Source organism: Mastigoproctus giganteus, chromosome 4 (genome assembly GCF_048544385.1).
Source record: "Mastigoproctus giganteus isolate SK-2022 chromosome 4, ASM4854438v1, whole genome shotgun sequence".
NCBI classification, from domain to species: domain Eukaryota; kingdom Metazoa; phylum Arthropoda; class Arachnida; order Uropygi; family Thelyphonidae; genus Mastigoproctus; species Mastigoproctus giganteus.
This window is the reverse complement of record NC_143578.1, coordinates 144,286,306-145,178,786: the sequence shown is the minus strand read 5'-3', so window position 1 is coordinate 145,178,786 and position 892,481 is coordinate 144,286,306. Positions and strand designations below refer to the sequence as shown.

Sequence of the window (892,481 nt, the reverse complement as noted above, 5' to 3'; positions counted from 1 at the left end):
CACTAGACTCTGGGGAGATTCCCTTGGATTGGAAAAGTGCAAATGTATCTCCCATACATAAGGGTGGCTCTAAAAGTGAAGTTGGAAATTATCGACCTGTCAGTCTGACTTCAGTAGTAGGGAAAATCATGGAGGCAATGAACAAGGTGGAATTCAGGATCATTTGGATCGAATTGAAATTCTCAAGGATACTCAGCATGGTTTTGTAAAGGGAAAATCATGTTTAACAAATCTGGTTCGCTATTTCGAAAGGGTCACTCACGAGCTAGATTTAGGGAATAATTTCGACATTGTTTATTTAGATTTCAGCAAAGCTTTTGATTCAGTCCCACATGAGCGGTTGCTTTATAAGCTGGAACAGGTTGGAATCACTGGGAAAATCCTTATATGGATAGAAGGATGGCTTCAGGGCAGGAGGCAGAGGGTTGTGATAAATGGCTATTCCTCAGATTGGGTTGATGTAAGAAGTGGGGTTCCCCAAGGATCAGTATTAGGACCACTGTTGTTTTTAATTTTCATAAACGACATTGATGAAGGGATAGAGGGCGTGATGTCTAAATTTGCAGATGATGTTAAAATTGGTAGAGTAGTTAATGATCACTGTCAAGCTGAGCTTCTTCAGAGAGACCTAGATAGACTTCAGGAATGGTCAGAAAAATGGCAGATGTGCTTTAATCCAACAAAGTGTAAGGTATTACACCTGGGAAACAGTAATCCCAAAAAAATTAATCACTTGGTGGAGTTCAACTAAACCCAGTACTGGAGGAAAGGGACTTGGGTGTTACGATACGGTCAGACATGAAATTCTCTGAGCATTGTAAACAGGTTGCAAGGAAGGCCCATGGTGTCCTATCGATGATCTATTGAACTTTTGCAAGTAGAGATAGGGACGTGATAATCCCATTATATAAGGCTTATGTTAGGACACTTGGAATACTGTGTTCAAGTATGGAGACCGCACCTAAAGAAAGACATCGAGCTTCTTGAAAGGGTGCAAAGAAGGGTAACTTGCCTGGTGAGATCGGCAAAAGGGCGTCCTTATGAAGAAAGACTTCGAATATGTGGGTTGTAGAGTTTGGAAACTAGACACCTTAGAGGAGATTTGATTGAGGTGTTTAAGGCTCTGAGAGGCATCAGTAAAATGAATGAGGACAAAATTTTCAAGATTAGAAATGATGCTAGAACTAGGGGACATAAATTCAAGTTACGGCGGGGAAATGTTTAGATTAGACTGCAGGAAGTTTTATTTTAGCCAGAGAGTTATAAATTACTGGAATAAGTTGCCTTCATGGGTGGTAGAGGCCGACCGTTTGGGGAAATTCAAAGGTCATCTGGATAGTACTTTTGGGTAAGGGAAGCGCATATGATGATAGGTTTAATTTCCTTTTTTTTTTTTTTTTATTAATTATTATTATTTAGTTATTTATTTATTATTTTTTTTTTGTTTTTATCATTGTTTTGTTCGGATTTTTTTTTTTTTTTTTTTTTTTTGGCTGGTGCAGCATAACCCATAGGCTTTCTTGCACCATGCGGCCGTTACTAATACTAATAAGGCAAATAATGCTAATCATGCCTAGCCAATCATATGCATCGGCCACCAAAAAGAGCTGCTCAGCTGCAACCCAAAGAGATGTCTCCATAGAACAGAATATTTCCTTTGCCACCTGGGCGAAAACTGTGCTAACTTACGATAAGAAAACTACAGTCAAAGAGACCATCAACACTGCGATCAGTATCCCAACTGATGCTATCTCAACCTTGCCTGAAACAACAAAATCAACTACTATTGAAAACCAGAAGAAAGTGAAACCACGCATTAGCAACATGGAAATGGAGGTTCAGTCAGAGAATGAAGACACAGTACTAGAGTTACATGCTAATGATACCATGGATACAGGATGCCCAACCTTTCCCAGAAATGAACAATCAAAACTAAGCAGACAGAAACCTTCTCAGAAAAAACAGTCAGTTCAAGCTTCCTCAAATCCAACCAATGAATAAATTCCTTCAATGGAACTGTAGAGGATTACACAGTAATATAGATGATTTGAATGATTTACTCATACAAATTAAAGCAATATGTGTATGTTTGCAGGAAACCTTTTTATCACCACAAGTTTCTCTGAAAATTAAAAATTATACTATATTTAGGAGAGACAGGAATTCTGCCACTCTGCGAGTGGTGGGGTGGCTATTCTTATCAAAACTACCATACCGTCAAGACATCTCCAACTATAAACCTCCTTAGAAGTTGTAGCGATTCAGATCGCAATGAGAATATCGTTAACCGTTGCATCCATTTATATCCCACCGAATTATCCTTGCTCCCAGACCGAACTTGACAATCTTATCACACAAGTGCCACCTCCAGTCTGTTTACTCAGTTATTTCAATGTTCACCATCCATTGTGGGGATCTTCCAACATAGATAGGAGAGGCCAATTAATAGAAATATTCATGGATAACCATTATGATTAGCATTAGTAGAGGCATACGATGCAAGAAAGAAAGATTATGCAGCATCAGTCAAAAAAAAAAAAAATGCTCTGATTTCACCCCTCTGTTCATTCCAAATACCTGTCATGCTCAGCCTTCAATTTATTTAGGCTATCAACTTCCATAACAAAAGATGGCAATCTGTTCCACCAATTAACTACCCGCTGGCTAAAGGCAAACTTCCGTACATCTATCCTACAACTGTCTTTTCTCAATTTGAATTTTTGCCCTCTCAGGTGATTATTATGAGCAAGAGGAAAAATTCCATCAGTATTGGGCATGCTCAAACCATTCAAGGCTTTATACACCTCAGTCAGATCACCTGCAGGTGCCTAGTCTCCAAGCACTGTAATCTGCAAAACTTAAGCCTTTCTTCGTAAGAGCAACCCTTTGTTCCCTTCACTAATCTTGTTGCTCTTCTCTGTACACGTTGCAACAGCTCTACATCCTCCTTCAAATGAGGCCTCCAGACCTATATACATTACTGAATGTGTGACCTAACCATTGCCTTTTACAAGATGATAATCACCTCCTTATCCTTGCTAGAAAAATTCCTGTATAACATTGACAAGACACCATGAGCTACTCTTGCAGACTGCCTGCACTGCTCAGAAAACTTCATATCTCCCTGCACAATTACCCCCAGGTCCTTTTCATTCTCTATCACTGTCAGTGTAGTACCACAGAGTTCATACATTACTCTGGGGTTACTGCTTCCCATAAGTAGTACTTTACATTTGTCAATGTTAAACTTCATTTCCCGCCTCTCAGCACATCTTCTCGAACTTTTCTGAATCATGTTGCAGCAGCGTACTGTCAGTGTCATTAGCAACCCTGCCAAATCATTCGTATAATCTGCAAACTTGGACATTAAGCCTGATATACCATCATCAATATCATTTATAATACAGAAAACAACAATGGACCCAACACTAAACCCTGAGGGACTCCACTAATAACATTAGTTGCGAAGAGCAGTGTCCATTGATTACCACTCTGTCTTCTCCTACTCAACCATCCCTTTATCCATAGCAGTAATTTGCCTTCAGTGCCCCACTTCCAATTTGTGCAGCAGTCTTCCAACAATATCAAAAGCCTTTCTAAGATCCAAATATATGATATCAAAGTTATTCCCTGCATCCAGTTTCTTTGTGACCACATCATAGTATCCAATGAAATTTGTCAGACAAGACTTCCCCTTAACAAAACTGTGTCTGAGCTCTAACTGAAGTCTTGTCTAGATGATCCTGCAGTGCTTCTTTAACTAGTGCCTCCATTAATTTCTCTGGATCTGAAGTTAAACTAACAGGTCTATAATTACTTGTGTCACCCTTTGATCCTCTTTTGTGAATTGGGGTCACATTTGCACATATCCAGTCCCTGGGTACCTCCCCTGAGTGCAAGGAAGCTCTCATAAATATGGCTAAAGGTTTGCTTACTTACTTTGCTACCTCCTTTAATATAACTAGATAGATCCCATCCACCCCAGGTGCCTTTCTTATGTTTATCTTCAACAATTCCTCCTCCACTTTACTCTTAGTTATTACAAAATCATCTAGCTCACTGCCAGAGTTTAGTTCACCTCTGGCATTCCCTTCCCTGAATAATTCCTCATGTGGTTGCACTGTAGATGCAATATACTCATTTAGTTTGTTTGCCACCTGAGCAGGATCATCAACAATTGAATCATCGATATCCAGTGGACCAATCTGATTCATCCCATTCCTTCTACAGTTTACATATGTAAAGATGTCTTTGCATCCTTTGCCAAAGATTTCTCATAATCTGCCTTTGCCTGCCTAACCTTTGTGACTTGGTTACAGACCAGCTTATATCTATCATAGGCTTCCATGTCACCCATTAATTTATATGTATCCCATGTATTTTTTCTCTGCCACATTAGTTCATCTGATATCCATTTAGGCCTAAACCTTGAACAATGTCTTAGTTTTTTTTTTTTTTTTTATGAAAACTCCAAACACGAAAAGGTATCAAAACCTATAGTACTTAGTACCGTGCATGGGTTGAAGGAGGAGTATGGGGGGAGGGGGATGCCGGAAACTTTGCTCTAGAGACTAAACATGGGTTTCACCACTTCAAGCCTCCAATAAGCAAAGTGGTAGTATTTCACCAAGATTAATTCTTTTAATGCTTCCCATTTTGAATTTGCTGTTGGTCCCACTGTATAGAAGTTAAATACTGTCTCAGACCTCTGTAGTCGCCTTTACGAAAGCAAAAACCCTTCCCTTTACCCTAATGGTAGTTACCTCTCTGAGTAATTCCCACTTGAGCACACTGTGATCATTCCCACCTATTGGTTCCTTAAACCATAACTTGACTCTATTGAATTCTGGCTCTTCAACTCATATCTAAGTACCTACAGGTACTACATCAGCCATAGACTTATCCGTATGTTCAGCATCTCTTTTTCAAAGGAATGGTTAGTGCTAAATTATTCATATCACAGTGACCATTTTCGTATCATCAGTTCAATTCAAACATAGACAGTGTCATGTCCTAAAGGCCATACTTCTTGGAATTTTCATAAAGCAGACTGGAAAAACTATACAACTTGTGTCCTACTTGATGACCTATATTTATAACAAAAACACATTGATGACGTAACTGATCACATTACAAGCCATATATTATCTGGAGCAGAAATTTCCATTCCAAAATCTGATCAGCGCAAGCGTGTACACCAAAATCAGTGGTGGAATGAAGTATGCTCCACAGCAAAATGAGAAAAAAACCGTGCCTGGAACCAGTTTCGCAAATTTCCAACTACCGCCAACCTAATTATATACAAAAAACTCAGAGCCAAAGCAAGACAACTTAGGAAGACAGCAAAGCGTGACACCTGAATTAAATTCGCCTTGACTATTAACAAAAATCGAATCATTTGGAAAAAAATTCAAGCCCTCAATGGGAAATTTCTACCGCTGCAATCTCCAATAATACAATGCAATGGGCAGGAATTATCCTCTCCTACTGACATTGCAAATGATTTAGCAGAATATTTTTATAACATTTCTGCCTCTTACTCTTATGTGACCTTCTTTCAATACACTAAAACTGATGCAGAACGTCATAAATTGAATTTCTGAACTAGACTTTCACTTCCATATAGCCAGCTGTTTATCTGAGCTGAAAGAATCTGAGCAAATCTCCGAACAGCACAGCAGTAGTATCAGACTGCATTCACTAGAGTATGCTGAAGCATCTGTGTGAAACTGATCTCTACGTACTATTACTCTTATAACCATATCTCAGAAAATACATATCCTCTGTCATGGCATAATTTCTATTTGTGCTATTCCAAAACCAGGCAAAGATCCTTCTCTAGTTCAGAATTACAGACCAATTTCATTGACAAACGTTTTGGGCAAAACCTGTGAAAGGATGGTGCATAAGAGGCTCACCTGGATTCTAGACTCCAATCATCTCCTTTCTGATCACCAATATGGGTTCCGTAAAAATAGGTCCACCCTAGATTTACTTGTAAAAATTGAATCCAACATTCATAATTCCTTCATCAGGAGACATCTAGTGATGGTCAAACTGGATATGGGTTCCGTAAAAATAGGTCCACCCTAGATTTACTTGTAAAAATTGAATACAACATTCATAATTCCTTCATCAGGAGACATCTAGTGATGGTCAAACTGGATATTCATTAAACATTTGACACCACATGGCATCATGGTGTTATTAAAGATATGCATCAGTTGGGGCTGAGAGGCCATCTCCCTTTAATAATTCAGAATTTTTTAAAATTGCATACCTTTCAAGTCCAATAAAAAAACATACTGTCAACATCTCACATTCAAGAATGGGGTGTCCCGCAAGGTTCCATATTGAGTCCAACCCTATTTGCAATTAGGGTCAACAATATTTTGGAAGAATTTCCAAAAACGATTGAAGTATAACATGTATGCTGACGATGTCACCATATTCTGCCAATTGCAAATCATGAATACTATTGAAAGACAGCTACAAATTGCTTTAATGAGAATTCAATCCTGGACCTTGCGCAATGGATATCTCGCTGAACAGAAATCCACTAGCACTCATTTCTGCGGACTTTGGTCACTTCATCCAGAGCTAAAGATAAATAACGTGCCAGTTCCTCATGCTCACACTGTCCGTTTCCTTGGCCTGATACTAGGCAGGAAAACTGAACTTTCAAGCACATGTGGCCTATCTTCGAACCATCTGCTTGAAGAAATGAAACATCCTCTGATGTGTGTCATCCATGTCATTGGGCACTGATCGTCATACCCTCATCCATCTTTATAGAGCTCTCATTAGGTCTCACTTGGACTATGGCTCTCCAGTATATGATTCTGCGAGGAAAATAGAACGATTAAACACCACTTGCACAGTACTTTGAGAGTCGCTCTAGGGGCGTTCAGAACCTCTCCGGTTCAAAGCCTTTACTTCGAAGCCCCTAAACCTCCCTTACATCTTTGCAGAAAAATATTACTTCTGATGTATGCCACAAAAATCTGCAGTCTTCCCTCTCACCCTTGTCGGAGATGTCTGTATTTCTATATAGTGGAAAAACAAATTTTAAAAAATAAAATTTTATATTCTAGAAAAAAAAATTTCATTTTCAGCTTGCTGAAAAGACCGATAGATACAGCCACCACCCTAAAAATTTTTTATTGGGAAAAATAAGTTTTAGTCACCAAAGAATATGGAATACAAAAATAAAATTTAAAAAAAATCTTTACTTTCAGGTTTTCGTCAGCAAAGTGGACCTTACTAAAAATAACAGTATATTCGGTGGATTCCGGTTATTTGGGCCACCGATTAATCGGGGCAACAGTTTATTTGGGCCAAATCTTAAAAAACAAACCAATCGAGAAAATAGCCAGGGTTTACTTTGCTTAATTGGGACAGCATGCCGTTTAATCGGGGCAGGAGACCGCAGCACTTGAGAGTACCCTATGATTGTCTCCGATGGTACCATGTGGTTCAGTCGAAATTCTGGAGGTCACATGAAACAATAAAAACAATTTGCAGTCACCTGTTTATTGGGCTTTTCTGTTAGTGAAATCTATCATAAACGGACAGTAAACTTGATCTTACTGAATTTGCGATAATACCAACAGCTGGAATTCTGTGGGTTATTATGGTGAAATGAGTTTACACTTCCATGAAATCTTCAATCATATAAAAAAATTAATTTTCAGATCTCTTCATTCCTATTTATAAAGCTTTGTAACTTATTACTCCCGTCTCACTTGCACGTATGTGTTACTTGTAATTTGTGTGTGCCGCGTTCTTTGTTATTGATTGCTTATCTTTTTACTGTTTTAATGTACATACTAGGTAGTATGTACATATTACAGTACGTATTAATTATTCCGATTATCACGTATCATTTAATATTTTAATTGGTAAGGTAAGAAAGGGTAAATTTGTGCTTAATATATCTTTGCTTTTATAGCTTGCGGATAATATTTCTGTTTTCGCTAATTAGAATCGCTGTTAAAATTAAAGTTAAAATTCAATTCACAAACGTGATCACAATGACCGGCGCTTACTGCACATCGTATAGTGAATGGTACTTTACTGTGTCGAGTTCGTCGTAACGTGATTTAGTTGTACAGTGAACCAATTGTAAAGGGGAGGTACATTGTATTTTTAACTTTTTATGTGAAACTTCGGATAATTGAGGCAGTCGCTTAATCGGGCCAAAATGCACTAGTACCGATGTGTCCCAAATAACCGGAATGGACTGTATTTCCAATAGTATTAACACAAAAAAAAACGTTTTTTATAGGTACCTCCCATCAGAACAAATAGCAACGCAATTGATCTCGGTGCCGGGCACTTCAAAGCAGATCCCACATGATTCAGCTCACACAATTAATTGCAGAACACAATTCAAACTCTCGATGTCACACAAACTGCTATTGATAATAACCACATTTACTCACTTTTATTCACCTAGACATGTAGCCCAGTGGATAAGTGCTAGCCAGCCAGCACAACAGAGGAGTTCAAGACCCAGCAGAAAAAATATAAATGGAAAATATAAGGAAATACATACAGCACCATCTAAGGAACAAAATAATAACTAAACTACATTTTTTCCTACTCAACACCTCCAATGACGTCCACTACCTTGGGGTCAACTCACTCCCACCCGTAAGCGTAATGGTGGCTGCTGTGATGTCACAACAGCTGCCATTATGCTTGTTCATACCTTATCTTGTATTACAGTGATTTTAACATACCTTATAATTGAAGGGTTCTACAAGATATGGAACTAAACTGAGGTGCAAAACTTAAGGACCAACACTATTTCTAAAGGTTACAACCACAAAATCTTTACTTAAGGTACTCTTTGTTGATGCGAGTACATTTAGTCTCAGCAGCGATTCTGCAGGTCCGCTAATCTGATGAGAGGGCACACGGTATCACCCCGCAAACATCACTAAAAGGGATCGATATGGCGGTCAAGGTGTTCTCGTCTGGTGAGGCGTTTATCTTGGATGGATGTACACAACTCCAGATACTGGAAGGTAGCACTATAACCGGTGCACACTACTGTACTGAGGTAATCCTCCATGTGTCTGTTTTGAGATGCCATTGGCCCCAAGTTCGTGTTTATGGATGATAAAGTCACACCCCATCTCACTCAGCTGTTGATATGCTTTTGGAAAGTGAGGACTTTGTTCGTATGGATTGGCCTACCCGTTCCACTGATCTAAATCCCATTGAACACATATGGGACACTCTGGGGGAGATGTCTAGTGGCACGTCCACACCCACCAGTGATGATGGCACTGACAGAGGAATAGACAATGTTACTGCAAGAACTTATCAACAACATTGTTCTAAGTATGGACAGGCATCGACATTAGGGGTGGCCATATATCTTCTACTGAGGACCACTTCTTCCCTTTGTTCCATCTTTGGCAGTGATGCATCTGTATCATGGCAGCCAGTGCTATGTTGCCATTTTTGAATAAAGTCGCTCTATACCATTTTGTTTCTGTTGTATCGGTGCTGTTTTCTTCATTAAATCATACCTCCCGAGGTTCCTTTGGTATGCTTTTCCCATATCCAGACCACTCCTACGAGAAGCTACAGGTGAAAACCTGACCAATCCTTAAATTTTGCACACCAGTGTATGCTGTATTATTTAGAATAGCAATAACAGTATATATTTCCAATATTCCCTTCCCTCATATAAGAACATTTTTGCCTATGCAAATTTAAAAATTATTTTTCATCAATTAATAGTGTTGATGCACATAAAGTTGTCCTGCTGGCCACACAGAAGATAACTGACCTTGCCAACTTCCAGTATTCAATTGATTTAGAATTCAACCCTCTAAAAAACAGTCCAGCTCTTCTTCAAAAAACACGAAAACATACGCCTGCTACTAAATAGGTAGCCCATCCAGAAAGTCACATTACATTGGTCTTGGGATAACATGAGATGATCAGTTGTTCTTTTCTGAATACCATTACAGGAAAAAAACTTTCACCACTGTCTCACTCTCCAGATGAGAAGTGATGTGCATTCATGCCGAACTAGTGAAGAAATAAGCCCTTTGGTATATTACTTCTGTTGCCTTATATGCTTTTGTGATTTGGTAATCGTCCTCGGAAACAAAAACCTTAAGTTTAGAATATTGATTACTTACTTAAATAAGGTCTTCGGTATACTTTTGAAAATCAAGAGGGATTCTTCAAATGAACATGGAGTGGATTCTGTGGAAGTTTATCGTCAAGACATATCTTGGCCAAGTTATTGACATCCAAGATACAATGTGCCACTTTTTTTTTTTTTTTAAATCTAACTCAGGAAGCTAGAAACACATCCTGGCACACTTGTGACAAAACCAGTATACTCTGACTTAGCATCCCTGAAAAATCGAAATAGAATCTTTGCTAAAAACACAGTTGTCAACTAAATCAATCAAATTGATTGATGAATGCTCTAGTGAGATCTACAGAATTATCATATTACAAGAATCAACTCACTTGCAAGAGTTCATTTCCTCACATTGGAGACTGCTTGCATTAGAAAATATGTCGATTCACTGAAAGAAAACAGAAAAAAACAAGTTACTGTGTGCGGTGTCATACGTTGATGAGCCAAAACATGACGATTTACCTAATATGACATTGGTCCTCAATGTGCAGCCAAAACAGCTCGTACCCGGCGAGGCATTGACACTACAATATTTCTAAATGCCTTGTGGTATCTGGTACCAACACGTAACCATCAGATCCTTTAACTCCTGTAAGGTTCGTCGTTGAGACGCCACAGATCAGAGTTGCTGTTCCAAAACAAACTAAAGATGCGATTGATGTCTGGGGAATTTGGAGGCCAGGGCAATACCTGGAAGTCTTCCTCATGTTCCGCGAACCAGTCTTGAACAATCCATCATTTTTTGGACCCTCTGGTTTTTGAACAAAACTGTTGAGTTTTGTTCAGATCCTGCTGAAAGACCGCACCACCAGAGGGGAAGACTGTTGCCATGAAAGGGTGCACCTGGTTACCAATGATGTTTAGGTAAAGTGTGTTTAGGGTCAGACAGCACCAGGGGTTTCCCCCATCTTCGTGTAGTTTACATTGTGGTATGATACAGTTCGCTGTAAAGGCCAGTGATTTAAAAGTGGATTTTGGAATGTGTGGTGTCATGTACCATTGTTCTTCTGGCCATTTAGGCACCAGACAGGCCTGATGTTGCCCACACTTCACCCCATGGAGGCAGACCAGGTACCTAGTAGTTTGTATTTACTCCTCATTGGCTAGGACCTTTAAAAAAATAAATAAATAAATAAAATAAAATAATTAAAAAAATAAATCTATATATACATATGATTATTTAATGATTTCTCAATTGCTTGGGGAGAATGCTTGAAGTCTGAGAGGCCAAAATGTAAGCGAAAAGCAATTTGGACAAAGATTTTGACGTGTGGGGTGTACGCTAGCATGAAGATAGAGAGGGGAGGGAGACAGAAAGATGGGGTCAATAGTGAAGACCCTAATCAGATGTCAGTGTGGCATGCCCATGCCCCACCAGTGGGAAAAAGGGGTGGCAAGAATGGGACAGGAGGACCGTCAATTCCCCCCCCCCCTACCAGGGAGGCTAAAGTGGGCCAGGCAAGGGAGCTGGCACAGATCGCCAATAAGGCTCTGTGGAAATATGCTTGTTGTTTGGTCAAATCCTTGGGTTGAGTCCGTGGTTGTCACATCGAGGTATTTGGTCCGGTCCGTGATTGTCACATAGCAATATGTCTGCTTTTAGTCAGTTCCTTGGGTCGAGTCTGTGGTTGTTACATCCAAGGTCTGTTCCAGCCCAATCAGTTTATCTTTCATGGGAAGTGGTCCCATCCTAAGTAGTTTGGTTCAGTTGGCTGAGTGTCCATCCATGGACATTTTATAATGGCTTACATGGCCAGGTTATTCATGATCAGGTTTGGTAGATTCCGGTGATCTTTGGTGGTTTCATTGAGGGAGTAAGCAAGGTTTTACGTTGGTTGTGGTTGCTGGGACTGTGGCACAGGGAAGGTTCATCTTCTGCTGAAGAGGTCCTGTGCATATTTTGTTATGCCCTGTAACTACCCTCCTCCAACTGTATAAGGTTCTGTAATACATATTGGATTTCAGTGATAAGGCAGCATCAAAGGTCGTATAAATGACAGTGGTGCATAAGATACTCCATGTTTCTATCATTCCCCAATAGCATAGGGGGTGTCACTAAGTCCAAAGTTTGATAGTTTGTCTAATTTTGTCTAATGGCACCGTGACCGGTAAGCAAGTACGTAACCAGCATTGGTGGAAAACCAGCGCGGATATTCTGGGTAGATGGCTTGTATTATTGGCACAAATTTCCATGTAATTTGTCATTTTGATGAGTTCTCCCAGCATGTTTGCCAGATTTTTTGAAGATGTAAGGCAACCCTCCTCTTGTCTATTTTGGGGTCATTGGTTAAGTTTAGTGTGAAATCTTGATGAGTAGCAGCTTTGCCTTTGGAAAGGTAGAGGAGGCTACAGCAAACTATCTCAAGGTCCAGGGGGGAGGGCTCCCACAAGGACCCGGAGCACGGGAGTGCTGACTGTTGCAGGCTCATCAGATTATGAGTAGGATGTATCTCTGTACAGATTCAAGCTTCTGTTTCTTGCAGTTGTCACTTTTTTTATACCAGACTCCCGATACGTACAGGATGACTGGCAGAAAGACAGTTTTGTGGAAGAGGATGAAGGTCTTTTTCCTCAGACCCCAGCCTTTACGGGTGATTCTGGCAAAGAGAGCAGAAATTTCTGATTTTGTTCCGGAGGTAGATTATATGGGGGGTGAAAGATAAATTTCTGTCTAGAATGACACCGAGGGCTTCATTTCTGTTGTTTGATAGTGGTCCCATTTAACTTTGATTTGGGGGAGGTCTCCTGACGTCCAGGGTAACCCACAGTAGGATCAAGCTTGTTTTTGCTGAACATATTTCTAGGTGTTTTTTCTGTCGGCCCATTGTTGTAGGGTGGCAAGCGCCTGGTTTACTGTAATTTCCAAATTTGCTCTGCTATCCTCAGCCAGCATCAAAATGAGATTGTGTGCATAGGCTTGGGATGTGACATTTCCGAGATTGAGATCTATAAATCCGTCCAGGACCACGTTCCAAAGAAGTGGGCCTAGAACGGAGCCTTGCGGGCATCCTCTGTAAATTGATCTTGGTACCGCGCAGTATGGAGCAGTGACTTTGACAGATCTGTTGGATAGATATGTACTTATGCACTTAAATAGGTTGATTGGAAGGTTTGCCTGCTAAGGACGCTTGGCCACCAGAGGGTGTCAAATGCCATGGCGAAGTCGATTGCAATGATGAAGTATTTCCGATATGTTTTTGTGGCAGCATTGACAATGCTTTGCAGGGCATCGGTGGTGGAGTGTCCTTTCCGGAAGCCGAATTGATTCGAGGACTCTAGGCCTATATTTGAATAGTGCTTTTCTATCCTATTTCTTAGCAGGTGTTCAAGCAGTTTGCTGAGTACTTTCAGGAGTGCTGTGGTTTGGTGGGATTAGCCAGATTTTTTAGGATTAGCCGGAGCATTGCCACCCTCCAAACGCAGGGGAAGTATCCTTCTTTTAGGCATTTGTTGTATAGTTTTAATATTTCCTCCGGAATGGTCTCAACTGTCTTCTTAATAATCTCTGGTTCTAAGATATCTTCCCCTGGGGACTTCTTGTTCCTCACCTTGGCAGCCACGATCTCCGGCTCAATCCTGGTTTGGGGTTCCTCTTCCTGTGGTTTCCTGGTTGCAGAGATGACTTCTCTTGGGAGTTTGTTAGTGGTCGCCCGATAGACCACTCCCCAGGGGCATTTATTTTCTGCCGTGGAGAGTAGATGCTTCCACGTGCATTTTTTTCTTTCTCGAAATTTCTCTGGTATCGATTCCTGGCTGTACAATATTGTTCTCGTAGCGCTTCGACTTCTGCAGCTGGCCAGCTACGTCTGGCACGGAAATTTTTCCAGCAGGCGTTTGCTGTCTGCCTTAGTTGTTACAGCTCGGGGTACCAGGCTACAGCTCCTGGAGACAATTTCTTTTTATGGATTTGTCTGTAGCCTCTGTGATGAGCTTCACCAGTTCAGCTCGGTGTTGGTCTGGGCTTGATTCTTCCATTTTGAGTGTATCTCCAGTCATCCATAAGGTTTCCTGGAATAGGGGCCAGTCGGCCTTTTCGATAGCATACCTGCCACTGATCAATCAAAGCAGTCATTATCAATTTCTTAGCCTTATCTAAATTATTAGTAATACCCACAAAAGTAAGTTCATCCCCCTTTCTCAGATAGTAATAAAAAACTAAGCAGCATAGAGATCTAGAGGCATACAACCAGTTATAACCTGAGCAGCATTAGTGGAAACAGTTCTACACATTTTAAACAAAAGGTAGTATCATTTTCTTTGTCTTTGTATAGACCATAATTTCTGTCTGAATTTTCACAGTGAGTAATCTTGAATACCAAACATTAGCTCCATACACAATGATAGGCAGAAATACTGCCTTATAGAATAATACACGAGTCTTCTTACTCAGGTCCCATTCCTTTCTACTAATCCTAATAATAGACGAGGAAAAGTTCTTTAATTTTTTCACCTGCATACTCTAAATGCTGCATAAAAGTCAATTTACTGTCAATTAATATCCCTAGATGTTTTGTTGTCTTAACCATAGGGTTTTGTTTCCCATCAATTAATACCCTCGGAGGCCTTCCCACATCTAATCTACCTTTACATAACATCATTACAGTTTTACTAATAGATATCTTTAACTTATGATTGATGCCCAACATACCAGATTATCCATTACAGTAGCTGCCTTAATCTCTAAATGTCGTCTTGATATGCCATCAAAACCCAGCACCAAATCATGTGCAATTTTATGGCATTGCATACCTGTGTTTTGTAACCATATATTCAATACTATGTTCCAGAAAGTTGGCCCCAAAACAGATCCATGGGGACAACCTCTGGAAATATTCTTTGGGTACACCAAATGCTGAGATCTTACCATAATCTTCCTGCCATGCAAATAATTTGACAAACATATAACAATTGAGAACATTTGAACAAGCGCAAAGAATAAAGTATGCTTTTGTGCCAGACAATTATCAAAAGCTCCTTCAAATTCTATATAAATAACTAATACTTATTTACTATTTGAAGAGCCAACATAATCTACAAGGTCCTTTAGTGCATCTTCAGCGGAACATTTTCATTTAAAACATATTGATAGGGGAGTGCATAATTATACTTAATAAACCAATCATTTAATCAGTGGTGTAACAATCTTAGACATATTTTGAAGTAAAGAGATGGGCCTGTATGCTCTAGGTTCTCTAGGAAAATTAGTCAAGAAACACTTCTTATGATGAACCGAAGACGACAAATGAAGAGCAAGATAAACACTGACAAGGAGAAAATTGAGTATACTGAGTAATGCAAAGCCATTAGAAAGAGACTCAGAGAGAACATAAGATTTAACCCAAGAAAAGTAAAACAAGCATTAAGGGAAAACAAAGGACTTAAATCAGCAGTAATACAGAAAGACGAATGATACTGATACTGAAGATAGCGATGGTGTACTTATAAATATCAGAGAAGGCATAATTCAAATGGCAGAAGGCTACTATAGAGAATTATACAAGGAGCGATAGCAGTAGGGAAGATGGATCGCAAATTAGTAACGTATATGACATACCTGATATCTTTCCTGATGAGGTAGAAAATGCGTTGAAGAAAATGAACAATTAGAAAGCCCCGGGGGAGTGGAGATGAAGTTACTGTAGAGTTGTTAAAATTGGGAGGAAGAGACATGGCACAAAAACTGGCAAGACTCTTCACAAAATGCATTAGAATAGTTGTGACTCCTAAGGAGTGGAATAATGCAATCATAGTTTTGCTGCATAAGAAAGAAGATTAATCAGAAATTGGAAATTTTGGATCAATTAGGTTTTTATCCCACCTCTACAAGTTATTCACAAGAGTCTACTAACAGATTAGAAAGAATACTTGATGAGAATCAACCGAAAGAGCAAGCTGGCTTTAGGACAGGATTCTCAACTATGGATCACCTTCACGTAATATCACAGCTAATGGAGAAAGCAAATGAATATAAAACACCATTATGCCTGGCATTTGTGGATTATGAAAAGGCATTTGACTCCATACAGCATAATCTCTATCACTCTGGTTGCACTCTATCAAGTGCAACCAGAGTGATAGAGATACCCTATCAAGTGCAACCAGAAAGTAATAATTCTCGGAGACTTCAACCTGCCCCTGCCAGCTGCATCAAAGCTCCTCGATCAGTTAATTTCGAATTTGTCAAGTCTCAACATCCATTGCATCTGTGTCTCCCCCCCTCTCGCGGAGAAGCCACATTACAGAGAATCTTTTCCAGCCATGGGAGTGTTAAAGCTGTAATCAGTTCTAATTCGGCATTTCCCTCTGACCACAGGCGAATTGAAGCGTCTCTCATCGTGCTGAAAGAATGCTATAACCAATCCAACTCGATTGAAAAGATCAGGAAAGCTGTATATGATCCAAAATACCTAAAAATTGAAACAGCAATGGATCTCTTTAGGCTCCACCCCTGGCGAACTCTCAGTGAAATCGATATAGAGGAAGCTGCGTTTTGGCTTCAAAAATGGTTATCTTTCATTGCTAAAGTGGCCATGTCAAGAGTTTGCGTCATCTGCCCACACTCGAAGCCGTGGTGGTCCAGCATCCTTATGCACCAGTTTAAAGAAAAACGACTATATGCCCAATTCAAGAGATCACCCACAGAAAGATCATACTCAGCGTACTCAATAGCCAGATACAGTTTCCAGAAATCCAAGAAGCAGGCTATCAAGTCGTTCATGGAAAAGAAGATAGCTTGTGGTCAGCGATCCTGGTCGGCCAATCACATCCGGTCAGCAGAATCGTTAGACCTGGCCGAATGGTGCAATCATGTAACTCGGTTCGTCAAAACAGACAGTGCAGCTGCGGACTCCCCCTGGAACAGTGCCGACTACGACATAACTAATCTCATGATTGGCGAAGAGGAGCTGATCAAGACCATCAATGCCCTGTTCAATAAGAAATCAATGGGAAGTGACTATATTCCCACCTTTTGCCTTAAAGTTGCCTCCTACTTCATCAGCGATGAGCTGACGAAGTTGTTTAGCAGAATTTTACAACAGAGAGTCATCCCAAACGCTTGGCTAAATTATAGAGTCATTCCAATTCCAAAGGTGCAGAATCCGACCTCTACTACTGACTATAGGCCTATTTCAATTTTCTCCCCTTTTCTCAAATGCCTCGAGAAATGCATGTTTAAAGTGATTGCCAATCAAATCCTTTCCCAGAGACCTCAGCATACATATTAAGCGCTCTCACAAAGATCACCGATAACATGCATACAGGCCCTGAATTTAGAAACCCTTCAAGCATGGGAGCAAGGCTCTGTTATGCATGCTGTTTTTTCTGGATCCGGAAGCGGCCTTTGACTCAATCCAAGTTATTATTATTATTAGCAGCCATATGGTGCAAGGAAGCCTGAGGCTTATGCTGCACCAGCCAAAAAATAATTTTCGAGTTACCCCTGAGAGAGAGAGAAGCAGAAAGGAATCACCAAGAAAGAGAAGAATGATGATATCCAGCTCGGAACCCTGGGTGTGCCATGCCCATACTCACCAGATGTGAGCCCCTGGGGTTAAAAACAACTATAATCGTCCCCCGGTGGGCTCAAACTACCAACCTTTCGGTTAACAGCCGAACGCGCTAGCCAATTGCGCCACGGAGGCGATGTACCTCCTGGAGAACTACGGTTTCACGGGTAATGTTTCAAAGCTACTCAGAAATTTGCTGACCAAGAGGTGCCTTACCTTCCAGCAAGGGAATAACTGCATCACAAAACAAAATGAAGTCGGTATACCCAAGTTGTATCGTTGTCGGCACTGCTTTTTTCAGCGATATTTATTCCACTAATGAATGAAATACCTGCGTTCATGGCCTACGCTGATGATATTGTTTGTTACCTCTCAAGCCCAGCTAACACCTCACCAGACCAGCAGCAAACTGAACCTTCTTGGACTTTCCGACAGCTCCCTTTGCACCTGTGGTGCCCAGGAGACCTGGGACCACTTGATTCATGACTGCCTACTATATGACGACCTCAGATCTCTCATCACACAAATCCATTTCATCCCGAGAGACCAGGAGCAACATCTAGAAAACCACCATGCCTATACAGCCTTTTCTAACTTTGCTCAGGGCCTCTTCACGAGGCAGATAACCCAACCACAACCTCAGAATCAGACCCAACCAGACAATGAAACGACCTAATCAGCCATGTGTCACGACCACTACTTATATCTAGGAAATAAGTGAACTCATACACCAACCATTAGATGAATTTTACTGTAACTAAAATTTTACAAATAACGAAGAATATATAAAAACATTATATAATTTACTATAATTTAAAATAAACTGATGGGTGTATATTACGGAACCCTAAAACTATAATAAAATCATTTACTATAAAATATGTTACAATATAAAGATTAAAAGCGCTAAAAAAAACTTGCCGCTTTCGAGAGCGTCAGCTTTCTTCCTCAACAGTGATAAGACTTCCTGCAACCTCTCCTATATAACAGGCTCACGGTACCTCCACACGTGGTATTCCGTCACGTGGTTCCCTCGGCACATGGGCAGAATGGGAAGTGGAAATGGCTCGGGTACGTGGCAAACAAAATCTTTCATCCGTACTGCGAACTTCAAAATAGGATGTATGCGTATACCTCTGTCTCTATTCATGGTATTCTTACTGGATGAGCCAATCCGTAAACCCTCTAGCCACTTACGCTCCCAGTACCCAGCGTGATATACGATGATCGCGTTCTGTGGGGAGATCTGATGCTGCTTCTCCCAAAACTGTTTGGCCACAGCAGACTTAGGGAGAAGCAGCATCAGATCTCTCCAGAGGAGGCGATCATCGTAGACCACGCACATGGGTACTGGGAGCGTAAGTGGCTAGAGGGTTTACGGATTGGCTCATCCAGTAAGAATACCATGAATAGAGACAGAGGTATACGCATACATCCTATTTTTGAAGCAGTTCTCCGCAGTACGGATGAACGATTTTGTTTGCCACGTACCTGAGCCATTTCCACTTCTGGTTCTGCCGATGCGCCGAGGGAACCACGTGAAGGAATACCACGTGTGGAGGTACCGTGTTATATAGGAGAGGTTGCAGGAAGTCTTATCACTGTTGAGGAAGACAGCTGATGCTCTCGAAAGTTTCAGGTTTTTTTTAGCGCTTTTAATCTTTATATTTTAGCATATTTTATTGTAAATGATTTTATTATAGTTTTAGCATTCCGTAATATACAGCCATCAAGTTTATTTTAAATTATAGTAAATTATATAATGTTTTTATATATGTTATTTGTAAAAAGTTTAATTACAGTGAAATTCATCTAATGGTTGGTGTATGAGTTCACTTATTTCCTGGATATGAATTTTCCCGATCTCAGAGGCCTCTTTCACTACTTGCTTCAGCGTACTGCAATCCCCGTGAAGACTTTCAACCTGCACAATAATCGTGCTTTTACAATGCAGCCTCAATATAACCTCGATCTACCATGACTGCTGCTTTGGCTTCTTCCCCACCAAGTTGACTCACCACTATCTGGACGAGACTTCTCTGTCCCAGGATTGACACTACCCAGATTTGACCCTCTCGGATTGACTCTACCAAATATATCTTCATACAGCTCACTTCTAAAATGACTTCACCACCTGGACGGGACTGTCTGTCCCAGGATTTCACTACTCGAATTCACCTTCTTGGACTGGACTCTGCGAACTATGACTTCACGCCGCATTGCTGCCAATGCCACGTGGCGATCCTGAACCCGTGCTCCCTTGTACGGCTCTGTCCTGGTGGAAGGAGGTGATGGTTCCCTTGTCTCCTCCCCCCCGCCACCCCCTCTTCTGGTGGGGGATGGGCTTGCTTCACTGATTTTGGGGTTATCTACTCTATCGACCCTATACTTCTGTCTCTCACCCCCCAGCCTTCAGTCTCTCCTCCCCCTCTAGCTTTCCAACTAGCTTTCATCCCATGTCAAAATTATCCAAGCCCTACACCCAAAATTCTTAATTCCACACTGTATAACTTAAAACTCCTTTGGCCTGACCCAACCTCTAGTGCACCTCCCTTTTTTTTTTTAAGGTCCTAGCCACTCTAATCCCAGGAAATTAGGTGGCAGGACCTGTCAGAGTACTTATTTAAAAATACTGGTGTACCTGGCTTGCCTCCAAGGGGCTAAGTGTGGGCAATGTTGGGCCTCAGTAGGGGTCCAGTGGCTAAATGACCAGATGAACAACGGTACACGACACCACATCCAACAATACCCATACAGTTTTTAACAGTGTTCTGTAACACACGACAATGTAGGCTATTCGGAGATTGGAGAAATCCCTGCTGCCATTAGACCCTAAACGCACTTTACCTCACCTGACCTGAATCTCATGAATGACAACTACCAGATCAGACCTCTGTGAAGGCTGTGTGTCCCTATCTCGATTTACTTTATACCATCCTGCCACCCCTCCTTTCCTCTGGTGGGGCCTGGGCAGGCCCCATTGACCACTGGGGCCGTCTTTTTGATCATCTCCATTCTTCTGTCTTTTCCACCCAGTCTTCAGTCTTCCTCCCCCACTCTACCTGACATCACCTACACAGCATTCTCCAAAAAACAGTTGGAGTACACCAGAGTACACACTAAACATCAAAATTGAACCTTGCACGACTTTTGGCTACCAATTCCAGAGTTATCCTCCTTTTTATTTTATTTTATATTTTATTTATTTTTATTTAATTATTTTTATTTTATTTAATCATATTTTATTTTATTTTTTATTATTAATATTATAAAAAATAAAATTGACTCGCCGGATTTGTATTTATTTTTTTTTAAGGTCCTATCAACTGAAATCTCAGGAAACTAGGTGCAGGACCTGCCAGAGTAAATAATTTCTCTACTATTGGGTACCTGGTCTGCCTCCACGGGGCAGAGTGTGGACAACGTTGGGTTCCATTAGGGGCCCAGCAGCTAAATGTCATTGCTGACCAGGTACAACCTTTTGTGGCAACGGTCTTCTCCTCTGGTGGTGCCATCTTTCAGGAGGATAATGCGCCTTGCCACACTGCCCAGATTGTTCGAGACTGGTTTGCAGAAAATGAGGAAGACTTCCAGGTATTGCCCTGGCCTTCAAATTCCCGAGCCATCAATCCCATCGACCATCTATGGTTTGAGTTGGAACAGGAACTTCGATCTGCGGCATCTCAACCATGGACCTTACAGGATTTAAAGTATCTCTTGGTTACGTGCTGGTATCAGATACCACAAGTCACATTATGAGCTGTTTTGGCTGGACGTGGACGATCAACATCATATTAGGTAGGTGGTCATAATGTCTTGGCTCGTCGATGTAGGTACAGTACATCAGTTCATTCACATAGACGGTAATTCGAAGTCGGTATGGATAAACTAAGTGGGTTGTGATAGTAGGTTCCTGACGCATGGATCACTCTCTCTCACGGAGGTGGTACAGAAATTGCACTATCCCCATTCGAGTGTCAAGAGTGTATTGGGAATACGCCACTTTCGCAATAACACCTCATTATGGACAGTGCTGTGGGAGGAGAAAGATGCTGGATGAAAATGGCCGTCGACTTCTGTCTCGCATTGTTTCAGCCTACTGGAGAGTGACAAAAAAACCAAAACCAAACTATTATTTTTAGGCCACCCGAATAATTAAATTCATCTGCCGTGCTGTGTCTTATGTCTGTTAATTGCGTATGTTCTATGGTCGATTTATCTGTATGTTTGGCTGGATGGAAAAACCCAGTTTCTTTGGGAAAAACCTTGCTATCTACGCCTGAGACCGACTAACTCAGGCACGGAGTGAAAAAAACCCATTAAAGTTCCTCGCGTCATCGACAGGATTCGAGCCTGGGCCTTTTCCACTCGTAGTGGGGAGGACAGTGACGATACCACTGTGCTACCGCGCAGACACTGGAGAGTGACAAAAACCAAAAGAAAAAAAAACAAATTATGATATTAAGGTCCCCTGTAAATGATTACATATTTATTTTGTCTGTAAATTGTGTGTTTTTTCCAGTCGATTTGTCTGTTTTGCTTGACAAAAATCCCAATTTCTGGGGGGAACCTTGCTATCTACTCCTGAGACCGACTAACTCAGCCGTAGAATGAAAAAATCCCACTAAAGTTCCTCGCGACATTGACGGGATACGAACCCGGGCCTTTTCCACCTGATGTGGGGAGGACGGTGACAATACCCCTGTGCTAGCCGCACAGACACTGGAGAGTGACATGTAGACATGTATGACATGTATAGTATCTTATGTAGGACGGCACCTGAACGTCAATTCATCTCCGCCTTTGTACACTGTGATGATTACAGAAGGTACTATAAAAGGCCAGAAATGTGTGTAATATTATATTATGTGTGCGTGAAGTGTGCGTTTTGTGTTGTTTAGTTGTTTCTGGCCGTTTCGTCACCATGCAGGCGATCGCCTGGAAAGCCTGCCCAGTGTCCGTCTACACCACGGGGAGGTAGGCCACAACTACGCATGTATCACAGCCGCCCTCCGAACGCTCTGGTTTACCAGCTCTTACTGCCCTAATATCACAGCAAAAAATAGATTAATTAATTTAAAAAATAAAATAAAATAAATAAAAAATATATATACATATATGTAAGAAAATAATAAAAACTAGATAATAAAAAAAATCCTATCCATTGGGCAGCCCAAACCCAATGGATAGGATTTTATAAATAGGATAGGATAAATATAAATAAAAAGTGAAGAAGAAGAAAAAGAAATAAAAAAAAAAATAATAAAATTAAATAAATATAGAAAAAAGAGGGGGAAAAATAATAAAATATATATATCTGATCCCGCACTGGCCAAAGGCCAGTGCCAGCAGGAGTCTCCACTAGGAGGTATTCCGTAGTTGAGTGAGAAGGCGTCTCCGGCAATCAAAAGCATGATGAGAAAATTCTTGCAGGGACTGGAAATTTTCTCTGGTGCTCAGGAAGTCCGGCTCATTTCCGGGGACAGCGATACTGGTATAGAGAAGAAGGTTCTGTCGAAGATCCAGGTATTGATGGCAGTGGTATAAAATATGTTCCCAGTCTTCTGAGTCACCAAAAGAACAGAGGTGATTAATCAAGGTTGAAAGTTGCAAGTTTGGCATTAAGGGAGCCATGACCAGAGAGTAAGTAGAGAGTGTACAGACCAGGATGAAACTATTTCTGAGTGGACTCTAACGTGGCAAAGGTGATGTTATGGATGAACTTTAAAGTAACAAAACCCTTAGAGGTAGCGGACCATCTGTCTTGCCAGCTGTGCATCAAAATATTCCAACAGCGTCTTTTCTCTGCTTTGGGATCCACAGTGACATCGATAGTAATACCAAGAAAGGTGACAGGGACAGCGTGCCTAACGTAGAAGCACAGGCCTCGGTACATAAGAAAGGTATCGAGGGGCAGATAGCCGTTAAGAACCTGCAAAGCAAGAGTAGACACAGTCCTACAGGCCCTGCACTTGCTAAAAGCATCTTACGTTGAATGCTGTGAAGTTTAGTCTGTACTGAAACCTTCTTAACATGCCAGAACCAGGCGGCCATGCCATAGGAACAAATTGGTAGAAATACAGCTTTGTAATATAACCGTAGAGAGCGAGAATTAAGACCCCAAGATTGTTTAAAGAGACAAAGAAGTGAGAAGGTAAGTTGTTTGACTTTCTCTGAGAGATCTTCTAAGTGTTTAGTAAACATAAGTTTACTATCAATAATCAGACCAAGAAATTTTAGAGAAGAAACCATGGAAAGTGATTTGTTTTGAAGTTTTACAACAGGTGACTGTGAAATATTAAGCGAACCTTTAACCAGCATCATTTTAGTTTTCGTGGAGGATATGGATAATTTATTTATGGTGGACCATTGAGAGAGATCTGACGTGACGAAGTTGGCTGTGCTTTCAAGGGAGGCACGGGAATTGCCCTGTATCAGCAGGGTGAGATCGTCTGCATAAGCGAATTTGGAAGTACAGTATAAGGAATAGTTTTAAGGAGCCATTCGTCAAGAACGATGTTCCAGACGAGTGGTCCAAGAACAGAGCGGGAGACGGAGTTAGATCTAGAAATAACAGAAACTGTACGGTTTCAAAATAACTTCTCAAAAGGTTATAGAGAGGAAGAGGACAATCGGCAGCACGTAAGCGAGCAAACAAACTAGACCACCATTAAAAGATCAAACGCCGCAGAAAAATCAACAAAAATAGCAAGAACGTATTTAGAATTTACAGGGATAACTCGAGAAAGGAATTCAACGACTGCTTCTTCAGTTCCTCGCCCAGTTCGGAAACCATATTGATCGTCTGATACAACAGAGGTGTTCGTGAACAGTGAAGTGAGTCTTATAGCAATCAACCTTTCAAGTCTTTTGGCCAAATGCGATAACAGAGCAATAGTACGGAAGGACTTGCCATTTTGGGTGCTTGAAGGTTTAGGAATTAGTTTAAGAAGAACTGTCTTCCAGGTAACAGGGAATGTGCTTTCATTCAGACATTTGTTGAATAGATTCGGAAGAACCGTTGGACGTAGCTTGTGGAATTGTTTGATAAAGATGCCCTCATGAAGGTCGAGGCCTGGACAACCAGAGATGTTAATTTTTAGGACAGCGTGTACACCTCCAGCTGCGTAAATGGCTGAGATTCAGAAGCAGTAGTTTGGGATTTATTGAGCTGTCTTATTTGTTGATGAGTAGTCAAGTCATCCTCTGGGCGATCAGAAGGAAGCAGATTGTCCAAGATAGTCTTCATGGTGTCCTTCCAGGTGAGAGTTTCGGTGCCGTTTGCGGGTACCGACCAATAAACAGTAGGGGAATAGGATTTGTTCCTGGTTAGGCGATAAACAGGGCCCCATGGGTCCCGATTGCCAGTAGAAGAGAGTGACACTATCGACTTCAACGAGGGAGGTGCCAGAAACGTCTCCACTAAGATCATCAAGCTATCAATAGCTGCAATAGATTATCGGAGCCGCCGACCTACCAGAGTCCCGTTGCTAACGTCAAGACACAGGACTCTACACCTCAACTGAATGAAAGAACATTGGAACTGGACTTTGGATGATTGGACACAAGTCTCCTGGTCGACGAGTCTCTTTTCCAGTTATTTCGAGTGGACGGGAGGGTGCGTATCTGGCGGAAACCGCACGAAGCTATACACCCATCATGTCATCAAGGAACTGTTCAGGCAGGGTGTCCATTCATGCAGACCATCTGCATCTGTTCATGGTCATCGTGCACCCAGAGGGCAATGGACTTTACCATCAAGATAATGTGCCTCCCCACAGGGCCATGGTGACTATTATTATTAGTCTTATGGTGCAAGGAAGTCTGAGACTTGTGCTACACCAGCCAAAAAATATTCCCGAGTTACCCTGAGAGAGAGAGAGAAGTAGAGAGAGAGCGAGAGCGAAAAGAATCACAAAAGAAGAGAAGAATGATGATAGCCAACTCAACACCCTGGGTTTACCAAGCCCATACTCCCCAGATGTGAGCCCCTTGGACTAGACCTTGGTTCGAAGGGTATTCTGCTGATGTTATCGAGGCAGTGTTAGGTGGGTCGGAAAACTGCTAGCTTGCGGGGGGGGGGTAACTAGGACTAATAGATTAACAGTAGCCACTTGCAGAGGTGAAAGTGATTCTTGCACTGCTTCTATTGGAATGAGCAGCAGCCTGGAAAAGAGGATACAGGATAATTCCGAGATTGCTGGGAGTCATTTCGGTTCAAGTAAACACATGGGTTGTGTTCGGGTAGCTAAGAATAGGAACAGGTGCATGTATACTTCCGTGTACACCAATGCTAGGAGTTTGGTAAATAAATTTTATGAATTTGAGGTATTGCTCAAAACATCAAAGGCAGATATTGTTGGGATATCAGACGTGTCACACAGATATAAGGAACGCAGAACTGGAATTTTGGGAGTACAACGTCTACAGAAAAGGTAGACAGGATAGGAAGGGAGAAGGGGTTATGCTATTAGTTAAGAAACACATAAAATCCAAGGAAGTGAAGCCAGTCGACATCGCTGGACAGTGCAGTGTCGAGTCAGTTTGGTGTGACATAAGCATTGGGAGAACAAAATTGAGAGTGTGCTATAGGCCTAATGATTCTGATGAGTATAATAAGAAACTATACAGGGAAATAGAGTGGACAAGTAAATCAGAGAGTCTTATAATGGGGGATTTTAATTTCCCAGATATTGACTGGAATTTGTGGGTTGGTCACTCACACACTAGCAAGGCTTTTGTAGATTTATTGGATGATTGTTTTCTATATCAGCATGTTCGGGAGGCAACAAGAGGGAGTAATACTCTTGATTTGATTATCAGTAGGGATTCTTCATGCATTAAGAATCTGCAGATAGAGGAACCACTAGGTGGCAGTGATCACAATGGGCTGAAGTGGGATTTACTCAAAGAGGTAACTACCATCAGGGGTAAAGGGAAGGGTTTTTGCTTTCGTAAAGGCGACTATGATGGTCTGAGACAGTATTTAAATTCTATACAGTGGGACGAACTGATGTTACCAACAGCAAATTCAAAATGGAAAGCATTCAAAGAAGTTATATTGGAAGCTACTAGGCTTTACATACCAACTAAGAAATATTGTTCAAGGTTTAGGCCTAAATGGATATCAGATGAACTAATGAGACATTTAGTAGAGAAGAAAAATTCATGGGATACATATAAATTAATGGGTGACATAGAAGCCTATGATAGATATAAGCTGGTCTGCAACCAAGTCACAAAGGAGATTAGGCAGGCAAAGGCAGATTAAGAGAAATCCTTGGCATAGGATGCAAAGAAAAACAGAAAAGAGTTCTTTACCTATGTAAACTCTAGAAGGAAAGGAATGAATCAGATTGGTCCAGTGGATATTGATGATTCAACAATTGAGGATCTTGCTCAGGTGGCAAACAAACTTAACGAACATTTTGCATCTACATTCCCACATGACGACTTATTTAGGAAAGGGCATGCCAGATGTGAAGTAAACTCTGGTTGTGAGCTAGATGATTTTGTAATAACTGAGAGGAAAGTAGAGGAGAAATTGTTGAGGTGAAACATAAAAAAGGCACTCGGGGTGGATGGGATCTATCCAGTTATATTAAAGGAGGCAGCAAAGGAAGTAAGCAAACCCTTAGCCATAATTTTGAGAGCTTCTTTGTCTCAGTGGAGGTACCCATAGACTGGAGATGTGCAAATGTGACCCCAATTCACAAAGGAGAAACAAAGGCTGACACAAGTTATTACAGACCTGTGAGTTTTACTTCTGTTCCAGGAAAATTAATGGAGGCACTGGTTAAAGAAGTACTGCAGGATCATATAGACAAGACTTCAGTTATAGCTCGGACACAGCATGGTTTTGTTAAGGGAAAGTCTTGCCTGATCAATTTGATTGGATACTATGATGCAGTCAGAAAAGAGCTGGATGCAGAGAATAACTTTGATGTTATATATTTGGATCTTAGAAAGGCTTTTGATTCTGTTGCACATGGAAGATTCTGCCCAAATTGGAGGAGTGTGGCATTGGAGGCAAATTGCTGCTATGGATAAAGGGATGGTTGAGGGGGAGAAGACAGAGAGTGGTAATGAATGGACACTGCTCATCGTGGACTAATGTTATTAGTGGAGTCCCTCAGGGGTCAGTGTTGGGTCCATTATTGTTTTCTGTATTTATAAATGATATTGATTATAGTATATCAAGCTTAATGTCCAAGTTTGCAGACGAGACAAAGGTTGGCAGGGTTGTTAATGACACTACTGACGCTATGCTGCTGCAACAGGATCTGGAAAGGTTGAGCAGATGGGTTGAGAGGTGGCAAATGAAGTTTAACATTGACAAATGTAAAGTACTACATATGGGAAACAGTAACTCCAGAGCAACGTATCAACTCTGTGGTACTACACTGACAGTAGTAGAGAATGAAAAGGCCCTGGGGGTAATTGTGCAGGCAGATATGAAGTTCTCTGAGCAGTACAGACGGGCTGCACTTTTAGCTCATGGTGTCTTTTCAATGATATTCAGGAATTTTTCTAGCAGGGATGAGGAGGTGATTATACCCTTATATAAGGCAATGGTCAGGCGTCACTTTGAGTACTGTATAGAGGTCTGGAGGCCTCATTTCAAGAAGTATGCACAGCTGCTGGAACGAGTTCAGAGAAGGGCAACAAAATTAGTGAAAGGGACAAAGGGTTGCTCTTACGAAGAAAGGCTGAAGTTTTGCAAATTACAGTGTCTGGAGACTAGGCACCGGCGAGGTGATCTGATAGAGGTGTATAAAGCCTTGAATGGTTTGAGCATGCTCAATGCCGATGGGATTCTTTCCCTTGCTCAGAATACTCACCTGAGAGGGCATAAATTCAAATTGAGGAAAGACAGATGTAGTATAGATGTGCGGAAATTTTGCTTTAGCCAGCTGGTAGTTGGTTGGTGGAACAGACTTCCATCCCTTGTTGTGGAAGTTGATAGCCTAAATAAATTTAAGGCTGAGCTGGACAGGTATTTTGAAAGAACGGAGGGGTGAAATGGGAGTGGTTTTTTTTTTTTTTTTTTTTTTTTTTTGGTTGATGCTGCATAAGCTTGCTTACTCGCATCACATGCCTGTACTAATGCTAATGCTAATTTTACCATCATGGAATGGACTCCTCGTTCACCAGACATGAACCCTGTGAATTGCCTCAGGGGCTCACATTTGGTTAGTATGGGTTTGGCTAGCCCATACTGAGCTGGATATCATCATTCTTCTCTTTCTTGGTGATTACCTTCTACTTCTCTCTCTCGTCCCCTCTCCCTCTCCCTATTTCTCCGGGTAACATGGGATTTTTTTTTTTTTTTGGCTGGTGCAGCATAAGCCTCAGGCTTCCTTGCACCATATGGCTAATAATAGTAATAATAATAATAATAATCTTTGGGATGTGGGAAGGTATATTTTACTAATCTGTGGTCACTACCATACCAAATTTTGTCCAGCTTCATCGCAAGCTGCACGAATTACCCTACGTTTTGTACATATTCTGTTAATTTTCCCGAGCAGTGTAAACAAATACACAAGAGGACATAAAAATTATAAAAAAACGATTGAAAGATAGATCTGGGAATATTTGCCTTAGGGCAGTGAGTAATTGATTGTTGGAACGTTCTTCCATGTGCTATTTTGTATGTGGATAGTTTGAATTAAATTAAAGAAGTACTAGACTACTAGACAAGTTATTAGTAGGGGTGGACAAATGAAGTGGCTAGCTTTTTTTTTTTTTTGTTATGCTGTATAAGTTTCTGTCCTCGACTTACTCTGTGGTGCAGGTTACCCATCTGATATTCTTTCGTGATAACGTCTCATGGCCGCATACACAGAGTAGTATCTCTTTTGGCCGCATATTTATTTCGAGACCAGCCGCTGTCTAGAATAGGAACGATTTTCTGGTGATGGTTTCACAGAAAAGAGTTACTGTAACTGTTGGATAGATAATAAAGGGAGAATTCTAAAGTTAATCTTAAAAGGCATTTTATGGTAGCTGCCTGAGAAATGTTTAGTGATCTAATGACAGTCTGAAAAAGAAGTGGAGATACCTTATGAAGCTGTAACGTTCGTATAAACAAAGTATAAGATATTGTCTGCGGTGTGCATGTTGTACTTGAAATTTTGGTGTAAAACATGAGATAAGTATTGAACGTCTCTGAAGATAATCACTTTATTTATCAAGGAATGATGGATGAGGTGGTAAACATCGATGGGGGAATTATGGAAGGCGTAAGTGTTATTTAAATCAAACTTTTGTGAAATTGTATGCACTTAAGCTGAGAGGATTAGATGTCTGAATAGATCGTGGATCTCTTCTGCGGTCTTTAGTCATAGTAATAACAATACAAGAGAAAACATGAGTAGCTTCAGTAAACAGTTAGGGGAGGCACAACGGCAGTCTGCCAATCCCGAGCTTCACCATCCGCCACTTCCCCCACCGCCTCCAAATTCCTCTGTTAGGCAATTATCAAATACTGTTGGCGGTAAGGTCCATAATTTCCAACAAACAGTATTGACTCCTAGAGAAGAAGTGTCAAAATCCTTTTCAAGAGCTTGGAACCCTATGGCAGATGATAAGAGCATAATTGTTTTGTCGTATAATTCAGCAGTTCGATCAGTCCTACAAGAAGGACCACAGTGTGGTTTGGTTGCGTTATGCATGGCCAGTCAATTATGTTGTGATGGCAAGAACCGAGCCATAACACCCAACGAGGTTTTTAAATGTGCTGCTAATATGGGTTTTACGAAACAGGGAGAAATGTTTTCTGTTGTAAATATGAGCATGTTAGCACAAACACTCATAAATTGTGAAACAAAAGTTGTGAAAGTAACAGAACAGAAATGTTCAATATTGTATCATCTTGCAGAAGGGTTACCACTTTTGATTCCGTATGACGCAGATAAGAATCATGAGCCATGTTGTAAGCAGGGCCATTCCTCACACTGGGCTGTAATTACAGGTTTTTGTACTTTCCTGAGTCATAAGATAGATTTATCCTTATTTGAGAAAGATGCAACTTTTCCTGCACTCTATCATTCGCCTGGTAAAATTATCTGTGAGTATTGTCCATTAGCCAAGAAAATTATGCTATTTGCAAAACATGGAAAAAGTGCTCATCTTGCCTTATGGGACATCGATCAACTTTTTCAGAGTAATGGTAACCTTCTGGAATTAGATAAGAAACATAGGACATCTGAGTTTGTGGTACCAACAGGAGGAGTGAAAGCAGGACTGTGTAATCAGGCACTCCTTTTGTACAAAAAAAGCTAAATATTTAGTAGAACTTGAATGAAAAGCACAGATTTCTAAGAGAATTAGTTTTGTTATCCTTAATTAAATCTTGTGTTTCAGTTGTTCAGAGCGATAAGAACCAAATCTAACAGTTGAGCTATCTCTAGTGAGAAGCATCTTTCTTGAGTTCTACAGTAGGCTGTGCATTTCTCTGATTGATAAAAATCCTTGTCTTATTTCCTAGTTAATGGTTGATTTTTTTTTTTTTTTTTTTTTAATATGTAAACTGAAAAAGTAATCCAAAGAATGAAAGCTAACACTTTCATTGTTTGGATTACTTTTACAAACTAGCACATGTAGGGGCTAAGGTATGAGAATATATTAGCATTAGAAGAGGCATATGATGCAAGAAAGGAAGCTTATACAGCATCAGCTAAAAAAAAAAAAAAAAAATTCCCATTTCATCCATCCATATCTCTAAAAGTTTGTCCAATTCTTCCTTGAATTTAATTAAGCTATCAACTTCCATAATGACAAATGGAAGTTTCTTCCAGCAATCAATTACTCACTTTCACTAAAAAGGCAAATTTCTGCCCAACTATTCTACAACTGTCTTCCTCAATTTGAATTTATGCCCCCTCAGGTTTGTAATCTGAGCAAGAGGAGAATTCCATCAGCATTGAGCCTGCCCAAACCATTCAGTGCCTTATACACCTCAATCAGATCACCTTGCAGATGCCTAGTCTCCAGATGCTGCAATTTTCAGAATCTGTTAAGCCTTTCTTGGTAAGAGGACCCCCTTCATTCCCCTCACCAATTTTGTTGCTCTTCTCTATGTAGAGAAGAGCAACCATGTATGAAGGATGTAAAGTTCTAAAATGAGGCCTCCAGACCTGTACACAGTACTCAAGGTGTGGCCTGACCATTGCCTTATATAAAGAAATAATCACCTTTTTCTACTAGCAAAGTTCTTGTATATCATTGACAAGACCCCATGACCTGCTCTGGCAGTCTGTCTGCACAGCTCAGAAAACTTCATATCTGACTGCACAATAACCCCCATGTCTTTTTAATTCTCTACTACCCTGAGTGTAGTACCATACAGTTGATATGTTGCTCTGGGGTTACTGCTACCCATATGCAGTACTTTGCATTTGTCAATGTTAAACTTCAGTTGCCTCTTCTCAGCCTATCTGTCCACCTTTTCTAGATCCTGTTGCAGTAGTATACTGTCATTATCAACTCTGCCAACCTTTGTATCATCTGCAAACTTGGACATTAAGCCTGATATACCTTCATCTATATCATAGATAAATATATGACAACAATTGGCCCAACACCCAACCCTGGGGGAACTGCACTAATAGCATTAGTCTACAAAGACCAGTGTCCATTGATTACCACTCTGTTTTTTACCACTAAACCATGCTTTTATCCATTGTAGCAACTTGCCCTTAATGCTATACAGCTTCAATTTGTATAGTAAACTTCCATTTGTAGAAGAATAAGAGAAATTTACCTCAATATGATTTACCTTAGGTAATCTTCCATATGCAACAGTATCAAAAGCTTTTCTGAAATCCAAGTACACACACGCACATCCCAAAGAGACATTGCATTCTTTTGTGAGATGAACCTCTCATACTTATTGCTGGTCTGGCAGTTCTTATCGAGGATGCAGTGGTATCCTGAAACCTTGTAGAATGGTTATTTTGTGCACTTCTCCTACCTTTTCACTGTATTCTAACCATTTAACAAACTTTTTGGGATCTTCTGTGTTGAGGCATTGGGTTCTTTGTATCCCTTACACAGCCCAGGCTTTTCTGAGCCTGGCCTTGCATTTATTATAGTGGTTATAATCATCCTCCAAGCTTTCGAAAAGGCCACAGTTCAAATTTCTATCATAATGGGAGAAACTTTTATTGGCATTTTTCACAACATGAGTGAGGTAGTTAGTCTCAAGTGAGGACTGAATGCTTTTATATCTTGGAAACTTGGGTTTTTTTGTTCAGCATTGTAACTAAGGAATGCATACTATTTTAGACAATATACTGTTAACTAATAGCCTTAGTTGCCTTGTTGCATAACACACCATCACCATTACCTTCTAAATGCAGTTAGATTTCTCCACTGAGTAGAATCTAATTATGAATTATTATTCTATTGAAAAGGTCATCAATATTGGTGATCAGTCAAGAATTTTCTGTTATGTCCAAATTATTGTCAATTCAGTAGCAGAAGTGAAGTGGCAGCAGCACGGAAAATTCTGAAATTTTCCATGCTGCTCACAGAAAACTTCAATATTAACTCTTTAAATTCTCTTTAAAGGAATTTTCTTAAATTATTTTATAGAGGTTGTGAGAAATTGGGCTAAACTTTAGGTTAGAAGTTCTGTCAGTTGTTGGGTGGATAGTGATTGTAGAGTGCTTATGACCACTAGAACATTGAAAAACATTCTGTGCATATACCAGTTGGTTGAGAACTTGTGACAAGCATTGTGGCTTTAGATATTCAACCATTTAGTTAGCATTAGCATTAGTAGAGGCATTTGATGCAAGAAAGCAAGCTTATGCAGCATCAGCCAAAAAAAAAAAAAAAAAAAACCACTTCCACTTCACCCCTCTGTTCGTTCAAAATACCTGTCCAGCTGAGCCTTAAACTTATTTAGGCTATCAACTTCCACGACAAGGGATGGAAGTCTGTTCCACCTAACCAACCACTTGCTGGCTAAAGGCAAACTTCCACACGTCTATCCTACATCTGTCTTTCCTCAATTTGAATTTATGCCCTCTCAGGTGATTATTCTGAGCGAGAGGAAGAATCCCATCAGCATTGAGCATGCTCAAACCATTCAAGGCTTTATACACCTCTATCAGATCACCTCGCTGGTGCCTAGTCTCCAGACACTGCAACTTGCAAAACTTAAGCCTTTCTCCGTAAGAGCACCCCTTTGTTCCATTCACTAATCTTGTTGCCCTTCTCTGTACTTGTTCCAGCAGCTCTACATCCTTCTTGAAATGAGGCCTCCAGACCTGTAGTTTCAGACAGTGAGCCTTGAGTTTGCCTTAATTTGGAAATGTGGAAAATAATTTTTATCCAGCTAATTTTCATTTGATTACTACCACATTTACATCTTTAAAATCTTAATACAGTCATATTTTAAATAAGTTTTATTTCAGAATAGTATTATAGAGCCATTGAAACATTAAGAAGTCATGCTTAAAAGTAATGTCAGTTTGTATTTTTGATAGCTTTTATATGTTCATTAGCCTTCTGTTCATTGTTTTAAAACATTTTTTTAACTTAAAATATTTTATGTGGAATGTTATTTGCGTAACAAATGTTAAAGAATTCTTTCACTTCAAAGTGAACGGCACTGCATATGGTTGAACTGTAGTTTATTTGGTAATAAAAAAAAAATTCAGATCTTCGAAATACCTGCCTTATGGTGAAATTTTAGTACTTGGAAATTGTATTAAATAAATAAATAAATTTTCTGTGTATACTCTGCAATGACCATGTAAGGTCAAAGCAGTTCACAAAATAGAGAGAATAACAAGAACATTCTACCATATTTAGTAGTCAAGGGGTTTGAACCATGGTCGCTCAAAGTGCTTTTGTACCCTCGCCATTGATTGCTCAGCTGTGGAGACCTTAAAGCAAGCAGCAGATATTTTAGCCACTTTTAACACAATTTCATATGACCAGGTGATTAGAAGATACAAATATGTGTTCCTAGACTTGTGAAATTATATGAATGCACAATTTAAAGTTCATTATATCTTATACCAATGTGTCTCAATTAAGGTTGCGCAGTACTTTGGTATGCTGTAAGATCCTTGAAGGAGATGCTGCCATTTTAATTCAAACTAATGGAAATTGCTGTTTTTCATTTCAGGAGTTTCCCCAGGGCCGTACTTATGAACAGGCATATGAGGCACTAGCCTCGGGTCTTACCATAGAGAGGGGGCTTCGCATGGCCTCTGTAATCTCAAATTTTTAAAGCGATTTCTTTTTTTAATGCCCTAATCTGAGCTAGGACCCACTTGTACTTACCATGTAAACAGAGACGTGAAATTTACTGAAAGTGTAAATGACTCATTTCTGCGAAAGAACAGATTAATTTCCAGAATAAAGGAAAATCACTCTCTCCTGATTCTCAAATAGGGTGTAACAGTAGAATATAGGTTGACAGCGTATTATCTGCATTGGGAATATGCCTTAATCTTTTACACTGGCTCACACAAGAAAGCAGTTGACCAGCGTGACTTCTCAGTACAGTATGTGGGAGTCAGTTGTAAATGTCTTACAGACACCACTAAATTGTGGAATGTCCCTTTAGTTCTTAATTCATGCATTTTACAGCAGCAGCTCTATTGCCTAAAGGCCAGAGGTGTGAACAATGTGTGATACAGAGTTTAGTTTAGTACTGTTCTTTATATTTCACAGTATTACGTTTGGGTTTAAACGATTGGTAAAAAATTTTTTTTTTTGGACTCTGGTATCTTTAAAGGGGGCAGTGCAAGAGCTTAACACCTTGGGCCCTGAGAAGTGTAATTGTGGTGTGTTGTCCTGGGTACCCCAAGTGGCAAATATTAGAGAATTGCTGCCCTATAACTATCAAATGTATTTCAATATCATTAGCATTAGTAGAAGCATATGATGCAAGAAAGCAAGCTTATGCAGCATCAGCCAAAGGGGAAAAAAAAAACACACTCCCATTTCACCCCTCTGTTCATTCGAAATACATGTCCAGCTGAGCCTTAAATTTATTTAGGCTATCAACTTCCACAACAATTGATGGAAGTCTGTTCCACCAACCAACTACCCACTGGGTAAAGGTAAATTTCTGCACATCTATCCTACATCTGTCTTTCTTCAATTTGAATTTATGCCCTCTCAGGTGATTATTCTGAGCAAGAGGAAGAATCCCATCGGCATTGAGCATGCTCAAACCATTCAAGGCTTTATACACCTATCAGATCACCTCGCCGGTGCCTAGTCTCCAGACACTGTAATTTGCAAAACTTAAGCCTTTCTTCGTAAGAGCAACCCTTTGTTCCATTCACTAATCTTGTTGCCCTTCTCTGTACTCGTTCCAGCAGCTCTACATCCTTCTTGAAATAAGGCCTCCAGACCTGTATACAGTACTCAAGGTGTGGCCTGACCATTGCCTTATACAAGGGGAATAATCACCTCCTTATCACTGCTAGAAATATTCCTGTATATCATTGATAAGACACCATGAGCTACTCTTGCAGCCAGTCTGCTCTGTTCAGAGAACTTCATATCTGCTTGCACAATTACCCCCAGGTCCTTTTCATTCTCTACCACTGTCAGTGTAGTACCACAGAGTTGATACATTGCTCTGGGGTTGCTGTTTCCCATATGTAGTACTTTACATTTGTCAATGTTAAACTTCATTTGCCACCTCTCAGCCCATCTGCTCAACCTTTCCAGATCCTGTTGCAGCAGCATAGCGTCAGTACTGTCCTTAGCAACCATGCCAACCTTTGTATCATCTGCAAACTTGGACATTAAGCTTGATTTACCATCATCAATATTATTTATAAATACAGAAAACAGTAATGCACCCAACACGACCCTGAGGGACTCCACTAATAACATTAGTCCACAATGAGCAGTGTCCATTGATTACCACTTGCTGTCTTCTCCCACTCAACCTTAGGCGCCACCATAGCCAGGTGGGAAGGAGCAACAGTGCATAGCACACGCTTCTTGATTAGACCGGGGTTCGAGCCTGTCACCACCAAATACAGAGGATGCGGAAAGGTCAGGGAATAACCACCGCATATCCCGGAGCAAAATGGCCTTAGTTGCTAATGCTCCTAAAAACCAAACAAACAACAACCCCCTCAACTACCCCTTTATCCATAGCAGAAATTTTCCTCCAGTACCACACTGCTCCAATTTGTGCAGCAGTCTTCCATGTGCAACAGTATCAAAAGCCTTTCTAAGATCCAAGTATATAATATCAAAGTTATTCCCTGCATCGAGTTCTTTTGTGACTGCATCATAGTATCCAATCAAATTGGCCAGTCAAGACTTCCCCTTAACAAAACCATGCTGTGTCCGAGCTATAACTGAAGTCTTGTCTAGATGATCCTGCAGTGCTTCTTTAACCAGTGCCTCCATTAATTTTCCTGGAACAGAAGTTAAACTCACAGGTCTATAATTACTTGTGTCAGCCTTTGATCCTCCTTTGTGAATTGGGGTCACATTTGCACATCTCCAGTCTATGGATACCTCTCCTGAGTCCAAGGTAGCTCTCATAATTATGGCTAAGGGTTTGCTTACTTCCTTTGCTGCCTCCTTTAATATAACTGGATAGATCCCATCCATCCCAGGTGCCTTTCTTGTGTTTATCTTCAACAATTTCTCCTCCACTTTACTCTCAGTTATTACAAGATTATCTAGCTTACTGCCAGAGTTGAATATGCCTCTGGCATTCCCCTCGCCGAATAACTCCTCATGTGTGAATGTTGATGCAAAATATTCATTTAGTTTGTTAGCTACCTGAGCAGGATCATCAACAGTTGAACCATCGATATCAAGTGGACCAATCTGATTCATCCCCTTCCTTCTAGAGTTTACATAAATAAAGAACACTTTGCTGTTTTTCTTTGCATCCCTTGCCAAAGATTTCTCGTAATCTGCCTTCGCCTGCCTAACCTCCTTTCTAACTTGGTTACAGATCAACTTATATCTGTCATAGGCTTCTGTGTCATATGTTAATTTATATGTATTCCATGCATTTTTCTTCTGACATATGTCTCATTAGTTCATCTGACATCCATTTAGGCCTAAACCTTGAACAATATTTCTTTTAGTTGGTATTTAAAGCCTAGTAGCTTCCAAGATAAGTTCTTTGAATGCTTCCCATTTTGAATTTGCTGTTGGTAACATCATCAATTGGTCCCACTGTATAGAATTTAAATACTGTCTCAGACCATCATAGTTGCCTTTACGAAAGCAATAACCCTTCCCTTTACCCCTGATGGTAGTTACTTCTTTGAGTAAATCCCACTTCAGCACACTGTGATTGCTGCCACCTAGTGGTTCCTCTTTCTGCAGATTCTTAATGCATGAAGAATCCCTACTGATAATCAAATCAAGAGTATTACTCCCTCTAGTTGCCTCCCGAACATGCTGATGTAGAAAACAATCATCCAATAAATCCACAAAAGCCTTGCTAGTGTGAGTGACTAACCCACAAATTCCATTCAAAATCTTTTAAATTAAAATCCCCCATTATAATACTCTTTGATTTACTGGCCCACTATTTCCCTGTAGTTTCTTATTATATTCATCAGAGTCATTAGGCCTATAGCACACTCCTATTCTCAATTTTGATCTGCCAATGCTTGTCACACCAAACTGACTCGACACTGCACTGTCCAGCGATGTCGACTGGCTTCACTTCCTTGGATTTTTATGTGTTTCTTAACTAATAGCATAACTCTTCCTCACCTGTCTATCCTTTCTGTAGACTTTGTACTCCCAAAATTCCAGTTCTGCATTCCTTATATCTGTGTGACACCTCGTCTCTGATATCCCAACAACAAGGCTTTGATGCTTTGAGCAATACCTCAAATTCATCAAATTTATTTACCAAACTCCTAGCATTGGTGTACATGCAAATATACATGCACCTGTTTCTATTCTTAGCTACCCAGTCTCTGAAATATCCAGCATTTTGTTTTCCAGGCTTCTGCTCATTCCAATATAAGCAGTGCAAGAATCACTTTCACCTCTGCCGCTGGTGATACCCTGCAAGTGTTATAATAAATTAACAGGGTATAGTCAAGCACGTATCCACAAGTAGGTTGGGATGCTTGCTGTCGACTGCAGTGCCTCATGAGTTCTTGGTTTTCCTTTCTTATGAGTACATTCAAAATACAATCTTTTGCCTGCTATTTTTTTTTTTTTGTGTTTGTCCATTAAATTCAAAATCTTGTAATTAAAATCAAGAGTTAACCATAAAATCTAGAGTTAATTGCATTAATACTAAATCCTCTCCATAGTTTTTGCTGATTATAGCTGTGTGTGTGTGTGTGTGTGTGTGTGTGTGTGTGTGTGTGTGTGTGTGTGTGTGTGTGTGTGTGTGTGTGTGTGTGTGTGTGTGTGTATCATCAGCCATACATGCCACATATGAAAAGCATTTGAAAAGTTTGGGGCTTGAGTATAAAGGTTTATTTGGGCAGTCTGGTAACATGCTACTTTTCAACAGTCCCCATTGGAGTCAATACACTATTGCCACTGATTCTGCAATGTGTTGATTCCAGCTATGAAGAAAGTTTTCTCTTTGGCTACCAGGAATGCATCCATTGCAGAAATGACATCATTGTCAGGGAAAAATGGATGCCAGCTAGGTGTTTTTTCAAATTAGGAAATGGGTGAAAGTCCAGAAATTAAAGAGAGAGAATCTTTATTGCAACATTTTATTGTAATTGGTTACGAGGTTAAGTGTTGCAACTTTCCCATCATGGCCAAAAGGCCAGGGGTTTACAGATAAGAGGTGTTACAAAAACATTAAATACCATAAAACATTAAAGAACAAAAACAAGATGACATTAAATGATATAGGGATAAAATGAAATGACAAATACATATACAATTTACAGTAGTGACTATTGTTCTCCTAGTTCATGAGAGAAAGCAGCAAGAGCACTGTCAGACTCATTTCCCATTTTGCTCTCTAATTAATTCATAGGGGTCTCCAACCAGGGCAGTTTCACTTCCGTCTAGATGGTTGCGATGTGTAGCAAGGCTTTGTCAAGAGATAGAGATGCCACTTCCCCTGTGGTCGCCATTCCCCGTATTAGTTAAGGGGTTTGGTGATTGGCAGATGCAGCTGACAGTTTGCAGTCTATGGAGTGTGTTGGGCCGAGTATCCCACATCTATATCATTGGTTGATGGCAAATTTGTTAAGGTCGGTGTCAATGTCCTGGATTTGTTCAAGCATCTGGTATGGTAGGAAACAATCTGATAGGTGGAGGCTTGAATGAAGAGGGCAAATAGTTGGGGTGGCTCTGAGCTGGGCAGGTGGAATCCTCCAGTCACAGAGATCCCAGAATGAGGAGATGTGATCAGACCTGTCAACATCTTTACTGTGATTACCAGCCTTTTTTCATCAATGAGAGAGAGAGCAGCCTAGGGATTCCCAGGGCCTGGGCCATTTCAGTCGTATGAACATGGGGTGATAACCTGTGCTTGTAGGTTACCATTTAAAGAGCTAATTTTCCGCTGCCCTGATGGGTTTTCTGATCGTAGGTGCTGCTGATGCCCAGAATTCAGCTGCATGAAGTAGCGGGGAGTATATAATGGTCCCCACAATTTCAAACTCATCAGTCATGCACTGCATTTATAGGTTTTTTTTGAATGATGGAGTATGATAGTACGGTTGAGAAGTAGTGGTCTTCAAGCAGTTGTAGGAGGACAGGTACCTGAATGGCATCAAAAGCTGCTTCGATGTCGAGGTATGTTATGAGGAGTTCTTTTCTCTCAAATGCTATAAGGATTTTGTGGGTTGTGGCAAGGAGATTGGTAATGGTGTACCTATTTGGTAACAAAGAATGAATTTGTGGTGGAGCAGCTGGAAGTTTGTGAGTTATTAGAGTTGGAAGGAGGGCTCTTTCTAGTAGTTTCAGGAGACATGAGAAATTGGAGATGGGTCTGAAGTGCTTTTCCAATGACGGTGTTCTTATTTTCGGGTGTGGCCTTACCAGATATACATTCCAATGATGGGGGAAGATGCGTCTGGTCAGCACTGCATTGAAGGTGCTAACAAGGGGCTGGATGATATATGGTCCCAGGCATCTCAACATGAACTGCAGTATTCCATCAGCACCCACAGCTGTAGAGAATGGGGTTGAATTCAAGGCTGTCAAGATTTGGTGCTTTGATATGGTGATAGTTGTCAGAGAATTCTGTTTGTCATGATTGAATATGTGATCAAGGTTACTGCTGGGTCTCGCAACATCTTCAAATCTGGTTATGAAATCACTCCATCTCTGGGGGTTGAGTTGCTCTGGGAAACTGGTGATTTGTTCAGTGTATGGTATCTTACCTATTGCTAGCAAATGATCAAAATACCTCTTGATGGCCTGGGATTTTTGGCTGTTGAAAATGGCTCTTGCTCTTGAAAAGGCTATTCTGTCATTAATTTCACCAGACTGCTTCCATTGCGTATGGAGTTGCTGCTTTAGTTGAAAGCTGGAGTTTAGATGTGGGGACTGCCATGCTCTAGAGTGGGAAGTGATACTGACTGTCTTTGAGGCGGTGTATTGAGCTACTGTAATAATCCATTGAGTTAACAGGTCAACTGCTATTAGGGTATCGCAGGATTCAAGGACATACCATGGGATGAGAGATGCTGCTGTAATGCATCTGGAAACATCCAGATATTTTGGACTATAGATTGTTCTTCGTATCACCTGTCCTTTTGAGTAGAGCGTACAGGCAATAGAAGTGAAAATCAGATCCAGTTGGTTTATACCCCTTGTGGGGCCTTCGTTTTTTATAGTAAGGCCAGTCATGCCAAGCTGTGAAAGGAACAATTTTTTCACGTGCTCCAGAGATGGTGGTCTGAGTATGAAAGGATACTACTATCCTTTCATACTCAGACCATCAACTTTTCAAGCGAGTATTAATTTAGTTAATTAATACCAAATCTTAAATTGCAACTTTATGAAAATGAAGTGATTTCTCTGAAGAGAAGGATGGATGCATAAAATGGGAGTCTCATCAGGGACTGAGGTGTATCTAGTGACTAGCCAGGTGATGACTCTTAATTTGGGACCCTCAGAAACCAGAACAGCCAAAGTGCATACTATTCTGATTCAAGTGGATTTAGTTTTATTGAGAGATTCTGTTGTTAGTGAAGTGGGTAAAATATTTAGTAATAAGGATAAGTGAAATAGATCTAGGGTTGATATGCCTGGATCAATGATCAAACCAATAAATTGTCATCTTTTATTGGGGAGAGATAAAGACAGCATTATTATTCACTTGGGAACTAATGATATTAAGTGCACACAAACTGATCTGTTGGGTAAATATAGGCCTATGCTGAAAAATGCCACATGTTAGGTCAGAATGTGTCTGCATTTCTGCCTAGATCTGTTGGGTGGGACTATATGCCAAAAGCCTTGTGGATTAATTCAAGATGTGGATTAATTCTTTTCCCAATACTAAATAGCCACAAAGGTGGGCTAACCTCCTCCCCCCTATCGTTCACCAAACTAATGCAGTAATGTTACGTTCAGAGCACAAGTAAACCCTGGTATTGAGATCATAAAGATATTCCTTTAGATTCTTGTCCACCAAACAGCCCAGCAATGATGTAAGTAAACCACATTATACTGTGTGTGGATGTATGTATTGTGACAGCGATATTTCAGAGACAGTTGGTATGCTTACTTATTGTTATTTACGTATATAAAATTAACCTTAAAACAAAATTCTCTGAATTAGATCAGAGTTTTATTTTTTAGGTATGATAGTTCACTGCTCAAGGTCACGAGTGGTTAATTATAATAACTAATAGAAAAATAAAATCAAAGGTGAATATTGGTATAAAAGTTTTGCAATCTTCAGAATTAGAGGTGATGAGAACTACATAGTGGGCATAATTAGATTTGGTGACCAGCCATTAACAAATGAAAAGACAAACACATTATTGAAAAATTCAAAGGTGGAACTGTTCAATGATGACTACAAAAAATAGGTTGGCCTTTAGGCCAATCTATTTTTTGTAGTCTAGAAGAAGCTAGAGTAAACAAGCTAGTAAAAATAAGGTAAGAAGAAATGAGCCAGAAGAAACACCAAAAGATAAAGTGATGGTGAAGAAAAATGAAGCAGAAAAAACATCACAAAATAGAAATCAGGCACTCAATACTCTGGTTTAACAAGGAAATAAAAGAAATTACTGATATATATAAAAAAAACCTTAACATGAAATATTTAAAAACAAAAGTTTGGTTTGTAAATATTTCAAGTATGCAGAATATAAAAACTTCAGAACCCAAGTAGTTGCTATAGTACAAAAAAAAAAAAAAAAAAATTCTGGAACAATCACTCTCGCCAATTAAAATTTTGTGGCATGCGGAAACAACTATTGACATTTATTATAAATAAAAGAAATGACTGACTATATTCATTTAGCCAATATATCAATATCAGAATGGGAAACCTTATTTTCAAAATGTTATGCAGAAGATAGGAATGTAGCATATCATGTATAACAAAGTACTAATAGGTTATATACACTGCCCTACCATTAATGTGTGGACACCTGCCTTTAGACAAAAGCTTTTATTGTACATTTAATATTTTGTGCTGAAACCTTTTGCTTTTATAACGGCCTTCAATCTTCGCGACATACTCTCAACCAGCTTTTTATAAATGTCAGGTGGTATGTTCCTCCACTCGGTCTTTAATGCAATCACCAGTTCTACCTTGTTCTTTGGGCGATCTCGACGTGCATGAACCTGACGATCCAATACATCCCAAAGATGCTCGATAGGGTTCAGATCAGCAGTGTGGGCTGGCCAATCTAACTTTTCCATACCCATATCCTCAAACCACTCTGTTACAACCCGAGCAGTACGGCATGGCACGTTGTCTTAATGATACAGGTATGGGCCAGAAGTATTGCCGTAATGTTGGAAGTGCATAATTGTCGGCCCCGGGTGCCAAGCGATTGTGACTAAGCGATTTCTCTGTACTTCCAGAAAGCGATTTACAGTTCCTTTTTGTCCTTATCGTTAAAAAATCTATTTATTTTATTACAGCTCTCGGAACAAAAGTCCCTGTACAGAGCAAGGAAAGAAAACCACCTTTCTTTATTTTCTCATAGTATATTACTAACCCCTACTACTCTTCGCTTGGTCACACCAGACACTGCTCCTGCCTCTCCGTGGTGGGGCTGGAAATCTTGGCAGAAAAGTCTCTCTGCCAAGGGCTAAAAGGAGCAAAGATGGACCATACCAATACTGACTCTTGCGGGATCAATGCCCCATCACATTCTAGAGAGCAGGAAGATTACAACCCTTCCTTTGCAAAGAGACAAAAGAAGGATACAGACCAGAATATCTGGCCTCATTTCCTCATAATACATTCTTTGACTGACCAGCCAGTCAGCAAGCTTTCTCCTTTTCTGATCCAGAAAAGTTTAGAGAATGTTGCTGGCTCACCAAAAATGGTTCGCAGACTAAAATCAGGTGACCTGCTTGTTGAAACAACACAATCCAAGCATTCAGACAAGCTACTAAAATTGAAAACACTTGGAGGAACTCCCATAGAGTGTCACCTCATGCCACCTTAAACTACTCAAAAGGAGTTTTAACAGAATGGGATCTTCTACATGTATCCGAGGAAGAAATTAAACAAGAGCTTTCAGAACAAAATGTTATTCAGGTAAAAAGAATACTAATCAAAAAGGAGCTGTTATTTGGTTTTTTTAGGAGCATTAGCAACTAAGGCCATATTGCTCCGGGATATGCGGTGGTCATTCCCTGACCTTTCCGTATTTGGTGGTGACGGGCTCGAACCCTGGTCTAATCAAGAAGCGTGTGCTACGCACTGCTGCTCCTTCCTACCTGGCTACGGAGGCACCACAATCAAAAAGGATGGTTCACTACTTCCAACCAGAAACATTATACTAACTTTCAACTTGCCAAATCCACCAACATCTGTAAAAGCCTGATACTTGAACTGTCATGTCCACCGTATATACCGAACCCAATCAGATGTTATGTCGAGGGACTGCTGTATGTGCTTCATGTGGATCTAAAGACCATATCCATACCGAATGCCCTGCACAAACCTTAGTGTCCAAACTGTAGAGGCAACCATTCCACTTACTCCAAAGACTGTGAAACATGGAAAAAAGAAAAAATGATTCAGAAGTATAAAACCGAGCACAAAGTCTCCTACCCTGAGGCAAAGAAACAAATATCACCAATTACAATAACACGCTCATGCAACAACTGTCCAACAGCATAAACAGATAACTGCTGTTACCACCACTACCACTTCAGTTGAAACCAACGTTACAGTCCCACCAAACATCTCTATTTCTGATTGGGCTCGCTCAATCCTAGCTCCATCAGCAAAATCATCTTCAATCTCAACTTCTAATCAAGCCATAAATACACCTGTTACAATTTCGCCAACAATGCCTTCTATGTCACGGCCAACCATAAATACTAAAAACATAGATATAGATGACAAACTCCCTGCCCATGATCATATGGATACATGTGAAAAAGAAATCCCAGAAGAACCAATCTTAGAGATACATGCTGAGAAAGAGATGGAAGTTCGCCCAATCTTCCCCAGAAAAGAGAAAAAGCCTGAGCAATCCAAGCAGACCCCCACTCGTAAAAAGTCAGAAACAAATACAAACACAAAGCCAATATAATGCACACAATAATACAGTGGAATTGTCGAGGCTTCCGCAGTAACCTTGATGACATTCGCAACCTAATTGATAAATATCACCCAGTAGGCATCTGCCTTCAAGAAACTAACCTAACTCCACAAATAAATGCAGCAGTAAACCACTACGGTACCTATAGACAAGACCGACGATTTTCCGGAGGAGCTCATGGTGGAGTTGCAATCTTAATTGATTCCAAAATTCCGTGTAAACGCCTCCAACTACAAACTTTTCTGGAAGCAGTTTCAGTTCGAGTCTCAATACAATTTACTTTCTCACTGGTTTCACTCTACCTCCCCCCCAAATCAAGAATTTTCTCTTTCAGAATTGGAACAGTTAGTAACTCAGCTCCCACCTCCGGTCTGTATCATGGGAGATTTAAATAGCCACCATCCCATGTGGGGGATCCCATCACCAAGACAAACGTAAATTGATTGAGAAATTACTGGAAGAGCAAAACCTCTCTCTCCTGAATACTGGAACTGAGACATACATCCATTTGACCACTGGAACAGCCTCTGAAATTGACGTATCCATATGTTCACCTGTCCTATATCCATTGATTGAATGGTCAATATTGAATAATCCACTAAATAGCGACCATTTTCCTGTGGTCTGCAAAATACTAACAAATGATGTTGCACATCACGATGGCCGAAAAAGATGGAGATTCCATAAAGCTGACTGGACTAAATATAAAACAATTGCAGCAATAGATGAACAAATAATCACCACTCAGCCCATAGACAATGCTACATCTCATGCCACAAACCAAATTTTAATAGCAGCTGAAGCTACAGTTCCTCGATCATCTGGAAAATACCATAAACATGACACAGCATGGTGGACTGAAGAATGCAGTATGGCCAAAAGAGAGAAGAATAAAGCTTGGAATCTCTTCCGAAAATATCCCATTTTCATCAATCTCCTAAATTTTAAAAAAGCCAGAGCCAAAACTAGATATCTCCAGCGTAAAAGTAGAAAGGAATCATGGATATGTTTCGCCTCCACAATTAACAAAAATACAGATACCCGTGTCATCTGGAACAAAATCAGAAAACTAAATGGGAAATTTCTTTCAGTTCCAACTCCACTAATAATCTGGAATGGACAGGAGATAACCAACCCCAAGGAAATCGCAAACTTACTGGAAACTACTTTTGCAAATATATCAGCAGTATCGGCATATACTCCATCTTTTCAGAAAACAAAAACTGTAGCTGAAAAATACAGACTAAATTTTAATACCAACCAACAACTCCCATATAACCAACCTTTCAACATAGAAGAATTACAAAAAGTTCTGGCTAAGTCTAGGAAGAGTGCAGCAGGACCTGATGGAGTTGAAACGATCCAACAACTTAATCAAAAATCTGTAAAGGCATTGCTTATGCTATACAGTACAATAGAATTTATATGGAAAACTACTATCCAAATTCCTGGCTTCACTCCCTTATAATTGCCTTACCTAAACCTGGTAAAGATCATACGATCCCTACAAATTATCGACCAATAACCCTAACAAGTTGCCTTGGGAAAATCCTCAAGAAAATGGTGAACAACAGATTAACCTGGTTTCTGGAAACATTTAACGTATTTAACATAAATCAATACGGATTTCGTAAAAACAGATCATCTCTGGACCCCATGATAAAGGCAGAAGCAAATATCCGCAATGCTTTTCTAAGGAATGAGCATCTAATAATGATCAGTCTTGATATAGAAAAGGCCTTTGATACTACCTGGCGATATGGCATTCTTAAAGATCTCCACAGTATTGGTTTGCGAGGAAACTTACCACTCTTGGTAAAAAAACTTTCTGAAAGTTAGAACCTTCCAGGTAAAATATCAAAACAATCTGTCACAAATATACGCACAGGAAGGAGTACCCCAAGGCTCAGTGCTGAGTTCAACCTTATTTACCATCAAAATAAACTCTATTATAAAAGACCTGCCAAAAATAGTTGAAACATTCCTTTATGCAGATGATGTTACTATTTCGTGCCATTCACAAAACATGAACATGATAGAAAGACAATTACAAAGTGCAGTGAACAAAATAGAATTGTGGACTAAAAACAATGGCCATACACTTCTGTAGAAAACGAAAATGCACCCAGATCCAGAAATAAGGGCGCCTCTGTAGCCAGGTGGGAAGGAGCAGCAGTGCGTAGCATACGCTTCTTGATTAGACCGGGGTTCAAGCCCGTCACCACCAAATACGGAGGATGCGGAAAGGTCAGGGAATGACCACTGCATATTCCCGGAGCAATATGGCCTTAGTTGCTAATGCTCCTAAAAACCAAACAATCCAGAAATAAAACTAGAAAACCAGCTGATACAGCTAGCAAACAGTATACGTTTCCTTGGCCTGATTCTTGATAAAAAACTTAACTTTTTGGAACACATCAAATACCTCCGAACAACCTGTCAAAAAAAATAAAATATTCTCAGAGTTCTTTCTGCAGTGAAGTGGGGAGCAGATCGGTTCACACTTCTTCACCTATACTATGCTATAATCAGATCAAGACTTGACTATGGGGCCCCTGTGTATAGCTCGTGCAGACCAAGTGTCATCAAATGGCTTGATTCCATACATCATAGCACCTTACGAATCTCTTTAGGTGCATACAGAACATCACCAGTACAAAGCTTATATGCAGAGACTCATGAGCCCCCATTATATCTCCGGAGGCAAATGCTGCTATTAAACTATGCAATTAAAATCCGAAGTCTTCCTCATCATCCTACTTGGCAGTATCTTTTCAATCCACAGTGGGAAATCCTCTACAGCAATAAACCCACAGTAAATAAACCAGCCAGAATACGACTAAAAGAAACAATCTCAAAATGGGGCCTAAGCTTTGAAAATGTACATGAGGATAATAGCATAAGTATTTCACCATGTCACACTTTCACGCCAAACTGTGACACTTATTTTCAACAATGGGGAAAAAGCACTCTGGCAAATGTCAACATAAAACAGATGCATGCAGCCCACGCATCACAGTTCTCAGAATACTTTCATATATATATATACAGACGGCTCTAAAACAGACACCAAAGTTGGTGCTGCAGTGGTCTTTCCACACACACTGTTCTCTCACAACAACTTCCAAACCAATGCTATTCTGCTGAACTATTCGCCCTACAAATGGCCTTAAAATACATAGCTTCTTCCCCTCTTCTAAAACATCTCATATACAGATTCATTGAGTGCAATACATGCTCTCCAACAAAGACAGACTCCATCACATCCCATTCTCTATCAGATACAAGCTCACCTTGTGAAACTTAAAAGAAAAATGATTCTGTTGGATCCCAGGATATACAGGCATCGAAGGTAATGAAAGAGCTGATCGAGCAGCAAAGAATCCTACAAACACAAACCACAGGCTTTACAAAGTTCCATATACCGATTACAGACCTATCATAAAACAGTTTCTCCACAATCAGTGGTCACAAATGTGGCAAAATGAATCAAACAATAAACTGTTTCAAATAAAACATGAACTACAGCCATGGAAATAGAGTCTTCGCAAGAATCGGCATGAAGAAGTCATTATATCCAGACTACACGTTGGACATACACATCTTATGCACAATTATTTACTGACCAAAGCAAATCCTCCAGAATGCCTTCACTGTTCTTGTCAACTCACTGTAAAACATTTCCTTATAGAATGTCCACAATACCACATGGCACGACAATCAGCCTTCCATCTCCCTATTAATTTCCAAGATTCTCTGACCTTATCACAAATCCTAGGCGATAACTCCAACATTGAAAATATATTTACTTATCTAAAATTAATAGGATATTTTGACCAGATATAAATCATATTTAAGAAATATAAACGTCCTTGTCACTAAACATTAATAGATAAGCACAATATGGCCAAAGTTGCTTTTGCGCCAAAAAACCCAACAACAACCAACCAGCATAATTGTCCAGAGTGTTCTGGTATTGCACAGCATTCTTGGTTTTGTCGACAACAACTAATGGGCCCAGGCCAACCATGAAAGGAGTCCCAAAGCATGACACTGCCTCCACCAAACTTCATTGTTGGGGAGTAGTAGTAGTAGTAGTAGTAGTAGTAGCAGTGGCACTCGATGCAAGAAAGCAAGTGTAGGAGCTTATGCAGCATCAGCCAAAAAAAAAAAAAAAAAATCACACCATACCCTCCAAATGCCTGTCCAGTTCCTCCTTAAATTTATTTAACCTATCAACTTCCACAACGACAGATGGAAGTTTGTTCCAGCAATTAACCACCCGCTGGCTAAAGGCAAATTTCCGCACATCTATTCTACATCTATCCTTTCTTAATTTGAACTTATGTCCCCGTAGGTTCGTATTCTGAACAAGTGGGAGGATCCCATCAGAATTCAGCGTGCTCAACCCATTCAAGGCCTTATAGACCTCAATCAGATCACCGCGCAGGTGCCTAGTCTCCAGCCACTGCAATTTGCAGAACTTAAGCCTCTCTTGGTAAGAGGATCCCTTCATTCCCCTCACCAATCGTGTTGCTCTTCTCTGTACATGCTCAAGCAAATCTACATCCTTCCTAAAATGAGGCCTCCAGACCTGTACGCAGTACTCAAGGCGTGGCCTGACCATTGCCTTATACAGAGGGACAATCACCTCCTTTTCCCTGCTAGCAAAATTCCTATATATCATTGACAAAACCCCATGACCTGCCCTAGCAGCCTGTCTACATTGCTCAGAAAACTTCATATCTGACTGCACAATTACTCCCAGGTCTTTTTCATTTTCTACCACCTTAAGTGTAGTACCACACAGTTGGTACGTTTCTCTGGGGTTACTTCTACCCATATGCAGTACTTTGCATTTGTCAAGGTTAAACTTCAGTTGCCACTTCTTAGCCCATCTGCCCAAATTATCTAGATCCTGTTGCAGTAGCACACTGCCATTACTGTCATTAACAACCCTGCCAACCTTTGTATCATCTGCAAACTTCGACATTAAGCCTGATATACCTTCATCAATATCATTGATAAATATACAAAACAACAGTGGACCTAACACCGAACCCTGTGGGACTCCACTAATAACATTAGTCCACGAAGAGCAGCACCCATTGATTACCACCCTCTGTCTTCTCCCACTTAACCATCCTTTTATCCATTGTAGCAACTTACCCTTAATACCATTCTGCTCCAATTTGTACAGTAGTCTTCCATGCGCAACAGTGTCAAAAGCTTTCCTGAAATCCAAGTATATGATATCAAAATTATTTTTTGCATCCAGTTCCTTTGTGACCACATCATAATAACCAATCAAATTTGTCAGACAAGACTTTCCCTTAACAAACCCATGCTGTGTCTGAATTATTGCTGCAGTCTTGTCTAGATGATCCTGCAATGCATCTTTAACCAGTGACTCCATTATTTTACCCGGAACAGAAGTTAAACTAACTGGTCTGTAATTACTCGTGTCACCCTTCGAACCTCCTTTGTGAATTGGGGATACATTTGCACATCTCCAGTCCGTGGGAACCTCCCCTGAATCCAAGGATGCTCTCATAATTATGGCTAAGGGTTTGCTTAGTTGCTTTGCCGCCTCCTTTAATATAACTGGATAGATCCCATCCACCCCAGGTGCCTTTCTTATGTTTAACTTCAACAATTTCTCCTCCACTTTGCTCTCAGTTATTACAAAATCATTAAGCACACTGCTACAATTTGATAACCTTCTTCCATTTTCAAACTGTAATAATTCCTCACGTGTGAATGTAGATGCAAAATACTCATTCAGTTTGTTTGCTATCTGAGCAGGATCATCAACAGTCGAACCATCGATGTCAAGTGGACCAATCATATTCATCCCCTTCCTTTTAGAGTTTATATAAGTAAAGAAATCCTTGCTGTTTTTCTTAGCATCTTTTGCCAAAGATTTCTCGTAATCCGCCTTTGCCTGCCTAACCTCCTTTGTGACCTGATTACAGACTAGCTTATATCTGCTACAGGCTTCTGCGTCGCCTGATAATTTATATGCATCCCATGCATTTTTCTTCTCTGTCACGAGTCTCATTAGTTCATTTGATAACCATTTAGGCCTAAACCTTGAACAATATTTCTTCATCGGTATGAAAAGTCTAGTAGCTTCCCCGATTAATTCCTTGAATGCTTCCCACTTAGAATTTACTGTTTGTAACATCGTCAGTTGATCCCACTGTACAGAATTTAAAAACTGTCTGAGACCACTGTACTCCCCTTTACGGAAGCAAAAACCCTTTCCTTTACCCCTGACGGTAGTTACCTCTTTGAGTAAATCCCACTTCAGCACACTGTGATCACTGCCACCTAGTGGTTCCTTTATCTGCAAATTCTTAATACACGAATGATCACTGCTGATAACCAGATCAAGAGTATTACTTTCTCTGGTTGCCTCTCGAACATGCTGCTGCAGAAAACAATCATCCAATAAATCCACAAAAGTCTGACTAGTGTGTGAGTGACCAACCCACAAGTTCCAGTCAATATCTGGGAAGTTAAAATCCCCCATTATAAGACATTCTGATTTACTGGCCCACTCTATTTCTCTGTACAATTGTTCATTGTACTCATTCGAGTCATTAGGCCTATAACACACTCCTACTCTTATTTTTGCTTTCGCAGTGCTTATGTCACACCAAACTGACTCAACAGTGCACTGTCCATCTATATCAACTGGATGCACTTCTTTTGATTTTATGTTTTTCTTAATTAACAGCATAACACCTCCTCCCTTTCTGTCCTGTCTATCCTTTCTGTACACATTGTACTCCCCAAATTCCAGTTCTGCATTCCCTATATCTTTGTGACACCACGTTTCTGCTATCCCAACAATATCCGCCTTTGATGTCTTGACCAACACTTCAAATTCATCAAATTTATTTACTATACTTCTAGCATTGGTATACATGCAAGCATACATGCTCCTATGCCTATTCCTTGTTACCCTAACACATCCCATATACCCAACTATTCCAGGATGACTGCCATCCGTCCCTGAAACCCCCAACACCCCTCGCTCCAGGTCGCTTCTTATTCTAATAGAAGTTGTGCAAGAATCACCTTCACCTCTGCCTGCGGTTACTGTTAAACTATTAGTCTTTGTATCCCCCCAAGCTAACAGTTTTCCGACCCACCTAACACTGCCTCGATAGCATCAGCAAATATTCTTGCACCCTTTCTATTTAAGTGTATCCCATCCCTGTAGAAGCAATCTCTCCTGTTAACAAGTACAGTCCAGGCTGAAAAAAATTCTACCCCTTGAGCCTTGCACATTCTTTCCAGGGCCGAATTGATCGACAAGGCTCTCATCATATACTCCCTCCTATCGTGTCTGGGCAGAATTGCAGACACTTTCAAATTCAACCCTAATTCTCGGCTTTTTTTCAACAGTGACCTGTACTTGTTGAGTAATTCTGCCGGTCTCCTACTCTTAATATCATTAGTGCCAACGTGTACAACTATATCACCTTTTGTGCCCTTGAAAGATGATATCCGCTCTACAACGTCATCAACCTTTGCCCCTGGCAGACATACCCTGGTCCTGTTCCACCTATCCTTTTTACATAGCATGTTCCCCGTTTCCCTGACAATAGAGTCACCAACAACTAATAGTTCCTGTGGGACCAGCGCATTCTGCCTTGGGGTTTGCCGCTGTGTTGCGCGATGACCAAGTGCAAGCTCTGGCGTTGATGTTGGCAGCTGAGAGCTTGATGGGCCCCTCAATTTATTTCCTTCGAGGGCATCCACCCTGTCCTTCAAACTCTCATATAGGCCCATAACAACGCTGAGTTGTCGCCTGATTTCCTTACACTCCTTACATCGCGCACACACAAAGACATCCCCCATGGCAATATCATGTTCCGTTCCAGAGAGTTCGGCAAACATTTCACAAGTTGCACATTTTTTTAGGCTGTGACGCGTTGGAGAATCGCCCCCCTCAGTTCTCCCCCGAGTCACAACACTCCTGCCACTTTGTGCCCGTTGCTTTGCTGCTCTAGTTCGGGGCATGGTAGTTTAAATTAATAAAATCAATAAATTAAATGTCAGTAGTATTTGAATAGAAACTATGAAATAGAAACAGTGAAGCGTATTACTATATAATTATGCGTTAGAGCTACCTAGCTACCTCAATTAAAAAATTTGAATTCCCTACAAAAACTTTGAATTCCCTATACACAAAAACAATGGCTAGAAAAATCGAACAAAAATAACGGTTTTACCTATCGTAAGTAAAATCCACAAAAACTCTTTATCTAAATTAAAATAAAAAATAACCAGCGTAACTATAACTATATGACTACGTATTAAGTACAATATAAAACAACAATCATGTAAATAAAAGGCAAACACTTATCGTTTTTGCGGAGCTTGTAACTGACAGCTGTAACTTTTAAATAGAGTCAGCGCCCTCTCACAACCTTGACCTGGAGGAGATGCAATCAGGAAGGAACTGTTCCCCTGGCATTTGCCACACCCAGGAACGGCCATCAGACTGGTAGAGTGCGAACCTCGACTCGTCTGTCCATAGGACTGTTTCCCACTGCTCTACAGTCCAGGTTTTGTGCTCCTTACACCATGTTAATCGTCGTCTAGCATTTGTTGAGATGATCAATTCCATTGAACTGTTGAGGTAATTCTGTTGAACTTTCATCTTGCATACCCACTTTTGCAATTCTGTCCAAAGCCCAGTGTGAATATTTATAGCAGGTTCTGTGACGTGTTGCATGCATAGGACCTGTTTCCCCATTCATGGAGGGGTGTCCGGATATTAATGGTAGGGCAGTGTGTATCTAAAACAGAAATACATAAACAGCACATTTAAAAAGTCAAAAAAGCTGACATTGATAAAATCAAAAATGAACTGCTCAAACAAAGAGCCCTAAATTATTAGAAGAAATCATCAAACTTTAATAGTTATATCTGACATAAACTATCACAATAGCATTTGTTGGAAACAAAAAAAAAAAAAAAAAAGCCAGAAAATTATAAGAAATAATTTGTACCACACTGAAATTATACACTAAAAAAGAATGAGAATATCATGAATAATTTGGAATTTCAAAATAATGGCAGGGAGTTCAGAAAAGGAAGATCATATACGGATGCAGTATTTACACTTGAAGTGTTATAGAAAGAGCAATTGAATTTAATATATCCAGTACCCTATACATTTTTGATCTCGAAAAAATATTTGATAGAGTAAGATTGGAAGATTTGAACAATGCCGGCCACCAGCATCTTCATAATAATATCAACCGCATCTTTTAAAGGTGATAAATTATGGCAGATACCATACTCATTGCACAGATACTGCTGCATACATTTAAACAAATTGCAGAAAAATATGAAAATTTCAGTAAACAAAACAATTATCTAAGGATCCTATAGAGGTCTTTTGTATTTAAATGCCTATCCCAGAAGGTGTACCGTTAAAATGTATAGGCATGTTTGATTAGTGATTAGAGGGCCATTGTTGGTTAATTAATAACACATTGTATATTATTTTGTTCAAATTTCAACATAAAAAAATGTTAATGATTATTGGATAATTGAATTTTTAGCATTAGTAGAGGCATTTGATGCAAGAAAGCAAGCTTATGCAGCATCAGCCAAAAAAAAAAAAACCACTTCCACTTCACCCCTCTGTTCGTTTGAAATACCTGTCCAGCTGAGCCTTAAACTTATTTCGGCTATCAACTTCCACGACAAGGGATGGAAGTCTGTTCCACCAACCAACCACCCGCTGGCTAAAGGCAAATTTCCGCACGTCTATCCTACATCTGTCTTTCCTCAATTTGAATTTATGCCCTCTCAGGTGATTATTCTGACATTGGAGGCAAATTGCTGCTATGGATAAAGGGGTGGTTGAGGGGGAGAAGACAGAGAGTGGTAATCAATGGACACTGCTCATCGTGGACTAATGTTATTAGTGGAGTCCCTCAGGGCTCAGTGTTGGGTCCATTATTGTTTTCTGTATTTATAAATGATATTGATGATGGTATATCAAGCTTAATGTCCAAGTTTGCAGATGATACAAAGGTTGGCAGGGTTGTCAAGGACACTACTGACACTATGCTGCTGCAACAGGATCTGGAAAGGTTGAGCAGATGGGCTGAGAGGTGGCAAATGAAGTTTAACATTGACAAATGTAAAGTACTACACATGGGAAACAGCAACCCCAGAGCAACGTATCAACTCTGTGGTACTACACTGACAGTGGTAGAGAATGAAAGGGACTTGGGGGTTATTGTGCAGGCAGATATGAAGTTCTCTGAGCAGTGCAGACGGGCTGCAAGAGTAGCTCATGGAGTGTTGTCAATGATATACAGGAATTTTTCCAGCAGGGATAAGGAGGTGATTATTCCATTGTATAAGGCAATGGTCAGGCCACACCTAGAGTACTGTATACAGGTCTGGAGGCCTCATTTCAAGAAGGATGTAGAGCTGCTGGAACGAGTACAGAGAAGGGCAACAAGATTAGTGAATGGAACAAAGGGATGCTCTTACGAAGAAAGGCTTAAGTTTTGCAAATTACAGTGTCTGGAGACTAGGCACCAGCGAGGTGATCTGATAGAGGTGTATAAAGCCTTGAATGGTTTAAGCATGCTCAATGCTGATGGGATTCTTCCTCTAGCTCAGAAAAATCACCTGAGAGGGCATAAATTCAAATTGAGGAAAGACAGATGTAGGATAGACGTGCGGAAATTTGCCTTTAGCCAGAGGGTTGTTGGTTGGTGGAACAGACTGCCATCCCTTGTGGTGGAGGTTGATAGCCTAAATAAGTTTAAGGCTCAGCTGGACAGGTATTTTGAACGAACAGAGGGGTGAAGTGATAGTGGGTTTTTTTTTTTTTTTTTTTTTTTGGCTGATGCTGCATAAGCTTGCTTTCTTGCATCAAATGCCTCTACTAATGCTAATGCTAAGAGGAAGAATCCCATCAGCATTGAGCATGCTCAAACCATTCAAGGCTTTATACACCTCTATCAGATCACCTCGCTGGTGCCTAGTCTCCAGACACTTTATTTTGCAAAACTTAAGCCTTTCTTCGTAAGAGCACCCTCTTTGTTCCATTCACTAATCTTGTTGCCCTTCTCTGTACTCGTTCCAGCAGCTCTACATCCTTCTTGAAATTAGGCCTCCAGACCTGTATAGAGTACTCTAGGTGTGGCCTGACCATTGCCTTATACAAGGGAATAATCACCTCCTTATCCCTGCTAGAAAAATTCCTATATATCATTGACAATACACCATGAGCTACTCTTGCAGCCCGTCTGCACTGCTCAGAGAACTTTATATCTGCCTGCACAATTACCCCCAGGTCCTTTTCATTCTCTACCACTGTAAGTGTAGTACCACTGAGTCGATACGTTGCTCTGGAGTTGCTGTTTCCCATATGTAGTACTTTACATTTGTCAATGTTAAACTTCATTTGCCACCTCTCAGCCCATCTGCTGAACCTTTCCAGATCCTGTGCAGCAGCATAGTGTCAGTAGTGTCCTTGACAACCCTGCCAACCTTCGTATCGTCTGCAAACTTGGACATTAAGCTTGATATACCATCATCAATATCATTTATAAATACAGAAAACAATAATGGACCCAACACTGAACCCTGAGGGACTCCACTAATAACATTAGTCCATGATGAGCAGTGTCCATTGATTACCACTCTCTGTCTTCTCCCCCTCAACCACCCTGTTGATATAGTTAACCAATTTACCTGTTGATATAGTTATATTCTGCATTTCATAGTCGTTTCAAATTTTAAGTTATATGAAAACATCATATAACTGCTTTGTTTTGAATTTACCTTGTGATATACTTATATCCTGGAGTTCATAGTCTGTCACAAGACTATTAACTGCTTTGCTTTGCTAAAAAAAAGAATCTCTGTACTTATTCCAGCTCTTGGCTTAGCTGAGAATCAGAACGATTGGCACTAACTGGCAGGATCATTACACATGTGATTATTACTTCAGACATATGATGCAAGAAAGCAAGCTTATAGAGCATCAGCCAAAAAAAAAAAAAAAAAAACCCTTCCCGTTACACCCATCCAAAAATGATTGTCTAGTTCGGCCTTAAATTTATTTAAGCTATCAACTTCCACAACAACAGATGGAAGTCTGTTCCAGCAATTAACTACCCACTGGCTAAAGACAAACTTCCACACATCTACTATTCTACAACTGTCTTTCCTCAATTTGAATCTATGCCTTCTCGGGTTCTTAATCTGAGCAAGCGGAAGTATCCCACCAGCATTGAGTCTGCTCAAACCATTTAAGGCTTTGTACACCTCAGTCAGATCACCTTGTATGTGCCTAGTCTCCAGATGCTGCAACTTACAGAATTTAAGCTTCTCCTGGTAAGAGAAACCCTTTGTTCCTCTCACCAATCTTGTTGCCCTTCTCTGTACTCATTCTAGCAACTCTACATCCTTCCTAAAATAGGCCTCAAGATCTGTATGCAGGTCTGGAGGCCTCATTTTAGACCTGGTGGCCTGACCATTGCCTTATACAAAGGGATAATGACCTCCTTGTCTCTGCTAGCAAAATTCTTGTATATCATTGACAAAACTCCATGACCTGCTCTGGCAGCCCATCTGCACTGCTCAGAGAACTTCATATCTGACTGCACAATTACCCCCAGGTCTTTTTCATTCTCCACCTCCCTGACTGCATATAGGTAGCAGTACTTTGCATTTGTGAATATTAAACTTCAGAAGCCCATCTACCTAACTTTTCTAGATCCTGTTGCAGTAGGATATTGTCTTTACTATCATTAACAACTCTGCAAACTTGGATATTAAGTCTGATATACCTTCATCGATATCATTAATAAATACACAAGACAACAATGGGCCCAGCACCGAACCCTGAGGGACTCCACTAATAACATTAGTCCACATAGAGAGAGCAGGGTCCATTTATTACCACTCTCTGCTATCTTCCACTCAACCATCCCTTTATACATTGCAGCAACTTGCCCTTAATGCCATACCGCTGCAATTTTTACAGCAGTCTTCCAGATGCAACAGTATCAAAAGCAATTCTAAAATCCAAGTACAGTATATGATATTAAAATTATTTTTTGCATCCAGTTCCTTTGTGACCAATCGTAGGATCCAATCAAATTGGTCAGACAAGATTTCCCCTTAACAAACCCATGCTGTGTCTGAACTATTACTGCAATCTTGTCTAGGTGATCCTGAAACCCTTCTTTAACCAGTGAATCCATTATTTTCCCTCAAACAGAAGTTAAACTTAACAAGTTTATAATTATTTGCACAACCCTTTGAACTCCATTTGTGAATTGGGGATACATTTGCACATCTCCAGTCCATGGGGACCTCCCCTGAATCTAAGGATGCTCTCATACGTATGGCTAATGATTTGTTTACTTCCCTTTCTGCCTCCTTCAATACAACTGGATAGATTCCATCTGCCCCAGGTGCCTTTTTTATGTTTAACTTCAACAATTTCTCCTCCACTTTGCTCTCAGTTATTACAAAATCACTTAACTCCCTGTTATAGTTTAGTAAACTTCTGTCCTCCCCTTCCTTACAGAATTCCTCATGTGTGACTATAGATGGAAAATACTCATTGTTTGTCAGCTCTCTGAGCAGGATCAGGAACAGTCAAACCACAAACATCAAGTGGACCAATCTGATTTATCTCCTAGAGTTTACATAAGTAAAGAACTCTGCTGTTTTTATTTGCATACTTTGCCAAAGATTTTTTATTTCATTATTTCTTATTGAAGTGACATGCCAAAAGTAAAAACATTTGCTGAATTAAAAAAAAAGGAAATTATTTGATTTGTCAAAAGATAAATGTTACATTATATATCTGCCTTATTGCTCTGTCTTAATTAAAGGATAGCACACATCAATAAGATAATAAACTCCATACCTGGATACTTTTATGGAAACACATTGCCTAAAGGTTAAGATATATTATTATAAGTTGTGGAAAACAGGGTAGCATTATTTTGATATTTTATTTCAGAAGTCTCTTCTGTGTATAAAATGTATTAATTTTTTAAATACCTATCCAAACACTGAATTACATTACATAAATATATCATTAAAACATGTAGCCATAGTGGATATATACTGTTTTGAAATTGGAAAGATTGTCTATGTCCAGGGTGCCCTAGCTGCATGCAGCCAACTCCTTCACATTGTGTGGCCAGCCTTGTGTTATGCATCTCCCTGAGCTTAAATTTAAACCAGTATGTCACAAAATATAGTTTAACATTGACTTTTGAAAATATGTTTTTAATAATAATCCATTTTTCTGTATTGCCTTCTCATGTTTTTTCTATCTTCCTTTTAATTTAGCAATACAGTATTATTATAACTATATAATAGAAATATTGTTAGTATTTTGTAATGAGTGGCAAATTTTTGTATAAATATTAATTATTAAATTTTATAAAAATAAATTGTAAATACAAATGTAGATAGCAAAAATAAAGTTTATTCTGTAAAATATATAATTGGTGGTAAGGAACTAGTCTTGCAGCCTGCATTATGAATTTCTGATTGTTAGATTATTGAACTTATTGTTGATATACTTAAATTCCAGAATTCTTAGTTTTCACAAATTGCACGAAAACATTTAAAATTGCATTGTTTTGCTAATAAAAAAAAAAACCCCAACCTCTGTACTTATTCTGTAACACGTATTTCATTTAGCTAAGAAATAAAATAGTTGCCGTTAATCAGAAAGATCATTATGTAGTTCTGACCTTGCAGAACTATCTAATGAACATTAGATAGTTCTGAAAGTTTTGTAGAAACTTTAAGTGCATTTCACAGCTATCATTAGTAACAGAATGCAAGAGGAGCATTTGAGAGAGAGAGAGAGAGAGAAAAAGAAAACAGGTATCATACAAAGATATGAGAATTAGATAGGGCCTTAATTTTTTTGTTTGTGGCTGAAACTGTGTTAAAGCAAAACATAAATGGAGAAAGTTCCAGTAATATGAGCAAAGCATAGTCAAGATCATTTGATTCTCTGAGAATAATCATTTGAAAAAAGTTTTAATGTCACTCTAAATAATAAAAGAAAAAAAAAAAAAAAAAGGGTGGCAAAATGGATGAATACCGGTGGCTGGCTGGCCTAATAGAGCAGAAAAAAATATGGGAATGTTACAGAGTGATAAAAAGTACTGAAGCCTACAACATCTACAATTGATCTGTAATAGTACCACAGAAACTGAGGTTGATACAACATGCTTGAATTGTGCTCCTGATTTTTCTTAAAATTCATTAAGTTATAATGCTGTTTTCATCATAAATTATGTATTAATCACATCGAGTCATCATTTGTCACTGTTTGGTAAGTGATAAGCAGTTTTGGTTTTGTTCACTTAATTCATACTGTTGATTTTTATCTGCTGTGTTGAGCATCTTGCTGATAGACATGTCTCTTGTCTGTTACTTTACTAATGCATTACTATAGTGTCCATTTATAGCTGTGTGCCATCCAACATCTAGACATCCCTAGAGTTTCCCACTGTATTGAGTCATGAAGGCTGGGTCTAATTTAACATAATCTCCCCATTCTGTTGTCTGTGACTGTTCCTAATATACATAGGTATTTGTGCTTGAAATTGGGATTTGAATTGGGCTAACATATAGAGAGATCGTTAGAATGCTTATATAAAGTTGATATTGGTAACTTCAAATATTAAGTTACAAAATCAACAATTTTTAAGCTTGAAAATTTCAATTTTCAACGTACCTGAATTTTAATTGATCATAAGATCTGATTGAGCAAAACATAGTTGCACAATCTAGAGCTGTTAAAATCTGATTGTGCAAAACATAGTAAAAATGAATACTAATATAGAAACTAAGAATAACAGTGTTAAAAATCATGAGGATGAATTGAATGCGATGGAAAAGTCACCAGTGTTACAACCAAGGGTACTACAATTACAAGTAGAAAGACACAGATTAGTTGATTTTCAGTATGATAAAATACCATACTGAAGTCGTGACCAATAGTCACGACTGTCTAGTGAAATATCTACTCAGTTGTTTATAGAGAAAAACATGAATGGAGCAGTACTTACTAGTAAAGCTACAAATGTTACAACTAATACTGAAAATAATGGTGATGGGGTCAGTAAAGATACAGATGAGATTTCTGCAATTTATGAAGTTATATCAAAAAAGGAGAAAGGGTATGCAAAGTTTTTTTTTTTTTTTTTTTTCCTTGTCTAGTGAAACTCATAAAGTTACAAAAATGTCAAGGAATCTAATTATGGATAAATGGACTGATCTAGAGACTGCAACCACAGCTTTATTGATTGAGAATGAAAAGCTATAGGCAGTCAATACTGAAGTTAATTTAAGGGCCAGGTTTCCTGGAAAGAATTATTCAATCTTTTCCAATGATGGCATCAAATAAGACAAAGTATGCTCATAGTTATGAATATCAATGGCAGTTTAGCAAAGATCCAGAGCATGATGAATTAAAGGGTGTGGATTCTGTTCCCTCGTGTTCTTTCGCTGAAGTGGTTAGCAAAGCAAGAATGGTTGAACAACCTAGCAATGATACTGATGCTTTTTTGTCTCCTCCTGTATGTGTTGGGGGAAGAAGGGGGAAAAATATCCCTACCAATTGGTAAACAAGAGTGATTTAAAAATGAATACTGATGTTAAAACGGAGTAACTAATATGTTAAAAACTGAGTTTAAATACGTGAAGGCACCTCCGTAGCCAGGTGGGCAGGAGCAGCAGTGCGTAGCACACGCTTCTTGATTAGACTGGGGTTCGAGCCCGTGACCACCAAATACGGAGGATGCAGAAAGGTCAGGAAATGACCACCGTATATCCGCAGAACAATATGGCCTTAGTTGCTAATGCTCCTAAAAACCAAATAACAAACAAACAAACAAATACGTGAAAGTTGAGTCTTTGTGGTTAGTACGAAATTGTGGAGTAATATTAGAAATCTTTATTTATGAAATAGCATTGTTCAATATTCATAATTTTTCATCAAAAAATGTATATGGCCTGCAGAGCTTTCCTAAGATTGGTGTATAAGGCCTTGAATGGGTTGAGCACGCTGAATTCTGATGGGAACCTTTCACTTGTTCAGATTATGAACCTAAGGGGGCATAAATTCAAATTAAGAAAAGACAGATGTAGAATAGATGTGCGGAAATTTTCCTTTAGCCAGTGGGTGGTTAATTGCTGGAACAAACTTCCATCTGTCGTGGAAGTTGATAGGTTGAATAAATTTAAGGAGGAACTGGACAGGCATTTGGAGGGAATGGTATGATTTTTTTTTTTTTTTTTTGGCTGATGCTGCATAAACTCATACACTTGCTTTCTTGCATCACATGCCACTACTAATACCTAAAATAATTTCCTGTCACTATCTAGTTTAGTAGACTTGATTAGAAGGTGATTCCTTACTCTTTGTGTTCAATACTTGGTAATCTTTGTTATTTGGGCATTTTTCTTAATTATGTATTCTAGCTCATTGTCAAAGGTAAGACTTTTATCCCTTACCTAATAACTACTAAAGTAGACTTGAAGAGAGGGATCTGAATGTGTGGCGTCCTTTTAACAGTAACCATAATTTTCATTATATTAGGGAGAAGGTAAAAAAAAATGTAAAGAGATTGATTTTCTTTTCTTTAGGTTACTTGTGTTTCAAATGTTTTATCCTGTTTTACATAATTATTTTCAGTACCTTTTTGTAGGGAGGACAGATTCTGCGGATGGCAGCAGCTCTGAGTGCCTTGCTGAGAAAACCAATTTCTGTATATAATATAAGAGCTGGAAGAAGCAATCCTGGACTTAGGTTAGTACAAAATAGGTATCTGGGCATATATATGTGTGTGACATTATGCTGCATGTGTGTTTATACATACAAATACAGTACGGTATAAGTAATTCATTCCCAGCGGGATCTCCTGCATTTTTACGAATTAAGTGACACAACAAATTAGATGGAGCAGAAATTTATGCTGATGGCTTCTTGGGACTTGGAAAAAAGCGATGAAATAAGTGGTATGGTGATGAATTAAGCAATTCTTGAATTACCACACACTTAAAGTTCTAAATTCAAATTGACCAGGATGATATTCACAGGTTTAGGTCCCTATTTCACCAAAGGGAAACTATGAATGTAGAGTAATTCTCTACTACATAATCTCTTCTACACACACACCTACTACATAATAAAAAGAATTCTTCAAATAGGCCTCTGGGGTTGGGAAATTTCTGGCTCATAACTGCAATGGAATACTCCAACCATATATAATTCAAACTTTATTAATATAAATTAAAATAGAATAATAGTAAAATAAGACAGGATAAAATTTTGATAAAAAAATAAAATACACTGACAACTGTAGAGTTAAAAGCAATAAAATGGTAGATAGAATTAAAATATACAAAAAAAAATTACAAATTAAAAGCAACAAAACAACACCATAGTTTTCAAAGGCAACCGCCTCCTTTATCAATAGTGACACTTGACTGTCATGGCACATCCTTAAATAACATCAGCAAGATCACAGCCCACGTTACTGTAGAAACATGGGAATTATCCGCCACACTTGTGTGAAGACCAGAAACAGTTCTGCTTGAGCATGCCAAGCGGAACTGTTCATCCTGTCCAAACATTTCCAAAGAGGGGGATGAATATGGACTCCCCTATCTATTTACGATATTATGTTCTGAAGAACAAATCTGCAAGCTCTTGATCCATTTCTGGTTCCAATACCTATGCAAACGATCAACAATGACAGCATCATCTGGAGAAATTTGGTGGCTCTCCTCCCAGAAGTGTTTAGCCACAGCAGATTTCCCAGTCTGTAGTCTTTATTGCGCTAATATGTTCCCCCATGTGATCTTCAAACCTGTGTTCTGTCTCTCCAGAACACAGGTTTAAAGATCATATAGGGAACATGTTAGCAATTTTTGATGGGTCTGTTCTGCCTCTCCTCCATGCATGCGTGGAAATGTTATGTCAATGATACATTTACCATTGTATGGAGGGGAGGAGAGATTATGTTCTCAACTTTCTCAATGGTTTCTCCTCTTTTATTCAGTTTACCTCGAAGGTGGAAATAAATGGTACCCCCCCCCTTTCCTTGATGTGTTGGTTAAAAATGAGAGTATATAGGAAACCTATGTTATATATGAGATACACGCATTACAACATGGCACAAGCCAAAAATAAGAATAGTGTAATTAGGGTCCTATTGGATAAGGCTGGGTTCCACTGCAGCACCTTTGAGGATATAGAATGGAGGAGATTATATGTGTCACAGTGGATCTCCAAAAGAGTGGCTACCCTCAGAAGGTCTTGGACAAACATATTTGAGAAGCTGAACGTAGGTCAAGAGTCATTCTCACCCGCTGCTACTGTATATATTTCCTACTATCTGGGCCTAACAGAGCAGATCTCTAGAATGTTATGTATCTGTCAGACATTCTGTGTGCAGCTGTGAGGGAAGAGATTGCACACAGTCATGTCAAAGCTAAAAGATCCTGTACCTATTGAGGATACAAGCAGGGCTTATATGAGATCAGGTGTCCGGACTGTGGGGAGTGCTATGTTGGAGAGACAGAATGCAGGTTTAAATATCATATGGGAGAACACGTTAGCGCAGTAAAGACTGCAGACTATGGGAAATCTATTGTGGCTGAGCACTTCTGGGAGGGAAACTACCAAATTTCTCTAGATGATGTATATGTCATTGATTGTATTGGAACCAAAAATGGCTCAAGAGCTTGTAGATTTGTTGTTCAGAACATAATACCATCGATAGAGATAGGATGAATGGTTCCACCTGACCCACTTCTGAGCCATTTCCAGTCTTCATGCACATGTGGAGGATAATTTAATTCTCTTTTATATATTTTAATTCTATCAATTTATCACTTTTAACACTACATTTGTCAGTGTATTTTATTTTTACATGAAAATTTTATCCAGTCTTATTTTATTATTTAATTTTTATTCTGTCATAATTTAAGTTAATAAAATTGGTGTGCTTTATTGCAGTTATTATGAATAATAAAAAGAAAACTTTTCAAAAAACTGAATAGTTTAAAGCGGTTGGACCAACCATTCATTACAGTGCCTTGCACATTTTTCTAGGTGCTTTTCTAAAATCTATTCAAAGTTTTTATGCAGAAGCTTGTGATCCACCACTTTTGACATAAGATGCTTCTTTTGAACTAATTTGAGGAAATTATAAGGCCTGATGAAGGTCCATATGGAATATGGATGAAGGTCCAGATATCAATATGGAACTAGCAGTTATGTGGGCTGTATAAGAGTTATCAAAAAAACACTACACATTTCCTTGCTTGCATACAGGAAGTATAATAAATGAATTTAATCAGTTTGAAGTATTGATTAAGTCATGAAATGCTGCCATTATAGGTATAACAGAAACATCATGTCACTTTGGTATTGAGAATGCAGAATTTTAATATGGTGGCTATAATGTATACTTAAAGGACAGACAAGGCAGGAAACGGTGGGGGGATGCTTTTGGTTAAGAAGCTTATAAACTCTAAAACAGTACAACCAATAGACATGTTAGTGTAATATTGAGTGCAGTTTTCTGACATCAACACTGCTGAACAAAAACAAGAGTTGGAGTCTGTTACAGGTCAAATGATTGTGATGAGTATAATGAATAATTATACAGACAAATAGTGAGCCAGCAAATCAGAATGTCTTATCATGGGGTATTTTAACTATCCAGATACCAATTAGAACTTGCAGGTTCACAGCAGCTGCAGTAGCAGTGCATTTCCCAGTTTGTTGGATGACCGTTTTTACACCATGTTAGAGAAGCAACAAGAGAATACAGTGTTCTTGATCTGGTTATCAGCAGTGATTCATCATGTACTAGTAGTAGTAATGGCAGATGATGTAAGAAAGCAAGCAAGCTTATACAGCATCAGTTGATGCGCCTCTGTAGCCAGGTGGGAAAGAGCAGCAGTGCGTAGCACATGCCTCTTGATTAGACCGGGGTTCGAGCCCGTCACCACCAAATACGGAGGATGCGGAAAGGTCAGAGAATGACCACTGCATATCCCGGAGCAATATGGCATTAGTTACTAATGCTCCTAAAAATCAAACAACAAACAAACAAACACAGCATCAGTCAAAAAAAAAAAAAAAACCCTTCCCAATTCATCCATCCATTCGCTTCAAATGTTTGTCTAGTTCTGCCTTGAATTTATTTAAGCTGTCATCTTCAATGACAGATGGAAGTTTGTTCCAGCAATCACCAACCCCCCGCCCCCCGCTGGCTAAAGGCAAATTTCCGCACATCTATTCTACAGCTGTCTTAGTATTAGCAGTGGCCACATGGTGCAAGGAAGCCTATGGCTTATGCTGCACCAGCCGAAAAATAAAAATAAATAAATAAAATAATAATAATAAAATAAAATAAAAAAAATAGAATAACAAAAAAAAAAAAAAAAAGAAAAAATAATAAGAATAAAAATGTCTCCTCAGGTGATTAATCTGAGCAAGAGGAAGAATCCCATCAGCATTGAGCTTGCTTTGCTCAACCCATTCAAGGCCTTATATACCTCAATCAGAGGGGTGCCTCCGTAGCCAGGTGGGAAGGAGCAGCAGCAGTGCGTAGCACACGCTTCTTGATTAGACCGGGGTTCGAGCCTGTCACCACCAAATACGGAGGATGCGGAAAGGTCAGGGAATGACCACCGCATCGGAGCAATATGGCCTTAAGTTGCTAATGCTCCTAAAAACCAAATAACAAATAACCTCAATCAGATCACCTCGCATATGCAAGGTGATCTGATTGAGGTATATAAGGCCTTGAATGGGCTTCGTATCGTTTGCAAATTACAGTCTCCAGATACTGTAATTTGCAAAACTTAAGCCTTTCTTCATAAGAGCAACCCTCTGTTCCAGATACTGTAATTTGCAAAACTTAAGCCTTTCTTCATAAGAGCAACCCTCTGTTCCAGATACTGTAATTTGCAAAACTTAAGCCTTTCTTCATAAGAGCAACCCTCTGTTCCATTCACTAATCTTGTTGCCCTTCTCTGTACTCGTTTCAGCAGCTCTACATCCTTCTTAAAATGAGGCCTCTAGACCTGTATACAGTACTCGAGGTATGGCCTGACCATTGCCTTATACAAGGGGATAATTACTTCCTTATCCCTGCAAGAAAAATTCCTGTATATCATTGACAACACATCATGAGCTGATCTTGCAGAACATCTGCACTGCTCAGAAAACTTCATATCTGACTACACAATTACCTCTAGGTCCCTTTCATTCTCTACTACTCTGAGTGTAGCACCACACAGTTGGTATGTTACTCTGGGGTTACTGCTACCCATATGCAGTTCTTTACATTTGTCAATGTTAAACTTCAGTTGCCACCTCTCAGCCCATCTGCACAACTTTTTCTAGATCCTGTTGCAGTAGTGTACTATCATTAGTGTCATTAACAACCTCGCTAACCTTCGTATCGTCTTCAACCTTAGACATTAAGCCTGTTATCTACCTTCATCAATATCATTAATAAATACAGAAAACAATGGACCCAACACTGAACCCTGGAGGACTCCACTAATAACATTAGTACACAAATAGCAGTGTCCATTGATTACCACTCTGTCTTCTCCCACTCAACCATCCCTTTATCCATAGCATCAACTTGCCCTTAATACCACACTGCTCCAATTTGTACAGCAGTCTTCTATGTGCAACAGTATCAAAAGCTTTCCTAAGATCCAAGTATATGATATAAAAATTATTGTTTACATCCAGTTCCTTTGTGACCACATCATAGTATCCAATCAAATATTTCAGACAAAACTTCCCCTTAACAAACCCATGCTGTGTCTGAACTGTAACCGAAGTCTTGTCTAGATGATCCTGATCCTGCTGTGCTTCTTTAACAAGTGCCTCCAAGAAATGGTTTTATAATAATAGAAAGTAAGGTTGTAGTAATAATAGTAGTAGTATTTGCCATATGGTGCAAGGAAGCCACAGGCTTAGTTGCACTGGCAAAAAAAAAAAAAAAAACACAACCAAATAGATAAGAAAACAAAAATTATATGCTTCCCTCCTCACACAGGTAAGAAATTGCAAGTATCTAATAGACTTTGAATTTATTCAAACTGTCAGAGCCTCAAAAAAACCTGCGAGGGCAACTTGTTCTGGCTACCAACGACTTGCTGGCTAAAAGAAAACTCCTACAATCTAATCTAAACCTCAAGCCTTGTAATCTGAATTTATGATCCCTAGTTCTGGAATTGTTTAGAACAGTGAAAATTCCACCTTCATTCATTTTACTAATCCCTCTCAGAGCCTTATAAACCTCAATCAGGTCACCTCTGAGGTCCCTGGTTGCCAAGCTCTGTAGCCCACATAATCGGAGTCTTTCCTCATACGGTCGTCCCTCTGCTGATCTCATCATTTGAGTTGCCCATCTGTGGACCCTTTCGAGAAGTTCCATTTTCAGTTGAAGTCTCCAAACTTGATCATAATATTCCAAATGTGGACTTACAATTGCCTTATACAGTGGGATTATGACTTCCCTATCCCTACAGGATAGCATTCAATAAATCATTGATAGGACACCATGAGCTTTCCTGGCTGCCTGTTCACACAGTTTAGAAAACTTCATATCTGCCCATATTCTCATATCCTTTTCCTCCTCCACTGTTTTTAATGGCTCCTCCGTAGCCAGGTGGGCAGGAGCAGCAGTGCGTAGCACACGCTTCTTGATTAGACCGGGGTTCGAGCCCGTCACCACCAAATACGGAAGATGCGGAAAGGTCAGGGAATGACCACCGCATATCTCCGGAGCAATATGGCCTTAGTTGTTAATGCTCCTAAAACCAAATAACAACAACAACTGTTTTTAATTCAACCCCACAAGTTGTAGAGAAATTGCTGGAGCTAAAAGTAAAAAAAAAACACCTGGCTCTGATGAATTCTATCCAATTATATTAAGAGAAATTGCAAAAGAGGTAGTTGGCTAAACACTTGATTCAGAGGAAGTACCTGCTGATATAATGTGAAAATATATATCTCCTGCCGTTCAAAGGTTGATGTGGGTGACTATAAACCTATCAGTTTAACCTCTGTGCCATAGAAAATAATGGAATCATTAATTAAAGAAGTAATGCAAAATCATTTTGATAGGAGAGGCATCATAAAGCAATTGTATCATGGGTTTGTTAAAGGCAGATTGTGCTTCAATAATCTGATTATGTACTACGGGGCAGTCACAAAGGGGCTGAATACAAAGAATTATTTTGATTTCATATATTTATATTTTAGTAATTAAACCTTTGAGACAGCATTTCAGATACAATTTTTGTACAAATTAAACTAATGTGGCATTAGGGAAGAAATTACTACTATGGATAAAGGGATGGTTATGTGGTAGGAGAAAGGGTGGCTATAAATGGCCCTGCTTTTTGGGGACTAAAGTGATTAATGAGGTTCCACAGGGGTTTTATCTGATCATTGCTGTCTGTGCCTTATTTTTAATATTTATTAATGAAATTGATGTTTGCATTTCAAATTTGATGTCTGTTTGCTGATAATACAAAGGTGGGAATAGTGCTTAATGATTGTAATCAGGGTATGTTATTTCAAGAGGATCTAGATAATTAAGCAGATCAGCTTAATTTTAAAATGGCATTGAAATTTAACAGGGACAATATTTGAAAAAGGCATAGAGGCAAGCAACAAGATTTTTTGGGTACACAAAAGGATATTCTTACTAAGAAAAACTGTGTTCTGTAAATTGCAAGCTCTGGAAACTAGGAATCTGTTGGGTGAACCTAATCAAAATGTAATTTTGATTAGGTTCACCCCACGCAAATCAGATCTCCTCCCAGGTATCTAGTTTCCAGATGCTGCAATTTGCAGAACTGAAGGCCTTTACCGGTAAGAGCACCCTTATGTTCCCCTCAATAATCTCTTTGCTCTTCTCTGCATCTGTTCCAACAGATCCATGTTCTTCATAAAATGAGGCTTCCACACCTATATGTAGCAGTCAAGGTGTGACCTGACAAATCACCTCCTTATCTCTGCTGGGAAATTCCTGTATACCATTGACAAAACCACGAGTTGTCCTGGCAACCTGTTTGCACTGCTCAGAGGAACTTCATATCTGACTGCACAATTATGCCAGGTCTTTTTCATTCTCCATTATCTTGAGTGTGGTACCACAAGGTTAGTACATTAATCTGGTATTACTTTTACCCTTATGAAGTACCTTGTATTTGTATATATCAGTGGTGTCCAATCTACGGCCCGTGGGCCGGATATGGCCCACAAATAATTTTTATACGGGCCACATGGCCATGAAAATAGCTACTTTTTTCATGCATTTGAAAAGTTTATCAATGTTGATCTCAAATGCATGCATTTGAGATCAACATTGCTAAACAGTTTGGCATTCCTAAGAGTACACTGTTCACCATGTTCTCTTACCATTCTGAGAGATTGAAATAAAAATATTAAAAGCTTATATAGCATTAGCATTAGCATTAGTAGAGGCATATGATGCAAGAAAGCAAGCTTATTCAGCATCAGCCAAAAAAAAAAAAAAAAAACCACTCCCATTTCACCCCTCCGTTCGTTCGAAATACCTGTCCAGTTGAGCTTTAAATTTGTTTAGGCTATCAACTTCAACAACAAGTGATGGAAGTCGGTTCCACCAACCAACCACCCGCTGGCCAAAGGCAAATTTCCGCACATCTATCCGACATCCGTCCTTCCGCAATTTGAATTTATGCCCTCTGAGGTGATTATTCTGAGCAAGATGAAGAATCCCATTGGCATTGAGCATGCTCAAACCATTCAAAGCCTTATACACCTCTATCAGATCACCTCGCCGGTGCCTAGTCTCCAGACTCTGTAATTTGCAAAACTTAAGCCTTTCTTCGTAAGAGCAACCCTTTGTTCCATTCACTAATCTTGTTGCCCTTCTCTGTACCCGTTCCAGCAGCTCTACATCCTTCCTGAAATGAGGCCTCCAGACCTGTATACAGTACTCAAGGTGTGGCCTGACCATTGCCTTATACAAGGGAATAATCACATCCTTATCCCTGCTAGAAAAATTCCTGTATATCATTGACAAGACACCATGAGCTACTCTTGCAGCCCGTCTGCACTGCTCAGAGAACTTCATATCTGCCTGCACAATTACCCCCAGGTCCTTTTCATTCTCCACCACTGTCAGTGTAGTACCACAGAGTTGATACGTTGCTCTGGGGTTACTGTTTCCCATATGTAGTACTTTACATTTGTCAATGTTAAACTTCATTTGCCACCTCTCAGCCCATCTGTTCAACCTTTCCAGATCCTGTTGCAGCAGCATAGCATCAGTAGTGTCCTTAACGACCCTGCCAACCTTTGTATCATCTGCAAACTTGGACATTAAACTTGATATACCATCATCAATATCATTCATAAACACCGAAAACAACAACGGACCCAACACTGAACCTTGAGGAACTCCACTAATAACATTAGTCCACGTTGAGCAGTGTCCATTGATTACCACTCTCTGTCTTCTGCCACTCAACCATCCCCTTATCCATAGCAGCAATTTGCCTCCAATACCACTCTGCTCCAATTTGTGCAGCAGTCTTCCATGTGCAACAGTATCAAAAGCCTTTCTAAGATCCAAATATATAATATCAAAGTTATTCCTTGCATCCAGTTCTTTTGTGACTACATCATAGTATCCAATCAAATTGGTCAGGCAAGACCTGCCCTTAACAAAACCATGCTGCGTCTGAGCTATAACTGAATTCTTGTCTAGATGATCCTGCAGTGCTTCTTTAACCAGTGCCTCCATCATAGTATCCAATCAAATTGGTCAGGCAAGACCTGCCCTTAACAAAACTGGATATTGATGGTTCAACGGTTGAGGATCCTGCTCAGATGGCTAACAATCTAAACGAGTATTTTGCATCTACATTCACGCATGAGGAGTTATTCAGGAAGGAGAATGATGTAGGTAAAGTAAACATGGGCAGTGAGCTGGATGATTTTGTAATAACTGAGAGGAAAGTGGAGGAGAGATTGCCTAATGACTCTGATGAGTATAATAAGATATTGTACAGGGAAATAGAGTGGGCCAGTAAATCAGAGAGTCTTATAATGGGGGATTTTAATTTCCCAGATATTGACTGGAATTTGTGGGTTGGTCACTCGCACACTAGCAAGGCTTTTGTGGATTTATTGGATGATTGTTTTCTACATCAGCATGTTCGTGAGGCAACAAGAGGGAGCAATACTCTTGATCTGATTATCAGTAGTGATTCTTCATGCATTAAGAATCTGCAGATAAATGAACCACTAGGTGGCAGTGATCACAGTGTGTTGAAGTGGGATTTACTGAAGGAGGTAACTACCATCAGAGGTAAAGGGAAGGGTTTTTGTTTTCGTAAAGGCGACTATGATGGTCTGAGACAGTATTTAAATTCTATACAGTGGGACCAACTGATGATGTTACCAACAGCAAACTCAAAATGGGAAGCATTCAAGGAACTAATCTTGGAGGCTACCAGGCTTTACATACCAACTAAGAAATATTGTTCAAGGTTTAGGCCTAAATGGTTGTCAGATGAACTAATGAGACATGTGGCAGAGAAGAAAAATGCATGGGATACATACAAATTAATGGGTGACATGGAAGCCTATGATAGATATAAGTTGGTCTGTAACCAAGTCACAAAGGAGATTAGGCAGGCAAAGGCAGACTACGAAAAATCCTTGGCAAAGGATGCAAAGAAAAACAGAAAAGAGTTCTTTACATATAAGTCTGCTATACCAAGTAGGATCAGAACATGAAAGATGAAGTATCTGGATTTTGCGGAGGTAGGTACTCTTGGAATGGTTGTATGATGCATACAAAAAATGTTCCTGTAGATTGAAGTCTTAAAAAGTAAGGCTGAATCATTTGCACATCAGATTGAAGATTAATTCTTCTGATGGATGGCTCCAGAATAAAACTCATTAGGGCTGTCTTTCAAAAAAGTGTGTGACAAAAGTACAGCCCTTGACACCGAAGCTATAAAGGAAAGGAAGGAGGATCATTTAAAAAAATATTTTGTTGACATACAACTAGAATGATATCTTCAATGCTGATGAAACTGGATGTTTTGTAAGTTTCTATCAGATAAAACAGCTACAGTTAAAGGAGAGAAATGTAATGGTGATTAAAAGGCAAAACATTGGATTACCATTCACTTAGTGACAAGCATGTCTGGCACAGAGAAGCTTCCTCTCTCTTAATCATTAGAAAAATCCAGAAACTGATGCTTTAAAGCTGTGAAGATATTGCCTATGTACCGAGCCAACCAAAAGGCTGATGTTATCAAAAATCTATAAAGAGTTGGTCAGAGACAAGATTGCAAGATAAGTGGTGAGAATAGAAAATTTTTTCTGTTTGTGAGTGGACTATATGCAGTTACTGTTGAGTACCTTCCACCTAATGTGACATATCTTCAACCACTTGATCGAGGTGTAGATCTGGTGTTTAAGAAAAACTATTGAAGAATACAATTAACACATTCATTGCTTCCTGATTGCAGATATGTCGCTTTGGATTTTAATCCACTTGGAGGAGAACCACCCTACTTTTAGAACTTTTTCTTCCAATTTAACAATAGAAAAATGATATTTTTTGTCAAATAACCTTCACTGAAGGCTGATTAATTTCATGGTGAGAAGAAAGCCTAAAAATAGATTTCTGCCTTTTCCAATCCATGATTTTCAAACCCAAGTCAAAAAGTCAGCAGCAAAAGTGTTAAACGAAATTGTGCTGTGTCTCAAAATCAACATGCTGTAGGCAAGTAATTGTCAACTTCATCTCATGTTTCAGTATGAGATGAAGATGAAGTGGATGCAGATATTGCATTCTTCAGGATATGCATGAATGGAGCCATATATATATATATATATATATATATTTTTTTTTTTCCCCCCAAGCACAGCCTAACTGGAAAGTAAATTAACCAGCATTGTGCACTTTCGTAACTTCATGCTTTTGAAAAGTGCTTTCTCACTGAAACAGTACATTTTGACAGGTAATTTTAAGGTCTGAAACCAATTCCTCTGCCTGTGCTTCAAACACACACACACACACACACACACACACACACATATATATATATATATATATACACATGTATACACAGAAAATGAAGATATGTAAATTACAAATTAAAATTGTTCAATCAATGGAAAATGTATGATTTTCATTTTGTTGTCCAATACTGTAGTACAGGGGTGGGCAACCTTTTTTGAGTGAAGAGCCATTTTTGATGTAATAAAAAAAAAAAAAAGAAAAAGACAATCAGAAGAGCCGCATCTCAGCTCAAGCTGGCAGGAGGGGGAGTTTAAGAAATGGAATAGAGTGGGAAAGTGTTTTATTAAAAAAATATATATTTTAAAATCTTATTTATTAATACACTGGACTCCCGCTAGTCCGAACTAATTGGGACCGAGTCCTGTTCGGATTAGCAGAATTTCGGATTAGCCGAATAACGTACCCCAGATTTTAAAATGAATAAGGAGTGAGTGACGTTGATAGCTTGAAGTAATGCTTCAGGAAATCACAAGCTACCGTTGATGATGATCATTAAATCAGCGAAGCCGAGAGCGCTTTTAAAAATATGAACATTAACAATCTTCCAGTTCATTACAAAAGTCAAAAAAAAGCTTGGATGAACGGACAGCTTTTCATTGAGTGGTTTCATAATCAATTTGTCTCAGCAGTGAAACGTTTCAGCAATGAAAATGATTTGCCACCTCGCGCCATTCTCCTCATAGACAATGCGCCATCCCACCCAGACGTTTCCGAGTTTACATCAGGGGATATAAAGGCAGCTTTCTTACCGCCTAATGTAACACCGTTATTACAGCCCATGGACCAGGGGGTGTTACAGTCTATCAAGCTTGCATACAGAAAGAAATATCTTAGGTCCTTGATAGAAGATAACACCAATTCACTTTCTTTACATGAGAAAATGAAACAAGTGAACTTAAAAGATGTATATTGGGTTGCTGAGCTGTGGGAGAGTGTAACCGGTGGCAAAACATAGCATCTTCTAATCGATTTTCATCGTTACGTCAAAAGAAATTAACAGAGTTTGTTACTTGTGAAAAATGGCTTTTGTTCCTGTTTTGGTGTATAAGTATTGATCTGTAGTTTTAATAGGCCATGTCAAACACTGATTTATTAATTTTGTATTAGTACAGTACTACAATAAACTACAATTTTTTTGTGGAATTCTAAATGTCTTTGTACCATTAATACCATTTAAATTTAACGTATTTAGCATATATTTTGCGAACTAAAAAATTTCCTCTCCGCTGACCGAAACGTGTTCGGATTAGGCGGACGTTCGGATTACGGGGTTCGGATTAGCGGGAGTGCACTGTACTGAAAAAATGTAACAAACATCCAATTAGGTATGAATTAATGTGACTTTTGCTGCTGAACTTGAGTGAGTCTCTCAACATCAGGCGAGTATGCCATAATTTTCATCTTGATGAGACATGCTTTCAGTGTGCTGAGAGACTCACTTTGCTCAGACGGTGTTTTGATTTATTTTTAATACAGTTCAGAAATATTTTCCCGCAGAAATTCGTCGAACCAAAAACTGAGAGAAGTCCAGACAGATGCAGATATTTTCAAATTTATATATGTCCAGTAAGCTACTCCACGCATCAAACACAGTTTGGTCTTGCTTTTTCAACACATCTATCGCCGTCCATTTGTGTAGAATTGCAAGGGTAGCCTTTTGCCTCTCCAAATCCTCAATTTCAGTTTTAAGGCATTTTAGTCTTACACTTCACAAGTCCTTGATTTTTAAGTCCTCTTTTAAATTTTGCTTCATGTGAGCTAAATGTCATACAGCCGCAGGTTGCTGACCTCTGCTGTAGTACATATTCAAAATTAGATTATACTATATTGTATAAGTAGAATTACAGTAATTGTTTAAACTTTCCTTTGTTCTTTTGCTGATTTTAGCATTAGCATTAATAGAGGCATATGATGCAAGAAAGCAAGCTTATGCAGCATCAGCCAAGAAAAAAACGAAAAAAAACTTCCACTTCACCCCTCCGTTCGTTCGAAATACCTGTTAGAAAAACAGCTGAGCCTTAAATTTATTTAAGCTATCAACTTCCACAACAAGGGATGGAAGTCTGTTCCACCAACCAACTACCCGCTGGCTAAAAGCAAATTTCCGCACATCTATCCTACATCTGTCTTTCCTCAATTTGAATTTATGCCCTCTCAGGTGATTATTCTGAGCAAGAGGCAGAATCCCATCAGCATTGAGCATGCTCAAACCATTCAAGGCTTTATACACATCTATCAGATCACCTCGCCGGTGCCTAGTCTCCAGACACTGTAATTTGCAAAACTTAAGCCTTTCTTCGTAAGAGCAACCCTTTGTTCCATTCACTAATCTTGTTGCCCATTCTGTAGAAGCAGTCCCTTCTGTTAACAAGTACAGACCAGGCTGAAAAAAATTCTACCCCTCGAGCCTTGCACAATATTTCTAGGGCCGATTTGATTGAAAAGGCTCTCATCATATACTCCCTCCTATTGTGTCTGGGCAGAATTGCAGACACTTTAAAATTCAACCCTAATTCCCGGCTTTTTTTCAACAGCTATAGATGAGAGCCTATAGCTCATTTCATGAGCTATAGAATATATAATGTCCTTTTGGTATAATGACTGTTTTTCTCATTCTTCTGAAATGTTGTTATAAAGAGCTTTGACTGTATTAACATTATTATTAGTGTTATATACTAACACAATTTTTCCCCCTGTTTTTTTTATATTCAGGCCTCAACATCTAACAGGACTTGAATTAGTAAGAGAGATTTGTGAAGGAAAATTAGATAAAGGACATATAGGTTCTACCCAGGTTACTTTCTTTCCTGGTAAAATGCAGTCTGGTTCATTTATTGCTGACACGGGTACTGCTGGGTAAGTTATCTTCTTTATATGAGAAATTATATTGCAAAGGAATTTAAACTTGGTTTAAAGCTCCTTCAGCTACGAAAAAAAGAAAAAAAAAAGTAAATGAATGAATGAATGAATCGAGTATCAATTTTAGTTTCAAAGGTTTTAGAAAATGAAATTCCAAAGTTTTGAATTTTGGTACCAAAGTTAAACGTCAGTACCTTAGAAATTAATAATTCATAATTGCTAATTTGTAATTCTGATTACAAATGAATAATTACCATTTTGGATATGAAACATGTGAAATCATTCTTTGTTTAAAACTTTGTTTAAAACATGCAAAGAAACTAACTGTAACAGAGTAGCCTTTAGCTTATGTGAGCAATAGCAGCACAAGGCCTAATTTGAAATTACTATAGCAGAATGTACTCTTTTATGTATATACAGCAATACCTCACTTAGCACGGCTTCAAACAGCACGGGTTTCACTATAACACGGTTTTCAATTCAGTTCAAGTCAAAAATTTACTGTACATATTAAAACTCATTCAATAGCCTAGACACATACTTTACATATATTCTGCGTTGTCGTAGTCTAGGCATGCGTACATATATGTTTTAGTGCCAACTATTGTCTCACATGTGCCAGTAGTTCCCCTCGGGCAGTCAGCAGCAACTTGCAACAGTGTTCAATATCCTTAATGCTATCATGTTGTCTCGTCAAGATGGAATTAAGAATATTGAACATTGTTGAACACACAGTGATTTCTAGCCAAGATGCAAATATATTTTCGATCATATTTAAAGGGGCAATTTATTTTTTACACCTTTAAATACGATCGAAAATATATTTGCATCTTGGCTAGAAATCGTTGCCAACAACATGCTTTCTGTTTGGCAGAATGTTTTGCCCATTTTGGCAAATTATTTCAGTGGTTTTGAATCTCAAATTCAGACAATTGCTGAAGACACTGTGAAGATCGGAAAAGACTCAGGATTCGAAACTTTGTACACTGCCAAAGTACGTGACTGCACTGACTCACATGCAAATTAGCATTAGTAGAGGCATATGATGCAAGAAAGCAAGCTTATGCAGCATCAGCCAAAAAAAAACAAAAAAACTTCCACTTCAGACCTCCGTTCATTTGAAATACCTGTCCAGCTGAGCCTTAAATTTATTTAGGCTATCAACTTCCACAACAAGGGATGGAAGTCTGTTCCACCAACCAACTACCCGCTGGCTAAAGGCAAATTTCCGCACATCTATCCTACATCTGTCTTTCCTCAATTTGAATTTATGCCCTCTCAGGTGATTATTCTGAGCAAGAGGAAGAATCCCATCAGCATTGAGCATGCTCAAACCATTCAAGGCTTTATACACCTCTATCAGATTACCTCGCCGGTTCCTAGTCTCCAGACACTGTAATTTGCAAAACTTAAGCCTTTCTTCGTAAGAGCAACCCTTTGTTTCATTCACTAATCTTGTTGCCCTTCTCTATACTCGTTCCAGCAGCCCTACATCCTTCTTGAAATGAGGCCTCCAGACCTGTATACAGTACTCAAGGTGTGGCCTGACCATTGCCTTATACAAGAGAATAATCACCTTCTTATCCCTGCTAGAAAAATTCCTGTATATCATTGACAAGACACCATGAGCTACTCTTGCAGCCTGTCTGCACTGCTCAGAGAACTTCATATCTGCCTGCACAATTACCCCCGGGTCCTTTTTATTCTCTACCACTGTTAGTGTAGTACCACAGAGTTGATACATTGCTCTGGGGTTGCTGTTTCCCATATGTAGTACTTTACATTTGTCAATGTTAAACTTCATTTGCCACCTCTCAGCCCATCTGCTCAACCTTTCCAGATCCTGTTGCAGCAGCATAGCATCAGTAGTATCCTTAAGAACCCTGCCAACCTTTGTATCGTCTGCAAACTTGGACATTAAGCTTGATATACCATCATCAATATTATTTATAAATACAGAAAACAATAATGCACCCAACACTGAACTCTGATGGGCTCCACTAATAACATTAGTCCACGATGAGCAAGCAGTGTTCATTGATTACCACTCTGTCTTCTCCCTCTCACCCACCCCTTTATCTATAGCAGCAATTTGCCTCCAATGCCACACTGCTCCAATTTGTGCAGCAGTCTTCCATGTGCAACAGTATCAAAAGCCTTTCTAAGATCCAAGTATATAATATCAAAGTTATTCTCTGCATCCAGTTCTTTTGTGACTGCATCATAGTATCCAATCAAATTGGTCAGGCAAGACTTCCCCTTAACAAAATCATGCTGTGTCCGAGCTATAACTGAAGTCTTGTCTAGATGATCCTGTAGTGCTTCTTTAACCAGTGCCTCCATTAATTTTCCTGGAACAGCAGTTAAACTCACAGGTCTATAATTACTTGTGTCAGCCTTTGATCCTCCTTTATGAATTGGGGTCGCATTTGCACATCTCGAGTCTATGGGTATCTCCCCTGAGTCCAAGAAAGCTCTCATAATTATGGCTAAGGGTTTGCTTACTTCCTTTGCTGCCTCCTTTAATATAACTAGATAGATCCCATCCATCCCAGGTACCTTTCTTGTGTTTATCTTCAACAATTTCTCCTCCACTTTACTCTCAGTTATTACAAGATTATCTAGCTTACTACTAGAGTTGAATACACCTCTGGCATTCCACTCACTGAATAACTCCTCATGTGTGAATGTCGATGCAAAATATTCATTTAGTTTGTTAGCTACCTGAGCAGGATCATCAACAGTTGAACCATCAATATCAAGTGGACCAATCTGATTCATCCCCTTCCTTCTAGAGTTTACATAAGTAAAGAACTCTTTGCTGTTTTTCTTTGCATCCTTTGCCAAAGACTTCTCGTAATCTGCTTTCGCCCGCCTAACCTCCTTTGTAACTTGGTTACAGATCAACTTATATCTATCATGGGCTTCTGTGCCACATGTTCATTTATATGTATCCCATGCATTTTTCTTCTCTGCCATATGTCTCATTAGTTCATCTGACATCCATTTAGGCCTAAACCTTGAACAATATTTCTTAGTTGGTATGTAAAGCCTAGTAGCTTCCAAGATAAGTTCTTTGAATGCTTCCCATTTTGAATTTGCTGTTGGTAACATCATCAGTTGGTCCCACTGTTTAGAATTTAAATACTGTCTCAGACCATCGTAGTCGCCTTTACAAAAGCAAAAACCCTTCCCTTTACCCCTGATGGTAGTTATCTCTTTGAGTAAATCCTACTTCAGCACACTGTGATCACTGCCACCTAGTGGTTCCTTTATCTGCAGATTCTTAATGCATGAAGAATTACTACTGATAATCAAATCAAGAGTATTACTCCCTCTAGTTGCCTCCCGAACATGCTGATGTAGAAAACAATCATCCAATAAATCCACAAAAGCCTTGCTAGTGTGTGTGTGTGACCAACCCACAAATTCCAGTCAATATCTGGGAAATTAAAATCCCCCATTATAAGACTCTCTGATTTACTGGCCCACTCTATTACTCTGTACAGTTTCTTATTATACTCATTAGAGTCATTAGGCCTATGGCACACTCCTACTCAATTTTGATCTCCCAATGCTTATGTCACACCAAACTGACTCGACACTGCACTGTCCAGCGATGTCGACTGGCTTCACTTCCTTGAATTTTATGTGTTTCTTAATTAATAGCATAACTCCTCCTCCCTTCCTATCATGTCTATCCTTTCTGTACACATTGTACTCCCCAAATTCCAGTTCTGCATTCCTTATATCTGTGTGACACGACGTCTCCGATATCCGAACAATATCCGCCTTTTGATGCTTTGAGCAATACTTCAAATTCATCAAATTTATTTACCAAACTCCTAGCATTGGTGTACACGCAAGTATACATGCACCTGTTCCTATTCTTAGCTACCCTAACACAACCCATGTGTTTACTTGTACCGCAATGACTCCCAGCAGTCTCTGAAATATCCTGCATCTTGTTTTCCAGGCTTCTGCTCATTGCAATAGAAGCAGTGCAAGAATCATTATCACCTCTGCCAGTGGCTACTGTTAATGTATTAGTCCTTGTATCTCCCCAAGCTAGCAGTTTTCCGACCCACCTAACACTGCCTCTATACCATCAGCAAATATTCTTGCATCCTTTCTATTTAAGTGTTTCCCATCCCTGCAGAAGCAGTCACTCCTGTTAACAAGTACAGATGACTTAGATGATGCAACTCTCCTTGAACTTGATGAACAAACTTCATATGAAGAAGTGGAAAACAATTCTGAAGTGGCACCAAAAGAATTTTCAACAGAAGAATTGGAGAAAATTTTCGGGGAGGTGATTATCAATGGAGATCCGGATGCTGATCGTAGCATCAAGATACGGAAAATTTTACAAGATGGGATTCGATGCTGCAAAGACTTGTACACTGAGAAAAAGAAGAGACTACTTCATCAGACTATTATTGAAATACCTATATAAACAATAAAGCTTTTTTCTCATCTATCATGATGTTAACTTTTCATTAATAAAATTTTTGCACTATTTTTTATTTCAAATCATTTTAATTGGCTATCAAGTGCAAATTGTTTATAGATTTTTTATAATTTATTTATACTGTTTCTATGGTATGCATTCAATTAAAACGCATTATAATTATACTTCAATCAGCACGGTTTCACGTAACACGGAACAGTTTCAGTACCAATTATCAGTGCTATGTGGGGTATTGGTGTGTGTGTGTGTATATACACACACACACACACACACTCTTTTCTATAAATAATCCTTTTTTCTTTTTTATTTGTTTGTTGTGATTAAAATCTGTGTCACATGCACTGATTTTAATCTTTTTTTTTCCTTCAAGAAAACATGATTTTTTTTAATATGAATTTTCATCAAACATTGTCAATAACATATTGTGAATTATCTATACAATTCCATCACGAATAAAACTGGCTTATTTTTAGCATTACATTATGAAACCTTTGCAGATTCCATGTTTACTTGCAAAAGTTATTTAATGTACTACTAAAAATAAACCAAATTTATTACTGTGAATAATATATTGTGTAATTGTGTGGACAACTTACTTTCTCTTGATGGAAATAACCCATGAAGACAATGGCTCATTAAAAAGCATAAAATGAGTTCCTTCAAACGTTTAAGGGAAGATGAGCAACAGGTAAGATATTTTTGAAGAAACCTGACATGACAGAAACAAAGAGAAATCATTTGAGAAATCAGCATTAGAAAATGTTTCAGAAACACTAGAAAATGTTTTACAGAACAGTTCCACCATTCATATAGAACAGTTCCTTGGTAGAATCACTGACTTTTATTTTTATCAGGGTTTTATTCTACCAATAAGTAGTCAACTTTTGATTAGGCAGGCATGAAAATTGAAACTTCACTGTGCATCAGCAGTACAGTGGCAGTCCCTAAGGCAGCATAATGCACTGGTTTTACAGGCGATAATTACTGTTGGTGACTGTTGTCAGAGAAACAGGAAGTAAATTATGCAAAAAGGAGAGGTGGAATAGGATCAGTGTATGTCTGGTGGGGGTTTGGGGAAAAAGTAGAGCAGATAACATCTTTAAAAGGCAAAAAAGGTGATGGTGTTGTACCTGTTGGCACTAATGAAATAAGAGCAGGAGGTCTGATGATCTATTTAGTTAACAAGTACAGGGTAATGTTGGGAAAAAGTTGTGAATTAGGATTAAATTTGAAAGCCTCCTGGCCAGACACGATAGGAGGGAGTACATGTTGAGTCTTGTCAATCAGTTCAGCCGTGGAGAAACTATGCAAGGCTCATGGGTAGAATTTTTCTCAGCATGGTCTGTGCTTGTTAACAGGAGACTGTTTTTACAGGGATGGAATACACTTAAATAGAAGGGGTGAAAGAAGTTTCGCTGAAGAGGATAAATCCAATTAACATTGGTGCCCAGTGCAATGTTGAGTCAGTTTGATGTGATACAAGCACTGCAAAAACAAAAGTGAGGGTAGGAGTGTGTTATAGGCCTAAAGACTGTGAAGAATATAACAATAGTCTTTACATTTAGATGGAATGGGGAAGCAAGTGTGAATTTCTTATTATGGGTGACTTTAATCTATTTCAGATTGATTGGAATAAGTGGGAGGGAAACTCACCATGGGAAATATATCTTTTTAAATAAATCAAATGACTATTATTCACACCAGTATATTAGAGAAAGTACTAGGGATGACAATATTCTTCTCTGTTCAAAGGAATACCTTCCAAGTCTAGTGATGTCCCTTATAATTATCCTTAATGGTTTGGTGGACTTCATTCTCACCTTCCTAAAAATTACCAGGTATATTCTATTCTCAGGGACCTTTATAGGTCCAAAAGTTTTTCTAATAAACAATCTTCAGTAATTGCAGTATTGCTAATTTTATACTGTTGAGTTTCACTTTTGCAGCTTCTTCCCACCATGAAGGGTACTTTCTTTTGTAACATTAGATGTGAAGGACTTGTTCAGTTCACAACAGCATCAGCTGGGTTATCTAAGGCTTTCTCACATCCAAAAAAAGAAGATTAATCAGCATGATTCATCTAACTCAGAAAATTTAATGTTGCGCAACATATACATGTTTTGTACTAAATGTCATTTATTAACATTGTTTTTCCATCTGCTTGATTTACCATATTGATATATGCATCAGATTGTTAATATGGAAGTACCCATCGATTATATTGCTAAAATTAATTAATCTTCCATTGTAATTTACATTGGAAATTATGACAGAAATTAAGGAAAAATTAAAGTACTAAAAATCAGTCCAAATAATTTCTCTTGCTTGGGAATATAATTTAATTATTCCTTGAACACCAAATTTAGTTGGGGTTCTTTTAATCAAAATGCCACAAATTGTAAATGATTATCTTTGACCTTATAAGGATTGCTGACATCACATTTCATCTTTTTTTACAAAATATGTTGTAGTAGATTTGCTTCATCAACATTCTGGTTAGTAATGATTATTCTCTCACTGAGGACTTTCTGAATAATCAGTAGATTATCCTTTTGCCAAGAACATTCTGAACAATTAGTGGGGAGTAGATTTGCTTCAGTTTCTTGGTTGGTAGCAATTATTCTTTTGCTAAGGAAATTCCAAATGATTGTTAATATTTGTTATTGTTCTTTGAGTAATTAGTATCATCTTGAGTACTTACGTTTGATCAAATTCAAAATTAGCTTTTAATCATGTAAATTTTTTTCACTTACTATTTACGTATAAAATATACAATGTTATTAATGAAATACATCAGTATATGTAATAAAGCTGGCAAATAACAACTTCCTTAAACATTTGGTTTATCTTTTGGTCTTCCTTAAACTTTTGGTTTATGTGATAGCTTTTTCATGCATGATTTCAAATATGGAAGAAAAAGTTTTCTAGCATTCAGTTTTTAAGAAATTTCTAGTCTTCTTTTTCATAAAAATCCTGAATTAGAAAATTAAATGTTACTGTACGAAAAAAAAAAAAAATCATTTAAATATATGGAAGGTTATTGATTTCTTTGCACATTTATTATTTTCTTTGGAGGAAATTGGGGGAAATCTCTTTCAGAAGTAACGGAGGTATAAATTGTAAAGATTTTTACACCTGTAATCATAAAAAAATATTGTTAATTTTTTTTTGATATCTTCAATTTTATTCACTTATGACTTAATATAACTCTTTTCAAGAGTATTTTTCTTTCTTTTACACATGCATTATTTTTAGGCTACACCTGAGTCCACTCACCCCCAGGCATTTGCCCTGTAAAGATATGTCTGTGTTAAGGCTGGGCCTGTATAGGATATGCTGACTTAGATTTTGTATTCCTAAATCATTATTTAGTTAGTTCGTTAACTAAATGATGATTTTTTTTTTTTTAACAAATGAACACTTCAGTCATTGATATCTCAGTTACTGGTCATCTGTTCCATATAAGACATAATTCCAGCCAAGTATAAGATATGACTCAAAATTTGTATTTGCACTGATGTTTTCAGTGAATTTTTTTCAAAATGCAGAGAAGGGTGTTTTTGAAACATTTTCTAATGCTGATTTCTCAAATGATTTCTCTTTGTTTCTGTCATGTCAGGTTTCTTCAAAAATCATGAAAGAAAATTTGATTTTTCACAAATTTTTATTCATTTTGGCAGAATTTGTGACCTGAAATTATAACGGAATGCTACTTTTACAGACTTTTATATTCAAATACATGTTGAAACACTATTAAAAAGGGCAATGTGGTAAAGACCTGAAGCTAATTCATTTAAAAAGTTTATTTAACACTCACCTTTCATTTTAAAAACTGATCTACAATGGGTTAAATTTTTGTTTCTTTGATTTTCTTGCAGCTCCTACTTTACAGTAGGAGTAGTCAGCCATTATGTTGACATTCCACCTCCCCAGGTACTTCATCTCCATGTCTTTAATGTCCTGTTGCAACCTCTTGCACTGTTCTTCACTAATACTTCCTAGATTTTCTGAGAATTAGTCAATGTGGTAGTGTAAAAAAATCTACCTTGACACTCATATTGCAGCCTAGCTTCTTGAAGTTTGCCAACATATTTTCAACTATATTCTTGTAGTCTGGATCCATATGGTTCACTCAAGAAGTTCTCAACAACAGACCTGAAGCTAATCCATGCCTGTTTCTCTCTTTTATTTATAGTTCCCTCAAAATCTTGGTCCCTCATCAGTTTGGGAATTTGAAGTCCAACAAAAATACCTTGTTTTAGCTTCTCTTGGGTGATCAGTGAGAATTTATTACAAAGGTAGTTGAAGCAAGGGCCTTCTTGAGGTAAAGCTTTCACAAACTATTTCATCAAACCTAGTTTGATGTGCAAGGGTGGAAGGAGGACAGTTTTTGGGTCTACCAGTGGTTTATGAACTATGTTCTTTGACCCAGGCAACAAACTACCCCTCTTTGGCCAGACCTTGACATTCCAGTGCTTACTCCTTGCCCGACTGTCCCACTCACGCAAAAAGCAAGGCATTTTTGTGTAGCCAGATTGCTATCCAAGTAACATGCCTATCACTTTCAAGTCAGCACAGACCAACCAACCATATTCTTCATGCTTAATATTTGTCAACAACTTCAAGTTTTCATATATTTATTTCGAATGCACAGAGTGAGCTACTGGAATTGACTCATTTATTTCCATTGTGGAGCAGCACACCTTTGAGACTCTGCTTTGATGAGCCAATAAAAAGTGTCCGCTGTGTAGGATTGTAACTAATTCCTAAATAGTTCGTTAAGTCATTTATATTGCTGCAAAAACCATAAAATTGCCTTTAGAAAAGTAGGGCTGGATCTGTATAAGATGTGCTGACTCAGATTTTGTATTCCTAAATCAATATTTAGTTAATTTGTTAACTAAATAAAGTTTTTTTTTTTTTTTAACAAATGAACACTTTAATCATTGATATCTCAGTTACTGATCATCTGTCCCATATAAGACATATAATTCCAGCCATGCCTTGTTTCTCTGTACCTTGTTTCTTTGGATGAGAAAAACTTCCCATGTGCTAGAAAATTTTTTTGACTTAAGTCCAGAAATAATGAGTTCTGCAGGTGCCAGATCATTGAGTTTATGCTGTGAAAACAGTTGAGTGCTGGACTCTTCTTCAGCCAGGTAGGTGTCAGTTTCATCTTCAGAAGCTTCAGTTTCAGCACTCTCTGCTGCTACATTCTCCAATATAAGTGGAGGGCATGGAATCGGCAGATTATCTGCCATGTAGGACTGGTCTAATGGCAGATGGAATATTAGGATACACATTGTCCTTTTTACTCTTTGCATTGAATCCCTCTAAATTATCTAAGCAAAAGTAACAGTCATCACAGTGATTTCAAGGCTCCCTTCAAATTATGTGAATTGCAAATGGCATAGCCTTCTTTTTTGCTATTTTTCCACAACCTCAATGCTTCAATATGGGTTTGGCAAACTTTATGTGAAGCCCATTGTTTATCTTGGTTACAGAGTTTCACTCCAAAATAAGCACAAGTTATTTTTCACAAATTCTGTAATACCTTATCTTTGCTTGAAGACTACACAATATCCACAAATATAAGACAGTAAGTTCGAATTGTTCAAAAACTTGGGTGAAGACATTTTACTTACGCAATAACCTCAAGAATAAGCTGAGCTCACACTGATAAACACTGTTGCCTCTCAAGGTCAAGAAACAAATGACTTGAGGGCAGTGTTGCCAACATGTGAAGTTTTAGTTTACAAATTCCCAGCATTTACTCCTAACAATATATTCAATAATACAACTCATGACATTAACTTACGCGATTTGTGAAAAATGATACATGATGGTAAAAAACAAATAGCATTTCTGAAATGAGCATAAAAAACTGAGTTAAAACAGCTGTTAGTTTACAAGCACTGAAAACCATGCAGAATGGTGTAATTTAATAACTAACTAGCCAAAGTTTCTTGAAGGTATGCTGTGTCAAATTTTATATCTTAATACTCTTGAATAATTTAATAACTTTAATTAGCTGAAGTTTCTTGCTGAATTTTAATTCAAATTAACTGAATGATGATTTTTAACAAATGAGTGCTTAGATTATTGAATCTTAGTTACTAATCTGTCAATTATGCCTATTCTGACAGTGTGAGATACCATTTCACAATTTCCGATCAGTATCTGGAAAGTTAAAATGCCCAATGTGTTGCAGGGACTTGTTGCATTGATACTACATGTTCCTTCAATGCAATGTGTACCTAAAAACATAAATTACCAAATTCCTTTATAATTTCTGCAGTAAATTTTTATTCATTATCCAAGACCTACCCAGAAAATTCTTTTATCCTATAATAGCTTTTTCCTTACTCTTCATGAATGATAATATTTTCAGAAATAATTATTTTTAAGTGCAAGTGGTAAATTTGTATATTTTCTTCATCCCAAAAAATAAGTTTAAAATAAAAAATACATCCAAGTATTCTTGTCTGATTGGCTTTCCTGCTATATGCTAAGGAAAAAGCTAATAAATTCACTGTTTTCTTATGGGAGAGGCATAAAATAACTTTTTTTCTTGCTTTCTTCTATTCTCTCCTTTATTTTGTGATGTGAAATTACAGTACGATATTTGATCAAACCAATTTGAAAGAAATGTAGTTTTAGGAATGGTATAGAGTATTATGATACTATCAGTCCAGCATGAAAAGAAAATGGTTTTTGTTATGGTTTGGAATTGCAATATGATAACTTTCCCAGTTTGAGTTTGAAAAAAAATTTCATGCCATACAGAACTTTCTAGTCTTGCTTCTTCTTTTACTTTTGTGTGTCTGTCCCATTTAGACTTTAAATGATAGACTTTTCATTTGAATAATAATAAAAAAATATTCATGTATAATATATATAATAATAAAAAAATAAAAACTTTTTTCAAATAAACTGATTAGATTTCTGCTGTATCAGTATTCCTGTATTGCCTAGTCATTGTTGGAACATTAATTGGAAATTATTTACTGCAGTGTTTTGAACATCTCTGTGTAGTATGTAAACTTATAAATATTAAACTTATATTTTAAGAAATGTCTCTAACCCTTTCGTGAGTGTGTATGTATGTACTGCCATTTTACAGCAGTATTTGTCTGGTGATGCAAACTGTAATTCCATGCGTGGTGTTTGGTGGAAGAGATTCATCCATTTCCATGTCAGGTGGCACAGATGTTTTCAGTGCTCCACCTATCGATCATTATATTTGGGTAAGTGTCCTGTTTCTAAAATATATATTTATTGTTTATTAGGAGCATAATGCTGCTCTTTCAAGTGTCACTACCTTGCCTTCTCTTCAGTAATGGACCAGTTGAATTGTATCTCAAAGGAGGGACTAATGCTGAAATGGCACCTCAGATTGATTATACTTTGTTGGTAAGTAAATCATATTTGCTAATGGTTTTCAAAAAATCAAGTTTTTCAAGGATCATTTTAGAATCTAGCATTTCTAAAATGTTACTTGTAATCCTACAGAATGTTTGCTTTAGAGATATATAAATGATCATATGACTCCTATTGCATGATGTTGGTAAAAAGTGGCACTGTTATTTACCTACTTCATGCAGTATTTATCCCATCCCATTACAGTAGAAGAACTATAATGAAATGTGTTGTTATAAGGAAAATCACTTATACAACTAATATGCAAGTCCAGATCTTTTTTTTTTTTTTTGTTGGCTTGTTGTAATGTAAATTCACTGATCGCACTGATTCATTCTCCATCAATTGATTTTCTACAATTATTTCCATCTGAAAATTGGCATCTGCATTTTTTTCTCTCTTTTTTTAAACCAGTTAGGACTGATTTTAAAAAAAAATATATAAAAAATACAAGTGTTCAGCTGCTAGCCATCATTCATTAATGGCGGCTTCCCTGGTGCCATGTAATTATTATAGTGTGTATCACAGTGCCTTTGCCTTTAATTGAAGTTTTGTTATTTAATTTATAGTTATAAGAATACAAAATATGAGAATCCAAAAAAGAAGTTTAATCAAGATTATAAGTTTAATCAAAAAAAGTTATACAAAAAGGAAAGAAAACTTAATTTATATATATATATTTTTTGTTGTTATAGTAATAACAAAACTAACTTTAATTAATCTGGGATTGTTCAGTGGCACTGCTCTTGCCTCCATGTGACAGGGCTAGTAATCGAGAAGAGAAGAGAAACTCTCTTAGAACTAAGTGAGAAAAAAATTGAATACCTGAAACCTACTGCTACTCTAAATGGCATCCAGATAATAAGAAAATGAATAGTCAGACAAAGAAAAGACACTTGCTATTACACCACTGTTCCTCATCATTCACTCAATCACTGAATGCAGTATGGAACTATATAGAGTAAAGTTCTATAAAATGGTTAATATTCAAGTAAAATGGTTAAGGTCTAATGACATTCAAGTAAAGCAACATGTCTAAATTACATTCAGAAATATTACTACAAGATCCAAGTTTGAGGGGTAATTACCCATAATTATAACATCACATACAACTTTAAACTCACTAAGTGGAATAGTATCAGTACAATTTGCTCTGTGTCCCAGAAGAAGAAATCCAAAATCAGAAGAAGAAATCTTGTCACACAATCTTTTAGTCTGATACAGACTAAAAGACTATGTAATAATAATAGTCACAGGAATATTATTTCAGGACTTATTTCCATTCCAAAGGTATGGAAATATTATTCTCACCAAGAACCTCTTTCTCATCTAAATTTAAAATTAGCATAGGGAGTGCATACCCTTTCAACAAGATTCGAGATGATATTCATTATATAAGTCAAAACTGAAGAAATTCTCTGGAATTTGGATGGAGAAGTTGATGAAATTAAATCAAATATGGTTATCCCCTCCATAGCACGGATATATAAAGCAGAAATATATGTTCATGTGCATGTTTTGCTTTTCTAGAGCAGAAAATGGAAGAGGCTAATAGCTTCACTTTTATATTTTCTGCCTGTAAATTGTTTCCCCCCCCCCCCCAGCAGAATTAATAAAGTTTTTTTTTTTTAAATAAAATGTGTGGGAAAAAACTGGTAATTCTGGAATCCTAACATTGTTCTTAACAGAAAATTATGCCATTGAAACAGAGAATTTTACATCAATGAAGAGGCCTGAACTGAAAGTGTATCAAATCCAACACCTGAATATCTGATAATCCATTCCACCAGTGAGAAACCTATAGGAAAAATGCCACTTTTCTTTATTCAGAAGGACTGAATAGATTTCCAGGCTCCCCCCAAATCTGTAAAATGGCTGTATTCTGTGTTCTTTGTTGAGGCCAAGTGTGAGAAACACTTAGAACATTTCCTTTGAGCTACCTCTACTGGGGGGATGCCAAACATGGTAATACTCCTATAAGACACTGAACATTTCAGAATCTGACTTCTTTGAAGTGGAGAACTGTTCTGAACTGAAAATTCAAGGAGTGGTAGCTGCAAAAAATGTTTGTGCATAGGGAAGGGAATCTAGGCTCCATACTAGAAACATCCTTACTTTCATTATACTGCATCTCCAAACTCAGTTATAGCTGGGTACTTGTGCCACCTAACAAGGCTGTACATATATACACCTTGTTAGGCAGTGCAAGTACCCAGCTATAACTGAGTTTGGGGATGCAGTATATTGAAAGTAAGGATGTTTCTAGTATGGAGCCTAGATTTCCATCCCTATGCACAAACATTTGTTTTTCAGCTACCACTCCTTGAGTTTTCAGTTCAGAACAGTTCTCTCACACCTTAGTGGGTTGAGTATATCTACAGGTTTGAGTACTAGAAATATGGACGTTTGCAAAGGACCATGAAATTACTGTGAGTTCAGCTCTGAAATTGACAAGTGTTAACTGCCAAGGTGTGCACCCTGCTTACTCATGAGCAAAACCTGTAAATACTAATAAACCTTCATATTCTCAGAAGGTTGCAGGGAGCTGTTTCATCAGATAATTAGCAGAAATTACTATTCCACCTAAAGAGTCATTTACTCTCACTGCATACTATTTATTAAGCCTGCACACACACTGCACAAAAAGGCCAGTCAAGTTGACACTCCTGTATTGGTATCTCCTTCTGCACCTCTTCCTCCACCAAAACCTAGGTAAACAGAAATTGCAAAAAAATTTAGTACCTTGTGAAACAAGAAAACATGAATGTCGAGTAAAAGCAGGTACTTGGTGAGTCAGTCTTGAACCTTTTTGCAGAAGAAGAAGAAATGGACATAGGACAGCATCCATACTTCTCGGCGCCTCCGTAGCCAGGTGGGCAGGAGCAGCAGTGTGTAGCACATGCTTCTTGATTAGACCGGGGTTCGAGCCCATGACTACCAAATACGGAGGATGCGGAAAGGTCAGGGAATGACCACCGCATATCCCCGGAGCAATATGGCCTTAGTTGCTAATGCTCCTAAAAAAAAAAAACCAATAACCATACTTCTCCAAAAAAGATTAATTCAGGGCAGAGAAAACCAAACCCTTAGTGCTTTGGAAGCTGACTGATGGATCCATCAAGCCCATATAATGAATAAATTCCTACAATGGAATTGCTGTGCATTCTGGAAAAATATAGATGGCATCAGGGTCCTTTTGCAGAAGTATAAACCCAGTTTGCTTTTACTTTCAGAAGTGCTTAAAGAAAAATGAAGAACCTTCTTTGCATAATATTAACATCATCTGTAAGGAGAGAACTGGAGATAAAACCTGTTTGTGGCAGAATTGCTATCTTGTGGTACCCAAATTCTATGTTGCTATCCTTGTGGGACCCAACCACCATGCCGCTTACCGGCAACATGGTGGTTGTAGCAATTCACCTTGCAAAAGGGTTTATATCAACAGTCTGCTATATCTGTTTGCCACCTGATATCCTCCAGACAGACCTCGATAATCTTATTGTGCAATTGCCTTCTCCTCTGTTACTTCTGTAGTTTATCAATGAACCTAAGATCCTATGGGGTAGTAATGATAGCTTTGGTATGGAAGGGAAGCCATAGAGCTCACTGATAATGACCTCTTCCTTCTAAGTGTTGGGAACTAATACCTTTTTCTTTGTTCTACCTGTATGTTTTCTGCCTGTGAACTGCCTGTGGAAGTGGCCACTTCCCTGTGATGACTTCATTACTTGGTGGGAGACCACAGCTTCCGTATAGGTTATCATGGTGGATAGATTAATCAGGCCAATTGGTGGAATACCTTTCAACATCTGTATTTAAACTTGTTGTGACCCTAAGCTATAAGATGTATGAGGCCCTTCTCTCTTACAGTTCACCTGTGACAATATTAAAAAAAGGATTTTTTTAAGATGGAGTGAGGCCCTAAGCTGTAGCTTGTTTAGCTTATATGTAAATCCAGCCCTGCAAATGCTGCCGGATGTTGGAATGCCTTTCAACATCTGGTTGTCTGACATCACTATAGTCAGTCAGGAGGAGCCTATCAACGATGTGGTGACACATCACAGAAAACATTGTCCATGCAGTTGCAATTCCAAAGGCACATCTATCCAGTTTCCATCATTCCCTAAACCATAGTGGAATGCAGAATGTACAACAGCAAAAAAAAAAAAAAAAAAAAAGGTTCAACACAAGCTTTAGGGATATTCCGAAGATATCCTACTACTTCTAATCTTATAGCCTCTAAATGTTATGCAGTTGATCCTCTGTTACTCAGGTGACCAGCAATAATGTGTTCCACAGGTTTCTTTCTGTTTTAACGTGTATGCTTGCCTAAACAACATTCTCTATGAATCACTCAGCTTCTGACAAGGCTGCACGCTAATATGTGTTTCCAGAAGGCCTGGGTTTCAATTAAAATCAAGTAGTTGGATTAGGACAAAATCTTGCACCCTCAAGCCCACTCAGACTTAATTAAGAGTAAGCCTGCAGCATCAAGATCGTGTTGTGATTAACTCAAAGGTTCTCGTTAAGGTGAACCTTGAGCCTGCATAACTTCAACTCAAAAAAAAAACTACTCAATAATTATATAAATTATGTGTATCAGAGAATTGTCACAAGGCAAAATGATCAACAAAACAAGATTTATTAAACATAAGTATACAAAAGAGTATAATAGAACTGGTCAAAAATTAGAATAATTGGTATGTGATTATTAGGTAATTGGTATTTGATTGGTATGTGATTATTAGGTAATTAGAAGGCCTCCGTAGCCGAGTGGTCAGGAGCGGGAGTGCAGTGGCACACGCTCTTTGAGTAGACCGGGGTTCAAGCCCCTGACTGCTGAATACGGTCAATCTGCCAACCCGCACTGGACCAGCGTGGCAGATTATGGTCCATTTTCCCTCAGCATGAATTGTTGAGGAGGCTTCCATCCTGCAGTGGGTTGATAATGGCTGCAATTTACTTTTTTTTACTTTTTATTAGGTAATTTAACTGAATACAAGCAGTATCTTGCTGATAGCAGTATTACAGTTTTGTAAAGTTCTTCATGTGGCTTTTCAGCTAATGAATATACAATCTATGATGACAGTTATGTCATACAATTGTTCCATTAATTGAATAAGAATCATCTGTCAACATAATAATTACAATTAGTATTAAAACAACTAATTGGACAATTCGTGCTTACTATTAACTTCTAACTATAAAAATAGATATACATTTGTCTGAATGACTTGAATGAGAAGAGAGGTCAGTGTGTGTGTGAATTTAAGGCAAGTGAAAAGTATGATTAATTTCAAATGGTTGCGTTTATGTTGTTTCGGAAAAAGGCTATTCACTTACCGACAAAATGTCTCTTTCTCGGCGCTCCTTGGAACTACCATCTGATCCATAATTACGACTTTAGGCTATCTTCTTTCTTTCTCTCTCTGCCGACTTAATCTATTGCTTCGCTTCTTGAATCCGCTCTCCAACACCGAATCTCATGAAATCTACGTTATGACTGGCAAGAAGAACCTTTTTCCTTCCCCTTTTTCATATAAATACCTGTGGTTTTTCCCCCTTAATTTTCCCTGACGTGTTCTGAGATCACCAGGTCAATAATGCTGGGCAAAGAACTTCATTTTGGGGACTGTCAACTTTGTGAATTGTCACCACTATAAATGAAATATTGTGAGAAGAACAGAAATACCATGTTTGTGTAAGGCAGTTTCCTTTGTTTTAAAATCGCGTCATCGAACATAAATCGATATGCTTTTAAGAACGGAATTTTAGCAGGACAGTCATTGGGTTTATTAGTTTCGATTTCGTAAGGGATTAGGTCTCATGTTCTGATTTCTCACGCTCTTCTGACAAAGTCGCAAACTGCTCTTTTCGCTTGTGAGCAATTAAGCATTCGCGGACTAGACTCCTTTACATCGAGGAGAGGGGTGACTGACATCATTTAATTGCTCTGGGCACTAAACGTAGTGTATCGTTTCTTCAACCACAACTTCCCCCTAGGGAAGCAACCGACTGCCGTTATGAAACCGAAAGTTAAACTAGTTCATTCCGTCAGATCAATCGTATAGACCATGGAAAAAGTATAGGACACTTTAAAGAATAAATGCTTCTAAGAAACAGGTGAAAGGGTTAAAAAATGATAGCATTTTTTAACACTTTAACAAATGCAATCTGGGAAAAAATTTGGAAAATTAAGTTTTCCAAATTAAGTACACATAGGAACCTTCATTGACTCTGGAATATAATAGAAGAAGACTTAACTGTGATAGTAAATGATCTTGGGAAAACCGTTTCCATCATCTCAGCAACATAATCTTGTTTCCCAGAGTTCCTGGCCTTGAAAAAAAAAAATGAAAAATAGGCACTTAAATTTTATATCAAAGAATTTTTACCTGTATATGGCTATTTACCAGTGAAGAGTTGAGAACAGCTCTTGCCCTTATGAAGGCTAGTGCAGTTGTACTAGATGACATCCATAATTAAATAGATGTCATCTGGTACAACTTTCATCAAAATCTGTGGACCACCTGCTCCTGTACAACAGAATATTCCTTTAAGAGCAATTTTCCAGAAGCCAGGCACAAGGCCAACCATTCTTGCCTTTACTAAGCCAGGAAAGGATCCCAAATATCCAAAAAACTACTATTCTATTGCTCAGGCTAGCAATAAAATGAAAGTTTAAGCAACGGAACAATAGTTTCATTGCTCCCACTAGCCATTTGTGCAAAATCTTGGAGAGAATGGTCAATGTTCTTGTTATTTGTTTATTTAAAATCAAATCTCCTCTCCAGCATGCAGATATGTTTCCAGTCTAATCAAATGGGGTAAAGTGTACCTTTCTTTCGGATAAGTCTACTTTGCATCATTTGATTAGACTGGAAATATCTATCTGAGATGCTTTCTTAAAATGATATTACCTGGTGTCACTTCTCTTTGATATAGAAAAAGTACAAGACAACCTGGAGATTTTGTATTTTAAAAGACTTTTATTATAGGTTTAGTGTATGAGGTCATTTTACCCTTTTTTTATTAAACATTTTTTATCCTATCATTCTTTCCAAGTTCATGTAAGATCCATCCTTTCTCAGTCCTCTTCCTCAAAGATCAGTTTTAAGTGTTACCTTTTTTTTTCTCCTTTAAAGTGACTTCCATTACTGAACAATTTCTAACTATAAATAGTGCCCTTTAACCTAACGAAACTAAACGTGACATATCAAAAAGCAAGAATTTGTGTACTACTTTCCAAATATCAATGAACTTCTGCATGCCCACGCAGTGACTGCCAAAACTCCTGTAGGAAGACACAGATATCATTATTCTTTCATTAGTTTTTTGCTAAAAATGCCATATGCTAATTACAGTATGAGAAGAAAGGAATAAGCTTGAATACACCTGTGTATTCATAGCTTAAATGTGACATAAATCTCCTTTGAATATCACACAAATGCTAAAACAACATTGTAAAGGAAAAAAGCATAAACTTCTTCATGTGCATCTCCAAAATAAATGGACATTGAAAGAAACAAAATGGCAATGAAGTAATACTAGAAAATTATTCATGGAGAATTATTCATGGTTATGTATGCCTGAAAATAGTAGGTGTTTGAATATCTATCACAGACGTTCTTCCAGGTATGACAGACTAGGGGTTGCTATCTGGTAGTCTCAAAAGTTGATAAATAGATACTCAAATCCCACAGGTGGCTGAACTGAATTTCAGTGAAGAGTGGTCATTCTGTGACAATGAATGCCTCTGTTTGCACCTTCCCATTGGTGGGACTAGTAACCTTGGATATACCCCATCCCCACCATGTGCAAGGCTGAAACAATTCATCTGGTATACTGGAGGTGTCAAGGTGTGGTGCCCACACCACACAGAAGGATTTGGTGGGTGACTCATCATATAATGCAGTACCACCATTTTTGCTCATTGGTGGCTTGAAATGATGAAACTGGTGTGTAGCCTCTAATGCAAAGTTTCTGTAACCACTATCTCTCCATTATATGCAATATGAGTGATGTCTTTTGAGAATGTGTTGGGCATTGTGGTAAGAATATTCCTTACATTTCTAAAGTATAGTTCTAAAACATTTTTGCAGGCCAGTCACTGTATCGGCCACTAGACTGAATCTATTGGTAACTCTCTAGGAAGCATCCAGATCAGCTAGTGTGTGCATGCAGGAGGTATTGTCAAGGCCATATTTTGTGAAGCAGCTGATTATATTCTTACTTTGTGTACTATATCCAAAAATTTCATTAATTCATATAATTCATATGTCCCACCTCTCTGCACTTTTACTTTCTGTAACCACTATCTCTCATTATATGCAGTATGAGTGATGTCTTTTGAGAATGTGTTAGGCATTGTGGTGAAAATATTCCTTACATAGGGGCTCACATCTAGTGTGTATTGGCTTGGCACATCCAGGGTCCTGAGCTGGATATCATCATTCTTCTCTTTCTTGGTGATTCCTTTCTACTTCTGACTCTTGTTCTCTCTCTCTCTCTCTCTCTCTCTCTCTCTCTCTCTCTCTCTCTCTCTCTCTCTCTCTCTCTCTCTCTCTCTCTCTCTCTGTGTTTCTCTGGGTAACTCAGAAATTTTTTTTTGGCTGGTGCAGCATAAGCCTCTGGCTTCCTTGCACTATATGGCTAATAATAATAAAAAAGTATAGTTCTAAAACATTTTTGCAGGCCAGTCACTATATAGGCCACTAGACTGAATCTATTGGTAACTCTCTAGGAAGCATCCAGATCAGTTTGTGTGTGTATGCAGGAGGTATTATCTAGGCCATTTTTTGTGAAGCAGCTTGATTATATCCTTACTTTATGTTCTATATCCAAAAATTTCATTAATTCATATATGTCCCACCTCTCTGCACTCTTACTTTATCTGTTGAATGCATCATGATTAGTTAAATTGGTAGAACAAACTTATCTGCAAAAAAGATGTAAACCTCACAAAAAAAATACCACCTCATTCATTTCACAGATATGTGGTCTCATTTCCAGTGTCAATCTGCCAAGCCCCAATCACTTTTTCCTGACAGCATCCTGATTGTCCATTGTCTTAACCACTACCCATTTCGTTGTCCTAATTATTCATTCTGTGATTTCTTTTGTTCTAGTGGTGATACATATGCACATATCTGCTCTGATATTACTTATCAGAGGGTTCCAAACTTGAAATTACCTCATTTTGATCTCCTTTGGCTTAAAATCACTCTATTTCTTTCTGTTAAGTTCATCTGTTGCCTCTGTCATTCTCCAAACTCTGATCTCTTTGGCTTTCTTTCTTTCTTTAAAATTCTTCTTTCACCAATCTAATTTTCCTAATAGTCTAATTTTTCTAACTTTCCCACACACCTCCAGCTTGTTTCAGTTTTCTAGTTATGCAGAAGCAGTTGATGGAGATGCCGAAGTTTTTGCTATTACCAATAACTTCATGCAACTTTTTCATTTACTTACCCACCATACCAGAGAATTCTAACCATACACCTAACACTCTTGATCTTTATCTCACCAGAGACCCTTCAAAAACAGACAGTTGATGTTTAGTGGTCATTTAGGCACCTCAAATCACAAATTAGTAATGGTCTCTACTCCAATGGAGTTTCTATATTATGGTCATTCTCGGCCTTGTTTTGTTTGCCATTACTGAAATTTTGAAATGGGATGATTTCTGTTTTTCTTTTTATTGGTGAGATTGCTGTTTTAAATCTTCTGATCCTAATGTTTGCTCAGGTCATGTCAGTGAAATTATGCTTGTGGGGATGAAATCCTTTATTCTGCATTCTGCCCTAAAATCTCTTGTTAAGACTGTTTAAGATAAGAATTTAACTTATCACAATTGGCTTGTAGCCAAATACTAGCTTAATTTTATGCCAACAAAGTTTGCAACAGCTGTAAGATAGTTTTCTCAATCCAAACTTGATTCTGAACAATTTGAGTATGAAACTTGTTTCTTGTCAAAATGGTAATCAAGATTCTGGTCTCTCCAATGCCATTTTGTGTGACTTCTGTTCATCTATTCACCCACCACTGTTACAAGCTTATTGTTCTGTTGCATTCTTGGCTGAATATAAAGTTGACTTACTAGCATCCTACTTTTCTGTTAAATTTTGTATCGAGGGTCCTGATAAAGCATCTCCTGTTATACCCAGTCCACTCCACTCAATGCTTCCCATGGTCTTCTGAAGAAGGATGTTAGAAAATTTCAAACAATCTTGATGTCATTAAAGCTCCAGGTTCTGATGGCATTTGTCCACTTATTCTCAAAACTTGTGCTGCTGTTCTGTGTTGCCTTTTTACACTTTCTTATTCCACTGTTTTTAATTCTGCTTGGAAGTTTGTTTATATCCAGCCATTTCCTAAAAAGAGTAACCAATTCTTCCATCCAACCAGTGCAGCTTTTCAGTGTTTCAGACTATGAAATTTGTTTTCTCAGTGTGCTGGCCCAATAACTGTACTGCCATCTAGTTATACTTCATATAAACGATCTGAAAAACTAAATCGATGATTGTATTCAATAGTTAATGGCAGTGTAGAAGTCACTAATAAATTATACTCTGAGTTAGAGTGAAGTATTTAGGCAAGCCATCAAGATCTAGTAAAGGCTTTTCTGGTGGTGAAATTGAGAAATTGTTAGACTTTTCTGAAGAAATTTGGTGGGGGGGGGGGAAGAAGGAAACTTTTACAAATAAGATAGTCTCTGACTTCCATGTGGTGTTACTGCATTTAGTTTTTCTAAATAAACTAATTAACAGGAGTTTTTTGGAGTTATTATCAATGTGGTACTAAATGAAAAAAATGATAAAGAAATACTGGTGTGAAGAATGGACAAACAGAATTAAATTTTTCAAGAATTTATTTATCAGGAAGAGATTTCTGCAGATATTTTGGATGTTGAATCTCTGTCAGCCCACAAAAGGACAAAAAAGAAATTCAAAGTAGGGGCTCTAAAGTAAAAAAACATTGTTAATTATTCAGATGGAAGGCTTTATGAATATTTTCTACCAGGAAGAAATATTGCATTAGACCTTTTAAAACTGTTTTTGTCATGCTGGTTTGTATATTTACTCATGTAAACCCAAAAATAATTTTTGAACATTGCATTTCAATTAGTCATTTTTTTGTTTGTTAGAGTGTACTGCATGGGGAAGAAAGTGAAAATAATAATGCTGAACTGAAAAGGGTTAAATGCTAATTGCCAGGTAATTCTGTCCTGTATTTTTTCTTGCAAAAAGAAGTCTATTGCTCCTATGATATTATTTGATAACATTTGGATTTTTAGACAAGATCACATATCTCTATTAGGAACTATCCTGACTTCTAATCTCTCTTGGCATAATAATCACATTACAAGTATTGCTTTCTTTGCATAAAAAAGCTGTGTTTTCTTTTTCACTCTCAGGTGTTACATTTCTTCTACACAAATATTCACTCTCTATAAATCTCAAATGTGCTCTACCATGGGATGGTGTTTCCACATCTGGGTTAGTGCCCCAAAACTCTTTTAAGTGTACAGGCTCTATTCAGTAGAGGGCATGTATAAATTTATTTCAACAGTTTTTAAATTTTCCATTTTGGTAGTTTGATTACTATAGCAGACTGAACCAAAAGGATGCGTGTGACTTAGTCATAGGTATTTCTTCAGCTAGATGATGGAGAGCCTAAAACAAGAGGAGAAGATTCTGTTATTTTGTTCAGTGAGGAAATGCTTTACTGCATCATGTAATTATATTGTGTTAAAGTTCCCATTGAAAAATGGTGTTCTTGTTAATGCTGGTGGCCCAGATTTCATGAATTGGCAGTGTATCATTTCCAAATTTGAAATTTTTAGATAGGTTTCCAGTACTTCTTGTTTTCATTAAAGATAAATAAATACATGACGCAGTGAATGTTTTGCATCAGTTCTATCAGTCACTTTGAAAATCTGCCAGATGCTATAATGGAAGAAAGAATTGATGTACTGTGGTCCTTGATTGGAAGCTGATAAATGCAAAAAGAAGTCAGGAATTTAACAAATTATCTCAATGATAATTTGTTACCTTCTTGGCATTTTAATAATTCCTCATAGTAATTCTGAGCATCAGAAAATATTTAACTTGTGGGGGAGGGGTTAAAAAAATTAATTCAGATCACTTTCTGGTGACACTTTGGAAATGACCTTGACAGTGATATCTGAATCCCAGTACCGTTATTGTAAACAAAACTTAGCCTCAGCATTTCTGAAGAGTTTAAAGTCTGCAATGGTATCTTTTTTGAAGCATTCATCACCAGTTGATGTCTAACAGATAATCAAAACAGAATTTTACACAGAGAAAAATCTGGATAGGTTAATTGTGAAAGAATACTACTAGTAAATAGTCCTATGGCTGTATTTTAATATAGGATGTGTATTTTGTCAGTGAAATTTAATTTCCAGTGCAGTGCGTACTTTACAAATCCTTCTGCTTTTTCTGAAAAATTTCCTATTTTTTTGTGACAAATGCTTGCTTTTTGCAAAAAAAGAAACTTCTGAAAAAAGTTTTCTCCTTGCAATTTTCTGATTTTCAGCTTTTCGAAAGTCAAGAAGTTAGCAGATAAGTAAACACAAAGTATTAGAAGATGAGAAGAGTAGTTAAATGTGGGGGTGGAAGTATAATGACAGAAAACATAATTATGCTTTCAAGCACAAGGCAATTTTATAACAGTGTAATATAACAATATATAATCAGTGAATAATAACAGAAGATGGTTGTGCTAGACCTAAGGGGGGAAATATAAAGGAAAGAATAAGAAGGAAGATGGTAAGTAGAAGAGAATAAAGAAAGTGAAAATCTAAAAAATATTATGACAAGTAAATATTAATAAAATTGGAAAACTAAATAACTTAAGTAAAATAAATACAGCAATACCTTGCTTAGCATGGCTTCAAACAGCACGGGTTTCACTATAACACTTTTTTCAATTAAATTTAAGTTGAAAATTTACTGTACATATTAAAACTCATTCAATAGCCTAGGCACATACTCTACATATGTGCTGTGTTGTCGTAGCCTAGGTACGGGTACATATATGCTGCGATGCCAACTGTATTGTCTCATATATGCTGCACATATGACAGTAGTCCCCTCAGGCAGCCAGTGGCAACAGTGTCCACTTTTCTTAATTCCATCCTAATGAGTGATATGACAGCTTTTAAAACTTTTCATTTCACAATTTATTTTTTACCCCTCTAAATAAGATCGAAAATATATTTGCATCTTGGTTAGAAATCATTGCCAACAACATGCGTTATGTTTGGCAGCATGTTTTGCCCCATTTGGCAAATGATTTCATTGGTTTTGAATCACAAGTTCAGACAATTGCTGAAGACATTGTGAATATCGGAAAAGACTTGGGATTCGAAACTTTGGACACTGCCAACGTACATGACTGCATTGACTCACATGCTGCAACGGCGTCTCCGTAGCCAGGTGGGAAGGAGCAGCAGTGTGTAGTACACGCTTCTTGATTAGACCGAGGTTCGAGCCCGTCACCACCAAATACGGAGGATGCGGAAAGGTCAGGGAATGACCACCGCATATCCCGGAGCAATATGGCCTTAGTTGCTAATGCTCCTAAAAACCAAATAACAACAACAACAACAACATGCTGCAACTCTCCTTGAAATTGATAAGAAAATTGCATATGAAGAAGAGGAAAACAATTCTGACGTGGATAACACTGAAGTGGCACCAAAAGAATTTTCAACAGAAGAATCGAAGAAAGTTTTTTGGGGCTTGACGTTGCCTGCGAGCCAATTATGAATGGAGATCCAAATGTGTTGCATGTAGCATCCAGATACGGCAAATTTTATAAGATGGGATTCAATGCTACAAAGACTTGTATACCGAGAAAAAGAGATGACTTCACCAAACTTCATTTTTGAAATACCCAAATAAACAAAGCTTTTTTTTCATCTCTCATGATGTTACCTTTTCATTAATAAAATTTTTGCAGTATTTTTTATTTCAAATCCTTTTAATTGGCTATCAAGCGCAAATTGTTTATAGATTTATTATAATTTGTTTATAGACTGTTTCTCTGGTACGCATTCATTTAAAACTCTATTATAATTATACCTCAATCGGCGCGGTTTCACATAACACGGAACAGTTTCGGTACCAATTATCAGTGCTATGCGGGGTATTGCTGTACATTAAAAGTTATTAGAAGTTATAATATTAATGTAACAATGGGTGGGTGGGGTTAAAATTATTTTGGTATGTTAAAGGCAAAAAATAAAAAAAAAGGAGCATTGCTAGTTGTAGAAACATTAATAAGAAAATACGGATAATTCAGTCCTGGCTAAAATCATTTGTGATCTATCCAGGACATCAGCATTTCTTTCATTTTCTCAACCTTCAACTCATGCAGTATACTAAGTACTATAGGTTCTATTACCTTCCACGTTTGGGGCTTTCATAAAAAAAAAAAAAAGGAAAAAAAAATTGAAAAAAAAAAAAAAAAACCTGAAAGAAGCCAAAAACAGGTATAAATACAGTGAGAACTCTTATAACAGCAGTGATCTGGAGGGTAGTCCTGACACTCTGTTTGGATGATTGTGAAGTGAATAAAACTATAAAGAAAAACAAAATAAGGAAATATAGTATGTAAAATTTACTTTAATATTCAAATTGTTTATTGTCAGCAAAGGGAAAAATATTACAAAAATATACAATATTACAAATGGAAGTATATTCACAAAACAGTGTATGTGTGCAATATATAGCAATAGTAGTAGTAGTAGTAATGGCAAATGATGTAAGTAATCAAGCTTATATAGCAACAGCCAAAAAAAAAAAAAAAAAACCAGTTCATCCATACAGATTGGAAGCCTGTTCCAACGATCAACCACCTGCTAGCTGAAGGCAAACTTCTGCACCGACTGGACTGCTGGGTGGGTAAAGTGCCTGCCTGGCAACCCAAAGGTCGTGGGTTCAAATCCCGCCTCGGGCTTAGATCAGAGTAAATGCAAAAACTTTGGGAGGTGCATTATGGCCACAGAAGCCGATGCACCAACAACTAACAAAAAAAAAAAAAAAAAAAATAAATAAATAAAGCAAACTTCTAGCTGAAGGCACATCTATCCTGCAACCATCCTTTCTCAACTTTAATTTATGCCCCGTCATGTGTGTAGTCCTAGCAAGTGGAAGAAAACCATTCAGCTTGCTCAATCCAGTCAAGGCTTTAAACACCTCAGTCACATCTCCCCACAGGTGCCTAGTCTTGAGACACTTCAATTTCCAGAACTGTTAAATTCAAGTGTCAAAATCAAATTGTCAATGTTAAACTTAAACTGCTGTTTCTCAGCCCATGGGCCCAATTTTTCTTGATCTTATTGTAGTAGTTCACCCTGATCACTGTCATTAGCCATCCTGCCAACCTTTGTATCATCTGCAAAATTAGACATTAAGCCTGTTATACCTTCATCAGTATCATTGATAAATATTTAAAACAACAATGGACCCAGCAGTGGACTCTGGGGAGCTCCACTAATAACATTAGTCCATGAAGAGCAGTGCCCATTGATAACCACTCTCTGTCTTCTTCCACTTAACCATCCCTTTATCCATAGCAGTAACTTGCCCTTAATGCCACATTGCTCCAGTTTGTACAGCAGTCTTTTATGTGCTTATGTGCAACAGTATCAAAAACTTTCCTGAAATCTAAGTATATGATGTCAAAATTATTTTTTCATCCAGTTCCTTGGTTGCTGCATCATAGTAACCTATCGGATTAGTTAGACAAGATTGCCCCTTAACAAATCCATGCTGTGATTGCAGTATAATTAGGTGCCTGTCCAAATGGTCTTGCATTACTTTAATTAATGATTCCATTATAATTTCCCTGGAACAGACATTAAACTAACAGGTTTGTAATTACCCATGTTGTCTTTTGATCCCCTTTATAATATTATGCACTTCTCCAGTCCACAGGGATCTTCTCTTAAATGAAGGATGCGCTCTTAATTATGACTAAGGGTTTGTTTACCTTCTTTGCTGTCTCCCTTAATATAATTGGATAGATTCCATCTGCCCCAGGTGCCTTTTTTATGTCCATCCTCAACAATTTCTCCTCCACTTTCCTTTCTGTTATCACAAAGTCACTTATCTCCTCATTAGAGTTTGATGAACTTCTGGCATCCCCTTCCCTAAAGAATTCCTCATGTGTGAATGTAGATATAAAATACTTGTTTAATTTGTCTGCAACCTAAGCAGGGATCATCAATGGTTAACCTTTAAACATCAAGTGCCCCAATGTGATTCAACCCCTTCCTTCCTTCTACTGTTAATATAAGCATAGAAGTCTTTGCTGTTTTTCTTTGCAATCTTTTCCAAAGACTGCTCATAATCTACCTTAGATTGCCTGATCTCCTTTGGTCTTGATTAGAGACTAATTTATGTCTACAATCGGCCTCTGTGTTGCCTAATAATTTGTGCATCCCATGCACTCTTCTTCTCTGCCACATGCCTCAATAGTTCATCTGACATCCATTTAGGTCTAGTCTTGAATGGTATTTCTTTGTTGGTATGAAAAGCCTAGTAGCTTCTTTGATTCCTTTCCATTTAGGATTTGCTGTTGGTAAAATCACTAGTTTATTCTACTACACACAATTTAAAAACTGTCTGAGAACTCTGTAGTCACCCTTACAAAAGCAAAATCCTTTCCCTTGACAGCAGTTATCTTTTATTAAATTCCACATTAGTACATTGTGATAGCTGCCACCCAGTGGGTCTTTTATCTGCAGATTCTTAATGAAATATCACTGCTGATAAGCAGATCAAAGTAGTATCATTGCTGATAAGCAAATTCCTCTTGTTGCCTCTCTAACATTGTGCTGTAGAAACCAGTCATCCAAGAAATCCACAAAAGTCTTTCTAGTGTGTGAGTGACCAACCCACAAATTCCAGTCAACATCTGGAAAGTTAAAATCCCTGATATTTGCTGGCCTACCCTATTTTCCTGTATAGCTGTTTGGTATATTCATCACAGTCATTAGGCCTATAATACACTCCTACTCTCAATTTTGTTTTCCCAGTGCTTACTTATATCTCACCAAATTGACTGAACATTGCACTCTTCACCCAAGTCAACTGGATGCACTGCTTTAGATTTAATATTCTTCTTAACTTATTCATCACCCTCTGCCACCTGTTCTGTCTGTCATTTTATTCTAATATTCTGATAATACATTACAATAATATATTCTAATAATAGCAGATTAGGGATTTACTTGCAGTATTGATTGCATTAATAGAAAATAAATAACTAAAATAATAACATACCAGCAAAGAGCAGCAGAAAGAGCATGAAAACAAATTACATAATAATCAAAGTAATGAAAATAATAGGGATTTCCAGAAATGGGAGAGCATCTTGTTGAACTTTACTGTTTTATGAAAAGACGTCCAAACTCATGTCATTTACTGATTTTACAACTCTGTTAAAGAACTGAAAGCTAAATGGTTTTGGATTGATTTGTCCTTTACAACTTTTGGGAAGTCGCTAAGAGGTCTTGCAGGGCAATTAAAGTCGATATGTTTTAAGAGTTGGGAAAATCAGTGGAGCTGAAAATAATTTTATTCAAAAGGCTGGAATCCATTATAGTCTGTTGATGTTTTAAATACAGTAAATGAAAATGGGTGCAGTAGTCATTATAGGATTTAGTAAAACAGTTTAATTGAGACGTATAGCAGATAAATCAGAAAATTGGATCGCAGACCTTCCAAAATTTTAATGAGACCAACACATATTCTACTGTTGAATATGTGGTGAATATGTGATTAGTAGAACATACAGTTTGTAAATAGTAATCATAGGAGCAACTTTGCCTAAATCCCTAATTGTACATTTAAGTTAGTCTAATATACGAGCAGCAAGTTTAGAAATAGAGAGTAAGTGAGAACCATAAGTAACATGATGATGAAATTAGCACCCAAATCTCTAATTTCAAAGATTCAGTTGATAGAATTAGTTCCCAAGCAATAATCAAATGTTATAAAAGATTGCTTATCATGATAAGTAAGAATAAAGCACCTTTCAAAGTTTACATGAAGACCATTAAAGGTCAATTGAACACATGTTCACAGGCCTTGTCAGATTGTGGATTTTCTTCCCTATATCTACTACATTGGATTGCATGAAGATTCATGCAATCTGACAAGGTAGATATAGGAGTGAATTTTGATATCATCATCATAAGTGAGGAATGTCCCTCAGGACAGAACCCTGAGAGATACCTCTCTTTAATTGTGAAAGGGATAGGGAATAACACTTATTTCTGGTTATTTTTTGATGAAAAGATGTTTAGTTGCACACAATTAAGCTAATTTAAGAAATTAAGCACATTTTTGCTGAAGTCCTTAAATGGTATTTTCAAAGTGAAAAATTACATAACTGACAAAAATGATGAATTTTCACTGCACTTTTCATTCTCTTACTGCACTTTTCACACTGTTCTGTAGTGTACCATAGTAAAGTATAGGGCATACTTTACTAGGGACATTACATAGTAAAGTATTACCCTATACTTTAATATGCATACAGATGATACAGGAGCATAAAAGATATACTAGCCAGTCCTTGGTGCTATAATTAGACAGTTTGGTTAAAATAAGATCAGTTGGAACAGTATCAAATGCTTTACTCAAAGCAAAGTAGATTGTGTCAAGTTGCAGGTTACAATCATTGCAAAATATGAGAAAAATAAAGTAGATTAATTGTAATTGATTTTCCTTTTAAAAAGCCATGGTGCTCACTTTGAAAACACCCTTTAGCAAAGCAGATAGCTGGATGAAAATAGCAGTTTCTATCAATTTGGCAAGGCATTATACAGATTATAGGACAATAAGATGAAACTAATGTTTTGTCATCCTTTTTTGAAAGATAGGAATGATGGAGGACTCTTTAAGACATTCAGGAAGAGTTCCGGTCAAGAAACAGGCTTTAATAAGATATAACTGAGAGCTAAGAGAAATATGTGTGTTTCCAGAAGGCCATAGGTAATTTATCAGGATTAGTATAGTACATAAGTTTGAATTTGTTTAAAGTTAGAAAAATTACATGGTCAGAAAATTCAAATTCAGTCAGACTATCAGTAGATAGATCACTAAAGTTGTTAGAGGGATAAATAATTGATGCTGAAGGATATGGACCAGTGTGATTATTGGCAGCAGGAATTCCAGCAAGCTTTAGGTAAACCCAGAAATGGTTAATGTTATTATTATTGACCTCAGTATTTTGAATAAAGTAGGACCAATCACATTTTAATAATAATTTCAGTTTTCTTCTTAAGGTAGAAAATTTGAAATAGCACTGATACATTGGTAGTTGCCTCCAGGATCCATGAGCTCTGAGTTTTGAATTGAACAGTTTAGCAGCCTCATTATAGAGAACTAGGGATATCTACAAACTTTATTAGATTTACGGTGGGTAGGAAATTTGTTAAGAACCAAAAAAAAAAAAAAAAAAGATATTGTTTTACAGAATATCACAGATGAGATTAGGATCTTGCATTTAAATTAATTATTTTGGTGTAAATACCATAATTCATGAGAAATCTGAAGCCAATTAATATATTTGAAGTTGAAGAACATGATGTGAGAAGTGACAGAGGGATTTATTGATCATTCTATTTGAAAAGTTCAGTATAAGCTGAAATTGCAGAGGCAGATGATCTGAAGAGGCAAGCAGTATACGAAGATCATTCAGTCAAGGCTGCAAAAAACATCGTGAGCAAACCAGTCGAGAAGAACAGGCGGGATTTAGACCCGGGCGAGGATGCTGTGATCAAATCTTCGCCATCTGTCAACTGATGGAGGAGAGTATCCGGTATGGACAGCGAGCCGTCATTGTTTTTATTGACTTTAAGTCTGCTTTCGACTGTGTCCACCGGCCTGCCTTATGGAAATTGCTAGAGGTCGAACATGTACCTTGAAAAGTCATCACACTCCTCCAAACTGCATACAATGGTTTAACCAGCCAGGTGCGCATCCAGAATGATTTATCTGAGGAATTTACCATCCAAACTGGAGTCCACCAAGGGGACGTGGCCTCCCTATTGCTTTTTAACATCGTGGTTGACACCATTATGAGGCAAGCATTCAGCAACAGACGGGGTATACAATATGGCAAGGATCACTATGTGACTGGCTTGATGTTTGCCAACGATAGTGCTATCTTTGCCAGAAACGACGCTGAAGCCACGGACATCCTCTGTGACATTGGCCGCATTGCCCGGCCATACGGGTTGAAGATCAATGCTGATAAGACAAAGGCCCTGACAACAGACGGGTCGCAAGCCATCATCTATCTCGAAGGCGTCCAGATCGAGCAAGTGCAGGACTTTAAATACCTTGGGTCGCTGGTCCAGGAGAAGAAAGTTGCATCCACCGTGGAGATCCACAGCAGAATTGGACAGGCGGCCACTGCGTTCGCCTCTCTCAAATGGTGTCTGTGGAAGAAGACCAACATTTCCTCAAAGACTAAAATCAGACTCTTCCGGACTTTGATCCTGCCCATTCTCCTTTATGGATCGGAAACATGGATTTGTCTCAAGCTAGATTTAAACAAACTTGAGGTATTCCAAATGCGATGCCTGCAGCAGATCCTGGGCATCTCACTTCGCAACCACATCACTAATGATACCATCCGCGCCAGATGCCAACAGCAAACAACCATCGCCGACCAAATCCAGAAGCAAAGGCTTAGATGGTTCCTCCACGTATGTAGAATGGGTGTAAATAGAATACCATCCACACTCCTTTGGAGACGACCCACCCAATGGAGCATTCAACGGACCGCACCTAGGAAAACGTGGGCCAAGCAAGTGGAAAATGACCTGAAGAGCCGACGTCTCGACCTTAATCAGGCCAGGACTGATGCCATGGATTGTAAAGCATGGAAGAACATCACAGAGCAAGTCCGAAGCCCTGCGGCACCTACAGCAGCATACTGGTTGCGTGGCCAACTGCCTCCTCCAGCCGCCAGCTAAGGACCGAAGAAGAAGTATAACATAGTGAACAGAAAATACGAGGTCTAGAAAATGAGAGGCATGTTTAGGAAGAAAACAATATTGTTTTCTTTCTAAACTTGCAATAATTGGTTAAGAAAAAAAGGTTGTAGGTAATTCAGAATTTCTTGGGGTCAACATCCCCAAGAGTTTTTTCTTTCTTTCTTTGGTAGTTATTGGCGCATTGGCTTCTGTGGCCATAATGCACCTCCCAAGGTTTTTGCAGTACTTTGATCCAAGCCCGAGGCGGGATTCGAACCCGCGACCTTTGGGTTGCCAGGCAGGTGCTTTACCCACCCGGCTAGCCCGGTCGGCAGTCCCCAAGAGTAACAAATATAGTATTTGGGAGGAATGCAGTTATATACTGTTCAAGTTCCATTTCAAGAATTGAAAGTTGTGAGTTTGAAATAGATGAGGGAAGGTAGATCACAATAACCACCAATAAGCAAGTTGGCATTGCATGACTACAGAAATGCTTTCAAATTTGTAAAATTGTCTTTAATAGAGAGTGATGCAGAATAATAGCAACTCCACTGCCTCATGCTGGGGAAGTGGAGTTGTTATAATATCCAACTATTATTCTATCAAGCCTGTTAATATTGAATAATGAGGCTACAATCTCACTATTTAGTATGTTGGGAGTGAGCCATGTTTCTATTAGAATTAAGAATTGAAATGCAGCAGATGTAAGAGCAAGTTTGATTTCTGAGATATGAGCAAGAATACTCCTGCAGTTCTGATAAGAAAAAATTAAGATATAATGTTTCAGGACCTCTGTTATTATTGTAATTGTACTGGTTTTACTGGTATTTGTGGTGTACAGAAAGGATAGACAGGATAGGAAGGGAGGAGGTGTTATGCTGTTAATAAAGAAAAACATAAAATCAAAAGAAGTGCATCCAGTTGATATAGATGAACAGTGCACTGTTGAGTCAGTTTGGTGTGCAAAAGCACTGCGAAAGCAAAAATTAGAGTAGGAGTATGTTATAGGCCTAATGACTTGAATGAGTACAATGAACAATTGTACAGAGAAATAGTGGGCTAGTAAATCGGAATGTCTTATAATGGGGGATTTTAACTTCCCAGATATTGACTGGAACTTGTGGTTGGTCACTCACACACTAGTCAAACTTTTGTGGATTTATTGGATGATTGTTTTCTGCAGCAGCATGTTCGAGAGGCAACCAGAGAAAGTAATACTCTTGATCTGGTTATCAGCAGTGATCATTCATGTATTAGGAATTTGCAGATAAAAGAACCACTAGGTGGCAGTGATCACAGTGTACTAACGTGGGATTTACTTAAAGATTTAATTACCATCAGGGGTAAAGGAAAGGGTTTTTGCTTCCGTAAAGGCGAGTACAGTGGTCTCCGACAGTTTTTAAATTCTGTACAGTGGGATCAACTGACGATATTACCAACAGTAAATTCTAAGTGGGAAGCATTCAAGGAATTTATCGTGGGTGCTACTAAAAGTTTCATACCTATTAAGAAATATTGTTCAAGGTTTAGGCCTAAATGGTTGTCAAATGAACTAATGAGACTCGTAACAGAGAAGAAAAATTCATGGAATGCATATAAATTATCAAGCGACTCAGAAGCCTATGGCAGATATAAGTTAATCTGTAATCAGGTCACAAAGGAGGTTCGGCAGGCGAAGGCAGATTACGAGAAATCCTTCGCAAAAGATGCTAAGAAAAACAGCAAGGATTTCTTTACTTATATAAACTCTAAAAGGAAGGGGATGAATCTGATTGGTCCACTTGACATCGATGATTCGACTGTTGATGATCCTGCTCAGATAGCAAACAAACTGAATGAGTATTTTGCATCTACATTCACATGTGAGGAATTATTAAGGTTTGAAAATGGCAGAAGGTTATCAAATTGTAGCAGGGTGCTTAATGATCTTGTAATAACTGAGAGCAAAGTGGAAGGGAAATTGTTGAAGTTAAACGTAAGAAAAGCACCTGGGATGGATGGAATCTATCCAGTTATATTAAAGGAGGCGGCAAAGCAACTAAGCAAACCCTTAGCCATAATTATGAGAGCATCCTTGGACTCAGGGGAGGTTCCCATGGACTGGAGATGTGCAAATGTATCCCCAATTCACAAAGGGGGATCAAAGGGTAACACGAGTAATTACAGACCAGTTAGTTTAACTTCTGCTCCGGGTAAAATAATGGAGTCACTGGTTAAAGATGCATTGCAGGATCATCTAGACAAGACTGCAGCAATAATTCAGACACAGCATGGGTTTGTTAAGGGAAAGTCTTGTCTGACAAATTTGATAGGATATTATGATGTGGTTACAAAGGAACTGGATGCAAAAAATAATTTTTATATCATATATATGGATTTCAGGAAAGCGTTTGACACTGTTGCGCATGGAAGACTATTGTACAAATTGGAGCAGAATGGTATTAAGGGTAAGTTGCTACAATGGATAAAAGGATGGTTAAGTGCGAGAAGACAGAGGGTGGTAATCAATGGGTGCTGCTCTTCTTGGACTAATGTTATTAGTGGAGTCCCACAGGGTTCGGTGTTAGGTCCACTGTTGTTTTGTATATTTATCAATGATATTGATGAAGGTATATCAGGCTTAATGTCGAAGTTTGCAGATGATACAAAGGTTGGCAGGGTTGTTAATGACAGTAATGGCAGTGTGCTACTGCAACAGGATCTAGATAATTTGGGCAGATGGGCTAAGAAGTGGCAACTGAAGTTTAACCTTGACAAATGCAAAGTACTGCATATGGGTAGAAGTAACCCCAGAGAAATGTACCAACTGTGTGTACTACACTTAAGGTGGTAGAAAATGAAAAAGACCTGGGAGTAATTGTGCAGTCAGATATGAAGTTCTCTGAGCAATGCAGACAGGTGCCAGGGCAGGTCATGGGGTTTTGTCAATGATATATAGGAATTTTGCTAGCAGGGAAAAGGAGGTGATTATCCCTCTGTATAAGGCAATGGTCAGGCCACACCTTGAGTACTGCGTACAGGTCTGGAGGCCTCATTTTAGGAAGGATGTCGATTTGCTTGAGAGTGTACAGAGAAGGGCAACAAGATTGGTGAGGGGAATGAAGGGATCCTCTTACCAAGAGAGGCTTAAGTTCTGCAAATTGCAGTGGCTGGAGACTAGGCACCTGCGCGGTGATCTGATTGAGGTATATAAGGCCTTGAATGGGTTGAGCACGCTGAATTCTGACGGGATCCTTCCACTTGTTCAGATTACGAACCTAAGGGGGCATAAATTCAAATTAAGAAAAGACAGATGTAGAATAGATGTGCGGAAATTTGCCTTTAGCCAGCGGGTGGTTAATTGCTGGAACAAACTTCCATCTGTCATTGTGGAAGTTGATAGGTTGAATAAATTTAAGGAGGAACTGGACAGGCATTTGGAGGGAATGGTGTGATTTTTTTTTTTTTTTTTTTTTTGGCTGATGCTGCATAAGCTCATACATTTGCTTTCTTGCATCACATGCCACTACTACTACTACTACTGTTGATACAAGAGTTATGTTACATAGCAGATTTAGTAAATGGGTTGTGTGAATGATTGTGTGTAGTTACAGTGGAATGATTTAATTGCTGTGCTGACCTTTCAGAATCCATAGGACTAAATTTGTTTTTTGACTGAAGATTTATGTATGGTAAGACCAGGTCCCATCTGGGTAAGTAGCAGGATCAAATTAGCATTAGCATTATGCTAATGAAATAAAACATTTACATGGGATTCACTGAAAGTGATAAGAAAGGTTGCATATTGATCAAGGTAATGAGAATTTTGGTTGAAGACTTAGTTTGATTTGATAGGTTTCATCAAAACTGTAAGATTGTATATCGCCTTCGGTGGTATCTGAATCTGAACGAGTAAGAACAAGATTGGCTTTTTGGGAACTGCCTTTAAGGCTTGGTTGAAAGTGGTGTTTGTAAATTTTAAATTCTTTAATTTTCCTTGAATATTCTGTTTTATTATTTCGAACTGATCAGAGAAATGCAGTGCATTTTAGCATTAGCATAGACACATGATGCAAGAAAGCAAGCTTATATAGCATCAGCCAAAAAAAAACAAAAAAAAAAAACCCCTTCTCATTTCACCCATTCACTCATCCAAAGGTTTGTCTAGTTCTGCCTTGAATCTATTTAAGCTATCAACTTCTACAATGACAGATGGAAGTTTTTTTTTTAGTATTATTTGATTTTCTCATTCTAGACATTGGCTTTGTTTCATCATGAATAAGGTGGGTTGTTGTTGTTATTTGGTTTTTAGGAGCATTAGCAACTAAGGCCATATTGCTCCAGGGATATGTGGTGGTCATTCCCTGACCTTTCAGCATCATCCGTATTTGGTGGTCACGGGCTCGAACCCCAGTCTAATCAAGAAGCGTGTGCTACGCACTGCTGCTCCTGCCCACCTGGCTACGGAGGCCCCGAATAAGGTGGGATTCCTTTTGTTGTTGTGTATGTTGAAACAGAAGCAAAAGATTTATGACTAAGAGATGCTTGCTAATAAGTGCAGCAGAGGAAGCACCACAAGCAGTGTTGTTCATTGAGTCAGAATTGTTATTAGAAGCTAACTTTTCTGAATAAGTAACTTTTGAAGCCAGTGTGAAAGAGCTGAGGTACTTCAGATATAATGGCTGCTTTGGTCATTTTACAAAGGTGTAAATTAGAATAAGGCACAGCTGTGTTTGCAGCTAGTGGTAGCTGTAAGTGAGGGAGAAGGCAGACTTTTCACATTTTTGTGAATAGTGAGTTAGTAAGTTATCAGTCTGTACTTTTTTTTTTTTTTAGCAGACTTCAAACCGACAAAATCAGTTTTTAGTTGAGATTTCTACAAATAGTAATGTGGTTGAATAGGAGCTGGTATTAAATTGAGATGGAGACACAGACAGGCATTCAACATGCATGACAGGTGAGGGAAATGATGAAAATTTTGATTAAAGCTTTTCTTGGTCAGTTTTAATTAAAGAAATCATTAAATCATTTGCAAAATATCATGCTGGGTGTTCTTGATTTAATTATTTAATTTAAGATATTATCCTGAGTGTTCCATGATTTAATTCTTTTGTTCTATATTGCATAGCATCTTTAGCAAGCTGATTATTTACAGATTTTATAGAATTAGTATTAGTAGTAGCAAATAATGCAAGAAAGCAGGCTTATAAAGCATCAGCCAAGGAGGAGAAAAAAAAAAAAAACCCTACACACTTCACCCATCTATACTCTCCCAGAAGTTATCTACTCCTTCCTTGAATTTATTCAAACTACCCACTTCCACAGCAACAAATGGAAGTTTGTTCTAACAATCAACCACCTGCTGGCTGAAGGCAAACTTCTGCACATTTATCCTGCAACCAACCAGTCTTCCTCAATTTGAATTTATACCCCCTCGTGTGTAGTCTCACCAAGAGGAAGAATGCAATCAGTATTTAGTCAGTCTGTTCAATGCCTTAAACACCTCAATCAGATCACCTCGCAAGGTGCCTAGTCTCCAGACATTTCAATTTGCAGAACTGAAGCCTTTCAAGGTAAGAACACCCCTTTGTTCTTCTCATCTCATTGCCCTTCTCTGTACCCATTCCAGCAGATCTACATCCTTCCTGAAGTGAGGCCTCCAGACCTGTATACCTTACTTACGATGCAGCTTAACCACAGCCATGTATAAGGGGATAATTAAAGTAGTATGTCATTACTACTTTTTTTTTTTTTTTTTTGTCTATCATAAACTGCATTTAATTCAGAAAAAATTGTAAGCACAAATTTCTATTCCATCCACACTTGACGATAGTATCCCCATTCATCTTGACTGTTCATTTCCATTTATTTTTATTTTAACATGTTTGCTGCCAGAATGCAAACTTAGATCAAACAAACTGCAATTTTTTTTGCGTTAATGCAAATATGGATCCATTCAATTGTGGTCAATAAAACAGTGCTGTAAAAGGAAAGGCACATGAAATGAACAACTGTTCAATAGCAGAACACTGATTGAACCAAGGACCCTTACAAACATAAGCAGCAGCAAATGTGTTAAGGTATTAATAGCACATACAGGTGACCCTTGCTTAACACTGATAATTTGTTCTGAAAAAACAGCACTAAGTAAATCCGTGCTAAGCGAGCACCGCATTCCCATAAGGTAACATATGTATTTGTGAGTTGCAGTCAGTGGCGGATTAAGGATAGTTGGGGCCCCCAGGCAAATTATATTTGGGACCCCCCCCCAAAAAAAAAGAATAAAAAAAAAAAAAATAAAAGTTAGGTAGCAAATAAATGAAATTTTGTACTTTTGAATTTTTTGAACTTCTGGATTTTTCTGCCTGTTAAAGGGTTAAAGGATGATAAATAATAAAACTTTTTAGTTTAATGAATAATTTATGTTGTTTTTACAAATTTACTTTGTGAATTTTTTTATTGACTTCAAAGTTTATTTTTTCGGCAAACTCGTGTTCAATGGAAATTAGCGATAAAGGCATTTAATCGCTCTTGGCTCATTACAGCCTTTGGTATTGCAGCATTATTTAAAGCGTAGATAGTCTGTGCTGTTCAAAATACGTATTAAAACGTAATAATTGTTTTTAAAAATTTTTCGCTTAAAATAATCAAGATTTTTATGGTGTTTACTGAAAACATTAATCTATTTTAGAACACTATAGGAAAATGTCTTGGCTTGGGGGCCCCCAAAGCCTGGGGTCCCTAGTCAGTGCCTCATTGCCTTAATGGGTAATCCTACCCTGGTTGCGGTCAGTGCCATAGGATATTTCCTAATCAATAATAAACTGTAGTGAAAAGATGCACAAAAATGTCGGTCAAAATATTTAATATTCAAATATTTGTATATATAAAATATTCTGCATTACATATGTATATAATTATGTGGTAACTACTTACGTATCAAAATTAAACTTAAAATTCCAATTAAAATCATGAATTTAATTGATTTTAATTGATTTAATTTAATTGGTGAATTTAATCATGAAAAATGTGTCGATTTTGGGTTGTACTTTAGCCCTCTTCCTGGAAAACTAAAAGGGGTTTTAATTTAAAATACCACCCAACAATAAAGTCAGCCGATCCTTCACCGCTTTGAAACTTGGCATGTTTTTTTCCTTCTTTTAGGCATTCGTTTCCAAAAAAAGTCCTGCTTCATCTATGTTAAAAGCTTGTTGAGAAGTATAACACAAATACCCCTCTTCAATAATTTTAACAAGTTCTTTTTTGAAAGTTTCGGTTCCTTGATCTGCACTTGCGGTTTCTCCCTGGATTTTAAATCTATTCAGCCAGCCGTTATTGGTTTTAAATGGTTCCACATTTTTCTTTTTTTTTCTTTCGGTGAGCTTTCTTCAGATCATCATATAGGCTAATCTGTTTTTTTTTTTTATTTATTTATTTTTTTTATAATTAATGGAATTCTGTGTTGGATACTATCTTCAATAAAATTAGTTAATCTCTCCATTTCAATCCTAATAGTTGGCCTAGCCCTAGTTACTTCCAATGAAACAGCTGTCTTTCTTGCTGCTAAAGTTAATTCTTTATTTTTATAATTGTTCTTACAGTTAAACCTGCCAGCCCTAAATTATGGCACACATCCGCTTGTCATTGACTGGAATTGATTCGCTTCAAAATGTCTAATTTAATTTTCAAATTCAGTCTTTTTCTTACATTTGTAGTCTTCGTGCTGCATCCAGATGTTGTTTTTTCATTCTTATCTGCCATTATTAACTCTTCGAAAATGTAACTGCATTGGTTGCATTAATGATGATTCAATGTTCGAGTAAACTGTCCATTACCCACGATGCCTAATACTGTACTGAGTGATGACTAGACTTTGGATAAATGCATATAACGTAAATATTACAAGCAATATACTTGATCATTTTTTAAAATGTTGATCTTGGAACTACGTAACAAGTCACTGTACTGCAATTAAATTAGCGTGCGAGAAATTTTCACTGAGCGTGGTAAAATTTCCCAAGTTGGCATGGGAAATGTTTTAATGCTGTTTTGCTATTCATTTTCAAGTTATCGACTCCATCAGATGAAGCATTTTCGTTAAATATGCCAAAAATGCAATCTGCTGGTAAAATCGCGTTATAGTGATTTGTGACAGTGTTATAGTCAGATATGGGTTTATAATATAAGAAGAGCATTATAGCGAATCAGCGTAAAGTGAACTACATTGTAATGAGGGCCTGCTGTACTTGTACTTACCCACACACACGTTTATGTTGTTATGGGGGCTTGATGGCGCATAAGCTACTTTGGCTATAATGTGCCTATACGTTTATGTGTGTTTATATAAAAGAGCACACACACACACATACACACACATGTTTCAGTTAAAAAGCACCAAGGTCTATCTTGGTTTAGGCAAGTTGGCATTGCATGACTACAGAAATGCTTTCGAATTTGTAAAATTGTCTTTAATAGGGAGTGATGCAGAATAATAGCAACTCCACTGCCTCATGCTGGGGCAAAAATTTCAGCCTATTTGGGCTGAAATTTTTGCATTTAATGTTAAAATTTCTGAATTGCTGGACTAAATGTTATCATTTATATTTTAAGATTTGTAAATTAAAATTTGCCTCATCAGCTGCTTTTTCCTCAATGGTAAAGTAGTTGGGTCAGTCAGAAAACATTATCAGTATACTTCTGAAATTAACGTAACCTGATTTTATTTGAAGAAAGAACAAAGAAACAATGATTGTATGTGATAATTGCTTTTCAGTAGGCACGTTTTGTTGTGTGTTGAACAGCTAGCTGTACAAGGGCAGTTTTGTTTTGTATTTCCTCTTGAAAATAATGAAAAGAAATATAATATTCAAAAGAATTATTTAAGAAAAATTGGCTGGGAAGTAGAAATTTCATGAAGTAGAAGTTAAAGGAACAAACAAATGAGCAATAATATATTTTTAACAATTTTTAACCCTTTTGCAAGTATATATGTGGTTAATGGTACTACTTTGAAATCTTCCTGTAATCTTCCTACTATTTCTTATCTCTATTTTCAAGTAATTGTAGACAGTTTGTAATGTTAAAATATAGTAGCTAATATACAAGTTAGTGCAATTGCATCATTTCAGTACCTAGTCAACTACTTAAGTAGTTATAAATCATTAAGTATATCTCATATTATGAATACCTTCATGAGTTGCCACGATATTTCACTACCTTGAATAAGTAATGCTTCACCATAGGAGAAGACATCACACACGCCTAGCGGATCATACAGCACACATGTCAAGTTCATGCACTGCAATCATATAAGGCTTGATGTTTGGCATATGAGAACACAGTAACAGTCTCTGTCATGGAAAAAGCATGCGACCTATCAGACCTGGAAAAAGGCATGATCATCGGCTATTGGGCCAGAGGTGCCAGCATTTCCGAAACAGTGCACTTTATGAAATGCTCACATGCTGCAGTGGTGAAAGTGTATCAAGACTGGATGAATGGGACAGTTTTGATGACCCGATGTGCCAATTGTGGAGCCCCATGCACCATTGATCCCAGAGGTGAATGTTGGCCGAAACATTTGGTCAGGACCAATCAGCACGCTGCTGTTGCTCAACTGGCATCCAATGAACTGTAGGGTCACCAGAAAGGTCTCTAACATGCCAGTGCAGCGAATCCTGTTGCGCATTGGGCTGAGGAGCAGACACTTGGTGACAGCATCCATGCTGATGGCCATTCATCACAAATAATGCCGTCGGTTTGCACAGCAATACCGACACTGGACCCTGGCCGAGTGGCAACGGGTGGCCTTCTCCAATGTCACGGTTTCTGCTCCACCGAGTGGATGGATAGTGGCATATTAGGCCTGAAACCTCCAAGAACAGACACCAGGACACGATTGTTGGCAGAAGGCAGGCTGGTGGGGGCAGTGTTATGGTCTGGGGAATGTTTTCATGGCATGGCTTGGGTCTGCTGATACCTCTGGAGGGCACTCTGAATGCAAATGGCTACCTATTGATTGTTGCCAATCAGGTACACCCGTACACAGTGTTCCCTGGGGGTGGTGGTATCTATCAGCAAGACAGTGTGCCATGCCATGTCACCAGAATTGTCCGTGTGTGGTTTGAGGAGCAAGATGAAGACTTCAAGCTACTCCCTTGGCCACAGAATTCCCCGGATCTTAACCCAATTGAAAATCTATGGAACCACCTCGATTGACACATCAGACAGATGGATCCTCCACCAAGGAACCTACAGGAACTCCAGGGTGCACTGCAGTCTGCATGGTCACAGATACCCATAGCAACCTTCCATGAACTTAATGAGTCCCTCCCACGGCATCTGGCTGCAGTGTATGCTGCGAAAGGTGCATATTCTAGATACTAGTTAGGTGGTCATAATAATGTGACTGGACCCTGTATGTATATATAAAAAAGTAATGACTAGCAACCATTTTTTGGGGTTTTTTTGCAATTTTTTTAAAAATGTTTTTTGAAATTACTATTTTTTAAATAAATTTTGATTTTTCGCTCTAATGTCAGACAACCAACTCAAAAATAAGAAAAAATGAATATTTAAAAGTATTTAGTACAAATTTTTACAGATTTTCAAAATTCCATGAAAAAACTCACTTAACATAGCTGGCTGCTAGCAGAAACTGACTCCTAAAAGTGTTAATGCGTGAAAAATGTTAATTTGAAAGATTATAAAGTCATCTGTCTAAGTTCACATGGTTTATTAACAGTCAAAATAAATTAAGAAATAAAAGTTTGAAGGACTAATGGAAGAAGCTAATGGTTAGAAACTCAGTCCTATTATGTGCACATACCAGTCTTTAACATGCTGTGAAAATATTTTATTTTCACATCTTGCCGTGATGTGAAATATGACATGATGTGAAAATATTTTATTTTCACATCATGTCATGTCTAACTTTTCTTCCCAAAACTTACTTTTTAAATTTATTTTGATCTTTACTATTGAATTAAGATGAGTTTCTTGAATTTTAAACTTGTTTTAACCATTAAGTCTAAGAACAAGTTTTTTTTTAGTGTTATTAAGAAATTATTAAAATGAATATTTAAAAATGCTTAGATAGATATGTTTTTTCAATTAATTTTTTAATTATTTTCTTGTTTCCTGATAAGTTTTTTTAAATGTTTATATGCATAGGTATTTAAGCCCATTGCAGAAAAGTTTGGAATACATTTCGATTGTACCATTATAAAAAGGTAAAGTTGTCATTACACACAGCTAACTCCATTATTGTGATTTTTCAATTATTCATTTGCTGTTTAGCCTGAATTTGAACATCTGATATTGTTAATATGTAATATCAAACACTTATTCTATATAAAAAGGTTTTTATTCCTTACCTTAAATAAACTCTGAGAAAAGAAGGAAAATAATTCATCCATGTATGCTACGGTACAGTGTTGGCCTGTAGTATAGATAGGAAGAAACATTTTGAATGTTTTCCTGGAAAGGATAGCAGTTCCTATCCTTTAATATCTTTGTAATCAAAAATTGAATACATTGTAGTCAGGTAAGCATGTCAAGGATTTGCATGCTTTTGAGAAACTGCATGAAATAACTGGGAAATCAATGAAAACATTTAAAATCCTTCTAACTTCCGAAACTTTTCTTTAAATTCTCAACTTCTTTACCCCTTTTTATTTTAGTTAATTAGTTATTATTTAATAATTATTGTGTTTCATTGCATTCTGTTTACAATTATGTGCAAAAATTTCAACACTATTTTGCAAGGTTAAGGTTGGGGCACTGGAAATCATTACATTTATGAATGTTCACGCCGACTGGGCTAGCCGGGTGGGTAAAGTGCCTGCCTGGCAACCCAAAGGTCGCGGGTTTGAATCCCGCTTCGGGCTTGGATCAGAGTAGTGCAAAAACCTTGGGAGGTGCATTATGGCCACAGAAGCCGATACGCCAACAACTAACAAAAAAAAGAAAAAAAAAAATTAATGTTCGCAACGTGTTTTGTAATGCCATTGCTTAAGTTGGACATATATTTTCAATGTTTTTATGAAGGATTTTGTCCTTTAGTATCTTTACAATCAAACGTTGCATAGACTAAAATTTCTCAGATCTCTGGCAAGATGTGCCAGGTGCCAGATTTGAGCAATTGTTTTGAATAATTCGGCAAGCAAGCAGTTTCAGATGCTATTCCTCTCTTACATGATGATGTTTAACAGGTGTAATAGTGAGCAGTTTGAAAATAACTGTATATCCATCACAAAATGTTACTTCATGACATTGAAGATTCTTGACAAAAATAGTGTATAACACACACACACGCACACACACCATATAGTAATGTATAAAGATTATTAGCATTAGCATTAGTAGTAGAGGCATTTGATGCAAGAAAGCAAGCTTATGCAGCATCAGCCAAAAAAAAAAAAAAAAAAAAAAAAACACTTCCACTTCACCCCTCTGTTCGTTCGAAATACCTGTCCAGCTGAGCCTTAAACTTATTTAGGCTATCAACCTCCACTACAAGGGATGGAAGTCTGTTCCACCAACCAACCACCTGCTGGCTAAAGGCAAATTTCCGCACGTCTATCCTACATCTGGGATGGGATACACTTAAATAGAAAGGGTGCAAGAATATTTGCTGATGCTATCGAGGCAGTGTTAGGTGGGTCGGAAAACTGCTAGCTTGGGGGGAGACAAAGACCAATAGATTGACAGTAGCCACTGGCAGAGGTGAAAGAGATTCTTGCACTGCTTCTATTAGAATGAGCAGAAGCCTGAAAAACAAGATGCATGGTATTTCAGAGACTGCTGGGAGCCATTGCGGTACAAGTAAACACATGGGTTGTGTTAGGGTAGCTAAGAATAGAAACAGGTGCAGGTATACTTGCGTGTACACCAATGCTAGGAGTTTAGTAAATAAATTTGATGAATTTGAGGTGTTGCTCAAAACATCAAAGGCAGATATTGTTGGGATATCAGAGACGTGGTGTCACACAGATATAAGGGATGCAGAACTGCAATTTGGGGAGTACAACGTCTACAGAAAGGATAGACAGGATAGGAAGGGGGGAGGGGTTATGCTATTAGTTAAGAAACACATAAAAACCAAGGAAGTGAAGCCAGTCGACATCGCTGGACAGTGCAGTGTTGAGTCAGTTTGGTGTGACATAAGCATTGGGAGATCAAAATTGAGAGTAGGAGTGTGCTATAGGCCTAATGACTCTGATGAGTATAATAAGGAACTGTACAGGGAAATAGAGTGGGCCAGTAAATCAGAGAGTCTTATAATGGGAGATTTTAATTTCCCAGATATTGACTGGAATTCATAAGGCCTATAGCATACTCCTATTCTAATTTTTGTTTTCCCAGTGCTTACGTTACAACAAATTGATTCAAGATTGCTCTGGCCACCCATGTCAACTGCATGCGCTGCTTTATATTTTATATGCATCTTTACTCTTCTGTTTTTCTTTTTTTTTTTTTTTTTAGCATAACCTTATTCCCTTCCTGGCTTGTCTGTTCTTTCTGCCTTGTACTCCCCATATTCAAAATCTACATCCCTTACGTTTGAGTGATGCCACATCTTTAATATCCCTACAATATCCATATTTAATAATTTGACCAGTAATCCAACAAATTCATTTAATAGTTGTTTTTGTTGACTTAACTTACTATAGACTAATTTTCAGGAATACGTAAGAAGGAAGGCTTTCAAAAGATAGTACAAATGAAGACAAAAGGAAAGTTACTTTGAATTTGAAGTTGAACTGTGATTGGATGTTGACAAGTTTATGTAGTAGTAATGGTAAATGATCCAAACTTATATAGTATCAGCCAAAAAAAAAAAAAAAAATACTACAGAGTTTACTCATCTGTATGCTCCAAGGTTTTGTCCAGTCTCCTTTAATTTATTCAACCCCTCCACTTCTGCAGCAAAAGATGGAAGTCTGTTCCAACAATCACCACCCTCTGGCTTAAGGCAAACTTCCGCACTCCTATCCTGTAACTTGAATTTATGCCCCTCACATGTGCAGTCTCAGCAAGTGCAAGAATGCCATTAATATTCAACTTACTCAATCCATTCAAGGCTTTAAACACCTCAGTCAGATCTTCCTGCAAGTGTTTTGAGATGCTCAAATTTGAAGAACTGAACCCTTTCTAGGTAAGAGCATCCTTTTGTTCCATTCACCAGGCTGGGTGCCCTTCTCTGCACCTGTTCCAGCATATCTACATCCTTCCTAAAGTGAGGCCTCAAGATCTGTATACAGTGCTCAAGGTATGGCCTAACGATGGCCTTATACCAAGGGATAATCATCTCATCCCTGCTAACAAAGTTTCTGTATATCATTGACATAATACCATGAGCTATCCTGGCAGCATGACTGCACCGCTCAGAGAATTTCATGTCAGACTGCATAATTACATCCAAGTCTTTCATTCTTCACTACCCTGAGTGTATGAGGACCGGTACGAAAGTAATGCCTCCTAATTTTTTTGCTTTCAAATCCACATTTGAAAGCAAATGTGGATTTGATGTGAAATGTGGATCCATTTCATATGTCACTGAGTGCCCACTCAGTGACATATGAAATGGATAATTCAAAATGGTGGCTGTTACAGATATACGTATCAAGCAAAGAGTGGCGATTGAATTCCTTACCAAAGAAGAAGTGATGACTATCAAAATCCATATTCATCTAAAAAATGTTTATGGTGACAATGCTGTAGATGTGCATACTGTTAGACATTGGGTAAGGCACTTTAAAAGTGGGAAAACTTTTAAAAAAAGTTTTCCTTTTTTTAAGTGACATTGTTGAAAAGCCCTGAAGCAGCCGGCCAGTAATGTCAGTGACAAGAGCCAGATCGACATGCTGATTAAAAAGGACTACTGCATCACAACACACGAATTGTGCGATGCAGTAGGTATAGGGAAACCTGCTGTGATAACCATCATAAAGGAACAACAAGGTTTGCACCTGGTGGGTCCTGAAAATGCTGACACATGAACACAAAGAAGCCCGGAAAGTCATCTGTACAAAACTTCTCCAGTGCTCCAGAAAAACCTCTCCTTCACAGAGAGTGAAGGAGAGGTTTTTCTTTCACACATAGGCACAGGTGATGAAATATGGGTTCACCGTTATGACCCTGAAACGAAGAGACAGATGGAATGGCGCCATCAAAATTCACCATGCAAGAAGTAGTTCAAAAGACAGTCTTCTGTTGGTAAAGTTATGGTGACAGTGTTTTGGGATAAAGATGGGGTCTTGCTTGTGGAATTCTTGGAGCGTAGCACCATAATCAACTCAGATTGGTATGTGGAAATGTCGAAAAAGTTGGAAGTCCACATTCATACAGTTCGACTGGACAAAAACCTTAATGAGGTTCTTCTTCTCCATGATAACACATGGCTCCATACCAGTCTGTGCATAATTGGAGGCCATTGCAAACCTGTGGTGCACTATTTTTTCTCACTCCTCTGATGACCCGGAACATTGCACCTTCTGACTATCACCGCTTTAGCAAATTGAAGGATGCACTACGTGGAACCCATTTTATTATTATTAGCCATATGGTACAAGGAAGCCTGAAGCTTATGCTGCACTAGCCAAAAAAAAAAAAAAAAAAAAAATTCCCAAGTTACCCTGAGAGAGAGAGAGAGAGAGAGAGAGAGAGAGAGAGAGAGAGAGAGAGAGACAAAAATAGAAAGGAATAATCAAGAAAGAGAAGAATGATGATATCCAGCTCAGGACCCTGGGTGTGCCAAGCCCATACTCACCAGATGTGAGCCCCTGACGGCAACCAGCTCAAACACAGTGTTTGCAAAGCTCTCCAGAGCAAGAGTAAGGACTTCTATAGGATTGAAATACAGTGTCTAACTCAGATGGTGGAAGTGCATAGAAAAGGATGGTGACTTTGTGGAAAAATAGTGTGTTTATTAATGATTCAGGATTAATTGATGTAAAAGGCATAGTTGTAAGAATTAAATTTTCTGAGGGAAAAAAAATAGGAGGCATTACTTTTGTACTACTCCTTGTAGTACTACACAGTGGATACGTTACTCTGGGGTTATTGCTACCCATATGCAATACCTCGCATTTGTCAATATTAAACTTCAACTGCCATTTCTCAGCCCATCGAAAATTTTTTTGATCTTGTTGCAATAGCTCACCCTGAAGACTGTCGTTAACCACTCTCCCGATCTATTTATCATCTGCAAACTTAGGTATTTAACCAGTGATACCTTCACCAATATTATTGATAAATATTGAAAACAACAATGGGCCCAGCACCGAATCCTGGGAAACTCCGCTAATAAGATTAACCCATGAAGAACAGTTCCTGTTGATAAGCACTCTGTCTTCTTCTTCCTCTTAATCATCCCTTTATCCATAGCAGTAACTTGCCCTTAATGCCACATTACTCCAGTTTATACAGCAGTCTTTTATGTGCAACAAGCCCGTCACCACTAAATACGGATGATGCAGAAAGGTCAGGGAATGACCACCGCATATCCCGGAGCAATATGGCTTTAGTTGCTAATGCCCCTAAAAAAAAAAAAAAACATATGTGCAACAGTATCAAAAGCCTTCCTGAAACCTGTGTATATGATGTCAAAATTATTTTTTGCATCCAGTTCCTTAGTAACTGCATCATTAGTAACCTATCAGATTAGCTAGCTTAGGCCATCCCTTAACAGATCCTTGTGTGATTGCAGTATAATTGCCTGTCTTTCCAAGTTTTTTTTTTTTTTTTTTTATGAGAACCCCAAACACGAGAGGTATTAGAACCTATAGTACTTAGTACCGTGCTTGGGTTGGAGGTTGAGAAGACGAAAGAAGATATCTGTTGACATTGAACTTGAACTTCTGTAGATTGTAATTTTCAGGAAATACGCATGAAGGAAGGTTGTTCCAGAAAACGGCAGTTGAATGAATAAATGAGGAAGATGAAAAGTTGGTTCTGTGGGTTTGAAGTTGGACAGTAAATGGATGTTGGCTGGTGGCGGCACGTGTTCGGACTGTTTTGAAAGAGAGAGCAGGAATTATAGAAGCCAATTCAGAAGAATAGTGCCCATGGAAGTATCTGTAGAAGAGGCATGCAGCAGAAACAGTGCGTCTATGAGAAAGCGAGTGGAGAGACTGTTAGAGATGAATCATTAATTAACCTAACTGCCCTCTTCTGAATGGAAAATCAAGAAGCCTGAGAGAGGTTTTGGGGGCACCACCCCAGATGTGATAACAATATTCCATGGCAGGGTGGATTTGCGATTTATACAGAGTGAGCAGCTGTTTGGAAGAAAAGTAACGCCGAGAGCGAAAGAGAAAACCAAATTTTTTATATGCAGAGGAAGCAATATTTGTAATGTGCTTGTGCCAAGAGAGATTAGAAGTCAGGGTAATCCCCAAAAGAGATATATCATTTTGCCTAGAAATCGGAGTGTCAAAAAAGATAAGCATAGGAGCAGAAGAATCCTTTTTGCGAGATATAAGACAAGACTGAGTTTTTGAAGGTTTGAAATCAACAAAGTTCTCTTTGCCCCACTGGAGAATTACCTGAAGATCGGCATTTAAGGAATTGGTAGCAGATTTTCGAGAAGTTGAAGCTGATTGAGCAGGACAAGGTTTCTCAAAATGGAAAGTTGAATGCAATGTGCTATCATCGGCAAAACTATGGATAGGATTTCCAGTCAATGGAAGAAGGTCATTGATATACAAGAGGAAAAGAGTGGGGGAAAGAACTGAACCTTGGGGGACACCGGCATTAGTGGAGAAGTTAGAAGACAGAGAGCCATCTACCATCACCCTCAGTGAGCGATCAGAGAGAAAACTGGATAACCAATTACTAAAAACAGTTGGCAAACCATAAGATGGAAGCTTGTTTAGAAGACCTTTATGCCAAACACGATCAAAAGCCTTCGAGATGTCAAGAGCAACTACTTGAGTTTCACCAAACCTTTCCATTGAATTAGTCCATAAATGGGTAAAATAAGCCAGAATATCACCAGTGGATCGACACTGACGGAATCCGTACTGGCGATCGTTGATCAGATGGAAGGTTTCTAGGTAGTTTGAGTTGGCGGTTAATTGATTTCTCCATTACTTTAGAAAGAGTAGAAGTAATTGCAATGGGACGATAATTGGATGGGAGGGATTTGTCAACCTTTTTAGGAACTGGCTGGATATGAGCAAATTTCCAAGCAGAAGGAAAAACACCTTTGGAATAAGAAAGTGAAAAAAGGTGGCAAAGAATAGGAGTAAGTTCAGGAGCACAGGTTTTCAGAACAAGTGGAGAAATATCATCAGGACCTGGAGCTTTCTTAGCATCAAGATTCATCAAAATCCTTCTGATATCCTTTTGACGGAAGACCACAGGAGGCATTGAATGGACAGTGTTGGGAATGGTGGGAGGTGTTTTACCAAGTTCATTAATACATGAGCTGGAAGAAAAATGGGATGCTAGCATGTCAGCTTTATCCTTGGCTGAAGTGACAACAGAACCATCTGGTTTGGACAGAGGTGGGAGCAGAGATGGGCAAAAGTTGCGGCCAATAGCTTTGGCAAGAGACCAGAATGCTCGGCTACCATTACGGCAAGAAGCACGTTTTCTACTCTTAGCCTGTTCAAACTCTAGTTTGGACTGATTAATAACTGCTTTACAATTGTTGCGAGCTTTGGTGTAGGCAGAAAATGAAACTGAATAATTAGAAACAAGCCAATTACGATATGCAACATTCTTCTCTTGGACAGCCTTAGCACATTTATTGGAAAACCAAGGTTTAGATAAAGGACGAGATTTTAAAGTGGAGTGTGGGATAAAGGATTCCATTCCTGCAAGAATAATTTCACTGATACGATCTGAGCAAACGTTGACATCAGAAGTTTTGAAACAGTAATCTGACCAAGGAAAAGAAGAAAAGAAGTGTCACAGGTCATCCCATTTTGCATTCTTGTAATGCCAAACAACACGAAGTTGGGAATAGCCATGAGATAAAGGTTCCATTGGAGAAGAGACAATCACCAAGTTGTGATCTGAAGTGCCTAAAGGACCTCTCACTTTGACCGTGTACTTAGAAGGGTTGTTTGTGAGAAAAAGATCAAGCATATTGGCTTAGGATTGTCTGGTATTCTTGTAGGTAAATGAACAATCTGTGCTAGGTCATTAGTAATTGCAAAAGCCTCAGCATCTCGACCTGCTGGGTCGGTGTGACTAGAAAACGAGAGCCAGCTGGAGTTGTGAACATTAAAATCACCAAGGAAAATTAACGCACTGTTAGGAAAGTTGGACTGGAGAAAGTCAAGTTGCAAAGAGAGGAAGTCAAAGAGCTCCAAGTGATTAGTGGAGTTGGGAGAACGGTAGAGACAACAGATGAATTTGACACAATGAGGCAGAGAGATTTTAAGCCAGAGAAGATCAAAGAGAGGAGATTCCAAATTGCCAAGTCTCAGACAGGGAATATCAGAACGGACATATGCACAAGTACCACCTTTGAGGCGAAAGGAATCATACAGCGAATAATTTGGGCATCTGAGATGAGCAGTAGTTGAATCAACCGATAACTGAGATTCTGTCAGAAAAAAGTATATGGGGTTTGGCAGACTGCAAGTGGAAATGGACATCGTTGAGATTAGAATTGAGACCACGTACATTTGTGAAATGAATTAGGAAGTCCTTGGGAGGTTTAGATCTTTTCCTGCATTATTATTAACCAGTATCTTTAACCAGTGATTTCATTATTATTTTCCCTGGAACAGACATTAAGCAAACAGATCTGCAATTACTCATGTCGCCTTTTGATCTCCTTTATGAAATGGAGATATGTTTGAACATCTGTCCATAGGGACTGATCTGCAAATGTCCTCTGAATCCCAGAATGCTGTCATAATTACGGCTAAGGGTTTGTTTACCTTCTTTGCTGCCTCCCTTAATATAATTGGATAGATTCCATCTGCCCCAGGTGCCTTTTTTATGTACATCCTCAACAATTTCTTCTCTACTTTCCTTTCTGTTATTACAAAGTCATTTATCTCCTCATTAGAGTTTGATGAACTTCTGGCATCCCCTTCCCTAAAGAATTCCTCATGTGTGAATGTAGATGCAGAATCCCTGTTCAACTTGTCTGCAACCTAAGCAGGAGTCATCAACGGTTAGCATGTAAACATCAAGTGCCCAAATGTGATTCAACCCCTTCCTTCTACTGTTAATATAAGCAAGAAGTCTTTGCTATTTTTCTTTGCATTCTTTTCTAAAGACTGCTCATAATCTCTCCTTAGCTTGCCTGACCTCCTTTGGACTTGATCAGAGACTAATTTATGTCTACAATAGGCTTCTGTATCACCTAATAATTTATGTGCATCCCATGCACTTTTCTTCTTTACCACATGATTTGTTTTGACTGGTTTGGATGAAAAAGAGAATGATAGATAATAATTCAGAAGAATAGTGCAGATGGAAATAACTGTAGGAAAGCATATGGCAGAAACTGAACATTTGGGTGAGGTGTAGTAAATTTATAAGAGAGATTATTATTAATCTGATTGCTCTATTTTTTGGTAGTTAGTATGTGGAGAAGTTTTAATGCCTCATACTCAGATCTGAAAACAGTATTTCACAGGTATGGTGGATTTATACAAAGTTAGCAGTTCAGAAGAAAGGTATATTTCTTTTCTTTTGAATAAGTGCTTTATAGTTATTTTTTATTTTTACATTATTCTGCTCCCCCTTGTCTACTATTTTTTCAATTTTATTCAGCATTAAATATTTAAATGTTTTCTCTCTTCCAGTTTTAATTTGCAGTTCACCTTATACCTGTAATATTCATGAGCAGTAGCAGTAATGAGTTTTGTTCATTTCCTTAAAGATTAAAACATCAAATGGAATTAGACTTAATGAAAAGGGTAAAAATAGTCCTTCCCCCATTATAGGTAGACATTTAATACTTTGTTATTGCAGTTTTCTGAACAATTCATGTAAATTAATTGTAGAAAAAATATTTTATGTAGTTTATTAATGAGTTAATTCTAATTTAAGAACACTTTTGTAATAAATAACTATTTCATTGAATTGTTATGCATATGTTCAAATGATTAGGTTTTCTTTGCTTTGTAGGGGCTACTATCCTAAGGGAGGTGGTGAGGTAGTGATTTCTACAAGACCTGTAAACAATTACCTTAATTCTATACAAATAATGGATCGTGGTCATGTTTCCAAAATCATAGGCAGATCATTTGTGGCTGGAGCACTTCCAATTAAGGTAATTCCTTTATGCATATTTCTACACACACACACACACACACACACACACACACACACACACACACACTGAATTACTATAAATTTCTCTAAAATTTAAAAATACTGTAGAAATTACCAATCTGCCAAGCTTGGGGACATAGAGGTTCTCGATTTAGTATTAGCAGTGGCAAATGATGCTAGAAAGCAAGCTAATACAGCATTAGCCAAAAAAAAAACCACACACACACTTCCTATGAGCACTCCATTGGGCACATGGAGTACCCAAACTATTCAAAGCCTTAAACACCTTAATCAGATCACCTTGCAGGTGTCTAGTCTCCAGATGCTCAATTTGCAGAGCTTGAAGCCTTTCTTGGTGGGAGCACCCCATTGTGCTGCTAACCAATCTCGTAGCCTTTCTCTGTACTCATTCAAGAAGCTATACATCCTTCCTAAAATGAGCCCTCCAGTATTTAAGATGTGGCCTCACCATTGCCTTATACAATAGAATAATCGCCTCTTTATTCCTGCTAGCAAAATTCCTATATCATTGACAAAACCACATGAACTGACCTGGCAGCCTGTGTGCCTTGCTCTGAGTAGTTCATAACTGACTGAACAATTACCCCAGGTCTTTCATTTTCAACTACCCTGAGTGTAGTACCACACAGTTAGTACATTACTCTGGGGTTACTGCTACCCATATGCAGTATTTTGCATTTATCTATGTTAAACTTATATTGCCATTTCTCAGCCGATCTGCCTAACTTTTCTAGATGCTGTTTCAGTAGCATACTGTCATTAACCGCCCTGCCAAATTTTGTATCATCTGCAGACTTGGACATTAAGCCTGATATACCTTCATCAATATCACTGATAAATACAAAAAACAAGAGTGGGCCCAATACTGAAACCTAGGAAACTCCACTAATAATATTAGTCCACTGAGAGCAATGTCCATTGATTACCACTCTGTCTTCTCTCACTCAACCATCCCTTTGCCCATAGCAGCAACTTTCCTTTAATTTCCACTACTCCAATTTGTATAGCATTCTTTTATGTGCAATAGTATCAAAAGCATTTCCTGAAATGCAAGTATATGATATCAAAATTATTTTTTGTATCCAGTTCCTTTTTGACCACACTGTAATATCCAATAAAATTATCTTCAATAATTTGTCTTCCACTTTCCTCTCAGTTATTACAAAATTATTTAGCTCCCTGTTTGAGTTTGATAAACATCTGGCATTGCCTTCCCTAAAGAATTCCTCACATGTGAATGTAGACGCAAAAAACTCATTGTTTGTCAGCAACTTGAGCAGGATCATCAACAGTGAAACTATCAATATTGAGTGGACCAATTTGATTCATCCCCTTCCTTCTAGTGTTTACATAAGTAAAAAAGTCTTTGCTGTTTTTCTTTCCATCCTTCACCAAAGATTTCTCTTAATCTGTCTTTTCTTGTCCGACCTCCTTTGTGACTTGATTACGTAGTTTATATTTACCATAGGCTTTCGTGTTGCCCGATAGTTTATATGCATCTCATACACTTTTCTTGTCTGCTATGGGTTTTATAGGTTCATCCAACATCCATTTAGGCCTATAACTTGAAGTGCTTCTTAGTTGCTATGAAAAGCATAGTAGCTTCTATGATTAATTCCTCGAACACTTTCCGTTTATAATTTACTGATGGTAACATCATCAGTTGGTCCCACTTTATAGAATTTAAAAACTTGTAAAGGGAACTACAGTGGTCTTTGTCTGAGACCACTGTAGTTTCCTTTATGAAAGCAAAAACCACTCCCTTTACCCTTGATGATAGTTATTTATTAAAGTAAATCCCACCAATACACTGTGATCACTGACACCTAGTGGTTCTTCCATCTGCAGATTCTTAATGATTGAATAATCACTGCTGATAATTCATTATTTAGTATTTAGTATTAGCAATAGCCACATCGTGCAAGGAAGCCGATGTCTTATGCTGCACCAGCCAAAAAAAATAAAATAAAATAAAAAACTAAGAATAAGAATAAATAATAATAAAAAAAATGAATAAATAATAGGAAATAGAGAACCTGTGTGTTTCCCTCCTCCTGTAGGTAATTATCCAGCTGACCTTTAAATTTCCCCAAACTGTCAGCCTCTACCACCCATGTAGATAACTTATTCCAGTAATTTGTAACTCGATCTCTAAAATAAAACTTCCTGCAATCCAGTCTAAACATTTCCCCCCCCCCACCGTAACTTGAAATTGTGGCCTGTATGTTCTAGAATCATTTTCTGACTGTGAAAATTTCTTCCTCATTCATTTTATTTATGCCTCTCAGAGCCTTAAACACCTTAATCAAGTTTCTTCTACGGTGCCTAGTTTTCAAGCTGTGCAACCCACATATTTGTAGTCTTTCTTCATACGGAAGTCCTTTTACAGATTCACTGCTAACTCACTAGGTGAGTTAGCTGTCTTTCGGCCCTTACAAGAAGCACAATGTCTTTCTTTTGGTGCGGTCTCCATACTTGAACACAGTATTTGAAGTGTGGTCTAACAATAGCCTTATATAATGGGATTATGACGACCTTATCTCTACTAGCAATTGTTTGATAAATCATCGATAAGACACCATGGGCCTTCTTTGCAACCTGTCTACAATGCTTGGAGAACTTCACGTCTGACCATATCATAATACCCAAGTCTCTTTCCTCCACTACCGGCTTTAGTTCAACTCCACCAAGTGTATAAGTTATTTTGGGGTATTACTGTTCCCCAGGTGTTAATACCTTACACTTTGCTGGATTAAAGCGTAGCTGCCATTTTTCTGACCATCCCTGAAGTCTATCTAAGTCATTCCAAAGAAGCTCTGCTTGGCAGTGATCATTAACTACTCTACCAATCTTTGCATTATATTCAAATTTAGATATTATGCCCTGTATCTCTTCATCGATGTCATTTATAAAATAAAAAAAAAAAAAAAACCAACAGTGGTCCTAATACTGTTCTTTGAGGAGCCCCAAAGATCAGTATTAGGACCCTCTTACAATCAACTCTCTTACATCAACCCAATCTGAGGAATACAGTAATGAAGATATATAAGACGAAGACTATTACTCTCTCTTCTTGCCTCTCTAACATGCTGCTGTAGAAAACAGTCATCCAATACATCCACAAAAGTCTTGTTAATGTGTGATTGACCAAGCCAATAGCTCCAGTCAATATCTGGAAAGTTAAAATCCCCCATTATAAGACATTCTGATTTACTGATCCACTCTTTCTCTGTACAGGTGTTTGTTGTACTCATCAGAATCATTAGCATTAGCATTAGCATTAGCATTAGTAGAGGCATTTGATGCAAGAAAGCAAGCTTATGCAGCATCAGCCAAAAAAAAAAAAAAAAAAAAAAGTAACATAAATAAATAAAAATAACCACTTCCACTTCACCCCTCTGTTCGTTCGAAATACCTGTCCAGCTGAGCCTTAAACTTATTTAGGCTATCAACTTCCACGACAAGGGATGGAAGTCTGTTCCACCCACCAACCACCCGCTGGCTAAAGGCAAATTTCCGCACATCTATCCTACATCTGTCTTTCCTCAATTTGAATTTATGCCCTCTCAGGTGATTTTTCTGAGCTAGAGGAAGAATCCCATCAGCATTGAGCATGCTCAAACCATTCAAGGCTTTGTACACCTCTATCAGATCACCCCGCTGGTGCCTAGTTTCCAGACACTGTAATTTGCAAAACTTAAGCCTTTCTTCGTAAGAGAACCCCTTTGTCCCATTCACCAATCTAGTTGCCCTTCTCTGTACTCGTTCCAGCAGCTCTACATCCTTCCTGAAATGAGGCCTCCAGGCCTGTATACAGTACTCTAGGTGTGGCCTGACCATTGCCTTATACAAGGGAATAATCACCTCCTTATCCCTGCTAGAAAAATTCCTATATATCATTGACAATACACCATGAGCTACTCTTGCAGCTCGTCTGCACTGCTCAGAGAACTTCATATCTGCCTGCACCACCACCCCCAGGTCCCTTTCATTCTCTACCACTGTCAGTGTAGTACCACAGAGTTGATACGTTGCTCTGGGGTTGCTGTTTCCCATATGTAGTACTTTACATTTGTCAATGTTAAACTTCATTTGCCACCTCGAAGCCCATCTGCTCAACCTTTCCAAATCCTGTTGCAGCAGCATAGTGTCAGTAGTGTCCTTGACAACCCTGCCAACCTTCGTATCGTCTGCAAACTTGGACATTAAGCCTGATATACCATCATCAATATCATTTATAAATACAGAAAACAATAAAGGCCCCAATACTGAACCCTGAGGGACTCCACTAATAACATTAGTCCACGATGAGCAGTGTCCATTGATTACCACTCTCTGTCTTCTCCCCCTCAACCACCCCTTTATCCATAGCAGCAACTTGCCTCCAATGCCACACTGCTCCAATTTGTGCAGCAGTCTTCCATGCGCAACAGTATCAAAAGCCTTTCTAAGATCCAAGTATATAATATCAAAGTTATTCCCTGCATCCAGTTCTTTTGTGACTGCATCATAGTATCCAATCAAATTGGTCAGGCAAGACTTCCCCTTAACAAAACCATGCTGTGTCCTAGCTATAACTGAAGTCTTGTCTAGATGATCCTGCAGTGCTTCTTTCACCAGTGCCTCCATTAATTTTCCGGGAACAGAAGTTAAACTCACAGGTCTATAATTACTTGTGTCAGCCTTTGATCCCCCTTTGTGAATTGGGGTCACATTTGCACATCTCCAGTCAATGGGTACCTCCCCTGAGTCCAAGGAAGCTCTCATAATTATGGCTAAGGGTTTGCTTACCTCCTTTGCTGCCTCCTTTAATATAACTGGATAGATCCCATCCACCCCAGGTGCCTTTCTTGTGTTTATCTTCAACAATTTCTCCTCCACTTTGCTCTCAGTTATTACAAGATTCTCTAGCTTACTGCTAGAGTTGAATACACCTCTGGCATTCCCCTCGCTGAATAACTCCTCATGTGTGAATGTCGATGCAAAATATTCATTTAGTTTGTTAGCTACCCGAGCAGGGTCATCAACAGTTGACCCATCGATCTCAAGTGGACCAATCTGATTCATCCCCTTCCTTCTAGAGTTTACATAAGTAAAGAACTCTTTGCTGTTTTTCTTCGCATCCCTTGCCAAGGATCTCTCGTAATCTGCCTTCGCCTGCCTAACCTCCTTTGTAACTTGGTTACAGATCAACTTGTATCTATCATAGGCGTCCGTGTCACGTGTTAATTTGTATGTATCCCATGCATTTTTCTTCTCTGCCATATGCCTCATTAGTTCATCTGACAACCATTTAGGCCTAAACCTTGAACAATATTTCTTAGTTGGTATGTAAAGCCTAGTAGCTTCCACGATAAGTTCTTTGAATGCTTCCCATTTTGAATTTGCTGTTGGCAATATCATCAGTTGATCCCACTGTATAGAATTTAAATACTGTCTCAGTCCATTGTAGTCGCCTTTACGAAAGCAATACCCCTTCCCTTTACCCCTAATGGTAGTTACCTCTTTGAGTAACTCCCACTTCAGCACACTGTGATCACTGCCACCAAGTGGTTCATTTATCTGCAGATTCTTAATGCATGAAGAATCACTACTGATAATCAAATCAAGAGTATTACTCCCTCTAGTTGCCTCCCGAACATGCTGATGTAGAAAACAATCATCCAATAAATCCACAAAAGCCTTGCTACTGTGTGAGTGACCAGCCCCCAAATTCCAGTCAATATCTGGGAAATTAAAATCCCCCATTATAAGACTCTCTGATTTACTGGCCCACTCTATTTCTCCGAACAGTTTCTTATTATACTCATCAGAGTCATTAGGCCTATAGCACACTCCTACTCTCAATTTTGATCTCCCAATGCTTATGTCACACCAAACTGACTCGACACTGCACTGTCCAGCGATGTCGACTGGCTTCACTTCCTTGGATTTTATGTGTTTTTTAACTAATAGCATAACCCCTCCTCCCTTCCTATCCTGTCTATCCTTTCTTGTTATTAGGCCTATAACACACTCCTACTCTCGTTTTTCCTTTCCCAGTGCTTATGTCACACTAACCTGATTCATCATTGCGCCGCTGGCCAGCCATGTCAGCTGAATGCACTGCCTCAGATTTTATGTGCTGCTTAACTAAGAGCATAACTTTCCCTCCCCTCTTATTCTGTCTGTTCTTTCAGCCTTGTGAAGAACCACCTACTGCAGGTCCAAAGATATTTTCCTGCTTGTGTTTTGAGAGATTGCAAGCAGGAGTTTGTCGCATGTCATCTGCAGCAAACTACTGATCCAGCATGACAGCCTTCCATCATCTTCAATAGTACAGAAGGAAGAGCCTCCCAGCAAGAAACGGAGACTATGCAATAAACTTGAACATGTCAACTAAAGAAGACGAGAATAATCCAAGGAATGATGGATGAGTGGAAAAGACAGTGGACTGGCTCGGTTCAGGCCTGGACTTCATCTATCATTTTTGTTGACTGGACAGGCAGTATAAACTCAGTTATACTCTCTTGGACTAACAGACTTTCCTCTCTGCCACTGCAGATTACCAGCAACAGTCAATCACCTAATCTTCCAATGGCACACTTGTCATGACCTAAGAGCTCAACTACAAATACTCACTTAAGTATATGATCAAGAAAAATCATATACTGGTGACTAATACTACCTCACCTGGGGATTCTTTTCTTTGTGATCGATGTAAGGAGTGCACCGATCTTAAATTACAATTTGGTGCACTGATGGAACAATTTGAGTCCCTGAAAAAACGAGTGCTTGCCCTCGAAAATAATGCATCTGGGAGCTCGTCAGGGACTCAAAACTCCAGCAATCTACCAAGTGATGCACATCCGATTCGAGCCTCAAAACAGAAAAATCAAGTGCAAACTACTCTGGTTAAAAAGGACATTGTTTTATTAGGAGACTCCATTGTCAGGGGAACGGGGAATATTTTTTGTAATTAGCATTAGCATTAGCATTAGTAGAGGCATTTGATGCAAGAAAGCAAGCTTATGCAGCATCAGCCCAAAAAAAAAAAAAATAAATAAAGAAAAAAATAAATAAAAAATAACCACTTCCACTTCACCCCTCTGTTCGTTCGAAATACCTGTCCAGCTGAGCCTTTAACTTATTTAGGCTATCAACTTCCACGACGACAAGGGATGGAAGTCTATTCCACCAACCAACCACCCGCTGGCTAAAGGCAAATTTCCTCACGTCTATCCTACATCTGTCTTTTCTCAATTTGAATTTATGCCCTCTCAGGTGATTATTCTGAGCAAGAGGAAGAATCCCATCAGCATTGAGCATGCTCAAACCATTCAAGGCTTTATACACCTCTATCAGATCACCTCGCCGGTGCCTAGTCTCCAGACACTGTAATTTACAAAACTTAAGCCTTTCTTCGTAAGAGCACCCCTTTGTTCCATTCACTAATCTTGTTGCCCTTCTCTGTACTCGTTCCAGCATCTCTACATCCTTCTTGAAATGAGGCCTCCAGACCTGTATACAGTACTCTAGGTGTGGTCTGACCATTGCCTTATACAAGGGAATAATCACCTCCTTATCCCTGCTAGAAACATTCCTATATATCATCGACAGTACACCATGAGCTACTCTTGCAGCCCATCTGCACTGCTCAGAAAACTTCATATCTGCCTGCACAACCACCCCCAGGTCCCTTTCATTCTCTACCACTGTCAGTTTAGTACCACAGAGTTGATACGTTGCTCTGGGGTTGCTGTTTCCCATATGTAGTACTTTACATTTGTCAATGTTAAACTTCATTTGCCACCTCTCAGCCCATCTGCTCAACCTTTCCAGATCCTGTTGCAGTAGCATAGTGTCAGTAGTGTCCTTGACAACCCTGCCAACCTTCGTATCGTCTGCAAACTTGGACATTAAGCTTGATATACCATCATCAATATCATTTATAAATACAGAAAACAATAATGGACCCAATACTGAGCCCTGAGGGACTCCACTAATAACATTAGTCCACGATGAGCAGTGTCCATTGATTACCACTCTCTGTCTTCTCCCCCTCAACCACCCCTTTATCGATAGCAGCAATTTGTCTCCAATGCCACACTGCTCCAATTTGTGCAGCAGTCTTCCAAGTGCAACAGTATCAAAAGCCTTTCTAAGATCCAAGTATATAATAACAAAGTTATTCCCTGCATCCAGTTCTTTTGTGACTGCATCATAGTATCCAATCAAATTGGTCAGGCAAGACTTCCCCTTAACAAAACCATGCTGTGTCTGAGCTATAACTGAAGTCTTGTCTAGATGATCCTGCAGTGCTTCTTTAACCAGTGCCTCCATTAATTTTCCAGGAACAGAAGTTAAACTAACAGGTCTATAATTACTTGTGTCGCTCTTTGATCCTCCTTTGTGAATTGGGGTCACATTTGCACATCTCCAGTCTATGGGTACTTCCCCTGAGTCCAAGGAAGCTCTCATAATTATGGCTAAGGGTTTGCTTACTTCCTTTGCTGCCTCCTTTAATATAACTGGATAGATCCCATCCACCCCAGGTGCCTTTCTTGTATTTATCTTCAACAATTTCTCCTCCACTTTACTCTCAGTTATTACAAGATTCTCTAGCTTACTGCCAGAGTTGAATACACCTCTGGCATTCCCCTCGCTGAATAACTCCTCATGTGTGAATGTCGATGCAAAATATTCATTCAGTTTGTTAGCTACCTGAGCAGGATCATCAACAGTTGACCCATCGATATCAAGTGGACCAATCTGATTCATCCCCTTCCTTCTATAGTTTACATAAGTAAAGAACTCTTTGCTGTTTTTCTTTGCATCCCTTGCCAAAGATTTCTCGTAATCTGCCTTCGCCTGCCTAACCTCCTTTGTAACTTGGTTACAGATCAACTTGTATCTATCATAGGCTTCTGTGTCATGTGTTAATTTGTATGTATCCCATGCATTTTTCTTCTCTGCCATATGTCTCATTAGTTCATCTGACATCCACTTAGGCCTAAACCTTGAACAATATTTCTTAGTTGGTATGTAAAGCCTAGTAGCTTCCAAGATAAGTTCTTTGAATGCTTCCCATTTTGAATTTGCTGTTGGCAACATCATCAGTTGGTCCCACTGTATAGAATTTAAATACTGTCTCAGTCCATCGTAGTCACCTTTACGAAAGCAATAACCCTTCCCTTTACCCCTAATGGTAGTTACCACTTTGAGTAAATCCCACTTCAGCACACTGTGATCACGGCCACCTAGTGGTTCATTTACCTGCAGATTCTTAATGCATGAAGAATCACTACTGATAATCAAATCAAGAGTATTACTCCCTCTAGTTGCCTCCCGAACATGCTGATGTAGAAAACAATCATCCAATAAATCCACAAAAGCCTTGCTAGTGTGTGAGTGACCAGCCCCCAAATTCCAGTCAATATCTGGGAAATTAAAATCCCCCATTATAAGACTCTCTGATTTACTGGCCCACTCTATTTCCCCGTACAGTTTCTTATTATACTCATCAGAGTCATTAGGCCTATAGCACACTCCTACTCTCAATTTTGATCTCCCAATGCTTATGTCACACCAAACTGTGGATAGGTGTAATAAGGATAGGTGGAGCAGAACCAGGGTATGTCTGCCGGGAGCAACTATTGATGATGTCACCAACAGGGCGCCTCCATAGCCAGGTGGGAAGGAGCAGCAGCAGTGCGTAGCACACGCTTCTTGATTAGACCAGGGTTCGAGCCCGTCACCACCAAATACGGAGAATGCGGAAAGGTCAGGGAATGACCACCGCATATCCCGGAGCAATATGGCCTTAGTTGCTAATGCTTCTAAAAACCAAATAACAAACAACAACAACAATCACCAACAGATTGTCAGATTTTAAAGGGGGTAAAGAAAATATTATTATTCATGTGGGGACAAATGATATTAAACATACACGATCTGACGATTTGTTGGAAAAATATGAGGACCATGCTGAGGAAATGTCGCGAGCTAGGCCATAATGTCTATGTGTCTGCAATTCTGCCCAGACACGAGAGGAGGGAGTATATGTTAAGAGCCTTGTGGATTAACTCAAGACTTGAAGGAATCTGCAAGGCTTTAGGGGGTAAATTTCTATCAGCATGGCCCACACTTGTAGGTAGAAGGAATTTGTTTTGTAGAGACGGGATACACTTAAACAAAGGTGGTGCAAAAGTTTTTGCCAGTATTATTGAGGATACCTTAAAGGTTCAGGGAAACTGCTAGTTAGGGGGGATGTGGGTAATACTGATACGCGTTTATCTGATAATATTGGTCAAAGTAACTCTTGCACATACCTTAAGAGTATGTGCAATTAAGGTATCTGTTACCCCAACTGGACGTATTATCTAGATGTTCTGGGGGCAGAAATGTTTCACGTGAGCGGGTAGCTAATATCAGGGAAGAGAGGCTAAAAAACTTCAAGGGTTGTGTAAGGGTTGTTAAATATACAAGAACAGTAAATCTTAATTGTTTATACAGTAATGTTAGAAGTGTCGTCAATAAAATGAGCGAATTCGAACTGCTGGTTAAAACAAGTAACGCGGACATAATAGGGCTTACAGAGACGTGGTGCCACCCGGAAATTGGGGATGATGAGTTTCAGTACGGCTTGTATAATGTATTTAGGAAGGATAGGTTAGATAGAAGGGATGGTGGGGTAATGCTTCTAATCAGAAGCAGCCTGAGTGCGACGATAGCTTTCCCGGATTCAGACATTTCACATGCTAGTATAGAGTCTGTATGGTGTGAGATAGTTGGAAACAAAGGTATACAAAGGTATACAGACCAGGTGATTGTGAAGATTATGACGAAAGCCTCTACATGCAAATGGAATGGGCAAGTAAGCGTCAATGTCTTATTATGGGTGATTTCAATTTGCCTCTAATTGATTGGAGTAAATGGGAAGGAAAGTTGACATGGGGAACAAAATTTTTAAATCAACTAGATGACTGTTATTTGTATCAACATGTCAGGGAAAGTACTAGAGAAAAGAATATCCTAGACCTCATCATCACACATGAATCAGATGACATAACAGGGCTGACAGTAGAGGAACCAGTAGCAGGAAGTGATCACGGAGTTCTACGGTGGATGATGACGAGAGAGGTAGCAGAAGTAAAAGGCAAAGGAATGGGTTTTAATTTCAGAAAAGGAAATTACGATGCCTTAAGGTACTACATGGCCTCTATTAACTGGGTAGATATTGCGCAGAGAATGAATACAATTGAACTGTGGTACGCTTTTAAAACATTAATCACAGATGCCTTGAATGCGTATATACCATTAAAAAAAAATACTCCACGAGGAGGGTTCCAAGTTGGATCAATAGTGAAGTTGCCACATTACTTGAGCAGAAAAAGTTGGCATGGAAAGATTACAGAGCAATAAAAAGTACTGAAGCCTATAACAGCTACAAGGTGATGTGTAATAGAGCCACAGAAAAGGTTCGACAGGCAAAGGCAGTTTATGAGAAATCACGAGCAAAGAGGGGGGGGATAAAGAATTCTTCACATATATAAATGCCAAGAAGAGCAGGACAAACCAGATCGGACCTTTACGTAAGGGAAAGGGGATAGTATTAAATACACCAGCTGCCGTTGCAGATGAACTCAACAGTTATTTTGCATCGATATTTACAAATGAAAAACCTTTTGTGGCAATGGGAAATTGTGGAAGCGAAGTTAAAAAATATGTAATTAATGATATTGAAATTTCACAAGATTATTTAATGAAAAAACTTTCGAGCCTACAGACCAGTAAGGCTCCTGGAGTTAATGGAATATACCCTATAATCTTAAGGGAGGCGGCAAGCGAGTGCATTGAACCATTGAGGCTAATTATGCGAGCATCACTAGACTCTGGGGAGATTCCCTTGGATTGGAAAAGTGCAGATGTATCTCCCATACATAAGGGTGGCTCTAAAAGTGAAGTTGGAAATTATCGACCTGTCAGTCTGACTTCAGTAATAGGGAAAATCATGGAGGCAATGATCAAGGGTGGAATTCAGGATCATTTGGATCGAATTGAAATTCTCAAGGATACTCAGCATGGTTTTGTAAAGGGAAAATCATGTTTAACAAATCTGGTTCGCTATTTCGAAAGGGTCACTCACGAGCTGGATTTAGGGAATAATTTCGACATTGTTTATTTAGATTTCAGCAAAGCTTTTGACTCAGTCCCACATGAGCGGTTGCTTTATAAGCTGGAACAGGTTGGAATCACTGGGAAAATCCTTAGAAGGATGGCCAAGGGCAGGAAATTATCGACAGAGGGCAGAGGGTTGTGATAAATGGCTATTCCTCAGATTGGGTTGATGTAAGAAGTGGGGTTCCCCAAGGATCAGTATTAGGACCACTGTTGTTTTTAATTTTCATTAACGATATTGATGAAGGGATAGAGGGCGTGATGTCTAAATTTGCAGATGATGTTAAAATTGGTAGAGTAGTTAATGATCACTGTCAAGCTGAGCTTCTTCAGAGAGACCTAGATAGACTTCAGGAATGGTCAGAAAAATGGCAGCTGTGCTTTAATCCAACAAAGTGTAAGGTATTACACCTGGGAAACAGTAATCCCAAAAAACTTATTCACTTGGTGGAGTTCAACTAAATCCAGTACTGGAGGAAAGGGACTTGGGTGTTACGATACGGTCAGACATGAAATTCTCTGAGCATTGTAAACAGGTTGCAAGGAAGGCCCATGGTGTCCTATCGATGATCTATCGAACTTTTGCAAGTAGAGATAGGGACGTGATAATCCCATTATACAAGGCTTATGTTAGACCACACTTGGAATACTGTGTTCAAGTATGGAGACCGCACCTAAAGAAAGACATCGAGCTTCTTGAAAGGGTGCAAAGAAGGGTAACTCGCCTGGTGAGATCGGCAAAAGGGCGTCCTTATGAAGAAAGACTTCGAATATGTGGGTTGCAGAGTTTGGAAACTAGACACCTTAGAGGAGATTTGATTGAGGTGTTTAAGGCTCTGAGAGGCATCAGTAAAATGAATGAGGACAAAATTTTCAAGAATATAAATGATGCTAGAACTAGGGGACATAAATTCAAGTTACGCGGGGAAATGTTTAGATTGGACTGCAGGAAGTTTTATTTTAGCGAGCGAGTTATAAATTACTGGAATAAGTTGCCTTCATGGGTGGTAGAGGCCGACAGTTTGGGGAAATTCAAAGGTCATCTGGATAGTACTTTCGGGTAAGGTAAACGCATAGGATGACAGGTTTAATCTCCTTTTTTTTTTTTTTTTTTTATTAATTATTATTATTTAGTTATTTATTTTATTTATTATTTTTTTTTTTGCTTTTATCATTGTTTTGTTCGGATTTTTTTTTTTGGCTGGTGCAGCATAAGCCATAGGCTTTCTTGCACCATGCGGCCGTTACTAATACTAATACTAAAACGTCAAAAATCTCATCTCGACCCCTCAAAGACGAAGAGTCGAGATGAGAAGAGGACGGCCTCTTCAAATGCAGGCAAAGAATGTTTACTACTGTAAACAGCACCTGGATGCAAACAGACACCGATTTGGACACTCACTAACAATGATAAAGACCAAAGCACAATGCCATGCTGAAGAATCCTGATTGGAACCAAAGGGTTCAACTGTCCTTACTCTACTTCTCTCAAGAGATCTCTCTCTCTCTCTCTCTCTCTTTTCCATCCCCTACTGCCTAAAACTTTACCCTCCCCTCCCTGAAACCTGACTTTCTCCCACTGACAATCTTTTCACTTTCACTTTTGGGGGGCAGGGGGAAGGAACCTTTTCCTGGACATACCGTCAGTGCAGTGTAGACCCTGGCATGCCCCACACATGCTTAGGGATGGGAGGCAGGGGGCAGTGAACAAACTCATTCTATGCACCATGCCTGCGAAGATGCCAGGAGCCGGCAAACAACACTCAACAGAACAAACATATCATCCTACGCACTCACGCTTACCACACTGCCGGCATGCACATGCCTCGTACAGATGCTACAGCGGCTAATGGTCGAAACCCCAGGGACCACCATGAAACACAAACACATTTTGACATTTTGTCCTTTCTGTATATATTGTAATCCCCATATTCAAATTCTGCATTCCTTATATCTGAGTGACAACATGTCGCTGAAATCTCAACAATTGTCTGCATTTGATATCTTGACCAGAACTTCAAATTCATCAAATTTATTTACCATACTCATTGCAAGTGTACATCCACCTGCTCTTACCTTTAGTTATGCTAACACAGTCTGTGTATTTCTTGTTTTGTGATGACTCCCAGCAGTCGAACTTGAAATACTCTACACCTTGCTATCCAGGCTGCTGCTTATTCCAATAGAAGAAGTGCAAGAATCACTTTCATCTCTGCCTGCAGTTATTGTATTGATCTGTGTGTTCCCTCAAGCTAGCAGTTTTCCGATCCACCTAACACTGCCTCGATAGCATCAGTAAATATTCTTGGGCCTTTTCTATTTAAGTGCATCCCATCACTGTAGAAACTCTCTCCTGTTAACAAACACAGACCATGCTGTGAAAAATTCTAATCTGCAAGTTTCACAAATCCGCAAGTTTTGCAAACTCTCTCTAGTACCGAATTGATTGACAAGCTCTCATTAATTACATCTGGGCAGAATTTTGCAGACACTTTCAAATTTAACCCTAACTCATGACTTTTTTTCAATATTGTCTTGTACTTGTTAACTAAGTCTGCAAATTTTCTACTCTTAATGCCATAAGTGCCAATGTGTACAACAGTATCACCTTTTGTGCCCTTAAAAGATGATTGCTCTACACATGAACTTTTGCTCCTGGCATACCGTGGTCCTGCTCCAGTTGTACTTTTTGCACAATATATTTGCCATTTCCCTGACAATAGAGTCAATAACAACAACTAGCTCCTTTGGGACAAAGGGGCTAGTTGTTGTCAGTGGTTCTATTGTGGAAGTTGATAGCTTAAATAAATTAAAGGAGAACTAGACAGACTTTTGGAGTGAATGTATGGGTGAAATGGGATGTTTTTTTTCTTTCTTTTTGCCTGATGCTGTATAAGCTTGCCTTCTTCCATCATATGCCTCTATTAATGCTAATGTACCTTGAGCTTGGTCAGAATATGCCAGAACATTGGCTGAATTTATTGATAAACAGATTGCCTTCAGTACTGCACTTCTAATACACACACACACACACACACACACACACACACACACACACACACACACACACACACACACACACACACACACACACACACACACACACACACACACACACACACACACAGACTGGTGGTCAAAGAAAGTGCATCACCTAGGAATTTCACATTTCTAACCCTTTTTTGCGATGGTATGTTACAATAATGACTAGCATCACAAATAGAAATATAAACAAAAGATATTTATTAATAGTTAAGGCAAGGCTAAATAATATTTGACATAATAATATTTGAATAAATAATATTTGACAGGTGCTCTCAAAATATTCCAAAATGAGTATTTGCAACCTTTATACAACAGTTTTGGTAAACATGACAATTATGGCTGAAATGTTATCAGAAGCCCTAGTTTGCTTCAGTTTATCATTTTAAATGGAAAACAAAATGAAAAGTTCACCAGGGGCAAACTAATATTTAGTTGAACTGCGTCTGGTCCTGATGACAGCAGCACACCATTCAGGCATTGACAAGATCGATTTCTGAAGATAATCAACTGATAGTTTGTGGTTCCAAACATGAATTATGGTTTCCTTGAAGTTCACAAAGGGTCTTTGGTTTCTTTCTGGCAACTGCAGATTCCACACAATGCCAACACTATAGGATTAATTAGAAGGTTAAATCAGAAGGATAATTCTGACTTAGTCATAGACATTTCTACTGCCAACATAGTGGAGAGTCTGAAACAAGAGGAGATTCCATTCTTTTGCTCAATGAGGAAGTACTTTATGGGTGCTTGTGATTACCCAAGTGTGGATGCCCAAGTTCCCATTGAAAGTTGGCAGTATGTCATTTTCAAATTTGAAATTTTTTGTGGACAAGTTTCCAGTACTCCTTAGTGTCATTAAAGATAAAGATATAGAGAGGCAGTGGATGCTTTGCAACATCATGTCTGTCAGTTTCAGTATGAGAACTACCAGATTACTATGAAAGAATTGATGTACAGTGGTCTTTGGTTGAAGAATAGAACTGACAATTGCACAAGGAAACTTGAAATATAAAAATATTCTCTACAGGAATAGAGAAATATGGAAAATTCTCAATAGGTATAGAGATATATAAAAAATTCTTTATAGGATTGAATACTGAAATATTCAATCCTTTAGAGAACCTCTGAGGTTAATTTTATTGTCAGGTGTGTGAGGTGAGACTGTCAAAAAACAGCTGAACTGGTTGCCACTTTGAGGGCTAAATGGTGACAAATATTAGAGGATATTTGCAATAACTGGTAGAATGTTGTGCAGAAACTTGAGATTGTCAATAATGGCCAAAGGTGTTAGATGCTATTAGGTTTCCTGTAAATGAAGGTTATTTAGAGATATGCTGGTGTTCTGATGTTAATGCTAGAGCAGTGTATATATTTTTTGCAGAAATTTATATATTTCTGCAATATATGATTGCGCTTATTTCAGCATATATATTTTTAGATATGCTGGTGTTCAGATATTAATGATAGAGCAGTGTATAAATAAAACTGTAGAGTGTTCCAGACTGCCAAAAACTAGAGACTGCCATAAAGGCTAAAAGTTTCAGCAGATGCCATTAGTTTTCCTATAAATGAAGATTATTTGTTGATATGCTGGTGTCCAGATATTAATTGTAGAGTGTGTATATATTTATTTGAGATATATTAAACTTGAATGTATTAAAATTAATACATTATAATATATTAAATTTGAATAAATGGAGTTGAACACCTTATTTATCTTGTGCTTCATAGAACTAATCAGTGAACGGCAGATATTTAAATTGGTATATTATTTGAAAAAATGCCTTTTTATGGTGCAGCCCATGTGTAGATATAAAAAGGTACAATGTAGCCCCTGAGTAGCTTGAAGTTGAACAACAGTACAACCTTATGATTTCCTCCAGTGGACACATAATAAAACATTACATGAGTGCCTGGTGGACTTGCAGCCAATCAAAATATTTGAAATAATGTTATGTAATGTTATTATGATTCAGTAATGATGTTATTATAACATAAGTAATGAAAAAAACATCTAATGGTCTCTTCTCCAATGGAGCCTTTCCCACATGACCACTCTTAGCTTCATGCCATATGGCAATTCATGGAATTATTCTGTCTGTCCTATTTATCCCTTCCTTTGTTTGGATTAATGTTTTAAATCTCCTGATCTAATGCTTATTCAGCCTTTGTCATTGAAATTATACTCATAGGGATGAACTCCATGATATTCAATCTTCTATTTCTTTCAAATATTTTATATTTGTGTCCTTTTTTTAGTTTCACCTTTCACAATGAAAAATACCTTCCTCATTCACTCTGATTATTCTTTTAAGGATCTTAAAATTCTCATGTCATTCCTCATGTGTCTAGTTTTCAGTCTAAATCTGTCCAGCCTACATCTTTTAAGATTTCCTCTTAGGAACTGTCCTTAGCACTATGAACCAATCTGTTTATTCTTCCTGACCCTATTTAGGCTCTTTCTAAGCTGCTATTTCATTTTTTACGTGAATGCAGTATTCCAAATGAGATCATACCATCGTTTTCTAAAGAGGAATAATAGCATCCTTCTTGCTGCTGGTGTAGATCCTATTATCATTGATATTAAACCCTAAGCCTTCTTGGTTGCCTGCTTACACTACCCAGAAGAACTCCTTATTTGGTTGTATTTTAACCCCTTCTAAATCTAAATCTGCTCATTCTGAACCACCTTTTATTCTGTATCCCCTAGTCTGATAACCTTAGATTCCTTATACTTCCGTTCTGTTTTCATTTTCAAATGCAAACCTTGCATTTAGCATAATTAAACTTCAATTTGTTGCTGTCTTTCAGACCATATGTATAACTTGTCTAAGTAATTCTGAGGCAGCCTAGCCTGGTCTCGGTTGTTTACCATCCTATCTACCTTTAAATCATCAGCAAACTTTGGCAGTTTTCCCATTACACCTACATTCATTCATTGAGTATCATTGAGGAAAATCAGAAATAGTAGGGGAATCCCACTTGCTATGTTAGTCCACTCTGAAGAATGCCTGTTGATCCTCAGTCTCCTTTCCTTTTGCTGAGAGACACTATCAATTCCTTCTTGGGGAACTTAAGGAATCTTCCCAGTAATCCCAGCATGCTCCAGTTTGTATAATAGCCCTCACTACACAAGTATTACCCACTACACAAGTAAGGCTCACTTGTTTATAATTATTTCCAACTTAGCTTCTCCTCTATGGGAGGGAACCAAATCAAAGGTTTTAATAAAAATCTGGATGTACAATATGAAAATTGTTTTCAGCATCTAAATGCTTCATGATTTCATCATAGTGATTAACAAGATTTGTTAATTGCTGTGATCCTCTTAGGATTTGATTCTTATCAGGACATTTCTGCATTGTATCCTTGATCACATATTCCACTGTATTACCCACTACACAAGTAAGGCTCACTTGTTTATAGTTATTTCCAACTTAGCTTCTCCTCTATGAATTCTCCAGTAAAATTATTATTTTATAGGATTATTCACTTCGTTACATTTACTTCATTACTTAATTTCATATACTCCATTTTGTCATATTAAATAGAAATTAATGTAATGTAGTGTTTATTTCATGTTAAAATGAAGTATATATTTGGTTTTATGCTAACTAGGTAGCTCATATTATGGCTGATACTGCAATTAGATTATTACAACATAACTTCCCTGGTGTTGTAATACAGATTGACAGAGTGAAGGAGACTCAAGAAAATGCTGTGGGTACAGGAAGCGGAATTATGTGAGTTTTGTTTGTGGGTTTTGTTGCTACTAGTCAAACACAACTTGTATCTTTTTTTATAATTTTCTTTTTTATTAATTAATTAATAAAATTAAATATTTTTTAATTACTTAAATTAATTTTCTCAATCTTCACTTTGTTTCCTTGTTGGCCCAGTGTAAAAAAAATTCAGATCATCATTGTAAATTGCTTCTTGGTAACCATAAAGTTGCAATCATTTGGAAGAAAGGCATCCTCCTGTTTTTTGTCTTGGGCCACCTTTGCTCATTCGTTACTGGTATATGTAAGCATATATACAATATATATGCAGGATTTTAATATATGAAAGGCATTATGTGGGATGGTTGCTCTGAATTTATTAAAATTCAGACTCTTAACTACACATTATTTATACAATTTTAAATAGTTTGTTGAGTTCCCATGGTGGGTTAGACAAAAAAAAAAAAAAAAAATTAAACCTATTTCCTACCAAAGGGAAGCCCAATATAAACTTGATAAAATGAGAACAAAAAAGGCTTACCTATCTAGTAATGGGTATCCCACCTTTTGCCAGGATAAGGGCAGTCATAGCGAAGCATTGAGTTCACTAGTTCACGAAAGCTTTCCACAGGTACTTCCATCCATGCTTGATACACCGTTTTCCATAATTCTGTTGCATTCCTGGGTGAAGGATCCAAAGCTCGAATGGAGGAGCATCTGAAAGATGCTCCTCAGGGTTCGTGTTCAGTGAATGGTGAGGCCATTCCATGGTGGTGAAATCTGTGGAATGCTCTTTGAACCATGTTCTTTCTAGTCACCACAGCTCTGTGGGGAGGAGCGTTGTCCTGCTGGAAGAGTCCACTGCCCGGTGGGTGCCTGATGCCTCCTCCGTAGCCAGGTGGGAAGGAGCAGCAGTGCGTAGCACACGCTTCTTGATTATACCGGGGTTCGAGCCCGTCACCACCAAATACGGAGGATGCGGAAAGGTCAGGGAATGACCACCACATATCCCGGAGCAATATGGCCTTAGTTGCTAATGCTCCTAAAAACCAAATAACTAACTAACTAACTAACTGGGTGCCTGATGACCATGAAGGGATGCAGATGGTCTGCAAGGATGGACACGTAACCTGGACCGTTCACAGATGCATCTAGATATACTAGGTCCCATCGTGTGCCAGTTGAACGCATCTCAGACCATTACTGACCATCCACCTACCTGAACAGTTTCTTGTTGACATGGGGGGTGCATAGCTTCATTCCCTTTCCGCCAGATGTGTACCCATCCATCTGCTGGAAATAACTGGAAACAGGACTCATCGGACCAGGAGACCAGTCTCCAATCATCCAAAGCCCAGTGCTGATGTTCTTTCGCCCAGTTGAGGCATAGAGTCCTGTGTCGTGATGGGTCTCAATGGGACTCTGGTGGGTCTGTGACTTCCATAACCTATTGCAGCTAATGACCACCTGATGATCTTGGTGGAGACGTTTCTAGCACCCCCCCTCCATTGAAGTCGGTGGTGATTTGTGCCACTGTCACTCTTCATTTTTTTTTTTTTTTTTTTTTATGAAAACCCCAAACACTAGAGGTATTAGAACCTATAGTACTTGATACCGTGCATGGGTTGGGTTGGAGGTTGAGAAGACGAAAGAAGATATTTCTTGACTTTAGACTTGAATTTTTGTAGACGGTAATTTTCAAGAAATACGTATGAAGGAAGGTTGTTCCAGGAAACTGCAGTTGAATGAATAAAGAAGAAGATGAAAAGTTGGTTCTGTGAGTTTCAAGTTGGACAGTAAATGGATGTTGGCTGGTGGCAGCATGTGTTCGGACTATTTTGAAAGAGAGAGCGGGAATTATAGAAGCCAATTCAGAAGAACAGTGCCCATGGAAGTATCTGTAGAAGAGGCATGCAGCAGAAACAATACGTCTATGAGACAGCGAGTGAAAGACTCTGTTAAAGATGAATCATTAATTAACCTAATTGCCCTCTTCTGAATGAAATCTAGAAGCCTGATAAAGGTTTTGTGGGCACCGCCCCAGATGTGGGAACAATATTCCATGGTAGGGCGGATTTGCAATTTGTACAGAGGGACCAGCTGTTTGGAAGAAAAGTAATGCCGAGAGCAAAAGAGAAAACCAAGTTTTTTAGATGCAGAGGAAGCAATATTTGTAATGTGCTTGTGCTGAGAGAGATTAGAAGTCAGGGTAATCCCCAAAAGAGATATATCATCTGGCCTAGAAATCAGACTGTCACCAAAGATTAGCATACGAGCAGAAGAATCCTTTTTGCGAGATATAAGACAGGACTGTGTTTTAGAAGGATTGATATCAACTAAGTTGTCTTTGCCCCACTGCAGAATTACCTGGAGATTGGCATTTAAGGAAGTGGTAGTGGATATTCGAGAAGTTGAAGCTGATTGAGCAGGGCAAGGTTTCTCAAACTGGAAATCCTATATATAGGATTTCCAGTCAATGGAAGAAGGTCATTAATATACAAGAGGAAAAGAGTGAGGGAAAGAACTGAACCTTGTGGGACACCAGCATTAGTGGAGAAGTTAGAAGACAGAGAGCCATCACCCTCAGTGAGTGGACAGAGAAAAAACTGGATAACCAATTACAAAAAACAGTGGGTAAACCATAGGATGGAAACTTGTTTAGAAGACCTTTATGCCAAAAACGATTGATTAGATGTCAATAGCAACTGCTTGTGTTTCCCCGAACTTTTCCATTGAATTTGTCCATAAATGGGTAACATAAGCCAGAATATCGCAAGTGGGTCGACACTGATGGAATCCATACTGGCGATCATTGATCGGACGGAAGGTTTCTAGATAGTTTGAGTTGGCAGTTAATTCATGTCTCCATTACTTTAGAAAGAGTAGAAGTAATTGCAATGGGACGATATTTGAATGGGAGTGATTTGTCACCCTTTTTAGGAACTGGCTGGATATGAGCAAATTTCCAAGCAGAAGGAAAAACACCTTTGGAATAAGAAAGTGAAAAAAGGTGACACAGAAAAGGGGTAAGTTCAGTAGCACAGGTTTTGAGAACAAGTGGAGAAATGCCATCAGGACCTGGAACTTTCTTAGCATCAAGTTTGGTCAAAATCCTTCTGACATCTTTTTGACAGAAGACCACAGGAGCCATTGAATGGAGCGTGTTGGGAATGGTGGGAGGTGTTTTACCAAGATCATTAATATATGAGTTGGAAGAAAAATAGGATGCTAGCAGGTTATCTTTATCCTTGGCTGAAATGACAATAGAACCATCTGGTTTTCACAGAAGTGGGAGCAGAGATGGGCAAAAGTTGTGGCCAATGGCTTTGGCACGAGAACAGAATGCTTGGCTACCATTAGGGCAAGAAGCAAGTGTTCTGCTCTTAGCCTGTTCAAAATCTATTTTGGACTGATTAATAACTGCTTTACAATTGTTGCGAGCTTTGGCAGAAAATGAAACTAAAGAATTGGAAGCAAGCCAATTACGATATGCAACATTCTTCTCTTGAACAACCATAGCACATTTATTGAAAAATTAAGAATTAGATAAAGGACGAGATTTTAAAGTTAAGTGTGGAATAAAGGATTCCATTCCTACAAGAATAATTTCACTGACACAATCTGAGCAAACGTTGACATCATAAGTTTTGAAACAGTAATCCGACCAAGGAAAAGAATAAAAGAAATCATGCGGGACATCCCATTTTCCATTCATGTAATGCCAAACAATACGAGGTTGGGAATAGCCATAAGATAAAGGCTCCATTGGAGAAGAGACAATCACCAAGTTTTGAGCTGAGGTGACTAAAGGACCACTCACTTCGACCATGTACTTAGAAGGGTTGTTTGTGAGAAAAAGATCAAGCATGTTGGCTGTATGATTAGGATTGTCTGGTATTCTGGTAGGTAAATGAACAATATGTGTGAGGTCATTAGTAATTGCAAAAGCCTCAGCATCTCTATCAGCTGGATCTGTGTGACTAGAAAATGGAAGCCAGTTGGAGTTGTGAACATTAAAATCTACAAGGAAAATTACCTCACTATTAGGAAAGTAGGACTGGAGAAAGTCAAGTTGTAAAGAGAGGAAGTAAAAGAGTTCCAAGTGATTAGTGGAGTTTGGAGAACAGTAGAGACAACAGATGAATTTGACAGAATGAGATAGAGAGATTTTAAGCCAGAGAAGATCGAAAAGATGACATTCCAATTTACCAAGTCTCTGACAGGGAATATCGGAACAGACATATGCACAAGTACCACCTTTGAGGCGAAAGGAATCATACAGTGAATAATTTGGGCAACTGAGATGAGCAGTAGTTAAATCAACTGATAACTGAGATTCTCTCAGAAAAAGTACATGGGGTTTGACAGACTGTAAGTGGAAATGAACATTGTTGAGATTAGAACTGAGACCACGTGTATTTGTGAAATGAATCAGGAAGTGTTTGGGAAGTTTAGATCTTTTTGCGGATAAGTTTGCTAAATTAGTTAGGGGGAGATGCCGTATGAAGTAATGAAATTTTTGGATATGTCATACACATAGTAAGAATATACCCAGATCTTTGACATAATGTGGCCTTGACAATGCTCCCCGCATACACACTACTCTCGGACTTCCTCCAGTCACTATCTGGCAGAATAGAGGCAGCATTATTATACACTAGCTGATCCGGAAGCCTCCTAGTTTTACCAATAGGTTCGGTCCGATGTACTAACTAGCGGCCTGCCTGTGAACACTGTTTTAGAGCTGTACCCTCGAAATGTAACGAAGTTTGGATCTTGTCATGGTGTTCATTATAACCTCAAAAGTCATCAGTCATATTGCATGATGGAAGAGATGGGGAAGAGTTGACCAGAACTTAGCTCTGGAGACTAAACATGGGTTCCACCATGTCAAGCCTCCAATAAGCAAAGTGGTATTGCACCAGTCTATGAGAGTTATCTACCACCTAGTATTGCCTGGTAACACAGAGGGGCGGCACTCCTCTGTTTGGTGTGGGCACCACACCTCGACCCCTGCTTTCATTGGTTCACACCAGGGTGGTCACCCATGGTGTGCTTGCACATGGGGGTTATACCCAGGGTTACTAACAGTCCCACCATAGTGAAGGTTGAAGCAGAGGATTTGGCTCCCATAGACCATCCGGACTTTACCGAAATTGGGTCCACTTGACTTGAGTGTCACCTGAATATCAGTTTCATCAGCGTTTTAGACTCCCAGGTAGCAAGCACAGCTTATTCTGGCATATCTGAGAGAATATCTGCGACAGTCTCAAGAACTAAATGGTTGGCTGAAACAATGCAAGACAATCAACAGCCACATTCATCCACCACCTTTCTCCGCCCATAGCACTGTCCACGATGAGATGTTATTCCAGAAATGGAGGGTAGTCCCAATACACTCTCGATACTGTTGAACGGGAATAGTGTAATTTCTGTACCACCGCCTCAATAGAGTGACCCATTCATTTGGGCACCCACTATCCATCCCTCTTTCAAGGTTGGTTAACTCACGACGTTTATCCATACTGACATTGAATTGCCATCTACGTGAATGCAGTGATACAGTATACCTATATACTTGCCATGTGGCAAGTATATAGGTATACTGCATCCCTCTCGCTAGGCACCACTAGCAAGAGGGGTGACAGCATCGTGTTGCCTAGGCACAATGTATCCCACAAATTCTGTCCTTTCAATGTAGTCTTTTGGCATTGTTACAGTAGAGAGTAAGAGGAAGAAAGCCAGTGGATTCCCCTAACTTCGGGTATTTGTTATCAAGAAAAAAGTTGAGGAGGTAACAGAGTTCCAATTATACTTTGAGATTTGGATCCAAAGCGTCGATAAGAAAGCAATAGTATTTAGTATTATTTAGGAAATGGGTTTAGTTTTATTTGTCTAATTTCTTCTTTGAGATAAATCATTCAATGACCTATTTAAAATTGCATGTTTAATATTTAATAAATTTTGAGAATGCAGAGTTATATTTTATTCTCTTTCCTTTGAATCTGTTCTGGCAAATCTAGAAGGAGAGATTGCTTATTGTGCTATTTACATTTTATGGTACATTATAGTTGTTGAGTATGACCTGCATGCCAGCTAACTCCTATGTTTTATTTATATATGGGCTACATGGAGTTTGGGTAAAGTATACCAGTGGGAATATTCTCCATTCAGGGAAAGGGTAGGAGAGAAATAATTTCATCTCAGATACAAAGACCAGGTGTCAGCAGAGGGAGGAGATCCACAGAGTAAAGTGGGATAATTCTCTGTTGGGGAAGGAGGGACAAAAATAAATTATCCACACTCAAAGGGGTCTGTATCCACCTGGTTTGTTAGGAACAAACCCTTTGATAATACCTGACCTTTCAGGTAGTGCCCTGCTGCTGGTCAAGGGAACTGTTCAAGAGGAGCTTCAAATGAAGACACTAAGTCCTCTGTCAGCTCTGCTTCACCTCAGTGCAAGGCCATTCGGTGTCACAATATGATGGAAGTAGTCAGTGAGGTTGTCCACCACAGGAGAGGTTGATGTAATGCTGGATGTTTATTTTTTTTTATTCTCGAGCTAATAGGATTCAATTATGTTTGGTCTTATTTTATAGGTAGGGACTATCTGGATACACGGGCCAGAGTTGGATAGATTTCATCAACCACAGGTTTTATTTTTAACTGTAACAGTTTTTCTTCCAGTTTCATTTCATTTATCATAAAATCCATAGTGCTCAGATCTCTCCAGATTTATGATACTTTTTTTTTTTTTTCATTCTCCAGTTCATCATCCTATAACAGCTTTTCTTCATCTTTTGCGCAAAAAGATTGAAAACTAAAACTGTTGCTTTTCCATTAAATTCAGAACAGTGAAATTTCATTATTTGTCTATAGTTAACAATAATGTATAGTGTTCTTTAGTAAGATGCAAAAGAAATGTGATCTATTGTTTGGAATCAGGTGGAAACTGGGACTGACCAGTCCCTATTGTTTTTGGATGTTCTAGAACAGGGGAGTATCACATATTTCGTAACCTGTATGTATCAGAAATCAACGTATGCTGGCCATTATACTAATTATACCTCTTTTCACATACCATAAACAGTACAGCATGTGGATATATATGAATGGCTTGGTTACATCATAATAATTTTTGAGAGAGATCAAGAATTTCACAGTGGTAGACACAATCTTAAGCATTGTGATTTCTCCTTGAATGAAGTAGATTGCCAAGGTATTTTGGCAGGTGAGTACACTGATTATCAGAACAGGGAGACAGACCACTGCATATACTCGTGTTGCTTATTTACTCTAATATTTGGGCTTATCAGGTGCTTTTTCCAGGATTCTCTGCACACCACATTGTGTTCAGTTTCCTGGATATAGGCTTAATGGCATTTACACCATTTGTCAAAATACCTAGACCTGAATTAGACTGCAGTGGGATGATTTTTAAAATTCTTGCTTGGATTGTGGGATGATTTATAAAATTCTTGCTTGGATTTTGGGATGATTTATAAAATTCTTGCTTGGATTGTGGGGTGAATTATAAATATGATCTTTATTGTAAAATTCCTAGGTACATGCAGGTACCTTTCCTTTACAAACCCTTCACAGCACTAAGCCAGGGGTTATGTTTGTGTAAGCTCTAACACTGAGAGAGATTATGAAAGAGTGATTTCTGTTGTGCCTCTTAAGCTAGATTTATTACTATTACTTTTTTGTTTATAATGTTTCTGCATTCCTCTGCAAATGCACGCTGCTTTCTTTTATTTTCAACGTATTGTATTTTCTTTTGTGTGATTGAGCACAAGTGCCACTTCTTCTGCCTCCGTGTGTGTGGTTGAGCTGGAAACCTAGGTGCAATGAGTCCCCCCACCCCAGTACCCCTTGATGTGAATGCATATGTGATCGGGGGACCTCCCACGTATGGCAACACTAGTGGTTAGCTGTGATGATTGCTATTATATGTGCTCTTGTGAAATGCATTTATAAATATGATTTTAAGTTGTTTATTTAAAATTATTTTGTGAAACTTGGGTATAGTGTGATAAAGTTCATCAGGTTTGCCTATTATGTAATTAAGGAAAGGTAATATTTATGCTAAATTTATGATAAGTGTGTTTTTGCAGTTAGAGCATTCTTTGATCTAAAAGGTCAATTCCAGCTGCCTATGCTTTAGCATAGCACTGGTATTTGAAAGTTTTAAGAGCTCCTATTTAAATTCTGCAAGTCATGGATGCAGGAGACATTAATTAGGTGAGGAGTTTATCACACTGAATAGTTATATCCAATTTTGGGACAAAATATCATCTTATTGAAAAAGATATAGATTTTTAAAGACTTTGAGGCTTAATTAGTAAAGGCATTAGATAGTATGAATCAGAGCTGTACTACTCAATATGTTCTACGTTGATAATAATATTAGTAAAATAATAAGAGGAGTTTACATCAATATAGTGCGTAGAACACTTCCGTATGATACCCTCCAGAAATTAAAACGGAAAAAACGAAAAAATCGACAACTTACCGGTACATTAGAGTAAAATATAAATAATTAAATAAACAAATTAACACAATTCAAATCAATATAAAACAATTAAAAATCAAATTAACGTAATTAAAAGAATAAAACGAAAATATTCAAAACGATTTTCCTTCCTCCGTATGTCGTGATCACAGGAATGAAAATTACCAAATCGGGTTAAACCTGATACTTAAATAGAGATTATTTGTCTTCGCGCATGCGCGTAAAGGTCCACGCATCGGAGATCAAATATGGCCGCCGAACATTAACCGAATTCTCGTGTAATTTAATTTCAACGGTTTCTGCAATTAATAGTCGCATATAATACTTAATGTTGGACGTTATGTATTTTGGCCTCGTTAAATATTTATTTAATTATTTATAATTAAATAAATATTTGTTTATTTAATTATTTATAATTTACTCTAATGTACCAGTAAGTTGTCGATTTTTTCGTTTTTTCCGTTTTAATTTCTGGAGGGTATCATACGGAAGTGTTCTACGCACTATATTGATGTAAACTTCTCTTATTATTTTACTAATAGTAAAGGCATATACAACCATTGTTATATATAAAAAAAAATTGTCAATGGAGTCAGATAATTCACAAAGGAGGATGAAAGGGTGACACTAGTAATTACAGACCTGTTAGTTTAACTTCTGTTCCAGGAAAATTAACGAAGGCACTGATTAAAGAAGCACTGCAGGTATAGCTCGGACACTGCATGGGTTTGTTAAGGGGAAGTCTTGTTGACTGATTTGATTGGATACTATGATGTGGTCACAAAGGAACTGGATACAAAGAATAATTTTAATATCATACATTTGTATCTTAGAAAGGCTTTTGTTACTGTTGCACATGGAAGACGGCTGCACAAATTGGAGCAGTGTGGCATTGGAGGCAAATTGCTGCTATGGATAAAGGGGTGGTTGAATGGAGAAGACAGAGTAATAATCAATGGACACTGCTCATCGTGGACTAATGTTATTAGTGGAGTCCCTCAGGGTTCAGTATTGGGTCCTTTATTGTTTTCTGTATTTATAAATGATATTGATGATGGTATATCAAGCTTAATGTCCAAGTTTGCAGACTATACGAAGGTTGGCAGGGTTGTCAAGGACACTACTGACACTATGCTGCTGCAACAGGATCTGGAAAGGTTGAGCAGATGGGCTGAGAGGTGGCAAATGAAGTTTAACATTGACAAATGTAAAGTACTACATATGGGAAACAGCAACCCCAGAGCAACGTATCAACTCTGTGGTACTACACTGACAGTGATAGAGAATGAAAGGGACCTGGGGGGGGGGGTTGTGCAGGCAGATATGAAGTTCTCTGAGCAGTGCAGACGGGCTGCAAGAATAGCTCATGGTGTATTGTCAATGATATATAGGAATTTTTCTAGCAGGGATAAGGAGGTGATTATTCCCTTGTATAAGGCAATGGTCGAGCCACACCTAGAGTACTGTATACAGGCCTGGAGGCCTCATTTCAAGAAGGATGTAGAGATGCTGGAACGAGTACAGAGAAGGGCAACAAGATTAGTGAATGGAACAAAGGGGTGCTCTTACGAAGAAAGGCTGAAGTTTTGCGAATTACAGTGTCTGGAGACTAGGCACCAGCGAGGTGATCTGATAGAGGTGTACAAAGCCTTGAATGGTTTGAGCATGCTCAATGCTGATGGGATTCTTCCTCTTGCTCAGAATAATCACCTGAGAGGGCATAAATTCAAATTGAGGAAAGACAGATGTAGGATAGATGTGCGGAAATTTGCCTTTAGCCAGCGGGTGGTTGGTACGTGGAACAGACTTCCATCCCTTGTCGTGGAAGTTGATAGCCTAAATAAGTTTAAGGCTCAGCTGGACAGGTATTTCGAACGAACAGAGGGGTGAAGTGGAAGTGGTTATTTTTTATTTATTTATTTTACTTTATTTTTTTTTTTTTGTCTGATGCTGCATAAGCTTGCTTTCTTGCATCAAATGCCTCTACTAATGCTAATGCTAACATAATGAAAGAGTCTAGCGGCGGAATCACCACCACACTACATGGAGAGATAGTAGGCCTTTGGACTAAACTGGAGACAGTCTTATTGAATGTACATCTTGAGGCAGAGAAAAATGCAGCAAGATTAGAGGCTTATCTTGATAGTAGGGGAAACCAAATGCTACATTGTACCCCTACCTATGCCAACGTGCTGAGGAATCCAGCTCAAAACTGCATAGCCTCTAAACAACCACTGTAGAAGACAAAGGTGCTCCTTCCAAAACCCAACCTTGTGGTCCTTGAAGCCTGCCATAGAGGATGCTCCAAAGACAAGTGAAGAAATTAAGACTGCAGTTTTAACCAACTTGAGTGGAGACCTTTAAACAACCAAAATCAAATAGATTAGGAAAACCAGAAATACCAGTGTAATAATTGAAACAGAGACCAAGGAGGACACAGCCCACATACTAACTAATATAAGTCAAATCACTAGGACTAGTAGCTGAGACATCCAGAAAGAGAGGACCCTCGATCATCATTTATGATGCCGACAGAGAACTCACACCAGACAAACTCAAGGAAGTGCTTTTTCACAGGAATTTGCAGAACCATTTCCAGATCGTGAAGCAGAAACACTAGTCTTTTCAAAATATAAGACGAAAATTACAAGGGAAAATGCCATTAAACTGGATTGTAGAGCTTGCCCCCTCAGCATGGCCATAATTAGCAACCAAAATAGGATATATGTACAATGGGGAAGTCACATGCTTCAGAGAGCATGTGGCAGTCACCAAATGTTTTAAGTGTTACTGTTTTGGCCACACTATGCACACACGTGCTCAGGAACGTTTCAACCTGTGGCCATTGTGCCGAACAAGGGCACAACTTCAACTCCTGTCCGAATAAGTCAGCGCCTGTCCATGCCAACTATAAGGCCAGTGGATTCAGTATAATCACTTGATCAGGGGCAGTAAGTGTCCTGTCTATCTGAAATTTATGGGTATACACCAAACCAGAAACGATTATGGGGACGGTGCTTAAAAAGTTCAATGACAAAGAGTTAAAATTTTTCCAAGTAAATGCGCAGAAGTCTTGCACGGTCCTGGAACAGATAAGAATAAAGGTGGACGAGGAGAATTGCGACATGATAATGTTGCAAGAACCCTATACCCATAACAAAAAGGTAAGGGGATACCCCCTTGCATATAAGATAATACAAAAGGAAGTTGACACCACTTGGCTGCAATTGTGGTGCGAAACCTGAACACCAATGTTACAAGGATAGACCACCTCCGCACGGTCTGGGCCATGTGTGCACATCTGATCACCCCCCCTATGGGGGAGCTGTGCGCCATTACACTTTACTGCAGACCAGGAGACGACATTACACCATCGACTAGATACCTCCAAACAGCCCAGCTGGAATTTGTGCTGACCTAAACTGTCACTCTCAGTTATGGCACAGCGACACGAACGATCGTCGTGGGACTCATAATGGCCGATGCATGGATTAATTTTTGGCCAACTTAAACCTTACCATCATCGATCTGCCAAATAATCCTGTGGGAGGCCACCATTGATGTTACCCTCGCCTAGATCCCTAGCTAGCTACCTACTTGATTGGAAAGTTCAAGAGGCATGGACAACCTCTGACCTCAGGGTGATTACCTTTGAGATGAGACACTCCATTTCGTGCACCCCAATTCAAAGAGAGCTCGTGCATAGATATGCTATTAATAAAGCAGACTGGGTGCTATTCCATGAAATGCTGGTGGCCCATGATAGCGGACTTCAACTGGAAGACCCAAGTCAGATAGGACCTGATCAGCATCAACATGAAATCACAAACCTGATTACTGCCACATGTAACACAGCAATTAGGAAGAACAACCCTATGCCGAGCACTGTCCCTTGGTGGTGGTGCCCAGAGTTGCAGATGCTTAGATGTGAAGTGAATCACAAAAGGAAGACATTCCAGCAGGCCTGAAGGACCTGGCCTGAGGTGGAGGTCGAGGTGCTCCGGCAACAATATAGGCAAGTGAAAAATGAATACACTGCTCTCATTCGGAAGAGAAAGAAGAAACATTGGGAGGACCTAGTTTTCACAACGGACAATGTGGATTCCTGGGGGGTGGTCTACAAAATGACTACCAACAAACTTCACAAGGATGAAGTAATCCCAACAACTAAATTAGTGGATGGCACAATGACAACAACCTGGCAAAGCACAATAAATAATATCCTCTACTCTATTTTCAAGCAGATGGCCACCCAGCTCCAAGTTCAGCTCTGCACCAAAAATGAACAACAACTCAACTCAACTCAACAGACCGAACCTCCCTTCACTCTGGAAGAACTGAGTGACTCTTGCAACTACTAATATTAGGAACTGCAAGATGCCTGAACTGGACTTACTAGAGCACGAAATAAAGTGGTAGAATACATCCCAGATCATCAATCCAGGCAGATGGTAAGCGGTGTGTAAGCAGTGGTTAAAACTGTTTAACCACTGCTTACACACCGGGTTGCTTACCATCTGCCTGGAAAGAATCCAATGTACCCCTCGTCATAGCACTTCTCTCAGTTTTTAGTAAACTTTTTGAGCACCTACTGCGTAACAGAATAGTCACCCATTATAACAATGCAGGGTTACAATCACCAAACCAATATGGATTTAAAGAGGGCTCCTCCACTGTGGTTGCACTGGAAACATCTCTGCTGCCAGAAACTCCACCAAAAAATATTTCCTAATGATCTCAATTGATTTTTCTGGGGCATTTGGCTCACTTTGGTGCCCAAGCGTCCTCTACAGACTCTGTACAGCCAACCTGCCACAAAACCTCTGTTGCATCAAGTACTATCTCTCACAAATAAGCATAACAGTTAAAGGTTCAGTCCTGGGGCCTGGCCTATGGAATATAGTACTAGACAGCTTTCTAACCATAAACCTACAAAAATGTTGCTTCCCAGGCATGTGTAGATTATCTGGTCCTTACCCTGGCAGCAGACTCCAGACAACAATTAGAAAACATAGCAAACAGGGCTCTTGTCACTCTGCAGGAATGGGCTGATCATAATCACCTACATATCTCATCTGCAAAAACAAACTCCCTACAGCTGAAAGGGACGCTCCATCCCACAAGATCACCACAAATAAAGATACAGAACAGGACTATCTGACTCTCATGAGAACTTAAATATCTCAGCATTATATTGGATAGAAATCTCTCCTTCACTCCGCACCTCACCTACAAAAAAAATTCGCAACTACGCTGCTCTAGTGTAAATAAAATTTCACAACAAGATTGGGGCCTGAAAAGCATGCCCTCTCTTTACTACGGAGCTGTCTTTGTGCCCATTATCAGCTATGGATGTAGGGCAGGCTTGGGCAAACTTTTTGGCTGAAGGGCCACATTAGGAATTTAAAAAGAAGGCAGGCCGCACGAAAAATACTATTTTTAGATATATATTATTTGTTATCATGAAGAAATATAACATAAAAAAAATTATTCTCTAACAACCAATAATTTACTGAGATGAATGGAACTGTTTTACATCTTTTAACATTTTTTAATTTCGGGTGTTAATTTTGTAGTTGAGATTCTTAAAACTGCTTGTAAATGTTCATCGGTGATGCTTGATCATAAAGAATTTTTATTTAGATTCATGATGGAAAATGTTTGTTCACATATGTAGGTTGACCCAAAAATAACCAACATTTTTCGGGCAAAATCTTTAAGTTCGTTGAATTTGTCCGAATTAAGAGTATTGTAGAATTTACAGATTTCCTCACGATGGTGCAATTCCCTTAAATCGGTATCACACTGCAGATTTATAATCTGAAGTTGTAGTTCACTTGGTGCACTATCAATTTCTATTGAAAATGGGTCGTGCACTATTGCCAAACTTGTCTCAATTTTTCAGAAGTCGCCAAATCTTCGTGAAAAGTTGTCATTCGGCGCGTTGATAATTTCACAATATTTTTGAAATTTATTTTCTGGAATCTTCGGCAACTTCATGGTTGGAAAGTGGTCTACCTTGTTAATCAATAAATGTCGAAGGAACAACTGTAGTTTTAATTGAAACCCATTCAAACTTTTTACCATATCATGGGCGTATAAATTTTTCCCTTGTAACACGGTGTTGAAAGTATTTAAGTGTGTCACAATGTCCAGGGTAAACACAAAATCACAAATCCAGTTATTATCAGTTAATTCGGGAAAGTCCATAATATTTTTCAGTTTTAAAAATAGAATGATGTCATCTTTAAGATAGCATACTCATCGAAGAACTTTTCCTAAGCTAAGCCATCGAATTTGGCTATGATAAGGAATATCTGTGTACTCGGATTCAATATCTTGAAGAAAATTAACGAATTGTCTGTGTTTCAGGCCCCTCGATCATATTAAATTTACTAGTTTAATAATACAAGATGTGACATGTTCAACTTTTAACACATTTTTACATAATACTTGTTGTCAGTTGATGTATAATATAATGAATTATAATTAAATTATAATCAGGATAATTTTCACAAATTTTATCCTGAATTTTCTTTAACACTCCAACATTTTTACCTGTCAAACTTGGTGCTCTGTTAGTTGTTACGCTTATCATTTTGTTCCATTGTAAATTATATCTTGTTAAGCATTTTTCAACTTTTTCAAATATATCAGCCCGTTGTTTGGTCTTTAAGAGATTCCATTGAAAGAAGCTCTTCAATAATTTCAAAATTAGAGGTACATCCACGTATGAAAATTAATAACTGTGCAGTATTCTTTTGGTCATTAGTTTCGTCGAGAGCTATCGAGTACCATGTTATGGATTCTAATACTGATAATAATTGCTCATTCAAATTTGTATCGATACATTCAATTCTTCTTACTACGGTTCGCCGAGATAAACTTATATTCTCAAATTTGTGTTTAATGTCAGGACATATAATTCCACAAGCTTCAGTCATACATTCTTTAATATAGTCTCCATCATAAAAAGGCTTTTTGCAATTATATGAGAAATAACAAAACTTGCCTCTACAGTAGCTTCTTGTTCCTTAGTTAGCCACGTAAACACATTTTGTTGTCTAGATAAATTTTAAATCAATCCATCGGCAGTTTTCTTTCTCGCTTCCGGAGTTAAATTGGCACCATATTCGGAATGTTTAGTAGTGAAATGTCTTTTAATATTGTAACCTTTCAACACTGAGACACTCTCCTGGCAGATGAGACAAATAGTCTCGTTATTTATGTTATCAAAAAAATATTTTGTGTTCCGCTCTTCATTGAAGACTTGATGCTCTTGTTGAATTTTTTGTTTTTTATTCATTTTTAAAAGGGCATAAATATTATTTTTATCGCTACTGGCACCAAGATGATAACCGAAGATAACGCAAAAAAACTAACTGTTGGATGACCGTCAGAGAAAACAGATTGGAACTGCTGCCGGTCAGCAGTCCTATCCTATTACTCCGTCACCGAAGCAAAGCCGTTGTCGTCATCATCAGTTGTCTGTTACCGTAGTTTCGTGCGGTTAGTTTATAATCGAAAATTATACCGTTATAAAAGTGCCTGTTGGCTTGCTCCGGTTCACGTACAATTTCAAATTCTATCTCAATTTGAACAATACAGAGATGATAAAACAATTTACAAGTGACAAATTCTATAATGTATTACATATACAAATTTATTTTTCAAAAAGGCGTTGCAAAAGGCATAAATTAAGTAAACTTTTTTCGAAAATACAATTAAAGCTTGTGGGCCGCACAAAAATGCGGCGGGCCGCATGCGACCGGCAGGCCATAGTTTGCCTGGGCCTGATCTAGGGTCTAGTTTCACAAAGCTATTACTGCTCTAAACAGGCGGAAACTATAAACAATGTAACATGCCATCCTTCTTACCACTACAAGGGCCTGTTGCACCATCAGCACCCATGCTCTGCAGGTGCTGGCTGGTGCACTTCCGATGGACTTGGAGGTTGTCAGACGTGATCTGCTGCACAGTCTTTCCAAGGGGAGATCCACCACATGTCTTGGATTCACAACTGATCCTGCCAACAATGCCAAGGCAGAGAAAAAGTGGCTGACACAACACTTAATGCAGACTTTTCAGTCAAGATGGACTAATTCTTCTAAAGGAAATATCACTAAAAAATTCATCCCTGAAATTTCCAGAACCTACCCAGAGTCAACTTCATTGTTCTCCCCTGGCCTATACATCTCATTCCTAGTTACTGGCCATGGATCAAAGGAAAATTGGAAGCACTGGGTATTATTGACGACCCCCTGTGCAATTGCAGCTCCCCTGAAAACTGGGACCATATTATGTACTATTGTGAAATGTTTGAGGATATAAGATGTACTCTACTCACAAGGATACACTATCTTCCAAAAAACCTTGAGCACCAAGTACTGGAAAACCGAGAAGACTATATTGCCTTCACCTGCTTCGCCCAGGACCTGTTCGACAAGTGGAAAACTCTGTGTAGGACATCAATTTTTAACATTCGGACAATCACTGAATTTAAAAGTCTAAACATCATTTGGACTTGACTCAAAGAAAATAACCTGGACTTAACTCTACCTGCGAAATGGCGACCTATGCAGTGCTCCCTTGCACTGTCACTTTTGTTCCCCTTCTCCTTCCCCCACTTTTGCCTGATGGAGCCATCTCCATCTCACCCAAGGATACCCTTGTTATCGTCCTCAAGGCTCATTCTATCTTCCTTTTCTCCCCATAAACTATAGCCTCATTGTCCTACTCTCTCTCTCTCTTTTTTTTTTTTTTTTTTTTCTGTGGTCTGTCAGGAAGCTCAAGCGACCCTGGAAGAGACCAGCCAGAGATTTTGGGGCTGCCTGGTTACCTCCCAGAAATTAGCAGTGGGCAACATGGAGTCCCATCAGGGGCCCTGTGGCAAATAGCCAGATGACAACACATCATCATCATCCTGCAGGATGAAGGCCTCTCCATCAACTTTCTAGTTCCTTCTGTTTTGTGCAATGGCCATCCATTTACTACCCACAAACTCATGAATTTCATCTGTCCATCTCCGTCGTTGTCTTCCAGGTTTTCTTCTAGCTCCTCTTGGGTACCATTCTGTTATTTTCTTAGTCCGTCTGTCATCATGTCTTTGATCTAGGTGTCCTGCCCTTCTTTAGTTTGGATAAGAATGTCCTTTACTTGAGTTTGCTGCCTAATCCATGTGTTTCTCTTCTTATCTAACAGTCTGATTCACAATATAATTCATTCCATTCTTCACTCTGTAGTTCTCAGCTTCTCTTCCATTCTTTTAGTGAGTGCCCAAGTTTCACTTGCATAAGTCATGGTGAGGAGTATACATTGGTTTATTATTTTACGTTTCAGACAAATTGGGATATTGCTCCTCAGTATGTGACTATATTTCCTGAATGCTATCCATCCAAAATTTATGACTTCCCCTTCTTCCTGACATAGACCACAAAAAAAAAAAAAAAAAAAGAGAGAGAGAGAGAGAGAATAGGACAATGAGGCTATAGTTTGTGGAGAAAAGAGGAAGATAGGATGAGCCTTGAAGATGATAACAAGGGTATCCTCGGGTGAGATGGAGATGTCTCCATCAGGCGAAAGTGGGGGAAGGAGAAGGTGAACTCTTGAATTCCAGCCATTTATCATTATTACGGCTAATGACTTGTCCTAGATAAGTATATGACTCCATCTTTGCAATTACTGTTCCTTCAATCATTATATCCCTTTCTGTGGCATACTTGTTCATCATTACTTTACTTTTGTTTTAGCCATATTCATGTTTAGTCCCAAAATCCTTACTAACTCTGCATAACTGATTAAGATTTTCCTCTAATTCTTTGGGATCGTGCTTATGGCCACAATGTCATCTGCAAATCGTAAATGATTTAGATACTCTCCATTCACTTCACATTGACTTCTTTCTGCGATCAGTCTAATCTTCTGAAAGCTTCCTCAAAGGCAGCAATATACAGTTTCGGAGATTAGCATTAACAAGGGCACATGATACAAGAAAGCAAGCTTATATAGCATCAGCCAAAAAAAAAAAAAAACCCCTTATTTCACCCATCCCCTCGCTCCAAATGTTTCTCAATTTCTGCCTTGAATCTATTTAAGCTATCAACTTTTACGACAGATGGAAGTTTGTTCCAGCAATCAACCACCCGCTGGCTAAAGGCAAACTTCCGCACATCTATCCTACAAATGTCTTTCCTCAATTTGAATTTATGCCTTCTCAAGCAATTATTCTGAGCATGAGGAAGAATCCCATCAGCACTGAGCATGCTCAAACCATTCAAGACTTTATACACCTCAATCAGATCACCTCGCAGGTGCCTAGTCTCCAGACATTGTAATTTGCAAAACTTAAGCCTTTCTTCGTAAGAGCAACCCTTTGTTCTGTTCACTAATCTTATTGCCCTTCTCTGTACTTGTTCCATCAGCTCTACATCCTTCTTAAAATGAGGCCTCCAGACCTGTATACATATTCAAGGGTGGCCTGACCATTACCTTATACAAGGGGATAATCGCCTCCTTATCCCTGCTAGAAAAATTCCTGTATATCATCGACAAGACACCATGAGCTACTCTTGCAGACCGTCTGCACTGCTCAGGAAACTTCATATCTGCCTACACAATTACCCCCAGGTCCTTTTCATTCTCTACCACTGTCAGTGTGGTGGATATCTACTTCAAAATGATGGAAATCTACTTCAAAATCATGATGGATATCTACTTCAAAAACTTTAACAATGAAATGACAATAGATGAATTTGCTGCTGAATTCCTGCTGAAAAGAGCAACAAAAAACAAAAGGAATGGACAACTCAACATAATTGCAGAAATTACACCAAAAATTTGGAAGGTATTGCAGGGACAACAGAGAATCTATGCTGGCTGGACCAGTCATAGATTTAGAGAACACGTCCCTATCTAAAGTTGCTTTAACTGCCATAAATATGGTCACATTGCCAGAGACTGCAGTCAGAAAGAACCTGTTTGTGGTCACTGTGCAGTAACTGGCCATGATTACAAAAATTGCAAAAATAAGTCTCAGCAGCCAAAATGTGCTACCTGCAAGGCAGCACAGCTGACTGACTATACACATAGTATCAGGGATGATAAATGCCCTAGTTATAAAAAAATGGCAAAACTTATTCAATCTAGGACCAACTATGGACCAGATTGAAAACGTGAATGTGACTAGGGCTCTAAATCTTGTCCAATTGAATGCTCAAAGAGCAAGAGCCATTGTAGATCAGATCAAACTCAAATTGGAAGAAAATAATATAGATATCTTGGTACTCCAGGAACCCTACACACATATGGGTAGGGTTCAGGGATACCCAAGAGGCTATAAAATAATAGAATACACCTCAGGTGTCCCTTCTACAGCAATAGTAGTTAAAAATACTGACCTTACAGTCACAAAGGTGGGTCACCTCTGCTCCCCAGTGGGAGTGTGTGCCCATATCACCAGTGCTGTAGGACAGTTTTACATTATTTCACTATATTCCAGACCAGGTGAAGATATAAATCCAACTGTTGAATACCTACAAGTAGTCACAAACTTGCTACCTACTGCAAATATCATAGTGTGTGCTGATGTCAACTGCCGGTCAGCCTTATGGCATAGCCGTACGGAAGACAGAGCAGGCACACACAATGGCCAGATACTTTCAGACTACATAGCCACCTCACCCTTTCAAGTGCTAAACCAACCAAATAACCTCCCAACTTTTAGCAGTACCATGTGGGAGAGTGACATTGATGTTACTCTTGCCACCAATTCAATAGTTTATAAAATCACAGACTGGTGTGTCCAGCCAGCCTGGACCACATCAGATCATAGAGCCATTTCCTTCAAACTAAACAGGCAATTACAAACAACCCAACACTCTCTGTTGGATATCAAAAGGTATAACCTTAAAAAGGCAAACTGGCAGATTTTTGCAGAACATACAGCAGCTGAGCTGCAGGAAAATGAGTGGTCTAGATCAGGCAACTGTAGCCCGGATGAGCAAGCACTGACTATGATAAACATTTTAACAAAAACAGCAACCCTGTCTATCCCACGGAAAAAACCGAGGAAGCAGACAGTTCCCTGGTGGTGCCCCGAACTGACTATACTCAGAAGTAGGGTACACCAGGCGAGGAGACATTTTCAAAGAACCAGAACATCTTGGCCACAAAATGAGGTGGATGCACTGAGAGATTCTTATAGAACTCTCAGGAATCAGTATACAGCCCTCATAAGAGACAAGAAAAAGGAATGCTGGAGGCACTTGGTGGGAACTACTGGAAACAATAACCCTTGGGGAGTTGTCTACAAAATAGTGACCAACAAGCTGCCAAGAGGAGATGTCTTAGAAACTACTGTCAAACCAGATGGAACACCAACCCTGTGTTGGGTGGATTCTGTAAATAACATCCTAGACAGTATCATTCAGACTGAAACTGGAAATCATTCCCCCACCCAGCTAGACATTATAAAAGAAAACACTGAATATGACAATACTAATATTGAACCTCTGTTCACTATACAAGACTTAGAAATAGCACTATCTAAAACCAAAAACAATAAATGCCCAGGTTTTGACCTCTTAGAGGTTGAGATTATCAAAAAATTAGCGGAAATAGCACCACATAAATTAATAGCACTATATAATAACTGTATGACAGAAGGTATATTCCCAAAAATATGGAAACAAGCTGCGCTAAGATTAATCCTCAAAAACCCTGAAAAACTCCCTACTGATCCCAAATCATATAGACCAATAGCCCTACTTCCTGTACTAGGGAAAATATATGAAAGACTAATATATAGCAGATTAGCTCAATATTACACAGAAGCAGGTTTGCATTCCAACAATCAGTACGGTTTTAAGCAGGGCAATTCTACGGAGGATGCCATGCACCATCTACTGACAACAGTAAAAACACAGAGGAGAAATATATGCTGGCAATCTCCATTGACTTAGCTGGGGCATTTGACTCACTCTGGTGGCCTATGTCCTTAGGAGACTTCGCCAGGCAAATGCCCCACAAAACCTCTATAAGGTAATAAACAGACAGAAGTGTCTCAGTACGCACAAGGTTCCAGGAATTGACATGCCCTGTGAATATAGGCTGCCCGCAGGGTTCAATCCTTGGCCCTTTCTTTTGGAACATTGTTCTGGACGAATTTCTGGCCTTGGATCTGTGCCCCGTGGAAAGCCTGGCCTTTGCAGATGACATGATTTTCCTTGTAAAAGGTAACTCACAAGTGGTTGTAGAACAAAGATCAAATGCCGCCCTCTTGCAGCTGCAGGAGTGGGCACAAATGCACATGCTCAAAATATCGCCTGAAAAAAAAAAAAACCAAACAAATACTTCTAAAAGGCAATTTGGACATAAGAAGACGTCCACAAATCAAAATTAACACAACCACTATAAAAATGGTAACAGAACTAAAATATCTTGGAGTGCTCTTTGATTCAAAATTAACTTTTTACCCCCATTTGATCTACTTGGCGAAGAAAGTGAGAAATTATGCAGGTATGATTGCCAGGATCAGTCGAGCAGACTGGGGACTCAAAAGAAAGACCCTGGCAATCATATACCGTGCAATGTTCCTACTTGTTATCACCTATGGAGCCGGTGTGTGGTTCATCCACTCGGCCATAGTAAGAAATAGGAATAAATTAGAATCGATACAAAGGACAATACTACTCACTATTACCAGAGCATGTCGCACAGTAAGCACACCTGCACTACAGTTGCTGGCCGGAACTCTCCCACTTTACCTGGAAATAGCCAAAAGTGGCTTATATTATAGATTTAAAAAAGGCATACCCACAGAATTTCTGGGGATAGCCCTTGACACAGCCAACACCTTCAATGATGAAAGAAAAAGAATAGCCGCAAAGCTCCACGAGCTATGGCAAACAAAGTGGGAGCAGGAAACCAGAGGTCTGGTTACCAAACGATTTCTGCCACGGGTGTCAATGGTTAGCCCAAAGCCACCTAAGTGGTATGCCCCTGGACTTTTTACAACATTTATATTGACAGGTCACGGCTCCCTAAAGGCGAAACTAACCTCCTTAGGCCTGACTGATGACCCAAACTGCACCTGTGGCGAAAGTGAAGACTGGGCACACATTCTATATGAATGTATAATATATGACATCCCCAGAACAGAGCTAATAGCACAGATTGGTCCCCTTCCCAGGGGAGAAGAACATCTGTTCATCATAGAAGAGCAAAACTATAAAGCTTTTACATCTTTCACACAGAAAGTATTCGAAATGCGCAGAGCAATGCAAAGAATGGCAATTCAGCCCCCCCCCCCAGCAATTAAACGATAATCAATAGTAAAATTGCCCAAGTTTCCCACCACGCCCAGACGGTGACTTAAAAACTGTCAGGATAGCAGTATTCTGCACCCTGACAGAAACCTGACATGACAAACCTTCCCAGGACTACCCTGCCATGTTGTAGGAACCTGGGGCCCCATGCCAAATAAGTAACCACGTAGGGGAGGGAGATGTACAGGCAGCCAGGGGAGCAGATCAGCTGAAAAATATCAGTAGACTAGTAGCAAAGGGATGCAATGTAGAATGAATGAATGAGAATGAATAGGCTGGGAACCGAGTGAACTAGGAATTATGGTAAAAGGGAATAAATGGCAGTTTTGGTGAAAGAAAGAGTGACCTAGCATGACGGAAAGAGAGAGTGAATGGGAATAAGTGGAAGAGCAAATGTAATTGGCCGAAAGAATACAATGTTAAAAATAACTTACATTACTTTATATATACTGTACCAACAAACATTTACTAACCACATCAACACTATCACTGCATTCTTCCCTGGCCTGCAAAAAAAAAAAAAAACTTGCAGCTAGGCCTGCACCACAACTGAAGAATAACAGTAAGTTGAGGTGCCCAGAGAGTGCAGTGCAGAAAGTAAGAGTCGAATAAATGAGATGAGAGCTAGAAGAATGAATAAAAGTGTAAGCGTGTGAGAAAAAGAACACAAACCATAAATGCTACAGTTAAGTACACACTAACCCTAGCTTTAATTAGTATTTAAATTTACACATCATTGCATCCCCTCCTGGTGTGTGAGAAAAAGATGAATGAGTTGAGTGAGAAAAAAAAAAATATTATATATATATATATATATATATATATATATATAAAACTTGGAAAAAAAATTATAAAATAAGAAAAAAGTATTTAAAAAAAAATAAATAAAATAAATAAAAAAAAAAATAATAAAAAAAAAAAGAATGCAAGTAGAGTGAGAATGCAGATTATGAATGAAGTAAATGTGTGTCTCTCCCACCCGCTCGCCTTGTGGGTTCCCCACTGCCAGTTAACATATCCCACCCCCGGAGCGGGATGGACAGCTTAACCCTCATTTGAAAGTGTCTGCAATTCTGCCCAGACACGGTAGGAGGGAGTATATGATGAGAGCCTTGTCGATCAATTCGGCCCTGGAAAGATTGTGCAAGGCTCAAGGAGTAGAATTTTTTTCAGCCTGGACTGTACTTGTTAACAGGAGAGATTGCTTCTACAGGGATGGGATACACTTAAATAGAAAGGGTGCAAGAATATTTGCTGATGCTATCGAGGCAGTGTTAGGTGGGTCGGAAAACTGCTAGCTTGGGGGGGAGACAAAGACCAATAGATTGACAGTAGCCACTGGCAGAGGTGAAAGAGATTCTTCTTGCACTGCTTCTATTAGAATGAGCAGAAGCCTGAAAAACAAGATGCATGGTATTTCAGAGACTGCTGGGAGCCACTGCGGTACAAGTAAACACATGGGTTGTGTTAGGGTAGCTAAGAATAGAAACAGGTGCAGGTATACTTGCGTGTACACCAATGCTAGGAGTTTAGTAAATAAATTTGATGAATTTGAGGTATTGCTCAAAACATCAAAGGCAGATATTGTTGGGATATCAGAGACGTGGTGTCACAAAGATATAAGGGATGCAGAACTGCAATTTGGGGAGTACAACGTCTACAGAAAGGATAGACAGGATAGGAAGGGGGGAGGGGTTATGCTATTAGTTAAGAAACACATAAAAACCAAGGAAGTGAAGCCAGTCGACATCGCCGGACAGTGCAGTGTTGAGTCAGTTTGGTGTGACATAAGCATTGGGAGATCAAAATTGAGAGTAGGAGTGTGCTATAGGCCTAATGACTCTGATGAGTATAATAAGGAACTGTACAGGGAAATGGAGTGGGCCAGTAAATCAGAGAGTCTTATAATGGGAGATTTTAATTTCCCAGATATTGACTGGAATTTGGGGGCTGGTTACTCACACACTAGCAGGGCTTTTGTGGATTTATTGGATGATTGTTTTCTACATCAGCATGTTCGGGAGGCAACCAGAGGGAGTAATACTCTTGATTTGATTATCAGCAGTGATTCTTCATGCATTAAGAATCTGCAGATAAATGAACCACTAGGTGGCAGTGATCACAGTGTGCTGAAGTGGGATTTACTCAAAGAGGTAACTACCATTAGGGGTAAAGGGAAGGGTTATTGCTTCCGTAAAGGCGACTACGATGGACTGAGACAGTATTTAAATTCTATACAGTGGGACCAACTGATGACGTTACCAACAGCAAATTCAAAATGGGAAGCATTCAAAGAACTTATCTTGGAAGCTACTAGGCTTTACATACCAACTAAGAAATATTGTTCAAGGTTTAGGCCCAAATGGATGTCAGATGAACTAATGAGGCATATGGCAGAGAAGAAAAATGCATGGGATACTTACAAATTAACACATGACACAGAAGCCTATGATAGATACAAGTTGATATGCAACCAAGTTACAAAGGAGGTTAGGCAGGCGAAGGCAGATTACGAGAAATCCTTGGCAAGGGATGCAAAGAAAAACAGCAAAGAGTTCTTTACTTATGTAAACTCTAGAAGGAAGGGGATGAATCAGATTGGTCCACTTGATATTGATGGGTCAACTGTTGATGATCCTGCTCAGGTAGCTAACAAACTAAATGAATATTTTGCATCGACATTCACACATGAGGAGTTATTCAGCAAGGGGAATGCCAGAGGTGTATTCAACTCTAGCAGTAAGCTACAGAATCTTGAAATAACTGGGAGTAAAGTGGAGGAGAAACTGTTGAAGATAAACACAAGAAAGGCACCCGGGGTGGATGGGATCTATCCAGTTATATTAAAGGAGGCAGCAAAGGAAGTAAGCAAACCCTTAGCCATAATTATGAGAGCTTCCTTGGACTCAGGGGAGGTACCCATAGACTGGAAATGTGCAAATGTGACCCCAATTCACAAAGGAGGATCAAAGGCTGACACAAGTAATTATAGACCTGTGAGCTTAACTTCTGTTCCAGGAAAATTAATGGAGGCACTGGTTAAAGAAGCACTGCAGGATCATTTAGACAAGACTTCAGTTATAGCTCAGACACAGCATGGTTTTGTTAAGGGGAAGTCTTGCCTGACCAACTTGATTGGATACTATGATGCAGTCACAAAAGAACTGGATGCAGGGAATAACTTTGATATTATATACTTGGATCTTAGAAAGGCTTTTGATACTGTTGCACATGGAAGACTGCTACACAAATTGGAGCAGTGTGACATTGGAGGCAAATTGCTGCTATGGATAAAGGGGTGGTTGAGGGGGAGAAGACAGAGAGTGGTAATCAATGGACACTGCTCATCGTGGAATAATGTTATTAGTGGAGTCCCTCAGGGCTCAGTGTTGGGTCCATTATTGTTTTCTGTATTTATAAATGATATTGATGATGGTATATCAAGCTTAATGTCCAAGTTTGCAGATGATACAAAGGTTGGCAGGGTTGTCAAGGACACTACTGACACTATGCTGCTGCAACAGGATCTGGAAAGGTTGAGCAGATGGGCTGAGAGGTGGCAAATGAAGTTTAACATTGACAAATGTAAAGTACTACACATGGGAAACAGCAACCCCAGAGCAACGTATCAACTCTGTGGTACTACACTGACAGTGGTAGAGAATGAAAGGGACTTGGGGGTGGTTGTGCAGGCAGATATGAAGTTCTCTGAGCAGTGCAGACGGGCTGAAAGAGTAGCTCATGGAGTATTGTCAATGATATACAGGAATTTTTCCAGCAGGGATAAGGAGGTGATTATTCCATTGTATAAGGCAATGGTCAGGCCACACCTAGAGTACTGTATACAGGTCTGGAGGCCTTATTTCAAGAAGGATGTAGAGCTGCTGGAACGAGTACAGAGAAGGGCAACAAGATTAGTGAATGGAACAAAGGGGTGCTCTTACGAAGAAAGGCTTAAGTTTTGCAAATTACAGTGTCTGGAGACTAGGCACCAGCGAGGTGATCTGATAGAGGTGTATAAAGCCTTGAATGGTTTAAGCATGCTCAATGCTGATGGGATTCTTCCTCTAGCTCAGAAAAATCACCTGAGAGGGCATAAATTCAAATTGAGGAAAGACAGATGTAGGATAGACGTGCGGAAATTTGCCTTTAGCCAGCGGGTGGTTGGTTGGTGGAACAGACTTCCATCCCTTGTGGTGGAGGTTGATAGCCTAAATAAGTTTAAGGCTCAGCTGGACAGGTATTTTGAACAAACAGAGGGGTGAAGTGGAAGTGGGGTTTTTTTTTTTTTTTTTTTTTTTTGGCTGATGCTGCATAAGCTTGCTTTCTTGCATCAAATGCCTCTACTAATGCTAATGCTAATGCTAATACCGGATTCGACACTCCTTGGACATGACACCGACGAAGACATTCTGCCGCTTTGCTTCCAACATGCCATTGGTTGGCGATCTGAACTGGGTACTCTAACCTGGTTCCCTTTAAAACCCCATCCCCAGGCAGGGGGGGAGGAGACGGATCTCTGTCTCCTCTCCTCCCTGCCTACACCCCATACTTCGCCTGGTGGGGCTCGTCTCCACCGACCTCTTTAGGGATGCCTACTCTATCGTCCCTATTCTTCTATCTGTTTTCCCCCAGTCTTCAGTCTCCCTCCCTCTTCGAGTACACCCTTAACAATGCTGCCAAATTCTAATCAACGTCTAAATTCTACCAGTTTCCTGTAAATCTCTAAGACAACTAACACTATTAGCTTTTATCTAGCGTATAGCCTCACATGTCTAAATTTAATAACATCAAAATTTTGCCCAACGTATTTGGCCTTTAACACATCTCTTTAGCGTTCAACCCCGACCAGCGATTTCCTAACAGCAATCCCATTAAGTATTAATGTCAAACGCAATTTTTTTTTTTTTTTTAAATAGGTCCTAGCCACTGAAATCTCAGGAAACTAGGTGGCAGGATCTGCCAGAGCAATTTGTTGTGATACTGGATACACCCGGCTAGCCTCCACGTGGCAGGGTATGGGCAACGTCGGGCCCCACTAGGGGCCTGGCGGCCAATAAGCCAGATAAACAATGGGCACAACATATCACACTGCACAGACACAGCCCACACACTTTCAAGTCTCTGGCTTGACAGTGTACTGTCCTCGATACAGCGAAACACAATCGGAGATGGGAGAAATCCCAAGTGCCGTCTGACACGAACATACCTTATGTCACACATGGAACCATTTCTTGTCAGTGTGGTACCACAGAGTTGATATGTTACTCTGGGATTACTGCTTCCCATATGTAATACTTTACATTTGTCAATGTGAAATTTCATTTGCCACCACTCAGCCCATCTGCTCAACTTTTCTAGATCCTATTGCAGCAGTGTACTGTGATTAACAACCCTGCCAACCTTTGTATTGTCTGCAAACTTGGACATTAAGCCTGATATAACATTATCAGCATCATTTATAAATACAGAAAACAACAATGGACCCAATACTGAACCGTAAGGGACACCGCTAATAACATTAGTCCACAAGAGCAGTGTCCATTGATTATCACTCTCTGTCTTCTTCTCCCTCTCAACCATCCCTTTATCCATAGCAGCAATTTGCCTCCAATGCCACACTGCTCTAATTTGTGCAGCAGTCTTCCATGTGCAACAGTATCAAAGGCTTTTCTAACATGATCCAAATATATGATATCAAAATTATACTTTACATCCAGTTCTTTTGTGACTACATCATAGTATCCAATCAAATTAGTCAGACAAGACTTACCCTTAACAAACCCATGCTGTGTCCGAGCTATAACTGAAGTCTTGTCTAGATGATCCTGCAATGCTTCTTTAACCAGTGCCTCCATTTATTTCCCTGGAACAGAAGTTAAACTAAGAGGTCTGTAATTACTTGTGTCTCCCTTTGATCCTCCTTTGTGGATTGGGGTCACATTTGCACATCTCCAGTCTATGGGTACATCCCCTGAGTCCAAAGAAGTTCCCATAATTATGGCTAAGGGTTTGCTTACTTCCTTTGCCACCTCCTTTATATATAACTGGAGAGATTCCATCCACCCTAGGTGCTTTTCTTGTGTTTATCTTCAACAATTTCTCCTCCACTTTACTCTCAGTTATTTCAAGATTATCTAGCTTACTGCCAGAGTTGAATACACCTCTGGCATTCCCCTCCCTGAATAACTCCTCATGTGTGAATGTCGATGCAAAATATTCATTTAGTTTGTTAGCTACCTGAGCAGGATCACCAACAGTTGAACCATCAATATCAAGTGGACCCATCTGATTCATCCACTTTCTTCTAGAGTTTACATAAGTAAAGAACTCTTTGCTGTTTTTCTTTGCATCCTTTGCCAAATATTTCTCGTAATCTACCTTCGCCTGCCTAACCTCCTTTGTAACTTGGTTATAGACCAGCTTATATCTATCATAGGCTTCTGTGTCACATGTTAATTTATATGTATTCCATGCATTTTTCTTCTCTGTCACATGTCTAATTAGTTCATCTGACATCCGTTTAGGCCTAAACCTTGAACAATATTTCTTTGTTGTTATGAAAAGCCTACTAGCTTCCAAGATTAATTCTTTGAATGCTTCCCATTTTGAATTTGCTGTTGGTAGCATCATCAGTTGGTCCCACCGTATAGAATTTAAATACTGTCTCAGACCATCATATATGCCTTTACGAAAGCAAAAACCCTTCCCTTTACCCCTGATGGTAGCTACTTCTTTGAGTAAATCCCACTTCAGCCCACTGTGATCACTGCCACCTAGTGGTTCCTCTATCTGCAGATTCTTAACGAGCTAATTGGTCTATAATTTCCAGTGGCAACATTCCCTCGCTCCCTGTATAATTCTCTATAGTAGTTTTCTGCTATTTGAATTATGCCTTCTCTGCTATTTATAAGTACACCATCTCTATTCTTCAGTTTCAGTATCATTTTTCTTTCTGTCTTACTGCTCCTGGCTACTGATTTAAATCCTTTGTTTTCTCTTAATGCTTGTTCTACTTTTCTTGTGTTAAATCTTCTTATGTCCTCTCTGAGTCTCTTTCTAATGGCATTGCATAACTCAGTATACTCAATTTTTTCCTTGTCAGTGTTTATCTTGCTCTTCATTTGTCATCTTCAGTTCATCATGACAAGTGTTTCTTGACTAATTTTTACTTCATTGGATTTCTTTTTTTTCCTATAGGTTTCTTGGGCTTTATCATTTTCAGAAAGTCGTAATATTCCTCATCGATATATTGCAGAAGCTCAACCTTGTTTTTAAGTTCCAGTACGTACTGCTTTTTCTCCTCTTCTGTTATCTCAAAGACCTTCGTATTATTTACTCGAGTCAGTTTTTTCCTTTCTTTTCTTACATCTATATCAAGTGTGCATCTTATCATTCTGTGATCACTTTCAACATTTACCTTGTTCAGGATGGTAACATCATTCACTATATATCTTCTGTTAGTGAGAATGAAGTCGATTTCATTAGTTGTTAATCCATTTGGGCTCTTGCATGTCCATTTTACTTTCACCCTTTTCTTGAAAAAAGTGTTCATTACTGACATTCCTCGAGATTCTGCAAATTCCACAAGTCTTTCACCTCTTTCATTTCTTTCACCAATTCCAATATTTCCCCTTTATGTGCTGTTTTGTCTCGTTCCAACCTTAACATTGAAGCCCCCCATAATGATAGTGTAGTGGGTTTTCTGCTCATCTAGAAGATTCAATTTCGGTGTACATTTCTTCAACCTCTTCATCATCATGGCTTGATGTTGGTGCATAAATCATTATAACGTTTAGCTTGTACCTCTTAAAAATCTTTAGTAGTCTTGACACCCTTGGTGATGTACTTCTGAATTCTACAGTGTTGTTTTTTATATCTTTATGGACCAGAAAGCCAACTTGCTCCTTTCACTGTTTCCATTGGTGTACAGCAGATTTCCACTTGATAAACTTATAAGTGATTCATTTCTTCTTCTTGTTTCAGCCAAACCGATGATATTCCAATTCACATTTTCTAATTCCTTTTCCAGCACTAATATCCTGTCTTCACCAATGAGTGATCTTACGTTGTAACAGGCCAAGATGAGTTTCCATGTATGGCAGTCCGGTCATACCCAAAGATTCTTAGCACCCTCTGCTTCCACTTTGATCCTGTTGCTGCCGTAAGAGGGGGAGTGAAAGCCCCTGGGGACTGAGGGCCATTTGTTTCGTTTTGCTGTCTTGTGCTGGAGGGTTTTGTCCTTTCCTCTTCACACTGACCAGGCGTCTTGAAGAGAACCACTCTACACATTCGTTGCCACCTAAGTGACATAACAGGGCTTACCATCGAGAAGGTGTGCATGAGTGGTTTAGGGCAGCAGGCCAACTGGACTTCTCCTAAATATTCTGAAATAGAAAGATATTGGATCCATCAGTGTTTTAGACTGAGTGTCTGATAACACACAGAATGCCTATTCCCCTCTAAGCCCCTTTCACAGAGGCTTTCACAGAGTACTGTTTTACTGCACAGAGTATACAGCACAACTGTGGGAAACCAATGGAGGTGCCCCCAACCCGAACACTATGTCACTGATGGTTCTAGTCCTCCAGATTAGCATCACTGCGATCCAATGATGTTTCCAGACTACCAAGACAGGAACTGCATGTTTGTCATGTACTGCAATCCATGGAACTTGGAAAGAGGGATCCTGGTGGTTAAGGGTTGCAGCTTCATTGTGCCATTTTGGCCCTGCTTCAATAAGATGGGAGATACTGGATGCCTCACCAAAGTTCATTCACCCAATGGGTTCATCTGAGAGGATTAGCCGTGCAGAAGACATTGTTGTTGTTGTTTATTGTTATTTGTTTTTTAGGAGCATTAGCAACTAAGGCCATATTGCTCCGGGGATATGCGGTGCTCATTCCCTGACCTTTCTGCATCCTCCGTATTAGGTGGGCACGGGCTTGAACCCCGGTCTAATCAAGAAGCATGTGCTAAGCACTGCTGCTCCTGCCCACTTGGCTACGGAGGCGCCTGCAGAAGACATGCCTACCCTCATGGCTTGAGGGACAGCATTCAGGCTGTCACCTGAATACTGATATGGTGTGTGGGCAGTCCTGGTGTCCTGAGAGCATTTATTGCTTGCCAGATAGTAGGTATCCCTTAGGCTCTGTGGTGGGTGAGGAACTTAGGCACCGAAACAAAACCTCTGAAGAATATTGATTATATGAATTTTTCTTCTGCTCCCCCCCCCCCCAACATGTTCCCTACTAGAAAACTTGGGTAATGAACCAGATAATGTCACTTTGACAAATAGATGCTATATGAGGGTCCAACAGCCTGAGAACGTGATAATTCACTCCACTAGCTAGAAGACAATAGGGGAAATGTTGCCCGTCTTTATTAAAAAGGAAGGGTTGATGGATCTCCTTTAGGAGATAAGTTAATGGCCATTCAATTCTTATCAGAGGTTACTGTCCCCCCCTGTTCCCCCTGGAGTGACCACTTTCAGTGATCACTTCAGTTATGGGGGTACCATGCTAGCTAACCAGGACAACATCAAAACGTTAGATCAAGATAACTGGACAAACTTTACTCGGGTATATTCTCAGTTATATTCCTTTACTCAGATATATTCTCAGTTATATTCTTTACTCAGTTATATTCCTTTACTCAGGTAAGTAAACACTAAAAAGTTAGAAACCCGATAAAATTGCTAACACAGGTTTAAACATCTTAAATTTCTAATAAATAAATATTACAGTAAATATAGCACTGTAATATATATACTAATTGATATTTCTGTTCACTGACTTTTTTTTTTGGATTGTAAAATTTAGAACAGTAAAAAAGGTAAGCAATCAATAATGATGAACATGGCATGCACAAATTGTACAAATGAGATATGCAGTAATAATTTTGCTCATTATAAATAAGAAGCTTAAAAAATAGGAGTGAACAGAAGATTTCTGAAAATGTATTTGTTTTTTATGTGATTGAAGATTTTGTGGTAGGGAAATACATTTCACCATAATAACATAAACCCCCAGAATTTCATCTATTGGTATTATTGCAAATGCAGTAATATTGAGTTTACTACCCGTTTATAATTAGATTGCACTAACAGAAAGCCCAATAAACCGGGACCTGCAAATTGTTTTTATTGTTTTATGGTAGTGACCTCCAGAAATGTGCTCCTCTGCTCATGCTTCAGCCTCAAGAAATTTTTTTGTTCAAACTGAAAGATGTGAGCTCCTGAAAACATGAGTTGGCCTACAATATCTTGTGAATACAGCAAATGACAACAGTGTCTCTTACCAATACAACTAGTAAATGGGAAATATAGCTCTCACACACATTTGATGTTTGACATTTTTTTTTAAGCTTTGTAAACTTGTATGTATTACCACGCAGGTCACTTATGTTCAGCTCGGTACCAGGTTTTGCATTCACCTGGTGTTAATCGCAGATGAAATTGCTCATGGGCCAACGTGAAAATTGCGTTATTCTTGCATTGTTCCCTAACATATCAGGTACATTGAAGCAAATTCATGTTGCTAAAATGCGTGTTATAGCAGAACTGACTGTATCTTTATTTCGTCATACAACATCGACATATGTGTAATTGAGAGACAGTTTCAGAATGTGATGAATCATCAGTGGGTGCCAGTAAATGGTTTCAGGTTTTTAGAAGTCAGTGTATAGACCTGTAAGTTCAACCTTCATCCATATTCATAACTCAGATTAAATGGAGACATCATGCAAGTTGCACCAGATGTGAAACTTTTCTATGACAAGAAGCTGACTTTTCTAAAGCATATTATTTCTTGTACATTTGGTTCATAACTGATAGACCAAATGTACTAGAGGCACCAACATAATTCATAATTTTGCTTCCACTTCTTGAGATGGAGATAAGATACTCTCCACTCCAACAGATTATGGATCTCAGGTTTATGCTTTATCCAGGGACAGTGTTCTGCAATGACTGGATCCCACACAGCACCATGTCATTTATATAGTGACTGGTTCTTTTTGCATATCCAGTTCATATTGAAGCAAATGAATTGCCTCTTTCTGTTCACTGTGTGCATTTGACTTTAACCTATATCTTCAAAATAAAATCTTTATCTAATCATCCTCCTATATGGGCAGCTGCACTTGCTCTATAGTGGATAAATATTTATGGTACTTACTGTACAGCTAATCTACCCTTTGGCATATAGGTGCATGAGCTGTTTACTGATTTAAATCTACCAGTAGAGTCTGTTGTATAATCATTTTGGCAGCCTCTCCCAACTTGGAATATTAATTTTCCATCCTGCTGTTTCTCCTTTTGGAATTGGAGCAATGCAGTGACTCCACAATCTGTTTATTGGGAAGTTTTTGATACACCTTGTGCTCAATTTTCTGAGTTTTTCCAGTTTATTCTGTTGTATTAAAATCTGAGACAGCTACCAGTTTGGCTGCAGTCTTTCTGGATGGGATTGAATGTACAGTACAGTGCTTGCCTTAGAATATGCATATGTGAAGTGATGCCATAGGTACTTCCTGTATATTGATTCATAAAGTGTTTTGCAGGTTTCCAGGCTGATCATTATTGAGCCCTGAGGCCCAATAGGTGATGTATTTTGTGTGAAACTCTCACAGGAATGTTCATGTTTGTTAGACAATGAGGTTGCAGTCATTTCTACTCCTGACTGAACACAGATTTTTCGTCCCTTATACAGACTTTTTACTCATGGTGGACATTTGGCACAGACAGGGTATAAACTGTATCTAATTAAATCTTTAATTTGATTTGCTATGGCAATCTAGTATGCATAAAACTTGCCTGGAGGAAGTTGTTTGGCCAGAGTTTGAATAGGCTACAGTTACCTCACACATTCATATATCCTAAAAGCTGAGGTTTTACCCATTTGTGAACAGTGTCACTCAACAGTTAAGCAGCATATTTTGATTACCAGCCTGCAGCTTTTTTTTTCAGGCTCTGTAATTGCACATTTTTTCTTACTAGAACGCCATAATATTGCCCCCTAGGTATATCAGATCATAGACAGCTCCTCCAATATCCAACACCTGGTTAATAGCATTTCACATTAACAGAAGTGCAGGTAGTAGTCTAAGTCCATGTTCAACATGTGTTCTAATAGTCTCCAGTCCTGGAGACTATTAGGAGGTATGTTGAACACCAGTGGAAGAGGAGGAGCTTCAACCATTAATAATGGTACCTCATTTTACTCATTTCATCTTGGCTTTTGATTGAGTGATCGTGTGGGGGAGGAGGATATGTCTATATGTTTACCATTGGTGCTGTGTTTTTGGGATTCCTATTATCCTTTCCTACACATGTAGTTATGTGTCTGCAGTAGTGATTGAGTTTTTGGCTGAGGAATATAGCTTAATCTGCTGAAAGCTTCTAGTGTGCGTTTGTTTTTATTATATTTGTAATATCAGTTTTATTTGCACATAGTTTTAATTTTTTTTTTCTATATTTTATTTTTTTTAAAATTAATTTCTAAATAATTGTTATTTCTTTCAGATGTTATACAAATAACATTCTTTAAAGGAATGTGAGTTTATGCATCACATTCTTTATTCATTGAAGATTACGATGTATAAATTTATTAAACCAACAGTTGCCATAATCGTGGAGAATCTAAAACAATAGAAAATAGTGCCCTTAAAAATTCTTCTGTGGCACAGAATTGTGCCATCTCACCTCAGCAATTTTAATTGTAACCTAGGTTACAATTAAAATAGTTTACAATTTTGAGGGATAACAACACTAGACACTGCAGAAATAGAAATACTTAGGATGCCAAGAACAAACAATACAGCATAAACATTACATGAGTTAACCTGCTACCCCAAAAGCTGACATATTATAATATCTAAGAATCTATCTTCTGACAGATTCTTAGATATTATAAGAATATATCTGCTGACTAGTGAACTTATAGAAAAATATCAAATTTAATTGCAGTTTATTGCATTTTGTTATTAAATAGGTTTAAAGAACTTTTGCATTTTTATAGAATAAAGGCAGAAACATCAACCGGCTGCTGTTTAGGAGGATCTGCCCTTGGAAAAAGAGGTGACTATAATCTAGTAAAATTTGAATATAATCAACTTGTTTGTGCATTTTTTGTATTTCAGGTTGTCTGATTTAATTGTAAAGTGTGACAGTATGATCAAGTAGTCCATGAGAGCCTGCCATCGATTTTCAATTATGAAACAGAGTGTATGTACCAGAGTGTATATACACTTTAGGATTATTCTATAATTGCAATGATTATAGCAGTAGTAGTAGTACTAATAGAGGCATGTGATGCTAGAAAGCAAGCATATGAGCTTATGTAGCATCAGCCAAAAAAAAAAAAAAAAATTTCACACAACCATTCCCTTTAAAATTTTGTCCAATTCCTCCTTGAATTTATTTAGGCTATCAATTTCCACAACGACAAATGGAAGTTTGTTCCAGCAATTAACCACCCTCTGGTTAAAGCCAAATTTCCACACATCTATTCTACAACTGTCTTTACTCAATTTGAATTTATGCTCCCTCAGGTTCATAATCTGAGCAAGCGGAAGAATCCCATCTGAATTCAGCTTGCTCAACCCAATCTAGGCCTTATACACCTCAATTAGATCACCTCGCAGATGCGTAGTCTCCAGCTGCTGAAATTTGCAGAACTTAAGCTTTTCTTGGTAAGAGGACCTCTTTGTTCCCTTCACCAATCTTGTTACCTTTCTCTGTACACATTCAAGCAACTCTACATCCTTCCTAAAATGAGGCCTCCAGACCTGTACGCAGTAATTGAGGAGTGGCCTGACTATTGCCTTATACAAAGGGATAATCGCCCCCTTTTCCCTGCTAACAAAATTAAATTCCTGTATATCATTGACAATACCCCATGACCTGCTCTGGCAGCCCGTCTGCATTAATCAGAAAACTTCATATCTGACAACACAATCACTCCCAGGTCTTTTTCATTTTCTACCACCCTAAGTGTAATACCACACAATTGGTACGTTCCTCTGGGGTTACTTCTACCCATATGCAGTACTTTGCATTTGTCAACGTTAAACTTCAGTTGCCACTTCTCGCCCATCTGCCCAAATTTTCTAGATCCTGTTGCAGTAGCACACTGCCATTACTGTCATTAACAACCCTGCCAACCTTTGTATCATCTGCAAACTTCAACACTAAGCCTGATATACCTTCATCAATATCATTGATAAATATACAAAACAACGGTGGGCCCAACACTGAACCCTGTGTGACTCCACTAATAACATTAGTCCACGAAGAGCAGTGTCCACTGATTACCATTCTCTGTCTTCTCCCAGTCAACCACCATTTTATCCTAGCAACTTGCTTTTAATACCATACTGCTTCAATTTGTACAGTAATCTTCCATGTGCAACAGTGTCAAAAGCTCTCCTGAAATCCAAGTATATAATATCAAAATTATTTTTTGCATTGAGTTCTTTTGTAATCACATCATAGTATTCAATCACATTTGTCAGACAAGACTTTCCCTTAACAAACCCATGCCGTGTCTGAATTATTGCTGCGGTCTTGTCTAGATGATCTTGCAATGCATCTTTAACCAGTGACTCCATTATTTTACCCAGAACAGAAGTTAAACTAACTGGTCTGTAATTACTCGTGTCACCCTTAGATCCCCCTTTGTGAATTGAGGTTTACATTTGCACATCTCTAGTCTGTGGGGACTTCCCCTGAGTCCAAGGATGCTCTCATAATTATGGCTAAAGGTACAGTAATCTTAGCTCCTTTGTTGCCTCCTTTAATACAACTGGATGGATCCAATCCACCCCAGGTACCTTTCTTTTGTTTAACTTCAGCAATTTCTCCTCCACTTTGCTCTCAGTTATTACAAAATTATAAACACCCTGTTACAGTTTGACAAACTTCTGGCATTTTCCTCACTTAACTCCTCACGTGTGAATATAGATGCAAAATACCCATTCAAATTATCAGCTATCTGAGCAGGATCATCAACAGTTGAACCATCAATATAAAGTGGACCAATCTGATTCATTCCCTTCCTTTTAGAGTTTATATAAGCCTTGCATATGGCTCCCATTTAGCCTTGCATCGGGCTCACAATACAGGTCAAAATCTTAATACTGGTATTTCGTTATTTTCAATTTATGAAACTGGGATACCAGTATTCCAAAAAAAACATTTTTCACAATAAATTTTGATGACAATTAGGTGCAATAAAGTAAGGAAAAAACAAGTAATTACTTGAATTCACATTTTAAATCAAACCTTTATTACAATAATAAATATTCTAGCAAAAATTATTAAACATCCAGTTATTTTAAAAACAAAAAAATAAGCATCCCCACTACCTGTCCGAATAAAGTGAGCTCTTAAGAAACATAAGCAATCAATAGCGTTTAAACTGGATCTAATTTTGGTACATATTTAATTAGCAGCAGAAAACATCCTTTTGGTTGGTTTGCTGGTTGGTGCTTTGTACTGAGATAGTCGTAGACAAGTTGCAGTTTAACCCCCCCCACCTTTATTCCCTCATCTTCAAAAAATCTTATTTCCTTTTTGGCTTTTTATGGCACTATATCCGTATTAATGAAAGGAAGGATCTGATGGTTAAGCTTGGTGAGGAAACCAAATCTAAGTTGGGGGGGGTATTTATTTATTAATTTTTATTTCCCCTGTACCTTAGTATCACTGTTAGTGGCCATTGTTATGATTTTTGTACAGCTGCTCCCCTCAAGCACCGAGCCCCACAAGCTACCTGACTGCATTAAAAAATGAGATTTACAGGAGCTGAGGGATATTCATCCCCCTCCCCCCACACACGAGTATATATATTATATATCATGCACATATATATTATATGTGAGCTGTCAGTTTCTCAAGAGCAATGACACAAATATAAAACAAAAGTCATTTATCATACAATCCAACACTTACAATACATAACTCGTGTTCATTTACATTAATTAAGTATTCATTTTTCTCATTTAATCTGTTAATACATGCTATCATTTCCTTAAAATTTCTCTCAATTAACAATCTCAACTCTCTTTACAGCTTCAAACACTAAACTAATTCAATCTTAATCACTTCCTCATATTTCTCTTAATCAGCAGTATCAATTCTCTTCACAACAGCAATCCGTAAGTCGCTAACTTAATGCTAACAATTCCATGTAATCTCTCTTAATTTAGCAATATCAATTTTCTTTACAACTTCAACCAATAAACCAACTCAGTACTAAATATTTCCTTATTTCTCGTTTCTTTAACTTCAACCTTACTCTAAAATAATCTCCCACTTTTAAGTACCATTTCCAAAACAACACAGTTCAGAGGACTTACTTTCCCTCTCTTTCATGGTGGGATTCCTTTGTGCGGGTTCCTTCCAAGGAGTGTGGTGATGTCTCTCTCTCTCTTTCTTTTTAGTTGAACTGCATTTATGCTGCTGTATAGCTCTTCCAGTACTGTCTTATTTTGGGATTTCAAGAACAGTTCTCTGTTAATACTGAAGGAAATTACCACAGCAGTAGTAGAAGGCAGGACACTATCTGACTGGCTTGTTATTCAACTTCTGGATTAACTTCTAGCACAGGAACATGCCCGGCAGAACCCTACACTACATAGCTGGACACTCCCAGAACTGGACCTGAACCAAACCCAGAACTACCACTGGAAGTCTGCAACCCCTCCGAATAACAACCACAAACTCCTCTTTTTGTGCGAGCACCTTATTTACCCTTGTACTACTTTTTTATATGCAAGCTTATGTGCAAACCAATCCCAGAGGAGTTTGCACGCATTTACGTATCTTCCCCTACCTAATTTAAACCTGACGCAATCACGTGTTATTCTTTAAACTCACTCTTCTTCCTTTGGTGGGAAAACAGAATATTTTTCCCACACAACAAAACACTTTCATCTTTTACCTCAAGATCACCTGTTCGCAATACCTTTGAACTGCTCCATACCCTTTCTCAAAATGCACTAAGCATCGCATCCTCAAGTAGCGGTGTAATAGAGGGATTCAACTATTGTTCAGAAGCTTTTAATTTTAACCCTTCCGCACCTGCCATACTATTGTTCACCACATTCCTTAATTGCACTACCAGGCCTACTGCCACTAATGGAAATATTTCCATAATGATGTTTTTGTTATTCCTTAAATGCTTTACTTCCCCACACACACACACACACACACACACTATACTTACTAAGAGAAATAAGATTTTATGTCTTACAGTGTCATGACATTTTCAGGTTTCCATTGCATTTGTACTGTGTGTAACAATCCTTCATTTGCAAATTCAGCAGTATTAATGATTTATTGTTGTCGATTTTATAACTTTTATGTTAATAAATCATGGATAATTATTTTTTAAATTAGTACCAAAAAACCGGTATTTTTGTATCAATACCAGGATTTGAATACTGGAAAAAAATTACTGGGATCCCGGAATCTCAGTATTGTAAGCCCTAGCCTTGCACAGTCGCTCCAGGGCCGAATTGATTGACAAGGCTCTCATCATATACTCTCTCCTATCGTGTCTGGGCAGAATTGCAGACACTTTCAAATTTAACCCTAACACAACTTTTTTTCAACTTTGGCCTGTACTTGTTAAGTAAATCTGCAGATCTTCTACTCTTAATGTCATTAGTGCCAATGTGTACAACAGTATCACCCTTTGTGCTCTTAAAAGATGATATCTGCTCTACAGCATCATCATCAGCCGACCGGGCTAGCCGAGTGGGTAAAGTACCTGCCCGGCAACCCAAAGGTCGCGGGTTCGATTCCCGCCTCGGGCTTGGATCAAAGTACTGCAAAATCCTTGGGAGGTGCAATATGGCCACAGAAGCCGATGCGCCAACAACTACCAAATCAATCAATCAAAAATCTACAGCATCATCAACTTTTGCCCCTGGCAGACATACTCTGGTCCTGTTCCATCCATCCTTTTTGAACTGTATATTACCTGCCTCTCTGGCAGTAGAGTCACTGACAATAGCTAACTTCTATGGGACCAGCGCATTCTGCCTTGGAGATTGCCACTGTGTTGCCTAATGCACAAGATTGAGCTGTGGCATTGAGTTGGGCAGCTGAGAGCTTGATGGGTCCCTCATGTTAATTTCTTCGAGGCATCTACCATACGCCTCATAGATGTCCATCAGAATGCTGATTTGATGCCTAATTTTTAGACACTCTCTGCACCTAGCACATACAAAGACATCCTTCTGGGCTAGATCATGTTCTGTTCCAGAGAATTCGGCAAACCTTTCACAAGTTGCACATTTTTTTTAGGCTGTGATGCGTTGGAGAACTGCCCCCCTCAGTTCTCCCCCAAGTCACAGCACTCCTGCCACTTTGTGCCTGTTGCTTTGCTGTTCTAGTCTAGTGCATGATATTGAAAATTAATAAGATCGATAAATTTAATTAATTAATTATCGATACTACACTATCTAATAGAATCCTAAATGCAGTGATAAGTATTGCGCTATCTAGTTTTACATTAGAGCCACCTATTTACGACAATTAAAAATTTGAATTCTCTACCACTCTCATAAGAAACAATGGCTGCAGGATTTGAACGAAACAATGGTTTTACATATATGAAGTAGTAACCTACAAAAACCCTATCTAAAATAAAAATAACTAGCATAACTAGAACTATAAGGCTACTTATAAAGTACAATGTAATATAACAATTAAGTAAATAAGACGGCAAACACTTATTGCTTTTTTGGAGTCTAATTCACAGCTGGAATTTGTAAAAGAGTCAGCACCCTCTTTGTAAATAGTAACAAAGCAACCAGTTAATAAATAATGAATATATGGTGATTCAGAATTAACGCACCCCATATCATAAGTGTTAATTTATCGTTGACAATAGTAGAATTTGTTTCTGGGTTACTAGAGTAGTAGCACTATTCATATCCCAACTGATCAACAGTTGTTTATATGTTAGTTTTCATTCACTAATCAGTAATGTTTTGTTTACAACAAAGGTGGCAGCAGCACAATTTGGCTAAGCACAGCACATGTTCATAATTGAACATCCACATTTTTATCATTTCAGACTACTTAAAATGCATAGTATACACTGAAAACCTTCACATATTACTATTAGTAGTGGCAAATGATGCAAGATAGCTTGTACAGCATCAGCCAAAAAAAAAAAAAAAAACACTTACCATATCCCTTCTAAAGTTTATTTAGTTCATCCTTGCAATTCCAGATGGAGGTTCATTCCAACAATTAACTACCCACTGACTGACAGCAAACTTTTGAACATGTCTGAACAATCTTCATATGTGGTATCAGTATTAGGCTTATTCAGCCTTAAACATCTGAGCAGATCTCCTCACATGTGTCTAGTCTCTGCCTTTTATGGTAATACTTGTTTCTCTCACTAATCTTGTTGCTCTTCTCTGCACCTATTCCAACAGATTCACATCCTTCTTAAAACAAGTCTTCCAGACCCGTATGAGGTACTGAAGTTGTGGCCTAACTGTTGCTTTATACATAGTGTTGCTTTTCAAGCAGCACTGAGGTCTCCCCCAACTCTGCATCATAGCAGTATATCACAATATGATATTATATACTTGGATCTTAGAAAGGCTTTTGATACTGTTGCACATGGAAGACTGCTGCACAAATTGGAGCAGTGTGGCATTGGAGGCAAATTGCTGCTACGGATAAAGGGGTGGTTGAGGGGGAGAAGACAGAGAGTGGTAATCAATGGACACTGCTCATCGTGGACTCATGTTATTAGTGGAGTCCCTCAGGGTTCAGTATTGGTCCATTATTGTTTTCTGTATTTATAAATGATATTGATGATGGTATATCAAGCTTAATGTCCAAGTTTGCAGACGATACGAAGGTTGGCAGGGTTGTCAAGGACACTACTGACACTATGCTACTGCAACAGGATCTGGAAAGGTTGAGCAGATGGGCTGAGAGGTGGCAAATGAAGTTTAACATTGACAAATGTAAAGTACTACATATGGGAAACAGCAACCCCCAGAGCAACGTATCAACTCTGTGGTACTACACTGACAGTGGTAGAGAATGAAAGGGACCTGGGGGTGGTTGTGCAGGCAGATATGAAGTTTTCTGAGCAGTGCAGATGGGCTGCAAGCGTAGCTCATGGTGTATTGTCGATGATATATAGGAATTTTTCTAGCAGGGATAAGGAGGTGATTATTCCCTTGTATAAGGCAATGGTCAAGCCACACCTAGAGTACTGTATACGGGTCTGGAGGCCTCATTTCAAGGATGTAGAGATGCTGGAACAAGTACAGAGAAGGGCAACAAGATTAGTGAATGGAACAGAGGGGTGCTCTTACGAAGAAAGGCTAAAGTTTTGCAAATTACAGTGTCTGTGGACTAGGCACCAGCGATGTGATCTGATAGAGGTGTATAAAGCCTTGAATGGTTTGAGCATGCTCAATGCTGATGGGATTCTTCCTTTTGCTCAGAATAATCACCTGAGAGGGCATAAATTCAAATTGAGGAAAGACAGATGTAGGATAGACGTGAGGAAATTTGCCTTTAGCCAGCGGGTGGTTGGTTGGTGGAACAGACTTCCATCCCTTGTCGTGGAAGTTGATAGCCTAAATAAGTTTAAGGCTCAGCTGGACAGGTATTTCGAATGAACAGAGGGGTGAAGTGGAAGTGGTTATTTTTTATTTATTTATTTTTTTTGGCTGATGCTGCATAAGCTTGCTTTCTTGCATCAAATGCCTCTACTAATGCTAATGCTAATACAAACTCTCTAAAGGCCAGATGGTGTGGGTTAATGAATGATCATGTTGCGTTGGTCTTTTGTTCATCCAACCACTTAGGCTAGGAGCCCATGGAATACCAACCAACTACTAGTTACTGTACAGACCATGAGGAGGTGGGTCAGGTAAAAAAAAAAAGTTTTTTGGGTCTAGGGTGGTGGATGATAAGAAGACTTCTCTACCAGGAATTTGAAGGGTGGGGGACAAAGGGGCAACCATGCAGAGGAAACCACAAGGGGGAGACTGATAAGAACAGCTTTAAGTGTTTAGGATGGTAGAGCCCACTAGATGTTAGGCTTTGTAGGGAGGGGAATGGGCAGTACCCTGGGGTGTTAGGGAGGATTTAAGTCATAGGGCAAGGGTGCCTTATGTTGGGGTCACCATCAGGCTTCTGAAATAAGAAGGATCTGACATTCTGACACAGGTCAGACTGGCTGCAACCAATGTTAGGATCCCATGCATGCTGTCAAAGGAGGAATCAGCATAGCATCAGCACCGGCAGTGGGAACATGCCTAGGTAGGTTGCACCACCAACAACAGTCATGTTTGGAGAAGTGCCTATCAACAAAATAGGGTACACACACCAATCATAAACATTATCATATTTACAAGTACACAAGATGCTTTTTTTTAATATACAGGGGATCCTCGTTATTCGAGGATAATTAATTCCAGAAAATTCCACTTAAAACGGAGAAAATTTATCGTAATGTTTATTATTTAAATAAAACTAAATGCAACTAGGCATAATATTTTAAGAGTTTAAGATTCTATATATCTATATAATATCGGTGTAGATACACCATGGACAACTCCTAAAGAAAAATTATGATAGTAGTGTGAAAAGCATCATTTCATCTGTATCTCATATTGTGCTCATCCTTCACGAGTTGCCCACGTATTGCACTACCTTGAATAAGTAATGTTTCACTAATAGAGAAGACGATTGTTACTTATTCTCGGTGGGCAGGTACCCTGGTATTGCAAGTAAAGAGTTACTTATTCGAGTTAGTGCAATACATTGGCAACTCATTCTGAAGGATGAGTAGATATGGTGTATCTACACCGATATGTTTATTATGTACTTTTACATAGTTCTCACAAAAAAATATTCAAATGCTTGGTCAATTTTCTCAAGGGAAGGAAAGCTTTAATTCTTTAATTTTCAAATCCTTGTAACCGCAGGGACTCGGATAATGAATACTCTGATACCGGGGATCCCCTGTATATAAAACAAACTTACACACACACATGCAGAATGCAAAGAAGGAAGGGACAGGTTATGATATTGACTCCCCCATTGGCCCAGTTTCACTCAAGTTTACACACGGATGGGATCAAAGCACCCTGAAAGTGGACAGTGGATATTTTTCTTTGTTTTTTAAAAAAATAGAATGCATAGCACACATTTGATCACTGGTCAGTTTACACATGTAACCAATTCATTTATACTACAATGACATATTTTTTACTTTTTTTTTTTGAGACATTTATTAGAGTACACACAAATCAACAGTTAATTTGGACATTCTTATTCATTCACTCATGCAGTCAGTTCCAGTCATCAGGAGAAGTATTCCTACTGAAGGAGACTAGTTTTTTTGGGTTGCACAGCCTTGAGCATAGATATCTGTATGTGGACTTCATTGAGGTGTTTGAGAAATGAAATAGGGATATTTCTTTTCTTTTATAAATTTCACCAACTAGAGGATTTCTTAAATTAAGGGAGGATAGTTGTACTCTGGATATGATATAAGAAAATTCTCTTTTAGCCAATGGGTCATAAACTACTGGAACAACTCAACTTGTCACCCCTAATCTTGTAGAACTAGAGCTTATGTAAATTTAAAGAAGGGTTGGTCACCTGATTTCATCTAGGTAGCTGGATGAAACCAGGTGACTTTTTTTAAGGCTTTTTTTAAGGTGACTTTTTTTTTATGATGGATAAGCCTGGCATCCCCACATCATTTTATTAATACTAAAATCACAAATATATCACCTTGGTCTTCTTACTTATTTAGTTTATCAGTTTTGAAAACAAATGTATGTTTCCCTTAATCATGGTACTTCTTAATGAAGATGCACTCTTTGCTGTTCAGGGTTACCCGCTGAGCAAGTAGGTGAAATAGCAGCACAAGATTTAATTCAAGATGTGAAGAGTGGAGGCTGTGTGGATCGCCATCTTCAAGATCAGGTTTATATAATTACTTGAGCTTTTTCCCATTATTAAAAAAAAATTAACATTGGACAGTTTTTGGTGTGTAGCACTGCACTTTATATTAATTGATTTAGTTGTATTATCTCCTTTTGTCTTCATCCTTTCTGGAAGGTTTTTTTGAATAGGCTTCAATATCCTTAGAAAAAATACCATACTTTTGCATTATCATCCTATAAAGAATGTTAATATCAAGCAGAAGTAATTTTTGTGTACTTTGGTTTTAGTCAAGATAGTGTAGGCTATAATAATCATGAAGGAAGATGCTTCAGAGGAGTGTATGCTTCAGAGTATATGCTTCAGAGAAGTGTTTTCCTTCATAAGTATGCTGTTTAACATATGTTATACTCAGCCATTACTTGTTATTTATTATTGTTGTTTGACCTACATAATTTTCAAAAGCATAATGAACACTTTTTTTATGGCATTTCCTGTGTTAGAAGTATTTCAAAATTTTTTAAAACGTCAAGTATATTCAAAAATGTTGTAGAACATAGGTTGGTAAATGTTAAGACTTAACACTGAAAACATGTGGGACTCTTAAAAAACTGTCTGGCACTTAGTGTTTATAATGCACCTGTTATGGTATGCTAAAAACTGGAGTAGCAATGTCATTAAAAGAGGAGATTGATCACATGATGATAATAGGCTATTCTTGTCATCTTATTAATTATGTGTCCTGAAAAGTGAGCTGCATACTTCCTGTGAAAGCAGATGAATACTTGGTAGGCATTTACTACTGTTTAGAGAGAAGTGCTAAAAGTAAAAAAAACAAAAAAAACACAAAGATTTAACCCTTTGTTGTCCAGCACTGTTTTCACTGTCTTCTCCATGTGATCATGCTCTATCAATCAAATGAATAGTTGAAATGTTGATATTCAAAAATCTATTTTTGGGTTTACATGAGCTAATCTATAAAACAGCATGACAAAACAGTTTTAAAGCCCTAATGCAGTATTTCTTCCTGGAAGAAAATATTCACCTAACCTTCCATCTGGATAATTTACAATGTTTTTCATTTTAGAGCCCTACTTTTAATTCCCTTTTTGTCCTTTTGTGGGTGTGCAGAAATCCTTTCCTGCAAAACACATTCTTGAAAAAAATAATTGTCTGTTTATTCTTCAGAACAATGTTCTTTATGTCAGTTTTTTTCACTTAGTCCCATGTATATCTTCAATAACTCCAAAAATCTCCTTTAGTTCATTTAGTGAAATCTATCTTATTTTTAAGTTTCTTAACTATCTTATTTTAAGTTTCCTTTTTACCCCCTCAATTTCTTAGAACAGTCTAACAATTGCAATTTCTCCATCAGAAAGACCCTTTACTAGATTTTGATGGCATGTTGAAATACTTCACTGTAACACAGAATATAAGTTACTTTGACTTCTGCACTGAAAAAAAAAAAAAAAAACAATGCCACCTGCCATTAACAATTGAATAGAAACATTAGTAAATATTCACTTAGTTTTTCAGATCATTTTATACGAAGTATAAATGGATGGTAGTACAATGGGAAAACAGATTTTATAATTGGAAATGCCGAGAGTTGCACCGGTTCCCACACTGGACTTGAGGAGGACAGGGAAAAAAAAAATGCCTGCCATTAACTATTGAATATAAACACATTGATTTAGTTTTTTAGATTGTTTGTATTATGTACATATAAATGGCAGTACACCAGGAAAACAAATTTCATAATCGGAAATGCTGATGGTTGTAGCTGAGATTGCACTTCAAGACCAAAAAAAAAAAAAAAAAAAAAACTGAGAATACCTGTTGTTAACAATCAAATATGAAGATAATTTAGTTTTTCAGATTTTTTATACGAAGTATAAATAGATTGTAGTATTGAGTCAATAAAATTGAGTCAGTACAGTGGAAAAACAAATTTCATAATCAGAAATGGTGGTGTTCTAGCACCAACAACATCTGACTGAAAGAGGACTAAAAAAAGCAATGTCGCATACACTTAAATTGAATTTACACATTAATAAACATGAATTTGGATTTTCAGATTGTTTATATGAAATGCAAATATATGTATGGTAGTACAATAATTGCACCACTACAGCTGAAAAACAAATTCCGTAATCAGAAATGCTAATGGGTGAGCTACGCGCAACATTGGACTGTAACTGGAATTTTATAATGTTGCATTTGGCACAACATTGAACTTCAAAGAGTTCAAATTAGGTACTTAAGTCATTGGCAATTTCTGAACCTGTCATGAATAGAATCAGAAAAGTTGTCTGCAAGTGTTTACCATTAATTTGTTTGTTTTATTTTTTCCAGATTATAGCATTATCTGTGGGTCTGTTTATGGTGGCAGCATATTGTGCCCATTCTTCTTTGTTTTTTTTTTTCTCACTTGTATTATATGATGAGCTTTAGTTCTAGCTCTCTTAACTGTAGGAAGTTGGTTGTGATTGGATGTGTACGAAACAGATTTCAGTATTTATGCCTTTCTTTTTTAGCATTGTTATGTGCTTCATTCCACCATATTTTTGGATAAAGCCAGATTTTGGATGATGATGATTATTTCGGGACAGCAGATTCAGCTGCTACCATTATTTGATGTGTAATGTAGCTTGCTGAAGATCAATCATGGGTTGCAATGATGGTGGTATCTAATTGAGCTATTTCTTGATATTTAGTCCAGTTAGCCTTATCTGATTTCTGGCTTGTTCTAATGTTACTCTGGGGAGAACAAATGGTAAAGGCATGTATATGTGATCACCACTGTTTAACATAGTTAGATTATGTTTATCTAAAAATTTTTCAGTTATCTGTCCCCTGCAGTCAAGATGTTGGGAAACCCATAAGGGGAGATGGCCATTTCAGTTACTCAGAATACACAAGGGAGCAGGTATTTGTCTTACTAATTCAACTAAAGCAGCAGGGGTGTATGTGTGTGTGTGGTTTGGTGACATACAATGAAACTAATTATATTGTTATGCCAGTGGTGATGCTGACTGCAATTGCCTCTAAAGATGTTTGCAGGGATAGGTCCAGTGGTGAACTGTGAATATTTTAACAAATGGGCTCGCAGTTTTGCCGACTTTTTGATGTGAAACATCCTTGGGGATTCCTGCTGCGGTTGATATCACTTCTGTGATGTCATCCGTGGCAGGCTTCCACTAGTAGTGGGATTAGAATGCGTGATGCATTTTTTGTGACTGGTATGATATCTCGAGTCAGCCTGGTCATCATGTCCCCCCTCTTTACGATACCTGCATACGATAGCATCTCGAGTTATAACTTTTTAGAATTTTTTAATAGTATAACGTCACAATCATACTTCCTGAAGTATGACTGCAACAATTTATTTTTTCGTCTCGCATTTTTGTAACGTTCCATTGTTAGGTGCCCCGAACAGCTGTGTATGTCGTTTCAACTACAAGGTCAGTACTTGAATCGACGCTATTTTCTAGACATTTAGATACATTGCAATCGCAGGTAAACATCAATTACTTTAGTTATCATAAATTCATTGTATCTTGTATTCCAGAAATTGTAAAAATTTGCGAATGTTCAATAAAAAATTTACAATACAAAAGCTCTGTTATTTCGTAATCAATATCCAAATCAAAATACCTAAAACAAACATGAAGGATACACGTAAAACCATCTAACGCGCATGCTCCGGTACACACGCCACTTTTTTATTCGTCTCTTTTTTTTTTTACCAACTAGGGAAATATAATGGATACATTTTTTTTTCATGATAAAATTTTAATATTGCGAATAAAAAATAACAAGAAATATTTCCCATATCACAAAACATTCCACAATATAAAAACAAATATTACATAAAAAACCAACTCTTCTAGAAATGGTACACAATAATCACAGATTACATAAAAAAAATTATTATACAAATATTCAAGAAAAATTTATTCTAAAAATTGGCATATACAATTTACTTCTTTATTAATATTTGTTGTTGATCTTCTGCTTTGCTCAATAGCTGAACGAAGATTACAGAGGAATGATTTGACATAACGATCCGGATAAAATTGAAGCAATGGTTTTCCATTTAGATGTATGGTCATCATAATTTTCAATGTGTTTAATTGTCAACATTATTCATTCATTTATACACTATTATTCATTATGCTGAAAGCACTGCTAATCGCAGTGGTTTCAAAGATATTTCTGGCTTTTATAATTGAAGAGGGAATTTCACTCGATTTTAAAGATAAACTGTCTTCAACAAAATCTCAAAATCATTAATTTTTATTTCATATTTTATCAGAAAACTTAAATTTCTTATTCGTTTTTCACCGTCTTGCCACGGAGACGAAAGTTCTTTAGTATTCCACGATTCCCAGTAACACATGTTTTGAATTTCTTTCAATTCCTCATCGTCAATAGTATCATTATTTTCTTTATTTAATTTAAAATTACTCTGTTGCATTAATAACTTATCCTTAATAAGGTGTCACGAGGTAATTCTTTAAATGTGTTCTTACTTTCCATTCCTTCAAATTCTTTCAACTTCAACATGCTCTCAATTTTAGCTCCATAATTTCTTACAGAATTTTTAAAATTAGCCTATAGCAGATATAAGCTAGTCTGTAATCAGGTCACAAAGGAGGTTAGGCAGGTGAAGGCAGATTACGAGAAATGTTTGGCAAAGGATGCTAAGAAAAACAGCAAGGATTTCTTTACTTATAAACTCTAAAAGGAAGGGGATGAATCTGATTGGTCCGCTTGATATTGATGGTTCGACTGTTGATGATCCTGCTCAGATAGCAAACAAACAATGGGTATTTTGCATTTACATTCACACATGAGGAGTTATTGTTTGAAAATGGCAGAAGGTTATCAAATTGTAGCAGGGTGCTTAATGATTTTGTAATAACTGAGTGCAAAGTGGAGGAGAAATTGTTGAAGTTAAACATAAGAAAGGCACCTGGGTGATGGGATCTATCCAATTATATTAAAGGAGGCGGAAAAACAACTAAGCAAACCTTTAGCCATAATTATGAGAGCATCCTTGGACTTAGGGGAGGTCCCCACTGACTGGAGATGTGCAAATGTATCCCCAATTTACAAAAAGGGATCGAAGGGTGACACGAGTAATTACAGACCAGTTAATTTAACTTCTGTTCCGGGTAAAATAATGGAGTCACTGGTGAATTCAGACACAGCATGGGTTTGTTAAGGGAAAGTCTTGTCTGACAAATTTGATAGGATATTATGATGTGGTTACAAAGGAACTGGATGCAAAAAGTAATTTTGATATCATATATTTGGATTTCAGGAAAGCTTTTGACACTGTTGTGCATGAAAGACAGCTGTACAAATTGGAGAGGTATAGCATTAAGGGCAAGTTGCTACAATGGATAAAAGGATGGTTGTGTGGGAGAAAACAGAGGGTGGTAATCAATGGGTGCTGCTCTTCGTGGACTAATGTTATTAGTGGATATCAGGCTTAATGTCGAAGTTTGCAGATGATACAAAGGTTGGCAGGGTTGTTAATGACAGTAATGGCAGTGTGCTACTGCAACAGGATCTAGAAAATTTGGGCAGATGGGCTAAGAAGTGGCAACTGAAGTTTAATCTTGACAAATGGAAAGTACTGCATATGGGTAGAAGTAATCCCAGAGAAACATACCAACTGTGTGGTACTACACTTAAGGTGGTAGAAAATGAAAAAGACCTGGGAGTAATTGTGCAGTCAGATATGAAGTTTTCTGAGCAATGCAGACAGGCTGCCAGGCCATGTCACGGGGTTTGTAAACGATATATAGGAATTTTGCTAGCAGGGAAAATGAGGTGATTGTCCCTCTGTATAAAGCAATGGTCAGGCCATGCCTCGAGTATTGTGTACAGGTCTGGAGGCCTCATTTTAGGAAGGATGTAGATTTGCTTGAGCGTGTGCAACAAGATTGGTGAGGGGAATGAAGGGAATGAAGAGAGGCTTAAGTTCTGCAAATTGCAGTGGCTAGAGTCTAGGCAACTGTGTGGTGATCTGATTGAGGTGTATAAAGCCTTGAATGGGTTGAGCACGCTGAATTCTGATGGGATCCTTCCACTTGTTTAGATTACGAACCTAAGGGAGCATAAATTCAAATTAAGAAAAGACAGATGTAGAATAGATGTGTGGAAATTTGCCTTTAGCCAGCAGGTGGTTAATTTCTGGAACAAACTTCCATCTATCATTGTGGAAGTTGATAGGTTAAATAAATTTAAGGAGGAACTGGACAGGCATTTGGAGGGAATGGTGTGATTTTTTTTTTTTGGCTGATGCTGCATAAGCTCATACACTTGCTTTCTTGCATCACATGCCAATACTACTATAGTTAGAATAATTAATTTATCTGCTTTTACCATAGTGATTCTGTAAAGCTTCTGCAGGATGTCGATCATTAGTGCTAAATCGTTAAGAAATTCCAGATTGAAAAGTCAGTTTAATTAACTTTCTGATTCAAAATGTTTGCACAAAGCGGGATAATTCCTCCAACCCTCAATTGCTGTCCATAAGCTACAAGCTGCCCATTGTGGTCCGAACACGCGACCGATCTTTATAGTTTCCACATCAAGTTCTTTAGCAATCATCCTTAACTCGCACTGGTTTTTTGGAGATTGGTGATAGTTTTTTTTTTTTTTTTTAAATTATTGCCTGTATGCCATTATATTTTAGAACATTTTCTTCATAGTGAAAGCCTCGACACTGTTTCAAAATCTGCCAACATTTCATCTTCTGAAAGTTTACTTAATATCTTAGTTGCCTTATCCCCCCGACGTTGCTACTGTCACTAGTTCTTTGAATACTGTGCAAAATATCGGAATCACTCAGATATTTAACTACTGTGACCATGTAAACATAGAGAAATTTACTGAAATGCATGGATCACTCATTCTCTGAAAAACATATGACTTCTTGTCGGAGTAAAGGGAAATCACAGCACAGGTTGATTAGAGGCTATTATCGTGTCAGGAAACTTGTTAATCCTCTGACTGGCTATTGAAAGCATATTAACTAATGCAACTTCTTGGAATGTGGCTGCATAGGTTTTACGGACACCATTAATATTGTGGGACGGTAATCCCTTAATTCGCACTTTCTAATTACCTAAAGGCCAGTGGTGAGGACAATGCACACAAAGTTGTATATCGTAATCCGTTCTTTCTTCAGAAATTATTTTAAATGTTTCCATAGAAACCAAGGGGAATTCAAAAAAATTCCCAATGAAGAAGTTCGTTAAACAGGGGTCTTACTGTAATTAACTCAAAAATGAAGCAATCTTAAAATACATAACTGGTCGATTGTGCCATTAAAATGCTGGGGATGGGGTCCAGCTCGCCCCACCATAGTTCCAACTGTAGATACTCAATAATTAAATTCAGGATTTCATTTGTAAAATAAATAATCGCTTCAACAATGGGCTCGCAAATTTTCAAAATAAAATAACAATGAGCTCTCGCGAGCCCACTATAGCTCACCACTGGATAGGTCTAGAGAGAATTAAATAGTTCACTAAAACAACTACTTGTCCCTCTGATGTATTAGAGGAGTTTATCTTTTCTATATATGGTGTAGTGTTTAATTGTTATAGATATTGTATCTGTCAGGTTTGTTTTTTGTATGCATACTACAGCAGGTTTATATTCACTTAGGACATTGTATAAGTCGTCTAAATTAGCATGAAGTCCATGACAGTTTCATTGAACTGGTGTGTCTGCTTAGTTATGTGAGATTATTGGGCTGTGCCCATCAATTTTTGTGTTTTATTTCTTTGGAAAGACTGGCCTGCTAATGTCACTGTCATCCTGTGTATGACAGTTAGGACAGCTTTGCATTTCATTACTACAGCAAATGTGTGTGTTCTTTTGATCTGTAAGAAGCACAAGTGTCTACGCCTCTGCAAACCGTTTGCAAATGACCAAATTTTTGGCACTAAAAACACTGGACCAGATTGGGGTAGATTAGATGTTTTAAATGTGAGTATCATTCATTGTCCGAGTAGGAACAGGCTCTCCATCTTTTTAATAATTCTTTTCACGTCTTTTTCATGTGTTTTGGTCACTTAATTTGCAGACAAGTTCATCCTTCAATATAAATCTGTAATATAACTGGTTTCATTCTAATATTACCCCTTTGGAGGTGTTATATGGAGTAATGTTTGTGGGAATTCCACCAAAAGTAGATATTTTTAACAGTATTTTAGCATGTTTGTATCCAGTCGTTTTCTACAAATAAAGCTTCACATCTTAGTCGCTGAACCATTTTTGAAGGGCAGCTGTGTTTTCGAGACATTTCTGAATCAAAAATGGGGAGGGCTTACTCAATGTTGGTCTGTAGAGGAATGCAATATTAAAAAGAGAGGAGCCATATTATCCGTTCCTTCTTTCCTTTGTCTCTTGCCATGGAATGTATTTATGACATGTCTAGATCTGGATCAAAATACCCATAGGTGGACTGTTTTTCTGCTGTCCATTGTTGCTGCTTTTAGCCCTGGGAGGGTGGCTTTCTTCTCCTAGGTTTATAACCTCACTACATCATGAAGGCACGATTGATGCCACCAGTGACCAAGTGATAAAGGAAGGTTAGTTGTTAGTGTGTTACCCTTTTCTTTCTGTTATGTAAGCTAACTTCTTTACTTTAGAAGAGCAAAATTAAATAACTATGGAAATTAGAAGAATAACATTATACTGTAATCAGCCACTCTTTAAGAAAATTGCTTGAAAATCAGTCAGAAATCGCTATAGTCACTCGCTTGGCACTCTGGGCCAGCAGTGTCACGAGTGTTGTCAATAAAAAGAGGGAATGCGAACTCCTGGCTAGGATAATTAATGCTGACATTATTGGACTAACAGAAACATCGTGCCACTTGGAATTTGTGGCTGGTGAGTTTCACTGTGGTATGTACAATGTATTTAGGATAGGAGATAGAGGAGGTGGCAGGAGTCATGTTTCTTATCAAAAGTAGCTTTTGCAGAGTCAGAAGTTGTGCCTGCCAGCATAAAATTGGAGTGGTGCGAGTTAGACGTTAAGGTATAATGAGAGTGGGAGTAATTGTGAAGTCATGAAGTCTAGTGTAGATGGAATGGGCAAGCAAGTGTGTCTTATTATGGGTGATTTCAGTTTGCTCCTAATTGATCAGAATAAGTGTGAGGGAAACCCATCTTGAACAAAATTTTTAAATAAACTTTATGGTTACAAGTTAGTGCAAATGCATCAGATCTGCTCACAGCTAACTACTAAATAGTTACAAGATTGAGGAAAGACAGTTGTAGAATAGGTGTGTGGAAATTTGCCTTTAGCCAGCAGGTGGTTGATTGCTGGAACAAACTTCCATCTGTTGTTGTGGAAGTTGATAGCTTAAATAAATTCAAGGAAGTACTGGATAAACTTTTGGAGAGAATGATTAGGTGAAATGGGAGGGGTATTTTTTAGGTTTGCTTTCTTGCATCATATGCCCCTACTAATACTAATTTCTAGAGTAGTGAAGTGTGAACCTTAAAAAAAATCCTGCATTTACTGAAAAATCTTCTGTCTTCCTCTTGTTTCCTTCTTTTTTTTTTTTTTTTTTCTTGCCTGTTTTTTTCCCTCAGAAATTTCCGTCTTTTGGAATGTCAAAAATTGGCAGCACATATAATACAGGGTGTTCCCGGTATCTGAGTATTCATTATCCGAGTCCCCACAGTTAAGAGAATTTGAGAAGTAAAGGAAGCCCTTGAGAAAATTGACTAAGCACTTGAATATTTTTATGAGAAAAGTCCTCTTCATGATCGTGCAGCAAAAGTTAAGCACAAAGTTAAAGACATAACTAAATGCTATGACAATTTTATCTGAAAAAATATGGCAAAAAAAAACCACTAGATTCGTTCTTTATTTGTAAAACTGAAATACAGTGTAATTTCAATAAACTTCACTTAACCTTACACTGTTCAACATATTATAATAAAATAATATCTAATAAATAATTGCCTCATGTTCCAGTTCCTTCAATCCAATTTTTACTATGCACAACTACATAATACACATTAGGAAAATTTGGTCCCCATTTTAAGTGAAATTTTCTGGAACCAATTATCCTCGGATAATGACTACCACCAGTAAGATGGTAATTTTACTCTTACTGTGTAGTATGCCACATTCTCTGCTGGAATTGTTTGGATATAATTCATACATATCCCATGCAGCACATAATCATATTTGCATAATCAAAAATAAAAAGCAGGTGGAACTACATACTTTTTTTCTGTTTACTACTATTCATTAATTGATATATTCAGCCTAAAAGCATGATTGTAATTGTTTTTTGTTAGATTTATCATTGAATCTTCCATAAAAGTTTAGTAGTTTTCTCACTTGCTTAGAGGTCTTGATTTGAATCTTGTTGGAGAGGGGAAAAATTCTTTAAAATTCCTCTTCAATCAGAGATGTAGTGAGCCAGTCTCAGAATAATGGAGAAAGTAGGTTTCCCGCTAAGTTTTTAGTTTGAAGAACATGCAAATTGACCACATACATAGTTCTACTGTCATAATATACAATAAATAATGTGAACTGGAACAGCATGACAAAAGTAACCAACAGGCAAAAAATAATCTCTAGAAAAAAAAAAATCAATATCAGTAATGGCAGGTTAAAGCCATTATATATTGTTGCATTCAATTTAAAAATTCAAGATTTGTCAGATATTCAGATATATGAAAGTTTTTTTGCTTTTATAGGTCAGCATTTTTAAATTTACTGTATATAAAAAAGATTATTTATGCTAAAAATTCACTTTAAAATTTTGTTTCCTCATTTCCTTTCCTGTAATAGATTATAATGTTCATGGCTTTAGCAAAAGGTACATCTTCCATCTTGACTGGACCAGTGACACTTCACACTAAAACAGCCATTCATATTGCAGAAATGCTAACTGAGGTATTTTACTTTATTAATTCTTTATTTAAATAAATGTATTTTATTAAAATGTATGATTATAATCTTAGAATGAAAGAAAGTGAGCTTCTGCTTTCTTTGATTCATGTTTACAGCCTTAACCTGGTGCTGGTCCTGTAGGAAGTCACCCACAAAAAAAAAAAAAAAAAAAAAAAAAAAAAAAAAAAAAAGAGGGAAAAAAAAGTGTTTTTTGTTGGTTCATGCTTATTGGCTGAAACTTTTTCTACCTTTCTAAACATAGACCTGGTTTTACTCAAGTTGTTTCTGATGGAAATATTTTATGGTTTTCACAGAGTAATTATGTGGACATAACTGGCTGGTACCACACAATCCTTTTTGCAACTTTTAGTGTGTTTTGTTGTAGGCACATGGGACCTCACAAGTCCTGCTTCGACATTGCATGTTGAATGACTGCTCTCTAACTCTAAATATTGCATTGTCTCACCCTTGGGAGGAACGTTTTAGGACTCTCACTGAAAGTTCCAAAACGTTTCTTAAAATGTTGATTAGCTGAAAAAACATAATTGTAAAATATGCGAGAACTCTTAAAAGGTTTGCCCCCTGCACCTGTCTTGTAATAATTTTTGTGCAAAGCTTTGCGCAGGGTGAAGTGTGAAATCAAGTCACAAAACTAATTACTCAGTCTTTTCAGATATTAAAATGTTTCAAATTAGGAAATATTGCTGAATACGTATACTGTTGCAGAAGTCCATTGACTTCTTGCAACAGTATACCAAATGAAATTCTGTGTGAGGAAAAAAGAGTGCTCACTTAAATTTCAATTTTGTTCTCTTAATAGTTTTGATCCCACTATGTTTTTAGTGTGTGCTGCTGTAACAAAAAGAAGGAAGACACATGGATTTGCTGAAATTGGAGCATTGTTCAGTCATCAAGTTTCTCACCAAAGAAGTAAGATGATTGATGTCCAGGAAGGCCTGTGACAGCGACCACTCCAGAAACATATTTTCTCTAGGGAATATGACATATCTGAGGGAACAGTTATAACTATCCTCCATGAACAGTTGCAGATGACTAAGGTCAGTGCAAGGTGGGTCCACAGATTTCTGACCCCTGTGCAGAAGCAATTCAGAGTACAGTGTTGTGAGAATTTAGAGCAGTGGTTTCCAAAGTAGGTGGTGGGGTTACCTGGGGGGGGGGTGCAAAGAAGCAAGGGAGCAGCAGGGGGAGGCATTTGAGGCTGGACCTTTCAGAGTGTGTCGATTGCTTATTTACTATTTTTCAGGTAGTGCATCGCATGAATATTTGTGCATTTGTTCATGTATGTTAAGTAATTACAGAGGGTGTCACACTAATGATGTGCAGAACTGACAAGACTGTTCTCAAATTGTGTTGTGTACTTGAAGAAAGTTGTACAAAATGTCTTTACCATTCACATTCATTGTCAACATTTGGTTGCAAAAAACCTCAGTGATTGCCTTAAAGTCATTACACACTGCCATTATTGGTGTTAATAAAATAAAAGCCATTCTCTCAACATAGACTATTCTGGGAGCTTTTGTGTTGAGAACGATGAAGATTTTCAACGTTTGTTGCTTCATACTGAAGTTCGTTGACTAACAAAAGGCAACTGCGTAAGATGCTTTTATAACCTTTTTGACCTCTGTATTTGTTCAAACTATTTGCAAAGTTCAATGAAATGAATTTACAGTTGGAAGGAAACAATAACCTCATTAAGGCCAAATCTGTAGTATCCACTTTTATTTCAAAGTTAACCTTATTCAAGCATAGTATAGGCCGTCGCGAGCTATATCAATTTCCCTCTCTGTCTGAGCTAGAAAAGATTAGTGGGATACAGGATGATGATCTGCGAGTCTTTTGTCACCATTTGGATATGCTACATAAAGATATGTCTGAATGATTTAAGGATCTTCTTTTGATAGAAATTCCAGATTGGGTGATGAATCCATTTTTAGATATTGAGGAAGTTGGAATATTATTTGAGGAAGAACTAATTGAGTTATAAAATTACCGTATTTCCCCATGTATAAGACGCATCTTAATTTTGGGGCCCGAAATTTGAAAAAAAATGTATTACATAAAGTTATTGAACTCAAGTTTTATTCATCATAAAATTCATACAACTCCTCATCACTGTCAAAACTCCCATCCATTAGTGTGTCCTCATCTGTGTCTGATGACGAATCACTGTCCTCATATATTGCCTCGTCCTCAGTTCCATCTATGGCATTTGAAATGCCACACTTCTTAAAATGACTTGACAACGATCTCAATCTTGATATTATCCCAGGATCTTTTCACCCAGGTACAAACTTCTCCTATAGTTGGTTTCTTCACTCTTCCTGCTGGTATCAAATTGTCCCCAGAAGACTTCATCCATTGGTTCCATTCGTCTCTCATGGCAGCTTTGAAGGGTTTGTTAATGCTGACATCAAGTGGTTGGAGCTGGGATGTCAAAGCCTCCAGGTATGATGGCAAGTTTTGTTTTTTGCTCTGCAGCAATCTTCTTTGTGTTTTTTTGTTATGTGTGCCCTGAACTGATCAAACACCAATAGGGCAGGTTTGAGTAACAGCCCACCAGGTCTCCTGCTCCAAACTTTCTCAAACCAGATCTTCATCCCATCCTGATCCATCCAACCCGTGTCATGAATGTGGACAATCACTCCTCGAGGAATGTCTTCTTTTGGCATTGTTTTACGTTTGAAAATCAGCATAGGAGGCAGCTTTGTTCCGTCGGCACAGTAAGCTAGAACAACTGTATAATGGCTCTTTTCATGTCCACTTGTCTTCACAGTTACAGTTTTCACCCCCTTCTTATCAACAGTTCTGTTACTTGGGACATCAAATCGAAGGGGGACTTCTTCCATATTTGCAATCTGTCCCATCTCAAACTGATGTGTCTTCCGACGTTGAATTACAAAACAATGAAATTCAAGGACCTTCTGCTCATAGCTTTCAGGCATCTTTTGGGCAAGTCTGGTGTGTGTATGCATGCTTAGTCCATTCTGTTTCACGAACCTGAAGCACCAATTGTGTCCTCCTTTGAAATCAGTAACTTCTTGTTCATCAGCAATTCTTCTTGCCTCATGCTGAACCATCTTTATGAACACAGGAATTCAAATTGCCCTTTGCTCTTCAATCCATATCTTTAATTCCCTCTCTAAATCAGGCCATTTTGCTGACTTACCTCTCATGGCCTCCTTCTGCCGTGGCGTTTTCAGTAGGGTTTCTTCTTCCTGTAGCCAGTCGCGGATTGTTTTCTCAGTTGGAGGAGGACCAAACTTACGTTCAGCAGCACGATTTCCATTCACTTTAAATTCAGCACTGTACGAAAATCTTTTCTGAGCCATTTCTGGGCAGAACTTGGCAAAACGTAACCTAATATACCTGTAACAAGTGTGAAACAACAAGCGAGAAAAAGCGGGAAATGCAAGTAAAAAAAAATCTACAACCACTGTATAAGACGCACCCAGTTTTTAGACCCCAAATTTTTCGAAAAAAGGTGCGTCTTATACATGGGGAAATATGGTAGCTGAAACTGAAGTTTAAGAAATCTTATCAAGAGTTTTGGTTACAGAAGAAAATTTCTGATTACTATCGTGCACTATGGACAGTGGTGAAGAAGCTACTTACTGCATTCTGAACTTCATATTTAATAGAACATGGTTTTAACTTGGTCATCAAATTTTATTTCCAAGCAAAGAAATCGATTTCCCAATTACTGAATGTGGTGATTTAAGACTACTTCTGACTTTAAACTGGACATTGAGAAACTGGTAGTATGTCATCAAGCCCATCCCTCGCATTAAAAACTTACAGAAATATGAACTTGTTACTAAATGTAGTTCTAAGACTTTTGTGAAATGATTTTCAGATTTTAAAAAGCTAGAATCACTAGTTAAGCAATTTCAATACAGGTAGGACCCATTTTATGACATGGTTAGGTTCCAGCAAAACAGGGTCATAAAATGAAAAGTTGTTGTTGTTATTTGTTATTATTTTTTTTTAGGAGCATTAGCAACTAAGGCCACATTGCTTCGGGAATATGCGGTGGTCATTCCCTGACCTTTCCGCATCGTCCGTATTTGGTGGCGACGGGATCGAACCCCGGTCTAATCCAGAAGCATGTGTTACGCACTACTGCTCCTTCCCACCTGGCTACGGAGGCGCCATGAAAAGTCGTAAAACAAGATAAAATTATAATGTAATTGAATGAGATAGGTTCCAAAATTCCCAAAATTTTTCCAAGTATGCACTAATATTTCTGTTCTTTATAAATAATTAAATATTTTAAACATTTAATGCTTATGCTTAATATATAAAGTAATTAATAAAACAAAATTTTACTTTGGTCCTGTGGAGTCATCGCTCGAGTACATATTTTCTCAAGTGATGACTCCACTACCCGTTTTGTCCACATTAAAAACTAAATCAGGGTGGTAGTTGCCTTTGTCTATTAAGATGAAAGTTTAAATTCGGAAGGATACTCTTCCACCACTGCAACGTCAGCACTAGCAGTCTCCAGACACTTTCACATTGTGAATTTTACAACAGTTTTTAAACTGATGAAACCACCCTTTGCTGGCTGTAAATGTTTCAGTGCTACCAGACTCCTCACATATTTCGTCAAATAACGACTTTGCCTTGTCCAGAATTACCACCACTAGGAATGGTGGTAATAACAGGAATGTTATTTTGGTTCATATCATCAACCCACAACATTAACAATTTCTTTATTTTATCAACATTGTTCATAATCATTGATACAGTAGAAGGTGCTAAACTCAACGCCTTACACGCATCCGACCGATGCTCACCAGACTCTACGTGACAATCATATCCATTTTCTCCTTAATTGTTAGTGTTTTACGCTCATTCCCCAACACAGAAACTGCCCTACAATTAGAGCTCATGGTTACACAACAATTATTATTAATGAGAAATAACACTGTGTAACCCATTAACAATTGAGTGAAAATTCACAACGAAATGAACATGGCACACTGAATATAAACAACTCTTGGCGTAGCTATCATTCCACCCACAATGCCTAGTGCGTGTTTTGGACTTGCAGATGTTGCTACAACGTGTTACTGAGTTGTTATTTTATAATTTTTTAAGGTAATATTTTGAAACAGTCGTTAATGTAAAAAGTTGTAAAATGGACCATCGTAAAACTGGACCTACCTGTATGTTGAATTAAATAAAATAAAACCTTTATTGGATTTTAAATAAATGTGCAATTAATCATTACTGTTTTGAATTATATTTTTTTATTATCTTCTTCATTGGGTTGTGCAGTCTGCCACGCTGAAAAATATTTTTATAAGTTAGGACTGGGGTGGCATTGGGGATGCATTTATGAAACCAAGGGGGCAGTGAATCAAAAAAGTTTGGGAACTACTGATTTAGAGTGTTATGGAAGGGATCCTGAAACCAAGCAAGAATCAATGCAATGGAAGCACACGAGTTCTCGCCCACCCAAAAAATTTGGACACAACCTTTAGCTGGCAAGATTATGGCCACCATTTTTTGGGATGCTGAGAGAATTTTGTACATTCACTCTCATACACAGCACACAACTCTGAAAAACTTTCTAGAGTTGTGTGCTGCTTCTTCAGGACAACGCACCAGTGCACATACTGCTGCTGCTTTGAGAGACTGACTTTACAGAACTTACACATCCACCAGCCGACCGGGCTAGCCGGGTGGGTAAAGTGCCTGCCTGGCAACCCAAAGGTCGCAGGTTCGATTCCCGCCTCGGGCTTGGATCAAAGTACTGCAAAAAAAAACAAACCTTGGGAGGTGCATTATGGCCACAGAAGCCTATGCGCCTTACAGTTCGGATCTGGCCCCCAGTAACTATTTCCTGTTTCGAAACCTCATGAAAAACGTACATGGATGTCGTTTTGCTGATGATAATGAACTGAAACTGCTGTTTCTGCATTCTTTGATGGACAGGACAAAGAATTTTATTTGTCTGGTATTTCCTTATTGCCAATAAAATGGAACAAGTGTATTGAAGTTAAGAGGAGTTACATTGAAAAATAAAAAAAAGTTTTTGCCTCTATCTCATTTCCTTCATAGGTAGGTAGATAATTTATTGAATGCCCCTTGTACCTTAACTGAGCTTATCTTTTTTTGCTTTTTCCACAAGGACCCCAAGCAGGCCTTGAAATCCCCACACCTTGCTTTCTAGGGCTGCTGCACTGTTCCAATTGAAACAGTGCAAAAATCACTTTCACCTCTATCTGTAGCTGATGTTAATCTACTAAGTGTCCCCCTAATCTAGCAGTTCTTCCTTAAAACTGCCTCTATAACATCAGCAAGTATTCTTGCCCCCCTTGTATTTATGTATTCCATCCCTATTAAAACAGTCTCTCCAGGGCAAAATAGATTGACAATTTCCATCATTATGAAAATATATTGACAATTTCCGTCATTATGAAAATATAGACTATTAAGATCTCTTTAGATGGTGGAAAGCAAAATTGTTTTTAAGCAAAATCCAGTTTCAAAAAAATATATATATAATTACTGAGTCTTTTTTCATTTATTTTGATTGAAATAAATTTGATTAATTTACTTCTAAACAAAACACATTTTGGTGTGCTGACCTAATTCAAATTTCAAAACAGCAAGTTATTTTTATGTAAAGTTTTAACCCTTTTATTCAATGTTTTTTTTTTTTTTTTTAGAAGCATGAGTTGAATAAATAAGTGTTCCTACTGATATGTTTATTCAACATTCAGTTGTTTAAATGCTACTTGTAAAATCTGTATTTTAAGATTTGTTATTTATAGTGTTGCAGTTATCTTTTATTTATGGTTTATATCTCCAACTATTAATGACAAACAAAATAAATTTTCTCTAACAGGCTAAATTCAGCATTAAGAAAACTGATCATAAGGATGCTTGCATTATCGAATGTCAAGGAATTGGACTTAAAAGAAACTGTTAGGTGCAAGGGATTTCAGATGGAAATATGTTTTTCTAAAAAAAAAAAAAAAAAAAAAAATGTTCTTTATTATGCAGTTTTTGGCTTCTAGTTGTGAATAAAAATACATAAAGTTATTATGATAAATAATACTTAATAAAGTCATATTATGATAAATAATACTTAATAAAGTCATATAAATTAGGTGACTATTTTTTTTTTTTTAAGTATGTTACATAAAAATATATTTGTTTATTTTTAACCCTTTCCCAAGCAAGCACATATACAAAGGGTACTAGGAAAGTTTTGCAATACAGCTTTGTTTATTTAATTTTTTCAAAGTAATTTCCTCTACATTCAATACACCTCTCCATCCTCCGAAACCAATCTTTAAACCAGTTCTGCCAAGTTTCACTAGGGAGTAAAGCACACTCGTTGTCCCAAGCCCGTAGAAGGTCCCCATCACTGGAAAACCGCCTCCCTTTTAGCTTCATTTTCACATGCGGGAACAGTGCAAAGTCGCAGGGAGCAAGGTCTGGACTGTAGGGAGGGTGCTCGAGAAGTTTCAGTCCTGTCGTGGTCAAATATTCGGTGCAGGCTTTGGCGCGGTGAGTGGAGCATTATCGTGATGGAGGTACCAGGTGTCCATTCTTGACTTTGGCCGCAGGTTCTTCATAGATCCAATGACTTTAGGCAGGCATTGTTCAGTATACCACTTAGCTGTGACTGTCTTCTGCGTGTCCAAAACGACACGTTCCACAATTCCACTCGATTTGAAAAATACAGCTATCATTTTCTTCTTTACAGATCGGGATTTTCTGACAATTACGGGTGTGTCGTCATCATCAAAGACCCAAACTTTGTTTTGAGCCTTGGTCGGCAGATCGTAATAGTACAGCCAAGTCTCGTCACCTGTCACGATGTTGTTCACATACCGAGATTGTCCCTTATCAAACTTTTTTAACATCTCCCGGCACCAAGTCACACGTCGTGTCATCTGCTCTTCAGTCGGTTGATGCGGCACCCAGAGAGAACAAAGTTTCTTCACGTGCAAATGATCTTGCAGAATCGAACGAATTGCTGGTGCATTTAGGCCCAAAGTATCCTCTATCTGTTGGTAGGTCACTCGCCTGTTTTCGTCAAGCATTTTCCTCACAGCAGTAACGTTTTCCTCCGTAACTGACGTTCGTGGCCTTCCCGGCCTCTCAGAATCCTCCAGAGTGAAATTTCCCCTTTGGAATTCTCTATACCACCTGAATATCGTTGTACGATGTGGACAATCATCATCTAGTGCAAGAGTCATTTCTTCTAAGCACTGGTCTATGGTTAAACCACGCACAAAATTATACCGCAAAACTGTCCTTATCTCATTTCGTGACCACGATGCCATCGCAAGCACTTTACACTCTCACTACTAATGAATAACTGAGCCCATCGACTTGGCGCGGCGGCTACTATGCACGTATGAACATGTCTCAACATGCAGCAACCAGCAGCTTCCTGCGATTCATTGTTGCGTCATATTGCAAAACTTTCCTAGTACCCTTTGTATATATATATACACAGGAACTCCCCGACTTACATAATACTCAACTTTACGTAAGTTTTTGCCGGCTGGTGCAAACTTAAAAAAAATCATGGAAACGTATTTTGCATCCTGTAGGAATAAATGGAGGTATCGTCAATGCTAGGAGTATAGTAAATAAATTTGATGAATTGCAGGTGCTGGTCAATACATCAAAGCGGATATTGTTGGGATATCAGAGACCTGGTGAACCAAATAACACTTTTCTTTCTTTCTTTCTTTTTTTTTTTTTTTGTAATTCATTCCCAGTCCTTGAAAGATAAATTTTGCTATATTACTAAGCTATTTATCTCTCTAAAAGGTCATATTTATAATGGAAATTGCACTACACTTTCATTGTTATCATAAGTTCCTGTTATAAGAATCAATTTTGAATGCCTTTGTGATATTTTTCTAAAGCATGTTGTTTCTGGAGGTCATGACCATAAAACAATAAAAACAATTTGCACTTTCCAGTTTATTGGGCTTTTCTGTTAGTGCATCTAATTATAAACAGGTAGTAAACTCGATCTTATTGCATTTGCGATAATACCGATAACTGGAATTCTGTGTGTTTTTACGTTACGGTATCATGGTGAAATATGTTCCCCTTCATTGAAACTTCAATCATATAAAAAACAAATTTTCAGAAAGTTCTCTTCATTCCTATTTACGTATTACAATGATGAAGGGAAAGGGACCAATGAAAAGTGCAAGTGCCAGGAAACAAAACAAAATTGATTTAGAAATGAAGATGAAAATGATTAAGTACGAAGCAGGACAAAGTTTGTCATCTGTTGCAAGGGAATTAGGTCTCGCTGCTTCAACAATGAATACTATTTTAAAGGACAGTGCATGTATAAAATAACATGTCAAAGGGTCAACGCACTTAAGATCAACAGTGATCACAAAAGAGCATTTAGGTGCTATATCAAAGATGGAATAGCTATTAATAATATGGATGTAAAATCAGATTCAGAAGCGAGTGCCCCTGCGTCTAATGACCATTCAAGCAAAAGCAAGAAGTATTTATGAAGATATTAAGGATAAGTACGGCGACTCCCAAGCTAAGTTCGTGGCAAGCAATGGGTGGTTTAATAGGTTCAAGCATCGTGCTGTTTTCCCACAACGTTAAAGTATGTGGTGAAGTCGCCAGTGCCAATTCTGAAACTGCAGAGAAATTTTGTGATGTGTTGGGAAAAAATTATTGATGCAGGCGGCTGGCTATTCAATGCAAAAAATTTTTAACATCGATGAGACTGCTCTGTATTGGAAAAAAATGCCAGATCGAACATACATTGCCAAAGAGGAAAATACAATGCCAAGTTTCAAGGCATCAAAAGATAGGGCCAGGCTCTTGTTTGGGGCTAATGCAGCAGGAGATTACAGATTAAAACCACTGCCTGTGTACCATTCTGGAAATCCTCATGCATTTAAGGGCATCAATAAAGCAACCCTACCTGTGCATTTCCAATCGAACCAGAGAGCATGGATAACAATATCTCTCTTTGATGATTGGTTTAAATGCTGCTTCATTCCTGAGGTTGAAAAATATTGAAAGGCAACAACGTTTTTTCAAGATTTTGCTTCTATTGGATAATGCTCCTGGACATCCTACGCATTTAGATGATTTCAATTCGAACGTGAAAGTCATATTTCTACCGCTAAACACGACTTCACTCATCCAATCTATGGATCAGGGTGTTATTTCAAATTTATAAGCATACTATTTACACAAAATATTTGCTCAGGCATTGTCTGCAGTAGACGATGAGAAAAATTTTATGTTAAGAGACTTTTGGAGTCTTACAATATTTACCATGCCATCTTAAACATTATAAGATGGCCTGGGTGGAAATTACTAAAAGTTGTTTAAATGATGCATGGAAGAAAATTCGAAGTGTTTGAAAAAGACGAATCACATGAAGAAGTTACAGATAAGATTGTAGAGGGTGATTTAAGGTTGAGACTTGTTTGGGAAGTCTGAGTCAGTGGTGTATCCAGGTATCTTTGTACGGGGGACACGATGACCAGGCTTTTGAGTTTTTTTAGAATGCCTCCTGCATTCTTTTTCTTTAATTTCAAATTTTTGGTTAAGGGGGGACATATGTCCCCCATGCCCGCCCCTGAATATGCCCACAGGTGTTTTCTCTCTATCTGCAAGTTTTGGTGGTATCACCATATCCCAGACATCTAAAGCATCTCGAAATCTTTAGCATTGTGAACTGTGACCAGCCAAGAAAAATCCTATTGCCCTGGCTGATCACTGCCTTTCTGATTGTACCAGACAGTTTCACAATCCAGTTTGTGTTGTCTTTGTTCCTGGTTTTGGTCATAAATCTAAGTTTGAGTTGAAAACATCCTCCAAAGTAAAGCCATGATCTTTGAGGTTTTTGCTGAAGAGATCATCAATAAAGTTTTCTGCACTTTTATACCATTTTCATCATCAATACTACCATTCTGCAGTCAAATATGAAGTTTTCTGAGCAGTGCAGACCGGCTGCCGGCTCATGGGGTATTGTCAATGATATACAAGAATTTTGCTAGCAAGGATAAGGAGGTGTTACCCCCCTTGTATAAGAGGTGTGGTCAGGCCACACCTTGAGTAGAGTACTGCATAACAAAATAACTGCACATAGCATTTCTTAAAAAATGCATACGTTTATGATTATTTCAAATTTCATGCAAATAAAAGTACAAGCAAACTACAGAAATTTTAGAAGATAGTTCAAAAGAGCCACCATATCCATAGTAAAATGTGCATTAAAACAAAGGACCCACGCAAAGAAAAACCATTTGCACTATATTCACAGAGTCAAAAATTGACTAAAATCACTTGTGAATGAGGACTTATGGAATGCCTTCTTCCACCATCTACAAGATAGAATCAAATTTCATACCGATTTTACGAATATTAGTGGGTGTCGATTACACAAGTTGTCTACCCAACATGTCTGAGTGAGGAAGCGTGTCAAGTATGGAATTGACAGTGCTAGTCCGAGTCAGAGTTTCGGCATTGTGAGAGCCAACAGACTGGTAAATTTCTGGAGGGTGAACCGTGTTTTCAGAGCGATGATGAACCAGACCCCAAGGGTCAGAATTAACTGCAGTTAGAACAAATATTCTCCAGGTGGATCTTTTACTGTCATTTATAGCCTTGGCATATCGCCTTTTGAGGTTGCAATATTCATTTTTAAGTTGCCCAACATCTGCAGTCGGCCAGCTCATACAATGACATAAGATGGTCAAGTCATGACTCCACCATGGTGTTGGATGTTTAGGCAACACTTTCCTCTTAGCAGCATGGGAGCAAGCCTTGAACAAAGCATCCTAGCCATACAAAGCATAGTCAGATGCAGAATAATTACCAATGGTATTCATAATAGAATCAGAGAATTGACGAGCATCATCGAAATTAGACTACAATATACATTTTTCCCTTAAGACAAAAGTGCAAAGGTCCTGCAGAGGAAAAGAAGTATCTGAAAAGGAAGACTTCATCACAAAGGTGATTAATCTCTGTGAACCAATCATAAATAGTGAAAGCATTGGCATATGAAGTCCCAGTTACGTCAGGCTGGCTAAGAGTAACAAGGTTATGAGAGAATAAGATTCTTCAATAAGTCTTGCCTTTAGTGTCAGAAGAAGAGCAAAACCAGAGTAGAGACTTTGCATTGACATCTGACATGATGAACAGGTGTGTGGAACTAACAGTAGCAATAACATTATTAAGGTATTGAAGATAAACAGTAATATTAGAAGTAGGTGGACAGTATAAACAAAAAAAATAAGAAATGCTAGAGGTCAAAACATGAATACAGATAGTATGTTGTGTGGTAAGGCCATCAATTTTGACAACATTCATATTGGTGTTTGTTTTAAAAAATGCAGAGCACAGCTCGGCATGGTCAGGCTAAAAAAATTCATAGAAAGAAACTTTGCCTTGATGATAATATGGTTCTTGAAGGGCAAGTATATCAAACCGGTGAACATCCCGATATTGCCAAACTTCCTCTGCAAATAGACGAGACTTGTATGCATTAAGTTGAAGAATACTTAAGTCAGAAGTGATAGAACCATCTACAGTAGAAGAATGGTTATATGATGTATTACTCATAGTTGGTTCTTATAAACTCTGGACGTTGTGGATCAGGAACAGAGTGCCTGGAATCGTATCTAGATTTACTGTTTGCACCTTCATACTGGAGGTTTAGATTTACTTGGGCATTTTCTAAACACATGGCCACACTTGGAGCAATAACCACTAGTAGGAGACGTGCCTTGCCGACATGTGGTGGCAGTGTGACCAAAGTCTAAGCAGGTGTAACATTTTGTCACCACCACAAAAGATCTAAATTTGTGGGCAGTAAACCCAGTGTAGAGACACTAAACTCGAATATTAATTTATATATCTGAGGAGAAATGCTCAATGTATATTACTTTTGGATGCAGACTTAGTGGTAAATCAAAGAGATTTTTGAAGTAAAGATCTTCAAGAAACTCTTCTTTGGATAAGTCCTCCACATCTAAAATAAGTAGGGCCAGTCAGAATTTTTAGTGGGCAATGGGAAATACCCACATTCGACAAAGCTGGTAGGGATGCAATCTTTGGTGTGTCAGTTTCTATGACAACACCCTTATTGTGAGTAAGCCTTGTGGCTTTTATCTTAATGCCCTTCAAATTTTCCTTCAATGCCTTGGCTAATTCCAATTTCTTGGTTACCCACCTTTAAAATAATATTCTGTTCAGCAGGAGCTGAAGTGGATTTAGCTGCAATGGTGGCTGCAGAGAAAGAGGCGGCCTCTAATTCAGGTGCTGGGGAACTAGGTGAACCACATAGTACTTGAGCATAAGTCAAGGTGGGGGAAACAGGAGGTGCAGGAAAAGCAACATGATTTTCATTTTCTTCCAGCTTAGTCTGAAGTGTTTGCATTCTCTAAGAAAATTTTATTTAAAGCAGTTTGCGGCTCGTCAAGTAGCAAAGAACATTTTTGACCACTTGTTTTGTCACTCTGTCGGATTCTTTAAACAAATATTCCTCAAGGTCCTTTTGTAATAGATCTTTGGCCTGCTTAGGTGAAGAATGCACAATGGATTTAGGCAGGACCTTTTTTGGACCCTACTTTCAGAAGAAACGGATCAGCACTCCATGAAGATGCAGTAGACCACTACATAGAAGTGTCATAAGGGGAATCAGCACTTATAGAATATTCATGTGTAGACTATGGTTATCAGGCATTGAAGTATCACCAGTTGAATCAGAAGCAGTCTCACAGACAGATGGAGAATGTGCAAGCAAGACACAGGTATCAGATTGAGAATTTAATAACTCAATTTCTGAAGATCCCAAATTCTCCAGAAGACTGCATGGTTGCACATTAGGAGAAGCAGTAGTGTTGTCAGAAGAAACATCATTAGAAGCTGCAGAATTAGCTGTTCTTGAGTTGGCAGGGACATTCTCTAACTGTTGTGTTGGTTTTGGTAGATATAGTTCATAGAGTCAGTAAAGTATATTAACATAAGTAACAAGTAGTATTTTTGGTAATATTTAAGTAATATGGTTATATTTATTTAAAACTACAGCATTATGATGAAGGAACACTAACAAATCACCGAAAAAAATTCTGTTATGAGAGGATATCTAAACCGACTGCAGTCAATAAGAAAATCCTAATAATACTTTGAGAAAGAGGAAAAAAATCTAAAAGCATTACATTCAATCAAATGAAACAAACCACATGAAACTGGCCATAGTTGTTCTTTGGCAAGCGCTGTCACTGTTTCGTACACCTGGAAGAAAGTAGGTTACCCATGCACTCAGCCTGCAAGGGCAAAGTGGCATAAGAGTTCAGAGTGGCATAAGAAAGCAGTCAGGGAGCAGCATGATGAATGCACACTGGCCAATAATGGTAGATATAAAGAAATAACTTACTTTAGGAGTAACACACAGTGTGAAGAAGTGGTAGGGCATCAAAAATAGCAATCCAGCATCAGGCACAGTATGACTATTTAGCATAAAGTTCAAAGAAAACACTTAATATTACAAATAAATTGGAGTGCAGAAAGAGCATATGAAACTGCAAACCAAGTATACAGCTTTTATAGCCCTCTCTAGACAGTGCAATTAATTCTAAGTAAAATTTCAGCTGTAATGCAAATAACCCATGGGTCAGTCAGTGCTATCACTCAGTTGTTCATTTCATTGCCATTCATTTTACAGTGCTAATTTATTGACTGCAGTTGAATTGACACGTGCAGTAAGGCACAAAAATTTGCGATTTGTTTTGATGCAACTTTGTGTTTAGGCAGTGAAAAGGTTAAATATTATCATGGCATCACGACAGAACCTAGTTTGAAAATGTGACAGAGCCATTAAGGCATGAATATCACTGCAGCATGTGAGATATCTTGTCATAGAACACAACTATTAAATATTTTAGTGACTTTGACATCCAGAAACTAAGTTCAGCACAACCCTTAGATTTAAATTTCAAATCATGTCATTTATTTCCACCTGAGTAATCAAATAGTTAATTCTCACAGGAGCATATAGTGTTGGACAGACAATTGGGTAGTCGAGACCTGCTAATTTTCGTAAAATCAGACAAATGCTAATAATTTATTGTAATTTTTCCTTGTAGAGGATCTGCGATCTCATTATGGATTTAAAATAAACTTTGTGGATTTTTTGAAAAGGGTAGTATAGGCTATTTTTGAAAATTTTAAAGGAATATTAAATTTTAAGAATATTCATATCTGGGCTTTTCTTCAGGGATGGCTGCATCTCGGAGAGGTGTAATTCAGAAGGTGTTGAAATTGCAATTATATGGAAGGAGGACGAAGGGAAAAGCCACTTTTGTCCTAAATCCTTGCATGGGGAGTAATTGTTAGGCATAAAGGAAGATGATGTCCTGAAGCCTGATGGGAGCTTTTCTTTAATACCATCTTCAAAAGAGGGTGAATAGGTGTCGAGGCAGTCTTTTACAGCATGGGGGTGCGTTCCATTGCCATATTTCAAAAGCATGGTGGTGGGGAGGTTGAGTAGTCGGAAAAGGGTAAAGTATGACGATTTAGCATAAAGTTCAGAGAAAACACTTAGTATTACAAATAAATAGGAGTGCAGAAAGAGCATATGGAACTGCAAACCAAGTATATAGCTTTTATAGCCTTTTTATATTAGATGACTCTCCTCAACTGGGGCAATACCACCACTTTGCTTATTGGAGTATTGAAGTGGTCGAACTCATGTTTAGTATCCAGCGCTAAGCTCCGGTCAACCTTTCCCCATCTCTTCCATCATGCAGTATGACTGATGACTTTTGAGGTTACGATGAACATCGTGGCAAGATCCAATCTTCCTTACATTTCGAGGGTACAGCTCTAAAACAGTGTTCGCAGGCCGGCCGCTAGTTAGTATACGGGACCGAACCTATTGGTAACTCTTTAGGAGGCTCCCGGATCAGTTAGTGTATAATCTTGCTACTTCTAATCTGCCAGATAGTGACTAGAGGGAGTCCAAATAGTGTGTATGCAGGGGGCATTGTCGAGGCCACGTTAGGTCAAGGATCCAAGTATATTACCATGTGTACACCATATCCAAAAAGTTCATTACTTCATACAGCATGTCCCCCCACCTTTTCTTACTATTGAATACACCACGAATTGTCAAACTAATACAGTAAGCTTATCTGCGAAAAGATCTAAACCTCCCAAACACTACCTAGTTCATTTCACAAATATACGTGGTCTCAATTCTAATCTCAGCGATGTCCATTTCCACTTGCAGTCTGCCAAACCCCATGTACTTTTTCTAACAGAATCTCAGTTAACAGTTGATTCGACTACTGCTCATCTCAGATGCCCAAATTATTTGCTGTATGATTCCTTTCGCCTCAAAAGTGGTACTTGGGCATATGTCCGTTCAGATGTTCCTTGTCAGAGACTTGGTAATTTTGAATCTCCTCTTTTCGATCTTCTCTTGCTTAAAATCTCTCTACTTCATTGTGTCAAATTCATCTGTTGTCTCTACCGTTCTCCCAACTGGATGATGACGAGAGAGGTAGCAGAAGTAAAAGGCAAAGGAATGGGTTTTAATTTCAGAAAAGGAAATTACGATGCCTTAAGGTACTAAATGGCCTCTATTAACTGGGTAGATATCGTGCAGAAAATGAATACATTTGAACTGTGGTACGCTTTTAAAACATTAATCACAGATGCCTTGAATGCGTATATATCATTAAAAAATAATACTCCACGAGGAGGGTTCCAAGTTGGATGAATAGTGAAGTTGCCACATTACTTGAGCAGAAAAAGGTGGCATGGAAAGGTTACAGAGCAATAAAAAGTACTGAAGCCTATAACAGCTACAAGGTGATGTGTAATAGAGCCACAGAAAAGGTTCGACAGGCAAAGGCAGTTTATGAGAAATCACTAGCAAAGAGGGGGAATAAAGAATTCTTCACATATATAAATGCCAAGAAGAGCAGGACAAACCAGATCGGACCTTTACGTAAGGGAAAGGGGATAGTATTAAATACACCAGCTGCCGTTGCAGATGAACTCAACAGTTATTTTGCATCGATATTTACAAAAGAAAAACCTTTTGTGGCCATGGGAAATTGTGGGAGCGAAGTTAAAAAATATGTAATTAATGATATTGAAATTTCACAAGATTATTTAATGAAAAAAACTTTCGAGCCTACAGATGGTTCAATGCAAACGAGTGCATTGAACCATTGAGGCTAATTATGCGAGCATCACTAGACTCTGGGGAGATTCCCTTGGATTGGAAAAGTGCAGATGTATCTCCCATACATAAGGGTGGCTCTAAAAGTGAAGTTGGAAATTATCGACCTGTCAGTCTGACTTCAGTAATAGGGAAAATCATGGAGGCAATGATCAAGGGTGGAATTCAGGATCATTTGGATCGAATTGAAATTCTCAAGGATACTCAGCATGGTTTTGTAAAGGGAAAATCATGTTTAACAAATCTGGTTCGCTATTTCGAAAGGGTCCCTCACGAGCTGGATTTAGGGAATAATTTCGACATTGTTTATTTAGATTTCAGCAAAGCTTTTGACTCAGTCCCACATGAGCGGTTGCTTTATAAGCTGGAACAGGTTGGAATCACTGGGAAAATCCTTGGATGGCTTCAGGGCAGGAGGCAGAGGGTTGTGATAAATGGCTATTCCTCAGATTGGGTTGATGTAAGAAGTGAGGTTCCCCAAGGATCAGTACTAGGACCACTGTTGTTTTTAATTTTCATAAACGACATTGATGAAGGGATAGAGGGCGTGATGTCTAAATTTGCAGATGATGTTAAAATTGGTAGAGTAGTTAATGATCACTGTCAAGCTGAGCTTCTTCAAAGAGACCTAGATAGACTTTAGGAATGGTCAGAAAAATGGCAGCTATGCTTTAATCCAACAAAGTGTAAGGTATTACACCTGGGAAACAGTAATCCCAAAATAACTTATTCACTGTGTGGAGTTCAACTAAATCCAGTACTGGAGGAAAGGGACTTGGGTGTTACAATATGGTCAGACATGAAATTCTCTGAGCATTGTAAACAGGTTGCAAGGAAGGCCCATGGTGTCCTATCGATGATCTATTGAACTTTTGCAAGTAGATATAGGGATGTGATAATCCCATTATAGAAAGCTTATGTTAGGCCACACTTGGAATACTGTGTTCAAGTATGTAGACTGCACCTAAAGAAAGACATCGAGCTTCTTGAAAGGGTGCAAAGACGGGTGAGATCAGCAAAAGGGCGTCCTTATAAAGCAAGACTTCGAATATGTGGGTTGCAGAGTTTGGAAACTAGACACCTTAGAGGAGATTTGATTGAGGTGTTTAAGGCTCTGAGAGGCATCAGTAAAATGAATGAGGACAAAATTTTCAAGATTATAAATGATGCTAGAACTAGGGGACATAAATTCAAGTTACGGGGGGAAATGTTTAGATTGGACTGCAAGAAGTTTTATTTTAGCCAGCGAGTTATAAATTACTGGAATAAGTTGCCTTCATGGGTGGTAGAGGCCGACAGTTTGGGGAAATTCAAAGGTCATCTGGATAGTACTTTCGGGTAAGGGAAGTGCATAGGATGATAGGTTTAATTTCCTTTTTTTTTTATTAATTATTATTATTTATTTATTTTTTTTTTTTTTTGTTTTTATCATTGCTTTGTTCGGATTTTTTTTTTTTGGCTGGTGCAGCATAAGCCATAGGCTTTCTTGCACCATGTGGCGCCATTACTAATACTAACTCCACTAATCACTTGGAGCTCTTTGACTTCCTCTCTATGCAACTTGACTTTATCCAGTCAAGCTTTCCTAACAGTGATGTAATTTTCCCTGGTGATTTTAATGTTCACAACTCCAGCTGGCTTCCATTTTCTAGTCACACCGACCCAGCTGGTCGAGATGCTGAGGCTTTTGCAATTGCTAATGACCTTGCACAGATTGTTCAATTACCTACAAGAATACCGAAAAATCCTAACCATACAGCCAACATGCTTGATCTTTTTCTCACGAACAACCCTTCTAAGTACACGGTCGTCTCTTCTCCAATGGAGCCTTTATCGCATGGCTATTCCCAACCTAGTATTGTTTGGCATTACAAGAATGCAAAATGGGATGACCTGCGAGATTTCTTTTCTTCTTTTCCTTGGTCGGACTACTGTTTCAAAACTTCTGATATTAACGTTTGCTTAGATCGTGTCAGTGAAATTATTCTTATAGGAATGGAATCCTTTATCCCACACTCCTCTTTAAAATCTAGCCCTTTATCTAAAGGTGCCTCCGTAGCCAGGTGGGCAGGAGCAGCAGTGCGTAGCACATACTTCTTGATTAGACCGGGGTTCGACCCCGTGACCACCAAATAGGGAGGATGCGGAAAGGTCAGGGAATGGCCACTGCATATCCCCGGAGCAATATGGCCTTAGTTGCTAATGCTCCTAAAAAAAACCAAATAACACAAATAACAACAAATAACCTTTATCTAAACCTTAATTTTCCCATAAATGTGCTAAGGCTGTTCAAGAGAAGAACGTTGCATATCATAATTGGCTTGGTTCCAATTCTTCAGTTTCATTTTCTGCCTATACCAAAGCTCGCAACTATTGTAAAGCAGTTATTAATCAGTCCAAACTAGATTTTGAACAGGCTAAGAGTAGAAAACTTGCTTCTTGCCCTAATGGTAGCCGAGTATTCTGGCATCTTCCCAAAGCTATTGGCCGCAACTTTTGCCCATCTCTGCTCCCACTGCTGTCAAAACCAAATGGTTCTGTTGTCACTTCAGCCAAGGATAAAGCTGGCCAGCTAACATCCCATTTTTCTTCCAACTCATGTATTAACGATCTTGGTAGAACACCTGCCACCATTCCCAACACGCTCCATTCAATGCCTCCTGTGGTCTTCCGTCAAAGAAGAATTTTGAAGAATCTTGATGCTAAGAAAGCTCCAGGTCCTGATGGTATTCTCCACTTGTTCTCAAAACCTGTGCTCCTGAACTTACTCATGTTCTTTGCCGCATTTTTTCATTTTCTTATTCCAAAGGTGTTTTTCCTTCTGCTTGGAAATTTGCTCATATTCAGCCAGTTCCTAAAAAGGGTGACAAATCCCTCCCATCCAATTATCGTCCTATTGCAATTACTTCTACTCTTTCTAAAGTAATGGAGAAATCAATTAACCGCCAACTCTTAAACTAACTAGAAACCTTCCGTCTGATCAACGATCGCCAGTATGGATTCCATCAGTGCCGACCCACTGGTGATATTCTGGCTTATGTTACCCATTTATGGACAAATTCAATGGAAAAGTTTGGTGAAACACAAGCAGTTGCTCTTGACATCTCAGAGGCTTTCGATCATGTTTGTCATAAAGGCCTTCTAAACAAGCTTCCATCTTATGGTTTGCCAACTGTTTTTTGTAATTGGTTATCCAGTTTTCTATCTGATCCCTCACTAAGGGTGATGGTAGATGGCTTTCTGTCTTCTAACTTCTCCACTAATGCTGGTGTCCCCCCTCCAAGGTCCGGTTCTTTCCCCCACTCTTTTCCTCTTGTATATTAATGACCTTCCATCGACTGGAAATCCTATCCATAGTTTTGCCAATGATAGCACATTGCATTCCACTTTCCATTTTGAGAAACCAATTCCTTAAATGCCGATCTCCAGGTAATTCTCCAGTGGGGCAAAGACAACTTAGTTGATTTCAGTCCTTCTAAAACTCAGTCTTGTCTTATATCGCAGAAAGGATTCTTCTGCTCCTATGCTTATCTTTGGTGACACTCTGATTTCTAGGCAAAATGATCTCTTTTGGGGATTACCCTGACTTCTAATCTCTCTTGGCACAAGCACATTAACTTGGTTTTCTCTTTCGCTCTCAGCGTTACTTTTCTTCCAAACAGCTGTTCACTCTGTACAAATTGCAAATCTGCCCTACCATGGAATACTGTTCCCACATTTCGGATGGTGCCCCCATAACCTCTGTCAGGCTTCTAGATTCCATTTTGAAGAGGGCAGTTAGGTTAATTAATGACTCTCTAACAGAGTCTCTCCACTCGCTGTCTCATAGATGTACTGTTTCTGCTGCATGCCTTTTCTACAAATAGTTCCATGGGCACTTTTCTTCTGAATTGGCTTCTATAATTCCTGCTCTCTCTTTCAAAGCAGTCCGAACACGTGCCGCCAACATCCATTACTGTCCAACTTCAAACTCACAGAGCCAACTTTTCATCTTCCTCATTTATTCATTCAACTGCTGTTTTCTGGAACAACCTTCCTTCGTATGTCTTTCCTGAAAATTAGTCTACAGAAGTTCGAGTCTAATGTCAACAAATATCTTCTTTTGTCTTCCGAACCTCCAATCCAAGCATGGTACTAAGTACTATAGGTTCTAATACCTCTCGTGTTTGGTGGTTTAATAAAAAAAAAAAAAAAAAAAGAGGAGGGGAGGGGAAAAGGAAGAATTTACTGTCTCATCGTATTACGCTTATGATTTGGAAATTTGGAAATTGTAGATGTTTTTTTTTTTGGCGAAAAAAAGGTAGCAAAGTGGTTTTACTCGGAAATCCGGTGTGTGTGACTACCCGTTCCTGTTAGTAGAGGTCCTGAATTTGGGTGTTCTGTTGTTAAAATTTAACTTATAGAATATTTGTTTTAAGTCCCATTCTTCAGAGATTATTATTAGTCTTTGTATGTTTATTGATCTGTTTGTTGATCTCATGCCGACCAGGCTAGCCAGGTGGGTAAAGTGCCTGCCTGGCAACCCAAAGGTCGTGGGTTCGAATCCCGCCTTGGGCTTGGATCAAAGTACTGCAAAAACCTTGGGAGGTGCATTATGGTTACAGAAGCCGATGCGCCAACAACTACCAAAAAAAAAAAAAAAATAAATAGTTGATCTCATTGCTAGTCTCTCACTGGTTTCTAATTTAAATTTTGTCTTGCTTGTCAATTATTATCGCATTTTCGAAGGAGGAGTAATGTCCTGTGTCTAAGTGGTGAGCTACGAATTCGGAACTATTATTTTTTTCCCATTTGGTCTGTTCTTTCTTTGTTATTTGCAGCTACTTTTAAACTGCTTTTATGTTTTTGGATTCTTGTATGTAGCGATGTTCTCGTCCTGCCTATATATATGCAAGCGCAATCCGGTGTGCAGGGGATTGCAAAAACCACGTTTGTTTGCTGTTTGAAATTATTGTTGTTTTGTTGATAGCTGAGCTTTTTAGGTATGTCCATAGTTTCTTCGAGCTGCCAAAGGATACATTTACTCCAGAATCTTTGACTATTTTTTTCAATGTTGTTGGTACGTTTCAATGTACTGGAGCCCTATCCATTGTTTTTTTGGTGCTGCTCGTTTTGGTTTTTTTACTTCTTTTTTTCAGCTGTATTTAAGGTGCCGTTTATGAGCCATTTTGGGAAAATCTATTCTTGAGTGTTTCGATCTCCTGTTTGCATTCATCTTCTGTTGTTGTTGTTATTTGGTTTTTAGGAGCATTAGCAACTAAGGCCATATTGCTCCGATGATATGCAGTGGTCATTCCCTGACCTTTCCGCATTCTCCGTATTTGGTTCATCCTCTGTAGATGAATACCTGAAAGCATTGTTGAACTGGGCTATTAGGATTGATTTTTGTGAGAGAGGGGGGGCCATAGCTTTAAAAAAGTAAATATATAATTCCTCTTATTGGTAGGTTGTCGTATATTTTTGTGTTGATTTTGGTGGAATTTCTTGTTAATGTTAAATTTAGGAAGTTGATCCTGTTGTTTCCTTCATTTTCAATTGTGAATTGTAGCCGATAATCTACATTATTCAACTCATGGAAGGTGGTATTTATGGTGTGTGGTTTGCCTATAAGCAGACAATTGTCTAAGTATCTTCCATAAAATTTAAGGGATTGGGAAGAGTACTTGGAAATGATGTGGCTTTCTATTTCCAGGAGGTAAAATTCAGAGAGATATCCACTTATGGAACCGCCCATTGGTACCCCATATACTTGTTGGTAAAAATCTCCTTCATGGGCGAAATAATTCGCTGATATCAGTATATTTAGCAAGATTGTTATATCTGAAATATCTAATTTTGTTGTGTTTTTAAGTGTGAGATCGTTACGTAACATGTCTTCAGTGGCCTTCACAGATTTTTGAGGGTGTACGTTTGTGTATAGTGATTTTGTATCGAAGGAATATAATTTGTCATCGGATTCTAATTTTATATTTTTGATTGACGAAAATAGGAGTTCCGTCTTTTTTATGCTATATCGGAATAATTCATTAGGGTTTTAGTATGTCAACCATGAATTTTGCTAAGTTTGCTGTTGATGTATTTTTGAAGCTTACAACGAGCCTCAATGGTTTGTCTGGTTTATGCAACTTGGTGACTCTGAATATGTACGCCAAAAAAAAACAAAAAAAAAAAACAATAGGGCTCCAGTACATTGAAACGTACCAACAACTATTGAAACAAACTTCAAAGATTCCGGAGTAAATCTAGCCTTTGGCAGCTCCAAGAAACTATGGACATACCTAAAAAGCTCAGATATCAACAAAAAAACAACAGATTTCAAACAGCAAACAAAAGTGGTTTATACAATCACCGCGCACCGGATTGCAATTGCGTTAGCATTAGTAGAGGCATATGATGCAAGAAAGCAAGCTTATGAAGCATCAGCCAAAAAAAAAAAAAAAAAAAAACTGCTCCCATTTCACCCCTCCGTTCATTCCAAATACCTGTCCAGCTCAGCCTTAAATTTATTTCGGCTATCAACTCCCACAACAAGAAATGGAAGTCTGTTCCACCAATCGACTACCCGCTGGCTAAAGGCCGTACCTCTATCCTACAACTGTCTTTCCTCAATTTGAATTTATGCCCTCTCAGGTGATTATTCTGAGTAAGAGGAAGAATCCCATCAGCATTTAAGCATGTTCAAACCATTCAAGGCTTTATACGCCTCAATCAGATCACCTTGCAGGTGCCTAGTCTCCGGACACTGTAATCTGCAAAACTTATGCCTTTCTTCGTAAGAGCAAGGCGCCTCCGTAGCCAGGTGGGAAGAAGCAGCAGTGCGTACACACGCTTCTTGATTAGACCGGGATTCGAGCCCATCACCACCAAATACGGACGATGCGGAAAGGTCAGGGAATGACCACCGCATATTCTAGGAGCAATATGGCCTTAGTTGCTAATGCTTCAAATAACAACATAACAACAACCTTCTTCGTAAGAGCAACCCTTCGCTCCATTCACTAATCTTGTTGCCCTTCTCTGTACTCGTTCCAACATCTCTACATCCTTCTTAAAATGAGGCCTCCAAACCTGTATACAGTACTAAAGGTGTGGCCTGACAATCACCTTATACAAGGGGATAATCACCTCCTTATCCCTGCTAGAAAAATTCCTGTATATCATTGACAAGACACCATGAGCTACTGTTGCAGACCTTCTGCACTGCTCAGAAAACTTCATATCTGCCTGCACAATTCCTTTTCATTTTCTACCACTGTCAGAGTAGTACCACAGAGTTGATACGTTACTCTGGGATTACTGCTTCCCATATGTCAATGTTAAACTTCATTTGCCACCTGACTCTCTTTAAAAATTACAGCTGTGAAAAAGCAATGCGTTTGCCATTTTATTTACCTAATTTTTATTTTATATTGTACTTTATACGTAGTCTTATAGTTCTAGTTATGCTAGTTATTTTTTTTTTTTTTAAATTTAGATAAGAGTTTTTGTAGATTACTATTTAATATACGTAAAACTGTTGTTTCGTTTGAATCTTGCAGCCATTGTTTTTGCATATATGTAATTTGAAGTGGTAGGGAATTCAAATTTTTAATTGTGGTAACTAGGTAGCTCTAACGTAAAATTATATAGCGTAATATGCATCACTGCATTTAGGATTTTATTAGATAGTGTAGTATTGACAATTAGTTAATTAAATTTATTGATCTTATTAATTTAAAATATCATGCCCCAGACTAGAGCAGAAAAGCAACGGGCACAAAGTGGCAGGAGTGCTGGGACTCGGGGGGGAAGACTGCGGGGGGCAATTCTCCAATGTGTCACAGCCTAAAAGAATGTGCAACTTGTGAAATGTTTGCCGAACTCTCTGGAACAGAACATGTTCTAGCCAAGGAGGATGCCTTTGTGTGTGCCAGGTGCAGAGAGTGTCTAAAAATTAGGCATCAACTCAGTGTTCTAATGGGCACCTAGGAGAGCTTGAAGTGTAGGGTAGATGCCCTCGAAGAAACTAATATGAGGTGCCCATCAAGCTCTCGGCTGCCCAACTCAATGCCAGAGCTCACTCCTGGGCATTAGGCAACACAGTGGCAATCTCCAAGGCAGAATGCACGGGTCCCACAGGAGTTAGTTATTGTTGGTGACTCTATTGTCAGGGAGACGGGAAATATATTGTGTAAAAAGGATAGATGGAATAGGACCAGGGTCTGCCAGGCGCAAACGTCGATGACGTTGTAAAGCATATATCATCTTTTAAGGGCACAAAAAGTGATATTGTTGTACGTGATATTGTTGTACAAAAGGTGATATTGTTGTACACCAATGACATTAAGAGTAGGAGATCTGCAGATTTACTTAACAAGTACAGGTCAATGTTGCAAAAAGTCATGAGTTAGGATTAAATTTGAATGTGTCTGCAATTCTGCCCAGACACGTTAGGAGGGAGTACATGATGTGACCCTTGTCAATCAATTCAGCCCTGGAGGGAATGTGCAAGGTTCAAGGTGTAGAATTTTTTTCAGTGTGGTCTGTGCTTGTTCACAGGACAGACTGCTTCTGCAGGGATGGGATACACTTAAATAGAAAGGGTGCAAGAATATTTGCTGATGCTATCGAGGCAGTGTTAGGTGGGTCGAAAAACTGCTAGCTTGGGGGGGGGGAACATAGAATAAAAGGTTAAAAGTAGCTGCAGGCAGAGGTGAAGGCGATTCTTGCATAAGCAGTGGAGCGGGGGGTTTCAGGGACTGATGGCAGTCATCGTGAAAAAGGTGGTTATATGGGATGTGTTAGGGTAACTAAGAATAAGAATAGGTGCATGTATACCAATGCTAGAAGTGTAGTAAATAAATTTGAAGTGTTGGTCAAGACATCAAAGGCAGATATTGTTGGGATATCAGAAAAATGGTGTCTCAGATATTAGGAATGCAGAATTGGAATTTGGGGAGCACAATGTGTACAGAAAGGATAGGAAGGGAGGAGGTGTTATGCTATTAATTAAGAAAAACAAAATCAAAAGAAGTGCATCCAGTTGATATAAATGAACAGTGCACTGTTGAGTCAGTTTGGTGTGACATAAGCACTGCAAAAGCAAAAATAAGAGTAGAAGTGTGTAAGACTTGAATGAGTACAACGAACAATTGTACAGAGAAATAGAGTGGGCTAGTCAATCAGAATGTCTTATAATGGGAGATTTTAACTTCTCCGATATTGACTGGAACTTGTGGGTTGGTCACTTGTACACTAGTAAGACTTTTGTGGATTTATTGGATGCAGCAGCATGTTCGAGAGGCAACTAGAGAGGGTAATACTCTTGATCTGGTTATCAGCAGTGATCATTCTTGTATTAAAAATTTGCAGATAAAGGAATCACTAGGTGGCAGTGATCACAGTGTACTGATGTGGGATTTACTTAAAAATATAATTACCATCAGGGGGTAAAGGAAAGGGTTTTTGCTTCTGTAAAGGTGAGTACAGTGGTCTCAGACAGTTTTTAAATTCTGTACAGTGGTATAAACTGATGATGTTACAACAGCAAAATTCTAAGTGGGAAGCATTCAAGGAATTAATCTTGGAAGCTACTAAAAGTTTCATACCTATTAAGAAGTATTATTCAAGGTTTAGACCTAAATGATAATCAAATGAACTAATGAGACTCGTGACAGAGAAGAAAAATGCATGGGATGCATATAAATTATCAGGTGACACAGAAGCCTATGTAGATATAAGCTAGTCTTTAATCAAGTCACAAAGGAGGATAAGGCAGGCGAAGGTAGATTACGAGAATTCTTTGGCAAAGGATGCTAAGAAAAATAGCAAGGATTTCATTACTTATATAACTCTAAAAGGAAAGGGGATGAATCTGATTGGTCCACTTGATATCGATGGTTTGACTGTTGATGATCCTGCTCAGATAGCAAACAAATAGAATGAGTATTTTGCATCTACATTCACACATGAGTTATTAAGGTTTGAAAATGCCTGAAGGTTATCAAATTGTAGCAGGGTGCTTAAGGATTTTGTAATAACTGAGAGCAAAGTGGAGGAGAAATTGAAGATAAACATAAAAAAGGCACCCAGGGTGGATGGGATCTATCCATTTATATTAGAGGCGGCGGCAAAGGAAGTAAGCAAACCCTTAGCCATAATTATGAGAGCATCCTTGGATTCAGTGGAGGTCCCCACGGACTGGAGATGTGCAAATGTATCCCCAATTTACAAAGGGGGGATCGAAGGGTGACGAGTAATTACAGAGCAGTTAGTTTAACTTCTGTTCCAGGTAAAATAATGGAGTCACTGGTTAAAGATGCATTGCAGGATCATCTAGACAAGACTGCAGCAATAATTCAGACACAGCATGGGTTTGTTAAGGGAAAGTCTTGTCTAACAAATTTGATAGGATAATATTTTGTGGTTACAAAGGAACTGGATGCAAAAAATAATTTTCATATCATAACTTGGATTTTAGGAAAGCTTTTGACACTGTTGCGCATGGAAGACTACGGTAAAAATTGGAGCAGAATGGCATTAAAGGTAAGTTGCTACAGTGGATAAAAGGATGGTTGAGTGGGAGAAGACAGAGGGTGGTAATCAGTGGGTGCTGCTCTTCGTGGACTAATGTTATTAGTGGAGTCCCACAGGGTTTGGTGTTGGGTCCACTGTTGTTTTGTATATTTATCAATGATATTGATGAAGGTATATCAGGCTTAGTGTCGAAGTTTGCAGATGATACAAAGGTTGGCAGGGTTGTTAATGACAGTAATGACAGTGTGCTACTGCAACAGGATCTAGAAAATTTGGACAGATGGGCTGAGAAGTGGCAAATGAAGTTTAACCTTGACAAATGGAAAGTACTGCATATGGGTAGAAGTAATCCCAGAGAAACATACCAACTGTGTGGTACTACACTTAAGGTGGTAGAAAATGAAAAAGACCTGGGAGTAATTGTGTAGTCAGATATGAAGTTTTCTGAGCAATGCAGACAGGCTGCCAGGGCAGGTCATGGGGGTCAAATATCATGTCAATGATATATAGGAATTTTGCTAGCAGAGAAAAGAAGGTGATTGTCCCTCTGTATAAGGCAATGGTCAGGCCACGCCTTCAGTACTGCATACAGGTCTGGAGGCCTCATTTTAGGAAGGATGTAGATTTGCCTGAGTGTGTATAGAGAAGGGCAACAAGATTGGTGAGGGGAATGAAGGGATCCTCTTACCAAGAGAGGCTTAAGTTCTGAAAATTGCAGTGGCTGGAGACTAGGCACCTGCGAGGTGATCTGATTGAAGTGTATAAGCCCTTTTGAATGGGTTGAGTACGCTGAATTCTGATGTGATTCTTCCACTTGTTCAGATGATGAACCTAAGGGGGCATAAATTCAAATTAAGGAAAGACAGATGTAGAATAGTTGTGTAGAAATTTGCCTTTAGCCAGCGGGTGGTTAATTGCTGGAACAAACTTCCATCTGTCATTGTAGAAGTTGATATGTTATATAAATTTAAGGAGGAACTGGACAAACTTTTAGAGAGAATTGTTTTGTAATTTTTTTTTTTTTTTTTGGCTGATGCTGCATAAGCTCATAATTGCTTTCTTGCACTGCCACTACTACTACCACCTCTCAGTCCATCTGCTCAACTTTTCTTTACAACACTGCTAACTTTCGTATCGTCTGCAAACTTAGACATTAAGCCTGATATACCATCATAAATATCATTTTTAAATACAGAAAATAACAATGGACCCAAAACTGAAACCTGAGGGAATCCATTAATAATATTAGTCCACGAAGAGCAGTGTCCATTGATTACCACTCTGTCTTCTCCCACTCAATCATCCCTTAATCCCTAGTAGCAATTTGCCTCCATTGCCACACTGCTCCAATTTATGCAGCAGTCTTCCATGTTCAACAGTATCAAAAGCCTTTCTAAGATCCAAATATATGATATCAAAGTTATTCCCTGCATCCAGTTCCTTTGTGACCACATCATAGTATCCAATCAAATTGGTCAGACAAGACTTCCCCTTAACAAAACCATGCTGTGTCTGTGCTATAACTGAAGTCTTATCTTTATGATCCTGCAGTGCTTCTTTAACCAGTGCCTCCATTAATTTTGCTGGAACAGAAGTTAAACTAACAGGTCTATAATTACTTGTCGCCTTTTGATCCTCCTTTGTGAATTGGGGTCACATTTGCACATCTCTAGTCCATGGGTACCTCCCCTGAGTCCAAGGAAGCTCCTGGCATTTTTCTCCCTGAATAACTCCTCATGTGTGAATGTAGATACAAAATACTCATTTAGTTTGCAGGATCATCAACAGTTGAACCATCAATATTCAGTGGACGAATCTGATTCATCCCTTTCCTTCTAGAATTTACATACATAAAGAACTCTTTGCTGTTTTTCTTTGCATCCTTTGCCTGCCTAATCTCCTTTGTGACTTGGTTACAGACCAGCTTATATCTATCATAGACTCCATGTCACCCATTAATTTATATGTATCCCATTGCGTTTTTCTTCTCTGCCGCATGTCTCATTAGTTCATCTAACATCCATTTAGGCCTAAACCTCGAACAATATTTCTTTGTTGGTATATAAAGCCTAGTAGCTTCCAAGATTAATTCTTTGAATGCCACCCATTTTGAATTTGCTGTTGATAACATCAGTTGGTCCCACTGTATAGAATTTATAAACTGCCTGAGACCACCGTAGTTGCCTTTATGAAAGCAAAAACCCTTCCCTTATGGTAGTTACCTTTTTGAGTAAATCCCACTTCAGCACACTATGATCGCTGCCATATAGTGGTTCCTTTATCTGCAAATTCTTAATGCATGAAGAATCGCCACTGATAATCAGTGGCGAAAATAATCAGAAAACAATCATCCAATAAATCCACTAGTGTGTGAGTGACCAACCCACAAATTACAGTCAATATCCCGGAAAATAAAATTGCATATATATAGGCAGCACGAGAACATCGCTACATACAAGAATCCAAAACTATAAAAGCAGTTTAAAAGTAGCTGCAAATAACAAAGAAAAAACAGGCCGAATGGAAAAAAATAATAGTTCTGAATTGGTAGCTCACCACTTAGACACAGGATATTACCCCTCTTTTGAAAACACGATAATAATTGACAAACAAGACCCAAATTTTAAATTAGAAATCAGTGAGATACTAGCAATGAGATCAACAAACATGCATAGACCAATAATAATCTCTGAAGAATGGGACCTAAAACAAATATCCTATAAGTGAAAGTTAACGACAAAACATAACAGCCCTCTCCCAAATCTACTTCCTCTACTAACGGGAACCGGTAGTCACGCACCCGGATTTCTGAGTGAAACCTCTTTCCTACCTTTTTTCGCAAAAAAAAAAAACATCTACAATTTCCAAATTCCTAAACTATAAGTGTAATACAATGAGGCGGGAAATTCTTCCTTTACTCTCCCCCCACCCTTTTTCGACTACTCACCCCCCCCACGCTTTTGAAATACGGCAATGGAACATGCCCGTGCTATAAAAGATGGCCTTGACACGTATTCACCCTCCTTTTAAGATGGTATTAACAAAAAGTCCCCCTCAGGCTTGAGGACATCATCTCTCTTTATGCCTATAATTACTCCCCATGCAAGGATTTAGGACAAAAGCTGGCTTTTTCCTTCATTCTCCTTCCATAAAATTTCAATTTCAATACCTTCTGAATTACACCTCTCCTGGATGCAGCCATCCCTGAAGAAAACCCCAGGTAAGCATATTCATCTGCATTAAAAATATATATATAATATTCTTAAAATTTATTATTCCTTTAAAATTTCCAAAAATAGCTTATACTATCCCTTTAAAAAAAATGCACAAAGTATTTTAAATCCATAAGATCGTGATCCTCTACAAGGTAAAATTACAATAAATTATTAGCATTTGTCCCATTTTGTGAAAATTAGAGGGTCTCGACTACTCAAGTTGTCTGTCCAACTGTCTAATAAAGTTTTGAGGCTTTAGGACCTACACATATTTTTTTACTCTATGAGCATATAGTGTTTGTTAAACACTTCCATCTTTGGTTTGAGCATGCTCAATGCCGATGGGATTCTTCCTCTTGCTCAAAATAATCACCTGAGAGGGCATAAATTCAATTGAGGAAAGACAGATGTGTGGAACAGACTTCCATCCCTTATTCTGGAAGTTGATAGCCTAAATAAATTTAAGGCTCAGCTGTACAGGTATTTCGAATGAACGGAGGGGTGAAATGGGAGTGTTTTTTTTTTTTTTTTTTGGCTGATGTTGCATAAGCTTTCTTTCTTGCAGCATTCATTTTTTACAAGAAAAAATGAATTTTTTCTTGGAAAAACTCATCAGAATGAGCTAAGGGCCACACTGCAAAAAACAGATGGATACACATTGAATCTTATTACTTCTGGGTAAAAAACCCAATGACCTTGATTAAACAAAAGTGATAGCCCTCAAAATAATGTTTTTTTATCCTACCATATTATTAGCACTGCACAGCATATTGTAAGCTTTCTGGATCAGAGAAGAAACTACTCTTTAATGCTGCTCATCTACATACTTGTCACACACAAACTCTTACGTTTATTAACAGACTGTCAAGATTTCCATACTTGCACAAAATATTTATTATTTGTACATGATGAATTACAGAAGTATAGAAATGTTCAATTTCAAATTGTATATTAAATATGTATCATTAATTTCACAAGTTGAATCTAATATGGTACTGTGCTATTGATACTATAATGTAGCCCATCTGATTAGAACTTGTTGCACCATGTTACACAGTAATGATTCACGTAAACTAGTTAATAACTAAATTTTTTTCAGAATAAAAAGTTTTCTGATTGTGTTGCCATCGACTAGTTAACTGAATTTTCAAATGCTATTGTAATTTATTTCCTACTATCATATAAGTTAAGCTTTTAATCTAAATTAATGAAAATTTTCAAAAATCTGATGTTATAGGGATATTTAGAAGTCAATTTTGTGATCAGGGAGAAAAAGTGCATTAAAAAAAAAAGTCTTACTTTAACAGCAAAAAATATATTGCTTAATGGTGATATAAGAAAGTTCCTTTTAGTTAAATGTTTATTAAATGTTAGAATAACTTGCCATTTATTTTGTAGAATGAAAAAAGCTTGTATACATTTAAAGAAATGTTGCACAAATACTTGTATGGGATCAGGTGGCAGTTATTTTTTCCCCCCTCTCACATACCTTCATAGAAACACAGTGGCTATTTTACTAGTTATCCATTCGGAAAGTTTGAGGTTCGAATTCCACAGTAATGTGAGGAACTGGATGCCCTTTTCTAAGGGGAATGAAGTTATTGTGTAATCATTAAAAAAGCAGCAATTTTTTTTTTTTTTCTAACATAAAAAAGTTTGCTGCTTTTTTTTAAAATGTAATATCAGCTACATCTATTGATAGTTTATACAATTTCTGAACTAGAAAATTTTGACTTTTATAACCTGAATAACAGTAATTCCATAATAGACAACTGCAAGTTGCAGAGAGCAGATGCAATTCTCATTGCTCTATTGCTTGGTGAATTATATTTCTGGTATTATGGGTTTCGGTAAAGAATTCAGTAGATTAATTTTTGCTTTTACTTGATTTCTTTACTATCTTAATTTAATTCTATTACTTTTTAATTAAATTAAAATTTTATTTATAAATTAAATAAATAAAATATAAATTTGTAAATGATAAATTTTAATCTTGTTAAGATATTCTTTTTAATATCTTGTAGGTTTAAATTCATAAGTTCAATAGTTGATAAATTTTTGGTACCTATTTAAACACTATAATATTTAGCAAATTTAATTCAGTAAATTGTAAATATAATTCTCACCTTAATAATGGTTGCTACAAAGATGTGCTTTGAATACTTCATCTGAGGATATTGTGTGAATCAGAAGGGAATGGCTGTAGGCAATTCACATGCAAGTCATGAATTCATGGCTTATATAACTTTTGGCATATATTCTAGCTTCCCATATGTTTAAACAAATGGAAAACTAATGCTAGGGAAAAAAAGCTTAAAACTGCAAAGTGTGTGTCAGGGTAGTTGTTCTCATATAGTTTACTATATGAGAACAACTCTATTTGAGAACTATTTTACTATTTGACAACAACTAAGTGTTCTCATATAGTTTACTGTGTGGGAACACTTAGTTTAACCTGTGTTTTCAATAAAATCGGTGAAGTTAAACTCCTGGTTACGACAATTAATATTGATATCACAGGGCTAATGAAAATGTAATGTTACCCAAAAATAGGAAATGATGAGTTTCACTATGATATGTACAATATAAGAAGGATAAGGAAGGGGGATGGAGCACGCATAACTTCTTATCAAAAGCATACTGGAATGTAAAAAAGCTTTCAAAGATTTCACAAGTTACATATACTAGTACATATGTCATTATAATCCTCACAACCAGAAGGTTTTGAATAGAATGATGAGAGCTTCCTCATGCAGATGAAATTGGTAAGCAAGGATGCCTTATTACGGGTGATTTCAATTTGACCTTATTGGTCGGAGAAAGTTGGAGGGAAGTCATTGTGAAATCAGAATCTTTAAAAATCAACCAGATGCTTATTAATTTGCATCAGCATATTAGGGAAAGTACCAGAGGAAAGAATACTAAAACTGATCATAAGACAGTGTCAAAAGGCCAAAGAAGGGGGTGATCACAAAATTGTAAGTTGTACGATGACAACAGAGATAGCTGTTAAGGGCAAAGGAATGGGTTTTAATTTCAGGAAAAGAGACTATGACAGCTTAAGTGAATACGTTAGAATTGTAGAATACCCTTAAAGCAATAGACACAGAAGCAATGAATGCATATACAGTCGGTCCTCGTATAACACGTGTTTGCATTACACGAATTCGATCATACACGATTTATAAATAGAGGAACGTTATCTTATATAACACGAACCGAATTCGCTTATACACGATTCGCCTTTGTGTTTACAAGAAATGGCAGTCGAACGCGGAATCACCCCAACTGAACGCAACACGATAGGAATGAAGAAGATTCTGAAAATGTATTTATGTGTTTTATATCAGTGAAGGGGAAACACATTTCACCATAATAACGTAAAAACCAACACAATTCCAGCTATCGATATAATCGCAAATGCAATTAGATGGAGTTTACTACCAGTTTATAACAGGTTCCACTAGCATAAAAGCAACTGGAAATTGTTTTTATTGTTTTATGGTAGTAACCTCCAAAAATGTGCTTTAGTAAAATGCGAGGTGTTAATTAATAGTGTATCTCGGCCTTTACGGTGTTATTTATTCAGTTGCTACACGTGCGCAGCTTTGTTTATGTGTATCAAGCGTGCCTCCTCGTTTTGTAATTGTGCTTTATTCCCTAAAAATTAGTAAAATACTTAAAAGGTGTGAAAAGGAAGCGTCCTGGCTAAGACACTGCAGATTCAGAGAGAAAAAAAAAAAGCAATATCGATAAACAGAGCCGGACTGGATCAAAAATTCTTACCCGGGAAAATTTATAGTGGCCTCATACTACGGTTTATGGCCAAAATCACACCGGCCTCCGGCCCACCGTGGTTTCCCCCGTAAGGCTTATGGCCAGTTCGCTTCTGTCAATAGAGAAAAAATATGAAATTGTGAAACGCTTTGAGCGAAATGGAAGACCGATATTGCACGTGCTACAGACTTAAATGAGGCAACGCTGAGAATTACAAAGAATGCGGAGAAAATAAAAACAACTTTCATAGCAGGAACAACTCAAAGTGTAATTAAAATCATTAGATTAAGACACAAAGAATTGGAAGAGATGGAACGGCTGTCATCTCTTTGGATAGAAAATCAAACAAAAAGCAAGTTTGCTTACGATAGAAGCAAAAGCATTAGCAATATTTTATTACGACTTACGTATTATAATTTATACTTACAATAAATTATTATTTTATTACGACTATTTTATTTAATATATTAGTAAAATAATAAGAGGAGTATACCTCAATATAGTGCGTAGAACCCTTCCGTATGATACCCTCCAGAAATTAAAACGGAAAAAACGAAAAAATCGGCAACTTACCGGTACATTAGAGTAAAAAATAAATAATTAAATGATTTTTAATTGTTTTAAATTGATTTGTATTGTGTTAAATTGATTATTTAATTATTTATTTTTTACTCTAATGTACCGGTAAGTTGCCGATTTTTTCGTTTTTTCCGTTTTAATTTCTGGAGGGTATCATACGGAAGGGTTCTACGCACTATATTGAGGTATACTCCTCTTATTATTTTACTAATAATATTACCAACGTAGAACATATTGAGTAGCACAGCTCTGATTCATACTATCTATTTATTTAATATAATAAATTTTTTACGAATAAAATACATATTTTATTTGTAAAAATACTTTTTTAGTATAAAAAAATACTAAAAATACTTTATTATAATATAATATTATTTTTATTACGATTTTAATCATTATAAAATACGTAAGTATTTTATAACGATTAAAATTACCCGATTATTTATTGTGTTTGGTAATGTTTTGGTTCCAAATGTGTGTTCAATCTTGGGTGGTTGGCACCTAACCCTACTTTTCCCATAGGGCCTGTTGTTTATATTGCACGAGGATTTCTAGGAATGCAACTATCGTGCTATACGAGGACAGACTGTATACCATTAACATTTGTACAGAGAAATAGAATGGGCCAGTAAATCAGAATATCTTGAAATGGGGGATTTTAACTTCCCAGATATTGACTAGAACTTATGGGTTGGTCACTCGCATGCTAGCAAGACTTTTGTGGATGATTTTTTTTGCAGCAGCATGTTCGAGAGGCAACCAGGAGTAATATTTTTGATCTAGTTATCAGCAGAGATTATTCATGTATTAAGAATTTACAGATAAAGGAACCACTAGGTTGCAGTGATTACAGTGTACTGATGTGAGATTTACTTAAAGACATTAACAGGAGTATCATCCTATCATCAGGAGTAAATGAAAGAGTTTTTGCTTCCATAAAGGTGACTCATTGGTCTCAGGCATTTAAATTCTATACGATGGGACTATCTGATGATGCTACCAACAACAAATTCTAAATGGGAAGCATTCAAGGAATTAATCTTGGAAGCTACACTTTTCACACCAATTAAGAAATTCTGTTCAATTTTTAGCCCTAAATGGATGTCAAATGAACTAATGAGACTCAGAGCAAAGAAGAAAAATGCACGGGATGCATATAAATTATCAGGTGACACAGAAGCCTATGGTACATATTATTATTTATTTGGTTTTTTTTAGGAGCATTAGCAACTAAGGCCATATTGCTCTGGGGATATGCGGTGGTCATTATTTGACCTTTCCGCATCCTCTGTATTTGGTGGTCACAGGCTCGAACCCCGGTCTAATCAAGAAGCGTGTGCTACGCACTGCTGCTCCTGCCCACCTGGCTACGGAGGCACCTATGGTACATATAAGCTAGTCTGTAATCAAGTCATAAAGGAGGGTAGGCAAGTGAAGGCAGATTGAGAAATCTTTAGCAAAGGATGCTAAGAAAAACAGCAAGGAATTCTTTACTTATATAAACTCTAATGGAGGCATGTGATGCAAGATTTGATGATAGCTGACAAACTGAATGCGTATTTTGTATCTACATTCACATAAGGAACTCTGTAGGGAAACGGAGGACAGAAGCTTATTAAACTCTAGCAGGGAGCTTAATGATTCTGCAATAACTGAGAGTAAAGAAATTAAGCCTGTCTTGGTAAGAGGACCTCTTCGTTCCCCTCCTAAAATGAGGCTTCTAGTGCTGTACGCAGTACTCAAGACGTGGCCTGACCATTGCCTTATACAAAGGGATTATCACCTCCTTTTCCCCTACAAGAAAAATTCCTGTATATCATTGACAATACCCCATGACCTGCTCTTGCAGCCTATCTGTATTGATCAGAAAACTTCATATCTGACAACACAATTCCTCCCAGATATTTTTAATTTTTTCTACCACCCCAAATGTAGTACCACACAGTTGGTACATTTATCTGAGGGTACTTCTGCCCATATGCAGTACTTTGCATTTGTCAATGTTAAACTTCAGTTGCCACTTTTCAGCCCATCTGCCCAAATTTTCTAGATCCTGTTGCAGTAGCACACTTTCATTAACAATCCTGTCAACTTTTGTATCATCTGCAAACTTTGACATTAAGCCTGATATACCTTCATCAATTGATAAATATACAAAACAGTGGGCCCAACACCCAATCCTGGGGGACTCCACTAACAACATTAGTCCACGAAGAGCAGTGTCCATTGATTACCACTCCGTCTTCTTCCACCCAACCACCCTTTTATACATTGTAGCGACTTACCCTTAATACTACACCTGTCAATTTAACTTCTGTTCCGGGGAAAATAATGGAGTCGCTGGTTAGAGAAGCATTGCAGAATCATCCAGACAAGACTGCAGTAATAATTCAGACACAGCATGGGTTTTTAAGGGAAAGTCTTGTCTGACAAATATGATTGGATACTATGATGTGGTTACAAAGGAAACTGGATGCAAAAAATAATTTTTATATCATATACTTGGATTTCAAGAAAGTTTTGGTACTGTTGCTCATGGAAGACTACTGTTCAAATTGGAGCAGTATGGTATTAAGGGCAATTTGCTACAATGGATAAAAGGATGGTTGAGTGGGAGAAGACAGAGTGGTTATCAATGGGCGCTGCTCTTCGTGGACTAATGTTATTAGTGGAGTTCCCCAGGGTTCGGTGTTGGGCCCACTGTTGTTCTGTATATTTATCAATGATGAAGGTATATCAGGCTTGATGTCCAAGTTTTCAGATGATAAAAAGGTTGGCAGGGTTGTTAATGACAATATGCTGCTGCAGCAGGATCCAGAAACTGGGCAGATGGGCTGAGAACTGAAGATTAACATTGACAAATGCGAAGTACTGCATATTTATAGAACTAACCATAGAGAAACGTATCAACTGTGTGGTACTACATTTACAGGGTGGTAGAAAATGAAAAAGACCTGGGAGTACTTGTGCAGTCAGATATGAAGTTTTCTGAGCAGTGCTGGCAGAGCAGGTCTTGGGGTATTGTCACTGATATACAGTAATTTTTCTATTAAGGAAAAGGAAGTGATTATCCCTTTGCAATGGTCAGACCACACCTTGAGTGCTGCATACAGTTCTGGAGGCCTCATTTTAGAAAGGATGTAGAGTTGCTTGAGCGAGTACAGAGAAGGGCAACAAGATTGGTGAGGGGAACGAAGTGGTGCTCTTGCCAAGGTAAGGTTGTTCTGCAAATTGCAGCATCTGGAGACTAGGCACCTGCGAGGTGATCTGATTGAGGTGTATAAGGCCTTGAATGGGTTGAGCAGGCTCAATTCTAATGGGATTTTTCCCTCTTGCTCAGATTATGAACCTAGAGGGCATAAATTCAAATTGAGGAAAGACAGTTGTCGAACTGCTGTGCAAATTTGCCTTTATTGCGGGTAATTAATTGCTGGAACAAACTTCCATCTGTCGTGGAAGTTGATTGCTTAAATAAATTCAAGATGAAACTGGACAATCTTTTAGAAGGAATGGATGTGTGAAAAGTTTTTTTTTTTATTCTTTTGGCTGATGCTGCATAAGCTTGCTTTCTTGCATCGTATGCTTCTACTACTATTAAGATAGAACAGCACAATAAGGATGCCAAGATGGATGAATAATGAACTAGCCAGTTGAATTATAAAATGATGACATGGGAAGGTTACAGAGTTATGAAAGGTACTGAAGCCTATAACAAGCACAAGTTGATCTGGAAAGGTAGCCAAAGTTGATTATGATAAATTCTAAGGAAAAAGGAGATTTTGATGTATTTAAATACAAATAAGACCTGACCACATACTCAGTACCATCAACCTTTTATTCACCAGCCAAGTCTGTGCAACTAGAAAGCTGAAGCCAAGTAGAGTTGCAAACATTAAAATCATGAAGGTAAATTACTTCACTATTAGGAAAGTTATAATGGAGAAAGTTGAGTTTCAAAGAAAGGAAATGAGAGGGTTCTGAGTGATTAGTGGAGTTGGGAGAAAGATAGCCAACAGATGAATTTGACTGGATGGAGAGACTTTAATCCAGTGGAGATCCATGTTAAGAAGTCTCTGACAAGGTATATCAGGAAGGACATATGTACAAGTACCATCTTTAAAGCAGAAGGAATCACACAGTAAACAGTTGGGGCAACTGATAAATGAGACCATCAGAACAAATTGTAAAAATGGGCATCACTGAGACCATGTATTTTTGTGAAATGAATGAGGAAGTTTTTTGTAGGTTTAGATCTTTTTTCCATTGAAGTTTTATGTTTGACTATTCTTGATGCATTCAGTAGGTTAAGTAAAAGGGGAGAACATGTATGGATTAAATGAAATTTTTGGAACATGTATGAAATTTTTGGCTATGGTGTGCACACAGTAAGCATATACCTAGCTCCTTGACTTTATGTGGCTTCAACAATGCCACACAATCACACTACTAGGACTCCCTCCAGTCACTAGCTTGCAGAGTAGAACAAGATAATATATATTTGCTGATCCAAGTGGCTTGTAGAGCGTTACCAATAGGTTTGGTCCGGTGGCCTGTTGTAAACACTGTGTTACCCTTGCTGTACCCTTCTAACATAAAGAATTCTTAGCATGATTCTCATCATAACCTCAAAAAGACATTACTCATACTGCATCATGGAAGAGATAGTGTTTCTAGCACTAATCCTGGATTCACCACTTCAAGCTTCCAAAATGATGATGTTTCATTAGTCATCTTCCAGCTAGTATGACCTGGTGACACATAGGGGCAGCATTCTTTTCTATGATGTTGATGCCACACAACTCCTGCTCATGTTGATTCAACTGGATGATCACCTCCAGTATACTAAGTGCCGTGTTTCACACCTTGTATGGAGAACATGTATGGATTAGGAACCTGATTACTAACAGTCCCACTATCATGAAGGTGCAAGCAGAGGATTTGGTTGTCACAGAACAACTGGACTTCAGAATTTAACCAGATGGTCTCCAAATATCAGTTCTATCAGCATTTTAAACTCTCCGCTAGCAAGTCTCATCCTATCATACCTGGAAGAATATCTGTGACAAGCCTGATAGCTCAAAATTGGTTATACAGCCAGGCCTCGCTTAACCCTTTTTTCAGTTACCGCTATTTGAAAAAATCATACCACTTTTTACTTTACGTGATCTTTTTTATGTGATAGTTGAAAAAGATAAGAATCGCACGCAAAGCATTTGATGGCTAATAAACAAGCTTTTGCCTGCCTCAGTGTGTTCCATCAACCATCGGAAACAAACATGTTACTTGTTTGTCTCCCGTTAATAAAGTCACATGCAGACATTTAAAAATTCTAATTTTCTATCCCTGTTAATGATGAGTGAAAACCAATGTGATTGCAATGAAAAAAAAAAAAAAAAAAAAATGTTATTACTTTAGCTGAAAAACAAGTTATTAAAAAAACATGTAAGTGGTGCAAACCATGCAAAAATCGTAAGAGATCTAGGATACAGTGAGTCTACGGTACGAACTGTCTTGAGCTGTAAGGACGAATATAAAGAGAGGTAAAGTTTCATCAACTTCTTTTGATTTATAAAATACCAGAAACAAAATTCCAATAATGATTGAAATGGAAAGTTTTTTTTTTTTTTTTTTATCAATTTGGATAGAAGATTGCAATAAAAAAAAAATTCCATTATATAAGTATAATATTCAGAGCAAAGCTATTAACATTTTTAATGAGCTCAAAGAAACAAAATCTCAAGTGGAGACAAACATTTTTTGCTAGTTCAGGGTGGTTTCAACATTTCAAAAATTGAATAGGACTGCATAATATTAAAGTAACAGTTAAAGCTTCTTTTCTTTTTTCTTTTTTAAAACAAAACTGCTTTTGTTTTACAAAATACCAGAAACAGAACTCAAATAATGATTGAAATGGAAAGTCTTTTATCAATTTGGACAGAAGATTGCAATAAAAAAAGAATTCCGTTATCTAAGGACAATATTCAGAGCAAAGCTAGTAGTTGTCGGTGACTCCATTGTCAGGGAACATTGTGCAAAAGGATAGGTTGAACAGGACCAGGGTATGTCTGCCAGGAGCAAAGGTTGATGACATTGTAGAGTAGATATCATCTTTTAAGGGCACAAAAGGTGATATCGTGTTAAATGGTGGCACTAATGATATTAAGAGTAGGAGACCAGCGGAATTACTTAACAAATAAAGGTCACTGTTGAAAAAAGCCGTGAATTAGGGTTGAATTTAGCCAGCGAGTTATAAATTACTGGAATAAGTTGCCTACATGGGTGTTAGAGGCTGACAGTTTGGGGAAATTCAAAGGTCATCTGGATAGTACCTTTAGGTGAGGGAAGTGCATAGGATGATAAGTTTAATTTCCTTTTCTTTTATTAATTATTATTATTTATTATTGTTATTTTTAATTTTTTATTATCATTGTTTTATTCGTTTTTTTTTTTTTTTTTTTTGACTTGTGGAGCATAAGCCATAGGCTTTCTTGCACCATGCAGCCATTACTAATACTAATTTGAAAGCATCTGAAATTCTGCCCAGCACAATAGGAGGGAGTACATCTTGGGAGCCTTGTCGATCAATTCGGCCCTGGAGAGATTGTGCAAGGCTCAAGGGGTAGAATTTTTCTCAGCCTGGTCTGTGCTTGTTAACAGGAGAGATTGCTTCTACAGGGATGGGATACACCTGAATAGAAAGGGTGCAAGAATATTTGCTGATGTTATCGAGGTAGTGTTAGGTGGGTCGGAAAACTGCTAGCTTGGGGGTTACATGGACTAATAGATTAACAGTAGCCACTGGCAGAGGTGAAAGTAATTCTTGCACTGCTTCTATTGAAATGAGCAGCAGCCTGGAAAACAGGATGCAGGGGATTTCAGAGACTGCTGGGAGTCATTGTGGTACAAGTAAACACATGGGCTGTGTTAGGGTAATTAAGAATAGGAACAGGTGCACGTATACTTGCGTGGACACCAATGCTAGGAGTTTGGTAAATAAATTTTATGAATTTGAGGTGTTGATCAAAACATCAAAGGCAGATATTGTTGGGATATCAGAGACATGGTGTCACACATATATAAGGAATGCAGAAATGGAATTTGGGGAGTACAATGTGTACAGAAAGGATAGACACGACAGGACAGGAAGGGAGGAGAGGTTATGCTATTAGTTAAGAAACACAAAATCCAAGGAAGTACAGCCAGTCGACACGGCTGGACAGTGCAGTGTTGAGTCAGTTTGGTGTTACATAAGCACTGGGAAATCAAAATTGAGAGTAGGGGTGTGTTATAGGCCTAATGACTCTGATGAGTATAATAAACAAATCTGACATCCATTTAGGCATAGCTAAATGGATGTCAGCTGAACTAATGAGACATGTGGCAGAGAAGAAAAATGCAATGGGATACATATAAATTAATGGGAGACATGGAAGCCTATGATAGATATAAGCTGGTCTGTAACGAAGTCACAAAGGAGGTTAGGCAGATTAAGAGAAATCTTTGGCAAAGGATGCAAAGAAAAACAGCAAAGAGTTCTTTACTTATGTAAACTATAGAAGGAAGGGGATGAATCAGATTGGTCCACTGGATATTGATGGTTCAACTGTTGATGATTCTGCTCACGTAGCTATCAAACTAAATGAGTATTCTGCAACTACATTCACACATGAGAGGAATGCCAGAGGTGAATTAAACTCTGGCAGTGGGCTAGATGATTTTTAATAACTGAGAGGAGAAATTGTTGAAGATAAAAATATAATAAAGGCACCTGGAGTGGATGGGATCTATCCAGTTATATTAAAGGAGGCAGCAAAGGAAGTAAGCAAACTCTTAGCCATAATTATGAGAGCTTCCTTGGACTCAGGGGAGGTATCCATGGACTGGAGATGTGCAAATGTGACCCCAATTCACAAAGGATCAAAGGGCGACACAAGTAATTACAGACCTGTTAGTTTAACTTTTATTCCAGAGAAATTAATGTAGGCACTGGTTAAAGAAGCACTGCAGGATCATCTAGACAAGACTTCACTTATAGCTCGGACACAGCATGGTTTTGATATGGGGAAGTGTTGTCTGGCCAATTTGATTGGATACTATGATGTGGTCACAAAGGAACTGGATGCGGGGAATAACTTTTATATCATATATTTGGATCTTAGAAAGTTGTTGTTGTTGTTGTTAAATTTGTTGGTGCATCAGCAGCTTAGGCTATAATGCACTAATTACTGTCTAATATCTTCTTTGTTTGTCTTACGAGTGATATAACTCATATATTGTGATATTTATTTATCAATTTTAGAAAGAGAAAAATGTCATCCATATCCTCACGCTCTCCTAGAACACACTGTAATGATAACTGGCTGAAGTTATGAAAATGAGAGAAGAAAGCAGTTTTCCCTCCTTTTAGATATAGCGGGCATTCCAGGATAATATGTTTTACTGTTAATGAGCATAAGCAGTTACTGCATTGTGGAGGATCATCGTTTGTTAGTAGGTAGCTATGAGTGAGGAATGTATGACCAATCTTAGAAAGGCTTTTGATACCATGCACAAGGAAGACTGCTGTACAAATTGGAGCAGTGTGGCATTGTGGACAAATTGCTGCTATGGATAAAGGGATAGTTGAGTGGGAGAAGACAAAGAGTGGTAATCAGTGGACACTGCTCTTTGTGGACTAATGTTATTAGCGGAGTCCCTCAGGGTTCAGTGTTGGGTCCATTGTTGTTTTCTGTATTTATTGATGATGGTATATCAGGTTTAATGTCTAAGTTTGCGACGATACGAAGGTTGGCAGGGTTGTTAATGACACTAATGACAGTTCGCTGCTGCAACAGGATCTAGAAAAGTTGAGCAGATGGGCTGAGGTGGCAACTGAAGTTTAACATTGACAAATGTAAAGTACTGCATATAGGAAGCAGTAACCCCAAAGTGATGTATCAACTATGTGGTACTACAATGACAGTGGTAGAGAATGAAAAGGATCTGGGGGTAATTATGCAGGCAGATATGAAGTTTTCTGAGCAGTGCAGAAGGTTTGCAAGAGTAGCTCATGGTGTCTTGTTAATGATATACAGGAATGTTTCTAGCAGGGATAAGGAGGAGGTGATGATCCCCTTGTATAAGGCAATGGTCAGGCCACACCTTGAATACTGTATACAGGTCTGGAGGGCTGATTTCAAGAAGGATGTAGAGCTGCTGGAACAAGTACAGAGAAGCGCAACAAGATTAGTAAATGGAACAAAGGGTTGCTTTTACGAAGAAAGGCTTAAGTTTTGCAAATTACAGTGTCTGGAGACTAGGCACCTGCAAGGTGATCTGATTGAGGTGTATAAAGCCTTGAATAGTTTGAGCATTCTCAATGCTGATGGGATTCTTCCTCTTGCTCAGAATAAACGCCTGAGAGGGCATAAATTCAAATTGAGGAAAGACAGTTATAGGATAGATGTGCAGAAGTTTGCCTTTAGCCAGTGTGTGGTTGATTGCTGGAACAAACTTCCATCTGTTGTCGTAGAAGTTGATAGCTTAAATAGATTCAAGGCAGAACTAGACAAACGTTTGGAGCGAGTGGATGGGCAAAGTTAGATTTTTTTTTTTTTTTTTTTTTTCTCCTGATGGTATATAAGCTTGCTTTTTTGCTTCATGTGCCTTTACTAATGCTAATGATATTAACATTTTTAATAAGCTCAAAGAAACAAAATATCAAGTGGAGACAAATATTTTTTGCTAGTTCAGGGTGGTTTGAACATTTCAAAAATAGAGCAGGATTGCATAATGTTAAAGTAACTGCTTGTGCTGATGAAGATGCTGCAGCCAAATTTCCTGTAGAATTGCAAAAAATCATTCAGGATGGTGAATACAATGATTGGCAAGTATTTAATGTAGACAAAACGGGCCTATTTTGGAAATGGATGCCAATTAAAACTTATTTGGCTGCAAATGAAGCATCACAACCTGGGTGTAAAGTCCCAAAAGATTGACTAACACTTTTATTAAGAGGTAATGCTGAAAGTGATTTTAAATTGAAGCTTATGCTTGTGTACCATACACAAAATCCTAGGGCTTTAAAGGGATACAGCCATCAAACTTTCCCAGTCATTTTGCATTCAAATAAAAAAGAATGGATGACCAAAGCCCTATTTGAAGACTGGTTTACGTCGTAATTTCTGTCCAACAGTTGAAGCCTATTGCAAGAAAAATAATCTTACTTTTAAAGCTCCTTTGCTTTTAGATAATGCACCTGGACATCCTTCTACACTTAGTGACTTAAATGAAAATGTCAGTTTTTTTTTTTACTGGCGAATACAACTTCATTGTTGCAACTTTCAAGGCTACTATCTCTGTAGAACATTTGCACAGGCACTTGAAGCTACAACAGGAGACAATGCAATTTCTGTACCAGAATTTTGGAAAAAATATCAGATACAGGTGGCCATTGAAAACATTCATGCAGCATGGGAAGAAGTGATAGCCAGCAATATGAGAGCAGTTGGAAGCATCTTTTAAAACATTGCACAAACGATTTTACTGGCTTCAAGATGCAGTTGAAAAGGTTACTGAAGACATAACTAATATTGGTAATGACCTTGGTTTCAAAGGCTTGGATATGGCTAACATTTGATAATCACTGAATTCACATTCAGAACACTGTGTGTATGAAGAAGTTGAAGAAAAAGAGTGTGAGCCAGATGAAAATGTTATCTCCTTTGTGGTAACACAAAGGAGATAAAGTAAAAGAACTAGGCAAAACCTTTCGTGTTGCGGAGAACCTCAAACAAAAGGTAATGGATGTTGATCCTAACATCGAAAGAAGCATGTTATTTCGTCAGGGCCTAGAGAAGCATCTTGTCGGCTATTGGAAATTGTATGATGAAAAAAAGAAAGCCAACACTGTTCAAACAACTGTGTTCAAATATTTCTGTAACAAATAGTTATTTCTTCATTATGTATTTTATGCAATAAACATTTCATTCTATAATTATTTTTATTATCTTTTACATGGTATACAGTTATAAAGTTATTTAAAAAGTATTTTTAAAATTCTTTATGGGCATTTCTGAAGGTCACAGACCAATTATAATTTTTCCTATTGATTATTATATTTGATTAATGTGGGTCCATTTTGCATGATGGGGTCGCGGGATGAATTAATCGCATTAATCAAGACCAGCCTGTAGTACTTATAACCATTAAAAAAGCTTATACATTTTTATAGGAATTTTTTTTTTAACTTAAAATGACTGCCTGTCATTAGCTCCCATAGTCTTCTTGTCGAATTACTTTGTATTTTTTTTTTTTTAATTTAGTACTTTTTTTTACTAAATTTTATGGATTTCTTTTTGTTCGCCTTGATATTAACCAACCATCTAGAGGGCAAATTAAAATGGGAAACAAATGTTATTCTTGATTCTGACTTTACATGTATAATATGATCAAAATACATTAGAAATAACAGCTTAGTTATCCAAAAAAATCCCCACTATTTTATGACCAAATCTCAGGATAGCAAAGCAGGTGAAACAAAGGAAACAAACTATTACGGAAATTAACATAGGATTTTTTTTATAGGTGCTATTCCATTTAAGTTTTTTTTTTTTAAACTTATAAATTATATATAGATATTTAAATTTATAAGTTTGACTGTTTTTGGTGTACAAAATACAAGGTAAAAGTGTTTGGTAAAAATTTACCAAGGTAAATTTTTACCAAAGAAACATTTTTGGTAAAAATGTTTCTTTAAAAAACTTGAACTGAATGTAAATTTAGAGGCAAATTTATGCAGAGAGGAATCTATATTGAATGTAGATGTGTAATTTCCGAAGACTTAAAAACTAAGTTCATAAAAGCACAGCTTTATTTTCACAGCAGCAAATTAATCACACTACAATGAAACAAAACAATAACAGAAGTATTATACAAAACATACATTATTGCACACATGAATATTCATGTTCACATGATGTTTGTGACACCCTCCCACGATGGGAAGTATAATAGCCTTATTTTGCTCACTTTTCCACAAACTGTTTAAATTGAAGACATATCAGAATGGTTGGCTTCTGTGATATGTATTAAATACAAGAAGGCAGTGCAACAGAAATCTGTATTTTAGAATGGTAGGAATTTCTGTTTTTCTGCATTATATACCGAAGGCACAGTTCTTCAGTGTGTGTGTTATGTAGTAAATCTCTATATACATATACTGAAAAATAACCAAATGCTCCTCTGTAAGATGTTAAAAAAAATATGTACAATCAAATTGTTCTCTTATCAAAAATCCCTACAATTTGAATTTTAATTTCAGAAACTTGGTTGAAGTTTCTCAAAGGTATTTCCAAGGTTATTATTAAATTTGTTAAGTTCTGACTTTGATTAATTACTTTATGATGCTAATTATAAAGGCAATCCTTTCTATTTCTGACTTCAGTAATAATTAGTATGAAAATATACAAATGGTAGGTAGTGATTCCTTAATTTCAAGCTACCAAATGGTAGTTCATATGAAGAAACAATGAAAATATGTAATCCGCTTCATCACAACCATTTCCATGGAAGGTAAACCAGCAACTAGCATTGGCACAGGTCTCTTTGAAAAGGTTAGTTTTCTTCAACTGGGAATCCTTTTGTCAAGCTCTCTAGAAAATGAGTCATCTCGCTCATCATCACATTATTGGCACACAGTTATTGAAGTCTATCTTTGTCAATTTTTTGGTTTTCTAAATAGATAGGTGTTACTCGAGCAGGTTTGAAGGACCTAGAAGATAAGGGGGGAAAAAGTTAAGACAGTGAGTACCCTTTTAAATGATTGAATAAAAAGAACACTTTTATTCATGAATAAGAAATAATTTACACAATGAATGAAAAAATTGTTACAAAATAAAAAGTTAATCTTTTATTCATTATTAGAATACATTTTTATTTGCTGAATGTGAATGAAAATTAGAATAATCAGAAAGGCAAGTCTTGTATTTTAATGGGTTGTAAACCCTGACTTTGCTTACAACTGAAGTGGCCATCCTGTTTATACTTGCCACTTCAATGTCCATACATTATAATCGTTCCAATCATTCAAATTAGATTGCAGTACTAAATTTTATTCTAAGAAGTCATCAAAATGTCTATGGACTTAGGAATGTTAATAATAGAGGCAAAAGAGAAAAGTCTTTCTACCAGTGCAGAAGATGGAAGTGGTATATCAAATCGAAGAAATACTTTCTTGACAGCCAGATATTTCTTTAAACAATTTATATCAACATCCCCTTCATTTAAAATGTGCAGTACTTCCAGTTCTCCACTTGATGCTACTTTTTTCCCTACATGGTGATGGTATTTCTCCACTTGTTCTCAAAACCTGTGCTCCTGAACTTACTCCTGTTCTTTGCCGCCTTTTTTCACTACTTATTCCAAAAGTGTTTTTTCTTTCTGCTTGGAAATTTGCTCATATCCAACCAGTTCCTAAAAAGGGTGACAAATCCCTCCCATCCAATTATCGTCCTATTGCAATTACTTCTACTCTTTCTAAGGTAATGGAGAAATCAATTAGTTATCAACTCTTAAACTACCTAGAAACCTTCCATCTGATGAACGATTGCCAGTATGGATTCCGTCAGTATCGATTCACTGGTGATATTCTGGCTTATGTTACTCATTTATGGACAAATTCAATGGAAAGGTTTGGTGAAAACACAAGCAGTTGCTCTTGACATCTCAAAGGCTTTCGATCATGTTTGGCATAAAGGTCTTCTAAACAGGCTTCCATCTTATGGTTTGCCAACTGTTTTTTGTAATTGGTTATCCAGTTTTCTATCTGATCGCTCACTGAGGGATCACCCTCAGATGGCTCTCTGTCTTCTAACTTCTCCACTAATGCTGGTGTCCCCCACTCTTTTCCTCTTGTATATTAATGACCTTCTTACATCGACTGGAAATCCTATCCACAGTTTTGCCAATGACAGCACATTGCATTCCACTTTCCATTTTGAGAAACCTTGCCCTGTTCAGTCAGCTTCAACTTCTCGAATATCTGCTACCAATTCCTTAAATGCCGATCTCCAGGTAATTCTCCAGTGGGGCAAAGACAACTTAGTTGATTTCAATCCTTCTAAAACTCAGTCTTGTCTTATATCTCGCAAAAAGGATTCTTCTGCCCCTATGCTTATCTTTGGTGACACTCTGATTTCTAGGCAAATTAAGATATATCTCTTTTGGGGATTACCCTGACTTCTAATCTCTCTTGGCACAAGCACATTACAAATATTGCTTCTTCCGCATCTAAAAAACTTGGTTTTCTCTTTTGTTCTCAGCGTTACTTTTCTTCCAAACAACTGTTCACTCTGTATAAATCGCAAATCCGCCCTACCATGGAATATTATTCCCACATCTGGGCCGGTGCCCCCAAAACCTCTCTGAGGCTTCTAGATGCCATTCAGAAGAGGTCAGTAAGGTTAATTAATGACTCCTCTCTAACAGAGTCTCTCCACTTGCTGTCTCATAGACATACTGTTTCTGCTGCATGCCTTTTCTACAGATACTTCCACGGGCACCGTTCTTCTGAATTGGCTTCTATAATTCCCACTCTCTCTTTCAAAACAGTCCGAACACGTGCTGCCACCAGCCAACATCCATTTACTGTCCAACTTAAAACTCACAGAACCAACTTTTCATCTTCCTCGTTTATTCATTCAAGTGCTGTTTTCTGGAACAACCTTCCTTTATACGTATTTCCTGAAAATTACAGTCTACAGAAGTTCAAGTCTAATGTCAACAAATATCTTCTTTCATTTTCTCAACCTCCAACCCAAGCATAAGCACGGTACTAAGTAGTATCGGTTCTAATACCTCTCGTGTTTGGTGTTTTCATTAAAAAAAAAAAAAAAAAGTCAGCTGTCTTGCATACAAAATTTATTTTAGAAGTTCCTGTTTTATTTGAGAAATGCTTATAGTGGAATAAATCATCAATATGATGTCCAAGATTATGACATCTATTAACTTTGAAACCAGCTTTAGAAATATTTTAAGTTCTCATACATTTTTAAAAAATATGTTCTCGACAGTTCTCAGAGGAACCATAACATGCGTTTTGTAATGTCTTCATTAGAAAACTGTTGAGAAATACTTATCTTCATTTTCGGTGATAGCGTTTTATTTTTTAAAGCAGATTCACGACTTCTTTCAGGCTTTTTTTTTTTTTTTTTTACTTGCTATATTCCTCATTATCTTAGAAAGCTGCAATTCCATGCCACCTATTAAGATGAGAAATAAAATTATATGATGAATTTGTGGAACCTTTAATATTTATTCTCCTTCATTTTACGCAGCACTTTACGCAGGATGCAACAATCCTGTTTTCAGATGAACTTTCTTCAGTCAACACTTTAAAAAAAAAGAGTGCCATCCACAATGGCTAATCAGAACTGCGACTCACTTTCAAGTTTATTGCTAATGGATTCATTTATTCCCAAATGTCCAAGTTTCATGGATATTTCAAAGCTTGAAAGGCTAAAACTTGATCGAGTATCACTGTAACTTCAGTCCATTGTGAATAAAGAGGAAATAAAAAAAATTGTAACTAAGTCAACACAAAAAAATATTCCACTTAAAACAAATTTTCCAACTAATCAAAGATTAATTAATTGGAAAAATATAATGGATTAACAAGAAAATAATCTCGAAAGAAACTGTTTACTCCTCGGAAGCAAAGAAAGAACCGAGGAGATAATGAAACCATAACTGAATGAAATGAATAATTTGCTTATAATCATAAGTTAGAAGAAAAACAAATCAACAGTTGTTTGACTTCAGTTCTGCAAGTTTGCAGCTTAGAAACTAGGCACCTCTAAGGAGACATGATTTAAGTTTTTAAAGCTTTAAATGTATTGAATACACTAAATGCTGATGGCACCCTTACTTTTTTTTTATCCTCGCCTTTTCCCATTATTATATGGGGGTCAGCGTTTTTATTGTTTTGGCATGCAATTTTTATGGCCGGATGCCCTTCCTGACACCAACCCTCACCCTTTATGCGGGCCGGGAATATGCGGTGGTCATTCCCTGACCTGCCGCATCCTCCGTATTTGGTGGGTACGGTTCGAACCCCGGTCTAATCAAGAATCGTGTGCTATGCACTACTGCTCCTGCCCATCTGGCTACGGAAGCGCCGCTGATGGAACCCTTACTATTTCTCAGAAAATGAGAGGATATAAACTTAACCCTTTGGCACTCATCTATGATTATTACACAACTAGTCCACGTAATTCAAAAAGACCTGATACCATATCAGTATGCTGATGTGGTATGTTAATAGATTAATTTCCTTGATAATTTCTTAGCAGATGCAATATACACTGAAGAAAGAAAGCATATATATTTTTTTGAAAAACGAATTTGTTGTGAGGAGTACAAACTCTTTTCAATATAAACATGTGAGACCATGCACACACTTTAGTTGAGCAAACTAGCTATGGCTACTGCACGCTAACCAGGTTCATTAGAGTAAGTGCATAAATCACATTTAAAAGAGTAGGCAACAGAGCTATGTTTGGAAGCCTATGTCATCGAAAAAAGCAAAAGTTGTGGCTTCTGCAGGATAGGTTATGGTTGTCTCTTTTTTTTTTTGACATTCAAGGAATAGTTTAATAGCATGCTGTGGCACATCATACAACTATTATGGGACCTTACTACAAAACTGTAGTCCACACTTTGCAGGATCACATTCATCAAAAACAGAGCCGGCCCGAGGGGGGCGCAAACGGTGCGAGCGCACAAGGCCCTGCACCGCTGACTGATTTTGCAAAATAAAAATGGTTTAATTATTATTATTTTTTTTTTGTTTTAATACTGTCGCAAAATCTAGCGACATCGCCATAAAATGGCCATATTTTTAATATACATAAGAAATAAAATGTCAATAATCATGTTATTAACATTATCTGAAAGCCCATCAAAGAACACGGAAAAATATATTTTCTTTCAAATATATTTAAAATATCTCTCCTTACAAATAAAAATAATAATTATATAATAATTTATTGGAGTTTCATTTGAAATTATTGAATAAATATTCCCCACAAATACGAATATATACAGGGTGATTCACTACCAGTGTGACAAACTTGCAGGAGGTGTAGGGGGCGCAAAGACGAATCGGAATCACATAGCATTGCAGGATCCGAAATGCCTTCGTCATGCGGTAGAGGACGTTGAACAGGAGGTCGCGTGAACAGCGATCCCGCTGGAAGTCAGCATTTGCAAACCGTTTCTGTTGAAGAAACCAAGTAGCAAAAGTCCTCCGGAGTGGATAATCCACAGGCTCCAATGATTGGACGCATTGCAGATGGTATGAAGTCATTTGGTTTGTTGACAGTATCCTCCATACAGTGGATTGGGAAATACCCAATCGTTGGCTTATCGCTCGAGTACTCGGATTGCCTTCTGCAAGACGTAGGACATTCTCCTCATTGTCTGGCATCCTCGTCATTCGCTCTCGATTCATGGCACCTCTCGTGAAATAATCAGTCTCACGTAACCTTCTGTGCACACGTGCGAAAATCGTATGAGGAGCACGCCTGTGCAGGAAACGTTCCTGGTACAAGCGCAGAGCGACGCACACGTTACAGTCCGCAGCTCCATATGCGAGGTGCATGTCGGCCAGTTCAACGTTTGAATACTCGTCCATCCTACTGCCTCAGGAACCGGTTCGCAAATGCTGAATTCCAGCGGGATCGCTGTTCACGCGACCTCCCGTTCAACGTCCTCTACCACATGATGAAGGCATTTCGGACCCTGCAATGCTATGTGATTCCTATTCATCTTTGTGCCCCCTACACCTCCTGCAAGTTTGTCGCACTGGTAGTGAATCACCTGTATATATATATATATATATATATATATATATATAATGACAGCTGATTGTACATCATACGTTTTTATTGTGATTCGTGAGGTGTGAAAATAAATAACATATTCGTATCTATTTCGCAACATGACTAGTAGAGACAGAGATGCAGGAAGAAAGTATGTGTGGCTCTGATAAATTGAAGAAAAAAAGAGGAAGTCCCTTGCAAAATTTTTAAAAACCGAAAATGTGCAACAAACTGAAGAAACGCATAATTCACAGTTACTGGAAGATCAAACTCGGGGAAATGAAATTACGGCGTGCAACATCCACGAAAACGATCCTGATCATCATAAAGCCAGCTCTCGTCCTAATGAGGAGGAAAGCGATGATAAGAAAACTGTAGAACAGGAAGATAATCATGAAGCAGAGGGAAACGTACAGACGGAGGATTTTTTGTCAGCGTTGAACAAAGAACAAGATGAATTATTCCGAGGACCGCAGCTTCACGAGAATCAACAAAGCGACGAAGACAAAAATTTTGATATCAATGATCCTGGTACTTGGCCTGAAATTATAACTGATAAATTTAGAATGGCTATCGTACAAAATGGCATGACACAAGTAAAAAACTATGATTTTCTGAAAGAAAAATAACAGAAGTTTTTCTGAAAATTATTATTAACGAATGGGGAACGTCAAGAACGAAGGTGGTTACTCTACTCAAAGTACAAAGATGCCACATTGTGTTATGCGTGTAAGTTATTCTCTTCAACTACCACTTCTCTGTGTTTAACTGGACTTAACAATTGGGTACATTTAAGTTTGCGATTACAAAGTCATGAAAGATCAGAATATCATTTACAAGCTATGTACAAATTGTTACAACTTGAAAAGAATTTGAAACTTGGAAACGCTATTGACAAAGAACATGAAAAAATAATTAAAAACGAAACAGCGTTTAAAATGTGTTTGTGAATGAATAGTGGCTGCAATTTTATATTTATCAGAGCATAATTTGGCGTTCAGGGTCAGTAGCGATGCTTTATATAAACTGCACAACGGTAATTCCTTAGGTCTCAGAATTACTTGCAAGATTTGACCCAATCGTGAAACAACATTTGGATCAGTGCGTAGAATCAGCATCGCGTTCCTATTTATCTCATAGAATACAAGATGAACTGATTTCTGCTTTGGCTAAAAAAGTTAGAAAGGAAATAATAAATACAGTTAAGAAAGCTAAGTATTTCACAATTTTATTAGATTGCACTCAGGACGTAAGCCATCAAGAACAATTATCTGTTATTTTAAGATATGTTAATGTAGATAACTCTGAAAGTGATGTGAGTATACAAGAACGATTTATTTGTCTGGAAACAGTAAAAGACTCGACAGGAAAAGGGTTATCAGCCAAAATTGAAAGCATATTAGAAAAGGAGGAATTAGATTTAGGGAACTGTCGAGGACAGGGGTACGATAACGGAGCTCATATGAGAGGTTTATATAAAGGCGTGCACTTATCCTGCAAAAGAATTCCAAAGCACAGTATATGCCCTGCGGAAGTCATAATTTGAATTTAGTTCTTGGAGACATTTCAAAATCATCTTCTCTTGCAAATTCATTTTTTGGGACTTTACAAAGCATATATAATATTTTTGCAAGTTCTGTAATATGCTGGGATATATTAAAAGAACATGTCAAACATCTTACTCCAAAACCACTGTCAAAAACAAGGTGGGAATGTCGCCTCGAAAGTGTGAAATCTGTGAGATACCAAGTACCACAATTTTCTCTAGCTTTGAAATACCTTTATGAACATACCAGTGACATGAAAACAAAATCCAATCAATCAAAAATAAACTTACTTCATTTGAATTTTTATTATTTGGTCATTTGGTATGACATACTGAATGAAGTAAATATTGTGAGCAAGATATTTCAAAATTCAAATATAGATATCGGTACTGAAAATTCACATTTAAAAGGCCTTTTAAATTTTTTTGAACAGTATCGTGAATTGGGATTCAAATCTTCTTTAATAACTGCAAAGGAAATAGCTGAAGAATTACAAGTGACATCTGAATTTAAGAATCAAAGAACTGGACGAAAAACAAAGCAATTTTGTTATGAAGGAACCGATCAGCCTATTTTATCAGGCGAAGAATATTTCAGAATTCAATATTTTCTAGTCATAATCGATAGTGCAATTATTTCTTTTATGAAAAGATTCGAAATTTATCACGAACATGAGACATCATATGGTTTTTTTATATAATTCGGATAATATTCAAAAACTGACTGAAAACGATCTTCTTAAATGTTGCAAAGACTTAAATGCGACCTTGCAAGACGATATTGATTGCATTGATTTATTTAATGAAATCAAAATTTGTCGTCGAGTTTTGCCTTCCAGGATCACAATATTACAATATTTACCGAAAAATAATTTATTTGAATTGTATCCAAATTTTGTTACTGTTCTGAAAATTATATTAACCTTACCAATTACCGTCGCATCTGCAGAAAGATCTTTCTCAAGATTGAAAATAATAAAAAAAAAAAAAAATTACTTGAGATCTAGCATTAGTCAAGAACGATTTACCTCCTTAGCCATTTTATCTATCGAATCCGAAATAGCCAAAAAACTAAATTATGATGATATCAACAAATTTGCTATAAAACATGTAAGAAAATGAAACAAAAATCACATATTGTGACCTTATTCGATTAAGTCGCATACCAAATTCTTGTGAACTATCTTGTGAACTCCTCTGATCATTTGGTCGTCCCGGAGTATAAACAGAAAATTTATTTATTTATTTAAATTGCATTTTATAAGTATATGAAGCAATTATTTTTCTTATTTGATTTATTAAAGATTTTTTTGTGATTGAAATGTTAATTTTATTAAAATAATTTAATTATTTATCATTTTCATGTAATCCTTACTAAACCAATTTGTGCAATGTAATAAATATCAAAATGCAATAAATTATTTTGTTGTATGAAATTTGTATCAAGACTCCGCAAGTCAACTTTGCATCGGGCCCCGCTTTTGTTCGGGCCGGCCCTGACCCTGATCAAAAATAACCACTAACTGCACACAGGTCCTAGTACACTTATGTGCATAACAGCATCCTAAGCTGTCCCCACGATGACACCAGTAATGGTGGACATTTTCATTGATTCAACTGCAAAATTTGACAGAGGATCACTGGTTGTTGCTTCTAGAACAATGAATGCTATGCAGTATGCAGACATGCTGGAATGCAGGTCAACAAGAATTTTTCACTTGGGGTCTGGGGGAGATCTTTGGATGCCGATTCTAAATCCACTTTTGATTTGCTTATAGCACATCAGGAGACTGGTGTGCTATAAGCAAATCTGATTCTACCACTCATATCTCTTTAGAAATCCTACATAAGTATAGTTATTATTTATTATATTATTGTTATATTAGTATTGTTTATGTAATTGAATATAGCTACAGTAGAGCATCAGTTATCCGGAATGATTGATGTTAGACCTCTTCCAGAGAGCCAAATTTTCTGAATAATCGAACTGGAAACTTTTCCGGATAATTTTTCCGGTAAGATTAAATAAATTAAATTTATTTAATCTTACCTTACAATTAAATAAAAAAAAATAAGATTAATAAAATTTAAAAAAAAACTAATCTCAGAAAAAAAAACTGTGCAAATGTCATTGGGATGCACAGACAATCTGTGCATCCCAATGACATTTGCACACATAGTAATTGGTGCAGGCATTTCTCAGTAATGCTTTCCATAACAAGCCCGTCTCATTAATGTTATAAACATTTTCTTTCTCGTAATTTGCTTAACTGAAGCAGACTTACTTTTAAAGGACACAGCTGCCAATTCATCTGCAGACAGTTTCTTGCCTTGAATATCTAGTTCATGTATACCGTGTCTCAGTATAAAATTTTTCAGTCAACTTGTCAACCTGTGCTTGCCTTAAAATCTTCATTACCTCTTAATTTTTGATTAAAATCCAATGCTTTTTCATACAACATTGGGCCAGACACTGGTTCACCTAAACTCACTTCTGAAGAAAACAAAAAAAAAATAAATTGCAATCTCTACAGTGGCATTTTCAGGTTTCGACATAGTCTTTTTCCTGCTAGATCCTCCTTCACTATCCATAATCGACGCTTTGGAATTTTTCTTGATGTCGTAAATTGTTGAAGTCCCCACATTAAACTCCTTGGAGAGATTTCCTAAATTTTCACCTTTTCTAATTCTATTAATAATTTCCGTTTTTTGTGGCAATGTTAAAACTATGCGTTTTCTTTTCATTCACATTTTTCCATAAAAAATTGAGAAAAATAATAAATCGCAGTTTTGGGCCGATATTATTCTTACCGAATCTGGAGCTAAACTAATCTGAAATTCACTCATAGTTTCCAAGAAAACCCAGTAGTCTCTGTGATATTTTTCTAAAGCACATTTCTGAAGGTCACATAGAATTCTAGAGGTCACAACCATAAAACAATAAAAACAATTTGCAATTTTCGGTTTATTGGGCTTTTTGTTTGTACAATCTGTTATAAATGGGTAGTAAACTCGATCTTTTGCTTATTATAATCAAAATTCAATTTGCAAAAGTGATCACTATATCCGGCGCTTACCGTACTACCATCAATAAAAAAAAAAAAAAAAAAAGAGGAAAGATCAGCCTTTCAAATTATTCCAGATAACCAACATTCTACTGTATATCTTTAATTATTACATAATAAATACATTTTGTTACATAATTTGATTATGTAATTAAATTGTAATTATGATGATAGTTACACTTTATAATATGAATGTAACTGGATTCTCAGCAAAAGATTGTTTATTTGAATCTGGATTCAGTGGAGAAACCAAACCCTTGTGATGATGGTACCAATTCCTGTACCTCCATAGCAAAGACTAGAATAGCAAAAAAGTAGTCAAGTCTAGTCAAGTCTAAAAGCCATCTATCCTTACTGCACACTCTGTTCATCTAAAGGAGACACTAACATGACTTTAACACTACTAAAAGCAATTCAATACAGCTGTCATCAATGAAATATTTGTGGTGACCTGAAAGACATTAATATGTTAATGGTATGTAAATTGAATCTATTGAATGGCCATTACATCAGATGTTGCCACAAAGAAGCTCAGTGGGCCAGAAACAAGTAGTGAGCAAGTACGTTAGATTAGTGAATCTAATAAACATTTTTTCCTCAACCTCTCCACATTAAACTTGATCTAAGGAAAAGTTTTGTGAAAGTATGATGAATTCAAGAGAATTTCCTTACTTAATTGAGAAATTTTCAAAGGTCAGTGCCACAAAAGTGGAAGTTTTGTGGGGCCTCAAATCAAAGTTTCTGCTGGAAGAAACCATTGAAAAAGACTACCCATGTTTAGTCTCTAGAGCTAAGTTCTGGTCAACCCTTCCCCATCTCTTCCATCATGCAGTATGATTGATGACTTTTGAGGTTATGATGAACATCATGGCGAGATCCAATATTCCTTACATTTTGAGGGTACAGCTCTAAAACGGTGTTCGCAGGCTGGCTGCTAGTTAGTACACCGGACCGAACCTATTGGTAACTCTCTAGAAGGCTTCCGGATCAGCTAGTGTATAATCTTACTACCTCCACTCTGCCAGATAGTGACTGGAGGGAGTCCAAGTAGTGTGTATGCGGGAGGCATTGTCGAGGCCACGTTATGTCAAGGATCTGGGTATATTCTTACCATGTGTAAGCAATATCCAAAAATTTCATTACTTCATACAGCATGTCCCACCCACTTTTTCTTACTATGGAATACACCATGAATTGTCAAACTAATAGAGCAAGCTTATCTGCGAAAAGATCTAAACCTCCCGAAACACTTCCTAATTCATTTCACAAATATACATGGTCTCAATTTTCAATTGCAGTCTGCCAAACCTCATGTACTTTTTCTGACAGAATCTCAGTTATCGGTTGATTCAACTACTGCTCATCTCAGATGCCCAAATTATTTGCTGTATGATTCCTTTTCCCTCAAAGGTGGTACTTGTGCATATGTTCGTTCTGATATTCCCTGGAATTTGGAATCTCCTCTCTTCGATCGTCTCTGGCTTAAAATCTCTCTACCTCATTGTGTCAAATTCATCTGTTTTCTCTACTGTTCTCCCAACACCACTAATCACTTGGAGCTCTTTGACTTCCTCTCTTTCCAACTTGACTTTCTCCAGTCCAACATTCCTAACAGTGAGGTAGTTTTCCTTGATGATTTTAATGTTCACAACTCCAGCTGGCTTCCGTTTTCTAATCACACCGACTCAGCTGGTCGAGATTCTGAGGCTTTTGCAATTACGTCATTGCACAGAACAATCTGTGCAATGATGTTGCGCAGATTGTTCATTTACCTACAAGAATACCGGACAATCCTAATCATACAGCCAACACGTTTGATCTTTTTCTCACAAACAACCCTTCTCAGTACATGGTCGAAGTGAGAGGTCCTTTAGGCACGTCAGATCACAACTTGGTGATTGTCTCTTCTCCAATGGAGCCTTTATCTCATGGCTGTTCCCAACCTCGTGTTGTTTGGCATTACAAGAATGCAAAATGGGATGACCTGCGAGATTTCTTTTCTTCCTTTCCTTGGTCGGATTACTGTTTCAAAACTTCTGATGTCAATGTTTGCTCAGATTGTGTCAGTAAAATTATTCTTGCAGGAATGGAATCCTTTATCCCACACTCCACTTTAAAATCTCGTCCTTTATCTAAACCTTGGTTTTCCAATAAATGTGCTAAGGCTGTTCAAGAGAAGAATGTTGCATATCATAATTGGCTTGTTTCTAATTCTTCAGTTTCATTTTCTGCCTGCACCAAAGCTTGCAACTCTGGACTGATTAAAGCAGTTATTAATCAGTCCAAACTAGAGTTTGAACAGGCTAAGAGTAGAAAACTTGTTTCTTCCCTAATGGTAGCTGAGCATCCTGTTCTCTTGCCAAAACTATTGGCTGCAACTTTTGCCCATCTCTGCTCCCACCTCTGTCCAAACCAGATGGTTCTGTTGTCACTTTAGCCAAGGGAAAAGCTGACCTGCTAGCATCCATTTTTCTTCCAACTCATGTATTAATGATCTTGGTAAAACACCTCCCACCATTCCCAACAAGCTCCATTCAATGCCTCCTGTGGTCTTCCTTCAAAAGGATGTCAGAAGGATTTTGACGATTCTTGATGCGAAGAAAGCTCCAGGTCCCGATGGTATTTCTCCACTTGTTCTCAAAACCTGTGCTCCTGAACTTACTCCTATTCTTTGCCGCCTTTTTTCACTTTCATATTCCAAAGGTGTTTTTAAACCTTCTTGGTTTAAAAACACCTTTGGAATATGAAAATAGCCAGTTCCTAAAAAGGGTGACAAATCCCTCCCATCCAATTATCGTGCCATTGCAATACTTCTACTCTTTCTAAAGTAATGGAGAAATCAATTAACCGCCAACTCTTAAACTACCTAGAAACCTTCCGTCTGATGAACGATCACCAGTATGGATTCCGTCAGTGTTGATCCACTGGTGATATTCTGGCTTATGTTACCCATTTATGGACTAATTCAATGGAAAAGTTCGGTGAAACACCAGTAGTTGCTCTTGACATCTCAGAGGCTTTCGATCGTTTTTGGCTTAAAGGTCTTCTAAAAAAGCTTCCATCTTATGATTTGCCAACTGTGTTTTGTAATTGGTTATCCAGTTTTCTCTCTGATTGCTCACTGAGGGTGATGGTAGATGGCGCTCTGTCTTCTAACTTCTCCACTAATGCCGGTGTCCCCCAAGGTTCAGTTCTTTTCCCCTTGTATACTAATCACCTTCTTCCATTGACTGGAAATCCTATCCATAGTTTTGCTGATGATAGAACATTGCATTCCATTTTCCATTTTGAGAAACCTTTCCCTGCTCAATCAGCTTCAAGTTCTCGAAAATCTGCTGCCAATTCCTTAAATGCCAATCTTCAGATAATTCTCCAGTGGGGCAAAGACAACTTAGTTGATTTCAACCCTTCTAAAGCTCAGTCTTGTCTTCTCGCAAAAAGGATTCTTCTGCTCCTATGCTTATCTTTGGTGACACTTCGATTTCTAGGCAATATAACATATCTCTTTTGGGGATTACCCTGACTTCTAATCTCTCTTGGCACAAGCACATTACAAATATTGCTTCCTCTGCATCTAAAAAACTTGGTTTTCTGTTTCGCTCTTGGCATTATGTTTCTTCCAAACAGCTGCTCACTCTGTATAAATTGCAAATGCGCCTTACCGTGGAATATTGTTCCCACATCTGGGGTGGTGCCCCCAAAACCTCTCTCAGGCTTCTTGATTCCATTCAGAAGAGGGCAATTAGGTTAATTAATGATTCATCTTTAACAGAGTCTTTCACTCGCTGTCTCATACACGTATTGTTTCTGCTGCATGCCTCTTCTACAGATACTTCCATGGGCAGTGTTCTTCTGAATTGGCTTCTATAATTCCCACTCTCTCTTTTAAAATAGTCCAAACACATGCAGCCAACATCCATTTACTGAGCAACTTCAAACTCACAGAACCATCTTTTCATCTCTCTCGTTTATTCATTCAACTGCTGTTTTCTGGAACAACCTTCCTTCATACGTATTTCCTGAAAATTACAGTGTACAGAAGTTCAAGTCCAATGTCAACAAATATCTTCTTTCGTCTTCTCAACCTCCAACCCAAGCACGGTACTAAGTACTATAATACCTCTCGTGTTTGGGGTTTATATAAAAAAAAAAAGGGATAAGGAGGTGTTTATCTCCTTGTATAAGGCCATGATTAGGCTGCATCTTGAGTACTGTGTACAAGCCTGGAGGCATCACTTTAGGAAGGATGTAGAACTGCTGGAAGAAGATCTACATCCTAATAGCTTCAGTTCTGTAAATTGCAGTGCCTCAAGACTAGGCATCCGTGGGGAGATCTGATTGAGGCGTTGAATGGATTGAGTAAGCTTAATGTTAATGGCATTGTTCCACTTGCTGATTGCAGGATAGATGTGCATAAGTTTGCCTTCAGCTAGCAGGTGGCTGATTGTTGGAATGCTTCCATCTGTTGTTGTGGAAGTGTTGAATAAATTCAAGGAACAACTAGACAAATTCTTGGAGAGTACGGATGGGTGAACTGCGTTTTTTTTTTGACTGATGCTATACAAGCTTGCTTTTTTGCATTATTTGCCAATACTGCTACTACTAACTATATGTGCATAACTCGGTTAGAAAAGGGTATTTATATCTTTGATGGAATAATTCTGTTCATCAAATGGTATAAGTCTGTTCTACCCATACTGTGGCAACAATGTAAGGCAGGCTCTTTTCTGTTTTTGCATCACACAATATCATCCTGCACAGCTGGTAGTGAATAGGTTTGAAGACACAGGCACATAAAGCATTGCTGGCCTGCCACAACTTTAACCAAACTGGATTAGAATGTCAGCCTTGGGCCAGGCCAACATACACATAATCAGTAGCCGAACTGACCAAGAAAAACACTGAAATATTTCCTTCCCCGAGTAGACTCTGATACAATGTGCAATAAGGCAAAAGATGGCCAAACATGTTATTAAATATTGTATATAAATATACAATAATATCTTGCAGGTGTTATTACTTTTTTGCATTCTTTGGCTTCACATTACCAAAACACATACTTTCAGCCATAAAGCCTCTAAGACTATGTAACTCCTTTACAAGGCAATCTGGGAAAATATACTGCTAATTTGATAATTAAATATAAATCTGATTATTTCTCTGTGTGTGTATATATATATATATATATTTTACTTACGAGTATGAAGAATTTGGCACTCCTACTACCAACAGATGGTTTCCTTTCATATACAGTCTCCACATACTCTAAAATATTCAAAGGAATTGTTTAGCTTTCTTCATATATATAGATAAGAATTATCCAAATTACATTCATAAAGATCATAAAAATCACAAAATTAAACATTAACTATTTTTCAATACTATTTGGAAGAGAAAATTTATACTGTACTATGCAAGTGGTTATCGGAGCAATATGGCCTTAGTTGTTAATGCTCCTAAAAACCAAATAACAAACAAACAACAAGCAAGTGGTTATATCTTCAGAATTTATTATTATCTGCTTAAGTTTTTTTATTAGTGTGATCTCTCTCTCTCTCTCTCTCTCTCTCTCTCTCTCTCTCTCTCTCTCTCTTTCTTTTTACTTGACACCTGTCTAGTCCACATTTACCATAAGGTAATCAGAACACACGCTGAAGGCAGGGCTATCATTTGGTGTCTGTAATCCTAGATAATCTTCATTCCGAATATAGCTTCCAAAAGGAACACAATAGACTGTCCACCTCTGAAGCTAATCAGCTCCTAATGAAATAACAAAACAATAAAAAAAAGGACACAATCAATCAAGAACTTTCTTGATTATGCACTGGTCATATGAGCCTGTGAGCAAACTCTCTCTATTCATTATTCAAAGTTGCCTACACAACAGTAATTTGACCATTTTGGGTATCCCCAAAATGGTCAAATGACTCAAATCAGATCTACTAATAGACTACATAACCTGCAATGTTGAGTCAGTTTGGTGTGACATAGTGCTGGGAAAGCAAAAATGAGAGTAGGAGTGTGTTATAGGCCTAATGACTCTAATGAACACAACAAACAATTGCACAGAGAAATAGAATGGGCTGCCAATTCAGATTGTGTTATAATGGGGGATTTTAACTTCTTAGATATTGACTGGAACTTGTGAATTGGTCACTCGCACACTAGCAAGACTTTTGAGGATTTATTGGATGATTGTTTTCTACAGCAGTATGAACGAGAGGCAACCAGAGAGGGTAATACTTTTGATCTGATTATCAGCAGTGATCCTTCGTCCATTAAGAATCTGCAAGAAAAATACACACTGGGTGGCAGCGATCACAGTGTAATAATGTAGAATTTAATTAAAGACATAACTACTATAAAGGAAAGGGCTTTTGCTTTCATAAGGGTGACTACACAGGATTCAGACAATTTTTAAACTGTGTGCAATGGGATCAACTGACGATGTTACCAACAGCAAATTCTAAGTGGGAAGCATTCAAGGAATTAATCGTGTCATGTTGGTAAGGTGAACTTCGTTCCCCTTACCAACAAGACTGGTGAGGGGAACAAAGGGATCCTCTTACTAAGAAAGGCTTCAGTTCTGGAGACTAGGCACCTGTGAGGTGATCTGATTGAGGTGTATAAGGCCTTGAATGGGTTGAGCACACTGAATTCTGATGGGGTTCTTCCGCTTGTTCAGATTATGAACCTGAGGGGACATAAATTTAAATTGAGGAAAGACAGTTGTAGAATAGATGTGCAGAAATTTGCCTTTAACCAACATGTGGTTAATTGGTGGAACAAACTGAATGGTCTCTCACACACTAGCAATATTCGTGAATTTATTGGACTTCTTTCTACAGCAGTATTTTAGAGAGGCAACAAGAAGAAGCAATATTCTCGATCTTATTATCAGCTGATTTTTCATACATTAAGAATCTTCTGGTATAAGACCCACTGGGTGGCAGTAATCACAGTTTCCTGAAGCTTTTCATATCAACTAAAAGTGCTATTCAAAGGCTCAAATGAATTGCAGACAAGAACAATTCATGAATGCATATAAAGTATTAGGTGATACAGGAGTCTATGGAAGATATAAACTAGTCTACAATCAAGTCATAAAGGAAGTTAGGGCCCATTCAGTGCACTGTTTTCTATATTTATTGATGAAGATATATCGGGCTTAATGTCTAAGTTTGCAGATGATGATGATACAAAGGTTGGCAGGGCAGTTAATGATAGTAATCAAGGTATATTACTGCAACAAGATCTATAAAGATTAGGTAGATGGGGTGAGAAAAGGCAATTCAAATTCAACATTGACAAACACAAGGTTCTGCAGATGAGTAGCAATCAATTAACATATTAATTGTGTGGTATTACACTCAGGGTAGCGGAAAATGAAAAATACCTGGGGGTAAATGTGCAGTCTGATATGAAGTTCTCTGAGCAATGCAGACAGGTTACCAGAACAGATAATGGAGTTTTGTCAATGATATACAGGAACTCCACTAGCAGGGATAATCCCACTGTATTAGGCAATGGTTAGGCCACATCTTGAATACTGCATAGTGGTTTGCAAGCCTCATTTAGGAAAGATGCAGATCTGCTGGAACAGGTGCAGAGAAGGGCAAAAATTGTTAAAGGGAACAAAAGGGTGGTCTTACCAAGACAGGCTTCAGTTCTGAAAATTGCAGGGGCCAGAGAATAGGCACTTGCATGGTGATCTGATTGAAGTGTTTAAGGTTTTGAATCGATGCTATCAATACTGATAGCATCCTTTCTTTTGCTCAGACTACATGTGGGCATAAATTCAACTTGAAGAAGGATGGACGGATGCAGGATAGATGTGCAGAGATTTGTCTACTTCAGCCAGTGGGTGGGTAATTGTTGGAACAAACTTCCGTCTGTTGTAGAAGTGAGTAGTCTGAATAAATTCAAGGAAGAACCAGATAAATTATTGGAGGAGGAGATGGGCAGGTGAAGTTTTTTTTTTGGCTGATTCTTAAGTTTGCATTCTTGCATCTTTTGCCACTACTAATACTAAAAACATGAATCAAAAACCAGAAGTAAAGTAACATAAGCCAGAAGAATTAAGATTCAAAAAGATGGTAATCTGGTTCTATGCATAACATCATATTTACTTTCATTAAGCCAAAATTGCCAAATTCAGTAAAAGTAGGTTACCTAAATCATCATCTCTTACCCTACATTCCAAATCCCGTAATTATTACCAATGTCTAAAATTTCCCCACTTATGCCAAGGCTATGCCATATGTCAAATGGTGGATTAAAAAGTCATATCCAAACAGAATACACTGCATCATAACCTCTCTGCTCTAACTGCAAGAGTAATGATCCAGCTCTTTCTAATGCACATGACTTATGGAAGTTAGGGGGAAAAATACAGAAATATATCTCAACCCCAGGGGCTCACATCTGGTGAGTATGGGCTTGGCACACCCAGAGTCCTGGTTATCATCATTCTTCTCTTTCTTGATGATTCCTTTCTACTTTTGACTCTCTCTCTCGCTCTCTCTCTCAGGGTAACTCAAATTTTTTTTTGCTGATGCAGCATAAGCTTCAGGCTTCCTTGCACCATATGGCTAATAATAATAATAAAACTGAAAGGTAAGTGACAAAGTGACATACCAAGAGGTGAGAAAGCAAGTGAAGTTAATCATAGCAAAATGTATGCCTTAACTACTCAAAACTACAAGTCTGTAACGATTCAGACAGAGGTGACAGTTCCCTTGAGCACATTATTAGAAGAATGGGCTATATCAGTGTTTTCAATCCATTATCCATCTTCCAAGTCATGTCTAGTAGTCCAAGTAGTAACACTTCGATCACAGTAATAATAACAACAGTCTTGCAAATAATAAAGCACTAGAAGGATCACACAATCCAGATGCTGTTGGAGCACACTAATCATGCAAAACCAATCTGAACGTAGACAATAGCAACCGAGATGGAACCACGTTAGATCTTCATGCAGAACATAGGAACTAAATGTTCTCTAGACTTAACCAAGGTTAGAAAATGAGCCTGTACAAAAAAAAAAAAAAAAACCTGTCCATAAAAACAGACTGACTCATCTTCCTCCTTGAAAACAAAATAATGCAAAAAAATCGTACACAGGAATTGTGGATGATTATGCAGCAAAATTAGGGCCGCCGTAGCCTAGTGGTCAGGCGCGCGGGTGCATAAGTACACGTGCCTTGAGTGACCGGGGTTCAAGCCCGTGACTGCTGAATATGGTGCTGTTTCTTGTATTCTGTCTATCTTGTTAACTCCTCTGACTGTTTGGTTGTCCCGGAGTATAAACAGAAAATTTTATTTAATATTGAAGGCATCTATGATCTCCAGATATGGACCCACAGCAATCTTACAAGAGACTCACCTCACTCCTTAGGTGACTCCTAAAATCAAAAGCTATATTATGCATTAAAGAGATAGAGGCGCCTTCGTAGCCAGGTGGGCAGGAGCAGCAGTGCGTAGCACATGCTTCTTGATTAGACCGGGGTTCAAGCCCGTGACCATCAAATACGGAGGATGCAGAAAGGTCAGGGAATGACCACCACATATCCCCGGAACAATATGGCCTTAGTTGCTAATGCTCCTAAAAACCAAATAACAAACAACAACAAACAAACAAAGAGATAGAAATGCATCCTCCTCTACTCATGGAGGTGTGGTGATTGTAGTGTGCAAACGAGTTCCATCCAGACAGATTCCTCTTCAAACATCCCTGGACACAGCTGCTGATTGCATTAGACTGGGAATTGCATTAACTATTCTATATATCTTTCTTTAAACTACACCTGAAGGACTTATAATACTACTACCATAACCCTTCTGCTTATTAGGTGACTTTAATGCACACTGCCCATTATGGGGGTTCACCCACTTATATACGCTTCTCGACAGATTCCATCATGGCTATTAATCTTTCTATATGCCCTCCTGCTTTATACTCAAGCACAGAGTGCGGCAATGCTAAATGCTCTCTTGGCAGCGAATATTTTTTACTCTGTAATTACAAACAGCAATATCATCACACAGAGAAAACTGAAAAACCTGGAAATTCTCCAAAACAGACTGGTAAAAATAACAATTAAATTTTACAGAATTGAAAAAAATGTGACCAAATACGTAACTAAGGAAATACGAGTAGCTACCAAGACATATAATGGAAAAACAAACATGTTAATCACTGGTGGAATGATTTGTGCAATAAAGTCAAACAAGAACAGAACAGAGCCTGGAACTTATTTTGCAACTACCCCACAACAGCAAACCTCATTAATTATAAAAGACTGAAAGCCAAGGCAAGTAAGCAAAAAAGGAAACATGGTTGCACTTTGCCTCTACCATTACAAAAGATTCAAATACCAGATTAACTTGGAAAAGAATCAAACAGTTAAATGGCAAATATCTGTCATCATCCAGACCAATTCTCAGTTGGAATTGGCAAAATATATCCCCCACCTTGAGATAACATATCATTCTATACCATATCAGAAGTAACAGCATAACCAGATTATTCTTTTCATATCAAAATGCTAGTTGAGCAATATAAAATAAAAATGAACAGCAATTTATCTCTAGATTATAATTAGTCTTTCACAATAACTGAACTTAGGCAGTCTTTAACCACAACATCCAAATAGTGCTGCAAGTTCAGATGAAATATATAAAATTATGTTACATCTAAATGATGTAACATAATTTTATATATTTCATTTATGTTATATATAATATGTTACATCTAATAATCTTAAATTCGTTGATTTTTTTTTTTTTTTTTTTCATAATCGAATACTATCAAAAAGCTCATATCTTTCATTCTTTTATCAAGAAAGTATCCTATAAAGGTCAGTTCTTAGTGCCATGTTTTCTATTCAAGTAAATAATATGATATAAGATATTCCACTGTTGAAACATATCTATATGCAGATATTTCACAATCTCACATCATTTGCGAAATATGCACACTACAGGAAGACAACTTCAGACTTCAATAAACAGAATAGCATTTTGGATGACATGCAATGGCTTCTCAAAAATCCAAGGCTATTTGCTCTGTAAGAATCATGGCATGCATCCTGAATGTGAACTATGGTTGAAAACTTAACCAATTCCAGTTACCAATTGTATCAAATTTCTAGACCTAATACTAGATAATAAGCTCACTTTTGTTGCACCATTATACATTTACATATGTTATGTTTTAAAAACTAAACATCCTTAAAAGCATCTCTGAACAAATGTGGGGTGCTTAACAATACACCCTCTTACCTCTGTATCATGAACAAATCAGTTCCCATTTAGATTATGGAGCTCCTGTTTATGATTCAGCTAGACAAAGCATTCAATACTGCCTTGAGAATTGTTTTGGGAGTATTTTGAACATCTCCAGTACAAGGCGTCTATACAGAAGCAAATGAACTGTCACTACATCTCAGGAGGAGAACACTAATGCAGAAATATGTGACTGAAATTCTGAGTACAAAATTAATAAAAAATTTGTGAAAAATAAAATTTTCCTTCATTATTTTGAAAAAACCTGACAACAGAAAAAAATGGAAAAAATCATTTTTAAAATCAGCATTAGAAAATGATTCAGAAAAAAAGCTTTCATGAGAAAATGAAATTTCTTGCAAATGCAGAATAGTGTTATTCATTTCATAATTACAAGACTATTTGGCTATTTATTTTATAACCACAGAGCTTTTGCTATGTTAAATAAACTGAAGTTTTAAATTTAAAAAATTTATTAAAATAAAATTGTAAAAATATTCATACAGACCTTGTGGTATCCTCTTGCATCTAAATCCCAGATTTTAAAACACTATGAGTAAGATAGAAAAATTAACAAAATTTGATATTTTCTGAAACACAAGATCATGAAACAAAAAAAAATATATTATTAGCATTGACAAAATAGTCAAGGAAGCAAACCCATACAGCATCAAAAAAAAAAAGAAAATAAAAAAAAAAGTTTAATCCACTTCATTTGCCCATTCTTCTTCTAATAATAATTTGTCCAAAATCTTAAAATTTTTTGACTTACTTTCATAAAACTAAGTGTAAGTTTATTTCAACAATCAATTATTCTCTGTTTGAATGTGAATGTCTGTATTTTTCTATTCTGCAACTGTTTTCTTAATTTAAATGTATGTCCTCTTGGGTTTTTCATTATAGTAAGAATTTAGATAAGATGTCAGCAGTATATGAGAGTACATATAACATATTTTGGGAATTAATTGCAGCTGATTCCATAACTGAGACTGTGTTGAAAAGACCTACATAAACTTTATTTATTGATATAATATTAGATATAATAACAGATTATTAACAGATACTAACAGATTAACAGATACCATTCTACATGGTATCTGTTAATTTTAATCAAAGTTGGAAGTATTAATTAGTTGCACAATCGTAGATATGAGATCAACACACTAAGTAGCAAACCTAGTTTGCTCATTACTATGTATATAAAGAGGCGTTTGCTGGAAATTACTTGATTTTATATAAAGTATATTCCATACATTTTAAGATGTGTTAATTGCTACATTTTTCATATGCATCCTAATGTGCTGGCCCGAGAAAGAGAGATATTTTGGACAAAGTTTACGGAATAGAATTTTCTCAGCATGGTCTATGCTTGTTAAGAAAAGGGACTGTTTTTACAGTGATGAGATTTCTTGAATAGAAGGGGTATAGGAATATTTGCTGACAATATCAAGGCAGTGTTAGGTGGGTTGGAAAACTGCTAGCTTTAGAGGATATACAAACTAATATATTAACAGCAGTTGCAGGCAGAGGTGAAAGTGATTCTTGCACTGCTTTTATTGGGACATGCAGAAGACTGGAAAGTGAGGAGTTGGAGATTACAAAGTCTGCTGGGGATTACAAGACCTGGTCTTGAGACAAACATGGGCTATGTTAAAATTACAAATAGCATAAATAGGTGCAGGTATATTTGCATGTACATTAATACTAAGAGTATAGCAAAACAAATCTGAAGTACTGAACATGGACACTGTAGAGTTAATGGAGTCATGATCATGCAGACATAAGGGATGCAAAATTTGAATATAGAAAATACAATTTATATAGAAAGGAGAGGAGTGAGAGGGGGGGGGAGTTATGTTTGTTTGTTTGTTTGTTTGTTTTGGTGTTTAGGAGCATTAGCAACTAAGGCCATATTGCTCCGGGAAATGCGGTGGTCATTCCCTGACCTTTCCGCATCTTCCGTATTTGGTGGTGACAGGCTCGAACCCCGGTCTAATCAAGAAGCGTGTGCTACGCACTGCTGCTCCTTCCCACCTGGCTACGGAGGCGCTGGGGGAGTTATGCTTTTGGCTAAGAAACACTTAGAGCCTAAGGCAGTGTACTCAGTTTACATTGGTGGCTAGTGCACTGTTGAGATAGTCTGGTATGATACAAACACTGGGAAAACAAAATAAGTGAAAGTGTCTTATAAGCCAAATGATGTACATTGAGTACAAATAAGTACAATGAGCAACTATACAGACAAACTGACTGTGCCAATAAATCAGAATGTCTTATGTTGGATTTTAACTTTTCAGATACTCATTGGAAATTGTGGGTTGGTCACCCACACATTATCGAGAGTGTGGATTTATTGGATGACTGTTTTCTTCACCAGCATGTTAGAGAGGGCAATGGCAGAAAGCAATATTTGTTATCTGATTATCAGCAGTAATTCTTCATGCATTAAAAATATCCATGTAAAGGATTATCACTATATATTGAAGAGGAAGCTACTTAAAGATATAACCATTATGAAGGGTAAAGGGAAGGGATTCTAATTCATAAAGGTGACACCGTGGTTGTTGACAATTTTCAAATTCCCTCCAGTAAGACCAACTGATAATGTTACAATGCAAATTCTAAATGGTAAGCTTTCAGGAAAGTAATCAGAGAAGCTACTAGGCTTTTCCAACCAACTAAGAGATATTCTTCCAGGTTTAGATCTAAAAGAATGTCAGATGAAATAATAAGACTAGTGATAAAGAAAATAAGTTCAGGGATGATTATAAATTAGTAGGAGAGAAAGAAAAAATTAAGTACAAACTAGTCTGAAAATATATCACTAATAGGGTTAGGCAAGCTAATATGGATTATGCAAGTCTTTAGCTAATAATGCAAAGAATTCTTCGCATAGACGGGCTGCAAGAGTAGCTCATGGTGTATTGTCAATGATATATAGGAATTTTTCTAGCAGGGATAAGGAGGTGATTATTCCCTTGTATAAGGCAATGGTCAGGCCACACCTAGAGTACTGTATACAGGTCTGGAGGCCTCATTTCAAGAAGGATGTAGAGCTGCTGGAACAAGTACAGAGAAGGGCAACAAGATTAGTGAATGGAACAAAGGGGTGCTCTTACGAAGAAAGGCTTAAGTTTTGCAAATTACAGTGTCTGGAGACTAGGCACCAGCGAGGTGATCTGATAGAGGTGTATAAAGCCTTGAATGGTTTGAGCATACTCAATGCTGATGGGATTCTTCCTCTTGCTCAGAATAATCACCTGAGAGGGCATAAATTCAAATTGAGGAAAGACAGATGTAGGATAGACGTGCGAAAATTTGCCTTTAGCCAGCGGGTGGTTGGTTGGTGGAACAGACTTCCATCCCTTGTCGTGGAAGTTGATAGCCTAAATAAGTTTAAGGCTCAGCTGGACAGGTATTTTGAACGAACAGAGGGGTGAAGTAGTGGTTTTTTTTTTTTTTTTTTGGCTGATGCTGCATAAGCTTGCTTTCTTGCATCAAATGCCTCTACTAATGCTAATGTTAACACTAAAAGAAAAGGGATAAACCACATTGGCTGAATAGGTATGAATGGCAAATGATTCTCTTTAGGTTGCTGACAAACTGAATAAATATTTTGAATCTACACTCAGGGTACCTACCTACCCACTGAAGATAGGCCAAATAGCCTTGAAACGGTACCATCTGGGTGGTGGTGGTGCTATCCACCAAGAATAAGTAACAATAGTCTTCTCCATTAGTGAAGCATTACTTATTCGAGACAGTGCAATATCATAACTCATTGTGAATGTATTTACAATATGAGATACACCTAAACAATGCCATTTTCAGCTATTTTAGAGTTTGCTGAGTAGTAGTAGTAGTGGCATGTGATGCAAGAAAGCAACTGGAAAAAAAAAAAAAAAAAATCACACCATTCCCTCCAAATGCCTGTCCAGTTCCTCCTTAAATTTATTCAACCTATCAACTTCCACAGCGACAGATGGAAGTTTGTTCCAGCAATTAACCACCTGCTGGCTAAAGGCAAATTTACCCACATCTATTCTACATCTCTCCTTTCTTAATTTGAATTTATGCCCCCTTAGGTTCGTAATCTGAACACGTGGAAGCATCCCATCAGAATTCAGCGTGCTCAACCCATTCAAGGCTAACATGATGCCATTGCACAAACTTGTACATTGAAAACAGGAGTTATAACATGGAGCTAAAGGTAAATATGGCACTAGCAGTTTATGGGATTTATCCAACTATAATAAGGGGGGGGGGAGGTACTAAAGAGGTAAGCAAACTTTTGTCATAATTATGAGAGCATCTTTCGATTCAGAGAAAATTATGGAGTCACTGGTTAATGAAGTAATGCAAGATGTCTAGACAAGAATGGAGTAATACTGCAGTCCCAACATGGATTTGTTAAGGGATGATCTTGTTTGACCAATGTGATTGATACTGTACTTCTGTAACAAAGGAACTGCATACAGAAAATAATTTTGACATCATATACTTGGAATGAGAAAAGCTTTTGATACCCACATGAAAGACTGCTGTACAAATTGAAGCAGTGTGGCATTAGGGACAAGTTACTGCTATGGACAGAAGAATGGTTGATCGGGAGAAGACAGAGATGGTTCTTATCAATGGGCACTGTTCTTGTTGGACTAATATTATTTGTGCAGTGTTCCTAGGTTCTCTGCTGTTGTTTTCAATATTGATATCAGCTTAATGTCTATGTTTGCAGAAGATACAAAAGTTGGCAGGGTGGTTAATGACAGTAGTCAGGGTATGCTAGAGTTGAGTAGCATACCCTGAAATGTATCCTCTTCAGGTTGCTGAAATGATTACAAAGAAGAGCAATGAGGTTAGTAAAGGGAAGAAAAGAGTACCCTTACTACGAAAAACTTCATTCGTGCAAGTGTCCGGAAAAAGGGTGGCTGCAATGAGATCTGAATGAACAGTTTAGGGTTTGAATGCACTGAATACCAAATCCATGAGCTGAATAGATTGTGTAGAAGCTATATATCTGAGTCAGCTAAAATAAACTTGGTGTGTTGAGTAAGCTAACTGTTGATAGCATTACATTACTCTTAACTTGTTTAAATATAAGATTGATATCATACCTTTATTGTAGGAAATCTTAACCCGACGCTCACATCAAACTAATCCGATTAATGTAATATAAAATCTTTAAGTATTAAAATCTTAAAAACCACGAACATATCCCTATTGAAGGATTGTTGAACGATATGATATGATATTATATAAAAAACTAAACATCTCTTCAATTCACATAGTCTGCCAGCTGCCACCAAGGAAGAGCCAAGCACAGCCGATGTACATCCACTTACCCCAAACTAAACCCATTAGCATTGATAGACCAGAAAGAGTCTGTACTTGTTAACAGAAGGGAATACTTCTACAGGGATGGGATACACTTAAATAGAAAGGATGCAAGAATATTTTCTGATGCTATCGAGGCAGTGTTAGGTGGGTCGGAAAACTGCTAGCTTGCGGGGATACAAGGACTAATAGATTAACAGTAGCCACTGGCAGAGGTGAAAGTGATTCTTGTACTGCTTCTACTGGAATGAGCAGAAGCCTGGAAAACAAGATGCAGGATATTTCAGAGACTGCTGGGAGTCATTGCGGTACAAGTAAACAAATGGGTTGTGTTAGGGTAGCTAAGAAAAAGAACAGGTGAATGTATACTTGCATGTACACCAATGCTAGGAATTTGGTAAATAAATTTGATGAATTTTGAGGGATTGCTCAAAGCATCAAAGGCAGATATTGTTGGGATATCAGAGACGTGGTGTCACACAGATATAAGGAATGCAGAACTGGAATTTGGGGAGTACAACATCTACAGAAAGGATAGACAGGATAGGAAGGGAGGAGGGGTTATGCTATTAGTTAACAAACACATAAAATCCAAGGAAGTGAAGCCAGTCGACATTGCTGGACAGTGCAGTGTCGAGTCAGTTTGGTGTGACAAGCATTGGGAGATCAAAATTGAGAGTAGGAGTGTGCTATAGGCCTAACGACTCTGATGAGTATAATAAGAAACTGAACAGGGAAATAGAGTGGGCCAGTAAATCAGAGAGTCTTATAATGGGGGATTTTAATTTCCCAGATATTGACTGGAATTTGTGGGTTGGTCACTCACACACTAGCAAGGCTTTTGTGGATTTATTGGATGATTGTTTTCTACATCAGCATGTTCGGGAGGCAACTACAGGGAGTAATATTCTTGATCTGATTATCAGTAGCGATTCTTCATACATTAAGAATCTGCAGATAGAGGAACCACTAGATGGCAATGATCACAGTGTGCTGAAGTGGGATTTACTCAAAGAGGTAACTACCATCGGGGTAAAGGGAAGGGTTATTGCTTTCGTAAAGGCGACTATGATGGTCTGAGACAGTATTTAAATTCTATACAGTGGGACGAACTGATGATGTTACCAACAGCAAATTCAAAATGAGAAGCATTCAAAGAACTTATCTTGGAAACTACTAGGCTTTCCATACCAACTAAGAAATATTGTTCAAGGTTTAGGCCTAAATGGATGTCAGATGAACTAATGAGACATATGGCAGAGAAGAAAAATGCATGGGATACATATAAATTAACACGTGAGACAGAAGCCTATGATAGATATAAGTTGATCTGTAACCAAGTTACAAAGGAGGTTAGGCAGGCGAAGGCAGATTATGAGAAATCTTTAGTGAGGGATGCAAAGAAAAACAGCAAAGAGTTCTTTACTTATGTAAACTCTAGAAGGAAGGGGATGAATCAGATTGGTCCACTTGATGTCGATGGTTCAACTGTTGATGATTCTGCTCAGGTAGCTAACAAACTAAATGAATATTTTGTATCGACATTCACGCATGAGGAGTTATTCAGCAAGGTGGAATGCCAGAGGTGTATTCAACTCTGGCAGAAAACTAGATAATCTTGTAATAACTGAGAGTAAAGTGGAGGAGAAATTGTTGAAGATAAACACAAGAAAAGGCACCTGGGGTGGATGGGATCTATCCAGTTATATTAAAGGAGGCAGCAAAGGAAGTAAGCAAACCTTTAGCCATAATTATGAGAGCTTCCTTGGACTCAGGGGAGGTACCCACAGACTGGAGATGTGCAAATGTGACCCCAATTCACAAAGGAGGATCAAAGGCTGACACAAGTAATTATAGACCTGTGAGTTTAACTTCTGTTCCAGGAAAAATAATGGAGGCACTAGTTAAAGAAGCACTGCAGGATCACTTAGACAAGACTTCAGTTATAGCTCGGACACAGCATGGTTTTGTTAGGGGAAAGTCTTGCCTGACCAATTTGATTGGACACTACGATGAAGTCACAAAGGAACTGGATGCAGGGAATAACTTTGATATTATATACTTGGATCTTAGAAAGGCTTTTGATACTGTTGCACATGGAAGACTGCTGCACAAATTGGAGCAGTGTGGCATTGGAGGCAAATTGCTGCTGTGGATAAAGGGGTGGCTGAGGGGGAGAAGACAAGAGTGGTAATCAATGGACACTGCTCGTCGTGGACTAATGTTATTAGTGGAGTCCCTCAGGGCTCAGTGTTGGGTCCATTATTGTTTTCTGTATTTATAAATGATATTGATGATGGTATATCAAGCTTATGGTCGAAGTTTGCAGACGATGCAAAGGTAGGCAGGGTTGTCAAGGACACTACTGACACTATGCTGCTGCAACAGGATCTGGAAAGGTTGAGCAGATGGGCTGAGAGGTGGCAAATGAAGTTTAACATTGACAAATGTAAAGTACTACACACGGGAAACAGCAACCCCAGAGCAACGTATCAACTCTGTGGTACTACACTGACAGTGGTAGAGAATGAAAGGGACCTGGGGGTGGTTGTGCAGGCAGATATGAAGTTCTCTGAGCAGTGCAGACGGGCTGCAAGAGTAGCTCATGGTGTATTGTCAATGATATATAGGAATTTTTCTAGCAGGGATAAGGAGGTGATTATTCCCTTGTATAAGGCAATGGTCAGGCCACACCTAGAGTACTGTATACAGGTCTGGAGGCCTCATTTCAAGAAGGATGTAGAGCTGCTGGAACGAGTACAGAGAAGGGCAACAAGATTAGTGAATGGAACAAAGGGGTGCTCTTACGAAGAAAGGCTTAAGTTTTGCAAATTACAGTGTCTGGAGACTAGGCACCAGCGAGGTGATCTGATAGAGGTGTATAAAGCCTTGAATGGTTTGAGCATGCTCAAAGCTGATGGGATTCTTCCTCTCGCTCAGAATAATCACCTGAGAGGGCATAAATTCAAATTGAGGAAAGACAGATGTAGGATAGACGTGCGGAAATTTGCCTTTAGCCAGCGGGTGGTTGGTTGGTGGAACAGACTTCCATCCCTTGTCATGGAAGTTGATAGCCTAAATAAGTTTAAGGCTCAGCTGGACAGGTATTTTGAACGAACAGAGGGGTGAAGTGGAAGTGGTTTTTTTTTTTTTTTTTGGCTGATGCTGCATAAGCTTGCTTTCTTGCATCAAATGCCTCTACTAATGCTAATGCTAATGCTAATGACGTTTTCCCACTTAATGTTTTTTAAATATAGAACTTCTTTATTTTTATATTAAAAAAAAATATAAATCAATAAAAACATTTTGGTAATTGAACAAGTAAGCTTTCCTGCATAAAAAGCGCATGATAAAGAATACATAGTGTATTATTATAATGACATTTTCCCCCACTTAATGTTTTTTAAATATAGAAATTCTTTATTTTTATATTAAAAAAATATAAAACAATATAAACATTTTGGTAATTGAACAAGTTAGTGCATAACATCATTTTAGTTCATAGTAAACCACCAAAGTAGATGAAATGGCATCGTTTTTTATATCTCATATTGTGAATGCCTTTGCAACAAGTTGCCCTGATATTTCACTATTTTACTTATTCCCAATGTTACTTATTCTCAGCGGATATCACCACCCAGGGGTGGTGGTGGTGGTATCTGCTGAGAATAAGCAGCATTAGTCTTCTCAGTGGCGAAGCATTGCTTACTGGAGGTAATGCAATATCATGGGCAACATGTTGTGAAGGCATTCAAAATATGAGGTATAAAAAATGATGCCATTTCACCTACTTCAGTGATTTTGAAAATTATCAGTGATTCGAGGAGTTAGGATAGGGGAAAGTTGGCACACAATCAACTCAGGTAATGATATGGGCAAAACTACACTTGCACCCTCCCTCTTAGGGTAATTAATGGTTGGGAAGCTGTAAAGGTAAAATCCATCAACATTCTAGGACCTTATTGAGAAAACATTTTTACCAATAACTCCAACTACACTGGATCACAAACTAGCTAAAAGAAAGGAGTCTGAGAGTTGTCAAATGGTTAGTCTTCAGAGTAGACTGGTGTAACAAGTGCAGTCTCTTAAGGTTTGGTATTGGTCGCTCCTTAATTTCTAATTTTCATAAATGCTTTGATGAAATGTATCCAAGAGAAACAATAAAAAGTTTGCCAATCATTTAAAGGCTGGCCCATTGTTGTTTTCTATATTTATTAATGATAGCAATGAAGGCATATCAGGCTTAATGTACACTTTTGCAGATGATATATTGCCATAGGTTGGCAGGCTAATGACAGTAATGAATGTATGCTGCTGCAACAAGGTCTAGAAAAATTAAGCAGATAGGCTGAGAAATGATAAATGCAAGTTAATGCATATGGGTAGTAATACCAAAGTAACATATCAACTGTGTGATACTACAGTCATGGTAGATAGTGGAAAATGAAAAGGACCTGGGGTTAGTTTTGCAGTCACATATGAAGTTCTCTGAGCAGTACAAACAGGCTGCCAGGACAGCTATGTAATTCTATCAATGATATACAGGAATTTTGCTAGAAGAGATAAGGAAGTAATTATCCTATGGTATAAGGCAATGGTCATGCTACATCTTGAGTACTGCATACAGATTTGGAGGCCTCATTTTAGGAAGGATGTGGAGCTGCTGGAATGGGTACAGAGAAGGGCAAGCCTGGTGAGAGGAACAAAAGGGTTCTCTTACCTAGAAATGCTTCAGTTCTGCAAATTGCAGAGGCTGGAGACTAGGCACCTGTGAAGTGATCTGATTGAGTGTTTACGGTTTTGAGCGGATTGGGCAAGCTCAATGCTGATGGGATTCTAGCTCTCGCTCAGACTATGCAAATGAGGAAGAATTTATTCAAATTGAGGAAGGATGGTTGCAGAATACATGTGCAATGTTTGCCTTTAGCCAGCTACTAGTTGATTGTTGAAACAAACTTCCATCTGCTGTTGTTGAAAGTTGACTTTAGGAATGTCTGAATTTAAAACCATATGATAGAATGTCTTTAAGATCAGAATACATAACAATACCCAAATCTCCAGTAATAATATGACCAAAATTTCATTGTTATAACAATATGATTCAATATTTTGCATGGTTAAAACAAATTTATTAGAAGGTTTATACTCTGAAATTTTTAAAACCATTTAGCCAAATCATGAATCTGTCAAAAAGATAGTAACAATTGTGGATTCCGTGTACTTACTTTAGCTACTTGTAGCCACGTTGTAAAATCTCTAGGCCCATTCATTTTGATGAACATTACATAAACTTCTCCCTATAATTAATGAAATAGAAATTATCCATTATTCAAAATATTTTACACCTAAACCACATACATTATGTTATGGCAAAGAATCTTATTTGCAATCATTGTAATTTTCTGCATTGTCTTTAGCAAATTTATTATGCTGCTGTACTTTGCTTTGAATAATCTGGGAAATAAAAGGGATAGAATAGTAAAATTAAACCTTTGTAGTTCAATGTAGCATCTCACATGACACCATACAATTTCTCATCTGTCACGTCATATATGCCTTTCTGTTTTTCCAATTATATAGCTTGTTTTCCCACTCTTCTGGCATAATAATTGAACTGACTTCTATTTATACTTCATATAAACAATTTTAACAAACTAATTGAATGTTTACATTTAACTGTTAACAGTTGATGGCTGTAGTTTTTCTTCATTTTAGTGTTCACTGTATATTATTATATTTATATGCATATATATTTGTATATATATTATTTATATATTTGTATATATATTATTTGTATAATCTGTATATTTATTTTATTTATTTACTATATTTATATAAATATTTATTTATATTTATAATATTTATATATTTATTTTTTACTGATTCTTTGTTTGAAGAATAGGTAAAAAAACAGCTACCCACCGTGCTTCATATTGCATGGTATCAACATATGGTTCTGTTACTGGAGGTCTCTATTTCATGAAAAGGATTCAAGTTGCCCATCTTCGGACCCTTTCAAGAAGCTCAGTGTCTTTTCAGATGAGTCTCCATATTTGAACACAGTATTCCAACCAAGTATTGTGAAGGGGGGGGTTGCACTGATTTTGTTTCATCTGGCTGGCAACTTCTAAATCCATTTTGAAATGTATTTCCTCTGCAACATCCTTATTCTTACTCTCAGTTTATTCTCCCCACCTCTCCCCCTCTCACTCTTAATTGTAAGACCACATTTGGAATACTGTGTTCAAATATGGAGACTCATCTGAAAAGACACTGAGCTTCTTGAAAGGGTCCGAAGATGGGCAACTTGAATGGTGAGATCGGCAGAAGGATGACCGTGTGAGGAAAGACTCCGATTATGTGGGCTACAGAGCTTGTCAACCAAGCACCTCAGAGGTGACTTGATTGAGGTTTATAAGGCTCTGAGAAGGATTAATAAAATGAATGAAGGCGGAATTTTCACTGTTTTAAAGAATTCCAGAAATAGGGTCCATAAATTCAAATTGCAGCGGTTTAGATTAGATTGTAGGAAGTTTTCTTTTAGCCAGCTAGTTGTTGGCTAAAAGAAAACTATTAACTATTACTATTATATCCTAGTATTTCTTTCTTACTTTCTTGTTCATAATTAACTTTTCTCTCTCCATTAAAAGTTTACACCATCTCAGTTAGTGGTTTGAATTTGTTTTGCGAGTTCCTTCAGCTGCTATATTTCAATTTTTTCACTGCATAAGGGCCACCATCATTATGCAAATATATTGCACATGTGCAGACTACATGTCAGCTGTATTGATATATCAATTTATTTAGTGTTTCAAATGCAGTAATTCAATGGCCATTCTAATCTTGTAGGTTCTGATGATATGGGGTTCAATGGTTAATTTTTTAAAATTTATTTTTGCTTCATATTATTAGGGATGTTGTTGTGGTACTTAGCTCCTTCATGTAGTGATATTTTGTGCAGTTTAGTCATGAAATTAGGAGGGGTCTAAGTTTGTTTCAATGGCCAGCTTTTGCTATAGTAAAGTACCAGTTTTCTTTGTATTCAATTCTTTCTTGGATTGTCCATTCTGCTAATATTCTTAATTTATACATTTTACTTTCATTATATTCTGTAATGTGTAGCTGGTAATACACTGCCATTGATACATATCTTACTGTCTTTTTGTACTTTTCTTCCTTTATTCTTTTCCATATTACATTAGAAAAAATACATTATATATAATTTAGTTTGTTTATTTTTATTTATTCTTTTATTCTGTCAGGTGCCACACAGTCAATCAGCAAAAATAGATAGCAGAATAGTAGCATTACATCTTACAGATGTTTCCATCATGCATTACCCAGCAAAAATCATAAAAATTCACTTCAGAAACTAAAAATTCATTTCCAAGTGTAACTCATGGCTACAGCAATGAGATGCACTTTGTGGGGAATGGTTAGCTCCAGGGGGATTTTAATTCTGCATCAGTGACATTGCACTTCACAGATGTTTTTAAAAATATCAGTCATTAATTACTGGTTCAAGATATATAAAAAAAAAAAAAGCACTACGTTCCTAAACACAGACATTTTTATCTGATTAGTTTTTGAAATGCAATTTCGTGGTTTTTAACATAACAATGGGCTACATAACTAAAAGTAAATATAGGCACATATATAATTTCATGTACACTAATTTATTTACCAATGTCAGGACCATTAGTAAATAAATTTGACTAATTTGAATGCAGACATGTTAGGATGTCAGAGATGTACTATCACTCAGATACAAGGAATGCAGAATTTGAATATGGGGGGTACAATGTGTACAGATAGGTCAAGAGGAATGGAATGGCTACCTATGTCAACTAGTTAAGAATCACAAAATCTAAGACAGTGCATCTAGTTGACATAGGTAGCCATTGCAACATTGAGTCAGTTTGGTGTGACACCAGGACCATTCAAGAAACAAAAACGAGAGTGGAATTGTGTTATATGCCTAATGACTGATGATGTCATTAGGCATATAACAACATACAGACAAATAAAGGATCAGTAAATCAAAATGTCTTATAATGGAGGATTTTAGCTTTCCAGATATCAATTTTAATTTGTTTAATCTAAATTTAATTCTTAATTCCCACATGATGCCTTTCACCCAACATATTAGATGTATTCCCTCCCCTTTACATCTTCAGTATATTTTAATATAAGAAATACACTGGTATACTTCACACTAAATGTTTAGTTAATATGAAATATACATGTGGGTTAGCATTAACATTAGTAGTGGCATATGATGCAGCAAAGCAATCTTATACAGCAGCAGAGAAAAAAAAAAAAAAAAACACATACTTTCCACTCACCTATCCATTTGATCCAAATGTTTGTCCAGTTCATCCATGAATTTATTTAACCTATCAACTTCCACAATGACAGATTGAACTTTGTTCCAGCAATCAACTGCTCACAGACTAGAGACAAATTTCTACGCAGTGGTTCTGCAATTGTCTTTCCTCAATTTGAATTTATGCCCCCTCAAGTGTGTAATCTGAGCAAGAGTAAGAGCGAGAATCCCATTAGCATTGAGCTTGTAAAACCATTCAAAGCCTTATCCATCTCAATCAGGTCACCTTAAACATGCCTAGTCTCCAGACACTGCAATTTACAGAACTTAAGCCTTTCTTGGCAAGAGCACTCCTTTGTTCCCCTCACCAATCTGATTGGCCTTCTCTGTACTTGTCCTAGCAGCTCTACATCCTTCCTAAAATGAAGCCTCCAGACCTGTATGCAGTACTCAAGGTGTGGCCTGACTATTGCCATATACAAAGGAATAATCACCTCCTTATCCCGGCTAGCAAAGTTCCTGTATAACATTGACAAGACCCCATAAGCTGCTCTAGCAGTCTGTCTGCACCGCTCTGAAAACACCATATCTGACTGCACAATTACCCCTGGGTCTTTTTCATTCTCAACTACCCTGAGTATAGTACAGAACAGTTAGCATTAGCATTAGTTGAGGCATATAATGCAAGAAAGTGAGCTTATACACCATCAGCAAAAAAAAAAAAAACCTTCTCATTTCATCCATCCGGTCACTCCAAATGTTTTTCTAGTTCAGCCTTAAATTTATTTAAGCTATCAACTTCCACAACATTAGATGGAAGTCTGTTCCAGCAATCAACTATCCACTGGCTTAAGGCAAACTTCTGCACATCTATTCTACAACTATCTTTCCTCAATTTCAAACTATGCCCCCCCCCCTCAGGTTCTTAATCTGAGCAAGCAGAAGTATCCCATCAGCACTGAACCTACTCAAACTATTAAAGGCCTTATACACCTGGTCATATCACCTCACAGGTGCCTAGTCTCAAGATGCTGCAACTTGCAGACTTAAGCCTTTCTTTGTAAGTGCATCCCTTTGTTCCTCTCACCAATCTTGTTGCCCTTCTCTATACTCGTTCTAGCAACTCTACATCCTTCCTAAAATGAGGCCTCCAGACCTGTATACCTCAAGGTGTGGCCTGGTCACTGCCTTATACAATGGGATAATCACCTCCTTGTCTCTGCTGGCAAAATTCCTATATATCATTGACAAAACTCCATGACCTGTTGTGGCAGCCCATCTGCACTACTCAGCAATACTTATCTGACTGCACAACTACCCTGAGGTTTTTTTCATTCTCCACCTCCCTGAGTGTAGTACCACACAGTTGGTACATTTCTCTTGGGTTACTGCTACCCATATGGAGTACTTTGCATTTGTCAATGTTAAACTTCAGTTGCCACTTCTAAGCCCATCTGCATAACTTTTCTACTGTATTTCCTGTTGCAGTAGCATACTGTCTTTACTGTCATTAACAACCTTGCCAACCTTTGTATCATCTGAAAACTTGGAGATTAAGCCTGAGATACCTTCATCAATATCATTGATAAATACACAAAACAACAATGGGCCCAGCACCGAACCTTGGGGATTCCGCTAATAACATTAGTCCACGAAAAGCAGTGTCCATTTACTACCACTCTCTGCCATCTCCCACTCAACCATCCCTTTATTCATTGCAGTAACTTGGCCTTAATGCCATACCACTCCAATTTGTACAGCAGTCTTCTATGTGCAACAGTATCAAAAGCTTTCCTGAAATCCAAGTATATGATATCAAAATTATTTTTTGCATCCAGTTCCTTTGTAATCACATTGTAGTATCCAATCAAATTGGTCAAACAAGACTTCCACTTTACAAACCCATGTTGTGTCTGAACTATTACTGCTGTCTTGTCTAGGTGATCCTGTATTACCTCCTTAACCAGTGACTCCATTATTTTCCCCAGATCAGAAGTTAAACTAACAGATCTATAATTATTTGTGTCACCCTTTGAACCCAATTTGTGAACTGGGGATACATCTACACATCTCCAGTCCATGGGGACCTCCCCTGACTTTAAGGATGCTCTCATAATTACAGCTAAGAGTTTGCTTACTTCCCTTGCTGCCTCGTTCATTATAACCAGATAGATTCCCTCTGCCCCAGGTGCCTTTTTTATGTTTGACTTCAACAATTTCTCCTCCACTTTGCTCTCATTTATTACAAAATCACTTATCTCCCTGTTAAGAGTTTGATAAATTTCTGGCATTCCCCTCCTTGAATAATTCCTTATGTGTGAATGTAGATGCAAAATACTCATTCAGTTTATCGGCTACTTGAGCAGGATCATTAATAGTCGAACCATTTATGTTAAGTGGACTAATCTGATTCATTCCCTTCCTTCTAGAGTTTACATAAGTAAAGAACATTTTGCTGTTTTTCTTTGCATCCTTTACCAAAGATTTCTCGTAATCTGCCTTTTGCCTGCCTAACCTCCTTTGTGACTTGATTACAGTCTAGCTTATATCTGGCATAAGCTTCTGTGTCGCCTGATAATTTATATGCATCCCATGCTTTTTGCATGGGATGCATACTAAACCTTGAACAGTATTCATGGGATGCATACTAAAGCTTGAACAGTATTTCTTTCATTCTTCACCTCCCTGAGTGTAATACCACACAGTTGGTACTACACTCAGGGCCTAGTAGTAGCCTAGTAGCCTTCAAGATTAAGTCCCTGAAGGCTTCCCATTTACAATTCACCATTGGTAACATCATCAGTTGATCCCACTGTACAGAATTTAAAAACTGTCTGAGACCACTGTAGTCACCTTTATGAAAACAAAAACCCTTCCCTTTACTCTTGATGGTAGTTACATCTTTAAGTAAATCCCACATCAGCACACTGTGATCACTGTCACCTAGTGGTTCCTTTATCTGCAAATTATTAATGCATGAATAATCATTGCTGATAATGAGATCAAGGGTATTACTCCCTCTGGTTACCCCTCAAACATGTTGCTGGAGAAAACAGTCATCCAATAAATCCACAAAAGTCCTACTAGTGTGCAAGTGACCAACCCACAAGTTCCAGTCAATATCTGGAAAGTTAAAATCTCCCATTATAAGACATTTTGATTTACTGGCCCACTATATTTCTCTACACAATTGCTCATTATACTCATCAGATTCATTAGGCCTATAACACACACCTACTCTCATTTTTACTTTCTCAGTGCTTATTTCACACCAAACAGACTCAACACTGCATTGTCCACCAACATCAATTGGATGCACTTCCTTAGATTTTATGTGTTTCTTAACTATTAGCATAACCCTTCCTCCCTTCCTGTCCTGTATGTCTTTTCTGTACATTGTACTCCCCAAATTCCAATTCTGCACTGCTTATATCTGTGTGATACCATGTCTGATACATTAGTGTACATGCAAGTATACAAGCATGTGTTCTTACTCTTACATTACATTTCTTAATAATCTTACATCTGTGTGATAAAGAAGCAAATGATGGCCTGTATCTATGTCAAATCATAACTGCTTGAAAAGTCGTGAGTTGAGAGCTCCTCCTTTCACAAAATTCACAATTTGAATTGTTTGATCCAAAAACCTTCCCTAGTTGAGCTGGAAGTGTTTTTGAGGCCAGTGCCTGACGATGGATCATACAATGAATGCTTTTCACTTTTGGAGCTCGATTTTTCACACTAACTTGAAATTCAGATTTTGTTCCCAACATAGCTGGTGCTCCATTTGTAGAGCACCTACAGACATTATCCCACAAAAGATTTTCTGATTCAAAGAAAGATGAAACCTTTCCAAAAATATCTGAGGCCTTGGTTGTTGTTTCAAGAGGAGAACAAAAGAGAAAATCATCTTTAAATGAACCTGAGTGAACATATCTTGCAAACAGCAGCAACTTTGAGCAAGATTCCACATCAGTTGATTCATCAAGCTGAATTGAAAATAAGCCAAATGCTGCAGACTTGATCTCCTGCACAACTTTATCCTTGATGTTAATGGCCATGTTGCTGATTCTCCTTTGAACAGTACTATTCGATAGTGAAATTGCTGCAAGTTTTTTCTCCAATCCATTTCCCAACACAATTTCCACCATTTTGAGAGCACAAGGTTTGATCAAAGTTTCCCCAATTGTATGTGGTTTTTTCTGCTTTGCTATCTCCAGTGCTACGACATAAGAAGCTTCAGTAACCTTGTGGTTCATTTCTTGGAATGCCCCTGTTGAATCCAGCTTAATCTTTTTGAGAGCATTCCCATGACGTTCAAAAAAACTTTTGTCCTTGTGTTGAGGATGAACATTCTGTAAATGTTGCTTCAACTTTGTTGGTTTCATAGAATCATTTGACAAAGATTTGCTACAAATAACACATTGAGGCCTTTCTGCTCTATTGATGATGACGGATATGAATTCATATTGAATGTATGAATCATCATACCATCTTTTTTTGACACTAATGATGGGCTCCAAAATCTGTGCATAAAAAACAAGAAATAGTCAAATATAACTATAAATGGAATATTTCTACAGATAAAAAAGTGAAATATTTATCTTTATTTTTAATTTAAAATGTGACATCCAATAAAGTGTGATGTCCTGTAGATTATGTACAATCTGTAGAATTGTTTGTAGAAAGATCAATATTCCAACGGTTTGAGTCTGTCAATCTGTGGTCCCAATCCCTCCCTGAAACTATAAAATCCCCACCCCCCGGTTGAGAACCCCGCTCTAGCAGATAGTATGAGTGCCTCCATAGCCAGGTGGGAAGGAGCAGCAGTGCGTAGCACACGCTTCTTGATTAGACGGGGGTTCGAGCCCATCACCACCAAATACGGAGGATGCGGAAAGGTCAGGGAATGACCACCGCATTTCCCAGAGCAATATGGCTTTAGTTGCTAATGCTCCTAAAAACCAAACAACAACAAATAACAATAACTATCAGATAGTATGGCACTGATTGGGTAGAAACATCAGGTAGATTAGTTCCGTGGAAATCTAGTATGCATAAAGGCCAGAATGAAGTTACTTTGGTCAGATTTCAAGTAAGCCACAGTTACTTCATTCATTCATTCATTCATAGCTTTTAAAAGCTAAGGATTTGTCCATTTGAAGAAATAACTCTGAAACTAACAGTAGAGCATGTTTTTAATATCTGCCGCAATTTTTTTTTTATGTGCAATGTAAAGGTTGTACTGCTTTTAACTTGGTTTCTTGGTTTCTTCCTGAATAGTCAAAGGGCAAACTACCTTTGCCCTTTGACTACTCAGGCTGATTTTAACTGATAATGTATCAAATGGTGGACCTTTTTGCAGTTAATTCATGTTTGCTATGGTATATAACTTGTGAATTTCATTATGCTGTACATCTTTACCTTATACTCTTATACATAGTATTTTGATACTCTTTTACTCCTTCCTCCTCCTCCTTCTGATAACAGATCTCACAAAAATGCCTCAATGACTGGTATGCTTCATATGCAGTGATTCTTATGGAGCAGTGGCACATAGCCAGCCAGAACAAAAATATCCTTCTGGTTATGGATAAGTGTACCACTGACAATCATAAAAGCATGAATTTGGAACTCATGCATTCAACACAACTAGTTATCTACAATTCTTGGACTTGGATATCCATAGCTCCCTGAAAGCATTGCACCAGAGGTGTGATATTACACACTTCCAATACAGTGGTTCGATTTTTCTGGCCCATTCCTGGTATGGAATTCTGTGTGGGGGGATTCCATGTGTGTAGGGGGGGTGGAATTCTGTGAAGTCCAGAATAATAAAAAAAAAAAAAAAAAAAAGGTTTTGCTCAAGTTGGATTTATTTTAAAAAAATAGTGCCATCAAAGAGGATGGTGTGCAACCTACTTTTATATCCAATGACTGAGAGCAGTAACACCTATAATGGATTCTTCATTAAATTTCAACAGTATTATCGGACATTAAATTTCAACAGTATTTTCAACAGTATTATGGACTGCATCACTGCAACTTCTGGCAGTACCACAGAAGAAGAGGAGGAGAGTGAAAGAGTACACAAGAAAAAGAAGGAGCTGCCTTTTGAACCTCAACATAACTCCCTTAAATAAGCATGCACTGCTTTCACTGTACCTAAGTCAATACCACAATTTGGGAATGTAATAACAGCATAATGGAGCACTAGGCAAACATCAAATTTGTTATAAAATACAAAACTGAAAAAGGGCAGAGCAAGATAGAAAATTTCTTTAAAAATATGATCTGTGTGGCCTGTTGCTCTAACTACTTATTCTCATTCCCATTTTGACTCAAACTTGCTAATAAGTAATGAATTTTGTGTTATGCTGTATTTTATTTGTTGCTAACTCCTTTCCATTATGCATAAAATTACCATTAAATACATATCACATAACATTTCATCAACATATGTGTATGCACTTCTTTATACATCTGTAATTATTTTATTTTTAACTATTTATAGATATAATTATTTACCATTATTAATTATAGTATTAGTATTGTTATTATTAGATTATTATTACTGTATTTACTTTCAGCAGAAAATATTTGTTCCATTTTACCTTTGCAATGAAGAATATATTATTGCCAACTGTTACATACAGCATATTGATACTGACAACACAATTTTAAATGTTGCTTATATAATTTGAATAATACAAATTTAATAATTTAAAGTCCCCTTGATATTCAAATTAACATGGTTTTCCTGTAGATATATGTTAGGCATACCTTAGTGTCAGGAATGAAGTTTTCTTCGCAAGGTGATTTACTGTGATCTAGAACTACTGCCTTCCTGAAATATTATGGAAACAATAAGAAAGAAAATTATTATTCATTATGCACTGTTAAGTTATAGAAGTTACTTTGAAAAAAAAAAAAAAAAAACATCAAAATTTATTGTTTGTTGAACAGGTGCATGTTCAAACAGATTTTACATAATCATTATGTAATTATCTCTTATGGTCAGCTAAGAAATAATTAGTATTAATCGATAATAATTAATATCTACATTAATAATGGCAAACTCCATTCAGCTCTTGAATTGTAAAATTTTTAGAAGTGTGAAAAATACCTTAAGAAGAAATTAATATTAAAATGATTTTTAATGGCAAGCTCCAATTGAGTTGTTGAATTGGAAAATTTTTAAATGATACCAAAGTTAAGTATTATCATTGATTATTTTCTTTTATGTAATTCTGTAGGCATATACACTGAGTGGACAGAAATCATGGGATACCTACCTAGTAACGGGTAAAGTAAAATGTATTTAGTGTCAAGCGGCACCAGGGAGTTCCCCCATCTCCACATTGAATTTATTGTGGGTGTTCCAGTTCACTGGAAAGGCCTGAGATTTAAAAGTGTATGGATATTGTATACGTATAGTGTTATGTACCATTGTTCTTCTGGCCATTTAGCCGCTGGAGGCAGACCAGGTATCCAGTAGCCTTGAAATTTACTCTGGCAGGTCCTGCCATCTAATTTCCTGAGATTTCAGTGGCTAGGACCTATAAAAAAAAATTAAAAAAAGTTGATCTTTCGCATGGGGGTGATAGTGCTAGGATTGGAAAGACCAAAATTATTGGCGAACAGTAATTTGGACGTGTAGGGCATTTGCTTGTGTACAGATAAAGTAGGGGGGAGACTAAAGACTGGGGGAGAGATAGAAATATGGGGTCAACAGGAAAGGTGTCAGTGGGGCATGCCCCACCAGAGGGAAAAAATGGGGGTGGCAAGGAGGGGAAGAGACAAGAGGATAGTCACCTCCCCCCACCAGGGAAGGGGAGTGGAAAGCAATCCAAGCAAGAGCGGCCAGCCCGGGTCGCCAATTGGCCCACTTGCAGCAAATCTGCTTTCAACGTGGGGAAAAGACACGGGTCCAACGAGACAGTCAGAACCAGTGCCCCCATGTCATTCGTGGGCCATGTGCCTGTCCAGGTAAGTTGAAGTCAGTCACGTTCATGGGGTAGATGCCTGACCAGGGTAGAGCGTCTCGCAGATTATGTCTTTTGCATCCCGGATGGGTCTGGTCCATTGATCTTGTTCCCGTCATCAGGGAGGGTGGTCCAAAACCTTTTCCATCCAGTGGGCCCATCATTTCTGTGGTGTGGGTCAAGTAGGTTGGTTGGATCAGGCAATTTGGGTTTCAGTGCTGGTGTATTTGCTCATAGTCTGGTGGTTGTCGAAGTTTCATGTCTGCTAACAAGGCGCACTGTGTCTTTAGTTCCTGATCACAGAATGGGTTCTGGCAAAGAGTGCCTGTGTGAATCTGGTGAAGTTCTTATCTTTTTCGCTTGTGTCCAAGAGATTATGCTCCTGGTCCCACAGCAATTAGGTCCTCATAGTTTGTATATTCGTGCATGGGGTGGGTCCAGTTTGCCGGTTCGCCACACAAATAGTTGGGATCTTGGAGGAGGCCCAGAGATGTTAGTTTCTTGTTGAAGGGGCCGTGACCCGTCAATAAGTAGGTGGCAACTACCGGCCTGGGTGAACCATGCAGGTAGTTTCAGGAAAAGCCTGTCTACATCAGGTATGAAGCGTCATGTTACTTCCCCTTTGGACAGACTCAACCAAAGACTTGGCACACCTAAACACATTCCTGTTTTAGGTGTGTCAAGAGCAGAGCTTTTTCCATTTTTAGTGTTTGTGGGTTCAATCAAAGCCTGAGTAGGTCACAAAGATTCCTTGTGACAGGTAGTATAGTAGTCCGCATCTGACCACTTTGAGATCTAGTGGTAAGGATCCAGTAAGAACCTGGAGCGCCTACGCTCACAGTATTGCAGGCTCAGGTGATTTTGAGCAATATTATTTGTTGTGTCAAGTCCAGAATTCTTTTGTTGGTGGCCAGTCTGGTTCTATGGTACTATATTGGTATGGGATATGTGATGGCTGGGAGAAAAGTGGTCTTGTAGTAGAGAGGCGGGGCCGAATAGTTCCTAATCTTGGTCCTGAGATGTGGTTGGAATGTGAGCTTGCTGTCAAAAATGATTCTGAGGTATTTCATTTGTTGAGCAAATTTGATTGTAGCATGATCTATTTTAATTTGCAGTGGGAAGAGACAAGATGGAAGTAATTTTGGGCGAGATCTGCAGAAAGTGCTCCGTAGCCCACCGCTGTAGAGTATGTAGAGCTTGATTTGCTCGAGTCTCAAGTTGTGCCCTATTATCTGCTGTCACAGTGAGAATTTAATAGAACTGCAAATGCCTGGGTTATCACCTCCCCAAGGCCGGTGTTCAGAAAGTCATCAAATGCTATATTCCACAGCAGTGGTCAGAGAATGGAACCCTGGGGGCATCCCCTGTGGATGTTCCTGCTGATTTGCTAGTATGGTACTTTCTCTTCTATTTTTCGGTGTGAGAGGTAGGTTTTGATATTATTGTAAAGGTTGCTTGGGACCTGCACCATTCTGAGCCTGCCCAGGACACTCAGCTACCAAAGTGAGTCGAACGCCTGAGCAAAATCACTGCATTAGCGAGAAAGTACTTCTGTTGGCTGATATGAGTAGGTTTCTCATCGCATCGACAGTTGAGTGACCCGGCTTGAATCCGAATTGGTTTTTGCCTCAAGGAAGGTTGGTAGTGGAGTAGTACGGTTGGATCCGTCTATGAAGGAGCCATTCATATAGCTTGCTTAAAAGTGTTAGGAGCACTATGGGTCGATATGATTCCAGGAGTGCTGGATTTTTGCTTGGGGCTTTGAGAATTAATTTGACATTTGCTGTTCTCCATTCAACAGGGAAGTAGCCAGCCTCCAGGCACCAATTGTACAATCTTAGGAGAAGTTAGAGTGCTAGGTCAACAACCTTCGTTATTATTTCAGGTTCAAGCATTTCTCTTCCGGGGCATCTTTTGGGCCTTATCAGGGCAGCCACTTCTTGGAGTTCCTCCATTGTAAATGGTGGTTCCTTCTGTTCCATGAGGTATTCCTTGTTTTCTTTGAACAGCTTGAGTTGTTGTTCACTGGTGGGCTGTGATGGTTCCGTCAGTATTGCGTTTAGGAGGTTGTTGACTGATTCCTCCCACATTGTTGTTAGAGTGCCTTGTGGCATTCGGGTTGTTGTGAGGACTTCTCTACTGGGGAGTTTGTTCGTGGTTACATTGTATACAACCCCCCAGGGATCCATGTTTCCAGCGGTGGAGACAAACTTCTTACCTCCCTGTAGTGTTGTTTTAAGGCCTCCACCTCAGCCTGCGGCCAAGACCTGTGGCTCTTTGGAATTGTTTCCTTCTATTTGTGACCTTCCTAAGGGTCTGAAGCTCCCGGCTCCACCATGGGGCCCATTCCCTGGGAGGGTCTATTCTTCTTTATGGTTGCAGTGCTGGGCTCTGTGATTATGTAATGTACAGATGGCCCTCTGTGTGTTATGCTAGAATATTTTAATCTCCGTGGTATTGAATTTCTTAGTTGTACCCATTAATCAGTTCCAAGTTTGGTACATGCTCTTGGCTTTGATGTATGAGGGGCACTTGGGGTGCTTTATCGAGTGTTTGCATTCCATTTTTACTGACTTGCAATTAGTACAGATAGGGTCTTTGTCCTTATTTGGACAGTTTTTAAACTTGTGTCCCCAGTCTCCACTCCATGCAATGGCCGCAGGTGGGCTGAGTCTGAGCACAGGTGTGGGCAGTATGCCCGAATTTACAACACAGGCACGTACTCCCTGAGGTAGTGGCTGCCCCAGTTGATAAAGACTGTTTTTCTGACATATAATCTTCCAGGCCACTGATGAGAGCTCTACCACCCAGTTGGTGGTGTTTGCTGCTCTAGCTTTAGTCTGAAATCTCGGAGTCATGATGGTTGATTGTTCCTCCCCTGAATGGTCTTGCTGTAAGTTTCTTATGTACAGCTCTGTTTGGATCTCAGTCGGGGTTATGTCCTTATCCAAGTCGTATATAATTAGAGAATTAATTTAACATTAGGTCCCTTTCTTTTTGGTGGTAGGGCCTCTAATCCAAATGTGAGGATTCTTTGATTATTTAGTATCAGAAGAAATTTATTATAGTTGCACACAGAGCGTACAAATAAAAGAAGAAATATATAAGCTTTCGGCTATATGGTAGCCTTCCTCAGAATTAAAAATACATGAATTCATGTATTTTTAATTCTGAGGAAGGCTACCATATAGCCGAAAGCTTATATATTTCTTCTTTTATTTGTACGCTCTGTGTGCAACTATAATAAATTTCTTAATGAATCCAGAGCGCGTAGGCCTGTTTCATTATTTAGTATCAGGTTTGCATCCTCCTTTAGTATTCCCATTAGTAGAGACATACGATGCAAGAAAGCAAGCTTATGCAGCATCAGCAAAAAAAAAAAAAAACAAAAAAAAAACAAATGCCTCCCATTTCATTCCAAATGCCTGTCCAGCTCAGCCTTAAATTTATTTAGGCTATCAACTTCCACAACAAAAGATGGAAGTCTGTTCAACCAATCAACCACCCACTGGCTAAAGGCAAATTTCCGCACATATATTCTACAACTGTCTTTCCTCAAATTGAATATATGCCTCCTCAGGTTCTTAATCTAAGAAAAAGGGAGAATCCCATCAGCATTCAGCTTGCTCAACCCATTCAAGGCCTTATACACCTCAAACAGAATACCTCACAGGTGTTTATCTCCAGGCACTGCACTTTGCAGAACTTAAACCTTTCTTGGTAAGAGCACCCCTTTGTTCCCCTCACCAATATTGTTGCCCTTCTTTGTACTCATTCTAGCAACTCTACACCTTCCTAAAATGAGCCCTCCAGATCTGTACACGATACTCTAGGTGTGGCCTGACCATTGCCTTGTACAATGGGATAATCACCCCCCCATCCTTGCTAGCAAAATTCCTATATATCATTGGCAAGACTCTATGACCTGCCCTGGCAGCCCATCTGCACTGCTCAGCAAACTTCATATTTGACTGCACAATTATTCCCAGATGTTTTTCACTTTCCATTTCTGTGAGTTGGTACATTTCTTTTGGGTTATTGCTATCCATATGCAGTACTTTGCATTGTCAATGTTAAACTTCAGTTGCCACTTCTCAGCCCATTTTCCCAACTTATCTAGATCCAGTTGGAGTAGCATACTGTCTTTACTGTCATTAACAACTCTGCCAACCTTTTGAACCCTGGGGAACTCCACTAATAACATTTGTCCACGAAGAACAGTGTCCATTGATTACCACTCTCTGTTGTCTCCCACTCAACCATTCCTTTATCCATTGTTGCAACTTACCCTTAATGCCATACCTCTCCAATTTGTACAGCAGTCTTCCATGTGCAACAGTATCAAAAGCTTTCCTGTAATCCAAATATATGATATCAAAATTATTTTTGACATTCAGTTCCTTTGTGACCATATCATAGTATCCAATCAAATTGGTCAGACAAGATCTCCCTTTAACAAACCCATGCTGTGTCTTAACTATTACTGCAGTCTTGTCTAGATGATCCTGCAATGCATCTTTCACCAGTGACTCCATTATTTTACCCAGAACAGAAGTGAAACTAACTGGTCTGTAATTACTTGTGTCACCCTTTGATCCTCCTTTGTGAATTGAGGATACATTTGCACACCTCCAGTCCATGAGGACCTCCCCCGAGTCCAAGGATGCTCTCATAATTATGGCTAAGGGTTTGCTTAGTTCCTTTTCTGCCTCCTTTAATATAACTGGATAGATCCCATCCACCCCAGGTGCCTTTCTTATGTTTAACTTCAACAATTTCTCCTCCACTTTGCTCTCAGTTATTACAAGATCATTGAGCACCCTGCTACAATTTAATAACCTTCTGGCATTTTCAATCCTTAGCTCCTCATGTGTGAATGTTGCTGCAAAATACTCATCCAGTTTGTTTGCTATCTGAGCAGGATCATCAACAGTCGAACCATCGATATCAAGTGGGCCAATCTGATTCATCCCCTTCCTTTTTGAGTTTATATAAGTAAAGATAATATTAATAATACTAAAAGTCCTATGGGTGGCAGCATTTCCATATATTGAAGCCCAGTCAAATCAATGATAAAATCAAAATATTATGCCCTTGAACAAAGGTGAAAAAGTGAGATATAAAAAAATTACTGAAATCAAAATAGTCATCAGATTGGTCAGCGAAGGTCACACATTATGCTGCAATTATCATGTACCTGCATTGCTGTCCAGATGATTCAGCAATATTTCTCTAACTTGGCAGGGATGCCCCAAAGTGTAGCAAAAACAGTGATGGGTCACAAGACAGGTGACCAACTTTCATTAATTTCTGGGAAAAAAATTATTATTATTATTTTTTTTATTCTGCTTAAACAGTGTCAATATTTAATTTTTTTAATGGATTGCAGTGCTTATTACAATAGACTTATTACAACAGACAACAGTGCTTATTACAATGTACTTTAAGTTTTAATAAAAAAAATAAAAATTTTAAAACATGGTGTTTTGCACCTCTTCATTTAAAAAAAATAAATAAAGAAATAAAAATTCTGCTGAAAATTGCACAAAAAATGTTTTAGGCATAAAATAGAAACAATCTCATATTCTCTTCCATTTTCAGTTTATAAGACAGTTTATCAGATGCAGTAAATCAATAGTTGATAAATAAATTTAAAAAAAAACATTATATATATATTCAGTACTATTACTTTCATTTTTTGGTTTATTTCAAACTTGGAGAGTTCACAATGTGAAAAAAACAAACTACATATCATGCTTCCTGCAGTGAAGTGGCCATCTTGAGTGAATATCAAGTTTTGTATCTCCATCTTTATTATGTGAAAACAAATCTTTCAAAAACAATTAGGGTAAGACTGAACAAGTGGGAGAAGAAAATCAAGTAATGTGAAAGTATAAACAAACATTACATCAGTGCTTGTCCACTATTACACCATTCAAGCAAACAGTTGCAAAGACAGCGGTGGGTCACTTACAGATCCTTGCACACAGTTTCGGTACAACATACCATAAAAAACTATCACTTCAGAAAAAAACTGCATTAAAGTTTGATTATATTTAGGAAGGTAAAAAAACTTTCGGTTGTAAATCATTAATTAATGGTTAACATGGGATCATTATTTTCAAAGGTCACTTGTCAGGTGACCTACCTTCACCGCTAGGTTAACCACTGACGCCTTGATTTTTCTTGGCACAAAAGTCAAGCTTATAGTTGTCTATTTACTCACTTCACCCTTTGTGTAGAGGAGAGACACTTGTACATTTTCAGTCTATAGAGACTTATTCTGACTCCAAAGATGCTCTCATATAATTCTGGCTAAAGATTTGCTTACCTCTTCTACTGCTTCTTTTAATATAATTGGATAGACTCCATCAGCCTTAGGCACATTATTTACTTTGCACTTCAGCAATTTCTTCTCCACTTTCCTCTGTTATGGTAACACATCAATTAACTCTCAGTTAGAATTGTGTATTCTTTTTGTATCCACATGCCAAAACTTCACTTGTTAATGTAGATAACAAGTGAAGTTTTGGGATGTCCACACAAATATGGACACTGCCATTTAGTGGTTCCTTCAATTGAAGTTTCATAATACATGAACAGTCACTGCTGATTGCCAGATAAAGTGGACTGCATAGAAAATAGTTATCCAGTAAATTGAGAAATGTTCTGCTACTGAGTGAGTGAGTGAGTGACTACCCAAGGCTTCCAAATCAATAACTGGAAAATTAAAAATTAAATATGCAGTAAATCAATAGTTGATATTGATTTACTGGCCCACAATATTTTTCTGTATAGCTGTTCAAATGATCACATTCAATTGGCCCATAACATACTGTTCTCATTTTTGTTTTTCCAGGGTTTTATGTTACACCAGACTAACTCAACTTTACAATGGTCTATGCCAACTGGACCAACTGGACTGGTTGAGAATCCATATGCTTTTTAACCAAAATCATAACACCTCACCACCTCCTGTTCAGTTTGTAAAGGGCTTGCTTTTGCTAGACATTCATTATATAAGAGTAATAGCACCCTATGGTTTCAGCTTGATAAGCCTCTTAATCACACTTCAATGAGGACCATTCTAGGGCTTTTGTGTGCTTGAATGCCTCATCAAACCACCTCAGTTAATGTCTGTTTTGCTTGCGGTTGTGACACAGTTTTAATTATTTTATGTAATTTCTACACATTCCTGGCTTTCATTGCTTATGTCATTAGCATTAGCATTAGCATTAGCATTAGTAGAGGCATTTGATGCAAGAAAGCAAGCTTATGCAGCATCAGCCAAAAAAAAAAAAAAAAAAAAAAAAAGTAACATAAATAAATAAAAATAACCACTTCCACTTCACCCCTCTGTTCGTTCGAAATACCTGTCCAGCTGAGCCTTAAACTTATTTAGGCTATCAACTTCCACGACAAGGGATGGAAGTCTGTTCCACCCACCAACCACCCGCTGGCTAAAGGCAAATTTCCGCACATCTATCCTACATCTGTCTTTCCTCAATTTGAATTTATGCCCTCTCAGGTGATTTTTCTGAGCTAGAGGAAGAATCCCATCAGCATTGAGCATGCTCAAACCATTCAAGGCTTTGTACACCTCTATCAGATCACCCCGCTGGTGCCTAGTTTCCAGACACTGTAATTTGCAAAACTTAAGCCTTTCTTCGTAAGAGAACCCCTTTGTCCCATTCACCAATCTAGTTGCCCTTCTCTGTACTCGTTCCAGCAGCTCTACATCCTTCCTGAAATGAGGCCTCCAGGCCTGTATACAGTACTCTAGGTGTGGCCTGACCATTGCCTTATACAAGGGAATAATCACCTCCTTATCCCTGCTAGAAAAATTCCTATATATCATTGACAATACACCATGAGCTACTCTTGCAGCTCGTCTGCACTGCTCAGAGAACTTCATATCTGCCTGCACCACCACCCCCAGGTCCCTTTCATTCTCTACCACTGTCAGTGTAGTACCACAGAGTTGATACGTTGCTCTGGGGTTGCTGTTTCCCATATGTAGTACTTTACATTTGTCAATGTTAAACTTCATTTGCCACCTCGAAGCCCATCTGCTCAACCTTTCCAAATCCTGTTGCAGCAGCATAGTGTCAGTAGTGTCCTTGACAACCCTGCCAACCTTCGTATCGTCTGCAAACTTGGACATTAAGCCTGATATACCATCATCAATATCATTTATAAATACAGAAAACAATAAAGGCCCCAATACTGAACCCTGAGGGACTCCACTAATAACATTAGTCCACGATGAGCAGTGTCCATTGATTACCACTCTCTGTCTTCTCCCCCTCAACCACCCCTTTATCCATAGCAGCAACTTGCCTCCAATGCCACACTGCTCCAATTTGTGCAGCAGTCTTCCATGTGCAACAGTATCAAAAGCCTTTCTAAGATCCAAGTATATAATATCAAAGTTATTCCCTGCATCCAGTTCTTTTGTGACTGCATCATAGTATCCAATCAAATTGGTCAGGCAAGACTTCCCCTTAACAAAACCATGCTGTGTCCTAGCTATAACTGAAGTCTTGTCTAGATGATCCTGCAGTGCTTCTTTCACCAGTGCCTCCATTAATTTTCCGGGAACAGAAGTTAAACTCACAGGTCTATAATTACTTGTGTCAGCCTTTGATCCCCCTTTGTGAATTGGGGTCACATTTGCACATCTCCAGTCAATGGGTACCTCCCCTGAGTCCAAGGAAGCTCTCATAATTATGGCTAAGGGTTTGCTTACCTCCTTTGCTGCCTCCTTTAATATAACTGGATAGATCCCATCCACCCCAGGTGCCTTTCTTGTGTTTATCTTCAACAATTTCTCCTCCACTTTGCTCTCAGTTATTACAAGATTCTCTAGCTTACTGCTAGAGTTGAATACACCTCTGGCATTCCCCTCGCTGAATAACTCCTCATGTGTGAATGTCGATGCAAAATATTCATTTAGTTTGTTAGCTACCCGAGCAGGGTCATCAACAGTTGACCCATCGATCTCAAGTGGACCAATCTGATTCATCCCCTTCCTTCTAGAGTTTACATAAGTAAAGAACTCTTTGCTGTTTTTCTTCGCATCCCTTGCCAAGGATCTCTCGTAATCTGCCTTCGCCTGCCTAACCTCCTTTGTAACTTGGTTACAGATCAACTTGTATCTATCATAGGCGTCCGTGTCACGTGTTAATTTGTATGTATCCCATGCATTTTTCTTCTCTGCCATATGCCTCATTAGTTCATCTGACAACCATTTAGGCCTAAACCTTGAACAATATTTCTTAGTTGGTATGTAAAGCCTAGTAGCTTCCACGATAAGTTCTTTGAATGCTTCCCATTTTGAATTTGCTGTTGGCAATATCATCAGTTGATCCCACTGTATAGAATTTAAATACTGTCTCAGTCCATTGTAGTCGCCTTTACGAAAGCAATACCCCTTCCCTTTACCCCTAATGGTAGTTACCTCTTTGAGTAACTCCCACTTCAGCACACTGTGATCACTGCCACCAAGTGGTTCATTTATCTGCAGATTCTTAATGCATGAAGAATCACTACTGATAATCAAATCAAGAGTATTACTCCCTCTAGTTGCCTCCCGAACATGCTGATGTAGAAAACAATCATCCAATAAATCCACAAAAGCCTTGCTACTGTGTGAGTGACCAGCCCCCAAATTCCAGTCAATATCTGGGAAATTAAAATCCCCCATTATAAGACTCTCTGATTTACTGGCCCACTCTATTTCTCCGAACAGTTTCTTATTATACTCATCAGAGTCATTAGGCCTATAGCACACTCCTACTCTCAATTTTGATCTCCCAATGCTTATGTCACACCAAACTGACTCGACACTGCACTGTCCAGCGATGTCGACTGGCTTCACTTCCTTGGATTTTATGTGTTTTTTAACTAATAGCATAACCCCTCCTCCCTTCCTATCCTGTCTATCCTTTCTGTAGACATTGTACTCCCCAAATTCCAGTTCTGCATTTCTTATATCTGTGTGACACCACGTCTCTGAAATCCCCACAATATCTGCCTTTGATGTTTTGAGCAATACCTCAAATTCATCAAATTTATTTACTAAACTCCTAGCATTGGTGTACACACAAGTATACATGCACCTGTTCTTTTTCTTAGCTACCCTAACACAACCCATGTGTTTACTTGTACCCCAATGATTCCCAGCAGTCTCTGAAATATCCTGCATCTTATTTTCCAGGCTGCGGCTCATTCCAATAGAAGCAGTGCAAGAATCACTTTCACCTCTGCCAGTGGCTACTGTTAATCTATTAGTCCTTGTATCCCCCCAATCTAGCAGTTTTCCGACCCACCTAACATTGCCTCGATAGCATCAGCAAACATTCTTGCACCCTTTCTATTTAAGTGTATCCCATCCCTGTAGAAGCAGTCTCTCCTGTTAACAAGTACAGACCAGGCTGAAAAAAATTCTACCCCTTGAGCCCTGCACAATCTTTCCAGGGCCGAATTGATTGACAGGGCTCTCATCATATACTCCCTCCTATCGTGTCTGGGCAGAATTGCAGACACTTTCAATTTCAACCCTAATTCACGGCTTTTTTTCATCAGTGACCTGTACTTGTCAAGTAATTCCGCCGGTCTCCTACTCTTAATGTCATTAGTGCCAACGTGTACAACTATATCACCTTTTGTGCCCTTAAAAGATGATATCCGCTCTACAACGTCATCAACTTTTGCTCCTGGCAGACATACCCTGGTCCTATTCCACCTATCCTTTTTACAAAGCATGTTTCCCGTTTCCCTGACAATAGAGTCACCAACAAATACTAGTTCCTTTGGGACCAGCGCATTCTGCCTTGGGGGCATCCTTTGCAATTATTTCTCTTAGGATGCTCTCTATAGGGGATCTCTAGACAATTGTTTCTGTTGAATTCTCTTGTCTGATGAAAGAATTTAGTAATTCTTTCATCACACAACATATAGTCTCAATCTGCATCAAATGGCAAATAAATGTGTCTAATCTACATATGAAACCATGCAGTGTGGAAGAAAATCTTTTGATGGACAACAAAAGAATTTAGTAATTCTTTCCTTAAACAAGTAGAATTTATAATTGCAAACAAGATTACTGTAGTGGCAAATTCAAACTGTGAGGTTCATGAATAATGGTCCATCAGTGACAATTTGACTATAACAATAACCTTGACTGACAATAGAATCCCACAAGAAATCAAGTAGATGTGTTTTTTTTTTTTTTTTTTTTGCTGGCACTGTATAAATTTGCTTTTTCTTGCATCATTTGCCACTACCAATACTAAGCATCAAATTCAGGAATTAAATTTTAAAATATTAATAGTATGAGAAAATAACAACACTGTTCTGCATTGTTTTCTGTCTTTATTGTCTAGAGATATTATTCCTCATATACTGTAACAGAGATTATAGACTTAAGCTCACTTCAGAAATTATTAAAACTTCAAGGGCATTGGTGTTACTGGTTTTGGAATTATTTGGCTCTTCATCACACAACATATAGTCTCAATCAGCAATCTGCATCAAAATGCAAATAAATGTGTCTAATCTATATAAGAAATCATGCAGTGTGGAAGAAAATCTTTTGATGGACAATGTAATTTTTTTACGAATATCAAAAGCTGCCTGTCACTAGAAGGACAAGAGTATCCCCAGATAGGAATACAGAAGGCAGGACCAGTGTTTTTTTTTTCTCAAAATAATTCAATACTTGCAATGAAATGGTATCCTGCTTCTTTATTAATCTGTTCCACTGGGCCAATACAGCATTCCCAGTTTCAATTCAATTAAAAGTGATATGAGAAACTTTAGGTCAAGTGGTGAATAAAGTAACTATCTCTAAAGTGAGCATTCCCAAGCTGTCGCTGTCAGTGGAGAGACAATAATATCCCCAGCAGTAAAGAGAGAAAAACATAAGAGTACCTTTCTTTTCTCAAACTATTGTAATTTTTCTTGATACAATTAATAAATTAATTATTTAATTTATTTAATCCAAACCTGCTTATTCTGCAAGGCCTAGTACTATGCTAAGTTTTAATAATTTCTGAAGTGAGCTTAAGTCTATAATCTCTGTTACAGTATATGAGGAATAATATCTCTAGACAATAAAGACAGAAAAACAATGCAGAACAGCTGTGTGTGCATTGGCTGCTCTAACAATGAAATTAGCATCTTACTTGCTTTATAACTTTTCACTTGCTTTATAATTACAAAAGTATATATTTATGCACTTTATATACATATACAGTGGTCCTTTTATCCCTCAATCACAAACCAAAATTATCATTACTCAGCATACGAAATACATGCTAAAGGCTTAATCCATTTCAATAATATTGGAAGTTGAACTTTTTCACTGAAAAATGAACATTACAATACAGTACTGAATAGTATTTGAGAATTTCATATTAGTAAAAAAAATATTTATACTAACATTGCTCTATGCCTTGCAGCCAATCTCTTCACCTGGTTCTAATGATATGGAATTTTCTTAACTTTTACAGTTGTCATATATTATCATCCTGCTTTCTTTTGTCTTCTCCAACATCATGTTTGATCACAGATTTCAACTGGTGCTGGTCTTCAGCAGTTAGTTCCCTTTCATAAGACTCAAAGTCTTCAACGTCCTCTTTGCCCACTTCAAGTCCAATAGACTGACTAACAGAAATTTCTCGATCAACATTAGCCTGATCCTCAAAGCTTTTTGGCTAGCCAAAAAGCTTTCCAAGCAGCATTCAGGTAGTGAATTAAGACTTCTTGCCACATGACAATGTTTTTTTACAACTCCAAGATGTTGAACTTTGTCTTCCAAAATTCCTTTGGCATCATGACATCATCACTTAATGTTGCTTTTTAGTATTTACTAAATGCCATCTTCATGTAAAGCCTCTTGAAGCTGGCTATCATTTGTTAATCAACAGGCCAGAATAAAGAAGTGGTGTCGGCTAGCAGGAACATCACTTTGATGAAATCAAATTTGCATCCCAAAGAATGCAGAAAGCTGAGGGTCATGGCCAAGTACACAGTATAAAAACAGCAGTGCCTTCAATACCAGTCAGTTCACCTTGGATAAACTTTTTCTGCTCATACTCTGAGATTTATAGAGCAATATACAACTGTAGGATTTAATTTGAAGTTGTCAGAACCATTAGGACCAAGCAACAAGATAATCCTGTCCTTCATAGGCTTGGCAAAGCAGCTTCATTTTTAGTTATGTTGGTTCTCTTTGGAATCTTAGTACTTCTTCACAGCAGGACAAAAAATTCAACTGCCCATTCAATAAATATCTGCCGGGTCACCAATGCCTTGTGGTTTGACCCTCAATTCACCTTGGATAAACTTTTGATGCTTATACCTTGAGATTTATAGAGCAATACACAATTGTGGAGTTTAATTTGAAGTGCCAGAAGCAATAGCACCAAGCAACAAGATAATGTTTGGAATCTTTAGCATTAGCATTAGTAGAGGCATTTGATGCAAGAAAGCAAGCTTATTCAGCATCAGCCAAAAAAAAAAATCACTTCCACTTCACCCCTCTGTTCGTTCAAAATACCTGTCCAGCTGAGCCTTAAACTTATTTAGGCTATCAACTTCCATGACAAGGGATGGAAGTCTGTTCCACCAACCAACCACCCGCTGGCTAAAGGCAAATTTCCGCACGTCTATCCTACATCTGTCTTTCCTCAATTTGAATTTATGCCCTCTCAGGTGATTATTCTGAGCTAGAGGAAGAATCCCATCAGCATTGAGCATGCTCAAACCATTCAAGGCTTTATACACCTCTATCAGATCACCTCGCTGGTGCCTAGTCTCCAGACACTGTAATTTGCAAAACTTAAGCCTTTCTTCGAAGAGCACCCCTTTGTTCCATTCACTAATCTTGTTGCCCTTCTCTGTACTCGTTCCAGCAGCTCTACATCCTTCTTGAAATGAGGCCTCCAGACCTGTATACAGTACTCTAGGTGTGGCCTGACCATTGCCTTATACAAGGGAATAATCACCTCCTTATCCCTGCTGGAAAAATTCCTGTATATCATTGACAATACTCCATGAGCTACTCTTGCAGCCCGTCTGCACTGCTCAGAGAACTTCATATCTTCTTCCAAAAGAGGTTAGTCTCATCCACTGAACACTTGGTGAAAAAATTAACCTTCCTTTTCTATTAATTCACAAAACAACCTATTTATCTGCACTTGCAGCTTCACATGCCTGGCTACACTTTTAACTGTGGTTGTCTCTTTTAAAATGCTTAAACCATCCTTGACTAGTTGTAAAGTCTTCAAAATGGGAATCTGATGACTGTGAAGTGTCACATTTTAAATCACAGCTTTAGCCCTGTCATAAATAAATTGAGCACTGAAATTCATCTTTCATTTCATTTTTCACAAACCAAAGCATTAATAGTTTTCCATTTCTAAAATTAATCCTTTGAAAACTGGTAAAAGCATCCATCACTTGCCTTGTTTTTAATGCATCCTTTTTGTTTAATGATTGTCAAAACCGTGGATTGCATAACACCACATTCACTTACAGGTGCACTTACTTTAACATTGTTTTCAATGTTAATATTTTGAAAAATCTTTCTTCATTTGCATAGAAATTGATTTCCCTGCTTTTCTTTTCCTTCACATTCACTTATCCCAGACAAATGGTCTCCAAGCACTCAAATGCAACTGCATGATTTTAGAGTATTGTTGTCGGCTTAAAATTAATGCTTGACTTTAGGGGTACTTGGGTGGCCAAAAATGAAGACTGCATGGCTCATGAGCACTTTTCTTGGCCAAAAATGAGCCCAGAATATTATTGCACTGATATCATTAATTGAAGCATTCATCATTAATCAGATGCAAAGGTTCTATGAGAGGCACATCATAAACTAAAGTATCATTAATCAAAGGCATTATTAATTGTACCACTGTATATTTTTTTAAATATGACTCACTAAATTTTGAGGGTTAAATAATAAATTGGTTTTTAACAAACAACAGGTTTATTGATATTAAAAAAATAAGATAAATGAATTACAAATGACAGACTTTTGAGGAAAGTATTACTTACCTTAAGAGATCATGTATCACTTCTTCGTAACTTTCTTGTTTCACGCTAAAATAAAATTCATGCTGATTAATTAAGCAGAGAACATAAGCTTAGAGAACAACTGCATTATAATTTTACTAACAGCAGTAAATTAAATGAAAACTTCCAATTAACATTTACCTGTCCAGATCTTTTAGTTCAACATGAGGCTGTGTATTAAATGCATGTTTCTTAAAATACACATCTTGAAAATAGGAATTCATGTTTAATCCTGAAGAACCAAAATGGTACGTACGGGACACATCAGGAACTATACATTCTCTTCCCTTTCGAATATCTGGTAGTCTCATCCACATATCCCAGTCCCACAGCTATGGAAAAAATTATATACATGTAAATACACCAAAATCTCAATGAGTAACAGAAAAAGTATATAATTTCTATATGCTGTTTAAAAAAATAGACACCAACCAATGCTTCTGCCTGGCAACTCAAATTTGAGAAAGTTTTAATTTTCAAAAATTAATTTAAAATAAATTTTTAATACAAAACATGTACTTTTCACAGTCATCTTCAGAAAAGACTGAAAATATAATGGCATCAAAAAACAGTTTTGAATTATTTTTTGGGGATTTTTCATGTGCACAGAGGAATTGCATTTTGCATAGGGTTTAACTCAGGGTTAAAAGCAATACTTATAGATGTACTAGCTAAAAAAAAAAAAAAAAAAAAAAAAAACATTCATTTCTCCATCCCTTCTAATACTTTTTTCCAAATCATCCTTAAATTTATTCACCAGGATCCCAACATGAACTAATGTGATGAGTTGGAAACCCACTCAACACATTAGTTCATGAAAGGCAGCAGCCAGTTATAATTACTCTGTCTTCTATCACTTAACTAAGAAATACTTCTAATCCAACTAAGAAATACTGTTCAAGGTTTAGGCCTAAATGGATGTCAGAGGAATTAATGAGGCTCATGGCAGAGAAGAAGAATGTATGGGATGCATATAAAGTATCAAGTGACACAGAAGCCTACGGCAGGTATAAACTAGTCTGTAATCAAGTCACAAAGGAGGTTAGGCAGGCGAAGGCAGATTACAAGAAATCTTTGGCAAATTTTGCAAAGTAAAACAGCAGAGAGTTCTTTACTTATGTAAACTCTAGAAAGAAAGGGATGTATCAGATTGGACCACTTAACATAGATGGGTTGACTATTGATGATCATGCTCAGGTAGCTGATAAACTGATTGAGTATTTCGCATCTACATTCACATATGAGAAGTCATTCAATGAAGGGAGTGCCAGAAGTTTATCAAATGCTAACAGGAAGGCAAGTGATTTTGTAATAACTGAGAACAAAGTGGAGAAGAAATTGTTGAAGTTAAACATAGGAAGGCACCTGGGGTGGACGGGATCTATCCAGTTATATTAAAGGAGGCAGCAAAGGAAGTAAGCAAACCATTAGCCATAATTATGAGAGCTTCCTTGGACTCAGGGGAGGTCCACATGGACTGGAGGTGTGCAAATGTATCACCAATTTACAAAGGGGGTTAAAAAGGTGACAAGTAACTACAGACCTGTTAGTTTAACTTGTGTTCCGGGGAAAATAATGGAGTCACTGGTTAAAGAAGCATTGCAGGATCATCTAGACAAGACTGCAGTAATAGTTAAGACACAGCATGGGTTTGTTAAAGGGAGGTCTCGTCTGACTAATTTGATTGGATACTATGATGTGGTCACAAAGGAACTGAACGCCAAAAATAATTTTGATACCATATACTTGGATTTTAGGAAAGCTTTTGATTTGCACATGGAAGACTGCTGTACAAATTGGAGAGGTATAGCATTAAGGGTAAGTTGCTACAACGGATAAAGGGATGGTTGAGTGGGAGATGACAGAGAATGGTAATCAATGGACACTGCTCTTCGTGGACAAATGTTGTTAGTGGAGTTCCCCAGGGTTTGGTGTTGGGCCCATTGTTGTTTTGTATATTTATCAATGATATTGATGAAGGTATATCAGGTTTAATGTCTAAGTTTGCAGATGATACACAAGTTGGCAGGGTTGTCAGCGACAATAAAGACAGTATGCTACTCCAACTGGATCTAGATAAGTTGGGCAAATGGGCTGAGAAGTGGCAACTGAAGTTTAACATCGACAAATGCAAAGTACTGCATATGGGTAGCGATAACCGAAGAGAAATATACCAAATCTGTGGTACTACACTCAGGGAAGTGGAAAGTGAAAAAGACCTGGGGGCAATTGTGCAGTCAATTGTGCTGAGCAGTGCAGATGGGCTGCCAGGGCAGGTCATGGTGTCTTGTCAATGTCAATGATATATAGGAATTTTGCTAGCAGGGACAGGGAGGTGATTATCCCATTATACAAGGCAGTGGTCAGGCCACACCTAGATTACTGTGTACAGATCTGGAGGCCTCATTTTAGGAAGGATGTGGAGTTGCTAGAATGCGTACAAAGAAGGGCAACAAGATTGGTGAGGGGAACAAAGGGGTGCTCTTACCAAGAAAGGTTTAAGTTCTGCAAATTGTAGCACCTGGAGAGTAGGCACCTGTGAGGTGATCTGACTGAGGTGTATAAGGCCTTGAATTGGTTGAGCAAGCTGAATGCTGATGGGATTCTTCCTCTTGCTCAGACTAAGAACCTGAGGGGGCACAGTTTCAAACTGAGGAAAGATAATTGTAGAATAGATAAGTGGAAATTTGCCTTTAGCCAGTGGATAGTTGATTGGTGGAACAGGTTTCCATCTTTTGATGTGGAAGCTAATAGCCTAAATAAATTTAAGGCTGAGCTGGACAGGCATTTGGAACGTATGGACGGGTGAAATGGGAGCGGTTTTTTTTTTTTTTTTTGGCTGATGCTGCATAAGCTTGCTTTCTTGTATCATATACCTCTACTAATGCTAATCATTTTTTACAGAGGAAAAACTTGTCCTAATACAACATTGCTCAAATTCATACAACTGCACATATGGTCTAGTATCAAAGGCCTTTATTGAATTCTAAGTATGGAATGTTAAAATAACTCTTTGCATCCAGTTCCTTTGTGATAACTCATAGTAGTTAATCAGACTGGTGATGCACTGATCTCCATTTAAAAAACTCATGCTGTGATTGCCTTATAGCTCTACTCCTATCAAGATGATCTTCCATTACTTCTTTATATTTATTCTGTTGTTCACACTTTACAGAGACTAAACTTAAAGGTCTGTAGTTACTCAATTTACCTCTAAATCAGTCATGTGAATAGTAGATACATTTTCACATCTCCAGTCTGCTGGTACTCCTTCTGAATCTAAGAATGCTCTCATTATTAAATGAATGATCTCTTTAAAGGTTTAACTATCTCTTTTGCATCTTCTTTTAATATAACTGAACAGATTCTAACAGCCCAGTAATCCAAAAAGTGTACTATACACATAAGAAAAAATACTAAGGCATTATTACAGAGAAGGGCAATGAGACTAGAGGGGAAACAAAGGGATGCTCTTATGAAGAAATGCTTCAATCGCAGTGCTTGGAGACTAGGCACCTGCAAAGTGATCTGACTGAGATGTTTAATTAAGGCTTTGAATGGCTTGAGAAAACTCAATGCTGATGGGATTCTTCATCTTGCTCAGACTGTGCATATGAGAGGGACAAATTCAAACTGAGGAAGAATAGTTGCAGAATAGATGTACTAAATGTACAGAAGTCTGCTTTTAGCCAACAGATGATTGAATGCTGGACAAGCTTCCATCTGCTGTTATGGAATTGGATAGTTTGAATAAATTCCAGGAAGAACTAGACAAACTACTGGAAGAGATGGATAGGTGAAATGGGTAATATATATATATATATATATATATATTATTTTTTTTTTTTTGCTCATGTTATATAAGTTTGCTTTCTTGCATCATTGCCACTAGTAATACTAATACTAAATTGGTTAAGCCAATCTGATATATACAGAACCTATAAATAACTATTGATTACAGCTAAACTAATTTAATATACTGAGAACCTGTAAACAACTGCCAGGGTATATTATATAATTATTCAGCTAGTGCTTGAAGTACTGTTAACTTTCTCATTAATTTGTTCAGCAATGGCTTATTATAGCCATACTCACCTCCTGCTTAATAAGCCATTGCTGAATGAATTAACTGCCAGGATCTATTAAAGCTAAACCAAATTTAGTATTTAAATAAATGCACTATGTTATATTTAATTTTTAATAATATCCTGTGGATATACATGATTAGATCATAGCTTAAGGCATACTGAATCCCATTAATCATACAAAATTGGTTTAGCTTTATTATACTAACAGCATTTCATAATGATAAGTGTTTTTTTTTTTTTTTTTTTTTTCAGTTTATAAGCACACTATATATACATGAATTTTAAGAGGTAAAAAATAAAGTTCATTGTATGGCTTTTAGAACACTTTCAAAACTTTTCATCTGAAAGATAAATTTTAATATTGAATAAAAATAAGAATAAAAAAGCTCTAGATAAATAAGAATAAAAAAGCTCTATATGAAAAAGCTTTATAAAAAAGCTCTATAAAAATAAGAATAAAAAAGCTCTCTAATATGCAAATAAAGATCTGGGTTGCCGAGTTTACTTATTGCCATAAAAGTACAGTAAAAACTTGTCTTGAAAGACAACTTTTTACAGTTACTCCATTTTAGGATTGACACTTATATCTGGAACAATAGCAACACACCAAGAACCAATACTTTGGCTGATACATATAAATATCACACAAAAGTGATAATAATAATAAAAAAAAAAAAAAACAACCTCTATAAGGGAGTAAAGGTCCAGGATCCTGAATTTACACAGCAGGAGTTGGTTCCCAATGCATTCTTTGTGCTGCCACTACTGAGTTGCCTGTTTTCTCTCACCTAATTTATTTTCACGAAACTCATGTTCAGTTGGTTTCAATAAAATGGGTTAAATTAATACAGTTTTTATTTCTAATTTGCAGTTAAAAGAGGACAATGTGCTCACTTGGCAGCTCAAGGCTTCACAAAACTAATTAATGCCACTGATTACAGTCTGCCATGCCTGCATTATGCTATCACTGGAACTGGCTAGGAAAAAATACCACCGATCAGCATACCATCAGTGCAGTCATCTCTTCATACAGCCCATCAAAACTTGCTGTATAACATGCCTACTGCTTACAGTTTAAGAATAAAGTTAGTTCACAGTGGTAGAACATCTATGAAATAGATTACAAGTTTTATTTTTTCTTTATTTGCCCTATGCCATGACTTGTTCCAACACTGAAATTCTTACAAATTCCAGTTCAATATTGCAGCCTTGTAATATTGGCTATTAGTGGTCACATGTTTAGCAAAGGAAGTAAGCAAACCCTTAGCCATAATTATGAAAGCTTCCTTGGACTCTGGGGAGGTCCCCATGGACTGGAGATGTGCAAATGTGACCTCAATTCACAAAGGGGTATCAAAGGGTGACAAGAGTAATTACGGACCTGTTAGTTTGACTTCTGTTCCAGGTAAAATAATGGAGTCACTGGTTAAGGAAGTGATGCAGGATCATCTGGACAAGACTGTAGTTATAGTTCAGACACAGCATGGGTTAAGGGGAAGTCTCGTCTGACAAATTCGATTGGATACTATAATGTGGTGACAAAGGAATTGGATGCAAAGAATAATTTTGATATCATATACTTGGATTTTAGGAAAGCTTTTGATACCGGGGCACACGGAAGACTACTGTACAAATTGGAGCAGTATGGTATTAAGTGTAAGTTGCTACAATGGATAAAAGGATGGTTGAATGAGAGAAGACAGAGATTGATTATCAATGGACACTGCTCTTCAGGCTTAATGTCTAAGTTTACAGACAATACAAAGGTTGGCCGAGTTGTTCATGACAGTAATGACAGTACACTACTGCAACATGATCTGGAAAAGTTGAGCAGATGGGCTGAGAGGTGGCAACAGAAGTTTAACATTGACAAATGAAAAGTACTGCATAAGGGTAGCAGTAACCCCAGAGTACCGTATCAACTGGGTGGTACTACACTCAGAGTAGTGGAGAATGAAAAGTATCTGGGGGTAATTGTGCAGTCAGTTTTAAGTTTTCTGAACAGTGCAAAAAGGCTGCAAGAGTAGCTCATGGTGTCTTGTCAAAGATATACAGAAATTTTGCCAGCAGGGATAAGGGGGTGATTGTCCCCTTGTATAAGGCAATGGTCAGGCCACACCTTGAGTACTGTATACAGGTCTTTAGGTCTCATTTTAGGAAGGATGTAGAGCTGCTGGAACGAGTACAGAGAAGGACAACGAGATTGTGAGTGGAACAAAAGGTTGGGGTTACCAAGAAAGGCTTAAGTTCATTGCAGCTTCTGGAGACTAGGCTTGGTTTGGTTTGGTTTTTTTTTTTTTAGGAGCATTAGCAACTAAGGCCATATTGCTCCGGGATATGCGGTGGTCATTCCCTGACCTTTCCGCATCCTCCATATTTGGTGGTGACGGGCTCGAACCCCGGTCTAATCAAGAAGCGTGTACTATGCACTGCTGCTCCTTCCCACCTGGCTACGGAGGCGCCTGGAGACTAGGCACCTGCGAGGTGATCTAATTGAGGTGTATAAGGCCTTGAATGGATTGAGCAAGCTCAATGCTAATGGGATCTTCCTCTTTCTCAGATTACTCACCTGAGGGAGCATAAATTCAAATTGAGGAGAGACAATTGTAGAATAGATGTGCAGAAATTTGCCTTTAGCCAGCAGGTGGTTGATAGTTGGAACAAACTTCCATCTGTTGTAGTGGAGGTCAGCAACTTTAAAAAAATTCAACGCAGAACTATACAAACATATGGAGTGAATGGATGGGTGAAATGGGAAGGGTTTTTTATTTTTTATTTCTGGCTGATGCTATATAAGCTTGCTTTCTTACATCATATGCCTTACTAATGCTAATGTTAATGTAATAACTGAGAGCAAAGTGGAAGAGAAATTGTTGAAGTTAAACATAAGGAAGGCACCTGGGGTGGATGGGATCAATACATTATATTAGAGGAGGCAAATGAACTAAGCAAACCCTTAGCCATAATTATGAGAGCATCCTTGGAATCAGGGGAATTCCCTACGGAGTGGAAATGTGCAAATCTATCCTGAATTAACAAAGGGGGATAGATGACACGAGTAATTACAGACCAGTTAGTTTAACTTCTGTTCCAAGTGTAATAATGGAGTCACTGGTTAAAGATGCATTGCAGGATCATCTAGACAAGACTGCAGCAATAATTCAGACACAGTATGGGTTTGTTAAGGGGAAGTCTTGTCTGACAAATTTGATTGGATACTATGATATGGTTACAAAGGAATTAGATGAAAAAAATAATTTTGATATCATATACTTGGATTTCAAGAAAGCTTTTGATACTGTTGCGCATGTATAAACTGGAGACCTGGGAGTGATTATGCAGTCAGATGTGAAATTTTGTGAGAAATGCAGACAAGCTGCCAGAGCAGATCATGGGGTATTGTCAATGATATACAGGAATTTTGCTAGCAGGGAAAAGGAGGTGATTATCCCTTTGTATAAGGCAATGAGCTTGCACACCTTGAATTGAGGTCACACCTTGAATATTGTGTACAGGTCTGGAGACTTTATTTTAGAAAGGATGTAGAGCTGCTGGAATGAGCAGAGAGAAGGGCAATGAGATTGGTAAGGGGAACAAAGGGGTGCTAGTACCAAGATAAGCTTAAGTTTTGCAAATTGCAGCACCTGGAGAGTAGGCACACGTGAGGTGATCTGATTGAGGCATATAAGGCCTTGAATGGTTTGAGCAGGCTCAGTGCTGATGGGATATTTCCTCTGGCTCAGATTAAGAACCTGAGGGGGCATTGATTCAAATTGAGGAAAGACTGTTGTAAAATGGACGTGCAGAAATTTGCCATTAGCCAGTGGGTAGTTGATCGCTGGAAGAGACTTCCATCTCTTTTTGTGGAAGTTAACAGCTTAAATAAACTTAAGGCTGAGCTTGATAAGCATTTGGAGTGAATAGATGAGTGAAATGGGGGGGGGGGGGGGGAGGTTCCCTTTGGCTGATGCTGTATAAGCTTGCTTTCTTGCATCGTATGCCTTAACTAATGCTAATGATAATGTAAAAAAAAAATGAACTGAAAAAATAATACATAAATGATGAGTTATAGATATAAAAGTTAATATTTTTAAAATCATTGAATAAATACTTAAGTTGTACAATATATATCGCAGTATTATTTTTTCTAAAAATGTGCCACCATACCAGATTTCAGTATCAGGAGGGTACAATGTACCTGCTGACCCTACCCTGGCTATGCCATTGAACAGTAGTAATCAGAAAGTAATCCATTACAGTGTGGGCAGTGGAGAATGTTTTCTGCTTCAAATGGATGGAAAGTAGTTGTCAATATTCCATTTGGAAATAATGATAACTGGCGTGGAGGCAGTACAATCGGTGTTTTTTTCTGAAAAGTTCCTTGCAGTAAATTTAAACAGGAAGTTACCCCTTACATTACTGAAAGGAATTTTGCTAGAAGGGAAAAGGAGGTGATTATCCCTTTGTATAAGGCAATGGTGAGGCCACATCTTGAATACTGTGTACAGGTCTGGAAACTTTATTTTAGGAAGGATGCAGCCAGTGCTAGGGGTATGCAAGTGAGGCACTTGCCACTGGTGCCATGCTGTTAATGAAATATGCTTTACATTTAACATTCAGTATCAATTTCTACTTTCTCTCTACCCCAAATACAAAATATATTTTCTTATTTATTGTATTGTTAGGTTTCACTACCTACGATGATACAAATATACCAGTGATAGGTATAGTTAGTGCTTTTTTTTGGTATGCAACAGTACGGTGTACTTGCACCTTTATTAACAGTGACATTTGGATGCAGTACATTTCGAAATTTGTAATATTTAGTAAATTTTTTTCATATGTTTACCTACTATTCAAATAAGCTTATAGTTATTTAACTAAATTTGCACTTTTCACTGTCTGTTGTTAAGATATTTCCTATATAAAACTTTACAACCATTTTTAGAATTTTAAATTACTCAATCGGATCTCTTTTTAACGAACTCCTTTATAGCTAATTTTTCTATTTGAATTTTTTTGAATTCCCCTTGGTAAAATAGTTTCCATTGAGTGAAGAAAATTTTCATATAACAAACAGTTTAGGAGAGACTTAAGGGTATGCACTGTTCGCATTTCTTGCCTTCAGGCAATTAGTGCTGCTGCTGCTAAGCACATATTAAGAGAGCTAAAGGGATTACCATTCAACAACTTAGTGGAATTTGTACAACATCTGACCACCTGTCCCACATACCAAGAAGTTGCGCTGGTGAACAGTGAGCAGATCAAGGGGTATTCCCAAATTCTCTAACACTGTGCTACTATAAGTGTCCTGTTAGAGAATTTGGAGAGAGTGATTTAGAGAATTAGGAGAGAGAAAGTATCTGTTGAAAAGCAGTCATAGGTTTTACTAGTGGAGGTGTCTATTTTTAATGATATCACAATTATTTCGATGTCACACAGTGCCATACCTAGACTTCTGTCGGCCCATGGGAAAATATTCATCTTGGTAGTGGTTTGTTTGTTGTTATTTGGTTTTTAAGAGCATTGGCAACTAAGGCCATATTGCTCCGGGGATATGCGGAGGTCATTCCCTGACCTTTCTGCATCCTCCGTATTTGGTGGTGATGGGCTCGAACCCCGGTCTAATCAAGAAGCGTGTGCTACGCACTACTGCTCCTTCCCACCTGGCTAGGGAGATGCCTCTCAGGCCCTTTACGGGCCTGGCGTCTTTGGCTGTCTCCTGTTTTTCCAATTTTCATCATTAATTAAGTAGGGGCCCGAACATGTTCTTTGCCTCCGGGCCCGAAAAAGGGTAGCTATGCTACTGCATCTTGAGCCCCCTCGCAAAAATTAAAGGTGGAATTCGTAAAATTGAAAAAAAAAAGTAAACACTCAAAAATTATTCTAATCATAATTATTTATTTAAACTTTAATGGCTAGTACATTATTTATATAAACTTAAAAGTTTTCACATCATTATCTTACAATATTTACTTGCTATGAATCTGTTTATAACTTCTGATGTTTTTATATCTTTTAGTACATCTTGTTCTATTGACATAATGGCCAATCCCTTAATTCTTTCTTGGCCAACTGTTGCTTGTGAATATGTTTTAATCATTTTGAGTCTTGAAAAACTCCTCTCTCCTGACACAACCATTGGCAGTGTTAATAATATCTGAGGAGAAATGGTGATGTTGGAATATAATTCAACTAATAAATTAATAAATAAATAAATAATTCAACTAACAAATAAATGTCAATAATTCTAAGCAACTAAATTTTTTTCCCTTTTAAAACATGTTGCAAAGATTGGATTTCTTGATGTAACTTTTTAGCATTGATGTCGCTGCTCCCATCGTCGCCAGTGAGAATTCCTTCAAGGTGTTGACATTTCGTTTCTATTGCACTTTCAAATAAATTCATGAAGTTTTCTGATTTTAGAATAAGATGAAATGCCGAGGATATTTAATTTATTCATCTTCTCAAATCTTTCTTGTAAGCTAACGATAGCAACATTGATCATTATATTAAAAAATTCTGTTTCAAATGTTTGAAAATACTGTTTCAAATTCCACTTTGGTTGAATCAATACAGTGTTCATCTGATGAAGTTTCATAGGTAAACTCATGCCTTTTCTAGAAACTCGCACTTCTAGTAACACTGATGGTACTTCCAACTCAGTTGCAATGTCTGTAGCTTTATCTATGCACAATTTAAATCCTGATGCTTTAAAATTGTTTAGTTGACTAAGGACACCTTCTATCAATATAAATGCAGTGTTACTACTTTTCATGGCTTTACTTAATTTATAATACTTAATGTTTCATACAAAACAAACTACACTTATAATAAATTTAAAACAAGTAATTTCTGTTAACAATCCTTGTATTTCAGACTGAAATTTTGCATCTTTTCCTTTGGCTTGTTCCTTGATTTCATTTAATGCAGCCTCGTAACTGATATTGTTATATTCAGAGCAAAGCAAACAGTTTTAAATCTGAATCTGCATTATTGTGGGTTTTTGCTGCATTAAAACTAGGTTTAAATAATAAAAATAGGCAAAAATTAATTTATTTCAACATCTGATTATAAAATTTATAAATTTACTGCAATATAAATAAGGCAATATTGAAATTTTTTTGTATAATTAAAGTATTAAATTAAAAAACAATCATTTTTTTATATTTAAAATAATTAAATATCATCGGAATTTGGCCCCCCCCCCCCTACATTCTCAGACCCTGGGCAGCTGACCATACTGGTGCCGCGAGGTGGAATTCAAAAATTTTTCCATACTGCAAACAAGTGATGAGCACTTTCTCAAACAATACTTGAACAATTCATATGTGAAATGAGAAAAAGAATGGACTGTCCTCATAATGGTATGTTATCTGAATTGAGAACTTTATGATTAGTAAAGATCTGTGCACATTGATATTCTCTTTAGTATTCAAATAAAATACTTTCATTCGTTAAAACTGTCTTTAATGAAAATTTTCGAATTTTAACCAGAATAATAAGAACACTATAACTACAGCTTGGAAATTACAATCTTTACCTTATAATTTTCAGACATGGGTATTTATTTTCAAGCTTTAACCACAATAGGCGAATTTCATTTAACTTTTAATTTCTCCTTAGAATTTAAAAATTCATCTGATTGAAATTAATTTCAAAACTTTATAATTTCACATAATATTCCAGTTTAAGGCACTTGCCCATAAACTTCAGTTCAAATCCCACCAAATGAAATTATTTTTATAAAAAAAAAAAGTGGCACCACCTAGCAGCAAAATTTAAAATTAAAAAATAAATAAATAACGGGGTCCAACCTGTGCAAAGGATCATTGAAAATGCAAATAAACTATTGGAGTCCAGTCTGCGCAAAGGATAATGGGAAGCAGTCATCGGAAAAAATATCGGAGCACGGAGCGAAGAGTCATGTGGTTGCAAAAGGGATCATGGAAAGGTCAAGGAATACCAGAGTGGTATTCCAGGAAGCAAACAAGCAGATGGTATTTTTGATATTCAGGAAAAGTTATAGCAGAACCTAAAAATACTGGTGTCCTTGAGATCCACACAACACATGCTGGAATTTTTGAGAGTCATGCATACAGCTTAAGTATTTAAGGGCAATTTGTTATTTTTATTAGATAATATAGTAGCTCTCATTCCTATGATCTCCTCAGTCATTTCCTATGATCTCCTCAGTTGTCAGCATTAGGAAAAAAACATTAACTCCTACTGCGGGATGGGTCTAATGAGTAATGCCCTTGTCTGAAAAAAAGGTTGTGGTTCCCCTGTTTGAAATGAGGTATAAATAGTGCAACAAGATTTCAAAAATCAAATGGCCTTAAAAACTAAGTACATACTACTGTGGTATTAAGTACTATTGTGAATTAGAATGTCTGACAAAATGAACACATTTATATGTTGCAAATATATAGCAATAATGACATGTAGTCTAGGAAATTACATCCCACTAGCTTATTTCCCCTCTGCCCTTGTACATTTAACTACCCTTGGAGAAACATTCAGAAGTTTTTGATTTTTGAGGTTCTATCATTATTTTCATTCTGTATTTTTCATAGTAGTGAAGCTGAGACCAGATAAATTTTAAAACTGGATTAAAGAAGTGAAGATGATTTTGTGTAACTGACATTATTGTGAAATCTGTACAGATTATTGCAGGCCATACAGAGAGTTCACCTATTTTAACCAGAGCTAAATGGATTTCATGTCTCAGCTTTAAGTATACTGCATTCAAGAGGTAATAACACAGAGTACATGAAGGAAGGATCTACAGCTGCTGCATTGCCATGCTTTTCAGATTTAGTACCATCTGTGTATATTTTATATTTATCTAGATTCTCTGAAGCATGCACAGCATAGTTGTTGAAACATATGATGTGGTAATGTATTCCTACAACAACATGTGAAGGATACATTACAATGAGGATGTCAGGCTCTACCATGGTGGAACAGGCATATCAGTATCCTAGTAAATGTTACACAGACCACTTCAGTTGTGTAACAGTTTTAATCTGACAGACTGGGGAACGGAATGGAGATGGGAGAAAGACAGTAGCCTTGTGCAGGCGAAGTTTTTTCTGTTTTATTAGCTTAAATTAACTTATTTTCTAGAGTAGTTTTATATTCCTAGTTACGATACTTTTGGTGGAAAAGTTCTCTATAGGATTCAGGTCCGACTGGGCTGTTTCCTGGCCAGCTAACAGTTGTAATGGACCATTCTTCCAACAATTTTTTCACCTGTAACAAAAATGTAAACACATTACTGTCGAACCTCTAATGCAGAAATGAAGATAAAGCAACTACAGAAGTGCCTACTTTTCGCCCGATGACAAGGAGCAGAGTCGTCCTGAAAGATGCAGTTACTTAGCAGGTTGAAATGGTCACTAATTGTTGGCAGCAATTTGCCTTCCAATATAGCCAGGTATCCATTGGCATTTACGGAACCTTTCAGGTTCCGTAAATGCCAATGCAAACTCCGCGATACGAAATGCACCCCCATAACATTTGGCTGGCAGGAAATTTCACTGTTGACACCATACAGTCTGGATGGTATTCTTCACCATGTCTACGGCAAATTGTTTGTCTCCCATCAGAGCCATGTAGGTTGAATTTCTTCTCATCCGAGAAAATAACTGACTTCCACTGCTCGAGGGTCCATTTGACATGCTCCTTACACCAAATCGATTGGACCTTTTTCATTTTTTGTGTGTGAGGAGGGGCTTCTTCTTAGGATGCCAGGCTACAAGTCCATTTTTTAAGAAGTGTCTTCTGACTGTTACTGCACTTGCTACCACTCCTGTATGTTATTCTCATTCTTTTTTCAGCTCAGATGAAGAAGCTTTACGGTTTTTAAGGTTTAAGCACTTCAAACCGCGGCCCTGTTTTGGCGTAGAGACTTGTTTGTGTCCGTTTCCTTTTTTCCTATCAGCAGAACCAATATTCTTGAGTTTGGAAAGAAATATACTCACTGTTGAGCAACAATAGCACACTTTCTTCGTGGCACCAATTGCATGTAACTCGCCATCCTGCACAAGCAAGGAATGACTGCAACTCTTGCAGAGCGTGCTTATATAGCTGAAAGTAACAGCTGATGCAACATTACATCATTACCTATGCGTGTCAATGTTATCTGATGCAATTTGTAAGAAATATTGCCATATACTTACGTTATTTGGACAACAATTACAATTTTAAGCAGTAATGCACTTTCTTTGAACACCAGAGTATGTAAGAGGAACAGTGAAAATGAACCTACACTATTACTCCTGAGAAACAGTGTAGGTTCAGTTGCTTCTTATATATAAACTTTGTACTGGAAAAGTTCTAAAACCTTTGTGGGCTGTCCGAAGAGCACTATGCTGAACAGTATTGAGATGCTGTAATATACTTTTCCTGGCTGATGAATATACTTAGGAGGAATGAATATACCTAGAAGTGACCTGACTGATGCTTTATATCAAGGGTGGGCAACCTTTTTAAATGGTGAGCCATATAAAATGTCTATGACATACACGCGGCCAAAATTTTTTTAGCTTACTACGATTTTTAGAATTATTAAAAGAGTGTATAATAAAAAAAAATTGTGCTAAACCTTTTCATGTTATTTATTGAAATATTTCTACATATTCATACATATAATTAATTTTATTAATAGCAAAAAGGAAATACAAATTCAAGATAAAATTACAAAAATACAATCATAGCATACAATTATAAAAAAATTAAATAGAAAATTATTATAATTTCAAAGATTTTTTAAAACTTAATAATTTTAGATTTTCAATTATGCATTACGATAGGTTTGAATATATACCTTCATAAAAATAAAATGGTAAATGCTCTCCAAATTTTTTACTTTTATCTGTTCATTATTCACTGACATTTAGCATTAGCATTAGTAGAGGCATATGATGCAAGAAAGCAAGCTTATGCAGCATCGCCAAAAAAAAAAAAAAAAAAAAAGCTCCTATTTCACCGCTCCATTCGTTCCAAATATCTGTCCAGCTCAGCCTTAAATTTATTTAGGCTATCAACTTCCACAAAAAAGAATGGAAGTCTGTTCAACTAACCAACTACCCAAAGCCAAACTTCCGCACATCTATCCCACATCTATCTTTCCTCAATTTGAATTTATGCCCTCTCAGGTGATTATTCTGAGCAAGAAGAAGAATCCCATCACCATTCAGCATGCTCAAACCATTCAGCTTTACACACCTCAATCAGATCACCTTGCAGGTGCCTAGTCTTCAGATTCTGTAATTTGCAAAACTTAAGCCTTTTTCGTAAGAGCAACCCTTTCTTCCATTCACTAATCTTGTTGCCCTTCTCTGTACTCATTCCAACAGCTCTACATCCTTCTTAAAATGAGGCCTCCAAACCTGTATACAGTACTCAAGGTGTGGCCTGACCATTGCCTTATACAAAGGGATAATCACCTCCTTATCCCTGCTAGAAAAATTCCTGTATATCATTGACAAGACACCATGAGCTACTCTTGCAGACCACCTGCACTGCTCAGTAAACTTCATATCTGCCTGCACAATTACCCCCAGGTCCTTTTCATTCTCTACCACTGTCAGTGTAGTACAACAGAGTAGTACTACACTACTCTGGGGGTTACTGCTTCCCATATGTAGTACTTTACATTTGTCAATGTTAAACTTCATTTGCCACCTTTCAGCCCATCTACTCAACTTGTCTAGATCCTGTTGCAGCAGCGTAATCTCATTTGTGTCCTTAACAACCCTGCCAACCTTCGTATCGTCTGCAAACTTGGATATTAAGCTTGATATACCATCAATCAATAGCATTTATAAATACAGAAAACAATGGACCCAACACTGAGCCCTGAGGAACTCCACTAATAACATTAGTCCACGATGAGCAGAGTCTATTGATTACTAGTCTCTGTCTTCTCCCCTCAACCATCCCTTAATCCATAGCAGCAATTTGCCTCCAATGCCACACTGCTCCAATTTGTGCAGCAGTCTTCCATGTGCAACTGTATCAAAAGCCTTTCTAAGATCCAAATATATGATATAAAAGTTATTCCCTGCATCCAGTTCTTTTGTGAACACATCATAGTATCCAATCAAATTGGTCAGGTAAGACTTCCCCTTAACAAAACCATGCTGTGTCCAAGCTGTAACTGCAGTCTTGTCTAGAGGATTCTGCAGTGCTTCTTTAACCAGTATCTCCATTAAATTTGCTGGAACAGAAATTGAACTAACAGGTCTAATTACTTGTGTTGCTCTTTGATCCTCTTTTGTGAATTGGGGTCACATTAGCACATCTCCAGTCCATGGATACCTCCCCTGAGTCCAAAGAAGCTCTCATAATTACGGGTAAAGGTTTGCTTACATCTTTTGCTGCCTCCTTTAGTATAACTGGATAGATCCCATCCACCCTGGATGCTTTTTTTATGTTTATCTTCAACAATTCCTTCTCCACTTTTCTCTCAGGTATTACAAAATCATCTAGCTCACTGCCAGAGTTTGATTCACCTTTGGCATTCCACTTCCATGAATAACTCCTATGTGTGAATGTAAAAAAAATACTCATTTAGTTTGTCACCTGAGCAGGATCATCACCAGGTGAACCATCAATATCTAGTGGACCAATTTGATTCATCCCTTTCCTTTTAGAGTTTACATAGGTAAAGAACTCTTTGCTGTTTTTCTTTGCATTCTTTGCAAAAAAAATTTCTCATAATCTGCCTTTGCCTGCCTAATCTCCTTTGTGACTTGGTTAGAGACCAGCTTATATCTATCATAGGTTTCCATGTCACCCATTAATTTATATGTATCCCATGCATTTTTCTTCTCTGCCATATGTCTCATTAGTTCATCTGACATCCATTTAGGCCTAAACCTTGAACAATATTTCTTAGTTGGTATGTAAAGCCTAGTAGCTTCCAAGATAAGTTCTTTGAATGCTTCCCATTTTGAATTTGCTGTTGGTAACATCATCAGTTCGTCCCACTGTATAGAATTTAAATACTGTCTCAGACCATCATAGTCGCCTTTACGAAAGCAAAAACCCTTCCCTTTACTCCTGATGGTAGTTACCTCTTTGAGTAAATCCCACTTCAGCACATTGTGATCACTGCCACCTAGTGGTTCCTTTATCTGCAGATTCTTAATGCATGAAGAATCACAACTGATATTCAGATCAAGAGTATTACTCCCTCTAGTTGCCTCCTGAACATGCTGATGTAGAAAACAATCATCCAATAAATCCACAAAAGCCTTGCTAGTGTGTGAGTGACCAACCCACAAATTCCAGTCAATATCTGAAAAATTAAAATCCCCATTATAAGACTCTGTGATTTATTGGCCCACTCTATTTCCCTGTACAGTTTCTTATTATACTCATCAGAGTCATTAGGCCTATAACACACAAACTGACTTGACACTGCAATGTCCAGCGATGTCGACTGGCTTTACTTCCTTGGATTTTATGTGTTTCTTAACTAACCGCATAACTGCTCCTCCCTTCCTATCCTGTATATATCATCATTCTTCTCTTTCTTGGTAATTCTCTTCTACTTGTGACTCTCTCTCACTCTGTATCTCAGGGTAACTTGGGGAATTTTTTTTTTTTTTTTTTTTTTGGCTGGTGCAGCACAAGCCTCAGGTTTCCTTGCACAATGTAGCTAATAATAATAAAAAATCCTTCCTGTACACATGTACTCCCCAAATTCCAGTTCTGCGTTCCTTATATCTGTGTGACACCACGTCTCTGATATCCAAACAATATCTGCCTTTGATGTTTTGAGCAATACCTCAAATTCATCAAATTTATTTTGATGAATTTGAAGTATTGCCAGATATTTATAGGGATGCCAGAAGATTCCATTTTCTGGCATCCCCTTCCCTAAAAAATACCTCGTGTGTGAATGTAGAGATGCAAAATACCTATTCTATTTGTCCGAAACCTGAGCAGGGTCATGAACAGTTAACCCAGAGACATCAAGTGCCCCAATGTGATTCAACCACTTCCTTCTACTGTTAATATAGCATAGAAGCAACGAGTGCAGAGACTTCTCATAATGTGCCTTAGCTTGCCTAACCTCCTTTGTTACTTGATTCCCACTAATTTATATCTAACATAAGCTTCTGTACCACCTGATAATTTATAGTGTACGTCTTCATTCACTAATACCAGGATGTTAAGGGAAACATTTTCACAAAGAACCAGGATAAGCAGAAATGAGTGAGTCGAAGAATTCTCTGAATTAAACTATATAGGGCAACATCAGTAGAACAAAGCACTAAGAAGGACAAGAGAAATCTAGAAAATCGGGGATTAACTGGGGGGGCAGGATAAAGGAATGGTATCTCTCTACACATTTACGGAGGTGCCTGAATCAGTATGTGTGTGTGGTATGTAGTCGTGTGCAGACGTAGTGCGTGTAGAGGTATTGTGGTTAGTCGTGTCTAGGTAGTGGCGTAGAGTGCAGTGGAGTGTGAGGAAAAAGGATTGATATTTTGGGAAGTGGGATTGGAAAGTTGCAGTCCAAAGGTGTTCGAAAGTTATGATAAACACTTAGAATCCTGAAGTTTCTAAGTAGAGTTGGAGGTCCGGGGAGAAAAGTGGAGGAAGGCAGAAAAGGTTCCAGGAAATCCAAAAATGGAAGCAACTCCTGGTTAAGTAAGCTGGTCCGCCCTGATAGGAATTGTAAGTAACAATTTTCCGTATAAAGTTTTCCTCCCCAGAATTTTCCAGACAAGCAGTATTAAATACTTCTTTTCTGGAAGCAGCGGAAGTGAGCCAGTAGAAGGAAACTCCCTAGATGGCATTCAGTGTTCCTGAGAACTCATATTTTATTGTAGATAATTTTAAAGGATAAATTTCCAGAACTCTGGAATGAGATATGCGTCATTTGAGATCGTAAGAACTTTTCCTGAGATTGGAACTATAGTATTTGGATTTTATTGGTGTGTGGAAGTATAATTTTGATAATTATGTATATTTCATGTGTTAATAATAGATGCTAGTATGTGGGGCGTATTCCCATTGACCAAACATTAAAAAAAAGTTCATATAAACATGGGTCTAGAATGCTTAGTTTCTTCCCCACATGCCTCGATATCACTATCAAGTCATGTAAACACAATACTAGTAGAGACTCCACCGCTCAGCAGAAAAGATATTTGCAACAGGTAGTAGTGTTTTGTTTTGTTGACTGGCTTTTTCTTTGTTGTTTACGAACATTAGTTGGTTGTGGAAGATACTGCAAGATTACTTCGGATTAAAGAAATCGTAAAGAAAATGTATTTGATGAGTGAAATGGCAGATATGCACTACACTTATGGTCTTGCAGATGGGAATGCATTAAGAGCACGTGAACTTTATTCAGAAAGGTATCCCAACAGGCATTTACCTTGTCCAAGAACATTCACACGAATCCACCAATGTTTGCGAGAGATGGGCTCATTTGAGAGAAGACCTTTTGACACTGGAAGACCAAGAGAGGTACGAAATGCTGACCTTGAGGAATGAGTTCTTCATAATGTGGAAGAAAATCCATCAGATAGTACAAGAAGAATTGCAGTAAGGGAAGGAGTTAGTCATACGACTATTTGGAATATTCTCCATGAAAACCTTCTGTACCCCTATCACCTTCAACGAGTGCAAGGACTTATTGAGGCAGACTTTCTGTCATGAAGAACATTGTGCCAACACATTCAAAAAAAGTGTGCTGTGGTCCTGAATTTCTTGGCATTTATCTTGTTCACTGATGATGCTGGTTTTACACATGATGGGGTCTTAAATTGCCATAACAACCACATCTTGAGCGATGACAACCCTCATGCAGCGCGACAGGACAAACATCAACATAAGTTCAGTCTAAACGTTTGGGCTGAAATCATGCATGATCATTTGATAGGCCCCTATTTTTTACCTCCGTGTTTGATTGGAGACATTTATCTGCAGTTTCTTGAAAACGAATTGCACCATTTAATGGATGATGTACCTCTGGATGTCATCCAACAAATGTGGTTCATGCACGATGGTGCCCCAGCTCACTTTAGTCTGAGAGTTCATCAGCATTTGGATGGCCATTTTCCTCAAAGATGGATTGGTCGTGGGGGGGGGGGGGATCCATCGAATGGCCTGCTCAATCACCAGATTTGAACCCAATGGATTTTTATCTCTGAGGACATTTAAAGTCCATTGCTTACGCAATTCCTGTGCCTGATGTTGATGTTTTAAGAGAGCATATCATAAATGGATGTCAGCAAACAAGTAACACTCCAGGTGTATTCAACAGAGTATGACAAAGCATGGAACACAGGCTCAGAGGATGCATTGAAGCAGGAGGAGACCATTTTGAACAATTTTTGTAACAAAATGTTTTCTGTCTTGTGTTTACTTTGTTTCTGTTAAACTTTGTCTTGTTTAATTGCATTACTTGTTCTGTTGGATTGCTTATTAGCTTATTAGTTTATTGCTTATTAATAGTTTTAATAGTTTGATATTGTTAAACAATAAAATTCCTCCTATCTCAGACTAAACGTTTCTAGACCTATGTTTATATGAACTTTTTTTAATGTTTGGTCGATGGGAATATGCCCCTAAAATATTTGACACAAATTTAAATACACACTGTATATGAGTTTAAATTTTTCAGTTTATACTCCAGCGCGACAACCAGGTCAGTAGAGTTTACAATAAATCATCAATACAAATATTTATCGTATTTAGCAGTCACGAGCTTGAACCCCAGTCCACTCAAGGAATGCGTGCTATGCACTCTCGCTCCTGACCACTCAGCTACATCAGGCCTACATAAATTTTCTGTTTATATTCTGAGATGACCACACAGACAGAGGAGTTCACAAGGTAGAGAGAATACAAGAAACAGCATCGTATTCAGCAGTAACGGGCTTGAATCCAGGTTACTCAAGGCACGTGTACTTATGCACCCGCGCGTATTACCACTTGGCTACGGAGGAAGAAATTGCCCATATGGGGTATGAATAAATTAATGTCTGTGAAATATTATATTAAGCTTTTTTGGAATTATACTTATGTCTAAAGTAAGTTGCTTCACCCTACTCTGTCCTTCTTCTGAACTTGGAATTTCTTCAGTCATACAGAATACGAATTTACAGTAGGAGGGTAGCCTTCATGCAGAATTAACTTATGTGATAGGAATAAAGGTATAAAATTGAAATCTATCCAGCCAGGATTTCTCCTACAATATGCATACAATGCACTTTACTTCTCTGTCATGTGTCTCAATAGTTCATCTGACATTCATTTAGGTCTAAGCCTTGAACAGTATTTCTTTGTTGGTATGAAAAGCCTAGTAGCTTCTTTGATTACTTCCCCGAATACTTCCCATTTAGAATTTGCTTTTGGTAACATCATCAGATGGTCCCACTACACACAATTAAATAACTCTCCGAGACCTCTGTAGTGTGTTGATGGTTGCCTTCAGCCAGCAGGTGGTTGATTATTGGTACAGGCTTCCACCTGTTGTTGTGGAAGTGGATGGGGTCAATAAATTCAAGGGACAACTAGACAAATATTTGGAGGGTATGGATGGGTGAAATGGGTTTTTTTTGTTTTTTTTGGCTGATGTTATATAAGCTTGCTTTCTTGCATCATTTTGCCAATTACTATTACTACTACTACTACTAACTCAAATAGCCTTCAAGAATGGTCAGATAAGTGGCAGCTGTGTTTTAAAATGCAATTTTTACATTTTGAAAATAATTCCAAAATAACTTATACCCCTGGAGGGGGTTAAATCAAAAATAGTTGATGAAGAAAGCAATTTGGACATTATGACACAGGCAGACTTGAAGTTTTCTATTCCTTACCACACAGGTGGCAAGGAGTTTGATGGTGTCCTATTGATGATTATGGAACAACTACATGTAAGAAAGGAGGTTATAATTCCACAATTACAGCAGACTCTCGATTTATCGGGATTGGATTAACTGGGATACTTTGACTCCAAATAAAAAAAAAATCAACCAGAAATCATAAAATTCAAGTAATAACTAGAATAGGTATAAACAGATGATTTGCAAGTCAATATGCGACAAGAAGCGACGTTATAAGCCGTCACTGGGAGATTATTATCTTGCAACACCCGCAGCTCAAAAAAAAAAAGAGAGACCAAATGTTTAGTTTTTTTTAGTGTGTCGCGTCAATTGTTGTGTTCCATCGCACCGCTAAAGGACAAATTTTGTTTCGTTATTTAAATCAGGGATGTCGGATTTTTTAAAATTTTTTTTTTTTTGTTTAGAAATCGCGAAAATGATGGGCAAACGCAAGAGTTGTGCTTTCAATTAAACAAAATCTTGAAATTATTCAAAAGTTTGAAAACGGTGCATCCGTTAAATCTCTAATGAACCATTATAATGCTGGTGACCAAACCATATGCAACATTGTAAAAAATAGAGGAAAGCTACACTGGCGTGCAAAATTTAAGGTCCAGTCAGGTTTTCACCTGTAGCTTCACATAGGAGTGGCCTGGATATGGGAAAAGCATACAAAAGGAACTTCGTGAGGTACAGAAATGATGAAGGAAACAACACAGACACAACAATGGAAACAAAATGGTACAGAGGGACTTTATTCAAAAATGGCAACACAGCACTGGCTGCCATGATACAGATGCATCACTGCCAAAGATGGAACAAATGGATGGAGGTGGTCCTCAGTAGGAGGTATGGCCACCCCTAATGTTGATGCAGGCTTTGCACCACCTGTCCATACTTAGAAAAATGTTGTTGATAAGTTCTTGCAGTAACATTGTCCATTCCTCTGTCAGCACCATCTTCAGCTGATGCACATTTTCTGGTGGGTGTGGGCATGCCGCTAGGTGACTCTACCCAGATGTCCCATATGTGTTCGATGGGGATTTAGATTGAGGGAATGGGCAGATCAATCCATACCAACAATGTCCTCATTCTCCAAAAGCATATCAACAGCTGCAGTGTGATGGGGTGTGCCGTTATCATCCATAAACACGAACTCGGGGCCAATAGCACTTGGAACAGAAGCACATGGGGAAGGATTACCTCAGTACAGCAGCGTGCACCGGTTACAGTACCACCTTCCAGTATCTGGAGTTGTGTATGTCCATCCAAGATAACGCCTCCCAAGACGAGAACACCTCGACTGCCATATCAATTCCTTTCAGTGATGTTTGCGGGGTGATACCATGTGCCAACCTCTCGCCAGATTAGCTGACATCCAGAATCACTGCTGAGACTGAATCTACTCTCATCAGTAAAGAGTACCTTAAGTAAAGATTTTGCAGTTGTAACCTTTAGAAATAGTGTGGGTCCTTAAGTTTTGCACACCAGTATATTAGATTTAAAATTGACATCGTAAAAAATAAATGCGTGTCCAATACGTGAGTAGTGCATATTGGACATGCATTTATTTTTTACGATGTCGATTTTAAATCTAATACTGGACACGCGAGTAGTGCATGGTAAGTTTTTTTATTTTTTATCTATCACCATACTTTTTACATAGATTGCTGAATATTTTTCGATACAGTAAGTCCCTGACTTATTTAGCTTCAGACTTATGTTACGTTATTTATATTTTTTTCTTATATGACTGAAGATTTCAGTGAAGGGGACACACATTTCACCATAATAACATAAAAACCCACAGAATTCCAGCTATAGGCATTATCGCAAATGCAATAAGATCGAGTTTACTACCCATTTATAATAGATTGCGCTAACAGATTTGCCAAGTAACCTGGAAAGTGAAAATTGTTTTTATTGTTTTATGACAGTGACCTCCAGGGGCGGACTTTGGCCTAGACAGACTAGGCAACTGCCTAGGGCCTGTAATTTTTTGGGGCCAGCAAAACGGTTTTATTATACATTTTTATAGTATAAATTTTTATAGGCAGAGGACTCTTTTTAGCTTTCAACATAATACAAGACCTGTATTTTTATATTTAGTAATAGAAGACCTTTTTTTAACCCATTCAACTGTGTCCTCTATTACAATTTCTGAAATGTGGCAACCGTAGGCGGGGCCCGAAATGAGACTCTTGCCTAGGGCCCGATTTTTCCTTAGTCTGCCACTGGTGACCTCCGGAAATGTGCTTTAATAAAATGTGAGCTCGCGTGGGGTGATAATAGTGCGTTTTCGCCTTAACCCTGTGAAGTTCTTTACAGAAAATTTAATTTTGACTGTTATCATGGTGTCGACTAAGAGAATAAGTGACAGCGCTACTAGTAAATCTACCAAGAAAAGGAAAGCGATCGATTTGGATTAGAAAATTAAAATAATAAGGATGTATGAAAATGGCCAAACATTAACAAGTATCGCGTGGAATTTAGATTTGTCAGTTGCAACGGTGAACACAATAATAAAGTAGAAAGACAATACGAGAAGTGGTGAAATGATCGGCACCAATGAATTTAACTATAATAACCAAGGCTATGTACGAAATACAAATCAGTTTTTACAGTACAATAACATGCGTTTTTTTCTTCCTTTTATGTTTTCTTTTCTTATGTGCCACTCTGCCTACTTCATCGCTGTCCCCAGATAAAGTTTTTAATTGAACTAATTAAAAATATATAACTATTTTTCTTCATTCTTCTGAGCATATTATGTGGTTTTTGTAATTTTGGCATATCAGGGATATAGTAGCAATATTTTATTAGTTATCTCCAAGTTAGTTACATAAAACTTGACTTACGTAAGAAGTCCTGGAACGTATCTCTTACATATGTCGGTGACTCACTGTATTTTTGGATTAATCGGGAAATCGATTATCCGAGAACTTTTTTTTTACCATACATCTTGGAAAATCGAGCATCTACTGTATATAGCAATTTTGATACCACACTTGAAACACTACATCCAGGGATGGTGGCAACACAAAAAAAAAAAAAAAAAGGAGCAATAATGCGATTGAACTGTCAAAAGGTTGCCTATTCTAGGTGAGATTTCAACTTTGAATATGTGGAACTAGACTTCTGAAGTTTGAGGTTCCAAGTAGGGATAGTAAAATGATGAAGGCAAAATTTTCACATGTTAATTACATTTCAACAAACTGAGGTGGACTGTACAAAGTTTTGCTTTAGCCAGTGAGTACTTAATCAATAGAAGAATTACTTTCATGGGCAGTGGAGATTGATTCCTTTGGGGGGGGGGGGGGGGGGGAGAGAACAGAAGTTTTTTTTTTTTGTTTTTTTTTGCTGATGCAACAATAATTTAATATTTTAATTAAATATTAAATTACAATTATAATATATGATTCATTTTTATTAAACCATTATTTAATAATTAAATATCACTTGATAAAGGTGCTCTCCCTGATCACTACTGAGCAGACTGTGCGTGCATGCCAGTACTTGTCGAGCTAGTGCCAGTTTGAGCTAGCTTTGAATGGGTTGAGCATGCTCAATGCCGATGGGATTCTTCCTCTTGCTCAGAATAATCACCTGAGAAGGCATAAATTCAAATTGAGGAAAGACAGATGTAGGAAAGATGTGCGGAAATTTGCCTTTAGCCAGCGGGTAGTTGGTTGGTGGAACAGACTTCCATCCCTTGTTGTGGAAGTTGATATCCTAAATAAATTTAAGGCTGGGCAGGTATTTTGAACGAACAGAGGGGTGAAATGGGAGTGGGGTTTTTTTTTTTTTTTTTTGGCTGATGCTGCATAAACTTGCTTTCTTGCATCATATGCCTCTACTAATGCTAATGCTAATGTTGCCTGAAGAGAGTTTTTTTTTAGCTGCATGTCACTGACAATCATATTGAAGCAAGTATTGTGTCGGATACACAGATTTAACAGTGATATGTGATTCATTATTGTGTCAGATGGGGAATGCCTCAGAAACAGTTGAACAGATGAATGAAGCATATGGTATTGAGCGTCTTGGTAGGATGGCCATATTTAAATAGCACAAGCTATTCAGTGAAGGCCGTGAATCTATTGTAGATGACCCAAGACCTTCCTCCTCAACAATACTCCTGAGCAAATTGCAAAAGCCCTGGAAATCTTGGACGAAGACAGGCGAATTTCACTTTCTGAAATAGCTGTTAGAATGTCCATTTCATGTGGTAGCGCTCACAATATTGTGAAAGAACACCTGAAAATGTCATGAATCTGTGCCCCTGGATTCCATACAATTTGACTCCAGAACAAAAACAGCAAAGAGCAGACTTGTGCAAAGAAATGCTTTGAAACACAGAGTCAAAACTTTTTAAATCGAATAGTGACTTGTGATGAAACTTGGATTTTTCACTATGATCCAGAGACAAAATGAGTGGAAGCATTCTGATTCATCAAGACCTAAGAAACTGAGCTTCTTGTTCAGCTGATAAACACAGTTCTTGCAATTTTTGACATAAAAGACATTCTTGTTACACATTTTGAATAAGGAACAACTATGAATAAGGAAGCATACTCTGAGGTCCTCAGAGTCAAACTTTGCCACTCCATTCGTGAGAAACATCAAGACCTTTCCAGTGTAAAGTGGTTTCTCCATCAAAACAGTGCCAGACCCCCACATGGCTAATATTATGCAGCCAGTGATCACTATATGTGCTGAGGTTCTGGTGCATCCCCCCTTATTCACAGGACTTAGCCTCGTGTGATTTATTCCTGTTTCCACATCTGAAGAAAGCTTTGAAAGGCAAGCATTTTGCGTCCAACAATGATGCTCACAGAGCTGCAATGGAAGCACTTTACAGTCTTTCAAAAAATGGCTTGCAAGCAGCATTAAATGTGTGGGTATAATGGTGGAAAAAGTGTGTAAAGTTCAAGGGAAAGTATTTCGAGAAGGAGAAATCCACAGAAGATTCAGGTGATGCAGACTCGTGCAAGATAAGATCTTGCACGAGTCTGCAAATTAAATGATCACCCCTCATATAATGCATCCATAATACAATTATTCTGAAAAATGCCTTGCTTAAGTGCTGAAATGCAACACAAACTAAGAAGATAAATAAATAACAGATTTATACTTAACCACTGGGGAGAACACAAAACTGGATACCCTGTTCCCGAAGATTGGTAATCAGAAATAGTGGGTACTAAACATGAAGCTCAAGCTCTCAACACTAAAAATGGCAAGCTGAAAGGTGATGGTAAAAATGGCGTACCTTTTCCGGAGTAGGCCACCGAGGCTCTAGCTCTTCTTTATATAAAGACCGTTTCAATATCCATCCTAAACCTGGCATTGTTTCAACCCTATAGAGGAGCCCTGCATCTTCACTGGTATGTTCATATCCCTTGAATGCAAAAATGCAGAAAGATTTTTCATCCTCTTAAACATAACTCTATAGTATTTGTTATGAACAAATTATTAAATCATATGAAATAAATAATTTTCTCTGTTTTTCCTTAACAAGTCAAACATTTTACAATTGTAGAAGCTCAGAAATTAAAGATGGTGATGTGTACCTGGAATATTTAATTTTTCATGTGTTCAAGCAGTTAAACACATGATAAAAGAAAATAAATTTATTCCAGTCATAAATCAATAATTACAATAGGAAATAATTATTAATCATTTCATATGCATTCAGCACCAGAAAGTGGGATATTCTTAAATTTTATGTTATAAAAGTGATTATGATTAATTTAAAAAAAACGAATAAAATAATCTGTGCCATTTAGGGAATGTGCTACATGATAATATAGATAACCAATTAAAACAATATTGTGATTAAATAATTTAATTAATACATTTAATTATAACATTTATATAGACATATAATTAAAATATTTACTTAATACTTGAAGTGTTATAATAAAAAGTCAATTTAAATAGCAAACAGGCATTTAAATTGACTAGGCTTTGTTTATCAGAAGATAATATATTCTGGTCGTAATATATATTATGTGCTCTACATAAAGTACAAATATATAGCATAGCTGCCACAGTGACAATATGCAACTGTAATCATAATCTTGCCATTAGACCAGAAGTGTCTCTTCTCTGGAATGCTGACAGCAAACATCCTGCATAAGAACTACAGATTCAATAGTAGGATGCATGTGCTATCCCTGATTATGCTTCATAACCAAGCAGCAAGATTAATTACCAACATCAGTAATTCGTACTATAGCAGCACAAATTATGCTGACAACAGGAATCAGCTTATTGAAAGAATTGGACCTACTGAAACAGGTAATGAAAACCAATTACTGACAGACAGAGAAAAATGCAGACATTTCTTTGCCTATGTACATGAGGTGCTGCAAGGTAGAACCAATAGGCACAAGAAGAATCACCAAAACCCAAACTATAGAGCAAAATGGATAGCCAACAAATAAAAATCACCATCCTGCAATAGACCTCCCTGACCAGATGCAAACACCTTTTTTTAAACATATAGGACTTAATATAACTCTACTTAATATAACTTGACTTAGCCTAATTAATTAAAAATTAAATTAAATTAACTTGAGGTTATAACCTACAGAACTAGTGACACACCCCAATATCAAACAAACACCTAATTAAGATTAAATGAACATTCAGGTTAATTTTGTTTCACATCAAATAGCCACATTGAAATGAAAGTTAATACTTAATAAATTACCAATAAATTAGAAAAGTTATGCAGCAGAAACTGAACATCTATGAGATAGAGTGCAGAGACTTTGAAAGGCATGGTTCATTGGTTCATTAATTAACCTCACTGCCCTCTTTTGAATGAAGAAAAGAAGCTTGAAAGAGGTCTTGGGATACCACCCCAAATGTGGGAACATTATTCCACGATAGGGTGGATTTTAGATTTGTACAGAGTGAGTAAATGCATTTTATTGTACAACAATAAAAGTGAACACCTCTGTTGTACAAGCCCTTCACAGCCAGAAGACCAGGAGTAGTTGTTTAGAAGAAATGTGCTGAGAATGAGAGAAACGCAGGAATCTTTTTTTTTTTTTTTTTTTTTTTTTTTTCCAGAGGATGTTAATCTAAGTGTCATTGAAGATGAGCACAAGAGCTGTAGCCTTTTTTTTTTTTGCAAGAATGAGTTTCAGCAGGACTGAAGTTAACAAGTTTTCTTTAACTCATTGCAGAATTACCTGCAGATCACAATTTAAGGAATTTAAGGCAGTATATATTAAAGAGGTTGTGGCTGTTTGAGCACTACAAAGTTTTTAAAAACTAGCAAGACTTATTATTATTTTTTTCTTTTTAAGTTCACACTGCATCTAAAATTAAATTTCACTAGCAGAATGCACATTTTATATTAAAATACAGCCATATGATTGTTTACCAGTACAGAATGCTTTCAAACATTAGTTTACTAAGAAAAATTTTGGGCTAAAAGTCTCAAACTTAGTTTACTTAACATTTTTCTGTCAGCAGATTTCTGTTTGAATATTCTCTTAGACTGACTGATTTTGATTTCTTCAAGACAGACACTATGCAGACTTTGCCCTCTTAAAAAATGTTGTGTTAAATTTTTGTTCATAATAATGGCCCTGCTGTCCAGATTTTGTTGTCAAGAGCATTTCCAAAGCTCCAACCAGAAAGAGAATATCTATCTAAACTCAGTTTTTGTTTTTCTAATTTAAATGAATATTCCCTCACATTCAGAACTGCTACAGAGAACTGTTAAAGTGCCAAGCATGACTTGGGACAAACTGTTATATTTCAAGCTTCCTTGTGCACTTGTCAGTTCCCAACAAAGGACCACTGTACGTCAATTCTTTATTTCATAACAATATTCTGATTGGTTCTCACACTGAAACTGACTGCAGTGCATTTATTGTTTTTTTTTTTAACAACAACAAGGAATACTGGAAAGGTGTCCATAAAAAATTTCAAAGTTTAAAGTGATGCAGTGCCAATGACAGGTCATGTTACATCATCATTTATAAGAACATCAGTTTACAACAGGAACTTGTGCACCACGCAGTCAAATGTAGTGTCATAAAGTAAAAAAAAAAAAAAAAAAACTTCGAAAATGGAAGTGGATGATTCTTCAACATATCCAGGAGTAATAATCTCAGTACATGAATGCAAGTAGGCCTTTATGTCTACCATAACAGGTATGATATCAGCATTAAGCACCAGACAGTTTTTTAAAGGAATCCCAACAAACATTTTCAGGTTTTTCAGGAGACGTCCAAAGTTGTAGAGTGTACAGTAACTTTTCCAATGCTGGCACTGAGAGCAAGATGCTTTCAACCTGATGAATTTTTTTTTTTTAACTAAAAAATGGCCCATTCTTCAGAGCTATCACTACCTCTTCTTTTCCTATCTGTGCAACTTAAGTAACAATGCTATATATTTTGGTTCTTCCATAACAGTATTTTTTTTTTTCTTCTTTTTTGCCATTGCACGAACAGAAAACATATTTCTGAATGTCACAGCATGATTGGCACAACTAAGAGGAAGATTGATTCAAATATCCATTCAGCACATGACTTTACATCATTATCAACATGAAATGCAACATCTTTTGCATTTCTTTCTATTGCATGCTCTTTGTACTTATTTGTTTGCAAATATCTGATTACACCTAATTTCCTGCTACTTGGAAAAGAAAACTCACATCTACATACATGAATGTGAAAAAAAATCACATCTACAAACAAGATGTTATTGTCAGAGTCACCGGCTTGGAACCTCTCGCCGGTGACTAAGGTGAACTAAAAAATGAATAGCAAATGCTTAGAAAATGGTACTCACCTTGTATAAATCTGCAATAAATTTTTTTTGATAGATGGTAGTTAAATTTAGGTTGGAAGAAGCATTAAAAAGAACTAAGGCGGGGAATGGGGTGAAAATATTTTAAACAGATTTTAAAATGAGCGCAAGGAAGTAGAAATGCAGATCTCCAATCCTTGGTTGTCATAAAGAGGTTGAAAGAAGTAAATGAAAAAAGAGAGAAGACCGGTGGTGCCAATAGTCATTATGAAGGACTTTCGTGAGTAAACAGTCATCAGTTGGCAAATGGAAGAGAAGTGAGCGCGTGTTGTATTTAAAGTTTATCTAAACTCCCATGATGCTCTTTTTGACACGTGGGAACTTTAGCCGCGAGAGGTTCCAAGCCGGTGAAAGGTCGAAGGGAAGTTTAGCGTTAATAATGTTGAGATCAGAATGGTGACGGTACCATTCGATGGTGAGGGCTTCATATTGAAGAATTCTGTAGCTCGATCTAAGTTTAATAATAGTGATGGCAGAGTCAACAAGAGGGGTGTGGTTGTGGGTTTGAGATGGGTTGTTAACTCAGTGCAGGATTGACTTGTCTTGAAACTGTTGAAGTGGTAGTATGCGCGGGTATTGGAAGTTGTGGAGGAACTGAATTTGGTGGTAATGCTGCCGATGTAACAGGTGTCGCAGTTCGGTTGGCATTTTATGAGATATATTAAGTTATTGAGATCATTGATGGGATATTTGTGTGTATCTTTATAAGAATTAAATAGGGAACCTAGTTTATTGTAAGTGGAGAAGGTGAGGGAGATGTCGGTATCTTTGAATGTACGTCGAAATTGTGCTGCGAGTTCACTATGGTAAGGGAGAACTATGCGAGTATTTGTCTTGTGACTGTGTCTTGTGGGGTTATTAATACTGTTTTTAACGGTGGATATTGTGTGTTGGATGAGTTGAGGGGGTAGCTCCTGGCTATGAATTTATCAGTAAGGTATTGAAGTTCATTGTGTAGATCGTTTTGTGAAGAGGTGAATTTGAGGTGAATTCACCTCTTCACAAAACGATCTACACAATGAACTTCAATACCTTACTGATAAATTCATAGCCAGGACTACCACCAAATTCGGTTCCTCCACAACTTCCAATACCCGCGCATACTACCACTTCAACAGTTTCAAGACAAGCCAATCCTGCACTGAGTTAACAACCCATCTCAAACCCACAACCACACCTCCCTTGTTGACTCTGCCATCACTATTATTAAACTTAGATCGAGCTACAGAATTCTTCAATATGAAGCCCTCACCATCGAATGGTACCGTCACCATTCTGATCTCAACATTATTAACGCTAAACTTCCCTTCAACCTTTCACCGGCTTGGAACCTCTCGCGGCTAAAGTTCCCACGTGTCAAAAAGAGCATCATGGGAGTTTAGATAAACTTTAAATACAACACGCACACTTCTCTTCCATTTGCCAACTGATGACGGTTTACTCACGAAAGTCCTTCGTAATGACTATTGGCACCACCGGTCTCTCTTTTTTCATTTACATCTTTCAACCTCTTTATGACAACCAAGGATTGGAGATCTGCATTTCTACTTCCTTGCGCTCATTTTAAAATCTGTTTAAAATATTTTCACCCCATTCCCCACCTTAGTTCTTTTTAATGTTTCTTCCAACCTAAATTTAACCACCATCTATCAAAAAAAATTTATTGCAGATTTATACAAGGTGAGTACCATTTGCTAAGCATTTGCTATTCATTTTTTAGTCAGATTTATCACGGTATTATAAGGTTACTATAATTTCACTATTATCTACATTTATTAATGATACTGATGAAGGCATACCAGGCGTAATGTCTAAGTTTGCAGATGATAAAGGTTGGCAAGGTAGTAATCAGTAATCAGGGTACTGCAACAAGATCTAGACCAAATTGAGCTGATGGGCTCAGAAGCGGCAATTGAAGTGTAACATTCAGAAATGCAAGCCACTTCATATGAGGAGCAGTAATCCAGGATTAACATGCCAGTTGTGTGATACCACACTCACAGCAATGGAGAATGAAAGAGTAGTGCAGATAGGTTACCAGGAGAGATCATGGGTTTTGTCAATAATCTGAAAAAATATATTGAGGTAATTGTCCCATTATATGAGGCAATGGTTAGGCCACATCTTGAATACTGAATACAAGGTCCAGAAGCCTCATTTTAGGAAGGATGTGGATCTGTTGGAATGGGTGAAAAGAAGAGCAACAAAATTGGACAGGGGAGCAAAAGGGTGCTCTTACCAGGAAAGGCTTCAGTTCTGCAAATTGTAGTGTCTGCAGCTTAGGCACCTGCAAGGAGATCTGACTGAGGTGTTTAAGGCCTTAAATGGATCGAGTAAGCACAATACTGATGGACTTCTTCCTCTTACTCAGACTACACACATGAGGAGACAAATTCAAATTGAAAAAGGTAGTTGTAGGCCAAATGTGTGCAAGTTTGCCTTCAGATTGAGGGTGGTTGATTGTTGGAACAAATTCCAATCTGGTGTTATAGAGGTAAGTAGTTCGCGAGTCAAAAAAATTGGAAACTTTTTTGACTCGCGAACTCTCTTCAACATAATATTTTTATAGCGAACCACTAGGCCCACATTCTCTGAAATCGTATAACAGTTCTGAATTTTTATTATAAAATATTTACAGTACTATGCTTTTATAAGCAATATTGCATAATAATGTAAAATTATTATTAAGTACCTATACATAAGAATGGTCTTTGTGAATGAAAAAACAAATTTAGCATGGAAAACATTTATTTAACACAATATACTGTAAGATGGTAAACTAATTATAAGGAATCGTGGGAGATTCTGGAAGCCTCATTTGAGGAAGGTTGTAGAGTTTCTAGAACGAGTACAGAGAAGGGTAAAAAGACTGGTGAAGGGAACAAAGGGGTGCTCTTATGAAGAAAGGCTTAAGTTCTGCAAATTGCAGCTTTTGGAGACTAGGCACCTGCAAGGCAATCTGGAAAACAGAGACATCAGGATACTTATGAATACCAGAGAGCCTTCTACAAGAAAATTGGGAAAAAGGAAAGCAATAAACCCTCCAATCAGCAGGTACTCGAGAGTTTCTGAGACAAACTGTGGAGCAGCAACATTAGCCATAATGATCATGCCCCCTGAATAGTTCTAGAAAGAAAGAAAACCAAGAATGTATGAGAGATCACAGAATTGGAGATTTGGAAAGAAGAAGTAGTACAACATGCAATAAGGAAGTCCCACAACTGTGAACTCGGACACACACACACACACACACACACACACACACACACACACACACACACACACACACACACACACGAGCGAGCGTAGTAGTTCACCCAGATAATAAGACGCCTTGACACAATCCTACACTGACTCAAGGAATCACCTACATGAAAGCTAAGGACAAAAACACCACAAACCCAGCAAAGTACGGACCAATCACTTGTCTCCCAACAATGCACAAGATCCTGCATAATTAAGAAGATATCAGAACACTTGGAGAGCCAGAACATCAGAGCCAAGTAGGAGAAGAGATGTAAGCAAATGAGCAAAGGATACAAGGAGCAACTACCATTGCTGCTGCATTACACAGTCCCAGTACTAACATACTGCTTTAGAATCATAGATTGGACCAACACCAAGCTGGAGGAGATTATGAGATCAACCAGGATAATAATTACCAAGAGCCGCCGCTGCCACCAACCACCACAGCCACCTGAAGTTGGCCATCGAGAGATTGACCTTAACCTGGAAAGAAGGAGGGAAGGGACTGACTGACCTCATTTATTGAACAGAAGAAGCCAATTAAGAACTTGCGGAATTTACTTCAGGGAAAACATAGCACCAATCTACCAAGCTATAAGAAAGATAGACAAGCTCCACTCACTCAACTTTAACAAGGAGACCACACTTACACAGATAGGAGAAACAAAGACAGAAAGATGGGAAAAGAAAACACTCCATGGTAGACACTACAATGACCTCCAACACTTGGCTTGCAAATGGAAGGCTCTTATCCAAGCCTGAAGGGTTAATGCTTGTCATCCAGGATCAGGTAACCAACCAGGGATACTGGAATAAAAGCTAACATGTTGATGATGCCACCTGGCCCCAAAAACAATCCAGCACATCACTGCAGGATGATCATCCACACAGAGAACACTGAATTGTTTCCAACTTCAGTGTTCATAGACATGGCCAGGTCACCATGATAATGCATCAGAAGCTAGCAAAAATAGCAGCTGATCAAAGAAAGTTTATCATATTACAAGTACAAACCTCAGGCCATACTAGAGATCCCTACTCACAGATCACCTTGTCTGTCATTATGGCACTGGGACAGTGCCATAATAACAGACAAGATGATCCCACACAACAGACCAGACATAACCCTCATCAACAACAAGAAGGAAATGGCCACCTATCTGAGTGACATAGTGGTAGCCAACACCAGCAACCTCCAGAAAATATAAAAGAAAAAGATCAGGAAGTCTCTGACCTAAGACAGGAAGTCAAAGAAATGAGGCATATGGAACAAGTAATGACCCTCTTGATCACCATGCCAACCACCGGCATGGTGCCACAGAGCCTTCATAAGAACCTAGCAGCAATAGGCCTCCCAGAGAACACCTACATGGAACTCCAGAAGCCATGATCCCGAAAACCTGTAGGATAGTTATTACTGTTAGTTGTTCAACTAACAGTAATAACAATAATAGTAGCTGGACTCAGCCAACCACCCCATGCACTTGGTACCAGTATCTGTCACAGAAGGAAAAAATCCTATGAAGGAGAAAAAGTTCAAACCCCCCCAGCTGGTTACCATCCTGGCACGTGCAGCCAGGCTAGTGATCTACTATCTCAAACACAAACATGTTCTAATAACTATTAAGGGAAACCATGTACTGCATCTTTATCAGTATAAAGTAAAGTCATTGAAGAAAGACCCTAGCCACCTAGGATTTAGTCCAACCATTAAACAGTAAAATCACAACAATGTCACTTACAATAAATCCTGTATCACCATAAGCAGCTAGGCTTCAATCCAGCTACCAAAACAGTAGATTCACAATAACATCACTTGCTTTAAATCCTGTATCACAGATGTGTTCAATACTGCAGACACTCCTGCACTGGGTCAAATTTGTACAAAATCACTCTTCAAGATCATGTCTATAGTTAGTCAGGGGACAGGCAACGAGATTCAAGCCGGCCATCAGACAATACTAGTAGTATGATGACTATGTCACTACTGAAGAAGTCACAAAAGTTCAGACATTTCTGCATAAAACTAGAATCATACATGATCACCAGGGTGATCAAGTATGATTGTATTGCGTATTACATGAGATGTAATACACAATATTCAAGTGATGCATGGAATAGACAAGTCACTAAAACAACCTCCGAGCAGCACAAAGGGTTGCACAGGGCAGCCCACTTTTTAGCATTAGCATTAGCAGAGGCATTTGATGCAAGAAAGCAAGCTTATGCAGTATCAGCCAAAAAAAAAAAAAAAAAAAAACCACTTCCACTTCACCCCTCTGTTCGTTCGAATACAATATCTGTCCACAACACAAGGCACAGCAGTGAACTTTACAATATCTGTCCACCACACAAGGCATAGCAGTAGAATCAGCCCTCACACAGTGTAGCAACCATTCCCCTGAGATACAAAGTTCACAGTCAGTCATCGAGATAATTAAGAAGTGTTTAAGGAGCCTCAAAGCAACACCAAGAGTTGCACAGGAGAGCAGTCATCCACAATACTAGCATAATATATGAAGTCCATCACTTTCAGAAACACAGAGGCCAATAAGAAAAGGTTCAAGATGATCTCCAACAGCATGAGATGCTGTGCAATGTAGATGCACAAGTTATGAAGATTGAGAAGCTTCACTTACACAGGTACTATGAAATGATTTCTCAGTAGCCACACTTACACAGGTACTATGAAATGATTTCTCACAAAAGAGAATAATGCTATTATTCCATATTTCTATTTTGTTATATTAGACTATTACAACACACCTGACAACCAACTTCTTAATGAAAATAAGCAGAAAATGGCAAAATTTTAAAAAATACAATTTTAAAATAGTTTTATTATTGTTTGTGAAAAGAAAAGATGGAGAATGGCCGAGTTTTTGCAAAAAGACAGAGAAAGGTCAAATTAAGTAAAAAAGGCAGATTCCCCATATGTAACTAATACCAACACTTGTCACAGAATTACATGCCAATCACTGATTGATTAAATTATATTAAGGATTTTGGACAATTATTATGAAGACAAAAAAAAAAAAAAAAAAAAAAATACCTGATCATTCCAAGCAGATATGCAGTAGATTGAATCATCCTCTTCTAACAGTCGCAAGGCTTGGCTGAAATAGCTGAAAGACAACAAGGAACTTTTGCATCCCTTTAATTGAAAAATGAAAATAATAAAAAAAAAAAAATTATCCAAATAAAATGGCCAAGTTTTCAAATCACCTCAAAAAGTCTATCACAAATAATTAAAGATAAAAATATGTTGAACCATAAATACTTATTTAATTTATCTAATATAACTGAAATCAATGAAATGATACAATAAAAGTTGGGATTTTCATTTTGAAAGGAAATACAGTACTCAAATAATAAGTCTTTGTGGCTTCCTTTATCATAAATATTATAGCTGCAGAAGCTAAATATCAAAACAGTTCCTGCAGTTGTAATCTTGAGCCTAATTCATTTCACAAACATAAATATCATGAAGTTCCTCCAGGGTTTTTGATACATGCTGCAGACCAAGGCCCACGAACATTTTTTACCATATGATCAACTTTAAAAATAAACAAGGTCTCAAGAACAACCCATCATTTTTTTATAAGTGTATTTCTGCTTTAAATGAAATATGCTTGTATTAGAATTATTATAATTCATTTTTATCATAAAAAAAAACACATTATGTAGCTACATAAAAATTGAAAGTATAAATAAAAACTAAATCAGGAAAGTAATTAAAAGTTTGATACTAGTGTTTCTCAGAAAATTATATTTTTATTTCTTATGCACTCTGACCAAAACATACTTTGGAACCGATCATTCATTTGTGATCAACCATTTTCTAGCCCCTGTTGTAGATAAACAAATGCAACTATAAACATGGGGTTTGCTAAAATTTGTAGTAAATGTCTAAATTTCATTGCTTACCTCAGAATACAACAATGTAGGCATCTTCAATGGCACAGAATGCATCCATACAATAATTGGTATCCTACATTGTTTGTCTGAGCATAACATAGTCTATCACTTCAATGGAATTTGAAATCATTCGGGGATCATCATTCATTGCGACTATAGTGTGATACATCATGTATGCCATAGTTGAATGCGATAATGTGTCCTTACATTTCTACATAAAGAAATCAAGGAGGTAAATCTGGTGATTATTTCAATGAAGATGGACTGACAGAGAACGGGAAAACCCCTGGCTTCCCTGCTCCACAGACATAATCCCACCTGATTTATTAATGTAAGGAAATGTTATGGACAGAGATGGTCTTATGATCCATATTATAAACACCACTGTGATGATAGAAACTGCTATGCTGAAACCAACATGGGTAGGAAATCAATTACTGGGTGGATATACTCTGTGCTATCAAGGATGCCGATACTGAGGTATACCAAGCTAGGCAATTATAAATGGAGAAAATGATTAAAAATTTCAGCAAACTGCATTCACTATAGTTGCATTCATTTGCCTACAGCAGCTATTCAAAGTCCTGGAATAACCTTGCAGATGCTTTGTATATGGTATCAGTTCTAATTTCAATGATGTCCATTGCCAAGCTGCTAAGTTCCACTTACTTTTTCAGACACTCTCAAGAAAATTTCTTCAACCATCATTCACACTCATTTGTCCTAATTACTCATTCTTCAATTCTTTCCACTTTAAAGGGGGAAATGTGTATATGCCCACTCTGAATTTCATTTTGCTTGTTGTTTTTCACTCCTTTTGCAACAATACTCTTATCACTTAGATGCTGTTTGCTGTGCATATACATCAAAAAGCATCTAAGTGATGTGTCACTGAAATATATATGAAGTTGCTCCTCAACATTAAGAAACTAATGGCATGTGGAATGCATTCTCTCACAAACAGGCAGTAGCAAGCATGTTAATAATATCTATCTGTTGTCTCTACTGCTTTCTAAAAATGATAAAACATCTGGAAACTTTGGATTTTTCAGCTTTTTTTTTGGATATTTGCCTTTCAAAAATCACTTAAATTATTTTTAAAAGGCATTACACATAAGAATCAGATTTTCTGATAATGTCATGCAGTAAGTGTTTGCCTTCATTTAAATGTTTCTAATGTGTTTAAATGAAGACAAATACTTACTGCAATTTTTGGTAAACTCACAAATTATTTGAAAACTCAGGATTTTCCAGGTTTTTGTTGCAATATTAATGCAGTTATTCCTGGCATTCACCCTGTATTTGTACATAATATTGTTGCACATAAAACACTGCTATACAAATTGGAGTAATATGGCATTAAGGGCAAGCTACTGCCATGGATAAAGGGGTGGTTGAGTGGGAGAAGACAGAGTGGTTATCAATGGGTACTGCTCTTCTTAGGGTTCAGTGCTGTGCCAACTGTTTTCTATATTGATGAAGGCATTATCAGGCTTAATATCTAAGTTAGCAGTTGATAAAAAGGTTGGTAAAGTGGTTAATCATCAGAGTAATCACGGTATGCTACCGCAAGATTGAGACAAATTAGATAGATCGGCTGAGAAGTGGCAATTGAAATTTAATATTGACAATTGCAGGGTACTTCATGTGGGAAGCAGTAATCCCAGATTAACATACCAGCTATGTGATATCACACTCGGGATAGTGGAGAAGGAAAAAGATCTTGTGCATTTACAGTTACTCGCAGGGGAGGGAAGTCATAAATTCTCTGAGCAGTGAATTTATACAGGTACGCCAGGCCAGCTCATGGTGTTTTGTCTGAGCAGATTTACAAAATATTTATTAACACATTCATTATTCTTTCTTTTTTTGCATTTTATATCAGTGGCCAGGTTCGGCTCAATGCCAAGAATCTGAGCCTATAGAGACAGAAGCCATGCTTATGAAATATGAACATAAGGCCCAAAGGAAGCTCACTGGCACACATGACAAGAAGTAGCATCTACCTTTCTATGGCATATGGCATTGCCCTTGTTCATTGCCTAAATGGCTCTATACTACCAAATATCAGCTGCATGTATGATAATTGGAGGAAAACATAGTTGTAATTCGGTCCTTGAGGCTGTCACAGACATTCTCTCAGATATGCCAGACAAGTTGTGCTTGCTACCCTAAAACGCTGAGAGAACTGATATTCGGGTCAAACTCAAGTCAAGTGGACCCAATTTCGGCAAAGTCCGGATGGTCTGTGACAGCCAAATCCTCTGCTTGCACCTTCACGATGGTGGGACTGTTAGTAATCCTGGGTATAATCCCCATGCGCAAGCACACTGTGCGTGACCACCCAGGTGCGAACCAACATAAGCAGGGGTTGGGTTATGGCACCCACACCACACAGAGGAATGATGCCCCTCTGTGTTACTAGGCAATATTAGGTGGTAGAAGACTCTCATCAACCAGTACAATAACCACCACTTTGCTTACTGGAGACTGGAAGTGGTGGAACCCATGTTTAGTCTCCAGAGCTAAGTTCTGGACAATCCACCGCCATCTCTTCCATCTTGTAGTATGAGTGATGTTTTTTGAGGTTATGACGAACACCATGGCGAGATCCAAACTTCCTTACATTTCCAGGGTACAGCTCTAAAACGGTGTTCACAGGGCGGCAGCTAGTCAGTACACTGGACCGAATCTATCGGTAATTCTCTAGGAGACTTCTGGATCAGCTAGTGTATAATCTTGCTGCCTCTACACTGCCAGATAGCTACTGGAGGAAGTCCGAGTAGTGTGTATGCGGGGGGAATTGTCGAGGCCACGTTATGTCAGGGATCTGGGTATATTCTTACCATATGTACACCATATCCAAAAATTTCATTACTTCATACAGCATGTCCTTCTCCCCTTAACTAATTCAGCAAACTTATCTGCGAAAAGATCTAAACCTTCCAAACACTTCCTAGTTCATTTCAGAAATATATGTGGTCTCAGTTCTAATCTCAATGATGTCCATTTCCATTTACAGTCTGCCAAACCCCATGCACTTTTTTTGACAGAATCTTAGTTATCGGTTGATTCAACTCAGTTGTCCAAATTATTCGCTGTATGAATCCTTTCGCCTCAAAGGTGGTACTTGTGCATATGTCTGTTCCAATATTCCCTGTCAGAGACTTGGTTATTTGGAATCTCCTCTTTCGATCTTCTCTGGCTTAAAATCTCTCTACCTCATTCTGTCAAATTCATCTGTTGTCTCTACCGTTCTCCTAATTCCACTAATCATTTTGAACTCTTTAACTTCCCCTTTTTGCAACTTGACTTTCTCCAGTCCAACTTTCCAGCTGGTTGAGATGCTGAGGCTTTTGTAATTACTAATGACCTCAGACAGACTGTTCATTTACCTACCAGAATACCAGACAATCCTAACCATACAGCCAACACACTTGATCTTTTTCTCTCAAACAACCCTTCCAAGTGCACATTCAAAGTGAAGTGGTCCTTTAGGCACCTCAGATCACAACTTGGTGATTGTATTTTCTCCAATGAAGCTTTTATCTCATGGCTATTCCCAACCTAGTGTTGTTCGGAATTACAAGAATGCAAAATGGGATGTCCTGCATTATTTATTTTCTTCTTTTCCCTGGTCAGATTACTGTTTCAAAATTTCTGATTTCAATGTTTTCTCAGATCGTGTCAGCAAAATAATTCTTGTCAGAATGGAATCCTTTATTTCACATTCCACCTTAAAATCACATCCTTTATCTAAACCTTGGTTTTCCAATAAATGTGCTAAGGCTGTTCAAGAGAAGAATGTTGCATATCATAATTGGCTTGTTTCCAATTCTTCAGTTTCATTTTCTGCCTACACCAAACAATTGCTCACAACAATTGTAAAGCAGTTATTAATCAGTCCAAACTAGATTTTGAACAGGCTAAGAGTAGAAAACTTGTTTCTTGCCCTAACAGTAGCTGAGCATTCTGGTCTCTTGCCAAAGCTACTGGCCACAACCTTTGCTCATCTCTGTTCCCACCTCTGTCAAAACCAGATGATTCTATTGTCACTTCAGCCAAGAATAAAGCTGACCTGCTAGCATCCCATTTTTCTTCCAACTCATGTATTAATGATCCTGGTAAAACACCTCCAAGCATGCTCCATTCAATGCCTCCTGTGGTCTTCCATCAAAAGGATGTCAGAAGGATTTTGACGAATCTTGATGCTTAGAAAGCTCCAGGTCCTGATGGTATTTCTCCACTTGTTCTCAAAATCTGTGCTCTTGAACTTATTCCTGTTCTTTGCCACCTTTTTTCACTTTCTTATTCCAAAGACGTTTTTCCTTCTGCTTGGAAATTTGCTCATATCCAGCCAGTTACTAAAAAGGGTGACAAATCACTCCCATCCAATTATCGTCCCATTGCAATTACTTCTACTCTTTGTAAAGTAATGCCAAAATCAATTAACTGCTAACTCTTAAAACTATCTAGAAACTTTCCGTCTGATCAACGATTGCCAGTATGGATTCCGTCGGTGTCGATCCACTGGTGATATTCTGGTTTATGTTACCCATTTATGGACAAATTCAATGGAAAAGTTTGGTGAAACATAAGCAGTTGCTCTTGACATCTCAAAGGCTTTCGATTGTGTTTAGCATAAAGGTCTTCTAAATAAGCTTCCATCTTATGGTTTGCCAACTGTTTTTTGTAATTGGTTATACAGTTTTCTCTCTGACCATTCACTGAGTGTGATGGTAGATGGCTCTCTGTCTTCTAACTTCTGCACTAATGCTGGTGTCCTCCAAGGTTCAGTTCTTTCCCCCACTCTTTTCCTCTTGTATATTAATGACCTTCTTCCATTGACCAGAAATCCTATCCATAGTTTTGCTGATGATAGCACATTGCATTCCACTTTCCATTTTGAGAAAACTTGCCCCGCTCAATCAGCTTCAACTTCTCGAATATCCACTACTAATTCCTTAAATGCCAATCTCCAGGTAATTCTCCAATGGAGCAAAGACAACTTAGTTGATTTCAATCCTTCTAAAAGTCAATGCTGTTTTATATCTCACAAAAAGGATTCTTCTGCTCCTATTTTTATCTTTGGTGACACTCCGATTTCTAGGTAAGATGATATATCTCTTTTGGGGATTACCCTGCCTTCTAATCTCTCTTGGCACAAGCACATTACAAATATTGCTTCCTCTGCATCTAAAAAACTTGGTTTTCTCTTTCACTCTAGGCGTTACTTTTCTTCCAAACATCTGTTCACTCTGTTCACAAATTGCAAACTCGCTCTATCATCATATATTGTTCCAACATCTGGGAGGTGCCCCCAAAACCTCTCTCAGGTTTCTAAACTCCATTCAGAAGCCTCATCTCTAACAGACTTTCCACTCTGTCTCATAGACATACTGTTTCTGTTGCATGCCTTTTCTACAGATACTTCCATGGGCACTGTTCTTCTGAATTGGCTTCTGTAATTCCTGCTTTCTCTTTCAAAACAGTCCGAACACGTGCTGCCACCAGCCAACATCCATTTACTGTTAAACTTCAAACTCACAGAACCAAATTTTCATCTTCCTTGTTTATTCATTCAACTGTCGTTTTCTGGAACAGCCTTCCTTCAAACGTATTTCCTGAAAATTAGAGTCTACAGAAGTTCAAGTCTAATGGCAACAAATATCTTCTTTCATCTTCTCAACCTCTAACCCGCGCATGATACTAAGTACTATAGGTGTTCTAATACCTCCCGTGTGTTTGGGGTTTTCATAAAAAAAAAAAGAAGTTGTAACACTTTACCTTCAATGTTCCAATCAGTATGCATGATTCTGAGCATAACACATAAATTTGTTAACTTTATCTGATAAATGAGCTAGGTGGGGGCCATAGTTTATGATCTAAAATAACTCCTAATGCTTTAGAAATGTAACATTAGATAATGAGTGATCTTGATGTTTTATCAAGATGTCAGATCACCTTTCGTTAACAGTTTTGGTTTTGTCAGGGGAGGTAGGCCATTAGTTTATTTGTTATACACCATGTAGCAAGTTCTTTTAAAACTTCATTTGAATTTTTTTTCTATTTCCCTTGTGGAATTTTAAGTAACAAGGATATCAAATCATCTGCATATGTGACCGTACTGGTTTTATTCCATATAACATGATGACTGTTTGCATTTCTGTTGATTGTGGAGGTGAAACACATCCATAATACCTTTCTACTCTTATGCCATATGTGATCTGGCTATAGTTCTGGCTTTTTTTAAAATTTATAAGATTGGTGATGGTTGGATACTTTCAGAAGAGATTCCAAGCCTTTTCTCTTTTCGTAATACTGCATTCAATGTCCTGCCATGTAGTGCATGTTTATGATAATTTTTGGATGATTGAGATATTGTACTTAAAAGTTACTTAAAGTTACTTTTAAGTTACTTAAAATTCCACATTAATACCTGGTTAGTGGAATCAGTTATAGCAATGTCTATAGACTGAGTAGTGATTATTTTTTCATCTACTGTCACAAGAGTTGTATATTTTGTCCAATTAGCTTTATGGAATCTCCATCGTTTTTTGCCATCACAACATATAACATTATTTGTTAATATTCTGCAGACCACAGGAATATTAAATTAAATGTACCATTTAAGACTGTTCATTCATGGAGTAGGTATAGGACTGGTGAATACATGGAAATGTCAATGGCAATGTTGTTCCTGTGAGTAAATGGATTTATGTTTCAGCTTAAGAAATTAAAGATTTTACCCATTCAATAATTTTTCAATCAGTTTTACTTGTTTGTCTTTATGGTGAAATCCACACAGGGAATGGTGTTCATTTATATCTGCCATGATACAGATCAGGGGTGGTAACTGAGTCACTAACTCTTCAAGATTTAGTTATGTATATTGTTCATTTGGAGGAAGATAAAGTGAGACTAGTGTGAATGTAAACTGGACTGAGATTTGCACTGCAACTGCTTCCAAAATTGTTTGCAGATGATGTATTTACATGAGATCCTGAAGTCGATTAAAATAGACACTCTGCCATGTGCACCCCTGAATGGAAATCAGTCTTGTCTGTAAGTACCATAATGGTTCACTGTTACATTTACTTATGGAGGCTGGTTCATTTCAGATTATATTTAATCAATCAGGTCACGAATGCCATTGATGTTACTGTGGGAACCAGAACAATTCCATTGTATTATTGTATGCGTTATATTGGTTTCATATTTGTGTCTATCTTTTTGTGAAAGGTGTTCTGCTTGTATCATTCAGGCTTTTTCTCTTTTTTCAGGAAATCCAGACAACTGTCCATCTCTTCCTAAGACTGGTTCAGCCAAGGCTTCTTTTCCATTTATATCCATATGATCTTGGACAGAGGGTTTGACTTTTGTTTCTAGAGACTAAAGACCACTTTAGTGTTGAATCTAGCATTGAGCAGGTCCAATCAGCCACAGAGATGGTGGGAGGAACTGAAACATTGGTTTGAACTGCAGTGGTAGTGGTAGAAGATATCTGTTTGTGTTGTTGGACATTTGCTGAAATGTGTATGGTATTTGATCTATTATGTAATTGGTCTGTTATGGCGATATCTGTATCTTTGCTTCCAGATAAGTAACTTTTAACCTCAGTTTTCTGAATCATTTATCTCTTTTCCATGTTTCACAGTCTTTGGAATAGGCAGTGATTGCCTATATAGTTTTGGACAACACAAAGAATGTGTGGAACATTTACTATGTGTATGTTTCTTGAACCACACAAAGCACATGCTGCCTGTGAATGCCAAAATTTCTAACATTTGAAGCAGCTGATAAGGTTTGATATATATTGCTTTTACAGAAATTGGTAGTTTTGGCAAGTTAAGCGTTAGTATATACAGTTGACCCCTACTTTAAGATATCAGTTCATTCCGGAGACACCATCGTATCATGAAAATATTGTAATGTGAACCCAATAACACTGTTTTTTGGCAATTCGTTCCAAGTCTTTAGAAGTTGAAAATTTCACTATATAACTAAGCTATTTATCTCTCGAAAAAGCAATTTTTATAATGGAAATTGTATTAGTTTTATACAGAATACCGAATACCATATTTTCCAGTGTATACCACACACCTTTTATTTAAAAAAAGTAGCTCTAAAATTGTGGTGCGTCTTATACACCAAAATAAACATCAGAACACGATACAAATTTAAAAAAGGAAAAAAATGTTGATGGTGCCACATTTTTACTTATCCCCCCTCAAATGTTGTTTAAAATGACAATTGATAATTATAAACATCAGAAAAACAAGAATGGTAATTTTCATTTAACTTACACTGGAAAAGCTTTTCAATAGTGGCGTGGTGATGGAATTGGAAGAGAATCTTTTATCATCAAGACAACCTTCAGGATCTGGTGTTTTTTCCAGTCGCTGCTTCTTGCTGCTTAGGTATAAAAACTGTCCAAAGTGGTTTGCTTTTGGCGCTTTCTCTAAAGGTTCTTGAAATAACGTAACACCTGATCTTCAAATTTGCAGGCCGTCAATTCAGTGGTTTAAATATTTGGTTTATTTTTTACTGTCCTCTTCATAATGTCCCACACAGCAAAAATGTCCTTAATTTCTAGAGTTGTTGCTACATGGTCATCATCCTCATGTGCTTCATCTCCACTGTCATGCTCACCCATCTGCTCTAATTCCTAGAGCACCTCTATTGTCTACTCAATTCCATGGTCCTCAATTTGGCATCAATCTCAAGAGCCAAAGACTCACCTGCTCTAGAACAACTTCAGCTTCAAATCCTTCAAAATCATGGATGACTGAAGGCCACAAGTTCTTCCAGGCTGCATTGAGGCACCGAGCTGAAACTTCATTCCAAGAACTGACAATCATTTTTACACAGTCTAAGATATTAAAACTGGTCTTTCAGGATTCCTTTAAGGTGATGGCTCTTTCTCCTGAAGTCTCTTCAAAGCACTTGGCAAGCATCTTCTTCATGTAAATTTTTTAAAAGTTGGGAATCACTTGCTGATTCATCAGCTGAAGCAGAGGGGTGGTATTGGGTGGGAGAAATTTGACAGTAACAAAGTCAAATTGCTCCTCCAGAGATCAGGAAAATTCAGGATCACGGCCTGGAGCATTATTCAAAATTAACAGTTCCGTTAAAGGAAGTTTGTTCTTTTCTAAGTAACTTTTGACTAAAGAAAAAAACACTTCAAATACCCATTCATTGAAGAGGTGTCTTGTCACCCGTGCCTTCTTGTTACACCGCCAGAAGACACCCAACCTGCTTTTGATGAACTTTTGCTGTTTAACACCCTTGGAGTTTGAGTGGTAAACCAAAATTGGTTTAAGTTTAAAATAACCAGAGACGTTGGACACCAATAGCAGAGTAAGCCTATCCTTCAAAGGCTTATGCCCAGGCAATGAGGCCTCTTCTTTTGTGATGCATGTTCACCTGGGCATTCTTTTCCAAAAGATGCCCATTTCGTCTGTATTAAACACTTGTTGAGGAAGGTAACCCTCCTTCTCAACGAGCTCCTGGAACTCCACCTTAAAATTTTCAGCTGTTTCCTGATCAGCACTGCATGCCTCTCCATGCCTTATGACACTTTTAATATCGGACCTTTTTCTAAAATGGTCAAACCAACCTTTTCTGGCTTTAAAGTCCCCATATCGCATATCACTAGTTGAAGGTGTTTTAGCCTTCGAAAATTTTAGCCTTTAATTCCCCAAAAAAAGTTGCGAGTTAGGGTTGAATGTGAAAGTGTCTGCAACTCTGCCCAGACACAGCAGGAGGGAGTATATGATGAGAGCCTTGTCAATCAATTCTAGCCTCGAAAATTTTAGCCTTTAATTCTCCAAAAAAAGTTGCGAGTTAGGGTTGAATGTGAAAGTGTCTGCAACTCTGCCCAGACACAGCAGGAGGGAGTATATGATGAGAGCCTTGTCAATCAATTCGGCCCTGGAGAGATTGTGCAAGGCTCAAGGGGTAGAATTTTTTTCAGCCTGGTCTGTGCTTGTTGACAGGAGAGACTGCTTCTATAGGGATGGGGTACACTTAAATAGAAAGGGTGCAAGAATATTTGCTGAAGCTATTGAGGCAATGTTAGATGGGTCGGTAAACTGCTAGCTTGCGGAGATACATAGGCTTAAAGGTTAAAAATAGCTGCAGGCAGAGGTGAAGGTGATTCTTGCACTACTTCTAATAGAATGAGCAGCAGCATGGAAAGCAAGGCAATGGAGATTTCCAGGACTGTTGGGAGCCATAGTGGAACAAATAAATACATGGCTGTGTTAGGGTAACTAAGAGTAGAAACAAGTGAATATATACTTGCATGTACAGTTAATAAATTTGATAAGCATGAAGTGCTAATCAAGACATCAAAGGCAGGTACTGTTGGGATATCAGAGACGTGGTGTCACACAGTGCAGAATTGGAATTTGGGGAGTACAATGTGTACAGAAAGGATAGACAGGACAGGAAGGGAGGAGGGGTTGTGCTGTTAGTTAAGAAACACAAAATCTAAGGAAGCATCCAATTGATGTTGAGTCAGTTTGGTGTGACATAAGCACTGGGAAATGAAAAAGGAGAGTAGGTGTGTTATAGGCCTAATGAATCTGATAAGTATAATGAGCAATTGGGCAGATAAATAGAGTGGGCCAGTAAATCAGATTGTCTTATACTGGGGGATTTTAACTGGCTTGGGTAAAGAGAGCCTGCACGAGAACGACGAGAAACATCGGAAAACATACGTGGAAAATTAGCTTCCCGATACGGCACTGTAGCACTGCTCGGTCTGGAGCAGAAATTGAGAAGGATATATTGATTGACAGGTAATTTTATGACAGGCGTGGCAAACGATGAAATGATTGGTGGTGGTGGTGGGCGTGACAGACGACAAGCTACTGTGTAGTCATTGGTTGGCATTATGATGTGTATTTACCAGTAGGTGCTGACTGACGTTATGATACGTATGTATCCGCATGAGTGTCTTTAAAAATAAAAGTACAGTAATAACAATTTAATATTTCATTAATAAACAATTTATGTGCTAGTCCACTCATGATTCTAAAGAAAAAAGGTTAGATTACCCCCTCCATTTTGGAAGAGGTTCAAGCTCCCATGGGATTCAAGTCGAGGTAACCCGACCTTTTTCACCATTACAGTAAATGTTAGGGCATGTGCGATTAGGAAAAGTTACCATTAGTGCTGCTACACTAATACTAAACCGATGTTATTGTGTGTTGTTGTTGTTGCTGTTTTGGTTTTTAGGAGCATTAGCAACTAAGGCCATATTGCTCCGGAATATGCAGTGGTCATTCCCTGACCTTTCCGCATCTTCCGTATTTGGTGGTGACGGGCTCGAACCCCGGTCTAATTAAGAAGCATGTGATTCGCACTACTGCTCCTTCCCACCTGGCTACAGAGGCGCCCCGTGTGTTGTGTTCGCGCACCAATCAGCACATCGTTTGCCCCGCCTACCCGTCAATCAGTATATCGTTCTCGACTTTGCTCCAGACGATAACACCTACCGTCTGTTTACCGAGTGAGCAGCGCTAGAGTGCTGTATAGGCAAACTAATTTTCCGCATAAGTTATCCGACGTTTCTCATCGTTCTCATGCAGGCTTTCTTTACCTTCGCCTTTTAACTTCCAAGATATTGACTGGAAATTGTAGGTTGGTCACTTGCACACTAGCAGGACTTTTTTGGATGAATGTTTTCTACAGCAGCATGTTTGAGAGGCAACCAGAGGGAGTAATATTCTTGATCTGATTATCAGCAATGATTATTCATACATTAAGAATTTGCAGATAAAGGAACCACTGGGTGACAGTGATCACAATGTACTGATATGGGAATTACTTAAAGATGTAACTACCATCAACGCTAAAGTGAAGGCGTTTGCTTTCGTAAAGGGGTCTCAGACAGTTTTTAAATTCTGTACATTAGGATCAACTGATGATGTTACCAATGTTGAATTCTAAATGGGAAGCCTTCAGGGACTTAATCTTGAAGGCTACTAGGCTTTTCATTCCAAATAAATACTGTTCAAGGGTCAGGCCTAAATGGATGTCAGATGAATTAATGAGGCTCGTGGCAGAGAAAAAAAATGCATATAAATTATCAGGTGACACAATGGCAGATATGAGCTTCCCTGTAATCAAAACACAAAGAACGTTAAGGTAGGCGAAGGCAGATTTTTTTTTTTTTTTTTAAGAAAACCCCACACACCAGAGGTATTAGAACCTATAGTACTTAGTACTGTGCTTGGGTTGGAGGTTGAGCAGACTAGAGAAGATATTTGTTGACATGCAGAGTATGGTAATGCAGGAATTTTTTCTCTTTGGCTGGTGCAGCATAAGCCTGAGGCTTCCTTCCGCCATATGGCTAATAAAAATAATAATAATGCTAATTAGACTTGAACTTCTGCAGACCGTAATTTTCAGGAAAGATATATGAAGGAAGGTTGTTCCAGAAAACGGCAGTTGAATGAATAAACGAGGAAGATGAAAAGTTGGTTCTATGAGCTTGAAGTTGGACAGTAAATGGATGTTGGCTGGTGGCAGCATGTGTTCAGACTGTTTTGAAAGAGAGAGCGGGAATTATAGAAGCCAATTCAGAAGAACAGTGCCCATGGAAGTATCTGTAGAAAAGGCATGCAGCAGAAACAGAAATCTATGAGACAGCGAGTGGAGAGAGACTGTTAAAGATGAGTCATTAATTAACCTAACTGCCCTCTTCTGAATGGAATCAAGAAACCTGAGAGAGGTTCTGGGGGCACCACCACAGATATGGGAACAATATTCCATGGCAAGGCAGATTTGCGATTTGTACAGAGTGAACTGCTGTTTGGAAGAAAAGTAATGCTGAGAGCAAAAGAGAAAACCAAGTTTTTTAGATGCAGAGGAAGCAATATTTATAATGTGCTTGTGCCAAGAGAGATTAGAAGTCAGAGTAATCCCCAAAAGAGATATATCACCTTGCCTAGAAATTGGTGCGTCACCAAAGATAAGCATAGGAGCAGAAGAATCCTTTTTGCAAGATATAAGACAAGCCCGAGTTTTAGAAGGATTGAAATCAACTAAGTTGTCTTTGCCTCACTGGAGAATTACCTAGAGATCGGCATTTAAAGAATTGGTAGTGGATATTCAAGAAGTTGAAGCTGAATGAGTAGGGTACATTTTCTCAAAATGGAAAGAGGAATGCAATGTACTATCATTGGCAAAACTATGGATAGGATTGCCAGTTAATGGAAGAAGGACATTAATATACAAGAGGAAAAGAAATGAACCATGGGGGACACCAGCATTAGTGGAGAAGTTTGAAGACACAGAGCCATCTACCATCACCCTCAGTGAGCGATCAGAGAGAAAACTGGATAACCAATTATAAAAAACAGTTTGCAAACCATAAGATGGAAGCTTGTTCAGAAGACCTTTAGGCTAAACACGATCGAAAGTGTTTGAGATGTTTAGAGAAACTGCTTGTGTTTCACCGAACTTTTCAATTGAATTTATCCATAAATGGGTAACATAAGCCAGATTATCACCAGTCAGTGGATTCAACACTGACGGAATCCATACTGGCGATCATTGATCAGACGGAAGGTTTCTAGGTAGGTTAAGAGTTGGCGGTTAATTGATTTCTCCATTACTTTAGAAAGAGTAGGAGTAATTGCAATGGGTCGATAATTGGATGGGAGGGATTTGTAACCCTTTTTAGTAACTGGCTGGATATGAGCAAATTTCCAAGCAGAAGGAAAAACACCTTTGGAATAAGAAAGTGAATAAAGGCAGCAAAGAACAGAAGTAAGTTCAGGAGTACAGGTTTTGGGAACAAGTGGAGAAATGCCATCAGGACCTGGAGGTTTCTTAGCATCAAGATTCATCAAAATCTTTCTGACATCCTTTTGGCGGAAGACCACAGAAGGCATTGAATGGAGCGTGTTGAGAATGGTGGGAGGTGTTTTACCAAGATCATTAACACATGAGTTGGAAAAAAAATGGGATGCTAGCAGGTCAGCTTTATCCATGGCCGAAGTGACAACAGAACCATCTGGTTTTGACAGAGGTGGGAGCAGAAATGAGCAAAAGTTGTGGCCAATAGCTTTGGCAAGAGAGAACAGAATGCTCAGCTACCAGAATTGGAAACAAGCCATTTACAATATGCAACGTTCTTCTCTTGAACAGCCTTAGCACATTTATTGGAAAACCAAGGTTTGGATAAAGGACAAGATTTTAAAGTGGAGTGTGGGATAAAGGATTTCATTCCTACAAGAATAATTTCAATGACACAATCTGAGCAAACGTTGACATCGAAAGTTTTGAAACAATAGTCCAACCAAGGAAAAGAAGAAGATAAATCTCGCAGGTTATCCCATTTTGCATTCTTGTAATGCCAAACACACGGTTGGGAATAGTTATGAGATAAAGGCTCCATTGGAGAAGAGACAATCACCAAGTTGTGATATGAGTGGCAAAAGACCATTCACTTTGACCGTGTACTTAGAAGGGTTGTTTGTGAGAAAAATATCAAGCAGGTTGACTGTATGGTTAGGATTGTCCAGTATTCTTGTAGGTAAATGAACAATCTGTGCAAGGTTATTAGCATTTGCAAAAGCCTCAGCATCTCGACCAGCTGAGTCGCTCTGACTAGAAAACAGAAGATAGCCGGAGTTGTGAACATTAAAATCACCGAGGAAAATTATCTCACTGTTAGGAAAGTTGTACTGGAGAAAGTCAAGTTGTAAAGAAAGGAAGTCGAAGAGCTCCAAGTGATTAGTGGAGTTGGGAGAACGGTAGAGACAACAGATGAATTTGACACAATGAGGTAGAGACATTTTAAGCCAGAGAATATCGAAAAGAGATTTCAAATTACCAAGTCCCTGACAGGGAATATTGGAACGGACATATGCACAAGTACCAACCTTTGAGGCAAAAGGAATCTTATGTACGTTTTCTGACAGTATCTCAGTTATCAGTTGATTCAACCGATAACTGAAATTCTGTCAGAAAAAGTACATGGGGTTTGGCAGACTGTAAATGGAAATGGACATCATTATGATTAGAATTGAGACCACATATATTTGTGAAATGAACTAGGAAGTGTTTGGAGGGTTTAGATCTTATCGCAGATAAGCTTATTCTATTTAGTTTGACAATTCATGGTGTATTCAATAGTAAAAAAAATTGGGGGGGATTTTCATTATTGGGGGAAATTTCATTACTTCATACATGCTGTATGAAGTAATGAAATTTTTGGATATTGGTACACATGGTAAGAATATACCCAGATCAACAATGGCTTCGACAATGCCCCCGGCATACACACTACTCGGACTCCCTCCAATCATTGTCTGGCAGAGTAGAGGTAGCAAGATTATACACTAGCTGATCTGGAAGCCTCCTAGAGAGCTACCAATAGGTTCAGTCCAGTTTACTAACTAGTGGCCGGCCTGCGAACATCATTTTAGAGCTGTACCCACGAAATGTAAGGAAGATTGGAGCTCTCCATTGTGTCCACCATAACCTCAAAGTCATCAGTCATATTGCATGATGGAAGAGTTGACTGGAACTTAGGTCTGGAGACTAAACATGGGTTCCACCACTTCAGGCCTCCAATAAGCAAAGTGGTCATATTGCAGCGGTTGATGAGAGTCATCTACCACCAATATTGCCCAGTAACACAGAGGGGCAGCATTACTCCTTATGGTGTGGGCACCACACCTCGACCCCTGCTTACATTGGTTCACACCTGGGTGGCCACCCAGTGTGCTTGTGCATGGGGGTTATACCCAGGATTACTAACAGTCCCACCATCATAAAGGTCCAAGCAGAGGATCTGGTTGTTACAGACTGTCTGGACTTCACTGAAATTGGGTCCCCTTGACTTGAGTGTCTCCCGAATATCAGTTCCATCAGCGTTTTAGACTCCCATGCAGCAAGTACAGCTTGTCTGGCATATCTGAGAGAATGTCTGTGACAACCATCTGGATACTTCAACAGGATCTCGATATGTTGGGCAAATGGGCTGAGTTGTGCAACTGAAGTTTAACATTGACAAATGCAAAGTACTGCATATGGGTAGCAATAACCCAAGAGAAACGTACCAACTGTGTGGTACTACACTCAGGGAAGTGGTTGTTGTTGTTAGGTTTTTAGGAGCATTAGCAACTAAGGCCATATTGCTCTGGGAATATGTGGTGGTCATTCCCTGACTTTTCCGCATTCTCCGTATTTGGTGGTGAAGGGCTCGAACCGCGGTCTAACCAAGAAGCGTGTGCTACGCACTGCTGCTCCTTCCCACCTGGCTATGGAGGCCAGGGAAGTGGAAAGTGAAGAAGACCTGGGGGCAATTGTGCAGTTAAATATGTAGTTTGCTGAGCAGTTCAGATGGGCTGCTAGGGCAGGTCATGGAGTCTTGTCAATGATATATAGGAAGTTTCCTAGCAGGGACAGGGAGGTGATTATCCCATTGTACAAGGCAATGGTCAGGCCACACTTAGAGGCTTGTATACAGGTCTGGAGGCCTCATTTTAGGAAGGATGTAGAGTTGCTAGAATGAGTACAAAGAAGGGCAACAAGATTGGTGAGGGGAACAAAGGGGTGCTCTTACCAAGAAAGGTTTAAGTTCTGCAAATTGCAGCACTTGGAGAGTAGGCACCTGTGAGGTGATCTGATTCAGGTGTATAGCCTTGAATTGGCTGATCAAGCTGAATGCTGATGGGATTCTTCCTCTTGCTCAGACTAAGAACCTGAGGGGGCACAGTTTCAAACTGAGGAAAGATAATTGTAGAATAGATAAGTGGAAATTTGCCTTTAGCCAGTGGGTGGTTGATTGGTGGAACAGACTTCCATCTTTTTCTGTGGAAGTTGATAGCCCAAATAAATTGAAGGCTGAGCTGGACAGGCATTTGGAACGAATGGAAGGGTGAAGGGGAGGGGTTTCTTTTGGCTAATGCTGCATAAGCTTGCTTTCTTCCATCGTATGCCTCTGCTAATGCTAAAATTTGCTTTGCACATTCACAACTGTATTGTCCAGGAACTGTATCACCCTTCATTTGTTTTTCTTTTATCCACAGCAACAAAAGCCTTTTCATTTCTACAATGAGTTCTCTGCCTTTTTGGACTGTGTTAGATTCATCACTTACTTTAACTTTTTTAAGGTTTTCTTTTTGTTTCACTATGGTTTAAATGGTTGACTGGGAAAAACCATATTCACGCACCAATGAAGTAATTTTAGCACTATCATGTTTTTTCACTATTTCTTGTTTAATTTTAATTGGAATTTTCATTTTACTGTGCTCTGTAGGAGCTATATTATCAGTTTACACAATGTTGTACGTTGAAGAATTCAATACAGGAAATTTATGGAAAGCAAGCACAACACAAAAAATCACTTCAACTAAAGGATACAAAAAATAAGTGCCCAACACATTTACAAATGCTGCTATTGGCAGAGAGAAAGGACCATATTGTGGAGACAATCGTAAGCCATCGTAAAGTAAAATAAGTAGGCACCCGTGATCAGTGGTTAGTAGAATCAGCCACTTTATAGAGTAAAATTTCAAAAACCCAATTCAAATTATTAAAATGCACTTCACCACACCATTTATTGCTATGTTTTGTTTTAAGAATCAATTTTGAAAGCATTTGTGATATTTTTCTAAAGCACATTTCTGGAGGTCACTACTATAAAACAATTTGCAGTTTCTGGTTTATTGGACTTTTCTGTTAGTGCAATCTAATTTTAAATGGGTAGTAAACTCAATCTTATTGCATTTGCAATAATACCGATCGCTGGAATTCTATAAGTTTTTACGCTATTAAAGTAAAATGTGTTTCCCCATCATATAAAAAACATAAATAGATTTTCAGAATCTGCTCTTCATTCCTATTTTTTAAGGTTCGTTTAATAGAATTAAAATTAAATTCCCAAACATGATCACAATGTCTCACACTTACTACATATCGTATAGTGAAAGGTATTTTATTATGGAGAGTCCATCGTAAAGTGATTTGATCATACAGTGAACCCATCATAAAGCACGGGATTCACTGTATCTGGTTGGAACTAATGAGCCATCTGTTTTAATTAGGATTCTCTTGGCATGAACATTTTGATCTGAGAGTTCCTATGTAATTTATTCATCACATGCACATGTAGAAGATCCCATTCTGTTTTCACTCCTTTTGAGTGGTTTAAGGTGGCATGAGGGACACCTGTATGGGAGTTACTACAAATGTTGCCAATTGAACAATTATTCAGGGTGCCTGTGTTGCATTGTTTCAACAAGCAAGTGTCTGGATTTTTGTCAACAAACCATTTTTGGTGAGCCAGCAGCATTCTCTAAAAAATTATGGATCAAAAAAAGGGGCAGAGCTTGCTAACTGGTTGGTCAGTCAGCAAATGTACTCTCTCTCTCTCTCTCTCTCTCTCTCTCTTTCAATTTCTGTATTTTTCCTATTTTTCTTCATTTAATTTAATTTAATTAAGCAACCACAGAATGGAAGGTGCACTTTCCTTTCTTAGAAAAGTTTTTTATAGCCCATAACTTAGTTTTAAACCCATAATCTCTGTAAGTTATTAGAATCCTATAACCACTATGTATGTGATAAAACTCTCCACCAGCTAACGGATTACTATGAGGTGAGTGCTGAAAATTAAGCTAAGCTATACATACGATCTAGTTATTACATTACAGCACATAAGGACTCCTTAAAAAATCAAGTTTCTGTAGATTTTAATTTTCAGGAAATACATATGAAGAGATTACAGAAAACGGAAGTTAAAGGAATAAATGAGGAAGAAGAAAAGTTGTTTCTGCGAGTTTGAAGTTGGAAAGTAAAAAGGTGTTGAGTGACTGTGGTACATGTTCGGATTGGTTTGGAAGAGACAGCATTAATAACTGCTTTACAATTGTTGTGAGTTTGGTGTAGGCAAAAATGAACCTGGAGATTTGGATGCAAGCCAATATGTAACATTCTTATCTTGAAGAACCTTAACACATTTATTAGAAAACCAAAGTTTAAAGAAAGGAAAGATTTTGAGGTAGATTTTGGAACAAAGGATTTCATCCCTACAAGAATAATTCGCTGACACGATCTCTGCAAATACTGCCATCAGAAGACTTAAAAAAGTAAACCAACCAAGGAAAAGAAGAAGAAGAAGAAGAAGAAGAACAGAAATCTTGCAGATCATCGCATTTTGCATTCTTGTAATGCCAAACAACAAGAGATTGAGAATGGTCACAAGAGAAAGTCTCTGTTGCAGAAGTGTCATTCACTAAGTTGTGATCAGGGGTGCCTAGAAGACCACTCACCTCAATCGTATACTTGGAAGGGTTGTTTGTAAGAAACAGATCAAGGGTGTTGGCTGTGCGGTTAAGATAGTCTGGTATTCTGTATGTCATTTATGACTACTTTCTGTTTCCTATCTTTTCAGCCAGCCCCTGATCCAATAAACACCATTTCTAGTAATCTCTATTTGCTTCATATAATAATAATCTTTCAAGGGAAAGATTATTATCTTTCCCTTGAAAGATTATTATTATATGAATCTTTTTTTGAACCACAATAAAATATTATTATTTAATACAGTTACAAGGGTAACCATATTAAAAGCTTTACTGAAGTCAAGCTAAATAATGTTCAAGTTGTTTTATACATCCAAATGTTTTTGACTGTCATCAAAATTAACTAGACTGATCCTTCAAGATGTTCCTTTTGCAAATCCATACTGTGATCCATTAAGAATATCATTCCTATTGGAATAGTTCTGTATTGTATCCTTAAGCAGACTTCATAATCTTTTGTACCTTTGCTCAACTTCAGGAGTTTTCCCAAAAGATTCTTCTCTAAGACTGCTATATTATTTAAATTTATAGTCACCTGATTCCTTGCCACTGATCACTCATGGTTCAAATGACTGTTCAACTGCAAAGATAACTGTAAAATATGTGGGGGTGGTTCAAAAAAAGATTTGTATTCACCCAGAAGTAGCTGAAATAGAAAGATTTTTTTTTTTTTTTTTTTTTTGATACCTTGAAATCTCTATAGCAACCACACAAATTTTTGTTTCGATCTGACAATTAATTTTTTTCTTTGCAGAGCCGAATGAAGTGAAGTGTCAAAATAGATAATGTGGTGGAATACAGATCAGTGATTTTGATCCCCTTTCTGCAAGGGGAAAACATCCAAAACACTCCACAAAGAAATGGTCAGTGTTTATGGAGAAGATTGCCCAGGTTAGCGTGTTTGCAAACTGGTATAAGCAATTCAAATGTGAAAGGATTTTAGCGCATGAAAAATATCATGCCCAGCAACTACTGTAACAGTTTTCTGTTACAGCAGTTGCTGGGCGTGCTGCAAAAATTGAGGCACTAATCCTGGAAGATGGCCATACTAGCATCAGAAAACTAACTGCACCGCTCCAAATTAGTGTAGGTTCTGTGGAGAACATCATCCATATGGATTCCCAGACTTCTGACCCCTTACCAGAAGAAGGAAAGGGAACAATGTGCATATGAAATGCTGTGACATGAAAAGCAATGGCTATTTTGTTTAGCTGTTCTTAAGAGGTGTTAAGAATGCCAAGTTGTGCAAGCACAGCTGGAGTAGGAAGCAGCGAAGAGAACAATTCATTTACAGATTTATGTCTATTACTTGCACTCTCCCTCTCACTCATCCCTTATTACATACTATGCAGGCATTTATTTTAAGTGGTGTGTGTGTGTGTGTGTGTGTGTGTGTGTGTGTGTGTGTGTGTGTGTGTGTGTGTGTGTTAGCACAGTAGTCAGGGAAGGGAAGAATCTGTATTTATATGTCTTATTCCTATCTTTTCATATAATCATCTTTTCAGGTGGGAGTAGATAATATAAATTTGGTAGCAGGTAGTAAGGCAAGGTAAGCAGTTATTTGAAGAGCGAAAAGCTAATGTTCTTTGGAGAGAAAAAAAGTTATTTCTACACCCAAAAGGAGGATGTCATCAGGGTTAGCAGAAAGTGTGTCAGAGCTGTTAGCAGAGGTACTGCTCCTGCTAATCTAGAGTACATTTGAGATCCTTCGGTAACTGAATTAGCCTTGCCTAAGCAGTTAACCAACTTCTTTGAGTGAGTGCAGAGGTTGCAGACCAATGCTTGGCTCTGTTCTGGAGGGAAAGCAGCAAATGTTCAAGCCACATGCAGTGAGGTCTTTTATAGTAATTTCTGTGGTCATGGAAGGCAGCTTGTGGAGGACATGGGTATGTACAGTAGGAGAGGGAATTAAGTCTGAAAGGTAGCACAGGAGGGAGGTCTGTAGAGCAGTTTGGAGATTTGTTAGGAGGGAAGCATTCACATGCCACTAGCCAAGACCATTGGGGGGGACATGGTTTATGGAGTGGGATCGATTGTAGTAGTATTAGTATTAATAGTGGTAAATGATGCAAGAAAGCAAGCTTATATAGCATCAGAAAAAAAAAATCCAATTTCACCTACTCATCCATCCCCTCCAATAATAGTTTATCTATTTATTCCTTGAATTTATTCAAACTATCCACTTCCACAACAATGTATGGTAGTTTGTTCTAGCAAGCAACTGTCCATTGGTTGAAAGCAAACTTCTGGACATCTCTTCTGCAACCATCCTTCTACAATTTGAATTTTCCCTCTCATATTCACAGTCTGAACAAGAGGAAGAATCCCAACAGCACTGAGTTTGCTCAAGCCATTCCATAGTATTTTCCCAGGTATTGGATAAGTCTGTATGGCTAAGTAGTTTTTAACAAAAGAAGAAAGGATATTTGTGAATGTTACTTACAATGACATTTCCTAATCGTGCACACACACCAAGTTAATTTTTTTTTTTTGTTATACACCAGTCTGCTGCTTTGGGTGAACATGTTTTCTCATTTGTCACGTATACTGAAAATGATGATATTTCACAAATTTGACTGACAAAAACATTCCTGCCATTCTGCACCCAGCTTATTCATACAATTTAGTACCATGCAACTTTTGGCTATTCCCAAAATGAAAACAGGACCTGAAAGGAAAATTATTGAGTTGATTCAAGAAATCTAACCAAACATGGATTGCCTAAAAGCATTCAGAAAAGAAGACTTCCAAAAATATTTTTATCAGTGACAGGCACCATGGAACAAGCATGTGGTTGAAGGAGATTATATTGAAGAATATTAACAATGTAAACATTTATCATTGAATAAAATTTATTTTTTGCAATACTCACTGAATTTTTGATAGAACCACAAGGTTTGATCAAAAGATAAAGCAACAATCCACCTCATTACTAATTCAATGGTTGGAGAAATGTATTTCAGTTGACTGGCTTCTGGCTTTATTTTTTTCTAATCTATTTCAGTGATGGAACATTTCCATTGAAAGTGGACACAAAAGACAACTGCTTTTATATAGATTCTTAATGTTTAAAAATATTTGCAAAACAATTTTTTAATGTCATATTTTAATTTCAATATTTATGTTTATATATTAATGGCCAAGAGAGATAAAACGAATTTTTACACTAGAGTGCATAAAATGATACTTTGAAATTTATATAAACAATAAAATATGAACAATACACTATCTTCCAACATGTATTGGGATGCATTATCCAAAAGTCACATAGCAAGCTGATGTTTGGCACTGGTTTTTAGGAATATGTAAGAGGGAAAACAGACTCAGGAGCAAAAATAATAAGAATCAAATTCCCCCTCCCCAAAAAATGACGTGTTATAGCAAGATGCCATATTGTGGGTATATCCATTTGTTAGATAGCAAAGCAAACCTGCAGGTCCCAAGTCAACTGCTGAAACTACTGTATGTGAGTGGAAGGTAATATTACTGATTTCTCAAAGAATGGTAGGAACCTATTAATTCTGAAAGTCAGCAGATGAAAATGTACTGGACAAGGAAACCACAAAGAAATCTTGTCAAGCTCTAAATAGTAACAGGCAGAGAATGCAGATAACTGTTGCACCAATCACTGCCAAAAGGACCCATGTAAGAAGAGAGATTATGGCCATGAACCTATTGACAAGCTCAGGATATCAATAACTCCAGCCAATACTTGTCATAAAAAATATTATATAATCCGCTGACCAGATGGATGCACCTGATTGTGGCAAATGGCAAACTACAGATGCAATGTGCCTACATTGAAGCTGTGGCAGTATAATAGTTCCAACCAGGGACATACACAGAAATTTTACTGGATGAAGGTGGGAGTATTCTTTCCAAATTTTGGCAGATTACCCTTTGCACATATTCTATTTTGTAATGCCTCCCTCAATTTATAGATCCCAGGTAAACTTTTAAGTATAGTTTTTCCTTGATTTTCACAAGAAAATTTGACAATTTATTCCCATTCTTAGCCACTGTACATATCCCTGATTAGGGCTTGAGGCACAGAGTTTGGCCTAGGCCCATTAGTTGTCTTCCACAGCAAATTAGCCAGCATAGTACGCTATCTGCCACTCACTGTCTGAGTTTAGTTCCAGTCTGTAACTAGAAGAATTTTTGAAGTCCTTTTCAAGTATGCTGTAGTCAGCGAACCTCAGGCAGAGGGAATAAAGTTTTTCCCTGAGAGTTATTTCGGGGGTTATCAGACTGTACAACATGCAAATTGGCCCGTACATCCACTTTCAGAGAAAATATTCATGTATATAATAAGAGAAAGAAACTTCAGTGCCATTTTTAAAATAATAATTTGGAGTTAGTCTCATTAGTTGTTTTCCAGAACTATAAATTGCTTACATTTTAACAATGGATAATTCAGCCCTGTCTATTTGTGGGAAATTCAGAGAGAGAAGTGAAATACTTGCCACACAGTTCATCAATAATACACTGGTCTTAGGGATAAGAGTTTTAAAAATCTGCCTAGGGCTAGTCCAAAACCCTCATCATCAGCCATTTTCAATCCACTGCAGGATGAAGGCCTCTCCCGCAATTTTCCAGTTCCTTCTGTTTTGAGCACTGGCCATCCATTTACTACCCAAAAACTCAAGAATTTCATCTATCCATCTCTGCCTTTGTCTTCCAGGTTTTCTTCTAGCTCCTCTTGGGTACCATTCTGTTATTTTCTTAGTCCATCTGTCATCATGTCTTCGAGCTATGTGTCCTGCCCAAGACCATTTTAGTTCTTTAGTTTTGATAAGAATGTCCTTTACTTGAGTTTGCTGCCTAATCCATGTGTTTCTCTTCTTATCTAACAGTCTGATTCCCAATATAATTCGTTCCATTCTTCGCTGTGTAGTTCTCAGCTTCTCTTCCATTCTTTTGGTGAGTGCCCAAGTTTCACTTCCATAAGTCATGGTGGGGAGTATACATTGATTCATTATTTTACGTTTCAGACAAACTGGGATATTGCTCTTCAGTATGTGACTATATTTCCTGAATGCTATCCATCCAAAATTTATTCTTCTCTTGACTTCCAGCCATTTATCATTATTACAGCTAATAACTTGTCCCAGATAAGTATATGACTCCATCTTTTCAATTACTGCTCCTTCAATCATTATTTCCCTTTCTGTGGCATACTTGTTCATCATTACTTTTGTTTTAGCCATATTCATCTTTAGTCCAAAATCCTTAATAACTGTGCATAACTGATTAAGATTTTCATCTAATTCTTTGGGATCGTGGCTTATGACCACAATGTCATCTGCAAATCGTAAATGGTTTAGGTACTCTCCGTTCACATTGACTCCTTTCTGCGACCAGTCTAATCTTCTGAAAGCTTCCTCAAGGGCAGCAGTAAACAGCTTCGGAGATATTGTGTCTCCTTGTCGAACTCCTTTCTCGATTTTAAATTTCCTACTGTCTTTGTCTAGTCTAATAAAGGAGGTAGCACTCTCATATATTTTCTTCAAAATCATAATATATGGGGTATCTATGCCTTGTCTTTCCAGTGCCCGAAACACTGCCTTATGCTGTATGGAGTCAAATGCCTTTTCATAATCCACAAATGCCAGGCATAATGGTGTTTTATATTCATTTGCTTTCTCCATTAGCTGTGATATTACGTGAAGGTGATCCATAGTTGAGAATCCTGTCCTAAAGCCAGCTTGCTCTTTTGGTTGATTCTCATCAAGTATTCTTTCTAATCTGTTAGTAATGACCCTTGTGAATAACTTGTAGATGTGGGATAACAAGCTAATTGGTCTATAATTTCCCATTTCTGATTTATCTCCTTTCTTATGGTTTTTTTTTTTTTTTTTTTTAGAAGCATTAGCAACTAAGGCCATATTGATCCATGATATGCGGTGGTCATTCCCTGACCTTTCCGCATCCTCCGTATTTGGTGGTGACGGGCTCGAACCCCGGTCTAATCAAGAAGCGTGTGCTACGCACTGCTGCTCCTTCCCACCTGGCTACGGAGGCGCCCCTTTCTTATGCAGCAAAACTATGATTGCATTATTCCACTGCTTAGGTGTCACACCTTTTCTAATGCACTTTGTGAAGAGCCTTGCCAGTTTTTGTGTTATGTCTCTTCTTCCCAATTTTAACAACTCTACAGTAACTTCATCTTCCCCCGGGGCTTTCCGATTCTTCATTTTCTTCAATGCATGTTCTACCTCATCAGGAAGAATATCGGGTATGTTGTATGTGTTGCTACTTTGCAATCCATTTTCCCTACTGCTGCTATCATTCCCTCGCTCCTTGTATAATTCTCTGTAGTAGTCTTCTGCTATTTGAATTATGCCTTCTCTGCTTTTTATAAGTACACCATCGCTATTCTTCAGTTTCAGTATCATTTGTCTTTCTGTATTACTGCTCATGGCTGCTGATTTAAATCCTTTGTTTTCCCTTAATGCTTGTTCTACTTTTCTTGTGTTAAATCTTCTTATGTCCTCTCTGAGACTCTTTCTAATGGCTTTGCATAACTCAGTATACTCAATTTTCTCCCTGTCAGTGTTTTTCTTGCTCTTCATTTGTCGTCTTCGGTTCATCATGACAAGTGTTTCTTGACTAATTTTTTCTTCTTTGGATTTCTTTTTCCCTATAGGTTTCTTTGGCTTTATCACTTTCAGAAAGTTGTAATATTCCTCGTCGTTATCTTGGTCCTGAGCACTCTGCAGAAGCTCAAACTTGTTCTTAAGTTCCAGTACATACTGCTTTTTCTCCTCCTCTGTTATCTCAAAGACCTTTGTATTATTTACTCGAGTCAGTTTTTTCCTTTCCTACATCTATATCAAGTGTACATCTTAACATTCTGTGATCACTTCCAACATTTACCTTATTCAGGATGGTAACATCATTCACAATATATCTTCTGTTAGTGAGGATGAAGTCGATTTCATTAGTTGTTAATCCATTTGGACTCTTCCATGTCCACTTTCTGTTCACCCTTTTCTTGAAAAAAGTGTTCATTACTGACAGTCCTTGAGATTCTGCAAATTCCACAAGTCTTTCACCTCTTTTATTTCTTTCACCAATTCCAAAATTTCCTATCGTTGCTCTTTCTGCGCTGTTTTGCCTTTTTCGAACCTTAGCATTGAAGTCCCCCATAATAATAGTGTAGTGGGTTTTCTGCTTATCTAGAAGACTCTCAATTTCGGTGTACATTTTTTCAACCTCTTCATCATCATGGCTCGATGTTGGTGCATAAATCATTATAATCTTTAGCTTGTACCTCTTAGAAATCTTGAGTATTAGTCTTGACACCCTTGGTGATGTACTTTTGAATTCCAAAATGTTGTTTTTAAAATGTTTATGGACCAGAAACCCAACTCCACCTTCACTCCTTTCACTGTTTCCATTGGTGTACAGCAGATTTCCACTTGATAAACTTATAAGTGATTCATTTCTTCTTCTTGTTTCAGCCAAACCGATGATATTCCAATTCACATTTTCTAACTCCTTTTCCAGCTCTAATATCCTGTCTTCACCGATGAGTGATCATACGTTATAACAGGCCAAGTTCAGTTTCCGTGCATGGCAGACTGGTCGTACCCAGAGATTCTTAGCACCCTCTGCTTCCACTCTGATCCTCTCGCTGCCGTAAGAGGGAGAGTGAAAGCTGCTGGGGACTGAGGGCCATTTGTATTGTTGTTCTGTCATATGCTGGAGGGTTTAGTCTTTTCCTCTTCACGCTGACCAGGCATCTTGAAGAGAACCACTCTACACGTTCGTTGCCACCTAAGTGATGTAACAGGGCTTACCATCGAGAAGGTGTACATGAGTGGATTTTAGGGAGGCAGGCCAACCGGACTTCTCCTAAATCTTCTGTAATAGAGAGATATTGGATCCATCAGTGTTTTCGGCTGAGTGTCTGATAACACACAGGATACCTGTTCCCCTCTAAGCCCCAAAACCCTCATTTTAATCCAACTGAATATCTAAGATTCTCAAGAAGCAACCAAAAGCTAGATCAAGAAGCCCAACTTCTATGAATAGTTCTTTACATTGTACTGAATTGCATCAAAATTCAAGTGTCCATGGACTGGCTGAAATCTTGCTGTAGTTATTATAAAGCCTCTAAATATGACCACATCAGGATCTGAGGGCAGGGAAAAATTATTCATTAAACCAGGAATATTTTGCAGGGAAAAATCACATCCCTTTATCAAATAACTACTGCATCAACTGTAGGATCCGAGGTCAACTGTGACCTCCCTAAATGAGCGATGTGTTCAGAGAGATTTGGAACAGGTGGAATTACAAATAGTAATTCATATGAATGAATTTGTAACAAATTCATTCTTATGGTGCAATAGAATGAATTTGTAACAAAGTAATTATTAAATAAAAATAATCTGGCTGCTCTCTTTTTGAATAGAATAAAAAGTTTACCAAGTTCTTTACCAAGATGACCAAGTTTACCAAATTCTTTACCAACCTGGATGTTGGGTAGATTTTTGAAGGAAAAAAAAAAAAAAAAAAAAAATATATATATATATATATATATATATATATATATATATATACTGTGATTTTAGTGTTTTGCACCAACCTTGCGTAGAAGTGAAAATAAAACACCAAGGAAACTAAGCTTTTGATAACTGTATTTATAATAAATCAAAATAACCTGCATTACAATAAATTATTGTAATTTATAATAAATTAATTTATTGTAATGCAGGTTATTTTGATTTATTATAAATACAGTTATCAAAAGCTTAGTTTCCTTGGTGTTTTATTTTCACTTCTACGCAAGGTTGGTGCAAAACACTAAAATCACAGTATGGATTTACCCAACCTCAGAGGCCTGTTTGAAGATATATATATATATATATTATTTTAACAGTGCTGGAGTTTTTTGCTTCTATGAATAGTTCTTTACATTGTACTGAATTGCACCAAAATTCAAGTGTCCATGGACTGGCTGAAATCTTGAATTCTATTTTGTCTGTAGAATTGCATGTTCATCAGTCAATCTGGATGGTGGGCAAGCTGAAAATCCTTGAATAACCTAGTTTCCTTGAAAATCCTAATTTCCTCACCCAAGATAAGCAAAGTACAGCCTCAAGTGAAGAGGATGGACTCAGGTCACCTACACCTAAGTTCGATTGGAAACTCCGGTCTCTCCAAATGAGTGCCAGACAATATATTGTGCTGATTAAGCTACTGCAGAAGACTTTTTGAAAGACATTGAAAAGTCATTTTCAATGACTTTGAAAAGTCATTTTCAAATTTGGGGATTGACAATGGATTTGACAGAATATAGTAAAGGTATTTTTAACCAAAGGATACAAAAAAGAGGAGATTCTAGGTTATAAAATAGCTGACAAGGAATATTACACTGGACAAGTACCATCTTTAAAGTGGAAAGAATCAGAGTGAATAATTTGGACAAATAAGATAACTGTTGTCAAGGAAACTGATACTTGAAATCCTGTTAGAAATATAAGTATAAGATAAAAGACTAGATGATAATGAATGAACCAAGACCAACATATCTGTGAAATGAATTGGGAAACTTTTGAGAATTAGATTTCTCAAACCAGTCTTTTTTTCTCAATATATGTTGGAGGATGGCATATATGGATATTGCATAATGGTGGTAAACATACACAAGTAAAGTACCTGAAAAAATCTAGCGAAACATCCAAATCTTCTTCAATAATTATAGCATATTTTGCATCCTGAAATAAATAATGCTGGTTATAATAAAAAGAAACTAGTCTTTCTTCAGATCAAAAACAACAGCATTTGCCATTTTACAAAGAAAAGAATAGAAATTATTAGTGAAATTTTCTAGTTTACTTTTCTCCCCCACTAAGATATGACTATGAGCCTAGAAATGGAAAGAGAAAAATATACAAAAAAACATTCACTTATATTCTAGAAATACATTCTTTCTATTCCCAGTGCAACCTTCATATACCATGCCTTGTTACCACCATTTTGTATGTATCACAGGTGTGATTATGTTCCCCAAGATGGAGATAAAAAAAATACATTATACAGCAAAACATTAATTTTTTAGAGAAGCAATAAAAAAAAAAAATCAATAAAATGCTAATTTCATACTGAAAGCTCATAAAAGTAAACATTTACCAGTGGAAGGGGAACCAGCTACAGGTTTAGTTCAAATTACCAACAATAGAATTGCCAAGTGTAAAAATACTGATTCAAAACAGTTACAAGTGAAAATGGCAGTTAAAAACACCGACAGAGTTAAAATTACAAAAGAGTAGCACATTGAGAGGATGAGAATACCAACAAATCAAACCATATGGTTTAAATGCCTGTAGTTCAAAATTCCAACAGGGTCAAAATGCTGGCCAAAACACCGAAAGTTCAAAAATAGTGATAGCTGAAAATGCCAATAGGGTGGAAACAAATTGGTCAAAACTGTGATGGGCTGAAAATCGATAGTTACAGTGCAAAATATTCCAGATTCCAAATAGGAAAAACAACAATTATTATCATATCTAATAATTATTATTATTAGATATAATATTCTAATATTATTATTATTATTATTATAAGAAGAATAAAAAAAAAGGAGGTGCGATGGCCCAGTGGTTATGACACTGGACTACCAGCTTGATGGACCCGGGTTTGAGTCTGTTTTGGCAGAAGCAAAGGCAGCTCCATCACACTGGGAGACCGGTATAATAACTATAGTAATAAATTTAAAAATATATAAAATAATAATAATAATAATAATAATAATAAATGAAAAATAAATAAGTTGCTCCAGCAGACCTACCTTCCCCGAGGTCGGAGTGATGGCTAAGGCAGATTGTGGTGCTATTTGGTGTTGCTCACAGGGACTAGCACTACCACTGGACATAAGCCGAAGTGCTAAACAGGTACACCTCCATAGATGGATGATGTCAAAAAGAAATAATAATTATACTGCATCGAGTGTGGTGCAGGATAAAGTCACTCGCATTCTGTACTTAGGCAGAGGAGTTGGTTCAAAAAGTCGGAAACAGTCTCCAGAGGAAGACAGTGGAGAAAGTTGCACTGTCCCCCATAAGGCTACCACAATAGAAGGGCAAGACCATCCAGCCTCACTAACTGGAAGTGCTTCCTGTGCAACTGCACTACTGACCACCCAGGAAGGTAGAAAACGGCAACACAACAAGAGGAGCATTGAAATGATTATGTACATCATGCGAGCATACTATGAAATAACCAAGCTAGAGACTACAGGTGGAGACTACATACCAATTGGTTGGAACAATTACCAAATATTCATATCACCAAATGAGCAGACAGCCGACCAGCAAAGGACCATCATTATGAAGAACCTGATAGCTCCTGTAATCTTGGAAAAAATCAAGCAGGATGTGAGCGATCAACTACAAAGAACAACATATACGGGCAACACGTAACCAGAGGAGGAGGAGCAAGAAGGAAAAAAATCCAGAGCAGCTGAAGTGGAAAGAGATGAGTTCGTGATATCCAAAAGAGAAGATGAGTGGAAGAAGGCCCTCACAGAATTCAAAGAAATGGAACCCACAAAGACCTATGTGATACCGAAGCAGAGGCCCAATAGAATCCTGTGGAGAATCAAAGACCACCTCAATCAGCAAATAATACCACATTACCTCAATAACAATGGTGCAACTGGAGGCCATCCACCAGTCGTATACTGTGCTGCCATAGCAGCAACTAGGATTAATGGAAGAGAAACAATAGAACAACAGCAGAAGAGCCGAAAAAAAAAAAAAGAAGGAACCGCCAGCATGGAAAAAACATCAGCAGAAGATAGATGAATTAAGAGTCAAGATAGGCCAATTGGCCCAGTACCAAGAGATTAAAGGAGTAAGAAATTGATTGGAAAAGTGAAGAGTATCCTCAAGAGAGAGCATCCACAGCAAGCACGAGACTAAAAATCAGAGAATAGGGGAATACTTGGATACACTGAAGCAGAACCTCCTCACACTCAGCAAGAGACTAAGCCAATACAAATAGAGCTCCCAGAGGAAAATAAACAAGCAAATCTTCGATGAGGACCAAAGAGCCTACAGAAGTCTCGGAAAAGATGGAAATGTACCACCCAAGCAGAAGACGATCAAGGAGTTCTGGGACAACAAATGGAGCAGTGAAGCCAAGCTAGATAACCACATAACAGCCAAGCTTCCTGGATAGAACTAGAATGGAAGAAAACCAAGGATCTACAAGAGATGGGGGGGGGGGAGAGAGAGAGAGAGAGAGATTTGGAAGGGAGAAGTAAAACAGTCAATTAGGAACCCACAAAACTGGTGAAACCCAGGAACAGAACGTCTACAACTACAGGTACAAGAAGCTCACTTGCACACACAAACACCTAGCAGGGCAGCACCTGAATAATAAGGCACCCAGAGACAATCCTGAAGTTTCTCACTCAGGGAATCGCATATCTGAAGCCTAAACCAATATACAAGAAACCCGTAGAAATACAGGCCAATCACCTGTCTCAATGATGTACAAGATCCTCAAAAGCTATGTGATACCGAAGCAGAGGCCCAATAGAATCCTGTGGAGAATCAAAGACCACCTCAATCAGCAAATAATACCACATTACCTCAATAACAATGGTGCAACTGGAGGCCATCCACCAGTCGTATACTGTGCTGCCATAGCAGCAACTAGGATTAATGGAAGAGAAACAATAGAACAACAGCAGAAGAGCCGAAAAAAAAAAAGAAGGAACCGCCAGCATGGAAAAAACATCAGCAGAAGATAGAAGAATTAAGAGTCAAGATAGGCCAATTGGCCCAGTACCAAGAGATTAAAGGAGTAAGAAATTGATTGGAAAAGTGAAGCGTATCCTCAAGAGAGAGAGCATCCACAGCAAGCACGAGACCAAAAATCAGAGAATAGGGGAATACTTGGATACACTGAAGCAGAACCTCCTCACACTCAGCAAGAGACTAAGCCAATACAAATAGAGCTCCCAGAGAAAAATAAACAAGCAAATCTTCGATGAGGACCAAAGAGCCTACAGAAGTCTCGGAAAAGATGGAAATGTACCACCCAAGCAGAAGACGATCAAGGAGTTCTGGGACAACAAATGGAGCAGTGAAGCCAAGCTAGATAACCACATAACAGCCAAGCTTCCTGGATAGAACTAGAATGGAAGAAAACCAAGGATCTACAAGAGATTGGGGTGAGAGAGAGAGAGAGAGAGAGAGAGAGAGAGAGAGAGAGAGAGAGAGAGATTTGGAAGGGAGAAGTAAAACAGTCAATTAGGAACCCACAAAACTGGTGAAACCCAGGAACAGAACGTCTACAACTACAGGTACAAGAAGCTCACTTGCACACACAAACACCTAGCAGGGCAGCACCTGAATAATAAGGCACCCAGAGACAATCCTGAAGTTTCTCACTCAGGGAATCGCATATCTGAAGCCTAAACCAATATACAAGAAACCCGTAGAAATACAGGCCAATCACCTGTCTCAATGATGTACAAGATCCTCAAAAGCTGCATAACCAAGAAGATGTCAGACCACTTGGAGAGCCAGAACATAATGGCCAAATAGCAGAAAGGATGCAAGGAGCAATTAATCATAGATGCTACAGTAATAGAGCAAGCCTACAAGAAAAGGTGCAACATGTACATGGGCTACATCGATTACTTCAAGGTCTTCGACTCTGTGCCTCATAGCTGGCTAATAGAGGTGCTGAAGATCTACAAAGCCAATCCGACAGTGACAAACTTCCTAGAAGCAATGATGGCAAAATGGAGTACCAGCATTAAGGTCAAGGACATCACAACCAGACCGATCTCCATCAGGAGAGGAATATTTCAAGGAGATGCCCTGAGCCCACTGTGGTTCTATCTAGCACTTAACCTGCTATTAACCATGCTCAACAGCAGCAAGTATGGATATAACCTCAAAGGAGGAAGGAAAACCATACACCCTCTCCCACCTGATGTACATCAATGACATAAAGCTCTACGTGGCAACCAAGAAGCAACTCCAGCAACTAGTCCGGATCACTGAATAATTCGGCAATGATGTTTGGTCTAGACAAATTCAAGATCCATAGATCGCATCAGGGGAAATTAGTCAGCCGAAACTACGAAATACAGACTGGTAAAGTGATCGAACCTATGACAGAGGGAGAGACTTACAAATACCTGGGAATCATTATTGGATGATTGTTTTCTACATCAGCATGTTCGGGAGGCAACTAGAGGGAGTAATATTCTTGATTTGATTATCAGTAGTGATTCTTCATGAATTGAGAATCTGCAGATAAAGGAACCACTAGGTGGCAGTGATCACAGTGTGCTGAAGTGGGGTTTACTCAAAGAGGTAACTATCATCAAGAGTAAAGTGAAGGGTTTTTACTTTCATAAAGGTGACTACGGTGGTCTGAGAGAGTATTTAAATTCTATAGGGTGGAACCAACTGATGATGTTACCAACAGCAAATTCAAAATGGGAAGCATTCAAAGAATTAATCTTGGAAGCTACAAGGCTTTTCATACCAACAAAGAAATATTGTTCAAGATTTAGGCCTAAATGGATGTCAGATGAACTAATTAGACATGTGATAGAGAAGAAAAATGCATGGGTTACATATAAATTAACACGTGACACAGAAGCCTATGATAGATATAAGCTGGTCTGTAACCAAGTCACAAAGGAGGTTAGGCAGGCAAAGGCAGATTATGAGAAATCTTTGGCAAAGGATGCAAAGAAAAACAGCAAAGAGTTCTTTACTTATGTAAACTCTAGAAGGAAGGGGATGAATCAGATTGGTCCACTTGATATCGATGGTTCAACTGTTGATGATTCTGCTCAGATAGCTAACAAACAAAATGAATAAATATTTTGCATCGACATTCACACATGAGTTATTCAGGGAGGGGAATGCCAGAGGTGAATTAAACTCTGGCAATGAGCCAGATGATTTTGTAATAACTGAGAGCAAAGTAGAGGAGAAATTGTTGAAGATAAACATAAGAAAGGCACCTGGGGCAGATGGGATCTATCCAGTTATATTAAAGGAGGCAGCAAAGAAAGTAAGCAAACCCTTAGCCATAATTATGAGAGCTTCCTTGGACTCAGGGGAGGTACCCATAGACTGGAGATGTGTAAATGTGACCCCAATTCACAAAGAAGGATCAAAGACTGACACAAGTAATTACAGACCTGTGAATCTAACTTCTTTTCCAGGAAAATTAATGGAGGCACTGGTTAATGAAGCACTGCAGGATCATCTAGACAAGACTTCAGTTATAGCTCGGACACAGCATGGTTTTGATAAGGGAAAGTCTTGCCTGACCAATTTGATTGGATACTATTATGAAGTCACAAAAGAGCTGTATGCAGGGAATAACCTTGATACTGGTAACTTTGATAACTTTGAATAAAGGCTTTTGATACTGTTGCACATGGAAGACTGCTGAACAAATTGGAGCAGTGTGGCATTGGAGGCAAATTGCTGCTTTGGATAAAGGGGTGGTTGAGGGGGAGAAGACAGAGAGTGGTAATCAATGGACACTGCTCATCGTGGACTAATGTTATTAGTGGAGTCCCTCAGGGTTCAGTGTTGGGTACATTATTGTTTTCTGTATTTATAAATAATATTGATGGTGGTATATCAAGCTTAATATCCAAGTTTGCAGATGATACAAAGGTTGGCAGGGTTGTTAAGGACACTACTGACGCTATGCTGCTGCAACAGGATCTGGAAAGGTTGAGCAGATGGGCTGAGAGGTGGCAAATGAAGTTTAACATTGACAAATGTAAAATACTACATACGGGAAACAGCAACTCCAGAGCAACGTATCAACTCTGTGGTACTACACTGACAGTGGTAGAGAATGAAAAGGAACTGGGGGTGACTGTGCAGGCAGATATGAAGTTCTCTGAGCAGTGCAGACGGGCTGCAAGAGTAGCTCATGGTGTCTTATCAATGATATACAGGAATTTTTCTAGAAGGGATAAGGAGGTGATTAATCCCTTGTATAAGGCAATGGTCAGGCCACACCTTGAGTACTGTATACAGGTCTGGAAGCCTCATTTCAAGAAGGATGTAGAGCTGCTGGAATGAGTACAGAGAAGGGCGACAAGATTAGTGAATGGAACAAAGGGTTGCTCTTACGAAGAAAGGCTTAAGTTTTGCAAATTACAGTGTCTGGAGACTAGACACCGGCGAGGTGATCTGATAGAGGTATATAAAGCCTTGAATGGTTTGAGCATGCTCAATGCTGATGGGATCCTGCCTCTTGCTCAGAATAATCACCTGAGAGGGCATAAATTTAAATTGAGGAAAGACAGATGTAGGATAGATGTGCAGAAATTTGCCTTTAGCCAGCAGGTAGTTGGTTGGTGGAACAGACTTCCATCTCTTGTTGTGGAAGTTGATATCAGCTGGATAGGTATTTCGAAGGAATGGAGGGGTGAAATTGCAGGTTTTTTTTTTTTTTTTTTTTTGGCTGATGCTGCATAAGCTTGCTTTCTTGCATCATATGCCTCTACTAATGCTAATGCTAAGTTAGTTATTATCTTTAACAAAAGTAATTTTTCATATATATATATATATATATATATATAAATGAATATTAAATGTAAACCATTAAAGGTAATGTTTAAAAAGTTATATAGGATAAAAAGGTACTCAGTTGATGAAATGGTTTCAGTAAATGAAAGGTTAATAAGTCAGGTATGACAGAGGCACCTAAAAGCACAAAGAAGCATTACAGGATTCAAGAGTATATATAAGTTGTATTAATATATTGAATAAAGTATCCATAAATGGATGTGAAAGTTATACAGAGTGCCAGTAACAAGAGGGGTGAGGATAGTTGAAAAATAATTGTAGTAAATATGTGAAACAATGTTAATATCCTAAAGCTTATGATGAATTAAGAAAATTATGGGCTGAATTTTCTTAGGTTGAAAAAAAAAAAAAAAAAAAAAATCAATTTTAGCAAGACTGAAATGTTGTCTTCAGGGCCAGGACATGTTCTAAATATTGCAGGTTTTAAAATCAAACAAGTCGATAAATTCAAATATTTGGGATCAATCTTACAAAGTGATGGATCATCCCAAGCAGAGATCAATAAGAGAATTACAGATGGCAGAAAGGCTATCGGCTTGTTAAACTCTGTTCTGTGGGGCAAAAATATCCTAAATAAAACAAAGAAACTTATATTTCAAACGATTGTACAAAGTCTTCTATTGTATGGAGCAGAAACCTGGACATTGAATAGGCGAGCGGAAAACAAATTGCTCTCCACAGAAATGGATTTTTGGAGACACTCAGCAGGAACTTCTAGAAGAGACAGAAAACGGAATGAAGACATAAGGGAAAAAATGGAAGTGAAAAAGACTATTATTGACACCATCAAAGAAAAGCGTCTAACATGGTATGGACATGTAAAACAGATGCAAGAAAACAGATATCCAAAGGCTATCCTGGAATGGATACCTCCTGGAAGAAGAAGAGGAAGACCTAGGAGGACATGGATGGATGGAGTACGGGAGTGCATGACAGCCCGAGGCTTAACCGACCAAGACACCTTGAACCGCACTTTATGGTGGGAAAAAATTCCTAACAAGAAATAACTTGTAGGCTGAGGAAACCCATTGAAGAACATGGGCTGAATTACTAAGCCAATAGAAGGTGGGAGAACTGTAAAGTAAAAATTAGTACAGCAAACTGCCAATAAACCAAAAATAAAAGTAAAAAGTGGTACAGCTGTCATCAGATATGGGGAAACATATTTAGATAATGGTCAAATATAGGTAAGGCAAATGTGTTTGATCTGATGTCAGCTGAAACAAATATTAATACATGATGACAGCTGTACCACTTTCTACTTTTATTTTTGTTTTATTGGTATTTTGCTGTATTAATTTTACTTTTCAGTTCTCCCACCACATTGGCTTAGTAATTCAGCTCATAATTTTCTTAATTCATCATAACTTTTAGGATATTAACATTCTTTCACCTTTCACATATCTACTACACTTCTTTTTCAACTATCCTCACCCTTCTAGTTACTGGCACTTTGTGTAACTTTCCCATCCATTTATGCATACTTTATTAAATATATTAATACAAGGATATATATATATATATACATTCCTTGATTTCATAAACTGTAAAGATGCTATGAAATCTACAATTGTCTTTCCTTAATTTGAATTTCTTTCCCCTCAGGTGAGTAATCTGAGCAAGAGGAGGCATTGCGCTTGCTCAATCCATTCAAGGCCTTATACATCTAAATTAGATCACATCGCAGGTGCCTAGTCTCCAGAAGCTGCAGTTTGCAGAACTTAAGCCTTTCTTGGTAACACCAACCCTTTGTTCCAATCACCAATTTCGTTGCACTTCTCTGTACTCGCTCCAGCAGCTCTACTTCTTTTCTAAATTGAGGCCTCCAGCCCTGTACAGTACTCAAGGTGTGGCCTGACCATTGCCCATTCACCCCATTATCCCTGCTAGCAAAATTCCTGTACATATTTGACAAGACACCATGAGCTACTCTTGCAGCCTTTTGGCACTACTCATAAAACTTCATATCTGACTGCATAATTACCTCGAGATCCTTTTTATTTTCCACCACCCTGAGTGTAGTACCACCCACTTGATACGTTACTCTGGGGTTACTGCTACCCATATGCAATACTTTACATTTGTCAATGTTAAACTTCAGTTGCCACCTCTCAGCCCATCTACTCAACTTTTACAGATCCTGTTGCAGTAGCGTACTATCATTACTGTCATTAACAACCCTGCCAACCTTCATATTGTCAGCAAACGTAGACATTAACCCTGATATACCTTCATCAATATCACTGATAAATATGGAAAACAACAAGGGCCCAACACCGAACCCTGGGGGACTCCACTAATAACATTAGTCCATGAAATAGGCGCCTCCGTAGCCAGGTGGGCAGGAGCAGCAGTGCGTAGCATACACTTCTTGATTAGACCGGGGTTTGGGCCCGTGACCACCAAATACAGAGGATGCGGAAAGGTCAGGAAATCACCACTGCATATCCCCGGAGCAATATGGCCTTAGTTGTTAATGCTCCTAAAAAACAAATAACAAGTCCATGAAAAGCAGTGTATTTATTATATTGCTCCAATTTGTACAGTAGTCTTCCATGTGCCACAATATCAAAAGCTTTCCTAAAATCCAAGAATATGATATCAAAATTATTCTTTGCATCCAATTCCTTTGTGACTACATCATAATATGCAATCAAATTTATCAGACAAGACTTCCCTTTAACAAACCCATGCTGTGTCTGAACTATAAATGCACTCTTGTCTAGGTGATCCTGCATATCAGTTCCTTAACCAGTGATTTTATTATTTTCCCTGGAGAATTACACTGGTCTGTAATTAACCATGTCACCCTTTTGATCCCCTTTGTGGAGTGGGGACACAGTCAATGGGAACCTACCCTGAGTCCAAGGATGCTCTCATAATTATGGCTAAGGGTTTGCTTACTTCCTTTGCAACCTCCTTTAATATAACTGGATAGATCCCGTCCACCCTTGGTGCCTTCCTTATGTTTAACTTAAACAATTTCTCCTCCACTTTGCTCTCAGTTATTACAAAATTATGTAGCTCCCTGTTAGAGTTTGATAAACTTCTGGCATTCCCCTCCTTGAATAATTTCTCATGTGTGAATGTAGATGCAAAATATTCATTTAGTTTGGCAGCTATCTGAGAATGATCATCTACAGTCAACCCACTGATATCAAGTTGACCAATCTGATTCATCCCTTTCCTTTTAGAGTTTATAAAAGGAAAGAAGTATTTGCTGTTTTTCTTTTCATCCTTTGCCAAAAATTTCTCGTAATCTGCCTTTGCCTGCCTAACCTCCTTTGTGACTTGATTACAGTCTATAGCTTATATCTGCCATAGACTTCTGTGTCACCTGATAATTTATATGCATCCCATGCATTTTTCTTCTCTGCCACAAGCCACATTAATTCATCTGATATCCCTTTAGGCTTAAACCTTGAAAAGTATTTCTTAGTTGGTATGAAAAGCCTAATACCTTCCAAGATTAAGTCCCTGAAGGCCCATTTAAAATATTAGCATAACATTTTAAAAGAAACAAGCAAATTGCTTTATTCAGGCCAGAAGAGAGGAACATAAAGACTTTCTGCACTAGTGAGGATAACAACCTCAGAGTTATCAGCTTGTTCAGGATTGCTTCCACCAGAATGAGTTCTTTTTCCTGAAGTTCATCAATTTGTCTTCTTTCAAAACTTTTGGATCATGAACTGGATTTAAATATGAGTCATCTACACTTCAATTTGGTAACTCTGATAAGTCTTAGTATGACTTTTCTCACCATTTCTAACCTCTTTTTTAAAGAGATTTGTCAAAGGTTGCCACTGCTCTGCCAGTCTAGTTACACATTTAATAGGACAGCCAATGTGTACATACATGCTTAAAAATCATTTTTACTTTAATGGCATATACATCAGTTTAAATTGTTTAAATTTTTCCTTTTAGCATTTCTCCCTAGATAACAGTAAATTTCCATCAAATATTCACCCACTATCACAGGAAAGCATGCAGAGCCTTTTTTCAGTACCCAATTTAACATGACAGATACAGCCTATTACCACCAAGTGTCAATCTGTTCTTTTAATATCCTTCTATCCAGTCTTTAAGCTTAACATAAAAGGCACGTTATGAATACCAAGTGCCATACAGTTTTTTTTTTTTTTTTAAATGAATACCAGGTGAATTCAGGTTGTTCAGAGGATAATGTCCAATGTTGTATCCTGTAGATTCACCTTCCAACGTTGGCACTGATGCAAGCTCTTTTTACATTTGATGATTTTATTACAAATTACAATGGGATATAGTCTGGAATAAGTTTGATTCCAAATCTAATTATTGTATGTAGCAATCAAAAATAGCCCATTTTTCAGAGCCATCACAAAATATGCTCTCCCTATCTGTGAAATTTCATTAATAGTGCATGTTGTTTTTATTCTTCTAAAACTGTAATTTTTTGCTATCAGAAACATATTTCTGAATAACATGCTTCCACAATTACCACAACTCAGAACAAGCTTATGTTCTATGACAAAAGATGTAAATAAACACTTAGCGTATATTACCATAAAATGAAACATCAATTTTTGCATTTCTTTTTATACACTTTATGCTTATTTGTTTGCAAATATTTGATTAAACTGTATTTCTTACCACTTGAAATTGAAAAATCACATCTACAAAGATGTGTGTTCACATCTACTTTGTGTTCCCTATGCAAATGGAACACTAATTAAAGTGTTCTAATTTTTTTTTCCAATCTAAGTTCTAATCTTTTTCAGATAAAGTTCTAATCTTTTTCAGATATTACAATACATGAAATATCTTGCATATACATTTTCTGCAATTGAGGTATCTGAAAAAGTTTACTAATTAGCTCTGCATTACAAAAGTATAATGAAATGTACATTACAAAGAACAAAGACTATTATCTCATGTTTCTATTTGAAATGTAGACTGGGACACTTGACAACCAAATTAGCATTAGCAGTGGCAAATGATGCAAAAATGAAAGCTTATACAATAGTTTGTTTAGTTCTTCCTTGAATTCATTTAAGCTATCAACTTTGACAACTGGAACAAATCATCTGTTCCAGCAATTTGATTGCTGGAACAGATGATTTGTTCCAGCAATCAATCACCTGCAGGCTAAAGGCAAACATCTGCACATCTATTTTACAAACATCCTTCCTTGATTTGAATTTGTGCCACCTCGTGTGTAGTCTGGGCAAGAGGAAGAATCCCTCAGAATTGAGCTGGCTCAATCCATTCAAAGCCTTTTAAACACCTCCATCAAATCACCTCACTGTCTAGTCTCCAGATTCTGCAATTTGCAGAATTGAAGCCTTTCTTGGTAAGAGCACCCCTTTGTTACCTCTCACCAATATCTTTCCCTTCTCTGTACTCCTTCCAGCAGTCCAACATTCTTCCTAAAATGAGGTCTCCAGACCTGTATGCAGTACTCAAGATGTGTCCTGACCATTGCCGTATACAATGGGATAATCACTGCCTTATCCCTGCTACTAAAATTCCTGTATATCATCGACAAAACTCCATGAACTGTCCTGGCAGCTGGTCTGCATTGCTGAGAGAACTTCATATCTGACTGCACAATTATCTCCATGTCTTTTTCATTTTCCAGTATGCTGAGTGTAGTACCACACAGTTGGTACACTACTCTGGGGTTACTGCTACCCATATGCAGTACTTTTCATTTGTCAATGTTAAACATTCAATTGCCATTTTTAGCCCATCTGCCTAGCTTTTCTAGATCCTGTTTCAGTAGCACAACATCATTCCTGTCATTAGCTACCCAGCCAACCTTTGTATCATCTGAAAACTTGGACATTAAAGCCTCATATGCTTCATCAATATCATTGACAAATATAGAAAACAGCAATGGGCAATACTGAATCTTGGGAGACTCCACTAATAACATTAGTCCACTAAGAGCAGTGTCCATTGATTACTGCTCTCTGTCTTCTCCCACTCAACCATCCTTTTATCCATAGCAGCAACTTGCAATTAATGTCACATTGCTCCAATATGTACAGCAGCCTTTTATGTGCAACAGTATCAATAGTTTTCCTGAAATCCACGTATATGATATCAAAATTGTTTTTTTGCATCCAGCCCCTTTGTGACCGTATCATAGTATCCAATCCAATTGGTCAAACAAGATATCTCCTTAACAAACCCATGCTATGTCTGAAGTATAACTGCAGCCTTGTCTACATGAGCCTGCATTATTCCTTTTAACAGTGACTGCATTATTTTCCCTGGAACAGAAGTTAAACTAATAGGTCTAATTAATTATCATTTTCTGCAATTGAGGTATCTGAAAAAGTTTACTAATTAGCTCTGCATCACAAAAGTATAATGAAATGTATATTACAATGAACAAAGACTATTATCTCTATTTTTTGCATCCAGCCCCTTTGTGACCATGTTATAGTATCCAATCCAATTGGTCAAACAAGATATCTCCTTAACAAACCCATGCTAGGTCTGAAGTATAACTGCAGCCTTGTCTACATGATCCTGCATTATTCCTTTTACAGTGACTGCGTTATTTTCCCTGGAACAGAAGTTAAACTAATAGGTCTAATTAATTATCATCCCCTTTCATTCCCCTTTGTGAAATGGGGATACATTCGCACATCTCCAGTCCATAATGACCTCCCCTAAATCCTTGGATGTAGGGGAGGTCATCATCGCTAAGGGTTTGCTTAATCTCTTTGCTACTTCCCTTAATATAACTAGATAGATTTCAACAATCCCAAGTGCCTTTCTTATGTATAACTTCAAAAATTTCTCTTCCACTTTTCCTCTCATTTATTAAACATTATTTATCTCCTGTTAACGTTTGATAAATTTCTGGCATCCCCTTCTCTAAATAATTTCTCATGTGTGAATGTAGGTGCAAAATTCAAATTCAGTTTGTCATCAATCTGAGCAGGATCATCAACAGTTGAACCATCCATATCAAGTGGACCAATTTGATTCATTCCCTTCCTTCTAGCATTTATATAAGTAAAGAGGCCTTTGCTGTTTTTCTTTGCATAGTTTGCCAAAGATTTAATTGCAAAAAATATTTTTGAAAGAAAGACATAGAAACTCTTTGTAGCCAACTATATTATGATGGTGAGACCAAAAGGGGCTGAATTATGAAAATGGCAAATTCTCCATTGCTAAATCACAGTTGGCAGCTATGCTATGAAGAAGGTTGAGATATGGGTCATTTACCCAACATGATAGACAAGTTTGAGAAAATGGAAAGCTCTTATGCTTTGCAGAGGGAGGTTGAACGGTTTCCGATGTACTGTACACAAAATTACTGTGGAGGATTTAACATTTAGTTAGTGACAAATATACTTCGTTTTTTCATTTACTGCATTAATTTTTTTTTCATAAATAAATTTTAGGGAGAAATTGATAGACAAAAATGCTTATCACTGAAAATAGAATATATGAAATAAATAAATTAACCATTGTGTGATATATATATTGTTATATATTGCAAAAATATTTGCTGATGCTATCGAGGCAGTGATAGGTGGGTCAGAAAACTGTTATCTTGGGGGGGATACTGATACTATTAGTTTAATTAGTGGAAAATTAAATTCTAAATTCTAATTAAAAGCCACAGGCAGAGATAAAAGTGATTTTTGCATTGCTATTATTGGTACATGTGTGTGTGGGATTTCAGGCCCTGCTATGGGTCATTATGGAACAAATGAATACATGGCCTGTGTTAGGATAACTAAGGGTAAGAACATAGGCATGTATACTTGCATGTAAACTACTGCTAGGAGCATTGTTAATAAATTGTTAATCTATGGCAGTGCATCAAGTTGAGATGAGTGCAATGTTGTGTCAGCTTGGTGTGTAAGCACTGGGAAAACAAAATTGAGAGCAGGAGTGTGTTATAGGCCTAATTACTGTGATGAGTCGACCAAATAGCTACACAGGAAAATATAGTGGACCAGCAAATCAGAATGTCTCAAAATGGGGGATTTTAACTTTCCAGATATTGACTGGCATTTGTGGATTAGTCACTCACACACTAGCAAGACTTTTCTACAGCAGCATGTGAGAGGCAACTAGAGGAAGCAATACCCTTGATCTGGTTATCAGCAGTAATTCTTCATTCATTAAGAATCTGCATGAAAAAGACTCAATGGGTGGCAGCGATCACAGTGTATTAATGTAGAATTTAATTAAAGACATAACTACTGTGAAGTGTAAAGGGAAAGGCTTTGCTTTCATAAGGGTGACTACAGAGGACTCAGACAATTTTTAAATTGTGTGCAATGGGATCAACTGCTGATGTTACCAATAGCAAATACTAAATAGGAAGTATTCAGGAAGTAATCAAAGAAGCTGCTAGGCTTTTCATACCAATAGAGAACAACTGTTCAAGGCTTAGACCTAAATGAATGTTAGATGAACTATTGAGACACATGACAGAGAAGAAAAGTGCATTGGATGCATATCAATTATCAGATGATATAGAAGCCTGTGCTAGACATAAATTAGTCTATAATCAAGTCACAAAGGTTAGGCAAGCTAAGGCAGATTATGAGAATTCTCTGGCAAAGAATGCAAAGAAATACAACAAGGACTTCTATGCTTACATTAACAGTATAAGAAAGAAGTTGAATCACACTGGACCACTTGATGTCTATGGGTTGGGTTAAATCAGTGGTTTTCAACCTTTTTTTAATAACGGCACCCCAAGTCATTTATTTTATTTTGGGGCACCCCTACTCAATTTTCTGCCTGTTAGATCCAATTCTCTCTCTGTATATATAGATATATAATATTAAAAAACATATAGAGGTACTAAGTAAACATCAATTATAGATTACCACCAAATTAAAAAGATACCGTACACCTTTTTTATAATGAAATAAACATATAAATTTTTAAAAAATAATAAGTTTAAGTAACTTAAACCAAAATTACGTGGCACCCCTGGAATGTTGTTGCGGCACCACAGTTGAAAACCACTGTGTTAAATGTTGATGACCCTGCTCAGGGCTGCAGACAAATTGAATAGGTATTTTGCATCTACATTCATGCATGAGGAATTCTTTAGAGTAAGAGATGCGAGAACTTCATCAAAATCTAACAAGGAGCTAAATGAATTTGTGATAACTGAAAAGGAAATTGAGAAGAAATTGTTCAGGATGAACAATAAAAAAGGTTCAGGATGGGCATAAAAAAAAAAGGCACCAGCAAATGGAATCTATCCAATTACATTAAGAGAGGCAGCAAAGGAGGTAAACAAACCCTTAACCATAATTATGAGACCATCCTTGGATTCAGGGGAGGTCCCTATGAACTGGAAAAGTGCAAATATATCCTCAGTTCGTAAAGGGATATCAAAAGGCAACACGTGTAATTATAGCTTAAGGTCTGTTCCAGAGAAAATAATGGAGTCACTGGTTAAGGAAGTAATGCAGGACCATCTTGACAGGAATGCAATTGTACTGTAATCACAACATGGATTTGTAAGGCAGTCTTGTCTAAACAATTTGATCGGTTACTATGATGCTGTGACCAAGGAAGGAACTGGACGCAAAAAACAATTCTGACATCATATACTTAGATTTCAGGAAAGCTTTTGACACTGTTGTGCATGGAAGAGTACTGTAGAAATTGGAGCAGTATGGTATTAAGGGTAAGTTGCTACAATGGATAAAAGGGTGGTTGAGTGGGAGAAGACAGAGAGTGGTAATCAATGGACGCTGCTCTTTGTGGACTAATGTTATTAGTGGAGTTCCCCAGGGTTCAGTGCCGGGTCCATTGCTGTTGTCAATATTTATCCATATTGATGTAGGTATATCAGGCTTAACATTAAGTTTGCAGATGATAAAAAGGTTGGCAGAGTAATTAACAATAGTCATCAGTGTGAGCTACTGGAACAAGGCCTGGGAAAATTGGGTCGATTGGTTGAGAAATTAGCATTAGTAGAGGCATATGGTGCAAGAAAGCAAGCCTATGCAGCATCAGCCAAAAAAAAACCTCCCATTTCACCCCTCCAGTCATTCCAAAAGCTTGTCCAGCTCAGCCTTAAGTTTATTTAGGCTATCAATTTCCACAACAAAAGATGGAAGTTTGTTCCACCAATTAACTACCCGCTGGCTAAAGGCAAATTTCCGCACATCTATTCTACAACTGTCTTTCTTCAATTTGAATTTGTGCCCCCTCAGGTTCTTAATCTGAGCAAGAAGAGTATATTAAGAGTTAATGCTATGATTATAAATGTAGTATTCATTTACTATAACACAATTTCTCTTTTATCTGGTGGTATGACAATTCTGTGATGAACTTAATGTACTACTGTAGAATTATCTCTAGTTTATATATCAGCATATCTTAATAAAGTAGAGGTTCCAATTAGATTTCTCTTATAAATCAGCTCTTTAGAGGTTCTGACAAGTGACACTGGCCAAATCATGTTAGTACAAGTAAAGATTAATTCCTATTAATGTATTTGAGATATTGTAATAATGTTTAAATAAAAAAAAAAAAAAAAAAACATAATGGAATTACAGAAAAGAACTGCAATTAAAAAAAAAAAAATAAACTGAAACAATTTAAAAATCTTTTTAAAATATACTAATTACTTACAGGGAAGAGGTTGAAAGTTGCAGTCAGACTAGCTTTATAATGTTGAGATATCCTTGCATTTTTAACTCCAATTGGTGTATGCTAAAAATTCAGAAATGTTACAGCTAAGAAACTAATAAAGAATACTAGTATTATGAAAGTGGAGTACAAACAAAGATTAAGAAAAAAAGAGTCAGATTTTATAGCCTTATAATCAATTTGTGATTTCTAATAACATTTCTAACACACACACACGTGCGCGCATGCACACACAGTGAAGAAATACAGAAGAAAGGCTGAAGACATCTAAGTAATAGAAAAATAAAAAATATAGAAAAAGGGAAAAAAAAATCTAAAGAAATTACAGCATAAAAAAACATGCAAATATACAAATAAATATAAAAACAGATAAATATATCACTGTATAACCCACACCCCTGGTGTCATTTCAAAGAATCAACCACCAGAAATGCACAAAACTATGACAATATGGAGTCTCTGTTTCTAATGCAAAGCACTTTTTTTTTTTTTTTAAATAAAAACACCAAACACATAAGAAATTAAAACCTATAGTACCATGTGTGCACTGAAGGTTGAGTTGATGTAATATGATACTTGTTTACACTAGAATTTAATTTGTGTAGACTGTAATTTTCACAAAATATACTTCAAGGGTGACTGTGCCAAAAAAAAACAGAAGTTGAAGGGATACAGGAAAAAGAAAAGTTAGTGTTCTGAGTTTGAATTTGGACAGTAAAGGAATGCTGCTGACTGGTTGCAGCATATGTTTGGACTGGTTTGGAAGAGAGGGTGGGAATTATACAAGCCAATTCAGAAGAACAGTGCCCATGGAGGTATCTGCAGAAAAGAATTAGATACAGAAACAGAACATGTATGAGTCAGATAGTGGAGATACTTTGTAAGAGATGGGTCATTAATTAACCTAACTGCCCTCTTTTAAATGAAGTCAAGAAGACTGAATGAGGTTATTATATATTTTTTTTTTGTTAGTTGTTGGCGCATCTGCTTCTGTGGCCATAATACACCTCCCAAAGTTTTTGCATTTTTTTACTCTGATCCAAGCCCAAGGCAGGATTCGAACCTGCGACCATTGGGTTGCCAGGCAGGCACTTTACCCCCCTGGCTAGTTCGGTCGGCAGTGAGGTTATGGGGACACCATCCCTGATGTTGGAACAATATTCTATGGTAGGATGAAGTTAATATTTATACAGAATGAGTAGCTGTTTAGAAGAAAAGTAATGCTGAGAGTGAAAGAGAAAAGACAGCTTTTTTCATTCAGAGGAAATAATATTTATGATGTGCTTATGCCAAGACAGAGATTAAAAGTTAGAGTAATCCCTAATAGAAATATATGTTCATGTATAAAAATCTGAGAGTCATTGAAGATAGGAGCAGGAGAATCTTTTTTGAGATATAAGACAGGCCAGAGTTTTATAAAGATTAAAATTAACTAACTTATCTTTGCCCCACTGGAGATTTAGCTTGAGATAAGCATTTAAGGAATTAGTAGTGGATATTTGAGAAGTTGAAGCTGTGCAGAGTAAGGTTTCTCATACTGGAAAGAGGAATGCAATGTGCTATCGTCATCAGAACTATGGATAGCATTTCCAATCAATGGAAGAAGGTCATTAATATACAAGAGGAAAAGAGTTGAAGAAAAAACTAAACCTTTGTGGAACACTTAGCATTAGTCAAGAAGTGAGACAGAACCATCTACTGTCACACACAGTGAGTGGTCAGAGAGAAAACTGGATACCCAATTACAAAAACTACTTGCAAAAACCATAGGATGGAAGCTTATTTAGAAGACTTTTATGCCAAACATGGTCAAAAGCCTATGAAATGTCGAGCAACTGCTTAAGTTTAACCACTCTTTTCCATTGAATTTTTCCACAAATGGTAACAAAGTATGGATTCTGTCCGTATCTGTTCACCAGTGAACAGACACTGACAGAATTCATACTTTATCCTTTAAATCTTGCTGGCCTAAAAATCTAATAATATAACGATCTTAATTATAAAAACAGAATAAACCTACCTTTCCAACTCTATAAGGCTAATGGACGTATCTACATTTGGAGAAATGCAACGTGAGGACATGGCACCTGGATTCACTGATAGTGTTCGGCAGGCTGGGGGTGGTGGTGGTGGTGTTATGATTTGTTGATTGTTTCTATGGCATACCCTAGGTCTTATCACCATTAATCAATGGCTTGGTGGGAACAACAATATCATCGCTAATCAAGTATACCTCTTCATGATGATAACTATCCAGACAACTCCAGTGTTGACCAACAAGACAATGGCCATTCCACTTGGCCTGGAAAGATGCTAACTGGTGTCGGGAATACAACAATGAATTCTCTGTTCTCCCACTCACCTAATCTCAACCCAAATGAACATGTTGGGATCTACTCAAAACGGGCATTTGATGCTGCAACCATCCGCCGAATAATGTGCAGGCATTACTGTATAGATTGTGCAGTGTAGTGCTACCACAGGATATCCTGCAATGCCTAGTGGATTAATAGTAATAGAGGCATGTGATGCAAAAAAGCAAGCATATGAGCTTATGTAGCATCAGCCAAAAAAAAAAAAAATCCACACACCATTCCCTCTAAACGTTTGACCAGTTCCTCCTTAAATTTATTTAAGCTATCAACTTTCACAACGACAGATGGAAGTTTGTTCCAGAAATTAACCGCCCGCTGGCTAAAGGCAAATTTCTGCACATCTATTCTACAACTGTCTTTCCTCAATTTGAATTTAAGCCCCTTTAGGTTTGTAACCTGAGCAAGCAGAAGAATCCCATCAGACTTCAGCATGCTCAAGGCCTTTCAATCAGATGACATCACAGGTGGCTAGTCTCCAGCCGCTGCAATTTGCAGAACTTAAGCCTCTCTTGGTAAAGAGGACCCCTATGTTCCACTCACTAATCTACATCCTTTTTAAAATGAGGCCTTCAGACCTGTATACAATACTCAAGGAGTGGCCTGACCATTGACTTATACAAAGGAATAATCACCTCCTTTTCCCTGCTAGTGAAATTCCTGAATATCATTGACAACACCCCATGACCTGCTCTTGCAGCCTGTCTGCATTGCTCAGAAAACTTCATTCTGACTGCACAATTACTCCCAGGTCTTTCTAATTTTTTACCACTCTAAGCGTAGTACCACACAGTTGGTACGTTCCTCTGGGGTTACTTCTACCCTTATGCAGTATTTTGCATTTGTCAATGTTGCCACTTCTCAGTGCATCTGCCCAAATTTTCTAGATCCTGTTGCAGTAGCACACTGCCATTACTGTCAATAACAACCTTGCCAACTTTTGTATCGTTTGCAAACTTTGACATTAAGCCTGATATACCTTCATCAATATCATTGATAAATATGCAAAACAACAGTGGGCACAACACCGAACCCTGTGGGACTCCACTAATTACATTAGTCCACAGAGCAGCGTCCACTGATTACCACTTTGTCTTCTCCCACTCAACCACCCTTTTATCCATTGTAGCAACTTACCCTTAATACCATACTGCTCCAATTTCTATAGTACTCTTCCATGCACAACAGTGTCAAAAGCTTTCCTGAAATCCAAGTACAGGTGACCCCCGCTTAACGCTGATAATTCGTTCCGTAAAAACAGAGCGCTAAGTGAATCCGCGCTAAGCGAGCACCGCATTCCCATAAGGTAACATATGTATTTGTGAGTTGCGGTCGGTGCAATAGGATATTTCCTAATCAATAATAAACGGTAGTGAAAAGATGCACAAATGTCGGTCAAAATATTTAATATTCAAATATTTGTACATATAAAATATTCTACATTACATTACATATGTATATAATTATGTGGTAACTACTTACATATCAAAATTAAACTTAAAATTCCAATTAAAATCATGAATTTAATTGATCTAAATCTAATTGATGAATTTAATTTAATTGATGAATTTAATCATGAAAAATGTGTCGATTTTGGGTTGAACTTTGGCCCTCTTCCAAATAAAATAAAAGGGGTATTAATTTTAAATCCCCCGCAGCGTTACCACCCAACAATAAAGTCAACCGATCCTTCGCTGCTTTGAAACCTGGCATGTTTTTTACTTCTTTCAATATGAAACTTCTTTTAGGCATTTGTTTCCACAAAAGTCCTGTTTCGTCTAAGTTAAAAACTTGTTGAGAAGTATAACACATAATATCCCTCTTCAATAATTTTAACAAGTTCTTTTTTGAAAGTTTCGGCTCCTTCTGCATTTGTGGCTTCTCCCTGGATTTTAAATCTATTCAACCAGCCCTTACTAGTTTTAAATGGTTCCACATTTTTTTTTTTTAATAATATTTAACTTAACTGAATTATGCATTGGATATTATCTTCAATAAAATTAGTTAAAAGTCTTTCCATTTCAATCCTAATAGCCGGCCTAGCCCTAGTTGCTTGCAGTGGAACAGCTATCTTTCCCGCTGCTAAAATTAATTCTTTATCTTTTTTTATAATTGTTCTTACAGTTAAACTTGCAAGTCCTAAATTATGGCACACATCTGCTTGTCTTTAACTGGAATCGATTCGCTTCAAAACATCTAATTTGATTTTCAAATTCAGTCTTTTTCTTACATTTAAGTCTTTGTACTGCGCTCAGACGTTGTTGCTTTTTCATTCTTATCGGCCATTATTAACTCTTCGAAAATGTAACTGCGTTGGTTGCATTAATTATGATACAATGTTCAAGTAAACTGTCCGTTTCGCACGATGTCTAATAGGGTACTGAGTGATGACTAGACTTCGGATAAATGCACATAACGCAAATATTACAAGCAATATTATTATTATTATTATTAGCTACATGGTGCAAGGAAGCCTGAGGCTTATGCTGCACCAGCCAAAAAAAAAAAAATTCCCTAAGGGAGAGAGAGAAAATCAAAAGTAGAAGGGAATCACCAAGAAAGAGAAGAATGATGATATCCAGCTCAGGACACTGGGTGTGCCAAGCCCATACTCACTAGATGTGAGCCCCTAGGGTTATAATCAGATCAAGAGTATTACTCCCTCTGGTTGCCTCTCAAACATGATGCTGTAAAAAACAGTCATCCAATAAATCCACAGAAGTCTTGCTAGCATGCAAGTGACCAACCCACAAGCTCCAATGAATATCTGGAAAGGAAAAAATGCCCAATTATAAGACATTCTGATTTACTGACCCACTCTCTCTCTCTGTATAGCTGGTCATTGTACTCGTCAGAGTCATTAGGCCTAAAACACACTCCTACTCTCATTTTTGCTTTCCCAGTATCACACCAAACTGACTTAACATTGCACTGGCCACCCATGTCAACTGGATGCACTTCCTAAGATTTTATGTTTCCTAACAACATAACCCCTCCTGTCTGTCCTTTCTGTACATGTCAGGCCCGTTTTACACCCCTCGACATGGGCACCTGTACGTGGTGAGGGGACCTCCCAGTGATGCTGCTGGGCTTCCAGATTAGCATCACTGGGATCTAATGCCCATACATTGGTTCCAGGGTTACATCTTTGGAATCCGGCGTGTGCAGCCGTATGCCGCGACCCGTGGAATTCGGAAAGGGGGATCCTGGTGGTTGAGGGGCCCAGCCTTAATACACCACTTTGGCTCCTACTTCGACAAGACGTGATCATTTTTTAAAATGTTGATCTCGGAACTACCTAACAAGTCACTGTACTAAATTAAATTAGCGTGCGAGAAAATGTCACTGAATGTGGGAAAAATTTTTCAAGTCGGCGTGGGAAACGTTTTAATGCAGTTTTGCTATTCATTTTCAAGCTATTGACTCCATCAAATGAAACGATTTTGTTAAATATGCCAAAAATGCAATCTGTAAAAGAGCGTTATAGTGATCTGTGACAGCATTATAGTCAAATAGGAGTTATAATATAAGAACAGCGTTATAGCGAATCAGCGTAAAGTGAACCGCATTATAACGGGGGCCTGCTGTATATGATATCAAAATTATTTTTTGCATCCAGTTCTTTTGTAACCACATCATAGTATCTAATCAAATTTGTCAGACAAGACTTTCCCTTAACAAACCCATGCTGTGTCTGAATTATTACTGCATTCTTTTCTAGATGATCCTGCAATGCATCTTTAACCATTGACTCCATCAATTTACCAGGAACAGAAGTTAAACTAACTGGTCTGTAATTACTTGTGTCACCCTTTGATCCCCCTTTGTGAACTGGAGATAAATTTGCACATCTCCAGTCTGTGGGGACTTCCCCTGAGCCCAAGGATGCTCTCATAATTATGGCTTATGGCTAAGAGTTTGCTTAGTTCCTTTGCCGCCTCCTTTAATATAACTGGATAGATCCCATCCACCCCAGTCACCTTTTTTATGTTTAACTTCAACAATTTCTCCTCCACTTTGCTCTCAGTTATTACAAAATCATTAAGCACCCTGTTACAATTTGATAAACTTCTGGTATTTTTCTTCCTTAATAACTCCTCATGTGTGATCATCCTCAATCATCCACATGTGTGAATGTAGATGCAAAATACTCATTCAATTTTTCAGCAACCTGAACAGGATCATTAACAGTCGAATAATCGTTATCAAGAGGACCAATCTGATTCATCCCCTTCCTTTTAGAGTTTATATGAGTAAATAAATCCTTGCTGTTTTTCTTAGCATCCTTTGCCAAAGATTTCTCGTAATCTTTCTTCACTTGCCTAATCTTTTTTGTGACTTGATTACAGACTAGCATATATCTGCCATAGGCTTCTGTGTTGATTGATAATTTATATGCATCCCATACATTTTTCTTCTCTGCCACGAGTCTCAGTTCATTTGAAAACCATTTAGGCAACCCTTGAACAATATTGTTTAATTGGTATGAAAAGTCTAGTAGCTTTCACAATTAATTTCTTGAATGCTTCCCACTTAGAATTTGCGGTTGGTAACATCATTAGTTGGTCCCACTGTACAGAATTTAAAACCTAAGACCAATGTCACCTTTACGGAAGCAAAAACACTTTACTTTACCCCTGTTGGTAGTTACATCTTTAAGTAAATCCCACATCAGTACACTGTGATCACTGCCACCAAGTGGTTCCTTTATCTGCAAATTCTTAATACACAAATGATCACTGCTGATAACCAGATCAAGAGTATTACCCTTTCTGGTTGCCTCTCGAAGATGCTGCTGCAGAAAACAATCATCCAATAAATCCACAAATGTCTTGCTAGTGTGCGATTGACCAACCCACAAATTCCAGTCAATATCTGGGAAGTTAAAATTGCCCATTATAAGACATTCTGATTTCCTACCCCACTCTACTTCTCTGTACAATTGTTCATTCAAGTCATTAGCCTGTAATACACTCCTACTCTTATTTTCGCTTTCCCAGTGCTGATGTCACACCAAACTGACTCAACATTGTACTGTCCATCTATGTCAACTGGATGCACTTCCTTAGATTTTATGTTTTTCTTAATTAACAGCATAACCCCTCCTCCCTTCCTATCCTGTCTATCCTTTCTGTATATATTGTACTCCCCAAATTCCAATTATGCATTCCTAATATCTGTGTGACATACCATGTTCTTATTCTTAGTTACCCTAACACAGCCCATGTATTTATTTGTTTCATGATGACTACTATCAGTCCCTGAAGCCCCCAGCACCCCTTGCTCCAGGCCACTGCTCATTCTAATAGAATTAGTGCAAGAATCACCTTCACCTCTGCCTGCGGCTATTTTTAACCTTTTAATCTGTGAATACCCCAAGCTAGCAGTTTACCAACCCACCTAATACTGCTTAGATAGCATCAGCAAACACTCTTGTGCTTTCAATGTCTATTTAAGTGTATCCCATCCCTGTAGAAGCAATCTCTCCTGTTAACAAGCACAGACCACGCTGAAAAAAAATTCTACCCCATGAGCCCTGCACGCTCCCCTCCAATGTGAATTTATTGACAAGGCTCTCATCATATACTCCCTCTTATCATGTCTGGGCAGAATTGCAGACACTTTCAAATTTAACCCTAACCCATAACTTTTTCAACATTGACCTGTATTTGTTAAGTAAATCTGTATATCTCTTACTCTGAATGTCATTTGTGCCGACGTGTACAACAATATTACCCTTTGTGCATTTAAAAGATGATATCTGCTCTACAATGTCATCAACATTTGCCCCTGGCAGACATACCCTGGCCCTCTATCCTTTTTAAACAATATATTAACCATCTCCCTGACAATTGAGTCACTGACAATAGCCAACTCCTGTGGGACCAGTGCATTCTGCCTTGGAGATTGCTGCTGTGTTGTCTGATGCACAGGAGTGAGCTCTGGCATTGAATTGGGCAGCTGACAGTTTGATGGGCCCCTCATATTAATTTCTTCGAGGGCATCTACCCTACACCTCAAGCTCTCATAGAAGCCCATCAGAACGTTCAGTTGATGCCAAATTTCTTCACATTATCTGCACCTAGCACACACAAAGACATAATCCTTGGCTAGATCATATTCTGTTCCAGAGAGTTCGGCAAACATTTCACAAGTTGCACATTTTTTTAGGCTGTTATGCATTGAAGAATTGCCTCCCTCATTTCTCCCCCGAGTTCCTACCAAGAAGTGTATGGGCTATATTGTGTACAAAAGGTAGCCCCATGATGTATTAGGTAGATGGTGCTAATGGAAAGGTGGTACTATTACACATGAATGCATAGTATGTTTTAAAAAAATAGTTATTAATGTATTTTTATGAATAGTTTTATGGTCCATGGCTTCTAATTGCAAATATAAAAGTGGCCTGGAGAAAAAAAAAAAAAAAAAATAGAGACTTAAATCTTGTTTTGTGTCACCTTTACACACTCCTTTATTCCACAGGAGTTTCCTTCTTGCATAGAAATTTGTTCATATCTAGCCAATTCTTAAAACTATGGCTGGATATTTGATGATGCTAATGTGATGTGTCCTGTAACCTACTGATAAAACTGGAAAAAATATATATATATATATTTTGCATTTGCATTCAACATGTGAAGAAGTTTTTAGAGATGGGAATATCCTAGAGTTGTTCTCTTACCGAGAAGAGCTTGGATTCTATAAATTTGAATAGTGCAACGAGTGTAAAGGATTCTCCCCTACCAATAAGACTGAAGCTGGATTTCCACAGCTGTGGGCTCTGCTTTATTTGAAGCAGCTTATTATACCTCTGGATATGCCATATTTGAATCCACTTGTGGGTATATATCTGTCAAATAATTGGTTTGTGGTCAGTAAGAGAAATCTGGACAAAGTCAATGTCAAAATGGTCTCTTTCCACTTAGTTCTGTGAATTCATTTTCCAGCATCCCAATATACTTGGAAGCCGAGCAAAATTTTACAGTATACTTATTTTGATTGAGGTGAAATAGCAGATATAATTTGCTTCAACAATGAATGAGAAGTTTGGGAATTATTCTGCAGGATCTTCACTGCACTTAGTCTATATAGATTATGATCTGTGAATGGAAGAGATCTTAAAGAAAAGCTAAGGCCATCTTAGTTGCATACAGTTAAACAGTGTACACACTACATTCCTGTAGCAGCAAGACAGGGATAACAGGGGTGGGGAAAATTACGACAGCTTCCATGGATATATATGATTTTGAGACACTGGTACATAACTAAAAAGTTTGGGCATTAGTTGAGACATGGCTTGCTTACATGCAATTGCTGAAATCTTTGGCTTGCCTTACCAACAATTAGATGCATAACATTGTCTATGGAGGTTGTACTGTCAAAGTCTTCATATTAGCAAGATGTACATTCCATTCCTGCTGCATTAGATCTTGAAAATTGGATTCAGTAGATATCATCACTGTTACAAGTTGCTGATCTCTAAGGATGCCTGCAGTTCAAATATGATAAAAGTGTTGTCAAAGATATACATAGCAGCAGAAGAATTCTTTTTGAAAGATATAATGCAGGGTAGAGTTTTAGAAGGGTTGAAATTAACTAAGTTATCTTTGCTCCACTGGAGAATTGCCTGTAGATCAGAATTTAAAGAATTAAAAGTGGATATTCCATAAGTTCAAGCTGTTTCTGCAGGACAAGGTTTCTCAAAGTGGAAGGTAGAATACAATGTGCTATTGTCAGAAATACTATGGATATTATTTCCAGTCAATGGAAGAAGTCCATTAATATACAAAAGGAAAGGAGTGGGGAAAAAACTGAACCTTAGGGAAAACTAATGTTTGTGGACAAGTGAAAAGACAGGGCTGTCTACCAATCACCCACAGTGAATGCTCAGAGAGAAAACAAAAAATTGACAGTCCTTAAGACAGCAGCTTGTTTAAAAGATTTTTTTTTTTTTTTCTGTTAGTTGTTAGCGCATCGGCTTCTGTGGCTATAATGCACCTCCCAAAGTTTTTGCATTTTCTACGCTGATCCAACCCAGAGGCGGGATTCGAACCCGCGACCTTTGGATTGCCAGGCAGGCACTTTACCCACCTGGCTAGCCTGGTCGGCTTAAAAGACCTTTAAGAGAAAAACAATCAAAAACCTTTGAAATGTCAAGAGCAACTGCTTGAATTTCATCACGCTTTTCCACTGAATTTTTCCATGGATGGGTAATATAAGCCAACTATCACCAGTGGACAGACACTGACAAAATCCATACTGGCAATTGTTGATCAGGTGGAAAGTTTCTAGCTTGTTTGGGAGTTGGCAGCTAATGGATTTCTCCATTCCTTTAGCAAGTGAAGTGCAGTGGGGCGATAATTTAATGGGAGGGTTTTGTCATCCTTTTTTAGGAACTGGCTGGACTTGAGTAAATTTACAAGCAGAAGGAAAAATACCAGTGGAATTAGAAAGCGTAAAAAGGTGACAGAGCAGGAGTAAGCTCAGGAACACAGGTTTGAAAACAAGTGGAGAAATACTATCAGGATCTGGAGTTTTCTTGGCATCATGATTATTCAAAATTCTTCTCACATCCTTTTGATGGAAGACAACAGAAGGAATTGAATAGATTGCTCTGGGAATGATAGGAGGTGGTATACCAAGATCATCAATACAAGAGTTAGAAGAAAAGAAAGATGCTAGCAGGTTGGCTTTATCTTTAGCCCAGGTGGCAATAAAACCATCAGGTTTTAACAGAGGTGGGAGTAGGGATGGGCAAATGTTGCAGCCAATAACTGGCAAGAGACCAGAATGCACAACTACTGTTTGGATAAGAAGCAAGTTTACTCTTAGCCTGACCAAAGTTTGGACTAATTAATAACTGCTTTAAAACTTTTTCGAGTTTGGTGTAGGCACAAAATGAACCTGTAGATTTGAATGCAAGCCAAATTCAATATGCAACATTCTTATCTTGAACAGCTTTAGCACATTTATTGGAAACCAAGGTTTGGATATCTCTGTATACCATACTGTAGCCTAATCATGGCCTTTGTAAAAAGGGATAATCACATCTTTATTCCTGGTAGAAAGTTCCTGCATATCATTGACAAACATCCTATGAGCTGTCCTGCTCAAACAACTTCATACCTGACTGCACAATTAACAATAGGTTCTTTCATTTTCCAATATGCACACAATTGAGTGTAGTACACAGATGGTGTGCTACTGATTACTACTATCCATATGCAGTAACTTGCATTTGCAATGTTAAATTTCAACTGCCATTTCTCACCCCAACAGCCTAATTTTTCTAGATCTTTTGCAGTAGCTTTCCTTGATTACTGTCTTTAACACCCTGCCACTTTTTGTATCATCCGCAAACTTAGACATTAAGCCTAATATACTTTCATCAATATCATTAATAAATAATGAAAACAATAACGGGTAACCAAGCAGCAAATCCTGGGGGCTTCATATTATCATTAGTCCACAAAGAACAGTGCACACTGGTAACAACTCTTTTCTTTTCCCGCTCAACCATCCATTTATCCACAGCAGTAACTTGCCCTTAATGCAACATTGTGCCAGTTTATAAAGTTGTCTTTATGTATAACAGTATGAAAAGCTTTCCTGAAATTTAAGTGTATAAGATCAAAATTACTTTTTACATCCATTTACTTTTATACTGCATCATAGTATCCAATCAGATTGGTTAGACAAGTCCTCCTCTTAACAAATATATGCTGGGACTGCAGTATAATTGAATTCCAGTCTAGATGGTCCTGCAACACTTCTTTAACCAATGACTCCATTATTTTCCTTGGAATAGACATTAAGCTAACATATCATCATTCTTCTCTTTCTTGATGATTCCTCTCTCTCTCTCTCTCTCTCTCTCTGGCAGGGTTACTAGGAAATTTTTTTTTGGATGGTGCAAAATAAGCCTCTGGCTTCCTTGCACCATATGGATAATAATAATAATAATAATAAAGGTTTGTAATTACTCATGTCACCTCATTTTGATAACCCTTGGTCAACTGGAAATACATTCCCACATCTCCAGTCAATAGGGTTGACTGGAGATGTGGGAATGTAATCCTGAATCCAAGATGCTCTATAATTATGGCTAAAGGTGTGCTTACCTCATTTGCTTAATATTATTGCATCAAACTCCAGGTGTCTTTTTTATGTTTAGCTTCAACAATTTCTCTTCCACTTTACTTTCAGTTATCACAAAATTATTTTCTCTGTGTTAGAGTTTGATAAACTTCTCTCATCCCCTTCCCTGAAAAATTGCTCATGTATGAATGTAGATGCAAAATACCCATTCAGTTTGTCAGCTACATCAACAGTTAAACCATTGACATCAGGTGGACCAATGTGATTTTTAATTAATATGTTTGTTTTGTTTGTTATTTGGTTTTTAGTTGTTGTTGTTATTTGGTTTTTAGGAGCATTAGCAACTAAGGCCATATTGCTCTGGGGATATGCGGTGGTCATTCCCTGACCTTTCCGCATCCTCCATATTTGGTGGTCACAGGCTTGAACCCCGGTCTAATCAAGAAGCGTGTGCTACGCACTGCTGCTCCTGCCCACCTGGCTACAGAGGCACCATTTTTAATTAATAAGGTATAGTGGAGAAAGACCCTTCCTTCTACTGTTAATATAAGCAAAGATCTCTTTGCTGCTGTTCTCTGCATTTGTTTCTGGAGACTTCTCATAATCTGCCTCAGCCTGCTTACCCTCTTTTGTGATTACAGACTAGTTTATATCTACCATAGGCTTCTGTATCACTTGACAATTTATATGCATCCCCACACCATTTTATTCTCTGCCAAAAGTCTTGTCCGTTCATCTGACATCCATTCAGGTCTAAGCCCCGAACAGTACTTCTTAGTTAGTAAGATAAGCCTAGTAGCTTCTATGATTATTTCACTGAATGCTTTCTATTCAGAATTTCCTCTTGGTAACATCATCAGTTAATCTCACTGCAAAGAATTTAAAAAATGTCCAAGACACCGTTACCCTTATGAAAGCAAGAGTCTTTCCCGTTACCCTTGATAGTAGTTATATTTTTAAGTAAATTCCACATCAGTACATTGTGATCAACGTCATTCACCTGCAGATTCTAAATGCTTGAAGAATCACTTCTTGGTCTGCTTTGAGTCAGAACAATCAAACAGAAGTTAATAAAACAGAAGTTTTACTAACACTTGGTGAGGTCAACAAAAAATTAACCCACTATAGTAGATCATATTGCACATCTCTCTTTCATGTAATCTCCACAGATAATATCTACATAGTTACATAATGTCAGCATTGATGTTTAAGTTTTTTAATACATTTATTAATTAAAAACCTTAAACATCAATGCTGACATTATGCAACTATGTAGATATTATCTTTCTTATATTAATTGTATAAGTTGTTATTATATATTTTTCTCACCTTCTTTCAGCTTTGAAATCTTTCTTTCCTCCTATTTCTACTTTCCGTCCTTCACTTCCTTTAGGTTCTCATCCTGAACAATGAAAACCTCAACTTACCATCTTACGTATACCTTAAATTTTAACTTAACAATTATAGTTTAACTTACAGTATACCTAAGCAGAATAGTTCTCAAAGGTGTACGTTCATATTTTATTTCTATATGCATAAAAATGCACCCACACAGTGTTAATCACGCGACCGTAATTTCTACTATTTTGTGTGTGTGTGTGTGTGTGTGTGTGTGTGTGTAAAAGTACAAAAAATCCACAATTTGTTCCTACATGTGCAGAAACCAAGACTTTAATTATAAGCCCATTTAAACTAAAAAGATAACAATTGATTTATTTGTTCAATAAAAAGAAAACAAAAAAACATTAAGTCACCTGAATTCCACGCAGCCCAAAGAGTTTTGTAACTTCCAGTGGTTCCTAGAACGAGAGAAATGTAAAGAGTAAATATGTATTTTTCAGAGACAGATTCTGAACAACTACTAATTAAAATTCCAATTACTGGTGGTAATAATTTAATGCTACTGATTAGTGTTTCCCAAAATAAAACAATCATGTACTATTTTCAGATTCTTGGCCTTATTCACTAATTTTTATCAATCTTCCTTTATATTTTTTTGTTATTTTTGAATTATTTATTATTATTACATTATTCTTTGTTATTATTGCTTACTCTTCATTATTTTATTTTTGTTGTGTATCAAATGCCTGCGGCTTCCTTGCTCTACATGGCTAATACTAATACAATGAGTCCCTACCTGAAACTTGAATGAATTGGAAGTCTAAGTGCCTTGTTATGTGATATTTCTGCTTACCACTCACAGATTTGAAACTGTGGGATGGTAAGTTATCAAAACACTACGTTCTTACTTCATCTGCTGGAGTACCTTGTAGCTGTCCCTGAGGAGATGAGTATACACAGCCAAATTTCTATATCTTCTCAAGTGTGTGCATATGTGTGTTTTTAATGTTGCGTAACTTCCATTAGACAGACTACTTTATTCTTTTCTAAATTAATTTCAGCTTTAAATAGATTTAGAACACTAAAGGAGACATATCATCTCACTACTTTTTTAAAGTTTTTCACTTTTGAAAATTTCTCACAATCATTTCGTGTAATTCATTTATAACTTCAGGTTTCAAAGGATGCCAACCACCTCACTGAAATCTTGGAGTTTCTCTTTCTTACAATTAATTTAATTTATAAAAGGATAGACTTTATATTAAACTTTCTTAGGCTTTATTTTTCATTTGGCCAGTGGATGCATATTATCTGAACAAAATAGGGAGGATTCATAACTACCTCAGTTCAAATGCCCATAAACACAAAGCAATTCAAAATAAAACTTAAACTACAGTCTGTAGAAAATTAATGCAGGGACAGGTTAGAAATGTACAGTGCACTTTGGGTTTTCAACTTTAGCATTAGCATTAGCTGTTGTTCTTGTTGGTTGGGTTTTATTGGCGCATTAGCATTTAGCATTAGCAACATTAGCATTAGCATTGGAATTTGAGCATACTCAATGCTGATGAGATTCTTCCTCGTGCTCAGAATAATCACCTGAGAGGGCATAAATTCAAATTGAGGAAAGACAGATGTAGGATAGATGTGTGGAAATTTGCCTTTGGCCAGTGGGTAGTTGGTTGGTGGAACAGACTTCCATTCCTTGTTGTGGAAGTTGATAGCCTAAATAAATTTAAGGCTCAGCTGGACAGGTATTTCGAACGAACGGAAGGGTGAAGTGGAAGTTTTTTTTTTTTTTTTTTGGCTGATGCTGCATAAGCTTGCTTTCTTGCATCATGTGCCTCTACTAATGCTAATGCATTAGTTGAAGCATATGATGCAAGCTTATATAGCAACAGCCAAAAAAAAAGCCCTTCCCATTTCACCCAACTCCAAATGTTTGTCTAGTTCAGCCTCAAATTTATTTAAGCTGTAAACTTCCTCAAGACCAGATGGAAGTCTGTCCCAACAATCAACTACCCACTGGCTAAAGGCAAACTTACGCACATCTATTCTGCATCTGTCTTTCCTCAATTTGAATCTATGCCCCCACAGGATCATAATCTGTGCAAGAGGAAGAATTCCATCAGCACTGAACCTTCTCAAGCCATTCAAGGCCTTATACACCTCAATCAGATCACCTCGCAGGGGCCCAGTCTCCAGATGATGCAACTTGCAGAATTTAAACCTTTCTTGGTAAGAGCACTCCTTTGGACCTCTCATCAATCTTGTTGCCCTAATTTTTACTCATTCTAGCAGCTCTACATTCTTCCTAAAATGAGGCCTCCAGACCTGTATGCGGTGCTCAAGGTGTGGCCTGACCATATCCCTTAGGGGATAATCACCTCCTTGTCTCTGCTAGCAAAATTCGTATATATGACAAGACTCCATGACCTGCTCTAGCTTGTTTGTTTGGGAATTTTTTAGGTGCATCGGCATCTATGGCCATGGTGCACCACCTGCTCTGGCAGCATGTCTGTACTGCTTAGAGACCTTTGTATCTGACTGCACAATTAACCCCCAGTCTTTTTCATTGTCCACTTCCCTGAGTGTAGTACCACACAGTTGGTTGTTTGTTATTTGGTTTTTAGGAGCATTAGCAACTAAGGTCATATTGCTCCGGGGATATGCGGTAGTCATTCCGTAACGTTTCCGCATCCTCTGTATTTGGTGGTCACAGGCTCGAACCCCGGTCTAATCAAGAAATGTGTGCTACGCACTGTTTCTCCTGTCCACCTGGCTACGGAGGCGCCCACACAGTTGGTATGTTTCTCTTGGGTTACCGCTGCCCATATGCAGTATTTCGTATTTGTCAAAATTAAACTTCAGTTGCCACTTCTCAGCCCATCTGCCTAACTTTTCTAGATTCTGTTGCAGTAGCATACTATCTTTACTGTCGTAAACAACCCTGCCAACCTTTATATCATGGGAAAACTTGGACATAGAGCCAGATACCTTCATCAATATCATTGATAAATATACAAAACAACAACGAGCGCAGCACCGAACCCTGGGGGATTCCACTAATAACATTAGTCCACAAAGAGCAGTGCCCATTTGTTACCACTCTCTGTTGTTGCCCACTTAACCATTCCTTTATCCATAGCAGCAACTTTCCCTTAATGCCACACTGCCCCAATTTGGACAGCAGTTTTTTATGTGCAACAGTATCAAAGCTTTACTGAAATCTGAGTATATGTTATCGAAATTATTTTTTTTGCATCCAGTTCCTTTGTGATCACATCAAAGTATCCAATCAAATTGGTCACACAAGACCTCCCATTAACAAACCCAAGCTGTGTCTGAAACTATTACTGCAGTCTTGTCTAGATGATCCTGCAACACTTCTTTAACCAATCACTCCATTATTTTCCTTGGAACAGAATTTAAAACTAACGGTTTATAATTATTTGTGTCATTCTTTGAAACTCCTTTGTGAATTGGGGATAGATCTCCGGTCTAAGGGGACCTCCCCTGAACCTAAAGTTGCTCTCATAATTATGGTTAAGGGTTTGCTTACTTCCCTCGCTGCCTCCTTAAATATAACTGGATAGATTCCATCCATCCTGAGTGCCTTTCTTATGTTTAATTTCAACAATTTCTCCTCCACTTTGCTTTCAGTTATTTCAAAATCATTAAGCTTCTGTCCTCATTCCCCTACAGAGTTCCACATGTGTGAATATACATGAAAAATACTCATTCAGTTTGTCAGCTATCTGAGCAGGTTCATCAATAGTCGAACCATCAATACCAAGTGGACCAAATCTGATTCATCCCCTTCTTTCTAGAGTTTACATAAGTAATGAAGTCTTTGTTGTTTTTCTTTGCATCCTTTGCCAAGGATTTCTTGTAATCAGCCTTTGTGACTTGATTACAGACTAGCTGATAACTACCATAGGCTTCTGTGTCCCCTGAAAATTTATATGCATCCATTTTTCGTCTCTGCAACGAGCCTTATTAGTTCATCTGACATCTATTTAGGTCTAAATCTTGAACAGTATTTATTAATGGGTATGAAAAGCCTAATAGCTTCCAAGTCTAATTCCTTGAAGGCTTCCCACTTAGTTGTTGTTGTTATTTGGTTTTTGGGAGCATTAGAAACTTTTTTTTTTTTTTTTTTTTTGGTAGTTGTTGGCGCATCGGCTTCTGTGGCTATAATGCACCTCCCAAGGTTTTTTCAGTACTTTGATCCAAGCACGAGGCGGGATTCGAACCCGCGACCTTTGGGTTGCCAGGCAGGCACTTTACCCACCCGGCTAGCCCGGTCGGCGCATTAGAAACTAAGGCCATATTGCTCCGGGGATATGCGGTGGTCATTCTTGACCTTTTTGCATCCTCCATATTTGGTGGTCATGGGCTTGAACCCCGGGCTAATCAAGAAGCGTGTGCTACGCACTGCTGCTCTTGCCCACCTGGCTATGGAGGCGCCTTCCCATTTAGAATTCGCTGTTTTTAACATCATCTGTTAACCCCACAGTACTGAATTTAAAAACCCGTCTGTGACAACTGTAGTCACCTTTACGAAAGAAAAAACCATTCCCTTTTCCCTTAATCGTAGTTACATCTTTAATTAAATCCCACATCAGTACACTGTGATCACTGTCACCTAGTGATTCCGTTATCTGCAAATTCTGAATGCATGATATGCATGAATAATCACTGCTGATAATCAGATCGAGAGTATTATTCCCTCTGGTTGCCCATCGAACATGATGCTATAGAAAACAATCCTCTAATAAATTCACAAAAGTCTTGCTAGCGTGTGAGAGACCAACCCACAAGTTCCAGTCAATATCCAGGAAGATAAAATCCCCCATTATAAGACATTCTGATTTACTGGCCCACTCAATTTCTCTGTACAATTATTCTTTGTACTCATCAGAGTCATTTGGCCTATAACACACTTCTACTTTCATTTTCCCTTTCCCAGTGCTTATGTCTCACCAATCTGACTCAACATTGCATTGTCCACCCGTGTCAATTGGATGCGCTTCCTTAGATTTTATTTCTTAACTAACAGCATAACCCCTCCTCCCTTCCTACCCTGTCTATCCTTTCTGTACACATTGTATAGAAAGGACATTGTACAGGGTAGGAAGGGAGGAGGGGTTGTGCTGTTAGTTTTTCGTCTCTGCAGCAAGCCTTATTAGTTCATCTGACATCTATTTAGGTCTAAATCTTGAACAGTATTTATTAATTGGTATGAAAAGCCTAATAGCTTCCAAGTCTAATTCCTTGAAGGCTTCCCACTTAGAAGTCGCTGTTTTTAACATCGTCAGTACTCCCCAAATTCCAATTCTGCACTGCTTATATTTGTGCGATACCATGTCTCTGATATCCCAACAATATCTGCCTTTGATGTCTTGACCTTCAAATTCATCAAATTTATTTACTATACTTCTAGCATTGGTTTACATGCAAGTATACATGCACCTGTTCTTACTCTTAGTTACCCTAACACTGCCTATGCATTTACTTGTTCCATGATGACTCCCAGCAACTTGCTCTCTAGGCGGTGCCTTCGTAGCCAGGTGGGAAGGAGCAGCAGTGCATTGCATACGCTTTTTGATTAGACTGGGGTTCGAGCCCATGAGCCACCAAATACGGAGGATTCAGAAAGGTCAGGGAATGACCACCGCATATCCCCGGAGCATTATGGCCTTAGTTGCTAATGCTCCTAAAAACCAAATAACAAACAAACAGCTCTCTAGGCTGCTGCTCATTACAATAGAAGCAGTGCAAGAATCACTTTCGCCTCTGCCTGCGGCTACTGTTAATCTTTTAGTTGATTGACAATACTCTCACATCCTATACTCCCTCCTATCATGTCTGGGCAGAATGGCAGACTTTCAAATTTAACCCTAATTCACAACTTTTTTTCAACATTGACCTGTATTTGTTAAGTAAATCTGCAGATCTCTTACTCTTAAGGTAAATGTCCACAACAGTATTACCTTTTGTGCCCTTAAAAGATAATATATGCTCTACAACATCATCAACTTTTGCCCCTGGAAGACATACCCTGGTCCTGTTCTACCTATCCTTTTTGCATAATATATTTCTTGTCTCCCTGACAATACAGTCATCGACAACAACTAGCTCCTGTGGGAGCACACATTCTGCGTTGGAACTTGCCGCTGTGTTATCTGATGCAAAGGAGTGAGCTCGGCATTGAGTTGGGCAGCTGAGAGCTTGATGGGCCCCTCATTAATTTCTTCAAGGGCATCCAACCCTATACCTGAAACTCTCATAGACACTCATCAGAATGCTGAGCTGCTGCTGAATTTCTTCACACTCTCTGCTTGTTGTTGTTTTTTGTTTTTCGGTTTTTAGGAGCATTAGCAACTAAGGCCATATTGCTCTGGGGATATGTGGTGGTCATTCCCTGACCTTTCCGCATCCTCCGTATTTGGTGGTCATGGGCTCAAACCCCGGTCTAATCAAGAAGCGTGTGCTACGCACTGCTGCTCCTGCTCACCTGGCTACGGAGGCACCTTCACACTCTCTGCACCTAGCACACAAAAAGACCTGCTTGGCTAGATCATGTCCTGTTCCAGAAAGTTCTGCAAACATTTCACATTTCGCAAATTGTTTTAGACTGTGATGCATTGCAGAATTGCTCCCTTCGGTTCTCCCCCGAGGCACAGCACTCCCGCTACTTTGTGCCCATTGCTTTGCTGCTGTAGTCTAGGTCATGATTCTGTTTAAGTACAACTTAATTAACAATGAAATTTAATACGAGTAATAAATTTTATTGATTAATTTATAATACTATACTAAGCTAACAGATTCCTAATACAGTGCTACGTATTAGGCTATCTAATTTTACATTATACTTTACACTATCCAGTTTTATGTTATACTTTATGCTATTCTGTATTGAACTAATATACTATAACAATGGTGGCAAGTTATGAACAGAGGCTCTACCGACACCATGTGTTAACTTTCAAAATCACTATCTAAATTCAAAATAAACTAAGAAGCGTGACTAGGACTATAAGCTACTTCTAGAAATAAATTAATATGACAATTACGTCAATAAAACGACCGTATATTTATCAAAAACTTAACGTTTGCCGGAGCTGCAAATTCTTGTACAACATGTAGATAACCTCGTTATTACATTAACTTAAATAACACTGGTCAACAAAATGAAACCTTTCCCCCATCCACCAACACATTTTGCTAAACCAGTTTTCAATGCTGATTTCAAATATGTTCTCAGTATTTTCTAGTATTTGGAGGTTTAATAATACAACTGCTGATAATATCAGTACAAGTTAATTATGATCATTCCATTATAAAACATTTGGGACTAGTTACAATTACATTTTTTATCACTTTTACAGTTTAAACTGAACACACTATTGTAAAAAAGATATGTACAATTTAAAAATGTTGTGCAGATGATTTCCTTTATGGTACACATTGCCCAGAATGTCACAGTACAACATGCAGCAGTAATCTAGCAACATACATTCAGTCCAGAAACCCTGGCTGTGATTTCCCATCAACTTCATGCATTAACGGGATTGTTTCCCTGCTAGTCAACTCACTGTGAATACCACACTATAGGAATGCTAAAATTTGCACAGATTTAATTCTAACATATATTTAAATTTAATATTTTTACACATATAAACTTATATATATATATATACACACATATATATATACAGGGTGTCTCAAAAATATTGGTACAAACGTTTAGGGGAGGTAGGTAACATCTAAAGGAATCTGAATCACATAGGAACCCATAACCGGAAACGTCACCGTAAGTAGGTAGATGGCGCTGAAGTAGGTAGAAGTAGGTAGTAGGTTCGCGAGAGGGAAAATTTCTGGTTTACTCATTCAGCAGTAGTCGCCGCACGAAGAGCATGCATCGATATACGAACTGTGAGCTGGCAGACATGAACCCAGTTATGGATTAGCAGAGGCCAATGGACGAGCAGCTCAATGAATTTATGGAGAATGCTTCCCAGACAGACATGTACCGGACCACCATTTGTTTGAGCGTGTGCATCAAAATTTGTGTGATTATGGGTCATTTAGAGGTAACAGGAGTAGTGTAGGCAGACCACATTTGACGCGAACTCCCGCCATGGAGGAAAGTGTGTTGAATGTCATCCAGAATAATCCTACTACCAGCACACGTGCCATTGCCTCTGCCTTAGGAGTGTCTCATTGCAGTGTACAGCGTGTCTGGCATCACGATTCCTTACACCCCTTTCATCTCCAAATGGTTCAGTTACTGCTCCCCCAAGATCATCCTGCACGTGTGGCTTTTGTGCAGTGGTTTCGCCAAGAAAGTGTTCAAGACTTGAATTTTCCAGCCTATGTTTTGTTCACGGATGAGGCTTATTTCACTCAGGAAGGCTTATTCAATCAGCACAATGCTCATGTTTGGGCTCACGACAACCCAAACGGTGTGCACCCCCATGCGGCACAACATCGCTTCGCAATAAATGTGTGGGCAGGTACGGTCGGTGACTGTTTAGTCAGCCCATACCAGTTACCATCCTGCATGAACTCTGCTAAATATTGGATCTTTCTTGAACAAGTTCTATCAGGGTTACTTGACGATGTTCCAGCAAATGTGAGACGCAACATTTGGTTTCAACATGACGGGGCACCTGCCCATTATGGAAGGTGTGTTCGTGACCATTTGAACAGGCGTTTTGGGCGTCGATGGATTGGCCATGGTGGACCCGTTGCCTGGCCCCCCATGCTCACCTGATTTATTGAGCCTTGATTTCTTTCTGTGGGGGACCCTCAAATCTATCGTGTATGAATCGCTAGTGGAGACGGAAATGGATCTTGGGGCGAGACTCATCTGCGCTGCTTCTACTGTCAAAGAAACTCCAGGTGTGTTTGACCGTGTCCGGCAATCCATGCTGCGTCGGTGTCACGCATGCATCGCGTCTCATGGTGTATATATATATATACAAAGAATGAAATCAAAATGAATTAATAGAAACATACACAAAGATGGAGCAGTATACAACAATAGAAGAAAAATAGAAGAAAAGGAAGAAAATGAAAAGAATAAGATACAAAAAAGAAAAGAATTTTAAGAATCTATAAGAATTATAAAATTATCTGAAATTACAGGCTGAATCAAAGAGCCAATTCAAAGTAGAGGAGCTGAAAGGGAAAGTAAAATATATGATTAGTAAGTAAAGAAAAACAGTGAGTATCAAATTGAGGGTGGGAAGATAATAAACTAACTGAGGGAAAGAAAATGTTTGATGCAAACTATGGAAGGCTGGTACATAGATCATGTATTTCATCAGGGGACTACACCTAACTATGTACCAAATTACTGTGTTTCTATACACAATTTATGGTAATAAGTTTATATAGAAACTTTGAATTGTATAGAAAGAAATTTGTATAGAAAGTTTGTATTGGTAATTGCTTGTTAACAGAAGAGACTGCTTCTACAGGGATGGGATACACTTAAATAGAAAGGGTGCAAGAATATTTGCTGAAGCTATTGAGGCAGTGTTCGGTGGGACAGAAATCTGCTAGCTTGGGGGGGGGGGATACACAAACTAATAGATTAACAGTAGCCGCTGGCAGAGGTGAAAGTGATTCTTGCACAGCTTCTATTGGAATGAGCAGCAGCCTGGAAAACAAGATGCAGGGTATTTCAGAGACTGCTGGAAGTCATTGCGGTACAAGTAAACACATGGGTTGTGTTAGGGTAGCTAAGAATAGGAACAGGTTCATGTATACTTGCATGTACACCATGGATGGGAGTTTGGTAAATAAATTTGATGAATTTGAAGTATTGGTCAAAACATCAAAGGCAGGTATTGTTGGGATATCAGACATGTGGTGTCTCAGAGATATTAGGAATGCAGAACTGGAATTTGGGGAGTACAATGTGTACAGGAAGGACAGACAGGATAGGAAGGAAGGAGAGGTTATGCTATTAGTTAAGAAACACATAAAATCTAAGGAAGTACAGCCAGTCGACATGGCATGACAGTGCAGTGTCGAATCAGTTTGGTGTGATATAAGTACTGGAAAAGCAAAATTGAGAGCAGGAGTGTGTTATAGGCCTAATGACTCTGATGAGCACAATAAACAATTGTACAGAGAAATAGAGTGGGCCAGTAAATCAGAGAGTCTTATAATGGGAGATTTTAATTTCCCAGATATTGACTGGAATTTGTGGGTTGGTCACTCACACACTAGCAAAGCTTTTGTGGATTTATTGGATGATTTTTTTCTACAGAAGCATGTTCGGAAGGCAACTAGAGAGAGTAATACTCTATCTGATTATCAGTACTGATTCTTCATGCATTAAGAATCTGCAGATAAAGGAACCACTAGTAGGCAGTGATCACACGTGCTGAAGTGGAATTTACTCAAAGAGGTAACTACTATCAAGGGTAAAGGGAACGTGCATTTGTAAAGGTGACTATGGTGGTCTGAGACAGTATTTAAATTCTATACGGTGAGACCAACTGATGATGATGTTACCAACAGCGAATTCAAAATCGGAAGCATTCAATTAATTAATCTGGGAAGCTACTAGGCTTTCCTACCAACTAAGAAATATTGTTCAAGGTTGAGGCCTAAATGGATGTCAAATGAACTAATGACACATGTGGCAGAGAAGAGAAATGCATGGGATATATATAAATTAATAGGCACACGGAAGCCTATGATAAATATAAGTCTGTAACAAAGTCACAAAGGAGGTTAGGCAGGCAAAGGATGCAAAGAAAAACAGCAAAGAGTTCTTTACTTATGTAAACTCTGAAGGAAGGGGATGAATCAGATTGGTCCACTTGATATGATGGCTGAACTGTTGATGATCCTGCTCAGGTAGCTAACAAACTAAATGAGTATTTTACATCTACATTTACACACGAAGAGTCATTCAGGGAGGAGAATGCCAGAGGTGAATTAAACTCTTGCAATGAGCTAGATGATTTTGTAGTAACTGAGAGCAAAGTGGAGAAGAAGTTGTTGAAAATAAACATTAGGAAGGCACCTGGGGTGGATAGGATCAATCCAGTTATATTTAAGGAGGCAGAAAAGGAAGTAAGCAAACCCTTAGCCATAATTATGATTCCTTGGACTCAGGGGAGGTACCCATGGACTGAAAATGTGTAAATGTGACCCCAATTCAGAAAGGAGGATCAAAGGGCAACACACTTGTGTTCCAGGGAAATTAATGGTGGCAACGGTTACAGAAGAAGGGAAGATAGTTGTGCAGAAGTTTGCCTTTAGCCGACGGGTGGCTGATTGCTGGAACAAACTTCCATCCTTTGTTGTAGTAGTTGAGATCTTAAATAGATTCAAGGCAGAATTAGACAAACATTTGGAATGAGTGGATGGGTGAAATGAGAAAGGTTTTTTTTTTTTTTTTTTGGCTGATGCTATATAAGCTTGCTTTCATGCATCATGTGTGAGTGCAATATGACCTAAGTAGCCATTGCACTTTAAACTCCAACAACAACAACATGCATCATGTGCCTTTACTAATGTTAATAGGAAACAAAACAAAATTCATTTAGGAATGAAGATGATTAATTAAGAAGTACAAAGCAGGACAAAGTTTGTCATCTATTGCACGGAATTAGGTCTCGCTGCTTCAACAGTGAATACTATTTTAAAGGAGAGTGCACATATAAAAGAACCCATTAAAGAATCAATGCATTTAAGATCAACAGTGATCACAAAACAGCATTCAGGTGCTATATTGAAGGTGGAAAAGCTATTAATAATATGGATGGAAAATCAGATTCAGAAGCAAGTGCCCCTGAGTCCAATGGCCATTCAATTAAAAGCAAGAAGTCTTTATTTTATGAAGATATTATAAGCATAAGTACGGCGAACCCAAAGCCAAGTTCGTGGCAAGTAACGGGTGGTTTAATAGGTACAAGCATTGGCACTGGTTTCCAAAACATTAAAGTACGTAGTGAAGTCACCACTGCCTACTAAAAAAAACCCTACTAAATCTCCACAGCCCTCAACTTCTGCAGCGGTGTGCTTATCAGCTGGAGAGTTAATTCTGGCAATGATGCTTGAAAGGTAAAACTTGCTGACGTTATGCCTGTCTCCTCTCTCTTTTTATAATTTTATAATTTTTGTAATTTTTCCCGTGCATGAGATAAAAAAAATTTAATAAATAATTCTATTTACATGTTCATTTAACATTTCTTTTTTGCTTCAATCAAATTCAGCGCGCATAGTTGCGAGTGTTGCAAAAGCATTCAGGAAAATTCCAACTTATGTAAAATTTGACTTATGTAGAGTTCAGCGGACCGCAATTCTTACATAAGTCTGGGAGTGGCTGTATATATATTAGGTCAAACAATTGATTTTTGTTTTGCAAGTGGTAGTGTAAATTTTTATTATTTTGGGCAGGATGCATTACTGGTAAATAAGGCTAACATATAGGTTAGTGCAAAAGCATCATTTTAACATAGCCATTGTTTTAGTTATATCTCATATCGTGAATACCTTCAAAATGAGTTGCCATGGTATTGTACTACCTGATATAAGTAACACTTCACCAGTGGAGAAGACTACTGTAACTTATTCCCAGTGGATACCACCACCCAGACGGCCCCATTTCAAAGCTTGTTGGCTTCTCCTCGGCGGGTGGGCAGGTACCCTGATGTTGTGACAACCCAGTTATGAAGTATAACTTCACAATATGAGAGATACCTGATAGTGTGCAATGATAAAGACTATTAAATATTTAATGGTAAAGGCCTCATGCTACGAGATAGAATGACTCTGACAAAGATACTGAAATTGTGAAAAACACTGCAATGTAGTCTTATTTTTGTCGCCTTTTCATATCTTATTTTAATTTCTTGTCAACTATCTGTCTCTTTTTCATATCTTACCTGGCCACCTCATCCTACCATATATCACTACATTTCTTATCCATTTTGTCGAATTCACTTCTTGTGTATACCGTATATTCAATAGGATTAAACAAAAAATCTTTTTCACACTTTCTTCATACCATAAATATATATATATATACAGTGTATATAAAATATTTAAGGGCAAAGGCCTCATGCTACGAGATAGAATGACTCTGAGTTTAGGCATGGTTTTTAAACATAATTTTGGAATGTGAATTTTTCTAGCCAAGTTAGAAATATTCACATGCACATCGAGGGATTAGTGTAAATATATATATATATATATAAGTGCATTACACTTATATATATATATTTACACTAATAAACACTACGCAGAAGGCCTCCGTAGCCGAGTGGTCAGGAGCGGGAGTGCAGTGGCACACGCTCTTTGAGTAGACCGGGGTTCAAGCCCCTGATTGCTGAATACGGTCGATCTGCCAACCCGCACTGGACCAGCGTGGCAGATTATGGTCCATTTTCCCTCAGCATGAATTGTTGAGGAGGCTTCCATCCTGCAGTGGGTTGATAATGGCTGCAATTTACTTTATTTTATATATATAAGTGTCACCAATGAAAGTAAAATAAAATAAAATAAAAATAAAAATAAATATAGATGGAGAAGTTATTAAACACAAAATGCCGAGCCTAGTTGAAGAAAAAAGAGAAAAAGAATGTTAAGAACCTATATAAAAAAATTAAGTAGAATTAAATCTGAATTAATGCCGAATTAACCGGCCAATCATATGTACAAAAGCTGAAAGAAAAAGAGGGGAGGGTAATAGAGATAAAAATTATAAAATAAAAATTAAAAATTGGTACATAGATCAGGTATTTCATCAGGGGGCTACACCTGATCATGTACCAAACACTGTGTTTCTATGCAAACTCATGCTGATGGAGACGCTATAGAAATGAAATGGATATAAAAATTTTTTTTTTTTTTTAATTTTTTAAAAAAATTTAACAACCCGAACCTTAATTTTTATGCATTCCATTATGTTGATGACATTCTTATTCTCAACATTCATTTTGAAAATATTGCTAAATCAATATATCCAACTGAACTCACTCTCAATAAAGAAAACCTTGGCAACCGACATGCAAATTTTCTAGATTTAAGTATTACTCTAAATAGTCCTCCTCTTCGTCATAATTTGGAACTATTCGACAAAAGAAGCAAATTTAATTTTAATATTATCTATTTAACAAATTGGAACTCGAACATTTCGATTAAGGTTCATAAAAATATAATCTACACACAAATTATCCGTTTAGCTAATATTAGTAGCAATCAATCACTTTTCGCTGGTGCTTTAAATGATCTCTATACCAAACTTCGCAATAATGACATTCCTATTAATTTCTTAAATTTTATTATAAAAAATCTCTCTGATTTCATTAAAGAAAAATTCGGTTTCACCATGTTCCACCTTGATTAGGGTTAATTCGATACCTGTATAGTTGTATATTTGAATGGTGGTATTTCCACTGCTTGGAAAGTGATCACACATAATGACTTCTATTATGACTTCTATTAGAACGATGTTCGTGTTCTTTCACTTCCTAAGTTTTTCTTTTCATTTTTCGTAATTTAATATCAGTATTTATTTTTGTCCAATCTTATTTTCTCTATTTTATTTTAACCACAGAGGGCTCCCATAGTTCTTCTCTTCTGAGCAACTCCACCATCGTTGTCATAGTTTTCCCTCTGTTTACATTCCATTCTTATTAATCATATTCGCATAATTGTATCTTCATTTCTTGATTATATTTCCCTCAACTTATTTCTGCCAAATATCATAGGTATTTAATTTTTCTCCTCTTCATATTTTTTATTATATTTCATGTCTTTCACTCAAAATATACACTACAAGCTAGCGGTATTAATTTCCACTTCTACTAACACTCTCACAGCCAAGGCCCTCTCTATGAGGTTGGGTACTTACACACCCAGCTTGCCTAGTATCCTTTAAACTCTTTTCCTTCTCTTTACATCTTTCTACTTTCTGATCTTCGTTTTTCCGTCCGTTGAACTATTAGTGTAATACGAGGGTGATTCGGACATTCTCACTTTTCTTACTCTCACTATCTTCGCCTCTATATTTTTAACTTCTTTTCCCTCCCCTACCTTGCATTGCTTCCTTTTTCTATACCGCTACCTTGTTATTCATTATTATTTAACTTACATACTTTTGATTTAAACTTACGTTCTTACACACTTTCTACTTAATTTATTAAATTAAACACACTGTGTTTGCGTTCTTACATACTATCGACTCAATTTATTTTTAAATACACTACGTTACTTAATTTATTAATCTAAATACACTGCGTTGGGGCTACCTCACTCATGTTTCTGGAGTTTTTAAAAAATTTAAAAAAAAAAAAAAAAATTTTATATCCATTTAATTTTTTTATATCCATTTCATTTCTATAGCGTCTCCATCAGCATGAGTTTGCATAGAAACACAGTGTTTGGTACATGATCAGGTGTAGCCCCCTGATGAAATACCTGATCTATGTACCAATTTTTAATTTTTAATTCTTTAATTTTTATTTTATAATTTTTATCTCTATTACCCTCCCCTCTTTTTCTTTCAGCTTTTGTACATATGATTGGCCCAGTTAATTCGGCATTAATTCAGATTTAATTCTACTTAATTTTTTTTTATAGGTTCTTAACATTCTTTTTCTCTTTTTTCTTCAACTAGGCTCGGCATTTTGTGTTTAATAACTTCTCCATCTATATTTATTTTTATTTTTATTTTTATTTTATTTTATTTTATTTTACTTTCATTGGTGACACTTATTTATATACATGTATCCTGTTTTGCTGCTTTGCGCATTCAGGTACACGTACTGTTTTTCCTTTTTTTTTTATTATTTTTTTTCCACTTCTTCGTTTTCATATTTCATATATATATATATGCATACACATAAATAATATAAACAGATTATCAATAAAAAATTAAATATAAACATTAAAAGAAATGTAAAGTTATTATTATAAAATTATGAATAATAAAATTATTTAAAAGATATTTAAATAAAATAAATTCATTGCAATAATAAGCTGTCAATACCTTTGAAATAAATAAATACAAGCAATCTGAATCATAAACAAATCATTAGCAAATATCAAAAAATCTTTGTTTTCACAAGCAAAAAATCTATTTTTCAGAACAGCATTAATTCTAAAAAAGGAGTAGTATTAACACACCTCAAAATAGCCATCAATGAACACGGTTATCATTTCAGGATTAGCACCATGTGCTGAAAGTAGTGATCGAAGCATTCTGGGGGAGAAAATAATAATAATACTTGATAAGTCTGTATTTCACTGAAAATTTAAAAATTTTAGAACAATAATTTTATTTGTAATTTGCCTATTAAAAAGTATACTGAAAAAGTATGACTGAAAAATATAATTATGACTTGCATCCAAATATAAATGCTGGAAAAAATTGCAAAAAATATTATGAATAAATCAAGTAAATACACTGCAATAAAATAAAATCAGTAAAATAAATTGTATATCGTATACATAATTTATTTGGCCAATTAAATCAAATCATCTATTAGTAGCAAAAATAAATAAATAAATAATAATTTACACCTTTCTACATGCAGATATAGTACACCCGGGGGCTCACATCTGGTGAATATGGGATTGGCACACCCAGGGTCCTGAGCTGGATATCACCATTCTTATCTTTCTTGGTGATTCCCTTCTACTTTTCTCTCTCTCTCTGGGTAAATTCAGAAATTTTTTTTTTTTTTTTGCCTGGTGCAGCATAAGCCTCAGGCTTCCTTGCACCATATGGCTAATAATAATAATAATGTTACGTTAAGTCACTCTTCATTTAGCCATTTTCATCATCATCAGCCATTTTCAATCCACTGCAGGGTGAAGGCCTCTCCAGAAACTTTCCAGTTCCTTCTGTTTTGTACAATGGCCATCCATTTACTACCCACGAACTTGTGAATTTCATCTGTCCATCTGCGTCGTCGCTTTCCAGGTTTTCTTCTAGCTCCGCTTGGGTACCATTCTGTTATTTTCTTGGTCCATCTGTCATCATGTCTTTGAGCTACATGTCCTGCACAAGACCATTCGTTTAGTATCTTCATTTAATATAGAGTGACTCAACATAAGAAATTCAAGATCACATATTTCTTATTGGTAGCAAATCATCAACATCACATGAATTATTAAGGAGGTGATTATCCCCTTCTATAAGGCAGTGGTCAGGCCACACTTTGAGTACTGTATACAGGTCTGGAGGCCTCATTTTAAGAAGGATATAGAGCTGTTAGAATGAGTACAGAGAAGGGCAACAAGATTAGTGAATAGAACAAAGGGCTGCTCTTACGAAGAAAGGCTTAAGTTTTGCAAATTACAGTGTCTGGAGACTAGGCACCTGCAAGGTGATCTGATTGAGGTGTATAAAACCTTGAATGGTTTGAGCATGCTCAATGCTGATGGGATACTTCCTCATGCTTAGAATAATTGCCTGAGAGGGCATAAATTCAAATTGAGGAAGGACAATTTTAGGATGGATGTGCAGAAGTTTGCCTTTAGCCAGTGGGTGGTTGATTTCTGGAAAAAACTTCCACCTGTCATTGTAGAAGCTGATAGCTTAAATAGAATCAAAGTAGAACTAGACAAACATTTGGAGCAAGTGGATGGGTGAAATGAGAAGGGTTTTTTTTTTTTTTTTTTGGCTGATGCTATATAAGCTTGCTTTCTTGCATCATGTGCCTTTGCTAATGCTAATTATAAGAAGGATTAATAATAATAAATAAACATATATTTATTTCTTATATAATGACCAAAAAGGCTGCTCTTTGCTCAGAAATGCATCAGACAGCCTTAAAGAAATTAACTGAGAATTGGGAGTAGGAGGAATGTATTAAATGAAAAATTGACTTTTTTTTTTTAACACTTCTGAAATCCAAAATAGAGATGGAGAATGGTTTGAGAATATGCTAGCTGCATAAATGTTGAGAGAAGTAGAGGTATCACTGTATAATTAATTACACTCTAAATTTTGTATACTATTTAACTGGGTAGCCAGGTGGGCAGGAGCAGCAGTGTGTAGCACGCACTTCTTGATTAGACCAAGGTTCGAGCCCGTGATCACCAAATACGGAGGATGCGGAAAGGTCAGGGAATGACCACCGCATATCCCCACAGCAATATGGTCTTAGCTTCTAATGCTCCTAAAAACCAAATAAACAAACAAGTTATTTAACTGGTAAATCAACTGCTTATAAGTAACGGATATGAAGGTTCAGCAAGGCCACTGAATTTAGGCATGTTTTTTAAACATAATTTTGGAATATGAATTTTTCTAGCCAAGCTAGAAATATTCACATGCACATCGAGGGATTAGTGTAAAAAAACGTTAACTACATAATCATTTTTTAGTTAATGTTTTTGTAGTTAACCAAGAAAAAGTATTTTGACATTTTCTTGGTTTACTGGAAATGTACTTACAGCCCAAGCTAACTTGTAAAGTATCAATCGGAGAGATACAGCTCTATGACATGAGATGCATTGTTATTTGTATAAAGTAAAACTAAAGTTATCTCAAAAAATGCATTTTTGTATTTAACATTGTTTAACACTAAACCCTCAACATGTTAAAAAATTCCTGCTTTTTTCAAAGAAATCTGGTTATCATATTCTCCATTATGACAATATCTTGGCATTACAGCAACACAGATCTGTCCCAATCTTCTAATATTGAGGTTATTTTAAATAGCCTGACATTAGATGTTTATAATGATTGCTGCAAATCAATATTTCTATTTCATGTTTTTTTTTCTTGATTAACTACAAATGATAAAAGAGACCAAGATAATGTTTCTGTTGAAAGCTTGTTTAATCAACCATTGCTTGCAATATAAGTTGGATCACATACGCTGGTGCAGCATTTTTGCTTTTATCATAAAATGCAACGTTCAGCATTTTCTTATTAAACTGAAAATTGTATTTTGTTAATTATTTACAAAATTAATCCCATTTCTCATTATTTAATTTTTTTTCTCTGGTTGGCTCCTTTGTTGTACTTGCACTTTCACCAGGTTCATTCATGGGGGTTCAACCTGGAAATGCAGAATTAAAAAAATGTAAAAAAACAAAAACAGAATCAATTAAAAGTTTGATACAACCAACAATGTACCCAGCAATAAAAATATAATATATGCACAAATAAAAAAATAATAGAAGTGCAAACTCAATAAAACCGATAAAATTTGAAGACACTATAAGTTATCATTTCTCAAACATTCCCTTAATGAATTTTCATATTAATGTATTTGAAAATTAGCACCCCATTTTCAATACACCGAGTGCATTTTTGCTCAATGATAATTAGCCAAGCAGTGTCTATATTGCATGGGTTGCATATAAATTATCAAGTAACACAGAAAGAAGCCTATTGTAGATATAAACCTGTAATGAAGTCACAAAAGAGGTTAGGCTAGCTAAGGCAGATTATGAGATATCTCTGGCAAAGGATGCCAAGAAAAGCAGCAAAGACTTCTTTACTTATATTACTTTACTTATTATAGCTACTAAAAGTTTCATACCTATTAAGAAATATTGTTCTAGGTTTAGGCCTAAATGGTTATCTAATGAACTAATGAGACTCGTAATAGAGAAGAAAAATGCATGGGATGCATATAAATTATCAAGCGACTCAGAAGCCTATGGCAGATATAAGCTAGTCTGTAATCAGGTGACAAAGGAGGTTAGGCAGGCGAAGGCAGATTACGAGAAATCCTTGGCAAAAGATGCTAAGAAAAACAGCAAGGATTTCTTTACTTATATAAACTCTAAAAGGAAGGGGATGAATCTGATTGGTCCACTTGACATCAATGGTTCGACTGTTGATGATCCTGCTCAGATAGCAAACAAACTGAATGAGTATTTTGCATCTACATTCACACATGAGGAATTATTAAGGTTTGAAAATGGCGGAAGGTTATCAAATTGTAGCAGGGTGCTTAATGATCTTGTAATAACTGAGAGCAAAGTGGAAGAGAAATTGTTGAAGTTAAACGTAAGAAAAGCACCTGGGATGGATGGGATCTATCCAGTTATATTAAAGGAGGCGGCAAAGCAACTAAGCAAACCCTTAGCCATAATTATGAGAGCATCCTTGGACTCAGGGGAGGTTCCCATGGACTGGAGATGTGCAAATGTATCCCCAATTCACAAAGGGGGATCGAAGGGTGACACGAGTAATTACAGACCAGTTAGTTTAACTTCTGTTCCAGGTAAAATAATGGAGTCACTTGTTAAAGATGCATTGCAGGATCATCTAGACAAGACTGCAGCAATAATTCAGACACAGCATGGGTTTGTTAAGGATGTTAAGGTGTTAAGGAAAGTCTTGTCTGACAAATCTCATTGGTTATTATGATGTGGTTACAAAGGAACTGGATGCAAAAAATAATTTTGATATCATATATTTGGATTTCAGGAAAGCTTTTGACATTGTTGCGCATGGAAGACTATTGTACAAATTGGAGCAGAATGGTATAAAGGGTAAGTTGCTACAATGGATAAAAGGATGGTTAAGTGGGAGAAGACAGAGGGTGGTAATCAATGGGTGCTGCTCTTCTTGGACTAATGTTATTAGTGGAGTCCCACAGGGTTCGGTGTTAGGTCCACTGTTGTTTTGTATATTTATCAATGATATTGATGAAGGTATATCAGGCTTAATGTTGAAGTTTGCAAATGATACAAAGGTTGGCAGGGTTGTTAATGACAGTGATGGCAGTGTGCTACTGCAACAGGATCTAGATAATTTGGGCAGATGGGCTAAGAAGTGGCAACTAAAGTTTAACCTTGACAAATGCAAAGTACTGCATATGGGTAGAAGTAACCCCAGAGAAACGTACCAACTGTGTGGTACTACACTTAAGGTGGTAGAAAATGAAAAAGACCTGGGAGTAATTGTGCAGTCAGATATGAAGTTTTCTGAGCAATGCAGACAGGCTGCCAGGGCAGGTCATGGGGTTTTGTCAATGATATATAGGAATTTTGCTAGAAGGGAAAAGGAGGTGATTATCCCTCTGTATAAGGCAATGGTCAGGCCATGCCTTGAGTACTGCGTACAGGTCTGGAGGCCTCATTTTAGGAAGGATGTAGATTTACTTGAGCGTGTACAGAGAAGGGCAACAAGATTGGTGAGGGGAATGAAGGGATCCTCTTACCAAGAGAGGCTTAAGTTCTGCAAATTGCAGTGGCTGGAGACTAGGCACCTGCGCGGTGATCTGATTGAGGTATATAAGGCCTTGAATGGGTTGAGCATGCTGAATTCTGATGGGATCCTTCCACTTGTTCAGATTACGAACCTAAGGGGGCATAAATTCAAATTAAGAAAAGACAGATGTAGAATAGATGTGCGGAAATTTGCCTTTAGCCAGCGGGTGGTTAATTGCTGGAACAAGCTTCCATCTGTCGTTGTGGAAGTTGATAGGTTGAATAAATTTAAGGAGGAACTGGATAGGCATTTGGAGGCAATGGTGTGATTTTTTTTTTTTTGGCTGATGCTGCATAAGCTCATACACTTGCTTTCTTGCATCACATGCCACTACTACTACTACTATTAACTGCCATTGGTCCTTATGATGCCGATGGTTTCACTGTTGGTGATCATACTCAGGTCGCTGACAAACTGAATAGGTATTTTATATCTACATTCATGCATTAGAACTTCTTTAAAGAGGAGAATGCGAGAAGTCATCAAAATCGAAGAGGGAGCTAATTGATTTTGTGATACCTGAGAGGATGGTGGAAGAAAAATTGTCGAAGCTTAACATAAAAAGAAGGCACCTGGGGTGGATGGGATCTATCCGATTATATTAAGGGAGGCAGCAAAGAAGGTAAGCAAGCCTTTTGGCATAATTATGAGAGCATATCTGGATTCAGCAGTCCCTATGAAATGAAGATGTGTAAATGTATCCCAAATTCACAAAGGGGGGATCAAAAGGTGACATGAATAATTACAGACCTGTTAGCTTAACTTCTGTTCCAAGGAAAATAATGGAGGGACTCTAGTAATTGCAATTAAACTACAGTTACTAGAAAGTACTTAGAGCAATTACTAGAGGGAATGCAATTAAACTGCACTCATAGCATGGATTTATTAAGGGGCAATCTTGTCTGATCAATCTCATTATGAAGTAACAAAGGAACTGGATGCAAAAAATAATTTTGATATCATATATATGGACTTCAGGAAACCTTTTGATGCTATTGCATACAAAAGACTGCCATAAAAACTGAAACAGTGGGATATTAATGGAAAGTTACTGGATAAAGAGATGATTGAGTGAGAGAAGACAGAGAGTGGTTATTAATGGACACTGCTCTTCATGGAATAATCATATTAGCAGAGTCTCTCAGAGTTCATTGCTGGTCCCACTGTTGTTTTCTATATTTATTAATAATACTGATGAAGGTAAGGCTTAATGTCTAAGTTTACAGATGATACAAATGTTGACAAGGTGGTTAACACAAATATGCAATACCTTGACAAATGCAAGGTAGCAGTAATGCAAGAATAATGTACCAACTGTGTGGTACTACACTTAGGGTGGTGACAGTTGAAAAAGACTTGGGGGTAATTGGTCAGTCAGATAATAAGCTCTCTTAGCAATGCAGACAGCTCATGGAGTTTTTTATATGATATACAGGAACTTTTCCAGTTGGATAAGGAAGTGATTATCATATTCCATTGCATAAGGCAATGTTTAGGCAGTATCTTGAGTACTGCATAAAGGTCTGGAAGGCTTCATTTTATGAAGGATTTAGATCTGCTGGATCTGCAAAGAAAGGCAACGAGATTGGTAAAGGGAATGAAAGGGCAGTCTTACCAAGACAGGCTTCAGTTCCATAAACTGCAGCATCTGAAGACTGGGAGCAGTGATCTGATTGATTGTAGTGTTTAAGGCTTTGAATGGATTAAGCAGGATCAATGCTAATTGCATTCTTCTTATTATTGCTCAGACTACACACATAAGAGGGCATAAATTCAAACTGAGGAAGAATGGTTGCAGGATAGATATGTGGAGGTTTTCATTCAGCTAGCAGGTCGTTGTGGTTATTCAAACACATCGATCATTCCATGCATTGTTGTTATGGTGGTGAAAGTGGGCAGTTTGAATAAATTCAAGGAAGAACTAGACAAATACTTAGATTGAGAATGAACAGGTGATATGGGAAGGGAAGGATTTTTTTTTTGTCTGAGATTTTATAAGCTTCCTTTCTTGCATCATATGCCTCTGGTACTACTACTAATAATATTGCCAGGAAATTAAAAGATGATGAGGTTAGTACTCTCCAGCCCTTTTAAAGTAAATATTTTCAAACAAGATAACTTGAACGTGAAATGCGACCTTGGCAAAAATGCTGAAGATGCCTTTGTTGCTATAGGTAGCACTTAAAAAAAAAATGAAAAATGTGCACTCAATTCTTACTTGAAATGAAAGCTAAGGGGATCCAGTGACTTCAGACCTTAGTCATCAACTTCAAACAGCAATAAACGGCCATTTTTTTTAATAATGTATATTTATTTTCATTTTTTACTGTACAATTTAGGTGATCATTCATTATAATAAATACATCCTTTAATTTAAGTGGATGATCCATTTACACTTAACAAATGACTTTTGAGGAAACATCTCTTTAAATTTATCTTTATAAATCTTTATTTCTATAAAATGAGTAATTAGTGTAATAAAAACATTAAAAAATTGGAAGTAATTTATTTGCATTTTAATTTTTTAATAACATATTTTAATATATTTTTTTAAATTTTTAATAAAAATAATAAAAATAAAAATACTTTGTCGGTTCTCTCCAACTTTTTAAGATAAGCTTTTTGGATCACAAAGCTTATTTGGTGAACAAACAGAATACTGTTTTCAAAAAAATAAAAACTATCTGCAAGCCGAAATGCATGATGAACATAATGAATACAGTGTGCCCAGTTCAGGGGTGTTCCTAGGGTATGTGGTGCCTGGGTGCCAACTGAAATTTGGTGCTCCCTTTAAAACTTTCTTCATATATGTATGAAAGTTTCAGGTTTTCAGGCACCCCTTGAATGTTGGCACCTGGGTGCAGTGCACCCCTTGCACCCTTGGGATGGCCCACCTCTGGCCCAGTTATAGAACAGCAACTGTAAAGGAGGCAGCAACTCTTATTAATCCACCAATCCATGAAGCAATATTCACTTATTATACTCCAACAATTACAAAAAACTATTGACAGATGTGTTTGCAATGGATGAAAACTATAACAGAAACTATTGCATCATCAGCTTGTTTTGGGTAAAAGATATGATCGCACTCTCAAAGTCAGAGAAATAACAGAAATAAAAGAGAGAGAGAGAGAGAGAGAGAGAGAAAAATAGTTCAAATGTATTTTTTCTGCTGCCAACATTTAACAGAGTGTATTCCATGTGCTAAAATTCAGAATTTTGATGAGCAACTCATTTAATATCTGCCTAAAAATAGATAATGGCTGAAAACTGGAATTTGCAGCTCAGCCCAAAAGTAAGTGTTCACTAAACTGAACACTTACTTTTGGGCTGAGCTGTAAATCAGAACAAATTTCAAAATTTTATCAGGAGTTCATTCCATACATATAAACTAACCTCAACACAAAGAACAAATAAAACTGTGCCAGCACATGACTGATAACCAAAAACCCAAACATTTCTACAAATTCTTCTGAATTGGCTTCTATAATTCCTGCTCACTCTTTCAAAACAGTCCAAACACGCGCTGCCACCAGCCAACATCCATTTACTGTCCAACTTCAAATTCACAGAACCAACTTTTCATCTTCCTCGTTTATTCATTCAACTGCCATTTTCTGGAACCTTCCTTCGTATGTATTTCCTGAAAATTACAGTCTACAGAAGTTCAAGTCTAATGTCAACAAATATCTTCTTTCATCTTCTCAACCTCCAACCCAAGCATGGTACTAAGTACTATAGGTTCTAATAACTCTCGTGTTTGGGGTTTTCATAAAAAAAAAAAAAAAATAGAAGAGGAGTTCACAATCAGTGTGCCAAAATTGTTAATTTCATGTGCCTTTGCTTTTACAGTACCAATTTATTAACTGTTTAAGAATGGCTGCAAACATGCAGCACAGCATATCGCTTGGCTGCCACTTTACATATTGAATGATCTTCACTGTCTGTATTGATAGTCGATATAAATTAAAAAAAAAAAAAAAAAAAAAGGAATGATTTAGAGATAAGTCATGATATAAGGAAAGAGTCATTGATACAGAGTCTGAATTTAATTTCAAATTGTTTTCTTGACCATCTATTAATTAATTTTTTTCAATATCTTTCTTAAGTATAAAGCAAGTATCTCCTATCTAAGATATCACCTATCTGTGTTTTTTAAAAAATTATAGTATAATATAAATGACTCTTAGGGCTATACTAGACTTGTGTTTAAAGTGCCGGCGTCAGTTGGTGTTGTGAACGCCTCGAAAACAGCAAACTACACAGAGTTTCTAATGTCAAATTGTTTTAAGCTAGAGGGAAAGCATTTCTAATATTTTACTGGATACCACCAGCGACTCACTTTTTTCTATTATCAGTTGCAAGGTGGATGTTGTTCAAGTTGGATGAATTGTGCATTTATGTTTACAGTTGATTGAAAGTAGAAAGAGAAAACAGCGATAGTGGATTCATCCAGCCCAGCAAATTCAAATAGGTTAAAACAGGACAGTTTTATATTATTTTTGAAACACATAGGAAGTTTCCTAAGAAGGTTTTTATTTTTTATTTTACAGAATGTTGATACAGAGTTTTGATGAACTTCTAATGTTAATTAGTGAAAAAATATCACAAAATTTGATAGCGTGATGCAAAAATCGATACAAACTACTGTTTCACTGCATTGGTGCTTATGGATGTGATGGTGATTCAAACATTTTTAAAAATTCATATTTTGGAAGAAGCTTGTTAAAGAAACAACTTCATTTGCCGTTAAATAGAGCTCTTCCTGTGTGAAATTTTTTTTTTTTTTTGGCTGATGCTACATAACATCATACGCTTGTTTTCTTGCATCACATGCCTCCAGTACTACTACTACTACAAATGAGACGGCAATGCTATTTGTTTTTGTAAAGGCTGAAGCATTTGGACTGACTGAAAATTTAATACTACCATACCCATCAAAAAATTTGAGCAGTGAGCAAAGAATTTTCAATTATAGATTAAGGCGACTTGTGGAATGCATGTTTGGAATACTGAGTAAGTTGCACATTTTTCACTCTATCATATTACTGAATCCCCATTCTCCTATCAACATAATAAAAAATTGTTGCATATTTGATAATTTTGTAATAAGAAGGGATGGAAGTCTTTTTGAAGACACATTAACTTGAACTTGAGAGATGAAAGAGAGAATGGAAATGACAGCAGTTGGGAGGGGCAGTCTTCAGGTGTGTCAATAAGGGATCCTTTTTCTACATATTTCAATGGTGATGGTGCCCTTCATGGTAAAATATTAGAATATAATAACAATAAAAGTTATCCTATTTTTTTAAATAAATATTAGTATTTAGAAGAAAATTAAAATTCTGAAAAATAAGAAACTATGTACAATGAATTTGAATTAAATGTATGTGGCAATCAAAAGATTTAAATTATTTAATACTTTCCCTCACATATAATAAATTTCATTAAAACCTTTGTTAGTCCTGTGCAGCAATCCTTTAATGCCATGTTGTACAAGGCAGGCCTCCTTCCCACCTCACAAATAAATTTCTCAGTGTCAAATATTGTATTCTCCAAATAATAACAAACAAATGAATGAAGGCCAACCACCCCATGCACAGGGAGAATTTCTCCTCAGGCAATATAAACACCAAGTTGGTGTTTTCAATGCATCTGGTGGCGTCAGCAGGCATTGAACATCAGCTAAAGTCGTTCAATGTGGTGTTGGATGCTTCCTTTAAAACTGGGCATTTGAAGGTTTTTCCCAACACCGCATTTTAAGCACCAGTCTAGTATAGACCTTAAGCTTATAAACTTCAAAATTTCTTTGTTTTTTGGTCCATATGGTATTTCTAATTATTGCCTAAAGAACACCTTTAGGTGTTCTTTAGGCAATAATTAGAAATACCATACTTTTGGAATATTATTCTTTACTTTTGGAATATTATTTTATTTATACAGTTGGTTAAGCTTTTATCCCTCCCGAGCTGAAAAGATACAAAACTATTTAGTTTAATATTTCATATTTAATAATATGTCTCTTAGAGTTAATATAATTCCATATATCATGACACTTATGGTAAAGAGACTGTCATATCATGCAACAACAACTGAAAAAACCAACAAGGGTGCCTTATTGGATTCTTATACATTAGTGTCAATCCTTGGTTTTTGTTTGGTGTGCTAAAATAGAAATAATTAGTTAAACATAATGTCAAACATATACATAGTGAGAAATGTTAATAATCGATATTTATTTTATATATGGGGAATTGACTTTGAAATGGTCCTTAAGGCTGTCACAGACACTCTCTCAGGTATAACAAGTTGGGCTTGCTACCCGGGAGTCTAAAACACTGGGGAAAAAAAAAAAAAAAAAAACCTGATATTCAGGTGATACTTAAGTCACCAAAGTCTGGTTATTCTGCAAAAACCATATTCTCTGCTTGCACCTTCACGATGGTGGAGCTTTTAGTAACCCTGGGTGTCAAGTCCTGAAATATGGCAACTAATATACTGGAGGTTACAACCCAGGTGTGAACCAAAGTAAGCAGGGGCCAAGGTGTGGCATCCATACCACACAAAGGAATGCTGCCCCCTCTTACCAAGCAATACCACTACTTTGTGTAATGGAGGCTAAAACTGGTAAAACCCATGTTTAGTCTCAAGAACAACCCCATCTCTTCCATCATGTAGTATGATTTATGTCTTTTGAGGTTATGATAGGCATCATGGTGAGATCCAATTTTCCTTACATTTTGAGAGTACAGCTCTAAATTGGAGTTTGCAGACTGACCACGAGAAAGTCCACCAGATGGAACCTACTGGAAACTGTCCAGGGGCATCCAGATCAGCTAGTGTATAATCTTGCTACCTGTATTCTGGCAGATAGTGACTTCAAGGAGTCTGAGGAGTATGGATGCAGGCGGCATTATTGAGACAACATTATTATTATTTTTATTATTATTAATAGTGGCATATGATGCAAGAAAGCAAGCTTATAAAGTATCACCCCAAAAAAAACCCCAAAAAACTTCCACATAATGTCTTCATCCACTGCTATAATTTCTCTAGTTCTTCCTTGAAGTTATTTAAATTGTCCACTTCAACAATACCAGATGGAAGTTTGTTCCAACAATCAACAACCCACTGATTGAATGCAAACTGCCACACATCTATCATGCAACCATCCTTCCTCGATTTGAAATTACGCCACCTCATGTACATAGTCTGAAAAGGAAGAAGAATGTCAAGAGCATTTAGCTTGCTCAATCCATTCAAAGCCTTAAACACTTTGATCAGATCACCTCACTGGTGGCTAATCTCAAGATGCTGCAATTTGCAGAATTGAAGCTAGTCTTGTAAGACCACCTTTTCGTTCCTTTCAATCTTGTTGCCCTTCTCTGCTGCCAATCCAGCAGATCTACATTCCTAAAATGAAACCTCCAGAGCTGCATGCAGTATTCAAAATGCTGCCGCCTAATCATTGCCTTATACATGGGATAATTACTTCCTTATACCACTAGAAAAGTTCCTGTAAATCACAGATAAAACTCCATGAGATACAGATAAAACTACCCTGGAAGCCTGTCTGCATTGCTCAGAGAACTTCATATCTGACTGCACAATTACCCCAGGTCCTTCTCAATTTTCACTACCCTGAGTGTAGTACCACACAGTTTGTACATTAATCTGAGATTACTGCTACCCATAGCAGTAATCTCAGATTAATGTACCTTGCACTTATCAATGTTAAACTTCCAACTGCCATTTTTCAGCCCATGTGCTTAATTTGTTTAGACCTTGCTGCAGCAGCTTACCTTGATTACAGTAAATAACTACCCTACCAACATTTGTAACATATCATCTGCAAACTTAGAAAGTAAGCCTCATATACCTTCATCAATATCATTAATAAATATAGAAAGTATCAATTGGTCCAGCACTGAATCCTGGAGAACTCCACTAATAACATTATTCCACAAAGAGCAGTGTCCATTAATAACCCAATCTGTCTTCTTTCACTTAACCATCCCTTAATCCAGAGCAGTAACATGCCATTAATGCTACACTGCTCTAATTTGTACAAGAGTCTTATGTGCAACATTATCAAAAGTCTTCTGAAATCTAAGTATAGGTAACCCTGACTCAATGCTGATAATGCATTCTGGAAAATCTGTAACATAAGCCACTGATACTTGTATTGATTCTTATTTAATAATTCCGGTCTAATTTAATATTTAATAATTCCAGTCTAACTTGGCTAGTGTCTTGAATGTTTCCCATTTTCCATCTGGGGTGCCTAATGGCTTGGTATGTCATTTTCCTCATGATTTTCAAAATTATGGGGTAGTGCAGAGGTTCCCAACCTTTCTCGGTTCACGGCGTCCTTACTGTCCCAGTAATTTTTACACGACACCCCTAGGCCAAAAGAAATACCTAACACAGTAGTTTCGACCTTTTAATTAATATATACCTATATAATAATTTTATTCTTTATATAGAGATACTAAATAAAGATCAATTATACATCACCACAAAATTAAAAAGATATGGTACAATGGATATTGTACCGTACCCTTTATATTGTACCCATTTTATAATGAAATAAAATTATAAATTTCAAAATAATAATAATAACTTTAAGTAACTTAAACCCAAATTACACGGCACCTTGCACATTCCCTCCAGGGCCGAATTGATTGACAAGGCTCTCATCATATACTCCCTCCTATCATGTCTCGGCAGAATTGTAGACACTTTCAAATTCAACCCTAATTCAAGCTTTTTTTTTTTTTTTTTTTAAACAGTTACCTGTACTTGTTAAGTAATTCTGCTAGTATCCTACTCTTAATATCATCAGTGCAAACGTGTACAACAATATCACCTTTTGTGCTCTTAAAAGATGATATCTGCTCTATGACATCATCAACCTTTGCCCCTGGCAAACATGCCCTGGTCCTGTTCCACCTATCCTTTTTTGCACAATATGTTCCCCGTTTCCCTGACAATAGAGTCACCAACAACTACTAGTTCCTGTGGGACCAGTGCATTCTGCATTGGGGGTTGCTGCTGTGTTGTGTGATGTTCAAGTGCAAGTTCTGGCACTAATGTGGGCAGCTGAGAGCTTGATGGGCCCCTCAAATTAGATCCTTCAAGGGCATCTACCCTGTCCTTCAAGCTCTCATATAGGCCCATAACAATGCTGAGTTGTCGCCTGATTTCCTCACACTCCTTACATTGTGCACACACAAAGACATTCCCCTTGGCAATATCATGTCCCTTCCCTGATTGCTCAACAAACTTCAAACAAGCAGTACATTTTAAAAGGCTGTGATTCAGAGGACAACTGTCCCCCCCCAAGTTCTCCCCTGAGCCACAGCACTCCAATTAGCCAGAGCCATTTGCTTTGCTGCCCTGAGTCATGATTTCAATACAAAATTATAACCCTAAACTTATATCCTAATGCAGTTATAACACTATATATATATATTTTTTTTTTTTTCATTATCGAGTATTATCTCCGAGTTTCATTATGTAACTTCCGTATATGTATTAAGTTATATGTATTAATTAATAATTTTACGTTCATAAAATCTAAGTCGTTATAAGTATTTAGTTAAAAAAGTACAATTTAACTGACAATGAAGTTTAACAAGATTAATAAATTTTACTGATTAATTGATAATACTATACTATACTAAACTAACAGATTTCTAATACCGTGCCATGTGTTTCACTAACTAGTTTTACCTTAAACTATCTAGTTTGGGATATACGTTGTAATGTAAAATAATGGCGGCAAGTTACGAATGGTAAATCTATGGACACTAAGTATTAAGTATTAATTAACTTTCAAAATCATGCTATCTAAATTCAAAATAAACCAAGCAGCTTGACTAAGTCTATAAGCTACTTATAGAAAATAATTTAATATAACAATTAAATCAATAAAATGGCTAAATACTGTATAAATAAAGACTTAGCGTTTGCCAGAGCTGCAAAAACTTGTAAAACATGTGGATTCGAAACCCTTACTGTTACTAACTTTAGGGAAGGGGATGCCAGAAGTTTATCAAACTCTAACTAAAGCTAAATAATTTTGTAATAAGTGAGAGGAATTGTGGAAGAGAAATTGTTGAAGTTAAACATAAGAAAGGCACTTGGGGTGGATGGGATCTATCTAATTATATTAAGGGAGGAAGCAAAGGAAGTAAGCAAACCCTTAGCCATAATTATGGGAGCATTCTTGGATTCAGTAGAAGACCCATGGACTGCAGATGTGTGAACATATTCCCAATTCAAAAGGAGAATCAAAGGGTAGCATCAGTAATTACAGACCTGTTAGTTTAAGTTCTGTTCCAGGAAAAATAATGGAGTCGCTGGCTGAAGAAGTAATAACAGGATCATCTAGACAAGACTGCAGTTATAGTTCAGACACAGCATGGGTTTATTAAGTGTAAATATTTTCCAATTTGATTGGATACTATGATCTGATCACAAAGGAACTGGATGCAAAAAATAATTTTGATATCACATACTTGTATTTCAGGAAAGCTTTTGATACTGCTGCACATAAAAGAGTGCTGTCCAAATTGGAGAAGCGTGGCATTAAGGTAAAGTTGCTACAGTGGATAAAGGGATGATTAAGTGGGAGAAGACCTCTGTCTTCTCCCACTTAATCATCTCATCCAGTTGTAATCAATGGAAACTGCTTTTCGTGGAATAATGTTATTAGTAGAATGTCTGGGTTTTAATTAAAAAAAAAAAAAGTTTTCATAACAATAATTAAGAGGCATGTGTTAAACTTTGGATGTAAGATCAATGGTATGGATAGCAACAAAGGTTCATATAAGTGATTGTTATTTCTGTCTGAATCATATTAGCATTAGCAGTGGCATATGATGCAAGAAAACAAAGCTTATACAGCATCAGCCCAAAAAAAAACCTGCTGTTTGATATTCAGCCAATAATTCAGTGATAAGAAGCTACAAGTAATAGAGCCATCTGAAGAATAGCCTTTAAAATAAGAAGAATCCAGTGCAGAACTCAAGCAATGTACCATATATAACAATTCAATTTATGGATCCAGACTTTCAACAGTCTACTGCAATGAGCTTTCTCTTTATTTAAATCACAATTAAATGATCTTCTCAGCAACCTCAATTTACAAATTAAAAAAAAAAAAAAAAAGAAGAAGAAAAAAATTAAGCTGAGCTCTTAAGGTTCCAGATTGCAACGACAGACTCCTCCAGAAAAAATGTATCAAAGTCACTTTTCTTCATAATTTTGTAACTGTTTAAAGTGTCACTGACAGTTTCCTAGGCAATATTAAAGCAGAAAATTATGTTGACATTATTAAAGAAATGTTGGACATCATTAAAAAAAAAAAAAAAAACAGGCATCAATATGTCCTTAAAGATTTGTTCTGTACTTGCATTTACAGTTTTTCTATCTCATCTGGATGCTATCAGTGATGAAGATGGCAAAAATTGTATGAATTGTTGTTGTTGTCTTAGGTTAATGGGTGCAAATTCTACAGTGGCTATGTTGTGAGGGCTGAAAAACACTGAATAACTCATGGATAGGGTTGTCTTTTCCATTAGGCACTGTGCTTAGTCTCCAGGAAAAAAAAAAAAAAGAGAGAGAGAGAGAGAGAGAGAGAGAGAGAGAGGAATGCAAAAAAAAATAATTCAGATAGAGTATTAGATTAAGAAAAACATTCATTTCTTTCACGAGCATGATGTCAGCCCTGTAATGTGCTTTTCTTAGCTTTTCCTTGTCAGAAGCCACTGTAGCATTTGCATATTCCAAATGATTTTTAATTACACCAGATTCACAGATATCTTTCAACCTCATTTGCTAAATATCATTAAAGCATTACACAATTTTACAATAAGAAAGACGTTAGAAATATCCAGTAATACAGTTACAAGATCAAATCATTAAGCATATGCTTAATGATTTGATCATGAGGGAAGAAAATACTTTATTTCACTGTTTATAGAAAGGTTAGGTGTGTGTGTGTGTGTGTGTGTGTGTGTGTGTGTGCGCGCGCGCAAACTGAAGTTCTTCAATATGTTATTTGGGAATAGCCATATTTTTTTTGACATCTATAACAGCTGATCAGCCTGGGAATATATGGTAGCATATAATTTAAGTAGGCTACTTTGACTCTTTCTAGTAAGGATGAGTATTAAAAGTGATAATAATATTATAGGTTTGTGAAAGAGACTATATTACTATTTGTTTTGTTGAATAACCTTTTGGTCATACCATTTCTGGATAATCTACTCTTCAGTAACAGTCCAAAAGTCGCACTCAGAGATGATGCCTTTGGAAGTATTAAAGGTGTCATGAGAATTAACTATATACGGATACAAGCAGAGGATCATGATTTTAAAAGTGACTCCGAGTGCTAAGTAATTGTTTCAATAAGTAAATCTCCAAGTTGAAGCCTCTTCACTGTTTTAAGTATATACAGCATTTTATAATAAGCACTTCTGGAAAAAAAGAAGGATAGATACTTGTGTAAAGCTTTTTTTTTTTTTTTTTTTTTTTGTCTCTTAGGATTTACAGTTTCATTGTCCTTCTTCTTCTTCTTGGTCCTTAGCTGGCAGCTGGGGGAGACGGTTGGCCACGCAACCAGTATGCTTCTGTAGGTGCTGCAGGGTTTCGGACTTGCTCTGTGATGTTCTTCCATACTTTACGATCCATGGCGTCAGTCCTGGCCTGGTTAAGGTCGAGACGTCGGCTCTTCAAGTCATTTTCCACTTGCTTGGCCCACGTTTTCCTAGGCGCAGTCCGTTGGATGCTCCATTGGGTGGGTCGTTGTCTCCAAAGGAGTGTGGATGGTATTCTGTTCGTGCCCATTCTACATACGTGGCCAAACCATCTAAGCCTTCGCTTCTGGATTTGGTCGGCAATGGTTGGTTGCTGTTGGCATCTGGTGCGGATGGTATCATTAGTGATGCGGTCACGAAGTGAGATGCCCAAAATCTGCCGCAGGCATCGCATTTGGAATACCTCAAGTTTGTTTAAATCTAGCTTGAGACAAATCCATGTTTCTGATCCGTAAAGGAGAATGGGCAGGATCAAAGTTCGGAAGAGTCAGATTTTAGTCTTTGAGGAAATGTTGGTCCTCTTCCACAGACACCATTTGAGCGAGGCGAACGCAGTGGCCGCCTGTCCAATTCTGCTGTGGATTTCCATGGTGGATGCAACTTTCTTCTCCTGGACCAGCGACCCAAGGTATTTAAAGTCCTGCACTTGCTCGATCTGGACGCCTTCGAGATAGATGGTGGCTTGCGACCCATATGTTGTCAGGGCCTTTGTCTTATCAGCATTGATCTTCAAACCGTATGGACGGGCAATGCGGGCAATGTCGTAGAGGATGTCCGTGGCTTCAGAGTCGTTACCAGCAAAGATAGCACTATCATCGGCAAACATCAGGTCAGTCACATAGTGATCCTTGTCATATTGTATGCCCCGTCTGTTTCTGAATGCTTGCCTCATAATGGCATCGACCACGATGTTGAAAAGCAACGGGGAGGCTACATCCCCTTGGCGGACTCCAGTTTGGATGGTAAATTCCTCAGATAAATCGTTCTGGATGCGCACCTGGCTGGTTAAACCGTTGTATGCAGTTTGGAGGTGTGTGATGACTTTTCGAGGTACATGTTCGACCTCTAGTAGTTTCCATAAGGCAGGCCGATGGACACAGTCGAAAGCAGACTTAAAGTCAATGAAAACAATGACGGTTCGCTGTCCACACCGGATCCTCTCCTCCATCAGCTGACGGATGGCAAAGATTTGATCACAGCATCCTCGCCCGGGTCTAAATCCTGCCTGTTCTTCTCGACTGGTTTGCTCGCAATGTTTTTGCAGCCTTGACTGGATGATCTTCATAAAGACCTTTCCGATGATGGAAAGGAGGCTCATGCCACGGTAGTTCTTGCAATCCTGGTTATCACCTTTCTTGCGGATCGGTACGATAATGGCTTTCCTCCATGTTAGCGGAATTTGTTCAGTGCACCAGATGGTTTTGAGGAGTGAGTGTAGTCGGCGAAGCAGTACATCTCCCCGGCTTTGATCGCTTCTGTGGTGACTTGGTCCACTCCTGGTGCCCTGCCATTCTTTAGGGATTGTATGGCTGCTTTCACTTCTACTGTAGGCTCAACATCGACCATGGAGACTTCAGGGGGATCGATCGATAGTGCGGCTTCTGGCGGTCCCTGAGGTGGGTCGTGATTATACAATGCTTTGAAGAATTCACTCCACTGTTGCAGGCGTTCGGACGGTGATCGCACGAAGGTCCCATCAGCATTCTTGATGTTGTCACTAGTCAATTTGGTCTTTCCACTCAGACATCTGAGGGTGCGGTACTCGTTCTTGGATGCCGCCACTTCAAGATCGTCTGCCACTTGGTTCCAGTATGCTTCTCTTTCCGCTGTCATCCTCTGTCGGACTTCTCGGTTGAGCTGCCGGTACCGTTCAAAGTCGACCAACTTTGCCTGTTTCCGTTTGTCCACGAGGTCGAGGCACTCGTCTGATATCCATGGTTGCGTTCGACGTCGGGCAGGTGGACATAGGGGCTTGGCACATTCCAGGATGGCATCAGAGATCTGATTTTCTTCTTCATTTATATCCTCGGGCACGACTAGCGTCTCAAAGCGGTTGGATAGGGCGATCTGATATGCCCTTTTGTTGGCAGCATTCATTAGCTGCCTCCAGTCCAGCTTGGCTGACCGAGATGACCTTTTTGCATGCTGTAATTTGAGCTGCACCTTAGCCCGGATGAGGTAGTGATCAGATCTGCAATCAGGTCCCCTCATGGCACGAACGTCCATGAGTGATGAGCGAAATCGGGCGTTGATCAGAATGTAGTCTAGGATTGCTGAGTCCTTGCCAAATGGATTTCGCCATGTAAGTTGATGTTTTTGAGGGTGCTGGAAATGGCTGTTTCCGATGATCAGGTTGTTAGATGCGGCAAAGGACAACAAACGTAGTCCGTTGTCATTGATCTTCCCATGGCCAAACTTGCCCACTGTTGTTTCCCAACCAGATCTGTCCACGCCAATGTGGGCATTAAAGTCCCCTGCGAGGATGATCACTTCTGTCTGTGGAATTGAATCCAGCGTATGCTGGAGCTGGTTGTAGAAGTCATTCTTGGTCGGGTCCAGGCTAGTCTCAGTTGGTGCATAGGCGGAGATAATATGGGTCTTGATGGTGCCCTTGACAGTAAGGACTGCCAGGCGGTCCGATATTGGTTGGAAAGCGATCACACTACTGGTGGCCTGAACATCGACCATAAAGCCCACTCCTGCTTCTCGTTTCTCACCACCAGAGTAGAATAGCATAACCGCTTCGTTAGGTGCTGGTGGTTGGATGATCATCGTTCCAGACCCGGTGAGCCTTAATTCGGATAATGCCGCGATTGATACCTTGCACCTAAGTAGTTCTTGGGCAATGATTTCCTTTTGTCCAACGTGGTGTCCCGTTCGAACATTCCATTCGCCAATGTTAATTGCCCTTTTCGGCGTAGTAAGCTTATTGCTATGGCCAGTGGTCCACTTTACACCAGCACCCTGGGTCCCCAGTGCTGGCGCATCGGCTACCCCGGATGCGGTAACATTGTTGTCATGGTCCTTACCATGACATTCAATAATGTGTCCTCATCCTCATGAGTTTTAAGGCTCAATCAACGAAAACTGTATATTCCAAGTTGGTACCTTATTGCTGCCATATAGAGGCAGCAGTGCCACTTGGTGGTCAAGTAAACAAGCAAGAAACCAAAGTTTTCTCATTTCAGTACTTACAGAACTAATGAAACAAGATAAACTAACCCATGAACTTATCCCCTTACAGAGAGGGAGAGCACTACATGAATCAGAGAAATTGTTTGGCCATAGAATATACTTGGAACCCATGGCCATTACGGTTAGAAATTTGCCCCCCACCAACACCACCTAAAAGGAATGAGTGTTAGGACTGAACCTATCACTGAATTTATTAAATAACAGCAATAATTACAGAATATAATGCCATAATTCACAGATGGCATGAAGGCCACTGAAGGTGAGTGGTTAATTGTTGTTGTTGTAATGGGGGTTTAATGGCACACGAGCTGCTGGGGCTATAGTGCGCCTATTCATAGGAAAATAATAAAAATCAAATTTCAGATAGAATCAATTTATGGTTTATTAGAGTGATGTTTTAAAATTTATGATACAATCCAATTTTTTTCAAAAAAGAGAAGAATTCGTTGATGTTTGCATCGTCACCTATAATATTTTTTAATGTCTTCGGTTCTGGAAGATTTTTTAGGGAAAGGAGGATGGATATTCTCTCCTGATCATAGTGAGGGCAGTCAACGAGAATGTGTTTGACTGATAAGTGCGAGGAACAGTGTGGACAATGAGGAGGATCCTCTCCTGTAAGTAGGTGAAGGTGAGTCAGATATGTATGTCCTATCCGTGCTCGTGCAAGCACTACTTCTTCTCTTCGTACTGTTTTGGTGCTAGAGCGCCAAAGCTGTGGATCCTGTTTCAACTGATAAAGTTTATTATTGCTTTGGGTGTGCCATAGCTCTTTCCACATCGCAAGACATGTTGTTTGAGTGGTTAATGACCACTGACCTGGTCCTCTTGCTAACATCAAATAATGATCCATTGAGAACTTGAATAGGACTCAGGAATGGTTAGCAAGTGATAACTATGTTTTAATGCTGTAAAATGTAAGATTTTACACTTAGGTAATAACAACCCAAAAATACAGGGTGATTCACTACCAGTGCGACAAACTTGCAGGAGGTGTAGGGAGCACAAAGATGAATTGGAATCACATAGCATTGCAGGGTCCGAAATGCCTTCGTCATGCGGTAGAGGACGTTGAACGGGAGGTCACGTGAAGTCAGCATTTGCGAACCGTTTCTGTTGAAGAAACCAAGTAGCAAAGGTCCTCCGGAGTGGATAATCCGCAGGCTCCAATGATTGGACGCGTTGCAGATGGTATGAACTTATTTGGTTTGTTGACAGTATCCTCCATACAGTGGATTGGGAAATACCCAATCGTTGGCCTATCGCTCGAGTACTCGTACACAGATTGCCTTCTGCAAGACGTAGGACATTCCCTCATTGTCTGGCGTCCTCGTCATTCGCTCTCGATTCATGGTACCTCTCGTGACACAACCAGTCTCACGTAACCTTCTGTGCACACGTGTGAAAATCGTATGATGAGGAGCACGCCTATGCGGTAAACGTTCCTGGTACAAGCGCAGAGCGGTGTGCCCGTTACAGTCCGCAGCTCCATACGTGAGGTGCATGTCGGCCAGTTCAATGTTTGAATACTCGTCCATCCTACTGCCTTGGGAATCGGTTCGCAAATGCTGACTTCCAGCGGGATCGCTGTTCACGCAACCTCCCGTTCAACGTCCTCTACTGCATGACGAAGGCATTTCGGACCCTGCAATGCTATGTGATTCTGATTTGTCTTTGTGCCCCCTACACCTCCTGCAAGTTTGTCGCACTGGTAGTGAATCACCCTGTATAGTTCCTGGATGTTAAAGCATGCATGGGCACGATGCATTCCCTCTAACCTCTAGTTTACTCTTCCTACTAGTGAGAAGTAATATCAAATATGTTCCAATGGTTAAACTGAAAAAGTTTCTTCTTCTTCCACCTTTGAATATATAAAACTTGGAATAACAAAGAATTTTGTTAAGGTTCTAAATAAAAAAGGAAATGGATTCTACTAGCTAAAGGAAGTTTTTTCTAATTTAACAGATTCAAAACTGAAAGAAGGAATCAAAGGGCCTCAAATAAAGAAACTGCTGAAATGTGATGTACAGTAAACCCCCGCTATTCGCGGTATCTGTATTCGCGGTTTCGCGTATTCGCGATCGCCGATTTAATATAAAATGAAACCTAAAAAAATGTGAATTTTAAAGCGCCGTGAATATTTTCCGCCATAAAAAAAACATGGGCGTGACTAAAATTATCTTTCCCGGTCTCTTTCCCGGTCAAAACAGCGCTCAGTGGGTGGGGGGGGGGGGGAGAGGGGTGACAAAATCGCGAGCGTGGATGTTTCTCGCTAATCCTTGTTCAGTATGTGTTATGCATTTGTCATGGAAGGTTTCGTCGTTTGCTTTTAATTTATATGCTTATAAATTGAATAAATTTATCAATTTATAAATTGATAAATTGATACGCTTACAAAAGTGATAAATCTACCGTTTTGCAGTGTAAAACAGACTTTTTCGAGTGTGTTAACGGAAGAAAGTGACTTTATTGTGGACAAGTTCTTTCTAACCCCTACAAAAATATGGCTACGAATAAAAAGAGAAATGTGAAAATATGAAAGAAGGTGATGACATTAGCGAATAAAATTGAGTTATTAGATAAAATTTCTAATGGTGAAAGTGTCTCCTCAGTGGCAAAACATTATAAAATCAATGAGTGAACAGTACGATCAATCAAGAAATCGGAAGAAAAATCCGCCGTAGTGTCCGTGAAAACGCGCTAATTGCTTCAAAAATTTGCTCTGTAACTCGTGATGTTAAATTAGAAAAAATGGAAAAAGCTTTAAATCTGTGGATAGAAGACCGAACTCAAAATAAGATTCCGTTGAGTTCACTCATCATTCGCGAAAAGGCAAAACTCCTTTATCAACACTTTAGCGAAACTGGTGATAGCACTGCGGGATAAGTTTTTTTGCTAGCAAAGGCGCTGGTTTGAAATTTCTAATAAATATTACATTTAATATTAAATTGTTTCTTATTTTCATTTCGATGCCATATGCTTGCATTTCACTATGTACATAATCATATTATGAAGGTACATATAATACACACATAGACAAAATTTTAGACTAGTTTTTCTTATATATTTCATACTTTGGAACGGAACCCCTTTATTACTATGGGAGCCATAACTCAGTATTCGCGTTTTCGGTATTCGCGACATTTCTCAGGAACGTAACCCCCGCGAATAGCGGGGGTTTACTGTATATGAAAAGCTACAGGATACCAGTAGACTAGCTGTGCATGGATTTCTTGGAAGAAGGAAAGAAGACAATTAGGAAGCTCTGATGTCAACTTTACTACAATATTTTAAAGATATGGGCTACCAAAATGTCATTGTCTGTCTTTGAAAATTCATTTTCTTCATTCCTATCTCAGTTTTTTCCCTCAAAATTTGAGAGATGTAAAGATGAGAAATGGGGAATGCTTTCATCAGAATATATCTACTATGGAAATGTGATACACAGGTCATTGGAATACTGCCATTATGGGAGATTACTACTAGTTTTTTAAGAGGGAAAATAAAATGGACTATAAGAAAAACTATGAATAGCAAACATGTCTAAGGAAATAAATGTTTGCCACTCTCTTAAAAATTTTTATTTTTAAAAATTTTTAAGATTCTTATAAAAGAATATATAATTCTTAAAAAAGTTTTATTCATTTTACAATGCTTTAATCAAACATAATGTACTACATATATTACGTTATGTTTGATTAATGTATCATAAAATGATTAAAACTCATTTTTAACAGACTTATATGTTTTACTGTATGCTATTTGAAATTGGTTGTTCATTAAGTTACTAAAACTTCAGTATATCTTCAGTGGAGATGTGATAGGAAATTTTGGTATTTTCGGAATCAGCAGATCAATTTCCTGAGTCTGCAACTTTTGCTGTGGCATAAAGAAGAAGAAGAAGAAAACAAAAAAAAAATGTGTTGGTCATTGTTACGAGGCCATTATTAGAATAAGTCTCACTGATATGGAACTATCAAGTGGCTACTAAATTTGAGGTTAGGGAAAATACAAAAACATGCTGTAACACATCTGGGTATTGTATATAAATACCCAATACTTGAAGATAATTGCATCACTCAACTGCAATTTTGTGCAGTCATCTCCAGCTTTAGTATAATTTTATTGCTTCATAAAACTACAATGCTGAGCAAGCACTGTCTTCTTTTAATTGCAAATTAAAAATAAAGATTTTATATCCTGATTTTATACTTAATCAGATGTAACAGTTTAATTATAGTAAGTAAGCATAAGTATTAGCCATACAGTGCAAGGAAGCCACAGGCTTTTGCTTGTACCAAGGTATATAAGAAAATATATTATTATTATCCATGACCTTTGAATTTCTTTAAACTGCTAACCCCCAACTACCTGCAGAGGCATTTTTTCCCCAGTAATCAATGGCTCTCTGGATAAAAGAAAGCTTCTAGTCTAAACCTCTTTCTTGCACTTTCATTCATTTTAATAACTCCCTCAGTGCCTTATAAACTTCAATCAGCCCCCCCCCCCCTCCATGGCTGCCAAGCTCTGGTAGCCCATATTCGATGAGAGAGAGAGAGAGAGAGAGAGAGAGAGAGAGAGAGAGAGAGAGAATGAAAGAGAAGCCTCTATCCAGTTATGAACAGCAAATCATAATCAACAGCGCTTGATTATTTTATGGATCATTACTAATAAGCAAATACCAAGAAAGCAGCATGTCAAGTCTCCATAAACTTTTAAGCTTTGTGCTGCCAAATGTTAAATGATAGGAATAAATTGAAGATATTTTTATTTATAATTTCTAGTTAAAAGAAGAACAAGAAAATGAACTCGCTCAGCAGCATAACATTTCCTGAAACAATCAAGTGTCACCAACTGCAGTTTGTTGTTTTCTACAATCACATTATCAATGGATTTGACCAAGTAAAAATGGCTGGAGATGATGTGTGTGTGTGTGTGTGTGTGTGTGTGTGTGTGTGTGTGTGTGTGTGTGTGTGTGTGTGTGTGTGTGTGTGTGTGTGTGTGTGTGTGTGTGTGTGTGTGTTTTCTTTGAGCACAATCCTCAAAATAGCCACTCTATAAAATGAATATTGTTATCATCCTTTATCTGAAAATATCTTAAAATCACCTACCTATATAAATAATGAGGTCTGTTGCTTGCAATTATAGCAACTGGAACATCATAAACCCTATTGTTAAAAACCTAAAAAATAAAAAGATGGATTTTCTTAAACATTTATAAAAAAAAAATCAAACAGGGAATAGCTTATAATGATTCAATTATATGCAAAAATTATTCTCTATCCTGTCTGAAAGCGTATTAAACTGCAAAGAGAAAAGAAGTCCTAGGAATCTAAACAAAAGTGGCAAATGCCGCCTTGTGATATATTTGGTTCATCTGCAATAGATTTGTGGATATACATGATAAAGGAAATGTATAGAGCAGGACTTTCCAAATCTCAGTAATCTCTCTAAAATCTGGCACCCTTGGGATCGAGGGGTGCCAGATTTAAAATTTTTTAAAGGTTTTTGTGAGGTATATATACTTAGAGGTTGAACAGTTTTAAAGGAGCACAGGGGCTTAGAGGGGAACAAGCATTCTGCGTGTTATCAGACACTCAGTCTAAAACACTGATGGATCCAATATCTTTCTATTTTAGAAGATTTAGGAGAAGTCCAGTTAGCCTGCCTCCCTAAAATCCACTCATGCACACCTTCTCGATGGTAAACCCTGTTACATCACTTTGGTGGCAATGAACGTGTAGAGTTGTTCTCTTCAAGACACCTGGTCAGCTTGAAGAGGAAAAGACCCACCCCTCCAGCACATGACAAAATGAAGAAACAAATGGTCCTCAGTCCCCAGCGGCTTTCACTCCCCCTCTTATGGCAATGAGAGGATCAGAGTAGGGTGCTAAGAATCTCTGGGTACGACCAGGCTGCAATGCACGGAAACTGAACTTTGCCTGTTACAACGTAAGGTCGCTCATCGGTGAAGATAGGATATTAGAACTGGAAAAGGAATTAGAAAATGTGAATTGAAATATCATCGGCTTGGTTGAAACAAGAAAAAGAAATGAATCACTTATAAGTTTGTCAAGTGGAAATCTGCTGTACACCAATGGAAGGTGGAATTGGCTTTGTGGTTCATAAAGCTATAAAAAACAACATTTTGGAGTTCAAAACTACATTACCAATGGTTTCAAAAGACTAGTATCAGGATTTCTAAGAGGTACAAACTAAAGGTTATAATGATATATGCACCAACATTGAGCCATGATGATGAAGAAATGTACACTGAAATTGAGACTTCTAGATGAACAGAAAACTCACTACACCATTATTATGGGGGACTTCAATTCTAAGGTTGGAAAGAGACAAAACAGCGGAGAAATGGAAAATATAGGAAATATTGGAATTGGTGAAAGAGGTGAAAGACTTGTGAAATTTGCAGAATTTCGAGGATTGTTAGTAATGAACATTTTTTTTCAAGAAAAGGGTGAACAGAAAGTGGACATGGAAGAGCCCAAATGGATTAACAACTAATGAAATCAACTTAATCCTCAAAAGAGAATTAAGCTGATTTCATTAACAGAAGATATATTGTGAACGATGTTACCATCCTGAACAAGGTAAGTGTTGGAAGTGATCACAGAATGGTAAGATGCACACTTGATATAGATGTAAGAAAAGAAAGGGGGAAAAACCTGACTCGAATAAATAATACAAAGGTTTTGGAGATAACAGAAGTTAAGAAAAAGCAGTATGTACCGGAACTTAAGAACAAGTTTGAGCTTCTGAAGACCTTTCAGGACCAAGATATCGAAGAGGAATACAATATTTTCTGAAAGTAATAAAGCCCGAGAAACCTATAGGTAAAAAAAAAAAAATCCAAAGAAGAAAAATTTAGTCAAGAAGCACTTGTCATGATGAACCGAAGACAACAAATGAAGAGCAAGGACAAAATTGAGTATACTGAGCTATGTAAAGCATCAGAAAGACACTCAGAGAGGACATAAGAAGGTTTAACATAGGAAAAGAACAAAAAGTATTAAGGGAAAACAAAGGACTTAAACCAGCAGTCACGAGCAGTAATACAGAAAGACAAATGATACTGAAACTGAAGAATACTGATGGTGTACTTATAAATAGTAGAGAAGGCATAATTCAAATAGCAGAAAACTACTATAAAGAATTATATAAAGAGCGAGGAAACAATGCAAGCAGTGGAGAAGATTGATCACAAATTAGCAACACATACGACATACTCGATATCCTTCCTGATGAGGTAGAACATGCATTGAAGAAAATGAAGGATCAAAAAGCCCCAGGTGAAGTTGAAGTTACTGTAGAGGACATGAGACAGAAACTGGCAAGACTTTTCAAAAATACATCAGGAGAGTCATGACCCCTAAGGAGTGGAATAATGCAATCATAATTTTGCTGCATAAAAAAAGAGATATGTCAGAAATTGGAAATTATAGAACAATTAGTTTGTTGTCTGCATCTACAAGTTGTTCACAAGGGTCATTACTAACAGATTAGAAAGAATACTTGAAGAGAATCAACCAAAAGAGCAAGCTGACTTTAGGACAGGATTCTCAGTTATGGATCACCTTCACATAACATTGCAGCTAATGGTGAAAGCAAATGAATATAAAACACCATTATTCCTGGTATTTGTGGGTTATGAAAGGGCATTTGACTCCATTTGGTCCTTGAGGTTGTCACAGACATTCTCTCATATATGCTAGACAAGCTGTACTTGCTACCTGGGAGTTCTAAAACACTGATGGAACTGATATTCGGGTGACATTCAAGTCAACTGGACCCAATGTCGGCAAAGTCCAGACGGTCTGTGACAGCCAAATCCTCTGCTTATACCTTCACGATGGCGTGACTATTATTAATCCTGGGTATAACCTCCATGCACAAGCACACGGTAGGTGACTACCCAGGTGTGAACCAACGTAAGCTGGGGTACAGCTGTGGCACCACATGGAGGAATGCTGCCCCTCTGCATTACCAGACAATACTAGGTGGTAGATGACTCTCATCAACTGGTGAAATACCACCACTTTGCTTATCGGAGGCTTGAAGTGGTGGAACCCATGCTTAGTCTCCAGAGCTAAGTTCCAGTCAACCCTTTCCCATCTCTTCCATCATGCAGTATGACTCATGACTTTTGAGGTTATAATGAACATCATGGTGAGTTCCAATCTTGCTTACATTTCAAGGGTACAGCTATAAAACGGTGTTCGCACGCCAGCCGCTAGTTAGTACACTGGACCAAACCTATTGGTAACTCTTTAGGAGGCTTCTGGATCAACTAGTGTATAATCCTGCTACCTCTACTCTGCCAGATAGTGACTGGAAGTAGTCTGAGTAGCGTGTATGCGGAGGACATCGTCAAGGCCACGTTACGTCAAGGATCTGGATATATTCTTACCATGTGTACGCCATATCCAAAAATTTCATTATTTCATACAGCATGTCCCACCCACTTTTTCTTACTATTGAATACAACATGAATTGTCAAACTAATAGAGTACGCTTATCTGCGAAAAGATTTAAACCTCCCAAACACTTCCTAGTTCATTTCACAAATATATGTGGTCTCAATTCTAATCTCAACGATGTCCATTTCCACTTGCAGTCTGCTAAACCCCATGCACTTTTTCTGACAGAATCTTAGTTATCAGTTGATTCAACCACTGCTCATCTTAGTTGCCCAAATCATTCGCTGGATGATTGCTTTCGCCTCAAAGGTGGTACTTATGCATATGTCTGTTCCGATATTCCTTGTCAGAGACTTGGTAATTTGGAATCTCCTCTTTTCGATCTTCTCTGGCTTAAAATATCTCTACCTCATTGTGTTAAATTCATCTGTATTCTCTACCATTCTCCCAACTCCACTAATCACTTGGAGCTTTATCTTCCTCACTTTGCAACTTGACTTTCTCCAGTCCAACTTTCCTAACAGTGAGGTAATTTTCCTTGCTGATTTTAATGTTCACAACTCCAGATAACTTCTGTTTTCTAGTCACACTGACCCAGCTGGTCGAGATGCTGAGGCTTTTGCAATTACTAATGACCTTACACAGATTGTTCATTTACCTACAAGAATACGACAATTCTAACCATGCAGCTAACACGCTTGATCTTTTTCTCACAAACAACCCTTCTAAGTACACTGTCGAAGTGAGTGGTCCTTTAGACACCTCAGATCACAGCTTGGTGATTTTCTCTTCTCCAATGGATCCTCTATCTCATGACTATTCCCAACTTCGTATTGTTTGGCATTACAAGAATGCAAAATGGGATTACCTGCGAGATTTATTTTCTTCTTTTACTTGGTTGGATTACTGTTTCAAAACTTTTGATGTCAACGTTTTCTCAGATCGTATCAGTGAAATTATTCTTGTAGGAATGGAATCCTTTATTCCACACTCCACTTTAAAATCTCGTCCTTTATCTAAACCTTGGTTTTCCAATAAATGTGCTAAGGCTGTCCAAGAGAAGAACGCTGCATATCGTAATTGGCTTGTTTCCAAATCTTCAGTTTCATTTTCTGCCTACACCAAAGGTTGCAACAATTGTAAAGCAGTTATTAATCAGTCCAAACTAGATTTTGAACAGGCTAAGAGTAGAAAACTTGCTTCTTGCCCCAATGGTAGCCGAGCATTCTGGTCTCTTGCCAAAGCTATTGGCCGCAACAGTTGGTTCTGTTGTCACTTCAACCAAGGATAAAGCTGACCTGCTAGCATCCCATTTTCCTTCCAACTGCTGTGTTAATGATCTTGTTAAACACATCCCACCATTCCCAACACACTCCATTCAATGGCTCCTGTGGTTTTCCGTCAAAAGGATGTCAGAAGGATTTTGACAAATCTTGATGCTAAGAAAGCTCCAGGTCCTGATGGTTTTGAGAACAAGTGGATTTCTCCACTAGTTCTCAAAACCTGTTTTTTCACTTTCTTATTCCAAAGGCGTTTTTCCTTCTGCTTGGAAAGTTGTTCATATCTGGCCAGTTCCTAAAACGGGTGACAAATCCCTCCCATCCAATTATCGTCCCATTGCAATTATTTCTACTCTTTCTAAAGTAAGGGAGAAATCAATTAACCGCCAAGTCTTTTAAACTACCTAGAAACCTTCCATCTGATCAATGATCACCAGTATGGATTCTGTCAGTGATATTCTGGCTTATATTACCCATTTATTGACAAATTCAATGAAAAAGTTTGGAGAAACGGAAGCAGAAACTCTTGACATCTCAAAGCACTTTCGATCGTGTTTGGCATAAAGGTCTCCTAAACAGCTTCCACCTTATGGTTTGCCAACTGTTTTTTGTAATTGGTTATCCAGTGTTCTCTATGATCGCTCACTGCGGGTGATGGTAGATAACTCTCTGTCTCCTAACTTTTCCACTAATGCTGGTGTCCCCCAAGGTTCAGTTCTTTCCCCCCCACTCTTTTCTTTTTGTTTATTAATGACCTTCTTCCACTGGAAATCCTATCCATAGTTTTGCCGATGATAGCACATTGCATTCCACTTTCCATTTTGAGAAACCTTGCCCTGCCCAATCAGCTTCAATCTCTTGAATGTCTGCTACCAATTCCTTAAATGCAAATCTCCAGGTAGAGACAACTTAGTTGATTTCAATCCTTCTAAAACTCAGTCTTGTCTTATATCTCACAAAAAGGATTCATTCTTCTGCTCCTATGCTTATCTTTAGTGACACTCCAATTTCTAGCCAAAATGATATATATCTTTTTTTGGGATTACCCTGACTTCTAATCTCTCTTAGCACAAGCATGTTACAAATATTGCTTCCTCTGAATCTAAAAAACTTGGTTTCTTTTTGTTCTCGGTGTTACTTTTCTTCCAAACAGCTGTTGACTCTGTACAAATCGCCAAATTTGCCCTACCATGGAATATTGTTCCCATAGCTGGGACGGTGCCCCCAAAACCTCTCTGAGACTTCTAGATTCCATTCAGAAGAGGGCAGTTAGGTTAATTAATGACTCCTCTCTAACAGATTCTCTCCACTCACTGTCGTATAGACGTACTGTTTCTGTTGCATGCCTTTTCTACAGCTACTTCCATAGACACTGTTCTTCTGAATTGGCTTCTATAATTCCCGCTCTCTCTTTCAAAGCAGTCCAAACATGTGCCGCCACCAGCCATTTACTGTCCAACTTCAAACTCACAGAACCAACTTTTCATCTTCCTCATTTATTCATACAACTGCCGTTTTCTGGAACAACCTTCCTTCATACGTATTTCCTGAAAATTACAGTCTACAGAAGTTCAAGTCTAATATCAACAAATATCTTCTTTTGTCTTCAACCTGGCACGGTACTAAGTATTATAGGTTCTAATACCTCTCATGTTTGGGGTTTTCATAACAAAAAAAAAAAAAAATGTGTAGCCATATCCAAACATTTCATTACTTCATACAGCATGTTTCTCCCCCCTCACCTTTTCTTACTATTGAATACACCATGACAGGTCAAACTAATAGAGTAAGCGTATCTGCGAAAAGATCTAAACCTCCCTAACACTTCCTAATTGATTTCACAAATATACGTGGTCTCAATTCTAATCTCAACGATGTACATTTCCACTTGCAGTCTGCCAAACCTCATGTACTTTTGCTGACAAAATTTCAGTTATCGGTTGATTTAACTACTGCTCATCTCAGTTGACCAAATTATTCACTGTATAATTGCTTTCGCCTCATAGGTGGTACTTGTGCAAATGTCCATTCCCATATTCCATGTCAGAGACTTGGTAATTAGTAATCTCATCCTTCTGATCTTCTCTGGCTTAAAATCTCTCTACCTCATTGTGTAAAATTCATCTGTTGTCTCTATAGTTCCCCAACTCCACTAATCACTTGGAGCACTTTGACTTCCTCTCTTTACAACTTGACTTTCTCCAGTCCAACTTTCCTAACAGTGAGGTAATTTTCCTTGCTGATTTTAATGTTCACAACTCCAGCTGGCTTCCGTTTTCTAGTCACACCTACACAGTTGGTCGAGATTCTGAGGCTTTTGTAATTACTAATGACCTTGCACAGATTGTTCATTTACCTACAAAAATACGGGACAATTCCAACCACACAGCCAACACGCTTGATCTTTTTCTCACAAACAACCCTTCTAAGTACACAGTCGAAGTTAGCAGTCCTTTAGGCACCTCAGATCACAACTTGGTGCTTGTCTCTTCTCCAATGGAGCCTTTATCTCATGGCTATTCCCAACCCTGTGTTGTTTGGCATTATAAGAATGCAAAATGGGACGACCTGCAATATTTCTTTTCTTCTTTTCCTTGGTCGGATTACTGTTTCAAAACTTCTGATGTCAACGTTTGCTCAGATGTTGTCAGTGAAATTATTCTTGTTGGAATGGAATTCTGTATTCTACACACTACTTTAAAACCTCATCCTTTGTCTAAACCTTGGTTTTCCAATAAATGTGATAAGGCTGTTCAAGAGAAGAACGCTGCATATCGTAATTGGCTTGTTTCCAATTCTTCAGTTGCATTTTCTGCCTACACCAAAGCTTGCAACAATTGTGAAGCAGTTATTAATCAGTCCAAACTAGATTTTGAACAGGCTAAGAGTAGAAAACTTGCTTCATTCCCTAATGGTAGCCGAGCATTCTGGTCTCTTGCCAAAGCCGCAACTTTTGCCACCTCTGCTCTCACCTCTGTCAAAACTAGATGGTCTTGTCACTTTAGCCAAGGATAAAGCTGACCTGCTAGCAACCCATTTTTCTTCCAACTCATGTATTAATAATCTTGGTAAAACAGCATTCACAACACACTCCATTCAATGCCTCCTGTGGTCTTCTGTCAAAAAGATGTCAGAAGGATTTTGACGACGAATCTTGATGTGTCACATAATATTGCAGCTAATGGTGAAAGCAAATGAATATAAAACACCATTATGCCTGGCACTTTTGGATTATGGAAGGGCATTTGACTCCTTTTGGTCCTTGAGGTTGTAGTAGTAGTAGTGGCATGTGATGCAAGAAAGCAAGTGTATGAGCTTATGCAGCATCAGCCAAAAAAAAAAAAATCACACCAATCCCTCCAAATGCCTGTCCAGTTCCTCCTTAAATTTATTCACCCTATCAACTTCCACAATGACAGATGGAAGTTTGTTCCAGCAATTAACCACCCACTGGCTAAAGGCAAATTTCCGCACATCTATTCTACATCTGTCCTTTCTTAATTTGAATTTATGCCCCCTTAGGCTCATAATCTGAACAAGTGGAAGGATCCCATCACAATTCAGCGTGCTCAACCCATTAAAGGCCTTATACACCTCAATCAGATCACCGTGCAGGTGCCTAGTCTCCAGCCACTGCAAATTGCAGAACTTTAGCCTCTCTTGGTAAGAGGATCCCTTCATTCCCCTCACCAATCTTGTTGCCCTTCTCTGTACACTCTCAAGCAAATCTACATCCTTCCTAAAATGAAGCCTCCAGACATGGCCTGACCACTGCCTTATACAGAGGGATAATCACCTCCTTTTCCCTGCTAGCAAATATCCTATATCTCATTGACAAACCCCCCATGACCAGCCCTGGCAGCCTGTCTGCATTGCTCAGAAAACTTCATATCTGACTGCACAATTACTCCAAGGTCTTTTTCATTTTCTACCACCTTAAGTGTAGTACCACACAGTGGTACGTTTCTCTGGGGTTACTTCTACCCATATGCAGTACTTTGCATTTGTCACGATTAAACTTCAGTTGCTACTTCTTAGCCCACCTGCCCAAATTATCTAGATCCTGTTGCAGTAGCACATTACCATTACTGTCATTAACAACCCTGCCAACCTTTGTATCATCTGCAAACTTCGACATTAAGCCTGATATACCTTCATTAATATCATTGATAAATATACAAAACAACAGTGGACCCAACACCGAACCCTGTGGGACTCCACTAATAACATTAGTCCACAAAGAGCAGCACCCATTGATTACCACCCTATGTCTTCTCCCACTTAACCATCCTTTTATCCATTGTAGCAACTTACCCTTAATACCATTCTGCTCCAATTTGTACAATAGTCTTCCATGCGCAACAGTGTCAAAAGCTTTACTGAAATCCAAATATATGATATCAAAATTATTTTTTGCATCCAGTTCCTTTGTAACCACATCATAATAACCAATGAGATTTGTCAGACAAGACTTTCCCTTAAGAAACCCATGCTGTGTCTGAATTATTGCTGCAGTCTTGTCTAGATGATCCTGCAATGCATCTTTAACAAGTGACTCCATTATTTTACCCGGAACAGAAGTTAAACTAACTGGTCTGTAATTACCCATGTCACTCTTCGATCCCCCTTTGTGAATTGGGGATACATTTGCACATCTCCAGTCTGTGGGAACCTCCCCTGTTTCCAAGGATGCTCTCATAATTATGGATAAAGGTTTGCTTAGTTGCTTTGCTGCCTCCTTTAATATAACTGGATAGATCCCATCCACCCCAGGTGCTTTTCTTATGTTTAACTTCAATAATTTCTCCTCCACTTTGCTCTCAGTTATTACAAAATCATTAAGTATCCTGCTACAATTTGATAACCTTCTGCCATTTTCAAACCTTAATAATTCTTCATGTGTGAATGTAGATGCAAAATACTCATTCAGTTTGTTTGCTATCTGAGCAGGATCATCAACAGTCGAACCATCAATGTCAAGTGGACCAATCAAATTCATCCCTTTTCTTTTAGAGTTTATATAAGAAAATAAATCCTTGCTGTTTTTCTTAGCATCTTTTGCCAAGGATTTCTCATAATCTGCCTTCGCCTGCCTAACCTCCTTTGTCACCTGATTACAGACTAGCTTATATCTGCCATAGGCTTCTGAGTCGCTTGATAATTTATATGCATCCCATGCATTTTTTTTCTCTGTTACGAGTCTCATTAGTTCATTAGATAACCATTTAGGCCTAAACCTTGAACGATATTTCTTAATAGTATGAAACTTTTAATAGCATCCACGATTAATTCCTTGGATGCTTGCCACTTAGAATTTACTGTTGGTAACATCATCAGTTGATCCCACTATACAGAATTTAAAAACTTTCTGAGACCACAAAGACACAAGAGAATGCCGTAGAAGCTGTACTTGCTATCTGAAAGTATAAAACGCTAATGGAACTGATATTCGAATGACATTCAAGTCAAGTGCACCCAATTTCGGTGATGTCCGGACGGTCTGTGACAGCCAAATCCTCTGCTTGCACCTTCATGATGGTTGGACTGTTAGTAATCCTGGGTGTAGGCTACATGCACAAGCACCCTGTTGATGACCACAAAGGTGTGAATCAACGTAAGCAGGGGTCGAGGTGTGGCGCCCACACCACATGGAGGAATGCTGCCCCTCTGCGTTACCAGGCAATACTAGGTGGTAGATGACTCTCATCAACCGATGAAATACCACCGGTTGATGAGAGCTAAGAAAGCTCTAAATCCTGATGGTATTTATCCACTTGTTCTCCAAACCTGTGCTCCTGAACTTACTCCGTTCTTTGCCACCTTTTTTCACTTTCTTATTCCAAAGGTGTTTTTCCTTCAGCTTGGAAATTTACTCATGCCAGTTCCTAAAAACTGGTGCCAAATTCCTCCAATCCAATTATGGTCCCATTGCAATTACTTCTACTCTTTCTAAAGTAATGGAGAAATCAATTAACTGTCAACTCTTAAACTACCTAGAAACCTTTCGTCTGATCAATGATCACCAGTATGGATTCTGTCAGTGTCGATCCACTGGTGATATTCTGTCTTATGTTACCCATTTATGGACAAATTCAATGGAAAAGTTTGGTGAAACACAAGCAGTTGCTCTTGACATCTCAAAGCCTTTCGATTGTGTTTGGCATAAAAGTCTTCTAAATAAGCTTCCATCTTGTTTACCAACTGTTTTTTGTAATTGGTTATCTAGTTTTCTCTCTGTCCGCTCATTGAGGGTAATGGTAGATGGCCCTCTGTCTTTTAACTTCTCCACTAATGCTGGTGTCCTCCAAGGTTCAGTTCTTTCCCCCACTCTTTTCCTCTTGTATATTAATGACCTTCTTCCATTTACTGGAAATCCTATCCATAGTTTTGCCGATGATAGCACATTGCATTCCACCTTCCATTTTGAGAAACCTTGCCCTGCTCAATCAGCTTCAACTTCTCGAATATATGCTACCAATTCCTTAAATGCTGATCTCCAGGTAATACTCCAGTGGGGCAAATACAATTTAGTTGATTTCAATCCTTCTAAAACTCAATCTTGTCTTATATCTCACAAAAAGGATTCTTCTGCTCCCATGCTTATCTTTGGTGACTCTCCAATTTCTATGCAAGTTGATATATCTCTTTTGGGGATTACCCTGACTTCTAGTCTCTCTTGGCACAAGCACATTACAAATATTGCTTCCTCTGCATCTAAAAAACTTGGTTTTCTCTTTCACTCTCGGCATTACTTTTCTTCCAAACAGCTGTTGACTCTGTACAAATTGAAAATCTGCCCTACCATGCAATATTGTTCCCACATCTGGGACAGTGCCCCCAAAACCTCTCTGAGACTTCTAGATTCAATTCAGAAGAAGGCAGTTATGTTAATTAAAGACTCCTCTCTAACAGAGTATCTCCACTCGCTGTCTTAATGATGTACTGTTTCTGCTGAATGCCTTTTCTACAGCTACTTCCATAGGCACTGTTCTACTGATTTGGCTTCTATAATTCCCGCTCTCTCTTTCAAAGCAGTCCAAATATGTGCCGCCACCAGCCAACATCCATTTACTGTCCAACTTCAAACTCACAGAACCAACTTTTCATCTTCCTCGTTTATTCATTCAACTGCCATTTTCTGGAACAACGTTCCTTCATACGTATTTCCTGAAAATTACAGTCTACAGAAGTTCAAGTCTAATGTTAACAAATATCTTATTTCGTCTTCTTGACTTCCAATCCAAGCACAGTACTAAGTTTGTTGTTTGTTTGGTTTTTAGGAGCATTAGCAACTTAGACCATTTTGCTCTGGGATATGCGGCGGTCATTCCTTGACCTTTCCGCATCCTCCGTATTTGGTGGTGACGGGCTCGAACCCCGGTCTAATCAAGAAGCGTGTGCTGCTACACACTGCTGCTCCTTTTCACCTGGCTACGGAGGCACCTCAGTACTAAGTACTATAGGTTCTAATAGCTCTCGTGTTTGGAGTTTTCATTAAAAATAAAAAAATAAATAAAATAAAAAATACAGTATAAGGCAATGTTTCGGGCATTGGAAAGACACAGACAATCCATACATTATGATTTTGAAGAAAATATATGAGAATGCTACCTCCTTTATGAGACTAGACAAAGAAAGTAGCAAATTTAAAATTGAGAAAGGTGTTCGACAATGAGACACAAAATCTCCGAAGATGTTTACTGTGCCCTTGAAGCTTTCAGAAGATTGGACTGGTCGCAGAAAGGAGTCAATGTGAATGGAGAGTACCTAAACCACTTACGATTTGCAGATGAAATTGTGATCATAAGCCATGATCCCAAAGAATTAGAGGAAAATCTTAATCAGTTATGCAGAGTTAGTAAGGATTTCAGGCTAAAGATGAATATGGCTAAAACAAAAGTAATGATGAATAAGTATGCTAGAAAGGGATATAATCATTGAAGTAGCAGTAATTGAAAAGATGGATTCATATTCTTATCTGGGCCAAGTCACATGTAACAATGATAAATGGCTGGAAGTCAAGAGAAGAAATTTTTGATGGATAGCATTCATGAAATATAGTCACATACTGAGGAGCAATCTCTCAATTTGTCTGAAATGTAAAATAACGAACCAATGTATACTCCCCACCATGATTTATCTAAGTGAAACTTTGGCACTCACCAAAAGAATGGAAGAGAAGCTGAAAACTGCATAGCGAAGAATGGAACAAATTATACTAGGAATCAGACTGTTAGATAAGAAGAGAAACACGTGGATTAGGCAGCATACACAAATAAAGGACATTCTTATCAAAACTAAAGAACAGAAATAGTCTTGGGCAGGACACATAGCTCAAAGACATGACAGACGGACTAAGAAAATAATAGAATGGTACCCAAGAGGAGCTAAACGAATACAAAACCAGGAAGTTAACAATGGAGATGGACAGATTAAATTCACAAGTTCGTGGATAGTAAATGGATGGCCACTTCGCAAAACAGAAGGAACTGGAAAGTTGCTGGAGAGGCCTTCATCCTGCAGTGGATTGAAAATGGATGATGATGATGATGATGATGATGAAAGGAGCACATTTCAATTAACATTAAACACAAATAACTGAATTTATTTACCTCTGTAAACACTCATGACTATTTTGTCCTTTCATCTGTTTTTGCAGACAACATTTAAACTGCACTGTTTTAATTCTAACAGCAGACAAACTTGCCACTGTAATGAGCTGTTCTAGTATTGCACCACTCTCAGACAAGTTTTAGACAAGTTTTAGCTATATTACATTATTATTATTGTAGTGTTTTAGGAAATCAGCAACTTAGCCCATATTGCCGGTAAAATGTGTATGTTTTGTGGTCAATTTGCTGGGTGAAAAACCCAAGTTTCTTAGAGGAAACTTTGCAATCTTCACTTAAGACCAACTAAATTAGCGACATTGTGAAAACTGCCCATGATAATTCCTTGCATCATTAACAGGATTCAAACCTGTGCCCTTCCACCTGGTGTGAGGAGAATGGTGCTTACATGCACTGTGCTACCCACAAAGGCCTATATTACATTTTTGGAAACCCTCATTTCATATACTGTATTGTAACTCACATTAAACAACTTATCACAACCAGTTAAGTATGGTTCTTATCACTAGTGACCACTTGCTATCTGATGGACCAGTTATTCCTAACAGACTTGATTTGGTATGGGTTTTTTTGGCACAGCTTCAGTTTAATGCTGATGTGCCAAGTCACATAAAAGATAATAGTGAGGAATTCAGTGACCTCAGCTCACAACATGGAGAACCACAGAGATATGTAAATGGGTATAAAAATGCAAATTTTAAATAAGACTAAAACGTTTTAAGCATTTTAAATAACTAAAAATGGCTGACACAGTTATTGTAGGATAAAATCTGACCGAGTGTGTCAGGCTCAGTAGATTACTAAGAGTGGTAAAATATAAAACACCGTAATGACAATTGCTTTTGTTGAATAAACAAGGATGATTTGGTTGCTTTGACATTTGCTTTGGTTGCTGTGTCCCGAACATATATGCTCTGGAGAGCATATATGTTCGGAACACAGCAGTAGCAATCTGAATGGCCTGATGGTGGACTGTGTCGAGCTGTCGTAGTTTCTAGCCGATGCATACACCTGGGACTAATAATCTAATTAAAACAAAAGATACAAAAAAAAAAAGAAGTAACATGCAACGAGCTGCACCCCATTTTTTGGAGGACATAGCCTGTAACAAGTGCAGCCATTTTAAGCAATTTGTTTAAAGTTGATGGATGTGCTGTAAAAATATCCATCTTTTATCGAATATAAGGCCCAGGAATTTTGTTTCGGGTGCTACTTGGATCGCATTTTGTGTGAGCTTTAGTTCCAATTTAGGGTGAAGGTTGTGCCCCTGAGAGAAGTGGATGCAAACAGTCCTCTGGGAAGAAAACTTCAATCCATTTATCATTTCCCAAGAGTTAATATGGTCAATGGCATGCTGTAATTTCCTTTCAATAACCCTCATGTTGTATGACTGTGAAAAGATGTAAATGTCATTGACGAAAATGGCACTGTTTATGGTTGGAGGAAGTTATTCAGTAATAGAATTAACTTTGACAGCAAAAAGCATTACACTTAGCACTGATCCTTGAGGAACTCCCTCCTCTTGGAAAAATGGATGGCCAAGAGAGTGGATTCTACATGAAATTGGAATGACTGGCTTGAGAGGAAATTTTTAATAAAAATGACAATGTGTCTCCCTAAGACACGAGTTGTAAATATCTTTTAAAATTCCAAATCTCCAAGCTGTGTCATATGCTTTTTCCCACATCAAAGAAAACCAAAACCTGGTGCTCACTTTTCAGAAAAGCAACACAAACAGATGCAAATAGATGTCTATTTTTTTGGATTAACTGGCGAACGGTTAACCTGTTTCTTTGGAAGCCACAGTATGTCCTGGAAAGGAAGTCATTAACTTCTAAATACCACATAAGTTGAACATTGACCATTCGTTCCAGAATCTTGCACAAAGAGCTGGATCGACAATTATTTGGTTGGTTTTTTTTTTTTTTGGATCCTTTCCTGGTTTAAGAAAGTCAAGTACGACTGCTATGTGCCAGGAATCCAGAAATTACTCTTCTAGTCAGATTCTGTTGTAGAGAGAGCAGACAACCCATAGATCCTCACGAAAGATGTTTAATCAACTCATAATAGATTTTGCCTAGTCCAACAGCACTAGCCTGGGATAGAGAAAGTACTGCTTTCAGTTCCCATTGTGTAAAATGTTGGTTATAGGTTACACAGCCATTTGAGGATGCCTTCAATTGCTGTTTTTCTGAATGGCCAGAAACTCTGGGGTATAAGATGTTTTGGCAGGTAAGCAAAAAAGGCAAGCTGCAGCTATTATCAATCCACTGCAGGATGAAAGCCTCCTCAACAATTCATGTTGAGGAAAAAATGGACCATAATCTGCCACGCTGGTCCAATGCGGGCTGGCATATCGACCATATTTAGCAGTCAGGGGCTTGAATCCAAGTCTACTCAAAGAGTGTGTGTGCTACTGCACTCCTGCTCATGACCACTCAGCTATGGAGGCTAATATTTCGGCAGACACTTTAGCAAACGCCTCTCCAAGAGTGTTTGCAATTTGCACATCCATTATGCTCTAGGATTGATGAGGGGTGTGATGTGTATTTTCCCTTCATTTGTTGGACTTTGTTCCAGAAAATTTTTGCTGTTGCAACCCAGCTGAGGGAAGAGAGGTCACTGTTGATAAAAAGCCTTGAATTAAGGTTGAATTTGAAAGTGTCTGCAATTCTGCCCAGACACCATAGAAGAGAGTATATGATGAGAGCCTTGTCGATCAATTCAGCTCTGGGGAGATTGTGCAAGGTACAAGGGGTAGAATTTTTCTCAGCCTGATGCATGCCTGTTAACAGGAGAGACTGCTCTATAGGGATGGGATACACTTAAGTAGAAAGGATGCAAGAATATTTGCTGATGCTATCGAGGCAGTGTTTGGTGGGTTGGAAAACTGCTATTTTGGGGGGAGGGTATACATGGACTAATAGATTAACAGCAGCCGCTGACAGAGATGAAAGTGATTCTTGCACTGCTTCTATTGCATGAGCAGCAGCCTGGAAAACAAGCTGTAGGGGATTTCAGAGACTGCTGGGAGTCATTGTGGTACAAGTAAACACAAGTGCTGTGTTAGGGTAGCTAAGAATAGGAACAGGTGCATGCATACTTGTGTGTAAACCAATGCTAGGAGTTTGGTAAATAAATTTGATGAATTTGAAGTATTGGTCAAAACATCAAAGGCAGATATTGTTTGGATATCAGAGACATGGTGTCACACAGATATAAGGAATGCAGAAATGTAATTTGGGGAGTACAATGTGTACAGGAAGGACAGATGGGATAGGAAGGCAGCAGGTGTTATACTATTAGTTAAGAAACACATAAAATCTAAGGAAGTACAACCAGTCGACATGGCTGGACGGCGCAGTGTCGAGTCAGTTTGGTGTGACATAAGCATTGGGAGATCAAAATTGAGAGTAGGAGTGTGTTATAAGCCTAATGACTCTGATGAGTATAATAAACAACTAAAAAAGGAAAATAGAATGGGCCAGTAAACCAGAGAGTCTTTAATGGAGGATTTTAATTTCCCAGATATTGACTGGAATTTGTGGATTGGTCACTCACACACTAGCAAGACTTTTGAAGATTTATTGGATGATTGTTTTCTACATCAGCATGTTCGGGAGGCAACTACAGGGAGTAATACTCTTGATCTGATTATCAGTAGTGATTCTTCATGCATTCAGAATCTGCAGATAAAGGAACCACTAGGTGGCACTGACCACAGTGTGCTAAAGTGGGATTTATTCAAAGAGGTAACTACCATCAGGAGTAAAGGGAAGGGTTTTTGATTTTGTGAAGGCGACTATGGAGGTCTGAGACAGTATTTAAATTCTATACGGTGGGACCAATTGATGATACTACCAATACAAAATTCAAAATGGAAGGCATTCAAATAATTAATCTTGGAAGCTACTAGGATTTTCATACCAACTAAGAAGTACTGTTCTAGGTTTAAATGGATGTCAGATGAACTAATGAGACATGTGGTAGAGAAGAAAAATGCATGGGATACATATAAATTAATGGGTGAAATGGAAGCCTATGATAGATATAAGCTGGTCTGTAACCAAGTCACAAAGGTGTTTAGGCAGGCAAAGGCAGATTACGAGAAATCTTTAGCAATGGATGCAAAGAAAAACAGCAAAGAGTTCTTTACTTATGTAAACTCTTGAAGGAAGGGGATGAATCAGATTGGTCCACTGGATATCGATGGTTCAACTGTTGATGATCCTGCTCAGGTAGCTAACAAACTAAATTAGTATTTTGTATCTACATTCACACATGATTTATTCAGGGAGGGGAATGCCGGAGGTGAATTAAACTCTGGCAATGAGCCAGATGATTTTGTAATAACTGAGAGTAAAGTGGAGGAGAAATTGTTGAAGATAAACATAAGGAAGGCACCTGGGGCAGATGGGATCTATCCAGTTATATTAAAGGAGGTAGCAAAGGAAGTAAGCAAACCCTTAGCCATAATTATGAGAGCTTCCTTGGACTGAGGGGAGGTACCCATGGACTAGAGATGTGAAAATGTGACCCCAATTTACAAAGGAGGATCAAAGGGCGACACAAGTAATTACAGACCTGTTAGTTTAATTTCTGTTCTAGGGAAATTAATGGAGGCACTGGTTAAAGAAGCACTGCAGGATCACCTAGACAAGACTTCAGTATAGCTGGGACACGGCATATTTTTGTTAAGGGGTAGTCTAATCTGACCAATTTGATTGGATACTATGATGGGGGCCACAAAGAAACTGGATGCAAGGAATAACTTTGATATCATATATTTGGATCTTAGAAAGGCTTTTGATACTGTTGCACATGGAAGACTGCTGCACAAATTGGAGAAGTGTGGCAATGGAGGCAAATTGCTGCTATGGATAAAGAGATGGTTCAATGGGAGGAGACAGAGAGTGGTAATCAATGGACACTGCACTTTGTGGACTAATGTTATTAGTGGAATCCCTCAGGTTTCAATATTGGGTTCATTGTTGTTTTCTGTATTTATTAATGATATTGATGGTGGTATATCAGGCTTCATGTCCAAGTGTGCAGACGATATGAAGATTGGCAGGGCTGTTAATGACACAAATGACAGTACCCTGCTGCAACAGGATCTAGAAAAGTTGAGCAGATGGCCGAGAGGTGGCAACTGAAGTTTAACATTGACAAATGTTTGTTTGTTTGTTTGTTATTTGGTTTTTAGGAGCATTAGCAACTAAGGCCATATTGCTCCGGGACGGGATATGCGGTGGTCATTCCCTGACCTTTCCGCATCCTCCGTATTTGGTGGTGATGGGCTCAAACCCCGGTCTAATCAAGAAGCGTGTGCCTCGCACTGCTGCTCCTTGCCACCTGGCTACGGAGGTGCCCCAACAAATGTAAAGTACTGCATATTGGAAGCAGTAACCCCGAGTAACATATCAACTCTGTGGTACTACATTGACAGTGGTAGTGAATGAAAAGGACCTGGGGGTAATTGTGCAGGCAGATATGAAGTTTTCTGAGAAGTGCAGACGGTCTGCAAATGTAGCTGATGGTGTCTTGTCAATGATATACAGGAATTTTTCTAGCAGGGATAAGGAGGTGATTATTCCCTTGTATAAGACAATATTCAGGCAACACCTTGAGTACTGTATACAGGTCTGGAGGCCTCATTTTAGGAAGGATGTAGAGCTGCTGGAGCAAGTGCAGAGAAGGGAAATAAGATTAGTGAATGGAACAAAGGGTTGCTAGTAAATAAGGCCTACGTGCTCTGGATTCATTACGAAAAATTTTATTTTGTTTCTCAGAGCAAAACTGGAGTTACAATTAATAACCTTTCGGCTGGGAGGCAGCCTTCTTCAGATTGAATACATGAATGGCAGTTGGAATAGAGATGTGCACTGCCAGGATGGTGCGTGAGGCACGTGGTTAATTGTTTGTTGATGTTTGTGGCTGTGACATATGGTGGTGAAGTGGCCAGCGTTTGTCTATGGATAGAATTACTGTCTCTGTGATGGGATTAACTTGGCAACCACTGTTCCTGTTCAAAGAGACATCCGAGCATTTTATATTTAACGATTCCAACCAGGGTGTGCGTCGATGTCGTGGCGGGTTGTCCAGACATGCTCTGCGATAGCTGAGTGTTCTACATCTGCCAAACGGATCGCCCTTTTATGTTCTGAGAGACGTTTCTTGAGTCGACGTCCAGTCTCTCCAAAGTAGCAGCTGGTGCAGTCACGGCAAGAGATGCGATAGACCAAACCGCTCTGTAGAAGAGTGGGGACGGGTGTTTTTTACGTTGGAGATAAGAGAACGCAGTTTCTTGCCTGGGCATTGGATGCATTTTATCCCATATGATTTTAGGATTCTACCAATCTGTTGTGACAGGTTGGGGTAGTATGGGATAAATGCCCTCGTGGATGACTCGACCCTGTTGGCGTTGCTGTTGGTCGTCACGTTGTCGCGTGCCTGTAGATCACACCTGTCAAGGACGTCGATGGGATAGCCACACCTCGTAAGGTCTACTTTGACTCTGGTGATCTCTTTGCGTCTTTCATCTGCGGATCTGGAGTGTGTCCAGGCGCGAGTTAGCAAGGTTCGGGCAGTGGAGAGGAGGTGGCCCTGCGTGTGTGCTGACCGGAAGTTGGTAAATTGGCCAGCACACATAGGTTTGCGATAAACTGTCGTCTTCAAGCATGTGTCTTCGCGACGGACAAGTGTATCTAGGTATGGTATAGAGTTGTTCGACTCCAGCTCAATCGTAAACTTTATGAAGGGCGATAGTGACCAAAAGGCGATGTGATCTGGCGCATGTGTAAACGCACGTCCCTCTAACTCCTCCATCACGATGTTTGCTGTGACAGAGCTGACAGGGGAACCCATGGCTGTGCCATGTATCACATCGCCTTTTGGTGTCGCTATGTAGACGATGTGTTCGTTGTCATCCCTAGAGACTCAGGTCAACGACTCCTAACCCACCTCAACTCACTATCGCCCTTCATAAAGTTTACGATTGAGCTGGAGTCGAACAACTCTATACCATACCTAGATACACTTGTCCGGCGCGAAGACACATGCTTGAAGACGACAGTTTATCGCAAACCTATGTGTGCTGGCCAATTTACCAACTTCCGGTCAGCACACACGCGGGGCCACCTCCTCTCCACTACCCGAACCTTGCTAACTCGCGCCTGGACACACTCCAGCTCCGCAGATGAAACACGCAAAGAGATCACCAGAGTCAAAGTAGACCTTACGAGGTGTGGCTATCCCATCGACGTCCTTGACAGGTGTGATCTACATGCACGCGACAACGTGACGACCAACAGCAACGCCAACAGGGTCGAGTCATCCACGAGGGCATTTATCCCATACTACCCCAACCTGTCACAACAGATCGGTAGAATCCTAAAATCATATGGGATAAAATGCATCCAACTCCCAGGCAAGAAACTGCGTTCTCTTATCTCCAACGTAAAAAACACCCGTCCCCACTCTTCTACAGAGCGGTTTGGTCTCTCGCATCTCTTGCCGTGACTGCACCAGCTGCTACTTTGGAGAGACTGGACGTCGACTCGAGAAACGTCTCTCAGAACATAAAAGGGCGATCCGTTTGGCAGATGTAGAACACTCAGCTATCGCCGAGCATGTCTGGACAACCCGCCACGACATCGACCCACACCGCGATGTCGTGGTTGTGGACAGGTCCCACCATTACCTAAAGCGCACCTGGTTGGAATCGTTAAATATAAAATGCTCGGATGCCTCTTTGAACAGGAACAGTGGTTGCCAAGTTAACCCCATCACAGAGACAGTAATTCTATCCATAGACAAACGCTGGCCAAGTCACCACCATATGTCACAGCCACAAACATCAACAAACAATTAACCACGCGCCTCACGCACCATCCTGGCAGTGCACATCTCTATTCCAACTGCCATTCATGTATTCAATCTGAAGAAGGCTGCCTCCCAGCCGAAAGCTTATTAATTGTAACTCCAGTTTTTCTCTGAGAAACAAAATAAAATTTTTCGTAAAGGGTTGCTCTTACAAAGAAAGGCTTACGTTTTGCAAATTACAGTGTCTATCGACTATTCACCTGCGAGGTGATCTGATTGAGGTGTATACAGCCTTGAATGGTTTGAGCATGCTCAACGCTGATGGGATTCTTCCTCTTGCTCAGAATAATCGCCTGAGAGGGTATAAATTCAAATTGAGGAAAGACATTTGTAGGATAGATGTGTGGAAGTTTGCCTTTAGCCAGTGTGTGGTTGATTGCTGTAACAAACTTCCATCTGTTGTTGTAGAAGTTAACTTAAACAGATTCAAAGCAGAACTAGACAAACATTTGGAGCGGGTGGATGGGTGAAATTAGAAGATTTGTTTTTTTTTTTTTGGCTGAAGCTATATAAGCTTGCTTTCTTGCATCATGTGCCTTTGCTAATGCTAATGCTGAAAGACTGAAGAGGATCCAAGATTCCTTCTGACTCTGATGTAACACACTTTGGCATGTGCACATTTGAAGGCTATTACGATATGAATGGAATATTCCCCCACTCCTTGTTTTGTGCCTTTCTTACTGCAGTACATTCTGCATTCCACCATGGTTTCGGAAAAGGTGGAAATTGAGTAAATGTCTTCAGAATTTCAGTTGCCACTGCTTGGATAATACTTTCTGTGATGTACTTAACTGTGTCCTTAATTGGCTTCTCGCTGACTGTGGTTATACTAAACAATGCCCAATGTTTGAAGGCATTCCAATGAGCATGATCAATTTTCCAACATGATAACTAGATGGGTGGCATAGTCTCCCTCTGCAAAGGGTACTATCATGGGGAAGTAAGTGATCACTACCGAAAGGTGTACTTCAACCTCCCATGTGAACACAGGAAGAAGGGAAGCAAAGCGGATGGAAAGATCAATGGCAGTAAAAGTACAGGTATGCATGTGGAAAAACGTATTAGAGTTCAAATTTAGAAGGATAAGGTTGTTGTTTTCCAGCATATGCTCAATAGTCTAACTCTTATATTAGCACTACCCCACAGTACTGTCAATTGAAATACCCTAATAATAGAAAAGGGGCACCAACTGCCTAATGAGATTTCAAGGTCTGCCTGGGTGACGTCGCTCCCAGGTGGCAAACTGATTGATCAGATATTTAGAATGAACTCTACTGTGAGGCATATAGCTACAGCCTCCATCGTAATGGTCAGTGATGTAAGTTGAAAAGGAATATGGTTACACAGAAGGATGGTGGCTCCTCTGTGGGCAGGTCCATCCCCAGTTCTGTCCTTCTGAATGAGGACCCTTACAATCACGCATGTACGGGTCCTCATTTGCTTTTAAATATGTCTCCTGTAAGCAGAAGCACATTGGCTCATACACAAAACAGCCTTGATGTCTTCACTATTTCAATGGAAACTACAGAAGTTCCACTGCAGAAATCTTAATATGGACATTACTTGAATTTGCTGGGCTTCTGGGTGGGGGGGGAAAGGTCTTTGCTTTCTCATTATTGGATTTATCCTTTTTGGCCAAGTATGGTTTTTGTCCAGTGTCCATATCTTCGTCTGCAAAAAGTTTCAAGACCATATCTTTATTCGTTTCCTTCACCACCATATCCATTCTTTCATTTATTTGTTGAGGACATCGAGTCAAGTTTTTTAGTATTCTTCATTTTATTTGGTTAGTTAGAGCCGGAACAGTTGGCAGTATCGATATGGGAGTGGCAGCTGATTATTTATTTTGTACTGGCTTTCAAGTGGCATGCAATAAGTAGCATGCAATGGGAGCAAAAGATTCTTTTGGCAGGACTGTCATATCTAGACATATGTTGATTGCTTCCTTGCAGCCTTCTAGACATATGTTGGATTATTGCTACTTATTGGGCATTACCAGTTTTCTCGCCTCCTTATAGGGAATATTCAGTTCTGCCTTGTGTCACTGTATTTGCTTTTCTTGTTTCCACTGCTAGCATACACTTGAGTATGCAGGGTGCTCAACTTCACAATTGACACGTGTGGGTTTGATGGCTGTACATGCATTGCTTTCGTGGCCTTTTTTGCACTACACCGAGCACAGGCAGGTGCTCCATGGCAGGTCATCTGTGAATGCCTATATTTCTGGCATTTGAAAGACCGCAGTGGGTTTGGGATGTATGACCTTACATTACAATTTATGTATCCACATTGAATATTGTGGATACATAAATTGTAATGTAAGGTCAAGAAAACATTGGAGTATTAAATGTAAGGATGATGTTTCTCGTTGGCACTAACTTCTCATCTCTACGGTTCCTAAATTCTTTTAACAGCTATCACTCCCTGCAGCTTTAGTTTGGAGCATCTTTCCTCCTCAGAAACCTCAAGGAGGTCCCACTCCAAGATGACACCTCTTGATTAATTTAGCATTCTGTTGGTTTTGCAGTAATTGGTATCCCTTCTGATTGATGTTGTTCATAGTAGCTGCTCAGTGCCAGTTGTTTTTGGTTTCAATTAAGAGGTGCCAGGAACGAGGCAACCTCTTAACTGATTTTGAGTAACCTTCTAAACACCTCTAAACCCTTCTGTATAAAAAAGGGCAACATTTTCCACATAGGTCTGTCAGTTTTAGAGTCAGGGTGGCATATTTTGAAAATTGGTAAGTGGGACAACTTGAAACGAAATGTGTAGTATAGCATTTTTTCCTTCAAAAAGTAAAAGACAAATATAAAATTACAATTAAAATAAATTTTTTTATAAATCAATCAATCATAGTATTTATTTGTTATATTTGTTCTATTTTTTGCTTTATATTTGTTCTATATTTGTTTATTTGTTATATGATTGTTATTAATATGTATTTGTCCTATATAAACTATACTATTATTTATAACAGTTATTTTAAAAATAGCGAGGAAGACTACTTTTACTTTATATATTTTTCTTTAGATTTCACTAGTTTTAAAATTTCTTCTCCTTCCAAAGATTTAAAAAAGTTTTTAAATTCTGAACAGGACATGTTATAGTTTTCTTTCACCATAAGTTCGGCTTCTAAATTTTCTAATAATAGATGGTTTCTCTCTTTCCACAAAGCAGTTTTCATTAAGCTGAAAACTCTTTCTGATGAAGCATTTGAATGTGGAATGCTTAATAGTGAGCTTACAATTTGAGACAAATTATTTGCCTCCAGAAATTTTGAGAAAAATTTAACCCATTTTTTTTATCAATTTTAACAATTCAAAAAAAGGAAAATTCATTTGAGAATTATTACTAAAATAATGTATGACAGAGATAAATTAATATGTTATACAAGTAATTTAAAACAACAAAGAGAAAAAAGATTTCTCATTTATTTTTCTCTTGTTATTAGAATTAATTTTTAACACATCCATTAGATACCAATAAGAATTAATTAAAAATAAGTAAAAACAATAAATTGACAGTTTTTTTCCTTTCTTATCAGGACGAATGATGGTATTATCGGGAAGCGGGACTTGAAGCTCTAAATCGGGACAATCCCAGTCATATCGGGATGGTTGGCCACCCTGTTTAACGTGTATGATTAAAAATCTTGGAATGGGACCTGACAGAACTTCAGTTTGCAGTCTCTTTGGCTGCATTGGCATAGTTTGCTTCACCGTTTTTATTTTCAAATAGGGACCTTGTTGGAACCCCTGAAGTAATAACTTTATCAGGATTCATAGAGTTTTTAATTTTGGTTCAGTGGCAGGGCTCCATACTCACCACTGAATTAAAACTTGAACCTACTCACAGACCTATTTTAACTAACTGGCTGCAGCCAACTGTATTATATTAGCTAATGGAACAATTAATGAAAACAAGAGAGATTTTACGTTGGAATCACTCCACAAGCATGGAAGTTTATAATTTTTAGTTTCGATAAAAAATGTTTCCTTTCTATCTGGCCAATATTTTCCCATAAGTCAGAAATAGCTACTGTTGTGCTTCTAACTCATTGTGGTTACTCTGCCACACACACAAAAAAAAAAAATTCTTGATTTTATATATATATATATATATATATACATATATATATAAAAAATCAAGAATAATGATTTAGAGAAGCTATATGATATGGGGAGGAAATTAAGTTTGAAATTAGATAAGTCTGAATTACAATAACATAACTTATGGATCACTGCTATAGCAAAACTTACGTACCCTACAGCCATAATGTGTATATGTATATAAAAAATAATTTAAGTATAAAATATTGTAGGTAGAACATGTTAAAGAGCTTTATGTATAGAATTAAAACTAATGAATATACCGTATACTCTGGGAGCGATATATGTTGTGAAAGAAGGGGGGGGGGAAATGAATTGGAAAATAAAACGATAAGAATTGCACAAATTGAAAAAATATTTTGAAAAAACGACCAAGGTGGAAATAACATTTCAGTGTCTTTCATAATTTTTGTGTCATCATCAGAGGTCATCCACCAAAATCATGAAAAGACAGCAATTCTCTTACTTCTGTTTCCAAAAATGCATATTTTTGTTTTAATAGAGTGAATGTATGGCTAATCCATATGCCTCTAATGATATGCCTCTATAGGTGTGTTATGTTTGTAAGCTTGTTGAAAGCAGTAGTTTAACAGGTCTTGATATAGTTGTTTATTGAAAGTGGTTAGATTTATTTTGGTACATGGCCTGAATTTGAATCCTTGTGATAGTATATATCTGAGCAATGGGTCTGTAACTATGTTTAAATTACCAGTGATGATGTGTCCATGGTCTGGATCAATATATTGTTGCATGTTACTATGCTTGCATATGCAGTTGTTGATGTCTGTATTATAGGATATTAAATTGGTTGTCATGGATTTATAGTTACAGGCTAATATTCCAAAAGGTTTCTTATATTTATATCTAACTTTTATATAGCTTTGGCTGGTATTAGGAAGCAGATAATTATGATGATTTATAAGTTTATTAATATTTATGTTGTCCATTATTTGGCTATTGAAGTTTAAGATTATGATTGATTCATTTGCACCTGTTGTAGTGCATAGGTTTTTTAGACTGAATTTACAAATATCGTCTATTATATGAAAGAGATGTTGGACTCGAAGTTGAATGTGTGTATGAACCTGTGTAGTGCTTTCAGTATACTGTGTTTAGTGCTGAAAAGTAAATTATGTATATATTATACATCTATATTATTATTTTTATCCCAGTCTTTAAGGGTGGCATCAAAATTGCCTAGAATAGGCTTATGTTTAATGTTGGTATTTTTAGATTTTTTAGAACGTTTGTGTGGTTTGTTGTGGAATTTAATTATATTGAATTTGTCATATATACAACAGTCTGTTAAGTTGTTGGTAATAATTTTATGGTTGAATTTATTATTTAGACCATATGGGTATAAGTATTGCATTGTTTGATTTTTAGGAGCATTAGCAACTAAGGCCATATTGCTCCGAGAAATGCGGTGGTAATTCCCTGACCTTTCTGCATCCTCTCTATTTGGTGATGACGGGCTCGAACCCCGGTCTAATCAAGAAGCGTGTGCTATGCACTGCTGCTCCTTCCCACCTGGATATGGAGGTGCCTATGGGTATAAGTGAGCTCACCCTAAAAATATATATATACAATGAAGGGTGAATGAAGTGTGGACGCAACCAAGTGTAGACCATAAGTTCAAAAGTAGGGATAGGCTGGTGAACATATAACATGCGGGTTGTGTATAAGCTGTTCTAGGTGGCGTGAGCTCAGCTTTGTCCAGGCTGAGCTCACTTATACCTGAGCTCACAACAGGTGCAAATGACTCAATCATAATCTTAAACTTCAATAGCCAAATAATGGACAACATAAATATTAATAAACTTATAAATCATCATAATTATCTGCTTCCTAATACCAGCCAAAGCTATATAAAAGTTAGATATAAATATAAGAAACCTTTTGGAATATTAGCCTGTAACTATAAATCCATAGCAACCAATTTAATATCCTATAATACAGACATCAACAACTGCATATGCAAGCATAGTAACATGCAACAATATATTGATCCAGACCATGAACACATCATCACTGGTAATTTAAACATAGTTACAGACCCATTGCTCAGATATATACTATCACAAGGATTCAAATTCAGGCCATGTACCAAAATAAATCTAACCACTTTCAATAAACAACTATATCAAGACCTGTTAAACTACTGCTTTCAACAAGCTTACAAACATAACACACCTATAGAGGCATACCATATGTGGATTAGCCATACATTTACTCTATTAAAACAAAAATATGCATTACCTAGTTCAAATATATATAACCAGCACAAATACCATAACTTAGCTAAATTAAAACAAAAACTGCTAGAAATACACAGACTTCATCATCACACCTTTAGATAAAGCAGCAAACAATTACGCATTTATTTGCAAATCTTTTTATGCACATACCTTGATAACTGAACTTAACTCCAGCAATACATACAAGCCTATATCCAGTGCCTGCAATATCATTACAAAAAAACTCATAGCCTTCAATAAAAAACTAAAGCTGAACAATTACAGCTTACCTTATATATACTTCATTCCAAAATTTCACAAAAAACCCATAGGTTTCAGATTCATAACCTCCTGCAAAAATAGTTATGTGCACAAACCTGGAAAAACACTTGAACAACTACTGCAACCACTGTTAAATAACATACATAACAGCAGAATCATAGGCAACAACCTACCAGTATTAAATTTCTTGCAGAATAATAATATTACCAATATACAAACCTTTGACTTCCACAGCCTATTTACAAGTATCAACCAAACCAAACTAAAAACAGTACTCAAAGATATATATGCTAAATATAAAGATTATATAACCTGCAATACCTACTACTGGAACAACCTACTGAACTTGTGTATCTCCAATAATTTTATATACGACGGTAAAACAGTGTATCAACAAACCAATGGGCAGCCCTGCCTCATGCATAATAGCCAACCTATATCTATATTGGTCAGAAATCTCATTTCCACAGGACCTTAACCTCTACAGATATATAGATGACCTCATAGTGATCAACTGCCCTAATTTCATCAAGGATTATGGACACTTATACCCCAATGAACTCATACTGGAAAAAAACAAACAATAATGATACTACAGCCCATTTCCTGGATCTGGATATTAAGTTAAAGAACAGCATAGCCACCATTAACCTGTACAACAAACGTGATGCATTCAACTTTAATATAGTCAACCTCACACAATGGAATTCGAATATTTCCAAAGGAGTACATGCCAACGTTATTCTAGCGCAAAGCATCAGAATAGCAACTATTTGCAGCAATAATGAAACAGCTATTGATAACATCAGGATATTATACAAAAAACTTATAAACAACCATTTTTCTAAAGCATATCTTTGCCATCACATCAGTAAAGCCTTAACATCTTAAGGCACAAAAAACTAAAGGATATTAATATAGTAGTAGTAGTAGTGGCATGTGATGCAAGAAAGCAAATGCATGAGCTTATGCAGCATCAGCCAAAAAAAAAAAAAAAAAAATCACACCATTCCCTCCAAATGCCTGTCCAGTTCCTCCTTAAATTTATTCAACCTATCAACTTCCACAACGACAGATGGAAGTTTGTTCCAGCAATTAACCACCCGCTGGCTAAAGGAAAATTTCCGCACATCTATTCTACATCTGTCTTTTCTTAATTTGAATTTATGCCCCCTTAGATTCGTAATCTGAACAAGTGGAAGGATCCCATCAGAATTCAGCGTGCTCAACCCATTCAAGGCCTTATATACCTCAATCAGATCACCGCGCAAGTGCCTAGTCTCCAGCCACTGCAATTTGCAGAACTTAAGCCTCTCTTGGTAAGAGGATCCCTTCATTCCCCTCACCAATCTTGTTGCCCTTCTCTGTACACGCTCAAGTAAATCTACATCCTTCCTAAAATGAGGCCTCCAGACCTGTACGCAGAACTCAAGCCGTGGCCTGACCATTGCCTTATACAGAGGGATAATCACCTCCTTTTCCCTGCTCGCAAAATTCCTATGTATCATTGACAAAACCCCATGACCTGCCCTGGCAGCCTGTCTGCATTGCTCAAAAAACTTCATATCTGGCTGCACAATTACTCCCAGGTCTTTTTCATTTTCTACCACCTTAAGTGTAGTACCACACAGTTGGTACGTTTCTCTGGGGTTACTTCTACCCATATGCAGTACTTTGCATTTGTCAAGGTTAAAATTCAGTTGCCACTTCTTAGCCCATCTGCCCAAATTATCTAGATCCTGTTGCAGTAGCACACTGCCATTACTGTCATTAACAACCCTGCCAACCTTTGTATCATCTGCAAACTTCGACATTAAGCCTGATATACCTTCATCAATATCATTGATAAATATACAAAACAACAGTGGACCTAACACCGAACCCTGTGGGACTCCACTAATAACATTAGTCCAAGAGGAGCAGCACCCATTGATTACCACCCTCTGTCTTCTCGCACTTAACCATCCTTTTATCCATTGTAGCAACTTACCCTTAATACCATTCTGCTCCAATTTGTACAATAGTCTTCCATGCGCAACAGTGTCAAAAGCTTTCCTGAAATCCAAATATATGATATCAAAATTATTTTTCGCATCCAGTTCCTTTGTAACCACATCATAATATCCTATCAAATTTGTCAGACAAGACTTTCCCTTAACAAACCCATGCTGTGTCTGAATTATTGCTGCAGTCTTGTCAAGATGATCCTGCAATGCATCTTTAACCAGTGACTCCATTATTTTACCCGGAACAGAAGTTAAACTAACTGGTCTGTAATTACTCGTGTCACCCTTCGATCCCCCTTTGTGAATTGGGGATACATTTGCACATCTCCAGTCCGTGGGAACCTCCCTTGAGTCCAAGGATGCTCTCATAATTATGGCTAAGGGTTTGCTTAGTTGCTTTGCCGCCTTTTAATATAACTGGATAGATCCCATCCACCCCAGGTGCTTTTCTTACGTTTAACTTCAACAATTTCTCTTCCACTTTGCTCTCAGTTATTACAAAATCATTAAGTATCTTGCTACAATTTGATAACCTTCTGCCATTTTCAAACCTTAATAATTCCTCATGTGTGAATGTAGATGCAAAATACTCATTCAGTTTGTTTGCTATCTGAGCAGGATCATCAACAGTCGAACCATCGATGTCAAGTGGACCAATCAGATTCATCCCCTTCCTTTTAGAGTTTATATAAGTAAAGAAATCCTTGCTGTTTTTCTTAGCATCTTTTGCCAAGGATTTCTCGTAATCTGCCTTCGCCTGCCGAACCTCCTTTGTGACCTGATTACAGACTAGCTTATATCTGCCATAGGCTTCTGAGTCGCTTGATAATTTATATGCATCCCATGCATTTTTCTTCTCTGTTACGAGTCTCATTAGTTCATTTGACAACCATTTAGGCCTAAACCTTGAACAATATTTCTTAATAGGTATGAACCTTTTAGTAGCTTCCACGATTAATTCCTTGAATGCTTCCCACTTAGAATTTACTGTTGGTAACATCGTCAGTTGATCCCACTGTACAGAATTTAAAAACTGTCGGAGACCACTGTACTCGCCTTTATGGAAGCAAAAACCCTTTCCTTTACCCCTGATGGTAATTAAATCTTTAAGTAAATCCCACGTCAATACACTGTGATCACTGCCACCTAGTGGTTCTTTTATCTGCAAATTCCTAATACATGAATGATCACTACTGATAACCAGATCAAGAGTATTACTTTCTCTGGTTGCCTCTCAAACATGCTGCTGCAGAAAACAATCATCCAATAAATCCACAAAAGTCTGACTAGTGTGTGAGTGCCCAACCCACAAGTTCCAGTCAATATCTGGGAAGTTAAAATCCCCCATTATAAGACATTCCGATTTACTAGCCCACTCTATTTCTCTGTACAATTGTTCATTGTACTCATTCGAGTCATTAGGCCTATAACACACTCCTACTCTTATTTTTGCTTTCGCAGTGCTTATGTCACACCAAACTGACTCAACAGTGCACTGTTCATCTATATCAACTGGATGCACTTCTTTTGATTTTATGTTTTTCTTTATTAGCAGCATAACACCTCCTCCCTTCCTATCCTGTCTATCCTTTCTGTACACACTGTACTCCCCAAATTCCAGTTTGGCATTCCTTATATCTGTGTGACACCACGTCTCTGATATCCCAACAATATCCGCCTTTGATGTCTTGACCCAACACTTCAAATTCATCAAATTTATTTACTATACTTCTAGCATTGGTATACATGCAAGTATACATGCACCTATTCTTATTCTTAATTACTCTAACACATCCCATATACCCACCTGTTTCACGATGACTGCCATCCGTCCCTGAAACCCCCAACACCCCTCGCTCCAGGTCGCTACTTATTCTAATAGAAGTTGTGCAAGAATCACCTTCACCTCTGCCTACGGTTACTGTTAAACTATTAGTCCTTGTATCCCCCCAAGCTATCAGTTTTCCGACCCACCTAACACTGCCTCGATAGCATCAGCAAATATTCTTGCACCCTTTCTATTTAAGTGTATCCCATCCCTGTAGAAGCAGTCTCTCCTGTTAACAAGTACAGTCCAGGCTGAAAAAAATTCTATCCCTTGAGCCTTGCACAATCTTTCCAGGGCCGAATTGATCGACAAGGCTCTCATCATATACTCCCTCCTATCGTGTCTGGGCAGAATTGCAGACACTTTCAAATTCAACCCTAATTCACGGCTTTTTTTCATTAGTGACCTGTACTTGTTAAGTAATTCTGCCGGTCTCCTACTCTTAATATCATTAGTGCCAACGTGTACAACTATATCACCTTTTGTGCCCTTAAAAGATGATATCTGCTCTATAACGTCATCAACCTTTGCCCCTGGCAGACATACCCTGGTCCTGTTCCACCTATCCTTTTTACAAAGGATGTTCCCCGTTTCCCTGACAATTGAGTCACCAACAACGACTAGTTCCTTTGGGACCAGCGCAATCTGCCTTGGGGGTTGCCGCTGTGTTGCGTCATGTCCAAGTGCAAGCTCTGGCGTTGATGTGGGCAGCTGAGAGCCTGATGGGCCCCTCAATTTAGATCTTTCGAGGGCATCCACCCTGTCCTTCAAACTCTCATATAGGCCCATAACAACGCTGAGTTGTCGCCTGATTTCCTTACACTCCTTACATCGCGCACACACAAAGACATCCCCCATGGCAATATCATGTTCCGTTCCAGATAGTTCGGCACACATTTCACAAGTTGCACATTTTTTAAGGCTGTGATGCATTGGAGAATCGTCCCCCTCAGTTCTCCCCCGAGTCACAGCACTCCTGCCACTTTGTGCCCGTTGCTTTGCTGCTCTAGTTTGGGGCATGATATTTTAAATTAATAAGATCAATAAATTAAATTAAATTAAATTAAATGTCAATACTACGCTATCTAATAGAAACAGTGAAGCGTATTACTGTTTCTATAATTATACGTTAGAGCTACCTAGCTACCTCAATTAAAAATTTGAATTCCCTATCACTATATACAAAAAACAATGCCTGCAAGATTCGAACGGACTAACGGTTTTATAAAGTATTACGTATACCTACAAAAACTTTATATAAATTAAAATAACCAGCGTAATTAGAACTATAAGACTACGTATTAAGTACAATATAAAATAACAATTATGTAAATAAAAAGCAAACACTTATCGTTTTTTTCGGAGCCTGTAACTCGCAGCTGTATTTTCTAAAGAGAGTCAGCGCCCTCCTGACTCTCTTTAGATTCAGGAGGGCATTCAATCGGTAATGCTAATTATATTAGCATTATTGGTAAATAATTATTCCCATACACATCAAGTATGTATATAGTGTAAATACAATACACTAGACCTCTTGTGTTGTCTTACAGTCTGGAAAACTCGTACCCACCAATTGGCCTATCACAGTGTATTAATCTTGTAATTATATTCAAGCTTAACTTTATTTCATTATACCACTCATTTACACAACTGACCTTAAATACATGATGCACTCACTCCCAGACATTCGTTCAGGGTCCTAACTATAGGAACAGGTTTGCAACCCCGAGCTACCTGAGCCCAACTACTTATCTTTACCATAATCATCTTTCTACTTTACTATCCTCTACTTCATATGTCCTGTGAGCCATTAGTATACCGAACGCAACAGCGGGCTCTATTTTCTAACTTTACCCAATCTATTTTTCGCCTTAACAAAGTTTAGCTGCCTTCTACGGCTACTTTGTCAGCTATTATATTTCTTAACTATACTAGGCAGTTTGGACATCATGCATTTAACCTAGCGCATCATCACCACCCATTTCATTTCAATCAAAAACATGCACGATAATTTTTAACACTAGGAGCCGCTAGTGTACCCACACATAAATATACAGGTAACCCGCTAACTCAGTCTTTTGGTCAGTTCTGCTAGTAACGGTAAGTCCCTGTCTTACGGTATATACTGATTTTCCTTACTTTCGGCTTTACATTTTTCATTTTCATAGCGTTTCACTTACTTCTGTAAGGGCATCCATGATTGGTATGCAACACTTTTATTAGCACATTAACGTAAATTCAAATTTAGTAAAATTATATTCAAAATTTGTAAAATTTAAATTGTAAAATACCACGTGGCTTTTCACAAGTGAACCTATGCAAACAGAACATGTCGGAAACAGAAGTAAGAGCATTACTGTCTTTTTCATGATTTTGGTGGATGACCTCTGATGATGACACAAAAATTATGAAAGACACTGCAATGTTATTTCCACCTTGGTCGTTTTTTCAAAATATTTTTTCAATTTGTGCAATTCTTATCGTTTTATTTTCTGATTCATTCCCCCCCCCCTTCTTTCACAACATATATCGCTCCCAGGGTATACGGTATATTCATTAGTTTTAATTCTATACATAAAGCTCTTTAACATGTTCTACCTACAATATTTTATACTTAAATTATTTTGTATATACATACATATATATATAAATATATATACACACACATATATCCGATAATTCAAAGATAATTCAAAATAAAACGAAATTAAAACATAAGCCAGTAGTATGGCAAAAATGTAGAGCGAAATATTAATATAAAAATAACGTAAAATAAAATGAACAAACAGGAAAGGGAAAGTAAAGGTAATAAGACATAAACAGTAGCCGATTGTACCCTATATAATTTAGCACTTTAAATCCAATTAATATATCACTTTAAATCCAATTAATTAATATTAATATATTTAAATAAATCAGGGTAGTAGTGGGTTGATGTGGAGGATGTGCATTTTGCTGCCTCTAATGATAGCTTAATATTTTCTTATTTTATCTTACATTAAACTTTAAGCCATTATTTAAATATAAATCAGGGTAGTAGTGGGTTGATATGCTAAATAAGCAGCGCCTGTGCCGCCATCTGTTCCATTTTTTTCTTTATATAAGCTGGTTAAGCTTACATTATGTCAGTGGTGTGGCTCTGATCTAGAGTGCTGTCTGTTCTATGAATTATTTCTCGCTGCATAAGGACCACCGCCATGCAAATCCTCTGCATTGGTGGATCGATCGGAGGAGGAGGAATGGGTGGTTAGGTTCTTCGATCTTTTCGCCTTTGCGACGATTTGTATGATGATTGATGCAGCGATTCCATGACCATTATTGGCCTCGTGGTCCTCTGTCGATATGGGGCATAATGGTTAGTCTATTATTTTGATATTTTGTTTTGCTTTTAGTAGTTCTTTTAACCCCTTTTTTGGTGATATTTCACGTTTTTCAGAACTGGTACCTTCAAGGGGGGGGGTACCGCTAAATCATATTATAATTGGCATTATTTTAAATTTGACATCGGTTCTATTAATTGGATTTAAAGTGCTAAATTATATAGGATACAATCGGCTACTGTTTATGTCTTATTACCTTTACTTTCCCTTTCCTGTTTGTTCATTTTATTTTACGTTATTTTTATGTTAATATTTCGCTCTACATTTTTGCCATACTACTGGCTTATGTTTTAATTTCGTTTTATTTTGAATTATTGGATATATCAGGGCTTCATGTGGAGGATGTGCATTTTGCTGCCTCTAATGATAGCTTAATATTTATTTATTTTCTTATTTTATCTTACGTTAAACTTTAAGCCATTATTTAAATATACACACACACACATATATATATATATATATATATGCAAGTCCAATTAGCATACACATGTGACCACAAATGACATATAATATAAATTAAACTACATGTAATTGTCATAATACCATTACTATTTTCATAGTAGAATAATTCAGTTAGGTATGTACTTACTGATTCAGGAATAAATGTGAGAGGTGCAGGATCTATGCAACTGCAAACACTGCCATATCCTTCTATATGATTACAAAATGCTCGCCGGCGCTTATTTTCTTCAGTATCTGGCCAGTCGCATTCACTTTCTATTAAGAGAAACATTTCACCAATTATCATAACAAAAATGGTGCAATAAGGATAGCAGTTTTTTTGCAACCTCTTAGATGACCCCAAATATAATTCCCTGCTGTATTAGTTAATGTGACTGTACTTAAGTTTTCTGGGAACTTAAAGCCTGGCATAACTGACAATGTTCTGGAAATACTTCATAAATACTGGATAAAATAAGTCAGAGATATACACTGTCCAGTCAAAACATTATGACCAATTTCCCATGTTTTTGCAATCAGCCATTCCACTCCACCCGGTGGCCATTCCACCCCACATGCTGTGATGAGAACCAATAAATGTGATACTACAGGATCTTGCCATGCAGTCCATACCATGTATGGACTGCACACCAAGATCAATACAAACAAGGGATGTGATATGACGGGTTTAAAAAAGGGATGACTGTCGGGTACCAGTCGAGGGTGGCAGTATTACGAAACCTGCAGTTCATGTGGGCTGTTTGCAGAGTGCTGTCTGTTTAAAGTGTTTGAAGAATGGATGGACAGTGGGCAGAGCAGCAGTCACCAGTGGTCAATGGCTGTACTCACACCTCATCAATGATTGTGCTGAATGAAGGCTGTCTCACCTGGTGCGAGCTGATACATGGAAAATGGTGGAATGGCTAACCACAGATTTTAACCAGGGAATGACGAGCAATGTTTAAAAGACTACGATCCATGAAATCTTCCTCCATATATACCCGTGGAGTAAGTGCCCAACAAGGAATCCATGCTTATGTCCACCCATTGCCAATGACACCTAAAGTTTGCACCTGAACGGAGTCATTAGACCATTCAGAACCAGAAATAAGTTGCTATTTCCTGTGAATCATTTTCCTTGCTATGCTGTGTGGATGGTAGACAGAGGTTATGGTGACAATCTGTGGAGAGAAATGACTCCAATTTCCTTGTCCAACATAAACAGGTAGGTGGCAACAGTGTTTTGGTATGGGAATGTTTTCCTGGGAATCTTGTGGAGCCTTTATACCCTTAGAACAGTGTTTCTCAAACTTTTTCGTTGGTGCGACACACTTTTAAAGACTAAAATTTCACAGCACACTATACATGGCAATCACTACTATACTCATATATTCACAAACAGGAAGTTATTTCTGTTGGGTATATTTAATAATACACTTATTATTTGTGTAGTATAGGTGAACAGATCTAGTACTCTTTATTTTTATTTATTATTAGGAATCAAACGTGACATTAAATTTACTGCCGGAAGGCACTCAGATCGGCGCAGATTAAATAAACGAATATTTTGTTTGAATTAATTTTATTATAAAACTTGGATTTATTAAGGTTATTATTATATTAAAACCATTCTTATACCATGTGAAAATTAATTATTATTATTTTTTGTCCTCGCCTTTTTCCCATTTTATATATGAGGTCAGCGGTTTTTTTTTTTTTTTTTTACTGTTTTGACATGAAATTTTTACGGGCGGATGCCCTTCCTGACGCCAACCCTTACCCTTTTTTATCCGGGCTGGGGATATGTGGTGGTCATTCCCTGACCTTCCGCATCCTCCGTATTTGGTGGTCACAGGCTCGAACCCCAGTCTAATCAGGAAGCGTGTGCTACGCACTGCTGCTCCTGCCCACCTGGCTACAGAGGTGCCTACCACGTGAAAATTAATAATATAGTTTATTAGGCTGCTCACCTAAATTACTATACATTAGGGTGAACAGCCTAATAAACTATATTATTAATTTTCACATGGTATAAGAGTGGTTTTAATATAATAATAACCTTAATGGAAAACAACATTGTAGCGTCCTTCCCTAAGTATATTGGATTTATTATTATATATTTTTTTTTAATTTGCATTTTCCTGTGTACACTTAAAGCATACTCATGGAACACTAATGTGCCAAGGTACACAGGTTGAGAAACACTGCCTTAGACCATACTCTGAATTCTAAAAACTACCTATCCATTGTGATTGATCAGGTACATTCTTCATGGTGATCATCTTCTGGGATGGCACAGGTGTGTTTCAGCAGGAGTGCACTGCCACATTGCTGGTATTGTTCGATAGTGGTTCACTGAACACAAAAGGGACATCTAGGTGCAACTTTGCTGTCAAATTTGCCAAATGTGAATCCCATGAAACATCTCTAGGATTATGTGGATTGACAGATCTGGCATTCGGATCCTCCAACGTGGACTATTGGCTATCTACAGGATGCAATCATGGTGACATGGTACAATACGGTACACTTCCTGTAGTGTTCAGAAGCCTTATAAAGTCCATGCCTTATTTTATGGGCGACAGCACTGGCAGCAAGAGATGGATATACCATATGCAAGAGAAGGATAGGCAGGTTGTTAAAGTTTTAACTGTGTGTATATATACACACACGAAGACTGCTCCAAAACTAATAGCTCAAAATTTTCAACTTCAACTGCCATTTCTTGGCTTCGACCCAATTTTCCCAGATCTTGTTGCAGTAGCTCACCCTGATGACTGTTGATAACCACCCACCCTGCCATTGTAACCTTTGTATCATCAGCAAACTTAGACATTAAGCCTGATATACCTTCATCAATATCATTGAAAAATATTGAAAACGGACCCACCACTGAACCCTGGTGAACTCCACTAATAACATTAGTTCACAAAGAGCAGTGCCCATTGAAAACCACTCTCTATCTCCTTCCATTTAACCATCTTTATCCATAGCAGTAACTTGCACTTAATGCCACATTGTTCGAGTTTTATATCTATATAATATAGGTGTGGATACACCATAGATAACTCTTAAGAAAAAACTACGATAGTAGTGTGGGAGGCATCATTTCCTCTATCTCATATTGTGCTTGTCCTTCACAACGAGTATTACACTACTTCGAATAAGTAACACTTCACCAATAGAGAAGACTATTGTTACTTATTCTCAGTGGGCACCACCACTCAGATGGCACCATTTCAAAGCTATTGGCCTGTCATCAGTGGGTGGGCAGGTACCCTGGTATTGCAGACATGATGACCCAGTTGTGAAGATAATCACACAATATGAGAGATGCCAAAAGGTTTATATAGTATTTAAAATAACTAAATGCAAAAAGGCATAATATGTTAAGAGTAAAAGTTTTATATCTATATAATATTGGTGTGGATATATAGATAGATAACTATAAATAACTCTTAAGAAAAAAACTACGATAGTAGTGTGGGGAAACATCATTTCCTCTGTTTTCCTTAAGAGTTATCTATGGTGTATCCACACCGATATTATATAGATATAAAACTCTTACTCTTAACATATTATGCCTTGTTGCATTTAGTTATTTCAAACTGTTCCAGTTTATACAGCACTCTTTTATGTGCAACAGTATCAAAAGCCTTCCTGAAATACATGAAGTCAAAATTATTTTTTGCATCCAGTTCCTTGGTAACATAGTAACCTATCAGATTGGTTAGACAAGACAAATCCATGCTGTGATTGCAGTACAATTGTATTCATGTCCAGATAGTCCTGCATTACTTCCTTAACCAGGACTCCATTATTTTCCCTGGAAGAGACGTAAACTAACAAGCCTGTAATTACTCATGATGCCTTTCCATATTTCATTATGAATTGAGGATATATTCACACTTTTCCAGACCATAGGTACCCCCCCCCCCTGAATCCAAGGATGCCCTCATAATTATGGTTAAGAGTTTGCTTACCTCTTTTCTGCCAAAATAATGCTAAAAAAGGAGTGACCTGTAGAAAAAAACTATTAAATGAGAATGAAAAATAAAAGTAACAGTCACTGGCATCAAGATAATGGTGCGCAAATTTGGCTATAATTCAAAAAGGGGGAATATGGCAAAAGTAAAACTTTATACATGATCAGGTATTTCTGATCATGTATTATATTCTGATTAAATACCTGATCATGTATTAAGTTTTACTTTTGATGTCATCAGATTTTATTCATATTTGCTCTACTCCTCCTTTTTGAATTATAGTCAAATGTGCCCACCCTTATCTGATGCCAGCGAACATTACTATTATTTTTCATTCTTCACAGGTCACTCTTTTTTTAATCATCTTTATGATATAACCTGCATTTTCTTCTCGACTTTTGGCATTTGTATAACTTACACTTCCATCTTTACATTTAACTGTTATATTTCTTACAATATACGAATATATACAACTGCATCATTTGCTGCTGATTTGCACACTCTGGTGCATTTGTCATATCCAACTTATTTTTATTTTTTCACTTTTTCTCCTGGTTTTGACTCACTAGTATTACATTTTATATCAATTTAAGAATTAGCTATCTGCTGCTTTGTGCAATGTTATTCTTTAAATTACAGCCACTTCTGTTTTATATCTTTAGATAGTCTTGTTTGTCACACAACCTGCCATACTTCTACATACTTTTTTGTTTTAAATTTAGCATGCATTTTTCTCATATTTCTGCTATCTTTTTCCTCTTGTCTTTTGGCATTTGTGTAACTTACACTTCCAGCTTCACATTTATATGTGTGTGTGTATGTATATATATATATATATTTATATACACACCAATGAGCCAAAACATTATGACCAGCGAGTCATTATGCATATTGAAGCAACTGCAGGTGAACTACAGAGTGTGCGCAGATCAGGACATGGTATAAAAAACACCTGATACTGAGCTCCGTTAATCAGTGTTACTCTTGTTCTTCAGATGGGAAAGGCAGCGGACTTAAGCAAGTTTCACAAAGGCTAAACTGTAATGGCCAGATGACTGGGTCAGAGCATATCCAAAACAGCATGGCTGGTGGGGCGCTCACAGTCAGCCGTGGTTAGCACCTACTGAAAGTGATCCAAGGAGGGAAAACCCACGAACCGCCAGTGAGGAGGTGTTGGACGACCATGGCTCATCGATGATCGAGGTGAGTGAAGGCTCTCAAGGATAGTACGTGGCAACAGAAGGGCGACTGTGGTGCAACTTGCCGGTAATTGGAATGCTGGTGGCAGGAGTAATGTGTCACAACACATAGTACATCAAACCCTGCTGAAAATGGGGCTGTGTAGCCTCAGGTCGCTCCAAGTGCCCATGCTAACCACAGTTCACTGGTGACAGAGGCTACAATAGGCATGCGAGCATTGAAACTGGACCTTGAGTGATTGGTAGAAGGTTGTCTGGTCTGATGAATCATGTTTCCTGTTGCACCATGTGGATGGATCGGTATGCGTGCATCATTTACCTGGGGAAGTGATGGCGCCTGGATGCACCATGGGATGAAAATAAGCCAGTGGCATGCTTTGGGCGATATTCTGCTGTGATACCCTGGGTCCAGTCATCCATGTGCCAGGCATTCTGATATCTACCACCTACCTAAACATCATTGCTAACCAGGTACACCCTTTCATGGCAATGGTCTTCCCCTCTGGCGGTGCTGTCTTTCAGCAGGATAATACGCATGCCACACCGCCCGGATTGTTTGAGACTGCTTCACGGAACATGAGGAAGACTTCCAGGTATTGCTCTGGCCTGCAAATTCCCCAGACATCAATCCCATCAAGCATCTCTGGTTTGTGTTTTAAACAGCAACTCCGATCTGTGGGATCCTTTAACTCCTTACAGGAGTTAAAACACGTAACCAGTAGATCCTTTAACTCCTTACAGGAGTTAAAGGATCTACTGGTTACGTGTTAGTACTAGATACCACAAGACACATTTAAAAATCTTGTAGCATCCATGCTTCGCCAGATACGAGCTGTTTTGGCTGCATGCGGAGGACCAATTAGGTAGGTGGTCATAATGTTTTGGCTCATCGGTGTATATATACCAGGTAGTTATAAAATAAGTTTCCCTATTCAGGAGACCCTAGTGTTAAAACTGTAAAAATCGGTGGGTAGGTCATTTAGGGTATGGGGTATCAATTTGTAGAAAAAAAAAAATTTGTTCAAATTTCCATCACCATGGTAGAAATTGGCACTGTAAACATGAGATGGAATACTTAACTTAGGATTAGATTTTAATATCAGAACTTAGAAAACTACAGATACAGTAAACCCTCGATTTAATGGACTAATAGGGGAGAAGGAGAGTCCGTTAAATCGAATGTAACCTGTGGGGGGGGGGGACATTTTTTTATTGTTCTTAAGGTAAAAAAAAAAAGCTTTAATACAATATACAGTACTGTACAATATAAAATTATGTTGCAATTTGGCCTTTGATTTACGGATATCAGAAACAGTTTTTTATTTTTTTTTTTTACGCCGTAAATTTCACAAACACGTGCTACTGAGACGCCTTGTTCTAATTTCTGTGCCTGCTACATTTAAGTTCACACACTTTCTTTTAACTCCTCTATCACTTGATGCCATTTTAAATTGTAAGGATTGAAAAATTATTTAATAAATAAAGTCAATTCAGAAATCACAGAAACACTGTATACAACCTGACTGCACGATAGGTTGAGGCAGACTGACACTGAAACAAAGCGAGTCAGTATACCTGCAGTTCAGCTCACAAGTCACTGTCTGCTCTTATTTGTTATCTGTATTCTGGGAAAACAGCTATTTGAACACGTTTTCAGAAAGAATAAAAAACAATTTCCTGACTACAATTTCGCAAATTTGATTATAAAAATAAAAGTAGGTAATTTAGAGGGGAACAGGTATCCTGTGTGTTATCAGACACTCAGCCTAAAACACTGATGGATCCAATATCTCTCTATTACAGAAGATTTAGGAGAAGTCTGGTTGGCCTGCCTCCCTAAAATCCACTCATGCACACCTTTTCGATGGTAAGCCCTGTTACGTCACTTAGGTGGCAACGAACGTGTAGAGTGGTTCTCTTCAAGACGCCTGGTCAGCGTGAAGAGGAAAAGACCAAACCCTCCAGCACATGACAGCACGACGAAACAAATGGCCCTCAGTCCCCAGCAGCTTTCACTCTCCCTCTTACAGCAGCGAGAGGATCAGAGTGGAAGCAGAGGGTGCTAAGAATCTCTGGGTACGACCAGGCTGTCATGCACGAAAACTGAACTTGGATGTTATAACGTAAGATTACTCATCGGTGAAGACAGGATATTAGAGCTGGAAAAGGAATTAGAAAATGAGAATTGGAATATCATTGGTTTGGCTGAAACAAGAAGAAGAAATGAATACTTATAAGTTTATAAAGTGGAACTCTGCTGTACACCAATGGAAATAGTGAAAGGAGTGAAGGTGGAGTTGGGTTTCTGGTCCATAAAGATTTTAAAAACAACATTTTGGAATTCAAAAGTAAATCACCAAGGGTGTCAAGACTAATACTCAAGATTTCTAGGAGGTACAAGCTAAAGGTTATAATGATTTATGCACCAACATCGAGCCATGATGATGAAGAGGTTGAAGAAATGTACACCGAAATTGAGAGTCTTCTAGATGAGTAGAAAACCCACTACACTATTATTATGGGAGACTTCAATGCTAAGGTTGGAAAAAGACAAAACAGCGCAGAAAGGGGAACTATAGGAAATTTTGGAATTGGTGAAAGAAGTGAAAGACTTGTGGAATTTGCAGAATCTCAAGGAATGTCAGTAATGAACACTTTTTTCAAGAAAAGGGTGAACAGAAAGTGGACATGGAAGAGTCCAAAAGGATTAACTACTAATGAAATTGACTTCATCCTCACTAACAGAAGATATATTGTGAATGATGTTACCGTCCTGAATAAGGTAAATGTTGGAAGTGATCACAGAATGGTAAGATGTACACTTGATATAGATGTAGGAAAGGAAAGGAAAAAACTGACTCGAGTAAATAATACAAAGGTCTTTGAGATAACAGAGGAGGAGAAAAAGCAGTATGTACTGGAACTTAAGAACAAGTTTGAGCTTCTGCAGACTGCTCAGGACCAAGATATCGACGAGAAATATTACAACTTTCTGAAAGTGATAAAGCCCAAGAAACCTATAGGGAAAAAGAAATCGAAAGAAGAAAAAATTAGTCAAGAAACACTTGTCATGATGAACCGAAGACGACAAATGAAAAGCAAGAAAAACACTGACAGGGAGAAAACTGAGTATACTGGGTTATGCAAAGCCATTAGAAAGAGAGTCAGAGAGGACATAAGAAGATTAACACAAGAAATGTACAACAAGCATTAAGGGAAAACAAAGGATTTAAATCAGCAGCCATGAGCAGTAATACAGAAAGACAAATGATACTGAAACTGAAGAATAGCGATAGTGTACTTATAAACAGCGGAGAAGGCATAATTCAAATAGCAGAAGACTACTATAGAGAATTATACAGGGAGCCAAGGGAATGATAGCAGCAGTAGGGAAGATGGATTGCAAAGTAGCAACACATACGACATACCCAATATTCTTCCTGATGAGGTAGAACATGCATTGAAGAAAATGAAGAATCAGAAAGCCCCGGGGGAAGATGAAGTTATTGTAGAGTTGTTAAAATTGGGAGGAAGAGACATAACACAAAAACTGGCAAGGCTCTTCACAAAGTGCATTAGAAAAGGTGTGACGCCTAAGCAGTGGAATAATGCAATCATAGTTTTGCTGCATAAGAAAGGAGATAAATCAGAAATTGGAAATTATAGACCAATTAGCTTGTTATCCCACGTCTACAAGTTGTTCACAAGGGTCATTACTAACAGATTAGAAAGAATACTTGATGAGAATCAACCGAAAGAGCAAACTGGCTTTAGGACAGGATTCTCAACTATGGATCACCTTCACGTAATATCACAGCTAATGGAGAAAGCAAATGAATAAGGCAATGTTCCGGGCACTGGAAAGACAAGGCATTGATACCCCATATATTATAATTTTGAAGAAAATATATGAGAGTGCTACCTCCTTTATTAGACTAGACAAAGCCAGTAGGAAATTTAAAATTGAGAAAGGAGTTCGACAAGGAGACACAATATCTCCGAAGCTGTTTACTGCTGCCCTTGAGGAAGCTTTCAGAAGATTAGACTGGTCGCAGAAAGGAGTCAATGTGAACAGAGAGTACCTAAACCATTTACGATTTGCAGATGACATTGTGGTCATAAGCCACGATCCCAAAGAATTAGAGGAAAATCTTAATCAGTTATGCACAGCTAGTAAGGATTTTGGAATAAAGATGAATATGACTAAAACAAAAGTAATGATGAACAAGTATGCCACTGAAAGGGAAATAATGATTGAAGGAGCAGTAATTGAAAAGGTGGTGTCATATACTTATCTGGGACAAGTTATTAGCTGTAATAATGATGAATGGCTGGAAGTCAAGAGAAGAATAAATTTTGGATGGATAGCATTCAGGAAATATAGTCACATACTGAAGAGCAATATCCCAGTTTGTCTGAAACGTAAAATAATGAACCAATGTATACTCCCCACCATGACTTATGGAAGTGAAACTTGGGCACTCACCAAAAGAATGGAAGAGAAGCTGAGAACTACACAGCGAAGAATGGAACGAATCATATTGGGAATCAGACTGTTAGATAAGAAGAGAAACACATGGATTAGGCAGCAAACTCAAGTAAAGGACATTCTTATCAAAACTAAAGAACTAAAATGGTTTTGGGCAGGACACATAGCTCGAAGACATGATGACAGATGGACTAAGAAAATAACAGAATGGTATCCAAGAAAAGCTAGAAGAAAACCTGGAAGACAAAGGCGGAGATGGATAGATGAAATTCATGAGTTTGTGGGTAGTAAATGGATGGCAAGTGCTCAAAACAGAAGGAACTGGAAAGTTGCTGGAGAGGCCTTCATCCTGCAGTGGAATGAAAATGGCTGATGATGATGATTATCAAAACAGGTAATTATTATTAATTTTTAATTAATAATAACACTGAAGTTTTGTATAACCTAAACAAAATAATATGGTCAAGATTAATATGTACATTACTGTATTATTATTTATCCGGTCTGTTACATCTGAAATCCGTTATTTCAGGGTCCGTTAAATCGAGGGTTTACTGTATTGTTCTATGTGCTTTCCTTCATTTGAGATGAATTCTGGAAATGGAGGACTGCGTGTGACACAGTTTCAAGTAGCATCTCATTGGGGATGTTGGCTACATGCTGTTTAATGCTTGCCTTCAAATCGACAAATATCTTTATGCCGCCACAGTAAATTCAGGTATCCCCATAGCCAGAACTGCAGAAAGTCTCTATAAATGATGCAATCGTTTCCGAATGTTGAACAGAGCAATTCTTTCACTTATCAACCACCGTGGGGAGGAGCACCATCTCGCATGAACGCTATGGTCTCCAAGCATTGCCTTTCTTGCAGAGCAGGAATAATGTGATCTCTTAGAAGAGTGCAGTACCATGCACCAATTACCGTACACCTTACAGGGCCATGAGGTGTAGACTCTTCAAAGAAAAATGGTCCGATAATAAACTCTACTGTGAATCCACACCATACTGTAACGTATGCACTTTGTAGTGGTCTTTTATGCACAGCAGATGGACAAGAAGTTCCCCATATTTGGCAGTTTTATGCATTTACAGCTCCTGAAGAGTGAAATGTGCCTAATCAGACCACAAGATCATTCAAGTCCATGTACTGTCACGTTCCATACGAGCCAGAAATCGTAGAGCAAAGTCTATTCAATTGCTGATCACAAGACTTTAGTTCTTGCGCTATGTGAATCTTGTACGGGAACCAGCGTAAAATCATTCGAAGCACTTTACATACAGTAGACTAAGGAAGGTTCAAGTCTCTTGACACAACTCTCGCACTACCGACTGGTAGTGTTTCGCATTCTGACCATTGCACTTCATCCACTGCCTCCATTCCGATACATGGTCATCCCCTGCCTGGAATTACACCTAACTCCCGGCGCCTCCGTAGCCAGGTGGGAAGGAGCAGCAGTGCGTAGCACACGCTTCTTGATTAGACCGGGGTTCGAGCCCGTCACCACCAAATACGGAGCATGCGGAAAGGTCAGGGAATGACCACCGCACCGGAGCAATATGGCCTTAGTTGCTAATGCTCCTAAAAAACAAATAACATAACAACACCTAACTCCCCGGTCACTTCAAATTTCTTTATTAGTTTTTGAAGCTCCACTGATGTCAAAGGTCCTTTACGCAAACCTTTAAATTTCCAATATTCACGTAGTGCTGCATTAGCATTACTATTATTCTGGTAGAACAGTTTTACTAAAAGAGCAAGTTCCTTTTTTGTAAGAGCCATAATGGTTATTGATGGTGGCGTTGGCTTTTTTGCTTTTATCTAACAGGATGTCATTTGCGTAAGCAGCGTGTCTTGAAGTAAATGACAACTTTTACATATGTGCAGTGCCGTTTTAACCCTAGTGGTGGAAATTTGAACTTTTTTTTTTTTTCTTCTAAAAATCGCTTCTCCATACCCTAAATGACATACCCACCAATTTTAAAGGCGCTAACTCTAACCGTTTTGACACTAGGGTCTCCTGAATAGGGAAACTTCTTTTATAACCACCCCGGGTATATAAATTAAAGCTTGTGGAAGCAAATGTTTCTTCATATGATAAAATATTTCTTCCATAGTGAGTGTACTTGTGAGAACATCCGGAAATGCGTTATCTAAGTGTAATTGTCAATTGAAAGATAAGGTCTGCAATGAGTTTATTTCTGTTGGGCTAATTATGATAAATATTTTCCCATTTAGGGATATAGAGGTATTGCCACTGTGGATGATTTGATAGGCTTCTTATCTTTACAGCATAATTTAATAAGAAGCTTGTTGATGGAAACAGAGTGAGGGATCAAAAGTTTCAGTGTATGTACTGGTGATGCAAAAAAATCTCCTAAAGTAATTTGTAAGCCATTATGATGAACTCTGTTAAGCCATTTTAAGGTGCTACTATCCACTAGTGTCAATTGGATATCAAGATCTGTCACATTCTACAGTTTTAAGAAGATATTAACAAAGCCAGTGTAGCCTAATCAGCATCTTCCTCTTGTGCAATACAGTGAAATATATGGTTAATACTTCTGAGGAAGTAAAGGCTAAATACAGAATGAAGGATGGATTTTTGTTTTGGATAGTCTTGTATTATAAAGTCTGCTACAAATATGCTCCCTGAAGTTTGATGGTAATGTACTTTCAATTAAAACTGAGAATTGTCATCACACTGCATGTGCTAGCTACTACTGCAACAAGAGAGAAAAATTTCAGTGCTTGTAATATCATTCATTCATTCTGAAAAATATAACAAATTAATATACATAGTATGCAACTTTAAACAAAGTACTAATGTCACACTCCAGTGGATCTTGAAATATTATTCAGCCAGCTGTCAAGGAAGAAAGAGCTGAAATTTTATCAGGCTCAAAATTGAAATTCTTACAGATTTAGATTAAGACATTACAATAAGAAATATTTAATTTCATCGTTTTATTCTAAATTCACCTTTTGTATTTTTTAAGAAAGCGTTTTTTTTTTTTTTTTTTATCATATTTCAAGTATTTCTTCCTCATCAATCAACTCTTTAGGGAGAGCTGTATTCAGATCTTCCTCCACCTCTTCTCCATTCAATGTCAAAGTTACTTTAACTTCTAAATGAGATGAGTTTAAGTGAAGGTAGATTCAAGGTACACTTTGAATGTGACTCTAAAAGTTATAGACAAGTGAATCTCTAAGCATGGAATAAGGCAGCCAAAGTAACCTCCATGGGCCATATATGGAAATTATTACTGATTTAAAGATTTAAGGTTTCCATGAAAATAAGATCCACATCATATTTCATTCATATAAAATTTGTTATGAAGAAAAGTTATGAAAATTCTGCATTAAGAATATTCTTAACCGAACAAGATGATAATTTATGAGGGGTGATCATTTAATTCGCAGACTGGTGCAAGATTTTACGTTTATCATGAGAACTTTCCATAACTGCCGCTATAGGCATTCTCCCTGATGGCTAGTGAGCAGACTCTGTGTGCACATGCCAGTACTTGTCAAGCTAGTGTTGTGTAGAGAGTTTTTTTTTTAACTACGTGTCACTGACTATCATTTTGAAGCAAGTATCATATTGGACATACAGACTGAACAGCGATATGCAATTTGTTATTGTGTCAGATGGGGCTTAAATGCATTGGAAACAGTTAAAGAGTGAATGAAGCATATGGTATTGAGTGCCTTGGTAGGACAGCCATATTTAAATGCCACAAGTGATTCATTGAAGGCCACAAGTCTGTTGCAGATAACCCAAGACCTGGTCAGCCTTCCTCCTCAACAACTCCTGAGCAAATTGCAAAAGCCCAGGAAATCTTGGATGAAGACAGGCGAATTACACTTTGTGAATTAGCTGTTAGAATGTCCATTTCATACAGTAGTGCTCACAATATTGTGAAAGATCACCTGAAAATGTCGCAGATTCCACACAATTTGACTCCAGAACAAAAACAGCAAAAAAAATTATCGATTGTTTTGAAACACAGGGTCAAAACTTAAATCAAATAGTGATTAAACTTGGATTTTTAACTATGATCCAGAGACAAAAGAACAGTTGAGTCAGTAAAAGCATTCTGATTCACCGACCTAAGAAATTTCAAGCTTCTCATTCAGCCGATAAACAAATGGTTATGTTTTTTGACATAAAAGGCATTTTTTTTACACATTTTGTGCCTTGTGGAACAAATATGAATAAGGAAGTATATTCTGAGGTTCTTGGAGTCAAACTTCGCCACGCCATTTGTGAGAAACGTCAAGAACTTTTTGGTGTGAAGTAGCTTCTCCATCAAGACAATGATAAACCCCATACGGCTAATATTGTGCAGCCAGTAATCACTGCCATAGCTGCCAAGGTATTGCTACATTCCCCTTATTCACCGGACATAGCCTCATGTGATTTCTTCCTGTTTCCATGTCTGATGAAAGCTCTGAAAGGCAAGTGTTCTGCATTCAACAACAATGGTCACAGCACCGCAATGGAAGCACTTTGCAGTCTTTCGAAAAATGGCTTGCAAGAAGCATTTAATGTGTGGTACAACAGTGGTGAAAGTGTGTAAAGTTCAAGGGGGAGTATTTCGAGAGGAAGAAATCCATAGAAGATTCAGATGATGACAATTAAGATAAGATCTTGCACCATTCCACGAATTAAATGATCATTCATCATACACAATTTTACAGCACATTTTATACAAATTATTCACCAGTACAAAGAACACTTCAAGTGACAGCAATCACAAACCTCAAAAAAGGTGGCAGTGTTGAACAAATTTTTATTATTTTTATGAACAAATAACAAGCAAATAATATACCTTCAACTGGTACTAAAGGAACTTCTACTCGTAAAAGGACAGGGGCACCCCAGCTATTAAATTCTGGACTTTTGCTATAGGACTCTCCATACATTTTGCCTATGAATAATGGATGCATAGACATTATAACAAAATGATGCACTCTGTGTCTATTTAAAGTAATAAAAATTTAATAGTAAATTCAAAATAAACAAATTTTAATTACTATTCTGAAGAAATAAAACACTCCTTATCTGCATACTAGGTTTAAGGAAATTCAGAGGCAGGGTTTCAGAGGATGAGTATGTTTTCTAACTCAACATGTTTTCCAACTAAAGGTTAGAAAACACTATGTTTTCTAACTATCAGCCTAAATAAATTAAATTAAATGTCTGATTGTAATTGGTCAAATATCCTAGCAGGAATATAATTTTAAGCTGAAGAAAAGGCATTACTGAATTAACAAACATGTGAAATCACAGATTAATAATAACAAAATGATAATAAAATAATAAAACAAAATAATTACAATTGAGGTTAAAATACAATAAAATAATACAAAAAACCTCCACATGATATGCAAAAATTTTCATTTCTGTCTTATATGTTGTAGTTATTTTAAGATTGGTCCAGTGGGGTATGGCATGAACTACTTCAGTCAAATCATCTAATTAGTTTGTTTGTTTCTTTGTTATTTGGTTTTTAGGAGCATTAGCAACTAAGGCCATATTGCTCTGGGGATATGTGGTGGTCATTCACTGACCTTTCCGCATCCTCCGTATTTGGTGGTTATGGGCTCAAACCCCGGTCTAATCAAGAAGTGTGTGCTCTGCACTGCTGCTCCTGCCCACCTGGCTACGGAGGCTCCCCATTTAACTAGTAAACCAGTTCACGAGTTTATCATACATAAGGCCTCTAATCAATAAGGTCCACAAGGTGATATGCTTGCTATACAGAATGAGAATAATTTTATTTTAAGGAAATTTCACAATAAATTTCTTTAAAAAAAAATGAAAAACCAGGGCATAGGCCTCTTTCAAGGTTTTTTGAGACAGTTTTTGAACAGTGAAAGCAAGGACACCAGGCAATTCTAACCTATATGGCAGGTGTGGTGAAGCATGGTCACGAGACACATGAACTTTGACTTGAACTGCAACTTCCAGGAAAATTCATGCCCCTTGATTAATAGGACATTATAATAATAATAAAAAAAAAAAAAGCAACCAAATATCAAATGATGATTTTAATACTGGTTGGAATTTTAAGGAACTTCACATGGTTTCTAACTTTTATTCATACAGAAATAAACAGATAGCTATATCCTGAGTTATGAAAATACCAAAAATCCCAAGAAAAAAATTGTGCCCTCATTCATGCATTCTTTTACTACCGAGCAGGAAAGTTTGCTTCCAAAACTTTATTCATTAATGAGCATTTTAAGTGTAGTTAAAATAAAACAACCTAACTAATTCTGAAATTGCTTGATTTGAAAAGTAAATTTTTACTGCCCACATGAATTTTATTTATTAACCCCTTCCCAGAACATTTTTTTCCTGAAAATATGCCATAACGGATAGACTTTTTTTTTATTTTACAGATTAAAAGTATGCATCATGCAAATACTCATTGTATAGTTTTTGTGTTTTTTATAAATTTTTTAGTAGAAAATACATGGGAGTAATTAACCCATTTGGGCTATCCCGAGTTATCTCATGTATGTCAAAAAGTTTTAAAATTACACAGATTTTTTTAATAAATTAGCACTTGAGCTAATAGAAAGGAATAGAAAAACACTCTTCACTACTCATTAATATAAATAAATTTAAAAAATCAAGCAGAATGCACAAGCAGTAACCTCTCACCACAAGCAATAATCGTGAACTAACTACATTCTGACACACGGTGGCAGTTCAAGAGGGTGGCGAAATATTTTTCGATATAGTTTTCTAATTGGTTAACACTTATCAGTATTCAGCATTTAGGACGGCAAATTTTATTTTGCTTACTGGTGACACATAGGAATGCACACTATTGTTCTGACATTGCTGTACAATAAGTAAATATATACCGTATTTCCCCATGTATAAGACGCACCTTAATTTTGGGGCCCGAAATTTGGAAAAAAATGTATTACATAAAGTTATTGAACTCAAGTTTTATTCATCATAAAATTAATACAACTCATCACTGTGAAAACTCCCATCATTAGCTTGTCCTCATCTGTGTCTGATGACAAATCACTGTCTTCATATATTGCCTCGTCCTCAGTTCCATCATGAAATGCCACACTTCTTAAATGACTTGACAACGATCTCAATCTTGATATTATCCTAGGATCTTTTCACCCAGGTACAAACTTCTCCTATAGTTAGTTTCTTAACTCTTTGTTTTTTGCTCTGCAGCAATCTTCTTTGTATTTTTTGTTGTGTGCCCTGAACTGATCAAGCACCAATAGAGCCCACCTGGTCTCCTGCTCCAAACTTTCTCAAACCTTTCAAACCTTTCTCAAACTTTCTTCATCCCATCCTGATCCAACCCTTGTCATGAACGTGGACAAATCACTCCTCGAGGAATGTCTTCTTTTGGCATTTTTTGTGTTTGAAAATCAACATAGGAAGCATCTTGGTTCCGTCGGCACAACAAGCTAGAACAACTGTATAATGGCTCTTTTCATGTCCACTTGTCTTCACAGTTACAGTTTTCACCCCCTTCTTATCAACAGTTCTGTTACTTGGGAGATCAAATTGAAGGGGGACTTTGTCCATATTTGCAATTTGTCCCAACTCAAACTGATGTGTCTTCTGACATTGAATGACAAAACGATGAAATTCAAGGACCTTCTGCTCATAGCTTTCAGGCATCTTTTGGGCAAGTCTGGTGCATGTACACATGCTTAGTCCATTCCGTTTCATGAACCTGAAGCACCAATTGTGTCCTCCTTTGAAATCAGTAACTTCTTTTTCATCAGCAATTCTTCTTGCCTCATGCTGAACCATCTTTGTGGACACAGGAATCCCAATTGCTCTTTGCTCCTCAATCCACATCTTCAATTCCCTTCTAAATCAGGCCATTTTTCTGACTTGCCTCTCATGGCCTTCTTCTGCTGTGGCGTTTTCAGTAGGGTTTCTTCTTCCCGTAGCCAGTCTCTGATTGTTTTCTCAGTTGGAGGAGGACCAAATTGACATTCAGCAGCACGATTTCCATTCACTTTTGCAAACTAGATCACTTTTAACTTTAATTCAGCACTGTACGAAAATCTTTTCTGAGCCATTTCTGGGCAGAACATGGCAAAACGTAATCTAATATACCGGTAACAAGTGCGAAACAATGAGCGCAAAGACAACAAGCGCAAAAAAGTGGGAAATGCAAGTAAAAAAAAAATCTACAACCACTGTATAAGACGCACCCAGTTTTTAGACACCAAATTTTTCGAAAAAAGGTGCGTCTTATACATGGGGAAATACGGTAAGTAAAATGAAAGCCAGTCGTCTGCTGCCAGGCATAAGAAAATCCTGAGAAATCTCGGGATTTATCTGGCTAATGCAAAATTAGCCAGATAAATGCCTGAGAAAATAGGTTTAAATCCTAAATTTGAAGGTATTATTGTTTGCTTCGGGTATTATTGTATCCCGAGATATTTCGTGTAGTTCCAAATAACTTTTAAAACTAAAAACGAATTATCTCGGGATAATCCACGAAGGAGTTAAAGGTCACCAAAATGCACTTCAGAGGCTTGCATCTCTCAATCATGCCCAACATACTCAAATGATCAAACGGGTGCAAAATGATCCTAACCAATGATGAAATTTGGAGGGATTACGGTATGCAATTAAACATCAAGTCAAAATGTTTCAAAGATTTCTATTATAAATGTGTGGTACTCTCATTAATAAAATAATATAATTAAGATCAGTTGAAGATGTATGACAAAGTCAGAAAAAATGTATTAAAAGCAGAGAAGCTCTAAGTAAACTTAAAGCCACATGCCAACACAGAATTGGTGTGGCACAAAATAGTTGGATATAAAGGTAAAGTGACAGTGGGAGTATGATACAGATTGTGAAGATTATGACATGAGCCTCTACATGCATATGAAATAAGCAAGCAATTTTCAATGTCTTATTTTGGGAAATTTAAATTAGTTTCTTATTTATCAGAGAAATGGCTGGAAAACTCACCATGTGGGACAAAATTTTGGCATAAACTAGGTTATTTCTTGTATCAGAAGTTAGGGAAAATACTAGACGTAAAAATATCCAAGATCAAAAGATTCATTACTCACAAACCAGATGAAATCATAGAGCTATAGTATTCAAGAACCATTAACAAGAAGTGATCACACTTTAGGTGAAAGACCATTGCAACCTCTTTCTTCATTCTAATAGATGGAAAAAAGAGGTTGCAATTATTAAAAGTAAAGGCATGGGTTTTAATTTCAAGAAAGAGGGATGTGATTGTTTAAAATGCTAAATAACATCCATACCAGGCAAACAGCAGAGGGGAAGGGGAATACATTAAAATTATGGAATATGTTTAAAGCAATAGTCAGAGAAGTCAGGAATGCATACATATCTTTAAGAAAATACATGTTGAGGAGGATTCCAAGATGGATGAATACAGAGCAGTATCCAACAGAATTTAACTGAACACTTAGTTTTATGGAAGTCTATCAGATAAGATTTTAATGCAGGAAAAGCCTCAGAATACATTATGGTTTGCAAGTAAAAACAAAGTTGATGTTTTCTGAGGCTAGTTTAATTGAATATAGTTCAGCCATACATATGCTACATTTGACCAGGAGAGATAGAGAAATGGAAAAGTCAGGAAATATCAGCTAGTGCTCTGACTGCTGATTTTGTCATTGACACATCAACACTGTGAATCACAGGGAGGCACATGTCTGGACCACGGAGGAATAGGCACATGGCTTTGAGTGAAATATATTATCTAGCTTTTCCTCCAACTGTTCTTTAATTCCCACAATCAAATTCCAGTCGGTCAATTTTTTTTTTACTGAAAATCGGCTGTTTTTTTTTTTTCTATTTGTCCAATCAGTTGATTAATCAATTGATTGACAAAGAAGTATGGTCACATTGGACAAACAGAAAGACTGTATTTTTGTTGCATAATTGAGTAATAACATAACTCATCAACAGTCAAACCATCGATATCAAGTGGACAAATCTGATTTATCCCTTTCCTTCTGGAGTTTATATAAGTAAAGAAGTCTTTGCATCCTTTGCCTTTTAATGAACTAATGTTATCAGTGGAGTACCCCAGGATTTGGTGTTGGGACTATTGTTGTTTTCTATATTTATCAATAATATTGATGAAGGCATATCAGACTAAATGATGAAGTTTGAAGGTGATACAAAAGTTGGCAGGGTGGTGATTAATGATAGTAATAACAGTATGCTAATGCGACAGGATCTAGAAAAGTTACACAGATGGGGTGAGAAGTGGCAATTGAATTTTAACATTGATAAATGCAAAATACTGCATATGGGTACAGTAATCCCAGAGTAACATCCCAACTCCATGATACTACACTCAGGGTAGTGGGAAATGAAAAGACCTGAGGTTGGGGGGGGGGGGGGGCAATTTGGCAGTTAGATATTCAGCCAGCCTGCCAGGACAGCTCATGGGGTTTTGTCAATGATATACAGGAATTTTGCTAGCATGAATAAGGAGGTGATTATACCATTGTATAAGGCAATGGTGCAGCCTGACCATTGTATAAGGCAATGGTGCAGCCTGACCACTGTATAAGGGAATGGTCAGGCCGCATCTTGACTACTGCATACTGGTCTGGAAGCCTCATTTTAAGAAGGATGCAGAGCTGCTAAAATGAGTACAGAGAAGAGTGAACAAGATTGGTGAGGGAAACAAAGGGGTATTCTTATCAAGAATGGCTTCAGTTCTGCAAATTGCAGCATCTGAAATTAGACTAGCAAATTGATCTGATTGCGGTGTTTAAGGCTTTGAATAGATTGAGGAAGCTCAATGTTGATGCAATTCTTCCTCTTTCTCAGACCACACGAGGGGGCACAAATTCAAATTGAGAAAGGATGGTTGCAGAACAGACATGCTGGCTAAAGACAACCATGTTGTCTTTATCCAGCAGGTGGTCAACTGCTAGAACAAACTTCCATCTGTTGTTGTGAAAGTTGATAGCTTAAATAAATCAAAGAACTAGACAAACTTTTGGAGGTAATGAATAGGTGAAATGGGAGGTCTCTCTCTCTCTCTCTCTCTCTCTCTCTCTCTTTTGTTTTTTTTTTTTTTGCTAATGCTGTATAAGCTTACTTTCTTGCATCACTTTCCACTGATAATGTTAATCTTCTAGAAACAGTAATTGACATTTCTTATTCATGATAAAAGTATTTTCATTGCTAACTTTTAGGTAATTATAAAACAACTAAAAATATATACACATGATTAAAATTAAAACTCGGAAAATATCTTTTACCTCCCTTCTGTGTTATCATTGCCCACATATCCCTCCATCCTATAACATGAGCTTTCTTACTTCCTAGTTTCTTTAAGAGCTCTCTAGCAGGTTGCTTCATCTGAAATGTACCCTCATCCTGGAATTATGAGAGAATACTAATAAGAATACTGTGATTAATATACATTATTATTCAACAAATTTTTGAATTTGTTACAAGCTGTAATGGACCTGTAAATTCAAAACTACCTATGGCACTAAAGGTAATAATAAGGACACATCAAATTGAACAAAAAATTAACATTGGTAACTCATGTGGATACTGCATAAGATATTTTAACAATTTCCCCTAAACTATCTAAAAAGCAGTTAAGTAGAGTTTTCTTCTTCCCCTCCCCCATTTTCTTGAAGACTACAACCTCAAAAAATTTATTCCCAAAGTCATGTGTTTTTTAGTCATGAACTTGAGCATCCTTCTTTTGCATGAACTTCTCCATTGGAACAAATGCATTTATAGCTTCAAGGACATATTTATTATAATGAACTCATAAACAACTAACAGTGTACACTCTCTCTCCAGTTGGTATTAATAGCAGAATTAAAGCAAGAAAGTAAGCTTTATACAGCATCAGCCAAAAAAAAAATCTCATATCACCTGTCCATTCCCAAGCAGCTTGTCCTTGAATTTATTCAAACTGAACACTTCTACAATACCAAATGGATGTTCCAACAATCAACTACTTGCTGGCTGAAAGCAAATTTCCACACATCTGTCCTGCACCCATTCTTCCTCAATTTGAATTTATACTCCCTTGTGTGTGCACGTGTATCTGCGCAAGAGGAAAGATTTCATTGGAAATGAGCTTTCTCAATCCATTAAAAAAGCCTTAGACTGGCACCCATTGTTCTATATATTTCTTCCAAGCACAGAAACATTTCTGAAAGTCACCTTCTGCAAGCCCTTTTAACAGTTGCGTAGTTTTTTTCCGAATGTCTTCAATAGATTGAAAATGGTTTCTCTCAAGTACACTTTTCAGTGTACAATTATCTGGTAAGAAATTTAAATCTTCCAAAAGAATCTGCAGAACTCCTTGGTTCTAGAATTAAGTCAAAAAATCTTCTAGCAGATGGGATGCTTTTCTCATGGCACAAACACAGAAAATAAGAACTAGTCCCCAAATTTTCTGAGGACAATTCTATAGTTTTTTGCAGTAACATAAATGACTTAATTATCTATTTAGGAATTAGTTACAATCCTATACAGTTGAAACTTTTTATTGACTCAAAGAGGAGTCTCAAAAATGTGTTCCAATGGAAATAAATGAGTCAATTCTAGTAGTTCCCTCTGTGCATTTGAAAGAAACATACAAGAACTGAAAAAAATTGTTGACAAATAATTAAGAATGAAGAACATGGTTGGTTGGTTGGTCTATGCTGACTTTAAAGTGATAGGCATGTTACTTGCCTATCACATTAAATGGCTTGCTTTTTGTGTGAGTGGGATGGTTGGGCACTGGAATGTATGGTCTGGCTAAAGAAGGGCAGTTTGTTGCCTGGATCAAAGAACATAGTTCATAAGCCTCTGGTAGACTGCAAACTATGCTCCTTCACTCTTGGACATCAAACTGGGTTTGACGAAATATTTTGTGAAATCTTTATCTCAGGAAGTTACCTGCTTCAACTACTTTTGTACTAAATTCCCATCAATCATCCAAGAGAAGCTAAAATACGGTATTTTTGTTGGACCTCAAATTTACAAACTGATTAGGGACCAAGATTTTTAGGAAACGAAGAATAAAAGAGAAAAACAAGCATGAGTTTCAGGTCTGTTGTTGAGAACATTTTAGGGAAGAACAAGAATCCAGACAACAAGAATATAGTTGAAAATATTTTGGCAAACTTCAAGAAGCTGGGCTGCAACATGAGTGTCAAGGTACATTTTTACACTTCCACATTGACTACTTCCCAGAAGATCTAGGAAGTATTAGTGAAGAACAAGGCGAGAAGTTTCACCAGGGCATTAAAGACATGAAGAGAGGGTACCAGGGGAAGTGGAATGTCAACATGATGGCTGACTGCTGCTGGATGCTGAAGAGGGACTGAAAAGTATAAGGATCTGCAAGAAAGTCAAAATGCAAAAATCTGACCCATTGTAAATCAGTTTTTAAAATGAGAGGTAACTGCTGTTTAGTGGACTTTTTACCACACTGCCCTTTTTTAATAGTGTTGTTTTTAAAATGTATCTAAATAAAAAATATCTGGTAAAAAGTAGAATTTTGATATAATTTCGGTGCACAAATTCTGCCAAAATTAACAAAAATTTGTGAAAAATCAAATTCTATTTTGTGATTTTTAAAGAAACTTATGATGGAAACAAAGGGAAATCATTTTTTGAAATCGGCATTAGAAATACCCTTTTCTGAGAAATCGTCAGTGAATTGTTTTCAAAATGCAGAGTAGTGGTATCTTAGAGTATCCTCATATTACACAAAGGTCCAATCTGATTTATTTTCTTCTTCATTGTATTTATATACATGAAAAACTCCTTGTCCCTAACCTTTGGGGATTTTTGCAGACCTTTGCGGAATTAACAAGTACAGGTCACTGTTGAAAAAAAGCCGTGAATTAGGGCTGAATTCGAGAGTGTCTGCAATTCTGCCCAGATATGATAGGAGGGAGTATATGATGAGAGCCCAGTCGATCAATTCAGCCCTGGAAAGATTGTGCAAGGCTCAAGGGGTTGAATTTTTTTCTCAGCTGGTCTGTGCTTGTTAACAGGAGAGACTGCTTCTACAGGAATGGGATACACTTAAATAGAAAGGGTGCAAGAATATTTGCTGTGCTATTGAGGCAGTGTTAGGTGGGTCGGAAAACTGCTAGCTTGGGGGGGGATAGAAGGACTAATAGATTAACAGTAGCCACTGGTAGAGGTGAAAGTGATTCTTGCAGAGCTTCTGATGGAATCAGCAGCAGCCTGGAAAACAAGATGCGGGGTATTTCAGAGACTGCTGGGAGTCATTGCGGTATAAGTAAACACATGGGTTGTGTTAGGATAGCTAAGAATAGGAACAGGTTCATGTATACTTGCATGTACACCAATGTTGGGAGTTTGGTAAATAAATTTGATGAATTTGAGGTATTGCTCAAAACATCAAAGGCAGATATTGTGGCGATTTCAGAGACGTGGTGTCACACAGATATAAGGAATGCAGAACTGGAATTTGGGGAGTACAATGTCTACAGAAAGGATAGACAGAGTAGGAAGGATGGAGAGGTTATGCTATTAGTTAAGAAACACATAAAATTCAAGGAAGTGAAGCCAGTCGACATCGCTGGACAGTGCAGTGTCGAGTCAGTTTGGTGTGACATAAGCATTGGGAGATCAAATTTGAGAGTAGGAGTGTGCTATAGGCCTAATGACTCTGATGAGTATAATAAGAAACCGTACAGGGAAATAGAGTGGGCCAGTAAATCAGAGAGTCTTATAATGGGGGATTTTAATTTCCCAGATATTGACTGGAATTTGTGGGTTAGTCACTCACACACTAGCAAGGCTTTTGTGGATTTATTGGATGATTGTTTTCTACATCAGCATGTTCGGGAGGCAACTAGAGGGAGTAATACTCTTGATTTGATTATCAGTAGTGTTTCTTCATGCATTAAGAATCTGCAGATAAAGGAACCACTAGGTGGCAGCAATCACAGTGTGCTAAAGTGGGATTTACTCAAAGAGGTAACTACCATCAGGCATAAAGGGAAGGGTTTTTGCTTTCGTAAAGGCGACTATGATGGTCTGAGACAGTATATAAATTCTGTACGGTGGGACCAACTAATGATGTTATCAACAGCAAATTCAAAATGGGAAGCATTCAAAGAACTTATCTTGGAAACTACTAGGCTTTACATACCAACTAAGAAATATTTTTCAAGGTTTAGGCCTAGATGGATGTCAGATGAACTAATGAGACATTAGCATTAGTAGAGGCATATGATGCAAGAAATCAAGCTTATGCAGCATCAGCCAAAAAAAAAACCACTTCCATTTCACTCCTCCATTCGTTCGAAATACCTTTCCAGCTGAGCCTTAAATTTATTTATGTTATCAACTTCCACAACAAGGGATGAAAGTCTGTTCCACCAACCAACTACCCGCTGGCAAAAGGCAAATTTCCGCATATCTATCCTACATCTGTCTTTCCTCAATCTGAATTTATGCCCTCTCAGGTGATTATTCTGAGCAAGAGGAAGAATCCTATCGGCGTTCAGCATGCTCAATGCCGATGACAGAGAGTGGTAATCAATGGGCACTGCTCATCGTGGACTAATGTTCTTAGTGGAGTCCCTCAGGGTTCAGTGTTGGGTCCATTGTTGTTTTCTGTATTTATAAATGATATTGATGATGGTATATCAAGCTTAATGTCTAAGTTTGCAGACGATACAAAGGTTGGCAGGGTTGTTAAGGACACTACTGACAGTATGCTGTTGCAACAGTATCTGGAAAGGTTGAGCAGATGGGCTGAGAGGTGGCAAATGAATTTTAACATTGAAAAATGTAAAGTACTACATATGGGAAACAGTAACCCCAGAGCAACATATCAACTTTGTGGTACTACATTCTCTATAGTGATAGAGAATGAAAAGGACCTGGGGGTAATTGTGCAGGCAGATATGAAGTTTTCTGAGCAGTGCACATGGGCTGCAAGAGTAGCTCATGGTGTCTTGTCAATGATATACAGGAATTTTTCTAGCAGGGATAAGGAGGTGATTATTCCCTTGTATAAGGCAATGTTCAGGCCACACCTTGAGTACTGTATACAGGTCTAGAGGCCTCATTTCAAGAAGGATGTAGAGCTGCTGGAATGAGTACAGAGAAGGGCAACAAGATTAGTGAATGGAACAAAGGGTTGCTCTTACGAAGAAAGGCTTAAGTTTTGCAAATTACAGTGTCTGGAGACTAGGCACCGGCGAGGTGATCTAATGGGGGAGTATAAAGCCTTGAATGGTTTGAGCATGCTCAATGCTGATGGGATTCTTTCTCTTGGTCAGAATAATCGCCTGAGAGGGCTAAATTCAAATTGAGGAAAAACAGATGTAGGATAGATGTGTGGAAATTTGCCTTTAGCCAGCAGGTAGTTGTTTGGTGGAACAGACTTCCATCCCTTGTTTTGGAAGTTGATAGCCTAAATAAATTTAAGGCTCAGCTGGACAGGTATTTCGAACAAACAGAAGGGTGAAATGGGAGTGGGTTTTTTTTTTTTTTTTTGGCTGATGCTGCATAAGCTTGCTTTCTTGCATCATATGCCTCTACAAATGCTAATGCTAATGCTTTGTTCTCTCAGCCAGTGCTTTCTCATACTCAGCTTTGGCTGCCCTAACCTTTTCTGTGGTACTACTGCAGATCACCTCGTAGCTCTTGAAGGCCCCAGTACCTTTCATTGCTTTGTTTCTTTCCCAGGCCATCTTTTTCTGCTCTAATAGACTAGTCAGCTCCATATTCATCCATCTTGGGAAAGCAGTGCATATATTTTCTTAATAGTATAATGCATTCTTAGCTTCTGTGATTATTGCCATAAAGGTATTCCATAATTCTAATATATTCACCCTCCCTCTAAAATCTGCACAAATGATAGATGCGATGTAGTGTCTTAAACGGCTATAGTACTATTTTCTGAAATTAAAACCTGTGCCTTTACCTTTAACTACTGCAGTATCCTTCTTCATCTTCCAACGAACAACTGCATGTGCTGCCTATAGCTCTGCATGATGGCTGGAAAAGGAAATGCACATCGTAGAGCTTCACTGCGCTCCTGCAGGCAACCGCACCAGTCCTTGGGGGAAAAAAACTTGGAGGGGGTTCCCTCCTCGATCGCGATGACTAGAAACAAAGTTCGGACCACGAAACAACAGGCTTCTCCTCTCCCGGCGGCGACGATGCCGAATGTAATGGGGGGAACAGCGATTGTGCTCCCGCAGCATCCACGAAGAGACTTCCTCCCCTCAAGAAAAAGGTTCCCAAAAGATCCAAAGCATCTAGTTCACTCCCCCCTAAACAATGGGAGGATGAAGAGGAATGGGATGAAATGCCAAATTTATTCAGCAAAGATTTTCCCAACCTTAAAATTATGCACAAACTGAGGCGCAATATGGAATACTGCCTCTGTAGCAAAAACAGCAAAATCACCAGAGCCGTATCATTACAAATTTTGCGCTGCTGGGGCTCTTTAGAGAACATGTTATATGAGGTCATTACAGAAAATGAACAGTTGAAGGCCACCAATGCCCAACTCCAACAAACTAATAAAACCCTATGTAAAGTAATCAAAAAATATAGCAGCTCTGAATACCGGGCTACCCTCCAACCAAGTGTCTGATGAAGATACTCGGCACCAGTTGTCTTATGGTGTCACGCTCAAACTACCTCAGATTCCCACCACACAGAACAAGCATATGCTGATTATAAAAGCTAGAGAAGGGTGCAACATCCCAGATAGCGATGGAGTGAAGGACACCGTCCTAAAGAAGATAAAACCAAAATTAGACAATCTCCAAATCAAAAGCATTCGCAAAATTCGCGACAAAGGGATAATATTGGAAGCAGCCACTAAGTCAGATCTAGAACAGATCAAGTCTTGCAGCGATCAAGTCTTTCAAAGATCAAGTCTTTGAAACCCCTAAACTCAGGGGGCCAAGTTTAATTGTGTTTGATGTAGATGGTTCAATCCAAAAAGATGACCTACTGAGGAAGTGTATAACAGAAATCTCTTTGAATCCATGAGCAAAGAAGAAGCCATTAATGAGATGAAAATTCAATTTTCCACCAATGCACGGACTTGTGGTCGACTTAATTGGGTTATAGAAGTGTCCCCCAGGATAAGGAGATTCCTACACAGCCAGGATAGAATTTTTCTGGGCTGGTCATCCCACAGATTCAGAGATTTTGTGCCAGTCCTGAAATGCTACAAATATCTTGGTTATGGGCACACCTCTGCTAAGTTCTTTAAAAAACAACCAATATGTGGACATTGTGCTGAGGCAGAGCATCTCTACAAGGACTGTCCCAACAAAGCCTCACCTCCTAAATGCTCAAATTGCAAAGCAATTAACAAACCCTACGATCACTCTGTGTGGGATGGAGCGTGCCTTGTATATAGAAGAGCAGCAGATATAGTACGCAATAAGACTAACTATGGAAAATAGGATGCTTAACCCCCCCCCTCTCCCAGTCTTCGTATAGCTCAGATCAATGGCCAAAAATCCATCTCAGTGGCAACACAGCTTCATCTTCTAATGGACGAGGTGAATCTAGATATTCTTCTGCTTCAGGAACCTTACTGCATCCATGGAAGGGTCTCTGGTTACCCCTTGGCTTTCAGGAAAATCCAGACGACAAACCAATTGTGCCTCGCTGCTATCATCGTCTGCAATCCAGACCTAGTAGTAACACAGATAGAATCACTCTGCACACCCCCCACCTAGCAGGGGCTACAATAGAAGGCAGCTTCGGCCGTATTGTGGTCCTAACAGCATATTTCCAATTTGGTACAGATATCCTCCCACACATAGCTCGACTGGAACAAGCTCTTGACCACCTGGAGAACACTGATGTCATTATAGCAGCAGATTCGAATGCCCAGTCGACACAATGGTTCAACACCTCTACCGATGCAAGAGGAGACATGTTAGATGAATTCATTGCCTCACACGGCCTTGAAATAATCAACAGACCAGGACAACCAACCACCTACTCTTCGGGAACTGGAGAGTCTAACCTGGACATCACACTTGACTACTACTTCTCTTCGCAATAGACTCCTTCATTAGCAGTTGCATGACACGACCACTACTAGCAACCATTGCCTTATCGTTTCAGTGTCACTGATTCTGCCCTCCCCAGCCAAGTGTCTATCCAGGATATTGTAAGATTCTCTACTAAAACAGCAAACTGGGACCAGTTTGACAATGTAATTCAAGATGTTCTTCATGACCCAGCTAGCAACTTCTACCAATCAATGAACAGTGTGCAGAAAATAGACTTTGTGCAGAGTCTGCTTCTCAAAGCGTCCATGAAAAAATGCTTCAGGAACCCAAGATCTGTACCATGGTGGTCGCAGGAACTCACTAACCTGTGCAATTCTCTGAAGCGCGCTCGCAAAGAGTACCAACGCAAGAGAAGGACTGAACCTGCTCACATCATAGAACAGAATAGAGACCGATTCAAAGCAGTCCGCCGTGAATATACTAACAAAATTTACCATGCCAAGCAGAGCTCCTGGCGTTCCCTTGTCGAAACTGAGGGGAACTGGAATCCGTGGGGTTTAGTCCATAAACTCGTGAGGAATAAGCTGGGATCCACGGATGTCATACACTCTGTCCGCTCTGATGATTCATCTGAGACTACACACTGGGAAGATACAATCAACCAGATTCTGGATGAACTAATATATCAGGACAACACCAACTCTGATACTGACATCCACAGGAAGATAGCAGTACAAAATTCAAGCTTCCAGCTAGATATTATGGAGGAACCATTCACAGAGGAGGAAGTCGATGCAGCAATTAAAAAAAATCAAAAAAGGTAAAGCTCCTAGTCTGGATTTTATTGAAGGCGAGACTGTGCAACGTCTCTGGGCCATAGCTCCAACGATACTTCTTCAGCTCTTCAACACCTGTCTGAATGAGGGTAATTTTCCATCACGTTGGAAGCATGCTAACCTGAGGCTCTTACCTAAGGATCCCACAGGTACCACCAAGGCATACCGCCCTATTGCGCTGCTTCCCATTCTCGGCAAGGTTTTTGAGAGACTGCTGCTCTCTCGCTTCCAACTCCGATATGAAGCCAGTGGTTTGGCATCCTCGCTTCAATTTGGATTCAAACAAGGGTGCTCCACAATTGCTGCTCTACCCAAAACCCTCAAAGTTGCAGAACAGTCGGATGCAACTTACGTACTGGCAATCTTCATTGACTTCAAAGGAGCTTTCGACACAGTGTGGTGGCCGGGCGTTCTTCAGAGGGCCAGAGTCTCTAATTGTACCTGGAATTTCTACCACTGCCTCAAAAGCTACTTCTCTAACCGCAAGGTCAGCATCAAAACAAAATATCACTGCATCACCCGACATCTAACCCGAGGCTGTCCCCAGGGTTCCATCCTGGGGCCAGCTGTCTGGATGATACTCGACAACTGGCTCCTGAGGGACTACCCACACACTACTCAGCTTTCTTACGCCGACGACATGGTTATTATCATCATCAAGGGCCCCACTCGCGCCACCATAGAAACCCAGGCTACGGTTGTTCTCTCTACTCTGTCCATATGGGCCATGGAAAATAAACTCTCAGTCTCCACTGAGAAGAGCAAAACCCTCCTATTAAAAGGCAAACTGGACTTCTCCAGACCTCCTACCATACATTTTAATAGCCGTCCACTGAAAAACTACCAATCAGTGAAGTACCTAGGAGTAATTTTGGATGACAGGAGAACTTTCATCCCCCATATCCAAGCTATCAAAGAAAAGATAAAAAATTACATCACTATGTTAGCACGCTTTACCCGCAAGGACTAGGGTCTTAAAGGACCAACTCAACGCCTTCTATACTCAGCAGTATTTATACCAATTGTCCCATATGGAGCTGCAGTATGGTACCACTGAATGACTTTAGTGCATGCTCAACATAAAATTCAGCAAATTCAATGACTCATGCTACTACAAATGACCCGCGCATGTAGAACGACATCAAGTGCCGCCCTACAGCTACTAACAGGCTGCCTCCCCTTGGACCTCCACGTCGCTTTTATCGGACTCTCTCATGCCATCAAGAAGAATAAGGAAGCTGAATTCCTCGCTATTCAAACCCGTACCGATACCAACATCAAACAGGAACATAAACGTGTGTGGCTAGAATTGATATAAACTTAGGGCAAACCCGCTGGAATAACTCCACAACTAGTGCAACTACTAAACTTTTCCTCCCCGAGGTAACCTACATCAACAAACAACGTTCCACTTGGTTCTTCCCAAACGTCTATGCTTTCTTCCTATTAACTGGCCATGGATCCTTCAAGAGACGCCTTCTAGAGTTCGGCCTAGTCGAGGATGCCCTCTGTACCTGCGGAGAACCTGAAGACTGGGATTACGTGATGCACTCATGCAACATATACTTAGACCTAAGAATCCAACTACTCCTAGACCTCCACACTACATCACTTTGGCCAGAAACCAAGTTACTGGAATCTAACGATGTTTTCCGTGCACTAACCACTTATGCAAACGAGGTCTTTCATAATCACTGGCATCACCTGCATTTCCTGAACACTACTCCTGGATAACCTCCTCCACACAGCAACTGATACCCAGCACCGGAAACTTCCAGTCGTGAAATTGAAAATTGAGGCCAGCCCTGCCGACGCCGCTCCGTGATTCTCAATTGTGATGATCCTGGACTCTTTAATTTGAACTTTACTTGTTCTCTTCTTCCTATCCACAGTCCTTCTCCAGGACTCCCACAACTGCATCTAGCACTCTTCCTGCTCCTTTTTGCCTGGGAGGATGCCTACGCTCTCTCATCCCCCGCTATCTTACCTGTCTCTTCTCTGCTCTTTCTTTGGCCTTCCCCACTCTCGCTTCTGCAGGAGTGTGGACGACGACCCGCCAGATGTCTTTTACTCCCTGGTCCAGCTCCTCGTGCCAGTGGACGGATTCTGGGAGGCTCCTTCCTGGTGATCGCGCCTCCCAGTAATGAAGAGGCCAGTCAAACAACACACTACTCACACATAACCCACATTGACTGGCTTTGCTATGTTAACAGAGTACTTAACGCGGATATGTGGGAAACCACGGGAACCACATACCAATAACACTATGTCCACTATATGATCACAACCGGCCATTGTTTCCTCTATTGTAAGCCTTGTGGTGTCATCTGGTTTGTGAGTAATAATGAGGTCTACAAAATTCTTACCTCCAGTATTTTAAAAAAAAATTTCTATAAAATTCTTACCGCTAGTTTATTAAAAAAATTTTGTTCCCATGGTGAGTTTCCCTCCCACTATTCCAATCAATTAGGGGCAGATTGAATCACTCATTGTAAGACTTTCACACATGCTTGCTCATTCAATCTGAATGCAGAGAGCCTTGTCATATTCTTTGCAATCTTCTGGTCTGTAGATTACTCCCTCTCTCATTGTACCTTTGCTTCCAACTACCACACCACACATATCTATGCTGGCAGGCATAACTTCTGACTCGACAAAAGCACTTTTCATGCTCAGGCCACTTTTGATAAGAAGCATGACCCCACCACTCCTTCTATCTTCCCTATTCTTCCTAAATAATCATACATACCATAATGGAACGTATCATCCCCAACTGCTAGGTGGCACCACATTTCTGTTAGCCTTATTATGTCAACATTAGTTGTCCTAACCAGGAGTTCAAATTCACTCATATTATCGACACTCCTGACATTACTCTAGACACAAATAAGACTAAATATTCTTCTACAGTTGACCACACTGACACACACCTTGATGTTATTTAGGCTTGTTTTCCTAGCTTTATCTTCCTGCTCACTTGAAAAATGAAGAAACCTCACTTGAAACCCTGAGAACATCTTGCCAATATTGGCTCTTACAGCAACAAACAGGAATTCTTGATATTGGGTGCAAGCATTACTTTGACCCATATCATCAGATAAATGCACATCTATATTACCCCTCTCCCTCCTAACTAGCAATTTCTCTGAAGCCTTAAGGTACCCTCAATAGCACTGACAAAAATCTTGCACTACCTTATTTAAATGAATACTGTGTGCACAAAACTGCTTCCTTCTTCCTTCAAAGTGCAGGCCATGCATAAAAATTCCCCCCCCCCAAAAAAAAGCCCTGAAGAGTCCTTAAATTCTTGAATTAATGCACAATGCTTTGCTGCATATAAACCCTCTTCTGTCTGGGCAGGCACAGACACATTCTAACTTAACTCACAGCATTTTTATATTTATCCAACGAATAATCGGGTCATGTTTGTTTAATATCATGTCCTCCCATGAATAATAATGCTCTCTATACACCTCCCTTAAAATCTGACAATCTGTTGGTAACATTAGCAATTGTTTCTCCTGGCAAACACACACTAGTTCCTCTGTTACCCATTTCCCTGATAGAATCTTCCAGTAACATTAACAATTCTTGAACAAGAGCAGTATTGACTGCTCTGCTATAAAGCTCTACAAATAATGTACAGCCATTCCTTGGGTTGGATGCAGAAAAGGAAGGATAAATTTTGGTAGCATAAACCCCAAAAGTAAGGAATTTTTCAATTGTGAGTCTTAAGTTTCACAAGATCAGCCACGGCTTTCTTAGATTTCAAAATTGAAAACCAAGGCTTGCTAGTTTTTATTCTAAATAGTTTCTATCCAGGGAAAATAATGAAGTCACTGGCTAAAGAAGTAATGTAAAGAAGTAGGAGCCATAACTACAACTGTCTCACTAAACAGTAATACAGTTACAGCATGGAACTTTCAAGGGGTAATCTTGTCTGACAATGCAATTGAATACTGTGATGCAGTAACAAAGGAACTGGATGCAAAATATAATTTTTACCTTACATGCTCAGATTGCAGAAACATTTTTGATACTTTTACCGTAAAAGACTGCTATACAAATTGGAGTAGTTTGGCACTAGGGTAAAGTTACTGCTATGGATAATGGATTGGTTGACAAAGAGAAGAGGGAGCAATTATGCACAGTCACTGCCTGTTGGACTAATGTTATTAGTGGAGTCTATCAGGGTTCAAAATGCTGGGGCAACTGTTGTTTTTCATATTTATTAATGATATTCATGAAGATATATCAAGCTTATTGTTTAAGTTTTCAGATGACACAAAGGTTGGCACGGCATTTTTGTTAAAAAATTTGAGGGGAAATTGATGTTAAGGAGTTTAGGGAGAAAATATGATTTTCTCCTTCTTATAAGTTAGATGTGAAGTTAGAATTCTTACAAGTTAAGATGAATGAATTTTTGATATATCTTTCTTGCACTTTTAATAAGTTTCGATTTTTATTGTGTTATTCACTTAATTTTGATTAAATGAATATTAATAACACCAATTTCTTTTAAGTTGTTTATATAACAAAATATACACTTTATTCAACCAATAGTATGATTTTGTCAAAACGTGCTCTCTCTCTCTCTCTCTCTCTCTCTCTTAAATATAAAACAGGATTTTATATTTAAATGTTTCTCATTTTGCCTTCAGAATCATTATAAAGGAAATGAATGCATATAATGCATTAAGCTTATAAATGTATTATAACAATGCATGTATTCCACATTGATAAATATTTTCCTAATTATGACTTTAAAAGAGTTGTTTCCTTCAGAGGTTATTCTATTAAAACATAACTACCATCATAATAAATAATAATCATAGTGGAATAGTATATTAATTGGTATTTCTTGCTTAATCAAATATTTTGATCTGATAATTCTAAATGTTGATTTATTAATATTAAATGAAATCCTTACTTAATTTCAGTTGTATATATACCGAAAATCAATTTTATTTCCACACGTATATGATAGTAACTGTGTTTTTTTTTTTTTTTTTTTTGCTTACTTTCAGTTTGCTGTTGTTGTTATTTGGTTTTTAGGAGCATTGGCAACTAAGGCCATATTGCTCCGGGGATATGCGGTGGTCATTCCATGACCTTTCCACATCCTCCGTATTTGGTGGTCATGGGCTTGAACCCCAGTCTAATCAAGAAGCACGTGCTACGCACTGCTGCTCCTGCCCACCTGGCTACGGTTCTGTCATGCAAACCCTTTCAGTTTGCATGATAGAAGGAAGTGGTTATGAATACAAGTTACAATCCTAGCATCCTCCAGCTTTCTTATAGGAGGACTGGCTGAAACTAAAAGGTTTCAATAAATTGTCTGTAAATTTTAAGTACTTTAAGGATTGACTTGCTTATTTGAGATGAAAAGCTATAGTTCCCCCACATGTCCACAGTTCTCCCCTGCCAGGAATAAAAAAGTTAGGTAATCTTTGCTTAAGAACAAATAACTTAGCAACAGCATGAAAAATCCCATAAGTTTCTGAAGGGAATGGGAACGCAAGCTTTTTCCACACAGGGTGGAAGAAAGACAGTAATAGCCACTGTGCTGACCACAATTGTTACACATTACAGCTACCTCACAGCTAGCACAGTCAAATGCATTCATTTTAGAATAGCTCTGAAGCAATTATATTCCAAGTATATTCACACCTTTTCTCATATTATGGCTTAAATAACTATTGAAATTAATGTCGAACACACAATAAGAAATCTAGATGTAATGACACTGTGACTTTCTATTACCTTGATTGTAAAGATAAGTATACGACCATCAGATACCATGTTCAAGAAGAGTGACATTGCTTCGTCTTCATGAGGAGAGTACGTATCAAACATTCTTTGAGCCATTACACTTCCCTTAAAAAAAAAATAAAGCATATAAACATATCATAACAAAAATACTTCTCTATTATATTTGATGGGTAACTTCAATCATTAAAGATTAACTAATTACAGACAGTTCACACACAAATACACACATATACAGGGCATTTCAAAAATTTAAAGGTGAAAAGTACAAACTAAAATAAGCAAAAAAGTCCCAGTTTCCGAGATAATGCATTTTCTGTTAAGATTCGCCACTGGCTATGGGAGCACTAGTTTAGCAAAAAAGCTGTGAATTCTTCACTATGGGTGATTTTATTAAACATAAGATAATATATTTTTAATTTTTGGTTTCAACACCACAGGATTTTACAGATGTTACATGTTACAGGATGTTCTTTCTAACACCCTTTCCTCAACATCAGGTGTTATGCTTCTGGGCTTACCTGCTCATACTTCATGTGTGAAGCATCCATGTTCTCCAAGGCGTTGATGTACCCTGATGAATGTGCACCTGCTGGGCGCACATTCATCAGGGTGCACCTGCCTTCGGCGGAGAAATGCTTCTTCGTACAATGTGCGCCTGCCTTTGGTGGAGAAATGCTTCTTTGTACAAATGTGCAGCCTCGAGTGCACTGCCATTGGCTTACCATACATGGAGTGCATGTCTGCATACTCTTTGTTGCTGTAACCTCTTTCCATGTTGACTATCCTTTGACAAGTACTGGTGTGCCTGCTACATCTCAGAGCATTGAGAGAGGCGAAACGGAGAGAATGAGCATAACCTAACCTAAACAAACAAGTCAGTGGTGGATCCCAACTCTGTACAGTTCACTTTGTCAGTGGTGAATCTCAACTAGAAATGTGCAATATCTCTTAAAACGATTCACTTAAGGACCAATGTTTACTAGGCTTTTTTTGCATATTGTAGTCCAGTTCACCTTTAAATTATTGACCATCACTTTTGAAACACCCTGTGTATATATATATATATATATATATATATATATATATATATTACAGTATTTATTGAATGGTATACCAAGGAAATCAAATGCCAAATGAAATTTAATAAGAATATAGGTATTCAGAGTAAAAGTATAGCCATAAGGCCAAGTATTTAAGTAACCTAAGTTGGACTTCATTGTTATACCCTATAATTAAACACATAATTTATAATAAAATACAATAAAATAATTATAATAATAATAATAAAATGATGATGAAGCAAATTACTGATAAAAGGATACACTGAATGGTACGTTTACAAGGGTTAGCACCATTCAATATACCCTATCAATAATCGGTTAAGACTATCTGTTTCTGTTTGCTATTTGCCAGTTAGTCTAGGTTCAAATATTCTAAAATTATAGATACAAACTGTGTTATATTTTTGCAGCAAACTGAATAATCTGTTGGGCCAGAATAACAGCTGGCCCAACAGATAGTAGTGAATCAAAAAAAATGAAAGTGAGTGCCAACTAATAATTTTCTTATAGGTTTATTTATTAGTGAAAAATAATGGCTTTTGCTGAATTAAGGCAAAAAGGAGGAGTAAGGAGAGAAATTGAGGTACTATTGCTATCCTTACTCCTCCTCCTCCTTTTCACCTTAATTCAGCAAAAGTCTTTCCTTTTCACTAATAAATAAACCTATAAGAAAATTATTAGTTGGCATTCACTTTCATTATTTTTTATTCACTGCTATCTGTCGGGCTTGCTGTTATTCTGCCAATTTGCTGTAAAATATCCAATTTTAGAGTATTTGAACCTAGGCAAACCTAGGTAAACAAACAGAAACAGATAGACTTAGAAAATTATTGATAGGATGTATTGTGTGGTGTCATCCCTCGCCATTGCACCATTCACTGTATCCTTTTATAAGTAATTTGCTTCATCATTTTATTATTATATTATTTTATTGTATTTTATTATAAATGATGTGTCTAATTATAGGGTATAACAATGAAGGTTACTTAATGAAGGTCAACTTAGGTTACTTAAATACTTAGCCTTATGGCTCTATAGGTATACTTTTACTCTGAATACCACTGTTGTTTTGCATATTTATCAGTGATATTGATGAAGGTATATCAGGCTTAGTGTCGAAGTTTGCAGATGATACAAAGGTTGGCAGGGTTGTTAATGACAGTGTGCTACTGCGAAAGGAACTAGAAAATTTGGGAAGATGGGCTGAGAAGTGGCAACTGAAGGTTAACATTGACAAATGCAGTACAAAAGTACTGTATATGGGTAAAAGTAACCCCAGAGGAACGTACCATCTGTGTGGTACTACATTGACAGCGGTAGAAAATGAAAGTTATGTTATGTTGTTATTATTTTGGTTTTTAGGAGCATTAGCAACTAAGGCCATATTGCTCCGGGATATGCGGTGGTCATTCCCTGACCTTTCCGCATCCTCCGTATTTGGTGGTGACGGGCTTGAACCCCAGTCTAATAAAGAAGCGTGTGCTACGCACTGCTGCTCCTTCCCACCTGGTTACGGAGGCGCCAGAAAATGAAAGGCCTAGGAGTAATTGTGCAGTCAGATATGAAGTTTTCTGAACAATGAAGACAGGCTGCAAGAGCAGGTCATGGGGTTTTGTCAATGATATACAGGAATTTTGCTAGCAGGGAAAAGGAGGTGATTATCCCTCTGTATAAGGCAATGGTCAGGCCACGCCTTTAGTACTGCATACAGGTCTGGCGGGCTCATTTTAGGAAGGATGTAGATTTGCTTGAGCGTGTACAGAGAAGGGCAACAAGACTGGTGAGGGGAATGAAGGGAACCTCTTACAAAGAGAGGTTTAAGTTCTGCAAATTGCAGCGGCTGGAGACTAGGCAATTGCGAGGTGATCTGATTGAGGTGTATAAGACGTTGAATGGGTTGAGCATGCTGAATTCTAATGGGATTCTTCCACTTGTTCAGATTACGAACCTAAGGGGGAATAAATTCAAATTGAGGAAATACAGCTGTAAAATAGATGTGCGGAAATTTGCCTTTAGCCAGCAGGTGGTTAATTGCTAGAACAAACTTCCATCTGTCGTTGTGGAAGTTGATAGGTTAAATAAATTTAAGGAGGAACTGCACAAACATTTAAAGGGAATGGTTGTGTGAAATTTTTTTTTTTTTTTTTTTTTGGCTGATGCTACATAAGCTCATATGCTTGCTTTCTTGCATCACATGCCATGATTACTATTACTATATTCCATATTCTTATTAAATTTCATTTGGCATTTGATTCCCTTGGTATACCGTTCTATAAATACTGTAATATATGTTTTACAAACTGATGTAATGTTTAATCAATATTTTGATGGAATTAATCCGATTAATTAATTAATTAATTTGTTCAATGCTTCTGCTGAAATGATAATAAACGAGGCACTTGGGAATAAGAAGTGGTGGTTAAAATAGATGAAAAGTACATACAGGCTATTAAGTTTGCATATGATCAGGCCATGCTAGCAGGATGTTGGCGCCTCCGTAGCCAGGTGGGCAGGAGCAGCAGTGCGTAGCACACGCTTCTTGATTAGACCGGGGTTCGAGCCCGTGACCACCAAATATGGAGGTTGCAGAAAGTTTAGGGAATGACCACTGCATATCCCCAGAGAAATATGACTTTAGCTGCTAATGCTCCTAAAAACCAAACAACAACAACAACAGAAGCAGGTTGCCCTGCTATGCTGCAAAAAATGAAAAATGATCAAACGACTAAATAAGAAAGCACTGAAGTATGGAATGAAGATAAATGTTATTATTATTATGCCTAAGACTAATGCTGTACAAGGCAAGAGAGAGAGAGAGAGAGAGAGAGAGAGAGAGAGAGATGGCGCAAAGAAGCCTGAGGCTTTTGCTGCACCAGCCAAAAAATAATAATTTCTAAGTTACCCTGAAAGAGAGAGACGTAGAAGGGAATTGCCAAGGAAGAGAAGAATGATGATGTCCAGCTCAGGACCCTGGGTGTGCCAAGCCCATACTCACCAGATGTGAGCCCCCTGGAGTTGTTATGAAAACTAAGGATGATTGATAAAAGGTTAATTCTCTTCTAAATTGAGATCGATGGAGTAAGAAAAGAACAGGTAGAGTACTTTAGGTATCTGGGGCAGTTATTTACACAGGATATTTCATGTCAAACTGAGATGAGAATTGCAAGGGCAAAACAATCTTTCAAAAATAAACTGTCCTTGATTACACAGCAGATGTCACAAGAAATTAGGAAGACGATAATAAATACATATATCTGGTCAGTGGCACTATATGCAGCAGAGACGTGGACTCTAACAAAGAGAGACAAAAAGAGACTTGAGGCCTTCGAGATGTAGTGCTGGTGCAGGATGGAAAAAATTAAATAGACTGAAAAAGTGTCAAATGTGAAAGTTTTTTTTTTTTTTTTTTTTGGTAGTTGTTGGCACATAGGCTTCTGTGGCCATAATGCACCTCCCAAGGTTTTTGCAGTACTTTGATCCAAGCCCGAGGCGGGAATCAAACTCGCGACCCTTGGGTTGCCAGGCAGGCACTTTACCCACCCGGCTAGCCCGGTCGGCAATGTGAAAGTATTAAGATGTGTCCAACAGCAAAGGAAAATTTTAGGTAGAACAAGATCAACTAGACTAAAATAGGTGGGTTACGTGATTCAACATGGTGGATTGCTTCTGGATGTAATGGAGGGGACTGTGGAGGGAAGGTGCCCTAAGGATAGACCAAAAAAGACCTTTATCAGGACATTGCTGGATGAAGCAGGGCTTCAAAATTTTGAGGAATTAAAACAAACAGCACAGGAGAGACAAAGATGGCAACAGCTCATTAGAGGAACTGATCAGTCACAAGACTGAATTACTAATGTATATATATATATATATATATATATATATATATACATTAGTAATTCTATACATTAAAATTATATACATTAAAATATATATATATATATATATATATATATATTATTATTTTTTTGTTTTTGAGTAAGCAAGAAGTGCAATACATACAAATTACTTAATTACAAAATTATTAGCAGATAATTAAAATTAGAGCAAACAACAGCTCTAAAATACAAAAATTCTAAAAGCATTCTTCTACAGAATAATATTCTAGAGTACAGATATTGTAAGTGTGGGGCATGGCCCTTCCCTTGGGACACACTTCATTTTTTTTTCGTCGGAGAACACTGGTTTTCATGAAACACTTTTTAAAGGAAATATGGACAAACCATCCCACTAATCCTGGTACAAAGCATTTTTTTATTTATCTCTATTTATTTGTATTTTAATCATCTTTTATTTCTTTGAGATTAAATGTATTGAAGTATAAATTAATTTGTAGATGTATGTACATATATTTATAGCTAAATTTTATGTCAAATCTGTTTATTTGCACTTGCTCTGGCACTTGGGAGGGGGAGAGTAATATGATATTTATGAAAAATTTTAAGGGGCTCAAAATATAAGGGTTTGGGAACCTCTGCTCTATAGAAATGATATATTATGACTAACAGTGACAGCCAATTGCTAGCAAAATTAACAGATACCAACATTTTCAGAAAATGTAATCCAGTAACGAAAAAAATATCCCATCAACCATTGGAGATAGATTCAGAAAATACTTTAATTATTGCCAAAGTAGTAAATAACAGTTATAGTAAACTGCAAGCAAGCCCACCTTTCAGGCAAGGCTAAGTTCTACATAATTATTAGATGCATTGGGATATGGGATCATCATCATCATCATCAGCCATTTTCAATCCACTGCAGGATGAAGGCCTCTCCAGTAACTTTCCAGTTCCTTCTGTTTTGAGCACTGGCCATCCATTTACTACCCAAAAACTCATGAATTTCATCTATTCATCTCTGCCTTTGTCTTCCAGGTTTTCTTCTAGCTCCTCTTGGGTACCATTCTGTTATTTTCTTAGTACATCTGTCATCGTGTCTTCGAGCTATGTGTCCTGCCCAAGACCATTTTAGTTCTTTAGTTTTGATAAGAATGTCCTTTACTTGAGTTTGCTGCCTAATCCATGTGTTTCTCTTCTTATCTAACAGTCTGATTCCCAATATAATTCGTTCCATTCTTCGCTGTGTAGTTCTCAGCTTCTCTTCCATTCTTTTGGTGAGTGCACAAGTTTCACTTCCATAAGTCATGGTGGGGAGTATACATTGGTTCATTATTTTACGTTTAAGACAAACTGGGATATTGCTCTTCAGTATGTGACTATATTTCCTGAATGCTATCCATCCAAAATTTATTCTTCTCTTAACTTCCAGCCATTTATTATTATTACAGCTAATAACTTGTCCCAGATAAGTGTATGACTCCACCTTTTCAATTATTGCTCCTTCAATCATTATTTCCCTTTCTGTGGCATACTTGTTCATCATTACTTTTGTTTTAGCCATATTCATCTTTAGTCCAAAATCCTTACTAACTGTGCATAACTGATTAAGATTTTCCTCTAATTCTTTGGGATCGTGCCTTATGACCACAATGTCATCTGCAAATCGTAAATGGTTTAGGTACTCTCCGTTCACATTGACTCCTTTCTGCGACCAGTCTAATCTTCTGAAAGCTTCCTCAAGGGCAGCAGTAAACAGCTTCGGAGATATTCTGTCTCCTTGTCGAACTCCTTTCTCGATTTTAAATTTCCTACTGTCTTTGTCTAGTCTAATAAAGGAGGTAGCACTCTCATATATTTTCTTCAAAATTATAATATATGGGGTATCAATGCCTTGTCTTTCCAGTGCCCGAAACATTGCCTTATGCTGTATGGAGTCAAATGCCTTTTCATAATCCACAAATGCCAGGCATAATGGTGTTTTATATTAATTTGCTTTCTCCATTAGCTGTGATATTACATGCAGGTGATCCATAGTTGAGAATCCTGTCCTAAAGCCAGTTTGCTCTTTTGGTTGATTCTCATCAAGTATTCTTTCTAATCTGTTAGTAATGACCCTTGTGAACAACTTGTAGATGTGGGATAACAAGCTAATTGGTCTATAATTTCCAATTTCTGATTTATCTCCTTTCTTATGCAGCAAAACTATGATTGCATTATTCCACTGCTTAGGCGTCACACCTTTTCTAATGCACTTTGTGAAGAGCCTTGCCAGTTTTTGTGTTATGTCTCTTCCTCCCAATTTTAACAACTCTACAGTAACTTCATCTTCCCCCGGGGATTTCTGATTCTTCATTTTCTTCAATGCATATTCTACCTCATCAGGAAGAATATTGGGTATGTCGTATGTGTTGCTACTTTGCAAACCATCTTCCCCACTGCTGGCATCATTCTCTCGCTCCTTGTATAATTCTCTATAGTAGTCTTCTGCTATTTGAATTATGCCTTCTCTGCTGTTTATAAGTACACAATCGCTATTCTTCAGTTTCAGTATCATTTGTCTTTCTGTATTACTGCTCATGGCTGCTGATTTAAATCCTTTGTTTTCCCTTAATGCTTGTTTACTTTTCTTGTGTTAAATTTTCTAATGGCTTTGCATAACTCAGTATACTCAATTTTCTCCCTGTCAGTGTTTTTCTTGCTCTTCATTTGTCGTCTTCGGTTCATCATGACAAGTGTTTCTTGACTAATTTTTTCTTCTTTGGATTTCTTTTTCCCTATAGGTTTCTTGGGCTTTATCACTTTCAGAAAGTTGTAATATTTCTCGTCGATATCTTGGTCCTGAGCAGTCTGCAGAAGCTCAAACTTGTTCTTAAGTTCCAGTACATACTGCTTTTTCTCCTCCTCTGTTATCTCAAAGACCTTTGTATTATTTACTCGAGTCAGTTTTTTCCTTTCCTACATCTATATCAAGTGTACATCTTACCATTCTGTGATCACTTCCAACACTTACCTTATTCAGGACGGTAACATCATTCACAATATATCTTGTGTTAGTGAGGATGAAGTCGATTTCATTAGTTGTTAATCCATTTGGACTCTTCCATGTCCACTTTCTGTTCACCCTTTTCTTGAAAAAAGTGTTCATTACTGACAGTCCTTGAGATTCTGCAAATTCTACAAGTCTTTCACCTCTTTTATTTCTTTCACCAATTCCAAAATTTCCTATAGTTCCTCTTTCTGCACTGTTTTGCCTTTTTCCAACCTTAGCATTGAAGTCCCCCATAATAATAGTGTAGTGGGTTTTCTGCTCATCTAGAAGACTCTCTCAATTTCAGTGTACATTTCTTCAACCTCTTCATCATCATGGCTCGATGTTGGTGCATAAATCATTATAATCTTTAGCTTGTACCTCTTAGAAATCTTGAGTATTAGTCTTGACACCCTTGGTGATGTACTTGTGAATTCTAAAATGTTGTTTTTAAAATCTTTATGGACCAGAAACCCAACTCCACCTTCACTCCTTTCACTGTTTCCATTGGTGTACAGTAGATTTCCACTTGATAAACTTATAAGTGATTCATTTCTTCTTCTTGTTTCAGCCAAACCAATGATATTCCAATTCACATTTTCTAATTCCTTTTCCAGCTCTAATATCCTGTCTCTTCACCGATGAGTGATCTTACGTTATAACAGGCCAAGTTCAGTTTCCGTGCATGGCAGCCTGGTCGTACCCAGAGATTCTTAGCACCCTCTGCTTCCACTCTGATCCTCTCGCTGCCGTAAGAGGGAGAGTGAAAGCTGCTGGGGACTGAGGGCCATTTGTATTGTTGTTCTGTCATATGCTGGAGGGTTTGGTCTTTTCCTCTTCACGCTGACCAGGCGTCTTGAAGAGAACCACTCTACACGTTCGTTGCCACCTAAGTGACGTAACAGGACTTACCATCAAGAAGGTGTGCATGAGTGGATTTTAGGGAGGCAGGCCAACCGGACTTCTCCTAAATCTTCTGTAATAGAGAGATATTGGATCCATCACTGTTTTTGGCTAAGTGTCTGATAACACACAGGATACCTGTTCCCCTCTAAGAGATATGGGATAGGGATAGTTTAAGTCCGATGTATGATTGATTTATTTTGAAAAGAGCATAAAGTCAAAAAAAATAAATTTTTCAGCTATTGAAAAAAAAGTTTTCTTATTCCCAATAATCTCATGACTTGCCAGTTTTAAAATATGGATCTTCTGTAAACTTACTGCCATTTAGTGAAGTACTCCTTTATTTTATTTCCATTATCATGGTAATTTATTTAAAATGTATGAATTGTACCATTTTCAGGGGATTTTAATTTGTATTAGTAGTGGCAACTGATGCAAGAAAACAAGCTTATACAGCATTAGCCAAAAAAAAAAAAAAAAAATCCACATCACCTCCACCCCTCTATAGGATTAAGACTAATTCTTTCAGGTCATTTGCAATTGTTGCACCCTTTTCAGTTGTAGATCCAGGTAGCAGGTAAAGGTGCCACTGCCCTCCACTTGTGATCCAAATAATGTGGATTTTTTACTGCTACAAAAATTCAAGTTTAATGATTTTCTGAAAACTGCTTTAGTCCTGCTGTTTAACTGCTTTACTCCCCATCCCACCCCACCCCACTTTAGAAAATCCTGGGACCACTCCTGGTTATAGAATATTTTTTTTGTGCCATTTTTGAAAGGATCTGAGCTGATATTGTTAAATAAATTCAAAGTTTATTTATATTATTCCCTACCTAGCAGTTATAGTAACAAAGTGTAAATGGAGAGAATTAGTCCTGGAAATTATACAAGAATTCGATAGAATGGAGCTAAGTATAATAGACAAAAGAATACAATATTCCTTTATCTACTATATTGAAAAAAAAAAAAAAAAAAAAAAAACCTAAAGTCTGTCATCTTGCAGACGGCAGAGCAGCAATAAAAAAAAACACGAAATAAATTGGTGCAAAATGGGAAGAGCTTGAAACAAAACTTTTCAAGTTGTGCCAACAAATGCAGGTGGCTTGGCTCCAAAAATATAAGGATAGGAATAACTTAGTTTAACAAAATGTTTGCAGTGAGTCTAGATCAGTTGACAAAGAAAGGATAGGCGCCTCCGTAGCCGGGTGGGAAGGAGCAGCAGTGCGTAGCACATGCTTCTTGATTAGACCGGGGTTCGAGCCCGTCACCACCAAATATGGAGGATGCGGAAAGGTCAGGGAATGACCACCGCATATCTCGGAGCAATATGGCCTTAGTTGCTAACGCTCCTAAAAACCAAATAACAAACAACAAGAAAGGACAATAGCAGGTTGTGTTTTGTTCAGTCCATTCTTGAAAAGTACAGCACAAAGGATATTTTTAATCTTGACAAGGCAAGTATATTTTGTAATTTGCTGTACAAAGCTTTCTGTTCAATAAGACTCTTTTAATGTAAGAAAATTAAGTAAACAAAAAAAAATCGCTATTGTCTTATGCTGCAATGCAGATGTAAGTACAAAACTGCACTGAACTGTAGTCAGTAAATTTTCCAAATCAAGATGTTTTAAAGTAGTCAACCAACTGCCCTGCAATTATGAGGCCAATCAAAGTGCTTGGCCTATGATCAAAATTCTTCAGCCTTGGATATTGAGAGGGAACAGAAAAATAGCTTCAGAAAAAAAGGAACATTTTGATTATTGTAGATTGTAGCAAAGCTCATTCTGCTGAAGCACTTAGGTTGACAAATATATGGATGTTGTTCTTACTTCTCAGTACAATCAGTTTTATGCAGCCACTGGATCAAGGCATTGTTTATAACCTTAAGAGAGCATATAGAGCTTGCTTGATAAGATACTTGATCCATAACAGAGGAGGAAGCAGTTTGCAGTCAAAGACTTGGATGCTATCCAAAATATTGTTTTTGATTGGAAGAGTACCACAGCTAATGTAATGATCACTGTTTCAGAAAGAACGGCTTTGGAGAGAATATGATATAAAAACACAGTAAAGAAAACAAATGTTATAGCAATTTAAGGAATGCGGGACTTTGAAGACGCATAAGAATTTTGTCAGCAAGTTTGAAGAGTTTGTTAAGGTAGATAAAGTTGTTACCACAGCAATGCCAATGCCAGAAGTGGGATTCTTCCGCTTGCTCAAATTACGAACCTGAGGGGGCATAAATTCAAATTGAGGAAAGACTTCCTCAAATTGTAGAATAGATGTGCAGAATTTGCCTTTAGCCTGTGGGTGGTTAATTGCTGGAACAAACTTCTATCTGTCGTGGAAGTTGATAGCTTAAATAAATTCATTGGATAAATTTTTAGAGGGAATGGATGTGTGAAATTGTTTTTTTTTTTTTTTTTTTTTTTGGCTGATGTTTCATAAACTCATAATGCTTGCTTTCTTGCATCACATGCCTCCATTACTACTACCACTACACCATGTTTAATTTATTTTTTTGAGTTCAATTGTAATATTAGAATTAAATATGCTTTATCTGCAAATTATCAGAAAATTCAACAGTAAAAAAAAAAAAAAAAAAATTCAGCACTTCAAATAAACTGCTTTTACTTAAATAAATTTTTCTATTAATATTTCCAATTTCAATATGTATTTTACTCACTGTAGCTTGGTTTAGGACTAAAACGTGTATCCCTCTTCCTTTATTATCCTCAGCATCTTCAAGTATCTTATAAAAAAAGTGGGGGGGGTTATTACTTAATTAGCCATAAAAAATACTCCACATAAAAATTATTACATTAGTTCTTAACCTTTTACCTATCTCTCACCTCTTCTACAATCCCCAAGTGAAAAATGCACCACTTACTACACTCAGTGATCACTGAATTATGACCACCCCCATCCATAATGGACTATGCTGTATAGCTTGCAGTATAAAAAAAACAAACATATTAGTAAGTTTGAGCAGTGGTCATTTGCATTTGGTCGTGCCAGTCAAAGTGATAAAGTAGCAACTATTGGATATAGTAAAGATATCATGGAGTTTCAAAATGGCATGGTTGTGGGAGCTGATTCCTCAAGTGAATCCGTATCGGAAACAGTACGTCTTGTCAGTTGCTCAAGGCCCACTATGGTTTCAAATAGGTCAAACCATTTCCCACCAACAAAACTGCATACGATTAAGCAAGTTGGATGTTTGTGGTGAGCAAAGGATGCAACACATTATATGCTCAAGCAGGTCACTGTGTGATAGTCGACATCAACAATGCAATATGGAGAATGCAAGAACAATATCCCAAATGATGTGTCGCACACTCAGATGTATCGGGTTCCACAGCAGATGACCGAAGAGACACCCTCTCCACACAACTGATCATAATCGATGGCAAATGCTATGGCGTCAACAACATGCTGGTAGGACACTGCAGGACTGAAAATGAGTGTGCTGGTCAGATGAGTCCAAATACCTAATACAACATGCCAACAAAAGCCTTAATGTGTGGCACAAACAACAAAAGACCATGGACCCATTATCCAGGCTTGCGGCAGTGGTTACTTAATATGGGGCATGTTTTTTTGGCAATAACTAGCACCTCCTGATGCAGATGGACCAAAGTTTCATTGGTTAGGTCTGCTGGCAGCTCTTAGGAGACCATGTGTACCCTGCTGTTGTTGCATTTCTTCTGATACAGAAACACAGGATCTTCCAAGACAATAATATGCCATGCCATGTCATCGGGCCTGCATGTGCACAAGTAGTTCGAGGAACACAGGGTACATATCAGCCATTTTGATTGGCCTTCAAATTTGCCTGAATTCAATCCAATTTGAATACTTCTAGGATGCACTGGAATGGGAAGTAAGGTTGTATAGACTTGCAACCAGCATGGACATCTTCAGACATACAGTGGAGTCAATGGCTAGGTGAATAGCACCTTTTATCTGTGTGAACAGTGACCCATCACAGTATTAGGTAGGTGGTTGTAATTCAGTGATCACTCAGTGTATATATCCTTGTGTACACGATATATATCCCTATAAGTATGCATGAATCAAAAGTTTAATTGATATGTATCATCAGTTTAATTTTTTTTTCTTATATAAAACTAATGATGGATAATTCTTGAAAATAATCAATTCACAAATATTCTCTGTTCACATCACTAAAATTCAGCATGACTTTTAGAATCCATAATGTGTTGAGGAAAAGGGGAAGAATCTTGATGCAGGATATAGCAATTAAAAAGACGACACTTCAACTGCATAAAATTGGGTTTATTTTCACCACAAGTATCAATCCCTCCCTAGAATCCTTTTCAATATGGTTTTAAATGGTTTACAAATTAAAACCATAATAGTGAAAAACAATCTGGTGAGCCACAACAGAAATTAGTTGGGAGAATGCTGAAACTAAAGGTCCGTAACCTGGTTTAGCTAAACAAAACTAGAAAATGGAAGTTCTGATTGGCTGGATTGTCTAGTGATATCATAGGAGAGTAGTTATTAGTAGGCTCTAATTCCCTTCCTGGTTGGGAAATAGAGTTTCAAGTTATAATGCACTTCAAGTTTCATTCAAATGAATGAAACTTGAAGTGCATTATAGCATCATATCAATTTGAGGTAGGTAAATATTTGGTTATATCCAGTGTATAAGCCAAAGACAGTTCATCACCCTCTGATGTGCATAGGACAGTGCATGCTAGATTGTGAATTGCAAGTTCAGCAATCTGGAGGTCAGTGGCTTCTGAAGATGAATTAGTGGGTATACAACTCCAAAAAAAGCATCTTCATTGGGAGTACCCATCGCATCACTTTCTCGGGCTGATACCACTATAATTAAGTCACTAGGAGAATCATAAAACACAAAATTCCTTCATAAAATTAAACCTGTATTTAATAACTATATTTTAAAAATAATATTTTAAAAATAAAACACATAAAAGCAATAACTAATAAATTAAAATACAATAAAATTATCTAAAACTATTATTATAAAAATAAATAAATAAAAATAGAAGAGCTTTCCAAAGCCAGGGCTTTCTTCATCAGTGGAATATATGTTCTGATGGTAACACAACGGCCCTATATGGTCATATCCCATCATGGCAATGGAAGTGTTTCTTCATCCAGATGATTTTCAGCAAACATACCATTTAAAAACAAAGATTCAGTGGCTAGATATATATGACATAGCCAACCATGGCTTATAACCATTTGTATTATTGCTATATGCTATTGCCACTTCCAGTCATGTTATTGTCCATTTCTTTCTGCTGTTATTCCTCAAGGTAGGGTAAGCTTTTGCCTCATTTTAACAGCTTTTCAGCAGACATCCAATTCACCACTGAAATGGAGGTTGATGGCATCCTAAGCTTTCAAAGTTGTTTTGGTTAGGAAGGTTAGCTCATACAAAAAGCTTGAAGTGAATGGGATAATTTGTGAATTATATGTTGGCTCATGCAAAGATGCATAAAAATAGTCCTGTGAAAGAAGTGATGGGCAGGGAATGATCACGCTGCCATATCACGAAGGGGAGGTGGGTGGAAACTAATAGGAATAGGGCGAAATCACATTGTTCAGTGCATGGCTTTCTGCAGGCAATGTTGGATCAATATGCCAACAAAAGGTGTAAGGGAGGCAGTAGGGATTTCTCGGATCCTGAAATTATATAAATGTCTATCTCTGTGTAGCTTTCTGGCAGGATTCTATTCTTGCCAGAATTTCTGATGGTTTCGCAGATTAAGATTCCAGTTCCACAGGGGTCAAAATGAAAGTGTACAAGACCCACGGCACAACGCAAAAGACATGGTTCATTTGCAAGACAGGTCATCATATTAAGGATATGGTGAAGGAACGCAGCAATGCTATTAAAGAGGATTTTGACCATTCGGCCCTAGCTATATTGTGTAGGTAAGCCACCAGGTTCACCATGGTAATGGTTAAGTGCAAACAGGTTTTATGAACAAAAGTGGCTCAAGAGTCTTTGTGTAGGAAAAACAAAAAGTGTTATGAAACAAGATCAGAGATAGCGCATACAGCCCGCTACTGTATCTGTAGTTCTTGGGTGGGTGCTTTCTAGCAACAAACCAGATGAAGAGATACTTCCGGTGACACAGTGGGGTTATGACAGGAGTCACATATTACCACTGCAATCGGCATGCCATGTACTTATACAGAGTATAAGTCAGAAAAGGAAGGCTTTGGAAAGCTCCAGAATTTGAATTTATTATTTTTATAACATTTTAGATTTTATTCTATTTTAATTTGTTTTATCACATTTATCTATTGTATTTTAAATGTTCAGTTATATTAAATGCTGGTGTAATCTTATGAAGGAATTTTCTGTTTTATATTCTTTTAGTGAATTGATTACAATGGTATTGGTGTATTTGAGAAATTGATATTAACAGTATAACTTCTTATATAACATTTTAGATGTTGGAATTCTGCAATTTTAAATCGCTTTCTTTATACAGAATAATTTCTTGTTGGTTTGGTTTTCTCACTCTTGTTGCCATTTCTGTACATCACTGATTTACAATTAACTTATCTGAAACTGGTAAATTGAAAGAATCAATAAAATTTCCTGCAGTTTTGGTAACTAAATCTGCATGCTTGTTTACCAGGATACCACTAGGATAATACTTTGCATATTTTCATTACGTTTGGTCAGGATATGCAAGATCTCTCTGAGTAATGCATTGTAATTCTTTTCCTTCCTTTATATAACTTAAATTGCAATAACTGGTAACCTATAACTGGCATCGGACAGTGGACTGGGGGCGCCTCCGTAGCCAGGTGGGAAGGAGCAGCAGTGCGTAGCACACGCTTCTTGATTAGACCGGGGTTCGAGCCCGTCACCACCAAATACGGAGGATGCGGAAAGGTCAGGGAATGACCACCGCATATCCGGAGAAATATGGCCTTAGTTGCTAATGCTCCTAAAAAAACCAAATAACAAAATAACAAATAACAGTGGACTGGTAATCCACTGTCCTATGCCATACATAGAACAGTGGCCAGTGTAGTTGTTGGCCACATGAAGCTTAAAACTATACAAATTGCATAGAGTTCCACAGTAAACATATTACATAAATACAGAAGAGTTTTTAGCTATGGTGATATTGGGGAGGAAAATTACAGTTACACTGGCATGACTGCCCGTTTTGGATCCATGCGACTGTAATATGCTCTGTGGGGAGAAAGTATTTGTGAGGCTGTCAGAATGTTCAGCATGCTGTTGCGAATAGAGCTGAAGTTAAAAGGAAGATGGGGTATTAGATTTCATCATGTTTTTAAGCAAGAAGTCAGATGCCGGTATTTGAGCAGGCCAGGGTGGAAGGGGCTGCTTTGGTGTTGAGCAACCTTGTCTACCATGATGTTAAGCTTTCTGAGCAGCTCTTGGACATAAATGCCAAATGGATACTTGGCAGTCTGACGTGTTATAAAGATTTTCCCATCATGCTCAAAAATGGATGTCCACATGGGATGGTCTTTTTTTTTTTTTTTTATGAAAACCCCAAACATGAGAGGCATTAGAACCTATAATACTTAGTACCATGCTGGGGTTGGAGGTTGAGAAGATGAATGTTGTTGTTATTTGGTTTTTAGGAGCATTAGCAACTAAGGCCATATTGCTCCAGTGCGGTGGTCATTCCCTGACCTTTCCGCATCCTCCGTATTTGGTGGTGACGGGCTCGAACCCCGGTCTAATCAAGAAGCGTGTGCTACGCACTGCTGCTCCTTCCCACCTGGCTACGGAGGCGCCTGAGAAGATGAAAGAAGATATTTATTGACATTAGACCTGAACTGATGTAGACTGTAATTTTCAGGAAATATGTACGAAGGAAGGTTGTTCCAGAAAACGGCAGCTGAATGAATAAACGAGGAAGATGAAAAGATGGTTCTGTGAGTTTGAAGTTGGACAGTAAATGGATGTTGGCTGGTGGCAGCACGTGTTCGGACTGTTTTGAAAGAGAGAGCGGGAATTACAGAAGCCAATTTAGAAGAACAGTGCCCATGGAAGTAGCTGTAGAAAAGGCATGCAGCAGAAGCAGTACATCTATGAGACAGAGAGTGGAGAGACTTTGTTAGAGAGGAGTCATTAATTAACCTAATTGTGCTCTTCTGAATGGAATCTAGAAGTCTGAGAGAGGTTTTGGGGGCACCGCCCCTGATTTGGGAACAATATTGCATGGTAGGGCGGATTTGCGATTTGTACAGAGTCAACAGCTGTTTGGAAGAAAAGTAACACCATGAGCAAAAAAGAAAACCAAGTTTTTTAGATGCAGAGGAAGCAATATTTGTAATGTGCTTGTGCCAAGAGAGATTAGAAGTCAGGTTAATCCCCAAGAGAGACATATCATTTTGCCTAGAAATTGGAGTGTCACCAAAGATAAAGATAGGGGCAGAAGAATCTTTTTTGCGAGATATAACACAAGACTGAGTTTTAGAAGGATTGAAATCAACTAAGTTGTCTTTGCCCCACTGGAGATCGGCATTTAAGGAATTGGTAGCAGATATTCGAGAAGTTGAAGCTGATTGAGCAGGGCAAGGTTTCTCAAATTGGAAAGTGGAATGCAATATGCTATCATCGGCAAAACTATGGATATCAAGGTCATTAATATACAATTGGGGGAAAGAACTGAACCTTGGGGGATACCAGCATTAGTGGAGAAGTTAGAAGACAGAGAGCCATCTACCATCACCCTCAATGAGCGATCAGAGAGAACACTGGATAACCAATTACAAAAAACAGTTGGCAAACCATAAGAAGGAAGCTTGTTTAGGAGACCTTTATGCCAAACACGATCAAAAGCCTTTGAGATGTCAAGAGCAACTGCTTGTGTTTCCCTGAACTTTTCCATTGAATTTGTCTATAAATGGGTAACATAAGCCAGAATATCACCAGTGGATCGACACTGACAGAATTAATACTGACGATCATTGACCAGACGGAAGGTTTCTAGGTAGTTTAAGAGTTGGCGATTAATTGATTTCTCCATTACTTTAGAAAGAGTAGAAGTAATTGCAATGGGACGATAACTGGATGGGAGGGATTTGTCACCCTTTTTATGAACTGGCTGGATATGAGCAAATCTCCAAGCAGAAGGAAAAACACCTTTGGAATAAGAAAGTGAAAAAAGGCGGCAAAGAACAGAAGTTAGTTCAGGAGCACAGATTTTGAGAACAAGTGGAGAAAATACCATCAGGACCTAGAGCTGTCTTAGCATCAAGATTCGTCAAAATCCTTCTGACATCCTTTTGACGGAAGACCACAAGAGGCATTGAATGGAGCAAGCTGGGAATCGTGGGAAGTGTTTTATCAAGATTATTGATACAAGAGTTGGAAGAAAAATGGTATGTTTGCAGGTCAGTTTATCCTTGGCTGAAGTGACAACAGAACCAACTGGTTTTGACAGAGGTGGGAGCAGAGATGGGCAAAAGTTGCGGCCAATAGCTTTGGTAAGAGACCAGAATGCTCGGCTACCATTAGGGCAAAAAGCAAGTTTTATACTCTTAGCCTGTTCAAAATCTAGTTTGGACTGATTAATAACTGCTTTACAATTGTTGCGAGCTGTGGTGTAGGCAGAAAATGAAACTGAAGATTTGGAAACAAGACAATTACGATATGCAATGTTCTTCTCTTGAACAGTCTTAGCACATTTACTGGAAAACCAAGGTTTAGATAAAGGACAAGATTTTAAAATGGAGTGTGGAATAAAGGATTCCATTCCTACAAGAATAATTTAACTGACACGATCTGAACAAATGTCGATATCAGAAGTTTTGAAACAGTAATCCGACCAAGGAAAAGAAGAAAAGAAATCTCGCTGATCATCCCATTTTGTATTCTTGTAATGCCAAACAATGAGGTTGGGAATAGCCATGAGATAGAGGATCCACTGGAGAAGAGAAAATCACCAAGCTGTGATCTGAGGTGCCTAAAGGACCACTCACTTCGACAGTGAACTTAGAAGGGTTGTCTGTGAGAAAAAGATCAAGCGTGTTGGCTGCATGGTTAGGATTGTCCGGTTTTCTTGTAGGTAAATGAACAATCTGTACAAGGTCATTAGTAATTGCAAAAGCCTCAGCATCTCGACCAGCTGGGTCGGTGTGACTAGAAAATGAAAGCCAGCTGCAGTTGTGAACATTAAAATCAGCAAGGAAAATTACTACACTGTTAGGAAAGCTGGACTGGAGAAAGCCAAGTTGTAAAAAGAGGAAGCCAAAGATATTAAGAGTAGGAGACTGGCAGAATTACTTAACAAGTGCAGGTCACTGTTGAAAAAAACCCTTGAATTAGGGTTGAATTTGAAAGTGTCTGCAATTCTGCCCAGACATGATAGGAGGGATATATGATGAGAGCTTTGTCGATCAATTCGGCGCTGGAAAGATTGTGCAAGGCTCAAGGGGTAGAATTTTTTTCAACCCGGTCTGTACTTGTTTACAGGAAAGATTGCTTCTGCAGGTATGGGATATACTTAAATAGAAAGGGTGCAAGAATATTTGCCGATGCTATCGAGGCAGTTTTAGGTGGGTCGGAAAACTGCTAGCTTGGGAGGATACAAGGACTAATAGATTAACAGTAGCCACTGACAGAGGTTAAAGTGATTCTTGCACTGCTTCTATTGCAACGAGCAGCAGCCTGGAAAACAAGGTGCAGGGTATTTTAGAGACTGCTGGGAGTCATTGCGGTACAAGTAAACACATGGGTTGTGTTAGGGTAGCTAAGAATAGGAACAGGTGCAGGTATACCAATGCCAGGAGTTTGTTAATAAATTTGATGAATTTGAGGTATTTCTCAAAACATCAAAGGCAGATATTGTTGGGATATCAGAGACGTGGTGTCACACAGATATAAGGAATGTAGAACTGGAATTTGGGAAGTACAATATACACAGAAAGGATAGACAGGATAGGAAGGAAGAAGGGTTTATGCTATTAGTTAAGAAACATATAAAATCCAAGGAAGTGCAGCCAGTCTACATCGCTGGACAGTGCAGTGTCGAGTCAGTTTGGTGTGACATAAGCATTGGGAGATCAAAATTGAGAGTAGGAGTGTGCTATAGGCCTAATGACTCTGATGAGTATAATAAGAAACTGTACAGGGAAATAGTGGGCCAGTAAATCAGAGTCTTATAATGGGGGATTTTAATTTCCCAGATATTGACTGGAATTTGTGGATTGGTCACTCCCACACTAGCAAGGATTTTTGGATTTATTGGATGATTGTTTTCTAGGTTAGCATGTTCGGGAGGCAACTAGAGGGAGTAATACTCTTGATTTGATTATCAGTAGTGATTCTTCATGCATTAAGAATCTGCAGATAAAGGAACCACTAGGTGGCAATGATCACAATGTGCTGAAGTGGGATTTACTCAAAGAAGTAACTACCATCAGGGGTAAAGGATGGGTTTTTGCTTTCGTAAAGGTGACTACGATGGTCTGAGACAGTATTTAAATTCTATACAGTGGGACCAACTGATGATGTTACCAACGGCAAATTCAATATGGAAAGCATTCAAAAAATTTATCTTGTAAGTTACTAGACTTTACATACCAACTAAGAAATATTGTTTAAGGTTTAGGCCTAAATGGATGTCAGATGAACTAATGAGACATATGGCAGAGAAGAAAAATGCATGGGATACATATAAATTGCTGGTCTGTAACCAAGTCACAAAGGAGATTAGGCAGGCAAAGGCAGATTATGAGAAATCCTTGGCAAAGGATGCAAAGAGTTCTTTACCTATGTAAACTCTAGAAGGAAAGGGATGAATCAGATTGGTCCACTGGATATTGATCATTCAACTGTTGATGATCCTGCTCAGGTGGCTATCAAACTAAACGAATATTTTGCATCTACATTCACACATGAGGAGTTATTCAGGAAGGGAAATGCCGGATGGGTTTTTGCTTTCGTAAAGGTGACTACGATGGTCTGAGACAGTATTTAAATTCTATAATTCTGGAGGTGAAGCAACCTCTGTCAGTGAGCTAGATGATTTTGTAATAACTGAGAGGAAATTGGAGGAGAAATTGTTGATGAGAAACACAAAAAAGGCACCCGGGGTGGATGGGATCTATCCAGTTATATTAAAGAAGGTAGCAAAAGAAGTAAGCAAACCCTTAGCCATAATTATGGGAACTTCTTTGGACTCAGGGGATGTACCCATAGACTGGAGATGTGCAAATGTGACCCCAATTCACAAAGGAGGATCAAAGGCTGACACAAGTAATTATAGACCTGTGAGTTTAACTTCTGTTCCAGGAAACTTAATGGAGGCACTGGTTAAAGAAGCACTGCAGGATCATCTAGACAAGGCTTCAGTTATAGCTCGGACACAGCATGGTTTTGTTAAGGGAAAGTCTTGCCTGACCAATTTGATTGGATACTATGATGCAGTCACAAAAGAACTGGATGCAGGGAATAACTTTGATATTATACAGGGTGTCTCAAAAATATTGGTACAAACGTTTAGGGGAGGTAGGTAACATGTAAAGGAATGTGAATCGCATAGGAACCCATAACCGAAAACGTAACCATAAATCGGTAGACAGCGCTGTTCATCAGTTCGCAAGATGGAAAATTTCTGGTTTACTCATTCAAGCAGTAGTCGCCGCACGAAGAACATGAATCGATATAAGAACTGTGAGCTGGCAGACATGCACCTAGTGTATGGATTAGCAGAGGGCCCACACAGTGTGCATCCCCATGCGGCACAACATTGCTTCGCAATAAATGTGTGGGCATGTATAGTCGGTGACTGCTTAGCCGTCCGATACCCGTTACCATCCAGCATGAATTCCACTAAATATCTGATCTTTCTTGAACAAGTTCTACCAGGATTACTTGAGGATGTTCCAGCAAATGTGAGACGCAACGTTTGGTTTCAACATAGCGGGGCGCCTGCCCATTATGGAAGATGTGTTCGTGACCATTTGAACACGCGTTTTGGGTGTCGATGAATTGGCTGTGGTGGACCCGTTGCCTCGCCGCCATGCTCATCTGATTTCTTTCTTTGGGGGGCCCTCAAATCTATCGCGTATGATCACCAGTGGAGACGGAAATGGATGTCTTGATGAGACTCGTCTGCACTGCTGCTTACTTTCAAAGGAACTCCAGGTGTGTTTGACCGTGTCCACCAATCCATGCTGCATCGGTGTCACGCATGCATCGTGTCTCATGGTGGAACTTTCGAGCATATGTTGTAACATCGTGAAATGCATCCATCTCGCACTCCATTGTTAATATTATGTCAAATAAATGTTTGCCACTAATTAGTCTTGGGTCATTTCTGCTTCTTGTGCCTCTGCTACTACTTTCCCGTGATGTTTCCAGTTATGGGTTCCTATGCGATTCACATTCCTTTAGATGTTACCTACCTCCCCTAAATGTTTGTACCAATATTTTTGAGACACCCTGTATATTTGGATCTTAGAAAGGCTTTTGATACTGTCGCACATGGAAGACTGCTGCACAAATTAGAGCAGTGTGGCATTGGAGGCAAATTGCTGCTATGGATAAAAGGGTGGTTGAGGGGGGAAAAGACAGAGTGGTAATCAACGGACTCTGCTCATCGTGGACTAAAGTTATTCGTGGAGTCCCTCAGGGTTCAGTGTTGTGTCCATTATTGGTTTCTGTATTTATAAATAATATTGATGATGGCATATCAAGCTTAATGTCCAAGTTTGCAGACGATATAAAAGTTGGCAGGGTTGTTAAGGACACTACTGACACTCTGCTGCTGCAACAGGATCTGGAGAGGTTGAGCAGATGGGCTGAGAGGTGGCAAATGAAGTTTAACATTGACAAATGTAAAGTACTGCATATGGGAAACAGCAACTCCAGAGCAACGTATCAACTCAGTGGCACTACACTGACAGTGGTAGAGAATGAAAAGGACCTGGGGGTAATTGTGCAGGCAGATGAAGTTCTCCGAGCAGTGCAGATGGGCTGCAAGAGTAGCTCATGGTGTCTTATCAATGATATACAGGAATTTTTCTAGCAGGGACAAGGAGGTGATTATTCCCTTGTATAAGGCAATGGTCATACCACACCTTGAGTACTGTATACAGGTCTAGACGCCTCATTTCAAGAAGAATGTAGAGCTGCTGGAACAAGTACAGAGAAAGGCAACAAGATTAGTGAATGGAACAAAGGGTTACTCTTATGAAGAAAGGCTTAAGTTTTGCAAATTACAGTGTCTGGACACTAGGCACCAGCGAGATGATCTGATAGAGGTGTATAAAGCCTTGAATGGTTTTAGTATGCTCAATGGTGATGGGATTCTTCCTCTTGCTCAGAATAATCACCTTAGAGGGCATAAATTCAAATTGTGGAAAGACAGATGTAGGATAGATGTGCAGAAATTTGCCTTTAGCCAGCGGGTAGTTGGTTGGTGTAACAGATTTCCATCCCTTGTTGTGGAAGTTGATAGCCTAAATAAATTTAAGGCTCAGCTGGACAGATATTTCGAACGAACGGAGGGGTGAAGTGCAAGTTTTTTTTTTTTTTTTTTTCTGGCTGATGCTGCATAAGCTTGCTTTCTTGCATCATATGCCTCTACTAATGCTAATTGTGCAGGCAGATATGAAGTTCTCTGAGCAGTGCAGATGGGCTGCATGAGTAGCTCATGGTGTCTTGTCGATGATATACAGGAATGTTTCTAGAAGGATAAGGTGATTATCCCCTTGCAATGGTCAGGCCATACCTTGAGTACTGTATACAGGTCTGGATTCCTAATTTTAAGAAGGATGTAGAGCTGTTGGAATGAGTACAGAGAAGGGAAATAAGTTTAGTGAATGGAACAATGGATTTCTCTTATGAAGAACAACTTAAATTTTGCAAATTACAGTGTCTGGAGACTAGGCACCTGCAAGGTGACCTGATTAAGGTGTATAAAGCCTTGAATGGTTTGAGCATGCTGATGGGATTCTTCCTCTTGCTCAGAATAATCGCCTGAGAGGGCATAAATTCAAATTGAGGAAAGATAGTTGTAGGATAGATCTGCGGAAGTTTGCCTTTAGCCAGCTGGTGGTTGATTGCTGAAACAAACTTCCATCTGTCGTAGAAGTTGATAGCTTAAACAGATTCAAGGCGGAACTAGACAAACATTTGGAGTGATTGGATGGGTGAAATGAGAAGGGGTGTGTTGTTTTTTTTCTTCTTTTTTTTTTTGTCTGATGTTATAAAAGCTTACTTTCTTGCATCATGTGCCCTTGCTAATAACAGACTCAACATTGCATTACCCACCAATATCAACTGGATGCACTTTCTTAGATTTTATTTGTTTCTTAACTGACAGCATAACCCCTCTCCCTTTCTGTCCTGTCTATCCTTCCTATATACATTGTACTCCCCAAATTCCAACTCTGCACTGCCTATATCTGTGTGACACCACGTCTCTGATATCCCAACAATATCTGCCTCTTATGTCTTGACTAGCATTTCAAACTCATCAAATTTATTATCTATACTCCTAGCATTGGTGTACATGCAAGTATACATGCATCTGTTTCTACTCTTAGTTACCCTAACACAGCCCATGTATTTACTTGTACCCTGATGACTCTCAGCAGTCCTGGAAATCCCCACTGCCTTGCTTTCCAGGCTGCTGCTCAATTGTATTTCAACAGAAGTAGTGCAAGAATCACTTTCGTCTCTGCCAGCGCTGCTGTTAATCTGTTAGTCCCTGTATCCCCCCAAGCTAGCAGTTTTCCAACCCACCTAACTCTGCCTCACTAGCGTTAGTAAATATTCTTGCACCCTTTCTATTTAAGTGTATCCCATCCTTATAGAAGCAGTCTCTCCTGTTAACAAGCACAGACCAGGCTGAAAAAAATTATCTCTTGAGTCTTGCACAGTCTCTCCAGGACCGAATTGATCGACAAGGTTCTCGTCATATACTCCCTCCTATCGTGTCTGGGTAGAATTGCAGACACTTTCAAATTCAACTATGATCTATCCTAACAAAGATCTATCCAATTACTTTAAGGCAGGAAGCAAAGGAGGTATGCAAACCCTTGGCCATAATTACAAGAGAATCATTGGATTTAGATGAGGTCCCTGTGGATTCAAGATGTGTGAATGCATCCCCAATTCCAAAGAGGAATCACAGGGTGACATGGATAATTATAGACTTGTTAGATTAATTTCCATTCCATGGAAAATAATAGAATTGCTGGTTAAAGAAGTAATGCAGGACCATGTAGACAGAAATGGAGTTACACTACAGTCACAGGATGAATTTTTTAGGAGAAATCTTGTCTGAAAAATTTGATTGAATTCCATGATACAGCAAAAAAGGAACTGAATGCAAAAAAATTTTGATAAGATATACCTAGATTTAAGGATAGTTATTGATACTGCACATCAAAGACAAAGAAAGATATTGATTGCCGATCAAAGACAGCTACACAAATTAGATCACTGTGGCATTAAGGGCAAGTTACTGCTATGGATAAAGGATTAAGTGGAAGAAGACAAAGTGGTTATCGAAAGACACTGCTCTTTCATCAACAAATGTTGTTAATGGAGTCCCCATTGTTTCATAATGAGCCCACTGCTGATTTCTGTATGTATGTATAGAAGGAGTGCTGCTTTATAATATTGATGAATGATATTGAAAAGGAAACAAAGTTTGGAAGGGTGATTAATGAGAGTAATCAAGGTATGCTACTGCAACAAACTCTGGAAAAATTAGGCTGATGGGCTGAGAAATAGCAACTGAAATTTAACATTGGCAAATGCAAGTACTGTATATGTGTGTAGCAGTAATCCCAGATTACTCTCAACTGTGTATTACTACACTTTGAGTGTTGGAAACTGAAAAAGATCTGGGTTAACTATGCACACAGATATGAAGTTCTCTGAGCAGTGCAGACAGGCTACCAGGCATCTCATGGGGTTCTGTCAATGACATACAAAAATTTTATTAGCAGGGATAAACAGATAATTATCCCATTTTATAATGCAATGGTTAGGTACTGTACACAGATCTTGAGTACTGCATACAGATCTGGAGGCCTCATTTTAAGAATGATATAGATTTGCTGGAACAGGTGCAGAGAAAGACCACAAGATTGGCAAGGGGAACAAAAGGATATTCATACCAAGGTCTGGAGACTAAGCATCTGTAAGGTGATCTGATTGGGGTATTTAAGGCTTCAAATAGATTGGGTATGCTTAATGCTGAAGGCATTCTTCCTATTGCTTAGACTATATACATGAGGGGAACATAAATTCAAATTGAAGAAGGATGGTCAGGATAAATGTGTAGAAGTCTGCATTCGGCCAGCAGATGGCTGATTGTTGCAATGCCTGCCACTACTAATACTATGAAGACCATTTGTGGGGAGGGGGGTTAAATAATATAATTTGGAACAATTTAAATATTAATATGGAAGCTACAGTTAAAATATATAAAACTATAGTAAGACCAATAATATAGTATGAAGCTAAGAAGACAAGAGGTACAACAGCAAAATTAAGGAAAATAACTAACTAAACATTAAGAGATAAAGCTAAACATGTGTAAAGAAGGTAATATACAACCTATTAACAAATGGATATATAGCATTAGCAGAGGCATATGATGCAAGAAAGCAAGCTTATGCAGCATCAGCCAAAAAAAAAAAAAAAAAAAAACCTTCCATTTCACCCCTCTGTTCATTTGAAATACCTGTCCAGCAGAGCCTTAAATTTATTTAGGCTATCAACTTCCACAACAAGGGATGGAAGTCTGTTCCACCAACCAACTACCCGCTGGCTAAAGGCAAATTTCTGCACATCTATCCTACATCTGTCTTTCCTCAATTTGAATTTATGCCCTCTCAGGTGATTATTTTGAGCAAGAGGAAGAATCCCATCAGCATTGAGCATGCTCAAACCATTCAAGGCTTTATTCACCTCTATCAGATCACTTCGCGGGAGCCTAGTCTCCAGACACAGACACTGTAATTTGCAAAACTTAGGCCTTCCTTCGTAAGAGCAACCCTTTGTTCCATTCACTAATCTTGTTGCCCTTCTCTGTACTTGTTTCAGCAGCTCTACATCCTTCTTGAAATGAGGCCTCCTGACCTGTATACAGTACTCAAGGTGTGGCCTGACCATTGCCTTATACAAAGGAATAATCACCTCCTTATCCCTGCTAGAAAAATTCCTGTATATCACTGACAAGACACCATGAGCTACTCTTGCAGCCCGTTTGCACTGCTCAGAGAACTTCATATCTGCCTGCACAATTACCCCCAGGTCCTTTTTATTCTCTACCACTGTCAGTGCAGTACCACAGAGTTGGTACGTTGCTCTGGGGCTGCAGTTTCCCATATGTAGTACTTTACATTTGTCAATGTTAAACTTCATTTTCCACCTCTCAGCCCATCCGCTCAACCTTTCCAGATCCTGTTGCAGCAGCATAGCGTCAGTAGTGTCCTTAACAACCCTGCCAACCTTTGTATCGTCTGCAAACTTGGACATTAAGCTTGATATACCATCATCAATATTATTTATAAATACAGGAAACAATAATGGATCCAACACTGAACTCTGAGGGACTCCACTAATAACATTAGTCCACGATGAGCAGTGTCCATTTATTACCACTCTCTGTCTTCTCCCCTTCAACCACCCCTTTATCCATAGCAGCAATTTGCCTCCAATGCCACACTGCTCCAATTTGTGCAGCAGTCTTCCATGTGCAACAGTATCAAAAGCTTTTCTAAGATCCAAGTATATAATAACAAAGTTATTCCCTGCATCCAGTTCTTTTGTGACTGCATCATAGTATCCAATCAAATTGGTCAGGCAAGACTTCCCCTTAACAAAACCATGCTGTGTCCGAGCTTTAACTGAAGCCTTGTCTAGATGATCCTGCAGTGCTTCTTTAACCAGTGCCTCCATTAATTTTCCTGGAACAGAAGTTAAACTCACAGGTTTATAATTACTTGTGTCAGCCTTTGATCCTCCTTTGTGAATTGGGGTCACATTTGCACATCTCCAGTGTATGGGTACCTCCCCTGAGTCCAAGGAAGCTCTCACAATTATGGCTAATTGTTTGCTTAATTCCTTTGCTGCCTCCTTTAATATAACTGGATAGATTGCATCTACCCCAGGTGCCTTTCTTGTGTTTATCTTCATCAATTTCTCCTCGACTTTACTCTCTGTTATTACAAGATTATCTAGCTTACTGCCAGAGTTGAATACACCTCTGGCATTCCCCTCACTGAATAACTCCTCATGTGTTAATGTCGATGCAAAATATTCATTTAGTTTGTTAGCTATCTGAGCAGGATCATCAACAGTTGAACCATCGATATCAAGTGGACCAATCTGATTCATCCCCTTCCTTCTAGAGTTTACATAAGTAAAGAACTCTTTGCTGTTTTTCTTTGCATCCTTTGCCAAAGATTTCTCATAATCTGCCTTTGCCTGCCTAACCTCCTTTGTGACTTGGTTACAGACCAGCTTATATCTATCATAGGCTTCTGTGTCACGTGTTAATTTATATGTATCCCATGCATTTTTCTTCTGTGCCATCTGTCTCATTAGTTCATCTGGCATCCATTTAGGCGTAAACCTTGAAAAATATTTGTTAGTTTGTATGTAAAGCCTAGTAGCTTCCAAGATAAGTTCTTTGTATGCTTCCCATTTTGAATTTGCTGTTGGTAACATCATCAGTTGGTCCCACTGTATAGAATTTAAATACTGTCTCAGACCATCATAGTTGCCTTTACGAAAGCAATAACCCTTCCCTTTACCCCTGATAGTAGTTACGTCTTTGAGTAAATCCCACTTCAGCACATTGTGATCACTGCCACCTAGTGGTTCCTTTATCTGCAAATTCTTAATGCATGAAGAATCACTACTGATAATCAAATCAAGAATATTACTCCCTCTAGTTGCCTCCCAAACATGCTAATGTAGAAAACAATCATCCAATAAATCCGCAAAAGCCTTGCTAGTGCGTGAGTGAACAACCCACAAATTCCAGTCAGTATCTGGGAAATTAAAATCCCCCATTATAAGACTCTCTGATTTACTGGCCCACTCTATTTCCCTGTACATTTTCTTATTATACTCATCAGAATCATCAGAGTCATATAACTGGAAAAAAGAATGGGAAACGTATAGCTAGGATGGATAATGATACGTGAACAAAATAATTAAACAACTGGAGATCACAGGCAAATAAAGTAGAGGAAGACCAAGAAGAATTTGGAAATGTGGTCTCTCCTAAACCCAACTTTCAGTATGCTTAATTGAAGAAGATACTGACTAGAACTCCGAATGGTGCTAAACACTATTCTATTCCAACCCTTCCTTTAAACTTGTCCAAGTTTAAGCTTGAACATTATTTCTTTAAGCTTGTACACTATTCCTTTAAGCCTGTCCAACTAATCCTGAAGGAGTGCTGCTTAATGCTGATCATTAACCATTCTTTCAATCTTCACATTCTCTGCAAATTGACATTTTATCAGGTATCTCATTGTCAATGTCATTTATAAAAATCAGAAAGTTCATGTTTTTGTAATACAATAATAAATAATTACCTGAATAATAATGAACTTCCAACTGACCTCTGAATTTCTGCAAGCTGTCAGCTTTAATAAGGAGGTAATTCAATCCAGTAAATGACAACTTGCTGACAAAAAGAAAACTTGCTAGGATCCAATATAAACCTTTTTTCTTCATGGTTTAACCAAAGTCTACAAGACTCTGGTTAAACCATGTAGTATGTGCCATTTATTACATGGTATTAGGAGAGTAGAAAAGAAATAATGTTTCTCTGAAACATAAGAAACAATGTGTAATAATTTATTTGAAGTATGAATAAAAATAAATAATTCCATCTTTAACAAACAATTTGAATAATGAATAAATTAATAATTAAATAAGGAATAATTATTATTCAAATAAACATTTTTGGAAACATGCCCAATCCTGCTATTGTCTGGAGTGTTTTAATGCTGCAAAATGCAAGGTCTGACACTTAGGGAATAATAACCCCAAAATAACTTATACATTTGGTGGGGATGAAGAAAGGGTTTTGAGAGTTACGATACAGAAAAACAAGAAGTTCTTTGAGAAGGGCAGACACACAGTGAGGCAGGCTCATGGTGTTCTTTCGATAATTTATTGAACATTTGTTTTGCCTGTAGACAGGAAGATCATAAGTCCATTGTATAAGGCAACTGTAAGATCCTACTGGGAATACTGTGTCCAAGTTTGAGACCACACCTAAAAAATATATCGAGCTTCTTGAAGGGGGTCTAAAGATGGGGCAACCTGCTTCATGAGGGTTGTCAGGAATTGTAGAGGCCACATGTAGAGGTCAAGGAGCTGGATATATTCTAGCTGTGTGTGTATATTCTCCATATCCAAAAATTTCAATACTTCATATAACATATCCTCCCCAAATTTTCTTACTACTGAATACATAATGAACAGTCAAACTAAAACAACAAACTTATCTGCAAAAAGATCTAAACCTCCAAAATGCTTCCTCATTCATTTCACAAATATACATTATCTCAGTACAATCTCAATGATGCCCATTTCCACTTACAGTCTGTCAAGTCCCACATACGTTTTCTAACAGAATCCCCAATTATCAGTTGATTCAACCACTGCTCATTTCAGTTGTCCTAATTATTCATTGTACAATTCCTTTGACTTCAAAGGTGGTACTTGTGCATATGTCCACTCTGATATCCCCTGTCAGAGACTTAGTAATTTGGAATCTTCTCTCTTTGATCTCTTTTGGCTTAAAATCTTTCTACCCCATTCAGTAAAATTCATCTGTTGCCTCTATCGTTCTCCCAAATCTGCTAATCACTTGGAACTCTTTGACTTCCTCTGTTCAAAACTCTACTTTCTCCAGTCCAACTTTCCTAACGATGAGATAATTTTCCTTTTTGATTTTAATGTTTACAGCTAGAGCTAGCTTCAATTTTCTAGTCACAAAAACCCAGCTGGTCAAGATGCTGAGAAGTTTGTAATTACTAGCGACCTCACACAGATTGTTTTACACACAGATCATTTACTTATCAGAATACCAAACAATCCTAACCACACAGACAAACAATCTTTAAATATTTTTCACAAACAACTCTTCCAAGTACACAGTCATGGTGAGTGGTCCTCTAGGCATCTCATATCACAACCTCATGGTCTCTTCTCCAATGGAGCCATTCTTTTATCAGCAACATATTGTTTGGCAATACAAGCAAAATGGGATGATCTGCTTTTTCTATTATATTATTCTTTTCCTTGGTTGGATTACTGTTTTAGATTTTCTGATGTCAATGTTTGCTCAGATCAAGTCAGTGACATTATTCTTAAATATATAAAGATTATTTGTCTGTGTGGTTAGGATTGTTTGGTATTCTGATAAGTAAATGATCTGTGTGAGGTTGCTAGTAATTACAAACTCCTTTATCCACACCTTATCATAAAATCTCATCCTTCATCAAAACCTTGTTTTTTTCCAATAAATGTGCTAAGGCTGTTCAAGATAAGAATGTTGCATATCAGAATTTGCTTGCTTCCAATCTCCAGCTTAATTTTCTGCCTACACCAAAGCTCATAACAATTGTAAAACAGTTATTAATCAGTCCAAAGTAGGTTTTGAGCCAGCTAAGAGTAGAAACATGCTTCTTGTCCAAATGATAGTTGAGCATTCTGGTCTCTTGTCAAAACTACTGGCCACAACTTTTGTCCATCTCTATTTCTACCTCTGTCAAAACCAGGCAGTGCCATTGACACCTCAGCTAAAGATACAGCTGAGCTGCAAGCACCGTACTTTACTTATAACTTGTGTATTGATGATCTTGGTAAACCACCTCCTATTCTTAGCACATTCCATTCAATTCCTCCTCTGGTCCTCTGTCAAAAGAATTTTAAACAGTCTTGATGCCAAGAAAACACCATATTCTGATGATATTTCTCCACTTGTTCTCAAAACTTGTACTCCTGGGCTTACTCCTGTTCTGTTTTACCTTCTTACAAATTTCTTATTCCACTGGTGTTTTCCATTTTGCCTTGGAAATTTGCTCATATCCAGCCAATTCCTAAAAAGGATGACAAATCCTTCTAATCAAATTATTGGCTCATTGCATTTCTACTCTTTCTAAAGTAATGGCCAAATCCTTTAACCTGATAATTCCTGATAATTAATTCCTGAACTATCTAGAAGCCTCCCTTGTAATCAATGATTGCTAGTATGGGGTCCGCTAGTGTCAATCCACTGGTGATATACCGGATATAGACAAATTCAATAGAAAAGTTTGGTGAAACTCAAGCAGTTGCTTTTGACATTTCAAAAGCTTCTGACCTTGTTTGGCTTATGGATTACCAACTGTTTTTTTGTAATTGGGTATCCAGTTTTCTCTCTAACCATTCACTAAGGGTGATAGTAAACAGCTCTCTTTTCTAACTTCTCCACTAATGCTAACTTCTCCCAAGATTCAATTCTTTCTCCCACTCTTTGCCTCTTGTATATTAATGACCTCCTTCCACTGACTATCCAATCCATAGTTTTGCTGATGATACAACACTGCATTCCACCTTCCAGTTTGAGAAACCTTTCCCTGCACAAACAGCTTCAACTTCTCAAATATACTCACTACCAATTCCTTAAATAGTTTCTAGGTAATTTTCCTGTGGGGGAAAAGATAACTTGGTTGATTTCAATTCTTCTGAAACCCAGTCCTGTCTTATATCTCACAAAAAGGATCCTTCTGCTTCTATGCTTATCATTGATGACACCTCAGATTTCCAGACAAGATTACATCTCCATTAGGGATTACCCTGACTTCTAATTTCTCTTGGCAAAGCATACCACAAATATTGCTTCCTCTTTCCCCCCCCTCCTTTTGAGGGCATCTCCACTGCTTACCAGTTGCTTTGCAATTTACTTCTCCATTGTAAACAGTTGTCCCAGGAACCCTCATACAACCATCTGGCAAGCATCGCCTTCACTACTCCTCTCCACGCTAGTCAAGGGTGTCCCCTTTCCATCTTCCCAGAAGTGACCAAATCATCACTCTTAGGCCATCACTTCTGGGTCATCTGTTGGGCATGCCCATACCACTAAAAAGATCGGTCACTCCAAGTGATCACACCTCAGTGACACCTCAGATCCACCACATTTTCTCACAAATTCAACCTCTCCATTCCAAACTCTTTGAAGGTGAGACACACACATACTTCACTGTAAACCATCCACTTTCACAGCTATTATATGACTCTTCTGCCTCACACTCAACGCCCATCCTTTTGTAACATACAACAAAATGATTGTTGTTTTTTTTGTTTTTTTTTAAGGAGCATTAGCAACTAAGGCCATATTGCTCCGGAATATGTGGTGGTCATTCCCTGACCTTTCCGCATCCTCCATATTTGGTGGTGACGGGCTCGAACCCCGCTCTAATCAAGAAGCGTGTGCTGCGCACTGTTGCTCCTTCCCACCTGGCTACGGAGGCGTCACAACAACAAAATGATCTCTACTATTGGGGTATCATCATCTTCATTTCCTATCAACTGTCTCGACTCCACAACACATACCACTAAGTTCCCAAATAACAGTGTGGGCTAAGGTAATGCGATCGACCATCTACATCTTTTTCACACATTCCTGACTTATGAATAACAAACCCAAAATATTTGAATTGATATGCTGCCTTGACTTTGCCAATTTAGAGGTCCAAATTTCTACCTCCTCCACCAATCATCAAATACCTTTCTTTGTAAAATTAACTTTAAGACCTCCCATGGTGTAAACAACAAGCAACTTACTCATCATGAAGTCAATGTCATCCTGATCCTGAACAATTATCACTTGATCGCCAAATAATAGTGAATGGATCACACTGTCTCCAATCTTGACTGTCACAGCCCACATGTAATGTTCAAATGTGCTAGTACTGCATGTGGAGTGTGGGGATCCTGTTTAAGATCTATAGATAAATCTTAAACAGGATCAGTGACCCCACATCCTTGTCACAAGCCTTTGGATGTTACAAACTCAGCTGATACCAGTGCCCCACACTTAACGGCTATTCTGCAACTTCTATACATTTCTTAATTAAATTGATGATCAATTCACTCACATTCATCCTCCACATCGATCCCAAGTCTGCTAATAGGAATTGAATCATAGACCTTTTCAAGCTTCACAAAGACCAAATGTGTTTCCTGCCCTTTGGCAATTCTTTTTTCTATGATCTGCTTTAAGGTGAAAATATTATTAATACAGGACTTTCTGACAGTAAAGCCAGCCTGTTCTTCTGACACACAGAAAGCAACACTCTTCCCTAACCTCGTAGTTATAATTTTATTCAATAACCTACTCATGGAGGCCATCACATTAATGCTGCTGTAATTTGAAGGATCATTTTTATTGCCCTTCTTAAAGATAAAATTACATATGATAAGAACCAATCATAAGGAGTTGCATCTCCTTCTAAAACCTAATTTGACATTCTCGTTATTATCCTTATCAGCTGGACACTGCCACACTTCCATAACTCCGTGGGCACTCCTCCTCCTGAGCTAGCTGTCTTCCCATTCTGTGCCCTTGCTAAGATTGGGCATCTTAAGATTTTGGAAGATTGGGCATCTTACACCCAATCTTCCAAAATCCACCCTCGGATCACCACCTGTATTTTCCTCTATGTATTCCTTCCCGTCTTCTGTTATAATATTTTTAAAATGTTTCATCCAGGCTGTCATAGGTAGTGGAGCCACTAAATGTGACCTATGGCTTCATATTCTCATGTGCCCAATGGTCCTCCATGCCTGAGCCAAACTACTATACCCCAACAAGTGGTTAATCTCAGAAGAAACTCTGTTCTGACATTCTTCCTAACATTTCCGTAAAATGTTTTTCACTCACTCTTTAATACTTAACTTGATACCTTTCCTGATCCTCCTGTCTTGAGACAAGCCAATAATGCTTGTAAAGTCAACAAAGCATATAAAGCTTGGCTCAGCTCCTTAAACTGCAGAGCTAAGCCAAGCTAGAGATGACTTCAACAGCTTCTCCTGTCATCTACTCCACCTTACTGTTATTAAATTCTCTTGCAAAACCAAGCAAAACCAAGTTAGCTGACTCAGGTACCACATCTTTAATATGACTGTAGAATTCACCAGCACTCCAATCTCCATGTGCATTCAATTTTTGATTAATCCTACTTTTATAAAAATTTTAACACTCATCTTGAAGAAGGCTGACCATATACTGCAGTTCATCCAACCTGATACCATCATCCTGCTCATTTCTCCTTTTAGACCTCCCAGGCACAATTACATGTGCATGCAAGTATTGGTGCCACATTCTGCATCTCTCAATATTCGCACACCCCTCACAATGTAGTGTCTCTCTCACTTTACAACCAGATGGTCAATAACAGACCTTAAGCTTCTTTTATATTGCTTGTATATTGCTTTCTCTGCTTCGACAAAACTGGGTTTTCTCTTTCACTTTCAGTGTTACTTTTTTTCCAAACAGCTGCTCACTCTGTAAAAATCTCAAATCTGCCTTACCATTGGATATTGTTCCCACATCTGGGGGTTGGTATCCCCAAACCTCTCTCAGGCTTCTAGATTCCATTCAAAAAAGGGCAGTTGGGTTAATTAGTCGCCCATCTGTAACAAAGTCTCTCCACTCTGTCTCGTAGAGAGTTTTATTTCTGCTGCATGCATTTTCTATGGATGCTTTTGTGGGCACTGTTCTTCTGAGCTTATATAATTCCCACTCTCTCTCTTCCAAACCAGTCAAAGATATGCTGCAACCAATCAGAATCCTTTTACTGTCCAACTTCAAACTCCCAGAACCAACTTTTCTTCTTTCTTATTTAATCCTTCAACTTGTGTTTTCTGGAACAACCTCCCTTCACACATATTTCCTGAAAATTACAATCTTCAGAAATTCAAGTCTAATGTCAACAAGTATCTTCTTTCATCTTCTCAACATTCAGCCTATGCACAATATTTAGTAATATAGGTTCTAATAGCTCTCACACTTGGGGTGGGGGGGTATTCATTAAAAAATAATTCTGGAAATTCAATGTTGTCAGATATTTCAAAAACAAATTAGTAAAAAATTGAGTACTAATTTTTAAATAGGATAATTTCAAATGTAAGTAACAGCAACATAAATGTGATGTGTGTGATGACAATGAAATAATTAACTCTGTTAACAAAAAATTACCGTTGTGCCATCAACAGAAACAGATACTTTTGACTGACTTGATAAGACCTCAGTGGTTAATGTTTTGGGTAAGCTTTCCTGTAATCTGAAGCTATTGTGTCTTCTTTCTGAGCCAGACAATCCTCCATTATCTCCTGCAATATTTAAATACACATTATCTTCTTACTTCAGCAAGTTTTCATTTTATCTGAATTGAAAATAACCAGTGTTAAAAGACTGCTAAAGAGAGTAAAACTATTAAACAGTGGCTATTGAATAATGAGACTGTTGCAATAAAATAAATATAATGATATATTTCATACCTTACAAGTTATCCCTTTCAAAATAATTGCCTTGAGCTCGCACACATTCCATATATTTCTTCCAAGTATAGAAATATTTGGATGGGATCTATCATGCTAGCTTGGGGGGATACAAGGACTAATAGATTAATAGTAGCCACTGGCAGAGCTTGGAATTAAAATGATTCTTGCACTGCTTCTATTGGAATGAGCAGCAGCCTGGAAAACAAGATGCAGGGTATTTCAGAGACTGCTGGGAGTCATTGTGGTACAAGTAAACACATGGGTTGTGTTAGGGTAGCTAAGAATAGTCGTAAACACATGGGTTGTGTTAGGGTGGCTAGGAACAGGTGCAGGTATACTTGCATGTACACTAATGCTAGGAGTTTGAAAAATAAATTTGATAAATTTGAGGTATTGCTCAGAACATCAAAGGCAGATATTGTTGGGATATCAGAGATGTGGTGTCACACAGATATAAGGAATGCAGAACTGAAATTTGGGGAGTACAATATGTACAGGAAGGATAGACAAGATAGGAAGGGAGGAGGGGTTATACTATTAGTTAAGAAACACACAAAATCCAAGGAAGTGAAGCCAGTCAACATAGTGACATAAGCATTGGGAGATCAAAATTGAGAGTAGAAGTGTGTTATAAACCTAATGACTCTGATAAGTATAATAAGGAACTGTACAGGGAAATAGAGTGGGCCAGTAAATCAGAGAGTCTTATAATGGGGGATTTTAATTTCCCAGATATTGACTGGAATTTGTGGGTTGGTCACTCACACACTAGCAAGGCTTTTGTGGATTTATTGGATGATTGTTTTCTACATCAGCATGTTCGGGAGGCAACTAGAGGGAGTAATACTCTTGATCCGATTATCAGTAGTGATTCTTCATGCATTAAGAATCTGCAGATAAAGGAACCACTAGGTGGCAGTGATCACAGTGTGCTGAAGTGGGATTTACACAAAGAGGTAACTACCATCAGGGGTAAAGGGAAGGATTTTTGCTTTCGTAAAGGTGACTACGGTGGTCTGAGACAGTATTTAAATTCTGTACGGTGGGACCAAATGATGATGTTACCCAACAGGAAATTCAAAATGTGAAGCATTCAAAGAATTTATCTTCGAAGCTACTAGGCTCTACATACCAACTAAGAAATATTGTTCAAGGTTTAGGCCTAAATGGATGTCATATGAACTAATGAGACATGTGGCAGAGAAGAAAAATGCATGGGATACATATAAATTAATGGGTGACATGGAAGCCTATGATAGATATAAGTTGGTCTGTAACCAAGTCACAAAGGAGTTTAGGCAGGCAAAGGCAGATTATGAGAAATCCTTGGTAAAGGATGCAAAGAAAAACAACAAAGAGTTCTTTACCTATGTAAACTCTAGAAGCAAAGGGAAAAATTAAGATTGGTCCACTGGATATTAATTGTTCAACGGATATTGATTGTTCAACTGTTGTTGATCCTGCTCAGGTGGCTAACAAACTAAATGAGTATTTTGCATCTACATTCACCTATGAGGGAGGGGAATGCCAGAGGTGAGTTAAACTCTGGCAGTGAGCTGGATGATTTTGTAATAACTGAGAGGAAAGTGGAGGAGAAATTGTTGAAGATAAACATAAAAAAGGCACCCGGGGTGGACGGGATCTATCCAGTTATATTAAGGGATGCAGCAAAGGAAGTAAGCAAACCCTTAGCCATAATTATGAGAGCTTCCTTGGACTCAGGGGCGGTACCCATGGACTGGAGATGTGCAAATGTGACCCCAATTCACAAAAGAGGATCAAAGGGCAACACAAGTAATTATAGACCTGTCAGTTTAACTTCTGTTCCAGGAAAATTAATGGAGGCGCTGGTTAAAGAAGCACTGCAGGATCATCTAGACAAGACTTCAGTTATAGCTCAGACACAGCATGGTTTTGTTAAGGGAAAGTCTTGCCTGACCAATTTGATTGGATACTATGATGTGGTCACAAATGAACTGGATGCAGGGAATAACTTTGATATCATATATCTGGATCTTAGAAAGGCTTTTGATACTGTTGCACATGGAAGACTGCTGCACAAATTGGAACAGTGTGGCATTGGAGGCAAATTGCTGCTATAGATAAAGGGATGGTTGAGTGGGAGAAGACAGAGTGGTAATCAATGGACACTGCTCATCATGGACTAATGTTATTAGTGGAGTCCCTCTGGGTTCAGTATTGGGTCCATTGTTGTTTTCTGTATTTATAAATGATATTGATGATGGTATATCAAGCTTAATGTCCAAGTTTGCAGACGATACGAAGGTTGGCAGGGTTGTTAAGGACCCAAATGAAAGTACGCTGCTGCAACAGGATCTAGAAAAGTTGAGCAGATGGGCTGAGAGGTGCCAAATGAAGTTTAACATTGACAAATGTAAAGTACTACATATGGGAAGCAGCAACCCCAGAGTGACGTATCAACTCTGTGGTACTACACTGACAGTGGTAGAGAACAAAAAGGACCTGGGGGTAATTGTACAGGCAAGATATGAAGTTTTCTGACCAGTGCAGATGGTCTGCAAGAGTAGCTCATTGTGTCTTGTCAATGATATACAGGAATTTTTCTAGCAGGGATAAGGAGGTGGTTATCCCCTTATATAAAGCAATGGTCAGGCCACACCTTGAGTACTGTATACTGGTCTGGAGGCCTCATTTTAAGAAGGATGTAGAGCTGCTGGAACGAGTACAGAGAAGGGCAACAAGATTAGTGAATGGAACAAAGGGTTGCTCTTATGAAGAAAGGCTGAAATTTTGCACATTACAGTGTCTGGAGACTAGGCACCTGCGAGGCAATCTGATTGAGTGTATAAAGCCTTGAATGGCTTGAGCATGCTCAATGCTGATGGAATTCTTCCTCTTGCTCAGAATAATCATTTGAGAGGGCATAAATTCAAATTGAGGAAAGACAGATGTAGGATAGATGTGCAGAAGTTTGCCTTTAGCCAGCGGGTGGTTGGTTGGTGGAACGGACTTCCATCCTTTGTTGTGGAAGTTGATAGCCTAAATAAATTTAAGGCTGAGCTGGACAAGTACTTGGAATGAACAGAGGGGTGAAATGGGAGCGTGTGTTTTTTTTTTTTTTTTTTTTTTTTGGCTGATGCTGCATAAGCTTGCTTTCTTGCATCATATGCCTCTACTAATGCTAATGCTAAAGTTATATTAAAGGAGGCAGCAAAGTAATAAGCAAACAATTAGCCATGCCATAATTATGAGAGCTTCCTTAGACTCAGAGGAGGTCCCCATGTACTGGAGGTGTGCAAATGTATCCCAAATTCACAAAGGGGGTTCAAAAGGTAACACAAGTAACTATAGACCTGTTAAGTTTAACTTGTATTCCGGGGAAAATAATGGAGTCACTGGTTAAGAAGCATTGCAGGATCATCTAGACAAGACTGTAGTAGTAGTTAAGACATAGCATGGGTTTGTTAAAGGGAGATCTTGTCTGACCAATTTGATTGGATACTATGATGTGGTTACAAAGGAACTGGATGCAAAAATAATGTTTATATCATATATTTGGATTTCAAGAAAGCTTTTGATTCTGTTGCACATGGAAGATTGCTGTAGAAAATGGAGCAGTATGGCATTAAGGGCATGTTACTATAATAGATAAAGGGATGTTAAGTGGGAGACAACAGAGAGTGGTAATCAATGGACACTGTTCTTCATGGATTAATGTGTTGAGCCCAATGTTGTTTTGTGTATTCATCAATGATATTGATGAGGGTATATCAGGCTTAAAGTTTGCAGATGATACAAAAGTTGGCAGGGTTGTTAATGACAGTAAAGACAATATGCTACTGTAAATGGATCTAGATAAGTTGGGCAAATGGACTGAGAAGTGGCAACTGAAGTTTAACAGTCAGATATGAAGTTCTCTGAGCAGTGCAGACAGTTTACCAGAGAGGGCATGTCAATGATATATAGGAATTTTGCTAGCAGGGACAGGGAGGTGATTATCCCGTTGTACAAGGCAATGGTCAGGCCACACCTGGGTACAGATCTGGATTCCCCATTTTAGTAAGGATGTAGAGTTGCTAGAACGAGTAGAAAGAAGGGCAACAAGATTGGTGATGGGAATAAAGAGGTGCTCTTACCAAGAAAGGCTTAAGTTCTGCAAATTGCAGTGCCTGGAGAGTAGGCAACTGCAAGGTGATCTGTTTGAGGTGTATAAGGCCTTGAATGGGTTGAGCAAGCTGAATGCTGATGGGATTCTTCCGCTTGCTCAGATTAAGAACCTGAGGGGGGTATAGATTCAAATTGAAGAAAGACAGTTGTATAATACATGTGCAGAAGTTTGCCTTTACCCAGCATCTGGTTGATTGGTGGAACAGACTTCCATCTTTTGTTGTGGAAGTTGATAGCCTAAATAAATTTAAGGCTAAGCTGGACAGGCATTTTGAACGAATGGAGGAATGAAATCGGAGGGTTTTTTTTTTGGTTTTTTTTGGCTGATGCTGCATTAGCTTGCTTTCTTGCATTGTATGCCTCTACTAATGCAAATGCTAATGACTTTCATATTTCATGAGTGAAAAAATATAGTGAAAAGTATATTAGAAGTCTCGAATTTCAGAAATTTTTCTGCAATGGGATTCATTTCAATAGCAAAAGGCTTAACACTTATGTTGTTTGTTGTTTTATCTCTTTGGTATCTTATTGGTATATAAGGCCATAATGCACCATGTTGAATGTGTAACACTTAAACTAATCCATAAAGAGATTAATCCTCTTTGCAAAATGGCCAAGAGAATGTGGTTCCTACATGAGCTTGGGATATGTGATTGGATGAAAAGTTTTTAATAAAAAGAGGAATGCAATAACTTCTAAAATCAACATTACAAATATCTTTTAAATACTAGATCTCCAAACAGTGTTGTATTCTTTTTCCCTATCAAATAATGCTCCTGGTTTCTTTTTTTTTTTTTTTGGTTTTTTTTTTTTTTTTTAGGAGCATTAGCAACTAAGGCCATATTGCTCCAGGATATGTGGTGGTCATTCCCTGACCTTTCCGCATCCTCCGTATTTGGCGGTGACCGGCTTGAACCCCGGTCTAATCAAGAAGCGTGTGCTACGCACTGCTGCTCCTTCCCATCTAACTACGGAGGCGCCTGCTCCTGCTTTCAAATGGATTCAATGCTCCAGAGTGAAGTGTATCTTTTCGAAGAAACAGTGTATCCTGGAGAGGAGATTCTTTGTTTCAGAGCACCTTGCATCAAAATAGTAAAAAAATTATTCACCAACCCATTTGACAAAAGGTTGCTAACTGAGGCTACCTTTGTCTGACAAGGAGCCAAATAGCTCCAAAACCAGTAACAACAGTGCCTCTGCATTTTTAATAAATAGCAGATCTGCCTTCTTGGTGACGTTATTCAATTAAAAACAATATTAATAACTTTAGGTCAAATCATGGATGAAGTGGTTATTTCTACAGTGGGAATAAGAACAAGCACTATCACAGGAAGGATAACAGTGTACCCAAACAGTAAAAACATAATGCAGAGTAGCATTCTCTTTTCAAACCAATGCAAGCTTTATACACTAAAATATACACTGCTTTATCCATAAAACGAGGCAGAAAATGAAGTTTAAGATAAAGCAAATGAATTGTGGAACACTTTATTTTTATCCTGAACAGACATATCCTATTTGTTGGGAGGGCTAAATATAGAACAGCAGTTTCCAAAAATAAAAACCTGATTACACAAACAAAATAATATTCAAAAGGTTCAGTGGTTAATTTATATATCTTATTTTTCTGTTAAATAAGTTATATATGCAAAAGATATGCTTTTCAAAGGACATAGGTAGTTTCAAAATCATAAATGAAAGTTTCATTTTAACTGTTTAACATGCTGACTACTAAAGGTAGATTTGAAACGATTTTGAGCACAAAGTTTTCTATATCAAATATTGATAATTATAAATAGAAGTGAAAGTAATGTAGATTTTAATTTTAAATGAATGATTAGCATATTTCTAATAATATGTGGCATTATCTGTATAAGTGAAAGAACAAATGGAGACTAATTTCTTGACATTCAATAAATCATTAAATTCAATTGCTATCTGCAATGTTTTTCCTCTCTTTTTTCTCCCCCCCCCACACCATTACAGTTAACTTTAATTTATAAAAAAAAACAATTTCTGGTATAACATGTAGAAAGGAAATACTCAGATTTTTTCTTTATTCTAAAATGGATTTAAAATCAAAATAACTAAATATATCAGAGATGTAAAGATTTATTTGACAAGAGAAATTGCTTTTATTTAAATTATAATTATTTACTATAATAATAATAATAACAACATATAATTATTTTATTTTGCTTCAAATTTTATATATTTAGCTGTAACATTAACAAGAAACAAAATACAATACAACCATTTTAAAAACCAGATGAAATATACTTTATGCCATTGTTTAGCAAAATGTCATGATCACTGTCAGGTTGAGCTAACTAATAATCTCATTTACAATTGTGGTTGTTGTTGTTATTTTGGATTTTAGGAGCATTAGCAACTAAGGCCATATTGCTCCGGGGATATGCGGTGGTCATTCCCTGACCTTCCCGCATCCTCCGTATTTGGTGGTCACGGGCTCGAACCCCGGTCTAATCAAGAAGCGTGTGCTATGCACTGCTGCTCCTGCCCACCTGGCTATGGAGGCGCCATTTACAATTGACAGCACTACCACTGATTACAGTAACGAAACACTGTCTCTCATCTATCATTCTGGACCAAAGATAGGTTTTAATTAGTTTTAATTTTGAGGAACTTCTCTTCTTCAAAATTAAAACTAATTAAAACCTATCTTTGGTCTCTTGCAAAAATGGAATTTCTAGTAGGGTGCTTGCACAAGAGCAAAATTGCATAAGCTGAATTCCCATATACAGTAGACTATCAAAATAACGGCACCCCAAATAACAGAACATTCGAGCTAATGGCACATTGCGATCGGTGCCAAATAAAAGAAAACAGTGTCACATAATTACAATATATTTGTTTAAATTTGCCAATTTAAAAGTGAATTCTGTACTGCTATCACGGATTATATGCTGTTTTACACTGATTTTAAAATAAAAACCCCTCCCTATGGCTCCTAATATTAATAACCTCATACAGAGAAGAAAAGAAAAAGAACATTAAAGCTTAGTGACAAACTTGATATTATAATAGAATATAGAATGAGAGTAACTAAGAGTGTATTAATGGCATAATATAACATTGGATTGTCAATATGTTTATGTTTTGTGTGCAATTAATAAAATTATTCTTAATCTTTCTATTTCTTATTTAGCCTCATTATTTTTGCATTAAAAATATTAAAAATAAAACTTTCTAGATAACGGAAAAAATTGAAATAGCATCTTGAATCCCCGAAGGTGCCATTATTCTGAAAGTCTACAGTATCAAGGAACCCTCTAGCTGGCACACTTAGTGCATGCTTATAAATCAGGAAATCCTATAAATTTAAATATCTATAAGAATTAACATCAGTGTGAATTTTAGTATTCCTCTAGTATCTTAATTCACTTTCAATTCTCCATCATTATTTTTAGTTGGAAAAGTTTAGCCATATAAAAAAAATTCTTTATGGATTCACAAACAGCAAGAAATACCTATCACCATGGGAACTTTCTAGAGAATTTGTTTCCTTTTGTTCACCCACTGCACTACCCTTTTTTTTTTTTAAAGAAAAGGCTACTTTTTCTAATTGTTTTGTTTCTCTTGTTATACAATATCAGAACTGAGAACAAAATTTTTTAAGTTTTTCACTATTTCTGAACTTTACCAAAAAAATAAAAAATAAAAGTAAAGACAACTGTGCAGCTGCTGTTATTTTTTGCATAGCCGCCACAAGATTTAGGTGTAAGTTTAGAATAGCCACATTCCTTTTCTTCAAAAATTTTAAATTAACATTGGTATTATAATGCAATGAAGTATCAATTTTAATAACACAGCAACCTGGGTTATCAAAATGTCCTTCAGCAAACATAACAAAACACTGAATTTATTAATTAACATTAGTGCAGTTTGCAAGACTTCAAAATATTCAACTTAACATATTCACTATTTGAAAATTGACTTACCTGAAGATGGAACTTCTTCCTGTAATTTACGGCTGGTATCCAATATAAATAGTATATTAATAACTACCGTCACCATTAAAACAACCAGAAGAAGAAACTGTAAACAGAATTTATATTAATGTTACATAACATTTTTAAGATTTAAGTAGAAAGAAGTTCCACATAATATTTTTTTAAAATTAATACAGTTCAGTAAAATTTCACAATTAGAATCAGATGTGAATCAATATCTTTAACTAATACAGTAGGCCCTTTATATCTGCCTACTTCCTAATCCACCAATTCTCATATCCACTGTCCAATATTTAACATTGTTTATTTTCTTATCCATCATTGGTTCTCTTATCCATTGTCATGTCATGCCAGGCTTCCAATCACTCAGAAGCATCAGTCTATCAGGAATGCTGGTGAGCAATCCTCAAACCAGTTCTTTCTGATGTTGTTTTATTTACTCCGTTGCAAAAATAAAGCCAGTGTCTTTGACCGTGAAGTCAAACGAGAAATCTAAGATGCATTTTGGTTGTGAATAAAGTTTACTTCGGAGTAAACATTATGTTTCAGTTTCGTACTTGTTTTGTTCTGTGCATTATTTTATGCCTTGTTTGTGTATATATATATATATACAGATAAACTTATTGTAATTATTTTTATCATTAATTACAGATTTACAGTTATGGATAAAAGGTGAGGGGAGAAACAACCTACTCTTATGACATTTAGCATTAGCATTAATAAAGGCACATGATGCAAGAAAACAAGCATATACAGCATCAGCCAAAAAAAAAATGCATTTTGGTTGTGAATAAAGTTTACTTCGGAGTAAACATTATGTTTCAGTTTCGTACTTGTTTTGTTCTGTGCATTATTTTATGCCTTGTTTGTGTATATATATATATATACACAGATAAACTTATTGTAATTATTTTAATCATTAATTACAGATTTACAGTTATGGATAAAAGGTGAGGGGAGAAACAACCTACTCTTATGACATTTAGCATTAGCATTAATAAAGGCACATGATGCAAGAAAACAAGCATATACAGCATCAGCTAAAAAAAAAAAAATCCTTCTCATTTCACCCATCCACTCTCTCCAAATGTTTGTCTAGTTCTGCCGTGAATCTATTTAAGCTATCAACTTCTACAACATATGATGGAAGTTTGTTCCAGCAATCAACCACATGCTGACAAAAGGCAAACTTCCGCACATCTATCCTACAATTGGCTTGTCTCAATTTGAATTTATGCCCTCTCAGGTGATTATTCTGAGCAAGAGAATCCCATCAGCATTGAGCATGCTCAAACCATTCAAGGCTGTACCATTCAGACACTGTAATTTACAAAACTTAAGCCTTTCTTCATAAGAGGAACCCTTTGTTCCATTCACTAATCTTGTTGCCCTTTTCTGTACTCGTTGCAGCAGCTCTACATTCTTCTTAAAATGAGGCCTCCAGACCTACTCAAGGTGTAGCCTGACCATTGCCTTATACAAGGGGATAATCACCTCTTTATCCCTACTAGAAAAATTCCTGTATATTACTGACAAGACACCATGAGCTACTCTTGCAGACCATCTGCACTGCTCAGAAAACTTCATATCTGCCTGTACAATTACCCCTAGTTCCTTTTCATTCTCTAACACCGTCAGTGTAGTACCACACAGTTGATACATTACTCTGGGGTAACTGTTTTCCATATGCAGTACTTTACGTTTGTCAAAGTTAAACTTCAGTTGCCACCTCTCAGCCCATCTGCTGAACTTTTCTAGATCCTGTTGCAGCAGCATACTGTCATTAACAACCCTGCTGACCTTCGTACTGTCTGCAAACTTGGACATTAAGCCTGATATACCATCATCAATATCATTAATAAATACAAAAAACAACAATGGATCCAACACTAAACCCTGGGGGACTTCACTAATAACAATTGTCCACGAAGAGCAGTATCCATTGATTACCACTCTGCCTTCTCCCACTCCACCATCCGTTTATACATAGCAGCAATTTTCCTCCAATGCCACACTGCTCCAATTTGTGCAGCAGTCTTCCATGTGCAACAGTATCAAAAGCCTTTCTAAGATCCAAATATATGATATCAAAATGATTCTTTGCATCCAGTTCCTTTGTGACCACATCATAGTATCTAATCAAATTGGTCAGACAAGAATTTCCCTTAACAAACCCATGCCGTGTCCAAGCTATAACTACTACTCCATTTTTTTAGGAGCATTAGCAACTAAGGCCATATTGCTCCGGGAATATGCGATGGTCACTCCCTGACCTTTCCGCATCCTCCGCATTTGGTGGTGACGGGCTCGAACCCCGGTCTAATCAAGAAGCGTGTGCTAAGCACTGCTGCGCTTTCCCACCTGGCTACGGAGACGCCTCCAAGCTATAACTGAAGTCTTATCTAGATGATCCAGCAATGCTTCTTTAACCAGTGCGTCCATTAATTTCCCTGAAACATAAGTTAAACTAACAGGTCTGTAATTACTTGTGTCACCCTTTGATCTTCCTTTGAGAATTGGGGTCACATTTGCACATCTTCAGTCCATGTGTACCTCCCCTGAGTCCAAGGAAACTCTCATAATCATGGCTAAAGGTTTGCTTACTTTCTTTGCTGCCTCCTTTAATATAACTGGATAGATTCCATCCAACCCAGGTGCCTTTCTTATGTTTATCTTCAACAATTTCTCTTCCACTTTGCTCTCAGTTATTACAAAATCATCTAGCTCGCTGCCAGAGTTTAATTCACCTCTGGCATTCCTCTCCCTCATGTGTGAATGCAGATGCAAAATACTCATTTAGTTTGTTAGCTACCTGAGCAGGATCATCAACAGTTGAACCATTGATATCAAGTGGACCAATCTGATTCATCCCCTTCCTTCTAGAGTTTACATAAGTATAGAACTCTTTGCATCCTTTGCCAAAGATTTCTCATAATCTGTCTTTGCCTGCCTAACCTCCTTTGTGACTTGGTTACAGACCAGCTTATATCTATAATAGGCTTCCGTGTCACCTGTTAATTTATAAAATGTTTTTTAAAATGTTTAAAGTAATGAAAGTAGTGTTTACAAAATCAGACTTTGAAAGCAGAAGTGATAATATGGAGAATACAGGAGTTGCTTCATCACAAATCACTTTAGAAGAATATTCAGCTTTAACTTCAAATGAACTTCAACATGCTAGAGATATTGGCTGTTATGTTGGTTTTATGCAGAAAATTGTTGATGAAGAACGTTACAGCGTATTACATGATCCATGGTGTCCAACCGAAAACTACAAATTTCCCTGTTGCCCAAGGAAACAAAAATAGATCATTCAAAATGCACTGGATAAATGAATTTCCTTGGCTGTCTTATAGTCGTTTGACAGTTGTTTTTGCAGAATTTGCATGTTATTTGGAGGAGATGAGGGAGGTCGTAGTCATGTGAAACTAGGAAAGTTGGCGACAGAACCTTTATCATCACACAAAAATGCCAAGAAAGATTTCAGAGTTCATGAGAAAAATGAATACCATAAGAACAACATAGTGAGGTCTCAGCATTTTATTGATATCATGGATGGTAAAATTGAATTAAAACATGAATTAGAAGAAAGGTTTTACGATTAATGGTAAAACCTTTCTTCTAATTCATGTATTGATGGTTTTGGTAAACCACCTCTTACCATTCCCAATTCACTCCATTCAATGCCTACTGTTATTTTCCATCAAAAGGAAGTCAGAAGAAATTTGAACAATCTTGATGACAAGAAAGCTCCTGGTCCTGACGGTATTTCTATACTTGTTTTCAACACCTGCGCTCCTGAGCTTACTCTTGTTCTGTGTCACCTTTTACACTTTCTTATTCCAAAGGCATTTTCCCTTCTTGGAAATTTGCTCATATCCAGCCAGTTCATAAAAAGGGTGACAAATCCCTCCCATCCAATTATCATCCCACTGCACCTACTTCTACTCTTTCTAAAGTAATGGAGAAATCAATTAACTGCCAAATCTTAACTATCTATAAATCTTTCATTTGATCAATGATTGCAAGCATGGATTCTGTCAGTGTCTATTCACTGGTGATATTCTGGCTTATGTTGCCCATCTATGAACAAATTCAATGGAAAAGTTTGGTGAAACTCAAGCAGTTGCTCTTGACATTCCAAAGACTTTTGTTCATGTTTGGCATAGAGGTGTTCTAAACAAGCTAACATCTTACAGTTTGCCAAATGTATTGTAACAGTTTTTTTTAGCTTCTTTCTCCAATTCTTTTCCTCTTATATATTAATGACCTTCTTCCATTGACCAGAAATCCATAGTTTTTCTGATGATAGCACATTACATTCCACCTTCAGTTTGAGGAATCTTGCCCTGCACAAACAGCTTTAAATTTTTGAATATCCACTAACAATTCCTTAAATGCTGATCTCCAGTGGGGCAAAGATAACTTAGTTGATTTCAATCTTTCTGAAACTCACTCTTGTCTTATGTCTCACAAAAAAAGGAATCTTCTGTTCCTATGCTTATCTTTGATGACACTCTGATTTCTAGGCAAGATCAGATATCTCTACTGAGGATGGGATTACTCTGACTTCTCATCTCTCTTGGCATTAGCACATTACAAATATCGTGTCATCTACATCTAAAAAACTGCATTTTCTCTTTCCTCACTTGGTGTTACTTTTCTTTCAAACAGCTGTTCACTTTCTACAAAGTGAACAGCTTTATTGTTCCCACATCTGGGACAGTGCCCCCAAAACCTCTCTCTCAGGCTTCTAGGCTCCATTCAAAAGAGGGTAGTTAGGTTAATTAAAGACTCATCTCTAACAAAGTCTCTCTACTCTCTGTCTCACAAACGTTCTGTTTCTGCTGCATGTTATTTCTATAGATACTTCCATGGGCACCATTCTTCTGAATTGGCTTCTATAATTGCACCTTGTTCTTCCTATCTAGTCCAAACATGTGCCTCATCAACCAGTGAGCATCCTTTTATTCTCCAACTTCAAACTCACAGAACCAACTTTTTTTTTTCCTCATTTATTCATTCAACTTCAATTTTCTGAAACAACCTTCTTTCATGTGTATTTCCTGAAAATTACAATCTACATAAATTCAAGTCTAATGTCAACAAGTATCTTCTTTCATCTTCTCAACCTTCAACCATGCACAGTATTAAGTACTATAGATTCTAATACATCTCATGCTTGGGGTTCTCGTTTAAAAAAAAAAAAAAAAAAAGGCAAGGTACAGTATATTACAGTAGCCACTGGCAGAGGAGAAAGTGATTCTTGCACTGCTTCTATTGGAATGAGCAGCAGCCTGGAAAATAAGATGCAGGATATTTCAGAGACTGCTGGGAATCATGGGGTTAAAAGTAAACACATGGGTTGTGTTAGGGTGACTAAGAGGAAGAGCAGGTGCATGTATACTTGCGTGTACACCAATGCTAGGAGTTCAGTAAATAAATTTGATGAATTTGAGGTATTGCTCAAAACATCAAAGGCAGATATTGTTGGGATTTCAGAGACGTGGTGTCACACAGATATAAGGAATGCAGAACTGGAATTTGGGGAGTACAATGTCTACAGAAAGGATAGACAGGATAGGAAGGGAGGACGGGTTATGCTATTAGTTAAGAAACACATAAAATCCAAGGAAGTGAAGCCAGTCGACATCGCTGGACAGTGCAGTGTCGAGTCAGTTTGGTGTGACATAAGCATTGGGAGATCAAAATTGAGAGTAGGAGTGTGCTATAGGCCTAATGACTCTGATGAGTATAATAAGAAACTGTACAGAGAAATAGAGTGGGCCAGTAAATCAGAGAGTCTTATAATGGGGGATTTTAATTTCCCAGATACTGACTGGAATTTGGGGGCTGGTCACTCACACACTAGCAAGGCTTTTGTGGATTTATTGGATGATTGTTTTCTACATCAGCATGTTAGGGAGGCAACTAGAGGGAGTAATACTCTTGATTTGATTATCAGTAGTGATTCTTCATGCATCAAAAATCTGCAGATAAATGAACCACTAGGTGGCAGTGATCACAGTGTTCTGAAGTGGGATTTACTCAAAGAGGTAACTACCATTAGGGGTAAAGGGAAGAGGTATTGCTTTCGTAAAGGCTACTACGATGGACTAAGACAGTATTTAAATTCTATACAGTGGGATCAACTGATGATGTTACCAACAGCAAATTCAAAATGGGAAGCATTCAAAGAACTTATCTTGGAAGCTACTAGGCTTTACATACCAACTAAGAAATATTGTTCAAGGTTTAGGCCTAAATGGATGTCAGATGAACTAATGAGGCATATGGCGGAGAAGAAAAATGCATGGGATACATACAAATTAACAAGTGACACAGAAGCCTATGATAGATACAAGTTGATCTGTAACCAAGTTACAAAGGAGCTTAGGCAGGTGAAGGCAGATTACGAGAAATCCTTGGCAAGGGATGTGAAGAAAAACAACAAAGTTCTTTACTTATGTAAACTCTAGAAGGAAGGGGATGAATCAGATTGGTCCACTTGATATCGATGGGTCAACTGTTGATGATCCTGCTCAGGTAGCTAACAAACTAAATGAATATTTTGCATCGACATTCACACATGAGGAGTTATTCAGTGAGGGGAATGCCAGAGGTGTATTCAACTCTGGCAGTAAGCTAGAGAATCTTGTAATAACTGAGAGTAAAGTGGAGGAGAAATTGTTGAAGATAAACACAAGAAAGGCACCTGGGGTGGATGGGATCTATCCAGTTATATTAAAGGAGGCAGCAAAGGAAGTAAGCAAAACCCTTAGCCATAATTATGAGAGCTTCCTTGGACACAGGGGAGGTACCCATGGATTGGAGATGTGCAAATGTGACCCCAATTCACAAAGGAGGATCAAAGGCTGACACAAGTAATTATAGACCTGTGAGTTTAACTTCTGTTCCCGGAAAATTAATGGAGGCACTGGTTAAAGAAGCACTGCAGGATCATCTAGACAAGACTTCAGTTATAGCTCGGACACAGCATGGTTTTGTTAAGGGGAAGTCTTGCCTGACCAATTTGATTGGATACTATGATGCAGTCACAAAAGAACTGGATGCAGGGAATAACTTTGATATTATATACTTGAATCTTAGAAAGGCTTTTGATACTGTTGCACATGGAAGACTGCTGCACAAATTGGAGCAGTGTGGCATTGGAGGCAAATTGCTGCTATCGATAAAGGGGTGGTTGAGGGGGAGAAGACAGAGAGTGGTAATCAATGGACACTGCTCATTGTGGACTAATGTTATTAGTGGAGTCCCTCAGGGTTCAGCATTGGGTCCTTTATTGTTTTCTGTATTTATAAATGATATTGATGATGGTATATCAAGCTTAATGTCCAAGTTTGCAGATGATACGAAGGTTTGCAGGGTTGTGAAGGACACTACTGACACTATGCTGCTGCAACAGGATCTGGAAAGGTTGAGCAGATGGGCTGAGAGGTGGCAAATGAAGTTTAACATTGACAAATGTAAAGTACTACATATGGGAAACAGCAACCCCAGAGCAACGTTTCAACTCTGTGGTACTACACTGGCAGTGGTAGAGAATGAAAGGGACCTGGGGGTGGTTGTGCAGGCAGATATGAAGTTTTCTGAGCAGTGCAGACGGGCTGCAAGAGTAGCTCATGGTGTATTGTCGATGATATATAGGAATTTTTGTAGCAGGGATAAGGAGGTGATTATTCCCTTGTATAAGGCAATGGTCAGACCGCACCTAGAGTACTGTATACAGGTCTGGAGGCCTCATTTCAAGAAGGATGTAGAGCTGCTGGAACGAGTACAGAGAAGGGCAACAAGACTAGTGAATGGAACAAAGGGGTGCTCTTACAAAGAAAGGCTTAAATTTTGTGAATTACAGTGTCTGGAGACTAGGCACCAGCGAGGTGATCTGATAGAGGTGTACAAAGCCTTGAATGGGTTGAGCATGCTCAATGCTGATGGGATTCTTCCTCTTGCTCAGAATAATCACCTGAGAGGGCATAAATTCAAATTGAGGAAAGACAGATGTAGGATAGATGTGCGGAAATTTGCCTTTAGCCAGCGGGTGGTTGGTAGGTGGAACAGACTTCCATCCCTTGTCGTGGAAGTTGATAGCCTAAATAAGTTTAAGGCTCAGCTGGACAGGTATTTCGAACGAACAGAGGGGTGAAGTGGAAGTGGTTATTTTTTATTTATTTATTTTACTTTATTTTTTTTGGCTGATGCTGCATAAGTTTGCTTTCTTGCATCAAATGCCTCTACTAATGCTAATATGGGTAGCAGTAATCACCAAACAATATACCAGCAGTGTGATACTACACTCAGGGTAATGAACAATGAAAGAGACTTGCAGGGGAAGTTGTGCAGTCATTTATAGAATTCTCTGAGCAGTGCAGATGGGCTGCTAGGGCAGCTCATGCGGTTTTTTTAAATACAGTAATTTTGGCAGCAGGACAAGGAAAGGATTATCCCATTGTATAAAGCATTGATTAAGCCACATCCTTCTCAATTTAGGAAGGATGGGAATTTCTTGGAATTGGTGCAGAGAATAGCAACTAGATTGGGTTTGAAGCTATCAACATTAAAGGCAAAGAAATTTGAGCTCTTGGAAACAGAAGCTTTTTGGAAAATTTTCCATTTTTCACTGATGAATTTACTGGATGAATGTTTCCTACAACAGTATGCTAGTGCAGCAACAAGAGGTTGCTGCACTAGCATACTGTTGTAGGAAATTGCTGCTGATAATCAACAACTTGATTATCAGCAGCAATTCTTCATGCATTAAGAATTTGGAGGAAAAGACCCCACTGATGGAACTGATCACAGCGTATTGATGTGACATTTACTTAAGAGACATAACTACTATCAAGGGTAAAAGTAAGGACTTTTACTTTGGCAAGGCTGACTAGAGTGATCCCTGGCAGTTTTTAAATTCTATACAGTGGGTTCAACTGATGATTTTACCAACAGCAAATTCTGAATGAAAAGCATATGGGAAAGTAATTATAAAAGCTACTCTGCTTTGCATACCGTATAAGAAATACTATTCAAGGCTTAGACCTAAATGGATGTCAAATGAACTGATGAGACTTGTGGAAGATAAAAAAAAAAAATAAATGGGATACATATAAAATGCAATGTGTTTTGTATTATATTGTATTGTTGTATAATGTACTTTTGTAAATTATATTGTACATTATATTGTAATTATACTGTACTTTTGTTTATATTAACAGTAAAATGATGGGGTTGAATCACATTGGTCCACTTAATATCAATGGTTCGGTTCAACTGTTGATGATCATGCTCAGGTTGCTGACAAATTGAATGAGTATTTTGCATCTACATTCACACAAGAGGAATTCTACAGGGAAGTGAGGCCAAACATTTATCAAACTCTCTAACAGGCAGCTAAATGATTTTGTAATAACTTAAAAGAAAAATGGAAGAGAAATTGTTGAAGTTAAATATAAGAAAGGTACATGGGGTGGATGGGACTATTCAATTATATCAAGGGAGGTGGCAAAGGAAGAAAGCAAACCCTTAGCCATAATTATGAGAGCATCCTTGGATTGGAGAGGAAGTCCTTGCAAAGTGGAGATGTGTGAATGTAATCGCAATTCACAAAGGGAGATAAAAGGATGATGCGAGTAATTACAAACCTATTAGTTTAACTTCTGTTCCAGGGAAAATAATGGAGTCAAAGAAGTAAGGCAGGATCATCTAAACAAGACTGCAGTTATACTTCAGACAAAGCATTGTCTGAAGTTTATATTAAGGGAGGCAGCAAAGGAAGAAAGAAAACCTATAGTCATAATTATGAAAGCATGTTAAAGTGTTTGTTAAGGGGAAACTTTGTCTGACCAATTTGATTGGATACTATAATATGGTCACAAAGGAACTGGATGCAAAAAGTAATTTTGATATCATATATGAGAGGTGAACATTTAAATTCATGGAATAGTGCAAGAAATTATCTTAATTGTCATCATCTGAATCTTCTGTGAATTTCTCCTCCTCGAAATACTCTCCCTTGAACTTTGCACACTTTCGCCACAGTCATACCCATGATTTATATGCTTCTTGCAAGAATTTTTCAAAAAACTGTGAAGTGCTTCCGTTGTAGCTCTGCAAGCATTGTTGTGTCAGATGCGAAATTCTTGCCTTTCTTTCAGAGCTTTCTTCAGATGTGGAAACAGGAAGAAATCACATGGGGATAAGTCTGGTGAATAAGGGAGATGTGGCAAAACCTAGGCACCTATGGCAGTGATCACTGCTTGCACAATGTTAGTCATATGGGGCCGCTGGCATTGTCTTGATGGATAAACCACTTCACACCGAAAAGTTTGGTCACACCGGAATATGGCTGTTCTACCAAGACCCGCATTACCATATGCTCCATTCCTCTCTTTAACTATTTCCGATGCATTTAAGCCTCATCTGACACAATAGTGATGCATATGGGTAGCACATATCACTGTTCAATCTGTATGTCCGACATGATACTTGCTTCAAAATGATCATTAGTGTCACATGGCTAAAAAACTCTCTTCACGCAACCCTAGCTCGACAAGTACTGGAATCCGTACAGAGTCTGCTCAGTAGCGATCAGGGAGAGAGAGGTCGTAGCATTAGTTTAGCATTAGTATTAGCATTAGCATTAGTAGAGGCATTTGATGCAAGAAAGCAAGCTTATGCAGCATCAGCCAAAAAAAAAAAAAAAAAAAAACCCACTTCCACTTCACCCCTCTGTTCGTTCAAAATACCTGTCCAGCTGAGCCTTAAACTTATTTAGGCTATCAACCTCCACCACAAGGGATGGCAGTCTGTTCCACCAACCAACCACCCGCTGGCTAAAGGCAAATTTCCGCACGTCTATCCTACATCTGTCTTTCCTCAATTTGAATTTATGCCCTCTCAGGTGATTTTTCTGAGCTAGAGGAAGAATCCCATCAGCATTGAGCATGCTTAAACCATTCAAGGCTTTATACACCTCTATCAGATCACCTCGCTGGTGCCTAGTCTCCAGACACTGTAATTTGCAAAACTTAAGCCTTTCTTCGTAAGAGCACCCCTTTGTTCCATTCACGAATCTTGTTGCCCTTCTCTGTACTCGTTCCAGCAGCTCTACATCCTTCTTGAAATGAGGCCTCCAGACCTGTATACAGTACTCTAGGTGTGGCCTGACCATTGCCTTATACAATGGAATAATCACTTCCTTATCCCTGCTGGAAAAATTCCTGTATATCATTGACAATACTCCATGAGCTACTCTTGCAGCCCGTCTGCACTGCTCAGAGAACTTCATATCTGCCTTCACAATCACCCCCAAGTCCCTTTCATTCTCTACCACTGTCAGTGTAGTACCACAGAGTTGATACGTTGCTCTGGGGTTGCTGTTTCCCATGTGTAGTACTTTACATTTGTCAATGTTAAACTTCATTTGCCACCTCTCAGCCCATCTGCTCAACCTTTCCAGATCCTGTTGCAGCAGCATAGTGTCAGTAGTGTCCTTGACAACCCTGCCAACCTTTGTATCATCTGCAAACTTGGACATTAAGCTTGATATACCATCATCAATATCATTTATAAATACAGAAAACAATAATGGACCCAACACTGAGCCCTGAGGGACTCCACTAATAACATTAGTCCACGATGAGCAGTGTCCATTGATTACCACTTTCTGTCTTCTCCCCCTCAACCACCCCTTTATAAATAGCAGCAATTTGCCTCCAATGTCACACTGCTCCAATTTGTGTAGCAGTCTTCCATGTGCAACAGTATCAAAAGCCTTTCTAAGATCCAAGTATATAATATCAAAGTTATTCCCTGCATCCAGTTCTTTTGTGACTGCATCATAGTATCCAATCAAGTTGGTCAGGCAAGACTTCCCCTTAACAAAACCATGCTGTGTCTGAGCTATAACTGAAGTCTTGTCTAAATGATCCTGCAGTGCTTCTTTAACCAGTGCCTCCATTAATTTTCCTGGAACAGAAGTTAAGCTCACAGGTCTATGATTACTTGTGTCAGCCTTTGATCCTCCTTTGTGAATTGGGGTCACATTTGCACATTTCCAGTCTATCGGTACCTCCCCTGAGTCCAAGGAAGCTCTCATAATTATGGCTAAGGGTTTGCTTACTTCCTTTGCTGCCTCCTTTAATATAACTGGATAGATCCCATCCACCCTGGGTGCCTTTCTTGTGTTTATCTTCAACAGTTTCTCCTCCACTTTACTCCCAGTTATTTCAAGATTCTGTAGCTTACTGCTAGAGTTGAATACACCTCTGGCATTCCCCTTGCTGAATAACTCCTCATGTGTGAATGTCGATGCAAAATATTCATTTAGTTTGTTAGCTACCTGAGCAGGATCATCAACAGTTGACCCATCAATATCAAGTGGACCAATCTGATTCATCCCCTTCCTTCTAGAGTTTACATAAGTAAAGAACTCTTTGCTGTTTTTCTTTGCATCCCTTGCCAAGGATTTCTCGTAATCTGCCTTCGCCTGCCTAACCTCCTTTGTAACTTGGTTGCATATCAACTTGTATCTATCATAGGCTTCTGTGTCATGTGTTAATTTGTAAGTATCCCATGCATTTTTCTTCTCTGCCATATGCCTCATTAGTTCATCTGACATCCATTTTGGCCTAAACCTTGAACAATATTTCTTAGTTGGTATGTAAAGCCTAGTAGCTTCCAAGATAAGTTCTTTGAATGCTTCCCATTTTGAATTTGCTGTTGGTAACATCATCAGTTGGTCCCACTGTATAGAATTTAAATACTGTCTCAGTCCATCGTAGTCGCCTTTACGGAAGCAATAACCCTTCCCTTTACCCCTAATGGTAGTTACCTCTTTGAGTAAATCCCACTTCAGCACACTGTGATCACTGCCACCTAGTGGTTCATTTATCTGCAGATTCTTAATGCATGAAGAATCACTGCTGATAATCAAATCAAGAGTATTACTCCCTCTGGTTGCCTCCCGAACATGCTGATGTAGAAAACAATCATCCAATAAATCCACAAAAGCCCTGCTAGTGTGTGAGTAACCAGCCCCCAAATTCCAGTCAATATCTGGGAAATTAAAATCTCCCATTATAAGACTCTCTGATTTACTGGCCCACTCCATTTCCCTGTACAGTTCCTTATTATACTCATCAGAGTCATTAGGCCTATAGCACACTCCTACTCTCAATTTTGATCTCCCAATGCTTATGTCACACCAAACTGACTCAACACTGCACTGTCCGGCGATGTCGACTGGCTTCACTTCCTTGGTTTTTATGTGTTTCTTAACTAATAGCATAACCCCTCCCCCCTTCCTATCCTGTCTATCCTTTCTGTAGACGTTGTACTCCCCAAATTGCAGTTCTGCATGCCTTATATCTGTGTGACACCACGTCTCTGATATCCCAACAATATCTGCCTTTGATGTTTTGAGCAATACTTCAAATTCATCAAATTTATTTACTAAACTCCTAGCATTGGTGTACTCGCAAGTATCCATGCACCTGTTTCTATTCTTAGCTACCCTAACACAACCCATGTGTTTACTTGTACTGCAATGGCTCCCAGCAGTCTCTGAAATACCATGCATCCTGTTTTTCAGGCTTCTGCTCACTCTAATAGAAGCAGTGCAATAATCTCTTTCACCTCTGCCAGTGGCTACTGTCAATCTATTGGTCTTTGTCTCCCCCCAAGCTAGCAGTTTTCCGACCCACCTAACACTGCCTCGATAGCATCAGCAAATATTCTTCACCCTTTCTATTTAAGTGTATCCCATCCCTGTAGAAGCAATCTCTCCTGTTAACAAGTACAGTCCAGGCTGAAAAAAATTCTTCCCCTTGAGCCTTGCACAATCTTTCCAGGGCCGAATTGATCGACAAGGCTCTCATCATATACTCCCTCCTATCGTGTCTGGGCAGAATTGCAGACACTTTCAAATTCAACCCTAATTCTCGGCTTTTGTTCAACAGTGACCTGTACTTGTTAAGTAATTCTGCCGGTCTCCTACTCTTAATATTATTAGTGCCAACGTGTACAACTATATCACCTTTTGTGCCCTTAAAAGATGATATTCGCTCTACAACGTCATCAACCTTTGCCCCTGGCAGACATACCCTGGTCCTGTTCCACCTATCTTTTTTACAAAGCATGTTCCCCGTTTCCCTGACAATAGAGTCACCAACAACTACTAGTTCCTTCGGGACCAGCGCATTCTGCCTTGGGGGTTGTCTCTGTGTCACGCGATGCCCAAGTGCAAGCTCTGGCGTTGATGTGGGCACCTGAGAGCTTGATGGGCCCCTCAATTTAGTTTCTTCGAGGGCATCCACCCTGTCCTTCAAGTTCTCATATAGGCCCACAAGAACGCCGAGTTGTTGCCTGATATCGATACACTCCTTGCATCGCGCACACACAAAGACATCCCCCTTGGCAGTATCATGTCCCGTACCCGATTGCTCTGCAAACATCAAGCAAACAGTGCATTTTATAAGGCTGTGAGTCAGAGGACAACTGCCCCCCTCAGTTCTGCTCTGAGCCACAGCGCTTCCATTAGCTTGAGCCTTTTGCTTTGCTGCTCTGGTCTGAGTCATGATTCTATTAATTTATTAATTAATTATAATTAATTATGTTATGTTATTAATTATGTTAAATATAATTAATTATATTACGTTTGTAATCTAAGTCGTTATATGTATTTATTTAAACGTACAATTTAACTGCTAACGAAGTTCAACTAACGCTATCTAGTACGGCATACAACTATCGTATCACAATGGCGGGAAAATTACGAACGGTAGCGGAGTTGAAACACGTGGAAACCTTTACCGATGCTTTTATGCAATTACAAGGCCGAGTAAAGAATAAATACACCAAGTTAATCAGAGAATCACAAAATAATGTTATACTACTAAATTTAAATCAAAAGTTTTAGAAAAACAATAATTTCAAATCAATAAATAAGAAAAATCCACTTAGCGGCTTGGAACACGACCGTCTCTAGTAGTGTATTGAGCTAATTTTCATTATAGAAAGTTCTAGTTAGAACTATAGAACTATAGAAAGTTATAATTAGTTATAGAAAGTTCACACAGTAAACAAAATCTTGCACCACTCTGCAAATTTAGATTTCAGGAAAGTCTTTGATACTGTTGCACATAAAGATTGCTGTACAAATTGGAGCAGTGTGGCATAAATGGTAAGTTGTTGCCATGGATAAAGGGATGGTTGAGTGCGAGAAGACAGAGTGGTAATCATTGGACACTGCTCTTCGTGGACTAACGTTATTAGTGGAGTCCCCCATGGTTCAGTTTTGGGCCCATTGTTATTTTCTATATTTATCAATGATACTGATGAAGGCTTATCAGGCTTAATGTCTGATAAGCCTTCATCAGTTTGCAGATGATATGAAAGTTGTCAGGATGGTTAACGAGAGCTATCAAGGTATGACACAAGGTATAAAATGAGGCATATGGCCTAAGAAGTGGCAAGTGAAGTTTAAACTTCACAAAAGTAAGGTACTGTATCAGGCTTAATATCCAAGTTTGCAGATGAAGCAAAAGTTGGCTGGGCGGTTAATGACAGTATGCTATTGCAATATGATCTGGAAAAATTAGGCAGATTGGATGAGAAATGGCAGCTGAAGTTTGACATTGACAAATGCAAAGTGATGCATATGGGTAGCAGTAACCCCAGACAGTGACGGATTTGGCACTTGAGAGGCCTCAGGCACAATTCAATTTTGAGGCTCCCCCTCTAAATATTTTCAGTACCACTACAGTGTGCATTCTACGTGCACGTTTTTACCATAGCACGCGCTCTAGATTTGGTGTTGTGGTTTTAATCATTTTGGTTGCGCAATTCTTTCATACATATTTTAACTAATGTTTAAATGAAAAAATGACACAACTACCATCCCTCCCAAATCTAACATTAATACATAAAATTAATACATAAAATCTAGCTTTAATGATAATATGTATTCTACTTCAGATTCACTTAGTTTGCATAGATATTCATATAATATGTAGGGATATTTGCATAAGAGTTTACTAACTTCTCATATTAAATTATAGTTTTATTCAGTAATGGTAATAAAGATGAGTGTAAAAATTTAAAATGAAACAATTTTTTTTTTTTTTTTGAGACCTGAGATTTGAGGCCCCCTCGATTTAAGAGGCCCCAGACGCACGCCTCGTGCGCCTGTGCAGAAATCCGCCACTGACCCCAGAGTAACATACCAACTGTGTGGTACTACACCCAGCATAGTGTACAATGAAAAAGACCTGGGGGTAGAGTTTTGCAGTCAGATATGAAGTTCTCTGAGCAGTGCAGACAGGCTGCTAGGACAGCTCATTGGGTTTTGTCAATGATATACAGGAATTTTGCTAGCACTGTATAAATGAAATGGTCAGGCCACATCTTGAGTATGGCATACAGGTTTGAAGGTCAGGTTATGGAGCTGCCAGAATGATTAGAGAGAACAGCAACAAGATTAGTGAAGGGAACAGTGGGATGTTCTTACCTCGAAAGGTTTCAGATCAGCACATTGCAGCGTCTGGAGACTAGGCACCTGCAAGATGATCTGCTTGAGGTGTTTAAGGCTTGAATGGATTGAGCAAGCATCAATGCTAGTGGGATTCTTCCTCTTAGTCAGACTATATGAGGGGACAAAAATTCAAACTGAGTAAGGACGGTTACAGAATAGCTGTGCGGAAGTTTGCCTTTAGCCTGCGAATGGTTGAATGATGGAACAAATTTTCATCTATTGTTGTGGAAGTTAATTCAAATTCAAGGAAGAACTAGATAAACTATTGGAGGGAATGGATAAGTGAAGTGTGTTTTTTTTCTTTTTATGGCTGTTACTGCTTACTTTCTTGCATCATATGCCAGTACTAATGCTAATTCTAAATGAATACATAAAGTTCATCCTGACAATGCAGAAGAGTGCAGTAATACAGCAGTTTCAATGCACTGAATCACCTAGTTTAATAAACTATATACCGAAACCCAATTCTAATTATTTGCATTCAGCAGATTGGACGCGCAGATTGGTAGAAAACTACTTTAAATTATTCCACTTTGAATCTTCAACAATCCTTGTTCATCTTGCGTTATAAACCGTGTCTCAAATTTGCAATGGGTACATGTTATGTCACAATCTTTGAAAACAAATTTTTTTGCTTAGCTAAAGCAAGCAGCAATGAAATCTGTTCAGAAATAAAAACAGATTAAAATTAATAATGCAAGTATTCATCCTATTGGTTACAATTACCTTTATTCTTTGGCAAAGTGCATCAAACAGAATTAAATAAATCCTAATACTTTACTGACAAAGTTTCTTGACATCAACCAAATTTTATAATGTACTTTATATATATTTGATAAATATGTTTTGTCTTTATTTATCTGTTTAGCACATTTGCAAAGAGAATGCTTCAATTAGTTAGGAACTGTTTTCTTGGTCTCAAGACAGAATGCCACAAAGGAATTCAAAAATATTACCATACTGGATTATTTTGGTACCACACTGGGTTGAGATATTTGTAAACAATTTTTCTTGCTTCAGGGGTCCAATAAACTATAATTTTGGCATTAGAAAAGTGGCATATTTAATTATATTGCACTCATATTTTTCTTTTCTTTTTATCAAAAAGACTGGAAAAAATTTATGTTAAATGGTGAGTAGAACAGATATAAAAAAAAAATAAATAAAAGAAGAGGAATTGCATCATAAACCCAGAGGGTTGCAAGCTATATACTGTGAATACAGCTGTCAACTCTCGTTTTAAAAAAAAAATTAATAAATAAAATAAAATGTTAAAAGCTGTCTTTCGGCATTTATGCTGAAGAATAAAAAATAAATATTTAAATTCATTCCACTCTCATTACCTGGAATACCCTGGAGAGAAGCCGCCTATGAGGAACCTGCTGTAAGTATATACCAGAAATAGCGGATGAGTGACGTTTGGGGATAAAAGGCTGTGCTCTTGGGTTAGGTTTCCAGTTTTCCATTGCTGTCATTTTTCCAGCTAAAGGATGTGAAAAGGAAATGGGAAAAAAGAACACAGGTAGCAACCACCACCACCACCATTTCTGCCACCATCGCCACTACTGTTGCTAAACCTGATTGTAGGCATTCTCCTACATCTGTTCTGATCTCATTTTAATATTCTGTACAGATCTAGGAAAGAAAGTAATAAATGTATATGATCTAATTAAGATTTCTTTAGACTTTTATATTTAATTTATTGTAAACAAGAGAGAGAGAGGTACAAAGTTCCTTTATACTTCTTACATGCTTCCAACAACAACAAATTACAATCATACACAGGGGGTCCCCCGCATCCAAGTATTCATCATCTGAGTCCCTGCAGTTACAAGTATTTTAAAATAAAAGAAAAAACCCTTGAGTAAACTGACCAAGCACTTCAATATTTTTGTGAGAACAACCCTCTTCATGATCGTGCAGCAAAAGTTAAGCACAAAGTTAAAGACATAACTAAATGCTACAACACAATTTTATCTGAAAAAATATAGCAAAAAAACAACTCTGGATTGATTCTTTATTCATAAATACTGAAAAATAGTGAAACTTTACTTGAAATTTCTTCAATCCATTTTTTTTTTATTACGCACAAGTGCATAATATACGTTAAAAAAATTTGGTTCCCATTTTAAGTGGAATTTTCTGGAAACAATTATCCTTGGATAACGAGGACCCTCTGTAGAAAGGTATCAAGTAATTCTGACCACGCGAAGATAATAAATTTTTCATTTTTGTTGAAAATTTATTATCTTGTAGAACATTGTGTAATTCATTAAAAAACACACACACATGTAAACTAATAAATATCAATAAAAATAGCACAAAGCAAACACAACCAATAGAAGGGTTATTTGGTTTTTTTTTAGGAGCATTAGCAACTAAGGCCATATTGCTCCTGGATATACAGTGGTCATTCCCTGACCTTTCCGCATCCTCCGTATTTGGTGGTGACGGGCTCGAACCCCGGTCTAATCAAGAAGCGTGCTACACACTGCTGCTCCTTCCCACCTGGCTACGGAGGCGCCCCAATAGAAGGGTAGGCACCCAGGGCATATGAGTGAAATATTTTGCCAATATGAGGAGAAAATTAAATAAAGCAAATAAAGCAGTTTATGGGCAGGTAAGCACCATTCCACTCTGTATCTGACTTCTGTGTGGTGCGGTCTAATGGGAGAAGGTCGTGAGTTATGGGTTGAAGTAGAGGTAGGCGAGTTTGGTAATGTAGGACTTGTAGTAAAAGGCTGTAGAGTAACTCGCGAAGGAACCGCTCATGGGTTCCAGCTCCCACCCATAGAGAATGAGCCAAGAGTGTACACATGTTCCTATATAGCCTACCTCAGATGGTGCTTCCTGTCCGCCACTAAGGAAAGCAGAGTGCCCAAGAAAAGGGAGAAACCCAGAGTGTCATATAACTGAAGTAAGCCAGTTCGCCATGGAGAAACCCAGAGTGCCACATAATTGAAGTAAGCCTGCTTGCCACGGAGAAACCCAGAGTGCCACATAACTCAAGTAAGCCTGTCAGCCAGAAGGAAGCCTGAACACAAGGAATGTGGGATCAGCAGCCATTTCAGAAAGTAAGTCTGTTCCTTGTTTTTTTATTGAACCCTGAACTCTTGGACTCATAATCTGAACTCCTTGGGTTTGAATTTGAATTTAGGGTTGAATTCATTAGGGTTGAATTTGAAAGTGTCTGCAATTCTGCCCAGACACGATAGGAGGGAGTATATGATGAGAGCCCTGTCGATCAATTCGGCCCTGGAAGGATTGTGCAAGGCTCAAGGGGTAGAATTTTTTTCAGCCTGGTCTGTACTTGTTAACAGGAGAGACTGCTTCTACAGGGATGGGATACACTTAAATAGAAAGGGTGCAAGAATGTTTGCTGATGCTATCGAGACAGTGTTAGGTGGGTCGGAAAACTGCTAGATTGGGGGAACACAAGGACTAATAGATTAACAGCAGCCACTGGCAGAGGTGAAAGTGATTCTTGCACTGCTTCTATTGGAATGAGCCGCAGCCTGGAAAATAAGATGCAGGATATTTCAGAGACTGCTGGGAATCATTGGGGTACAAATAAACACATAGGTTGTGTTAGGGTAGCTAAGAAAAAGAACAGGTGCATGTATACTTGCGTGTACACCAATGCTGGGAGTTTAGTAAATAAATTTGATGAATTTGAGGTATTGCTCAAAACATCAAAGGCAGATATTGTGGCGATTTCAGAGACGTGGTGTCACACAGATATAAGGAATGCAGAACTGGAATTTGGGGAGTACAATGTCTACAGAAAGGATAGGCAGGGTAGGAAGGGAGGAGGGGTTATGCTATTAGTTAAGAAATACATAAAATCCAAGGAAGTGAAGCCAGTCGACATTGCTGGACAGTGCAGTGTTGAGGGGGCTTAGAGGGGAACAGGTATCCTGTGTGTTATCAGACACTCAGCCTAAAACACTGATGGATCCAATATCTCTCTATTACAGAAGATTTAGGAAAAGTCCGGTTGGCCTGCCTCCCTAAAATCCACTCATGCACACCTGCTCGATGGTAAGCCCTGTTACGTCACTTAGGTGGCAACGAACGTGTAGAGTGGTTCTCTTCAAGACGCCTGGTCAACGTGAAGAGGAAAAGACCAAACCCTCCAGCAATGAGAGCACAACAATACAAATGGCCCTCAGTCCCCAGCAGCTTTCACTCTCCCTCTTACGACAGCGAGAGGATCAGAGTGGAAGCAGAGGATGCTAAGAATCTCTGGGTACGACCAGGCTGCCATGCACGGAAACTGAACTTGGCCTGTTATAACGTACGATCACTCATCGGTGAAGACAGGATATTAGAGCTGGAAAAGGAATTAGAAAATGTGAATTGGAATATCATCGGTTTGGCTGAAACAAGAAGAAGAAATGAATCACTTATAAGTTTATCAAGTGGAAATCTGCTGTACACCAATGGAAACAGTGAAAGGAGTGAAGGAGGAGTTGGGTTTCTGGTCCATAAAGATTTTAAAAACAACATTTTGGAATTCAAAAGTACATCACCAAGGGTGTCAAGACTAATACTCAAGATTTTTAAGAGGTACAAGCTAAAGATTATAATGATTTATGCACCAACATCGAGCCATGATGATGAAGAGGTTGAAGAAATGTACACAGAAATTGAGAGTCTTCTAGATGAGCAGAAAACCCACTACACTATTATTATGGGGGACTTCAATGCTAAGGTTGGAAAAAGGCAAAACAGCGCAGAAAGAGGAACTATAGGAAATTTTGGAATTGGTGAAAGAAATAAAAGAGGTGAAAGACTTGTGGAATTTGCAGAATCTCAAGGAATGTCAGTAATTAACACTTTTTTCAAGAAAAGGGTGAACAGAAAGTGGACATGGAAGAGTCCAAATGGATTAACAACTAATGAAATCGACTTCATCCTCACTAACAGAAGATATATTGTGAATGATGTTACCGTCCTGAATAAGGTAAATGTTGGAAGTGATCACAGAATGGTAAGATGTACACTTGATATAGATGTAGGAAAGGAAAGGAAAAAACTGACTCGAGTAAATAATACAAAGGTCTTTGAAATAACAGAGGAGGAGAAAAAGCAGTATGTACTGGAACTTAAGAACAAGTTTGAGCTTCTGCAGACTGCTCAGGAGCAAGATATCGACGAGGAATATTACAACTTTCTGAAAGTGATAAAGCCCAAGAAACCTATAGGGAAACAGAAATCCAAAGAAGAAAAAATTAGTCAAGAAACACTTGTCATGATGAACCAAAGACGACAAATGAAGAGCAAGAAAAACACTGACAGGAAGAAAATTGAGTATACTGAGTTATGCAAAGCCATTAGAAAGAGACTCAGAGAGGACATAAGAAGATTTAACACAAGAAAAGTAGAACAAGCATTAAGGGAAGACAAAGGATTTAAATCAGCAACCATGAGCAGTAATACAGAAAGACAAATGATACTGAAACTGAAGAATAGCGATGGTGTACTTATAAACAGCAGAGAAGGCATAATTCAAATAGCAGAAGACTACTATAGAGAATTATACAAGGAGCGAGGGAATGATACCAGCAGTCGGGAAGATGGATTGCAAAGTAGCAACACATACGACATACCCGATATTCTTCCTGATGAGGTAGAACATGCATTGAAGAAAATGAAGAATCTGAAAGCCCCGGGGGAAGATGAAGTTACTGTAGAGTTGTTAAAATTGCAAGGAAGAGACATAACACAAAAACTGGCAAGGCTCTTCACAAAGTGCATTAGAAAAGGTGTGATGCCTAAGCAGTGGAATAACGCAATCATAGTTTTGCTGCATAAGAAAGGAGATAAATCAGAAATTGGAAATTATAGATCAATTAGCTTGTTATCCCATATCTACAAGTTGTTCACAAGGGTCATTACTAACAGATTAGAAAGAATACTTGATGAGAATCAACCGAAAGAGCAAGCTGGCTTTAGGACAGGATTCTCAACTATGGACCACCTTCACGTAATATCACAGCTAATGGAGAAAGCAAATGAATATAAAACACCATTGTGCCTGGCATTTGTGGATTATGAAAAGGCATTTGACTCCATACAGCATAAGGCAATGTTTCGGGCACTGGAAAGACAAGGCATAGATACTCCATATATTATGATTTTGAAGAAAATATATGAGAGTGCTACATCCTTTATTAGACTAGACAAAGACAGTAGGAAATTTAAAATCGAGAAAGGAGTTCGACAAGGAGACACAATATCTCCGAAGCTGTTTACTGCTGCCCTTGAGAAAGCTTTCAGAAGATTAGACTGGTCGCAGAAAGGAGTCAATGTGAACGGAGAGTACCTAAACCATTTACGATTTGCAGATGACATTGTGGTCATAAGCCACGATCCCAAAGAATTAGAGGAAAATCTTAATCAGTTATGCACAGTTAGTAAGGATTTTGGACTAAAGATGAATATGGCTAAAACAAAAGTAATGATGAACAAGTATGCCACGGAAAGGGAAATAATGATTGAAGGAGCAGTAATTGAAAAGGTGGAGTCATATACTTATCTGGGACAAGTTATCAGCTGTAATAATGATAAATGGCTGGAAGTCAAGAGAAGAATAAATTTTGGATGGATAGCATTCAGGAAATATAGTCACATACTGAAGAGCAATATCCCAGTTTGTCTGAAACGTAAAATAATGAATCAATGTATACTCCCCACCATGACTTATGGAAGTGAAACTTGGGCACTCACCAAAAGAATGGAAGAGAAGCTAAGAACTACACAGCGAAGAATGGAACGAATTATATTGGGAATCAGACTGTTAGATAAGAAGAGAAACACATGGATTAGGCAGCAAACTCAAGTAAAGGACATTCTTATAAAAACTAAAGAACTAAAATGGTCTTGGGCAGGACACATAGCTCGAAGACATGATGACAGATGGACTAAGAAAATAACAGAATGGTACCCAAGAGGAGCTAGAAGAAAACCTGGAAGACAAAGGCGGAGATGGATAGATGAAATTCATGAGTTTTTGAGTAGTAAATGGATGGCCAGTGCTCAAAACAGAAGGAACTGGAAAGTTGCTGGAGAGGCCTTCATCCTGCAGTGGATTGAAAATGGCTGATGATGATGATGATGATGCAGTGTCGAGTCAGTTTGGTTTGACATAAGCATTGGGAGATCAAAATTGAGAGTAGGAGTGTGCTATAGGCCTAATGACTCTGATGAGTATAATAAGAAACTGTACGGGGAAATAGAGTGGGCCAGTAAATCAGAGAGTCTTATAATGGGGGATTTTAATTTCCCAGATATTGACTGGAATTTGGGGGCTGGTCACTCACTCACTAGCAAGGCTTTTGTGGATTTATTGGATGATTGTTTTCTACATCAGCATATTCGGGAGGCAACTAGAGGGAGTAATACTCTTGATTTGATTATCAGTAGTGATTCTTCATGCATTAAGAACCTGCAGGTAAATGAACCACTAGGTGGCAGTGATCACAGTGTGCTGAAGTGGGATTTACTCAAAGAGGTAACTACCATTAGGGATAAAGGGAAGGGTTATTGCTTTCGTACGACTACGATGGACTGAGACAGTATTTAAATTCTATACAGTGGGACCAACTGATGATGTTACCAACAGCAAATTCAAAATGGGAAGCATTCAAAGAACTTATCTTGGAAGCTACTAGGCTTTACATACCAACTAAGAAATATTGTTCAAGGATTAGGCCTAAGTGGATGTCAGATTAACTAATGAGACATGTGACAGAGAAGAAAAATGCATGGGATACATACAAATTAACACGTGACACAGAAGCCTATGATAGATACAAGTTGATCTGTAACCAAGTTACAAAGGAGGTTAGGCAGGCGAAGGCAGATTACGAGAAATCCTTGGCAAGGGATGCAAAGAAAAACAGCAAAGAGTTCTTTACTTATGTAAACTCTAGAAGAAAGGGGATGAATCAGATTGGTCCACTTGATATCGATGGGTCAACTGTTGATGATCCTGATCAGGTAGCTAACAAACTTAATGAATATTTTGCATCGACATCCACACATGAGGAGTTATTCAGCGAGGGGAATGCCAGAGGTATATTCAACTCTGGCAGTAAGCTAGAGAATCTTGTAATAACTGAGAGTAAAGTGGAGGAGAAATTGTTGAAGAGAAATACAAGAAAGGCACCTGGGGTGGATGGGATCTATCCAGTTATATTAAAGTAGGCAGCAAAGGAAGTAAGCAAACCCTTAGCCATAATTATGAGAGCTTCCTTGGACTCAGGGGAAGTACCCATGGACTGGAGATGTGCAAATGTGACCCCAATTCACAAAGGAGGATCAAAGGGCGACACAAGTAATTATAGACCTGTTAATTTATCTTCTGTTCCTGCAAAATTAATGGAGGCACTGGTTAAAGAAGCACTGCAGGATCATCTAGACAAGACTTCAGTTATAGCTCAGACACAGCATGGTTTTGTTAAGGGTTTTGTTTTGGTTTTGAGGGTCATGGTTTTGTTTTCTTGCCTGACCAATTTGATTGGATACTATGATGCAGTCACAAAAGAACTGGATGCAGGGAATAACTTTGTTATTATATACTTGGATCTTAGAAAGGCTTTTGATACTGTTGCACATGGAAGACTGTTGCACAAATTGGAGCAATGTGGCATTGGAGGCAAATTGCTGCTATGGATAAAGGGGTGGTTGAGGGGGAGAAGACAGAGAGTGGTAATCAATTGGCACTGCTCATCGTGGACTAATATTATTAGTGGAGTCCTTCAGGGTTCAGTATTGGGTCCATTATTGTTTTCTGTATTTATAAATGATATTGATGATGGTATATCAAGCTTAATGTCCAAGTTTGCAGACGATACGAAGGTTGGCAGGGTTGTCAAGGACACTACTGACACTATGCTTCTGCAACAGGATCTGGAAAGGTTGGGCAGATGGGCTGAGAGGTGGCAAATGAAGTTTAACATTGACAAATGTAAAGTACTACATATGGGAAACAGCAACCCCAGAGCAACGTATCAACTGTGGTACTACACTGACAGTGGAGGGAATGAAAGGGACCTGGGGGTGGTTGTGCAGGCAGATATGAAGTTTTCTGAGCAGTGCAGATTGGCTGCAAGAGTAGCTCATGGTGTATTGTCGATGATATATAGGAATTTTTCTAGCAGGGATAAGGAGGTGATTATTCCCTTGTATAAGGCAATGGTCAGGCCACACCTAGAGTACTGTATACAGGTGTGGAGGACTCATTTCAAGAAGGATGTAGAAATGCTGGAACGAGTACAGAGAAGGGCAACAAGATTAGTGAATGGAACAAAGGGGTGCTCTTACGAAGAAAGGCTTAAGTTTTGCAAATTACAGTGTCTGGAGACTAGGCACCGGCGAGGTGATCTGATAGAGGTGTATAAAGCCTTGAATGGTTTGAGCATGCTCAATGCTGATGGGATTCTTCCTCTTGCTCAGAATAATCACCTGAGGGGGCATAAATTCAAACTGAGAAAAGACAGATGTAGGATAGACGTAAGGAAATTTGCCTTTAGCCAACGGGTGGTTGGTTGGTGGAATAGACTTCCATCTCTTGTCGTGGAAGTTGATAGCCTAAATAAGTTTAAGGCTCAGCTGGACAGGTATTTCGAACGAACAGAGGGGTGAAGTGGAAGTGGTTATTTTTTATTTATTTATTTTATTTTATTTTTTTTTTGGGCTGATGCTGCATCAAATGCCTCTACTAATGCTAATGCTAACTCCTGTAAGAAATTGATTGATAGTTCTTTCTAACAAAGTTAAATTTGAAATAGGCAAGTTAGTACTAAGGTTGAGATAGTTTGTTTTGAATGTAAATGATTATGAAATAATGCAAGGGTGGTAATGGGGATGACTAAGCTGATAACTAAAGAGTAATTAAGGTAGAATGAGGGATTTATAGTGAATATTATTGATGTAAGAGGACCAGTTTTAAAATCATTTCATGTGTTAAAAGCTAAGAGATCTATCAAAATAATGAGTGATTTGTAATGGGTATCACTGATGTATGTGATAAGAATTTAGTAATAGATGAGAATGATTGCATATTCTTTGGTGTTTTATAACATGTAAGATACAATTGATACAAAGTAAAGTGGATAATTTGTAAAGGATAAGGAACGACCTCGAGCATTAGCCCTGAGGGAGAGATTGTATATATTGAATTATAGTATGGTTTATATATATGGAAATTGACATGCATACAGGTAGTTTGTTTGTTTTATGTAAATGTTGTATATAATGTTCATTAAAGGCTTTTTGTAAATAAATGTGTCTCTTTTAATGTTCTGCTAACACCCACTTTACACACCCTAGAATTTGAAATTTTTTGTAAATTGCAGTCAGATTTGCATATGTGGGGCTGTTAAAAACGTCAGTAGAGATTCAAGTGAATTGCATTTTAAGTTAAATTTATTTAATATTCATCCTCCCCCACAATTGACTCTGGGTGCCTCTGGGTACCATCCCTGAGAGTACAATAATTCCGAACAGGTTCTGTTCCACCTATCACTATTGTAAAATTTCAAAACAGTATTTTACAGTAATGATAGGTGGAACAGAACCAAAGTGCATCTGCCAGCAGCAAAAGTTAATAATGTTGTATATGTTAGTATCAGGGATTTAAATGGGTTGCATAAACTAAAATGCTAATGACATCCTAACTCTTTCTTGAAACACAAAAGGTGACAAACAAAATTGGAAAAGGATGGCTACAGGATAAATGTGAGAAAAATTCCCTACATCCAGACTGATTGTCAGAACAAACCCCCATTCAGTGTTGTGGAAGTGGATAGTTTGAATAAATTTAAAGGAAGAGTACACAAATTAGATGGGATGGGAAAATAAGTGGGTAGTTTTTTTGGCTGATAGCTTGCTTTACTTGCATCATTTTACTATTATTAATACAGTAATAATGATGTTAAGCATGAAAATATGAAGCTTTACCTAACAGGTATGAGGAAATATTGAAACAAGTTAGTTAACATATGCAGATCATTACATTACTGGTGCATTTTAGATTTTTATTTCTTAAATTAAATAGATTATTTTTTCTCTGCTTAATAGAAGTGGAAAGTAATTAAGTATCTTGTTACCAATTAATTATTAATTGAGCAATTAAAAATATATAAAAGTACTGTTTTCATTTCGCTGCACATACCTACCAATTCACTCCACATTTTGTAATACACTACCAATTTTTGTAGACAATTGTAATATACTAGCAATTCTTTTTATGCAGTTTACTTATTTCTTCCCAAATTTTAATAACCGTTGAAATCTAATACATATTTAATAATTCTGCTGTGATTAATATAATAAGTAAATAGTAATAATTTGTGACATATGTAGTTAGTAAAATGATAACAAAAACAAAGAAAAAAGCAAAAACAACTTTTATGTGCAAACCAAGATCATTTCATTTCTGCTCGCCTGCAATACTACCCATTCATTCCTCCAATCAACGTACAGCAATAAACATAATAACCAGCGCTCAAGTTACTATATATGTTATATGGATAGCCTATGTGACATGTATGGGGAAAAAAAAAAGAAATAATGCTGGTTTTCTATTAGGCTAATTTTAACAAAATTTGGGAAGGGTTGAAATCTTTCCAAACCAGTGAAATATAAAATATTTCATGAAAATCCATCCACTGGGAGTACAGTTATTACACAGTCAGTTGGACATGAAGACAATAAGCACTTTACACACATACAAACGCACCTAAAAAAAAAAGCTGCAGGTTACGAATGCATCTGAAAGTGTCAAGTTTTGCCAAGGTATAACATGGTGGAGGCAGGGGATTTCAAGAGGAGAGCCTTGTTAATCAATTCAGCCTGGGAGGGCTTATACAAGGCATTTGGGATTAAATTTTTCTCAACATGACCTGTGCTGTGAAGGAACTGTTTTATAGAAGTGATATACAGATTGAAAAATTGTATCAGTGGGGGGGAGATACAGAGGTTAATAGTTTAAGCAAGCCATAAGCAGAGATGGAAACGATTCATGTAGTTTCTATTGATACACACAGCAACCTGGGAAGCAGCAATTATACAAACTGGGTTTAAGTTACTAAAAACTTTAACGGGCAGACATTTTCATAAAGTTGAAATACATGTAAAGTCACCAAGTACTGTCATTATAGGAATATTAAAGATATGATGCTGCATGATACTGTGTTGTTGTGGGTTACTGGGGCAAGAGATGCTATGGCTGTAATGTAAATTTCATGGTTGTTCTCTGCAGTCAACATTAACTTACTGTGATTCATCTTACTGTTACTAAAATTAATCACTGACTGTATCTCCCATTTATTTAACTTTGTGATTATTAAGAGGTAAAGTAACTAAAGCTTAAGCCACTGTTACTTCATGATAATTACCTTTATGAAGACTTTTATTATGTCATTTCCCTTCTCTTACAGTTGGACAGTCAACTTGAGTAGTCGAGACCCACTAATTTTCGTAAATTCGGACAAATGCTAATCATTTTTATTGTAATTTTTTCTTGTAGTGGATCTGTGATCTCTTTTTGGATTTAAAATAAACTTTGTGGATTTTTTTCCAAAAGTATAGACTATTACTGGAATATTAATTTTAGAAATATTATATTTTAAGGCAGAAGAATTCTCTTACCTGGGGTTTTCTTCAGGAACAGCATCAGGGTGAGGTGTAATTTGAAAGGTGTTGAAATAGCATATATCTGGAAGGGGGACGGAGGAAAAAACAAGATTTTGTCCTAAATCCTTGCATGGGGAGTAATTATAGGTATAAAGGGAGATACAGATTGAAAAATTGTATCAGTGGGGGAGATACAGAGGTTAATAGTTTAAGTAAGCCATAAGCAGAGATGGAAACGATTCATATACCTTGACTACTCAAGTTGTCCAACTGTCTAATAAAGTTTCAAGACTTTATTAAAAAGGATAAGTGTTTGCCTTTTTATTTACATAATTGTTATTTTATATTGTACTTAATACGTAGTCTTATAGTTATAGTTACGCTGGTTATTTTTATTTTAATTTAGATAAACAGTTTTTGTAGATATACGTAATACTTAATATACGTAAAACCGTAATTTCGTTCGAATCTTGCAGCCATTGTTTTTGTATATAGTGGTAGGGAATTCAAATTTTTAATTGAGGTAGTTAGGTAGCTCTAACGTATAATTTATAGAGTAATACGCTTCACTGTTTCTATTAGATAGCGTAGTATTGACATTTAATTAATTTAATTTATTGATTTTATTAATTTAAAATATCATGCCCCAAACTAGAGCAGCAAAGCAACGGGCACAAAGTGGCAGGAGTGCTGTGACTCGGGGGAGAACTGAGGGGGGGGGGGGCGATTCTACAACGCATCAGAGCCTAAAAAAATGTGCGACTTGTGAAAAGTTTGCCGAACTCTCTGGAACGGAACATGATATTGCCATGGGGGATGTCTTTGTATGTGCGCGATGTAAGGAGAGTAAGGAAATCAGGCGACAACTCAGCATTGTTATGGGCCTATATGAGAGTTTGAAGGACAGGGTGGATGCCCTCGAAAGATCTAAATTGAGGGGCCCATCAAGCTCTCAGCTGTCAACATCAACGCCAGAGCTTGCACTTGGTCATCACGCAACACAGCGGCAACCCCCAAAGCAGAATGCGCTGGTCCCACAGGAACTAGTAGTTGTTGGTGACTCTATTGTCAGGGAAACGGGAAACATGCTTTGTAAAAAGGATAGGTGGAACAGGACCAGGGTATGTCTGCCAGGGGCAAAGGTTGATGACGTTATAGAGCAGATATCATCTTTTAAGGGCACAAAAGGTGATATAGTTGTACACGTTGGCACTAATGATATTAAGAGTAGGAGACCGGCAGAATTACTTAACAAGTACAGGTCACTGTTGAACAAAAGCCGAGAATTAGGGTTGAATTTGAAAGTGTCTGCAATTCTGCCCAGACACGATAGAAGGGAGTATATGATGAGAGCTTTGTCGATCAATTCGACCCTGGAAACAATGTGTAAGGCTCAAGGGGGTAGAATTTTTTTCAACCTGGACTGTACTTGTTAACAGGAGAGACTGCTTCTATAGGGATGGGATACACTTAAATAGAAAGGGTGCAAGAATATTTGCTGATGCTATCGAGGCAGTGTTAGGTGGGTCGGAAAACTGATAGCTTGGGGGGATACAAGGACTAATAGTTTAACAGTAACCGTAGGCAGAGGTGAAGGTGATTCTTGCATAACTTCTATTAGAATAAGTAGCGACCTGGAGCGTGGGGTGTTCGGGGTTTCAGGGACGGATGGCAGTCATCCTGAAATAGGTGGGTATATGGGATGTGTTAGGGTAACTAGGAATAGGAGTAGGAGCATGTATGCTTGCATACATGCTCCTACTCCTAAATAAATTTGATGAATTTGAAGTGTTGGTCAAGACATCAAAGGCGGATATTGTTGGGATAGCAGAGACGTGGTGTCACACAGATATAAGGAATGCTGAACTGGAATTTGGGGAGTACAATGTGTACAGAAAGGATAGACAGGATAGAAAGGGAGGAGGTGTTATGCTGTTAATTAAGAAAAACATAAAATCAAAAGAAGTGCATCCAGTTGATATAGATGAACAGTGCACTGTTGAGTCAGTTTGGTGTGACATAAGCACTGCGAAAGCAAAAATAAGAGTAGGAGTGTGTTATAGGCCTAATGACTCGAATGAGTACAATGAACAATTGTACAGAGAAATAGAGTGGGCTAGTAAATCGGAATGTCTTATAATGGAGGATTTTAACTTCCCAGATATTGACTGGAACTTGTGGGTTGGTCACTCACACACTCTCAGACTTTTGTGGATTTATTGGATGATTGTTTTCTGCAGCAGAATGTTCGAGAGGCAACCAGAGAAAGTAATACTCTTGATCTGGTTATCAGCAGTGATCATTCATGTATTAAGAATTTGCAGATAAAGGAACCACTAGGTGGCAGTGATCACAGTGTACTGATGTGGGATTTACTTAAAGATTTAATTACCATCAGGGGTAAAGGAAAAGGTTTTTGCTTCCGTAAAGGTGAGTACAGTGGTCTCCGACAATTTTTAAATTCTGTACAGTGGGATCAACTGACAATGTTACCAACAATAAATTCTAAGTGGGAAGCATTCAAGGAATTAATCGTGGAAGCTACTAAAAGGTTCATACCTATTAAGAAATATTGTTCACGGTTTAGGCCTAAATGGTTATCAAATGAACTAATGAGACTCGTAACTGGAAAGAAAAATGCATGGGATGCATATAAATTACCAAGCGACTCAGAAGCCTATGGCAGATATAAGCTAATGTGTAATCAGGTCACAAAGGAGGTTAGGCAGGTGAAGGCAGATTATGAGAAATCCTTGGCAAAAGATGCTAAGAAAAACTACAATGGATAAAAGGATGGTTAAGTGGGAGAAGACAGAGGGTGGTAATCAATGAGTGCTGCTCTTCGTGGACTAATGTTATTAGTGGAGTCCCACAGGGTTCAGTGTTGGGTCCACTGTTGTTTTGTATATTTATCAATGATATTGATGAAGGTATATCAGGCTTAATGTCGAAGTTTGCAGATGATACAAAGTTTGGCAGGGTTGTTAATGACAGTAATGGCAGTGTGCTACTGCAACAGGATCTAGATAATTTGGGCAGATGGGCTACGAAGTGGCAACTGAAGTTTAACCTTCACAAATGCAAAGTACTGCATATGGGTAGAAGTAACCCCAGAGAAATGTACCAACTGTGTGGTACTACACTTAAGATGGTAGAAAATGAAAAAGACCTGAGAGTAATTGTGCAGTCAGATACGAAGTTTTCTGAGCAATGCAGATAGGCTGCCAGGGCAGGTCATGGGGTTTTGTCAATGATATATAGGAATTTTGCTAGCAGGGAGAAGGAGGTGATTGTCACTCTGTATAAGGCAATGGTCAGGCCACGCCTTGAGTACTGCGTACAGGTCTGGAGGCCTCATTTTAGGAAGGATGTAGATTTACTTAAGCGTGTACAGAGAAGGGCAACAAGATTGGTGAGGGGAATGAAGGGATCCTCTTACCAAGAGAGGCTTAAGTTCTGCAAATTGCAGTGGCTGGAGACTAGGCACCTGCGCGGTGATCTGATTGAGGTGTATAAGGCCTTGAATGGGTTGAGCACGCTGAATTCTGATGGGATCCTTCCACTTGTTCAGATTACGAACCTAAGGGGGCATAAATTCAAATTAAGAAAAGACAGATGTAGAATAGATGTGCGGAAATTTGCCTTTAGCCAGCGGGTGGTTAATTGCTGGAACAAACTTCCATCTGTCATTGTGGAAGTTGACAGGTTAAATAAATTTAAGGAGGAACTGGACAGGCATTTGGAGGGAATGGTGTGATTTTTTTATTTTATTTTATTTATTTTATTTTTTTTTTGGCTGATGCTGCATAAGCTCATACAGTTGCTTTCTTGCATCACATGCCACTACTACTACTACTTTAGGACCTCCATATTTTTTTACATGATGTCATGTTCCCTTCTCTTACTTGCAAGGATATCCTAACTGGATATCCTAAGAAGAGCTGTGCATGTGATCTAGTGGTCAGTATAGGTTCCAGAAAGTAATGTTCTTTAATAAAGGTAATTATAACAGAATAACAGTGATTAAACTGTAGTTATATTTTACTGTGGTTTACTTATGAGATTTTGTCTTAAAATTTCATGGGAAAAGTTTTTGTCATTCATCTTTGGTGCTCTATATTATAGTTAATTTATAGTACATTTTAGGCATAGCATGTTTCTGTTGATAGATATAAGCAAAGTGGATTTGCCAGTTAGTACAAAGATCACATATTGTGAAGGCACTTTTGCCACAAGCTGTCTCAAGTATTCAACTATTCTAAATAAAAAGCACTGCTCCAATGTAGAAGTATATTGCTTTTTATTTAAAGTGCATAGATCTGATCTACATTCTGATCCATTTTAGGATCTCAATGGTGGGCAGGTAGGCCACCATAGGTTTTAAGCATATCAGTGACTTGTGTATAATGGCTGTACAGGTGCATGTGCACAGGCAAATTTGCATGATATGAGTTCTAAAAAACCTTACTTCCTCTGCTCGAGATTAGCTACCTAAAGCTCCAACTGAAAAGGACTTTAGAAATTCCTCCAGTCATAGATTGGAACTGAACCTATACCACTCCAAATGATAGACAAATGGCGAAACCACTTGTCTCTCATTTGGAGAGGTCGCAAGCAGGTCTTCACCATGCCTACCATATCAATAAGAAATTATATTTATAAAAATGTATACCTATTTCCTTGGTCTCTTCCCCTCCCCTACATATACCCCAAATGAAATCATTCAGATCTTTTATCAATTATCTTTGTATGTACTTATAACACACATAAGTTTCGATGCCTATTAATACTATATTAGAAATAACAATACTTCATTGGAAATTTAAAAACATATGCAACTTAAAAAAAAGTAGTTTAATTACAAAAAAAGGGTGGGGGATCTTTCAGAGGTTCTAAGTGTCAAAGCTCTCCAATAGGAAAAATATGAGGCCCTGTGTAGGACCTACAAAAAAAATAGGATCCTGAAAAAATGTAATTCAAATAGAATTCAATGATTTTATACCAACAACAAAATTCTACAAACTAATTTTTAAATACAGATTTCTAAGATAAATTCTTCCTTGAGGTTTTTCTGTTAGCAAAATCATTAACAATGTTATGCAACTAAGTTAGTGCTGGAATAATTTATACGTGCCAGCCCCCAGTGGTCAATGTCCAAGAATATTTTAAGTATTAAACTCTGATCATAATGCAGTAATAAAAAAATAAAAAATATATTTTCATTAACTAATCAACCATTTTAATAAAATATGAAATACATAGTTCTTTCTTAAACCACTGTCAAATTCGTTATTTTCCTCTCCTATTTTTCGTGGGATGGTTGAAATTTAACTGAACTTTCTCTACCTCTTCAATTATACTGCTCAAAGAAAGTTCCAGTGATTCAAGTATGGTTATAGAATTAGATATTTAAGCAAATGTTTTCTAAGAAATTGGAAAGAATTTACTTAGCTGCAGCATCCAAAGTATCAATAACTTTTTTTTTTATAGAATCAAAGTGTTTGGCATAAAACAATGCTGCATGTAAACCCACTATGTCAAAATATGCTCTGGTTGAATAGAATAGGTTACATATCTCTGTAAATATGCTTCTTCTTATTATTATTTAATGAAAACTCCAAGCAAGAGAGGTATTAGAACCTATAGTACAGGGTTGTTAAAATTAAAGTATCCCTATGTAGAGGGCTCTGGAGCAAGTTCTAAGGCTCATACTGAAGAGAAATTCGGACAACAGGTACAATAAAGAATGCACTCGCCATTTATTGGGAAAAAAAAATTAGTTACAAAATTTGTCACTGTATGGCACGTAACTATCTTAGTTACGATTATGCAAATACCTTATGATTATAATCATAATCGTAAGTTATTGCCACAGTGCCACTACTCAGCTCTACTGTACCGTATAAAAGCAAAGCAGTCTTCAAAATTATACAGTAGATGTTTGCCTGCAATACAGCAGCAATGCCAACAACACTGCAGGAAAAGGCACTATTAGTGAAGCTGTACTATCAGAACAGCAACAATGCAGCTGCGGCTATCAGAGAATTCCAGCGTAAGAAGCACATAAGGTGTGGACCTATGACTGTTTGTGCTGTCTGCAAAATGATTGCGAAATTTGAAGCAACAGGAACAGGACATCTTGGTGTTCAACCAGGCAGAGGTTGAAAACGAGTGGACTCCTCTCACGTTGAAGATGTGGCCATGGCTGTCGTGGATTTATCAAGTCAATCTATGTGGTAGTGCAAGTGTGCCAGCTGTTTCTCGTGAAGTGGACATGCCGTATTCCACTGTAAGGCTAGTAATGCGTCAGGTGTTGCAGTACTATCCTTACAAGATGCATGTTACAGCAGCTAAAGCATGGTGATTCAGATATTCGTTTCACATACGCACTTCAGTTTCTGGCATGAATGACAGTGGATATCACTTGGCCATGGAACATCCTTTGGATTGATGAAGCCCACTTCTGCTTAAATGGACAAGTGAATAGGCACAACTGTCGCATTTGGGCAACAGAAAATCCTCGAGTTATCCAAGAGGTCCTGTTGCATTCTCCAAAAGTGACAGTGTGGTGTGGATTTACGGCCACATTCATGATTGGGCCATATTTTTTGAACAGATAACACCAACTGGACCCCGCACCTGTCCCATCACTGGACAGTGATATTATGAAATGTTGGCAAATTTCGCAATACCAGAGCTGCAACAACGTGGGTGTCTTCAGGATACCATATTCATGCAAGATGGTATGCCACCCCACATCCACCATTGTGTCCAAAGATTGCTAAGGCAACACTTTACAGATGAACGTGTCATCAGAAGTTGTTTCCAGACATCTTGGCCATCCCGATCACCAGACCTCACCCCATACGACTTCTGGTTGTGGGGTTTTTTGAAGAACCAAGTGTACTGGGAAGGACGTCAAACTCTGGCGGATCTGAAGGACAGCATTAGACGTCATGTGCTGGCTATTCCAGTTGACATGTTGCGTTCTGCTGTAGAAAATGCTGTTCTTCAAATGGAAACTGTTGTTGACCAAAATGGAGGACACATTGAACAATTGTAGTGCTGATAAAGTGATTTGTATTGTCAGAGTGCCATATAGTGACAAATTTTGTAACTAATTTTTTTTTTCCAATAAATGGCAAGCGCATTCTTTATTGTACCTGTTGTCCAAATTTCTCTTCAGTACGAGCCTAGAACTCGCTCCAGAGCCCTCTACATAGAGATACTTTAATTTTAACAACCCTCTACTTTGTACCATGCATGGATTGAAGGTCGAGAAGATGAAACTGAAGATACTTTTTGATATTACACTTGAATTTCTGTAGATTACAATTTTCAGGAAATAAGTATGAAAGGAAGTTGTTCCAGAAAACAGAAGTTGAAGAAATAAATGAGGAAGAAGAGAAGTTGGACAGTAAAATTATTCGGACTGGTTTGAAAGAGAGGGCAGAAATTATAGAAACCATTCAGTAGAATAGTGTCCATGGAAGTCCCTACAAAAAAGGCATGGTGATGAAACAGAACATCTATGAGAGAAAGTGGAGAGAGACTTTGTTAGAGATGGGTCATTATTTAACCTAACTGCCCTCCTTTGAATGGAATCTAGAAGCTTGAAAGAGGTTTTGGGGCAGCATCCCAGATGTGGAAATAATATTATATGGTAGGGCGGATTTGCAATTTGCACTGAGTGAGCAGCTGTTTGGAAGAAAAGTAATGCTGAGAGCAAAAGAGAAAACCCAATTTTTTAGATGCAGAGGAAGCAATATTTATGATGTGTATATGTCAAGAGAGAGGGAGAGAGAAAGATTAGAAGTCAAGGTAATCCCTAATAGACATATGTGATCTTGTCTAGAAATCTGAGTGTTATCTCTGCAAATATGCTATTCATGCATGGTAAAGTGACCAGACGTCCGGATTATGCAGGACAGTCCCAAATTTAAGTTGTTTGCCCTGCATTACAAACTACAGCAGAAAATGACCCAGATTGGACGTGCAGCCTCCTTACTTATATCATGAATCACGATTTTGCAATTTTTATTTTATTCTGCATCTTTGCAACATCTGTGGAAAAAAGTTTTGAATACATTTCAGCGTATGATAAATAAAATGAAGTTAATTGATGTGGATGAAGGAGAAAGTGGGCTTTTTGACAAGATATCATATTTAAAAGAATATGGTGATGATTCAAAAATAAAAGAATAGAATGACGAAAGAATGCCAACAGATATGAGGTCAATTGAAATATTTAAAAATTTTGACACAAGGGACATACCATGGAGGCATTTGAAAAGAGTAATTGGATTTGCATTATGTTTGCCAGGAACCAATGGTGCAACCGAAAGATTTTTTTCGGTAATAAATAAGTTTTGGATGTCAGAAAAAACACAACCGACCATAGAAATGCTGAAAGCAATACTACAAGTTAAGTGCAATTTTGCTAATTCTTGTAAAGAATTTTACAAAGAAATAGCAAATAATGAAGAATTTTTAAGAAAAATTCATTCTGCGGAAAAATACATTTAATTATTTTATTTAATTTCTCTTGTTTTTATTGTTAAAGATGTATTATTATTATTATTATTTCACAGAAAGACCTATATAATATAAGTATTTCTGTGAAATAAAACAATATATGTGAAAAAAAAAAAACATGTATAGGCTATATTTGGTTTGTTTAATATGAGTGATATTTTATTTTTTATTTATTTTATTTTATTTATTTGTTTAAGAAGTGGAATATTTTTTTATAAATAAAAGATATATGTGTATATTGTTCTTAGGAAGGTGGGGGGGGGGGTTGTAAAATCGATGTCCCGAATTGGAATACCAAGGATCATTTTAATGTATGGGCAGCTTTTTACAAAAGATTTTTTTTATTTTTTTTTTTTTTCACAAGAAAAATTTTTAAGTTAACCAAAATTGTTCCATTTAGTTTTGGCAGGCCTATGTAAGCCATTGGTTAAAAAAAAATGTGGATTAGTTTTGGAAAGAAAACCTAGTGCACAGCTGCTTTTAAACAGTGTTACTAAAAAAAATGCAGACTTTTTTGAAACAGTCAGTTCTCAGTCTGGCCATAATAACTATTAGCAGCACAGGCAAATGATGCAAGAAAGCATCAATCAAAAATAAGCCAACACTTTCGATTTCACTGTCCATCCCTTCTAAAAGTTCATCTAATTTTTGCTTGAATTCATTCATTCATTCAAACTACTCACCTCTACAACACCAGATGGAGATCAAAAATTATTTGTGTTTCTGGTTATCTAAGCATTTTAAAAATCAAAGAGTTAAAGGAATGGTGCGGTAGCACTGTTCCAAAGCAATAAATGCCAACAAATTACATCTGTAATCCATTGCAATATTAGTTTTGCTAACAAAATTATAATAACAACATGGTCAACATTGCTGTCTGTCCTTAATTCCAATTTATTATCCTATATGATTATAAATAAATTAATGTGCAGTGTTACAAATAACACCAGATGTAAGTAACAGGGACTTGTGGGATTAGGTTTTCTTTGCCTATACAGTATTATAGAGGCATTAATTATGATTGGTATTTACCATATCCAGAGGCGGATTTAACGGCGGGCACACGCCCTGGGCCCCGACTTCTGAAGGGCCCACGCAAAACCCCAACAAATTAGTTGAACATATTAGTTCAACTAATATGTTCAACTATTAGTTCAAAACTTTGTGATTATTATTATGCTATTATTAATTATATTATACATATATTATATTCAAATTTTATTGGAAATAAAACATTAATAGTACATAATATTTTTTATTTATTTAAAAAAATGGTTAACATGTATTTTTATTTTCCCTGTCTCTCTCTTTTTTTAAGGGGCCCAATATTTTCTTCTACGTCCGGGGCCTCAATCGACCTTAATCCACTCCTGACCATATCAATCAATCTTTTTGTATCAATCTGATACAAAAACTGTTAAATAGTATACTGAGAGGAGGAGAAATACCGAAAGAAATGATAACAGGATATATTACATCAATTTATAAGAAGGGCGATTGGAAAAACTGTTCAAATTACAGAGGAATATGCGTCCTGAACCCACTGTTAAAGATCCTTGGAAAATGGATCAGGAACCATTTAGAAGCCCAAATCAAGGTATCAGAAGAACAAAGTGGTTTTTCAGCCGGAAGGTCATGCATAGATCATATCTCAACAGTATGACAGATCCTTGAAAAATGCCAATCAAAAGGGAAAAAAAATCTTTATGGTTTTCATTGACCTTGAAAAGGCATATGACAGTGTTCCAAGAAAACTCTTATGAGAAGCACTGAAAGAGGCAAATATTGATGGACAACTGATTAACATTGTTAAGGCAATTTACAGGAATAATAGATGCAGAATTAAAGTGGGATCAGCTTTGTCACCTGAATTCCACACTTCAAAAGGCTTATCACAAGGTTGTTGCATGTCACCAACACTTTTCAAAATTTATATCAACATCTGCCTAAGATCCTGGTCAAAAAAATGCAATAAAATGGGATTGCCGATTAATAAGAACACCTATATTCACAATTTACTTTTTGCAGATGATCAGGTGATGATAGCACAAGAGTTAGAAGATACAAAGTATGCATGTCGTCAACTGTTTGATGAATATAAACAATGGGGTCTAAAAATCAATTTTAGCAAGACTGAAATGTTGTCTTCAGGGCCAGGACACGTTCTAAATATTGCAGGTTTTAAAATCTAACAAGTCGATAAATTCAAATATTTGGGATCAACCTTACAAAGTGATGGATCATCCCAAGCAGAGATCAATAAGAGAATTACAGACGGCAGAAAGGCTATTGGCATGTTAAACTCTGTTCTGTGGAGCAAAAATATCCTAAATAAAACAAAGAAACTTATATTTCAAACGATTGTACAAAGTCTTCTATTGTATGGAGCGGAAACCTGGACACTGAATAGGCGAGAGGAAAACAAATTGCTCTCCACAGAAATGGATTTTTGGAGACACTCAGCAGGAACTTCTAGAAGAGACAGAAAATGGAATGAAGACATAAGGGAAAAAATGGAAGTGAAAAAGACTATTATTGACACCATCAACGAAAAGTGTCTAACATGGCATGGACATGTAAAACGGATGCAAGAAAACAGATATCCAAAGGCTATCCTGGAATGGATACCTCCTGGAAGAAGGAGAAGAGGAAGACCTAGGAGGACATGGATGGATGGAGTACGGGAGTGCATGACAGCCCGAGGCTTAACCGACCAAGACACCTTGAACTGCACTTTATGGCGGGAAAAAATTCCTAACAAGAAATAACTTGTAGGCTGAGGAAACCCATTGTAAATGGAAACACTCCTCTCGAAGAAGAAGATTTACCATAACTCCATTGATATTCCAATATAAAGCATGTGTATTGATATATTACTTCTCTGGAGCAATATCGGACTTGAGCTATGAAAAGTTACCCTCCTTTCTTCTATTCCCACTGCGCTATCTGACTGCAGGTTACAAAGGGTACTAGGAAAGTTTTGCAATATGACGCAACAATGAATCACAGGAAGCTGCTTGTTGCTGCATGTTGAGACATGTTCATACGTGAATAGTAGCCGCCGCGCCAAGTCGATGGGCTCAGTTATTCATTAGTAGTGAGAGTGTAAAGTGCTTGCGATGGCATCGTGGTCACGAAATGAGATAAGGACAGTTTTGCGGTATAATTTTGTGCGTGGTTTAACCATAGACCAGTGCTTAGAAGAAATGACTCTTGCACTAGATGATGATTGTCCACATCGTACAACGATATTCAGGTAGTATAGAGAATTCCAAAGGGGAAATTTCACTCTGGAGGATTCTGAGAGGTCGGGAAGGCCACGAACGTCAGTTACGGAGGAAAACGTTACTGCTGTGAGGAAAATGCTTGACGAAAACAGGCGAGTGACCTACCAACAGATAGAGGATACTTTGGGCCTAAATACACCAGCAATTCGTTCGATTCTGCAAGATCATTTGCACCTGAAGAAACTTTGTTCTCTCTGGGTGCCGCATCAACTGACTGAAGAGCAGATGACACGACGTGTGACTTGGTGCCGGGTGTTGTTGTTTGTTTTTTAGGAGCATTAGCAACTAAGGCCATATTGCTCCGTGAACATGCGGTGGTCATTCCTGACCTTTCCGCATCCTCCGTATTTGGTGGTGACGGGCTCGAACCCCGGTCTAATCAAGAAGCGTGTCTTGGTGCCGGGAGATGTTAAAAAAATTTGATAAGGGACAATCTCGGTATGTGAACAACATCGTGACAGGTGACGAGACTTGGCTGTACTATTACGATCTGCCGACCAAGGCTCAAAACAAAGTTTGGGTCTTTGATGATGACGACACACCCGTAATTGTCAGAAAATCCCGATCTGTAAAGAAGAAAATGATAGCTGTATTTTTCAAATCGAGTGGAATTGTGGAACGTGTCGTTTTGGACACGCAGAAGACAGTCACAGCTAAGTGGTATACTGAACAATGCCTGCCTAAAGTCATTGGATCTACGAAGAACCTGCGGCCAAAGTCAAGAATGGACACCTGGTATCTCCATCACGATAATGCTCCAGCTCACTGCGCCAAAGCCTGCACCGAATATTTGACCACGACAGGACTGAAACTTCTCGAGCACCCTCCCTACAGTCCAGACCTTGCTCCCTGCGACTTTGCACTGTTCCCGCATGTGAAAATGAAGCTAAAAGGGAGGCGGTTTTCCAGTGATGAGGACCTTCTACGGGCTTGGGACAACGAGTGTGCTTTACTCCCTAGTGAAACTTGGCAGAACTGGTTTAAAGATTGGTTTCGGAGGATGGAGAGGTGTATTGAATGTAGAGGAAATTACTTTGAAAAAATTAAATAAACAAAGCTGTATTGCAAAACTTTCCTAGTACCCTTTGTACTAACTAGTTCTGGGATTTCTGGCTTGTGGAGGGTTAAGTATTTCCCTTAAATTCAATGGAATCTGTTTATAGCAGCAAGCAAGCATCAGTATCTATGAATAACTACAAACAATAAATATGATAAAAAACGATTTTAATGTGCATTAATGAGTAATTACAATTTAGATACATATCTATATACATATTTGTCAATTTCATAAGATCTCACACAAATGAAGGGTTCAAGTTAGTCAACTATCAACGGCAATAGCTATGTATTCATTAATTAGGCATTCTCTCCTCGATCAACAATGTTCAGTCTCACTTGGTTGATTCTTATATCATGCACAGTACATAACATATTGTGTACAATTAACATTTGTATAATGGTAAGTATACATCAATTTATTCAATGAGGTGATTTTTAATCATAACACTTAATCTGTTTCATACAGAATTTCTTTATAGAAGTCATATGCCTTTAATACTTGGTTAGTCTAAGGTTATCTTATTTCTCATTGATTTTCTGATGCCCACTATAAGTTTAAGTCATACTTTTTATGTTACATAGTTTATCTGCCTTAGAATGCAGCAAATATTCCCATCAACGTAATATTACACAACTCCCTTAGAATCTCTTAAGGGGTATAAGCAATGCTTACTTAGAGGCCGAACCTGCATTATCTTTTTCCTTAATGATTTTTACCTATTCTAGTATCCTTCCAAACTTAATTCATCCTACATTATATTAACATTACGTTAACTAAACACATAATCTGTCATATACACTCTAGTATCTGTTCTTCTTCTTTAGGTACATATACAAAGTATGTGTATAAATGGAATTAATTTGTTAGTTGTAGAGTTCTCATTATATTCTTATTAACTCCAGGGGCTCACATCTGGTGAGTATGGGCTTGGCACACCAGGGTCCTGAGCTGGATATCATTGTTCTTCTCTTTCTTGGTGATTTCCCCCCCCCCCTCTCTCTCTCTCTCTCTCTCTCTCTCTCTCTCTCTCTCTCAGGGTAACTCAATTTTTTTTTTGGCTGGTGCATCAAAAGCCTCAGGCTTCCTTGCACCATACGGCTAATGATAATAATAATAATTGGTCTGCTACACCTTACAATTTCCATATCATAATCTGTCTCATTACTGTTCCACTCTCACGATATTAATAGTTCGTTCTGTCCCTAATATAACTATTTAGAGTCATTTCACTTACTTGAGATACCCTTCCATTCTTGCTGGGATTTTGACTGGCAGTTCCTTTTGGAGTCTTTGAGATATCCTCATATAATAAGGGTTCCAGATTTCAGGGTGTTTGAAATCATTGGCATCCATTCTGGCGATGCTGTGTGCATTCGATGAAACAGCCACTATGGGCATATACAATCGGGATTTCTTGATTCCCTGAACAGCTTCATTACCACCTAACGATTCCCTCCTTATAGGCAGATGTTTACCATTATCCTTCCACTCTAACACTCTTTATTATTTCATTTGGGTCTTGGTTACACTCAAAAAAAAATCCCTTTTCCTTAACTCTTTTACTACTGCACTCCTTGCTAAAACTTTCCAGACTACTGCGCTTTTTCTCTCTTTTTCTTCCTTGAAGCTTTCCACCAATCAGGGGCTTACCACAAAATTTTCCACACCATTTTTTGAAATTTTATCCCCCCTTTTCTCTAAGAATCTCTCTCTCCCTTTCACATTCCTAATTAGTTACGGTCTATATTAGGAAGTGATGGATAACGTATTCGATGGATAACTTCACCAGCGTACTGCACTGCTACATTCCTGCTGTATGATTCAGCGTACCTTCAGGCGTGACCAAGATTATCCTTCACACTAGCTCAGATTTTGTTGCTTTTGTGATACACTAACCATTAAAAATGATTTGCATTAATTTACTCATTTAATTCAATTATTACCTTTATCTCTCTTTAATTTTTATTTCACTAATTTTACATTGGTCGCACTGCAATTTGTATATAAATTTCTACCCCCCCCTTTCTTAGTCAAATGTTTCCATCTAATTCTCTAATAGCCCATACATGTAAGATTAATATCTTACAGACTTACATCTGGTGAGTATGGGCTTGGCACATGCAGGGTCCTTAGCTGGATATCATCATTCTTCTCTTTCTTGGCGATTCCCTTCTACTTCTGACTTTCTTTCTTTCTCTCTCTCTCTCTCTCTCTCTCTCTCTCTCTCAGGGTAATTTTGGCTGGTGCAGCACAAGCATAAGCCTCAGGCTTCCTTGCACCATATGGCTAATAATAATAATTCCTATATACCTACTGGTTGCCAAAGCTCTCTCCTCAATCCTGGTTATATGCGGTGAAGGGTATTTTTGTTCTTAGTAAAGACAACGATTTATTTTTTATGGCTGTCAGCGTGACAAACCTACCACATCCCTAGGCCTGCCACAGAGAGGTGGGGGGGGGGGGAATCGTAGCAAAGACGGTTGTAGTTTCGCCCAATAATTGGATGCTCTGCATAAATTTATACAATTTCGTTCAGTCAAGAGAGAAGGTGACATTTTAGGCCGAAATTTTCATCCTAAAAAATAATTTTATTTATTTTTTTATTATTTTATAAAAAAGAATGAAAAAATAAATAAAATTTTAGGATGAAATTTTCATCCTAAAATTCCGCCCGTTTTTATCAAGGGCTCAAAGTACCGTTAATTTCAAATACAGTTTTGCTGATAAGTTAGTTACCGGTGAAAAGAAAATGAGACGTCGAAACAGGCAGTGAAATCAGACTTCAGTTCGAAGCCCACTGGCGCCTATGAATGGTCCATTCGTATATGAATAAAAGTTGGTTTTCCTCATCCTAACATTTTAATTTTTCCTCAAGAAAACAAAATATATGAGAGACTTGTATTAATGAGTACTCACTCTTCCATTTCTATAATTTGATGCAATAAACGAATCCTGGAAAAAATATCCCACGTTCTTGTTATTATAATAAGATTATTTAAACAGGTAAAACTCCAGATCTTGGGTACATGTCCATACTGTATTTCGATCTAACGGTCAGAAACAAAGCAGTGATTGACAGGTGCCAATCACTGCTTCCCCCGCCCACTAGGTTGATATGCCTAGGCCCTAGGGTGTTTATCCCCCCACTTGACGCTGTTTTTAAATCGCGAACTCGTTTGCCGATTTTAAAACAGCGTCAAGTGGGGGGATACCCTGCCTCAGCTGAGCACCCCATCCTCCTCGACGACACAAAACAATCGGAAAGAAAACGCCTATTATCCGAGGATATTATTATTATTATTAGCCATATGGTGCAAGGAGGCCTGAGGCTTATGCTGCACGAGCCAAAAAAAAAAAAAAAAAAAATTCCCAAGTTACCCTGAGAGAGAGAGAAGTAGAAAGGAATCACCAAGAAAGAAGAATGATGATAGGACCCTGGTCTGCTGTTAAGTATTATAACAATAATTAGAAAATGGGATATTTTTTACTGTTACCCAACAAACATGTTATTCATTTCTTAACCCGATTCGCGTCCATTTCCTAAGTAGGTAATACAAATCATCATAAAATAATACTCCGTCATTTCCTTTATAATCATATACAACAGATATAACTACTAACAACATGAGTGCTGAATATTAAAACTAAATTTGAATTCAACAGTGCATCTAACCTTAAGCCATCAATTGCACAACCATAAAGGCATACATCCTTTATATACCTAACCCGGCAGCTGAATATACCAGAAAAGCACACCTACACTGGAAAGTGTTCCTGGTTCTATGAAACGCTGATCCAACAGCGTTTCTGTCTAGTTTATAACGTTCTTTCCATGTGAAACGTTAGGATGATTCCAATTTGCAAATGTAAGGTTCTTACTGCTGTTACTTAAAAAAAAAAAAAAAAAAAGTTGACTTCCAATTTCTGTTGAATGGCCAAACTTTAATTTTAATCACTGGAAGTTAGCCGGTTGGTTCCTCATCTTCCGCTTCCCTTTGACAAATTCTATAACAAATATGAAAAACGAAAGACATCCACTTACGCGTGACTTCTCCTTTACACAGAATAATGTGGTCCACATCCTAACATTTATGTTTCTGCCGAACGCTTGTGCTCACATACCTGCTACACCTAAGTCATGAAAGAATGTTCTAGCATAAACGGCATGTCAGCAGTACAGCCTTGTTGCCCAGAGACAAAAGTTGTAGCTTGGGAGCGTGCAATATCCAATAGGAATAACACAGAATCACTCAGCTGTTAACTTGTTTCCAAGAATGTCACATAACAACGCTGTAATAAACGATGTACGCTGCAGTTCTTACGTATTCATCAATCCGTCTGTGTGTAAACACACATCAACTGATATGTGCCCATAAAAAAAGACTTCATATTAATTATATACACCAGTTACGGCGAAAATAAACTTTTTCGGTAATAATCTTTTTCCCGAATTAAAAATTTTATAGACAATATCTGGTGAGTATGGGCTTGGCAAACCCAGAGGGTCCTGAGCTGGATATCATTCTTCTCTTTCTTACTTTCGTGGGCATTCCCTTCTACTTCTGACTCTCTCTCTCAAGGTAATGCGGGAATTTTTTTTTTTTTTTTTTTTTTTTTGGCTGGTTCAGCATGGACCTCAGGCTTCCTTGCACCATATGGCAAATAATAATGAGTATGATTAGTACATCCAAGTGGCGCTGGAACAGTATGCACACTGGAACCTAAGTGTGCATACTATTGACATAATCATTCAAAAAATAATAATAATAAATAAATAAATAAATAAAAATACATATAATGTATATATAGTATAAGTAGTACCAAATAATACAAAAAAAAAAAAAAACCCTCTAGTATTAGCCAAAAAAAATGATAATAAATTAATAAAATAAAATAAAACAAAAATAAACCTTCCTATTTCACCTATCCATTACCTCCGAAGTTTTCTCAGTTCTTCCTTAAATTATTCAAGATATCTACTTCCACAACAATAGATGGAAATTTGTTCTAGCCATCAACCACAGCTGGATAAAGTTCCACACATCTATTCTGCAACCATTCTTCGTTAATTTGAATTTATACCCCCTCATGGGTGTAGTCTGAGCAAGAGTAAGAATCCCATCAGATTTGATGCCCGCTCAATCATTCAAAGCCTTAAACACCTCAATTAGATCACCTCATACTCCAGAGGTTGCAATTTGCAGAACTGACGCCATTCGAGGTAAGAACACTCCTTTGTTCCCTTCACCAGTCTAGTTGCCCTTCTCTGTACCCGTTCCAGCAACTCTTCATCCTTCCTAAAATGAGGCCTCCAGACCTGTATGCAGTACTCAAGATGGGGTCTAAGCACTGCCTAAGCACTTATACATGAGATAATCACCTCCTTATCATTCACAAAACCCCATGAGCTGCCCTGGCAGCCTGTCTGCACCGCTCAAGAGAATTTCATATCTGCCAGCACAATATATAGTAAGTATGTTTTAGGATATGGCGGCTCCTCGAACGTTAGTTCAACTCCGCCTTGTTTCACAAATAAATAAAAGCTATTTAACATTAACGAAATCCCCACATTTATCAGTAACAATGACAAAGTTATCAGCAGCCAATACTTAATCCCCAAAATAGAGGACAAAATTGCAATGTACTATTACCTAAACATTTTAAAGTTAACTTTTAAAAAAACTAAAAAAAAAAAGTTCTAATAACTTCTTTAAATTTAACGTTATTGACATTATTTACAACTTCATCAAAATATACAAGTAGATACAAACAGATATAACTACTAACAACATGAGTGCTGAATATTAAAACTAAATTTGAATTCAACAGTGCATCTAACCTTAAGCCATCAATTGCACAACCATAAAGGCATACATCCTTTATATACCTAACCCGGCAGATGAATATACCAGAAAAGCACACCTACACTGGAAAGTGTTCCTGGTGAAAGTCTGCAAAGACCGATAAGAGCAGGCATCCTGAATGAGTAGATATTCATTGCCCGGAGCAAAACTGTTCGGCGACGATCTGTTTATTGAGGATCTTAATTCTTCTCTAAAGTCGTCATACAAAGGGCAATGATACAATACGTGCTCCCAGCTCTCGCTTCAATCAATATCTTTATATATCAATATCATTTATAAATAAAGAAAACAACAATGTACACAATATGGAACCCTGAGGGACTCCACTAATGACATTAGTCCACGATGAGCAGTGTCCATTGATTACCAGCCTCTGTCTTCTCCCACACAACCATCCTTTTATCCATAGCAGCAATTTACCTCCAAAGCCACACTGCTCCAATTTGTGCACCAGTATTCCAGGTGCAACAGTATCAAAAGCCTTTTAAGATCCAAATTTATGATATCAAAGTTATTCCCTGCATCCAGTTCCTTTGTGACCACCCGTTGACCAGAATCCCAAATCTTGTATATTAATTCTTAATGACTCTTTAGACATCACGGTTCTTCATGGATTTTGCACTCAATTCTCTACCTGCGTTCTTGTCACACACTCCGTAATGAATTTTTACTTAATTTCTCTCTACTGCCCTCCATCGGAGGACTTTAATCACTCTCTTGCTTACCTAGAGACTGTCATAAATACTTTGGGACCGAACAGCAATATATTGATCTCATCGGACGTCAACGCAAAATCAAACTTTTGGCACAGCTCTTCTACAGATGCACGTGGCCTTCTCTTGGAGGAGTTCATAATTAATCATTGTGTTTCCATTCACAACAAGCCTAATCACCCTCATACTTTCTCAAGTTATGCAGGAGAATCTAATATAGATATAACGATGACAAACTCTCACTTCGATTTGCGGCTTACTGACTGGACCGTGTATACGGACTGGTGCACCAGTGACCATAGAGTCATCTATTATATGCTTTCCCCTGATTCTACCGTTCCATCTTCACACACTTTCTCACAGCCAGAATTAATAAGATTTTCCATCAGAAACATTGACTGGAATGCTTTTGACTCTTCCATTCTTCTGGACCTTGACGAACAGAAACTTGCTTCTTTTGAAACCTCACCTATTTCTCATCAAGTGAACTATATTCAAAATGCTATAATAAAAGCGTCATATAAGTCTTCTAGGAAAAAGAGGGTTAACCAGAAGACGTGCTCATGGTGGACGCAGGAGTTATCGCAGTTAAGAAGGGAAGTTCATCGAGCCCGTAGGTACTACCAAAGGCATAGAGACTGGCCCCAAGCCGACGTTAATCGTTTTTACCAGCAGTATTCTTCTTTGAGGAAAAGCTACGTGAAGGCCATTGCCTCTCGAAAGCGTGAAACGTGGATGAATTTCGTTCACACCTCTGGAAATGCTAACCCTTGGGGTCTTCTATACAAGATTGTAAGAGGAAAAACCTCTAGTTCTAACATATTTGGCTCAATTGTGGCAGACTCCGTGGAAACACTGAACTGGCATGATTCTACAAATGCAATCTTAGATGCTCTTTTTCCGTTGGATGATCCTACCTCAGACTTACCTATTCACTCTAAAATCCGATCAGACAATGAATTTTATGTGTCCTCAACAACCACCGAACCTTTTGCGTTGGATGAACTGCAGGCTGTCTCCCATAAAGTTAATGTTCAGAAGTGCCCAGGACTAGATCTTATAGAAAACATTTTTATCATCAGAGTCTTGAAATTAAAACCTTACGTTCTTCTAAACTTATTCAACAGATGCCTTCAGGAAGAAACTTTTCCGGAAATTTGGAAGGTCGCTCTAGTTAAGTTGATCAGAAAGCCGGATAAGCCCCCTGGAGCGGCTAGATCGTACAGGCCGATCGCTCTGCTGGCTAACTTGGGTAAATTGCTAGAGCGACTAATGGCCATTAGATTGAATACCCTACTGGTTGAACAGGATCTGCTTTCAAGAAGTCAATATGGGTTCTGTCCCGGACGTTCCTGCGAGGATGCTCTTGTGGACTTTGTCTCTTCAGTTCAAAACTCAGTACATAAATATACCCTGGCCGTTTTCATCGACTTCGAGGGTGCCTTCGACTCCCTTTGGTGGGAGAGCGTCCTGGAGCGTCTGCGATCGGCTAGGTGCTCCAACCACCTTTACCTTTTAATCCGCAATTATTTTGCCAATAGAACCATAATAGTCAAGGCTAAACATAGCCAAGTATCAAGATCAGTATCTAGAGGGTGCCCACAAGGTTCTATATTGGGTCCTTTTACATGGAACATGGTGCTGCAGCAGTGGCTCTCCCGATCTTTCGGTAACGTAAAAATAATAGCGTATGCAGACGATCTCACCATCTTGGTAAATGGTAACTCTAGGGCCGTTCTGGAAAATACCGCAAATTTTGTTCTCCGGGATCTCTACGATTGGACTGTGGCCAATAAGCTTAAAATCAGCTTGTCAAAAACAAAGATGATGATTCTTGGATCAAAGTTGGATATCACTCGTCCTCCGTTGGTCAAGATCAACAACATTCGTCTCCCCATAGTTAAAGAGTACAAGGTTCTAGGAGTGGTAATTGATTCCAGTCTCAATTTTATTCCTCATTTGACAAACTTATCATCTAAAATACGTAGATTTACTGGTGCAATTGTTAGGGTGTCCCGTGTTGAATGGGGGCTCTCCAGAAAAACTTTAAGGATTTATTACAATGCAGTTTTCCTCCCTCTAATCACGTATGCTGCCGGTGCATGGTTTCACAGGGCACGGCTCAAACACTTCATTACAAAACTCGCCTCATTGCAGAGAACCATTTTGCGGTGTTTAGTTAAGGCATGCAGGACAGTCTCGACGCAAGCTCTGCAAGTACTAGCCGGAACATTACCTTTAGACTTGCAAGTTACTTATAGAGGCTTTTTATACAGACTGAAAAGGCAGATTGAGACCGAATTTCTTGGAATAACCATCAACCTTCAAGATGATGCTAAAAGAGAAAGGAGACTGTGGAACGAGTTAGTAAACATTTGGCAGTCTCGATGGGACACAGCTCCCGTTGGTGCAACAACGAGAAAATTTATACCACAAGTTTCATTTCTCCTTGATAAACGTGTTCGATTGTGGTTTTGTATGGACATATTCACGTCGTACCTGTTGACAGGACATGGATCGATGAACCAGAGTCTTCTTAGGTTCAATTTATCACAAACAGACCTATGTTCGTGTGGATCACCAGAGAGTTGGGATCACATCTTGTTTCATTGCTCCCTGTATGACGATCTCAGACTTCCTCTTCAAGCACTTACTAATTTTCAATCAGGACAGGAGTCGTCTCTGCTTCAAAGCTCGGAGTCATTTCAGATTCTTCAGGCTTTCGCTCAAGGCGTATTTCTTCGAAGGCGTTCAGTGTCGACAGATCCCAACAGAATGCAGCACAACGGTCCTGCTGATGCATAGCTGGTTAGATCTCCTTTAATAATACATAAACTCAAATCCTCAAGAAATGAAATTTTCCTCGGCCTGCAGACAAAATTAAGTGCTTTCTTCCTTTTTTTTTTTTTTTTTTAATTTTATTTATTTTATTATTTAGTTACATAAATGTTTTATTTTAATAATTTTGGTTCCAAATCCAGCACCACGGGTGATCCTTTTTTTTTTTTTTTTTTTTTCCCTCTGGAATGGGCCCCCAGAGGATCCTGGCCTACCTTCTGACAACATTAGGTGGGTCAGAGTCTCTCTTGAGACAGTACGTGCTTTACATGGACTGGCCCACCTTCCCGTGGTGTGGACGAGTACCCAGAATCATCTGTCCAGGTGACTGATGCTTCTGGGTAGCCAAGCGGCCAGAACAGAACAACAAAACACACACATAATACACACAAACCGACGTCACACACATATCTGGCCCATTTGTAGTGCTACTGTTCTTCACAGAGATACGAGGCGGAGTTGAACAAACGTTCTAGGAGCCGCCCTTTACATATACACATGTACACATGTCCACATGTCCATTCAACACAGAAGAAATGATGGCAAAATACTAAGGACAAACGGCATAATATGCAGCAGAATAAATGGAGCACCAATACTATTATTGAAACAGCATCGACCTAGGAACCAATGGGAGTGGCACCAGCCAGGAAGTGGTCGCTCCCAGGATGAACCCACACACCTAGAAGAAGATTAGGCCCCACCAACTAGTCAACATCGGACTGCACTTGCTGGCGAGCACTGAAAATTGCCGCTATGGCGAACTTTCCCAGCCCACTTTCTTTCCCCATCCTTGGTGAGGTGAGGGGACGGTTTGCCTTCCCCCTCTTTTTCCTCTGATGGGGCATGGGCATGCCCCACTGATATACCTGGTCGCCTTCCCTATTGACCCCATATTTCTATCTTTTCCCCCCAGCCTTCCGTCTCTCCCCCCTACTCTACCTATATCGCCAGCGAAAAGCGAATGTCCCACACAACGAAAAATTTAAAATGCCAAACTCGACACACTTGCAACCTCTTTCGGCCTAACTAAATTCTAGCGTTTATCCCCCCCCTTTATATATATATATATATATATATATATATATATATATATATATATATATATATATATATATATATATATATAGGTCCTAGCCACTGAAATCTCAGGAAATTAGGTGGCACGACCTGCCAGAGTACTTATCTAAAAATACTGGTGTACCTGGTCTGCCTCCACGGGGCCAAGTGTAGGCAATGTTGGGCCTCAGTAGGAGTCCAGCGGCTAAACGGCCAGATGAACAACAGAACACAACACTACACATGTACAATATCCATACACTTTTAAATCTCTGGCCTTCCCAGCGAATTGGTACAGCCACAATGAAAGCAACGCAGAGATGGGGGAAACCCCTGGTGCCATTAGACACTAAATACACTTTACACTTTTTTCTCCACATTGGAAATAAAAAATCTCTACTTGACCGTTTTACCAACATCGACTTGCTAACCCTGGAACATCCAGGGTAGGATTAATTGCTAACTCACCCACATGGTTGGGTAGGCTCCAGTTGGTCTTGACCCCTCCACCGCCAAATACAGGTCACACACAACACTCTCACTGCACGGCTTTTCTACCCTTCTGGGGTTATTCCCCCCACCTTTTGCCTGGTGGGGCATACACTCCACTGTCAACTTAGGGGTTGCCATCCCCTTATTCCTCATCTTCTTCCGTACACCCTGTACTGCCGAACTCTACCTTATATTTTTTATTATTTTATTTTTATTTTTATTATTTATTTATTTATTTATATTTTATTATTATTTTTTTAAAATTGGTCTCCGTTCAGGAAGCTCAGGCGATCGTGACGTAGACCTGCCAGAGAATAATGGGCAGCCTGGCTACCTCCTAGTGGTGTGTGAGATCCCATCAGGGGCCCTGCGGCCAAATGCCAGGACATACAACAGAACCTAACATAATACATGTACTAGGCATTCAACACGCAACACTTTTCTGACATTTACCGTGTTCTGTATTTCTTCACAGTGTACATATGGTGCAGATGTGGGAAACCACAGGTGGCCCCGACCCCAACACTATGCACACTATTTTTCCACATCTCGCTTTCTCCATAGAATCACAAGGAAAGATTGGGGACTAAAGAAAAAAGCCTCATGCTCTATTACAAAACAACCTTCCTACCGGCAATCACAGTCGCGTTGCAGTTCCCAAAAACGGCACTGGCAGTCAACAAAAGAATACTAGACATGATCTACATGGCCATATTTCTAACAACGCGTGCTTGCAGCAAAGTTATTACCCCATCACTGCATGTATTACCTGGAACGCTCCCCCATAGACTTGGAGGCTCCTCCTGTTGGCTAGGGGAGTGGCTGCCACTCACCAGGGCTATACGATTGACCCGAAGGGAAATCTGAAAAACGAGAAAGTGTAGACTACAGAACAGAGACCACCAAGGGCGAAATAACCAGGAAATTTATACCGGATCTCCAGAAAATATGTCCAAACCAACCGACCTGGTACTTCCTGGGGTACCATTTGACATCCCTGATAACAGGACACGGACCCTACAATGAAAAGCTGCATGGATTCGGACTCATTGACGACCCCAACTGTACATGTGGAGACCTCGAATCCCATAGTCTACGAATGCCCACAACACGAGGATCTCTGAGTACTTATAACTAAAATAAGATACCTACCAAAAGAACTGGAGCCCCATTTTATAGACACAGAGGACGAATATAGAACTATGTTCCAATTTGCACAGGACGTCTTCGTCAGGAGGACTTTCATCACCATATACAAAGACTGATATGCACCACCATTGAGACAGAAACTGGATCCTAACCTGAGCACCAGACAGGATAACGCAAGGACTTAAATCAAATATGAGGAATACAAGGACGGGGCTTGCCCCATGTGTGACAAACCTGAAATTAGAAACGTGGCAGCTGCTGCCAACAGCCATATGGCAAACCGAATGGGGTACTCTAGCTCTCTTCATCCTTTAGTCCAAATTCCCTGGGGGGGCAATCTTTCATCTCCTCCCCATCCTCTTACTCCCTTCCTGGTGGGGTATGGCATGCCTCACTGTAAAATATTTATATATATATCACCTGGTTTTGGTGCATTATAGCCTTAGTTGCTAATGCGCCAATAAAACCCAACCAACCAACCAACATGCCCCACTGAAAGATGGGGCCACCTACCCTATTAGCCCCATACTTCTGTCTTCACCCCCAAGTCTTCTGTCTCCCCTCCCTCTCTATCTACACGCCAGCAAAAGTCCCACACACTAAAAATTAAAACATGACTAAATTATCTTATGCCCATAATGTGGCCTAGCAACTCAAGCGACACTACCCCTAAGTAAATGCAAAATAAAGGTATATATTTATATATATATATTCTTATATGTATATACAATTTTTTTTTAGGTCCTAGTAGCCGAAATCTCAGAAATTAAGCAGCAGGACCTGCCAGAGTGAATCTAAGACTACTGAGTTCCTGGCCTGCCTTCAAGGGGCATAAGTGGGGCACGTCTTGGACCTCAGCAGGGGCCCAGAGGCTAAATGACCAGTGAACAACGGTACATGACACTACACATGAACAATTTTAAATCTTTGGCATTTCCCAGCGAACTGGTTTACCCACAATGTAAGCAATGTGGAGCTAGCCCAACTGTCAGTGCCAGACCAAGGTATTTTCGCGCCCCGGGCAAAAAGATTTTTCGGCGCCCCCTTTACTAAGGATATATATATTTTTTTTATGATTGTAAAATTTGGCGCTCCTTAAAGAATAGCGTCTCGAACAAGGGCCCTGCTAGCCCGTGCGTTAATTCAACACTGCCAGCTGTAGTAGTATGCCAATGGGTCTGTCAAATGTTTAAAAATTCATTTCAGCAACGACATCGTTTTTTTTTTAACATCCATCTGTAAATTTAACATTATGCCCAAAAAGTCAGTAGGTATTCTCTTTTTTATATGGTAACAAAGACCTCTATATGCCATATAAAGATCTAGAGGCATTAGACCAACTATAACCTGCAGAGCCACCACAGAAACAGTTCTGCATATCATGAAGAAGTTTTCTGAAGTGAGGCAAGTTTTTTCTGAATCTGAATAATTCCCACCCTATGAAACCATGCACCAGTTGCACAGGGGAAAAAGACTGCATTATAATAAAGTTGTAATGTTTTCCTTGAAAGTCCCCAGTCGGTGCGTGTTACTCTCATCATAGCTCCAGAAAGTCTCCTGATTTTTATCATTAAGTTTGTGACATGTGGAAGAAAAAAGATTACTGTCAATAATGACACCCAGAAGCTTAGTCTGAGTGACCAATGGAAGTCGAATGGTATTTATTTTCACTAACGGCGGTCTGTTAATTAAACTTCTTTATTGCTGCTAAGTAGGGTACTTGTACTAGTAACAATAATTCTCATCACAGCGACATGGCCAGGAGTTTTACATTATATATGTGATTAAATTGGCAAAAATTACAGTTACAGGGGAAATTATGAGTTACACAAAATTAAACATGTAAAAATGAAATTATAATAATAGGAAAATATAAAGTGGAACTGAACGTCGTAACCCACTTTGGAGGAATTTATCCCAGTTCCACAGATGTAATCCACTCGAGGAGCATGTGCTGGTATTTGTAGTCGATAGCCATTTTTCTGAATTTTGGGGAGTGCCTGGGCAGGTAGGAACCGACTACACAGTTTCAACCGGTTGTATTTGCGGATTAGTGTGAGCTCTGACCTCAAGGTTAACGTTCAGCTTTGCTCCAAAAATCATCATATTAGATTTAGCAGCACTAATCTTAAGTTTGTTCTGTACCGTCTAATAAAAAAAGATCCGCCAGGACAATATTAGCATTCGATTCAAGTGCCAAACGAGTATTTTCCGGAATAAGAATTGTTAGATCATCCGCGTATGCAATAATCTTTACATCTTCAAATGGTCTTGAAATCCACTGATGCAAAACAAGGGTCCATAACTGAGGAGCTAATGTAGAGCCCTGAGGGCAACCACAACAAACCTTCCTTTGTACTTGATTATAACTTGATCTTTCAAAGATAGCTTGATCTGTAAAGTATCTCCTAAATAGGAGAAATAACTGTCTGGAGCAGCCAGCAAGTCTAAGTCGATCGAGGACGCCCTCTCACCACAGGGAGTCAAACGCTCCCTAGAAATCAACAAAGATGACAAACATAGGCGTGTGCAGCTTAAAACAAGAAGGGGGAGTCAACCACATTTTGAGCCTCCCATAAAATTAAATATTTTATTTTGAATAAATATCTTTTTATAAATACAATTTTGTATATATATTAAAACTTTTATTTATATTAAAAAATAAATTTATATAATAATTTATTTAAAAAAACATATACATTAAAATACTTTATAATAGTTCGTAACTAATAAATATTCAACCTTTTTAGGTTTACAATGTTTTTAGGTCCATTTATTTTTTTCTTTATTATAATAATATTCTACGTTCAAAAGGAACAAAGGCGACGAATTCGTCAATCACTTCTTCTACAGTGACTGCAGCAGTTAAATCCTATTCTATGTATGAAAGCAATAAGTAGTTCAACTGTTCTTGCGTTCAAGAAAACTTTCCGCGAATTCCGCGAATCATCAAAAAAAAAAAAAAAAAAAAAAGGAAATTAAGCGTAAAATAGGGATATATAAGAAAAGTGTTGTTTACTCGTTTAGCGAGGGGAGGCGCTGCGAACAGTACCGATATATTATATATGTTCTGGTGGCTACCGTCGCGCAGCATAGCGCTCATTTCAATTGAGACAGCCGTCTCAATTGAAATGAGCCCGGATATTCAAATATCGGAATACTGTATGTTTAAAACATAAAAAACATTAATAAAATAAAAAATATATCTATTTTATTATTAAATATTTATTTATTTTAATTCTTTAGTTTTAAAATTCAACAATATGTTTTTTTATGATTTAACAAAAATGTCTGACACGTGAGGCTACGAGGGCCCCCTTCAAGTTTCAAGGGGGCCAGGGCTCACAAGGTCCCCTGAGCGCATGCCTATGATGGCAAGAGAATACTTACTGGATGAATTTGCGATGTTATAGACAAAACATCCTCAGCAGACCGTCCATGATAAAATCCATACTAATAAGGAAAAAGAAGATTATTATCATCCAAAATACTATCAAGACGAAGTGACATTAGTCTCTCCAGCAACTTTTCAAAGTTTTGCTATGGAGCGATTCGTCTAAATGAACGAGGATCAGAAGCAGCCTTATTCGGTTTAGGGATGAGTTTAACTAGAGCCGTTTTAAAGCAAAAAGGAAAGAGACCCTCCACAAGACATTTGTTCATTAATTGCAAAATAATTTCAGATTTTAATTTAGCCATAAGGATGATGGAGAAGTTTTCAATTTGATCCGGGCTAGGACATTTTTTCACGTTAATATTCTTGAGAATTGTGAAAAGTTCGGATTCAGTAAAAAGATCAGTTACAAAAACATATATTGAGTTAGCATGGCGAATTCTTTTATGAGTTGCAAGATCCTGGGACAAATCCTCATCTTGAAAAAGATTGTTTAATTTAACATTTACTGTTTCTGTCCAGGAGGATGTTTCCACTGAGTTTTCTGTTACCGATCCAAAGATTTCAGATGCAAAGACTGTTTCTAGAGATCTTGTACAAAAGACCCCATGGATTAACATTTTCAATTCCATGAACAAAATCAATCCAGGTATTTCTTTTACAAGTTGCAATTTCTTTAATACCCTTCAACCTCGTCGTGTGGTGCCGATCTATGTCTCTGATAAGCACTCCTCGCTCCATGAACTCGCTCCCGAAGGTCCGACAGGTCAGAGGACCACCAAAGGCACGTTCTTGTCGTTACATATTTTTTTCCGGGATGCTTTATACCAGAGGTGGCCAACAAGTCGATTGCGATCTACCAGTCGATCCCGGCTTTAATTTCGGTCGATCACGACGAATTTTAAATATATATAAAAAACAGATTAGTCAAAATCTAAATGTTGTTATTATTATTATGCGCCCCACTGCATACGCTTATTACAAATACCGTTGAACCACGTGACTACTCTCGTAGTCACGTGCACTAATGAAGTCACGTGCTGCCGCTAGGCTTGTCTAGTGAAAATTCAAGCAGTTACCTTGTGGAGAGCATAGTGCAGCGATTTCCAAACTGGGAGGCGCGGACTAGTGCAAAAGGAGGCGCGAAAAGTTTAACAGAAATGTAATTTTCATAACATAACATATATAAATAAAAAAATATATACATATAAATAAACTTTCATAACATAACATTAAATTTTATAACCTATTTTTTAAAGCATTTACCGCCACCTATCTCACTCTAACTTTGATATAAACATGAGATAAACATTTATTTGGAAAAAAAATATTATATTTTGCTGAAATGGATTGATGAATTATGATTGACGTTGATGTAATGTAATACTGTATATATAATTTAGTGCGTACTATGTATGACATATATAGGTAGATTGCATAGCATTAGCTGCATGGTTGAAAATATGGTTTCAGCAGTGTCGATTGTGTTTTCTATTGGTTTTGGCGTGATTACTTACTGATAATAATCGTTAGTAATTTAGAAGTTGTAGTTCTAAATTTATTTTATGTAGGTTCTAAATTATTAACGTAATTTAGAACCTACAGATGCTTATTATTTCATGTAGTATTAATAATTATTGTATTAACATATTAAAAATAAGAAATTACACAATTATAGATGCTTTACTTCAAGGGAGGCACAGGGAAAATTTTACAGGTACAAGGTAGGCGTGGGCTCAGAAAGTTTGAGAACCGCTGGCATAGTGTATATGTCGAATTCTTATTTAGCCTACCAATACCCTTACTTTAATACCCTTTGATTTAATATGAATACTACGAAAAAGAGTAAAACGTATAATTTTCATCAAGGGTGGAAACTAGAATAATTTTTTGTAATGATAAAAGAAAAATGCTGTTGCTTGATTTGCAATGCTTCCGTGGCTATACCCAAAAAAGGATATTTAGAAAGCCACTTCAGCGCACTTCATGTTAAACACCAATCGGATTTTCCGCCTAATTTTCCGCATTAGAAAAAATAAATTAAAAGAATTTAAATCCAGATTATTCGCACAACAAAATTTCTTCATGACACCTAATTTGCAATCTAAAGCAGTAACCGTAGCGTCATATAAAGTGAGTCATATTTTTGCAAAAAAATGCAAGCCATTTTCTGATGGTCTATTTCTAAAAATCATCAAAGGCTGATTTTTAGAAATAGCTTCTTTTTGAAAATTTTAAGAACAAAAATGAAATTAAAAGTGCTCTTCAAGATCTGCAATTATCTCGAAATACGTCGTGATGCGAAGCATCGAAAAAATGTGAGCGAACAATTGCGTGCTCATATTGCTAATTGTGTCCTTTTCTATACAACTGGATGAATCTATAAATGTCAGTGATACAGCTCAATTGCTCGTTTTTATTCGTATGGTTTCGATGATTCTGCCACTAGAGAAGAACTGCTGGGTATGGTTTCGTTAAAAGAGAGAACTAGAAGTCTTGATACATTTAACACATTCAAAAATTTTGTTGGCCAACTAAAAACCAACTCCATCTCCCAAGCAGAATGGAAGCAACACTATTCCAAACTATGGTATAACCATAGTTTGGAACACTAGGGAATTGGAAGATGAATCTGTGGTAATCAAAGATGAGGAAAATATAAAAATGGAAGAATTAGAGTTAATATTACAAAAATAAAAAAACCGAAAAAGCCCAGGCATAGACAATTTGAATGTAGAACCATTTAAATATGGGGGCACCTTACAAAAAAACGCACTACTAAAATTATTTAACATCATATGGCATAAGCAACAGATTCCCAAAGATTGGGAAACAGGAATAGTAATCAATTTACACAAAAAAGGCTCCAGAAATAACAATAACAACTACAGAGGGAAAACACTGCTGTCAAGCTATCCTCTAAAATACTAAAGAATAAACTTAATAAATACAGTGAACAATTTTTAGAAGAACAATGTGGGTTCAGAAAAGGGAAGAAGCACAATAGATGCCATTTTCTCACTACAACAAATTTTGGAGAAAAGAAGAGAATTCAATCTACCAACATTTCTCCTGTTTATTGATTATGAAAAAGCATATGATAATGTAAACCGGGAAAAACTTTGTCAGATTCTACGTGAAGAAAATATCCTAACCCAACTCTGGAAAGCGATGCAAGGCCTATATAAAAACTCAAAGGTCTGTATAAAATATTCTAATGGCCAACTATCAGACCCAATTAACACCAATAAAGGAATCAAATAAGGATGTGGACTATCACCAAATTTATTTAATATCTACATCAATAAAATTATTAAATAATGGAAACAAACAATTAACAACGGAATACAGTTGAACAACAGGAATAAAATACAAACTATATTATATGCTGATGATCAAGTTATAATTGCAAAATCCGAAGATGAACCACAGATAGCAGCAAATGAACTGAATAAAATAGGTAAAAAGAACGAGATGACAATCTCCACCTCAAAAAAAAAATCAATGGGATTATGTGGAAAAAACATACAAAGAGTCAAAATTGTTACTGATGATAAAATAATAGAACAAATATCTGACTTCACCTATTTGGGAAATTTAATATCAAATGAAGGGAAAGATATCTACACTAAACTACAAAAATATAATAAAATGAATGGAACGATTAAACGCCACTTCGGAAAACAAATGACAACTGAAACAAAATTACGATTGCACAACATCACTTCAAAGCCAGCCCTCTTCTACAGCTGTGAGACTTGGGTCATAAATAAGAAAGATGCACACAAACTAGAAGCAGCACAAATGAGATTTTAAAGACCATTATTAGGCTTTACAAGACTAGACCACCAAAGAAATTTAGATATCCGCGAGAAATTAAAAGTAGATAACATAGTAAATGACATAAAACGGTATCAGGAAAAATGGATCAGCTACATAGAAAGAATGAACCCAGACCAGATCCCCAAAATTAGCCTTTAACTACAAACCTACAGGCAAGAGAGACGTTGGTCGACCAAGACAACGATGGCGAGATCAAGACCACCTCCAAGAGCTACAACGGAACAGGTCTTAAAAGACCTAAGCCGGACCAGATTCATGATTATGATGAAAAATTTTATTGAAAAAAATTAAATTACCACTATTTAAGCTCGTATCAATAACAACAGATGGAGCTAAAGTAATGACGGGGCATCTTAACGGATTCATTGCATTGTGTCAAAAGGATGACGAATTCTCAGCTTTTTTGAGTTACCACTGTATCATCCATCAACAAGCGTTAGCCAGAAAAAGATTAAATACTAAAAGTGTTATGGACATAGCTTTCGAAATCGTGAATTCCATCAGAGGACAATCTCTTCAAAGGAAACATTTCAAAATGCAACTCGATGAAAATGAACCAGATCTGATATTACACACAGATGTGAGGTTGCTGGGTCGGAGTAAGTTTCTACAGAGATTTCGAAATTTTCTGAATGAAATTAAAAAATTTGTTGATCAAAGGGGAGATGATTATCAGCAGATACAAGATACGGAGTGGTTGTGTGATCTGGCTTTTTTGTCAGATTTTAGCAGTAAATTAAAGTGATCTGAATTTGGAATTACAAGGAAAAAATAAAAATGTGGGTGACATGATTAGTAGAGTATTTCCGCATATAAATATCAATTTTTAGCAATGGCTAAGGATCTCAAAGGAAAAAAAATCTATCATTTTGCATATATGCAAGATCATTTGCAAAAATATTATTTTTTATTATTACCATTATTAGTCGTATGGTGCAAGAAAGCCTGAGGCTTATGCTGCGCTAGCCAAAAAATTTTCTGAGTTACCCTGTGAGAGAGAGAGAGAGAGAGAGAGAGAGAGAGAGAGAGAGAGAGAGAGAGAGAGAGAGAGAGAGAGAGAAGGAAAAGGAAATCACCAAGAAAGAGAATGATGATATCCAGTTCAGGACCCTGGGTGTGCCAAGGCCGTACTCACCAGATGTATAGTGAGAAATATGTTTCTGAAACTGAGAAAGTTGTGGATGATTCGGTGATTTTAAAACAATTGAAAATATTGTTCAATATATTTCTTATCCATTTAATGTCGACTTAGATGCGAAACAACTTGCAGAACAATCGCTAAATTTTTCACACGGAGAAAATATTACTTGAAAATGAAATTATTACATTGCGAAACTAAAATCTTCCTAAAAGCCAGATCATCATAAAAAGAATTTTAGAAATATGTTTGCCGAGAGAAGTACCCAAATGGAAAAAAAATGCAGTGAACTTTTAAATTCCTGTTTTGGTTCCACATATCTATGTGAATCGACTTTTCGTATTTGAAACAAAGACGAAGAATCGCTGTTCTCTTACGGACTTGCATACAGAAGATTCTTTTTTTTTTACTGTCGGCCTTATCACAGTATATCCCCGATTTTGAAAGCTTGGTAGATGACATGAAGACACAAACTCCACTTAAATTAAAAATTTAAATATGTTAATTTAAAATAAGAATTCTGAATTGTATTTAATTTTAAAATTTATAAAGAACAATTTTCAATATGTGTTGATTAACTTTTCTAACCATTTGCAATGAAATTCTTGAGATGGTAGATTGCGGAACATTTTGAAGAAAAAAAGTATCTCGCATCACAAATTAAGTTGGCCATCCCTGCTTTATACAATGCTTTAAGTATCGCCTTCTGAATAATGTCAGCCAAAACAGAGGCATTTATATCTCCAGGAAAGAACCACGACCAGGAAAGTCAGTATTAATAGAAGTCAAATACAGGCCAATCAACATTTTTTATTGAGAAGCGGATCAAATCTGGTTGTAATGAAGTAGCTCTGGACCTGTACTGTTGAGAAATCTGAAAGGATATTGTACAATGGTCACAACGTCCAAGAAGGCTGGAGAGTCCAGCTCGAGCAGGAGTTGGCAAAACTTGAATTTACCAGGGAGACATCAATATTTGTTTCACCTGAATGACTAGAAAAGGTGAAACAAGGTTGTGGTCTGTTTAAAATACTAAGGTTTTTACTTATAATAAAATCCTCAAGCAGTTGACCCCGAGGGTCTGAGGAACTACTGTACCACATAGGTGATTTAGCGTTGATATCAGAACAAATAACATCCTCCGCATTTAATGCATGTTCTAAATAATTCAGTGAGTCACTAGATGATGAACAGTACAAGGATATTAGAAAGAAGCTCAGCGACTTAAAAGTAAAGTGTATGCAAGTAGCGTATTTACTACATAAACCATTTATAACTGATTTCCAGACGCTTATTCAAAACGACAATGCAATTATTGGGATCCTGTTTAAAAGGCTGGATGACTCTACTTGCCAAGGAAAAACCCAAGACCCTTGAGTTCGTACTAAATTGCACTTTAGTACAATAGGGCTCCTGTATGGTTATTAGATCTATACAATTTTGCTCAGCTGAAAGCCTAATTTCATCCATAACTGCTCTGGATCTATGCCTATTTATTTGCATTATGTTAAATCTACAGCCAGCTGAAACAGAAGATCCAAAACCAGAATTCAAGTGAATATTGATAGAACTTTCCACAGATCCACTATTAGCGAAATCAGATGAATTGATATTCACACTATGTACAGATGAATAAGAGACGTTACAATGCTCAAAATTCTCCTCAGAAAGAAAATTTACTTTATGTACAATTGAATGAGATCCACTACTCATCTGCGGTCCTTAATCTTGCAGTTTATAAAGCTTTCAAATATTTAGGGCAGTTACTGTCCCTAACAATGGTGCCAATCCCGCTTCCTTCTTTTACAATTTATGCAACTAGCTTCTTCTTCCTTATGAGGACACTCCGCAAACACATGGCCACTGCGAGCACAATGACCACATGATGGAGATTCATGAGTACAGTACTGCGTAGTATGACCATAACCAAGACATTAAAAGCAGCGTATTGCTATTGTAAAAGGTCTAAATTTGTGAGACCTCCAGGTCATATATACATTCGTTCAAGAGATGAAATGCGCTTATAAAATTTTTGGGTGAAACTTAAAACCCAATGGACATTAGCTGATACTCTAGCTTTAGTAGAAAATCGAAAATAAGCCCATTGCTTTATTTCCTCTAAAGTTAATCCACAATCAACCAAATTCTTCATATATAAATTCTCGATTATTGCATCTTTCCCAAGATCCTTCGGAATGTCATAGAGAAAAATTGAAGGTTTGCCCTTGACTTCTCAAACACTACAACAATGCAAACATAGCTTCTCACAGAAAATTTGGATTCAAAACGGGGCACTCCACAACCTTCTTGAAGTAGTTGGAATTACCCAAAAGAAATATTTTCTGGTCATCGCTGTCGACTTTGGATTCATAAGCTGCTCGGTGGGTTTATAAGCTGCTCACACGAAGTACTATGGCTTTGGATAAAGACATCTGTGAAGATCTGGAGAGGTTTGGTGCTGGCAGTCCTGAGTGCTTTAAAGGGATCGTTACACGTGAAGAAACATTGCTCTTCCATTATGACTCACAAACCAAACGACAATCCCTGAAATGGGCACACCCGACATCATTTGTAAACAAAAAGTCAAAACATCGACAAAACTTATGGCCGCCTTCTTCAGGGATCAAAATGGCATAATTTTTATCGATTTTTTGAAAATGGGACAACGATCAACAAAAAGATACTGCTTGTTCTTGGAAAAGCTTAATCGAACTCTGAATACCAAAATACCTGAAATGAATCGGTAGGAGATCAAATTTCATCAGGATAACGCAAGGCTACACAACACAGATAACACTGTCAAAGATCGCCCATCTGGGATGGATCATAATGCCTCACCTAACCTATAACCTAACCTCGCCCCATCAGTTGGTTTTTTTTTTTTTTTTTTTTTTTTTTGACGTGAATAACCGCTATACTGGGGGTACCCTTGGGCCCTCAGGGTGTCACGAAAAGTGAAACGCCTAACCGCTGGAATATCTCCGAAACTAATAGGCAATAAATAATAAAAGGCAATAGTATAATAAATTTATACTTATTTTGTAGGTTATATAATGCCGTCCACGAATATGCAAAAAAAAATTAGAAATTTTGATATCTAATATAATTTTTTTCGAAAAAGATAAAAAGTTCACATTTTGGTCATTTGCCGAAAGAAAACGCAATTGTACGCAACAAGTTGTGTAAAATTGAGCAACAAGTTTTGTAAAATTGAGCAACAAGTTGTGTACAATTGAGCAACAAGTTGTGTACAATTGAGCAACAAAATTGTTGCGTCACCACAACAACACTGCTCTACAAGGATATATAAATAGATTTTAAATCGGGTTTTTAGTTTTCGAGAGTTGAACAAATCGTTAAATTAGCTACTTCGTTCAGTTACTTCGCATTTGTCGAGCAGTGCGGTCGTATTGTTGGCTTATCCACCCGTAATCTGTTCCAAGCAGTATGAAGCAGAGTTATCGAGTGTCAGTAGTATGAGGTCATTTGTTCTGAAGATCCTTTGCTCAGTTACTTCGCATTTGTCGAGCAGTGCGGTTGTGTTTCATTTAGTAATAACCTAACCTCATGTGAAATAAAAATGTGAAGTGATATGTGAATAACGTCATGTCAAATGAAAAAAAATAATACAATTTAAGCTTAATAAAATCAGTTTTATTTTATTCGGTATTTTCATTTCACCTGACGTTATTCACTGATACACGGAGCTATTTTTTTTTTTTTTTTTGGTATACTCAAGGCATATCTGCATGGTAAGGTGTTTGAGAGTGATATGGAACTCATTTCTGACATTTAATAAGGTTGTAAATGCCAGCCTCCCGATTTTTACCAAAGTGCATTCACACAGCCTGGAAAGAACGCTGGAGCAAATGCAGAGTGTGGTCGTTCTTACATTGAGTGATATTTTTACAAAGCTGAAAGATTGTATTTTGTGTGTGTGAAGTATGGTTACAATATCTCAGATAATAAAGATGTTACAGCTTATAGAGCGTTACCATCAGGGGTAAAGGAAAGGGTTTTTGCTTCCGTAACGGTGAGTACAGTGGTCTCAGAAAGTTTTTAAATTCTGTACAGTGAGATAAACTGACGATGTAAATTCTACAGTAAACAGTAAATTCTACAGTAAATTCTAAGTGGGAAGAATTCAAGGAATTAATCGTGGATGCTACTAAAAGTTTCATACCTATTCAGAAATATTGTTCAAGGTTTAGGTCTAAATGGTTACTAATGAACTAATGAGACTCGTAACAGGGAAGAAAAATACATGGGATGCATATAAATTATCAAGCGGCGACTCAGAAGCCTATGGCAGATATAAGCTAGTCTGTAATCACGTCACAAAGGAGGTTAGACAGGCGAAGGCAGATTACGAGAAATCCTTGGCAAAAGATGCTAAGAAAAACAGCAGGGATTTCTTTACTTATATAAACTCTAAAAGGAAGGAGTGAATCTGATTGGTCCACTTGACATCAATGGTTCGACTGTTGATGATCCTGCTCAGATAGCAAACAAACTGAATGAGTATTTTGCATCTACATTCACACATGAGGAATTATTAAGGTTTGAAAATGGCAGAAGGTTATAAAATTGTAGCAGGATACTTAATGATTTTGTAATAACTGAGAGCAAAGTGGAGGAGAACTTGTTGAAGTTAAACATAAGAAAAGCACCTGGGGTGGATGGGATCTATCCAGTTATATTAAAGGAGGCGGCAAAGCAACTAAGCAAACCCTTAGCCATAATTATGAGAGCATCCTTGGACTCAGGGGAGGTTCCCACGGACTGGAGATGCGCAAATGTATCCCCAATTCACAAAGGGGATCGAAGGGTGAAGAGTAATTACAGACCAGTTAGTTTAACTTCTGTTCCGGGTAAAATAATGGAGTCGCTGGTTAAAGATGCATTGCAGGATCATCTAGACAAGACTGCAGCAATAATTCAGACACAGCATGGGTTTGTTAAGGGAAAGTCTTGTCTGACAAATTTGATAGGATATTATGATGTGGTTACAAAGGGACTGGATGCAAAAAATAATTTTGATATCATATATTTGGATTTCAGGAAAGCTTTTGACACTGTTGCGCATGAAAGACTATTGTACAAATTGGAGCAGAATGGTATTAAGGGTAAGTTGCTACAATGGATAAAAGGATGGTTAAGTGGGAGAAGACAGAGGGTGGTAATCAATGGGTGCTGCTCTTCGTGGACTAATGTTATTAGTGGAGTCCCACAGGGTTCGGGTTGGGTCCACTGTTGTTTTGTATATTTATCAATGATATTGATGAAGGCATATCAGGCTTAATGTCGAAGTTTGCAGATGATACAAAGGTTGGCAGGGTTGTTAATGACAGTAATGGCAGTGTGCTACTGCAACAGGATCTAGATAATTTGGGCAGATGGGCTAAGAAGTGGCAACTGGAGTTTAACCTTGACAAATGCAAAGTACTGCATATGGGTAGAAGTAACCCCAGAGAAACGTACCAACTGTGTGGTACTACACTTAAGGTGGTAGAAAATGAAAAAGACCTGGGAGTAATTGTGCAGCCAGATATGAAGTTTTTTGAGCAATGCAGACAGGCTGCCAGGGCAGGTCATGGGGTTTTGTCAATGATACATAGGAATTTTGCGAGCAGGGAAAAGGAGGTGATTATCCCTCTGTATAAGGCAATGGTCAGGCCACGCCTTGAGTACTGCGTACAGGTCTGGAGGCCTCATTTTAGGAAGGATGTAGATTTACTTGAGCTTTTACAGAGAAGGGCAACAAGATTGGTGAGGGGAATGAAGGGATCCTCTTACCAAGAGAGACTTAAGTGCTGCAAATTGCAGTGGCTGGAGACTAGGCACCTGCGCGGTGATCTGATTGGGGTGTATAAGGCCTTGAATGGGTTCAGCACGCGGAATTCTGATGGGATCCTTCCACTTGTTCAGATTACGAACCTAAGGGGGCATAAATTCAAATTAAGAAAAGACAGATGTAGAATAGATGTGCGGAAAGTTGCCTTTAGCCAGCGGGTGGTTAATTGTTGGAACAAACTTCCATCTGTCGTTGTGGAAGTTGATAGGTTGAATAAATTTAAGGAGGAACTGGACAGGCATTTGGAGGGAATGGTGTGATTTTTTTTTTTTTTTTTTTTTTTGGCTGATGCTGCATAAGCTTATACACATGCTTTCTTGCATCACATGCCACTACTACTACTACTACTACTATTTTATTGACTCGCCCTCATATGAATATGATGCGGAAATACTTCGTTAACAAACTACAGCTATTCGAAAAATTCTCTTCAACAGTAGGACAGTAGAATTTTATTTTAAAAGTACCGCTAGGATGCGTTTTTAAGGAAAGAGGATTTGAGACTGATGATCGATGGAAACAGGAGAAAATGAGCAGGGGAAGTGCGAGTACAAATAAAATCATTTAATTTTTAACCTTTTATGGGTGTTGATAAACACCCTTTTAATTATGAAACATACTCTTTAAAGCGGTTGCGCAATTTTAAATGACTTTCATCTCCATGTCCAGTCTCAAATATTCTGATGTCAGTAAAATTATTCTTAACATTCTAAACGTTATTCTAAACATTCAGACTTCCTTTGTGTCTGATCAATTTACTGGATGCTATGATGCAGTCACAAAGGAAATGGATGCAAAAAATAATTCTGTTATCATATGCCTATTCTATAAGGCAGTCTTCCTTCAAATTATCACCTACGCTGCCGGGGCGTTCTTTCCAGGCTGTGTGAATGCACTTTGGTAAAAATCGGGAGGCTGGCATTTACAACCTTGTTAAATGTCAGAAATGAGTTCCATATCACTCTCAAACACCTTACCATGCAGATATGCCTTGAGTATACCAAACAAAAAAAAAAAAAATTAGCTCCGTGGATCCGTGAATAACGTCATGTGAAATGAAAATACCGAATAAAATAAAACTGATTTTATTAAGCTTAAACTGTATTTTTTCATTTCACATATCATTTCACATTTTTATTTCACATGAGGTTATTACTAAATGAAACACAACCGCAATACTCGACAAATGCAAAGTAATCAAAGGCCACCACAGTTACAGGAAGATGGCTCCTTGAAACCATACAAAGACCAGTCACACCCGAGCAAACTGCACCACCAGTACGCACCCGAGCAAACTGCACGACCAGTACGCACCCCCTTAAAGGTTGTAGCTGGAGCACTGCCGCTGGACCTCGAGGTGGTCTGGTGCGGCCTCCTATACCACCTCTCAAAAGGAACTGCGAGGACCATCATGGGCATTACGACTAATTCTTGCAAGCTGCAAAACCTTGGAGAAGAAGACGCTCGTCGCTCACCTGAAGCAGTTATAGCAAGACAGGTGGTCAACATAAAACAAAGGAGAAGTAACACGCGAGTTCCTACCTTGCGTCGACAGGGTTTTCCCCAAGCCTCTCCTCCATGGTTCTCCTCTGGACTCGTCATTACCTACCTCCTCACCGGCCACGGACTAATAAATGGGAAGCTAACCTCACTCAGCATCATCGATGACCCCACTTGTACCTGGGGTGGCCTGGAATCCTGGGACCACCTCATGCACGATTGCACATTGTACAACGACCTACGCAATAGACTCATCATCACAATAGCATGCCTACCAAAAGGGCAAGGACCCCGCCTCTTGGACAGCAAGGAGGAACATGAAGCCTTCTCACGCTTCGCAATTGAACTCTTCGCAAAAAGATGATACCCACGCAACAACGAAAGACAACTGCAAGGGAACAATGCTCAAGTCAATCACTAAACATCAAGACAAGAAGGGATGAGGAAATGTCAGGAGTCAAGGATTACCTGCATTGAAACCCAATAACCTGGAAATCCAACCTGAACACAGCTAGATCCCCTACTGGACGGAGCCACACTCCATGCATGACACAATGGACTCGACCACAAACCGGACATTGACGTACCAATACAGAGACTACCTACAAAATGGATAACCAGCCTAACTTCACTGCGCCATCGGCGATCTGTATCGGGTATCCTCACCTGGTGCACTTTAAATCCCTTCATCCCCTGGCAGGAGGGAGGAGACGGGCCTCCGCCTCTTCTCCTCTCCAGAAGGTCTCTTCCTCCAGACGGGCCTCCGCCTCTTCTCCTCCCCTGCACCTGCGGGGGGCTGGAGAGCTGGCAGCACCTCATGCACGATTGCCAACTCTATGACGACCTCCGCAGTGCATTCAATACCAAAATACGCCTTTCGCTCAAAATCTCTTTGCGAGGCAAAGAGCACTTCCACCACCCTGAAACAAACTTCAGACTTTGGACCACCGATGGACAGAAAAAACAAAACTGGCCATTGACGACCAGCTGAGTGACTACAGGACTTGAACACAAGTGGTGGGGATAACCTACAGCAACTGAAAGACAACTGAGTCCTAACTGGATGCGACCAAACACTGGAACCTAGATGTAGTTGGCCTGTCACGTGCAGGTGACGCATCCTGGCCTCTGCCGAGACTAAGTCCACCACCTGGAGAGTCAAAGTGAACGACTTAGATTGCAGCCTTACTGCCAACTAGCCAAATGGCGACCCAGATCCGACACCTTTCCGGGCTTGCTTTATCTCCTTTTCCCGGCGGGGGAACACCCCTGTCTCCTCCTCTCCCTGCAAAACCCACTTTCCCTCTGGTGTGGCATGGGCATGCCCACTGAACATTTGGGGGCCACCTTCTCTATCGGTCCCTTTCTTCTTTTTCTACCTTCCAGCCTTCCTTCTCCCCACCCAAATCTGTCTACCTTCACAGCCCCACATGTCAAAATTGTAACTACACCAAAATTGCTTTCCCGACCCTTTTCGACCAAAAATAAAACTCATCCAGCGTACAATCCATTCTCGCTCTTAAGGCAAATCTCTATGACCAAACAAAGCACCAACAGCGATTAAAGCAATGTCTTTTTTTTTTTTTATATATAGGTCCTAGCCATTGAAATCTGAGGAAAGTAGGTGGCAGGATCTGCCAGAGTACTGATTCCTTACTGGTAACACCAAGCTAGCCTCCCCGTGGCGCGGTATGGGCAACGTCGGGTCCCATCAGGGGCCCGATGGCCAATAAGCCAGATGAACAATGGGCACAACAGACTACACTATACACGATCCACACACTTTAAATCTCTGGCTTGACAGGGTACTGTCACTCGATACAGAGAACACCGCGGAGATGGGAGAAATCCCAGGAGCCGCAAGACCCTCAACATACCAAATACCAAAATCTACCATACGGCCAGGAGCACCACATCTTGGACAGCAGAGAGGAATATCAGGCTTTCTCCAGCTATGCACTGGCCCTGTTCACAAGACGAAGAGCTCTTATCGCAGCGAACCGCAACCAACCACTGACACAATAAGGAAATGAACAAACCTCGAAGGAAATCGTCCCGCGGAAGACGCCTGGAACCCAATGGCCTCCAATAATCAAGGCACTAAACCCTGAAGTGGACCTAAAATCGAATCAATGAGAAATGACTCTATAAACAACATTGACGCAAACACCACATGGATGGGAAATGAAACAAGACCCCACAAACGCCGACAAGCAAACCCGGACCTTTTGACGGTAAAGACTGCAGAACGGACGGGAACCACCCCATGAACGATCACGCTTCGGTCCGATCGCTCCTGGGAACGGACTAGGACCACCAGCAGCTCCGCTGCCAAATGCTATATGGCGAGTTGAATGGGGTACCCTTACCCTATTCACCTTAAAATCCCTATCCCCGGCAGGAGGGAGAGGAGACATGCTCTGTTTCCTCCCTCCCCTGCCGACCCATCTCTTCGCCTGGTGAGGCATAGCCTGCCTCACTGACCACCTGGGTTCGCCTTCTCTATCGTCCCCATACTTCCGCCTTTCACCCCCCCCTGTCTTCAGCCTCTTCCCCCACTCTACTTGTATACCTTATCCATGACAGGGGGAGATAACTCTTCTTCGTCTCCCCCACCCGTCATCCAAACTTCCCACTGGTGTTGCATGCCATACTGCCTAACAGGGGTCATCTCCTCTATCGACCCCTTACTTCTACTTCTACCCCCCAGTCTTCTTCAGCCTCCCCTCCCTCCCACTTTTATCTTTCATGTAACATATAGCCCACACGTCTAAATTTAATAACAACAAAATTCTGCCCGACCTATTAGGCCTTTTAACACATCTCTCTAGCGTTCAACCCCAACCAGCGATTTGCTAACAGCAATCTTATTAAGAATTAACGTCAAACGCATATATATTTTGTTTTCTTTTTTTTTTTTTTTTTAGGTCCAAGCCACTGAAATCCCAGGAAACTAGGTGGCAGGACCTGCCGGAGCAACTTGTCATGATTCTGGACACCCGGCTAGCCTCCACGTGGCGAGGTATGGGCAACGTCGGGCCCCCACTAGGGGCCTGGAGGCCAATAAGCCGGACAAACAATGGGCACAACACATCACACTGCACAGACAGAGCCCACACACTTTCAAGTCTCTGCCTTGACAGTGTACTGTCCTCGATACAGCGAACACACGGGGAGATGCGAGAAATCCCAGGCGCCGTTTGACACGAACATACCTTATACCTTATATCCCCAGAAGGTCAGTGGGGGCAGGTCCCGCTGGTGGGACCTGCACCCACTGACCGAAAATACAGATATCATTATACTTCAAGAACCGTACGCAGTCGTTAAGCAAGTAAGGGGTTATCCCCTGCACTACAAAGTCATACAAGCCGAAGATGAAACCCCTTGGGCCGCAATAGTGATTAGAAACCCAGATCTCACAGCCACTAGAATCACACATCTCTGCACAGCCTGGGCAGCCTGTGTCCATGTTATTTCAGCACTGGGTGCATTCTATGTGATTGCACTCTATTGCCGACCCGGCGAAGACATAACTTTTGCCACTAGATACCTGGAAAATGTAACCAGCATCCTCCGTGATCAAAAAATAATAATAGGAGCCGACGTGAACTGTCGATCGCAGGCTTGGTACAGCCATACTCCGGATAGACAGGGAACGAGGAACGGGCAGCGGTTGGAAGAATTCCTTGCAACATCAACCATCACTGTACTAAACAAGCCAAACCACCTACCAACCTTTTGTAACCTCAGGTGGGAAGCCACAATAGACGTCTCACTAGCAACTAGAAACATCGCAGGCAACATAACTGATTGGCAGGTGCAGGACGCCTGGACAACCTCCGATCACAGGGCCCTGACCTTCCAACTAAACAGAGACCACCAGAGACCCCACCTAGCAACAAGAATGCTTCACAGATATGCACTCCACACTGCTGATTGGAATGTATTCAGAGACACTCTAACTATGGAAAAAAATGCCAAACAATCTGATATGGACTCGCAACTAGACCCGGACCTACTGCAAGAAACTGTCACTGCAGTTATTACCAAAGCGGCAAATGCTGCAATCAAAAGAAAAACCCCCACCCCAGGCACAGTTCCATGGTGGAATTCTCAGCTTCAGAGCCTTCGAAAGGATGTCCAAAATAAAAGGAAGGCCTTCCAGAGGGCCAGACGCTCATGGCCTGCCCCAGAGGTAAATGCGCTACGCGAAATTTACAAAGAGGCAAGAAACCTATACACCTCACTTATCTGCCGTAGTAAACAGCAATCTTGGGAGAATCTAGTCACAACTACAGGGAACTCTGACCCCTGGGGGATGGTCTACAAGGTGACCACTAACAAACTCCCCAGAGGGGAGGTGTTGGCAGCTACCAGGACTTCACAAGGCAGAGCCACAAACTCATGGGAGGCGTCAGTTAACAATATCCTTGACGTAACCTTTCACCCAAATGCTGACCCGCAAACGCCAGAACAATTCCGGATGTGCCAGGAGAAAGACCACTACCAAACGGATGAAAAGGAACGGGCTTTTGCTCTGGAAGAACTCCAAGCAGCCGCATACCGTATCAAAGGGAAAAAATGCCCGGGTCCGGATCTCCTGGAGCCGGAGATCGTGTTGAAGGTTGTTGAGATAGCCCCAGACATACTCCTAAACCTCTATAATCTATGCCTCAGGAATGGAACTTTCCCCAAAGAGTGGAAGAGGGCCAACGTAAAACTAATTATCAAAAATGCTAACAAGCCGCCGGAACTACCAAACTCCTACAGACCAATAGCCCTGCTCTCTGTTTGTAGCAAACTCCTTGAGAGACTCCTCCTGACTAGAATACAAAACCACTACCTTCAAGCAAACCTGGCATCGCCAAAACAGTATGGCTTCCGTCAGGGGCTGTCAACGGTGGATGCCCTGAGAAATCTCTTGGTGCAAGCAGCAGCCACTGATCAAAAGTACTTCCTAGCTATCTCTGTTGACTTTGCCGGAGCGTTTGACACCCTCTGGTGGCCAAGCGTCCTGGCCCGGCTCCGGGAGACCAGCATGCCAGAAAATTTATATAACGTAATAAAAAGCTACCTGTCTGACAGACGTATCACGATAAACACCCCATATAGAACGCTTACAAGACAAATACACAGAGGCTGCCCACAGGGCTCTGTACTGGGACCAATACTGTGGAACATCACAATGGATGAACTCCTTAATACGGACATTGGTGAAGCATCCTCGCAAGCCTTCGCAGATGACCTCATCCTTATGGTCGCCGGAAACAGCAGACTACAACTTGAAACAAAGGCAAACCATGCCCTACAAATTCTTCTGAAATGGACCGAAAAGCACAATCTCAGGATCTCCAAAGAAAAAACTAATTCTATCCTCCTAAGGGGCTTCCTTGATCCGAGGAGACCCCCTCAGATCAAGATTGGTACCACCACACTGAGACTATCAAAAGAGCTCAAGTACCTGGGTGTAATACTTGACGCCACTCTTTCCTTTAAAACGCATCTCAACTACACCAGGAAGAAAATTAGGGGCTATACGGCCCTCATCACCAGGGTCGCAAAAAGGGACTGGGGGCTAAACAGCAAAACCCTCAAGCTCATATACAAAGCAGCCTTTATACCGATAGCAACCTATGCATCGGGAGCATGGTACTCTAAAGTCACCATGGCAGTAAACCACAGGTTACTCGACTCCATTCACAGAGCCATGCTATTAGCCATCACACGTGCCTGCAGCACAGTAAGCACACATGCGCTGCAGGTGCTAGCTGGAACCCTTCCACTCGACCTGGAAGTTGCCAGAATCGGTATCCTCTATGAAATTTCTAACGGGAACGCCTGCACCTTCATGGGCTTCAATGCAGATCCCACTGCTAACCGAGCGACCGAAAAGAAAAGGCTCACTGCCCACCTCACGCAAATATGGCAATCTAGATGGGACAACTCTTCCAAGGGAGAGATCACTAGGAAATTTCTCCCCAACGTGGAGAAATTGCATCCGAAGGCCCCGCTGTGGTTCTCACCGGGCCTCTATACAACCTTTCTACTTACCGGACACGGAGCATTCAAGGCAAAACTCACAGCCCTGGGCATCACAGAGGACCCTGCCTGCTGCTGTGGAGAGTCTGAGAGCTGGCAGCATCTCATGTACGATTGCCGGCTCTACGATGACCTTCGCTGCCAGCTCATCTCCAGGATCACCTTCTTGCCCAGAGACAGAGAAAAGCACCTACTCGACAGTAAAGAGCAATACATTGCATTCTCCAAATTCGCAGAAGACCTCTACAAGAGGAGACGTACCCTCATTGTACAACAACCAAACCGTGACCAACAGCAATAAAACTAATTCAAGCTGAGAACTGAAAACGACAAAGTGTCATGACTGCCGCATCGTGGACCCTACAAGGAAACGGATTCTACCAAGAATAAAGGACACGGCTTACAACCATTAGAATGACTACAACCCTGGACTTTTCAAAGGAACACACCGACCTGGATCGTGCAGTTCACTGCCACCGAGCCATTTTGGCGAACAAAATTGAGCACCTGACTCGATTACTTTAAACCCAAACCCAGGCGGGAAGAGGGGAGACACCCTGTCCCCCCCTCTCTCCGCCGACCCTCCTTTTCCTTCTGGTGAGGCATGGACATGCCTCACTGACCACCTGGGGACATCTACTCTGTCGCCCCCATACTTCTACCTTTACCCCCCAGCCTTCTGCCTCTCCTCCCCCACTCTATCTATACACGATGTAAACGCCCTACATCCTAAATTAATCAAATCAAAAATAATTTTCGCCCAGTCTCGGCCTATCATATCCACTGCCCTGCTCTTGCCGTTTGAATGCATGGACGCTATGCGCTGTATGCAAACATTCAAAAATAAATTACAACTGCATGTGTATATATATATATATATATACACACTTATATATCTTCAATTTTTTTTTTTTTTTTTTAGGTCCTAGCTGCCGAAATCTCAGGAAATTAAGCGGCAGGACCTGCCAGAGTAACTTAAGTCAAGTGAGTTCCTGGTCTGCCTCCACGGGGCGAAAGTGGGGCAACGTTGGGCCTCAATAGGGGTCCAGCGGCTAAATGACCAGATGAACAACGGTACACGACACCACACAAATACAATTCCCACACACTTTTAAATCTCTGGCTTTTCCAGTCAACTGGTTCACCCACAATGTAAACTACGCGGAGATGGGGGAAACCCCTGGTGCCGTTGGACCCTAAACACACTTTCACTTTCACTTGACCTTCGGGGTCGCCTTCCCTATCGACCCCATACTTCTGCCTTTCCCCCCAGGCTTCAGTCTCCCCCCCGCTCTAACTTACTAAACTTACCGTGAATGCCTTACACTTAATTTAATCCTAATTAGCATCAAAATTCAATTCACAAACTCCAAATTCGGTCTAAAGTAAATTAAAACTTGAAAACTTTTTTTTTTTTTCTTTCAATAGGCCTTTGCCACTGAATCCTTCGGAAACTAGGTGGCAGAGCCTGCCAGAGTACTTAAATAATCTATTGGTTGCCTGACCTGCCTCCTCGGAGAAAACCGTGAGCAATGGAGCGGGTCCCACTAGGGGCCCAAGGGTTAAAAGGTCAGAGAAACAACATAACAAGCCATTAGTTAAACTGGTTACATTAACACACACAATACACTTTTTTTAAATCTCTGGCCTTCACAGAGTTCTATGTTACACAAACAGATGTGGGGCCGTTAGACATCAAATACTTTACACTTTACACCACAAAATACACGGGCTAAGCTCAAGAAAAAGGAGAGACGCTGAAGGAGATTGGCTACAGATTCTCCAACACCTAAAGATGTACCAGAGGAGGATGGAAATGAGTCCTGCAGCGTGTCACAACGCGAGAGTCAAGATCCCCATTAACGAGTACTCCGAGTGATCAGAGCATGATTGTCAGAGAGTCCTTACAGAAATATATGGCAAAGCAGTCAAACACAAGAAAGGCACCTGGGGTGGATGGGATCTATCCAGTTATATTAAAGGAGGCAGCAAAGGAAGTAAGCAAACACTTAGCCATAATTATGAGAGCTTCCTTGGACTCAGGGGAGGTACCCATAGACTGGAGATGTGCAAATGTGACCCCAATTCACAAAGGAGGATCAAAGGCTGACACAAGTAATTATAGACCTGTGAGTTTAACTTCTGTTCCAGGAAAATTAATGGAGGCACTGGTTAAAGAAGCACTGCAGGATCATCTAGACAAGACTTCAATTATAGCTCGGACACAGCATGGTTTTGTTAAGGGGAAATCTTGCCTGACCAATTTGATTGGATACGATGATGCAGTCACAAAAGAGCTGGATACAGGGAATAACTTTGATATTATATACTTGTATCTTAGAAAGGCTTTTGATACTGATGCACATGGAAGACTGCTGCACAAATTGGAGCAGTGTGGCATTGGAGGCAAATTGCTGCTATGGATAAAGGGGTGGTTGAGGGGGAGAAGACAGAGAGTAGTAATCTATGGACACTGCTCATCGTGGACTAATGTTATAAGTGGAGTCCCTCAGGGTTCAATGTTGTTACAATAATCAGGGTCCATTATTGTTTTCTGTATTTATAAATAATATTGATGATGGTATATCAAGCTTAATGTCCAAGTTTGCAGACAATACAAAGGTCGGCAGGGTTGTAAAGGACACTACTGACGCTATGCTGCTGCAAGAGGATCTGGAAAGGTTGAGCAGATGGGCTGAGAAGTGGCAAATGAAGTTTAACATTGACAAATGTAAAGTACTACATATGGGAAACAGCAACCCCAGAGCAACGTATCAACTCTGTGGTACTACTCCGACAGTGGTAGAGTATGAAAAGGACCTGGGGGTAATTGTGCAGGCAGATATGAAGTTCTCTGAGCAGTGCAGACGGGCTGCAAGAGTAGCTCATGGTGTCTTGTCAATGATATATACAGGAATTTTTCTAGCAGGGATAAGGAGGTAATTATTCCCTTGTATAACGCCTTGTATAATGGTCAGGCCACATCTTGAGTACTGTATACAGGTCTGGAGGCCTCATTTCAAGAAGGATGTAGAGCTGCTGGAACGAGTACAGAGAAGGGCAACAAGATTAGTGAATGGAACAAAGGGTTGCTCTTACGAAGAAAGGCTTACGTTTTGCAAATTACAGTGTCTGGAGACTAGGCACCGGCGAGGTGATCTGACAGAGGTGTATAAAGCCTTGAATGGTTCGAGCATGCTCAATGCTGATGGGATTCTTCCTCCTGTTCAGAATAATCACCTGAGAGGACATAAATTCAAATTGAGGAAAGACAGATGTAGGATAGATGTGCGGAAATTTGCCTTTAGCCAGCGGGTAGTTGGTTGATGGAATAGACTTCCATCCCTTTTTGTTGAAGTTGATAGCCTAAAAAAATTTAAGGCTCAGCTGGACAGGTATTTCGAACGAACGGAGGGGTGAAGTTGAAGTTTTTTTTTTTTGGCTGATGCTGCATAAGCTTGCTTTCTTGCATCATATGCCTCTACTAATGCTAATGCTAACAGGATCACTGCTGCCATCAGGTCTGATGCAATTGGTATCTGTAAATGGAGACAGTGACCTATTAAACCTCCACGTAGATCATGAAAAACTACAAGCCAAAATTGATGTCCTTAACCAGGAGCGTGAAAACGAAATGCAACAAAGCTCCCGCTCCTTCGCGGAGGCATTGAAGTAATGGGGCGGCTCGATCAATCACCAGTTTACCTGACAAAGTGGAAAATAAAAAGATAGCCAAGAAGCCTGAGTCGTATATGTACTCCTAGTTAAACCAGCTGAGGATGCACAACTGGAAACGAAACTAGCGATGCAGTTAAAGACGCATATAAAAAATATGAAGAACCACATGAAACCGTCAGAATTAAGAGCATCAGGAAAACCAGACACCCCGGAGTCAAAACTGAAACTGAGACTAGAGAGGAGGCATTAACCATCTCAAATAACACAGAAATGACCGACTATGGATTAAGAGCGGAAGTCTCAAAACAAAACGGCCGTCGATTGTACTTTTGGATATAGACCAGAACGTTACCCCAGAGGATCTCAAAGAGATCTACCATAAAAACCTATTTACTGCGTAAATAAATTATTTGTCATTGTGTGTAACAAAAATAACAATACAAAAATGGAACAGAAATCTAGCCAGAGATTAAATTTAGTAGGAGTAACTTGATACCCACCCCAATCACTCAACTTCCAAATCCTCTCCCTTAATAATGCCTTGCATATGTTACAGTAGGGTCATGATTTTTTGAAAGATCACAAGTGTGACGTGTTACAGGTTATGAATAAAACCAGAACGAAATGAGAGAGAATAACTTGATTGCAAACCAGTCAATTTGCATAATTATACAATAATGCAAATTGGATGATCTTAAAAAAGCCATTCGCAGCCATCAGGCCAGGAGATTAAAATTTAGTGTGCAGATTATTTTAAAGCAACAGTAATCATGGATTATAAAATAATTTAAAATAAGACTAACAATAAATATAACATTTAAAAGGCTAGTGTGATTAAAAATTGTAAACGAAACAGAATTATAAACCCTTGATGTATATTTGTAAAAATACTAAAAATGAAATACAAGAGGCTGTACATACAAATCAGAAGGGATTCAATGTACATCGGTCTAAACAGAGATTACTCAGTGATGCTAACTTTATTATTATTAACATCTTTAACTAATGTACAAGTTAGTGCATTTGCATCATTTCTGTACATAGTCAACTACATAAGTAGTTATAAATTGGCATCATGAAGTATATCTCATATAGTGAATACCTTCGCAACGAGTTGCCATGGTATTGCACTATCTCGAATAAGTAACTCTTCACCATAGGAGAAGACTATTGTTACTTATTCTTAGCGGATACCATCACCCATACGGCACCATTTCACCAGACGACTGTAGTTCCCACCAGCGTTCCGCGACAATAAGGAGTACAAACCATAAAGTAGAAACACGGTTTCTACCTTGTTTCTACTTTAACCGAACGCTATGTGCCTCTGAGTACCTCCCCGCTCACTGATGGGAAGTCAAATAGCTTCAAAAGAGTGCTGTCTGAGTGGTGGATTCAACTGAAAATAACAGTAGTCTTCTCTAATGGAAAAGCATTACTTATTTGACGTATAAGGGGAGGATTTCACAATATGAGATTTTGTGCTACTAATATACAAACTTCGGTTTGCCTAAGAAATTTAACTAAGTAGTAATGATGCAAAATGCCCTAACTAATGCATTTGCATCATTACTACTGTTAAAAATGGAAGCGTGAAAATATCGGACCAGGCTGTTATTCACTCGTGTCAAGTCATTCCAGAAAAACTTACAACTTAAGTGCCCACCTAGATGACTTTGAGCAATTGCTGCTATGCTGCTTCTGCCTTTACAGCCCACCACATACACTGAAACTTGCGATTAAGCCCTCGTGGGTAGCTGAGCTGACAGAATCGCCGTCCTCCCCCACATCAGGTGGAAAAGACCTGAGTTCGAGTCCCGTAAATGACAGAAGTTTTTATGGGCCATTTTCGAATGGCTGAATTAGTCGGTCTCAGGCGAGGGTAGTATGGTTTCCTCCTGGAAAGTGGTGGGATTTTTCATCCAGCAAACAAAAAATCGACCACAAAACTCTCGAAGATTACAGACAATATACACGGAACAATATGGCCTTAGTCGCTGATGCTTCTAAAACCCTACTACACTGGTGTGCAAAAGACCAGCCAGGTTTTCACCCGTAGCTTCTCATAGGAGTGGCCTGGATATGGAAAAAGCATACCAAAGCAACCTCGTGAGGTACAGAAATGATGAAGGAAACAAAACGGTACAGAGGGACTTTATTCAAAAATGGCAACATAGCACTGGCTGCCATGATACAGATGCATCATTGCCAAAGATGGAACAAAGGGAAGAGGTGGTCCTCAGTAGGAGATATGGCCACCCCTAATGTCGATGCAGGCTTTGCACCGCCTGTCCATATTTAGAACAATGTTGTTGATAAGTTATTGCGGTAATATTGTCCATTCCTCTGTCAGCGCCATCTTCAGCTGGTGAACATTTTATGGTGCGTGTGGACGTGCCGCTAGGCGTCCCGCCAGAGCGTCCCATATGTATTCGATGGGATTTAGATCGACGGGAACGGGCAGGCCAATCCATACGAACAATGTCCTCACTTTCCAAAAGCATATCAACAGCTGCAGTGCAATGGAGTGTGGCGTTATCATCCATAAACACGAACTCGGGGCCAATGGCATCTCGGAACAGACGCACATGAAGCAGGATTACCTCAGTACAGTAGCGTACACAGGTTACAGTACCGCCTTCCAGTATCTGGAGTTGTGTACATCCATCCAAGATAGCGCCTCCCCGGACGAGAACACGTCGACCGCCATATCGATCCCTTTCAGTGATGTTTGCGGGGTGATATCGCGTGCTAACCTCTCCCCAGATAAGCTGACATCCAGAATCGCTGCTGAGACTGAATCTACTCTCATCAGTAAAGAGTACCTTACCCCATTGTGCTGCTGTCCAGTCCTTGTGTTCATCACTGTAAACGGTGTCTTCGACGGGCAGGTGTTAAAGGGACACAGCGTACTGGCTGTCTGCAAACAGTCCACCTTTGTGGAGTCGCCTGGCCACAGTAAACCACGATATCGTGCGTCCTGTGCAGCTGGTTTGCAATGGATCCCGCTGTCTGGTGTCTTCGTTCGATTTTGTGGTTTTAACCTTTAGAAATAGTGTTGGTCCTTAAGTTTTGCACACCAGTGTACAACTTTGCAATCAATTTTCATCCTAGTTAGGATGCATACAAACACTGATGCAATTATGTAACCTTTCAGTAAATCAGCAGCTTAAACAGCACAACAAAATAAATTTTCGACAGTTGCATGTTAAAAATAATAGAAGTAATGACAAATGAGCAAGCTTATATAGCATCAGCCAAAAAAAAAAAGAAAGAAAGAAAATAAAATAAATAAATAAACTTCACCCATTCATGCCCTCCAAGAATCTATCTACTTCTTCCTTGAAATTATTCAAACCGTTTACTACCACAACAAAAAATGGAAAGCTTGCTCCAACAATCAACCATTCGCTGGCTATTTCAAGGCCTGAAACACCTTAAACAGATCTCGCAGGTGCTTTTTCTCCAGATGCTGCAATTTGCAGAACTGCAGCCTTTCTTGGTAAGAGAACCATTTTGTTCCCTGCACCTATTTCAGCAAATCTACATCCTTCCTTAAGTGAGGTCTCCAGACCTGTATACAGTACTCATGATGCGGCTTAACCATGGCTTGTACAAGGGGTTAATCACCTCCTGATCCCTGCTAGCAAAGTTTCTGTATATCATTGACAAAACCTCATGAGCTGACCTGTACCATGTCTACACTGCTCAGAGAATTTCATATCTGACTGAACAATTACCCAAGGACTTTTTCATTTTCCACCACCCTGAGTGTAGTGCCACACAGCTGATAAGTTACTTCGGAATCACTGCTACCAATATGCAATACCTTGCATTTATCAATATTAAACTAAAACTACCATTTCCCAGCCCAACGACCTAATTTTTCTAGATCTTGTTGCAGTAGCATACCGTCATTACTGTCGTTAACAAGCCTGCCAACCTTTGTAGCATCCATGCCAAACTTTACAAATTAAGCCTTCATCGATATGATTAATAAATATTGAAAACAACATTGGGCCCAGCACTGAACTCCGGCGGGACTTCACTAATAACAATAGTCCACAAAGAGCAGTGCCCACTGATAACCACTCTGTCTTCGTCCAATTACCATCCCTTTATCCATAGCAGTAACTTCATCATAAACCATAATACATCATAATGCAGCCTGTTGCTTAGTCTGTCGTCCTGATGACGTCATATACAAGAACACGCAAAGGTTATAACAGATGCTGCATTTTTCTGGCTCATCCATTATCAAGACTCTCCACAACTAAATCCTTCCTCTGCTCAGTGATACCTCATCAACCAGTGACTTCTGATACCACTCCAGATTAACAGAACAGATTTATATCTAGAACTTGTTCCTGCCTTGCAGATCTTGTTTTAGGGTGACATTACTACTGCTGTTTGACTGTACCCCTTTTCTCTTTGTGGACTACTTTGGGCAGCACTGGATAAAGACGTGGACAAAGACATAGATAAAAACATTTACAGGAACTCCTCTACTTACGTAAGGGTTGCGTTCCGCGGAACCCTACGTAAGACGATTTTACGTAACTCGGAATTTCCCCCATGACTGTGCAGCACTCGCAACTTTTCTCGCTGAATTGATTGAATCAAAAAAGAAATGTTCCACGAACATGTAAATAGAATTATTTATTGTATTTATTCATCTAATGCGCAGAAAAAATTACAAAAGCGTGCAATTTAAAAAATTTCAAAATTAAAAAATTACAAAAAAAGAGAGGAGACAGGCATAAACGTCAGTAAGTTTTTCCTCTTAAGCATCGTTGCCAGAATCGACGTCTTCAGCTGATAAGTACGCCGCTGTGGAAGTTGAGGGCTGTGGAGATTTAAAAGGGGTCGGCCGCTCAACCTTACGAAAGAACATATTAATGGATGACTGGACGGTGTCTTTTTTCTTTTCATCGTAGATATCTTTGTAGCAAGCAAACATATTATTCATCCCTCTGTTAACTTTTAAAAATCGTTCGCTGTCAGGATCCATCTTCTCAAACCTCACCATTGCCGATGCAATTTCACGAAATGCCATTGCCATCTCTCTGGTAATGAAGCGTCTCGGCTCCTCATTTGGTTCATCTTGAGCTTCGTCAGCATTTTTTTCTTTCACTATCGCTGCCTGCAAGTCAATAAGTTCTTCGTTAGACGATTCCTTATCTTCTTCCTATATTAACTCCTCCACGTCTTTGGCATCAACCTCCAACTGAAGTAGCTCTGAAACCTTTACAATCTTATCTGTAACCTCTTCATATGATTCGTCTTTTTCAAATCCTTCGAAGCCTTTTACGTGCCGTGGGCATATTTTCTTCCATGCACCATTTAAACAACTTTTAGTAATTTCCGCCCTTATTAATACATGGTAAATATTGTAATGTTTAAGATGGCGTGGTAAATATTGTAAGATTTCAAAAGTCTCTTAACGTAAAATTTTTCTCATCGTCTATTGCAGACAATGCCCGAGCAAATATTGTGCGTAAATAGCATGCTTTTAAATTCGAAATAACACCCTTATCCATAGGTTGGATGAGTGTAGTCGTGTTTGGCGGTAGAAATATGACTCTCGCGTTCAAATTGAAATCATCTAGATGCATAGGATGTCCAGCAGCAGCATTATCTAATAGAAGCAAAATATTTACAATATTTTTCAACCTCAGGAATGAAGCAACATTTAAACAAATCCTCAAAGAGAGATATTGTTATCCACGCTCTCAGGTTCGATCGGAAATGCAAGGGTAGGGTGGCTTTATTGATGCCCTTAAACGCACGAGGATTTCCAGAATGGTACACAAGCAGTGGTTTTAATCTGTAATCTCCCGCTGCATTAGCCCCAAGCAAGAGCGTGGCCCTATCTTTTGACGCCTTGAAACCTGGCATTGTATTTTCCTCTTTGGCAATGTATGTTCGATCCGGCATTTTTTTCCAATACAGAGCAGTCTCGTCAGTGTTAATAATTTGCTGCATTGAATAGCCGCCTTCATGAATAATTTTTTTCAACACATCACAAAATTTCTCTGCAGCTGCAGAATCGGCACTGGCGACTTCACCGCATACTTTAATGTTCTGGAAACTAGCGCGATGCTATTAAACCACCTGTTACTTGCCACGAAATTGGCTTGGAGTTCTCCGTACTTATCCTTAATATCTTTATAAATACTTGTTGCTTTTGCTTGAATGGTCATTAGACTCAGGGGCACTCGCTTCTGAATCTGATTTTCCATCCATGTTATTAACAGCTGTTCCATCTTCGATATAGCACCTGAACGCTGTTTTGTGATCACTGTTAATCTTAAGTGCGTTGATCATTTGACATGTTTTTTTATACGTGCCCTGTAAAATAGTATTCACTGTTGAAGCAGCAAGACCAAATTCCCTTGTAATACATGACACACTTTGTCCTGCGTCGTACTTCTTAATCACTTTCATTTCTAAATGAAGGCGCCTCCGTAGCCTGGTGGGAAGGAGCAGCAGTGCGTAGCACACGCTTCTTGATTAGACCGGGGTTCGAGCCCGTCACCACCAAATACGGAAGATGCGGAAAGGTTCGGGAATGACAATCGCATATCCCCGGAGCAATATGGCCTTAGTTGTTAATGCTCCTGAAAAAAAAAAAAAAAAAAAACAAAAACCAAATTTCTAAATGAATTTTGTTTCGTTTCCTGGCACTACCACCACTGTCGCTTTCCCTTCATCATTGTAATAGGAATGAAGAGAAGTTTCTGAAAATTTGTTTTTTATATGAATTAAGATTTCAGTGAAGGGGAACACATTTAACCAAAACAACGTAACGTAAAAACCCACAGAATTCCAGTTATCTCAAATGCAACAAGATCGAGTTTACTACCTGTTTATAATAGACTACGCTAACAGAAAAATCCAATAAACCGGAAAGTGCAAATTGTTTTTATTGTTTTTTGGTTGTGACCTCCAGTTTATAAAAATATCACAAAGGCGTTCAAAATTGATTCTTATAACGGGATTCCATTATTATCGTTATGATTCCATTATTATCGTTATCATATGTTCCATATGATAACGATGAAAGGGTAGTGTAATTTCCATTATAAATATGACTTTTTTAGAGATAAATAGCTTAGTAATATAGGGAAATTTAACTTCCAAAGACTTGGAACGAATTACAAAAAAAAAAGTGTTATTGGGTTCAATAACACTTTACGATATTTTCACAATACCTCCATTTATTTCTACGGATTTCAGAATACGTTTCCACGAATTTTTTAAGTTTGCATTGGCGGGAAAAAAAATTACGTCAAGTCGTATTTCCGTAAGTCGAGTATTGCATAAGTCCGGGAGTTCCTGTATTTTTATTTATTTATTTTTTTTACTTTATGCTATTTTCTTCTTCATTTCTTCGTCTCTGCTGTCCTGTCTCCTGTGTGTGTGTGTGTGTGTGTGTGCGCGCGCGCGCTGTTGCCGTCTCGGGGTAGGGGGCGTTCTTTTTGAATGATTCCAAACTCGCTTTGAACATTCAGTGCGCGACTGTTGAGGTTGGCCATGGTACATACGTAGTTGTGGCCTACCTCCCCGTGGTGATGTAGACGGACACTGGGCAGGCTTTCCAGGTGATCGCCTGGTGACAAAACGGCCAGAAACAACACACACTACACAAACATAATATTACACACATTTCTAGCCTTTTACAGTGCTCTGTAATCATCACAGTGTACAAAGGCGGAGTTGAACTTTCGTTCAGGTGCCGTCCTACGTTCACATGTCTGCGTTCACATGTTCACATGTTCAGTAACTTGCCCTTAATGCTGCATTGCTCCACTTTATGCAATAGTCTTTTATGTGCAACAGTATCAAAAGCTTTTCTGAAATACAAGTATATGATATCAGCATTCTTTTTTGCATCCAGTTCCTTGGTCACTGCATCATAGTAACCTCTCAGACCCTTAACAAATCCATGCTGTGACTGCAATATAATTGCATTCCTGAACAGATGGTCCAGCATTATTTTTTCTGCAAGTGATTCCATTATTTTCGAAGAATCAGAAATTAAGCTAAATTAGTCTGTAATTAGTTATGTCACCTTTCCACCCCCCTTTATAAATGTGGGATACATTCGCACATTTCTACTCCGCGGGACCCTCCCCTGAATCCAAAGATGCTCTCATAATTATGGCTAAGGGTTTCCTTGCCTCCTTTGCTGCTTTCCTTAATTTAATAGGATAGATTCCATCCACCCCAGATGTCATTTTTATGTTCGGCTTGAAAATTTTCTCTTCCACTTTTCTTTCAGTTATCACCAAGTCAATTAGCTTTAGCTCCCCATTAGAGTTTGATAAACTTCTGACCTCCCCTCCCACAAAGAATTCCTCATTTGTGAATGTAGATGCAAAATATCTATTAAATTTTCAGCCACCTTAGCAGGGTCATCAACTGTTAACTCACTGACATCAAGTGGCCCAATGTGATTCAAGCCCTTCCTTCCACAGTTAATATAAGTCCATATAAGTCCTTGATGCTTTTCTTTGCATTCTCCACCAGATAATTCTCGTGATTTGCCTTTGTTTTCCTAACTTTCTTTGTGAATGAATTACAGAATAATTTATATATACCATAGGCTTCTCTATCACCTGCTAATTTATGATTCCCATGCACTTTTTTCTATGCCACGTGTCTCAATAGTTCATCTGACATCCGTTTACGTCTAAGCCTTGAATAGTATTTCTTCGTTGGTATAAAAAGCCTAGAAGCTTGTATGATTATTGCCCTGAATTCTTCTCATCTAGAATTTGCTGTTGGTAACATCATCAGTTGATGCCGCTGCATAAAATTTAGAAATTCAGAGACCACTGTAAAAAAAAAAAAAATATATATATATATATATATATATATACATATTAGGGTCACCTGGAAAAAACACATTCTGTGTGTGTGTGTGTGTGTCCTTCTGTAAAAGGCCAGGATAAACGCGCGCAATCAAAATAAACACACACGAGGGGAGGTTGTAAAGTTTCTAGCCTCAAATAGACGGAATGACTTCTTTGTCCAATTTCTCGAGCCTCTTGAGCTTCAATTTCGTGCGGAAGCGTCCCGGCATTGATAATAGCACCTCGTTCCAGGGAATCAACCATGATCACCCCCTCCTGCATCCCAGTAGACTGATGCCATGACTTTCCCAGCCGATTTCTGCAATGGAAACATCTTAGGAAGAGGAGAAGAGAGAGATGCTTCCACTGTTTCGGTTGTTTCCGGGTCGAAGTGTTGCACGTTGCACCCGCTTTTCGTCCACAGTGACACCACCCCCAAAACTGAGCCTCATTAGCTTAAAAATGCTGCACAATCTCTAAACAAGCCCTCACTCTTTCCCACTTCTAATATGCTTTCAGTGCTTTAGGGACCCACCTCGAAGATATCTTCCTTTTTAAAACATTCACCGCAATATCGCGAGCTTGCTCATGGGATATGTTGAATTTCTGTCTCAATGTGCTTCAATGTTATTCTGCGGTCTTGCATGATCAGGTCATGAATGGCATCTACATTTGCAATGTCGACACAGTAACAGGGCCCCCACTGCAGGATGCATCTTCAACACTGTCTCGTGCACGCTTAAATACTGCGATCCCGGTTTTGTCCGTTGCGTAAGAAGGATAAGAGTCTCTTGATATTTACTGCATGTCTTTATGAATTTCTTTCGGCGGCATCCCCTTTAAATGAAGGTACTCAATGACTGCATGCTGCTTGATTCTCTGAACTGTCACTATCTTTATTCACTTTCCACATTTAGACGCTCTAAGAGTTACAGCACAAATTGGCAATATTGTCTTTCACGAAAATCTTTCCGATCTGTATTGGGCTAAATACTTTTCATATCCCCCCCTCGTACAATCATTTCAGTGAGAGTTATTTTATTCCTGGTAAACTAGGGTAGCCAACCTTTTCCTGCAGCACGTCACATATGTTGTAAATGCCTCGCGTGACACCTATGGGCGGATCAAGAAACTACTGGAATCAATATCACTCCCCCCCCCTCTCTCTCTCCACTGATTTGCATCTGGCACCAACAAATGTTTTTGGCAACTACGTAAAAGAATTTCGTGCTAAGCGCATGTTCAAAAAAACTACAACAATTTCGCATTCATAAAATAAATTTAATATAGGTTAACGAATAAATATTCATCATAGAATCGATGTCGTGGGAAGTTCCCACGACATCGAAGTACCCTCCTTATCTCCGCCAAATTAACAGCTCAACAATGACCTTGGCTGCGCCATGAGTTTGCGCAGAATGACTCCAACGCGCACCGCCTCAGTCAGTGCCAGTAAGATGGCCGTGCAACAGAAAGCGCAGTGTGTTGTGGTACGCTGAATTTAAATGTCATAACAGTGCAACGTCACAACACACACTGCGATTTCTGTTGCACGGCCATCTTACTGACACTGCCTGAGGCGGTGCGCGTAGGAGTCATTCTGCGCACACTCACGGCGCAGCCAAGGTCATTGTTGAGGTGTCAAATAAAACTTAGTGAGTTACCACATTGTTTTTTATTATTATTATCTGTTTATTTCTCTTTCGAGACACCCATAGACAGCACGTGGCTGGAGGGTATGGTTACATTATATCAGTATTTACAAGTATATTTACATGAACTTATTTACAAAATTTGAAAATGAAAAAACACAGAGTATGTGGTTAATGGATTAATTGTTAAGTTGGTTTAATTAGTTGCAAATGGTTGTTAAATGCTAAATATTATTATATAAATTAGTCTTCTTATTATATTTGTACCTGCCGGTACACATTACCAAATATTTCTGTCCTATACATTTTGTCTGTACATAATTTCTCTGGATCTATATTTAAATTATTAAAATAATTTACAGTATTTGATGGGGAAAATCTCCCCAGAGAGTCCAATTGAGTCAATTGGCACTTGAGACTTGGTTCTTTCCTGTTTATTCTCGGTCGTATCATCCGAGGGCGTGTGATCACGTTTCCCACTTTCGGCGCATCTACATTTGTATTCTCTCCGTTAGTAGCTTTGCCAGAGTTAAGATGTTTCTAGTTATGATGATATACTTCCAGGGTGTGATGTCCAGATTGGCAGACAAGACCGCTCTTGAGATGGTAAACGGTTTCCCGGCGATCTTGTTTAGCCATCTCAGGAGCCAGTATTCTACTCCTAAGAAGGCCTTGATGTTGTTCTCTGGGGCCGATGACCAGATAGTCGATGCGTATAACGGAATCGGTGTAACGCATTTAAGGATGTATTGGATCATAAGATGAGGGCTTCAGAGACCGGTGAGTTCTTGTCTAGTGCTCCAGAGTGCTGTGTATGTCTTTTTCCTAATGTGTTCGAAGTGAGGTATGAAGTTTAAACCTTCATCCCACTTAAGGCCAAGGTCAACATGTGCGGGGGATTTTTGGACTCTGGTATTGTTCACAAAAATCGTAATTTCATTTTTCTTCTTTTTGTTGGTGAAGGTCATTTGGGCAGTTTTCTTTTCATTAAGTTTCAGGCCAATGTAGTGCAGATATTCTTCTAGCTTCCTGATTGCCTTGTTTGCTTCCTCTGATAGATGGGGTGCAGTTTCTTGTTCTTTAGAGGTTACAAAAAATTTCAAATCGTCAGCATATGTAATAAATTGTTCACCCCTTGAGGTACTCCCATGGAGATACAGTAAGTTGCTGTTTGATTCCCGTTTATTGCGATAATTTGTCTTTCTTGAAGGGTGTTAGTCAGAATGCTTAAAGTGCTTCCTGAAATAAGGAAATACTCCTTGAGGATTACTGTTATAGCTGGGATTGAGACGTTGTCGAAGGCTGCTGCTACATCCAGGAAAACGATGTCCAACTGTTGTTTATTATTTAAAGCTAGCTGTATTCGGAGTAGAGTCTCCATTAAATTTGTAATAGTCGACCTTCGAGGAAGCACAGAATGTAAGTATTCTGCTGGCCTGTCCCCAAAGCAGTGCTGATTGACGGTGTTCAGGATTGCTTTCTCAAATATTTTTTGCAGAGAGCATCCGATTGCGATGGGCCTGAAGTCTTTACTGGTTTTAGGATTGTTTATTTTTTGAACTGGTTTTACGTAATATCTCTTCCATGTTTTCGGGATAACCCCCCTCACTTAGTACTCGTTGGAAGAGGTGGTGGAGCGGGTCGATTATGTAAGTACTACATATTTTTATCATGAAGGACGGGAATTGGTCTGGCCCGATCGTTGCTTTACTGGGGAGCGAGTTAATAGCTTCCTTTAAGTTTTCCCTGCTGATATTAATTTCATGTAATATGTTTCTAGCTCCAGTTTGGTTAGTGCCAGTGGGATCCATCAGTTTTTCAATCATTTTCTGCATCTCGCAGATGTTTTCCTCACAATTTTTCTGCTTTTCATTCAAAGGCTTTCCGAATGTGACTTCTGTCCACTCTCTAAACAGCTGATCCGTCATTTCTTTTTTGTTGTTCTTCTTTCTAACTATTCTCTTTTCTTTTTTTTTTTTTTTTATTTTTCCTTCATAACCTCAAAGTATGCTTGTCTTTTCAGTCGAATGAACTTTGCCCTTTCGCATTTATACATAGTCCGATCAGTTGGGTGCCCAGTTCTTTTCCACTTTCGGTAGAGCTTTTGCTTATTTTTAAACATAACTTTAGGAGTGAACCAAGAGTTCGCTCTGTCGGAGATCTTTAATACTTTTGCTGCTCTTAGACGGCCGATATGCAAGAGTAACCGCGAAATCTCGTCTATGGCTTCTTCAGTGGACATCTTATGTAGACTTTAAAAGTTCTATTGCGCTAAGCATTGCAAGATGACCTCGCATTTAATATATTTTGTGGAAAATATCAAATTCGATTCATTACTCTGATGTGTGCCGCAGTTCTGATGGGCAGTGTCTTCGAAGAGCAACTTCCATTGAAAGCGCAGAGTGGTCGGAGGAAAACTGTAAGGAGTTGTCTATTAAGTTAACCTCTTGCGCGTTATAATAAATTAAATCCAAGCGCTGTAATCCTCTTGTCGCAGGTGGTGTTAATTGTTTCATTCCGAGTGCTTCTACTGCGGCGTCTAGCTCTGCTCTTGCATCTTTATTCCTCGGTAACGGCATATTCAGATCTCCTAAGATGATTGTGTCTATATTTACGTCTAAGTTTGATACCAGCCAGGTAAAGAACTTATTTCTGATCTCTCTCGTATGTTCTGGTGGTATGTTGATAAGACAAAGCTGTACGTTGCTGTTCTCACCAGAGAATGTAGCGATAACAGCTTCAAAGTTATCAGAATTAGAGCTTTGTTCTTTCACAATCTGGAAGTCAGCTTTATATAGCATCATTACTCCTCCGCCCCTTTTGATCTCTCTCCCTCTACCAATGCACTTGTAGCCTAAATTGTCTACCAGAGCGTTCAGCTGCTTATTATTTTGGAGCCACATTTCTGTTAGACAGATACATGACTGTTCTGAATTTATTAGAAGGCTCTGCAAGGTGTGGAGTTTATTGGTTATGCTGCGAACATTTTGTAGAAAAAGGGAGACTTCTGTATCTCCTCTGAAGACTGCCGAGGTGTTCGTTAATTGCTATTGCTTTGTTAGGGTGTTCACTGCACTAGTAGTGGGCCTGGTCGACCGTTCTTTGAATCGTTTAACGAGGGTGCCACTGGGCCATATGTTTCTGTTCAGTAGTTGGGCTTCACAATTAATGGGGCAAGAGATAGTGAAGAAGTAGGCAGGGTGTCTAGTTCGTACTTGACGTACCTCAACATCGATACCAATTCCCTCAACACACATTTCTCTGATGACACCAGGAGTAATATTGGGGTTGATTCGCGACACAAATATTTTCCCTCTCGTTTGAACTGAAGTGATGTACTTTTCAGCAAGACAAGGACGATATCCTGTGGGTAACCTTGGCGAGGGAACAGGGATTTTATGCATATGATCACCGTTTGGTCGCGTTGCATCATGTTGCTGATTGGTAAGTAGCGGGTGGCTTTCTCTTTTAGTAGAACTTTGGTCAGCTGATTTTGATGGGAGAGTAACCATCTGTGCATAGGTAGGTTGTTTCGGTGCATATAGCTCTAAGTTGAAGCAGTGATTCTTATCTATGCAAGGTTGGCTTGCGGGTAACGCAGTGCTAGCGACAGTTGTCTCTGCTCTGTTTTCTGAAGTCTGGATTTCCTCTGTTCGGGAAGTAGTTTTTAGTACTTTCCACAATTTCTGGGCGTATCTGTTCTCTGCGGGGATCAGCTTCATGCAATACTGTTTTTATTTCGCCTGGGAGCGTAGTCCTGAGACGAGTATCATGCTCTTTCTTTGCTTCTTTAGGATAGGTAGCAGGGCCAGCTCGTAAGTGTTCAGCTGTCTGATTATGTCGTCTGTTAATATGTTGTAGCTGGGTTAGGACAGTGTCTAGTTTCTTATCCATTACTTTCTGACTGGCAATTAGTTTCATGTTTTGTTCTCTTAGTTCGTGATTTTCCTTTTGAATGTCCTGGAGAGTTTTTAAAATGGAGAGGAGTTCTTCTAGTAAGGCTTCCTGCATCTGTATGTCGTGGGCTAATTGGTTGTGCTTCGCTTCGTTTTTATCTTCTCTGAAATGCAATACAGCTTGCTTCTATAGTGTGGTCTAAAATGTTACAAATATCCTGGGGGGTCGTCACTTGTTTTCTTGTGTTCACATTCTTCTGGGCATGTGTCACAGCCTAAGATTTGAGCTGCGGAGTAATTTAGTTTCCCGTTCAGCTCCGTTACCGTGTGGTTCCTAGGGGGCTGTGGGGAGGGGTCTTCATTTTCTGAGTCACTAGTGTCTATGATACATTGTGGCGCTTCAGTTGTTTTATTCAGTTGTTCTGTTCTATCATTTTCATTTGTGAACCTACAACTTGTGCAAAGAAACTGCTTGCCTCGTTTCTGATTTAAACGCACTATATCCTTGAGAACAGCAGCTTCCAATTATGATATTGCACCGTGAACATTTGATCGTGCATTTATTTGCGGTCTTACAAACGCTGCACATCTGTTCAGTTGACTCTGATGGTTGTTTTTCCATGCTGAAGGGTAAATTGTATGAGCCTATAATAGCCAACTGAATTCTTTAATCCTCCAGGCAAGGGTTGGCTGTTGTAGGAAAGCTCTTTCTGACTTTAGCTCTAGGCAGTAGTGCTTAATTCTTTAGCGCAGCAGGGTGTGTGACCTTGAGGGATACTTGCAGGGGAACGAAGATGAAAAGAGCTAGTGATAAACATGCAGAAAATCATTAATAAAAAAACTTTACCTGAGCATTAATTTCTTCTTCTGTTGGAATATTCAGATGGAGGGAGTCATATGCTTCCTATCAGTATTAATCATATCTAGTAAATGAATAATAGTTAAGTAAAAATAGACGGAGCACAAATATTACACTGCTGTCATCTCCTGTTTGCTGCTACGATCACAGCAATCGATCAAAGATTTCCGAAGATAATTAAAAGGGAAATCACGGACACCTTTTTGATGACCTTGTATATAAAATAAAATAACTTAACACGCAAACAGATGCAATAGGATTTTATGAGCATAAACATAAGGCAATATGCTCCATATATACTGTCTATAAATTGTGTGTGGTCGATTTTGTTTACTGGACGAAAAACCACGCGCCTCAGATCGACTAACACAGCCATGTTGTGAAAAAGGCCCATAAAAATTCCCTCGCATCATTAACGGGAGCCGAACTCAGGTCTTTTCCACCCGATGTGGGGAGGACGGGGATCCAACGAACTGTGCTACCCAAGAGGGCGCACAAAGAGATACTGCGTGAATCAGTTTTCCATGCATCTAGATTAAAGGTTTTACGATTCACAGCAAATAGAGCGGTTATAAGGCACACCCTTATGATAAATGTATAATCATTAATATTCCTTAATGATTATACATTTGTAAAAGATTGATACAAACACCAAAACATTTCATTAGCTGTTACTTTCAGCTATTATAAGCACGCTCTGCAACGTGAGTTGCAGTCATTCCTTGCTTGTGTCAGGGTGGCGAGTTACGTGCAGTTGACGCCACGAAGAAAGTGCTATTTTTTCTTTACGTGAGGATGTTCTTTCCGTCATATTGCTTATAGAGTATCTTGTAATCAGGCGACAGTGAGATTTCTTTCCAAACTCAAGAATACTAGTTCTGCTGATAGGAAAAAAGTAATCGTATGCAAACGAGTCTCTACGCCAAAACAGGACCGCGTTTTGAAGCGTTTTTGCCTTAAAAATCGTAAAGCTTCTTCGTCTGAGCTGAAAAGAGAATGGCGAGAACATACATGAGTGAAGTAACAGTCAGAAAAGGCCGCTTCAAAAATGGACTTGTAGCCCGTCGTCCTAAGAAGAAGCCCCTCCTCACACAAAAAATGAAAAAGACCCAATTAATTTGGTGTAAGGAGCATCTCAAATGGATTCACGATCAGTGGAAGTCAGTTTTTTTCTCGGATGAGAGGAAATTCAACCTGCATGGCTCTCGTGGGAGACAAACGATTCCCCGTAGACGTGGTGAAGAATACTGTCCAGACTGTATGGTGTCTACAATGAAATTTCCTACCAGCCAAATGATATGGGGGTGCATTTCGTATCGCGGAGTAGGTCATCTGAAGTTTATAAAACGTTCCGTAAATGCCAATGGATACCTGGCTAAATTGGAAGGCAAATTGCTGCCAACCATTAGATCATTTCAACCTGCCAAGTAACTGCATCTTTCAGGACGACTCTGCTCCTTGTCATCGGTCGAAAAGTATAAGTAGGCGCTTCTGTAGTTACTTTAGCTTCATTTCTGCATTAGAGGTTCGACAGTAATGTGTTTACATTTGTTACAGGTGAAAAAATGGTTGGAAGAACGGTCCATTACAACTCTTAGCTGGCCAGGACCTGAATCCTATAGAGAACTGTTGGCATCGTGTGGAATCTGTTGTTGCCAGAAAGAAACCTAGACCCTTCGTGAACTTCAAGAAGCCATAATTCGTGTTTGGAACCATGAACTATCAGTTGATTATCTTCAGAAATTGACCATGTCAATACCTCGATGGTGTGCTTCTGTCATCAGGGCCAGAGGAGCTTCAACTAAATATTAGTTTGTACCTGGTAAACTTTTCATTTTGTTTTCCATTTAAAATGATAAACTGAAGCAAATTGAGGGCTTCTGATAACATTTCAGCCATAATTGTCGTGTTTACAAACACTGTTGTATAAAGGTTGCAAAATGCTCATTTTGGAATATTTTGAGAGAACCTGTCAAATATTACTTAGCTTTGCCTTAACTATTAATAAATATCCTTTGTTTATATTTCTCTTTGTGATGCTAGTTATTAATGTAACATACCATCGCGAAAAAGGGTGAGAATTGTGAAATTCCTAGGTGATGCTCTTTCTTTGACCACCAGTGTATCTCGTGTTGTAACCCAGACATATCAGCAGGGGTTGTTTTGCCATCCAGAAATAACCCCAAAACAATGATATGAAAATTAAAAGACAGGTTAAAAATCTAGAGATCTATTCAACAATGTGATTATACAGGGTGATCATAAAGTCTTGCACCGGCTTTAAATTTCAATAACTAAAGATATACAAATAATGGAACTATTTAGCAAAAAAAAATATGAAAGTTCAAGTCTTAAAGTTTTATTCTTAATGCAGTTTTTAATTATCGCATTTCAACATGGCCGTCATTATTATTGACTGATGCGAGGTCTCCCAGATCGTGGTTTGTCATTAACTGATCCAGTTTCTTTAAAGTTGTGATCCACCTACTTATTGACTTTTTATGGGGTGCATCTTTTTTATAATGAGTAGCGAACTTTCTTCTCACAGCTGTTATTGATTTAAACTCTGCAAGCCAAAGCACGCAGTTAACTTTTTCTTAAATTTTCGCCATTTGGAGTCATTCAATATCTGCAAATAAAAGAGAAATTGATAAAATATAAATACAACAAACGAAAAATCAGATTTACATGGTTGAAATTATTATATAAAAAACTTTAAATAAGACTTGAACTTTTATATAATATTTACTAAATGGTTCTGTCATTTGTATAACGTTAGTTATTAAAATTTAAAACCAGTGCAGGACTTTATATAACCACCCTGTATTAAAATTCTCAAGCCGTGTGTGTCGCCAGAGAAACTCGCAGGGTCAAGAAACATGTCTAAAATTAGTTTATTTACAATAAAAGTGGGCTGTTTTTACAGAATTCCGTCTTATTTTTACTAAGAGTCATTGCTTAGATGAAGAGAACAGAATAGAGAAACCAACATAAGGAATGAATTGGTTTCTAAATGGCAGACTCGGCGGTCCAGCTCACACGCTGTATCACCAAGTTATTCATTCCCATTGTGATAAAAATCGACAAGCAACACGCCAAGTGATTCACCCCAAACCTACAAGAGACTTATCTTCTTACCGTCATGGATCAATCAGAAAGAACCTGTTGGACCTGGGCCTAACTGACAATGTGCCTTGTTTCCTGCAGTGAGCAGGTGCACTGGCAACACATGTATGACTGCAACATTTACCTAGACCTCAAACTCAGTTGCTCGTTATGCTTAATGTCTTCTCTCTTTAAACAGGATATGTTCTCCTACAGATTAATGCTACCTTCCACGCTTTTTCTTATTCCGCTGCTACTGTATTCACGAGATAATTTCATCATCTCTCTTTGGTTCCTCTCTACCTACCTTGCATCACTTCCAGCCTCTTACTTCTCCTCCTTTGGCCAATCCTGATAATATTCTCTTGTATAAGGCATTGGTCAGGCCACACCTTGAGTACTGTATACAGGTCTGGAGGCCTCATTTCAAGAAGGATGTAGAGCTGCTGGAACGAGTACAGAGAAGGGCAACAAGATTAGTGAATGGAACAAAGGGTTGCTCTTACGAAGAAAGGCTTAAGTTTTGCAAATTACAGAGCCTGGAGACTAGGCATCGGCGAGGTGATCTGATAGAGGTGTATAAGGCTTTGAATGGCTTGAGCATGCTCAATGCCGATGGGATTCTTCCTCTTGCTCAGAATAATCACCTGAGAGGGCATAAATTCAAATTGAGGAAGGACGGATGTCGGATAGATGTGCGGAAATTTGCCTTTAGCCAGCGGGCAGTTGGTTTGTGGAATAGACTCCCATCGCTTGTTGTTGAAGTTGATAGCCTAAACAAATTTAAGGCTCAGCTGGACAGGTATTTCGAACGAACGGAGGGGTGAAATGGGAGTAGTGGTTGTTTGTTTTGTTTTTTTTTTTTTTTTGGCTGATGCTGAATAAGCTTGCTTTCTTGCATCATATGCCTCTACTAATGCTAATGCTCTGTCAACATCAACCGACTAATCTAAGTCGCAGACTATCGAAGCATAACGACACACCCAGGTGCCTCCGTGTATGTCAGTCCCGTTAATTAAAAACCACACTTTGCCCCTGCAACTACTGGAACTATTTCAGCACAGGATCTATCTATCTATATGAATTTTTTTCTGCTTTCGTAGGTAATTATTCGACGCGGGATCAGTATCCCTTGCACAATGCTGACCCAGGCCTTCCTCTGCCCTGGGTGGAATCTACCACTCCAGGTTCTCTCTCCTAGAGTAATTCTTTATTGCTGACACCAGGCCCCCCCTGGCCCCGACTTAGGATTATCTCCACTGTATTGGTGGCTCTCCTCTGCTGACCTGGATGCATGTTATATCACTGTCGTGGGATCTCCCTCGAAACTTGCTGACTTTGGGGCTCTGGCCCTGAGGTGGGATTGCTTATACCTACCGGAATAAGCCTAGTCACCAGGGCTGTTTCACCTTCGGGACTCCTCATGCAGACATTATCCTCCTAGTTACCAGGATCCCAAATTATCTGGGAGTGTAATACCTGCTGACACCAGCAATCTCCCTTGGTGTGCAAGGGAGATTGACATAAGACTGGCAGCTTATAAGGGCCTCGCACATAGTCGCCCACTTTTGAACTTTTCCTTCCTCATTCCCACCCAACCGTGGGTTACAATGCCCTTCTATAGGTTCTACATCCTTCTCTAGGTTTCATCTTCCATTTTGCCTGGAGCTATCTTATCTCATATCCTCCTCTTTGCCTTCCCCTCTGGCCCAACTTTCCTGCTATATCCCACATCTCTCTACTAGGGCCTCTCTCTCTCTCTCTCTCTCTCCAGGATGTTGATGGCCCCGACAGAGTCCTATTGTCTACTGCCTAGCCCTGCTTCCTGTGCAATGGATGGATGCTGGGAGACAGCCCTCCTAGTGTTTGCGAATCAGAATATATAAGAGGCCAGCTGAATAGCACAACTCATGATACCCACAGTACTCCCAAATGACTTTGCAGAATTCTCCCAATATCACAGATATACTCTTGCAGATTTATGGGACACGACCGGAAACGCATTACAGATATACACATATCCATGCTCACCCCTGAATTACTGCTTCTCCGATGGGTCTGACCGCCAACAGCGAGCATAATGATTCTGTTGTTCAGTATCAAACTTAGGAACTTTTCGCCTTCAATATTATTGAAGGACTGGAGATGTTTTAGAAGTGCTAGAATTATACGTCAAAATCCGTTTTCAAATTCAGATAAATTATCACTGCTTCAGACTTTTCTTCAAATAATATGCCTCCATCATATGGTTAGTTGTTATTTGAAGGTTGCTGGCCGTTAACCTAAATGGCATGCGAAACATATTTGCAAGTGGCTATGATGTAAAGTATAGTTAACGGGGGTTTGAGTATTTCTTTCTCTAACTGTCTGAGACGGCATGAGGACCGAGAGATTAGCCTTAAATGCTTAGTTGTGGGTGAGGGTGGGTCTTTGGCAACGGCCTTATGGTGTAGACATTTCAATTTGATGGGAAGAATTTTCCACCAAATATTAAATATCATGAGTAGAGGGCTAATAACACTACCCTGCATTTTGAAAAAAATTCATTGATGTTTTCTCAGAAAACGGTGTTTTAAATCACTTTATATTGCTGATTTCGAAAATGGCTTTCGTTTGTTTTCATCCAGACAGGTTTCTTTGAAAATGAAGAAAAAATTTAATTTTTCACAAATTGTTATTAATTTTGGCAGAATTTTTTCACTGAAATTATAACAAAATGCTACTTTTACCAAACTTTTAAATTTAAATACATGGTGAAAATACTATTAAAAAGGGCAGCTTGATAAAAGTCCACTAAACACACCTCTCATTTTAAAAACTGATCTACGACAGGTCAAAATTTTCGTTTTTTTTTGTGATTTTCTTACAGATCCTTCTATTTTACAGTATCTCTTCAGCATCCAGCAATAGTCTGCCATAATGTTGACATTCCACCTCCCCTGGTACGCTATCTCAGTGTCTTTAATGTCTTGGTGAAACCTCTCACCCTGTTCTCACTAAAACTTCCTAGATTTTCTGGAAAGTCGATGTGGGAGTGTAAAAAAATGTACCTTGACACTCAAGGTACATTTTTTTACACTCCCACATCGTTGACACTGTTGCAGCCCAGTTTCTTGATGTTTGCCGACATATTTTAAACTATATTCTTGTAGTCTGGATCAACGGACCTGAAGCTAATCCATGCCTGCTTTTCTCTTTTATTCATAGTTCCCTCAAATTCTCGGACCTTAATCAGTTTGCGAATTTGAGGTCCAACAAAATACCTTATTTTACCTTCTCTTGGGTTATCGATATGAATTTAGTACAAACGTAGTTGAAGCAGGGACCTTCATGAGATAAACTTTCACACTATTTCATCAAACCCAGTTTTATGTGAAAGTAGGATAGTTTTGGGATATACCAATAGTTTATGAACTATGTTCTTTGATCTAGGCAACAAACTTCTTACATTCCAGTGCTTACCTTTGCCCGACTATCCCTCACAAAAAGCAAGGAATTTTTTTGTAGCCAGATTACTGTCCAAGTAACATACCTATCACTTTAAAGTCAGCACAAACAAAACAACCATGTTCTTCATACTTATATTTGTCAACAACTTCAAGTTTTCATATACGTTTCTTTCAAATGCACAGATTACTGGAATCGATCCCTTAGTTATTTCCATTGTGGAGCAACACAACTTTGAGACTCCTGTTTGATGAGTCAATAAAAAGTCTCCACTGTGTAGGATTGTAACTAATTCCTAAACATTAAGTCATTTATATAAGTACCAAAAAAAAAAATCGTCCTAAAAAAAGTAGGGGCCTAGTTCTCTTTCTGTATGTCTATACTATGACAAAAACATCCCATGTGCTAGAAGATTTTTTGACTCAAGTCTAGAACCAAGGAGTTATGCAGATTCCTTTGGCAAATTTAAATCTCGTATCAGATTATTAAGATCATTGAGTACACTCCTCAAATGTTTTCACTGCTGTGAAAACATTTGAGAGTTGTACTCAATGTCTCCAGACATGTAGACTTCACTTTCACCTTCAGAAGCTTCACTTTCAGCTGCTACATTCTCCAACATAAGCAGAGGGGAATGGCATCGGCAGGTTATCTCGCAGATGTAATATAGGATACACAATTCTCTTCTTACCGCTTCCACTGTATCGCTCTACTAAGCAAAAGTAGCACCCATCACAGTTGTTTGTAGGCTCCCGCCAAATCATGGGAATTGCAAATGGCATAGCCTTCTTACTACTTTTCCACAAACTCAATGCTTTAACACAGGTTCGGTAAACTTTATGTGGAGCCCACTGTTTATCTGTGGGTCTTTGCCTGAGGACTACGTAACTTCCATAGATAATAACAAAATAAGTTCGGAATGTTCAAACACTGGCGTGAAGACATTCTACTCGCATTTCGGTACAAGTTTGACACTATAACTTTAAAAATAAACTGAGCTTACTCGGTTAAACACTGCTGCATGGAGCTAAGGTTAATAAACAAATAACTTAAGGCTGTGTTGCCCACATGTGAAGATTTAGTTTACAAATTCCCGGAATTTACTCTTAATACGTTCAATAACTTAATAATTAAATACATTAGTTATAATGTATTTAGTTATTTAGTTATTAAAAAAAAAAAACAAGAAACGAATAAAATTTCTGAAATCAACATAAAAAACTAAGTTAAAAACAGCTATTAATTCACAAACATTGAAAACTATGCAGAGTGGTGTAATGATGGGGTTCACGCACTTAGTCATTTAATGTGCATGTTTAATGTGCCTTCCAAATTTTTAACGCGTATCTCCAAGCGGTACATGTCAAAAATAATTCGACATGGTGGGTTTTTTTTTTTTTTTTTATCTTTAAGTTGATGATAAATGCAATAGTACCACAACTTCCTTTGTTTCAGGCCAAAAACTTTTAAAGAAAAGTGTATGGGGGTGTGAGGGAGATGTGCATTACTAGGCACAAGTTTAACCAAACTATTTTAAATCAACTAGTTTTAGAGGAGAAAGAATGCGTCCAAAGCTCACCGATATCAAAGTACGAAGCACTTGAAGAAATATATATATATATATATATATATATATATATATATATATATTTTTTTTTTTTTTTTAAATTGTAATCAATCAATATATATATATATAATGAAAAAAATTATAATTAAAAACAATGCTGATATAATTCCAAAATTTGGCAATATCCACTTTGAAAACTGCTGCATGTGTTTAGCTTCATTTCTGATAATTCAAATCGGTTGTATATAATTTACAGTTTGTATGTGTGTGGGCTTTTTTTTTTTTTTTTTTTAATTCGGGAGATTTGCCAAGTAGCGCGGATCACAGCAGCTCCAGCGGATTGTCAACCCTCTGGTCTAGATGTCATTTTTTTACATTAAAAAACGAATTCAAATGCCACAAAAACTTTGCTACTCGATACACTGAAATTGCGATGGATAACCAAAGAACGCTTTCTGCACGTATTGCTTGGCTCTCCCAATCTGAAGACCACCACCAAATAATAACTTTCCGTTGTCACCAAAGCCCACAAATTACCTTATTGTTATATCCCTAATTGTATGTTGACTCATCACTTGCACAGCTCCTAGTTCTTTATGCCAGCATGGGTATTTATTGTCAGTTATATCAATCTGAGTGCAAGTAAAGATTTTAGTTATTTACACACGGTATAGTATTGAGCTGGTTAACCAATTGCAAATCCAGCAGTTACTTGAGCTAATAAGTTTCAGATGCCTTGTCACCATTTTCAAGATGTCGGCCCGCATGATAACTCCTCCCTCCCATCACCATCCCTCCTCTGCGAATTATCACTAAATCGTAGTAAGTTGTGTGGCAGCTTCCGTCCCAGCAAAAGCATTCCCGATGGGAAACTCCAGAATTTTGTAGTTACATCATAAGATCACAATAGAAGCTAGCTACAGACGCTCGCTCCTTGAATGGATTTCACCCTGGTATGAAGCACAACGGTCTACCAACGTGTGTACGTTATGGTATTTTTATAGTAACAAAATAGTTTCTTGATTATCTATACTTAAAAGTACATGCACGCTGAAACAATTCAATGTCATGCAATAGGGCAACGAATTAGTCGCTCTACTGGATTACAATTTCCAATTAATGAAGGAAAGAATAATATTAATATTTGATTCTCCAATTAGAGATTACTTATAATCACTGAAATTAATCTTTATATTAATTTACATATTTCAATTGTCAACTAGTGCTCTTAAATCAACCCTACATTTACTTTTAACTATAGATCAAAAAACTATATTTTGTTACTACATAAACTGATGAATATTGTAAACATGATTTAATCGCATTCAATAAAGTAATGTCATTGAACGTTAAATGTGATTTTAACTGAATTTGGCATCAGCAGCAAAATCTGTAGTAACCCAATAATATCTAGATTATATTTTTATCAAACCCCTAGTAACTGCTGCCGCTATGGATAAATTTGTATTTTTACTGTACGCAGTCCTCCAAATAAGTGTCGGTTACACACTGCCGTCACTGTCCTTCAAGCATATGGATCCCCTCCCTTTGGCCGCTACTCACTTAAGTAAGCTTTCCACCAACGAATGACAATGAGTACAGTCCTCCACTCTTCAGAACAGTGAACATTTGAGCTGTCGATGTGGGGTACATTGGTGTGGCTCTAGCCCGACATTTCAGTTCATCCCATAGATGTTTCATATGGTTCCAATTCAACCAAAAGTCCTATACTAAACAACATAATCCCACCTCCTCCGAACTGTTGGTAAAATGTGAGCCACCGTTTTCCCAAAGCTGTGAACAAAGTGTACGAACACCCTACCTAGGGTGTTCGTACACTTTATTTACTAGATTTCTAGTAAATATAGGGGTTTAGGTTTCTAGTAAACTAACAAGTATGGAACAACCCCTTCCGACTACCCTCTGATCACATGAAATGAGCTTCCATGGTCTTGTGAGTTGCTGGAGGATGTTGATACATTCAGAGTGATGTTATTAACTCTCAGCATATGCACGAATTGGCAAACCAGCAATGTGACATTCAACAATAAATGATCTCGTGTGGCACATACCCTTTATTTATTTATTTATTTATTTTTAACATGTAATATACACAACAGGCATGCGCCCAGTTAGTGTATAGCAGAGCAGAAAAAAAAGATGACAGAACAAAGATTGTACAAAACAAATAACTAGTAGAATAATACACTTTGTACATAGTACAGTGTATATTGTGTTCGTGTATAACGGCACCTGGGGTTTCTCCCATCTCCGCGTTGCTTTCATTGTGGGTGTAACAGTTCATTGTAAAGGTCAGAGATTTAAAAGTGTATGGATTTTGTAAGTGTAGTGTTGTGTACTGTTGTTCTTCTGGCCATTTAGCCGCTAGACCCCCTGCTGGGGCCCAACGTTGTCCACACTATGGCTCGTGGAGGCAGACCAGGTACCCAGTAATTTTAAATTTTCACTCCCGCCGGTCCTGCCACCTAATTTCCTGAGATTTCAGTGGCTAGGACCTAAAAAAAAAAAATTTTAATTAAATTTAAAAAAATAATAATAAATAAATAAAAAAATAAATAAATAAATAAAATACACTTTGAATAATGAAAGTTCATTCAAACGGGAAAAGTCCAATTCACGGAAATAAAAACGATATTTATGACGTCAAGTCCAGCGCCATGAAAAATCGCAGAGAGCAGGTTGCTGCAGGAGACATCATCACACACACGAATTAATGAGGACATCTTTAGCCCAGAACTCATCCGTCAATCAGTCAACCAAACAGTTCTGTGAAACTGTTTCTTGTTCACAGCCATATCCAAGTCAAACTTTCCTTATTTACTTATCTGGATAGGTCTAGTGGACCATGAAAACAGTAGCGTCCCAGTTTTTTTTTTTTTTTTTTTTAAATAAAAACCTCAAACACGAAAGGTATCAAAATCTGTAGTACTCAGTACCGAGCATGGGTTGAAGGAGACGGGGAAGGAGAGGATGGGTTTTTGTTTTTTTTTTTCTTGCGGTAGCGTATATTTATCTGTATTGTATAATACAAATAAAGATTTATCTCGGTATAAACACACCAACGCTTGAAGATTAGAAGCCCCCCCACCTTCTAAGTTAATTTAACCGATGCTGCTTTATGTCATTACACAGCCCCCCCCCTCCCGACTGTGTAATGACAAAAAGCAGCATCAGTTAAATTAACTTAAAAGGAAATTACTCTTTCAGAAAAAAATCAGAAGCGCTGTTTTCTAAAAGATAAAAATGGACCCTCCACCTTCACAAAGGTGGAGGGTCCACAAAGACCTGCCTAAGTATGTGTTGCTATAATTATCATGTGTCCCGTTTTCGTGGGTTAAGACAATGAGAGGCACACTGAAAACCGAACCCGTGCACTGCCACAAAAAAGTTAACAGCCCACTGTTAACTATCACACAATCCTGGCATCTCTTCAAGTGTTAACCACAAGAATTGCACGAAAAAAAAAAAAAAAAAAAAAATCCAATTCTCCTTATTAATTTTACTTTGCCATGGCAGAGAACACTGTACTGTCATTTTTTCGTGCAATTCTGGTGTATATATATTTCTATCTTGTGTTTAAAAAGGTATTATTTCTTACCTTTTATTATTATGATTTTCGCTTTTTCAATTAGTAGCTATACTATCTCCTGTTATCTTTCCATTTTCTTTTTTCAACACCCTTTATCTGTACATAATACAATTATGGTCGTTGGGTTGTTTCTGTCTATCTGCGGCCCTTGTCCATAAGTTTCCCCTCTATCTTCCTTTTCCTTTAAAAAAAAGTATATCTCAGACCCAATATATAATTATAAATATATATAATTAAACACACACACACACACACACACACACACACACACACACACACACACACACACACACACACACACACACACACAATTAAATTGTAAACTGCCCCTCACTGTGGTCATATCGTACACTTCTTAGCCATTACTGTCCCATTGCTGGGCAAAAGCCTCTCCCAAAATCTTCGATCTTGTTACTATCCCGCGCCGTAGCTGGCCAGTTTCCTCCTGAAAACTTCTTCAACTCGTCGCACCATCTCCTCTTTTGTCGACTTCTGTTTCTATGTCCTTCCAGTGGTATCCATCTACTATCTTTTTTTCTCATAATATGACCTGCCCATTTCCACTTTAGATGATTTGCTTCCACTATAACGTCCTTTATACCAGTTCTTTTACATAGTTCGCTATTCCTAACTGTCCTTGAATAACAGACCCAACATACGTCTTCCCATTTATCTTTGTCCTACTAGTAATTTTATTTCTTGCGACTTAGTAAGGGATCAGGTTTGTGCTCCGTAAGTAATACAGAATTTATACATGTATTTAAGAGCTTTCTTAGAGATTTCACTTTTCAATTATTAGTAATTCAAATATTAGCAGAGGTATATGATGCAAGGAAGAAAGCCTATACAGCATCAGCCAAAAAAAAAAATTCCCATTTCACCCATCCATTAGCTCCAAAAGTTTGCCTCTTGTTCCTTGAATATATTTAAGCTATCAACTTCCACAACGACAGATCGAAGTTTGTTCCAGCAATCAACTACCCCACTGGCTAAAGGCAAATTTCCGCACGCACGTCTATTCTACAACTGTCTTTCCTTAATTTGAGTTTATGCCCTCTCAGATTCAAATTTTGCTAGTGTCACCCAGAATTACTTCTATATACCGATATATGTATTGTGTCTATAAATTGCTTGTGTTCTCTGGCCAATTTGTCTGTTTTGCTGGACAAAAAAACCTAGTTTCTTGGGGAGGAAACCATGCTATTTTTTTTTTTTTTTTTTAATGAAAACCCCAAACATGAGAGGTATTAAAACCTATAGTACTTAGTACCGTGCTTAGGTTGGAGGTTGAGAAGACGAAAGACGATATTTGTTGATATTAGACTTGAACTTCTGTAGACTGTAATTTTCAGGAAATACGTACGAAGGAAGGTTGTTACAGAAAACAGCAGTTGAATGAATAAACGAGGAAGATGAAAAGTTGGTTCTGTGAGTTTGAAGTTGGACAGTAAATGGATGTTGGCTGGTGGCGGCACGCGTTCGCACTGTTTTGAAAGAGAGAGCGGGAATTATAGAAGCCAATTCAGAAGAACAGTGCCCATGGAAGTATCTGTAGAAAAGGCATGCAACACAGCAGAAACAGTATGTCTATGAGACTCGGTTAGATAGGACTCATTAATTAACCTAACTGCCCTCTTCTGAATGGAATCTAGAAGCCTGAGAGAGGTTTTGGGGACACAGCCCCAGATGTGGGAACAATATTCCATGGTAGGGAGGATTTGCGATTTGTACAGAGTCAACAGCTGTTTGGAAGAAAAGTAACGTCGAGAGCGAAAGAGAAAAACAAGTTTTTTAGATGCAGAGGAAGCAATATTTGTAACGTACTTGTGCCAAGAGAAATTAGAAGTCAAGGTAATCCCAAAGAGAGATATATCACTTTGCCTAGAAATCGGAGTGTCATCAAAAATAAGCATAGGAGCAGAAGAATCCTTTTTGCGAGATATAAGACAAGACTGAGTTTTAGAAGGATTGAAATCAACTAAGTCGTCTTTGCCGCAACGCAGAATTATGATTCTGTGCGGCAATGGAGATCGGCATTTAAGAAATTGGTAGCGGATATTAGAGAAGTTGAAGCTGATTGAGCAGGACACGGTTTCTCAAAATGGAAAGTGAAATGCAATGTACTATCATCGGCAAAATTATGGATAGGATTTCCAGTTAATGGAAGAAGGTCATTAATATAAAAGAGGAAAAGAGTGGGGGAAATAACTGAACCTTGGGGGACACCGGCATTAGTGGAGAAGTTAGAAGACAAAGAGCCATCTACCATCACCCTCAGTGAGCGATCAGAGAGAAAACAGGATAACCAATTACAAAAACAGTTCGCAAACCATAAGATGGAAGCTTGTTTAGAAGACCTTCATGCCGAGTAGAAGTAATTGCAATGGGACGATAATTGGATGGGAGAGATTTGTCACCCTTTTTAGGAACTGGCTGGATATGAGCAAATTTCCAAGCAGAAGGAAAAACACCTTTGGAATAAAAGTGAAAAAGGGCGGCAAAGAACAGGAGCAAGTTCAGGAGCACAGGTTTTGAGAACAATCGGAGAAATACCATCAGGACCTGGAGCTTTCTTAGCATCAAGATTCATCAAAATCCTTCTGACAACCTTTTGACTCAAGACCACAGGAGGCATTGAATGGAGCGTGTTGGAAATGGTGGGAGGTGTTTTACCAAGATCATTAATACATAATATCTACGCCTAAGACTGACTAACTCAGCAACAGAGTGAAAAAAGCCCATTAAAATTCCTCGAGTCATCGACGGGATTCGAACCCGGGCCTTTTCCACCCGGTGTGTGGAGGACGGTGGCGATACTACTGTGCTACCGCGCAGACCCCCCCCCCTCAGTTTCGTAATCTGAGTAAGAGGAAGAATCCCATCAGCATTGAGCCTACTCAAACCATTCAAGGCTTTATACACCTCAATCAGATCACCTCGCAGGTGCCTAGTCTCCAGAAGCTGCAATTTGCAGACCTAAGCCTTTCCTGGTAGAAGCACCGGATTGGTTCCCCTCACCAATCTTGTTGCCCTTCTCTATACTCGTTTCAGCAACATTACATCCTTCCTAAAATGAGGCCCCCAGACGTGTACGCAGTACTCAAGGCGTGGGCTGATCATTGCCTTATACAAAGGGATAATTACCTCCTTTTCCCTACTAGCAAAATTCCTGTATATAGACAAGACCGCCATTACCTGCTCTGGTAAACTGTCTGCACTGCTCAGAAAACTTCATATCTGACAACACAATTAACCCCCAGGTCTCTTTCATTCTCTACTACCCTGACTGTAGTACCACACAGATAGAACCCTTCTCTATGGGGTTACTGCTACCCATACAAATGCATTTTTTAATTTGTCAATGTTAAACTTCAGTTGCCACTAATAAGCCCATTTGCTCAACTTTTCTAGATCCTGTTGCAGTAGCATACTGTCATTAACAACCCTTCCAACTTTGTATTATCTGCAAACTTGGACATTAAGCCTGATATACCTTCATCAATATCATTGATAAATATGCAAAACAAACAACGGGTCCAACACCGAACTCTGGGGAACTCAACTAATAACATTAGTCCATGAAGAGCAGTGTCCATTGATTACCATTCTCTGTCTTCTCCCGTTGAACCATCCTTTTATCCATTGTAGCAACTTGCCTTTAATGCCATACTGCTCCAATTTGTACAGTAGTCTTCCGTGTGCAACAGTATGAAAAGCTTTCCTGAAATCTAAGTATATGATATCAAAATTATTTTTTGCATCCAGTTCCTTTGTGACCACATCATAGTATCCAATAAAATTGATCAGACAAGATTTCCCCTTAACAAACTTATGCTGAATTATTACTGGAGTGTTGTCTAGAATGATCCTGCAATGCTTCTTTAACCCATAGTGACTCCATTATTTTCCCCAGAACAGAAGTTAAACTAACAAGTCGGTAATTAATCGTATCAACCTTTGATCCCCCTTTGTGAATTGGAGATACATTTGCACATCTCCTGTCAGTGAGGACCTCCCCTAAGTCCACGGATGCTCTCATAATTATGGCTAGTAAGCAAACCCTTAGCCTTAATTATGAGAGCATTTTTGGACTCAGGGGAGGTCTCCACAGACTGGAGATGTGCAAATGTATCTTTTAAGACTGCATTAATAATTCAGACATAGCACAGGTGTCTTTTTAGACAAACCGGCAATTCTCCTTTCATATAGTCCCTAAGCATATAGTATCTGGGGTATATATTCGGCCATCGTACACAGTATATATTTATTTAAAGCAGTAAAATAAAATTTATATTTATTTGAGGCACTAATAAACATCAATGCATAACCATGTGCATTGATGTTTCTTATTTCGTTATGAGTAAGTCTGGGGACAAAGTAAAAAAAAAAAAAAATTAAGTTCAGTCGCCTAACTTGATATTATTTATTTTGAAATCATAAATACTGAACAAACTTATGCTGGAAGTTTGAGGCCCGATCCGTTATGAAAATTTCTTCAATGCGGAAGGCAAAGAAGCAAAACAAATCGATAAGGAGATGAAAGCTGCATATGGGGAGGATTGCGTATTACATAAGACTGAAAAAATTAGTAAGAACAGTTCAGGTATGGGTGCAAAATAGTTCAGCGTGCAAAATGCCCCAAGAGAAGGAAGACCCATCTCAGCCACTGATCCTGCCATTGTGACTAAAGTGTAACAGCTAGTCCTTGATGACAGACGTGTGACCATATATCATAGCAAATGAAGTGAAGTGAACAACATTTGCCGTGGGTCTGTTTGCACCGCAATGCACTTCTTGCAAATGTCTTAGGTGGATTCCAAGATTGTTGACACCCACTCAAAAGCTTCACAGGAAGGCGTGTTGCGCACAATTGTTGCAGCTTTAAGAGAGAGAGTGAATGTTGATTTTTTTTTTTTTTTTTTATTTTTGATTTAATTGTGACGAATGAATTTGAATTGGTAGTTGTTGGCGCATCGGCTTCTGTGGCCATAATGCACCTCCCAAGGTTTTTGCAGTACTTTGATCCAAGCCCGAGGCGGGAATCGAACCCGCGACCTTTGGGTTGCCGAGCAGGTACTTTACCCACTCGGCTAGCCCGGTCGGCCCAAATAATTGTGACGATGAACGAGTGTTGGGTACATCGCTGCTGACACAGAAACAAAAACAGACAAGCTAACAACGGAAACTTACATCTTCACCAATCCCCCGAAAAAAAGCCAAGGTTCAATTGTCTACCAACAAGGTCATGGTGCCAGTCTTCTGACTCTAACATCTGTAAGAACGATACCGTTGTATCGTCCTTACAGATCACCTCTCAAAAATGCAACAGCATCACTACAGTACTACAGAAATCTTCTAGAAAAGCTAAGAGAGGCTAAGTTGAAAAGACGCGGGAAGCTATCCAAAGGTGTCGGCCTCCTGGCCAACAATTCTCCTGATCATCTCTAGTGGATTTCACAATGAGGTGTGGCTTTGAAAAACTGCAGCACCCACCTTATGCTCCGCCTCTTCCCTAAAATGAAAAAACTATTACGAAGCATCAGATTTCAAACTGATGAGGAGATAATTAATGAAATGGGAGCCTGGTCTTCAGCTCAGAGTGAGTGAATTCTATGAGGACTGAAAGACCTTATCCACAGATGGGATAAATTTGTAGCTCTAGATTCTAGGAGGTAGCTACGTAGAGAACGTTGCCAGCCAAGTTTCAAATTACTAACTCAAAATACAGTGCACGCCGCTTACTGTGATGTTATTCAGATAATGTTGTGACTTTTATGAAGTCCCAATGAGACGTATACGGATACACAGAAGAGAAAGAGAGGGGGAAAACGGCATTTATTGGCATAAAATCAGCGCGTCGGTTTGTTTTCATTTACTTTTATTTTATTTTTTAGCCTTATCGCAGTTTACATAATGTGCAATCGAAATGATTACGTCACATCTCGATTTGTTCTTGAACTCCTAAACGTTGCTATCTAGTACTCTGTTGCTTCACACAGTTCGCATGGTTGTCGATATCGTTACTCCATGAAAGAAAATACTGTTATCTGTACACCTACCAATCTGAATTTTTTTTTTTTTTTTTTTGTTTACAGTAGAACATTAAGACTTTTCTTCATTTTAATACTTTCTTCGTTCGTTTTTAATGGTTTGTACGGAATTTCATTCGTTTTTAATGGTTTGATTACTTTCTCAAAGAAATAATTGTCAACCAAATTAAAGTATTCTCATACTGGCTTGATATTAATGTTTTCTTTCTGTCCGCTTCCACCTTTTTATGTGTACACTTTTCAACTCTGCATCAACAAACAGCTGCATTCTTGTTCCTTCGCTCATTGTTATCACTTTAGCTGAGTCCCGAAGAGATCACAATATGAGGCATCCATTGTATTTCCAGGTGAGAGTAAATATTTATTGAATACCTTTGTAATAACAGTATCTATCAATGATCAAATAAATCATGTTTATACCCGAGTATGGTCACATAGGTCAGAAGAAGAATTTATAAACAGAGAGAAGAGTCACGTAGGCAGGTAAACTCAAACGCATGTACTGCCCTACCATCAAGTTGATCACCAGCTATGTTACATAGCAAAGCTTTTATTTTCTTTTAGGAGGCAATGCCTTTGCTAAACGCTTTGCTACTTTAATATTTGAATTCTATTATATATAAATGTTAAGAATACCATATGTAGTATTCTTAACTTTTCATAAGAATACTATAACCGTACTGATATTATATACCGTACCGTACTATATATAATGTTGCTTTTCAGAGTCCTGGGATTGAATTTTATATAAGGTAACCAGGGGATGAAATTGAATATTTTACGAACGAAACGCTGGTAAATAAAATATATTTTTTTAAGAATCAAGTACGCACGCACATGGCATTACCGATGCTTACAATGCACTGTGTTCCAGTGCGTGGAGAGCACTGCAGCCTATTCAGAGCCTTTATAGATTACCCATACTTAAAATAGGTTAACAGTACTTTAAAAAAAAATTACAGTAACAAATGAAGTATACTGAATAACAATTGCAATAAAAATATTACAACTGTTTTTAATACAAGCTAGAATATAATTTCAGTTGCACTAAATTTCAACAACCTCTTTACTTCATTTCCCATTCATTCTACGGCAAATTATAACAAGTAAAATAAAGGCACAAGACTCAATAAAATATTCTCTGTGACGTTGGTTAGTTGACAAGCGTCTTACATGTGATCTCTGTGCAAGTGAATATTCAAGGGCCGATCTGCAGATCATAGACATGCTCAAGGCAATTAACGAGTGATGCCTCGAAAATCTTACATGACGTTAATATGCGACCTGTACTACAAATGAACCATAACATGATGGACACTGAAATGAAGCGAACTGAATCCTGCGCTGCATCAGAATCATGACAAAAATGGCAGTCAAAGCATACAATACAAGTACTTAAGCTGTTAAAGCTATAATTACGCAAAAATACAGGGATTATGTGATTAAAATTTTAAGCTGCATGTTAATGGTCGAGTATACAATAAACAAATTATTCCAAAATATTTTATTTTAAAACTGTACATGTGTTTTGCTGATGCAAGACACACGTACGGTTTTAAAATAGTTTTGGTGAAGCAAATTTATATAAGATACCAGAGTCGGGAGAAATAAAAATATATCAAACAGGAAAGACTAACCTAAAATCCGCATACTAAGTAAAGAAAAACAAATAGAATATTAAAAACTAATGGCGAGTTTCGCTTCAAAACAGTGTGCTGTTTTAAAAATCATATGGGAAAACAAAATAACGTGAAAAACAAATTTATGCAGTATTCAGAAGCCACAGTTCTCGTTATTTAAGCTCAATCGTACAACAGAATTTGCACAATAACAATTTCAATTATCTAAAAATAAATTGCGCAGTATATAATCACAAGCACACATTTTAACAAGTTCTGATGAAATATTCTTTATTAATTAAAAATTCCTTCCAGTAGACTAACATTATTTTTACTACTGAAAGAAACATTCTGGAACACTTAGTTGTGCTATTTGTGCAATTATTACAAGCAATATTAATTTAATTTTGCTAACATATAATGACAAAATCATTTCTACTCCAGAATACATTTGAAACTTGTAAAACGATATTCGAAGTTAACGTCTCTTTTCGTTGTAAAAGAGAAAGCAAAGTATTTGTACAGCATTCTTATCGCCAGTTAACATGGTTACTATCAGAAGAGACTGGAAGCAATGGTACGCACGAGGATGTTTCCAACATGGCTTGTCAGAAACGCTAGCGCCATCTTTAGTAAACAAACATACTAATTTTGATATTTTAATTTTAGTATAGAAATATACCACTCACCGTTAGTATTCAAAATATCATTAAACTTCCCGAGAGAAACCACAATTCAAAAATTGCCCACAGTTCACTTCCTAATTATTTACAATGCAAAATGGCTAACTTGGCTAACTCTCACACTGAATTCATCAATAAACAGCGTAGGAACGATGGGTAACCTACCTCGCAGTAAGAAGATCACCTAGTATCACTCAAAATGGGGCACTATAACAAGGAGAGCAGCAGCTAGAATGTACGAAAGCGTTGTGGCCAAACTCACAAAATCAGCCAACAGCCATTCTACGCACTTTTTACAAAGAACCAAACCCGGCGACAAGCTAAAATATTTGCTCTCACACACAGCATGTGGCTCACTTCCGTTCCTCTTCAAGTGACGCGCACACTCACTGGCGTCATTAGTGGCCGAGCCCATTTGAAAATAGGTGAAGTGAAAGTATTATGAATGAATGAATGTTAGTGAGTGTCAGAAACACCCTTTTTTGAGTTGGTTTCACAATATGGACTTGGAAAAATTTCAGGCTAAGGCGTATATTATTTTGATTTCCCAAATAAAGGATAATTCTAAAGGAATAGAGCCAACAATTCAACTAAATAAAAACTAAATTCCCTTAAAAACAAAACAGCAATATCATCAATTATCCGATTTATCAGTAAAAGCAGAACAAGACTGATTTTTTTTGGAGGGGGGGGTAACGATGTGATATGAGATTGACAATAACTGAAAATTAAGTTAAAATTTAGCACGAATTTCCTCTCGAATTTTTAATCAGTTTTTATATATACAACACGGATGCTTCTTACTGTACAGCAACTTACTATCATACACTGGTGTGCAAAATTTAAGGACCAGTCGGGTTTTCACCTGTAGCTTCTCATAGGAGTGGCCTGGATATGTGAAAAGCATACCAAAGGAACCTCGTGAGGTACAGAAATGATGATGGAAACAACACCGACAAAACAACGGAAACAAAACTGTTCAGAGGGGCTTTATTCAAAAATGGCAACATAGCACTGGCTGCCATGATACAGATGCATCATTGCCAAAGATGGAACAAAGGGAAGAGGTGGTCCTCAGCAGGAGATATGGCCACCCCTAATGTCGATGCAGGCTTTGCACCGCCTGTCCATATTTAGAACAATGTTGTTGTTAAGTTATTGCGGTAACATCGTCCATTCCTCTGTCAGCGCCATCTTCAGCTAGTGAACATTTTCTGGTGGATGTGGATGTGCCGCTAGGCGTCTCGCCAGAGCGTCCCATATGTGTTCGATGGGATTTAGATCACGGGAATGGGCAGGCCAATACGAACAATGTCATCACTTTCCAAAAGCATATCACAGCTGCAGTGCGATGGGGTGTGGTGTTATCATCCATAAATACGAACTCGGAGCCAATAATGGCACCTCGGAACAGACGCACATGGGGAAGGATTACCTCAGTATAGTAGCGTGCACCGGTTACAGTACCGCCATCCAGTATCTGGAGATGTGTACGTCCATCCAAGATAAGGCTTCCTAGACGAGAACACCTCGACCGCCATATCGATCCCTTTCAGTGATGTTTGCGGGGTGATACCGTGTGCCAACCTCTCGCCAGATTAGCTGACGTCCAGAATCGCTGCTGAGACTGAATCTACTCTCATCAGTAAAGAGTACCTTACGTAAAGATTTTGTGGTTGTAACCTTTAGAAATAGTGTTGGTCCTTAAGTTTTGCACACCAGTGTTAACAGTGTTTGTTTAGATATGCTCAGCCTCTAGGGAGGGAGTGGGACCTGGATCTACCACACTATATTCAAAAACTGCTAAAAAGAATTAAATGCACAAGGCATAATAAACCAGCTACCTGCCTGCCCACCGATGATAGCCCAACAAGCCTTTAAATGGTGCTTTGTGGGTGGTGGTATCCACTGAGAATAAGTAACAATAGTTTTCTGCATTGGAGAAGCGTTACTTATTCAAGGTATAGTGTGCATAGTGTTAGGGTCAGGCACCACCTGTGGTTTCCCACATCTGCATCATATGTACGCTGTGAAGAAATACAATACTACTGTAAATGCTGGGAAAGCCTTGCGTTGAATGTGTAATATTATGTTGGGTTCTGTTGTGTCCTGACATTTGGCCGCAATGACCCTGGTGAGAGCCCACGTTGCCACACACTGCTAGGACAGGCTGCCTATTATTCTCTGGCTGGTCTCCATCAGGGTTGCCTTAGCTTCTTGAACGAAGACCAATTTAAAAAAAAAAAGAAAAAATTATAGAGTGAGGTAGTACAGGGTGCACAGAAGAAGATGGGGGGTGAAAGTAAGAGTAAGCGGATGTAGGTGAAGGCATTCCCTAAGTTGACAGTGGAGCCTTTGCCCCACCAGGCAAAAAGGGGAGGGGATAACCCCAGGAAGGGTAGAAAGCCACGCAGCGAGAGTGCTGAGTGTACCGACATTTGGCGGTGGAGTGGTATAGACAACTGGAACCTACCCGACCACGTGGCTAGGTTAGCAGGTAATCCTACCCTGGATGTTCCCGCGAAAGCAAGTCGATGTTGGTAAAAAGGTCAAGTAGAAATTTTATTTCCGATTTGGGAAAGTCCCTCACGGCTTTGTATCCCTAGCTTGAGTGGTTGTAGAATCCTGTGCCTAGCGAAGAGGTTCTGTGCATACTCCGTTAGAAATAAGTAGTATTGTTCGTCAGAAATGAACAGGTGCTCCTGTCCTTGAGGTATGTATTGGAGTCCGGTATATAGTATTCCTCGAAGATCGTCATAAATTGGGCAGTTATAAAGATGGTCCCTATCTTCAATTTCTCCACATATACAGTAGTAGTCATTTATGATTCCCAAGGTAGTGGTAGTAATCATTGATGATTCCCAAGGTAGTGGTAGTAATCATTGATGATTCCCAAGGTAGTGGTAGTAATCATTGATGATTCCCAAGGTAGTAAGTAGTAGTCATTGATGATTCCCACGGTAGTCAATTTATTATTAATAGAGCCGTGTGTGTCCAGTATATATTAATATATGTACAGTAGAGGCCTGGAGAGAACAAAGGCGGCGACTTTGAATAAACAAGTTGGACGTCAGGGATGAATTACTTAGTTATTAGGCCCTTGTCCATCTCTTCTCATCTTGTCTGCCAGATTTGTAGTAGCATGGCAACTAGTTTCTTCTTTTCTTGCTTACAGTCATGTGGGTATCAATGGCATGTCCAAAGATGGTAGCTGGGACGCCCCGCAACAAGCAATAGTGCAATCCTCGATGGATAACCTCCAAGTCAAGGGGAGGGCACCCGCAAGAACCTAGAGGGCCGGAGACCTTACTGTGCAGCAGGCCCTAGCAATGGCAAGAAAGATACTCCATTGAATCGTTTCTAGTTTGCTTTTATTGCTTTATGGTACAAAATCCCAGATCCGTATGTAATAACAGGGAGGAATATAGCTTTCTAAGGGAGTTTGAGTGTTCTCTGGTTCAGTCCCCGGTCACACCTGCTCACTCCAACGATTGGGCTGCATAATTTTGACTTGAAGGTATGAGAAGTGTGGGAAGAAAGAGAGTTTCGAATCCAGGATAATACCCAGGTGTTTTAGGAGGTAAAGTGTAACGTATTCATTGTCTAACGGCACCGGGGGTTTCCCCCTTCTCCGCATTGTGTACTCTGTGAAGGTCAGATATTTTTAATAGAGGTATAAAGGCACTGTTCTGTCATGTAGTGTTATGTTGTTCCGCTGACCTTTTAGCTTTTGGGTCCCTAGTGGGATCCCCCGTTGCTCACACTTTACTCCAAGGAGGCAGGTCAGGCATTAAGTAGATTTTTTTAGGTACTCTGGCAGGCCCTGTCACATAGTTTCTGAAGATTTTAGTGGCAAGAGCCTAAAAAAATATTATCAACGGTTAAGCTGTAGAACTATGATGGCTATCGATGAAGCCGCTAACTCGTTAATAAATAATCTGCACCCAGCAGCCACTCATATCGTATGTGTAAACATATCTTCCGCCATCTACTACACCTCAAAAGCCGGCTCACAAAATCTCTCCAATCAATCCAAATCTTCTAAGTTAACTACCGGCCAACGAAAGACCAAAACCTGGTGGACATAGTCTATTCTTCGGTCAGATATGTCAACTCGAAGAAACCACAGGCAACATGTTTCAATCAGACCACCAACTAATCATATTTACAGCTCTTCTACCCTAAAAATACCTCAATATCCCCAAAACCAAATCTGTGCGAAAGGCCACCGCCCCAAAACGTAGCCGAGTGGTCAGGAGCGAGAGTGCATAACACACGTTCGTTGAGTAGACCGGGGTTCAAGCCTGTGACTACTGAATACGATAAATACTTGTATTGGCGATTTATTGTAAACCCTACTGACTTGGTTGTCGTGCCGGAGTATAAACAGAAAATTTATTTATTTTATTTTATTTAAAATTTCCGAATCCAATGCGCTGCATTGAAGCTGCATCCACAGTCCCGTGCAACATCTTAGATGGATGTCAACTGAGTCTCACAATCGATCTAATGACCAAATGGATCAATACCATCGCCCTTCACACTGCTACCAAGAGAGTCATCATCACTCCGCGTTCCAGAGCATGGTGGACTCCCCAACTCAACCAAAGCTTCCACGTCAAACAATCACTACACACGCCAAATGGAAAGCTTCTGGCAATATCCAATACCGCATTGCATTATCCAAAGCCAGGGACGAATTCAACAGAAACAAATCAGCTGCAATTAAGAAGCACTTCGAAAGAACCCTAAAAAGAGGGAACTATTCTACAGAATAAAGGCTAGTTCTTTCAGCAACATCGATTCAGTTGACTGGCTCGACTACGCTGCCAGATTTTCTAAGCAGCTTCCAGCTCTACCTGCCACTCTTCAGCCACTCTCATTCCACTGATAGTGGGGGGAAACTCCTGGTGCCGTCAGACGACTAACGCATTTTACACTTGTCCACATGAAGGTGCCCAGTAAGTTGATAGTCTCGCTACAATTCTAATTTCCATGCAACAGCTGAGCAGGCCATTAACACTCTCCCTCTCACAGCAACCACCGGTTACGATGGTATCCCCCAGTTCATCATGAAATGCTTAAGCGTCTTCATCATCGATCCACTCCTCAACCCATGTAATAGATGCCTCGAAGGTCATTACTTTCCAAAAAAGTGGAACAGGTATTCTGCCTGGCCCCTTCCTAATCAATTCTCTCAAGCCAACACAGGCCCATCGCTTGCGCGTCTGTATTGTTAAAAATACTGGAGAAATAACTATCAAGTTCTCTGTGACAATCCTCAGCAAATATGCTATGGGATATCAGGAAGGTCAACTATAACTAACTTTGCAACAATCACAGTGCACATCTTAGAAGCCTTAGAACAAAGACAGGAATTATCAGTTATATATCTTGACAGCCATTCTGCATTTGATGTTGTTGTTTGTTATTTGGTTTTTAGGAGCATTAGCAACTAAGGCCATATTGCTCCGGGGATATGCGGTGGTCATTCCCTGACCTTTCCACCTTTCCGCATCCTCCGTATTTGGTGGTCACGGACTCGAACTGCATTTGATGCCATCTATATACCCAATCTCCTACATCTCTTAGAAAACTACTTCCATTTTCGCGGCGATGTTCTCTGATTCCTAGAATCTCTTCTATCCAAGATGATCCTTGTGCTAAAGATCTGAACAAAGACCTTCACACATCACATAAGTGCCGGTGTGCCTCAAGGGGGATGGGTCCTGTTTGGCGTTCTCTTCACGGTAATCATGGTGCCGTTTGTGGCCAACAAATGCAATTGGATCACATACGCTGACGACGTCAAGCTCCTTATTAGGATATCGCCATCCGACTCGCAGACGAAACCGCTCAGCATATCAATAGCAACCTGCAGGTCATGGCTGACTACCTTAACGCATTCAACCTCCAAATTCACCCCAGGGACTCACATCTGGTGAGTATTGGCTTGGTGCACCCAGGGTCCTGATTTTCTCCTCTTTTTTGTTGATCCTCCTCTCTCTCTCTCTCCCTCAGGGTAATTCGGGAATTTTTTATTTTTGGCTGGTACAGCATAAGCCTCAGGCTTCCTTGCACAATGTAGTTAAGTACTAATAATAGTAGTAATAAAAGAAACGAGAGACCAGCAGCAGAAGAACCGAAAACAGAAGGAAGTGCCAGCTTGGGAAAGAAGACTTCAGCAGAAGATAGAAGAATTAAGAGTCAAGATAGGTCAGTTGACCCAGTACCAACAGGGTAATAGAAGTAAGAAATTGATTGGAAAGATGAAGAGCATCCTCAAGAGATACAGCGTCCACAGCAAACATGAGCCACAAATAAGAGAACAGGAGAATACTTGGACACACTGAAGCAGAACCTCCACCCACTCAGCAAGAGACTACACCGATACAAAGAGAGCTCCCAGAGGAAATAAACAACCGATTCTTCGATGAGGATCTAAGAGCTTACTACAGGAAACTGGGTGAAGGTGAGAAAGCAGGAAACGGACCACCCGAGAAGAAGACGGTCGAGAGGAGTTCTGGGGAAATATTTCGAGCAGTGAAGTAAGACATAACAGCAGAGAACCCTGGATAGAAGCAGAACGGAAGAAAACCAAGGACATACAAGAGATGAGAGAGTGGGAGCTTCGAGAAGAAGAAGTAAAACAGTCGATCAGGAACACCCACAACTAGTGAACCACAGGAATTGATAACATCCACAACTACTGATACAAGAAGCTCACCTGCACACACAAGCAGGAGGAATCTTTCAAGAGGAATCTTTCAGGGAGATGCTCTGAGCCCACTGTGGTTCTGTCTAGCACTCAACCCGCTATCCACCATGCTTAACGGCAGCAAGTATGGATATAACCTCAAAGAAGGAAGAAAGAACCAATACTTCCTCACCTACCTGATGTACATGGATGATATTAAACTCTACGAGGCAACCGAGAAGCATCTCCAGCAACTACTCCGGATCACCGAAGAATTCAGCAAGGACATCAGGATGGAATTTGGTCTAGACAAATGCAAGACCCACGCACTGCAGCAGGGAAAATTAGTTGGCCGAAACTACCAGCTGCTGACTGGCAAAGAGGTCGAAGCTATGACAGAAGGAGAGACCTACAAATATCTAGGGATGATGCAGGCTCAGCAGTTAGAGCACAAGGAAATCAAGAAGTGCCTGACCGAAAATATCATCAGAGACTCAGAAACCTGCTGAAAGCAAAATTGAACGGAGGGAACACAGTTAAAGCCATAAACACGTATGCAGCTCCAATACTAACATACACCTTCGGGGTCATAGATTGGACTAACACCGAGCTAGAAGATATCATGCGATAGACATGGACAATGATGACCAAGAGCCGCCAACACCACCCGAAGTCAGCAGTGGAGAGACTAACAATAGCTCGGAAAGAGGGAGGAAGGGGAATAATAGACCTGATAGAGCAACAGAAAACAGCGATAGTTAACCTGAAGGATTACTTCGAGAACAACACAGCACCACTCCACCAGGCAATAAGGAAGATAGATAAGTGGTATACCCCACTCAACCTAAGCGAGGAACTCCTCCCGCCCAGACGGCACAAGAAATGAAGTTAGAAAAATGGGCAAAGAACACACTCCATGGCAGACAGTACAATGACCTCCATCAAGATCACATCGATAACACTGCTTCCAATGCATGGCTCACAAGTGGGACGCTCTTCCCCGAGACTGAAGGATTCATGCTGGCCATCCAAGACCAGGTAATCAACACCAGAAACTATACAAAATACATCGCAAAGGAGCCCGGAATGTCAGATGAGACATGTCGACGATGCCACCTGGCTTCAGAAACCATGCAAGGTGATCACCCAGACTGGGTACACTCATAGACACGACCAGGTAACCAGGATAATACATCAGAAGCTAGCGAGGAAATACTAGTTGACCAAAGAAAGTTTACCGTAGTACAAGGACGAACCCTAGGCAGTACTAGAGACTCGAACCCACAAGCTGTACAGGGGCCGCGCCATAATAACGGATAAGACCATCCAGCACAACAGACCGGACATAACCCTTGTGGACAAGATGGAAAAGGCTATCTACCTGATTGACATAGCGGTGCCCAACACTAGGAATGTCCAGAAAACCCATGAGGAAAAAATTAGTAAGTACACGAACCTGAGATATGATATCAAGGAGATGTGGCATATGCAAGAAATATAGACCATCCCGATCATCTTGTCAACCACCGGTATATTTCCAAAGATTCTACATAGCAGCCTAGCAGCAAAAGGTCTCCAAGAGAACACCTACAAGGAACTCCAGAAAGTCGGAATCCTGAACACCTGTAGGATAATCAGAGATTTCGTCGACCAACAAGTAACACCAGACATTACAACCACCCTATGTACTTCGTAGCAGTACCTCTCACGGAGTGGAATCCCCCAATCAGGGAGAAATAATAATAATAATAAATTAAGCCCCTAAAATCGGCACAAATAATTTTTCATTAAACGTCAGCCCAACAACTTTGGAGCCTATGCTCAATGGCTCCTCAGTTCCAAGTTTTCAAACTTGGAGTCGAAAACGATCCCCAAAAGATCTGGGGATCGTTTTCGACTCCAAGTTATCCTGCAACAATCACATAAACCTTATACAGTCGAGCTGACTTCACTACGCTGGGTCGCCAAACAACAGCTGCTCCAAACCAACGACCCACACTTGGTAAAAAGATACATCGTATCAAACCTCTACCCGACAATACTGTATGCTTCAGAGATATGGGCCTCGGCTGCCGAATCGAACATTAAAAAGATATTCTCTACCGAATTCTGGCTTTTAAAATGGGCTCACTCCAAATTCCACCTTCCTCCAGCTCTCAGATCAACACAGTTAGCAGATGCCCTTCAACTGCGCAGGCTCCGATCCTACATCGGAGAAAGAAGGTTGCTGTTCACCATCAAGATAGCCACCGATAAAATTACAGAGCCGAACTTCTGGGATCACTGCTCTTGGCGCATTCCTCCCCCTTATCTCCGGTCTTCAGCACAGCTGCTAGAAAACCATAACCGGCTAGTACTAACCGGCAGATTCCTGCCAAAGCAAATACTACCCTCACCAAGCGATCGACGGTGACCTCCAAGAAGTGGTCAACAATAAGAAATACAGGAAGGGAATCCTCGTCGAACTGAAATGTACAACTGTGCTTTGTTGCCTTCCAATAATCTGGATTTATGTAACATTTATGTTTTTCTCATTTGTATTTCTTTTGTAAATACGTATTGTAAACCCCATGCACCACCATGCCGTGACGGGACTAATTGTATGCATATCATGATGCAATTAAAGATTCTTTTCTACAAGTTAACGCCGAAATTAAGTTATACTGTAGTAAGGTTAAATTTGGACGCTACGTTAAGTTAAGTTTGATTAAAGGGTACGCGATGGTTGAGTTATTAGACTGTGGAGACTGAAGGCTGGGGGGAACTGGTAGAAATATAAGGACGATAGGGAAGACGACCCCGGGGATATCAGTGGGGAAAGTTGCCACAAGAGGAAATAATAAATAAATATTCATTTATTGCAACTACAGCAAGCCCATCACAGCACTGGGCTAGGGGCATAAATTCAGTACAAAGGAGAGAAATATATATATAAAAAAATACATAGCATATTCTTTATATACATTAACAACGAATATGAATTATAATTATCAAAAATATATATTGCAGAACATCACATTTGGCTCTCGGATGTAGTTACTAGGTTGCAGGAAGGCAGCTGTTTGTATTTCTCATAATTTGTTTGGAAATGAGACTCCTGTAGGCTTCAGAGTTGAGCAACCTCTTATAATCAATGTTGTGATAATTTATGAGGTGAACGGAAGCATTGGGGAACATCCTGTCCATTTGTTTTAGTCTGGAGAGTTTGGATTTGAATTGTTGTTGGTTTCTTGAGTTTTCTCTGTTGGTGGGAGCTATTATGTTGGCTAGGTTTGGTGAATTGGTTGCAGAAGTAATTAACTTTGCAAGAAGCATGACTCCAGACTCTTTGATCATCTGTATCAGTGGCTTTGTTTTTAAGTTTTTATAAAGCTGTTGCCTGGATATAGTATGGGGAAAACGAAGTTTATTGTTCAGCCATCTAAGAACCCAATACTCTAGGGCAAGGAATATTTTACGGTAACTTGAGGAGCGCCAGACCAGATTTCGGAGGCGTAAGACAGAATGGGAAAAATGCATCTCCGAACATGGTTTATGACTGTTTTTCTATATTGAATCGCCGCTGTTTCTTGCTTGATCAGCCATTTTGATTTTTGAATTTTTTTAGCAACATATACATAGTGAGAATTAAATGAAAGATTTTTGTCAAAAACAACTCCTAGGTCTTTGTGAGCATATATGTTGGGAATTGAAACATTTGCAATTTTAATTTCTATGTGGTTTGGTTGTTCTGTAAGGAATAAGTTATTTGAGCAGATTTGTTTGTATTTATAGTCAGATTGAGATTCTTCAGATACTCGATGATTCCGCACATCTGTAAATTCACATCATGGCTAACCTTGGAAATGTCATCACAGGATTTGGAAATAATAAACAACTTTAAATCATCGGCATAAGCCAGCAGATTTGGATTTTCTAGTAGAAGTGGTTGTAGAGATGCTGAAAATATAACACTGGAGAGAACACCTCCTTGAGGAATGCCTGTTGTGGTTGTGACGAGAATATTATCAGTATTAGTGGGGAAGATGAAATTTCTATGATTTAGGCTGTACTGTAGATAGGATATAACCATTGTGTCAATGAGGAAATGATTTTTCAGTATTTCAATGGCTTTCTTGTGATCAATGTTGTCGAAAGCACCTTTGATGTCTAAGTAAAAGACATCGCATTGTGCTTTATCCTGAAACGCAGTTTGGTTGCGCACAATGGTGTCATCTAGGCTTGTTGTTGTGGAGCGCTCTGTAGGACCAAAATGCATGTTGACAGATGCATTAGCGAAGATCGCATCCTGAAGATATGGCAGCATGATCTTATCAATAATTTTAATGATTATTGACGGTACAGCAATTGGACGATAGCTTATATTGTTATTACTACTAGCCTGTTTTGGAATCGGAGTAATTCTAAAAGTCTTCCATAGTCTTGGAAGGAATGGCTAGGAGATGAAACTGGAAATAATATGAACTAAAGAATCAATGATGAATGCACTGGACATTTTAATAATAAAACTAGGGATGCCGTCAGGGCCTTCACTACTATCAATTCGTAATTGGTTAATAATTTTCTGAACTGTTTTCTTGTTTACAAGTTGACTAGGAAGCATTTCACGTTGCACGCTATTTGCGTGTTTATAAGAATTGAATCCTTTAAATCTGTTTTGCATATCTTCATTGCAAGTGTTAAAAATGCATGTTTCCATATTGAATTTTATCCATTCCAAAGTCTGGTCATGCTGCGAAGTAGCTCTTGTTTTTGAAGAAAGTGCTATTTTATTATGCTTGAGCCAGAACGTTAAACAATTTTTGTACGCCTGAATTTTTTTGAGCTGGAACAATGCTCTGCTCTTTTTATACTTTATGTATGTTGATGAAGTGCCGTACTTCTTCCACTGCCTGTGGCATTTTTGTTTCCTTTTAAAGTATGGTTTTAGATGAGATTTGAACCACGGTTTGGATTGAGAAGAAAGTCTTACAAGTTTGGATGCCGACTCTGTTTTTAATTGGTTTAACCATTTTATTAGTAGAAACGTGGCATCCTGAATAGGTATATTTTTAAGAGAATCCCATGGATAGTATTTTAAGAGCCGCAAAAACTTTTCTTTCTGAAGGAATTTAATTGATGATATTCTTTTAGTGATTTCTAGAGAGGGGCGAGGATTCCCACAGCAAATTGCTGCTTGCAGTTCAATACTTCTGTGATCAGATCTAAATGTAATGTTGCTGCTACGTTTTTCTTGAAGTTGAAGATTAGAGTAAACAAGAAATGGGGGAGAGACAGAACTTCTGCCCCCCGGGGGTGATGGGTTACAAGTATCACGTAAGGGAGTGTAATACAGATCGCCAGATGGAACTGGCAGAAGAGCTACAAGTTGTCAAGGTCGATGCAGAGTCCAAAACAGGTAAGTCGTATCCGGTTAAGATATCATTCCTGGCACAGAGGTTGTGTTCAGGTTGTACTATCAGTTTTGTTGCCACGCTTGGTTTGGTCCTGGGTGGATATATACCTCAGTAGCAGACCAGCATTTCTGAGAGATAACTACATTTCTGTTAAGTTTGCATTTATGGGCTTTATCAGTTCGGGTTGCATAGTGAGGTGGAACAGTGTGTTAGTCTAGATATCGATGTCCAATCCAGGTGCTGGGTTCAGGTGAGTCGAGCTCAGGAGTGATTTTTTTTTTTTTTTTTTTTTTAGGTGGTGCTTCTGAAGAGACAATTCGACGTCGGTAGTATGTCGGGAAGGTTTTTCGTCTTTCGAAGAGATCGTTGGCGAATATCTTGAAGGCATTGTTGTCCCTTTCATCACTCAAGATGTGATGTTCCTGGTCTATCGACAGGTAATATATTTTTGTTATTAGTTGGCATGTAAAATCTTCGTATAGTTCACATCTGTACATTAGGTGCTCGCAACTTTCAGGGAGTCCACAGTGACATAGTGATGCCTAGGATGGAGAGTTTCTCGCTAATGGGTCCGTGTCCCGTTAGCAGGAAGGTAGCATGTAGACCTGGGAAAAACCAGTGTGGCGACTTTGGGTAGGTCCTTTCGCATTGGGTATGAATTCCCTAGTGATGTTTCCCTTGGTGGAATTGGTCCAGCGATCCTGCCGCATCTGCAGGATCGCTGGACGAGGCGAGTATCAAGTCGTCTTTTCTCTATTGTGGCGGTGTTTGTTGGGTCCGTAGTATAGGCAAGACAGGTTACTGTTCTGCCCTTAGTGAGGTTATACAGTAGACCTGTCGGGACAATCTCCAGGTCGTGGGGGAGGGCACCGGCCAGCACTTGTAGGCCGTGAGTGCTGACCATGCAGTGACCCTTGGATATAATCAGCAGTATGCAGCGCTGTATCGTGTCGTTTGTTTCTATTCGTCGCCGTTATTACTTTGTGGTACCATATGCCAGAGGCATTGCTGATTATTGGCATAAAGGCTGCCTTATAGAGCAAGGACAGTGTGCGGCGTTTAACGCCCCAGTCTCTTCGGGTGATTCTATTGACCATGGCCATGTAATTTCGGATCTTCGTTTGGATATATTTTAAGTGGGGAGTGAGTGTGAGGTTCCTGTCAAGGACAGTTTCCAGGTGCTTTATTTGCTCTTTTGGGTAGATTGTTGTTTCCTGTATTTTTATTTTGGGGGACTCCTAATACTTGGTTTCCTTTGAGCAGTAAGGAGCTAGTTTTTGTTGATGAGATGTGAACGAAGTTATGGTTTGCCCATTCCTGCAGGGTAGTGAGGGTTCTGTTGACCATTGCTTCTAGTTGTCGAGAGTCTGCTGCGAGGATGAGTACCAAATCATCCGCATATGCCTGTGACTGTACGTTTTGGAGATCGTAGTTTAGGAATTCATCTAAGACAATATTCCACAGGAAGGGCCCCAGGAAGGAGCCCTGGAGGAACCCTTCTATAGACCTGTCACGAGACGTGGTTGTAGGGAGTTCTTACTATGATTTTCCTCTGAGAAAGGAAGCTTTGGATGCAGTAAAGTGTAAAGTGTATTCGTGTCTAACGGCACCAGGGGGTTTCCCCCATCTCCCCGTAGTTTACATTGTGTGGTGATACAATTCACTGTAAAGGCCACAGATTTAAAAGTGTATGGATCTTGAAATGTGTGGTGTCATGCATCGTTTTTCTTCTGGCCATTTAGTTGCTGTAGTGCAATACTTGGTAACTTGTTGTGGTGGTCACAATATGACATACAATTAAATCGATGCCGTTCACACTACTACTGTAGTTCGCTATTACTGACAAAGAATTGTGTATTTACACTGAAAGCTTAATATTCAAAAATTTCGGTACGCAAGGAGCGTAGTCAAAATATTATGATACGTTAGAAAGAATTAACGGGGTTCGCACGAATTCACTGAATGGACATAAATCATGGGATACCCACCTAGTAACGGGTAGCCCACTTTTTGCTCGGATAAGGGCAGTCATACGGCGAGGCATTGAGTCCACTAGTTAATGAAAGTGTTCCACAGGCATTTCCATCCATGCTTGCTGCACCACTGTCCATAATTCCGACGCATTCTTGGTGGAGGATCCAAAGCTTGAACGGACCTTTCCACAGCATCCCGAAGATGCTCCACAGGGTTCATGTCCAATGAACGGGGAGGCCATTCCATAGTGGTAAAATCTGCAGAATGCTCTTCGAACTATGCACTAGTCACCACGGCTCTGAGGAGGCGCATTATCCTACTGGAAGAGTGTATTGCCCTGCAGGTGCACGATGACCATGAAGGGATGCAGATGGTCTGCAAATATAGATACGTAAGATGGACCGTTCTGAGATGCGTCTAGACGTAGCAGAGGTCAAAATGTGTGCCAGTTGAACACACCCCAGATCATTATCGACCATCCACCTGCCTGAACAGTTCCTTGTTGATATGACGGGTGCATAGCTTCGTGCAGTTTCCGCCAGATACGCACCCTACCGTCCGCTCGAAATAACTGGAAACGAGACTCATCGGATCAGGATACCCGTCTCCAATCATCCAAGGTCCAGTTCCGATGTTCTTTCGCCCAGTTGAGGCGTACAGTCCTGTGTGGTGGTGGCGTTACCAATGGGGCTCTGGTGGATCGGTGGCTGATGGTCTTGGTGCAGACGTTCCTGGCACCTCCCTCATTGAAGTCGGTGGTGATTTGTGCCACTGTCGCTCTCCAGTTGGCTGAATCAATGCAAGACAGACGTCGACGGCCACGTTCATCCACGGCGTTTCTCCGCCCACAGTGCTGTCCACGATGAGATGTTATTCTAGAAATGGCGTATTCCCGATACACTCTTGATGCTGTCGAACGGGGATAGTGAAATCTCTGTACCACCTCTGCGATAGAGCGACCCATGCGTCGCGCATCCACTATCATACCTCTTTCAAAGTCGGTTAGCTCACGACGTTTATCCATTCTGATATCGAATTACCGTCTACGTGAATGCAGTGATGCATTGTACCTATATACCTGCCAAGCGGTGGGTTCGTCCACTAGAGAGGGTTACAGCGTCGCGTTGCCCAGGAACCAGGTATCCCATGAATTCTGTCCTTTCAGTGTATATAAGTTAGGTTAGATGATTGACAGGACCAGAATAGGCAATGAGCTACCAAACGGGAATTTGAGCTACGGAAAAACAGAAAGATATAGGAAAAGTAAAAAGAAGTAATTAATGCTGAAAAACTTACGATTTCAACCTCTTCGTCAAGGGTCGACCATATAAATTGTATTTATAAGGGGTTGAAGAGGAATATTAAAATATATAATATATAGTAATATGGATTATGGACTAGGGACACACTGCATATTTTGGCAGAAGGAACCCAACAACCATAATGGATATATAAGTTAGATGACTGAGAGGACCAGAATAGGTAATGAGCTACCAAACGGGAATTGAATATGTTTAATAATCCATATTACTATATATTTTAAAATTCCTCTTCAACCCCTTATAGCTGATGAATCACCATTCATCGGCTATAAGGGGACTCTGCGAAAAGAGAAGCTCCTCCCTTCTATCGTCATTAGGTTAGTATTTTCCTTTCTGGTAATTATCTGCTCAGTGGATGGGAAAGCATAAAAAGATGTCAATTTTTTAATTAAAAATCCTTTAATGTGATTTAAATGTTAATTTTAGTATGGTTTATGTCCTTTGATCTACATGCTGATGGTGTTAGAATATGAGAACGCCAGTAAAAAATCGACTCTAAATAAAAAAATAAATTTCTGTTTACGCTCAGAACGAATTATTTATATAGGGTTAGAGGGGATTCACAAGATAGAAAGAATACAAAATCTTTTACCTGTTTAGCCTCTTACAATAGATGGCATATAAACATTTAAATTTTTTTTCTTTATGCCGTGTAGCCGAGTGGTCACTCAACAGTATGGTAGATCGTGTGCTAATTGAATGTGGTTCTAATCCACCGGATCACTCTGACCTGTGCTCGTACCAAAGTATATTTAAAAAAATTCTTTTTATTATAAAAATTTTAAAATAACTTAATAAAATGTAATGTTAAAATAAATAATAGCTTACAAAGTACAATTGCGTATATTCTTGTAATTTAAACTTACATAAGTAAGGCTGATGTGATTTGAACTCAGGCCTTTTGCACAAGATGTGAAGCGGGGGAGTGGATTATAACCACAACAAGAAGTACCCACGCTATTAGGTATGGGTAACCATATAGCAATTAAATGCAATATTTACAACATACTGCATTTAAATTACAACGTTTAAAATAAATATATTTACAATTTTTATATTAGAAACGTTACAGATCGATGACAGCCACTGAAATGGACACAACAGCACAAAAACATAACTGACAATATGCTATACTTGGACTATATAGCTAGAAGCACATTAGTATTAACCGCATGACCATTGCACGTAATTTTAACAATCCGTTGTCAGAAATACAGTGCAACCTTCATATGAAGCGTCTCTTCATACCGCGGTTTCGGATGTACAGCGGGTATGATCATGTCTCTCAAAACGAATTATGAAAAAAAGTAGTGTTCAAAGAACTAGCAGTTTCATATTGGAAACTGGAAAAAAGTGAATACTATATATACTAGTACCTACTGTACATCTTACTACCGTATTTCACCCAAGAGGGGAATTCGCTTCGATATATTCAGTATTCAGCTGCAGAGTAATTTTTGTAAACAGGACTTGTCAGAGACTAATCACTACAGACAAGGGTTTCTCAACCTTTTCCGTTGCTGCGACACACTTTTAAAGACACTAAAGTTTCGCGGCGCACTATACACTGAAATCACTACTATATTCATATACAAACAGGAAGTTATTTATGTTGGGTATGTTTAACAATGCACTTATTATTTGTGCAGTATAGGTGAATAGATCTAGTACTTTATTATTATTATTATTATTATTAATAGGAATCAAAACGTGTTATTATTATTATTATTATGAATAGGAATCAAAACGAAAGTTTTGATTCCTATTAATTATTATTAATAGGAATAATATTAAAAATAACTTAATATTACTTTGAATATTACTATATGAAACAGTATTGTATCCAGGAATAAAGAAAAAAAGGTAAAGTGAATGTATAAGTGTTAGGAGTTAATCAGGAAATAAGGGAAGAAGAAGAATGAATGTTTTTTATATAATTGTCTAATCAGATTAACTAGTGAAGGGAAACTGCAATAAGACAGTTTGCATAATTGTAATATGCAAGATATCTTTGATTTAACTTTGCATATCATGATTATATGATATCTGGTTCAGTAGTATATTATGTTATATATATATGTATATAATAAATTTCATGTTTTATTTTCACTTTGAGTCTTGTTATTCTGAGTAACACGCGTCTGGCTAGCTTGGTTAAAATTTTCTCTCCCACAATTTGGCGAGAGAATCCTGGAAACTGATTAAGGAGAAAGTGAAGAAATTACCCTCATGGTCCTGAGAATCTTCGGTGAGATGTAGTGTATAGCAGTCAGCTGGCAAAAAGTAGGCATTGGAGGTGTGAGGGTGTCTAGAAATCTAAATCAGAAGATTTCCAAGGTAAAAGAAGTAAAAAAAGAGAAAAACCCCACACCATCACATTTACCGCTGGAAGGCGCTCGGATCGGCGCAGCATTTTTATTATAAAACTTGGATTTATTAAGGTTATTATTATATTAAAACCACTCTTATACTACGTAAAAAATTAATAATATAGTTTATTAGGCTGTTCGCCTAAATTACTATACATTAGGGCGAACAGCCTAATAAACTATATTATTAATTTTCCCGTGGTATAAGAGTGGTTTTAATATAAAAATAACCTGAAAAACAACAACCACGTAGCGTCCGTCCCTAACTATATTGGATTTATTATTATTATTTTTTTAATTTGCATTTTCCCGGGCACATTAGAAGCATACTTTCGACACACAGGTTGAGAAACACTGCTCTAGACACCCAGTTTTTTCCCCTCAGCTAGAGATGCAATAAAAGAGTACAGTATATCAGTGGGACGTTAATTACAAACAGCTACCATTATGGCTACCGTGGGCCAAGTGCATCACATTAGTTACAAAGTAAATTTCTGTAAACAACAGCGCATGACATCCTTTCTTAGAGTAGAAGTAATACTTATCAGAGCAAAGACTGCTATGGGCTGAACTAGACAAAAATATACCTGAACTGACAAGTGAGAAATCATCTGAGCACTTCAGCACTATGACAGGACGGACAGTTATACTGAATCCTCCCCACAACGAGTGGAAAAGACCTGAGTTCGAATCCCGTCAATGACGGGAGGAATTTTTTAGCATTAGCATTAGAAGAGGCATATGATGCAAGAAAGCAAGCCTATTTAGCACCAGCCGAAAAAAAAAAAAAAAAAATCCACTTTCACCCATCCATTCACTTCAAACATTTGTCTAGTTCAGCCTTGAATTTATTTAAGCTGTCAATTTCCACAATGCCAGATGTAAGTTTGTTCCAGCAATCAACCAAATTAAAGGCAGGCTAAAGGCAAATTTCCGCACATCTATTCTACAATCGTCTTTCCTCAATTGGAATTTATGCCCCCGAGGTGGGGAATCTGAGCAAGAGGAAGAATCCCATCAGCATTGAGCTTGCTGATGGGTTTTTCAAAGCGTGGCTGAGTTAGTCGGTCTCAGGAGAGGGTAGCAGGGTTTTTCGTCCAGCGAACAGAAAATCGACTTCAGAACACACGCAATTTACAGACAATATACACGGAGCAACATGGCCTCAGTCGCCGATGCTCCTAAAACCCAACAAAAACATCCACGCCAAAATTAGTAAACCAGTAGGACTGAAGTAATGGCCACCAAAAGATTGTACAGCTTTAATACAAAAGAAAATTTTATACAGTTGAAGAAAAGTTAAAGATTATCGAAAGAGTTAAAAGTGGCGAAACAAAATGCAATATATTTCGCGAGTGCGGATTTAAGAAGGAATAATCCGCAGTTGGATGAAAGAGGAAGAAAAATTGCATTCATTCGTAGATTCCGTAAAACATGAAGTAGGCCTCCAAATAAAGAAAAGCAGACTTTGTTAAAACAGTGATGTGGATCAATATTTATACAAGTGATTTCGAAAGAAGCATGTAGACTATCGAAAAATGGGGTAATTTTTGAAAGCACACGCAATTAACGTAGCCAAGTGGTCAGGAGCGAGAGTGCATAGCACGCGTTCCATGAGTGGACCGGGGTTCAAGCTAAATACGATAAATATTTGTATTGACAATTTATTGTAAACTCTACTGACTTGGTTGTCGTGCCGGAGTATAAACAGAAAAATTTATTTTAAGTTGCTTAGGAGGAGTAGCTACTTAGGAAATGACACATTTAAAGCTTCTGATGGATGGCTTTGGAGATGGAAGGCTTGTCATTGGATATTCCAAGTTAGTCTTGTAGACGAATATGCATTTGATAACATTACAGCAGCAGAAGTGTTTCCTGAATTTCTGCGTAATGTGATTCAAGATGGTGAATTCGCAGATGAACAGCTGTGATGGAACGGCGCTGTACTATAAACTTCTCCCCGACAAAATCATCATTCTTCGCTTTCTCTCTCTCTCTCTCTCTCTCTCTCAGGGTAACACGGGAATTTTTTTTTTTTTGGCTGGTGCAGCATAAGCCTCAGGCTTCCTTGCACTATAGGGCTAACAATAATAATAATAATAACAACCTCAAACCTCAAAGAAGGAAGGAAGAACCTGTACACCCTCACCCACCTGATATATATGGATGACATCAAGCTTTACGCGGGAACCGAGAAGCACCTCCAGCAACTACTCCAGATCACCGAATAATTCAGCAATGATATTAGGATGGAATTTGGTCTAGACAAATTCAAGACACACAGATTGCACCAGGGAAAATTAGTCAACCGAAAATACCAGCTGCAGACTGGTAAAGAGATCGAAGCCATTGCAGAGGGAGAGGCCTACTTGAGGATGATGCAGGCTCAGCAGTTACAGCACAAGGAAATTAAGGCCTGCCTGACAGAAAAATACCATCAGAGACTCAGAAGCAATTTGAAATGAAAACTGAACGGAGGGAACACAGTTAAAGCCATAAACACCTATACAGTCCCAGTGCTAACATACTCCTTCAGGTTCATAGATTGGACTAACACCGAGCTGGAGGATATCATGAGAAAGACAAGGACAATGATGACCAAGAGCCGCCAACACCACCCGAAATCAGCCGTGAAGAGACTGACAATTGCCCGAAAAGGAGAAAGGGAACTGATAGACCTCACTGAGCAACAGAAGACATGGATTGCTAAACTGAAGGATTACTTCCAGAAACACACAGCAGAACTCCACCAGGCCATAAGGAAGATAGACAAGCACTATACCCCACTCAACCTAAGCGAGGAGTCCCATCCCAACCAGGAGGCACAAACGAAGCTAGAAATATGGTCTATGAGTGTACTGAGTACACTCATAGATACGACTAGGTAGCCAGGATAATACACCAGAAGATAGCAAGGAAATACCATTTGATCAAAGAAAGTGTACCGTACTATAAGTACGAACCCCAGGTAGTACCAGAGACCCCAATCCACAAGCTGTGCTGGGACCGCGTCATAATAACGGATAGGAAAATCCCGCACAACAGACCGGACGTAACCCTTGTGGACAAGAAGGAAAAGGCTACCTATCTGATTGACATAGCGATACTGGCAACACTGGCAACCTGTAGAAAACCCATGGGGGAAAAAATCAGGAAGTACATGAACCTAAGACAGGAGATCAAAGAGTTGTGGCATATGCAAGGAGTAACGACCATTCCGACCATCGTGTCAACCACAGGTATAGTGCCAAAAGACCCTACATAACACCCTAGCACAATAGGTCTCCCAGCGAAACCTACAAGGAACTCCAGAAAGTCGCAATCCTGAACACTTGCAGGATGGTCAGAGAGTTCCTCGACCAACAGTAACAACCAGACATAACAATAACAACAACAATCAGGGAGAAATAATATAAGAGCAATAGTAATAATAATAAATCACTAGATATTTAAAAGGCACCCAACAAAGCAAGAATGAAAACTAACAAAGAGAGAGAGAGAATTACTGTGCGCAATCAAGACTAGTGACCCCAATCCACAGTACCACCCGAAATCAGCTGGTGGAATAACGAGCAAAAGCCAATGTGCATCAGTAAAATTCGAAATGTCCGGTGTTTTAGGCACGTCAACATGAAATCTCTACTTGTGAGTTATAAAAACAGCCCCAACGCTTGGATGACGATTGATATTTTTGCTTAATGGTTTAAAAGTGAGTTTGTGCAGTCGTCGGGACACCACTAGCTTTCCAAAAAAACTTGAAGGCTCTGTTACTGTTGGATCACACACTTTCCAGTTGATCCTTCGGATGATGTCCTGAAATTGAAAGATGGCGAGATCAGAGTAGCGTTTCTGCCAAGGAACTCGACTGTACTAATTCTTGGCATTATTCGAGCCTTCAAAGTCTAATATCGAGGTGAACTAATTGTTGGTGTTGTGAACTCAGAAATTCAAGTTCTACAACACTGAAAGACATTGAAAGCATTAAATAAATATGATCTTTATTGTAAAGTGCAAAGGTACACGCAGGTACCCTGACTTTACAAAACCCTTCACGGCACGAAGCCAGGGGTTAACAAGCGACAGAGAAATATAATACAGGTATAATACAGCTATTTAATGCGATTAAATTAAAGAAAATTTGTGTATAAATAACAAAGCAGATTACATTAACTTAAAAAATAATAAAACAATAATAATAACTAGGGGGCTTCGTCCACCCCCGCGGATGTTTTTCTACATAAAACGTAAAGGTATACGGAGTAAGTCAAATCTTTTCTAAGTAAAAGACACACCTGTCGAAACGCACTGGTTTCTAATCTAATCAGGAAATGGCCTATGTAATTATTTACCTATGCATTGTAGTGCGAGGTATTCTCAAGGTCGAATAAATATCGCGGTAAAAACTCCAGAACGGTGTACGCTCTCCAACATAGCGGCAAGCAAAACAGTGGAAAAGCAGTGATTGCCAGATGCCACTGATTTCCCCGATCACTGTCCTCCTAGGTTGATATGCCAAGGGTGTTTTTCCCCACATTTTCCGCAGTTTTTAAATCGCGACCTCGTTTTCCCATTTTAAAACAGCGGGATGGAGGGATAAACACCCTACCTAAGCTATGCCCCCCCTCCTCGACGACACAAAACGATCAGAAAAGGCTATTGTTATTTGTTATTTTTGGTTTTTAGGAGCATTAGCAACTAAGGCCATATTGTTCCGGGATATGCGGTGGTCATTTCCTGACCTTTCCGCATCCTCCGTGTTTGGTGATGAACTTGGTCATCACGGAACACAGCGGCAACCCCCAAGGCAGAATGCGCTGGTCCCTCAGGAACTAGTAGTTGTTGGTGACTCTATTGTCAGGGAGACGGGGAATATATTGTGTAAAAAGGATAGGTGGAACAGGACCAGGGTATGTCTGCCAGGGGCAAAGGTTTATGACGTTGAAGAGCAGATATCATCTTTTAAGGGCACAAAAGGTGATATAGTTGTACACGTTGGCACTAATGATATCAAGAGTAGGAGACCGGCAGAATTACTTAACAAGTACAGGTCACTGATGAAAAAAAGCCGTGAATTAGGGTTGAATTTGAAAGTGTCTGCAATTCTGCCCAGACACGATAGGAGGGAGTATATGATGAGAGCCTTGTCGATCAATTCGGCCCTGGAAAGATTGTGCAAGGCTCAAGGGATAGAATTTTTTTCAGCCTGGACTGTACTTGTTAACAGGAGAGACTGCTTCTACAGGGATGGGATACACTTAAATAGAAAGGGTGCAAGAATATTTGCTGATGCTATCGAGGCAGTGTTAGGTGGGTCGGAAAACTGATAGCTTGGGGGGATACAAGGACTAATAGTTTAACAGTAGCCGTAGGCAGAGGTGAAGGTGATTCTTGCACAACTTCTATTAGAATAAGTAGCGACCTCGAGCGTGGGGTGTTGGGGGTTTCAGGGACGGGTGGCGGTCATCGTGGAACGGGTAGGTATATGGGATGTGTTAGGGTAACAAAGAATAGGAGTAGGAGCATGTATGCTTGCATGTATACCAATGCTAGAAGTATAGTAAATAAATTTGATGAATTTGAAGTGTTGGTCAAGACATCAAAGGCGGATATTGTTGGGATATCAGAGATATGGTGTCACACTGATATAAGGAATGCCGAACTGGAATTTGGGGAGTACAATGTGTACAGAAAGGATAGACAGGATAGAAAGGGAGGAGGTGTTATGCTGTTAATTAAGAAAAACATAAAATCAAAAGAAGTGCATCCAGTTGATATAAATGAACAGTGCACTGTTGAGTCAGTTTGGTGTGACATAAGCACTGCGAAAGCAAAAATAAGAGTAGGAGTGTGTTATAGGCCTAATGACTCGAATGAGTACAATGAACAATTGTACAGAGAAATAGAGTGGGCTAGTAAATCGGAATGTCTTATAATGGGAGATTTCAACATCCCAGATATTGAGTGGAACTTGTGTGTTGGTCACTCACACACTAGTCAGACTTTTGTAGATTTATTGGATGATTGTTTTCTGCAGCAGCATGTTCGAGAGGTAACCAAAGAAAGTAATACTCTTGATCTGGTTATCAGCAGTGATCATTCATGTATTAGGAATTTGCAGATAAAAGAACCACTAGGTGGCAGTGATCACAGTGTACTGACGTGGGATTTATTTAAAGATTTAATTACCATCAGGGGTAAAGGAAAGGGTTTTTGCTTCCGTAAAGGCGAGTACAGTGGTCTCCGACAGTTTTTAAATTCTGTACAGTGGGATCAACTGACGATGTTACCAACAGTAAATTCTAAGTGGGAAGTATTCAAGGAATTAATCGTGGATGTTACTAAAAGTTTCATACCTATTAAGAAATATTGTTCAAGGTTTAGGCCTAAATGGTTGTCAAATGAACTAATGAGACTCGTAACAGAGAAGAGAAATGCATGGGATGCATACAAATTAACACGTGACACAGAAGCCTATGATAGCTACAAGTTGATCTGTAACCAAGTTACTAAGGAGGTTTGGCAGACGAAGGCAGATTACGAGAAATCCTTGGCAAAAGATGCTAAGAAAAACAGCAAAGATTTCTTTACTTATATAAACTCTAAAAGGAAGGGGATGAATCTGATTGGTCCACTTGACATCGATGGTTCGACTGTTGATGATCCTGCTCAGATAGCAAACAAACTGAATGAGTATTTTGCATCTACATTCACACGTGAGGAATTATTAAGGTTTGAAAATGGCAGAAGGTTATCAAATTGTAGCAGGGTACTTAATGATTTTGTAATAACTGAGAACAAAGTGTAAGAGAAACTGTTGAAGTTAAACGTAAGAAAAGCACTTGGGGTGGATGGGATCTATCCAGTTATATTAAAGGAGGCGGCAAAGCAACTAAGCAAACCCTTAGCCATAATTTTGAGAGCATCCTTGGACTCAGGGGAGGTCCCCACGGACTGGAGATGTGCAAATGTATCCCCAATTCACAAAGGGGGATCGAAGGGTGACACGAGTAATTACAGACCAGTTAGTTTAACTTCTGTTCCGGGTAAAATAATGGAGTCACTTGTTAAAGATGCATTGCAGGATCATCTAGACAAGACTGCAGCAATAATTCAGACATAGCATGGGTTTGTTAAGGGAAAGTCTTGTCTGACAAATTTGATAGGATATTATGATGTGGTTACAAAGGAACTGGATGCAAAAAATAATTTTGATATCATACATTTGGATTTCAGGAAAGCTTTTGACACCGTTGCGCATGGAAGACTATTGTACAAATTGGAGCAGAATGGTATTAAGGGTAAGTTGCTACAATGGATAAAAGGATGGTTAAGTGGGAGAAGACAGAGGGTGGTAATCAATGGGTGCTGCTCTTCTTGGACTAATGTTATTAGTGGAGTCCCACAGGGTTCGGTGTTGGGTCCACTGTTGTTTTGTATATTTATCAATGATATTGATGAAGGTATATCAGGCTTAGTGTCGAAGTTTGCAGATGATACAAAGGTTGACAGGGTTATTAATGACAGTAATGGCAGTGTGCTACTGCAACAGGATCTAGATAATTTGGGCAGATGGGCTAAGAAGTGGCAACTGAAGTTTAACCTTGACAAATGCAAAGTACTGCATATGGGTAGAAGTAACCCCAGAGAAACGTACCAACTGTGTGGTACTACACTTAAGGTGGTAGAAAATGAAAAAAGACTTGGGAGTAATTGTGCAGGCAGATATGAAGTTTTCTGAGCAATGCAGACAGGCTGCCAGGACAGGTCATGGGGTTTTGTCAATGATATATAGGAATTTTGCTAGCAGGGAAAAGGAGGTGATTATCCCTCTGTATAAGGCAATGGTCAGGCCACGCCTTGAGTACTGCGTACAGGTCTGGAGGCCTCATTTTAGGAAGGATGTAGATTTACCTGAACGTGTACAGAGAAGGGCAACAAGATTGGTGAGGGGAATGAAGGGATCCTCTTATCAAGAGAGGCTTAAATGCTGCAAATTGCAGTGGCTGGAGACTAGGCACCTGCGCGGTGATCTGATTGAGGTGTATAAGGCTTTAAATGGGTTCAGCACGCGGAATTCTGATGGGATCCTTCCACTTTTTCAGATTGCGAACCTAAGGGGACATAAATTCAAATTAAGAAAAGACAGATGTAAATTAGATGTGCGGAAATTTGCCTTTAGCCAGCAGGTGGTTAATTGCTAGAACAAACTTCCATCTGTCGTTGTGGAAGTTGATAGGTTGAATAAATTTAAGGAGGAACTGGACAGGCATTTGGAGGGAATGGTGTGATTTTTTTTTTTTTTTTTTTGGCTGATGCTGCATAAGCTCATACATTTGCTTTCTCGCATCACATGCCACCACTACTACTACTACTACGTTCATCGAAGTAACTGCTGGTGTATATTATACTGTACTGGATTTCAGCCGATATCACCATGTAATTATTTACCTGCATTTACATAGGTAACTTAGGAAAAGGCCTTTTGCTTCGGGTTCCATAATATATGAGAAACATTGCTGCATGCGAAAGAGCAAGACTAAAATATTTAACTGAAATGTTTACAAACTATACAAATATTCACCAAAGAGTAAACCACAGTATTTACAAATATACAATATTCATTAATATACAAAAAACGTTACAATGGAACATCAAATGTTAGACAGTGAATCACGTGCACGGGGTTGGTGAACGTTATGGAGGCAGTTGTCGATAATTAATTGCATTTGTAGTGACGTAATTGCCTCGCCCTCTTATCCCATTGGCTCGAATAAATATCACTAGGAGTTAAACTTTTTTGATGTATAGACAGATAATAATACATCAAATTAAAAAATAATAAAATAAATTAAAATAACATAGGATAGTTTTCTTGAGTTCGGTTTTCAGTGAAATTCTCGCTGAGCCGGAGCAACCCCACATCAGTTGATGGTTGTAGAATACACGTACAGATCTAGGTTAAGATGTCCATACTTCTTGTCATCGACGATTTTACACAGGTTGTCCTCCAAGGATTATGCTAAATGGAGCATTTGATGGAGCTCTACATGTCTGCTAATTACGTGTGTTCTATGTTCGATTTGTCTGTTTTGCTGGATGAAAAACCTAGTTTCTGGGGGAAAAACCTTGCTATCTACGTCTGAGACCGACTAATTCAGCCACAGAGTGATAAAAGCCCATTAAAGTTCTTCGCGTCATCGACGGGATTCGAACCCGGGCCTTTTCCATCCGGTGTGGGGAACATGGTGACGATACTACTGTGGTATTTTACATGACCATCTGCAAATGTCTAAGGTCTCCGCACGATGGGTTCCAAGATTGCTGACACCTTTGCAGAAGCAATGTCGAATACAATGTTCTCACCAACTGTTGGATTTGTGTAATGCGGATATTGAGAACTTTTTTTATCGGTTGGTGACAAATGACGAATGCTGAATGTACTATGAAGAAACCATTGCGTGGACCCCGCTTTGATTTGTCTTAGGAAGTTATCAATGAAGTGGAATCGTGGTTTCAGGCAAAAAAGTGCGGATTCTATGATCAAGGCATTAAACAACTGATCCATACAAGAGAGAAATATGTTACTATACATGGAGATTACATAGAAAAGGATTAAAGTTCCTGTGAGTTTAACTCATGTCTCATTTTACTGAAAATTAAAATTTTACTGAATGTGGCTTAAATTGGTTTCATTCTTTCTCTGTTTACTGAAAATTTTAAATTTTCAGTAAACAGAGAAAGAATGAAATCAACTGGAACTTAAAAAAATATGTGACAGAAATGGTACCACAGGAGTAACTGAAATCAACTTTACCTAAACAGAACTTGCTATAAAATACAGAATGCATTTGGCTAATGCATCCTGAATATAAATAAATCATTTATAGTCAGGATGGCCGAGGCCAGAAAAGTTTTCAACTTCATTGTAACTGTTTTATTGCAGCCAATAAACAGCGCAGCAGCTAACAATGAACTGTGGACTTTTTGTGGTAGCTTACCGCCTCGATCTCGCAATGTTGGAATTTTCGTTCGAATACACACGCATACTTAAAAAACAGAATTCAGAGGACTTCGTGCAATATCATATTTCTTATGTATTAAGTTTTCTCCCTGTGCATGGCTCATTCTGGTAATAGTAATATAACCTTTTGAAAAGAGGAAATTGAAACGTGAAACTGAACAACATTAACTGAGCTTTGATAAAAATGATTCGTGAAACCTTCTTGAATGAATGTGGCTTAAGTAAACCGTCTTGTGTTTAAATATAACAGTTAAAGCATATAGTTTACTCCTACGCATTAAATCAAGTTTCATCTCTAGGTTATTTAATTAGCAATACAGCAGAGGTTAGCAGAATGCGACTCTAAAGTTCTCTCTGTGAGGCAAGAGTGGGCGGCTTTTTCTGCACTACATTTCATTGCCCACACGTAGGTAAGGTTTCTTGGATAACTGTGTCTGGATACTCAAGGGGCGCGTATGTAAATAAACAGTGAGTCAAGCCGTGACGTCATGTGAAAAAAAAAATAAAGTGCTAATTCATCTTACAAAACAGGAAGTAAATGAAGCGAACATTTACAGTAAACTTTATTCACACATGGGCAGTCATATTTCCTTCGTTGTTTGGTGGAACTTGCCATTTTATTTTCATTATTTTATATGTAACATCTTATACGTTTACCTGTAAAATATTCTGAATATATTTGGATTCGGATTAAAGTGCAATCCGAATCCAAATATATATTCTATGTATAAATTATATTATTAATAAAGAAATAAGAATTAATCTAAATTTAACTTTAAAGACTAAATTTGTGTAATTACAGACATTTCCAGCTATATTTCATTGGCGCTTCCTCAGTGTACAGTAGAAACAGATGGCAGTTCGTTTGGGAATTTTTGTCTCACATGCTAATCAGGATACTGTGTCATCTCCTATAGTACTCTGTATTGTACGGTTTTTTATGTTTATATTTGTAGAAGTGTATGGGAACAGATCGATTTGCACGTTGTACTTATCTGGAAAACCCTATTCCCTCCACCTTAGAACGGCTAATTGCCATCCTGATTGAAGAGTTTTTAAGAATTACTTTTCCAATGGAATTCGAATACAGACATTACCAAATGAGGGAGAAGTGGCGAAACCGCTCACACTTTTTAAAAGGGGCATAGAAATTTTTTGGGTAGCGTATGAATTCGATCTTGCAATAAGAACAGTAGTCAGCGCGTATGAAACTCGGACCACGATTAGTCCTGATGATGATGCTATTACGAGTGTTTCTATATGTTACTACTCTTCGAAACTTCACAATTCGTTACACGAACCAGTTCACAGTGCTCTTACAGTGTTTTTCTCTTTATGTAAAATCTATTTTTCACTAATTTTTACCTTGTCAGCAGGTAAGCATGAAACTGTTGGGTAAACACTAAAATAACAGTAGTCTCCTTTACTGGAGAAGCGTTATTTATTTGAAGTAGTGTAATACCTGATATCTCGTTGTGAAGGTAGCCACAATATGAGATAAAATCTAAACGATGTCGTTACACTTACTGTAATTTGTCTTAATTTGTCATAGTTAAACTTATGGGTAAACTATGGTGTATTTACCCGATATTATATAGGTAAACACTAATGGAAAACAACGCATTGTTTCGATGTACTGTATTTTGTTCCTTGGTGAAACAGGTAGTTATAACTTCTATTCTGAATCTATCCAAATATCTGGAGGTTCCTCCCCCCCCCACCAAGTTTTAGCGTAGAGTAAGGTGAAACAGATAGTTTTATTATTCCAGGGTGATTCAAAAATAACAAAACTTCCAAAAATCTATTACTCAGTAACTAGGTTATATATGAACTTGTAGTATGCACAAAATTGTAGAGTTACGCTTTACTTCCTCAATTTCCTTCCAGATTATAGAAATAACTGTGACAGTTCCTTTATAAATTGGTTTTGGCTACATGTTCATACAAAACCTAATTACTGAGTAATAAATTTTTGAAAAGTGTTCAATTCTTTTTGGAGCACCCTATATTATGACTTTTTCTCCTTATGGGATTGTTTTCTTCACCCCGAATAACCCATTATGATGGATACTAGTACCAAGTGCATGGGATAGTTGATCGGGATGGTCATTACTTGTTCCATACTCCACGTTTCTTTGACTTACTGTTTTAGGTTTGAATACTACTTGATCTTTTCGTCGTATGTTTTCTGGAGGTTACCATTTCCTTCTTGTCAATGAGGTTTATGTCTGGTCTGTTGTGAAGGGTCGCCTTGTAAGCTTTGAATCCCTATTACTAGTAGAAATTATTATCGTGCGTTCCCACTCAGTTTGTGAGTCGGGGTCTCTAGTACGACATGGGGTTCGTACTTGTAATACAGTACGCTTTTTTTTTCAACTGGTATTTTTGTGCTAGATTCTGATGTGCTATTCTAGCGATCAATTACACTTGGAATTAAACAGAGCGTTCAAGTTACTTGCTATATTAGGTGGGGTCCGGAATGAAGCGTAATCAACACCGCGAGCATTTGAAGGAACGGCGTGCGCACTTCAAGATACAATGTTATTTGTAAGTCGAGACAGATTATGGCGTGCTTACAAACAACTAATTAACTTTCATTTTATTTCGGCATTTTATAGAAAAACAAATAGATTACGAGAAAGACGTTGATGGAAAACGGAAGTTTTTAGGAATAGAAATGCGTATGGTTTTGTCTTTATTAGCTAATTTAAAATACCAATAAAGTAGTGAAAATTCATATGGCACCGATAGATTTCAAATTCCTGTTAGGTATAGTCGATCCAAAAATTGAAGGAAGATATGGCATTTAGAGAAACTATCCCAAATGAAGAAATAGTGGCGATAACTTTGTTTCCAGTATTTCTTTCCACACATCATTTTTTGCGAATTTGTAATATTTTGGTTCCCGCAACACACTTTTCTCTTTGTACAGTTCTATTCCCATTTCATCTGCCTCCCGGTCACTTACTTCGGGCGGTTGCCTTCACTACAACAGCCTCTCTTTACCTCCTCTTTATTTCCCACTCTCTAACTATCATCCTGCTCTCTTATTCAACGTTTTTGGGGGGAGGGTGGAGAGGAAGGCCGACATAGAAAGCTCAGGCGACTCTGTGTGAGTCCAGACACTACCTCGGGGAAGTAGGCCAGGTTTATTTGCGGGTACCATCGGGGTGGCCCCGCGGCTAAACGGCCAGAAGAACAACACTACACTGCACAAATCTACAATCACACATACACATTCTGGCCTTTACAGAGTACTGTATACATCACAGAGCTACTATTCTGAGTTGGGCGAGACCCTCGATGCCGGCTGAACAACTAACATTATATCACTATGTAAAATATTCGAGGAAATGAAAAGCTATTGTCCATTCCATTCTAATTTTAGATGCGTTTGCATATGCGTAAAGCGCCTATTGTCTTTATCACATCTGTCAGTCTTCCAGCATGTAACGACTCCCAGTCCGTGATTTTCATGAAATGTTACATTTGGGCCTTTTAGAAAGATTTATTGAGCCATCCCAAATTTCATTAAAACTGTACCAATAGATATCCGACAATTATTATTTATTTTTTAACGCATATGACATAGGCTATCTACATGGTGCTTACACGTAGAACGCGGGTTCATAAGCGTCTATTGTCCGCGTAGGGAGCACGCGTTAACCTGCTTTTACAGGCAATGGCCACACAGCAAACAAGCTGATCAATGCCAGTTCCGGGTATTATCGTCACGTAGTTGGGTAGATTTTACTAGGAAGCGTATTAAAGCCAGAAAATAAGAAAGTCTTTGTGTGTGAATTGAGGAGAATGTATACATACATGTCTTCAAGTTTTAAATCGTCTTCATATGAATACCCATGAGGAATTAAGCCTCATTAGTATTTATAAAAAAAAAAAAAAAAAAAAACAAAGATTGTATGGTCTATCCAACATTAACAGCAAAAATTACTGGAGAAAAGACTTGCGCGAACTGAGAACATTTTGTTTCTGCGCATCCACCACATTGCTTTATTCCTCCAATCATCGTACAGCAACAACACACTATTCACTGCTTCATCCATTGACAACCAGCAAGCTTAAGCCTAAACTAAAATTCATTCCACTAAGCAGGCAGATTACCACAACCAGCGATTAACTAGTCGTGACATACTGTGTGCGATCCGATTCACTTATGTGATACTGATACATTTAAACTATAAGGTACCTGTTAGTATTACCGGAAATCTGCTGCTTTATGAACAGAATCCCCCCGCTTTCATCATTTCCTGCTCATTGATCCCTAAATTAACACTTGCACAATAGAATAGGTATGTGTTTTCAAAGTTTCCAGGAAATCAAGACACCAGTTTTCTTGAAGCTATGTAAATTACACGGAATACTGTCAATAGGCAGTTTGGGGCATTCGGTCAGATGTCTGGAGAGAATGCAGTAGACTTACTGCAGCGCTCTCTCTTTGAGACTTCCTGCATATCTATGAAACAAAAGAACTGTAATAGGATTCCAGTTAAATGGTAGTCTGGTGAGTTAAACCAACTTAGGAAGCAGGTTCATAAAGTGCGGAAAAAGTACCAAAGGAGTGGTGCGTAACAATGGGGACATAGTGACATAGTGTTTTTTGACAAGCGGCACCGGTACTTTCGCACAACTCCGCATTTGGATCTCTCGTCAAGTAAAACAGTACTGTCAAGGCCAGATAGCACATTATTATTATTATTATTATTATTATTATTATTATTATTATTATTATTAGCCATATGGTGCAAGGAAGCCTGAGGCTTATGCTGCACCAGCCAAAAAAAAAAAAAAAAATTCTGAATTACCCAGAGAGAGAGAGAAGTAGATGGGAATCACCAAGAAAGAAAAGAATGATATATGTTAGTGTATGTTCATGTTTGCTCAGTGTGGATTAAGGTCTCCGTAGCCGAGTGGTTAGGAGCGGGAGTGCAGTAGCACACGCTCTTTGAATAGACCGGCGTTCAAGCCCCTGACTGCTGAATATGGTCGATCTGCCAACCCGCGCTGGACCAGCGTGGCAGATTATGGTCCATTTCCCTCAGCATGAATTGTTGAGGGGGCTTCCATCCTGCAGTGGGTTGATAATGGCTGCACTTTACTTTTTTTTTATGTTGTTCATCTTGCCTGTGAAACACCACAGACCGCTAGTTACCGTCACTGGCACTGGGAGCCGGACCAGGTAAGTAGGAAGAGAACTCTGGCTGGCCAACCCCGGGGTTAGCCTGAGCTTCCCAGAGAGGGCCCCAATTGGAGGTGTTGACGAGGAAAGTATGTCTGCGATTCTGGATCATCTTATTGGGGATACTACCTCTGAGCAAGATGATGAGGAACATACTTTGATTTTTCATCAATCATGGGTATACATGATGAGGATCCCTTTAGTCTGATTGAACAGTGAAACAGTACGGTTCATAAGGAACAATAAATGTCTGGGGATGGACCTCATTGAAGGAGAGGTCATTAAACAGGCTCATCGGCTGATACCGGGGATCCCTCTTGAAGTCTTTAATATTTGCCTGCTTGACGGGGTTTTTCTATCACCATGGAAGGATGCCTTATGATACTGAAGGAACCGTCTAGGCCAAAAAATGATCCACGATCTTATCGACCTATTGCCCTCCTCCTGGGCGCCTCCGTAGCCAGGTGGGAAGGAGCAGCAGTGCGTAGCACACGCTTCTTGATTAGACCGGGGTTCGAGCCCGTCACCACCAAATACGAAGGACGCGGAAAGGTCAGGGAATGACCACCGCATATCCCGGAGCAATATGGCCTTAGTTGCTAATGCTCCTAAAAAAACCAAATAACAACAACAACAGCCCTCCTCCCTGGATTAGGAAATTAGGAAAGGTGTTTGAAAGACTGCTGGTGAAACGGATTACTCATTATACTGAAAAAAACCTACACTGGTCTGGCAGTCAATATGTATTTCACACCTGTATGAAAATTCAAAATTTCATACAGGTATAAATATAATATTCATATAAGCATACATATATATTCATAAGTATACATATAATAGTATTATTAACCATAAACTCCTCCAACCTATGGTCGTACCAGAATATAAACATGGACCATTTTTTAATGCAGTGGCATTTCTAAAAGGCAAAGTGCGTATACTATAACTATTATTATATTATTACTCGGAATATTAACAATTAAAAAAGTGTAAATATTCACTACGCACGTCATGAAAAAAGGATCATATAAACTTAATTTGAAAGAAAAAAAAAATTGTTTCCTTTCCTTCCGTTGTACTTGTCATAGCATTCCAATAGCAACATATTTTAATAAATGTATAACTTTTATAATACTGCTAATAAATATTTTGTTAAATTAATATCACTCTTCTTGGATACAACTATTTTCGCACATTAATTCCGTTTGTGCATAATTTTATAACCTCTTAAACTTTAATAAAAGTGTCAAGTAGTGTAACGAACATTCCAAAGTACCATAAAAAATAAATTCAAAACGTTTTTTATTTATTATAATTACAATTTGCATTTATTATTTCTTCGGGAAAAGTTATTACTGAGTGTTTGTATTTTCTGAGACTATTTTTTCCGCGGTATTTTCTCTGCCCACCCTTCCGAAAACCCCTTTCAATAAATTGAATAACGCCAGCTATTACATGCGGGGGAGGAAGGGGGTGTTGCGTTTCCCTCCAAGGAGGCATCACTGCTTGTTTGTTTCTTTGAGGAAAATACATCATGAAATCAATGTGTTCGATAATTATAATTTTAAATGGACGTTCGGATCGGGTTAGGAATATTTCCCCCGTTTAAGGAGGAAAATCCCTAATCCGATTCACGGATGAAAGGTCTACGGTACAGGAAAAAATGTACACTGAAAAAAATCTTGAACACGTTAGAAACATATAATAAACGCATACGGGAGGAGGGAGGGGGTATATCCACCGAATAACAATTTTAAAAAAATCTCGTGATATTTAAAGTTTTACCTTTTTTCTTGCAAATATTGGTATATTAGGAAATTTAAAAACGTGCACCTCATTCCTTTTGTCGTAATTTACTGGAAACAGAACACCTTCTAACCATTTTCTGATGAAAAAAATGTACACCTAATATGAACGTAAAAATCTTAACTTATACTATCCATACGAAAGTCGTGAACCGAAGATTACTAATTAAAGGAAAATAATGACCACCTTTTTTGTGATGATGTCAGCAACATAGCTTAATCCACTTGTTAGGCTTTGTTATTCAGCGGTTTTGTACTGATGCGGATCCTCCAATGCTTAATCCTCCAACCAAGCAATAAAATTAAAGGTGTGAATGATCTTTAATTTTACTGGTTGGTGAATTAAACAGTGTCAAAATAGCATAAATAGTAGCGTGTGCGATCACAGCAGCCTTACAACCAAACTATTCACAAAAGAATAAAATCCAGCTATCAATGGGTAAAATTTGGGTAAAATATTAATGGGTAAAATTTAGTCTTCTGAGAACGAAACCTATTTTAATCCTATGTTGAGATCGACCCTAGGTTTGTTTACACGTTTTGTAAAATGTAAAGGAAGAGCATCTGGGATATTTTTTCATGTGGTATTTTTATTAAAATAAATATAAAATGATAACTGTTATTCAAAAATAATAAAATTGTAATAAAATAGACATAAATGAATAATAAAATTAAAAATAATACTAAAATATATGGATTTCTTGGGGGTGTAATGCACCTCTCCACTCTCCCTACCCAAGAAATCGATACTGCTTGGAGTAGCACAGTGAGCACTACCCACTAAGGTCGCGTAACTGCTCGTTTGCTCCTTTGAGGAAAAGACATAATGAAATAAATGCATACGATAATTTTAAATGATCGGTTCAATTATGTTTGATCAGCTTCGTGGTGTATTTTTTTTTATTTATTGTACTAGGCGGTCCCAGTCATACCGTACAGATATTTACAGACTTACATCACTAATTCCCGTTCCATTGTATTTGTTAACCCTGCTGATTATACCGTAACGTAAACAAAAAGTTTGTATTATTGTTACACTATTCTCACCTAAAAATCAGTATCAGCCATTACAAAAACAGAGATAAATATCCAATGTAAAACCAAGGCAGACGCACTGCATGTATACCTCCAATATGCAAAATGATATATGATGACTAACGGAATCATACATTTCCTCATAACGACCAATAAATCGTTGTTGAAATCGACTGTAACAAGGTCGTGAGAAATTACTTTAAACACGAATAAATAGAATCCTTGAACCGTTACCAAGTGTTTTCAGAAACTACGCGCAGATGACAGTGGGCAGGGATGCTTCTGTGCATGTATAAATTTTATCACTGTGAATTGTAGTCCGACTTTATGGTTGTTAGTGCCAGTCTTATATCATGCTGACAGTTAGAGCTGTTATAGGGAAAAGTCAGATACTGGCTGTGCAACGTGTGAGAAGGGAGTTAACGGTGTCTGATATACACTGATGACAGGTGATAAAGTAGCTGTAACTGTAATTAGCCTAGCTTCAAGAAACACGTTTAGTAGCACAGTGTCCGAAGAAAAGGCATAGTAGGGTTGCAATAATACCTTGCACAACATTTATCACTTTTAAATTTATCCAAATTCCCGTTTTTTATTAAATTGAACGGCGTACGAATTTATTTGCCATCAATGATAGGACCATTTGGTATTACCGTATATCTGTTGTAGTGTATTTTAAGGAATAAGAAAATTCAATACAGAACAGAACTAATCTGTCGAATATACAGCGTTGCGCATAATTCCTCTAGGGGCCTAAGCCAATGGTTCCCAACCTTTTTTTACCTGCTAACCCCTTTAAAAAATGTATTTTTTACCTCATCGAACCTATCATCCAAAAAAATATGCACATTTTAATTTTCATGAACGGATTATAAGGAAAAAAATGTTAATAATATTAGTTAAATATTTAATAAATAATTACTTAATTATTTATTTAAAAAAATAATTATAATACATAGTAAGCAACAATCAGTTGGTAACTACTTACCAATTACCAATTTACTTTCGAAAAAGAAAAAGAAAACAGTCAAAATTATTATTTAGTTTTTTAATGCCACTTTAGTTTCGTAACAATCATATTCATTCTAATCACTGTCATTAATTGTTAATGAGATAGTTGACTGATGATTTTCAATAAGCTGTGCGGCATTCGAACTAAATTTAATTAATTTGATCCTTGGGTCCCCACATTCTGATATGTTCAATTCTGCTTCTTGTACTTAATTATTAATATGGAATCAGCCATATTAATAATTAAATTATTAATATGGCTGAATCCAGCTTCCATTAGAAAATAATTGGGGAAAGTTAACAAAAGCGGTTCTGCCGTAGTTTATAATTTAGGATATTTATTTCGCGTATCTACAATATTCAAATTGGAGACGAACCCTTTAGTTTGGAATACCGAATTGGCCTCCAAAACTTTTGTCATTTCAATTAACACTTGTAAAATAAATTCAATTTGAGACACATTACACTCAAACTGTTGTAGAATCCATTCTAGTACAATCTTATCTGGCGCCTCCGTATTGTTGTTGTTATTTGAATTTTAGGAGCCCGTAGCCAGGTGGGCAGGAGCAGCAGTGCATATCAACGCTTCTTGATTAGGCCGGGGTTCGAGCCCGTGACCACCAAATACGGAGGATGCGGAAAGGTCAGGAAATGACCACCGCATATCCCCGGAGCAATATGGCCTTAGTTGCTAATGCTCCAAAAAACCAAATAACAAACAATAACAACAATCTTATCATGAAGGACTTGAAATCGAATGTTAAAGTCTTCTTTCAGTTTCTAGTGGAACGTGTACAACGGCAAATCGCGTCTGAAATTGTATCCTTTTTCCATAATTGACAGGCGTGGCAAGCTAGCAAAGTAGCGAAAATCTCTTCGATTTAAAATAGATATAAATAGGTCTATTTTGGATCGAAATCTGAGAATAATTGTCTGAACTTGAATTATATTCATATAATTTATTTTGTTGTTACCGATTTCCTTATTTCAAGAAGAAATTCTCTTACAAAATAAAAAAGTTCAATCATACATTGTAAACAATTCCCTTTCGGTAGCCAATGTACGTATGTAAAAACAGCTTGTAGATTTTTATTTGATCACATAATTGGCCATTCACAAATTTGGCCTTTATTTCATTTATTGATTTAAATACACACTTACAGAACATCATGGAGTTTTCACTTATGTTTTTTGCAATCAAATACTGCCTCTGCAGACCACAGTGTGCAATTCTAACATCAGGAATCTTTTTCTTCAAAAATTCTAAAAATCCTCTTCATTTTCCGACCATTCAGAACACGACAAATCAGAACACCCTAAAGAAGTTGAAATCCAGATATGATTGGGAGCCCAAGAAACAACCAAGCAGGTGCAAAATACTGACTGACAGATGATAAGGTAAGAACCAAATCTGAGTTTAAAGCTGAGATCGGCCAGAAATAAACCCATAAGCGTTGCTGCTACACCTGGAGAGATAATATCATGAAGTACTCGTATTACGAAAGAGTTGCAGTGCGAAAGCCTTTGATAACAACAACAAAATGTAAGCCATTTTATTTCCGAAGTTGTTGTTTTGGGCGCACCTGCAGCTTAGGCTATATTGCACTATTGTGTACAATCTGTGCGTTCACGAGCCAATCTGCACATTGGTGCGGGTTCAAAACTCCGTAAAACCCACGGAAGCCCTTCCCCCCCCTCCGGCTGAAATCGGCTAACCACAGCCCCGATTGAAGAGGTCTTTAAAAACGTCTCCAGTCTATGATGCGATTCGAACCCAGACCTCTGGAGACGATTGCCAAGTGGCGAAACTACTATACTTAATGGTCAATGAGATGTTCGTTCGGGGTGCTTAAGTTTATGGATGCGCCAAAAATGGAAAAGTAAGAAAAAAACAAGAAACAAGTGAAGTTTTAAAAAAGGAATTAAAAAAATCTTAAATTAGAGTTCGAATTTTTTTGACGGTTGAAGAAAACTAAAGCAAATTAATACGTTACCCGATCGTTCGGTAAGACATTTTGAGACAAATAAACATTACAAGCAAAGCCTCTACTAGGTCAATTTGACATGTAGTCGAAGGCTAACGCTGACCCCCGCGCAAGACGGCAGACACTTTTTGCTTGTATATTGGGAGTGTCCACAAGTCACTAAGAAAAAATATTACAGTAAATATATTTCTGTCATTTTAAGTTTGTAGAATTTTTTCTGTTTATTAAAACTGAATTTAATTATGTGGACTTAAAAATTTTGTATTAAGGTCTCGACGGAACCGCTTGAAAAATTTCGGGTCCAAGTGCCCTAGACCCTATCCTCCCCTCTCGTCAAGCTTGCAATTTGAATATTCGCCCCGAAAAAGAAGGTTTAATAATGAACACGAATGAATTTGAATGATAGAAGAAAATTTCATGATTCACTTTTCAACATTGTAGACAGAAGTGCAGCCATTGAAAGAGGTTTGAGTTGATCGTAAAGCATAACGATTAATTCCAATTTCTATAAAATTTGAATTATGCTACAGAAATAAGGATCGACAAGCTGCATAACAATTTTATGGATTTAGAAATTCTGCTTATATATGATGGATGATCCGAAAGAATTAAAATATTTGCGAAACCATTTTAAAGATAATCATATTTTTTATTGTAAGACTTTAATAAAATGAACTAAATGAAATGAACAAAAAATTATATCGAAAAATTTATATTTGATTTTGAACTGTAAAACCATTTTCAGCTTACATGAATCGGATTGTGGCAAAGAAAAGTTGGTGCACACCTTTGCTTTACACCAGAGCCGGCTCTGTCATAGGTTCATATGTAATACTTCTAAATATGCCGCCAAATTTAAAGTTAGTGAACTGTGGCATGCAGTGTGCTGCGCGCGAAAAACCACTGTTGTGTGTGTTTGTGTGTTGCGATGAAAGAAAGGTCGAGAACCGCTGAGTTGGGTATTCTCGTCACGTATTTATGGTTGGCGCTAAGAAGTGAATCGTCATAAAAACTGAACTCAGTCACAATCGGTAGGTATCAACTGCTGAAAAGAGAAACAATAATGACGACAGAACAACGTACGTTTACTGATCTGCATCTGTCATTTCTGACAGTAAGAGAACAAACACGTTACCACAACTGATTAAGACTGTGAGGACCAGTAGAATGCTTGGAAAAACTTTATGGGAAGAAAAACAGATCTGTGTGTGTGTGTGTGTGTGTGTGTGTGTGTGTGTGTGTGTGTGTGCGTGCGCGCGCGCGCGCTCTGGGAATACCTGGGAGAATTTTCCTCCCGTTAGCGTAATGATGAATATTCAGCATAATTTTCGCTTCTCTTTAGCTTAGAACTCGGCTATTGAGCATTTGTGTTTTTATTTCTGATGGCTGAAACAGGCCTGCAGAATAAGTTCGTATGTAATATTTTAAATATACTGCCAATTTTTAAGGTCAGTGAACTCTAGCATGACTTTAGAACACAAACACACCCACCCCGATAAATCCATCTTCCCGTAAAGCTTTATACTTTAATTTGGAGTTTATATCTTTTAGAGCATCCCGACAATGGAATTATCAGAAAGTTAGTCATGTTAATAAACATATAACGTGATGCCTATTGTTTCTGGTTGATTCCTGTATGTTCTGGTCAGGATGTGCACTTTAATAAGGACAAACGACACTCGATTTATCCATATGAAGAAGTATTCACTGATTATTTTCTGGGAGACAAATTAAGTCTTCAAAACTACGGTCAGGGGAGTCGTTTTGAGAATTTAATGTAAGTAATATATTAATTACACTGTATGCGCAGCAGAAAGTTTCCATTTGAGGCAATTATGGAAGATTCTACGTATTTGCAGACAAGATTAATTGTTCTATTCCCCAAAGGACTAAATGTAATCCTTATTTATGGCTGGTGGTCTTCTTAAACTTTTATCGGCACAGTGGAAAGTATTCAGAGGATGACTGGAGGGACGATACGACTCGTGATTATGCATTTAATATCCAGTAGAGTTTATTATTTGTAGCGTTTGTTTTTCGAACTCTGTGAGTGCATATTATAGCGCTAGAAATATATTTCCCTGGTGATCATTGTTCAGAATGTAGTTTAATTGCATTTTATGAATAGTATTACTTTCATGTATGCTCAGTGTCAAAGAATAATATAAGAACTGTCAGCTTTAATTGGAAGTTCTTAGGGTAGGATTCAACTAGTCTTCTACGAATATATAGCGCATAATAAAATTCCTTTCCTGCTTGAAAATCACTTTTTTTAGAATAAATGTAGATAATACACATAAGGGGATATGCATATTATAAACCAAAATCTTGCTGCAACCGACGAAATTGAAGAAATAAAATATAAAAATATTAAAACTATAGAAATAAAATGTATACGGTTAAACGCCAAGGTTAATGCATAAAAAAGCAGTAAAACGTGAAATAGAGAATAAATTTAAAGCAATAAAACATAAAAGTAAAACATAAATTAAAAGCGGTAAAAAAAAATACGTATTTAGTAGCTTTCGGAGCGAAATGCTCCTTTATTAATCGTTGAAAGAATGGCACCGCAAATAATCACTATATAATAGGACAACGCATGTTAGGAAAGCACGTGACAAAAACAAGCCTTTGAGGCAGTGAACAGGACTACAAATATATATCTATTAGTGCTCAAAACAATTGCTCAAAACAATCTTATCATTTGTAAAATTCACCGAATTTCTGGGAAAATTCGCAATATATTTTCATCATCCATCTCTAGCAAGCTCTATTAGATGATGATGTCACGTGCCATACATGATTGCATCATCCTAGCGGCAGTATATATACATACATACATACAAGGCCAGTATTACAATTGCAATGGCTAAGTTTTCACAATTAAACACCCCGTAGGAAAAATGTTGCTGCTGCATTGAATGCAGAGAACCATTCTATGCATGAAACAGCTAAAAGGATTCAATGTAACCAATCAACAGTGGCACATTTATTACGAAAATTATCAGGAACTGGCAGTCTAAACAGAAAGAAAGCCAGTGGACGTGTACGAATACCTTCTGCAGCGCTTGATAGATTTCTGGTCTGTCTGTGTGTCCGAAACAGAAGATCCTTATCAACACATCCCAAGTCAGCTTGGGAGGAGGATACAGGAGTAAAGGTAAGTACTGTTACAATACGTAGACGCCTTTTCTCATCGGAATTACTAACACGTCGCCCAAGTCATGTTAATCCAAAGGAAAAAAACCACTTTTAAGGCAAAAATAGAAGCTCAGCATCTAGAGTGGGCAGAAGAGCATGATACTTGGTCTAAGGATAAGTGGAAATGTGTTACTTTCTCTGACGAATCAAAATTTAACTTGCATGGCTCGGACGGCCAGCAGACTGGTAGTCGAAGAAGAGGAGAAGAATTTCATCTAGACTCCTTGCTGCGGAGGATGCGTTTTTGTTGTCCGATGCTGCGGTATATCCGTTCAAGAGTTGGGCTGGGCGGGTGAGTGCTTGCTGGGCCCCTCTCTTTGAATCTTTCCGTGGCATCAACCCCATTCTTCAAGCCTTCATATAATCCCATCAGAACGTGAATGCCGAGTTCGCGCTTAACCTCCTCATTATATTTGCAACGAACACATACAAAGGAATTCCCGTGGATGTACATGTCCTACTAGAGGTAGCTTCGCAAAAAAGACCAAGAGTAACACAGAATCCTGATTCTGTGTTGAGCGAAACTACAAGATCGAAAAGAATAACGCCAAGTTCATCCCATTTATTTAATGGCAGTACAAACTATGCTCTTTTAGATTACTTTATGTACTACGTGATAAAGTCAAGTCATTAAAACACGTTTGTATTGCTATAAATTATAGTTTTTAAGCCTCCTCTGATAATGATTACACTGCTATAAAAATTACGTGGAAAACTTCCAAGCGTTGTCTGGCGGCAGAATTTGAACGTTTTTATCGACACAACACAATGAGCAGAAATGGACTGTGACAATTACGAAGACCAAGTAACTAACAAATTCAGCAACTTATTCAAAGAATTGTAAATAATTACTACACTACTAATTTTAAATCAAAAGTTATGAAAAAAAAAAACAATTTTTTTTAAGCAATAAAGAAAGTTCCACTTAAAGGATTCCCGAAAATTTCCACCTCCCCAAGAAACTTTTCTAATCAGCCGCTGGACGCTTTAAAGTCAATGGTACCAATTTCTTCAGCAATTTCTGAAGCTTTGGTTTCAATGCTACCCTCAGAGATAGGAATGCTTTTTTTGCGTACCTGACTAAACCATTCAAATGTCAATTTATCCACTAAAGCAGTATACCATAAGAAAACGTATGGTACTGCTTTTCATTTCCTCTCCATTGTTTTAACAAAGTTTCTCGATTTTTCATAATTTTTGCTGGTGAAATCGTGCCGATTTTGAAATGATCATCACAGTAATGAAACAGAACTTACGAACTCCTTTCTAGAATGTTCTATTACTTCTACTTTTTCTTTCGAAGTTAAGTGCTTTCGAGAGTGATACTGTAGACAGCAACTGTAAATTCCTTACCTGAAACTATGTACATTAATTTCAAAATGGTCCAGAAATTGTCCACTTTGTTAAAACATATTCAGCTAAAACTATTCAGCTAAAATATCTAAACCAGATGAAGCCATACGTTGTATTTCGAAATACAACATACGCCTACAGAAACCGAGTACTGTACTGGAAATACTCAAAAGGCCTATGCATTTTGTTTCATTACTGTGATGAACGTTGCAAACAGGACAGAATCGAATAAGTCAACCACTAAAAAAGGAACTGTCAAGGACATAGAAATAAAATGAATATTTCCACCTTCTTGCAACAGTGCCAGAGAAAATCAAGGACAAGACATCCCAATGGATTTTTTTTCTCCTAATGGCGAAGTAAACATATTTAAGAGAACCTTTATGAAAATAAGCTTTCATTACGTATGAGAATGTGTTTATTGATAAAATAAACGATGTCAGAGATGAACATTTCCCTTGTAAATTGTACATAATTTATTTAAAAGTCGCCTCTGAGCTCTGAAGGCTTTCTGGACAAAACATATATTGCTAGTTAGGAGAGGCCTCCCCTCCAAAAAAATCCAAAATGAAATTCACTTTTCCTTCTTTTATGCTTATTTTCAGATCTTTAGAGTGCCACAAAAGCTGAGCCTCAATATTATTGACAAAAGTAGGTGCGTGCAACACTGCTGTTAGTGTGAGCAGACGCGATTTACGCAATTCGCTAGAGAAAATTAATGAACATTACATTAGTTATTTTAGGTATGCAAATTGCTCAATTAATTAGGATAATGTGGATAAACATAAATCTTTTCATCCTAAATGTCGTGATTTGATGGCACAAATTGCTTAGACCCCATAAATTCTACCCTTATTCGCATCTTGAGTAAGAGCAGATTCTCGAAAGGGCATAACTGCGCAAGAACAGAAGCACTTCTTTAATGACTTACTCCTCTCCTCCCCCCAACTTTCAAAAGTCAATAGGTCATGTTGACCAAGTCTTCAATTATTTCTATAAGAAATCCATCTGTGATCAGTGATGAGAAATAAAATAAAGTAATTAATATATTGTACATATATATAGAGCCTTGCTGCCAGAATAGTAAGGCCCTCTTGTCAGGAAGACATAGCCTCTTTTCCTTCCGATGTAATTTATACTACCAGAAGTATAAATTATATAAATTAGAAGTAAGTAATAAACTTCATGGATTCCATGCAACGTTACTCTAGAAAAATTCACAGCATTATGTCTAGTAGGGACTTGGCTTAGTTCACAGAAGAAAATCATATACCTGAGGGAAAGCAACAGCTAATTTTTCTTTACCAATGATCGCTGCTAGAAAAATTCGTATGGAGTCCTGATCTATGTTTACAATTATATTAGGATCTATTATATTAGGATCACCTGGAAAGATACTTTCAACTAATCATGTGTATTGTGTTTGTAAATTGCGTGTGTTCTCTACTCGATTTGCCTGCTTTACTTGACGAAAAACCCCAGTTTTCCAGTTGGAACCTTGCTATCTACGCCTGAGGTCGACTAAGTCAGCCTCGGAGTGAAAATAAACCCACAAAAGTTCCTCGCATCATCAACGGGATTGGAACCCTGACCTTATCCGGTGTGGGAAGGATGGTGACGATATCACTGTGCTATCCGCGCAAACAATATAACTGAATAAACTATTATATTAGAGTCACTCGGTAATTTCTTACATATACCCGTATTTGTGTCTGTAAATTGTGTGTTCTCTGGTCGATTTGCCTGTTTTGCTGGACGAAAAATCCCCATTTTCTGGGGGGAGGGGAATCTTGAGACTGACTAACTCAGCCATGGAGTGAAAAATGCTCATAAAACTTCCCCGCGTCATAGACGGGATTCGAACCCATGTGGGGGGTTGGCGACGATAGCACTGTGCTACCGCGCATACATTATAACTGAATAGATCAGCGTCCTTGGCAGACTCCGGAAAGCAGCGCTCCCAGAAAACTTGTATAACAGTGTCCGGGCATATCTGTCGGATAGGAAAATTGAGGTCGTCACAACTTTCCGAAGAGTTGTTAAAAGCGTCCGAAGGGGCTGCCCACAGGGATCTGTCCTGGGGCCACTAATGTGGAACATGGTTTTTGATGACTTCTTGGCTCTGGACCTGGGAAATGTGTCCAGTCAGGCCTTTGCTGATGATCTCATTTTAATGGTGGAAGCGGACTCCAGAACGGGACTTGAAACACAGGCAAACCTTACAGAATTGGGTGAAAACACATATGTTAATGATTTCACCAACCAAGACAAACTCAGTATTATTAAAGGCTCTCTAAATATCAGACGACCACCTCAAATAAAGATAGCGGGATCCACCATTAAACTAGCAAAGCAAATAAAGTATCTATGTATTATCCAGGATTGAAACCTGTCCTTTACACCTCACCTCACCTACTTGAGAGAGAAACTAAGGAACCATGCAGCACTTGTAGCAAGAGTATCTCGCAGGGACTGGGAACTCAACAGGAAGACCCTGTTCCTGTATTATAAAACAATATTCATCTCAGCGATCACCTACGGATCGCCAATCTGGTTCAGGAAGGCCGGAACCGCGGTCAACAGAAGACTGCTGGACACTATCCAAAGAAACATACCTGCTACAGGAGTGGCAAAACAGATGGGCCGGTACCACCAAAGGAGAGATCACCCGAAGGTTTTTCCCACAGGCAAATAGAATATACCCGAAATCGCCATCATGATTCTTCCCAGGACTTCATACAACGTACTTAATAACAGGGCATGGCCCCTTCAATGCAAAGCTCGCTGGCTTCAGACTCACAAACAACCCACATGGCACTTGTGGAGAAATAGAAGACTAGAACCATCTTATGTTTGACTGTCCCATATATGAAGACCTAAGATGTATTCTAATTGCAAAAGTGAGATATCTTCCAAGAGGACAAGAATTTCTCCTTGAAACCGAAGAGGATTATAAAGCATTGTCACGATTCGCCCAGGACCTCTTCGCGAGTAGAAGGGTGCAAATTGCCATACACTGAGGAAAAGAGGAAATGTCACTCAACCATGACAACGCAAAGACAAAACATATCACCAACCAGCATTTCTCCTCTTTAAACGAAAGAAGATTAAAGCTGAAAAACTTGATGACAGACTGCAAGCGCAACCTCAACAACCCGAACTGCAAGTACAGGACTTGTCTCAGGAATGACCGACAAACCTAGAAGTTGACATCTCTTTAAAAGAAGCAGAACTTAAATAGAAGACCTTTTTTTTTTTTTTTTTATGAAAACCCCAAACACGAAAGGTATCAAAACCTATAGTACGTAGTACCCTGCATGGGTTAAAGGAGAAGTATGGGGGGAGGGGGGGATGCCGCAAACTTTGCTCTAGAGACTAAACATGGGGTTCGCCACTTCAAGCCTCCAATAAGCAAAGCGGTGGTATTTCACCGGTTGATGAAAGTCATCTACCACCTATGGACTTGACCTCATTGCAGCTCCGCTGCCAACGCTACAGGCTATACCTGTGCTCTCTTGCACGGTACTTTCTTTCCATTTCCCTGGGGAGGGAAGGAGATGGTTTCACTGTCTCTTCCCCTCCTCGCCCTCCTTTTCCTCCTGGTGGGACATGGGCCTGCCCCACTGACCACAGGGGTCACCTCCTCTATCGACCCCTTACTTCCTATTTCCTCCCGCTAGCCTTCAGTCTCTTCCCTACTCTGTTCACTTTCACAGCGTAACCCCACACAGTCTAAATTAAAATTTAAAACTTTGACCTGCGGTCGCCATCCCTATCGGTTCCATATTTTTGACTTTTCCCCGCCTGTCTTCAGTCTCCCACCCTACTCTGCCTAAACACTAGCGAATGCCCCATACGATGTCAAAATTAAAAAAAAAATTGTCAAAATTCCAAATGCATACGAAAACCCCTTTCGGCCTAACCTTTCAGCGACTACTTCCCAATACTATTAAATTATTATTTTTTATTTTATTTTTAAAATTTTTTATTTATTTATTTATTATTATTATTTTATTATTATTATTTTATTATTATTATTTTTTTATTTATTTATTATTTTTTATTTTTTTATAGGTCTTTGCCACCGAAATCTCAGGAAATTAGGTGGCAGGACCTGCCAGAGTAAAACTTAAAATTACTGGGTACCTGGTCTGCCTCCACGAGCATAGTGTTAACAACGTTGGGCTCCAGCAGGGGTCTAGCGGCTAAATGGCCAGAAGAACAACGAAACACAACACTACACTTACAAAATCCATACACTTTTAAATCTCTGGCCTTCCCAGTGAACTGGTACACCTACAATGAAAGCAACGCGGAGATGGGGGAAACCCCTGGTGCCGTTAGACACGAACACACTATACACTATACTTCTAACTATAACTATGGCATGCAAAACGGTGAGCACCCATGCTCTGCAGGTCCCGGCAGGAGCTCTTCCGCTGGACCTCGAGGTGACTAGATGTGGACTCATGTATTTACTGTCCAAGAATATACCTGCCTCCATCTATGACTTTACTTTGGACCCAACCAACAGCCGGACGACAGAGAAACAACGAATAGTGGCTCACATGTTGAAGATTTGGGAGCACAGATGGGAGATGTCGCCAAAGGGTCAAGTTACAAGAAGCTTCATACCGATAGTCGCAAAAATGTACCCAAAAGCCCCCTCGTGGTTCTATCCTGGGCTAAATACAACCTACCTCCTGATGGGCCACGGCCCATTTAAAGCAAAATTGAACGCACTCGAAATAATAGAAGAGTCCACATGCACCTGTGGAGAACCTGAAACCTAGCAGCATATTATGCACGACTGTGAATGCTACGAAGAACACAGAAGTAGACTTATAACTGAGATTCAATACTTGGCGAATAATCAAGAGTGGCAGGACCTGCCAGAGTACTTTTATCTACTGGATTCAGAAGATGAATACAAAGCCCTCAGCCAATTTGCACTTGACGTCTTCAATAGACGACAAACAGAAATAGCCATCCACAACGAATACATGACAACAAATAATAAATAAAGGCAAACTGATAAAACATCAACACAGAGGAAAGGATAGCAAAATACTAAGGACAAACAGCGTAATATGCAGCAGAATAAATGAAACAGCATCGACCTAGGAACCAATGGGAGTGGCTCCAGCCAGGATGTCGTCGCTCCCAGGATGAACCCGCACACCTAGAAAAGGACCAAGCCTCACCAACGAGTCATCATCAGACTGCACTTGCTGGAGGGCACTGCAAATTGCCGCTATGGCGAACTGGGCGGGGCTCCCTTGCCCAGCCCACATTCTCTCCCTGTCCCTGGTTGGGTGAGGGGAAGGTCTTTCTGCCCCTCCCCACCACCACCCCCTATTTTCCCTCTGGTGGGGCAAGGGTATGCCCCACTGATATACCTGGGGTCGCCTTCCCTATTGACACCATATTTCTGTCTTTTTCCCCCAGCCTTCCGTCTCTTCCTCCCAACTACTCTACCTATATCGCCAGCAAAAATCTCTCCCCTCTCCCCACCCCTTTTATATATATATATATATATAGGTCCTAGCCACTGAAATCTCAGGAAATTAGGTGGCAGGACCTGCCAGAGTACTTATCTAAAAATACTGGTGTATCTGGTCTGTCTCCACGGGGCCAAGTGTGGGCAACGTTGGGCCCCAGCAGGGGTCTAGCGGCTAAACGGCCAGATGAACAACAGAACACAACACTACACATGTACAATATCCATACACTTTTAAATCTCTGGCCGTCCCAGTGAACTGGTACAACCACAATGAAAGCAACGCGGAGATGGGGGAAACCCCTGGTGCCGTTAGACACTAAATACACTTTACACTTTAACCTTTTTGACGTTAAAAACGTTTTTACTGGCGTTATTCCAAAAATTTTGTAAAGAAAAACCGTCACGCGAAATGTGTTACGGAAGTGACGTCATCTTCAGCTTCCGCCAGAAGCGAATTATTGTAACTTGTATTACTGCAATCATACTTGCATGATGACAAACAATAATTTATCTTCTACTGGACCAAATTTAATGAAATTTTGCACAAAGCTTCAACTTAGCTCTATACTAGAGGAAAAACTTTCAAACCTATGAAAATTGCAGTATTTTTTTTTTTTCCGGGATAGTGGAAATATGAACATGTGATCAGGGAAATTTTCTCACATAATAAACGGGATTATAGTGGACGTATAGCATATCGTTGGAAAGCTAAGGACTTCAGAAACAGAAATATTAAGGTTTTAAGATACAAAAAAACCTTCCTCAACTTGGACATGTCATCAGATCTTTTGATAAATACTACGCGTAATGGAACAACTATAGATGGTGTATTTAGTCGTGAACTAAAATCTCTTCAATGTAAAACTGATATATCCTACTTTAGTCATCACAGACCAATACTTTCAGTAACCGATATGTAATTATTATTAATAAAATAAAAGCATTGTTATATTATTATCCATGAATTTTATTAATATCTGAAAATTAAAACGTTTTTAACGCTTGCCGATGACTCTTAAATGTAAAACACGTTGAATATGCTAGCGGCAGGATACATTATGTACCTGGTACAGAATTATGGGCGCTTTTTTTCACAATTAGCTTCAACAATTCTCCTCCACTTTCCTCTCAGTTGACATAATATCACTCAACTCCCCTCCAAAATTTCACTCATTTTTGGCATCTCTATCCCTAAAAATTTCCACTCATCGGCAACCTAAGCAGGATCATCAACAGTAAATCCATTCATATCTAGTTGACCAATATGATTCAATCCTTTCATTCTACAGTTTACATAAGTAAAGACTTCGTTGCTGCCTTTCTTTGCAGGAGACTTCTTGTAATATGGCCTAGCTTGCTTAACCTTATTTGTGACCTGATTGCAGACTTACAGACTAGTTCACTCGTATTTCTGCTGTAGATATCTACACTACCTGATAATTTGATAATTTATATGCATCCCATGCTTCTTCTCGTTTGCCACGAGTTTCTTTAGGTCAAATTACATTCAATTCGTCTAAGCGTTGAAAGCATTTCTTAGTTGATATGAAAAGCCTAGCAGCTGATACGATTTCTTCACTGAATGAATTAGAATTTGCTGTTGGTAATATCATCAGCTGGTCTCACTATAGAGTTCAAAAACTGTTGGACACCACTATTGTCACCCTTATGAAAGCAAAAGTCCTTCCATTGGCAGCAGTGTCTCTAAGAACTCTAAGAAACTCACTTTGCAGATGTTTGCTGTGGCCAATTTCCTCAAAACGATTGGATTTGTCTAACCTTCCAGAAAAGGCAGCACAAATCACATTCACATAGAAAAGGCTAAAGAACAACATCATGGTGTCAATAGGGAGGGGAAACACGACGTCACAAGGGTCCAGCAGCGCCTCGACTTGAGTATTGTTTGGATAGACCAGTTGATCTTTGGATCGGACCTTACCTTGCCAGGAGGAAATCCCTGGGGTCACTATGGAGAACCAAACAGGAGCTTAGGAGGGAGTCGTTCACCCTTCACTCATCACCCCAGGCGTGTGACCTCATTAGCCCTATAAAGGCTAACCCCATATTAAAGAACCATATAGGATCTCTGTGATATAGGATTCTGCCCTCCTAGGGATCTAATACTGGATCCTCTATTGGCTAAACTGCTCCCTAGGAAGGCCATTCACCATTCTTTACACTACCATAGGATGGACCCCTTGGGAGAGCCTACTCAAAGACCAACATCCTTATTCTGGCACAGCTTGTCACGTACAGAACGGAGGCATCCTCCATGATGGTAATCCTCACTCGGCCATCTACTCCGCGCAGTTTTTTTTGCTATCCTGTCTAGGTCGAATCCGCATAAAGAACTCCCCCACCTAGAAATTGTTCCCATACAACATACATACTCGACTCCTTTAATCCGGATCGATTGGGAACGGATGTGTGTGTGAAGAAAGCGTACCGGACAACAGATCGCCATCAAGCCTATCTCCTCCTCTTCAGCCAGAATGAAGTGAATTCAGAGATCCATCTCGGTTGTTGTCATTGCTGTTGTTGTCGTTGCTGTTGTTGTTGTAGGATTTAAGGAGCGTCAGCAACTAAGACCATATTGCTCCGTCTATACTCTCTGTAAATTGCGTCTGTTTGCTGGACGAAAAACCCAAGTTTCCGGAAGAAAATTCCATGCTACCCTCGTCTGACACCAACTAACTCAGCCATTGTAAATAGGCCCATAAAAATTCCTCATGTCATCGAAGGGACTTGAACTCGGTCTTTTCCATCCGGTGCGGGGAGGACGGCGGCTCTGCCATTTGTGCTACCTATGAGCGCATCCATCTCGGACCAAAGACTATCTACAAGTGGTGTGATTCAACTTCACACATCTGATGCTTCAGATCCTGCCCCCCCCCCCTAGAGCATTGCAGATGCAGACTAATATATATATTTTAAATAATCCCTAATTTTTTCGTTCAATAAGTAATCAATAAGTTTCGTTCAATAAGTAATAACTGCAGCCATTGGCATTACTACTAAATGTTGTTATCATTATTGTAAAATATCTCTTACTCTCTAAAATAATTACGTGTCTAATGTGCTTATCACCCCACCGACACACCCTCCTGTCTCGGGGAGAAGTATACATCTCTATTTGATGTCAATAAATAAAACTTGATATTATATATGTTTTATAACATCACCTATCAGAATAATCTAAAGTTTTATAAGTTGCACTCTGTTATTATTTCGATTAATACTTATACTTTGACATTTGGCCCGCAAATTCGATTTTGTACAGTATTTGGTTTCAAACGAGGGCTCTACTCTTAGCTCGCGTATTTTGAGCTAGAAATATTCTTGAAGCTGACGCTGTTTCAGCTTATTTATCTATTTTTTTTTTTTTTTTAGATATTAATGATATTTCTTCAAAAGTTTTCTTCAAATCACATTGCAATTTTTAATTTTCTTTTAATTACTAGGAAACAAGACGACACATATTCAACACAGTTTTATTTTCTTATACCGACTTCCTCTTTTAAGGCATTGGGTCTATAGCCACTACCTTCATCAGGTGAGAACATCCTCATTGAGTTGAATTCATAATATTTCACTTTTACACCTTCTTTGGAAGATTAAAAACTGATCCTTTGATATTCATTCACATTTAAATTCTTCGGATGAGAAAAGCATAGTACAGCGATCGAATGGTGTTACTTAACTGAATATTGTCCGCGCAAATAGCTGCTTGCAAAGACAAATATTGTATGCGGATAACGTCGTTGCAATAAATCCCCGACAGTGTGAAAAAGAGCTGGATTCAATTCTTGCTACTTACTGAAATCATTTCTTAACATTTAAGCAAAATTAAATCACCCATGTCGAACAAAATAATCTGGGCGCCTGCCTTGTCGAAGAAAATATGAAATGGATACAGTACTGTATGCAAAATTATAAGCACAACGAAGTATAACATGGAACTTCCTCACGTTATACGTCTAACTAAAACTTTTCATTATTAAATAATTTAGGCTTACATAACATTTTATTTATTTTTTATCTATATTACATTTTTGTGCTATAATGGGCAATTTCATTCATTCATATTTGTACGTGAGGGAGAGAGAAACACAAGAGAACAGTAAGTGCTGTATTTACTACAATATACTGTATAACGACATGCGTGCTGTTAATAGCAATTCTCACATCGCATCGGTATACAGCAAGGTAAATCTCATGCGGAATAGCAAAAATTCATGTAGCGCGCCCGCCCGCGTGTGTGTCTAAGATTTGGGTCCACTTATTGCAAATGAAAGACGGTAACAGAGTAGACACCTGACAGCAAAGTCATTAGCGGCACGCTAACAGCATCAGATACTTTATTAGTAGGAGTTTCTCTTGCAAGCTAACCAGCACCAAGGATCGGGAGCACGAACAAGCACTTTCCATCACCACGAACAAAACGCGGTTACGCCTGCCGCTGTCACACAGGACAAAATGTCATATCCCTACAATGACACTCCACTCACATCGCGGCAATACCTCTACCAACATGCCTATTGCAGTCTCTGACGTCTCCAATTAAAGGGGATTTCTGTCGTCCATTAGCTGGGTAGAAGCAAGACTCTTAACTCGGTCTTTGCAGACCATCTGCCAATAGCAGACGGTGATTTCATTGTCGCTTCAGTACGACCAAGTGACAGTCTTCCGCTCTTCAACAACCCGCTCTCTGTGTACTGTATACTTCGGAGTGTAGCAGAGAAACAGGCTCTGTTTCTCTGCTGCACTTAGAAGTATAACGAGTCAATTACTTGCATTAAGAATCTGCCACTTTCTTGAAATGTAGGGTTAGAACGATGCTAAGTCCCTTGCTAACAAATACAAAAGCGAGGGGCTCACTTCCGTGAGCTACATAATTTTTGCAGCGTTACAAAACACCTAAAATGGGGTGAATAGGGATTTATATATACTGTATATTCGTTAAAGTTCTTTCAAAACTACACACGCACACAGAATTCTTCAGAGACAGGGAGAATGTGCAAAGATTTCTGTACTGCATTCTTGTCTGTTACAAAACAGTCTTATAGCAAACCTAGTTAACATCACAAATGTTATCTATTTAAACGAGTCATGACCAGACCGCGCGTCTATCTTTCAAACTAAGTTTGTCAAGTGTCAGAAAATCAGTTTTTCGGTAGCCCAATTTCCCGGAAAAAAGAAAAGAAAAAAAAAATCCATTTTAATCCCACCAAAACTCCGCTTCTTGTATCATTTAGTCATTTTAATAGTAGTTTGCTTCGTCAGTAAATGAATAGGAAGTTCCTTTCACCTCCAAAATTATGGGGCTAGCTACCTACTATCTCTTCTTACTCCTGTTTTTAATTATAAAAATAGTAATTACTTTTTTCTGAAGTTTATTTACCTGCTTTCTGAAGTTAACAGGTAAATAAAAAATGGAGAAAAGTGAGAAAACAAACAATTCAACCTGAGTAAAGTGTAATATGTGTTTAATTTCTTAAAAGACTACAGATTATTCTCAGACGTTTCGTGGTGGTACTTCCTGTACCACTTTTTCAGTGACTGTAAAGACAACAGAACAGGTAAATGTGGTAACTTCATTTCTTACTTTAATTACATTGATCATTCTTAATAATATTAAGTTTTATGTTATTGAGTACGAAGTGTAATGAATTGAACAATTAATAGTTAATAGGAAATTTTACATTAATGCTCATTTAACAGACAATATTAATAGTTAATTTGCAAGAGAACGCTAAATTTAATGGTAACTGAAATAATTCAGTAATAAATAATACCAGTGAATATTGACATACCTGAGTTGCTGTCCTTATTACGCAGTCAACTTAGCACACTGACTCTGGTTGACAAACTGAAGTAGTATCGAAAGTATCACTAAGAACAATCTGTAGTCCTATAAGAAATCAAACATCGATTACTCTAAGCAGGTTCAGATTAATACTTTCTCAATATTTCAATTCATTTATTCACTACGTTTCTATTCATTGGTCTTATAATGATCTTAATTTCATTCTTTTTATAATCATTTTATCAGTTATGTAAATTTAGTAATTTACAATATAGTTGTGAATATACAACTATATTGTAATAAATGTCACATTAAATATTTTAAACTAATTTCTGATTTAAATTTTAATTTTTTTATTGAATGGATAAGGATATATTTATCCTCAATAATAAGTAAATATTTCTTGTAATATAATTTAAATTTATATTTGCGTCTGTGTATTTATTATACTTGCATATTTGTAGTGTATATTTATATCTGTATTTGCATCTTTATGACAATTGTCTCACACATTGTAACAGGATCAAACAGTGATTAGTATTAGTATTAGTAATGTCCGCATGGTGCAAGAAAGCCTATGGCTGCACCAGCCAAAAAAAAAAAAAAAAAAAAAAAAACAGAATAAAACAATGATAAAAAAATAAAATAAATAATAATAATTAATAAAATAAAAGGAAATTAAACCTATCATCCTATGCGCTTCTCTCACCCGAAGGTACTATCCAGATAACCTTTGAATTTCCCCACACTGTCAGCCTCTACCACACATGTAGGCAACTTATTCCAGTAATTTATAACTCGCTGGCTAAAATAAAACTTCCTGCAGTCCAATCTAACATTTCCCCCCGTAACTTAAATTTATGTCCCCTAGTTCTAGCATCATTTATAATATTGAAAATTTCGTCCTCATTCATTTTACTGATGCCTGTCAGAGCCTTAAACACCTCAATCAAGTCTCCTGTAAGGTGTCTAGTTTCCAAACTCTGCAACCCACATATTCGAAGTCTTTCTTCATAAGGACGCCCTTTTGCCGATCTCACCAGGCGAGTTACCCGTCTTTGCACCCGTTCAAGAAGCTCAATGTCTTTCTTTAGGTGCGGCCTCCGTACTTGAACACAGTATTCCAAGTGTGGTCTAACAAAAGCCTTATATAATGGGATTATCACGTCCCTATCTCTACTTGCAAAAGTTCGATAGCTCATCGATAGGACACCATGGGCCTTCCTTGCAACCTGTTTACAATGCTCAGAGAATTTCATGTCTGACCGTATCGTAATACCCAAGTCCCTTTCCTCCAGTACTTGGTTTAGTTGAACTCCACGAAGTGAATAAGTTATTTTGGGATTACTGTTTCCCAGGTGTACTGTTTCCAAAGTATAATACCTTATGCTTTGTTTGATTAAAGCAGCTGCCATTTTTCTGACCATTCCTGAAGTCTATCTAGGTCTCTCTGAAGAAGCTCAGCTTGACAGTGATCATTAACTACTCTACCAATTTTAACATCATCTGCAAATTTAGACATTACGCCCTCTATCCCTTCATCGATGTCGTTTATGAAAATTAATAACAACAGTGGTCCTAATATTGATTCTTGGGGAATCCCACTTCTTACATCAACCCAATCTGAGGAATAGCCATTTATCACAAACCTCTGCCTCCTGCCCTGAAGCCATCCTGCTATCCATTTAAGGATTTTCGCAGTGATTCCAACCTGTTCCAGCTTATAAAGCAACCGCTCATGTGGGACTGAGTCAAAAGCTTTGCTGAAATCTAAATAAACAATGTCGAAATTATTCCTTATATCCAGCTCGTGAGTGACCCTTTCGAAATAGCGAACCAGATTTGTTAAACATGATTTTCCCTTTACAAATCCATGCTGAGTATCCTTGAGAATTTCAGTTCGATCCAAATGATCCTGAATTCCACCCTTGATCATTGCCTCCATGATTTTCCCTACCACTGAATTCAGACTGACAGGTCGATAATTTTCCACTTCACTTTTAGTGATGAGTGATGATAAAAAAAAATAATAATAAATAAATAAATAAAATAAAAACATCAGATCTTAGTCATTACAGGCTGGCTAAAAGATAGGAGACAAATGGTTGTCATAAATGATCAGTGTTCAGGGTAGACCAGCATAACAAGTGGGACTCCTCAGGGATAGTGTTTGGTCCCCTCCTATTTCTAATTTTCATAAATGATATTGACACGGGCATCGACATCGAAGAAAAAGTTCGCTGCGACCAATACTAATAATATGTTTTTGTATTATCTAAAGAAAATGTCTGGATTTATTTGAGTGGAAATAAATCCCCCAAAATAAACGGTCTGGATGAGTTAAATACTTTGGAACACACCTTCTTACTTTTGTTACTTTTATTTCCTAGATTTTAAGAGCACGAAACGAAGTTTCATACGGTGCCTACTTTTGAACAAAGAACAGTCCCAAAATCTTAAAATAGCAATACAGTAATAGTAATTAGACCATTGTTTCCTAACTTGTGGTCCGCTAGACCACAAAACAGCGTTTTTTCAGTTTTTTTTTTTTTTTTTTTTTTTCGGTAGGCGAGAATCATATCAGCTGTAATTGAAGATACAGCTATGCCTATAAGAACCTAACGTATTCAACACATGTTAAATACGAGTATATAACACTATATTTAAAATATAATTATTATATATTACTATATAATGATATACTATTTGCATATATATAGTTTAATATTTTTTTTTGATTCCGTGGCCGTTATCTCAAATATAAAAGTGGTCCGTATCCGAAGAATATGTCTGAACAGTACTGATTTAAATGATACTTTACCGAAACAGAAAATGAAACCATAAACATAACAGTACTAGAAAAATTTCCAGGGAAATAAGAATTTTATTATATATTAACATATTAAGAAATTTTATAATTACTATATATACTCTAGATCAAGGGTGGGTAACAGCCGGCCCGCGACGATGTTGAATCCGGCCCCCTCGGTAAATGCATAAATATAGAAAATCCATACCTGACTACACTCGCCGTAAACGTTCGGCTTAATTCGGTTCAATCGGGAATCGCGGCCAGTACAACAGTAACCAAGTGATTCTACGCAGCGTCAAAGAGTTATTTCCTAATTATTATTGTAGCATCGATCGAACGAAGTTTCTTTGGGTTTGACTTCTTATTGAAAAAAATAATATTGGTGCGAGATATTTTATGTTTTATGCCTTTTCTAATTATTACAATTTTTAATTTAATATAATTTATAGCCCATAAAATGAGCCAATTAAAAAAAAAAGAAAAATTGATGCCGAATGCCGCATTTTCAATGATAATTGGACATTCAGATATTTAAAAAAAAAAAAAAAAAATACATTAATAATTTGGTAATTCAAGTAATATAACATTTTTTAGGTTCTGATTTTTTTTATTAAATCGTTCAATCTATTCCGGCCCGCATCATGATACGAAAATTTCATTCGGCCCGCTGACGAAAAAAGTTGCCCACCCCTGCTCTAGATGGTTCAGTAAAGTGTAATCTTTGAAGTACTGGGTTGTCAGTTGACCCATGCAGCCTTTCTACTAACAAAGGCCTCCTCTGGTCTCCCGCATCAACGAGCTATTTTCGACTTCCACATCATTGCTGTTGGCAAAATATTATTAAATATTATTTGATTATTGGACCGATCGCGATACACCTTAGACACAAGTTATTCATGAAAACGCTAGCTGGATCGCAATTTCAGCGATACTCATACCCGCGCGTCTTGCGCCGAATACCATATCGCGTTCAAAATTACTTAATCATTCTGTCGTCTTTATCATTCTCGCATTTAATTGAACACAATCAGCGTCCCATGTTCTTCACATCTGCTTTATATCGCTTGGTACAAACATAGTTTTGTGAGTGAAGGCGCACTGCATTTCAGGAAAAAGAGCAGGTGTATCTAATAAAGTGACCTCTGAGCGTAGAAAAACAATATGAAGACACTGGAGTTAATATATGCTGGATACATGGGGGTGGTCAGGGAACACCAGAAACCATACAAGCGGAAACCATAGTTCAAAACATTTGCTCACAAAAATTCACATTTTATTTCAGCTTGTTAATAGCGGAGGATATAGGGTTCCCCTGAGTTTCTCCAGTTTTCAATCCACGCAGTATGCAGAGTAACCTGTTAACACAAATAAAAACAGAAGCACATGAATAAAAAAATAAAGAAAAACACCAGTGCACATAGTACCAGTCATATTTGGTCATAGTACCAGTGCACTATGACCAAAGTAAATTATACCCCAAAAATTCCCAAGATAACAAACTAACCGAATATATACTGTACATCCTATACCAATGATTTTTCCTTCTGTCTATACATTAAAAAAGTTTTCCTCCTAGTGATATTTATTCGAGCCAATGGGGAAAGAGGGAGAGGCAATTACGTCACCACAAATGCAATTAATTATTGACAACTGCCTCCACAACGTTCACCAACCTCATGCACGTCCTTCACTGTCTAACATATCTGATGTTCCATTTTAAATTGAAGTATTTTGTAAATATTTTAAATAGGTGTTTTAAAATCGAGAACTCGTTTTCCGATTTTAAAACAGCGGGATGGGGGAAAAGTGGGGGAATAAACACCCTAGGCATGTCAACCTAGGAGGAAAGGTTAATCATTTTAGTTAATTATTTTACATGATTGTTAAATGATTAACTAAAACAATAAACGTGGCTGCTATATATATTAACCATATTTAGCAACCATGCGGGCGTGAACCACAGTTCATTCAAAGGGCGAGTGCTTCTGCGTTCTGGAGCCTGATCATTCGGCTATGATGGGTCGATAAATGGATTAGATAAATGGTAGAATGTAACAGTTCGTCGTACTGCTTCTCGATAACTTTATGATTTAAAAGATATTTTTGTAGTCATCTTCCTGAAAAAGATTTTGAAAAATATAAAAAATAAATTTTGAGTCGTTCCCTAGTTTCTGAGTAATTTTCGTAACATGTTTGCTGCTCCTCATTTGCAAATGTTATTTGTTTTATGAATGGAAATGGTTTGAGAGGAGACAGTCGCTATTTTTTTAGAGTTACGAAAGTATTCACATCGTGGTGGTTTTCTTTGCGTGTTACCATGAACAAAACAGTTTGGAATGAAATATAAACCATTGATTTTTATTTTACCGTCGCATGAGCTTGTCAGAATCTGTACCGTGTTAGTTTATTTTTGATGAGCGCATGCTGATGCATCTCTAAACATATTGGTATGGTCACGGTTGAAAACAATCGAAAGTGATCTGCGCTATTCAGTTCTTTTTTTGTTGTTATTGACTTACGTCGCTCAGTGTTCACAAATGACAGTTATTTCTTAAACAGCTCGTTCTATTGCGGAAAGTTCGGATACGTTTGAAGTTTTTAAATTTAGACCAAAGCTAAATCTTTCTTTCTCAGTTTTTCTGTATTGAACTCCTTATTATGTGTGATACTTTTATGTTTATGAGAAGCTTATCGTCGCTTACGTTCTTCGGGGGAAAGGGGGGTGCTACATAAAATGCCACTACTCTGGTCTATATTCGCACGTAAAATTTTAATTAAAAAGAAAGAGAAAAAATGTTATTCGTTGATGAGTGAAAAATTATTTGTTATTCTATTATGTGAGAGAAGATAATAAAAATTTAGCAGTTTTGAATTAATCTGTATTGCTTGTACACACTGAACAATTTAACCCTCCACGGTAAGGATAAAATCATAATGATAAAACCAAATAATTGGTAAAGCTAGGGAGTAGCCAATGCTGATTCCAGTATATCAATTGAGAGAGTTTTAAACCCTGCCTCAAATGATGATTTTAACTGCCTGAAATAATTGTAACTCGCTTGTATTAGAAGCAGATTAATACGGGAATAGAAATAAAAATATAACGCAATATTTTAGAGAAAACTAATACCAGAAATATCATTAATTACTGTGTTTTTTTTTTAATAAAAATGTTAGCTAAATTGATGTGTTATAAATTACAAAAAAAAAAAATGTGATAGGTCAATCGCAAGATCTTTTTTTTTTTTTTTTTTTTTAATGTAATTGGCTAGCATAGAGGGAATGGTTGCCGAACCCTTGGTCTTCACTTTATTAAATGTTGCTCTCCTTCTGAAGCATTACTGTGTTCAGACGAGTGTCTGGCCAGGATATTTGTATTACAGGACTAAAAAATACTGAACTTTTTATTCATTCTGTGCATTCGGGTATTCATTCTAAAAAATTGTTCATTCTAAAAAAATCATTCTAAAAAATTCATTCTAAAAAATATTCATTCTAAATATATGAATATTGAATTCAGAAATTAGTTATATCGCTATATATATATATATATGCATTATTTTCTGAGATCATATTCGCTGGGTGTATGTGTTAAATCTGTAGATGTGTGTTGTTCTTGGTTGAATTGCATGTTGTGCGGGCGGATTAAACCTGGAATGACTGAAATAACTTACCGGGAGTTCTACTCTCTGCGCCTGAGATCTACCAATTACATATTGACAAGAAATTTTAAAATTCCTCAAGTCTCTGATTGGATTTGAATCCAGGCTTAGCCAAACGAGTGACAAATGGAGAAACCGCTATGTTGTTACGAAGGGCAAAAACGATGTCGGAATTGCTCCATGTACAGTCAAAAACTATTAGGTCAAGTAAATAAGACATTACTGTTTGAATATGAGAATTAGGGAAAAGGCCTCGTGCTACGAGTGATCTGTGCGCATTGCGGAGACTGCTAAATAACTATTGAGTTTACTGCTGATTCCTTCGGTCACATGCTGTTTCAGAACCTTCACCACAAGTTGACTAGGCAAAGAATCATGCAGTTTAAATCAAAGCACTACTCCAATGGAGAAGTATGTTGCTATTTATTTACAATGTATAAAATTTTAGAAATTGAACAGGTCATGTAATAGAAGCGCAAGCTTCTGCACCCTGCTGTTTAGTGGGAGGAGGAGCATTGATCTCTACTTTCCGAATCCCTCCCTTTTTATAGCAGAGGAGTAATGTGATGGATGGAAGAAAGAAAATAATGTATAAGAGATTTTCTTCAATTTTTTTGCTTTATTAATACTAGCTAAATTCCCCTACTTCGTTCGGGTTTGCAGTAATCTACGTTTATGGTAATTAAGTAGCTTAGAATCATATAGGTAAAGGTGAGCTGTTGGACTTGGGTTGTAGCTTCTGTAGGGCGATTCCTAAACGTTAGTTCAACTTCATCATGGTACTCTGTGATGACAGAGAAACAGGAGTAGATTTACTGCAGTTGGTCTCTTCGGCTTCCAACAGTTTTGGCTTTTTTTTGCAGCGGTAACACGCCACAGACGTTTAACACTGCGTTGGGACTACCTTGCTGCTCTCATTATTTTTAAATTTACTTTTCTATGGATAACGCAGTTTTTGATATTTATGTTTAGCTTGCATCAGATTTTAAATTTGTAATTTTCTCCCCCATTTTTTAGACCTTTAACCAAATTATCCCACCCTTATTTGATGCTTGCTATTAATTCATATATTAAACCAATCATTTTTGCTTTACAGTTCCCTTCTCTCTCTCTCTAATTGGCTAACCAATTTAGCCTATAATTTTATTTAATTCATTATATCATATAGGATATTCACATTCTTTCCTTCCTTCTCCTTCCTTTAATATTTCCAATTTCTGCTATTCTCCTCCTATTAGTTTTATTTTAGCCACGTCAGGCGATTTTATTATTTTATTATTATTTATTATTAATAATATTATTATTTATTATTTTATATATATATATATGTCGATATAAATTATAAACGTGTATATATATATATATATATATATATATGTTTGTAATTTATTAATGCGAGTAATTGTGGGAACTACTATTGAAGTGTAAAGCTAACAATGGCCGCGAAATTCTTAGCCTTAAATTCCACATTGTATTTCTTGATACGTTTAATTGATATGTTTTATTAATTGGCATTTCTTCGAAATAATTTTAGAAAGGAAATGCTTTGTAGCCACCGATGTTTGCTTTACTGTCTTTCGTTTTCCTTTTTTTCTTACTTATTTTCTTTATTGCTCATTTAATTAAAGTTTATTTTATTTTACTTGCGCGCGCGCATGTGTGTTTATTTAAAAATTAATAGCACAGAAGAAGTGAAACTGTAACGTAAGAGGAGGCAGTGGACAAACTGAAAACAAATTAAATTCAGAAAACCAAAAGAACAGGCCATAATCAAAAACAATTTAGAATAAAATAATAAAGCTACTGAAGAGACTGGCTTAAAATAAAATACGGTGTGGCATATCAGATTTCAGCGGAGAACTGCATACCAAATGCTACGGGAATCCTAATTAATAAAAACACAGAAATGGCAAAGAAATTAAATTAAATTGATATTAACAGAGCGAAATAAAAATAATAAAATCGCCTGACGTGGCTAAAATAAAATTAATTAAAAAAATTGCCAGCTATAGAGATGTTGGGACCCCCAAAACCATCTGAGTAAGCCGAGGAAGCCTAAATTGTGATACATCACATATAAAATAAACAAAAAAAAAAAAAAAAAAAGAGAGAGAAAATGAAGAAATGTCTGCCATGAATCCGAAACTCTTCAGATTGCTCCGGAGCTATTTATTTGAATGGATGCAGCAATTATGCCGCCAATAAGTAAAGAGGCCATAATGTTAAACAAACCAAAAACTCACCGCAACATAAACTTAAAAGGCGGAACTGTAGGTGAAGTCAAATATATATATCAACTGCGGATGAACACCAAGCTCGGAGAGTCAAGTAATATGCATAAACTACGAATAGACAAAATAATTATTGAATAATAGGGCTACGTTGGCAGTGACCAAAGCGAAACAACTAAGTATACTGAATGAAAAATATATGGAGTGAAACAGAGCAAATATTGAGTGGAAAAATATAAAAATAACCCAAGGAAACAGCGCGCGCCAAACAGCAGGCATAGATTCCGTTGTAATATTTAAAAATTAATAGTAATTAATACACTGAATATATAGGACAACTGTTGATTTCAGTTGACCTAAATATTCAGTGTATCGCACTAACTTGTCTTTTCGCTTCAAAAGTGGTATTTGTGCATCTGTCCACTCTGATATTACCTGTAAAAGACTTAGTAATTTGGAATATCCTCTTTTTGTTCTTCTCAGGGTTAAAATTTCTCTAGTTCATTCTGCCAGATTCATATGCTGCCTCTATCGTTCTCCCACCTCTACTAATCACTTGGAACTCTATAATTTAATTTTCTTGAAACTCGATTTTGTCCAGTCCAACTTTTCTAACAGTGAGGTAATTTTCTTGGTGATTTTAATATTCATAACTCCAGCTAGCTTCAGTTTTCTAGTCACACGTCCCAGCTGCGCGTAAGGCTCAGATTTTTGCAATTTCCAGTGACACAGATTGGTCATTTACCTACCAAAATAACAGACAGTCCTAACCACACACACACACACACACACACACCCAACACTCTTGACCTTTTTCTCACGAACAAGTCTTCAAGGTACACAGTCGAGCTCAGTAGTCCTTTAGGCACCTCAGATCTCAACTTGGTCATGGGACTCTTCTCCAGTGGAGTTTTACTCTTGTTGCCAATTTCTCTCTCGTATTGTTTGGCATTACAAGAATGCGACTTGGAATGATCTGCGAGATTTTTATTATTTTTCTTGGTTCGATTACTGTTTTAAATCTTCCTATGTCAGTGTTCGCTCAGGTCGTGTCCTTAAACAGTATATACCTTAAAATGTCGTTATTTACCTAAACCTTAGTTTCCCAATAACTGTGCCAAGGCTTTTCAAGACAAGAATGATACATATCACAATTGGTCATTCGCATACAAATCTCCAGGATGTTTTTGTGTCTACATTAAAGCTTGCAACAATTTAAAAGTTATTAATCAATACAGATGAGATTTTGAACACCATAAGAGCAGAAAACTTGTTTCTTGTCCAAACGGTAATCCAACATTCTGGTTTCTTGTCAAACTGGTCTATTTGGCCGCAACTTTTGTCCACGTGTACTTTCACCTGTGTTAAAATTTGATGGTTCTATTGCCTCTTCAGCTAAAGATAAAGCTGACTTACTAGCATCCTACTTTTCTTCTAACTTTTGTATTAACAATCTTGTTAAACCACCTCCTGCCATTCCCAGTACACTCACTGCCTCCTGTAGTCTTCCGTCAAAAGGATGTCAGAAGAATTCTGAACAAGAAAACATCAGGTCTTGATGAAATTTCTCCAGTTGTTCTCAAAACCTGTGCACCTGAGCATTCTCATATTCTTTGTTGCTTCTTTACACTTTCTTTTTGCCCTGGTGTTTTTCCTTCTGCTTGTAAATTTTCTCATATCCAGCCAGTTCCTAAAAAGGGTGACGTATCCCTCCCATCCAATTATCGTCCTATTGCACTTACCTCTAACCGCCATCTTCTTAACTATCTCAAAACCTGCCATCTGATCAATGATCACCAGTATGGATCCCATCAGTCAATCCATTTGTGTTATTCTGGCTGGCTTATGTTACCCATCTGTGGACAAATTCAATGGAAAAGTTTAGTGAAACTCAAGCAGTTGCTCTTGACATTTCAAAGGCCTTTGATCGTGTTTGGCATGTCTTTGACACTTCTAAAACTCAACCCTGTCTTCTCTTCTTCTTCTTTTCCGATTAAGCATGCTGCTTGTTGGGTTAGGATAAATCCTCCTCCTATCTTCTTCTTGTCCTTAATTTTACTTTGTTTTCTGATTTCCTCATTTTTAACGTTATCTCAGTGTTTTATTAGTTATTTTTCTTAGTTGTTTCATTTCTATGGTGTCATTTATTTGTTTTATTTTTGTTCTTGTGCCCCATGTCTTTATATACCATCGCTTTATATAGTTTAACTTTAGCATCCTGATTAATGTTTGGATTCTTCTAATTTATGCGGTTATTCTTTATTGCCCCCCCCCCCCCCCCGATATTCTACTCCTGGCTTATATCTCACAAAATGGAATCTACTGCTCCTGTGCTTATCGTCGATGGTACTCAGAAAAAGCCACCGTAGACGAGTGGTCATTAGGTTGCATAGTGCATAAGCACATGCTTTGGGCGACCGGAGTTCAAGCCCGTGACTGTTAAATACGGTGCTGTTTCTTGTATTCTCTTTATTTGTTAAACTCCTCTGATCGTGCGGTCGTCTCGGAGTATAAACTTAAAATTTATTTTATCTTTAGACAAGATCCATATCTCTATTAGGGATTACCTCGACTTCTAATCTCCGTTGGCGTAACACACATTACGAATATTGCTAGCATTGCATTTAATGAAGTCCTATTCCCTTTAGTTTAGAAATGGGTAATATATGCATGTGCCGTCCCGCTCCTGAATATTTTGGTAAAATCCTTATGTCATCAAACATTTTAACTAGAGTACCAAGCCGCCAAGATTTAATTTCTAGCACGCGCCACTTCATCAACAACATACTTTGTAATAACAAGATATTTTCAACGATGCCCGGTCCCGATTTTCCACAGTTTCACGTCAATAGTTATTCCATGATCGTCTTCAAACATATATGTTTGACGATCATTATTTGTGGCATGGGGTCTCAATCTCGATTCAGATATCCTCGCCCTTATTGAGACCGCAGAACTGTTTTATTTGATTTCGAGTTTTTATTCCTGGGTCCGGTTAGGTACAATTTGGGTTTTCTCTCATCTCGCATCTAACTAGCAGCGAAGTAGCTAGCCAAAGTGGCTAGCTGCTTAGTTGCTTCTGCTTAGCTAGAGAGTGTTAGTTCTTTTGGCTCTGGTTTTCTAACCCACCCGATATTGATTGGCTCTATTCTGTTATCTTTTGATACGTGCTTTATTTGATTATTTGATCACTTCCCGACAGTTGGTCTTCATATGGGCAAACGACATTGATTTCTGAGTAGACGTTGGTGGTGGTGGGGGGGGGTTTCAGAGATTGTAGTATTCTCTTGGGAGTTAGTGGCTAAGCCTGGTGGTTAGCCCTTACGGTATTAGCTGATTTGTTTCACATTGTATTGGGACAGGAATCCCCATTCCTTCTTTAATATCCACCTATCAGTTTGTGTGTTATTTCCCTAGACGTTCTTCCTCTTTCTTCGCTTGGAGAAATGATTAGGTAGAGAGGGGGCTCCTTTCCTACCTCGTTTTGGTTTGCCGAATTTACACTTGTGTTTTATTACTAAATATTTGCGTTATATTATCCGAGAGACATATTTCCTATTACTGAATTTTCAAATGCACGCTTGAATTAGTGGGTCTGAATAAATCTGCGATTAGATTTATTCAGTAAGAGAGCTTGCCATTCTCCGCCCGCCTCAAGTAAGAAATCTCAGCTTTTATTTCTTCTATTTTCGTTTTAAGCTGCGAAACTTCAAACGCTATTAATCCAAGGGACTGTGGGATCAACGCAGATTTTAATTTAATGCTTTTCAAGTTCCTGAAACTGGGAAATGATTTGCTCTCTCCTCTTTGCTTCTATTCCTTGCAAGTTTGCCTGCACAACTCCGCCATCAATGCTTGCGTTAGTTCTAAGACTTCTTTATAAACTGTTTCATCTTCCTTTGTTGCCAGAGAGTTGCTTGACTCACAGTTTCCCTTCAGTCCCACCTTTGAGCGTTCTGAATGGTTTTGTGAATGGTGGGTTGTCTTTATTCTCCATATTCACTGGGACCCACATACATTCAGGTCATTTCCTCCAGTAGTCTTCCGAGCTAGTTTTTAACGTTTGCATCTTATTGTTGTGATCGAAGCTAGCTTTCTGCTTCTCTATTTTTTCTCTTTTCTTTTAAATTTTATTACGTGGGCAACAGCACAACAACGCCCTAATTATACTACACAAATAGTAAAATCAAAGAGATCATTGTAGCGGTTCCCGACCTCTTTTTCATTGAGAGAAACAAGACAGACTTTTCTCACATGCGCGCGACACAATAACATATACAAAAAAAAAAAAAAAAAAAAAAAAAAAGTGGCATATTTAAAGTATCAACTAAAATACAAATTTTTGGTGAGACTTCTCCCATTCGTTTGTGATACACTGGTTGAGAACCGTTGCGTTGTAAATATTATAAAATGTAATATTAAATATAATTCATAAAAATAAATTGATTCATGTATATAAAATATTATAAATAAACGTACGTTCAAAATTGTGATGCTCTAATTATAATTCACACATTATAAAAAATGAATTTGTACGTTATCATTTATTTTAAATGATTAGGATCCGATATTTATTACAAATAATAAAATCCATGAAACATGTTAATATCCTCCCTGGTAGTGTAGAGATTACGTCATTTATGTTTCGTTTAAAAAGATCTGGAGTTTGATTCCTGTCTCCAGACCGCCATGAAAATTCTTGTGTGATGGCAAGATCTTCTGAAGGGATGATCAAGCGGTGGCGAGTATCATAAACTGAGTAGATTGACTCTTCGTATCCTCAGTTTCTTCTTCTTTTTCTTCTTCTGAGAGAGAGAGAGAGAGAGAGAGAGAGAGACAGAGAGAGAGAGAGAGAGACAGAGAGAGAGAGAGAGAGAGAGAGAGAGAGAGTATTAATTGACTTGCGGCATTGGGGGTCTTTCCCAGCTCAGTTACATACACGCAGAGAGAGAGAGAGATAGAGAAGCAGTTCTGTCATGGGGAGGTTCGCCTACGCCTTCCTGCATGTACTAACAACAATGTCCGAAGCGATGTGTAAATGGCCCGCTTTAGGGTTATTTGGTACAATGATTCTAACCAGTTATGGTTTGAGAGGGTTGACAACTAGGAATTGGGGAGGTTGGTCGCTGTGTTTGTGGTATGGAAGAGGACTCTTATCATGTACTTTGTTTGTTCTTTGTATGGAGTATTGAGCAGATTTTTTATGATCAGGTGAACATTGGAGTGGAGCTACATGACCTCTTTAGTAGAAGAGATAAGTCATCATCATCATGAACTTGATCCGGCTTATGTCTTTTAAAACCTGTTCCTCTTGGAGGTGGTCTGGATCTCGCCATCGTTGTCTCGATCACCCCACATCACTGTTTTGCCTGTAGGTTTGTAGTTAAATGCTAATTTTGTTACCCGATTCGGGTTCATTCTTTCTAGGTGGCTGATCCATTTTTTTCTGATACTGTTTTATGTCATTTACTATTTTATCTACTTTTAATTTCTCGCGAATATCTGAATTTCTTTGATGGTATAGCCTTGTAAAGCCTAATAATGGTCTTAAAAATCTCATATTTGCTGCTTCTAGTTTTTGTGCATCTTTCTTATTTATTATACAAGCATCACAACTGTAAACGAGGGCTGGTTTTGAAGTAATACGATTTCACAACAGTGCAATCGTAATTTTGTTTTAGTTGTCATTTGTTTTCCAAAGTGGCGTTTAATCGTTCCATTCATTTTATTATATTTTTGTAGTTTAGTGTGGAGTCTTTCCCTCCATTTGATAGTAAATTTTCAAAATAGGTTACATCGGATATTTATTCTATTATTTTGTCATCAATAGAAATTTTGACTCTTTGTATGTTTTTCCCACAAAATCCCATTGATTTTGTTTTTGAGGTGGAGATCTTCATGTCATATTTTTTTTGACTATTTTATTTAGTTCATACACGAGATAAATATATTGAATTTTTGCAGTTTGTCGCTACAATACAGGAGATAAGGAAACGGACAAGAAGTAATTTAATATGATATTAAAAGTTTTTATTTGCATATATTTATAGAATATTCCGAGTTTGTTGTATATAGTGAGAGTCACAGGAAGTGGATACATACGCTTTCTAGATATTAGAGAATCTGCCTCCTAGAAGGAAGATTCGTATTATCTCAGGGCAGGAGCTGTAATCCACCCTGGTATGGTTGATTTCAGGCTGGAGGGTGGAGGATAAGTGATTCTAAAGTGAAAATTTTAAATTTAAATGTTAAAGAAATAAGCGTGTTAAGCTTTGGCTCAGGAACCGCTTTTGCTATGATATTTATGTTTTGTATATGATAATAATGATGATAATGATGATGATGTCAGTTGCTTTGCTCCTTATTCAGAACAACTCGCCCAACCTTCTCTAGTATCGCTTTGAATAACAATCCGTTTGCCTTTTCCTGCTTCTGTGAAAGGTTTTGAATATACATATAGCTTATAATCCGTCTATGTTTAAAACGGTTTTGAGCACGCTTGTATTACATTCAGAAAACTCCGTAAGCAACGACAAAGCACAACCTTTTTGTTAAAAGTAAGTACCAACTTTTGACTATCGAAAGGCTGCACGCACGCGCACACGCACGTACGCACACACACCACAATTTAAAAATTACGAACAAAAATTTGCGCAAAATTACGCACGAAAACACAAAATAAGAAAAAAGCATGTCTCCAATTCTGAACAGTTTCGGAGCTACAGTTGTTTGAATAATAATAGAAAAAACATGGCTTTTCAGTTTTGAATGGCAAAAAATAACAAAAATAATAAAGAAACTGGGGGGGCTTCGACCCCTGCTCTCTTTGATCACCAACCCCCCGTGCATGCATTTCTACATAAAATGTAGAGGTATGACGGAGTAAGTCAAATCTTTTCTATGAAAAAGACATGCCTGTCGTAACGCACTGATCGATATCTAATCAGGACATGCCTATGTAATTATTTACCTGTGCATTTGTAGTCACGTAATTGTCCGGCCACTTGTACCACGTGACTCGCATCCCTGTTTTTCTATTGGCTAGAAACCCCCACCACGTGGCATTCTCAAGGTTAAAGAAATTTCACTATGTAATTATTTACCTGCGTTTACATAGGTCACACAGGAAAAGGCCTTTTACTTCGGGTAATAATGCAATTCAATAATGCATGAGCAATATTGTTGGTATCCGAAAGAGCAGGACTAAAATATTTACAAACTATACAAATATTTAAAATATTTAGAAAATACTAAACTATTTACAAATATACAAACTATATCGGGACGATGGGTACCTTCATCAGCTGAACAGTAATATACAAAATACGTTACAATGGAACATCAAATGATAGCGGGCAAGGTCATGCACTAGACCATGAAGCACGTGCACGAGGTAGGTTAGTGAACGTTATGGAGGCAGTTGTCTTGCAAAGCGTGAACGTTGGCATGAATCCCACGTACGCGCTCTACATTGTCAACAGCAAGTGTGTGATTCTGCCCAGTAACTCATTTGATGTTCCATTGTAACATTTTCTGTATATTCATGTCAGCTGAAGAAGGAACCCATCGTCCCGATATAGTAGAGGTATGATTGTAAATATTTTAGTTTTTTTGTAAATATTTGTATAGTTTTGTTATTATTTGTATAATAATAACATTATACTAATATATTAACTTTATAACACACTGACTTAAATCTAATCAGGAAATGGCCTATGTAATTATTTATCTGCACATTTGTAGTGACGTAATTGTCCCACCCTCTTCTCCCATTGGCTCGAATAATGATCACTAGGAGGAAAACTTTTTTCATGTATAGATAAAAACTAAATATGTACCAACAAGCAGATACACCTCATAAAATGTTTTTCATACTAGGCCCTTATTCCTATTTATTTTTTTATTTATAAGTCATGTAAAGAATTGTTAGTTAGTTATTTTGAGTTTTTAGGAGCATTAGCAACTAAGGCCATATTGCTCCGGGATATGCAGTGGTCATTCCCTGACCTTTCCGCATCCTCCGTATTTGGTGGTGAGGGGCTCGAACCTCGGTCTAATCAAGAAGCGTGTGCTACGCACTGCTGCTCCTTCCCACCTGGCTACGGGGGCGCCGCAAAGAATTGTGCTCAGGCAGATTGTGAGTGTGTGGTGTGAAGTGTATTTAGTGTCAAACAGCAACAGGGGTTCCCCCCCCCCCCCATCTCCGCGTTGCTTTCATCGTGAGTGTACCAGTTCGCTGGAAAAGACAGAGAATTAAAAGTGTAGGGATATTGTATATGTGTACCGTTTAACTGCTGGACCCTGCTGAGGCCCAACGTTGCACGCACTTCGCTCCGTGGAGGCAGACCAGGTACCCAGTAGCTTATGAATTTACTCAGGCAGGTCCTGACACCTAGGTTCCTGAGATTTCAGTGGCTAGGACCTAAAAAAAAAAAAAAAAGAAAAAAAAACGATAGTACGCCTGGTGTGGGGGGGATAATGCTGGAATTTGGAAAGGCCGAAATTTTGGGCGAATAGTGTAATTTAAAGATGATTAAATTTCGATGTGTGGGGCATTCGCTTGCGTACAGTTTGAGTAGGGGGTGGAGAAAGGCAGAAGTACGGGGCCAATAGGAAAGGCGACCCCACGTTTCAGTAGGGCATTCCCATGCCCCACCAGAGTAGAAGGTGGGGGTGGGGAGGAGACTGTCTCCTCCCCCCGACAGGGATAGTGGGTTTAAAGATGAAGAGGATTAGGGAGTCCTCTTCAGATCGTCATATGGCGTTAGGCAGCGCTTTATCTCTTCAATCCCAGTGTCACTCATTTCAAGTTGGGTCTCTCGTGGGGCAAATCCCATCCTTGTTTTCCATTTTTCTTGCTTCAGGAATTTTCACTGAGGTTACTATGTATTGTACGTAGTAGTTTATGGTGGTGATCAGTCAGTCGCGATGTATGGCGATTAACACTTTTCTTCTAGCGAAGTGGTTCTGCGCATACTGGGAAAGTGCTCTATATTCCACTTCGGTGTCAATGAAGTGGGATTCCAATCCTTTTGGGAGGTATTGTATCTTCGTGATGAGAACATATCTGAGGCTTTCGTATTGTGGGCCGTCATAAATCACGTGGTTCCAGTTTTCAACCTCCCCACAGGTGCAATTGAGGTCATCAGTGAGGCCGAAACCGGAAAGCTTTTCATTGAAGAGTCCCTGTCCCTGTCCTGTTAGTAGAGAAGTCAGGTGCAACCCCGGGAAGTACCAGGCCAGTTGCTTGGGATATATTTTGTTGAAGTCTGGGAAAAAAATTGCGAGTGATCTCGCCTTTTGTCGTCTCTGTTCATCTTTGTTGCCACTCCCTAAGCAAGTAGGCCTGCAATCGGGTTTTTTTCTGTTTTTAAACTACTCGCTGGGTCGATTGTGAATTCCTGGTGGGTGGCGGCCACCTTCTTGGTGTGCAGGAAGAGTAGGTTACAGCTTCTAGATCCAGGGGGATGCGCCAGCAAGCACCTGCACTGCAGTGTGCTCACTGTACTGCCTGCTCGTGTGGTTGTTAGTAGAATGGTCCTTTGCGTCATATAATAATAAATAAATTTTCTGTTTATACTCCGGGACGACCAAACGGTCAGAGGAGTTCACAAGATAGACAGAATACAAGAAACAGCACCGTATTCAGTAGTCACTGGCTTGAACCCCGGTCACTCAAGGCACGTGTACTTATGCACCCGCGCGCCTGACCACTAGACTATCCAGGATTATTTTCTTGACTACAAGTATCGTTTGTTGTACCATACTGCAGCTGCATAAGTTATTGCTGCAATGAAGATATACTTTCCTCGCATGATATAATATTAGAGTTCGTTTTTTTAATCCCCAGTCTTTCCTTGTGACCCTAGCCACCAGTGCTGAGTAACGTCTTATTTTTGTCCTTATATATTTTAGATAGGGTTGGAAGGATAGGTACTTAGGGGTTGTCTATAATAACTCCTAAGTACTTTAGTTAGTTGGCAAGTTTGATGGTCACTCCATCTATTTTGATTTGTGGTGGACGTCGTACTTGGAGGGTTCCGTCTTTTAAGTAGGATAGATATGGTTTTAGTCGGTGAGATTTGTAGCTGGGTTCTTTTAGCCCAGTGCTGCAATTTCTGTAATGCTTGGTTGGCGACACATTCCAGTTGGTCTCTGGAGTCCACCTCAATAGTAAGGATGAGGTCATCCGCAAAGGCCTGGGCCTCTGCGGATGACAGGAACTCGTCAAGGACCATTCCATAGGAGAGGCCCCAAGACCGACTCCTGAGGACGGCACTGTGTACAATTCTTGTAATTTTTTGGTAATTTGCGTTTATTTCCACTTTCCTCGATGATAAGTAGTCTTAATGTCCAAGATATAGACACTGTCTAGATCCGCGGTCGGCCAAACTTATTTGACGTACCGCGAGTGATCTTAACCAGAGTCAGTAATTTGTACGTAAAATAATTATTTTAGTTTTGTATTTTTGTAACTTCCAATGATTCAAAGTATGACATTGTAAAAATCGATATTTTATATTGAATTCGCCTTTCCTCGCATTATTAATGACATAAAACTTCTGAAATATATATGATTATAATATATTATATATTATTGTATAATACAATTTAATTAATATATGAATGACTATCGGGGTGAACAGAGCAACTGTTACCTGCCATACAGCCTCTTCGCTATTCGTATACGTTAATTAAAGACCATCATAATGCCTCACGGAAGTCTGGTGTGTAAATCAGAACAAAGTGAGATTATTGGTAAGATCTTAAGTTGGATTGCAGGCTGGCTAAAAAATAGGAGACAGAGGGTTATCTTAAATGGTCAATATTCAGAATGGACTAGTGTAATAAGTGGAGTCCCTCAGGCCTCGGTGTTGGGTTCCCTCCTATTTTAATTTTCATAAATGATATTGACGAGGTTTTCAGGGAAATCTGCCAAAGTTTGTTGATGAATTGAAAGTGGTAACAATTAAAGCCAAGCCGTGATGCTTCAAAGAAGAATTGTATGTATATATGATTCGAAAAATGGCAGTTAAACTTTAATGCTTCTAAATGAAAGGTAATGCATCTGAGAAGCAGAAATGCTGGCGTCACGTATATTGGGGGAGGTCTAAAAGTGGTCCAAGACGAAAAAGACTTAGGTATTATGATTAAACCGAATACGAGATTTTCCTTGCAGTATAATATAGATGACAAAGAAGAAACGTGGTGTCCTGTCCTGTGGAGAGGGACGTAATTATCGCTTTATACAAGACGATGTATATGGAATACTGTATTAAGGTCTGGGCACTACAACTAAAATGACATAGAGCTAATGGAGAGGGTTCAAAGAAGGGCAATCAGATTAGTGATGAGCGCAAATCGATGCACTTATTACGAAACTTAGGATTTGCGAAGTGCAAAGATTGACAACTAGATATCTAAGGATCTAACTGAGGTGTTATAAGTCACAGAAGGGGTTGAGTGAAATGGATGGAGAAGGACTATGTCCAATCACTCATGAAGTTCACGTATGGGCAGCAGGTTGCCGTACCCTGAAATAAGTAGTCTCCCAACGTTTTAGAGGCTAAATCCGACCTCGTTCTGGAGTAATTCGCGAAATATACTTACATTTATATGAATAGATCTCTGTAGTCGTGGGAGGGGGGGTGCAAGGAAGGCTATGATTAATCTGAAAAGCTTTCCAGGGACCAACGAACATGCGCTGAAAATGTGATATTGATTGAACGTTTTCTTATTAATTAATATCCAATCATGCGATAACATAACATTTAGGTAATGTACTTTGTGCGTTACATTTCAGGCGCACTCTATTTTTTTCTTAAAATTAATTGATTTTTTTTTTTGTCATTAACTGAAGTGAAAAATATAAAATTATCTTCATTCGTATCAGTTAATTACTAAGATTATAACTTTTAATAAAACTCTCCAGTTTTACGTTCTCGAAACTTAGCAGTTTAGTTTAATTACATCTGTATAAAATATTAATGCTCTTTTCCATATGTTTTAAGTCTCTCTCTCTCTCTCTCTCTATATATATATATATTATGTGAGATAAAAGTTAGGCAAAAGTGATAAAAATAAATAAATATGGCTATGTAGCTATCATTAGAGGCAGCAAATGCACATCCTCCATATGATGCCTAATTATATCTGATAATTAAAATAAATATGATATTTAAAAAATAAAAACATCAGCCAGTAGTACGGCAATAATGCAGAGCGAAACGAAACGTAAAATAATAAAAATAAACAAACAGGGAAGGGAAAGTAGCGGTAGTAGGACAAAAGGTAGTCGACAATTCCCTATATAATTTAGTCAATTATGTCATTAAACCCAATTAATAAAACATGATATAAATTTAAAATAATGCCAATTATACATAATTTAGCGGAACCCCCTCGAAAGGTACCATTTCCAAAAGACGTGAAATATCACCAAAAAAGGTTTAAAGAAACTACCAAAAAACTAAAATATCAAAATAATAGACTGACCATCATGCCCCATATCGACAGAGGACCACGAGGCCAATAATGGTCATGGAATCGCTGCATTTCAATCGTCATACAAATCATCGCAAGGGCGGAAATATCGAAGAACCAAACCACACCTCCATTCTCCGATAGATCAACCAATGCAGAGGATTTGCATGGCGGTGGTCCTTATGCAGCGAAAAATAATCTATAGAACAGACAGCACTCTAGATCAGAGGCCACACCACTGACATAATGCAAGCTTAACCAGCTTATATAATAGAAAGGAAAGAAATAGATGGCGGCACAGGCGCTGCTTATTTAGCATATCAACCCATTACTACCATTAATTTATATTATGTGAGATAAAAGTTAGGCAAAAGTGATAAAAATAAATAAATATGGCTATGTAGCTATCATTTAAAGTTTCTTTTAACCTTTTCTTTAAACCTTTTTTGGTGATATTTCACGTCTTTTGGAAATGGTACCTTTCGAGGGGGTTCCGCTAAATTATGTATAATTGGCATTATTTTAAATTTATATCATGTTTTATTAATTGGGTTTAATGACATAATTGACTAAATTATATAGGGAATTGTCGACTACCTTTTGTCCTACTACCGCTACTTTCCCTTCCCTGTTTGTTTATTTTTATTATTTTACGTTTCGTTTCGCTCTGCATTATTGCCGTACTACTGGCTGATGTTTTTATTTTTTAAATATCATATTTATTTTAATTATCAGATATATATATATATATATATATATATATATATATATATATATATATATATATATATAATCGGTGCATTTACTGGCTTTTTCAGAAAAGCTGATTTTCGAGTTTCTATAAATTTGTGGGAAATCTAAGTGTGTTTTGTTTGACTTTCTTTTTTAAATTACTTCCAGCAGATCTTCAAATCACGTGTTATCTGGTGTTAAATGTTATCAGGTGTTAAATGGGCACATTTAACAGGTGATATTAAATCTCTCTCTCTCTCTCTCTCTCTCGATTCTTTCAAGTATCTTTAAATGCTTCATATTCACATTTACACATACCTGCTCCAAACTTCAATGTTATGAATTCGACTAATACCAAAGTAATAGTAATAGACCAATTAGCTTGTTATCCCATATCTACAAGTTGTTCACAAGGGTCATTACTAACAGATTAGAAAGAATACTTGATGAGAATCAACCGAAAGAGCAAGCTGGCTTTAGGACAGGATTCTCAACTATGGATCACCTTCATGTAATATCACAGCTAATGGAGAAAGCAAATGAATATAAAACACCATTATGCCTGGCATTTGTGGATTATGGAAAGGCATTTGACTCTATACAGCATAAGGCAATGTTTCAGGCACTGGAAAGACAAGGCATAGATACTCCATATATTATGATTTTGAAGAAAATATATGAGAGTGCTACATCTTTTATTAGACTAGACAAAGACAGTAGGAAATTTAAAATCGAGAAAGGAGTTCGACAAGGAGACACAATATCTCCGAAGCTGTTTACTGCTGCCCTTGAGGAAGCTTTCAGAAGATTAGACTGGTCGCAGAAAGGAGTCAATGTGAACGGAGAGTACCTAAACCATTTACGATTTGCAGATGACATTGTGGTCATAAGCCACGATCCCAAAGAATTAGAGGAAAATCTTAATCAGTTATGCACAGTTAGTAAGGATTTTGGACTAAAGATGAATATGGCTAAAACAAAAGTAATGATGAACAAGTATGCCACGGAAAGGGAAATAATGATCGAAGGAGCAGTAATTGAAAAGGTGGAGTCATATACTTATCTGGGACAAGTTATTAGCTGGAATAATGATAAATGGCTGGAAGTCAAGAGAAGAATAAATTTTGGATGGATAGCATTCAGGAAATATAGTCACATACTGAAGAGCAATATCCCAGTTTGTCTGAAACGTAAAATAATGAATCAATGTATACTCCCCACCATGACTTATGGAAGTGAAACTTGGGCACTCACCAAAAGAATGGAAGAGAAGCTACGAACTACACAGCGAAGAATGGAACGAATTATATTGGGAATCAGACTGTTAGATAAGAAGAGAAACACATGGATTAGGCAGCAAACTCAAGTAAAGGACATTCTTATCAAAACTAAAGAACTAAAATGGTCTTGGGCAGGACACATAGCTCGAAGACATGATGACAGATGGACTAAGAAAATAACAGAATGGTACCCAAGAGGAGCTAGAAGAAAACCTGGAAGACAAAGGCGGAGATGGATAGATGAAATTCATGAGTTTTTGAGTAGTAAATGGATGGCCAGTGCTCAAAACAGAAAGAACTGGAAAGTTGCTGGAGAGGCCTTCATCCTGCAGTGGATTGAAAATGGCTGATGATGATGATGAATAGTAAGTCCCAGGTTTTTGAGTATTTCTAAATGTGTTGAGGCTGCCTCTGTCATCCCATTGACAGTCTCAGAAAATTGTGACCTAGAAATTTCAGTGAATTTTCTTACTAGCTGGCTTAAGACTATTGCGACATTTGCAGCATCAAAGATAATTTCCATCATGCTTCGGTCCAGAACCCTTCGTAGCGGAAAATGCCCCTACTCTGAGCGGCCTTCTGATTTCCCCTAAATCTTGAACCTGACCAGTGGCTTGACTTCATATTTAGATTTTCCTCGAACACGGAACAATGTCCTGATCTTCATACTCCAACAACTAGAATCCCGCCTGACACTCTGTCGGCAGTATCAATCTCCAGGGAACAGCTTATTGCTGTCATTAATTCTACATCAGCTTCTGCTATGGCAGGTGCTGACGGAATCCCCCAATTCATTATTAAATGTCTAAAAGCCCATTCTAAAAGCTCATTATTAAAAGCCCATATATTTTGGATCCCCTTCTAACTATTTTTAATGCTGTTTTGTCAAGCCATTTCTTTCCCCAGCAGTGGAACATCTATCTTGTGAAGCCTATCCCCAAAATTCAATCTCCTACACTTCTTAAGCATTACCGGCCAATCTCCAATGCCTCAAGTCTTCTAAAGCTCCTTGAGAAGGTACTTCTCCCTGTTCTAACTAAACAACTTCTTCCACAACAGCCTCCTCAAATCCATTACTCCCTTCCTCACAGATCCACTGTGATTAACATCTTAGCCACCACCAGCTCTATCCTCTCTGCGTTTGAATCCCAAGCAGAGCTTGCAGTCACCTATGTAGACCTTGAAGCGGCTTTCGACTCTATAAATGTTCCTGCAATGCTGAAGCTACTTTCAGACCACTACCAGATCAAGGGAGACACTCTACAGTTCCTCACGTCACTCCTTCAAAACAGAATAATCCAGCTTATTGTCCATGGGCACATATACGAGCGAAGTATCTCTTCAGGCGTGCCACAGGGTGGTGTCTTATCTGGGCTCTTGTTCACAGCACTTATCTCACCACTTGTTGAGTCCAGGTATGATATCTTATGTTATGCAGATGGTATAAAGCTCCTCACACCGATTTCTCCATATACGATGATCTTCTTGTGATAACAGGATCAATTAATAATACACTGACGGAAATTGAAAACTACCTCAACCAGTTCGGATTAAAAATTAAACACAGAAAAATCTGAATTTATGATATTCTCTTTAAAGAAAACGCCTTCTTATATTCAGCCCATTCTGCGTAATTCTCCAATTCCCATCGTCAATAAGCATACTGATCTCGGGGTTGTGTTTGATCCTAAGCTCTGCTTCAGTTACCACATAGACACTCCTCACCTGGCAGCTCGACTGCGATGGATTGCCAAACAGCATCTACGAAGTCACATCGTAGTTGTGACTTCATATCAATGAAGTCGCAGCTACTAGAAAATATATAAAAACCACTGTATACTCTCCGATTTTATATGCTGCAGAGGTATGGGCATCAGCTGCCACTAGCCCAATCAGGCCACTTTTTTCTGCTGAGTTTTGGCTCTTAAAATGGGCCATAAAATAGCATAAACTTCCTCCACAGCTAAGGAAAACTGAAATGGCCAGCTTGATTCAAATTCACAGGCTCCCCACTCTGATTAGAGTGAAACTTCTTACCACGACTATCAAAATGATGGTTGGCGAGATTTTGGCACCATCATTCTGGGACACCTGTGCTCATGGAGTGTCTCTCAGTCTTCCCTCAGAGCGACTCCAACTCTATGCCCACATCTCAGCCGTCTCCACCTATGCGGTAGGTTCCTGCCTTTTCAGCTACTTTCGTGTGCCCAGTCCTTGGATGCTGACCTTAATAAGTTCGCTTCTGACAGGGAATACAGACGTCGCATCCTTGAATTGTATTTCCCTGTCCCTGGTCCTTCTCCTCGAAGCTCGTCTTAATGCTGCAAGCCATCAATACCACCTGATGTGAAGACGGCATACTAACTTTTCAGTATGACAGTTAGTAATGATGGACTAACTACTTCTGTTCAGTGCAAAGAAGAAGAAAAGAAAATCTTTATTGTACAGTAGAGATACAGATACAATAATGTGCCCGCCACAGCCAGGAGGCCAGGGGCTATGCCTGAAAGTTGCCTGTTTATATTACTATTGTATGTAAAATTATTTGTTTCCGCCAATATCTTCTTTATATATTGTATTGTAAATAACTGTATGATACTTGGAGTTTTGAGTTGTACTTCCACATATGCATTTGCTATCTTTTATGTATCAATGCTCCCTATTTATATTGTATTATTACTGTTAACCCCTGGCCTGGTGGCCGTGAAGGGCAACATTGCAATCTATCGAATTGTATTATCATTATTATTATTGCAATAAAGATTTCTTTTTCTTCTTTATTTAATATAGTAACTCTTTAAATTAACTTTTTCAATTATAAGACATAAAATGTTGTTAACCTGTTTTAACTTTCAGTGATACTTTAGTGATCAAATTAGGGAATACGAGAATAATCCTGAATAGTGTATTTAAAATTTCTCCTTCTCTCATCCCTCCTAAATCGGTTTTTCTACACTCAGTAAGGAATAACTTAGTGCATTAAACAGTTATTACTTATCTGTAGTTTTTGTTAACAATAAATTAAATATAATTCATTTAAATGAATGAAGTATAACTTACTGGGAAATAAAATTTTACATTCCTGTCATTTAGAAATTATATAATTATTTTTTTTACTCTGATGATCGGCGCATTTTCAGGTCTTTTGCCACAATAACACTGAAAAAGAAGGAAGAAATGTGCCTCTTTCTTTTTCAAAACATCATAGAATCGACATCAGCTAAGTTAGGTGAATACCACTAAAATTACGACTAGACATACTTCTCCCGTTTCCCCATCTCCTCAAGAAGAAGAACAACAAAAACATTCCTTGTCAGTTGTTGCGATTAGTATACTGTAATAACATGATATCTTTTAGAACATTGTTTATGTTACGAATCTTTTTTTTTTTTGTCCTGTATGCGAACCTGCATAAAACTTCTTGGTGGAATAGAGCTTACCTCCATATCCGCTAACTAATTATAGTTCAGTGACTCTGGTGTCTTTCGTTGTCTTTGATGCGGCTTTGCAGTAGTGATGTTGTCCTGGAGTCGCTTATATAAAAGACTGCGGGTAAAATAGATGATGTTGGGGCTTTCTACTGAAACAAAATAAAACTGCGAGGTCTTAAGGCAACCAAGTATGTAATTGCATAGCCAATGATTAATGGGTGTACTCTGAAATGAAGCGTTTAGCAACCCTACTACGTCAGACCAAGGATACCTCGACAGTGGCATTGAATTTCACAGCTGCACCAACATGAACCACCTAGTTTTCGGAGTTTTTATGTCACTTTTTTTGTTCACTTGGATGAGTTTTTAAAGTAGAACTAGATTTTTGTGATATAATCACAAAAATCAGTGCAAAAGCGCGGTGACAGTGACTCTGTTTGCAATCTGATTGCAGTACAAAATGTTCGGTTAAAGAGCATAGTTGTAGGGTAGTTGTGAGAAGAGAAGTTAACAAAAGTCTACTTTGGTTAAACTCTTTCACATGTGTGACCACCAAAAAGCAGTTGGCAGGTTATAGCACGGTAGGGTCTCTCCCCATCCCTAAAAAAATTAATTATTACCGCTGATGTTCTCACATAATATATTACGTTATAGAAACGATATACTGATAATCGCTTTATATAATAGACCAAGATCAGATACGCTGAAGTTAATACAGGAAGTTCGATCACACTTACTGATAGTCATTCTGTACGCTTCAGTTGGTATAAGGTGTACATCTCTTTTTCTCTCCTGGAATGAAGTGAAATAGACATATAAGTTACACAATTGAAGCGTAGAATGGCTGTATGCTTCAGTTAGTATCGTATATCTGTCTGTTTTCCCCCGCATGAAAAATTACTGGCAAGTGTAATGCATTTTTCCTAAATTAATATGATAAAACCGCTGCGTCTTTAAGGCCTAGTGATATCTAATGTGATCTCATAATAACGAGGCTGTAAAGATGAGCTAGGCATAGTTTATTCTAAGATAGGCATATACACTAAATATAATTTAGGGTATTACTTAATTTCTACAGCAGCTATAGAGATGAATTAATAAACAGTACTTGCTGGGTCCTGAAATAATGGCTCTAATTTAATAATATATATCCTCATATTGTGGCATTAATTTTGCAACCGTGATGGCATGTCTTTTTTCAGGGTACCTGCCCGCCCACCGATGAGCGAGCCAACAAGCTCCGAAACGCGTCTGGGTGATGGTGCCCAATGAGAATAAATAACAGTAGTCTCCTCTACTAGAGAAGCTTTATTTATTCGAAGTAGTGCAATACCTGGTATCTCGTTGTGGAAGTAGCCACAAAATGAGATGAAATCAAACGATGCCGTTACTCTACTTATGTAGTTAAATTTATGGGTAAACTATGGTGTATTTACACCGATATTATATAGTTAATTTCACCCATAACATATTATGCCTTGTGCATTTAGTCTTCAAAATATTATTTAATAATGAATGCATTCATTAAAATGATACTTTATCTATATGGTGCACTCCCCACATTCGCACGAGTTAGTTCTGTATTGTACTACTTCAATAGAATGGGCCAGCAGTCAGAATGTCTTACGATGGGGAATTTTAACTTCTCGTATATTGAGAGGAACTTATGGTTGTTCACTCAGTAGCCGAAGATTTCTAGATTTGCTGGATGATTGCCTTTTATAGCAACATTCTAGAGGCTGAAAAAAAAAATAAAGTATTTTCATGCTTTCTTCTGCAGTGATTCTGCAAAATTTTTCCTAAACGAGAACTTGATGATTTTGTCGTACTTTGTAAAAAAAGTAATATCATTTAAAAGGGAAAATTAGATGAAAATGAAAACATTGAGATAATTTTATTGTTAGATAATGCTCGCTCACATCTTTCCTATGAAATTTATCAAACGATGATGGAAATATCAAATGCCTTTTCTTACTTCCCAATACCACATAACCCATACATCACGAGGATCAGGGAGTCCCACTCAGTTGTAAGCATCTGTATCGAAGGAAACGATTGAAGAATCCTTGGAAGCAATTGAAGAATCACCAAAATAATTTTATTATTTTGGTGATTCTGATAGTGAGCAGGACACACGAAGAAGAAAGACTTCCTCTTGTGTTCTGTTCACTTCATTTTGTGACTACGATTGGAGAGGGACCGCTAGTGTTAAAAATTATAACATAAAAAGTGCTAATTAAAACTGGACAAGTTGTAATGAATTAATTAAAGCAAAGTATAATAATAAATGCATGGAAAAAGCTGTTAAGTTATGACTGAGTTTATATTAGTTTAAGAATAATCAAAGGTGGAGTATAAAAATGTTTTTTCACAATAATTGGGGAAAGAATATTAATTTAAAAGTATGGGTAGGAGAAGATAAAGATGAGGACGATATCATATGGTGACGAAAGAAGGGTTTCATGGAGGAAAATAAGATAATTAAATTACTAGAAGCAAGAAGCTACCACAGATACGCTTATAAATTTGCCAATTCTGACAAGGAATTCCAGCAATGTTTTTATGCTCTTAGAGAAATGAAGGTCTTTATGAAACGGCATTAAAATCGTATTTTACTCAACGCAAAATTTCCTTTTCTTCAAAAAATGAGAAATATGATCGGGAAAGGTTCGTCTTCGTCTACAGCTGATTAAATTTATGTTGTTACCTATTCTTGGAATAATAAATCAGAATATTAGTAAAACGGCATCGTTTTAAGTTGTGACTTAAACTGTGATTAGTAAAACGGCATCGTTGTGAAGGTATTCACAATATCTCATATTGTGAATACCTTCACAACGAGTTTCCATGATATTGCACTACTTCGAATAAGTAACGCTTCACCTAAGGAGAAGACTAATGTTACTTATTCTCAGATAGATACCACCACCCAGATGGCACCGTTTTGAAATATGGTATGGGATAAAGTTCTCGATTTTCCTCATACTATCCCTATTAGACTTAGAAAAGAGATAAAGATGTAGGAAGGTGATAGTAGGAGAGGTAGAGGAAGGAAATGCCGTAGAAGGAAGAAAGGGACAGTTGCTCCTTCAACTCACACTCAAAGCTCATATAGTCCTCGAATAGGCAAAGGTTCCCCAGTAGAGAAGACTGTTGTTACCTATTCGAGGAAACTCAGCTCCTTCGACTCACACGCAAAGCTCATATATTCCTCGAATAGGCAACGCTTCCCCAGTAGAGAAGATTGTTGTTACTTATTCGAGGAAACTCAGTGGCCATCAGGCCCCCCCAGACGGCACCGTTTCAGGGCTATTTTGTGTTTGTGTGGGATAATAACTCGACTATCCAGTTGTCCCTATTAGACTTGGAAAAGCAAAAAGATAGAGGGAAAGTAATAGTAGGAGTGGAAGAGGAAACGAAACGGTGTAGAAGAATGAAAGGGACAGTAACTCCTTAAACTCACACCACTCAAAAACTCAAACTCCTCGAATAGGCAACGCTTCCCCAGTGGAGAAGGCTGTTGTTACCTATTCTTGGAAACTACGGACATCATCAGGCTCCCCCTGGTGCCGTTTCAGGGCTATTTTTTATATGTGTAGGATAATAACTCAACTATCCACTTGTCTCTTTTAGACTTAGAAAAGCAAAAAGGTAGAGGGGAAAGTAATAGTAGGAGTGGAAGAGGAAAAGAAACGGTGTAGAAGAATGAAAGGGACAGTAACTACTTCAACTCACACCACTCAAAAACTCATAAACTCCACGAATAGGCAACGCTTCCCCAGTGGAGAAGGCTGTTGTTACCTATTCTTGGAAACTCCAGACATCATCAGGCTCCCCCTGGTGCCGTTTCAGGGCTATTTGGCCCTTCTTCAGTAGTTGGGTAGGTGCCCAAGTGATGCAATGATGGCAAAACAGTTATGAAGTAAAGGTAAAGTGCAGCCATTATCAACCCACTGCAGGATGGAAGCCTCCTCAACAATTCATGCTGAGGGAAATGGACCATAATCTGCCACGCTGGTCTAGTGCGGTTTGGCAGATCGACCGTATTCAGCAGTCAGGGGCTTGAACCCCGGTCTACTCAAGGAGCGTATGCTATTGCACTCCCGCTCCTGACCATTCGGCTACGGAGGCCGAAGTATAACTCCACAATATGAGAGATGCCTGATGGTGTATCATGTATTTAGACTCTAACTTAAAACGATGCCGTTTTACTAATATTCTGATTTATTCAGATATAGCAATGTATTTCTGATGCGCTTGCACTATATTTATACATAGTCTAGACTCTCCCATAGCTTGAGGCTTATGCCCTAAACGCTTTAGAGTCTAAATACATGATACACCATCAGGCATCTCTCATATTGTGGAGTTATACTTCATAACTGTTTTGCCATCATTGTATCACTTGGGTGATGATGTCCGGAGTTTCCAAGAATAGGTAACAACAGCCTTCTCCACTGGGAAAGTGTTGCCTATTCGAGGAGTTTGAGTGGTGTGAGTTGAAGGAGTTACTGTCCCTTTCATTCTTCTACATCGTTTCTTTTCCTCTTCCACTCCTACTATTACGTTCCCTCTGCCTTTCTAAGTCTAATAGGGACAACTGAATAGTCGAGTTATCCCATACAAATACAAAATAGCCCTGAAACGGTGCCGTCTGGGTGGTGGTATCCATCTGAGAATAAGTAACATTGGTCTTCTCCTTAGATGAAGCGTTACTTATTCGAAGTAGTGCAATATCATAGCAACTCGTTGTGAAGGTATTCACAATATGAGATAAAACTTAAAACGATTCTGATTTATTCAGATATAGCTATATATTTCTGATGCGCTTGCACTATATTTATATATAGTCTAGACTCTCCCATAGCTTGAGGCTTATGCCCTAAACGCTTTAGAGACATATTTAATTATTAATTAGCCCTAAACGCTTTAGAGACATATTTAATTATTAATTATACATAATTAAAGTTATTTAAATTTTTTTTTCATTTTGTTCTATTTTATTTGAACCCATTTCTGATCGTACAGCTTGTTAATCGGAGCCCCCATATCGGGACAACAAATTCCAAAATGGGCAAGGCCAAGGAAGCGAATAAATGTTTTACTCCGAGGATATTGTTTATCACTTATCTTAATATTAAATTATTAAAAAACTTAAAATTGTTTGAAAAACGGCTCAATAAAAATTAATAGCCACTGGATATGCAATAATCGCACTCACTCTATAAAGAACTGAGAACAATTTTTCCGTTAACATTAAAAAATTATTTGCAAATGATTTTCAATCGTAATAGGTAGGTTTTCATTATTTATTTATTATTATTATTAATTATCATTTACTCATTTATTTTTATTTATTTATTTTTGTCTGGTGCAGCAAAAGCCCAAGTCTTTCTGGTACCATATAGCTAATAGTAATAGTATTCGTCATACAGTGCAAAGAAGCCACAGGCGCTGGCACTGGCAAAAAAAAAAACCACAAGTAGATAGGAAAATAGAAATTATGTGTTTCCCTCCTCACATAGGTAACTATCCGGTTGATCCTTGAATTAATTCAAACTGTCATGTCAGCCTCAACTACCTGCAAAGGCAACATGCAGTTAGTTGAGGTTAGTTGCAATCAACGACTCGCTGGCTAAAAGAAAACTTGATACAATCTAGCCTAAACGTCTTCCCCTGTAATTTGAATTTATGGCTCTGGATCTCTTTATAACAGCGAAAATTCCGCCTTCATTCATTATACCAATCCCTCTCCAGAGCCTTATAATATTAACATAAATTTTAATCCGTAGAACATGGAATGACCGTATATAAGGCGGCCCCCTCCTTTTTGATTTTGAAACGTCCAGAATTTCTTCATTCGAGAAATCTTTCGTGTATAAGTGGTTTTCACAATCTTTAGTGTATCTGTGATAAATCGCTCAAGATTGCAATATCGTTACCATCAGAAGAGTGGAAGCTTTGAGATAATAAAGGTGGTAATATTGTTGCGTAGAGGAGTGGCTTTTACTTGTACTGGTTTACTTGTCTTTACTTGTATTTTTTAGTACTACATTGTAGAGACATCTAGTAGTATAACCCGTATGCATGTTTGTACGATGATCACTGCTACTACGGAAAAACGTTTGCTTTTGCCAGCTTCTGTTTGCCCTTTTCGTAGTGCAAGATCGAGGACCCTTTGATCGGCTGTTATTAATGTTCAATAGCCCGTATTTTAACTTCAAAATTAAATCAAGCCATGGATTCTTTTGTTTGTTTTTGGCTATAAAATACAGTATTCAAAAACCATAACCCATGGTCAAACAAGTTCTGACTGGAATAAACTGGAAATTTATTTGAAAGATGTTCACCACCAATTGGAATTTTCTGTGATTCTCGAATGCATTATGCTTGAGTATTTCTGTGATTCTCGAATGCATTATGCTTGAGTATTTCTGTGATTCTCGAATGCATTATGCTTGAGTATTTCTGTTAGGAAATAGTCATTTCATCAGCACATTAATAATAATAGAAAAGGAACTATTGATTAATTCGACCGTATGGTGAATAATCACCATTTGAAATCTTTTACTTTCTGGTAAAATGCTTTATTTTGTTGACATGCCATCTCTTTATAACCGAGTCTATAAATCCTTGTCCCTTAATACGTCAAAGAAGCATGCAACTACGTGATGGCGAGAGAGAAATGCAGAAACAAGTCATTAGCTGAAAAAGAGTCCTTGGCACTAATCAGTGATTTTACCCAAAGGTATTTTTAGTAATCAAAAACCTATTTAAAAATCTGTATAAACATTAGAAACAAATATGTGAAATAAACGGATTTAAATTAATGAAACTTGAAGAATTTTGATGTGTGATATAATTAAAACCTACATAGCAAGGGCAATGTAATGATTCTCGTCTTGTTGCATGATTCTCGTCAGCGCAACACAAATAAGAATAACATGCTCGTAAAACAGCCAATAGAGGTCAGGAATTTTAGAAAAATAGGAAGAGGAACAAATAAGAGTAATAAAACTAATAATATACGAGAATGTTTTGCAGACCGTGGGCCCTCACGAGTAATTTGCTTGTATACATGAAAATGAACTGACTGTTACAAATTTCCAATAGGTTTCAATAAATATACTACCTATGAAAAGCATTTATAAGTTATAATATTTTCGTGTAAAAATCAATGAACGGAACAGTTCTGGTGAGTGTGGGGTCAATTGCATATTCAGTGTGGCGTTAATTGCATATTCCTTTGAATGAGTTACATGTTGCATTTTCTTTGAGTCATCTTTCCACTTAGTGTTGCAGTCTAACGTCTGCGGCAGACGTTTGAAAGAGCGATAGATTAATATGCAGAGGTTCATTAACCCTAATTCCAAGAATTTTTATTAATGAACTTCTGTAAATTGCAGTGCGATGACAATTTTTCTGTATCTTCAATGAAACGTCCGTAGATTGCTTTCAACTAGTTACGCCCATTTGATGGAAGAATAAATTTTTTGAAAAGTCTTAGCTTCAAAGACATTGGCAAAAATGGAGGAAAACTTTCAACAGAAGGGGGAAGAATTTTCCACCATCAGGTGTCCCATGAAGGAATGCTGGAGTGTTGACAGCTCCTATAAACATTTTTCCTGTTGTAAAAATGTTTATAGGGACTATCAACATGTTATCAACATTTACTGTTAGATGGATACGAAGATGTTTCAAAATTTGGACATAATTTAAGGAGATCACCGTTTTCGAGGTATGCCTTTATAGTGAACTTATATGTAGTTTATGTTTATACATTATCCAACGTTCTTGCAGGTAGCAAAGCCGGCCTTCCCATGCCGGTGGAAAAGGCCTGCTTTCGAATTCCATCAATACACGAGGATCACACCATTGGGCCTTCGTGGGTAGCACAATTGATATAATCCCTCTCCACACCGGGCGAACAATTTTTATGGGACTTTTCTTCCCAACGTGATTGAGTTAGTCGGTCTCAGACGAGAGTAGCATTTTTTATTCAGTCGGAAATTCGAGGTTTTTTTCACCCCAGAAAACAGGCAAATCCATCTGAACGCATGCAATCTACAGTCAATATATATTGCGCAATATGGTCTAAGTAGCTGACGCGCCTAAAACCGTACAAAAAAAACAACACTGTGGCATGGTTTTCGGGTATCTCGGACTTTTTTTTTCGTCCGACAACCAGGCCGAATTTGGTTTGTTAATGTTTACGTAACTGCCCAAGATAAAGTAAAAATGGTGTATTTAAAAAATTACCAAAGGAGTATAATGTTTCCTTACTTTTGTGACGTCATACAAATTATACATTACTCTTTTTTTCAACATGTAATCAGATGCACATCAAGCTAAAGAGCACAGTTTCTTCGGAACTATCTCTCTGTTATAATGGAGGCATCAAAGAAACATTTATGTGGTTCAACGAGCTATCTACTTATGTGAAAGCGATGTGTCTGTATTGGCATGCAACAAAACGAAGTGTTGTAACAAGCTTGTAATGCAAGGCTACGCTATATTGTTTCAAAGAACCTTATATATTTGAGGTATTCCAGAAAGCAGAAAAGAATACTTAATAGTGTGTCAACCCACCTTTGGCCTTAATTACATACCCTGTTCTCGTAAGTAGACCTGGAACCAGTTTTTGATAACAAGAAGATGACATTTTCTTCTGTTCCTTCTTCAACACGGCGGCCAATAAAGCAACCGATTTAAGGCGTAATTTTCGCCATCATATCTCAAACAGCATCCCCTTTCTTGTTAACCTCAACCTATGCGCTCACATTTTTTGTTCACATTCCATAAATTTGGGGCAGTCACAAATACTACCCCAGATTGATGGATTGCCTAACAAAATGTCACCTTCACAGAGATCTTAGGGTTCTTTGGGATCAAAAGATGAGTTTTAACCGCCATATTGATTTAAAGAGATTCAGTGTCCTCAGGTGGAGAACTAAACAAAATCCACTCTACGTAAATAATGCAAAGACAGTGGCAGGGGCTGGAATGGATTCGTGTACCTTGCTGTTCTCACTTAAGACTGACTAACTCAGCAACGGATTGAAAATAGCCGATAAAAGTACTTCAGTGACCGTATTCGAACCGGGCCTTTTACACCCGGTGTCCTAACTGCGAAGACACCTAACAGAAGAAGTGGTCTATATATTCCTGCTATCTGCAAGGATTTAGTCTTTTGTGCCTGTTATTTGCCTTCGTTGTTTTTTTAGTGTAGTGGTGCGCACTCAAATAGATGTGGAGGATAGTGAAAATTAAGGCCCGACAACTCTCACTGCGCAAAGTAAAATAAGCCTAATTTCGGGAATACGGTAAAGTTCGTGTACCACTTCTTCGTAAAGAAGTGTACGTGTATATGAAAGTCTGAGAATTATCTGTATTCCTTTAAGAAATAAAGACAGATGTTACTCTTGGCGAAATCTACTTTTAAACTAGTTTTATTCTACACAGATTAAAGCGCTTAAATTTTCACTGAATATTCTTCGATACTTAAATAGGCGGGAGGCTGAGGAGTCGTTAATAGGGGTCTTTATCAATATAATATAAAAGGAAAATAACGTGGTATAGTGGTTTTCAAGAACTCTTCATGGTATATAGTCCACAATGTCAAGAGTGTTTTTAAGTACCTTTATAGCTTTTCGGAGTACTCAGGCCCAAAACAGTTTTCTGTGAACGCTGGTGTATATCCGCTGATACCGTGATAAGAGTGATGAGCATCCACATACACACATTACACGCGAGGTCAACTGAAAAACCCCCAACCGTCAGTGGGTATCTAATTACTCCGTGCGCACGAGGTGACAGACGGCTGGCAGGAAGTAGCCGCTGTGGACCGTGTAATAACTGCCAAGATGGCCACCCACGTGCAAAAAGTAAAGTAGAATTCCGGGTGGCAGTATGAACGAAAACACGTGCGTAGAAGCACGATGTGTGAAATCTGAATTAAACACGAAGAGTTTGTTAAACCTCTGAAAGCGATTCCTCTAGAAATTTCTCCTTCGAGTGTCTTAGTGGGATTAATAGAGATGTAGTCATCCTTCAAATGTGGATTACTGAACAGACGATAATTTTTTTTGTAGTTTATGGGAGGGGGAAAATCCTGGATGTTAAAGTTAACAGCGTGAAATATTAAATGACTCCTCAATAGTATTATTATAAAATGTGTGATTCCAGCAGATGATGTTGATTGTGGTGGTGTATGCGCAAAGGTAGACAAGACCACGAGGAACCAGTCTTCGGGTGGTTTTCCTGTTTGTTGGACAAAACACTGTCGCAATCGGAAGAAAAAAACCGTGTAATTCTCATCCGAGACCGATTGACCTGGCTACAGTGAAAAATCCACAAACGTTCTTCCCATCTCTATGCGATTTGAATCCAATGGTATTAGTATTAGAATAGCATTATAGTGCAAGGAAGTCACAGGCTTTTACTGCACACTGCAGCAAAATCTTCCTGTGACTGGTGTAACAGAACCACCGGCATTACTGCCGTGCTAGCCGAGAGGGATTTTGCATCAGAAATATTTTTTATTTATATTTTTTCTGTTTTTACTCCGGGGCAACCACACGGTCAGAGGAGTTCACAAGATAGAGAGAATAGAAGAAACAGTACCGTATTGTATTGTATCAAATACAGCAGTCACGGGCTGCTGTATTTGATACAATTTAACCCCTGTTACTCAAAGCACGTGTACTTACACTTTTTACTTGACCACTCGGCTACGGCGGCCTTAATCGGGTATTTTGTACAAAGTAGCGATATTGCGTAAACTTAATCTTTATGTTGCTTGTATTTAATGGGTGTGATTCAGTTTTTATGCATCCACGTTGCCGTACAGTCTGGCATAGTTTATTGATTGAACTTTATTAATAGTAGGCCACATTCGAAAGTGTTATTTACCTCACGTCAATAAAATTCTCAAGACAATGTGTACCTTCAGCAATAAGAAAAGAAATGCTTGCTCGGTGCAGCACACTACCTACGTAAATGACTCCCAACTCTGTCATCTTGTTGCGACTTTATAGTCAAGAGGTTAAGTACCTAATGGTAAATTACGCTCCTGGCAAGTTCGAGGTGACCTTCAAATTCAGCTTAGAGATACGAGTATTGGTGCTTCAGCTGTTACCCTTTAATTTGTATTAATGTTGGCTCGTTACACGAGGGTGGAGAACATTCACACCAACAAGTCCCGACAGCTTTTTAAATAAAAATGGGCTTGTTAAGAAAGGAAAATCCGCTTGGGTAGGCGAGCGTGACTGTACAATTTCAAAGATGGAAAATATAAAACGATCCCTTTATTTTCATCTACAAATATTCAGATAACTATACTAATATATTTCAGTTTTCATGATAGAATCATGTGGGATGTTTTTAAAAGTTTAATATTGATTGGTTATGTTTTCATCATAATTTAATACACGTATATGAATCATTAATACAACGTCATTATAAGCGTCGGGCATGTCCTCTTTCTTTACATAGCTATGAGCAAACCGAATTTGCTACTTAATGCTTAGATCTTACATAGCTGCTCCTGGACCATTTCTTTCAACCCATTACAACCTGATCAGCTATGCCAATGAGTTCGAATGCCGTGAATGACGCGAAGAACTTAGACTTTTTTTCAGACCTTGGCAAAGTTATTCAATCTCGGATGAGGAGAGCAAAGCTCGGAAAGTCGAGATTTGTTGTCCAGCAGAAAGTAAAATCGAACATAGAACCCATACATGAGCTACCGCTTCGGTAAAGCGTAATAAGGGGTCAAAATGGAAATATTTTACTAAGTGGAACTTATTTTTAATAATCAAATATGTATATGATTTATCGTTCGTGTGTCGAACTTTTTCGACCTTCTCTCATCGGCCAAAAAATAATAATAAAATAAATTAAATAGCTAGATAATACAATACAATTTTTATTCATCAAAAAAATTGTTTACAATAAATAAACTTGTCAAGAAAAATTTCTTAACATTAAATTTCTTGACAAGTTAAAATCCATCAACAGGTTCCGCCAAAGATATTTACACATCAAAAAGGGGAGGGGGAAAAAGTAACAAACATTTTTAATTGCTGGGCTCCTAATAGACGAAGGCGTTTTGTACTGTAATCTGCTATGGTGTATGCAGACACGTGAGTAATATCCGGTTCCCCGGTAGACACATGATAAACGGTCCAAAACTCCCTGACGACGTTGTCTGCCAAGACAACGTTTTCTTCTTATGACAAGTGTGTGAGCATTTCCTAAGTGAGAATCATCCTTTGGAGTTCCCTTCCTAGTAACGATATAGCTATTCGTACACTCGTGAATGTGACATACTGTTGTCGCCATACACCTTTTTCAGTCCTCCGTGACAGCTTAGGCGGCATTAGAAGTGGCAAATGATGCAAAAAAGCAACCTTATACAGCACAGCAAAAAAAAAAAAAAAAAAAAACCCACAACACCTCCCATTTCACCTGTTCATTCCCCCCAATAGTTTGTCTAGTTCTTCCTTTAATTTGTGATCCGCTGGCTAAAGACAAACTTTCGCACATCTATTCTGCAACCATCCTTCCTCAACTTGAATTTGTACCCCCTCATTCGTCTAGTATGGGCAAGAGTAAGAATCTCATTAGCATTGAGCTTGCTCAATCCATTCAAAGCCTTAAACACCTCAATAAGATCACTGTCCCAGGTGCCTAGTCTATAGACTGCCATTTGCAGAACTGAAGCCTTTCTTGGTAAGAATACCCCTTCGTCCCCCTCACCAATCCCGTTGTCCTTCTCTGTACACGCTCCAGCAGCTCTATCTCCTTCCTAAAATGAGACCTCCAGACCTGTATGTAGTACTCAAGATGTGGCCTGGCCATTGCCTTATACAATGGGATAATCATCTTTTTATCCCTTCTAGCAAAATTCCTGTATATCATTGACAAAACCCCAAGACCTGTCCTGGCAGCCTGTCTGCATTTCTCAGATAATTTCATATCTGACTGCGCAATTATCCCCAGGTCTTTTTAATTTTCCACTACCTTGAGTGTAGTATTACACAGTTGGTATGTTACTCTGGGGTTACTCTTACCTATGGAACAAATGTAGTACTTTGCATTTGTCAATGTTAAACGTCAAATGCCATTCCTCAACCCATCTGCCTAACTTTTCTAGATCCTGTTGAAATATCAACCTACCATTACTGTCATTAAAACCCTGCTGACTTTTGTATCATCTGTAAACTTGGATTTTAAGCCTGATACATAAGCCATGTACACATATAGTCAATAAGAGCGACACGAACAAACCTGGTCAGTTCGCTGGAAAACCTGACGAAAAATTATAGCCGAGGTATAATTTCGAAATGACTTTGTAACCATGGAAAAATGGCACAATTTATGTGGACATTTTTCTGAACTGGCTTAATGTGAGGTTACAGCCAAATTGTCGTTATTTCCGATGTCGCGTTAACCGAGTTTAACTGTAGTCTATCTTTTTTTTGGGGGGGTTGGTCTTTATGACCGTATTACACGTAAAGATAATTATCAGTTGTTAATTTCATGATGTGCAAAAAATGTATAATTACCTAAGCCCAACAAGTTATGTGGATGAAGTATAAACAAATCATTTAATCGCTGGAACGATTCATTAGGAACTTCATTTCTCAAGGGACATTAAAAAAATAAATAAAATAAGCGGATTGCATGAGTTACAACAAAAACGTAAGCAGATTTTACAGAACAAAATCATTCTCAATTCTGTAGTATCTACGGTAATCTACGGAAAACTTCAACATACATCACTTGACAGATAACTTTTTAACAGTTTAAATGCTTCTGAACTGTTTAATCATTACCTTGCCTTCTGGCTGACTGAGTACGAAAAATCTTCTCCGCTCTAGAATAGAGAACAAGGCCTTCACAAAAGCGCGAGGAGAGGGAATGTCATCTAGACTTCTCTTTTCTGCTGTGCTGATCCCTCTAATACAAGATTAATTTCTATAGCAAGTTGAGCTGAAGCGTTTAACTCAGATCAAGCCATCAGATTACGTATATATTACCAACTCCCTTAATGAGACTCAATGCCACATCAGCCATAAAATGCAGCCACGCTTGCACTGATAGAAACCTAACCTATTCTTATCTAGCTAAGGACTGGTGATGATGATGATGAGATCCGATGTGCTTCTAAACATATCAACCTTGGGTAGTGTTTTTCCCCGCGCTGCAGTTCAATAACAACTGTGCAGGATTTTCACTAAGAGTGAAAATCTTGCATGCAAAGAACTATTCGTGCCCAATCCGTTCCCCACAGAAGTTTCGGCTTCTTCTGTGAATCCCGAAGAAACACTGTATTCCCTAGTAAGCACACACACACGGCCCCAGCTAGGCCTGTAGAGATCGCACGGCTGCTTTCTCTTGTGCAAGAACCTACCTACCCTAAAATGATTAAATCAGATATCTGCTGCAAATATTTGGACGCGTATCTCAAGAATTTTAGTACTACCCTCAGGGTAATCCTGGTAACCTACGCAAAACTTCAACACATATCACTTAACAGATCACTTTTTAACAGTTCATATACTTCTGAACTCTTTAATCATTACCTTACCTTCTGGCTGACTGAGTCCCCTGAATATGACTACAGTTTATTAGGTAACATCAAAGGAACCAATTTCTCACCATCAAAAACATTTTGTCTATACCAGTTATATAAACTATGTATTCAGATAATGGTGCGTGAGCAACATTCAGCACCTACGCACACACATAATTGATAACTAAATTCAGGAGAAAATTTCTAGGATCTTGATAAGTTTATCCACTCCTTGAACTCCTGGTATAAATAATCCTTCCTTCAACTAACTCTGGCCAATATTTTGATACCATTTTTCTTTTCCTTTTTTTTAATACTGCATTGCATTGCCTGGATTACAATGGTTTTGAACTCAACGGTGATGGAATACAACCACACCTGCACTGGTGTGGTTGTATTCCATCTCTTGACTATCTTTTGTAATCTATCTCTTACCCAACTGAGGATTGACGATGAGATCCATTTAGAGGTTTCTAAGCATATCGATAAATGACGTTGTTAAGAAGTTATGCAATCCTACTAAACAGGATCCTACTGCTAAATTCGAAATTTTACAGTATATTTCAGTAGAGTATAAAGGGGAACAAGTTTTATTGATTTGTTCCCGCAATGAAATAAATAGGAAAAAAGCCAGTGGAAAACCTGCACTTCCACCTGGACACCAGTTAATTCAGTTCCTCTTCAAAGGGCATTGATAAGCTCCTTAAGTTAGAATAGTTTCATAAGTTGGAATCCTTTATCGATGGAATTCGAACCTGCACCTTTTACAAATAATGGTATGTGACACAGCTGTTTTCAGGTAACTGAGGCCATGCGTGTGCAAGAATGATTTCAGGAGTACGAATCCAAGAGTAGGTCAGCAATCATTCTCCTTTTGTGATACATACAAATGCATAATCTCCATCCAACAAAGAATATGTGGAATTAAGACGAGAGAGTTATTAGGCATATGAATCCATTTCCGCTCCAACAAGGAACTGAAGGACGCTATAATTTCTAGTTAATTTCTAGTGGTGCACATATCGAGGAGAATTTCCTGTTCGTAACGAATAGAGATTCTATACAATATTAGAGTGGAGTTCATAATAAATTAGCCATTGTGTGTGTGTGTGTGTGTGTTATATTTACGCTTGAGAATAATTTATTTGTATTGAACATAGTTTCAAGATTCAAATTTCCTGTAGCAGAATGTGGCTGTAGAAAGAATTCTATAGACAGACACATTTTGATCAATAGAATTTTTTAAACAAATTCAAGTTTTCTGATTTATAAAAAAAAAAGTGTATTATGAAGAACATTATATACTTATTAATAAAGGATGATCAGAATCTTCTGGCACCAGCGAAGGAATATCTAGTAATCACCTCGCCACTAGGATTTGTATGAAAAGTCAAATAATTGCCACGGCTATGATAAATACTTTTTAAATGTTCTTATCTTTGCATTTTATGATTTCCATTTAGAGGTTTCTTGCCATTTCAATGTCTGTGAGTTATCACGTATTGTACTTTCCTCCCAGACAGAGATGGATGTTTTATTCTTTGTCACTAGTTCATCTAGAGTCGCTAATAATACTGTGGAGGGAGAGGGGGAGCTAGGGAGGAAGGAAGGAAGAGAGGAGAAGAGTTTCCAAAAAAGAAAAAAGGCCGATTAGATTTCGTTTGCTGACACGCGCACAGGAAGGAAGCGGCAGGATAAGCAAGTCGGCGCCTAAAAACTCATTTAACTAAAGAATAATTTCATTGTCTCGATGGCACTGTAGAAAGAGCTCTATAGACACATTTTGATTTAAAATCAAAATGTGTATCCTGTCTTTCTAATCTTTCAATAATTCATATGCAGCCTAGTACGATACCACATGATAATTCCCGATTAGTTTTATAAACTAAATGGCCAATTTATTTGGTATCCCTATCCTTTTTTATGAAATGGGGCGCTCCTCCAGTAACAGCATCACAGTTCATATCATGAGATATAAAACGGGTGTGAGCAGGAGATGCTATACGTATGTGCAATTCTGTGTGAGAATGGGCAAGACAAGATTTAAGTGACTTTGAACGTAGCATGCTGACTGTGTCTTGGTGTATCGAAATTCATCCAATAACCAAATAAATTTCAACCCACAGCCATCCTGTGTCACACCTTCGATATCTCGTTGAGGATTAGTTTATGTTGTTAATGAGTACATGTTGCGACGAATCCGGGATGTTTGTGGTAATGCTGAACCTGCTCTAAGTGGCCACTTTATTAGATACACTCTTAATAAAGTGGCCACTAAGTGTATATTATACGATTAACTATGTTGGTTCGACTAACTATATTGGTATCTATGTTCTTTCTTACGATATAAACATTCAGATATGTGGCACAAATAGCTTCGGGCCTAATCAGCTAGAGTGGCGCCACTGTAATCGATACAAAACCATGCAAGTGGTGCGGTCCGAGAGATAACATTTATTAACTGTAAGTGGCTCGATACATCCTCGCGTTCACCTGGATACTTTGTCTCTAGTCGGTCGTAATCCATTATAATTTCCTGTCACATGGCGGCGTGACATGTTAATGTACAACTTACACATGGCCAACATAATGATGATAAATCGTGGGTTATCTCCTGGTGAGGACATCTGACGGCGGATATAGTAATTTTCGAAAATAGACGATAAGCAGTCATTCGGTGAGTTATCAGCCATTATTCTTTTTCACACGCGTACATATGCATAGCCATGCATCCATTAAAACATTTGATTAATGTTTTAAATTATATGATTTATTTTTCCTAATTGAAAACGCTACCTTTAGTGCAACTATCAGTTGGAAAATTGTGATAGTCTTGAAAGAAAAATGCAAATTACATGTAAAACTTTTAGTCCTCATTCATCGCCCCCAGACATCCAGAAAAAGGAAGTAATATGTCTTTGCAAATGTTTTTCCTCTGTTAAACTGAGTTAGTAGCCAAAAGATGGCTTTCTAATGATTTCTTTTTTCAGAATAAACTTTTTTCCTAATAATAACTTACCACAGAAGAGATTGCTGGAGTCATTTTTCACGTCAAAAAATCTCATTATAAATGAAATATTTCCAATAAGCTCAAAGATTTTGCAGTTTGTATTATGCCGATACTTCCGATGGTTTCGTTTTAGATACAATGAAGAGTAATCAGATGCACATCAGTAGATAAAATAAGTATGTATACGATTTTTAAGATAAAATTCATCGATACAAAATTAAATCCAGAAAGAAGCTTGAATTTCACTTACTGATTTCAGTTCAAACAATTTCAAAATTCAAAGCAATAAATTTTCAGTTCTTAAATGCAATTATTTGAGGCAAAAAGTTTAAAATAAATCAAAATATTGCGCAACAAGTGAATAGTTAGTTTTGAGAGCAGACTGATAAATCAAGAAAAGCAAATATCTGAGACCTTTATACACTGGGTGCCAGTGAAATTTTCTTTAGTTAGGCTCCTACAACATAACTGGAGAAAAATAGAAGATTTCGATCGGACCAAAGACACCTTGTAAAAACTGTAAGGCGAAACATGACACACTGTATAAACTGAGAGTACCACACAAACCACTATTTTTAGTAATTATTTTTGGTCTATTTTTATCATGCAAGGGATCTATATATTACTACTCTGATCTTGCAAGCGACCTGTTACATTAATTTTCTGCTTCTTTGCATTCATATATGGGAAGAACTATATTTTCGCGTTCTTAGCTGTCTTTGTCAATGATTTTTCATACTAAGCTTTTTGCAAGTCTTGAGATGTCCACTCAAAGTTGCTTGACGATTTTTTCTTGTACTCTTCGCAATCGGTTGGCCTATAACACACTCTAATATTATACATTAATATTATACACTAATATTAACACACTCTACATTATATTTCCTTTATCAGTAGTCAGCTCACACTACACGTACTGAACTATTACTGGATCTGATCAAGTTCTAGGAACCGTCTTGTTACTTTCCAGCAGCGTTTGCTAAACTGCATAACTAACACCCACTCCTTCGCTCCTCCTTTTGGACACAACGTATTCATATCGTAATGAAATTCGTTATCCCCTATTTCTGTATAGCCATATTTCAATTATTCATACAATCTCAGCGTTAGCTGATCTGACCAGAAGGTCACGTTCACTCATCATTTATTTACAACACTCCAAGTATTTCTATACGTAGGCTACACAGGATATATAGATTAAGCTTTACTTTTTTTTTTTTTTTTACTTTCTACTAACTTAGTTATTTAAACATTTTTTTTCTCTGTGACATGTAATTGCTGGAGATTGTTATGTATAATCCATTAGATCTTTCCAAGTATACAAAATTACGAAAAAAAAGGTAAACTGCAGCCATTATCAACCCACTGCAGGATGGAAGGCTCCTCAACAATTCATGCTGAGGGAATTTTACGAAGTATCCCACAAATATTCTCAAGGAAGATGCAATGCAACTTTGGTCAATACCCTTAATCTGATTTTTACCAGAAAGTTCGCAATCCACACCGTGAATTAGCAGTTTCCCTGAACTCGTTCTCCTCTATGCTCTATGGCATCAGCAAATACCTTTGAACCTCTCCCGTTTAAGTGAATTCCTTTCTAACAAAATAAATCCTTTCTAAGGGCAGGTCAAGCTGAGAAAACCTTTCCCCCCCCTAAGTTTTTGCACATTCTGTCGTCTGGAGTTATTCCAGGCTTTCTTCACACGTTAATTCACTACCATAAATGCAGACAAAATAACATTTTGACCTGCCTTTCGGAATTTTTCCAGCATAACCTTATATATTTCTTAATCAACTCGTAATTTGTTTTTGTCTTAAGTTATTGTTTTACGTATAACCATCTCCTTTAGTTACCTTAAGACCTAACAGCTGGTTAGTAACATATCAATGTAACACCTGGCAGACATACCCTGGTTCTGTTTCATCTGTCTCGATTACAGATGGAACGGAATCAAGGTATGACTGTTCCATATGTCTCCATTTCCAGTTTCCCTAACAATCATTAACATTACTTCACTCAGAACCAGAGATGATCCATTCCCAATCCTTCGTGAGAGAGAGAGAGACTCATCCATTCTTTCATTACAATACTGTAATGAAATACAATGCGCTAGTTAGAACACAGCAGAACTGTCAACATGCAAATACTGTTTCTCGAGTTTTAAGAATAAAGATTAGAACACGTGTAAAGTCTAGGTGGCAATAACCTCGAAAACAGATATTTCGGAGGACCGCCCACAGGCAGGAGACACTGTACGAATGCTACTAATTTAAATGCACAATAAGGAGACGCACGAAGTAGAAGAATGGTGTCCAAGGGTTACAATTATATACAGATGGGGCACACTGTAAGATTTTCATTACCGTGTTTATCTCACAGCATGTCGACTACTACGTGGTGCGAGAATGCAGCTTCCCTTTTAATATTAATGGCATTTTTAAGAATCTAGTCCCGCATGAACACCACACAAAATCGATACAAATGCGGTCTCAATAGCGATGATTTCCTCGAAACCCAGCACGAGTTGCATTTCTCAAATAAGCATCCTTACGCATGCGTGCGCTCACACACACAACATCATAACTATAAAAAGATTATTCAAAGATGGTTCTCTTTTTCCAAGTTGTGTCTAAGTTTTTGGTGCGTAGCTGCGAGAAATGGCATGATATACACCATTAATTCTAGGTCATAACAGGCTATCCTTGTTAGAGTTCATTACAAAAGAAATGTGCACTTTTTTGCTTTCCTAACCAAGCCAAATAATTTTAAATATATTACAATAACCTTATTACAAACTGAAAAGCCAAACCCAAAGTAAAAAATAAATTAATTTTCTTAAGAATTTCTTTTGTGGTCCAATGGGTTTGCTTAGGTTATCAGGACCATCCTGATAACCTAAGCAAACCCATTATTCGATCACGTTTGGTTAAATTTACGTTCAGAAAACGTACTTCATATTTTTTAAAAAATAAATGAACTTTCCTCTGTCAAATATGACAGAGGAAAGTTTTCAGATGAGCACAGTCATTCGAGAGAGAGAGAGAGAGAGAGAGAGAGAGAGAGAGAGAGAGAGAGAGAGACTAAGGGGTGTCCTCATACAATGTCCTGACGGACATTAATTCATTACAATTAAAGGAACTTGCAATAAACAATTTTTCTTAGCATATTATTTGGAAAGGAAGAGGCAGTTCATTAGCAAGTTTCCATTTCATAAGGACGTATGTATAGTACTTCACTCTTATGTAATTGAAATACAGACATGTACAATCAGAATAAAGAATTCATAACAATGTCTAAAATTTTTATAAGAAACATTCTCAAGTGATTCTTACAGAAATACAGAAATAATCCCTGGCATTGTCAGTGATGGGATTAAAAATCAAAAGATAAACCATACTTTCTGATTTTTAATTGCTGGTATCAATAAGGATTATTTATTTAAAATAATACATAAAGAAACACGAGTGTTTCACATGAATGCTTCGGCTTCTTGCAATGACCTGATTATTTTATTATTTATTTATTTTTCTGTTTTCAGAAACTGTTACTGTCTCATGTTTCTATACAATAACGTTCTAAAACCAACTTGTAACAAAAATGCTTCGATTAGCATAGGAACAACTTTCTGAAAAGCTTTCAGCTTATTCAGATGTGTGTATAGACACATGAGTAAGATTGGTGTTAGCAAAGGTAGTGCCTAAAACAAAGGTTTCCGAATTACTGGCCAAGATGTCAGCGGGTACAAATAGTAATCCTGCACAAAAGACGCTCTTCGGTGCAGCAATTATTACAAAGGGTGAAAGATTCAACTGCTTTTCCATTTCAATCATTTTCCAGTAAAATCTCATGTCTCAGAAGTTTCGTTTGACTTCAGGTATCAGATTTACTCCCTTTCTACAAATTGCAAGCAATACAGTGAAGATGGAACTTTTCAATGACACCTGAACTTGAAATATTATATTGCGTTTATAGAGCAGAACGAAAAAGTTAAAAATACTATCAGATTCTAAAATTCGTTACAAAATTCAGCAAAGTAGTTTAAAAATTTAAAAAAATAATAATAATTGAATTAGATTTACCACATGCTTATAGAAATTAGTTGAGGGCGAAGAATGGGCAGTACGCACGAGCAATTTAGGAAGTTCGACTTCACGGTTAGTGATATGATAACTGAGGATGTGAGGTGTCGGCATATCCGGGGGGTATATTTAAGGTTTCTCTGAACCGTAGAACAGGTTGAATTTGGAGACATCCCTTATGACAGAAGCACTTTCATAAAGGAACTCTTTTATTGCTATAATTCAGGGATCCTTAACTTTTTTTTATTCAGTAATCTTCCTTCAAATTTTGCCTTGTCTCCTTTCCACCTCCCCATTATTTCGGTTCTAAAAATTGTAAATGAAATGCATAGTTAAAAAATCCAAATTTCTAAAGTCCCTGAAAGGTTAGATATTAGAAACAGGTAAAAAGAAAAAAAAAGAAAATCGGTATATTTTGGGAGTCTTTTTCACCACCCCCTCAGTGCTAGATTACCCGATAGGTACAAGGGGCATGTGCCTAGGGAATACAGAGCTCGGAGATCCCATCACGGTCTCCAGAAAAAATAAAATAATAATGAAAGGAAAAATTGAAAATACGAGTCACCAAGTAAAATGTAAAACTGTCAATATTTCTTTTTCTAAAGAATAAGAAAGCACACGGATCTCTCTGCAATGCCATTTAGAGCACTTAACTTGTTACTGAAGCTAGTGGTTAAATTCGGTTTCTGGTTTGTTCCCCTTTGCTTGTCATTCTTCCATATACTTTATATTTGCTCGCAATTGCTGCTGATTGCAAGTTTCCGAAAGCCATGCCGTACTCATGATGAGCTATTCGCAGTCTCCGTAAACTTTTACCACACTTTTTAAAATTACGATAGCCACTGCTTGAATTTCAACCTGCACCAGTCTCATTCTGTATCTTTGTGCGTGCGTTCGTACTTTGCTAATATTCTTATGTTTGTTTAATGCTACTTCCAAATCACCTCTTATTCTTCAATACTTTTCATACAAAGCTTAACGAAAATCTTCTTTTGAGGCGTTTATAACAAATTTTAACGAGACCTAAATGTTAATTTGTGTTGTAAATGAATGTATGAATTTAACTTTTCAGCAAGCAGTCTCTAGACCAACCAGACAGATATTTATGTCTTGTATATAAAAAGTTGTTTCAGTTCGAAACTTACTCTCATTTACTTGACATAATTAGACACCGAAAGGAGCACGTGCAGAAGAACGTATCTATCCATAACACAGTGAGTATTTAAATCGAGCTTGCTAAGCATTTTTTTCCATGAAGATCACAGTAATTAATCGCAGCTTCTGAGGCCCTTATCTGCAATGACAATTTTAGTGCTTGGACCATTGCGAAGAAAACTATTCCACCACCAGGGGTAGTGTTAATGAGAGTTAGATGGGCGATAGTATAGCTTCGAAGTATAAAAAAGTCCTCGTACTCGACAAACTTCGATAAGTAGGCTAGTGGGTATGAATATCTACGCGTGATAGCTCCTCAATGACGGGCGAGCTGAAGAGAGAAAAAGTCATAGAGATCATCAAGGAGGAATGTTGGTTCAATTTACACTACTTGTTCCTCATTAGAGCCATAAAATGGCAGGGTTTTTCATGATGTTGGATCGTAGTGATAAAATGATTTTCGTAATTTAAAAACTCGAACTATCTGAACACGAAGATTAACTACAACATTACATTTCTGAATAGAGAAGGAAGCTCTATTTATAATTAAAAGTTTTGATTTTAGTATATGCTGCTCCCTCCTAGTAAAAAATATACAAAAAAAAAAAAAAAGACCGAACTCAAGTGGATAAACTGAAATCTGTAGTTGTGTACTTCATATAAATCTATGACATTATTAACTTAAATCTTTCTATAAAAGATACTATTTTAATGGAAATAAATATGCATTTCAAAATAACTGCAGCTGTGTTTTCGTTCAAATTAATTTTATGAAAGTTAAACAGGAGTGGTAGGTTTTTCATGTGGATTTCATGGTTTTTGGGCTGACTGAAAAAGATTTCATTCCGAAATCTGGAAGAAATCAAATCCAAAGACTGCTGAATCTGAGAGTATTTATTGTAATAAACACAGTGAGAATAATGATGCTATTCAGTAATAATAATAGCGTACCACATAATATATATTGCGAAAATTATTTTATCCGTTTTTTATGCCGGTGGAACATAACAAACGGATTTCTTGCCACATGCAAGGGCCTTTTGTGGTCACTGACTAAAATTATTGTACTACATTGTTAAAATAATATTTAGTAAATACTTTAACTGAGTATAATTATTATTTCTTGCCATGCGAGCCTTCATGCTATTGTTCTCAGAACAGTTCATGCCAACCCTGATATCGGATTAATAAGAAAAAATAAAGAAAATACCCCAGCAGCAAGTAACTAATTGAAGAAAACAAAACTCTACTATACTGCACGTGTATTACACGCACTTCTAATATTCGATATATACATGTAATACACAACGCAAGTAATTGTGTGTGTGTGGGGGGGGGGAGGGATGCCAAAGCAACTAAGACTATGACGCATCAGTATATACTATCTGCAAATTGCATGTATCATGTGGCCGATATGCCAGTTTTCTGGATGAAAAACCCAAATTTTGAGGAAACAAAACCATGCAAACCTGGCTTGACACCGACTACTCAGCCACTCTGAAAAAATTCTCGTCACTGACGGGAATTTGAACCCTGGCCATTTCCACCCAGTGCGAGGGAGATCGCTGATTATAACCATTGTGCTACCGATGAGGGCTTAGTAGTAACACTGGAATATAAAATAAAACTATTCAGTTTGCTCTGCTACAGGCCGTTAAAGTCGCACTGAAGAATGTGGCATTAGCAATCCCACTAGTTTTATGACCAGTTGGTATTGGCTGCTTGTCGCGTGACGTCAGGTTTTGTGCATCGTCTATTTGTGCTTCACCGTCAAGAAGCTCAAAATGGAACAACGAATAAACATAAAAACTTGTGTAAAGCTGGGGGCAGGGAACACTGAAACACATGAAATACAGATTAAGTGGAAGAAGCGCTATCATGAGCACAAATATTTCGATGAGTTTAGCGTTTTTTCATGTGATCACACTCGCAGTGACGACTAAAAATGGCCTCATCACCAGAACTGTTGATAAAAATGCTGCATTTGCATGCAAGAAACGGCTGATTGACACCCAGAATTACAGAGAGTCAAACTAAATGTGAAACGGATAAGGTTCATCTCTCACACACTTGGATGAGAGAAAACTTTTGTGGCAAGTTTGAGCCATTCGCGTGATGAGGAAAGTCTCAAACTGACTGGATGCCTGCAAAACCTGTAAAGTCCCATAAAATTCACCGTCAGCTGTTTACACTTTGGGCAAACAGCTGACGGTGAATTTTACAGGTTGTAATGGTTGCAACATACACTTGTAATATTTGAAAAATACATGTAATACACAATAGTAGCTCACCGTCAGCTGTTTCCACAAAGTGCAAACACAACTGACGATGAACCTGGTTTTCTGAACACGGTCATTAATGGGGACGAGTCATGGCGTTTCCAGTACGACCCATTTTGGGGTTAAGTCGACGGCGAAGTAACACACGATGCACAAAGAATGTCCACACACGAAACAACGCAATCTCGACTGGTCCGTCTAGCGGGAATGCCAACGTCACGCTCCGATACGTTTGGAGGTCGTTTCTAGCGACCTTTTACGAAACTGTAGTCATACTGGATATTTTTATTTTATTCCAACCTCATTACTCCCCCCCTTCCTCTACACCGTGTACGCACAATGTAGTGTATCTCATACTTTCACTATAGAGTTGAAGCTTTTTTAGGCTGCTTTATTTGAAAACATGAATTTTTACTTATAGCTTAATTAAACACACAAATATGGTCAAATTAGATGTGGATTTCGTTCTCATTCATTTTATTTTCAAAAGGTAATTTACGGTAAAATTGCTGAAGAAAATTGCTAAAATTGCTTTTGCTTAGCACAAAATTTCTTGTGATCGAGCTTTTTGATTTCCTAAATCGAATTTGTAGCGTCGAAAATTCTTGTTTGTAAGAATGAATATTTGTAAGACCGATGTTCATACATTGCATGTTTGTAACTTTCTTTAGAGCTGAAGCTTTTCGGTCTCCTTTATTTTAAAACCAGATTTTTTAATGAGTTTTAAATTTAAGAAATAATTGTAACTGTACGGGGCATTTCAAAAGTATTTTCATAAAGTATTGTAGAATTCAAAATAAGACAAATACAAAAAAAAAAAAAAAAGCCAGAAACTTCTGTCCAAAAACACTTATATGTCGCAGTTATTATATTAAACTTTAAAAAATGCAAAAAAACAATAACAACCCTTAATTTTTAATGTTAACGTACTGATTTTACAATAACTGTTCGAAGACACCTCCTTGTTCTCGAACTCATCTCGACTGCCGAACATTGATGCAAAGAAGTGAATTGTTTCACAGCTGTATTCCATTCGTCGTGTCAGTCCTTGGATATCCCGAACTCCCGTTTGACACACCAAGCTCTTTAAAATGACTCTTTAAATCAATTAACAGGCTAATAACCATTTCAACATAATATTTTTAATGCGAACCACTAAGCCTATAAAATATAGCCTCTGAAATAGTATAATATTTCTGAATTTTTATTATAAAATATTTCCAGTACTACGTTTTTATAAGCGACATTGCATAATAATAAAAATTATTATCAAGTATTATTTATACTTCGTAAAGCAGTTATTAATAAGTCCAAACTAGATTTCGAACAGGCTAAGAGTAGAAAACTTGCTTTTAGTCCAAATGGTAGCTGAGCATTCTGGTCTCTTGCCAAAGCTATTGGCCGCAATTTTTGCCAATCTCTGTTCTCACTTCTGACAAAACCAGATGGTTTGTTGCCACATCAGCCAAAGATAAAGCTGACCTGCAGGCATCCTATTTTTCTTTCAACTCATGTATTGATGTTCTTGGTAAATCACCTCAAACCATTCCCATTACACTCCATTCAATGCCTCCTGTGGGCTTCCGTCAAATGGATGTCAGAAGGATTTTGATTAACCTGCTGCTAAGAAAACTCCACTTTTTCTCTAAATCTGTTCTCCTGAGCTTACTCTTGTTTTATGTCGTCTTTTTTCACCTTCTTAGTCCAAAGGTGTTTTTTTTTTCTGCTTGGTAATTTGCTAATATCCAGCTAGTTCCTAAAAAGGGTGACAAATCCCTCCCATCCATTTATCGTCCCATTGCGATTACTTCTACTCTTTCCAAAGTAATGGAGAAATAAATTAACCGCCAAGTCTTAAAACTATCTGGAAATCTTTCATCTGACCACGATCGATCGCCAGTATGGATTCCGTCAATGTCGTTCCACTGGTGATATTCTGGCTTATGTTACCCATCTATAGAAAAATTCAATGGAAAAGTTTTGTGAAACTCAAGCCATTTCTCTTGACATTTCAAAAGCTTTTGGTTGTGTTTGGCATAAAGGTCTTCTAAATAAGCTTCCATCCTATGATTTGCCAGCTGTTCTTTGTAAAGGGTATCCAGTTTTCTCTCTAACCGTTCACTGCAGGTGATAGTAGATGGCTCTCTGTCTTCTAACTTGTCCACTAATGCTGGTGTTCCCCAAGGTTCAGTTCTTTCCCCCACTCTTTTCCTCTTGTATATTAATGACCTTCTTCCATTGACCGGAAATCCTATCCATAGTGTTGTTGACGATAGCACATTGCATTCCACCTTTCAGTTTGAGAAACCTTGCCCTGCTCAAACAGCTTCAACTTCTCGAGTAAAAAAAAAAAAAAAAGTAAAAGTGCAGCCATTACCAACCCACTGCAGGATGGAAGCCACCTCAACAATTCATGTTGAGGGAAATGGACCATAATCTACCACGCTGGTCCAGTGCGGGTTGACAGATCGACCGTATTCAGCAGTCAGGGGCTTGAACCCCAGTCTATCTCAAAGAGCCTGTGCTACTGCACTCCTGCCCACTCGGCTACGGAGGCCGTCTTCTCGAGTATCCACTGCCAATTCCTTAAATGCTGATCTCCAGTGGGGCAAGCAACTTAATTTCAATCCTAAAACTCAGACCTGTCTTATATCTCGCAAAAAGGATTCTTCTGCTCTTATGCTTATCTTCGATGACGCTCCGATTTCTAGGCATAAAACTTTATCTCTCTTGGCATAAAGCACATTACAGATATTGCTTCCTCTGCATCTAATAAACTGGGTTTTCTCTTTCGCTCTCGGCGTTACCTTTCTTCCAAACAGTTGTTGACTCTGTAGAAATCGCAACTCCGCCCTACCATGGAATATTGTTCCCACAACTGGGGCGGTGCCCCCAAAACCTCTCTCAGGCTTCTAGATTCCATTCAAAAGAGGGCAGTTAGGCTAATTGATGTCTCATCTATAACAGAGTCTCTCCACTCTCTGCTCATAAACTTTCTGTTGCATGCCTTTTATATAGATACTTGCATGGCACTGTTTTTCTGAATTGGCTTCTATAATTCTCGCTCTCTCTTTCAAAGCAGTCCGAACACGTGCCGCAACCAGTCAACATCAATTTGCTGTCCAAGTTCAAACTCACAGAACCAACTTTTCATCTTCCTTGTTTATTCATTCAACTGCCATTTTCTGGAACAACCTTCCTTCATACGTATTTCCTGAAAATTACAATCTACAGAAGTTCAAGTCGAATGTCAACAAATATCTTCTTTCAACTTTTAAAACTTCAACCCATTCACGATACTAAGTACTATAGGTTCTAAAAAAAAAAGTACCTATACATAACAATGATCCTTGAGAATGAAAAAAAAAAAAATTAGTATAGAAAACATTTATTTAATATGGTATACTGTAAGATAGTAAACTAATTATTAGGAATTATGGGAGATGTGCTTTCTTTCTTTGGCAATTTTTACTTTTTATTTAATTTTATTTTACTTTATTGTTTATTATTAGTTGTATTTTGTAGTTTACAATAATATAAATAAATAAATAAATATTCATTTATTGCAATTACAGCAAGCCCATCACAGCACTAGGCTAGGGGCATAAATTCAGTACAAAGGAGACAAATATATATATAAAAAAATACATAGCATATTCTTTATATACATTAACAACGAATATGAATTATAATTATCAAAAATATATATTGCAGAACATCACATTTGGCTGTCGGATGTAGTTACTGGGTTGCACTCAGGCAGGTGTTTGTATTTCTCATAATTTGTTTGGAAATGAGACTCCTGTAGGCTTCAGAGTTGAGCAACCTCTTACAATCAATGTTGTGATAATTTATGAGGTGAAGGGATGCATTGGGGAATATCCTGTCCATTTGTTTTAGTCTGGAGAGTTTGGATTTGAATTGTTGTTGATTTCTTGAGTTTTCTCTGTTGGTGGGAGCTATTATGTTGGCTAGGTTTGATGAATTGGTTGCAGAAGTAATTAACTTTGCAAGAAGCCTGACTCCAGACTCGTTGATCATCTGTAGCAGAAGCTTTGTTTTTAAGTTTTTATAAAGCTGTTGCCTGGATATAGTACGGGGAAAACGAAGTTTATACCTATGCAAATCTAAGCAGACACCATTACAGAATTTTTATTGCGAACCCCCCCCCCCCGGAACGCTTTCGCGAACTCCCAGGGGTTCGCAAGCCACCGGTTGGGAACCGCTGTTCTGTAAGGTTATTTGTGAATCGTACCGCGTTCTCATGCAGGCGGTTTGGAGCTGTTGTGTTGCTCATTGAATTAAGTGATGGAACAAAAAACAAGTATTAATTTATTAATTTTTGTTTCCAGTTGAGAAACCGCATTAACTGAAACCTACGTATTGGTAAAACAACTGTAAGGTAACGATGCTCTGTCTCACTGCGTATTTTCAATGTTTTATAAGACTTTGTGATGGCTGCGTGGATCTTTAAGGTGACTAATCCTCTCGAAATATAATAATGATTCGAACCCCAGGAACGGTCGACAAAATATGCACACTGAATTTGCTTGATTGTCGAATAACTTTTCAAATGATAAAAGAAAAACTGCACGTAAACAGTTTGGGTAATCTGACAGAAGATGCCCTCGTGAATAGTACAGTTAATATAATTACCGTTTTCCCCCCTCCCTCCCAATGCTGAAAAAGCGCAGAATTCGAATCTTCCAATGATGTAAGGAATTTTTATGGGTCTTTTTCACAATATGGATGAGTTAGTTGGTCTCAGGCGAGGGTAGCATGGTTTTTCGTCCAGCAAATCAAACACAAAACAAGTGCAATTTACAGAAATATTATATAGGCGCAATATATCCTAAGTTGTTGATAGGACTACAACAACAACGATCCTAAAATTCCATTCCTGAGAGATATATTTCAGCAAAGGGAAGATATGTGCCTTTAATATGAAAGAAATATGGTTCTTTCCATATTGTTTGACTGATGAATAAATCCTGCTCATCATCGAAGTATACCAAGAGTTTATTCAAACTGTAGATCACGATTCACTGTTTTTCTATTTGGTCATAACAAGTGACGAGCCATGGCGTTTCCAATACGATCCAGAAACAGAGATAAGGTATGGACTAACGATCAATAAGCTGGGTGAAACCAAAATCGTATTCAAAAATCGAATACCGGAGTGATGTTAACCAGTTCCTTCGACAGTAAGGAAACTGTTCGTAAGGAATTTATTCCATCAGATAGACGGTGAGTACTATGCACAAATTTTGGATTTTATGGTTAAAAAAAAATAATTTATCCAATAATGTCCTATTTTGGAGAAAAATGGAAACCAGTCCATTTTAACAGCAAGGCTAAAAACTGTTAAAAAAGCTGCTGCAATCAGCCCGCCCGAGAACCAACTCATCTGTTCAGGTGTAATCGTATATGTCCATCAATTGCGTGTATTATTTGGTCGATTTGTCTGTTTTGTGGGCGAAAAAACCGAGTTTACTGGGGAAAGGGGTTGTTGAACTTGCGGTCCACGCCTGAGACCAACTAACTTAACCAGGCAGTGAAAAAAATATAAATAAAAGTTCCTCGCGTCATTAGTAGTAGTAGTAGTGGCATGTGATGCAAGAAAGCAAGTGTATGAGCTTATGCAGCATCAGCCAAAAAAAAAAAAAATCACACCATTCCCTCCAAATGCCTGTCCAGTTCCTCCTTAAATTTATTCAACCTATCAACTTCCACAACGACAGATGGCAGTTTGTTCCAGCAATTAACCACCTGCTGGCTAACGGCAAATTTCCGCACATCTATTCTACATCTGTCTTTTCTTAATTTGAATTTATGCCCCCTTAGGTTCGTAATCTGAACAAGTGGAAGGATCCCATCAGAATTCAGCGTGCTCAGCCCATTCAAGGCCTTATACACCTCAATCAGATCACTGCGCAGGTGCCTAGTCTCCAGCCACTGCAATTTGCAGAACTTAAGCCTCTCTTGGTAAGAGGATCCCTTCATTCCCCTCAACAATCTTGTTGCCCTTCTCTGTACACGCTTAAGTAAATCTGTATCCTTCCTAAAATGAGGCCTCCAGACCTGTACGCAGTACTCAAGGCGTGGCCTGACCATTGCCTTATACAGAGGGACAATCACCTCCTTCTCCCTGCTAGCAAAATTCCTATATATCATTGACAAAACCCCATGACCTGCCCTGGCAGCCTGTCTGCATTGCTCAGAAAACTTCATATCTGACTGCACAATTACTCCCAAGTCTTTTCATTTTCTAATTTCATTGATAAGATTCAACTCCGGATATTTTCCACCCGTTGTGGGGGAGAGAACTGTGATTGCTGTGCTATCCACACAGACTGCCCGGCAAGGCTACACGAATTCTGCGCTGCTTATCAAGGGGGATTAGGATCAACTCTCTCCCAGGATTTAGCTCCACCGGACAACTTCCAGTTGCCCCAAAAGCAAATCCAAGCTGAAAGACTGACAATTCGACAGTGTAGAGGGCATTAAAAGAAAAAGGAAATGTGACAATAGCACTGTTGGCAGTTCATATGCATTTAAAATGTTTCAGACAGATCTCCAAGAGATCTCAAAAGTGTATAGTTGCTCAAGAAAATTATCTTGAAATATGGGATAAAGACATCGGAGGACATATTTCTTGACCAATTCAGAATTGTGAATTCCTGGTGAATTCGTTAGTTCCTGGTGGATCGCCCACATAGAAGAACACATTTTTGTTTTTGTGTTCAGGAGGTAAACCTGGAATGTCAGCCCCCTCATCCCATACTGACCCGAGATCCTTGTATGTTTTATCTTTTTGAATGGGTGATCAATTGATGGTAACATTGATATCAATGGTGAAACACATTTGAGCAGTGTTTGCTTGGTTAATCAGTAATCCTATTAAGGCCAGATATTGTTCAAGTTGATGGATCTTTTTATTTACCTACGGAGTAGCGCTAAGAACCCGAGTTTGGTCAGAAGATGTGACGTAAGTTTCAGGTCACCAGCGTATGCTTGGAAGTCAGTTTGGGATGCCAGGAAGGGGTCCAGCCCTGTGGAAAATAGGGTTGAGTCCGAAAGCTGCGATGTGAGATGATGAGATGTCTGGACTCCAGGATTGATTTAATTATACTGAGAGGAGTATTTCCTGTAATGTTTAAGTAATGCTGAAGAATGGTGATTAAAGCTGTTATGTCATAAGCCGCTTTTATATCAAGGAAAATAACATCAAGCTGTATACTGTCATTGAGGGCTTTCCAGCTTCTTATAAGGGTGTCCATGAGGTTGCTATTAGTAGATCTCCTTTTAATCATCGTATGGAGATGCGGGGGATCTGTGATTGAAACATTTCTCTGCAATGGAGGGCTGAATTGCTTTTTTGAAATATCTTAAGGAATCGACAGCTGATGGCAATAGGTCTGAAAGCTTGTGTCCGCTTGAAGTCTCTGCATTTAGGGACTAGACGGACATAGTACGTGTTTCAGACCTCTGGAATCTTTCCAATTTCTAGGATTTTGTTTAAAATATGGACCAGGAATCTATAATATGTACTACAGCTTTTTATTAGAAACAGAGGACGGTTTCCTCTGTTTCTAATTCTGGTCTCTTGCCAAAGCTATTGGCCGCAATTTTTGCCGATCTCTGTTCTCACCTCTGACAAAACCAGATGGTTCTGTCATCCTATTTTTCTTCCAACCGGTCCACTACAGCTTTCAGTGGTAGTTTTTTTATGCTTTTCATCAGATGGCTTCGAGTAACGGTTAGGAGTGGTATTGGAGATTTGCAAGGAGGGCCGAAAAATGTAATGACCTGGGTGAAAATATAGTGGTTTCTCCACTTGTCACATGTTTGCAGGTGTTTGGATTCAAATCCCGTCACTGGCTGAAGGAATTTCTAAAGGTCTCTTCAATCGCGCCTGTAGTTAGCCGACGACAGTCGGAGGGAATACGGTTCCCCAGTGGGAACCGTATTCCTGTACCAGTGGGTACAGTCTGAAAAATCCAGAGTTATTCTGGATTTTTCAGACTGTACATTGTCTGGACCAGTGCGTGTGCGAATCGGCACACGCACTGGTCCAGACAATGCACAATTCTAAAATCCAAGTCCTCGTAGGTAGTACAGTCGATAGGATCAACGTACTCGCCCACACCGGGTGGGAAAGACCCGAGTTCGAATCTCCTCGATGACGGGAGGAATTTTTATGGGTCTTTCTCACAACGTGACTGAGTTAGATGGTCTCAGACGAGGGGAGCATGGTTTTTTCCCCCGCAGACAGAAAACAACCTCAGAACACATGGAATTTACTGACAATACACGGAGCAACATAGCCTTAGTTGCCGATGATCCTAAAAATCAATAACAACAACATCTAAAAACCAACAAAAACAACAGTAGAACTGCCATTCAGTACTGGAAAATGAAGTTATAGCTGCGAAATTAAACACTCCCTGAACGAGCCACAACGAACGACAAAATTACACACGGAGTAGACGCGTAGGTTGTTGGTTCTGGAGGGGGGGGGGAGGAAGTGAAACGCAACAAAGGCTTTCTCTTCATTTTAAACAAAAAAATAGTATCAGTGTTTTGACACGTTCACGCCTCTGTTATCTTCATACTCGATAAGAATACGACTTGAAATGATTGTTGGAAATTGCTTTCATAACTCTGAAAAAAACATTTTCGTTCATATGTTTTTGCGACTTATCTCTCCCCCCCACCCGCTTTATTTTGAAGCCTACAATGAGTCAGAATTGTTTCAAAAGCTTTTGAAAATATAATCTCTATAACTACCCACCGGAATATACTAACACAGTTAATACATTCCGGTGGGTAGTTATAGAGAGTATATTCTCAATATATTCGCAAAACACAAATGAATTCGAGTTAACTATAATTATGACATAGCAAAAAAGACAGAGCAATAAAATGACAAAATATCGATAGAAACACAGCCTTGACCCCCTCAGTACCAAGATGCTACGCGAGACCTCCTTATGATTTCAAGTTTTTATGATGCACTAAGGCTAAACAGGTTATACCGATTTTAGTGGCCTCCATAATAAACATGTCCACGAATGAGCATCTTAATACAAGAACCGGTTAGCGTGACACCATACTAGAAGTGTGTCACATCTTCCTCTTATCAGAAAAAGGCTATCGCAGAAAGAAAACTGAACACTGCAGCACCCAACTAAAATTTCTAGAATTGAAATTTCTAGTTCGTTATCTTTAATACATAATAATTAAAATAAATACACGGCGTATATTTATCGAAGTGTTTTCACCACAATAAAACAGTTTGGCGACGATTCGAGGTTACGCCGAACCTCATCTTCAGATCTAATCAGAAAGAGAACAGCTGCTAATTGTAATGGCAGCAGTACCGTCGAATGTGTAAATATAACGGAATCGGAACATTGTATTTATTTCTCCGGGACTTTTTTTTTGTTTGTTTCTGTGCGAGTTCGATCTTCACTGAAAGTTACCAAAACTTCTTCCACAAAAGGTTGCACATTCGGAGTCTGCATTTTCACGTGATGTCGAAAGATTTGGATGCTCCAGTGGCAGTACACAATAAACCATTTCCTCTCCTGCCATTTAACCAGTTCCGGAGAGGTATTATCGGTTTCCGGTAGCTGATAGCGTCTTCGTTCGTATGTCCATAACCGGGATGTATCATTATTTCAATAATGCGGCGCCTCGAAACTTTGAAAAAACCAAACGACATTCATAACCGATATCCAAATTGTCTTCCGAAGTGAATCGGATTTGCATAACTATTCCGCGCAACCACCTAGAGAAGAGAAGCAGGAAGAGAGAGGGAAAATTCAATATGTATGGCCGTGTGAAGACAGTGGCGACAAGAAAACTTGCACAAATCGTTACCATTATCTCTTATTGATAATCGATTAGTTTTAAATGCACATTTGGCTCGGAATTCTCACAAGGAACTCGTGTGTTGCTCGAAATTCAGAGCGATAATATTGTGTAAAAATTCTTAATTCGTTTTTCGTAAGTATATATGTATAATGTTTCTAAGTGAGTTCGCGTGCACTTGTACGAAAGATTAATCCTCCTCTGGAGTGGGTGTGTGTCATCTCAACATGAAAACGTTTGATTATCACTGTCGTCTTTAGTACTGTTCTAACTGAAATCACTATTTTCAGTTATTAAAAGATTTTAGATGGTATTACTAATATAGGAACATATTTCATATGATTTCTCATATCTCTATTTATTGTAGTTCATATCAGATAACTAAATAAAAACTAATTGGCCATTTATTTCAGGATGTTAATCGTCATCAGTAACATATAATAATAATGAGTGAGGAGCAAAGTGGTCAGGTCTCAACTAGCATCCATCAAGTCTAGAGAAATGAAATAATATCAGCATGTGGAACCAAAATACATACAGGTAATGGAATTTAACAGAGTTATGTTTGAAGAGCAGAGCTATGGCTATCGTACCGTGAAGGGTTTCTCCATTCCACGCACCCAGCCCATAAAGGTACTTTATGCCTATAGAAATTATTCGGGAGATTTTCAGTGCTATATTCTGCCCAGTCTTTGAAAGCAAGAACAGATGATTTTGCAAAAAAAACATGCTTTATCACAGAACAATGAAACAAATCGGTATACTACTTTTCTAAACGGTCTCCGACCACATTCAAGAACTTATTCCGCCGTGCCACAAGAGCAATCATATCCCACGTCGTAAAAATACAGGGATACCCATAGAATCAAATTTAAACACACCTTTAACTTTACCATCGTCACTGAATTGGTTCCATGGCAGATATTTCTCAAAAGTACAAAAAGAATCATTTATTGTCACAATAAATGATTCTTTTTGGCATAAACAACACACTGTACCTCGTCCGTAGATCCCAAAAGAATTTCTGATAAACAGGAAACGTATTTAAGTCCATACATCCATACGTATTTAAGCTGCTGTGTCGAAGTCCTCCTTCGACACAGCAGCCAATTTAACTACTAACAGCGGGCGTGTTATCTGAAGCCGACGTTCCAGTTCTTCCCAAAGCTGTTCAAAGGGGTCGAGGCGCTTAGTAAGATAATCAAGCTTTTGCATAGACCACTGTCTTCAAACGAAGTTAATACAAGCTGGGCAGTATGCCATGATGCATTAGTATTAACATTAGTAGTGGAAAAATGATGAAGGCAAGCAGGCTTATATATCACAAATAGAAAAATACCATAAAGACTGTTGGAGGGAATGGACGGGACATGCAGAAACCTTTTTTTTGGCGGATGCTGTATAAGCTTACTTGCTTTCTTGTTATTTTGTTATTTGGAGCATTAGCAACTAAGGCCATATTGCTCTGGGGATATGCGCTGGTCATTCCCTGACCTTTCCGCATCCTCCGTATTTGGTGGTGACGGGCTCGAACCCCGGTCTAATCAAGAAGCGCCTCCGTAGCCAGGTGGAAAGGAGCAGCAGTGCGTAGCACTGCTGCTCCTTCCCACCTGGCTACGGAGGCGCCCCTTGCTTTCTTATATTATTTGCCACCACTAATACTAACCTAATTAAATCTTTAAACACGTCAATCAGGTCTTCTCGCAGATTCCTAGTTTCCAGAAGCTGAAATTTAGAAAACCCAAGTGCTTCTTGGTGACAATAGCCTTTTATGCCATCCTACTGATAACCTCCTTTTATGCCCCCTACACCTCATAACCTACCTCTACATCAAAACAGAATTTGATGCTGTTCAAGCAACTGCCTCCTTCGACTGCTCGAAAGAGGGCATGATTTTTCTCTCCCAGAAACCCAGGTTTTTCGACCAGCAAACAGGCAAATCGACCACAGAATACGCAATCTACAGACAAAATATAGTAACGCCTCGCGACCTCAGTTGTTTTGGCGCTCAATACACACATACACGAGAGCGCGAAATTAAAAAAAATAATAAAGATCGGTCCGCAGCTTTGGAAAAGACAACCAAATGATAATGCTGTGCCATTCTGAGCCTTTAAAAGCTTAATTTATAGCCTTTTAAATTTAAATAGGAAATTATTTTTCTCATAAACAAAATCGGATTCCTAGCAGATAGCATTCCATTATCTAAAACGTGAAATTTTTCGGTGGCGCTGCTTAGTATTTCCTTGTATTTTAAGTTTCCATTTATCAAAGTTAATTGGAGTGTAATAAAATAGTAGCCATCTTATAATGTCTTTAAATTACAATCACTTGACCGTACTGGCCTTATTTAAATAGTTGTCCCATTACAGAATGAAAGTCTTATCGATTGTATCACTTACTTCCTAATGACTGCATTTTTTGAATTTACCGAGAACGTGTCATTTCGCAGTACGTCAAGAATTCGTTGCGACGTCTACAGTAACATAATGTAATTAGGGTAAAGATGCATTTGGTTTTCATTTTTATTTTCAGACTTCATTAACAAAACGATTTAAGATGAAGGGGTGTAATTCATTATAGATGCAGGAATCAGTTTCAACGATGTAAACACTGTAGAGTCCTGATGGGAGTTGTCGCACATGTAATGGATTAATAATGAACAGTATTTCGTATCAGTGTCATTTGACACCACACTTTCATAACTGAATGCGCAATTAAATATGTATTTTTCTATTGTTTCCGGAATTTTTCTCAGTGCGTTATTTTGCCATCATTTTTCTCGGTTTGTATTAGTGAGCATTATTACATTACAATATGAAGACTTAATTTTCCATAGCCGAGTGATCAATGGCGAGGGTACAAAAGTACATTTGAGTACCATTGGTTCAAGCCGGCGTGACTACTAAATACGGTATTGTTTCTTGTATTCTCTCTATCTTGTGAACTCCTCTGACAATGTGGTCGTCCCGGAGGATAAACAGAAATTTTTATTTTTATGCTTTTTTTGTATATTAAAGAGTGTAAGCAATGTGCTCTGTGAAAATATACTAGTTCCCAATTCTTGTACGTGTGGGAAGGCCAGGGTTCGAGTCCCGTCGTAGATTGGAAGTGTTACAGGAGTCTTCAAATAGGGACTGAGTTAGCCGTTCTAACGCTGAAGATATAGGGGCACCCATGAGATATTCCGGAATTGTTAGGCCAAGGGACATCTAAATCAGCCTGTGATAATATTTCGTCTGTAAATTGCATGTGTTCTCTAGTCGGCTGCTCTCTTTTGCTAAACAAAAAAGAAAAAAAGTTTCCTGGAGAAAAAACCTTGCTACTCTCGCCTGAGGTCGACTACACAGACCTTTACCAAACGATTTAAGAGGACTGTGATTCTTGCTATTGTGCTACGTTCGAACGCCAAGTGCACATGGAAGAGAATTTGCAGCAGCTTCGAGCAAAGTGTCAACATACATCTTTCAAAATTGACAGTGATAGTACCAAATTACCAACTAGTATGATTTTCCCCATAGGCATACTTATCGCACCAATCTTTGGAACTCTGAGGAAATCCCCCTTTCTTCAACAGAACCTGTAGGTCACGTCCACTGTCCCAACGACACTAATAGTTAATTAAACTTTATTGTACGTAAGGATACGATACAATGCACCCATCACGGCATGCTGCCAGGGGTTTCACATGGACAGTAATATAATAAAATAAGATTACAAGATAAATAATGATAATGAAAAATAACAAAATTAATAAATAAAATAAAATCCATGAATAGATGTCATGTGAACTAGTTCTTCATACATCTAGATTACAGGATTCGTAGTTCACAGAATACAATGGCGCAGATCGAGTTTTACAAAGTCCACAGAGATTTTTACAGTTCAGATTCGTCACCCTACTGGATAGGGAGAAAATCATTTGCTTTCGTTAGGATTCTTCTCCTGTACTGCTCCTCACAGGCAAACAGGTACAGATCAACGTCTAGCGCTTGTATAATCGTTAATATTTGTGTTGGAAGGAACCTTTCAGACATGTGCAGTCTCCCATGGGTCGAGCACAGCTGTGGCTTTTCTCTCAGTGCAGGAGGAGGAGGAACTCTCCAGCGGATCACGTCCCAGATGCTGGGGGCAGAGATCTTTTCCGCAAGCACCTTCACAGTGAAACTTAAGCGTCTCTGTTCCATCTTCGCTGGCAATCGTTCTAGACCGAGCGCAGTGGCCATCGCTATAGTTCGCCGTAGTTGACTGATGGTCCAATGCGACCATAATTAATCAGATGACGATGAACACACTTTCCTTCCAACAACAGAAGCAAATATAATCAAATCAGTCTATATACCAAGTAACGAAGAGAAGAGCAATAACGCTGAATTCTGGAAACTTAAAAATAGCAACTTTAATCACTTGAGAATAGCAACCTTAAACAGAACAACATGCAGAAAAACTGCTCCAGGAAGAATTTTACGTCGCAGTTCGATCGGCATCATTTACTAAAATGCAACGCATCTAAAACAAACTGGAAATAGCAGAGAAGACAGTGATACGGTGAGTTTGGCCGAAAGTTGGCTACTGTATTTCTTATTTCGTGAATTTAGTGGTGTGATTTGAGATTGCGGGCAGCGACTGATTGAAAAACAATTCCGACCGGTCTACAGCTCTTTTTTGATTTGCGTAGTTCTTCACAGCACACCATTCTTGCACAATTCAATGACTGCTGAGAATAATCACTGGAATGCATATTACCAATTACAGGATTGCGATAACCTGTTGTTTCCTCAATGTAAAAGAGCAAGAACAGGGCTTAGTCAGAACAGGCAACGTTTTTCTAATCACCCACTGTCCAGTGTTGGTTCCTGAACACACTATAACCGTATCTTCTCGTTTTTGGCTGACAGAACTGAGAATTAGGTTCGGTCATCGAATGCGATACCCCATCCGTGAAAAGGTAAGACAAGTTGTGCTTTATGAAATACTTCTTTGATTAACACTGTCGTATTGGGTTGTTATTTGGATGAATTTGTTTCCGACCATTGGTTAGCTGCTATTTGGTTATTGGACCAGACTTTAGTGGATTTAATTGATGACTGATTTCTACAACAACATGTTCAGGAGGAAACCAAAGGGGAGTAATACTCTTGATTTGATTATCAGCAGAGATTCTTCATGCGCTAAGCATCTGCAGATAAAGGAACCACTAGGTGGCAGTGATCACGATGTACAAATGTGGGATTTACTTAAAGATGTAACTACCATCAGGGGTAAGGGGAAGGGTTTTTGCATTAGTAAAGGTGACTACAGTGGTTTCAGACAATTTTTAAATTCTATACAGTGGAATCAACTGATCATGTTACCAACGGCGAATTCTAAATGGGAAGCCTTCAGAGATTTAATCTTGGAGGCTACTAGGCTTTTCATACCAACTAAGAAATACTGATCAAGGTTTAGGCATAAATGGATGCCAGATGAATTAATGAGGCTCGTGGCAGAGAAGAGAAATGCATGGTATGCATATAAATTATCACGCGACACAGAAGCCTATGACAGATATAAGCTATTCTGTAATCAAGTCACAAAGATTAGACAGGCGAAGGCAGATTACGAGAAATCTTTGGCAAAGGATGCAAAGAAACAAAAGGGTTCTTTACTTAAGCAAACTCTAGAAGGAAGGAGATGAATCAGATTGGTACACTTGATTTCGATGGTTCGACTGTTGATGATCCTGCTCAGATAGCTGATAAGCTTAATGAGTATTTTGCATCTACATTCACACATGAGGAGTTATAAAATGCCAGAAGTTTATCAAACTGTAACAGGGAACTAAGTGATTTTGTAATAACTGAGAGCAAAGTGGAGGAGAAATTTTTGAAGTTAAACATAAGGAAGGCACCTGGGGTGGATGGGATCTGTCCAGTTATATTAAAGGAGGCAGCAAAGGAAGTAAGCAAACCCTTAGCCATAATTGTGAAAGCTTCCTTGGACTCAGGGGAAGTCCCCATGGACTGGAGATGTGCAAATGCGTCCCAATTCACGGAGAGGGGGGTTCAAAGGGTGACACGAGTAATTACGGACCTGTTAGTCTAACTTCTGTTTCAGGGAAGATAATAGAGTCACTAGTTAAGGAAGCGATGCAGGATCATCTAGACAAGACTGCATTATAGTTTAGTTCAGACGCAGCAGGGGTTTGTTAAGGGGAAGTCTTGTCTGACAAATTTGATTAGATACTATGATGTAGTCACAGAGGAACTGGATGCAAAAAAAAATAATTTTGATATCATATACTTGGATTTTAGGAAAGCTTTTGATACTGTGGCACATGGAAGACTACTGTACCAATTGGAGCAGTATAGCATTAAGGCAAGTCGCTACTTTGGATAAAAGGATGATTGAGTGGGAAAAGACAGAGAGTGGTTATCAATGGACATTGCTCTTCATGGACTAATGTTATTAGTGGAGTCCCTCAGAGTTCGATGTTGGGCCCATTGTTGTTTTCGGTATTTATCAATGATATCGATGAAGGTATATGTCTAAGGTTAATGTCTAAGTTTGCAGATGATACGAAGCTTGGCAGCTTTGTTAATGACAATAAGCTACTGCAACAGGATCTGAAAAAGTTGAACAGATGGGCTGAGAGGTGGCAACTGAAGTTTAACATTGACAAATGTGAAGTACTGTATATGGGTAGCAGTAACCCCAGAGTAACGTACCAACTGGGTGGTACTACACTGAGGGTAGTGGAGAATGAAAAGGACCTGGGGGTAATTGTGCAGTCAGATATGCAGTTTTCTGAGCAGTGCAAAAAGGCTGCAAGAGTAGCGTATGGTGTCTTGTATATACATAAGGCAATGGTTAAGCTACACCTTAAGTACTGTATACAGGTCTGGAGCCCTCATTTTAGAAAGGATGTGGAGCTGCTGGAACGAGTACAGAGAAGGGTAACGAGATTGGCGAGTGGAACAAAGGGTTGGTGTTACCAAGAAAGGCTTAAGTTCAGCAAATTGCACCTTCTGGAGACTAGGCACCTACGAAGTGATCTAATAATTGAGGTGTGTAAGGCCTTGAATGGATTGAGCAAGCTCAATGCTAATGGAATCCTTCCTCTTGCTCAGATTACTCACCTGAGGGGGGCATAAATTCAAATTGAAGAAAGACAATTGTAGAATAGGTGTGCGGAAATTTTCCTTTAGCCAATGGGTGGCTGATAGTTGGAACAAACTTCCATCCGTTGTAGTGGAGGTCAGCAACTTAAATAAGTTCAAGGCAGAACTAGACAAACATTTGGAGTGAATGGATGGGTGAAATGGGAAAAGTGTTTTTTTTTTTTTTTTTGGCTGATGCTATATAAAAGCTTGCTTTCTTGCATATGCCTCTACTAATGATAATGCTAATCTCGACACACTCGAAACACAGCGCTAAGTGAAAACCCCAGCAGTTTGCGGCTTCTGAGATATTCATGCTAGCGCTTCCGGTGCCGGCTACCATGTCCTGTATAAACTTAAATCACTTAAATCATTCGTCTTGCTCATTCTCGCACTGAACTGCTTATTTATTTTTTATTTTATTTTATATTTTTTTATATTTATTTATTTAAAAAAAAAATTTTTTTTTGGCTGGTCCAGCATAAGCCATAGGCTTCCTTGTACCATGTGGCCATTACTAATACAAATACTAATACATACAGTATACTACGTATCTCACCATCTGCTTTATATCGCATGGCACGAACACAGTGATGGTGTTACTGTAAGAGCGCGCCCCCATTTCATGAAACGGGTAGGTGTACCTGTTTCATGAAATGGGGGCGCTCCTACAGTAAGTGGCGATTCAATGTACAGCTACGGCAATTGGGTGGAAGACCTTACAGCAATGTAAGGTCTTCCACCCAATTGAGGACTTGCGGCCGATTTACTGACTCTGCGCTTAAAATTCACAACAACTTTTGGAGCCTCAAAAAAAACGTGATCTATTTGCTCGATCAAGGGCAGAATTTCAGTTTTCATCACTCAGAAGGAACGCCTGTGATGGTTCACAGCTTTTAGTGTGAAAAAAGTTTGACGAGATGTTCTATCTAAAAATAATATAGCCAACTACATGAGTACACACAACATGAAGGAACACCTCCGCATTTCGGCAAAGTGTTGGGGTTACCGATTTATTGAATGAAAATGATCAGGGGAAGATAGACTGTAGGCATGGTTGATACATTTCTTCCTATGGAGGTTGCATGAAGTCTAGGCGCACCATAGTGGTAAGCCGAAAACAAGGCAGCAATTGGTAAGGACCATAAACAAAGGCTATTAGTATCAGAAACAAACTTGTACACGTGCAACACTTAGCAGTATCATATTACAGTATAGTCTTATTAATTTGAAATACAGCGATGAGAAAATATGACTAAAGACATACAAATTTACGTAATCCTAAATATTCTAATTAGGATTACGTAAATATTTACGTAATCCTAAATAATCCTAAATATTCTAATACCCATTGATATTGGAGTAAAAGCTTTTAAATGCAAATGATGTAAATTGAAAAAAATTGTTAATTTTCTTCTAACGCGCATATGATCTCGATAATGTTGGGAACCCAATAAAATTCATTTTAGCATTCAGCTGAAAGCATGGAATATAAGTTTTACTTATATTTAAGTATATCTGGCTCGATCGAAGTTAATTTGCCATATCGTGTCAATCCAAGCCACAGAACACAAAAACGCACGAGCGAATTCTTTTGAAGTTTGCGAAACTGAAGAGTGTTATGACCCAAAGCTGTTTTATCTCGCATTACTTCGTACGCTTATGGAGTACGCATATTTTCTTAAACCTAGGATATACTTGCTTGTATACTTGTGTCGCATTACAAAGTGGTATTTCTTTTCTTCTCTTTCTAAAACAGCGACATAATGTTAAAATTAATTTCCGCATTATAACAGCTGCCAGCGCACAAAACGATTTGGGCCCCGTTAGTCCACAGTTATATGGAGTCCAGTAAGCACCAAGATGTAGGCCCACAGTGTAACTTCAACTCGGTCGTAAAGAAGACGAACCTGGAGTCATAAAAGTAAAACTCAAGAACCTCGTTTAAGTAACTTGCATTAGCATGGGAAACCCTTTTTGTCGCTAAGTTTACTAAAGTGTAAATGTGAATGTAGACATGGGACAATTAATGAAAACTACAGTTTCGTTGGGATTAAGCATCTTCAAAGTTTAAAACCCAATTAAATCAGAGCAAGAGGGCACCAAATGAAACAAGCAATTACAACGTAATGGCATTCTTGGTAAAACTTCCACTATCAAGATTAACAGTGCACACCAACGATAGTCCATACTAATTCGAATAAGGTGTTTTTCTCGTGAATTAAAAATACACTCCATGTTTTCATTAACAAGGGATTTGTTGCGAACCTACATTCTAGGTGAGCAGTTAGCGTTGTTCGACAAGGTGTATTTCTTGGAATGGAAGTGATTCGTAACACGTATGGAGATGCTGGTAATTTTGACAACCCAGCGTAGAATGTTTTTTTTTTTATAGTATTTAAATTTTAGATATTACTTTATGTATCCTAACTAATTCCGAAACAAAATTTCTACTAAGTCTCTCTCTCTCTCTCTCTCTCTCTCTCTTGTACCATAAGAGGGCAATTTTCTCGTAGCGACATTAGCTGCACTATGGCCCATTACACTTCAGAATTCCGGAGATTCCAGAGGAACAATATTTCCACTAATACGTTATCCCACAAAATGCTATGGAGAACAAAGATGTCTCGGTAAACAGGACACACGTAAACGTCATTCCCAAGAGCTTCCCTCATTTAATGAGGTGCATATTTCTGCACAACTCGTCCGCTTTACCATGATAATGATATAAAGTCACATTAACGTGTAATGTTAATTATGCGATCTGCTTTCTTCTTCAATACTTTAAGTAGTTTACTCTACCGCCCAAATGGTCTCAGCTTCCTGATACAGCGGTACTGAAAAAGAAGACCAGTAAACGGAAATGATTAGAGGAACATGCCGTGGAAGTTTTAGATGAAAGAACCACAATGGGTTAGTCCAGAAAATTATTTAAGCGGTATCAGAATGATTTTTAAAGCATTAAACTGTAGTAACTGCATGTAATTGCAGTCTTGGAAAATATGAATTTGGCTTTGATATTTGAATAACCGTTGAGGGGACGACGAAAAAGAAAGTAAATAAATTGCTCCGCCCGCCCCATAAAAAATGGCCAAGAAAATAAGAAACTTTCACATAATTTCATGAATGATCAGATGTGTGGCGTAGGCTGCAGAACGAAGCGAAAAATTTAATATGATCTGTTCATACTCTGGCATGACCACTAGGTCAGAGGAGTTTGCAATTAATTATTTCGACAATGAATATACTCTTTAATTATATTCAGAAGTCACGCGAACTTGAACCACGTCCACTTAAACACACGTGTTTTTGAGTGAACAGACGTGGTTCAAGTTCGTGGTCAAACACTCTGGCGCTTGATCGCTCGACTATATCAAGGTCAGACGACAATCGAATCTGTTACGTTAAGAAATTTTAATGTGAGAAATACTTTATGCGTTAATATATAATCTAAATCAGTATACGTTTTACATAAATGAAGACACTTCGAACGACACACGTAATTTAGCAATTACGAGTGTCGTTCGAAACTTTTAATATTAAGAAATAATCATATATTCAAAGTTTAATAAATATTCATTTGTTCATCTGTCACTGAGCTCACGCCACTTATTTTATAATTCTTTGAAGCAACAGTATTTCAGATCATTTTAGAGACGGTATCGTTGCTCGGATATTTTTTGAAGTATCCTGAAAGAAGAATTTTAAAGTATTTATGGATAAAGATAAACGCAAATCTAAATTTGCTAGTTTAATTAATTTACCTGCATGTGCCACCTTAAACGGGCAGCAGCAAGGCGGTACCCATCTTCAGCACGAGGAGGTGGGCCTGTCTTAACTTAATTACCCAAAAAGAGGCAGATCCCGCACCCACCGAAGGCAGTGCTAAATCTGTGGGTGCCAGCAGATTTCTCTAGTTGTCCATACTAGAGAAAAAATAAAAAATAAAATAAAATAAAATAAATAAGTCACTGAAGGCTTTGTGAATTTCAGTATTACTACGAATAATCCTGAAAGGCAAGCAGGAGGCAAGAAGAAAGCATCCATTCACAATGATGCGTTGTTGGAACTCGTCGTGGAAGTTGTCAGTAACTGCCTTCTTCTGTTGAAAACGTCAACAGAAAACTGTTGAAATTGGAGAGTGACAGTTTCAATCAAAACTTTTACATTGTCAGGCGAGAACTGTGGAACTTTTTCCAGTAGGGAACTTCTAAAGTCACAATAATAGGGGAAGTGGAAGACAATGTGCGCCTAGTCTTCTCGCTGCTGACAAAGGCAAGTGTCATTATTTTCTAAACCGAAATGAACACGTTTCGATTTGATGCAACTGTGCCCAGTGATGAAAAGAAACGTGTAGATATTAGGAGAGAACCAAGATGAAATTTGCCGATCAGACACAAACAGTACATTATCGATGAACTTGTATGTGGTTCTGCTTTTGACTGACGCGGTCCAACGATCTTGCCAAATGTTATTAAGTTCCGACAAGATACGCCTCCTTTCCTGCTTAAAATAATTTGAAGAGTTTGCAGTAATATCAGCAAAGCGTGCTTGAGATGATAACAGAAAGATCTGAATATAAGATGAAGATCTAATCACAATGTCCCACCTATTACTTGTAGGGCATTGGTAGAAACTGTCCTGTAGGCACATAGCATACAAAGCAGCATTGAGCGCTGAAGAGAGTACAGTTTAAGTCGAAACTTCACAGTTTTAACACTCTCAAACTACATAGGAGAACCATAAGCGACAATTGGAAGAAACACAGCGTTATAATTTTTTTCTTTCTTTCTTATAATTTCTTTCAGTAAAGTTAAAAAAATGTCAAAGCGAGAGGTATTTAATTAGCCCTCCTAGATAGAACAATTGGTATAATCACACCGGGGTTTTCGTCCTGAGTTCGAATCTCGTCAATGACGCGAGGAACTTTTATGGGCCTCGTTTACAACGTGGTTGAGTTAGTCGGTCTCAGGAGAGAAGGTATCATAGTTTTTTCTAGTGGAAACTGGTTTTTCGTCGAACGAAAAAAACAAACAAACCGATTTTTGGTGCAACAAAAAGCAAATCGACCATTGAACACACGCAATTTATATATTATATACGGCGCAATATGGCCTAAGTTGCTGATGCGCCTAAAACAACGACCAACAGTATCTAAGTATGCAACAGCCTATTAGCTCCTAATCTAGGTCCTAAGATTATTTGAAAGGACTCAGGTCTGCACAAGAGTAGTTAAAGGACCGAGAGTTCGAAGACTCCTGATGGAGCTGATGGCCATCAGCTGAATTTTCTCAAGAATTTCAAAATCCTGACCTTCAAACAAGAAAGAAAAGGTCGTGAATGTATTAAATCTTGATGTGATCCATCCATTCACATGGACTAACATCATTCTATTGATTTCTGGGGTTGGAGAAAGAGCGCTTTCCTTTGGAAACTGCCCTTTAATTTAGATTTTTCCTTTGATTTGGAGCAAGCTTCAAGCTCCTAAGATTAGAACTATTTAAATTATAGTTGCTGGGTTGTTCACAATTTGGACATAGGCAACTATGGTAACGAAGAGTCAATATATCTTTAAACTGCGAATATTATTTAGGCAGTTTACCTCTTTCTGAATGAAAAATCATGCTATGTTCGTCAGAGACCGACTAACCCAGCCAAGTTGTGAAAAAAGCCCACAGCCATTGCTTGTCGTAGAAAGTATCCTCTGCTTCAGATGATGATGACGGGAACCGAAGAGAGGCCTTTTGAATATGGTGTGAAAGCGCAGCAAGCCATTCACTGCAATAGCAGTGACCGATATCAAATATAGTAGTCTTACTTTAATAAATGCAAATGGCGCAAACGCCATATTCAAAAACTTCAGTAATAATTCATTCATGTTCCCCTTTTTACATTTATAAATAGTCGAACTAATAGCGCAAACTTATTAGCGAAATGATCTAAACCTCCTTAAAACATTTCACAGATATACACGGTTTCTTTTCCAGCCTCAATGAAGACCAGGACAGTTCCACTTACTTACTTTCGATCCTGTCAACTCATTTCATTTGCCCTAATTATTCGCTTTATGATTCCTTGTAGTAATTTTTCATATGTCCAATCTGATATTATTCGTCAGAGACGTTCTCGTCTTGATTGCATCTTTTTGAACTCCGCTGGCATAAAATCTCTCTACCCCAATCTGAGTGTGCGCGTTAGCAGAGTGGTTATAATCACCGTCCTCCCCACACAGAGTGTGGAAAAGGCACTGGTTCGAATCCCTGCAATGACGCGAGGAACTTTCATAAGTTTTTTTTTTTCATTTCTGAGGTAATAGTTTTTCTATTTTAGTTATTTTAATAGAGTTTCAATAGCATGGTTCCCCCTCCTCCGGAAACTCAGAGTTTCCGTACAGAAAAAGGAGCAAATCGACAAAAGAACACAAGCAATTTATGAATATTACCCATGGGCTGATGAGTCGGTTTCCGGGTGGCCCTAATATGGCGGTTTTTTTACCCCGTTCTGTAAAATTTATCTGTTGTTTCTATCTTACTCCCAGCTCTGCTAATCACTGAGAACTCTTTGATTTCCTTTCTTTGAAACTCCACATTCTACAGTATAACAATGAGGTAATTTTAATGTTCACAATCCCTGCTAACTTCAGTTTTCTAGTTACACGGACTTAGGTGTACTAGATGCTGAAGCTTTTGCGATTATGACCTCAAGCAGCTTGTTTCTTTACTACCAAGATGCCTACAATCTTAACAAACCCCCAAAACTGATATTTTCCTCACCAATAGCCCTTCAAAGCAAGATCAACGTTAGTGGCCATCTTGGCCCTCTCACATCACAAACTTTGATATAAACTCTTCACATTAGGGTTACCTGAGAGAACAAACCCATCTGCCTATGTGTATTATGTCCGTATATGGTACGTGTTCTCTGGTTGGTTTGCCTGTTTTTCTGGACGAAAACACTCGGGAGTCTGGTAGAAAAACCTTACCATCCTCGCCCGATTTTGACTAACCCATAGTGGCTGTGAACCCAGACGTCTTCAATACGGTGTTGTGGGCAGGCAGGGGAAGGTGATTATAACCACTATACTACCCTGTGAGGACTTGCAACTTGGTAATGATAGTCTCTCTCTCTCTCTCTCTCTCTCTCTCTCTCTCTCTCTCTCTCTCTCTCTCTCTCTCATACTTGTGTTGTTTGGCATTACGAGAATGTGACATGGGATCATCTACGCAATTTCTATTCCGCTTCTCTTTGATTGAATTATTCGTACTTTTAAATATTCTGATCCCAGTGTTTGCTCAGATCGTGTCAGTAAAATTATTCTTGTAGGGATATAATCCTTTATTCCTCATTCCGTCTTGAAATCTAGTCCTTTATCTAAACACTGTTTTTTACAATAAAAATAAAACTGTTGCTAAGACTGTCCATGATAAGAATGTAGCATATAGCAACTGGCTTGAATCAAAATGTACAGTTTCGTTTTCTGCCTATACTATAGACCCCGTTAACAAATGTAAAACATTTATTAATCAACCGAAACTCGATTTTGAACAGGCTACAAGTAAAAAAAATTGCTTCTTGTCCAAATGGTAGTCGAAAATTCTGGTCTCATGCCAAAGCTGTTGGCGAAAACTTCAGTCCATCTATCTGACTCTTTATTGATGGTATCCTAAACTAAAGATAATGATGACTTACTAGCATCCTACTTAAGTTCTTTTAACGTTTTGACGATCATGGTAAATCACTTCGCACAGTATAATTCACTTAATGATTCTCATGATCCCCTTATTACAGTTTCTTCTAGTGTTTTTTCTTCTGCTTGAAAATCTGCTTATATCCAGCCAGTTCTAAAAACCGATGAAAAAAATCCCTCCCTTACTATTATCACCTAGTTGAACTTACCCTTTGCAAAGTAATGGAAAAATTCATCAACTACACGATAACAACACACTGCATTGCACTTTCCAGTTTCAGAAATTTTGCCTTGAATATCCACTACGAATTCCTTAAATGTAATTCTTCAGGTAATTCTCTAATGGAGCGAATAAAATTTAGTTAACTTCACTCTAAAACATAATCCAGTCTTTTTCTTGCAAAGGAGTGTATTGGTCCTTTACTCATCTTCGATGTCACTCAGATTTCTAGAAAAAGTCACATATCTCTACTGACTACGCTAATAGAGATATTTGACTTCTAATCTCTCTTGACAGAAGCACAACGCAAATATTGATCCTTCTGCATAAAAAAAAAAAAAATAAAAATAACTGGGTTTTCTTTTTCGTTCTCATCTAAAGAACTATTCACTCGCCTATAAGTCTGAAATTCGTCCTATTAAGAAATATTGTTCCCACATCCAGGATGGTCTTCCCCCAAACCAAAAAAAAAAAAAAAAAAAGAAGACTTTTCATCAACTTCTAGGTCCTATTCAAAAGAGTAGTCAGCTTAATTACTGATCCATGTCTTAAAATCTCTCAACTCTGTCTCACCGCCTTTCAGTTTCTGCTGCGAACAGAGCCGAACTTACTTGGCAGCCTTTTCTGCCTCCATGGGTCAGTTCTTTTAAATTTGCTTCCATAATTCCACCTCTCTCTTTTCGAAACAAGTCCAGACACGCACTGCAAACGGTCAGCATCCATTCACTGTTCAACTCCAAGCTCACAGCTCCATTTTTTTCTCTTCCTCGTTTGTCCTTTCTATTTCTGTTTTCTGCAAAGCCTTCCTTTGCACGTATTTCCAGAAATTCTACAGAAATTCAAGTCTAACGTTAAGAAGTATCTTCTGTCTTCTAAGCGTACAACCCGTACACTGCACTAAGTACTATATGTTCTAAAACCTTTAGTGTGTGGTTTACCTAAATTAGTTTTATATATAAACTTTAACTAAATAGTCAATAAATAAAATAATAATATATCATTTCAACAATATGATTATTTTAAAATTCTTAAGCCGTAGGTTTGCTTTTCTGGCAAGACTTACAGGGTCAAGAAACATGTCTTAATTTAATTTAATTACAATAGTTTTATTTACAGTAGTGACTATTTTTACCAAATTCCTTATATTCATATTTTACTAAGAATAGATTAAAATGACGAAAGTTTTTTTGCGGTAATATTAAAAATTAAGTCTGAAGTATGACCGATGTCTATCGTATGGCGATGAAACAACTTTTATGAAAATCTTAATTTCATTAAAACACTTCTGTTGTATAATGGTAATAGAGAAAATCTATTAAAAAAATAACATAAAATCTATGAAAGGTGTGGGCAGTTCTTAACAAGACTCGACAAGTTCTCAACAAGACAACAATGGTTACATTCTTAAAGAGAACAGAAAATCTTCGAATAAAGCCTGGAAGGGCGATCTGGAAATTTGTGCAAAAATTTATCGGAGTTTTGCTGATGGCTGACGGAGATCCCCACCTTTTATAGAAGGTTTTATGTAATTTCTTTACAAAGATTTTCTCTATTACCATTATACAAAATACGTGTTTTAATGAAATTAAGATTTTTATATATGTCATTTTAAGAAATGAAAATTTTCCATTTCTTAAACAAAGTTGATGCCTATTAAAAAGTTTGTGGTATGCAATGTTATATTTCTTATAATAATTTTTGCTTCTTGTGCCACATATTCTTCCCTGGATACAGCTTTTTTGCTGGATAGGATAAAAATGGGTAGGATAAAAATACAAATATGAACACAAAAGAGTTCCGAGTTATTCCGAATACTAGTTATATTCAGAAAGAGAATAGTTGGTATTCTAACAAATGTGATAAGCCCTGGGTTAGTACTATGGAGTGCTTCCAGTAGGTCTTGACAAGATTAGAAATGGCACTGATGATGTTCCGAATTACTGCCTTGTTCATACGAGTACTTCGCCACAGGCGAGTGAATGCAGTGCTCAGTTCCGCCACATTAGCAGAATGTGGAAATGTTGATTGAGGTTGTCCACTGAGGCTCTCGTCAATGTGTTGTATTGGTTTACCCTCTACCCTCCCTCTGAAGCACGCTAGGCAGACTTAAGATATCGACCACTCCTGTTGAGCGTTTCCATGTGGCTAACGTCTTAGATCTTTCTATTTCAATAAAATGCTTGAATTATGCATCTGCTAAAGGAGAAAGAGATATCTGTCAAAATTACAAATTGATATCACGTTTTACCTTCGTACATAAGTGAATATTCTAAACCACATAAAACATCTATATCACTGTTCAACTCAAACTAACTGGGAAAAAAATCACTACTAATGTTCAAGTCCCTTGTCAACAAGTTTCTTCAAGCTTTCTTTCACTTTATTTTTTTTATTCTGCTCCCTCGTACGTACACACGTTTCAACATCCTTATATGTTTGGGTACCCGATAACCATAGAAATGATTCTGAGAGTTCGTTTTGTTACTTTGTTTTCTTTGCGCTCCACATAAACCACTCTTCAATTGTTTTGAAAGGTCACTGAGATCATCAAAAATACATATAGTGCCTCCAAATATAAACAAATGTAACTTACTTGCCGCACATCCTCTCTTAGTTTCTCTAAACTACAGTATTAAATAAATAAATTTCGCTTGATAATACAGATTTTTGTAAGGACTTCGGTCTTTTGTTTCGAACAGTCTGTTCGTTCTACCATTTTTACATATTCTAACCTACTGACAAAATAACATGCAAAGCTCTTCAAATCTCCAATCAAACTTTCTTAATGTTAAACACGAAAAATTCAGTATTAGACTCGTGACTCTTGTCCTGGTTCTGATAACAAAAATACTATTCCAGAGAGAGAGAGAGAGAGATCGTATGAGTCCGTTTCCTTTGTCATCTATACTGCTTTCGAAATTATAGTTTAAAACAGATCTAAGAGGGTGAGTAGAACAAATACGAGACTAGATTGTCCAAATTAAAATTACGTGCCACCAAGCGAGTGAATTTAGGAATTGGCATTAAAGCTTCTAATAAACAATCATGCACATTACGTAGCAGCAAAATAATAGGGAGGTGTTTATCCAGTATAAATTCACCGCTGAATATGTACGTCGTATATTTCTAAGCAGATGTAAAGCAATTTATAAGTTTCAAACTTTGAAATACAATTACTTCTTTATCATGAATGTTTGTGTTTAATAAGAGAACCACATCTTGTGTGGAGTATGAGGGAGGCCGATTATGTATTTAAAATATTCCCCTTTGGTGGGGGGAGACTACCTTATAGGGAACCAGCCTAAATAGAATCTGCATTTTCTTGCAATATTACCCAGCAGTGATTTCGTAGTACTTTCATTTCACTCTTCTCACATTTTATTTATCCGCATCTTAGCTTTAATTTCCAATTTCTATTAAATCAAAATATTAAAGATAATAAAGCACTCAAACATACGTTGGTATAATTATGTTTATTTCCATAGTTCTTGTGATATAAGTGATCTTTTGTGACGGTGATATTGCAAAGACAGTTGTCACTACAGAAGTGGTAAGAAATATCACGAAACGTTTGACTCCATTATATACATTTTTCCAAATCGGAAATAAATTAAACCAATATAGGTTTGAGTGCTTATTATCTACTCACCATGCCGCCCAAGTAATATCCAAAATATTAAATAATAAGTCGTGAGAAGTACACACGCAGAGATGTTTAGTTATTACTTGAAATCCATTCGAATGTAATTTTCGGTAATATAAATTAAATATCTCTATCTTTTAACAAGAAATTTCTATTAACAAGCATTAAATGTAATATTCACTAAGTTTCATTAAGGAAAGAAACTTTTTTTTTTTTTTTTGAATGAGTGTAAAAACTTCGTTACTTCTTACTGAGTTGAAATTAGAATATCGAAACGCTATTTCAGAATATTTTATTAGAAATAAAGTCTCGATGTTTACTACTCACCTCCCAGCTATGTGTTTCATAAGATTATCATATTTTTATAGCTATTTTCCAGGTTACAAATTTGCTGTTCCCGGTACTTTTCGATAAACCTTTTTTGATCAAATTTTATTTGAAGTAATTTGGAATAAAAAGGAACGGGATAAAGTGTTTTCTTTTTGGAAATAAACACGCTATCCCGTTGATTCCACAGCCCGCCTTTTTTTTGGTAAAATATCGTTAAACTGTTATCATTCCTCATGTCCTGAGGGTAGCCATAAGCATTCCACTGTTTCCTGCATTCGAAGCAAATGCGTATAGTGATTCAAGTCACTAAGGAGTGTAGCGAAAGAAATTCTAAGCATAAAATTGCTTCCATTGTAGCAATCGCCTTCCTATGGGCAAAGTACATTCCTCTTCAGTGTTGTTACGGCAGCTAACGCTATAAGAAATCTTGCTAGCATTAAAGTTCAATATTCACAATATGTAAAAATCGCATTTCATAATTACAGCTAACGCAGTAAACTTCTTATTGTTTCGGAACTTTCTTCTTATTGTTCATCGTGGGTAGAACAGTGCATATAAGCACCATCCCTTCCACATATCGGGTGGAAAAGGTTCTGTTCAAATCCCGTCAATGATGGGAGGAGCTTTTATGAGCTCTTCTTTCGCAAGCTGGGAGTTAGTCGGTCTCCGGCGAGTATTGCATGATTTTTTCTCAGAAAATTGGGGTTTTCTCTCAAGGAAATAAGCAAGTCGACCATAGAACATGCGCAACTTAAAGATATTATATGTGGCGCAATATGATTTAAGTTGCAATAACATGTTCATAAGGCACTTTTATGCCTTATGCATATCTTGTTGTTATTATTGCTATTGTTACAGGAGGTTTTAGGTGCATCAGCGACTTATGGTCGACTTGCTTATTTCCTTCCTTGGGAGAAAACCCCAATTTTAGGGAGAAAAAAACCGTGCAAAACTCAGATTTTTAGTCCATTAAACACGCAAATCACCGAACACCGCAGTTTACAGACATAATATGCATGGCGAAGCATGATCTAAGTTGCAATAACATGTTCATAAGGCACTTTTATGCCTTATGCATATCTTGTTGTTACTATTGCTATTGTTACAGGAGGTTTTAGGTGCATCAGCGACTTAGATCATGCTTCGCCATACATATTATGTCTGTAAACTGCGGTGTTCGGTGATTTGCGTGTTTAATGGACTTAAAATCTAAGTTTCCGGGAGCAAACCGTCAACTCACTCAGCTTGTGAAAAAAAAAAAACACAGTAATTGGATGCACCACGCTGTATCGTGTGTATTTTCGACTAAGTTTATTCTCAAAAAGTAATTCTGAATTTTGGATACTGCATTGCTGAAAAAATTTCTTCCTTTGGATTTTTCTTTAAATTATTCGTAATCCAGAATAAAATGTTCTTAATTTTAATTTGTGGTTTACCATTCAACCTTTTCTCTTGTTAAAATAAACAGTACTCCTAAGACGCATCATCAGCTCCATATGGAATGCGACTTTTGCTCAATAGGATTTATTGATATTTGTAGACCATTCGCAAATCCTATCTCCAGGTGTGAAGTCTCATCTCCCAAATCCAGAAAGCCATTATTTGGCACACCCCTTTTTTGAATGTGTTTAGGGGAAAAAGGCGTATTGTCATACTAAGATTACCCAACAACAACCAGAACATCATCCATGTGCAGATGGTTTGATCCTTTCCCTGCCTGCCAACTCAAAGGCCCAGCTTGAAATTTCTGCTAACCTAGCACTCTGGCTCCTCCAGGAGTGGGTTACCCAGCACAACCTGACAATCTCGGCTGAGAAAACCTCCAGCATCCTACTGAAAAGGAATCGAAGCTCAACCAGACCACCGCAGATTAAGAACAATGCCACAACCATCAAGCACCGCACCCAACTTAAGTACCTTGGTGTAATCCTACACTCCAAACTGTCCTTCCTCCGACACCTACAGTATATCCAAAAGAAGATAAGAAATTACACAGCATTGGTGGCAGCAGAAAGTGGTCGAATTGCAAAATTGCGACAAATATTAGTTCTTTTTGAACTGCCTTTCGCCAAAGCAAGAAAATGGCCAATCGTTGACGTTGCAAGGTGGAGATTTCGCAAAGAGCCTTTTTTTTTTTTTTGCCACAACGAGCTCCAGTAACAATGACATATTAAAATACGAAACTAAACTTGGTGTGATTAGAGAATTTTTTGCTAACTGTAACACCTTTTGAATGTGAGTTATAAATTACGCTACTTCAACAAGGCTATAATTAAATTAACAAACTAAACAACGGAAAAAGGAAATTAAATTAACCAGCGGGAACCGATACCCACTGAGCGAATCAACCGCAGAGAAGCCTGCAAGGATAAGTGCAATTGCAGCGAAAGAAACAAGTACTCCACGCCCGTGTACAAATCCCTAAAGGAAATAACGAGATTGGACAGAAATTTCATATAGCCATATGGATCATTAAACATGAAACTGTAAGCATAAACGGCATTCAAATATCATTGATCACATATCCATCGCGCTGCATCTCTCATTTAGACATATGGCTATGAGATATCGTTGGATGTTTCATAATCCACATCCAAGAAATTTCCTGCCATATTAGCTCTTTTTCTGGTTAGTTCCATTCTCAATCTCCTTAATAACCACCAAATAACTCATTGTAACTAAGAATCTAGGAAGCCAAAATCATCCCGCTTGCCAAGCTGGATGCTTGGCTGGCAGGATGCTAGTCAAGTCGCCTACTTTCAAGAACAAATATCATAAGAATCCACCAGATGGACGGGCTATTCCCAAATCAGTCCTATAACTCATAATTCACTTCAAAATTGATTGCTCTTAGTACATAAACAACAAAGTCTATGGATAAGAAATCGTCGACCTGCTTATAAACAGTTCGACGAAGCGCAACATATGTCTACAGAAAGAAATAACTTGAAAAGAAACAGCAGATAATAAGGCCACCGGCCAAAACTAAAGTTCTCGAGATTCCAAAGCCCTTAAATAACTGTTTGACAACAATGCCTCTAGTCCTCAGTGTCATGAAATGCTTGTCTGTGCCTTTAGAACAATAAAATCATTATTTATTTCGAAAATCGTTGGTGAGTACTTCTCTGCACAACACTGTTCGTGTGCAGCGAAGTATGCTTCACAGGGAACGAAATCTCTATAATCAAAACAGCACAACTAAGTTAGATGAAAATCCACAGCAATTAAGTAAACGTTTGATTTATACAGTTGAATATAGCACAATATGGCAAGTGATTAAACTTATTCTGTGAAGAATTCATAAAACATTGCATGCAGCCAAACAACAAACTAGCTCGGCTTCAAAAGCATTAACCATGTTATAGAAACAATTCAGTACGAGTAGCTTCAATCTTACATTACGAAGAAAAACCTACGCATCTGCACATCCTTCCGCTGAAATTTTATCGAGTGGCAATAGCAATACCATGTAGCTTTTCTTTATTTTCAATAACACAATCCTCCTTCACCTATTAACCACGCATTTCCTTCGCGAGATTCATTTACAGCTGAGTACGACTGCGTAGTTAATAAGTGGAGGAGGAATTGTATTACTTTTCAACAACACAATCCTCCTACACCTATTGACCACGAAACCGTACTCAGCTGTAAACGAATTACAGAAGTAAACATTTGATTTACTTTTGACAATTTCGACAGTTAGTAAGACACAAGAGGAAAAAACAAAATGGCCAATATTAAAAATTATAAAACTTGCTACTTTACATATGGGCTGTAAGTTGGAATGAAGTAAAGCAGGGTAAAATAGAAAAGCGCGGAAAAAGTTATTAAAGGAGGACAACGCTCTTATTTATTTAGACGGAATCAAAGATGAAGAGTTCCAAATATGTTGCTCAACAGTGGAGATGTTAGAACGTGGCTAGATGATGATGAGGCCAGATATTATTTCAATGGGAATTATCCATAGGTAAAATGGGAAGTGAAGAAAAAGTTAAATCACACGATGGCAGAAGCTCTCGATACTCAGCATGGCTAATTTTGACCAGAAATTCGAAAAATATGTTTATGCAATAAAAGAAATGAAGAACGAAGCTATTAGCAATATAGTAGGACCTTCAATCAACTGAAAATTTTTGATTTTTCTAAAATAGACAATACTCGGGAAGGTCAGCTATATCTGATTAAATTTGTACAAGTATTAATGCTGTTAACGTTAATATAAGTACAGTACTTGTAAAATTTAATACTCAGTATTTAATTAACTTTAATTACCTTACAAATTAATTTTTTTTTTTAAAATCGTCACAATTGTTTTATTTTAACTTGAATTCTTTATATTTGATTTTGTGTGAAATATGTTTTCTTAGAATTTTCATTTTCCTTTCGTTATATTTGTGTCCTAATACTATTTAAAGTACCGTTTAAATATTTAAAGTAATAAATATTTTATTTATAAATTTTTAAATATTTAAAGTTGGGTTGTGAATAAATTTGCTTTTTTATGAACTGAGACTTGAGAATATTTACATTAATTATATTCTATAATTGGGACTTTTCACTAATTCGGACTATCCATTTTCTCCATTAGTCTGAATTGGCGAAGATTTACTTCTTTAATCAAGCTTCATTCTATTTGGCAATAACAATTAAGATAATACAACCTTCCTCTGCTGTTTCTGTTTAAATCAGTTATCGACTTTAAATGGAGTTGAGAAAGTCCATTAAAGCATTGAAGAAATACAAAGAGCTAAACAACACTGTATCAACGTTATACTTTCGAAGATCTTTCAATAACAATTTCATTTCTTAATAGCTCTTTCCGTGACTGCCACGCCAAATGAACTTCTGTCTCATTTATCATGGACGGCTCTTGTGCAAATTATAGAGAAACATTAACTTCGAAATCATCTAATAAGTAAATATCGCAAAGTTAATACCATTTCAGGATAGCGTTTACTATCAACAGAGAAGCAATCGCATCAATTGATGTATTTTTAAGATTCCACAGATAAACATCGGCCATGATTCGCTCGCTTTACGATATTAAGTGAGCCTATCATTAACCTAGACGTTTCACAAATTTATAACACATAATTAAAGTTGTAATCCTGTTAGGTTTCATACTATTACTCATGTCAGAATTCCGAATTTTTAGTGTTGAGCAGTCAGAATAACTTAATCATATGCAAGTTTCCATTTAAATTGAAGACACGTCCAACAATCTAAACACACTAGTGGATAAAGATTAAGGTAAAGTTGAGTTTGCAAATCGACGTGAATTTGCGTTGTAAATCGACTGAAATTGTACATATAGATCAAATAACTTATGCAAGTGCAAATGAGAACACACACACACACATCATTCTGATAGCGAATATGGTTGGTTTTCAAACAGGGCAGGCTGGCTATGTATCACTCAGTTCGATTGTTTACTGATAACCACGCATATCTGTTTCAATTCAATTCTGTTTCAATATCGATTCAATGGCACAAACACACCGTTTAACTGACTTATTGAGGTAGAGAGCATTCAATAGAACGGAAGTGGAGCAATCCCTGGCGGAGGTAGAAGGGTCCTGAATTTCCACCAGAATGTGATACCCCGATTGTGAAACCAGATCAGTACTTTAGATTGATAAAGGATGAGATTGACCGATATTTGGCTATAATGCCAAAAGATAGGGAGCAACTGTCTTCCGAATTTTGGTGACCTCAGATGGGAACGGAATATCTCAGCCGTCTGTGTCCCTCACACCTTATCGCACAAAGGACATGAAGTTGTATGGGGTTTTCAGATGCTCGTTTCAATAGTATCGTGAACGCGTCAATCAGATCCAAGAGCAACTGTCCAGTGTTATTCATGGATGAGTCCAGATTCAGTCTAAAGTCCAATTCTCAACACATCGTCATATGTAAAGAGAGAGAGAGAGAGAGAGAGAGAGAGAGAGAGAGAGACGAAACCAACTCATGAATTAAGTTAAGCGGTCACTACAGCAGAGATGACCTGAGGGTCTAGGTAGGCGTAATGTATATTGTATAATACTTGTGTGTGCAGAATTTCGCATCTTCGTGAGAGAAACAGAACAGGACAAAAATCCTTGACGGGCATTATTATTGCCTTTAATAAATTTTTGTATTATAATGGACAATAATACTGGTCTAGAATTTCCTTCAGTGTAAGGATATTGTTGATAATAAGAGTTAAAATATATGTTGATAACAATGATAGTTAAAATACTGTTTCGGTAAACTTCAAAGTTTATAAAAAGATTAATCTAACGACTGGAAAAATTTATGTGTAAATCTACCTTACGACAGTCTTTTGCTATTAGGTTTTTTCTTTACGTATCTCTGCCTGGTAAATTCCTCTGACCATCTGTGTCTGTCCTGGAGCATAAAGAGGAAAGTTACACAGTGCACGCCGCTTATTGTGATGACAGATAATGTTATCATTCGTGTAATGTTATCGCTTTTATGAAGTCCTATCGGGCGTATACTAATACACAGAAAAAACGCCTTTTAATGTAAGAGCGCTTCGGTTTTTGTTATCGTTTTTTTTTTTTTTTGCCTTATCGCGCTTTAAGCATGCGCAGTGTAAGTGATTACGTAACATCCCGATTTGTTCTTGAATTCCGATTCGCTGCATGTCCAACTACTACTGTTGTTTCGTACAGTTATCGGTGTCTTTACTCCGTGAAAGAAAGTAATGTATCAGAACTCCTACCAGTCTGACTGTTTCATAATAGAGCATTTTAACCCTTTTCTAATTCTTGATTTTAATATTTTGCTTATTCGTTTTTAATGGTTTGTACAGATTTCCAGAAATTTGACAATTTTACTTTTATTGAGGACTTTCTCGAAGAAATAGTGGTCAGACAAATTAATGTATTTTATATTGTTTGATTTTATTGCTTTCTTTCTCTCCACTTCCGCCTTTTTGTGTACACATTTCCGCTTCGCGTCAAACAACTGCATTCTTGTTCCATCAGTTATTGTTATTATTTAGCTGAGTTCCCAAGTCAACACATTAAGCGGCGTCCACTGTATTTATTTTTTAATCGGGGGGAGGTGGTTGTTATCCAAATCCCTTCAGTATTTACCTAGACCTCTCCTAAAGGACACTGTTCATCACATCTACTGCAGAGAAGATAATACAACGCCTAGAATTGTTGAGCTCGTTTCTGGACTGCAATGAACGATGTCGCCGTTCTTTGGTACCAGATCTACAAAGTGGGATTCGTCACTCTTCCATTTTAAATATCTTAAACACCAATCACCATATAATGTAATTTATATCTCAAAATTGAAATCGTATTATCATATAAAATTATATTGAAAAGAAAAAAAAACAGTAAACAGAAAAAAGTAGGCTAGTGAATGACTTGCGCTACCTATTTTTTTTACCCTTAGTATATAATTCATATTGGCTTTAAGTATATTGTTTTTACAAATCTGTCTTTACGGACCGAACTGCATACTGAGCAGGCTTAAAACCTTGGAATAACGGAATAACTTATCAAGGGGGAGGAAAGGATCACAACCTCTGGCTAAACTAATGCCATTCTAAATGTCAGTATAGCACTGTTTCTGGAATATGCTCAGACTGTTTTAGGGATATCATTATAACTACGCATAAGCGGTTTGAAAGACAGCTGACTGTGCTGTTCAACCGCACTTTATGCTTAGCAAAGTTTTTGCTTAACTACGCAAATACTTCACGAAAATTATCAAGTTTGCTTTCCTCAGTTTAGAACCACTGACCAAGAGAATAGCAGGTGATCAGTAGCACACACTACTTATAAAATAGAGACAACTCTTGTTATTCAGAATAAAGGGCTGACCAATTGAAAGCATTTTATAGCAAGGTGTGTTCAAGCCCATGACATGTGCAACTTATCGTATAACATATCACCAATATTGGCCTCAGATGGAAACTGATTCTATTTATTTAACTAATTTTAATTGCATATCTGGCCCTGAACAGTATAGTGACTAGAAGGGGGAAACATAAGCTTATTGTACAATTTTTATTATAAAAATTAATATTAGTGCGTATTAAAAGCAAGTTCGCATTTCAATTATTGTTAACAGAGATACATCAAATGGCAGCTTGGAGAATTAATATTTAAAAATAAAAATTATATTTCTACTAATACTATTAATTAATAAATTTTATCTTTAAAGGAAGTATTATTGACACTTTTGTATAGTTCTAAACTAGAGTTCTTCATTTCTAGGGCTGAAAAGTTATGAAGATCTAACTGGATATGAAGGTCGATAGAACAAGAAGTTTTTCAACTCTTTTGACAGCTTTCCGCCGTAACTGCGTAATCCAAAGTAAAAAATTTCTCAGCCCCAAAATGCAAAAAGTCATTCAACCATATGTGAGCACAAAACAGTATAAGTTATTACAGCAATTTTTGACAATGGCAAGCTCTGCGAATATAAGTTTCACCACTATTATTAAAGGAAATATTTGAAGCCAATTCAGGTGCAAATATTTCAAGTATACAAGTATTTTGGCTTACAGAACAAAAGCACAAATCCGAAAAGAATTTTGTTATTGGCGTTATGCGACATCAGCATTTTAGGTGCGTGCTGCGCCAGTTTATTGTGTCTATAAGTATTATGGTGCCGATTTGCCATTTGTGCTGAAAAACTAGGGATAACTCACGAGGAAAAATCCTAATCGCTCAGGTTTTGATCAGTTGAATACAGCTCGATTGAGAAGGCCTCTTTAGTATCCTTCGGTCTCCAAGGGTTCTAAACAGAGCAGAATATATCAGATTATAACAGTATTTCAGAGATGGGAATCGGAATTAATGAATTTTTAAGGAGGCTGAAGATTTCCCCGGTTTTTCAACTTCAGATCCTTAGCTTCGACTCTGAACAAAGTTTTTCCAGGCACAACTACAATGTGCACTCTCGCTGGCACGCTGTATTATTCAATACTGATCGCCTATTTAATTCATAATAAATTAAACGAATGTTAAAATTCATTCACGATTTTAAAATTCATTTAATGAAGAAATCATTAAAATTAATCATTTTAAATAGAAAAATTTTATTTCAGCATTTCTGTTCGATGAAGGCGTTTGGTAATGCTAATGTCATGAATCAATAATATTTGTCGCGGAACATTCTGTTTTTAACATTCCTAGCTGTTTTACGTTTAATCAACAGGCACTGGTTTTGTTTTCGTTTCCCTATTATCTGTAAATACTTGCCTTCAAGCCTCGCATCAGTTTTTCCTATTTAGTTTTATTTAAAGCAAAATTGCAATAATAGAGCTCTCGCTGTATTAAAGCAAGCGGATATTTGTGATGTCTCTACTCGCTGATTTACTACATTATATCCGCGCACTCCACATCTTACTTTACTCCCATGCTACTGGAAATAACATGAACTCTAACCCTCCGCCTATCATGTTATCCATATATCACAAGGCAGTTTATAACCCTGACGTCTCGGGCGGCACTCAATAGCATCCATCAGGGTCTGGCTGATCTTCCAATTAAGCTGCCGGGGTGCCCACGATATAGCCGAAGGCTATAAGGTCAGACGCATTTTCCGACATTTTCCTCACTTTCAGACACCTTCAGGTAGTGACGACGACACTTCCAAGGCATCCATTAATCAGCTACAAACTGGCCGCCAGCAGAACATTTTCATCACGAGGAAGACAAGCCGGTAAGTGACATAGGAATGTGCGCTATGTGAGTCTTAGATAGGGGTGACAGACGTGGTCCATTAACGAACAAACCAGAGGATACTCGATATTACGTTCATGACGCACCTATCAGGAACACAGATCTGCCTGCGCGTGCGACCACAATGGCCCTCACGTGATGTATAAGGTATGGTATAGCGAGGAAGTGACGATAACGAAAATTCAATACGCTACGTGGTGATAAATACATGGCTTTAAGCTACAACGCAGCATCCCCATTACCTGCAGTTACCGTTCTTTTCTCCTCTCCCATCCTACCTTCCAATCTTTGCGCTGTTCTGCATGGACGCGGAGACCACGATAACATCTTTCGCTGTTTTCGCATCATTCGAATGGTCATTTGAGAATAGTCGTTTGTGATAGAAGTGTTGCGTCTGTCGCCACTGTTACTTTAAAACGTAGTTTTCCGCATTCGCCCGTACTCCTTTAATAACTTCTCCAGAAAACATGAGCACAAAAAAAGTAAAATGGAAAATTCTGTAAAATATTTTTTGTCAAAAGATTGTGTACAGAGGGAAGGGAAAAAAAAGAGTAAATGGAAATAAGAAAACAACAAACGCCAACAGAACTTTGGCTAAGTTTTCTACTTTTACATGAAGAAGGGGAACAATACTTTTTATTTCAACGGAAGAAATCAAATACAAATAAATTAATTAATTACTAAAAAATATAAACAGCATGCGGGATTAGCGCCAATGAACGTCTAGGTTATTATTATTATTATTATTTTTTTACTTCTTAATTCTTTTTTTACAAAAAAATGGAGTTATGAGACAAAGATACAGTAGACGTTTTTTATAAGGTCTTGCCCTATAATCTGTTTTTGCGACCAGCAGGATTTAAAATGCATAAAAGCAATGGTCTTAATTCTCACAGCAGACTGAAAACTTTCCTTTACAGCCAGTTACCCTGTATTGCACAACTTTCAAACAAATGGCCTCTCTAAAAGATTAACTGGCTATTTGTTTAAAATTTGAAATTGAAATTGCTATGACAGCCTGTTCTAACTACTTCCTCATTACACGGCAGGTGTCCTCTGATAATAACAAGAAGGTAAAACAGTTGTGCAGAATTTGTACGATTGAGCTGTCATGCGATATACGAAATAAGTTTTCAAAGTTGTAATATAGCTAAATCTGTTGAAAGTAATGCAATACCAGTGCAACTCATTACAAAGGCAAGTTTGTTCTGCTGCGAAAATTAAGAACGCTGTATTATCCATGCCGTTTTAATCCTTCTGCCAGCAAAAACAGATAAAAGGACGAGACAGCCATTATAGATGTAAATAAGTTGAGTTGAGTGTGTGCTTAACATTTATTAAAATTGCTCCTCTAAAACTGCTCATCCACTAGATATGCCTTCTCTAAAATCAGACACCTCTTAATACCAGAGACGCCAGATTTTAAAGATAGATATAAGCGAGAAAGCTAATCACCCGAATAGAGTTGTAAATTAAATAAAAAATAAGCAGTAAACATTCAAATGTACATTTTTAACAAATAAGAAATAATTGCTTGGAAGAGAATTATACGGTACTCCCCCCCTCTTCCCTACGCACTGGTTTTTCGTCAAACAACACCAGAACGCACGCAAATCACAGATATTATTATATAACGTCGCCTCATATCATCTGTTATTTTAGTGGGTTTAAAAAACGCACAACCTGAATAAAAATTAATATTTTAAGTTCGAGACTAGTCGAAAACTAATTCCTATTATCCCTGCTCCTCAAGTGAGCTAGCTCTACAGAGTGTACAGGATACAATAGCAGATTACAGCATTAAAAGTAGCATCACCACAGTAACAGATAAACACACAGCCGAAATGAGAATTTGCTCGAGGAATAAAAATAAACTGAACTTGATAACTTCTAAAATTTATAGTGCGTTACATAAGATTGGATGAAATCGGTTAGCGTTAATAATCATAAATGTTCCATGTGTATCCGGTATCGAGAATATTATGCAGCCAAAATGATGTAATAACACGTGCCTTTCCAACTTTCTTCCTACAAGTATCGATTTATCTCATATATAATAGCGTGCAATACTATGGGGATTTTAAGTTCTCTGTTCTCCTATCTTTACGAACGCTTAACTGTTCTTAGTAGGCTATCGTTAGTGAGTTGTTGGTGGACTCGCTAATGATACCCAGATGGTTTCAATTCTTCGTAGTACGCGTAATACAGTTCGCAGTTCACTCGCTTTAATGAACAAAGTAAAATTTCCTTTTCGTATTTTGTTCTATATAAGTGAAGAGATTCAAAAACAGAATTATTAGCCTAAGCAGTTAAAAGGAATGCCTCTAGCAAATATAATTACTTTTCTTTAATTATATTTCTCTAATTTCTACCATGAAATTAGATGTATGAAATCACTTCAGTCAGATCCGCTTAACTGTTTGTTAATTTGCCCTACGAAATTTCCCCTCGGTCAACTAAATCATTCCACTTTTCTAATAAGAAATTGTCAGGGTAAAAAGACAGCATTTTAGTACCTTAATAAGACGTAACACTCCGTCTACTCCGGTACTACTAATTATAAATACACTAGTCGCTGACCTGGAAAACTATGTTGTGTGTGTGAGCGCAGATCAGAATGGAAGAGAATGGATGTTGTTCGAGGGTTAATAAGGCATTTTGGCAATCCTTTTTCACGGAAGATTTGAAATATTCTTCCAGTAAGCTCTTGGTTATATCAAAAACTACCAGAAAGATTTTTGAGAAAGGATAACATGTTTTCTGATTTCATTCCTATTGCTAAGTTTAAGATGTACTTTGTAACACTTCAACAGAAGCAAGTGAAGAAAGAAACCGTTATAAACTGGTTTCACTTGATATAAGACGAACCTTCCCAAACTAGGGAGTCCGTTTAGGGTAATGCAAATTACTCTTCATACTTTTCCCCATACATTTACATACAAACGAATATATTAGTACTCATTTAAATTTTAATCATTAAGTATATTAGTACTTAATGAAACCAATAAGTGAATTTCAAAATTTTTAAATTCGCTTGGAATTAAAAGTGCGTTCTTTGCACAATGCATGAAAATAAAAGTATAAGTTTCGGTATTAAATGAGTCACATTCAATTAGAACGCATTCTATTGACTGGAGAGAGAATTTTATATTGGTAAATGATAAATGTCATAAAATTACGTGGTTTCATTTTGGATGAAAATACACCTTTGTAATAATACATGCATGAATTCCTTAAGAATTATAAATATTGTGCAATGGAAGTGTCGTGAAAGCTTAAATGAGACTGAAAAATCAATATTACAGGTGAGCACAGTGAAAAAAAATAGGTTTTGCTGAATTCCGCTGATTAACAGGCATATTGGTACAATGAAATGTTAAGGTAAAGCAGAGGCTAATTTTAAGAATATTAAATGTAGTATATATATAGTTGTTATTGTTGTAGTAGAGTTTTAGGATCATCTAAGGCTATATTTCTCCGTATATATTGTCTTTAAATTGCGTGTGTGCTGAGGTAGATTTTCTGTTTGCTGGACGAAAAACTCGAGTTTCCGGGAGAAAAAAACCATGCTACCCTCGCCTGAGACAGATTAATTCAGCCACGTTGTGAAAAAGGCCCATAAAAATTCCTCACGTCAACGACGGGACTCGAACTCAGATCTTTTCCACACGGTGTGGACAGGAGTGCAATTATACCAACTGTGCACCCACGAGGGCACGTATACTGTATAGTGATGACTTTAGTTACAGTGCATTGATTTAAGAGGGTTTTAATAAAAGAAAGTGATAATACAAACAGGTTACCCATATACTGTATGGCATACTCAATGTACGCTACATGTATATATACAGGGTGTCTCAAAAGTACACGGCATAACTTCAGGAATGAGTTCCTCATATGTAGACAATAAAAATATTTTATATCAACAGAGTTCCGGAAATGCTTGGTTCCCGAGTTATTAACCGGAATGCCTTATCTTCCGCAGGTGATAAGCACACTTCATGCACGATGGCTCTCCCGCACATTTCAGCCACCTAGGTTTCCTGGTCGGTGGATAGGTAGAGGTGGACCAGCTGCCTGGTCTCCACGCTCACCTGATTTAAACCCACTAGATTTCTTCTTGTGGGGCCATTTAAAGTCATTGGTGTATTCGACTCCGGTAGCTGATGTGGAAACTCTCCGCAATCGAATTGTGGCAGGTTCTGAGACAATACGAAACATGCCAGGAATTTGTCATCGTCTTCACGAGTCCATGAGACGTCGATGTGAGGTCTGTATTCAGGCAGAAGGTGGACATTTTGAACAATTACTATAAGGTGATCTGAACAGTTAAGTGTCATAGACAGACCTTCAAAACTCGGAAACCAACCATTTCCGGAACTATGCTGATATAAAATATTTTTATTGTCTACATATGAGGAACTCATTCCTGAAGTTATGCCGTGTATTTTTGAGATTCCCTGTATATGTTTCCCTCCAAAAAATATCTGTACACCTGTTTTTATAGTCCACTGGGCCTTCGAATCTCAGTTTGGTATATAATGAAGGCGCACGCGCCAGAAAAGTCAGTTGTTCTTGTCATGGAAAGTAGAGTCGAGATGACTGATTTCGCGAGGAGGGTTACTGTTAGATGTCACAGTGCTAGTTTGTCGATTCATGCTTGCTGAGAGCCTACACCATGCAAAGTTGGCCGTCGGTGATATTATGATGAAATGGAAGCGTTACGGCTAAGCAAAGCAGAGGAAGGCCAAGGAAGTTTACTCGACATGATCAGAAGTTATTCACAAAGATAGTGCCGAAATCTTGCCAGATATCCTTACAAAACATCAACCAGGAGTTTAAGGCATCAACAGTGGGTTGAGTTCTTCATGAACACACTATGTACGATATAGCTCTCTAGCCTCGGTTTCCTGAGAGAGTGGCGGTGCATAAATCAGAAACCAATCCAATTAGCGGTCTCGCCTTATATGGTGCAACGAACTGTAACTGGTCCCTGAAGCAGTGGAATCAGGTTATATCGAGTGATGAATCCAGGATGCCTGGAGAACTTTTTCTGTCAGAGCGCATAGAGCCGACAGTGAATTTCGGAGGAGGAGGTTTATTCTCTCCCATGTTTATTTATTTATTTAAGACAAAACAGGCAAACCGAACAGAGAACACAGACAATTTATGGACATAATAAACATGGGGGAAGATGAGGTTGTCCTTTGGTAACCTTAATATGACTTTTTATAATCTAATAAATTCATCTTTTTAATATTTATACGTAATTTAACATATTTATATATTTACTTCCTCTCCACCTAACATGGTACGCCCCTATCTAGATGTAAGCCCTGCCATGAAGTTGTCTTAATTTGTCTCGTTAAACAACAATACATAACAATAGGGTTTTTCCAATAATTTGCGTGTTAAAAGTGGCTGCTTCGGTCATATTAAGATCAAATTACATAAAACGTCATAATATTAAATAAATAAATTTTCTGTTTATACTCCAGGATGACTACATAAGATCAGTGGAATTCACACTATAGAGAATACGAAAAAAGTACCATATTTAATAGTCAAGCTGGCTTGAACTACGGTCACTCAAACTGCGAGGATGCAAACGTACACATGATTTGAGAACCGTGGTTCAGTCCCCTGGTGATTACTAAATACGGTACTGTTCTCTTATTCTTTATATACTGTGAACTACTCTAACCTTATGTGGTCGCCTTGGAGTATACACAGAAAATTTATTTATTTGTTGTAGGCGCCTCGGTAGCCAGGTGGGAAGGAGCAAAAGTGCGTAGCACACGCTTCTTGATGAGCCCGTCATCACCAAATACGGAGGATGCGGGAAGGTCAGGGATTGACCACCGCATATCCTCGGAGCAATATGGCCTTAGTTTCTAATGCTCCTAAAAACCAAATAACAACAACAACAACTTATTTGTTGTAGAAAAGATGGAGCACAACTGTTCACATCAGCCTAGTATGCCAACACGCACCGATATGTAAGGTATATCAGCCTAGTACGCCAACACGCACTGGCATGTCAACAAACTGTTGCACAGCTGCAGCATTCGAATATGGCTTGGATTTCAACAGTCCAGTGGCGCTTGTTTATCATCATTAAGGTGACCTGGGTCAACTTTCGAAATGGCTGCTGGAATTGGAATCAGCCATGCAGAATGCCGTGTCCCTCGATCAACAGTACTCGTCCGACTGCAACAACAATCGGACTGAGTCAAAGTTTCGTCTGGGGCACACTGAGTGTGTAAAATTTACATTGGGACTGGAATTTTTCCGAAGATTTCTTCGCCATTCTGTTGGCCACCTGGGCATTCTCCTCTCGCCTATCTGTTGCCATATTCCAGAGAGGAAATGACGCGAAGAAAGTTCACAGTTTTGTAACTTGAAGATGATGCTTTAAATCTAAAAATACCACGAGACTTTTGTTATATTTTTAAGTGGAATGTTCTCGCGAAATATTGACCTCCATTTTAAAATCAACCTACTTAGGCCTGTTCTCCAAAAGGAAATGGTATTTATCTATTGTGACGACGAGACAAATCGCAGCAACTGCCTGCATTTGAAAGAAAAACGCCATATTTCAAGATACCACAAGACGTTCTATTACGTTAATAGCAAAATAAGTGTACAGTTTCATAGTTATCGTCCATTATTTCCTATAATGAAATAACTTTCGGATTCTTTCCCAATATAAGCATCTGAATCAGTCGTTAAGGCCAGAAATCACCACAGATGCTACGAAGTCTCTCTCTCTCTCTTTCTCTCTTGTTCAGCTTTGTGGTAAAATGCGAGTTCACAAACTATCCAAACAAATCCTGTTCCAAAAGCAATCAGCGCTCCTTGCTGAAATGAAAGAACAAGTTCAACGCATCCATTTTTTAAACCAATTAAATGTTCAGAAACCAGTCACTGTATTTAATTATTTTGAAAATTTTCAGGTTTTCTCTCTTCTCCAGGAATACTCAGAACGAGAAGTTTCAAAGTGAATAATAATGTATTATTATTATTATTATTATTATTATTATTATTATTATTATTATTTATTTTGCAAGTGGAAACTGAAGCCATAGGCAGAGTACCTAAATCATGTCCTTTTCCTAATCTCATTACGCTGGAAAAAATTCCTTTAAACCTAACGAACATTAAAAGATGTACTAAGAATTTGTCTGAGAGATGATATCTCATTTTTTTTCGGAATATGAATAATTAGATAATCACTTCCCTCCACTACGCCATTCTGGTTCTGGTTAATACTTCGTTGGGACTTATAAGGATATTCCCTAACAGCCCCTGGAGCAGAGCCTCAGCGCGCTACCAATAGATAAGAAATAATCTAATTATGTTATCTAATCACATTCTGAAACAAATTGTTCTTCCAGATACTCTTATGGTCTAATTTTGCTATTCTTTTGATGTTAACTAGGTTCGACTAAAGTACTATTTTGCCCTTCTCAAAAAATAACGCTGCAGAGATTTCGGAAATGCGTCTCTTATTAGCCCTAACCACTAGTAACTCAACCTTAATACAGGTAGCTTTTTCTCTACACATGGCTGCAGTCCTCATTCACGAAGATAACTTGTCATTCTGCTTCCCTATATTCACCTCGGACGCTCCATTAGGCATCTACTTCTCCATACCAGTTTTCACAGCCACTTTGTCCTCATCACAAGGAACTATTGGCTGCCGTATCTCATCCCTGGTGTTAAAAGAGCGCAGATTTATGACGTATCCGTCTCTCCACGCTTTACGCTTCACCAATAAGCTCCCCGTTATTTTCATAATAAAACAAAGTAGTGGTTCCATTATCACCCCTCGCTCCCCCTTATCGTTCACTAAAACTCTTCTACGCACGGTAAAGTTTTTGAGGCGGCTGCCGGCAGCGCCAGAAGCCACCACGGTCTCGAGGCCAACTGTTATCTGACGATCACACGTACCTAATGACCCCCTAGAGTGAAGCAGGCTGTCGGCACGCAATTTAATCTTCCGCTTGCAGCACCAGAAAGTGGAGCGCGAGGTAAAAAGACTGCAATCACACCATTAATTACTCATACACGGACGATATGGCTGGCTGGCAGTGACAGTGAAGGAAACTGTGGATATGCTTACAAATCTCGGGCAACTTGCAGATAGCGACCTGCCTGAGAAGAAAAAAAAAAAAAAAAAAAAAAACAGATAACGGAAACCCATTGTAACCAGGTAAGGGTGAGCCACTAATTGACCGCGGCATTTCATAAATAGAGGAGAGCATCTTATGTGCATTTAATAGCGAGGCAGTAAAATACACTAACTATACAAAATATTGTTGAAACATATTCCTATCTCAACGATTTCTGCCTCCAGTAATAACAAAGAATGCCGAAAGAGAGATTGAATTACAACGTACAAGAAAAACGTGTCGCAAGGTAAGGCCAAATGACAAAACTACACCTCAATTTGATTACCAAATTAAGCCAAGATTCAAAACAAGCCAAACATCGAGAGTATTATGCATGTAAATTATGAGTTCTAAAAGTTGCTTCTTTCTATTTTTAACAAATTGGAAAACAAAATTTCCCAACAGAAATCTCAATAAAGTACGGATAAATAAAATTAAAACACTCATAAATTACAGGTATATGGACAAGAATATCAATAAAAGCCATAAACGAATGCCATTTAGGCAGTGGGCCACCGTACCAAGGGTTTTATTGCTTAATTATTATATCATTATACACATGCTCAATTGCTTGAGATTTCTGTTTGTTAAATTCTGCTCCCTAGAATAACGCTATACTGTCCTGAACAACCTGAGATCGTTTACATGTTTTGTACAGATGCTATTTTAGTTTGAAGCTCATATTAAGATGGTGAGACTAATCTATTCTGTAATAAATGCTTTACAGAGCAGGTTAGTCTAAGATGCGATGGTCATCTTTTTTTTAATAATCTTATTTCTCGAAATGACTACCGATTTAGCAACAAATTTAGCAAATGGCATCCACAGCGTCTGGAGGAGTTAGACGTGCAAAACTGAAGGGTGGCAAATACACAGACTTCCCAAAAAAAAAAACTAACTTTTGTATTAAGACAGTCACAGAGAGAAAAAATTGCAAATGAATGTGAATAAAGGCAAATAGATGCAAAGAAAAGTGTGACACGAGGGTAATGTGTTGCCTCGTTAAGTATAAAGACTGCACAGGCTGTTTGACTACAGTATTCTGAAGTCAGAATGAGAAAAACGCGTGATCTATCAGACTTTGAAAAAGGTCTTATCGTGGATGCACGTTTAGTAGGAGCACAATTCAAGAAACTAAAGACATAGATGGTTTCTCAAAAGCATCCATCTCAAAGGTTTTTAATGACTGGAAAGCAAGCGGTTCTTCCACATCTCAAAGGCGTAAATGTGCCAGAAAAACATTACTTCAAGAGAGAAGCTGTCGTAGACTATATGGAAAAATAGGACATCCAGTGTGCAGAAAATAACACCTGAATTCTCTGAACCAGAACTTCCCTATTTGAACCTCTACCATGGGCAGGAAATTGAAGATACTGGCAGAAAAATTCGCTTGCAGAAAATTGGACAGTGGAACAATGGAAGAATGCCATGTGGACGAATCACAATCACTTTGTTTTGCATTGACAGTAGACAGAGATGTGGAGAGAACCTCACAAAACAATGGACCTGATTGTCTTGTTAAGAAAGCTTGTCTTGTCATCTGGAATTGGGGAATATTTTGTTGCACGAACTAAATCCGCTGATACCGGTGGAAGATCGAATGTCATCCAGAGAATATCTGAATTTTGTATCAGATCTAATGCAATATTACACTCTTTTTTTTTTTTTTTTCGAAGGTGATGACCACTTTATGGATGACAATGCAACAGCACATAGTGCCAGAATCGTGCAAGAATAGTTCGGAGAACATGACACGATTTTTACCATCTTCCATGGCAGCAAAAGATCGCGTAGCTGCGACCTTTTGCTGGAAGAATGGTTGCAATTACACCAAAACACCTAAAACCCCTTATAGAATGCATGTCGCGCCGCATGCTGTTATTCGAAACAAAGGTGGCCCGATTCGATACTGAATAAAGGATCGTTTTTTTTTTTTTTTTTTTTTTTTTTGGCTAGTGTGTGTAGATTCTTAGGCAAAAATGCTACATCTCTACAATTTGCCAGTAAATGGCGAAAACAAGGCCTGATTAATGAGAGCGTCTACTGGAAACAGATGTCAGTGATGCTGCTTAGGAAGGAGCCATCTAAAATGAACAAAATAGTTAGTGGACCTTTGACAAAGTAACGACTGTCATTTCTGCAGTACTCGTAACGTATAATCAATGCCACGTTCTCAATATATGGAAGTCGCTGCTGGTTTAGACTCTTTGAAGGAGGAAATCTATGCACAACGTCACGTCACATGTTTTTAATGGCGATCATTGCGAATACATATATATTTTCGTCCCTTTTTTTTCGTTATTACTTTAATCAAAATTAGACAAACACAGTTTTAAAGAATTACTCCTGCCACCGCTAGAGAATTCGTATCGAAGGTCTTTTCATCAAATTCAGAGCAAGGCATTGCAAAAAATATATTAAATGACAACTGGATTTTCTCAAACAAGAGGCGCTTGAAAGTGGAATGTTTTCAAGTCAATAAAAAGAAAACTCTCAACCGATATATATTAACAAGTTGAAACATAAAATGCATTAAATAAAATTAAATGCAGGCGATTTATAATTAATTTCTTTTAGATGTGTCTCGATTAATTTCTCTGAAAATGTGCCTTTAGTAATTTCTTTTTAAAACGTGGGAAACATTGTGGGGAAAAAACTGAAAAACAAACTGGCTTAGGATTTTCTCTTCTGTCAATTTTTTTCTTTTTCAGTATGGGAGCAGAACTTTGACAGTAGAGAAATAAATGCTTGACGTTTTAAACTAAGCTAATCCACAGCATATGCTTTATCAAACACAGTCTTCAATACACAGGCTGATTGTCTGCGCGGGTTGCACAGTGGTATCGTCACCGTCCTCTCCACACCGCGTGGAAAATGCCCAGGTTCGAATACCGTCGGTGACACGAGGAACTTTTATGGGCTTTTTTTACTCTGTGGCTGAGTTAGTCGGTTTTACTAAGGAAAAACTGGGGTTTTTCGTACAGCAAAAGCAGGCAAAACGAACAGAGAACACACGCAATTTACAGACATAATACATATGGGTATAGTGTGTTTAAGGTTTTATGGCACCAAGGGTTTCCCCATCTCCACGTAGTTTACATTGTCGTTTGATACAGTACACTGTACAGGCCAGAGATTTAAAAGTGTACGGATACTTTTGTGATGTGTAGTGTCGTGTACCGTTGTTCTTCTGGCCATTCAGCTGCTGGGACCCTGGTGGACACACTAAGCCCCGTAGAAGCAGACCAAGTACACCAGTAATTTGTTTTACTCTGGCAGGCCCTGCCACCTAATTTCCTGAGATTTCAGTGACTAGGGCCTAAAAAAAAAAAAGAAATGGGAAGATAACGCTAGAATTGTAAAAGCCTGATGAACACGGTTTAATTTTGTCAAATTTAAATTTGGACGTGTGGGACGTCCGCTAGTGTACATATAGAGTAAGAGAGATCGAGAGACTGAAGGCTGGGGAGAAAAGTCAGAAGTGTGGAGACGAAAGAGAAGACGACGACTCCAATGATTAGCTGAAGTAACTTTCTAGGTGACCCTAATATATTTTAGTCTTGCCAGTACATAGCTTTTATACAATTCCCCATACGGCACTGAATGCTGTATTCCTTATCAAATACTACTGTTGTCATATAGTGTTTGAGGAGAGGCGCATTACCAGTGTAATCGCTGTTAATCCAATCTGGTTTAACTTGCCAATTAGATATGAAATTGAAGTGCGTACTATTGCCTAACGATACATCTATGTTAGACTCACCATTAATAGTCCAAAACGTAGGTTCATTACCATTATCTGAAGTTTAGATGAGGATATCAGTTCTTCCAATAACCTGCCTCTGGCATCCGTAAATCTAGAATGTCATAAAAGATTTTTACATTTGAATTCAGACAAATAATCACTTTTCTGCCTTTCAATCTGAATAACGCCTGTTCCAAATAGCTAAGAGAGCAAAGAAGGTCCGCATCAGGCTGACAGTACATAGATATAATGAAAAATTGTCCCCAACTAGCTTCAATACCAACACAGACTGCATGTGATATACATAAGGAATCAATTCTGGTCACAACCAGATCAGAGCTGAAAACTAGTATAGCAGCCCTTAGTTTGTCACACGTCTTTGAGACAATTCTAATAGAGTTGGGATATCCACTTAGCTGACAACAGTTCAGGAACCCTATGATAAACATAGGGTTCCTGAACACAAACAATGTCAATACTTTCACGTTCACAAACTAATCTTAGTTCATCTGCTACAGATCTTCACGCTGGAACTTTTTAACTGTACAAGGTTTAATTACCAATAACCAAAAAAAAAAAAAAAAAAAAATCATATAGCAGACTATTCACTGGGAGAAGTTGAAAGGTGATTTTTTGATGCCATGGCTAGATGAAGAGGAGATAGACGGAACCGGCTTCAGAATTGTTTGTTATTTGTTTTGTTATTTGGTTTTTAGGAGCATTAGCAACTAAGGCCATATTGCTCCGGGGATATGCGGTGGTCATTCCCTGACCTTTCCGCATCCTCTGTATTTGGTGGTCACGGGCTCGAACCCCGGTCTAATCAAGAAGCGTGTGCTACCCACTGCTGCTCCTGCCCACCTGGCTACGGAGGCGCCGCTTCAGAATTGTGTGCTAGTTATCATTATTTTCAATTTCTTTCAGAAGCAGCTTCGGTTTTTCCGTCCCCATAACATGGAAATCGGCGTGCGAACACATTATCGTACACACATAATAAACAAAAAACCATGTGGAAGAGAGCACTATAACCAGAACAGTCAACGCGCCAAAAATCCCCAAAGCAAGAACTATAATAAATTTATATCTTTTCTCTGAGCAGCAGGAGCTTATAAATTTAATAATAACTTAAGATACATAGTTTATAATTTCTGTCATTGCATTCAACAGGTCTTGCTGCTTTGGACCGACGGGCAGGAGATGACCCCAATTTGTCTCTCGGGGAAGCTCCTGCCCCCCATAAGTGGGGGGGAAGAGAGTAGCAGAAAAATCTGTAAATTGTAACTGGAGGGCTTTAGTAGCAAGGCAATGAATAGTATTATGGAGCCGTTCAAAGAAATACTCATCGGGACCACGTCACCCTGCATGCCATCCAACTTTGAGAACTTAAGAGATGCAGACTTAGCATGACATAAGGCAGGGCAAGAAGAAGAAGACTTATTGTGAATAACTCTGAGTGGCGGTTATTGAATGAAGAGATGGCGAAGAATATGAACACTGCAATACAGCATGATTGCATAACAAATTATGCACTGAATTGGAATTCCGTGTACTGAACTATTAACATACTTTTAATGGAAGATCATGTGCATTAATAGTATGTGCATTAACATACTATTAATGCGAGATAGTGTGCTAATACAGGTTGAGTATCTCCAATCCGAAATACGAAAAGCTACAAAAACCGAAACTTTTGAAAAATACTCAAAAGTTCTGTAAACCGGAAGCTCTGGCGGGAAAGAGCTGTGATGCGATGTGTTGACGTCAGTAAAGTGCCAATTATCATCAAAGCAAGATGTCTATGCCCATTACTCACCGATTATTTAGTTTATTCTCTGCTCTGTGGTGCAAAGTTATTGTTGTAAATGTCAAAAAAAAAAGTTACCTTATACCCCGGGTAACAGTGATAAGAAGAAGAGGAAGCATTTAAGTTTATCTATAGAACAGAAAGTGAATTGGTTGAAGAAACTGGACAGCAGTATAAGTGTGAGACGTCTTACAGAAGAGTAGAAGAGTTGGTGCTGGAACGACCACCATCTACGACCTGAAGAAAAAGAAGGATAAACTGTTCAAGTTTTATGCTGAAAGTGATGAACAGAAGTTAATGAAAAATAGACAAACAATGTATAAAAGCTAAAAATGGATATCTCGATTGTGTTTTGAAAGAGTGGATCCATCAGCGTCGCAGTGAACACATGCTACTTACCGGTCAGCTGATCATGGAACAAGCAAAGATCTATCATAAAGAACTGAAAATTGAAGTGAATTGTGATTATTCAACAGGCTGGTTACAGAAATTCAAGAAAAGACACAGCATTAAAATTTTAAAGATTTGTGGTGATAAAGCATCTTCTGATCACTAGACAGCGGAGAAATTCATTGACGAGTTTGCCAAGGTCATCGCTGATGAAAATCTGACTACAAAACAAATTTATAATGCTGATGAAACATCATTGTTTTGTTGTTGTTCCCAGAAAGACTAACTACAGCTGATGAGACAGCCTCAACAGGAATTAAGGATGCCAAGGACAGATTAACTGTGCTGAAATGTACTAATGCAGCAGGCACGCATAAGTGTAAACTTGCATCCTCGCTGTTTTAAAGGAGTGAATTTCTTACCAGTCCATTATTATGCTAACAGAAAGACATGGATCACCAGGAATATCTTTTCTGATTGGTTACACAAACATTTTGTACCAGTAGCATGTGCTCACTGCAGGTAAGCTGGACTGGATGATGATTCCAAGATTTTATTTCTTGACAGCTGTTCTGCTCATCTTCCAGCTGAAATGCTCATCAAAAATAATGTTTATGCCACGTACTTTCCCTCAAACGGGACTCCATTAATTCAGCCATGTGACTAGGGTATCCTTAGATCAATGAAGTGTAAATATAAAAACACTTTCTTGAACAGCATGCTGGCAGCAGTGAACAGAGGCGTGGGTGTGGAAGGTTTCCAGAATGAGTTTAACCTGAAGGATGCTATATATGCTGTTGCAAACGCTTGGACCTCAGTGACTAAAGACATAGTTATGCATGCCTGGCACAATCTCTGGTCTGCGACTATGCTCAGTGATGATGATGATGAAGAAGCTAACGATTTTGAGAAAAAGATGTCTGAACTCCTTACATATGCAAAAACAGTGCCTTCCGAGTCTGACAGTAAGCTGGAAAAAGTTGATATCGAAGAAGTCTCTAACGTTGATAATGAGGCTCCAGTTATTCATTCAATGACGTATGGTGAAATAGCTGAAATCGTTTTGAATAAAGGCGATTATAGTAAAAGGGACGATGAAGATGACATTGTTAGTACTGCAGTAAAAATGCCTATAGACGACAGGGTGAAAATGAAAAAGTGTGATGAACTCATTGAAGGACTAGAGAGGCGTGCTTTTATAACAGAACAAGAAATAATGTCAGTTTATAAAATAAAAGAGAGGCTTCTACAACAAAAACCTTTGTTAATGAGGCAAATTACTCTGGAAGAAACATTTAAAAAGGCCATCCAGCACAGTTTCCTTATCTCCGAAGGACCCAGTTCCTGATCCCTCGTTGCGCTTGTGATGTTCACTCTCAAGATGGCAAATAAAAAGGAATTTTTTTTCGCATGAAATATGAATTTTGAATTAGTATTCGTTGCATTTATATTTTTGTTTGTTTCATTTCATTTATATTCTTTTGGAAGCAGAGACCATCATGTTTTATTGGTAAATAAAATTGAATATTTTGCATGAAATCTAAATTTTATTTCCACCTCACCTTACTTCAACTCCACCATGCCATGTATTCCAAAATCCGAAGAAATCCGAAACATTTCTGGCCCCAAGCATTTCAGATTAGGGATACTCAACCTGTAGCATGTGCATTAATCGGCTATTAATGAACATTATCTTGTATTAGTTGGAAGACAGCATGAATTGCAGCAAATATTGTGTCCTGAGTTGCCAGTCTTATATCAGAGTCGACCTTGATTGTCGACACTCCGATATAAAATTAGCGATTGTAATAACAAAATGGACACGCAGAGCCAGGTTTAAACATAATGAGACCCAAAGCCAACAAATATGAAGAGGAGTCAAGATATGTAGTTGCAGGTTTTTATCCTCACAAAACGAAACGGCCGAGACTTCCTCGAATAGCATCGCCCCAAGCCATAGCTCATTTCGCTTATGCCTAAATCAGGCACTGGGCATACGAATTTGGGATCTGTGTTGCAAATGCACTTGCGTTATTTAAGCTTCTTCGATATGTGTTTGTACACGACTTTTAGCCTCGAATTCTGCATTTACAAAAATATATCATTTAAAGAGCTTGACGATGAATCGAGTTTACCATATTAACCAGTATTAAATTAATATTTATTTAAGGATATATGTCACTGTTCTACTTTTGTTGCTTGGCAACAGATCTCGCTAACGGTTTTATTAAGTACTGTATTTTATCAAACAGAAGGGTAAGAAAATGCTGGAAGTTTTTCATGTTGCATGTATGGATATACATTCATTCCTTTTGTGTGTCTGATCAACTCTACGAATAATATTTCTCAGCATTAATCGACTATTAATGAACATGATCTTGTATTAGTTGCAAGACGGCATGAATTGCAGCAAATATTGCAGTGTGACTGCAGTTCCGATGTTTCTTCAGCTCATCTAAAGTAATTTCGTGAGTGTACCATACAATTAAAAATCCAGAGGTGACAAAATAAACGCACGTTCTTCACAGGAAAAACCTATTTACGCATTACACTAATCAATGCTGTATTGCTCCTCGCATGATACTGCTATCATGATGAAACAGCCTCCAATCACCTGTCTAAAAATATCTCACGCCATATCCGATTACATCATTTGCTGAGTTTCGTAGGTACCCAGCGTTGTCGACCAAAGTTGAGATTCTGTTCTCAGAGAAGATTTGGTGGGAGGGCGGGGGAGTTCACGCTATGGTCGAGTTAGTCGGTCTTGTAAACCGGCAAATCTATCATAGAATACACGCAATTTACATATATATATATATATTGACACCTCTTGGTTTTAATTCCCGCAATGGAAATTCTAAACAAAAGAATGCCACAATGTCCGCACAGTGATGCTGTGTGTTTATTAAGGTTATTCTAGTTTGAATCATCAAAAGTTACCTGTACTGAAGAATCTTTCTGGCTCATTAATGCAGCTCTTTAATACTTGAGGTATTAAAAGCCTTTAGTTTATAAGATCAAATATTTCTTCACTAATCTGAGTAGTCAAAAGGAATGTTTATGGTTTATTATTTATTTATTATTATTATTATTTTTTTTTCATATTGTCCTTGAGTCAGCTGACATCGGGCGAATACAACAACTGTTTTTTTTAGATTTAAGAAAAGTAGGCAAACCGACCATATAATGTATACAATTTACATATATGCTACAGTGATGCCTCATAGCTTTCGCTGCTCGACGCAGATCTAAACAATCCTGAGCTTACCAAGTACTTTCTAATTTCTCCAATAGCAAGTGTCTGCCCAAAAACTGCATCCTTTTTACACAACAATAAACAAATAAAAAAAAGCCAAGCTGCAATCATAGAACCAGAATATCTAAGCATGAATAATAATTTGGGTTCTAACTTCAACCTCTTAGATATCTCATACGTTAAAGGGAGTATCACAACAAGATAGCTTTGAAAGAAATCATAACAAGAAGGGCAGAGTAAAACTTAAGACTCCACCACACATTTTGTTATCCACTTTACGATAACGCAAAGAATTCTCAAATTGAAGGTCATCGCTCCTTAATTATGTGCAGACACACATCAGTTGCGTAGTCTGCTGAGAACGCATGACTGACTCTGATAACTTGCTCAGAGGACACAAACCCTGAAACCAGGCAGATAATGAAAATAAAGAGTTTAAAATTTTCTCATCGTTTTTCGTAACCTCCCCCCACGTCATTATACATAGCTAATTAGTAAGTAAATGAATAATATTTATTGTAAGGCGCATATTATGGGTTAAAATGCATGAACAGATTTGCTCATCCTGGCGGGAGGGTCAAGACCGTCGTAATAATGATTAAGAAATTATTACCTCGATTGTTAAATTGAATATAAATACTATATGCAAATTTTGTAGAACTTCATAATAGAACTGAGAGCATTATGATACTGACACGTCATTAATGATTAATTAATATTTCCAATTAAACTAACGTTATGTACAAATTTCAACAAATTCATCATAAAAATTTTTGTTTTAAGTAGGCAACTCGTACAAAATTGCGCACATCAGTTGCAAGTCCACTGCATTTCATCGTTGTTAATTCTAAACCTAAATTTTAGTTGTTAACCTAATCTTAACCTAAATGTCAATTCAGATGACTTCATTGGAACAGTTTACCTTTAAATCTATTCATTATGTGCACAGCACAATACTCATCAAAATGTAAGAGATAACGTAATGCATGTTTAATGACTATGTAATATATTATCTCTATTTTTTAGAAGTTTTCCTTTTCATAATTAAAACACAATCACATTTTAATAATAAAAATGATAATTGTTTTTTGACTTTCTTTGTTATATGTTAAGGTAAATAAAATAATAACTAAATATTCACAGGAAATTCTCTACCTCTGCGATATGCTCACGTTACATTTTGCACACGCATCTAAACATATTCATCACCTCTAAAGATTTCTACAAATTGTGCAGGAAACATTTTAAAAACAGTAAAACAAGCTTGCTTTTCAAATATTAAATAATAATAATGAAAACATTTCAAAGAATTATCTGTCTACATATTAATAAGCGCTCAAATCTTTGATTAGAGGGATTCTTTTGTTGCCTTTGAAAGATGTTGGTAAACAAAACAATCATCCAATAAATCTACAAAAGTCTTGCTACTGTGTGAGTGGAGAAACCCGCAAAGTCCAGTCAATATCTGGAAAGTTAAAGTCCTCCATTATAAGAAATTTTGATTTACTAACCCACTTTGTAAGTCTGTACGTTGTTCGTGGCACCCACCGGTATTGCACTATCTCCAGTGGTTGCGGGATTTGTGCACAAGGCACTAAAGGTGATAGTAGGCCCAGGCTCGGCTCCTTGTGCCTGGGGGCGAGCAGCGGCTGCCTAGGTGTTGGCTGCTCCCTGGTGGCGAGGTGGACTGACACAAGCGACACACCATACACTAATACATAAATGTTCGCAGTTTCTGCACCAACACAGACGTGCAAGGTGGAGATGGGCTTAGGCCTAGGATACCCTTGATACAGGTAAAACACACACACACACACACACACACACACACACACACACACACACACACGTGTTCATACATAATATAGTATCTTATATATGTATAATGAGAATGCTAATGTATATAAAATTGTATATATATACCTTCTTTGTAAGTTTTTTATATAATTTGTAAATAATTGTGTGTACAAATAAATGGATAAAAAATTTACGTTGTTCGTTACACTCATCATAGTTATTAAGCCTATAATTATCCTCACCCTCATTCTTGTTTTATCAGTGGTATGTTATTCCTTGAGCTTGATCTGCGTTTGAAATTAGGATTAGTGTAGCCATATAGTGCAAAGAAAGCCACTGCCAGAGAGAGAGAGATGAAAATACAAATGATGCATTTCCCTTCTCATGTAGGTAACTATCCGGTCGACCTTTGAATTTCTTCAAACTGTCAGCCTCAACTACCTGCGGAGGCAACTTGTTCCAGTAGTCAACAACTCGCTGGCAAAAAGAAAACTTCCTACAATCTGGTCTAAATCTCTTCCCCTGTATTTGAATTTATGGCCCTGGATCTGGAATTATTTATGAACAGTGAAAATTCAGCCTTCAATCATTTTCCTAACCCCTCTCAGAGCCTTATAAACCTCTAAGATGCCTGGTTAACAAGCTTTGTAGCTCACATAATCAGTCTTTCCTCATATTGTCGTCCATTTACTAATCTCACCATGCATATTGTCCGTCTTTGGGTTCTTTCAAGAAGCTCAATGTATTTTTTTTAAAGAAGTCTCAATAACTGGATAGACAGTGTTCCAAATGAGGGCTTATAATTGCCTTATATAGTGGAATTATGATCTCCCTATCTCTGCAGGATAATGTTTGATAGGGAGATCATAATTCCACTATATAAGGCAATTATAAGCCCTCATTTGGAACACTGTCTATCCGGATAGGACACCGTGGGTTTTCCTGGCCACCTGTTACACTGCCCAGAAAACTTTATATCTGCATGTATCATAACGCTCAAACCCCTCTCTATCTCTACAGTTTTTAATTGAACCCCACCAAGTGTATCATTTATTTTGGGGTTGCTGTTTCCCAAGTGCTTTAAAAAAAGCTGCCATTTTTCCAACCATTTTTGAAGCCTGTTTAAGTCATTCTTAATGCACTGCTTGGCACTGGTCATTAACGACTCTCCCAATCTTTACGTCATCTGCAAATTTTGACATTACGACTTCTATCCCTTCGTCGGTTGTTTATGAAAATCAGAAACAACAGTGGTCCAAGAACCGATCTTTGGGGGACCCCACTTCTGATGTTACACCAATCTGAAGAATGTCCAGCCATCGATCTTAGAATCCAGTATACACCAATTAGAATACACCAATCTGAAGAATTCCAGCCATCGATCGAAATGTTCAGTTATCTCAACATGTTCCAGTTCATATAGTAAATCTCGTGAGGGACTGAGTCATGTGTTTTGCTAAAATCCAAATTAACTATGCCGAAATTGTTCCCAATATACGGCTCACGAGTAATTGTGTCAGAATAGCTTACTAGGTTAGTTAAACATGATTTTCCCCTTAACAAAACAATTAACAACGATTAACCTAAATACGATATTTATGTTTAGTGAAACAAGCACAAGTAACAGAAATAAATCTGAAATTAACTTTTTTTAATAATATTTAATTTTACCTGAAATCCTGATCCTCTGGTGCGCTATAAACAGCATGCAGACTTCAGTTTTGATTTAGTAATACAGAAATGAAAACGACTAAGGACTCCTATCCAAATCCTTTCCAATAGCTGCTGTATTACTCGGTCCCAGACCGAAGGACATGGATTATTTCCCGCCTACACAAATCAGGTTTTTCGTCCTATATATATATATATATAGCACACGTTAGTGAGTTGCGTAGTGAGTCACTATGCAACTGGCTAAGCAACCTGAGGCTTTTGCCCTAAAATGCGACGTAATTCATATTACTACACACCATCAGGCATCTCTCATATTGTGGAGTTATACTTCGCAACTGCCTTGCTACCATTGCAACACCAGGGTACCTATCCACCCACCGAAGAAGGGCCAAGTAGCCCTGAAACGGCACCAGGGGAGCCGGATGATGTCTGGAGTTTCCTCGAATAGGTAACAACAGCCTTCTCCACTGGGGAAGCGTTGCCTATTCGAGGAATATATGAGCTTTTGTGTGAGTTGAAGGGGTAACTGTCCCTTTCTTCCTTCTACGGCATTTCCTTCCTCTACCTCTCCTACTATCACCTTCCTATATCTTTTCTTAGTCTAATATGGATAGTATGAGGATAACCGAGAACTTTATCCCATACCATATTTCAAAACGGTGCCGAATTTGGGTGGGGGTTATGGCCATGGAGCTTCCGAGAATAGGTAAGAAAAATCTTCTCTACTGGGGAAGTGTTGCCTGTTCGAGGAGTTTTTGAATGGTGTGAGTTGAAGGAGTAACTGTCCCTTTCTTCCTTCGACGGCATCCCTTCCTCTCCTACTATCACCTTCCTACATCTTTTTTGCTTTCCTAAGTCTAATAGGGATAATATAGGGATAGTTTGAGGATAAAGACATCTTTATCCCATACCATATTTCAAACGGTGCCGTCTGGGTGGTGGCATCCGCTGAGAATAAGTAACAATAGTCTTCTCCTATGGTGAAGAGTTACTTATTCCAGGTAGTGCAATACATGGCAACTCGTATTCACAATATGAGATTTACATAATGATGCCAATCTTATAACTATTTAGTAGTTAGCTGCGAACAGATCTGATGCATTTGCACAACTTGTAAACACACACATATATTAAGTGTTGCCAAATGCAATCTTGGTTTAAATTTTTATATTTCTGTTGGTTCCATCCCTCCCCTTTCGTTCAAAATACAAAACGTATCGTAACTGCAGCACAATACCGATTATTTCCAGAACAGAAAATATAGCGGCAGTGCGCTGCAGATTTGTGGTACCCAAACTGCCACTAGACTCTCCAGTTGGCAGCGGCGGCTGTAGCAGTGAGACGACGTCAATAACCATTATGCAGAATAGTTCGGGAAAACCACTATAGCGAACTTAGGAGGAACCTCTCCTCAGTCGAAAACTACTTATGTAAATAGATGCCCTAATTTCTCCACCGAAATTCTAGCCTGCATAATATTTGACACTCAAGAACAAAGACTTTCCAATGAAACTTTGTTGTTAGAAAGACAGAAGAATATTATCTGTATATGCGCACACACGAAAAATAATACTACATAATAAAAATACAGTATTAAATACTTTAATATACGAGATGGAGTAGTTAAAGCGATTTTTACATATTACCCTCTTTCAATTTATCATTGGCAATGAAACAGGAAGTAACGATTTGCACCAAAATGCACCGGATTTTTTTTTCAAGAAAAAAAATGACGCCTCTTAAGAGATCACTAAATATGTCATTCCAAACAGGCTTATAACGATGTTTTTCCATGCCATTTTTCCACTTTACACAGTATTTCCAGACACGACCGAATTTACAGCACAAGTAGCCTTAGGCACACGAACTCTGGTCGATCCCCCCACCTCGATGCAACGTTGTTTCGATCGAACGCAGACATCTATAGACAAATATTATCCTTGTGTAGATGAAAATCCGGTGCTGCTTTTACCTTTATCTTCTAAGATGGGCATTTAATGCGAGTTTTCCCATGCCGCTTTCTTTCATATGATTATATGATTATTAAATGTTTGTTCTTATATAAAATCATTTATGACGGCCGCTTCCTCTACTTATGGAGCTGCCGAATACTATTTAATGGCTATATAAGTATACATTTTATAACATATAAAGTTAGAAAAAAAATAAGAAAAAAGAAAATGCCCTTACAAGGTTTCAAAAAATTACTCCATAAACAGTTGAAACCAATGCTTTGTATTGGATTTTTAAGCGTAAATATTTTGTCAAAGAAAGTTGCTTTTAAATATTTATCCACAAGATTCTCTCGGCACATTTGTTTTAACAAATTTTTTATTAGATTAATTTTCAGATATAGAGTCGGGAAATTAGGAAAAATAGCTGTTTTCTAGATTAGAACTAAAACATATCAGTGTCTAAAGAGCCTTTATGACATTTCACAGTTTTTTTACTATAACGAAAAATTTAAGAAAATTTAACAACCTGCTTTCCACCATTAGTTGCAGATTGATATTGATATTTATTACTTAAAGCAGTCCCAGCCAACCAATGGCAACCCCGCTGTCAGTTACACATAATTTAGCAGTACTCTTATATACTCCCTCTCCTGTTTACCAAAGTACAGTGAGGGAAAAAACCTGCCATGACCAAAAAAGATTGATATGAACAAATTAAAAAATAATCAATTACATAAAAAAATAAAATATACATATAATTAAATTTCAGACAAAGTCCAAACTTCATTGGAAAGATCTGCATCTGTTCACAGTCTGTTGGAAAGCCAGCAGCGCTAGTAGCTGCCGAGAGGAGAAATACCAGCACAAGGAGCTGCCGAGAACAAAAATGCCACCAGCACAAGGAGCTGGAGTTGCAGTGGATATAGCAGACTCAAGCCTCCACGATTTCACAGAATTCTAGGTAATTCGGCATACACCATACCGCATTACAAATCCAAGGCTTCCAGATGCAGAAGACTCTTCCACCTAAGAAATATTGCAGTTGCAAAGGCTTGAAAAGCCAAGAAGTTCTCCTGTTTATCAACTAGAATTGTCTCGCAGCCTTCTGCCATAAGATTGAGATTACTAACCCGAGATACCAATTCAATTCGTAGATCGCAGTACTCCTCACAGTTTTACATAATATATTCCCATGATTCTCTTTCGCAACAATGGCAACTAGATCTTTCATTAATTCCTAACTCATGCAATTAATTTCGATTAATTAATGCAACGTTGCATTAATCGAACCATGACCAGTTAATAAGAACGTAGCTTGTAAGTTTGGGGCAAACTATTTGAATTTTATCGAGGCTGCATTTCTTAAATCTGGGAAAAATTTTTGTATAATCTGCCCTTGATCACAAACACTCCAACGCTCTTGCCAGACTTTTACCAAAGCATCCCAGATTCTTGTCCTTTCCTTCCTGGGATCTGCCAAAATGTCCACCTGTATATTCAGAAAAGAACAGGGAATGCCATGGCGGATGAAGTAAGCCAATGCACGATACAAAAAATGCAGATCAATAGGCAATTTTCCAGTCACAATCTGCAAAGCTGGGGTCGACACAGTTCTAAATGCCATGCACATCCTAAGGAGCATTACTCTTTCAATGAAACTGAGCTTTCTAGTAAATACTTTTCCACTTACACGTTCAAACCAAATTTATGCACCATACGTTACCATGGGGATAAATACACATTCATATAGCAAGTTCAGCGCCTTACCTTTTATTCCCCAGCCAACTCTAGTGATTCGAGTAATCATTCCAATAAATTTCCTCACCTTTTCTAAGGTGAGGAAATAACATGTAAGGTGATAAGTAACATGTGAGTTGAAAGTCAAAGATCCTTCAAACATAATACCTAGATATTTTAATTTCCTTGCCGATTTTAGGCTCAACCCATTCATTCTAACAACCGGGGGTCTTCTACTCGAAAATTGATCCTTAAAGACCATTGTCCTTGTTTTGATTCCTGATACAGTCAGTTTATGTAACCTACACCACTTATTAAGTTCAAACAAAACCTGCTGTGACCTGGTTTCTAGTTGCATCCGTGTATTTCCTTCAATAAGCAACACAAGATCATAAGCGTATGCCACCATCTCTGTATGCTGGAAGTCCCTACGCAACCAGTCCTCCAAAACTAGATTCCACATTAGTGGTCCAAAAACCGATCCTTGTGGGCATCCTCTGGTCACCTCTCGTACAATAGAATCAACCGACGACTTAACAGTCACTGTACTGTGCGTGAAGTAGTCCTTTACCACCCTAAAGATCTTAGTTGAACTGCCTGCAAGTCTCAACATCATAAGAACGCTGCTCTATTGAATGGGGTCAAAAGCTCCCTCTAGTTGCACAATTAGCTCCCAATAAAATTAAACCAATATGATTAAAATAATATGAAGCTAGGAAAATAATTGCAATTATGAATTTACGTTTAATGTGTAAGTGAATGAACTGGAATTAACTACCGGTTAATTCCAGTTAATTAACTACCAGTTTGAAAACAATCAATACGTAACGAAAGCAATCAAACTTTTTAACAGAAATGAGCGTGACGAAGAAACCTTAACAGATACTCCTTTATTAATATCGTTCACGGCTTGTAAATGAATTTATATTTAGCATAATAACGATCTTTGAGATAATGCATTTTAACCTTTTTAAGGTTTTTTATTATCTCTTTCTCTCTCTCTCGATCGTACACATCTGAGGTTATTTATTTTTATGTCATTAAATTCTGTATCGCAATTATTTAGAACGTTACATAAAATAATTAAATAAAGAGAGGGTTATTATATATTATTTATGTAATAAACAGAAACTATAAAATGGTTCTTGATGTCGTCACCTTTCGAAACTACCATGACCCAGCGAAATTTATCAAAATATTATCAGAAACTTAAATAGTTTAAGTTCAAAAAATTATCACAGAATTCGCAAGCTGTCTTGTAATACTCTCCGTTGCGATTATCTTGGAAAATCATTTTGAATAAATTGGATGGTGGTAATTTTATTTTCATAATAAAAAGCACCTCCTTAAAGAAAATATTGATAACTTTCTATTTATTTTGGGTAAAAGGAATACCGCTTCACTGCAGACACTTTATCCTACTTTATCCTTCGTATATGTTGTTAGTCTGGCTGCTTAGTTCATCTGTTAACTCCCAAACGATTTCATTTCTATACGACAGATACACCCGCAGCCCCATTAATCACTTTAAGACAAACTCGGAATCCCCTCCCCCTCCAACCCCACTCATATGCCCATCTTTTTTTGCCTACCTCTGGTTCTTTTTTTTTACCACACTAGAAAGGATGCTTAACGTCTTTATATCTTATTTTAAATAAAAAGCGATGTTTACATTCCGTTTCTGAATGTTCCGCAGACTATTTTGTGCATCCAGTAGATGATGTGGTTATATTTTAAACTTCTTATTATTCTGTAGTCATACAACTTACAGCGTTGAAAGCCTGTATATCCAAATCTGCGTTAAATCTATCGCTGTGCTTCTTGTTCTTAAAGCAATTGGAAATAAACACGTTGTTTTACTTTTCTAAAGTGACTATCCTTTCTTAGAGACGTTGACAGCGCACACTGACAGCAATAATTTCTAATGAGTTTACCAGCTGCGAGAATTGAAGCTGCTGCCTTTTCCCACCATTTTTCATGTTGTTGCTGATTCGGTTTTCAGCTACTAACTGCCGCTTTTCCCATACTTTACAGACGAATGACCGTAAAGCACCAAATTATGTACCCCAAAAGCTTTTTTTTTGTGTTTTATCCCCCATTTTCCCTGAATCCGTCATGTCCATTTTTACAAGTCACCCATGACTGCTTAGAGACTTGTTAGACATGCTATCCACCTGCAGACTAATCTAACAAAAATGCTCATTATCTTCCAATTCTGAATTATTCGTTTCTACCAACTTCTTCCAAATGGCCAGAAAAGAGACTATTATTGCTAAGCTCTTTCGGACATATATCCAGGGATTACTTATCCCCCCTAAAGAGGCTGTATGTTCATATGATGCATACTTTGACATTCATTTATGCAACCCAACCATGCGAAGAAAGAAACCAACGCGAGTGAAGTGATTCGCGTTGGTTTTGGAGTCAGTAGCGTTACTAGGCTTCACGGGAGTCGCCCAAGGTTTTCTTTTGACATCAGCATTCATCACAACTCTAATAAGCGATCAGTGTTACTTCCATTCTGCCTGTGCAACACGTCTGCAATAAAGTAACGGTAATAACCATTTCTCTATCCATTATTATGTATAGAGCGAGGCGATCAGGCCAGGGTACCAGATCGCCTCGCTCACTCACTCAGTTTAACACCAACGACAAAATAAAGCGCACGTTGTAATCTGTCCTGGCACGTCGGAATTGGCTGCCAGAATTTTTTAAATTATATTAATTTAAATGCATACAGATGCCAAATAGAAAATATTCTCGGCGAAGCAAGAGCGCCCCTTTTGTGGGAAACCACCAATGGAGTCTGTGACCTTAAACAGAGTAGAATGACATATCCTATTCAGTGTCCAAACTGTGAGCATTTTTATATTGGCGAGCCGTCTCGAAGACAGGGATATAAAATCGCGATAGGGCAGCCTCTGACTTTTGACTTTCAAATAGATACAGATTTTGTAATTTTTATCAGAAAAAATAGCTGGAGAAGAAAGGAGAATTTTTAAAATCCAGATTCCGAACTTTAAATTAAATTTCACATTTAATATTAAAATACAGCCACATGAATTTCATCAATACAGTATTCTTTAAACATCGGCGAACTTAGAATTTTTCTGTCTGTGGATTTCAGTATCTGATCTGATTACTATTAAAGTAAGATATTGTTGCAGATTTGTATATTTTAACCTCTTCAGAACTATCGAATCATTTTTTTATTTATAACAATGGGCTGGTTGTCAAGATCATTTCCAAAGTTTCACTGGTAAAAAAAGATCTGTATTGCACTTTCATTTTTTTTATTTGGCTAAATATTCTCTTTCACACTGAGCATCGCCATGAGGAATTGTTAAAATGCCAAGCATGTTATGGGATAACGCTATATTTCAAGTTTCCCTCTATACTTTTCAGCTGTCCCAAACAAGGACCACGTACTTAATAGCTAGTTGGTAGGTTCTCACACTGAAATTCATCTCTTCCACAGAACATTTATTCAAAACATCTTTTGATTCATCTATTTCTTCGTAGTCAAGTTTCTATTGGAAACTGGACTACAAAAAATTTCAACTTTGAAAATGATGCAGGGACAAGTGGTGAAATGTGTGCTACCTCGGCATTTATAAGAACATGATTTTTCAATGGAAATTCGTTCAGAGAAGGAGTACTTTATCTATGCATGTAGTCCTCTTCAGAAATAAAGTACTCCCTGACTGAACAAAAGAACAGATCTTTTCTTGTTTTAGACTGTCCATGATCTTAGAAGAGAGTTATCTACGACTAAGTCGGTATCATCCTTTTGGTTTAGTTTGCTATGGTAATCAGTTTCAAAATGGAAGTGTAAGAGTTAACAAAATAAAATAAATAATTTTTTTCTGTTTATACTTCGGAACGGCCAGAGGAGTTTATTGGTCTAACAAATTTACACGTCACTCTTTAACATCTTGAGCAATTACCTCGTTAAATGGATGTGACGGACATTGAACACTTAATTAGTCGACTCAACTACTGGAGGGAAAAAGTATTATAATTAAAAAGGGCTTATACAAGGTGACTAAATGTCCCAATTTTCAAATGTCCCCGCTTTGTCCCAGCGTCATTAAATGTGGTTTTGGGACTCGCAGATGTCTCGGGTTTCCAGAATTTTAAATGTAATAATTTACTACAGTTTTTAACATCTCTGTTTGAAGGAATTTATTTTCCAACTCAAACTAAATCTACTGAATGCCACTTCGTAAAAGCATTCGCATTCTAATAATTCAGTACAGTCGGGAGCTGAAATATTGTTTCGCGATGTGGAAGTGTTCGTGGTAAAATACTGTTATGCTTCGCTAACCATGCATTACCAATAGAACAATTGACAATTTTGTTCTTTAAAAGATGCAATATATAAAAGCTATTGAAGCATTCAAAACCCCGATGGCTAAGTTTGTACCAAGCGATCGATAGATTATTAAAATTTTTCCGAGTATTACAGGCATGTTTGAAGAAGAAAGCCACCTACATCTATTGTAATTGTTTTTAATCGCCATCAAATGAAACTTAGTTTCGTGTTATGTATAGCGTGCTTGTCATATTCAATAACCAAATAATAAAAAATTTAATGTTCCGAAAATTACATAATAGAATTCATGAGACGTGCATCGGATGATTAAAATGCTGTACAGTATTATGTATTTAAGAAAAATGTGCTCCCTTGCTTGTAAAGCAAGTAAACAAATTAAACAAGTGTTTGCAATATTTGAACTGATCACAATGCTGATCAGGATGAAGGAATGAAATAATTTAAAGATGAAATATTTTATACAAATCTTTATTGCAGTGCAATAACACGACACTTCACGGCCAGTGGCCAGAGATTAATGTATAAATACTTATATGTGTAAAAATATTGTTTATATGCAATTTCAAATTGACGTATAAATGATTATTTAGTAGCTTATTATTTTAGTCAATTTACTTCGCTTAAAAATTTCATTTAGACGAGCTGAAAGAGAGAAATGATGAGCGGTTATTGTTGATTGTCAAGCGGCACCGGGGTTCCCTCGAGGCCCCCCAACTCTGCCATGATGACCAGTCAGTGGTCATTATTTTATTCCATTGAAGTTTGTATCTCAAGAAAGTATCAACAGTTTTCTGTATTTATTTATTTATCTGGCCTTCTGTCTGCAATTCTGCATATAACGGAAATGTTGAAACAATATTTTCAGAAATAAATGTGCGGTGGCCAGATGATTATTTAGTTCAGACCGACGTCAGATGATTTGGCTTCTTCTATTGCAATATTGTTTAATCCATCTCAAATATATTAATTTAATTAATTTTACTATACAGGAAACCATGCTTCCTCTTTAATTTCCTTTTTTTTATTTTTAGAGCATAACATGACGAATTTCTCATCATTTTCCCCCCTTTTTGTAAATATGACCCCAAGTAATATTTACAAAAAGGGGGGAAAATGATGATTTTTTTTTTTTTTTTTAACAAATTGTCCCCAATTTTAGGCTTTAAAATTCATTTTTAGCTCCGCTGTGGCCATCAGAATCCGGTCATCCCAACTTATACCTATTTTTTGTAGATATGAGAAGGAACCTTAAACTCTTCTTCCCAACGATCTAAGAAAATGGAAAGAAGTGCGCTCTTTTCGACAACTAAAACACACGTAACACAACATACGTTCATAAGTAAACTATTTCAGTTATAATAATAAAAATTCCCTTTTTTATTTCTAAGAGCATAAATATATATAGAAAATTCTGAACACGGCAGCTGAATAAGCGACATCTTTACGAGTTCCTTTCCACGAACTGGTTTTCTGCTTTGTTCGATTGTAAAGACTTTCTGCTATTGTATGTATCTGAGCCAATAAAACAACCCGAAAATTGCTTATTCAGTCACAAAGAGGCGACGTTCATCATGACACTGTGTTAGTGTTCACGGCTTCAATGAAGCTGGTTTCTCTAAGAATACTGTCTCGTTCAGGGTGCGGACTTCGAGCACATATCAATATAACCGGACGCGTTTCATAAAGCAGTCACTGTGCAACACTTATGTCAAGGACGTTACTAGAAAACAAAGAGGAAAAAAAAAGAAGAAGAAATAACTATAGCGAGAGATGCTATTCGTGAAACAATCTTGTTCTACTCTTCTATCTGGCTCACAATAAACTGTGTGTGTGTGTTTTTTCTCCCGACCATTAAATACTTAGTTGTCTAACTGCTTTGACTGCCACAGTTCACGGAATGGCTTATCAGTCATTGCTTTTGTGCACTCTTGGGCTAGTGCCTAATTCCATAAAACTATGTCAGAATCACTGCGATTAAACTTCGAACTGGATGCGTCCCACTTCTAATCATACACATGGACCCTTATGTACTAAAAAAGATTGTTATTGTTTTAATGTTCAAAATTAAAACTCTGTACGAAACTGAATATTAGCAATCAAATCAACGGCGAAATAAGGTTGTTCAGGTAATGGCCATATCCCCGATATGACTGTGGGGGTTATGGCCAATACTGACTGATTACGACTTCAAGAAAGTTACTTTTGCCGTCTTTGCCTGCCTCAGTAATGCCGAGTCAAAGTTTTGTTCCTACTATTTGGATTTGGCTGTTAAGAGCATTTCCAAAACTTCACCAGAAAGAGACGATCTGAATTTAAGTTGTTTTTTTTTTTTTTTTTTCCTCAAGTGACTGAATATTCCCTCGCACTCAGCTTTGCGATGAAGAACCGTTAAAATAGCAAGCATGCCTTGGGATAATTTGTTATAATTCAAACTTGACCAAACAAGGACTACTGTACATAGTGTTTTTTTCTTTCATAATAGCGTCTGGTGTATCCTCACACTGAACTGACAGATCTGATGCTACAAAAGAAATCTACGAAATCTACTGCTTTATCTATTTCTTTATCTGTAACGAAATTCGAATTTGAAAGTGATGCACTGCCAAGTGATGAAATATGTGGTACCTCTGCATTTATAAGATGATCATAGCATAAGATTATGCTATAGTTTCTCATATTTATTGCTAACTCCTGGTGGCGAAAATGCTGCGATGGGTTATTATAACAAGCAATGTATGTTTATGTTATTTCCTATACGTTGCAACAAAGATACTTCTTAATTTTTCAATGGAAACTTGTGCACTGTGTAGTCACATGCAGCAATTAAATACTTTCTCACCGAACAAAAGAAAAGAATCACTTCCTCTTGATTTAGTCTCCGCAGTTTTGGTAGCACAAATGCCCACGACTGTCAGATTAATCTTACTGGTTTATCCTGCTAATGTAATCGACTTCAAAATAGAATATTTGGAAACTGGTGGCATACCAAATTTGCGCACTTTCAAAAGTTCTAGATATAATGACCGTATAGTTAGGGAAGGACGTTGCGTGGTTGTTTTCCATTAAGATTATTACTATATTTAATACCCCTATTATACCACATTAATAATATAGTTTATTAAGCTATTTGCCTAAACTACTATACATTAAGGTAACGCTTCAGGTCTCTTACCAATATCCATCATCAGACCGTGCTGCTGACAGAAACGTTACTTTAATGTATAAGACTGGTATTAAATATAGTAATAATCTTATAATTACCGTAGTTTTGAATGTGCAATATGTTGGATTAAAGAGCTATATTCGTATTTTAAAACACTAAATAAATAACATTTAAAATAAACAAGCAAATTGCTTTATTCAAATCAGAAGAGAGCAATATCAACAGACTTACTGCACGAGTGAGGACAACATGCCTAGAATTATCAGCTTGTTTGGCCTGTTTAGAATTACTTTCCCTACCAGTTTGAGATTCAGTTCTTTTTTCTTGAGGCGTTAACTAATTTATCTTCTTTGAAAACTTCATTTAGATTATGAACTGGATTTTAACAAGAGTGGGTCGATGTCACTTATTAATGATTGCTTGTTGTACTTTTCAATTTTTAGCTCTGAAAAGTGCTTATATGGCTTTTCTTATCTATTTTATATCTTATCAACTTTAACCTTTTCGTTAAATAGATTTTATTGCAATACTAATTTGATTATTTTGATTATTTATAAAATGTAAAGGTGAATTGTAAATCTGTGATTCCTCAAAAAGCATACCTGATGTCTTAATTTTACCTTAAATCTAGATTTCTGGAAATTTCAATTATTCACAATAAAAGAGTCTATTTTATAAACTGCAAATCCTTTGAACTCTGAATTCTAATGGCTCTTGAAGATTCATTCTTCTTCACATAAATTTTGCCATGTTTTAGCCATAAAAATTTGTAACTGTGAGTTCTTGTTAGTTGTTTTGTTTCCCAAAACGATAATAATAATAATAATAATAATAATAATAATAAGTGCCCAGAGGAAAATTTGAAACAACTGTAAACAACAAAAAATGGGAAACAACTGAAAATTACAAAAAAGATAGTGACAAACTTCCTAGGAGCAACGATGGCGAAACGGAGTATCACCATTAAAGTCGAGAACATCACAACTAGACTGATCCCCATCAGGAGAGGAATCTTTCAGGAAGATACCCTGAGCCTACTGTGGTTCTGTCTAGCACTTAACCCGCTATCCACTATGCTCAACAACAGCAAGTATGGATATAACCTCAGACCTGTACACCCTCACTCACCTGAGGTACATGGATGATATCAAGCTATACGCGGCAAATGAGAAGCAACTCCAGCAACTACTCCGGATCACTGAAGAATTCAGCAATGATATCAGGATGGAATTTGGTCTAGACAAATGCAAGATCCACGGATTGCACCAGGGAAAATTAGTCGGCCGAAACTACCAGCTACAGACTGGATCGAAGCCACGGCAGAGGGAGAGACCTACAAATACGTGGGGATGATGCAGGCTCAGAGTTAGAGCACAAGGAAATTAAGGTTTGCTTGACCGAAAAATACCATCAGAGACTCAAGCCTGTTGAAAACAGAGCTGAATGGAGGGAACACAGTTAAAAGCATAAACACCTATGCAGCCCCAGTGCTAACGTACTCCTTCGGGGTCATAGATTGGAATAACACTAAGCTGGAGGATATCATGAGAAAGACAAGGACAATGATGACCAAGAGCCGCCAACACCACCGGAAATCTGCAGTGGAGAGACTGACAATTGCCCGGGAAGAAGGAGGAAGAGACCGATAGACCGGATAGAGCAACAGAAAACAGCGATAGTTAACCTGAAGGATTACTTCCAGAAATACACAGCAGCACTCTACCAGGCCATAAGGAAGATCACAAGCGGTATACCACACTCAACCTAAGCGAGGAGTCCCTTCCCACCCAGACTGCACAAACGAAGCAAGAAAGATGGACAGAGAAGACTAGCACTTAACCGTGGCAGACACTACAATGACCGTGGCAGACACTACAATGACCTCCATCAAGGTCACATAGATAAAATTGCTTCCAATGCATGGCGCACGAGCGGGACGCTCTACCCCGAAACTGAAGGATTAATGCTTGCCATCGAAGACGAGGTAATCAACACCAGAAACTATAGAAAATACATTGCTAAGGAACCTGGAGTGAACGATGCCAACTGGCCTCAGAAACGATCCAACACATCACTGCGGGATACAAGGTGATCACCCAGACTGAGTACACTCGTAGACACGACTAGGTAGCAAGGATAATACATCAGAAGCTATCGAGGAAATACCAGTTGATCAAAGAAAGTGTACCGTACTACAAGTACGAACCGCAGGCAGTACTAGAGACCCCAATCCAAAGGCTGTACTGAGACCGTGTCATAGTAACGGATAAGACAATCCCGCACAACAGATCGTACATAACCATTGTGGACAAGAAGAAAAAGGCTACCTATTTGATTTACATAGCTGTTCCCAACGCTGGAAACCTCCAGAAAACCCATGAGGAAAAAATCAGGAAGTACACGAGCTGAATGGCAGGAGATCAAAGAGATGTGGCAACAGAAAACAGCGATAGCTAACCTGAAAGATTACTTCCATAAACACACAGCAGCACTCTACCAGCCCATAAGGAAGATCACAAGCGGTATACCTCACTCAACCTAAGCGAGGAGTCCCTTCCCACCAAGACGGCACAAACGAAGCTAGAAAGATGGACAAATGCAACAAGTAATGGCCATCCTGATCATCGTGTCAACCACCGGTATGGTGCCAAAAACCCTGAATAACAGCCTAGCAGCAACAATTCGGTGTTCTTGTTGCCTAGAAGCAACAAGAACATCGACAGGAACTCCAGAAAGTCGCAATCGTGAACACCTGTAGGACAGTCAGAGAGTTCCTTGACTTGACCAACAATAACATCAGATATAACAACCACCATCTTGTGTACTTGGTTGCAATACACAGGTGGAATCCCCTAATTGGGGATTCCACCTCGTCACGAGGTGGAATTCCCAATCAGGGAGAAAATAATACAAGAGCAACAATAATAATAAGTGCTCGGATATTTAATGAAAATCAGAGACCATAGCCTTCCACAGGAACATTGAATAAGAGGAGAAGAAGGGTAACGGATCCCCTAACCAGACGGTACTCGAGAAAATCTGGAACAACCTGTGAAGCAGTGAAGTTGAGTGATAGAATCATAGTGACCTCAGGGCACTATGATTCTGTTTAGCACTCAACTCACTGTGTCTATCATGCTTAAAAATAGCAAGTACGGTATATTCTTAAAGACGAGTATACTCTTGTACAGCCTCTCTACCTGATGTACAATCAACTGCGGATCACCGACGAGTTCAGCACTGACATCAAGATGCATTTTGGCCTAAACAAATGTAAGACCCATGGATTGCATCAGAGAATATCCAGAAATCGGGGATGTGCAGACTCAACCGTTAGAACTGAAGAAAGATCAAGGCCCACCTGACAGAAAAATATTATCAGAGACTGAGGAGCCTGCTAAATACAAATCTGAATGGCGGGAACAGGGTCAGAGCCATAAACACTTACGCAGTTCCAGTACTAATGTACTCCTTCGGGATCATAGATCGGACCAGCATATAGCTGGAGGAGATTATGAGATCGACCAGGACCATGATAACGAAGAGCCGCCAAAGCCATTCGAAGTCGACCATCGAGAGACTGACCATAGCCCAGAAAGAAGAGAGAGGTTGAACATTGAACGAGAGAAGAAGGCGATTAAAGAACAGGAGGTTAGTTCAAGGAAAACACAGCGCCATTCTACTAAGCCACATGGAAGACAGACAAAGGGCACATACTTCTCAACCTCAAAAATTATCCCACTCACAGACAGAAGGAGCAAAGACAAAAAAGATGGGCAAAGAAGGCACTCCATGGCAGACACTGCAATGATCTCCATCAAGATTACATAGATAAGATGGCGTCCAACTCATGGCTCACGAGCGGAAAGCTCTTCCCCAGACCAAATTAAATTATTCATGCTCGCCATCCAAGACCACGTAACCAACACCAGGAAGTGTTGGTTACGTGAATGTATCACCAGTTACACGAGATATATCGACAAGGACCCGGGAATGGCGAATGACACATGTCCCCAGCAATAATTCAGCACATCACCGTGGGATGCAGAGTACATTCCCATACGAAGTACACTCATAGACACAAACAAGTTGCCAGGATAATACATCAGAAGCTTGACTTGGCACATTATGGCCTCAGCTGCCAATGTGCCATTAAACACCAAATCAACCCAACCAATCTGAAGTTATCACAAAAATACCAATTGATCAAAGAAAGTGTACCGTATTACAAGTGCGAACTCCTGGTCGTACTAGAGATTCCTACTCACAAACTATACTGGGAGCCGGCCATAATAACGGACAAGGCGACCCCGCACAACAGACTAAACGTAACGATCATCGATAAGAATGAAATGGCTACCCACCGGTAGCCATTTCCTTGATCGACATAACGTACAGAAGTAACCTCCAGAAAACGTAAGAGGAAAAGATCAGGAGACGACGTACACAGACATAAGACAGGGTGTCAAAGAAATGTGACATATGGAACAAGTAATGACAATCCCGACACTGTTTTAATCACCGACATGGTTCCAGAGAGGTGCCATAAGAACCTAGCAGCAATAGGCCTTCGAGAGAACATTTACACATGGAACTCGAGAAACCGATAGCCCTAAACACGTGTAGGATAGTCAGAGAGTTCTTCGACCAACAGTGATAATAATAATAGTAACCGGACACAACCAACCACCCCATGCACTTGATACCAGTACCCCTCATGGGATGTACCATAAAATCCCATATGAAGAAAAAGTCATAATAAATAGAAAACATTGCAATACTGCCCTCCGTTGCCACTAGGCCAGTGGTTGACAGTGATAACATGTGAAAAAAAAAAAAAGTAATTTGAAATGACTAAATGAATAATAAAAATAATAATAACAGCAAATTCATAAAATATATATATTTGAAGCATAAAATGAGGTACAGAAAGTTCGAAGTAAAATACAGTTAGATATAACACAATATACAAATGCAATATAAGTTAAATACAAATAATTTTACATTTGCAATACGAAACGTATGCCCTCGTGGGCAGTAGAGGTGATAGAATAGCCGTCCTCCTCACACCTGGTGGAAAAAGACCCGTGTTCGAATCCCGTCCACGATGTGAGGAATTTTTATGTGCCTTTTTCACAACGTGGCTGAGTTAGTTGGTCTCAGGCAAGGATAGCGTGGTTTTTACTTCCTGGAAACTCCGGTTTTTCCGCAGGCAAATCGATAACATAATATGTATACAGCGCAATATTGTCTAAGTCGCTGATGCGTCTAAAATTCTACAACAAACAAACAAAACATGTAATGAACTAAAAAGCTCAGAAATAATTTCTGTTAGTAACTAGAAATGGATGCAAATAAAAAAAAAAATAACTAAAGATTTAACTAATATAAATAATGCGTCAGTTTTTGCCTCCAACGTTATTAGCACTCAAACTGTAAAAGAAAAAGGAAAAACCTCTGTAAACCTTTTTATTGTGCAAGCAGGTACCCTTTCGCTAAAACATGTTTATTGCTGTGTTCTTAGGTAGATGAACCTGGCATCGGAATTCACATGTAGCCCGAGGGACAGTAAAGTAATCTATCAGGAACCTTCCATTGACTTCTTAATTATGTTTCAAATTATTAAACTGCATTCTCGTGTTTCCCAAACTGACTACAGCACAATTTGATGAATTTGATATGCATTATGAAGTGATCTATAAATATTCAAGGATCTGACAAGTTTTTGTTAAGACAGCAGAGACTTGATAATAGAAACAGTCGATGTAAGCAAAAGTGTTATTCTCATTAGTACCGAGTATACCTCTGTATATCAGAAACAAGCGCTAAATACACCTCGGGTTCCTAGAATCAAACAGGATGCAATATTTCAAATCGTTAAGTTCCCCGTATAGAAATCACTTTTTTCTTTCTTTCTGTCAATCACCAGGAAGACATCAATACATGCCACTTTTTTATGTGACATTTGGGAAGGTTGTGCGCGCGAATCAATATTGTGGTCTATTTTACAGTTCCCTGGAGACGCCAGTGCGGGATATCAAGTAGAGTTGCTACCTATACACGAGACAACTCACTCACTACCTTTGCTGTTTCGACGATACATGAGGGGATGAGGGTTTGGAATCCTGAGAACATTTCATGTCAGTAATGAGGTAACTAGCACGAATAACCTGTATTCTTGGAGACTGAGAAATTCAGCAGACACGGTGCCCATTAGAGCAATCGAAGTGGATTTCGACTGGAATTAATTTGTACTACCTGCGGGGAAAAAATACATTACGCACGATATACCCTCAGTTTAAACTAGCTTCGCCTGTAGCCGGTGGCTACAGCAACGAGAAAAACAACAGGCGGCTCAAGGCTTTTTCTTTTGCATCGTTAGTACGGAGTGGGGAGTCAACTGAGTGACCTTGGGCCTCTGGTTGCTTTTCTTTCTTCTACAGCTTCATTTCTTTTGCTTTGATTTAACATTAGAGTGCAATATGCCATAGTCGCTGTTGACTTTTCAGTGATTCACGAAATTTTTCAAACTACAGAAAAAAAAAATCCTTGGATAGCAATGTTTCAATTAACATACATGATACTGAATATTTTAAGCCACGCCTTGTATACTACATGACACTACACATCATAATCTAAATGTGCATATGATTTACGACTAACTATCGTAAAACCATGCACAACATGTGGTTCTGATGGTCAGTATCATACTGATTAATTTGTTCTTGTAGGGTTTTAGGCGCACCAGCGACTTTGACCATATTGCGGCTTAGTGTATTAATGCCTGTAGGAGTGTGTTCATGGGCCGATCTTGCATGCTGTGCAGGCTGAAAAACCAAAATTACTCAAAGGAAAAAAGCGAACTCCTCCGACTGAGGTCTGCTAACTACAGCCCCGACTAAAGAAGCCTTTAGAAATTCGTCAGACTACCGTAGCATTTGTCGAGCCATCCCAAATTTCGTTAATTTTTGGGCAAATAGAAATCCGGCAATTATTTCTTTTTTTTTTCATACAATTTGTTATGTAAAAAAGAAATTCATAGGTTAAATGTAGTTTTAATGCAATATTTTAGCTTAAAACAAGTATTACAAAGAAATACTTTGAAATACTTGTTTTATAAAAGTACCATATCATGAAGGGTAATATAAATATTAAAAATATGACAATATATTTAATTCAGAAATATTAACTAATATCATAATATAATTATAATTATTTTTTTTACGAAAACAACGGTGCATTTTTGATATTTGGTCATAGGTATCAAGATTCATAGTTAAGCTACTGATAGAGAGCGTCCCCCCCCCCCCAAAGCAGAAAAGCATTAGCTATCTAAAAGCTACAAAGGAGAAAAGCTATTGTCAGATGCATTTGCGTTTTTTTGTGTCAATTCTTTGTGGACAAAAGCACAAGTAATTGAAGTTTCAAACGGTACTGAACCTCTAACATTTTTATAGTTTCCAGTATCATTTCAAAATGCACTCAGTTGGTCACCAGTTAAGCTTTCATTACGTTACAGATGATTATTAAAAGCTGAAGAATTTATTTTAGCTTTAAAATAAACAACTTTTTATTCAAATTAGATAGTATGCCCACAAAATCTATTTAAAGTGTTAAGTCTTAAATTATCTTCAAAATGATAAACAGACTAGGGCCATATCCCAATTCGTGACCAGAGGGTGTGTTTGATTTAAATGACGTTTAAATTGTAAAAAAAGTATATGACATATTATACTATATTAATTAAGTGCTGATCTCTACGTTTACTAATGTTATTAGTGGAGTCCCCCAGGGTTCGGTGCTGGGCTCATTGTTGTTTTGTGTATTTATTAATGATATTGATGAAGGTATATCAGGCTTAATGTCCAAGTTTGCAGATGATACAAAGGTTCGCAGGGTTGTTAATGATAGTAAAGATAGTATGCTACTGCAACAGGATCTAGAAAAGTTAGGTAGGTGGGCTGAGAACGTTGAAGCAACCCGTGAAACATTTCACAGGTTGCTTCAACGTTCCAGTTTGTATCACCTGTAAATATATAATCTTCGTCATACATTTCGTAAAAAATGCTGTTCACCTATTAATGCTAATGCCATACCTCTTTCTACAGCGAGTCCTGGATATTGGGATCTCGATAATCAGAATCAAACGCTTATTATAACACGCACGTATTTACTGAATTGCTTTATAAGCTGATAAGTTAAGAAGCAAAACTGTCGAGCGCTGCATCATTATATACGTAACTAAAAAAGGAAAATATTGATCATCTAGAAAAGTGTTCTTTTTTGGAATAACTATCGCAAAGGCACCAAAAGAACAAAAACGAGTACTCTTAAACCGTCACCAGTTTTTTTTATTATTACTTTTTTCTATTAGGTGCAAAAAATGCAGGAGATAGGTGACAGTTAATCTTAAAATATGGGCAATTTAAATTTTACGAAACATTTACGGCAATGGTATGCACAAACAAAAGAACAATGGCATGGCCCTTAATGTACGAGGAGACCTGCTTTTGTGATACACAGCACGGATAACAACAGGGCACTTTATTTGGTTGACGGACTACAAAGCTACGAGCATCCCACTTGACTTGTAGATCGAGAAATCTTAGTAATGGGCTTTCTTCCAGAGCATTAGTTGTGGTATTATTTTCTTAGATAATTCTCAGTGAGGAAGAAATACAATAGACAAGAAAGTATAACAAAACGACAAAGAACGAATGACTTGAATGAGTCTCCAAAGGCTAAATATTCTTCCATCTATAAAGGTGCAGGGTAGAAACTAGTTCTAAGAATAACGAGAGGATATAAAACAACTCGAGGTTGTTGTCCTTAAATTAAATAAATAATTTCAGCTGAAATATGTTAAACGCAAAAGAAATTGCATTTGCACAAGGCAGAATTGTGGCATATTTTGCGTTTCCATCATCCCAAAAACTTTCTGGATGCTCTTCATGGTTTTTATGGTTCTTCATCGGTACCATCGTTTCGCCATTCTCATTAAGGATAAGGTATTGGGTGATCTTCATTTGTTGACTAAGCTCAAATTCAGTTCGGCCCTAAGCCAAGCATAGCCATATTCTGAATATTTACGAGAGGTGAGCCAAATAAAAAACAAGAATTGTTTTTAACTAGTACCCATTTATGATGTGCTTCATTTTCAAAAAAAAAAGTACACCTCCACCACAGTTTAGACGCTTCACAATCATTAGTCAACTACTGTTTTCATAACAGTTGTTATCTTTTTTGCTTTTAAACACGCTCACATAATTTCGGTTTACAACAAAAAGTGTGGTTTTTGTTGTAAACCGAAATGTAAACCGCTATGAAGATTAGTTATGAACACAGCTACGGTTAAGAATGAGCAAACAACAGGAATGTCACTAGATTTAAAAAGGTAATGAAAATCAGCCATTTGCAAGTTCAAAAGCTGGTAAAAGCATATGAAGTACGAAATTGCAGTAATTACAGGGTGTTTCAAAGGCATGTAGAAAAAATACTTGACGTATTCTAGAGTCTAAAAATAATTTTTAAAAAATCATATAAAAGTGTGTCTGAATGGCTACAGAACTATGGCTGTTTGAATCAAAAAATTACTATGGAGTTTTGAAATGGTGAAATATAATAATACAAGAAAAAAATTAATAAGAATAAGCAAAATATCTGTTCCTGCTAGGTACATGCCTGCTTATTTTTATTATATTATTTTTTAGCATTTAGACATAGCTTCATATTGTTCAGAATCAGAGACGTTTGCATGACTATTTTTTCCTAATATTGTATCCTAAAATATATCTCAGAATTTTTTGAACATACTTTTGAAACCCTGTATAACAAGCTACGTATTGCGTATCCATCCACTAAAATTCTGTCAGGATGCAAAAGTCTGTATAAAGTCGACATCACATAAGAAATATATTTCTGAAATCCTAAAAATGTGATTTGTCACTTTAACTATTCGATTCCACATATACAAGAGGAGAAAATTGTAGAAAAGATTGTGAGACTCAAGAATTTAATGATTAATGATATAGATAGCCAATGAGCGCCCCACACGGGGAACAAACCAACTTGACCTGATCCTCACATCTCACTCGATACTCCTCAAGATGGTTATTTTATCTCAGACCATGACCCAATCCTAATACAACTGGAACCACCAATCCCAATTTTTAACGCAAAACAACAGGTGATACGGAGAACAATTTGCATTCCCAAATATCTCGATGTTTCTAAATGCATTACAGCAGCATCTCTCATCCCATGGTATGTTCTTGAGTCATGTGATACCCTACTAGAGCCCGACCTGTTAACTAAATGGATTATCATGGTAGCCACCACCCGCAACATCCTTACGGCTTTTGAGAGGAAAGAAGAACTCCTCATAACCTACTTCGATCGAAGCAGCATTTGATGCCGTTCAAGTACCTACCCTCCTACGACTGCTTGAAGACCACTACTACATAGTTGGGGATGCATTGCATTTCCTCTCATCACTCCTTCGGAACCGTACAATCTTACTCCATAATTCTGACAAAAGCTTTACTAAGCAAATATCTACAGGAGTACAACAAGGGGGAGTACTCTCCAGCCTCCTCTTTACTGCCATTATCTCCCCTTTTATAATCCAGAGACCAGATATATTTTCTTATGCTGACGATTTAAAAATACTGACCACCATCCAAACAAATGCAGGCTCCAATATGATCACAGAGGAAATTAACAGTGTGCTCCTCGCACTAGTAGGCTACCTCAAACAATTTGGCCTTAATATCAACCCAGCAAAGTTTGAGTGCATGCACTACTCCTTGAAGAAAGAGCCCACAACCATCTCGCCAAAGATTAATGCAGTATCCATACTTCCTGTTTCATATCATTTAGATTTGGAGGTGGTTTCTGACACAAAGTTGACATTTAACCATCGCATCAAAAAACTCATCAGGCGAAAGGCGCACCTGAAATGGAGAGCGAAGCAGCTCTTCATTACATCTCAGACAAGGTTACCGCAACAAAATATGTCAGGACCATCATAAGAGTGGTAGATGACTTTCAGCAACCGGTGAAATACCACCACTTTGCTTATTGGAGGCTTGAAGTGGTGAAACCCATGTTCAGTCTCTAGAGCAAAGTTTCCGGCATCCCCCTCCCCCCAATACTTCTCCTTCAACCCATGCACGGTACTAAGTACTATAGGTTTTGATACCTTTCGTGTTTGGGGTTTTCATAAAAAAAAAAAAAAAAAAATATATATATATATATATATATATATATATATATATCATATAGCAATGTGGAGTCGGAAATGCTTTCCTGAAGCGGTGTTGTACACAGAAGCACCATAAAGAAAAGAGACCGTAAGTGAGAAATCGTTTTAATAATACATGAAAAGAAGCAAAAGGTACATGGATTAAAGTAAGTGTTCGAAGTTTCTTCCACGGGCTACAACGCACGCCTCACATCTCCGACGCATGGACATCCGAACATTCTGGAATACTCCAGGCGAATTTCGAATTTCTTCGGCAGCTACTGCGATTCTTGCAACCAGCTCCTCAGCATTGTCAACAGGGGTGTCATAAACTAGCGATTTCATATGACCCCAGAAATAAAAATCAAGACATGATAGGTCGGGTGACCGAGCAGGCCAACGCACGGGACCACCACGTCCGATCCACTGTTGACCAAATGTGACATCCAGGTAGTTACGAACATCTCTGCTATAATGGGCAGGGGCTCCATCGTGTTGAAACCACATTGTCTGTTGCGTCGATGCAGAAATCTGTTCATCTCTCAAAAGTTGTGGCAATACTTGCTGCAGAAAGATCAAGTAGATAGGTCCGGTTAGACGACACGGTAACAGGTAAGGTCCGATGAGGTGATCTCCCATAATACCGGCCCATACATTGACCGAAAATCGAATCTGTGCTGCACGACGTCGTATTGCATGCGGGTTCTCGACCGCCCAGATATGGTCGTTATGCGTGTTGAAAATTCCTTCCCTTGTGAAGGATGCCTCATCGGAAAACAACACTTCAGCAGGAAAAAGGGGATTTGTAGCACATTTTCCAAGGTACTGTGCGAAAGCAATACGAGGTGCATAATCCTCCGGTTGCTGTGTCTGGACACGCTGCCTGGAGTATTCCAGAATGTTCGGATGTCCATGCGTCGGAGATGTGAGGCGTGCATTGTAGCCCGTGGAAGAAACTTCGAACACTTACTTCAATCCATGTACCTTTTGCTTCTTTTCATGTATTATTAAAACGATTTCTCACTTACGGTCTCTTTTCTTTATGGTGCTTCTGTGTACAACACCGCTTCAGGAAAGCATTTCCGACCCCACATTGCTATATGATTTCGAGTTGTCAGGATGTACCCTACCCCTCTTAGAAGTTCTGAAACGTTTAACTGAAACACCCTGTATATATATTCCCCGCTACTTTATGCAGCAGAAATCTGGGCTTCGGCAGCACCCACGAACACAAAACCCATCTGGGCAGCAGAGTACTGGCTCCTCAAGTACTGGCTCATACGACAGAAACGGCCCTGACCCTGGGAATTCCCAGGCTGCCCTCTCTCATTGAACAAAGGTGACTAGTAATCAGGATAAAGATGCTGACCGGTCTTATCACATCTCCTTCATTCTGGGATCTCTGTGGCTGGAGGATTCCACCTGCCCAGTTCCGAGCAACCCCAACTTACCAAATCGCTTCCTACCCTACCAGATATTCAGAAGAATCCAGGGCATCGATGCGAACTTAGAGAAACTTGCTGTTAACCGACACTATAGGAAGAGGATTCTGGATCCCACACATCCCATGCCCTCCAATCACTCAGCATAGACAGAGGGAGTTCTCGAAGCAATCTAGTGACATGCAAATTCACCCCAAGTTGTAAGGAATAGTCAACGACTGTCTGGACAGTCTGCAAAATGAAAAGCCTTCTCTTCATCGCATCCAAGCCAACATGCCCTGCACTCGACACTTTAACGCTCCAATTAATTACTGAACATACCGGGAAAGGAGCCAGCAGTGTGTGCATCAACTACACCTGTTCATGCTGTTCTCTCACACGAGCTGCGAAGACGAAAATCGGGACTTTCAAGTGTCATTTTGTTAATTTAATCTAAATGTTACGTTACACCAGTATTTATTTAATGTAATTTTTGTCATCTTAATATTTTTATGTAACCTAATGCTATTATGGAAGTCATTGTATCGTCTTATTAATGTCTTATGTCACTTGATGTCATTTCATGTAATCTTTTATGTCCTATTTCACTTAATGATAATTTATTTATTTCTGTAATATATCTGCTTGTTATCATCTCCATAAGTGTTAACCCCTGGCCGTGAATGGGCATTGCAACACGATCCAATCATGTAACTGCCACAATTGAAGGTGGTGGTGCAATAAAAATTTTCTCTCTCTCTCTCTCTCTCTATATATATATATATATATATATATATATATATATGTATATATATTTTTTTATTAGACCTATGAATATTGAATAAATAAAGTCCAAGAATTTAATCTTATTGCTAAATTAGAATTATGATATAATTAACCGCTGAACATCCATACTGCAAACATTGAATTTTTTAATTCTGTCCGATAATCAAAAAAAAATAATTAAAAACATAATGACTGCAATACACAAACCGTTTGAAATAATACCAAACTAAGCAAACAAGCCTATATAACAAGGGGGAGTACTCTACAGTACTCCCCCCTTGAAATATAACACGGAAAATAAAATTCAATCAACTGTGATGAACGTTCAGCCAATGTTGTTCATATAACGCCTATTTATGAGCACGCGTCTTTTCGTGGTAACTCCAATTCGAATACATCAACTATATAATACAAATAACTCTATACTAAAGTGTGAAATCGATCAATTTCATTTCAAAAATTAAATGTATAGCCCTGATTGCCCTAGGGCTAGCACGGACTCTAGAGCAAACCAAGAGCATTTCTCATTAAGATAGCCGGAATCGGAGTCCGGAACCACAATGTCCGTGGGGGGGGGGTGTAACTTTCCTGCCTGTCCACTCTTGCGCATACACAAACACTAAATTTTAAACAAGTGCATATTGTGGATATATCCCCTGTCCCTCTCCACTCGTAGTCGGGTAAGAGTCCAAACGGGGAATTAAAGAAATTTTATATCATTACTTCCCTGTTCCATAATGATTATCATATTATTATATTTTATAATATGGCAATCATTGACAGTTTATTTTTTCGATTTTTTAAACAAGGGAATATAGGAGATATACCCTCATCTCCAGTTACTCTCTCTCGACATTTTTTACCAGTAGGGTAAAAAATGTCGAGAGGCATTTTCAAGGTACCAAAGAGAGAAATGCATAACGAGATGGAATACATTTTCATTTAAAGCAGTCGAGTGGCAACTTCTCGGGTAACACTGTTTCATTTTAATATGAAACAAGATTGTATAATTAATGGACAATCTTGCTTCAAACATTTCACAAATATATGTGGTCTCCGCTCCAGTCTCAATTATGTCCATTTCCACCTACGATCTGCCAAGTCCCACTTAATTATCGGTTGCATCAACCACCATCTCAGTTTCTATAATTATTCCAATGCCCTCCCCATCTCGGTTTCTCTAATTATTCCCTCCATGATTCCTTCCGCGTTAAATGTGGTACTTTGCATGTGTCCACTCAGATATTCCTCATCTGGAATCTTCGCTTTTTGATCTCCTCAGGTTTAAAATCATTCTACCCCATTCTGTGAAATTTATCTGTTGCCTGTCGTTATCCTAACTCTACTAATCATGCGGAACTCTCTTTAATCTTCTTCCTTTCAAGCTCAACTTTCTCCAATCTAACTTTCCTAACACAAGGTAATTTTCCTTAGTGATTTTATACTTCAACTGCAGCTGGTTGAGGTATCAGACTTTTATGATTGCTAATGATCTCACCTCACACAGTTTGTTTACTTTATTTCTTTATTCTATCTCTTTCCCATATTGTTTATTGGTTTAAATGTCGCATTTAATCCTAAAATACGTCTTTAATTTGTTACATATTCGCATGATTTTTTTCTCCACTCCCTATTATATATTATGACCGCTTATAAATTTGCCTTTACTCCTTTTTTTTTCTATTTTCCTGTGAAGTAATGTTTTCGTAAATGTTTTACAAGCATTGAACAGTTAGCACTTCACTGACAAAAGTGATATAAAAATTCAACTAGGAAAAAAAATACAAGGGAATTACAAAGATGTCTTAAAACTCAAGATTTGATTTCATTACTTAAGGTTTTCGTAAGATACACACAATTAGTATTTAGTATTAGTATTAGTAACGGCCGTATGGTGCAAGAAAGCCTATGGCTTATGCTGCACCAGCCAAAAAAAAAAAAAAAAAAAAAAAATCCGAACAAAACAATGATATAAACAAAAATTAAATAAATAAATAAATAATAATAATTAATAAATAAATAAAAATAATAAAATGAAATAAAAAATAAATAAAAAGGAAATTAATCCTATCATCCTATGCGCTTCCCTTACCCGAAAGTACTATCCAGATGACCTTTGAATTTCCCCAAACTGTCGGCCTCTACCACCCATGAAGGCAACTTATTCCAATAATTTATAACTCGCTGGCTAAAATAAAACTTCCTGCAGTCCAATCTAAACATTTCCCCCCATAACTTGAATTTATGTCCCCTAGTTCTAGCATCATTTATAATCTTGAAAATTTCATCCTCATTCATTTTACTGATGCCTCTCAGAGCCTTAAACACCTCAATCAAATCTCCTCTAAGGTGTCTAGTTTCCAAACTCTGCAACCCACATATTCGAAGTCTTTCTTCATAAGGACGCCCTTTTGCCGATCTCACCAGGCGAGTTACCCTTCTTTGCACCCTTTCAAGAAGCTCGATGTCTTTCTTTAGGTGCGGTCTCCATACTTGAACACAGTATTCCAAGTGTGGTCTAACATAAGCCTTATATAATGGGATTATCACGTCCCTATCTCTACTTGCAAAAGTTCGATAGATCATCGATAGGACACCATGGGCCTTCCTTGCAACCTGTTTACAATGCTCAGAGAATTTCATGTCTGACCGTATCGTAACACCCAAGTCCCTTTCCTCCAGTACTGGGTTTAGTTGAACTCCACCAAGTGAATAAGTTATTTTGGGATTACTGTTTCCCAGGTGTAATACCTTACACTTTGTTGGATTAAAGCACAGCTGCCATTTTTCTGACCATTCCTGAAGTCTATCTAGGTCTCTCTGAAGAAGCTCAGCTTGACAGTGATCATTAACTACTCTACCAATTTTAACATCATCTGCAAATTTAGACATCACGCCCTCTATCCCTTCATCAATGTCGTTTATGAAAATTAAAAACAACAGTGGTCCTAATACTGATCCTTGGGGAACCCCACTTCTTACATCAACCCAATCTGAGGAATAGCCATTTATCACAACCCTCTGCCTCCTGCCCTGAAGCCATCCTTCTATCCATCTAAGGATTTTCCCAGTGATTCCAACCTGTTCTAGCTTATAAAGCAACCGCTCATGTGGGACTGAGTCAAAAGCTTTGCTGAAATCTAAATAAACAATGTCGAAATTATTCCCTAAATCCAGCTCGTGAGTGACCCTTTCGAAATAGTGAACCAGATTTGTTAAACATGATTTTCCCTTTACAAAACCATGCTGAGTATCCTTGAGAATTTCAATTCGATCCAAATGATCCTGAATTCCACCCTTGATCATTGCCTCCATGATTTTCCCTACTACTGAAGTCAGACTGACAGGTCGATAATTTCCCACTTCACTTTTAGAGCCACCCTTATGTATGGGAGATACATTTGCACTTTTCCAATCCAAGGGAATCTCCCCAGAGTCTAGTGATGCTCGCATAACCAGCCTCAGTGGTTCAATGCACTCGCTTGCCGCCTCTCTCAAGATTATAGGGTCAATTACATCATACGATTTCAGAATTGAGACTTTTTGAATTTTTTTAAGACTAGAAGAGTGTGACATTACTTATAAGAGATATTTGACACTTTTTAACTTCAATATTATTTATATACAAACGCTAATTAAAAATATTATCATATTTTTAATTATATTTTTCGGAAAATGCAGACGCACTGACACATCCTTTTCAGTTGTTCTTATTTTGAAGACAGTCTTGCAATAAGTTGTTCAAAATTTCTTCCCCAGATAACAAACCGTCTGTCTAAATGATGTATGTGTTTCAATAGTAATAGTAACAACTTTTTTATCACTATCATCATTGTCTTTTCATCGGCATTTTCTTCTTCAGACTCATTCTCGACATCACTAACAAGCAACCTTCAGTATCATGCTTAACCCCCCTTCCTCCGCAACTTGAAATTGTACACGGTAAGTTACTTTTTAGAAAAGACATACATAAAAATTAGCTGCCTTTCGAAAGCGTGGGACACAAAAATATTTTCCAAAAAATTTCACTGAAAAGATACAAAAAAATCAACCTGAAGATCGCAGCTCACAATTTTTGCGCATGCACATGTGTTCGCTTCCTGAAAGATGAAAATGACATACGAGTAAGTACATGTGATGCTTAAAAGCCAACAGCGAATGAGGACAGAGCTGGTTATGGAGTTATTATATTCAAATTTATGAATTTTTGTCGTGCCCTACTGTTTGTATCACAACTACACGACACTTGATTTTAAGGATTTGAGCAAAAGCTTAAGATAATTTTTAAGCTTTTGATTTTTCTCCTGCCGAAATATAGTACGTCATGATTTTTAATGAACTGAATCCAAATTTGAAGTCAGATATTGGCTAGCCCTCACAGATTCACAATATATTTATTTATTTTATTTTTTCTGATCAGTAGTCTCTGTGATCAATGTCCAGCAACCGTTTGCCAGCATACTGGACTTCTACCATAATTCGGTAGAAACAAGGAATGGCAGTAATAGTTTATTTTTTAACCAGCCACTGAGATTTTTTAATCAGCCACGATGCACAATTACGGCAGCATATATGAGGAGCCCACTTATTCTCCTGATTACCTATTCTACAGCCAAAATAAAGTTCATATGCCTTTTTCAATAGGGGCGTTATAGACTGAGATTTAATAGTGAGATTTAATTCAAAGGCAACCTCGTGAACTGACCTACCAATCAATGCTTTTGTAATATGTAACAGCAATAAATCACACAATCATAACTACTCACTGATCCTTATGGCATGTGGGAGGAAGGGAGGAGGAGTACAATAGTCTAGAAACTGCCGGAAAAAGCTACCAAAGCAGAAAGATTTAGAAAACTCCTTCAGTTGATAGTCCAACTAATACGAACAGGCAGATTTAGGTCTAACTGCCATATATATTCATCCTCGGAATTCTAATTGCCATATTCACCCTCGGAATTCTTTTTATGATAGTGAGTAAATGAGATAACTGCGCATTTGTTGATATTTACAGTAAGATCATTATTTGAACTCAAATTTTCGCTGCTACAGCAACGTAAGCAGGCGAGAAATCCGAAGTGTTATAAATGACCCGATCTCCTCGACATTTAAGACCAGAAAATGCTGTGGCTGATGATCAAGCCTGGGCCAATTAGGTCCTTGGGACTGGACAGTGATACATATATATATATAGCGTGTGTGTATGTCATACGAAGAAATAATGCCATACTTTACCTTTGTTCATTTAACTCGTGCTCCCATGGACTAAAACAATTTTTTGATTCCCACGTTTCACACAGTTTCTTACACAGAATGAATTGCGTTTTAATTTGACAGAAAGGCATTTTCTTCAAATAATAAAACTATTGCTATTGAAGACTGGTCTTCATTACAATTAAATGACGGATACTTTTAAAGAACATCTACTGTTTGAGTTCAATGCTTTAGTATCAACCATCCGGATCTAATCCTCTCCTAAACATCTACGATATAGAGTTACCAGGAAGTAACATCCTGTCTGCAGTCACGAACTTCCTGTAGGTAAATACATCCAGTGAAACTCTAAGAGCGACCTAGTGCCACAATTAGAAAAAATTTCCCTCTTCGGCAACCTTCGGAACAGGAATGATTCTGAATGGGGTCAAGTTCAATAGGAAAAGAAATAAGATGTGAAAGACATTTTAATATCTCTACATCTTATAAATCTTTTTCTCTTCCGATCTGTTTTCATCCGTAATATTTATGATAACAATCTGACGATTTACACGAGTAGATAATAGGACGAATGAAGTTATATTGCTTCGTCCTTGTATATCTATAGATGATTTTACGTTATTTTTTTATGTTTTTTTAACAAAAGTGGGACAGAACTAAATTTGGCTTCGGTGAATTCTGAAGAAGCAACTTATTAACGTGCAAGATCAGGCCGTTGATTGCAGATACATCACTGCTTATGCGCTCACTCAGAAATTCTATATGCCGCAGAATTCTGGACATTGAGCTCCATCCCTTTCTTGCGCTGGAACTAGATAGTTTCAGTGCAAGAAAGCAAATATTCCCTCCTCTCAAGAGTCCTGAAGACGAAGTTCAGTAGATCTCTGAAACGTTGCCAATATTTTAAATGTAAATTGACTTGGTAACACTTCAATAAATACATTTTAAAATACATTCACATGAAGTAAGTGCAGTTCGTTGTCATTCAATCTATACATAAGACTAACCATATATCATCCCCTTTCCACACAACTGAACAATTGATATGATTTCTATTTCGTCACGCATTAGTTCTGTTGAGAATACAGATCAAAGATCTGGGTGGAGGCCAGTCCATCAGTGCTACATCTCACAGACACAGATTTGTGACAAGAGGCACTGCCCTGTTGAAACACAATGCCCTTCCCCATTAGAACTGCATCACTTCCAAGAACGAAGATGTCAAAATATCTCCAGAATACGAGATATTTTGATATCTTCCACAAAAACCATTGGTCCAGCACCATTCCAAAAGATTAGAGGCCTGTCAGCAGACTGCCATACTATCTGAATGGACAAAGGTTCGGTTATAAATATTTAACTAATTCTGCGTGAAAAGAGCAAAGTAGAGCCTGGTGCTTTAAAAGTCGTTTCCCCAAGTAACAAGCCACTAAAATTTTTGCAGAGGAGAAACTGTATTAAAACGAATAATGTTATATTTTTATTGGCCCACATCTTTAACTGTATGCTATTACATAGCGATACAACATGTACGTGAAGGGCCTGCACAATATATCAACGCACTTTTAGTAACAAACTTTGCTCAACGCTCAGACTCAGGCTATGCTTGAGTCTGACTATACTTGTACAGTTATGCTCTATAGCAGTAATGAAATAAGATAGACAAAGGCTAACCAGGAGTCTTACTCGCCTACTTCTTTTTGCGAAGCGGGGGCTGTTTCACTTTTTTACGTAATAACTCTCCGCTACCTAAATCTCTCCCTCCCTGTTACTAACAGTCACACCTATTAATTGTCGGATCGATTTATTGTAAATTTATATACTGAAGTAACGTAAGCAGCCAAAACCACAGTGGAATGTAATATTTCTTGTAATACTTGTTTCCGGATGAGTTTTTTGTAAGAGGAAATTAATAAATTTACTCGGTTGGTGAACGATGTCGAGTTGTAAACTTGATAGCTGCTTAAGAAACACGGTGATTATGAAAACTTAAACTTAAGAGCAGGTGCTCTCGCTCGTACTGACAGGTTACGATCTGTACGTAATGATGACTAGCATCATAGCAGTCCGTCCTCCCACTTTCAACTTAAGCAGCTAAAAATCAAAATAAAAATTAAATTGAAATAATCATGCCACTATTCTTACAGTGCCTGTTAAATTGCTAGAAAGAAATTCCTCATACCCATGTATCCAAAATACTAATTTAAATAAGAGGAATGTTGGTCGAATTTTTTATGAAACAACTATTTGCAAGCCACAGTTCCAAATAGCTGGTTGACAAACATCGAACGTTCATCCCATAATGAAATTTAGATGCAATGAAATGAGATTAAATGAAAGTTCAAAGCGAAGCAACTCACTGTTATCATAATGAGTTTTTTTTTTATGAAAGTCCCAAACACGAAGAGGTATTAGAACCTATAATACTTAGTACCGAGCATGGGTTGGAGATTGAGAAGATATTTGTTGACATTAGACTTGAACTTCTGTAAATTGCCTCTCTTCTGTTCTACAAACAGAATAGCAATCATCATAAAGAAAAATACTCGTATTCCACAGACTGTTTCGAGTGGCGCCGCAATACAAATAATTAATAGCACCAGTCATATGAGAAGTGCTGTTTAATTATACTTTAACACATTCCGCAATCCCTTACACCACGAAATCAATGTCAACAAAATGTCGATATCTAAATTTGCGCATGTTATTTTTAATGCTCACGCTGCATTTGCGAAGGCGATTTAAATAAAACCGGGAAGTCGTCGTAAATTGTAGCAAAAAAAATTAAACTGTTGTTACACATTATTTTCATATAGTCTGGTGGCAAGCGACACTCAAGTGCCAAGCGCCCCATCTTTTGACATCCTCCTTAAGCGGCCAATGTCCAAGATGGCTGCTATACTGTAGTCATATCAAAATCTGTAATCCGTTTTTGAAGTGCAGAAAGAACATAATCCAGATAATATTCACGGTATAATGGCGCCTCAGAACAGTGAAACGTGCGTGAACCAATAGCAAAAAACGGCCTCGAAAATTCTCAACGCCTCGGACAAAGAAACGAATCGCGTTGGGTCTCTGGAATTCTACAGAACGGTACGAGGTGGGCGTTGTCCTCTGGTGTGTACTTGCAAGAGGACATCGCCCGGACGCATCGCTCGTACCGCTCTTTCTACGCTTGAGATGATACCAGAAATTTTGTTTGAAGTGTTACTTCACCCTTCATACTCGGACTAGGCGCCGAATGAGTCTTCATCTTTTCTAACTACCGAAAGGGCTACAATTATACTTGCTAATTAGACTATTGGCTTAGATTTCGCTAACCTCTTCCAAGCCAAGGATGTTTTCACATAAAACATCTTTCGTGCGTACAGGGTACACGCGTTGATTTTTTTTATTTTTGACCGACGTCCTCGAGAAATGCTTCAAATAACAATGGTTACGAAATGGTTTCATCTGGATTCTAAGGATTTTTTTTTCAGTCATATACTGACTGAAATATACTTCAGTCAGTATATGACTGAAATCATATACTACTCAAATTTATTATTGCCTTAAGTATGAAAAACGATTCCTGGTAATTTCCTTTTTCTTTTTCGTTCAGATAAAAGGCAAGATGCCTAAAATTTCAAAACGGAGAGCAGGACAGTGACAAAGTCCATTTGACTTAGATAGTTTCGTAAACAAAATTGTCCGTTTGTGGCCAAAGAAATCGAAGAACTGTGCGCCGCAGAGGGCAGCACTAATTTTGGATTACTGTGGTAATCACTGCAAGGCAAAATCGTTTCGTACTTTTTCAAGAACGATCCAAGGAAACAGCAACAATAAACTGAACGATATTCAAAACTTCCTCGTAGCCAAATAGCAGAAATCAATATAACCAGTTTATGGCTTCAGCAAGCTCGACCACTTCTAGAAAAAGCCACGATGATCATGTTGCACGAGGTATTCCCAAACAGAGTAGTTTAGTTTAACTAATGTAGATAAAACTGGCCGCCACGATCTCATTTTAATTTTCTGTGTTAACTGAAAAAGGAGAGAACATTCATTTCTAAGTTACGCAGTTTTAGTGACTAGGAAAATAACATGATTGTGCTTAACATGTTATAAAGTTTTAAAAACAATCTACATAATCGATTCGTTCAGTTTTCAGTTCCGAATTTGAAACAAGGGAATGGTGGAGGGGGGGAGATATTCCCTATCACTGAAACGTTTCTGGGTAGCAATTCGACAAGGAAAGAACATAAAAGAACACAAATGATAAATTATAAACATACACGATAAAAGAACATAAACCATATTCTCAAAAGGTGAAATATTTTCTCATCTTAGATGAAATGATATTTTGTTTTCAATTTCAGCTTTTATTTATATCCGCGTTGCTGAACAATATACATAAAGATATATTGTACTGAGCAAACCTCACTTTTTTGCACAATTCCTACCGACACACATCCTCCCCAACCATAAAGTCTGAGGCATTCCAACTAATCATTTTAACGAAAATACAACCATTAACCGTATTTAGCCAGTCACCTGAACGCGTGTGCTACTGTGCTCCAGCACTAACCGCTTGGCTACTTCATGTCTGGAAGCAGCTACATAACAGTTAATAGCAATTGCCATTTCAATCAATGCCTTTGGTGCAACGTACAGGTCATAGAAGGGAAAAATAGGGGGAAATAGAGAAAAAATATATATACATATAAATAAAACAAGAATGGCGTATTAAAACCTCACTTTTAAACTTTGCATACAGTAATTTTATTGATTTTGCTATCTTTTTTTTTTATTTTTTAGGCAAGGCTTAGCCTCTATCAGTTGTTAACCGCTGGCCAGTGCTGCCGAAGGGGTTTTGTCGTCATATTATCTGCATATACCCCATCTCCTCTACTCTATTGTACTGTACAACGAAGATCATTAATTAATTTTTAAAAAATTAAATGGACCTAGTATATTGCAGTCAACAAGCTCATAACAGCTTCATCCAGAGCAACGCCTAAGACTCGCCAGTCAGCTCTACTGCCCTAATCCGCGCAGTTGCCACTGAATTGCAACGATCAGAACTATCCCCAAATACCACCTTTGCATTCCTGCTAAGAGCGCAAAAATTAAATGTTAAGTTGTGGGGGTGGGTATGAACTGTTAGCCCAGGTGCTAGAATAGCTAGGCGCGATCCTGTATGCATTACTGAACGAATAAGCAGAGAAAAGGGGAAAAAAAATTTAAAAACGATCACAATATCAAATTTATGTGGCCTCCGTGAAACGTGTAAAGTTCCCAAGTACGAAATATCATAAAACAATCCAATGGCACAAATGAAGGCTGTAATTATAAATAAAAAGCAAAACGAATAAAAGTAAATAAGATGAAATAAATTGCGTCTAGTCTCTCCTCAGAAAGCTGCTACACCTATGGCTGATGAAACGTAGTATAGCACAACACCGACGGACAATGAATTTTATACGAGTACAATCTAAAATATATAAGCTGGTCAGTTCACTGAAAAGTTTTATAGCTAAGGTATGCAATTTTCTGAAATGGTATAATTAATGTAAAATTACACAATTTATTTAGAAATTTTTAAAACGGATTTAACTGTGACGTTATGAGCGAGTTCTTGTTATTTTCGAGGTCGCTTTAACTGAGTTTGACTGCATTTCGAAAACCAGACAAATGTATAAAGGGACTGATTTGAATAGCTGTATCCTTTTTCTATACAACAAAAGGAAAGAAACTAATACCTACTAAACCGTGAATCCACCGCAACAGCAATGAGGAAATGTGGTCAGCAGAGCGGCATGTTGGATAACAACGCCCTCTGAACAAGACCAGAAAAGAAAGAAAAATAATCAAACTGAAGGAAACAAATTCAATACAAGGTATGCTAGTACAAGTATTAGTTTGTATTTCTATCCTAAACTTCTGTAAATGCAGTCCCCTATATGCTTCAATAATATCTATTTCGGGAATAATAATTCAGTAAATGTATATGTAAATTTAAGGTTCAATTACATTTCAATTGTCTTTTATCAAAAAGAAAAAAAATTAATGCTCACAACTGATATCGAAATCAGAGGAATAAAACGTACAGCAAATGATGTAACTAAACTATACAGCCGTGCAACGGATGATAACAATCTGACGATTGTTACCATCCGCTCTAAATTCACTTTTTTTTTCAGCTGCGTAAAACGAGAAAGAAAGCTTATTCTTATGCACAATGTACATTATGAGTAAAATCCATTGCGGTAATGCATACACAAAACCAGAGTATTTTCGTGGGTAGCACAATGGCTATAATCACCGTCCACCCCGCACCGTAAGAAAAAGATCTGAGTTCGAATCCTCAATGACGCGCTTTTATGGGCTTTTTCACACCGTGGCTGCGTTACTCGGTCTCAAGCGAAGATAGCAAGATTTTTTCGTCCAGCAAAACAGGCAAACCTATCAGAGAACACAAACAATTTACAGACATAACATACATGGGCTGAATTTGTTCTGGGGTAACATTAACATGAAATATATAAAAAACAAAATGCATAACCAGGGATAACTCGCCGAGACCTAGTTAATTAAAGTACGCATTGAGTAACATTTCCGGAGCTTCCGATTTTTATTTCTTAAATTTGTTGAAAATTTTATTTTTCTTGGATTAAAAGAAGTCAAATGTAAATAAATAATATTGTTACCAATTAGTTCCTATTTTATTAACTTATATAAAAGTAATTCTTGTTACTTCAGTACACATACCCACAAAGTAATATTTTGTAATCATAGTGCGTGAAATGTTCTGTATTTAAAGTTCCGTGATGAAATAAATTAAACAATCGTATTATACTGTCAATGCTTTCGTAATGCAGTTTGTTATTTCTTCTTAGATTTTAGTAACAATCGAAGTATAACACGTATTTAACGTTTCTGCAGTGATTAATATAATAAGCAAACAGATTCATGTATTTAGTAAACTGATAACAAAAACAACTTTCTCAAACTGCAACGAGTTTTATGCGCGAACCAAGAACATTTCATTTCTGACCATCATTCCTCCAATCAGCGCACGGCAACAAACAATGCTTCAGCTACAATATACTGTAAGTGATATGTACGTGATATATAGGCTATGTATCAAAAAAAGAAATAGTTGTTGGATTTCTATATTTTCCAATTTTTAATGAAATTTGGGATGGTTCGACAAATCTTTATAAAAGGCCCAAATATAAAATTTTATGAAAATCTGTCCATTGAGGGTGGAGTTATTACATGCAGACAGACGGAGGACGAATAGACAGACAAAGTGAAGACAGTTATTCGCATATGTATGCGAATTGCCTAAAATGCACCGAACTTGGTCACACAGTTTCTTAATAAGCAATTTCAAGTTTTATTTCTAGAAACGCTATCCCGTCCTTAAACAAAGAACAGAATAGGGGAGAACATTTCACTGCGTGTAATTAAGATATTACACGGAAAGGGAATACAGTCTACAGAAGCTTGAACTTCAGTGGGTTGGTGCTTGAGAGAGAAAACAATTTGTGCTGATTTGGTAGGGTTAATCAGGAGTTCAAATTGATAGAGATAGGATCCTAAGTAGTGTAACATTTTATTGATCTTTTTATTTATGTTTGAGATATGTTCGCCGGGGTTATTCTGAGTATATAGCTTAATATCATCGGCATAGCAGAGTATGTCTTCTCTCTGTTGCACACAGAATAATAACTCCAGTAAATAATACTCCGGAGAGGACTCTGTCTTCTGGAACTCCCGCAGTGATCTTTCTCGAGATTATGCCTTGATCCGCTGTAAGAAGAATGCTTCTGTCAGAAAGTAGAGTTGTGATAAACCTCATGTCACCTTTCATATAGAAGTACTTTTCTAGGAAGTGAACAAACGAGGGGATGCTGATTGAGTCAAAGGCAGCTTCCAGCTCGACATACGTGACGGCAAGCTGTGCTTTAGCTTCTAGTGTTCTGAGAACGGTGCTGGTTATGGATGTTAAATTGGTGACTGTGAATCTTAAGGGAATGTGGGGGTTTGTGAGGCATGATTTGATTGGTGATGGTTGAGAGTAACGTCTTCTCCAAGAGTTTCAAGAGGCTAGAAGAATGAGAGATTGGCCTGAACTGTTTAATGAGGATTGCAGATTGGCATTTAGGACATGGCCTCATAGCATATCTGTTCCAGAGAAGGGGAAAAGTAGTGCTGTGTTAAGACATGGTTAAAAATTGATAGTAGAAGATCGATGATAAACGTGCGGAGGCATTTGATCATAAACTGCGGCACGAGACCAGGACCTGCAATTATGGTGGGCGGCAATCCATTTATAGCAGTTATAAGCTGCTTCCTAGTGATGCAGACGGTGGCGGACATATCAGTAGGAACGTTGTTGACTGGTAAGTTGCCTGAATACATCGGCGCCACAGTGTTTGAGAACCCTGCAATGTGGTCCATCCACAGTTCAAGGTCCAGTGTTTTAGGAATTCCTGTATGCTGAGAGTCATAAAACGATTTGCCTTTTCGTACGGTTGCATTTAAATGCTTTTTAATTGCAGATGATTTCTGGCGGTTGAACACTGCCCGAGCTCTGGAGAAGGCAATGCGATCTTGTACAGCGCCTGACTCTTTCCATCTGTTATGCAGATTTTGTTTTTCTTGAAAACTGCTGTTCAATTGAGTTACCAGCAAACTCTCGAACGGGGAGTGATGCAGACAGTATTTGTTGCACGATAACTTGCGATAGTTCGAATCCATCTGGTCATGATGTCCACAGCTAGTTCGAGATCGCAATTATTGAGAGCCTCCCAAGGTATCGAGGATGCGGCTTCGAGATATCGTGGTAGATCAATGAATTTAGGTGCTGTGATCTTTTTTGGAGCCTTGGATATCGAAGTTAGGTGCGGCTAAGTGCATGACAAGGAGTTCATGATCGGATTGAATGAGATTGTGAGGACTGTCTTCGAGGTCGCATGGTGCTGAAGAGAATATCAAATCTAAGCGATCAGATCCTCTCGTGGGGCGGCAGTTAAGTAGACTAATACCCTGTGAATCCATACTGCTAATGAGTTTCCCACTGAGATGTGTGAGAGTAGATGGAAGATTGAAATCACCACAAATAATGTGCTTAGCGGAGGCGTGGAGGTGGTTTACCAGCCAGTGGATGGCATCTTCAATGATGTCACTGCTTGGGGCCTAGTGAAATGTATACTGTTGCTATGTCTATCAGGTCGGTGTTGAGCCTCAGGGACACCATAGCAGCTTCAAATGCAAGGGATTGGGTTACCACAGAATGTGCCAATGAGAAGATTGTGATATTGTAGAGTACTGCGACTACCCCTCCTCTACGATCCTCTCTAAAGGAACAGAGCATCTGATATCCGGCCTGAGGAGAACAGGCAAGGGAGTCTCACCCATTCTCAAGCCACGTTTCGGCAATGCAGATAATATCAAGGGTTTTCAACAGCACAAGCTGTTCGACAGTGTCTAAATTGTTACAAATACTCCTTGCATTTTGATAGACAATTCAAATAATGGTAGCCATAGTAACTGGAGTTCGTACAGGTATCAAGTCTCTTTTTAAGGTTCGCACTGGTTCTCTCTGCGTTATAATGTGACAGGGATATACATCACAGGTCTGGAGCTTTGGGGGATTGCCATTATAATCAGCTGAGAGTTGGATTGAAAGTTATGTTTCCTATGATAAGTTTGTTCTCGGTGAAGCTATCTGATTTCTCATGCGCTTTGTTGGTTTGGAAGTGTGGTAGCTTTCATTGCTATTGCGTTTGATGATGATGTTGGTGGTTTATTGCGGTTTTTTGGTTAGGAAAGGCTAGGATCTAGGAAAGGTTTGACGAGGGTTCCAGGGGGTGGGGTCATGGCCTTGGTTCCTGCACGACGCTCATCTTCTCTGGGTAAAGTAAGGATGAAAGAGGCGTAGGTTGGGTATCTGATTCTTCTCTGTTTAACGCCAATATTTATTCCGTGTACTTCTGGCCTTAATTCTGCCTGGTTTAGTAGTCGGTTCAAGTCGAGATAAAAAGATTTTCCCACAAGTCTGAACAACTGTGTTGTGTGAATAAGAATGAATCCCTTAGACGAAAGTTGTGCGGCATCTCTAGTGCCCTGTTGTCTTCCATGTTCCATTTTTTTTTTTTTTTTTTTGATATGTTGAATATATCATCCTGGTTGGAGTGAAACTGTTGATCGGTGAGAGATGCCTTGGGCAGGGAGTGGATGCTGCCTATAAGCCTTGCTGGTGGGATATTTTGGATGTTCTGAGCATCTTTTTGGCCAGTGACTACTTTGTGCAAATGTCTTGATGCACCCTTTCCAGTATAGATTGTCTCTTCTAACCTTTTAGGTTTGGTATTATTTTGGGTCGGTACTGTGGAGAAGGCCACTTGAGAAGTCTTTGAGTGGCTACCCCTAGTGGTGTTAAATGCAGGTTTGGGAGAGTTATCTTCACTAAGACCTGCATCTTTGCTATTGAGCTGATTCATATTTCGTTGTGTGACAGCTGTCATTGGACTAAGAGTATATAAAATAAAATAAATTTTCTGTTTATACTCCGAGACGACCAAACGAGTTCACAAGATAGACAGAATACAAGAAACAGCACCGTATTCAGCAGTCACGGGCTTGAACCCCGGTCACTCAAGGCACGTGTACTTATGCACCTGCGCGCCTGACCACTAGGCTACGGCGGCCTTATCAATCGATTACTGAAATCTCTCGATTACTAATCATTCAATCATGCTCACCACTAGTTTTGAATCTCTGTGGCAAAAATTTACAATGAACCAAATTATTACTAATCCAACACGGAACACATATCGCTAAATTTGAAATGCGCAGTACTCTCCGAGAAAGTAACAATTCAAAATCTGTCATTTTGCAATAAACCATTTTTAAGAATATGAATTTATATTTAACATCAAATTTAGAAACGCAACTTGATTTCACGATTCATTATTTGGTACAAAGTGAAGATAAAAACGATATTATTTATTTATAGGCCATAGCAATAGCAAAGCGGGCAATAATTCGATTTATTTCCAATTGTGTTACTTTAAGAGTCATTTAAGGTGATGTTTTAAATTGTGACAGCTTTAAAAAAGATGCACATATGATAAACATCATAAAGTAAATTATGATGTAAATGTTTAATTGTGAACGCAAACATGCAAAAAAAGCATATCACTGTGAAATACAGCAGAAAGTGAATTTAATTTTAATATCATTAAATAAAAAAATACAAAAAAAATTAAAATACAGTAATTTAAAAATACAACAGAACTGTAAAAATCAGAGTAACATTTTGGAACGTAAATTCACTTTACTAAGCTCAAAAGATCCGATTTATTTTCATTTATTTAAATGAAGGGTTAAAGTGGTTTAATTTGGTTGCTTCGTTGTTCGCCAATTTCTTGCAACAACGTTTAAAATTCCGAGTTTAAATAAACGTTTTATTTTATTTTTACAAAAGTTTGATTCAAATCTCTCTTTTTTTTACTACCCTCCATAATTTTTAAGTCATCTATTTTTTTTTTTTTCTTTATTGATAAATTTTGAATAAGCACTGCACTACAAATATCTTGGGGTCCGAGAAATATCTATTTTGACTGCGCATTACATTTAATTTTCAGCTCTATAAGCGACGATCCAAAAATCCCAAAAAAGCAGAATTTTCCTATTCGATAAAAGAATGTACACGGTCATCATAATTTTGTGTGTGGGCCTTTAATGAAAAATTTATGGGGCAATAGCCATAATTTTTAGCATAATTTCGGCACGCGTGTGCAATGCAAACATAAATCAGAATAGAGAGAAAAAAAATAGGGTAAAGTGTACACTGATTTAAATCAGAAGCGTTCCTTTTTCTCGTCTACCCTTCTGCGTTTTCAGCTTTCAAGTAAAACAGCAGTAGTGCTCAAATACTTAAAAAAATTGTAACACTACTTATGCTACTTTGTATGGCAAAAGTACTTCCTTTTTTGCATTATGATCGTGCTAACAGCTCAAAAAGTATAATTTTTGACTTGGGTCACTTTTCTCACAGGAATGCGTTCTTTTAGAGTGATATATTCAAAGTTAAAACATAAATAACATAGTACAGAATTTTGCTTCTAGACTCGCTCATCACGCACGCCCATATAGATAAAACAAAACAGAGTGACAATATTGCTTTGAAATATTTGTTTGTCTTACCCGAATAGATGTTTTCTGTTGCAACAGTTTTAGGCAATATATCAGAACTTCAAAGAAAATGCTCCCAAGCAATTTTAAGAAAAGGTAAAATAAAAAGTAATTCAGTCTCAGCAGGGAAATTATTCAAAACTTTTCTCACTGACTTGGAATTCTACATATCAGAATTCTCTGAAACTTAGAAAATTCTGCATCTACCACACTGGACCCATCCGTGTCCCTTCAAGCGTCAATGGTTTTTCAGTTCATTGGCGAGCTGTCGGTAAGCAAAGTTTATCATAATTATTAGTAGTTGTCCTGCCTGCGAGATTAACACTCACTTACCTTCAGAAGTTGTCACCTGTAGGAGGCTACCAGACTGCTCACGAACAAGGTCAGTCTCACCTTGATGCTACTCAGCTCTGCATTCCCACTATTCGTGCGTACCTCATCCGGACAATGCACGTTTTAGTGCGGACAACAGCCTTCGGGCAGTCACCAAACCCGCTTCACACTGCTGATACACTACTGTACGACGAAGTGACAAGAGGATGGTGACGTCACAGCCAGAAGAGTCAATTGCACAGCGGGTAGGTCCAGCAAAGAATCGTACACTAAGAAGATTATGTGGGGGGCGGGGTAACGTTTATTACTTATGGGGTTATTTTTTTTGTATATCTTCCTTTTGTATTAATATTTTAATTTTTTTTATTACTTATATCCCCTCTTTATATATGTATATCCCCGTAGTCCAATCCTCCCACTTAGCATCTGACTTGTTTGTTCTCAGAAGATTACCTGACTCGAAGGGGACCTTAATTATTTTAAGTATTTCTCCACAGGATTGGCTGAGTTTCGGAATGACAGACTCCAACACATGAATG

General features: G+C 38.1%; 3 protein-coding genes across 11 annotated transcripts; 2 read left to right on the top strand and 1 right to left on the bottom strand.

Annotated features, from left to right (window-relative positions):
- Positions 1–29,403: 29,403 nt before the first annotated feature.
- On the top strand, positions 29,404–214,247 carry LOC150087110 (RNA 3'-terminal phosphate cyclase-like). 3 transcript variants are annotated; one of them, XM_090372968.1, is made up of 11 exons: positions 29,404–29,927; positions 63,124–63,237; positions 77,282–77,425; positions 89,189–89,312; positions 121,492–121,550; positions 131,422–131,566; positions 150,412–150,536; positions 186,374–186,432; positions 196,250–196,344; positions 207,146–207,250; positions 214,125–214,247. In XM_090372968.1, exons 2-11 carry the CDS (start codon positions 63,155–63,157, stop codon positions 214,206–214,208), a joined length of 1,023 nt encoding a protein of 340 aa, XP_090229094.1. In that variant the 5' UTR covers positions 29,404–29,927; positions 63,124–63,154; the 3' UTR covers positions 214,209–214,247. The 3 variants fall into 3 exon arrangements, with proteins under 3 accessions (XP_090229094.1, XP_090229093.1, XP_090229092.1); XM_090372967.1 differs by having other exon boundaries at positions 29,407–29,927; positions 63,137–63,237; XM_090372966.1 differs by lacking the exon at positions 29,404–29,927 and adding an exon at positions 31,471–31,716 and having other exon boundaries at positions 63,137–63,237.
- On the top strand, positions 29,940–31,065 carry LOC150087111 (actin maturation protease-like). Its single transcript, XM_090372969.1, has one exon. The coding sequence runs from the start codon at positions 30,055–30,057 to the stop codon at positions 30,967–30,969; it is 915 nt and encodes a 304-aa protein (XP_090229095.1). The 5' UTR covers positions 29,940–30,054; the 3' UTR covers positions 30,970–31,065.
- A 40,171-nt stretch (positions 214,248–254,418) lies between the features above and the next one.
- On the bottom strand, positions 254,419–892,099 carry LOC150087109 (protein O-linked-mannose beta-1,2-N-acetylglucosaminyltransferase 1-like). Of its 7 annotated transcripts, XM_090372960.1 has the most exons (25): positions 891,943–892,099; positions 738,396–738,493; positions 675,371–675,542; positions 586,620–586,911; positions 568,716–568,812; positions 560,300–560,433; positions 535,744–535,809; positions 524,218–524,331; positions 509,882–509,999; positions 503,434–503,532; positions 489,075–489,202; positions 453,526–453,596; positions 427,559–427,634; positions 411,808–411,852; positions 397,566–397,646; positions 380,017–380,075; positions 350,154–350,226; positions 340,290–340,418; positions 313,213–313,403; positions 313,054–313,098; positions 296,783–296,846; positions 286,899–286,970; positions 276,848–276,889; positions 270,248–270,315; positions 254,419–255,332 (listed from the first exon to the last, which is right to left on the bottom strand). In XM_090372960.1, the coding sequence occupies exons 4-25, from the start codon at positions 586,749–586,751 to the stop codon at positions 255,260–255,262; spliced, it is 1,977 nt and encodes a 658-aa protein (XP_090229086.1). In that variant the 5' UTR covers positions 586,752–586,911; positions 675,371–675,542; positions 738,396–738,493; positions 891,943–892,099; the 3' UTR covers positions 254,419–255,259. The 7 variants fall into 7 exon arrangements, with proteins under 7 accessions (XP_090229086.1, XP_090229085.1, XP_090229088.1 ...); XM_090372959.1 differs by lacking the exon at positions 675,371–675,542; XM_090372962.1 differs by lacking the exons at positions 738,396–738,493; positions 891,943–892,099 and adding an exon at positions 683,879–684,086.
- Positions 892,100–892,481: the final 382 nt, after the last annotated feature.

Bases quoted from the DNA above. Each gene is read 5' to 3' on its own strand.
- LOC150087110 (XM_090372966.1), top strand. From the start codon at position 31,666: ATGCCTAGTCTCCAGATGCTGCAATTTTCAGAATCTGTTAAGCCTTTC. The intron at 31,717-63,136 runs GTAAGAGGACCC...ACCTTTTTGTAG, and splicing joins AATCTGTTAAGCCTTTCTTG to GGAGGACAGATTCTGCGGAT. The intron at 196,345-207,145 runs GTTTATATAATT...TTCCTGTAATAG, and splicing joins ATCGCCATCTTCAAGATCAG to ATTATAATGTTCATGGCTTT.
- LOC150087109 (XM_090372960.1), bottom strand. From the start codon at position 586,751: ATGACAGCAATGGAAAACTGGAAACCTAACCCAAGAGCACAGCCTTTT. The intron at 568,813-586,619 runs GTAATGAGAGTG...TTCTGTTTACAG, and splicing joins TTCTCTCCAGGGTATTCCAG to TTTCTTCTTCTGGTTGTTTT. The intron at 340,419-350,153 runs GTATTTTTTTTT...TTTGCATTCAAG, and splicing joins TATCTGCTTGGAATGATCAG to GGATATGAACATACCAGTGA.
- LOC150087111 (XM_090372969.1), top strand. From the start codon at position 30,055: ATGAGTAGCTTCAGTAAACAGTTAGGGGAGGCACAACGGCAGTCTGCC.